This window comes from Trichoderma virens (assembly GCF_000170995.1).
Source record: "Trichoderma virens Gv29-8 chromosome Unknown TRIVIscaffold_5, whole genome shotgun sequence".
NCBI lineage: Eukaryota > Fungi > Ascomycota > Sordariomycetes > Hypocreales > Hypocreaceae > Trichoderma > Trichoderma virens.
Window position 1 is genome coordinate 1 of NW_014013744.1, and position 815,294 is coordinate 815,294.

The 815,294-nt window shown below is 50.4% G+C and overlaps 269 protein-coding genes across 269 annotated transcripts; 145 read left to right on the forward strand and 124 right to left on the reverse strand.

Annotated features, from left to right (window-relative positions):
• Positions 1-2,917: 2,917 nt before the first annotated feature.
• Positions 2,918-4,605, reverse strand: TRIVIDRAFT_74285 (glycosyltransferase family 31 protein; the record flags this gene model as incomplete). Its single annotated transcript, XM_014102896.1, has 3 exons — positions 2,918-3,301; positions 3,407-3,872; positions 3,929-4,605. 3 exons carry the CDS (start codon positions 4,588-4,590, stop codon positions 2,918-2,920), a joined length of 1,512 nt encoding a protein of 503 aa, XP_013958371.1.
• A 389-nt stretch (positions 4,606-4,994) lies between these two features.
• On the forward strand, positions 4,995-6,880 carry TRIVIDRAFT_215751 (uncharacterized protein; the record flags this gene model as incomplete). The annotated part of the gene is made up of 4 exons (XM_014101970.1): positions 4,995-5,256; positions 5,313-5,413; positions 5,467-6,472; positions 6,535-6,880. 4 exons carry the CDS (start codon positions 5,026-5,028, stop codon positions 6,745-6,747), a joined length of 1,551 nt encoding a protein of 516 aa, XP_013957445.1.
• Positions 6,881-7,210: 330 nt separating this feature from the next.
• TRIVIDRAFT_56187 (uncharacterized protein) lies at positions 7,211-9,291 on the forward strand (the record flags this gene model as incomplete). Its single annotated transcript, XM_014101971.1, has 6 exons — positions 7,211-7,226; positions 7,284-7,533; positions 7,601-7,839; positions 7,904-8,604; positions 8,662-8,751; positions 8,827-9,291. The coding sequence occupies 6 exons, from the start codon at positions 7,211-7,213 to the stop codon at positions 9,289-9,291; spliced, it is 1,761 nt and encodes a 586-aa protein (XP_013957446.1).
• Positions 9,292-9,453: 162 nt separating this feature from the next.
• Positions 9,454-10,957, reverse strand: TRIVIDRAFT_92203 (26S proteasome Rpn9 subunit-like protein; the record flags this gene model as incomplete). Its single annotated transcript, XM_014101972.1, has 3 exons — positions 9,454-10,193; positions 10,248-10,483; positions 10,546-10,957. The coding sequence occupies 3 exons, from the start codon at positions 10,811-10,813 to the stop codon at positions 9,549-9,551; spliced, it is 1,149 nt and encodes a 382-aa protein (XP_013957447.1).
• A 691-nt stretch (positions 10,958-11,648) lies between these two features.
• Positions 11,649-12,494, forward strand: TRIVIDRAFT_56185 (uncharacterized protein; the record flags this gene model as incomplete). Its single annotated transcript, XM_014101973.1, has 1 exon — positions 11,649-12,494. One exon carries the CDS (start codon positions 11,649-11,651, stop codon positions 12,492-12,494), a length of 846 nt encoding a protein of 281 aa, XP_013957448.1.
• Positions 12,495-12,795: 301 nt separating this feature from the next.
• TRIVIDRAFT_37785 (uncharacterized protein) lies at positions 12,796-13,698 on the forward strand (the record flags this gene model as incomplete). The annotated part of the gene is made up of 1 exon (XM_014101974.1): positions 12,796-13,698. One exon carries the CDS (start codon positions 12,796-12,798, stop codon positions 13,696-13,698), a length of 903 nt encoding a protein of 300 aa, XP_013957449.1.
• A 491-nt stretch (positions 13,699-14,189) lies between these two features.
• Positions 14,190-16,654, forward strand: TRIVIDRAFT_220490 (uncharacterized protein; the record flags this gene model as incomplete). Its single annotated transcript, XM_014101975.1, has 2 exons — positions 14,190-14,200; positions 14,257-16,654. The coding sequence occupies 2 exons, from the start codon at positions 14,190-14,192 to the stop codon at positions 16,652-16,654; spliced, it is 2,409 nt and encodes an 802-aa protein (XP_013957450.1).
• A 1,266-nt stretch (positions 16,655-17,920) lies between these two features.
• On the forward strand, positions 17,921-20,757 carry TRIVIDRAFT_212434 (uncharacterized protein; the record flags this gene model as incomplete). Its single annotated transcript, XM_014101976.1, has 4 exons — positions 17,921-18,063; positions 18,140-18,782; positions 18,868-20,300; positions 20,363-20,757. The coding sequence occupies 4 exons, from the start codon at positions 17,950-17,952 to the stop codon at positions 20,534-20,536; spliced, it is 2,364 nt and encodes a 787-aa protein (XP_013957451.1).
• A 428-nt stretch (positions 20,758-21,185) lies between these two features.
• Positions 21,186-24,639, forward strand: TRIVIDRAFT_230098 (uncharacterized protein; the record flags this gene model as incomplete). The annotated part of the gene is made up of 9 exons (XM_014101977.1): positions 21,186-21,253; positions 21,322-21,484; positions 21,669-21,836; positions 21,925-22,582; positions 22,649-23,547; positions 23,633-23,751; positions 23,805-23,884; positions 23,956-24,115; positions 24,208-24,639. 9 exons carry the CDS (start codon positions 21,186-21,188, stop codon positions 24,578-24,580), a joined length of 2,688 nt encoding a protein of 895 aa, XP_013957452.1.
• Positions 24,640-24,820: 181 nt separating this feature from the next.
• Positions 24,821-25,624, reverse strand: TRIVIDRAFT_36820 (uncharacterized protein; the record flags this gene model as incomplete). Its single annotated transcript, XM_014101978.1, has 1 exon — positions 24,821-25,624. One exon carries the CDS (start codon positions 25,622-25,624, stop codon positions 24,821-24,823), a length of 804 nt encoding a protein of 267 aa, XP_013957453.1.
• A 336-nt stretch (positions 25,625-25,960) lies between these two features.
• On the reverse strand, positions 25,961-26,692 carry TRIVIDRAFT_16124 (uncharacterized protein; the record flags this gene model as incomplete). The annotated part of the gene is made up of 1 exon (XM_014101959.1): positions 25,961-26,692. A coding segment is annotated over one exon (732 nt), but the record flags the coding sequence as incomplete, so codon positions are not given.
• A 1,560-nt stretch (positions 26,693-28,252) lies between these two features.
• TRIVIDRAFT_148805 (uncharacterized protein) lies at positions 28,253-29,941 on the forward strand (the record flags this gene model as incomplete). Its single annotated transcript, XM_014101979.1, has 5 exons — positions 28,253-28,295; positions 28,404-28,571; positions 28,662-29,372; positions 29,434-29,733; positions 29,799-29,941. 5 exons carry the CDS (start codon positions 28,253-28,255, stop codon positions 29,939-29,941), a joined length of 1,365 nt encoding a protein of 454 aa, XP_013957454.1.
• A 358-nt stretch (positions 29,942-30,299) lies between these two features.
• Positions 30,300-32,262, reverse strand: TRIVIDRAFT_37054 (uncharacterized protein; the record flags this gene model as incomplete). The annotated part of the gene is made up of 3 exons (XM_014101980.1): positions 30,300-31,968; positions 32,037-32,131; positions 32,215-32,262. 3 exons carry the CDS (start codon positions 32,260-32,262, stop codon positions 30,300-30,302), a joined length of 1,812 nt encoding a protein of 603 aa, XP_013957455.1.
• A 624-nt stretch (positions 32,263-32,886) lies between these two features.
• On the forward strand, positions 32,887-33,673 carry TRIVIDRAFT_36828 (uncharacterized protein; the record flags this gene model as incomplete). Its single annotated transcript, XM_014101981.1, has 3 exons — positions 32,887-32,963; positions 33,032-33,250; positions 33,364-33,673. The coding sequence occupies 3 exons, from the start codon at positions 32,887-32,889 to the stop codon at positions 33,671-33,673; spliced, it is 606 nt and encodes a 201-aa protein (XP_013957456.1).
• Positions 33,674-34,179: 506 nt separating this feature from the next.
• On the forward strand, positions 34,180-34,628 carry TRIVIDRAFT_64321 (uncharacterized protein; the record flags this gene model as incomplete). Its single annotated transcript, XM_014101982.1, has 2 exons — positions 34,180-34,314; positions 34,368-34,628. The coding sequence occupies 2 exons, from the start codon at positions 34,180-34,182 to the stop codon at positions 34,626-34,628; spliced, it is 396 nt and encodes a 131-aa protein (XP_013957457.1).
• A 363-nt stretch (positions 34,629-34,991) lies between these two features.
• TRIVIDRAFT_56176 (uncharacterized protein) lies at positions 34,992-37,445 on the reverse strand (the record flags this gene model as incomplete). Its single annotated transcript, XM_014101983.1, has 4 exons — positions 34,992-35,212; positions 35,287-36,206; positions 36,264-37,270; positions 37,356-37,445. The coding sequence occupies 4 exons, from the start codon at positions 37,443-37,445 to the stop codon at positions 34,992-34,994; spliced, it is 2,238 nt and encodes a 745-aa protein (XP_013957458.1).
• A 344-nt stretch (positions 37,446-37,789) lies between these two features.
• On the reverse strand, positions 37,790-39,095 carry TRIVIDRAFT_168887 (uncharacterized protein; the record flags this gene model as incomplete). The annotated part of the gene is made up of 5 exons (XM_014101984.1): positions 37,790-38,228; positions 38,288-38,475; positions 38,544-38,625; positions 38,680-38,817; positions 38,874-39,095. 5 exons carry the CDS (start codon positions 39,049-39,051, stop codon positions 38,032-38,034), a joined length of 783 nt encoding a protein of 260 aa, XP_013957459.1.
• A 563-nt stretch (positions 39,096-39,658) lies between these two features.
• Positions 39,659-40,194, forward strand: TRIVIDRAFT_37419 (uncharacterized protein; the record flags this gene model as incomplete). The annotated part of the gene is made up of 5 exons (XM_014101985.1): positions 39,659-39,681; positions 39,754-39,886; positions 39,941-40,019; positions 40,072-40,116; positions 40,166-40,194. The coding sequence occupies 5 exons, from the start codon at positions 39,659-39,661 to the stop codon at positions 40,192-40,194; spliced, it is 309 nt and encodes a 102-aa protein (XP_013957460.1).
• A 508-nt stretch (positions 40,195-40,702) lies between these two features.
• TRIVIDRAFT_190259 (uncharacterized protein) lies at positions 40,703-41,467 on the forward strand (the record flags this gene model as incomplete). The annotated part of the gene is made up of 5 exons (XM_014101986.1): positions 40,703-40,736; positions 40,830-40,912; positions 40,975-41,043; positions 41,127-41,219; positions 41,360-41,467. 5 exons carry the CDS (start codon positions 40,703-40,705, stop codon positions 41,465-41,467), a joined length of 387 nt encoding a protein of 128 aa, XP_013957461.1.
• On the reverse strand, positions 41,359-43,120 carry TRIVIDRAFT_212439 (uncharacterized protein; the record flags this gene model as incomplete). Its single annotated transcript, XM_014101987.1, has 3 exons — positions 41,359-42,120; positions 42,189-42,330; positions 42,395-43,120. The coding sequence occupies 3 exons, from the start codon at positions 43,118-43,120 to the stop codon at positions 41,627-41,629; spliced, it is 1,362 nt and encodes a 453-aa protein (XP_013957462.1).
• Positions 43,121-43,846: 726 nt separating this feature from the next.
• Positions 43,847-45,667, reverse strand: TRIVIDRAFT_86926 (uncharacterized protein; the record flags this gene model as incomplete). The annotated part of the gene is made up of 9 exons (XM_014101988.1): positions 43,847-44,107; positions 44,170-44,505; positions 44,556-44,714; positions 44,770-44,911; positions 44,967-45,058; positions 45,117-45,211; positions 45,272-45,334; positions 45,387-45,400; positions 45,455-45,667. 9 exons carry the CDS (start codon positions 45,583-45,585, stop codon positions 44,009-44,011), a joined length of 1,131 nt encoding a protein of 376 aa, XP_013957463.1.
• Positions 45,668-47,598: 1,931 nt separating this feature from the next.
• On the forward strand, positions 47,599-48,153 carry TRIVIDRAFT_56172 (uncharacterized protein; the record flags this gene model as incomplete). Its single annotated transcript, XM_014101989.1, has 2 exons — positions 47,599-47,651; positions 47,706-48,153. The coding sequence occupies 2 exons, from the start codon at positions 47,599-47,601 to the stop codon at positions 48,151-48,153; spliced, it is 501 nt and encodes a 166-aa protein (XP_013957464.1).
• Positions 48,154-48,315: 162 nt separating this feature from the next.
• Positions 48,316-49,042, reverse strand: TRIVIDRAFT_92198 (uncharacterized protein; the record flags this gene model as incomplete). The annotated part of the gene is made up of 3 exons (XM_014101990.1): positions 48,316-48,619; positions 48,677-48,748; positions 48,813-49,042. The coding sequence occupies 3 exons, from the start codon at positions 48,973-48,975 to the stop codon at positions 48,441-48,443; spliced, it is 414 nt and encodes a 137-aa protein (XP_013957465.1).
• Positions 49,043-50,809: 1,767 nt separating this feature from the next.
• On the forward strand, positions 50,810-51,737 carry TRIVIDRAFT_215760 (uncharacterized protein; the record flags this gene model as incomplete). The annotated part of the gene is made up of 3 exons (XM_014101991.1): positions 50,810-50,969; positions 51,056-51,348; positions 51,402-51,737. The coding sequence occupies 3 exons, from the start codon at positions 50,914-50,916 to the stop codon at positions 51,458-51,460; spliced, it is 408 nt and encodes a 135-aa protein (XP_013957466.1).
• Positions 51,738-52,072: 335 nt separating this feature from the next.
• TRIVIDRAFT_74251 (uncharacterized protein) lies at positions 52,073-54,255 on the forward strand (the record flags this gene model as incomplete). The annotated part of the gene is made up of 2 exons (XM_014101992.1): positions 52,073-52,498; positions 52,573-54,255. The coding sequence occupies 2 exons, from the start codon at positions 52,269-52,271 to the stop codon at positions 54,062-54,064; spliced, it is 1,722 nt and encodes a 573-aa protein (XP_013957467.1).
• Positions 54,256-54,583: 328 nt separating this feature from the next.
• On the forward strand, positions 54,584-55,990 carry TRIVIDRAFT_212444 (uncharacterized protein; the record flags this gene model as incomplete). The annotated part of the gene is made up of 6 exons (XM_014101993.1): positions 54,584-54,609; positions 54,713-54,869; positions 54,996-55,112; positions 55,202-55,316; positions 55,417-55,488; positions 55,554-55,990. 6 exons carry the CDS (start codon positions 54,584-54,586, stop codon positions 55,769-55,771), a joined length of 705 nt encoding a protein of 234 aa, XP_013957468.1.
• A 32-nt stretch (positions 55,991-56,022) lies between these two features.
• TRIVIDRAFT_208720 (uncharacterized protein) lies at positions 56,023-58,103 on the reverse strand (the record flags this gene model as incomplete). The annotated part of the gene is made up of 6 exons (XM_014101994.1): positions 56,023-56,124; positions 56,176-56,409; positions 56,466-57,247; positions 57,364-57,474; positions 57,548-57,784; positions 57,841-58,103. The coding sequence occupies 6 exons, from the start codon at positions 57,923-57,925 to the stop codon at positions 56,023-56,025; spliced, it is 1,551 nt and encodes a 516-aa protein (XP_013957469.1).
• Positions 58,104-58,877: 774 nt separating this feature from the next.
• Positions 58,878-59,075, forward strand: TRIVIDRAFT_122058 (uncharacterized protein; the record flags this gene model as incomplete). The annotated part of the gene is made up of 1 exon (XM_014101995.1): positions 58,878-59,075. A coding segment is annotated over one exon (198 nt), but the record flags the coding sequence as incomplete, so codon positions are not given.
• A 456-nt stretch (positions 59,076-59,531) lies between these two features.
• On the reverse strand, positions 59,532-61,728 carry TRIVIDRAFT_82486 (uncharacterized protein; the record flags this gene model as incomplete). The annotated part of the gene is made up of 5 exons (XM_014101996.1): positions 59,532-60,033; positions 60,090-60,467; positions 60,537-60,845; positions 60,908-61,539; positions 61,602-61,728. 5 exons carry the CDS (start codon positions 61,726-61,728, stop codon positions 59,860-59,862), a joined length of 1,620 nt encoding a protein of 539 aa, XP_013957471.1.
• A 3,436-nt stretch (positions 61,729-65,164) lies between these two features.
• TRIVIDRAFT_1038 (suppressor of glycerol defect protein) lies at positions 65,165-67,708 on the forward strand (the record flags this gene model as incomplete). The annotated part of the gene is made up of 1 exon (XM_014101932.1): positions 65,165-67,708. A coding segment is annotated over one exon (2,544 nt), but the record flags the coding sequence as incomplete, so codon positions are not given.
• A 728-nt stretch (positions 67,709-68,436) lies between these two features.
• On the forward strand, positions 68,437-70,570 carry TRIVIDRAFT_111161 (uncharacterized protein; the record flags this gene model as incomplete). Its single annotated transcript, XM_014101997.1, has 5 exons — positions 68,437-68,559; positions 68,647-68,684; positions 68,748-68,827; positions 68,890-69,594; positions 69,661-70,570. 5 exons carry the CDS (start codon positions 68,498-68,500, stop codon positions 70,276-70,278), a joined length of 1,503 nt encoding a protein of 500 aa, XP_013957472.1.
• A 401-nt stretch (positions 70,571-70,971) lies between these two features.
• TRIVIDRAFT_123233 (uncharacterized protein) lies at positions 70,972-73,814 on the reverse strand (the record flags this gene model as incomplete). The annotated part of the gene is made up of 3 exons (XM_014101998.1): positions 70,972-72,273; positions 72,333-73,053; positions 73,174-73,814. Coding segments are annotated over 3 exons (2,664 nt in total), but the record flags the coding sequence as incomplete, so codon positions are not given.
• Positions 73,815-74,692: 878 nt separating this feature from the next.
• TRIVIDRAFT_74239 (uncharacterized protein) lies at positions 74,693-76,694 on the reverse strand (the record flags this gene model as incomplete). The annotated part of the gene is made up of 8 exons (XM_014101999.1): positions 74,693-74,862; positions 74,946-75,417; positions 75,488-75,544; positions 75,610-75,702; positions 75,781-75,913; positions 75,975-76,010; positions 76,090-76,159; positions 76,314-76,694. The coding sequence occupies 8 exons, from the start codon at positions 76,364-76,366 to the stop codon at positions 74,829-74,831; spliced, it is 948 nt and encodes a 315-aa protein (XP_013957474.1).
• Positions 76,695-77,160: 466 nt separating this feature from the next.
• TRIVIDRAFT_36610 (uncharacterized protein) lies at positions 77,161-78,769 on the reverse strand (the record flags this gene model as incomplete). The annotated part of the gene is made up of 2 exons (XM_014102000.1): positions 77,161-77,730; positions 77,792-78,769. 2 exons carry the CDS (start codon positions 78,767-78,769, stop codon positions 77,161-77,163), a joined length of 1,548 nt encoding a protein of 515 aa, XP_013957475.1.
• An 875-nt stretch (positions 78,770-79,644) lies between these two features.
• TRIVIDRAFT_74235 (uncharacterized protein) lies at positions 79,645-80,520 on the forward strand (the record flags this gene model as incomplete). Its single annotated transcript, XM_014102001.1, has 3 exons — positions 79,645-79,702; positions 79,830-79,908; positions 79,992-80,520. 3 exons carry the CDS (start codon positions 79,673-79,675, stop codon positions 80,264-80,266), a joined length of 384 nt encoding a protein of 127 aa, XP_013957476.1.
• A 902-nt stretch (positions 80,521-81,422) lies between these two features.
• On the reverse strand, positions 81,423-83,287 carry TRIVIDRAFT_127044 (uncharacterized protein; the record flags this gene model as incomplete). Its single annotated transcript, XM_014102002.2, has 8 exons — positions 81,423-81,707; positions 81,768-82,228; positions 82,299-82,350; positions 82,409-82,605; positions 82,653-82,750; positions 82,832-82,839; positions 82,952-83,004; positions 83,080-83,287. 8 exons carry the CDS (start codon positions 83,285-83,287, stop codon positions 81,423-81,425), a joined length of 1,362 nt encoding a protein of 453 aa, XP_013957477.1.
• A 1,916-nt stretch (positions 83,288-85,203) lies between these two features.
• On the forward strand, positions 85,204-86,789 carry TRIVIDRAFT_64303 (uncharacterized protein; the record flags this gene model as incomplete). Its single annotated transcript, XM_014102902.1, has 5 exons — positions 85,204-85,269; positions 85,375-85,419; positions 85,492-85,707; positions 86,079-86,400; positions 86,695-86,789. The coding sequence occupies 5 exons, from the start codon at positions 85,204-85,206 to the stop codon at positions 86,787-86,789; spliced, it is 744 nt and encodes a 247-aa protein (XP_013958377.1).
• Positions 86,790-87,047: 258 nt separating this feature from the next.
• Positions 87,048-88,253, forward strand: TRIVIDRAFT_178676 (uncharacterized protein; the record flags this gene model as incomplete). The annotated part of the gene is made up of 2 exons (XM_014102004.1): positions 87,048-87,491; positions 87,559-88,253. 2 exons carry the CDS (start codon positions 87,048-87,050, stop codon positions 87,889-87,891), a joined length of 777 nt encoding a protein of 258 aa, XP_013957479.1.
• On the reverse strand, positions 87,167-91,871 carry TRIVIDRAFT_212451 (uncharacterized protein; the record flags this gene model as incomplete). Its single annotated transcript, XM_014102005.1, has 5 exons — positions 87,167-87,491; positions 87,559-88,189; positions 88,266-88,366; positions 88,444-91,578; positions 91,653-91,871. The coding sequence occupies 4 exons, from the start codon at positions 91,869-91,871 to the stop codon at positions 88,156-88,158; spliced, it is 3,489 nt and encodes a 1,162-aa protein (XP_013957480.1).
• A 689-nt stretch (positions 91,872-92,560) lies between these two features.
• On the forward strand, positions 92,561-94,490 carry TRIVIDRAFT_12354 (uncharacterized protein; the record flags this gene model as incomplete). Its single annotated transcript, XM_014101954.1, has 2 exons — positions 92,561-92,789; positions 92,866-94,490. Coding segments are annotated over 2 exons (1,854 nt in total), but the record flags the coding sequence as incomplete, so codon positions are not given.
• A 299-nt stretch (positions 94,491-94,789) lies between these two features.
• On the reverse strand, positions 94,790-96,162 carry TRIVIDRAFT_220521 (uncharacterized protein; the record flags this gene model as incomplete). The annotated part of the gene is made up of 5 exons (XM_014102006.1): positions 94,790-94,930; positions 94,990-95,130; positions 95,210-95,731; positions 95,830-95,994; positions 96,091-96,162. 5 exons carry the CDS (start codon positions 96,160-96,162, stop codon positions 94,790-94,792), a joined length of 1,041 nt encoding a protein of 346 aa, XP_013957481.1.
• A 495-nt stretch (positions 96,163-96,657) lies between these two features.
• On the reverse strand, positions 96,658-98,982 carry TRIVIDRAFT_74222 (uncharacterized protein; the record flags this gene model as incomplete). Its single annotated transcript, XM_014102007.1, has 4 exons — positions 96,658-97,142; positions 97,207-97,733; positions 97,802-98,508; positions 98,573-98,982. The coding sequence occupies 4 exons, from the start codon at positions 98,766-98,768 to the stop codon at positions 96,842-96,844; spliced, it is 1,731 nt and encodes a 576-aa protein (XP_013957482.1).
• A 633-nt stretch (positions 98,983-99,615) lies between these two features.
• On the reverse strand, positions 99,616-100,739 carry TRIVIDRAFT_111157 (uncharacterized protein; the record flags this gene model as incomplete). Its single annotated transcript, XM_014102008.1, has 2 exons — positions 99,616-100,419; positions 100,522-100,739. The coding sequence occupies 2 exons, from the start codon at positions 100,659-100,661 to the stop codon at positions 99,960-99,962; spliced, it is 600 nt and encodes a 199-aa protein (XP_013957483.1).
• Positions 100,740-101,193: 454 nt separating this feature from the next.
• Positions 101,194-102,362, forward strand: TRIVIDRAFT_74215 (uncharacterized protein; the record flags this gene model as incomplete). The annotated part of the gene is made up of 2 exons (XM_014102009.1): positions 101,194-101,503; positions 101,570-102,362. 2 exons carry the CDS (start codon positions 101,194-101,196, stop codon positions 102,211-102,213), a joined length of 954 nt encoding a protein of 317 aa, XP_013957484.1.
• A 6-nt stretch (positions 102,363-102,368) lies between these two features.
• On the reverse strand, positions 102,369-104,160 carry TRIVIDRAFT_178693 (uncharacterized protein; the record flags this gene model as incomplete). Its single annotated transcript, XM_014102010.1, has 2 exons — positions 102,369-103,228; positions 103,353-104,160. The coding sequence occupies 2 exons, from the start codon at positions 103,752-103,754 to the stop codon at positions 102,815-102,817; spliced, it is 816 nt and encodes a 271-aa protein (XP_013957485.1).
• Positions 104,161-104,495: 335 nt separating this feature from the next.
• On the reverse strand, positions 104,496-106,468 carry tmk1 (mitogen activated protein kinase tmk1; the record flags this gene model as incomplete). The annotated part of the gene is made up of 5 exons (XM_014102011.1): positions 104,496-105,124; positions 105,189-105,570; positions 105,649-105,844; positions 105,927-106,256; positions 106,314-106,468. 4 exons carry the CDS (start codon positions 106,040-106,042, stop codon positions 104,748-104,750), a joined length of 1,071 nt encoding a protein of 356 aa, XP_013957486.1.
• Positions 106,469-108,658: 2,190 nt separating this feature from the next.
• TRIVIDRAFT_168954 (COPII component protein) lies at positions 108,659-111,831 on the reverse strand (the record flags this gene model as incomplete). Its single annotated transcript, XM_014102012.1, has 3 exons — positions 108,659-108,872; positions 108,944-111,157; positions 111,232-111,831. The coding sequence occupies 3 exons, from the start codon at positions 111,382-111,384 to the stop codon at positions 108,861-108,863; spliced, it is 2,379 nt and encodes a 792-aa protein (XP_013957487.1).
• A 2,288-nt stretch (positions 111,832-114,119) lies between these two features.
• TRIVIDRAFT_199639 (uncharacterized protein) lies at positions 114,120-114,795 on the forward strand (the record flags this gene model as incomplete). The annotated part of the gene is made up of 3 exons (XM_014102013.1): positions 114,120-114,136; positions 114,227-114,478; positions 114,717-114,795. The coding sequence occupies 3 exons, from the start codon at positions 114,120-114,122 to the stop codon at positions 114,793-114,795; spliced, it is 348 nt and encodes a 115-aa protein (XP_013957488.1).
• Positions 114,776-117,153, reverse strand: TRIVIDRAFT_74205 (uncharacterized protein; the record flags this gene model as incomplete). Its single annotated transcript, XM_014102014.1, has 6 exons — positions 114,776-115,064; positions 115,122-115,304; positions 115,397-116,167; positions 116,247-116,705; positions 116,802-117,032; positions 117,094-117,153. 6 exons carry the CDS (start codon positions 117,151-117,153, stop codon positions 115,011-115,013), a joined length of 1,758 nt encoding a protein of 585 aa, XP_013957489.1.
• Positions 117,154-121,246: 4,093 nt separating this feature from the next.
• Positions 121,247-125,678, reverse strand: TRIVIDRAFT_147266 (uncharacterized protein; the record flags this gene model as incomplete). The annotated part of the gene is made up of 11 exons (XM_014102015.1): positions 121,247-122,028; positions 122,086-122,690; positions 122,752-122,894; positions 122,957-123,215; positions 123,277-123,380; positions 123,448-123,672; positions 123,741-123,812; positions 123,872-123,987; positions 124,046-124,511; positions 124,570-124,758; positions 124,821-125,678. 11 exons carry the CDS (start codon positions 125,676-125,678, stop codon positions 121,247-121,249), a joined length of 3,819 nt encoding a protein of 1,272 aa, XP_013957490.1.
• Positions 125,679-126,826: 1,148 nt separating this feature from the next.
• Positions 126,827-128,135, reverse strand: TRIVIDRAFT_36914 (uncharacterized protein; the record flags this gene model as incomplete). The annotated part of the gene is made up of 2 exons (XM_014102016.1): positions 126,827-127,823; positions 127,897-128,135. 2 exons carry the CDS (start codon positions 128,133-128,135, stop codon positions 126,827-126,829), a joined length of 1,236 nt encoding a protein of 411 aa, XP_013957491.1.
• A 638-nt stretch (positions 128,136-128,773) lies between these two features.
• Positions 128,774-129,886, forward strand: TRIVIDRAFT_190288 (uncharacterized protein; the record flags this gene model as incomplete). Its single annotated transcript, XM_014102017.1, has 4 exons — positions 128,774-128,801; positions 128,887-129,416; positions 129,483-129,735; positions 129,792-129,886. 4 exons carry the CDS (start codon positions 128,774-128,776, stop codon positions 129,884-129,886), a joined length of 906 nt encoding a protein of 301 aa, XP_013957492.1.
• Positions 129,887-130,211: 325 nt separating this feature from the next.
• TRIVIDRAFT_36628 (uncharacterized protein) lies at positions 130,212-130,824 on the reverse strand (the record flags this gene model as incomplete). The annotated part of the gene is made up of 2 exons (XM_014102018.1): positions 130,212-130,592; positions 130,645-130,824. 2 exons carry the CDS (start codon positions 130,822-130,824, stop codon positions 130,212-130,214), a joined length of 561 nt encoding a protein of 186 aa, XP_013957493.1.
• Positions 130,825-131,718: 894 nt separating this feature from the next.
• Positions 131,719-133,623, forward strand: TRIVIDRAFT_37216 (uncharacterized protein; the record flags this gene model as incomplete). The annotated part of the gene is made up of 1 exon (XM_014102019.1): positions 131,719-133,623. One exon carries the CDS (start codon positions 131,719-131,721, stop codon positions 133,621-133,623), a length of 1,905 nt encoding a protein of 634 aa, XP_013957494.1.
• An 873-nt stretch (positions 133,624-134,496) lies between these two features.
• TRIVIDRAFT_212460 (uncharacterized protein) lies at positions 134,497-137,018 on the forward strand (the record flags this gene model as incomplete). The annotated part of the gene is made up of 3 exons (XM_014102020.1): positions 134,497-134,789; positions 134,855-135,390; positions 135,481-137,018. The coding sequence occupies 3 exons, from the start codon at positions 134,714-134,716 to the stop codon at positions 136,396-136,398; spliced, it is 1,530 nt and encodes a 509-aa protein (XP_013957495.1).
• Positions 137,019-140,050: 3,032 nt separating this feature from the next.
• On the forward strand, positions 140,051-143,197 carry TRIVIDRAFT_212461 (uncharacterized protein; the record flags this gene model as incomplete). The annotated part of the gene is made up of 5 exons (XM_014102021.1): positions 140,051-140,143; positions 140,294-140,690; positions 140,798-141,596; positions 141,711-142,431; positions 142,552-143,197. 5 exons carry the CDS (start codon positions 140,051-140,053, stop codon positions 142,831-142,833), a joined length of 2,292 nt encoding a protein of 763 aa, XP_013957496.1.
• Positions 143,198-143,503: 306 nt separating this feature from the next.
• TRIVIDRAFT_82475 (uncharacterized protein) lies at positions 143,504-144,899 on the forward strand (the record flags this gene model as incomplete). Its single annotated transcript, XM_014102022.1, has 2 exons — positions 143,504-143,785; positions 144,108-144,899. The coding sequence occupies 2 exons, from the start codon at positions 143,674-143,676 to the stop codon at positions 144,623-144,625; spliced, it is 630 nt and encodes a 209-aa protein (XP_013957497.1).
• Positions 144,900-145,446: 547 nt separating this feature from the next.
• Positions 145,447-146,445, reverse strand: TRIVIDRAFT_36484 (uncharacterized protein; the record flags this gene model as incomplete). Its single annotated transcript, XM_014102023.1, has 4 exons — positions 145,447-145,815; positions 145,885-146,078; positions 146,158-146,253; positions 146,367-146,445. 4 exons carry the CDS (start codon positions 146,443-146,445, stop codon positions 145,447-145,449), a joined length of 738 nt encoding a protein of 245 aa, XP_013957498.1.
• Positions 146,446-147,679: 1,234 nt separating this feature from the next.
• On the reverse strand, positions 147,680-149,299 carry TRIVIDRAFT_36499 (uncharacterized protein; the record flags this gene model as incomplete). The annotated part of the gene is made up of 1 exon (XM_014102024.1): positions 147,680-149,299. The coding sequence occupies one exon, from the start codon at positions 149,297-149,299 to the stop codon at positions 147,680-147,682; it is 1,620 nt and encodes a 539-aa protein (XP_013957499.1).
• Positions 149,300-151,384: 2,085 nt separating this feature from the next.
• On the reverse strand, positions 151,385-153,969 carry TRIVIDRAFT_74200 (uncharacterized protein; the record flags this gene model as incomplete). Its single annotated transcript, XM_014102025.1, has 4 exons — positions 151,385-151,481; positions 151,547-151,673; positions 151,740-153,465; positions 153,592-153,969. 4 exons carry the CDS (start codon positions 153,967-153,969, stop codon positions 151,385-151,387), a joined length of 2,328 nt encoding a protein of 775 aa, XP_013957500.1.
• A 4,397-nt stretch (positions 153,970-158,366) lies between these two features.
• Positions 158,367-159,542, forward strand: TRIVIDRAFT_37380 (uncharacterized protein; the record flags this gene model as incomplete). The annotated part of the gene is made up of 2 exons (XM_014102026.1): positions 158,367-158,441; positions 158,580-159,542. The coding sequence occupies 2 exons, from the start codon at positions 158,367-158,369 to the stop codon at positions 159,540-159,542; spliced, it is 1,038 nt and encodes a 345-aa protein (XP_013957501.1).
• A 1,755-nt stretch (positions 159,543-161,297) lies between these two features.
• Positions 161,298-163,424, reverse strand: TRIVIDRAFT_64278 (Hypothetical protein; the record flags this gene model as incomplete). The annotated part of the gene is made up of 1 exon (XM_014102027.1): positions 161,298-163,424. One exon carries the CDS (start codon positions 163,422-163,424, stop codon positions 161,298-161,300), a length of 2,127 nt encoding a protein of 708 aa, XP_013957502.1.
• Positions 163,425-166,164: 2,740 nt separating this feature from the next.
• Positions 166,165-167,953, forward strand: TRIVIDRAFT_190296 (uncharacterized protein; the record flags this gene model as incomplete). The annotated part of the gene is made up of 2 exons (XM_014102028.1): positions 166,165-166,186; positions 166,416-167,953. 2 exons carry the CDS (start codon positions 166,165-166,167, stop codon positions 167,951-167,953), a joined length of 1,560 nt encoding a protein of 519 aa, XP_013957503.1.
• Positions 167,954-168,737: 784 nt separating this feature from the next.
• On the reverse strand, positions 168,738-170,117 carry TRIVIDRAFT_64276 (uncharacterized protein; the record flags this gene model as incomplete). Its single annotated transcript, XM_014102029.1, has 3 exons — positions 168,738-169,544; positions 169,625-169,818; positions 169,886-170,117. The coding sequence occupies 3 exons, from the start codon at positions 170,115-170,117 to the stop codon at positions 168,738-168,740; spliced, it is 1,233 nt and encodes a 410-aa protein (XP_013957504.1).
• Positions 170,118-170,788: 671 nt separating this feature from the next.
• On the forward strand, positions 170,789-171,750 carry TRIVIDRAFT_215770 (uncharacterized protein; the record flags this gene model as incomplete). Its single annotated transcript, XM_014102030.1, has 1 exon — positions 170,789-171,750. One exon carries the CDS (start codon positions 170,948-170,950, stop codon positions 171,569-171,571), a length of 624 nt encoding a protein of 207 aa, XP_013957505.1.
• A 1,732-nt stretch (positions 171,751-173,482) lies between these two features.
• On the forward strand, positions 173,483-174,646 carry TRIVIDRAFT_64274 (uncharacterized protein; the record flags this gene model as incomplete). Its single annotated transcript, XM_014102031.1, has 5 exons — positions 173,483-173,619; positions 173,743-173,755; positions 174,131-174,166; positions 174,251-174,439; positions 174,509-174,646. The coding sequence occupies 5 exons, from the start codon at positions 173,483-173,485 to the stop codon at positions 174,644-174,646; spliced, it is 513 nt and encodes a 170-aa protein (XP_013957506.1).
• A 70-nt stretch (positions 174,647-174,716) lies between these two features.
• Positions 174,717-177,610, forward strand: TRIVIDRAFT_178714 (uncharacterized protein; the record flags this gene model as incomplete). Its single annotated transcript, XM_014102032.1, has 7 exons — positions 174,717-175,510; positions 175,671-175,779; positions 175,873-175,963; positions 176,019-176,417; positions 176,500-176,938; positions 176,998-177,167; positions 177,227-177,610. 7 exons carry the CDS (start codon positions 175,428-175,430, stop codon positions 177,250-177,252), a joined length of 1,317 nt encoding a protein of 438 aa, XP_013957507.1.
• A 376-nt stretch (positions 177,611-177,986) lies between these two features.
• On the reverse strand, positions 177,987-182,048 carry TRIVIDRAFT_208741 (uncharacterized protein; the record flags this gene model as incomplete). Its single annotated transcript, XM_014102033.1, has 3 exons — positions 177,987-178,673; positions 178,753-180,334; positions 181,316-182,048. The coding sequence occupies 3 exons, from the start codon at positions 182,046-182,048 to the stop codon at positions 178,394-178,396; spliced, it is 2,595 nt and encodes an 864-aa protein (XP_013957508.1).
• A 1,465-nt stretch (positions 182,049-183,513) lies between these two features.
• On the forward strand, positions 183,514-185,575 carry TRIVIDRAFT_37182 (uncharacterized protein; the record flags this gene model as incomplete). The annotated part of the gene is made up of 4 exons (XM_014102034.1): positions 183,514-183,950; positions 184,005-184,186; positions 184,227-185,334; positions 185,401-185,575. 4 exons carry the CDS (start codon positions 183,514-183,516, stop codon positions 185,573-185,575), a joined length of 1,902 nt encoding a protein of 633 aa, XP_013957509.1.
• A 1,851-nt stretch (positions 185,576-187,426) lies between these two features.
• Positions 187,427-188,785, forward strand: TRIVIDRAFT_134060 (uncharacterized protein; the record flags this gene model as incomplete). The annotated part of the gene is made up of 2 exons (XM_014102035.1): positions 187,427-187,822; positions 187,991-188,785. Coding segments are annotated over 2 exons (1,191 nt in total), but the record flags the coding sequence as incomplete, so codon positions are not given.
• Positions 188,786-189,646: 861 nt separating this feature from the next.
• Positions 189,647-191,273, reverse strand: TRIVIDRAFT_116373 (uncharacterized protein; the record flags this gene model as incomplete). The annotated part of the gene is made up of 5 exons (XM_014102036.2): positions 189,647-190,194; positions 190,267-190,660; positions 190,741-190,840; positions 190,891-190,985; positions 191,115-191,273. Coding segments are annotated over 5 exons (1,296 nt in total), but the record flags the coding sequence as incomplete, so codon positions are not given.
• A 1,400-nt stretch (positions 191,274-192,673) lies between these two features.
• TRIVIDRAFT_208743 (uncharacterized protein) lies at positions 192,674-196,574 on the forward strand (the record flags this gene model as incomplete). Its single annotated transcript, XM_014102037.1, has 3 exons — positions 192,674-193,132; positions 193,201-195,409; positions 195,478-196,574. The coding sequence occupies 3 exons, from the start codon at positions 192,674-192,676 to the stop codon at positions 196,572-196,574; spliced, it is 3,765 nt and encodes a 1,254-aa protein (XP_013957512.1).
• Positions 196,575-196,784: 210 nt separating this feature from the next.
• On the reverse strand, positions 196,785-200,976 carry TRIVIDRAFT_208744 (uncharacterized protein; the record flags this gene model as incomplete). Its single annotated transcript, XM_014102038.1, has 5 exons — positions 196,785-200,020; positions 200,086-200,375; positions 200,543-200,607; positions 200,672-200,708; positions 200,967-200,976. 5 exons carry the CDS (start codon positions 200,974-200,976, stop codon positions 196,973-196,975), a joined length of 3,450 nt encoding a protein of 1,149 aa, XP_013957513.1.
• An 836-nt stretch (positions 200,977-201,812) lies between these two features.
• Positions 201,813-203,109, forward strand: TRIVIDRAFT_64267 (uncharacterized protein; the record flags this gene model as incomplete). Its single annotated transcript, XM_014102039.1, has 5 exons — positions 201,813-202,139; positions 202,212-202,329; positions 202,413-202,477; positions 202,541-202,949; positions 203,042-203,109. 5 exons carry the CDS (start codon positions 201,813-201,815, stop codon positions 203,107-203,109), a joined length of 987 nt encoding a protein of 328 aa, XP_013957514.1.
• Positions 203,110-203,744: 635 nt separating this feature from the next.
• Positions 203,745-204,431, forward strand: TRIVIDRAFT_111152 (uncharacterized protein; the record flags this gene model as incomplete). The annotated part of the gene is made up of 2 exons (XM_014102040.1): positions 203,745-204,028; positions 204,086-204,431. 2 exons carry the CDS (start codon positions 203,794-203,796, stop codon positions 204,244-204,246), a joined length of 396 nt encoding a protein of 131 aa, XP_013957515.1.
• Positions 204,432-205,987: 1,556 nt separating this feature from the next.
• TRIVIDRAFT_74193 (uncharacterized protein) lies at positions 205,988-207,900 on the forward strand (the record flags this gene model as incomplete). Its single annotated transcript, XM_014102041.1, has 3 exons — positions 205,988-206,047; positions 206,129-207,496; positions 207,561-207,900. 3 exons carry the CDS (start codon positions 205,988-205,990, stop codon positions 207,690-207,692), a joined length of 1,560 nt encoding a protein of 519 aa, XP_013957516.1.
• Positions 207,901-208,301: 401 nt separating this feature from the next.
• TRIVIDRAFT_190307 (uncharacterized protein) lies at positions 208,302-209,870 on the forward strand (the record flags this gene model as incomplete). Its single annotated transcript, XM_014102042.1, has 3 exons — positions 208,302-208,561; positions 208,697-209,660; positions 209,760-209,870. 3 exons carry the CDS (start codon positions 208,302-208,304, stop codon positions 209,868-209,870), a joined length of 1,335 nt encoding a protein of 444 aa, XP_013957517.1.
• Positions 209,871-211,096: 1,226 nt separating this feature from the next.
• TRIVIDRAFT_79920 (uncharacterized protein) lies at positions 211,097-212,158 on the forward strand (the record flags this gene model as incomplete). Its single annotated transcript, XM_014102043.1, has 3 exons — positions 211,097-211,217; positions 211,302-211,855; positions 211,930-212,158. 3 exons carry the CDS (start codon positions 211,151-211,153, stop codon positions 212,047-212,049), a joined length of 741 nt encoding a protein of 246 aa, XP_013957518.1.
• A 442-nt stretch (positions 212,159-212,600) lies between these two features.
• Positions 212,601-214,717, forward strand: TRIVIDRAFT_74188 (uncharacterized protein; the record flags this gene model as incomplete). The annotated part of the gene is made up of 3 exons (XM_014102044.1): positions 212,601-212,795; positions 212,895-212,978; positions 213,104-214,717. The coding sequence occupies 3 exons, from the start codon at positions 212,775-212,777 to the stop codon at positions 214,715-214,717; spliced, it is 1,719 nt and encodes a 572-aa protein (XP_013957519.1).
• A 465-nt stretch (positions 214,718-215,182) lies between these two features.
• TRIVIDRAFT_79918 (uncharacterized protein) lies at positions 215,183-217,390 on the reverse strand (the record flags this gene model as incomplete). The annotated part of the gene is made up of 4 exons (XM_014102045.1): positions 215,183-215,951; positions 216,022-216,473; positions 216,607-216,853; positions 216,911-217,390. The coding sequence occupies 4 exons, from the start codon at positions 217,169-217,171 to the stop codon at positions 215,862-215,864; spliced, it is 1,050 nt and encodes a 349-aa protein (XP_013957520.1).
• A 2,452-nt stretch (positions 217,391-219,842) lies between these two features.
• Positions 219,843-220,880, reverse strand: TRIVIDRAFT_64260 (uncharacterized protein; the record flags this gene model as incomplete). The annotated part of the gene is made up of 1 exon (XM_014102046.1): positions 219,843-220,880. The coding sequence occupies one exon, from the start codon at positions 220,878-220,880 to the stop codon at positions 219,843-219,845; it is 1,038 nt and encodes a 345-aa protein (XP_013957521.1).
• Positions 220,881-221,688: 808 nt separating this feature from the next.
• Positions 221,689-224,945, forward strand: TRIVIDRAFT_56126 (uncharacterized protein; the record flags this gene model as incomplete). The annotated part of the gene is made up of 5 exons (XM_014102047.1): positions 221,689-221,712; positions 221,780-222,318; positions 222,382-222,580; positions 222,656-224,726; positions 224,794-224,945. 5 exons carry the CDS (start codon positions 221,689-221,691, stop codon positions 224,943-224,945), a joined length of 2,985 nt encoding a protein of 994 aa, XP_013957522.1.
• Positions 224,946-225,142: 197 nt separating this feature from the next.
• Positions 225,143-225,655, reverse strand: TRIVIDRAFT_64258 (uncharacterized protein; the record flags this gene model as incomplete). The annotated part of the gene is made up of 1 exon (XM_014102048.1): positions 225,143-225,655. The coding sequence occupies one exon, from the start codon at positions 225,653-225,655 to the stop codon at positions 225,143-225,145; it is 513 nt and encodes a 170-aa protein (XP_013957523.1).
• Positions 225,656-226,258: 603 nt separating this feature from the next.
• TRIVIDRAFT_56125 (uncharacterized protein) lies at positions 226,259-227,524 on the reverse strand (the record flags this gene model as incomplete). The annotated part of the gene is made up of 1 exon (XM_014102049.1): positions 226,259-227,524. The coding sequence occupies one exon, from the start codon at positions 227,522-227,524 to the stop codon at positions 226,259-226,261; it is 1,266 nt and encodes a 421-aa protein (XP_013957524.1).
• Positions 227,525-228,458: 934 nt separating this feature from the next.
• Positions 228,459-230,840, forward strand: TRIVIDRAFT_86848 (uncharacterized protein; the record flags this gene model as incomplete). The annotated part of the gene is made up of 4 exons (XM_014102050.1): positions 228,459-229,001; positions 229,092-229,758; positions 229,822-230,285; positions 230,359-230,840. The coding sequence occupies 4 exons, from the start codon at positions 228,459-228,461 to the stop codon at positions 230,563-230,565; spliced, it is 1,881 nt and encodes a 626-aa protein (XP_013957525.1).
• A 761-nt stretch (positions 230,841-231,601) lies between these two features.
• TRIVIDRAFT_37619 (uncharacterized protein) lies at positions 231,602-233,707 on the reverse strand (the record flags this gene model as incomplete). The annotated part of the gene is made up of 2 exons (XM_014102051.1): positions 231,602-231,875; positions 231,951-233,707. 2 exons carry the CDS (start codon positions 233,705-233,707, stop codon positions 231,602-231,604), a joined length of 2,031 nt encoding a protein of 676 aa, XP_013957526.1.
• A 3,755-nt stretch (positions 233,708-237,462) lies between these two features.
• On the forward strand, positions 237,463-239,511 carry TRIVIDRAFT_230139 (uncharacterized protein; the record flags this gene model as incomplete). The annotated part of the gene is made up of 2 exons (XM_014102052.1): positions 237,463-238,707; positions 239,419-239,511. 2 exons carry the CDS (start codon positions 237,463-237,465, stop codon positions 239,509-239,511), a joined length of 1,338 nt encoding a protein of 445 aa, XP_013957527.1.
• A 428-nt stretch (positions 239,512-239,939) lies between these two features.
• Positions 239,940-243,001, forward strand: TRIVIDRAFT_86844 (uncharacterized protein; the record flags this gene model as incomplete). The annotated part of the gene is made up of 2 exons (XM_014102053.1): positions 239,940-240,925; positions 240,991-243,001. 2 exons carry the CDS (start codon positions 240,341-240,343, stop codon positions 242,482-242,484), a joined length of 2,079 nt encoding a protein of 692 aa, XP_013957528.1.
• A 1,199-nt stretch (positions 243,002-244,200) lies between these two features.
• Positions 244,201-245,087, forward strand: TRIVIDRAFT_6850 (uncharacterized protein; the record flags this gene model as incomplete). The annotated part of the gene is made up of 2 exons (XM_014101940.1): positions 244,201-244,400; positions 244,487-245,087. Coding segments are annotated over 2 exons (801 nt in total), but the record flags the coding sequence as incomplete, so codon positions are not given.
• A 1,268-nt stretch (positions 245,088-246,355) lies between these two features.
• TRIVIDRAFT_37436 (uncharacterized protein) lies at positions 246,356-247,315 on the forward strand (the record flags this gene model as incomplete). Its single annotated transcript, XM_014102054.1, has 1 exon — positions 246,356-247,315. One exon carries the CDS (start codon positions 246,356-246,358, stop codon positions 247,313-247,315), a length of 960 nt encoding a protein of 319 aa, XP_013957529.1.
• Positions 247,316-252,414: 5,099 nt separating this feature from the next.
• TRIVIDRAFT_148539 (uncharacterized protein) lies at positions 252,415-254,906 on the reverse strand (the record flags this gene model as incomplete). The annotated part of the gene is made up of 3 exons (XM_014102055.1): positions 252,415-254,427; positions 254,497-254,632; positions 254,749-254,906. Coding segments are annotated over 3 exons (2,307 nt in total), but the record flags the coding sequence as incomplete, so codon positions are not given.
• A 4,594-nt stretch (positions 254,907-259,500) lies between these two features.
• On the forward strand, positions 259,501-261,306 carry TRIVIDRAFT_56118 (uncharacterized protein; the record flags this gene model as incomplete). The annotated part of the gene is made up of 4 exons (XM_014102056.1): positions 259,501-259,741; positions 259,810-260,615; positions 260,662-260,893; positions 260,924-261,306. 4 exons carry the CDS (start codon positions 259,501-259,503, stop codon positions 261,304-261,306), a joined length of 1,662 nt encoding a protein of 553 aa, XP_013957531.1.
• Positions 261,307-262,832: 1,526 nt separating this feature from the next.
• On the forward strand, positions 262,833-265,160 carry TRIVIDRAFT_37783 (uncharacterized protein; the record flags this gene model as incomplete). Its single annotated transcript, XM_014102057.1, has 2 exons — positions 262,833-262,931; positions 263,121-265,160. 2 exons carry the CDS (start codon positions 262,833-262,835, stop codon positions 265,158-265,160), a joined length of 2,139 nt encoding a protein of 712 aa, XP_013957532.1.
• Positions 265,161-265,667: 507 nt separating this feature from the next.
• On the reverse strand, positions 265,668-267,501 carry TRIVIDRAFT_82465 (uncharacterized protein; the record flags this gene model as incomplete). The annotated part of the gene is made up of 3 exons (XM_014102058.1): positions 265,668-267,121; positions 267,193-267,240; positions 267,305-267,501. 3 exons carry the CDS (start codon positions 267,399-267,401, stop codon positions 265,668-265,670), a joined length of 1,599 nt encoding a protein of 532 aa, XP_013957533.1.
• A 561-nt stretch (positions 267,502-268,062) lies between these two features.
• Positions 268,063-268,335, forward strand: TRIVIDRAFT_139499 (uncharacterized protein; the record flags this gene model as incomplete). The annotated part of the gene is made up of 1 exon (XM_014102059.1): positions 268,063-268,335. A coding segment is annotated over one exon (273 nt), but the record flags the coding sequence as incomplete, so codon positions are not given.
• Positions 268,336-268,701: 366 nt separating this feature from the next.
• Positions 268,702-269,502, forward strand: TRIVIDRAFT_56114 (uncharacterized protein; the record flags this gene model as incomplete). Its single annotated transcript, XM_014102060.1, has 1 exon — positions 268,702-269,502. The coding sequence occupies one exon, from the start codon at positions 268,702-268,704 to the stop codon at positions 269,500-269,502; it is 801 nt and encodes a 266-aa protein (XP_013957535.1).
• Positions 269,503-270,800: 1,298 nt separating this feature from the next.
• On the reverse strand, positions 270,801-271,590 carry TRIVIDRAFT_199687 (uncharacterized protein; the record flags this gene model as incomplete). Its single annotated transcript, XM_014102061.1, has 4 exons — positions 270,801-271,024; positions 271,155-271,268; positions 271,402-271,543; positions 271,585-271,590. The coding sequence occupies 4 exons, from the start codon at positions 271,588-271,590 to the stop codon at positions 270,801-270,803; spliced, it is 486 nt and encodes a 161-aa protein (XP_013957536.1).
• A 1,350-nt stretch (positions 271,591-272,940) lies between these two features.
• Positions 272,941-275,693, forward strand: SKN7 (Two-component response regulator receiver; the record flags this gene model as incomplete). The annotated part of the gene is made up of 7 exons (XM_014102062.1): positions 272,941-273,000; positions 273,070-273,086; positions 273,143-273,215; positions 273,284-273,424; positions 273,505-274,380; positions 274,484-274,682; positions 274,745-275,693. The coding sequence occupies 7 exons, from the start codon at positions 272,941-272,943 to the stop codon at positions 275,149-275,151; spliced, it is 1,773 nt and encodes a 590-aa protein (XP_013957537.1).
• A 1,966-nt stretch (positions 275,694-277,659) lies between these two features.
• Positions 277,660-280,285, forward strand: TRIVIDRAFT_169007 (uncharacterized protein; the record flags this gene model as incomplete). Its single annotated transcript, XM_014102063.1, has 4 exons — positions 277,660-278,089; positions 278,162-278,347; positions 278,404-278,850; positions 278,919-280,285. 4 exons carry the CDS (start codon positions 277,785-277,787, stop codon positions 279,544-279,546), a joined length of 1,566 nt encoding a protein of 521 aa, XP_013957538.1.
• TRIVIDRAFT_178758 (uncharacterized protein) lies at positions 279,067-281,179 on the reverse strand (the record flags this gene model as incomplete). The annotated part of the gene is made up of 1 exon (XM_014102064.1): positions 279,067-281,179. One exon carries the CDS (start codon positions 280,874-280,876, stop codon positions 279,683-279,685), a length of 1,194 nt encoding a protein of 397 aa, XP_013957539.1.
• A 276-nt stretch (positions 281,180-281,455) lies between these two features.
• TRIVIDRAFT_86835 (uncharacterized protein) lies at positions 281,456-282,324 on the forward strand (the record flags this gene model as incomplete). The annotated part of the gene is made up of 4 exons (XM_014102065.1): positions 281,456-281,641; positions 281,755-281,874; positions 281,940-282,128; positions 282,190-282,324. The coding sequence occupies 4 exons, from the start codon at positions 281,473-281,475 to the stop codon at positions 282,291-282,293; spliced, it is 582 nt and encodes a 193-aa protein (XP_013957540.1).
• A 629-nt stretch (positions 282,325-282,953) lies between these two features.
• On the reverse strand, positions 282,954-285,852 carry TRIVIDRAFT_36626 (uncharacterized protein; the record flags this gene model as incomplete). The annotated part of the gene is made up of 3 exons (XM_014102066.1): positions 282,954-285,575; positions 285,636-285,767; positions 285,829-285,852. The coding sequence occupies 3 exons, from the start codon at positions 285,850-285,852 to the stop codon at positions 282,954-282,956; spliced, it is 2,778 nt and encodes a 925-aa protein (XP_013957541.1).
• A 445-nt stretch (positions 285,853-286,297) lies between these two features.
• On the forward strand, positions 286,298-287,376 carry TRIVIDRAFT_190328 (uncharacterized protein; the record flags this gene model as incomplete). Its single annotated transcript, XM_014102067.1, has 3 exons — positions 286,298-286,342; positions 286,492-286,668; positions 286,774-287,376. The coding sequence occupies 3 exons, from the start codon at positions 286,298-286,300 to the stop codon at positions 287,374-287,376; spliced, it is 825 nt and encodes a 274-aa protein (XP_013957542.1).
• Positions 287,377-287,477: 101 nt separating this feature from the next.
• TRIVIDRAFT_36446 (uncharacterized protein) lies at positions 287,478-289,402 on the reverse strand (the record flags this gene model as incomplete). The annotated part of the gene is made up of 3 exons (XM_014102068.1): positions 287,478-288,313; positions 288,381-288,949; positions 289,014-289,402. 3 exons carry the CDS (start codon positions 289,400-289,402, stop codon positions 287,478-287,480), a joined length of 1,794 nt encoding a protein of 597 aa, XP_013957543.1.
• A 769-nt stretch (positions 289,403-290,171) lies between these two features.
• Positions 290,172-292,120, forward strand: TRIVIDRAFT_37166 (putative photolyase class 1; the record flags this gene model as incomplete). The annotated part of the gene is made up of 2 exons (XM_014102069.1): positions 290,172-290,341; positions 290,407-292,120. The coding sequence occupies 2 exons, from the start codon at positions 290,172-290,174 to the stop codon at positions 292,118-292,120; spliced, it is 1,884 nt and encodes a 627-aa protein (XP_013957544.1).
• A 242-nt stretch (positions 292,121-292,362) lies between these two features.
• Positions 292,363-295,064, reverse strand: TRIVIDRAFT_37325 (uncharacterized protein; the record flags this gene model as incomplete). The annotated part of the gene is made up of 11 exons (XM_014102070.1): positions 292,363-292,495; positions 292,563-292,804; positions 292,868-292,955; positions 293,010-293,091; positions 293,153-293,262; positions 293,317-294,161; positions 294,216-294,278; positions 294,331-294,385; positions 294,443-294,551; positions 294,613-294,676; positions 294,732-295,064. 11 exons carry the CDS (start codon positions 295,062-295,064, stop codon positions 292,363-292,365), a joined length of 2,124 nt encoding a protein of 707 aa, XP_013957545.1.
• Positions 295,065-299,078: 4,014 nt separating this feature from the next.
• On the forward strand, positions 299,079-299,462 carry TRIVIDRAFT_37740 (uncharacterized protein; the record flags this gene model as incomplete). Its single annotated transcript, XM_014102071.1, has 1 exon — positions 299,079-299,462. One exon carries the CDS (start codon positions 299,079-299,081, stop codon positions 299,460-299,462), a length of 384 nt encoding a protein of 127 aa, XP_013957546.1.
• A 2,251-nt stretch (positions 299,463-301,713) lies between these two features.
• On the reverse strand, positions 301,714-304,011 carry TRIVIDRAFT_147307 (uncharacterized protein; the record flags this gene model as incomplete). The annotated part of the gene is made up of 3 exons (XM_014102072.1): positions 301,714-302,574; positions 302,698-303,722; positions 303,801-304,011. 3 exons carry the CDS (start codon positions 304,009-304,011, stop codon positions 301,714-301,716), a joined length of 2,097 nt encoding a protein of 698 aa, XP_013957547.1.
• Positions 304,012-304,469: 458 nt separating this feature from the next.
• On the forward strand, positions 304,470-305,723 carry TRIVIDRAFT_36963 (uncharacterized protein; the record flags this gene model as incomplete). The annotated part of the gene is made up of 3 exons (XM_014102073.1): positions 304,470-304,632; positions 304,694-304,812; positions 304,878-305,723. 3 exons carry the CDS (start codon positions 304,470-304,472, stop codon positions 305,721-305,723), a joined length of 1,128 nt encoding a protein of 375 aa, XP_013957548.1.
• Positions 305,724-306,396: 673 nt separating this feature from the next.
• TRIVIDRAFT_56101 (uncharacterized protein) lies at positions 306,397-307,125 on the reverse strand (the record flags this gene model as incomplete). The annotated part of the gene is made up of 1 exon (XM_014102074.1): positions 306,397-307,125. One exon carries the CDS (start codon positions 307,123-307,125, stop codon positions 306,397-306,399), a length of 729 nt encoding a protein of 242 aa, XP_013957549.1.
• A 2,968-nt stretch (positions 307,126-310,093) lies between these two features.
• On the forward strand, positions 310,094-310,849 carry TRIVIDRAFT_36973 (uncharacterized protein; the record flags this gene model as incomplete). Its single annotated transcript, XM_014102075.1, has 1 exon — positions 310,094-310,849. A coding segment is annotated over one exon (756 nt), but the record flags the coding sequence as incomplete, so codon positions are not given.
• A 3,583-nt stretch (positions 310,850-314,432) lies between these two features.
• TRIVIDRAFT_138208 (uncharacterized protein) lies at positions 314,433-315,638 on the forward strand (the record flags this gene model as incomplete). Its single annotated transcript, XM_014102076.1, has 2 exons — positions 314,433-314,775; positions 315,292-315,638. Coding segments are annotated over 2 exons (690 nt in total), but the record flags the coding sequence as incomplete, so codon positions are not given.
• A 675-nt stretch (positions 315,639-316,313) lies between these two features.
• TRIVIDRAFT_111149 (uncharacterized protein) lies at positions 316,314-317,836 on the reverse strand (the record flags this gene model as incomplete). Its single annotated transcript, XM_014102077.1, has 5 exons — positions 316,314-316,546; positions 316,609-317,299; positions 317,360-317,587; positions 317,654-317,727; positions 317,810-317,836. 2 exons carry the CDS (start codon positions 317,133-317,135, stop codon positions 316,315-316,317), a joined length of 759 nt encoding a protein of 252 aa, XP_013957552.1.
• Positions 317,837-318,353: 517 nt separating this feature from the next.
• On the forward strand, positions 318,354-319,673 carry TRIVIDRAFT_124796 (uncharacterized protein; the record flags this gene model as incomplete). Its single annotated transcript, XM_014102078.1, has 1 exon — positions 318,354-319,673. A coding segment is annotated over one exon (1,320 nt), but the record flags the coding sequence as incomplete, so codon positions are not given.
• A 3,104-nt stretch (positions 319,674-322,777) lies between these two features.
• Positions 322,778-323,839, forward strand: TRIVIDRAFT_79910 (carbohydrate-binding module family 50 protein; the record flags this gene model as incomplete). The annotated part of the gene is made up of 1 exon (XM_014102898.1): positions 322,778-323,839. The coding sequence occupies one exon, from the start codon at positions 322,835-322,837 to the stop codon at positions 323,621-323,623; it is 789 nt and encodes a 262-aa protein (XP_013958373.1).
• A 1,697-nt stretch (positions 323,840-325,536) lies between these two features.
• Positions 325,537-328,935, forward strand: TRIVIDRAFT_261 (ankyrin repeat protein; the record flags this gene model as incomplete). Its single annotated transcript, XM_014101928.1, has 2 exons — positions 325,537-326,840; positions 326,940-328,935. Coding segments are annotated over 2 exons (3,300 nt in total), but the record flags the coding sequence as incomplete, so codon positions are not given.
• Positions 328,936-331,701: 2,766 nt separating this feature from the next.
• TRIVIDRAFT_220595 (uncharacterized protein) lies at positions 331,702-332,259 on the forward strand (the record flags this gene model as incomplete). The annotated part of the gene is made up of 1 exon (XM_014102079.1): positions 331,702-332,259. The coding sequence occupies one exon, from the start codon at positions 331,702-331,704 to the stop codon at positions 332,257-332,259; it is 558 nt and encodes a 185-aa protein (XP_013957554.1).
• A 1,001-nt stretch (positions 332,260-333,260) lies between these two features.
• On the forward strand, positions 333,261-333,949 carry TRIVIDRAFT_37243 (uncharacterized protein; the record flags this gene model as incomplete). The annotated part of the gene is made up of 3 exons (XM_014102080.1): positions 333,261-333,358; positions 333,424-333,610; positions 333,671-333,949. Coding segments are annotated over 3 exons (564 nt in total), but the record flags the coding sequence as incomplete, so codon positions are not given.
• Positions 333,950-334,286: 337 nt separating this feature from the next.
• TRIVIDRAFT_86831 (uncharacterized protein) lies at positions 334,287-337,077 on the reverse strand (the record flags this gene model as incomplete). The annotated part of the gene is made up of 3 exons (XM_014102081.1): positions 334,287-335,113; positions 335,172-335,376; positions 335,433-337,077. The coding sequence occupies 3 exons, from the start codon at positions 336,972-336,974 to the stop codon at positions 334,425-334,427; spliced, it is 2,436 nt and encodes an 811-aa protein (XP_013957556.1).
• Positions 337,078-339,458: 2,381 nt separating this feature from the next.
• Positions 339,459-340,293, forward strand: TRIVIDRAFT_86828 (uncharacterized protein; the record flags this gene model as incomplete). Its single annotated transcript, XM_014102082.1, has 3 exons — positions 339,459-339,732; positions 339,830-339,970; positions 340,051-340,293. The coding sequence occupies 3 exons, from the start codon at positions 339,547-339,549 to the stop codon at positions 340,195-340,197; spliced, it is 474 nt and encodes a 157-aa protein (XP_013957557.1).
• A 446-nt stretch (positions 340,294-340,739) lies between these two features.
• Positions 340,740-342,931, forward strand: TRIVIDRAFT_79907 (uncharacterized protein; the record flags this gene model as incomplete). Its single annotated transcript, XM_014102083.1, has 4 exons — positions 340,740-340,814; positions 340,923-341,089; positions 341,219-341,540; positions 341,630-342,931. 4 exons carry the CDS (start codon positions 340,769-340,771, stop codon positions 342,763-342,765), a joined length of 1,671 nt encoding a protein of 556 aa, XP_013957558.1.
• A 430-nt stretch (positions 342,932-343,361) lies between these two features.
• On the reverse strand, positions 343,362-345,146 carry TRIVIDRAFT_124876 (uncharacterized protein; the record flags this gene model as incomplete). Its single annotated transcript, XM_014102084.1, has 2 exons — positions 343,362-343,896; positions 344,068-345,146. Coding segments are annotated over 2 exons (1,614 nt in total), but the record flags the coding sequence as incomplete, so codon positions are not given.
• Positions 345,147-346,381: 1,235 nt separating this feature from the next.
• On the reverse strand, positions 346,382-347,959 carry TRIVIDRAFT_212489 (uncharacterized protein; the record flags this gene model as incomplete). Its single annotated transcript, XM_014102085.1, has 3 exons — positions 346,382-346,823; positions 346,895-347,840; positions 347,905-347,959. 3 exons carry the CDS (start codon positions 347,933-347,935, stop codon positions 346,382-346,384), a joined length of 1,419 nt encoding a protein of 472 aa, XP_013957560.1.
• Positions 347,960-348,278: 319 nt separating this feature from the next.
• On the reverse strand, positions 348,279-350,860 carry TRIVIDRAFT_79905 (uncharacterized protein; the record flags this gene model as incomplete). The annotated part of the gene is made up of 3 exons (XM_014102086.1): positions 348,279-349,390; positions 349,522-350,395; positions 350,540-350,860. The coding sequence occupies 3 exons, from the start codon at positions 350,732-350,734 to the stop codon at positions 348,447-348,449; spliced, it is 2,013 nt and encodes a 670-aa protein (XP_013957561.1).
• Positions 350,861-353,292: 2,432 nt separating this feature from the next.
• Positions 353,293-355,243, forward strand: TRIVIDRAFT_82456 (uncharacterized protein; the record flags this gene model as incomplete). The annotated part of the gene is made up of 1 exon (XM_014102087.1): positions 353,293-355,243. One exon carries the CDS (start codon positions 353,308-353,310, stop codon positions 354,778-354,780), a length of 1,473 nt encoding a protein of 490 aa, XP_013957562.1.
• A 512-nt stretch (positions 355,244-355,755) lies between these two features.
• TRIVIDRAFT_37791 (uncharacterized protein) lies at positions 355,756-359,463 on the forward strand (the record flags this gene model as incomplete). Its single annotated transcript, XM_014102088.1, has 2 exons — positions 355,756-355,927; positions 356,099-359,463. The coding sequence occupies 2 exons, from the start codon at positions 355,756-355,758 to the stop codon at positions 359,461-359,463; spliced, it is 3,537 nt and encodes a 1,178-aa protein (XP_013957563.1).
• A 548-nt stretch (positions 359,464-360,011) lies between these two features.
• Positions 360,012-362,121, forward strand: TRIVIDRAFT_74153 (uncharacterized protein; the record flags this gene model as incomplete). The annotated part of the gene is made up of 6 exons (XM_014102089.1): positions 360,012-360,102; positions 360,159-360,253; positions 360,307-360,328; positions 360,399-360,635; positions 360,695-361,694; positions 361,757-362,121. The coding sequence occupies 6 exons, from the start codon at positions 360,061-360,063 to the stop codon at positions 361,999-362,001; spliced, it is 1,641 nt and encodes a 546-aa protein (XP_013957564.1).
• A 210-nt stretch (positions 362,122-362,331) lies between these two features.
• Positions 362,332-363,666, forward strand: TRIVIDRAFT_37581 (uncharacterized protein; the record flags this gene model as incomplete). The annotated part of the gene is made up of 2 exons (XM_014102090.1): positions 362,332-362,448; positions 362,539-363,666. The coding sequence occupies 2 exons, from the start codon at positions 362,332-362,334 to the stop codon at positions 363,664-363,666; spliced, it is 1,245 nt and encodes a 414-aa protein (XP_013957565.1).
• Positions 363,667-363,787: 121 nt separating this feature from the next.
• On the reverse strand, positions 363,788-365,092 carry TRIVIDRAFT_79902 (uncharacterized protein; the record flags this gene model as incomplete). The annotated part of the gene is made up of 2 exons (XM_014102091.1): positions 363,788-364,587; positions 364,885-365,092. 2 exons carry the CDS (start codon positions 365,046-365,048, stop codon positions 364,053-364,055), a joined length of 699 nt encoding a protein of 232 aa, XP_013957566.1.
• Positions 365,093-365,455: 363 nt separating this feature from the next.
• On the forward strand, positions 365,456-368,202 carry TRIVIDRAFT_64213 (uncharacterized protein; the record flags this gene model as incomplete). Its single annotated transcript, XM_014102092.1, has 3 exons — positions 365,456-366,103; positions 366,156-366,518; positions 366,577-368,202. The coding sequence occupies 3 exons, from the start codon at positions 365,456-365,458 to the stop codon at positions 368,200-368,202; spliced, it is 2,637 nt and encodes an 878-aa protein (XP_013957567.1).
• A 1,180-nt stretch (positions 368,203-369,382) lies between these two features.
• TRIVIDRAFT_86812 (uncharacterized protein) lies at positions 369,383-372,578 on the forward strand (the record flags this gene model as incomplete). Its single annotated transcript, XM_014102093.1, has 5 exons — positions 369,383-369,797; positions 369,868-370,505; positions 370,589-371,157; positions 371,214-371,390; positions 371,453-372,578. 5 exons carry the CDS (start codon positions 369,568-369,570, stop codon positions 372,035-372,037), a joined length of 2,199 nt encoding a protein of 732 aa, XP_013957568.1.
• TRIVIDRAFT_178794 (uncharacterized protein) lies at positions 371,574-372,884 on the reverse strand (the record flags this gene model as incomplete). Its single annotated transcript, XM_014102094.1, has 2 exons — positions 371,574-372,719; positions 372,800-372,884. The coding sequence occupies 2 exons, from the start codon at positions 372,882-372,884 to the stop codon at positions 372,490-372,492; spliced, it is 315 nt and encodes a 104-aa protein (XP_013957569.1).
• Positions 372,885-373,222: 338 nt separating this feature from the next.
• Positions 373,223-374,613, forward strand: TRIVIDRAFT_92174 (uncharacterized protein; the record flags this gene model as incomplete). Its single annotated transcript, XM_014102095.1, has 3 exons — positions 373,223-373,500; positions 373,594-373,763; positions 373,832-374,613. The coding sequence occupies 3 exons, from the start codon at positions 373,406-373,408 to the stop codon at positions 374,497-374,499; spliced, it is 933 nt and encodes a 310-aa protein (XP_013957570.1).
• TRIVIDRAFT_129721 (uncharacterized protein) lies at positions 374,608-375,557 on the reverse strand (the record flags this gene model as incomplete). Its single annotated transcript, XM_014102096.1, has 2 exons — positions 374,608-375,018; positions 375,093-375,557. Coding segments are annotated over 2 exons (876 nt in total), but the record flags the coding sequence as incomplete, so codon positions are not given.
• Positions 375,558-375,902: 345 nt separating this feature from the next.
• On the forward strand, positions 375,903-376,634 carry TRIVIDRAFT_36967 (uncharacterized protein; the record flags this gene model as incomplete). Its single annotated transcript, XM_014102097.1, has 1 exon — positions 375,903-376,634. One exon carries the CDS (start codon positions 375,903-375,905, stop codon positions 376,632-376,634), a length of 732 nt encoding a protein of 243 aa, XP_013957572.1.
• Positions 376,635-376,827: 193 nt separating this feature from the next.
• TRIVIDRAFT_56084 (uncharacterized protein) lies at positions 376,828-381,148 on the reverse strand (the record flags this gene model as incomplete). The annotated part of the gene is made up of 2 exons (XM_014102098.1): positions 376,828-380,977; positions 381,030-381,148. 2 exons carry the CDS (start codon positions 381,146-381,148, stop codon positions 376,828-376,830), a joined length of 4,269 nt encoding a protein of 1,422 aa, XP_013957573.1.
• Positions 381,149-382,703: 1,555 nt separating this feature from the next.
• Positions 382,704-385,168, forward strand: TRIVIDRAFT_133172 (uncharacterized protein; the record flags this gene model as incomplete). Its single annotated transcript, XM_014102099.1, has 11 exons — positions 382,704-382,749; positions 382,815-383,099; positions 383,160-383,450; positions 383,505-383,598; positions 383,657-383,888; positions 383,937-384,153; positions 384,204-384,227; positions 384,258-384,356; positions 384,423-384,599; positions 384,797-384,857; positions 384,913-385,168. Coding segments are annotated over 11 exons (1,782 nt in total), but the record flags the coding sequence as incomplete, so codon positions are not given.
• Positions 385,169-386,126: 958 nt separating this feature from the next.
• TRIVIDRAFT_169053 (glycoside hydrolase family 5 protein) lies at positions 386,127-388,730 on the forward strand (the record flags this gene model as incomplete). Its single annotated transcript, XM_014102100.1, has 1 exon — positions 386,127-388,730. One exon carries the CDS (start codon positions 386,127-386,129, stop codon positions 388,437-388,439), a length of 2,313 nt encoding a protein of 770 aa, XP_013957575.1.
• A 295-nt stretch (positions 388,731-389,025) lies between these two features.
• Positions 389,026-391,226, forward strand: TRIVIDRAFT_82450 (uncharacterized protein; the record flags this gene model as incomplete). The annotated part of the gene is made up of 7 exons (XM_014102101.1): positions 389,026-389,124; positions 389,192-389,277; positions 389,330-389,632; positions 389,699-389,909; positions 389,964-390,152; positions 390,221-390,461; positions 390,582-391,226. The coding sequence occupies 7 exons, from the start codon at positions 389,026-389,028 to the stop codon at positions 391,103-391,105; spliced, it is 1,653 nt and encodes a 550-aa protein (XP_013957576.1).
• Positions 391,227-393,182: 1,956 nt separating this feature from the next.
• Positions 393,183-395,144, forward strand: TRIVIDRAFT_12255 (uncharacterized protein; the record flags this gene model as incomplete). The annotated part of the gene is made up of 2 exons (XM_014101952.2): positions 393,183-394,550; positions 394,611-395,144. 2 exons carry the CDS (start codon positions 393,183-393,185, stop codon positions 395,142-395,144), a joined length of 1,902 nt encoding a protein of 633 aa, XP_013957427.1.
• Positions 395,145-395,617: 473 nt separating this feature from the next.
• TRIVIDRAFT_64202 (uncharacterized protein) lies at positions 395,618-396,755 on the forward strand (the record flags this gene model as incomplete). The annotated part of the gene is made up of 2 exons (XM_014102102.1): positions 395,618-396,390; positions 396,449-396,755. The coding sequence occupies 2 exons, from the start codon at positions 395,618-395,620 to the stop codon at positions 396,753-396,755; spliced, it is 1,080 nt and encodes a 359-aa protein (XP_013957577.1).
• Positions 396,756-397,160: 405 nt separating this feature from the next.
• TRIVIDRAFT_220620 (uncharacterized protein) lies at positions 397,161-397,676 on the reverse strand (the record flags this gene model as incomplete). Its single annotated transcript, XM_014102103.1, has 1 exon — positions 397,161-397,676. The coding sequence occupies one exon, from the start codon at positions 397,674-397,676 to the stop codon at positions 397,161-397,163; it is 516 nt and encodes a 171-aa protein (XP_013957578.1).
• A 427-nt stretch (positions 397,677-398,103) lies between these two features.
• Positions 398,104-401,854, reverse strand: TRIVIDRAFT_37084 (uncharacterized protein; the record flags this gene model as incomplete). Its single annotated transcript, XM_014102104.1, has 3 exons — positions 398,104-398,290; positions 398,379-400,291; positions 400,355-401,854. The coding sequence occupies 3 exons, from the start codon at positions 401,852-401,854 to the stop codon at positions 398,104-398,106; spliced, it is 3,600 nt and encodes a 1,199-aa protein (XP_013957579.1).
• A 2,266-nt stretch (positions 401,855-404,120) lies between these two features.
• TRIVIDRAFT_36591 (uncharacterized protein) lies at positions 404,121-405,714 on the forward strand (the record flags this gene model as incomplete). The annotated part of the gene is made up of 3 exons (XM_014102105.1): positions 404,121-405,186; positions 405,242-405,505; positions 405,560-405,714. The coding sequence occupies 3 exons, from the start codon at positions 404,121-404,123 to the stop codon at positions 405,712-405,714; spliced, it is 1,485 nt and encodes a 494-aa protein (XP_013957580.1).
• Positions 405,715-406,377: 663 nt separating this feature from the next.
• Positions 406,378-407,586, reverse strand: TRIVIDRAFT_199731 (uncharacterized protein; the record flags this gene model as incomplete). The annotated part of the gene is made up of 2 exons (XM_014102106.1): positions 406,378-407,438; positions 407,499-407,586. The coding sequence occupies 2 exons, from the start codon at positions 407,584-407,586 to the stop codon at positions 406,378-406,380; spliced, it is 1,149 nt and encodes a 382-aa protein (XP_013957581.1).
• Positions 407,587-410,062: 2,476 nt separating this feature from the next.
• TRIVIDRAFT_74134 (uncharacterized protein) lies at positions 410,063-410,954 on the forward strand (the record flags this gene model as incomplete). Its single annotated transcript, XM_014102107.1, has 3 exons — positions 410,063-410,156; positions 410,238-410,660; positions 410,722-410,954. The coding sequence occupies 3 exons, from the start codon at positions 410,124-410,126 to the stop codon at positions 410,872-410,874; spliced, it is 609 nt and encodes a 202-aa protein (XP_013957582.1).
• A 191-nt stretch (positions 410,955-411,145) lies between these two features.
• TRIVIDRAFT_37118 (uncharacterized protein) lies at positions 411,146-411,880 on the reverse strand (the record flags this gene model as incomplete). The annotated part of the gene is made up of 2 exons (XM_014102108.1): positions 411,146-411,662; positions 411,699-411,880. The coding sequence occupies 2 exons, from the start codon at positions 411,878-411,880 to the stop codon at positions 411,146-411,148; spliced, it is 699 nt and encodes a 232-aa protein (XP_013957583.1).
• Positions 411,881-413,104: 1,224 nt separating this feature from the next.
• TRIVIDRAFT_146966 (uncharacterized protein) lies at positions 413,105-414,600 on the forward strand (the record flags this gene model as incomplete). The annotated part of the gene is made up of 2 exons (XM_014102109.1): positions 413,105-414,404; positions 414,473-414,600. Coding segments are annotated over 2 exons (1,428 nt in total), but the record flags the coding sequence as incomplete, so codon positions are not given.
• Positions 414,601-414,742: 142 nt separating this feature from the next.
• Positions 414,743-415,408, reverse strand: TRIVIDRAFT_92171 (Dolichyl-phosphate-mannosyl transferase; the record flags this gene model as incomplete). Its single annotated transcript, XM_014102110.1, has 3 exons — positions 414,743-415,008; positions 415,093-415,161; positions 415,257-415,408. The coding sequence occupies 3 exons, from the start codon at positions 415,302-415,304 to the stop codon at positions 414,847-414,849; spliced, it is 279 nt and encodes a 92-aa protein (XP_013957585.1).
• Positions 415,409-416,703: 1,295 nt separating this feature from the next.
• On the forward strand, positions 416,704-418,274 carry TRIVIDRAFT_215790 (uncharacterized protein; the record flags this gene model as incomplete). Its single annotated transcript, XM_014102111.1, has 1 exon — positions 416,704-418,274. The coding sequence occupies one exon, from the start codon at positions 416,783-416,785 to the stop codon at positions 418,160-418,162; it is 1,380 nt and encodes a 459-aa protein (XP_013957586.1).
• Positions 418,275-418,304: 30 nt separating this feature from the next.
• TRIVIDRAFT_220629 (uncharacterized protein) lies at positions 418,305-419,984 on the reverse strand (the record flags this gene model as incomplete). The annotated part of the gene is made up of 1 exon (XM_014102112.1): positions 418,305-419,984. One exon carries the CDS (start codon positions 419,982-419,984, stop codon positions 418,305-418,307), a length of 1,680 nt encoding a protein of 559 aa, XP_013957587.1.
• An 807-nt stretch (positions 419,985-420,791) lies between these two features.
• TRIVIDRAFT_26095 (uncharacterized protein) lies at positions 420,792-421,439 on the reverse strand (the record flags this gene model as incomplete). The annotated part of the gene is made up of 1 exon (XM_014102113.1): positions 420,792-421,439. A coding segment is annotated over one exon (648 nt), but the record flags the coding sequence as incomplete, so codon positions are not given.
• A 1,862-nt stretch (positions 421,440-423,301) lies between these two features.
• On the forward strand, positions 423,302-424,147 carry TRIVIDRAFT_199738 (uncharacterized protein; the record flags this gene model as incomplete). The annotated part of the gene is made up of 4 exons (XM_014102114.1): positions 423,302-423,389; positions 423,482-423,605; positions 423,688-423,693; positions 423,958-424,147. 4 exons carry the CDS (start codon positions 423,302-423,304, stop codon positions 424,145-424,147), a joined length of 408 nt encoding a protein of 135 aa, XP_013957589.1.
• Positions 424,148-426,938: 2,791 nt separating this feature from the next.
• TRIVIDRAFT_199739 (uncharacterized protein) lies at positions 426,939-427,724 on the forward strand (the record flags this gene model as incomplete). Its single annotated transcript, XM_014102115.1, has 3 exons — positions 426,939-427,247; positions 427,308-427,436; positions 427,500-427,724. The coding sequence occupies 3 exons, from the start codon at positions 426,939-426,941 to the stop codon at positions 427,722-427,724; spliced, it is 663 nt and encodes a 220-aa protein (XP_013957590.1).
• Positions 427,725-432,254: 4,530 nt separating this feature from the next.
• On the forward strand, positions 432,255-434,932 carry TRIVIDRAFT_190368 (uncharacterized protein; the record flags this gene model as incomplete). The annotated part of the gene is made up of 4 exons (XM_014102116.1): positions 432,255-432,420; positions 432,633-432,664; positions 432,990-434,624; positions 434,756-434,932. The coding sequence occupies 4 exons, from the start codon at positions 432,255-432,257 to the stop codon at positions 434,930-434,932; spliced, it is 2,010 nt and encodes a 669-aa protein (XP_013957591.1).
• Positions 434,933-435,452: 520 nt separating this feature from the next.
• Positions 435,453-437,405, reverse strand: TRIVIDRAFT_74123 (glycoside hydrolase family 1 protein; the record flags this gene model as incomplete). The annotated part of the gene is made up of 4 exons (XM_014102117.1): positions 435,453-435,737; positions 435,823-436,319; positions 436,383-436,669; positions 436,747-437,405. 4 exons carry the CDS (start codon positions 437,278-437,280, stop codon positions 435,601-435,603), a joined length of 1,455 nt encoding a protein of 484 aa, XP_013957592.1.
• An 820-nt stretch (positions 437,406-438,225) lies between these two features.
• On the forward strand, positions 438,226-440,083 carry TRIVIDRAFT_212504 (uncharacterized protein; the record flags this gene model as incomplete). The annotated part of the gene is made up of 3 exons (XM_014102118.1): positions 438,226-438,464; positions 438,542-439,863; positions 439,984-440,083. The coding sequence occupies 3 exons, from the start codon at positions 438,312-438,314 to the stop codon at positions 440,081-440,083; spliced, it is 1,575 nt and encodes a 524-aa protein (XP_013957593.1).
• Positions 440,084-441,476: 1,393 nt separating this feature from the next.
• On the forward strand, positions 441,477-443,553 carry TRIVIDRAFT_86782 (uncharacterized protein; the record flags this gene model as incomplete). Its single annotated transcript, XM_014102119.1, has 5 exons — positions 441,477-442,025; positions 442,085-442,331; positions 442,412-442,618; positions 442,678-443,060; positions 443,116-443,553. The coding sequence occupies 5 exons, from the start codon at positions 441,575-441,577 to the stop codon at positions 443,499-443,501; spliced, it is 1,674 nt and encodes a 557-aa protein (XP_013957594.1).
• A 674-nt stretch (positions 443,554-444,227) lies between these two features.
• Positions 444,228-445,828, forward strand: TRIVIDRAFT_37689 (uncharacterized protein; the record flags this gene model as incomplete). Its single annotated transcript, XM_014102120.1, has 4 exons — positions 444,228-444,350; positions 444,398-444,445; positions 444,506-444,627; positions 444,679-445,828. 4 exons carry the CDS (start codon positions 444,228-444,230, stop codon positions 445,826-445,828), a joined length of 1,443 nt encoding a protein of 480 aa, XP_013957595.1.
• Positions 445,829-446,176: 348 nt separating this feature from the next.
• Positions 446,177-447,582, forward strand: TRIVIDRAFT_178831 (uncharacterized protein; the record flags this gene model as incomplete). Its single annotated transcript, XM_014102121.1, has 1 exon — positions 446,177-447,582. The coding sequence occupies one exon, from the start codon at positions 446,251-446,253 to the stop codon at positions 447,580-447,582; it is 1,332 nt and encodes a 443-aa protein (XP_013957596.1).
• A 509-nt stretch (positions 447,583-448,091) lies between these two features.
• TRIVIDRAFT_124963 (uncharacterized protein) lies at positions 448,092-450,268 on the forward strand (the record flags this gene model as incomplete). The annotated part of the gene is made up of 7 exons (XM_014102122.1): positions 448,092-448,216; positions 448,300-449,148; positions 449,265-449,289; positions 449,348-449,534; positions 449,638-449,824; positions 449,893-450,045; positions 450,103-450,268. Coding segments are annotated over 7 exons (1,692 nt in total), but the record flags the coding sequence as incomplete, so codon positions are not given.
• A 606-nt stretch (positions 450,269-450,874) lies between these two features.
• TRIVIDRAFT_64185 (uncharacterized protein) lies at positions 450,875-452,563 on the reverse strand (the record flags this gene model as incomplete). The annotated part of the gene is made up of 3 exons (XM_014102123.1): positions 450,875-452,133; positions 452,209-452,271; positions 452,380-452,563. The coding sequence occupies 3 exons, from the start codon at positions 452,561-452,563 to the stop codon at positions 450,875-450,877; spliced, it is 1,506 nt and encodes a 501-aa protein (XP_013957598.1).
• Positions 452,564-454,743: 2,180 nt separating this feature from the next.
• TRIVIDRAFT_74115 (uncharacterized protein) lies at positions 454,744-455,675 on the forward strand (the record flags this gene model as incomplete). Its single annotated transcript, XM_014102124.1, has 3 exons — positions 454,744-454,976; positions 455,055-455,212; positions 455,499-455,675. The coding sequence occupies 3 exons, from the start codon at positions 454,815-454,817 to the stop codon at positions 455,563-455,565; spliced, it is 387 nt and encodes a 128-aa protein (XP_013957599.1).
• Positions 455,676-455,915: 240 nt separating this feature from the next.
• TRIVIDRAFT_36970 (uncharacterized protein) lies at positions 455,916-456,917 on the reverse strand (the record flags this gene model as incomplete). The annotated part of the gene is made up of 1 exon (XM_014102125.1): positions 455,916-456,917. The coding sequence occupies one exon, from the start codon at positions 456,915-456,917 to the stop codon at positions 455,916-455,918; it is 1,002 nt and encodes a 333-aa protein (XP_013957600.1).
• Positions 456,918-458,408: 1,491 nt separating this feature from the next.
• On the reverse strand, positions 458,409-459,744 carry TRIVIDRAFT_127461 (uncharacterized protein; the record flags this gene model as incomplete). The annotated part of the gene is made up of 3 exons (XM_014102126.1): positions 458,409-459,284; positions 459,352-459,486; positions 459,550-459,744. Coding segments are annotated over 3 exons (1,206 nt in total), but the record flags the coding sequence as incomplete, so codon positions are not given.
• Positions 459,745-460,487: 743 nt separating this feature from the next.
• On the reverse strand, positions 460,488-462,448 carry TRIVIDRAFT_37076 (uncharacterized protein; the record flags this gene model as incomplete). The annotated part of the gene is made up of 6 exons (XM_014102127.1): positions 460,488-460,723; positions 460,780-460,818; positions 460,999-461,246; positions 461,367-461,984; positions 462,032-462,072; positions 462,122-462,448. Coding segments are annotated over 6 exons (1,509 nt in total), but the record flags the coding sequence as incomplete, so codon positions are not given.
• A 1,247-nt stretch (positions 462,449-463,695) lies between these two features.
• On the reverse strand, positions 463,696-465,876 carry TRIVIDRAFT_114164 (uncharacterized protein; the record flags this gene model as incomplete). The annotated part of the gene is made up of 3 exons (XM_014102128.1): positions 463,696-463,959; positions 464,031-464,748; positions 464,837-465,876. Coding segments are annotated over 3 exons (2,022 nt in total), but the record flags the coding sequence as incomplete, so codon positions are not given.
• A 607-nt stretch (positions 465,877-466,483) lies between these two features.
• TRIVIDRAFT_64179 (uncharacterized protein) lies at positions 466,484-467,673 on the reverse strand (the record flags this gene model as incomplete). The annotated part of the gene is made up of 3 exons (XM_014102129.1): positions 466,484-466,579; positions 466,637-466,984; positions 467,077-467,673. The coding sequence occupies 3 exons, from the start codon at positions 467,671-467,673 to the stop codon at positions 466,484-466,486; spliced, it is 1,041 nt and encodes a 346-aa protein (XP_013957604.1).
• Positions 467,674-467,830: 157 nt separating this feature from the next.
• Positions 467,831-471,026, forward strand: TRIVIDRAFT_82442 (uncharacterized protein; the record flags this gene model as incomplete). The annotated part of the gene is made up of 3 exons (XM_014102130.1): positions 467,831-467,900; positions 469,769-470,484; positions 470,597-471,026. 3 exons carry the CDS (start codon positions 467,831-467,833, stop codon positions 470,834-470,836), a joined length of 1,026 nt encoding a protein of 341 aa, XP_013957605.1.
• A 911-nt stretch (positions 471,027-471,937) lies between these two features.
• TRIVIDRAFT_220647 (uncharacterized protein) lies at positions 471,938-473,055 on the forward strand (the record flags this gene model as incomplete). The annotated part of the gene is made up of 2 exons (XM_014102131.1): positions 471,938-472,054; positions 472,642-473,055. The coding sequence occupies 2 exons, from the start codon at positions 471,938-471,940 to the stop codon at positions 473,053-473,055; spliced, it is 531 nt and encodes a 176-aa protein (XP_013957606.1).
• A 294-nt stretch (positions 473,056-473,349) lies between these two features.
• Positions 473,350-474,353, reverse strand: TRIVIDRAFT_215793 (uncharacterized protein; the record flags this gene model as incomplete). Its single annotated transcript, XM_014102132.1, has 1 exon — positions 473,350-474,353. A coding segment is annotated over one exon (328 nt), but the record flags the coding sequence as incomplete, so codon positions are not given.
• Positions 474,354-480,182: 5,829 nt separating this feature from the next.
• TRIVIDRAFT_212510 (uncharacterized protein) lies at positions 480,183-482,410 on the reverse strand (the record flags this gene model as incomplete). Its single annotated transcript, XM_014102133.1, has 2 exons — positions 480,183-480,867; positions 480,922-482,410. 2 exons carry the CDS (start codon positions 482,408-482,410, stop codon positions 480,599-480,601), a joined length of 1,758 nt encoding a protein of 585 aa, XP_013957608.1.
• A 1,061-nt stretch (positions 482,411-483,471) lies between these two features.
• On the reverse strand, positions 483,472-483,948 carry TRIVIDRAFT_37717 (uncharacterized protein; the record flags this gene model as incomplete). Its single annotated transcript, XM_014102134.1, has 3 exons — positions 483,472-483,551; positions 483,618-483,815; positions 483,888-483,948. 3 exons carry the CDS (start codon positions 483,946-483,948, stop codon positions 483,472-483,474), a joined length of 339 nt encoding a protein of 112 aa, XP_013957609.1.
• Positions 483,949-485,855: 1,907 nt separating this feature from the next.
• On the forward strand, positions 485,856-487,527 carry TRIVIDRAFT_36873 (uncharacterized protein; the record flags this gene model as incomplete). Its single annotated transcript, XM_014102135.1, has 3 exons — positions 485,856-485,941; positions 486,044-486,171; positions 486,236-487,527. The coding sequence occupies 3 exons, from the start codon at positions 485,856-485,858 to the stop codon at positions 487,525-487,527; spliced, it is 1,506 nt and encodes a 501-aa protein (XP_013957610.1).
• A 418-nt stretch (positions 487,528-487,945) lies between these two features.
• Positions 487,946-490,157, reverse strand: TRIVIDRAFT_124089 (uncharacterized protein; the record flags this gene model as incomplete). The annotated part of the gene is made up of 4 exons (XM_014102136.1): positions 487,946-488,658; positions 488,722-489,008; positions 489,092-489,674; positions 489,782-490,157. Coding segments are annotated over 4 exons (1,959 nt in total), but the record flags the coding sequence as incomplete, so codon positions are not given.
• Positions 490,158-492,805: 2,648 nt separating this feature from the next.
• Positions 492,806-493,600, reverse strand: TRIVIDRAFT_56057 (uncharacterized protein; the record flags this gene model as incomplete). The annotated part of the gene is made up of 1 exon (XM_014102137.1): positions 492,806-493,600. The coding sequence occupies one exon, from the start codon at positions 493,598-493,600 to the stop codon at positions 492,806-492,808; it is 795 nt and encodes a 264-aa protein (XP_013957612.1).
• Positions 493,601-494,283: 683 nt separating this feature from the next.
• Positions 494,284-501,879, forward strand: TRIVIDRAFT_56056 (uncharacterized protein; the record flags this gene model as incomplete). Its single annotated transcript, XM_014102138.1, has 5 exons — positions 494,284-494,348; positions 494,427-494,494; positions 494,557-496,778; positions 496,882-501,369; positions 501,436-501,879. 5 exons carry the CDS (start codon positions 494,284-494,286, stop codon positions 501,877-501,879), a joined length of 7,287 nt encoding a protein of 2,428 aa, XP_013957613.1.
• Positions 501,880-504,239: 2,360 nt separating this feature from the next.
• Positions 504,240-504,938, reverse strand: TRIVIDRAFT_37429 (uncharacterized protein; the record flags this gene model as incomplete). Its single annotated transcript, XM_014102139.1, has 1 exon — positions 504,240-504,938. The coding sequence occupies one exon, from the start codon at positions 504,936-504,938 to the stop codon at positions 504,240-504,242; it is 699 nt and encodes a 232-aa protein (XP_013957614.1).
• A 1,436-nt stretch (positions 504,939-506,374) lies between these two features.
• TRIVIDRAFT_86774 (uncharacterized protein) lies at positions 506,375-508,558 on the reverse strand (the record flags this gene model as incomplete). The annotated part of the gene is made up of 3 exons (XM_014102140.1): positions 506,375-507,215; positions 507,301-508,245; positions 508,437-508,558. 3 exons carry the CDS (start codon positions 508,528-508,530, stop codon positions 506,569-506,571), a joined length of 1,686 nt encoding a protein of 561 aa, XP_013957615.1.
• Positions 508,559-508,904: 346 nt separating this feature from the next.
• On the forward strand, positions 508,905-510,023 carry TRIVIDRAFT_24487 (uncharacterized protein; the record flags this gene model as incomplete). The annotated part of the gene is made up of 1 exon (XM_014102141.2): positions 508,905-510,023. A coding segment is annotated over one exon (1,119 nt), but the record flags the coding sequence as incomplete, so codon positions are not given.
• Positions 510,024-510,978: 955 nt separating this feature from the next.
• TRIVIDRAFT_113608 (uncharacterized protein) lies at positions 510,979-513,564 on the reverse strand (the record flags this gene model as incomplete). Its single annotated transcript, XM_014102142.2, has 2 exons — positions 510,979-513,129; positions 513,190-513,564. 2 exons carry the CDS (start codon positions 513,562-513,564, stop codon positions 510,979-510,981), a joined length of 2,526 nt encoding a protein of 841 aa, XP_013957617.1.
• A 2,165-nt stretch (positions 513,565-515,729) lies between these two features.
• On the reverse strand, positions 515,730-518,012 carry TRIVIDRAFT_147517 (uncharacterized protein; the record flags this gene model as incomplete). Its single annotated transcript, XM_014102143.1, has 1 exon — positions 515,730-518,012. The coding sequence occupies one exon, from the start codon at positions 518,010-518,012 to the stop codon at positions 515,730-515,732; it is 2,283 nt and encodes a 760-aa protein (XP_013957618.1).
• A 2,000-nt stretch (positions 518,013-520,012) lies between these two features.
• On the forward strand, positions 520,013-522,791 carry TRIVIDRAFT_178845 (uncharacterized protein; the record flags this gene model as incomplete). Its single annotated transcript, XM_014102144.1, has 7 exons — positions 520,013-520,560; positions 520,625-520,904; positions 520,959-521,471; positions 521,825-521,863; positions 521,941-522,033; positions 522,095-522,101; positions 522,173-522,791. The coding sequence occupies 7 exons, from the start codon at positions 520,232-520,234 to the stop codon at positions 522,208-522,210; spliced, it is 1,299 nt and encodes a 432-aa protein (XP_013957619.1).
• A 16-nt stretch (positions 522,792-522,807) lies between these two features.
• TRIVIDRAFT_178848 (uncharacterized protein) lies at positions 522,808-524,549 on the reverse strand (the record flags this gene model as incomplete). Its single annotated transcript, XM_014102145.1, has 2 exons — positions 522,808-524,041; positions 524,114-524,549. 2 exons carry the CDS (start codon positions 524,547-524,549, stop codon positions 523,134-523,136), a joined length of 1,344 nt encoding a protein of 447 aa, XP_013957620.1.
• A 571-nt stretch (positions 524,550-525,120) lies between these two features.
• TRIVIDRAFT_220662 (uncharacterized protein) lies at positions 525,121-528,557 on the reverse strand (the record flags this gene model as incomplete). The annotated part of the gene is made up of 2 exons (XM_014102146.1): positions 525,121-528,150; positions 528,282-528,557. 2 exons carry the CDS (start codon positions 528,555-528,557, stop codon positions 525,121-525,123), a joined length of 3,306 nt encoding a protein of 1,101 aa, XP_013957621.1.
• Positions 528,558-530,525: 1,968 nt separating this feature from the next.
• Positions 530,526-531,972, forward strand: TRIVIDRAFT_147207 (uncharacterized protein; the record flags this gene model as incomplete). The annotated part of the gene is made up of 3 exons (XM_014102147.1): positions 530,526-531,667; positions 531,722-531,824; positions 531,904-531,972. Coding segments are annotated over 3 exons (1,314 nt in total), but the record flags the coding sequence as incomplete, so codon positions are not given.
• Positions 531,973-533,081: 1,109 nt separating this feature from the next.
• On the forward strand, positions 533,082-534,972 carry TRIVIDRAFT_220664 (uncharacterized protein; the record flags this gene model as incomplete). Its single annotated transcript, XM_014102148.1, has 3 exons — positions 533,082-533,801; positions 533,854-534,105; positions 534,181-534,972. 3 exons carry the CDS (start codon positions 533,082-533,084, stop codon positions 534,970-534,972), a joined length of 1,764 nt encoding a protein of 587 aa, XP_013957623.1.
• A 198-nt stretch (positions 534,973-535,170) lies between these two features.
• TRIVIDRAFT_64161 (uncharacterized protein) lies at positions 535,171-536,627 on the reverse strand (the record flags this gene model as incomplete). The annotated part of the gene is made up of 5 exons (XM_014102149.1): positions 535,171-535,421; positions 535,485-535,778; positions 535,831-536,119; positions 536,183-536,476; positions 536,547-536,627. 5 exons carry the CDS (start codon positions 536,625-536,627, stop codon positions 535,171-535,173), a joined length of 1,209 nt encoding a protein of 402 aa, XP_013957624.1.
• Positions 536,628-537,978: 1,351 nt separating this feature from the next.
• TRIVIDRAFT_37636 (uncharacterized protein) lies at positions 537,979-539,145 on the reverse strand (the record flags this gene model as incomplete). Its single annotated transcript, XM_014102150.1, has 1 exon — positions 537,979-539,145. One exon carries the CDS (start codon positions 539,143-539,145, stop codon positions 537,979-537,981), a length of 1,167 nt encoding a protein of 388 aa, XP_013957625.1.
• Positions 539,146-540,563: 1,418 nt separating this feature from the next.
• TRIVIDRAFT_36910 (uncharacterized protein) lies at positions 540,564-542,394 on the reverse strand (the record flags this gene model as incomplete). Its single annotated transcript, XM_014102151.1, has 2 exons — positions 540,564-542,004; positions 542,117-542,394. The coding sequence occupies 2 exons, from the start codon at positions 542,392-542,394 to the stop codon at positions 540,564-540,566; spliced, it is 1,719 nt and encodes a 572-aa protein (XP_013957626.1).
• Positions 542,395-545,230: 2,836 nt separating this feature from the next.
• On the forward strand, positions 545,231-546,874 carry TRIVIDRAFT_36530 (uncharacterized protein; the record flags this gene model as incomplete). Its single annotated transcript, XM_014102152.1, has 8 exons — positions 545,231-545,378; positions 545,479-545,504; positions 545,614-545,650; positions 545,724-545,794; positions 545,855-545,877; positions 545,944-546,100; positions 546,200-546,300; positions 546,364-546,874. 8 exons carry the CDS (start codon positions 545,231-545,233, stop codon positions 546,872-546,874), a joined length of 1,074 nt encoding a protein of 357 aa, XP_013957627.1.
• An 893-nt stretch (positions 546,875-547,767) lies between these two features.
• Positions 547,768-549,986, reverse strand: hgt1 (putative high affinity glucose transporter; the record flags this gene model as incomplete). The annotated part of the gene is made up of 2 exons (XM_014102153.1): positions 547,768-549,321; positions 549,391-549,986. The coding sequence occupies 2 exons, from the start codon at positions 549,883-549,885 to the stop codon at positions 548,152-548,154; spliced, it is 1,665 nt and encodes a 554-aa protein (XP_013957628.1).
• A 1,474-nt stretch (positions 549,987-551,460) lies between these two features.
• On the forward strand, positions 551,461-553,396 carry TRIVIDRAFT_64156 (uncharacterized protein; the record flags this gene model as incomplete). The annotated part of the gene is made up of 3 exons (XM_014102154.1): positions 551,461-551,501; positions 552,153-552,618; positions 552,695-553,396. 3 exons carry the CDS (start codon positions 551,461-551,463, stop codon positions 553,394-553,396), a joined length of 1,209 nt encoding a protein of 402 aa, XP_013957629.1.
• A 5,555-nt stretch (positions 553,397-558,951) lies between these two features.
• On the forward strand, positions 558,952-560,707 carry TRIVIDRAFT_13472 (glycosyltransferase family 1 protein; the record flags this gene model as incomplete). The annotated part of the gene is made up of 3 exons (XM_014101955.2): positions 558,952-559,592; positions 559,659-560,279; positions 560,431-560,707. The coding sequence occupies 3 exons, from the start codon at positions 558,952-558,954 to the stop codon at positions 560,705-560,707; spliced, it is 1,539 nt and encodes a 512-aa protein (XP_013957430.1).
• A 2,874-nt stretch (positions 560,708-563,581) lies between these two features.
• On the forward strand, positions 563,582-566,536 carry TRIVIDRAFT_208791 (uncharacterized protein; the record flags this gene model as incomplete). Its single annotated transcript, XM_014102155.1, has 5 exons — positions 563,582-563,713; positions 563,775-564,191; positions 564,259-564,358; positions 564,415-564,977; positions 565,054-566,536. The coding sequence occupies 5 exons, from the start codon at positions 563,582-563,584 to the stop codon at positions 566,395-566,397; spliced, it is 2,556 nt and encodes an 851-aa protein (XP_013957630.1).
• Positions 566,537-573,421: 6,885 nt separating this feature from the next.
• On the reverse strand, positions 573,422-574,075 carry TRIVIDRAFT_18457 (uncharacterized protein; the record flags this gene model as incomplete). The annotated part of the gene is made up of 1 exon (XM_014101965.1): positions 573,422-574,075. A coding segment is annotated over one exon (654 nt), but the record flags the coding sequence as incomplete, so codon positions are not given.
• Positions 574,076-575,498: 1,423 nt separating this feature from the next.
• Positions 575,499-577,413, forward strand: TRIVIDRAFT_64152 (uncharacterized protein; the record flags this gene model as incomplete). Its single annotated transcript, XM_014102156.1, has 4 exons — positions 575,499-576,019; positions 576,087-576,319; positions 576,383-576,961; positions 577,031-577,413. The coding sequence occupies 4 exons, from the start codon at positions 575,499-575,501 to the stop codon at positions 577,411-577,413; spliced, it is 1,716 nt and encodes a 571-aa protein (XP_013957631.1).
• A 2,883-nt stretch (positions 577,414-580,296) lies between these two features.
• TRIVIDRAFT_147373 (uncharacterized protein) lies at positions 580,297-583,593 on the forward strand (the record flags this gene model as incomplete). The annotated part of the gene is made up of 2 exons (XM_014102157.1): positions 580,297-580,554; positions 580,654-583,593. 2 exons carry the CDS (start codon positions 580,297-580,299, stop codon positions 583,591-583,593), a joined length of 3,198 nt encoding a protein of 1,065 aa, XP_013957632.1.
• A 432-nt stretch (positions 583,594-584,025) lies between these two features.
• Positions 584,026-584,331, reverse strand: TRIVIDRAFT_220675 (uncharacterized protein; the record flags this gene model as incomplete). The annotated part of the gene is made up of 1 exon (XM_014102158.1): positions 584,026-584,331. One exon carries the CDS (start codon positions 584,329-584,331, stop codon positions 584,026-584,028), a length of 306 nt encoding a protein of 101 aa, XP_013957633.1.
• A 2,200-nt stretch (positions 584,332-586,531) lies between these two features.
• On the reverse strand, positions 586,532-588,308 carry TRIVIDRAFT_215795 (uncharacterized protein; the record flags this gene model as incomplete). The annotated part of the gene is made up of 4 exons (XM_014102159.1): positions 586,532-587,528; positions 587,591-587,659; positions 587,713-587,815; positions 587,872-588,308. 4 exons carry the CDS (start codon positions 587,904-587,906, stop codon positions 586,707-586,709), a joined length of 1,029 nt encoding a protein of 342 aa, XP_013957634.1.
• An 861-nt stretch (positions 588,309-589,169) lies between these two features.
• On the reverse strand, positions 589,170-590,863 carry TRIVIDRAFT_37227 (uncharacterized protein; the record flags this gene model as incomplete). The annotated part of the gene is made up of 2 exons (XM_014102160.1): positions 589,170-590,314; positions 590,383-590,863. 2 exons carry the CDS (start codon positions 590,861-590,863, stop codon positions 589,170-589,172), a joined length of 1,626 nt encoding a protein of 541 aa, XP_013957635.1.
• A 2,998-nt stretch (positions 590,864-593,861) lies between these two features.
• On the forward strand, positions 593,862-594,874 carry TRIVIDRAFT_25302 (putative PTH11-type G-protein coupled receptor protein; the record flags this gene model as incomplete). The annotated part of the gene is made up of 3 exons (XM_014102161.1): positions 593,862-594,038; positions 594,129-594,607; positions 594,685-594,874. Coding segments are annotated over 3 exons (846 nt in total), but the record flags the coding sequence as incomplete, so codon positions are not given.
• A 578-nt stretch (positions 594,875-595,452) lies between these two features.
• On the reverse strand, positions 595,453-596,721 carry TRIVIDRAFT_37756 (uncharacterized protein; the record flags this gene model as incomplete). Its single annotated transcript, XM_014102162.1, has 1 exon — positions 595,453-596,721. The coding sequence occupies one exon, from the start codon at positions 596,719-596,721 to the stop codon at positions 595,453-595,455; it is 1,269 nt and encodes a 422-aa protein (XP_013957637.1).
• Positions 596,722-600,672: 3,951 nt separating this feature from the next.
• TRIVIDRAFT_86763 (uncharacterized protein) lies at positions 600,673-602,161 on the forward strand (the record flags this gene model as incomplete). Its single annotated transcript, XM_014102163.1, has 3 exons — positions 600,673-601,379; positions 601,438-601,719; positions 601,784-602,161. 3 exons carry the CDS (start codon positions 600,704-600,706, stop codon positions 602,092-602,094), a joined length of 1,269 nt encoding a protein of 422 aa, XP_013957638.1.
• Positions 602,162-602,589: 428 nt separating this feature from the next.
• Positions 602,590-604,233, forward strand: TRIVIDRAFT_169108 (uncharacterized protein; the record flags this gene model as incomplete). The annotated part of the gene is made up of 2 exons (XM_014102164.1): positions 602,590-602,898; positions 602,972-604,233. 2 exons carry the CDS (start codon positions 602,617-602,619, stop codon positions 603,965-603,967), a joined length of 1,278 nt encoding a protein of 425 aa, XP_013957639.1.
• Positions 604,234-606,704: 2,471 nt separating this feature from the next.
• On the forward strand, positions 606,705-608,684 carry TRIVIDRAFT_147314 (uncharacterized protein; the record flags this gene model as incomplete). Its single annotated transcript, XM_014102165.1, has 4 exons — positions 606,705-607,018; positions 607,074-607,303; positions 607,391-607,604; positions 607,658-608,684. The coding sequence occupies 4 exons, from the start codon at positions 606,705-606,707 to the stop codon at positions 608,682-608,684; spliced, it is 1,785 nt and encodes a 594-aa protein (XP_013957640.1).
• Positions 608,685-609,033: 349 nt separating this feature from the next.
• Positions 609,034-611,630, reverse strand: TRIVIDRAFT_56038 (glycoside hydrolase family 92 protein; the record flags this gene model as incomplete). Its single annotated transcript, XM_014102166.1, has 3 exons — positions 609,034-609,601; positions 609,656-609,754; positions 609,838-611,630. The coding sequence occupies 3 exons, from the start codon at positions 611,628-611,630 to the stop codon at positions 609,034-609,036; spliced, it is 2,460 nt and encodes an 819-aa protein (XP_013957641.1).
• A 1,298-nt stretch (positions 611,631-612,928) lies between these two features.
• TRIVIDRAFT_149098 (uncharacterized protein) lies at positions 612,929-614,718 on the reverse strand (the record flags this gene model as incomplete). The annotated part of the gene is made up of 6 exons (XM_014102167.1): positions 612,929-613,304; positions 613,360-613,513; positions 613,583-613,661; positions 613,717-613,886; positions 613,940-614,499; positions 614,555-614,718. Coding segments are annotated over 6 exons (1,503 nt in total), but the record flags the coding sequence as incomplete, so codon positions are not given.
• A 2,185-nt stretch (positions 614,719-616,903) lies between these two features.
• Positions 616,904-618,694, reverse strand: TRIVIDRAFT_147011 (uncharacterized protein; the record flags this gene model as incomplete). Its single annotated transcript, XM_014102168.1, has 3 exons — positions 616,904-618,396; positions 618,460-618,548; positions 618,630-618,694. The coding sequence occupies 3 exons, from the start codon at positions 618,692-618,694 to the stop codon at positions 616,904-616,906; spliced, it is 1,647 nt and encodes a 548-aa protein (XP_013957643.1).
• A 508-nt stretch (positions 618,695-619,202) lies between these two features.
• TRIVIDRAFT_36679 (uncharacterized protein) lies at positions 619,203-620,363 on the reverse strand (the record flags this gene model as incomplete). The annotated part of the gene is made up of 4 exons (XM_014102169.1): positions 619,203-619,491; positions 619,553-619,869; positions 619,937-620,219; positions 620,281-620,363. The coding sequence occupies 4 exons, from the start codon at positions 620,361-620,363 to the stop codon at positions 619,203-619,205; spliced, it is 972 nt and encodes a 323-aa protein (XP_013957644.1).
• Positions 620,364-623,144: 2,781 nt separating this feature from the next.
• TRIVIDRAFT_230186 (uncharacterized protein) lies at positions 623,145-624,682 on the forward strand (the record flags this gene model as incomplete). The annotated part of the gene is made up of 1 exon (XM_014102170.1): positions 623,145-624,682. The coding sequence occupies one exon, from the start codon at positions 623,145-623,147 to the stop codon at positions 624,579-624,581; it is 1,437 nt and encodes a 478-aa protein (XP_013957645.1).
• A 1,553-nt stretch (positions 624,683-626,235) lies between these two features.
• On the forward strand, positions 626,236-626,571 carry TRIVIDRAFT_131204 (uncharacterized protein; the record flags this gene model as incomplete). The annotated part of the gene is made up of 1 exon (XM_014102171.1): positions 626,236-626,571. A coding segment is annotated over one exon (336 nt), but the record flags the coding sequence as incomplete, so codon positions are not given.
• A 1,528-nt stretch (positions 626,572-628,099) lies between these two features.
• TRIVIDRAFT_74094 (uncharacterized protein) lies at positions 628,100-629,982 on the reverse strand (the record flags this gene model as incomplete). Its single annotated transcript, XM_014102172.1, has 3 exons — positions 628,100-629,667; positions 629,744-629,785; positions 629,848-629,982. 3 exons carry the CDS (start codon positions 629,904-629,906, stop codon positions 628,221-628,223), a joined length of 1,548 nt encoding a protein of 515 aa, XP_013957647.1.
• A 540-nt stretch (positions 629,983-630,522) lies between these two features.
• On the reverse strand, positions 630,523-632,185 carry TRIVIDRAFT_56034 (uncharacterized protein; the record flags this gene model as incomplete). The annotated part of the gene is made up of 2 exons (XM_014102173.1): positions 630,523-631,902; positions 631,964-632,185. The coding sequence occupies 2 exons, from the start codon at positions 632,183-632,185 to the stop codon at positions 630,523-630,525; spliced, it is 1,602 nt and encodes a 533-aa protein (XP_013957648.1).
• Positions 632,186-633,880: 1,695 nt separating this feature from the next.
• TRIVIDRAFT_56033 (glycoside hydrolase family 43 protein) lies at positions 633,881-635,518 on the reverse strand (the record flags this gene model as incomplete). The annotated part of the gene is made up of 1 exon (XM_014102174.1): positions 633,881-635,518. One exon carries the CDS (start codon positions 635,516-635,518, stop codon positions 633,881-633,883), a length of 1,638 nt encoding a protein of 545 aa, XP_013957649.1.
• Positions 635,519-636,050: 532 nt separating this feature from the next.
• TRIVIDRAFT_190418 (uncharacterized protein) lies at positions 636,051-640,803 on the reverse strand (the record flags this gene model as incomplete). The annotated part of the gene is made up of 16 exons (XM_014102175.1): positions 636,051-636,065; positions 636,235-636,838; positions 636,893-636,973; positions 637,027-637,645; positions 637,711-637,775; positions 637,827-637,877; positions 637,925-637,996; positions 638,050-638,248; positions 638,299-638,529; positions 638,584-638,746; positions 638,806-639,500; positions 639,567-639,800; positions 639,869-640,148; positions 640,228-640,454; positions 640,519-640,728; positions 640,770-640,803. The coding sequence occupies 16 exons, from the start codon at positions 640,801-640,803 to the stop codon at positions 636,051-636,053; spliced, it is 3,780 nt and encodes a 1,259-aa protein (XP_013957650.1).
• A 937-nt stretch (positions 640,804-641,740) lies between these two features.
• On the reverse strand, positions 641,741-642,484 carry TRIVIDRAFT_212523 (uncharacterized protein; the record flags this gene model as incomplete). Its single annotated transcript, XM_014102176.1, has 1 exon — positions 641,741-642,484. One exon carries the CDS (start codon positions 642,482-642,484, stop codon positions 641,870-641,872), a length of 615 nt encoding a protein of 204 aa, XP_013957651.1.
• Positions 642,485-644,576: 2,092 nt separating this feature from the next.
• TRIVIDRAFT_64132 (uncharacterized protein) lies at positions 644,577-644,993 on the reverse strand (the record flags this gene model as incomplete). Its single annotated transcript, XM_014102177.1, has 1 exon — positions 644,577-644,993. The coding sequence occupies one exon, from the start codon at positions 644,991-644,993 to the stop codon at positions 644,577-644,579; it is 417 nt and encodes a 138-aa protein (XP_013957652.1).
• Positions 644,994-645,551: 558 nt separating this feature from the next.
• TRIVIDRAFT_169123 (uncharacterized protein) lies at positions 645,552-646,357 on the forward strand (the record flags this gene model as incomplete). Its single annotated transcript, XM_014102178.1, has 2 exons — positions 645,552-646,009; positions 646,120-646,357. Coding segments are annotated over 2 exons (489 nt in total), but the record flags the coding sequence as incomplete, so codon positions are not given.
• A 1,302-nt stretch (positions 646,358-647,659) lies between these two features.
• TRIVIDRAFT_15801 (uncharacterized protein) lies at positions 647,660-648,676 on the reverse strand (the record flags this gene model as incomplete). The annotated part of the gene is made up of 1 exon (XM_014101957.1): positions 647,660-648,676. A coding segment is annotated over one exon (1,017 nt), but the record flags the coding sequence as incomplete, so codon positions are not given.
• A 1,555-nt stretch (positions 648,677-650,231) lies between these two features.
• TRIVIDRAFT_215798 (uncharacterized protein) lies at positions 650,232-651,983 on the reverse strand (the record flags this gene model as incomplete). Its single annotated transcript, XM_014102179.1, has 5 exons — positions 650,232-650,882; positions 650,964-651,342; positions 651,427-651,449; positions 651,692-651,718; positions 651,817-651,983. 5 exons carry the CDS (start codon positions 651,883-651,885, stop codon positions 650,718-650,720), a joined length of 663 nt encoding a protein of 220 aa, XP_013957654.1.
• Positions 651,984-655,525: 3,542 nt separating this feature from the next.
• On the forward strand, positions 655,526-659,096 carry TRIVIDRAFT_74087 (COPII component protein; the record flags this gene model as incomplete). Its single annotated transcript, XM_014102180.1, has 3 exons — positions 655,526-656,905; positions 656,965-658,623; positions 658,689-659,096. 3 exons carry the CDS (start codon positions 655,526-655,528, stop codon positions 658,773-658,775), a joined length of 3,126 nt encoding a protein of 1,041 aa, XP_013957655.1.
• A 3,754-nt stretch (positions 659,097-662,850) lies between these two features.
• Positions 662,851-663,870, reverse strand: TRIVIDRAFT_64127 (uncharacterized protein; the record flags this gene model as incomplete). The annotated part of the gene is made up of 1 exon (XM_014102181.1): positions 662,851-663,870. One exon carries the CDS (start codon positions 663,868-663,870, stop codon positions 662,851-662,853), a length of 1,020 nt encoding a protein of 339 aa, XP_013957656.1.
• A 540-nt stretch (positions 663,871-664,410) lies between these two features.
• Positions 664,411-665,473, forward strand: TRIVIDRAFT_64126 (uncharacterized protein; the record flags this gene model as incomplete). Its single annotated transcript, XM_014102182.1, has 3 exons — positions 664,411-664,825; positions 664,919-664,948; positions 665,064-665,473. The coding sequence occupies 3 exons, from the start codon at positions 664,411-664,413 to the stop codon at positions 665,471-665,473; spliced, it is 855 nt and encodes a 284-aa protein (XP_013957657.1).
• Positions 665,474-666,613: 1,140 nt separating this feature from the next.
• Positions 666,614-668,422, forward strand: TRIVIDRAFT_36917 (uncharacterized protein; the record flags this gene model as incomplete). Its single annotated transcript, XM_014102183.1, has 4 exons — positions 666,614-666,900; positions 666,957-667,000; positions 667,064-667,200; positions 667,277-668,422. 4 exons carry the CDS (start codon positions 666,614-666,616, stop codon positions 668,420-668,422), a joined length of 1,614 nt encoding a protein of 537 aa, XP_013957658.1.
• A 2,016-nt stretch (positions 668,423-670,438) lies between these two features.
• TRIVIDRAFT_199806 (uncharacterized protein) lies at positions 670,439-671,914 on the reverse strand (the record flags this gene model as incomplete). Its single annotated transcript, XM_014102184.1, has 5 exons — positions 670,439-670,595; positions 670,781-671,056; positions 671,343-671,367; positions 671,637-671,685; positions 671,912-671,914. 5 exons carry the CDS (start codon positions 671,912-671,914, stop codon positions 670,439-670,441), a joined length of 510 nt encoding a protein of 169 aa, XP_013957659.1.
• A 7,241-nt stretch (positions 671,915-679,155) lies between these two features.
• On the forward strand, positions 679,156-680,046 carry TRIVIDRAFT_64123 (uncharacterized protein; the record flags this gene model as incomplete). Its single annotated transcript, XM_014102185.1, has 5 exons — positions 679,156-679,210; positions 679,277-679,475; positions 679,558-679,610; positions 679,703-679,809; positions 680,014-680,046. 5 exons carry the CDS (start codon positions 679,156-679,158, stop codon positions 680,044-680,046), a joined length of 447 nt encoding a protein of 148 aa, XP_013957660.1.
• Positions 680,047-682,487: 2,441 nt separating this feature from the next.
• On the forward strand, positions 682,488-683,900 carry TRIVIDRAFT_4744 (uncharacterized protein; the record flags this gene model as incomplete). Its single annotated transcript, XM_014101937.2, has 2 exons — positions 682,488-683,361; positions 683,479-683,900. 2 exons carry the CDS (start codon positions 682,488-682,490, stop codon positions 683,898-683,900), a joined length of 1,296 nt encoding a protein of 431 aa, XP_013957412.1.
• A 6,416-nt stretch (positions 683,901-690,316) lies between these two features.
• TRIVIDRAFT_36617 (uncharacterized protein) lies at positions 690,317-691,303 on the forward strand (the record flags this gene model as incomplete). The annotated part of the gene is made up of 1 exon (XM_014102186.1): positions 690,317-691,303. One exon carries the CDS (start codon positions 690,317-690,319, stop codon positions 691,301-691,303), a length of 987 nt encoding a protein of 328 aa, XP_013957661.1.
• Positions 691,304-692,060: 757 nt separating this feature from the next.
• On the reverse strand, positions 692,061-692,516 carry TRIVIDRAFT_147376 (uncharacterized protein; the record flags this gene model as incomplete). Its single annotated transcript, XM_014102187.1, has 2 exons — positions 692,061-692,335; positions 692,384-692,516. The coding sequence occupies 2 exons, from the start codon at positions 692,514-692,516 to the stop codon at positions 692,061-692,063; spliced, it is 408 nt and encodes a 135-aa protein (XP_013957662.1).
• A 684-nt stretch (positions 692,517-693,200) lies between these two features.
• Positions 693,201-693,694, forward strand: TRIVIDRAFT_56024 (uncharacterized protein; the record flags this gene model as incomplete). The annotated part of the gene is made up of 2 exons (XM_014102188.1): positions 693,201-693,267; positions 693,321-693,694. The coding sequence occupies 2 exons, from the start codon at positions 693,201-693,203 to the stop codon at positions 693,692-693,694; spliced, it is 441 nt and encodes a 146-aa protein (XP_013957663.1).
• A 1,080-nt stretch (positions 693,695-694,774) lies between these two features.
• On the forward strand, positions 694,775-695,284 carry TRIVIDRAFT_36644 (uncharacterized protein; the record flags this gene model as incomplete). Its single annotated transcript, XM_014102189.1, has 1 exon — positions 694,775-695,284. One exon carries the CDS (start codon positions 694,775-694,777, stop codon positions 695,282-695,284), a length of 510 nt encoding a protein of 169 aa, XP_013957664.1.
• A 2,394-nt stretch (positions 695,285-697,678) lies between these two features.
• TRIVIDRAFT_17799 (uncharacterized protein) lies at positions 697,679-698,419 on the forward strand (the record flags this gene model as incomplete). Its single annotated transcript, XM_014101964.1, has 1 exon — positions 697,679-698,419. A coding segment is annotated over one exon (741 nt), but the record flags the coding sequence as incomplete, so codon positions are not given.
• A 2,456-nt stretch (positions 698,420-700,875) lies between these two features.
• Positions 700,876-702,581, forward strand: TRIVIDRAFT_56023 (uncharacterized protein; the record flags this gene model as incomplete). The annotated part of the gene is made up of 4 exons (XM_014102190.1): positions 700,876-701,195; positions 701,263-701,512; positions 701,566-701,857; positions 701,890-702,581. 4 exons carry the CDS (start codon positions 700,876-700,878, stop codon positions 702,579-702,581), a joined length of 1,554 nt encoding a protein of 517 aa, XP_013957665.1.
• Positions 702,582-703,255: 674 nt separating this feature from the next.
• Positions 703,256-703,591, reverse strand: TRIVIDRAFT_220706 (uncharacterized protein; the record flags this gene model as incomplete). Its single annotated transcript, XM_014102191.1, has 2 exons — positions 703,256-703,444; positions 703,514-703,591. The coding sequence occupies 2 exons, from the start codon at positions 703,589-703,591 to the stop codon at positions 703,256-703,258; spliced, it is 267 nt and encodes an 88-aa protein (XP_013957666.1).
• A 946-nt stretch (positions 703,592-704,537) lies between these two features.
• On the forward strand, positions 704,538-707,509 carry TRIVIDRAFT_37526 (uncharacterized protein; the record flags this gene model as incomplete). Its single annotated transcript, XM_014102192.1, has 2 exons — positions 704,538-704,683; positions 704,782-707,509. 2 exons carry the CDS (start codon positions 704,538-704,540, stop codon positions 707,507-707,509), a joined length of 2,874 nt encoding a protein of 957 aa, XP_013957667.1.
• A 1,754-nt stretch (positions 707,510-709,263) lies between these two features.
• Positions 709,264-710,994, reverse strand: TRIVIDRAFT_147252 (uncharacterized protein; the record flags this gene model as incomplete). Its single annotated transcript, XM_014102193.1, has 4 exons — positions 709,264-709,421; positions 709,494-710,685; positions 710,771-710,849; positions 710,951-710,994. The coding sequence occupies 4 exons, from the start codon at positions 710,992-710,994 to the stop codon at positions 709,264-709,266; spliced, it is 1,473 nt and encodes a 490-aa protein (XP_013957668.1).
• A 1,171-nt stretch (positions 710,995-712,165) lies between these two features.
• Positions 712,166-714,204, reverse strand: TRIVIDRAFT_74083 (uncharacterized protein; the record flags this gene model as incomplete). Its single annotated transcript, XM_014102194.1, has 3 exons — positions 712,166-712,908; positions 712,979-713,989; positions 714,060-714,204. The coding sequence occupies 3 exons, from the start codon at positions 714,172-714,174 to the stop codon at positions 712,415-712,417; spliced, it is 1,620 nt and encodes a 539-aa protein (XP_013957669.1).
• A 1,343-nt stretch (positions 714,205-715,547) lies between these two features.
• Positions 715,548-716,866, reverse strand: TRIVIDRAFT_37094 (uncharacterized protein; the record flags this gene model as incomplete). Its single annotated transcript, XM_014102195.1, has 3 exons — positions 715,548-716,069; positions 716,128-716,694; positions 716,768-716,866. The coding sequence occupies 3 exons, from the start codon at positions 716,864-716,866 to the stop codon at positions 715,548-715,550; spliced, it is 1,188 nt and encodes a 395-aa protein (XP_013957670.1).
• Positions 716,867-718,062: 1,196 nt separating this feature from the next.
• Positions 718,063-720,309, reverse strand: TRIVIDRAFT_37008 (uncharacterized protein; the record flags this gene model as incomplete). The annotated part of the gene is made up of 2 exons (XM_014102196.1): positions 718,063-720,190; positions 720,254-720,309. 2 exons carry the CDS (start codon positions 720,307-720,309, stop codon positions 718,063-718,065), a joined length of 2,184 nt encoding a protein of 727 aa, XP_013957671.1.
• Positions 720,310-721,737: 1,428 nt separating this feature from the next.
• Positions 721,738-723,374, reverse strand: TRIVIDRAFT_74082 (uncharacterized protein; the record flags this gene model as incomplete). Its single annotated transcript, XM_014102197.1, has 2 exons — positions 721,738-721,989; positions 722,056-723,374. The coding sequence occupies 2 exons, from the start codon at positions 722,968-722,970 to the stop codon at positions 721,975-721,977; spliced, it is 930 nt and encodes a 309-aa protein (XP_013957672.1).
• TRIVIDRAFT_64111 (uncharacterized protein) lies at positions 723,348-723,940 on the forward strand (the record flags this gene model as incomplete). The annotated part of the gene is made up of 3 exons (XM_014102198.1): positions 723,348-723,576; positions 723,698-723,766; positions 723,906-723,940. 3 exons carry the CDS (start codon positions 723,348-723,350, stop codon positions 723,938-723,940), a joined length of 333 nt encoding a protein of 110 aa, XP_013957673.1.
• Positions 723,941-729,038: 5,098 nt separating this feature from the next.
• TRIVIDRAFT_215801 (uncharacterized protein) lies at positions 729,039-730,660 on the forward strand (the record flags this gene model as incomplete). The annotated part of the gene is made up of 3 exons (XM_014102199.1): positions 729,039-729,237; positions 729,313-729,466; positions 729,538-730,660. 3 exons carry the CDS (start codon positions 729,139-729,141, stop codon positions 730,470-730,472), a joined length of 1,188 nt encoding a protein of 395 aa, XP_013957674.1.
• Positions 730,661-731,842: 1,182 nt separating this feature from the next.
• Positions 731,843-734,655, forward strand: TRIVIDRAFT_1006 (uncharacterized protein; the record flags this gene model as incomplete). The annotated part of the gene is made up of 2 exons (XM_014101931.1): positions 731,843-732,093; positions 732,183-734,655. Coding segments are annotated over 2 exons (2,724 nt in total), but the record flags the coding sequence as incomplete, so codon positions are not given.
• Positions 734,656-735,915: 1,260 nt separating this feature from the next.
• TRIVIDRAFT_37554 (uncharacterized protein) lies at positions 735,916-737,187 on the reverse strand (the record flags this gene model as incomplete). Its single annotated transcript, XM_014102200.1, has 1 exon — positions 735,916-737,187. One exon carries the CDS (start codon positions 737,185-737,187, stop codon positions 735,916-735,918), a length of 1,272 nt encoding a protein of 423 aa, XP_013957675.1.
• Positions 737,188-737,787: 600 nt separating this feature from the next.
• Positions 737,788-738,893, forward strand: TRIVIDRAFT_17075 (uncharacterized protein; the record flags this gene model as incomplete). Its single annotated transcript, XM_014101962.1, has 4 exons — positions 737,788-737,964; positions 738,058-738,107; positions 738,165-738,288; positions 738,349-738,893. Coding segments are annotated over 4 exons (896 nt in total), but the record flags the coding sequence as incomplete, so codon positions are not given.
• A 596-nt stretch (positions 738,894-739,489) lies between these two features.
• TRIVIDRAFT_111129 (uncharacterized protein) lies at positions 739,490-740,839 on the reverse strand (the record flags this gene model as incomplete). The annotated part of the gene is made up of 2 exons (XM_014102201.1): positions 739,490-740,352; positions 740,475-740,839. The coding sequence occupies 2 exons, from the start codon at positions 740,658-740,660 to the stop codon at positions 739,870-739,872; spliced, it is 669 nt and encodes a 222-aa protein (XP_013957676.1).
• Positions 740,840-743,010: 2,171 nt separating this feature from the next.
• Positions 743,011-743,706, reverse strand: TRIVIDRAFT_131807 (uncharacterized protein; the record flags this gene model as incomplete). Its single annotated transcript, XM_014102202.2, has 4 exons — positions 743,011-743,126; positions 743,200-743,242; positions 743,301-743,368; positions 743,505-743,706. 4 exons carry the CDS (start codon positions 743,704-743,706, stop codon positions 743,011-743,013), a joined length of 429 nt encoding a protein of 142 aa, XP_013957677.1.
• A 1,425-nt stretch (positions 743,707-745,131) lies between these two features.
• Positions 745,132-747,092, forward strand: TRIVIDRAFT_74069 (uncharacterized protein; the record flags this gene model as incomplete). Its single annotated transcript, XM_014102203.1, has 4 exons — positions 745,132-745,449; positions 745,542-745,583; positions 745,675-745,773; positions 745,834-747,092. 4 exons carry the CDS (start codon positions 745,295-745,297, stop codon positions 746,801-746,803), a joined length of 1,266 nt encoding a protein of 421 aa, XP_013957678.1.
• Positions 747,093-748,040: 948 nt separating this feature from the next.
• Positions 748,041-749,441, reverse strand: TRIVIDRAFT_23243 (uncharacterized protein; the record flags this gene model as incomplete). Its single annotated transcript, XM_014102003.2, has 1 exon — positions 748,041-749,441. A coding segment is annotated over one exon (1,401 nt), but the record flags the coding sequence as incomplete, so codon positions are not given.
• An 8,582-nt stretch (positions 749,442-758,023) lies between these two features.
• Positions 758,024-761,110, forward strand: TRIVIDRAFT_349 (uncharacterized protein; the record flags this gene model as incomplete). Its single annotated transcript, XM_014101929.1, has 1 exon — positions 758,024-761,110. A coding segment is annotated over one exon (3,087 nt), but the record flags the coding sequence as incomplete, so codon positions are not given.
• A 567-nt stretch (positions 761,111-761,677) lies between these two features.
• Positions 761,678-763,160, reverse strand: TRIVIDRAFT_37545 (uncharacterized protein; the record flags this gene model as incomplete). Its single annotated transcript, XM_014102204.1, has 2 exons — positions 761,678-762,954; positions 763,019-763,160. The coding sequence occupies 2 exons, from the start codon at positions 763,158-763,160 to the stop codon at positions 761,678-761,680; spliced, it is 1,419 nt and encodes a 472-aa protein (XP_013957679.1).
• A 497-nt stretch (positions 763,161-763,657) lies between these two features.
• TRIVIDRAFT_147091 (uncharacterized protein) lies at positions 763,658-764,749 on the forward strand (the record flags this gene model as incomplete). The annotated part of the gene is made up of 2 exons (XM_014102205.1): positions 763,658-764,004; positions 764,074-764,749. 2 exons carry the CDS (start codon positions 763,658-763,660, stop codon positions 764,747-764,749), a joined length of 1,023 nt encoding a protein of 340 aa, XP_013957680.1.
• A 623-nt stretch (positions 764,750-765,372) lies between these two features.
• TRIVIDRAFT_26476 (uncharacterized protein) lies at positions 765,373-766,029 on the forward strand (the record flags this gene model as incomplete). The annotated part of the gene is made up of 1 exon (XM_014102206.1): positions 765,373-766,029. A coding segment is annotated over one exon (657 nt), but the record flags the coding sequence as incomplete, so codon positions are not given.
• Positions 766,030-766,264: 235 nt separating this feature from the next.
• On the reverse strand, positions 766,265-767,098 carry TRIVIDRAFT_37214 (uncharacterized protein; the record flags this gene model as incomplete). Its single annotated transcript, XM_014102207.1, has 2 exons — positions 766,265-766,970; positions 767,028-767,098. The coding sequence occupies 2 exons, from the start codon at positions 767,096-767,098 to the stop codon at positions 766,265-766,267; spliced, it is 777 nt and encodes a 258-aa protein (XP_013957682.1).
• A 913-nt stretch (positions 767,099-768,011) lies between these two features.
• TRIVIDRAFT_36464 (uncharacterized protein) lies at positions 768,012-769,109 on the reverse strand (the record flags this gene model as incomplete). The annotated part of the gene is made up of 1 exon (XM_014102208.1): positions 768,012-769,109. One exon carries the CDS (start codon positions 769,107-769,109, stop codon positions 768,012-768,014), a length of 1,098 nt encoding a protein of 365 aa, XP_013957683.1.
• A 3,479-nt stretch (positions 769,110-772,588) lies between these two features.
• On the forward strand, positions 772,589-775,101 carry TRIVIDRAFT_190449 (uncharacterized protein; the record flags this gene model as incomplete). The annotated part of the gene is made up of 5 exons (XM_014102209.1): positions 772,589-772,915; positions 773,243-773,843; positions 773,897-774,073; positions 774,123-774,784; positions 774,847-775,101. The coding sequence occupies 5 exons, from the start codon at positions 772,589-772,591 to the stop codon at positions 775,099-775,101; spliced, it is 2,022 nt and encodes a 673-aa protein (XP_013957684.1).
• Positions 775,102-775,880: 779 nt separating this feature from the next.
• On the forward strand, positions 775,881-778,581 carry TRIVIDRAFT_215805 (uncharacterized protein; the record flags this gene model as incomplete). The annotated part of the gene is made up of 4 exons (XM_014102210.1): positions 775,881-776,207; positions 776,275-776,430; positions 776,520-777,847; positions 777,917-778,581. 4 exons carry the CDS (start codon positions 776,180-776,182, stop codon positions 778,058-778,060), a joined length of 1,656 nt encoding a protein of 551 aa, XP_013957685.1.
• An 876-nt stretch (positions 778,582-779,457) lies between these two features.
• Positions 779,458-781,395, forward strand: TRIVIDRAFT_37516 (uncharacterized protein; the record flags this gene model as incomplete). The annotated part of the gene is made up of 1 exon (XM_014102211.1): positions 779,458-781,395. The coding sequence occupies one exon, from the start codon at positions 779,458-779,460 to the stop codon at positions 781,393-781,395; it is 1,938 nt and encodes a 645-aa protein (XP_013957686.1).
• Positions 781,396-782,167: 772 nt separating this feature from the next.
• On the forward strand, positions 782,168-784,263 carry TRIVIDRAFT_169154 (uncharacterized protein; the record flags this gene model as incomplete). The annotated part of the gene is made up of 3 exons (XM_014102212.1): positions 782,168-782,509; positions 782,591-783,268; positions 783,330-784,263. The coding sequence occupies 3 exons, from the start codon at positions 782,288-782,290 to the stop codon at positions 784,206-784,208; spliced, it is 1,779 nt and encodes a 592-aa protein (XP_013957687.1).
• A 1,343-nt stretch (positions 784,264-785,606) lies between these two features.
• On the reverse strand, positions 785,607-785,930 carry TRIVIDRAFT_220731 (uncharacterized protein; the record flags this gene model as incomplete). The annotated part of the gene is made up of 1 exon (XM_014102213.1): positions 785,607-785,930. The coding sequence occupies one exon, from the start codon at positions 785,928-785,930 to the stop codon at positions 785,607-785,609; it is 324 nt and encodes a 107-aa protein (XP_013957688.1).
• A 477-nt stretch (positions 785,931-786,407) lies between these two features.
• Positions 786,408-786,782, forward strand: TRIVIDRAFT_215807 (uncharacterized protein; the record flags this gene model as incomplete). The annotated part of the gene is made up of 1 exon (XM_014102214.1): positions 786,408-786,782. One exon carries the CDS (start codon positions 786,511-786,513, stop codon positions 786,700-786,702), a length of 192 nt encoding a protein of 63 aa, XP_013957689.1.
• Positions 786,783-787,493: 711 nt separating this feature from the next.
• TRIVIDRAFT_111126 (uncharacterized protein) lies at positions 787,494-788,488 on the forward strand (the record flags this gene model as incomplete). The annotated part of the gene is made up of 3 exons (XM_014102215.1): positions 787,494-787,655; positions 787,783-788,099; positions 788,164-788,488. The coding sequence occupies 3 exons, from the start codon at positions 787,547-787,549 to the stop codon at positions 788,167-788,169; spliced, it is 432 nt and encodes a 143-aa protein (XP_013957690.1).
• A 2,175-nt stretch (positions 788,489-790,663) lies between these two features.
• TRIVIDRAFT_123406 (uncharacterized protein) lies at positions 790,664-793,363 on the reverse strand (the record flags this gene model as incomplete). The annotated part of the gene is made up of 5 exons (XM_014102216.2): positions 790,664-792,041; positions 792,098-792,288; positions 792,341-792,674; positions 792,742-792,941; positions 793,001-793,363. The coding sequence occupies 5 exons, from the start codon at positions 793,361-793,363 to the stop codon at positions 790,664-790,666; spliced, it is 2,466 nt and encodes an 821-aa protein (XP_013957691.1).
• A 576-nt stretch (positions 793,364-793,939) lies between these two features.
• Positions 793,940-795,402, forward strand: TRIVIDRAFT_74061 (uncharacterized protein; the record flags this gene model as incomplete). Its single annotated transcript, XM_014102217.1, has 2 exons — positions 793,940-794,622; positions 794,677-795,402. 2 exons carry the CDS (start codon positions 794,057-794,059, stop codon positions 795,329-795,331), a joined length of 1,221 nt encoding a protein of 406 aa, XP_013957692.1.
• Positions 795,403-796,978: 1,576 nt separating this feature from the next.
• Positions 796,979-798,791, forward strand: TRIVIDRAFT_178919 (glycosyltransferase family 20 protein; the record flags this gene model as incomplete). Its single annotated transcript, XM_014102218.1, has 2 exons — positions 796,979-797,291; positions 797,364-798,791. The coding sequence occupies 2 exons, from the start codon at positions 796,979-796,981 to the stop codon at positions 798,641-798,643; spliced, it is 1,593 nt and encodes a 530-aa protein (XP_013957693.1).
• Positions 798,792-798,922: 131 nt separating this feature from the next.
• On the reverse strand, positions 798,923-801,808 carry TRIVIDRAFT_79870 (uncharacterized protein; the record flags this gene model as incomplete). Its single annotated transcript, XM_014102219.1, has 2 exons — positions 798,923-801,605; positions 801,790-801,808. The coding sequence occupies 2 exons, from the start codon at positions 801,806-801,808 to the stop codon at positions 799,192-799,194; spliced, it is 2,433 nt and encodes an 810-aa protein (XP_013957694.1).
• A 3,175-nt stretch (positions 801,809-804,983) lies between these two features.
• TRIVIDRAFT_55997 (uncharacterized protein) lies at positions 804,984-806,575 on the reverse strand (the record flags this gene model as incomplete). Its single annotated transcript, XM_014102220.1, has 2 exons — positions 804,984-806,049; positions 806,121-806,575. 2 exons carry the CDS (start codon positions 806,573-806,575, stop codon positions 804,984-804,986), a joined length of 1,521 nt encoding a protein of 506 aa, XP_013957695.1.
• Positions 806,576-808,284: 1,709 nt separating this feature from the next.
• Positions 808,285-812,285, forward strand: TRIVIDRAFT_220738 (putative Pfs NACHT and ankyrin-domain-containing protein; the record flags this gene model as incomplete). Its single annotated transcript, XM_014102221.1, has 2 exons — positions 808,285-809,209; positions 809,272-812,285. 2 exons carry the CDS (start codon positions 808,285-808,287, stop codon positions 812,283-812,285), a joined length of 3,939 nt encoding a protein of 1,312 aa, XP_013957696.1.
• Between the last annotated feature and the right edge of the window lie 3,009 nt (positions 812,286-815,294).

Sequence of the window (815,294 nt, forward strand, 5' to 3'; positions counted from 1 at the left end):
TAATTATTATAATAAAAATTTAAAATAAATATATAATTAAGGGGATAAAAAAATATATTAAAGCTTTAAAAATAAATAAAACAAATATTTATAATAAAAAATTAATAATATATTAAATTTAATAAAGTTTTTTTTATTATATTTAATAATATTTAAATAATTTATAAATATTAAATATAAATAAAAATTTTTTTTTTTTATAATTTAAAAAAATATATATTATATATTTTTTATTAATATTTAAAAATATATTTATAAAAAATTAAAATAAAAAAATAAATAACAATTTATTTATTTTAATAAAATAAAAATGTTTTAAATATATATTTATTTATTTAATTATATAATATAAATATTAATAAAAAATAATATTATTTATAAATTAATAAAAAAAAATTATTTATAAATTAATAAAAAAAAATTAAAATTAATATTATAATTTTTTAATTTTAATAATTTATATTTTTTATAAAAAAATAATCAAAATTATAAAAATATAAAATATAAAATAAAATATAAAAATATTTATAAATTATAAAAATATTTAATTTTATATATATATATATATATTATAAAAGTTATATTAAATATTTAATTATATTAAATTATAAAATTAATTAAAAATACTTAAAGTTTTTTAAAATTATATAAAACTATTTTAATTATAATTATAATAAAAAAACTTTAATTTATATAATTTAAAGTTATTTTATAAATTAATAAATAATTTAAATTAATACTTTTTATTATATTAATAATTATTAATTATTTATTAAATAAATATATATAAAATAAATAAAATTTAATCTTTTAATTTATTAAAAAGTTTTAATAACTATAATTAATTATATTAATTTTTTTTTTAATTTTATAAATAATTTTTATTTATTAAATTAATAAAAAAATTCTTAAAATATTAATTTATTTATAATATAAATAAATTAAATTAAAGTTAAAATTATATAAAAATTTAATTTTAATAAAAAAATAAATTAAAAAAATATTTTAAATTAAAAAAAATTAAATTTTAAATTAAAAAATTTTTTTTAAATAAAAAATATTATTTAATAATATTAAAATAATATTTAAAAAAAAATTAATATATTAAAACTTTAATAATAAATTATAATTATATATTATTTATAAAATTTAAATAAAAATTAAATTTAATATTTAAATAAAAAAGTTAATATTATTATAATTAATTTAATAAAAAACTATATTTTAGTTTTTAATTTAAAATTTAAAATTATATTTAAAAAAATTATATTATATTATAAATAAATTCTCCTAAGTATAAAAAATAAACTACCTAAAAAAACTAAGATTAAAATAATTATTATTAAATTTTTAATTATTAGCTATTAACTAGCCTAGTGGATCTATATCTTTTCTTTTATAAATAGTTTAGGTTACCCTTTTTTACCTTATTTATTCTTAAGGCTTTAGTATACTTTCTCTACTGTATTAATTACGTCCTTATTGTAAGTTTTTATTACAGCAGCTATTATCTTTACTATAATTATAGATAGTTTTTTATTACTTTTAGCTATTTTAGCTATTTATGCATTAGATTTTTAGTCAGCCGTTAAGTTATTTTTAATTACTGTAAGGATTTTTTACTTTTATATTATATTATTTTATTAAGTTTTTTAAAATACGTAATTTATTTTTAAAGATTATTACTACCTTTTATTATTTAATGAATAATCCTTTCTGCTTTAATTAAGTTATTAAACTATAATTTAAAGTTTTTGCGTTATATTTAAACTTTATTATTTAGACCTTTTTATGCATTTTAAGTTTAGTCTTAAACCTTAATACGCAGTTATACTTTCTGTATTTCTTTCAGTAATATAGCCTAAATCTCCGAGGTTTAGTTTAATCAGCTGTTACCAATTAAATTAAGCTATAGATTAATTCTAGATTTTAAACTAAAGGCTAGGGTATAGCCTTTTATTAAACTAACTGTTACAGTATTAAACCTCTTATTTTAATATTAAATTTAACTTTTATATTATAAATAAAAATATAAAAAATATATTTATTTATTAAAGTTTAAAACTAAACTTAATATATATATATATATATATACTTTAATAATAAAATTTAAATATTATATAAAACTTTAAATTATCATTTAATACTTTAATTAAAGTAAAAAAACTATAAAAAACTTAATAAAATATAATATAAAAATAAAAAATCTTTATAATAATTAAAAATAATTTAATAATTAACTAAATATTTAATATATAAATAACTAAAATAACTAAAAGTAATAAAAAACTATTTATAAATATAATAAAAATAATAATTATTATAATAAAAACTTATAATAAAAATATAATTAATATAGTAAAAAAAATATATATATTAAAAAAAAGTAATTTAAATTATTTATAAAAAAATATAAATTTATTAAGTTAATTAATAGTTAATAATTAAAAAATTAATAATAATAATTTTAAATTTAAATTTTTTAAATAATTTATTTTTTATATTTAAAAGAAATATATTATTTATATTATAAAAATATAAATTAAAAATTATAATATTTTTAATTTTATAATACTATTATAATAATTAAAAATTTTTATAAAATTATAAAAAAATTAAAATTAAATATAATTATTTATTAATATTTATTTATAAATATAATAAAATATATAATAAATATAATAAAATAATATAAAATATTTTAAATTATAAATAAAATAATTAAATTTTTTAATTTATAATTTATTATTATAATATTAAATTATTTTTAAATTTAAGTTAATTTTAAATTTTTATATATTTATTATATTAAAAATATATAATTTTATATAAATATATTAATAACTTTTTTTATTTAACTTTATTCTTATATATTTAATATTATTTTTATAATTTTACTCCTATAATATTTATAATTCTAAAATTTCCTTTCCACACTTGCCCCTACCCATTTTACAACATCACACTGTTGCTTTTTCCTCCAATCCTTTATATGCTCCTCTACCCAGCCTGATGTATAATCGACCCATGTTTCTTTATCATTACCTTCCTTTTCTGCCTTTCGTGCTCTTCCGTGTTGTAATGATCCTAGAAGAATACATTTTCCCCTGTCTCTTCCCTCCCATTTCCATTGTAGGCAACCTGGGTCCTCACCGCAAGCGTGGCTACACTGCTTGGATGATTCAATCACAGCCTCAGGCGGTGGTTCAAACGCATCAAAGCGGCCGCCATCCCAGTTCTCGCGCGCTGGCACTGTGCCAGGCTTGTGAAATTCCCATACATCCGAGTATAGTAATGGGCGCTATTGGCGTGTCAGCTCTGAACCAGATCAAGTTTACCCACTTGCTCAAATTCGCCAGGAGAAGGAGCATTTTGGTGTGTGAATTGTGCATGGGAAGTTACTGACCTGGGATTTTCGTTGGCTGAACTCCCAGCTGAACAAATCAACCATATCTTTTGGGGATGTTTTGTGTAAAGTGATGAGCGGTTGGCACCAATGCTGATCATTGAAAGGAATATCATGAAGGCCATAATCACTGAACATAGGCCAGTGTCCATGCATAGGAATACCAAGCTCCCATAACACCCATCCTAGAACGCTATCACCGCAGCATTCATCATCATGATTTAGATAGCTAAATTTTACGGAGAGCGGATCGTCGGTATACTGCCCATATGGACCAGTGGCACGCTGTAACAAGGTTTTCATAGCACCTCGACTGATCACATATCCAGGGCCCCCGTTGGCAAAGAGGGTGCCTTGGTCTCCCCGTTTTGGATCACGACGTCCAGGAGATGGTGACCCAATGTAAATGTTTGCATCTGGGTTATACGTTTGAAGAAATCGGAAGAGGTTGTCCCAGAATATATAACTAGGAGAGACAACGTCAATGCTACAGCAGGCCAATCAATGGGCGAGTCCACTTACGTGTCTGTTTCGTAAAAGACGTAGAAGTCTTTATTGGGTTTCATGGCCCAAGCTCTCTCCATCATCGGTAAAAATTTAAACTTGTCCAGTGCCCATCCATTTATGTGTTTTACTTGTGCTTCAGTGTCTAATATACCATTCGCTTGCATTTCTTTTTGGGCAAGATATTCCTCCCACATCTTGAAGGTCGTGGCATTATAATGAGAGCTGGGTAGATGGGCCAGAATGTCGATAGCATGATGATTCCGGATTTTTTCATCGAGGTCAGAAAAGATGATCAATTCATCTGGCGTAAAGCAGGCACTAGTGCTATCCATCTGCGCGTTCAGCTTTTCCTTGTTATCGCCATGGCCGGTCTTAAGAATTGGCTGTATTCGTGTCAAGACATGTTTAGGGAACGAATCGCAAAGTTCCCGAGTCGTATCTGTTCCAGGTTGTACAGAAATCGGAAGAAACTCCGTCACCGTATGGTGTATAGAGTCATTGGCCTGTGGATAAATTTGATACGGTAGCAATTGGGTAGGCTCTGGTTCTCTGAGATTGTACAGGAAGAACAATAACAAGATAAGGCAAGAAGCAATTAAAATGATATTCTGTAGCAGTCGGCTATGCAATGTAGGTGGAAGTAAGAGTGGCCGCGACAGCTTTCTAAAAAGGGCCATTCTACATTAGAGAAGTGAAATAAGGTTGTGAAGAAGAACACACACTAGAAGAGCTGCCTACCTTAGGGGTTCACTAGAGAAAGTTACTGAAGAGTGGCAGTGCTTCGAAATCTATATTTAGGTTGATTTAGGATGCAGGTATCTATATATAGGCATACAAAAATATATTGAATAATTTCATATTTAGTAGTAATTTAGCAGCAAGAGATACAATTAATGTATAATATACAAAGTATAATGTGTTAACATTACATAATACTAATATGCGCCAGCTATGGTCTATTGTATCTAAAATACTATAATTTGCATGACTAAGCAACACGTGTAAACTATTTATCCTTTGTTGTCTAAGCTCGGCTTTCACTCCATTTACATCTCTCCGGCAGTTCCCAAGAGTCAACAGATCGACTGTCCACGAACGGCGGGCTAATCACAATGGAGTTCGACACTCTCCAGGTTCGCTTTGGCGAAATTGCCCATGTGGTATCGTCTAATTTCCAGAAACTTCCCGGCTCGGCTATGCTGGCACGATACATCCAGTCCAGTTACCAAAATGACCCTGTTCGATCTGCCATTGAATTGATCCTGGTTTTGTTTTTCATACGGTATCTGATGTCTCCTTCATATTCTACTCACAAGCAGAATTTTGTGAAGCTGCGAGAAGGCGTAAGTCTCCGCTAACCTACCAACAATGCACTATTGCTGACTGTCCGTGACTTTAGGAAATCGAGGAATTGATTGATGAGTGGACTCCCGAACCGCTTGTAGCAGACCAAACTCTCATGGAAGAGATCGAGAATGAAAAGTTGCCAGTTATTGTAGGGTATGTTAATACCGTCTAATAATTGCGCTGCGTTATATTGATCCGCGATTCAGACCGACAGGCCCCAAAGTCAAATTATCCAATGGACGTACTGCTATTAATCTGGCATCCTACAACTTCTACAACTTTAACGCCAACGAACAAATCAAGGAAAAAGCAATCCAAACCCTGCGCACTTACGGCGTTGGCCCCTGTGGACCCCCTCAATTTTACGGCACTCAAGATGTTCACGAAAAAGCCGAGTCGGATATTTCTTCATTTCTCGGCACGGAAGCCTGTATTGTTTATGCGCAAACATTCTCAACGGTATCAAGCGTCATTCCGGCCTTTTGCAAGCGCGGAGATGTGATCATTGCCGATGCTGCTGCCAATTACTCCATCCGCAAAGGCCTACAGATTTCAAGGAGCAACATCAGATGGTTCAAACACGGAGATATGAATGATTTAGAGAAAGTGATGAAATCGGTTGTAAATGAGCAGGCAAAGTCAGGCAAACTGACTCGTCGATTCGTCGTTACAGAGGGTTTATTCGAGACAACCGGTGATGTCACAGACCTACCACGATTGGTTGAGCTGAAAGAAAAATACAAGTTCCGAATTATCCTGGATGAAACTTGGTCATTCGGAGTATTGGGGCGGACTGGTCGTGGTCTTACCGAAGCACAAAACGTTGATCCGCAACAGGTGGACATGATTATTGGATCACTCTCTGGCCCCTTGTGTGCTGGAGGTGGATTTTGCGCGGGATCTAAAGATGTCATTGTGCATCAGCGCATTACTTCCTCCGCTTATACCTACTCTGCTGCCTTACCAGCCATGTTGGCTATGACAGCGAGCGAATCGGTGAAACTACTGCAGTCAAATCCCGACGTGCTTACTCAATGCAGAGAGAATATCCGAGCTTTGAGAGCGCAGCTTGACCCGCGTAGCGATTGGGTTGTGTGCACCAGCTCGCTGGACAATCCAATCTTGCTCCTGGTGCTCAAATCCGAAGTTATCAAGGCAAGGAGACTGACTCTGGATGATCAAGAGAAAATCTTGATGGAGTGCGTCGAAGAGGTACTATGGATTCAACACAACTGTTCCCTTGTTGCATGGTAACGATGGCTAACAATCAACAGACTCTAGCCAATGGTGTTATGATTACACGACTGAAGACCAGGCCCTATGCGAATGCTATGGGGGCAAAGGATGGAGATTGGACACTCCAGCCAAGCCTTAAAGTGTGCGTCACCTCGGCGCTATCTAAGAAGGACATCGAAAAGGCAGGAATCACAATTCGACACGCTATTACGAAGATAATGACCCGAAAAGCAACGAACAAGGCGATCTAGCTTATGAATCTCCCCTATCCTCCTCTTCGACTCCCGTTTTTATTTTCCCAGGGATGGAAGTGATATTATAGAGACCCTTCCTGAACAATTATAATTTTAATTACATAATAATGCTAATAATTCTTTTCTCGAGATGTAGTATTAAATATTAGTTAGATCTGTAATTATAAATTGTTATAAAATGCTGTCTCTTTTGAATGATAATTTGGCTGCGAACTGATACATTTGCCTTTGGAGGGTTATATAATCAATCTAAAACGATGGTCCACCTCGGGAATGTCTTCAGCTAGGACCCTGGAGATACCTATGCTTTAGTACATGCTACTTGGCCAGGCTATAACTGACCTTGCCTATCCCTCATGACATCTGCTTTCTCTGGATTTTGCAGTTCGCAGTCGCCTATCTAGCTCAGATCGAGCAATTAGTGGTAAATTTATGTTTTTTGTCGCGATTAGCAGCTGAGATGCCGCGACTGCTCTGTATGTGCTTCTTACATTTGCAACGTAGCTGATGCGCTAACTTCCCTTCCTCTACAGCTACAGCGCTGTCATTGCGTCGCGACCCTCGACTGCTCAAAATCCCTCCATACGTATCTGCCTTTTGCATTGCCATTGGCGTTGTCTGGCTCCTTCTACTGCCCCTGGACGATTATTCGAGACGGACCTACGTATCAGAGAATGCTCTCCTACCTGGCCAAGTGCATACGTACTTCGGGGGCAGCGAACAATCCATTTTCAGAGGATTCCGGCATGAGGTAGATTTGCTTGCTAGCAAGAACAACTACGAGTCTGTGGCCCTCCCCAGCTGTTTGAACAAACCTCTGCGGCACACAGAAGGCTAACGCGGAAGCTAGAGTCAATGACAAGCTTGAATCCATCCTGACCGGGTTTGGAGTTAAAGTTGGTCGACAGAATTATACCTATCACTCGGCAGGGGAGATATACAGTGGGGAGAACGTGTATGGTATCTTGCAAGCTCCACGGGGGGACGCAACCGAGGCCATTGTACTGGTGGCTGCATGGAAGAGTATAGATGAGCAACTGAATCGTAATGGCGTTGCGCTCGTCCTCACGTTAGCTCGCTATTTCAAACGTCAGTCGCAAATGAAACCAGAGCTTGTGCATCTAATTTGCTTGATTTAGCTGACAATTCCTAGGTTGGTCTTTGTGGTCCAAGGATATCATTCTCCTTCTACCTCCAGATAGCACAACGGGTACGCAAGCTTGGGTTGATGCCTACCACGATGCTCATGATTCTAAGCATATCGCGCCATTGCCGCTCAAGTCTGGTGCGCTGCAGGGAGCCCTTGCGATTGACTACCCCTTTGAGCACCGGTATCATGAACTCCACATCATTTACGATGGCACAAATGGTCAATTGCCCAACCTTGACCTCATCAATTCGATTGTAAACATTGCAGGAGGCCAAATGGGTATCGAGACTACCGTTCAGCAAATGGCTGGCCATACCGACAGCTATCAGGATCGACTTCAAACGATGCTTCGAGGTATGCTTTATCAAGGCCTTGGATATCCAACAGGCCCTCACAGCAGTTTCATCCCCTATCATGTGGACGCCATAACTTTACAGCCTACCGGCGAAGGATGGCACGATGAGATGGCAATGGGCAGAGTTGTGGAGGGATCTTTCAGAAGTCTCAACAATCTCCTGGAGCATTTGCACCAGAGCTTCTTTTTCTACCTCCTCATGCAAAAGAATCGTTTTGTTAGTATTGGCACATATCTTCCTAGCGCCATGCTACTTGCTGCCAATTTCACAATCATGGCCATCTTCCTTTGGGTGAAAAGCGGGCAACCTATGGCAAAGAAAGGAACTGCCGACAAGCCAAAAGATGGCGTTTTGGAAGGCAAGGGAGCTACGACAACGGCGCCTTCATCTCCTACGACAGTAGAGCGGAACCTTCTCTCTCCACTTGCTCTCGTTGCGACATGCCATTCCATTTCTGCAATTCCTCTATTCATTTTCAACCACCTTGGCATTAAGGTAAGCCGAAGCAAAAACCCAAGCCTTTGGCGACCCCTGGATTCTGAGTGCTGACCTACTCCTGTTATAAACTAGACGCTGCCATTGGCCTTTTTGTTGTTTTCCGTCTCATCCACTGTTCTTCCAGCTGCCTTCTCTTTCCTTATTGCCTCGCTTCACAAACCTACTTCGCAGTTCTTTCAACTTACAAAGTCCTTCTCGCTGCTGATCCTCGGTGTATCCCTCGCCACGCTCAGTACGCTCAACTTCTCACTCGCTTTCCTGGTTGGGCTTCTGGCAAGCCCTCTTACTTTCATTCAACCAACCAAAAACCTGGTCACAAAGGCGTTCCTTGCAATCCTGCTGATATTAACTTCACCACCTGTTATTATTTCATCCGCAGCATGGACCAGCGGCGTTGCCATGTCCGAAGTGCTGAAAGCAGCGAGTTTAGGCTGGAATGTGTGGGGGATGTACACACCAATCATTGTATGGTGCGTGTGGTGGCCTGCGTGGCTCATCGGCATGACAAACACTCTTAGTCCTATTTCTAAGATATGAAGGATGCCGACCTTTTCTGTGATGATTCTGGCTATGACCTTCGGAAATATAGAATAGACCTCATGCCGTAACAAGGGGTGGATCTCTCTGGCTTGTTAGATTGCGTTTAATATACATCACTAATAATCCTGACATGCAGAAGGGCTGCATATTACTCAAGAGCTCAATGGAATTGCAGTGCGTATTTGTGGTATACTATACGGCCTCTCTAAAAGCATTTGCAAACTCCACTGACTGGCATCTCATCGAGGTGATGCTTATGCTGCCCAAACATCATGGCCGGCCGCTTCAATCCAGTTCCCTAGCTGATTGACGTTTGAATCCCACTCGAGGAGCCGATGACGCATACTCTCAATCTGTTTCATATCGAGCACCTTCGGCTGCACCCAAGTGATGTGCGCAATCTGGCCTACTTGGTCAATCGTTCCGCGTAGGAGACCCAGGCTCAAAGCCTTCATCACCAAATGCTCGATTTCTTGGGGCTGAACCTTGGTCTCCTGAGAAATAGTGGCAAAGGTCATGGTCCTGTCATGCGGTGGTCTGCGGAATACAGCTTCCGTCAAAGCTGCCAAGTATATCTTCTGTCGGAGGCTATCCGAGTTGTCGTTTAATAGCTTGTTAGACGCAATGTTATCTGAAAGAAGGTCGTAGGCAGCAAGATCTCCCCGGTTGTAGGCGAACAGGAGGTCACGCAACCAAGCATCATCCTCACTCCGACCCAAAGTGTCCAGAATAGGGTGGAGCAGTAGCTCGCCAAAATTATAAATGCTGGTAGATACGAGAGCAGCGACGCTTAGGTAGTAGGCTCTTCGATGTCGTTCATCGTCGGAGAGTGATGACAGGTCGATACAGGCAAGATAGAGGAGGGCGGTTCGGTAGTAGTTTGCGAAGTCCATCTTACGCTAACAAACAGCAGGATTAGTGGCAATGTTCGATACCGTAACAAGAAGGCTTACCTGATAGTAATTAGCACTGGCATCGTAAAACGCCGCGTGGACAACCGCCTCAACAGAGTCGAATGAATCTAGTATTTTCTCTGCCGCGTCCAGGTCTTGCTTTGCATTCTCCAGCTCGCCAAGGCTTAGTTTCACTCTGGCCACTGCAACAGAAGCAAACACAAGTGCATCTTGAGAATCCTCGGTGTCAACTTTCTTGACTACTGACTGCAGAAAAGCCAAACGGTCGTGGTCATCTTCCATATATTGTCAGTAGGGCTGGCGGGCAGCTTGGATTTGGTGGAAGCCGGGAACAAACCTTTGCACTGTGTGGCGGCTTTGAGGGCCAGCATCACCAACTTCAACTTGTTGATTTTATCGGCAAATTTGAGGATGAAGACATTGTAGAAGGCCAAGCGCTGGGCGGCGCTGTCGTCATCATTGAAGAATTCGACAAGGGCGTCTGTGAGTTGATGCCATAACTTGCGCTCCCAGTAATCCTCGAAGTTGAGTATGAGCGGCTGGAGCTTTTCCGGAGCTGCGTCTCGTTGCTCCGCAAGGAAATCGGGGATGCTGTCGGTGTTCATATTGCAGAGATAGCGACCAACGTTGGTCATCCACAGCCTAGAGCTTGGATTGTCGGCCTTGGTGGAGTGATTGACAAGCGGTAGAACGTGTATTGCGGTGACGTAATGTTACCGTTCAAGATGAATTGTCGAGGTGCAACTCCTTCAGATCTGGAGTTGTTCAAACGGTGGTCCAAGGTGGTTCAAGGTGGTGGTGATAGCGTACATGCAGCCTTACTTCATGGGTCCTTCTGGCGAATAACGTGGCAGCTAGCTGCCTAGTGCACAGATTGGCAGCCTTGCTAGGTAAGATCTTGTCTATGACGGAGCGAGCAAGGTAGGTGCTTATCGATACAGCTTTAGCAAGAACAGGAGGTAACACTGCGTGCTTAGTAACTACTAGGTAGGTCAGTAGGTGCTCCGTACTAAGGTGCTACTAAGTCTAAGATACTGTGTGCCCAAGTACAGCAATGCGGTAGGTACCAACCTAGTTTTCAAAGAACAGCATGATTGATTAGTACCTAGAACAGGATATCGCAATATATCCTCCATTTTGGCGAGAACAAGAGTGAGAAACAGAATGATTATTATTACTTGAAAATTGTGATGGCCTGATTGTTCATTGTATTATGTAGATGCACTTTAGACGGCACCTGAGTAAAGGTATCTCCCTGCCTTGGAGGTACTGTACCTGGTTAATCCACAACCTCGGCTCAAGTGATGTGACATACCCCAACCTCGGAGAGCATACAAGTGAACTAACGATCACAGCCCTCATCGTATTGCCATCATGTTATAATACATCGTTCTTACCCTTACCGCTTAAAAGTGACCGACAGAAAAGAAAACCAAAACCATGGCAGCCGCTCTCGTAAACCTTCCCATGGTTCAGCGCCTGAGCCCGCGCTGCATCCGCATCCTGGGTGGCAACCCGGGCAAATTTACGCTGCAAGGCACTAACACCTACTTGCTTGGTACTGGCCATTTTCGTATTTTAATTGATACAGGGGAAGGGCGTCCAGTTTGGATACAAGCACTCAAGGAGACGCTTGCTCAGGAAAATGCGACGGTGAAGTTGGCCGTAATATCACATTGGCATCATGACCACACCGGCGGCATTGCGGATCTTGTCAATGCTTTCCCCCAAGTAAAGGTTTTCAAAAACAGCCCAGATGATGGACAGCTGCCGATTCAGGATGGCGACAGTTTTCAAGTCGAAGATGCAACTTTAACAGCCTGCCACACTCCTGGCCATACAAAAGATCACATAGTGTTCGTGCTTGCCGAAGAAGATGCATTGTTTGCGGGCGATAATGTGCTTGGGCATGGCACAGCTGTGTTTGAGGACCTGGCGACGTATCTCCAGAGCCTGAACAGAATGAAGACGCTCTTCTCCGGACGGGCTTATCCGGGCCATGGACCTGTGGTTGAAGATGGACCGGGGAAAATCAGCGAGTATATCGAACACCGCCGTCAGCGAGAGGAAGAGGTCTTGCAAGCAATGAGAGCCAGCAACTCGGACAATAGCAGAAGCTGGACGGCAATGGACATAGTTAAAACGGTATATAAAGGTGTACGCGAGGATTTACATATGGCAGCTTGCGGTGGGGTTTTACAGATGCTTGCCAAATTAGAGCAGGAGAGAAGGGTTAGGCAAACCAAAGACGGGTGGCAGCTGCAAGATGTTAAGAGTGTAATATAAACTGCCATCTACTTAACGTTGGCATATCAATAGGTATATACACATAATGCTTTACACATATCGAGAATTGAGGCTGTTGAGGTAGCAGACGCAAACTTGTGTCGACATGAGTATTACCGCATGCATGATAGACCAACAGCTTCTCGGTGAATAATAGAGATCCATAAGAATAGACTTAGTGCAAAACCTAAGTTTGCATGTGATAGTTTCTACTACCAGGTAATATGCCGCCCATTTCATCAAACTTACCACTTAGCGTCTGCCAACAACCTTCAACTCCAAGGCTGGCTTGATTTTCACCATGTCGGCTGATTTCTGGGCCGGCTATCTCAGCGGAATAGTCGGCATTATAGTAGGCAACCCTCTCGATATAGAAAAAGTACACCAACAAACGAGAAGCAATGTTGCCCAGAAACTATATAACCAGAGCTCGGTAGCCTTTATGAAAGGCACCGCCGCTCCCATCTTCGGGTACGGGGCTCTAAATGCGCTTCTGTTCTATTCATACAATCGGTCGGAAGCAATTCTGAAACAGGTGGCATCAACCCCGGACGCCGGATGGGTTACCTGGACAGCCGGAGCAGTGAGCGGCCTGGGAGTTTGGATAGTCAGCGCTCCGACCGAGTTAATCAAATGCCGAGCACAAATGTCCACGCCAGCTACATCGAGCTGGGCGATTTTGAAGCAGATATGGAAGAGAGAGGGTGTAAAGGGCCTCTATTATGGCGGGGTTGTCACAGCGCTTCGGGATAGCATCGGCTATGGCTTTTACTTCTGGACATACGAATTGGCTCATCGCCACTGGCCCGCTGCCCGAGGGCAGGAAGACGCTGCTTCAGGGCGACGAGATACATCAAAGGTGTTGGTGTGTGGTGGAATTGCAGGAATTGCGACTTGGGCCAGTGTGTTTCCTCTCGACGTCATCAAATCGCGCCTCCAGACGCAGCAATATTCCCACAGGCCCACGACGAATGAGATGCCGTTTCTGATGTACGGCAGCACAAGTAACAGGCGGTATGGAGCATGGCAGGTGACAAAAGATGCTTACAGAGAGGGGGGGATTCGTCCCTTTTTCCGGGGCCTATCAATCTGCAGCGTCAGAGCCTTTGTGGTGAATGCCATTCAATGGGCTGTATACGAGTGGATCATGAACGAAGTAAAGATAGGCAATAAAGATCAAATGAAATTGCTTACAGAGGCTTAATTATAACGAGCATAAATCAGCATTCATCTTTCAGTTATTACATTAGCATTTGGCAGTCGCGAGTCCGCCTGCGATATCATTGAGAAAGCCTCGGCGCAGCATTCTCAATGCTTCTTTTTCTTGTTCTTTTCTTTTCTTTTCTTTTTTTCTTTCAGAGAAAATTCACGCCACAAATCAAAATACTACTAAGCAGCACTAATGGCAAATAAATTGAATGTATCAGGGAATGCCCCCTTGCATCACATTGTCGAGAAAGCTTACTCCCTGTAAATGCACAACATGCCTTATCTAAGCAGGTGCCTGGAATGTTTTTATTAGTCACGTGAGATCGCGTCAAGATCTCGTGTACTGCAGCCACGCGCGACTGAGTCTGAGCAAACGCGTTATCTTATTCATCTCCTTCATGAACCTCTGTATGAATTTGCTTGTCAAGCGCCAGCGTTTTGTTTTGTTGTTAATCCCAAGGCTTGTGAAGATTGTTCTCATTCACCATGACAGCTGCGTATGTGATTTTAAGCTTCAGCTATCTGGATGTACTATCTTTATTGACAAATCTAGTGCGCCCTCAATCTCAGCGCTGAAGGATAAACCCCCCGGCAGGTTGAATCACCAAGTTCCCAGGCCTCAGAATCTTGACGCGCTCCGCAAGCCCTTCAAATGTCCTTCAGCTGCTACTGCAGTATCCACGTCGGATCGCCCAGCCAGAAAGAAAAGAAAAGTTGATTATCGAGGGGCCGATGAAAGCGGACCGACGAGCATCGATACAGCATATGATGCTGCTGGCCGCCAATTAACGGCATCGCCCAAGTTCCCAGTCTTCCAAGTCAAGGATAAGAATGTCGTTTTTCGAAAAGCGTTCTCCATTCCCCTAAAGGATAAGTCTCAGGTCTCATTCGATGCATCAAGGCCCCCACCAACTCTTGGACTTCGACGTGGGGTTGTGTTTGTCCCCAAGCCTTTACATGACCCATCCGGTGAATTTGCCATTGTTCTTTATGATCCGACAGTCGATGCGAAGCCTGATGCAATTCAAGAAAACGTGGTGCAGAAAGAGGTGGAGCCCTCAAAAATTGACAGCCCGATTGTGCATAAAAGTCTTGCTGAGATCCTCGGGATCAAGAAGCAGGTGGAAGAAGATCACCCCAAAGTGCCGGTTGTCATTGATCCCAAGATTGCCAAATGTCTCCGCCCTCACCAGATTGAAGGTGTCAAATTCATGTATAAATGTGTCACAGGTCAAGTCGACGAGAAAGCTCACGGATGCATCATGGCTGACGAGATGGGACTGGGGAAAACGCTTCAGTGCATTACTCTCATGTGGACGCTATTGAAACAATCTCCCAATGCTGGAAAATCGACAATTCAAAAGGCCATCGTGGTGTGCCCTGCGAGTCTGGTAAAAAACTGGGCAAACGAGCTGACAAAATGGCTTGGTCCTAATGCTATCAACCCATTTGCCATCGATGGCAAGGCACCAAAAGAAGAGATGAAACGACAACTTCGTCAATGGGCAATTGCCTCTGGCCGATCCATCACTCGGCCAGTCATCATTGTCTCGTACGAGACTCTGCGCGTTAATGTTGAGGAGCTTAAACACACCAAGGTCGGCCTCCTGTTTTGTGATGAAGGCCATCGTTTGAAAAATGCAGACAGCACTACATTCAGCGCTCTTAACGATCTGAATGTTACCAGACGGGTCATTCTGACCGGTACACCTATTCAAAACGACCTTACGGAATATTTTGCTTTGACCAATTTTGCCAATCCAGATCTACTTGGATCTCGACTGGAGTTCCGAAAGCGTTTCGAAATACCTATTTTGCGTGGGCGGGATGCAAACGCCTCGGAGCACGAACGCCAGCGCGGAGACGAATGCACTGGAGAACTGCTTGGTATTGTTAACAGGTTTTTAATTCGACGAACAAACGACCTCCTCTCCAAATACCTTCCGGTTAAATATGAGCACGTGGTCTTTTGTAACTTGGCCCCATTCCAGATCGACCTCTACAATTATTTTATCACCAGCCCAAATATTCAAGCTCTTCTCCGAGGCAAGGGTAGCCAGCCTCTGAAAGCTATCAATATTCTCAAAAAGCTTTGCAACCACCCCGACCTCCTGAATCTTTCGGATGACCTACCTGGCTCAGAAAAGTGCTTCCCAGAGGACTATGTTCCCAAGGAAGCTCGTGGGAGAGATCGGGATATCAAGCCTTGGTATTCAGGGAAGATGCAGGTTCTCGATCGTATGCTTGCCAAGATTCGGGAAGATACAAATGACAAGATTGTCCTCATCAGCAACTACACATCAACGCTGGACCTCTTTGAACGTCTTTGCAGAGAACGCCAATATGGAAGCCTACGACTTGACGGAACTATGACTGTGAACAAGCGTCAAAAACTGGTTGATCGTTTTAACGATCCAAACGGAGATGAATTCATCTTTTTATTGAGCAGCAAGGCAGGAGGCTGTGGCATCAACCTCATTGGGGCAAACCGTCTTGTCCTTTTCGATCCGGATTGGAATCCTGCTGCTGACCAGCAAGCCCTAGCGCGAGTCTGGCGCGACGGCCAGACGAAGGATTGCTTCGTTTATCGCTTCATTGCCACTGGCACCATCGAGGAAAAAATCTTCCAAAGGCAGTCTCACAAGCAAAGTTTATCGTCATGTGTGGTAGACTCTGCTGAAGATGTAGAGCGTCATTTCTCCCTCGATAGCCTGAGAGAACTCTTTCAATATCGTCCTGATACCACTAGCGATACTCATGATACGTTTAGATGCAAAAGATGTAAACCTGATGGCCGACAACTCATCAAGGCTCCAGCAATGCTGTATGGCGATACAAGCACTTGGAATCACTTTGTCAACTCTGGGCTACAGCCTATTCAAGATTTGTTGCTCCGGCAAGAGTACGCCGGGAGTGAGGTTTCGGCTGTATTTCAATATATATCGCATTAGACTAGATTCAGCTAGATTTCGATTTCATCAAATACCACCCGTGCTACAAGCAGGCATATGAGAATTTGCGATGGCGCTAAAGTGATTTTGCTCTACGATTATTACTCCGTACACTACTTTGCCTTTGATTTAAATTATTGAAGGCACGGACCATTGCCTGTAACTCTTTGTCGTAGCTCCAGCTTCTCCGTTGCGGCACTAGGAACGGAGCTCCGTCTAACGCCACTTCGGGCTCCGAGTGGTATTACCGAGAACTTCGCAAAAGCGAGCTCCTGGAACGGCGACCGATGATTCGGCTGCTTCGTGCCGAGGCCCAGGACACGGCTACTTCTTTACGCCGTGGCATTCTACCAGCGAAGACGGAGCAACTTCGCTGCACGGCAGGTGGCGTTGTAGCCTTGCCTTGTTGTAATGAATCCTGAAGAGACGATTCAGGGGACCGCCGATTTCTGGCCACTCGATGGTTCTCGATGGCCGCCACTAAATGCGCCAGCACGAGTGTGTTCTACGACGTCACATGCTTAGCACATCGCGCATATTCAGCAGGCCGGGGGAGGTAGCATCTGATGCATGTTGTAATGATGTGCTTGCACACTTGCAAATTAGCGCTTCAGCATGGAGGGCACACTGAAAATGCGCGGCTTTACGATGGATGACGAGAATTGAATTGCACGAGGCTCTACGCAAAACATATTGATCATGGTACCTATCCAGCTGCTACCTTTTGCACTACGATGGACATACATACGTATCTACCTAGTACCAATGTATGTACTCGTGCTTGTAGCACTTCTCCGCACTCCGTATTTATTGCTTCATACCCAGAGATCAGCAAGGTTCGCCCTGCCACGCTGTAACGCCAAAGCGCCCAGGTAAATACGGGGCAGCCCGTACGGAGCAGGAGGCTAAATGAGAGGGAGAGAAAAAAAAATTACAACCACAGCTCTCGGCTGGAGGAGGGGAGGTTTAGCTCGGCACAAGCGACGACGCGGGCCAAGGGATTATGTTTACACGGCCTCTGAGTGGCCAGCTGGCCTAGGGCCATGCCAGCTCTAAGCCGCACATTCTGTCATGTCCTGCTATCCCGGCCGCGGGGCTCCATCTTTTTCCTCTCTGAGGATAACGACTGGTCCCAGAAGCAGCCGAAAAACACCTCTCCCCCACCTGGACAAAACCAACTCTCCACTCTGGTCTCTTTATAACAACCCCCCCCCTCCAAGGCCTTTTTCTGCTTCTGATGTTGACTGATTTCTCCAATTGACTGCAGTCTGTAGACCCTCGCTCAATTGGCCACCATGCTTGCTTCCAGACAGGTTCTGGGCAGTATTGCTCGGAGCCGCGCCGTCGGTGGCGCGGCCAGCAGCGTTCGCCGTCTGGCTACCGTCTCTGATTCTGCCCTCGACCGAAAGGTAGGCCCTTCTGCTATAGCTCGTCGATTTTTCTGTCTGCTTGGGGGTTTCGTGCTGACGCCGTTTCCACGTACAGGTCCGCCAGAACAACTGGGAGGAGAACAACTTCATCAACTACAAGAAGATGTCCGAGAACCTCTCCATTGTCCGTAGCCGGCTCAACCGACCCTTGACCTTTGCTGAGAAGATCCTGTACTCTCATTTGGACGATCCTCACAACCAGGAGCTCGAGCGAGGCAAGTCTTACCTCAAGCTGCGCCCTGATCGTGTGGCTTGCCAGGATGCCACTGCTCAGATGGCCATTCTGCAGTTCATGTCCGCTGGCATGGACTCTGTTGCGAACCCTACCACTGTCCACTGCGACCATCTGATTGAGGCCCAAGTCGGCGGCGCCAAGGATCTTGAGCGCGCTATTGGTATCAACAAGGAGGTTTACGATTTCTTGTCTTCTGCTTGTGCCAAGTACAACATTGGTTTCTGGCGCCCTGGCTCTGGTATCATCCACCAGATTCTCCTTGAGAACTACGCTTTCCCCGGTGGTCTCCTCATTGGTACTGACTCTCACACCCCCAACGGTGGTGGTCTTGGTATGGCCGCCATTGGTGTTGGTGGTGCTGACGCTGTCGATGTCATGGCCAACCTGCCCTGGGAGCTGAAGGCCCCTAAGATCCTCGGTGTTAAGCTGACTGGTCAGCTGTCCGGCTGGACTGCACCCAAGGGTAAGTCGATATATCCCGGAGCTTTTCTTTCTTTCTTTCTTTATATATATATATATATAAACCATACTGACGTTGCAACTTTTAGACATCATTCTCAAGGTCGCTGATATCCTGACTGTCAAGGGTGGTACCGGCTCCATTGTTGAGTATCACGGTCCTGGTGTCGAGGGCATCTCTGCCACTGGTATGGGTACCATTTGCAACATGGGTGCTGAGATTGGCGCCACTACTTCTCTTTTCCCATTCAACGACCGCATGTATGACTACCTTGCCGCAACCAAGCGCAAGGATATCGGAGATTTTGCTCGTGCTTACGCTGCTGAGCTTCGCGAGGACAAGGGTGCCGAGTATGACCAGCTTATCGAGATCAACCTGTCTGAGCTTGAGCCCCACATCAACGGCCCCTTCACTCCCGATTTGGCCACTCCCATCTCCAAGTTCAGCCAGGCCGTTAAGGACAACAACTGGCCTGAGGAGCTCAAGGTCGGTTTGATTGGCTCTTGCACCAACTCCTCATACGAGGACATGTCCCGCGCCGCCTCCATTGCTCGTGACGCCCTCGACCATGGCCTCAAGTCAAAGGCCGTCTTCACCGTTACTCCTGGCTCTGAGCAGATTCGCGCTACCATTGAGCGTGATGGCCAGCTCCAGACCTTTGAAGAGTTTGGCGGCATTGTCCTTGCCAATGCTTGTGGCCCTTGCATTGGTCAGTGGGATCGCCAGGATGTGAAGAAGGGTGACGCCAACTCCATCCTCTCCTCATACAACCGAAACTTCACTGGACGCAACGACGGCAACCCCGCTACCCACTCTTTCGTCACCTCTCCCGACCTGGTTGTCGCCCTCTCTATTGCCGGTTCTCTGCACTTCAACCCTCTTACCGACAAGCTTGTTGGCAAGGATGGCAAGGAGTTTATGCTCAAGCCTCCTACCGGCGACGGTCTCCCTGCCAACGGCTATGATGCCGGCCGCAACACCTACCAGGCCCCTCCCAAGGAGCGTGCCAGCGTTAACGTCCAGGTCAGCCCCACCTCTGATCGTCTCCAGATCCTGGAGCCCTTCACTCCCTGGGATGGCAAGGATGCCAAGGATGTCCCTATCCTGATCAAGGCCAAGGGCAAGACCACCACTGATCACATCTCTATGGCTGGTCCCTGGCTGAAGTACCGTGGCCACCTTGACAACATTTCCAACAACATGCTGATTGGTGCCATCAACGAGGCCAACGACGAGGCAAACAAGATCAAGAACTTCACCACTGGCGAGTGGGATGCTGTCCCCGCTGTTGCCCGTGACTACAAGAAGAAGGGTATCAAGTGGGTTGTCGTTGGTGACTGGAACTACGGCGAGGGTAGCTCTCGTGAGCACGCTGCTTTGGAGCCCCGTCACCTGGGAGGCCTGGCCATCATCACCCGAAGCTTTGCTCGTATCCACGAGACCAACCTGAAGAAGCAGGGAATGCTTCCTCTGACTTTCGCTGACCCCGCTGACTATGACAAGATCAAGCCCGATGACAAGGTAAGCTCCCCCAGCCCTTTTCAGCTCATCATAAAAATTGTAAATACTAATGAGTATTGTAGGTTGACATTCCCTGCACTGAGCTTGCCGTTGGAAAGCCCCTTACCATGACCGTCCACCCCAAGGAGGGCAGCCCCTTCGAGGTCCAGCTGCTGCAGACCTTCAACGAGGCCCAGATTGAGTGGTTCAAGAACGGAAGCGCACTGAACACCATGGCCAAGATGTCCAAGAACTAAGGAGAAGAAGAAGAAGAGCTATGAAGAAAATGAAAGGGGGTATTGTTGATGGCCCACAATCTCATGACCAGCTGGAAATGGGTAAAAACCCGTCGTGCTAGTCTGTCGGCTTAAGATGCGATGGGAGTCATTATGTGCTTTTACGTCTACTCTGTATGTAACTCGTGATTCCCATGTTTAGTATATATAATAAAGGGCAAAAAAATACAAAATTCATAACAAAAAAATGAGTGGCCATATATATGCTTGTAGATACGCTAAACCACCTGTATTTTGGAAGCGCCCTTTGGCAGTTTTCTATGTTAAATATATATATATATATATTAAGAAATTAAGAATTGGCGCGAAATGGTTTATTTACATGTATGCCCGATGTTAAGTTATCATTAAGAATCCATTCTCGTCGTTTCTTCTTAGCTAGATACCCTTATACTTGTACGCCTAATTCCATATTTGAATTTTGTACCACATGATGCTAGTGGCGCTCTAGCACCTCCTTTGCGTACGCGCCTTATGTAAACAAACAGTGCGCAATACATACCTCCATCCCCATAGACGCCCGCTCCCCAATATCGACCGTCGTCATCGCCCACAGCCTCGATCATTGCTCGTCTCCTCCGACCGAACCAAGCATGAGATATTTAGAAATATGGATACCAACATCCAGCGGGCGCTGAATGACAAACTCTACGATAAGCGCAAGGTCGGGGCACTTGAGTATGGCATAGGTCCTGCCCAACTGCCGATGCATGCATATATGTGCTTACGTTTGTTGTATGCCCTAGACTTGAAAAGATAATACGAGATCTTGTTGCCTCTGGTGCGTTTCAGCGCGTGGAAGAGATTCTGGAACAGTTATGTAATGACTATGCCTATGCTGTTCATCAACCACATGCTCGGAATGGAGGCTTGATTGGATTAGCCGCCGCGGCGATTGCGCTCGGCACGGTATGTTCAACTTTTTGCATAGCTCGATTGCCGACCTCACAGGCGATTCATGAACGCCATTTTCTGTCATCTCATCTTGCTGCTGTACTATATTTCCGCTGTGTTATGCTCCGTTGAATCCTGTCACTTTCGCATATGTAAAGGCTTCTATGCTTGATGGTGTCGTCACTGACACTTGCTACAGGAGTTACCTCGCTACCTTGTAAACATCGTGCCTCCTGTGCTTGCCTGCTTCACTGATCAGGATGCGAGAGTTCGATACTATGCCTGCGAGGCAATGTACAATATAGCCAAGGTAGCCAAGGGGGAGATCTTGGCCTATTTCAATAGTATATTCGATCAGCTTTGCAAGGTAAGCTTGTTGATTAATTTCCTATGCTGGCGCGGAGTTATAGAAGTCTCAAGTGTCTGGCTTATTGACGTAATATCATCTCTTTTAGCTTGGAGCGGACTCAGAACTGTCAGTCAAAAATGGTGCTGAACTCCTGGATCGACTCATAAAAGACATCGTCTCTGAGTCTGCCGCATCTTACATTTCGGTTTTGGAAACTTCTTCGAGCATCGACGATAATAATGCCACTGGCGAACAGCAACAAAATCTTCCTACAGCTTTCTCATTGCAGCGCTTCATCCCACTACTCAAGGAACGCATCCATGTCATCAACCCTTTCACTCGACAGTTTCTTGTTGGTTGGATCACACTTCTAGACTCAATCCCGGACCTGGAACTAGTCACATACCTACCAGAATTTCTTGGTGGGATCCTCAAGTTCCTCAGCGATCAAAATGTTGACGTCAGAGTGGCCACACAAACTTGCCTTGACAAATTCCTTAATGAGATCAAAAGAATTTCCCAAGTGAAAAGAGGACTAGTTGAGAACAGGAAGTTTAAAGAAGGCGGGAAGCGGAAGCGACAAGAATCCATCGACAGTGCTGGCGGCCGTCCTAATTTGGAAGAAGGAGACGAGCTGGATTCCGATGCTTTAAACGACGACGATGAGGACAGCATGGAAGAGGACTGGATTCCTGGCCAGGATGTAGAAATCAACTATAAAGAGATACTGGATATCCTTACTGCTACTCTTGATTCTCCACTAGGTTTGTTAGATATCCCATCTGGTCATTATACCTGCTGTCTAATGACTCATGCTGACAATGATGAAGAGGAGGACTGTCTCCTTGAATCACTCAGATGGATTGTCGAATTTCTCGATATCTGCCCCGAGGAGGTGCTGCCTTTCACGCCCAAGATCCTGGCGCATATGCTCCCTGCGATGGCCAGCACCAAAGAGACAATTCGCCTTGCTGCGACCAGAGTTAACAGTTGTCTCATGGACTACGTGGTGTCTCTGTCTGATGAATCTGACGTCAATGCAAGCCAAGGAACAGCATCGATGAACCACCGACTCTCGTTGTCACAAGACAAGCAAGACAATAGCAGTATCGGCCGGGCATCGATATCAAACTCAAGAGATAACGAGATACGCAGCGTAACGCCAGGCAGCGGTCGAGTGTCTTCCGCTGCAATCGCCACACCTGATGCCACCCAAATTCAAGCGAATCTCGATTATACTGCTGCTGTTAATTCACTCACCCTACTGTTCTTAAATGACCACGAAGCTACACGTGTAGCTGCCTTGACTTGGCTTATCATGTTGCATAGAAAAGCGCCGCGCAAGGTGTTGGCCTTCAACGACGGCACCTTTCCGGCCCTTCTCAAGACTCTTTCGGATCCTTCTGATGCTGTTGTTACCAGAGATTTGCAACTACTGTCACAAATTTCACGCAACAGCGAAGACGATTACTTCGCCAGCTTCATGGTAAACTTGCTACAGCTCTTTTCTACGGATCGCAAGTTGCTCGAAACAAGAGGTAACCTCATCATACGGCAGCTTTGTATCAGCCTCAGCCCAGAGCGCATATACAGAACGTTGGCCGACTGCATTGAAAAGGAGGAAGACGTAGAGTTTGCCAGCATAATGGTGCAAAATCTTAATAACAACTTGATTACGGCACCTCAGCTAGCGGAAGTGCGCAAGCGGTTGAGAAACCTGGAAACAAAGGTATATATAAGCTTGTTCCCCCTTTATTTTTTCTTCTTTTGGGTATATTTAGAATTGAGAACATTTCAATTAACACAAGATGCAGGATGGCCAGACTTTGTTCGTGGCTCTGTTCAGGTCGTGGTGCTACAACGCTGTTGCGACGTTCTCTCTGTGTTTACTTTCCCAAGCCTATGAACAGGCATATCATCTATTACAAATTTTGTGAGTTCTGCCTATAGGCAATATCTGTATACCGGGCGCTTACTATTGAATAGTGGTGAATTGGACATGACAGTCAACATGCTGATCCAAGTCGACAAGCTGGTCCAGCTAATCGAATCGCCCGTCTTCACATGTAAGTGTTCCGTCCATTTAAGGGAAGAGGTATGAGTGACCACCATGCACTAACTTAGAATAAAAAAAAAGATTTGCGCCTGCAACTGCTAGAACCTGAGAAATATCCATACTTGTACAAATGCATGTACGGAATTCTTATGCTTCTGCCGCAGTCCTCTGCTTTTGCTGCATTGAAAAACCGGCTCAATAGCGTAAGCTCAATTGGGTTCTTGCAAGTTGTTCCACGAAGGTAAGATTTGCCAACAGCCTGGATGCTCTAACTGCAAGTGAAAGCTTCGAAATCTTCGTCTCTTCAGTGCTGACTGGTGATGATGGACATAGCATGGCAGCAACGCCGGCCTCCTCAAATTATGACCGACCAAACAGATTGAAAGGCCGAGAGGATGGGGCAATACGATGGGTTGAGCTTTTGGAGAAATTTCGAAGCGTCCAGGAGAGAGCAAGAAGAAGCCAGCGACCCAACATTGAGATAGAGGACGCTCTTTCGGCTGGAGTGAGCGAATTCCGCATTGGAGAGCCATCACCGGAGAGCAAAAATCGAGACGGCATGCGAGGAGGCCCTGCTGGACCGCCTGTTCCATTGAAAGACCAGACACCAGCCGTAGTTTCACCACCAGTCAAAAGGTCAGGGCTTGGAAGGCAGTTTGGGAGATTAGGAGGTGCCGTTTCGGGGAAGAACCGCCGAAATCAGTAGATACCAGAACAATAGCGATTGGGAATGAAAGGGGGGAGCAACAGCGATCTATTTCTGTGCGAGGGCTGTAACTGACGTTTTTGGATGCAGTATGAATATTCATACTATAAGATGCCCATGGGTTTATGGCTTAAGATTCCAATATCAATGTTCCACGCACTATGCCGCAAAGTAGAATCATAGGTTGCTGGTAAGGCCATTAACATATGACCCAACAGCAGGGGGGCGTGGCCAGTAGGCCTACTCCCGTGAAAGAGCGGCAATCTGCTCGCTGAGTTCCCTCACATGAAATAGCAAAGTTTGATAGCGTTGTTCGAGCTCAACCACATCGCCAATCGCCATATACGGCGTAGCAATGGACGCACCAAGAGCAGCGACACGGTCGTGGAGATCAGGGAGTTGGGCAGAAACGGTCTTGATTCTGCGTTGCACATCCAAGTTCTGCTTTGCCAGGTCAGAGGGCGGTTTGAAGCACTCGCTCTGCAACACATGAAGCAGCTCCTCAGCAGCCTCGGTCTCTCTCTGAAGCTGGCGCTCAAAGGCATCGACGCGGGCTGCCGTCTGCTCGGCCCCGTAAACCGTGCCCTGAAGACGAAGCATCAGGCTGCCAAGGTGGTCGGGATCCGCGCTCGCAGTGGCGGCTTCAGAGGCCACAGCAGTGAGAACACTCAGAGCGTTCGCACCATCCTTGGGCAGGCTGTGCTCTATGGCGTTGAGCAAGTGGTCCTTGGTGAGGGCGGTACCATTGGCAGAAATGCCCGGCTCGACCTTGTCGTGGGCGCTGAGCGCCTGGAGAGCCGTGGCATCGACCCGGGCGAGGAGGCGGCGCTGGTCATCGGCTGCTTCGTTTAGCGACACAAGGGCGAGCAGCGCCTTGAGCGTGTCCTGGTTCCGCTCGAAAGACGGCAGTGAATTCTTCCATGCGGGCGATTTGGATGCAAGCCAGGCGTCGATGTAGGACCAGTCTCGGGCGGTGGATGCGGCGATGCGGGCGACGGATGGCGAGAAGATGGCTGCTGAGTTTTCAGCAAGCCGATGAGCCATCGTCCTGGATGATAATTTGAATAGTGTTTATGTGCTTTACTTTGGATGGCCGAATGAAGTTGAGATGAGGTTGGAAGCCCAAAGTACACAGCTTAAGCTACCTTGCCTTGCATGGCGTCTTATGCATGCATGCCACGTATCGCCGTTACTATTTATCATTAACAAAGGGGATAAAAAGACAGGTGAAATACGGCATTCTCATGGTATAGGCAGATATATCATAATAAAAAAAAAACAAATAAACGAGCTCCATTTGCTAAATTACATAATAAAACGGGTATTATTTATCAGAATATCAACGCATCTAACGAACAAGTCACTCTATACATGTCAAGTTTTCACCTTGGCCCACCTCTCTGCGATTATCCTCATGATTTCTTTCTGCGGGCTGTTTGGATGCTCGCTTTTAACCACTTTCATTTGCTCCTTGACAAATAATTGATATTCGCTCAATTGGCTCGTCGGCGTCTGGCGTGGTGTAGGTTTTGTCTGTTCAAGCAAAGCCTTACAAGCACCGCATCGGTGCCTCTTGGGATCAATGCTTTTGGAGTGGCGTTTGTACTCGCAGCCACACGCCGTGCAAGTCCACACGTATTTGAAGTCGATCTCATAGGTGTGTTTCGTGGTGACGTTGATGCCTTGTGAACCATACATTTGGGAGCACTTGGCCGCCCATACCTTGAATTCTTTCCCATGAGGATTATCTCTAATGCCGTTAATCATGAAGTTTGCCAAGTGGCAGAACTCATGTGCTATGACATTCAATAAGCGCAGCTCATCGTCAATGACCTTCTCGGAAAGCTCGATGGAAGAATGATGCCGATATTGCTTCACATCGACATTGGCGCTGTCGCCCGTATGCTTGGGGACGACAGTTTCCCGCTTCCAGTTTGCTCGGCCGGCTGTTGTCTTGAGAGTATTACTCCATACAATCTTGACTCCGCCAGTTGACTGGGTCAATTCTGCAATCTTGCCATGCGTGATTTGAGCGTCGAGCTGCTGCAGGAAATCTATCGCCAGTTGTGATTTTCTCGCATCGAACGACTTCTTAGTCTGTTTTTTTGACACCGGCTTTGGAACCGTTGACCGAGTAGACTTAGGTTTACAGTCAATATCTGGCTCATCCCATTCATCATCAGACACCTGGTGCTGACCAGCATCCATGCCTAGCTCCTTAGAAGCTTCTTTAGCATGAATGTCTCCATGAGAAGAGACCAGCTTTTCCTGCTTGCTCTTTTTGGGAGGCATGGTGGGACGACTTGGAGTATCAGCACCTGGCTCATCTTGCAGAATAAGCCTAAGCCGCGATAATGGCCGAAGTATATCTTTGCCCTCTTCATGCTCAGGAAACCGGGGCTGGTGACTCGATTTCGTGATTTGACTTCGACTTGGTGATACGTTACGAGGATGTTGTGTTAATAGTTCCTCCTGCCTGCTGTTACGAGATCGTTCAGTCGTGAGGGTCTGTGACTGGGGCAATCTCAATGCTGAGTCATTGGCATCTGAGGATGAGTTTCTAAAGGCATCATCGCCAGTTTTCGAAGGGCCTCGAGGTTGCTTTCTTGATGCCTGCGACTCGATTGTCGAGGGTATATTGGTCCTGTTCTTGGTGGCCTTGCGCGATCGATCGTCGGATTCTTGTGGCTTAGGTCTGCAGGTGTTGATAAGTCGGCTTCGAGGCCGAGGGATCTTTTTCTCTTCACCACCTGCATCATCACCAAAGCACTTTGGTGATGATTGCCATCTCTTCCGTCTTTCCTCCCCCTTTACCAGGGGTGGGATAACCTGCTCAGGTGCTGCATCGCTCAGGTCCAAGAATGAATCCGCCTTGTCGGTAGTGTGATCCTCTGCACTGCTATTTCCGTCATCCAGCTCAATCAAGGTGGTATTTTTCAGACTGGGATACGAAGTAGGCTTCGACGGAGAGAGTTGCTGTTGTATGCGGCCGGGAAGACGTGCTAGAAGGGTGTCTAAGGACGGAAGTTCGTCATCACTATCATAAAAATAGTCGTCCTCTCGGGTGTTCTTCATGGTCATAATGTCATACTATAATACAATAAAGTTGTCGAGTTAGAGAGCTGCTCGTGCTGTGACATCAATGCATTTGTTTACTTTCGACGGGGGTGGATGCCGAGCAACCGGATTGAGATGAGGTTGGTGGGGCAGTGACAATCTGGCCAAGAAATCAAATGTCACCGACTAGCGCTGCTGGGGAAAAAATCGAAGGGTAGATCGGAGGAGGATCGGCAAGGCCACGAGGAATAAAAAAATCTTTTTATTTTGTTCTAATATTATTACTCACTTGGGAAATGTCGAGAAAACAGCTGCCTTTCACGTGAAAAGGTCTGTTCTAAATTGCTCTACACCATCTTATTTTCCTCCATCCAACTATTACGAAATACTCATTATTCGTTGGTTCGCCTAAAGTACCGGCTTTTATCGGCGTCGCCTTTTCTGGCCTTGAGCAGATAGGGCTGATTCTATGACTGGCTGCTTCTCCACTTGGCCTTGCGACAATATCATACTATTACTTACAACCATGCTTGTGGTTTTCTACTTGAGAACGGTAGGGGTGGTGGCCTCTAGCAACTTAGAAGTAACATGTTCATAACATGATTGACAGATGCCATGAAATTCGCCCATGATTATAAGCAGTCGCTGGCTAGTCAAGGTAAAACCCGCTACTCGTCCCTACTAGTCTACCTGAGAGTAGTTGCAGCCATCACAGACAGCACGTCTCAAAAATGTTTCAGCTCCTGACAGTGTTATAACAATGCAGGCTTCCCGCCTCACTGGGTTGCCCATGCGATCCCTTACGGCCAGCTAAAGAAATGCCTCAAGAAAGTGCAACGAGAGCTTCAAGAGCTGGGACTTGATGCCGAAACCTTGCGTGCACTTCTCGATCCCAACACGGATTCTCCAGTCGCCTTGAATTATAGCCTCAACCGTACGTTTTCTCCTAGGGGAGACCGTCTTGCCTGTCTTCTCCAGCAAACATATCTTTGGTCGTTGTCACTGACACTATTTGGATACAAAGCATCCTCCAGCTCTAAACTTGTGCGACCCAAGTTAACGGTGAATATTCATCTGCACGAGGGCAACATTATCGATGCGTCGCTAGCACCAACCACACGCCACTTCTTCGAGAAAATCGCTTCTGGATTTGCTCCTGACTCTTCTGAGAGCGAGGGAGAAACCAAACCAGTTGATATTTCGCGCGCCGAAACGAGCGACGAGGGGACGCGTGCAACACCGCAAACTGTCATAAATGGAAACGGCGCAGGCCATGAAAAGCACGACATTATAGAGGTGCCCCTCGTATCTGACGGTGTCTTCTTCGACATCCTTCAAAGTGATCTCGGCGGTTTGGATGCCTTGCAAGCCACGGAGCGGGACCAGCTGAAAAAGGAGGTCAAAGAGATAGGAAAACAAGTTTCGCAAGTGTCCCGGCCGACGCGCTTTTCGAAGAGCGACCTCGACCACTGGAGGCACATATTCGAGCTATATCTGGATGCCGAAGTGTTTTTTGCAACGCACGAGCAAGAACACGGAGCTCGCTCTAGCCAAAAGGCTCTCCAGCAATTGCAGTGGTTTCAGAATCAGGTCCAGAAACAACAGCTTGTCGCCTCATTCAAGTTGGCAGAAAGCCGATCTGCCTTTTCGAAATTCCTTGAGCTCAATCTCACCCTCTTGAAGCATCTACAGTTTCAGGAACTAAACATGTTGGCAATCTCGAAAATATTGAAGAGTAAGCACATGCCGTTTCCCTCGACGTCCGTTGATTGAGTATTGGTTAACGAGAGTCGTAGAATTTGATAAACGCACTGCATTGGGCGTTTCTCGTGCTTTCCCGAACGCAATCAGCTCCCGAAAGATGATATCGGGCGATATTGCGAAAGAAGTGTGTGCCCGAATTTCCAACGAGTTGGTTTCTATTATACCCCAGATTAATGACTACCTTTGCCCGATATGCTATTCGATTGCATATCAACCAGTTCGTCTGGGCTGTCAACACGTTTTCTGCATTCGTTGCATAATCAAGATCCAGCGGCGCAAGGAGGAGTGCTGCCCCTTGTGTCGAGCCCGTGTAGTGATGGATGCTTCCGCCGGTAAGTAACTCACTCATGCTGCGAAATAATGTATACTACGAGAATGGTATATTAACATCATGTAGAAAACATTGATACCGAGTTAGAGAAGTTTATGAAGAAATACTTTCTCCCGGAAGTAAAGGAGAAGCAACGAGCTAATGACATAGAACGGGGGGTAGAGGTGTTTGGCGAAGGCTATACACGGTCTGAGTGTACTGTTATGTGAGATGCTGAGCGATGAACGTGGAATTTTTGGAATGCTGTTTGAGAAACGATAATGTTTATTACGATGCCTGAAAGTTAATAATACCTGTTGATACCCTTTTTCATGGTGTGTGTTTTCTATACTTTCTATTATTGAGATTCCTACTCGTGGCTTAGATACTCAGTACCTGTTAACTATGATAAAGTTATGTGCGATCTTGTGAATAATAACAGATGGGCATAATGGCCGACTGCTCAATACATTTGGCGTGCGTCCACAGCATCGTCTATGCGCTGCTGCTCGCTCTCGGCTAACGACATTTAATTTTGCGGTATCTTCATTGCCATTTTATCCAATATAATACCTGATTTCATTGCTCTCATGCAATGTTTACCTCTTTCGCCGCCTCAAGAGCTTTCCGGAAGAGAAGTTGCAGCTCCTCAGGCTCCTCCAATCCTACACTAACACGAACCAGGTTCGGGTCTACACCAAACTTGGCTGCCCAATCTAGTTCCCGATAATGTGCCAAGAGGACATAAGGAGAGCAGAGCGTAAAGTTGCTTCCCAGACTTGGTCCCTTTGCGGTGTCGAGGTTGTTGTAGAAAACTTGGGCGTGCTCTGGATGATTGAACACGACGGAGAGTAAGCCTCCATATCCACCATCGGGGAGACGACAAGCCTCGTAGTTTGGCTTTGAAGGATTATACTTGGGATAGTGTACCGTCTTGACAAGAGGGTCATCCCGCAAGATGTCACATATTGTTTCTGCGTTGACGTTGATGCGCTTCACTCTGTTGGAAAAGTCACGGCTGTTTCTCTCCATGAAAAGGATATCCTCGGTCCAATACGTGTTTTCGTAAATCTGCTCCTCAAAGACTTTTTTGAGCAAACTGTAATGTTTACCCTCTGGGTTCAAGACCGTACATCCGCCCATGACATTTGAATCGCCAGAGAATATCTTGGTCAGGCTGCTGACGACAATGTCGGCATAGTGGAGGACATTGACATTTGCAAACGTGCCGATAGTCTCATCGATGACGACGGCAAAGTTGAATTCGTCCGCCAGCTTGCGAATGCGTTTGAGGTCTGGACAGGCGAGAAGCGGATTTCCTGGAAATTCGCAAAAGAGGGCAAGGAAGCGTTGTCCATCCTTTAGGAGGCGCTCAAGCTCGTCAAGTTCGTCCGACGAGGCGTGACCATACAGTATGCAACCCGGTCCAAATTTCTCCAGAATCTTGAGCGTATCGACGTAGGGAAATCCAAAGTTGATGCTCTTGTGCGAACCCAGAGCAGCTAGGAGAACACGATGAGCGTTGAAGATGGCGTTCATGCCACAGGGGTAGAGCAAGACGTCAGTCTCATCAAGAGACTCAATACCACGGCTATTAGCTTCGCTCTTTGTCTCTTTCTCATCATTCATGTCCACATCACCAGCGAGAGAGCCTGCGATTCTTCTGCGAATAGCCGATTTTGCTCGGGCTACTTGGGTAAGGTTTAGATTTCTTCCGAAACGCTCTTCCAGGAAATGGAAGCTTTCACGATCTTCTTCCGGATTCTCGGAGGTGGAAAGGGCCTTGTTTTCGGAACCAGCTGCATTGGGACCTGGGGTAGAATTGGCCCGTGAATACCGCTTTGGACCACGAACAGGTTTCTCTGGGGGAGCGTGATGGGACTTTTGTTCATTAATTGCAATCAACTGGCCATGTTTAAAAAGTTCATGGGAGAATTCGGCCCGTCGGCTTGAGACTCCATCGCCCGTATGCTGCCAGTACTCCTTTGCAACTGGAAACGATTCCTCTGGGAAGATGATGCCGGAAATGGTGGGTGCCAACTGTTTCAATAATGGAGAAATATCCTTGGACGCATCCAGGGCGAGATCAACCACAAAGATCTGGTTAGAGGTTTGCGGAGTTACTCGCTGGCGCATAAACTCTAGACATCTTCGGCCAGCGGCAGCCGTAGCAAACAGCATAGCCTTTTGGCCGGGTTGTCCATAAGCAGCCAGGAAGTCTTGGGCAAAGGCCTGAATGCTCCGATGAATGAAAAATCTAATTGTCCGGAGAAGTAAGCAAAGGCTACACTCGACAGGCCATTCCAATTGATGCATCTCACTCACCGAGGGTAGCCAGTGACCATACGGCCCAAAACTCGGACATCGCCTTCCTCATAATCGACATTCGCTTGCCAGGTTGGCAATGAGACACTCACTGCCTGTGATGATGGTTGCGGATGGCATGAGTGAGTCAACGCTGTCAACAATATAACAAGTGCAGATTGATGAATTGGCAACTTACATGAGCAGTGTCGGGCGGTATAGAATCTCCAAGTGAAATTATAGGCATTATGGAAATGATGAATGCCTCTCTTCTTAGAAGTTTAGCTGCTATCTAAGTATGTTATGTTTGCACCTCCGAGTTTAAGTGGGTTGAAATTGAGCAAAAACTAAATTGACTCTATATACAGTATCACTGCTCCGTATACCGGCTTCGAGCAACAGCAGTAGAAAATGATATGAAATGAGTCATTAGATTCGCACTACCCTTGCTGCCTACTTTAAACTAAAATATTATTGTATTTTAATAGAAATCATGATAAAAATCTCATTCCATATATTATACAAGTTATATACTCAAAATTTATATCAAGGCTGTAATGCGAATGTATATCGCCGTGGGCATACATAGACTAAAGTACCTGGATTATAGTAGTCTATGGACCCGAGTTCGCTCTATAGGCCCAAGGCTTTCTCTGAGGCTGAACTGCTGCATTACGCGCATGGCGGGCGGAGCACCTTGTGATGTCATTTATTTACCCCACTGTGGTATTAAGCTTAGCACTCGTCTAGCAATCTCCAACTGCGCGACAGCCTCTGTCTGGATCGCATTACAGCATCCTCCAACGTAGACAAATACTTGCGACCAACGACGCTGAAACTCCCATCATTATAATCATATAATCATACCGCCATGTCAAGTTACCGAAGCACTCCCCTCTACGGCGGAGCCATCACCTGCGACTTGCCGAAACACTTTGCAGATGTCAGGTCAGCAACCGGCGCATTCTGAAATGCTTGTTTAAACGCTTACTTACTTACACTCTTGTCCTCTGCAGCAAACTCAGACAAGTCCCCGACAACCAGGAAGTATGGATCGACAAGGACGGCTTCACCAGCATCATCTTCGAGATTACAGAGCGTGTTGGAGGCCCCGGATCCGGCCCTGAGATTGACGGCCGGGCCATGACCACGCACTTGGAAGACATGGTCGGGTCGGACATTAACACGGTCAAGATCTGGAACACGGCCGAAACTGAATTCTCGCGCATGCAAGAGTAACGTCGTCCTTTTTCTCTCTTTCTCACTCTCTTTACGCGCCGTTCCCCCGGCCAGTCTTGTGTATGCGCATCCCAGTCCACTAACCAGCAATCACATGGGAAAACAACAGGTTGAAACACCCCGCATATACCCTCATCGCGACGCAGACCCCCAACGCCAGCCACTCCAGCGACCAAAGCTCAGCGCCAGACTTCACGGCCCTCACCATGACTCTGCTGCGCCTCGAGGAGCAGGACACGGATATCCTGATTACCATCAACGTGCCTCACATCAGGGGAGAATACGACGCCGACGAGGTTGATCTGGAGCTGGGCAAGCAGGGCAAGCTTATTGGAGACGCTGTTGAGATTGCGGCTCGCATCTGGGAAACTTTCGTCATCAAGGACTGGGGGCTTTTTGGCGAGTCCAAACACCATTAATGCAGCTCGACGGACAAGCCTTCTACGAGTTAACGCTTATTTTCATTTGAATTCAAGAGAACAGCGCCCTCTCTCTGCTTTACCATAGTTATGAATCTGCGACAAACCCATCAAGAGAACGTATATATACTACTAGACTTATACAATGACGATCTAGTAATATTTGACATATTCTAAACAACAGTATACCTATGAATGACTCTTTAAATGTGCTTCCTCTATTGCAGACAGACACAAGGCAACAAAATCCTGGCATTGTTCCTCCCACTCTAATCGATAAGATGTCGGGTCAACTTCGGCAGCCTCTCCTCTGTCCAATGGCGATGCGGCTAGCGGGTGCAGATAAGCCCCAAAAGGGTATGGAGTGTGAATGCTCCAGTTAGTCGCAAAGTTTTAGTATGATGATGGGTTGTCTGAGGTCCACAGAGAGAGCAATGACTTCGGAGCAATGATTGTTGGCATTGTTTAACCATTCATTGTTCGCCTAAACTAAGATACATATCACCATGTCTTCACAAGTTGCAAAAGCCGCCCGGCGCGTGACTCACGAGCTTCATGGCATTGTTGTGTCTGCTGGTCTGATGCAGAAAACCGTCAAGGTTCGAGTCGGTGGTCAAAAATGGAACAAAGTCATCAACAAGGTATGTAGGCACGACATCACCACAATTCATCCCTTCGACTGACCAGTCCAAAGTGGTTTGCAGAGCCAAAGCACTACCTCGTACACGATCCCAACTCCTCTCTTCGTACTGGCGATGTTGTCTCCATCGTTCCCGGCTGGCCGACCTCTAAGCACAAGCGTCACGTTATCAAGAACATCATTGCGCCGTACGGCACTCCTATCGAAGAACGGCCGCCGATTCCCTCATTAGAGGAACGCATCGCCGAACGAGAAGCCAAGCAGGCTGTCAAGGCTGAACGAAGGATACGTGCCAAGGAAGAGCAGAAGGAATGATACGAGGACGCACGACGAAAAACAGACGACATCGGATATCACAAATCCCAGCTGCATAGCGCAACAGGGCTGTATGAATAGATCGGGTAGCATCTCTCCAGAGCTGCGCCCATGTGGGATTATTGGCGAAGGGATGCTCATATTTTGCTTCCAACAAACGAGTAAGAGTCTAGCAATATAGCGCCTCTTAATGAATTCACGGACGTCGATCGTCATCGATTTGACAGAACTCGCAACGCACACCGCAGCCGCTACTTGATGTTTCGATCGTGTACTGTCGTAGTTTGCGCATCTGCCAGCCTTACTCTAAGCGGAAGGGATGCTGTATCTGGACGCGGGTAAACAATTCAGCTCAGTTCAGCGTTAACCACCACGCTCGCCAAATTTCTCGGCCCATTCTTCGTATTCCCGTAAGCCTTCTTGGTCGACGCTCGGCCGAATAGACTTTAAGCTTAGCTCAAAATCCGAAAGATCCATGGGCCGTATTTGCTCCTTGGTCATATACAAAAGGGCCTCGCCTAGAGATCTTAGTGGCCCCATGGCTGCATCTTTGGCAAGAGCCGTGATGTCGGATCCCGAGAATCCTACCAAGCAGTTAGTTGTTGTATGAACTTGATTGGGCGCTAGGGAGAAGCCAACGCTGTGAGACGATGCTTACCATTTGTTAACTGCACGAGTTTCTCTACATCTTCGTCTGATAGGCTGTGGTTTTGCTGTCGTAGTAACGTCCTCAGCTGTGTCTCCCGCGTCTTCGGTTCTGGTAATGGAATATACTGTCGGCGCACAAATCGTCGCCGTGCAGCTTCATCAATTGCCCATGGCAGATTTGTAGCAGCTAATACCAAGACCCTTTGAGCCTCATTCCTTGAATTCAGTTTGCTATCCGCCTCCCGGCCAGCTGCGGCTCGTTGGAGCTCGCTCCACTGGATAAGGAATTCTGTCTTGATCCTTCTGGTTGCCTCATGCTCCCCAGCATCCGATCGATGAGATAACAGCGAGTCAATTTCATCGACGAATATAATACTGGGAGCAAGTGCTTTGGCGAGACCGAAAAGCGCTCTGACTAGTTTCTCCGACTCTCCTAGATATTTGCTTGTTAAGCTGCTGGCAGAAATGGAGAAGAAGGTGGACTTGGATTCAGTGGCTACTGCGCGAGCCAGCATCGTTTTTCCAGTTCCTGGCGGTCCAAATAGCAGCATTCCGCGAGCCGGCTCGCGTAGGCCCATGAATAGGTCAGGGCGTAGGAATGGATATACTACTGTTTCCCGTAGAGAGTTCTTCGCAACCTCCAGGCCCGCAATGTCGCTCCAGTGAACTTCATCTCCCTGCACAACAATATCGTTGAAGATTTGCTTTGCGGCACTCTCGTCTATGCCTGGCGGCAGATTCTTAAGAATGGCTGTCTTCGTCATTTTCTTGGGTGTTTTATCGTTCTTAGTTTCTCTTGCTGGACTCTCGACAGCCTCTTCACTTGAACGGCTGTCAACTTGCCTCAGAGTGGCAAACTCGGAGGATGGCCGCCGTGTATCGTCCCGGTACCGATCTCCTCGTTCTGCGTCGTATTTATATAGAAGCGGACTGTCCACAGCTATCCTCTTACTCCTAGAGGTGCTGGATTCCCTTTGTGCTGCAGACACTTCGGGCGTGCCAGCTTTAGCACTCCCTCTTTTACTTTGAATTGATGCTTCTTCAAAGATAGGGGGCTTCCGAGGGGTGACATATTGCTCTGATTTACTCGGAGTTTGATATGCCGTGGAGGGCTCTTGGCTGGACGAAGATGTCAGAGCACTTGATGCTGCGCTAATAGACAGGACCGAGGGCTGTGGAAGACGAGATTCATCGGACAAAGGAACCATGTTCCATTTTTGAGGCGATGTACGTTGAGATCTCGTTTCATATGATATTGTCGACTTCTGCGAACTGGGCGAGTTGCGTTCCAGCGATGGGCGTGGAGTAGGGCTTGATTTTGATGAGCGCGCTTCAGTAGAAAAGGGACGCAAGAAGTTGTCTCGAGATCCAGAAGTGCTCCACGCGATGGTCGCGGCCTTGCTTGGCCCATCCGCCGCGGGCCTGTTCGATTTACGAGGAGTAGACGATCGATCGGCAGTCTTCTTGGACCGCAACGTAGTCCTCATGGTGTGCCTCTCGGGGCTCGGAGGACGGGCCGCCTTGTCGCTTCTTGTATCGGGCAAATCTGGACTTCTCGAGCTGGGAAGCGGGTAGGCAGTTCGTTGAGTTGAATCGGCAGGGGTGCTATGGATCCTCTTAATCGCTTCTTCAGATGACGTCATTGCCTCAAGGGAATTCCTTGACGAGAACGCAGGACGTGAAAGTTCGGAATATGTTACCGCAGGGATGGTGCCTTGCCCTATGGTTCCCGCTCCCTGGCTGGTGCTGCCAGTGGCCTGCGTGGTATTGTCACGGTACGGCGAAGCGACGCTGTCTTGCCGGGACAGCTTCAACGCTTCCAAAAGATCAATTCTTTCCTTGCATTGTAGTTCTAGCTCTTTCACCGCGTCTATCAAGGCAGCATCTGTATCGTTGTATGTTTCGGAGACTCTTGGAGCGCTTGCCGACGCGTAGTATTCATTTATGCGCCGAAGTGCGGCTTTCCAATGTCGAGTAGCCTCGCTCTCGTCACCCTAGGAGAAGATAAGTGTCAGCCGTGAGATGTAGTTGGAAATGGCATGTGAAGTTGAGATGGGGCGGTCCATCATCGCTTTTTACCTGGCCTTCATAATACACAGCCGTTGAACAACTGAGGTAACTTGAATCATATGTTTTCTGAAGGGCGGTGCTGTCTCTGTTGCTGAGCATTGCATGGAAGCAGAACCAAAGTCCCAGGCGGGCAGTGAATCGATTTCAGGGCGATTGTCCTCCTCGTATTGTGGTGATATCTATATCACAGAAAGAGAGCAATCACAACTGGGATCTTTGGTAGTAGGCCATGTGCATAAAATAAAGTGACATGCGACAGGTACGTCCCGGAAGTATTTTGATGGGTCTTCCCTTTCCAAGCGCATTATTTTTTTTTAGTTCTACAGTAATACAGTACGTACTTGGTACCGTTTTACACGTAACCAACAGAATTGCCCCACCCGAACTGACGCATACGATGTGGCTGATTGAATCCATTCACTATGATGCTGATGCTGCACAAGAGCAGTTGAATCATGTTTTCTATTTCGTAACAGACGGTGTATGTCCGCTATGGCATCAAGTTCTCCGTCATGGCGAAATATATGTATAATTAACGCCCGAGCTGTGAATTGCTTGCTGCTCCATGCTTTACCCGTAACAATACTCCTTTTTGCTAGCTGACGATCGATTTGCGAAGTAATTGAATGTCAACATTGTGTGATACGCATCCAAATGGTCCCCGTCATATGAAACCCCTCACATATTAAGCATTCACTCCCACCAGCTCCGTCGGTGCGCTCCCTACAGGGCGATTGGTAGTGGGCAAAACGCCAAATCTCCCATACGTCTTTTGATCAACACTGACATAGTGCGGCAATATGGCAAGGAGATTCAAGCGAGATTCGATCCATCGAAGTGCCCATTCCGGAGGTGCGAGCAACTTCACGTAGCCAAGGCCAGCTATAAAGGGGGTGTCAGTTATAAGATCCACGGCTCATACACGTAGTTTGAGACTATACCGATATATCCAACGCCAACACCGCAGAGATGGCCCAACAAACTGGTGCTTGGCAATAGCGCGGCAACAACCACTATCATGAGCAAGGGCGTGGTCCAGGTAGGGAGGTGATATGTCCCAATAACCAAATATGGGTTCGATTTATACGTTCGGATCGCTTCCATGCCTAACAGCAAGAACACCCAGATGCTACCCAGGCCAAGTTAGTATTAATAACCCATCTAGCTGATTAAGAGCATTGTAGCGGTGTTTTCTACCTGGCGCCCATAACAGCATGGTTGGCTCGGAGGATGGCAATCTCAATGAAGAGATACAAAACGGCAGGAATCGTAGTCAGAGCTGTTTCCTGTTAGATCAATGACATGAGGAATTGACGGGAGGTGGTATCCCTACGTCCAAAGAAGAGCGCCAAGGTCGTCAGGGTTCCATATTCGCTTTCGAATCGTTCCATCAACGGCGTCAACGCAACCGCATTGAGGATTGCATGGAGGAAGTTGAGATGGATAAGAGGGAATGTATTCAGCCGGTATCCTAAGGTCGAGTCAGATCAAGCCCAATCCAGCCAGATATCGGAGCACATTGGTTACCAGTTGCAAAGGAGATCTTGTCCGGGATGAGAGAACCCCAGAGTCTCACATCCCAGTAACCGGGCAAGCTAGCCAGCCAGAAACATGCTATTCCCAGTAGGATGGCACGGGTAAACAAAGGTAAGCGAAAGATGTATGATCTTGCCCTCAAGGTATTGAAGCCTTGAATACTCGGCATCGCTGCTCGTGCGCCTGTCGACTTAGTCCCCCAAGTATCCGGCACTTGGTAGACTGCACAACTACTGCACCTAGGGAGTTTAGTAGGTGGTAGGTACTAAGACAGAGGATCAGGTAAATCTCCATGCACTAAATCGGGGCATCCAGGGCGTTCCGATCTAAGCATCGTAATGCAATTAAGCAACGTGTTTAAAAAGAACACTGATAAAATAAAATTCGAGTTTACAGATTTAACTCAATATTATAATAAATTTAATATTAATATAAATTATTATTTATAATATTTATCTACTCTTATAATATGTAATGTTTTACATTTTCAAAAAGAAAATCATTTGATCAATTTATATATTCTAAGAAAGTATTAAAAAATCAACTGTTATATAATTATATAAGATTAAAAGAATTATCTCTAATGTGGTTAGTAATTACTACTTGAATGCGGCTTTCCCGTTGTGGCCAACTAGCAAACGATCGCGTTGTTGCCTTAGAATGCGAGCCCGGCGTAAGGCAGACAATTCTACTTCTGTGTACCAGCCGTTAACCTCCGAGAGATCTACTGCCAATTCAAACCACGGTCTTTTCGCCAGGACCACCATCTAGCCAACATGACGACGCGACAAGCTGCTCTGTCAGTACCTACATCAATCAAGCCTACGAATGCCGACGTACTCGATTCTAACCAATAGCCCCCAATTTTTAGGTCACTATACCGTCGCTCATTGAAGCTTGCGCTGGACTGGGCTGTCCATCGTCACCTATGGCGAGGCCAGGCGCTCTATATACGATCTTTATTTGAGGCCAACAGGAAGGTCACAGATCCCCGGCAGCAGAGAGTCAGTCACCGCTTCCCGTGCTTCAATGGAGGGCCGACATTAACTCTCTTCCAGGCCCTGTTAGCGGAGACCGAAAAGTTACTCGAAAGCTGGAAGCACCCAGACCCATACGTTCCGCCATGCGCACCTGGAGGTTAGACAACACATGCAATCGCGTATACGAAACAAAACAGAGGCTAATTGAGCAGGATCCAAATTTGAACGAAACCTCCCATCTCCGATTTTAGACCGTGAGCCAATGTACTCCTTGCGCCTGTTTCGACTGCTAATATTTGATAGCTCCCCCTCACCACGCAAATCGGCATTGAGGACTTTACTTGCGCCAAAATTAGATCCCGAGTATATAGTAAAAAAATAATGCATTTATTCTAGCAGTCACACCCCGTTTTCATCAAATCGCCATGCGTACGTAATCTGGGGTAGGAAATATGAGTGCACGTCCAATAAAAGCTGAGCTACCTGATATAAGAGAGAGATAATTAGCGGATAGAGGAGTAAAATCTACCGTCTAAACAAAAAATACATCCGATAATGCCAATGTGGTGAATTGCATTAGTATTAGCGGTCCACCCCATTCGATACTCAATTTATTTTATATTACCCGCTATGTAATCCCTTTTGTCGCAGTGATGTAATAAGCGTATTGGCGTACAAAAGCCCCTCTTCATATCGTGTCACTGCCCTCAATTCTGTTCTCTCCACTACCTACTAAAGTATTTACTGCCGCCTTAGGCTCATATTCAATACTCAGCCCATAGCTTGCATTCCTTTTCTTTCAATTTTTTCTGCCCGAATACCAACCTCATATAAGTCATCATGTCTGCCTGTATATTCTGCCGTATTATCAAGGGTGAGCTAAATAGGCGAGGCAGATTGCCGAAATCCAATCACTGAGACCAGCTACCCCTCCTGCTCTCACAGAACTAACAGCATATCGCACCAGGCGAGATCCCATCCCTGAAGCTCTTTGAGAGTGACAAGACGCTGGCATTCCTCGACATCGGACCTCTAAGCAAGGGTCATGCGGTATGCATCGTCCTGCTCACCGAGTTCAATGGTACACTACTAATACTGTAATACTCATTTAGCTTGTCATCCCGAAGTTTCATGGCGCAAAGCTGGCTGATATCCCCGATGATCAGCTATCCGAGATTCTGGTAACACGTCTATTAGTTGCTTGATTTATTTGTTTTTTGTTTTTTTTTTTTTTTTTTACTCACGACGTCTTTGTTTCATTCAGCCTACTCTCAAGAAGCTCGTGACAGCTACTGGAGCCACCGACTACAACATCCTCCAAAACAACGGAGCCATTGCCCACCAAGAGGTGCACCATGTAAGCTTCAATTACACCTTGAATTACTATATGAGTGAGAGGCTGACCCTGGCTGCCATAGGTCCACTTCCACATGGTATGACCATTACCCTTGCAATGAAGCACCTCAGCCTTTGATTCTAGCTAATGCCTCTGAACAGATTCCGAAGCCCAATGAGATAGAGGGCCTTGGCATTACCTGGAATTCGACTCCTACGGATATGCCAAAGCTTAAAGCGCTGTGTGAGCGAATCAAGGCCAATATGTAAGTGTCATTGTGTTGTGTCACAGGTCTGCTTGCCGGCGACATTAGGATGGTAGGGTTTTCGCGAGGTATGCAGATAATGAAAACATTATATATGTCTATCCTCCATAGAATACGCAGGACCCCGTTCTATCCAAAATTATTTTGGTGCATGGCCGTTTCTTTAATCTACATCGTTGATTGACGTGTCTAGATTCCCATTTCCGTCAGCAGTCGCTGTCTTTGCCGGTTCATACCAGTTCGCCCCAACATCACCCTGTAATATTCCCTGTCTGTCGTAGAGAGAGCGCGCGCGCAGATATGGGTCGAGTCTCCAGTAGTCTTCCCTGAGCTGTGTCGCCAGGCCGTCCCTCCTGGACATGATGTCTTTGTTTCCGCCTTCCGACTTGTGTATCCACTGTAGAGTCGCATCCTCATACTCTTTGACAAGCTTTTCCCTGCCCGCGAGAAGCCGTGCCTTGGTTTCGCCATCCTTCATCAGGTCATTTTCGCCAGCGACGGGCTCCACATACTGAAATTCCCAGTTTTCGTCACCTCCAAGTTCTTTAAGTATGTGTGAGGGTTCGATGAATTCTTGTAAATCATTCTTATTATTCGTGAAATGAACCTTTGCCGCCACAACCGGATCTAGCCAGCCGCGAATGATCTTCCAGATTCCTAATGCCAGCGTCAGTTGTCTTCTCTTTTATTCTCCCTTCCACAAATAAGAAATCTTATCTACTTACCTTGAAAGATCCATGGTGCGTTATGAACAAGGACGGCTCCAAGAGATTCGGGGTAGTTGGCTTCGAAGCACTTAATCATGAACTTGACGGGAGTATAGTCCATGTTTGCCATGGAAAATCCAGTCATGTCGAAGATGATGGTCTACTCGGTGCGGTTAGTAACGTCCACAAATATTGAGAGGACAATCTCAATATGGGGTACATACTGCTGTATCAACGGGGGGTCTCAACACCATTCTCGCCGTCTCAATTAGGAAGACGGTATATCGTTCTAAACTCTCTTCGCACTGCTCTCCTTGGCGATGGAGGCGGACTCTCACCACACAAATTGGTCGGCCCTGCTTATCGACACCATGCAAGAAACTCTTGCCCATACGGAGCTGCGCCAAGAAGTCTTCGCCAACCTTCTTGGCCTCATCCTTACCCTCGCGCGCATTCACAACAGCTCCCTCCTCGCCATTCGCCATGATGTCAATGTCCACCTTCATGTCGCTGTGTCGCCAGCTCATGGTAGACACCAACATGACCAAGGCTTTGTCCACATCCCACTTGCGGGCTCGCAGGAAGCGCAACGCGAGGGCATCGGGGTGATCGTGCTTTACCATGCTCCAGAACGTCTCGCGAATGGCCTCGGGGCTGTTGCTCGCAAGAACCTCTTGAAAGTGTTTGTTCTGGCCATATTTGTCGTCTTCCGCAGCCTCGCTCGCTGCAGCGGACTTTTCGTTTCCCTTCCTCTTAAAGACACCGAAGCGCCTCTTCTTCTCTGCTTCAGCCGGTTCCGCTTTTCCACGGGCAGTCGTCTCCGTGCTGGTAGAGCCATTGTCGTCAAGGACGCCGCAGAGCTGGAAGAAAGCCTGCCACAATTGGCGCAGCTTCTCTTCCTGCTCTGGGGTGAGGTTGCCCACGTGCCCCGGTGCGATTTGGTCGGGCATGCTGTCAGAAGGTGAGGAGGCGATCGCGATGTCTTCCGGAGTCGCAGTAGTTGCTGGATGTTCGCGCAAGTCCACTGTCGCAAGGCAGGAAATGGTGACGACGGCGAAAACGATTGCGGCGCCGGTGGTGTATGTGAGGCTGCTGCGAAGGGGGAGATCGCGGCTGGTCCGGAGCGGCTTGTGCAGAGACGAATATATGACGCTATGCCGGGCTCTGTGACGTCCGTCTATGGAAGATGCTGGAGCGGGTTGGTCGCGGATGTAAGTCTTTGTGGTCACTTGTTCAATGGCCTCACGTGCTTGCGATTTGAATGCGCGACAGCCGGTTGAAATGGACGAGACGGAAGTCGATCTGCTCGGCGTGGGGAATCTGCAAGACCCAGGCGATACTAGTGCGAAAAACCGCGATGCTCTGGAAATGTTGACTTCCAAGCTCAAGCACTGCCTTGTTGGAGGCCTCATGTGCAGTGCAATTCGGAGAGTCGGGCGCAGTTTTATTGCGGAAAGAATGAGCCGGCTCCCACGGCGGATTGAATCTTGTAATACAGTATGGAAGGATCAAAGCCAATGCGGAGAATAATAAAGTATTGCGGGCACTGCGCATTTGAAACAACTACCCTGCCGGCAGGCTGGGATTAGGTAAATCTAGCATATGTTTATACTAGTTTTTTAAGTCAGCTCCAACAGGCTGTCGACTCGTGTCAAGGATCAGCTTAACTCTTATATAGTAGTAACTGTTCAATTCGTTTTTTGTTTTTTGAATTATGTAAATACTATCTTTTTAAAACAAAGAAAGCCGAATAGGCACATTCAGAGCATCTGTTTTTCTTGGTTCTAATAGTATTATATACCCTACTATCCCTCCTAGATATACAAATGCGCTGTTGTTTATAGCTCATCCAAGACATGGATGTACTTCTTGTCCTCCTTCCTTTCCTTCTCCGTGGCAGGGGGGAGGTCGTAGTAATTAGAGCTTCGGAATCCTTGCTATAGAGGAAATTAGCCGTCTGCCTGGCCACGTAACAAGCCTCGTAGTACATGGCACTTACCAGATAGTGGTACGTGAAGTTGGCGATGTCGCCTGGCTCGATACCAAGATCGCTGAACGTGCTGGCTTCAGGGTCAATGACCTGGTCAATGAATTCTCGCTCCACTTCATCTGCAGAGATGGTGTGCCACCACAGAACGTCGTTTAGGACCTTGGCCACAGGTTTTAGGATTGCCTTGGGCACATTGATGTGTCGTCGCTTCTTGTAGATTTCCTTGTCCACCAGAGCCGCAACCTCTGCCAAGCTGTACTGCTTGGGCCCATAGAGCTCGAAAGTCTTGCCAGCCGTTGAGTCATCATACAGCATCTTCTCCAGAGCAGCACCCACGTCGATAGACTGTGAATTTGTCAGCGTGGTTGTTAATAACACTATTTCCAGATACCTACGTGGACTGGCCAGAATTTCTCCTGCATATTGTTGGCTGTGAATAGGTTCAGCACGGACGCGAGCTTCAGCAGAAGGTTGTCCTCGAATCCGAAAATGGGTGCCGGTCGCACAATGGTAGCCTCAGGGAAGATGTTTCTAGCGACAAGCTCTCCACGTCCCTAGTGCGGTGAGAGTTAGTTCCATCTTTTTCACAGTTTTAACGATTGCGCATACCTTTGTCGCAAAGAATTCAGAGGGTGAGTTAACATTGGCGTTGTGAGACGAAACATGAATATAACGATCAACGTCGTACTTTGCAACAGCCTCAGCGATACGCTCTGTTCCTTCCACGTGCACATCTTCGAGGGTAAAGTTCCTATCACAGCTTAGTATGTCGTCGAGATCGAAATAGTAATCATGGTCATCCGTACTTGGTAGGATAGTCCCGGCCAACAAGGTTGTACACAACGTCCGAGTGCCTCACACTTGCTTCGATGGAAGCAGTGTTGCGAAGATCGTACTCCTGCGAGCGCATCAGATCAACTCGTCCAATTTATCCAATTCATCCGTGGCAGGCATACAACAAAAATAACGCGACCGAGGTCACCAGTGACTTTCAAGTGTCGCTTTGTCATTTCTTCGCGGAAAGGGACGACAACGGTGCATCCTTGGCGGGCTATATATGGATAATTAGAGCCGTGGTAAACACTCATGCGCTTCAATTCGTTCAACATACCGAGGCGGTTCACAATATACCGACCCAATTGACCCGTCGCACCGAAAACTGTCGCGGTATGTCCTGCCCAGGCTGTTAGCCCCCTATCTCCAAGCCTTGAATATTGCGTTCGCACCTCCGAGAGAAGACCTGGAAGATGATGTTAATTGACTTGTCTTCAAATCGGTTGCGTGCGTTGCTTACCGGCCGCCCTCTGTTCGTAGAATAGTTTTGCCAGTGCGTGTGATTGCTACATCGGATAGGGATCGCTTGCTGCTGACGCCGGCGGCGACGGAGCTGCGGAGAGCTCCCCGCGAGAATAGAGCGAGCACCATTTTGGCCGAATTAGCAGCAAGGAGCAGCTGGTGAGGTCTTTGAGCTGGCCAATTCGGGATCTTTGTTGACGCTGTCTATTGACCCTCCCACCAAGATCATACAGGTCAGCGAGCAAGTCGAAATAAGTTGCGAGGAGCGCCACACTAGCACAGCAGTCTAGTCCAAATATGGCAATATACGCTCAGAAGGTTGATAGAGATATGTTGCTATATGGCGGGAAATATCCAGAATATCAGCGGAATATCATTTAGTTGAAGTTGCTTTTAAATAAAATCGATTGCTTCAATTGCACTACGAAAAAATCTATAGTATTTGCTCTTTTTGAGTCTCGTGTCATAAAAAAAAACCTGAGAAGCCATTGATAATTTAAGGCACAAAGTCAATTGCCTTGCCTGCTATTGGATATAAAAGATTATGTAATGCGCAGCCCACCTTGACAAGAGTCACACTAGCCTCAGAAGGCAGCGCGTTCCTCTTCCCAGCTGGCTGCACTTTATTAGTCTATCTACCAGGGTATGGTTTCAGACCTCCAAGATCTCTTTTGGCGACTGTGCCATGCAAATCGTTGGTGCCAGCCTTCACAACCCAGATTCCAGTCAATATGAGGGGGGGACGCGGTCGGGGTTTCCAGAAACAGAGGAACGGCTGGAACCAGTCACCTCGCCGAGGAGGCAACTTTGCCAACCATGATGCGGCAGTCACACCACAGAACGGTAGCCCTTCTGAAAGACGTCTGCCTAAATCATTTGGACATATAGCTGATTTGGATATTTGCAACAGTCGCCTTCACACTACTCGACGAAGCCCGGCAAACGTCGCATCATGACAACTCTTTCTGGAGCAGCAATACCCAGCTTCGGAAGAGACCCGTCACATTCGTCAGTTCCGGCACACATGATCCTTTACTCCCGCCGCAGACGAAGACAGAGAACGCAAGCGATCATGCCGAAACGTCTGCAACACCCGAGAAAGCAGCGCCTGTAGAAACAATATCTGAGACGATAGATAAAGAATCATTACCTGTACAAACAGTCCATGACGAAACAGCACCTGAAGAAGTTACACCTGAAGAGACTATACTTGAAGAACTACTACCTGGAGAAACAATGACTGGAGAAGCAATACTTGAAGAAACAACGCTTGAAGAAACAATACTTGAAGAGACAATACTTGAAGAGACAATGCCGGAAGAAACCATACTTGAAGAGACAGTACCTCAAGAACCGATACTTGAAGAGGTAGCACCTGAAGAATCGATGCTTGAGGAAGAGGCACCCGAAGAAGAGATCAACGAGAATCAAGTATTGCAAGACGACACCTCTAGCGATGAAATCATTGTCTTTAAGGGTCGAAACGCCATGAAACCGAAAGCGCAGGCTCCCAGCATCACGCTTACGTCGATGAGAACCGAGATTCGAGCGGTGGAGAAACAGATCTCGGTTGCAATTAGAGGGCCTCTCATGCGTCCTACGCTAGAAGGTGATGATTCAGATGATCTGCTATGGCCAAGAAAGAAACGAGACAAACATAAACGACGGAATCGGGAGAAAGATGAAGAAGAAGCGGCTATGATCGCCGATTACATAGCCAACATACACGAGAACGGCGAAATGTTTGAGGGTTGGGGGGCTGAGGACGATTCAGAGAGTGGATCAACCGATGATGACGCCGAAGTCAAACCATCAGCACCTTCAGGCCCAGATAACGCTAATGAAGTCGAAGTTCCTTCGGAAGCAGAGGATGACCTTGATGACCTTGAAGAGCAGGCCGATTTCGATTTTATGGACTGGGAACGACCTAGTCTGCGGCGTAGGAAGGGCAAGGGGAGGCGCCTGCAGCTACTCACAGATGACATGGACTCGGACCTTGAGGAGAGACTTCAATCTACATTCAACAATGATCGACTGAAAAAGGCCCAGCGCAAAAAGGAAAGGGAAGAGTTGCGAGCGATGGGATTACTTGGCAAGAAGGGCCAGGTTGACCTGCGAGCGAAATACTCCACAGGCATAACGATGAGCCAAGTTGCAGATGAAGTGAAAACGTTCCTCGCCGGATCTCAAGAAACGTGCGTATACCATAGGCCTATCAAAATACCCCCATTTTACTGACAATTTCTCAGCTTAAATCTACCACCAATGGATAAACGAACAAGAAAAATGGTCCACGAGTTGGCAAACAAATTCGACATCAAATCCAAGTCAATTGGGGCTGGTGAGCAGCGTAGGCCGGTCTTATATCGAACGAAGAGAACAACGTATAAGGAAGCCGCTTTCGAGCAGGCCGTCATGCGACTCAAACGACAATATTCACGGTCTTCTCAGCCGTCTAAACAAGGTCAAAATCGACAGAAAGCGTCAGGCCGAGGTGACGCCGGAACTAGCTACCGGGACGGTGAGGTCATCGGTGCGTCTGCGCCAGAACTGGGGAGCGAAAATCGAGGTCGAACTATGCTTGAGAAAATGGGTTGGAGTACCGGAACACCTTTGGGCGCTAGTGATAATCAAGGTATACTGCAGCCTGTGAGTCAAACGATGAAACGAACCCGAGCGGGTCTCGGACAGGAGTAGGAGACATGGACAATCTAGGAGATTCTGTAATTGTTGATGCAGAGGAAAATAAAATAGCATAATGTGCAGAAACCATTGCTTCGAGATATCCTCGATAGCTATTGTACAACCGCGAACCCCATTGACCGTGAAGACATTGCCCCCATAAAGCAAACCATCCGTAACGCATTAAGAGATCCCAAAGGCGAAACACAGTCACCCATCGTCTCGAGTAAAGACACTAAAGTCACGCAAACAAAAACCCAAGTTTTCAGATTTGAAATCAGAACCAGCCAACATGATCCTTTTCATTTCGTGGATGAAGAGTACTTGGTGACGGCCTTGGTGCCCTCAGAGACGGCGTGCTTGGCCAATTCACCTGGCAGGATCAACCGGACAGATGTCTGGATCTCTCGGGAAGAGATTGTGGACTTCTTGTTGTAGGCAGCCAGCTTGGAAGCCTCGGTGGCAACGCGCTCGAAGATATCTGTTCAAGTTAGGAATAATGGACCAGAAAAAAGGTGTGAATGCGATCAAATCTTACCGTTGACGAACGAGTTGAGGATGGACATGGCACGGTTGGAGATACCAGTGTCGGGGTGGACCTGCTTGAGGACTGGAAACCAAGTTAGAATAAAAATGCAAAAAAAGAAAAAGGAGAAAAAACAGTGTTGACAAACCCTTGTAGATGTAGGAGCTGTAGGTCTCCTTGCGAGTCTTTGACCGCTTCTTCTTCTCGCCAGAGGCGGCGGTCTTCTTGCCAGCGTCCTTCTTCTCGGGAGCCTTGCTGGCGGTTGAGGGGGCCTTGGCGGCGGGCTTCTTGTCGGCAGCTTTGGGAGGCATTTTGGATAAAGTTGATGCAATCGATTTAGATTTCAAGTGCGGATAATCAAAATGGCAAAAGGGCGGGCTGGCAGCGGGTGATGATGAAAGTGAATGGTGCGGGAAAGACGTTTGGGGATGAGCTGGGCTTTTGTAGCTGGACGCGTTGGTGCAAGTGGATTACTGATTTGCTTGGGAGCAAGTAGGGGTGGCGCGAGCGAAGGCGCGTGCACGCCCTCAGAGCTGCAAAAGTGCGGTAAAACTGCCCGCTGCGAAAAAGGGTGTCTAGGCTCAGAAAAAAAAAAAGGTTCACTACGGGGTACAAGTGCCATGTATTCACAAAGTCACTGCTTGTGCTCCAGTTATGCCGCGCTAGGCACTTAACGGCAAGGCGCACCTTGATTATCACGCACTCTGGACGGGGCCGAGTCCCTGCACCAGATGCGATTGCCTTGCTCGCTCCATAACGTCTAGTCGCGTCGACATTTTTTGTTGTTTTTTTTTTTTTTTGGCTGCCATTTCTCTGCTCAGTCGCATGTGATTGGCTGAGGCCAGTCCTCTTTATCGCTGCAGCTTTTCTCCCCACCAGCCCCCCTACCAGCTGAGGACGGATGTACCTTTTTTCTTCTGATCTCACCGGCGCATGTACCTCCCGCCTTTGCCTTGCGTGCTGCCTGGACGCGCCCTTGTAGTAGCCGCCTCTTAGCAGGAGCGCCTGGATAGCCTCACTTTGCCTCAGCCCAGCCTACCCTAGAATGTAGAGTGTAGCCAATTGTTGCACCCTTTGTAGATTCAATTCTTCTCTTTGTTCCCGTGTATATTTCTCTATGTTCGCATTTATTCGATATGTACGCATATCTATGGCGCAACGATGTGGTAGAATGAGGTGATGAGACACTCCCGCATGTGCATAATCAGGCCTGGTGCTGGATCAGAATTGCAACGGCGAAGCAATCTTGAGCAACACCACCATCACTGCAACCCAATAATCATCTAATGCTACATAGTAGACCACATACGTGTTTGGGAGCAAGCCGGGCACAGACCACTTGGTCTAGCCAATATCAAACGGCCACATCAAAAGTACAGAACCTGTAAGCAAAATCATGTCCCCAATGGATACCAAATGCTTGCATTTGCATATAGTAATGGACCTGAGGCAAAGCGACTGGGTACGCGAGATTCCACAGCGGCACGATTAACGAAGCCCTGGTGCAAAATACACAGGTACCGCCCAGGATTATCCATTTATTTTTTTTGGTCCAATAAGCAGGCTGTGATTTAATCTGGAGCGAGTAGTATTCATGGGTTGGTCATGAAATTGCTGCATTACTTAGAAAAGGCTGCGAATCAACACGCGCTTTCAAGGGTTTGCACATATTATTTTAAATGACACGAATATTTGTAACCAGCCGTACTCTCTGCATGTACACGAGCACCCCGTGAGTAGAATAAAGCGATAATATCTGCAAGATGGGAAGATCCATCCAAACCCCATCGACACCGCATTGAGGCTCACGCAACCTGAATAGCCCTGAGATGGGGCGGAGATCAGAAGGAGAGAATGCTGAGTGCCGGGATACCAAGCCATGTACCGCCTAGGTACCTGGAGCCAGCATTAGCTGCATCTCTGCCTGGACCCAGTTTGGCAGTACTCGATGTACTTTGTACACCCCCCCGCAGTTCCAGTTGATTGTCGCATTGTTTTCCTTGGGACACGTCTATTTTCCCAAACGGGACTAGCTCTGAAGCTGCCGCAGAGGGAGGGTGATTGGTGATCTCGCGCGCTGAGCACCAAAAACTACTTAACGTAGATTCCCCCCGCCGAACTCAAACCTCTTCATTTACACTGTCTCTCAACTATCCACGCTGCACGTTTACCATTCCGACATTTGCCGCATCTCGCACCTCGCATCTACTTTCGAGTAATTTTTCGTTAATCCAAAAACCACATTCAAAATGACTGGCGGCGGCAAATCTGGCGGCAAGGCCTCTGGCTCCAAGAACGCTCAATCGTAAGTAGCTCGACGCGGTACACGCGTTCTTATCCAAACAAGATCAAAACAATCCACTTGAACACGCAAACCTGACTCCATTCCAGCCGTTCCTCCAAGGCGGGTCTTGCGTTCCCCGTTGGTCGTGTCCACCGTCTTCTGCGAAAGGGCAACTACGCCCAGCGTGTCGGTGCCGGTGCTCCCGTCTACCTCGCCGCTGTTCTCGAGTACCTCGCTGCCGAAATCCTCGAGTTGGCTGGTAACGCCGCTCGTGACAACAAGAAGACCCGTATCATCCCTCGTCACCTTCAGCTCGCCATCCGAAACGATGAGGAGTTGAACAAGCTGCTGGGACACGTCACCATCGCACAGGGTGGTGTTCTGCCCAACATCCACCAGAGTAAGCTACTCGGAATCACATCAAGAATCGAAATAGTTACTGACATCACACAGACCTCCTCCCCAAGAAGACGACTGGCAAGTCTGGCAAGGGTTCCAGCCAAGAATTGTAATTTTTCCGTTGGTCGTTTGTGCTTTCTTTCGAGGTCGTTTTGGTTGTCATAAAGGGGTCAAGGGATAAGGTTTACGGTTGCTTTTGTACGTCTGGGTTGTACATTAATCCCCCACGGCTATGATCATGAATCAATTAGGGTTTTTTTCAAATGCACTTCGTTAAAACGTTTACCATTCGGATTGGTCTCTTCAGCCGCAAGTGATGTGTATTGATATGGAATCATGGTTAATCAACAAAAAAAAAAAAAAAAAAAAAAAAAGATATCCTTTTTGATTTGAAACATCGTCTAGTTCGAGCACTGTTCCAAATGTGACATTTCTCTCTTATATTTTCCCTTATATTTTGTCAAGCATTTAACTTGCAAATGCAATGATAATTCAATCGTAATTTGCGTCTGTTTGATGTATGCAATGTTTGATGTTTTTATATGCGTATTTCTCGACTTGTAGCTCTATTGCGCCTCTTTTGCTTTAGCTGTTAGCTCCCCCCACTAGCATCAATTCAGTATTCACCTTGATTGTATATTCCCTTAGCTAATACAGAAAGGGCTATAAATAACGGGGTAGTGCTACTCGCAGTTTAATGGGTACCTCGGTGGCGGCGCCTGTCGTAAATATGTGCTTGTACCTCCCATCGTTCTACCTCTACCAAAGTCATTCGATACTCGCGGCTGTCGTGGCTTTAAGCGGTGAATTCACGACGACGTCGTCCTCCAGCTCAACGGTCCTCTCTCCCGCACCACTTGATTGAACTTTTTCCTGCTCCGTTTCTTCCTTTCCCCGGTGCAATTGTAATGTGTTGGCACCATGTCAGCTACTGAGTCTTCTTCTCGCCAGCCGGCACAGGATGTTGGCGGAAAGAGGGATCTACCCCTCATGACCCGCGATGAAATTGAGGCTTTGATCGCCAGTGGACGACATATTATTATCTACGGCGGATATGTCTTGCGGCTTGATGGCTGGCTTCAATATCACCCAGGAGGAGCCAAGGCCATCATGCATATGGTGGGCAGAGATGCAACTGACTGGATCGAGGTGTACGTGAACTCCCCCCCTAGGAACGATGTATTGGTTGGACGAATTGCTAACGCCCTGTTGTTTCAACTTGCAGTATACATTCGAAGGGGGCAAAGGAAAAAATGGCGCGGTACCGCATTGGCAAAATCGAAGGTTCTTGGTTGAACTTCAGGCCGCCTATCCAGGGCGGTATCTTTCGAACCATGGAAGAGATCGAATCGGACCATAGCAAAGGTATCCATGGCATATCGACGGGAGAGGATACGAGCTCCTCAAGCTCCCGAGCACCCTCGCCTGTATTTGATGTTGACACAAAGTCGTTGCGTGATCGAAAAAGTGCGTCGGGACATGCAGCAGCCAGGTCAGGGTCCATCTCGTCCGAGTCAACTACGGACAAGACGCCGCTGGACGGCATGTCCTATCTAGACATTGTCACTCGCGAGCATATCTCGCTTGATCTTGAGAAATACCCCGCTGTTGACGAAGCCACGCAAGCTCACATTGTTGCCAATTACCGCGAACTGCACCAGAAGATTATCGATGCCGGCCTGTACAAAACAAATTATTCGGCATATGGCTGGGAATGTCTTCGCTACTTTTCTCTGTTCGCTACGATGCTGATTGCTCTTTCCTATGGTTACTACTTCATCAGCGCACTATCTCTTGGTTTCTTGTGGCACCAGCTCGTCTTCACAGCTCACGATGCTGGCCACATGGGCATTACGCACGACTATTTTATCGACACGACTATCGGCATCTTCATCGCTAATTTCGTTGGTGGCCTCTCCCTAGGCTGGTGGAAGCACAACCACAATGTTCACCACATCGTGACAAATGCCCCCGAGCACGATCCCGACATCGAACACATGCCTCTCTTCGCTGTTTCTCACCGCCTACTGGGATCCTTGCGGTCTACTTTTTACGAACGCGTCATGGAGTATGATGCATTTGCGAAAGTTCTCTTGCGCATTCAGCCGTGGACCTACTACCCATTCTTGGCTCTTGGTCGGTTCAACCTCTACGTCCTGTCGTGGGATTATATCCTCAATGGAAAGGGGCCTCGGAAGGGCCCAGCTGCGTACCAGCGTTGGCTCGAGCTAACAGGACAGGTGTTCTTCTGGATCTGGTTCGGCTATGGAATTCTGTACAAGTCGATACCTGATGGCTGGTCGCGCTTTGTCTTTTTGATGGTGAGCCACGTTGCAGCTTCTCCTCTGCATGTGCAGATTGTGCTGTCGCATTTTGCCATGAGCACCGCCGACCTGGGGCCGCAGGAGTCTTTCCCGCAGATGATGCTGAGAACGACAATGGACGTTGATTGCCCTCGCTGGCTTGACTTTGTTCACGGTGGCCTGCAGTTTCAAGCCATCCATCACTTATTCCCCCGCATGCCGCGCCATAACTTCCGCGACGCACAGAAGCTTGTCATTGAGTTTTGCAAAGAGGTTGATATCCCCTACGCATACTACGGGTTCACAACGGCCAATGGGCAGGTCATTGGCAGGCTCGCAGAAGTTGCCAGACAGGCCGCCATCTTTTCAAAGTGCCAGGAAACCATCACCAAGACGAAAGATTTTGCTATATAAATGCTATAGAATGTTGCTAGATAAAAGTCTCGCACTTGGATAGAGGAGTATATGTGTATGAATACCTGAGATTAGTAGAAACAAATACAGGTAGGTTAAAAAAAAGGTGCGGTAGAATTATGCAGCTTTCTAAAGAAGCTTCTTTATTAGTTATTTAAAACTTCAAATTTCTACCAGATTTTTTTTCTTCTACAAGATGAAATCATCTCCAGAGCTCACTTTGGCGGCTTCACGTAGCCATCATGTACTGGGTGCTAACACAAGGTCTGTACGTAATCATTGAAAAGTACTTAGTAGGCACCCTAGTTTGAGGTATTTCTAGTCACCAATAAGCGGCATCTATACTTTAAACTCCAGTCTCTCTGAAGTACTTTTCAATTTGCAAACTGTTAGATACAGTAGCACATCCAAATCATCGCAACGCTGCGAACTTTTTTTTTTTACCATTTGTTTGACACATACAAGCACTTCCAAGTCCATTCCAGAGCAGTGTTATCTATAAACACAAAATCTGCAAAAATGTCCGACAGCGACGATGAACCCATGTAATTAGTCCCTCCTTCAACCACTTTGTCAGACTCTGTATTGGTAAGGTGGAGGGGAAAATGATGATGAGAACTGACTTTGCTCGACTTCCCCCCCATATAGCACCCTCTCGGCACATGCCCTCGCGGCGCTGAAGTCGTTCGAAGCAGAGAGAGACGAGCACCAGGCAAAGTTCCAGCGGCTGAAGGACGAGGCAGAGAGCAACAGCCTGCTGTCCATCGATACGTTTGCCGAGGACTGGAATGAGTCTCAATTTTGGGTACGTCTTACAAACGTTTCTTTGCTCTTTCACAAAATTAAAAAAAAAGAAAGAAAAAAAAAAAAAAACACTGGACGAATGAGGCTAATTGCTGAGAAAATGGGAATTTTTGTTGTATGATTACAGTATTCAGAGGAAACTGCCAATATCCTGGCTACAGAGCTGCTTAGAGATGCGACAAGCAACATGACAATCGGTGTTGTCTCAGCGCCGAGTGTGTTTGTGGCACTCAGGAACCTCTTGGTGAGTTATTCCAGATATTTATATATACATGTCGAATGCACAGGAGGAAAAGAGCAGTGCTAATACTGTTTGATCTCTGCCTGCTGTAGCGAGACCGAAGCGATAATGAGAAGCCTAAGCTTGTCCTTTTGGAACACGACAACCGGTTTGGCGTGTTCCCCGAGTTTTACTTCTATGATTTCCAACAGCCAGTCAAACTGCCAGGTATGTATCAGACTCAAATCTTCATCCATGCATTATTATTTATAAGACAAGTTCTATCTCCAAGTCTCAAGGATCCCGTAATAACCTCATGTGCACACAGGTCACCTGAAAGGGTCCATGGACAGGATTATCTGTGATCCGCCATTTCTGAGTGAAGACTGCCAGACCAAAGGTACCAATTCCCACCTCGATATGCAATACCCCCTTTTGAGCTTTCTAAACTAATGATGGGTGTAGCCGCATTGACTGTGCGCTGGCTCCTCAAACCAAGCAGTGCCGGACCATCATCCAACCTTATTGTCTGCACTGGAGAGAGAATGGAGGCTCTGATTCTCAAGCTATACCGGGCACTGGGAGTGCAGACAACTGCCTTTGAGCCCAAGCATACAAGGGGCCTTAGCAACGAGTTCTACTGCTACGCCAATTTTGAGTGCCCAAATTGGAAATGGCGGTAAAAAAAACAATAGGACGAAGAAGAAGATGCCGCCGGGGCATCTCAAAAGTACGGCCATATTAACATAATGTAGTGAACGGGTAATTGGATGCATAGACAACCATGATAGGACAAGGACTGCTTGAAATGAGCCACATAGCCCGATTGATGAGCTGTAGTATGCTGGATTGCATGCTAGTTTATCCCATAGTCTAGGGATGGTGGGTATGGTGGGTATGGTGGCCCTGATTATAGCATAGACAATGATGTCTCCTAGGCGAGAGACCGAATGATATAGAACAATAGATACGCCTGGGCGCCAAGCACATCCGATACCCGGGCCAATTCTACCTTGTGGTCATTGAATTTGAACCACTGTGATTATTAGCACAAAGAAAAAGATAGAGAAATGAGTATTGGCCATACCTGATCCCCAACTCGGCAATATGACACGTAGTGACCGGTCTCAATCTCGCCGACGTGAACGACAACGCTCAGGAGGTCATAGGTACATGACCTCTCCAATTCCATATTCTCACGACTATCACGGCTGCGAGCACGGTTGGTGTAAGGAAGCATGTTGAGCTGCAGCGGGAATTGAACGGTGTTATCAATCTTGGACGCAGCTCGGTCATGTTTTCCCTGCTTGAACTCAAATCTCTGGGGGTACATGTTAATAGAAGACACAAGGAGGGCATCATGACAAAACGACTTACCTTGAGTTGGATGGATAATACGTTGGGTAGGCGTTTGATGTTGGTATATCTCCGTGCCTGCTGTATTGATGCGCAGCTGTGGCACCTATACTCGCATTTGTCTGACTTGACGTACTCCTCATCCAAACAATCGTTCAATGAAAGGGCAGGCAGCTTCTGTCCCGTCTTCTTAGCTCGTCTTTGTGCCAAAGTGTCGACACCCAGACTGAGATCCAGAAAAGATTGGACCGCATGGGTCATGCCACCGCAGTTCTGGCAGGTTGTGACTGTTTGCATTTTGCCGTAAAATGTTTGGTGGATAATGCAGTTGCACGTATGCTCACTGCCACCCTGCGGCTTCTTACCATCGCCATTTCGTTCGTGAAGTTCCTCAGCCAAAAACTGGAAGAACTCATGGGCGTCCTGCTCCTTAGTTGTCACAAGATTCTCGAAAGCCTTCTTTTCCGAAATCCAAAACCCAGACAAGATATTGGCGGCTGTATAGCCGTTGGTACTTTCTAGCGCGTAGAAATCCTGGAACATGTCGTCCATGGCACAGCTCATGCAGTGGGAAATGCTGCACTCGCTGCTCTGGTGTCCGTCGCTCAGATAAAAGTTACGCAGGAGAGGATTGTGGAGGAAGCTCTGAAGCACGACATTCTGGTAGCAAGTCGCACCTGCGTTGTAGATGCCGCGAAGGCCACTCGCCCGGCACGATGCCACGGTTGTGTTGGCTGAGATGAGCCGAGGGTCTTCCTTGGCCGAGTCGGCAAAAAGTTCGTCATGCTTTCGTTTTCGATTCGCTAAAAAGAGCAGGTGAGGTTACTAAACGCGCAGAGAAGACGACCAATTGGTAACTTCCAGACAAAACAAGGAGAAGAAGGACGACATTGCGAACTATTGCACGGGGTTTGCATACTTGAAAACGTCCCAGTTCCAATCTTTCGCACTCTGAGCTCCTCCAACGTGGGGTCCCAGACCAGGTCATCGCATATCTGACAATAGAGTGCACCGCTGCGAGAGTCGACATCTGTATTTGTAAGCAACTATGAAATATGAACGCATAGCAGTATTCAATCGGCCGCATCGGAGCTGCTACGTACAGAATCGATGCAGTTTCTCGGTTCCATGATCAAGCCGATCGTCTTCGGACACTGTAACTGGGCATTGTAGACATAGGTAATTCGAGGTAAGGGAAGTGACAGGGCGGCCTTCCTGATTTGTGGACGTCTGGGTAACGATGGGGCTCGTATCGAAGATGCCTCGGAGGATCATCTTGTAGTGCGCTATGGAGCTGTTCATAACCTCTTGGCTCTGGGACAGGAGCAGCTGAACATGCTCTGGAAGCAAGTCAGTCATGGCAGTTGTGGCGATTTGATTTGACTGGCACACTCACCGCAGCCAAAGACTGGGCATCCCGGCGAAGGGGATTTGATTTTCGCATTTTTGGGAGATGCGGGAGTCGTTGGTCGGGTGGACATGGCGGCTGTGGGAATGGATGGGTATGATGTATGATGCGACTGATGATGATGGTGGTCGACGGTCGACGCGCCTCTCAGCAAATGCCGAATTGCTGTTTGCAAGAATCGATAGTCGAGATCTGCGGCCTCTGTGCGCGGTGCCTTGGTGAAGAGGGTGAGATGGATTGGGGTAGCGATGTTATGAGGCTTTGCGGGTGATGGGTATCTAAAAGTTGCAATCGAATATTATCGGACGTTTGGGCACGCGCATTAACTCGGCTGGAGTGCTGCTACTAGGATGGCGCATCCGCCGATCAACCAGATGCGCTATAGAGTGCGTGCCTTGCCTTAGCAGCGGCTAAGGAAGCGGCTAACAGTGACTGGCCAGCACCCTCGATAAGGCTTCAAGGAAAGCACCATGTGGTGAAAATATTCGAATTGTATATGTACCTAGTATGCGTATATCGCTTCCAATCATTTATTTACCTACACCTACTAGGTAGTTTGTTATATGTTGCTCATCATCTGCTATACCTATATATGCATAAGGTATTCTCGCAATATCTCCTCCTTACACATTCAGCGATGTCACACTTATAGAATGCGTGGCATATTTGTTATTGTCTTTCTGCCAATTTTTTTTTTAAAAAATGGATAATTAAGCCAATCTACACAGTCCCTTTAATACATCAGCCTCTTATGCTTTGTAATTTCGGGAGACTTTTCATCTTCTTCTCTTCTCTCTCTCTCTTTTTTTTTTCCGTAGAGATCCAAGACCGTTTAGATAAGGATAACTGTGTTTATGTCAGCCGCTACCTCTCCAGTATTGGTCATCCACTCAGATCAAAGCTCCATCGTGTAGCCCAGTCTCAAATCAGTGCTTCATCAACCGTAACCAAAGCCAGCTTTTTTTTTTTTTTTTTTTTAATTTCCTTCCATTCAATATCAGCTGCTCTCCGCTTCCACAGCCAAAATGCCTCAAGATTCAACTCAAAACCAGCAAGCCGCCTTCTCAGCCCTCTACCTCCAGAAGCTCACGCAAGAGCTCTCCGAGGACCTGGACAAGATCCGCAACGCCGACGACTTCAAGGCTGAATCCGTGCCGTCTCTCGTCCATGCGTTACAGCAGGGCGCTAAGCAATTCTCCCCTGCTCAGCAGAATGCCGTTCTCAAGACCTCAGAAAGCCGACACGGCTGAACTGGCGCTGCGGGTGTGAATCTTAAAACTTCTTCTCTCTTCATGGTAAATTTCTTTTTCATCATCGTTTCTTATCGGCGATAAACTCACACGAGGCTAGTGACACCTACCTAGACCACAAGACGCCCCACGGAGCTACACACGCTCTTCAGTGTATTAATCATGGCATAAGATGGCAAACACTTGTGCTTTCATAGCATTGTGCAATAGTAAGGCCATTGGCCATTGCTCATCAACCATCGAGCTCTATCCTTGGCGCTGTCCTCAAGCTACCTTCAGCCATACTGGTTTGATGCATCTACTTACTTTGTATATATGAGGCTACGCTATGCGAGCGCCAGAAAGACTTTAGAATGTGCCGCCTATTGAGAGATAGCTTGGAATTGTCACCTTCATGGCAAATGTGTGTATAGTTTTAAAACGCCACCTCATAGCAGAATCATAGGTCAATTCATCCCTCATCAAATATATCATTACATCCTCTATAGGATGGCTACTACCTCCATTACCCTATCCTAATACTTCTCCTAATACTACTACCCCCACCGCAAAAAGAAAATGAACGTGGTATCATAAAGGCTAAGGGTATCCAATCCGCCTCCCAATGTATCATGAAGGGTATCTTGCAGAAAAAAAATGCGTAAAGGTCGTATAGAAAAGAAATTTTTTGAAACGCCGTGTTTAGGTCGAGTTAGCCAACCCAAAGTAAGCATCGTCCCAAATGCCGAAAACACCGTGGGAAACATGCCGAGCATGTTCAAGCAAAAGCTGCTGAAGGCTGAGAATTGCGCTCCTTGCGGACTGCCCATCCCTTGAGAGCCAAAACGATGAGCTCCCAAGACATGAACAAGCCTGCAAAGCCCAAGGTAATTGTGTAGAGGGACATTGGTTCCAAATCGTAGTGAATCATACCCTTGATGGTATCGGCGCTCTGCTGCCGTTAGTTTCGGAGTTCCTAGGAGATGGATTGTTTTGTATCACACTTACACTGTACATGAAAATAATGCCACCTGCAATGAGACCAAACGATGCCAGGAGCTCGGTCGGCGGTCGAGATGGGTGAGTAGACTTGGGCGGCTTCAGGTACATTGTGACGTACGTGAGCATTCTAGCCAAGGAAGCCCCGAGCAACAAGTTTCCCCATTGCTTGTGGACCATGGTTCCGGTCATGGTTTCCTGCGAGTGGCCACCCATCATCATACCAAGCAGGAAGATGATGAGTGCAGGGATGGGGTTGATGGAGAACTCGTACGACTCGGGGGGTTCGAGAGCCGCGCGCTCATCATCGGAAGGATGGGGGTTGCTGCTAGTCACCAAGGTATTGAGGAGACCTCTCAACCAAGTAGATTCAACGAGCATACCAATCTATTGGAACACCAGTCAGTAAAGAGTTTTGGAATGTAGCAAAAACCCGCGAATTTGCGAAAGACTTACGGAGCCGCCTCCAAGGAAAAGAACGGTGATGGAGAAGTGCTCCAGATCGCTCGGGGTCCAGACGCCATCGCTGCTCCCCAAATGCTCCAAGAAGATGTTGGTCGAGCCATAGAAAAAGATGAGGAAGCTTTCGACCCACTCCGCAGAGACGACCCATCGCTGGCCGGCCTTCCTCTGAGGGCGCAGGTTCCAAGCCCAACCCGACTCGTGGAAGCTTCCCGACCAGCGACCAAGAGTGAGGAGGCCCATCCAAAAGAAAATACCGCCCTTGATCCAGTGAGCAAGTCCGCTGAAGATGGCAGAACCCTCCTAAAGTGCTGTTAGCAAGAATCCCCGCTTTTCCATGCGGAGAGATTGGAGCAGATACTTACAAAGAGACGACCAAGAGTAGCAATGCCGGTAATGTAAGCAATGAAGCCGAAGGGCATGATGATGCGATCAACAGTCTTATATCCAAAATCAATGTACTTCCAGACCCGGGAAGACAACACCTTGACGGCCATCAGCGTCGTCTTGCTCTGCTGCATCGGCGCAGGCATGGGCATGGGCATGGTGGGGCCGTCAGGATCGTCGTCCTCCTCCAGCTCCTTGTCGAAATTGGCCTCGCGGTGATCATTTTCCGCAAGCGTGGAGAAGGAGTTGCTGCGAAGCGACTCTGTCGTCGGCTCCGAGCCCTGGCCGCTGTCGTTGGAGAGGCGGTAGTCGCCGAAGTAGTTGGTGTTGGCGCTTCTGGGAAGTGGGATGAAGGAGCGGCGCTCATCCACTAGCTGGTCGGCAGTTGAGTTGAAAGCCCCGCCAATGTGCCGGAGCAGGCTGACAACCACTTGCGCAGAAATGACCCAAGTCACGATCCAGCCAATCTTGTGGTGCGCATTGTTGGGATACAGATCGGGCGTCTGCGCATTGTACACGGTTCCCAGAATCAGGCCCAGCGCATTGGCGGCGAGGAAGATGAATTGCGACGGAAGAACATAGCGCGACTTGGCCAGCGACAAGACCACAGCTTTTGTAAGCGTCTTATTAGCATTAAAACAGCCTTGCTTACAACATGTCTAAAATACTCACCAACTGGAAGGAAAATGATCCAGGCCAGCGTCATGAGCGCAATGTGCGCATACAGCACCTGGGAATGCTCTGGGTGGGCAAAGTACGTGGGAGGGTATTCCGAGTCCTGCTGCTGGTCTGGCTCCATGTTTTCCATGCCCTCCATGCCCTCCATGCCCTCACCACCATGGCGTCGGGCATTATCTGCGAGGACTGGCAAGGCCAAGCTCAGGCCAAGCACAGCGATGCCAGCAAGGCTACGGCCGAAGGCGGCTGACTTCATCGGGGTTGATTGTATAGCTTAGAATCACGATTAAAGAAAAAAAAAGAAGAAGAACGAGGCGAGAGGCGTTCAACCGCGTTGCGTTGCGCAGGTTCAGCGACGAATCAAGGACGACAGATAGAATACATGCAGAGACGCCTTAGGATGGGAGAGAGAAGAAGGGGAGGGGAAAGAGGCGTGTCCGGCCAAAGGACTATGCAAACTACTGCCAACAAAAGAACACAGAAGCTTCATTCTACGAGAGTCATAGGTGGGTGGGTGGCTGTCTTAAAAGGAAGAAGCAGCTCAGCATGGCGGCAGCTTGTCGAAGCCGCTTCATCCCGCCGGGCGGGACCTGAGCGGCACAAAATCCAGGGCTGCGATTGTCATCACATCAGTCATGCGAGAAACCAAGGCCAAGGAACGCTGCTTGTGGGTTGTTGGAAGGGAAGATGAGGTCGAGCTCCGAGGCTTCCGAGCCTCGCGCCTGTTAGTACTTGAGATGCGGTCAGTAGGTGTACCCAAGCTTGCCAAGGTAGGTAGTAGCCAGGATCGAGAAGCCCAGGTGGGAAAAGGAAAAAAAAAAAAAAGACATATCTCCACTGCATGGATGAGCCGGGTGGGGGGCTTCGATTCCTGATCCAGCGATTTCGGGAACGGATGGTGAGGATGGCATGGTATCGGGTCGCGCCTAAGCATCCATTCTGCGGCCAAGAGATGAGCTGTAGTTTGAACAGGCAGCTGTAAGTCCGCAGCTTGTACAGTACTCCGGGCTACATGATGGAGGATTCACTTGATCGACTGGTAGTGTCGCTCCTCACCCTCCTCCTATCGGAATCGACAGCTCCCTTAGTCGTAGTAAGGCGAGGCGTTCAGTCACATGTGAAGCTGAAGGTGCCAAACAGAGCTTGAGGGCTGCGGAAATAGGCAATAGCACAGCTGTTCTGAGCACTGGCGCAAGTCAGGGTACAGCCGAACGCAGTGCTATGACGCACTGTCATGCCCGTCTGGAGAACCTTGACCCCCGGCCAGTGCCCGGCAAACGCCATGCGGCCTCTCGGCTGTCAGGCCGTCTGACAAACGCTGCCACGCCGATGACACAGCGGGCACGTTGCTGGTAGTAGTACCTACCTGCAGTGCTTGAGTCCTAGGGACGAGCATGTACCACTTACCTGCATACGCCTGGTAGGGCAGGGCACGGCTGGCTTGACTTGATTATGGATATTGACTTGGTTCGATTTGGTTCTATTCAACAAGCTACAGGTACCTGCCTGGAGGCATGTAAGACGAATCTCTACCGAGTCGTGATTGACAAACTGACCCCCGCCAGGCATAAATGCACACGGCATGCAGTGCATCCAATGTGACCTCACTTACAGCAGGCCTGCTCTGTATGGAATAGCATCGTCGTCGCCAGAAGGGCGCTCCGCGTATCACACACGGCGTATTGCGTATTGGGTACCAAGGCTGCTACAGTACCCAGCTACCGCGTACACCCATCTGTCGGAGTACTGTACTCACCTGGTACTTGTACATGCCGTTAATACGACTCCGCACTTATCGTCGTTCGTTTTTTTTTTTTTCTTGACCACCCGCCCCGGTGATTCCGGAGGAGGAATCGGACATCGGAGCGCGAACCATCGGCTGTGTCTCCACCGAAGCGCTGTGACGAAATGGCTGGCTTGGGTTGAGAGCTGGAGCTCCCCACTTGAAGGCTTCTTGGCACACTAGGAGGATGGATTTGCGACTTGGCGACATTCTGCTATGCTAAAATGGCCCATGCGCAATCGGGGTCATCTGATGACTTGGATCCTTTTTGTTGATGTTGTGTTGTTGTGTTCTCTGGTCGCCATTCAGAGCTTGACGGCGGGAGAAACAAAAAATCACAGCAGAGCTTCATTCACCTCGTCCGACACCCTGGTCATGACATCTCATCACCTTCAGAACCCCTCCTTCAAGCGCCAGCCAACCCCAACCAGCCAACCCCCAGTTATCTCGCCTTTTCATGCCTCTTCTCCGAACCTTACATTGTGCTTCTTTTACTCTTTTTCCGTGGCTGCAGCCGAATCACCCAATGCCGGGAGGGTGGCGTGACGCGAACAAACGTGGAAACTTGTGTCAGCATCGATTGGTCCGATGAGAGTTGCCAGCCTCCCCACAGCTCTGCAGCCACGATTGGCGTGCTCCTCAGCCAGGGTACCAGCCACTAGGCAATCCATTTCATTTGAACTGCATTCTGGCCCTTTGCTACTACTGGCAGGCTGCAAGGCCACAAGCCGGCACCAAGCAAAATCACTCGTCCGATATGCCGCCTTTCCGTGTAAGAGTTAAGTAATACTACAAGAAAAAGCGCGGAGTTGGACCCGCGGATATTAGGCCATCGCCCGCCAAATCCTTGGAGTCCCGCTCTTTCGCGATTAGGTGCCGGAGCTTTGTGCTCTCTGCTCTTGTATTAATAATGTCCCATAGTTCCGAGGGGCTTGAGTCATCGCCGATTGTCTAGTTTTGATGGGTGAGAGATCGTATCAGTCGCAGTCCTGCACGATACGGCAATACTTGCCTACTTATACAGGCGGATTCGGCTATCTATTCAATAACCGTGAAGCGGGCCTTTAAGCCAATGGTCTAAAACACCAAACTCTCGCGTAGAAACCGGGCACGTTCTCCGGCTATTGGGACCACATCACGGAAACAAACCAGGAAATCATTAGATCCACAGCCTTAGCCTAGCAGAGAGAACAAAGCAACTGCCAGGGGCCACTATGAGGCGGATAGCCTGTCTGTTCTCTCTTACTAAGGAAAGAAAAAACGATCGTCTTCACTGCAGGGTAAGCTGAACTGTCCCAAGCTTAGTCACCGATCCTAGTCAGCTTTTGGTTACGAGGTGAGCGGCAAGCCTTTATCATATCAATCCAAAAAAAAAAAAAAAAAAAAAAAAAAGAGACAGAGAAGAGAGAAAGAGAAAGAGAAAGAGAAAGAGAAAGAAGAAGATGCAAAAAGTCACAATAATGAATAAAGTTGCAGATAATGTATAAAAATAAGCCAATTCAAGTCTTGGATAAATAAAATACTATTCCACTAAATCGACATTAATATGTGTTGAGCTCTTACGCGAGGCTGTCCGAAGAGTGTAATTCTTTCGAGTTGTCGAGACCCCTGCGCCACTAGTACGTCATTCAGAAATTTTGCGACGCGGGTTTGCGATCCTGGTCGACACTTGAAAGTTTTCATCGCAAATCCAGCCTTTCCACGCAATGCTCATATAAAAAATCCCCGTTTTATCTCCAGTGAATTGGAACGCTCTCTCGCCGCCATGCCTTCCACAGATGCTCTGGAGCTCCAAAAAAAGCTCTTCAAGCGCATGGGCTTGGATGTGCCAGAGGAAAAACGACAGACACAAAGGCGCCCAACCAAACAGAACAAGGAATCATTCAGCCAAATATCGCGTCGGAAAGCTCTGAGAGCGCAGAAAAGGACAAAGAGTCACCCGAAGCAGCCTACCTCTACGAAGAAAGTTGCCAATGGGACCAGGTTCCATCGCCCAGAACGAAATTCTCAACGCCGGCCGGCTGCCCCAGTTAAATTGGCATCTAGCGATGACCACCAGAGCGATTCCGATGGTCACACGTCACCACTGGATGAAGAGGACGAGGATATCCTTGAAGAATCCGACAGCGACGGCAGAATCGAAGACGAGGATGATTTTGACTTAGACGACGACAGCCACTCTGACAGTGATGAGGCAGAGATACCAAAGACAGGATCATCCAAATACGATGGCCTTTCCAGTGCTGTCCGTGAAAAGCTTGCTCAAGATGACAAAGAAATTGAAGAATTTGAAAAGAAGCTGCGTATAAAGAAAGGAGCCTCCTCATTGCCGAAGGCCTTCAGAGATGATGGGCTTGACGAAATTCTGGGCGATGTTGGATCAGACTCCGAGACGAATCAAGCCGATGAGACGTTAAAACGGAAACGAAATTACGATGATTGGTTAGCCTCAAAGAGAAGGAAAGCAATGCCGGAGGCAGCCTCGACTTCTTTGGGCGATTCCGATGAATCAGAGGGCTCAGAAGAAGAGGACGCTTTTGACTTCTCAGACGACGAATCTGCGAATCAGGACCAAGAAGAAGACTCATCACATCAACCCAAGGCCAGAGTGAAGGAAAATCCTTATGTGGCGCCTGCCACGGGGCCAGTGGTCGCCAAATACGTGCCTCCGTCTTTGCGAAAAGCTGCCAACTCGAATTCAGAAGCAAAGATGCGACTGCAGAAACAGATTCAAGGTTTGGTGAATCGTCTGACGGAAGCGAATATTCTGGGCATTGTCAAATCTATCGAGGAGTTATATCAACAGAATGCCCGTGGCGATGTCACAGAAATTCTTACGAGTACAATTCTGGCGCAGATGTACAAATCTTCAAGCATTCCAGACCAGTTCTTGGTTCTTACAGGCGGCTTTTCCGCTGCAGTCTACAAAGTGATTGGATCCAGCTTTGGATCACACCTTATTCAACAAGTGGTGGTGAGCTTTGGGGATTCTTATAAACATGCTACGCAAGAAGGGATCGCTTTTGCGGAAATTCCAAAGGAGTCCTCAAACATACTTGGTTTTCTCACACAGCTGTACCTGTTCGAGGTTGTAAACTGCAAAATAATGTTTGATTACATGGAAAGATTTCTCGCGGACCTGAATGAGCTGAACGTTGAGCTTCTTCTACGCATCTGCCGTATGGCAGGTCGTCTTATGCGGAGGGATGACCCAAATGCGCTGAAGCATGTTACATCCATTTTAAACAAGGCAATCAATGAGGCTGGATCCGCCGACCAGTCTGTGCGCACAAAGTTCATGGTTGAGACGATCAACGATCTTGGCAAGAGCAAACCCAAGGCTCGAGGATTAGATTCTGCCGTTGTATCGGACCACGTTCTCCGAATTCGAAAGAAGCTCGGCGAGCTCAAATCACAGTCTCGAAGACTTGATGGTCTCGCACCGATGGGATTGAGCCTACTGGACATTGAAAAGGCAGACACAAGGGGCAAATGGTGGCTGGTAGGAGCAAGTGTTCCAGCGAAGGAGACTTATCAAGATGAGGAAAAGGAGTCGACATCCGCACCCAAAAAGAATGATATCGACTTGGCCGATGACAATGAGGACATGGATATTGTGTTACCCGACTTTCCCAAGAAAGCTCGTGGCCAGGGCTTTCACACCTCAGCACAAATAGCCATCTTCACTGCCATCATGTCCGCGGCCGACTACGAACATGGGTACCGCCAATATGCCAACCTTAAGCTGAGAAAGGATGATCAAGCTGAAATTGCACGCGTGCTCGTGCAGTGCGTCGGGAGTGAGGCGAATTACAATGAATACTACGCACTCGTGGGCAAGCAAGCCTGTACAAACAACAAAATCAGGTTTGCCTTCCAAGACAGACTTTGGAAAATCTTCCGAAGCCTTGGCGAGTTAATGTTTGGCGAAGAGGCAGAAGACGAAGAAACTGCCGATAGTGAGAAGATGAAGGACGAGCGACGCATTTGCCATGTGGCTCGCTTCTACGCGGCCTTGATATTTGACGGCGCCTTGAATATCAACATCCTAAAGCCTTTGAACCTACCAAGGCTGAATCGGTGGACTCTCATATTTGTCGAGCAGCTCATAGCTAGTCTACTGCAGGCCTGCCGGGGGAGCGAAGCCAAGGAGGGTGTCCGGGTAGCCAAGGTGTTTGGCGTGGTGGCAGAGGTACCGACGCTTGCAGCAGGCATGGACTGGTTTCTTCGGAAGAAGCTACGAAAAAGCAAGCTGCTGACGTCGAAGGAGATGAAGAAGTTGGAAAGGGCGCGGGCGACAGCTGAGGCCGTTGTCCAAGCGCAGACAGCGAGAGAAGGCTAGGTAGATAGGACAGCTGAAGAGACGTCTCTTCTTTTCCTCTGCCCTGCTTCCTCTCTTGTACATTTCTAATAAAGGGGCAAAAGTAGATAGACACACACACAACTCTGTAGGCAGTGGTGGCGTAGAGTCTCAGGGTAAGCGAAAGGGGCTCACCCGATCGATTACCGAGGATCATGATGCTCGACGAAAACTACTAGGAATGAGGCTGATAATGGATAGAGACTAAATTGGTCATCACTTCGCCCCGTTTGTGTCGCCTTCTTCCAGCTGTGGCAATTCGCCGTATAGAAAAGATATCAAATGCGATACCCGATAGCCTCGTGACAGCCTTTTTGCTGGGCGGATTTACTGTACAGAGATAGCTAGCATCTTGTTGCAAACTTGGAATTTTATAGGGAGAGCTGAGGCGTCCCGCATCTAAGCGAAAATGTCCCAGGCCAGGCCGATTTGCGCCGCTGGGCCGGAGGGTACTTGGAGGTACATCACGACGACGTGTAGAGGGGCAAACAAAGCGGGAGGCCGAAGTCGCGCAGCCCTCTGTAGGTGCCATTCTCGCCATTGTCTCATAGACAGGATGTACCCCGCTAGTACCCCTCGAGTACCCGCCCAGTGCACATTCGTGTTCACATAATCGCCCATGGAGCTTCCCTAAAACCAGCGGGCCTTGCTATAGGCCCAAAGCTGATACACTTCTTTTCGACCTCCAACCGTCGACTCTCTTCCTCAACCAATTCATCATACAGCACCTGTCAACGGCTGCCCAGCATGCTTGCCAGCCGCCTGATACCCCGAAGTGCCATCCGCACGCTGCCCAGCAGGCAATTGACGTGAGCACCCGCTTCCCCTCCACCGGCTGCTGTTTGTGGCAGTGGAAAATCTCTCGCATGGCTAACCCGCATCACTGCTCTGCTTAGTCTGTCACGATGGAGTCGAGGATTTGCCTCCGCCTCTGGTTCGTCGCCCTGAAAAAGAACAAAGACGGCAGACTCGGAATGCTGTGCTAACACGGGGACAGAGGAAAAGGACCTGATCATCATCGGAGGTGGTGTTGCCGGATATGTGGCAGCCATTAAGGCCGGACAAGAGGGCATGAAGGTGAGGCATAGCCGAATTTGCACGGCTGGTGATATTCAGGAGCTGACCGTTTCTGCGTCTAGGTGGCTTGCATTGAGAAGCGAGGCACCCTCGGCGGTACCTGTCTTAACGTCGGCTGCATTCCCTCAAAATCTCTGCTCAACAACTCCCACCTGTACCACCAGATTCTCCATGACTCAAAACACCGCGGTATCGAGGTCGGAGAGGTCAAGCTCAACCTCGAGAACTTCATGAAGGCCAAGGAAACCGCCGTCTCCGGCCTGACCAAGGGTGTCGAGTTCCTCTTGAAGAAGAACGGCGCCGAGTACATCAAGGGCACCGGCTCCTTCATCAACGAGAACGAGATCAAGGTCGCCCTCAACGATGGCGGCGAGTCCGTCATCCGCGGCAAGAACATTCTCATCGCCACTGGCTCTGAGGCTACTCCTTTCCCCGGCCTTCACATCGACGAGCAGCGCGTCGTCACCAGCACCGGTGCTATTGCGCTGCAAAAGGTCCCGGAGACCATGACCGTCATCGGTGGTGGTATCATTGGTCTTGAGATGGCTTCCGTTTGGTCGCGTCTGGGAGCCAAGGTCACCGTCGTCGAGTTCCTCGGCCAGATCGGTGGACCCGGCATGGACACCGAGATCTCCAAGGCCACCCAGCGAATTCTCAAGAAGCAGGGCATCGAGTTCAAGCTCAACACCAAGGTCGTCAGCGGCGACACCACCAGCGAGCTCGTCAAGCTCGATGTCGATGCCGCCAAGGGTGGCAAGCCCGAGAGCGTAAGTAGTGAAACAGATGATAACCAGACAGTTCCGGGATACTAGTTGCTAACATACTCGCCACAGATTGATTCCGAGGTCGTTTTGGTCGCCATTGGTCGACGACCCTACACTCAGGGCCTGGGCCTTGAGAACATTGGCCTCGAGCTGGACGAGCGCGGCCGTGTCATCATCGACTCTGAGTACCGAACCAAGATCCCCCACATCCGTTGCATTGGTGACGCTACCTTTGGACCCATGCTTGCCCACAAGGCCGAGGAGGAGGCTGTTGCCGTTGTCGAGTACATCTCCAAGGGCCATGGCCACGTCAACTACGGATGCATCCCGTCTGTCATGTACACCCACCCCGAAGTCGCCTGGGTTGGCCAGTCGGAGCAGGACCTCAAGGCCCAGAACATCCCCTACAAGATCGGCACTTTCCCCTTCAGCGCCAACTCCCGAGCCAAGACCAACCTCGACCACGACGGTCTCGTCAAGATCCTTGCCGATCCCGAGACTGATCGCCTGCTCGGCGCTCACATCGTTGGACCTGGCGCTGGTGAGATGATTGCCGAGGCTACCCTGGCCCTGGAGTATGGTGCTTCTAGCGAGGACATTGCCCGAACCTGCCACGCCCACCCCACGCTCGCCGAGGCTTTCAAGGAGGCTGCCATGGCCACTTATGACAAGGCCATCCACTTCTAAGTCAGGGATCGTTGTGGTGTGAAGCCGGCGTGGTCTTTTGAGTCGAGAGGGTCTATAGTCTGAAGGTCTGGCGTTGGAGGTCTCTCAAGTCAATAGGTCATGCGTAGTGAAATCAAAACAAAAACATATAGATACGGGATGCAATGAAGCATGTATGCATACCCAGGGCTGCCGAGGAGACAAATGTCTAAGTCAAACTGAAGCTATTTGTAGAATCAAGTTCTTCAAGGGTTGTATAATTATTACTATAAATAATAAAGTCAAAAGAAGCAATGCAAGCTGTTTAAGGGTGCCTCCTCAGTATCTCGTTCTGACACTTAAGCTGTGTATATTTTACAGACTAAAGTACTAAATAACTTCTTCCAAATGCCTACAAACTAGGAAATTAACTACCACTTTTACTTGCTGAAGCAGATAGACTTATTGTAGCCAGTTTCTTAAGTATCTGCTACTCATGCTATATTCCATCTTAGGATTCTAATTATAATTCTTATTAAGCTAAAAAAAAAAAAAAAAGAGCTAAATTCTCGCTGCCTTTAATAAGCCGAGTCTACATATGTATACTACAACATGTTATGACTCAAGCAGTGTACTTAAAGTCTAAAAATCCGCTGAGGTCCCCCATGTATTCCCAAATTGGCAGCCGCTAGAACTCCCTGATGTTCATTTCGTCCCAAAGTCTTGCTTCTAAAAGACTCCTCCTCCCCGGCGGTGAGGCTGTGTCTGCCGGAACTGGCTAATCAATCCAAGCACACCGACATCTGGCTCCTTCGTGGCCATACTATTTTCCTTACTGAGTCCCCCAGGAGACGTCTGCCACATGGATTCCCCAAGCATGGCGCCGGCTTCGGAGCTCTCTCCTCCCAGCCCTGCAACATCGGCTTCGGCTTCAAATGGCTCCTCGGGGATCTCAGAAGGATGGGCTCCTCGTGACGGACGGGGCGGTTTATACGGCCCTCTGCCTGCCACATTTGAGATTGACGGCTGGTGACGGGCATCTAGGAGCATAGATGCCATAGGCGATGGCTGTGTAATGCTGTGACCGCCTCTGGGGAATGTACCCAACCCTGCTGTTCGGCTCCTATTTCTCCCTGTTTCCGCGCCCCCCATGTGGGAAGATTGCATGTCTGCTGCTAGAGTGGGCGAATTCAGATTGGGAAACGCAGGGGGAGGATGGAATGGCTGCGTCCCCGGAGGCAGGTGTCCAGGGATGCCAGTCTTGGGATTGATAACGTAATTATCAAGAAATCCATAATAAGACGCAGCCATCTTTCCATGCTTTGTTGCATAGTAATCCTCGCGGACGTCCTTGGGGGCTCCCTGTCGATTGGCGGGTTGGCTTGGCCCCCTTTTGAAGTCGAATTCGGCAAACGAGCAGACATAGCCCATCCCATCCACATGTACCGTAAACTCCCGGAAGAAATCCACAATCTGATCACTGCACTTGGGTAGTGACAACAGCAACAACAGGGGGGTAGTTATGATGCCTAGGACCTCTTCTAGAAAGATGACAACTTTCATCTTGTAGAGCTCTGAAAATTCCTGTTTAACTTCGAAGCTGTGCAGCCTTCCCTGCCAGTGATCAGGCATATAGTGAGTATACTCAATAACGTTCCTCAGAGCATACTCAGGATCGAACACCATCGACTCTTCAGACACCATTCCACGGGTGATGGCCCAGATTCCTCCAAATATTCCCAGGTAGAACAGAGCGGTCCGGTCTTTTGTGATTTCAAACGATAAGAACAGTTCCGAGTCAAGTAAAGTGCAAACAGCAAGAATGGCCGTAAGTGCACCAGACATAAAGGAAATACTTTTCGCGATATCCTCTGTCATGCGCTTGGGAAATTGATCAATGTATCGGGTTGCGAACGGAAATGACATATGAAGCCTTTCATAAAAGAGGTGAGGAAGCTCGTTGAACTCGCGAAATTTCCACTCTGCAAGCGAGGTGTATTTACGTGCTGCAGCTAGCTTGGGGTCTTTTTGATATTCCTGTATGCGGTAATTAGCAGCAATTACATGAGATATGTCATAAAGGAGTGAGTACTCACATTGTAATACGTAAAGAAATAGACGATAATGACGTATGCGAGCACGATGGGAGCGAAGAGGAGATTCAGAAACCCAGCAAAGTAGAATCGCTGTTTCAATTTTTGACTCAAGACTCCTCTCCGTTCGGCACGCAGGAAATCTTGTTGTACTTGGCCCAGTTCGTTGAATGCCATGTCAAGGATGCAGTAATGAAGGTACCATTCCATAGTCTTTGAAAACAGCTGACGACCTCTGAGAAACGGAAACGGAAGTGATAAGTTTAGTATATCCTTGTTAATCATGGCGATGAGGTAATTCTCCTTGCGCATCAGTCGGTTGGCGATGTCGTGAGCATCGAGACGTTCTTTAGACTGACTACCGATGAAGCGCCGCAAGTTCTGCGGTATATCGGCGGCTGTTCTAGGATTCTGGTCCCGTAAAGCCATGATCCGAGCAACAACGTCTTGCCACGATATCGTCTGCATATCTTGCTCGGGAATATCAAGAAGGACGACGAAGAATTCGCGGATATGGAGGAGACGGCGGATCTCGAAAAAGTACTGCACAGATTTCCATATGAAGAAGAAGGAGTAAAGCCAGATGCCAAAACTCCACAAGCCTGACATCTTCTGAGTGCATTGGGGTACGACGACCTGCTTCAGTGACTGACTATGCGGCACCTTGCTGTAATCGACACATTGAGTTAGGAACGTCAACAAGATAGCAACGAACAAAGTTTCCCTGCATCTCCATGTCAGCTGCTGCCGCTTAATTCCAACCAGGTTAATCAAAGAAAAGGAGAAGAAGGAGAAGAAGAAGGCAAGATAGCTCCCTCCCTTCAACCCCCTTGGTTGAACCTACAATAACCACAGGGCATTTGAGCACATGATACACCACATGCCGTCGCCTTCATAGTAATTATAAACATCTCTCATGAAGCTGTCGAGATTTGTGATGTTTGCCCATCTCCACAAAGCAGCATTCTTGCGGTCGAATGACGGGCCCGCGTTCAGCAGAGATCCCAACGGTGGTGCTGCAGCTGGTCGTGCACTTGGCCTGGGGACCTCAGCCGGCGGCCGCCACTGGGGCCGGCCGTGGCCCGATGGAGGCTCTGGGCTGTGATAATGTTGCGCTTCTGTTTGGTCGAGGGCGGGATTCGCCATGGCCTTGTTGGACTCGACGAGCAGCGAAGCGGGCACGTCGTCGTCACCGTCGTCATCGTGTTGCGGCCACCTTATCGGGGGACCTCGGCGGGGGTCTTGATGAAGGCTGCTCGCTCCCGGCGATAGTACGCTGCCGGCGCTGTTGTTATTGTTGTTATTGCTGTTGTTGTTGCGTCGTGCGGCGGCCAGCGTTGGTGCAGGGATGCTGTCAAACAGCCGGCTGGCGCCTCCGTGGGCCGGCCCTGCCTCAACATCGTAGTCTGGCTCGTCGTCGTAGGACCGCAGCTGCTCGTAAAAGGACCGGCCGCCTTGCGTAGACGCCGTGAGTCGTGAGAAGATCTTGGGTGCGGGTGCCATGTCGGAGGCTCGTTCAGTTGCTAACCATAACCATAACCATGTTCATGTGGAATCGCCCGAGAGATGGGGAGAGAGAACAGGCCAGAGACGGTAAACTCTGCGCATATCAATGTCCGTTAGCACAAGGGAAGCTGTGATTGTTGATGTTTTGGCAGACAGTCAGCTGGTCGAGCATGGACATGGACATTACTGCCTAATGCTTGAGTCAGGTGGCTTGTTGATGGCTGGAGAGAAGCGTCACCGGGTGAGGACCTACTAGGCTAGGTAGGTAGCGGTAGATTGATATGATCTAAGCGTGCAGGTCCCAAGATCTCAGCTAAAGAGCGGCTAATTTTAGAAGGGTGGATCGCTAGAGCTGCCACCCAAATAAGTACTTGTACAGTGTTAGAAAGTCTCGATGGTAGTGATAGTAGCAGAAAGTACCTAGCAATAGTAGCAGATACTCCAGGAAGAGTACACCTATTTAAGTAATACTAGTGATAAAAGATCTTCATTATGCGTTATCATGACATTTGAAACTCTTCTTAGTCGCTGGGATGCTGGACAGCCCCTTCCCTTAAAAAGAGAGATGACCTCTTCTTTGTATAGGTTGCTTTGTTCAGGCCACAAAGCCCAGCTCGAATCTGGCTTCTGCTTCCTTTCAGCTGCCTAGCTTTCAGGCTTCTGACATACCGCTATAGCCCCAAAGTCTACAAACGAGATACCAATTCTGGTTAATGTTTTCATGTAGAGTCAAACCTACCCACATATTCCCAAATGCATCCATTCTAGTCGAAGTTTCCTACGGAATGAATCTAGCATAAATTGCTCTTTCATTGGTACATAAACCTGGTATTGCAGAATTGGACCGTAAGACTGATTGCTTTGAACAGAATATATTTAAACATAATCTATTTACTACCTTTTTTTTTTTAAGGAATAGAAAAATGTAATTATAGCTTATAGCCCATTGCTCTGTATAATCTCTATAATTACCATATATTGCAAACATATTCTTTACAAGCCATCGTTTCGTTTAATGAAGTACGCTCTGCAAAAGCAAACCAATGTCAGTATACTGGACATCATCCTCTGGTGAATATGAGGGAGAGAGAGAGTGTGAGCGCAACTTACTTGGAAAATTCATAGGCAGACCAACAAATAGCAGTGCTGGGCATTGTTGTGACAACTCTGGGCCTGACTCCCTTGAAGAAGCCTCTGAAGCCTTCCCTTCTATACAGCAGCTTGCAGCCATCCAAGAAGCCGCTGACGTTCCGAACCTGCGGATCAGAGGACGTGCCCCTTGTTTGTAGGATGGTCTTGATGACGTCCATGGGCGTGGTAAGACCAGCGGCAAAGCCACCGGCAACAGCACCGGCGAGACAGTGCGTAACAGGATCATATGCCTTCTGCGGGTTCATGGCGGTAGAGATGGATTCGTAGGCAAGGAACTGCAGGGCCGTGAAGGGAACGGTCATGGACAGCGTGGTTGGGTAAGAGATGTAAAAGGCGCCGATACCTTCGTTTCGGTAAACGTACTTGGCGCAATCGACCATGGAACGATACATCTTTCGAGACTCCTGCATCTGCATGCGCTGTTTGATAACTGGAGAGAGATCAAGATCAGCCTCCCGCTCACTCCTACAGACTTGAGGGCAAATAACGCAATGACGTACCATCGAATGGATTCATGAAAGCATCGCTGGCGATTGTAGCTGCGGCACCACTGGTGGCTATAGGACATTTGGGTCAGTTTTGGAGAGGGCATACTGGGGTATTGGGGAAAAGCGAAGCTCACCGGCAGCAAGAGGGTGGTGGACGCCCACCTGATTGCCGCCCATGGCATGTTTGACGGCTTCGTAGGTCGCAAAGTAAACAGCGTGGGCAGGACCTATAAAACATCGAGTTAGTAAGTTACAGGGGAAAAGAGAAAGGATTGCGGCAAGCCGCAAACAGAGAAGAAACATACCAGCCCCCACGATAACGCTAGACATGCCGCGCCATAAACTGAAAACACCTTCAGTTCGTGCGATCTGGAAGGCGTTCCGAAGAACGCTGTTGTGTGTTATCGTTCCATGCGGCTGCAAGACTTGCATTCGTGTCTATCGTCGGAAGTTCCGCGTCAGTATTAACGGTTGAAAGAGGCGAGCGGTTAGTCATTACCTTTATCGCATCAATTGGGTACATGACGGTGTGTTCCTGGACGTTTCGTCAGCACATGTTCAGCCGTAAGTCAACCAGAGCTGGGCTGGCTGGTGGCAGTCAATCAGTCACTTACAGCAATCCCAGCAAATGCTCCTGCAGCCATGTTCTGCAGCAGCGAGAAGTTTGGTGGAAGGGATTCATAGCTACACAAGCGCAGAAACAGTCAGTGTCAATTGCTCAAGCCAGAAGAAGCAGCAGCCTTGTCCCTCTCGACATGTCCCTCTTGAATTTGTTCTGGTCGCGCACAAAAAAGAAACACAAAGAATAAAGCCTCGCTATGGCAGGGGTGTTGCTTACTCGTATTCCTCTTCCTCTTCCACCACAGGCTTGCCACTTGGCGGCTGGGCCATCTCGGCCACAGCGTCAGAAGCTGCGCCAAAAGTCTTGGAATTGATGGCAGCCAGGTTGGCAGTTGAGGCGTGCTGAGGCAGCACGGCCAGCGTATACTATCTCGGGGTCGTCGAGGGCGAGGGCGAGGCGGAGAGCTGCGGGCGGTCGGCGACGGATCGCAACCCAAGTGCGTGAGTGGGTGATGCAGCCGCGGCTAGATGGAGGGATGCTGGAGCTGATGTGGCCCGTTGAGGTCGCGCGGAGTCGGTCGCAAGCAGAAACAGCGTCTGATCAATGGCAGCTCTAGGTCATTGGGCACTTCGGCAGGGCGTCGAGCGTGTGCGTGCTTGTGAGGGAATGGACGACAAGGACAAATGATCGCGACAGAGTCCAGAGCCGGCGAGTATATCAGAGCGGATCCCCAGTATCCGGTCTATAAAAATTTCCCACCTCTTCTCCGTTGACGGCCTCGGAGTCCGGGAGGCAATTGCGAGGTGTGCGAGGCCCCACCTTGGCTGTTCGCCCAGCAGCGGAGTAATCCCGGAAATGTGAAATTCGCCAGGACACGCCGAATCGGGGTTTTAAGTTCTGAACCGCTATATGTTACTGTATTTGGTTGTGAATACAGTACGAGCATGTAGTCTATTGCCTTGTCTTGTATGGATTTGTAATTGGTATGGACGTTGCGCTACGAATTGGTGACGATGATATATCTATCCATCTCTGTAAAACAAAAAGAAATGCAACCGTAAAGAAAAAGACAAACTCCGCTGCTGCTGCTGCTACACGCACTACTACTACTGCTGCCGCTGCTTTAAAATCCAAACGGCCCGTTGTTGAACTGAAACTTGAACTGCTGACCACCGCCGCCTGGCTGCTGGAACGCCCAGTGCTGGCCTCCAAACGGTGACCCTTGGAATGGGTTCCCTCTCTCATTGGAGTTGGGGTCGTCTCCTCTGTCAAACCGGGCGCGCAGTTCTGGGTCGCTCAATACCTCGTAAGCCTCGTTGATCGAGGCCATCTTCTTCTCGGCCTCCTCTTTGCTGATGCCTTGCTTCATTGCCTTGTCTGGGTGGAACTGCTTGGACGCCTTGCGGTATGCTGATTTGATCTGTCTCTCATCAGCATCGCTGGCAACGCCAAGAACCTTGTAGTAGTCCTTTGTCTTGCTTCTCTTGAGTTCGATCTGTGCCTTGTTAAGAATCGGGTTGACCTTGTCTCTCTTATCTGGGTGTGCGTTGGCTGCGCTTTCCAACGTCCGAATAGCTGCCTCAAAATCCTCATTTTTGAGTAGAGTTTTGGCACGGTGCAACTGGCCCCAGAATGACTCTTCATTCAGCTGAAGTGCCTCGTCGCAATACTGATCAGCATGCTTGCTAGCTGACTGTCACACAATGCTGTTAGCTTCAATCTTGGTAACGCCATAGCACATCCATGCAACTTACCTCAACATAAGCCTGGCAAACCATCTCGACGAGCTGTTCGTACAGAATGACCCTCCCTTGGGCGGGGATTCTTCCCTCTTGGCGCAGTTCATCGATCTGTTCCTTAACGGTCGGGAGGAGCCCAGTGTCTTCTGCTGTTCCAACCAGCCCTCTGCTTGCTGTTGTAAACTGTCCCTTGTTCAATTGCCCGTTTACCTTGGTAAACGTCTTGATAACGGCCTTTTGCTGCTTGTGTATTTTTTTGCAGACTTTCGAATCTGGATCGGAATGGAGACACTTTCGGATCTGGCCGACGCCAGCGTCGAGATCTCCGAGATTGTAGAATGAAACAGCCGAGATGACGACATGGGGAGAGATATCTCCGGGTCGCATCTGCAGCACGTGGCGAAGATCGCCAATGGCTTCCTCTAGCTCGCCTCGCTCAAAGCGACAGTGGGATCGCGTCTCACGCAACGGGATGTACCTCGAGGCGGTAACGATGGCATCCCCTGCATGGTTGACGCATTCCTCCCATCGGCCATCTTTTTCGGCAGCAAAGGCCAGCTTCGTCGACTCCTCTGCCGCGGTCAGACTCAGAATGTCGGGGGAGTCGGACCCTTCGCCGCCCGCAGTGTATTCAGCTCTTGCGCCATCCCAATCGGCGGCCTTGGCCTTGATTTTTGCGAGCTGGATGTGAGCACCTGGAAAGCCAGGCTTCAGAGAGAGTACCTTGTTGAAATCTTCAGTTGCCAGGTTTGCGCGGCCGAGTGACAGATACGTGGTAGCCCGCTTGAAGAATGACAGATAGTTGGTCGGATCTCGAGCGATGGCCGCATCGAAATAAGCCAAAGCCTCGTTAGTCTCGCCCTTTGTGAGATGCTCCTGGGCCGAAGTCAAGAGAACTGATACAGGTACATCTGAAGGAATGTCTTGCGCCAACACGGCGCCGGCTGATATAAGTGCAGCCGTCACGAGGAGGTTTGGCAGGCAGAGGCGCATCTTTGCGACGGTGATGATGGTGAACAAGGCTAGACACGAAGAGGGAGATTGGGCATCAAGCCTTTGTCGCCAAACAACGAGGACAACGAAGCTGGTGAGAACGACTTGAACAGATGGGCGCAGTCGTAAGAGTGAGACGTGTCAAGAAAGACGCATCTATATATTCGTGTCTCGACTAGGTGTGGCACATGTGGGGAGAGCGGAAAGGGAAGTTATAACGCTTCAACAAATAGAGACTGGGCAAGGAAAAAAGAGGGTATGCTGTCCTTTAGCATGGGCCAGGGAACTAAGGCACTACGGTAAACTTACAGGGGCAATGCTGCATTAGCACCCACAGGGCCACAGGCACGAAGCAGATGCGCCACAGCTTTGCCCAAGTGTTTAGCATCGGTAGCCGAATAAATAGCCATGGAGCGCTTCCCGATTTCGCAGCTCGTTTTGATTAGCCACTAAACACAAGCTGAACTGCCTGCATTTGCATCTGACAGAACACGTAAGTATTAAAGTAGAACTGAGGATTGGATTGGAGGACTGCTACCTACGGAATATAGGTACCTAGTACTAAGTCTCACTCATGATAGCAGTCGAGCTACATTGATGGTTGTAAGAACAGACGGAGATTGCTGTCCATACAGAAAAAAGATATTGAAGGATTAATCTTTTATGATGAATATTTTGTACTTGTTTCTTAATCACGTCCATTATTTTCTACCTAGCCGCAAGTTGTTATACTTTGCGCAGCATGCTAACTGTAAGTACCTAGTAGCCTTACCTGTACGGAGTACTACACATCCACTAAAACGCACCCGTCGTTATCGTTATCTACTCCAGATTGTCTTTCCCTCCAAGCTAGCGACATCCCACTTTCAACGGCCAGCCTTCCCGTCAGCAAAACTCCCAGAGATGAGTTCACAGCACCTCAGCCAGGAAGAGGTCAGTCCCCCCCAAACCCTCCCCTCCCTCGTCAGGCTCATGAAGCCTCCAATCTTTTACGAAATTCGTCGCGCAAATTACTTGTGTATATACATCTGCTAACTCACCGTGTTCCGCGCATGTCCAGTTCTTCGACAAACTCGGCCATCTGTTCAACCACAGAAAAGGCAGCGACCATGGAGCCATATACCTAACACAAAAGCGACGTAAGAGTGGACACACCACCCAAAACGCACACAATCTCTCTCTCTCTCTCTCTCTCTCTCTCTCTCTGACCCGCACAACACAGTCACATACGACCCCAGCGAGAAGTCAACAGTCGCAAAGCTCTTCCCCGACCTCGTCCCCAACAAGCCCCTCCCCATCATCGTCCGCGCCACAAACGGCAAATCCAAGCGCGACCGCTCCGATAAGGACAAGCTCTCCACCGTCGTCCAGCCCCACGAGCTCGAGGCCTTCTACGTCCGCTACGCCGACATCTGCAAGGCCGGCATGACGACGCTCAAGCCCAGGGACAAGAGCAAGAAGAAGGCAAAGGCGAAGAAGAAGAAGGCCACTGCGTAAGGAGGCGCAAAAAGGGAAAGGGGGAATTGGAATTGGGGAAGATGTGACCATGCCAAAAGAGGTAACTGAATGATCGAATTGGCCAAAGAGAAGAGTGAAGGTGGTGGCCGGCCGAGATTTGTTGTCCGAGGCGGTCATGCAGCAGTGTCTCGTGCCCTCCTCTGGCTGGTAACGACAATCTCAGCAGCAGAGGATTTTATTGTTGGTTTCAGCGAGTCTTGACTATTTCAAACCAATATATGGCGCTCTACTTCATCACCTAGCACCTTGTCCGACTTGATGTGCTAGTCCGACTACCTTGATTTTACGTGTATGTCGAAGCTGTCAAGGTATTCATTCTAGTGTCATTACAGATCCAAAGCAATATGATATCAGACATCATTGTAGGAACAAGAAATCGATGGGATAGCTTGATTCTTTGTTTGTTGGATTATAGGCTTTCTCGTAGAGTATACAAGGCCTTTCATCTGGCGACCTCTCCCAACGCTTGGGTTGATTTGTACCCGACCCCAAGATAACATTATGCGCGAGATATATCTGTTCGCGCCCCATCATAGCAGCGCGCCCTGTCATTATACCGCCCAGTCTCGTATTGTTCCTACGCTCAGGCCTCAAACTCCAGGCTAAACAAGGCCATGGCAGTTGGGTTCTATATGGGGACATCCTTCGCCGTCCATCCAGTCCGAAAATCACGTCACGCTTGAAACACTTATCTTCACCACGCTCTCATACGCACCGCTTCGAGATACATAGAGAGAGAGGGAGAGACAAAGAAAGAAAGGAAGAAATAAGAAACTCAATAACAACGTTCACCCCTCCTTCTGCTGCTCATTTCTTTCCCATACCCGAAGACATAAAACTCAAGTTCTTTTTGCCCCTCATCTTCCAGAGCGGCATCCCATCTAACCAGTCAGAGCTGGTATCGATAGAAGAATGCCCCTTGGATTTGAGCTGATTCCTCCCACGACTTTAAATATAGCATGTCCGCAAATCAAATTTTCAGTAACCCTAGACGAACTGTGCAAAAGAAAGTGATAAGAAGAGAAGAAAGGAAAAAAAAGAAGAAGATGAACAACCCAGTGAAAGATCATGCGTGAAAAGAAAATGAAATCAGGGCCAAGAAAACTTGGGCCCGAATGACCCGAACCTGGACCCTTTACATAATCTGGTCCTGTGTCAAGCCAGCATGAGCGTCGGTTTCCATGCTGTCATTTCCGGCCTGGTTCAGGTATTTGACGAAGCTCAAGTTGAGCGGTCGGCCACCATACTGATAGCCCTGGAATTTGGCGATTGCCGTCTCAGCAGTTTCGGCAGAGTCAAAACGAACCACGCCGGTACCTCGAGATCTGCCGCTGGGCTCATACTGAATCTCGGCCTGTTCCACCTTGCCAATAGTCGTAAACAGCTCCACCAGATCGTCATTGCTTGTCGACCAAGGCAGCTATAGCACGTGTCAGAATCGGCCCAACAGATGCTGCATTGAAGAGCGGCCAGGACTTACATTTCGAACGTATATGATCTCGCCTCTTTCCGTGCCAGCGGTTGCATTGTCGGTAAAGGGATTGGGGAGTACGGTTGGCGGAGCGGCAGCACCAAAGTCGCCACCACCTCCGGCACCTGCACCAGGTCCAACGCCGCCGCCGCCAAAGCCCCCACGTCCGCCGAAGCCGCCGCCGAAGCCTCCGCGACCACCGAAGCCGCCGCGACCTCCAAAACCGCCGCCAAAACCACCACGCATTCCGCCGCCGTATCCTCCACGGCCGCCGAAGCCCATGCCGCCGCCGCCGCCAGCAAAGCGGTCCTCGCGAACTTCAAGCAGGCGGCCTTGCCAGTCGTAGCCGTTGAACTGTTGGATAGCGCTTCGTGCGTCATCGGGGCTCTCAAAGACGACAATTCCTGAGCCTTTGGGTCTGCCATCGGGGCCAACGTGCACATCGGCACGCATCACTCCACCGATTCGGGCTACACGAAAGCGTTAATGGTATGGAACATTCGACGATGCGACTGTTTGATGAAGGAGCAGCCAACTTACCTGCCTGTCGGAAGAGGTCCTTCAAGTCCTGCCAACCGACATTGTAGGGGAGCTAAAGAGGGGGTCAGTTGGGTTACTCTCGTGATACATCATGGAGAGAATAAACAGACGTTAGCAACGTAGATTTGACGGCCGCCGCCGCCGCCTCCACCAGCGCCGCCACCGGGCGGACCGCCAGAATATCCAGCGTTGAATCCTCCTCCGGGCATGCCACCTCCATATCCGCCGCGGGAGCTGGTACCCGTGGCACCGATGAATCGAGGTTCAGCTTCACGATCCTGATGATGAAAAAAAATAGAAAGCCACACTGTCAGCGCCAGGCAACGTAAATTAGCATTAGCATTAGGGATTGACCAACCTCTCGAACGTAGACAAGGCGACCCATTAGGTTCTGGTTGCTGAGTTGAGCAACAGCCTGCTGAGCTTGCTCCCTTGTAGCATATTCCACAATTCTTCAAGAGCAACGGTTAGCAACGGTAAACCAGACACGTGCTGCGACAGAATTCGAGAGAGAGAGAGAGAGAGAGACTTACCCGCATCCCTACAATTATTCCCAGGACAACGTCCCAACCCGTCAACCCAACCATCCATCAAAACCAGAAAGGGAAGAAACTACAAAAGAAAGCCAACCAAAGCTACGCGATGAAGCCCACCTTCGACATTCCATTTGGAAGCAATAGTACATCGGCAAAGAGTACCTCTCCAGCTGTAACATTGGGAGTTTCCCTGGTCAGTTTTTGATCTTTTCACCGTGCCCATACTCGTAGAATCCTGTTCTCACCCTGTCTCATGAAGTCCTTGAGGTGATGCCACTTGACGTCATATGAGAGGTTGCCGACATAGACGCGGCGGTCCTGCTGGGACGTCTCTCGAATGTTGCTCATCATCTGCTCTCGGGCAGCGGCCCGTTCTTCGTATGATCGATGGGGTTGTTGTCCCCCGTAATTGCCAGCAGGACCACCGGCGGGTGCAGCTCCTGTTCCAGTCATTGGGGAGCGATCGCGGCCCCGTCGATAGTCGTCTCGACTATTTGATCTGCTGCGAGGCGAATAAGACCGCCGACGAGACTGTCGCCCTGGACTCCTGGAACGTCGTCGAGGTGATCGAGACCTCTCACGCTATGGGTCGATCAGTACAAGCGTTTCAAGACAGACAACAGTGACTTGTGACGTTGGTAGGGCTAGGCTAAGTGAATGGGTTATCCGGAATGCAGTCGAGCCACGAGCTGCCCAAGGTGACACTCAGCCTGTTTTCATAGGCAGATATATAACACTCCCCAACAGAGAGGACTCTGCATTCGGTGCGGGCTGAGCATTTTCCACGACCGAGCAATTGAGTAGACGAGCTTCATTGTCCAACAACGACAGCTTCGAACCGGAAACATGACACCTGCTGGCGACGCCTCCCCGTGGGATACGGCGTAGGAAACAGAGTGGCCGCTGCGGGGTGGCGCTGTAGGATTTTGTTCAAGAAGGCCAAGGCGCGAGACCACATAAGAGTTGGTGGGCTCGCACCAAGGCGAGGGCAGTGGAATGCGTGTAGGAGAAAGGGCAGGTCAAAGCAAATATGATGTGAACTTACTGGTCGGTAGTTATCGCCGGAGTCAGCTAAAAGACAAAGGTTAGAAAACTGGCGCTGCAAGAGCCCTCTTCAAAGCAAAGGAAATTGTGCCAAAAGAGATGGAGGAAAAGACGGCCTGATTGAAATAATAGTCATGTACCCGGGTAGTGGTGGGGTGTAAAGTGATGAGAAGTATGCGGAGTAGCAAGGCGGGAGGACATGCAGGTAAGGGGGGTCAATGATAATGCAGTGGACGGAGAGAGGCGAGTCGAGAAGAAGGACGTATCAGCCGGCAACGGGGGCGACAAGTTACATCCAAAGTGGTATCACGTTGAATGAAGCAGAGGCGTCTCTGGTTTGCTTCCTTGGGGGGGTTTCAGGCAGGGAAGAGGAAATAAAAGACAAAGGCAAGGCAAGGCAGAGCTTTTTGGAAAAAAGTCTACCAGGCGAGTGACGGCGCCGAGGCTGGCAGCACGCGTCTTGGCCAGAAACAAAGAGAAAGTGAGAGAGAAAGAGGCCGGTACAAGTCGAGGTCGGCAGACGGAGGCAGAGATATAGACTGAGAGAGCTGAGAGAGAAAAGACGTACCCATGGCGGTTTATGCGATACAAAGGAGGAGAGTGGCCTTGTGCCTTGTGCCTTGAGCCTTGTCGCGCGTGCAGTCAAAGGCAAGCCGGGTGTCTCAACAGATTGGAGGGCCAGGTCGCGACGACGGCAGAATTATGGGTGGCTTCTGGAGAGAGGGCAAGCCACAGCAGCAGTCAGCAAGAGAACGGATCTCGCAGGGACGCGAGCGGGCTGCAGCACGAGTACAGTACAGTACCAGTAAGTCGCAATGCAATTGGGAGGGGGGTAGGACAGAGGCGCATGGTTATTGTTCAAGCTGGTGGTTGAGAAGGGGAAAAGAACGCGCGGACCGGGAGGGGACCAGGCGACGAATGAGCGTGCAGAGGCTGAGGGAGGACGGAGGGGGCCAAGATGCAGAGCTGTGACTACTACTACCTAAACCGGTACAAGTACCTTGCAAGGCACGACGAGGCACCAGAGCTAGAGCAAGTAGATGGGAAGCAGGGGGAGAGCAGGCTGCAGATCCTGCTATGCTTTTTTTTTTTTTCTCACGGGAGCTCGTACGAGTGGTACCATTGATGAGCGCCGCAGGATCCAACCAAAACTTGGGTACCAACCACTACGGACCTTGTAAAACCTACTACTTGGTAGGTGATGTGATTGCTGTGCTGTGCTAAGGCAGGGAGAGAGAGAGAGATAAAAGACAGAGACAGAAACAGGGCAAAAAAAAAAGGGAAAAAAAAAGCACACAGCAACAACAACAAACAACCCGGTCAAAATGGTGATGATGATGGGGGGCAGGGGGGTCGGCTTGCATTGGCTCGTGGGCCGGCAGCTGGTGGGAGTGAGTGGGAGCAAGCCAGGAAAAAGTCAGGCCAGGAGCGAGCTTTCACGCAGCATGTGGTAGCAGAGGTGAGTTGGATGCATGCACGTCGCTCATTGCGTCCAGCTTTGCAGCGCCTGCGTGGAGGGTGGCCACCAGGACAGACAGTACGTACGTGGGTTTTCCGACTTAGCGTGGATTGAAGCCGGGGAAAAAACAGATGCAGTGCTGGTCGGATGCCAGGCCGTGGGAGAAAACAAAACAGGCTGGCTCGGTTCCGGGACCGCGCAGATGGATGAGGTGGGAGGTGGGAGGTGGGCAAAAGTGCCAGCTCAGGGAAGCTCCCACACCCGGCAGCAAGTAGAGTTTTCTCCTCTGGTCGTTTGCTCGGGTCGTGTGGCCGGGGCAGCCGGGGGCGATCCCTATTGGACGGAGGCGTCGCGAAAGTGGCCGGTACAGGTACGAGGATGGAGCAGGGGAATCGGATTGGATGATGCAAAGAGGAAGAGGTTGACGAGAGAAGAGAGAAGAAGGCCGGAAGGGGCCAGAAGGGTTAGAAGGGGCCAGTCCGAGGCCAGCAGCAGCACGTGTGGGCTCGGCCGCAAAGCAGAGCAGTCCACGGGTGGCATTAGGCGCCAGACCGGGCTGCTAGAGCTCGACGTGTTAGAGACTAGAGCACTGATCGCTGAGGCGGCTCAACCAGATGCAGGGCGGGAACAGCGGAGCAGAGCACTAACACAATGGCTAAGGTGCCCTACCCGAGAAGATCGGTGAGGGGAGCTCGCCTGAGTTCACTACGGGAGTACTACTAACCTGAAGCTGTATTAGAGCTGGACAAGGAGATTCTGAATGGAGAGCACCTGTGCCTGACTAGTCAAGGCAGTGGATTCAAGTCTCCGACAAGATGCTATGTCTGTACTTGTGCGACTGCTCGTCGGTTCGTTTTGCTGCAAACAGGGCCCGGCTCCAGATCCCACCCTGCCCGGGCCCTAGCTCGTATCGGCACTGCTTGTGATACCGACAGCACAGTACAGAACGACACGAGCCCAGCAACCCAGCACCCAGGGAGGAATCGAGTCTATCTGGCTGGGTGCTGGCAAATCGACGGGGGATCGGCCCCGGCATTCGGTGACAAGTCCATGGGACGTGCCTGTAAGTCCTCTATGCTGGCGTGCTTTGCGGCAGAAATGCCCCCTCAAGCCCTGGCCATGGCCTGTCTCCCGGCGTGATTGGCCAACTACCTCGTCTCTTTTTGCTCCGAAACCTGGCAGCTCTGGTTTGTTGAGTTGTCGCCACGATGCATGATGCAATCCAAGACGGGGTGCTCCGGCCACCCAATGAGGCCGCAGGATGACTAACCACCGGTGAGGATGCGATGCTCGCAAGCTGCTCATTGTGTAACATGCTAATGTCCGTACTCCGTACAGACAGCATACTCGTACATAGATAATGCGCAATCACATCCGCTTCCAGATGCCATTGGCTCGTTGGCAGTAGCACGCACTCATATCTATTACGTCGAGATATCGCAAAGCAAATAGACTGGCTGCGCTCATGCTCTACCTGCACCGCAATGCACTGCGCTGCACTTACATGCACTGCCAAAAAAAGAAAAGAAAAAAACCCACCAAAAAAACACACCATGCATCTAGCTCTCTCTCCCACGCAGGGGGATCCACCCGTGCTTCGTCGAGTTTGCAGAGCCCCTCGTACAACCAGTCAATAAGAATCCGCAGCATCGCTGTCGCATAGCATAGGCATAAGCCATCGCAGCCCGAACAGCTCATCACACAATCGCAATGGCCTCCCCTTGCATCTCGCGCGCCGCACGATGTCTGGGCTCGACCGCCCGCGGCCCAATCGCCCGCCAGACAGCGCCAGCCTCGTCCCTCTGCCAGCGGCACTACCACTCGTACGACCATCCATCAACGCCGCCATTTGGCACCGTCGACAGGTCTATCCTGGCCGCCGCCTACAAGCACGTCCCTGAGCATGGATTCTCTCTCCGCGCCATTGGCCTTGGCGCCCGCGATGCCGGCTACCCTGATATCAGCTCCAGCATCCTGCCCGACGGCCAGTTCAGCCTGATACGCTACCACCTGGTTGCGCAGCGCGAGAGACTGGCTGACAAGAGCCGCGAGCTGCTCAAGGATGATTCGCTCGCCACCGTCAATGACAAGGTGGCTGCCTTGACATGGGAGCGACTGGTGGGCAACAAGGACATCATACACAGGTGGCAGGAGGTGAGTGCCGTGTCTGGTCGTGAGACACCCATTGGCGCGTTCGCTGACCAGAGTGCGCCATATGCAGGCCCTGGCCATCATGGCGCAGCCCAGCCATCTGCCCAAGTCGCTGGCTGAGCTGGCTGCCCTGTCCGACGACATCTGGTTCCTGGCGGGCGACAAGGCCGTCGACCCGTCGTGGTACACCAAGCGGGCGGCTCTCTCCATGGTCTACAGCTCCAGTGAGCTCTTCATGACCAACGACAGATCGCCGTCCTTTTTCGAGACAAGACAGTTCTTGCATCGAAGGCTGGGAGAGGTCCAATCTGTGGGGGGCACCGTAGGAGCCGTAGGCCAATGGGTTGGCTTTACGCTTAATGCAGGCGTTAATGTCTTGAGAAGCAAGGGCGTCCCTATCTGACGTTCTAGACACAAAATCCGCCCCCAAGCCACATCCTCATCCCTGTCTAATTAAATCATAAGAGTCATGTACAATAGTATCAGCATCTCAAGGCTCCCAACTCCCAACGAGTTTGCTCGCCACCATTTTATGTATATACACCATCGCCTATTGTTTTTTACCGCCCACGAATGAATGGCGTCCCAGCATTATTGCGCAAACTATTCATTACACCTTGCCCACAAAGTATGTTCACAGGCCGGCCATGAGTGGCAGGCGCTGGCTCTAGATGAGGGTTCGTTGGCGGGGATCGGTCAAGCTGTAAGATAGAGATTTGAGAGTTAGCCATGAAAATCGCAAATCACTAGAAAGAGTAAAATGTCAATGAAACTGACCGAATAATCTTGACGTCTTTATCCAGCCGAGCACGGCCCTCAATAGCATTCGGCGTGATCAAGATGTATTGTCGCGATACTGATCGTCGAGCAGCATCCACCTGTGTTGTGACATCATCCCATTAGCACTCACTCTCAAATCACCTCTCATTTCCCGTAAATCTGCAGTATAACCTACCAGCATGTTGGTACTAATTGCTCGGTTAACATTATCCATGAAGACGTCGAACTCATCCAGACATCGTATTGGTGATCCAATTGCTTCCCACACGGAGAGAAGCATGCATATTGACGAGAATGACTTTTCGCCTCCAGATAACGTCTTAGTGTTGCGGCCTGATGAGCTCTTTCGAGTCTTGTCAGGCTCAATCTGGAGGTTTACCTTCCTGGCCTGGTGGTCAATGTCGATCTTGCCTCTGAACCCACGCTCACTCAAAAGATAACTGAACTGAATTCGTATTCGAGCGCTAATTTGCCTCTGGAACTGTCTCCATAGGTGAAGTCGGTGCTCAATGGCTTGTTTCAGACTCGCAATAGTGTCGTCCACGTCTCTTGTCTTCTTCATCACATCCTCGTACCGCGTTCTGGCCTCGACAGCTCGGTCGTAAATCTGTTGGTCTGTGGCCCCTTGTCGAGCCTCTCGCTGTGCCAGCTGCTCGCAAACCTTTTGGTATTTGATCTCAAGACTTGCATATGTTTCGTCTTCAGGGATATGAACACGATCCGGCGACACTTGCTCTGCTTGCTGGATAAAGTCGGCCACCTCGGCAATCTTCTGGTCACGCCTGGCCTCTGCTCGCCGCCTCTCGGACTTCTCGATATCCCACCTCTCAAAGGCGGCATTCTTTTGAGCGAGTGCAATCTTCCGAAACGCTTCGTGTTTCTTGACTTTGTCGTCTGCCTTGGCTACGCGGCTTTGGTGATCCTTACGCACATCCTTTTCGGCATCAAGGCGTGCCTTGGCCTCTTCCGCCTTCTTGCTTAGCTCTCGCTTTTCTAATTTCAAGTTACCATACTGCAGACCAAGCTGCTCCTCTTCGGTCTGCTTCGCTTCGCGCTCCTCCCGCAGCGCAACAAGACGTCCATCGACGCCCTCGAATGCATCTAGGTCTAGTGATATCCGCTGAATGTCCGCCTGAATTCGGCGATTATCACTTTCCAAACCCTTGAGTGCGGTCAGGTGAGATTTGAGATCAGCTTCACAGCCATCCAATTGCTGGCGTGCTTGCCGCTCCTCAGCTATCAAATCCTTCACCTCCAAGCCTAGCTGCCTGAGGTTCTCCTTCTGCACAACAAGCCGCTGAGCAGAATCTGACTGCATTCGAGGAGCTAGGTTGGTCGGTGTAATAGGACTTGTGCCTATTGTTCCGAAACGGTTTGTTATTCTCAGTCCGTGGCCGCGTTTCCCTTTGCCATCGTGGAAGCAGATGCACGCCACCACGTTTCGGGGAGGACCGTTGTTATCGATCATTACCCGCTCCGCTTCGATACGATCCTTTACTAGGATGACCTTTTCGATCTGGTTATTGATGACAAGCTGAGATCGAACGAGCTCATTGTCGAATGCCAGCACTCTGAGGATGGTATCAAATTCGCCATCTGGCTCCTGGGCACTGGTGTCAATTGTGCCTCCATACGCAATATAAATGGGTGGTTGTTTTCTTAGGCCAATTCGCTGAATTAAGTTTGACAATTTCGTATGGTCCCTCTTACTCTTCACAACAAACGCATTCAAATTCTCACCAAAGGTCTTTTCGAGGATGCCAGACCATTCAGGCTTTCGGAGAGTAACATGGGTGCCAAGGGGACCTAGAGGCTTGCTTTCAAACCCGCTTTCCTTCTCAATGGCCTTGGCCAGTTTGATGAGGTCTGGGTCATATCCGTCAAGGGCTGAGCCGCTGCTCTGCTCGAGATCTTTGACGCCCCTTTGCGCCACGACCACCTCCTTTTTCTTTTGTTGGAGAAATTGATCTGCTCGCTTTGCAGCTTCCTTGGCTGCTGTTATTTTTTCGTAATACGTTGACGTCTTGGCCTTGGCTTCGCTAATTTGTTCGTTCACTCTCTTCTCCTGCGCTTGCGCCTCGGAGAGCTCTTGGTCTTTCTGCGCGCGTGCAGAGCCTGATGCACCATCCAGTCGGTTTTCTTCCTCCTTGATCTTGCTCTCACATGACTGTATGTCTGTCCGGAGAGTTCTCAACCGCATGTGAGCATCTCGCTCTTCGCGCTGCAGTTCTGTTTGCTTCCTTTTGGCATCATTCCACGCAGCCTCTGCCTCCAACATTTTCTCCTCAAAAGTGTTTTCTTCATTGCCGAGAGCTTCTCGGGCCTCTTGAACCCGAGCCAGCTTCTCTTCCTCCTTTGTGAGGGCGTCTGTCGCCTTTTCGCAGTCAGCCTCCCAGGTGATGAGCTCCTCGTCGCGCCTGTTCAAATCAGCGTTGCGCTGCTCTAGCTCTCTTTCCCGCTCGACGACTTGCGACCAAACAAGCTGGTTTCTATAGTGTCTCGCTTTCTCGCGAAGGCCTTGGTTCTTCTGGGCTATCTCGGCAAGTCGTTGAGCATCGTCCATTTCCTTTTTAACATGGGCTATCTTCTCATCGAGATCTTCTCGGAGTATAAGCGTCTTGTCTAATGTGTCTTGCGACATTTTGTAGTCATTATCCAACTGCTCCAGTTGGACACCAGAAACAAAGTACTTGTACTTTTGCGCTGGGCTTGCGGCATTGAGGAACTGTCTCGCATTATCTTGGGAGAGGACTGTCAGGGGGTTCCCTATCTGCAAGGCATACCACTCCGAGATTTCGTCGACCTCCTGCTTTTTGGTAGAGACAACCTTGCCCTGGTCCGTCTTGATCTTGAAACCGCTGCTGCCAGATTTAGAAAAGTGGCGCTCGACAGTGATGGACGATCCGTAGATGTCGGGCTGGTATGCATCGGATCCAACGTTCTTGATCTTGACAACAAGACTTCCTTGCTCGCGTCCTTCCTTGACGAATGACTTTAAGCTGCCGCCTCTGTTGGTATCACTAGCCTTGCCGCCAAGACATAGTGTAAGAGCCGTCAAGACAGCGCTCTTGCCACTGCCGTTCTCTCCAACGATGAAGTTGATGAGGGGACCAAGTTCCACATGCAATCGTTCGTGGCACATGAAGTTGTAGCAGGTGATGCTTTCAATAATGCCACTCTCAGCGACCATGTTGTTGTCAAACGTCTGTGTCGTAGTGCGGCGCATCAGCTTCTGCGTGGCTTGCTGGTCGTCCCAATCGGTATTCTTGAGGTGTCGGAAACCATTGTCTCTCATAAGTTCGTATTGGGTCTGGGGGGGAGTCGCCGGAGCGTCGTCATCATCGTCATCTCCATCGCCGTTTTCGCTCTCAGAGCTGGATGAACCGTCGTCTCGTCTCGTCTCTGCTGCTCTACTGCTCGAAGGCTCTGCTGATAACCGGACTCGTTTTCTCTGCGACCTGCGGTTAGCCAGCTGATGATTGCCCGGCTTGTTGACGTAGTTACCGGCTGCATGCCGTTGGCCATGGACGCACGCGCTTCAGTGACGTCTGTAATTTCGTCTTGCTGGCCTGAGGCTTTGCGCAATCTCTTGAGAGGCGCCATGGCCGGTGGTTGATAGATTGGGCGTAGTCACAGAAGTCGAGAAGTATCAAGGAAGGCTGGAAGGATGCGCCGGTCGGTGATTGAAGCGTATTGGTTATATTAACATGTTAAAGAGTCCCATCCTAGTGTCGCATGCATCCTGCAAGCCCCTCTGGCCGATAAGCGATGCGATGGACTTGTCAAAGTCCATTAATTTGGTCTTGCAGCGCGTTGACCGCGTTGAGCGCGTCGTGGGGTAAAGCAGCTAGGCAGTTAGGCAGCTAACAGTGCATGACTAATGCGCCTGTCCTTTCAGGTATCTTAGTAGCACGCTGGCTGTATGTAAATCACTTTGAGGACCGAGATGGTATTTTATCCGCAAGTCGACGGCTTGTATTAGCAAAGATAAATATCATTTGACATTACAACTATAGAAAGGAAATTTGAGATTCAACCTTTTTGAGAGAATAATTAAAAGTCCGTAGCTATATGCTATCTATAATGCCCAGCAATATTGTGATAATAGCCAGCGCTGAAAGAATTTTGATAGGCGGGTGTGTAAGAGCTTGTCGGCGTGGGGCTTCAATCGAGACGGCACTCTCAAACTTACATCTACATGCATTCCAACTAAACTCAACATATCGTATGAATAACCTTTCGCCATGCGGATGACTGAAAACCATCACAGGTATCCCTTCTCGCGGTAAAGCATGTCCAACGACAGCAATGTCGGCGAGACGGAAACTGCCGTAGGGCAGCTCTCTGAAAATACCGTCGAGTACATGCTCTTTGTGGTCGAGAACCAACAATCCGAGGCTCGTAAAGCACGTACTCGCCTTGAAGCTATTCGAAAAGCAGCAGTTGAGCTCGTTCAGTCGCTCACAAAGGACTACATCTGGCAGCGTGAGGGGTTTGAGATTTCGCTGAAAAGCGAGCATGGTGAGTGCAGCCCCTTGGCCTCTGATGGTTCAATGACAATTTCTTCTTAATTCCTGCTCTAATAGCTTACCTCTAGGACTTCTGTTTCTACATGGCACCACTGATTATGGAGATGCCATCGAAGATGAATGGCTCATTGTCTACATGCTCTGTGAGCTGTCCAAAGCCCATCCCGACGTCTGGGTTCGAGTTGGAGATTCCGATGGAGAATTCCTCCTTGTCGAAGCGGCCAACGTCCTTCCCATGTGGCTGAGTCCGGAAATTGATCGTTACCGCGTATGGATCCATCTTGGGAAGATCTTCCTTATACCTCTCATGCTCAGGGGTAAAGACGATCCCGACCAATTGTCGCTTTCGCAAGCCGTCACGTTTCTGCGATCAAATACAGACGCCCTGGTTCACCTCCCCGCCATCGATTCCGAAGCATTTCATAGATTGAAGAAATACCCAGATCAAATCTCCAACTCTATCCACCATTCCCTTGTCACGATTCCTAGAGCAGTGGCCTACATTTTACATGCTCTTCCAAAGGCTGTTGCCCCTGCCGTTGAGCACTTTTATTTGCGAGATGCCAACTCGCTGAAGCCCATTATATCTTCATCGGGATCTTTGCAATTTCCACCGGAAGATCTTGTCACGGTCAGTGTAAGATTCAGCAAAACCCTCTTTGCTCAGCTCAAGTCCCAGAGATTCGACACACCGCCAAGGTGGGAGGCCCTGCTCCGCAAAACCACAAACGCGGAGCTGCTGCCAAAACAAGACCAGAAGAAATTCGAACACTTAGAGACTGGCATGAAGCTCACCTGCGGGTTCGAGATGCTTGCTGTCAATGCAGAGAATAGCAAGAGCAGAGTCGTTCGCGAAATGGCTATCATGTTAGAGGATCTGCAAGAGGACGGAAGCTCATGCCTGCCTTCCGATGAAGAGATGAAATTGTGGGAGAACGCTGGTCGGGATGACGATGATTCATGGCTTGACATCAATTACGAAGACTTTGAGCGCGAGCTAGAAGGGAAGCAAACTCATGCTTCGTCTTCAAAGAGCGCATCCGGCTTCGGCGAGGCTCAGACACAAGAGAATCTGAGAAAGATAGTCTCGCGCTTCGAGTCTTTCCTCAACGATGATGACGCTGGGTTAGAGGGCGCTGAGCTCGACAGAATGGACGTCGATGATGATGACGAGGAAGAAGAAGAAGATCAGGACGTAGAGGTGAGCTTTGATGAAGAAGCATTCTCCAACATGATGAAAGAAATGATGGGCATTGCCACAACGAATCCTGGGGAAGGAGCAAAGGTTCGAAAGGTTGAGACTGCCGAGGACCACACCGATAGCGATGCAGAAGAGGATCGAGACATACAAGATCTCGCATCTCGCATGGAAGCCGAGCTCAAAGAGTACGGGACTCTCCAGCTCGATCCACCAACAACCGAGCGTGCGATAAAGTCAAAGCAAAGCTCTGAGAAGGATAAGCAGAAGGATAAGCAGAAACAGAAGCAACCGCTGCAAGGAGAAAACGGCCATTCGGCAGATTCCACCGATGACGAGGACGGCGAAGTCGACATTGACTATAACCTAGCCAAGAATCTTCTCGAGAGCTTCAAGAGCCAGGGAGGCATGGCTGGCCCTGCGGGAAATCTCATGGGGCTCATGGGGTTCCAGCTACCCCGTGACGAAGATAGCGGCAGTGAAGGCCAAGGTGACGGACGATAGCTTAGCTGGCATTGGTGTAGGCTTTGCCTCTGGCATTCGTTGTTTTGTTTGCTTTTGCTCTTCGATGTCAAGACTACAAGTGCTTGGGAGCTTGATTGTGATAGCAACACACCGTATTTCTAATGTCATGTAGTACTGGGACAAATAAAAGATATGTTAAGCCGTTGTACTATATCAATCTTCGTCTCCAACTCCTGGCTTGTGCATAAATATTACAAATGCTCCCTTCACTTTCCGGTATCGTATTCAATGAGCTATACACGCCAACTTCCATGCAGTAGACAACAACCTCAATCCTCCGAGTCAGGCTTAACAGCCTTGCCGCCACCACCACTCTTTTGTTCGCCTGCCATGCCATAAAGTACATTGATGTTATACCGCTTCAGCTCCTCCCACTCCTTGGCATCGACCACAGAGATACCGCAAAACATCTAGTATCATCGTTGTTAGCTATTCACAAATCTTCCATTACAGTGGACATTGGACAAACCTGGAATATCTCGACGAGGATGACCTTGTTTGGGTTCTTGAGGTTGACTTTGTGCTCAGGCTTGATCATGCCGGCAACCATTTTGATGACGGCTTGTGATTCCAGGATGCTGTGATTTCTCATGGTGTGTCGTATGGCGTACTGCCCAGCCATCAACCTCCAGTTAGCCAAGTATCCTTTTGAGTAAACAAAACCTCTTCCCAGCCGGGCCTCAACTTACCGTAAAAGGGGCGCCTGTCTCGGCTTGCCGGGTTTCCGCCTCTGGCACCGCCGCCGCCTGAGCCGTTTCTTTCACTTCCTCTGCTCCATCCGAGCCTTCCTCTGGCTTCTCTTCTTCCCCTTCCTTCTCCTTCTCCTCCTCGTTCAAGCTAAAAAACGAGGCTAGAACCTTCCGTGCCACTCTTTGAACTCCCTTCTCAGACGCCTTCTCCGTATCCACCACGGGCGTCAACCGGTTAATATACTTGCACTTGCGATCCTTTGGGCTCTCACACTTCTGCGCATCCCTGCATATCTCAAGCACCAGCTGGCAGGGATCCACCGGCCTCATCGTCTTCATGAAGAAGACGCACTCTATCGTGACCGACACTGGGGAGAAGATGCCTCTTGCCTGGGGCTGTTTGGGTGCCTTCATGGCTTCAAGCTCCTTTTGGATAGATGCCTCAATGTCTTCATCCTCGTCTCCTGATTTCGGCTCCGTCTCATCAACTGGCGGCTTGATGCCGTACAGCTTTTCGCCGTACTGTGAAAGGTAGTGAGCATTTTACCAGCAACACCACAAAATCCCAACATTCTCCTCTAGATAATTTGTGGTGGATTGCAAAAGGGGGATGTCGTTACCTCGTCGCACAAGGCTTTGAACTCTCGGACTGCCTTGCCCTTCATGCCCCTTGCATAGGTAACCCAGATGCCCTCATCGCCCACCTCAAGCGTTTTGCCCATTTCCGCCCAAGAGGCCTGCTTTGCCTTTTGAGCCGGCGTTTTCCATCTCCCAGCTGTACCCTCCTATCGTGAGAATCACAATGTTAGCATTTCCAGCGTCATAGACACGAAGCAAGAGTTTTCGCTTCATGTGTAGTACAGGTGTATTCGCCAGCATACCTTTCTCTTCTTCAATGCCGAGCCGTCAGAGCTACCAGGGCCCTGTTTTCTTTTTGATGCGGAATCTGCCATCTCAATTGAGTGCTTTGTCTCGAATACAGGCCGACTAAATGATGCTCTGAAAGCAAGTTTATGAAACTGCAGTGAGCTTTGCAGTGCTGGATACAGCTTATTTGAGGCTCGCGATTAGATACGGTGAGCGGGTACCTGGTACTTCTACTCAGGCTCAAGTTTAGAGGAAAGTTGGGTACTCGCAACCTCTAATATTTTCACGAAAGCACGTGATTTCGAGATCTCATCCTCCAAGATCCCAACTTTCGCCAAGGCAAATCTTAATGGGCGTACCAAGTACATATAGGCACTAAATAAAATGTAAATCTTGGAATATTCAACAAATTTATTCAAGTGACAATCTCTGTGCCAAAATAACTCAGACTGGCACAGATTTCCCGGAAAAGGCGTAAGGTAATTATTTTGGGGCACTTTATAAAGGACTTTGATACCCTGTTGTTGGAATCCGGTATTACATACGCACAAGTCGGGTCACAAGATTGCAAATAGATAATTAACAAAAAAGGATTATCAACTTGAAATTCATATACATAACATCCTGCTAAACCATGCTTCGTTTTTTCTTCCTTTTATAACCCCCCCTTCCAAGCCTGCTTGACTAACGATCAGTGCCTGCCTTGATCCGCTGTCTCAGGTCTATTATTCTAATAAGGTGCCGATAAACTCCATGCCGTGCATGTTAGTCCTTTTTGGCGTTGTTCTTGGCGCTGGCTTCAGCAGTCATGATCAATGCTCGCGGGGCGTCTTCTTTAGGCATGTACAGCTCGACAAATTGAAGGCATTCTGCCGCGTTGAACGTGGGGTCTGTGAGAAGCTGTTCTAATGACTCCTTGGTCTTGACGGCAAACTTCTTGGCCGTCTTGGATCCGCCAAATACGTCAACCAGGGCCTTGAAATCCCAGTTAGAGATGTCGTTGTACTCGGCCTCCATACCGTGGATGAAGCGCTCAATGGTGAAGCCATCATTGCAGATGACAAAGCTGAGAAACAGACATGTTAGTGACTGTCTGGTTGAGCTGGGTGTGGGATATGGTTATGACTTACATGATGGGCTTCAGCTTAAGACGAATCATAGTGCTCAGCTCCTGGGCTGTGAGTTGGAACGAGCCGTCGCCTACAAAGAGGATAGTCCTGCGGCCGCTGTTGTCATCGGCAGCGGCAAGGGCAGCTCCTTGGCAGGCACCGACTGACCAACCAATACTTCCCCAGAGGACCTGGCTGAGTGCGGTAACGCCAGATGGGAACTTGGTATCCCAGATACCAAAGTTGGCCGTGCCAGTCTCTGTGATGACAATGTCCTTCTTCTGGAGGAATTGACCAACGCGCGGCCAGAGCCAGGCCTGAGTGATGATGGGTGAGTCATCTAGGTTCTTGGCAACCTCGTTCTCGACAACTGGTGATGGCTGGACGTTGAGCTCGGATGCGCTGATCTGGTTGATAACCTGCCGCAGCACTCCTCTCATCTGGACACCTGGATAAGTCGAATACTTGACAACACAGTGGTCGCTGTGGAGATCAATCGTGTTCAGCTGAGATGTACGATAAGAGAAACCAGCAGTGTTGAAATCGCTCTAAGAGAAAGGTTAGCGAATGAACGGATAAGAGCGATGCAGATATAGCTTGGGACAGATATACACACCTTGAGGGCACCAATTGTTAGGATAAGATCTGAGGACTCAACAATCTCCTGGGCTTGAGGGGGTGAAGAACCGGCACCGGCATAGACACCGCCATAAGTCGGGTGCTCTTCGTTAACAGCGCCCTTACCCATGGGAGTGACGAAGACAGGGAGATTGGTCTTTTCGATGAGGTCATGGACCTCATCGAGGACGCGGTGGCGAATGGCACAGGCATCAACGAGAATGACGGGGTTCTTTGCAGCTCGGAGGTACTTGAGAACGACATCGACGACGTAGGCTTCACTCTCGGGCTCATTATCGGGCTCCGACAGGTCAATTGGCGTGTTGAGCCTAGCACCCTCGACCTTGGCCTGAACCATGTCGGTAGGCAGCATGATGTAGATGGGTCGAGACCGGATGTAGCATACTCGGAGGGCGTGGTCGATTTGAGTGGCGATTTCAACCGGGTTGGTGAGCTTTGCGACCTCACAGGAGATTTGAGCGCTCATGTTGGCGAAGACGTTGAAATCGCCGTTTCCGAGCGTGTGGTGGAGGAGCATGCCATTTCGCTGCGAGATGGTGGAAGGGCAACCGACAATGTGGACGACGGGGATATGTTCGGAGAAGGCACCGGCAACGCCATTGATGGCGGAAAGCTCTCCCACTCCAAAGGTGGTGATGAGAGCACCCATCTCCTTGACGCGAGCATATCCATCAGCGGCATAGGCTATTAGGCAGGCATCAGTTAGTATGAGGTATAGTATGGTCATATTTTATGGTAAGAAACTCACCAGCATTGAGTTCGTTGACGCTGCCAACCCACTTGAGACCGCAAGAAGGCAGGTAGTCGAGGGCAATGAGGTTGTAGTCTCCGGGAAGGCCGTGGACGGAGCGGACGCCGATTTGGTGGAGTCGTCGGAAGAGATACTCGGCAACGTCCATGGGCTGCTCGAGATTCTGCACCCTGATGTTGATGTTTGCGCCCATGATTGCAGCGGGAGATGGATGTTTCCCCAGATAGTATATTATAGTTCGAAGTTGGTGTTTATTGTGATGAATATAGTAGCTGTTGCTGTTGTTGCTTGTGGTGACCAGCACTCTTAACTTTAGGAGCTCGGGATGTTGATAGTTCAATTGAATGAAGCTGTAGGAGGAATCGATTGATTGATTGATTGATTGTTAGACTGATTGATTGGTGTCTGGCAGGACATAGGACAAAAAAACAAAGGATGGAACGGCTAAGTGAGAGGATATATATTATACTCGTACTAGGAGTAGCTTCGCATCCATCCCACTTCATCCATCGCGACAAGCTCCCCTCCATCGTGGCTGCTCTGGTTTGCACCAAATGCGGCACCGGCGAAGGAACCCCGCCAATGCAGGCTGCTCGTGCCATCGGCAAGCATGAGCTCACTTTCGGACGCGCCTCTGTCATGATAGTGATGTAATGACGACTCTCAGGCCATTTAGACCTTGGCCCACTCCCTGCGCTAATGCACCTGTTGCGGCCTCTTGATTGCCCAGAGATACCCATAGCTTGCCATAGCCTGCAATCCTGGCACCCAGTCCAGCAAAATATGCTCCGTCTTCCGTCTGCAGGCAATCCAATATAGTGCTCAAGCGGACAATTAACACGACAACCAAGGCCGCTCATCTAGATTCCATCGGCGCCTGCTCGGCACCACGCCCGGTCAATTACCAGCCTGTCGCCCCGTTGTTTTGGCGTTGGGCCCAGCCGCATCACGGTATCGACCGGGCTCAGGTACCAGTCAAACCAATCCATACCACACATGGCGCCGAGTTCAAGGATACGAAGTCGCGGCTTGATGAGCTTGATTGCGAATTGATAGTGGAATTGATAAGTCGATAGGTTGAGAGCCCATCGAGCTGTGAGGGTGAGTAAAGATTTTTCTCTCTCTCGTGGCATGCTCGCACTCTCTCGCCACCATGCGCACACAAGTCATGATACCTCGTACCACGGCCCAGCACGGCGTCTTGTCTATTGCCCCTATTCCCAACTCCCAACGCCGTCCGTCTATGGCTGGCAATACATCAGCCGCTGACAATCGTACACTGTGCATGCATTTGCAGCACCTTTCGTTACCCCTTTTCCTTTTCCAAAATATTCCCTCCTCCTTCTAATCGTACACATACATTCGTCCATCTTCCAGGAGGCCATCAGTCGCATCGGCCGTCCTTCCACCCGGTCCTCCAGCGCTCATCCCATCGCGAACAGTCAAACTCGGGCTTCCCCAGCTTTCTGTTGACGTCGTTGTGAGCGCGGCAGAGCCACTGTGAAAACTCGTCACGGCTGGACACCTGCGGCTTTTGCCGTGCCATGTAGCCCTGGAAGTCCTCGGCACATACCCAGCACGGGTACAGCTTGGAGAAGAGCCCGACGAAGCTTAGCAGGTCCGACTGCTGCGTCCGCGATGGCGTTTCTGGGTACGATGCGGCGATGGAATGGAGGAGCGTCCAGGTGCTCCGTCCAAGGGTCTCGACGTCGGGCGGGCAGTCGGCTGGAGGGCCCGAGGCGACAGCTGTTGTAGATACTGCTCTGCTGCCGGCGACGGCATCTTTTTTGGGCGCTTCTTTGGCCAGTGCGGCCCATGAAGCAAATGATGTGCAGCTTCGGCATCTTTTATGACAGGGGCACTGTTACCAGACTTGATCCAATGACCAGTGCCCAAACAGGCACAAATGTAGACACGAGGGTATACGCAAGGCTGCAGATACTTACGGTTTGCCATCCTTGCCCAGAACCACTCCCTTGGGAAACTTCTTGGGCTGCTGGTCGGCGGCTACAGACTCGGAAGCAGCCGAGAGCCCCGGAACGGACGCAATCGCCGTAGCGTCACGAAAGGATGCTTCCTCGGCCATAGTTTTTTTTTTCTTGTATCGGTAGGAGAAGATCCCAGTAGTGCCAGCAAAACAACGCTCACACTCACTAACAAACTCCAATCAGGCCTCGAACGGTGGCCAAAAATCAAGAAAGAGGAAATGATGGAGAGAAAAAGATGTATAAAGATGGACAAGTCTCAAGACGGACTCATACAGTATCTCGCACGTAATTTGTCAGCCCATGGCTTGGGCCCGGCCTGTCACTTTCAGCCTGGACACTTTTTTCTTATCGATAAAGCTGCGGGTAGCCCCTCTAGCCCCTCCAAGCCGTCGTCATCCGCTCTTGTACTCCCGTAGAACTACTAGGCTATTATTAGCTCGTCAGCAATCGGTCGTTTTATGCAGCTATCGATGTCGACAACACCTCAATTCACCATCTTTGAAGCCATTGTTCAAAGGCATATCCAAATCCATTGCCGCCTCTTCAAGAGCATTTATATTAGCTTCACTCTCAATCTCACCCACCAAATGTCCTTCAGCAACCTCCATCCTGTGCTAGTCTAGTTTCATCATGTCATCGTCCAATTCCGCTCCTCAAGACCAGCCGATCCCGGTCCTGCTCCTCAAAACAAAATCCAGCCCATCCGACGCATACGAAGACCTCTTCTCGGCCCCTTCCCATAACCCCTCTTTTGAACCAACTTTCGTCCCCGTCCTACAGCACAAGTTTGAGGAAAAGGGAGTAGACAGGCTCCGAAACTTGCTCCGCCAGAAGCGCATCGGGAGCAGCCCGGACTGCGAGTTCGGCGGGCTGATATTCACTTCCCAGAGGGCGGTGGAAGCATTTGCGCATGTAGTGCTTGAAGATGAAGCTGCAAAAGGTTAGCTCAGCATCCTTTCCTCTTCAATAGGCCATATCTTCTTAGCTGACACACCCCGGTGAAAAGATGACCCCGAATGGCCTCACTTACAGAACATCCCTATCTACAGCGTAGGCCCAGCCACCACCCGCGCCCTGTCCGCCGTCTCCCAGCAGCCTCCCCTCCAAATCTTCGGCAGCCACACGGGCAACGGCGATGCCCTCGCGCAATTCATCCTCGACCACTACGCCGAGTGGCACCGCGGAAACCACCCCGCCCGACTACCCCCCCTGCTATTCCTCGTCGGCGAGCAACGCAGAGACATCATCCCCCGCACCCTGATGGATCCGTCCCTCCCCGAAACCCGCAGGATCCCCGTCGTCGAAGAGGTCGTCTACGGCACGGGCGAGATGCCCTCGTTCCCGGACGACTTCGCGGCCGTCCTGCGCAGCACGCATCGCTGCCCAGAGCGCTGGGCCGTCGTCTTTTCGCCCACGGGCTGCGACAGCATGCTCCGCGGCCTCGGCGTGCTGGATCCCGAGACGGGCAAGTTCTCTGGGCGGCGGGACGAGGGGACGTATGTCGCTACGATTGGGCCTACGACGAGGACACATCTTGTCAAGAACTTTGATTTCGAGCCTGATGTTTGTGCTGAGACGCCGACGCCAGAGGGAATATTGGAGGGGATAGTGGCTTTCCAGAAGAAGAGGTTAGAGAAGACGGCATTGTAGCAATGGAAATGGATAGAAGTCAAGCAAGAGGAGGAATAGAAATTGTAAAGCCAATGCTGGCCATTGGCATTTTAACAAGACACTGCAACACACTGTAAGAGTACGCATGGAATCGAAGGCAGCAATAAATACAAATGGGGGGAAAGGCGCTCATTCATTTGGTTTCGGGGTATCATAGTATAAAATATCTGTCTGTCTGGCTATCTGTCTAGGCGTCAAATTTTCTCGAGGGAGTGTCGTCTTCCTCTGCTTCATCTCTTTTCGTTTCCCCAATTCTTCCTTTTCTTTCTCATACCACCACACCTTCTTCATCCTCCTCCTTCTTTTCCTCATATTATCAACTTTCTCACGCCCCTCTCGCCCAAGATTCTGTCTGACATGTATTCTGGCATCTCTCATATAGTAGAATTATGCATCATATGACTTGAACCATGTTCGACAGACCCCCATTCAGTCGATTACATCGGTGTCCATTAGGCAATCAAATAAGACGGAGTGAAGAGCAGTATTCCGGTAAACACTGTATGCACCAGGGGAGGAGCCTCATCTCCCGGGAACAAGCAAAAGATAACATCGTTCAAAGGCAATGCATATAACCTCATCACGCACCAATCACCCACAGCTCAACGCCAATAACGCTAAACTTTGGTCCCGCATCGCTCAGCGGCTCGTTGCCAAACGTCTCGCAGGTGGCGCTGTGGCCCACGTCGAGCGAGTCGTCGAGCCACAGGCCGTAGTGGCCGCCTCCAGACCCCACGCTCAGGAAGCCCGTCTCGCAGTTGATGTAGAAGTCGTTGAGCCCGCTGTAAGGAAACGCCTTGAAGCGAATCCCGGGCGTCGAGGCGCCGGACCGCGAGGGAGGGGCAAGCGTCGTGCTGCGTGTCAAGTGGGTTGTGTCTGCGGATGGCGGCAGCGGGAGAGAGGTCAGCGTCGAGGCTCGCCACAGGAAGCACTCGCCGTTGCCAAAGTAGGACGGGGCAGGATGGGGATACTCGGAGAGGTAGGCGCCAAACGTCTGCGTCAAGTCAAGTCAATAGTCAGCGGATCGTCCATTCCAGCCTTGTTTTTCCATCATGAGATCCATCTCGAGTCCAAGCTTCCACAAGGCAAAAGACAAAAGACAAAAGACAAAAACTTACCCCGCCCTCCTGGTCCTTGACAACCAGCACAAAGCCCACCCGCATGCCCGCATACTCGCGGCACCGCTGATACAGCGTCGTCAGGCTGGTGCCGTTCTGCTCCAGGCTGTACACCAGGCGCCAGTTCTCGGTGATGCGCAGCCGCTCCGGCACCATGGTGCGAATCTCCTCCGCCACCACCGTCGTCAGCAGCCTCGACGCCGCCGGCGTGCTGTCCTTGTATCCGAGCAGCACAATCGGATCCAGCGGCGGCGGCCGGAAGGGGCTCAGCGTGCGCAGCGTCGGCGTGTAGACATCGTTGATGCCGTCCTTGAGGTGGCCGTGGCTGTCGGCGGCTTCGTCAAACTCGCTGCCAACGCGCGTTTCTTCGGTCGAGAAGCGCCGCATCAGGCCCGTCCACATTGCTACCAGCTTTTTGCCGTTGGCTTCTGGCGTGTAAGCAGCCCTGCAGCTCGTGGTATAAGCCGGAGGTCAAGTATCTTGCCCGTCCCTAGAAGTATTACCCAGTAGGTATGCAGCAGGTCGCAGGCACAGCAGGTTGGTAATCCTTCTGTACTACTAGGTAGGTAGTACTACGTATGAGCTGGCAGAATGTTCAATTGCGGTATGGCGGTAAGCAGCCGCGAGCAGTTACGATGTATCCAAAGACGAGACCCGCCAGCCGAGCGATGGAAGCTGGACGGCCATGGAATAGGGCAAAAAGAAGCCGGAGATGATGGGCGACGCCGAAAGAGTGAGAGAAAGAAAACAGCGGCGTAATGAAAATCCAAGGTGCAGAAGCTGCGTGTACCTGCGCAAGTCGAGACACCTAAAACGACGTGCTAAGGACAACGGCAACGGCCTGTCACGGGCAGCAATTTAGCTGTCGACAGGTATCTGTTGATCCATGCTTTACCTCTGAGGTGGGGTTTGCCAGGGCCAAGTCATGCTGCCATTGGTTTGGCCTATGAGCAACAGGCCACTGCAAAACAGAGCCGTCCATGTCGATCGCGACACTCGCCCCGCACCTCGGCCGGGACCAGCCTTTTGATGCTAAATATACTCGTAGTATAATCTACTCTGTAGGGATATATATCATCGACCATGTGTGCGTGTATTCAATGAGATGCGCAGGCTAAGTAGTTAAAGAAACCCCGCAAAAGTGACCAAAGTGAAAAGGAAAAAAAAGGAGCCATCCGAGGCCTGTGTATTTATTCGTTTCATATCTCGTCTCGTTCCTCCTTGCTTTGCTATCCGCTCATCTTGGCCCGGCCAAGACTAATATCCTTTCTTTGCCAATCTCATTGCTCTATATCCTCCACAGATTCTTCCATTTTTCTTCACCTTGTTTATAAATGGCTACAATCTCCTCCAACAATGTGCTTCATCGAGCTCTGAAAACACGAGCTCAATCTTTTACCGCATAATCTCTTGGTAAATCAGTTGCTTCAGCTGCTCCTTGCTCAGGGTATCTTTGTGCTTGTCGAAATCGAAGAACTCCTCCGGGATCGGAGGCGCGGTTGGCTCGTCATCAGGGTCGTGATATGGCTCGAGGTAGGGGTGCTTGAGAGCATCCTCCACCGTGATTCGCTTTACGGGGTTGAACGCAAGCAGTTTCTCCAAGAGGTCCAATGCCAAGTCAGAAGTCTTGGGGAAGAGGGTGCGGAATGGCACCTTCTTCTTGAAGGGCAGCGAGCGGATGTATTCTCTCGCTCGTCGAGACTTGATGCCATAGTAGTCCTCCATGGTCGGTGTGCCGAGCACATCAAGGATCAGAGTCAGCTGGTGGTGGTCTGGAAAGGTCCTTGCGTTAGCATTCATTTGCGTACATGGAGCTTGGCGTGAGTGCCAACTTACAGTCCTTTCCGGGGAACAGAGGCTTTCCGCTGAGCATCTCAGCCAGGATGCAGCCCACAGACCAGACGTCAATGGCCTTGGTGTACTCCTTAAAGGTCAGCATGATCTCGGGAGCACGGTACCATCTCGTGGCAACGTATTCCGTCATGAAGCCTGAGTTGTCCTCCTGGGAAGCAGCAGATCGGGCCAGACCGAAGTCGCAGACTTTCAGATCACAGTTGGCATTTAGCAAGAGGTTGGACGGCTTGAGATCTCGGTGCAGAACGTTTGCCGAGTGCATGGCCTTGAGCGCTCGCAGCGTCTGGTAGATGAAGTACTGGCAGTGGTCGTCGGAGAGGTCCTGGGTTCGAATGACTCTGTGCATGTCCGTCTCCATGAGTTCCTACACGCAAGTTCTACGGTGAGCACATGTACGGATGACGGGTAGAGAGGGCTTGTGGAGCTCCGTGGGATGACGTACCTGAATAAGATAGACCTCGTTGAAGCTATCGTAGCTTCGGGGCTTCTGGATATCAAGGATGGAGATGATGTTTTCGTGGTTGAAATAGCGCAGCAGCTTCATCTCTCGCAGAGTTCTCAGACAGAACATGGAGTGGTCGAAGGGGGTAATCTTCTTGATGGCAACCTTTTGTCCCGACGGCTTGTGAATGGCAGAGCTGTTGACGCCCAAGTGCTGTTAGAAAACGGCGTGTGCAGCTACAACTAAGACGTAGGTAGACCCAGGAACCAGAAACTTACCAAACAACTCCGTAGGCTCCCTCACCAACAACATCCTGAATGTCATACTGCTCGCTGACGTTGAAGGAGATTTTGCGCGACGCCGACGCATTATTGGGGGGGTTCGACCGAGACATGATGGTCGGGCTGGGCGCTCTGCGCGACTTGAGGCTGGGAGGTAGGTGGCTGTGGGCGGATGTCGATGGCGGGCTCGAGAGCGTAGAGAAACGCAACGCAGCACCTGGCGGGAAAGGGTGAACAAAGGCCTCTCCGTATGCGTTGGAGATTCTCGTCGATGCCCGCAGGCTAATATACGGTTAACCCAATCAACGGCAACTCCACTTCCACGAACTAGACGGAGTCAGCTTGAGGTTCTTCCCACAGCAGACGAGGGGAATCGCGGCATACGAACAGAGGTGGGTAAATGGGAGGCTGCGTAGATGCAGAAGAAGCTGCTGACGCTTGTTCTTGGGGCGAAGAAGAGAAGTTGGAGAGACGAGAAATACGCTCAACCTCGGAATAAGGAACAATGTATGACGAGAAAAAGACGACAGAGACAAAGACAGCTGGGATTCCGGCAAATGATATGGAAGTCTCGGTGAGTTCACTCACGAAGCACGAGTCGCTGGCTGCGGGGTCGAAGGTGCGTGCTGGCCAAGTGGGGGTGGCCTATGGTCTTTGTATCTGCTCAGCTGAGGTGCTTTAGCGAGTTGGTGCTTTGTACGAGCAATAATTCAGGAGGGCCAGCGGGGGCGGGCTAGGAGGGCCGGGCAAGGGGGGGCGCAGAGCCTATGCTTGGGGCTCGACAGGTGTCTGCAGGCCCTGGAAGAGATGGAGGCTGGCACGCTGCATTTGGGCTAATGTTGGACGCTGATGGCACGGAGCTTCGTCCAAGGTCTAGATGGAGCTTCAAGATGCATGCAAGCCCGCCTGGAGTTACAGGTTCGTGCCGGACGGGCTCAGGCGGCGCGCGGATCCGCTGGCGGCCCCTTGCAACTGTCCTGTGACAACCTGCCGATCCTGGGCAGCCCAGATCGAGCAGCGCTGGCCGTTGCCCGTATCGAGCCCGGTTTGAAGCTCGAAACAGCAATACCTTGCCTGAGAAGGTGGCTGGCCCAGCGGGAGACGGGGAAATGCCGTGGGAATGCATGCATGTGGTGTTGTATACGGTACGGCTTGTCAAACGCCGGCATACGGCTAATGCAACATGCCTACGAGTACAGATAGGTGCCCTTTCTTGGAGGAGAGGGGGGGAGGCTCCTTTGTGTTTTGTTGAACAAAGACCTGGGAGCAAAAAACAAAAGACCGCAAGGGTCTGTTTTTCTAGAACGGGAGCTGTTGGGTTGGATTGCTGAAGAATATCTTTTGACATGGAATCGTCAACGCCTGCTGTATGCTTTGTTCTTACTCAGACTCAGATGGGGAGTTATCTATACAGCTACAAATCAGGTAGAAAGAAGCCTCCTCTATCATCAATTGTGACAAGTGAGGGGAAAAGAGCCATTATGCAGTCAGCTCGGGTCGAATATGCACCCTCTTCATCCTCATCACAAGCAAGCCTCAACTGCCATTTACCATGGAAGTATTCCGAGAACAGTCGGCCGTCTTACTTCAACATTGGATCCAATCCAGCAGCAGCCGGCGCCCGCCTGAGCTAAAGGCCACTAAAGCCTTCCATAGCGCAGGTCGTTCGGCAGGGAGACGACATGGGGGCGTCTGGGGCATCTTACAGGCTCAGCGCGGCCCTGTAGCGTAGCTTCGGCGCCAGCGCTTTGTCTCCTCCATGAATCTGGACCAACACATTGACGGTCCATCTTCCACAAAACCTTCAACCTCAACATCAGCAACATCAAATCCAATCCAGTCCAATCCCATACGATGCATGCCCAATGAGTCATATGATTCCTCTACATCACCTCTTTATCTCGCAACTCCATCCATCAAATCACAAAGCACCTCCCTACTCCTCCTCCAAATCGTTTCACACTCTTTTTCTTCCCAAAGCGCCTAATCGCCATCCCCATTGGCCAGTCAAGCGTCCCCCCTCGCCTGTTTCATCACACTCCCACCTGCGGCGTAAATCACAAAATCGGCCCCAAAAAAAGGGGAGGGGTGCCCAACCTCAAACCTCGACGTTAGAGGTTTTTCTCCAGCGCCGTTTCAAAAACTCGGGGCCGTATTTCATATCCCAGCCTTTCTTTTTCCTTTGTTAAACCCTACAGGTATTACGAGTACGCTTTTTTTTCGGTTGTGGTTGTCCACCGTCAACGTACCGATAGGTAGTACTACACGATCCATGCACCCAAGCGCAAAACACACGGTAAAATCAGTGACAACCCCCCCCCAGTCAACACCAGAGCTGCCGAGCAAAACCACCAAAAATGTGACGCACAGGAAAAGGCCCGTCTCTCCGTATTGGTTACCAATGTTCGAAAATTATGGAGTAGCCCAACCCAATCAGATAAAACACGCCACCTCTACCCCCGTCCCGCTCTTCCTGTTGCCGACGAAACAATGTGCTCCAACAGCTTTTTAACAGCCGGCCGGCCGGCCTCTATCGCCGTCCTCCACTATAGAAGAACAGGCAAGATGCCGAGATACAGAGGAGAGAAAGCACCTTGGCACTTGTGATGTACCGTGATAAAGGCAGGATGATACCTGATGAGGCTAGATAGATGCCAAGGTAAGAAAGTAGACAAATACGCCGTGAAACAACATGCTCAGCCACGGGACTCAGCCAAGTCTTGAAAACACATCTTCAATACTTCAGTTTTTTTTTTTTCAAGCGACTATTTTTTGAAATATTGTTCGTTTACCATAAAAAGACATGATCCCATCTCCTCATACTCGCCCTCTTTTTTTGCCAAAGGCCGCCACCATGAGATTCCCCGTCACTACCTAGTCTATACAATTATTATTGCAACACCACCGCTCAATTGCACTCCCCAACGTTCATTACTGCACAACCTAGATGATGATCATGTTAGCTACTGGGTGTTCTCCATAGAGTTCTTTTATGAGGGTGCCAATTGACGTACCTTTTCTCGAAGTGCACCAAGCCATTGTGCCGCACTTACTCCCTGGTCTGCCCGGTCCTCGACGAGTAGCGTCTGCGCCCATAGCTTGAGAGATGGCTCGCCGTCCTCCCGTACAACGTACAGGTGCGGAACCGTGATACTTCCCACGCCAAGTGCTCGGTGATCACGGCTCTTCTGGATCACGGCCCTGATACGCTCGTTGAAGTCGTTTTCGAGCTCGGGAACCCGTCCCTTGCCAACGTGAACCTGCGTGCGGTCCTCTACTCCAAAGACATCGGCGATGAGCTGGGGAACGGCATCTCGACCAACCCACAGGAACTGGACCTGGCCGTCGTCAATCAGATAGAGGCCGTATGGTACCAGTCTCTCCGACGACAGGTTCTGTGCTGGGGGGAGAATGATCTGCCCTGTGGTCTCATCCGGCACGCCAGCATTGTCGGGCATGTCATGCAGAGAGTAGAGCCTGGGGTAAATGTAACGGATCAAGAGCGGGATCGGAAGCGTGGACAAGAGGCACAAGGCGGCTGATCTAATATCAGAAGGAATCTGTGTTGACTTTCGTAGGCCGACGTTCTTTGTGAGGCCAAGGAACAGCATAGGGAGCCCTCGGAGGTTCGCAGGGAACTGCAGGCCACCACCCATGCTGCCGCCGGCGAGCTCCTTCTTGAAAGTCTGGAGAAGCTCGGTAACCTTGGCCGATAGGGCGTCTCGGGCTGCATCCAGACCGCTGCTGAGTGCTCTCTCCACGGCCTTGTGGCTGAAGTAGGCCGTGATGGCGGACTGGTCAGCCGACGCGTACAGGTCAGACAGGTTCGTCGTTGTGGGCAGGGCCAGAGTCAACACCCTGATACGACGCTCGCCATTGCATGTCGTGTGTAGCACAGCTGCCTGCAGGCACACCACGTTCTTAGTAAGGCTCTCGTCAATGGCAACCTCGACAACGTAGCACTGATCGCGGGGGAAGGCCGGGAATGCGCAGAGGTCTGAGCTGCGGTTGAAGAAGTTTCCGTAAAAGGCATTCATGCGCAGACCCGTAGTCGCGCGAACTCGGAGTACGGCTTCCAACCCAATCTCGGACGACAGGTAGTCGCTGAACTCGGAGGCGAACTTGAGCGCGTCTTCCGGTCGCGAAGCGTGCCAGCCAGGATAGAACCAAGTCTGTCCACCAGTGTATCTGGGCAAGTTGCTCAATGAGGCCACGTCCTGGTACTGGGATGAGAACAGGAACATGTCAATCGAAACCTGGTTCTTGGAACACTCGACCGCAAAGCTCTTATAGAAGCTGTTCGAGGTCTGCAGGAGGCTACTCTCCTTGGCGGTTCCCAAGAGCTTCTTGTCTTCCCTCATGTCCAGCTTTCCGACGCCCGTGTTGGGCAGCGAGGCCGTGAGGACAACAATCTTGCCGCCAAGCGCCGAGATGAGTTTGTGTCCCGCACGCAGGGCGGAGCCCATGCACGAACCATTGCTCTGGTTGTTCTGGAACATATCGGGCAGCTTCTGGAGGAACTTCTCGATGCTCTGGCGGCTCTCGGTCAGGGGAACCAGGAGATCGTGGGGCACCGGCAAAAAGGGTTCGTCAAGGTCGCTGACCACAAGCATGCTGGTCTCGACATTCTCCTCCGAATCCTTGGGAATGGAGAAGTAGTGAAGGCTAGAGTCGACCGCGAGGAAACCAAGGCGAGTTCGGCGATCCGCGTTTGGTATCCTGTTCAAGCTGTCGAGGATGGTCCTGGCACTTGTGGCCAAGAGGCCGTTGGAAACAGCCGCATAGCTGACATCGAAGAGGAAGAGGTACACCAGGGGCTGGGGAGGTCGAACCATGTACTCTTGGGGGGCAACAAACTCGACGACGGCGTGGTTGAGCTCGTGGCGGCGCCATCTGTCAGCAGCTTGCTGGGCCGCGGCATCCCAATCAAATGCCTGGGGCACATCGTTGCTCAAATTACACATGTTGCACCTCCAGCGGTGGCCGTGATCCAAAAAGGTAACAAATGGGTTGATATACGTCCTACATCTTCGGCAACGTGAAATGACCTGATCTTGGACCACGGGGATGGGGTCTTCGTCGTCGTGAAGAGCTCCGTACGGCTGGATTATCAGAGCAAACGGCAGCTTAGACTTCTTGAGCAGCGAGTTGGTTGTGGGGATGGCGTTGATAGTGGAGCGAATGTATCGCGAAGAGCAGTTGGATTCTGGTGAGGCAGTCACGCTGGTCTATAAGAAACACAGCTCATATTAGCACACACGTCATCGCGGCACGGTATGTGTAGGTGGGATGTCATTCTTACATTGGGCGGGAGGATGATTGGAGGCGGGGGCAGATCCAGCTCCGTGACGTTGAAGGGCTGAGTCAAGAGATCCGTAGGATACAGCTGGTTGAGAGCAGCGGGCCTGTTTGCTTGGGCCATCTGCGGGGGCTGAGGCTGGCTTCCCATCTGCATGCCAGCGATGCCCTGAGTGATGCCAGCGACGCCAGCGGCAGGCCCTTGACCACCTGGAGCTTGGTATCCCTGATCCGGAGCTTGGTAGCCGCCATAAGCGGGCTGCGATGCAGGCACGGGTTGTTGTGCGCCATAGCCAGTCTGGGGATACTGGTATCCAGTCGCCGCGGGTCCACCAGCAAGAGGCTGAGGCTCGCCCTGGGGATAGGCGCCATAGGGAGCAGCACCGCCTTGAACTGGCGGCACGCCGTATTGCTGTCCGACCGGTAGCTGACCGCCAGCTAAAGCATTGGCTCCTGTGCCGACCTCGAAAGCTTGCGCCGCATATCCTCGCTTCTTCTTCTTGCCCGCAGCGGCCTCGTGGGCGTGGGGTGCGGCCTGGCCATCGAATGGCGGTTCCTGGGCTTGCTGGTCAAGCGGCTGGCCGTAGCCATCATTGGGCGGCGCCGACATGATGAGATTGCGTTGGCCGAGGGCGTCGCTCTGCGCGCAACCAGAGGTGAGGGATGCTGTGATAAGAGTTCGGTCGGCGGGGAGGGCTGGGCCTCTAGAGGAGCAGTTGCTCGGGGCGAGAAAGCTCTGCCTTTGACCACGGGGGAGGCGGTCGATGAGATGAAAGGGCCAAGGTTGGATCCGACAGTCGAAATATCGAGCAATTCGATGTCGAAGCCAGCCGTCTGGGTGGATTGGCAGGCGGAAGCAAGATCAAGATTCGCTGGTGGGCGTCACTGCTTGTCGTCCAGTCGATACTAGGTAGTGTGTCCTCTTTGGATAGGTAATTACCTAGACACCGCCTCTGAGCCACACAAAGAGGGGCGCTGTGGCTAGGGAGGCGTTGAGAACTCGAGACTCGGTGGAGCAAAGTACCAAGGTACTCAAGTACTCTACTAAGGTGCCAATGCTAATTGGAGGCAACGACGCCAGCAATGCAGGTCGATATTGTCTGTTGTATGGGCCGCCGCGGGTTTTATAGCACAATGCCACCGTATTCTACTTGATGGCTTTGAACAGGTGCTTTGTTTGAAGAAGGGTTTCGGAGTGGATTCTCTACTATTCAGCTTCGAGACATTGTGAGATGCCGTTAGAAACACGTAGCTACATGCCGTATTTGGTACTCGTCCAGGTACAGTAACTTGAAATGTGGCCAAAGCGGCGTATGCCAACCCACCCAGCTGGCATGTTTGGTCAGGCAACATTGTTGATCCTCAGCAATAAGCTCGAATCAAGCCACGTGGTAGATCTAAACACGGGGTAGATGGCAGATGACTGGTTACCTGTGACTTTTGATTCCTCGATGAGAACAGCCATGCCCTCCTTCACTCCAAAGCCGTGCAGAAAAGCCAACCTGCAGGGTAGCTGTTGGTACTCCGTAATACCTTGACAATTGAAACCATGGCCTTGAAGCAACGCTGAGCGGGATTCGGCACGCAGCCCAGACTCCAAACCCCCAGCAAGCAACAAGGGGCACCGCAACGGTTCGCCCATCGAATGCACGCAGTAATCTTTTGACATCTGATATAATAAATCCTTCTGACTGCTCACTCTCCCCCTTGTCCATCATCGCCGCTGCAGCGTCCTCCCGATTAGGACATTTTTCGCTGTGGGGAATCTCCCTACCGCGTCCAAACGGTAACCTTGAAGCATTTCGATGTGCCGACTCTTCTTTTTGAACTCCCTCTTTCGCTGAGGATGAAGTTGACTCAATAATTGCCCATATATCTGATACCGCCGCACGGAGCCCTTCTAATACAAATGCCACCCTCTTCAGCCCATCCCTGCATGTGCCATCAATGCAATTGGCGCAAAGCGTCTCTTTCGCAGTAGCATCATCAATGCTTCACAGCAATGTCCTCCCTCTCCAGGCCCACGGACGATGATAATAATAGACGACACGCAGTAATATGGACTTTCAGGTCCCCTCGCTAGCCCGCCACAGCCCACCAGCCCCCAGCGCATTAGCGCCGCCCAAAGCCCACTGAAACCGCTGTATCCCAGGCTGCGGTCCCTGGCTGCGGCACGAACTAACATTGGGGAACAAGCATCTTCAGGAACTCGGCAAGGGGAAACAGGAACCACAAGAACCACAAGACCAGCGAAAAAGGCGCGCCGGACGGGGAATATGCTTGACTCCAAGCCCCGAAGCAAAAACCCGCCCAGGATCTTCCCTTGATCGCCTTAATCAACAACCCGGCCTAGTGCTGGCTATGTACATGTATCCTGCAGCGCAATCGCACATGCAACCAGGTACATACATGTACTGTACCGCAGCAGCTATTTCGGGCAGTAATTATCGAATCCCATCGCCAGCTAAAAACAAACAGCTGAGGCCTCCTCCACTTGCACATGCAATGTCCTTCTTTTAATCTTTGCATTCCCTCCCTCCAGCCATCGATCGCTCCAAAGCTTCCCAACTTGCTCTTCAGCTCCCTCTTTTTCTCTTCCAAACCGTCACGGGTTCTCTCTTTTTTTCAGCTACGCCATTCAACTACTTGGCCAGCTGCCCTTTTTCTTCTTTTCAAACTCTGTTCGCTCCTTTGACATCATCTGTTCGCGCCACGCCCATTTCCAAGAGTCGCCTTTGGACGTTGCTGCTTTGCGCCTTTGCCGTTAAATCGCTTTAATAACCACAACAAGAACAAACCTCGATACCCAGGGCTATATTTCGCCCAGTTTTACTTGCAACAACCGTCTACATTGTTTCTTCCCCCACTTCGCACCTCTCCCTCCCGAACATCATGGCATCAACTCTGGGGTACGCTTCCTCTCTGAAAGAACAACCCCCCCCCCCCCTTCATAGCTCTAGCAGAAACAACTAACACGCAGATTGCGCGCGCTCTTCCAGCCAAATCATCCCCCTCATCATCGCCATCGCCCTCCTCAGCGGCGGCGGCTGGGTCCTCTACCAAATCTACCTCTCCTTCACCAAGATGCGCGAGACCGCGTCCGAGCGCATGGGCCGCAAGAACGTCGTCTTCACAAAGGACGGCGTCCGCGTCGGCGTCAAGCACATGCAGAACGAGAAATACGTCGACAAGACCCAGAGCTACGTCGTCAAGGCTTGGAATCTGGGGACCGCGCAGAGAGACGAGGAGATGTGAGCATCTAAACCTGCATTCCTGGGAGGGTTTCATATTCAGCTAATGCTCTATTGATTGTAGGAAACGGAAAGGCTCGAAATAGCGAGGTGGAAATAAGCTCGATGAGTCAACTTTGGATTAAATGTCAAAATGACATGTGACAGAAACATCAGAAATACTTGTGGCGAGGAGAGTAAGCCAGATGGGGCTTTTAATGTGAACCTTGATTTTCACCATTACTTCCCACGGATACAGCATCTTGGGAAAATGCGGTGTGGAGGAGCTTCTTGTCGCCAAACTCAACGGCTGTCGCTGGATTGAACAAGACATCTAAGAGGCCGTCATACGTATCCTATAATGTAACACTCTCTATGTTATATGCACCCACACCAATAATCCCCCCAAATAAAAGCAATATGATGACACTGCCAAGTCCAAGTATGGCATGTTCCGAGCCTGTGCGCCTAACCTCACCCCTTTCTTGATTGATTGTCCGATACATGCGCCTTCTGAAATTCCAAACGAGACTGGTCTGCGTTGTCCTGGACCTCAATCCCCTTCCGGACTTGTATCATCGTACGTCGAAATAGCGTGCTGCGTCAACTGTCATTTCATGTTAGCACTCTGGCCATTACAGATAATTCTTGTTGCTTCACGTACCAGTACAGTCGGCTGACCCTGGAACGTCTGCTGCCGGAACAACTGCGACGGCATAGGCATAGTGGATAGACCTTCGGACGGCTTTGCGACTTTCATGGAGAGAAGCTTCTCGACGTTGACAGACGGACTGTTGGACATTGTGCCATCCATTCTGATGAGCATGGAAGGAGTCCGATATTGGAGCTGCGAGTTGATTCCTGCTGTTAGCCAACTGTACATAGCATGTGCGTGCTGAAAAAGAGGCCACGAGAAATGGAATTGGAATGGTTTCATACTTGAGTCAGCATGATAGCGTACGAGACACCAAGATGCTTCCCGATGTAGGTGAGCCGTCCACGGGCCCATGTCCGCTGGTCCTCAGTCACGTAGTCTTGTCCTTGAATACAGGCCAGCGGCCACGTTAGGAAGTATCCAGACAGGCTTTTGTAGGTGTCGTCTTCACCGCAAGCAAACCCAGAAAGGCTGTCTTGCTGAAATAGGTGCTTGCGCGTGCTAAACCACCCGAGCTGATAGGGTACCGAAGCTATGATATCGGTAATATTCTCCACGCATATTCTTCTTGCTGTGGCATACTCTGGCGCCGTGCGGTAGTCAACAGGTGAACAGACCCAGGCAGCGCACCGGATCACGATTGACGCCAAGATGATTCGTGATACTCGCATCATGCCCCATAGACTGGCCACCCACAAATCTGGATAGGCATCGACGCGGCCTGGGAATACTTCCAGCTGACTGTAGTCGGCATCGGGAATTTCGTCTTGCCAGAGGATCGTCCGGTATCGAAAATCGTCCGGGACCGTCTCCGCCCACCGGACGCATTCAAAGTCCACCTCCCGAGCTTGTCTGATCATGTCTTTCATAGCTTCAACGCTCTCCATGTTTCGAGGGAGCTGGCTCATGAGCCGGTTTACCTCTGCCCTAATCTCTCCGGTGCGAATGCCGAGCCTCTGACACTGAGAAGCATACGTATCCCGGACAGCATCTGAATTGATCCACCACTCTGCCTGCATTAGGGGTGGCTTCGCAGTACTGAGCGTGTGGACAATCTACGAAAACTACGGTCAGATCAAGAAGATGGAAATGTACAAGGGGTCAAACATGTTGCAGGATAGAGGAAGAACCTACCATTTGGGTTCGCACTGCTATGAACAAGGAGACTCCGATTTTGGTCCGGAGTTGCTTGCGGCCCCGTTTCCTAACAAGCTGGATCGCCGCACGGATATGAGGTCCCCAAGCTAGCATGCCCAGGTTTCTAGTTGTGATGTTTTCAAAAAGCCCCAGCAAGAGGATTGCCGCCAGTGTGGAATCCTGCTTGATGGTGTCTGGGTTATTCAAGGCTATGTTTATAGCCCCCAATGCCTTTGAGTGGATGCGCAGGGCGCGTTCCACCAGAAGCTCATCTCCGCGGGTATTGGCAAAACTAGCCATGGCACAAGCATCAAAAGCGGCCTTGAAGTGAGGGGCCACCTCTTCTGCCCTCAGCAATGGCACTACGTACTCGAGGAACCCGCGTCCGTTGCCCTGCCGGGGAATGAGGACATAGTTGGAGAGGAAATGGCAAGTGACCTGGCCGTCCAAATCCATCTGCGGTTTCTGCAGAAGGGTGTAAAGGCCAGTCCAGGGGGTCTGCTGATTCTTGCGGCCATATGGAGCCAGCGATGACAGATGTTGAGATGTCACAAAGGTGGGATTTGCAGACGAATGTTCACCGTTGGGAGATGATGGCTCTGGCGTAGACCCGGGGGCGAATTTGGTCATCCTTTGCGCCAAAGCTTTTTTTGATGCCCGCTGCGCTCTCTTCTCCGTCGCCTGGGTCTCGTTACGAAACACCAGGTCGAACTCATCTCTGTATCCGGGGCATTGCCGGCGAGACTTGGCACACTGCTTGCATGTGGGCTTTGTCTCATCACACTAGTAGATGATGAGTTTCGACGAGGCGCGTCATAACAGGGTAAGGAGCAGAGAGACATACCTTGATGCGGCGAGTACGGCACATCTGACAGCCCCTCGAGGGCTTGCCTTGATAGACCATGGTGAGGAACAGAACTGGCTGGCTTATATCAAATATCGGTTCCTGAGCTTGAATGTCGTGTTCTTGAAACCATGATCTTGAACCATGGAGAAGTGGCCGGAAATGTCAACGAGCTGAATGTATGGACGACAAAGCTTTGAGACTGTGTATATGGGTATATGTATATAGGGCGAATTTGCTGGGCTTGACCCTCTTGCCAAATCGGGATGGGAGAGCTCAAATGAGGAGGAAATAGCGTATGAAGCCAAAAGCCACGCAGCCCTATCTCGGTACTAAGAGCCGGAGAAGGGGAAAAAGAGTATAAAAATGGGAGAGACAGTGAGGAGTCGGAGAGGCGGTTTTAAAAAAGCAATTGCAGTGAGATTCAGAATGCTGAGCTGGCTTATGGTTTCTTGAGGGGACGGTGAAGGAGAAAAGATTCGAGAGACGAGAATCTGAGGGCGCCAACCAACTCCCAAAGATGATGGGGGAGAGGGAGGGGGGCCTATAAACAAGAGGCCACGAAAGGAAATGTTTGCTCAACCTGTCACAAGGCAGGCAGGTGGATGACGGTGCAACAGTGAGTGACGAGGAATGCCGAGTGTTGGCAGGTAGGCGAGAAGCGACGTATCTTGCGATGAGAGAGGAGTTGAGCAGCGACTTGGTGAAATGGATGTCTGATTTGCCGAGGCTATGTAGCTAATGAATGGCTGGATGTCCCTCCCGGATAAAGTGGTGGCGAGTATACACGGCAGAGCACTGAGGAGCGATCTGGAATCGGACAAGATGTTGGACGCCAAGGAGCCAAGGAGCCAAGGAGCCAAGGAGCCAAAGCAGGGCGGCTGAAAATTGTACAGGGCGTCAAGAGCCAGATGAAGGATTGCGGAGAATGAAGCTATCGCAGGCACAGAGTTAGAGATATAGGCCATCCACCTCGTACTGCTATAAGCGAAATCCGGATCTGGATTGTAGGATTTCTGGCGAGCCGGGATCTTGGTCAGATTCATGCGTGTCAACCGGGGAGCCTGTGCCGGTCGCCTGTCTGGCTCTCGCTCACTCTCTTGTTACTTACAGTACTGGAACCGACTCGGACTCAGTCTCACTGGTGTCGATTTGGCGAGGGAATCAACAAGAAGAGACGTTGGAAGAGGAAACAGAAACAGAAACAGAAATAGAAATAGAAATAGAAGCAAGACACGTGAAGCGCGGGCTCTGGGATGACGACGAATGAGGGGGAAAGGGCTGGAAGCAGGAATGGGAATAGGAGGCTCCAGGGATCAAGGATGGACGGTCTCGATGCCAGATGCCAGCTGCAGCCCGGACCAGCCAAATGGGAGAGGGCTCACGAGAGCAAGCAAGCACCAAGTAAGACGGACAGTGGAAGAGAGAGGAGGAGGAAGAAGAAAGCAAGGAGACGGAACGGGTTTGGCGGAAGCGTGGAATTCGTCACAGCAAGACGACGACAAAGAAACCTGGAAGCGAGAGCTTGGCAGTACCAGCGTGGATACGAATCTCGCGGCTCGGTATTGGTACAGGTGTAGGCAGCATGGCGGAGGTGCTGGGCGTTGGGCGTGTACCTGTACCTGCACCCTGCCTGCGGTGGCCGCTGGGCCAGGTACCTTAGCAGATGTAACCTGACATGTCGCGGATCTCACTGAACTGACAGGTGCCAGGGGGGAGGCTACAGTTGATGCTCTGGTTCTGTGGACTGCTGCAGTGATGTGTTGGGGCGCTGGAGCTTGCGATGGTTCGAGTTTAGTGATACAAAGAGTTGACCGCTAACTGGGGGAGCTACAAGCGCCTACTAGGTGAATTAAGGGCAAGCCGCTGTCTACTGGAGGTGCTGCGAGTGCCGAAGTACGATATACATGCTCAGATCTCCGATCCGCAAATCTTTTGACAGGCGCCTGTAACCAATATCATGACAAATTGACATCCCAGGATCCCGAGAAATGCTGAAGAATCTTTTACGGCCAAGATGTGGGCAGGCTGTGCGACCAGGTAAAAAGCACCTTTGTCCATTCAAACTGGGTTCAACCAGCAGCTCCGAGATTTGACGCCCCCCAAGTCCGGACTTCGCTCCTCGTACTGGTACGGTAATATTAAAGAGATGCCACCAACGCGGGATCCAAAGTCAAAAGCTGCGACTAGCATGGGGCCTGCGGAGTTGCCACAATGACAGCCCCTGGTCTAAAAAAGCTGCAGCTCAATGCCAGCTCCGGCAGCTTTTTGGTCCCATGCCTTGCTTTGCTAAGCCATGCCATGCCATGCCATGCAGAGAGACGCAGAGCTGCTGTTTTAGTACATCAAACTAAAACCAAACCAAACCCTCAAGCCCAGCAAAGTTCGGCCTTTCGGGCTATAATTAGCTGCGACGAGCCAACAGGAAACGGCTCCGTTTGACGAGTGTCATGAGTGTCATGGGGGGTTTCCATCTGCCGCTCCCACAGACTAACTAGCACGGCACCGCTGTTACGGGGGGGGGGACGAGCAAAAACAAAACAAAAGATGCAGAGAGTAGGGAATACAGTAGAGGAACAGGAGAGAAGAAAATAGAAGAGATGGAGAGAAAATACGGATAGAGTCTGGGCCAATCGATGCTGCGGGTGCGCAGAAAGAGGCTACGTGCAGTTCCGAAATGGGATTGGGAGGCTGCAAGCAGGCAGAGGCCTGGCTTTTGGGCGGTTGGATCCCGAACTCCCCGCCCGAATTACGAGCTTGGATGCAACGACATGAAGGATTGCCGTACGCGTACTTGATCACCACCTGTATATAAAACAATAAAAGGAAACAGCAAAAACATCAGCTTCGTCTTCTTCACCCTCGCCAAAAAACGGGAACAAGCCAAAGCCAAAGCCAAAGCCAAAGCCCAGCGCCGCCAATCTAACCGCCAAACAACCTAGCCAAATAACCACCATCATCAACCACGCCCTTTACCGAACCGCCTCTCCCCCGGTAGGCCGAAAACACGCGAAGCGAGACGGATCACAGCGTGCGTCCTGGTGCGTGCGACCCCCTCGTTGCACGTCGCACCCATTGAGGCCCGGCTCAGCTTCAGCATGCACGCAATGTTTGCCTCTCTCCCTCTCTTTCTATTTTCCCTACTGTCTCTCTCTCCTCGCCTCTCTTCTTTAGTTCTCTTCATTCTCACCCGCTTACCTGTATCAATACCACCCACGCCATATTCCCTCGTTGGCTGAGTACTGTAATAACTCGTAAAAAATGAAAAGCTTCCCGCCGGCCCCTGCAATCCATTACCAATGGATGATGATGGCACCAAGTCCGCCTACATGCCTGTACAGTCACACAGGGTGGCTGTTTAATATATTTCCTCTACAGTAAACAGCTGAATCCCTCCACCGCCGTAACCCGGACTCCGGACCTCGCACTTCACGTCCAACTGACATGGCCGTGCTCAAATAAAACGCCCCTCTCCCCAGGCGACACAATACCAGCCCAATCAAAACAACCACAACCATTGCCTTGGCATCTCTCGGAATATTATTATGACATGTATGTACGAGTAGGAATCGGCCAAGGATGCTAGGCAGGGGGGCAAACCGCCCCAACGACGCCTTACGACAAGGCCCTTTGGCACTTGTAATAACACACCCTGTCGTTGTCATCCCGTCTAAAGATTTATTCACACACACTTCACGACAGCTGGACAGAGGAGGCTGTAAATGCTTGCCAGAAGTATCAGATAGCTCCATCTTGTGCTACTAGATATCATTAACATTACTAGTAGCTACGGGTTCCCCCCTTTCGTGGCTTTGTCTAGGTACCTTGATGATCAGAATCCCTGCGATGCCTTGAGGCAGAATGACGACTTCATCCCATCCCCTCTTCGCCAGTTGTAGGTGGCATAAGCCACAACTGCTCATTTTCCTCCAATAAAAACTCTGCCCTTTATCAGCTTTCTTCTTCACGTCTTCCTGCCTTCCATCCACGGCTCTTGCACCACGGGCTCTAATAAAGCGTTGATATGTTAATAAAAACAGTACAAGACAATAGGGAAAAGGCAAACTCCTGTTGCGCCCCATTGTCACCATTGTTATATCCTTTTTTTGTTGCTCCGGCGGCTTAAACCGCTATCCAAATATTTTTTTTTGTTTCAGCTCTCGAATAAATTAGAAATGCCCTCCAGGCCATCAGGTGTATCCCTGCCTCCAGCGGCGTCCGCCCTTTTGCGGCCCGCAGCATCAGACGTTGCCGGGGCGCTGGTCATGAATCCCTGTGCCATTTTGCTCCGGGTTGTGCGCTTAGAGCGGCTTGAATTATCGAAGCCTTTATTCAGCTTCCCCATCTCTGAGACGCTTACTCCTTTGAGATCCTTTAAGAATTCCAAGACGATTGCTCTCTGTTGCCGTGTGTGAGACCCCGGCTTGGCTACGTAGGCCTTTAAGCGCTCCAGTTCCGCGGGATTTACATTCGGCAGTGCCATGAGAACATCGGTCGGCGTCGATGTGATGGTGCTATAATAGACCACAATTGTGGCAATGAGCGATGCCAACTCCTTCTGCACATCCACAAAGTACGGCTCGTGGAAGGACGTGATGCATGCTCTCATTACGTCCGAAGAGATATATTCTCGGACAGCAGTAGCGATTTCTGAAGGGATTGGGGTTGCATCCACTGGGACTCCGTTTCCATCGGAAGTTGTTTGGCTTCTCTTGGATCCTTGACCAGCGAATTCCGGCACCAGAGAGATGAATAGTCGCAGTAGCATCCCGCAACATCGTATATCTCGCATTCGAATTCCATGCATGCAGAAAAGCAAGAGCGGTTCGATAATTTCCTGGTGCGACAGGCAAAACTTTCGAAGAGAGGGATAGGCTTCCCCAGAATTGTTGTGCTCGTCGGCATGCTGGGCCTGTGACTTCAAAGTGGGAGAATCTATGTAAAAGGTAAGCAAACGCAAGCACGTGGGAAATAATCGAGGGCTTATCATACTTGGCTTGGTTGGATCCAAAAAGTCTGCCACCAGTACCACGGCAGTATACGTTACTTGGCGGAGGATACTCTCAGACTTCATCTCCTCCTTGAGCTCGGCATCCCCATCTACCACCACACTCTGCTGCTGCTCCAGCTTTGCCCATTCCGAGTTGATTTTGGCATCCATCTGTTGGAAGCACGAAGATAAAAGTCTGGGCAAAAAGTTTTCGCGACAATCAACTGGGCAGTCATCGACCAGATGCCGAACCAGACTCAGCAGGTTGCTTTGCTGGTGGGTAGACAACCATATCGAATCTGTAAAGAAGGCCTCAGACAATGGAGCGGCGAGCTCGCTGAATCCGTAAAACTGCGAATGTAGCTTGCTCATGCAGTATATGACTCCATAGGCTGTTTCACGGACGAACCGAACTGACCCACGGATCGTGGATGCAAGCCCTTCTATCGTGCCCTTCTTATCGAGAACACGAGCGTAGAAGTCATCTTTGCTTCCTTCAGAGATACCGGCCTGCCAAAATCTATCGCTGAGGACTTTGTCTACCATGTGGCGCATGTTTTCTGGGAACCCTGTCCAATTATGTGGGTTATGCGAGGCGTGGGCATAGCTAGAAGGAAATTAATACAAAGGATTGAAATAACAGCATCTCGACCGTCAAGAGCACGTACCTCAAAAGACGCAGCAAATCTGCCAGGATGTTTGCGAATCCTCCTTCCCAAATTACAGAGGTAGCCTGGAAGGCGGTGGATGACCTATCGACTCGATCCACGGAGAGTGCGAGAAGGGTTTTCATCGGGCGGAGCGGCAATTGCTGTGATGTTGTATCGGCACATGCTCACAGCGGGGTGTAGGGCTTCTGGGATTTACACATACCTTGAGGCGCTCTTCCAACTCGTTCTGGAGGGCTAATCCCTCCGCGTCAAGCTCACACGAGCCCCAGTCTTGGATGCTGTGTGCCTGGCGGCTGACCAAATATGCCTGAGCCTTATCTAGCGCAAGAAGTTCGCAGAAGCCAGAGTACGATTTCACGGCAGATTTGATATTCTCCTCTTGCCATTGCGCCTTGACCGGTTCAACAAACTCTCGTAGTTTCTGAATCTTGGCCTGGGCGTCAAGATTCTTAGCTCGATGTCTGCCCCCTGGATTAGAAACCGCACTAGATCTGCAAGTGATTACTCGATATTGAAACTTACATGATCAAGAATAAAAAGCTTCGGTAAGCAAGAGTTCTTCTATCGTCCAACTTTCCAGTAGACATCATCTCATTTACACGGGCTTCGATTTGGTCATAAACCCCCTAATGATCAAAAACAGTTAGCACCCTTGTACGTGAAGATGCGAAGAGCTTGAAAGAGAAAGCATACCAGGAGGTGATCGGGCATGCCAATCGCAAGGCGGTGCAGCTCGACCATGCTCTCAACTTGAAAATCTTTAATGGCGTCATTGTATGCGCGATACTCCGGTTCTAAAACAGGCCACGTGAGAATGATGTGCTCAAGCACTTTCAGCATAAAGTTTGCGTTCTTGTTCAGGGCATTTGTTGAGAAATAGACGAGCAGCTGAAGAGTTCGCCTTCGTATCAAAGGGTCCTAGAGAGCGCCGAGTGTTAGTCAATGATGATATTGGGCTATGGCATTCTTATAAGCAGAGAGCATACTTCAAAGTTCATCGCCAAAAGTCTCGTGCACCAGCCTTCAAGGCTGGACTCAAGCTCCGCTATCTGTTGTTGCTGTCCAGTTAATTTGTTAGCATCATCGTATCAACCTTGAAGTGTTCTTGGACGCGTACATTGTCGTGCTGGTGTGATCTCTTCCACTTTGCGTATCCCTTCAAAGATGCTTCAATCAGAGTGAAGTGAGCGTCTACCTGCAAAACAGGCATCGAATGCTTGAAATAGTTTTGCTCTGATCATAGTCAGTTGATGCTCCCAATCTGAGCGGGGGACCTGCGGCAATGTCTCACTATTAAATGGAGGCTGTCCATCATAAAGATGCAGCAGAACCTGTTCTGTGCGCCCCAGGATATGCGATACAGCATCGACTAGTTTGAGTTGTACAATCATTTCAACGATTTGTGAGCTATAGCGGCGGTAGTTGCCCAGGAAGGCATGGCGCTCGGGGATGGTATCGGTGTCCTCCATCAGGAATAGGAAGGTTGGGTCAGAGGTGTCTTGAGGCAGATTTTCATATCGGACCAATCTGGAGCTGCAGACCTCGAGGAGAGGCCCTATCATGGATGTAACAAGATCACTTGGGCCAATCACCTTGTTCGCAAGGAGCCTCGTCCACGTTACTAAGACCGGGATTGACACCATGAGGCTTTGGTTTTGTACTACTTGGAGCAAAAGCTGCAGGAAGCCTTCAGGGCTTGCATCATGAGGGACTTGTGAATGTTTCCTCTCAAAATAATCACCTAAGCTTGACAGCATCTGTTGTTGAAACACTTGTTAGAGGGAACCGGGTACGTGCAGTTGTACGGGGGCATACCTCAGAGAGCTTCTTCAAGATCTGGTACTTGTCTTCGTCTACGTCGTCAGCGTCGACCGCTGATCGATCAATGAGTTCCTTGAAGAGCCGAATGGACGCGCTGCTGTACATGGGGGCCACGAGGTCTCTGAACTCTTCATCTGTAAAGTTGGACCGGCAATACAGGGCGTATAGGGCATCTAGGGCGACCTGTTTGGGAGCTTGTCAGCCTGAGTCACGAGAAAATAGTCCGCCAACACTCTTTGTCTTACCTTTTGGATTTCGGTCGAGGGCGACGCTAGGCCGGCAGACAGAATAGCCACGCAGCGAGCAGAGGATATAGCCTTTGGAATAGCCCACGGCATAAGGGACAGGAAAACGGAGAATCCTTTAACAATGCATGTCTTAACTTCGTCATTGGCATCGGCGCTGATACACAGGCCTAGGAACTCTGAAAGTCGACTGAGCCAGCCCTCGTGACCGCATCGAACATCTGGACCAGGTTGACGATTGGGAAACGCCTCGATTAGGACCGCGGTAGGAGTGAAGATCTCGACGCATGCTTTGCTAAGGACACCTTCCCTCATGGCAACAACCGAATCATCTCCGGCAAAAACCTCGTCCGATAGAGCCTCGAGGACAAACATGACAAGCTCCTTGTGAGCGGGCGAGTTGGGGATCTGCCATAGCTCAACGAGCATGGCATCCATGTCCGTCCAGTCGGAGCCCCAGCTTCTCTTGGCCACCTCCACCCAGAGCTGGGCAGTCTTGTTTCTCAGATATGAAGGGTCGCCCTTGGAAACGGCTTGGCTCAGCTCCAGCACCCAGTTTCGAAGGGTTCGGGATTGTTCATCGGAGTAAGTGGCCCATCGGTACCGTATGGCATGCTCGAGAAGCGACAGGGCATAATGGCGGACGACGGATGGCTGGGCCTTGTCGGAAGCTAGGTTGTAGCCTTGGAAGGGAGCTTCGGGGATGTCCTTGACTTCTTCGAGGAAAGATTGGGCTTCCCTACGCGCATCGTTGGTCGAGTGAGGGCTGTGAACGACTTCGAGCGCAAGGTGAATCTTGGCAAGCACGTCTGCGTCGCCGCCGTTTCTCGCGTCGCCGCCGTTGGTGTTGGAAGACATGATTGATAATCAGCCAAAGTGGCGCGAGCAGGAACGCTGCAGGGCACGCGGCGCAATCGAGGATGCTTTTATCCCACGAGACAGCCTCAAGAGAATTCTAGAAGTCGGTCGGCTTGGGCACGAGCATCGAGGGTGGCTGCTGTTCACTAAAAATTAAAAAGAGCAGGGGGGCCCGGATAATTTGTTTGGGTATTGAGGTGACAGCTCGTCGGTAACAAAGGCCAGCGGGGTTCAGGACTCGTAACGACAAGGTGACTCAACGGCTAAGCGCAAGAGCAAGTTGCAACATGAAAGATGAATAGTACGATTGGTTAGAGAAGGTCGATGATGGTGATGAAAGAAAACGAGCACGATTGTTCCGAGCACGAGGTGAAGGCGGTCAGCGGGCAGAAAAGCTCCAGCTTCTATTACTTCGAGCAACGGTTGCAAAACTCTTGAGGCTCTTCCTTTCAAGTTTCCAGGTTCCATACTACATACTTTTTAGGGGTCTTTATCACGACGGCCTAGGCAACGTTAGGCCCGAGATGGAGCCTTACAGGTCGACCAGCCACTAACAGCCACTATCGACAGAGCAAGGCACAGACAGGCACCGCACGAGACGGCTACCTAGAGGCAGCTTGGGCCTCGCCAGCCTTCTGATGTGTCAAGCTTCTTCACGCGACTGCAGTGTCACCGCGCTGCAAGGCTGAGAGGGCCCTACAGAGCATACATGCGACCACAAGCTTCAACGGATGACATTTGATCAGTTACTTTACTTGGCCCAGTGCACAGAGCAGGCGGCGGTGGAGCCTGGCCGCTCCCCTGGATCTTGTGTCGTCGTACTATATTCCACCCCAGTGGAACCGCTGCAGCTTGGTGGAGGGGCGTGTGGTGTGCGATGCATCGCTTCATGGCCTCTGGTCCGGACCTTGTCCTGGCTGATCAGCAACAGCATGCCTCTGCCGAATGCACCCCGCGCCGGACCTGCTTGATTACCCGAGATTCATGTCTAGCCTGCCTCGCTTCTCTCCGTCTTCTAGAAGGATTGGATCATAAGGATGGACGCCGTCCCAATAGGGCAAACCGCCCACTTGGCTGTGCCTGTTGGCCCATTCTCAGACGATATTTTGTCACAGTGGGATTGACATCACCGGCAATTCATTCTAGTATTACTGCCGCGGCTCATACTCCCACAGGCAGAGCAGCTTATCATAGAAGCTGGTTGAGACAACGCGTATCCTCCCATCCTTCGCGGGCGATGGCAAAATATCCGAAGCATAATTCATGCTTTTATGCTCTTCGAACCGGGCCAACACCTCACAAGCCCAGCCCTGTCCACTGCCGTCTGTCACAATCTCCACGAGCCTCGCTCCAGCATACATGCAAGATGCCAGGATTCGTATCCTCGTCGAGCCTCCCGCGGTCTGGATATCCACCAGCTTCAGCCTCCACACCCCGCCTCCCAGATTCGCGTCTGCTAGCAGCTGCACGCGTTTTAAACCATGCGAGTGATGAAGATCATGAATTGCAAAGACTCGCAAATGGTCATCGTAACTTCCAGTGACGACTATTCTACCGTGATCCTGAGTTGATAGCAGCAGGGGCAAAATTGCAGTTACTCCTGCATCGTGCTGTCCCTTGATTGTTATGGAGCTGAATGGCATGTCTAGGGTTGATGATGGGTCATCTTGATCGCTTTCCCCTTCCCAGTGACAGGTCGTATATCGAAGCATGGAGTCGTCCCCCCCACAGTAGACTGAGATGGGTTGGTTCGTTGCAGGTGATGAAGCGTCCATAGGAGAGAAAGCTATACACCAAGCCTCGAGAGAGTTCTCAATGTCCACATTGGCAGATTTTGCTATCTTCCACTCATCGTCCAGTAGCAACAGCCTTGCCAAACCGGTAGAGGCGGTGACCCCAATCACCTTGCGCGCAATCGGATGCCAATTGCACTGCAGAAACAGAACGTCGTCGTCGAGATCCTCGCACCTGCTCGTGGCTAAGTGCTGCAATGGCGCACTGGCATCTCTGAGCGGGTCGAACTTGAACATGGCAAGGGTTCCAGTGCTGGACACCACTGCCAAGACGTTTTGATATTCCGGCACATCCTGGTAGAAGCGGAGGTCCAGCAGCGCAGACGGCTGCATTACGGTCTGCACTATCGATCTGTTTCCCTCATCAACAGTCAGTAGTCCAGCAGCCTGACCAGCCTCCTAGGCATCCAGAGTTGCAGCCTTACACGTCGTCGCCTTCAACCTTGAGAACGACAAGGCTGCCATTCCTGTTCTGAGGTTTGGAAGCTGCTGAGTCGCCATTCTCAGCTTCCTCTTGCGCCGGCTTTGGCTCGGTGTCGTCCTTTTGCAAATTGTATGTTCCCACCACCAGATACTCAGGATGCGCGGGGCAGAACTCAGCACAGCTAGGCGGGAGGTCCAACACCAGTGATCGCAGCGAGGCGATGGGCGTCAATTCTTCCATATTCGGCAAACGGTGCTCGTGCTAAGAGAGGGTGCGAATTGCGGAAAAAGGAAACATCAATTTGAAGACATGGTTCACCCGATAGCTGCCTGTGGTGGCCTGGGAAAAAGAAAGAAAATCGCTGTGGCGGCGGTGGAGCTTATCGGATCGCTTCCCGGCAGCCCGCCAGCAGTCACTGGGGAGAGCTTGCAGGGGAGGCGGTTGTAAACCAAGACGAATGAATACCTGGATTACAATATCACCTACATAAAGAGACGATCCCCGCGGGCGAAACTTTGTCTCTCTGCACGTCTTTTTGCAGTTTCTCTTCTTTTAACCCCCCTTTTTTTCTAGCCAAGCCGACTAAAGAATCGATATTTTGCCAGCAGCAGCTTTGATGCCTTGACCTCATCGCCCACGCGCGGCTTGTACTTGAAGTCTTGGGCAAACGCACTCGCCGAAACACCAGCACAAGCTTGTACCACTTTTTGTGGCGGCTCTACCAAGGCCACTTCAGACTTTTGGCAGCCTGAGCTGAGCAATCCATAGGTACTTGGACGTTCACTAATAATAGCTGTGTGCACCAGCGTTAGCTCATACGGGAGCACCAGTAGCGGCGGTGTCGGGTACCTGATCGCGGCGCGAGTTGGGTCAACGCCATGGACTCTGACGACTCGGACTTTTATGGTACCTTGAGTTTCATCTACTATTTTATTCGTCTGATTGTGGGAAGGGAGACAAGGAAAGTATCATCTCTGACCGGACAATCCAGGTGACGAGGAGGTCGCATCACACCTCTTACAGCGTGTCGCCGACTTTGACGTGGACGATTGGGCTCAGCAGCAGCGAGTCCATCCGAGCCGTCCGCAGCGCAAGATCAACTTCAATGACGAGGCTTCTCACTTGCACAATCCATATGCCGGCATATCTTATGCCTGGCAATTGACGGAGACGATTGACAACTTCCTTTCACGACTGCCGCCCGCAACAACTGACCAGACGTCGGATACGCCATGGATATTCATCTGCAACCCCTACATCCCACGGGTTCACAAGCATGAGAGTCAGAGCCAGTTCTCCAAGGGAAATGAGGATGAGGCGCCCGAGGAAGAGGGCAGCAAGACGGCCATTGTCGCTCAAGGCGGTCTGGAAAGGCTTCACCTGGTTAGCAAGTTCATCGAAGGGATGCAGAGGTCGGGAAAGGCCAAGTCTATTGTCGAAAAGGAAATCAGAAAAGAGCAGAAGCAGGCTACTGACGACATTCTAAAGCTGGCCCATCTCGCTAAGGTGCGAACAGGCAAAGTACGAATCACCCATGTTGATTGATGATATGTGATTCTTTATTTATTGACCATGCCTCCCCCGTAGTGGCTGCTGTTTTGTCCTGCCTCGGACGTCAACGAAATGTGGGAGATTGTCGCTAAAGCGACAGCAAATAATGAGCTTGGCATCGCCGCCAAGGTTGCGCCACGATCGCCATTGGAGGATCCTCGCAAGGATCGCATTCTATGCATATACACGGCCGATTTTGCTGACAAGGCTGACGTTGGGCGCGTATTGCAAAAGATGCGCGAGCTCAAGCTGGTTGAGGCCAGAGGTCGACCAATTTACTATAAGCCAGGCAAGCTCTCCGGCGCTGTATGTCTGATCTGATCTCAAGACTGACACCATGAACAGATGCATTCACATATATTGGCATCTCGCATGGCAATGCGTGGGGACTGAGGGTGTCCATTTATAGCTCTACAGATGTATTTCCTCGCCGAGCCTGAGGGGCGCCAAATAGGGAACATCTTCTCGAATTGGTAGAACAACAAAAAACGTATACTAAAATGCTGAGATACTTTGAGACCAACACCGAAATAACCAATGGGAGATGACTACCCACGAAAGTCAAGCTGACTGAAAACACAATGCATGCTAGGACAAGTAGAGACCAATATGCTAAACGCCAAGTTGTGAATGACCCTCATATCGTGTCACGTCATACCATGCCACGCCATCCCATGCGCCGCCTCTCTATAACAGTCCGATATATCCCCGAGGAACCTCCTTCTCTCTATTTGTTTGCCCATCAAGACAGCGTTCTAGTGCAAGTTATGTGACTTGATGCTCATCGTACAGGGAAGTTTGATCCGGGTCGACGGCCTTGAGAAGGAGGATTAGTCGATAGGCGCTGTTGCCGTTGAGGTAGTATCGATGCAACTTCTTAGAGCGAATGAAGCCAAGGCCTTCGTATAGCTTCATGGCAGCTGTGTTGGTCTCCTCAGTCTCCAGCACGATCTCATCGGCATTGCGGTTTGCCATGGCATCGATGGCCTTCTTCACCAGCGCGGTGGCAACCCCCCGCCCGCGGAAATGTGACGCCACGGCCAGCATGGCAATATACCCTCGCCGGGTTGGAGGCGAGTGAGATGAGTGCACCTCAAGCTTGCAGACTATGACCCCGATGAGAGACGAGTCTTTAGGGTCCAGGGCCTGGATCGATCAGTTGCTGTGACGGGCGAGAAACTCGACAGAGATGGCTTACCATGAAGCAAAGATGGGACCATTGGCAAAGAAAGTAGCGGTAGACATAGATACTATAAGGCTCACTCAAGTCTTTTGAGATGAGGGCCCGGATGGCCGGGAGATACTGGGCCTCAAGCCGGTGCTCATACTGGATATACTCCAGGTTGGCTGGCAGCTGCTTGTTCGACGACACTGCCATGGTGTTTTGCTGGTTTGCGGTGAAGGACTGTCTAGGGAGCAGCGCAAGAAATAGCGAGGCGATGCCAGACACCTGTCCGTCTATCCCACGTTCTTATCCCCTCTCTGGATCAAACACCTCCTCCGAGCAGTGACTCAACCGTCGGCCAGTGAGTCGGCAATGAGAGCGAATAGCCAAAGTGGCAGCCAACCAGGCAAGCCGGTCAGCATCGGCGGAAAGCAGGGAATCCTTCGAGAGGCCTGGCAACGACTGGGTGCCTGGCAAGCTCTCTGGCTTTGGTGCAACCTTAGGTCTGACTAAAAGCAAATCTTGGGTGGAGGCTCCAGTCGCTATCGTATCGTCGCGTGACGGTCAATCACATGTTAACGGGGGGTCGCAGAAAACGTGCTAAAAAAGGCTGTCCACTACCTGTAGCTCAGCTCAGCGGCTCAGCGAGATTCCCAGATCCGGAGGGCAAAAGCCAATTTGATCTGATGCTTGAAACCGGGTTCCAGCAACTTGCCGCAGCCAATGGACGGGCTGCTGGGGCGCTCCGAGGCGTGAACCATGCGTCTGACTTTTCCTTCCCCCTTGTGTACAGCATTTAACTCGTATTTCCCTCCTCTTCTTCTTTCCCTCCCTCGCGATGAGAGCGAGTCCTCGGCACTTTGGCGCTGTCAGTTCACTTTAGTGGCCTTTCCACAGCGCTGGCAGCCACTAAGAAGGCTGGAACTCTTCCCGTGCCGGATGATTGCCCTGACGTCAGCCGCTACTTAGACAACTTGAACCAATTTGCTCGCAACACTCAACTTCCAAGAGAGCAGCTTTAGCCCTTGAAACACCTGGCACGGCTTTGTTCCATTTACTCTTCTCCTATCTTTATTTGTCCTGCGACTTGGCACGAGGGCTTCAACCATGGCGACAACTCTGCGGAGGCGGATGCCGCCAGAGACCAGCTCGGCCGAAACTACCATGGACTCCAAAGAAGACTCCCCGCCGATTCAGCCGACATCCCACGTCCATGTAATCGAACGAGGGCCCAAGGCGCGCAAGCGTCGCAACACCTTCATCTTCTTGCTGGGTGGCCTCTGTGGTCTCATTGCTGCGGGATTCTTTGCCAAGTCCAACGACTTGATCGACTTGCCGGAGCTTACCGATCTCAGCATGGACAGTCTGCTGGATGTTATCCCGGCAGGCCTAGTCAAGGACATGCGCGAGCTTGTTCAAGGAGAGCGTGAGGTTACTACTTCCTATGATTCTTTCTCTGTCGGCTTGAAGGCTCGGGCTGAGGGGCTGGATGCTTACCATCCCATGGTCATGATACCTGGCGTCATCTCAACAGGTCTGGAGTCCTGGGGCACGGCTAACATCTCGAGGGCCTATTTTCGAAAGAGACTGTGGGGAAGCTGGACAATGATGAGGGCTTTGGTTCTTGACAAGGAGATTTGGAAAAAGCACATCATGTTGGATAAGCGAACCGGGCTTGATCCGCCCATGGTGAAGCTTCGTGCAGCCCAGGGCTTTGACGCAGCCGACTTCTTCATCACAGGGTATTGGATCTGGAGCAAAGTCTTGGAAAACCTGGCAACCATTGGATACGATCCCACAAACTCATTCACGGCTGCATACGACTGGAGGCTTTCCTACCCCAATCTTGAAGTAAGAGACCAGTATTTTACAAAGCTCAAATCATACATCGAAACCGCCGTCGCATTTGAAGGCAGAAAGGTGGTCATCGCCTCGCACAGCATGGGCAGCCAAGTCATTTTTTATTTTTATCACTGGGTTGAGTCTGCTCAGGGCGGCCGTGGCGGAGGAGACTGGGTGGACCGTCATATCGATTCTTGGATCAATATCAGCGGCTGCATGCTGGGTGCAGTCAAGGATCTGACGGCCGTGTTATCCGGAGAAATGCGGGATACTGCACAGCTAAATGCCTTGGCAATCTACGGACTGGAAAAGTTCTTGAGCAAAGAGGAGCGGGCGGAAATCTTCAGAGCAATGCCGGGCATTTCATCAATGCTGCCGCTTGGAGGTAACGCTGTTTGGGGTGACTTAAACGGAGCGCCGGATGACCAGCCTGACCAAGGTTTCTCATATGGCTCCTTTTTAAACTTTCGAGTCGGCTCAAACTGGACAACTCCCGACCGAAACTTTACAGTTGATGCTTCCATGGAGTATCTCTTCAACACGACCGAAGATTGGTACAAGGATCAGGTCAAGCGAAGCTATTCTCACGGCGTTGCTCATACCACCGCAGAGGTTGAAGCCAACGAGAAAGATCCTAAAAAATGGATCAACCCCCTCGAGAGTAGACTTCCTCTGGCGCCAAATCTCAAGATATATTGCTTTTATGGGGTCGGTAAACCTACAGAGCGATCATATTATTACAGAGCACCAGACCAACCTACCATGACCAACCTCAACATTACCATCGATATTGGGCTCACCGAAGGTGCTATCGACCACGGTGTCATCCTAGGTGAGGGAGACGGTACAGTGAACCTTTTGAGCGCCGGATACATGTGCAACCATGGCTGGCACATGAAACGGTATAACCCTGCTGGCGCCAAGATCACAGTAGTAGAGATGCCCCACGAGCCTGATCGATTTAGCCCGCGAGGAGGCCCCAATACCGCCGACCACGTTGACATTTTAGGAAGAGAGACACTGAACGAGCTGATCTTGAGGGTTGCAGCCGGCAAAGGCGAGACCATCACCGACTATGTCGTGAGCAATATCCAAGAGTATGCCGACAAAGTGAAGGTCTACGAGGAAGAAGGTGAAACCGAGAAGATGGGGAAGAAGAACAAATCATAGAATGATATCGTTAACCTGGTGTCTTGGGTTGCCTGCGTGGTTGGCCTTGTTGGGATGGGATGGGCGATTTGGCGTTTAGCGTGGGGAGCTGTACATATGCAAAAGAGGCGGGCGGAGAGCTTGTTTCACGACGAAAGAATACCCTCAGACATTGCGGAAGCACTTAGAACAGTAGACAAGATAAAATATAGTTGAGAATTACGGTAGCCCTACAGGCAGGCATTGGATCCCTGTTGTTAATTTGGAGTTGACGGTCTGATTGAGTGAGTGATGCTTATGTAAGGTTCGAGAACATGTCTCTGTCTTATCTACCGATGCACGGAGCCAAGCGTGGATGGAGATTAACAGAGCCACTACGGAAATGACATGTTAAAAGGGAGGCACATACGAAGTGGCGACAAGGATGCTGCTGTCCCCTTGTATGAATTATTTAGATGATGGAACGAGGCTACAGAGTACAGATATGCCAATTCGTTATCTTGCATTTTGCATTGAAGAGGAATTGCCTGCCTATCTTAGTACTAGGTACTAATACCTCCATGACGCATTACAGTAGATACTGCAGACTGTTCTGTCAATGCCTGCATTTGATACCATCCATACGGAGTCCCCAGCCGCCACATATTAATTTGGCAAGCATGGCGCATGGATTAGTGGCTGCAGTTGAAATATAATTTTTTCTTAGTGCCACCGTTTATCGGCTGCGCCTGCTGGGTGACATCAGGCTACTGACTCGAAATCAATCCCGAAGCATCGCCTTCTTTTCTTCCCTTTACCCCACACATCAAACGGGGCCTGCATTCCGCTCGCATCCCAAGTAACACAAACCCAGTCAATCAGCAATCAGGAGCCTTTTCAGGGTCTGGGACAGGGTCTAGGACTGGGACCGGAACTGGGTGCTTGGCGACGTCTGGCTCACTTTTCTTGGTCGACGTGCCCTTTTATACTTTGGCGAGCCTGTCGCGGGTTGGCCTGCTGTACTTGCTCCTCTTCTTCCCTTCGCCAGTTCGCCAGTTCGCCAGCCATCGCCAAATCGTCTGCGCAAAGGCCCCGATGCAGTCGCTGCCACCTGCTGCGGGATCTGGCAGCCATGGCGGATTACGAAGAGATGGTGCCATCTCCGCTCTCTCCTCTCTCTCCCGAGGAGGAGGACGGGCTGTGGAATGGTGAGTTGACGGACCAGCTACATCCAACACTCGGGAGACGGACATTGACAATGGCTGCTGTCTAGAGCTCGACAAGTGCGTGTCGGAACATTGCGACAGCCACGAATCCATCGACGATGCCCTTCGTTCCTGGCTGAACTTGACGACCCAGCTGCGCTTGCAGCAACCCGCGTCGCAAGACGAGGTTGTCATGTGCTCGCAGATCTTAATGAACAGCGATATATTCAAGCACAACAAAGACTATGTCCGCAAGCAGCTCATCTACAGCCTGCTGCAGGAGGACGAGTCCGGGCCGCTCCACGCTATAGTATGTATGCTTCTTCTCGACGGCCACCAGGACGCGGTGACGTTTCCGCGCATGATCCAGGAAGCATGCTTTCCTCGCCTTTTGGAGTTGATCAGCAGCCGAGACTCTGACGACGACCCGCGCCTCCATCGGTTTCTGCTGCAGCTCATGTACGAGATGTCGCGCGTAGAGCGGCTTACGCCGGAGGACTTGGCGCTAGTCGACGATAACTTTATACACTTATTGTTTCGCCTTATCGAGGGCGTGTCTAGCGATGTAAACGATCCATATCATTACCCAACTATTAGAGTACTGGTGCGTGTTTCGCTCTCTACATCCAAGAGAGATCCCAGTCCTTGAAGATTGAGATATGCTGACAAATGGCAACAGCTTGTCTTGAACGAGCAATACATGCTTGCGTCTACAGATACCGTGACGAATCCCGGATCGACACCCGAACCGCCAACGAACCGCATTGTAAAATGCCTAAGTCTCCACGGACCAAAGTTTCGAACATTTGGGGAGAATATCATTCTGCTCTTGAATCGGGAGACGGAGACGTCTCTCCAGCTTCTAATCCTTAAGCTACTATATCTTCTTTTCACAACTAAAGCGACGTACGAATACTTTTATACAAACGACTTGCGAGTGTTATTGGACGTCATCATTCGAAATTTGATGGATCTCCCGGACGAGAGAATGTCTCTCCGGCATACCTACCTGCGAATTCTATATCCTCTGCTGGCGCATACACAGATGAACCAGCCGCCACACTATAAAAAGGATGAGATTCTCCGCTTGCTCAAGATCCTGAAGGGCTCCCACAACGCCCACTTTGCCCCAGCCGATCCGACAACCTTGCGATTGGTACACCGAATAGCCAAAGTTAAATGGCTTGAGGCAGACGATGATGCAGACTCTGAGACGTCGGGGCAGGCAGAAGTTGCCCGAAAGCTCCTAGGCATGAGCGTTTCGCCAAGAGATTCATCCAGCAGTGTTAGTGTCAGTGATCTGGCCGAAGTCACGGAAAAGCCAGGCGTGCATACACCAAGTCGAAACAATGACTCGAAAGCAGGCATGGAGCACTCTGAGCATTACGTGGAGCTGGAAGACAGTACTGGCAAAGCCAAGAAGCCTCTTCCGGTGGTCCCCAAACACAAGCACGGCGTTCCCTTCAAGCATGCAGCCACCACCATGGTACATATCAGTAAAGTTGCCGCGAAAAAGACCCCTCCAAAAGCGCCACCCCCCAGACGACACGGCAAGGTGAGGTTGGCAGAAACGACGTCATCGGATGAACACCTCGCAGGAACCATACACTAGGGAGTCGACAGGCTTGTAGCCAAAATTTGCCGTATGTACGTTAAGATGTTTTTGTTGTTGGGGTTTTCTTCGTCTTCTCTTCTTTCCTTGACTTCGTCACCTCTTAATTTCAAGAGAATTGTTTGAAAGCGAGCCCCAGCGGTATTGCTGGCGCTCAAAGACGTCGACCGGTACGTGTCTTCACCTCCTTGGAAGCACACGGCCGAAGCTTTTCTGGAGTTTTTGGAGTACAATGCAGAATGACGCGGATTTTCAGCTCTTGAACTTGATCAGCGACAGGCCGGCTATTGTTTGACACGAGAAACATGAGTAAAGGGAAATACCTCGCAGTATAGACAAGAGAGTGTTTATCGGGACGAGAAGCAGCCTACCCAGGACTTACTATACCTTTTTTACTTTGTTTTGTACATACAGACGTACATACGATGTCTTACTACTGGGCATGATGCTTGGAACAAGGGGCGAACAGGCAAAGGAGCATTTCTTACTTGGGCGAATTTGTTTCTCTTTTTTTTTTCTTTTCTTTTCTTGCTTGTTTAGTGTTCATAGGGTTTCGGATGTGCCGTGTGTGACGTTGGGCGTTTATTCTACAATACATTGACTAATTGAATCTTGTTTTGAAATGCTGCAGTCAGGTAGTAGTTATTTGATCGGAAGGACGAGAAGTCCACTTAAGTGTTTGACGAATATTTCATTATATAATTGCCTTTTCTTTTCTTTGTAATAATAATAACGGTAAGCCTTATCAAAGTACATCTCGATTTTCGTTTAAAGTATTTGAATCCTTGTTTAAAGCATTTGAATATGGAGCCAAAGTCGATTTTGCCTCTCCTGGCTTTGAGGAGAGTTGAGATGCTGTGAAAATATAACAACGCATCCATGCAAGCTCACTTGCATGGTATTTCACAGCAGTCTTAACCTCACCCAAGGCCGCACACCGTCGTGGAGGATTGCAGGAGACTCAATTGGGAAACTGCATACCCGTCATTGGGCAGCGATCACTCTCGGGATCTTTGGGCCATGCATACGACCATGGAAGAAAAATAGTATTAGCTCGCTGAATTGTGGCTGCATATTTCACAGCAATTTTAACCTCACTCAAGGCCACATTTATGGATGATCGCCGGAGATGAGAAATATTATTGGCCTGCATAGGTAGAAATTAGAACTAAATTGATCTAGCTCTTCGGGCCTTGGGGGGAGTTAAAAATGCTGTGAAGCAAAATGTCTGAGACACTCACCTGCATGATAAAAGAGAAATATTATAGGCCAGTCCTCTAGAGACTAGAGCCAAATCGATCCAGCCATTCAGGCCTTAGTTGGAGTCAAAAATGCTGTGAAATGAGTCTCGGTCATCACGCTTGTATGAAAAGAGAAATACTTACATGCATGAAAAGAGAAATATTATAGGCCAGTCCTCTAGAGACTAGAATCAAATCGATCTAGTTATTCAGGCCTTGGGGAGTAAAAAATGCTGTGAAAGACGTTCGGCTGATAACAATCGGCACACAGAATTACTCAGTACGCATACATAGACCACGCTAAATTCAGCGAAATATTGCTTTCATTGTCTCAATGTATGCACATATTCATTTTGCGGTCCCTCTTCTTTTGCAAACCACTTGGCAAGTAATGCACATTTTACAGCAGTTTTGACCCCTCTCAAGGACATTTATGGATGATCGCAGGAGATTCAATTAGGAACCTACCGTATTTTGAGTAGTACCTTGGATTTCAATTTACTTCTAATTTCTAGTAGTATAGGCCAGTAATATTTTTCCTTTCATACTGATCTTGCCGAGGGGCCGCATGGTCCGGTTGCTTTATATAATGACTATGAAGTTGGTGTATCTAGAATAAAACCCGCCCGATATCTAGTTAAACCTTGTTAGCTCGCTAGGCGCTCCCAGTGAGGAAATCCATCCAGAGTCTTAGTGCCATTGCTCGATGCTACGCCAATCGCATTGCAGTGGAGCAACACTCCAAGATTCCATAATTTCTACCGATTCCAAACAAAGCAATGCAAGGAAATAACCTTCCAGAGCGGAGAGACTCGATCGTGCACGATGGAATTTTGAAGTGGAGAGATAGGCTGGTGGGGGAGGAGGGGCGTGTGGCTTGTGCTGGGCTGGCGCTTGTTTTAGGGGACGAACTAATACGTCATTCTCTGGGGGGCTTTGAGGAGAGAGGCAGCCAGGCTTGTGTTGCTTGGACAGAAGCAGCTGAAGGGTGGATTTGACGTGTGTAGTGCTACATGCCTGGCAGTACGAGTTTAGAGCGGCGACGGCGGTAGCAGGACTTTGGGTTTGTAGGGGTCTAAAGGGACTTGCTGTAAGCGAAAAATGACGATTTGAGCGCGGGTTTGTGCATGAGGTGACAGCTGAAGCGCAGATTTTGGGGGGTGTTGGCATGTCAGTTGTCAGTTGTCAGTGTCAGTGTCAGTGTCAGTGCCTGTGCCAGTGTCAATGCCCATGTTAGGGGCCAGAACAGGACAGAACAGGAGGACAGGACAGGACAATGATAGGTACTTTCGTAGTAAGTCATGGTATGAGTGAGTACACGTACAGTAATATCGAGTGAGACTGTGCCCCTTGGCCCCGGGACGCTCCGTGGAGGAGGATTACAGGCACTGAATGGAATATTACCGCCACTGCTTACGGGTGTTTCGTCGGCCCTGCTATCTATCTTGAGATCTTTCCACCTTACGTATGTACCTATTTGCTATTCTAGTAGACAGCACTGCCCTGATGCTAGGGAGCATTCATCACCTTGATGGTCACTCGTGCATCGCAGGTTGGCCACCTTGGGTGCCTGGTCATGCTCTCTTTTCGCTCCCCCAGTACCTGCAAGTGACGCAGCGGCAGACGCAAGTGATGCAACGATACCAGGTATCGAAGAGGTTCCTGCGCTAGCGTGCCCCCTCTCGGTTTCTGTGTTGCGCTGTAAGGCCGATGAGGTCAACCCGGGTTCTGAGTACCTCTGCGACTGCACGGTCGGAGGGGGCGGAGCATGTACCTGTGACCCGCAGCTGTACTTATGCTCACCATTACGGGGCCATTACAGGGCCATTACATGCATGAAAGGCATTGCCCGTCTCCCCGTGCGACGCAAATCATTTAGCAGGACAGCAATGCGCAGCTTCGTTTCGTTGGCCTGTGGCTCGGCAGCACCAAATTCGCAATTTACAGCAGCGCTGCTTTGTTCTAACACGGTCCATCGCATCAGCCATCTCGTAATTCATCTAGGCTCTGTTTTCTGTTTCCGCTTCTGTATCCGTCACTGTCTCTGTTTCCATTGCGCTAAAACCTGCTTTGGCTTGCCGACCCCAAAAAGTCTCACCTCGACTGAACTGCCATTGCGTCAGTCACGCCTGTTGACGTTGACGGCCTCTCGACTTTCCCCTCCCCACCAACGCCTCTTTGTGCTTCGGTGATCGTCCCAGCTGTCGTCACTCGCTAATTCGTGCGAGGCGAAACCTTGGTCGGGCGCCGTCTTGGCTGGCATCCAGATTAGGAGCAAACTATAATATTTGGCTGTGCGGCTGCTCGGAGCTTCGTTTCCTCTTTTTGCTGCATTTTCTCTCCTTCTCCTCAGCTCAGCTCGGCCTTGCTCTGCTCTGCCCAGCTCTGCTGCTCTCCTCCCTCTCGTCGCAATGGATCCCCAGCCTCAATCTCAGGGATTGACCCGTCTCTCCCCTGATCTGAACTCGGGTCCCAAGCTCAATTCTTACCTGCAGCAGCCGCAGGTCGCATCACAGTCGCAATCGCAGCGACAGCCGTCCAGCTCGCCCTACCAGACGTCGCAGAAGGGGAGGCGACCTCTCTCCTACCAGCCGCAGCCCACATACCTCGAACCCGGACGACGCTCGCATACCGCATCGCCTCAGAGACGCCAGAGTCCCCTTCCTGGCCGCTTCAACGAGGAGTGGGACGCCAGCCAGCGTGGAGGTTCCGTCGTCGACGGCCGCCGTGGCCAAAGCCCTCCAGCAATGTCTGCCACTGCCGAGGCCGGACCATCGGCCGTGCAACGCTCCAACTCGGTCAACAGCTATGCGGCTGGCGATGATCGCGCCCTGCCTCAGAGGGGCAACACGCTGAAGAAGAAGGCCTCGCTGCGGCGAAGCGGCACGGGCAGCATTGTGCGATCCAGTAGCCGCCGCAGCGCACGAGCTGGCAGTGTCAAGAGCCTTGTCCTCCAGACTGCGACGGATCCCGACGAGTTGCACAGCGCCTTCTTCTGTCCCGTTCCCACAAACGGCAATCCTACCGATGTGCTCGCCGCTAGATTCCAGAGTATGCTTGCCTTCATGACACCCCCTCCCCCCGTCTCAGATTCGACTCGGCGCATTGTAGCCGTTGTATTGTATCATCTGACGCTAACGTTGTACGACACTCAACAGACTGGAGGAAAATCCTGAAAGACCTCATTGCGTATTATCGTGAGGTACAGTCTCACTATGAGCAAAGGTCCAAGTCGCTCGCCAAGCTATCAAGCGTCGCCAACAACATGTCGAACCCAACCTCGTTCCTCCAAACCGCCGGCATTGATGATGCTCTTCAAATTATACGCAACTATAATAAGCTAGCCCTTCAAGAGGCCAACAAAGCCAAGGAAATCGAGGAGGATGTCATCTTGGCGCTTACTGGCCTGAGGAGCGATCTGCAGCAAAAGATCAAGGAAATCAAACACCTGGCCGGTGACTTCAAGAACTCTGTTGATAAGGAAATGGACTCCACCGGCAAGGCTGTCAAGATCCTCTCAGAAGCGCTGGGAAAGAATGAGATGGACACCGCCGCCACGACGGGCAAGCAGGATCCATACCTCCTCAAGATTGCGGTCGATCGCCAGATTGAGCGCCAGCTTGACGAAGAAAACTACTTGCATCAAGCCTATCTCAACCTTGAGGGCTCAGGCCGCGAGCTCGAATCTATCATCGTAGGCGAGATTCAAAAGGCTTACAATGCCTACGCTGGTATCCTCAAGCGCGAGGCAGACAATGCTCACAGCGTGGTCGGAGAACTCCGTGATGGACCAATTGCTATGCCCAAGGATCAAGAGTGGGAGCATTTTGTGTCTAACGATAGCCGAGTGGTCAATCCCAGCATGCCGCTGCGCTCGGTCGAACAGATTCATTACCCAGGGCAAGACCATCTCTCGGCGCAAGAAATCCGCGCCGGACTACTGGAGCGCAAGAGCAAGTACTTGAAGAGCTATACGGCAGGATGGTGAGTTTTCTTCCTTGTGTACTAGCAGCTGATTTATTCCTATCCCATATCACTCAACGAGGTAAAACCTAATGCGATTGATGCTAGGTATGTACTTTCGACAACGCATCTTCACGAATTCAAGTCGGCAGACAAAGCTCAGGCGCCCATAATGTCTCTCTATCTTCCGGAACAAAAACTAGGATCCCGCTCTAGCGAAGGAGGTCCATCCAACAAGTTTCTTCTCAAGGGACGGCAGACTGGCGCCATGCACCGAGGCCACACCTGGGTGTTCCGGGCCGAGAGCCATGATACTATGATGGCTTGGTACGAGGACATCAGGGCCCTGACGGAAACGTCTCCGGAGGAGCGAACAGCATTTGTACGATCTCACTCACGGCGAAGCACGAGCCGATCATCGCACCGCTCAGCTAGCAGCGACGGACTTGATGAGGAAGAGGACGAGGAGCCATTTACAGCGACCGAGCAAGATGTCACGCCAGGACCTCTTGCCACGCGGCGACCCCAACCAGGTGGGCGGTTCCCATCCGATATCCAAGTCAACGCACAACGAGGCTTACAGGTGCCTCAGTCCCCGTCTAGTGTAGGATCCAGCCAGGAGCCACATGCCCCGGTGATTGCTGCAGCAACCGCGATTCCAGGATCAGCCACAGAGGCCTATTCTCCGGAGAAGTACACACGGCACGACGAAGGCCATCCGGAATACGGACAGAGAGGCGAGACCCCGATAACAGACGTCCATGCACAGGCAGTCATAGCCGACCATGAGGCACAGGTCGACGGCGTCAACCCTTACACAAGCGAGCCAGTAAACCAGAGCCCAAGCCACCAACGAAACGTCTTCGTGACGCCACTTATCATCCCAGGCACTCGTGCGCCAGTGCTGGCCAACGGCATAGGTGGTGACAAATCTCTCGGTCCACAACAGCAACAGAATGCAGCCGCTATCAATGGTACAGCTGCAGGAGCTGACACGAACGATATCAACGGCGGACACTACACAAATGTCGGGGGCACAGCACCTCTCTCTCCGGATGCGATTCCTAGATCTGAAGTTCAGCCTGATGCCTCAGGACTGCAGGTTCTTCCTGGTCAGGGAGATGCTGCAATGCTAGTGGGTGATAATAACGCGGTTCGGGCAATCAACGATGAGAGAGCGGCTAGTACGGTGACAGTGTCAGACTTACCGATGCCGGGCAGCTTTCCTTAGGGCCCGTCATTTGATTTATTGATGGATATGTTATTTCTTTTCATTTTTTTTCTTGCTATTTTGGTTTTCATTTGTCCAAGAAATGTGTGTACGTCACTATCTGGATACCATCTCTTGATTACCTACTGTCTTAGGTATCTGCGTCCTGTACAATGGATTTTTGCTATTGGATTGTGGAGGGGGAAAAGGGGCCGGAAAAGAGCAACAGTGTATTGAGTGAGTTGAAGGCGTTTTTTCCGTTGCTTTGTTGTCGATGCAAGTGTTTTCTGGACCGCATCACTCGTTAGGTATATCCATAGCTTGCCCTGCGTGGTACAGCTAGCAGTTTTTTGCTGTTTGATGAAATTCAATGTTTTGTTTTTGCAAAAGTAGATTGATACCATAGGTAGCAGCAGGCCGTTTCAATCTCACAGTATCTCGCAATGCCTATATGAAATTATAAACGCTGTTATGGAGCACCTCAAATGAAATTGCATGTATCGCTGTATCGCTGTATCGATATGTCGATGTATCAATGTACTTTAGATACGTCCCTCTTGCCCCACCACGCACAATCCGCTCCAACATTATTCCGCACCAGCCAATCAGATCCCCTCAATCGGACAAGCTTCCTCTAAAGCAAGCAGCCTTTCTCCGAAAATTTCAACACCAGTCTTTGGAGACGCTCTAGGAAAAAAAAAAAAAAAAGTTTCACGACCGACGAGGGAAACGACATCCGAAGAAACGGGCCTCCAACTCGCAAACCCCCGACGATTGGCCTCTTTCTCGCCCACGGAACTCTTTCTTCCTCACTCATTAAAACAAATAATAATAAATAAATAAAAGATCAAGCAGCACAACATGTCCTTCCGAGGCGGGTCTCGCGGTGGTCGTGGAGGGTCTGGCGGCGGCTTTCGAGGCGGACGGGGAGGATTCCAACAGAGGGACATGGGCCCGCCGGCGCAGGTTCTAGGTATGGCGATTTTTTTTTTGCTCTCTTCATTGATTTTCTGATTTTGTTTTGTTTGTCTTTGCGGCAGAGTTTTTTGGTTGGTGTCGAAGTTTTTGCTCTTGGCTTCTTTTGTTGAAAATTTCTCTTCGACGGGGAGAGTGGCCTTGCGACTGCGCGCTTCTTTCTCTACTTCTTGTTTTGGACTTGCTCTAGATTTTTTGTCGTCCAATTTGCGAATGGCAATGGACAATGGCTTCAAACTGAAGCACAACACAATGAGCGAGAGGCAGAGATTCAGACAAATCAGAAGACACACACCCAGCTAACAAACCACCTCCCACAGAAATGGGCAAGTTCGTCCACGCCTGCGAGGGCGAAATGGTCTGCGAGTCCATCAACCCAAAGGTCCCCCACTTCAACGCCCAAATCTTCCTCGAGAACAAGACGGCCGTCGGCAAGGTCGACGAGGTCCTCGGCCCCATCAACCAGGTCTTCTTCACCATCAAGCCCTCCGAGGGCATCCAGGCCGCCTCCTTCAAGGAGGGCGACAAGTTCTACATCGCCCCCGAGAAGCTGCTGCCCCTCGACAAGTTCCTGCCCAAGCCCAAGCCCCCGCCGGGTGCCCCCAAGCCTAAGCGCGCCGGCGGCAGCTCGCGCGGCGGGCCCCGTGGAGGCGGTCGCGGAGGTTTCTCCCGCGGCGGACGCGGCGGCCCCGGCGGTGGCCGTGGAGGTTTCTCGCGAGGCGGTGGTGGCGGCTTCGGCGGCCGTGGTGGCCGTGGTGGAAGCGGCGGCTTCTCCAGAGGCGGTGCCGGCGGTGGCAGGGGACGTGGTGGCTTCAGCAGGGGAGGACGTGGATTCTAAGAAGGAAGAGAGAGAGAGAAACAAACAAGGCAGACGTACCAAGATGAATTGTCCGTCTTTTCTTTTCCGTCTTTGCTGAACAAACCTTGGGGATTCCCCCCCTCTAGGAATTGGAAAGCAAGAAGGGAAGAAAAACCCGGCATTGGAAGCGGCCGACAGCAGCTTGCTTGGGGCGAAAAAGGAGAGGGGGAGAGATTTTTATATGTACAAAGGGCTTCACGGCGTTTAATGGCTCGGTTTATTCCTCATCGTACTTGAATTGGGTTTTCTCGTCATCTTCATTTCCCCCCTTCTCTTCCCACCCATCTTGGGTGCTGCTGTCTCGACCAGGCATGACGAAGAATTCATGTAACGAAAGAGCAAACAAAGAGTGGCAAAGTGTGATGCGAATGTAGACAAATAAATGTAATCACTTTGGGGCTTACCAAACACGGGTCTCTCTCACAGCATACAAGACGTAGGATGGTCATAGGGGTATCATAATCTCTGTTGTGGTAAGTTATGCAGATCATATCCTCTCCTCCTCGAGCCTCAAAGTGCCAAAAACCTCCAGTTGTATAGGAGAGTAGCTATCATTATATAAAAAGAACCCCATGCCTCCAACCATAATGTTTATCCATATTTCGAGGCGCTTGCCGGGCAACCACCAAGCCAAACACGATTGAACAATCTCGTATGCGCCAGCTCTCATTGATCATGAACCATACAGACCATTGACCCTCTAGCCCCATTTGTCACAGCCGAATATCCAGTAAGACCGAGAATTAGAAAAATAAATAAATAAAGCTACAACTTTGCTACGGTCGATGCTGTCGCCTAATTTAAGGCTTTGGGATGCGTATCGTCTTGCTGGTCATCATGCAGCCGTGAATCATGAACAAAAGCACGACCGGGTGGAACTCAAGCGACGTGCCTTCAAACACGGTGCCAAAGGGGATGTTGTCCAGGATCCAGCCTTGCTGCAGCCAGTAAGCCATGATGGCATCCAAGCCCAGAGACGTCGGGATGGGAGTGCCCTCGAAATATTTGCTCTTGCCACTGGCGTCCTTGGGCAAAACCGCGACGGTAACGTTGAAGCGGGCCAGTCTGGTCAGGCCGCACAGAACAAAAAAGGTGAGGGCGACGGTATCGGCGGTAGTTCGAAGACCAATTGAAAAGGCCACCATGGCGGGGGCAACACCAAACGAAATCTACAAAGCAGGGCGTGTCAGTATGCATGCTTGATTGTTAACAAGTAGCTTATAGACAGGACGACGTACCAAATCGGCAAGGGAATCCAGTTCCTGGCCCATGAGGCTGCTCTTCTTCCTCCATCGGGCAACCTTGCCGTCAAGGAAGTCGAAGAACAGGCCAAATGGCAAAAAGGCTAGCGCCCACCGCAGATGAGTGTCTCTGTTGGCATCGTCAAGGCACGAGTGTAAGGACGAGAATATCGACATGACACCGCAGAAGCCTATGACAGCATCACATGCAACGTCAGCAATCAAGGTCGCCAAGCAAAACTAAGGGAACAAGGGGAGAGAGGAACCCACCGTTCATCAGAGTGATGAGATCTGCGAGGTGCATGGCCCGTACCAGTGAGAAATGGCCCACGTCTGCAGAAAGAAGCATCTTTTGCTTATCAATGGCTGCTTAGAAGACACAGGGAGAGGTTAGCTTCTGATGTGTCTCTAGCTCGGCAAAATATATGACCCATCCCCAACACTATTCCCACCACGAGGCTGCAGTTGAGGGTTCGTACCTGGCAGGTTCTGCGGCGGCGTCTCTCTCGAAGTCAGGCCATTCGCATCTGCCGAAGCGGCACTGGGTCGTTTTGACATGGCGAGTTGGTTGTTTGGCTTGTAGACCGAGGCTCAGAGAGAGGCTTTTTGTCCGTCTATTCGGTTCCTCGAACGGGGCAGCAGTGGTGGATCAAAGGGCGCGCAAAGCTCGAAGCGTCCCGAAACAAAGTTCAAAAAGAGAAGTCAAGCTTAAGTATTGAAAATAAGAGAAGCACCCGGTGGGATATCGCGAAACGGCGACTACAGGTGACGGTGATGTCTGTGGAAAGAAGACGAAGAAGACGAAGAAGGGAAGAAGAAAAAAAATGGACGACGCGAGGGGCTGCTGCAGCAAATGCTCAATTACATTGGACACGGCACTTGCACTCTTTAGCTGTTAGCTGTCCGCTGCTAGGCGAAAGAGCCTAGGGTGGCGCTGTTGCCATTTGGCACAGCCTGTCTTGGTCCCGACTACCCGGCTAGCAGCATGTGGACAGTATCCAGTACCAGCTGATACAGCACGGCAGGGCCATTTGCGCCACAAGAACTGGTGGTAGGGCACAGAGCAATGTCAATTGTGCTAGCTGACAAGTACCGCTACTTGTTGGGCCAGCAGCTTGTTTGTACCTGCTAACGGGCTGCACCTGTTGCTCGTTGCTCATCGGTGATGTCAACCACCTACCAGGCATGATGATGCACACACTTATGCAGCTACTACCTACATGTACCTATCACGGTCACAGTTACACCATGATGCGCAGACAGCTTTTGCCAAGTTGCCAAGGTAAGCACACACAGGCAAACAACACCGCCTTAGTAAGAATGACGTCTGGTGCATGCATGTACACCCCAAGTAGCAAGTACGAGTACTCCAGCAGTGCCTCAATGAGCAAAGAGAGACGGCACTTTTTTAAGCTGCTGTCAGTATGACCCTCTTCATAGATGTCATATGAGCTATGAAACCCAAATGTATCAGCTCCCCCCAAGGGTGAGCAAAAGCCTTGTCCATCCCATCCACATGCTGCTAATCTGCCAGATATGCTGTAAGAGATTAGTAAAGCTACATCTCTTTGCCCGTCTTCTTGTGAGTGTCTCATGACCTGTGGAAACATGCCTCAGGTTTACATCCTAATCTACAGAGTAATACCTAGTAGGTACGCTTAGATTACGAGAGCAGCAACTCCAGCACAACAGCAACTCTAGGCATATTGTCAAACAGCCTAAAGACAGGGGCATCAAGGACACATGAGAGAGAAAATCAACTGCACAAAAAGTCTTGTAGGTAGTTGTAGCGCTAGAAATCGTCATCGAGCGGAATCCCAGTCATCGACACATACTGGACCCTACGGACACGCTTATAACCACATAGGCCGCTCACGAACCCAAACTCGTCATCGTTGCGACAAGCCGGCAGCGCCTCCATCTCATCTGCATAGAGATCCCAGATTATTCCGCCCACAGCCCACAGCGACTCGTCCATGGCTCTGGCGAAGAGGGCGGAACCCACTGCCTCGACGGTGCCACCGCGGCTGAGATAGGTCTTGGTAACGGGTGGCCACTCCCTCGAGGATCTGGTCATCTCGAGGATCTTGTGCACGTGGGGAGGCTCCGTGTGGTCTCGCAGAAGCCGGGCAAAGTGGCCCAAAATGCTGGCAAATCCTTGCCTCATGGACTTGTTTGTGCGCAGGTTGTCGCGTACCCCGGGTTGCAGATACTTCAGAGTGAGCCTATTCTTCTCTACAAAGTAGTCGCCATCACTATTATCCGCATCGTCAGAGAGCATGTCCCCGGCGTCTGCTGCGCAACAGCGGAGTGCCAAATGCATTCGCGGGCTCATGAAGCCCTCTTGACACTGTCCGCAGGTGCAGCCGTACCTGAGCCGTTGCAACTCTTCTGGTGAAGGGTCGCTCAGTCCTTTCAAAGTCGAGAGGATGTCCAAAAAAGGCTGCGAGCAGCCAGTGAATTTATCCGAAATCCCATGCTGAGTGCGGGTATCATCTATTTGTTCTTGGCACAACTCGAGTGGCGTCCCTCCCATGTAATTCCGAATTGTGATTAGGCGCGGACACTTCTCGAGGATCCATTTGACACATGACGGATTCTCAAAGGCTGCTGCGTGATGTAGTAAGGTGTTGCCGCGTCTGTCAGCCAAGACCCAGATGTCCTCCTCCGGCCCGTAGGATTCGAGAGCCTTCTGAATCACTGCTAACCGAGCAGTATCGCCCTTGGTTGCCTCAAATTCGTCCAGCAGCGTTTCAAAGAAGATATTGGTTGTGTGAGCTGGTGTTGGCCTGGGCGGGTCGAAATCTTTGTCGGCAGGCAGAGATTGACACGCATGTTGCGTATTCCCTGGGAGGAAAGCGAACCACTCCGTGTAGCCAATACGCCGAAACCCCAAAGACCTTAAGAAACATTCCGCCGTTCGCTCCTCCCTGTCGTATATGTGTCTTTGCTCTTCATCACTTTTATTCTCGCACTCGTCTCTGACTTCCGAGTTTAACGCGGCCGAACAAGCGATGGCGACGAATGTCTGGGGATCGCACTTGGCCATTGCTTTTTGCAGGATGTCGCGAACCATTTCCCGGCCAAGGCCTTGACGCCTGTGACACTCGTTGATACTCACTTGGTCGATTAAGAGAATGTCGCCATGATCCAACTCATCGCCCCAGATACCGGAACCAGATCGAACCGGGTCCTTCTTGAAGACAGGCTTGAGCCGACCATACCGATCAAAGAGGTCGAAGCCCATGGCCGAAGTTTCTTCAGTTGGATCTTTGATATCGTCGTGGAAGTTGGATCGTATCTGATTACGTCTAATCAGGACGCTGGTGCACGAACCTATACAGTCATGTTTGCCGTTGATGTTGGTCTTCTTTGAGAGAACGGATCCATTGATGACCTCGATCCACTCCATTCCTTCATACGGGTCAATATCGCTCTCGTTATCGCTCTCCTCATCCATGTCTTCATCCAAGTGTTCATCCATGTCTTCATCACTCTCTTCACCGCTGTTTTTATCTCTCGTCTCGTCGCCGCCCTCATCTTTGGCTCCAGTTACATTCATCCTAGGTGAACTAGAGGCCATAAGAACGTGCTTGGCTTGTTTTCAAGAATGGAGAAGCAGTATACTTACTCATTCTCTCTAGGCGTGGTGATTTGCTCTAGGTCCATCATCCATGGAGGGCGAGATTCACGAGGACCGTAAATTTCTGCTTTCTCTTGGTCCGTCAACGGCGACATTGGCCTGCCGTGGAAGCGGGCTCTCATTTTGAGCTGAGCTCGGGTCGGTGGCTTCCAATCATTCTCGAAAGTCTTGGTCAGGGAAGGAATTTTGACCTTGATCTCGAACAGATCTCGCCAGTCGTCGTTGGCGCTCGTCTTGGCCAACTTCGACGCTGGTGCATCTTCGCCGGAAATGTCGTTCAAGAGATGCTTTTCAGCGGGCATTTTGAATCCGTTGTTGGCAGAACTTTGGTGCACTTCCCAGAAGTATTCACGTGTGCTGAGTGAAGAGGAGGCAAGATGTGGTTATCATTTGCTGTTGGTGCTTGCGGGGTAAACACATCCCAGGATTTATGGAAGGCAGGCCGCATGTTGAGCGGCCAACAGGCAGGCAGCAGCGATGCTCGACATGGAATCGCGTTTTGAGGTATAGGAGTGGAAGGGCTATTCAGCACCCCAGCGGCTAAGAGGAGTTCCGAATGGGGTAACAACGTATTATTATGAAGATCTCTTATCACCGTTACTTAAATACATATTATACAATTCCTGGTGTATCTGCTACTATCGCTAGTTTTTGCTACTATCTATATATTCCTCTAATATCTGCTATTATTACTACCCGGGCTGCTTTAAATTTAAGAATGGGATGCTGAATAGCGAACGTGGGATGCTGAATAGTCACTCCCAGTAGGAGGACGACTTTCATATATAAAAGGCCTCTGCGCGATACCCAATTAAGAAGAAAGCTAACCCAGAAGGTGAAACATCCAAGTCTTGATTGTACGGAGTACACCATCCTTGTTTCCTCGTTTGCCTTAACTCGGCTGAAAGAAGCTGGAGCGAGAAAAAGCGTTGAAAATAACATGGAAATGTTCAGAGAAGCTCAGCCCGAGTACTTGCTGCGCCTGTGGCGTTTAACGTAAGGCTCAACATGCAGCTGACCAGGTATTGCAAAGTATATGCACCGTCACATGCAAATATCACCGCTAGTATCCAAGACACTGTTCACACGACTTCAAGAGGGACACGCGACTCCAAATAAATTTATCAGAACGCTTATTAACGGTAATAACAATATTATCAGCAATATCACATACATTACTAGGAGTGAGGACATGTCCTGACCCCCCTCAGCTCAGACACTCAAGTCTAGCAGTGGCATGTCGAGTGACCAAGCCCCAAAGAGATGACAACAACAATGCAGCAATATCCTGTAGTGATTATTAGGTATTCTAGCCTGACACTGACGATCCTATCAATGTCCACAATCAGACATAAAATGAGAATATAAACAAGTACCAATGTGTACAACTTCCCTACCCAGTCTCGTATTCCTTCCAGACTGAGCGTCTCTCCCAAAATAATATACCCACAGTTGCTACTCGACTGTGACCTTCACAAAAAGTGCAGACTAGTTTTCCAGCGGGTATCTTTGCCCAATCCTAGCAACATATGAAAGAAAGAGAAAAAGGAGAGACAAAATTCAGCTCAAAACGCCAGACACAGGTTGGTACTAGCAAAGCCCGTGTTTTCTCCTCCATGTCCGATTTTTAGTGGTGTAAAAAAAGAAAAGCGTCCATTCCGCCTGTAAATCCATCTCGCTCTCTGCCCCATTGATTAGTTTGCTTGTCTGTCTCTCATGCGTTGCGACTGAAAACCCAAAAAAACCGTCCAAGGCAAGCTAGGTCCAAATGCTCGAGTAATCCATAAATGAGAATTAAGATGCATAAACCATGTTTTTTTTTTCGTCTCGGTCTGCGTCAAAATTGGCACAGTCTTAATGTTTGATGAGAATGGAGAAGCCGTCCAGCCAGGCGCCACATGTGCCAGCAACACCGCAGATAGAGTAGCCTCGAGGAGGTATCAGAGTGTGTCTGAGTCGAAATGTCAGCGTTACTTCGCCCTGCCCAACCACATCCCTCGGGCTGGAGTGACTTACGCAGAACCACCATGGGCTTTTCCAAACATGGCTGATTTTCTACCAAGGCTGGTCAAGAGCTGAATGCCATCGATCCAAAAGCCGGCCCTCACGACAAAACCACTGAGGTACTCTCCGCGCCGAACGTCTGAGGTGTTGAACGTGTGGTTAGCTTGGAGTTTCTTTCGCTATTTTTGGGTGTTAGCAAACTCACCAAATTCAAATGTGTCGCCTCCCTCCTTGCCCCCCCTCTTGCCAAATAGCTGTGTCGAATTATCGTCATAGACGAATTCCAGTCCATCCAGTGCCGATCCGTGATATACAATAACACGAGACATGACCCGGTCCTGCTTCAGAGCGCTGGTGAAGACAACCTCATGGGGCTCGCTGCCTTGCATCTTTGACTCTCCGAGGCTTTTGCATCGGAAGGCCACTTTGCCACCTGGCAGCTTCACCGACGACTGCTTTGATGCAAATGCTTTGAAGTCATCGATATCCAAAGATCCTCCTCCATGGGACTTGACAGACACCTTTACACGACCCTTTCTCTTTGCTTCTGGCAGGCGTGCCCGCAAGTCTTGTTCGATCATTGTAACTTGCCGCTGGATAGGACTGTTGTTGTCTGGTATATACTCGATCCATGCGCGGCAGACATCGTCACCCTCTCCGTAAATTTCTATAAAAGAAATTCCAGTCTGTGCCACGGCCAAAACGTTACCGCCGTCGATAGCAAAGGCCTGGACGCTTTCGTCGGGATTCGTGGGGGTATCGTTTGGCAGCCTGAATGCAGGATGTGCTCGGAAGCGAAGGCAGTCCAGGCGATGCCAACCGCACTCATCAGCTTGCAAGGCCAGCCCCCCTTTGGACTTGGTTCTGGTGGAATACGCTTCACGAGCCACGAAACTTCGGTTAAGAACAACGTAGTCTCTGAGCATAATCCCTCCTTCCTGGTGGGGGCATCCAAACAAATGGCCAACCTCGTGCAGATGCGCGCCAATGCCAATGTTTGCCGCCTCCCAGGAGCTCCCCGCTTCGTTGCAGTCGTTTGCCACGTACGCAGTGTCAGTCGGCGTGCAATCGGTAAAGGCTGGCACTACCTCCTCGAAGCAGCCGGGATAGCTATGCAGGCTGTGTGACCCGAAGATGCCCAGTTGCAACTCTCCGCTGCCGCCGCCAAGGGCGGCATGGCCACGGATGGTTTTGACATCCTTATCCCAGTGAGCATCCAGCAGAAGAACTGCTACATATTGCTTCTGGCCGGGCAGGGGGTTCAGGTGCTTCTTGACTGCAGCCGAAGCAATGTCGAAGAGAGCATTCTTATCCGTAGCCTTGTCATACTGTTGCGCCTTGTTGAGGTCTTGCAGTTCCGCCACTGTCTTGTCGGACCGGATAATATGAACACGGGCTTCAGATCTCATGATACCACTCTCCCTATCACGGTAGTTGGCAGAGCCAGACGTCCATTCCTCTTCGAATCGAAACGTTCGTCGCCCTAGCTTGTGTCGCCACATCTGCTCCGCAGTAAATGCCTGCCAGAGATAGGCTGCCATTCGAAATTTCTTGACAGCCGTGTCCAGGCCATTGCCTTCCCTTTCAGCACGCGACGGCGTGGCATCAAATATCCCAGGTGAGTCTTTGCCTAGCAGAATGGCGAGCTGCAGCGGAGGTGCGTTTAACGAAGGTACCATGTGGAGAGTGAGATACGAGACATGGATGGGGTTTGAAGACGAGCTGTTGGCCAGTTTCGGGCTAGAGAATTCAATTCTGATCTTGTTGGGGCCAGGTTGTAGATATACAAGAGCTTTGAAGTGAGAATTGCATACAGGCCAGCTGGTTGGTGGAAAGGAGTCATCGAGTTTGCTGACGATGACAGTGCCTTCGAGATGGTTCTGCTCCGTCTCTCCAATTGTACCGTGCAGCAAGAGAACCTTTTGGTATACCTGTCACGAGGGATTAGCATTTTCAACATCATCATAACGCACAATTTGGAGCAATTCAACAACGTCAAGGGTAATCAATGCAAAATTAGGGGACGAGGACTCGAACAAGGGTGTCGCGCGACGTACCCATGCATTTTCCGCAATGTTTTGGACACGAGGAGCATACTGGGAGACAGGCAGGTTGGTCCTCCCGTTGGGCGCAGGAGATCCAAGGCCTGACATGCCCGAGACGCTGTATCGACTGGAATTTCCTCCAGGCACCATCATGGGTCGGTTTTGAGCTTGTGCTGGATACTGGCCAGACGCATTGCTGTCCTTGACCTGTAGATTCAGCGCCGGGTCTGACAGGTGAGAGGGCGGTGTTAACGAGCCGCTTGATGGCGTGGTGTCATTGGTTTCATGGCTCAAAGTACCATCACTGGAAGTGTCGTTGGAGTTTTCGGTCCGGAAGCTTGCTCTTGATCGGCGACGCAAGTCTTTGAGAGAGAGAAACGCTGGGGCCATGATTGCGAATGTGAGGCAAATGTCAAGGCCTAACTAGTTATACACGACAAGGTGATTTTGCTTTCTTGTCGGCAGAGAATGGCTGCTTGCTTGCCTGTTTGCTTGCTTCTCTGCCGCAATCAGAGCAGAGAGAGCTGGGTCCTGGTGAAACGAATGGCAGTCGATGAGCTGTCAAATCTGGGTGATCCGTCTCTCAGCCGCACCGAAAATGAAGGAGTGGCGCTAGGCGTGATTGTTCCAGCTGCATAGACCAAAAACCCACAGCGGCTACAGTTGGTGATTCGCAGAAGTCTCCCAGCGATGAGGGTAATCCGTGATATAGCGAGAGTAAAGCAGATACTACAGTGTAGAGGCGATAAATGCCGGTTCTCAGAGTCGGGGGCTGTGGCTGACGCGAGAGCTGGTGGATGCTGACGCCTGGGGGGCGAGTTCTAGGGTTGAACAGGTTCGAGGCAGCGTCAGGAAAGTCGAAAGCGTAAGGCGGGCTCTAATTATAGGACACCGAGGCAAGATCAGGCCCAGAGATTGCGAGAGAAAGAGAGAGAGCACGAGAGAGAGCACGAGGCAAGGAGGAGAAACCCGGCAACAACTGCAACCTCGACTGGAACAACGAGCGAGCGGACGGTAGGCGCCTTTCTTCTGCTGCCAACCTGCGTGGGTGATTGGCGCTTTGCGAGTGGACAATTGAATGGAGATGCAATGGAAAAGACGGCAAGATCAGCGTTCAGGCCGGACACGCGTCACCAGTCGAATATCTCGAGGGGTGAAGGAGATAGATAAGCGCATGGTCAGGAGAAGCTCCCCTAGACAGCCCGTATTAAAGCCTTCCCGCAGTCACTTATGCCTGCTACGTAGCATGCGGAGCTACCTGTATTCTCTGCAACTCCCGTATCCGCCTGGCTGCAGAACCGGACAGGCCAAAGCGAGCGTCTCGGCCAAATTGGCGGACGAGGTTACAGCCGTAACGATGACGTCGCATTTCATTTGAAGCTTTTGAACCTTTTGACGGGTCTGCGGCTGTGGGGGGACGCCAGAGGGATTGGCCAATTCGCGACGAAAAAGTGCCGTGGCGCTATTTGTGGCTATTTATGTCAAACGAGCGGCCTTGGAGGGTGTGGTGCTGGGCAGATCTTACAGGCGCCATTAGGCCGGTCGCTGCAGGCGGGTGGTCCAATTTGGTTCCTGAAGAAGAAGAAGAAGAAGAAGAAGAAGAGGGTACGAGCGCGAAAGGGGGAAAAGTTGATGGACGATGTAAATTCCATCTCTCGCCTCACCTCATTAGGAGAAAAGTACCAACTAAACGCCAAGACACACAAGTACAACTTCTCCTCCCATAGCAGTACTTACCTATCAGTACACGTACCAACAAAATGTCAAGTTAAATAAAATCCTCCGTACTCATACTACTACATCCTGAGAGAGATCCACGGATTGGCACAGTTCGCAACCCGTTGGCCGCACAAGTGCGTGGCTGTGTGGGCTCATCGGCTCGGCCTACGGCTTCTGGATCCCAACCCCCCGCCCGTGAATCTTCATTCGTTTGTGCCGGTTCTGGAATCTCGAGAAATCGGGGCTTGCGTGCATGTGCCAGGGCAAGGCGGCGGCTTGTAAATGTGCGGAGCAACAAGGCCGTGGCAGCATTGAGCAAGAGGGCTGCAAAATGAAGCCGTCACCAACGGTTCCCTTTGGGGCACTCACTTGGCATCCGAGTTACTACCTAATGTTTGATGACTTAGTTCTCCTTATCCGTGCATCAGCCCGTTGACTAGAGCAGACTGCAGCTCCGGCTCGGGCTTGGCCGAAACGTCGAAACGGAGGCAATCAATAGTACATGTACTATATTCCCAGTAGTGCTCCGTGCAATATGCAGTCAAGTGGATTTTGTTGCAATCGCTCGGAAATCCATGGCGTCATCCAGGCCACGCAGGCAATGCTTGATGCATCCAATACTCGTATATTATGGCTCTCTCATACAAATCATATATGTACTCGTACTCCGAGGTGACATTCAGTCGTAATTCATGCACATCGACGCCGCATTGGGGCAAACGTCTGTCCTCGATCCGGGGCAAACAGCCACCGACAATTAGGATAAATTCTAACGTGTCCAAGTGAAGCTTCACAACACACCTGTCAAGGCTCTTGCTCTGCACTATAGCCTGAAGACAGCACTCCACAACGGCCGTCAAGGTCCCACACCCAGGTCTCCTTGTTCAATCTCTCGTCCCCCTCCCTCTGCCTCCCTCTGCCCTATCACGAACGTGCAATACGAGGCTCGCTAGCACGCGGGTTTTCAGCCTCGGTCCCAGTTTCACTTCGATAGCGGCCAGTGAGCAGTCGCCAGAGGCTGATCGCCGATTGGAGGCGCTAGCTTAAAGTGCCTGCAGAGACAAGATCCACGAAGGCCAAGGTAGCGTGTCGCCTACAGCATAGCGTAGCAACATAGCTCCGTTGAGAGCTCCGTTGAGCGCTAAGCTTCAGGGCACGGCGGCTCTCTGCATTCCTGAGCTCAGGCACGGATCCCGATATCAGAACATCAAGGTTTGGCAGTTGAGGCCCATCATCTCGTCTCATCCCATCTCACATCATCCCATCCCAAATCGTTAAACTCTGTGCCGTGTTTAGAGTTCCCGTCGCAACTAAATCGCCTGAATCAGCCTTGGTCTCGAACTTAGACAGATCTCGATTTTGGCGAGAAACTGTCGCCCTAGCCTCATTGGAGTCTAACGTTTCAACTGGCCACCTCAATCTGGACATCGCACCAGCCCTGCGCTTTTATATTTCTAACGAGAGAGCGGATCAACCAGCCACATTTTATGCAGCCGCATGCAGACGAAGAAGCTGATCCTGGGATCAAGGTTTTTCTCGACAATGTTTTAGACTGATGGATCTGTCCTCTTATCAGCTCAACGGTTTTTTTTTTCTCCCGCCCAAGTTCATGCATATGAGACCAGGCGCCTTGATGACATCAAGATGTACTATTGCTCCATATTGACGGCCAACATCCCAGTAACTACTTACCGTCGAGTTCAAGTTTCGTATCCAGATACAGAGGAAATATCTTTAATTTACTGTACGGAGTAGGTTCCTTGAATATCTGTTACTGTTTCTTCTTTCTCTAGCATTTGCCATTATCACAGCTGTAAAATTTGAGACGCGGGCTGCTGGATAACCACTTCCCAAACTCAAGAGGGGCGTCGCCATGACTACAGTGGATGGTACACTAATACAAAGTACTCGTCACCGAACGCTATATCATTCTTCTCTCGCTTTCCCTGTGTACCTATGCACATCCCGCCACCCTCGTAAAAGTCTCCTTGCTGGCAGCAACAGTGTCAAACTCCGTCTCGTAGTGAAATGTCACAGGGTGTGTTAAAGCCCAGATAGCAAACAGCAAGCACCTCCCGCAAGGCGATCGGCGTTGCCTTTGTTCCTTTTTTCCCCGTGCGGAGAGCAAACAGCCCAGCTGTCGCATGATGCGGGCTGCAAGGGCCAACCAGGAACATGTCAGCGCTCAGCTCATGGCCCCGTCATTGCCCAACGCCCAAATAGAGGAATGCGAGTAATTTAGTCGATGAGCCCGGAGCCTCATGCCAAGAGAGCAGAAGGGATACTCCAAGTAGGTCCATGTATCAGTGAAGAGACAAGAAGAAGACGGAAGGGGGGGCAAAATCCACATGTCTCGAAACTGCAGCAACGGCTGCATCTCCATGCAAGACCCGCCCAGATGGATGTCTCAGTGCAAGATTTTGAGCCAGAAGGGGCATCGAATTGATCCATTGATGGCATTTCCAAATCCGCTGCAGCTGCTCTCAACTCCCTTCGTGAAATAGCTGTCCTCAACCCGGAACCCCCTTTTGACTCCCAAGTCGAGCTGCAGCCAGCCAGCCATCCATCAATCCCCATCACCTGCACATCATCCCATCCAACATTACAGACCGCCCGATGCGCTGGCCGTGCACAACCGCAAAAAAGTCAGCGCCTTGCCCAACGCTCCGTTAGTGCCAGCTTAGCACCTACTGACCGGTTGCCCGCAGCAGCCTAGCCGGCTTTCTAGGGGCCGCCTGTACCGCCGCACTGGTTGGCCAGCCCAAAAAGCCGCTGTTGCTGCCTCCCTCCTCCCCTACGGCCACAGAGCCGCTCGTTTCGCACTCCACAACCTTTCCGTCTTTCACGCACACACACTTTGCCCTCCTCACAGCCTTCATCGCCCTGCACTCCGCCAATTCCTGCCTTCGCCCGCCCCCGGAAATAGAGGAAAAGGAGCATCTGAGGAAGACAAGAAGCTTGTCGGCGTATTGATCATTCGCGAGGGATAATTACAGACGCTGTAGACCTTATCCAGGCCCCTTAAGGCCGCAGTTGCTAGGGGCGTTCTCGCAAATTTTTGGTTCACCATGATGGCCTCGCCTTTGAAGAAGCAGCCGCAGGATGTAGCCGACTGCGTCTTGAAGCGTGCAGAAGTCAGCAAGGTACGCATGCCTCTCTCCGTCCATCACTCCTATATATTTTCTTTGTTGCAGTATCAATGCTGCCGGCGTCAATGACTGGCTTTTTTTTTCTTCCTGCTTCCGAGTCATCCAGTTTCACTAACAGGAGCTTTGACACAGATTGCACGCCGACTCCAGAACCGCCTCGCACTTGCGCAATTCAAGACCAAACATGGCTGGGAAGACCTCACGCTCGACATCATCGAACCCAAGGTGGAGGAGGAGATCCGACGCAAGCGTCTCTACGAGGGCGATGTTCTCTCCGACTCTTCGTCCAGTGCATCCGACCTGCCGTACCCGACCAAGACTCTGATGAGCTCTCCCCTCAAGGCACCCTTGTTCTCCGATGCTGTCGGCTCAAGCAATGGCAGCTCCGGGCATCGCAAACGTACCTACTTTGCCTCGTTTGACAACAACGCCTCGAGTCCGACCAAGCGCTTCCGCGGCTCCCCTACAACACACAAGTCCTTTGGCGGCCATGCTCTATGGAAGGACGGGCACCAGCTCACACACTCGTCTCCCATGAAGCCCCGCCGGCAGCAACACTTCACCACCTCGGCCGGACCGGATGTTTCTTTCTTCCAGCAGCGGCGAATGACCAACGAGCTGAATGCTCACCCGAATTTCACCGCCCCAGATGAGGACGATGACGATCTTTTGCCTGCACACTCGTTTGCTGCCAACATTCGGTCTTCTCCGCCTCGCACGCCGCCAATGCAGTCCCGGACCTTGAGGAAGAGGGGAGACGGTGCCCAGGGGGGCCAAGAGGGAGCAGATCTTCTGCTGTACTTGGCAGCATCGCCCTCGCCAGCGGTCAAGCCTAACAGGGCTCGCATGGAGCGGCCGTCGACGCCACCCCCCAAGAACAGCAAGCTGGATCTGCCCTCGGCCATGATGACGACGCCCGGAGGAGGCAATCCTTTCCCCAACACCCCTGGACAAGGCTTCGACTTTGCCGACTTTGTCAACATCACCCCAAGCCCAGCTCAAAAAGTCTGGAAGACACCAAATCCCCTCACAGGCGCCCGCACTCCCCGCAGCGTGGCCAGGAAGCGCCTTACGTTTGATGAGCCTCGACCATGATGAAACCAACGAAGCATACCCTCCTAATCTGTGATTGGCATCCCGTAATGCCTCACTGTCCCTACCTATTTGCTTCCTGTACATGATACCATGACACTGTATGCCGTACTGTACGCGGCCTTATTGCTTTTATTACCACCCTATATCCTGTTTTATGTTTCTGTCCATTTTATCTATTCACGTTTTACCCCTAGTTTGTTGGCCGACCCAAGAGCTAATCTCTTGTTTGGATGTCTGGCCTTTGGCGTTTTGTTTGTTCTTTGAATTAGACGGTCCGCACCGTTGACACATGGGCAGAAAATCGACCGTTGGGGACAGCTGATCCTCTCAAAATTGAACGGTCATGAGGAGGGCATGGAGCCGAGCTGCTGTCTTTGGAAGAGAGATTTATTTGTTTATTTTGTTGTTTTCCCTCTCTGGCGGTGTACAGCAGGTGGACTTGGCGGACGCTGGTATGAATGGGATGGTTGGATGATTACCCCCCCTGGTAGAAACCAGGCTGGCCTTTGTTTTGGCCCAAATGAATGTGATAGTAGTTAGTCGCGTCAATGACAAAAATGATTCTCCCCGTATTTACTCTTTCTGCGCAATGTTGACTCTTTGTGGTTGGATGAATGTTCTTAGTGTGTTGGTGGCTGCTGCTTTTAATTAACGGCCCCCAATCTCGAGGTGCATTTCGTGCGCACACAGACGCGGTTTCGACCAGCCTTTAACGCGCCTCTAGGCCGAATTGGATTGCTTCCGGACGCGACTTTTGGTCTGGAAAAAAAAAAGAGAGAGAGCTCCCGCGTCTTGGTCGCGTTGCACGGAAAGGGTTAATTTACAGCTTTGGGTTTCTCGCGGATGTGATTGGATGATGGGCTTGTCGTGTGGCGCATTAGCTGCGGCGGGAAAGATCCAATCGCAGATGAGGATGTGACGCAAGATTTGGAGCTACTACATGAGGTACTAAATTACGGGAGTACAGAGTTTCTGTCTAGGCTTTTGGGGAGTTTGTGTTGGAATGGGAGGGGGATTGAGATTGCGCTGTGTTGGGCTGAGCGTGGCTTTTGCTTTGTTCTTTGCTTTTTTTTTTCTGGGAGGAGGAGATGTTGGTCGTAATTAAAGGAGGACAGCTTTTGCTCTGCGGTTGTAAAGCGGCTTACCCTACAGCACAGCATATTGGTAGTGGTAAATTTGGCGTGCCGAAAATACTGTACCTCTGCTCTCACCACTCACCAAACTCGCCCAAGAAACACCAGCCCGCGAAGCTTTCGTCAATCGATACATCTTGCATGCGTCAAGTCTCTTGACATATCCCTTTACAGAAGCGTACTCGGTCGGCATTGGACGCTCCTGCGGCGCGCGAGAGGTACTTTTAACGCAGAATGACGCAGAGGGGGCTGCAAGCACTTTAGCCCGCATCCCCCTCCCCACTGGCCGGAGGCTTCTGTAGGTGAGAATCATTCGATGAAAGAGACAGAGAGCTAGTGATGGCTGGGACTGTGGAGCCAGACTTTTGATTGACGTCTTGTCTATATATCATCCATTGTGGGTATATGTCATACATGGTACAAAGTATATACAGCTACTGCTCTACTACTACTACCACTTCGTACAGGGTCTCTACGACTCCCGAGTGTCTACCTTAGTGCACTGAGACCTGCTGGTGAGAAGACAAACACTACCGAGTAGAAGAGACCCGTTTTTCATTTTTTAAATTCCATTTATATCCCAAGCTTCCTCCTGCGTTTGTCATACACCGCAAAGATGGTTTCATGAAATAGTAGGGCTATCTCGCCTGCCCGATGGGCCACCAGAACCAACATCTCCGCCAGCGGTCCAATCGCCGAGACTGGAACCACTCATATACTTGGACGTATAGCTGTCACGGGGGTTCTGTTGGCCCTGGCTGCTATACACGGAACTACTCCTGCTGGGAGTTCCGTTTGGTGGTGGAGCAAGGCGGCTCTCTAGCTCCAAGTCAAATGGATCAGACCGGAATTTATCGCGGCGCTGAATGAAAGAATCGTTGCTTTGTAATGACTCTCTGTGCACAGAGTGCGGCCGAGGGGGAACTGTCGGGGCGTGGAAGCTTCGAATCCCACCCAATGACCGGCCCCTCGACCGGCGAGTCGAAGCAGAAACAGGCGGAGGCAAGACCATGTTATCATCGCTGAATGGATTTGATAGTACCGAGCTGGAAGGCGGCGGCACTGTGCCCGACATCAAAGCATTGGCATCCGAGAATGGGTTAAACCGCCTGCCGAAATCGAAGCTTAGGCCAGGTCCTAGTTTATGTCCCTTGGGTTTTCTCCCAGCTGCGGCTGGATTTTGGGCTCCCCCGGTTCGCATCGGCGCAACGTTTCTAGGTTGGGCGGCGTCCGCTTCAAGGAATTGAGAATTTCCTCTATTCATATTGACGTTGCGTGGTGCAAATTTCTCACCAATGTTCTTCTTGACAGCATTTATTGTGGTTGAAACCCCCAATCTTTGTGCCATTGGTTTGGAAGAATCCTTCTCGGTATAGGCCTTGCTGGACACCCTTCTTTCTCCCGCGATCTTTTTCCTCCAGAACCACAGCAAGATAACAATAACTGCGGCAGCGGCAATGCCTCCGACGGTGCCACCGACAATGGCGCCGGTTGATGGGCGTGAGCTCGAGCCAACCGGGTCGGCCACCGGCTGCCCAGTAGCCTGGCTACCTGGTAGACCACTTTCTTGAAAGTCGCCAGGTAATGTGTTGATACCCGTGGGAAACGCTGCAAAGCTCCCAGTAGAACTCGGGGCAATATCTGTAACTGTGTTGGAAGGTATTTCGCTTAGTATAGAGTCGCTAAGCGGCATAGTTGGTGTAGAAGCCGGCGGGAGGGAGCTTGTAGACGTAGGCACGGATAAAGCTCCAGCATCCGATGTAGAAGATGAAATGGAGGTCGGTGTTGAAATCGGTGTTGAAGCTGGTGTTGAAGCTGGTGTTGAGATGGGCGTATTTGAAACACCAGCACCTTGGGGGGCTGAGATGGCCGGATTTGCTGGCTGACTTGCGACGACTTGGGATTGCCCCTGAGTTGATGATATGTTGTTCGCCTGTATTGATACTGTAGATGAAGGTAAAACAGCCGAAGATGAAGCCGAAGATTCGGGAGGGGGGGCGACAGCGGCAGCACTGAAAACTTGTGGTCCTTGGACTGACTCATCCGTGGGCTGGGCTACTGACGATTGAACTTGAGAGGGAGTGGTTGATGACGATTTTGACGACGTAGGGGATGGGGATTCCTTTCCAATTTCGGTCCCAGATGCCGGAGAAACTCGAGCAGGAGAGGATTGAAACGCCGCTGCCTGAATCTGGGTTTGCGATGATATCGTGATAGTAGAAGTTGTTTGGCTAGATGGTGCGGCCGTGGGAACCGCGCCTGTCGAAACTGTGGTCACTGTGGAAATTTGGGGAAAGAATTTTGGTGTTGAAGAGGACAGTTGCGTGGATATTGATGGCGTGGGTATTGATGAGGTCGTTGGTAGGATGGAAGTCGGCGAAATCAATGATGTTTGACTGCTGTCGCTGGATGCCGTAGGAAACGCAATGATTGGAGTCTCGCCATCAGCTGTCAAACTTGCACCTTGAGCAGAAGTAATTGGGGAATTCCCAACAGTTTCTTCTGCCTTCAAATCCGAAGCTGTAGTGCTGGGCGTTTGCGTAGTTGCGCTCTGCGCGGTGCTAGGGGCCACATCGAGAGCAACATCGTCCGATGAGCCTTTTGTTGGCTCGCTGGAAATAATACTGGAAGAAGATAGCGGAGGGATGTCTGAGGGCTTGTTGATGGTAGAACTGGTGTTGAGAAAAGTAGTTGATGTAGGCAACTGGGTATCGATGGATGCCGAAGAGCCACTCAAAAGGCTTGACATTGCGGTAAGCAATTGGCTTGCGAGACCAGCCGCAGCGAAGCCGAAAGAATAGAGGTTAAGGGAATATCATGTACGGAAAGAAGAAGAAAAATCGTGTGAGTTGACTAACACCCCCTACAAAGCAAATAATAGGGAGAAAGCATAGCTGGCAATCACAAGTGCACAATGGACTAGCCAACCGCCACTAGACAAAGAAAGAGTAGGTATGAAAGAGTGATGGGAAGAAGATTACACTTGGGCCAGTGACAGAGGAATGTTTAAAGAAGGTTAGAGGTGTGATGTCCAGGAGGCACGAGAACAAGGTCAGAGGAGAGTTGGACGGCAACGTTGTGCGCCTTTACTGACGGCCCTTTGTAGCATCTTTTCGGCGGTACCACCTAAGATTGGCAGCGCATGGGGCCACAGAAACAGAGCCCTGCTTAGCTCCTGCAAGGCAACGAAACACATTGCATCGCGCTGTGAAATGCGAGAGTTGCGCCGACACGATCTTGCGTTGGGAGGCGGCGCTCCGTATCAGGGGCTGAGACCCCCAGTTCTGCGACACATCTGAAGCATCATGACATGCTAGATGGGGGCGCGGAGTGCCGCTTTTGAACTAGCCTTGGGAAGAGGGGGGAACGGTTTAGGAGATGGCTAGTATCATGAGTTGAGAAAAAGGAAGTCATGGAGGCAAAAAGGAAAAAGTCGCGAGGGGATAAAGGCTAAAGCCAGAGGGGATGGTGTTCGTTTCGATGCGATCAACAGTAGAGCTTTATGCCGTCGAGATAGAAATAGAATTGTGGCTGCGGAGGTCGGCGTACGAATATTCGGTCATCAACGCTCATGTACTGTGGCACAGAAACTGAGATGTCAGCCTGGTGCTTGTTATTTAGGCTGATGTGAGAGTACCCAAACTGAAGTACCAGCTATTGTCACGCGTACATGAGGTTATTCGTACCTCTCCTCGTAAGTGATATTTCCATCCTTCCCTCTGAGAACCTCGAGTATAGCCGTTGAGCTTCGCAAGAGAAATGGAGTGACTATGAAGCCATTCGTCAGTCCATCGAGCGAATACCTCCCCAATTAGGCGCCCGTTGCTGGTCTGGCCAGCGCTAAGGGCCTAGGAGAAAAGCAGGGCGGCAGGGATGGTTTGTTTGATTGGCACGAGCCGATGTTCTGAGTCGTTGATGCGTTCGAACAGGACTCGTCTGGCCCAGTCAATGCTCCATCGGCACGAAGTCCGAGAATGCAAAGCCTGGCGCAGCATCGGCCGTACGCGCGAGATGTTGTGTGCTTGCGTTTAAACCTGTTGGCAGTGTTTTATCAGTTTCGTAGTGCACGTCAGAGAGAGGGCCGTGCAGTTAGCTCCAGTCTCAGACTTACCCCATCAACCCATATATTGGGCTTCCGAGGATATAGGAATACATAGGTGGCGATGTATGATACCTTCAGGCTCGTTGGATAGGACTGGAGACAGAGAGAGACCGGAGGTTGTAGCATTGATTTCCCGAGGCATTCACTTGCCTTGGCATCATGGAATGAGGAGTAGGCTCCACGATGAAAGCAGTGACGTTCAAGACGACGGCGAGCGAAGCAAAACACTCTAATTGAGCTTCTGTAGTATGCATAAACCCTTTGTAACAGGACCGAAACTTGAGCATCTGCTAGTGAGGAATCATGGATGCTGTTGCGCTTTTTACCTTGTGCTCTTAGATAATCCCGCGCCGGAAGACATTCGGACTTGGGACGGCCGTTTTATCACGAGACTATTACTGCGCATTCAGAACAAGGTAAGAGCGATTGTGATCAGACCTTCCAACGTAAAGTAAAGTACCCCTAGAGATCAACTCGCCCACGGCAGGTACGCTATGGTAGCGGAAGACGGAAAGCCGACACTCCGAACAACCACAGCTCTCTTTTTGCACGCCCAGATGGAATGATGGACCAAAAAGAGAGATGAGACTACCATCTCTGATTATTGGCTATTCAAAGCTCCCTACTACTACTAGTAGCATTACTAGGTGTTTTGCCTGTTTTGCCGGTCGAGGTGGGGGAGCTGTTAGCAGGCTTATGTACTTGGGGACAGCTAGGACTCGCACTAACCGCCTCCTCTGCGCCATGCCCCTGGATCGATCACCACAGCTGTCTGGTCCCTTTTGGGGTTGGGATTCTCGACCCCATCTATGCAACGCAACAGTCCAGTCTGCAGTACGAGCACGGAGCACGGCAGCCGGCTGTTGGTTGACCCGCCGTCTGCTGCTCAGTTGAAGACGCTCGCCGCAAGTTGCGTCGTTTCTTCGACAGTCCTGTCCTCCGTGTCCGCCTCCGCCTCCGCCCCGGCTCGGCCTTTGCCAGCATCTGCTGTCTTCTTCTAACACGCGCGCAGAGAGGCCATCTCCGAGCCCATTCCCGAACTGCGTTTGCCCCCTTGTGGACGAGAGAGAATCGGCGCTTGATGGTCGCCCTGGCCCGCACTCGCATCCGCACCCGCGCCCGCGCCCGCGTCCGTACGCCTGGCATCTCCGAAGCTCCATCACTCCGGCCACTTCGTTCCTCGTGGTCGCCGCCGAAACGGACGGCACCGTCTTTGCTCCAGATCCGCCCGTCTAGCCCAGCCCAGGTGACGGCGTGTTAATCCCCTGCCCCTCTTCTGGGTACGAGCCTGGGCTTACGGTTGCGGCGCCGGCTCGATCTGACTTTACCCACTATCTATCTGCCTATCACTCACACTCTATCGTGTCCTCATCAAGGGCTGTCAATCATGTTTGGATCCTTTGGCCTGGGTATGTCTTCTTCAACCCCCCCCCTCCTCCTTATCCCACCTCGCGATTCCTTTCCGTTGGGAACATGGCACGCGACCAGCTCCTCTCCTTGTCTCCTTCCTTGCACCATCCACACCAGACTTGGCTTGTGATATCCCCTGCCTTCACGCCTTGTGTCTGATTCCTGCATGCCCCTTGTTCTTTTGACTGCAGTGTTCTGTACTCTACGCATTGTCTAAACGGCAACTAGCAAACCTGCCACCGAAGGTCAAGGTAGCCCCCGAAGACATCCCGCCTCCAACGCCTATCTGTCTTCCTCGCTACCAGCCTTTCGTCCAGGATGACGTTCCAGTCGATCCTCAGCACGCCCTATCTAACTTACTCAAGTGCACGGGCCGGATTTCTGCTGCTTCGGGAGCAATTGGCCTCTCTGCCATTGGATTTGATTTGAAACTGGACGTCCAAGTAGAGGAACTCATCCCCGATCTGTCCTTTCTCCCTGACTTTAAGAGGTGGGACCAGCTCACGCTTGAGGAGGCTCGAGAGCAGAACCAGGCGGAGCGTCGACCTATAAGAAATGGCAACTCTTCTCCTGGATGCCTCGTTTACGTAGAGCGTCGTAGGGAGCTCTCGAACGCAAATGAAGATGCATTTCGTACCGTCCGTCGCCTCGCACCTCCCAAGGGGAGACAGCAAGCTCGCCTTGGCAACGCCTATGAGTTCTTTCGCTGCCTTGAGTTCTTCACCATGTATTGGGAAGACCCAAGTCAGCCCCCTTCTCTCCCGCCCTCTCCCGAATTGGCACCGACAGAGAATGGAGAAGCCCCTGCTGCCGAGGAACCGCTACGACCCCAGGTAGCACGGACATCAGATGGTGGCTCAATGCCTCCAGAATATCGCCAGAATCTTATTTCAGCCTTTGTTAAGCTTGTCGCGTACGACTTTGGCTGTAACGTTTCCATGTCACGTCTCGAACCAAGACTACACATGAGCTCTCCAGAAGACCATCCAAGCCCGCGCAAGTCATACAGCCCCTCCAATTGCCACTTTCTATTTCAGAGCCCAACTACACGAGAAGCAGCCCGTGCCGGTCTTGTGTATGGCCCTCTTGGGGCGGTGAGTACGCGCCCGGGTATTAATTTTACAACGCCGGACATCGAAACTGCGCAATCTACCGACCTTGCCCGGGAAGTATTGGCGGCGCTTATCACGGCCCAGCATAGGGCTCGTGAGGGCAAGGTTGAAACGCGATTTGGCGAGAACCAGTGGTGGACTTCTAAACCAAGATGGGGTGGTGGTACTGGAGGCCCCATTGGGCGAGAAATCGACGCGGATTCGCCTCTCGGGGACAAGGATGCTGCGCCTACCGACTCAGAGAAAGCGGCTCGGCCTGCTGCCAAAAGGGCCCGAAAGACCATGTCCATATATGACGCTTATCGAATGGTGCGCCCACCCGCTTTTACTTGGGACAAGAAGGCTCGCTACGAAGCAGTTGGCAGGCAGAAGGGCGCCGATTATGACGATGTTTTCGTCATTAGCTCCATTTTTCACCATATATCCATTCTCCGAGTGCGAGTGCCCGACCGTCTGCTAGAGGTACTTGGCGGCTCTCCTGAGCCGGATGTAACACAGCGCAGCTGGGGCAGAGTACAAGGATGGAGAAGCCAGTGGTTCGACCTGTTTGATACAGAGCAGCGACTTGCTGCCATGCAAATGATTTGGGCCGTGATGGCTTATCAGATGAGAAAAGAGCCAGAAGAGGAAGATGCTACAATGGCTGACAATTGAACGTTGGTGGGTCTTTTGCGAAGAAAGAAAACCTCGACGATAGAGGGCGGAAGATATAAAGAAGCACATAAAGCCAGAGCTGTCGATACGCGAGCAGAGTTTTCTAGGATACATCCAAGATACAGCAGGCTTTTGCGTTGAGGAAAGCTAAGGTTAGATAATATACACTGGAACTTGTGCTGTTGTGGATTGTGAAGCCGAGAGCAAAGGCAGGTGTCAACATGAAGTGACAGGTACAAATGTGATGTGAAGCACGAGCCTGACATGTACGATCACCGTGGTGTGCCGTGAGGTGAAGAGGAGTCCTTCTTGATCACTGAGTAGGGAGGAAATGCTCGAGGATGGTAATCACGAAAAGAATTGACAGTTGTAACGTTCGGTATTTAACATCTGGGGGATGATAATGTATCATTGGGCCTTTCTGCGTCAACAAAAAGGCAAAACGGTAAAACGCGTAGTTCCGATATCGTATTCAATACTCGATATCGGCTAAAACGTCTTGTCCCCCCGTTTTCGCACGTGTATATCACATTACTGGAGCCCATGTTCTTGGACATTTACCGAGGATAAGATATGTATAAGCGTAAAGTATGTATGCGTATGTATATCCATTTGTATAATTGCTACGGATAGGCATGGCGACAATGTGAGAAGCGGAGCTTACCTTTGGGCTAAGGTAGGCATAGGTAGGTAGAGAAGATCTTACCTTAGTAGGTAGGCTTGGAGATGATAAGATAAGATTAACGCTATGAATGTGCAAGAATGTAAGCTAGATTGCATCTGGTCAGTTGAGATCGAAGTCATCGACTGGCTCAAGGAGCTTGCAGATGTTCCAGTGCAAGATGTCGCGCGCTGCAATTGAATCCTCCACGCTGTCATGTCCCTTGCCCTTAACTTGGATGTCTCGCCCAAGCCTCTCTTTCGCCAGTGCTTTCAGTGATAGCCCCCCTCTCTGTTTTGGCGCCGCAGGACCCTTTTCATCGGGCCCTTGTTGAGTGTCTGTCACCTCGTTTTGGAGCTGCTGGTCACCGGCCAGGGCCTCAGAAGTTTGTTCTGCTTGCTTGCCCTGTTTGTCCTCCTCTGGCGGCCTGTTTGCTTTTTCGACCAAGTACGTGTCGATAATGAGTGGGTGAATCCAACGCAAAGAGGTGAGATCAGAGTTGGCGCCGTGTCCAATGACTACGGTATTGGGGCCGATGAACTCCCAGAGGGCATTTCTAGCACTGGCACGGCCCAGTAGGCACGATCGCGTGCGCCGTGCGTTCTCCATATCTTGTCTGGTGACTCCCGAATACTTTGTGTTGAAATGAATCATCTTAACATCAGGATACACAAGTTTATCGAGCAGGACTTTGCCTGAGAAGTAGTCGACAGCGGATACGCGGATCAGTTCGGATTCTCCTGTTGAAGCTGTTCCCATTTCACAGTCGATGACAACAGCAATTGCCGGAGAGCCCCTAGATTGGAAACCGGGTGTGTGGAAATATCTCCATTCCCTTTCCAGCTCACCGGCGGCATAGACTTTTGGCGTATGATCCTCCTTGCCCTGACACGGCGGCGAACCAGGGATGCCATTACAGCAGGTCCATTTCTAACATGGTAAATGTGAGCTTTGCCATCTCACTTGTATGAAGGGAGCGGGGAGTTAGGGAGAAAGGAAGAGAGACAAACTCTTTGAATGACTTTTCCAGGATGGTACTTGCAGTTCAAGACTGGCTTCTTAGCTCTTTTGGATGAGTCACCCTGGCCAGAACTATTGATGCGCTGGCCAAGATCCTCATCGTCGTCATAGTTATCATTATTTCTGCTTCCTTGAACCGGAGTCTTTGGTAACCAACCGGTCTTTTTCAACTTGTAAGGAAGATCTAGAAGCGTAATGTCAGCTTATATATATACATGATATTCTGCTGTCAAAAGGAGTGGAGCACTTACGGCGACTACATAGAAAACATCTCCGCTTGCGATCCAGATAGTCCTGCGAGAGCTGTTGCATGACGTAGCCGGCTTTCCGTAGGTCAGAATTGAAATGAGTCAGGATTTGAAGCTGTTGGATGTATTCTTCAGAGCTTTGAATAGGCTCGGGCTGATTGTCGCGTGAGGGCATGGGAAATGGAATGGGAATAGCCACAGGGCGGGCCGGCGCCTGAGAAGACGCGAGCGACATGGCGAGCGAAAGCGGGAGAGAAGCAAGAGAAAAGCAGAGAGAAAAAAAGAGAGAGAGAGAGAGAGTAGAAATAAGTTGTAAAGGGCAAAATGAGGAGTAGGAGTTGTATATGTGATGCGATGCGATGCTGAGAGGAAGGCAGAAGGAAGGAGATGGAGAAGGCAGAGAGGTGCCTTGATTAGCGGCAATCGATTGCGCCTAGTCAGGCACCAGCTGGAGGTTTGGCTGTCAGCAGTCAGTCGCACAGGGCGGCCTACGAGACACAAAAATGCCCGAAAGGCGGCTGAGGCTGGTGATGGCTCATGCGCATCGTGTAGGGTAGTCTCTATCAAATTGAGGAGCTATATACTACTAAGGTAGGTAGGTATTTATAATATTCTATACGTTGTCTCTTCTTCTTCTTTGTCTCCTTTGCTTAATACCGTGCTTTGCGTGGGTGTTTATTTCCAGGTGTTGGGTCATGCATCTTCCAGGTCATCTCTAATCATATGTCGTACAAGGCTGAGCCCGATGATATCGGTGACACAATGTCTCAGTCCAACGCATCGTCTATTGGATGACTTCGTCGGGTTAAGATGGGCGTCAGCAACGCCTTTTCCGGCCACGTATATTAGCCCATGTCTGTTTAACCCCCGCCAAACATTGAGGCGCGCCCTAGTACCGGCAGCGCTAGCAATAGATTTGCGTTGCTGCTACATACATGTGTACATCGCCGGATCCTATATAAGTCAAGGTAGGATAGATACATATCTACCGTCATTGAAAGGATACAAGGGCACGAACCAAAGAATCAACATTGAAACACAACATCCAAAGGCAGCACCTTGACCATGAGTCCTTCAGCTCTCGCCAATGGCACAGAGGCCGCCTCAGGGACGCCTCGTCTCGTCATTGAGTTTCCTCCAGTTACGGCAGCCGACAACCTCTCTGAAATCTCTGCCATCACCGAGCTGGTGAATCGTGTATTCATCGACGCAGAAGCTGGCATCTGGAACGAAGGCTTCGTGCGCACCTCTGACGCCGAGGTTGCAGACTTTATCCGCAAAGGCCAACTAGCCCTCGCCTATCTCGCGTCTTCACCACCGGCATCCGAAGACCAGGGAATTCAAAAGGGCCAGTTGGTGGGATGCGTGTGTGTCAAGCGGGCCTCGGACTCAATGTGCACTTTGGGCATGCTCAGCCTGGACAAGACACACCAGGGACTCGGACTGGGCCGCGAGATCTTCAAGTTTGTCGAAGAGTACTGTCTATCACTGGGCGGCACCACCCTCGGGCTGGACATATTGATGCCAACGAGCTACGACCATCCGCTCAAGACGAGGATGCATGCGTGGTATCTGCGACTGGGATTCCAGCAGGTGAGGCTGGGCGACTTTGGGGACGATTACCCTGCCCTGGTGCCGCTGCTGAGTGGACCTGTGGTTTATAGAGTGTTTGAAAAGAAGCTCAAGTAGACGGATGCGGACAGAAATGGTCGTCTCCTGGTCGAGGAATTGGAATACAGATGTGCTCACTGATTTTTTGGAGATCACGCGTCGACTTGTGGCCTTGATGCTTGTGTACACCGCCATCTATCACATTCCCCCAATAGGCCTGGCGTTTGGCTGTTTTAGACGACCTGGACATAGAGCCAGGACATGGAAAGATTAGAATGAGACAATGAGATTATTATCACATCATCAACTACTAAGAATTCTAAGTAGGGTTGAGGTTGAGACACGCTATCGTATATAGTAAGAATATCACGGCTTCTGGCCCGTCTTTTCAGCTTGAGAAGACAACAGGTGTGGAGATAACGGTGGATCGGGTCGATCTAGATTTACATCTAGAGACAATGGCAGTTCACCTCGAGCTGAAAGAGGATACCTTAGGTGAATGGCTCTTTTCTTTCGGGCTGCCTCCCTCTTTCACTCCTGGAGCCGCTTGGACCAGATCTGCATTCTGAGGGAAGGCATCTGCCGAATATGCGTTGACGTCGTTGGCCGTTTCGACTAACCGGGGCTCCCCCAAAGAATCTGCACAGGCGATCTGCAAATGCGCCTCCCGTACATACAGATTTCCACCCCCAGGCAACCAGATTCTTGCTTGTTTACTCCGTTTCCCCCGGCCGAGCAAATAAACAAGACACGCCTTGCCCCGAAATGGGCTGCGGACCACCAACCTGAGTCGCAAGACTCATACTATCAGGCCATTTCCAGCTGGACAGGCACGTCAGAAGCAGTCCGCCCAGCGATCGGCGACGACAACGAGCCAGACTACTTTCCCTCGAGTTAGAGACGATTAGTACAATACACACCCCTCGTGCTTCGTGTGGCTTGAGCCTCCCCCGGACGGAAAGGCGTTCCGGGGACGTGATTGGGCGATGCGGCCAGACTTCAGCTCGTTTGAGAACCCTGTATTTTTGTTGTTAAATGGTGGAGCTGAAAGAGCAGCCAAAGAGAAAGCTCTCTCTCGCGCTCCCCTTGCTGCAGGAGACATCTCTCGCCAAGATGCTTTCGGGCTAGCTCAAAAGTCTCTGTTCCGATGAGCATGTTGCGCTGTGCTGAGCTGTGTTTTTGCTTTGCTGGCTAGCATCGGATGAGCCTCACTCGCTGCAGCTTTTGGCACTTGGCGATGGCATCACTTGCGGCAGCGGGTAAGTCCGAGAGGAGGACGGTTAATGGTTGGCTGGGGGCATGTTTTGGGGCAGTTGGCGCGCGCCATTGGAGATTTGATGGGCGTAAATATTTACATAGGCAGATTAATTGGTGCTAATTAGTCCAGATTGATGACTTGGCAATGCTTGAGAATGTTTATGTGTGTGTGAGTGTGAGCGTGTGTGTGGTGACGTGCAGCCTTGGGGCCACAAACACTTGGTTTGTTTGGTTAGGTGGTACTGCCCCGTCTGAAGCTTCTACTACCGTTCTGTCGTCATGGCCGACCGCAGAAGAAGCATGGAGAAGAAGAAGAAGAAGAAGAAGAAGAAGAGAACATGCATCGTCGGCCACACACTAGTGCAGTCCCAAAGCATCTGCAGTAATAGCCGCCTGCAGAATTGATGCCGAGATGCTGTGCTGTAAACATTCAGCATACATGTACGGAGTACATATGGGGAAAAAAAAGAAAAACAGCAGCACTGCCATGATGACCCGCATCGGGGTCTCCGTTCGGCGAGGCAATGCCGCCATGCAAGACGCCATGTGGCCGTAGCGCTCATCTTTTTCCGCGGGATCGATGCCAAGCTGACGGTTACGGTAACAAAAGGGGCCCAAGCGTTGTTTTTCCTTTTTTTCATTCGGTCCCTTTGCATTGGTAGAAGATGAAGATGAAGCAGGCAGCGGACGGGGGCCCGTTTTGGGTACCGTATTGGTGGCGCCATTGCGAACATGGGGCTGGTGGTTACTGGTGAGGCGCAGGAGATGCAGGTGCTGCAGGTGCTGCTGGCCTTGACGTTGCGGTGCACGTTGCGATGGATCTTCAATGTCATCATTGTCGACTTGACTTTTGATATCGCATCACGTCGGTGAGATCAGGCATGCAGTTTTGCTTTGCAGCTTTGCAGCTTTGCGTCATTTGCGCATTTGCAGTGCCCCAGCCTTGACCGAGGCTCTTTGATGTGTTACTCGTACTGTCTACCTACCTACAGGTACCTATGTCATGTAAGCGAGAGTGATCGTCACGCCTTCAACGGTCATTGTCTCAGACAAGACGGACGCACTTGACAGCGTTGGGAGCAATGGGATGATTTCGGAGATACTGCCAATCGTCGTCTTCAGCTCTATCCCAGACCACCGATGCCCCAGTCCACGCTTGTTGCTGGGCTGGGGGTTTTTAGCCAAGCTGTATTGTGCCTAACACGGGTAGGGATGAAGGATAACCTCACTAATATACGAGTAATATCGAGCGGCCCGTGTCGTCTTGCCCGCAACGGCGTCGATAGCAGCCGGAGCGTTAGTCTTCTTGATACCTTGCCGTCAAGTTGACGGAGCACAGTACAGTAGAGGTAAGGTAGTCTATGGCATCAATGTCTCTAGAGCCTCTCTGCTTGCGCCTTGCAGTCAGTCAGTCAGGTAAGCAGCTTACATTAGTACGTGTATGATGTATCCTATGTATCCCATGTATCCCATGTATCCCATCTCTGCTCCCCCCATCAGGCGCCCAATCGCACTCCTGGTCGGAGCCGTAGACCGAGATACAGCCCGAGCAACTGGCTGCAACCATCCTGGCATCCAACCCTGGCCGGCTGGAACCCCGGCAGCCCATCGGAGGAGGCATCGTTTCTGGTCATCTCAATCTCAAATCCCAATCCAGCATCGCTGCCACCGTTCGTTTATTACGGGCTCGTTAGTGGGCGTTGCTAGCGGTTGAGCTGCAGCAGTAGCGCCTGTAGGTACCTGTAACTGCACCTGTAGCTACCGCAGAACCCCGCCACCACCACCAGTCCACCATCCACTCCACTCGCTATGCGCAACCCACCACCGCCAGCGCATCGTCACCCGACCTCCGCCCAGCGGCTTATTGGAATTTCATCCTGTCCGCACCCAAAGTAAAAGAGACAAAAACCCTCGAGACGAGCGCTCTCGCCACCATTGTCAGCTTCATCCATCCCTCGGCGCCTAACCTGCCTGTTGCACGCCTCTTGTCGCGTCTCGCCCACGCCCTTTTTGGAGACCCTCAGCCGGTATTGACATTGGTCTCTCTCTCTCTCTCTCTCTCTCCCCTCTGTTTTTCTTCCAATTGTTATTTTTTTCCTCCCCATCTTTTTGCCGCCCGCTTCCTTCACATGCTCGAGTAGCAGCAGCTGGCCTGGACCTGGACGATTCCATTCGACACTACTCCGTACTCCGTGCTCCTACAGCTCAAGGGCCTCGACTTCTGTCCCCGCGCCTCGCCTCCTCCACACCACACCCGCCATCTGATCATATCCAGACGTCCGCTAGCTCTGATTCTGATTGATCGACCTCGGACCTGACCGCCCAGCTACACGTGCTCTCCTCGATAAGATTGCCAGCGCATTGGGAGCAGAGCCAGACCTGCTTCCCGTCAACTCGATTGCTGCGTGCATTTCTGGATCGACGGCCGGGTAATTCATTTGCACGCGACTGCTTGGACCCTTTTGCACCCGATTTTCTTGGTGCATCTCTTCAGCAAATCCCCGTCGTCATTGCCGTTCTAGCCAATCCTCAGCTCCAACCGCCAGCTTAGCTCCCAACGGCGCGCTTGCTTGCGCTGCCTTGCCTTGCCCAACCGCCTGAACAACACCAGGAAAAAAAAAAGCTTCAACCAAGCTCCGAGTCGAATCTCTATCCTCTTTTCCTCTTCATCTCCCAAATGTCCGGATATCCAGCCTACAATGGCGGCGGCTATGCCGCACCGCCGCAGCAGCAATACCAGCAGCAGGGTGGCTACTATCCGTATGAGATCCTCCTAATTCCCCTTACCGCATCACATCCAACGCCGTCACGGCGATTGTGCCCCCAATCCAAACCTGCTCTCCTGCTTCATCAGATATAGGCGTATCTTGCTTCTTCGCTGCATTATACGTTGATGCTTACACCACCTGTCTCTCTCCAGGCCTCAGCAGCCCGCTTACAACAGCGGCTATCCTCCCCAAGGGCATCAACCTTCTCCCCAGCCCGGCTACGGTTACCATGCTCCTCCGCAACAGCAGTACGCATATCAGGTATGGCCGATGCTCCTTCACCCAGACGCATGTCGAAAAGCACACCGAGATGCCCAGGATTCTGCAACTGCTTACACCCAATGATGAATGTAGCAACCTCATCCTCAACAGCATGCCCCTCCACAGCAGCAATACAACAACTACGCCCAGCCACCTCCTCAGCCCAACTACAACGGACGCCCTGGTACGGTGAACGAGAATCTTCCAACTCAAACCCATGTGCTGACATGATAAAACAGGCATGCCTCCCCCCGGTCCTGCTCCCTCGAATGGCTATAATCAAGGACGCCCCAGCGGCAATCCTCCGGCCCCTCCGAATGGGCCGCAGAGCTTTGGCCACGGCGCACCAACAGGCTATGCGTTCCGATACTCCAACTGCACTGGCCGTAGAAAAGCGCTGTTGATTGGCATCAACTACTTCGGCCAGCGCGGTCAGCTGCGAGGCTGCATCAACGATGTCAGGAACATGACGGCCTACCTGGTGGAGCAGTTTGGTTACAAGAGAGAAGACATGGTCATCCTGACCGATGATCAGCAAAACCCCATGAGCCAGCCCACAAAACAAAACATTCTCCGTGCAATGCACTGGTTGGTCAAGGATGCCAGGCCCAACGACTCGCTCTTCTTTCACTATTCCGGTACGTTTCCACCCCTGCTGCGCTGGTTTGGCATAGCTGCGACTACCGCATTGTTTGGAGCTTACAAACTGACCACCCCTAGGCCACGGTGGGCAAACAAAGGACCTTGACGGCGATGAGCCTGATGGATACGACGAGGTCATTTACCCAGTTGATTTCAGGCAACATGGGCATATCACAGATGATGAAATGCACCGAATCATGGTCAGCCCCCTGCAGGCAGGTGTACGACTGACGGCCATTTTCGATTCGTGCCATTCCGGCACAGCACTCGACTTGCCCTACATCTATTCTACGCAGGGTATCCTCAAGGAGCCCAACTTGGCCAAGGAGGCTGGCCAGGGCCTGCTCGGCGTCATCTCCTCGTACAGCCAGGGAGATCTCGGTGGTGTTGCAAACAACATCATCGGATTCTTCAAGAAGGCCACCACTGGCGAGGAGGCCCACAACAGAGCCCTCGCAACCAAGACTTCTCCTGCCGACGTCGTCATGTGGTCTGGAAGCAAAGACGACCAAACCTCGTAAGTCAATTGTCCAAGTCTTGATCGACCAAGTTGTAGCTAACAGCGGTTTCTCTCAGTGCCGATGCCACCATTGCTTCACAAGCCACTGGTGCCATGTCCTGGGCGTTTGTCACGGCTCTCAGGAAGAACCCCCAGCAGAGCTACGTTCAGCTGCTCAACAGCATCCGAGACGAGCTCGCTACAAAATACACACAAAAGCCGCAGCTCTCCTGCAGCCATCCTCTTAGTAAGTTTCCCTTGCAGATATGTCAGGTAGGGTAGTACTCTTCCTAACATATTTTGCAGATACCAATCTCTTATTTGTCATGTGAAGGAGTTTCTCTCTCTCTGTCTTCTCTTAACAAAAATTAAAATGGCTGAGCGGTTCTGTTCTCGCGGCTACCATCACATTTGTATATGATATATACGTAGTCAAAGATGCTACGACCCTCTGAATAAACCATGATGGGGTGGTTCATCGGATTCGGAATTTGGAAAATCCAGCTGGTCTCTTTTTTTCCCCAGGGGTGCTTTGTTTTCTTATTCTTCTTCGATTTGTTCATGTTTAGTGCTCCTTATTACGGCCGGTCTTTTTAATGGGAATTCTTTTGGAAAGCATTCTGTTTCGGGTTTATATATTCCAGCACACCAACCTAGCAATCTAGCATCCCGAATTTATACAAAGTCATTACACTACATACCCTGCAAGCATATTACTACTATGCGGCAATTTGGAAGCCCAAAACAAAAGAAACAAAAAGGAAGAAAAGAGAAGCAAAAAAAAAACAAAAACATACAACAGCCGGTGTTCGCTGATGGTCACCCACTCAACTACTAATCTGCCGGTTAGAGGCTTGTCTATGGGGGAGCAGACGGGACCCCGAATTCTCCTCTACCTATGGTCGTATGTACTAGGATTTGACACTATTCGAATTATATAACAGCAAGCGAGGAACTACCTGCGTTGACATGCCACTATTCCAAGGAGTGCCATTATTTACTATGAGCACTGTAATCGCCTTGATGAGAGAAAATAACTTTTACGTATGAGCATACGAGCGCGTTGTTTAAACAAGAAAATATTCAACTGTGTGAAATAAAAAAGACTACCGAAAAAAACAAATCCAGTGGCTTTCCATCCCCCCCAACGCCATTGCTACCGTCAGCCCGATCCAACCGGGCGATTCCCATCCTATGCCATGCCAAAAAAAGAGATGCTTCTATCCTGTACATAGTTTGACCTTTCATCACCAATCCATAAACCGTTATCCTTGCAAAGCAATTCGTAAGAAAGAAGTCGTTAGCGTTAGGAATCAGATGATTGATTCTAGGATCGCCCCCCAAAATAATGATTATAAACACAAAGAAACCGAGAAAGAGAATAGAAAGATATATGTGGGTATTTGGTCTTTCATAACAAAAAAGGGGGAGATAGGCATTCGGTATGCCAAATGTATTGCGAACAATGCATGCTTAGTAGAGGGCTTCGACGGGGACAGCGCTGAGCAGCTTCAAGCGCTTGTCTCGGCGCTTCTCTCTGATATCGAGGCGGAGCTGTTTGCGGGCACCTTCCTGGGGAGCCCAGTTGCGCGCAGCGATGCGCATGCGAGCGATGAAGCGGGCCATGACGAGGAAGGCCTTGAGAGTTGTCGGGGACTTGGTGGAGGAGGGAAGTTCGGGTATAACAACGGGATGGCGGCTTTGAAGGACGTAGGCGCGGGCTTTTTGTAATTCACGGACTTGAGCTTTGTTACTGTAAAAATGAAAGGGCTTGGTCAGCAGGTATTTCCTACAAGAATGATACAAGGGGGTGGAAAAGGGGGATGACATACCAGGCCATTGCGACATCGAGTTGCAGCTGGACGAACTTCTTTGCATACGAGACGTCCTTACGAAGAGCCGCTTCACGCTCCCAACGGGCATGCATGAACTCCATCTGGAGCATCATGTCGCTCGACTTCTGCCTATGCTGCGCCTCTGTGTTCTCAGCCGCCCTCACAATGGTGTTCAACACATCGTCCGCGCTGCCGCGATGGCGACGCTGCGCCTGCACCTCCTGCGCCTCCCTCTTCAGGAGTTGAAGATCTTTCTGCAGCTTCTCGGCGCTCACACGATACGCCGCCCGCTCGCTGCGGGTGCGCTCGAGCTTTTGCCGCAGGGCGGCCTCTGAAGCGACGAAGTTTTCAATCAGTTTCTCCTGCTGCAAAACCTCCTGCTCGAGGCTTTCAATCTCAGCTTGGCTCTTTCGCAACTGCTGGCTCTGCTTGTTGGTTTCCGTACGAGATGCGGTGGCAGCATCACGCTCACGTTTGGCCTTTTCCAGTTTTTGTACCAGGCGCTGCATTGCGAGCTCATGTTGGGTTGCCATTTCCTCAGCATCTTCTTCTGCCTTCTCGAGCAAGTCTTCCATAGCTGACTTTTCGTCCTCGAAGTCAATTAGCTTTTGCTGGAGCTCTTTGATGGTCTGCGACGCCTTATTCTCGGCGACGCCACGTATTTCGAGTTCCTCGACTCGGTTGACCTGTGCCTGATAGTCGATCTTCGCCTGGCGCAACTCATCGCGGACAGTAGACAGCTCACTGCGAACCTGAGTCAGAAGGCCTTGGCGTGTGTCCAGCGCCTCCTGAAGATCGTCGATTTGACGAGTTAGCACCTTCTCTTCGCTCCGGTGGCGATCAGCCTCGATCTGCATCACTTCTTGAAGCCTGGTCTCCTTATTAGAGAGAGAACCTTCAGCTTGACGTAGACGGTCTACTGTGCGTTGAAGACCGGCAGCCTTTTCCTCGGCTTGCTCTCGCTTTGATTCGAGCCTCCTCTTTTCAGTCTCCCACTCTGTGCTGTCGTTATCATAGAGATTGTCCTTTTCCCGTATCACTGCCCTCAGATCCAAAATCTCCGCCTCCAAGTTGCGAATTTCCGCCTTCAGATTTGACATCTGTGCCTGATAGGTCGAGATCTCGTCGTCTAGCCTCTGGATTTCGTCATCGTACTGGGCTCGTACCGCATCTTCGGCTTCGCTGCTCTTCTTCTGCTCCTCAGCAAGCATCCTCTCCAGGTTGTGAGCTTGAGCCTCTAATTTCTGGAGATCGCCGGCTTTCTTCTTTTCCTCTGCCAACATCTTCTCCAGAGTGTAGACCTCGCCCTCCAACTTTTGGCGTTCAAAATCTTGATTGGTACGCCCAAAGCCGCTGAACCCGAAGCCGCTGTGCCCGAAGCCACTTTGGCCAAAGCCGTTCCCAAAGCCATTCCCAAAGCCGCTGTGCTTCTGGCGTAAATCTTGCACAGTCGTTTCGAGGTTGTTGTTGGCCGTCTGGAGCTTCTCGTTTGCTGCCTGGAGACTGTCGTTCGCCGCTTGGAGATTGTCGACTTCGGCAAGGAGTGTTGCTGCCTGTTGCTCTATTGCCACATACTCCTCTATGGTCGCTTGAAGATTGCCATTATCCATGGCTAGCTTTGCGGCCTTCTTCTCCAAAGTCAGAAGCTCCCCCTGTAGCTGGGAGATCTTCTGCTCACGCTGTCGGGATAGCCCCTTGGGAACGAACGACACATTTGCCCTCTCTTCCTCGAACTCATCTAGAACCCTCTCGGCCTTTTCCTTTTGAGACAAAGCAGAATTTAACCTCCTCTTTGTCTCTTCGAGGTCGTACAGCCTCCTCTCCTGCTCCTGTATTGTGTGTTGCTTTTCACGGAGCTCGGCTTTGAGTTGCTTATTATCGAATTGCAAACTCTGAACCTGATTTACGTGGCCTTGGCCACGGGAAACTTGAAGCTGTAGATCGTCTCTCTCAGACTCAACATCCTGGAGATTCTGTCGCAGGGTTTCCAACTCTTCCTCCCGTTTTGTCATAAGGCCTTGCTTCTGGATGAGCTTACTTTCGAGTTCTTCAATCGTGCCCTCCAGTTCATTGATATTAGAATCACGATTTTGGAGCTCGGCTTCAAGGTCGTCAACCTTGACTTCCAGCTCATTGATGATGGCCTCCCGATTTTGGAGCTCGGCTTGGAGTTCTTCATTGATCTCCTGTAGCTCCTTTACTTTTTCTCCGCCGTCTTCGCCCTGAGAAACCTGGTGCTCTAGCTCCTCAACCTGGGCTTCGCGGTCTTGGAGATTCTGTTGAAGTGTATCCAGCCTTTCTTCCTGATCCGTGATTAAGACCTCTTTCTCACGGATCTCGGCTTTCAGATCTTCAATCTCGTCCCGCAAACTCTCCACTTGATCATCGTGATCTTGGCCTTGAGAAACCTGCTGCTGTAGTTCCTCAATATGGGACTCGCGATCTTGGAGATTCTGTCGTAGTGTGTCCATCTCGGCTTGCAGTTCATTGGAGTTGGCGTGCTTCCTTTTTGCGTTTTCCTCCAACTCTAGTCCTCGCTGGCGAGACTTCTCGAGATCACGCTCGACAGTGGTTATCTGCTTCTTGAACCGTTGAAGCTCCCTCTGCATTGTGACCTTTTCCACTTTGAGCTCCGTGTTTTCCTTTAGAGCTGCTTCATTATAGCCAGGGCCTGCTTTCATGAGGGCATCATTTAAAAACTGGATTTTAAGCTTGAGACCAAAGTTCTCCTTCTCGAGCTTGTCAATGACATTTTCTTGCTCGCGTAGAGACAATTGTTTTCCGTCCTGCAGAGGGCCCATGTCTCCATCCCTGCGTGGTGGGGGACCTAACGGCGTCGAGGAGATGCTGCTGGCTAAGACTTGTGGCGTATCGAGGTATGACGCATTGCGTGCTGAGTAGGCGGAAAAGTCCATTTGCGGCATCGGGGTCATCTCGTCCTCGTCGATTGTCCTCAGTGCGACCGGTGTGGTGGTAGCGGCGGCGTTATTCTCTTTCCCATTCCTCCGTGTGCTGTTCATTGTAGCGGACTTGAGTAGTGGTGTAAATTCTCCGCCTCCAATGTTCGATGGCAGGTTTGGACGATCAGCAAGCGGTCCCTTCCGGCGGGGCGTTCTGAAGCCTGTGCGTCTGCCATTGCGGAGTCGCTGTAGCAAGTCATCATCTTTGTCTGGGGCTATAAATGATGCTTCGGGAGAAATGTCTGAGATATCGGGCAGTCGGCTAAGATATGTCGCGTCACCGGCATTGCTTCGTGGCGTGTCGAGGATGCCGCCAAAGCCTTGGTGGGCCATTTCGGCGGCGTGGTTTGAAAGAGTCGTGGGATTGTGTGAGATATTCGTGGGTGCGATTCGAGGTCAAACTTCATAGGATGCCTATCGTGGGATGAAGTCGAGCTGAGCGCAAGATGTAGTAGATCTGCTCGATGAATGATGACTGGATTCGGAGAGTCAAGGAAGGCGTGGAGTAGCAATAACCAATATTGTGAGCTGCGCGCGACTTGCACAAGTAAATTGGAGAAATTAGACTGAGCTTTGAGACAAGAGTGTGGGATGTTGAAGGCAGGGTTTCGCGTGGGAGAGAGGAGGTTAAATATGAAGATGTGCTGGTTGTTTATCGCGTTAGCCTTGTTTACATTCATGCCACTTTAGGACTAGCGCCACCAATGTTCGAGCATCAACCTTTCGGATTTTGCCCTGGAGTTTCTGATAAAACTCAATTGCTTTTCTGAGCTTGGAGTAGCCCGAATGCATGATATTTCGCTTTGCGGAGAAAGTCTACAGAATCCATAAAGCATCCCTTGGCACTAAATAGTACTTGGTAGTTATAGAATGCGGCTTCTCCCTTCCATGTGCTAGTATTACAGAGACTTATAAGGCTAAATCCTGTTACGGCAGTGTGTTCGTTTTCTTGACACTAACAGCTGGAAAGAAAAAATCATTTAAAATACATCTCACAAGAGATTTATATGCTTGACTTAGATATTCTGAAATATTCTAGGCATCTCGAAAACATGTTCTCCGTAAGAGGCGCACATCTTCAGAGTCTGTAACATGGAGCCCATTTATGGAAGTTTGGGTGCCACCAAAATTTATGTGGGGGAGAGTTTTCTCAACTTCTGCCACTGCCGTGTACGTACCCTGTGCAGCGGGAAAATGAGCAAAAATGGCGGGGTACCCCAAATGAGGCTCGTACAAGATTTTGGGCTTTGCCTTGGGTGACTGCTGTAGGTATATTAATACATACTTTGTATCATAAAATCAGTATCCAGGGAAACTAAGGTCTACGTACCTAGGTAGGTAGTTTTCTTTCCTCCGTATCTTATTTACTTTGCAGGAAATTTAAAATGCCCCCAAGAGCGACGCAATTGCCGCCGTTTATCCGCCAGTGAAGATCGCTTTATTGCATTATCTTTTCGATAGATGCATGAATCCCGTTTGCGGGGAAAGGCGGAACGCATGGCAAATGGTCAGGGATCCGGCGCAAAAGACCGAAATATGCGAGTAATCTGGGCATAAATGCCAGGGTTTGGCCATCTCAATTTGCAACAAAATCTTTGTCATTCTACAGAGCAGAGGGCACCAACGCTCCTCGTTTCCGCATCGATGTTGGCGCCCGAGAGCCCGCTGCCACCAGTTTTCCCGCCACGATAGAAAGGGCGGCGAGAGGAGCACTTTGTCTTGAAGGCTCCTGATACACAACACCTGGGGTCTTAAAAACTCGCATCATCTCACATAATCTGTGGATCGGTCTGCAGCTATGGAGCAGAACTGCAACGATGGCGTCTTATCACTGAACCAGGTGCCTGACGAGATCATCGGCCATCTGCTGTACTATCTCTCGCCCCACGATAATCTTTGCAACATCCAGCTGGTGTCACGTCGTTTCTACCACCTTGCCAATGAACCCCTTCTCTGGAGGCACCACTGCCGCAGCTCTTTCAAGTACTGGAACCCGCGGCACAGGTTTTATGAGAAGACGGCGGCACTGGCTCAAGAGACGAACTGGAAAGAGCTTTTCATCTTCAGAAGCGCTCGCAACCGGCAAATATCCGCCTTGTTGGATGAGATCATCCGGACCAAGGTTAACCGCGTAAGAGGCTTCGAAATCATAGGCCAGATCGGTTATGATGCCAAAGATTTTCTTTTGGAACAATGCCAAACACCTCCTTCTGCTGAAGATGGCTTGGCCAGAAGGTACAGTTCCTGTATACCGCCATCTCCATCTTGAATGCTCACACAGCGGTGTAGATACTATAGCAATGGGCTCTTAGACACCATCCACAAGCACATCGCCATTCAAGAATGGCAGTCGCTCATGCTATCTTCCCAGCCGCCTAGCATACGGCTGGCAGGCGAGCAGCTCGAAAGAGCTCTTGGCGCCTTTGACCTCTTTGTGCTGCACGATCAGCGTGGTGACCTCGATGATGTACGTCCTCTAGTCCAATCTTTACTGATGTAAGAGTTGCTAAGTGGATAAGATTACACGGATGTTTGATGAGATGACGGCCTCTTTTCGATCTTGCCACCCAAAGTTTCAAAACTGGTCAACTCGGAGAAAGGCATTGAAGCTGGTCCGCTGGCTTCGTGCACATAATTTCACCGGAGTACAGGACCCAGAGCGAAACTATCGCAATTTGAGAAACTGCTTAATCGGACAAGCATTGCGTCACCCAGACCACGAGTCCATCCCAATCATTTCTACCGCCATATTCTGCTGCGTGGCATCTCGACTCGACATCGATGCGAGGTGTTGTGCATTTCCAACTCATGTACATGCCATTGTGTACCCACCAACTGGATATGCTTTAGACGGCGGGCTTGTGGAGGAATTGGAGACACAGCCCCAGCGCATGTACCTCGACCCGTATGGCAGCGATCACGAGATCCAACTGCCATATCTGCAACTGACGTTGACCCGCCTAGGGTTGCAGGAGCACGCCGGACTCTTTCTTGCCCCAGTCCCGGCGCTGATGATGGCTATGCGAACGGCACAGAATATAAGGGCTACCTTAGCGAGGATATCAGACATGCAAGACCATGCACATCCTGAACTCAGCCAACTCATGCACGGAGACAGTAGAATGAATGCTGATGCCTGTCTTTACGCTGCTTCGTGGGCTACGTTACTGTTAACGCCTCCGAATAACTCCACGTGGCTTGAACGGTTGGCCAAATTCCTACGTCGATTCCCTGGGGCCTGGCCAGAGGACGTTTGGATGGTTGAAAAATACCTGTGGCCGTTGTATAGCAGCGTTGTCAACCCGAGAGATGGATTTCCCCGCAATATTGATGCTGGTTTCGGCAACCCGTGGCAATTTTGGCAGTTTGTACGAGATGCTGATGGCATGGCCCCGCTCGTTCATCGAAGAGATCTCTGCGATGATCCAAGAGGCCCTCCGTTTCAGGTCGGCCAAGTGTTTCGGCATCGTCGATATGGCTGGCTTGGCGCCATTACCAGCTGGCATGAAAGAGGGTCGCAGCAATCAAGCTTACGGGAAGGTTCTCACGATGATTTACTCCGGTACACTCACAGCCCCAGGCCAACCAGTTCTCACTACTCACTCTGCTTTATGTGCATGTAAGTAGCTCGATTTTCACTTCTACCATTTATTTCTTTCCCAATTGTCCACTGACACTCTCATAGAACTGAAACGGAGCCCGAACAGCATGTGGTGGCCCTGCGTAATGTTGAGCTCATCTCTGATCCTTCCCTGATTCGGGAAGGCATGTTTCCCTTGGCAGGGAAATTCTTCAAAAGATTTGACGTCGAGACCTGCAGGTTCATTTCCAACATCCGAGAGGAATTCCCGCTCGATTAGACCTGAGGGTGACTCGTTGTCCTGGCAAATGTGGGATTTGTCATGCGCTGGCTTTTCTTCATTGCCCTCCCCTTTTTTGTTACAAGATTTATATACCCCTGAGCATGAGTTATATGGCGTGATGGTAGACTGGAGTCAGATTTATTATCGGAGGCGTATGGCTACGAGGTCGGCGAGCCTCGCCACTTCTCTTTATTCCCCCTGGATCTTGGGATAACTGCTTCAATATAAATAATACCTCTTGCCACTTCCTTTTAAAGGAATAGAATACTATTATATTCAATATTCTTCAGCAAGATAGGGCAAAGAAGAGGATACAATGACATCTGAATCATTAAAGGAGTTCATTTCCTTCTAATATGGCTCAAGATAAAGTTTGGGCATTTGTCTCTATTTCGGTTTCATCTATTTAGGTGGAGCATATGATCAGAGCTGCAGAGGCATCATTGCTATCACATGCTAATTACAAAGTAGTTGCGGTAGACGAAAGAGTTAGTGCAGTACTAGAATGCGAAAAGGTAACTATCTTAGGGTCCGTCGATCAGGTACTGGCATGGATGCTTATATGAACAGACAAGAAGCCTAAGGCCAGCTGAGAAGCTCCGTCGAGCATCCTCCTGATTTCAGCTTCGCTCGGCTTCACTGTTTATCTACTTAACCTAGTATACCCTGGAGGCCCTTGATTAAACTTCTACATTTTTATTTGAGCCTCTCGTTTGGCCAAGACTAGCTCTCTTGCTTACTTATTATAGATAGATGTTATGAATCTTTTAAACGAATTAGTGTTTTACTTGCCAATTGACCTGTACGCGTATTAAATGCCGTGGCTTCAGCTGATAGAAGGTGTGGCTATAAGGTATTGTAGTAATTACAAAGATCGGAATCTATCCAGCTGGGTTAACCTTTGAGCTAACGGCCGTGAATTCTGCAAGCCTCCATTCCTTGACTTTTCACATGCTTTATCGAGATGTACATCCAAACGCAAAAGATATCCCTAGTCAAAGTTATTATCAAAGAAAGCCCAAGGATTTGTTCCAATCAGATCCCTAGTCAAGACTGTCTTGAGATAATCCGCACACATAGCTAGATGGGCTTCCATTGTGGTTGGCGAAGAGAATGCGAAAGTTGAGCCTAACAGCGCTAGTGAATACATATCTGGTTTGCCCAGTGTCAACCCATGTCAAACGGTGAGCCTGGTGGCCACGGCATTTATGATTGAGAAAAGCATGAGGAGAAAACTAAATCTAGAGGGGGGCATACACTTACGTCGAAATGATCATAGGAACGCGGGCCGGAGGAAAGGAAAGCTGGTCGAACTGAAGGAAAAGAAGAGTGACTTGTGAGACTAAAAGGGAATCCAGCTCGACTGCCATTTGTCACTCATTCAATTTATTCGATTCGGTTGTGCCATCAACTTGCGCCGCGTGCTCGGATCTGCTTATAAGTCCAGAAACCCCTTCTCCTCACAGCCTCGAAAGAGTCACCCCAGATCCCTTTGAATCCGAGCTAAATCATTATCAATTATAATACTCCACAGCGTGCTATCAACCTACATTCATGGCTTCTATATGGGAGGCGATACCTGTCATCGGACCTGTAGCAGGCCAGTTGGCGAACGGTGTCGAAAATGGGATAACGTGGATGGGCAGAATGACTGGGGGAGCTGTGAATATCGCGGCCAACGGCCTAGTCGGAAGGGAGAGGAAGGAGAGGATTCTGACTGAAGTTCCAACATGGCTTGTGGACAATGTCGCTGACCACAATAAACTTGTCCAAAGCGTCATCAAGACTGTCAGACTTGCTGACATTTCTCTATTGGCTCAGTTGGTTGACGTCTTCTCGCGGCGCTTCCTGGATGCGGTGCTCACCAGAGTGGGACAACTCGGGATTATCAGAAACGGCATATTCAGTAACGATATCAATGCAGCGACACTTGGGCTGGTATGGAGCAATGCTGATGAGCTTGCAAGCTTTTTTGTCGACCTGGTTGAATGCGCAAAGTGCTATGCTCCAGCAAGCTCACTGAACGGGGCAACTGGACAAAACAATCCACATGGGCAAGACAATGAATTCGACCTCTCGCAGCCCATGAATCGGCATGCTCTGATATGCCAGGTCCAGAGACTGGCTAGATCCATAATCTACATACTCAAGAACGTGGCGACCTCAATCACATTCGAAGAAATCGACATGAGCAGTGAAACCACATTAAGGAGCGATGACTATGACACGGGGACACTCCTTGAAGTCAGGCCATCGGGGAGGCAACGAGTAATAAATGCAACACCGGCAGGGCCAGGGCAACCGCTGGCAGGAAACCAACTAAATGAAACGGATGAGGAGCAACAAGATGAAATGGAGGAGGAACAACAGGATGAAACAGAAGAGGAGGAACAACAAGATGAAACAGAAGAGGAGCAACCAAGAGTCGCGAATGAGAAATGGTTGTTTGTCAATGGTATCGCTACGGAGCTCTTCTGGCTACACCTCGCTTGCAAGAAACTGGCGAGGCAGTATTCAAGGGAGATAACAGGTGTTTACAACAGGGGAGATGGCATTTTGTGGGACCTCATCGAATGTGCCGGCGAAAGGAACATCACAGGCGAGGGTAATGCAAGAAGCCAGAAAAGGCTCATTCAAAGAACGAGCAGCAGCAGGGGCGCTCAAGAGAAGCTGAAGGAGCAGCTGGAAGCGGCACTGGAGCAAGCAGGAGACGGAGACGGAAGCGTATACAAGCATGTTGTGGTGATAGCCCACTCGCAGGGCTGCCTCCTCCTCCGTCTTGCGTTGGAGGAATTAGTCGTTGAGGACGCTGCTGGGACGGGCAACACTCGGCAGACAATGCTGGAGCGGCTTTGCGTCTTCACATTTGGGAATCCAAGCGTGGACTGGAAGCTGGATCTGCCCGACGATGTTGTCATTGCGCCCCTACAGAATAGCGGGCAGAGTCAGATGGACCTCGAATTTCTCAGCTCCCATGTTCTCCGCACAGAGCATTTTGCTAACAAGGTCGATTTTGTTGCGAAACTTGGAGTCATTAGTGAACATAGACGGGCGGACAGTGGCTATGCACCAGAACATGTCTTCGTAAACGAAGACCCGGACTGGATTGGCCATCTCTTCGGCACACAATACAGCCTCGATTCTCGATACTACAGAGCCGAGCAGACGAACGGAGCGATAGGCGACCCGTCATGGCTGCTAACTTGTAGGAAAAAAACTTCTATTCGACCTGCGAGGGGTGAGTTTTCTCATACGGTTGCTCTATAATTGTATAACTAATCTACTTATCCTTTCCACAGCATCATCGTCTTGACAGTGATTAAGGTGTCCCGCATCGACAAGCTCTTCAACATAATGGTATTATCTCCTTCAATCAGTAAAATTAACAGATGGATAGTCCCCTGTCAAGCAAACAAACGTGAAGGCTGCATGCACTGAACTAGCTTCAACGCCATCAACCGGGTCAAACGTTATATACGCCAGTTGATTCAGCTCCTTCAGCCACAGCTACAACGCAATTCAATCACCTGCTCGCAAGTCGGCGGCATGCCTTCACATGCTTCAATTTCTGTTTCATCCATTCATTCATTCTACGTACAATAGCCCAAGCTGGCTGCAAACACCCACAAAAAATCACTTTCGAAACTTCAAAAAGAGGCTCCTACCACCACCCCGGAGAGTGAGTGTCCACATTAGGATCAACGCTGGGTTCAATGTTAGGTTTAATGTATGAGCATTTAGGATAAATAACTAGGTACTGAAAAGACCTTTACTCTTATGCTGAAGTCTCTTGCCTTGACCCTAAGGAAACTTTTCACATGCTAGCCCAGACGAACCTCATCTAATTTTAGATTTGGACTTTCATCAATATCCAATCTGAGTCTGACTCATATTCTCCTATTCGCACCCCTGATGCCTGTAGACAGAATGTGACATCTTATATTACTCTCTCTAAGACTAGGTTCGCTGTTTGAGTTGGTGCAGTCTTCGAGGCCCCAGCGTTCTTGACTATCCGTTGCCCAATATCTGTCGACGCTTCCTTCTCCCTGCCTCTACTGTAACGCCATTTCAGGAATTCTCGATAATATCTTCCAGAATGCCCTTCTCTGCGAGTTTTTGTACCCATCTGTGCAACGCCTGGCCGTAATCCTTTTTACGATCCTTGACGCGTTGCTCGTCTACGCCGAGGGAAATCATCTCGGCTCTGTGTTCTCCAATGGCAACCTTTAAGTCGACGACAAGCTGCTGATAGAGATCATAAGCGTCGTCAACATTGGCCGTAGCGTGCGATATCTTGGTTTGTATCTCCTTGGGTATTGCAATGTTCTCGATATCGGATGAACGGAGATTGAACTCGGACAACTCAGCCGGTTTTTCCAAGACTGGTAACTGGCCGTTGATTAAGCCAGAAAATTCCGAATTGTGCTCCATTTGCTCTTGCAGGAGGCGGATTGCTGCGGCTGCTTGAGCGATGGAGTGGGAATGCAGCGCAACAGGGCGCTGGCAGAGGGCGAGGAGGTTAAAGGATATTTGGCTCTCCTCATATTGTAATATTCGACCCTCAATCTGGGGCCTTGCGATATTTGTCCAGCAGGTCTCGTCGGCTTCTATGGGACCTTATGTGAAATGACAGGGATTAATTAGTCTTCAAAGCGCTTTGGATCAAGCTGCTTGACCAGGCTACTCACCTATTCGATGTGGCTTGCTTCGGAGCCCATCCAACTCCCAAACATACCCATCTACTGGAACATAGGCGATAAAGTGAAATCCATATGAATCGTCGGCTCTTTTCTTCCTACTCGTTTTCTTTGCGGCCTTGGATCCTGTTTTTGCCTTTTTTGATTTCGTGTCCGACACGGCATTTTCTAAGCAGAGGTCGACATTAAGATGGTCCATGCGTCTAGTGAATGAGTTATGTATGCTTCTCATGAACTTGTTGTTGCTGACTTCGTGTCCTCGCAGAACGGTGTTAAGGTTCTTGGTCGCCTCCTTAAACTCTCGAAGCTTGTCGCCTAGTTCAACCTCTGGGGCGTTCATGACGATGTTGAGTAAAGCGAATGTTGCACATGCATTATTGGTAGTCTAAATTGTTTCGAAACCAGAGAAATTAGCCATGTGGCCGATAGAAAGGTGATAAAACACGGGAGTTGAGGGATATTTACCTGGTTTGCGAACCATAGCGAACCCGTCTCATCTTCCCCTTCATCTTCTTCAACACTAGGGGTGTACTGGAACAGAAATATCAGACCATATATTGGTTTCCTGGAGAAGATTTTAGTTTTTCATTCGACAACAGCATCTTCGGAACTCACAGCAGTGTGTCTAGCCAGCTCTGGTCAATGCTGAAGAGTTCCTGCACCTTGACGTCTTTGACCCCTAGATCGTGTAGAATGGTATTGAAGAATGCCTAAGATCTGCCTGTCAGTGCGTTGCTTAAATTATCTCATGGTTGGGTGCTTATCGCATTGTAGGCAAGCTGAGAGGCGTCCACCCCATTCGCTGCATTGCCTGGGCAAAGTAAGCAGCTGTAACTCACAGGTTCTGATTCAAGCTCAACCCAGCCTTCCCACTCTTCAATGTCTGTTGATGTAAGAGGCCGTAGTGCTTCGTCTAACAGGTTATCAGGCAAATTTAATGACTCTATTGCGGCCTCGGCAGCCTTGCGCTTTGGATTTCGTCGCCGCTCATTCAAACTACTCGTGGATGAGGTTTCAGCAGATGCTTCTGGGGCTTTGACAACGATGGTAGATGCAACCTGCCGAGAAGATCGGCGAAGAGGCCTATCAGATAGTGCATAATCTCCCTCTTTTGGCGAACTGGCCCTAGAGCTGTTAGACATTGTTATTATCCAAGCTGCGTTTGTATTGCGAACAGGTCGGCGGGCAAGGATCATTGAGGCAACTGAATTTTTGGGTAATGCTAAAAGCGACACCATGCAGTACACGTAAGGCATAGATAAGGGTGTAATTAAGACGAAAACAAGAAGGAAGAGGGGCAAGTGACTTGAAGAAGGAAACCAGCAGATTGCGTCAAGCTGCTCAGCTGGCCAAGGTAAAGATTGGGTGCATGATAAGATGAGCGGCCTGACTACATGTAATTCTTGCCACCAGATACAGCATATCTTGGAGGAGGCATCCGCTTCTTGCTCTGCTATTAATATAGACAGTAGGAAACATTTCTTTTCTTTTCTTTTTGTGTATGTGTAGATATTTGAAGTTGGAACGAGCAGAGATGAAGAGGCAATGAGGCGAGGAGGTGGATTGGATACTCCGGGACTTGATCTGCTTGCCGATGACGCACCTGGACAATGTACTGGTGGCCATGATAAGGACTCACCAAGGCAAGTCGCATATCTTAGCGGTATATGAGGCGAGATGTTGACTCAATCAAGTCTCTCCAGCTGCTGTATCGCTCAAATTATCCGCATCCTCACCGCCACCCTCAGTATAATGGACGGTGCTGGATGCCGATCTCCCAGTAGGTGAGAGTACGAATACGCGTCGTTATCTTTGGAAGTAGAAGTTATTGGGCGAACATCACGAGGTGCTGCTGAAGTGTCGCTTTGCTGTGTATTTGCATAATGGGAGCTACAGAGCAGAAGAAGTGCATTTATTTCAACTTTGTTGTAGAGACCCAGTACTTTCAAGCTGCCTTGTCATTCTCTCGACAAGAGCATTGGCCGGTCGCTGAATGAGTAGCGGTACTTTACAGTTACAGCTCTCCATCTACGGCCTAGTGGGATTCTAGCCAATCAAAGCGCAGTATTTGGCCTCGAAACCCGCTAACCCCGCTGACAGCATCACTGTTGATTAGCTCCTGGCGCTCCGTTTCAGCGAGCCAGCAGAAGTCGCGTCTGGACGTGTCGGCATTTCAACCGCCAAAAAAGGGCATCCACTGAAAAATTAGGTAAACTTGGTCAAACCACCAGGCACCCAAAATCGCCATCCAGTCAAGCTCGCCCAAGCCACGCGACAACGCAAACCATCAGCGGAACGCCATTCCGATTGCTTCTGATCTCCCGTGCAAAGGCCCCACGAGTGCGCTGTTGCGGCTACCGATGCCTCTGAGCAGATTTTCACAGCACCACGGAATGCGATGAGCGCGAATCCTCGCCTGCGGTCTGGGTTTCCAGCCCCAGCCGTCCCCAGACGACGATTTCAGAACGACAACGAACCGCCAGAAGATACCTTTGACTCAAAACTTGGGTTGAACAGAACGGCAAAGCTTCCTCAGGCCCAAGAAAAGGCAACTCCCCGCATCTCCAACACTCAGCCGGTCATTCCTTTGACGCTTCTCGATGGGCCACAACAACGGCTGTACGCCTTTGCTGTTTACATCTTGCTGTGGGCGTGGAAACTCTACGACTGGCTACAAGTAGTGGAGGATGGAGATGCCTCTTGGTGGCTCTTCTTGAAATGGATCCTCATTGACTTTACTTTTCTCTTTGGGCTCCCCGAGCTGAGGATACCCTGGCTGGAGCTCTCCCAGCTCGTGGTTACCGCTGTTTTTGCGTCTCACTTGGTGACCAATTACATGCTCATGTTCAATATTCCGGTATGTTTTCCGCATCAATTTCCCTAGCCAACATTGGGTTACTAATTGAGAGCTAGCTTCCATGGCAGGGTTGGCTCCTCGGCGTTGCAAAGGTCCTCTACGATCGTGAAATCTCCGTCTCAGAACACCATGTCAAGGTCTCCAATATCCTAAACAACCACTCGTTGATCATGGGCAAGCAAACCATCAACATTCTTCCCGAAGGTTCTGCCGTCCTCAACCCCGACCATACGCCCTTTTGCTTGTCTGGAAAGACTCAGACCTCGGCCTCTCTCCCAATCTTCTTCAACTCTACTGTTCCTGCCGAAATCGAAATCCTACGTCTCGATCTCGACACTGGCAAAGAGGAGACCATCAAGATCCCGAGCCGAGAAATAAACAAGGTGGCCAAGATAATTCGAGAACACAATGCGGATCCTGATGCTGTCCCGTTTCATTGGACATACCCTGTCAAGAAGCCAGGCATCTATCGACTAAACAAAGTTTTGGACGAGTACAAGCTCGAAGTTCAAAGACCAGTCAGAGATACATATGTGGTGCCTTGTCCACAAGCCAAGATTCAAACGGCCGAATCCTTGGACCGATGTATTCATGATCTATCCAACCTGTCGCTTGACGTAGTTGGCACGCCACCACTGAAGATCAAATATTCGCGATCAATTAATGGAAAAGCCCAGGCTTTCCACTTTCAGAGTCTGCAACCAGAAGGCTTCACCTCGCCACTCGCCGGCACCTCCGGCTTGAGTCTAGACGATGGCGATGACGTTTCCTGGGTCAAGTCTCAAAAAGTAACCGTGAAGCTCAACGAATCTCTGGCTACCCCTGGAGTGTGGGAGTATTCAGTTGAGGAGGTGCACGATGCACTTGGCAACGTTGTCAAATATGGCGATGCCTACGAAGAGCTAGATGCACCTAAGATGAAATGGCTTGCCCAGAAGTTTTCTGTCAAAGAGCGACCCAAGATTCGCATGAAGGGCTGTGATTTGAGAAATCCCATCAGAGTGGCAAGGGGTCGTCCAGCCAAACTGCCCATCAGCTTTGGCTTCGCCGGTCCTGTGGATGATACGTCTCACAAGGTTACCTGGGAATTCTCGCCCATCGATTCGATTACTAACAGCGGTGACCACGGCGACCAGGTTTCGATTGGAGAATACTCTCCCAAGAACTCGCTCGATAAGCCGTTGGTATCTGAACCTGGCCTCTACACATTGAAGTCTGTTTCAAGCGGATCTTGTGAGGGTGAAGTGGACGAGCCTTCCTCTTGTTTGTTGCTGAATCCCCTGGAACCCCACCTCTCTCTGCGAACGGAGGAGATACCCGATAAATGCGCCGGCAACTCTGTTGGTCTCCGCGTTGACTTGGACCTTGTCGGTACACCTCCATTCACTGTACGATACGACATTATCTCCGATGGACGAGTTGAAAAACAGGCCCACCGTGTGGATGCCTTGAGATCCCAGATTGAACTCGTTCCTCGAAAGGCCGGACGTTATAAGTACATCTTTAGATCTATCGACGATGGTGTCTACACTGGATTACCCCTGACGGGTGAAGACAAGGTCCTGGAGCAGGTAGTCAAGCCGGCTGCGTCGGCATATATCTCCAACCCCGAGAAGACGATTAACGCATGTCTCGAATCTGAGGTGGATGTGGACGTCGTGCTTGCTGGAGATCCACCATTCAGCTTGGAATGGGAGATCATCCACGACGGCAAGCGCAAGCCGGGACGTGCAGAGAAGATTAAAGATACCACCTTCAAGATCCAGACATCGACTTTGTCAAAGGGTGGAGAGTACATTCTTGCTCTTAGTAGTGTCCAGGATCAACGTGGATGTCGAACTTTCTTGCAAGATCAACTCAAAATATCTGTGCGTCGCCAGCGACCTAGGGGCGCTTTCGGATTGATCGAACAAAAGAACAGCATCATGGCCATTGAGGATACGGCTCTTCGCCTGCCACTTCGCCTTCAGGGAGAGGCTCCCTGGACTGTCTCCTATCGAAACCTGGATGGACCATCCGATATCATCACCAAGACCATTACCGGACCAAATGATTACCTTTTGGTCAGGTCTCGAGGTACTTACGAGCTTGTTGACATTGTAGATAAGCAATGCCCTGGAACTGTCGAACCCACTGCCTCCAAATTTGAAGTCGATTGGTTCCCCCGACCAGAAATTACCATCGTTCCGTCAAAGAGCATCACAGAAGCCGGTGGCGTGTTTGTCAAACAGGAGATTTGCGAAGGTGATATTGATGGATTTGAAGTCAAGATGAAAGGTAAGCTTCACTTTAGCATTACAGACGCTTCCCGAATGGTGCACGGCATACTGACTATGGCTATACAGGATCCGCTCCATACCACGTGGAATACGAGGTCAAACATAAACCAGTGCAGGGCGCAGCTTCGCTTAGTTCAAGACGGTTCGATGCCGCCTTGTCTAAGGCTGCTGTTGCCATGGACACGTCCAGGGCTGGCGATTACACTTACAAATTCTCTGGACTTGCAGATAATCTCTACAACAGTGATAAGTACTTCAACCCCCTGACTGTGCGGCAACGTGTGAACGCGAAGCCGTCTGCAACTTTCTCCAAGCCAGGCCAGACATTCAAATACTGTATGGAAGAGCAAGAGCAAGAAGATGTGATTCCTATTACTCTTACCGGCGTCCCCCCGTTCTACGTCGAAGTGGAAATCAAGCATCAAGTAGGATCCCCTCCGGAAACTTACAGAATTCCCTCCATTCAAACCAATAATTATGGCATGTCTATTCCTCGCCAGCATCTCCGTCTTGGTAACCAGCAGTTACTCATTCGCACCGTCCGTGATGCACGAGGCTGCCAGAGGAAATACGAGATTGGCGGACCATCTATCCCATCGATCCAAGTCCAACTATACGATGCCCCTTCAATATATCCACTGGAGTCTCGCAAGGATTACTGCATCGGCGAACGTATCTCTTATACCCTTTCTGGCACTCCGCCATTTGACATTGCTTACGATTTCAACGGCCAATGGAATGCCAAGTCACAGACTACCAGCTTCCGGCGTATTGCTGAGAAGCCTGGCGAGTTTACCATTACTAGCATCTCCGACAAGGCCAGCGAATGCCGTGCTGCTGTCAATATCCCCAAAACAATTCACCCTCTACCTAGCGTGCAGATCAGCCGTGGTAAACACTCTCGAGTGGATATCCACGAAGGAAATGAGGTGGATATTCTTTTTGAATTCTGGGGCACACCTCCGTTTGAATTCACCTACACGCGAAGCAGCAACGCCAAGAAGGGCCAGCGAAGTATCGTACTCGAGACTAGACACGACATCTCGTATGAACATAGCAAGGTCGTCAAGGCTAGCCAGGAGGGTACGTATGAAGTTGTTGCAATCAAGGACAAGTTCTGCTCCTTTTCCATGCAACAGGTGGAGCAAAAGAAGGCACGATAGAAGGCGAGCGTCATAGATTGGAAACGAAAAAAGATATACATGCTGCGACGAATTCAAAGATGAGATATGGGGGGAAGAGAGGAAAATAATCTTGTAAGACATGAAATGGATTAGGCGGGGGGCTGGACTGTAGGGGGGGGATGGGATACATTCTGTACATATGCACTTATACCATGGCACGGCGTTTTTGAGTATGGAAGACACCAGGTTGAAGAACTGGAAATTTATTTTTCGAAGTGTTTTTTTGTAGTATTCTAATGAAGAAAGGGGCTTCTGTTTGGTTGAGAAACCACTACAAGCTGGATACAATGCTATGTCCGTCCTGCGTCGGACTTTTTACGTACAAGGGTGCTATATACAATCATTTCCAAAAAATATGGTTTTGTCAGGCTAATTAATTACTCGTCCTCGTCTGCCACCTCAATTTTCTTAATCATTTCTCCTCCGGCTCGTGCAATTTCTAATAGCACCGCCTTGCGATTCACTTCGACTTGGTCGCCGTCACCCACGCTGGAACGGAAGTTATACGGCAGACCTGCCCTGAACTTTTGCTTCTGCAGTCGAGGATTCCAAAGGGCTGCCACAACACCATCATCTGCGCTGCCCTTGAAAAACAGCAATGTGTCTTCGTATACACGCTCCAGCTCCTCGATAAAGACGTCTGTCGGGTGAGCGCGAATGGGCAGCGGGACGGATGCTGTCAGAGCATCGAGGTTCTTGAACTGAGAGTGCTTCCTCGCGCCGGCCTCAACGGCCGTTTCGCGGATGATGGACTTGATAGCTTTGGGGGACAAGTGGAACAGGACGTCGTAGTCCTGGAGGGCGGCTTCGAAGAGAAGAGACGGGTCGAGGCGGATGCCCTTTTCTCGGACGAGCTTGCAGGCTGCCTTTGCGAGATGGGTCATGCGGGAGGCGACTAGCTTTGAGGGCCCGCCGCGGGTGTATGCGAGGCCGGATTGATCGTGGGAGGTGGCTACACACATGACCTTGTCGTTCATGTTGGGGTCGCGTTTCCTCCAGGTTTGAAGCTCGTGGTGGACCGAGGAACGGACGTCTTCGGAGAGGTCCTCGGCGGTATCGACGATCAAAGCTTCGTCTCGCCAGTCCCATTTTGAAAGGAAGAACAGCGTTCGTAGCAGGCCTGTAACCACGGATGACGGCTGCTTCCAGGGATAAGGCTGGAGGAAGGCATGAAGGACGAACAGCTCGATGAGCTCTTCGCGGATGTGGCCGGTCAGCTTGTGGCAGTTGAACCAATGCTTGACTAGCCGGATGGTTGGCGACAGGGGAGGGAAGCGAGTGCAGAATGTTGCAATGGTCTGGGTGTGCAGCGGGAGAATGTTGTACAGCCAGTTCAGTTTGACAAAGGCTTTCTCAGCCTCCTCTCGAACACGAGGTTCGAGCGTCTTATTCTTGACTTGGCGTTCAAGGAGCTTCTCTTCCAAATCGCAGTGTATCCTAAGTCGGTATGCTGCCCCATTCTCGTAAATGATATCGAGGAAGGCCAAGTTCTCAATGCCTAGTTCCTTGTTCTCACGGCCCAAGTAAGTGCTGATTTTGTCATTCGCCTTTCTCAATCTCCTGTCAATGTCGAGCAGGAATTCGACCTTTGCTTCTTGAATGGCTGTGAGATTCTCGGGCCACTTGCTGGATGCTTCGAAATACAGGTTTACATCCATGAGCTCGATAGATCCCTTATGATAACCCACCAACGGCGGCTCGATGGATGCATAGCGCGCAGACGAAGAGGTAGGAGAAAGCTGTCTGATGTGCAACGGCAACTCTTCGAGGTTGCGGATATCTCTTTCAAAGTCTTGGAATGCCTGTCGGGCGGAATCAAAGGCCGATTTGTCTAGATGAGACAGGCTAATGATGGAAGAAAAGGCACCGCCAATAGTTGTCACCTTGTCCTTCGCGATTTTCAAATGCCGTTGAAGAATGTAATGCGTGATTTCCTCGCAGATCTGCAACGGAAGCTTACTTGACCACTCGACACACTCTAGAATGCTGCCATCTTTGAATCGTCGCAACTCGGCCTTGTCACCCCAAAATTGTCGGAATTTCGCAGCCTCCTTTTGCTCTTCCGCAGGTGGACCAAGCTCCATCTGTCTTGGCATGTGAGCAGGATCGAAGACGACGCCAATGAGAACACGCAGGACTTCTCTGGCCGGAGGTTTGGATAGTGACCAGTGTCCTCTCTGGGGCAACTGGAATTGTACAAGCTGTGCTCGTTCACCATACGCCCGCTTGAGGTGCTTGTATGCTTCGAGACAGAAGTTCGCCACGGCACCTCTACGGTCAGCGGTTTCCGAGAATCTTGCCACATCGGAGCTCTGGATTTCGAAAATGACATCGAATGTTTGAAACGGAATATCGGCCTTGATGATAAATGTGGGGTCGAATTTGTCCGCCATAATGTCGGCGAGGAGATCTGTGGTTGATTTTGCGTACGTCTGCAGCAAGCTAGCCGACCAAGGTGTCATCTTGAACAAGAGGTTGAGTTGCCTGACGGGGTCAAACATGACAGGGCCGGCCTCTCGAATGGTATCCGCGGAAACGCTGGAGGAACCAAAAGCGTAAGGCTTCTTGCTGAGATCGGTTGTAGATAGAAATTGGAGGGCCGCCTTGAAAAGTTCGGTGCTGCTCAGCGAGGTCGATAGAGCTGCTTGCCCGTTTCTACCACCTGTTTGCAAAAGCAAAGCAATCATGGCTGCCCACTCGAAATGACCGAAGCCTCCCTGAGAGATGGCACTGCCAAAGCCACGCTGCTGAAGCCACGTCCTGCCGAGGATGCAAGCATCTGGGAAAGCAGGGCATTCCTTTTTGATGTGGGTAAGCAGACGCAAGTAAGGAATAAAGGTTCGCTCGGCGTTCAGGGTGGAGTTGTAAAACGGTGTCGCTGCTTGAGCGGCCTTCTTCTCATCCACCTCGCCCAATCGGTTGTTGTTCGACTTCGGCGTCACTTTGGACCAAGGGAACAGGTCATCAGGGGCACAAGGAATCAGTTTGATGTGGTAAGATGTCTTCTTGGCCTTTTTCTTGGCCTCTCGGTCATCGCTTCCATCGCTCGGAGCTTTTGGTCGGAGTACGACAATCGGTAGCAGGGGGTTCTCATTAAGGTTCTCAAAGCTCATGTCCATCTCCTCAGCAAACTCCTTGCGCACACAGGCGGCAATATACGCAATATAGTAGGCTCGGCGATAGAAGTATCGCATATTCGAGTAGTCCTTGTCCTGGAATAGCGCGGTGGGCATCTGGACGACCATGTCGATTCCAAACTCGGACTGCGTCTTGATCATTGTTCGAGAAACATAGCTTCCAACGACGTTGCATTGTGACGGAGGTGCATAAGAGACCTTGTAGGGGGCATCCTTTGCTGGCTTTGGATCGGGGAACGGAATGACGATGCGATGCTCTTTTTCGAATTTGATGGTGGCCTCGGAGATCTGATGCGTGTTAGGATTTCGATTTCGTAACAGCTCGCTGCTTCTCAAGCTCGTGTAAAACTCACTGGTCTGGGATCATGAGGCTCAATTGCGTCGATTATGCCTTTAAGTCGGTGCAATTGGCCATCCACACCATGGAGTGCCTTTTCGTAGTTCGGCTTGGCCTCCTTCAACAGCTCGTCCGTCTGCAGGACAAAGGTGCTGGCAGCGTTAACGCGAGCCGTATTTCGCGACTCAAAGTCAATAAGACCAGAGTGGCGGAGGCCGATGCTCTCATGGCCAATCTTGCGGCGCTTCGAGCTTGATTCCATGGTGTCGCTCGGCATCTCGTGCACCGTGGCTTGGTGTAGGCAAGCTTGGTGTTGAGCGCATGTATGTCGCATGGGAATTTTTTTTTTTTGCTGGACATTGAGAGTCGCGGGGCGATAAGCTCGCCGATAAGAACTCGATTCTATAACAGTTCTAGCGTGGCTGAAGCAAGTGCAGATGCTATGGAGTATTGATTAGGTAATCACTACTTACAAGTGGCTACAAAGTCGACATTAAGCCCAAGAAGCGCGCGTTTCTGCCATGAAGCAAAAGAGAATCTATCATAGTTAAATCACGGTAGTTGGAATAATTTTTTTTGGTCAATTCACATAATATCATTACCTTCTTTGAGAGACACTCATGAGCTCTGGGACAAGCACTGAAAATCTAGAGTAGTGAACTAGCAAGTCTACTAGATGCTCATTTCTACATATTTAGTACTGAAGAGGACGCGGTTTGGAACCATTCAGAGTTGTGCATTATCAGACATTAAAGGAAATTACCCGTCGCGTAAAAGGGAAAAGGAAAGAAGAAACGAAATGGTATTGAAGCGATAGTCTCTATAAACTAGCATGGAAACGGCGTTGGTGGCTTGTGAGTAGCCTTATGGCGATATCCACGCTACGTATGTACACACGCAGGGACATCTTCAAGAATTTAAGGGTGCAAACACTAATAGAGCGGCATTTCTTGCAGAGAAGCAACTAATGCCGGCTAGCATAATGGAGCTGCAGCAAGTAAACGCTGAGATCTTGGAACGATTGCGCGCCCCTGTGGCTGATCTATGCTTCGGCACAAATATTAACCGCCAATGACTCCTGGCCGCCGTCCTATTGCTTTCCACTTTGTACTGCCCGGATATAAGAGCATTCGGCATAGTTACCATTCATGTAAGTGGAGACGGAGGAAGTTGCATAGCGTGCTTTACAAACCGTCGAAGCTCGTCTTGGTTTCCTAATGCTTCTCGTCAGCTGGCATGGGCATACGCATTCTCTTAGCTTCACAATAGAAGCCATCTTGCCAACAGGTCTCCACTACGAAGATGCCTTAGCAAGTTAAATTCCGTAAAAGTACTGACTTGATGACACCTGTCGATATATTCCGATATATTAAATTTGTCTTTAAAGGCGGGAGTTTAGAGGAGGAAGCCCCGCTAGATATTTAGCGCTCTAGAAGATGGCGACGGATGAAGTTACCAAGTTTGCGCCTTCAGGATTTTTGTAGAAGACATTGATATCATAGAGAAGCCAATAGCTTGAATGTCATTGCGCTAGTTGCCATGACCTTGGCCGGTTACACGTGTTGATATCGGTAGAGTTGCTGAAAATCTGCAAAATGGAGAACCCAAGAAAGCACAGAGACACCAGAACAGAGTAGATAAATACCACAAGATCCCCCTTCGTTCTCTTCGACAAATTCTATCATCACAAACTCAAATTCATTCGACTTATCCATACCTTTACTTCGTAGCACAGATATCAAAATGTCTTTCGGACGCACCGTTCTCCTCAACACCGGCCACAAATTCCCAACCTTGGGTTACGGCACTTGGCAGTCCAGCCCTGGTGTCGTTGGCCAAGGGGTTTATGAGGCCCTTAAGATTGGTTATCGGCATCTTGATCTCGCCAAGATTTACGAAAACCAGGTCGAAGTTGGAAAGGGTATCAAGAAGGCTCTTGCAGAGATCCCAGGCTTGAAGCGTGAAGACATCTTCATTACAAGCAAGCTGTGGAACAACAGCCACCGACCGCAAGATGTCGAGCCTGCGCTGAACGATACACTTGAGGAGCTGGGGCTTGATTACCTTGATGTGAGTGCTTACTGTACAGCTAGTTGGTGTAATTGATATGACAGAGTCGCGACTAACTCTGTACGATGTTAGCTCTATCTTGTACACTGGCCAGTCGCTTTCGCTCCAGGCAAGGATCTCATTCCCAAAGTTGCAGGAACCGACACAATCATCCTTGACAATGGAGTATCTATTTGCCAGACATGGAAAGGTAAGTGTGGCGAATCCTATCCAGAGCGCAAGTAATCATCTGGTAGATAAGGATATTTGACTAACACTTTTTTTGCATAAAAGCCATGACACAGCTACCTAAGAGCAAGGTTCGCTCTGTTGGCGTCTCCAATTTTGCAATTGAGCATGTTAGTTGATCCACCGTCTCAAATTATTGCTTCATTCGCTTATGCAGTCATTTCTGTAATTAGTTGGAGGCAATCATTAACAACTCGGGCGTTGTTCCTGCTGTCAACCAAATTGAGCGACACCCCCGAATTCCCAATCCTCCTCTGATCGAGTACTGCAAGAAGAAGGGCATCGTCATCACAGCCTATTCTGCATTTGGGAACAACTTCTTCGGCCTGCCGTTACTCGTCAATGTCCCAGAGGTCAAAGCAATCGCAGACCGTCTCTCAAAAGCTCAGGGGAAGACTGTCACTCCCGCACAAGTGATTCTCGCCTGGTCTCAGCTTGACGGCCACACCGTCATCCCAAAGTCGGTCACTCCGGAGCGCATCTTGGAAAACTTCCAAGAAATCGGGCTTGATGACCAAGCCATCCGAGACCTCGATAAATTCGGTGAAACTCCACAGCGCCTCAACCTTCCTGGATGCGAATGTAAGTAGATCAGTAATCCATACGAGTCTCCACTGGATGTGAAGGATTCAACCCCATGTTTCTATTCCAAGTACTGACCTCTGATAAAACAGGGAACATCAACATCTTCGGAGATGATAAGGAAAAGAACACCACGAATCAGATCGTCGTTTACGCGTAAGATTTATTGTCATTTTAGGAAATAGCATTGCAGCAAGATAAATCCACCTTCCAAGTACATTTGAGTCGCATTATGTTCATCGAATCTTTCTTTGCACGCTTTGAGGAAATAACAGTGCAGCGAGAGACATCTCCTATTCAATTAATATCTTGAGTCACTACTTTGCTCAGTGAACCTTTGCACGCTTTGTCACCAAAACTACCATTTCAGCTGTCAATAACCTTAACAATAGAGCTAAGGAAAAGCACGGCGGAAGTCCGCTGACTTAGACCCATGTGAATGCAGGGCGATGCAACCTAAATTCAAGAGACGGTAGTAGCTCCGGCAGGCGGCTAACTCTGTGTGGATATTATTGTCCACTTCAACGAAGCGCACGCCCGTCACCCACATGTGCGGCTGATGGTAGCAACCGCTGCGGTGTCTCCAACTTGGCGAAGTCCGCATGCGCGGTCGATAACAACTACCGATGCACGTAATAATAGGATCAGCGGCGTTCTCTTTCTTCCGTGTGTACTTAGCAGAAGCTCGTGTTGAGTCTCGGCGTTCGCTGATGGCCGAAACCCGCATGGAGGTTGAGGTTATATAACAGAGAGACTGTGTCCATGGTAAACATGAGTATCAGTCAAGCTCAACCACACGACTCCCTTTTACGACCATCAACACAGCTATAATAAATCAGTCATCATGGCCATTGACCATACCTCCATCTCGGTCCCTGAGGACAAATTCAAGGAGTGCGTGGCACTTTACGTCAAAGCTCTCGAACCACTTGGATATGAGATCGCCTACCAGTTTGGCGAGTACACCGTTGGACTTGGTTCGAAGCTCGACGCCAGAGACAACTACAAAGCCGCTGACTTTTGGGCAATTGGGACCAAGGAGAGCGGCGGCAAGGCACACGTTGCCTTCCGTGTCTCAGGTAAGAGCCCATACTGGACCGTTAGCTACATACCACAACACTGACACGGCTTCATAGATCGAGCTGTGGTAGACGCATTTCACGCGGCAGCGATTTTGGGCGGAGGACAGGATAATGGAGCGCCCGGCGTGCGAGCGCATTATCATCCCAATTACTATGCCGCCTTTGTGCTTGATGCAGCGGGTAATAACATTGAGGTTGTGTGTCACAATCCATAGGACGGGCCAGACTGCTGAAATTTGCTGCGAGGGTTGATGCTTCGAGGTTGATTAGGAGTTTTAGCGTCATTGGAATTGAAGATTTTGAATGAGCTGCCCAAGTGACGATTCATAGTCATATTCGGCGGCCTTAAACATGTAATCTAGCTTCATGTTAGTAGCGATAATATGTATGTTCAACATGCAACACATGATCATGTACACGTATTCTTCAGATAATGATGTAGTAGTGGGGACGTAGAATAGTGGTCTGAATCAGAATTGATGGCGGTTACATGGTACCAAAGATGCCGTCATCGAATAGCTGGGATGACTTGGCCGCAGATCTTGTAATCATCACTCGAATTAGACATTTTCAGATAACCTGAGTTTGCGCATGTAGCACGGTAAGCAGCAGATGAAAGCGATACAATGCAGCCGGCAAGATATGGCAAATTCCCCCAAATTGGCCGAGGGTAGAGGGGAGTTAAGGCGAAATCTTTCGGAATCGGACCCCCAGTGCCGCAAAAACCCACACAGAGCCCACAGCCCTCAAAGCGCGATAAGATGCGCATGTGATGAGATGGTTATAGCAATGAGAATAATTATTGTAAGAGCAACAGGTATAAAATCTCAGAGACGATCAAACAAATTGGCCATTACTACGGCAGGGTGCATTAAAAAGAAAAACTTCAGGACTGACCTTTTCCAAGGCTGGTGCACGTGACTCAAGCATCACATTGTGTCGGAAGATATCTTCAATTGCATGATTCAATTTACAAGTACAGTCAGTATATTGTAAGAACCCCGTAATGATTTCAAATTACAAACTCCCCGTCCGCACTGCCGGATGAATCTTTTCTCGCGGATAGTCCCACGGAAAGACTTCCCGGGAAAAGACATTTCCCACTCCGCATGTGCCGACAGCCCTAGCAAAACGCCCAGGCCTGGCTTCGGCTTCGGAAGCCGGGTCGAGAAGCTTTGGTTGGAGAGAACGGAGCGGACAGCTCTTGGGGCTACGCAGCGCCTCCCTGTCTTCTGACGCCGTCAACGGAGCGCCTCCAACGAAAAATACTGTCTGAGAACAAACAGCCGCTTGCACCTCCTGCAGACTCGGAGCCGGGGCTTTTGATCAGCGATATTTTGGTTTGTCTTGCCAGTGCGTCCATGTACAGTAGGATATCAGAAAATGACCAATGTACATCTAAGCCATCAAGGGTTTGTCAGCATGTGATAACATGAAAACAGAAAATAGAAAGAGAGAAAAAACCCTCTCCGCTCAGATACTTGGTGTTGTTGTTCGCGGAATCACGCTCCGTACTTCTTCTGTATTGCTGCTATCAAATACTTCATCCTGTGGCTGCTCCCCCACATCCGCCCGCCGCCCCTATCCGATCCTTGCAACGGAACTGTCCCGCTATTCTGGCCTGGATCCAGCTTCTCCTCACTTGCAATACCCGAATTGTTCTGGTGGCCATGCGGAGACCGGGTCTGCGGTAGTGGGTTCGGTCATTGACGGCTATTACACCGGCAAAAACATCAAACACAACGGCCATACATAACGCGCGAGATGCCGTCACTGGCATCTGACAGTACCCCAAAACTCTTGCTTCTTTTTTCCTTTTCCTTAATTCCTTTTGCGCATTTGATATTTTCACATATCTTTGCCTCTCTTCCCGGCAGAGCAGTCGCCGATTATTGCAGCTCTTGATACCCCGCAAAGCGACCCAAGATCCAGTCTCTCGTCGTCTTCCCCTCCACAATGCCCTCCACAGCTCTGCGCCTGCGGACCCTCGGGGCCTTTGCGCGCCATGCGACAAACGTAAGTCTAGGAGTCCTCATCAATGATGGCAGCCTCATGGAAACCGAGAGTAACCATTGGACTAACATCCCCGTGTTTCAGCCCACTGCCGTCTTGTCTAGATCGTTTTCTGCCACCGCCCGCCGAGCTGAGATTAACAAGGTGCTGCCCTCCGCCGCCGAGGCGATCAAGGACCTCAAGGCCGACTCAACTCTGCTGTGTGGTGGATTCGGTCTCTGCGGTGTCCCCGATACTCTGATTGACGAGGTCCTCAAGAGACCTGATGTTACCGGTCTGACGGCTGTGTCCAACAATGCCGGCACCGATAGCTCTGGCCTGGGCAAGCTTCTCAAGACGAAGCAGGTGAAGAAGATGATTGCCAGCTACATTGGCGAAAACAAAACATTCGAAACAATGTACCTGACTGGAGAAGTTGAGCTGGAATTGACTCCCCAGGGAACGCTGGCCGAGAGATGCGCAGCCGGCGGCAAGGGCATTCCCGCCTTCTACACACCCGCAGCCTTTGGTACTGTTGTCCAGACCGGCGACCTGCCACTTAGAAACAAGCCCGACGGCTCACCGGACGTGTACTCTTACCCCAAGGACGTCAAGGTCTTCAACGGCAAGCCTTACCTCCTCGAAGAGAGCATTGCTGGAGACTATGCATTTGTCAAGGCTTACAAGGCTGATAAGCTCGGAAACTGCCAGTTCCGTCTCGCCGCCAACAACTTCAATGGCGCCATGGGCCGTAACGCCAAGATCACCATTGTCGAAGCCGAGCACATTGTTGAGCCAGGCGAGATTCCTCCAGAAGCCATTCACTTGCCCGGCATCTACGTCAAGCGCGTTATCCAGAGCACCAGCGCCAAGAACATTGAGAAATACACCTGGGCTAAGGACGATGCTGACGCCGACTCCAAGGCCGTCCTGGGAACTGGTGAAACTGCGGCCAAGCGAGAGCGAATTGTGAGGCGAGCTGCCAAGGAATTCAAGAACGGCATGTATGCCAACCTGGGTATCGGCATGCCCATGCTTGCGCCCGGCTTCGTCGGCCCTGAGGTCGAGGTCCAGCTGCAGTCCGAGAACGGTATCCTTGGCCTTGGCCCCTACCCCAAGAAGGGCCTTGAAGATGCCGATTTGATCAATGCCGGAAAAGAGACGGTTACCCTTAACCCTGGAGCCGCGGTCTTTGGCAGCGAAGAGAGCTTTGGCATGATCCGCAGCGGCAGAATCAACCTGACCATCCTGGGTGCCATGCAAGTCAGCGGAACTGGTGACCTTGCCAACTGGATGTTGCCGGGCAAGGTCAAGGGCTTCGGCGGCGCCATGGACCTTGTGAGCAACCCCAGTGCCACCAAGGTTGTGGTTACCATGGAGCATACCGACAAGAAGGGCAACCCCAAGATTGTCAAGCAGTGCGCATTCCCACTCACTGGCCGCGCGTGCGTTTCCAGAATCATCACTGAGCTGGTAAGTATTCAGGCACTTCCTCTTCTGAAATGTAAACCATCTGTTAACAGTTTTCTTTCAATAGGGTGTTTTCGACGTCGACTTCGCCCACGGCCTCACCCTCATCGAGATTGCAGACGGAGTGACAGTAGAGGAGATCAAGAGCAAGACGGAGGCTCCCTTCAGAGTTGCCGATGACCTGAAGCCGATGCTGTAGATGGTTTGCGGTACCATACTGGGATGAATAAACGGACTGACACGTAATATTGAGATATTTGATGTAACACCAAGGTATATACCAAAAATGGGCGGGTAGATGCTCTCTGGGATGCTGCGTAAAAACAAAACTACCTGTGCCTGGGCACCATCACAGGCGTTTGGGGGGCGAGATAGAATAGCGTTCTTTATCTGAACTTGTACGAATGAATTGAGATACAGCAAAAAATTCAAAATATTATATATTAAATACAAATTACAACAACTACCTCCATATGCGCCATCAGCGCTAAGGATCTTTTTCAGCTCTTTGATTTGCGACTCTGGAGGCTCTTGGACACCAAACACAGCCCGCCACCTACTTACGCCTTGCTGACATATCCCGCCTTGCTTGAGTCTGAACATTCACCACTCTTTTCGCGGCGCCGCCTCATGCTGAGCTGCAACACCACAGACGCCTCACAGGGCTTGGGCTGCTAGTTGCAAAGGCACCATTTGTTTTGCATTTATCTCATCCCTATCTCCCCCTCGTTTATTCCTTTCATCTGCTGTGAATGAATCTCTACTTCATGTCGCAGCGCCATAGCCGTCTCTTCACTATCGAGTGGCTATGAACAATTACGACCCGTCAACCGGCCAAGTCTTTCGAGAATGGACAATCCCAGGTCGACTCAACGCCAGCTCCAGCCATGACTGGTCACGGAAGCGGCCGTATCCCTTGTTTAAAACTCGAGGCGCTCGAGGTCCGCGGTCTCTGATGGACATGGCGATTAATGTCATCGCTGATAATATTGGCGATGTATCCGAGGAGTTGCTAGGGTCTATGCCTACTCAGCTGGTCTGGCGCATCTGGCGCTTTTTGGAGGCAAGGTTCGTCGGTTTCATGAAGGATCTGTTATTTGATCTCAAGAACTCAATTTTATTCTTTGGTTGAGATGCTGGGGGGAGGCTAGTTTGGGACTTCAGATGAATGTGTCAAAGGAGTTACTGACGAGCTGGCTCTAGAGGTGTAAGCCTTCATGCTTGGAAACTCTTCTCTGCGATATTGCTACGCGAAGACGATGAAAAGAGCCTTGGGCTTTATCGGTTTCGACAACACATTTGTCATCCAGACGTAGGCCTCGAAAACTACACCAAGCCCCTGGCATCTTTGACGACAGATTTCATCACTCACCTCGTAATCAGTGGCGGTTGTCACTTTCAGGCATCTGAGCTGGTCCGCTTAGCAGATATGAAAAATCTAGGAGTTCTGGAGCTCATCCAACCTGCGGATGAGACGGGCGGCGATTTTCCAGATGTGACCGACAACCTTATCCGCGGCTGGACTGAAGCGGAGAATCCTTTCCCCTTGCTGAGAATCCTGAGGATCTGGGGCGACCGGTCTACTTCGAAAAACTCCCTCCGCTGGGTGGTCAAGTTTCCCTCATTGGCGTTATACGATGTCATGGGCGCGAAAAAGGGCTGGGATCCTCCACATAAAGAGGCAGCGGAGGCCGGGTGGGAAGTAACGGATCTCTCGGGCGGTCAAGAGAATTCATTGCTACGGAACCTGATGCTCTTAGTCCCAGACGAGCATGTCAACAAGACACGAGACTCGATTCGAAGCGTCGATGCTGATTTGGTGACGCTCTGCAGCGATTCTCAGTGCGCCATCAAGTTCGTTTCCAATCGGGAGGCGCCGCCTCTGCTGGACTATCTTACAGACACAGGCAAAGTGTATCTGCCCTCCTGGGACCCAGACGCGGCGTCGAGGGAAGCAGGAGCTTGCCACGGCATTGCGTTTGAGGCATGGGCATTTTGGCTGTACTCGTTCCTTGGCCAGCTCAGCAACGACATAGACGTGGCTAGCCAGGGACTGTCAGTAGACCAACAGGCTGTAGCTGGTCCGTTTGTACTGCCTTCACGGCCCATGGCATGTGTATTTCTGGGCCACAGTGGGCGAGGAGGCATTACCTCCAAGCCATCCTATGTGAGCCGCGGCTTATTCTCAACAGGGCGGTATATCTTCACCCGGCCGATGAATGCGAGCCGCTACACAAGAGATAAGTCCGATACCCAAGAGGAACAGGACGAGGCAAAAGCCAAGCAGGCTTTCGCAAATGGGCTTCGACCGGGGGTATACCGGCCGGCGCAGAAGAGAAAGCAGCTGCATGATGTACTGCAGTCGCTAGCTGGGTGAAGCATGAGAACCAAGTGGGTGGATAATGGAAGATTTCTCATGTGTTTACGATATAATCTGGCATTTTCACAGGTGCCTCCCCATCTAATATATAGAGATTGCACGCATGCCACTACGTTGATCATCAAAAAATAGCCAGCGTCTTCTCCGTGATCAAAGGAAAAGACGCGACGAGGGCATGTACCGCCGAAAAAATTTATCTATCCCAAACGCAGCCTCCGAAGAGGGAGTATAGTAGGACAGAGGGTAAGTCAGCGGGTTCATCTATCCTCCAGTTTCCCCTCCAGGCGCATCCAAAGGTTGTCGAAAGCCAGAGTGAATTTGAAGGAAATTTTTCTAGTAGGTTTCACTGAGGAAAAAAGAAAAGAAAAGAAGAGGAAAAAAGAAAATTCTCGGCTGGCGTATTATAGTGATCGGGGCGTGGGTGGAGTTGGGTCGGAAAAACGTGGCTGCGGCAGGGGAACAGGGTACTTTGGTACTTGGCGCTTGGGGATTACGGCAGCCCACACTCGTTTGGAATTCGAAGTCATCTTGCTCAAGCTGCTGTGACTCACCAAGCAACGGTCTGCAAAGCCCTGCTGCTTGAAGATACAAATTAAGTAATTAAACTATCCAATATTACTCTGTACTACCAGGTAGCATCTATGAGCAAGAGCAATAGCAGGTCCATGTTCAGCTGCTCCCTTTCTGGCCTCATACAAGTAGTCAATGGCATAATGAAGAGCGCAGTTACAGTGCGATAGCTCTGTAAGCCAGTTAGCCAATCGCCTATCAGCCATTTTCAATGTCACAAGCAAAGTACTTTAGCGTTACAACGCCACACTGTGAATGGACCGCGCCAAACGCCTGTGCCCTGAAAGTAGAGCATCCAAGGATCAGCTCATTACGACGATGGCATGTATGACCAGAGATAAGGGGCTGTGAGTCATACAGCAGCATCTGTTATGACAGCCCAGACACGGGACCCTCCATTATAATAGCAGAACTTTTGAAGCTTCGCGGTACATCATGCTGAATTCAGAGGGCAAGGCTGAGCTGTACCTCCAAGTACCCCGCTACCCCGCCTCGCTGCCACTGAACTGGCGACTCAGAGTGCATGCAATTCTTTGGCCATAACTTTTCAACTGTGGATTGAATTTTCCTATTTAAGTCCTGTGCAGTCGCATACCTAGCAGCGCAACGCCGGAGGTAGAGCCGAAGCTATCTACAGCATATCATCACCTACTCTCTTTCTCTTTCTCTCTCACTCTCTCCCTTCCTATATCTATCTCATCTTCAAGATGCCTGGTGCTCCTGGATCGAGCTCGCGTGGCCGCGGTGGCAAGTTCAGAAAGTTCACCAGAGGAGGTAAATCCAGCCGGCCACAGGAATTGCTCATCGACAACGCGATGCATATCATTTTCACATGCTAACGTAGAATGTACGAAATAGGCGGCAAGCACTTCTCCCGCGATCTCCAACCTCTCGACTCCGAAGGCAATGCAGTGAGCATGTGGGGTGCGGACGCCAAGCGCAACGAGGACGAGGAAGATTCTGAGGAAGAATCCGAAGAGGAATCCGAAGAGGAGGAGGCCGGCCAGGCCTCTGCTCAGGGAGCCAGCGCCGAGGCCAACCGCGAGGATCGAAAAGCCCAGAAGAAGGCTCGAAAAGAGGCCGCCATAGCCAAGCAGAAGAGCCGCTCAGTTGAGGTCGGCGATCTGCCTTCCTCAAGCGGCGAGGAAAGCGACGCGGAGTTGCCTGCCAACCCGAACCACTCTTCCTCAGCCCGCAAGCAGGCGACCAAGGGCGCAGATGTTGACGAGATTACCGAGGGCGTCAAGAAATTGCCCGCCAGTCGACGTGAGAGGGAAGCTGCTGAGGCAGCTGCCGCAAAGGAGAGATATATGAAGCTGCATGCCGAAGGCAAGACGGACGAGGCCAAGGCGGATATTGCCCGTCTCAAGCTCATCCGTGCACAGCGCGAGGCTGATGCTGCTAGAAGACAGGTGACGACCCACCATTGATTTTCTTGTACTCCTTGTGTGTGGCATCTTAACGCTAACCATTCAACCTCATTTAGGCCGAGAAAGAAGAGCGAGAAGAGCGAGAGAAGGAACGAAGAGCTGAGATTGAAGCCAGAGAGGCCAAGCTGCGAGCACTTGCTGCTGGCCCAGCCAAGAAAAGCAGCAAGAAGAAATGAAGCCATTTTCAGTTTGGATTTCTGCAGGATACCTTGGCTTGGGAGCTGGAAACTAGATTCAATACATCTTTCAAAAAAATTAAAAATAAAATACTGCGTAATTGGACTCATCAATGGGTACCTAAAGCGACTAAACATGCAATTACTGAATTGAGTTTCAGTCGGCCAGTTTTCAACAGCAACCTTAGCCGTGACAGGTGATGCTCTCGTGACCCATGCTTGTGTGCTTCGTATTAATACGCAGGGCCCAAGTTATCACATTTGTAAACTAAGCAGCTAAAATAATATAAGCCTTTCTCTATTTTATTTCCGGTAATTCCTTTATTTTCTACAATTACTCAGCAGCTTTCAACTGCACGTTTGAATACCATCAATCCTGTTCTAATAATTCAATGCCTTGGGTGTCAATTTTTCTGGCGTAGGCGCGTTTGCATCGGTCCAGGCACTAAGTGGCTACCCCACAGCGAAGTTCGCGGTACGGCAGAAAGGTGGAAAAAAAATTGGACACCCCAAAAAAAATTCAGGAAAAGTCCCCAGCAAGGCAGTGGCAGAAAAAAAAAAGCATCACCTCACGCCAACCACCAGCTATCACCTTGCAATTTTCTACATCATTGGCCGCGGATCATCCAGCGCCGTCGCCAGGTATCGAATTATAGGCGCCGCCGCCGTCGCAGATTTCTTCTTTCTGTGTATATATACTACCTTTTCGCGATACTGAAGCTAGGATGGCGGATTCATCACTGCAGGTTCGTTTGGACGTCCTTTGTCCAGCCCCGCCAGGTGGAAATGCCTGGAAGGGGCTGAGAGACGAGCTGTAGGAATCATTAGCTGACATCGTCTGTTAGGATCGCCTGCGCGATCATGCCAAGGCGTTCGATGGCTTGCTGAGTCTGATTCCAGCCAAGATGTACTATGGCGAAGACACAAGCGTACGTTTACAGACTTGATCCTGCCGACCCAACCCTCTCAATCAGGCGGATATCTGGATTCCATCCACATCCAGAATGTATTTGAGGTTATCAAGGTCCTGGGGCTGACGCTTGTTGATATGTAGGATCAATGGAAAAAAGAGAAGCAGTCAAAACAGGAGGCCGCGGCCGCCCGGCGAGCCAAGCTAGATCCCGACAGCGCGCTGAACCGCAATGCCAAAGAAGTCATGGACGAGCGAGCCAAGAGCAAGCGGAAGTTGCGGCAAATGGAGCAAGATGAGAATGAGCCTGAAGAGGAAGACTATGAACCCGTGACTGGCGTCGAGGCTGAGAAGCCCCTCGAGGGCCTGAAGAAGAAGAACCCTGAGACTCCTCAAAAGAAGCCCAAGACCAATGATGATGTTGAAGCCGAGAGCAACGATGAGGGTGAAGATGAAGCACACGGTTCCGAGGACCAGCCAAAGCTATCAAAAAAGGAAGAGAAGCGAGCCGCAAAGCGAGAAAAGAAGGCCGAGAAGAAGGCCGAGAAAAAAGCAAAGCACGAGTCAGGCGAGGCAGCAACTCCGGCCAAGACTCCGGCAAAAACCCCAGTCAAGAACGCCCCCGAGGCTGCTAGCACGCCTGCGTCAAAGAAGCAGAAAAACAAGAAGGCGGAAAAGGATGCCGCAACTCCCTCAAAACCTCAGCCAACTCCCTCAAAATCACAAGAAGCTGATGTCAGCCACACTGACAAGGCTGATGAAAGCATGCAAGACCGGATGGACGGTCTTGACCCATCTCTAGACTTCTCTGGCCTGCAGAGAGAAGATGATGGCAGCGCTGTATCAGCACTCGACTCCGAACCACACTCTCCCACCTTCGACTCAACCGAGACTGCTAACGGCCAGCCTGCATCAAGAGAGGTCGCAAGCACAACCACATCCGTCTCCTCAGTTGCCTCATCAGAAAAGCCAAAGCACCTTAAGATCCCTGCAGATACCACCGCTCTGAGAGCCCGTCTTGCTGCCAAGATCGAGGCTCTCCGTGCAGCCAGAAAAGCCGACGGCACGAATGGCAAGCCTATTCGCACGAGACAAGAACTCATTGAGGCGAGAAGAGCAAAAGAAGCACAGCGCAAAGCACACAAGAAGGAGCTAAGACAGCTAGCCAAGGAGGAAGAGAAGAGGAAACGCGAAGAGGCACTAGCGTCCAACTCGCCTGGTGTTATGAGCCCTAATATTAGCCTCGACGATGCTTCAGGAGGCTTCACTTTTGGACGTGTGGCATTTGGGGATGGCTCACAAATGTCCCATGACCTCGGCTATTTCCTCAACAGAGGCAAGAAGAAGGGCCCCTCAGATCCCAAGACAGCGCTGCTCAAGGTACAGCACGAAAAGAAGCGCATAGAAGAACTCGATGAAGAGAAGCGCAAGGACATTGAGGAGAAGGAGACCTGGCTGAATGCCCGCCGCCGTGCCGAGGGCGAGAAGATCCACGACGACGAGGCTCTGCTCAAGAAGGCCGTCAAGCGCAAGGAGGTAGCCAAGAAGAAGAGCGAAAAGGCCTGGAAGGAGAGAGCCACTGGCGTCGCCCAGGCCCAGCGGGAGAGACAAAAGAAGCGCGAGGAGAACATCAAGCAGCGCCGCGAGGACAAGCTGCTCCGCCGGTCGGGCAAGAAGAAGAAGGGCGGCGCCGCGAAGAAGAAGGGTGGACGGCCCGGCTTCGAGGGGAGCTTTGGAGTCGGCGGGAAGCGCAAGTAAGGAGAGACGGCAAGGCGAAGTTCGCATGTAGCCTCTTTTTTTTTGGCCTGTCGTGTTGTTCGATAAAAAAGCTTTGTACCTATTTCATGGCCCTCCATCTCATGAGCCTGCATGGCAGTTCTCTGGTTGTTCTTGTTTCATCTGCTTTGCTTGTCATCTTTCTCTTTTCTTTTTGCTTGGACTTTTTTTTCATCCACATAGGGCGAACTAGCGTCGGAGGCGCAGGGCATGGCATCATTTCAAATGTTGACCGTATGGAGGGAGGGTTACGGGTCATTTGTGGTTATGTATGGCCGTTTTGAAGGCGGCAAGTGTTCTAGGTATTCACGATGGCTGACGAGGTTAATACTACATGCAAACAAATGAAGAAAAGACTCTGACCGGACATTTTTGCGTGAAAAGAAACAACCCCCTGGATATGATATGGGCAGAGAAAAAGCGTGTTGAATTGACGCCGGTACATTTGCGTTCTTCCCAAATCACCATTACAAAAAATCATACGCAAAGCATAGGTACATACAGACACATCTCATTCTCCAAGTCTCCTCCTCCAACATCTCCCCCTTCCACCGCTCCCCTGGGATCTGACAAAGCAGCAACATCTCAGAGCAAGTAAAAACAAGAAAAGAAGGCAAAATAAAATTAGTAAAAAAAAAAGACTTCCCATTTAGGCAAGGGCTCGCTTCTTGATCTCTCTCTCTTTTTTCCTCTCTTTCCCCGCCGTTAACTTCCCTTTTGTTCCCTTTCCCTTCTCATATACCCTTTCAACTCTTTCTTTCGTCCTTCTTTGTGCGGTCGTATTTCATTTCAGCCGTTAACCTCTCCCGACAGCAGTGAAAAATTAAAGAAAAGATAAAATAAAACCCCCCGCCTGTTTCCCCACTCCCCCTTTCCCAAGATAAAGTGACAAAGAAGGCGAAGATTTTCGATAATTTTTTTTATAGTTGGTACTGGTTTTAGATTTCTTTCAAGAGACGATGGAAGAGGGGGGGATGAAAAAGAGGTCTTGCTGTGAGACTATCTTAGAGAGAAGTTTTATGCATGGAAGAAAGGGTAATCGATTTTGGCCTTTTTGTATTCTGTCATCATTATAATCGAATTAGGAAGTGGTATAGTGGTCGGTTCGTTCAGAGCTAGTCGGGGTTTATAGGAGAGAGTCGAGTCTGGTGAAGACGCTGAGGCAGGCAGCCACGATTTCGAGCTGCAGTTCTTTATCCTTGGCCTTGTTCACCTCCTGCATCGCAAATTATATTAGCATGCTATCCTCTTGCGCATAATTGTGCCATTAAAAAAGCGCATCTCACCTCGGCTATGACCTGCGGTAGGTTGGCTCCGATGCCATTGCCCGTGGCCTTCTTGCCAAAGGGGTACTGGCTGTAATCCGCCAGCAGCTCGTCCGTCTGCGCAAACGCTCGCTCCCTAGCCTCGTGGCCCAGCGTAGACAGCGCATTCTCCAACACGTTGGCGGCGTACGCGGCACACACCATGGCCACGGTGCGCAGGTAGCGGAACTCGAGGTTCTCGGGCAGGAACTGGCTCCCGTTGAGGACGACGGTGCGCTGGGTCAGGACGTTGCGCACGCGGCGGCGGATTTCCTCCTTGGCTCCGCCGTCGGCAACGGGGTGGGTGGCCATGTCGAAGAGAAGGAAGTTACGCTTCTCCGTCCGTAGGATGCCCTTGTCGACCAGGCCCTTGGCCAATCGTTCGCGGACCTGCTTGAGCTGGTATCCTATCTTCATCAAGTTCCAAGTTTCGCCTGGTTGGTTCAGAGCATTAGCCGCCGCATTGGTCATGTAGCATATTCACAAACACGCAATGCCACGCCAGTGTCGGCGCAGAGGCAGCGGATGGCACATATAGGGTGGGGGGAAAGACAGGGGTGGCAGTACCGCTCATCAGGTCAATCCAGGAGCTGACGCTCATCTTTTCGCTCTGTTTCATCATCTTGAGAGCCTCGTCGAGGAGCACCTCGCCGGTGAGGGTATCATCTATCACTTCAATGTTTCGGTCTGCCAGGGGGAACCGTCGCCGCGCCGGGTCCTTCTCCATGCTGATGCGCCCGCGGAAGGCGAGTTCCAGCACGATGCATCCTCGGAGCGCGTACGAGATGTTGTCGTTCCAGAACGAGAGGTACCCCTAATCACAAGGCTTTCGGTCAGCAATTGGGCGCCGCCACGCAGCAGGCACACGCACCTGTTTGTCCTTGAGGCCAAGCAGCAGCACCTCCTCCATCATGGTCAGCTTGGGCTGCTTGCTTCGCTCGGCCGACTCGCTGATGTCTCGAGGGTCAAAGGCAATCTTGTGGCCGTTTTCGCCGCTCTCGTAGCTTGTCTCGGGGCCGCTGTCTCGAGCGTCGCGGGTCGAATTGGTCCTCGAGACGCCGTTGCTGCTCTCGCCCTCAGTACCAGCGGCACCGCCAGCTCCACGGCGTCGCGTCAGGCCTGATGAGGACATGGTGACGGCTTGTAGGGCGTGTAGGTGAGGTGTTGATTATGGAGGATGCGCCGATTCTGGCGAGCGTCGTCGATCGTCGAAGGAGCCCAGCCCCAGACCAGACACGAGTCGGTGAGAATCGGCGAGCGAGGCGGCAGGCGAGGGGCTTTTTAACAATGAAAAGAAACGGCCAATGCAGCAAAGGGACCCCAGGCCGATGTTGGACAGCGCTGTCACGCACAAGAGGTGTATGGTCTGGCAAATCTGCGAAAGGTCCACAGGCGTCTAGGAGAGATGAGGTCCCTGGTGGTGGGCCGCGTCGATGATTCGTCCAGGCCTGAGGCTCTGAGCCGTAGCAAGGATGGGGTCAATGGCGGGAAATTCCAGCGAAACAGAGGCACTACAGCGCTAACGGGGCCTGAGAACATCAACTGATGAGCTCTGCCGCACTTGCGACACTGGCGCTAGGGGGGGGCCATTGGGGGGAGCTGTCGGCCGGTTTGGGGGGATTGGAGTGGGATTCGTGCGTGCCCTGGCGCAAAATGGGGCAGCCGCGTGTACTCGCAGCACAGTATTACAGTACTAGGTACTTGGCATCTGGCAAGCCAAGGAGATAAGATACTACCTCAACTCTGCGATTGGTGATAAGACGGCAAAAATTGACTGAAACATGAAACAAATGAGGCGATGAGGCTTGATACGAAGCGCTTGATGTGCAGGACGAAGGCTGTGTTTTTCTACATATGTCTCAGACACTGGCCTACGGAGAATTATCTGGTTGCAGTTGAAGGCGCAGTTCTGAAGCTATGCCTATCCGAACAGATTTGCCGGGTTGAAAGCCAAAAAGGAGGGATAAAGAGAGCAGAAGAGACATTCTATTATTAGCGTTGATTCGTATTACCAATCGCTTGATACAATTCGCGCAATTGAGGGTTCCAGGGCTCTATACGATGTTGCTCTATTGATACTCCATTGAGATACTTTGTGTGGTGTTTTCCCAAGATCGTTACTGTGCCGAGCTTCACCCAGCCTGGAAGGAAGCCAACTGGTCGGAAACTGCCCAATTCGGTAGCCGACAGCGCGGCAAAGGCCACGTAAAAGAATGTTTCTCCACTCTCAACGTCTGCTCGACACAACACTGGCCATTGGCTTGGTATCTGACAATGCCTGGCCTGCAGTTCACATCTCGAGGCGATTTGCTAATATTTTTTCCATGAATGACAGGCCAGATTTCACAGTCTGCTTCGTCATGGACAAGAACGAAGGCCCCTGTGTCGGGTACGGATCCCATGCCTGTCTCCAATCGAGATGATACGCCCTGAAAACAAGACCAGCATGGCCATATATGGTCCCAAGACTGCATTGAGAGTTCCACGGGATGATGCCTCGGGCTTGATTGTCTATTGATTAATTCATACATGATTGCCTTTGCAACATGGCGCTCTCCTCGTGAGTATACAACTCCGAACGGACAACAGTGCTTACCAGCTTCGTCTACACGCATGTTTGCATAAACTGGTATCTTTGAGCTGGTAGGTATTAGTACCTCTCACACTCTGGATGTGTTCTTATGCTAACTTCAGACTCGATAGAAAATCACCTCGCATGTGGATGGATGCTCGTATCAGGCCTTCTCTTGCAAAGAGTCAGCAGCATCGTCCCGGTCACCATCACATGCTCCTCATCGTCATCTCAATGCTACACCTGCCTCTATACTTACAGCCTGGGAAGTGCTGGCAATCGCTCCACCAGAATCCTACAGCACTGGACTGCTGACCAGCTGGCAGCTGCCATATCCTTATATACCATGAAAGCTCAATGCCATTCAACAGCGAGCGGCCCACTTGGAGGTGGCGTGGTTGGCAAGATGTGAGATGTGAATTGAGAGGGCCTTTTCAGTTCACACGGCACTTGCGGCGAACGCCACTACCAGGTCAGGAACTCTCAGACACGGCCCCCAGCCCTGGACGACCGTCGCGTAGGCCCCACCCGGCGCGAGTTCGAGCTGTTGGTACCCGCAAAGCAAATACCCATGGGAAACCGGGGCGCGCAGTAGGATCTACGCTGGACCTCAAGAGAGATCGCTGGGCGTGTAATTTTTTTCGTTTTCCATTGTCTTTTTTTGATTTTTTGGTCTTTGTTGGTGATTTTTGTCTTTCATGTCTCCCTGCATCGATGTTCGATGGTGCATGGCGTTGACGCTCGGGATGCGCAACCATGGGTGCTGTGTCCAAAAGCACCTCGAAGTCAGGTACCAGGTGTCCAAAGTCTGCGAAGGTTTGGCTTCCCTCGTGGTCGGGGTTCGATTCCAGCTTGGCACCCTTTTTTTTATTCTTTTGTTCTGCCTTTTCTCCCATGTAAAATGGCGAATTCAAGCATACCTGACAGCTGCATGGCTTCAGCATTATTATTCATCGCAACTGTATGCTGCAAAGTGGTTGAAATGATGTTCTTTTTGTGTATGTTCTCGCGATCCACCTGCGTTCCGAATATCAAGATACAGAACTGCAGATACTACAATGAATCGCACTATAGATGCAGTACCTAGTAGCTAGTCAGGTGGGCGGTTTTATATGTGGACTACCGAGTAATTCCTCCTCGTAGCCAATCCCCCCAAATCCAACAAGTGCCTAGCCTAACGGCATTATCCCATCCATTTTATATTCCGGCTCCCAAGAGATCAATCAATCTTTCACGCCCTCCCACCAACCGTATCTTTCCATAGCTCATCAAAGTTGATATTTTCAGCTTCAAAGAGCTCGCGAATCTGTTTGGCAGTGGCTTCTTGCTTCTCCGGGCCAAATCCTCCAGGTTGGGTTGATTCAAACTGCACAATCTCGATCCAACGGTAAAATAGGTTCTCTTTGCCCATAGCTGTAAGGGCATCTCGGAAAGCAAAAACTTGCCTCCTCTTTTCATCCTCCTCGGCTGCGATGCCCAGCTTGAGGTCGTGGCACATCCAGCCGTAGTCCTGGTGGTACACCAAAATGACATTTTTAAACGCCTCGAGAGCAGCATCCTTCTTGTCAACCAGCCTGTGGGCCAAAATCATGCCGTTCCAGTCCAGATCCCACTTTTCATTCATAAGGAGATAGCCAGTCTTTTGCTCTTGAAGCATGGGTGACGTGGCCTGCTGAGTATAGGCAAGCAAAATCTTCTTTGAGTCGGCATCCTTGAAGATGTCGCGCAGCATCTTGTCCCAGTCACGGCTGCGACGGACATAAATCTCCTTGTCCCGAAAGCCCACGTTCCATCGCCACAGCGTCGGGTTGCCGTGTGTCGTGGCAAGCGTGAACTCGACGGGCCACGGCCAGACGAAGACAAACAGCACAAAGTCGATGAACATGACGATACCGCGCTTCCACACCTCCCAAGACAGCTCCGACCACGACGCCTCATGAAAAGGGAACGTCATCTCGTTGGGATGGCCAAAGCCGGACATGAGGATTTTCCAGTACCAGGGCAGGATGGAGTACATTCGCCAGACGAAAAGAGCGGCAACGCTCATATTCAGGGCGACGGGCACAAGGAACATCTTGCGCTTGAAGGCGGCTGGTTTGGCGTCGATATGCGTGATGTAGATGTGCTTCTGCGAGAGCTCGCGGATGAAGGGCTCCAGCACCTCCGGCGGCCGCTTGAACGGCGAGGGAGGGTCCAAATTGCCATTGTTGCCGGATGAATTAGATGCGGCAGATGGCTTGTGCTTCCCACTTCTCTTGGAGGGAGCCATTGCGAATGCTGGCCGTCTCGTGCCTGATTCTTGGGGGAATCAATTGGCGAGTCCACAATCCACGGCCGTGCAGGTGTTTTTAGTAAGTGAGCTTCAGGGGAATGTGGTATCTTTGGCCCCAGCAAAACTCAGGTCCCGACCGCCTTGTAAGCTGTATCCACAGCGAAATCGCCACAAGACTTGCAGAGAAGGGAGAAGAAAATCAGGTGTGAGGATGACGAGATGACTTGTTTACAGGATTCATTATGCTGGGTTCAATTACAGAGACATTCCTTGCATAGATACGAAAACTAAGAGGTCGTGTGCCATGCTCTTCCTCTAAAGTTGAGCTTCGTGGCCAGGTTTCTTATCAGTTAGTATCAGTTGATCCCCTTTGAGTTAGCGACACAGTAGATCTCAGGTACTAGCAAGTTGCTACCCGAGACCATAAGCAGGGGAGGCGGTTTGTTTGTAAATGAACAAATCCATCTGCATTTAATGTACAAGCTTATAGGGAAATTCAAAACACTCGAGAAGAACAATCAATTTAAAATATAGAGTTGACAAATTAGCTCTAATGAACAAGTTACTGCGCAGTAAATGTCTTGATGTTGCACATCGTACGGACAATCTTATCCCGAGATGCCCCTCCAAGCACTTCATCCTCGAGCTTAAGAAAAAAAAAAAGTGAATATCCCGCTAAGCCTAGAACAAAGAGCTCTGCCCCAATGACCTAGCAACCCTCCAGCGACATCTCCATTCATACATGCCTCTTCTATCCAATGTCGACGGGAGCTTTGCGTGAGCTTCATCGCCATTCTTTGTTGCAATGTTGAGAGCTCGTGCGTGGAAGGTTTGCGCTTTTGCCCCCCAATTGAGCTCTGTATTGCTGGTGCGATAACTGACATCATACACTCTAGGATCGCAACCATCCGTTTGTGTGCACGTTTTGTCGACAGAAACTGGCCGTCAATGCCGGACCGCAGCATGTACGACCGCTGTCCATCTCTTCTGCCTCGCCGGGGCCTTTAAGCGCGTTGCGAGAGCTGCCCACCGAGCGAAGCGCCGTCTTCTCTTGCCAGGCCCGATCGCTGTCGCGGACGGCATGTCTCAGCAACTCTGCGAATAATGAGGGGCCTCCCAAGACGGGAGGATTCCCTGGCGCATTCTCCAATACTCGAGCGGGGAATTGGGGCACATTTGCAAAAGCAGACACGGCTGCTGGGACGACGCCTGCATTTGATGGCTTGCTGCCGCACGAGCGGCTGGCCCGACGGCAATCAGCGGTTGCAGAGAGTGTGCAGACGGGCAAGAGTAACGAGCCTAAACGCAACGAGTCCAAAATGAGTACAGGAACCCAACGCAGGAATACTCCGCAAGCGACCAAGTCGAGGTCTGTCCTGGCTGACGTCTTCAAAACCAACCGAGAACCGCGCGCTCCGCCAACCCCAGAGTCTTGGTCTTCTCCGCAATCCGAGGGCAGCGAGGCTGTAAAGAAGCCGTCGAGGCTATCTATATCTAGTGATACCTTCGCTCGTCCGGGGAAGCCCACCGGGGAACAGCCAGCACGATCAACAAGCGGCGGTCTCAAAACAACTGGATGGGGTTCATTTAGCCATCGTAAGGCCGAAGCAACTCCCCATCCGCATGGAGTAGATCCTCGTGGGAATCAATCCGGCGTGTGGAACGAAATTACCAAGTCTCGAAAGCCCAAGATGAAGGTAAAGCTTGGAGCGAGGCCACATGCGCATGGCCACGAAAACAAGGCTTCAACTACTCAACCTTCTCCAGGCCAGGAATCGTCGACTCAAGATTTCTGGGGAGAACTGGAAACTAGAGCCACGGGATTTAGGGACAAGGCTAAAAGTAAGAATGAAAATCAACTTGTGGATCGGAGGAGAAAGACACAGGATGCTCAAGACAAACGAGATTCCTTCGAGGAGAAAGTCACACCTACACACAAAGCGGAAGAGGATGCTCCACCCCAGAAACAAAGACGGAAATCCAGGTTTGAAGTGGAGGAGCAGCAAGAGCCTGAGAAACCTCGATCTAAAAAGGGAAAAAAGTCGCATAGGGAAACACAAGCCTATGAAGACGAAGACTGGGATGATGAAGCCGTACACCGCTGGGAGCAGAAGCAACGTCGCAAGGCGGAAAAGGAGGCACAGAAGCAGAAAGCTGTAGAGGTAGAGCAGCAAGCCGTCCCGATATTTCTCCCTGAATACATCAGCGCATCGAACTTGTCTAAGGCTCTGAAGCAAAATGTTACCCCTTTTCTGCAGGACATGGAAGAAATGGGCTTCGAAAACATCACCAGCGACACAATCTTCACTGGCGAGACTGCGGCTCTCATTGCAATGGAATACGGCTTCGAGCCTACAGTTGATACAGGATCCCTTCGAGATCTCCGAACTCGTCCCCCGCCCGCAGATTCCTCGGTTTTGCCGTCTCGTCCTCCTGTAGTCACGATTATGGGCCATGTCGATCACGGTAAAACTACTCTGCTGGATTGGCTTCGGAAGTCCTCCGTCGCAGCACAAGAGCACGGTGGCATTACTCAGCACATTGGAGCGTTTGTTGTAAAGATGTCGTCTGGCAAGTCTATCACATTCCTCGACACTCCGGGCCATGCCGCCTTCTTGTCGATGCGTCAGCGCGGAGCAAATGTGACAGATATCGTGGTGCTTGTGGTCGCTGCTGATGACAGTGTCATGCCCCAGACACTGGAGGCATTGAAGCATGCTACGAGCGCCAAGGTGCCTATTATCGTCGCCATCACAAAGGTTGACAAAGAGGATGCCCGGATAGACCAAGTGAAGGCAGATCTTTCTCGACATGGTGTTGAAATCGAGGACTACGGTGGCGATGTGCAAGTTGTCTGCGTCAGCGGGAAAACAGGATTGGGCATGGAAGACTTGGAGGAGAATATCGTCACACTCTCCGAAATCTTGGATGTTCGAGCTGAGGATGATGGCATGGCTGAAGGATGGGTTCTCGAGTCTAGCATCAAGCCTCAGGGCAAAGCTGCGACCATCTTGGTCAAAAGAGGAACCCTCCGCCCAGGCGACCTGATTGTCGCCGGCAAGACCTGGGCAAGGATCCGTGTGCTGCGCAACGAAGCTGGCCTCGAGCTGGACTCTGCTCCTCCCGGAACACCAGTGGAGATTCTGGGTTGGCGAGAGCTACCAACTGCTGGAGAGCAGGTAATCCAATCGCCAGATGAAGGAAAGGCGAAGACGGCTGTCGAATACCGCTTGGAAATGGCTGAGCGTGAGCAAAGCTCTATCCAGCTCGCAGAGCAAGAACAGCGCCAGCGAGAAAAGGCCGCAGCAGATGCTGCAGCGGATGCTGAGGGCACTTCAACCACCGCTGGAGAGACAGCTGAGCCTGGAATCCTGACTCAAAACTTCACCGTCAAGGCGGACGTTGTCGGATCCGTGGAAGCAGTTTGCGGAAGCATCTTGGAGCTGGGCAGCCACGAGGTGCAGCCCAAGATCCTGCGATCATCTGCTGGCCAGATCACCGAGTACGACATTGACCACGCAGCGACGTCCAACAGCATCATTGTCAACTTCAACTGCACCATCCCGCCGCACATCAAGCAGCGAGCAGAAGAGGCCAAGGTCAAGATTCTCGACCACAAGGTCATCTACCACGTTGTTGACGATGTCAAGGCGGCGCTGTCCGACATCTTGCCCATGAATATCTCGTTCCGTGTCAACGGCGAGGCCGACGTCCTGCAGGTGTTCCCGATCAACGTGAAGAAGCGTGTGTTTAGAAACATTGCCGGATGTAGAGTTCGAAACGGCTCCATTAAGAAGTCGTCTCGCGTAAAGGTCCTTCGCAAGGGCGAGGTAATCTACGACGGTATGTTATCTGACTTTTCTAGTTATGAGACGTGGTTGTTGGACATTGAGTGCTAACTTACAAGCAGGCAAGATTGACACCCTGAAACATGTGAAGAAGGATGTCCAGGAAATGGGCAAGGGAACAGAATGCGGTATTGGCTTGGAAGACTTTGAGGATTTCCAGCCGGATGATCAGATTCAGACGTACGAAGAGATTAAGGAGAGGCGGAGCTTGTAACATTTACATGCATACATTTTACAAAAAGAGGCGGCTTTGGTATATAGACGTGTAAAATCTGTACGATATGGATGGATATGTACTAGTATAACTTCAACGCATGGAAAAGGCATTCATTCTACTCATGAATTGGCCGTTGGGCAGGGAAAGCAAAAACCAATATAGAATGACAAAATACTTGTTTCCAAGAGCAGCCCTCAATATTCTGATACCTTCACAAATTCCCACAGAGTGATTCCATGGTCTCTCCTGATAAGCTTCTTCCCGCCGTTAGCAACGGCGAGTTCCCTCAACGTGTGGTGATAAAACGGCGAGAGAAGCTGGTACCCTCCAGCGGGATGCCTTCGTGGAGTGAAATACTCCCAGTCCAGGAACCTTTCCGCCCATGCTCGCATACCCCATTCGCCGTCGTGGCCGATGTATTTGTTCGCCTTTTGATTGAAGAAGCCGAAGTAGCCGTTGGCCTCGACGCAGAGCCAGTGGCTATACTCGTCGCGCGGGTCGCTGGTTTCTTGCAGGCAAAGATGGCCATTCGCAAGCGTAATTGCTTTGTCAGAGGTTTTGTTTATGATCCTGTATACCCCGCCTGGCCAAGGGACTGCATAGCTATATTCCCAGGTTTGATCGGAGGTGGTCGAGCCGCTATGAGGCGTATATATCGTGAAGCTGCCGGCAGAGGTGGCATCATCCTGAGTTTTCTCCGGATCCATTCTCGAATAGTCGGGCCGTCGTTGTGAAGAAGTGAGCTGAGCCAGTTGGTTTCACAGCGTAGGATTGCGACATCGAGATAAAGTGCGGGCAAGTCGCATTGGATTGGCTGCATTGGGTTGAGTGATTAGCCGAATTCCCATTCAACGTGATTCGCGGGAGCAACTGAGGTTGCTAATTCACTACATTTACGCATATCTCATAGCGGAAATGCTTGAATAGCTGTTGATATTCATATACTCCTTGTCGTACCCATCTTTCAAGTAAGAAAAGCTATATGCCAACAGCACCTGGGTTGGAAAATCCGGCATCTGTGCTACTACAGATAGATCTCTCAGCCATACTTGCGCATGTACTTGTGCCCAAGTGCCCATATAGACTGTTCCACTGAGAAGACTCTACCTGAAGGGTTGAATGATTTGACTAGAGGTGATGAGAGCAGGATCTTCACCATCTACGTACGTAGAAAGGCAAAAATAGCTGCGTGAGTAGATGCACGCAATTCGGGTTGAGGCCGATGTCATTAACATTCCACACAATATTCGCACATGAAATGAAATCCCATCAATAGTGAGTGGCATTATATTGGTGTCATGTACCAACCACTACCATCTATTCGGCGCAGAAACAACATTGGACGAAAACGTCCTCGTTGTAATCGCTGCCCTGGCCCTCTCCTTCTTCAGCTTCTCCAGCCCTATCCTATCCGTGACCGGCGTCGCAGCAATAATGTTGTCAAACTCGTCGTCATCGCCGTCGCTGCCCTCGCCTCCCTCATCGGTACTATCACCGCCATTGTCGTTATCAGAATCCGGCTCAATGTCTAGGTCAGCCTTGAAGCGCTGCTGTGGACGGGGTATTGTCGATGGCTTTTGCTTCTCGTCGGCGTTGGGATTGGGGTTGGTGAAAGTTTTTGAGGCGAGCACCTTGCGGCGGATTTCTTCCATGGCGGCGTCATCGTCGCTGTCATCTGATAGGGCGTATGGGTCTTTGTCCTCGTCTTTTTCATCTTCGGCCTCCTTATCCTGGTCTTTTTGCTTGGGTGACCGTTTGCCCAAGTATATGCCGTCTATGCTTCCCTCTTCTTCGGAGTTTTCGTCATCATCTGTGTTGTCTTCATCCTCATCTTCCTCCTCCTCTTCATCGTCGTCCGAATTTATTGGTGCTCTTCTGTTGGTGTTTCCGCTGGTCCAGATATCATCATTACCCTCCTCTCTGCTCTCGGCATATTCCTGCTCTAACCTCTCCATCCAGTCTTCCTCCGCCTTCTTAACTTCAGCTTCGTCCGCGCAAGCCGCATACTTTTTGAGCAAAGTCGAGTTGATTTCTAGAAACGATGGTCCATATGAAAAGGGGGCCAGAATCTGCTCTGCCCAATCCAGGTGACCGCAGATGGCAAAAGCAGCGGCCAATGCCTCGACGCAATTCAACCTCCACGGCTTGCCGTAGTTGACCGTGTTGGCGGCAACGAGATACGGCAGCAGCCTCTCGCACTTGCCACCCACCTTATTCCATTGTACCTCCTTGGTCCGGGCCCACGAGCACTCGACGACGGCAGCACCAAACTGGTCCATGAGCTCTCTGTCGGCCGGCGAAATGACCTTCTTGCCGTTGGGAGTAATGATGACGCCGCCGTGGCGCTGGCCGAGGTGCAGCTCGCGCATCATGCCCAGCTTCATGAGCTTCTTCCCGGAGCATCGCTTGGGATCGCAGTGGCCTAAATCCCAACAGGCAGCCTTGAAGGCAGGGCGGCCTGCTGAGGATTCATCGTCTTGGTCGTCTCGATGGCGGGGTTGGCGAGGAGCACCGCCGCCACGGCCGCCGCCGAATTTCTTGCCTCTGGCGGCGAAGTCTTTCTTGTGTCGCACCATGTTTTGATGTATATCTGAATTTATATGTGGACTTGAATTATCGGAAAAGAAATGGCGAGTGTCGACCTGAGGATGGCGGTTGAAACACAAATTGTTGATGGTTGATGATGCAAAGAGGATTTTTTTTCTTATCGGGGGCGTCTCTCTATGAAAGTATGGTACAGCTCCAGGTACCCCTCCACTGCCGGAAGAGGCATGTCTAGGGCAGGTACCTGTTTGGAGCTTCTACATGGGCTGGCTGCAGAGAGGGAGGACGATGCGGGATAATCTGCTGTGAAAAAGTACATACTACTGTTTACCAAGATACCTACCTACCTCTATGGAAGCCATGCAAAGAGCAAACTTTTGTACAAATTAAATCCATCCGTCTTAAAGTTGAATCGACACCCGATAAGATGTACATCGCAGGTACCAGCATTCTCACCGGGCTGCCGGTCCTTAAGAGCCCCCGCTGGCGAATATCCAAGCCCCGGATAAATGCATAAACCATGGCCCAACTCCATCATGGCAGAGTAGAGGCAGCCAATCGCCAGCCAACTCAGACAGCTCGCTCTCAGTCCAGCACAGTGACCACATCGCCAGAGCGGAGGCGAATGGCTCATCAAGTCGACGGCCCAGCGTTACCACTGCGGAGTTGAAGGAGCTGCGATTAGGCAGCATTCGAGGTACGGCCATTGTGCAGCTCCGGCCACGTCGTCCTTTGGCCACTTCTGACCGAGATCCAGCTTGCGAGTCCCTTGAATCCAGACCGACGCAGCGTGAGGATTCACTCACAGCGTGTGTTTAGCTTTGCTTTCTAGGGAGAGACAGCTAGCTCTCTACTCGTACGGCCGCTAGCTCGAGCCTCGACCAGCGCAATACACAGGCGAGCTGACAGACAGACAGACAAACGAGCTAGCGAGCACCCGAAGAGAACGACAACCAACTATACCAGATGGAAGCTGCTTCTGCCCGCGCGGCGACCCGCGGCGGCTGGGGGGACGTCGGCCGCTTGCCCTCCCAGCTCCTGCGCTTCATCCAGGGAGCTTGCAGCCCCGAAAACTACGAGCCCAACCTGGCGCTCAATCTCGAGATCTCAGACCTCATCAACAGCAAAAAGGGCAGTGCCCCTCGCGAGGCTGCCACGGCCATTGTCGGGTTCGTCAACCACCGCAACCCCAATGTCGCCCTGTTGGCGCTCAGCCTCCTCGACATTTGTGTCAAAAACTGCGGCTACCCTTTCCATTTGCAAATCAGCACAAAGGAGTTCCTCAACGAGCTGGTGCGGAGATTCCCGGAACGCCCCCCAATCCGCCCGACCCGTGTCCAGGCGAGGATTCTTGAGCTGGTGGAGGAGTGGCGCACGACGATATGCGAGACGAGCCGCTACAAGGATGACCTGGGCTTCATCAGGGACATGCACCGCCTGCTCAGTTACAAGGGCTACATGTTCCCGGAGGTGCGCAGGGAAGATGCTGCCGTTTTGAACCCGAGCGATGTAAGTTTGGCCTCTTCGGCAGATGCGCCTTTAGTTCAATTGCGCTGGTATGATGTAGTATGGACATGATACTAACTCATCTGGCTGCAGAATCTGAAATCGGCCGAAGAAATGGAGGAGGAAGAGCGAGAAGCACAATCTGCCAAGCTGCAGGAGCTCATTCGCCGGGGCACACCCGAAGACCTTCAGGAAGCCAATCGCCTGATGAAGGTCATGGCCGGCTACGATACCAGATCCAAGACAGACTACCGGGCCAAGGCTGCTGAAGACGTCAGCAAGATCCAGGCCAAGGCGAGGCTTCTGGAAGAGCGCCTCGCGGCGTTCCGGCCCGGCGACAAGATGGAAGATGGCGATGTATTCAGCGAGCTTGCTGCCGCCCTGCAAAGCGCCCAGCCCAAGATCCAAAAGATGTGCGAAGAGGAGTCGGACGATCACGAGGCCGTGGCCAGGCTGCTGGAGATTAACGACAGCATACATCGTACGGTTGAGCGCTATAAGCTCATGAAGAAGGGCGACCTTGATGGAGCTGCTAAAGTCGCGGCTGGCGCTCCCCCGCCATCCCAACCGGGAGGATCGAGCTCAGCGGCAAACGAGCTGTCACTTATAGATTTCGATGGCGATGCTACTCAGAACAACGGCACTGATTCCTCACAGGCCGGCGGATTGGAAAATGATCTCCTCGGCTTGGACATTAGCGGCCAGTCGAGCACCTTTGGACAGGGCGGCGGCATTGCCTTGGGATTTGGAGCGAACCAAAGTAAGCCATACACACTCGACTCTCATGTGTCAAGGAGCCCACTGACAGCTGATTTAACATTAGATATTCCTGGGCCCGCGCTACTATCATCCCTAACTCAGGGGAGCACCGCCAGAGGGGCTGGGCAGAACGACACGCCGCCTCCATTCTCCCAGTTTGCCTCCTTCACATCTCCTCCTGCCTCACAGTCCGCCACGCCCCAGCCCAACTACCAGCAGCAGCAAGCACCGCCTCCAGCAGTTTCTAATGCCTTTGCCTCATTTTCCACTGGCTCGCCCGCGCCTAAGCCTGCTGCCGTGTCCAACGATGATGATGAATGGAGCTTTTCTTCCGCGTTGCCAGCGGAACAGCCAGTGCCGGCCAAGCCCAAGGAGCACAAGGGAATTGCCAGCAACTCCAGCTTAAGAACCGACTTTCTGGCCAAGAGGAGCACTGCCGTTAGCAACTCCATCAACATCCTGTTTGCCTTTTCAAACAACACCGCGCAACCTATTAATGAGCTTCACTTCCAACTAGCCGTCACAAAGGTACGCCTGATAAATCACCAACCCCCCTTTACCCCCTCTTCGTCGCTAACTCAAAGTCTCTTCTCCCCCACAGGGCTACGAACTCCAACTCAAACCCCAGACAGGCCGCTCCCTCTCCCCCAAGCAGAGCCGTGGCGTCACCCAAGAAGTCGACGTCTGGCACACCGGCAACAGGAACCAGCGCGTCGACTCCGTCAAGCTACGCTGGCGAGCGTCGTACAAGGTGGGCGAGGAGGTGAAGAATGAGATGGGCGAGATTGCAGAATTTAGCCTTGCGTAAATACTTTTACAACCGTATTTTTTTTATTATTTTCCCTCCAACTTTCTACATTTTTTCATCAAAAACTTTGACATATTAGGAGTGGAGGGGAAGGTTTAAAAAATGAAGAGAGTTTGTCTATTTTTTGTCTGTCTGTATACAGAAGAGTTTTTGCCTGGGACGCTACTAGAGAGATTCGTTGGGCGGGGGCATAGCGCTTGAAAGTTTTTGTTTTTCTGCCATACATGTCTCTTCGTCATCAATAGTAATTAAAAGAAACAAAAAAATATGAAATGAAACCACACAAGAAGAGACAATGAGAAGAGAAGAAATATGAGGGGAAAAAAACAAGAGAACAAAAAAAGAACAAAAAAATCAACAAAGCCGGTCAAAACAAAACGGCCATCTATTTTCACGCCCCATTATGCACATGACCCAAAGTGAACGGCATTCCATCCTGTCAGGTCTGAACCCAGTTGAATACTCTTTCTCTCCCTCGCTGTCTTCTCCCAACATGTTTCCATCATCCGTGTAAACGCCGCCGTCAGCCCAGATGTCCCTCCTTGATACAATTCCCAGACAGAAAAGGAAAAAAAAAACAAGCCAATTGAAAAAAAAGAGAAAACATAAAGTGAGAAAACAGTGTTAAAAGAAAAGTCAAACAATGTCTGTGCCAAAGCAGATAATTAACGTGCCGCAAGTCATGTTGAGAAATAATAGAAAAAAAAAAAAAAAGAGTTCTTTTAACACAGAGATGCTCGGTTCGTGACAAGTGAAACCAGGTTCCGTATGACCCCTTTGTCATGTAATTGGTTGCAGGGCTTCCAGGATGCCGTCCAGAGGGGGGAGCGAGAAAACAAAAAAGAGCATCAATCAGCCAGCCCATGGCCGCAAAACGCAATTGAGATGAAATCGTGCGTCGGTCGCTAATATTAATCGCACAGGCCTGCTGGGTATTAGAAAAGCTGCTGAATAGCCTCTGAAACGTTCACAACTTCCGTCACTTCTTCCTCTTGGAGGGGATGCCGCAATCATTCCCCGTCATTCGTCTCTTCTTCTAGGAACCAAGCTCGCGGACAGATAATGATGGCGTGGTAGGCTGGAGTGGGTATCCGTTGGCCGATGCCTTGGCCATGCTCTCTCTCTCTGCCTTTTCTCGCTCTCGTTGCGCTTTTTCGGATTTCGTGATACGAGGCTTCCGCGTGACAGCACCGCCTCGGGAGCCTGGGCCACCGCCGCGTCCAGTCGTCGCTCCTCCTCTTGTGGCACCTCCCCGGCCGCCACCTCGACTGCCTCGTCCGCCTCGGCCTCGCTTGGGACGCTCCTCGTGTCTACAATGTCTGCGTTAGCGAGTGATAACGATGAAGAAGATTGCCCAGCAATGCTGAGATAGGATCAATACATACCCCGCAGCTGGCTTTTCAACCTCGGGAACCAAGGGACCAGAGTAAACGAAGAAGCCATCTCGGCTGGCGGCAGCTTGAGCCTCCCAGAGCAGTTCAGAGTCGTCCACGAAGTCATCATCCACATCGTACTGGTCCTCTTTGAAGTTTCGTTTCTTCTTTGGCTTGGCTTGGGCATCGGCGCCACTTACTCCGCCATTTTCGGGATTGCTACCTTCGGCATCGGACAAGTCGACCGACATCTCATCGCCAGATTCGCGACCGGATTCAACCTTCTCCAAGGACGCCGCAGCCGCAGCAATTCGAGCCTTGCGGTCTCGGTCAGCGGCAAGCCGGGGATGCAAAGCATCCCAGCCATACTGATCCTCGGCCATGCGCATGAAATTTACATATTTGTTTGTTTCTCCCGCGGAAATAGGGATGGTGAGGACAATGGTGGGCGTCTCCTTTTCTTCGCCAGGGCGGGCTCTGCCGAAATCAAGAATCGATCTCTCGTCCATCTCCATAATCGTCTCTTCCAAATAGTCTGTTTTTGGTGTCGAGACGCCGGTGATGGGCTTTTGTTTCGGAGACACCTTCTTCACAGGCCCGTTTGCAATTGTGGTAAAGTTGGCATGATCAATGACTGGTCGTGGAGCCGGAGGCGTAGGTGTGGGGGCATCACGCTTTATTTCCGGGACCGCAGGCTTCAAAGCAGGAGTTTGAGCTGGTGTAGAAGCTGTTGTCTTGGGCACATAGGATGGGGAAGGCGGCAATGGGGTAGCGTCTTGAGTCTGCAAACGGGACTGAGACACAGCAGGCGGGTAAGGCTGGTGGGATTGACTGGGCGATGCCTTGGTGGACGGCTGCGGCTCAATCATGCTGGCAATGGATGGCGAGCGATGGGATGGCTGAACCGGTAGGGGTGCCCGCGGAGACCCGGCAGCTGAGGAGTAATGCGAAGTTATAGTTTCTCGGACGGGATCATAATTGCCCCGGATGGGATCGTAGCTCTGGCCGCTGGTGCGCACGGGTATGGATGTAGGGCTGGCGATGCTGTTTGACGGCGATCGGGTGACTGGTGGCGGGTCGGCATTTAAAATGCTTTGCATGGAGCTGGGATAGCCTTCTCTCTTCTGCATCTTGGGCGAATACCGTCTATCCGGGAGCTGCTGTAATTGGTGCTGCGGTGTGGAAGACAAAGGCTCTCCAAGCTGAGGGTGAAGGGAGGGAGAAGAGGACGACAGCCCTCCTGCCGCGGCAGGGGCCAGGGGTCTTGGACTGGGCGCATCGGTGTCGACATCAGAAGCAGGCGCCAACTTTCTCTTGCGCTGCACGGGTGGCGCTTCCGCATCTCGAGACTTTCGGGGCTTGCGAACCTTGGGCGCTTCGGATCCGTCTGCAGGGGCCTTGGGCTTCACCACGGAACCGGGCTTGCGTCCTGGCTTTTTGCGGGGTACGCCAGCTGCTGTTAGTTGCACCCATTCGCCGTCGATGTAGGAATACTTCTTTTGCGCCTGGCTTCGCGAGCCTGGGGTGGCTCCGGGAGAGCCTCCAGGAGGTGGCTGCGACGGATACTGCTGCGAGTACTGCTGCGAGTTCTGGTCGCCACTGACGACGATTTCCTCCATGTCGAGCTTTGATTGGTCTTTCGCGACGTTGGGACGGCGGCCAGCCCCTTGAGAGGGCGACCCGGGTTCTGAGAGGGAGCCTGAAGGGGGAGAGGAGAGTTCGCCGGCGGAGGAATCGAATCGCGTCGATGCGTCGCCGACAGCAGCCATAGTAGGGCTGACGCGAAGGTGGAAGCGATGGGAGGCTGCCGTCAAGATGTGACCTGGCGGCAGCGTAACTATCTCTCAGCCACGACGGAAAGGTAGATAGTTGAGAGAGGCAATCTGTCGTTTTTCTAGTGGCCGAGGTACTGAGAGGGAATTCTCGAGCGACAAGGCTACTAAGGTAGCTCGGCGGTTTCGCACAAGGTGGGAAATTATGTATTACAACATAAAAAAAAAGGCGAAGAGAAAATTAAATGGAAATGGACAAGGGAAAAAAAAAGAAAAGAAAGAAAAGAAGCCGATGGAAAATCAATCAATACAGATCAAAAACCCCAATCAAAGGCAACGAGTGTGTTTGAATCGCAGCCTTGCAAATGAAAGGAAATTTAATCGAATCGAATCAAATGACAAAGCGCGTCAACGAGGCTGCGGTGCAGAAAGTGTGACGTTACGTGAGTGGCCGGAAGCCGGAGTGGAAACGTGACGAGTGGAGCCGGGTTTGGACTTGCGAATAGCCTCACAAACGGGCAGTTGGGCGACAGACTGGCGGATGATGCGATGCGCGGCGGCCTGACGGATGCGCTGAGGATGCGGGGCTGCAGCGGTTGCAAGAGCTGGATGGCGTGCAGCAGGGCCAGGCCTGAGGGATGCACTGCGTTTGGCGATGGCGCGGGCGCTGCACAGGAGCGAGATTGATGGAAAAAGTGCGTGGTTGGGAGAGAGGAGGTGAGGCAAAAGAAAGGGGAGAGGCGGAGGGGGGAGAAAAATGATGGGAGGAACAAGAAAAAGAAAGGGAAAAAAAAAGAGGAGGGAGGGGGAAATGATGGGGGATTTGCCAGCTCGGCACGATTTGGGGATGGCGACAATATAGCAATTCTGATTTTCTAACAAAAAGGCGAGAAAAACGGGGCGGCCAGCGCGTGTTTTGGCCTGGGAAAAGCGCATCTGGGAGCAGCTTCGGTTGACTTCGGTCACTATTTGACGGTACCTCCAGGCAATGAAAATGCCAATGCCAAAGGCATGTCGGGTTGAATTAAGCAAGACGGGCTGGGCTGGGCGTGGGTCGCAGCGCCAAGGGGGGTACCGGTATGAACAAAAACAGCAATTTGTCTAATACAATGTACTCGTTACGGAGCATTGAGGTCTTGTTTCCTTTTTTTATGCGGCGTCGGCGGCACAGTACGGGGGGCACGGAGCAAATGGAGAGCGGCCAATTGGGATTGGATGTGGAACGGCACAGCACAGTACTATGTACAGCTGGCCTGTTAGGTAGTCCTAGTTACAGTTACTAGGTACTAAACAAAGAACCCAGCCCGGCAATAGTGCAGCCAGAGTCGACAGATGCGAGCCGAAGTTGGCGCTCCTCTGCTCTTATTTGACAGGCTAGCCCAGGGTCCAAAGGCTCTGATCCAGGGTTTAGCGTCGGATCACGGGACTGCTAGCCAAGTATCTGCCTACCAATCTGCTACCTAGCCACGTCCGCTAGCAGTTAGTGGCATTTAGACTCCAGCTCCAGTCTGCAGTCCCGATAGCGCAGATATGGAGCGTTATGATGATTGACGCCAAGCCGCTGGAGACGCACATGGCCATGGCAATCCCGCCAGCAGGCACTTGCGCACGCAACGAAGCAGCGAGTTGCACAGCTGCAATCACATGCGCATCGCATCGCAAGCACTGCACAGCACGGCACTCGCATCAGCGATCGGACTGTGATACACGCCTGGACGGTGCCGGAGAATTCAGGATGCAAGGTTGAGAAACAGGCACAGTAGCGTGGCCTGATCCATGTACTGGCCGTGCCTTGCGGCACCCCAGAGTCCCCTAACAAAGTTGCTGTGTGGGGGGGGAGAAGGCGACGCTAGGGCACTTTCGAGATGCGCAAATACAGCACAAGTAGGGGGGGATCGGCCGGTGGGCCAATCAGGGCGCAGATTAAACGCGGCACGCTCTTAGCGACCAGAGGCTTCTAGAGACCCGAGAAGCGCGCTGCAGCAGCCCAGAGCGGGGCTGTTGCTTTTTCCGTGCTCATGGCTGCATGCACCAGATTCCGGAAAAAGACCAGGCCTGAAGCCGAGCCCCACCCACTGCCGTCCTTTTGATTCTGGCTGGTGGCATCAGATAGGGCAGGCGCGGGCCGCCATGGACGGTGGCATCAGGTGCGCCGTGTCGGGCGTCGCAGATGGAAAAAGGAAAAAAGAGAGAAGAAGAAAAAGGAAAGAGAGAGGGAAAGAAAAAGGAGAAAGAAAATGTGAGACATGAGTAATAAGCTGTACCAGGAGATTTTAGTCTGGAAAAGAATAACTGAAAACAAGTGAAACATCGTCTGCTGTTCCTGTCAGGCATGTCTTGGAATTGCTCATGCTGTAATTTTTCTTGTCTCTGGCCGGGCCCCCTAAAAACTACTTGGCACAGAGACATTTGGGGTCTCGCCTCGCTAAAAAACCGCTGGAGCCATCCTCTACTGGGTCCCAGCAAGCTGCCCTCGCCAACGGTGCTGATTTTTTTTTCCTGCCCATGTAAGCAAGCGAAACCAACTTTCGATAACCCTCGCATCTTGCAACGTCAATATTATATTTGATAGCATCCATACTGTCAGCACCGCTACTTGTTCAGATAAGCATCGCAGGATGAACAAGACAGTACCCAGTGCAGGTATGTACGAGTAAGCCTTGCAGCCCCCTAACTGTCCCCTAGGCTCCCACCAAAAGTCACACTAGCTGTCGCTGTCGCCGATCACCTCATGTATTCCTCCGTCTCATGTCATGTGCTTGTCGGATTTCGCCAGCAACGCGACGGGCGCAGGGAGGAATCCATTCAACCGACACGACACGGCACGAGGTGATATGTGACCGGCGCTCTCCCAAGGCCACGATACTGTCTCACCCAGATGCACGCCTGAACCTTTTTCTTTGACTCTCGCCCGTCTTGCCAATTGGGGCCCCTGTCATGCGCTGCTTGCTGGGAACCCGCGTGGCACTAATGCAGGTGTGGCGGTGCTGGCTGGCTGGGCTCCGAAACTCTAGATTTGATCTAGAATTGCAAACGCTTCGGCCAATCGTGGGGGTCCTTGTTCCACGGCCAGCCGCAAAATATACGAGGTACCTCGGGTCTTATTTAGGAATACAGGCGCGAACTGCCGTACGAGTAAGCCTTGTAGGCATTCGATGCCTGTTCTGAATAATGCGACTCACCAGATGCCGCAAGACGAATAGAATAGAGTGGCAGACCACCTGTAGATTACTTGATACGGCTCTTAGTATAATTGCATTAGTAGAATTTTTTGCGCCTCGTTTCTTTATTGTACATACCTATGTATAGCATTGTGTGACTTGGAACAGCCACAGCTCGAGGGAAACCTGCTCCTTTGATGACAATGTACCCGTCATTGCCTACGCAGAAAGGTACCTTGTATGGCCTCATCTACCTACAGTGCAACTAAAATGACCCATTAACCCGCAACCAACCAAGCGCGGGTCCATGCATTCCATGTCACCCTGCAGACTGTAGAAGATTGCGTGCGCTGTGCAGAGCGCTCCGTGCGAAACCTGCTGCCAAGTCAATCTCTCCTTATTAATGGCCCTTCTACGGAGTACTGCAGTGAGCTTCATTCGTTTGCGGATATGGGCTTATCGATACGGATGGGGCAGGCTAAGCTGGCATCGTCGCCCCACCATCATTTTCTTGAATTCTAACTCTTATCAAGCAGATACCTCAGGCAAATCAACGTAGGATACGTCTGTACTACTGCGTCTATCGACAACATGGATCCCACGCTGCTCATTGGCGATATCGTCGAACGAAGCGAAAAGGGGGCGAAACCGGTCGAGTTCCCCTCAGGCCCCATCTCAGCGACCGGGTTTCCTCAGCACAAACGACGATGGAAGCCCTCCGCGTTCAAGCAGCAGCGAAATGGCGGTGCATCGCAGCCCAACCAGGCACAGGAGCAAGGCCAGTCACAGAGCTTCGAAGAGGCCGAAAGAAAGCGAATAGATAGAGAGAACCAGCAAAAGATCAACGACATGACGCCCCAAGAGATATCTCAGGCGCAGGAAGACATAATGAAAGGACTGAACCCGGCGCTCATACAACGCCTGCTCCAAAGAGCCAACATCGACGAGCCTGACCCAAACTCGCCGTTTAATATGCCTGAGGCCCCAGAGCCGCAAGAAGCTTCATCTTCATTGCCTGTGATTCCTAAAGCCCGCTTTGACGACGTGCCAAAAACAGCCACCGTTGAGGACGAGACTGCGGACGTCGTCGAGCCAGAATCAAAACCTGAATCAAAACGTCCAGCCGCTGCCGCTGCTGCCCAGGCGAAGTCGACCAAGAAAATCGCCGATAACTACGATGAAGACCGAGAACCATCTCAAATCCCACCCGACCTCTTCCCCATTACCGACCTTCCGAAATCAACACACTTCCCTGTTCCCCCGAGCCTCCCGGACCTGGACCCTTCGGATCCCAATTTCCTCGCCACGCTGCACGAAAAATACTTCCCCAATCTCCCCGCGGATCCGAGCAAGTTAGCTTGGATGGCGCCTGTTCCCACTCAAGACAGTCCTGCCGATAGAGATTCTCCATACTATCCCCATCCCGAGATCAGCGTTTCAGCATTGCGCTTCGACTTCCGAGGTCGTTTCCTATCGCCGCGAGTGAGTCGGTCCATTCCCTCATCCAAAGGACTGCATCACCACGGAGAAGCCCCCGAGGCTGCAGGCTACACAATCACCGAGCTCGCTAGACTGGCACGAAGCGCTGTGCCGGCGCAGCGTTGCATAGCGTTTCAAACTCTAGGCCGAATCCTGTACCGTCTGGGGCGCGGCGAATGGGGAACTACTCCAGACCACCCCATTGCCATGGGAGTCTGGGGCGCTGTCAAGGAGGGGCGGGTACTGGAGAGTCTGGCTGAAGCAAGCATGGGCGAGGGCGGGCACAGGGGCAGCAGGGCGTATGCCGTGGAAGCCCTCTGGCTGTTTGAAAAGGGCGGATGGCGCGAGAAGCTGCAGGTGAGGTAAGGCAGAAGTATTTTGGGCATTGGAGAAAAGAAGCCGGCTTGTTACGTTGATACCGCCAGCGTGCCGTTTCCAGGCATGATTCCATTTGTGGCATACCCATGCATCTTGAATATGAGCTGGCATCCGTTTACTTGCCAGATATTGCGAAACAAGACAAGACAAAAAGAGGTAGACTGTGGGTAATATGACAATTGCGCCGTACACAGCTTGTATGCAAGCCACTGAAGGCAGATATGCGCCGTGTTAAAGACACCGTATACCAGCAGATGGGCTGCGCTGACGTGGATTCTAGCACACGAATTTGGCACCCATACAGTTGACTAGTCTCATGACGTGTACACAGATTAATCTGCTAAGGCCAACACTAACGAACAGGCGTATACTGAGTTGTTCGCGGCTATACGGAATCCAGCCCGTATGCGACAAGCCCGATGGATTTCGCGCATTGGGAGTCGATGCCGCCAGCTCAGTTGATTGATTTACTGCATCGGGCTTGTGCGTCGGACGGCGGCCAATGGGGATGTACATGGGCCTTATCAGTTGGTCCCTGGTGCGATCAAGGTAGTGATCCATGAGAAATAGAGGGAATTGTGAAGATGAAATAGAAGGGACGGCAAATGATGCAATTGAAGAGCAGTTGCTTCCAATGATTAAATTGACTCAGACTATAACCATCCACGGTACTATCTAACATTTTCGTAGATCTACTCCATCGATCTGATAATCCACCACGACGTCGCTGGCCAGAACCATGGCCGTGCTGAGTTTCAGGGCTCCGGCAGTGCCAGGCGGTGATTGGCTAGGCGTGCCCGGGCACCAATGGCCATTCCGTCCCAAGCCCAGGGATTTGCCAGGCTTTTAGCGTGCCTTTCCGACTTGGCTTTCCACTGGCACATTGGCCTGAAGCCTTGCCGTGGCGGTGGGGGGGAGGGAGTGAAAAAAAAAAATACATCGCCCACACTTTGCCGCCTCTTCTTCTTCCTCTCCAGCCCACAAGCAACACGGCACCGCCGTCGCCAGCCAACTTTCCCCCCTCGCCTTGGGTGCTTGCAATTTTCTTCTCTTCTCTCTTCTCACTCCTGTGCTTCGGACTCTGATTTGCAGCGCGTCGTCGATTCTTTTCCTTTTCTTCGTCGAGAATCCTCTTCCGCTCGTGCCCGTGCCCGCCGAACCTCGTCGATCGACACGGCAGTGACGCATCACGACAGCGACCAAGGAAAAAGCCCCGGTTCGCCGACCAAGATACAAAAAAAAAAGAAACAAATAAAAGAAAAGAAAAGAAGGAGATTCCACGCTTGGAATTTCTGCTGCAATCTCGGCGAGACGATAAACATAATTGTTGAACCGACTGGCGCAGGTGAATTCCATCATCTTCCGCTTTTTTTTTTTTTTTTGACGCCAGCTGTCTGCACAGCCTGTCAGGATTTTCTGCAGTGCGGAGAGTTCCCATCGTCCATCAAAAAACCCCTTTTTTGGCTCCTCTGCGCAATCACCCGCAGAAAGAAGAAGAACGGTTCAATTGATCGGTTAAAAAAGAAGCCAAGACAAGAACCTTGATTTTTGCAAAGGCCGGCATCATCCAGACCAACTGCAAGGCCAATTATTTCTGTGACTTTGACTAGCCATGGCATCCCCTCTGCAGTTCGCCTACCGGACCCAGAAGACCATTGGCGTCTTTGACGCCGCTCCGGTCTACGAGCCCCTTTCTGGGTTCACCAAGCCCGAGGGAAACCTGCGGTGTTGTGCCTACTCGCCTTGTGGCCGCTTCTTTGGCTGGGCCACTCCCGAGGCTCTCAGCGTGGTGAACACCACCAGCGGCCAGCTCATCCTCAACCTTCCCATTGTCAACGTCTACGAGCTCGGCTTCTCACCCCTGGGCACCTTTGTCATCACATGGGAGCGGCCGGCCAAGGACGAGGCCGGAGACGCGACCAAGAACCTCAAGGTCTGGCGTACCGTGGAGGAGGGCGTCGACGCTGCCGCCAAGGTGCCTGTAGGCCAGTTCGTCCAGAAGCAGCAGGGCGGCTGGAATCTGCAGTACACCGCCGACGAAGCCTACTGCGCCCGCCTTGTCACCAACGAAGTGCAGTTCTTCCAGAGCCATGACCTCGTCACGGTGTGGAACAAGCTGCGCGTCGAAGGCGCTACCAACTTCGCCCTGGCCCCGGGCCAGGATCACGCAGTGGCTGTCTTTATCCCTGAGCGCAAGGTAAGCATCGCCGGTTATCGATTTTCTTTTTTTTTCGTTGCTGTCTGCTAACAACTGAGACTTAGGGAGCACCCGCCGCCGTCAAAGTTTACAAAGTGCCCGCATTCCAGAGCCCCATCTCGCAAAAGACCTTTTTCAAGGGAGACAAAGTGCAGCTGAAGTGGAACAAGCGAGGATCCAGCCTCTTGGTTCTGGCTCAGACCGACGTGGACCGATCCGGCAAGAGCTACTACGGAGAGACGACTCTATATCTACTGAGCACCAACGGCACTTTGGATGCTCGTGTGACTTTGGACAAGGAGGGTCCCATCCACGACGTCTCGTGGTCGCCTTCGTCGCGACAGTTTGGTGTGGTATATGGTTACATGCCAGCCAAGACGACTATTTTCAACGACCGCGGCATTGCGGTGCACTCATTCCCCCTTGGACCTCGCAACACCATCTCCTTCTCGCCTACCGGCCGCTTCGTCCTCGTTGCCGGCTTCGGCAATCTCGCTGGCCAGATTGACGTGTACGACCTGGAAAAGGACAACCGAAAGGTCTGCACCATCGAGAGTGGCAACCCCAGCGTGTGTGAATGGAGCCCCGACAGCCGTTATATCATGACGGCCACGACCTCTCCGCGACTGCGAGTCGACAATGGCGTCAAGCTGTGGCACGTCACCGGCGGACTTATGTACAACGAAGATATGGTTGAGCTGTACAGCGTTCTATGGCGACCCGCAGATGCCGCTAGCATCGAGGGTGGAGATCCCCTCAGCTCTATCCCGACCGCACACGCTTCTGCGGCGACCTTCCTCAGCACTGTCAAGGCTCCCAGCAAGCCTGCTGGAGCATACCGACCTCCCGGTGCTCGTGGATTGGCCACACCACTTCATTTCAAGCGTGAGGATGAGGGTGGCGCCGCTCACATTGTCAGCAATGGCACCCAGAACGTGAGTGCCAATGGATTCGGCAGGGCTCGACGTGCCGTCCCCGGCGCTGAGCTGGCCGAGGGCAATGTCCCGACTGTCCGAACCGTACCTGGAGCGGAGCCTGCCAATGATGATGGCTCTGCCAAGAAGAACAAGAAGAAGCGCAGCAAGAAGAACAACCAGCCCGACGGCAAGCTGGAGCCCGAGCCTAACGGAGGGGCCAGCCTGGCCCCGCCACCGCAGGAGTACGGCGCTGGCTCGGGCAATGAAGGTCGCAGCCCAGAGAGGCGCGGAGTGGCCGGCGGCAACCAGAACGGCCGCGGCTTCAGAAGCCGCTCTCGAAACAACATGCCAGCCCGCAGCCGAAGCAACACCCAGCAAGGTCCTCGAGGCCAGAACGGAGGTCAAAACGGACAGCAGCCGCAACATCACCAGTCCGGCCCTCCTCCCAGTGCCCCGACTGAGCCGGCATCGCAGAACCCCAACGCTAAGAAGATTCGCAGTCTTCAGAAGAAGGTTAGAGCCATTGAAGACTTGGAAATGCGACTTGCTGGTGGCGAGAAACTGGAGGATACCCAGCTAAAGAAGATTCACACTAAGACATCTGTTCTGAAGGAGCTGGAGTCTCTTGGTGGTGAATCGTAAACTGTTTTAACAGGACTGGGTGCATTTGAGACGAGCAAGAGTGTTGGACGAGAAGAAGGAATGTGTTTTATTTTCTTTGCTTTGTGGAATTGGGCGTCCCATAGGCCGGCATTCTAAGGCGATGGTTTTCAAGGTATGAATACTTCGGACAAGGGCTATTACTGAGCGGGCCAGGTTTTTAAAAAAAGGGATAGTGGCTGAGGGACCTATGGATTTGGTTGGTTTTGTACACCACTGCAACGCAACGTTTTCTTGGACAAGAAAAGCAAAAAAGGAGATGTGCTTGCATCCGACTCTCGGACCGCTGTTGCCCGAGGCAAGACGTTTTTTATGTCGGTAAATAGTTATGGGAATCGAGCACTACGCCTGGTAGTGGTATTCTCTGAAGGAAATGCTGCCCTGGAGTTTTTAGATCCGTGGGTACGTCGACAAGTTGCCTGCTGGAAGGGGGGACGGGGGCAAATGTTTGTTGGCAATGTCATGATGCATAATACAAAAACTACATGTTGAGATTGAGATTTGGTCGATGCCTCCTAAGTGATGCTTGGTTGTGATTGCCAAGGTGTATTTCTGATGAACACCAACAGTCGTATATATCCGCCATCTGTCTTTTACGAACTTACTGCTGCTAGAAGCGTGTCCATCTCCGCTCCAGAAACCAAATGGACCATGGTATAACAGATCAATCACAGTCCAGTCCCGGCCGTCTGGCGGACTATCGGACCCATTACGCCGATCTCCCATCCGGAAGGCCATGCGAGTGCCAGTCGTGACTCGATGACGATCCCTTCTATTTCCTCCCTCCAGTCTCATCAGCCATGACGGCGTCTTACTCTAGCAAGCCCTCCCGATCAATGTGCATTAATACCAATAAGATCTCTCCTATCTACTTATCGCTTCGTCTCACTGCATGCAGCCAATCAAGCTTAAACCCTTTGCCACAACCGCCACACTTGTCACTCCCGGAGGATCAACCAACTCACACGAAGGATTCTTGACCCCAGCTGACTGTTTCACGTCTACCCTAATTCTTTGTCACTGCCACGGACGGACAAATCCTTAAAATAAATAAATAAATAAAACAAGGGACTTTGAAGTCATGGTTAAAATTCGGTGCTTAAAGGGGGCGAAACATGTGAAAACGAATTGAGTTGTGCTTTTTCAGGCTTAATGCGCCTTTGGCGGGCTAGTGCCCAATGGCGATGAGGATGGGCAGCCCCCCCGACTCTTGACTGTGAGGACGGCTACAGGGAAGAGATCCTTCTGCCATTGATCGCTGCATCATCGAAATGCCGACGGGTTTTGTAGATGTATAAAGACCGGGCGGTGGTTGCTAGATAAGAGCAAGAGTGCTGTAGACTTTGAGCCTGATGGCTTCGGAATAGCTGCACCACCACGACGCCAAGCAATAAAGCAGCGCCTCAATCCTGCCATCTGTCGTCATTGAAATCCATCATCCATCAAGAGGGAAGAAGAAAAGCCATGTCCAATTCCCAAGAGGAATCAACGGCAGAATGTATCCTCGTCGGCGAAGGCAGAGCAGATCTAGCAGGCATCGGTGTAAGTCAACCGCTCTCTCATCGCCAAAACCCGCAACCGCAAAACCCACGAGCTAAGACCACCTGAATGACACAGATCATCGTCGGCTTCGTCGGTCAGGCGACGATATCCCTGTGTCTTGCCCTCTGGGCCTTCTTCTTCTCTAAAAGCAGCGCCTTGGATGGCAACCATGCTCCTGGTAGCATTGAGTTTGCGATTGAGCAGAAGCGGCTTGAGTGTGTGTCTGATATTCTCTTGGTTGGCAACGATATTCAGATGATTCTTGGGGCGTCGTACATGATTTCTGTGTTTTCAGTGGCTAGCAGTATCGACACGTACCATTTGCATCTCGTGTTTGACATTGTCAGCTTTGTTGGGTAATGCCCCCCCTTTGTTGTTCCAACTTTCATCTCCATCCTTATTATCATCACTCACATCACCCTCATACTAACATTCATCATAGAGTCTCCAGCGCCGCCGCCCTCGTCTGCTGGACATACTGCAATGTCAGACTCCATCGCCCGGCCATTCCCCAAGACGTATCATCTCACCTCCTCTCCCGGCACTTCGCCTTCTTCCGCTCCGCCCACTTCACGCCCCGTCATCGCGGCGCCTATCTCTTCGCCATGATGTACCTCGTCCTCACCATCCTCCTCTGCACCAACCTCGACAACTGGTCCCTCGACCACGAGCCCGGCCGCTGCTACTTCACCCACCTGGTCACAACCTCTTCTGCCGTCCACCCATCTGCCGATATAATCTACGTTTCCATCACCGCCTCCTGGATGATCATCGTCATGCTCGCCGCTGCATTTTCCGGCGCCCGCTGGCGCCACTCTATCCTAATCCTCGCTTTCTTGCAGTTCCCCGTCCACCTCTACATGGCTCTGGCCTTGCGATCCGCCAACCAGGGTAAGCTCGAAGGCGAGGTCCACGAGAACAACTGGGACTTTGGCCAGACTACCGCCGTCGTGCTGCTGGCAATGGCCGTGCGAGAGCTCATCGATAAGTGCTCTGAGTTCTTCTTTTTTGAACGCGATCTTCGCAAGAGAGGCGCCCTGCCCAAGACGAGCGGAAGAGAGCGAAGCGACGCAGAGCAAAGCCACGAGCTTATGGGGATCTCCAGCGTGGAGGAAGGGACGGGTTATTATGGGGCGAGTGGTACTATGGATGAGGAGCGTTCAGGGGAGAGAGTTCCGCTTGCGAGGCCGGCGGCAAAAGCGACAGGGTCGGGAAGATAAAGGGGGGAGAGAGTGTGTGAATTTTCAAAGCTGCAGTAATACCCCAATGGCGTGTATTGGTATCAATTTCATAGACCATATCTATATGCATAAATGATGAATGGAGCACTTTTTGGGTTTCTATAGAGATTATTGCTTCCCTTTCATAGCTGCTGGAGGGTCGAAAGATGTCGTAATATACAAGGACGTGTAACCACTATATGCAAGAAAAGTAAGAAAAGTAAGGGTTGACCTGAATGCAAAGGTAAAAGAGTCAAATTCAATGACAGTACTCCCTCCGGCCATCAAGATGTATACAAACGCTTCCGTTGCTCATCAACCGTCCAAAATCTAGACATTTGTGATCTCTTACCAAGATGGGGACAATACTGCGAATTTTCCTTGTAGCCACATCTTTTAAACCATTTTTAGAGCCAATTCTGAGGTGATGATAGCTACTACCTTGATCCATGCTGTCTACAGCTTTTACTACAGCTGTTGGTGAAGTAATATTGCATTCAAGAAAATATGTGAGGTTGTCGCGTTTCAAGGTCCATGACGTAATAATGGATTGTTCATTCACGAGAGAAATATCTACACGTTCAAACGCCTTAATTATAGATTCCGACCTGTCTTTTTTCGGTTTTCAAATGCAACCCATATTCGCCACTAGCCACTGTATTCTTGAAGGAAAAAAAAAAAAATTCGCCAAAATTATTGTACTCTATGATCAACTTGTCCGAGCTCCGAGCGTCTCTCTTCAACGGCCGTTCCAAACGGGCACCGCCGTACGAATTATTGATCCGTAGTCCGCACGAGATTACCCTAGACCCGACACCCGCGGACACCATCCCCACAGCTGCCGAGGCCTCATTCAGCTCACAGCGAATAGGTAGGTATTGGCAAATAGGGATATACAAATTTTCGCATCAAAGGTATATGTATAAATACTAAGCCGTGTTCCTTCCATCAGTTCGTTTCTCATCATCATCTTCCCTCAGTGCCATTAGCATCATTCCAATAGTACCTTATTAGTCCTACGCAACGACTTATACATCTCGCAACACTATTTGAACACTTGAACACAGTCGCTTTTCACTTTTAATATCCCAATGTCTCAATCACCGCCAACTTACGCCGACCAACAGGCTTGGAGAGACATCCAGGCCTACCTCCCTCCCCGGCTACACTTCACCCCTGAGCACTCTCCCATCGAAGAGTTCTGGTCTCACCGCGGGCATAAAATTCACCTCGATCGATGGCCCAACCCTTCCTCAAAGGTCCGCCTCATCCTCCACCATGGAGTCGGAACGAACGGCCGTCAAATGTCCCTCATTCTCGGAGTGCCATTGCATACCGCTGGCTTCGACCTAGTCGCCATAGATATGCCGGGCTATGGATGTACACAAGTCTCTCCGAATAACAAGAACTACTCATACGATGAATGGGTCCAAATAGCGAGCGACTTTATCGACCACGAGTTGCAGAATGATCCTAGGCCAATAGTATTATATGGTCTATCGGCAGGCGGCATGCTCACCTACCACGCTGCGGCGAAAAGCAAAAAGGTCAAGGGCATCATAGGAATGACATTCCTAGATATGCGCAACCAACAGGTCGTTGACGAGACAGCCCTCAATTTCATAATGGCCCGAGTGGGAATACCTCTTGCCAAAGTGGCAAATGCCATGGGCTTGGCATGGTTTAAAATGCCCATGTCGTGGGCGAGCAAAATGCACGCGCTGGTCAACAATCCTTCTGCGCTCCGAGTATTTCTCAAGGACAAGTCGTCGGCGGGATCCATGGCGTCTATGCGGTTTCTGGCGACGTATGCCAATTATCAACCTGCAGTGGAATATGAGGACTTTGATGTGTGTCCAGTGTTATTAACGCAGCCGGCAGATGACAAATGGACACCTTTGCATTTGAGTGAGCTCGTTTTAGGGAGGATGAACAAGGTCCAAACCCGGATCGTTGAGTTGGAGGGAGCTGGGCATTATCCAATGGAAGATAGGGGATTGCAGCAGATGGCAGATGCTATCATTGAGTTTCTGAAGAAGTTGGAAGAATAATTAGGTATCGAATGCTTATCTTGGTGTTTAAAATGGTACCTCGTATTTAACAATTAGGTGTGAAGGTAGTTATTAATACAATACTTAAGTACATTCGCACTCCTCTTGAGAGGAAAAGGGCCGAGCAGTTCCCAAGTCTCCTGAGCTGAGGGTGATGAACCCCCAAGGAGGGCCTGAGTCGACACACATGAAAGCGGCAATGCATTGGTAGGCGCCTTTATGAAATTAGCCGTTAGAATCAGGGAGGTATAGCATGGATGCCAATATTCAAAGCACCGGTCTGTGACAACCGCGAGTTGCTTCTACTTAGGTACCTATTACTAAGATACTGACAAAATCACTGTAGCTACTACGAGAGATGAGCATATGGGTCGTACCTTCTGCCTCTGATAATCACGTGTCCCTCCTACTCTCTTTCCATTTCCTTAACCCAACATCCGTCTTCATCTTTCTTCGAGTTTCCAACATCCATTCAACTACTCTGATGCATTCTGCGCCTCATACCGCCTTCTAACACACAAATTTAATGTATTTCGAACCACTGAGCCCCAGTGAAGGAGAACATGTTTGATTTATACATACGCTGAGTTTCTCTTCCGCAAGCAATTTACATAGCTAGCTTGCGTAACTGATTCAGATAATTGACAGATACGTTCCAAATGCTCAGAGGCAAAAGTCCTTCTTCTTGTCCGCACCTCCTGATCCATTAATGAACAACGCCAAGAAATATCCAATCCAGAAATCACCCGCTTTCTCACCCGCTTTCTCATGACTCTGTACACACGCAGGTCATCTTTGCAGCACTAACAAGAACGTCTCGACTAGATTATTTGTCACTGCTCCCTCTAATGAAGCTTTGCAACTATGCTCCCAAGTATATTCATGTCATGCCCAAACCCGAGCTTCGAGTCAACGACGATCACTTCAGGCCTCTTTCTTCGACCGAGCAGCCCACAGACTAGCGTGGCAATTGCATGCTTTTCCCTAAACCGTCAACCATACTTGTTTCTATTGGTTTGTGGGAGCAAGACAAGAGACTGCAGGCAGGCGTGTGCACCAGAAATCTCGCAAAACGGCCTAGGTACTGATTGGACCCTGGTGGTGGCAAACTAATGCCGAAATCGACAAGATCGGCATTGAACACGAGAGCAAAGTTTGCCTGAAAATTGGCTGAACGGATGTATGTGGCAGCCTTCAGATTTGGCGTGACATTGGGAGTTGGTAGTCTTTTCAACCCCAGCACATGTCTTAGAACCCTCAATCTTCAAGTGAAGATGGAATAAATCTAAGATCACGATCTCGGTGACTTGAGTTCAGCGAGCACCCCTGGCAACGGAGTCTTGTGCTGGCCAACCCAGCATTGTGTGCCATTTATCGTATCAGCAGATGCCCCTCAGCCACGTTTCCTGAGCTAAGCAACGCAAGCTGCCAATGCTTTTGTGCTTTCTTGATGGTATACCAGCCGGCCGGTCTTGCCGGTCTAGTCTCCCGTCGTGGATCTAAGAGAGATCGGCGTTCCGGGGCATCCACTCTCGGGAGGATTCATCAGATGGGATGGCACATCAGCCACAGATAGCCTTCACAAAGATCATGCGTCGCATTTTCTTCGTGACCAGCATTTACAAGAAGTCATACGCACCTCCAACTCGGAATTCAACGTGCTAGTAACCCGTGTGACCCGCCATCAAACGACCAGGAGATTAAGCAATGTTTCACGGCACTCAAATGTGATCGAATGGACTTATTAGGAAAGGATGTTCGCAAATCTATTCAGTCAAGGGTTCTCTGCGGCCTACGATCAATGTTCTGGGCTCTATGAATTATCCAGCGAGAAACCTTGAACTGACTGGTGCCGTGCTGGCTGAGGCTGAAGGCTTAATGATACAATTGCATTGACACACATTAATTGCGGGAGAATCCTTCCAGAGTATCAGCCAATTCTAGCAAGGTATCACGCAGCTTGATATGGGCCCTTGGCAAATCCTATTGCCCAGCCGAAAGGGGAAGCTAATGTTTACCTACCATTTGCAGTGTGCATCCGCAAAAGTAAGGAGTCAGGAGCACTGCCACCTGCGACAAGCTCTTTTCGGAGCTTTATGGCCAGGCACATCAGCTGCAAAGTACATGCAGGAAGATTTCTTTCACGGCTGTTACAAGGGACCCTTGATCTACATTCCTCAAAATATGCCCGTAATGAGCGAAGTGCGAACAGGCAGTAACGCGTACGCTCAATTCTTCAACCTTACTAGCTGGGTATAAGTATCATCTATCACAATCTTTGGCTTCACCCTTTAACAGCCCTTTGAGCAAGATATTACCCGAATATACAACTGGTCAAATGTGTCAACTTTGGCTACCTACAGAGCATTGCATGTCATGACAGTGAGGCAAGATATGCAAATAACTCTTGTTAGGGAACACACGGACCTGGCCTACGTAGGTCTTTATCGATGGCCGATTCTGGTCTAATTCCGTCACAGCAATATAGCAGAGCGGTTCATCGACCGACTACGGGAATATTGCTGGTGCTTACCGCCAAACCGATTGTCAGAGTCGACTAGCCCTCTCCTTTGGCATGCAGCAACACTAACCAGCCTCGAAATAAAATCCCATGCAGCCATATGGGGGGGGGGGGGGTTGGTCCCGTTTCTTTGCTTGTATTTGACACCCTTGCAAAAATATACTAAGAGCAAAATCCAGCGGTTCCAGCATTGATAGCATGAAGAAGGAGAAGGAGGTAGAACAAGACAGACGGGATGGAAGATGCGGCACCGTTGCGACTTGGAAGCTTGGCTAGAGTTTTGCCGTGTCGTCCTTTCAATGTGTGCGCATTCTGTCCCCTGTCGATATTGTCTTACTCCGGGCTCAATATCCGGTGAGCCACACCCACTGAAAGAAAGCATTAGTCTTCTCTTTGGCGTGCAGTGTTATAGACACGCCCTTGAGAGAGACAAGCTCCGCACACCAGCCACGCAGCAACAAGCATCCAACCCCAGCGAGCAATCCAGACGCGCAACTCACTCGCCACAGCCAAAAGAAATACAGTAGCTTCTTTGCTGATCAGCATTGGGCTGGAGCGTTGGGCAGAGGGAGCCTGTCGGGCATTGAGTGCGACAAAACAGAACATTGGATGTGATTCTTTTGGCCCCCGTGCCGTCTGTGCCCTCAAGTGCCCCCAACAGAGACCCGGCCATACGATCCCAGATGCCTTTTACCGATGGCTGCCAGCAGCAAGCAGCGAGTCGATCGCCCCCTCGCCGCGACTAATGCATGGCATCGAGCAGCGGACACGGTGTGCGCCCACATGAGCCGAGAAGGGGGCCGAGCCAGAGCTTGCGAAAACTGTCGGGAGTTCACATCCACTGACTGTCTGCTGGCGATTTGTCGTGCGCTATTTTCTTCTCTCGCGCTGGCTTGACTCAACGGTGAAGCAGATGGGTGCGCACAGCTGATTCGCCAGTTCGCTAATTCCTCGACTGGGTAATAAGACTCATGCGTGATGCCTCGCATGCAAGCAGCACACCCTTTGCTTGGAAGCAAAGCCACAAGGTGACGAGTGGCCTCTTGCTCGACGTTGATCTTGGTCTCGTCTACGAATATCATATAATATCGGTTGGTACTGTACCAACAGGACTATTAGCAAGTTAGTACATACCAAGCATTTGGTGGATGCTCCAGACTCCATGCATATGTCCAAATTTAGCATCGCGGCAATCCACATGGCTTCTCAATGCCGTAACTGATCCTCGGTGGGTACACGTGTAGAAACACCAGGTCCAAACCACAACCATCCTTTTGCAATTTAAAACGCTCTTGTTTCTTTTTTGCAGAGACCGTACGGAGTACTATGTACGAGTACAGGAGAAGGGGGGAAGCCTTGCCGGTATGCAACCCATTGCGTCGCATACTCCTGCTTCCATCCAATATTCAACGGCTCGAGGCCCTTGCAAAAAAGGACGATGTGACCCATGGCATACATAGTAGATTGCCACGGCTCACAAGCTAGTGCTGCGGCTTTGAGGAGTGACCCAGTCACCGCGACCTTTTCCACCAAGCAAACGCAAATGTTGGGTGATACAGGCTATGACACGCATATCTGCTGCTTCACGCATTGCTGCAAAAGCAGGTACTACTCTGTACCCCGTCCGTGCAAAGCTTTTCGACTCTTCTCCTTTTTACTCAACGGGGGAGGATCCTGGCAACCTGGCAACTTTCAACATCCATACTAGTGACTCTGAGCTAGTGCCTGTACGACGTAGGCTGTTCTCCATATATGCCCAACGTCCCAGGGCTTATTGGGCCTTTGTCGAGTGGACGAAGCGATATCTGTACAAGTACGTACGAGTACTGTACAGGTACGAAGTACGAGTATGCCAAACTACCTACTACATACAGGTACATAGTAGTAGGCATTACACGCAAGGGCGGAGTTTCCCAACATGGAAAGCAGATAAACAAAGAGCTTGGGGTTCATCAAAAAAAAAAAAACAATGGCATTATCTGCGTGATGCATATTTGGTCATATTCCCATTAGGCGATGCATGTCCTGGCCTAAAGCCTTCCCATAGCGTGTATATCATGTCAACATCCCAGTCCTCCTACCCATTGTAATACCAAGCCAGACCAAGAGATGCTACCCAAAAAAGGCGAAATTAGTCGTGTGCTATATCCTAGCTAGATGCGTGTACAGCCGGATCCAAACCACCATATGAAATCAAAGAAACAAGAATCAGAAGAAAAATGAAAAAGAGAAAAAAGAGAAAGAGAAAGAGAAAATGAGCTGTTGCCAAACAGTAATGATCCAGTTGGGGGTATTCGAATGCAACAAAAGCAACCACAGATCATAAACTCAAATCCCGTCCAGCAGAATGTGAGTAGCCGACAAGGCAACCGTCCCACAGTTCCAGGTAAAGATGGGTATGCAATTGCAACATGGTAAATCCAAGGCGCCTTGGTATCTTTGAAATTATCATCAACACCTTCCAACGCCAGCACAATATCCCACTTCCATGCCCGCCTCGCTCGAATTACTGGGTTCCTAAAGGAGAAGAAAACAAAATTAGAAGAACAAGGACACGCGCCATCCAGTCGTAATATCTCTAAAAAATGAGCCGAAGAGCCAGGCCTGTCGGTATCGACGTGGGGACCTCGGGCCCATCGTCAATCGACATCTCCCAGTCTCGTTTGATGCTTGGTTGTTCCACCACATCCTCAATCTCGAGCTGCATATCTTGTCCTTCTCTCAACTCCTGAACGACATCATCGTCCATTTCGACCTCGATGCCAGTCTTCGTCACATGAATAGTCCGGACTATAAGGGATGCGTCGAGTCCCCACTTGGCGGCGATCCGGCCGTTGAGTTCTTGGAGCGTGCGCGATGAAAGATATATGGCTCTGTGGTATTCCTTCTTCCCAGACTCTGCTTTTCCCGAATAAGCAACGTAGAAGCATGCGACCGGTTTGGCTGGCCGTTCAGGTGGAGGTCGGTAAGACGGGTCGACGCCTAGAGCCTCGATCCATCCACTCAGAGTCCCGTCTTCCTCCGTTTTGCTGATTGTAGTGGGGTTCTCAACCCTCTTGACGCCGGTAGAATCAAAACCTTGCCACTGTAACCCGGAGCCGATGGCAGATGCTTGAGATGCTAGAGAGAGTGAGCTTGGGGAGGGGGACACCAAGGAACCGGCAACGGAGCTGTGTGTGCTGCGAGCCTGCCAATTGCTCCCTTCGCGCAAAAAGTCTGCCTTGCCCGGTAATGCTTCGCCCTGTAATGACACAGGATGCAGGTCGGGGTCATCAAGCTCCTCGCCCCGTAGATACAAAACACTCACAGGCCTTGTGCTCGTGAACATATCTTGGAGCGTCTGCAGTTTGAAGTGTAAATCCTCCTCCAATGTCAGACGGGGAGCTGCACCACCAGCAGAGCTGGTCGAAGACATGGACCAAGTTCTTTTGTGTTTCTGCTTGGCAGGTATCCCTGCTTTACCCAGGCCGCCGGCTCTCTTTCGTTTGAAATCTTTCAGCCCATTTTCCGCTTGCGCGATCTGCTGCTTGAGCTTGTCAATCGACTTCTTCACATGAGCAACATCGTTGGAAAGCTTCCGTTCAGCACCGTGGTCCCTGAAGAGCTTGACTTTGCAATAGCATGTCTCAGGGGCTGCATCCGGAGGCGATGGTAACTGATCCGAAGAGAAGAGGCTAGTCTTTGCACAGAGCCGTACAGGAATACCCTTGACACCTTTCGAGTGACTAAAGTCGGTCGAGAGAAAGTTGAAGCGGACAGGAATGTTAACTTCGGCGGCACCATTCAAGCCCGGCGTCCATATGACGGAAAACCCGTCAAAGGACGAGGATTCCAGATCCACCCGCGTTCTCTTGTCATCACCTTCGGCGGGTTGGCCAGCTTCAACATACTCAACGGCTTGTAAACGACCCCCTCTTTGATGGGCCTCATTTGTCCCTCTTCCCTCTTTCCACAAGCTCCAGCAAACACCCGGTTTCTGTCGCTGCTGTTCATCTTCAAATGATATGCGCACGTACGTTCTATATCTAGTACCGGGGCCGACAGGGATCATGGTGCCCGTATCGACGATAGATAACGTATAGGCTTGCCCCTTGTTCAAGTAAGTTACCGGGATCTCGGTGGCATGCTTTACCATAGCTGTGGGAGCATTCAGTGTTGAGTGAAACCGAAACTTCTCGGCAGAGGCCGGGAGAGGAAGAGCAATTGGGACTCCTGTTAGCTGCTGTGGGTGCAATGCAGAGGCAATCGTCGGAATTCGTTCTTCTGATGGATCAGAGTCCATTGGGGATGCATCGTGATCCATCGTCTCGTAACCCGTATCGTGATGTACGAACTCGGTTGGTACAAAGGCTGGTTGCGGGGGAGGTGCCTGGACAAAAGGGTCAAAGGGGGGGATCGGAAGAGTTTCTATTGCAGGGAAGCCTGCCAAGTTGGGAACTTCGATGCTTGGCTGGATGATATCGAGAGTCGTTGGTACGGATAATGGAGTCTCTAAGCCAGTGGTTATAGCCATTGCGGGAGGGGGGCCCATCTCTACCGCCTGAGGGGGAAGCAAGGTGCCCGATCCTCCAGGAGTAGGAGGATAATATGCCTGAGTACCTGCAACGCCGGTAACGTTTGGAACGCCGGCAACGCCAGTAACACCAGTAACGCCAGCGACGCCAGCAATGCCTGGTGTGAGGGGGTTGAAGGTGAAGGCATTGGCATCAAGAAGTGAGGGTGTAAATCGCCAAGGGTCATTAACAGCTCGGGGCGTAGGGTCCATGTCTCGAAAGGCTACATTCTCAATATGTGCTCTATCATATTCCTTGTTAGTACTTGGCCGAACCGAGCCGTTACCAACACAAGGCTGAAGCAACCAAGCGAAGCTTGACCATGAGGCACCGGCTTATTAGACGGAAGCGCAACCTACCTCTCATTAACTGGTGCATTGATAATGGGTTGAAAGACGGCAGTGGTTGCCTGAGAGATGGCAGGGGCGGTAGGCTCTGTGACTCCGGTAGAGACTTCTGGGAACTGCTGTCTGAAGTCTGCCAACAGCTCATCATCAGGCTTCCGCGCGCTTGTTCTACATGCGACAAATGACGTTAGTAAATCAAAGCTGGTAAGTAAGTCGAGGTTGCGCAGTTCCTATTATCAAGGAATATCCAGCAACGGCGCATCTATCCAGCTGCTGGGGCCATATCAAGTCGATTTGGAATTTCGAGGATGACACAATCCTTGGAGGGACATGGGCGATATGCTCGCGATGGGCAGTACGAGACAGATAGGAAGCACCTCACCTTGAACGAAACATGTTTACGGCGATCCGAAGCGCCTACGTGCCCCGAGGCGCTTATCAAGATTCAAAAAGAACCTAGGAGAAGCTTGTGAAATTCAACCCGACTTGGTTCTGTAGTGTTTCACGTAAAGATATTACTCCCGTCTGCCTTTTACGTATCGTCGCAACGTATAGGCGGTCGAGCAACTGGTGAAGAGGATAGTGCGATAAGCCGCATAGGACGCTTGTTAGGGGCGAGAGGGGAGGACACGACTATCACAACTCAGCAAAACCGGGGAGCTGGAGTTGGCTGTGACCGCGATCCTCATTCACCACCTCGGAGACTTCGCCGCCGCTGTAAGCGCAATGCCGGTGACACGAAGGCGCCCTTGAAACCGTTGGCAGCTCTCAAAAGCCGGACCGCCAATCCAGTAATGGTTGTAAGTCGTCTCTTTGTCGGGTTTGCGGCACGCGGGACGGGACGAGAGGATGAAGCGACGGGGATGTCAAAATGGCAGAAACGATGGTAGGAAGTGAAGAGAAGAAAAAGTATGATCAAATGGGCGAGCAAGAGATGTTGCCTCGAGGCCCCGTCGGCTGGTGATGGAGGCGCTGGGTCGGGTGTATATTAATTAGAGACGCAACTGGCGGCGGGGCCAAGCTTTCGATCTGGACGCTTTTTCCCCTAGTAGGAGCAGGCCTGATGTTCTGGACCGTCTTGGGCGTGGAGCCCCTGTGCTGTGCTTGTCTCGCAACGCTGTGGCTCGCCCTTGTCCCTGCTGTGGCTCCGTGCTTTGGGGGTGCCGTGGTTGGCCTTTGGGGGGGGATCTTTGTTTTTTTTTTTTTTTTTTTTTTTTTCCCTTTTTCCTTCGCAGCGGTGCTTGAGGATTTCTGGTGTGCTGGGGAGGGGGGTGGTGCCGCCATTGAGGGCTGCATGGGGCAGATGCGACAGCGGATCGAAAAGTCAGTGGTGAATCGGCACACCCCGAGGAGCGTTCTTAGGTTCATGGGCAGTAGCTTTATGCAGTGCTAGTCCCAGGAAGTAGTGCTGTCGATGGAGAATTTTCGCTGGAGCCGTAGCAGCTTAGCTTTGGTAGCTCCTCGTACAGTAGTGGCTGACAGAGGACTCAGGCACTCTTTCGGCATGTGGGTGCGCGCGCGCGTTTGGATATTTTTGCCTCACCCAATCAAGTGGTGGTAGGAGGCAGCCAGTTTTGTGAGTGAGCGAGAGAGAGAAAGGGTGGGAGAAAGATAGAGATGGAGGAGGAAAGAAAAGAGAGAGTTGAAAGACGGAAGAAGAGTTGTAGTGGTAGAAACAGAAGTTTGGCGATGATGGAGTATACCTTACCTAATAGAAGATGGAAGGAACTCTTATTCGTCTTACTCGTACTACCACGGGGGGAAACGAGGTAGGTGGGATTGATTGAAAAATGGAAGGCAGCAGGTACGGACGGTGATACCAGGCGTCGCATTTCACAAGGAGAGGAGCTATCAGAGGGACCTATACTAAGGGAGAATTCACACTGTGCAGCGCATGTGGGAGTCCTGTAATATGATGGCCCGCCTTTCTTCGTATCTCTCTGTATAGTCTGTACAGTACAGTAGGTAGAACTCGCATCGTGTGCTGGAGAGGTTGAGGTACTAATCAGCACTACCAAGACGGCATCGTCTGCATGCACACCGAGCCCGTCAAGTGGCCACGAGAGCTTGCGCCGTAATACTGTGCTCGTGCATTTCCCGCATTGGGTTGGAGTACTGCCCAGTGCTTGTCACAGTGCGAAATACCACCCGCTAACTGCTAACTCTCCGGACGGTAGCACCACTCGACAGACAGCATCTGAAGCTGTATCCGGACAATCCTCCGTTCAGCAGACAATTCGATGTCGCCAAAACGCCAGCGCTCTGCTAACGCTGCCTTAGCACTTCCAGCACACGTTACTTGGCAACTTGGTTACTTAGCCAGTACACCGTCTCATTCCTCGGCGCCACCAGCCCCGAGGCTCCCTGTCTTGTCTTTACGTCGAAATCAATTTGCTAGCGCGAGACTGGCCAAGATGCACCGGCCCTCGCTAGCCTCGCTTTTCCACTATGCCAACACCCCTCTGGTTCGTTTCGCTTCGCGTCGTTTTGTTTTACGGCTGGTATGGGAGCTTGTTCAATAATCAACCGTTTTATTCCAGCAGTCTGAATGAGATGCAAGCATGTGCCCGCAGCCGCTTGATATCTCATCTCTGCTGGAGCTGGACGAGTACTCCATAATACGGTATTGTCTGGGTGGGTAAAGCAGCATCTCTTCCGGCCGGCGTCCAAAAAACTCTACAAGCGAGTTCCGTATCCCGGGGTTAGCAGAAATCCGGCATGTCAGAATCAATGCAACTATTGCTACTCGTACTCCGTCTTTACATAGTAGCACTTACATAACACCAAACGTCTTTAGATGGTGCCCTTACATCCAAATTTGCCCGCTTTTGCTAACACCAGTTGGTAGCAGGTACTTGCGAATGCTTCCTACTAGCCTTTCATGTAGTATGCGGAAGCCTTCGGAGGTTGCTATCCGCTGTCCCACGCTCGGCCTCCCGGTGCAGCGAAGCCCTGTCGAATCTCCGAAGCAGGGTGTGGTCCCAGGATGAAAAAATAAGAAGCACATGGAAGGCGTTTCTTCATTGCCTTAGCGGCCAGACCGTTGCAGGCCGTGTGGCTGTGCCCGTGCAGATACAGAGAGGCATATGTGCTTGTATGCAAGGAGCACAGAATGCTGCTGTCGCCGCCTATTTGTTGTACAAGGGCTATCTGTGCTCTGCTTGGTATGCCCTTGCTTGCATTAAACCGAAGCATTCCAAACGGAGCACAGAGGCACGGTGCGCCCAAAGCTTTCGCCAATCAGCTACGTGTCTTATACTCGTACATATATCGGCGCGCTCACTCGCTAATGATTTTTTTCCCAAGTGGAAAAAAAAAAAAAAGAAAAAGTCCAAGGGGGCTAGCCACGGCATGGCATCTAAGAGGGTGGCGATTTCGCAGGCCGCTTGCTTGGCCGCGCAATCTATGAGCAATTCCACCCTGTCATTCTTTAGACCACAATCCCTGCTTGTTTCTGGCATCCAGAAAGAAATTCATAATTTCATTTGGGCAAAGATGCATTGGGTCTCCATCTTCCGGCTGCTGGTTGACATCAGCAATCTTCAGGCTTCGAGGGACCATCTACTGTACACTGACTCACATTTAACCTAAAACACTTACCATCAGCCCTACACGCTGACTCGGCTCCATTCCAATTTTTTTCTATAGCACATTAGAATCTGGAGGCAGAGCTGCCGGGCCGCTCGAAGAAACACATGAGCCTCATCAACCCGCTCAGTGGGGGTCATTTAACTGTTTGAGCCTACAGATGAGCCTCCAGCCACCTTGAAGCTCTCAACTTTTCATAGCGGTCCGGGGTGGATTTGTCGAAGTCGTATGATCCGGAAGTGGCAGCCGGATAGGTAGGCACTCATAGGCTCCCAAGGTGGCAAACTGTGGCTTTTCGGGCATCGAAATTTCACTGCCGTGATGATGCTGATTGGTAGGCATAGCATTGAAGCTACCGAGAGGTTTATGCAACTTAGTAAACATCCTAGAGTTATGGTAGGATGCAAACTTTATATAGATGAGAGGTATCTTATCTATCACCTTTTTTGTACTACTGGATTGCATCGGCGGGAAGAGGAACTACGGGAATGATGATCTGGATGTGGTCGATTCAATAGTTGATGGATGGAGTCGCCTTGGTGCATCAGTATGCCTCTACATCATGTACAGATTACAGACTGTCTAACTACTAGGTAGTACCTAACTAAACACCTTTCACGTATATACAAAAAGTACAAATTACTGCAACTATAATGGCGGACGAGACATACATACATGTACGTGCATTAAGTAGGTAGGCTTTCACAACTCTCGGTGGGCATCTGTGAGACGGCGGACTTGGCACTTTGAGAGACACCCGGTGCAAAGCCGACACTAACCCATCCCTACAGGATGTCACAAATCATTCTTGGGCACTCAATCGCTTCATTTCAATGGAGCCGTTATTATGTATTCCTATTAGGGGTTATTTATTTATTTATCTATGTATCTCCAATGTCGGTAAATCGGCAGAAAACAACTAGAATAGATCTACAAGTAACTTTGGGGCTGGTGCTAAGCCAACCCCGGACTTTTTTTTTAAAGAGGGTCCAACAACTGGAATACCTGTATCGACAACCTCCTTTGCGCCAATCCCTCTCTTATCATCAATGTTCAAATCTACCAATCTACCATTATCTCATAATCTTTCTGGCATCCCGTCACATCCGCCCTCTTGATTCGCCGTAAATCTGTCATATGGCTCTAAAATCGCAGGTTTAGAATTCCATTGTCATAATGGAGGCCTCCCTTCCATACCACGAGCCAGGAATCATCACGATCCTTATCCAGGCATCCTTCCTCCTTGTCCTCAATGTCGCCAATTTTGTGCTCGATCATAGTGTTTACTGCGGTCTCCTTGGACAGATATTCGTAGGAGTTGCCTGGGGAACACCCGGAGCCAAATGGCTGAGCGCAGAAGTTGAGCATGTTGTTGTCCAATTAGGCTATCTTGGATTGCTGCTCTTGGTCTACGAAGGTAAATCCTACCGAGCTATTCCATCGTTTTATTGATCTATAGCAATCTAATCCAATCTACCCAAATAGGTGGCCTGTCGACCTCTCTAAAGGCCCTCTGGGCCAATCTTTGGCTATCTTCATGTGTTGCCATTACTGGTGTCAGCGTGCCCATGGGCCTCTCTTTCGTCCTCCAGAAGCTCAGTGGCGCGACCCCTCTCCAGGCGTTTGCTGCTGGTGCAGCATTGTGCTCTACAAGCCTTGGAACGACATTCACGGTGCTTCGATCAACTGGTCTGATCACGTCCAGGCTTGGCATCGTGCTCACAAGTGCCGCCATGATGGATGACGTCGTCGGTCTTATCATGGTCCAGATCATCTCCAATCTGGGATCATCCGCCTCCGAAATCAGTGCCGTCACTATCGTTAGGCCACTCCTAGTATCCATCGCCTTTGCCGGGTGCGCTCCTCTCGTTTGCGTCTTCATGGTTAAACCGCTCACGCTCTGGTTGAACTCTTGGCGGATAAAACATCCTCAAGGTCTTATCAATCAACTTCTTAACAAAAGGGGAACACCATGGATCATCCACGCTTCCGTTTTAATTGGCTGTATTGCTGGGTCAACATACGCAGGTACTTCTAACTTATTTGCTGCCTATATTGCGGGTGCGGCCATCAGCTGGTGGGACTCTGAAGTATCCCATCCTGCTAGTGAGAAGACAGCAACGGGAACACCACCTCCAGTGCAAGACCAGACTGCTGGACGATCAGAAGCAGACAATTCGAGGACTTCTGAGCCTGTACCAGAGCCCAAGCAACTGGATACATCTGGAATCGCCATTTTCGAAAGATACTATTTGCAGCCACTTGATAGGGTTTTGAAGCCATTCTTTTTTGTAAGTGATTCCCTCTAACAACGAAGAAATTCTCTAATTATTTAAGGCATCAATTGGTTTCTCAATCCCCATTACCGAGATGTTCAAGGGCTCCATCGTGTGGAAAGGGATTGTATACACCACTCTAATGATGGTCGGCAAGTTATTATGCGGTGTCTGGCTCCTCCGCATTTCCGTAACATCCCTTCTACCTACTAAATTATTAGCCTTTATCAAGCATCCTAAATTACAAATGGCACATTTCTGGGGACGAATTCACGAAAAGCCTAAGGCGTCCCGTAACTCGACTTCTTCACGCGCAGCTCAAGTCCAGGAACCCTCGCAATCATCGCAATCAGGCCGAGAGGCGACCACGCAAACGGCAGCCTCGCATTCTAACCCTGCGGGAACTAACCCGCGATCAATTTACCCTGCCTCAATTTTAGGCTGCGCAATGACTGCTCGTGGCGAGATTGGTTTCTTGATTTCATCCATCGCGGAGAGTAACAAGATATTCTCTTCGCCACAAGCCAAGGATGGAAAGAGCTCGGAAATATTTCTCATTGTTACGTGGGCTATAATGTTGTGCACGATCCTGGGCCCTTTGTCGCTGGGACTAACAGTCAGACGAGTGAAGAAGCTGCAGCAGGGCGTTGAGAAGCAGGGTCACCTTGTTCAGAAAGATGTGCTTGGTGTCTGGGGCATGTCTTGAGGCACAACCGCAGTGGGCTTAATGAAATAACGAACTATGATAACACCAGTAACTATAATCCTTCGAAGAACCCTCGCGAGCTCCCCAACCAGGCCGAGAGGCAACCACGTAACAACCACGCAACGACTACGCAGACGACAGCCTCGCATTCTAGTCCTGCGGCGATTAATTTGCGATGACCCATGGCATAGATTTCCACGGCTCACAAGTAAATTATTTACGCCAATATTTCATCGGTTTATCTTCTTACCCAACACTATGTATAACCTTGAAGATAGCACAACGCATAAGATCGAGAAGGAGTTGAGCATTACAATGAGCTGTTCAGAATAGCAGTTGAAATGAGTATATGGCATTCGCTGTCTTCGTCTTAGAAAATCTTAAGTTATAGCCTATCGTTCTCAGACTCTCAATCTTAAAGAGTCTGTTATAATATGTCCAGCCTTTCTTCCTAATCTATTATTAGGACCTCTTTCTTACAGATCTCAGCTTTCAGGTCTTTAACCTCGTCCCGTAAGCCCTCCACTTAGTTATTGTGATCTTAGCCCTGAGAAGCCTGGGGCTGTAGTTCCTTAATATGGGACTCACGATCTTAGAGATTCTGTTGTAGTATGTCTATCTTAGCTTGCAGTTCGTTGGAGTTGGCGTGCTGTAATAATACGAGCCTTAGCTTCGCTTATACGCGTATTCAGACGATGAAACTGTGTATTGTTGACGAACAGTTGATCATTGCCGGTAAAAAACGTGCTCAAGAACTGGCGACGAAGTGGAGGCTCTGACCATGTTTGCTTCCAAGAATCAGTGGAACACTCTTGGTATTGACACCATATACTGCAAAGCGCTGATTTAGGAATCTCATCTCCAATACCCTGCAGTTCTGTACGCGATAATACCTACTAGGTATAAAATAGAATACCTACAGCAACTCAGCACCTCAAATCGGCTGTCCAGCGGCTCGTACCTAAAATTTAAAGCTGCCTAGATAGTAAGAATAGTAGATGCTACTGTAATAAGGTGTTAATAGTACTGATTCCATTGCGTGCTCCTTCATTTTATGCATCCCGCTCTCTTTATCGTTCCTCATCGAATTCATTACACCGTTCTTCCGATCCCATCGGCTCCATCCGGAGTCAAGGGCCAACTGATGGTTTAGGCTTCCCTTCCGTTTTCTGTCTGGGGCTTGAGTCGAGAACTTTGCTCCCACGTACGTTTTCATTATCTTTTGCTTTATCTAGTAATCGTATAATTCTTTCCAATGTTAGTACTTAATTATACGAGACGGCACTTGTGACTCAAGATTAAGCTTCCATCCTATAAGGCACCACTAAAATACGGTAGAAACGCATATGCCGTGGCGCTACCCCACCATTGGACGCCACACCGAAAGCTTCACCGCGGTGAGAAATTTCCACCACAGCCCTTGCTGGTTGAGTCACCATGCTTGTCGCAAATCCATCTCTCCCACCATAAATCCCCAATTCCACGCGCTCGTCGCCGCTGCATCTCTTTGCGCCGGGCTTTTCACCATGTCGCACAAGGGAAAGAACAGCGCCAGCTCGGCAAAGGGCAAAAAACCCGCCAAGTCTGGCGCAGAGAGCAAGGGCGAAGATGTTCTGCAGGCTGTGGTGCGTTCAGTCATCGCGGGGTTCTGCTGCAGCGATAGCTAACCAGTGGTCGGTTTACAGGTTCTCGCAGACTCGTTCCAGGATCGATTCAAGCCCTTTACAGTAGAGAAGCCAAGAGTATGTGGACCTTGCCAATCCTGAGGAGCTTGGTTGAGAATACAACCGACAGCTGACTCCTTCCAACTACAGTGTCTTCTGCCGCTGGCAAACACCCCTCTTATCGAGTATACGCTCGAGTTCCTGGCCATGAACGGCGTTCAGGAAGTCTACATTTACTGTGGCGCACACACAGACCAGGTCGAAGACTACATCGGTCGCTCTAGATGGACGTCGTCGTCAAAATCTTGCCCGTTTTCGGTGCTCCAGTTCGTTCGAGTTGCCGATGCGAGGTCGGTTGGCGACGTTCTCCGCGACATGGACAAGCGATCGTTGGTGGACGGTGATTTCCTCCTGGTACATGGCGACCTGGTGTCGAACCTGATTCTGGACGGCGCCTTGGCAGCGCACCGAAAACGAAGAGAGACGAGTGCCGCGAACATCATGACCATGATCTTGCACAGCGGAGGGCCCGCAGATCACAGAACCAAGACAAACGGAATCACTCCCGTGTTTGTGGTGGACACCAAGACCCAGCGCTGTCTTCACTACGATGAGATGAACCCCCTGCAGAGCGACCACTACCTTTCCATGGATCCTGCCATTGCTGATGAGCTGTCGACTGAGTTCGAGGTACGAGCCGACCTGATAGATGCTCAGATCGACATTTGCACCCCCGAGGTCTTGGCTCTGTGGTCAGAGAGCTTCGACTATGAACTGCCGAGGAGAAACTTCCTACATGGGGTGTTGAAGGATTGGGAGCTTAACGGCAAGATGATCTACGCTGAAATCTTCGAGGACGGATATGCTGCTCGGGCAAGCAACCTGCAGATGTACGACTCCATCAGCAGAGACGTTCTAGGCCGATGGACATTTCCCTTTATCCCTGAAAACAACATCATGCCCAAGCAGGCGTACAAGAAGCACAGCAATAATGTTGTTATCGAGACTGGCGCATCTCACGCAGCAGACGCCAAGCTCCAAAACTCCGTCATTGGAACCGACTCGAGCATCGGATCCGGAAGCAAAATCGTCAACTCTATCATTGGCGCTGGTTGCAAGATTGGCGCCAATGTCACGCTGGAGAACTCGTTCATTTGGAACGGCACCACCGTGGGAGACGGCACCGTTATCTCACAATCTATCCTGGCTGGCAACGTAGTCGTCGGTAAAGGCTGCACAATACCTACTGGATCGCTCATCTCCTTCGGCGTCCACATTAGCGACTCCATCTCCTTTTCTACCGCCGCGGTGCTCTCAACCGTTACTTCCATAGGCAAACAGGTCACCAAGGACACCAACCTGCTCGGTCCTGACAGTAACGCAGCCCCCTTCTTCGATCCTGAAGACGACGAGCTCGACGACGAAGACCCCTCCAGACTCCAAAAGTCTCTCATCTACTCCCTCGCAGACTACAACCTATCCACCTCCTCCATCTCAACGTTTGCCTCCGACGTCGACTCGGACGATGACAACGACAGCAACTTCCTTTCCACCGACGTCGCCCACTCCAACAGATCACGTCTCTCGTCTTTTGCGTCAGACGACTCGGCTGGCAAGATGTCCTTCCACGCCGATGCCGTCCACGGTCTGCTCGACGCCCTGCGCGCCGAGTCTGGCGACTTTGACTCTGCCAAGTTGGAATTCATGGGTCTGCGTCTGGCCAACAACGCATCCGATGCCATGATGCGCAAGGCCGTCGCAACGGCGTTTACCCGCCGCGCCGTGGAGCTCGTTACCCCCGAACACGGCGGCCTCGACGCCAGTAAGGCGGCGGACAAGGCCTTCACCGCGTGCAAGGGCGCATCCAAGTTCGTCAACGAGGTTGGTGTTGGCGGCGGCGAGTCGGCGCAGATCGAGTTCATCCTCGCCCTGCAGCGGGCCTTGCAGCATTACTCCAAGGGCCAGGAGCAGAGCAAGACTGCTACGCTTCTCCCTGCCATGCTGCAGCAGCTCTACGCTCTGGATATCTTGGAGGAGGAAGGAATTCTGGGCTGGTGGGCGGATCCACGTGCGGTGGAGGGTGAGTCTATGGCTGGATTGAAGGAGAAGTGCAGAGTGCTGGTCGAGTGGCTTGAAAACGCAGAGGAGGAAGATGACGACGATGACGACGACGATGATGACAGTGATTAGACAAACCAAAAAGTAAAAAGTAAAAAAGGATAGGCACAATGAAACAAGGCAAATAAACCAAGACAACAAAAGAAAGACGGGGAAGAAAGAGCAGCAAAGAAAAGGGGGCATTTAGACAGCTAGCGAAGTTCGCCCAAGCTGGGTATCATCATATATTGCCTCATTGATAAGCTTAATCCGAATATGCCTTGAAAAAAAATCAATCCCGTCCCTCTCCCCTCCGACCCTTATCTCAATGTGCATGTTCCCTAAAGCGCCATTTCGCCCTGAAATTGCCTGAAATGCCCTCCTTGAACGCAATTTGGGGGGGGTGATGAAGCAAAAGACCCATATCCTCCGTCGTTATCAGTACCGTACATAAAACGAGAAAAGAAAAATGAAAGAAAAATGAAAGAAAAATGATGCCTTGGTTTGGACATTCTTCTCCTCCAGCTCGTCCAGACTTCAGAACGCTAGCTATGTTCATATCCATGCTAGATATCGATATAAGCAGCAGCCATCCTACTTCTAATAGTAACTCTGTAGATCTGAACCGTTGGATGGCTGTCCGCCCATTGGTCGACCCCGACCAAAGGAGCTCGAGGCTCCAGCATCATTCGCTGCTTGGTGACCCTTGGGGTCAACGTCGTCGAGAGATCGGTAGCCATGGCCACCGCGGCCGCGTCCACCTCGTCCACCCCTGGAGGCACGATGGCTTCGACTAGGGTTTCCACCCTTGTTGCGTCCCCTACCAGAGTGAAAGCCTCTGGTCTCGTTTCGGCCGGTATACTGCACGGACCGAGCCGCCCACTCTTCGTCTGCATTGTGCTTGCGCTTGTGAGACTTGTTGGCGAAGAGACTCTGGTATTCGTCTTCCTTGGGATCCTCTGCCTCAATACGAAGGATCACCTTTTCGCCGACAGTTGTCTCAAACGAAAAGCGCTCTTCTACCGGCACAGGCTGCCAAGCAGTAATCTTCCCAGCATCCATAGGGCGAGCGCCTTTTCTAAGGGCAAGCACGACAAGTGGTATGGGATTATCGGTGTGAAACTTGGCAGTATGCGGCACAGGACGCACACACGCAGCCCAGACGGAGTTGTCAAAGCAGGCAGTGCCGGTGACTTCCCACAGCATCTTGCTGCCCATGCCGCCAACTTTTTCGAGTATGCTGGTGGGGCATGGCCTGGGGCAGATGAGGATATTGTTGGCGTGGAACTTGAGGTCGTTATTCGACACGCCAGCTGGGATTTTCGCAAGCTTCAAAAGCTTCTTGATGTCATCGGCGCCTATCATGTAGCTCGTGAAGAAGACTGTCTTCTTGATCATGAGCTTGCTCTTGGAGGAGGGCTCCTTAGTCAGGGTAGCGTTGTGTTGGTTGATCATGTGCTGGACTTCGGCGACTTCAACGACAGGATCAAGAAGTGTGGACGAGTCAACCACCTGGACAACGTCGGCCGTTATGGGCCCTCGCGTGGGCGCTTCAGTCTGACGCCTGTTGTATTCGGCGAAGAAGTCTCGGAATCCCTTTGTATGCCGCGGGCGATCTTCGTACACTTTGATCTCAGAAGCTTGCTGGTACGTCTCCATGAGAGCCTCGAAAAACAGCTGCTTGAAGTGCATTGTGTTCTGGAAGGTCTGATTTGATGGGCTGACCCTCGGTTTCAAGCTGACCATGTCGAACTCAAGCCCTTTGCTGGTCACCATCTTCTTGATCAGCTCGCCAAAGCCATGCTCAGAGCGGCCCGTCAACAGCACGCAGAGGGCATCTGGTTGCTTTGTGCTCAGCTTGACAAGGTCAGCCACCTTTTCGTTCCACCAGCCCTCCCAAGCTCGCTCTTCTTCCTTCTCGGCGCCCTCGCCAGTGGCTGCGAGGATGCGGTTGTCATGCCACCACCCGCCATTAGAAAAAGCTTCTTGGGTCGCGAGCAATCCTATCGTCGGACCGGTCCACAGGGTCGGGTTTGGCATGGGAGTTCGGAACACTAAAGGTTTCTCAAGGTCAGCCTTGGGAATGGAGTTTAGCTGGTGGTGGGAGTGCAAGAGGTAAACGCACGTGTGTTGTCGAAATCGTAGACATGAAGAACTCGGATCTTGTCAACAGCTAGAAGGATTAATTAGCCCATAAGCCCGCAAAAGGAGCGCATGCAGCATGCAGCATGACGAACCTGGGAGCTGCTTCGTCAAGATGGACCATCGCCCAAGTGCCGTGACTGTGAACTGCGAGCTTTTGGCGCCATGGTATGCGCTGTACGCCGATGCCATGGCGCTCGATAGAGAGGAAGAGAAACGGCGAAGACGAGCGGCGGCGGTGATGCTGCGGGATTGGAGACTGCAATGCGTCTGGTCGCGGCCTGAAGTTGAGATGCAGGCGCTGGGCCGAGAATTTTGGACCAAGCAGATGTCGCGAGTCGAGTTGGAATTTCTTCGCTGTATATAGCTTGAGGCGCCTATAGGTCGTGTGCAACGCCTGGCCCTTCTGAAGGGGACCTGCTTTAGCGGGCTATGCACTGGAGGTCAGCAGCAATACGGCAGTGGCTGCTCATCTCCCGTCATATCCATTCGAGGGGCCTACCCTGCATTCATCTCATTTCTACCAATTCATGTTCGTGTGAAGAGCAATTGGAACGGCGTTTGGGAGACTTTTGAGTTTTGCTGCTGCGTCTTGTGTCTGATGTGAGATTATCTCATCAACTCTGTTGTTTTTAGCTGATGAAGCCGGCGGTAAGCTGATCGACTGAACTTACTAGTGATGAGGGTGGCGATTGGGTTGGCAGCTCCCACCCGCGTTATGTGCTTGATCCCAGGCCAGGTTAATCTATGAAAACGGCAGAGTCGGGGCTTAACCTGGCGAGTGCATGTGATCTCATCCCATCGACGCGATCCAGCCCTGATCCTTTATTTTATACTTTCCATGGCATCTCCGGCTAGCGCAGCCGTGCGTTTCCTGGCTGGTTCCAAGAAGGCGCCTCAGGGCATCTTGCAGCTGCGACTGCATGTCAAGCCGGGGGCGAGCAAGACCAGAGAGGGCATTCAGATGGTCACCGACGACGTGATTGAACTTTGCGTTGCGGCTCAAGCCAAAGACGGCGAGGCCAATCAGGCGGTGATTGAGGTCCTCAGCGAGGCTCTGGACATTCCCAAGTCGAAGTTGGTTCTGGCTCAAGGCGCGAGATCGAGAGATAAGACGGTGGTTGTGCAGGAGATCAAGGGCGACGGGACAGCGTATGCCAACACAATTCTCGAGCTGCTTCATAAGGCTAGCTCCGAGGCCTCATGATGGTTGATAGCGCGCTTTTCTATATGGCGAGAGGTTCGTCGCTGGATAAAATCCACATGGTTCTATTCCCTCACCTTCGCCGGTGACTCAACGCCGCTCACCCCGCCATTCATCAATATTCGAAGCTGGCTACTACTTTGTACATGTACCTACCTACTTCAACATGCATGACATCAATACCTATTTAATAAACCTTGGAGCCAAATGCTTCACCCCAGTGCCGTTCGATACAAGAATATGTGATAAAATACGTGTCAGTTGACAAATTTCGTCACATATTACACCATGTCTGGGCAGACCTTTACCATTCAAGCTCTCCAGCTGCAGGATGTGCCCGAGGCGGCTCAGCTCAGCAGCGATGCCTTCCTGACGGATCGCCAAACCCAGATGAAAGCTCTGGGTCGAAACCCGTTCAATATGAAGGAATACCAGACGCAGAGCCTCCCAGAAATGCTGAAATCGCCTCGATGCGTGATATTAAAGGCCGTCGACAACGAAACCGGGGAATTTGCCGGCTTCTGCAACTGGGGGCTCATCGGATTTTCGCCCGAAGAGATGCCAGTAGTGGAAGGCAGAATCCAACCTCCCGAAAAGCCAGCTGCAGCTCCGGCACAGCAGTCAGAAAATGAAAATGACAAGGAGAATGGCAAAGACAAGGAAAAAGAGAAATCCTCTGCGGTAGAGCCAAAGCCCAGTCCCGATGCGGATCCAGACGACCCCATTGAGCGACTCCAGGCACTTACAGGCGCTGATTTGGATGCGTGGCAGAAGGAGGTGATGCCCAAAGGCACCAAATGTCTCGTGGTTATCGGGCTTTCCGTCTCGCCCAAATTCCAGCGGCGAGGCATTGGGTCTGCGCTGCTGCGCTGGGGAACCAACATATGCGACGAGGCAGGCGTCTTTGCTTGGGTTCACTCGTCGGAGCCAGCGTGGAAGATTTACGAAAAGGCAGGATTCCAGGTGATCCGCACCCTCGACGTGGATCTGGACGAATACGCTCCATGTCCTCCTCCAGACGAGGGCCCGGAAGCTAAATGGGGCCACTATGTCTTTCGATATATGAAATACTTTGGGTCACAAGATTGAAGGCGCATGTCGGATGGGCCTGCATGTAGCATTCCTGAGCTTCTAAATATACCATCTCTTGTCTCAAGTCTCACCATGCTCCAATTATAGTACCTGGCTGGATGTGTGCTTTGCATATGGGCATCGACATCTGTCTATCTGAGACGGCAAATCCCAGCTTCTGCCAAGGTTGGTTCATTGCTGGATACAGTACTGATCGGCATTGTGCGGGGGATAGAGGGATTCGGTAAAGGAGAGCCCGAGCAAGTCAGATTCCGACCAGGTCTCAGCTAATAATGAATAAAGAAAGGGGAGGCTTTGTGAATGTTGTCTCTGGAAGCATTCCGTGGTGCGTCTTTTTGTTCCAGGGGGTTCTAATAATATCGTGATCCCGAACCTACTCCGGACTGTAAATCAAGTGCCAGACTCTGAAGATCAACGGAGTCTGCTCCGGCGGGTTATTAGATCCACAGCACAAATATTCCATTGATGTTATACGAGTACTGTTATACTGTTATACTTGCTGAAGCAGTTCTAGTAGAGATCTGGGTCGCGCTCCCTCCCTGCGTGTCTTGCTCTATTTGCGGCAGCGTAGCGTGCATGCCTGCCTGCCTGTGGACCGTCTCTGTCCTGGTGAAAGGCAGATGGCTGGTCTCAGAGTTGATTTATTTTTAGAGGCCCTCGAGAGCAAAAATATTCAAGACATTTCAAGGTTATCTAAACAGGCATTGCGAGCATCCAGGTGGTGCTACAAGTAGACGAAGTCCGTGATGTTCCAGTACGAGTAGCATCGAAATACAGTAGACACTACCCGCAAAGTACTCGTACAAACAGCGAATGATCCCTGGGTGGCAATCTTGCGGAAGGCCGGTCCGCTGAGCCTAACTGGAATACCACCTTGACGGGTGCTGACCCGAGCGAGGACCTGTGGATGTAGCGGCAGAGATAGTCTGTCACACTGATGTATCTGTACTTGAGACAGACACACAAATACGAGTATTTGCCTACATCCCATCTCTGGAGGCTACAGTAGGTACGGACAGCATCTTGCTTCTGGCCTCATGCCATGGCATCCCACCAGACATTCAATCTGCGTCGAGTTGATCATGCTAAGCACTTGGACTTGTCCCGAAGCGACGGAGTCCAATGACAAGCTGACGGGGAACGCCGACAGCGGAGCCGTGTCCAAGGCCTGCAGCACATCATGCATGTTACCAAGTCGGCGATTTGATGCTGGCGAGGCGTCCAGCGCGTGCTGCAAGGGAGATGTGACCTGATTAGCATTTGATGAATGTTGCAGTTATTACACTTGCAATGTGCTAAGAAGCGAGCGTCTCGGGCATTCTATTCGTCGCCGAGTAGGAGAAAAAGCGGCTGGTGTGTGAGTCGATCGCATTGTAGTCGCCGCCTTGGTCGTCTTTCCAGTTCAGCCCCGCAAAGCGACCATCGTGAGTATCCAATTGGCATGCATCACGGCTAGAAAAGGGTCGAGTGTGAATATTCTTGCTTGAAGCGGTAGGCTCCCAAAAAAAGGAAGTACCCCCTGGTACATGCATACAGGCGCTTTTGGCCCCCCCCAGATAATAAATGACCTCCCTTTCATCACCTGCTTCCCTGCATGATTTTGTTCAGGTGGCTGCTATGGGGGGCAGAGCTGATAAGTGCACACATACACACGGAGTACGAGTCCAGCATGTTGGGGTTGGCATCGTCGAGAGATTGGATGGCACACACGTGTATGCCGTCCCAACAGCGGCTTGTCTTGTGAATGGCTGCCTCGTAAGGTGCTAACTAATAGCGGCGCTCATTTTATATCACGAATTGAGACTGATAGATATTATCCTTTTGGGGACTCCATCGCGCTTGGACGGGTATAGGGGTCAAGTTAGAAATTGAGGCTAAAAAGCTTGACCAGCTTACCAAGGACTAGCTCTACCACTAGGATGGAACTGAGAGCCAACAGAGACTCCATGCTGGAGAAAACAACTCCGCCAGCTGATTCAGATGTCAATACGGAGGATCCCGGCTTGGTGGAGGCTGCACAAGATGCAATCCAACATGCCTGTGAGCAAGTACTATGTAGAATTTACGAGCCCGACTTACACACATGGCGGGGGCGCTCGTATCGGTCGGTACAGGTACATGTCTGGCATGTTGAATCTCGACAGGTACGGGTGCAGGTACATGTGGCTTACACTTGCGCTAGGCGTTAGACAAGAGTGCAGTGCTCCGTAGACGAGAAAAAAGAAAGCACATCAAATGGACCTAGCCTATCGTGTCATCATCTGCCGGGGCTTGGCACAGAACAAGAAAGACGGACAGACACGGGGCTGGCTGAAAAGTGGCCATTGAAATTGGCACGAAAACGCTATTGCTCCCTGTCATGGCCTCCAGTCTAGTTACAAGTACTGGGGATTCTGGCTCCGTGTGAGGGACTATGCGCCACACGGCTCTAGCGCCTGGGGATGCCCTAAGAAACGAGGCTTGCATGTACCGTGCATTAGGGACCGCCACACGGATCTGGCTAAATAGAACACGGAACACACGATGGCTCCCGGCCTTTGGATTTGAGACCCCCTTCTTTTTTTTTTTTTCTGTTCTAACACTTATTATTCCCCCCCTGTGGATACATTTGATTTTTTTTTTCTGGAATGATTCCTCTAGTAGTCAATAGACAGGGTCGTAGTGCTGTGTGTTTTGCTGCGTGTTGTTTCCTGTTGGTTCTTTTGCCTTCTTCGCCTGGATTGGATGCATGATTTCCGTGCTTTCAGCTTCCTCCTAGCCGCATGAGGGATTGACTGCATGTGCCTGCCGTGCTTGTCAAGTATCGATACCTGCCCGCGTCTTAGCAGCCATCAATCGCTGTATCTGGCACCGCTCCAGTACACTTGCAGCGCTGTGCCTTCTGAACCACCCACCTGATCTTCCTTGTTAGCCTAGGCCCGGCCCACTCCATCTCGGGCCATCCATTCGCCCATTCAACGGAGCTGGGCTAAATCGTCCAACCTCGATCCAGCCTCGACCAGCCAGGCTTCGAGGTCAATTGCTTCGCTCCCAGTCGAGTCGAATCTCGCTCGCCGACTTGCGACGTCACCTGCCAGCTCGACGTTTGACGGTGCAGAACATTGGCTCCGTCCTTCTGCCAGCCCGGCGCACCACCTCCGTGTCCGGGCGCTTTTACGTCCTTGTGCCGTCGCTCCGGTCCGCCAGCCAAAAGGCCAAGCCCAAAGGCCCAGGTCCAGCCGTCAACGCTCGTCCGACCCGACGCAAAGAGAGGGAGATTGAAGGTATAGCAGGACAGGCAAGGGGCCGTCGACGCAGAATCCGAGCGAGTTCTCTTGCTGCCTCTGCGACTGCAGCTTGCCGATCCTTGGCCGTCGCTGAGCCTCAATTGGAGGCGCGTCGCTTCCTCGCATATTGCCTCTTGGATCCCGCTCAGCATCACCGACCCGGCCCAGAATGTCCGGGACAGAGGCTGCCGCCGCCCAGGGCGGTGGGGGAAACAATGCCAGTGAATTTGTGAGTAGGATTCTTATGCTCTGCCCGCCGCACAACTACACGATTGCTAATATGATGGATGATGTCAAGGTCCGCAAGCTGTTTCGGTAATTGCTCGCCAACGAACCATAACCCTCTACGCACCCGACTGACGTTGCCTTAGCATGCTCGAAGACCCGTCACACCAAGATGTAGCACGATGGGGCAAGGATGGCGACTCATTTGTCGTCGTCGAGGTGGGATTCACCTTGATTACAACTGGATATCGGCGTACACCAGTATTGACTCTTTCTTCTCCAACCAGGGCGAAAAGTTCACGAGGTCCATCCTACCGAAGCATTTCAAGCACAGCAATATGTCTAGCTTTATCCGACAGCTTAACAAATACGACTTCCACAAGGTTAAGCCATCCACTGATGGCGACTCCACCTCGCCGAATGGCAATGTAAGTCCCTTGGCCGATGGAATAACCCAAGTTATACTACGTTGGGGGCGCATGGCTAAGAATTGTGACTCGACGCGCAGATTTTAGAGTTCAAACATCCCTACTTCCGTGTCGACAGCAAAGACGATTTGGATAATATCCGCCGAAAAGCGCCGGCCACCAGAAAACCTCAGGTCGCGGAGGACTTTACTACGAGCCAGCATGTCAGCGTCATATCCGAGCAGCTGACGGCTACGCAGCAGCAGGTGCAGCAGCTCCAGGAGCTGTTTGCCGATGTTTCGCAAACTAACAGGCTCCTCGTCAATGAGGTTCTTACGCTGCAAAAGATGCTCAATGCTCAGAAGCAGGCGCAGTATGAGATGCTCAACTACCTCTCCCCTTACAACCATAACCGGAATAATGGGATGATGGGCCACCAGATGAACTCGAATGGCAGCATGCCGACGGCCGAAGGAGACGAAGCTGTGCCGGAGCTTAGAAGGGCGAGAGAGCTGCTTTCTAGTGTCCCAGCCGACACCGTGGCTGATCGTGAGCTTGAGCGTCTGCATGACATTTACGAATCCCCGGCCGACTCGGCGACCATGGTAACCCCCGTATCGATGCCGATGATGCATGACCCTATGAATGATATTAGCCGGTACCCCGTTTACCCCGTAGGACAGACCGTTGGCATTGATCCTTTCCATTCGGATCACATCAACAAGATTCCATATGCTATTCCCAACGAAGGCAGTTCCGGCCCCATGGACCAACATCAACAACATCAGCAACACACGCCGCAGCCAGGGTCATCCGGTCAGATGAACAACGCACCTGGCACCTCAGGATCGATGGATAAGCCTGCGTCTCTGTGGGGGCCAAAGAAACCCGTTGTATTCCTGGTGGAAGACGACCCCACGTGTGCCAAGATTGGTATTAAGTTTCTCAAATCCATGGGCTGCGATGTTGAACATGCCGTAAGTAGACTGCATTCTCCCAAAACGGAAATAATCAAAGGACGTTGCGCAGCGCATGGTCCCGCGTTATTCGTCGGCGATGTTTAGCGGCTAACAACTGCAGAACAATGGCGCGGAAGCATTCAGCAGGGTCAGCACCGTTGGTCGCGACCATTTCGACCTCATCTTCATGGATATCATCATGCCCCGGTTGGATGGTGTATCGGCTACCATGTATATCCGCCAACATTGCCCAACGACGCCCATCATTGCGATGACGTCAAACATTCGTCCGGACGAAGTGAATGGATATTTCGAGCATGGTAAGTTTTGATGGAAGAGAGGAAGAGTCTAGTTGCTGGGTGTCAAGCTGACCGTCGCACAGGGATGAATGGAGTGCTGGCCAAGCCATTCACAAAGGAAGGGATGCTCAAGTCGGTCAAGACAAACATGCAACACCTGTTAAAGAACCCACCCAGCCAGTCGGATAATGGGCACGGGCCTGGGTTCCTCATGAACGTTCCGTATCTGAGCACGACGGGCAACAGCATCAAATTCGAGTCACCGACTCCACCCGCAGGTGCCAGCGGCTCGAATTGGTCGTCCGGCCACATGTCCCAGAACGGGGTCGACCAGAGTTTTGGGCTCATGGACGGGAGCAACCAGTATAACATATCGCAGAATAGGGGCGGGTACTCGACGATGGATGCATCCTCTGGCCGCATATCCGATCATGACAGCCCGCCGGAGAAGCGGCAGCGCCTGAATAACTCGCAACGAAATTATGCTTAACGCCAAGGCTGACGATTAATTCTGTGCATCGAAGTGCTCTGTTGGATGATCATTTTGACTTTTGTGTCTCCTCAACCCCCCTACCTTCCGCTTTTCACCTTTCCCCCTCCTTGTCGACTCATTGCATGGAGACACTTTGTTATCGGCGTTGTGACTTGTTTAAACCAAAGGAGGAACTTTTTCTTCTTGTCTTTTTTTTTCCATCCTTAAAGATGGATTCCACCTGTTCTCTTGGGATTTCTGGTTGGGATGATGATTTCGCGTACCGGTTGGATATTTTGTCGGGGCATTCTGTGACAATGTTTCCCCTTGGAGAAGGAAACGCTTTTTTTTTGTTCTCTTTTTTGAAATGAACGAAAACCGGAGTTGTAACGATATATGCTTATCTAGGCCATGGGTTTATGAGGAGAATGGGCTGGAGGAGGCCGCCTTTCTGTGATGAAGATGAAGCCGTGCTGGTGTTGAAGGCCCCAAAGCATTGGGAGCCTGGATTGGTGGCTGTTCATGACAGAGAGTGGTTAATCATATGATCTATTTGCACGACAAAACAAGCTCACCATTTGTAAATAAAGTGACGGTTGAACGTCCTTGTATGTGTAAAGAATGAAGTTGAAGTGTGAGTGTGAGTGAAGGCGAGGGAGATGTGCTTGTACTGACTAAATGCGCCCAAGAGCATAGACTTACGAGGTACGGGCCCGAGAAGTCGGCACGGCAGATGGGAGGCCGTCCAAGCATTAATACTAATTTTTCACTCCCCTGAGCAGAGGAGCGAAATGGGCCGGCGAGATCCGATTGCGCATCTCCAGCACGACGTCACATATAAACGAGGCCGGGATGGGCAGGTTAGCGGCGTCGGAGAAGCAACTCCGGCAGCACTATACACGGAAAAGGATCGCTGAAGGACGCACGACGTCACCAAGAGAAGACAAAGAAGAAAAAGGCTGCAGAAAAATCACACCTTGGGATGCCTGTAGCCGTTAGATCCGACGACGCAGGCGCGGCGCTGAGGGTTCCATAGTGGTCTGGACCGGGAATGATGGAGACGGGTGGTCCAGAGAGAGTCTTGGTAGCGGGAAGCGGGGGATGACGGCGAAGTTGGAGGTTGTGGACATGGATATGGGATATTTGGGGGATGGGAGAAGAAGGAGGTGTGTATTGTATAATGGAGATTTTATCATGCAAGGGCTTGTTATGTGTTTGCTTTTGTACGGGGGAGGGAGATGGCTGTCGATGCGAAGGCGGATCGAGCCACTTATACCGAGAGGGACGGAGAATGCATGCCCTTGTCAGCAAATTGTTTGCTACTGTACATACTCGTACATGCCTTGCCAGGCACTAATTAGTCTATCCGGGTGCCTATTACTACCTACTTACTACCTTGGGGGTGGCAACGTCAGAGTCCCGGCAGTCTAGAGCAAGTTCTACGGCCCGGGTGTGTTTATGCGGCAATCAATCTGAGGTTGTGCCAAGGGGGGGCTCTTGATGCCGGAAGCCTTTTGTTGATGCTACCTCGCCTGGGAGTAGATGCGCCGGCGGGCTAATGAGCAAGCAGCGGGCAACTGGTGTCTATGTGGTACAGCCGGGAGGCGGTTTGACGGTGTAGCACTTACACGAGCGATACGAGGTTTTTTTCTTTACTTTTCTTTGGTTTCTTTTTGTGGTTCTTGTTTTTTCTGTTTGACGACAGAGGAGCGGACTTGGTGTTTGTTTTGGATGTACTCCGTATCAGTGCTAACAACCCACAAGGAAAACATGGGGGCTGATGGTGCCTTGCGCCGTAATCCCCCAAACTCCGACCAAACTCGTGGGCTGACACGGGGAGAAAGGAAAAAAAAAAGTTCCTTACGGTGGAGAGAGAAAACAGACGATGACAGATGACAGTTCTGCCAAGCCGGATAGCTTGGTGGTTTTTTTGGAACTTTCTAGTCTAGGCCCTTGCTTTTTGGGACGCATGAAGCTGAGTCGAAGATCTTTACCAGATAGGGTAATTTAGGTGTTCTGATTCGGAGACGATCCGGAGGGTTGGCTCAAACTCTAATCCGTTCATGTGAGGGATTGAGGTGAAGCTCGTAATTGTTAAAGAGTGTTGAGCTGTTAAGCAATTTGAAGAATAGTATAGTAGATATTGAAGGTGGCAGGTCAGTTATAGAAGTGTGTGGTTGTAAATATGTAGTTGCAGGTGCTGCTTATAGGTCTGGAGCTGGAAGCTTGTGGTTGGTGCCCAAGCAATCAGTCACTGAAGCTGCCCATCAATTGGACGGATCCATCCATCCATGGATGCTATACGGAGTACACTGTTTGACTGTTTCCATGGGAGCTCCGAGGGCAGCTTCAGTGGGGTGACGCCTCTGAAGCGCCCTAAGCTGACAGCACTGAATCCATTGAACTCAATTACACGTACAGTATCCATCACAGTATATTCTCAGTATAGGCACTATGCACTTTAGCTGTCAAGTGGCAGTTTCAATTTACGCGTCAAGACGCGTTTTCCCCAATCAATCCAATTGACCATCCCCGCGCAAGGGTTTGGGCCTTGTTCGCCATATCAAAATATCCCGACCAGATTCTCCGTTGCAGGACCAAGCCAGCAGCCAATCAGCTCAGATCCAGCTGCCCAAAGAAAAAGAGAAGCAATGCCACATTCGCTCTCTCTCAACTCGGGCAACGCCGCTGCTATCAAGGACGAGCAAATAGACGGCGAACCAGGAATTCCCACCAACATTGCTCCAGCACAGACAACCGCAACCATGTCAGACGACGATCTCGATGTCGATATGAACGAGATGGAGGCACCGCCCGCAGGCCAAGCCGAGGAATCAAAAAAGGAGGTCAAGTTGGACGAGCTATTCGCAGATGTCGACTCCGACGACGAGTTTCCGAGCTTAGCGCCCGTTAAGCGCGAAGGCGTCAGCTCACCGGCACGAGCAGCTTCACCCTCGTAAGTGGTTATCTCGTCTTTGTTCCAGCAGTTCTTGAGGGGATAATAACCAACTGACCACTCGATGCATAGAGACATCCCCGCCTCAGATCCAGAGGTCATGCGCAGCTTTTACCAACGACTCTTCCCCTGGCGACAGCTCTTCCAGTGGTTGAACCACAGCCCAACGCCTACAAATGACTTTGGCAATCGCGAGTTTGCATTTACTCTGCAAAACGACGCATATCTGCGGTACCAGTCTTTTGCAACGGCAGATCTGTAAGCTGATATGTGCAAGCAAATGACCAGTGCAGCTGTGCTCACAGTGCATCTAGACTACGAAAAGATGTCCTCCGCCTCATGCCCTCCCGTTTCGAAATCGGCCCCGTCTATACAACGAACCCTCGAGATCGAAAATCCTTGCACAAGTCGTCCGCCTTCAAGCCCCTGTCGAAAGAGCTTTGCTTTGATATCGATTTGACCGATTATGACGACATCCGAACATGCTGTGACAAGGCCACCATCTGCAACAAGTGCTGGCAATTCATGACCATGGCCATCAAGGTTGTCGATATAGCTCTGAGAGACGACTTTGGCTTCAACCACATCATGTGGGTGTACTCTGGACGAAGAGGTGCCCACGCTTGGGTATGCGACAAGAAGGCTCGGTCAATGGATGATCAGAAGCGGAGGGCCATAGCAAACTACCTGGAAGTAATCAAGGGTGGTTCACACAGTGGCAAGAAGGTCAATGTCAAGAGACCACTACACCCACACCTCAGGTGAGTGACGATTTTCTGCTTTTGGTGGATAATATTGATAGCAGCAATGGCACTAACATGTCGTTTAGCCGGAGTCTCGACATTCTCAAGACGCACTTCCAAGAAGATGTACTGGCTGTCCAGGATCCTTGGGGAACAGATGAACAAGCTCAGAAACTATTACAACTTCTCCCGGATCGCACTCTAAACGATTCATTACGCCGTAAATGGGAAGCCGCTCCAGGGCGATCGTCAACATCAAAATGGGCTGATATTGACGCTGTGGCTAAGACCGGTGCAAGTAAGCATCTGGACGCAAAAGGATTGCTGGAAGCTAAGCAGGATATTGTACTGGAATATACATATCCTCGCCTCGATATCGAAGTCAGCAAGAAGCTGAACCATTTGCTCAAGAGCCCCTTTGTTGTGCATCCAGGCACGGGGCGAGTCTGCGTGCCCATTGATACCAAAAACCTCGAGGACTTTGATCCTCTTGGCGTACCTACGGTGCAAAGCTTACTCGCGGAAATCGATACTTGGAAGGGTGGAGAGGACGGTGATGAAGATGACAAGTCCAAAGCCAACGTTGCTGACTGGGAAAAGACCAGCCTCAAGCCGTATGTTGAGCAATTCAGATCATTTGTGTCGGCTCTCATCAAAGATGAAGGTGTTGCAAAAGTAAAGCGAGAGCGAGAGGACGATTCAATGGATTTTTAGAGTCATAATGATATGGAGCATCAATGGACTGTCACCAGGTTGCATATAGCAGGAGGGATATATAATTTTGTGCAGCAGGTTTTTGGGCATGAATCTTGCTTGGTATTATTCAAGGAGCCGTATACAACAATTACGCCTATGATGATGTCTCTTTTACTTGTTCAGCGTGTCCTTCGTCTGCAGCATCAGCTGATGCCTCAGCTGTTGCAGCGTCTTGTGCCTTGGTTTCTGATGTCTCCTCCTCATCGTCTTCTTCATCCTGCCCCTGCTCCTCCTCCTCACCTGCTTCCTCACCCTCTTCCTCACCTCCTTCACCATCGCCGGCATCCTCACCCCTTAATCTTCCGCCCTTTCTCTTTGGGATCACGCTCAAAAACGCCTGGCCCCAGTCGCCGCACTCTAGCCACTTGAGCATAATCTCAACAACATGGTTCGTCGCTAGGACTTGCCGGCTCTGCATTACCATGAATTGGCCAATTGGCAATCTTGCTGTACGGATGCCCTTTTCCCGCGCGCGTCTATAGCAAAGGCCCTTTTCGCGGTTCTTGTCAACCAGTCCACCTACGACATAGCATGTGTTTGGTTCCAGGCGTTCAAGTGTGTAAGGGGAATCAGATGACAAGTACACAACGTCCTTGTTCGCCTCATCCAGGGGCGGCTCCGGGCCAGGAATAGGAAAAGGGTCGGTTTCATCACGAGTCCACGCGGGAGCCTCGTCGAGGCTGCGCTGCAGCGACTCAATCATTTCGCCTCCGCTGCCGTCGGTGGCGTTCATGCGCTCACGGATCTTGGCCGCGCAGCTAGTGAAGTCGCCGTCGTGAAACCAGATGCCCTTCCAGTTCTTGTGCTGCGCACCGAGGACCTCGTGGAAGCGCTTTGCGATGCCCTTGTTGAAGCCTGCGACCCAGAGATGCGAGCGATACCTCGCCTGCTTGTTGTCAGAGTACGACCGGGTGACCTGGCTGGACAGCGAGACGCGCTCCTTGTCCATCATGTACTCCTCAAAGTCACAGTCGATGATGATACCGATAGGGGCTAGAGTTGAAGGCGTCTTCTTCTTCTGTAGCTCCAGAGGGTCGACGCCCTGAGCGATGAGAGCGGCGCGCTCGGAGCGGACGCGAGACTTGCGCTCGTGGCGCTTTTCCTTGCGGCGCTTGCGGCGGTCGTCTTTGCCGGCTTCCCATTCTTCTTGCCTGCGGAGACGCTTGAGGGCGTTTTTGGACATGGGAGGGTTTGAGGGGGCGGGTTGAGCTTGTTCTTGTTCTTGGTGAGTGTCCATTGGTTCTGAGAGAGGCTGTGTTGAGGCCTCGGTAGACTCCAGGGAACTCATTTCTGCGATGATTTATGTGTGGTATGACTTGAGTGATGGGTTCTTGATGAGGTTATGAGATAACGGAGATTCGATCCGGGATGAGAAGTTCAATTGGAGCCGGGTTGGCTTTGAGATTGAACTGTCTGCTGTGTTGTTGAGATCACCTCTGCCGGCGACTGTTTATGTGATGGTGAGTCACAGAAGTGTAGTACCAGCTATTTTTGAGGTTTTTGATATCCAAAGTAGCCTTTTAGCTGAATAAAGCTCTTGGAAATCACAATTGGTCACTGCGACACCGCTAGAACGCCCTTAATCGCCAATATCATGGAGTTTTCCAAAGTCTTATATGGACTTTTTCTATGGGGCAATCTTTTGCGCTCCAAATCTCTTGGTGGGCTGGTGGGGCCGAGCAAGTACCTTTGTACCGCCGCCCAAAATCCGGGACAGCCTTTGACAGCCCAAAATTCTTCTGTCCAATCACGGCAGCCCAATTGATGACAACTCCCATCACGTGATGCGCAATTCCCGGCATCAAGGCACTCAACCAGGTCAAAACAGCTCCTCCTCTCTTTTCAACTCCCATCACGGGCGAGATACCCCAATTCCACAACGCCATGGCGAAGCCGTATGTGCCGCATGACGTCCTTGACGAGACGGCCAAGACTTCATTAGTCGGCCTGGGCAGCGGCATCTTCATTGCCGCCATCCAGAATGCCCTGTCGAAGCGCAACGTGGGCGCTATGAGCGTCTTTACGCGGGGAGCTCCCATCATTGGCATTGCCGGTATGGACTGAGTCCTCCTGCAGGATGCGGCTCCAATTGGGCCGGATTCCTTTCTCGGAATACAATTATCAGAATGCGTTTCGGCTGACGGGTGCGCTGTTTGTGTCTTCTAGCTGCCGGTCCCGGTGCCTATGCCTTCTTCTCCCGGACGATGATGAACCTGCGTGAGAAGGAGGATGCTTGGGCCGCCGCCTTCGGAGGTTTCATGTGCGGCAGTGTTCTCGGACTTCCTTGTAAGGATCCCTTCGGAACTCTGCGTGGTTTTCGGTAATGGCGCTTGCTGACTCCCATACTACAGTCAAGCGCACTCCCATCGTGTTGGCCCTCGGTGCTTTCGTTGGCACTGCCCAGGGCCTGTTCCACGTCACTGGAGGACGACTGGACAGCTTCTACAAGGAGGAGGATGAATTTGAGCGCAAGGAGATTGTTCGACGGACAACCCGGGTGCCCGTTGAGCAGACAGTCGCCGAGCTTGGCGAGGGACGAGGTAAGTCTCGACTCCCAAGGATCTCCAAAGTAGATTTCTGTAAGCTGACACTCGAATGCAGGCATTCGTCCTCCTGGATATGAGGAGCGGAGACGAGAGCGGATCAAGGAGAAGTATGGCTTCGAAGTTAACCCTGTGAGCGCCACCGTTGAGGGCAGCCAATAAATACAATGATAAAAAAGAAAGAATTAAAGCCAGCTGCCAGAGATTGAGGTGAGTCCGCGGCAGCTTGTACATATATCCATCGCATTCCAGTGCGGAAGAGATGCGATGCTAGATAATCGGATTTTTTTTTTTGTTTTCCCGTTGCCACGTCGCCATCACCATTGCTATTGCCATTTGCTGGTCTGCATGTTTTTGGATCTGGGCTGCCGGTGTCACGACGACAAAACTTGAAAAAAGGTACGTTGTTTTGAATATTCTTCATTTTGCACTTTGTTTTCTTCTTTTCCATGATGAAATCTCTTCAGAGGCTGTTTATGATATCACTGATTACATTATCACCATATCTACATTGTATTGTCTGATGGAACTCTTTTCTTTATCTCTCACTATTTTATACTGGCTGCATGTCACGAATAGTACGCTGACATATGGAATACACAGGATATAAAAGCTTTTCATGTAAAATCGCGAGTCTCATGCCCCTTAAATATCGGCGCTCTTAGTGCTATTATATGCATATCCTTCCCAATGATAGGATCTGTTTCCCAAATAAATGCCGTCAATCCCAACTCCTGGCGCTATTAAATGCGAGGCCATTACACTAAATGTCTTCCTTTGCGTAAACTGACGTTGATTTTATCCTCCATCCATGTGATTTGTTTATAGCGCCTTGACAGATTGAAAGAAGGGGTTGGCGAGCAGCTGCTCGTCTGCTGCCACCAACTCCTTTAGTTTGGCCACCTGCTCTTCCTTGCTCAGCTCTCCGTTCTGCACGGCCTCCTTCCATTCAACCAGCACCTTCTTGAGCATTGCACTGCCCTGCTCGACGTCCTCAGTACTGTAGCTCACGCCAAGATCTTCGTGTTTGGTAGTAAAGTCTTCGAGCTCGTCTGCCTTGCGCTTGGCCATGCGAACGACCTTGTCTGGGAAGCGCACAAGCTCAGCGACGTGGATACCGAAACTCTGATCGCAGATGCCGGGCTCAACCTTGTACAGCAACGTGACCTCGCGTTTGGCGTTGACATCGCCATTGGTGCCGCTAATGTGCGCCGTGACGTGCATGTTCTTGACCTGGGGATACTGGTCGGCCAGCGCGGTGAGTTCGTGGAAGTGAGTTGCAAACATGGCAAAGCAACCAATCTCTTTGACAATGTGCTCGGAGATGGCCCACGCTAGACCGAAACCGTCGTATGTCGAGGTGCCGCGACCAAGCTCGTCAATGATGATGAGGGACTCGGCAGTAGCTGACTTGAGGATGTTGGCCGTCTCAAGCATCTCGGCCATGAAGGTCGAGACGCCCTTGAGTTGAGAATCGGAGGCACCCACACGGGCAAGGATAGAGTCGAAAATGGTGAGCTCGGCCTCTGAGCAGGGAACAAAAGAGCCAACTTGGGCCATGAGGGCAATGACGCCGGCTTGGCGGATGTAGGTAGATTTACCACCCATGTTGGGTCCGGTGATGATGAGGAACGATGACTTGTCACGGGTGAGATCCACATCGTTGGTGATGAATTGGACATCATCCTGGAGCTCCATGCAGGGGTGACGAGCGCCGGTGAGCTTTGTCTGACCTTCGCCACGAGTGTGCATCTTGGGTCGGACATAGGCTTCAGGAGCGTACACGGCGGCGTGAGAGAGCGAGACAATGACATCCAGATGAGCCAGCACGCCCGCAAGACGCTCGAGGACGGGGCAATACGAGGACGCTACCTGGACGACCTCGTTCACCAGGCTGCTCTGGGTGCGGTTGTAGTTTTGCGATAGCTGGTCGTGCTCACGACGATAGGCCTGCAGCTGCTTTGTTGTAAAGTAGACGCCGTTCTTCTGGGTGGAGCACTCCTGATACTTTGACTTGCCGCGGATGCAGCCAGCTTCTTGTCTCGTCAGGCGCATGCACACACCATGGACCTTGTGGTTGGCCTCGAGGAAAATCTTCTTGTCGGCCTCCTGGTCCAGGTCGCGTGCGGCGCTGTGGAATTCCTGTCTGATATCACGGTCGAGTTGATCAAGCTTTTTGCGGATAACACGCAGGCTCTGATCATACTCTGGTTTGATGATGTACTCGTGCCGGTCTAGGGCATCGAGGTCAACTGTTTGCTCAACCATCTCCTGAAGCTTGCCGAGACTATCGGACAGCTCTCGGAGTTTGTTGGTGTATGCATCGTCGAGAGGATCCTTGTAAGCCTCGTCCATGACTCCTTCCAAGGTGCCAATGAAGCCAGGCAGGCGGATGACAACTTGATAGGCGCGGACGACGTCCTCTAGATTGGCTTTGCCGCGCTGGAACTTCTTCGACAGACGGTAGAGATCGGGGACAGAGCGCAAGTGCTCTTCCTGCATGGTTTGACGGAGCTCAGTATCGGTATAGAACGCCTCTACGAGCTGCTGTCGCCTTTCAATCTCATCCTTGCTCATCAGCGGCTGCTTCAGCCACTGCGCCAAGAGGCGACTGCCGACAGGAGTCTTGCAGTGGTTGAGCACACCGTAGATGCTCATTGTCTTGGAGCCGTCTCGTGGACCGGGCATGAGATTAAGAGCCTTGAGGGCTGCGGCATCGAGCTTCATATACTGTGCCAAGTCATGTTGGTAAAGCTGATACTGGCCAAAGTTGGAAACATCTTGTAGGGCGCCAATGTATTTGATCAGGCATGCTGCGGAACCCATGGCCAACTTAAGGTCTGTTTGTGGCAGCATGGCAACTGATTTTTCGTCTTTCAAGAGGCGGGTCAGGTCTTGCTCAATGTCTTTGATGCCAAAGTCACCGGCTGGTCGTTCGGCCAGGGCCACACCGCAGTTATTGATGATTTGCCTTATTTTCGCCAGTTCGGGGTCCTTCTCCTTCTCTCTGTCGCCTTTCTCGTACTGAATGAGACACTCCCGGACACCAAGCTGAATAAGAAGAGCCTCGAAATTGGAGTAGAGATCATTGTCGAGGAACTCGCTGACACCGAGCTCTCGCACACTGGCGTCAGCAAAGCAGACACCGACGGCACGTGCCTCCGAAGCTTTTGCGGATATCTTGACTGCCATAATCATGGGAGCCGAATCAATCTGGCCACCCAGCTCGTCCTCGACATCTTGGAGGTTTCCCGGGGACGCCTGCTTGATGCACTTCCAGTTCATCCGCCCGCTGGAGCTCTGCCAGATCTCGACCCTCTTGCCCAGCTTGAAGAGCGCCTCGCGGAGGAACTGCCGGAAGACGGTCGTGGTTAATGTGACGGAGGGGAGACCCGTGTGGTCATTCTTGCCGAGTTGTCGGACAACGGATGTCGTCTTGTAGACCTGAAGGGGCTATGTTAGAGGTGAACTGATCAAAAAGAGTTGACTGGAGAGGTATCGTACTGTCTTAGCAATGAACATGGCATCGTTGCCATGGGAGGTGTACCAGTCGCCTCTGTCGAATATCCGCACGGCATCTTCGCCGAGATTTGGTAGAGATTTGAAGAAGCGGATGAAGCCGCCCTCGTCGTCGACCTAGTGATACAATGTCAGATTCGGTATCTCGCGGTCTGGCTGATGTAAGAGGCAGATGTACCTTCAATTCGGGTCTTGAAGCCATGATTGGAGACTATGAATTTGTGATGAAGATGCCCAAGCGATCCCTCAAAACTTCCAAATCTCTTTCCAGCCGGAGCGAAGGAAATGAAGCATGGAGATGCAGCTGGTCGAAAAGACGTGGCTTGCAGAATCCCCTGTAGAGCCACCGGCGCGTGTCTTGGAGGGGAGACGCGTCTGGACTGCAATCAATTAAAAAAGAGGTGACGCGAAAGGCGGGGCTTAGGTAATCGCCTCTTCCTCTTCCCGCCTTGAAGCATCCACTTACTCATCACGTCAACTATGCTTCTATACTGGAGGCTTGCTGTTGCTTTCGAACATGCACGCTTGAGCTCTTTTATCGTCACTATGAAATGGCAATGTCTGAATATTTAAACCTCGAACCTGGCCGCCTCAGCATACTTTCAAGGTGAAAAGACATAACCTCATCGGCCCTCTAAATTTCGATCATGGACAATCCCGTGGCTGCAAATGTGCTCGGCACAGCTGGAGCTGTAAGCCTCTTCCAATAACTACTAACCATGAAGATGGTACATCTCTCAAACCACCGGCTAATATTATTCCTCCTAGGTGTGTTGGTCTGTACAGGTACAATTGCCTCCGTTTCTATACTATCGGCATGTGAATAGCATCACTAAACAAGAGGCAGCTTATCCCCCAAATCATCATCAACTATCGTCGTCACAACACCACCGGCCTGCAGCCCTCAATGATGATGCTGTGGGCGTGTGCAGGCGTTCCACTTGGAGTGTACAACATCACCAAGGAGTTCAATATAGCCCTACGCATCCAGCCTCAGATTCTTACACTCTTAAGTCTGGTCACTTGGGCTCAATGTCGATATTACGACAAGGTGAGTACATAATTGCTTCGCTGTTGCTACCCAGCAGGAATTACCAATGACTAACCTTAGTCTTAATACTAGAAATGGCCTGTTTCTCGCTGTCTTCTCGTAGCCATTCCCATCGCTCTCTTGATGGCTGGTACACAAATTGCCCTCATCTTCGCCCTTCGAGCGGCTCACTCTAAGCATCTCACATGGCCAGATACTTTAATGGCAATCCTCTCGGCGGCGTTCCTCGCTGCTGGCGTGCTCAGACACTACTGGGATATATATGTCCATCGATCAGTGCGCGGAATCTCATTCATATTTGTGGGCATCGATGCTGCCGGCGATATCTTCTCACTCGTCTCAGTATTCTTCCAGCCGAAACTGGACATCCTCGGCATGGTGATATACGGGACTGAGCTAGTCCTTTGGATAGGCGTATTCGCTTGTGGTGGTTATTTCAACTTGCTGCCTTGGGTGAAACAGAATCTGAAGATGCCCTCGGAGCCTGATGGAGCCCACAGTGGCTCTGAGGTATCTACAGATCCTACCACTCAACCACCTCATGGCATCTCTCTTCGAAACATTCCGTCATCCACATCCGTCTTTAGAACGCCATCAAGCGAATTTACTGTCGCAAGAGCCAGAGCTGGATTTCACGATGCCGATGATGAGAGTGTCACAATATCACGAGGATGAATTGGAGCTCATGAACATATCTTTTATACTGTAATTACCTCGATCTATATCAGCACGGCAAATTGCCTCATATGAACGCTACCGTGAGTATCATGCCTGTATTAATTTTGTGCCACATCTTCAAGGATCATGGATGATGCCTTTTCCGCAATGGCATAAACAGTCGCCTGTATATGCGCACTTATTTGAAGCGGCATGATGCTTGCATCCACAACACGCAGCTTCTTGACTCCATAAACCTTGAGCCTCTCATCCACAACTCCCCCTCGAATACCTTCATGGCCGCCCATGGCGCATGTTCCAACAGGATGAAATGCTACAGCAGTGCTATCAGTGATCCACTTCTTCATATACTCGTCGTTCGCGTATGAACTGGCAGGGGGGTGAAATATTTGCTTCACAACACTGCTAAAAGCAGGCGCAAGCAGGATATCGCGAGCAAAGCGGGTCGATTCCATCATAACCTCGAGGTCAATCTCTCCACGAGGGCCATGGTAATGCCTAGGATCAATCACAGGATCATCTCCCTCAGCGGCCGGTGGCTGAATATGGATTGAGCCAACAGCGAAAGGATACTGCAGAATTTGGAACAGCGTGCCAAACTTTTTGCCAGTCACAGCCATGGGCGCGGCGCCAAGTCTAAAGATGTATTCTGCATAGCCGAACCGGTCGGCATGTCTCAGGCGCTGCTCCATGAGAGTCTTCTTGGCTGGCGAGAATCCGGTTAGAGCTTGGGCCTGAGAATGTAACCTCTCCAACGTATCTTGTGACATGAAGCTGGCAAGGGGAACAAAAGTGTAAGAAGAAGGAATGCTGGCAAGAGGGCCAGTTTGGTCTCGACGATACTGTTCTCGAGCTTCAGCTGCGTAGTTAGCATCAAAGAAGAGGTCATCTCTATTCTCAAGCTCTGGGTCTACTTCTGCGATGATATGGACCGCTATTTCTCCCCGTTAGCTCAAGACTTGCCTTTAATACTAATTGGTATTGCCGAAACAGGTACATACCGTTGTGGTCTTGCAGATTTTCTCCTACCATGGGACTGTCCACTTTGACAGCAATGCCGGCCCGAGACAATATCTCGGGATTGCCTATGCCCGAAAGCTCAAGTATCTGTGGGGACTTGATGCTTCCAGCGGACAATATGACTTCGCGAGATGCTAGGGCGACATGCTCCTCGCCTTTGTATGTAAACCGTACTCCAGAGGCTACACACTCATTGTCAATATTGTCAAGGATAACCTCCTGAACTGTAGCATCAGTCAAGATGTGGAGATTAGAGCCAGCTAAGGAACAATAGTTGGTTGCAAATGATCGGGTCATTGTGCGTGGGTCAATGTTGTTGACATTTGTCCACGCTCCGACATTCGACCCCGCAAAATGAGCAGAGTTTGTTGGTACTCCCAATGAATTGAGTGCCTTGAACCAGTGACGATTAGATGGAGAGTATTCTTTAGCATAAGAGATGTGAATCGGTCCTGAGTCTCCAAAGGCCTCGGGATCATATCGAAGGTCCTCTTCATCCCGTATAGAATCGCTAGGCGTATGAAACGTTTCCGATTTTTTGAAATAAGGTCTATGAGCCGATATCAGAGAATATTCACATTGATTCACCTTGCTATTGCCTGAAAAGCACTTACAACAGCTCATTCCATCCCCATCCGGAATTGCCTAGCGCCTCCCACCCATCATAGTCCTCTCTAGCACCTCTCATCCAAGTCATGAAGTTGATGGCGCTCGACCCACCAAGGGCTTTTCCTCGCGGCCAACTGACCGACCTTCCTCCTAGACCTGTCTGCGGTGCTGTCTGAAATTTCCAGTCGATTTCACTGCCCAGTGACATTGCGAGATAGCCGGGAATTTGGACATCTTCGCGGCCGTTTGCCGTCCCTCCAGCTTCAAGAACTCCAACGGTGTACTTTCCATCTTGAGCTAGACGAGATGCAACGACAAGGCCAGCAGTTCCGCCGCCGATGACGAGGAAGTCAAAGGACTGGCGGATGAAGTCGTTGATAGAGACTATCTGCATGTTGCTATGGAGCTTTTGGCTGGTACTTAAGGAATTTTTGAGGAGAAAATGATTACTGATTGTCTACTGCCCTTCTTGCTTCAATTTTTTATGTCTTATATAGATATTCTCAGCTATTAGTGCTGACCTGGCGAATGTAGGATTCATCGGGACTCGGGCATCGCAGCCTAACTCCAAACATGGAATACGGAATAAAAATGCACGCCAATATCTCCGCGCTACACAAACATACATACAACTGGCTAGTAATTTAAAGTTTGAGATTACATCTCCCAAGGTACTATTAAACTGATGTCCCAATAAGGGATGACAAGCTTGGAAGTGGTAATGAAACCGAGGGATTACAGTGAGACTTACAGGCTTCAACTTTAAACTCGGGCTAGTGGTTGTCTTCGCCTTGTAAGCAGCTATCCTTAACTCGGCCTTACGTTAGAAAGGCAAGTTGGCTATGAATGATTACAAAGAGATGCACTTCAATGTATGTTTGATGCCACTTCTTTTTTTTTTTTTTTTTTTTTTTTTTTTTTTTTTTTTTGGTGTACAAGGTCGAATGTTGAGTCCGTCGAGATGGCCTCATCCCTTCGATCGAGACATTCTAGCTCGCTCACGAGCATCGGCCTCAAACACAATCATGACATCATGGACTGACGCCTCAACCAACAACACTCCTCTGGAATGCTCCTCTGGAATATTCGTGTCATCCAAATCTCAAACGTGGATTAAAGATTCCACTGACTGAATTGTCTATATAATCACACAATTCAGCAAAATGGTCAAACCACGCGTGATATACTGGTTCAGAACAGACCTCCGTTTGCACGATTCGCCGGCCCTCCAAGCAGCCCTAGATCTCGAGCCAGAGGTCCTCTGGCCAATCTTCACATGGGATCCTCACTACGTGTACAAGGCCAGAGGAGGCGTGAATCGGTGGCAGTTTCTGTATGGCACCTTGGCTGAAAGCCTTCATTGAATGATGAGACGAGAGACTGATATTTTCGCATTAGATTGGACTGCCAGAATGACCTCTCGCAATCCATTACGAAGCTGAACAAGAACTCCAAGCTGTTCGTTCTCAGGGAAGGCCCGCAAACACTCCTCCCAAAACTTTTCAAAGCATGGAAGCCCACCCACTTGGTTTTTGAAAAGGACACAGACGCATATGCTCGTTCTCGAGACGAGGCCGTCGCCAAAGCAGCCAAAGCAGCAGGAGTCGAAGTCATCATTCGACCAGGCCGAACTCTCTGGGACAGCGACGACATCGTCAAACACCACGGCGGAAAACCCACCATGTCGATAACCCAGCTACAGGCGGCGGGCAAGAAGATTGGTCCCGTCGCAAAGCCCATTCCCGCACCTGAGAGCTTACCTGATCCGGGAGACATGCCCGTGGATTTCGAGCGGCATCTTCCTGAGACGAAACCAGATTTCAATGAAAGTTATAGATCTGAGGAAGACACTGAGTATAAACACATCGCGGGCCCGAATGGCGACTTTGCAATTGAAACGCTGGAGGAACTCGGCTTTCCTCCAGCCACGACTCCCCATCGAGGCGGCGAAACGCGTGCCCTCAAGGCTCTCGACGAGCTCCTCAAAGATAAAAAATACACGGCAACTTTCCAGAAGCCAAAGACAAGTCCAGCCCAGTTCAATCCCCAGTCCACAACCCTGCTCTCGCCATTCTTCCACTTTGGGGCCCTCTCCGTGCGCCTGTTCTACTGGCGCGTCCACGCCATCGTCGAGTCCTACGGCAAGGCAGCTTCATCGCCCCCAGAGAGCCTCATCGGCCAAGTACTCTTTCGCGACATGTACTTTGCCGCCCAGGCAGCCCTTGGCGCATCATTCGCGCAGACAGCAATGAACCCTTACTGCCGCTTCATCCCCTGGCATCTCCCCTCCAAGCGCGACCCAGACACAGGCCTCGCCACGGGAGATCACCACATCGACAACCAACAAGCCGAAACGTGGTTCCAGCGATGGAAGGCCGGCGTCACCGGTTTCCCCTGGATCGACGCCCTCATGCGCCAGCTCCGACACGACGGCTGGATCCACCACCTCGGCCGCCACAGCGTCGCCTGCTTCCTCACCCGCGGCGGCTGCTACGTCGACTGGGAGCGCGGCGCAGAGGTTTTCGAGGAGTGGCTCATCGACCACGAGCCCGCCTGCAACATCGGCAACTGGCAGTGGCTCTCTTGTACCGCCTTCTTCACCCAGTACTTCCGCTGCTACAGCCCCGTCTCCTTTGGCCAGAAGTGGGATAAGGACGGCGCCCTGATCCGGCAATGGGTTCCTGAACTCAGCCGCGTGAAAGCAAAGTACATCTACGAGCCGTGGAAGATGCCTCTCTTCGACCAGAAGGAGGCCGGCGTCCGGGTCACTGGAGATGGACTCTCGGGTCGGCAAGAGGCGACGTACCCAAAGCCCATGTTTGATTTCAACGAGCGGCGAGACATCTGCATGGCGGCCATGAAGAAAGCATATGCCGTGGGGCTATACGGAAACGACGACAGGGTTATAGATGGAAGCTGGAGAACATTGTTCCCATCCCCTGACGAGGCCGAGGTCATGGGAGAGTATGAAAGCGACTACGGGGAGAATGCAGATCATAACGAAGATGAACAAGACCGAGGTGAATTAAATGGAGAATCTACCCAGAACAAGCGTGGTGTGGAAAGTAATGCTGCGCAGTCCAAGCCGAAGAAGCAGAAGACAGAGGCGTAACCTAGCATACAAAGAGATTAAGGGGTCTAAGAAATCGATTACAGATATAAAACTCTAGATAGAATTCCAAGTCAGGGCATATTTCTCAACATGATTATCTCGTATACTAAGATGGCCCAGCTTCATCTACAGTCTATAACCTCCAAAATTAGGAATAATCTCTATAATGTTTCAAAGATGACCAAGACCAATTGTCTATAACATTGAATCCTTGACAGACAAAATCCCTATCCGCTACCTACTCATCTTCCGTGTGTGGTGGAGTTCGTTCGGTTGTATGGTAAGACTTGAATGTTTCGCACAGGCATGCGCATAACGTCCCAATGATCAGAGATGTTGGGATTGCCGTAGGGGCGCAAAGCAGCAAATCGCAGGCTACATCAAAAGGTTAGCAGATCCAGGAATCTCGAACAAGTTAGTTGTTTAGATTGCATTGTCTCACGTGTAATTGCCTGGAGCGATATAGCTTCCGTTTGCTAGCTTGCCAAACCACCAATGCTTAGCATAGCCACGTGGAACCCTCATCATAGGAAACGAGACTGTTTGCTCCTTATCCATACGGCTAGGGTCGTAGTACCAGAAGGTGTCGGCATCTCGCATTGTGGCCGCTGCACCAACATAGCCGGATTCCCCAACGACGGGAGGATACTCCCAATGGATTTCGGTCCAAAACGGGGTGTATATCTAAAGAGATGATCCTAATTAGCAGTTTAATGACCCGGCTTGGAGCAGGGGGCGGATACTGACATCCCAGCGGAGATGGAAACATGGGTAATCGAGACGGGCAGATAACTCGACAAAGTCAAATCTGCTTTTGTCGGTAATAAATGACCAACTGTCGTCGTCGACATTAGATATCTTCTCAAAATTGTTGATGGGGCGCACTTACGTCCAGTTGGCCCCCCGATCTGTGATGAAGGGTTCTCCCATGAACATGGTGTCAAAAGCCTTCTCAGTATCGTATGCTGCCCCTAAAAGGTGCAATGACAAATCAATATGTTGAAAAACTATCCATCTCGGGACTGAACACACCTCCATATGGAATAGAGAGATCTTCGCCGTTGCTCCCTCTCATCCAAACCTTACCACCATATAAAGGTAGGTAATCATCATTTATGTTTTCGGGACGATCAAAGATGAACCTGAGGTTTATTAGCCATATATGACGTACAATTTGAATGGTGGGAAGACATTACTCGACTTGTTTCGTCTCTCTAGGTGCTACTGAAACATCACTGGGCAATAAAACGGGGGGCACAATCCGCAATGGCTCCAGTTTGTAGGCAGTTTTTATACCATAATGAGGATCCAAGATTTCTACTCCAGCCTGGGGCTCAAGCTCAAAAGAGTAAACCACCGTTTGGTTCCCTGAGTTTGTAACGTTGGCTGTCCATCTTGATCGGAACTGTATGGAATCTGACAGCGAAAAAGGCTCAAACTCCAACTGCGTATCATAGTCAATCACCTTGAGCGCATTGACAAGACCGGTGCCCACTTGGAAAGGAGGGGCTCTAAAATCGAGATCAATGTCATCAGCAGCCCACCCAATGCTAACTCCGCTGGAAACAATCCGGTTGGCTAGTTGTTTTGCGAATCCAGGGCCATGTAGCTCACGACCACCGTGCTTGGATATGTACAGCGCTGCAATACCCGCAATGTATGGCGCAGCCATTGATGTCCCACTCATCGAAGTGTAGTCATTGTCTGGCACGGTGCTGAGGATTTCAAGGCCTGGGGCACCGATGTCAGGCTTGAGCAGTAACTCATTAGTCGGGCCCCACGACGTGAATAAGGCAGGAATCGGTGCTGCCCTGGGATCAGAGGTGCTGATGTTTGGATTCCCGGTCACGTTGATGGCGGCTACAGACAATACGTTGTGGCCGTTGGCGCCGCTGCTTGAGTAGAATGGCCCGGTATTGCCTTCATTCCCGGCTGAAATTGTAACTACAACACCTTTATCGGCAATTCTGCTGGCAACCAAAGCCCATGGGTCATCAGCAAACCCATCAGGTCTGCCGATGCTTGCTGTAATAACGTCAGCCTGTTGAGCGTGGTTAGCTGTAGTACGTGGAGGACAAAATCCAGGGAGGTTTACCCCAGCGCCATATGCATCACAAAATGCCTGAATGAGCACATCTTCATCCGTATCCCAGGGATCCTGGATAATCTGTCAGCAAGGAGTTTATTAAGGATATCATCGTTGCATTTACATCGGCAAAAACCTTGAACGAAAGAAGTTGGGCATCAGGAGCCACCCCGGTCAACCTTTGATGGGGAAATTAGTGTGTAAATATGATGATCGGCCGGGATTTGGTAGATTACCATTCATTTTCAGCGGCAATGATTCCGGCGACGTGAGTCCCGTGGCCATGGGAGTCCATAGGATCTTGATCCGGGTCTTTTGGGTATCGCTTCTCATTGTGAGAATTCCCTCCACCTTCGTGTCAGCCATCATGTCACCTGTTCAGCCAGCGGCTGATAACAAAACTTACAGTTTGTTCCGACGAGATCATAGCCTCCAGCAACTTTGCACCCAGGTCCAAAGCATCCGCCAAGCTGCAGAGTATTTAGCACGAGGGGGGCTAGTCTGCCATAGATCAAGGCGACTAACCGCTTCGTGGGTATAATCAACGCCGGTGTCGATGATGGCAATGGTAACACCTTTGCCTCGAATACCTCGAGCGTGGAGATGATCAACACCGGTCCACTGATGCACAGAGTAGTTATGATTCTTGGGGTCCGGAGCGGCCTTTAATCGCGTTATGGCAGATGCCATTGGAACAGTCTTCATTGGCCAGACATTGGACACACCAGGGACTGCGCCGAGTGTGTCGGCATTGTCAATTTCAGTTTCGACGACTATCCCATTGAAAAGGTCCCCACAGTCAAACTGCCTGAAGTAGGTACTATTTCTCGATGCTGGCGAGTCAAATTGGCGAGTCATAAAGGCAACGCTACCCTGCATCGCGAATCTGGTCAATGGCTGGCTACAAGCTGGCAAGTGAATTAATATGACAGCATACCTTTTCGACCTCAACTATGTACTTGTTTGTTGCGACATTGATGTTCTTTGTGGGTGTATCTGTCACTCTCTTCTGTCCACCCTTCATTGAATAGACGCCTGCCACGAGGATGGCGAGACTCCCGAGGTTGATAGCTCGCATGGTGATTTGCGGCACTTGGCCCGGCGAGGTACCTTGATAGGGAAGACGGATTCAAAAGGCTGTTTGTTGTAGAATTGCAGCTTCAAAAATCACAAGGCGGAAGCTGTATCGTGATGACTTGGTTCAGCGACGGTTAGAGGCGGTTGCCTGTCTCGAACAACCTGAGATTGTTTACCAAAGCGATTGGCATCAAGAGAGTTCAAAGACGCAAGAAATCACAAGAGAATGTTGCAAAAAAGCACACGAGCAGCATCACAGAGTCGGTGTTCTATTTATCCCAGATATTATCTCAAGGAGAAGCATGTACACACTTTTCAACTCGCGCCGAGACGGCATGGGAACTCTGGTCTGGTCCTTCCTCACGGGTATCGACATCTCTGCTTTACCGTCTTTTCTATTTTACTTAATTTTATCCTATTTTTGAGTTGAAATTCGTCATGGAAAAGATATCGAGCTCACAAGGCAGGTACTCCAAGGCACCACTGCTGGGTAGAGGCAGGTTCAGCAGCTGCACTTGCCCACTGCGAAGTGAGTTGATGTCATAGTTGCCGATACCCGGTTACCCATTCAGAAGGCACTCACCAAGCTTGATCCGCTCTTTCCCGTGTGTAGCTCTAATGCGGATAGCAGATAGCGGATACCGGCAAGGCGAGTTTGTACTTGAGACACTTGACTGATGCAACACAAGAAGCAGAGCACGAGGCCGAGTCGCTGCTACACATGATACGATCTCCGTGCAACACACCCGGGAACGGTGGAGGGACAAGAGAAGTGCCGTAGCTGTGAGAGCCGCTACGGTACGAACTACGGGCATCAGTCATTTTGATTGGCATATCTTGTAAGCACAATCAAAATGATACTTCCAAATTTTACGAGACGCCACCAGTAGTTCTCTTGATCTCTCAGCTCTGACAGCAGTGATCCATCATCTTATTAGTGTTGGTGCCACAAACGGCCAAGGACAGCTAGCGGTCCCATCTACAGCTACTACTAGGTCATGCCTTGGTGCTAATGTGAAATAACCTAGGGATTAGAAGCATGAAGCTACCCGGACAGCTTCTTTGGCGAAATTTAAGCCCGTGGACCATCGGTTTTGGGGACTCCACACCTGTGCGCCATCCACAGTGTGCATTACGACGGGAAAGCGGTGCTCAGGCGCACAAATGGACGGAGGTTGAGGATCGTTGGAGCATCTGTGTGCTCGGGAGCTTCCGACGACGGCTCGCTAGATGTCATTTCGTATCAACGCTGAGGCTTGGAGACGGCAGAGGGCAAACACGAATGGGCTGAAATTTTATTCAGACTTTTGCCTGCAAAAAAGTTTCTTGCATTTGGGCAGAACACCGGATGTAATGATGAAATACGACCCGACTACGGAGTACAATCACGAAGTAATACTGACGCATCACTTGCAGCATTATACTGTACCATATCACTCAACCCGCTGCAGGGACAGGGCGAGGTCCTATCCCTAGCTCTCCCCAAAATCGTCAAGATCGCGCGCCTCGCTTCTGGAATCCACGTGGAAACAGTGTGCTAGGCCGCACCCATGCATGTCACCAGCGAGCCGTGACTTGCCCGACACAAAAAGGGGAGATTGAGCTGAGGACGGCGAATCGAGGCCTGGCCAGGAAAAGAGCGAATCCGCGGCGCTGTGTCATGTCGATTGACTACTGTACTTTACAGCTGTGGGTAATCGACGGAGAGGAGAGGAAATGGCTAAAGTCGACATGACATGAACAGGACCAGACGCAGGGGGTTGATGGACTGCGCTATTCCAGCACTACGAGGCGCCATGCAGCTTCCAGGCACTACTGTACCACAAGTAGCACGACAGCTACCAGGTACAAGTACGGGAGGATGAATATGAACCACTGAGTGGTCGAGACAGGGTTGTCGCAAATACGAGTACGGCCGTGGCTGCTGCAGCTGGGCTGTCGTGCATGTACGAGTTGCTAAACGCTCTCTGCCTGCAAGAGACTGAGCTAATTTTAGGGTTTGTGCTCTGCTGTCTTGAGGCGGTAGAGGGCATCGATTGGTTCGAGTGTTGATGCTATGCAGGTGAAGAGTAAAAGGCACGGCAGAGAAATGACAGTGAATAAACAACAACTTACCTACGCAGAATGGTTTCAATCGATAACTGCGGAGAAAGATAACGCAGCAGCCAATTTCAGCAGCCAATGTCGCTTACCCATAGCCAACGCCTGCCCTGCTGGCTGGTCTCAGGACATTTGCCCGATCCTGGCTGGGCACTGCGAAATCCGGGATGATAGCTTCGGGCCCGACCATTATTGGCGCATCCACAGTAAGTAAACTTGAACGCTCAACGGACCAACCACCCACAACGGCGCGATGTGGCCGCGGGCACTTGGGCCAAGATGGAGCCCCTGCGCTAGAGAGCCCGCAAATACGGAGCAAGGTGTTTCACCCATTCAAGGCGAGGCCAACAGGGGGAGGAGGGCAAAAGAGAGAGAGAGAGGGCAAGACTGAGGGTTTCAGGGCATTCATCAGGATACCTGGTACTCGTACGGCATTACAGGCGTTGCATGATTCTGGAGGCACTGGCTGGACTGGGTTTATCGACTGACTAAAGCTCCATGTTATAGTTGCAGCCACACGTGGGCTGTGGCATCTCATGGATCGAGCCCAAATGCTGAAGCAATTTGCTGCTGACCAAGACAGACCTACAGTAGGCCTACTAAAACAAGACCTAGACCTTGGTAGACCTCAGGGTACTAACACAGCTATAGTAGTGCACTACAGCGGAGTATTCCCTCGTTTTTTTTGCCTCCTCCTTTTTTCCCATACAAGTATTCCCCTCAACCACCACTGCCACTCGACTGGCCCGTCCAAAATGCCCACATCGCACAATAGAATCCGCCTAGTCCTGCATAAGGGATGCATTCGCCCTTATCCCCCGAGGCAGCGCCTTACCTGGCCTGGCCACTACCGCTGGCACCTTCTCATAGCGACGTGGGGACCCCTGCGGCTCATTCAAGCCCTAGAGACTATGCGCCTTAGCGCTGCTGACAGTGAGTAGCGGTACTTGTCCCTCAGAGGCCCGAGCACTCGCCTGCCCGCCAAATGCCCGCCAAATGCCAGCGCCGCCAGGTCCAGATACCTGTCGCTAGTGATCCCCCGGCCTCTGGTGGCGTGCCGTTGCAGCGTTGCCATGCGCTTCTGGGTCTGCCAGGTACCAGTACGCTCCGGGAGTAGCGGTACACGAGCTGGTACGGGCTACCTCCACCACGCTGTCATCTCCGCTAATGAGCATCGTACCTCATACCTCGTACCTGCTGGGCCATATCTTTGCCCCCGGCCCGCCGATTCCAGGATCTTTGCACAAGACCTTCCACTCTTCCTCTCTTCTGCATCCAACTTGAACTTCTTTTCTTCCCATTCTTTTTTTCTCTCTATTCCTCATCTAGCAAAACGCCCCTGTAGCTGCAGGTCCCCAACCTCTTGTCACTCTTTACTTCTTCAACGCTACTAATACAACGGGAGCTCCCAATACGTCCCCTGCCAAACGTACCACTTCCTTTTCCTCCATCTTACCTCAAGACCGCTTCACCTCCCATCACCTGATTCTCTACTTGATACGTACTCGGTTCTTGTTACTGCAAACGTACAAACTCAGGAGAACTCCTCTTTGATTCGAACTCGAACGTCTTTTCCTCGCACCAACGTGAAACGAGCCAACGGAATAACAACGATCTACGCCTTCGGTTGCTACCCGCAAACCTCTATACCTACCACAAACCACAAACTTTTACCTTTTTCTTCATACCGCAAACATGGGCCAAAGCCTCTTCGAGCGTATCCAGGCCAAGCTGGAGCTCTTCCGCCTTGAGCAACGCTACACCCGTCGCCGTAACCGTCGCTCCACCTTTGTGTCCAACGCCGTCTATGTTGATGGCGAGTACGTCTACCAGACTCCCAACAGCACCGGCTCTTCTACAGAGTCGACCGCATCCCGCATGGACGCTCTCCACGGCGATCGCGCCTCGCCCACTCCCAGATCTCCCATGCACTCCATGACACCTGAGCCTACCTCTCCTACCATGGAGGCCCTTCCTGAGCGCAAGAAGCTCAACCGCTTTAGCTCAATGCCCGGCTTTGGAGGATCCCGGACAGAGCAGCAGAGGACAGTCCAGCGCCGAACCAGCATGATTCGGTAAAGTGCCCCCCAAAAGGGTACACACAAGACTTATACAAAACAAAAACAAAAACGACAAAGCCAATTTTCATTTTGGATGGTGTACGGTTTGGATTACAAGACAAGACGACAAAAAGCGGAAGATACCATAGTGGGTAGCTTTTGGTTACGACCTACCACGGCAACCCTACGTACAGAAGTAAACCGCCGGTCGTGTTCTCACGATTATCATTTGTATCTCATCAAAGGCCATACTTTTCACGCTCGTTCGATTCTAGATGCCTTTTCTCTCTGCTTCACCATGCCGTTTCTTGGGTCTGGACATGGGGTGGTGTTGGTCCTGGAAAGATTCGCTGGCGGTTCTTCATTGCTAGGTTAAAGCATCTTCTACATTTTCTTTTATACTTGATTTTTAGTTTACGGAGCTGGGCGCAGCATACGACATGTCTGCTATGACTTTTGGGTTGAACATATTTTCCTCAATACAGTCTCTTGTACATAGATGCCAGAATTATGAGATGAATTACTCAAACACGTTTGACTTACCTGATTCCTGCTGCTACGGACCCAGTTGTTGAGGCTTATACGGCTCTGTCGGGCCCGTATAAGTGCGCATGCTCACATGATGGCCTATTTCTGTGAGAGTTCCTATTTTAATCCGGGAGTTCCGCCCCAGCACGTCCGTATAAGTCAGATCTATAACCGGATGTTTTCCCCTCAATTAATCAGCGCAGGACAAGATAGAAAAAATCCGGTAGTAAGCATCACCAAATCGGCTCACACTCCAAACAATTGGACAGAATTTCTTTTGCCGCCGCGTCATGCGCATTACGTATGTGCCGCTGCCACCTCGTGCATGACACGCATCCCCCCATCCCCATACAAAAGCCCAAAACACACAGAGTCGCCTCCTTCCTGGAAAGAAGTGGGTTTTTGTGCTTCTCTTTGTTCTGGAGGGGGGGCCTATCCGACGTAGCCGCCGTGCGGTACATGAAACTTGGCGCGAAAGCCTGCCGCATGGGCTTTGTCGGAAGGGATTGGACCAATGGCCGTTTTGTGAGGGGCGAGGGGAAAAAAAAAAGAGGTGTTGGGAGTCATGGATCTATAAGAGGGAACATATGCCAGAACGTGCAGTAGGAGACGTTTTGAGTGGAGATTTGAGGGTTCATGAATCGAGGATCTTTGGTTGTGTAGGTGGTTTTTACCGGGGGTCCGGGTTTTGGATTTCTAAGACAAGGTAGGTGGGTGAGACATGGTTTGTGTCTTACGCTTTTTTTTTTTTTTTTTTGGTGAGGGGTTCTTTCTGCATGAAGTGAAATGACTGGCTTGAGGTGTTGTGTGTCTGTTTTCCTTGTTTTGTTTGGGATATCCGGGAGTTGCGATAAGGTGGCGATTGGTTTACTCGTGGAGGCGTCTTGCATTGGGAGGCGTAGGTTTGACAGCTCTCGATGTCCGGATGCCGGGGATGTTCCTGTTGCTGATACGAAGTAGAGGTACATTGGCTACATGATTGGATTGAATCGTGGAATTGCTGTTTGCGATTTAGTTGCTCGTGACGTCGGTGTTGTTGGGCGATATCTTGATTGTGCTGGATATCGTGAACTTTTATGCGCCTTTGTAAGGTAGTATCCACTTAACATGATGACCTCTATCTGAGCTTGTAGCACATCGTCTATACCACAAAATGATATATCACTAGGATTTATAAATTAACTAAGCTTCAAGATAATTTATTACATTTAACGCCTCAAATCAAGCATACAAACAAGTAGCTGGTGCAGAACCTACCTCACTACTCGATGTCTCAGCATCAGGTATATAGAGGTATACAGCAATGAAAACAAGCACCATTCTAATATCTAACAAAGTGTGAGTATCACATGGACGGTAATAACAGCCCAGTCAGTAAAAGCAAACCAACGCCAGCCAAATCACAAGTCACAAACACATAAAAGAAGGGCGTCACAAACTTGGATGATGAGACAGCCAAGCTGAAACACCAAAAAAGGTAAGACACGGTTCGAGTCGAGGCTGCATGGCATTTCATGCAAGGGGTGAAAATCAATTTCATCAATGCTCGCTGTAAATGCGTCTTCAAGCCAATCAACGACCAGCAGCAACATGTGCAATACGTTGATCCCCTTTAAGCTGCGACAACAACGCCCAACGCCATAGAATGCTCATGCGACCACTCGTTGCGGCCGCCTTTCTGGTATCCAAGTGCACGATAGTAACACATGCACACACTGTATAAAAAAACGCCGCCCATGACTTTATGCCCTTGCTACCAATCCCTCATATGCGCGGTCTACGGTTCGCCCACCCAAGCCGGGAATCGTCCGCAGCTGAGATAGATTCTCAATCTCGCCGCCGCCCTCGGTGTTCGCGATCTCCAGGTAGTCTACCAGGTCTTGAGCCTTCTTCGCGCCGAATCCTACAAGCCCCCGGATCTGGCTCGCATCTCGTGAGTTGACCACGTCGAGAAGTCGCTGTGTACGTGGCGTGATTTCCTCATCGTCTTCCGTAAGAATAGTCTTTGGCTCTCTTCTAGCCTTGAGCTTAGTTGCCTTGATCTTTGGTGTAGAAACTTGGCATTCCTCTTCCCCATCTGCCTCAGCATCGTCGCCATCTTCGTCGCTGACAGTCTTGCGTCTTGGCTTGCGTTCCCTCTTCCTCTCCTTCCTCTCAGGGGATGTGCTCCCTGAGCTCCCTGAAGCTTCTATCCGTGCCCGTAGGCGCTCAATCTTGCCCAAGAGCTTGGGCTGGTTCGGAAAGTATGGCAAAGCCGTTTCGTAAGCCTTGAGCGCAGCGGCATCATCGCCTCGCTCCTTGTGGTGCCTCGCTGCTAGCAGACACCGCAGGCCCTCGGACTTGGCGTCCTCTCTCCACTCTTCGTTCTCAATTCGTCGTTCCAAAGCTTCCAGCCGCCTCTGGACTGCATCACTCGCCTCGGGCGAAGTCTGAGTCCGCCGAATAGATTCCTCAGCTGCTTCCCTTGCTGCCAGAATCTCACTAACCTTCTTCTCCACCAAGGCCTCGATTTCGGCTGCTGTCACGGTAATAGCTTGTTGCGACGCCGGCGGAGGCTTCGACGGCGCTGGGGGCGCTGAAGGCTGTGAGGGTTTTGCGATTTGCTGCTGTGGGGTTTGGTGAATGATTGGCCGAGCAAGCTTGCTAGGTCGAGAGGTCGTGTCGTGATGGTCAGATGATCGCTTCAGAGATGAAGACCGGTTCTTTGAGGATGAGCGAGGAGGAACAGAACCAAGGGAGGGCCGCGCAATGGCTGAAGGCTTCGCTTTATCCGTATATACACTGAAAGCCTTGACCGGCTTGGCTGCCTCAGTAGTTTTCGCCGCTGCGCTTCCATTGGCAGCAATATGAGTATTTATGGCATTGGCTAGGGGTTTTAATGGCTGCCGAGTAGTTGTAACTGAGTTCGTCCTAGGAACCTGCTTGAATACGACCTCGTTCTCGATCTCGCGAACCTCAATCCGCTTGGCTCGAGAGCTAACATTCAAACTACTAAGAGTGTCCAAGTGGTAGTTTCGGAGTGGTGATAGGTTGAGGATCATGACGGTGATGCCATTGTTCTGGCCTAGTGAGAGAATTCGGGTCATCTTGGACTCTCGGTATGGTATCCTCTTGGCTCCTTGAGAAATGGCGTCAATGCACTGGCTGAGTACGAACAGGCTCTTGTTGATGGCTGCCGACTCCACCATCCGCTCTTTGCCGTTATCTGTCCGGCGGTTGTCCTCCGAACCAGCCAGATCGATGGCCGATGCTGTGCTTTCGCGAACCATGTTACCGGTTGTCTGCGTTAGCTTGACCCGTAGAATGGCGTGGCTTCGACTGCTGTGAGCGTTGAGTTTTGTAGCCGCTGTTACGCGGTTGTTGTTGGCCTCGATATACAATGTTTCAAAGTCCTTGAGGTCCTCACAAGCTCGCTCTGTCAAGCCCACCACGACCGTCTTGCCGTTGGCCTCTGCGCGGAGGGGCAGCCCAGTTGGCGTTCGTTTTTCGGGGGGTTCCATCAAGTCATAGACCTTGTCGTTGTAAATTTCATAGTATGAGAGTGCCACATCTACCGTGGTCTCTCCATCCGTGTCCTTCATAATCTTCTTCCCTCTGCGGAAGATACCGCTGAGCAACCGGGGAATCACGCCTCGCTCAGCCAGTTTCATCCCTCCTCGCATCGTGTGCGTCTTTCCCGTGCCAGTGACACCATACGCGAAGATGGTAACATCGAGACCCTGAAACAGTGACTTGATATGCGGCGCCACTGCTCAGGTTAACACGGCTAGTCCCGTAAGACGCGTTGGACGCGGAGAGTGGCGGAGAAGAAAAAGAAAAACGCTCCCACCTTCAGAAGTAAACAATGTTTCCTGCGTCGTCTCTGAGCCGTAGACGCCATTGAAGGTGAAGGAAAACTCCTCGCTCTCGTTGCGCGGGTTCGGAATCTTGACGATGGTCGGCGGTTTCTCGGGCTCGACGCTGTCGGTGTGAACAATGATGTCCTTTTCCAGCTCCTGGGCCAGGAGAGGCCGCAGCCTGGCGACGACGCGAACCGACATTGGCGATCAATTGGAGCTATGGGTGAGGAGGAGAGAGGCAACCGCTGCCGGAGGATGGCGATGGAATCGAGGCTCCTAAATCCTGCTTAGTGAGCATCCGTCGTCCTTGTCTTTGGAACGTGAGATTAATTAGATTGACCGATTTTTGGCGTGCTGGAAGGCTGGGAGCGCCAAGGGCTGGTAGGGGTGCGGTACGGGGTAGGTACATGCCGTTGGTACTCGTACTGCACGAACTGGGGTATTTGCGCTGTGTTACCACGGCAACAACACGTGCAGCTACTTTAAGGCTAGCTGAGCTGAGCTGAGGGAGGTACATGCACCAGGTACGTACCTGTCGGACCACAGCCGGGAAAGACCGCAGCGGTTGCGAGAATTGCCGGGATTTTAGCGTCCGAACGGACTTCAGAAGCTCATCACCAGCTTTTCGACAAGCTCGTGAGAGCTCGACAAACGGCGCAATGAGAGGCCCTTCGCCGCTGCTACGGACAGCGCGAGCATGGCGCAATCAGCCGGTGCAGTATGTCTGCTGGCAATGCCGCGGCATCCAGATCAGTGCAACTCCAAGCACGACAACCGGGGGAGATGCTTTTGGCGCAATTGAAAACCTGAGGGATACGGCTGGTATGGCTTCGCTGTTGATGTGATGTGATGGTGCTTGGGCTGACTGGCTGTGGACTCAAAGATGCCCGATTCGAAGTCATTGGCTCGCCCTACTCGCTGCTCTCGGTATCACTTTCGGCTTCACAGAGGCTTTATACACGACGTGGGACGTTGGTCGCAGTGGCGGGGAATCCAGACAATGTGAGAGCGCTGATGATGCGACCGCAGCGATAGAACCGAGATATTAACGTGTGGTGGTTTCGCAGGCACAATCGACCCTTTCACTACTAAATCCTCTTTCGCGGGCGCCGTTTGGAGTTCCATTCATCTATCAGCGCATATCTGCCACTTCGCCGATTACCGCTTTGATCTCGACCAAATCCCCCACGACGACGTTTACCATCCTACACCTGGACGGAACGACCGATTGGATGGTGATTCAGCGCAATGCCCTACTAGCTTGGACTGGCCACACTCTGTCCCTATCATCGCGGATCCAGAGACGACTCTCGATGGCGCATTGGGGCAGCACATTTGTGACTGGTCGTGGATTGGCGGCTCTGTCGGCGCCTGGGCAAATTTATCAATTGCATCTCTCCGAGGGCGAAGAATTTGTCGCCCACCCCGGCAGCGTCGTCGCGTATTCTGTAACGAAGCACCAGCCTTTACCTTTCAGGTTCAAGAGCGCTAGTCTACGTTTCCAGATCCCCTCCCTTACTTCGTGGATTCCCGAAACAGAGTTTATGAAGAAGGCACGGGATTCACAAGTCTACAAATTCCTCGCTCGTGTTTTCTACAGTCTTCGAACAATGACCCGCCGGACCATCTGGGGTGATCGATTGTTCTTGCATTTCAAGGGGCCGAGCACTATTCTGATGTCAAGCCGGGGCGTGCGCGTTGTCGATAGTCTCACCAACGAACAGGTCAACGAGATTGCTGATGCACAGGCTGGTACTCTGGCGTCTGCCTTGGAACTCTCTAGCAAGCCTCAAGGCTCAGAGCCTGCAAAGTGGGTCGAAGAGGACGTCTCCGGGATTCGCGTGGAGCCAACAAACAAGGATGGAAAAGTAACATTTGAGGATAAGAAAGACTTGAAGGAATTTGTTCGATGATGATCATTGGGATGCTAAAAATTGGGACGGTGGATAAAAGAATTTGCTTGTGAATCAAGCCTGTATGCTGTATACTACATGATGACCGAAATAAATGTCCGGCTTTATTAATGTTGAATCTCATTCCGTGCGGACCATGCCGCAGGGCATGTGGCTGATACAGTGTCAAGGACGATATAACGACAAGTACCATTTTGTTATAAGCCTAACAATTCTCACTTATAGCACTAATCTTGCTTTAGGTATTTAAAGCTATGGGTACATACCTGAGCATAACAATTTACTTATGTCCTCCATAAGTGAGTGGCATGCTTGTTTTTTTATTGCCAGCGGCATGGAGACAGTATACAGTGGCTCAATCACTTGTGTAACTCACTCTCTTATCGTAGACGTTGTATTGAATTGAACTTGAGCATTCCAGCAAATGTAATCAAACTTTGAGGGGATACAGCCGTACACAGTTAAGCCCATAATCGCAAGTCCAAGCACACGAATATAAAAAATAAAGGGAAGAGAGTAGTAATTCGCTATTCATTATGAGAGAGTTTAGAAAAGTTTGGATGAAGATATGGGGAGCCTTTGTTGCTTGTAGTAAACTATGAAGGTACTCCAGTTACCATGCGAAGCAATCTTTGAAACGGCATTTGACCGACTCCAAGAAACATATGCCCAGTTATGGAGATACAGGTGTAATAAATTTCTGCTCTCCGCTGTTGCGCGCCACGCCGCTATACTTTGCCGAAGACCGTTTCTTTCGTCTGTCCAAAAATTCCAAGACGGCGAGAACAGTCACTGCAAGTTGAATCACAAACATGGCAATCAAATTATACTGCCATCCCCGCATAAGTCGTAAGTTGAACGCAACGTTGCTCCTCTGGCTTGCATCAGCAAAATCTAGGTTCAACATGGCACTATACCAATTTTGCGGTGTCCATGTATCAACTGGATATTTTATGTTGCTGTTTGTTGAGGCGATTTGAAGATCGATTGTCTGTCCCTCGTGTGCATTCGTAACAGCGAAGACGTAGATAAGAGCCGCAAGGGTAAGCAGAAAGGCCAGGATGATAAAAATAAGCCAGGCGCCGTAAAGGAATGACGTAAACTTTTGCCCAAAGATGTTGGGTCGGCTTCTTAGAAAGAGAATGAGGGCACCTCCGAGACAAACAAGAACTATCGCAGTTCCTGCTGCTGCGTTGGCGGTATGCCCTTGATTGAGCAAGAGATTTGCTGGTTTGCCGTAGAGTCCGAATGTTGAGCCGTTGAAATTGATGATATACTTGTGGCCGCTCACTGTGTGGTGTAGCCATGTCACCATGCTGGTGATGAAAGCTAGCTCAATGACAGCATCCACCAATAGCACGCCCATGGCAATGGCAAGAGCCAGAAACAGAAGATCTGCCATCTCGCCTTCGATGAACACACAAGTTGTTTTGCTGTAGTAGGCTATTCAACGACAGATGGAAGTGAGGGGGAAAGGGCCTGGGAAGTTATCCAATGACGGACTAAAGATTATATATTAGAATATGCCTAGAGCTTACATACAGTGTGTATCCAGGGTCTCGCTTAATCAACGTTAGCAACATGATAGTAGTGATGGCTGGGCAGAATCTGTAGCTGAGATATTATACATACCCTTAGTTACAAGCGGCAGTGAGGCGCAAAAAATATCAAACTATTGAAAAATGGCTGAATATAGCATCCTAAAGATATGGGATTGGATCAGCACAAACACTCAGAATTCAGAATCTGCCTCGCCAAAAAAGGGCTGTCCCGGCAAGGCATACGAGCCGTATGGAATGTGAAAGAGTCCTTGAAACTGCAGTTCGCCGACTATCCGACTATAGCGGCGTCTGAACGTCTTTATCTTTCGCCTCAATCTCAGCTCCCTTCTCAGGCCACGGCGTCACTATAGCTTCATTTTTTTCTCAGTGGCTTATAATAGCGGTGTCTAACCATATTTATCCCTCGCTTCAATCTCAGCTATGCCTTAGTCTCAGCTCCCTTGTCAAGTAGCAGCGCCACTATAGCTTTATGCTCTTTTCAGCGACTTTTGATAGCTCCGTCTAACTATATTTATCATTCTGCATTAGCCCGCACATCAATACGCAAACCTTGTTCGGTTATAGCATTAACTAAGTCATGTTGAGATATATAGCACCAAACTGGAGCAAGGAATGCCATTGAATCACAAGCCTATTATGGCTTTGAGGCTGCAGAGAGGCGTGATCTAGATGCGCATCTACCGACACCTGCACCGGCATGAACTGGATCCGGAACTTAGTTCATGTTGATGTCTTAAAAATAAGGCAACGGTCTCAGTTTCTGGTAGAACTAAATCTATTTCTGGATAATGTTAAGCCCAATGTAAAAATATACGTATCACGTTAGCATCTGCACTGTACTAGCCACATTACGCCACAGAGAGCGTCCGTTTGGAGAGAAACTTGATTGCAAGAAGGAGACACTCATTTCAGTTTCTCCTGGACTATTACAGACTCGAGTCTATACGTAACATTGTTTGTTTGTTTGAGACAATAATAACGACATTACGTGCTATTGGTTAGCTGTCCCATTCCAGAACTCTAATTGTGAGTCACTTGTGATCCTCTCTTTGACCGTTGATGACAAAATGCGATTCATTCCTAGTAAAAGTAGGATGGAGGAGATCTGTAGCATAGCTGATTCTATTCGTCGGCTCTGTTCGTATCATACTTGGGGGGTAATAAATATAGTATACCACGCGTCTGGTGTCATTCCGATTTTTCAGTCCTATGGCGCACAAAATTTGCTATTTTGGACGGATATACTAATAGTGTAAGGATAGAAATCTTCAAAACTGTAGAAGGTGAACGGTGTACAAAATACTGGGTATTATCTATTATGCTCGTGTATAATCGAGATTGCCATCATTTACACTAATACTTCCTGCAAGATAAATATAGGATAATTCTATTAATATTTATCCAAGTAAAACTTCTACCAATTCTCACCCAATATATTTATTTAGGAGCCTCTTCGATTTATTAAAATTCTTGGTTCCTTTAATAGACCACATAGTAGATATCAAGAAACATTGATGAGGGTACTCTGGATCCATCTGGGCCGCTCGTCCCCTGTCAGGTTGCATACTACGAAAAATTGGTCCAGTTGAGCAGTCCGGCCGCAGCTATGACGGCGTTTTTGCTCACCGCAACGATACCAGTGCAGTGGGCAGGCTTTGCGTTGGGGACAATGCTCATTGTGATTCATTTGGCCATTATGATCGTGGTGCTCGTCCAATTTGTGAGTTCGACGAAAATCTCGTTCATTGGGAGTTATTGGCAGACGGTGGCGCAGGTAGTTTCTAACGAGACGCGGCCGATTCTGGACGAGGCGGATCGGATGGATGATGGGGCTATCAGGGGGCGGGCGAAGCGGGAGGTGGGGAGGCCATTGGAGGGTCATTGGGTTTTGCGGAGGAGTACTAACAGGCGGGTTACTTTGGGGCTTGTAGAAGTTGGCGAGTAGAATCTGCTCGTAGTTCAAATACGTTAAGTAGTATGGACATGTAAATAGTAGCCTGAATCTCCCATAAGAATGTGGTTCAGCCCGCGTGCTCGCAGGGCGTCAATGATTGTTTCTGGTGCTCCTCTGGGTGGGATATTGAATAAGTCATGCACCTGCGAATGTGAAATCCATGGTTGACGCTGAATTTGAAGCGGTGTATGTGCTCTAATGATCGACATTAGGTTGTCTCGAGAGAGATTTCGCTGGAAGAGTAGCGTGACCAAGGCATTGTAATAATGAGTAGGTATGTAAGCACATACAGTTATATACTAGTAGGGCCTGCTTGAGGTTGAAGCCCAAGTCGGTTCTGCCTCTTACGGCCTCGGAGGTGGCTAAAATTGCTGTGAAACTCGCTGGCATGATCAATAGGCTACATGTATACTCCACTCTATTTCTTTACTGCTCGGAAGAGGGTCGAATTGCTGTGAAACTATGCTAAATGGTCAAGTCCGCAGTAAAAGTGAGGCGTGTATTTTCTATTGGTCGTATCTTGCGGGAGTCACAGTCATCATCTCTTCCGGCCTTTGAGTAGATTAAAAATGCTGTGAAGCTTCCAAAACGCGAAACCTGACGGGAGTTTTAACAGTTTAGCCTTCTAAGCGAGCTCTGTACCTGTGACGTATGCTTCATGCTGCCGACCCCTTCTACAGTGCATGTGTGTATAGCAGGCGCTTTATAAAATCAGCCAATGGGGCTAATTTCATATCAGGCGGGTTGCATTAGGGCCTTAGGTTGACAATGCTTGCAGACTGGCACATCATCCAAAGGTAAAGTTGAATGAAACATCTTTATTACGGGACATTTAATGGTCATAGCATATCCCAGGTGTCGTTCTGCCGATCATTGTTAATAAATCGATCCCCAACATTGCCTTTCCATGGATGATGCGTACATTAGCCTCGATGTTCATCTTGCTGCTGGGTATTGCATGTTTGACGGTCAAGTCGAGACTGCCACCGCGTCGCCGTCGCTTCGTCCCCAATGAGTATGTGAGACACTTCGAGGATATCCGTTTGTTTAGTACTATTACTGGCGTCTTCCTTTTCCAGTTGGGAATGGTTGTACCATTCAGATACGTTACTCTTCCAGCTAAAGAGGCCGGTTTCTCTCCGGATTTGATCCCATACCTGTTGCCAATCTTCAGCGCCATCAGTGTCTTCGGACGAATTTTTCTCAGCGTTGCAGCCGACAATATTGGCGGATTCAATGTAGTAACCACCATAACTTTCGTTTCAGCTACTTTTTGTCTCACAGCTCCTACCCTTGTCGAAAGTATGGCCGACATCATCGTATATGTCGTCATATTCGGCTTCTTTTCTGGAGGCGTCATCTCCCTTGTGCCAACGCTTGTTGCTCAAATCTCCGATATCAGGCACATTGGCACTCGAGTCGGTTCAGCGTTTGCAATTCAAGCCACCGGAGCACTGATTGGAAGTCCCATTGTCAGTGCTATTTTGAGATCACGGCGCTTCAACCATCACGCCCTGCAGTTGTTGTGTGGCTTTTCTATATTGCTCGGGTGCGTTGGATTCGTTTGGGCGAGATATACGCAGGTTGGCTTCAAGTTGGTCAAGGTTTGATATGATAGAAAGAATGTATACGAGTGTAATATCTATCGCCGATGCTGATAAATTGCACACACGCGGCGTTCAGGGCTACTTGAATCATCATTACACAATAAACCACATGAGAAAGCATAGACATCCTCAAGATAGACAATGATTTGGCATGCAATATAGGACATACTCTTGGCCATCATATCATCTGTAATAGTGCTCCGGCATTTCAAATCATAGCCTATTCACTAATCCTGATTGGTTGCCTACGTTTTCAGATACATATACATGTATGTTGTTGGTTTAGTTAGGTTGCTGGTGTCTGCCTACAAGTTAGCCTCGCTGCAGAAGTATATGCTGCATGGGTGGGGGTTCAGATGCGGGCACTGGCTACAAATACTCGTATGGCTGCAGCAGGCTGCCAACGGAGATGTCAACTTCACCTTCTTTTTATCGCATAAAGCAATTAAGCTTCGTCAATACCTTCAATACTGAATCAGTTTCAATGAATCCTCTCCTCCTTGCTTCTGACGTTGCGGCATTAGACGGCGTCATCGCGACTACCATATCAATTACTCTCAAGTATGCGAACAGCGTTGCCCACGCCAAAAAAGAGCAGGAAGATTTCCTAAGTCAACTCTACGCTTTAAAAATACCGTTGGATAAACTTATTGATGTCATATGTAAAGCCAATGGCTCATCACCTAAGTATACTGGTGCGGCTAAGGAGCTTGGTCCCCAGGTGGGGTCCTGTAAAGACGCAGTAGAACGGTTGCTGGCCACGCTTCAGAAGAGTCTCCAGTCGAAAAAGATGCGCAAAACCGCGCTTATGTGGCCTTTTACTGCAAAAGAATTTCAAGATGAAATTCAGGGACTCAGGAACTATGCAACAGTGTTTCAGAGTGTGCTTCAAATTGATATTTTGTAAGGGCAGATTCCCAAAGTCGCGATATACGTTGTCTGAACTATCGAGCATTAATTAACTGCATTTTAGGAATCTAACAACCCTCACTCACGAGAAAGTGAACGCGGTATCCGAAAAAATGGAACAGACCCAACAAGGTATAAATATAACCTCTGGGCTGATATACCGTCTTCATCCTGACTTCTAGTTAGATCGTAAAAGAAACGAGGTCATTGGATGGCTCTGTAGCGGCAAGTATCATGCAAAACACAAGGAAATAGAAAGTACCAGAGCACTCAATACTGGCGACTGGTTCTTGCGGTTGCCAGAATTGAAGGGATTCATGCAGCATGGAAATGATGAGTATCGTTTGCTCTGGTGCCATGGACTCCCTGGCGCTGGCAAAACTCATCTCTCGTAAGTGTTCTCTTCTTCTACTGTCAACTGCCCATTTATGCCTTGAGATTGCATATTGATCCTCTAATTAGTTGGCTCGTAATTCATCATCTGGAAGATATGTTTAAAAATGATCCGGATAGCGCAATCCTCTATTGGTATTTCGACTACAGTCGTCCAGCAGAGCATGCTTTGCTACGTCCAGGTTTATTGAGGCAACTTATTGAACAGCTTCCAACACTCCCTCCTGTAATTGAGACGTTGCTTAAACAAAGTCACGAAACGCCAGACGATTCTGCTTTAATGGATGCGATTAACATCCTACGAGGGAATTTTAAGCAAGTATTCATTATACTAGACGCATTAGATGAATGCGTTGAAAGCTTCCAAATTAAAACTATGGATATAATTGATCATCTCCAAAACACGGGAGCCCGAATGCTAATCACCACCCGCAAAATTGATTTCGAAAGGATATCCTCTGGATGGGTACCTGTCGAGATTAAGGCCCATGCCGAAGACATAAGAGAACTCATTGACGATAAGTGGAGAAGCTCTAACTTCAAGTTCAGAAACAATAATGAACTTAAAGAAGAGGTGGCTAAAACCATCGTCTCCAAAACTGATGGCATGTGCGTGATACCCCTCGACTTGAAGCTCGCATCTGAGATACCTGCATGAATTGTGAAGCTAACTAGTCACAGGCTTCTATGGACATCATTGCAGCTTAATGAAATTATAAAATGTAAAACAACATCTAGAGTGCACAAAGTGCTGCAAAGAATGCCAGAAAAACTTTCCGATACCTTCAGCGGTATTATGTCTCGTATTGCAGACAATGACGACAATGACTTTGCATTGCGCACATTGCTGTGGCTTATCTATGCGAAATCACCACTAAGCTTCGGTGCTTTATCCCACGCGCTTTCTGTCGAGCTTGAGGACGGAATATTGAATGATATTGACCGGGACAACATACCAGATATTGAAGACTTAGTGGTCGTGTGCTGCGGCTTACTAGTGAAGGATGGTGAAAACGACCTTCGGTTGGCTCATTTATCGATTCTAGAGTATCTGAAAAGCAACCCTCAGGTATTCGGATCTTATAAAGATCCAGAAATGTACATCGCAAAAGTTTGTCTAAGGTACCTATCGCTGAGGGGTTTCGAAAATAAACATGAATATGGCGGCAAAAGATTTGGACAACGAATGCAAGATTATCCATTACTAGACTACGCCGCAAAAAAATGGCGCTGGCATATTCCTAGTGACAGTCGATGCGACGAGTTGGAGGATGAAATCTTCCGTTTATACTCCCATGAGGGACTATTCAGCAACTACATCGATGCTTATTATCCCTGGATATCGCCACAGTTGACTCTGCCCAGGCAGATGAAATCGTATTATGATGAGGTTCGTCGAATCCCACTTTACAATGCCATCGAACTACAACTTCCTGGCGTTATTGGTCGCCTCCTCGACGAGGAGGGATTGTGCTCTTTGGAGCCAAATGCAAGAGCCACACTGCTTATGCGTGCAGTAAGGGACAATAGAAAGGATTTCGTTGGTATGCTACTAAAGGCTGGAGTTGACCCGTCCATAAAAGGCTATGGCCCGGAACCCTCCAGCTGGAACACCTTCAGAGATGCTAATTATGGTGCCTCGGAACAACAACGAGCAATGGGATCTTGTCAAAAGGAAAAGTTTTTCTATGACGAGCTCTATCCATCTACGATGGCCATCATCATGGGGCATCGGGAAATTTTTGAAATGCTAAGAGACGAGATCAACATGGAGGATAATCTCGACGTTATTGGCGATATTATTACAAGGGCAGTCGAAGATGAGGACCATGGTCAGGAGATATTAGCAGAAATACTACGAGATTATCCCACCATCGGCCATCAGCATCCTGCTTATATTGAAGCAATTGAAAGGAGGAGATGGGAGCTACATCCCAACAAGCGGGGAATGCTTCAGGTCCTCCTCGATGCTCGGCCACAACTTGACAACCAAGGTGGCGTTCTGACCAACCTGCTGCCATCAGTCATTTCACACGCACCAGAATACCTACCGACGTTCTTGAATAAAGGAGCGAGTCTTAATATACCCAACCAAGAGTTCTGCAAGGCTCTGTTGGCGGCAATTGACAGGTATCGAGAAGATGATCAACTTGTCATTTCACTATTGGATAGGGGTGCTGAAGTATCCACCAGAGTGTTTCGTGAAGTTGCCTGGAATGGAATGAACAAGTTGATTGAATATATGCTGAACAAGGGATACGATATCAGCGCGAAGGGTGATGTGTCGGTTACCTCAGCCGTCGCTAGGGGGCATATTGACACGCTGCAACTACTGTTGAGTCATGGCGCGAATGTTGAGAGTATTGGCATGTTTGAGGACAGGACTGCTCTTCATATTGCTGCTGATAATGGAAATGAAGCCATCGCCAAGATTTTGCTAGATTATAACGCAGACCCAAATGCTCAAAGCGTGGAGTGGGGGACGCCCCTTGGTATTGCCTCATATTCCGACAATGAAGCAATCGTCAAGCTTTTGATTGAATACGGAGCCAAGGTCAACACTATCAGTGCTTCTGAACACGGTACCGCTCTCTGCGCTGCTGCGTCTAATGGTTCCCATAGCGCCTGTCGGCTTCTTCTAGACAAGGGCGCGGATCCAAACTGCGAAGAAGCTCTGCCACTTTTGGCGGCTATTAAATCCAAAGACAATATTTTGGTAATCGAGATGCTCTTAAAGAAAGGGGCTGATCCCATGAAGAAAAACTACAAGCACGAGTATCCCCTGGAAAAGGCTGTTTATCATGGGCGCGATGACATTGTGCGATTATTCTTGAAGCATAGGGCTAATCTTGACGCCTGGGGAAGTAGAGGAAGCATTCTGCATGCAGCCGCTGCGAGCCAGAGGAAAGGTATGGTACAGATTATGCTCAAATTGGGGGCCAAAGTAACAGAAAAGAACGACAAGTTTGGCAGCATCTTACAATGGGCCCGTCCAGAAGACTATCCGCTACTCATCGACAACGAAGTCAAAGTGAATCCGCCCATATTGGGACACAGGTACGGGACGGCTATACAAGCGGCAATTTCAAGGATAACAGATCCTTCGGGAGATGATGAGAAAACTCAAGCTAAAATTAACGAAGCCATCTGCTACTTGGTAGAGAAAGCTGGAGACGATATACATGCAGTGGGTGGCTTTTATGGCACCGCCTTACAGGCAGCATCATCTAGGGGGTACCTTTACACCGTCGCGCTGCTTCTTCACAATGGTGCATCACCGAATGAAGAAGGTGGTCGCTGCGGAACTGCCCTCCAAGCAGCTGCGTATCACGGGTACTTGGACGTGGTCAATTTGTTGCTCGGCAAAGGTGCTAAGGTGAATCAGAGGGGCGGTTTGTACGACACGGCATTGCAAGCGGCTGCCTTCCAGGGCCACACTGAAGTAGTTGAGCTTTTGCTTAAGCATGGAGCGAACGTACACCTACAAGGGGGGAAGTACGATAATGCATTCAACGCAACAAAGCAGAGGAAGAAACTGTTTCGTCAAAACGCTCTGCAAAAGATACTCTTAAGCCATGGGGCGGTGGATGACGGCCGGGAGTATACATATGACTCGGCCGAGGATAGTGACGATTATGATAAGAGTAGTGATACTTTTGACTACAATAAAGATGGAGAGCAGGAAGGGAGATATAAGGAGACAAAGGGTAAAATGACTGATTGAATTGGTCATTCCGTGGAATAATCTCATCTGGCGGATTTTTTTTTTACTCCTCCAAGAGTGCTGTATTAAAATAGATGCAGACTTACATGCACGCAACAGGAACACAATGATCGGCATATTTGACAGTGCCATAAGGGCAGCGTTATCTAGGGACTTATACTCGAACAATTAAAAGGGTGCTCCTGGACGTTCTTAGCAAAAGTTAGAATAGAGAATCTTACATAACCTAGGATGTTGCTTAGGTATAAAAAGTTCAAAGGCTAATCACTCTGCTTTCGATTCTTCCAACATGATGAGAGATTCCTTGCAAGCTGAGGTTTGTTATATTTGCTTGATGCTGCCAGTAGAGCATATACAGCGAACTACACTCGTCAAGGCAATATTGGAACTTGGGTTACTTTCACTCGAGCACGTTCATATATCAAGACTCTGAGACACTTTCCTAAGAAGCATTTGGGTGTTTTCTTTTCATATGCCTACGTAAATTATCGCGCCGAATGTTGTCAAATTCAATCCCACAAATTTTGCACGCTCTTTTCGAAACATCAATCCCCAATCTCTTGGCCACTGGCCGGTGATGTGCTACCATGTGGCGATCCAAATCTCTCTTCTCCGCATGGCCTTTTCCACATACTTTGCATATCTCTGGCTTACATGCCTTTCTTGCATCTTTCCTACACAACAAGCCGTTACATTAGTCTCAAACATTCGTATTGAATCGTTAATTTTCACTTACTTTAATGTCTTTGGTTTTTTTCCTTTTTGAATATCCGTGGGAATTATTGGTTGATTCATAAGACATATTGGTGCGGAGAACCCAATAACCTCTGTTTGACTGTCAATGTGGCTGGGCATGTCTGGGAACTGGTAGACAATATGCGGAGACACTGAGAGAAAATTGTCTGTTGGTGAAAAAGGCGTATTGCTAGAACTCCATGCGCTTGGAGTTGTCGCAGCATCCCATGCCCCTTGATTCTCGCTAACGGCCTCAATGCTGGAGTCAATACCCGCATATTGGAAGGCATTGATTGGTGGTGTAAATTGATCAGAATTGAGTTGTAATGAGAATCCGTCATTGTCGTCAACCACACACTCTTCGGTATTCAAAAAATTAGGCAGTAAACTGTCATGGTTGCCAGCGGCTGCCAACAGCCCATCAAAATAGTTGTCTCCGGGAAGAGCTGGATCCATGAATAGCCCCAAGTTGATATTGTCGTCCAATATGGACGTTAGTTCTGGATTTTGGCACCAAGCCCAATCCATGATTGGCTTTGAGATTTCGGTATGTTTTGTAACTGCCAGCGGCAGCGTTGAATAAGGAGTTTTAGTTCAAGAATATTTTTGCTTGGAAATTTTCGACTCTGACAGTTCAGAGTGATGATTGGACACCTTTTAACGACGTTATCCGGGTCCGGCAATTTGGCTTTCTGAAACTAGTCAATATTTTTTTTCTAAATATAGAATTAGATGTTCCGACAAGAGCATACCATATTCGAAAGCTTCAAAAAAGAGTCATCGTGAAGATAACATTCTGGCCATATGACAAGGTAAGGGTCCTCGAGTATGCAACTCAAAGAATGGGCTATTTGAAGTTGGTTTAATGGTATGGCCCACTGTTGCCGGGGATTGGCAACGGCCCTATCATTAAAGGAACTTCGGCAATCCCACTGTTTGAGTTGTATACAGGTCAGTCCACATGCCGAGAACCATTGGTCCTGGAATCAGAAATTCTATTGTTAGCAACATATATGTCAGAATCCAAGTCCCTTTAGCACACATACCAGCTGCCACTTCAGTGTTATCCAAATATTGAAAATGGCCCTATAATAGAAGGTCCAGAGGATAAAGTCAGGGGGTAGCACCACATGGTCCAGGTACCAATACATTAGCAGCTGGACCATGTGGTGCTACCCCCTGACTAGTATGAAAGTTGAGAGTGTTAAAAGTGCTGTAGGCACGGAAATAGAAGGATGATGAGGAGGGTCTCTGAGTGCTGCCTGGGGCACTGCTTGGGCAAGTTGAGCTATTTAAGCTTGTCGCTGCTCCCAGGCGGGGGTTGTTTTCCGCCTTGTGCAATTCCTTTGGGTTAGCGACGTGTCTTACAGCCGTCAAGAGCTGATTCGCAAAGCTGGGAGGCCTATGCATACTGTAGTGGAGGGTAGTATCGGATGAGACAATTTGCAGTACGTGATTGGTGGCCTCGGAGGCCTTTGCATTAGCGACTGGAGGATGCCAATAAACATTCGGATTGTGGCCCACTTCTTCAGTCATTTGTAGGTTTCTACGATGTAAATGAGATACAATTCGCCAGTACTCTTATGCAATGGCCTCCCAACGTAAGGTATATATAAAGGGCAAATCATTTGTTGAGTGCTTAAGCTGATTTCGTCTTCTCTCCTGAGTTGCACGTTTTATTTCTTCATCTATAACTCCGCTATCATCAGCTTCCATTTCGAGTTTTTCACAATGTCCTTCACTGATGCAGAATATCAGCATTTCATTCCGCAATTCATTTTGAGAAATTACTCCTACCCACTCAAATGTCCAAATGCTGAGAAGAAGGGAAAGAAAAAGTGCAAATGCAAGCATGAAAAAGGCAAATACCCTGGAGATCTCGTTACGAATTGTGTGGATCTGACTCTTTCTCCTTTCCGACTGGAGACTTATTCGGTGAAACGCATATTTGGGGCCCCCAATATGTACAATGACCCAGCCAAAGCCACGTCAGATGAGCAACGCCGCATTGAATGCATGTTTAGCAAAATGGAATCACATGCAAGCATCCTGTTTCGCCGCATTGTCAAAACCCACGAAGAAGGTAGCACAGTCGTGACACTTACAAGAATTGAACGAAATTTGATTCGCAAGTTTCTATTTCTGTTGAAGTATCGCGGCTCCGGGTTTCATCAACGATTTTATCATGACAAGCCTGAGGATTACTGCTCTAATGATCGAGAGTTGCTTCTCGAATATATGAGGGAGCACCACTTTTCCACACCGAGGGATGTTTGGTATCATAACCTGGAAACAATCATGAACTTGGAAATGGACTCTGAGGGCAAGTGGATGGCAAAACTCCTACAAAACATGTTTCCTGACGATGCCCTTTGGTTTATTATGCATACTGAACAGTATTATATGGCCATATGTACTACTTCTGAGGTGGCGGATGAGTTTATCCTAACGGAGAACTGCTACAATGTTTTTGAAGGGCCGAATACTTTCACCAGGAACAAAGACACAGGTCAGGTAACAGGCAGCAGCCACGCTGGATTTCACCTTTTTGCACCCATTTCACCCCGTTTAATCATCGTTCTACGGTGTCTTGCACTGCCAAGCCCTGAGGAAGACTACCAATTGGAAGTTAGCCAGGCGCGTCATGATGCTCTCTGGTCATCGTTTCAAAATATATATGGGCCAGATTGGAAATCTTTGTTGGAAGATTTGCCAATAAAAAAATGCAGGAATAATTATTCCGAAATTATCAATGGGGAGGCCCATCCTCTTGCGGGATATGATGGGAAACATCGGCCAACCGATAAATTTCATTTTACTTATCATCCCATCGGAAGTGAATATGTTAACATTATAAACAACATATTTCTGGAGAACGCATACAATACTAGCTTAATCGCCTACCGAAACCAGGAAAACATCAAGAGAATACTGGAGTCTTATAATAGCGCCCCTTGCGAATCATTCAAGATCGTGGGTGGTGATGACTCGGATAGTCGATATGCATATCTACGAGGGATAGAGACACTGGTCAAGCTCCAGGGCTCTAAAAAATCCCTTGTGTGGAGGACCATTATAGTGCCCAAAACATATTCTGCACAACCATTGGCGAACAAGGAACTAAAATTTCGCAGAATGGCGTATGGAATCCAGAAGGGCCGTACTCATGATAACCCAATAATATCCTTCCTTAAACTGTACAAAAAGCTTGGTAAGTAAAAGACCTCGCAAATTGAGAGATATAATTGTAACGCTACCGATGCTGATAACTTGCTTTCAGGTGGGAAATTCGAGTTTGAACGGGACATCGCCCAAGCTGGGAAAATGATTTTTTTTGAAACGGTGGTAGAAGGCTTTAGTTCCAATTGCAGCAAGATGATCCGAATGCGGAACAAAGCAATCATTTCCTCTATGTTCGAAGCCACGTATTGCTCACGATATTGGCTTTATCTGAAATTGCTTAGGAGAGAACAATGCGGGTATAGAGATGGAACGCAAGATGAGATTGATATTTTTGTCAGTGACAACATAAGAGTCGGCCCAGAAGATGTGTTTGCTCAGAGTAAGCATCCTCGCACTCACCTTGAATGATTCAACTCGTATACGTTGGCTTATACTGACTTGGACAGCCTCTCAACTCTACACTGAGAACGCTCTCAATGGTCTGATGAAGAGAACTGCATTTAACGACATTATAGCTCGAAAATTCAATATAGAGGATCTATGGGCGAAGGCCTTTGGCGTCAATACTATTGTCCAACATGCACTATATCATTCTAGTATCTTTTCCCACCCTGGTAAGAATATCATTCCAAAGTATATAGTCACATCGAAAATCGATATTAACCATTGCTATAGGTAGAATTCGAGACTGTGGTATGCTGCAACCCCAAACCTACCTCATACTCCTTGTTATATCATATTAATACACTAGCACCCTCTAGGTATTCCAGACGTTGAGCTACTGGCTAAGCAAGAGGAGAAAAGTCTCCGCAACAAGGGTTTCCGAAGTGGATTGTTTCATCTTCCTTGTGCTAGTGAGGATGACCATTTAGAGTTGATGGTGAGAGTCCACGTGAGATCAAATTTTCACGCGATGATGGTAGGGAAGGCTGAAGACAGTATTTTGAGAGAATTGGAGGACATATTTTTTAGATTGACCTTTCCCACCCCGCCTTTGGATTAGAATTAATGAGACATCATCAATTTGGCATATCTATTGCATTCATACGCAAACTTTGTAATGTGAGCATATGTCCATGAAACGGAGGCATTTGCAGCCCGCCTATCAGGCTAATGAACACATTCGATGTCATCGCCTGACTCTCCCAGGCATGAGCGTTGGGCACAGACTTAAGACTCGAAAGTTTTTGAGGCTATATCAAGAATGGTGCCTGTTCAAATGTGCAAAAGATGGCCGCTATGAGGCTTCGCCGAATTTTTGGTCATATTATAAGCAAGTTTGGTTATGACATGCAAACTAACCTCATGCGTATATACGCTACTGAAAACTCCTTTTGGCATCCCTCCATCTCTTCATTGGTGCCTCTGGGCTAAGTTGCAAAGCAGGGTGTCACCAGACGCAGTCAAAGCATGTATACCTTAGTGTCATCACATTGATTACTGCCTGTTTTTAACTGGGGCTTCTACGGCTTTTGCAATTCAAAACAGATGGGGTGGACTTTCATACGAAGTCAAACTTGGCTGTTATTGTGGAGTTCTACATGATCTCAATTTTACTTTATATACCAGGGTGTTTCATACTCATTCGGCCAGTTTCTTTTTACATATCTCGACTTACCGGGCGTCATATTAACCGGCTATTCCAGCTTCATCAAGCCGACATCAAGGCCAATTCCTGGGCCATTCCCCTTTTCACGTGGTTTACTAGTTTTACGGGCATAATTTTAACGGAAGGCCTGAGACGTTTCCGACTCAGTGTATTGAGTTTGATAAACAAGCAGCGGACAGACCATGTTTCCCCAGTAGCCTGCCGGCAAGGTGCAGTGGACTGAAGATGTCAAGTCACCTTGATTCACAGGGCAACATCCCCCCTTTCCCTCCCCCAATTCCCTTCTCCTCGATTCCCAGAAGATAGAAGAAGATTTCTCTTTATTTTTCTTTTTTCTTTTTTGCTCTCAGATGCTTTCTCGTTTATGATGATCTTTATATATAGTTGAAGTTATAGTGTATGCTTATTGGTTATTATACGGATATGCTTATGCCACGGGCCAGCTTCGGACTAGTCCAACTGTCATGTTTTTTCTCCACCATCAGATTCTGCTTGGTGAAACAAATATGCCCTGAGTGTTTCTCCAGTGGATCATGTCACGACCCGCCATTCACTGGTATACTCTCATACGCTAGACCAGACAGTGTACTTGTACGAGTACTTGAAACTCACTGAAGGGTTGGAGTTTAGCGTCTAGCTGTGACAAACCAACCGCGCCACCAGGACAAAGGAGTGGAGCACCTGTCTACGTATGGCGCAAATAGGAAAGAGGGGTTCATCAGTGGCTGCTGATAGCTCGGCCGTGGATGACATATGATTTGTATACTCTGTAATACGATGTATTATGTTAGTGCTGCTGCTGTTTCTTTGTGTGGCACCCTTTGGATTTGTGTACAATTAGGTGGAATTTTTGATTGTCAAATATATGCCTCATCTTCAGTCTCAAGTCCCAGATGTACAGAACCGCTCGTTCCACTAAGGGGTTTTGGCGGCTTTGTTCCTATACCAAGTAATCCACACATATCCATACGGAGTGCCCGCCTACTCGAAATACACCGCCACATTTGGAACAGCAGATGGAGGGGTCCGTCCTTGCATCTCAATCGATAAGATCCAGCAATTCAGCTGTTCGAATCTGGACATGAGAATCGTGATGGAACAAACGGCATTCCAGTACATCCCAATCCTGGAATATTATAGGCCGCCACCTCTTCTCGGGTATACGTGGCAGCGTGATATTGGGGCTGTGTCGAGTCTCCCTGCCGTGGGCCAAGGTCATAAGCCACTCTTGAACGCAGGGGAGTGGAGATGGGGATTGGATTGACCGGCTAGCTTGAGCATTACGAGGGACCGAGTGTAAATGTCGTGTCTTACAAAATGCGCCTTGTCCCGCTCCAATTGCTTGGTTGACTTTTGCTTTCGTCAGACTCCTTGAAGATAATTAGGCTCGAATCATCCTTCCTTCTACCACGAAACATCACAAATCGAAGCAATCATGAGCGGCTACGGTTACGGTAACAACGACTACCCTCAGCAGGGCCACCAATCCGGCGGTTCTGCCAACTCGTACTACCAGGGAGCTTCGAACGAGCAGCAAGGCTATCACACACAATACCAGCAGCCCCCTCCGCCATATGGCAATGAGGGCCAGCAAGGTTATGGCGGACCTCAGGGCTATGGCGGACCTCAGCAGGGCTATGGCGGACCCCAGCAGGGCTATGGCGAACCCCAGGAGGGCGAGCGAGGCTTGATGGGAGCTTTGGCTGGAGGTGCGGCCGGAGCTTTTGGCGGTGCCAAGTTTGGAGGCCAGGCCACCGGCCACGCCAAGACAAGCGGTGTTGTTGGAGCCATTGTCGGAGCCATTGCTGGGTCAAAGCTGCAGGACGGCGTCTCAGACTGGCGACATGAGCGAAAGGAGGAGAAGCACGAGGCACAGATGTACAAGGAGGAGAAGAGATACGAGGAGCACAGATATGAAGAGGAGCGCCGCCGTCGCGGCTCCCGAAGCCGCTCCCGAAGCCACTCTCGCCGTCGCTCCCGCTCCAGCAGCAGCAGTTCCAGCGGCTCGTCCAAGAAGCATCACCGCCGCCACTCACGCTCGCGCTCAGGCTCCAGATCGCGCGGCCACCACGGAAACACCATCGTTGTCCAGCAGGGAGACACTCTCCGTGCTATTGCTGCCCGCTATGGCACCTCGTATGAGGCGATTGCCAGACACAATGGCATTGACAACCCTGATCTGATCTACCCTGGCCAGGTCCTCCGGGTCCCCGAACGTTGGTAAAGTGGTTTTGGATGCATCGCCGTGATGTTGATGGTGTGTAGACAGAGAAAGAGAAGGTGCATCTTAAGATGAAATCATGCTGTGCAAAAGAGATGATCCCGAACACGTCAACGGGCAATAACGGATAGTTGAAAGAGAGTATAAGACTGAAATTAAAAGTCATCTCCAATAGGAAGAATCAAAAATACAATAGTATTCATCATATGAATACCCGATTCCGGTTTTAGTGGCACTCGTAGCAGTGAACGGCTGTTTTCTCCCCGCGCTGCTGGATGCTACATAGACTCAATATGGGTGTAAGTGGGCAAACATGCAATACAGACTACATGTACACAACCAGCGTCGGAGAGTGCCATAACACCAGGGCTAGTTTTAGGTTTAAAAAAGAAATTTTTAACACTCTACGAAATGCAAACAGGAACAATATGGGGCGCTGAGAGGGGGTGTACAGTATAAGCAGGCAGGCCCACTAGGTATTTGGATTATGTTCATCGTAGCAATAAGTGTACAGCACCAGCCCGGAGAACCAGTCCAATGCCTTTAGTAAATGTACGAACATCAGCTCATATCCTCTATCTGCATATATCTACCTATGTACATAAATGAGTCCCGGCCCTGCTATCTGATAAAACGTGTTTATGTTATCCGTATCTGTGCAAGCTTAAGTTTAGGCAATCTGATGCACATCGAGATCGCAGGCTAGCGCCCGTGCAAGCGTGGGAGGTTAGCCTCCTCTCAGACAACAATGGACAGGTTTTTTGTAGCGTAAGTAGGCACAGATACTGTAGCATTGAATCAAGGGGTGTCAGCCGAGATGAGATGATCTCGATATATGACCTGTCGGTAGCTAATCACAGAACCTACGTTATACACATGATCAAACGAGTGGATGACAAAAGTCCAAGGATCGGATAATTGTAGTAATGCCAAGGAGTCCGCATCCGACGCATATGAGAAATGTGTGCTACATACCTAGTAGCTTTCCATTATATTAAGACTTTACCAGAACATAGATAGTAATGCAAAGTAGCACATATATATATGCATCCGGGTATCCGATTTGAGTTGCTGGCCATCAAGATCATGCCCATCTTGTTTATATTTATACACTGGGTTCGTGTCTTCAGCTACTCGCGCTTTAATGATCATTGTATTTCAATTTTATTAATTTTCTGTCATTTACTACGAGTAAGCGTCTCAGTAAGCTTTGTCCCAACTGGTCGGCGAGCTTTATGAATTCCAGATATCATATGAAGAGATTCTCGACCTCCCTGTGTTTTATCAGTTGAGCGCAGCATCCAATCAGAGTTCATACTTAGATCAACAGCTGCCATGAGGTACTACGAAAGCATAACATGTTTCTCAGGCACTTCAATTCTCCAAAGCCTTTCTATTGCATAGAGAGGGCTGGGGAAATTAGATGTGCAGGGGCTGTTATGCCTTCCCGCCCAACATTGTATTACACGCAAGCCCATCATGTGTAATACATTACGAAGCTGAGACATTTCCCATTGCTTTTTCTCGTAGCTCACCAGCTGAAATGTAAGGGATGGAGATGATTGGAAGGAAGTGGACGAGGCTGCGTTCGGTGACCAGGGTCAACTGCATGGACAAGGATCGATGGACTCTCAGCTCTGCTTTGTGAGCGAAATGTGGCTGTTAAATGCTCGGAAGCTGGCCGCACAACAATCGCGTGCATTTTTATCAATTTATAATTCTCATAAATCATTTTTAGATTATCCAAACATTATATAACAGTCGGGAACATGCCCAAATGTGTGTTGCCCAGCTCTTCTTCAACCAAACATTCCACATATTCAACTTCAACTCACAAACGTACTTCTCTACTTAGAAGTTTGCTTTCGTTTTGCTCTAAAAGCCATAATCTAGTCATAATGGCATATGTATTCTTTCTTCTTATTTATGCTACCTTCATAGCCGTCGTCAAGGCCGATGGCCTTTCCGATATCTCCAACAACTTAGCATCGGACCTAGGTCCTCTCCTAGCGCTTTTTGGAGATGAAATAACGCGCCAATATCTCAGCGAAAGTATCGGTTTCCTGGATTATTTCATTTTCGCCATGGCCCCTATAGGCATCATTGCCACAATCACGGCTGCTATTCGTATATGCGGAAGCTCAGCACTTAGAGCCTTCATTGGGAGAGCTCAGGAAGGAGACGGTACTACTGAAGCTGAGCTATGTACATCAACAAGCGCCGACGTTTGCGAATTATTTAATAAAAGCGGTATCGCCAGAGTTCTCGGTCGGCCTGATATTGTTGAGCTCATATACACACCTGATGATCCGAAAGATGAAAGATTTCACATATTCACCAAATATTTAGATCGGCCTGTTCGTCATTATTGGGAAAAAAATCAATTCTCCGGAAGCGGTCACGCCCTTTTCAGCAAGATATTCTTCTCGTCTGATGAATCTACTGAATTTGCTCCAAAGCCAAACCTCTCTCTCAATGTGGGAGTCAGAAGACGACCAGATTGGATCTTTTATGTTGTCGCTATCGTTGGCTTTATTCTACAAGCTGGTATTCTTGTGTTTGCCGGTACTGCTGTGTTGCTCCTTGGATGGAACATTCACGAATCGGACGGCGAAGTTATTACCCAGAACTATGCTCCCGGAATATTTATTGTGGGTACCATTGTTTTATGTTCGGGTGTATGGGGTTGTGCGACATTGATCGGACAAACAACAACTGAGATGTATTATCAACGGAAGTCTAAATCATCTCCTGATGTGTTATACTGGATTCAACCAGGGCCCCAAGTTATTGGTGACCAGTTTTTCTACCCTTTCGCATATTCCGATGCAAATAAAGTCGAACAGCGCAATAGAATTTGGATGTCATCAACGCAAAGTTCCAATAGGAAGAAATCGGAGGTTCTCGCATTTATCGCCGTTTTGCTTGTGTTATTTGGCTATGTTGGTCAATTCATCGGCCTCCGAGGACTGAATGCATGGATCTCAATTGCCCAGCTAGCAATTACCCTATTTATGAGCATCCTACGCAGCATTTTGCGCATGGATCGCTTGGATAAGAATGATAACTGCTTAGATGGGCGGCGCGATTTGGTTGCCGGCCATGAGCTTGACTGGTTAGCCTTCAATATCGCAGGACTGGAATTCCAACAGAGGCAAGAACGCCTAAAATCAAATCAATTACCAAAGGAAGACAAATCACAAGAGTATCAGGAGAAGCTGTGCTGGTATGTGACAGGACAGTGTGGAGAGACGCCTGCATCGGAGAGCACTGAGTCTGCACGCCATACCATTAACGCTGTATGGCTCACAACCTTAAGCCAACAGCTACTCAAAAATCGCATTCGTCTTGCCAATCTTACTGGTCATCTTGATAATTCGGAAGAAGCGAAAAGAATCACGCACTGGAAAGATGAGAGTATCAGAGTCCGTACCAAAGCTCGAAGTCTTAAAGCAGCTCTTTGTGGCGCGGCAGCAGCTTTATTGAGAGACCAGACATCAAAAGATGAAGTTCATTTAAGATTGGTATCAGGACTCTCTTACGGTGACACCAATGACAAAAACAGCGTTGTTACTATCGAGATGGAACCGCCGAAGGGTCTCAATCAAATCAACTGGACTCTCGACTCTTCCAAACTTGAAGCGGTTTTAGGACTTTGGCTATGGTCAATAGTCAGCAAAGACTACGAATCTTACAAAAGGCTGAAAGACAGTAGCGATAGTACGAATCCTCGATCTGAAAAGCCTACTGCAAAGATATTCAGAGTTGTGTCTGCTTGCACTGAAGAGCAAGGCTGGGATGACTCTGTGGATGCAGATATGAGCATATGGTTGGGTTCAAGAGATCTGAATATTACCCAACAGACGTTGGACTTAAATGCAGGACTAAATCACGTATATAGCCTTGCTGATACCTGGACTGAGATGCCTGACACTCCAGAAATCTGGGAATACGACCTGACACCAGAGGTATCGAAAAAACCAGTACAAAGAATTTGTGGGTGGAATCTCATATACGACGCCTTCAGGGGAAATAATTCTGGGACAAGAAGCCATGATACTACTATTATTCAAGGGAGAGTGAAGGTCAAAGGTTTTCCGGTGAAGGACACTGGAAACTCCTTACTTGAAATATGTGCTCAAGAGCTCTTCGTTGCTTTTATGCTTTCTATGAAGAACCAGGGATTTCGAGAGTTCAGTGAACTGTCCGTTAATGAGTTGGCGGGCAATGTTCGCCTAGAAAATCCTCTCGTTTCAGCTCTTACCGAGTGTTTCACAGGCCATTCATTGGGGACATATTCAGACGCTATATCCTGCTTAATTCCGATACTGAGATCTGATGTTACTTCCAATCGAGAACAACTGTTGTCGGCATTAGCCCAGGCGGCAACAAAATACAGACGGGACGGAAGATGGGAAGGCGCAGAAATTATTTTGCGTTGGGGTTGTCACTACTATTGCTTATTGAGCCAGAGAAGCGCAGATAAAGCTAGCCTTTTTACGGAATTGCTTCGAGAACTTGGTGAACTATACCGTTGGTCACTTGCTCAGGGACAAAATAGCGACAGACAAGATTTTGGCAAAAATGGCATTCAATGGATGAGAGAGAACTTCGGTAATGCTCCGAATGAGTCAATTCAAGCTGCAATAGTGTTGGATTATGAGGAAGTAGTGAAAGAAATAACTGGAAAAGATCTACAAGATCTATCCATGCTCAAATATACCTCGGCTGTCGCGTCACGGAAGAGAGGCCAATCTCTAGTCTTACTATGCCTCATGACGTCCAGACGAGACATCAACTCTTCCGAATTTAGCCACGTCCTTCCGTTTGCTGCTCGAAATGGCTGGCATGAAGTGGTTTCCGCTCTTCTTGAAATGAAAGCGAACCCAAATAGCCAAGATAGCGACGGCAGAACTGCAGCGTCGCATTGTGCCGAACTGGGTCGACAAGAGCTCTTGCAACGATTAATCGCCAAGGGTGCTGACCTTGATCTTGCCGATAAACGTGATATGACGCCTTTAGACTACACTGCCAAGAATGGGCGCAAGGATGTCCTGAAACTCCTGATGAAAATTGATTCATTAGACTTGAATAGGAAAATGTATAATGGCAGGAGCGCTCTGTGGCTTGCAATTGACCAACATCATGTCAAGGTGATGAAAGAATTGCTGGACAACGGAGCCAATGTCAACGAAAAAGATGATCACGGGTTCTGGCCGCTGCAAATGGCCGTAAAGAGAGGCCACGAAGACGCGGTGGAGCTGCTCCTCAGTCAACGTTCAATAATAGCATGGCGGAACGCCGCACGCGATTCCTTATTATGGGCATCCTGGAGAGGTTATGCAGATATCATGCGGTTGCTTTTAAAGAAGGGTTCTGAATCCGGGTCATCGGATGCCTTTGGACCGGATCGTATAAGGGAGGAAGTAGAGGACTTACTGAAAATGCATGCTGATAACGCCAAGTATATACCACCTCTTCGAAACCACAGTGATGGATTTTTCTCAACGACGGATATTCGTCCTCCTTCATTACCTACTGTGAAAGACATGCAGCATATTCAGTTTGACCCCCCTCACTCATCAACACCTCAGCTGATGATTGGAATCAGTGCCCTAAATATGAAAAGCGATTCTCACATTGACACACACTGGGAGGCAAATTCTGTGCTCCAAACAGGGTTTTCCCTAGTCCGGAAACGGTATCAAGAGGCTGAAATGTTTGGCAAGCCAGTGCGTTCTGCTAGTGCTGTCTGGCTTGAATTTGGCGCAGAGGATAAGAATTTCCAAGGTAAGAGGAAAAGAAAGGATATCGCTATGCCACTTCAAATGACTAATTCACTGATATATTGACATGATAGTTGGCCAATTCCCCGTATCGCAGCATTCCAGCAGCATTATTCGCATTCCCTTCCAGGACAAGTTCGACAAGGCGCCACATATTGTCGTATGGCTTAACGGGTTATACCTTCCCAATATTGGGAAAATTGGTTGGCATATTAATGCTAAATATGTCTATGCTACTGGATCTGACTTCCACTTTACGATTGAGCCAGCAGATGAGGGTTCCGAGAATCAGCTCAGTGTATCATGGTTAGCTTATCCGTCCGAGAGTACGGATGTCAAAAGTGGCAGCGATTTCATCGATACTAGACCACTGCTTGGTTTGGCTCAGGAAAAACGAGTGGATTTTGTTACGAGACTTAGGAGAACGCCTCGAGTGTTTTTGGCGCTCAGTGGGTTTGCCATGCAATCCAGCCAAGAAGTGGATATCGAAGTAAAAGTTAACAGGTCAGATCCTTCGGGATTTTCTTGGACTGGTAATTCGCCTTCTGGCATTTCTATAGATAAGATTTATGTGAATTGGGTGGCATTTGGCTGATATAGTGAGTAGAGGCAGCGGCATCAAGTTGGAGGGTGGATAAGAAATTGGGAGAATCGGGCAGAAGTTTGAAATGCAATATGTGCATTCCAGATAATACAAGATGCACTCCAACAATAATATATTGATGTTAAATCAAATGCGCAACTATATCTCTTCGTCGTCACAAAGTAAACCTAACAATTGATGTTAGCATCGCCTGCCCCTTTAGAACATATAGTTAGATTAGAGTTTAAGCAAGAGAGGCATACATAAGTCTCATCCTACGAGCTTATGCCTAAGCAGTTGGAAGCTTTAACAAATAAATATTTTTCATTGTATCACAAGTGTAAAATTACAGCCTGACCACACCATTATTAGGTCTATTTAGGGAAGTCCGTCACCTTGGATGCATCATCTATACTTCTAGCTCGCTCCTCGAGCCTTCTAAGTATGCTTGCTCCAAAAATCATCCCGTTTCTTTGAACATCAGGTTAAGGATGGCGAAAGATATGAATGCGATCCCCGTTCCTTCCAAATAAAATGTCATCGGAGAAGAGCCATGACTTCAAGCTCTATGGCCTTTCTTACAATGCAATTGAAAACTATGCTTGCTTTAGAATGGACGGCGGTAGCGATTATACCCAAGTTCCTGCGACCAGCCAACTTCATCTATTATAGACTTACAGCCGCGAGGCGAGACCTTTCCCATTCACGGTTCTTCGAGCCCATTGACAGAGCCATGGGATTTGGAAACCAGTGGCCGTTATCTACTGCATCGCTGGCCGAAGATAATCGCGCGTTATACAAACGGGAGTGCTGTTCAGGATGATGGTCATATGGCAGAAGATAGAATTGCATCATCCAAACGTTCGGTCCAAAACGCAGGCCCGTAGGCAAGACAAAGAGATATTCCTGAGAGATTTTCTTCAAAGAGCGATTGCGAGATCCGTAATGCACCGCTACCCTCAGATGTCAACTCCAGAACAGTTCCATCAACGCACCGAGCTCCTTTTGAAGCCAGATAAACTATAATGTCATTTGCACTGAGGACGGGAAGTATGTTAGTTTTGACTATTTTTTGGAATTTGATTCATCGATGTCCCTCCTGGCCTCCGGTGTAGTTCATAGTAACCAGGCCCCAGAAACCATCGGAAAATACAAAATAGTTGTTCCCAAGAGCGTCTGCGAAGGGAGAACCCAAATCTTTGGGCAATTGAATTCTTTGACAAATCCACCGCATGAAGAATAATAGCGTATGTTTGATACAGCGAGTGACGGACAAGTGACATACCGAAAAAGTCTTCATTAAAACCAATGCTCCCTCCCCGCCTATGACTTTCAAGGTATCTACTGACTTATCCTCGACCAATACTATCCACGCATTTCGCATGATTGGTTGGGTCGCCTCAAACTCCGCACAAGAAGCATGAACAGAAAGCAGCTAATCATCTCGGAGAGGAACGGAAATGTTTATATAATGCCTCCGATCAAGTTCGTTGATCAGCAATCGGGGTTAGTCACACGAGATCATGTCAGTCTCGAATCAATAAACTCTTATTCATTCTTTTATATGGCATACCTCGGTTGCTCCGGGTATCCGGTCACGAATCCATTTAAATGCTGGGCCTGGTCATTGGCATTTCAAGTTGATCGGGACAGCTCCTATCATCAGCACAGCAACAGCTACAACACAGCACGCGCACAAATCAACCTTCATTATGTCGGACTTCCTTAACAACGGGCTATTCCCGTCTATTGATGCCTCTACTCTCAATGACGTGACCGCCGAGGAACGGTCCAGCGCCATCGACTTCGTCAATCGCAATAACTTCGTGTTTGAAGAGTTCAACGTGGACAAAGTAATGTCTACCTTTCTCCCAGAAGCTGCCGTGCACCACATTGGCGGCACATTCCGTGGTGAGGCTGAGAGAAGAAAGTTTCTCGAGACATTCTATGCAAAGATCTTCATTCCCGGTATTAGTCGGAACGCAATGAATCACGTGGTAGACCGTGATGGCGATGGCGTCATGGTCAGGTATCAGATGCACTTGGTCAGGTATGCCTGGCCTAGTGATATTAGGGGTATTGCCGCCGGCGAGGACCTTTTGAGCAATGACGGGCTGCCGTCTACTTGGTACTTTGGAGCTGTCATTGATCGTCTGAGAATGACATCCGAGGGCTGGAAACTATTTGAGCGATACCTTGGTCCTGCGTTTAGGGATAAAAGGCTCGAAATTTCCAACGATCCCAAGGCACTCAAGGAATTACCCGTCTAGATGGGGCTTCAATATGTATAGTATCAAATATGTATATATATGTATGTATGCTGCTGGGCCTTACAGTGGTGCCAAATCTAGGATTCTACAGAGAATAGAGCATGAATTTGTCACCCGGACCGTGTGTTGGCCACGGGATGGATATTATCTCTATCGTAATCGTGCCAAAGCAGACCGTACTAGGAGAGAGCGTCTACCACTCGGAATGTGACATAAGCGCGCCGGTGGGCTCTGTTCAAGGATTGTCCACCACCTTCTCACCGGGTAACATGAGATCTATTGATGGGAATAATCACGTTTGCGAAGTAGATGCGATACTCGAGACTCGTAAAGAAATGTTGACAGTATAACAGGCTGAAGGTTGCTGTATTCACTTACAATCCGGTGAGGATTGAGGGACCTCCGGGCTCTTGTGTAATCCATGTCGCTGGCTTCTGACCCGTCTTGAAATATATCGGATTGGAAGACGAGTTATGAAAATCAGTCTATCTGGTCAAAGATAGCAATACTCCAAGATCAAAAGTATAGACTTAAATGTTACTCATATACAAAGGCAGGTTCGTTTAATACGAAAAGAAAGAATTCCAGATACCGATCGAGGGCGTGCTCCGGGAACCGATAGACACATAGGAGTTAGATACGCCTACCAGAAGACACAAAAATCGATGGAGGGTAAATTCGGCGCAAATTGAGACTCCAGGGCGTGGGACGCTTTACATGGCTTGACAGAGGCGACAAGATGCACTTCAACATTAGCTCTGAACAGCGGAAATAAGCATAACGCTAGGGTGCAACCGCGCCCGTCTTAGAGGTGGAGGCGCAGCCACTTCCAGTTAAGATGACCACGAACTTTCGCGAACGAAGTTAACTCCTCTATCGTCTCGTCTATCAGCACGCTATGGCAGATTCAAGAGGCCAGAGGGTGATTCGCAGGTAAGCAAAATATAAACAAATGTCTTGACAACCATACCTCTCCTAGCTTTGGTATATCCATGAACTAATCTACCTCTGTCCCCAGGAAAATGGCCGTGCTTGGGGATGAAGGCTGCGGCAAGACCAGCTTCCTGGCATTTGCTGGAGTCGGCCGTGTGGCGGACCCGTCTGAGCGTTATGTTAGTCTCACACATTTGAGCACTCACATCTGGTACTAATGACTTGAAAGAGGCCCAAGCAATATTGCAATGTTATAGACTACGTAGTAAACGGCAAGAAGGTGTCGTTTACAGTATTCGATGGCGATTTTGACGAAGATTTCCCAAACTTACGACTGCTAGAGTGTTCCCTGGCCGATGTACTACTAATATGTTTCTCGATTGACTGTCCTAATTTCCTTACAAATATTAAAAGCAGGGTTCGATCCTCTCCAGCCATACACTTTAGATTCCATCACTAACATCTATAATGAACGCAGTGCGGTAGATACGCAGCCCGCTTAAAGGACGGTGTCCCTATTATCCTTGTTGGTCTCAAGGCCGATCTTCGAAAAGATGATACCTCTGAGGCGAAATTGAGCCAGCAAGCTCAAATGCTCGTCCAGTTTAATGATGGATTAGCGGCCGCACATGAAATTGGGGCCAAGAGCTACCTAGAATGCTCCAGCGTAACCGGCCAGGGCGTGAGAGAGGTGTTGGAGACTGCCGCAATTTTGTCACTGGAGAAGAGGAAAACGCATAGTTGTTTTATATTATAATAGCAATGATATGGGCGTGTCAGTTTATTTTATCCCGGTTGGCATTTCCTTTTTTTGCGTCGCTCAGTGGATTTTCATTTCGCTCGATTAAATCGACTGGATTGCTATAGTAGATCTATGACGGTTAGACAATGCAGTCTCCGTCTTGTTCCTTGGGTTTTTACTTATGTGTTTGATTCGACTGTACATGTGCGTACGATATACTGTAGTTATAAGTAAGATCCTGCGGTAGTCTTCGAAACTCTTCATGATGCGGGCTACGGCTTTATCGAAACTATACAAACCCGTTCTATCAATTTGTTGATTAAATGAGTACGAATAAGGATAGAATCAAGATACTTTCTAACAGAATCTTTTGTATTGTATTATTTGTGTATAAATTGCAGCCTGACCACACCATTATTGGTCTATTAGAGAAATCCGTCACTCTAACTGCATAGAATCTTCCACATTTCTAGCTCACCCCCGGAGCCTTCTAATGCTTGCTCCACAACCCATTTCGCTTCCATGTCCAATTGGTCAAATACTCTGGGTCCATACCTCTCTCAAACGCCTCATTTCGAGCTTCAATCTGGGCATTCAACATGTCCTGTCGAGCAGCTGCACCCCGGTTATGTAGGTGTGGCATACGGTCGATGGCATCGATGGCCAAGCTGAATCGATCTGTCTGGTTGCGAATGGCCAACTCTAGAGGGGTGTCGATATTGCCCTTCTCTTTGTATCCACGGACATGGATGTTCTGGCTTCCCGGTCGCTTATATGTCAAGCGGTGCACCATCCAAGGGTAGCTGTGGAAGTTGAAGATGATGGGTGTGTCAGCTGTGAACAGGCTGATCCAGTCGTTATCGCTGAGACCATGAGGATGCTCGCTTGGGTGAATCAGCTTGAACAAGTCCACACAGTTGACATAGCGGATCTTGAGCTCTGGGAAGTGCTGAAGGAGCAGGTCGATGGCGGCCAATGTCTCGTGAGTGCTGATGTCACCACACGAAGCCATGACCAGATCGGGGTCCTGTCCAATATCGGTGCTGAACTTTGGCCAGATACCAATACCCTTTGTGCAGTGTGCAATGGCATCGTCCATGTCGAGATATTGAAGATGATCTTGCTTATCGGATACGACGACGTTGACGTAATTTGAGGATCGAAGACAGTGGTCCATGACTGCAGCCAACACGTTAGCAATGCTCACTTGTACGAAGTAGTAATTGAGTTCTCTTACCGGAAAGCAGGCAGTTTCCATCAGGAGGGAGATAGATTCGAACAACTTCGGGGCTCTTGTTGGCAACAACATCAAGGAAGCCGGGGTCTTGGTGAGTAAAGCCGTTGTGGTCCTGTCTCCAAACAACAGATGTCAGGAGGATATTGAGGGAGGCGACTCTAACACGCCACTCCACCTCGAGACACTTTTCGAGCCACTTGCAGTGCTATTGATCGCTGTTAGCAATCACAAAGATAGATATCACGACTCTGTTTCACTCACCTGGTTGACCATGGAGTCAATGATGTGGATGAACGGCTCGTAGCTGTTCAGCAGACCGTGGCGGCCACTCAAGATGTAGCCCTCCAACCAACCCTCGCAGGTGTGCTCAGACAGCATTTCCATAACCCTGCCTGCTGGGGCGAGATTGCCACCATTCTCATCCTCCTCGAAATACTCGCCCATCCAAACCTTCTTGCCCACTTCGTAGACAGCAGACAGTTTATTTGACTCGGTCTCGTCGGGGCCGAACAGTCGGAAGTTGTGAGGGTTTGCCGCAACAACGTCTCGCAAAAAGACTCCCAGTCTCTTCATACTAGCGTCCATAATGGCGCCAGAGTTCTCAACCTTGACACCGTACTTCTTGAAGTCGGGCATATTAAGGGGCTTCCTAAGAACTCCGCCATTGGCGACAGGGTTGGCACTCATACGACGGTTGCCCTCCGGGGTAAGAGCAGTCAGTGAGGCGATGGGCTTTCCACTCTCGTCGAACAGCCTGTCGGGTTCATAGCTGCGCATCCAGTCCTCGAGGATCTTGAGATGCTCTGGATTTGTCGAAGGATCAGTAATGGGAACCTGGTGTGCTCTCCAGAAGCCTCCGAGGTAGTTGCCGTCCACCTTGCGGGGTGCAGTCCAGCCCTTTGGCGTTCGGAGGACAATCATGGGCCACAGTGGCCGAGTGGCCTTTCCGCTCTCGCGGGCCTCTTTCTGGTAGCGCCTGATCTCATTGACGCAGTGCTCAAGCGTTGCAGCCATGGCCTGGTGCATGGTATCGATATCATCTCCTTCCACAAAGTAAGGAGTCCATCCGTAACCAAGGAACAGGTTCTTCAGCTCCTCGTGCGAGACTCTGGCCAAGATTGTCGGGTTGTTAATCTTGTAGCCGTTGAGATGCAAAACAGGGAGAACAGCACCATCGGTGATGGGGTTGAGGAACTTGTTGCTATGCCAAGCAGTAGCCAAGGGACCAGTCTCTGCTTCACCATCACCCACCATGGTCACAGCAATGAGCTCAGGATAGTCGTACACAGATCCGAAGGCATGAGAAAGAGAGTATCCGAGTTCTCCTCCTTCATGGATAGAGCCTGGGGTTTCGGGGGTTGCGTGGGATCCAACACCACCGGGGAAAGAGAAATACTTGAAGAATTTCTGGAGACCCTCAATATCTTGTGACTTGTCTGGGTAGACTTCGGAGTAGACGCCTTCGAGATAGGATTGCGAAAGAACGGCCGGAGCACCGTGACCGGGGCCGGAGACGAAATAGGCATCCAGATCGTACTTCTTGATAAGACGGTTGAAGTGCATATATGTGAAGATTTGGCCGGGAGCTGAACCAAAGTGTCCAAGAAGGCGGGCTTTCAAATGCTCCTTCTTGAGGGGCTCGCGAAGGAGAGGGTTGTCTCTCAGGTAAATCATACCCAGAGAAAGGTAGCAGCTGGCTTTGAAAAAGTCATTGTATTGCTTGATTTCCTCGTCAGACAGGGGTGTGCCCTGGACGGTTGAGCGGGCTTGGCCAAATGCCCGAATGGACTGAACGTCGGCCATTGTTGTCAGGTTGATTTGATTGTATGTTCTGAAGAAGGGAGTTGTCCGCAGACATAAGGACGAAGAGCTATGGAATGCGAAGCGTAGCTCTTGGTTATATACGAGACAAGAGCGGCTGGGTGTCTATAGCTTCCCGCCGAGTCGGGAGCTTGTTAAAGCCGTTGCAAGGGTAAGCTGCAGACGATTTCGATCTCTTGCCACTTCCGTATAGTCGCGGATGGTCTAGAGTCGATGGAGGCCCGTGTACAGCACAGCTAAAGAAGCTTGACCCAACAGATAGAAAGTCCAGGACCAATCAGTGAAGCAGTCGGTAAGAGCAGCAATGCAAACAAAGCACTATCTGCAGCTGTGATTGACTAGGGGGGAACAGCAAGACTGGCTATCGTGCGATGTTGCAATCGAACGAGCGCAGCAGGATGCAGCTTGCCAGATGCATGTGTGAGCGCTGCATGCGGTCCGACCAATGGCCCTGGGGAAAGCTCCATGACGTCTGAGAGATTGGCGAAGCTGATTCGACCACGCCGGGCCGTGGTTCGCTGATAGAGTTCTGCGGGCATTGTAGAGGTTGTCTGATGGAAAAGTTGGGCGCACCCTCGCATCACCATCTGGCGTGATCTATACGTCACTACTCGGACCACCGCGCCCGGAATAGGCCCGCGAGCCCGCCAGAGCTGCAGATGCAGTGCCTAAGCGGCGGGGGCGGGGGTGACGAGGAGGGGCCAAGGGGGCCAAGGGGGCCTAGGGAGCCTACAGTACAGCGGCGAAACACCACTGAAGACGCGGAATTTGGGGGGCTCCGCTAGCATGTGGTAGGCCTGTCTATCTGCCATCGGCGATCGCCTTATTCCTTGGGCAACATTGATCACGAAATCAATATTGACCAGGGCCAAGATGCCTAAATTGTATACACAATCGCCTGCGTTGCTGATGGCTTGATTGGGTCGGTTGGCTGACATGTGAGACCGGCCCGTTGACGGTGACAGCTTGACGGCAGGAAATTCTACGAGCTCCGTGTATCGTCGGCGAACAGCAACAGGGTTGGCTCCGTTACACGTTACATCCAGATCACACTCATATTGGCTGATATCATACCCAATATTTTTTTTTTTCTTGCCGAGGCCGGAGGCATTAGCCAAGTAGCCTAGAAGTAGGTTTTACTGTGAAGGAATTCGCCTCGAGCCAAAAGGATGAAGGAATTAGCTTTGGGAGCTCCCCTTCGTGGCAATTGCTAGAGCAGCATCAACCTGCGTGGCGTCTCTTTCTCCTCAAAGCCATTTTACCTTAGCATTGTCCTCTCACAGAGACGCTCACTGATTGTCCATGGCTTGTCCAACCCGCCGCAGGCAGACGCACAGATGCTACACAAATGCTACTTCCTGACGTAACGATGCTCATCACGAGGACAGCAGCCTGTGCCATGGTAAAAAGGCAGTAAAAGGCCCTTGAAAGGGGCGTTATAAGTCCCGCCTTTTCTGTCTCAACCTTGGTGACAACATTATTTCGACAACCACCACGCTTGAACAATTGCAACAAGCCACCGAATCAATCAAAAAACATCAAACAAGACAATCGGCATCAATTCAACATCGAGCACTTGTCGAGCGCAATGATGCCGCAGCACAGGCCAGAGACGCCACAGCCCGAAGCTCCTCTTCCCACCGAGCCTGATACCAGCGAAGGCGATGGCACTGCGGATTACTGAGGGGCAACTCAAGCTCAAACTTTGATGACGACAGAGCCGCTCGGGAATGAGAAAATACGAACGAGCCCTGAGTGGACTCGAGAGCGGCGTCGAACATGACGGTTGCGGAAACGAACTGAGGGAACTAGATTGAATAGACATGCCCAGAGATGATTCATGAAGGAAACGTCTATGAAGCGCATGTCTTTTTGGCTTTCTTTTTTACGGCCGATTACACGATACGCCGATTACATATACACTTGCCCCCGCCACTGCCCAAAGAGCGCGACTCTGTGGGTGTGACGACGTTATCAGAATGAAGGAAGAATGGAATTGAGCAAGCGATGTACATTATTTTTATTTTTATTTGATTGAGAAATTTCATTGGATTCGAATTTGCTTTCCAGGGTCGTTTCATTTTCATAGTTGGGATTTGTGAGTGAGCTGTCAAAGAGTTCAATTCTTGATTCATTGGTCTAGGTTATTAACCTCTTTGGCATCTCTACAAGAAATAGATTGCGCTCATCAACATTGATGTAAAAATGCTTCCATGCATGATGAATGATGAATAAAGAATTTTTTACAGAATAAATTTCGACGCACTATCCTTTCTTTCCCCTGACATCGGATCTTCTTTGGACGCGCACAAAGTCAATTCCAGTATCGTCGCCAGTGTGGATGCTGTCCCTCACACGTCATCGGTGGCTACCACTTCGGAGCTCGGGATCTCAGCTGCATATAGAAAAGTTCGAATGCATCGTGAAGATTCTTCATTTCATCATCTTCTTCAACCTTGAATGTGACATTGATACTTTTTGAGATCGATATATAATTGATATATATTGAAGGTTCATCATAATTAAAACACCACAGCCTTCAGTCATCAACACCATGGACCCCTCACAACAACCATCAAGCAGTCAAGCTGCCGGAGGGCCTCCGACGCTCTCACCCGAAGCCATCGCGTTTGCTGGGAGAATGTACGATTCTGCTAGAAGAGGCGAAGTCGCTGTTTTTGAACAGGCACTTCCAGCTGGACTGCCTGCGAACATGACAAATGAAAAAGGGGACACACTGGTAAGGCAGACCCAAGCAGCGCTGCCTAGCTGGCCTGCAGTCATGAGGCCTTGAGACCAATTCATTTTTGCATATATGGCTCACATTTCTTTTCAAGCTCATGCTCGCCGCATATCACGGACACGCAGAGCTAGTGAAGCTGCTGATACAACACGGGGCTGACCCAAACCGCGTCAACGACAGAGGGCAGAGTCCCCTCGCCGGAGCCGTGTTTAAGAAGGAGGATGAGGTTATCGATGTACGTACCTCTTCATTTTTCTCTTTTCTAACGACAATTCACTCGCGTTTTGGAACTATGTATTAATACGAGGTAAATAGGCGCTGTTAGAAGGTGGTGCAGACCCTGATTATGGCAAACCGACTGCGATGGAGTGCGTGACCATGTTTAATCAGGAAGATATATGGAAGGCCAAGTTTGAGGCTGCTCCTGGAAGGGGCAAGGGAAAGCCGCCTGCCTTGGATTGATAATAGTCGTGATGTGGTAGTTTGTTTGGATGGATGTTCGATGTAATTTGATGTAGGTTAGTTGTTTAATACCAGAAGCGTGATGCTTTTTTGATTGAGATTGGTGATGTCGCCACCGTGGATGTGAAGCCAACTACATGGATCTTGGAAGTTGTGTTGCAAGCGAGTTGATACCGACATCAATACGGCCAAAATATACATAATGAGTTATTCAGAATACATCAAGATAAGATATTTAACAGATTAAAAAATAATGAATTTTTTATAATTATTCCAATGGTATTATATCCATCCCTTTATAATTCCGTCTCTCAAAACCCATGGCGGGGTTACTCTTCTCGTGGATTCTTCTAGTGCCTAAAGGGGTTGGAGGGGCTCCTCTGGTTGACCCCTGGTCCGTGCACCCAAATTCACTGTCAAGGCTGCAACAATTTTCCGGAGCTCGACAGCTTCGCACCGAGACGAAAAGACGCCGCATTGCCCCTTTAATCCGCCCAAGGCCACCGCCTCGCAACCTCTCCGTCGTCAAGCGTCTGTTTTTGGCCTCTGACTCTCTCAAACCACCGCCAAAATGTCGTTCGGAGGCCAGACCCCGACCATCATCGTCCTCAAAGAAGGTAGCCAATATCCCATGGAATCCAATGCAATTTACCCCTCCGCCCACCGCTGCCCGTCCAACGCATCGAGGCCGTAGACACGACACGAGAGCTGACCCAGTCGTCCAGGCACCGACACCTCGCAGGGCAAAGGCCAGATCGTCTCCAACATCAATGCGTGTCTGGCGGTCCAGGCCACCATCAAGTCGACTCTGGGTCCCTACGGTGGTGATCTGTTGATGGTGGACCAGAATGGCAAGCAGACGATTACAAATGATGGCGCGACGGTCATGAAGGTACGGTCGAAACCCACATCACACATCACACATCACACATCGCACGTATCCCAATATACTACATACACCCTTTATTACCCTTTATCTCTTCTGTGGGTGACAACATGCCAACTAAGCGCGGTCAAATAGTTGCTCGACATCGTCCACCCCGCTGCCCGCATCCTCGTCGACATCGCACGGTCACAAGACGCTGAGGTCGGAGATGGAACCACATCCGTCGTCGTCCTGGCGGGAGAGATCCTCAAGGAGGTCAAGGAGCATGTCGAACAGGGTGTCAGCTCACAGATCATCATCAAGGGTCTGAGGAGGGCGGTGCAGATGGCCGTCAACAAGATTAAGGAGATTGCTGTCAGCACCGACGACGGCAGCCAGCGCGATACCCTCAGCAAACTGGCCGCAACCGCCATGACGAGCAAGCTGATTAAGCGAAACACTGAGTTTTTCACAAAGAGTAAGACTGCGTACCACATACTATATATACTGCATTACACGAGGCTGCGTGATGATGGATAGTGGCAAGAAACTAACAACGTGGCATAGTGGTCGTTGACGCCGTCCTATCACTCGACCAGACCGACCTGAACGAAAAGTTGATCGGCATCAAGAAGATTCCTGGCGGCTCCCTAACAGAGTCACGCTTCGTCAACGGCGTTGCCTTCAAGAAGACCTTTGCCTACGCCGGTTTCGAGCAGCAGCCCAAGTCTTTCAAGAAGCCCAAGATTGTGTGCCTCAACGTCGAGCTGGAGCTCAAGGCCGAGAAGGACAACGCCGAAGTCCGCGTTGAGCAGGTGTCAGAATACCAGGCCATCGTCGATGCCGAGTGGCAGATCATCTACCAGAAGCTCGAGGCCGTTGCCAACACGGGCGCCAAGGTTGTGCTCAGCAAGCTGCCCATTGGTGACTTGGCCACCCAGTACTTTGCCGACCGAGACATCTTCTGTGCCGGCCGTGTTGCGTCCGAGGACATGGAGCGTGTCACCCAGGCCACCGGCGCTGTCACCCAGTCGACATGCTCAGACATCCTGCCCGAGCACCTGGGAACCTGCGAGACCTTTGAGGAGAGACAGATTGGAGGCGAGAGATACAACTTCTTCGAGGGCTGTCCAGAGGCAAAGACGTGCACTCTGGTCCTGCGTGGTGGTGCCGAGCAGTTCATTGCCGAGGTTGAGCGATCGCTGCACGACGCCATCATGATTGTCAAGCGAGCCGTCAAGAACCGAACCATTGTCGGTGGTGGCGGTGCCGTCGAGATGGAGATCTCGGCCTACCTGCACCAGTTCGCCGACAAGAACATCCCCCACAAGCAGCAGGCCATCATCAAGTCCTTCGCCAAAGCCCTCGAGATCATCCCCCGACAGCTGTGCGACAACGCCGGCTTCGACGCCACCGACATCCTCAACAAGCTCCGCGTAGAGCACCGCAAGGGTAACACCTGGGCCGGTGTCGACTTCCAGAACGAGGGAACCGCCGACATGCTGGAGCGCTTCGTCTGGGAGCCTTCCCTGGTCAAGATCAACGCCCTGCAGGCCGCCACCGAGGCCAGCTGCTTGATCCTGGGCGTCGACGAGACCATCAGAAACGAGGAGAGCGCTCAGCCACAGGCACCGGGTCAGCTTCCCCCGGGTGCGGCCCAGAGGGCACTGAGAGGCAGAGGACGGGGCATGCCTCGACGGTAGATTGAGGGGCAAAAGGGTAGATAGAGGCGCATAGGAAGGGGGGGATTTAAAGCATTTTAAAAAAGGAAGAAAGAACCAACCCGGAATGGAGGTTTTGAGGATCTGTAAGATACCTAGAAATGGCCTCTATTATCTACTAGACTTTGATATGACACTTTTTCCGACGATTTTTTTTTCTTGTAATTTTCTTAGTTTCCCTTTCTTTTCTCTATTTGTTGTCTAGTTTCTTCTATAATCATAAAAAAAGGTAAACGAGAGTGTATATTTTTTTATGTGAAATCTATAAGGTATCTCATCATACCTGCTGCCGTATATACATCAACACCTCAGCATCAGCCCATATTTCCATGCACCATCATACTACTAAACTTCCCAACTACAAACTCCCACGCTATAACAAGCCCCAACTCTCAACGATGCCATAAAAAGAAAAGGGACGACATGATAAAAAAAAGAAAAATAGAAAGAGAAAAATCGTTTCATCCCGCTGGACCACCAAAGCCGACGTCGTATATGCCCCTTCCGTCTCTATGCCCTATTCTCCGCATCACTTGCGCACCGCCGGTGAGTCCATCGACCATGACGTCGTCGTCCATGACGTGGTTTGTGTGGTCGTTGGGACCGACATCATCGACGTCGTCGTCTACTGCGTCGTGCTCGATGAGCATTTCCAGGTCCGTGTCGACAGAGGGCGGGACGGTGTCGTCAGGCTGTGTGGGCACGTCTTCTGTTGCGCTAAGGAGAGCCTGAAAGTCCGGGTGCGGGTGGTAGTGCTCAAAGGCCATGTCGTGATGGGGCTGCGGGTGGTGGTGGTGGTGGTTGATGATCTGGGGGTCGATCGGCTGGTAGACGTGCGGCTCGTGCTGGTTGGGCTGGTCTTGCAGCATTGGGTTGTGGTGGTGGTGGGTTTGGTGATGGGGGTGGTGGAGCGACGGCTGCTGGTGGGTGACCTGGTGGTGGTGCAGGGCCTGTAAGTGGTGGTGGTGATGGGCGTCTGGCGGCAGGCCGTGGTGGTGATGTTGTTGGTGCTGCTGCTGTTGGTGGTGATGGAGGGCCTGGGCGGGCTGGAACGTCTGCGAGGGTGGAATGACGGAGATGTCGCTGGGGTTTGCGTACGCGCTCGGGCTGGGGCTCGTGCTCGGTGACAGTGACAGCATCGTGTCATGGCTCTGTAAAGCAAGGATCCGCCCGGTAGTGCCAATGTTGGATGGGATGGAGTGGTTCCGCGGCGGTCCGTTGCTCGGCAGGATCGGCGTTGGCGTCGGCGCAGGCGTCGCGACAGTGGTGGCCACCGGAGCAGACGTGGTAGACGCGACCGTCTTCTTGGTGCCGCCCGGGTTCGGCGTCTTGCCCAGCTCCTTGCACTCGGCACAGGCGCGGATGACGTCGCTGACCGTCTCCTTGATGCGGCTCCAGTGGTACTTTTCGGCAATGGTGGCCGTCGTCTTGTTGATGCCTCCGTGGTGCATGACGTGCACGTTGCGGGCAATCTCATACTGCCGCGCCGGGTCCGAGATGACCTCCTTGTCCTTGAGCATGAGCTTGTCGCCGTCCAGCAGCTTGTAGTGCGTGGCGGCGCTGCGCAGGCGGCTCTTCTCGGCGCGGTCCGCGCCGTTGGGATACTTGCCGTACTTGAGGTAGTACTTGATCTTGTCGAAACGCTCCTCGCTCACCAGCTCCTCGGTCTCGCCAGGGGCCAGGTCCCGGCCGTAGATGATGGCGTCGATGAAGCGGTCGGGATAGCTCTTGAGGTTTCCGCAGCCCTTGACGCGGCCGATGCGCTTGAAGCCCAGCGCATCCCAGATCTTGCACGACGCCACGTTGGTCTCGTAGACCAGGTTGAAGACGCTGTACGTGTAGCCCAGCCGCGGCGCCCAGTCGATATATGCCTCGCCCATCAGGCGGCCGGCGCCGCGGTTTCTGGACGCGTCGGTGACGAGGAAGCCGCCGTTGCACACATGGCTGCTGCGGCCGGGATAGTTGGGCCGGATGTAGAAGCTGCCCAGGCACTCCTTGGCCCAGTCCTTGCCGTCCAGCAGCTGGTCGGCGCTCTCGATGTTGCCCAGCAGCATGACGGCGCCAAAGTTCTGGAACCAGAAGTCGGCAAAGCCATCGGCGCTGAAGGGGTCCATCAGAGGGTACGTGTCGCCGCCATCAATCTCCTTGTTGATCTGCGCACACAGATAGACGACCAGCGACACGGGGATCTGATGGCGCGATGCAAAGGGCACAATCGTCGCCACGGTCTGGCGGTCCCTCAGCGTCACCTGGCGAGGCACAATGTCCGGCGGCAGAATCGGGTTGTTCGGGTCCGGAAACGGCGGCTGGCCGGAGACCCGATGGATTGTGGGGCTGGCCGGGTCATCGACGGCGGCCGGCATCGTTTGGGCTGAGCCGGATGATGGCGAGGAGAGTAGCGTGTGCGTTCTAAGGGGGGGTGAGAGAAAGGAAACCGTTGGTTACCCAGAGATGCTCTGTGCATGCCGGATTTGATAATCAGCCACAGGCCCGCTTAAACAACTCCCGGTGAGGGAATCATGGCCCTTCACCCATGGGGTACGTCATCTGGCCAAGGGAAGAGGGAGAGGAAATGCAGAAAAGCAGAGGGATTGGAGCGGGTGACGCCAATTGGGCATAGTCCAGACGGCCAGAGAGAAGGGGGGATGGAAGGGTAAAAAGAGAGTAGTAGTACATACCATGGGTAAAAGAAGACCATTAAGGACAGTAACGGCACCTCCAAAATAGGAAACAGCCCGGAAAATTTTCCCTGCAGCAGCAGGAAAAAAAAAAGATAAAAAGAAATCCCCCCAAACAGATCCCCCAACCAAGAGCCGTGCAGAGCCCCTACAGGCTGCAGGCGGGAGATATAGAAAAGCAAAGAAGGATAAGCAGGAGGAAAAAAGGCGACTAGGACTTTTTTCTTTTCTGTCAGCTCAATTGAAGCGCGGCAAAAAAAAAAGACCAACAAAAAAAGCCCCCAAAATTCAAATAAAGAAAAAAAAAACCCTTCCAACTTTTTTTCTTTATTTGGCTCCCGCCCCCCCGAAAAAAAAAAAAAGGTTAGTTTCTAGGCCACTCGATTCATTAATGCAAGCCCGTTTGGTGCGTCTGATTGCGGCGGCTGGATTTTGTTTTGCGCGCTGCTGGCCTTTTTTCGCGCCCGGTTCTGTGCTGAAAAGTTCGTCGTGCGACGTTCTGCTCGGACCAAAGAGTGAGAAGCACAGGTAGGTGGTAGTGAGAGAGCGGCTTTTTTGCCTCTGCCCCCCCGGCTTTTGCGGTTAGGCGTGGCGTGACCTTGAGGACTTTTGGTTTGCGTTGTGTGTCGGCGACTTAAAAGGTAGCGGTACCTTATCGTACCGGCTGCGGAATGACGGTTTCTCCGCCACTGGACCCGTCGCCTCTAGGGTAAGCTGGAGATGCTCTCAACTCCATACTACCGTCAACCAGCCTCGCATTGTTGTGGATGTTGAAGAGAGATATGGCTAGTCAATTCAAGCGGAAATAATTCATCTCGTTTGCGTCATGCCCATATACATCTATTATACAATGTTTTTTTTATGTCCCTCCCTCTCTTCCCCCTTTTCCATCCATCTAATGGCTCTTGTACATAGGTATTTTATACACTTCCTCGCACAGCTTGCTCAATCTTGGCAGCATCCTCCTTCAGACTCTTGAGCTGCGCTTCGATGCTACCCAGGCGCACACCCAGTGTCTCCTTGGAGGGCGCTGCCTGCTCTGTTGACGCCTCAGCTGCAACTGTCTCTCCCATCATGTTGACCAAGTCATCCTCGGTCACCTCCTCCTGCTGCTCTCCCAGGTATTGGGACCGCAACAGCTTCATCTCCTCATCCGTAAATCCCTGAATGTTGGCCTGCATCCGGCCCATGACCTCCTTTCTCTTGAGGACGGCGGCTTGCACTTCCTTCCTCATGTGGCGGCTGAGTTCTGGCGAGGTACTCCATGAGATGTTGCCGCTAGAGGCGTCTTGTAGTCGTCGCTTTTGACCAGCTTCTCCGGCTCGACCAAGCACTCCAGCAACCAAAGCCATGGAACGGAGACTAAGAGAAGAAAAACGGTTAGCAAATAGAACCGACGTGATGGAATTGGGAATTGATAGAGCCCAGCTCACCTGTCATCGTTTGCCGGGATCGTATACGTGACCCATGAAGGATCAGTGTTTGTGTCAATGACTCCAATCGTGGGAATGTTCTTCAAGCCACACTCGTACAACAGCGTATAGTTCTCCAGCGGGTTGAGGCAAACTACCAGATCTGGCAGCAGTGGTCTCGCCGTGCCCTTGAACATGTCGAATCCATCAAGTTCCTTGTCCAGGTGGTCCACCACCTTCATACCCTGGGTCCTAAGGATGACGTCTCGGTTTGTTATAGAGCCGGGAATCCACTTTGTGAACAGATGGTAGGCACCTGCCAGCTCAGATGCCTTTGTGACAATCTCCATCTGGCCCTTGCGGGTACCAACAAAGAGAATGATGCCACCGCGGTAGGCCACCTCCTCAACCACTCGGGCCGCCCGTCGAAGATGCGCCGCAGTTGTCTCGAGGGAAATGATGTGAATTCCCTGTCGCACTCCGTATATGTATCGAGAGTTGGCCGGATTCCATAGTGAAGTGTTGTGGCCCATGTGTGTCTGCGACGCCATCAACAGCTCCAGCGTAACGTCCTCCGGCCGGGGTGGATTGCTAATGATCTCCGTGGGGACATAGCGCTTCTCGAGTTTTGAGCCAAGGCTCCTTGTGTTCTTCTGAATCCGCTGGAATTCGGCATACTGCTGAGCGGGGGTCAAAGTCTGCTTGCCCCTCTGGTGCGGCTTGGTCCATGCAGCTCCGTGGTGCTCCTGCGAAGAGTTGGCTCCGAGCGTCATGATGACTTCTTCGACAATCTTCTGCTTCTTCTTGGCCGATGACACAATCTTGGGAGGAGCGGCGGCTGCCTGAGGAGCCGGCCACGCCTGAGCCGGGCCATTGGAGGTCGAGGTTGAAGCTGTCGCCGTCTTGACTTCGGTCGAGAGTTGTCGCAGAACGGCTCGTGGCAGGGGAGACGCCAATGCGCGGCGGCCTAGATTTGATAAGCATCCTGCGTCTCCCATCTTCGTCTTCGTCTTCGTCTCCAATTGACTTACCATGCCGCACAGCGGCGCTCTGAACATTCATGGCGGCTTTCGTCTTGCTCCTGCTGCCGTCCGACTTGCTCGCATCAGTCCAAAATTTGGATCACGCCGGTATGGATGGGGTCTTGACGGCGGTGCATATTTTCCGGTTCCGCTGGGCAAACCGCCGCTAGAATTTTAGAGCGCCTACGCTGTAGGTAGTCAAGTAGTACTGCAGCTGTGTGAGCAAAATGACCCCGCCATCAATTTGCCAGCCCAGCACAAACTACCCCACGTCGGCTGAGGCTTGTGATTGACACGCCATCTTGCATACGCTCAGCTGTGCTAAGCACGTTAAATGGAGTCTGACATGGCATGCACGAGACTTGATGGCATGATGGTGAGTTGCGAGAAAACAAATTGAGATTTGATACAACAGAAGACAAAGTAAAAAGCCCTAAATCTATGACGACTTGTCTGTGCTTGAGAAATCTACAGTTACCAATGCCAACCAACTTTTTCTTCGTAAGGTCATTATGGAAAAAAATCCCACAAAGGGGACGCACTGCTCTCTTTTACCGGCTAGTCGCTCTGGCAATAGTAAACACACCGATTATAACCACCGCAAGGGTAACAATGGCTCCGGGCAGCAACAGGTCGTTGGGTACGCCAGCAATAATCTGCTCCTGGTGGACAATAGTCCTTGTCCTCCGTGACCGGCGCGTGGGCCGCTCCTCCTCCTCCTCGGATTCTTCTTCCTCGCTCTCTGACTCTTCCTCTTCGTAGGCCCTTCGTCGTTCACGAAGGCCGGTGGATGACGAAACTGGGGTTGGGATCGTGTCCAACGAGGGCGCTGAGGGCGGCTTCTCTGAGTCATGCACAAAGAGATCGACCTTCTCGAGATGCGCCTGGCGGGCGAGGAGGATGGCCTCCAGGAGATCGTTATCGGTGGTGATGGACACGGTGTCACCTTCGTTATCCATGTAGCTGAGAGCAAACCCAGCACCGTCGATTCTGCCCTCCAAGACATCCGGCATGCCTCCGATGCTCTCAATCTCATTTCCTAGCTTGGCTGCAACGGCATGCACAAACGCCTCTATGCCTTGCGATGCAACCACTTGCAGCCGGTGAACACGTCCCGAAGGTGCCTTGAATTTGAAGGCAAACGGAACATCGCCAGTCGTAACCTCCGGGGCGATGGAATGAGGAGGCGAGTCCAGTCCGATGTGCGACGCAGAGTCGTTGGGAGCGACGCTGTCTCCAAGGCGGTTCGCCTCGGGCGACATCATGCGAGACCCGTGGTGAGCGTGGTGGTGGCTATGGCTGCCGTCGCCAGATACCATCGACTCCGTCTCGTGGTCGATGGAGAGCCAAAACTTGTTCCACGCCGGGCCTTCACCATTGTCACTCGACATGGTGTTAATTTGCTCCAGCGTAGCATAAGTCAGCTTGAGCACATCCACCATTCCCACGATCTCGCCGCCATCGTTCATGACGGGAAGGTTGAGATAATGGCCATCTGGAATATGAGTGTTAGGCACATATTTGACCATGTTTTTATGCTTCTTGGGCACGCGAAAAACGGGATAGCCATAAAGCTAGGATGAGAGCAGTAAAGGTGAGGAGGAAAGGGAAATTGGAGGTGCTTACCATGCATCTTTCGTAAGGCAGCCTGAATGGTCATATCCATTGGGGCAAAATCGGGGTGAGGGGTCATGACACGCACGACGCTGCAATTGGCCGGGTCGAGCCCTGGAGCAATGACACGAAGAACGACGTCCTTGCTAGTAAAAATGCCCGTAATGGCACCCTGGTCCTGCACGAGCACCGCAGTGGTGTGGTTTTCCTTCATCATGGCCGCAGCCTCTTTGACCGAGGTCCGGACGCTCACCGTGGTCGGCGGGATGCCGTTCAACACAGATTCGAGTGTGGGCCCAGACATCTTGGATCGAAGAGCCTCCACATACTGGATAATCTGCTGCGGCTGGCTGGCGCCCAACTCGGACTGCACTCCCTCGAGGGCGTCATACAGTTTCCTCGAGGAAGAGTATGCGCGCTCCAGCTTCTCCATGGCGTCATAGAAGCACTTTGTGATATCCAGCACACCCGAGATATCCTGGTTCTCGTCCATGACGGGCAGGTGGCGGAAACCCTTGCGAACCATCAGGTCCAACGCATCCGTCGCGCTCGTGTCGGTCCTGGCACAGAGGGGGTTCTTGGTCATGATTTCAGCAATCGTGACGTTGGCAGCCTTGAGCCCAGCTCCGACCACACGAAACGCAAGATCCTTGGCCGTAAAGATACCAGCAATCCGGTCCTCATCGTCGGTGACCAGCACGCAGTCCTCCCTCTTCGCAGCCATCAGCTGAGCAGCCTCGGAGACGGTGGTGGCAGGCTTGATCTGGAGGGCCTGGCTGGGCTTGAGGGCAAGCACAGTTCCAGGAGGGGCTCTGCGAATCTGTCGTGACCGGCCCGTGAGAGTCTTCTTCTTGGAGAGGTCGCTCTCCAGCTTCCTGCGGATCGCCTACATTATGCGCGCGTTAGCCACTACAACTGAGGGGTGGTGAACACTGTGGTGAATAGCTTTCTTCAAACTCCCCCCTCCTTCCCCCCAAACTACTCCCCACCTGACTCGAGTGCAAAAGCTGCGATAGACGCCATCACGTACCTCATCGCGCTTAGATTGTTTCTGTCTGCTCGCGCTGAGACTGGCAGAGCTGGACTCGTTTGGCTGCTGCTGGTCTAGAACAGGGCGAGGGATGCCGGAAGTCGCAATAGCAGGGCCGGCATTGTTGAACGGCGTGGTGCTTCGGGGTTGATTTCGGCTGGGATTGTTCCCTCTGGAAGCGTTGACCATCGACATGGCTGCGGTCCGCGACAAGGCGTCAGGAAATGCGGGCGAAAAAGAAGCGTCGTCTTGAACAGAGAGAGGAAAAAAGTCAAACCGGATTTCAATTCCTTGAAATCAGTTTTCCGGAGTCAGCCAGAGGGCAGCCAATGACAGTGGAGGAGGGATTTTCAAGGGTGACGAAATGAAGTCGAAAGGTCGGTCACCAGATATTGAGCCCTGGCCAGGATCCCCCCGGCACTTTTTTTTTTCTTGCTCAGCCGACGAACCCTTAGGTTGGCGCAGTGAATGGCATTGGCCAGCGGGCGGGTTACAGGCGGCTTATAGGCCTATGGCGCCCCGAGGCAGGCGACACACAACCCGGAAACTCCCATCGTGGGCCACTGAAGAGGGAAAAAAGCGCAGCATGAATCGACCTAGTGCTGCAGGTGCTAAACATCTAGCGGCGCTCGTTCGTGAGTGCCCCATTGATGGGTGAAATTTAACTGGAGAGGTCGAATGGGGGTGCATTGCAGAGCCTAGATATGATATCAATGTAGGCACCTGCATTGATGGTATTGAATTTGATAGTAGGTAGTAGTAGCAGGCACTAATCATGATCCTTGAAGCACATCCATACGTACTTGGGAGCACTGGGAGTCCATCTGGCGGCTGAGGCGGGAGAAGATGGCTGACGGTCTTTATCAAGGGCTGGGCAGAAAGGGTGATGAATGTCTAGCACAGTTTCTGATTTATTTCTCGCCAAGCTGCATGTCTCGTTCTGCAAATACTGTATGGGCACATGTCAGACGCTGTCTCTGGTTTCCGAATGCGTACTCCCGTGATGTGTCAAGATGCCTAAAGCGTCAGCTCCCAAATGATACGACATCTTCCCTCTGCTGCCTAGTGCTTGTCTCTCTGTTCCTTCACATCTTAAACATCATTCAAGCTTTGTGGAGTCATTGTGTCTTTTCTTCTTCCCGTGACGATGCCGTGGGCAAGCTGAGATGGAAGCTAGGCCTACTGTAGCTCAAAGACCAGGATACTCCATTTTTATGTAGGTGAGGCCTGCAGCTAGAATGCAGCAACCTGGGCGCCGTCGATGCTATGCTCTAGCAGCTTTTCTCCGTCATCCAGGCTCTCTGCAATGTCCCAGCATGTTGGGAGCGGCGCCATGTACGGAGTAGTCGTATTACTACTGCTAGCTACTCCTTGGTCCGTCGCCCAGGCAAGGCTCCGGCGTGAACAAGCGGGGAAGCCCCCAGGATGGAATGCATCGTATCATCAGCATCTTGCATGTGCAGTAGCTGGTCCATCTTGTCAAGTCCAATCCATGAGCCGGCAGTGGCTCAACAGTGGCGTGTTCCAGCCAGCCACTCGCTCCGTCCCGCCCGAACGGCGTTGCCGTTTCCATCGTTCTTCAATGTTGATGGTCCCAAATGGATGGCCGCTACGCCGTCTTAGTGGCTTGCTCAATGATAATATTTACTCCTTCAGCCGCGGCCGATTCATGGACTTGGACCGCTCGAGGTGGCCCTCATTTAACATGGCCCATTGATTGGCCTCAGCTTGTTTGTTATTGCTGAGCACCAAACTCCGAGCGAGATTGCCCCCGGCGAGTAATTTCCGCTTTGGGCAGCCTTGGTGACGTCGATAAATATTACTATAAAAAGCTATAGCGCTTAGCAGCGATCTCATCCAATGTTATGGGTACAATCTGCGTTGCCATGGCGCGCGTCAGCTGCTATCAAGGCAAGGTAGTAGTCATAGGGCCCAGAAGCAATAAGCCGTTTTAATGAGAAAAGACAGGGTACGAGGTATCGGTACATGTCTGAAGCAATAGTGCGGGCGGATTGCATGTGCTCGGCGACAAAACAAGCACGGCCTCACTGGGAAAAAAACAATTGGTGCTTGCTTGGCAGAGCGTTGGTAGATGATGCCCATGTTGTGCGCTTGTACTTGTACATCCAAGGGATGCATGGGTGCGAAAACACAGACACTCTGGCCAAGATATCGATCTCGGCGTGAAACATGGCGTCCCTCGAAGCCTCCTGCTAAGGGGAATCAATCTGGCGCCGTCGTCATAGACGCTGATGTGGCATGCTGGAGTTATGCTCTAGCACTGCATACGAGTATGCCTTTTGGTTTTTCACAAGCAGTAATAATGCGTTCCTTCATATGCACCAATCTCACGTTCATACGGTAAGCGAGAGATGTGTACATGTACCTAGGTATGGAGTGCTCTGCAAGGTTTGGCGACATGGACACGAGCATGGGAAGCCAGTAGCAGGCGGACAACTCATCCCATCGTCGCCCAACTGCGGACCGCGCGAATCAACACGGCATCGCCACAAAAGCTCTTTGTTCCTGGACTTGTCTTAATATTGCCGGGCTGTTTTAAGCTGCCACATCTAGTCTGATAGACGCGGGCTATTGGTGGAGCCGTTTGCGCTGGCGCGTTGCCGTGGCGACGACATCCCATCCCATACTTGAGCTCCTGGGAACCATTACTGCAGCTCAGCTGGCCCTTGAACTTGGATCTGGAATCCATTCATTCTTCACCAACTTCACCGTTTGTCACTGGAGCATTTTGCTTTTGGTATCGTATCATGTTTGATGAAATGCGACAGCAAGCCGAGCCGAGCCTCTCAGCTGCTACAGGCACAACCTGCCCAAGCGCCTTTCCAAGCGACAAGCCATTGAACGCTATACCCATGCAGACTTCGCACTATATGAACATGAACAATATGAAGTATGAATCAGCTAAGTTACCAGGGCGCATTGAAAATGTTACTGCTGATGATTGGATGCCTCACCCTATGACAAAGCTAGAAGGATCACAGATGAGACCCGTAGCCGGCAGCGGTTATGCTGCTCAGCCGTCGCAACCTCGGCTCACGCACAATTACGGCGCGCAGAATTCTCCTGCTGATCGCCCTAATCGGCATCGTCGCACCGAGTCAGCTGCCAGCATCGCGAGCGCGGCTAGCATCGCCGATATCAACATCGATGAGACGCGAACCGAGACGGGAGTAACTGTCGAAGAGATTGCACAGTACATCCAGGGACCCGAGACGACAGACGGCAAATGGACTTGTCTGTTCGACGACTGCGGGAAGCAGTTTGGTCGCAAAGAGAACATCAAGTCCCACGTCCAGACACATCTCAACGACCGCCAGTATCAGTGCCCGGCTTGCATGAAGTGCTTTGTTCGACAACACGACCTCAAGAGACACGCCAAGATACACACTGGAATCAAGCCGTACCCTTGCGACTGCGGCAACAAATTTGCGCGACATGATGCTCTCACGAGGCACCGCCAGCGGGGTATGTGCGTCGGCGCCTTTGATGGCATTGTGAGGAAGAGCGTAAAGCGCGGACGACCCAAGAAGAACCGTCCGGAAATGGACGCGCGCCTTGAGAAATCCGCCAAAACCAGGAAGAAGAACATGTCCATCAGCTCCATCTCTTCGTTTTCGGGCTATTCGGATATCTCCAACGTCAACTCTCCCGATTATGAACTCGATGTATTGAACGAGGTGCTGGATATGGGTATTGAGGGCGAGGCTGAACCGTTGCGCTCGGTCTCATCGGCGCCGATGCCCAACCTGCCCAGTCCACCAGTCAACAACAGCAACAACAACAGCAGCAAGGCTGTCGCATCTCCTTCAGAAGCCAGTGTGAACTCATATGTATCCCCGGAAGCAATCATGGAGAGGGTCTCACATCCTTCTTCTCCCGGAAAGAGCACACCAGGCCACTACAACACGCCACCCGGTCTCTCTCAGTCATCGTCGTCGCCGCCGTCCTCTCATTTCTTCGAGCTGGATCCCGCCACATCAACAACACCGGATGAAGTCGTCAGCTTCCCTGCCGGCGGTATGATGATGAGCTTGACATCCATGGGTCCACCTTTGCCCCTGAGCATCAGCGAACAGGAAGACGATCTACTTCGCCAATTCACCAACGACGATAGCTTCATACCGCTAGATCGTGACCAGAGCCTGATGATGATGCCTAAATTCGACGAGTTCAACGGCGTACCCGTCAGCATGCTCAACGACAACGGCTACTACTTCTGATGAGCTGCTTGATGCGACCAATAACTTAATTGCGCCATGATATATTCCGAACTTGTCTTATATATGTCGAGTCGATTTACGATGACGCCTTAATCTGAACCGGGTCTAATGATCGGGATAATGTTTCTTCTTTTCCTTGCGTTATAAGGTTTCTTTCTGACATCCCCATGGCCCTTATCTGCTGTATAAACCACAGCTCGCCATGTTGGAAATCTGATGTCAGTTCAATTGTACAATACGGGGGAGGAATGGGATTGGGGATTAAAATGGGATTGTGGTTTTTTCCTTTGTTCAGTTCCTTTGTCTGGATATGCAGTCATGTTACAACGTGTTGATGTTTGGAAACGAGGCTTCTCCACGGGAATCCGCCACCGGGTCCCTCTTTGGCTATTTGTTCGGAGTTTTGAGGATATTGCCTGGGCACACTAGAGTACGAATGAGAGCCTGAATATGTGGAAGCGCCATGATTGTCTATTTCCCCTGTGATGTTGATTCGACACAACCGTCTCTCCCATTGCCCATCGGGCTTTCGTGCCCGCGTTTTATACGCAGCCTGCGGATTGCTGATCGTGTGAGAAGAGCCGAACCGTCCCCTTCGCCGTATTCGCCGTATCTAGAGCAAGATGATTTCGTGACTTCACCTGGTAGAATATGATTGGGGTATTGCGCTGTCGTACGTTCATGAAATAGATTAAATGCAGTGCGTGTTTGGTTTTTTTCTGCCGGCGGTGTGATGCCAATGACGTCTCGACAGTTGGACAGATTCTGGCAGATAAGCTTCGTTGCCTCTGCACTTGAGCCTCCCCGCCCTCAGTTTTCCATCCTTTTTTTTTTTTCGCCAGCTTCACTCTAGGCCATAGGCCGTGATCGCTGGAATTGTGGCGCCATTTAATCATTCGATATTGCATTCATCTCTCATATTTAGCGTTTAGTTTATTCTTTTATCCCCCCCGTTGATACATTCATTGTTCGAAAATGCTGACGCCCACCGTTGCCTACCGATACCGCTGGCTTTACGCCATCGGAAACACGCCTGCTACGAATTTGGCTCGAAGCGTTCCCCACGGTCAGGATGCAAGCTTACTGTCACTTGGCTGCGGTGACTTGAGGAATGTTTTGTACACTTCCTATGTTCAGCAAGGGCTTCGTGAGTTCAAGACTGCCCTTGGAATCAAGTTGCGCCTAGACTGACAGTCTCGTCGTCTTTAGCTGACAGAAAACTGGACTTCACATGCTGTGATATTGACGAAAATATCATTGGTTGGTCTAAAAATGCCAGCGTTACACGTGCCTGGTGCTAATCTTGATCACTTGGTAGCACGGAACCTGGTACTTCTGACCATGATATTGGCTGATGGAGAAGTTATCAGCAACGAGGCCCTCTGGGACATATACTACCACATGTACTTGGACGAACAGACCACAGAACTTGTTGCCAGCCATGCCCAAACGATTATTCCCATGCTGGAATCGCTTGATTCGTTTACCAGAGGCCCATATGGGTCGGTTATCAGGTTTTGCGATGAAGATACCCTGCATGATGTCCGCCACGCTCTTCAGCGAATTCTTGACGCGGCAAGAAAAGATGATAGAGACAAGCAAGCTACTAGGCTATCTGAGAGTCTCAAATTGTCTAAAAAAATGACGGAGGAAGGCTCTATGATCCTGACAGGGTTGCGATCAGCTGCCCCTCTCGCTCTAACGTCCAAGTTTGCCTTGCCTGAGAATTTCCGACACTACTGGAAAACGGGAATCACGATGATTGAAGGGAAAACTGCCGAGATACTGAATCCTATGGTGGCTGGCCTGTTATCCGACTGGGAACTTTTTCACTATGGCAACGATCCCCTGCTCAGCTTCCATCTTGCGACTGCATTCGCAGATTTGCCAGACAATTCTCCCTTGAAGCCTGGTATCGATGACGAGAAATACAAAGTTGCTGCAGCTGCTAGGATACAATTCTTTGCATGGGTTGATGCCTTCAGAAGCCTGAAGAACAACATGTGTGTTCGCCTTGTCATTTCAGATGCCTTCGCATTCAGCCATACCCTCCAACATTCTGATACGGCCGACCAAGTATCGGCGAACTGGTACAGGCGTCTGTGGGACTCGAAGGTCCTCTGCTTGGACGAGGCGTCGTATGGACATGGTGGCAGTGCGCCGACCAAATTCGATGCAATCGACACCTCCAACTTGTCGGATCACTTTGAAGTCTTGAACATTCTCGTATCCACATCGCCTCTACTAAAAAATGAACCGTGGGCAACACTGTTTACCGAGCAGCTCTTGGACAACCGCAAATCCGGGAAAGAGTCTCTTGACCATGTGTTGCACGGCCCATCGTCTACAGTGTCTCTTTTACTGGGCCTTACCCCTTTGCATTGCTGGACAAATGCAAAGGCTGAATCTCACGTAGATGAGATTTTTATATCAGCGATGGTCCAAACTGGAGGCACAACTCAGTCTCAGTTTCATGTTCGTCTGGCATGGAAGCGTGACGACCAGCTTGGTGGCTATGGCATAGAACGACCCAAGATACAGATGAAAGCCAAAGACATCACTGAGATTCTATTTGAGATGTATTTGGACATGTTTACAAACGAGATGGACTCAGAGTCCCGTTATTTCAGTGGGAGGGAGGCGACCAATTATCCCCGTTTCCATCGTGGGGGGTTCACTGCCTTGCTCAAAGCCATCCAGGCACGGGTGAAAACCGATTGGGACTCAGTGCTCGGCGATTTGCTAAGGAGAATCGAAGAACAGCGACGGGCTCTCCCCATGGTAGCAAAACAGGCACAAGGCTTTCGCCTACAGCTATCTCTCTCCAACCTTTGGAGTAATGACGACAAGGTTGATGGGGCTGTAGCAACGATACCTCGTCATGGGCCTCTTAGTGGATGGAATCATCTCCCGCCCATGGTTGCCATCACTCTACTTGTTCCTCGAAACACAATCGACTTACTCTATGGTGAACCTCACCCGTTAAGTCCAATTCCAACATTTGTAGGCGCATTGAAGGCTAGCCGCCATTATTCATCACTCGCTGAGACACTCTACGTGTTCGATGATGTTCATATTGTTTTTGGCCGAGTGACGAAAACCGGCGACATGGCCTCAGGAGATGCAATCGTGAGCATAGAAGAAGATGAGCTCTGTTGGTTAGGAGAATCGGCATTGGTAGCAACCTTTTTGGTGCCTACAGCTGTGCTGGTGCAAGAGCCAATGATAGACATGGTTGGCCTGGACTTGACCATGGCTACTCCTAGTACCGCCCTTATAAGAACAAGAACAGTACTGGGTGAGAGTACAGTCTATGAAACTACATTGTCAAACTCCACCAGAGTGTTTATAACCAAGCTTATGCCGGGGACGACAGCGCACAAGGTAACGAGCAGTGGCGTAAGGCCCTTGAAAGATGATGTTACCCAGGTGGATAACGGAGGGCCAATGACATTGATGGCCGAATTACCCTCGGATAAAAAAGCCATCGAATCTTTAACTGCGCATATGCAGATTTCCTCTGAGAGGGGCCAAAAACTGTTGCAGAATAAGGCCCCTATCGAACTGCAGCAGAACGACCCCTTCACCATCAATATCGTGTTTGGCAAAAAAGAGTTGATATGCCCGCTCAAATATCCTGTTCCTGTGACGAGCATTGGCAGCAAAACTCGCATTGCTCGCAAGTCTGGATATATCGAGGTGATTGCCCCTCTGGCAGACCCGAAGCAGAGCGAGGTCCTGGCAGATTTTGTTTCCCCGACTGTGCTTGCTCCTCGCGGTCTCCCTGTGGCTGTTAGTCTGCCACATATTAACCTTGATAGGCTTCCTGTTGTTGATCTGAAAGAAAAGGCGCGCTTGTCATGGCTGACAACGCTGACATCTCTGCAATTCTCTGTGAAAGAGAGGCAGCTAAGAGATGGGGTGGATATATCGGGAATTGCAAACGACGTGCGCGTCAATTTCAAAGAATCTCTATTTACCATATTCATGGTTTCTTCTGGCGTACAAGGAAGTCAGACAGGCCTAATATTTATCAAGCATCCGCAAAAGGGCGGCATCCAGGCAGTTATTCTAGTATCGGCTCTACGGTTGGATGGTGACCCGGGATCGGTGGTGCTGGACGCCGCCATCATCCCCTTTACACTGAAAATGCTGGAATCGGAGACCTTGAGGACGTTCTTGTACGAACTGGACCCTCTTGGGGGTTGCACAGTGATAGTCGATGATGAAGAGCTGGTTCTTTGGAAGAAGACCATACCATCTTTCGTCGAGCGATGCCGAACTTGGAACCATCTCCCAAGTTGCGAATACACAAAGAAGGGCGCAACTGTACCGCTGAGCCTTGAACATGGGCAGCAATGGCTTTGCTCATGCGGCAATGGACAACTACCGAACGATTTTATTGCTTTACCTTTGTGGGACAAGGCGGCAGACTACGCGGTGCGGATTGCAATCAGCCCAATATACCCTGTCCCTTTTGTTGAACCGGTTATCAATGAGAAGGAGTTTGTGGTGAAGGAATCGGCAGACGGAGTTGAGCAATGTAACACATGTGGCAAGTCTGAGAAGTCGGACGGGCTGAAGCTGAAGAAATGCAAGGGGTGTATGAAGATCAGTTACTGCTCGACAGAGTGTCAAAAGGCAGACTGGAAGCAGCACAAAAGGGAGTGCGTACGTGGATAGATGGGTAGTATAGTGCAAAGAGAACCAGTGTATGCGGCGTAGAACGACACCTTGCTGAGTTCTCATATACCTACCTATTTCTTCTGTTTTTGATGAAATAGGGTCAGAGGTGCACTGGTGATGCTGTTACACGGCGGGGAGCAAAAGGGGTTGCCATTGATAGGGAGTTGAGATGACAATGCCCTCTTTTTTGGTGGGGGAGTACCAGGATGAAGGGCCAAAGCTATGTACCGATGTATTTACCAATTGTGCAGCCATCTATCTATCCAGATGCAATATTCCACTAGTAAAATTACTCGCATTCTTTTTCTTATTCTTCAACTTTCATGTGAATTCATCAACTCCCTATTACAAGTACACACCGTGTCAAAAGAGTGGGCTACCGCAATTGGTGGAGGATTGATTGGCTTGCTAATACAACTGGACGTCAAACCCCCACCACACCGCCTTTGGCCGGAGAAGGCAGAAAAAAGTACCCAGCCCACCACTCAGATTGCGGGTCGCAGCCAGGCAGAGGGAAGCTTGTCGAAAGCACGATACTGCCACCACGGAGCCCACGAGATTTCTAATCGATCCGGCGAGCTCAGAGCCATCACCATGTCTGCGGCACAACTTCTCAACCCAAAGGCCGAGTCCCGAGTGCGTGTGTCCCCTGCCTGCTGTTCGTGAGCTGCTGTCGTCTAACCGGGTTGCAGAGGAGGGGTGAAGCTCTGAGGGTCAACATCAGCGCTGGCGAGGGCCTGCAGGATGTGCTCAAGTCCAACCTCGGACCGCGAGGCACGATCAAAATGTAAGGCAGACGGCTTCCTCCGCGGCGTTTCATGAGTGCTAACAGCGTTGCAGGCTTGTCGACGGCGCCGGCCAGGTACGCGATGCCCAATTTCTACCCCTCAGTGACGGACCCCCTATTCCTAACAGCCCTCGCTCGTCAACAGATCAAGCTTACCAAGGATGGAAACGTCCTGCTGCGAGAAATGCAAATCCAAAACCCGACCGCCGTCATGATTGCTCGAGCCGCGACTGCTCAGGACGACATCTGCGGCGATGGCACAACATCCGTCGTGCTGCTGGTGGGAGAGCTGTTGAAGCAGGCAGACCGATATATCTCGGAGGGACTCCACCCTCGCATCATCACCGACGGCTTCGAGATTGCCAAGGCTGAGGCTCTCAAGGTGAATACAAATACACAACGCTTGTCAATTTAAAACGAGTGTCGTCTAACTGTTGCTAGTTCCTCGACTCCTTCAAGCTAGCCAAGGAGGTCGACCGCGAACTGCTGCTAAACGTTGCCCGAACATCCCTTGCCACGAAGCTGAACGCGACACTAGCAGCCAAGCTCACCCCCGATATCGTCGATGCCGTGCTGGCCATCTACCAGGCCCCTGCCAAGCCCGACCTGCACATGGTGGAGATTATGAAGATGCAGCACCGCACTGCCTCAGACACGCAGCTCATCCGAGGATTGGCGTTGGACCACGGTGCCAGACACCCCGACATGCCCAAGAGACTGGAGAACTGCTACATCCTGACAATGAACGTCAGCTTGGAGTATGAGAAGACTGAGATCAACTCTGGTTTCTTCTACTCAAGCGCAGAGCAGCGAGACAAGCTTGTCGAGAGTGAGCGTCGCTTCATCGATGCCAAGCTCAAGAAGATTGTCGAGCTGAAGAAGCAGGTGTGCGGTGATGACGGAAAGAAGAGCTTTGTCATCATCAACCAGAAGGGCATTGACCCCCTTTCTCTAGACGTCCTGGCCAAGAACGGTATCCTGGCTCTGCGAAGAGCAAAGAGAAGGAACATGGAGCGTCTTCAGCTCATCTGCGGCGGCGTTGCTCAGAACAGCGTTGACGACCTAACGCCCGATATCCTCGGCTGGGCTGGTCTCGTCTACGAGCAGACTCTGGGTGAGGAAAAGTACACCTTTGTCGAGGAGGTCAAGGACCCCAAGTCTGTCACCGTCTTGATCAAGGGACCCAACGCGCACACCATTGCCCAGGTTACGGATGCTGTCAGAGATGGATTAAGAAGCGTCTACAACATGATTGTTGACAAGAGCGTTGTTCCAGGCGCCGGTGCCTTCCAGGTTGCCTGTGCTGCCCACCTCAAGAGCGATGCCTTTTCGAAGACGGTCAAGGGCAAGGCCAAGTGGGGTGTGGAGGCTTTTGCCGATGCTCTTCTCATTATCCCCAAGACCCTTGCTGCCAACGCTGGACACGATGTCCAGGATGCCCGTAAGTTGACACCAAGATCCGAATTTATAATGTCAAGTTGCAATACTAACGTCAAATCACAGTTGCTGCCCTACAAGACGAGTATGCCGAAGGCCAGACCGTTGGCTTGAACTTGGAGACTGGAGAGCCGATGGATCCCGAACTGGAGGGTGTATTCGACTCCTTTAGAGTCCTGAGAAATTGCATTGCGTCAAGCTCAGGCATTGCATCCAACCTGTTGCTCTGCGACGAGCTGCTCAAGGCTCGACAGATGGGCAGAGCTGCTGGCCCGGGCCCGGGAATGGACGGCCCTGAGGATCACATGTAATGAATGAATCTATTGTTTAGACTTGTGGTAGACAAAAATCATCCCGGAACAGGTTCAAAAATATCCAGGCACTGTCATTTATCTAATACTGCATTTTTAATACAGCCACGTGCTGTGACTTGTATCCATTTCTCATCATCGTCAATAAAATATCCATCCTTCTTCTAATGGACATGTGGCTGGCCGTTTTAACGATACCGCAGCCAGTACCGCTGATAAGCCCCGCAACGAGATTATCTTCCAACTAAAAAAAAATCTTGACCCCACCATCGTTGAAATACATACAGCACCACAATCAGAAGCCTCCAGTCTGCAGGCAGATTTGCGACAATGGCAGATTACGCTTCCGACTCCTCGGACGGCGAGTTCACAGAGACAAATGTCCTTCTTGGATATGCTTCTAAAGAAGCTGAAGAGGACACGATAAGCAAACTGGGAGGCACTCCGGTATGTCTCTTTTGCCTTTCCTTCTCCCCGTCTCTGATGAATTGCGCCAAAGCTTTGAGAGACGACATGCTAAATGAGATGGCTGTTTAGGATTGGCTCGATGCAAACAAACCGCCGTCAGCAGCCCTGGCAAGATGTAAAGTCTGCAAAGACATGATGGCCCTGCTTCTGCAGCTGAACGGCGAGCTCCCCGAGAAATTCCCATCCCACGAGCGGCGGCTATACGTTTTCGCCTGTCGCAGGGCCACATGCCGGCGAAAGGCTGGCAGTGTTCGCGCGGTGCGAGGTGTGAGGGTTTGGAAAGACGGTGCCGTGACGACGGCGCCGGTTGAGGAGAAGAAGAAGCCTGAGGCGAAGAGCGAGTCGGAGGAAAAGAAAAAGGACGGGCCTGGACTTGGGGAATCGTTGTTTGGAGCAAAGCCCCTTGGGGGTTCTGGCGGAAACCCGTTTGCCAGCGGCGGCGCAAATCCTTTTAGCTCGGGATCGAGCAATCCTTTCAGCTCTTCTACTTCTTCTTCCAACCCGTTCTCAAGTCAGCCAGCTAAACCTGCTGCTGCTGCTGCTGCTGCTCCAGCTGAGAAGCCTGCCGCCGCCGCGGCTTCAACCAGCCTCTCAAAGACCTTTGCCGAAACTCTGGCGATCAACACTACGCCCGCGGGACCTCCTCCTCCTGCCGAGCCTTGGCCCGAAAAGGCTGCGCAGCCAACACCCTACCCGACACTCTACCTCGCCGATGCCGACTACGAAACTCTCGATCCTGCGTCGACGAAGCTGCCGGCCAACGTGACCATCGCCGACGCTGACGCCCCGGAGCCATCTGCTCTTGATCGCGAGGCGTTCGAATCAGCCATGGACGCTACGTTCCAGAAATTTGCCGACAGAATGGCGCAGAACCCCGAGCAGTGCATTCGTTATGAGTTTAGCGGCGTGCCGTTGCTGTACTCTAAGACGGATGAGGTTGGCGAGTTGTTGACCAAGCGGACGATGCCCGGATGCCCTAACTGTGGTGGCCGGAGGACATTTGAGGTCCAGTTGACGCCGAATGCTATTACGGAGCTGGAAGAGGATGACTTGAGTCTGGATGGCATGGAGTGGGGGACGATCATTGTTGGAGTGTGCGAGAGGGATTGTTCCCTGAGACATACTGCCGTGGAAGAGGCGGGCTATCTGGAGGAGTGGGCGGGTGTCCAGTGGGAGGAGTTGTCCAAGGAGAAATAATGTTTGTCCGGGGGGGGGGGTTTTATCTTTGTGGTTAGACAAAAATATTTAAGAGGATTACAAAAAAAGCCTCGACGAGTTCATGATATCATATAGGAGAGCGCGAATAGAATGTAGAAGTGATGTTCAAAAAGATAGCCCGGTTCTATGCATGACTGATCTTGTATCACTTTTTTAATTAACAGTTGTTTGTTTCCTATTAAACGCCTGAGTTTTTGGGACCCCGCACCAATGCCAGTGATTTTTTGTATCATTTCCGCATCACGGGTTCCGCCGACATATCCATTTGTCACTCTGCTCCCTGTATAAGCAAATACTGGTTTAATCAACGCCTTCTATCTCCATGTCGTCGCCCTTCGCTTCTCTCCCCTCATGTGTGACAGCATTTATACAGTTTCCTCCCAAGACCGTCTAATCACTCTTGCGAACTGATCGACGTTGACGTCCTCGCGAATCTCCGACTTCTTGGCCTCGTTGTCGGGGTTGGAGGGGATCTTGACGGTGCCGTCGTCGTCAATGGTCCAGCCAGCGACCTCGGTGAGGAACTTGCGCGTCTTGTCCTCGTTGAAGCCGAGCCATGAGACCATGTGTGAGAGCTGGATTTCGCGGAAGGCGTGTGAGACGAGGGTGGCGATGCGCTCGCGGACGAGATCCTCGAAGCCGGAGATGTCGGCAATGAGGTCGGCGCACAGGTCATCGCCGTCGAGGTCGGCCCAGAAGTCGGCGTACTGGGCGCCCTGGAGCTGGGAGTTGAGGGATCGGAGCTTGGTGATGGCCTCGTGGAGTTCGCCGGAGGAGGCGGCCGAGGGGTTGATGAGGTGGAGGGCGAGGGTGAACTGAGACGAGGGGAATTGGGTCATGGCCTTGACGAGGATGTTGGTGACGACCTCGTCCTTCATGCGGTCCGGGTTGAGCTGGTAGCTAGTTTGGCGGGCTTAGTTAGCATCGCGGTGCTCCATGCGCTGACGAGTGAAAATGAAACAAAAGCAGCAGGTAATTTTGTTCTCTATCTCCATCTTTTCAGACACCACTAAAGTTGACTTCAAGTGACTGGGCTGTTTAGACCCAGTCTCAGGTAATAGGAAACGTTTACAAAAACGGTCATCATATAGATAGGTAGATAGATAGCAGAACATGTATAAAAAAGCAAGAAAAAAACAGGGAAATTCTCGCACCAACACGAGACAACAGCCCGCGCTTAGCAACAAGGCCACTCACAGCTTCAACAGCGTCCGGTTCGCATTGCAGTCGGCAAACTTCTGGTCGCACTGCTCCTGGAGGTAGCTCTCGAGGGTGCCCACGGCCTCGGGGTTATAGCGCTCGAGGCCATTGATCACGGTGGTGATGTAATCGGGCCGCTCCGCGGGATCTTCGCCGTTCATCTTGGGCTGGATTTGAGGGGGGTCTGTTTTGAGGCTGGTGGTTTTGGGTGAGGGGAGATGTCGACTGGAAGTTCGAGATGGTGGGGCTGGAAGGGAAAGATTTCGCATATTGCGGGTTGCTGGTTGTGCGGCTTCAAAGTGCCTGAAGCGGCTTAGCGGCGCAAGGGGGACGGGGCCGAAGCGGGATTCACGGTCACGTGCCGTCGTGTTGGACAGCGTCATGGACGGCGAGGAGCTCGCGTGAAGGAGCAGCTTCAACCATGAATCGAGGGTGATTGTCCGGAGATTACGCGTTTTGCCGTATTTCACGAGCTGGGATTATTCTCAGATGATTTCTCCATGTTGCTGAGCTAAAGACTGCAACGTCGAGGGGCTTCCGCAGCAGTTCCGAGCTGCACAGAGACGCTATGTCGAGTCCGGCCAAGAAGAGGAAGCTCAACAGTGGCAAGAAACAGCCCGCAGCCCAGTCAAAGGGACTGGAGTACTTCTTTTCCAGGCAGAAGCAGTCGGATGCATTGAACTCATCAGCTGGCGAGGATGGCGCTCAGAGTAGCTCCTCGGCTATACTTTCAGATGAGGAACTGGCACGGAAGCTACAAGCAGAATGGAACCAAGAGGCAGCGAATGAAGCTCATACTCCTTCGGATGGCCAAAATGCGACTCCCAAGGACAAAGATATCGGATCCATAGCAGAGACAGTAGAGGATGATTCAATGCCTACTTCAGCAAGCCAACCAGATCAATTACCTCTTGCAACGACTCCTAAAAAGCAGGATGCTAAGAAGACACTTTCTCTGCAATCTACTGGAATGGCCGATGATATCGTAACAACGTCTATCCCCCTTGACGAGTCGCCACTCACTTTTGAACCGTCAAAGTATGTAAAGGAGCTGCAGGAATACTGGGCCCCCGAGAACGGGGATGCGTCCTACGCCCTTCTTACTAGATGCTTCGTCCTTGTCAGTGCAACGACAAGTCGTATCAAAATCGTTGATACTCTGGTAAATTGCCTACGAATTCTGGTCGAGGGCGATCCTTCTAGTCTTTTACCAGCTGTAAGTATTCTCATCGACCTTGTAAGCGTAATCATTCTCATCGGTGTTTCAGGTCTGGCTGGCCACCAACTCTATATCTCCTCCATACATCTCTATGGAGCTTGGGCTCGGCGGCTCTGCCATTTCCAAGGCTCTTCGCCAAGTATGTGGTCTGGATAACCGGTCCCTCAAAGCCATCTATGATAAATACGGGGATCCTGGCGATGTTGCTTTCGAAGCGAAGAAGAAACAGAGTTTCACATTGAGAAAACCGAAGCCTCTTACAATAAAGGGAGTATATCAATCCCTAGTCAAGATTGCCACTACTCATGGGCAAGGCAGCGGTGAGGTGAAGCAACGGATTGTAGATCGGCTACTGCAAGATGCGCGAGGGGGAGAAGAGAGCCGGTTTATTGTTCGAACCGTCTCTCAATATGTGCGTACTCTACCCTGTATTTTTCCTTGTCACCAGGCTCACAACTGATGCTATATAGCTCCGCATTGGTGCCGTCAAAACTACCATGCTCATTGCGTTGTCCAGAGCTTTCTTGCTATCTAAAGCCCCAGGTTCTGAGTACGGCACAAAGGATATTACGGAGCTAAGTAAACTAAAGAAGGAAGAGTTGGCGGAAGTCTGGAGCAGAGCAGAAGAGATTGTCAAGGCAAGTTTTGCGAGGCATCCAAATTACAACGACTTAGTTCCTGCACTGCTTGACATCGGGGTGTGTGAAGAGTTGCTCCTGCGGTGCGGCTTGACCCTTCACGTGCCATTGCGTCCCATGCTGGGAAGCATAACCAGAGATCTTTCAGAGATGCTTACGAAGCTCCAAGGGAGGGATTTTGCGTGCGAGTATAAATATGATGGACAGCGCGCCCAAGTCCATTGCGATGAAAAAGGCAAGGTTTCGATATTTTCGAGACACTTGGAGCTCATGACCGAAAAATATCCTGATCTTGTGGAGCTTGTACCAAAGATTAGAGGAGAAGGTATCGGTAGTTTCATCATGGAAGGGGAAGTTGTTGCTGTTGACCGAGAGACGGGAGAGCTCAAGAATTTCCAGACACTGACAAATCGTGCGCGAAAGGATGTTGCAATTGGAGACATCAAAATCGATGTCTGTCTTTTCGCGTTTGATCTGATGTATCTCAACGGGCAATCTCTTTTGGACAGACCATTTCGAGAAAGACGAGAACTTCTTCGGTCGCTCTTTATCGAGGTGCCGCACCACTTTACCTGGGTTCAAAGCCTAGACGCTACTTCTGGTGACTCTGAAGCAGTTCTCGAGTTTTTCAAGTCGGCATTGGAAAATAAATGTGAAGGCATCATGGTCAAAATCCTGGACAATATTCCTGATCTGCCCTTAGTGGAAGATGAGCCTGAGCAGCCCCTGGAAGATACAGAAAAACTGTCGTTGCCCAAGACTAAAACAAAGGGCAAGGGGAAGACGAAGAGTACTGCAAAAGGCGATGGTGATGAAAAATCAACAAAATCTCGAAGAAAGCCGCTCTTGGCAACATATGAGCCAGATAAACGGCTAGACTCCTGGCTCAAGGTTAAGAAGGATTACAATTCGAGCTTCGACACGCTAGATATGATTCCCGTGGCTGGATGGCATGGGCAAGGCAGAAAAGCGAAATGGTGGTCACCCATCTTGTTGGCGGTGCGCAATGAGGAAAGCGGCACGCTGGAGGTGGTCTGCAAATGCATATCGGGCTTTACAGACGCATTTTACAAGGCGAATAAGGAGTTTTACGACAATGGAGAAGAAAGCGGCGAGCCAAAGAATACCAAGCTACAGAAGCCGAGCTTCATAGAATACTATGGCCCAAGCCCAGACGTTTGGTTTGAGCCACAGGAGGTATGGGAAATGGCGTTTGCAGACATTACACTCAGTCCGGTCTATACCGCGGCAATTGGACTCGTGAGCGACGAGAGAGGTCTCAGTTTACGATTTCCACGATTTTTGAAGAAGAGAGACGACAAGAGTATTGATGAAGCAAGTACAAATGAGTTTCTGGCCAACTTGTGGAGAAAACAAGAAGCAAAGGCGGCATCGTCAACGCCGAAGAATGGGGACGCCGAAATGGAAGATGTTCTGGATGGCGACCAAGACGAATGATTCTTTTTTGATAGATGCCAGAATTGATGACCCATTTGTGCAATGACTACGGCGAGACTGGTGTAACAGAATATTGACTTGAATTGATGGCTGACTGGCTGTAAAACAAGATGATTCATTTCCCGGCGTTGAGCCTCTGCGCAATCAGACTGAAGACGGCCACGGACCCCATAAACAGAACGGCATGATAAAACTAATGATGTTAGAAAGGGCTGCTTTCAAGTAAATACATGTGGCGGAATCACGTACGGCCGTTCTGGAGATGTTCCTCTCTTCATCTTCTGTTCGGGCCTCAATGAATAGCCTCCTGAGATTGGGAAAGCTTGCCTGCGACATGGAGATTTAGCAGACAAGTACGCGGATATTCATTATTCGATGATTCTGTTGGTGGCATTACCATGTTGGCGGAACAAAAGAGGGAAGAGAGGATCCCGGGCTTGGGAGGAAAGGCAGAGATGAGAAAGTGGGAGCTAGGGATTTAGGTTTATGGCGTCGAGGGTGAGTTTGGCTGGGAGGAAGAGGTCCGTGCACTTTATTAATATGGAGTGCCTGTTAGAGTGATTTCGTGGAGATGAATGAATTAGCGATTGATGTTTGGGTATTTGATGTGAACATGAAGATGAAGGATTAGATGATATGATATGAGCTCGACAGTAGATGACTAAGTAAGTGTAGTGAAACTTGTGATGCCGCATGTGGGTGTGGATCGGAGTTTTTTCCTTGTATTTATTCGGACTCTTGCATGAATAGCTCGAGACTGGCTGCTGGTTTCTGCTACTACGAGCATAATATGCCCCTTATGGGATATATCCGTGTAAAGTGATAGATGGACGATTAAGCATCCATGCATTCCTAGCAAGCGAATACTTTAGGCATCCAAAATGGTGCCTTCTGATATTTACGATTGATACCATGTCTAGGCATCGAGATAATTATTGTCTCTACCTAATCTCTCTATCCATGCCATGCCATTAATAGCATCTCAGGGCGATTCGGTCAAGTTGGATGACTCAGCGGGACCAGTAAATCTGGCCATTCGGCGCCGGCCTTCAGTGGAGTTTTGATTGGCCCAGTTAGGGAGGCTGTCGCTACAGTACAGCAAGCTGATGGCCTGGAATCCAGACATCAGCTGCAACTCTCAACCCCTCGACATTGGCTCGACAATCTCCAGAGGCCACGACACGGAGCCTTTGCTGGAGGCTCTGCCACTAGCCATTCCCCTGATAGCAGTCCAAGGTTCTCTTCAAAGGTTTCTCTTCACGGCCGCCGGCCAACTCGCAGACCCCTGCGGAACCCGTGAGCCGTCCGAAACGCCAGACTCAGCACCATCCTCGTGCCCCTCCACCTCCCAGAAGCTCCTCGGCGATGGCGGTGAATCGCATCCGGGGCGCCTTTGCCGCGCCTCGGAAGGGCGAGACGTTTGAGCTGCGAGCAGGCCTGGTCTCGCAATATGCCTACGAGCGGAAGGAGTCGATCCAGAAGACCATCATGGCCATGACGCTGGGCAAGGATGTGTCCGCCTTGTTCCCCGACGTCTTGAAGAACATTGCGACAGCCGACCTGGACCAGAAGAAACTTGTCTATCTCTATCTCATGTACGTCGCAATGATATTGCTGGAGCAGGTTTTGACATGGCAATGCTAACCGAGGCGTGTGACCCCTTAGGAACTACGCCAAAACACACCCAGACCTCTGCATTCTCGCCGTCAACACGTTTGTGCAAGACTCGGAAGATCCGAACCCGCTGGTACGAGCGCTGGCCATCCGCACAATGGGATGCATCAGGGTGGACAAGATGGTCGACTACATGGAGGAGCCGCTGAGGAAAACGCTGCGAGACGAGTCGCCGTACGTGCGCAAGACGGCCGCCATTTGCGTGGCCAAACTCTTCGACCTGAACCCTGCCATGTGCATCGAGAACGGCTTCATCGAGACACTCCAAGAGATGATTGGGGACCCGAATCCTATGGTAGTCGCAAACTCGGTCCAGGCATTGGCGGAAATCAGCGAGACGGCACCCGAGACGAGGGCGTTGCTGGTCACTCCTGCTGTGCTGAAGAAGCTGCTCATGGCCATGAACGAATGCACCGAATGGGGTAGAATCACCATCTTGACCGTGCTGGCAGATTATATTGCCGCCGATGTCAAGGAGTCGGAACACATTTGCGAGAGGGTCATTCCACAGTTTCAGCACGTCAACCCTAGCGTGGTCTTGGCTGCTGTCAAGGTGGTCTTTATCCATATGAAGTCAATCAGCCCGGAGCTCGTGCGGTCATACCTTAAGAAGATGGCGCCTCCTCTCGGTATGTTTGTTGCTGCTAAACCCATCTTTACGTTTCGATGGACATCATTTGGTTTGCTTTGCTGCTAACACGAATCACAACAGTCACATTGGTCGCGTCTGCGCCAGAGGTGCAATATGTTGCCCTCAGGAACATCGATCTGCTCCTCCAAGCCAAGCCCGACATCCTGAGCAAGGAACTGCGAGTCTTTTTCTGCAAGTACAACGATCCGCCATACGTCAAGATGCAGAAGCTGGAAATCATGGTCAGGATAGCAAACGAGAAGAACTACGAGCAGCTCCTTTCCGAGCTGAAGGAGTATGCATTGGAAGTGGACATGGACTTTGTGCGCCGAGCCATCAAGGCCATCGGCCAGGTCGCCATCAAGATCGAGGACGCCAGTGCCAAGTGTGTCCAGGCGCTGGAAGACCTTCTCGCCACCAAGGTCAACTACGTGGTTCAAGAGGTCGTTGTGGTCATCAAGGACATTCTGCGAAAGTACCCCGGTTACGAGGGAGTGATTCCTTCGCTATGCAACTACATTGATGAGCTCGACGAGGCCAATGCTCGTGGATCACTTATCTGGATTGTTGGAGAATACGCGGAGAAGATTAGCAATGCGGAGGAGATTCTCGAGGGCTTTGTCGACACCTTTTCGGAAGAGTTTACTCAGGTATATTTTGAAGAGCAGCTTGCCTGTCAGACTTCGAGGCTAACACCACATTATAGACCCAACTGCAGATTCTGACAGCCGTTGTTAAGCTGTTCTTGAAGAAGCCTAGTGGAGCGCAGAGTCTGGTTCAAAAAGTACTGCAAGAGGCTACCACTAACAACGACAACCCTGATATCCGTGACAGAGCATATGTCTACTGGCGATTGCTATCAGGAGACCTGGAGGTGGCCAAGGTAAGAATTCAGTTCCATCTAACTATTGAAGAAGCGCACATGTACTGATATTTAACCCCTAGAGCATCGTTCTGTCACAAAAGCCGACCATTTCAACAACAATGACAAGCTTGCCCGCTACCCTTCTGGAGCAACTCTTGTCGGAGCTGTCGACTCTTGCATCAGTATACCACAAGCCTCCCGAAGCCTTTGTTGGCAAGGGCCGATTCGGCGCCGACGAAATCCAGCGGGCCGCCATTCAAGAACAGCGCCAGAACGCCGCGGAGAACCCCATCGCTGCCTCTGTTGCTGCGGCCGCCGCCAATGGCTCTGCCTCATCGCAGAGCAACATTGAAAACCTGCTCGACATCGACTTTGACGGCGCAGCACCGGCGTCTCAGGAGCAGGCGAGTGCAGCGGGAACTCCTGACCGGGTGTCAAGCCCAGCCACGGGTGGTATGGCCGACATGATGAGCATGTTTGATGCCCCTGCGGCCAGTGGCTCTTCTAGCGCGGCGCCAGCTGGTGGCATGAATGATTTAATGAATGGGTTTGAGGGGCTCAACTTTGGAGCGGCGAATGCAAGCCAGCCATTACCGGCAGCGATGCAGCTACACGGCGGTTCTGAGCCTAAGAAGGATAGCGATGATCTTTTGGGTTTGCTGTAGATGCACATTGACTTTGATAGGCAAAGAGGTCAGCGAGCAAAAATGGGAGAAGAGGAGCTAGGGAAATGGCATATATGGGAGATGTCGAGACGGGGTGGAAGGGGGTGGCTTCGGATGTTGGGAAATATAGTTAATAAGTGATGCATATTTTGATATCTCTGATATATATACAAGTTATGAAGATATTTTGAGTTATTCGCCCTCTCTATATCATAATCTTTTGGGGCAAGTTTGCTCGATGCGGCAGGGCTATTCCATGGTGATGTTATCCAAGTAAGTTTTTGACCAGCCCTAGTGGATTGCCCATGGGTGTTTGCCTGGGCAGGCTATCTTTCTGGGCTTCATCTTGCTCCATCATGTATATCTTGCGCCCATCTCTCGTGCCACGGTCAGGCTGAGTATGCAACATCCTTGATCCCCTGGGTATATTGGACTTGTTCCCCCCTCATTCTTCACTGCGACGTCCCCTCAACGTGTCCCCCAACCGTGCCCTCCAGCGACGGCGCAGCAGTATCCTTCTCCTTGTCCCACTCCTGCGGCGTCTGGCACTTTGCCGTCCAGGCGTGGATGGCGGCGATTTCCTCCTTGAGCGCCGTGTTGACGAGGCGGTGCCGCTGAAGCGCCCTGAGGTTCTGGAACTGGGGGGATACGATCAGGGAAGTGAATGCTTGGCCACAGCCACCTGGTATACAATTTTTTGTGAGTCTTTGCTTATCCTGGAGGGGGGGGGATTTGTAATATGGGTTTTGGAGTGGGCGGTACCGGACATGTCGGTGACTTCGACGTGGATTGCGCCGAGACGCTGGGTGATGGCCTCGCGCAGGGAGGCTTCTGTTATTGAGGCCATGGCGAGAAATGTTTTAAGGGCGAGGATATTGGTTGGAGGGTTGCGACAATGCAGAGAAGAAAGAAGAAGCGATCTGATTGATTAGATAGATCGTGGGGATGGTGGCATGCCTACAGTGCGGATTCAACAGTGTTGCGCGCAGCTTCGGTACGGTATGAGCTCATTGGGCGTTTGGATTGGTGTGGGGAGTGAGAAGCTTAGTTGAGCTTGGGGTTCTCATTGGAGGGGCTTCATCGATAAGAGGCCTTCTATTGGGGATTTACATCCAAGATCTAGTCCAGACTTTCTTCTTCTTCTTCCAATTCACCCATCATCTGCAAGCTCTGGCATCACATTGATATCAAATGCTATTGGCAAGACGCCTTGATAGAGGTCTTTCGTCGGCACTCCGCTCAACATCTTGTCGTCCCGTTCCAGCTCTTCGTCGTCTCGGATTCTCTGCAGCTCGTGCTTGTCCCTCGCCGCGACACAGCATTTCCATTTCCACTTCGAGCTCAACCAAAAGACCAGACAGCGGCGCAATGGCTGAATATGCAGATGGTGTGGGCGCTTGGGGCGCATGGCAGGTCGAGCCGTCCAAGTTTACGCAGCTCGTTGTCAACTCGATGAGGACGCTGTACGTTGCTCTTGTCTTGTCGTCACCTTGTCTTCTTCACATGCTTTCCTATATATATATCCTAGCTGACACTTGTTGATTGATTCATGGCAGATATCCCGAAGAGCTCGCCGACCGGAAATGGGACAATGTCGGGCTGCTGGTTGGCAATTCCGAGAGCGATGCCAAGAAGCTCGAGCCCACCGTCATGGTGACAAACGATCTCACCTTTCAAGTCGCAGTGGATGCCATTGGCCAGGGCGTCAGCGTCATTGTCAGCTACCGTATGATATTACTGCCTTGTTCTACTCTGTCGTCTAGCTACTAATTGGCCTTGATGCCTGGCATTCAGATCCCTTCATCTTTTCCGGCTTCAAGTCAGTTACGAATAGCGACCCCCAACAAGCTACACTCCTACAGTTGGCCAAGGCTGGCATTGCGGTCTACTGCCCGCACACGGCCGTGGATGCTGCCCCCCAGGGCCTCAACACATGGCTCGCCGACATCGTAGCCGGACCCCATAGAAGCACCCGGTCGGTTGCTATTCCTTGCGCCACGGCCCCCGAATCACACTCTCCAGCTGGATATGGCAGCATAGGCAAGTTCGAGGACGGTGCCTCCGTGCCCCTGGCGGAGATCATCAAGCGACTGGCTCTCAAGCTCGGAGGCCTCAAACACATCATGATTGCGTCCCCTGTTGGCGCTGACATCAAGACTACCGCGGTGCGCAGCTTTGGTGTTTGCGCAGGAAGTGGATATGACGTTCTCCAGTCGGCCGATGTGGACCTACTCGTCATGGGTGAGACGAGCCATCACTCTGCTCTCAAGGCCATCCAGCAAGGCAGAACCCTCATCCAAGTGTTCCACAGCAACTCGGAAAGAGGCTACCTCCGAGAGGTATTGAAGCCCAGCTTGGAGAAGCTGCTCAAGGAGGCCGAGCCCAGGGCAGAAGTGATATTGAGCGAGTATGACGCAGACCCGTTCAAGATACTGGATGTGAGTACCTTGCAGGAGGACTAAGAGGCGTGATAAATACGGCATCAGGTAGATTGGATTCGTTGCACAGCAACAAAGGCAGGGCGGTCATTGCTTCATGGCAGGCGATGTGTTAGAATGCAAAGGCCCGTATCGCCCGTCCCTTGACGCCCTCTCTTCGGGTGCCGGTGACCTGTTTCGCGTCACAGCAATGACCGCATCGCCTTCATCGATGCATGTCTGCACGTCGTCTCCGCCCACCCCCTTCTGTTTCCAAGCTTCCAGCAGTTTTCTCGGCATATCCCACTGTCTTCTGGCTTCCTCGAATCTCCCTTCCTTTACAAGTGCTTGTAGCCGCTCAGGAGTCGCCAGCACCTCAATGGCCAGCTGCCTCGTGCGTTGACGGCGTTGCTGGGCTTCCCGTGCTTTGCCTTCGTCCGAATCCGGCGGAGGTACCGATTTTCGTATTGATTCTTGTATGGCGGACGCCTGGCTGTAGATGTGGGCAATGGCTGGATCGAGTGTTGTGGCCATGGGATTCAAGGGATCCATATTAGCTCGCATCTGAATTGGTTAGCAGCTGCAATTCCATACCCTGTCACGCAATTTCCACCCCGGGTCATGATGATGATGCATACCTTTCGAATCGTCTCCGTTGCTGTGATGAGTTTGCTGTAGTTGTCGTACACAAGAGCCTTCTTCTCTGCATCCAGAGCCCTCACTTCGCCCAGCACTCTCGTGTACAGCTTCAACAGCTCCTGCAAGGTGCTCTCCGCCACAGTCTTCTGGAGGAACTCATCGAGGTTAAAGTCGGGCGCGTCGATCTCGCTGGCGGGAACCTCCGAGTCGGGGACCTCGATGATGCGCGGCGTTGACGGCGACGAGGCCGAAGCCGCTGCGGCCCGGAGATTGTAGTACTCGCGCAGAGCGGCGCGGTTGTTGGACCGCTTGGAGCTGGTCGCGGGCTGGGATGCGGCGAGGACGGGGGACGTGACGGCGGAGCGGGAGACGTCGGAGGAGGGCCGGGCGGAAGAGGTGGGGGTGCCGGAGGGGGTGCGGCGGAGCGGAGCGGGAGGGTTGCGGGAGGATGCGATGGTGGACATGGCTGGAATGGAGAGGCTGGAGATGGCGATGGCGAGGTTGAGATTGGAGGTTGGAGGTTGAGTGAGACAACGATGAGGCTGGACTGGACACTGGAGAAGGTGACAGACAGCACAGGCACAGCCTTGTAAGCTAGAGCTGGCGCACTAAAATATAGCGCCCCTGGTCCCCTAAAACCTTATCGCCGCTATCAATTGGAGCCGCTGGATGGGAATTCCAGGTACGTCATTTGGCTGGAACTCAAAGGGAAAAAAAGCTCTACTGCTATCCAAACAAAGTCTCGATAGCTTCAACCTCAGCTTCACAAACAAGCATAAGCACCAACACCAGCACCAAATTCACACACAATGGACCTCGTCCCGCAGCTCCGAAGAGCAATCCTCGCCCAATCCCTCCCCCCGCCGTCCCAAACCCTCCTCGCAACACTCACCTCTCGCTCCCCTCCGCCACCAATGCCGTCTCTGCTCGCAACCGCAAAGGCCCGTCTCCTCGCCTCCGACCTGACAAACACCTCCGGCACCGTCGTCGACACTTCAATGCCCGCGTTCCCCCCAAATATCGATTCCGCCGCCGTCCAGAATTCTTCACTCCCCCAAAATACGCACGTCCAGGTCCTCGACATTGAGAACCTGAGTCTGAGCCGCTGGGAGCAGGTCGAGGAGCTCGAGGCCATTGAGCGAGGCGAGCGCACGCGCGGACGACAAGTCATTCGTGTGACGGACGAAGAGAACGGCGAGGCGGATGGGTCTTCTTCATCTGCGGGACAGACGCAGGCTTCTCGTGCGGGAGCGGCTTCGGGGGGGACCAACGCCATGCACAGGCTGGTGCTGCAGGACGGCCGCGGCAAAAAGGTCTTCGCGGTGGAGTTGAGGCGTGTAGGGGGGATTGGGATAGGCAAGACGCACATCGGCGAGAAGATGCTGCTCAAGGCGGGCGCCGTCGTGGCGAGGGGGACGGTGTTGCTGACGCCGGAGACGTGCACGCTGCTTGGAGGCAAGATTGACGCTTGGCATGAGGCCTGGATGGAGGGAAGACTGGCGAGGCTCAGGGAGAGCGTGGGAGCGGATCGGCCGCAGTGAGGACATGGATTGGATCTGGGACATTGGAATTGCTTTGTGATACCCCCTTATATAACGTTATTTTACTGTATATATTTCATTGTGAACGGTAAGTCATTTCGTATAGCCGTACACTTTCTCGTTTCTCTATTCCGTCATCGTGAACAGCCATCTCTTCATTTTCCCATACATGAAGCCATGATATATATTCCCATCATATACCCTCAACACTGGTCTCCAGAGCATTCCACCCAGCCCCCTCCCACGGCGCCAAAAACGCCGCCCTTTGCGCATCCGCGACTCTGCCCGTCCCAGCATACGCCTTGGCCAAGTCCTGCGCTTCCAGCGTCCCCCGCGGCGGAATACCCCTGGCAGCAACCTTGAGCGACATCTCGGCCGCGTAGTCGCCATCTTCGCCCGTCGTTTCAGCAAGCGATGACCAGCCATGCGGGAGGTTGGGATAGAGCATGATGTCGGTCTGGACCTGCGAGACCATGTCCTGCTCCGTCTTTCCGTCCCCGAGAGAGGCTACCGCTCTCAAAACTTGGCCGATGCGAGATTGTTCTGCTGCTGTTACCTTGTCATTTGTTCGGAGGCCTTGAAGCTCTTCTACTACGGCTTCTAGGCTTGCCTCATCTTGATCGAGCAGGGCGATGACTCCCAGGAGTAGCACGCTTTGCACATGCTCAGGATGTTTTTCAATGACTTCAAACAGAGCACCACGAGCCTTCTCTCTTGCGCTCTCAGTGCCCTGAGCCCACAGAACCTGAGCGAGCAAGCACGTCGCATCAGGGTTGTTGTCGGACTCTTCCAACGCCGACTCGAAGCACTTCTCTGCCTCGTCGTACGTCTTCAGATAATACTGCGCAAGTCCCACAGTCAAGTGTGCCGACAGCCGGGCCTTTTTGCGCTGCTCACTCGTCAACTCATTCTCGCCCTCCTCGCCGCTCAATCCCAATGCCATTTCTCCACACTCGACGGCCTGTTCGTAAGATCCCGCGGCGAGGTATGCCCGCGCGAGATCCGTCCTGGCCAGCGTGAATCGCGCAAGGTCATCGGCGGACTCGGTCCTTTCGTAATCGGCTTCGAGCTTCTCACATATCTTCTCGAGAGTCTCAACGGCGCGAGGGCTTTCGCCCGTACGCTCTTGCAAAAGGGTTTTGAGATGGACAAAGGCCAAATCATCGGGGCGTAAACTCTGGACCTGATTGACAGCAAACAGAGGCTGGATTAGCGATGCCACGTTCAGGTTGAGCGGAGCCGTCAAGATGTGATCGAAAAGCGAAGACGAATAGTGACGGCGTGCAGGTAGCGACGACGATTCCGAAATTTCCATCGCGTGCGTAAAAAGACCCCTTGCCTCCTTTGCCTCGCCAAACAAGAGTGCTACAAAGCCTTGGCCGAGCCATGCGTGCGCATAATCCGGGTCGTTGGACTGAGCCCTCGTGAAGTTCTCGTTGGCAAGCTTAAAGTCTCCTGCCAGCAGGGCCAAGGTCCCAAGATTGGTCCACGCCACCGGGCTACGCTCATTTAAGTGCAGGCTTCTGACAAATGCATGCTGAGCTATGGAGGGATTGATGTCGCTAGTCACTACTCCTAGGGCGTTCCAGAAATCTGCATTGCTGGCTTCCAGTTCGATTGATCGTTTGAATGCTCTGACAGCAGCTCTGATGTATCGATTTGGCTTTTTCCGCAGCTGTGATGGCAGGCAAGTATGAGCACGATATTCTGCCCATCCCAGGTTATAGTACGCAACGGCCTGTGCGTGGATATCATTGGCCGATACGTGGATGGCCTGCTTGTAACTCAGAATTGTTGCGTAGAGGCATGTCGCAATCTCAATGTTGAAATGCTCGTCCGTCGTAGCCGTCTGGTACACGACATCAGTACCAACCTTGTCAACATTGGCGAGGACATCGAAAGCCTCCTGTGGACGAGATTCTAACAGAGGTTTGATTGAATCGATAGGAAAGTCCGCTGTTCGACTCTGGACCAGCGTAAATATAGAACAAGCCTCAGCGATACTCTTCCAGAAATTGAAAGTGTCCAACACGCCGCCGCTCCGCTTAGTCGCAAAGTTGATAGCATCTATTGCAAGATGAACTGCCTTTCCAAACAGGCCCCTGTCCACGCTTGTAACGGCATTGTCTACCATGGTTTGCATCAAGGCGAGAATCACTCCCTCCTCTTCAGCATGCGTCTCCAGAACTGTCTGGTAGAGTATAATGGCCTCGTCGAACTCGCCCAGTTCTCGCTTGATGTTAGCAAGCATATAGTTGGTAAACCAAGTATCCCCGGACACATCCACCTTGGATTCTTCTTCCAGCTTCTTTGCGTTGAGGATGGCTTTGGTCGCCGCAATGTATCGTCCAGAGCTGTGGTAGCTTTCGCCGAGCCCAACCCAAGAGTGGTAGTCATTGGGCGAGATTCTGAGGGCGGCTTGGAACGACACGATAGACTTGTGAAAGTCTTGCTTGTTCAGTTCCGCAACACCCAGGGCTGCAAAAGGCCAGCTGATTCCCTTTCGTTTCGACCCTGGTGGAGGCTTCACCTTGCCAGAGTCAACAATGCGCTGAGCAACCAATTCCACTCGATCCCAATCGCCATCATCTGCAAAGGAGCGAGCCAGGCGTTCGGCCGCCGTCACCTCTGAAGATGACAGCTCCAGGGCTTTTGTAAAGCATCGACGTGATCGCTTCTTATCGCCTGCGTAGTCGCCGTAGAAGATCCCTAGGCTGGTATACGTCGGTGCATGGTTCAAAAAGTTGTTCAGCGCCTTGAGCCAGTAGGCATAAGCACATTCGCCCTTCTTCCGCTTTCGAGATTGCTTATCCGTATCCAGGTTCCAAATGCACATTCCGATGCGGTACTGAGTATCAGCCAGCAGCTCCTTGGCCGCATCACCTTTCTCCTCTAGAGGCTCCATACACTCTTGTAGTTCGCCCAAAGCTGTTTGCCAATCTCCCCTAAGAGCTTTGACCCAGGCAGCTTCGGACTTGACACGAAGGTTTGAGGCATCACGAGCCAGTGCGCGAGTAAGGAAATCAATCGCCTCTTCGTAGTCCTCCTCTTCCTCGAATATGAGGCCGGCGCCAATCATGGCAGGAGTTGAAGACTTGTCGTGCTCTAGAACCTTGTCAAATAGACGCTTGGCTTCTTGGTGATGTCTTGGAGATTGGTAGTAGATGAGCGCCGTCGCAAGCGAGATGGAATAGGCATCTTCCGTGTTTGCATATGACAAGCCAATCTTTTCTTTCTGTTTAGTAAGAAAAGGAACAGCCCTGCGCATCAATTCCACTGTACTCTCGTATTCTCCGGCCCGTAGCAGGTACTGCCCTACCAGCCTATAGCCAAAGACGGATTCGGAGCTTGCAATGCCATCTGTCATCATGATTAACCGATCTTCTTCGGTTAGTGGGACGACAAAGGTTGGGGCGCCGCCATCTTCTTCATCACTATCGTCAGAGGTTTCGGCCTCGGCTGAGGGGGCCTTTTTCGATTCTTCTGCCGTGGGCGCTGCGAAAGGAGAAGAGCTGCTTGTTAGGAACCCAGTGATGATCTTGTATAGATCACTTTCTGGGAAAAAATTACAGTAGTTTCTCAGAAGCTCCACGTCGTAGTCTTGGATTTCCTTCTTGTCCTGCCAGTTTATGGCAATATCCCAGGCCAGTCGGAATGGGTGTCTGATAATGACCATGTCATTTGCCAGTCCAAGAACCTTCTCCTGCTCCTCCGTCTTTGCTGGCCCTGAGGGTAGCACAACGAGGCGATCATGACAGTATTGAATCAGCTTTTCTTCGTAACTTCTCCTCAAATCATCATCAGTCGTCCAGTTGATGAGTTGCCGGTAAAGGTGCTCTAGTTTGCTTTGGCCGTAGATTTCCCGCTTTACCTCGAGAGTAACATCAGTCAATGTCGCACCCAGCCTCGTTCGTCGCTCTCCAATGAGCGTATTGATGGCCTTTTTCTCATATGTCTCGATAATATGAGTGATGCTTTCGTATGTCTTGGCGGGATGAGGGAAGTAGCCTTCCAGAATCGAGTACAGAGGACTCTCGGGAAGCCTAATCCACAAGGCGTCGGCATACTGTAGCTGATCTCCATGGGCTCGAGCAAAGTCGACGAACTTATCGACGGCTTCCTGGCACTTGTACAGGTCCTCCGCCTGGTGAAAGATTGGGGCCAGGCTGATCACTGCTGCTTGATACTCGCGCAGCTTCTTGGCGGCCTGTTTCTCATACAGCTTGATGAGTCCCTGCCAAGCCTGTGCATCTTGAGGGCGTAGCTGGGTTGCCGATTGATAGACAGCCTCGGCCTCATCCGGGCGGTTCTTCTTATCCAACGCAAAAGCCAAGAAAATATGACTGAGGGGTCAGTTTTGGTGCACATGGATGTAGAATAGAATAGCCAACATACCCCTGGTAGTTGCTGGGCTCCTTTTTCAAAAAGTCCCGGGCCATTTCAATAGCGTCGTCAAACTTTTGTTGGCGCACTGCATCGTTGATGCCTTTGAGCGCCGCCTTGCTGCTGGCCATGATGATGCCTGATATCCTCAGCGGAAGCCAGCACGCACAAAGGATGGAGTCAGATCAGAAAGAAAGAAAGACAAACAAAACAAAGAACGGCCTGTAATATCAAACGGCTTGAATCTCATGGCAGACGGTGTCTCTGCCTTTGAAGAATCTTCAAGCCAAGACTCCCATGTCTGAGAGCTCGAGCGAGTGTCTGGTGATGAATGAAGTGACTGGCTAAGCCATGAGCCTCAACAGCTATCGCGGGCGCTGTGCTGCCTTGGCCGAGGATTTGCCGATCGTGCCTACCAAGGTCCTCATCTGGCTTTGACAAAATTGAATTTATTCATCAGCAGGGCAACAATCATTGAATTGCAGAATTAAAGATACAATTGATGATAATTATCGTTGATTCGCAACTGTGTTGTGATAAGATCTCCATTTTATCGGTGAGCAGCTCCAAGGCCAAGAAAAGGCTATGCGTGATGTTAAATCTTCTACTCCGAGTCTTTATCGTCACTGTTCCAATAATATCCACATGTTGAGCAAAATACCATATTAAGGAGCAATTCTCGTTGCTCTCTTGGAAGATCAAATGTCAACATAATTCTACAGTTTATACGAATGCATCCATTGTCATACATCGGCTGCAGCTGGATCTATTTTTATTACGAGTGACATCCTATGAATAGGCTATAACAAACAAACAAAACACAAATACTTCTCTCGTGATCAAGACAGCATAAGAAAGGTTCAAGAGGATACCTTGCCCCCTCCTGGTTAATTATCTCTTATCAACCCACTAGGTACATAGCAAGCCAGGGATTGTGGGAAGCCACAAAGGTTGCCTGTTGAGACAGCCATCAGAAAGACTGGGGTCTGTACAACCTCAAGAGTCCTTGAAAACTTCAGCTTTTGTCAAAGCTCGACTCCTTTATGCAGCCAACAAATCTTGGCACCAGTCCCATCTCAAGTTGTAGGTGCCGCAGCCTCGCTTTTATGTCATTGCGGACAAGTTTGCTTTCAGAAAAGCCACATTAGACTAAAAGAATGAGATCGCCCCCTAGTCTAGCCAGCGCGAAGTCCATTGTTCTTTTTTTTTGTGGCATCCCTCTTTATACTCAGGTAGCACAAATTTCTTTCAGTTCTATGATTGGCATCAGGAATCGTTGATGCCTCAGCCACGCGAGGGTCCGGTCCGCCTTGCGTTGCGTTGCGGTTTGTGTAATTTAGCATTGATCAGCCAAGAATGTGAATACGATGCACAAAATTCGTCCCGTCACATTATCTGTGCATATCAACAAGTGAGCTGCTGTTGTAAGTAGGAATGCCCGTATATGAGGCGCCCGGTCTTCTGGGTGACTCGAGCGTCTTATTGTTGTTGCGACTCATATCCACTAAAATCGCGAGCGAATCTGTAATCTTTGCTTTTTCTTGATATAATCTCGCATGAATCATCTTCACCGTTGTTTGTTCCAGATTGTCGGTGTAATTGACGATTCTGGCATTCGTGATGGCTTCATCGGGTCGAAACACGGGCGCCTCGAACCGCAACGAAGGCCAATTTTCGTCTGCAACTCGAGGCAGACGCGCGAATGGCAATGCCATCATTGAAAACCCTCTGGGTAAGATTGTCAATAGAAAAAAAAAAAAGCTTGAATAGGAATCTGATGGAAGCTGACGGGAATAGTACATCTCACGGACGAGGAATTGCAGAGGGATGTTCGATCCTTTATCGAGAACCACCTGCCATCCGTCGCATACGAGGACCTCCTACGTGCCGCTCGAGTCGCAAAGGATATTCGTATATATGATGAAGTTGCTAGAGAAAAAGGATACCGTTTTGAGTCGACTCTTCCGGTACAATTGACGACGGAGGAGAAACGAGCTTTGCGACGCGAGAGAGACGTCCCATTTAGTGAAAAGGGCATGCGAATTGTCATCCTCACAGTTTCAATTGCTGCTCTATTGCAAGGTAAGAGCGCGTCATTCTCAGGCAATTTTGCTCCTGCCTAATTCTGTCTTCTTTCAACAGGATTTGTTCAGTCGTCCTTCAACGGCGCTTCGCTGTATAAAGAAGAATGGGGGATTCCGGAACACATCATGACCTCCAGCTCGGATAATTGGAAATTCGGGGCTACCAATGCAGCACCATTCTTCGTTGCTGCCTTCATTGGCTGCCCTCTCTCGCTGCCTATTAATTATTGGTACGGCAGACGTGGAGGCATCTGCGTTGCTGCGTTCTTGATATTCGCAAGTTCCATTGGTGCTGCTTTCGCAAAGTCTTGGTACCTACTACTCGGAATCCGGACTATTAATGGCATTGGTATTTTTGATCAAAAAATTCCTCTTGGTTTTTAAATACTAATTATTTGATTAGGAATGGGAATCAAGGCGGTCAGCACGCCGATTCTTGCTGGAGAGACTGCTGTCGGGTTCTGGCGTGGATCTGCCATTCTAGCCTGGCAATTATGGTAAGATAAACACCTCAACACCTTCTTGTTGGTGCCATTAGCTAACTCGCAAGAAAAGGGTCGCATTTGGTATCATGCTCGGCTTTGGTTTTAACCTCATCTTCACGACGGCTCAGTCGAACGCGACGACGCTGGCACTCATCAATGCAGCCCCCATGGCGCCAAGTCTTGTACTATTCATAATTGCCTTGTTCTTCTGCCCAGAATCCCCTCGATACCACCTTACCAAAGGCCCCAACTACAGCGTTCCAAAGGCATTCACATGCATGGCGAAGATCCGAAATACTGAGGTATGTCATACTTTGGCTCCTCTCTGGTATCTACTAACTCATTGATAGCTGCAAGCACTGCGAGACTTGTATGTTGTGTATAAGTCACTTGAGCAACAATCTATGGGTCTAGGCGATTTAGACGCCCATGCTTTTCGATCCCCGGGATTCGTATGGGTTATGCGAGACTTTATGAGACAATACAGGCAACTATTCCAACAGAGACGCCTATATAATGCCCTCATCTCTACATCTACGGTCAACTTAGCCCAGCAGCTCTGCGGAAGTAAGTTAAGAATATACATCATCCAAGAGGCACGCTCTAACGAGATACAGTCAACGTTCTGGCCTTTTACTCAGGTAAATCTCGGGTCATGTAGCCAGATTCAGACCAAAACTCATGGAAATTAGGATACCTTTTCAATGGCGTGCACGAAGGCATCCATATGCACACGAAAATCGTCCCAATGGCATACAGTCTTGGATTTGGTAAATACATACCTATTCGTCACATTCTTCTACTTGAGAACAGAAAGCTAACCGCTCATTAAATAGGAGCAATCAACTTTCTGTGTGGACTACCGGCTGTGAGAAGTATCGACACGTTGGGTAGGCGAAAGTGGCTGTTGGGAACTTTGCCTTTCATGGCCTTGTTCATGCTTGCTGCCGCTTTATCATTCAATATTGCGGCTGAGAATATCCGAGTTGGAGTTGCTGCTTTCTTCTTATTCGGTATGAGTGACAATCACCAATTAGTTCTGAAGTGTGACCTAACATCCAGCCAGTCTTTGCCGCTGCGTACTCTCCAGGTCTGGGCCCGATCCCGTTTACCCTTGCTTCAGAAAGCTTTCCTCTATCTCATAGAGAAGCGGTAGGTTATCATGACTAATCTTGAGGAGTTTCGTCAAAATTAATTGCGTATCAGGGAGCGTCTTGGGCTATTGCCATCAACTTGGGCTTTGCGGGTATTTTATCCATCGTCTTTCCAAGGTAAGCTGAACCTTCAGGCCAAATCAATGGCTATTTTGGGCTAATGATTGCAAAGGGTGAATTCTGGCCTCAAAGAAATCGGTTCCTTGGGTCTCTTCTCTGGACTCAATGTGGTCGCTTTAGTCATGGTCTTCTTGCTTGTAGAAGAGACAAAGCGCCGCACTCTCGAAGAGCTAGACCACATTTTTGCCGTTTCGAAGAGGAAATTTATGCGTTTCCAGCTATTCGAATATTTGCCGTGGTTGATCCAATGGTACATTTTTGGACGACGCTCAAACCCCCGACCAGAGCTATATGAAGATGTGATATGGGGCCCTACAGAAGGCGAAGACCTGGCGCCGTTTCGAGCTGCCGATTTCATAGGGCGCGATAGCTTGCCATCAGTTCCCGAGCCGGTGGAACTGGGCCAGAGCCGACCGATGAATCATGCTCCCGCAGGAGCACGATTTCAAGTCTACCAACCTATCGTGAGTAAATCTTCAGTGGACCAGGATGATGATTCGGGTATGCAGGCAACAAACAATCAAGGGCCGGTGGGTTTCTATTATTGAGGCAGATATAATGAAGCAGATGAGTGCGATGAAGGGACGATTTGGCTGTGATGGATGCTCCATGTTGACTTTATTTTTGATGATATTATGTATAATGAGGAAGGGATAAGTTTAGTTTTAGTTTTGTATATTCTATTACACGGATAATGAGAATGTTTATTACTCTACCTGTGTATGAATGATTCGGTTGTTGTCTACCCTACAGTCCTAACAATTGAAGTTGTCCTAACCCACATACATACCAATGCAATACTAATTCACAAGTAGAGTATAATGCCTCTGGATTCGGTGATTCATACATCTACCGGCATTTGAACTAAAGCACGTCTAAAACCTGCATGATTCAGCAATTACACGGCACTTTGTTCCTTTCGTATTCGCAATCAGCCATCGCCACCCGGGTCTGCCGAATTGGAGAAATCGGGGGAAAAGAGATCGAGTCTTATCCGCTGTGGGGAAGCAGCAGCGCTAGCCATGTTCGCTATTTTCCAGTTTAGGCTCTAGCTGTGGCGACTGAGAGACCGCTATCTGCTAGTGGGGTCTGGCACTGAATCTGTCTGGTGACATGCTCAGTTGGCGAGACGCTCGCGAACCGTCTTTCGTCATCACTCCAGTCCTCAGTTCTCTTCGTCCCTTTTTTTTTCGTCGGCCATTTAATCGTTGTCATCGAGGAGCAGATCCAATTCCTTTCGATTCAATTCGCTGCCTGGTGAGAACCATGGCTTCCTTTCGCCTGACAATCGAAGACGGCCAGTTCCGCGATGGCCAAGGCCGCCAGATTGTTCTTCGCGGCATCAACGTCGCTGGAGACACGAAGCTGCCGAGCGAGCCCAACCAGCCGTCTCATGTCGGCGACGATTTCTTCGACGGTGACAACGTGACGTTTCACCAGCGGCCGTTTACCAAGCAAGACGCCCCGATGCACTTTTCGAGGATCCGGCGGTTTGGCTTCAACACGATCCGATATCTGTTTACATGGGAGGCCCTTGAGGCTGCTGGGCCGGGCATCTACGACGAGGAATACATTCAGCACACCATTGAGGTCTTGAGGATCGCCAAATCCTATGGCTTCTACGTCTTCATGGACCCTCACCAGGACGTCTGGTCCAGGTTCACCGGTGGCTCTGGAGCCCCCATGTGGACGATTTACGCCTGTGGACTGAATCCCCAGAGCTTTGCTGCTACCGAGGCGGCCATTGTTCACAACACGTATCCCGAGCCTGATAGTTTCCCCAAGATGATTTGGTCTACCAACTACTACCGACTTGCTGCTGGCACCATCTTCACCTTTTTCTTCGCCGGCAAGGACTTTGCCCCCAAGTGCATCATTAACGGTGTCAACATCCAGGATTATCTGCAGGGCCACTTCATCAATGCATGCGCCCATCTCGCAAAGCGCATTCACGAGGCTGGAGACCTCGAAAACGAAGTTGTCATTGGCTGGGAGAGTATGAATGAACCGAATCGAGGCATGACCGGCTATGTTGATTTGAGCGTCATTCCCAAAGAACACCCTCTCAAGAAGGGAACATGCCCAACAATGTGGCAGACTTTCCTAACGGGCATGGGCAGGGCGTGTGAGGTCGATACATGGGACATGGGGGGACTGGGGCCGTACAAGACGGGCACCAAGCTTGTAGATCCACATGGCGAATTTGCCTGGCTGCCTGAAGGGTATGACGACTCGAGGTATGGATGGAAGCGCGATGCGGGATGGAAACTTGGCGAATGTGTCTGGGCTCAGCATGGCGTGTGGGATATCGCAACAGATACCCTCCTGAAGAAGGACTACTTTGCAAAGAACCCCAATACTGGAAAAACGATTGACTATCCGGAATTCACAAACACCTATTTCCTGGACTTTTGGAGGAAATACAGCAAAGCTTGTCGCGCCCACCACAAGGATTGCATCATGTTTATGCAGTTTCCCACTCTGGAGCTTCCTCCCCAGATCAAAGGCACGGAGGACGATGACCCAAAGATGGCCTTTACTCCTCATTTCTATGACGGCATTACCCTCATGACAAAGCATTGGAATAGTAGTTGGAATGTTGACGTCGTTGGTGTGCTTCGGGGCAAGTATTGGCACCCTGCTTTTGCAATTAGAATTGGCGAGACCGCCATTCGGAACTGCTTAAGAGATCAACTAGCGACCCTTAGACAAGAAGGCATTGAGCGGACGGGCAACCATCCTTGCCTGATGACAGAATTTGGTATTCCCTATGATATGGATGATAAAAAGGCATACAAGACGGGAGATTACTCGAGCCAGTCTGCGGCACTGGATGCTAATTATTTTGCGGCTGAAGGATCGGGGATGGAAGGGTATTGTTTGTGGGTGTACTCCACGACAAACGATCACGAGAGGGGAGATCAATGGAATGGAGAGGATTTGTCCATCGTTTCCGTCGACGACAAGCTCCCCGAGACATCATCCATACTGAGCGAGACTGCCTTTGATCAATCAACTACGAGTCTGGTCAAACCTGGCGCCACCGTCGTAACCTCGGAAACCTTGGAGGATGCTGAAATAAATCCGGGAAATCTTCAACGAACGCTTACGAACCCATCAATCAGCTCCGCTCCCTCGGATAAAGACCCTGAGCTTGCAAATGCTCCAGGTTATCGTGCTGCAGAAGCCTTCATTCGGCCAACACCATCAGCTGTGGCGGGGAGACTTGTCTCGTCTGGCTTTGATCTACGTAAATGCACCTTCAACATCAAGGTTTCGGCTCCTCAGGCTGCGACGGATGATGCCCCTACTATTATATTCCTTCCCGAGTACCACTTTCCCAAGCCAGAGTGTGAAATCACAGTCTCGGGTGGCAGATGGGAGATTAGCCTTGACAACAGCCAGGGCACACTGCTTCAGCTCCTGCGATGGTGGCACCCCGAAGGAGAGCATACCCTGACAGCCAAGGGACCAATACGGAAGTACAATCTCGCCGAAGGCAGTTCTGACGACCCTAGCTACTTGGAGCAGTGCCAAGCAGGGACTGGCATGAGCATGGGAAGCTGCTGCATTATGTGAAAGTTGGTGTAAACGCTCATTGTAGTGACGAAGTTGTAATGCATTGAGTTTTGCGGGGAATATCATCAGAGGCCATTGGGTAGGCCTACTTGAGCGGAGTTATGGAATTCTTCCTTTTTTGAGATGCTAGTTTGACTTAAACCGAGGGTTTGAGCGTCGTGTATTGATACGGACAGAAATCCGTGCGCACCAATAATCATCCATTCATTATACGTAGCGTAGCAGTTTTCTGCCACATCATTTGGCCTAAAGACAAGCTGGCCAATCACAATGGCATTGATTTATAATGAGAAAACAAGAAGCGAATATCTTTGGGGTTTTGGCACTATCAGATCCATTGACTGGGTCCGTAATGACGCGCCTAAGTGAAGCAAATATGCATCGTCAACACCTTGATGGCACTGACGTGACAACCTTGATGGCCAACGAAGATTCCATGAATTTTTGTAACCATGACTGCTATAAAATAGAGCACCAGAACGATATAAATTTAAATCATAATAATTTTCCTATTTCTTCTTTTCGACATATTTCCTGCATATACCGCTCTGTAAAACATTGACTCTGGCCAACTCCTCTCGCCACAATGGGACAGCGACGAACTATCAAGGTGAAGAAAAGCAAAAAGTCAGAAATCTTGGTGCCCCCCAAGCCTTTACCAGTGACGCTCTTGTCTGGCTTTCTGGTAAGTTGACAACGTCCACTCTACTCCACGCCAATCTGGTCCAGGTCTTGCTGACAATCTGTTTTAGGGTTCGGGCAAGACAACACTCCTACAGCACATTTTACGAAGCGACCATGGACTTCGTATAGCTGTTGTTGTGAATGATATTGGAGCGTATGTATTATGCTGCTCTCTAAATGGAATAGTTGTACTGAGATCGGGGCAGTATCAATGTCGATGCATCTCTTATAAAAAAGACACATCAACTTACAAAGACCAATGAAAAGGTCATTGCGTTGCAGAATGGATGCATCTGCTGTACTTTGAGAGGAGATTTGCTAGAGGAACTTGTGCGCATTTCTCAGCTTCAGCAGTTTGACTACATCATCATCGAAAGCAGTGGTATCAGCGAGCCGGAGCAGGTAGCTGAGACTTTTGATTCTCGTCTTGCAGAGCAGATGAGCCTCTTGACTGAAGGCGAAGGCGCTGCTGCTCTTGATGAAGACATGATTAAGGTTTTGAACAAACTGTAAGCTTGAAATTATTATGGGAAGATTGCCTCTTGCTGTTGGCGGTGCAACTGATCGTAGTGCAGGAAGAAAGCTGGAGGGCTGGAAAAATTTGCCCGATTGGATACGACCGTGACGGTCATTGATGCTTTTACGATGCTAAACGACTTTGATACGGCGGATATACTGTCTAGTCGAAGGGATGATGTTACTCCTGAAGACGAAAGAACTGTGTCGGACCTTATGGTTGATCAGATTGAGTTTGCTGATGTGATTATCTTGAATAAGATCGATATGGTAAGGTGGGCCACAAGTAAAGCCATATTGATTGATGACTGACCGATTGATCAGATCAACGACGAGACAAAAGCTCAAGTGCTTAACATTGTTAAGCAGCTGAACCACCGTGCCAAGATTCTCGAGTCTAAATATAGCAAAGTGGACGTCAAAGAGCTGGTCAACACAGGCCTCTTTAATCTTCAAATTGCGCAAACTGGCTATGGATGGCTGCAGGATTTGCATGCAATGACTGTGCGCGAGGTATGTTTCCCTGACAGTTGCTTCTACAGTATGAAGCCTTATGGGAAAGGCTGACACAGATATTCTAGGTGAATGGCCGCAATGTGGTGACTCCTAAGCCGGAGACGGAGGAGTATAATGTACAGAGTTTCATCTATTCACGTTATCGACCTTTTCATCCAAGACGGCTTTATGCGCTGTTGTATGATAAGTTCATCTTGCAGATGGAGCATCCTGAGGATGACGACGATGAAGATGAAGAGGAGGAAGAGGAAGAGGAAGATGAAGACGAAAGACAATCCGACACCGAGGATGCTGAAATGGTTGACTGTGAAGACAGCGCAAGCACCAACTCGTCCTCCGAAGACAAGTCAGATTCTTCATCTCTTTCTCGTCCCCCCTCAACTCCCGAAACCGCAGTGTCTGCTCAATCTCCTCACGATAGCAAAGATGTCAATGATATGGACGTCGATCCCTTGATGATGCCCTCAAACGAAATAATTCTCGCTAATAAACGAGCCCACCCAACCCTTGCACGGCTCTTCCGCTCTAAAGGAGAATTCTTCCTGGCCACACGGCCTCATCGCGCTGGCGAATGGTCCCAAGCCGGCGCCATGCTCACTCTCACGGGCGGACGGTCGTGGTTCTGCACTTTGCCAGAAGAGGATTATACAACAGGAAGCCCCGATGTAGATGCTCTAGTGAAGCATGACATTGCCAAGGGCGGGGAGTGGGGAGACAGGAGACAGGAGCTTGTCTTTATCGGAGAGGGACTAGACCATGACGGGTTGGAGGAGATGCTTGATGCATGTCTACTTACGGATGGGGAGTATGAGGCGTGGAAGGGAGTAATGAGGAAAGATGGAATAGAAGAGGAGGAGAGGAGAGAGATGCTGGAGGGGCTGTTTGAAGATGGATTTCCGGACTGGAGTGGAGATGGTGAAGAGGACGAGCACGAGGGACATGACCATTAGAATGATGGCGATTACTTGTGCATGTTATGATAGATTCCTCATATCTGGAATCATTAGTAAAAAGTTAAAAAAGAGGTACTGCATCAAAGTAGCTGAGTAGACAATGATGATGATTAATCTTAGATCTCAAGATTGATATGATTAGATGGGAGAAATGAGTCTGTAGAGCTAGAGCTGGAGACTTCTAGAACCCCCACTGTCCGGATGAGACTGGGCGTTGCCACCCGCCACAAATCGGCACAAACCACGCATCTTGAGGCTGAGGAGGCGGGGCCTAAAATCGGCACAAATAACGCAGAACTGGGTATATAAGACTCGCGAGATTCTGGAGAGGATTGATGTTTTCTTTTCTTTATCACAATACAAATAACTACATCTTCTGCAACTACTTCAACTATACCATACCGACATCTCTTCAGATTTTTATAAAACACCAAACCATCTCTACTTATTCATCATGTCTGGCGGAAACTGTGGCTGTTCTGGTGCTTCCACTTGTAACTGCGGCTCAAGCTGTAAGTATATGTCGGCATCCAGAAGTCACTGATAGGGCATCTTGCTAACTGGCGTATTTGCACACACAGGCTCTTGCTCCAACTGCAACTAAAAACTTGATACTCGAGCAAATGCAACGCATCACTTGATGTTTGAGAGACACACCAAAAACGCCATCTGCCTCTACGTCGTTGGCTTCTTATTGTCAAATTGCGATACGACGACATTTCGACGACTTGTATTCAATAGTACTAGCTAGTACGCTTCATAATCAATGTATTACTATTAAAAAGCATTTATCCGTCTTGTGCATGTTCCCATCAATTGTGTTCATTATTGCGTTGTGAGACACAAGCTGTACATAGTAGAGTCTGTACCTGTAAATGCACCAGGACCCTGCGTTCTGCAGCCTGGACTTCCCCGGATTTGGCCAGCTGTCAGCTGCCGCGGGAGGAGAGCTGGGGGCCCCTGTAGAGTGCAATTTCCAGTATGGAGGCCACATGTACCGCCGCTAGGTGCTCCCTAAGCTACGGGGCATCACAGGCACATTATGGAGCGCTGCAAGGCACTTGCCGTCGTCCATGCTGACAATCAGGTACATTGCAAGGAGTCCGAGGTATCCCCTACCCATGTGTAGACCCATTCTTTCACCGCAACTCAGGTACTCGATACAAGTATTTCGTGCTCTTCATCAACAACCTTAGTACCTCCCGAGTCCTTAGTAGCACAGTAGCGGAGTGCCCGCTGCCCCGATTTGCATGTGATTGAAATCATAATCGATCAAGGTGTCTCACGTGGCCAACCAGCACTCATCCGTTTGCTAGCAGGCGCCTGCCCTCGGCTCCTGCCAAAGCGATCAGGACGATTGCGGCCTGCTGACCATTTGCTGTGCTCGTACTGCATGTACCTAAAGTACGAATTTCTTCCATCTTTTCTATTCCATCTATATTTCTCATCGACTCTCCTTGATGTAAATTCTACTCCAAACCCGCCTGTTTGCAGCCTGACGCGGTTGCGCGACCAATGACGTTTTGGGCTGGCGGAGACGACGGACTGCCTTAGATGGCTGCCATTGTGAGTCTCTTCCCTGCACTTGGCAACTTGGTATTCGTACTCGTACACATGCTCTCCCCTGCGAGGCCTCGATTTCCTTCCCTGTTCCTGCGTTGCTCGCTCTACCCTTGCTTCCACCTTGCGCGACTGCTTTCTGCTGTTTGGAATTGCTTCTTTTCCCACTTATCCATGCGCACGCCTGTGCCAGACGGAGGATGCCCGCCCTTGGATCGACATCCCACAACTTTATAGGGCTCGTTAGGGTGATGTCATGAAGACACGCAGCCTAGGCACGTCTCTCGTCAGCCTTCGTTGACGCCACGATTCGAGCTACGGCCAGATGCCTCGTCGTTGTTACGTCGTCGAGTTGCTACCATTACAATTACAATTACACCTTGACACTCCCGCGTGCTAGTGCTTGCGCCTGTTGTCGCCGCGCATCTGCTCGAGCTGCCGCAACTCTTTGCTGACCATCTGCCGCATTTTCTACTCGCAGGATCTTCCGTGGATCTCACAGCTCGGCCGGCCAATGTCTTCCCGCGACGACTCGTCTCTGGGCGGCTCGCCGCCAGCCTTCGACTCGCATACATCTCTGGGAGCTGCTCCTCCCCCGACCTTCGCTTCCTTCTCCCCAGTCACGCTCTCGGCCACGACCCCATCGAGGAACAGCCGTCGATCGACCGTCTTAGTTCATCAGAAGAGCCCGCTGCTCCTGGCCACGCCTCCACAGATCACGCGCGCGCTCGCCTACAGCCACCCTTTCCTACTTCCACTCAACACATTTGTCGGGCTTCTAACATGGAGCACCGGAGACCCTTGGCAGAGCTTCCTATTGCTGTGCGCCTTCTGGGCCGTCGTCCTCTACGGCGATGTCGTGCTCATGCGAGCCGGCCCCATCGTGGCCTGCATGTCACTGATAGCGGGCATGTACGGCCGACGATATAGTCCCTTGAGCAGCAGTGGCTGGACCGAGCCGGCCCGAGTAACCAAAGAGGCTTCTGCTTCCAAGAAGGCTGCGGCCAATGGCGGTAGCAATCTGGAAGAGACTCCAAATGGGAAGCAGTCTGGCCACTCTCGGGCTAGGTCGGAAATTACAAACACTAAACACCAGAAGACTTTGGATGAGATTGTCGACACACTCAAGGAGTTTACTGGCAGATGCAATGTCTTTATGGACCCTCTCCTCGAAATGACCGACTTTTTAAGCACTCAACGAACCCCTACCAGCGCAACCACCAGGCCAGCGCTCACGGCCATGTTCATGCGGCTCCTTATAGTGACTCCATTTTGGGTCGCTCTGACCATGTCACCATTCAAGATCATCACTACTCGACGCGTTGTGCTACTGGCAGGGTCTATTGTCTTGACATGGCATGCCAGGGTGATGCGAGTTTCGAGAACCATTGTCTGGAGAAGCGCAACTGTTCGCAGGCTTGCAGGAGCTATTACTGGTCTACACTTTGAAAGCCCGCCAAAGCCACCACCTACTAAGAATGGCACAAATGGAAAGGAATCACAGATGAGCAAGGCATCATTTCTAGGCTCTTCCAGTTTACAAGTTAGCCGTCGACGAAAGGGTTCTGCAAATGGCACTAAGAGCGCCGGCGTCAAGTTCACGTTTATTATATATGAGAATCAGAGACGGTGGATCGGTTTGGGGTGGACAACTAATCTTTTCGCATACGAACGGCCTGCGTGGACAGATGAACACAACAACGCCGTGCCACAAAGGGATGAGTTTGAGCTTCCCGAAGTCGAGGATGGAAGTCGTATGAGGTGGCGATGGGTGGAGAGCAGTAGATGGCGGGTAGATGGTGTGAATGAATCCGAAGAGCAGGGCACAGTGGATTATGATGGTCCCGAGGGGAAGAATGGGTGGATATACTATGATAACAAGGTAAACAGACCCTGCCTCTCTTACCCTTTCCTCTCACTGAGCTAACAATGACCTTGCCAGTGGCAAAATGGCCGGCGGGGACTTGATGGATGGGGTCGGTGGACGCGCCGCAGAAAGTGGTATCGTGATGCCGAACTGGTAGAAGTGGACGAATCACAACTTCCTCATGAATTGGAGGCTACTGAATCCTCATCACCGCCTCACACCACATCCTACAGCACTACCAACGAAAAGATGCGGGCCGAACCTGTGGTTTCCAAACCAGATGAAGACCAAGTCGCTGACGATCTGAATACAAAGATTGCAGATGATACAATTTCACTACATTCAACTACATCATCGCGGTTCTGGCCAACCCTACGGAGACGCACTACTGACCGTTCCGGGGATAGCCTCCGCCTGGACAGTCAGAGACAGGAGAAGCGACGAAGTGGTAGCCAGAGGCCAAGGAGGACGAGCGACGTGGCTAGTGACATCGCCGGAGAGGATGATACAAGCTCATTAAACATTTCGGTTGCACTGGAGCTGCAAAAGCAGGGCAAGGAGGGCGGGCAATGGGGGATCGGGGACGAAGCGCGCATGAGTTTGGAATGAATGGCTTTTGGGATATCATTGGTTGCCTGTGGATCAGCATTCACTATACAAGGCAGGGCTTCATTTATTTTTGTGTCGAGACCTTTGTAACAACAATACTGTCGTAGTAGCATTGGCTAGCGGGTTTCTGGAATTTGGCGGGAGTCGCGGATGCGGCGTTGGGATCACCACATTTCTATGAGGGATAATGAATTATTGCTTGTATAAATTATATGCTGTTATGCTACGGTTTTTGTTCTGGGTTGAGCTCAGGGGAAAAGTGACTCTACTCGATGATGGAGTCGTACAAAGCAGGCAGTCGATTACAGCTGGCTCGCAGTTCATTCAAAGAAACCTGTTTTGGCCACTGCTCATTTTACCTATTCTTTCTTTCACTCCTCTCTCTTCTTTCCGTTTGCAACAGCTTTGTCCTCCCACAGTTCTATTTGCGCTTGAACAGAACGATTCACTCCCTTGATTCTACCAAGAAAATGATGGCCGAACTTTCGGATATTGAAGAGGGATGCTCGGGTGGTGCGTCCGAACAGAATGGAAAAGAGTATCAAGCAAAGAAGGATGGTGGTGATCACGCTTGGAATGGAAGGGGAAAAGGAAAAGGACTTCAACGCCAAAGTCATGAATTCCAGCCGCAGTACGAAAACTCGCCTGTCTCGATAACGATAATTCCACCTTCTCTCCCGCCTTCATCGTCAGCATCGTCAGCATCGTCATCTTCTTCTCGAACAATCACTCCTCCTGATAGTGCCCTTTCACCTCAGCGAGTCTCTTCCTCTGGGACAGTGCAGATTGCTTCTCCTGAGGCGTCCTCCGTCACAGCTCGGTCCCAGACTGAAAGTTCTGCTTGGTCGCCGGTTTCTGGGCCATCTCGCATTTACGGCATAACCTCTGAAACTGCCTCGTCGTCAACTATCGCCGGCCACCATTATTACGGCGATGGTCATCAATATCGGCGGAATCAGCCATATATACGGGAGGGCGTTCCGCAGGCAGGAAGGCAGCCTTTTTGGTGGATGGATTCTTCGGCTGTTGATTTGCCTCGACATGGCGATGATGAGCGAGATTGTTTACTGAACGATGCGACAAGAGGGGGGAAGGAAGTGAAGATGCAAGGGGTTCTTCATACAGTGATGCACGGAGTTGTCTTGGTGCTGCAGTGCGGCGTTTCCTTGGGAGTGTTGACACTTTTTGCGTGGATAGCTTTGTGGAAAGACGAAGATGGGGGTTTGGTTGGCATACCTGGTAGCATGTATGTGTGATGCGTTTCTCTCCGTGTACATGAACGAAATGTGCTGACCATCATCTAGGCTGCGCAGCTTGCCGTCTCTCACGACGACCTTTGTTCTCTTCATCTCGTTCGTCACGCTTCTCATCCACGAGATATACGTTCTCTCTCCAGTTGTGCTGCTCTACCTCCAGGCGGCAATTCTTGCACTGACTACCGTTTCTGCTACGACCATGTGGATGAATTGTGTCCAAGAAGACAATGTGATGTTGAAGTGCGCCCTGATAAGCTGCAGTATCATGTTCTGGGGAATGTCTGGGCTTGCGTTCCTAAGAGCAGTGGTGGTGTGGAAAGTTACGAGTTTGGATGAAGATGAAGCGTCGGAATAGAGGAAGGTTGATCAGGGGATACAGGACAGGGGGAGAGATGTGCAACATTTCAGGGAGCTGGATCGGGAGAATAAGTTTTCGTTCGGAAACGGGATGTAGTATGATAATTGAGTTTGAAATATGGCTTGCATAAGAGTATACGAAAATGGAGCTTGGAAACTGGAGATGGAAAGGAGGGGTGGCTAACAAGCATCCTCAAGATGGCTTCATAGACGTAGCAGCTTTATCAATTCGTCCACCTATAGACATCTGTACTGCTGATGTACAATTTCTGCTAGCATCATCTTCTGATTCTGCATGAACTTACCAATGTATAGCCACTCAGTAGAGAGACAACGGGGCCTTTGCTGTTACCCCTACTCACATCAGCTCCAGAAAAGTGATGCAAAACCAACTTCCCGTCTTCTAATCCATCAAGGAGTTCTGATGAAAGTTTTGCTCATCCCATCTTTCACAATCCGGGCAATTCATCAAAACCACAACCTTGCCGTTCAATCTATTCTCCTTAACAAACGCATCAAACTCCGCGAGAAATTCATCCTTTGTAATCACAAACTCATCTTCCTCCGCCATTTCCTTCAGCTTCGGCCACATGACGACAAACCGCGGATTCGCATACTGCAGCACATCTCTCCACACCTGATGAGGGTCCTCATGTGTTGAGACGCCGTAGTAGACTAGCTCTGCATGCAGATACGTGACGGCCCGCATCAGGTTGGCCACGTCAAAGGTGCGTTTGTCGCGGGTGATTTGGATCTCGATGTCGCGGCCCAGTTTGGTGGCTAGCATGGAGGGATCCCAGCAGAGGGCTTGGGATCGAAGCCATTTGCTGAGATGGGTTTTGTAGGAGCCTCTGATCCAGCCGAGTTCGCTTATGGGGCGAGGCTCGATGCTATGTTGGAAGAATCGTTGTTGGGGCATGTCTCCTATTTCTTTTATGGTGGGGACCGGATTAGGTATTGAGCTGGATTGTAGAGCTTGCCTGTTCTTTCTCAAGATGCTGGAGCTGAAATAGTGCTGAAATAGCATGAAGAATGAAGACTAAAAAGGTCAAGATTCAAGAGGAGGGATAGGGAAGGGGGTTTAATAGGCGCCCGTTTGCATTGAGAACTTCCACTCACACTCTTATTGTACGACCTACAAACGAACATAAATTCCAATTTCTTGGCTAATTACATACTAATCCAAATATCCTTGATACAGAGACAGTGAAATGTGAAGCGAGAAGCCATTGAAGAGGCACTTCGTGGCTACATGCATGTACATCAAGACATCCTTCATCCATCAAGAGTGCTTCCTACAAGCAAACAAGACAAGAACAAGTGTTTGCTAATCTTGTTACTCCCATCTAGAGCTCGAAAAATACGTCTCCTATCTTGCGGCCCCAGTTCTCCTCGTTAGCAAGCCTCCTCATCACATCCGCCAAGCCATCACAATACCCATCCACTTGTTCCGCATTCAGCTGCGCGGTGTCCCACGAGGCAATGAAGAAGAGATTATCTCCATTCACCATAAAGGCGTTCCAAAACAGTCCACTGTCAGTCAGATGTTAGTCAATTTGATCGACTCATGAACTACACAGGGGTACGATGCTCATCAACTCACCAATCTGGCCAGTCATACCGCGCCACGGGCTCCAGAGTCTCAAAATCACTGCGGAATCCTCGAGATGCCGCTACTCCCATGCTCACATCCCACACAAACGATTGCCGGAATGACGCGTCTATGGCTACACTACCTTCTTCTCGAAGTTCCTGTACGACCTTTTCCCACGGTGCATGCTCGTGGCGGCGAATCTGCTCTTGCTCAAGCACCATGCGCTGAATAAGATCTATGAGCGTCTCTTCGCGCTTGATTTCAAACATGTTTAGGATCCATTCCACTGTAGGTCCATCAATGCTCATGGCGGGAGGGAGGGAGTTTGCTATCCATTCCGGCACAAACGGCCATGAGCGAGCACTCTCCCACGAGGTGAAGAGGGCGACTGATGATTTTGTCTGGAGGACATTGAATAGCGTCAAGGCACATTTCGTGAATAGCACTGGTTCCAAGTTGTACAGGTTGCGCATTTTAGCCATGTTTGGGAGACGGACAATTCTGCTGCGGCGTGGAAACTGGAATTCGTCTGCCTTAGCTTGCCACTCTCCCTTCCATATCTGGTCTCTGACGGCTTCGCGCTCGGCAGCGTAGAATGAACTTCTGTCGTTCCCAATCATCATCCCTGGAGATAGTTGTTTGGGCCATAGTGCAGATTTGTAACGTGAAATGCCTCGCAGCCGCTGAACATGGAAGGAAACGGCTCTCTGCGCTGGCAAACTGTCTTGATACTCCGTAAGCAAGTCTGCGAAAAGTCGATATGGAGTCTGGGCGGGGATTATGATGCTGGAATTGTGTATGAGTCGATCCAAATCTCTATGCCAAGGCAAGAGAGTCAAGGCATCGGCTATGGAGTGGCTGTAGGTTATACGTAGCAAGTATTGCCCCGTTTCCTTAATCTTGATGATAATGGCGCTGAACATGAACATGAGAGAGTGGGTATCCTCAGAACTGTCTTCATATACCTCTTTTGCCTCCTTTTCAGTTCTTACCTCGACTTCACTCACTAGCTTTTGAAAGAGATGCTGGCTGTGGCGTACAACGGTATGGTAGAGCAATCCTTGAGTGCCCAGGAGGACTGTCCGTAAAAGAGGTCGGGATGCTATCCATCTAAACAGTCCATTGTAAATCTGCGAGATGGTAGCATCACGAATTCGGAAAGCAAGACGGATTCTGTATGACTGTGGCCGTTGACCGACAATCGTCCGGTACATGGAGCCCCTGATGGGAATAACATCTTCGACATCGGATCCATCTAGACCAAATCTCTTGATTTGCTCTTGAGCAGCGGCCAGAAGATCATATTTACCCCTATCCCCAAACAACGGATTCTGGTTGGGGCTGTAATCTTGGCCTCTTTTGGGTAGAGAAATGCAGCCATCCTCTGGCTGGTAGATTTCAGCGAAGCTTCTCTTTTCAATTTCAGTTTCAGTTGCAATCGGTGCATCCCTACTGACCAGAAGCTTAGCCTGTTTCTCAATAGTAGCGTTCTTGCTCAAATCTTGGAGATAGAGCTGCCTTCCAAGCACTCGGAGCACAGCGTCGCAGTATCGAAGCAGCGTGATGCTGTCGGCCAAAGAAAAGATGTCATCTGTCTTACTGGGACGGACTCCCACTAGTTGATCCCATATTTCCCTTAGCTGTGTTTCCAATAATGACACTTCGTCCTTCTTCTTCATCTTCAAGGTCTTGGTTTGATTAGCCAGCCGTTGCTTTGTGACAATGTCGGCAAGGATGGCCTTCTTGGGCTTTCCGATGGAGGTTACTGGAACACATTCTATCCCCAATTCTTCAAGTGTGTATACCGCATCAAGGGCATACTGAGGACCTAAAAGCTTTGCCTTATCCATCACTTTTCCTTTGGATACCTCTGAAGTGATCTTGACAATGGCGACTGGGACCTGGCCCGCAATGTCATCTGGGACTCCCACGACAAGAACCTATTTATCTCATTAGCCGAGACGTCTCGATAGATCAACAGTAAGGGGGGAGAAAAGTATTACTTGTAGAAGGCCCGGGATTTCGGCTAACACAGATTCAATCTTCAACGGATTGATATTCTCTCCTCCTCGAATTATCAAATCGTTGTACCGCCCAAGAATATAGACAACCCCTTTGTTATCAATCATGGCTTGGTCCCCTGTCTTTAGCCACCTCCCCGAATTGTCATTGTAGAACCGTTCTTCTCTTTGTTCACTCTCGTCATCGCACAAATAGTTGTGTATTACCGAGGTACCGGCAATATGGAGCTCTCCAACTTGCATTCGAGAGAGCACCTGTCGAGTTCCCGGACGGCAGACACGCACCGCTGCTCCAGGAAGAACTTTGCCAACTCCAGCGTGGTATCCATCTACCAACATCTCGTCTCGTCGAGACCAACTAATAATCGGTGCCCCTTCAGTCATCCCATATGCCTGAATAGCGTCACGCGCCCCGAGCCCCTCTCTACAGAGACGCATGTGTTCCGGCCCAATCATTGTGCCGGAAATCGATACAATGGACAGATTGAGGTCCCGTGAGCTCGGAAACGAGCTGTGGGACAACAGGGCCCGCACGAGTGTTGGCGTGGCTGACATGACGGTGCACTTCTCCTGAACCAAGGCCGTGAGCGTGGCGTCAATGTGGAAAGACTTGGCTGCGAATACGACGGTACCGCCATGACGCCACGCACGAAGCGCGTTATTGATGGCAAAGACATGGCACACAGGCGTGTGGACGAGCCAGCGGTCGACAAAGCTCGGGTCGGCATTGGCATCATAGTTGTTGGTCTGAGACACCAGGTTGCGGTTTGTGTGAGGGCATCCTTTGGACTTGCCCGTCGTTCCACTCGTAAAGACAATGAGAGCGGGAGTGTTTCCGTTGGCTCGGCGCGGTCCTTGATCGTCGTCTGTGTCACCAAGACCCTCTAGCCCCTGAAGGGTGGAATCCCGAGCTAGAAGCTGACCGAGGCTGATCCAGCCATCAACAGAGCCACTCCCGCAGTGGACACGGAGAAGAGAATATTGAGGTCTAGACATTTGTCCATCCAAAAGCACCGCAGATTCAGTATCTTGAACCACTAACACGCGCGGTGAGATGGACTCGAGCATCAGACAAACATCGTCCGTCACACGAGGATCAATAGGGATGAAGACGGCCCCAATCTTGACACAGGCCCAAAGCAAGAAGCCCCATTCTGCGCAATTCCAAAGCACAGCGGCGACATGCATGCCAACACCAACTCCCAGCTTCTCCAGAGTGTCAGCCAGATGCTCAACGCTGTCCCGGAGGTTTCCATACGAGCATCTGAGACATTCCGATCGCGCAGTCAAGTTTGCATCTTCCGATACGCGGCTGCCATCTGCAGGTTGCCACAGAGAGACTATTGCCTCTCTATCGGGATGGGCAGAAGCTGTGGCCGCAAAGATATCCCAGAGCTGTTGATCGAGATCCGAGAGGGGTTCGCCATGAATCTCTGCAATGGCGGTATCAGGAGTGGTGTTTTCCTCTCCCTGGTGGGCCATTTTGCGTTTTTGTCTCTTTATTTTCTCTCAAGTATCTTATTGGAATCGACTGTCAGGGAGTTTGAAAGATGTAGAGTTACTCTCCAGCTCTAAGCTAAGAAATTGATGATGGGTCAACAAGATATATAGGCCAGTTTGTTTAATCGGCACGATAAGAGTAAGGGCGCTTTGAGTTGTTCGGCATACACTTCTCTGCTACCACCTTTTTATCTTGTCTAGGCAAGCCGTCATTGTTCCCGTCCTGTAAAACAGATCCCTCCAGGCGTTGTGTGCCAAACACACGCGAAGCAGTTTCACCTTGTCCATTAGCCTGGGAGCCTAAAGCACATTCGATCAACCGTGCAGCTGTTGGTTGATACCCATCGTATGTTTTGTGATACAGAGCCCGCGTCTCCCCAATGACATGACTAGGAAAACGCCACTCGCCCTGGCAGCGAGCCAAATAGAAGGTCGACCTGATGTAGTACGCAATGCGAGTACCGGCAAGCAGCGCATTCCTCCAAGACACTGGATCCAACACGGCATATTGCTGAATCTCCACGGCAAGTCGGACAGAGGGGGTTCACGGTAGTTGTCTGTGCCGTGACTTTGCTTCGTACAAGGTCAAAAATAAGCTCTCTGGAGTATGAGTTGTTGGTTGTTGGTCCGGAGTTACACACATCTGGAATGTGTCTGAGACTCTAAATCCATGAGAACAGTGTCTGGATGCTGCTGACGTGCTCCGCCCCTTGCTGGCAAAGTCAACTTTCGCTTGGTATCCAATCTATTTCGCTAAATATAATTGAACCTGGGATCAACCATGTAAGTCTATCCGAGCTGAGCACCTTTTTTTCGTATCGAAGCGAAGACTGACGGATGAAATAAAGACACAAGTAAATTTGCGGCTTTGTATTGACATCAGAGAGTAACGTATCAACAGCTCGGAAACTGCCTGTCGGGTGTAGACAAATAGCGAGCCCGAAGGAGTGAACCCGAAGGAGTGAATCCCAAGCCTTGTTCACTTACACTCTCTGGGCGAAGGCGTTAGCTTCATCAAAAAGATGGAGGATGTAGAAGCCCCCACTAACTGTGACCGCTTCAGAAAAACACGCAGGATGATTTCTCTTGTCAAGCCATTTCATCCAAGTAGTGACAGAAATCCGGTGTGTAGCTGGTAACCGTAACCCCAAGCCAACCCCATGATCCTCTTTGATCTGCGAATACGACTTGCACCGTGTCATTGAGAAACGCACCTCTGATCCCACTCTTCCAAGTCGTGTCTCGAGTGGTTGCATATCGTAATATCCTTTTGTTGCTCATGCGAAAAGATGCACAGCCCATTGGCTCCAGACTCCTGCAGCTAACCACGTCGGCGCGGTATTTCCCGACACAAAGGAAGCCCTCATGTCGGATATCTGCTTCCTCCACACATGTCGGTGCGCAAGGGCAGTGTCCGATCGGCGTTGAGCTATCTGAGCAGTACGATCCTGTACGGTTGCGAGACATACAGCTGTCAGCATCTCTTCCATCCTATCTTGGCTGTTGAAAACAGCAGGGGATATCATTATTGGGTGTGACTGCATACTGCGGAGAGTAGTAGCGGTAAACATAACATCATCGTAGGTTGACGCAAGTCCTCACTGTTGAAGGCAGGATTATTATCAGGCCGACTGAATACTGACGTGTCAGAGGTTGCCTTTTTGTGGCCCTGACAATCTATTATTATACTATTCCGTCGTAATCAGAAGCCAACAGCTGGCTGTCTTCCAGTCAATGAGAGCTTCCATAAGGCCTAGCCGCTGCGCCCAAAAGTTCCACAACAGAGAACAGGAGCACGAGGAAGACGAAACTATCGATATTATTCGGTCCTATGTATACAAGGCATTTGGATAAATGAATTTGTGAAACACACCTTTACCAGAAGTGCTATGACGTTTATGAAAGGGCTTAGGGCAGCCCCTTTTCTTTGTGTGTTGTATTGTCTAGATACCGCAAGCCAAGTACCGCCAACTGCCTGAACGAATTCCAATCACTAGATTTCTGCAAAAATAGGCACATCCCTGGGCTGCCAGATAATTTATCAAGGGCTTGGACATGTTACTAGTGTACTTTGTGATGAAGTGATGCAGAGACTTCATTGGGCTGGCTCAGAAATAGGGGTCGCAATTTTTGTTTCGTCCCAACACACCAAAGCTTTCCATATCATAGAAATCTAAGACTTTATTTTGACTTGATGCTCCGTGGAATATCATTAGCTATGTATGGATTCTTTGAGGATCAATATTTAATGCTCTATTTTTTCACCTTACTTTTCTTCTCTTACATATCTCATGGTATATATAAGCAAATCCTCCAGTATCGAATTTCACGTATCAAAGGCTGCAAAGACGCGCAATCGAAAGCCCCAGTCAAGGATCCTTACATTGGATTTGATTTCATTTACGATTGTCTCTTTGCAAAACCCGTCGAAAGATATCTCGATTCTACATACAAGACCTTCCAACAGCTGGGAGCCACATATGCATACAGACGGTGGACATGGGAGGCCGTCTACACATGCGACAGCCGAAATATTAAGCATGTCCTTGCCTCTGGCTTTGACGATTTCAAGCTCCCTCGTCTGCGAGTCAACGCAATGACAGGGCTCCTTGGGAGCGGCATCTTCACATTGAACGGGCACTCGTGGTCACATGCTCGAGGAGTTTTGCGACCCTGCTTTGCGAAGCAGAACAAGGAAAGCATAGTCGATATGCTCGAGACTCATTTTCAGGCCCTACTACGGAGAATTCCAGACGACAACACCACTATCGATCTACAGCCCCTGTTTTTCTGGCTCACTATGGACTTTGCGACAGACTTTCTTATGGGCCATTCGACGCGCGTCCTCGACCGCATATCAAGTCATGCAAAAGAGAAGCAGTTTGTGGATGATTACCTGACGTGCTCTACGGAGATTGTTAGGAAGATGCAGCTCGGTCCACTCCAGATGTTCTCCATCAATTTTGCTGCTATGAGGGCGCGAAGTCGCGTGTTCCGATATATCGACGATTTCATCAGCGCATCCTTGGAGAGAAAAGATGAGAGCAATTCTGCAATAATGGGCTGTAATGTTCTTCAGTGTCTCGCGGCAGTGACGGCAGATCGAAAACAGCTTAGGGATCAGATACTCCATATCTTGGTTGCGAGTCGCGATACTACGGCCTGTTTGTTGAGCAACCTTTTCTTCGTTCTGGCTAAGAAGCCGCACATATATGACAAGCTGAGGAGGGAAGTCACTTCGATTGCGGGTGCTGAGCCTCCAACAAGCAGCCAACTGAACAATATGGAGTATCTCAAGTGGTGTGTTCAAGAGTGTGAGCCAGGATCCAAGTTTTTATCGTCAACGTCGTTTAGCTAACCGCAGCGAAGCTTTGCGACTCCATCCTGTCATCCCGACAAATGCTCGAGAAGCGTCCAAAGACACTGTCCTACCATATGGTGGTGGTGAAGATGGCAATTCACCTCTTCTCATCAAGAAAGGAAATCTCGTCATGTACAACATCTACGCTATGCATAGAGACGCTCAAGTGTTTGGACCGGATCCTGAAGAATTCGTGCCCGAAAGGTGGAATGGTCTCAGACCAGGTTGGAGTTATTTACCTTTCAATGGCGGACCACGAATCTGCATTGGCCGTAAGCTATCTGAAGCTATAAAATTGTTTGGCGAATTCTAACTTGTTTAAATAGAGAAATTTGCCCTCTTGGAAACATATTACTTTGTGTCAAGAATGGTGCAAACATTCGAGACAATGAACGCAGTTGATGATTCAGAATGGGTAGAGCTTTATGCTCTTGCCACTACATGCAAAGATGGAGTCAAAATTAGTCTAAAAAGATGTTGATTTGTATCAATCACTTTTTGTTTATTGTTTAAGCTTAGTTGGCGTTTATGCGTTCAATTCTTGGTATCATACAATATGGTGTCATAGGTATAAACAACCGAGGATTTGTCTTTTTTTTTACTACTCTACACAGTACACGGTTGTGAGGATCTTCAGGTTGATCAGAGTTTAATAGCCCAAATCCCTTACCTATACGTAAAAAATAGAATATTTTGAAAATTATCAGCTATGGAATCAGGTGTTTCAACCCGTTTGCCGAGGAGAAATTACATCTAATAAGGAGGCGATCGCGAATTCCAGGTCAAAGTCAACCACACGAATTTTATCCAAGACTATATATACAATAGCTAGACACGATGTAATTTGATGGGAAAATTCAACGAATTAACAGTGGAAAGCGAGAAAAAGAAATAGGTACTTTATTCGGTCGCCATGCGACAAACTCGATATATGATGTCAAAGCCCCCTATATCATGTGCAAATCATCCGGTAAATCAATGCGGTATATTCAATCCATCCAAAACGCCATTTATTCATGCAATGTATGGATCGCCATAGCTTCGTAGCTTCGTCAGTTCGTAATCACCTGGTCTCACAACCTCACAGAAGACTTGGTGGAGAACAAGATGGTCTTCAGAGATGTTCATCTCTCCGTTGATGTCCTCAATTATCATCATCCGGAGGGCCATTCCGATAGAATATCCGTTCAAACCAGGTTCTGTTGCTGCGATACCAGGTATCGGTATCGCATCGAGATCCTCGCTCACCCCATTCTTCCTCATCATAGAAGTCGTCAAAAGCATGAATTTCAACGTCAAAGTCGACGTCAGAGCGACCCGGTTCGATTGGGACCCATTCAACCTGTTCTCCATGGCGACGACCAAATTTTCCATTAACATGGACAGTCTTTGGCCTCCACATGCTTCCTTCTGCCGCCGTCCATTTCATTTGGACAGACCACTCATCACCGTCCAGCTTCCGAAAATGCTCTTCTTTAAGTCCATGGGTCCAGAGCCGTCCCTGAACTTTTCCTTCATGAAGAAAGACGTTCTCTGGGTCCCATACCATGGCATCGTGGGCCAAGCAGATGAGAACGTGTTGCTTTTGCATCAGTTCCTTATTCTTTTCCAAGGCGGCGATATTTGCGAGGCGCTCTAAGCCAATCCTGAAAAAGAAGCCATCATTGGTATCAGGATTTATTATTAGAGTGTCCTTGACGAACGGTTTCTTGGTCCAGGGAAATTGCAGCCACTGTCGCAAAAATAATGACCCGCATTTACCGACTTTGCGTCTAACAACTTCGCTTTTAACCTTCTGTCGGTTCACCTCTTTCTCTATCCGCTTGAACTCCTTCTTCAACTGGCGCATGTAAACATCACCATGTTTGATCGCATCTTCAACCACTTCTTCAACATGCTCCAGCATCTCCTCGTAGAGCTTAGTGTGGCTGTCGATGATTTCCTTAAGCTGGCTGGAGAATCTTTTGGTTCCCATCAGAGCAACTTGTATCATCTCGCCGCGGTGAATCTGGAGATTGAGGAGCAGGCAGTTCATCTTTTCTTGTTGAGTTTTGCACGAATCGATATACTTGGCGTGCGATTGGTCTCTGAATTGCTCAATCTGGTTGAGCCGCAAGAAAGCTCGGATCCTTGAATTGATGCTTGGCCATAGCGACTTGCTAATGGGCCCTCCAAATACCGCGCTGATATCATAAAGGAGGTTTTCTATTTATCTTCGTAAGCAAAGAGTATCACCAAATGTAAAAGCGCCGCAATAGTACGCACCATTATCTCTTATGTTATTTGTGGTAGGTGAGTTGGCTGAACCGACAATTTCTTGGTTCGTCTGCCCCCCTGATTCTTGGTCAGACATGCTGGGTGGTGTATGCAGAGAACTTGATCACTTGAATTGTATAGATAGGCTTCTACAAGCAATCACGTAATATAATCGGAAAGGCTATGATGGACGATATGTGTATACAGAGATGTGAGCTATGTTTGTTGAAATTGAGTAGATAAAGATCAAGAAGGGGGCTGCTTCCCATGAAATATTTATACGGCAAACGTAAGAGGAGGAGCAAGAACAAACTTTGAAAACGGCTTCCCAAACTTTGAATGATTGGTATATGGTTTATGCTCCAGCGAGATCTGAGCGCATTTTGGATGGCTTCACTCGTCTCGTTAAGGTTTATCAGCTACGTAGGTACAGGGGCATGACTCTGTTACCAAATGAAGAAATTTGACATCCAAGTGAACAACTATATCGGCAATATGACATAGCAGTCTAGATAATAATGTGCATCTTGGCATAGAGCTACAAGCTTATTGCGATTGCGTTCTTCGAATTCTTCCATCTACACAAAGAAATAGTATCAAACTTAGGGACAGATCTCTCGTACCTCAAACTCGAGTCGCGTTAAGTTTTGGCTAAAAACCAACGCCCCTGGGTATCCATCACCCCTGAGTATCCAGAAACCATCGTCGTGCAATTCCGAGTAATGCCATGACAGGCGGTCTGACACTAACCAAACAAGGTGAAGCTGTGTGAACTTGCATCTGCTCCTTCTGGGAATATTTCCCGCAACGTAGTACTGATTAATCGATATAGTTTATAAAACCATGCATAAACTTGAGACTAGCATGGTTGGGCGTCGGATAGAATTCAGTACTTGTGGAGATTTGAGGTTTATACGAAGAACCCACCAATAAAGGTTCAAGATTGGCGGTCCTTCTTTTCTCCTATACCTAGATACCCGTCCTCTAGGTCATATGAGTCTCAAAATTTTCGGTTAATCTTCCGCCAATAATGAAAATCTTTTATGTAGTTGCATTACGGGCCGAAACGAGTCACGTATAATAACGAGCTGCACGATGGCCCACGAAGCATTCGGCTTGTATCTTGCCTGTGTTGTCCTAAGATAATGTACACAGGTCACATAAAGAAGATTGTTGGATTATAGATCAAGAGGTTCGTATTTCAAAGAAACTGTTAGGTATGTGCAAGGTGTGACAGGCATATTAATGCGCAGTATGCGGTCTGATCCAGGATGGTACGCATCGATGTCTACGCCCCCTACGTAATATTGCCGCTGAATCTCCTATAGTCTTGAACAGTATGTTAGCCAAGGTATTCCCAATAATATTCTACGTGATGAAATTACTCCCCATCATATGTCGTATCGTTATATATTGCATATACATTCATGCATATAGCACCTTTTTGACCTACCAAGTACCGAAGCCCAAACATTATTCCCTTGTTCCTGGAGATAGCCTGTTTGGTACATCTCTACATTGCCACAGTATAAGAAAACATGAATAAATCTCATTTGAACCCACGACCTGGTGAAAATCGAGATTTTCTTCTCACCCTGGGAGTTGAAGCGGGAGTCTCCGAGGACAGATGATGGCGTCAACGTTATTAACCATGCTTATTTGGGGAGCAAGGGTGGCCATTGCGCGATTCCTATTTAGTCGTTGGTGATGGCGAATTCGAACATGGCTTGGACATTTTCGGCTGGACGCTCTATTCCCATTCAGTTCCCTCTCTGTTCCGGCAGTCTGTATTTGCCATCAGTTGTTTGAACAGCAGTGAGTGAAACTCATTTCCATCCATAGCCAACCCTTTATCTCTCGGTGATGATGCTCATGTACGGAACAGTGAAGATGGCCATCCTGGAATCGGCTAGTACGCATCTGCAAGTTCATGCTGGCAATTGAGTCATGCCAAAACTTGCTCGTCCTGCAGATGGATGCTGTTGCTGCCTACGGCTCGTGCTTTACTGTTCCCATCATGATCATCCATCACCTTCAGCTGGTTAAAGTACATACATCTACCCAGCCACCAATGGAGATTCGTAGACAGTTCAAGTAGATCCATGTACTCATATAAGACATCATACGACCAAACCCGTGTACGAGTATAAACCCTCATACCAAAACCACGGGAAAATTCTCGCTGCCTCCGGCAAATCGATCCAAAGATCGCCTAACCCGAAAAAGCATGTCTAATGCGCCCTTACGGAGCTTGCAGGGCAAGTGATCCAATGCTGGGATTTGCTTCAATCACCGACAGTGAAGTGACGCAGCATCTTGGTGGGGGAGGGGAAAATGGGACCCTTTTGCTGACCCAGAAAAAAAATTAAGAGCAAAAAAAAAAAAAATTAACCATCGGGAGCCGCCGAAAAGCATGTGTGAAGCGAATTTCTTACGCCGGTGATTGCCTCTATATTTTGCTCCTCTTCCTCTTCTCTTTTCCCCTTTCTTTTCTCTTCCTCTTGGGCATTCTGTGTATCCCGTCTCGCTCCCGTGGTCACCGGCCTCGTTAAGACTCCGTCCATCTTGACAATCTTGTTCCAAATTTCCTTTTTGATACCCCTCGTTGACTAAAAACAAATAAAAAACGTCAAAATGGTTGAGAAGATTTACGTTACCTACAACGACGTATGATAAGCCCTTGAACAAGACAACCTGCCGCATCGTACTTTGCGAAACCTAAAAACTAATTCGACTTCGCCGCAACAGGTCCACAAGCTGTGCCAGGAGGCCGCTACCAAGATCCTCGATGCCTTCAAGCCGCAGCTCATAATCGCCATCGGCGGTGGCGGCTACGTCCCTGCGCGAATCCTCCGCTCGTTCCTCAAGCGCCCCGGCTCTCCCAACATCCCCATCCAGGCCATCGGCCTCTCCCTGTACGAGTCCCTGGGCGACGACACCCAGGTCGAGGAGATTGGCACAAAGGTCACCCGCACCCAGTGGCTCGATCTCAGCGCCCTGGGCGAGATGGAGAACCTCGTTGGCAAGCGAGTCCTGATCGTGGACGAGGTCGACGACACCCGGACAACGCTCGAGTATGCCGTCAAGGAGCTTGAGAAGGATGTCGAGCTTGCCCGCCAGAGGCTGGGACCCGATGCCCCCAAGGCCGAGTTCAGCATCTTTGTCCTCCACGTATGTGTTTATCCGCGGAGACATTAATGCCAAAAAGTATGTTTTGCTAACTCCCTTCCAGAACAAGAACAAGGACAAGAAGGGCCAGCTGCCCGAGGACATGGTCAACAACCGATACCTGGCTGCCGTCACTTGCGGCGATGAGTGGATTAACTATCCCTGGGAGGCCATCGACATTGACGAGCACGACCGTCTTGCCGCCCTGAAGAAATAGAACACGCTTTGTCATCTAAACCTGCGAATACGTAAAATTGAGAAATAGAGCAAAAAAATAAATAAATAACTGATACCATTAATATTTGCTGCTGTCTTCTCTGTTCTAAGCTTGCTCTCTCTGATGTCTAATTTAATGATACAGGATATTGGATTCTATACATGATGCCCCATACCACAGCTCTCGAAATTGATTGACTGATACACTATACCGCCTGCTGAAACTCCGACTTGAAATTTATGCCTTTTCTTTACTTTCTTTTCTTCATCTCTCAGCCACCGAGTGTTCCTTCTCGCTGGTGTCGCTCCTTTAGCCGCTTCTCCTGCTTCATGAACTCGCGGATGCCAACCGGAACATTTTGAAAGGCCTCCTCATCCCATCTGTCTTTCGAGATGTCGGCCGCCAAAACTGCATCCGACCGACCGCCATCGGCATCCATGGTGCGACCTCCAGCCTTTAATCGCGCTTTCGCTTCAGCCTTGGTTGCCGACCATTCTTCCAAATCCTCTCGGTAACGATCCCACACGCAGTTGACGCACCCGCTCATGCAGCAGTTGTCGGGCTCTTCCGGGCGAGGAGGGATCAGGATGCCGGCGATGTAGGTAGATTTTGCTTTCTTGGTGGCAAGGCGGTCCGCTTCTTCCGCGGGGCCGAGGAGACGAGAGCCGAAGATGACTCGTGCTCTTGCTTCTGGGGTTGCTGGTGCCGATGTTTGTTGAGGTGATATGGTAGAGAAGATTTTGGGAGTAGCGTCTTGAGGTTTCAGAGTTGGGTCCGTGGGGATGGAGCTAGCTGCTCTCTTAAGCGTTTTAGGAGGCGAATACAAAGTAGGATTTTCGAAAATCGTTTGGTAGTATGCTCCCAGAGGCGTTCTTTGCGGCCACTGCTCCTCCAGGCCAGCTTCAGTGACACTGGCAAAACATCGTCGACAGCATTTCCCCTGCGATAAAGCCGCTCTGGGCCGCACAAGCCCCAGCCGCGATATGATGTTTCTTGACGGCGACATTGTGGTTGCTTCAGCAGAGTAGGTTTGGAGAATTGGGCTGCGGCAGATGCGATGCGATGCGACAGGGCAGATTTATAAGAGCCGGCAAGAAACCGGATGAGAGCAAGGCCTTGATCCGGAATTCGCACTTCGGCTTCGCAGAGCTTTTGTGGGGGGCAATTCGGACGTCATCGGGCAAACCGGCATTTGCTGAGAGAGAGAGCCGCACGTGATGGCTTCGGTACTAATTCGAGCTTCCCGTCGTTTTCAGACTCGCATCAGTAGGTGTCTTTCGGTAGAGAGAAGAGATAAAAGCAGGATAAATAGGAAGCACATTTTTGTTTTTTGTATTGCTGCTGCTATGATTTTGTTTTTATTTTTATCGTCACTAGACAACGCAAGCAGTAGCGACAAGAAATTCCATCCATGGGAACCTGCATAATAATCTGATTTACAGTATCCTCCAGTGTTTGGAGCTACATAGTCTAGTATACCGAGCCCAAGCGCTACCGCCTACCTCTTTGGTCCAAGCCCGCCTTGTTTAGCTGCAGCTTTGCTGTGACGCGCTCCATCCGGCCAAAAACACCATCCCACATCGCCAAGCTGTTCATACGGGCATCTTCGCATCTCTTGCATATTTTTTTTCTTTCTTTTTCTTTTCTCTCATTCATTTTCTTTTAATCCAACATAGACCTTTCCCCTGCCGCATGGTTTTACCGCCCACCACCCCCTGGCTTCTCAACAATGGATGGGCCTGCGTCAAAGAGACGTCGGGTCTCACCTCGTAATTCGTCTGTCAACATTGGCAGCAGCAGCGACGCGACTCCAACATCTCCAGAGCCCGCAAGAGCCCGAGCCAATCGCCTTGCAAACGCTGCACAGACGAAAGCCAGCGCAGTGCGTCGCCAGCCACAGACCTTAGACAAGGAACAATCTGCGCCACCAACAGAGCAACAACAAACGCTATCCACCAGCGACGAAGCACGAGAAGCTGTCGACGAATCCGCCAACGCGGTAGCAGCAGCGACTAGCAACCCAGCGCAAGAGGAGGATGAAGCTACGCGAAGCCCTGGGTCATTACCATCGTCAGAACAAGCCGACAGCAGCTTGGCTGGAATACCTACCAGATCGCCTTTCAAACCGAGGCCAAGGCCGTTACCGCCGCCTGCACCCGAAGGAGACGATGAGGCAGATTCATTCTTGGGAAGAAGGCAGCGACGATCACCAAATAGCGGTCGGCCCATTTCCCACCCAGAGCCCGAGTTACCGCCATCTGCCCCTGACGCTGCCTCTTTCAAACCGCCAAAGGGCATACACAGCAGTCCATCGCGATGGAGAGACAAGCCTAGGATGAAAAAGACCTCGCCTTTAAAGCCCTCTTCGAGCCACCCGCCCGTGAAGCCCGGCAGCAAGGCTGTATTGCCGATGCACAGCTTTCAACTTCCTCCAAGGGACAGCGATGGCAATCCACAGGAGAATCCTTTGCACGACAAAGCCCATCCAGCCCGTCAAGTTGGCGTGTTTGATCCGAATAGAGACAAAAAGAGGGAAATAGAGGCTCTTGAGGAAGAGATTGCAAAGTTGCAGCGGGATCTGCAGATAGTAAGCAAAGAGAACGATAGAATACGGCTGATGCAGTCTTCCGGTCGTATCCTAAGCTTTGCGGACGAGGAAGAGGTATTTGACGTGATGCGACGGCATCTCATAGACTCCGAGACAAAACCTCCGCCGCCCCCATCACAACAGTTATTAAGAGCGGCATTAAACCCTACAGCGTTGTTGCCATTTGGGAGGCCAACTCCGGTTGTCGCTACGACAGACGATCAGATCAACATCGCAGACATCAAATCTCACCATCCCGTAAGGATGACGGCAGAGGAAGAATTGCCATATCTGCAACTATTCAGCCCGTTCGAGGTCACGTCAACCATGGCCGTGTTGCATGCGGATGGGGACCAACCCCTGCGGCAGCGGCGTGTCATGACTTTCCGGTCAAAAGACGCACCTGGCCTCTTTGCTTCAAAGGTCGAGATGGTGGTGAATGCCACCAACTCGAGCATTTTGGAACTCAAGGTGCACTCTCTCGAACCCGCAGCGAGGGCTGAGCTGGGGCCATTTGTCACCAAGGTATGCGAAGGCGACTGCAACAGGAGCATGCAGCGCAACATTGGGATACTGTCATGGGCCATGGGGGAATGGTACCAGGCTGCCGTTCAAAGAGCGCAGTTATGGTCCAAACTAGACCAGGAGCTAGCTTCCAAGGGACAGTTCTTGCAAGCCGTTGCCGAGGCACGGAGGAAAAAGCCGTTGCGAAGAACAGCTGAGGAGATGGAAGACGACGGGGAAGAGCAATCAACACCTGCGCCATCATTTAAGAAGGCCGCGTTGGTTCATTTCATGGGCCAACAAGCGTTCGAATTTAACATCCCGTCGAAGAAGCGGACAGATCCTACATCATCGGTGCGGTTGGAGTGGAGGATTGATTTTGATTGGATTGGAGAGGCGCAAAGCAAGGTGACTGTCATGATTGGCGTCCCCGGCAAGTGTAAGAGCTCTACTATATTTTTCCCCACTTTGTCTTTAAAACTATATACTAACATATTCTTTATGCAGGGCGCAAAGCTGATCAGCGTGGTGTGTTGGGAAAGCTCCCAAAGCTGTTTGAGGATCTTGTAGAGGGGGGGCAGGACCCATCTCTCGCGGTTAAAACGATTGTGGCGTTGGTTGTAGGAGAACAGTGAAGTGTGTATGTTGTTGAGCGATGTGATATCAAAGGACAGCCTGAAAGGCGGCCGGAGTAAAAGAGATGTTTCAATCTAGCTCAAGATGAGCGCTTGACGTGATTCCACCGCATCAATAGCAAGAAGAGTGAGCCCGAAACGTGAACATTAAAAAACACTACTTGTTTTGATCCCAGAGTGATATTACACATGATTATTTTTACATTTTGTTTATCCCTCTTCCAATTGCGCCACGTATGCCACGATTTAGTCCACGTCAACACCCAGCTTCCTGAGATCGACCTTGGCCAACTCAATCTCCTCCATCAGCTCCTTGTGCGCCGCGGGAACATCGTTGAAAGTGAAGACGCCCCAGCCGAGACGGAAGAGGAGGAACGCGCCGAAGGAAATGAGGGCCCAGAAGGGGAGCTATGACGTTGCAAAGGAGCAGAGGTTAGTTGTGTTGTCAAGAGATTCGACACGGGGGAGATGATTTTTGGGGTCGCGACGCACCACTGGGACGATTTCTTGCTGGACGAGAGGAGGGAGAGGAATGAGCTCCAGGAAGAGAGCAAAGTAGAGCTATTTCGAGCAATCGTTAGCGAAAAAGACAAGTTCGTTCGTATCGCGATCCAGAAGCCAGGCTTTGGCGACTGAAGGGGGGGGAAACTTCGTACAGAGGAGACCAAGAGGCCAATGGAGATGGTCTGCTGCGCGCGGGTCATGATGACGACAGAGGTGATCGCGAAAATTGACAAGGGAAAGAAAATAATAAAATGAGCGTGAGGGTTTGAGGGTCTGCGAAGTGCCGAAAATGCGTGGGAATTGGAGCCCCCCTTTGCGAGATGAACAAGGTCGAAGGTTGAAATTCCGCGATCTAACCAGCGTGGCGCCTCGGCCGGGTTTGGGAACTGGCGCGCTGGAGCTTTAGGCCTTGCAGTGGGCTTAGTTGGCTGGTTGGGCTGTGGCTTAGGGGAGGCGCGTTGAAACGAATCGCCCTGCAGCTGTAAATTTCAGAGATGGTGACTAAGCAAAGCTGTGTTGATGGCCTTTTTAGAGTAGAGTGTTTCTCCACTTGGCATGTCTTGCACTTGTCATGGCACAGAAGCACAGAAAAGCAAGCATTATCTCTTTCATTTCCCTCTGCTTCACATATTTTCCTTCTTTTTTCCTTCTTTATGCTGAAATTTCGCATTGCTAATAGTACAGACAGACAGATGTACTAATCGAGATTGTACCATTAGATCTACCGCTTTGGCAAAAGGCGCAGGGATGATTGATGGCCTCTCTATTCAGATCGGCCATCCAACCAACTCTTCAGCTTACCAGGATCATCAAAGTCCAACCCACGGGTACACCCACCCGCACTTGTGCTAGACGTGGAAAAAGGAGGCAAGAGGCTACAGATGACCCTGGTATTCAGCTTTGCTCTCGCCGGCGTGGCGTCCACTGACGGGCAATGGCCAGCGTCGCAACAGGCCCATCCCAGATGGACGGGAGTGGATTTGGTGCGCGGTGGCCACTAGGAGACGGGCAATTAGCTCTGGATTTGCTCTCCCAGCCGTCCTAATCGCCGGTCCATCCATTCAGAGCCCGGGCGCTAATGCAGGCCGTGCGATGTGCCGGTGAAGCTGCCTGTGCGAGAGAGGAGAAAGCAGAAGCAATCGATGTGACAGGGAGCTTGTAAGACAGCTTGATTCCCGATACGGGACCAAATGACGACAGGCATCGGCGGGGAATGTCTCACTCTGCGGCCTGCAATTCGTGCATCACAGTGGTTATGACCACTTGGACGCGGGCCAAGATTGACCGTGAAGCACAGGCAAAGACATGCCCGGCCTTTGATGCTTGCTCTTGGTCGAAACCCGCAGAGCTAGCGGCACTGCATGGGTGAGTTGGCACCGCGAATCAAGCACGCAGGCAGTATTTGTGATTGCGGTGGTGAATGTCTCACTACAGATCCACGGTCTTGCGGCCACCCAATACGACTTCATCTAAATCGGGCCCATTACTGCATGTATTATGGCATTGGCCTGCTTGTATTAGTCTATAGATGTGACCTCCCCCAGCCTTTGCTCTTTTCTTCCTTCTCTTCCTCCTCTTCCCCCTCTTCCTCTTGTACACCTCGCTCCTCCCCTCTCCCATCCTCCTCCATAGGCCTCTACTAGTCCCGTTGTTTCTTAAGTCTTATAACAAGATCAACATGACGACTCCAATTCCTAAGCCACCCGGTGTGCCATTGCTCGGCAATATTTTTGACGTCAAACCCAGCAACACATGGGACTCATTAAGAAAGCTCTCGGAAAAGTATGGCGAGATCTTCCAGATCAAAGTACTGGGTCAGACCATCGTCTTCGTTGCCAGCGTGGCTCTAGCTGAGGAGCTTTGCGACGAGAAGCGATTCCGCAAGTACGTCGGCGGACCAATTGTCGAGATCCGAGCGGCGGTTCACGATGCGCTCTTCACGGCATATGATGATGAACCTAGCTGGGGCATCGCTCACCGAATCATCTTCCCCACGCTGAGGCCCGACGCCGTGGGAGCTCAATTTGGAGAGATGCGAGATCTAGCTACCGAGCTTCTGAATAATTGGAGAGGCCTTGGGGAGCAAAATAAAATCTCTCCTGTAGAACAGCTCAACCGACTGAATCTCGAGTCCACCACCTACGTCTTGTTTGGCAAGCGGCTCAACGGACTGAACGGTCCTCCGCACCCGATGCTTCAGGCAATGGAAGACTCTACGTCGGAGGCCATGAAGCGCCCTACTCGGCCAGGCTTTCTCAATTGGCTTGTGTATGGCCGCAAGTTCAAGTCGTCAATCAAGCTTATGCGAGATTATGCTGCAGACTTGGTCAAGTATCGCCACGAGAACCCGACAGACCGCCAAGATGCGCTGGCTGCTATGATGAACACGCCGGATCCGGAAACGGGCAAGACTTTGACTGACTCGGAAGTCATTGATGAGATTCTTTCGATGCCCATCGGGAGCAGCACGGCACCTTGCTTGCTCGGTTTCGCAATCTATCTCCTTCAGAAGAACCCAGAGACCATTGTCAAGGCTCGTGAAGAGTTGGACAGAGTCATTGGTGATGGGGAATTCGAGCTTCAGCATCTTGAGCAGCTAGAGTACGTGCAAGGAATTATGCGCGAGTCACTCCGTCTGTCCTCGGCTGCACCAGGCTTCAACATTGAGCCACGACCAACCACCGAGGGTGACAAGAGTCCCGTGCTGCTCGGTGGAGGCAAGTACCAAGTCGCACACAACCAAGCCATGATCATTGTTCTGCACGGGGTGAACCGAGATCCAGCGGTATTTGAGGATCCGCTGGAATTCAAGCCCGAGCGCATGGTCGGCGAGGCCTTTGAGAGGCTGCCTGCCGGAGCCAAGAAGTGGTTCGGCAATGGCAAGAGAGTGTGCATTGGCAGATACTACGCTTTGCAGTGGAGCTTTATTCTTTTGGCTAAGATGATTAAGGAGTTTGATTTCGAGCTGGCGGATCCGGAGTATAAGTTGGAAGTGGATGGATGGTTTAATATTCGGCCGATTGACTTTTATGTCAAGGTGAAACCCAGAGCTCTCTGATATGTCACAGATGGTGTGTTAATTATGGATACCAAGTATTTGATTGATGGCGGGATAATAGGGAAATAGTTTGAATCAATTCAAGAGAATAATTGACCTCGTCAAAGACTCGACAAGACCATTCGTACATCTATACTTTCTTCTACGTATACGAGGTGCTGGCTACCGGAAGCACATCAAACGGATCCTTACCCTGCGTCAGCGAATCGAGAAACCCATGAATATGCCCATCCGCGATCTTGCCCAATGATTTACACGCGTCTTCCGGCTCAATCTTCTTAACCTCAATTATCCTCTCCAGGTAACGAATAATCTTGAGCCGCACATTAATATAATTACTTATATACTTGTAATGGCGATCATTTTCGGGGGTGGTTCTCTTGCGCCATTCCGTGCCATATGTTGTTTCGAGGAGCTCGATGGGGGGGTTCTCGCGGTCACCGAACTTGTACTGGTTCCAGATGGAGAGGACAGTGGTTCCCTTCGACATACGGCGGAAGTGGAAGCGGCCGCCGTCTGGAAGAGTGTGGTAGCGGGGGATTGAACTGCGGCTGACGCTGTATCGGGGTTTGCCTGGCACTGATTTTATTGGTGTTGGTTTTTGGGCTCGTTTACCAGGGCGGCGACGAGGTTTAGGGGCAGGTCTAAGTTCAGGTTCAGGTTCGGGTTCAGGCTCAGGTTCATCTTCAGGCTCATCTGCATGTTCGTCTTCAGGCGAAAATTCCGACGCTGGGGGCGACGGGGAAGGGCAGTAATCCGTGTCTGAGTCGTTGTTGTTCTCGGAGGGGTCGTTGAGATCCGGGGGGTTGTCGTCTCTTGGGGGGTCGTTTATGGCTGTCCAAAGAGATTTCCGCACCACGGCTCGAAGCCGCCGCGCGCCAGCTAATATCTTAAGTCCATCCTCATCCTCATCCTCTTTCTCGTCATCAGCTCGGCCTCCATCATCTTCCCTCTCCTGATTGACTTCCTCCTCTTGCAGCGTCTCCGAGCCTAAACCCTCCTGTTGCTGAAGGTCCATTGCATCAGCGCTGTTTTTAGAACGTAATGTTTTGTCCTCCACTAACGCCCTCCTCGCCGTCGTCTGTCTCTTCTTTGCCTTCCTCACACCAGAATTCCCAATCGTAGGCTTCCTCTTCGTAACTTTCCGCCCAGTACTCCTGATAGGCTCTCTATCCGTATCCGGCGTCGGCGGCACCTCCATATCCACGCTTCTCATCCGCACATCATCATCATCATCATCATCCCTCTCCTCAAACAGCGTCGGCAGATCCCCTCCATCAACACCCCCAAACGAACCATTACGAATATTTTGCATAAACTCCTTCGTCTGCCACAAAATTCCATACTGCATGTCCAGTCTCCTCTCAAGCTCGTCATTCTGCTGTTTCAAAAGTCTCATTTCTTTCTTCAGGGTGTCCTTCAGGGTGTTCATCTCTGCTGCATAAAGCGTATGCATATTGATAACCGTTTCCGCCAACTCCATCGGGACTTCCAAAGTCTCCAGCCCCTCCATTCTCCTTGTCTTGTCCTCCTTGTTTCCCAAAATTAACCCAATGCTTGTTTCAGACGAAAGGTAGCTGTTTGCTCTGCCAAGAAGACCCACAGAGTCGGCGCCGGGTGGGTCTCCCGGAACCCCTTCCGGAGCCGGAGTTGAGGACTCCGAGAAGTAGACAGAAGGAGCGGTGTTTAGGGTTCTATGAGTTCGCAAGGCGAGTGATATTTTGGGGAGGCCAGAGCAACTGCTTGGGCTGCTTGAGAACTGATTAGATACCACGTCAGGAACGTGGCTCTTCTGCCGCCGCTCCAATTCGTTTGAGGACATAACCCTCACACCCGTGATATTAAATAAAATGAGCAATTACGTCCTTCAAGTTTTCAACGCGTTATTGCATGTAAGAAGGATGAGCGACTATTTATTGCCATTTACATGGCTGCCTTTCATTGTTTGATTGTAGAAGTGTGCTTTGATTGCTTCTATCTAAAGCCGCGATTGAGGATCAAAGAGCCTGGCTTTGCTTGTCCTCCCCACGGACCATAGACGGGCCCTCAACGCCGCCCCTTTACTTTCGTTGCATTCCAGTCTCAATGGCCATGCTCTTTGTTCTATCCATCAGCTCTAAATTTAAAAATCGGTCATTCATCTCATCCGCATCATTGGATGCTACACTGTTCAACCTGGTCCAGTGTAACCGGCTTCCTCCACTCAAAAATGAGCCAGCCAAAGACGTAATAAAAGGGGGCATCAAATCACAGCTCTAAACCTGCTGTCCCACTCCCATGTCTATGCAAAGTTGAAAAGAAAAAAAAATCTCAAAAGAGAATAAAGAAAACGCTCTCCTGGTATATGCGCGCGCTTGGTATCTCATCTCGTCCAGCTCCATACGAGAACCTGAAAGGATCTGAAAGAACACAAAAGAACCTGAAAAACGGTAGGGAAAAAAATCAATCGGGGTATACAACGCCGAATAAATGTGGTGCGCCGAAATGCAAAGGAATAAATGATAGAATGGGTATTTGGAGAAGAAAAAAGAACAATAGAAGAAAAGATTTAAACAGCCACGCTTTTGCGATGAATCCGGATAGAAAACCGGCTTTTGCGGGACGATGAGGCCGGGCAGCCAGATGCACACTTCTCCTCTTGGTCGTCTTCCAGGTCAAGCCTATACCGACGAACACTGCCAGTATCATCGTCAAAGGCAACATGTCTGCCTTTGCCTGCAAAGCAGTCGGGAAGCAAGTTCCTTCGGAACCAGCCCTTGACGCCCTTGCTTGCAGCGTCAATGGCTGCATACTCCAATCGACGAGTTCTATCGCTGGTCCAGTAATGAGTGGTCTGGGGCGGTAAGACGGTATTCTGGGCTTCCTGGCTGGTCTCTGCAACTTCAGCAAGGTCGGGAGCTTGGAACTGGTAGTAGGGCACTTGGTTGGCGACCTCGACAGTTCGAAGTTGGTATGTGCCAGATGTCTGGCTGGTTGCGGGTCGATGGATGGTCGGCCGGATGCGGGATCGTAACGACTGAGCTGATGCAGTTCCATACTTGGATAGTCCTGTAGTACGTCGTGAAGGCTTGGGTCGAATGTAAGTGGCTGACGTGCGTGGTGATGAAGTATGCGACTCGTATCCAGAATCCTTTCGTTGGACTTTGACGATGGTTGGAGACTGCTCCCTAGGGGACCTGGGAGACCTGGGAGACCGAGTCGGCTGGCGTCCCCGAGAGGTTGAAGGAGGCGATGATAGCGGGTCTACTTGCTCAGCATCACGGAAGCTGTAGTAGGAGATTTCGGATGCCCGCCGTGCTGAATGTGCCATGATGGTGGAATTGTTTGAGATGCTTGCGGCCGGCGCAGTATAAGTGACGGTCGAGTGTGGTGGGCGTCAACCATATAAGTTGCCAAAGGAGTTGTAGTTGGCTAAGATGAGGCCACGGCCAGCTTTCGGTTTTTCATATATATGTCAAAAGAGGGGTGTTGGGAGGACCAAGCTTGACGAGAGTGTGGATGGGAGAAGGAGTATATAGTTGGAGGTCCCCTAAATATATTTGTGGTGAGATGCCCCTGGAAATTGCAAGCGACTCGAGGCATATACAAGAAGAAATAGAAATAATTTGTGGTTTGGGTTACCGCCCGTAAAGAGCCACACAGGATGATTATAACGCAAAGTTATAAAACAATGGCCTTCTCCCGGGAGCGCCCAGTCTTTTCAAATCGAGGAGAGTGACAAGCGGGATTGCGACTGGCAACGGCAAACGCTTCGATTGGTCCGGTTTGTGGTGTCCGATTCAGGGCCTACGGCAGGCGGGGACAAAGAGAAAAAAAAATAAAAACCAAGGGGCCGCTCTGTAGGGGATCCGCTGCTGGTGAGCCGATCCCTGCCCCAGTATGCAGGGCCGGGGTGCTTATTCAAGTCGGCTGTGGAGCTATTAAAACAACAAAGTCGAATCACCAGTCGGCGGTGAACAAATGCAAAAAACCACGACAGCAAGGGTTGGTTGGCGATGACGAGATTCAGACAATTTTTGATAACCTGATTTGAAGGGCGACTATCTCTTCCCATTCACTACTGTACTTGTGGGCTGCAGGGCATGGATTTTATTCTCGTTTCTTGTTTCTTCTTGTTTGCTTGTGTCAAGCAGCAGCGATGGACAGCAGATGGTTCGGCTGAGGCTAGCAGTCGCTTAGAGAAGGAAGCAAAAGTTCTGTTGATGAGTCAAGGCAAAGGCGTCGTCGAGAGGGCGTCGAGATGTCAGTTGAAATGGCAACCAGTCTCGTAATAGCTACTTGTAGCCAAGTTGCACAGACGCCGTCGCGTGGCTAATCGATTGGACCCAGAATCCAGAGTCCAGGATGCTTTGGCGGTTGGGAAGGGCCCATCGCCAAGCGGCGGGAGCTGAGGTCCAGTCTGTTAAGTAGTCTTGGGTGCCAAGTGGAGAGCTCTTCACCAGGCCCCTCTCGCTTCTTTTCAATCTTGAACGCTTAAAGGACCAAGAAGTGGGTTGACGGCGAGAGTCCGCGCGAGGGGCTACAAGGGCGCTATTGCAAACCTGAGTTGAACAAGGGCCCTTTGTGAAGAGGCTTGCTTTCGCCAAAGGGAGAAGCACAGGCGAGAACCGGGGCCACAGATGAATGATATACTTGGAATGGTGCTCGCAGCCGTGGATGTGAATGGGCGGCGAATTGTCGAATCAGAGAATCACAGCCGAGGGATTATCTGTCAAAGATGCATGTGTCTCTGCCGTACAGGTACCTGTCATGTGCGCAGATCAGCATTGCGAGGTCGTCATGATAGTCGCTTGCATCAAGTTTAGTACATCCAAGTACATGCCATTTGATCTATTAAAAACCAGCGTGCAGGGGGCCACATGCTGCCACACACCAGCAAATCAAACCACACCAAGAGGTATATCCTGTGGGAGGTTTCGCCAGGTTTGGGCGTACTGTAGTACTCGTACTAGTAAGTAATGTACCTTGCTTGCTGCAGGCCAAGTGGAGGCGGCGCTACAACCACCATGCCGGCGAGTAGACTCATTGATAGGCCACAGCAAAGAGCTGCAACTTTTTCCGTTGCAGCGTTTGCAGTGTTTGCAGCAGAGGGGTCAGGTCATGCGCATCGATCCAGAAGCAGGGCGAGTTCGACACAAAATGTGGTCTGCTAACCCGTCGTGGTTGGACGACGGCTTCCGATGTCGCTACGATGGATGCCTCTCCAGCAGCGCCATTGGCCACGCGGGTAAAAGAAAGTTGCGGGACGGGACTTGGCTTTTTGGAAAAAGGACGCCATGATCATCAGTTGCTTCTAGTCGAATGTGGCGGCTTCTGTAGCCGATGCTGGCCACGAGGGAATCAAGGGCGTAAACCCGCCACCATATCTCCGGCCACAAGAGGGGGAGAGTGAGTCTGATCGGGGCAAAGTCGTTCCCTTGGAAGCGGCTGTCGCTGCTCAGCAGTGCGTAAAGACGTAAAGGCGTAAAGGCAGGCGTATAGGTACTCCGCAGTGCGATGGAGATTAATAACTTGGTACCTATTAGTTGCTGGTATGTGCTTCTCAGCCGTGCAAGCATCATGTGGTAGAAGCGCCCTCAGCTGCAAAGGCTAGACGCAAGAGCATCACGGTCACGGTAAGCAGCCAGAGACAAGACAAAGAGCTAAATCGGGAACATCAGCAGAAAATAGAGTTTCCAAGGTTGGCATTCACATGTCATGAACGAGATGCCGAAGCCACATCAAGTCACAGTGGCAGTCGCAGTTGCAGCAGCTCTTGCCTTGGATGTTCCATCCGTGCTACTGTAGCTGTACAGTCCTGTCGTGCACTGTCCACAGCAGGTGCTGCAGCTGCACTTGCGCAAGCCAGAGCCACAAGCCACAAGCAAGTGCAAGAGCCAAGGCCAAGCGAGGGCAGGCTCTCGTGACTTGGCTTCAAGACGCACCTGCCAATCGCCATGTCCTACGTGCAAGTACCTACTGGTACAAGTTCAGCAGAAGCGGTGAAACTGAGACAAGCAGCAGCCAGATGGTCTGAGCCACGATGGCGCTTTCCTCGCTCACTCGCACGCACACGCTTTGTTTGTCTGTCTCTCCTCTCCCCCTCTTTGTCTAGGCAGCTGCAAAGTGCTCAATTGCGTGCCCGTGGAATTGCATGTGCTTGTACTCTACTGCACTGCATTCTCGGGGTCCTCCGCATGGGGTACAGTAGGGTAATACGGGGTCGAGTAATACTATTCGCCTCTCTCCTTCATGCCTGACCAGTCTGGTATCTTCCATGAGTAAGTTCCACTCCGGATGAACCAAGGCAGGGAGGCAGATGAGATGCCCGTCTACCTGTTGGCTGCCGAGTCATTCTCCAGGCAGCCCAGATGCGGAAGCACTTCCGGCTCTAGGCCATCTGCCAAGCTGCCAGCCGCGTGCTCTCCCTTCTCCTGTAAAGGCTCAATGAAACGCTGGAAGGGCACCAGTGGTAAATCAATCAGCCACCCAGGTACTGTAAGTAGCTTTTCTCTCTAAAATGGCAGCTGGGTACTTGTTGTCGCTTGCTAACTTGAATGACTTGCCTAAGGCCCTCTACCCTGTCCTTGCTCTCGCATGGGCCGTGACATGGTTTAAGGGAAGAAAAAAATGCAATCAGAGCATATTAGGGCACGGGCGCAAAAGCAGGGTCCTCTCTGCGTCCCATTCATGCAAGGTACCGTACCGAGCAGCGCCAAATTCCGTGGCCTCTTTCATTTGGCATCTGTTGGCAATTTCGACTATCAGATTCGCAGCCCTGGGCGCCTCATTTCCTCCTATCCAGAACCTTCGGTCGACCTTCTAGACGAATCTCCATCGCGCGGAAAGGAGCCAGAAGCCCGGGAACAATGGCCATTGCAATCTTGTCTTCTCCTTGCCCAGCAGATGAGATGGCGTGCTGCTGGCCATGTCCACTGCCAGGCTCCGTTCCTACAGACGCACGTCGCGTATCCTGCCTAGATGGGAACTAGCACCATGTACAATCAATCGCAGACTCGGCCCCGTCGAGATTGTTCCGCAAGAGGCCTCTGAGAACCTTGTGGCCCGGCGACTTTCTGCTCGGCGGCAAGTACTGATGTTATTGACGTCGTATTCATGCAATCGCCACGAAATACCGGCCGCTGTCCGTCGAAAGCGTTGGCAGAGCTTCGCCGTCGCGGATCCGCGCGGCCCGCCGACTGTTAGCCAATTTACCAATTGCTTTCCCCAGATTGCCAATGGCTCCAGAGGGCGGCGGGTGCTAAGCCTATTGATTGGCGCCTCTAAGCGCCTTGTGTATTTTTGGGAAGTCTTCTAGACGCTTTTGTCCAGTCTACGAGTATATTTGACGCCAAGTCGAATACTCGACTGCTGGACACGGAGCAGCAGTCATTTTGGCTTCTTCCCTGTCCAACTACCACGGCAATCGACCGAGAGGGGCGTCATTTCGGCAGTAATATTTTTTTGTTGAGCCCCTCTTCAACTGTGCAGGATCTGGGCATCTGCCTCTATCTGCGGGTCTCGCCACTCCTTCGTATTTCGCGGGGGCATGAGGGAAAGGGGCCTTTATCGTCTCAGGATACTCCGGATGACATACCGCTTTTGCCTTTCTCGACCATATGGAAGACGTACATAAAGATGCTGCTGCATAGCCTGCTCGGATCTGTCAGCAATGTGGGAAGAAACAAATGGGCAAGCTGCAACGCCATCCCGGTGATACACCGACAGCTCCAGAATCTGCAGAATATATCGTAAGAACGTTGGAAAGATTTCCCAGGTAGGCCTGATACTTTAGATGATACAGTGTCTTGGCCGATGCTGAGATCTGGTCATGGCGTTTGAATTGAAGCTAAGCCTTAGACATGCCGTAGGAGATGATTTTGGTCCATAATGATGGCCTTGCTCACGCACAAAGCACAAGTCTTCAATACTAACGGCATTGGTCTACTCTGGATCAATGCTTAATTGACTTGCAGCAACGTTTTACATGAAGGAATCTACCAAGGTCTGATATGTCAGGTAGAACGCCTTTCATGTGTTCTTATTGTGCTGAATACCACAGCTTGGAATTCGTCATCAGGGTTGGCAGATCAATGGCTCATCCATCACATAACAATCTCAACAGTGGCAAATATCACACTCTAGAGCAATTGCTGCCGTCTAGTCCCTCAGTTTCCCATTACATAGGAAACTGTTTGGTCTCATGCGCGGGCCGCAGCGAGACCTCGTCAACATTCCGGACAGCCCAAGACATGATGGAATGGAATAAAGCACAACTACGATTCGTGAAATGCTATTGGTTGGTTAGCCAGGACACGGAGATTTCGTGATTCAAGGAGAAGACGCCTTTGTGCCAACAAATTAGCAAAAGCCTCTCTCGTTGATGTCACTGGCAAAACCCAGCCGCAAGCTTGACAGAAATTCTACTGGAGTCAGCCTCGCATTCCCCAGGTCTAACCTGCTGTTTATCCGCCACTAACCGTTGAAACAATCTGTCGTTGCTCTCCTGGAAATCTCCCTTGTGTGTCTTGGAGAAGGCAAGTTCTAGGAATGGATGTTCATATTGAGTGTCTCCACACAGAGCCCGTGAGGCCGTTACGGGACATCATCTCTTTCCAATATATATCCCTTGATTCCTAAACGACCTAGTTTCGAGAGATATAAAAGACGAGACAAGATCCGAGCCAAGTTAGTCCAATTCATCACCACTACCAGCTCATCCCACAACTCCAGTCCTCTACATCCCCATCTCACCAAGAAGAAAAATCTATCCAAGTTTCGGCCTTCTACCCCCAAAATGCAGTTCAAGCTTCTGTCTGTCCTCGCCACCGCTCTGACGGTCCAGTCCGCCTATGCCATGTCTTCCACTCAGCAAGGCCAGGCCCAGCAGCAGAGCGAGCAGAGCCAACAGGTTCACCAGCTCGAGCAGCTTGCCCATGAGATCCACGTCCACCAGATGACCGAGCTTCACCAGCTTGACATCGGTCTCCCGGCCCTTAACGCCAGCGCCATTACTGCTACCTTGAACAGCGTCAGCAACGTCTTTGCCACCACCGGAACTGCCATCAGCAACATCACTGCTGTCACTCTTGCTCAGCAGCTCCCTGTAAGTTTCCCCTCGTGATGGAGTGAATAAGTAGTGCATACTGATAGAATGGGCTTGCAGAACATCATTTCCAGCATCAGCGCTCTGGCTGGAAACCTTGTTACCAACGTTGCCAGCATCATCACCACCCCGGTGACTTCCACCTTCAGCGATGGTGACCAGCTCTCCATATACAACGCTTTCGCCACTGTAAGTATCTCTTTAATCCCATTCACACCATCAAGGTACAATATAGTCTAACAGCCATGACAGCTCACTACCGCCAACACTCAGCTCATCAACGCTTTCGTCGGCCCCAACGGCCTCGTTTCTAACTCTCTCCTCCGTGGCCCCATTGGTGTTGTTCTCAACCTGATCGAGCGGACCGTTGTCAACCTGGCTGGTGCCATCATTGCCCGCATCCCTGCCTACGCCCAGCAGGCCCAGACCCAGCTGAGCCAGATCCACTCCTCTTTGGCTCTGACCATCAGCGTCTAAGCCGACTTCGTTTTCTTCTAAAAAAGCTGGACAAGTCTTTCCATCTGACGACATGATGGAGGCATTGGGCGGTCAAGAGTAGGGATGCTCCTGGCCAGGGTGGGGAGGATAGACGACTGGAATGACTGGGACGTCTCTTTTTTGTCATTGTTTCAAGATAGGGTCATGTTACTTAGAAATGAGCCGGCACTGCAAAAAGTCAATGGCAACCCAAAAAAAAATACAGTGCCCACTATCAGAGTCGAACTGATCACCTTGTCATGTCAAGTATTTACTAGTGACACGCTATACCGCTTAGCCAAGCGGGCTGTATGATTGAAGTTGTCTAAAATGAGACTATTCAGTTTCCACGATGCCCCACACGAGAAATTCGCATCATTCTGTCTTTTCGTAGACTTGTGTCATGTTGTTGAGGTAAAGAAGTATTGCAGGAAGGATGGTGGCGCCAATTGGTGGAATTGGCCAAACCATGAGTATAGATGCTGATACGAGGACGAAAGATACAAAACTAGCGTTGAGAGAGCATGTAGCTCACGCTTTAGTGTGTACCTAAGCATTTCTAGTAATTGAGCTCTCTAATGGTAGCAATCCGGCCGTTAGCGGGACTCTTCACAGCAATTTTAGCCTCGCCCGAGGCCACGAGAGGTAGTCTAACTACAATAGATTTTTTGGTTGAAAGTGCTGTGAAAGGCACCAGTAGATGCAGGTGGTTATAGAAACCTCGCATCATTGGCCTTGCTCCAAACAATAAATTGGAGCCATGTCGCTTTAATCCCCAGGCCTTGGGAGGAGTTAAAAATGCTGTGAAGTTAACCAACGTACAACAAGCTCAAAAAGACCACGGTTGTTTCATGCAGCTAAGATCGGACTGTGGACTAGATGAGTGTTCATTGGCGTCTCTGCTATAGTTCGACGCAGCTTTCCTGCATCTATCGGAGTCATGTCGCTTCAACCTCCAGGCCTTGGGAGGGGTTAAGAATGCTGTGAAGGAACCCCATTTGTGGGACCAGCCTCTTTGCTATGGTTTAACGCAGCTTTCCTACATCCATTGATGGTTGGAAACGTGGATGATTCGGCAAGGCTGGATCTCTTCCTCGTGACTCCAGTTTCAATGGAATCGGCAGCACTCCCTCGATATGTGTAGACTACTATACTTTACTCCAAGACATGTTCTGCCAGCTTGAATTGAGTTAATGTATGAAATATGCAAGTTTTAGCTAAAATTCTCGGCTACTCGTAACCTCATTTTAGCATTCAAAATTGGACGACTCTTCTCTAGACGGGAATGATGGGTGGAATTAAGACTGTCAAGTTTACTACGTGTTTACATTTGCAATGCGTGGCACGATCGATCGATCGATCTTGTCAATCGTTCAATTAACATGCCTTTTTTTCTTCTTCCACTTCTTAATAATGCTACTGAAATACCAATGGGACACTGGAATGCGGTTGTGTCCAGTTCTTTTAGAATTATCGGGGCTGCCATGAGGACATGTTGGTGCTACCCTGTAGAGGACAAATTTTCGTCCATGAAGCCAACATTTTTCTTTTATTTGTGGATAAGCACTTGACCACGTATCACCCACTCGTTCTCAGTGACAAAAAAAGGGAGCTGGAGAGCAAATTTGAGCAAATATACGGTGCCATTGACTGTTGATTTCTATGGGGATAGGCAAATTGCTGTGCATTTCGCAACGCGAGCCGTGACAGAGGCGCATGTTAGGCAACTCCAGCAAGCAAAAATGGGGGTAGAGATTCCATGTCTTATGATGGCCAAACTATTCCCTGCGAAATAAACAAATGGGCAAAAACCGCATCAAACACCGGGTGCAGTATTTCTACGAACAGCATTGCTCTCTTCTAGAAGGAGCAGCAGTATTACGCTGCATGGCGCCACATGGAGTGAAATCGTTAATTACCTACCTAATGGGGCTTGAGACACGTCTGTAGCACCAATGATCTGCTTGTAGCCATCACCCATATTCCTCTGCTAGTTCGTGAGTTTTATTGCATCATAGAGACTCGACTAGAAAGTGAGTATTCGCGCCTTCGTATGCCAGTTGCAGTCTTGTCTAATGGGATAAACCCGCCAGTTTCGCACAAAGGCCTCGAGTCGAAGATAATCTCAACTCAGATTGTGCAAACTTAACTGCCGCAGCTCTGTGCAATTCTTGTAGGTATATGGCGCCACCAGGCAAGCCCAGTGTCCTTCGCCGAGAGCATCGTCAAAATGCTTCAATGTGTGATTCGCAAAAGAAAGGGATGCGTAGTATCAGTCGACTTGTCGAGCAGGGGGGCGAGTGGCGACCGGGCTGCGTACTCTTCTTTGTCAATATTGTGACACAACGACCTGTATACCAGTAAATAGCCAATGGATGAGAAAAAGGATCATGCATCCCTGGAATCATCTCTGGGACTTTCTAATAACAAAGGAAACCATCCAGGCTTCCTATTTCAGCACCGGGCGTGACACGACAGTTCAGGAGCCTGTGTAAGTTGCGCAACGAGGACAAAGACTCTGCACGTACCCAATGAGCAACTTCCAGTGTCCAGTTCAAAAACTCAGGTATTTCGTAGCGCCGGCCCCTCCTCTCGTTAGTAATTGGTATTTGGTATAAGCTTAATCACATGGTGACATTGAACCAGTCAGTTGACATGGATCCCACTTCGCTCTCCGCATCTAGGCAGATATTTTTCCAGGTTGTCAATTGCCGGTCATCTTTCATGATGACGGCTCTTCGTTTTCCTGGGGGAGACGGCAAGAAGGAGTTGAGGATATCGCGGCTTGCTCGCTTCAGCATAGACTGAGTTTTAAGGACACATGGGCGCCATGAGGGAACTGCGTGTTGACTATCGGATCATGGCACTCAATTGATATAAATCCGACGTTGGTAAGCCGCTTTTGCTCCCGGCCAAATCCTCCGATGCCGAGTTAAGCTTGATTGAAACGGAAGGCTTGCTTCCGCAATATTGATCTCGCTATAATAGGGGCGGGCTCGAGCGGGGGCCGGAGGGCTGCGGTGAGCCCGAAATTGCGTGTGTGCAGCCAACCGTTGGCGATGCACTCGAGACGAAGCCCGATGATTGCTATGGTCTTCTACGTAGGTACTCTATGTACTGGTATGCCTCCAGATGTGACGAGATGGGGATTGCAGGGCTCAATGGCAGAGCACACACGAGAAGCAACTTACTGCACTTGTTTGCTTGGCTTCCAATACGCTCTCCACGTGCAGTCGATGTTTGTTGCCACGGCGTACTCGTACTCGACACTGTATAGTACGGAAGACTTGCCTAGACATGCAATTAAATGCATGGATCGGGAAACCACCTGGGGGCCTGGGCTGCTGAAGACATCGTCTTGCTGGACGATGGAGTGGCAAATCAGCATCGGCAGGGAGGTGCCAGGACTTGGTTTTATTCGCGGCTGTTGATTGTCATGGCGAGGGGCCGAGACAACCGTAGCTGGCGGCTGCAGTCGCAGGGCAACGATGTCGTTTACCCTTGAATCTCAATTGGCTTCCCAATGCTCAGGCTATGCTCAGGCTATATTGAGTGCTGGACTCGCGTTGAGTTACCCAGTTGGCGTCGTTTTATGGGCCGATGTGACACGACACATGCAGCTTCACCATTATCCAGAGCTGGCTCGAGAGTTTTCAAGTCGACGCTGAAAATTTATATTAAACTTGCTGGGGACCTGCCCATCCAGCGTCGCATTCTCGTCTGCGTTCATCCGATGTTGATAGCCGGCAGGTACCGGCAGGTAGCGCACGCGGCCAAACGACGTTGCGGCCCTACCGCAGGGTACAAGGCTACGCGACAAGGTTGCAAGGTTGCTATGCAAACCCCGCATTTGCGTCGACTCGAGATTGCCCATTAGGAAGCTATTCTGACCGGCCATCAAAACATGGCGGGTGGATGGACGGATGGAAGGCAAAATCAAAAGGGGGCGCCTTCTGATGACGGTTGAATCTCGAACCCGACTCGCCTGAGCGCTGAGTCGAGTCTGCGATCAAGCGGCGCCGCATCTGTCGTAGCATTGCATTGCATTTGCATCCCCTTTGCATCCTCCAGAACCCCCCCATGTCTTCCCCAGGCTTTTCGCAGCGGCTAGCGGCTCGCACGGGCGCCCAAACTGGGATGGCGTCGGAAGGGGTCGAGTCTGTTGATAATAATGCCCTGAAGGACGATAAAATTGGAACGTGAGAAGCCCTCCTGAAGAGAGTCTTGTTCTGGTTCGGTGCTAGCTGCCTTAGATAATCGGCCGACCCCATGCGGAGAAATGGCTTAAAAGTGGAGGGGCCAAAAAAGACGAGAAAAATCCAAGCCTCTGCCCACTTTTCCTCCCTGTATTTGACCGTTGATAAATCCCCGTCTCGCCTCGAGTCTCCAGCCAGGCGTTTCCGACCGGAAGACGCGACATTGTCTGCGCGCCCTGCGTTTCTCCGATCCCCGACCAACCGTGAGCAGAGCGTGGGAAGCGGAGGCTGAGGGAGAGGCCTCGAGACGCAACTGATAGCGATCGGCAGAGCCATGGCCAGCGCACCGCTAGGGGGAGCATCAGTGGCGACAGCGGCAGCGGCAGCGGCAGCAGCAGCAGGAGGTCCAGGTCAGTACGGGCACAGCGCGGCACAGCGCAGCACAGCACAGCACAGCATGGGCAATAACCCCCCTGTGGTGGCAGCCCCCCTCCCCTATGGTATGGCACTACTAACGCTGCGGTGGCCTCTGCCACAGGCTCTACAGGCACAGGCTCTGCAGGCTCAGCAGTCGCCCTCACCACCTCGCCCGAATCGGCCTCGACGTCCCAGCCCGGCTCGCCAACGGCCTCAACACCGCCGCCTCAGCAGTCACTTGGAGCGGCTGCAACCTCGTTCCACCACCATCCACGAGGCCGTCTGGTGAGCAGAGCGTGCGATCGATGCCGCCGGCGCAAGGCCAAGGTCAGTCTAGTCTGCTTTGTTCCCATATTCCCTTTTCTTCTTCATGTCTCGGTCCCTGGTCCCTGCCTCCGTGCTCCTCTCGTTCCCTCCTCTCCCTCTCCTTTATACCATTATACCACCTCCTACACGCAATACATCTGGATATGCTGTGTTGTGTTGTGCATACATTGATGCCATATACACCATCATATGAGTGTATATGTAGCTTTGTATTCATAACCTGCTAAGCTGTTTCACCTCGTCTCTGATGCTGCGCTACTCCTCCATCTCCCCCGTCTTACACCTTGATCCCGTCTCCTCCTTCTCTCCACTGACACCCCCAAAGTGCGAATACCTCAGCGCCGTCGATAGCTGCACGCACTGCCGCGATGCCCACGTGCAGTGCACTTTCGACCTGCCACTGGCCCGACGCGGTCCCAAAGCCAGGAAGAAGAGCGATCAGCCCGGCCAGCCACCTCCAGACCCGAGCTCTCTCTCCACCGGGGCTCGTGGATCCGGCCAGATGCCGCCGCCGTTGAGCTTCTCCGGCCCCGCAGCAGGTGGACTGCAGCCCTTCAACTCGTCGTCGCTGTCGCCCGAGACGGCCTGGGAGCCCGTCGAGCCTCTCAGCATCGAGAATGGCCTGCCACGGCAGCCACTGGGCGATCTGCCTGGGCTCTCCACAATTCAGAACATCTCGACTCGCCAGCGATGGCTACACCTCGCCCACGCCATGACGTTGCGCAACACGACGCTAGAACGGGTCTCGAAGCGATGTATCGACCTCTTCTTCGACTACCTCTATCCTCTCACCCCCCTGGTGTACGAACCTGCCCTCCGGGAAGTCCTTGCATACATCTTCTCGCAGCCCTTGCCCGGCATCAACCAACCGTCTCCTCTGTCGCAGCTCACACCAGACCCGACCGCTGGCACCACCCCATTGAGTTCTGCCGAGTCGTGGGCGGGCTTTGGCCAGCCCGGCTCGAGGACCGTTGGCAGCAGGTTGGCTCCCTGGGTCGACTCGACCTTCACCCTTGTCACGGCCGTCTGCGCAGAGGCAGCATTCATGCTACCCAAAGACATTTTCCCCGAAGGAGAATCCGTCTCCGAAATCTTTCTCGAGGCCTCTCGTGATTGTCTTCACCAGCACCTCGAGGCCGACCTGGAGAATCCGACGGCCAACTCGATTGCCATCCGCTACTTCCACTCCAACTGCCTCCACGCCGCGGGGAAGCCGAAATACTCGTGGCACATCTTTGGTGAGGCCATCCGCCTGGCCCAGGTCATGCACCTTCACGAGGAGGCTTCTCTCGAGGGGCTCGTCCCCATCGAGGCAGAGTTCCGGCGCCGTTGTTTCTGGATCTTGTATCTGGGCGACAAGTCCGCCGCTATACTCAATAACCGCCCCATCACCATCCACAAGTACTGTTTCGACACGGGCATCACCACCCTTTACCCGTCTGGTATTGAGGATGAGTTTCTGAATACGGCCTCCGATCCGCCCAGAAAAAGCTTTATTTCCGGGTTCAACGCAAACGTGCGGCTGTGGCAGTCGGCCGCCGATCTGCTCCTGGAAATCCGAGTGCTTCAGGACCAGATGATGCAGCATTTTAGGGGGAGCATGCCCCCCAACCACGTTCTGCCATCTGCTGACCGGCAGCACCTCGACTCCCTCTATGTCAGGTTCATCACCTGCCTAGATGACCTCCCGCCGTATCTCCAGTCGTGCACTCTGGCCATGGCGGCAATGGCCGAGGGCAATGGGTCTGCCGAGTCCAAGCAGTACGTGATACAGTGTATCAACTTGCAGGTGACTTTTCACTGTCTGCGCATGGTAATCACACAGAAATTTGAAGATCTCTCTTATTTTGCTCCTGGTGTAGAGCAAGCCGATTTGAGGAAGTCGGAGATTGTACGAGACATGTTAAGAGTGATGAACGAGGCGCCCTTTTGGGGCCTCCAGGCCAACGGCGAGCCAAACGTAAGTCTTTTTTTTTTTTTTTTTTTTTTTTTTCCCTTACCGTTTCTTAAATCCCTCTTATCACCCTGCGGATATTTATATTTAAACTTCGGCACTTGTTTTGCTGACCTTGTGCTATCTTGATACCGCAGGTGGAAAAGATTCGCCTTATCGGAGCTAGTTTGCTAGCCATTATCCATCGGAACCAGGATTCACCCCTGGCAACGCGAGCTAGGAGTGACTTTTCGGTGCTCTTGGATATTCTCACACGGCTGGACTCCAAGGCGTCGGATCAGCTTAGGAGCACGTCTAATACCGTTGTTGGCTAAATGTGCGGAATGGAACCGAGCAACGAAAAAAAATTTAACTGTGTAAATATGGCAGGGATTCCCTTTCTTCCCCCTTTCAGCGAGTTGGGTATGTTGTTTCTAAGGGGGGCAAAAGGCGTTTTTGCATGGGTGTAATTTTACGTATGGAGCACTTTTTTTTGTGTGTATATTTTCCATTGCATTAATGAGATTAACCAAGATCTCCCGTCGTTTCAAGTACATTCAACCCTGATGTTCACTCCGTGGTGAGTCCAGGGACGGGTTACATGCAGCTTCCCTTGTGAGACAAATAAGCGAAGGAGGATTCGAAAGAAAAAAAAAAGGTGAGCATAAGAGGAATGTGATCGGGGAAATGCCGAGACATTCGGAGAAACATGGACGCAACGTTGTTGACCGTTGCGATTTCTCCGTCTCCGTTCATAATCTGGCCCTGGCCCGTATCACATATATATAGTTCCTTATCAAGGGGGAAGTTGGGAGCATAAAGTACGGACCCCATGTCTCTCTCTTCCTTTATGTTAAATGGCTGAGTAGCATTGCATTTGGGACATATGGCTAAACTGTGCGCTACCGCTATATACTGCTGCTGCTTGTTAAGGAAAGGAAGTTGAAAACACACAACAACACAAAAGAGGCAGAATTCAAAGGAAAAAAGCATAAAGGCTATTTCAAGCGGCCACTTTAACCCTTTGCCTTTCTGCAAACATGTCCTTGAGCACAAGGGCCGACTTCTTTGGCGTGCGCTTCAGGGTGGTGTAGTCTGTGTACGTGACGCCGAAGCGGGGCCCGTATCCGTCTGACCATTCTGTGTCAAAGCATGAGTGGTTAGTCTGGGGTCAATGAATCAAAGGTGATAGAGCTGAGAAGAGGGGGGAGAAGTTGGTACGTACCCAAGTTATCGAGCAGAGCCCAGGCAAAGTAGCCCTTGACGACGACGCCGTCCTGGGTGATGGCCTTGGAGATGGAATCCAGGTGCGAATCGAAGTATCGGATGCGGAAGGGGTCATCTACCGCCTCCTCGCACGTCATCTTGTCCTCTCCGGGGCACGGGCAGCCATTCTCAGTGATGTAAATGGGCTTGCCGTACAGGCTGTGCACTCTGCCGAGGTGCTTTCGGAACATGTCCGGGCAAGAGCGCAGCCAGAAGATGCCGCTCTCTTCGCCGACGGGGCTTCCGTCCTTGTTCTCCTGGTGCTCGTGGATGGCGCCGAGAAAGTCTGTCTTGGGGACTGGACCTTCGAAGTGACGAGCGAACTGAGAGGTGTAGTAGTTCATACCATAGAAATCAGTCTCTCCGGCGTTGAGAATGGCAAAGTCGGCTGGAGTGAGAGCCGGAAGCCTGTCGCCCAACTGCTTTCTCATGCAAGCAGGATAGTCCTTCTTCAAGCTATCATCCATGATAATTAGTATACCGAAAATCTCCAACGGAGAGGCTCTGAAAATAACTCACAAGATTGGATTTGCATACCACCCGATGTGGAATTCCATGCGCCGCTCTGCAGCCTCCTTATCTCTCGGATCACTGCTGTCCCAGGGCTCATAGTAGTCGCCGTTGAGCGAGATGCCGATCTGCCCCTTTTGAGAAGAGCGAAATTCTTTGCTGTAGACAGCCGCAGCGCGGGCATGGCTCATGATTTGGGCTTTTCCTGCGAGCCATGGCTCAGTGGTAGTGTCGCCCTCGGTGGAGTGCTTGTTAATGCTGCTCCTACCGGGAGCGTTGCTACCGGTGGCATAGCCCTGATGTTTGATTAGTATTGATGGTTGTATTACTGTATATGAGAGGGAGATATGGGATGAACCCCGTTGAGACTTACATAGATGGACTGGATCCACGGCTCGTTGATGGTGATCCAGTTCTTGACTCGGTCTCCGAAGCGCTCAAAGCACAACCTCGCATACCTCTCAAAGTCCAGCTGGACTTCCTCCACGTTGAGCCAGCCTCCATACCTATCATGAAGCGCCTGGGGAAGGTCCCAGTGATATAGAGTCACCCAGGGTGTAACTCCGCGCTTCAGCAAGGCATCGATCAGGTTGCTGTAGAACTGTATCCCTTCCTCGTTGATGGGATCAAGTCTTCCGCCGAGAGGGATAATGCGCGACCACGACAGCGAAAAGCGATAGGCCTTGGCGCCGTACTTGGTCAAGAGATCGAAGTCCTCATCGTAGCGGTGATAGTGATCGCAGGCAACATCGCCGTTGGCGCCGTTGGTGCGTGAGGGCTCCAGGTGGCAGTACGTGTCCCAGATGGACGGCCCACGGCCCCCTTCTTTCACAGCCCCTTCGATCTGGTAGGCGGCCGTAGCGAAGCCCCATTCGAAATCGTTGGGCAGAGCTAGCGACTCGGACATTTTGACGTATCTGTTGCTGCTCGTGTGTCCTGGCTGATCCTTTGTGATGTGTTTGTTGCAGGTGCGTCTGTGTCTGCTCACCAAACGACGGTAGGAATAATAGCTCAACTCAGGCTAATCATGTACATGTACGAGTACAGGTGAGAAAGCCCGTTACTGAAACGGACCGACCCGATGAGGCTCATGGTTCGCGTCAGGGGGGACAGCTTTATACCCACACGTGAGCTCAGTGGTTTGATTCTCATCCTCCCAACTCCATCCTCTCCAGGCCGTGTGGGGACCATTGCCAGTCATTGCTCCGTCGAGAACGGTTCGAGTCAGCTGTCCGTGATCAGCATCCGGTTCGTTGCCTTGTGCCCGTCTCGAGATTCGTACCGCTTCCCCGGACACACGTGGGAGCAGAGCTGGGGAAGTCCACGAGGCAATCAGCAGCTTGCAATTTGCCCCAGGCCCCGATACCCCGTGTCAGTCGATACGGAGATGCCCCGATGGGGAAATAAGGACGAGCATCTTACTCCCAGCACGGCGTCTTGATTGGCTGTGCGGCTTTGGCCGGCCTTTGTCGAATTATCCGGCCTCTTGGAAAGCCTCTTCAGCTAGCGTTTTGGTCGTTCCGCGGATCCTGATTTCTCCGAATCGCCGATTTAGATTCGATCTGTCCCCCCCGTGGGGAAGGAACTTGCCCGGGACGCGCGCTTACTTAATTTGCCCTGCATTGTTTAGCCTTTATCAATCTCGTGTTGCCCATTGACCAACTTCATCCATCATCTCACGAGATGTTGGAGAGATGGAGAGAATCGATGCTTCACCTACGGCTGCCATGCGACACTGCCTCGTGGCGGCCTGCCCTCACCGAGAATGGCTGGCCTGTTGACTAAGCAGAGCGACCGGCGCTTTTTTTTTGCGCTCGGTGAACCTTCTTTGCACAATGGCGTGACAAGCAGCAGTTGAGCTGAAGAGCCCGAGCCCAGCTCTGTCTGCCTCAACTTTGGTCTCTACACTTCATCGCTGAGAGACAAGAAGGCTGGATTATGGCTCCTGCTGCGGCACATACGGCTGACGGTATTTCATCGCCAATTGATTTGGCATCGTTTCCTCCGTTCTGGCGGCGCAAGAATGGCATCCTGCTGTATTTTCTACTCACCTCCTCGCTGCTCGCCAGCGCCGCGCTCGGTATTGATGGAGTGAGTTTTGCCCCCTTTCTTCTCTGCTTTTTGGACTCCCCCAATGAGCCAGGACTGACCAAGGGAAACCATGATAGTCAATGACCAACGGAATGCAAGTTCTCCCGACATGGCAAGATCAATTCGGACATCCCGAAGGCTCAACCCTGGGCCTTTTCGGCGCATCGAGTGCCATAGGCGGCGTTATTCCATTCATATTCCTCGGCTGGATCAGTGATAGATGCGGACGCCGTGTCCCAACTGCCCTTGGCTCAATTGTCATTATCGCTGGTGTCTTGGTCGAATTCTTCGCTACCTCGCTTGACATGTATATCGGTGGCAAGATTGTGCTTGGAGCTGGGTCCTCGCTGATCCAGATGGGCGCCCCGGTTCTAGTGACGGAATTGAGCCATCCAAAAGAACGAGTCCAGATCACTACCTTCTACAATACGTCCATTGTGCTGGGATACGTCATTGGTGCATGGGCGACTTATGGTTCCTTCCGCATTGCCGGATCATGGTCATGGAAGCTACCGACCCTGATACAAATTATTCCCTCGACGTACCAACTGTGCCTCATCTTCTTTTGTCCGGAGTCTCCTCGATGGCTGATTGCCAAGGGTCGGATGAGAGAAGCGCGCGAAATTCTGGTCAAATACCACGGCGAATGCGATCCAAACGCCAAGGTCGTCAATGTTGAATGTGCAGAGATTGAACAGGTCCTTGCCAAGGAAGCACAACAAAACATGACATGGGTTGACTTTTTTTCATCAATTCCCAATTTGAAGAGGATTGCGCTTTGCTTTGCAACCGCCGTCTTTAGCCAGAGCTCGGGCAACCTGCTCGTGTCAAATTATCTGACACAGATCCTAAAGGATACCGGAGTTACATCTCAAAGTGACATCACGCTTGTCAACGGCATGGTGACGCTCTGGCAGTACATTGTGGCGCTCGCTGTCACAGTTTGCATCAACAAGTTCAGACGACGCACCTTTTTCCTTATCGGTTCTGGAGGTGTTTCGCTTACTTTTATTGCCTGGACGATTGGGGCCGAGCAATATCTCGAGCATGGTTCTCTTGCTGCTGGCCGGCTAGTCCTTGCATGCATATTCATCTTCCAGGCGTTTTACACAATGGCCTGGACTAACCTGGTGGTGACATATCCTCTGGAGGTTGTGACTTATCAGATGCGAGCTAAGACGTGGGCCTTTGTCTTGCTAACAATACAAGTGGCCACCATTTTTGGGAACTACGTGAACCCAATCGCATTACAAAACATTGGCTGGAAATTTTACATTTATTATTGCATCTGGGTGGCGTTCATTTTTGTTATTGTATACTTCTTTTTTGTCGAGACCTCGGGGCCGACTCTGGAAGAACTGGCGTATCTTTTCGACGGGGAAGAGAAGAAGAAGCAGCTGTCAATCGAAACACGACGGCAGAAAGATGCGGAGATTCGCACGCAGACGGAATCAATAGGAGAGACGTCGGTTTCCGGTGCCTCTGTATAAAAATGATTGGGAAACTGAATTGCATTGAGTATTATTGGCGGACCTGGACACTGGAACAAAACAAAAATCATGATAGACTGGGCATTGGCGTTGGAATTGAGCAACATGGGGAATTCATTTTTACGATAGATACCTTGGTCATTGAGCCTGAAATTTACATTTCTCTACCACGTGGAAACGCCAGCCATTAAAGCAACATGAAGCCATCACTCGCATGAACTCATTAGGTAAGGCCTTTGGAGCTGTTGTCTTGCTAACAGGGATTAAGCAGGCAGCAACATATCACTGTTTTCAATCTCCACCGAAGCGAGCGAATCAGTGGCTGGCGGTCTCTGAAAAATGTCTCAAAATTGGCACATATCGGTCCATTTCCTGCGTGACATGAGATGCGAGTCTCCCAAGACGGGCGGATCCGCTTGATATTGGTTGGCTGGCTGGCAACTAGAAGCGCGAGCTGCTGCAACGGAGTCCCGAATGTGACTCTATTTAGGTGACGCAAGATTACCAGAAGCGGCAGTCTGCGGCGGTTGGAGCCTTGAATTTTCCTGTCCACGGGTGCTATTTCGCGACCACGGCAATCGAATGTCAATTGCCGCGCACAAAGTATCGATAGCCGGTTGAGTTCTCCATCTGCCGTTGGCTAGCAGAGCTATCGAAGCACCGTTTGCGTAAAAGAATGGGGCGAGAAAAAGCCCGGGAGCTGTTTGGTGTGGTGCAGTGGAGACGCAGCTTGCAAGGCCCGGATGAGGATATACCCAGTGGCAGAGGACATGATTCATGGTTCATGATTCAAGCAATGGCGCCGACGGGAGGAAGCGAGGAGATAGGAGCTTGTACGGCTTCACTCTTGTGACAAGGCTGATGTGTGTGCCAACCAGGCCAGAGAAATGACATCTCGGACAATAGAGCGAGATCGGCTGCATTGATGCGATGGGCACTAACTGAGCAGGACCGAGATCTGCTCCTAGTCGTTGTTTTCGTTGTTTTCTAGAACACGGTGGCGCCCCTGCTAGAGCACTGGTGATGGTGCATTGCATACAGGAACTTGCTTGATGGTGTGGTCCGGCTTCTGTTGGGCTTTTAATCCGCCGAACCATGACTGTCAATCATCTCCTATCATGACTAAAGCGATTGCATCAACAACCGGGATATCGGCAGCGAAGACGATGCAGCCAAATGTCGCCAACGGCATTACATCGTTTTCTTATCTCTCCCACAAAATCGAGGCATGTGGGCGTACTGTGCCGCGGACTTGTCCGACCCCTCCAACATGATCGGCATGGGGAAGTTTTTCGCCCCTGCACGTCTCCATTCCGATGGGGATGAGGGAGGAGAAGCTTCAATGGTGACCCATGGGGACTCCCGTCACGGTGGTATTTCTCCTGCGGAGGGATGTGGGACATGGGGATGGCGTTTTGTGATGGGTTTGGTGACAGGGAGTTTGTAAAATGTATATATATAACAGGTAGGTCGTATGAGGGCATGATGAGCTGGTCGATCTGTACGCCCTTGGCCTGCATGTCTTGGACCTGCTTCTCATAGTTTCATTTTATTTCACCTTGTCTCTTCCAACTCGTACACACTTGAAGCTGTTCATTGTTCAACAACAGCAACATCATCATGTCAGACGACGGCCACGAGAAGGCGAAACTAGAGTCTCACATTGACTTTGTTTCTACCGCGCCAGATACCCAAGATGTCAACGCCCTCATTGATGACATGGAGAGCCAGCTCGAGGCCTCTGGGGGTCTCGAGACAGGCCTCTTCCATGTGCGCTTCAGTGACCCGCGGCACTTTACCTGGCTGCTTGTCGCCTTTGCCAGCATGGGCGGCTTGCTTTCTGGCCTGGACCAGAGCTTGATCTCTGGCGCCAATCTGTTCTTGCCCAAGGACTTGGACCTGACGGCAAGGCAGAACAGTTTGGTGAATTCGGGCATGCCTTTGGGTGCTGTGGGAGGCGCTTTGCTGCTGTCGCCTGCGAATGAGTACTGCGGTCGCAAGTGGGCCATTATCATCTCCATCATGCTCTACACTATTGGTGCCGCGCTGGAAGCTGGCTCCATCAACTTTGGTAAGTCTAGAATATCTCCCCATGGCCCTAATCTATACCGTATATTAACATGTTTCCAGGTATGATTGTTTCTGGTCGTGTCATTCTGGGCCTTGGTGTCGGCCTTGAGGGCGGCACGGTCCCCGTCTATGTCGCCGAGACTGTCGAGAGCCGTATTCGAGGCAACCTCGTATCTCTTTACCAGTTTAATATTGCGCTGGGTGAGGTCCTCGGTTATGCCGTGGCAGCCATATTCCTCAAGGTTCCTGGCAACTGGCGATTTATCCTGGGCTCATCGCTCCTCTTCTCTACCATCATGTTTGTTGGGTGAGTGTGTCTCTACCTCTGCCTTTAGAGCACTGCGTTATCTTTGTACAAGGCGTACGCTGACGATGTATTTCAACTAGTATGCTATTTCTGCCAGAGAGCCCTCGCTATCTCATGCACAAGGACAGAATTCTAGATTCCTACAAGGTCTGGAAGCGCATCCGCGGCACAGAGTCTCCCGAGTCCCGGCAGGAGTTTTACATCATGGCCAATTCCGTCCAGCAGGAAAACACAGAAATCAACGAAGGCGCAAAGAATCAGCGCTTCCCTTGGATGGACTTTTTCACGTGAGTAATAGTATTCAAGCCCGTCTTTCATTTGTGGCTTTTGCTGATTAGAGACGCAGTGTTCCTCGCGCTCGTCGTGCTCTCGTTTACGCCAACATTATGATTCTCCTTGGACAGCTGACCGGTGTGAATGCCATTATGTACTACATGTCTGTCCTCATGAACCAGATCGGCTTCGATGACGAAAAGGCTACATACATGTCCCTGGTGGGAGGTGGAGCCTTGCTCATCGGAACAATTCCCGCCATTTTCCTCATGGAAACCTGTGGCAGACGCTTTTGGGCCATCACAATGCTTCCGGGTTTCTTTATTGGCCTGGTCTTGATTGGAGTGGCTTATCAAATTCCCATTGATACCAATCTCCAGGCAGCGGAGGGGCTCTATCTCAGCGGTCTCATCATCTACATGATGTTCTTTGGCTCTTATGCATGCTTAACATGGGGTAAGTTGAGTCGCTTGTCTTTTTTTAATTCTTATTTACTGACAATTTTGATCAGTTGTTCCGTCTGAGGTGTACCCAACCTACCTCCGAAGTTATGGCATGACTACCTCAGATGCTCTCCTTTTCCTCGCCTCTTTTATTGTGACATACAACTTTACAGCTATGGAAGACGCCATGACCCGCACTGGCCTAACACTTGGCTTCTACGGTGGCATTGCTTTTATCGGCGAGATTTACCAAATCTTCTTCATGCCTGAGACGAAAGACAAGACGCTCGAGGAGATTGATGCCGTCTTCTCGCGTCCTACTGGGGATATTGTGCGTGAGAATTGGGCCGGCGTCAAGGAGACTGTGGCGGACGTGTGCAGCGGCCGTTTCCGTAAGGTGATTGCAGGACAGATGCAGCGGAGGAAGAGTCAGCACGAGCCTGCGACTGCTTAATTGAGATAGGATTTAGCAATAACAGCTCAATTTTGATATGGATGAATACTGTAAGACTCTGTATGTGAATATGAGGAGCTGATGACTTCAAAGATGATTCTGAAAATGAAAATTGGTGCAAACGCTACACGTATAAGTGCCTCCTCTGACAGGGGATGGATGAGGTAACCGCCGCAAACCTCTCCTCGAATACCCACTCATCACATAGAAATGAAATAGGACGAATTCATATCTTGCTGGGTATTCTGGATGACAACAGAGCAGTCTATCCTCTATTCATTACATACTCATTCTCATTACATACCTGTCCAGGGAGCTCATAACCCGGTAATCTCCCCAAAATGGCCTGGCGCAGTGACTCTTAAGCCTCCTCCCCCAGATGCAGCACATTGTACAGTACAACCAATTCTTAACATGTCTCACCTGCTGATGCATTTTCACAGGCATTGCCCACATCACACGTTGACAATTGGATGCAACAGTGTATTCAGAATGTAGTCTTAACCAGTCACTGGCGTTTATTTAAAAAAGCTGGCATCTACCTGATGGCGTTAGAGGCATGGGCGTATGGCGTGCTGCCCGCGTATTTGTGCTAACACAGCCGTGGCTAGAATTCTTATATGCAATGACTCGGCCCATCGACCGACGGTCCGCATTCTCGCATTTGAACATCCATGCAATCCATGACGGAACAAGAGATAGACAAAAATCACCGTCCACACAACAATGTCTATCAGCTACTGGGAACACAAGGTCCAAAAAGCCATCATTCAAGCATGGCCGACGATCCGGAACAACTGGCACCTCGGCATGACCGCATTTGGCGGACCACCAGTTCATTTCAAAATTGTATGCAAAAACCATGCCCGAAGTGAATTCGACTGACCTTGGAACAGTTCCATGACAAGTTTGTTTTGAAACTGAACTGGATTGACGAGCAGATGGTGCGTACTACGAAAGACGATTCTGCTCGTTCAGGAGATTAACACCAAATTATCTCATAGTACCAAGAGCTCTTTAGTGTCTCGCAAGCCTTGTCGGGTCCAGCAAGCACAAAGATGCTTTATTGTGTTAACTTGATTCACAACGGCTTATATGGAGCCCTGATTGCATTCTTCATTTGGAGGTAAGCCTAGACTTCTGTCCTATGAAGCATCCAAGTAACCGTGTTGTGCAGTTTGCCCGGAGCTCTCGGGATGTTTGGCCTTTCCATCGGCGTCTCCAGTATAAAGAATACATTACCTGGCGCAGTCTACGCCCTGCTGTCCGGGCTGAATGCCGCAACTGTTGGAATTATTGCCTTGGCGGCCGTTGAACTATCAAACAAAGCGATTACAGACAAGCTGACTAGGATTCTTGTCTTTCTCACTGGTACTGCCGGAATGCTATATAATGCGCTCTGGTACTTTCCAGTCCTTATGTTCGCCTCTGGATTTGCTGCTGTTACAAATGACTACCGTTGGCTTCAACGCCTCGGCCGGATTGCCAAAAATACCTTTACACCTTCGAGCCCATCAACGGGAGCGGGAAGTGATGCAACTGAAAGAGATGACCGCAGGGGCTCCAGTCACTCTATCGCAACGCCTGAGGAACATCCTACAACCTCTAGCGATGACCCTGAGTCGCGCACTATACCACAGGAGCATCGGCTGAACTTCTCGTGGAAATCTGGAACGGCTATTATCACAGCCTTTTTCATCACCTTCATCATCGTAATGGTTCTCCGTGGAGTCTTGCGTAACCCACCTATCTTGTACAAACTCTTTGCTAACCTCTATCTTGCCGGAACTATCATTTTGGGCGGTGGGCCAGTGGTGATTCCGCTGCTGAGGGAATACGTCGTGGCAGAGGGATGGGTCAGTCCGCGGGACTTTCTTATTGGCCTTGCCATAGCACAAGCATTTCCAGGACCAAACTTCAATTTTGCGGTATTTCTGGGCAGTCTCACCGCTGTTAATAGCGGGCAACCCGCTATTCTAGGGGCAATCATTGCATACGTGGGCATCTTCCTCCCGGGGATGGCTTTAGTTCATGGGACAATGGGCGTTTGGAAGGTCTTGCGAAGCAAACCATGGGTGAAATCTGGGGTCAGAGGTGTCAATGCAGGCGCTGTTGGTTTAATTTACACAGCTGTGTACCGAATTTGGCAGGTTGGGTATATAGATGAGGGTTTCCATTCTGGGAGAAGCCTGGGTGATGATCCGTGGTGGGTGGTTATCACAGCGACAGCCTATGTTGGGGGCAGATACTTCAATCTCTCCGCGCCACTCGCTGTACTTGTCGGTGCTGCGATGGGATTGGTAAGATATGGAGTTGTTATGAGCTAGACATTTCGAGGACAAATGACATAGGCTGCGAGTATGGGGAGCCTTTTGCTAACAATGATGATATTCCCTTCTAAAAGCAGCTTGAATTTGCTCAAGTCAAGTCCTCCAACTCATAAGCATTTGCTGTATGCATGTGATGCATCGATTTTGTTCTTAAAGTCGTAATTGGCTAATACTGCTGTTTCCATTATTAAAGCTCCATCAAGTCAAGTCGGCTATATGAGCACAGGACTCCACACCAGCTTGTCCAATTAGCCGAGGCTCTCAACACCAGCAATCCGCCTTTGATGTATTGGCATTTACATGTATCTTTGGGAACCGTTTTCTTTTCTTTACACCCTGTTTGAGATTATATTGAGTACCTAGATTGAAGCATGTGAATCAAGTTGGTGCAGGCATTAACTTGACAGATTCAGCCCGCCATGTCCAGCATCCTCAACTCCCGGATTTGGCAATCAAGTTGCTGGCGGGCCAGCTCTTATAAAAGATTGCAAAGCCAGATCACCACCGAAGCCAAGCACAGAAATTTATCATGTACTGCCCATCGCCGCATCATGGATACGACGGGATTCACCGAGACGCAGCTCGCCGTGCGTCAAGCAGTCGGCCAAGTCTGCTCTCGCTTCTCCAACACTTACTGGCAAGAGCTCGATCAAAAGGAGCAAGACCCCAAGGAGTTTCACGCGGCCCTCGCCCGCGACGGCTGGTTGGGCATCGCCCTCCCGGAAACACTCGGTGGATCTGGCCTGGGGATCTCCGAAGCCGCGATGATGATGCAGACGATTGCCGAGTCTGGGGCCGGCATGGCGGGTGCGCAGGCCGTTCACGCCAACGTCTATGCCACGCAGCCGCTGGCCAGATTTGGGTCAGATGAGCAGTTGAGCGAGACGATTCCGGGCATCATATCGGGGCGGTGGCGGACATGCTTTGGCGTGACGGAGCCAAACGCCGGGCTGGACACGCTGCGGCTATCGACGACGGCGAAGCGCGAGGGCGACGAGTATGTCATTTCGGGGCAGAAGATCTGGACGACGTGCGGGCAAGTGGCATCCAAGATGATTCTCCTGGCCCGAACTACGGCGTACGAGGACGCTCCCAGGCCGAGTCAGGGGCTGTCGCTGTTCTGCATCGACCTGGACCGAACGCAACCCGGCCTTTCGATGCGCAAGATCAAGAAGATGGGCGGCAGGGCAGTCGATGCCAACGAAGTCTTCTTCGACGGCTACCGGATTCCTGCCAACACGCTCATTGGAGAAGAGGGCCAGGGCTTCAGGATTGTGCTTCACGGCATGAACGCCGAACGATGTCTTCTGGCCGGCGAGGCTCTTGGCCTGGGCTATGCAGCGCTGACTCGAGCCGCGACGTATGCCCGCGAGAGAATTGTCTTCCAACGACCCATTGGCATGAACCAGGGCGTTGCGCATCCCTTGGCAGACTCATACATGCATCTCGAGGCGGCCAAGCTGGCGACATACCACGCGGCGAGGCTGTATGACGCGAGCAAGACGGACTCTTCCATTACGCAGGAGGTCGTGGGAGTAGCAGCGAACAGTGCCAAGTATCTCGCTGCAGAGGCTGCTTTTACGGCTTGCGAGAGAGCTGTGCTGGCTCATGGGGGCATGGGATATGCGGCCGAGTATGATGTGGAGAGATGGTTTAGGGAGTGTCTGGTGCCGCGCATTGCGCCGGTGAGTAGGGAGATGATTTTGAACTACGTTGGAGAGAAGGCATTGGGACTACCGAAGAGCTATTAGAGAATTTTGTTCTGGGATGTGATTTTGATGTAAGTGAAATCAATGGCTTGGAAGTACATATCAGACCTGTAATACATACCCGTACCGCGTTGGCCGTGTGTAAGTGAGATACTGAGACGGCTATCATGAGGTCGCATGATGCGCACACGGCTCGCAAACTCTTACAAAGAGACCTCGCATGATAAGCTTAAATTAAAATAGACGAACAGGCCCATTGAAAAATGACTCACTCGTCAGTATAAAAGGGGCCATTAAGGCACCGCATTCATTCCCAGCAGCAAAAGCCGGGCACAGGAGAAGCCCCACCGTATCCGAGGCCGCGCCTCCAGTCCGAGCCGGAGCGGCAACTTGGCAAAACCTACACCTACACAGTTTTAAACAGTCATCCGCTTCAACACCAAAGAATCCGGCCTGAATCATCACATGCCGCACAGTCTCTCCTCGGCGCAATGGTATCCCCCAAAGCCGCATCGTCGTCTCCATTCGAGATGGACGGCAAGAAGTCGCGGGCCAAACACGCTTGTCGCGAGTGCAACACCCGGCGAGTGCGCTGCGATGTCATGGAGAAGCAGCCGTGCTCGAATTGCGTGGCGGCCGGGGCGAGCTGCCAGGTGCTGCCGTCGCGGAGAGGAAGGTATAATTGAATTGCTTTGTTCGATGGAGTGTGTCTAATGTGATGGATTGGCGGCTAATTTGGCAAAATAACCATCGTTCAAGATATCCGCGGCGATCTCGTCGGCTACTGCAGAGCATCCAGAGTGAGAGCAACACTCAGGCCCCCAGCGAGGCCAGTGTCCCTCACACCGGCCAAGTCACTCCTCTCGGCACTCCATCTCATGGGAACTCAACGCCAGACGCCCCGGCATCACAGACCTACTCAGCCCCGGAGCCTCAAGCCCAGGATGGCTCATCGCCGTCTTCTCCAACCACAACGCCCGGAACCCGCTTCTTTGGCGAATCCAACTTCCTCACGCTGATGCCGAGAGACGATGAGGGCGCTTCAGCCCAATCCAACCTCGAGGGTAATGACCGCAACAACCAGAAGCCGCGCTTCACGTTTCCCATGCCGGCCACGCCGCAATCCACCGCTCTGGCGGCCGAGGGCAATTCCGGCCGCAGCCCCGGCTTGATGCGCTACCTCCGTGACGAAGGTGCCCTGACTCTCCCGGATTTCGAGAGCTGCCGGCCGGCCTTTGAGGCGTACTTTTCCTGGTTCCATCCGGCCTATCCCATTCTCGACAGGGCGCTAGTGGCGCGGCGATTGGCCTCGGCGTCGTCCTTTTCTCAGGTGGACTTGTCGAGGATGCTGCTGCAGACAATGCTCCTGATCGGGGCGACATATTGCGATGCGAGCACGATCCGCGCCATGGGCTTTGAGGACAGATCGCAGGCCAAGACGGCGTTTTACACGAGGGCGAGGGTGCTGTTCCATGCCGACTGGGAGAAGGACGAGACGGTGTTGATGCAGTCATTGTTTCTGATGAGTTTCTGGAGAGGGGCGCCGGCGCATGTGCGAGATGTGCGGTATTGGCTTGGGGTTGTCATTACGCTTGCCGAGTCGTACGGGTTGCATCGCTCGTGGGTTTCTTCCTATTGCGAGTGGTTTTTGAATGTTGGTGCTGATCAGTCATTGTCAAAAGGTCTCGATCCACATCAAAGGACTCATATACCGCCTGCATGAGGCGAAGAATGTGGTGGTCTATCTATGTAAGACTATTCCTATCCCCACAGCGCGATAACTCAACTCATCCCTTTGAAAATGTAGGTGAGAGAACGACAGGCTGCTGCAGCTCTAGGCCTTCCCAGCAGAATACGGGATGACGACTGCGACATTGAGCCTCTCAGCGCACTGGACTTGGAGTTCGATGTCAACCCTGTCGACCCGTCCTTTGGCTCATGCCAGCCGGAGCACGTCACATATGCAATCAAGATGGTAGAAATTGCCAAATTACGTGAGGATACCACAGTCTCGCCCCTCTGATTTTCTTCCTTTTTTTCCTGCTCTTTTCTAGTCCATTTCAGGACGCTCTTACTAAGATCAGAGGAAAACACCAGTCGGCAGAATCATTGACCTCCATTTCGGTCCTGGCCATGCCTCCATGTCCTCAGCATCCCCAAACACTCTTCAAGATCTCAATGCGTCTCTCGAAGCCTGGATGGCAAGTCTCCCAGAAAACATGAAATACTCTCCGGATCATGGTACAGATTCAGTCTGGGCGTGTCTGCTTCACCTCGCATACAAGTACGGTATCCCTGTTCCGCCATCAGCTTTGGCTTGGTCTCCCATTCCTGCTAACCACCAAAAAATAGCCATCTCAAGATTCTTATCCACAGGAATAGCTTCCTCCGCCTCGAATCCACTACCCCTGGCTCTCAGGTCGTCCTCAAAGCTGCTTGCCGCATCAGCCGCATCGCAGAGGACATGTCCACCCAGGGGATACTCCGCTACGGCCAAATGCATCTGTAAGTTCATTCTCAAGCCTCCCCTCAAGGCAACACCTTTCTTACGTTTCTGGGTAGCATTACGAGCATCTTTTCCGCCCTTTGCATCCACACCATCACCATCCGGCGCGGCACTGGCCTGACCCGACGTCTTGCTGAACACCGCGCCGAGGCGTGTCTCCTCTGCCTAAAAGAAGTCCAAAAGTACTGGCGTATCAACATCAACGTCCTCGACTTTTTCCTGCATTATCTTGACCGCTCAATCGCGGCTCGATTACATGGGATGCAGTCGGATGCCGCTGCGCCGCCTCCTTCCAGCGCCATCCAGGGCCCTGCCAGAGAGGCAAACGAATTGAAATCCGTCGCAGCTGTGGATGCAATCCCTTCGGAGTCAAATTCAAATCCGAGCGTATATCCTCCTCTCGAATTTGACTCGGTATCAATGCCTAATGTTTCCATACCTACTCTCGGGCCGGGACATTATCTAGCGCAGGAAGAATTCCGAGAACAGTATCTCGGCCTCGTCAGCCAAAGTGACGACTTGTTGGGTGATTTGGAACTATTTCTGCAGGGTGAAGATTTTTCACAGACAGGGAATGGATTTGACGTCTTGCAAAGGTCATTATAGTAATTGATTGAAGACGACGACTTTGTATATATACTCATATCATTTAATCATCTTATTAGAGTCCGATCACTGCCATCGGGCACATGGACAACTCGCTACTACCAATATACAGATCATAGATTTAAAAACAATTTCATACTCATCCAAAGCTCATAACAATGCCAACCTATGACATTTGATTCCAACAGATACAACATACAGCATACTAAAAGAAAAAGCTCATTACAAGAACCACCTGAACTCAGGAGCGCTGGGTCCGTCCCTGAGTCGCGAAGTAGGAATATCCCGAGGGTCAATCTTGACGCCGGAGCGGCGATCACGCCTCCTGTTGTCCCACATCATAAACATGCCCATGCACAGAGTGATGAGAGCGCCAGCAGCGCCGAAGCAGGCCGTAGTGATGAGCGCAGGCTCGTATCGGGGAGCGTCCTGAGTACGGAAGATGTTGCTGGACACGAGACCCATGACATTAGCCAGGGGCACACCGACAGATGTAAGGGTGATACGGCGGCCTTCGTGTGCGATGTTGTTGTTGTACCAAGTAGAAAGCAAGACGGAGGGAGCAGAAGTGCCCCAGCACATCATGAAGGTGGCAAAGTAGGCAACGTGTAGCTGCTTGGTGACATCGTCGATGGCAGCGTAGATGATGAAGCCGGTGAAGGTGAAGACGTAGCCCAGGATGATGAAGGGGAAACGCAGACGAGTGAAATCTGAGCAGAAGGCGAGGACAAGCAGCATCACAGCGCCAGTGACGTTGGGGGCAACGGTGTAGAGGTTCGTCTTGACGGTGGAATATTGCAGACGGGCGATGATCTGGGGCAGGAAGAGCGACACGGACTGGATGGGCACACCGAGGCAGATTTCTATGAGCAGGAAGCCGTACGCCCAGGGGTAGGTGAAGATCTTGAGAGCATCGCGGAAGTTGAACTCTTCGGCAACATCGGACGAGGAATCGACCTGGATACGGTGGAAGGCAAGCGAGCGCTCCTCTTCAGTCAGGAACTTGGCCTCGGAGGCGGAGCGAGGAAGATAGAACCAGGCAAAGATGGCGAAGAGGAAGGTGACGCCACCCTCGATGATGAAGAGGTAGCGCCAGACGAGAATCTTGCTGTCCTTGATGTGGAAGACACCGAACGCCAGGAGGCCAGAGAAGGCATTGGCGATGTTGGAGGCAGCGTAGAAGATGGCCAGACGTCGGGCAAGCTCACCACGACGGTAGAAAGTGGTCAGATAGTAGATGACGGTCGGGAAAAAGGCGGACTCGGCCATTCCCAGGAACCAGCGCACGGCGAAGATGCCGCTGAAATTTTGCGTGGCGGCGGTGCAGAGCGTCATGGAGCCAAAGGTGAACATCATGATGGGCAGGGCGCGCGAGGCTCCGAATTTCTTGGCCAGCATGGCAAAGGGCGGTGCGAAGATGACGTAGGGCACGAAGAAGATGGAGACGACGAGGTTGTACTGGTTGGCCTTGAAGTGAAGATCTAAAGGGGGAGGCATGGAGTTTAGTTGATGCCGTCACGAGACAAACTGATGTTGGGGGATGAGGAGATGCGTACCGCTACTGAGGCCCTTCGTCTGGGCGTTACCCAAGTTACCCTTATCGAGGGCATTGAAAAGGTCTAATAGGGGGAGAAGTAGTCAGTCGCTGAGTTGATTCTATAGATGATGGCGGCTGTCTTCATCAAAGACACACCTGTCCAAGCATCAAGTTAGGAGGCTCAACTTACACATAATAGCCAGCACAGGCAGGATGCGAATGTCAAATTTGAAGCACAGGGCTCGCTCTGCAGGATGATCGACGACGCGTGCCGTCTCTTCCATCATGCCCTCCTTCTGGCTCTCGATGTGATCGAGCTGATCGTTGGTGCCCATGTCCTTGGACACGCCATTGTCGACCTCTTGAACAGCCATGATGACTGCAGCTTTTCACAACTGACACGCTGTGAAATGGAGAATAATAAATTATTCAAGACGGCAACCCCTCTGAATTGTTGTGGGAGGGGAAAAGAAGAGAGACAAAATAAAAGGGCAAGACCGCGAGCGTGGTTTGCGAGGTTGGGATGCGGCCGGAGCTTTTATAACAAAAGTCTAGCTCAATGCACACCGACCTACTGGAAGCGCTCAAGAGCTGGTTTTTTTCCCCAGGCTAAAGAGGGTCGTATTTGATGCACAGCTGATGGCTGACAAGCAAACTCAACCGAGCATAGACCACGCAGATGGGAAACGGAAGCGCGGCAGCAGGGGGGATGCCGGCGCTTTTTATGACTTTTTATGATAATGTAACTCTAGATAGCAGACAAAGAATTGGTCAGTTGAGATAGACAGCCATCAGCATCAGGGGTGGTAGCTAAAGAGAGCGAGAAAAAAAGGATCCCGGGCTGGTCCATTCCAGCTGATGATGCTGTTGCTTCTGTCTTTTTGCTCCAACAAGACAAGGCTTTGACCCCCTCCACACCCCCAGCAGTTTGGACGTGATCAACTTACTAGCAAACTCCGTAATCACGGCCGGACCACCATCAGACAGGTCCCGGAGATGTGGAAAGATTGGGCGGCATACGTCCAGTTCCAGTCTTGTGCAAGATTGTCACAAGAGTCCCGTATCCTTGTATCCACCAACCCCCCAAATCTCTTATCTCTCTACCCTCTTTCTCTAGATCCACGCCAGACAGGCAACAGGATGATGGGCAAAAAGGGCCAGCAAAAGATGGACTATCTATCAGCAGATAGGGTTTTTTTTCTTGCTCAATAGCACTTTGCCGCTGGTTTACGTTCTGGGCCGCCCGGCATTTAGGTGATGACTCGCCTTCTCGAAACGAGGCACAGGAAGAAAAGAGACGGCGCGTTTTCCATCCATCCCCGGATCAAGCCACACAGCCTTTCCCTTTTCTCCAGAATCCTCTCCGTGGGGAAGACGAGAGAAAACCTGGAGAAGCAGACCCTGCCTACCCCACACTATTTCCCTTCTGGCCCTCCCCTTCAGAAGAAGAAGTTTCTATGTGAAAGCGTGACTAACACAATGGCCCAGCGACGAGTCGGCAGGGAGGGCCCAAGCGCAAGAGAGAAGAGGGCGAGACAAACAGTCTCCAATCCTGACCCCCTTCTCGAATCGCCAAAAGGCCGCTAGCATAGTAGATCCATTTTGCTTTAGGCCCGGTGGGGGAGCCCAGGGGAAGCGATTAGAACGCTGATGGGTGGGTGAGAACAAGGCCGTTGATGGGCGTTGGACAGCCTCGGATCCATGGAACTTCGAGTTGATACTTGCAATATCTGCTTTGTTCACGTATATGAACAAAGTCACTATCACTCATGATGGGCTATTTTTTATGCAATCAGTGGAGCAACATGGGGTCTTTGACATGTCTCTTGTCTTGTCAATCTATCTCGACGCCACAAATGCTCATTCTCGGCCAAATACAGAAGCTGACCGCCATTCAGTGGGGGAACGAGCATGGGGGGTTGGTCTGCAGCCGATATCGAGAGAGATACGAACGGGGGTTATTGCTTACACGGGGGTCACTCTGCTTGGCGCTTAGCCAGCCGTGGTCCAAAGGCCGTTCCAGCCATCGGATCCCTGCTTCCGAGCTGTGATAGTCACAGCCCAATCAAATCGCGTGGTGCGGCGAAGTGTTTGGGGGTCTGGGAGGGGGTCAGGCAATGGCCACATGGGTGAGGGGAAGCGATTTGGGGAAAAGGCTAGGAAGAGTCAGTCAGCCTGGCCCCCTCTGTCTCTTCTGCTGCTATCACCAAGCTCACGAGTAGTATGTATGTTAGCATGAGCTTGAATCGTCAACAGCAAGTACCTGGACGCTATTACAAGCATGCAAGTGTACATCCAAGCTGCAGCTGGGGCCACTATTCCCACTCTCCAGCGGGGAGCTGTTGTTCAAACTCATACTCTCTCTCTATCCCATTGCTTTCCAGCTTTACCCGATCTCGCCTAAGCAAGGCACCCTACGTCACAAGAATGCACAGTATGTAAGAGGTCCAGTCAATGCAGTAGTAATAGAATTTCTCAAAGTGGGAATGACTGTTGGAATATGAATTTCTGTCTCCTCCGCACGTAAACCTAGTCTTCTTCTCCTCTCTTCTGACGTTCATCTTCTCTCTCTCTCTCCTCTTCTCACTTCTCCCAATCACCAAAGACCCTCAAACCACAGCCAAAATGTCTGGAAAGGAGCCCGTTCTCACCACCAACGCCCCCAAGCCTCTGCCCGGCATCTACAGCCAGGCCATCAAGGCCAATGGCATGGTCTTTGTCTCTGGCGCCGTGCCCATGGACCCCGTCACCATGGAGCTCATCCCCGGCGACATCCAGGCTCACACCGTACGTTATTTCCTCAGCAGGTGACGAGTATCACAGCAAATCAAAGGCACCCAGTACTAACGAGATTCTGCCCAACAGCACCAATGCATCAAGAACCTGTCCGCCATCCTCGAGGCCGCCGGCACCAGCCTGGAGAAGGTCGTCAAGGTCAACGTCTTCCTGGCCGATATGGGCGACTTTGCCAAGATGAACGAGGTCTACAGCACCTACTGGGGCGATGTCAAGCCCTGCCGAACGTACGTATTGTTTTGTCCTTTCACCACCACATCTCTCCATCTTTCTCTGTCTCTTGATTTCTGCTTCCTTCTCTCGCCTTGAATCCGTCCCTCTTTTTGGTCTTGTTACCCCTCCATGTCTTCACAAGGGCGCCCCGCCATCGGATGCAACATTGTGGTGGGGGTCCGTGAGAGGAGCTTAAAAAAGGGCCATGTCACGTATTGTACTGCTGTGTGCATTTTTCAGCTGTGTCAATAGCTGGTCAAAACGTATTTGGATGTTGGCTGACAATTTATGATGCAACAGATGCGTGGCTGTCAAGACCCTGCCGCTGAACACGGATGTTGAGATTGAGTGCACTGCTGTCCTGTAAATGGGAATTTAGAAAATAAAAGAAAATACCAAAGGATGAATAAATGGGAATAAGGATATAGACCAAAAAATAAAAATTGAGCTTGGGAGTTCCCTAATCTGTTTGCTTCGAACTTCATCATCAGTTTTGCTGTGTAAATGACATCTCCCAATCCAACAACTCGCGCCGTGTAAGTCAAACATGCCACGTCAAGTCAACCCAAGTCAACCCAAATCAAATTAAATTTAGTCAGTTTAATGTCAAAACGCAATCAATTTGTTGAGTTATCCCAAAAATACATGTTATATATATACGCCTCATGATGTATTTCCAAATGCAAGTGTCATCAAACCCCTCCATGTCTCCTCCATCTACGCAACGTCTGGCAGCGCACTCTCCACGTCCATCATCGCCTTCATACCATCCGCAATGCTCTTCACCTTGATCTCATCTGGCCTGGGCAACGGCCTCCGCGCCCATCCTCCGTATCCAAAGTACGACTGCATCGCCGCCTTGACGCCCACGACGCCCGTCTGGATCGCAACCCAGTCACCCGCCGCCAGAACAGCCTGAAGCGCCGCAGCCTCGGCCGCCTTCTCCGGACCAGCCTCAGCAAGTCGGAACAGCTCAACGTTGGCTCGCGGCGACACGTTGGCCAGCCCACCGATGACACCGGCTGCGCCGCTGGTCACGGCCGACAGCGTGAAGTCGGCGCTGCCGGCAAAGCACAGGAAGTTTTCGCCAGACGCCCGCACCGCAGCAGCCACGCGGCCCAGCTTGCCTGTGTTGCCGCAGGTGAACTTGCAGCCGACGATGTTGGCGTGGTGGCTCAGGCGGATCAGCACGTCCGAGTTGACGTCGATGCCAGGCGTGGCGCCGGGATAGTTGTAGATGATGATGGGGATGGGCGACTTATCGGCAACGGCAACGAAGAAGCTCTCGACCGTCGCGGCGTCAAACAGACCGGCGTAGTAGCTCGGCGGCAGCACCAGCGCATAGTCGCCGCCGTTGGCCGCCGCGTCTCGACACAGGCTCACGGCCTCGATGACGGACTGCGCGCCGCATCCGACAATCAGCGGCATGGACGAGAAGCCGGCGGCATCCAGGGCCGATCGCGTGGTCCGGGTGATGGTGTTGCGCTCCTCGTGAGCCAGATGAACCGCCTCGCCGTTCGAGCCTTGGACCGCAAGGCCTGCAACTCCCGCCTTTGCCAGCCGGACGGCGTGCCGTGAGACCGTCTTGACGTCCAGCTCATCTGTCTCGGGGTCGAAGAAGGCCACCGTGGGCACGTAGATGCCGCGGACCAGAGCCCGTGCTGGGTGCTCGCCATTTGCGGCGGCCGCGGTAGGAGAATAGGCAGCAGAAGGAGACATTGTCTGTTTCTTTCTTTCTTATTGAAGACGGCTTTCACTCTTACTTTGGGAAGAGGATGAAGCAATAACAAGAGATTTTGTCGTGTGTTATAGGATACAGGAGAAACCGTATAACGGTAAGGTCTCTAGGGAATAAACAGTATGCTTCACACAAGAACAAGCCAAAGAGAGAGAATACAGTCCACACAACCTTCGACTAGAGGAAATAAGAAGAAGAAAGGAAGAGGACGAGGGGAAAAGGGAACGGGAGGCAAAGCATAATAGCCCGGTACCTACATTAGCAGCCAAGCAACTCGCGTCTCGTCTCTTTCACCCATGCTACGTATTATTGCCGACACATCCAAGCAAAAAAAATGCTACTATTGATTGCCAATGTCGTGCTCCATGGGCCAGAGACACCGAAAAACGCAAAAAATGGCGGTACCCCCACGCTCCCCATACTTTTCCACTCGCCCGTACGAGTACATGTAAGGGGAGAGAGCAGCAGAGAGCTGCTGATCATGGGGAACAGGAAGGGCATGGGGACTGAGTAAGATAATCTCCATAGTTTTTGCCGCTCGGCGTCTCTCACATCTCACAACCCTGCCCAGAGCCAAGTCTTCCTATCCCGCTTTGCAGCTAGTTTCAACCTTGTTATCCCCCAGAGAAACTCACTCGGATGTTGGTGGTTTTTTTGCTCAAATCAGAAAATCGGGCGCCACAACGTTGGAGTTTCCCCGTCTTTTTGGGGGGGTTGAATGTGGGGGATTTTTGCCATCTGTCCAGACTCCACTGATATCCCCCGTCATGACATGGTGAAGAATCGTACATGTATTCATTCGGGCATGTGCTTTCGGTACCTTGCAGCAGTTCGCACACGAAGTCGACGCAGATCCAGCAGCAATCTATTACTTTTTCTCCAGTTATACTCCGTAATTATCCTATTGGAGGCCGAAAGCCGCCTGTTTATTCCTTTGCTCATGGCTTCCCGGAGCCGGCCGGCATCGACGCCCCTTGCTCACGTCGGTGGGGGTCTCTTGATCCTCTGACTTTGTGCCGTTCTATTCTATGGAACAGGTGTCAAGGACGAGCAGTCATGTGGCCTCTGTACAGAGTCAAACGAGTCTCATATTATACATAATCAGACAAAGTATTATACAGAATCAGACAAATCCTATTGCTCTATACGGAATCAAATAACACCACGTTGCTCTACTGAACATAACAAATGTCATAATATCTCACTCAAGTCTACTAGTAATACATCCATCACCACCCCCTGGCCTTGATCCAAACGTCCACAATCTCATCCTCATGACCCGCCTTGTCCTCGTCCACCACAAAATACCACCCAAAGTGACTGCTCGTGATGCACGCATGGTTCGGCCACAGCCTCAGCTTTTGTCCTGCCTCCACCGCATCTCCCTGGGGCCCCAATCCCTTCTCCGTCTTCCGCTTGCCAGCCGCCCATGTCAAGATGCCGTGCTCCTGCGCAAATCTGCCCACTGTCCAGCCTTCGTAGTCCTCGACGTCGCAAGAGGGCATCGCCACATCTCGCCCCCACGGCGTCACCATGGCCATGCCGTCGTATGCCTTGCAGAACTCGCGGCCTAGTGCTAGACCACCCGCCCCGATCAGCGCCTCATCCGTGCCGTTGGTGCCCCGGCCGGGATACACGCCGTGAACCTCAGCCACGACAGTGAGGGCAATGTCTCGCCATGACAGCTTTGAGGAGGCCATGCTGTGTGCCGCCAATTGCTGCAGATCCAGGGTCGGGTACACGCCTGCGTGGATCTCCACCGCATGGCCCTTGCTCTTGACCGTTTGGAACAGCCCTGCCAGCTCCGTCACCGCGGCCTGCAGCTCTGGTGTGCCAGTCTCGCGATCTTGAGCCTCGTCCGGCTGTCCGCTCAGCAGGTTCTGCACCGCCAGTGCCGTAGGAGACGCTCCGGCCGAGACAACCAGCGTGGGCAGCGTAACACCCGCCTCCTTTGCCTTGACAACCAGCCTCTCCGCGCCGCTCAGCATGGCATCGACCTCAGCCCGCAGCATCTTTACCGCGGCAACACGGCTGTCTCCTCCATATGAGTGTCCCGCATGTGAATACAGTCCGGACAGCACCACGGCTCCGGCCTTGTGAGCCGCCAACGCCGCATCGGCAACCTGGACGAAGCGCTCGCTGCTCTCCACGACTCCGGCTCGCTTTCCACCCATGTCAATCTTAATGTGCGCCAGCGGCTTCACACCAGACTGCTTCTCCAGCTCTGCCGCTGCGGCCAACTGCGCAGGGTCATCGAGAAGAACTGAGATGCTACCTTCGCCGAGCACCTTTGCAATCGCCGCCAGCCGCGGCACGGCTCCCTTGGAGATGGGCAATCCGTAGACAAACTGTCCAAGTATCATGAAATGTCAACTTCTGCTCGTAGAATCTTTGTGAAAGAAAAGTAAAACCTACATTTACCTGCCTCCCCTTGCTCTTATACTCCTCCAACAAAGGCAGAATAAACTCTGCTTCTGAGAGCGTCGAGACAATCAGATTCGCCGGCCTCATTACATCCTCTCCAACTTGCAATCTTGTCAACTCGACAGTCTACCATCCAGTTCTCAATATTAGCCACCACACCCCCCCAGATGTGAAAAGACGGCGTCTCACCTTGTGTGTCTTCACATGCGCCCTCCACCCCAGCTCCAGCTTCTGCACCGCCTCTAGCATCCTCTCGCAGTTCCGCCTCGCCGCCGCAACATTCATCACCGCCGCCGGCGTCGGCACGTCCCGGATCGACTTGCCCACAAACTCCTTGACCAGCGCCTCCTTGGGCGAGGTGGGATAGTAGACGAGTGACGACATCTTCTTCAAAGCTGGCTGCTGAATAGGACGCTGAAAAGACACGATTGTAATGAGTTGGTCTATTTTCACAACTGGCCAATGCTCAAATCGGTTCGCTCGTCAAATTGCCAGATGCTTGAGGACAATGCAATGGAGTGAATAAAGAAATCGTTCCTTGAGCTTATTGCGACATCGGATAACTGTGGTACAGTCAATCCAAGCTCTCTCCATCCCGTAGTTGCTTCAGCCCCTCAATCCACATCAAATTGCCCCTCATTCTCAAGGAATACATGATGGCCCATTATGTTCCCCCACGGCAAAATGGTGGCACTTTCACCACTAGCACAAAGAGGAGAAGCATCCCGTAATCAGTGGGGGTCATAGATATACGGTGGCAAGCAGTGGACTCGACCTCGGAACTACCAGGGAGGAGAGAATTCTTTTATTTCTCTGCCTATCTACGGAGTGCTGTACTGCATTTCTCCATTTATATCTAGCATATTTATCTATATCTGCTAGTCCTATCTATATCTAGTATATTTACTGATATCTACTTCGTAATATCGAGTTTATCTACATCAGAGTGTATCTAACAGCGAATACTAAAAGTAATAACGATGGCAGAAGAAACGGCGATAGTAGAAGAAAATAGTGATAGTAGCAATAGTAGAAAAAAGTAGCGATACTAGAAGAAAGTAGCAATGTTAGGGGCTTACTTCGCCAAGCCATGTTATACGAATATCATTAATATTGAGAACTCATAATTATGCATCAGTAGTTGCCAATCTGTCCTGCAACTCATACCCCGGCTGCAGCCAAGTAGGACCATTAGTCGCCTCCATTCCTTCGAACTGTGATATCAAGGCTTGAAGCTTGACCCCCCTCGGCTGCCGCTGCCATGCATAGGAGGATGAACTGAAGATATCGTCCATTTCTTCTGGAGGTCCCCCTTGTGTCTCGCGAAAGGCAGCCGCCACGTGGAAAAAGGCGACCATATTCACTAAACAACTTGATAAGTCACATGTTTGTGCATGTCAGAATCCAGAGACCACCTACTGACGACGAGTATGAAGTATGTCTGGGAACTATTGGAGCCTCTATGTCAGTAGTCTTTATCTCATTGCCAAAAAGAGACGGGATAGAAGACAAGAATAGCGAGACGAAGTAGAAAAGAGGCAGCAAACAGGAAGAGAGAAGGACGCCTACTCGTAAGACAGCACTGCCGATCCGAACCTGTTAGCCTTCGCTCTAGAAAGATGCATGTTCTTCACTTACGCAAACTAAGCTCCGTAAAGGTCAAGGCCACATTGTAAATCCAATAGCATATCGAACACAGTGCAATCCCTCTGGTGCGAAGGTGATTCGGGAATATCTCTGCTGTGTAAGTCCACGATACTGGGCCCCACGAAGCCGCATATGCGATGATGTAAAAGCAAGCGAAAACCACCACGGCCGTTGAAGCGCCTCGGTTTTCGATGACCCAGGGAAACCATCCGTAGATGCTGCTTCCAATAAATTCCAAGCTGAGTTCGGCATATTCGCTATGGATTATTCCTGTGAAAAGAAAAGAAAAAACAAGATTAGCTGCCATGTCTGTGATTGATCTGAGCAAGACTCAAGCTTCACCTATTATCGAGAGACACGATGCCATTGTCAAGGAGCCAATGAGCAATGTCACCCGTCGACCCCATTTATCCATCAGTCTCGAACCCAGAACGCATGTGGCAACGACATTGAGCAGATATAGAACGAAGATAACCAAATTGGGGTGTCTAACTCCTGCGGCAGTCACAACAAAGACAGTGTGGTGAAGCATAATGTGCATACCACACGCTTGATTCCACATCTGCATAAACAGACCCGTCACAAGCCTCCTGAACTCCGAGACACGAAGCAACATTCGCAGCCGAGGCTGTCCCTTCTGGCGCTGATCCCGGATATCCTCCCTCATTAGCTCATACTGCGCCCGAAGTCTAGGGTCGTTCATTCTTTTCTTTTGTAGCTCGGCCATGAACGCATGGGATTGAGCCCAATGGCCCTGCGAGGCAAGATAATATGGACTCTGGGGCAGCAAGAACGTAAAACCCGTGAAGATAGAGCCGGGAATAAGTTGAAAGATAAATGATACTCGAAGAGCAGACATGAGATCTTCGCGAGGAATCGGTTCAGTCATGTCAAGCATGCTCCACGAGAGCTTAGCAGCGACGTATTGGTTGACATTTTGCAGGAAGATACCGGCAGCGATAAACAAATATAGAAGGCTGCCATCATGTTAGCCTCGGACGCCATGTCATGAGTTTCTACGCACCTCATGTAGGCTCCCCGATTCTCCCGTGGCGCTATTTCGACCTATTTGACTCGTCAGCCAAACTTATCACTACAACAAAGCACTCCTTACCATATATGCGGGCGCAGCGACACTGAGAATTCCAGCCGCCAGCCCGGCCAAGACTCGTCCGATAGACAAAACCGCAAGCCCTGGTGCAACAGCCATGAGACAGCTTCCAATCAGCCAGAACACAGATGCGCAAAGCATAGTCCTAGGTGGCTTCAAGTCATCCATGAGGCGCCAAGACACGAGTGCTCCCAGTATCGAGGCAATAGGCATCGCAGCCGTGACAATTTCCCTCTCCCACCTCAACAGGATGGCAAAGGTTGGTGAGTACGCCATGACATCGAGAAACCCTGACATGGACGATAAGTTGAGGCCGATGAGGAGGCCGCCTTAGCAGGAGGCTCTGTTAGAAAAGATGGGCGTTTCTTAATCCGCGGTAGGCACCTAGGATTGGATGGGAGCTGGGGATAGGTATGTAGATACTCACTCATGGAGGCGATAACGCATATATGTATAGCACTTTTCAATATCATGGCGACAACTGCTGATAAAGTAGCGAGAACAAAAATAATTCGCGGTAAAATGCGCGTTGGCCAAAAATCATGCTGCTGAGACGATTAAGAACAAAAAGGCACGGAGAAAGCGGAGCAGAAGATGCTTTTGTTGTTGGCATTGAAGTGGGAAAGAAGCATGTTGTAATGTAAAGCATACCTAGCGAGCAATTGGAGAGGGAGTAGCTATCCAAAACTTATAGGGGGGCAGCGAGTAGCCCCTTACTTGGTCGTATCAGACGGTAGAAGAAGCTACGGTAGAGATAGAGATGGTAGACAGAGTAGCGATATAGCGACAGAGAACTGTATCACACGTTGGCAGTCACAATTCACAAGCCTAAGAACAGGCCTCCAAATTCTGAGCAGCTACCAAGCATTTCTTTACAGGTTTGAAGACAAAAGCATATACCATGAAACGTCCAAGTTTCAGGAATACAATCCATAGCCAACAATAAATCTTCCCTCTCCACAGCTCTGCGTAAAGCAGCCTCTGCAGTGAGGAAAAAGTGGTGACCAACATCACCGAGAGTCCATCAAGCCCAGCCACAGAGGCTACCATCGACAAAGGCTGTCCGGAAAAAAACGTGTAATTCCAGACACCCTCGCCGACGAGGCTGAACAACATCTCTCTTCATCTGCATCATAGTCAGCGTCCAACAGATCCCAACACCCCCTCCCTGCATGTCACTTCGCAATATGCTTCGTAGTTAGTTAAAAGTTCAGGTAAGAAATCGATCGATTCGGCTCAATGCGTAGGTAGACGGTAGGTTCAAATAGTCGCGATCCCTGAGGTATTCCATTAGCTGGCGGTCACAAACAACCGCCCTGGCCATAAGAACAGTAAAAACCACTGCTCTGGATCCTCCATCGCGCCTGATCGTCAAAATGTTACTAGTACACGTTCAAATAAACAGAAATATGAGCCCTCCGCCCTCCCTCCAAATCCACAGGGCATTATTCTCTAACATGCCTCCATTATGCCAATGTACTCATTCGTAACAATGGGTATCCATAAACGCCAAATGCCTCATTAGTCTTCATAAATGCTGCGTATACCTTTAGGTAGAGCATGGTGGTTTAGGCACGCTTCTCATGAACGTGCTGGAGAAAGTTTCGCTGCATCCTAAAGGATGAGTAGTCTCCTCGGAAAATCACATCAAGGATGCCACCACATTTGGCATCTTTTGCAACCTCTTTCATACGCGCTTGGAGAGCGAGATAGGCATCGTAGAAACGAATCCGAACGCCAGGCATATTTGATGAGGAGCCAGCAATGTCGTTGGCCGGATTGTTAGGATCAATGATGGAGAGACGGGTCGTGTTTTTGTAAGCAAAACTGGTGACCTTGGACTAGAGATGGGGGGTATTGCGTTAGCAAAAGGAAAGAAAGGGGGGAAAGAAAAGAAATTATCGCCATGTACCTTGGGAATATATCCAATAGGAGTAGTAAGAGAAATGGCATTCCTCTCATAGTTGAACTGGCGCCCGTATAGTTCGAAGAATTCGAGAAGCATCTCTCCAAGATGGTGCTCCGGGATGAGGTTGCGGCTCTGGACTTGGGGCATGAGCTGCAGCATGCTGACAACTAAGCAAATGATGGTGAAGCCTCCCAAGCCTCCGTTAACAGGCTCATTCAAGCCCCGCATGAGAAGAAAGTGCTTGATCACTGTAACGAGGATAGGCATTGCCGGATACTCCTTCTTCCAGCGCGCAAAGGTTTCAATCGCCGTAACTCCGCCCAGGTTTTCAAAGGATACGTCGACTCTCAGTCCGGTGGCCTTGTCAACAAATTTGACGAGCGGGATTCGAGCGTGGGCAATAACCTCGATCGAGTCGAACTCGGCAACTCGCTGGGCCACAAGAAACTTGCGAAACTTGTACAGCCAGCTTCTAGCACTGAGGTACGTAGCGGGGCCGCCTCTCATGAAGCTAGCAGAGCATACAACCATGTCCATGTCAGCAGTTGGAAGGTATAGGCCAGACTTGAAAGAGCCGAACGGGAAAAGCTGAGCGCTGGCAAAGCTTCGGTCGTCCCTCTTCATGGCCTTTCGCAAGTTGTCTACCAGACTGTCGCGAATTGCCTGCTCAAAGTCACGAGGCTTGACAAAGTGGTAGAAATCCATGATTTCTTTGTGCAGTCTGATGCGGCATGGTTAATATGACGGGATAGATCCACCATTGCCCACGCAAGGTGAGCAAACAAGATAAACAAGACGGAGAGGCTTACCGAAAAGGCATATCTGTAGTGGCAGAATGGTCGACAGTCGCCCATGGACAAGGCTCTTCATGTGATTTCGGTGCCCAGTTTGGCACTAAGTCTCCCTTAGAAGGCTTCATGTTTGCTTTCTTGAGCTGGCCGTAATCTGGTGGTTGGATGATCTCGTCGTCTGCAGTACGCTTACGAGAGCCAAGAGGACCTGGGGTGTTGTGGGTAACAACTGGTTTGCTTGGGAGAGAATTTATACCCATAGGAGGCGGTGGAAGCTTGCTGGGTAGAATACCGGAAAGTTCCTTGCGCGGCGGTGGTGGCTGGGAGTTAACAACCTTATCGTCGCCTGACTCTTCACTCTCCTCGTCGCTAGGTTCAAACGAAAGGAAATCTTCAGCCTCAGCAGCGGCAGCGGTCTTGATTGTAATCTCCTCCACCCTTGCCTTGCGGATTAGCTTTACAACGTCCCGCTTCTTTCGAGTGGTCTCGTCTGGGCAAGGAAGCGCTGTGTACGGATCTGGATTGGACCACTTGGGGGTTGCTTCAGCAGACTCATCGGCCAAAGCCGTGCGCGCTCTTTTTCTTGAGGGTTCTTCTGTATCAGACTGCGACGATCGTGAAGAGATGTCCATATCAAGCTCGTCATCGTCCGAAAGCTCGTCTAGATCGCGATACTTTGCGCCTTCGCTGTTGTGTACACTCTCCTCAGGGAGGTCAGTGTTGATGCCAGAGATCAAGGCGCGCTCAGAATGATGAGGCGGCGGCTGCCAGCGAGGTCTGCCTAATCTCTGTGCCGGGCCGCCTCTTCTTCCGTCTCTCCGCGGCTGGCGTCGATGTGACGGCTGGCCAGCTGGCGCGTAGTCAGAGATGCCAGCTGGTTTCTCGACGCGAAACGTAAAATCTCCCTGAGGGACGGCCGGCCGGTATGAATCGCCGCCTCCACGGTCATCGCCATATGGGCGAGAGCGAGGCTCTTGCCTCCGGTCACCGGGGCGCCAGTTATCAGAGTCATGATAGGGTCTGTCGCGCGGCTGAGAGAATCGTGGTGGTGAGCGTCGGAAGGAATGGCGATTTCGGTCGTCTCCATAGCCATTTCTCGGACGGTCGTCGTTACGCCGCTGCGGTTTATTGCGCACCATGTTGGGCCCCAGTTTCAAGCAAGTTTACGATGGAAGCAGCCGGCGCAAAGCAGAATCACGCGATGCGAATACACGGCGTTTATGATACCCAAGAGGGTTGGGAGAAAAAGTATGCGTGATACGACAAATTGTGGTTGCTCGTTATCAGCTTATCAGCATGGCTGACTCAGCAAAAAGTGCTGTAATCTAGGTACTTATTCGCGATGATGAGAGGCAAAGGCACCTATCTGGGCGTTTTACGGGCATATTGCGGAGGGTTGAATAAAAAATTGTCAAATTCTGTTTCTATGTTGCAAGAATCCATCTACATGAAAATTTCTGACAAATTGTGGTTCTGAAAGGTCAAAATTTTAACCTCTCTAATGGTCCCGCAGTAAGTAGGTACCTACAGTTCTGAGTCTATACCCCAGCATGAAACCTTCAAGGCCAAATCTATGACTATTACCAGTTCGCAATACATTAGATTTATGCTTTCGGGCAGTTAAATAACATGATACAGTAAACAGAAAAGAGAGTGTGTTTGTAATTATTGAGCAGTGCCATGCAAACGAGCGAGAATCGCCACCCAGTCTTGCCTCTTTGCCCACTCCTCCCAGGTTGTCATGGGACAGTCAATGCCGGCCTATAACACATCGTCAATGATAACAGCTTAATTTCACTAAATGGAACATACACATACCTTTCTAATGTCCTCTGCTTGCAAAACATCCATGCCACCATCATAGCCTGGTTGTGAGCTGTACAAGAACATGTCGGTAATCTCGCCTCCAAGCTGCGGCTCTCCAGTTGCCACAATCATCTCCTCGGGAGAAATCTGTCTGTAGGTAGCTGGAACGCCAGAAACTTCGCTCCAGGTTTTGATAAACTCGGGCCAAGTGCAGTTTGTTCCTGCGGCCATGTAATCCTTTCCAGGAGGCATCTGCCAGACAGCATAGGTGAAAGGCCCCATGTCGTCAACGGGAGCGAAATGAGGAATTATCTTTGTAGAATCCGTGGCAAAAGCCATCTCGAGTTGCCCATTAGGAAGCTTGAAGCCAGGTTAGAACACAGGATTTACCACAATGCTTGGTCACACGTGTCGAGTAATGAAAGAAACCAGACGTAGTTTGTGCAACTCACTTTACCAAAATAAGATTGCGGCAGGATGTTGAAGCTTGTGTAGAAAAAGCCCGTCTGGATGCACGACATCTTGGCTGCAAGCTCGGGATAGTGCTCTTTGACATAGGCCGGGAAGATGTCGGCCTTGGAGTCAAAATGATACAACTCCTTGAACTTGCCGCCGCTGCACTTGCCCGCGTGGCTCAATGTGGAAACGAGAAAGCCATTCGCATCCAGCGAACCGGCAACCTTTGCAGCGGCGTCGACAATGTTCTTGCCATGGCGATACTCTGTGTCGTAGGCAAATCGACGATACGAAATGCCCTGGGCCTCGGCAGCCTTGCGGCATTGCGGGTGGAAGAAGGGCTCCCAGTAGTCGGTGACGCTGAAGATGACATTTGCTCCGGCAAAGGCCTTGTCGAGGCTGCTTGGGTCGTCGAGATTTGCCTCGACCAGCTCCGCACCTTGTGATGCGAGTTCTTGTGCTGCGGGAGAGGCAGGATTGCGAGTGAGACCACGGACCCGAAACCCAGCGGCGAGAAACCGGCGAGCCACGGAGCCGCCTTGGTTGCCAGTGGCACCAACGACGCAAATGAGTTTTCTCCCTTCAGAGCCCATTGTGGCTTTTGACTGATGATGAGCGTGAATCGACGGGGAAGCGATGTCGTATTGGACAAACAATTAGTAGCTGCGAAAAATGGCTCCGGCTGGAGACTTGAGAAGCGCTCAATCTGGAAACTCGGTGTCTCCACTACGGGCGAGACGAGAGAAATGAATGAGACAAGACGAGATGGAAATCAACTCGCATTACAGAAAGACTCAGAAGGCTGATTTGATTAATCTAAGTCGACAGCCCCTCACCAGCTCCCCCAGCTCCTAAGCCCCCTTAACGGCCCAGCATCATACAAGAGTCAAGGTATTCAAACACTAAAATTGTATAAGGTAAGGCATTACTTGTACGGGCACCATCTGCGGTGTCGAAAAAGGAACTACGACACTAGCTGATGGTGCTGCCGGAAACTTACTCCTACTCCAACTAATAGTCTCCGTCAACGGGACAAAAGAGGAACCAGAGCATTCCTTGGAGATTGGAAACCTCGGTGGCAGAACATCTACTCACGCTTTATCCAACCGACTACAAACATGAGCCTAATTGAAGCCTCGAGGACCACAGTTACCAGCTAGTCGGATCCAAGTGCGCTGGTCTTTTAATCCGTGCTATTTGCGTACAGAAAAGTCCCCAATTTCGCATGGTCCCGTCCCAGTACCATGGACCAGCTCTCGCAAGCGACGGCTAAAACCACGTGTAAATGGCCCAGCAGGGTCAGGGGTTGAGCCATCGTGTGGAGACTTGCGAGATGAAATGCGCAGCTTCGTCAGCCTATCACGGTCCTCAATCAGGCTTCTGGCAACCCACTTACATATTCGTCGGCGAACCGCAGCACCGACCTAGCCGGCTTGGTTTCAGCAAAAGGCGTGGCGTGAGCGCGGGATGCGACGGCGAGGCCAAGGAAAAAAAAGACGAGCGGGTTCGCAAAAGGCCTCGGTTCAACGGAGTCGAGAGGACACAGTCACTCATACTTTGTATGTACCTGCTCGGTTTGGTGTTGATGAATGCTGCGTTTACGAGTACATGCATCATGTTCGCAGACCAGAACCGGCGCCATCATTACTTGCAGATAGATGCAAGTGCTTACGCGTGTAATGGCGGGAAAGATTGCCGTGCTTCCAAGCAGATGCGCCGGGCTTAGATACATGTAAGGTAGTAACGGCTGAATCACTCAAGAAAGAGAAAAAGTGACGGCCGACGACGCCACACCAAAATGACCAGGCATAGAGAGACACCATGCGAGCTTATATCAAAGACAAGCCCGTAATATTACACAGGATGTCATGCATAGACCTCCATTGGCACACAAAACCTCATACAATGCAGCAACCAAACACCTCATGACCAACATCAAAGCAGTAGACGGCCAGTTCAGTACGAGTACTCGTAGGAACATGCTAGCTCGTATACGTATTAGTCCTCCCGAGGCCGAAATGGCCCGGAGCTGTAAGCTTCGCATCCCGCAAGCCGCTCCCCGCCCCAAACTCGACTCTGTTCTTACAGGATCAAGATTGCCGCTTCCTTGGCCGCTAGGGGAAGAAGAAGAAAGGACTGAAAAGGGGAGCAACTCGTTCGCCCGCTAATTTAGCAGTTGATCTCGAACCCGCGAGCGCCGGGAGCCCCTGGTGTATCGATCCCTGCGTACGTGGCACGACCAGGCGAGAGAGAGAAAAAAAAAAGACACCAGTCACATCTCTGCGACACAACCTTGAACCATGGCGTCTCCCATTGACAAAACAAAGTCCCCTTCCACTTCTCCCAAGAGCAAGGGAAAATCACCATCCCTCTCGCCGCGGCATTCTCCGTCTCAGTCTGCCGGGGTTGTGACCCCCTTGGCCGGCCTCGTGGCTGGCGACGCCGACAATCCTGTTCCAGTCCAAGTCGATGTGAGTGCAGCCATCATTGATCTCCGTCACGTGTGTCGACCTACATGCGTAATGCAATGCAACGCGTTGAGCCTCTTTGTCGTGGACAAGGGGGAGATAAGAAGAAACGAGGGGATACATGAGAAGAAGATCCAGGGGAGACGAGAAACGACAATCGTCACACAACCGCTTACATGAATCTTGGACCAGACCGATGCATATCCCGATGACCCGGCAGACGTCGACTCGACCTATGGCTCCGATCAAGACTCGGCCTACACCGGCTCCATCACATCGTCCATCTACAACTACCAGTATGAAAACGGCCGTCGCTATCACGCTTACAGAGAGGGCCAGTACGTCCTGCCCAACGACCAGCAAGAACAGGAGCGGCTCGATCTCCAGCATCACATATGGCGCCTCCTAATCGGCGGCCGCCTCTTCACAGCGCCTCTGCCGTCGCCCGACAGCGAAGACGAGCTGCGCATCCTCGACTTGGGCACGGGTACCGGCATCTGGGCGATTGACATAGCCGACGAGTTCCCCAACTCGTCCGTCTTTGGCGTCGACCTGTCGCCGATCCAGCCTGAATGGGTGCCCAACAACTGCCGCTTCCACGTCGACGACTACGAGGATCAGTGGACGTACCACGAGGACGAAAGGTTCGACTACATACATGGTCGGGCCCTCAGCGGCACGTCAGCTGACTGGCCGCGGTTTTATCAGCAAGTGATGCAGAACCTCAAGCCCGGCGGCTGGCTGGAGATGCAGGAGTACGATGCGTGGATCTTCAGTGATGACGATAGCTGTGACCGCGCGCCATGGACGATGGAATGGGTCGACAAGCTGGACGCTGCGAGCAAGATGTACGGCAAGCAGATTAACGTGGCCCAGTATCAGAAGCAGTGGATCCTCGACGCGGGTTTCGAGGATGTTGAGGAGAAGATATACAGGGTACGTTGAAGCATTGATGGCATTGGCGTTCTACATGTCGAACCGAGATGGGTCGATGTAACAACAAGCAACATGAGCAAGCAACGCTAACCATTAGTTTATAAAACAACAGATACCGATCGGACCATGGGCCAAGGATCCTACACTAAAGGAGCTGGGCAAGTTTGAGCTCACGCACATGCAAATGTCTGTCGACTCGCACACGCCAGCCCTTTTCACGCGCGTATTGAACTACTCGAAAGACCAGGCAGATGTGCTGATGGAGGGTGTCAAGCGAGAGTTTCGAAGCCGAGACCTCCGGTTGATTACTAGCTATCGGTTTATCGTGGGGAGGAAACCTCTCGACTCATAGGGGAGGGGGGGTGTAGATGAGGCGAAGGAGGATGGGCTGATAGAGCTGGCTTTCGGGCTGTATCGAGAATGCATGTGTGATGGGACATTGAGACGGTGAGAGGGGATTTGAGATTTTTTGCATTGATTTGTTTTGTTTGCTTCTTAAAGCGTATATTAATTTGGAATTTGAATACAGCTATTTTTGCCATATGATGAAGCTGATCAGCGTGTCACCACGCCTGTGTCCTACTAGGTATCAGAGTGAAGGGAATTGAATCACCATTCATATGGACATGTACACAGCCTCACCTTGAATGTACTTGTATCTCCTACCACCAAGCTCAAGTACCAGATACATACCCCAGAGCCGGGGCTCATCCAAGCATATTCTCGTAGATGTCAATACGGATGTATCCGTAGATTCTTTGTCATTATTGGTGAGACAGAGGCCGTCAAGGGGCGGGTCACCTGCAGCTTTTGCATTAGCTGTCAGCGCGCAAGGCAGCCTTGAAGACAAATGCTTGTTTGCTTACACTGTGGTGGTTGGGCTCAGTCGGGTTTGTCTCGGATTACATCAATGCGAGCTGCCTGTAGTTTAAGGCCGGGATGCTGGGCTTTTGGAGCAATTTTCCGCGGACATACAGCCCAGTACTCCGTATATGGCCAGTCATTCACATTGATAGCTGTACTATGAGAGTGACAAACTCATACTCCAAAATAGATGAATAAATCGACAACTCCAAAAAGCAAGGCGAGCACAGCCCCATGTGGCGTCCGCAAGGCTGTGCCAGCTGAGAACGAGCTTGATCAAGTGAAGCGTCCATAGGTGCATAAGAACTACTGCTGCCAGGCCATTTTGCAACTAGTTGCCAAGTCATCACATCTCCATAGCTCACCGACCATTGCGCCTCGTAGGGCTCATGCGGCTGATGGGATTTTCACACCCGTCAGGTTTAGTGCTCTTTTTCTTTTTCCTTCTGGTCGAGCTTCCATCTTGACTCGCTCACACACAACGCACACGCCCGCCGAACCAAACTAAACGCAGGGGAGCTATAAATAAAAATCCAAAAAATCTCTTTGTCGCCTCTCGAATCAGCATCGAGGAATCAGGCACGACACAATGAGGTCGACCGGGGGCGAGCAGCGCGCGAGCGAGGTCAACAGCGCCATGCTGAGCGTCCCGGGATACGCAGACGACACGATGCTCTTCATGCTGCGCTGGGGGAGCACGGCCCAGGTATGATGACCTCATTTCATTGCTTCACTGGAATTCTCTTTTCTTTGCTTTGCTGTTTATGTTTATCCTTTATCCTTTATCCTTTATCCTTTCACCATAAACATAAACCACAAAAAAACGCCCATCTCCATAATCTTACACGGCTGCTGCTCCACCAAAAAGTAAGACACCTGACGCATTTGGGCTCGTTGGCCGCTTTCGGGCTGGATTGGATGGTGATGACTGATGTGATGATCATCCCACACCCGCCGCGCCGCAGGAAGACAAACGCGCTTGGTTACATGATCAACCCTTTTTTTGTCATTTTCACGTCTATTTTCGCTTTTCAACATGTGATGGAGGGCACGACCTGTCGTCGAATTACGAGGTTTTGTTGCACGTTGATTGGCCTGCTCTATATGAGTCAACCGATCATTGCCTCCCGGGTATCAAGCGATGCCCTGTTCCCTCATGCACCTTTGCATTTTATTTTATTTTATTTTTTGTCTGCAGAGTACATACCTACTCGTACATGTACATACATACCTACAGTAGAGCAAACAGGCTGATGTGGTGTTGAATCGCTTCGGCATTCGCCCGGCATTCAGGCGACGCTACGCAAAGTCGACTATGACGAGTTCCAGGTCCGCGTGTCGGCCATGAACACGCATTGGTTTGAGAGCCAGAGAAAGAGCCAGTGCACAGAGACAAGCTCCGTCAGCGTCGGCACCCGCGGCACCGACCAAGGCGACGGAGAACCAGAAGCAGCGGCGGCGGCAGCAGCAGCAGCTGGAGAGGCAGAAGCGGCTAGCTGTGATGATGACAGAGAGGGCGGCGGCCATACAGACGACGATGCCGTGGATCCGCACCAGGCCGGCGACGAGGCCACTGACAAGGCCGCTGAGCTCAGGGCCCGGACGCTGGAGCTGATTCAGGATTTCCCTCACCTGGTGCGCGAATTTGACAAGTTTGTCGACTGTACAAGGATCATGGCGGCCAAGTATGGAAAGGCACCAGTATAAGATATCATATTGGATACGAGTAAGCGATAAAAAGAAGCACACGACGAGAGGAACGGTACCTACTCGTATGTACTAACGGGGAATACGTGGTAACGTTGGAATCAGCTTATCAAGTGGTGCCAAATTGCTTCATTAAAAAACAAGCGTTCTAGACGCCTAATAAGGACAAGGATCATATCATCTCACACCCCCCCAGTCGGTAGTCATAGTGATCACGTCTTCTTTTTTTTTTCTGCCAGCCAGCACTTATCGCACACTAGATGGAATACGGTCACAAAATTCACTTGGGAAACAGGTTTTTTTTCTAGGAATTGCCTTTTGCATTAATTACTATTATCTGTTTTCGGCGGATCCAAAGAAAATTTCCAACTCTCGCACAAACCGACGAGTTTCCTTCCCATCTCTCCCCCTCCCCTCCTAAAATCGACCAAAACAGTCCAGTCAGAAGAATGAATTTCGTATCACATCTGCCGGCGCATCACACAATAACAAACAAAAAGCACACAATTATTTCCAATTCCAGAAATTGTAGAAACGCCATCTTTCCCGGGGCAGACACCTCTAGATGGTGTCGCACTTTATGCAAAAGTCGAGAAGTAGCAAAAAGATGAAAATGAAAAAAGTTCTTTTGCGGAAAGAGAAATTAAAAGAGAAGAGAAGCACAAAAAAAGGTCGCCGCGCCAAAGATCCCCTTTCCCCCGAGCCAGCCGTGGAATTTGTGTGTTCGTTGACGGAGGACCCGGTTAGTGTTGCGGCCCCGGACACGCCGGCTCCGGGAAAAGAGGATCAAGGCTGGGAATTTCTGACTTTCACATCCCGAGTGATACCATGTCGATGTACAGTAGCGCTTCCAAGATGTGACCTTCTATGTCGACGAACTAAATTGTTCTTCCTCTTTTTTGGTTCCCCATCCCTCCGATTCCTTGTTCCTCCCGGTTCCTGAAAAGCTCACAACACACGCCTTAGATCCTCAAGGCAGTGGAAAGCCAAGCAAGGGGCCCGAGTCGCTTAGAGGTTGGCAGCGAGGACGGCAGCGGCACCGACACCGAGGAGGATGTTCTGAGACAGAGAGTTGGCTCCGGAGGTAGGAGTGGTGGTGGGCTTGCCAGTGTGGGTGACGCTGGTGCCGTTGGTGGGAGAGGCATGGCCGCCGGTCTGAGCCATGGCGGTGGCAGCGAAGATGGCGATGACAGCAGCAGCACGCATTTTGAAGGTGTGTGTGGTGGTTTGGGGTTTTTGGTTTGGTGTTTGTGTAAAAGAGGTTGGAGGTTGAGTTTAACGAATGGAATTGTTCGGCTGTAGGTTGATGGAAGAGAAGGAGAAAAGCAAGAAGCTGACAACGAAAGTCTGGCTCGCTTTATATCTCGGTCTGGATGGGATGATAAAGCATGGCCATGGCAAGGCCCCAAAGAAAAAAAAAGGAGCCCACCCACCACACCTCATGCAAACGCGCACGCCCCTGTCTATCCCACCCCTGAGAGGCGCCCAGGGTCAGGGATTACAGTAGTGCAATAGTGGTCTAGTAGATTCCACCTTGCGACATGCCAATGACTTGTTCCCAGCAGATCACCGCGTTAGTCGTGCTGCGCTGCTGCGTTGCGGTGCTGGAGGCTGGTTATCGCGTCATGTTCGCCACTTTGCCTGTTGCGGCCTCGACGACTGATTCCGTGGTGTGCACTATCAGCAGCTGCTGTGCCCTCCCAGCGGTCTTTTTGAAGCACCTGTCCGTCGTAGCGGCCACTCGAGTGCGCCTTTGCCTTGTTCCGGGGGGGCTGTGGATGTATCTCTTGAGCCGCTAGAGCTGCGAATGCGTGAACATAGCCCCCCTGTCAGGATGCCGGATATAATGATATATATAGAACAAGGGCAGATTACAGTACTACTGTGCGGTGCCTGTACACTAAGACGGCGCTGGACTGTGCTGCTGTACAGTACTACCTGGTATACTAAACATTGAATACCAGTGTCCCAGCCCTTTGTCCCATTGACAAGCTCCCTCGTCGGAGCCGGAGTGCCGCGCCCAAGTACCCGTTACCCGTGCGGTGGACGGAACGGTACTTTGCCTAGCTGTAGACTTACGCAAGCTGCCCAATTGCCTCCAGGGGGGGAGCGGCGGCCGGAAGCTCCGACTACTGTCCTCTGCCGCAGGGCCTGGTTTATGCTTTGTGATGAATTCTTTGCTGAGCCGCCCGGTTGAATATCCTTTGCGACGCCATTCCAATGCTACTAAACAGAAGAGGGTGTTTAGCCGCCTCTTTTGATCTATGTACTAGCTGGAAGGTCACTGACTGAATTGGGGGGAGGGGGGGCGCTTTTTTTTCTTGGTTTCTTGGAATTTTTTTTATTTTTTTTTCTGTTGATTTTGTGCAGGCTGCATACGAGATTTCCCTACTGCACTCCACGCGGCGGGCGGAGATTTCGATGCGATACGATGCGATGTGATGCCCAGGCACGACAAAAGAGGCATATTTTAGAGTTGTGCTGAATCATAACAGACACGAGGACTTGGACGAATGAATGAATCATGCTGCATGTACTGTCATCACAGTCAAAAAATACGACGAAAAGTACCGGTACCACAAGTGTGACCAAATCCGTCTGGATGCTGGTGCTGGTGCTGTGCTGTGCTGCGTGCGGCTGAGGCGCTCGATGGGGGTGTGTCGTGAGGCGTTTGCTTTGTGCGATAGCAGCTCGGTAATAGTACATGTACCGCGCCGGAATTGTTCAAGTTACATCGCCTGCCACACCACACCAAAAGATAGCCTTATCTTTTGAACCTCGTCGTGGTTGGTGTGCTATCTCTGGTCACTGTACAATTACTTCATTTCCTATCTGTTCCCTCTTGGCTTATCCGTTGTTAGCGCCACAGCTTCGCCGGGTTGGGCAAAGCCGCATATCGCCCATCACCAACCTGCAGCCCCATCCCCAGAAGCGAACAGGCAAACAGGAAAAAACACACGACGAGAACAGCGACAGAGAGGGCTTTTCTCCCTTGTTCCGCACCGGAGGCGGGCAAGCCACTGCCTCAAGCCACTGGCTCGTCGGATCAGCAAACAGCAAACCAGAGCCCCCCTCCGTCCCACGCTGCTGCTCCACCGCTGCGACATGTCGAGTATATCCGCCCTTTTTGGCCCTTTTATCCCGGGGCCGGGCTGCCTTCGTTTGGGGGTGGGAGGGCATACGCGTCATCAAGGGAGGGCCACTCTGCTTCCGGCCAAAGGCGTCTAGCTATGGAAATTTCCAAGGTATTTTTTTGCTTTCATCCTTTGGCACGTTGTACTTGTGGGAAAGAAAAAAAAAAACTGGGAAAAAGCGGGCGGCCGAGTGGGCTCTGGGGGGAGGACCCAGCCTATGCCTTGGATGAGGATGAAGCTGCTCCAACTTGGTCACCGTGCCATCCGATATGCTCGTGGCTGGTGCATTGATAACGATTGGGCCCTGGCAATGGCGTGACTGGGGGGAGAGAGATTTGCCCAATGCTCGATGCTTGTTTCTCTTGCCTGTATGGACCTGTATGGATACTGTGCATGGACATGGACTGGTGCTCGTAGGTATCACAGCGCATGTGCTCTCGCTAAGCCTCAATTGCAACTCTGTGGTGCAGCATTGTAACATGTCGTTCGTATTAAGACAGTGTCTAATTAATGTGATATTTTTATCTGTGTATTCCTTTGTTCCCTCTCCCCTCCATTGTCTGGTGTCTCGCCCCCATTTCGCAGTCTCTCCTTGTTCCCTGCTTGTCCCCGGTATACCGTTTTTTTTTTTTGCTATTTGCTGCTAGTGCCCGTTTTTTTTTTTACCCGCTGCCCAGTGCTTTGAAACAACGCAGGTTTCCCCTTTCAAGGCTTTTGTTCTCTGGCAGGGATACGGGTAAAGGAGAAGACGCAAGATTAGCAGTGGAGAAGTGCTCCGTTCGGTGGATCTTCTCAAACCGCCGTGCGTCTGCCGATCTGGGATATAGTAATGGCTCGCAAAGCTTGGCCTCTGTCGCCTTTGAGAGAACCCCTGGCTTTCCTCACATGCCCCATGTCTTTGCTCAGAGAACCACTGTGCTTGTGTTGTCTTGGCAAGGCTTCGCGTGCTGCTCCTGGACTGGGTCTTGATATGGGTGGGGAGAGCTTGATGCAGCTACCGAACTGGTACAGGCACTATACAGTACATGGAAGTATGACAGAGGTAGTAGCATCCATCCGTATTACCTGCACTGATGAGAGGAGTCGGAATACAGTAAGCAGAGGTACCGTGGTGTAATGTTGCTCTCCCGTGTATCTTTTCTTTTTTTTTTGGTCTGCTAATGTCCGGCACATATCTTCCAACTGCCGTTTTCGTGAATAGCACTACACCGTACACAGACCGTTCTCGTAGCTGTGCCAAACACGCCTAGTAGAGATTGGGATAGGTAGAGAACCATGGAATAATACGCCGAATGCCATGTATGTACTTGCCAGCCCGCGCTCGGCAATAAGTGAAACGCTTCCGGCCGGCCTCAACGGAAAGGGGAGGGGTGTGTGAATGGGAAGATCGCGATGTATCGGAAACATCTTTCTTTCTTTTTTTATTCGCATTACGCATTGATGAGCTAGCAAGTGTCAAAAGAAGACGGCCAGAGTGAAATTTGAATGTTTCAATGGTCTTTGGGCAATTCTCCGAGCGATCACCGCGCCACAATATGCAAGGTACGGACGAGCTATGAGGGAGATTGAAGTCATTTGATGCCCTTCTAGTCCAATGTATACCGTACGAGTATGTAAGAGTACAGTATTTCGCCACCGCGAACGTCTGCCCCAAACATGATCTACAAAAAGGAGAGGACGGAGGCGAGAAACACCGGGTCCGCCGTGTCAGAGGAATAAATAGAAACAGGAAAATAACGCGATATGTTACTTGCTTTTTTAAACGGGTGCCTGAAATGAAGGTTACTCGGAGCAGAGCCAATGATCTCGTGCAGACGGATAGCAAATGTATGTACTCGTAAGTGCAGGTGAGAATTGATTATTCCGTTTCGTTTGCTGGCCCAAGTGCTACCACTGCGGCAAGCCGGGAATATTCCCACAAAAGTTTCAATAACATGTCAACGGGTACCTTCTGTAACAAGGAGGTCCGTGTCCAGTAATATTTTCCTTGCTTGTGGCTACGAGGTACTTCTGGTGGCTCATTCTACTATACGACTATTTCATTCGTTTTATTTGATTTAATCTTCCTTCTGTATATCCCGCACTGCGCCAAGTGCTTCGTATATACATAGTATTGACGTTAGAGCGGTCCCAAGTATCAGGTCCAGTCCATAAAGGCCCACGTCCATCCAGTTCCCAAGTTTCAGCGCCCTTGGCGACAAGTCAGTGGACACAAGCCGCTAAGCCGTTTGCCGTGACCGCGGGCTCCAGTCGCCGCCACCAAACTGCGGAACCAGAACTGACTGCAGTGCTTAGGTCAGTCAATCCAAGGTTTGGCCTACTGCACTGTCGCGACGCACGGCCAGCGCCAAGCAATAGCGCTGCAGGGCCGCCATTTGCCGTTCTGGCCGCCCTGAAAGTTCAAAGTCAATCCACGGCGCGGGCCAATCGCTGCGCTGTCAAAAAAGTATCAGCCCCTGGACCGCTGCAGGTACCACAAGCCCAGCCCAGCCCAGCCCAAATCCTTCCCATGCTCAATCTCCATCTCTTTGCCATGGATCAATCAAAATGCTTCTTTTTTCTTCCGTGGCAGCCGGAGCCACCGCATTGCTCGCAGAACCCAGGCCCCAATCTCGGCTGCTTCTTCTGGGCTCCTCTTGGCCGTTTGCTAAAAGTACATAGTACTTGGCCAGGCACGCGCAATTTGCTGCTGGCGTCAGGTACCACGGGTTCTAGGCTCTAGCCCGCATCTCGCTCTCCTCCCCCCTTGCTCGCGAGTCGGGGACTTCGGCCGTAATCCAGCGTCTTTTTTGTTCCAATGTTGTTATTTTTCTCTCTCGCTCTCTCCATCGCCCGCAAAATGCCCCGTCCCCCATGTCGGCTGGAGCTTCTGGAATCTGGAACACGCTCGTCTCGCTTCAATAGACTCCACCGCTTGCTTCTTCCTTTGTCCAAGCTTTGGGCAGCGGTGTGAGTGCTGGGGCCAATTTCCTTTTCTCGGTCCCTCTTCCAGACGTCCATCCAGAAAACGAACTCCGTTGTGTGTACTCCGTAGGTAGGCGAAGGAATCCAATACTTTCAACTCCGCCGAAATGTCCTTGAGGAGACCGTTTACCGCCATCTTTGCGTCTTTACTTCCACAGCAAAAGCCCCCCACGACACTTGAGCTCCCTCCTCCCCTGAGCAGATGTCGCCATCGAGCGAATTCCTGCACAGTAGCATCAAAATCCAACGCTGTCACTGCCAAGCGGTCAAAGTTGCACGAACCCACGCCCCCAAGCGGTCAAGGCCCTTTCCCATCCAAACACCCCTTCCATCTGGCCAGCACTTCTCGCATGCCCACGCCCATCCACGCGAGCCGGCCCCCTTTCCCTTCCCTCCTTCGCCCAAAGCTTATCGACCAAGGAAAACCACTATCGTGGGCGAGATCCAGATCTCAGCAAGGGAACAATGTCCAGCCCCGTTTTCAATACCGTGGCCCTACATACTTGTGCTCCGTACGGAGTACGGCAAGCTCCCTTCTCGGCCCCCTTGGAGCCCTTTATTTCATCTGTAATCTCGCTACTTCGGTAGCCTTTCGCGCTACTTGTACACACACGTTTTTGCCTGGCCTGCCGGAACCCCCTGGCATGCAACGTGGAATCGCAATCCCGCTTCGGCCGGCGGTTTTTTTCGGTCTGGATGGCCGGACTTGGGAGCTAGCAATGCCAGGGTTGGGCGACTGTCCACGAAGTAGATACTCGTACTTGTATAGGTGGTTTGCTAAGCGTCGTGACGGTTCTGTATCACGCTGGTTAACGCTACGTAAAGCTGCTTCTGTTGAAAATAGGTACTGCTAGGTAACATGAACAAGTGACATGCGAGCTAGGTAGGTTACAAAGCGTAGAACAGTGTAGACCATCAGCACCAAGGCATAAATGTTTACCGTGGCTCAGAGCATCACCCTGTCTTCGGACAAAACGATATACGAGCCATTACTCGCACCTAACCTGCACCGGCATCACAAAACCTCTTAGAATGAATGAGCACTTTATTATTATCAAGAGAGAAGCTGTGTGAGAAACAGTTACCACAACGCCCAAAGAAAGCAATGTCATAAGTACGGCTATACAATGCAAAAGATCTATATATAGAGAAGTTCACCACTCGCCAGAAACAAGTCCATCACGTCATTAGCTTACAGAGAGCCCCCGCCCGTCATTTTCCCCAACCTCTCTGTCGTGAGGCAATGGAAAACAAATGCAAATGCATGCAGGAAAAAAAAGGAAACCTCCCTTCGAGTGGAGGAGCGTTATGAAAGCTCCATCATAGGAGCCCGCCTATCCTGATAGCAGGCTTATATAGCTTGAAGCATGATATCATAATATCACCTCAAAATGTCTGTCGTCGCCCCCCTTTTTCGTGTACTTTGATCGTCCAGAGTTGATGATTTAGTGAGCACCGTTCACCTCGCCATTGGTGGCGGGCACGTCTTCGGCCAAGCCAATGAGGACAGAGTACTGTCCACCAGCGCCGGCAGCGATAATCTTCTTGTCTCGCGTGGCAGTGTTGTCGATAAAGGTAGGGACATGGATGTCGTCAATGGTGCCCTGGCCAGTCTGGTAGTTGCTTGAGAAGCCCCAAGAGTAGGCCTTGCCGTCTTTGCTAACGGCAAAGCTGTTGTCAGTGCCAGCAGCAACCGACACGATATCAGAGACACCTAGGAAATGGTTAGCATAAGTTGTTGATAAAGGATGATGGGACCTCTACTTGCCTTCGTGCTTGGTGGGCTTGACGAGGATTCTAGCAGTGCCTCTCTCGTCCCGGATGACGTACTCCTTGTCAACCTTCTCAATAGCCTCGAGCTCAAAGCCAACCTGGTAACCGTCCACACGGCCCCAAGCAAACAGCTCTCCCTTTTCGGTGCATGCCAGGGAGTGGTGGATACCGCCCTCAATGCCCGTAACTGTGTGGTCGGCAAGGAAGCTGATCTTGACGGGCTTGAGAATGACGGCATCGTCTTCGCCGGCGTTGTTCTCCACACCAATCTCACCAAAGTTGTTCAAGCCCCAACCCCAAACGGCTCCGTTGTTATCAATGGCGAAGCTGTGGTACGAGCCGCACGCAATCTTGGCAATCTTGCCTCGAGGCAGGCCAACTCCCTGGGGAATCAGGGAAGACATCTTGTTGCGCTCAATGATGCGTCGGCCAAGCTGGTTCTGCTGGCCACATCCCCAAGCCACGACATTGCCCTTGTTGTCAAGCGCGAGAATGTGGTTGGCTCCGGCAGCGAGAGCCTTGATATTCTTCAGGCCAGCAACGAGCGCAGGTCGCGTTTGAACCCTGACACTTTCCGTAAAGCCCAGAATACCATCACTAGAGCGGAAAGTACCCCATCCATAGACACGTCCGTCTTCCGTAAGCACAAAGGAGGCGCTGTCACTAGCAACGACCTGAACGAACTTGGTGCCGGGGGCAAATTCCTCCTCGGACAAGGCAGTTGGTGTGCTCTCCTTGGGGTTGATGCCAGTATCGTCTTCATCTTCCGAGTCGGAGTCGTCAGCCTTGTCGGCGTCCCGCAATCCACCATCCCAGTTTGTGTCGCGACCCAGAGCGCCCTGGTCATTGACGCCCCAAGTGAGGATCTTGTTGTCGCGAGTAAGGGCAACGACGTGCATGCCGCCGCATGCAATCTGTACAACTCCGACTGTCTTGGCCGAGAGGTTGTCGTTAAGTCGAGGACGCTTCACATCGATGGGCTTCTTGCCGTTGACGCGCTTGCTTCCCAGTCCGAGCTCACCCGAAGTACCCTCGCCAAAGACGTAAATGTCCAAAACTTGCGTTGGAGCGTCGTTGATCTTCTTTCCAATCTCAGGATGGGCGGGCTTCTTGGCCTTGGCCGGCGCAGCGCGTGGCTCTTTGGCTGTCTTGCTCTTCTTGGGCTGGGGCTCTTCCATGACGACGTCTTGTTCATGCTCGTCCTCTGTCTCCGAGGCCTTTCGCTTGGTGGAGGTGGCACCATTTGTCACGGGCTTCTCATCGTCGGTCTTTTCGTCAGTTGTGTCCTTGACCACGGCCTTTGCGCTGGCCTTGGCTGGCTTCTCATCCTTCTTGACGGCCTTGGCGGCGGCGGCTTTGGTTGTTGTCGCCTTGGTGGCGGCGGCAGTCTTGGATGTCGCCTTTGCGCTGGCCTTGGTCGCCGCGGGCTTCTTGGCATCTGAAGCCGCCTTGGAGGCAGCGGGCTTAGCTACCTTGGGAGGCATCGCGACGCGCTGGTTTATATAGCTTTGGGGTCTGCTTGATAAGCGAAGGGGGGAAGGGACGGTATCGGGAGATGCGGTCGCAGAAGGGCGAAGGAAGCTTCAATTGCAGCGATAAATGCGGTGCAGCGCTTCCGAAAGGCCCAAAGCCAGATTCTTTGTTTTCTGATGCAGATGAAGAGATGGAGCGCGAGCTGCAAGGTGGTCTGTGGGATAGTTATAGGAGTGGCTCGATGATGGCAGGACGCGACCAGGTGAGATTTTTTGCCCAGCCCTGGTGGGTGGCACAGAGAAGTGGCTCCACACAAGGTAGGAACTTTACCAGAGCTACAGCTCAAAAGGGCTGACCGCTCTTGATTTGTCCGGCAGATGAATTGTCAGCAGCCAATGAGCGGCGTGTTTGGCACCTCGCGCGAGCGGTGAATCGCAGCCCGAAATTACATAATGCCAGCGAAGACAAGAATGCGCAGCGTGTGTGACCTGGTGTGCTGACTTTTGAATGAGATTGATTCAGCGCCCTCACTTTTTGCTCAGCAGGGAGTCGCCGCCGATTCCCAATCGAGGATAGCACGTTCAGATCCAGCTCATCATTTCCATATTTTTTTTTTTTTTTGATTGCATTTATTGTATTGTATTGTATCGATCCATTTATTAGATGCTACTGTAATATGCCGTGCCTCCAGAGGGAGGACATGGTGCCACCAAACGCCAGTCCCAATGTGTTGTGCATGTCAACAATAAACAACGGCACAGCCCAAGCCCGAAATAGCAAAAGCGCCCGCACCTTAGGCGATGGCCGACCTGCCAAAATCTACAAGTATGTGTGTACAACTCATCCGTATAAGTGCATGCAACATGCAACATGCAACATGCAACATGCAGCCCCATCGCTGCAGCCAAGTATAAACCAGCAGTAGTCCTGCATTCCGTTGCCCGCCCTGAACGCCACCATTGACCGGAGTCCCAAATGAGGAGCCGAAAAAAGAAAGGAAAAGTAATATCAAGGGAGAATAGCTATGTAAGCGCCTATCTAGCGACACACGCCTCAGCAGATAGCTCCCTCTTTATTTAGCGTAGTTGGTGAAGTCGATCTCGTTGGCTGGGTTGTATCCGCCATCGGTCGCCTTTTCGCAAGTACAAGCAGCTAAACAGCCAGAGTCAGCACACAGCCCAACGCTTCCACTTCCGATTCTTTCAAAGGGGCACTTACTAGCTGGTCGAGCACCGCACTGGCAGGTTGAGCCTGAAACGGGCGCGTTCTCTGTAGAGGCCCGGTCGCAGGTGCACTGGCCGGCGGGACGAGCGCGGCACGAGCAGCGCGGGCCCTCGACAGCATTCTCAGCGGTGGCTTTGGCGCAGGTGCAGTGAAGAGCGGATTCCTTGCCGCATGAGCAGGTGGCCTTTTGAGCTATTGGGCATTTTCGTTAGATTTAATCCGCATTGTAGTTGAGAGTCTGATGGGAGCATTATGTCGACTTACCACAAGCACACTCGGCGTCGGTACCCTGGCGGCAGCAAGTGGAGGCCTTGGTAACGGTCATTTTGACAGTAGTGTTTGGTTGAAGATGAGGGTTTTGGTTTGAAGAATTGTACAAGTCTTGGAAACGGATTGTAAGTAGAGAGATGCAGATGGTTGATGCTTGTTTGATCGGTGTCGAACCTAATACCTGGACGCCGGGCAGTGACGTCTTTTGTACCTGATGCTGTGCCCACTCAGCCTTGACGCTGCTGGGCTGATGACACTCGATTTGGGTCAGATTGCGGCGATGCCCATTGGCCCAGAGGATGTGGCGTGGCGGCTGGCCAATCAGGGCGCGGATATTTGCAAGCATGTTGCCGCAGCCTTGGATAAGGCTTCTAAGCAGACTATTCGCGTGGATCGATATTGCAAATCGTCCGTTTTCCCCTTTGATTGCTTGATAACATGCACATGATCGCCATACTGATCGATTTGTGGCGCAAGGATCAATCAGATAAGTCGTGGTTGGAAATACGAGTACGGGAGATGTCAATAGGGGATGCGAAGCTACCCTGAAGAAGAGCCATGGGACGCATTCGCATTAGATGATGGGATGCAAGACTTGGTTGATTAAGGGTCTTTGATTGTATTCTTGTTACTATCTGTGCCATAGTACAAAACTGTGTCTGCCATGGAAGTTATATGCGGCAGTGCTGTTAGTTCTGGGTAGTGCCTGTACCTTATAGTTGTTTTAGAGCTGTCAACACATAGTAGCCCCCCAGTAGTACCCCATTGTCCTCATAGTCTATCTGCACTTACACCATTGCCGAAACCCAGTACCGAGCATCTTCAACCTAAACTCCAATAGCCAGCCACACATATATAAGCGTGCTTCTAGAATTGCGGCCTCTTGACTACATTTCTACTGGCGCAAGTAAATAAATCGGAGTATGCGCCACGTTGTCTCTTTAGGGACTTGGCAACCCCATGAACAGCATCTTGTTCCTCCGCAGCATCTTGCTCCCACGGCATCAAGATCGCACCTCGGCATCTCGGGGTTCATTTCGACTTATCGCAATGCGACGCTGCAAGGGTCCTGCCGGAATGCTACTTGCTATGCATACAATGATACTACAAACACTACCAACATACATATGCGTGCGTCCGAAATATCACTACATATCCTTCTCGCAAGACGTGACCAAAGCCCTGCAAAAACTCTCCGTCTGACGCGTCCATCCATACAAAACACAACCTTGTCATAGAGTCAAGGCTCAGACAAGGAGGCAACGCTGTCTCCCGAGTCATGTCTGACTAATGCCAATACCAAGATCGAAGCAAATTTCCCCGCGATTTCAACATCTTTTTAAGGTTAGAAACTCCCGGGGAAGCATAATATAGCTGTCCCGTGGCGCATTAGCCAATTTACCCGGTCCAAAACGACGGCTCCTGATGACGGCAAAGTCCCCAGATGGGATGCCAACATAGCACACGCTCGTCTCCAATTTGATGCTTTTGAGGAGACGCTCAACAGCCGTTTTCGACTACCGTCTATCGCAGGCTCGTGAGTGGCTGTAAATAGATTGATTGATTGATGGATGGATGGAGGGATGGATGGATTCGAGAGCGAGTTGCTGGTCTTGGCCGCTCTCTGCGATGCTCACTACCTTGTAGTAAGCAGCTCCTGTGGCTTGCATTTTTAATGCAATGGCCACATGCACTCAGCTTGGGGGCATCGTGGTGAAACCTATAAAGAAGATGAATCCTGGCAAGCTCGCATTATGCCTTGCCATCCCTGTGCGAAGAAAATTTCGTCTGCGACCAATTACTTTCCTGCAGTTACAGCTTAGCTAGCGGGCTTTCCATTTGACGTTCGGATCCCTCGCCCGTAAATTTTTCTCTCTTTCCTTCCCCCCCTTCCGAGAATTTCTATACGACTTCAACTTAGCCAAAGGCTCTGCAGCTGCGATATTTATTTAAGATATCACCATGTCACCCGAGACGGAGGGAGGCAAGACTGAAATAGCGACGGATGTGCACTTGGCAGCTGAAAAAGGCCAAGCCGCTACTGACAGGTGAGCACTACTGAATCCTGCATCTCCAAATCACAGTCTGGGCTACATGTGTTTGTTGCGTCTTGTATTGTACCTGTACTGATGAAGATAACCGTGCTCTAGATATGGCGTGGCCCTCGTCGAATATGATGCCGAAGCTGAGCGTAAGCTGCGGCTAAAGATTGACCTGTTCATCGTCCCAACTGTGGCTCTTCTCTATCTCTTTTGCTTCATTGATCGCGCCAACATTGGTAAGCTTATGCCGAGACACCCGTCCGTCTACAATGTCTGACAAGCAAATGATGTGATGCACAGGCAATGCGAGGATTGCTGGCCTCACGAGTGATCTCGACCTCGAGGGAAATGACTACAACGCAATCATCTCCGTCTTCTTCATCTCCTACATCATCTTCGAGATCCCGGCGAGTCTCGCTTGCAAATATATCGGGCCTGGCTGGTTCCTTCCCCTGACGACGGTTCTCTTTGGCGTCTGCTCTCTGGCAACCGGCTATGTCCAGACTATGAGCCAGGCAGCCGGCGTTCGCTTCCTCCTTGGAATCTTCGAAGCCGGCATGATGCCCGGAATTGCCTACTACTTGTCCCGGTGGTACCGCCGTTCGGAGCTGACGTTCAGATTGTCTTTGTACATCGTCATGTCGCCTCTAGCTGGTGCATTTGGTGGTTTGCTGGCGTCTGCCATCTTAAAGCTCGATCACGTTGGCGGCGTTCGCTCGTGGCGCATGATTTTCGTTGTTGAGGGCATCATTACCATTGGCCTTGGTCTTCTCGGCTTCCTGACCTTGACTGACCGCCCAGAAACTGCACGCTGGCTCTCCCAGGAAGAAAAGGATTTGGCCATTGCGCGTGTCAAGTCTGAGCGGGTTGGTACCACCGCTGTCTTGGATAGCATGGACAAGGTAAAGATTAAGAGGGGCATTCTTAACCCTGTGACGCTCAGCACAGCCTTCATATTCCTCCTGGACAATATCACTGTCCAAGGACTTGCATTTTTTCTCCCTACCATCGTTGCTACTTTGTTTAAGGGCAAGACAACTATACACCAACAACTCCTTACCGTGCCGCCTTATGTAATGGGAGCTTTCTTTACCGTCTTGTTCCCCCTTCTTAGCTGGCGTCTCGACAGACGCCAGATATTCATCATCCTTTCTGCCCCCATGGTCATGGTTGGATACGCAATGTTCCTCGGCTCAACCGACCAAAAAGTCCGCTACGGCGCAACCTTCCTCGTCGCCTCCTCCGCCTTCGCCCTAGGCCCCCTGACAAACGCACAGGTCGCCGCCAACGTTGTCGGCGATACGGCCCGTAGCGCGGCCATTGGCACCAATGTTATGGGAGGAAACATCGGGGGCCTCATCAGCAGCTGGGCGTTTCTTCCATTTGACGCTCCAAACTACCATATCGGAAACGGGCTCAACTTGGCAACGTCGGGGATGATCTTGGTTCTGGCTACGCTGACGCTGCTGTGGATGAAGCGTGATAATAAGAAGCGAGGGAGTCAAGATATTGATGCGGCGTTGAGTGGCTTGACGGATGAGGAAATCGAGAACTTGGACTGGAAGCACCCTGCTTTCCAGTGGAGATATTGAACGAACAACACGGAATTGCACATGCCTACATAGGTAATTTTAATCATACATTTATTTACACCGCAATTGTTAGTTTCTTTTTCTTTAATCGCACGTGCTATACCGTCAGCGTAGATATGACACAATGAAGCAGTCTAGGGGCATGATATTTCTAAGTCTTGCGCTGCATACCTACTTACCTCTGACAAGTTAAGTTTCTGGTCTCATATGTTACAACTACGCTTACTAACTCCGTTATCAAGACTGTAGAAAAGTAAATAGATTATCTGGCATAGCGACTATTAGTTAGCTGGTAGGTTGACAAAAAAAAAAAAAAAAACGGGCAAATGACTGTTAGTACATCTATAATACATGATGGACATATATCCCATAAACGCATGAAATCGGCACTTCATTAGGGCATCTTTTAGTTCAGCCCCCCTCCAAAGCCGTGAAATCGATCTCCTAGCCCCTGAAACGTAGATTGATAATATCCTTCGTCCCAGCCTCCCAAGTCCCCATGGGGTGTGAGCTCTCCCGGAGCATAGAAATGGTCAGGCATTGGAAAGCTGTTGCCAATGTCTCCGTCATTAGGATCCGAGACGTTGTTGTTCCAAGATTGAACAGCAACAGAATCCATCGGGCCGCTGACACCCATGGTTGGCATAAATGACATGTCGCCTGAGAAGTTGTGGCCTAATATGCTCACTGCTGCAGGCGTAGGCACGACCGAGGGATCGGGAGCCAAGTTGCTTCCCCTCCTGTGCAAATCATCCTTAATGGTTCGCACGCTGTCTCGGGGTCCGAGAGCAGAGTTCCTGATGCTGCCGCTTTCGTCGGAACACTCATCCATCATTACAACCCCAGAGTCGGGCCGGGGAAGGATCTCTCTTCCCTTTCGTGGTATAAGACTTTGGAAGCTTTGTGCCCGAGATGGCTCGTTTCTCTTGTTGCTGCGATTAGTGTAGGGCATACTCTGTGCAGCACCGATACATCGCTCTACGGCCTCCATAAAGCATTGCTGGAACTTGGTCGTCAACGTCTCCAGCGTTGCCGGATTCGAAATCTTGTCGCGGAGAGAAGAGTGTAAGATTTCAAACGACGACATGTAGCAATTGGAGAGCTCAAAGTGCTCGATGACGGGAGTGAAGTCTACTCGATTAACATTAGTGGGTTTTCATATCCTCAAGTTTATCATAATCTAGGTGCGCATACGGTATTGATGGATCTGGTGGTCTTCATCATCTGGAAACAAAATGTTCCAGATTTCTTTCCACTGGGCTTCGGGGGAGGCGCCGCTGGCTCTTTTACGGGATAGGAGCTTGACCGATGTTGTTCCATCTACTCCCGACTCTGGATCGTGATCCATGATGTCGCACATCATCTCCTTTGGCAGACGCTGGTGATCGCGAAGCTCTTTCCGGGTGTGGAAGTCGCGGTTGCATCTGTCACAGACGAATGCGGACGGGTCGTCTCTCTTGTGTTGTTTGACAATGTGTTGTCTGTGGGAGAGTGTCAGCAGTGTAATGTACGCACATGAGCTGTGCATTCGATGGCAGAAAGGATAGGATAAGTCTCTGCATACCTCAGCTCAGCAAACTTGGGAAAGTATGTCATGGCACAGCTGTGATGATCCCTGACATTAAATCGCGACGGGTTCCTCTTTCTATAAGGACAGCTCAGACGCAGATTCTCTTCGTCCTTTGGATTTGGCCGTAGCTTCTTGGAAGGATTGTATCCCAGGCCCTCGCCCTCACTAAAGTCGCCATCATCCTCGTCTCCTCGGCCCTGCTTCTTTCTCTTGCCTCCGGATTGCGAGTCGCCGGCCCCACTGCCACCTTGAGAAGGGGTTGAGGAGCTGCTTGATGTCGACATGACTTGCGTCATATCAGCGTCGGATGGTGTGGCCCAGAAGCAATTCCCAACATCGCCGATAAACTTGCCCACGAGATTTCGCACTGCTGGTGTCACCTTGGACGACTCCTCTTGAAGATCTACCCCAAAAACTAATTGAAGGGTATAATCAAGAATGGCTTCTGTGTCCTGAGATGAAACGTCGTCTGATATAGACGATGCTGTATCCCACTTAGAGGAGAAGGAAGTTTCAATGGTTGAGGTTTCAAGCTGCGGCCATTCATGTGAGTCGCTGGGAGTCACACTTTCTTCCTCTTCCTTGATGGGCGAGACGCTGACGGCAAAAGTCAATATACGTGAGACCAAGAGCTGTCTCTAAAGATCTTCTGTGCTTGCCTTGTAGATTGATCCAGGCAGTCACCCTCGCTCACGGGAACGGGAGTAACAGGAGTGGCGACGTGAATCTCCCCTAGCTTAGCGCTGAGGTCTGGATATCCTGCAAAGGAATAGCCGTCATCGTCGTCATTGACATGGGTTGAACAAAAGGATCCTGTAGAAGACTGGTGTCGATGATACACTCGGCTGGCTGGGCGTGAAGCATCGATGGGATGGCCGCAGTAGATGTCGCTGAGATCGCTGGCGTAGCTGGTGCTGATGGGGCTGGCCAGGGTTGAGTGGGAATACGTGGTCGCAGAGTCTGGTACGTTTGCCGACGAGATGCTGCTTCTTGTCGAGGCCGTCCTCGAGCGCAGGCGAAATGAGCTGGGAGCAAAATGGAGGCTTTCAGGAAAGTGCTTCCGCTGGCCAAAGGCAGTAGAAAGGTTGTGGCTCTCGATGCTGGATTGCGGCGCCGTCAAGGGCTTATCGCTGAGCGAGTCTCTGGATCGCGAATCTCGTCGCAAGTGTATGGGAATATGATTGATGGCGAGGCCTGGTCTGCGATCTGCCTGCTCAATTGAGTTATCGGCCATGGAGTGAGCCGCGGAGAAGCTGGCCCGTCTTAATGTCATTGAGTGCTGAGAAATTGTTTCTATTATACAAGATCGACTTGGCTCGGACTCTGCCCACTTGTCAGTGTTTTGTCCACGGCGCCATTTTGAAAATAATAATGATTGAGAAGAGGAGAATGGATAATTAAGATAGGAAGAAAAATAAGAAAAGAAAGAGAGGGATGCCAACCTACATTAAAATTAATTATAGTATACTAATTGCGTGGGAAAAGAAAGGATGAAGAGAAAAAATGAGAGAAAGAAGAGAGGCTGCCTCTCCAGAATGCCTTATCATTGATAGGTGCGGGATGCCTACTATTATCCGTCCTGTATCCCGGCTTCAAGGCGCTGGGAATGCCTCGCGAACCGCTAAAAACCCCAACTTGGATGCCTTCTCAGGCCCCCCCTTCGCCAGTCCTGGACTTTTGCCTGCAGATTTAGTGTCTCGCGATGGGGCATGGCGCTGCCCAGCTGGGCCATACGACGGCATCCTTCGTGGGGACCGGCCATGGAGCTGCGCCTCTGATTCGCTCATGGTGACGGCTGTTGCATGGGGAGCACTGCTTACGCAGGCAGAGACGATCTGTTGAGGCAGCCCTATGGTTCGCATCTTGACAGACGCCAAGTGGCCGAGTCTGGTCCTCGATTGAGGTCTATTAGGGACCCTCCTGATACGGTTTTGTGGCCCGCGATCCTCCTGTCGAGCAGCCAAACGCGGCAAGTCACAATGGACACGAATAGGCTAGAAAGTCGAAGATAAAATGGCACCTGGATGGTCCAGTCGGGGCCGGGCTTGGGGTCTTGGGGTCTTGGTAAGCGCCAGCTGAAGGTCCGTCATCGTCTCATTGTGCTGTGCCGATATCCCCTGGAGGGATGGGCCTTAGTCTCTGATCCGGCGGGACGGCGCGCATTAGTCAAGCGCCTATGTAGGCAGGATAGATTGATTATGGTTTATCATAATTTCGATCAAATTGCTGTTGCTGTCAGTGGAGGAAACTTGGAGGTGAAGTGGTGAAGTGGTCAGATGGCAGGTTGGCAGGTCGTTGAGGTAGTATACGAGTAGTATTGATAGGTAGGATAAAAATAACGTGGGGGGAAAGCAGGGTGCTCTTGCCCACAGCAAACAACTGATGGTGGCTGCCATGGACTTTGTCTCCATCTTGACACCTTGTTTATCTGGCTTGTCAAGCTCATTTCGCTCTTCTCGTTGGTTCATGAAGACAAACCGGCGCATCACGGATACTTTGATACTTTGAGACTTTGAAACGAGCCTTGGTTTTCAGGCCTGTTGCACGTCGAGTTGCATGGAGGGTGTTTTTAGCCTTGGGCTGAATTCTGCGTACAAGCAGCCTGAGAAGGTCCTCGTGAGGCTGCTAGTCTTGCAAAGCTATGGATAGGACTTTGACTGGCTGTTGGTTTATAAGGACAAGAGACTGGAACTCGAGTTGAGGGAAGTACTCAGTAGATCCAAAGTATTCTATTTGAACCTGCTTGCATTGTGTGATCTCTGCCAAAACAGTCTATCGAGACACCGTTCTGAAGATTTTGATACCATCCATCAGAACTTCTCTTCAGTCCATCAACTAATCAATCCATCATGGGCACTCGGCAACCAAACAACAGCTCGAACCAGCAAAACGGCAACTCAGCCTCAAGCCCCTCCCCTTCTAGGTGAGTCTGCGCCGCTTCTACCGCTAGCTTCCCGGCTCCCTCCCCCAAAGCGACCACTAACAGCCGCCAAAAACTCGGCTATGTCCGCTAACGCACGCCATCGACGCCTGTAGCACAGCCCAGAGCCCAGCCATGCTCTCCCGGTTCCTCTATGACAGGACAAGCGTGCCAGATCGCCTGGTGGCGCGATCTTTCAATGCCGCGACCCAAGGCCCAGGACACGATGCCGATGCATCTGAGCTGGAGCATTACATGTCGCAAAGCTCCAACAATGTGCAAACAACGGGGGCGAATGGTAGACGTGCTTGACTTGGCGTGTATGTGTATGGAGCAGCCGACTTACGAATCATGTACTTGTACTTGTATAATAGATATTGGGAGATACCTGAGTGGGAGATAGGGACCTGGACATACCTTGGTAGGACGTTGGAAGGATGCGGGCAAGGAGGAATCGGGCCCGAGATGCTTGGCCCTGGCCGTCTGCAGGTGCCGTGGCGTCAAACGGGCGCATTCCTGAGTTTACTGGGGCTGTTATTCTTAGGCGTTCTCCATTCTACCCTTCCAGAACCACTCGAGATCCTCACAGAGCCTCACAGTTGCAGCATCAGCTATGCCTGTTGTGACAGTCCCACACTAACGGCGAACCCGATTCAAGAAGAGCATAGGCCACACATAGGCGACATATAGGCTTGAAATAGAAAGAAAGGGGTATCATTGAGTATACATCAATCTCTACAGGTGACATGCTAGATAAAGCCATATCCAATCAAATGCGGTAGTGTGCTTCATGAAGCCGCCTGGGCTAGCTTCCTGCGCTTGTTCCTTTCGTCTTGTTCTGCCAACACGCGAGCTGTCAATGTCGCCGCCATCGAGTTATTGATACCCTTAATTCTCGAGTCTGTCTCTTTCTTTGCTCGGCTGGCATCGTTCTTCTTAGTCTTCTCTTCCTTCTTTTCCGCATCTCCGTCCTCTTCGGCGTCTCCGGCCTTGCGCTTCTTCTTCTTGTCCGACTTGCCCTTCTTGAGCGTATGAGTGAGGCCGCTTGCCTGTAGATCTTCGATCCGCTTCTGTAACCTGTCTAAGTCTTTCTCAGCAGTTGGGAGGATAGCTATCACATTCTCTTGGGTAAAGGCCTCTCCACACTCCGGGCAGGCCTCTTCTTTGATCTCTGTAATGGCAACCTCTGCAAATGCGTGGCCACATGGCACCAAGTAGACGGCCTTTGTCGCCGGTCCCATCTCTTTCATGGATATTGGGCAAGCCCATTTATCGCCCGTCTTGGAGAATTTCAGCTTTGCCACGTCCCGTAGCGAGCGGATGCCCAGAGCTGCTGGTGTCACTTCGTTGGGGTCGTCAGACGGCATCAACCCCTTCAAAATGGCTTCATAGCTGTATAGCCTCCCCCGCCAGTCTGAAACTACTGCCTCCAAGTCGAGGGGCGCATCACTGAGGGCGCAGTGAGCCCATGCATGTGCTAGAGACTCGAGGGCCGTCGCCTTGAGTTCAGAAATCGTCGGTGCGCGCGCCGCGTTCTTGACCAGCTCGCGACGCTTGGGGATGGATCCGCCGTCATTGCCCATGGCTGCTGATCGTGATGATACGTATTGCGGTGTAGGGTTTGTGGAATGGATGCCTATGATTAGGTTTCGTTTCGACGCGGTGATTCAGAAGAATACGAGGAATCTTTGGGTTTGCAAGTGGCGAGAGTTTCTGCGGCGTGACCAAGAATAAGTGGTCATGGTGCTAACCTTCTCCTAGCTGGGTAGCCGCCGAAAGTGAGATCTCGCTCACTGGCAAATCACCGCTGCCGTTATCGATAGCACTTTCCGAGCCTCATGTGCCGCTCAGTGCCGACATTAAGCTTTGCGCACCGTGTCCCGCCTGTCCCGACCAAAACACTTACAGTGCGTATACAGTGTGTACAAACGCGCAGCGATCGATCCTACAAGCTACTATGAGGCTAATGGACCTTTCCTTGTCCTACCCAACCTTCATTAATCCGGCAACGCAGCTTGTCGGAGGCATCATGACAACGTGACCTTGGGCTGCCAGCGAGGCATTCCTTTGACTGTGTCACATCTTCATCTTTATCACCTTCCGACGGCCATCTGCGAATTTTCCTTAATCAAGAGCCTCAACCTCTGTCGCGCGTCATCCTATTTTCCTCGGAGCGATTTCGACCTCGCAGTCGAGCTGCCGCGACTCATAGCCTCGGTGCGGTACATGTGGCGCTTCCATTGAAGCTCCAGTCGAATTGGGGACGATGGCGCAGGCACAGCAGGTCGCCCTAGAGCGACTCGAATATATTACGAGGGGATTGCGGTCAAGGTGAGCTTCCGTGGTGGGGGGTTTCTGTTGATGTTTGGTCAAAGGGAATGACGCCGCTGATGAGTCGCCCCTCTCCAGAACTAGCGACGATGTGCGCAAGCGATCGGCCATCCAGCTGCGAGAGCTGGTGACCGTATGCCATCGAGGTGAGGCGATGCCGAGTCCGTCGTGTGCGTTTTGAAGGACTGCTCAATTAACATCCCTGTAGATCTTAGCCCCGAGCAGTTCCTCACATTCTACAACAACGTTAACAACAAAATCACCCAACTCATCACACATGGCAGCGACTCTGCAGAGAGACTGGGCGGTATCTATGCCTTGGATTCTCTCGTCGATTTTGAAGGCGTGGACGTGGCCGCCAAATATACCCGCTTTACGCAGAACCTCAAGACTATTCTCCGTGGCAAGGATACCATGCCTATGCGGCATGCGGCGATTGCCCTCGGAAAGCTTTGTCGGCCCGGAGGAGCCATGATTTCTGAACTGGTCGACTCCGAGGTGAATACTGCACTCGAATGGTTACAGAATGACCGAGTCGAGGAGCGGCGGTACAGTGCAGTTCTCGTCCTGCGAGAGCTTGCGCGAAATGCACCTACCCTAATGTACCAGTATATCCCAACCATTTTTGACTGGATCTGGGTCGGTCTTCGTGATCCGAGACAACTCATTCGCGAAACCTCGGCTGAGACCGTCAGCGCCTGTTTCCGCATCATTCGCGAGCGAGACCAGGAGATGAAGCAGATATGGATGAGCAAGATCTACAACGAGGCGAGACAGGGCCTGAAAGTAAACACGGTTGAGTCAATCCACGCATCGTTGCTGGTGTTGAAGGAGCTTTTAGAACAAGGTGGCATGTATATGCAAGAGCACTACCAGGAAGCTTGTGATATCGTCTTCAAGCACAAAGATCACCGTGACCCGACCACGCGAAAGACTGTGGTGCTGCTGATACCAGACCTGGCAAGCTACTCGCCAGCCGATTTCGCCCATTCCTGGCTTCACAAGTTCATGGTCTATCTTTCTGGCATGTTGAAAAAGGACAAGGAGCGTAACGACGCTTTCCTCGCCATCGGAAACATTGCAAACTCTGTCAAGAGTGCCATCGCCCCTTACCTGGATGGCGTTCTGATCTATGTGAGAGAAGGCCTCAGCGTACAGTCTCGTAAGAGGGGCTCTGTGGATCCAGTCTTTGACTGTATCAGCCGTCTTGCCGTGGCCGTTGGCCAGACTCTTAGCAAATACATGGAGGCTCTCCTTGACCCCATCTTTGCTTGCGACCTAACGCCTAAACTGACGCAGGCTCTGGTCGACATGGCATTCTATATCCCGCCTGTCAAGCCCATCATCCAAGAAAGGCTGCTAGACATGCTGAGCGTTGTCCTATGTGGCGAATCCTTCAAACCTCTCGGCGCGCCGCAGCCAAACACTCTGACCTCGGTGCCGACTATTACAAAGGATGCCAAAGATCCACAGGCATATGAAAATCGCAAGACGGAGATAAAGCTTGCATTGAACACTCTTGGGAGCTTTGATTTCTCCGGCCATGTTCTGAACGAGTTTGTTCGTGACGTGGCCATCAAGTATGTTGAAGATGAGGATCCGGAAATCAGAGAAGCAGCGGCTCTCACTTGCTGCCAGCTCTATGTTAGAGACCCCATTGTCAACCAGACCAGTTATCATGCCCTCCAGGTCGTTGGGGATGTTATAGAAAAGCTACTCACTGTCGGAATATCCGACCCAGAGCCAAATATTCGGCGGACTGTGCTGGCTGCTCTCGACGAACGGTTTGATCGTCACCTGGCCAAGGCAGAAAACATCCGCATCCTCTTCTTTGCATTAAATGACGAAGTCTTCTCTATTAGAGAAGTTGCCATCTCCATCATTGGTCGCCTTGCTAGGTTTAATCCGGCATATGTTATCCCCTCCTTGCGGAAGACTCTCATCCAGATGCTTACTGAACTCGAATTCTCAGATGTGGCACGAAACAAGGAGGAGAGTGCTAAACTACTGAGTCTCTTGGTTCAAAACGCACAATCGCTCATCAAGCCCTATGTTGAGCCAATGATCTCTGTTCTTCTTCCTAAGGCTAACGACCCCAGCCCTACGGTCGCTGCTACCATTTTGAAAGCCATCGGAGAGCTGGCCACTGTCGGCGGCGAAGATATGTTGCCATATAAAGACCGTCTAATGCCACTCATCATTGATGCCCTGCAAGATCAGAGCTCAAACATCAAACGAGAGGCGGCTCTCCATTCTCTCGGCCAACTGGCCAGTAATTCTGGATATGTGATACAGCCTTACTTAGAGTATCCCCAACTATTAGAAATTCTCCAGGCCATTATTAGGACGGAGGATCAGAGAGGTCCTTTGCGACAAGAAACCATCAAGCTCATGGGTATTCTGGGCGCCTTGGACCCCTATAAACATCAGGTGAGCACTGCGACCCCCCCTCCCCCTTCTAACCTTTTGATTCTTCCTTGGACAGTAGAGTCAGGAGAGGAGCTTCGCGTTCACTAATTGCTTAATTCAGCAGGTCGAGGAGAAAACACCCGAAATGCAGCGACGCTCCGAGTCAAATCAGATGACGGATATATCACTAATGATGACTGGATTAACACCGTCGAATAAGGAGTACTTTCCTACCGTCGTTATCAACGCCCTCCTCCAGATTCTCAAGGACCACTCCCTGGCTCAGCATCATGCCGCCGTTATCGAAGCCATTATGAATATCTTCAGAACGTTGGGACTGGAATGCGTGTCGTTCTTGGATAGAATCGTTCCTGCGTTTCTGCTTGTTATTCGATCGTGCCCCCCCACCCGCCTGGAGTCGTACTTCAATCAGCTGGCGACATTGGTGAGCATTGTACGACAGCACATCAGAAACTATCTTCCAGAGATTGTAGAAATACTCCAGGAGTATTGGCACAAGTCAGCGTCGTTACAAACTACGATTCTCTCCTTGGTTGAGGCTATATCTCGGTCTCTCGAGGGCGAGTTCAAAATCTACCTGGCGTCGCTTCTCCCTCTCATGCTTGGCGTGCTTGACAAGGACGTGTCTACAAAGCGAACGCCGTCTGAGAAAGTACTGCATGCCTTTTTGGTTTTTGGAGCGAGCGCTGAAGAGTACATGCACCTCATTATCCCTGTTATTGTTAGGACGTTTGAGAAGCAGGGGCAGCCAACTTTCATCAGGAAGCAAGCGATTGATACCATTGGCAAAATTTCCCGCCAAGTGAATTTGAACGATTTTGCAGCCAAGATTATTCATCCTCTGACGAGAGTACTCGACATGGGAGAGCCGATGCTGAGGCTCGCTGCGCTCGATACGCTCTGTGCTTTGGTACAACAGCTTGGAAGAGACTATATACACTTTATGGGAACTGTGAACAAGGTCATCAACCAACATCAGATCCAACATCAAAACTATGATCTTCTGGTTAGTAAGCTACAGAAAGGGGAGGTTCTGCCGCAAGACTTGACATCGGACGCTCGCCTTTTGGACATTGGAGATGAAACTCCTTTTGCAGATCTGGGTACTAAGAAGCTGGAGATGAATGCCATTCACCTGAAGGCTGCGTGGGATACCAAAGGAAAGTCAACAAAAGAGGATTGGCAGGAGTGGCTACGAAGATTCAGCACCACGCTTCTCACAGAGTCGCCAAACCACGCCCTGAGGGCCTGTGCCAGCCTCGCGAGCGTCTACCTGCCTCTGGCCCGAGAGCTCTTCAACTCGGCATTCGTTTCATGTTGGAGCGAGCTATATGAACAGTTCCAAGATGAATTGATTCAGAATATCGAGAGCGCCATCAAGTCGGAGAATGTCCCGCCGGATTTGCTTGGTCTGCTGCTCAACTTGGCCGAGTTCATGGAACACGATGACAAAGCGCTACCCATTGACATCCGTGTTCTCGGTAGAGAGGCCGCCCGCTGCCACGCCTACGCAAAAGCGTTGCATTACAAAGAACTAGAATTCTTACAGGACCAAAGCAGCGGAGCTGTGGAAGCCCTCATTGTAATCAACAATCAGCTGCAGCAGTCAGATGCCGCCATTGGTATTCTGCGGAAAGCTCAGTTGTACAAAGAAGGCATTCAGCTGCGCGAGACGTGGTTTGAGAAGCTGGAGCGATGGGAGGAAGCTTTGGCATCCTACAATAAGCGCGAGAGAGAGGTGCCTGCTGACCAACCTATCCCCATCGATATTGTCATGGGTAAGATGCGCTGTCTCCATGCTCTTGGTGAGTGGGACGCGCTCGCCAGCTTAACCGGCAGCACATGGGCCAACTCTGCCCCCGAAGTCCAAAGAATGATTGCACCGCTCGCTACGGCCGCCGCGTGGGGTCTCGGCAAGTGGGATTCCATGGATAACTACCTGTCTTCCCTTAAGAGGTACTCTCCAGATAGGTCATTCTTCGGCGCCATCCTAGCTCTTCATCGGAATCAATTCAGAGAGGCTATTGCCTGTATTGAACAAGCCCGTGAAGGCCTGGATACTGAACTTAGTGCTCTTGTCAGCGAATCATATAACCGCGCGTACCAGGTCGTTGTCAGAGTTCAGATGCTTGCTGAACTGGAAGAGTTGATTGTATACAAACAATGTGATGAGAGGAAACAGGTCACTATGCGTAAGACCTGGGAAACGAGACTGGAGGGTTGCCAGCGTAACGTGGAGGTTTGGCAGCGAATGCTGCGGCTGCGTGCCCTGGTTATTGCTCCCGCAGAAAACATTCGCATGTGGATCAAGTTCGCCAACCTTTGTCGCAAGTCGGGCCGTATGGGACTGGCCGAGAAGTCACTGAAGCAGCTCATTGGCTCCGATGCGCCGCTTGAGGCCCTGATTCCATACTGGAACGACACCAAGCAAGCGACTGCAGGACCGCGCAACGCACCGCCTGCTCAAGTCATTTACGGCATGCTCAAGTATCAATGGGAACTTGGCCAGCAGCCCAACATGAAGGCTACTGGAATCGCCGAGAGAACTTTGTACTGCTTACAGCGATTTACCAATGATTCGGCTCACCGTCTAGACGTAGCAAAGGCTCACCTCACCGCCCAAGCAGGAAGCGAAGTAAACCTGCCTCTTGAGTATGGTTTCCAAAACCAGGTTGACCCATCTGTGATGAGCCCACAGACGCAGCGAGCGTTGGTAGACCAGACGGTGCTACTGGCGAAATGCTACTTGCGACAGGGCGAGTGGCAGATTGCTCTCAACAAGGATGACTGGCAATACACCAAGATCCAGGACATTCTGGCCTCCTACTCTCAAGCAACCAAGTACAACCCGCGCTGGTACAAGGCCTGGCATGCCTGGGCGCTTGCCAATTTTGAGATTGTTCAGACCTTGTCTGCTAGAGGCGAAGGACAGCTATCGAGAGCTGACCAGACGATGATTATCGAACATGTTGTGCCAGCCATCCAGGGTTTCTTCAAGTCCATCGCGTTATCCGCTGGCAGCTCGCTTCAAGATACACTGCGTCTGTTGACTCTGTGGTTCACTCACGGAGGCAATTCGGATGTAAACACGTCTGTTACCGAGGGCTTTGCAAATGTTAGCATTGACACATGGCTGGAGGTGATACCTCAACTTATTGCTAGAATCAATCAGCCAAACAAGCGTGTGCAGCAGTCGGTGCATAATCTTCTGGCTGACGTGGGCCGGGCGCATCCGCAGGCATTGGTCTACCCGCTCACCGTAGCCATGAAATCATGGCAGAACAGTCGACGGTCGAGGTCCGCAGCACAAATCATGGACAGCATGCGTCAGCACAGCGCCAACCTCGTTGCCCAAGCAGACACGGTCAGTCATGAGCTGATTCGAGTGGCGGTGCTATGGCACGAACTCTGGCACGAAGGTCTGGAAGAGGCATCGCGACTGTACTTTGGCGATCATAACATTGAGGGCATGTTTGCGGCACTGGAACCTCTTCATGAGCAGTTGGAGAGGGGCCCGGAGACCCTTAGAGAAATATCATTTGCGCAGGCCTTTGGGCGCGATCTTAAGGAAGCCCAAGACTGGTGCCATCAATATGAGACGAGTAGGGATGTGAACGATTTAAATCAAGCCTGGGATCTCTATTATCAAGTCTTCCGTCGCATCACAAGACAGCTGCCGCAGGTCACAAGCCTGGAACTTACATACTGCTCCCCTAAGCTGCTGAATGCGAAGAACCTCGACCTGGCTGTTCCGGGAACATACAAGAGTGGGCAGCCTATCGTTAGGATAATGTCCTTTGAGTCGACCTTTACTGTTATTAATTCTAAGCAGAGGCCGAGAAAGCTCAATGCCAACGGCAGTGATGGCGTTTCGTACGCTTTCCTGCTCAAAGGGCATGAGGACATTCGACAGGACGAGCGTGTGATGCAGCTGTTTGGCCTTTGTAACACTCTACTGGCAAACGATTCCGAATGTTACAAGAGACATCTCAACATTCAGCGCTATCCTGCCATTCCGCTCTCGCAGAACTCTGGATTACTGGGATGGGTTCCGAACAGCGACACACTGCACGTCCTCATCCGTGAGTATCGCGAGAGCCGCAAGATTCTCCTCAACATTGAGCACCGAATCATGCTCCAGATGGCACCGGACTACGACAACCTAACGCTCATGCAAAAGGTAGAAGTGTTTGGGTATGCCTTGGACAACACGACAGGTCAGGATCTTTACCGTGTTCTCTGGCTGAAGTCCAAGTCGTCAGAAGCCTGGTTAGAGAGGCGGACAAACTACACTCGCTCCTTGGGCGTCATGTCCATGGTGGGCTATATCTTGGGTTTGGGAGATCGACACCCTTCGAATCTTATGCTCGACCGCGTCACTGGCAAGATTATTCATATTGACTTTGGCGACTGTTTCGAGGTAGCCACCAAGCGTGAAAAGTATCCCGAGAGAGTACCTTTCCGACTGACCCGCATGTTGACGTATGCTATGGAAGTTAGCAATATTGAAGGAAGCTTTAGAATCACATGCGAACACGTAATGAGGGTCTTGCGAGATAACAAGGAGAGCGTTATGGCTGTATTGGAAGCTGTAAGTTTGATTACCTCTACAAGGCCTTTTGCTAAGGAGTTGCAAAACTAATTCGCTATTTCATAGTTTATTCATGATCCTCTCCTCACTTGGAGACTTACCAATGCTGCCTCTCCGGCTGGGCCCAATTTCCGCTCCGAACGCGAAGTGGCGCTTGCAGGCCCTCACGCAATGCGAGCGCGACGACAGTCCATCTTGGATGCCGATGTCGCACCATCTGAGCTCATGGCAAATGTCGAGTCTTCAGCACCCCCTATGGCTAGAAACAGAGCCCGCACAAACAGCTCAACGATACCAGAAAATGCCCAGGCTAACGGCGCGGAAGAGAGGGAGAGCCAAAACGCCAGAGCAATTGAAGTGCTCGACCGTGTTTCACAGAAGCTTACGGGGCGCGACTTCAAGCCTAATGAGGAACTGGACATCATTAACCAAGTGAACAAGCTCATCATTGAAGCTACGAAACTGGAAAATCTGTGTCAGCACTATATCGGATGGTGCAGTTTCTGGTAGGCCAGGGGAATAGAGCACATTAGGCGGGTCTTGGGGAATTGGCGGAAACAGACAGCGAACAAAGGTGGGAGCGGTATGTCTTGCAGGTGATGAGCAGCGCTTCAGCATCAGAACCAGGGAGAATTTGGAATTCGGATATATAGGCAGCGGGATCAGCAAAGGGGCACACACATTGTGCCCCTCCTCTTCTTTCTTGCTTGACCCCTGATGGGAGTTTGTAAAGGAGGACAATGCTTTTGGCTATGGCAATTGTTTGCGCGCCGGCCTGGGGTTATAGTTGTAATCGTCATGACGAGCGAGCAAGTTATTATTTTTGTTTTAATGATGCATGAAATTTTGAATCTTTCTTTTCTTCTTTTACTTTTCGTTGTAGACGCTTTAACTGCTTGACTCTCGTATACCTCGTATAATTTATAGGGGATGTGACCTGTCACTTTTCGTTTATATTTCATGTTTTTATATTTGACTAGACATTATATGACGCCTTACTATCTAGAGATTGGATTAGAAGTAGTTTTGTGTGATTAATAGTTCGACTGCGGTGAAATATCCTCAGGCTGCTACGTAAGCACGCTTATATATCCAAGTCAGCAGCAATACTGAATCCGTATTCTACGTTTCTTAGGCATTGCATCGGATAAGCACGGAATTAAATCCGCCTGTTTTAAACTGGCATTTGTCAATCTCTTGTCATTGTATGATGCCTTCTCCAGCATGTAATATGAGCATGGGGGTTTGCGTCTTCCTTCTTGGACTCCTGGAGATTTCCTATTACGAGCATTGGCACAGGCCCTGGCGAGATTTTTTTCTTCTTCTCCACTTGCGGGACTGCCTTTTTTTGTGTATTGCTTACGTCTTTTTTAGTGTTGTTGTGTTTGCAAAAAGTGTGAGAATTGCAAAATGGGCGGGCAAACAAAAGAGTGGAGAGAGAGGGTAATAACTTACTTTTGGTCTTCTTTTGAAGTTTTTCTGCCTGCGGCATATATTTAGTGAGAATGAGACCGATATGGGGACGAAAGGAAGAAAAAAAAAAAGAAAAGACGGGATAACTAGTGTAGGCGCGAGCGGGATCTCATTTTGTTGGGATGTTAGAGAAGTGTAAAAAAAAGCCCACCTCCTTGGGATTCGATGGAGTCGAAGCTTGTGGGTTGCGGGATGAAGGGACAAAAAGAGTGGCTCTTTTTTTGGGTTCCGAAGGATGAAAGGGAGGGGATTTTTTAATAAAAGAGAAGGTTTCATTGTTTCGTGACAAGGGGGGAAGAGCGTGGATGGGGGTTGATATGATGTGAATCGAGGTAGGATTGCGATCGTGACTCGACAACCCTAGACTTTTGACGAGTTGTTACTATTTGTTGATGCTCATTGTAGATAAGGACTTATAAAGCGTATTTACTGACGGGTAGATATGTGGCAAGGCAGTGTGACTCAAATTTTGGATATGGTTCATGTCTTGAGAAAAGGGTGTCTTACATCAGACGGCTGTGGTAACACTCTACTCCGGCGAAATTATCATGCCATATTGACTTTGCAAAACATGAAGAGGGTTAAAACGAGACAAAAGAAAGCAATCTTACTAGAGATTCCTTCTAGAAAGAGACACATTCTGCGCAAAAGTTTTAAGATTGTTGATCCCCGTGACAGGCCCTGCTGCAAGGGGGTGCTTAGTCGCACTTCAGCAACAACACATCACGCAGCGCCAGATGAAAAAGGACCAATAGACGAGCAACAGCGACTCATTACATCTCATAGGTGGTCAAAGCTTTGTTTGTGTGAGTAATGAACGTTGTCGTTGTTGGGCCGCTTCTCACAAATACTGTGCGGGACGGGGGGATGTGATGTGGTGAGAATGATCGTCGAGCCGTGCCAACAGACAAAAGTATGGCTACACTCTTTGAAACCGATAGCGTCCCCTCGGATGGGATACACAAGATGTGTCTGGGGGAGCTGAGAGTCGGGTTGCATGGGGAACCCCGCCCCTGTGCATTTCAGCTTTTGTAGCAACCAAAGAGATTCCATCGCCAGGGGGCCATGGGGCATACACGCACATTGGGCATAAATATATATACATACACAAGGTAAGGGGGAGCGTTTGGTTAGTACTGGTACTGGTGCCTATATTGTAGTTGTGTGCGGCATAAGCCCGCAAGACTAAGACTTAAGGAGATAATACAACGATGGTTAAAAAAAGGTATCAGGGAACAAGTTAGAAGGCCTCCGTGAATCCGAGGCCCCAATATTACGTCTTCGTGTTTCGTGCCTCCCAAAAGCAGACGCCACATCCCAGCTCGAGTAGGCATCTCTTCCCTCCTACGTCTGCATCTGTCCAATCACCACATCCCTGAGCATCATCTGACGGCGCACTATGTTGCCATTTTGGGATTCCTTGCGGTAAACACCATGGTCCTACCGATGATTTGGATATCCACCTCGCCAAAGTTCCGCCGTAGACCGTCCTCGAAAACGCTCTTGCTGTCCTTCCAGTTGTCGAATATGCCTTTCTCGTTGTAGATGGTCATTAGTCGTCTCGCAAACCAGTTCATCGGCCTCTCCTCTCCCAAGATGGTTGTTCCCACTAAGACGCCGCCCTCGGCAACGTGGTCCTTCAACAGGTCGAACACTCTGTTCTTCCTTTCAGGCGGTCCGGCAATGCAGTGTAGCAAGTAGAAGATGCTCACAGAGTCGAATTTCTGGCCTGAAGGCAGTGGTAGCGGTTCGGTCGCATCGGCTACGACGGAGTGTACTTTGATGTTTTTTTGTGCTGCGCTGATTCGAGAAACCGCTAGATTCAGAGTGTTTGGATTCAGGTCGACGAGTGTAATCTCTTTGCAAGGAGTCTGCGTTCTGACAGCATTGGCAGGGTAGTATCCCGTGCCGACGCCAATGTCGAGATGTTTGGTTCCTAGAGCAGATTTGAAAAGGGGGAGTTGCACTTTTGCCGTCGAGCACTTCCACGCATAGTTGTTTGATATGCTGAGAACTACCAAGTCGTATAGTCGTAGCAGGAAGGGGGTGTAAGTCGATGAGCCAGCATTCTGTGCTGGGAGGTCTACTTCACCCATGCTTTCGAGACTATATTGGAGAAGAAGAAGAAGGTGAAAGAAGAAGAAGAAGAGAAGATGAAAATTTCACAACAGAGTTGCAAGCCAATGAACCCAGAGGCTTACCACTCTGGAGGAAATGAATAAGTATATAAATTAAGCAAGAATGAATGTAACGAAACGAAGAGGGACGAAACGAAAACTCTTATTGGATCACGTTGGCCTGGGCTGGGGGTAACGGCTACAAGCTTCCAACATAAGAGTCTGTGCTTCCAAGTTGATCGAAAAACTCCCCGAAACCCATCAAAAAGCGACAAGGGGCCCGTGGGTTTTCGGTTGTTTAAGAAGGAAAAAGGAAAAAGCGAAAAGCCAAAACCATACGGGGACTGAAGCTATCAACCAGGTAGCCTATGATTATCGGCTCCGACGAACCAGAGAAGACCGGATGTGGGCTGCTCGTACAGTATGGGACTGGTCTGCCTCTTTCTCTGCCTATTTTGGCGGCACCTTTGTCAATGGATCAACGACGGGCATCTCGGATGCCGGCCGCTAACATCGTTGATAAAATCCACCTGTCATATCTGAAGCCTGTGCTTGTGAGAAAGCAAAGATGGCGTCCTGACCGACCCATCACCGGGCACGCTTTGATCCTCGCAAGCTTTAACAACTAATCACCGACGTCGCACCTCAAACGGAGCCGAGGATACTAATTACCCGCGACCAGGCTCGAGGACCGCAAGGTGACCCAATCAGGTAGGATTCTGCGCGACACGCGGAATCTTGCATCAACCTCAATGCGGTGAAGTCTCAGCCCTGGGGCTTCCAGGCGCCTCCGGGCACTAAGACTCAAATAGCCTGGCACTAGACACGAGGTCGAAGAAAGGATCCATAGACTGGCCCCGCCAAGCTTTTGGGACAGCTTCAGCTTTGCGCCGCGCGCGCACCCATTGACCAGTCCGCTTGTTCCTGGGCGTCACTGGTGCTTCGAGATTGTCGTCCCCCTTTCGTCCGTCTGTCTGGTCCTCTTTGTCCGTCGTCCGTCCCGAAAGTCCTTCTGCCTCGGTCTCTGAACTCTGATACATATCCAAACTCTGATATCTGAACTCTGACCATGACTCTGCCGTGGGTGTATAGTAGTCTGATCGGAAAGATTCCAGCAATGTGGCGATTGATATTCCGTGTCACCTATTAGAGTTGGAGCCCACCATCTGACATACTGCGCCGGTCTGGGAGAAAGTCCAATCCTTGGGCGGCGAACTAGACGGCGCGCAGTGGGTCGTAAAACTCGTACTTTGGCTCGCATGATTTTGGTCCAATAGGGCATCAGGTGAATAAATGACTTGGCAGCCAAAGTGAGGTCGTCGTCTGCAAAGGACATCCCGCTTTGGGTCTTCCATCAGCAATCGTCACTGTTAGTAAATAGCTCGGCGCGGCAATGCAGGTGCTACTAGTATCATCAAGGACAAGAGTCATCTTCGTCGTCATCATCATTCCGATTATCATTTGATCTTTGGTGTAAACGTTTTCTTCTAATTCCGTACTCCGTAATGGCTGTTGCCCGCTCGCAAACGACGTGTCATGGCAACTGCTCCATGCCTTACAGTGTTTGGGCCGTGTGTCGTGGCTCTACAACGGCCAAGCGCGTGCCGCTTTACAGTTCATCCTTTTCATCGGGCTTCTTGACATCTTCGTCCTCGCAGGCTACCGGCGTTCCCACCTCCAATTTGTAGACGCACTTCTCGGCCTCGCTAACCCGCCAGATCTCTTCCTTTTCCGCGCATCCGAGCCAGACGTCGGTTCGTCTCTGAGGGCCGTTCCAGCATGTCTGCCCGTTCTCATATCGCATCACCATTCTGGGACCGCTGCCCAGTGACCTACCGTCCACCCTCTCTTCCTCGTCTGCAATCGCAATCTCGGTTCGCTCATAGTTGCCCATGTTGGAGTGGGCATGTCCCTTCTTGGATTTTTGGAGCGTCTTATCGAGCCAGCAGAGCTCGTACGTATACTCGCCCGCATCAATCTCAGCACACTTGCCCTGGAGAGCGCGGAAAATGTCAGATGGCCCATAATCCTTCTGGATGTCGGACCTCTCTTGGTCAAGCTCCCTGGTCTTGTGACCGAGCTCCTGCTCGGCTGTTTCGGCCGCCTCCCGAGCAGCCTTGACAACACTCGACTCCGAACCATCAGTGGCAGGATCGGCCATCATGCCGTTGGAAATCAGCCATTGACGAACAATCCTGATTTTGTCGTGAAGCACATCGCGGATGAAGGGAGGGATGTAAGCGTCAAAGTCGTAGACTAAAAAAAGATTTCAAAGTCAGCAATCCCAACAAAAATAAGAATAAAAATAAAGCGACAATGACAATAAGCTGATAGTGCTTACGGATGTCCGTGTCATCTTGCTGTTCTTCGAATGCTTTCCAGTTCACTCCGTTGGTCTCGTCGTCCTCTTTGAGGATCTCGTTGACATCGGACTCGAGGAACTCAGACTGGTCGGCGGAGGCTTCGCGGGCTGCCCAATCTTCAAAAGACTTGATGGCAGCCTTGACTCCCTCATCGTTGGAGTTGGGGTCATGGTCTTGCTTAAACTGCATGAGAATAGCCTCGAGCTCGTTCTTCTTGCTACGCATGATTTCGCGGTCCTCCGTGACCAGTCTGAGAGCCTCTCGCAACTCTTCAACTCTGTCCTTGGCGAGACCAAGGAGGATGCCGAGTTTACCACCGCGACCGCCTTTACTCTTCACAATCTTACCTGCTTCTTCGTTTTGGACTTGAGCGTACTTGCGCTGCAAGTCTTCCTTCTTGGCCTCGAGATCCTTGACGTCCTTCTCCAGAGCTGCAATGCGAGCTTCCGCACGTTGACGAAGTTCCGCTGCCTCTTTGATCATTTCTCGCTTTTTGATGTTGGCCTTTGCAACGCTCTTCTTCCTCTCTTCTGCCAGTCTGCGGTACTCTTTGCCCATGGCCGCACAGCGGTTTTCGCACTTGACACCGTTGACACTTCCATTTTCATCTGACCCATCGCAGCAGACATCGTAGTCACAGATGCCATCATTGACGAAGGTGAAAGGAATGTAGCCCCCGATGTGACCCTTGTTGTTACACCAGAATCCAGGCAGGGAGCGAGTGGCATTTGTAGTCCCAGAAGGGCTGCCGATCAGGGGCTGCTCGGGAGAGCGAGGGTCGATGAAGGCACACGCAGCAGTGCCAGGCTCATCGGAGCCGTCTGGGCAATCGCAGGTGTTGTCATTGACGCGGTCCGGGCTAATGGTGATGGAGGGGTTGGCGATGCAGGCAAACACCTCCTTGTTCTGGTAATGGGAGATGACTAAACAGCATTTGAATCAGCAATTGGACATCAATTGGGGTCCAATTGGCCTTGGTTCCACTTGCAGAGGCCATGAAGCAGTAGCCCAAAGCTGCTGAAGCTGGACGCTTCACACCGGTCCTCTCTTCTCCTCTCCTCTGCTTGTAAGGCCGCCACTTTCAACTGCAATGAATAGCAACAATTTGACTTACACTCGGGTCCAACTCCGCGCGGCACGCTGCCAGCAGCAGCCACTGTCAGTGAGCACACGGCGCCCAGCAGCGCCAACGTCTTTGGGTGCTGCATCGCGAACAAGTTGCAAGTTGCAAGTTGCAAAGGGGGTGATGTTGACACAAAGTGGCTTGTAGAGCCCAAGCTGTCTCCAAGTAGACAAAGTGGCAGTTCCCCCCCCACTGCCTTGGTGGAGTCCCTCCTACTATGTAAGCCTCCTAAGCCTCCTAAGCCCATTATCCGGCAAAGCTCCGGCATGCCAGATGCCGATAAGATCCATGTCCCACACCGCGGGGTTCCAGGGGAAATGCGACTTTGATAGGTACCCCTCCAACGAAAAAAAAGTTACGGTGGTTTGACAGCTCAGCCGCAAAACTTACTGTCATTCTTAATCCCACATTCTTTTCTTTTATTCTCGTCTGATGGCTCCAGCTCCTGATGCTGCGGCTCTTGAGAGCCTCGAGACGCTCGTCCAAACCGCAGGAGCTCTCTTGAAGCAGCTCCAAGACGTGCTCGGTGAAATCCGAAAGAACCCAGAGGCCGTCTCGACACCAGCGACTTCGGCAACATCAACAACGCCTCTCGATGCCATCGCCCTGGCTCGCGACTCTGCTACTCTGATCAAAGCTCATGCCACCAAAGTCTCGCTGCTTATCATAAACAAGCCCTTCACCCCGAGCGCAATCTCCTCTGTAGTCCGCGAGCTTGTCACCGGCCCTATACCCGGTCTTGCAGCTTCCGTCCAGGCTTGCGATTCAAATGGATTCACCTTGGTATTTCGGCGCGAGTTGGCGTGGCGATGCCAGCGCGTATTGGTAGAGCTGGCCGATCTCCTGCAGAAGATACCCAAGGACGGGAAAGTCTTGACAAAGGAAAACGAAGGGTTTGGTGCCTCAGGAAAAGGCAGCATTGCGTCAACTGGTGTCCTCTGGGCTGCTTGCGACAAGGTTATCAGCTTTGCTAATGGCGGCGTCAGCGGATTCTTCGTGGAAAAGATGAACGAGTGGAAGGATACCCTCAACGACATCATGGAAGAGATGAAGGAATGGGGCGATGAGGAACCTGATGAAGAGGGCGATGAGGACGAAGACGACGAAGACGAGGTCGATGATCTTGCTGATCAGGTCGGGTCAACCCATATATCGACCCAAAACCTTCTCGACGACCTCATGAATTCTCACCGAACCATCCCTGCCTCAGACCCTGACGGCATCCGGCCCCGCCTCGAATCGTCCCTCCGCCGCCTGCGCCTCGTCATCCTCCTATACCAAGCCATCACCAAGCGTCGCATGAAGAAGCTGCCCCCCTTGCCACAGAGCGACGCCAGCGGAAAAGTACCGCGCCGACTAGACGAGCTCGCTACCTTGCTGCAGAAGCTCCCCGATAGTTTCGGGGATTTGGCGTGTGCCTTTTACGAGCTGCGGCCGAGGGAGATTGACGATGCCATGGACCAGTGCTTCCTCGATGCGTTTGCCGTGAGTGAGCTGCTGAGCGAGAGCTGGGACGGCTCGAGAGATGAGTTTACGGAGTGGACAGAAAAGTTTCAAAAGGAGATTAAAAAAGCATAGCATAAACAAATGAGAATTCCCATCAACTGCCACCACCCTATATTACTGCCAATACTGTTGATCCATTCCACCAAGGCCACGTTCCTTTGCCCACGCATTTTGCATTTCCCCTCGATATTTCCTTATTTCCTCCTAATAGTCCCTTCCCACAGCCTGCGCGGCAGATCCATCACACCAAACAACCAATCAATACACCCCCTTGTCTGCCGCCTCCCCAAGAGCGGAATTCTTCCCGCAATATCTATAACTTGATACTTTGAAGCCATATCCAGTAAATCCTGACACTGATAAAAAGAAAGAAAGAAAGAGAGACTGTTGAATAACAAATTCTGCAATGCACACTCCATGGTCAATACCCCTAATATATATACATATCCATATACTCTCCAGTAGATATGTCAAAGACCCAAAATAGGAACAACGAATGCGCCACCTCCCGCTCGCCTCAAAGCGCCAATGTCTCATATTTCGCAGCCTTTCCAAAAGAGGCAATAACTTCGCGCGGCAAGACAAAGAAAACCCCAATCAATCTGTATGTTGAAATGATAACTGGAACACGACTTGTCCTTGATGACGTTGACACTTACGACTCAGCAAGAGGACATGCGGAACCTCTATTGTGATTCACAAAGAAACGTGAAAGAAAAAGGGGGTGAAAGAAGAAAAAGAGCACAGCCATCTTGTGATGTTATTCTATTCATAGCCTAATGTTCAACAGTCGCTGAGTACATACATCCGCTTTACATACTTTGCACATATACTACACGTCAAATGGTTCAAACTGCGGGCTCCCTTTATCGTTGCCGTCCTGGTCCACGGAAAAAAACCCTTTACTCCATGAAAGAAAGAAAAAGAATGAACACTACCCCTTGTTGCACCAAGCCTAATCCCTCCCGGCGGCATCATCATCATCATCATCACGCTAATCGGCGCTGCGGCCAACTCTCCCCATTCTTCAATGCATAGCCTGAGTAGTTTCATGATGCTCGGACACAAGGGACGCTCCCAATCGCTTATCCTCTGGTCCACCATCTTCAACAGTTGGAGTCTCTGGAGTAATGGTCAACTCTGGCGTGTCAAGAAAAGGCGGCGCGCCCAGTGAGCTATGCTCTCCCTCACTAGCACTGAAAACCGTCTCATTGCTTACGCCCGATGTTTCGATTTTGAGGCTTCGCTCTATATGCTCAGCGTTACCCTCTTCCTCCTTTTCCTCCTCTGGGACTTGAGAGAGAGGACGAGCCGAGCCGTCACCCAGCTCCACTTGCTGCGTTGCGGATCCATCCTCAAGGTTGACACCAACAATCTCAGCCAGACTGCTGAAATTAAACATGGGCTCGTTCTCTGTCTCACCATCGCCGCTGTCACTGCGATTGCCCATGCTCCGTCTCTTGGCTGCATCCGAGTCGCCAAGCCCCTGCCCAGTGAGGCTACCCGATGGGCTATCCCCCAACGACGAGCCCAGTGACGATGCGTTGCTCATATGTCGCAAATGGGAACCTCCTCGGCTGCTCGGGGTAGGAATAGGCAGGGAAGTTGAGGAAGTCGCTTCTGTTGCACCTGGTTGGGGTTCACGTTCGACTCCTTTGCCCTTATCGCCGGGGCTCTCCGCTTTCACATCTTGATTTGGAGGATCCGCTGCTTTGGTCGACTGTGAGGCCGATGGCGAAGCCGATTGCAGAGTGAGCTCTAGTCGCAAATTGCTGGCCGCGCTATTTCCTCGCTTGCGACCAAGATGCAAGGAAAGACTACTTCCACTGGCTCCGCTGATGCCGCCCGCATAAGGATCTTTGGCTTGTTTTTTAAGAGCTTTACGCTCCGCCTTTTCGCGTTCCTTTTCTCGCTTCTTGGCTTCCTTCTGAAGAGCCTTCTCCACCTTGCGTTTCCGTTCCTCCTCAGCCGCGAGCGACAGTCGAATCGCTTCCATGAACATCATTTCCTCAAGCTCCTCCATTCGAGTACGACGGGTGCCGTCCGGATTCCGGCTCGAACTTCTTTCGGTGGGCTCTTGGCCTTCTGCGGTATCGGTTGCACCCCCGCTGTGGCCTCCAGGAGTGGTGGTGCCGCCGCTGTTCGTGCTCGTGTTTCTCCGGCTAAACCTGCCTGTACGTATCCTTGACCTAGACTCATTGCCTCCTATCAAAAAGGCTGCGGTATGGAGAGCGGTGGCTGCAGCGGCACGGCGTGCTTGGTGAGCACGAGCAGTGGCCAGTTTCGTAGCCCAGTCCGGTCGAATGCGGTCGGTAGTAATGACATTGGGCGCGTTGGCCGATAAGCTATGCGCCCTTCTACGTCCTGTTGCAACGGGAGCGGGGGCCAGTGTAGAGTTGAGTGAGCTCTGAGAAGACATGGCAGTGTTTGAAGCTATGTTGGATGAAGAAAAGGTCAACCCGCGTCGAAAGGGGGGCGGTTCATATGTGACGCCAAACTCGGGTTGTTGGCAATAGGGGCATGCCGAAGGCTCTGATATCAGCATTTCAGGGGGGTCTTCCGCCGACAGCCCCTCGTTTGGATCGCGTGCTTGACCATCGGGATGGTGCTCGGGAAGGTGAGGATCGGCTCGCTTTATCTGTACAAAGCATTCGCTACAAATCGGCTGGTCACAGCATCTTGTATGGTTGAGGTAAGGAGGGTATGTCAAGAAACAGATGGGGCATTCGGAGGCATCCTTGTAAAGATGAACCTCAAGTGGCTGGCCGTTGACAAACGGGTCATGGGGTAGATTGATCTCCTTCGGTGTCAAGTCAGTCGAGGACGTATTCCGAGAGCCCACACTCAAGGCTGCCGCTAATGCTCTCGCCCTTGGTTTTATGACGCCTCTTGAGGGGCCGGCCGTCGATGGGGAGGGCAAGGCAGAGCCACTACCTGAGCCACTACGATCTGAGGCAGTTGAGAGAGTCCTAGGTCCCATCTCTACCGTCAGACTGCTTAGGTTATGGGTAGGAAGAGAGTCAGGTGGCGGCGGCAATCGAGGTATCAAGTCAGGGTCAGGAGGAGCATCGGCTGCCGGAATGGGCAGGCCACGGGCCGCCGCAATAAGCTGGTGTTCAGCCCAGTTATCAGACCAGTCATTGAGGCCACGCCAAAAGGGTGCCATTTTTCGCTCAATCTAGCGGCTCTAAGTTAGAAATGCGAATAATGGAGCTCGTTTTGGATAGCAATAACATACCTGCAATTGTCTGACAACAGCCTTGTTGAAATCCTCAGTCCCGACATAGGTTCCCATGGTGACGAGATAGCCTCCATCAACGTGTTCCTCTCGTATACTCCGCTCGCGGTCTTGGGCTCTTTGGAGTCGCTCACGTTCAAGCTTCCGTGCTTCTCGTTCTTGCTTTGTCTCGCGATGTTCGAACGGGGCGTCTGGGCGGTCTCTACTTCGGGACCCAGAGTTTGCTCCTAGGCTAAGAAAGCCTCGCTCCGACCTCATTAGCTGGAGACGTGGATCACCCAAGGCACCACGAGAGGTATCTCCCAAGTCGAATCGCCGCCCCCGGCCATCCTCGGGATAATCGGAACGGGATTCCTTTGTGTTGGTATTGCCCATTGTGAGAATGCAGAAAATTCGCAACGCAGTGTAGAACAAATTTGGAAGAAGAGAGTAAACAAAGAGGCAGAGAGAGAGAGATTTCAAATAATAATAAATGAGGGGACTACCAGGCTTAGAAGGTAGTCCAGCAAGAGCCAGTAGGGTGGCCGAGGTGTGAGCTGATCCTACTCTAATCTCAACAAAAGACTCGCAAGTCGTCTCTCCAGATCTGCTGCACCTGTTCGTGAGAGCCGGCGCGGAGATGCTCGGGGGTCATGCGTCTAAAAGAGGGCGCACAAGAGAGTAGCTGAGAGACAAGCGCCTCAGCTTCCTTTGCGATCCGCCACAGGAACTGGCGACTTCAACAGGAACGGCTTCAGACTGCTGCACAAAGCAGGTGTTGCATAGTGGTGTCCGCGATTGACGCCTTTGACAGGCAGCCAGTGCTTCGGGGGGCAGAAATACCGAGCGCGTGGTTGTCGGGCGACTCGAAGATGGCGGGTGGCAAAGGAGGAGCTTCGCACGTTGATAGTCTTGCACCAAGCAGCAGCAGCTCGATCTGGACCGCCTTAGTCGCCGGATATTGGCTTGGCGACGGCAGCTGAAAGACAGGCAGAGGCGCAGAGGCAAAGCGCAAGGAACAAGGCCGCAGATGAGACGATCAGAATGCGATGCGATGCAATGCGAATGCGGGTGGTGATAGTTGCGTGCCCGGGAAAGGCGAGGTTGGTCTGGATGTTGAAAGCGGGACAACGATAACGGTCAGCGTGGGCAGAATCACCTCCCCCACCTGGTTACAATGCAGATATGGGGAGCTGTCCACAAGTACCCCAGCCAGGGGAGGTACAAATCCGGGCTGGCGAGCCTGTGGACGGCAGCCACAGCGTTCTAGAGCGTATGCTGTGGCCACTTGCTGGGCTGCGCTACAGCGGCTGCGGTGCCCTGAGGCGGCCTGGAGTCGCCTGAAACGGGCCTCTGGCAGCATCGAGTGGACTTGGTCCCAGCACTATTTCGAACATGCGCGTTCTTTCAGCCTGACGTCTACATAGAGTACATAGACCTGGAGGCAAAAGATGACCTTGAACTGGCTTAGTAGCTTATCTTGGATTGAATATTGCAAGGTTTTATACAGATTTGTTTCCGTCTGATAGGATGCGCCTGATTGCGCCTCTCCCATGCTCACCGCAGCTGGTTTGCTTCCCTCTGGATTCTTCCATGGAAGCTGGAGGCAATTACCCGGTCAGCATCCAAAAGTATCTCTCGACCACCAGGTACTTTCGGGACAGCCGGACTCAGTCCGCTTGTACTCGTACGCGTAGGTGCTAAGCCCAGGCCCAGGACCATGTGCCCTGCTAACAGCAAGACCAAGCTTCGTTGCTTGCTTCATTTCCCGGCTCTGCGTGGATGATGGGCTTGTAATTATAATCATTGGGCTGCTTATTGCTTACCTCGAGGTTTATTATAATACAGCCGTGCGTCTTTTATTCTATGAAGCCATCCAAACTACCAGACTGCGCTCGAATGGCAGCGCAAACGAGGTTGTCCGTACATGTACTCACGTTGTCATTCGTTTCTTGTATCTTCCGAGACTCTCTCTACAGCAGTACTCGTACAAAGTACTCATACAAAGTACCTCCACAGCATCCCGGAACCGGACTTGGTTTGCCAAATGCGCCCAAAGCCGTTAGCCAGCAATCCTTCGAGCTTGTGCGCGCGCCATTATAGTACTCGTATTCTGCCAGAAAGTGTCCTTTTTCTTCCTATCTTCAATCCATCTGCTTCTCGAAAGCCTGTGGGTGCTATCCGTGGTCCTTGCAAAATATATGCAGCCCTGTACTGTGTCACAGCATATTTTCTCATTATGAGATCACTGATCGGCACGCCTACGAATCAACGTCATCAAAGCACATGTGAATTGCGGTCCTTGGCTCCGATCCCGCTGTTGAAAGGCATTTAGCCGGCAGCGACAAAATTGAAACTAATAGCTCAATAGCTCTAGATTCGTGCTGGCCTGCAAGGGGAAAACAATGGACTGTAAATTTCAAGGCGAGTCTATTATTATATGGATGCTAAGCTAACTTGGTAGATTCTTTGTCCGGGGTATCTTTGACCAACACAATGACATGCAATATTATGCAGCAGCTCTCAACGCTCTATATCTATGCTATGATTCCATCACCAATCTATCTTCTAGGAGCCCATGCCTGCAGCCAATCTCTCATCTTATCCAAATTGGCCTTTTCGTTTTCAGCGGCGGCAACGCACCACTCTAGATCCCAGACCTTTTCGGCCGCCACCAATTCTGCCAGTTTGCGGCCTGTCTGGCTTGATTCGTCTACGCAAAAGTGGCATGGTTGCGAGGCGTCAAGAGCTCCTGGAAGAAACGGCTTGACGAGGGGAAGTGCGGCCGCGGCGGACGATCCCTTGGCTTCGAGGCCAGTGTTGGACCGTCCCGTCTTGCACCATTCATTTGCGCAATGTGGCTTCCCGCACCCCGCCATCAGCTGGCTAAGATATCGTCTCTCAATTCTTCGTCGTAGAGCTTTGCCGTCGGGGTCGTGCATGCTGACGTACAAGGGCCCGAAGCATAATGAGCAGAGGCCGATGTCGTTGCCCGGGGATTTAACTTGAGAGCCCGCCGTGCCAATCTGGCCCTTCGACCCAACACCGTATAGTGTTCTTCCGCAATTAACATTTCGGCAGACTGAGGGCTTAGATCGAGTCACTTTGTCGAGTTCATGGTGTTTTAGATGAGTTTCCATGTCTCGTAGACGAATGATTTTGTCACACAGATGACACTCCGTAGTACGGGCTCCATCCGCTAATTCATGAGCTGTCATTCCCGAGAGAACAACCTCGGGTGACGGGTTGAAGGGGTCGCCTTCTTGAGGAACTTCAAGATGGCAAAATCGGCAGAGTATAATTTTACCGGGACAAACGCTTGTGCGGTGGCGTGCTAGATCCGAGAGTGAATTGGTTGAAAATTCACAAGCTGGACAGTTCCGGTCTGTGTGAAACACCTGGTCGTGTTTGGTTTTGCTAAGCGTTGAATCTCCATGAGCCTCGTCGTGACTGCAATGCCAGTGGGCATCATATTCGGGCGAGCCTTTTTTGAAGACCGACTTGCAAATAGGGCAGAGAATATTGTTCCTCAGACAGAAGTTTTGGTGTAGAACCATGGTCCGCTTTGGAACCCATTGTAAGCAGTTTGAACACTGTTCCTCATCTGAAGAATGCTCCGTTTGGTCGAGCTCCATGGGTTCATCGGTAGATTTTTCTTTCAGAGAAGCTGTCTTTGCTCGAATGGTGTACGTGTAAGGAGCTGCACTGGTCGACGCCGCACCAGAGTCAGTATCCCGGTAGGCGTGAACCGATATAAGGAGGCTCTCCGCATCTTCAAGCTCGACATTGGTTGGTGATATCACGATGGACTTGGTGTCATGCTGAGCCGGTGAAAAATCCCCAAAGACATGAACTGAATCTCGAGGTAACGCTCTCTGTTGGCGCGATTTCGGTGTAATAAACAAGTCCAGACCATCTGCATCAGAAATCCCACTTAGGGAGATGACTAGGTCCTGTGATCGATCCCATGACGGAAGCGTATAATCGACATATTGACCAGGCACTACTTGCCCTTCCGTGTCTTTCCAAATGCTCAACTCACCGCCCTTGGAACTGCCAGAGGAAGCGCCCGACTGCCCTTGGGCAATGATCTGGCGCATTGTCTCTCGGGCTTGCTCCTCATTGAGAGCTTCAATATCAACCTCTAGATCCGTATCGATTACGCAGATGCCGTCACCATCCGGCGCAAACTTATCCACTAAGAGCTTGAAATGTTCTCCTTGAGAGCCTTGAACAGGAATGACTGTATTCTTCGTCAATGTTGTAAAATTCTGCCGCAGTTGACGTTCCAGCAAGGGCTTCCAATCGTCTGGATTATACCCAGCTTCGAGGGGCCGCAGCCGTACGTATGTTCCTTTTTGAAGCTCTACAGCATGTACAGTTATCCTGCTGCTCCCCGAGGCAGCATTTTTGCTCTCCAAGCTCTCAGGATCTTCGATATCTATGACATCGGGGGTCGTTTGCACGTAATCATCGGAGTCGATGGCTAGAGCCTCGAGGAGCAGTGAACTCAACCCAATGGTTCCCTCTGGCGCAGAAAATTCTCTGATACCGGCGTACACCACATTGTGGTTCTTCGGATTAACAAGACGGAATATGAGAGGATTTGGAAGTTGTTGCGTCTCTTGTCCGTATGACTGGCTACTCAGATAGCTAGAGCCGAAGTAACCGTTGCTACCATTGGCAGATCCTGTTGCTGCTCGGGAAGACGAAGCTGAGAGCAGCTGCTGGAGGGCAGAGGGAGGGAGAATGATCTTGTCTCCCGGAAGCTTGCTGCAGATCGGATCGGAGGGAGGGAGTATGGCGAACGTGTCTGACCACCGAAGAGAGATGGGCTCGTCCATGTTGGCTTGATACTATTATGCTACGCCCAGACGCAGCTCTTTGCTATGAGAGGAGAAGATGGGCAGAGTGTCCAAAGAAAGGGACGAAGCCAGGGAGCCACAGTTGCACGGAGGTTGATCAATACAAATAGCTTCCATTTCTTAGTTGCCGCAATATCAACGATTAAAAATAGATCTCTGGATTACCTACGCCATTGCGAAGGCGACAACTGGAAGACGCGGCCAGAAGCGCCTAGAGGGGCAATTGGGATAAGTCAGCATTCCGTGCAATTCTACGAAGCACGGATTTGGTGTTCTGCAGTATCAGGTAAGCGCACGTGCCAGATCACGTGCAATCTGCGTGATGCTTTCGTTGCAGGTAATGACTGGTCTTTCCTGAGTACAGCACCTACAATTCATCAAACATCATGACCCATTAGAAATGCCATTTGCAATACAGACACACAGCCAAATGGAGAACTCGCCAAATTGAAGCTCAAAATGTCACTGGGGCTTGTTGCTGCTGACTAACAACGATTAGGAGAGGCATCTGCGGAGTACAGATGCCAAGTTGCCCCGCAAAACGAATGAGCCGCTGTGAGACCAACGCTCTCCCCCACGTCGAGAGATCTTGCTCATCACTTCGGATGCTGGACGGCAGAGCTCCGCCCTTCCGGTGCATGCAGACCCTTGAGTTGAAATGAAAGTGACATCAAAGAGGGGGCCGGGCGCGCTCGTGGGCGAAACTGGTCTGGCTGGCACGGCACACGTCCTGCAGTCTAGCCAGCGCTGCCACCAAAGCGCGCTACACTGAAAGAACAGAAGATGGAAATCTTCCAGTTGCCCAACCACACGATACATGTCAACGGTGCTCTTCCTTTGTTCCTCTCAAGGGACCCCGCACTCCACGCTGCAAGATTCTGGACACGGCGTACTGTACAAGTACTCATGCAGCTCTGGATGCTCTTCCAAAGGCAGGGGAGGGATATGAGATTTTGTGGGGTAACCGCGTTTGGGTGGCGAGAGCTGTTCTCAAAGCTTGTTATGTAAGGAGGATTCGTCTCCCAAGATCCAGCCAGATTATGCCACCTCGTGCATGGTGGGAGCTCCCAGAATGACGAATCTCTCGGGACGTTACATACCTACCGAGAGTACTACATAAACGCATTACGTCTTGGCCGCCCATTCGCCACAAACAGTCCCTCCATCTCAGCCGATGATCCATATCCGCAGGAATTTACTAATTTGTTTAATATTTAATCGAATGGAGGTTGCTTCGGTCTTTCGGCGCTTCTCCTTTTAGGCTCACCTCGCCTCGCCTGGGCCAGTCCGGTCGACGCAGCCGCCGCTGGCGCTGCTGAAAAACCACAAAGGAGCTCACCTACAAGCTGTTGTTGGGGCAGGACGACAAGACCCCCCATCTCGCTATACGGCGCCCCCAATCTCCCGTGCGTTGGGATTGGCCACCATAGTCTGATAAGGTGAAGGTGTCGTCTTAGTCCAAGATTGCCCTGTCTTAGCCAAGCTAGCCATAACCCAGGCGCCGAGAAGGTCTATACTCGATGTGGCAGTAGTTATTTCACCTCCCATACAGATGGTTCCAAGCGTCGGCCACGTCTCGCTCCATGCGCGCCAACAGCTCACGCAGCGTGCGAGTAAGTATCAGACCGCCCAGTCTGACTGGCGGCAGCTGTGTCTCAGCACAGCATTTCTGCCGTGTAATCTGAGATTGTCTTACTGCTTATAAACAAGGTTGTACCAATGTATAACACGTGTGCCCACCGGGTACAAACGCTCTAATCAAGTTGAGGAGATGCTTTCTATGTACGTCTGTTAGGTAGGGCATCCATTCTGAGTAACCACCATATTACCAACTGCGGCATCTAGTGCATATATCACTGGCCTCCCATCTGCCAAAACTCTACTCCCAACACTCATATCACTCCCACTGTTCTGTTCATATTTTGTCTGCTTTATGAGAAGAGCGTTGAGCGCTGGTCTCTCATTACTTTCAGAAGCCTATAAGCTTTTCAGCCACTATCTCTCTCTCTCTAGACCATAACCTTAGCTACAAGGAAGCTTCCCCAAATCCTTCCCCACCTGGCATCTGCATAGCATTTCTTCCTCCATCTTTCCTCGTGCTGGCCTCACTTGGCCGCGACCTCACAGTCTTGCCTCGCCTGCGACGATTTCCCATCGCCCGCGAAGTCTCTTGTTCTACGAGGTCTAGGTAGCCTGACATGAGCTTAGCTACCGTCGACGACCCAACGCGTGAAGAGCTCCAACTATTGGCGACGACGGAGACGGAGGAACAAGCCACTACCCTCTATGACACCATCCACAATTCTCTCATCTTGAGCCACATTATCCCCTATTTGCCCGTGTCGAGTGTTGTGAACTTGGCAGCTGCAAGCCGAGCTTTCCGAGCCCTCATCCGAGAGACCCCAGGAGCCTTCCGCCATCTTGATCTCTCTCACGTCAAGGCGGTCCAGTTTGAGATTGACAAGATCGATCATGGAGGCGAGGTCTGGCGCAATGTTCAACTAGATGAAAATGTCACCGAAGATGAGTGAGTGCATGGCGGTTTCCTGCATCATGTCATGTCATACGATGCTAAGCTCACTTTTCCACAGCTTCTACTCCGGCCCGCTGAGGGGCATCTTCTCAACCCTTGGGCGACAGAATATTCTGCACAATGTTCAGACTCTGGTTCTTGACGGGCTCTCTGTGACTTCGGAGCTCTGTCATGAAATCATCAATGATGCCAGATTCAACGTTCGCGTCTTGTCCATTCGTGAAGTCAAGAACTTGAACCACCGCAAGCTTTGCCAAACACTTCAGTATGCATGCCGCCCAACCCGGCGAGCTGGCTCTCCCAGTCTCAAGGCGCTCTATGTCTTCGGCCCCAGGGACGTGTTGGCTGCTGCACAGCAATCCGATCCATCCAGAGCATCCATCAGCGCAGAGTGGAATCAAAGGAGCCAGATGGCTTTGGCATCCTCGCTACAGCACCAAGGCGACGCTTGGTGGCATAAGAAGGGCCGCATCCTGCCTCGATCCGTCAGCCAGGAGTGGGCCGATTGCATGTTTACCTGCCAGGGCATTATCGCCTTTGATGCTGTCCTCTGCCAAGGGCCGCGACACCGCAACTCGCCGGCCTACAAGGGCGGATCGGATCTTGATAGCGCTAGGGCCGTGGCTACTCATGCTCTCCTTGGCTGTGAGAGCTGCCACGAAGCTCCCGAAGGACTTACTCGCCTGAATAGCAGCGCAGTTGCCAACTTGCCACTGCTAGCACCGCTGCCTCTCTTTTCTTCGTCCCTTAAAGCGGCGGTCAACCCTAGGGAGCCATATAGCTCTTTTGTGCCTCGATGTATGGACTGTATCCGCGAGCGATATTGCACTGGCTGCGACAAATGGTGGTGCGAATCATGCTATGTGCTCCCCGGCCAGAGCTTAGGGGGCCATTTTGAGACGCAGGTTACCATTGTTGACGACGATAACGTGGTCAATGACATTGACGAATTGTATTTCGCAACTCCGACCATGAAAAAGGTACGAAACGGTCTCTGTCATTCGTGTGCACTCGCTCGAGCCCAGGAAGAGAAAGGAAATCGTAGTCAAACCCTAAATTCTGCGACATAACGAGCCGGGGATGGATTGGACCAGCCGATCAGGCCAGTCTCGAAGACAGACCTCTCGAATTTGTACGCAGCGTTTGTCCCAAACCCCGACCCTTGGGTGCTACAGCCGCAGAAGAGGCGGAGGCATCATCGTCATCACAATGCATTGTTATCTTGGGAGAAGTATTCCGCTAATAGTTGACTGTGTAGCCGCGAGTGTCGAAGAGCTGCTGGGAATGCGGCAACAATGTGAGCATTACCCCTGCTTCCCTCCGTGATTATTCCTTCTATACAGGAGAGAACTAACGTTGAGGCCAAACCCGTAGTGCGATGATTGCATTGGCCGTACCCAGCGTGTCTGCAAAAAGTGCTGCGCTGGATACTGCACTACTCACAATGAAGGATGCTCAATGAACCATGTAAGCTCCCCCTGGCAAATTAAAGAGCGAATTCACGGATTGCTAACGCAGCAGACAACAGTGCGACTGTAAAGCTCACCCCCTCTTGGACTTGATATAACCAGGCTATGGAGTGTGAAAGTGCTAACCAGTGATGCAGGGTGTGTGTCCCGGGGTCGAGGCCTGGGCCGTCTTTGATCGACATGAGCCGTTCTTCCTCTCCCCTCACTTTCCTAATGCCTTGAATCAACGGAAACTCTCCCCCTAACTTTGGGTACACAACTCCCAAATTATGACGGCGTATGGAGTACAATGAGCGATTCTCTTTTCACCTTTGCAAGCCATATTCGCCCGCACACATATCCGGTACGGTACCATGACCTCCCGATGATAGCGCTATGCATACGAGTACAATCAACTAGAGGAATGCCGAAATACCGAAACGCGCCGAAGAGCCCGGAATCACGAACGCGTCATATCATACTCTTTATGATTAAAGTTCAATAGACGCATCTGATAGGTCCGCATATAGTGATTTGATGGGAATTGCCGGCCGGGTGTGATTTCGGGTATGATGGGCTTGTTCTTTGGATGCACCTAGCCTAGCCTTTTGAAATCGAACCAAATGACTGCTCCTCTTGGTTGCATATCCCCTCTTCTTCTTGTGGTCGCAGCTTCGTTCTCGTTCTGCTGCAGTGTCGCATGGTAGATTGTATGATAATGGGTCTCGGCCTAACCGTAGGTCTTGCTTGGCAGTTTCATGATTTGACTTGTTCGCCGAGACAGTATTGGGGTAAGTTCTTGGCAACAATTCCCACATAGTTATTTGATCGGAAACTCGCCGCTGTGAGAATAAGAATCTGTCGGAAAGCGGCTTCTGGCACATTGCAACGTCTTATCTCGTCACATGTAACACATCAACCATTCCAACTCGCACTCAGGATAGACATTGTTCTCTTGGCGCTTGCAAACACAGCCGCTGCACTTATCCAATCATAGCGAGTAGTCATGTATGTCCATCCCGCGCCAAGGGCGCCGCAATTCACACATAGCCTGCTGTTCTGCAGTGTAAACACCAGGCATCAGAGACACTGCGGCACCCAAGGGTCTCTCTCCCTTGTTCAGGATGTCAGGAGGCCTGTCGAGAATCTACGGGCTATCCATGCACTGCCATGCTCCTCGTATTCCTGCTTCGTGACGACCACTTTGTCGATATTCGGGTGGTTTGCCATGTTGGCTGCTCCGTACCAGGTGTTAGTGATGGGGTCAGCAGGGCGAGCGACGCGAACTATGCAGTCGTCAGGAACAAGCTGCACCAGCTCCTTTTGCAGCCGCTGGATGAAGCCGTCAAACAGAGAGCTGCCGCCCACCACGACAATGTTTGCGAGAAGCCCCGGCCAGAGACCAATGGGCAGCTCGTGGAGAGACTGCTGAATGGCATCTGCAAGACCAGGCTGCCGCATGCCCACGTCGGACGGGCGGAAGATGAGCTCGGGGACGGTGAACCGTTCGTTTCGTAGCGTCAAGACGTCTTCTTCTGATTCCCCCATGGCAGCAAGCTTTTTGGATTTTGTATGCTGTGCCGGATCATATTCGCGGAGGATGCCTTTATGCCTGGTATGGAAGTCTGGCAGGACGTAGTCCTTGACAATGCCAGCTCCGGATAGGTAATCCTGGCGCTTTTCTCCCCTGGTTCCTTTCCACGTGCGCTCCAGATCGGCCTTGAAGTCGGCGGAGACGTAACACGACGCCTCTTTCATCTCGTTGACGATGTATAAATCGTTGCGCATGTCGAAATGCCGCAGGGAAATGAGGCGAGCCATGTAGTTTGTCAGAAATTTGCCCCCAATGTCGATTCTTCTAATGGCTGAGTGGAGGGGTCGTCCGCCAAGCAGAGGGGTGATTGTTGTGTGCGAGAAGCCGGAGTCGACAACCAGCATGATTTCAGCTGGCGTGTTTGCGGCCGTGAGGGTATCTTTCGGCGTGCGGAAGAGGCTCTGCAGGTCATGATAGGCATTGAATGTCGACCCTGGAAGAGTGAGCATGTTAGTATAAGCCAGTTGACTTCACCCTCCTTCCGTCAGCCACAGGCAAAACATACCAATCCCTCTGTAGTAGCTTGAGAAGCCGTATTCCTCAAAGACAATCTGGTCACAGTTGGTCTGCAGCACGGGAAGCGCATTCGGCTGCTCCGTGAGCATAAGCCGGGTCTCACTAGGATCGCATTTCAGCTCTGCCTTGTCGCCAAACAGCTCCTGGTCCCAAATCTCCTTCTGCGCCTCCCAGTTGACCAGATAGCCCTTTTCCACCGGCCGCCGGAACTGGATCTCGCTGAAATCGCGGCACTTGTCGAGCTCGGCGCCCACGTAAATCTTCTTGGAGCGGTCGCGCGCAAGGCAGTTGGGGATCACGCGAGGCTCAGGAATCGAGCCGCCGCAGACGAGGCCAGCTTTCAGCGTCCAGGCGCCATTGTCGACGACGAGGGTGTTTTGGGGACGAGCCGGTGCTGCGGCCTTGGACTTGCGACCGCCCGCCATACGGAGGACAAAGAGAGGAGAAGAGCCAAGTTCGCGAAAAGTCGGAACAGAAGCTCGGGTGTTTTGGTTGTAGAGTTGAAAGACCTCGGATACAAATCGTGGTTCCGAAAAATTACATAATAAGCCTACCCTGAAGCTCTAGGGAAATGCATGCTGAATGTTTTTGGATGAACTACGGAGTAACAGAGACGGGTACTATTATTGAGGCTTGGATTTGAAATTCAATATTTTCTATACTTTATTTAATTATATAACCATGATTTAATGGCTCTTTATTGCACGTTGAATTATTCAACAGACGTTATACTCACCATCTCATCCCGGCACTTAGATTGCAGAATCAATGACTAAGCCACGTCAAACTGCTATATGAACAAACAACCTTCCTAGATTGAAGTTCTCTCCAATAAACACCTCTAGCTGTCATCTTATCAATCCTACAAAATTAAGAAAACCTCATGAGATAGACCAGGTTGCTCGCTACCAGGGCTACTGCCGTTATACTGTCCTAATGACCAGCATCCAAACTATACGGCTGCTCACGAGAATCTAGGTCTTCTCCTACAGGCAGCTATCTTATAATCCAGGATGAAGCAACAACATCAAAAGGTCTAGCTCCATCGCCATGCCATAACTCTTCAAATACTCTTTCAAAAGTTCCCAAGAAAGCCTCAACCTCCCCGTGAGGAATGATGGCGCTGTCGTATCTTATGTCGACATCCAACTGGCCCTGAAGAACAGTGCAGCGAAATATCATTGGCAAGCCCTCAGTTTCTTCTAGCTTCAGCTCCTCTTTTCCACTACCAAATAGGTCATTTCCGTCCCCGTTGATCAGAAACGCCTCGTTCTCTATCATGAGAACATTACGCAGCTCCAGGGCTGGCGCAAGGGGCAGGAGACGGGGCAAGGGGAAGCTCTCAAACTTCATTCGGTCAATGAGTGATGTCTGTGCCTCAAGTATAACATCTCTGCATGACCGGGCACCTGGTAATTCCAACCTCGTAGGGATGGTAAGGAGGGTCGGTCCGGCGACGCGATCAATGCCCACCAGGCTTGAGTTCCGACCACCGAGAGACTCTAGGAAAAGGACAGAGCGGGGACGATCTGCCGCATAATGTGAGAGTGCTGCAGCATATGCAACGCGGATCACATTTGCCATGGTGGCGGACTGTGCGCTCTCGGAGTTACCATATTGCCCTTGTCTCGAGACGACTTTCAAGGTCCTCAAGAGTCTGCCCATCTGCGGAGGGGACGTTTCCTCGGGAGGTGGTAAGACGGGAAACTTGGTCCAAGACGCCTGTAATAGATAGTTTTTCCAAAATGCCTCTCCTTCCACCAAGTCCTTCTCCTCAGGACCTTTGAGATAACGGTTGAATGGAGTAAACGGAACTGGTTTGAGGCCGTGGTAGAAATCTTGAATGGTCTGAAGAAGCATTGGCAGAGAGTAACCGTCATAGATGGCATGATGAATCGTCCAGACAAACACCTTGCTAGAGTTTGCGTGGTGAAGGAGAGCGAAACGAGCCAATGGCATACCGAGGCCCATGGGAGTTTCAAGATCCCGGCTCAGATACTCTTCCAAGGTATCACTGGCATCGATGACTTGAACTGGATGAAACTTGATGATAGCCTGAAAAAGCTTCTTATCTCTGGTGGCAAGAACCCTTGCTCGTAAGAGATCGGTAGCTTCCACGACGGAATTGAGAGCCGAACGGAGTTTCACAATATCTACGTCGTTGGGGAGCTGAAAGTGGTACTGGTCGATCCATGCGCCTGGCTTCACTAAGGTCTTTCCATACCACCTCATCTGACTGATTGACATGGGCAGGACATCTTCTACTTCCTCAACTGGCAGTCTGCAAATGGCAGCAGCCGTTGCGCGGAGTTCTTGAGAGCGACTCCCTAGCAACCCAAATGGAGGGATATCCTCTTCGAGGTTTCCAGCAACGGAGCTGAATGCGAGTCGAGCTTGGTCGCACAGGATTGGATTTGAAAGGACAGTGGCTGATGTCAGCGTAACTCCGCGACTGCGAGCAGCCGCAATCAGTTTGATGCAGGTAACTGAATCGCCTCCAAGTTGAATAAAGTGATCATCTGGCCTAATGCTTTCTGGATTCAAGTTCAGAGCGAACGCCCATAGATCTCGCAGAGTTGACTCCTCAGCTGATAGAGCTCTGGATTCGCCTTCAGGCCTGTTTGGCCTTCGGAGTCTCTGTACAGCAATAGAGCTCAGAGATGTAATCAACTCTCGTAAGGCGGTGCGGTTTGTCTTGTGAGACGTGGTTAGAGGGATGAACGAGACTGGTAAATATAGGGATGGAATCATTGGCTTCGGGATTACTGTTTCCAGATTCGTCATGATTTCCAGGGACCTTTCCAAGGTCGTCCCGACTTGACTCCAGCTAATCTCTGGCTTCTCACTTCCAGACACTTTTACCGAGTCGCTGAGGAAGGCCACAATAACACCTCCATTGTGGAAGTGGGGATAATCGGTCTTCTCAACGCAAAACTTGGATCCCACAGGTAGAGTTTGGGCCAATCTTGCTTCAATCTCAGCTAGCTCGAAGCGTTGGCCTTGCATCTTGATCTGGGTGTCCTTGCGGCCAACAAAGACGATATCACCACCCTCAGTCTGGCGAACCAAATCACCCGTCTTGAAAACACGCCTGGTATCTAGGCCAATGGACATGCTCACAAAAGAGGCCGCGGTTTTGGCTTGATCACCCAAGTAACCCCGTGCGAGGGAGTTTCCTTCGATGACCAGTTCCCCGGTCTCGCCCTGGGGAACAAACTCATTGTGATTATCCTCCTTGACAACCCACAGATTGCAGCCAGTAGGGCGTCCTATAAGTCCTGACGGGACTGCAGTGGTCCCGATGTCGAGCTTTGCACCAGCGGATTGTATAGAGGCTTCTGTCGGCCCATAAGCAATGTAGACTTTGACATGCGGATTCCACAGCTCAATTAGATCACTCGGGACAGCCTCGCCTCCGGTAATCAGCATGTTGACAGCAGGCATCGTGGTGGGATCCAGCAACTTGGCGTAAGAGGGCGTCAGCATCAGGGTGTTGACGCCTGACTTGTTGACAAAATCTTGTATTCTGCCATAACGGTCTTCCTCTGCTGGCACGCAGATGCAGCCTCCGAAGATGAGAGTGGTGAATATCTCCATTAGGGACATATCAAAGGCATATGACGCAAATTGTAAAACTCTCGAGCTAGGATTGAGCTCTTGGTCGGCGCCATAAGCGAGAGCGCTCGTTAGCCAAGCTCCATGCTCTATCATGACACCCTTTGGACGGCATGTACTGCCTGATGTGAAGATGGTGTACATCAGATTATGTGGCAGGACATCAGCCGGAGGTGTGGGTGGCTTGGCAGCGGTACTCAAACCAGATAGAATATCGTTAGACAATTCGAGGATTGGAACTCCAACAATGCCATTGAATCGGAGAGCCTGCTTTGCAGACAATAGTATAATGGGGGCATTGGTGTCCTCGATAATCTCCAGCAGCCTCTGCATTGGATGAGATACGTCTAGCGCAGTGAAAGCACATCCAGCTTTTAAAATTGCAAGCATGGCAACTATAGTGATGGCAGACTATGCGAAACATGTTAGCAACATTGTCTTTCTCCTCTCCCTTCCTACTCTTTCTTCCTGGGGAGTCACAATCTGAATATTATCCCCAAGTGAAAACGAGAGAGACGGTCCGAAGTTGACGATTGTCTTACTTTCTCATGGATGATTGGCACAATTGAGCCCGGAATTGTTCCAGAAGATGCAATCTGCGCAGCCAATCGTGCGGAGCTCTCATCTAGTTCTTGGTAATTGAGATTGATAGTTGCTGAGACAATAGCCTGAGCATCAGGCTGGGCAATAACCCAATCACTGATCACATCTTGAACCAACCTATTTACACCCGGTGGAGGTAATGGCAGGTGTTCAAGTGAAGTTGAGAAAGTGGGAGTGACGGAAATGTCAATATGAAGTTTAGATGATGATGCCATTGTATGGCTGGGCAATATCGAATCAACCATCTTGCAGGATAGTGGTTTTGTCTCAGTGCGTAAATTTAGTGTCGTAGACAGTGTACTTTTGAACCACTGAGAGCTTCGAACCGGATCGCAGAGACAGTTTATGAAGACTTTCCCGGTAGGTTATTGAGACACGATGCTATCTCACTTACAAAAACATGCTAACAAAGGCAGGATGTGCAACAAGGGAAGTTGTACGTCACCAGCATCTATCCCTGGAGCTATAAATATCATAGTCACGGGCTTTTCAATACGATTCGACTAGTCTGCCTCGATCCCAGGCCTTCGCCTCATCCTTTTGTCCAGCTCACTCACGGACAGAGATGCACTGGCGTCCATTTCGGTCGCTGAAGGATCGGCATTCTCTTAAATACACGTAATTACCTGAAAGCTAAAAATCCTTCTCGTACTCCCCAATGTAACCCTTGTGAGTAATGCTGCGGCTGATCGTGGCTTATTGTAGAAGTCCAAAAATTGAGTGACTAATGAATAGGTCCGATAGTATATGCATGTGCATTAAGAGCGATGACTTTTTTTCCATAGAACTGGAAATTCTTCTAATTTATCATGACTTGTCTACATATGCACACAATCTAGTTGGTAAATTTCGTGCCTTCGATCATACGAGAATGTTTGTAATCATCGTTGACGTCTAATCCGGCTAATTAGCTTCATACATGCATGGAAGAAAGAGAGAGAGATGGAATATTGCATTCCTCGACCCGATAGTAAAGATACGGGCCGCAGCGTTGTATTCGTGATCCTACAGCTGTCAGCAAATGAAGAAGTTGTGGTGCCTTCGCAGTGACATATCAACGACCAATGACTGGCCCGATTCTTCGGAGTCAATGCCGAGATTGCTGGTGCTTAATCAGGAAGGATTCTTCTCCTAGCTTCATGACCCCGTTCCGATTCTGATGCCCTGGCCGTGATAGGCTGGAAACACCCTTGTCGGATCGACCCATTACGATCCTTCAGCTCCCTTGCCTGTCACGTCTACATCCTACTGCCTTCGTTATCGTTTAGCAAAACTAGAGATCCTCTGAGAGCCATGGAAGATCCCGGTAAGTATTGCTGGGGCACTGCTAAATGCCTGATTGGTTTGAGTTTGTCTCAGAGTCATTGACAAGTGTGATCCTCCATTGAATCCATCTCACCCGCCTTAACTAAAACTTGAGCCTAGCGTTGTGTGCCATGACAGTAGGATCTTTTGCCAGTTTGGTAGTGTTTCATCTTTTTTCGAATAGCTTAGGAAATCGAAACCGAAGGCCAATACCGTTAATTCCTTTCCATAGCCCTGCAAGCCCCATAAGTCCCATAAGCTCTATAAGCGCCTATACATAGAGCCGTAAAGGGGCGGGAGTCCAAGGAGGATGGCAATCCTTCAGGTTAGTAACTTCGGTCATAGTACATCGAAATTTGCACGGCAATTCCGCTGGCAATGTGGCGTCAATGGAACGTGATCTATTTGTGCTGGAAATGTTGGATCCAACACCTTTTCCCAGAAGGACATTCGTTGAGCTGAATGCCATGTGTGTGTATGAAAAGCCCAAAGTTCCCCAGCTATGATAGAAGTTTGAGTCCAAGCATCCCAGACTCTATAGCTAGAGTATTTCAGGAATCATGTCTACTATTTTGGCTCTTCTCCCCTGGTTGGCCGCTGCTGGCCTTCTGGGTGGCATCTACTACGTGTGGTATCGTGTCTTTTCGTACCAGGGCATTCCAACAAGTCTGGCATTTGCCAATTCAGATGGGTCCTTTTTCTCTCGTGGCCGAGCCTCTCTTGGCTCTGTCTTTGAGGTTAACACTCTCCTCTGGGCTGGACACCGAGACGTAAGAATCAACCCTCCATACCCTTCTAGTATACCAATTAACGCTGCCAAATAGTACTCCAAGAAGGGACGGCCTTACATCCTCCCTGACATTTTCACTGGGCATCAAGTCATCTTACCACCAGAGAATCTACCTTGGTTAATGAAGCAGCCAGCAAGCGTGCTCAGCCAGCGTGAGAGTAACAATGAGTTTCTCGCGGCCAAACACACGTTCTTAAACTGCGTTGCTGCCGATGACAATGAGTGGACATTCGTGGTCAACCTCATTAAAGATATTACCAAAGAACTCAATAACAAGACCAACGACGTCATCGAGGAGATCCAAGCAGCCTTGAACGACCTCTGGGGCGATGACACGAGAAGCTGGAGAGAGGTTGAGCTTTTGGACGTCTGCCTGGAGCTCATGAGCCGTATTGTCAGCCGCATGTACGTTGGGCTGCCGTTATGCCGGGACCCGACTTATCTTGCCAGCTCAACTCATTTTGCAAAGTTTATCCTGCTTGAGGCTCTTCTTGCCCAGCTGACACCGAAACCTCTTCGACCGCTCCTGGGCCCTCTTCTGGCGCAGTACGACTGGATGCAATTCAAGCGTATGGACCGTTGTGTCAATCCCATAATCCAAGAGCGCGCACGACGGTTTGGCCACATGGCAGATGATGAAAAGAGAAATCCTGACCAACCAAGTGATCTCCTGTCTCGTCTCATGCAAGAGGCCTATCGTCGCAATGATGACCCGTGTCGATCCCAGAGCCACAGCAGCAAGCTCTTGGCCATCCTCAACTGGGCTGCCATTCAGGTCCAGGGCATCACTCTGGAGAACGTCCTGATTGACATCGCTCACTCTCCTCAGAGCGTCAGTATTCAGGACCAGCTGCGCCAAGAAGCCGCCGCTGCAGACAATGCTGATCCTTCCGTGCGCTGGACTCGAGCAGAAGTGTCCAAGTTGCCGAAGATGGACAGTGTCATGACTGAAAGTCTCCGCCTCTGGGGGTTCGCCCACGGCATCATCAAGGTGGTCGTTGCCAAGGAGGGCGTTGACCTCCCGACAGGAGAACACATCCCGTATGGAGCAAAGATTGGAATTGGGAGCTACGGCTTGCATCACGACGCGGAGGTATATCCAGGAGAGTCGCCTTTTTCGTTTGATCCTTTCCGATTCTTGGACGAGAAAGCAGAAGCGCAGACAACGGGGCTCAAATTTGCAGCAACTAGTGACACTTATCTCGCCTTTAGCCATGGCAGATATGCTTGGTAAACAAACAGCAATGGCTTTTCGACAAATGATAATTGCTGACATATGAACAGTGCTGGCCGCTTCTTTGCCAACCATCTACTCAAGCTGCTCTTGTCGCAGATCGTGATGCGGTACGACATCAAGCCTGACGCAAATCCTCGGCCTCAGAACCCTGTAAGTTCTGCCTAATTATTGACCAAGGCAATCCTTGCGTTAGGATGCAGTACTTTTACTAACGTGAGCCCGGCTACAGTGGTTTAGCTACGTCTCGCCACCACCTATCGGATACAAGCTCTCCGTGAGGAGGAGGAGGAGGCAGTAGTCATCAAAATTGTAGTTTAATCCAGTATTGTTGTTGTGTTTATTCAATTGGTGAAGGCTTTTTGGATTCTTTCAGATGACTATTAAAAACAGACATAAAATCCAATAGATGAGAGACTAGTATCACACAAAGCTTTAGTATTGTAACGCTGATGTGATAGAGATTCTCAGAACTATATACAAGGTCTTTCAGACAGGAATCAAAGGAGTACTAACTGGAGACAACTTGGCACTATTTACTTGATGGTATAAATATTCGGTGTTTCGAAAATGGATGAAGCATCGCCCGTCATCCATCAACCGTGCTATTCTTGAAAACCTTGCCAAAGAATTTCACCAACATGCAAGCAAGGAGGAAAAGATATCATCTGATATGGTTTTTATAACTGCCAAAAACAATGTACATGCAACCTCCTACAATCTATGGCACCCCGTGCTGCATGCAACGCTGTGCCACGGACCAAGTAGCACCGTCGTCCAATACAGTACCCTGTCTATCTGACAGAGACTAATCAACTGCATATTGCCCCGCTTGGGATTTGTCATGTAACTGTCATCCACGAACAGGAGAATTATTAAAAAATAGACAAACCGGTGTATAATAATTGGACCTTACTCTACCTCGTCCAGGCCGTAATATAGCAGTTTTACGTTGCTAATCAATACTTATTATATAGTATCTATTCTATTTTACATGGCCTTATGGAGAAATCTACAAATCGACAGTTGTCTCTTCCTCAATCCAGCGCCAACCGGCTCACGCGGAAGCGGAATCGGCACGTGTTTCAAGCCTGTGAACGATGTAAAAGGCAAAAAATTCGATGCAATGGCAAAAAGCCATGCGATAAATGCGAGAAAAAACGACCGGAAGAATGTTTCTATACATTACGGCACTCTTTTATTGCAGGATTGCATAATATTGGTGCTGTTTATACAAACAATGGCGACGTAAATATTCCGGCCGAGGTGCCCAGTAACAAGGAGCACCCTTCCGCCTGGTGTGTATTGATACCATGGTTCAATTTGACTATTGCCCATTTACGAGGTTAATATACTAAAAGTCTTCTTAAATAATATAGGAGTGCTGCATTGGCCTCAGATTTGACGAGGATGGTCCAATCTCAGTCAGAAAAACTTGATTTGCTCCTCGAGAGGACCGGAGGCAACAGGGGTTTATCAAATAAGAGGCTCCTCAGAGAAGTTGAGGAGCATATACCTTTCAGCATAACACAACACTCTGTGGCCATATCATACAAGCAATTGCTTCCATTTTTCCGTGGTCCTACCGGAATGACCTTCTATGGGCCTGCAGTAGGCATGATTGGCAGTGGGATCGGGAGCACAGAACAAGAGACATACTCAACTCTGGATGGCGAGATTATCATTGAACGTGACTGCGAAAATAATCAAGACATTTTAAATAACCAGCCTTCGACGGCAACGACGGCAAACCCCCAGAACGACTCGCTCTTGAACTCCTTGGAGGAGATGGATGGAGAAATGGCGGTCCATCTAGTGCACCTTTATGATAGCTTAGTGGGCGTGACACATCCTATTTTATCTATTGGTACTTTGATGCGACATGTCAGAAGACTCTATCCTACTCTAGCAGCAGAGTCGCATTCGCTCGATCAGGATGCCTTGGTGGATCAAATGAGCCGCAGTGACCTCAATGTCATCAAGATGGTGTTTGCTATTGCTATGGCTATGGAGGGCAGTGATCATGAAGATATAGCCGAAAAACTATATGCGAGTATACAACACGATGTAGGCAATACGATCTGGGCTGCCACTGCAGAAATCGGCGACCTGCATGTCCTGATATTAGTCGTACGTTTTGTACTATGAATCCTCCTGTTTATCCGGCGCTGACATTGAATAGAGTATATATCATTCAGTCAAGAGCAATCCGAGGCTCGCCTGGCGTATTGCTGGCAACCTTACTCGTCTGATCCTTGAATTTGGACTTCATAAAAGCAAAGTGATGATGAGCATGTTTAAGGAACCGGGTCAATATAACACGGCAATAAACATGTTTTGGACGGCTTTTGTTCTTGATTGCCAGCTCAGCTATTCTTTTGGTCTACCAAGGCATATACAAGATAAAGATGTTGACAATAGTATCCCCTTACCGGTACGTGCGGAGCGATATTCCATCTGTCATACTCACTTTTAAAGAAGTATAATATTAATAACGGCACAACTTTAGGGTAATTCTCCTTATTTAACAGCCATGGCCGATTATTGTCGCCTGGGTTCCAGAATATGCGAATCCATTTCCAATGTCTTTGGTGACTTGTCGCATTATGCTCAAGAATGGCGAGAATCATTCGAATTCTTTCAGTGCCATCTCAACCAATGGCAAGAGAGACATGTTTCTGAAGTACTGGAGTCTAATATTGAAGAAGCCGATGCTAAAAGGACCCGCCATGTCCATACACTGCTCTACTTGAGAGCTAATCAGCTACGCCTCATACTAATTCGACCGGCACTTTACTCTCTCCGATTGCAAGAAGCTGCTAACTTGGACTTGTGGGCGATGGCTATCAACATCGCATGCGACAGTATTCAGATCCTGCTAGACTTGTTTACTGGGACCGACATATACAAATTGCAGCAAATGCAATACAACTATTTCCTAACCACGGCGCTTGGGACATTGTTAGGTGTACTGTCTCAAGAGCAATCATCGTCTCTCACGACGGGAAAAGTGGACAGTGATATCGTTACCAAGGCGCGTGAATTTGTTGCAGTCGCATTGAATCTCCTTAAGTCAACCACTATATCCTCAAAGCCATTGAAACTCCAATATGCAAAGGTCTTTTCTCTCTGCAATCGACTTGGTCTCCTACCCATGGCGCCTTCCGATACTCCTAACCCGGTTTTAGACAACTTTGACATCAGCTTATTTCAGGATGTAGATGGCGATGTCGACTTGTCTCATTTTCTGTTACCAGAATATGAATTAGGGCCCATGTGGGCAGATCCAGACACTGCCTAGATCCTAAATTGGGATGCACAAGTGGATAGAAACAGATTCAAGATAGAGATGTGGTTCACAAGCACTCCTTGAGACCTCAGTGTGAACGATAACAATAAATGTGAAATACTGGATATGTTGAATCTCCAATTCTAACTAAAATGTTGCGTTTAGCAACGCATCAAAACTCAGCAGCTTTCCCATCTCCTGTAGCTGCTCTCAGTTCGACATTTCCTTCGGAATATTTCCGCCGAATTTGATGATGGGGCTTTCCAAAAATTTCTCCCAGTCAAGAATTGATTGAGCCAATTCCTGAGACAGCGCAACCTCTTCTTGGCCCCGAGCGATGACTTCTTTGTCATAGGCAGTTATGGCGTCCGCCATCGTCACTTCTCCAGCAGTAGCTTTCTCTATGGCAGAGACAAGGTGTGCGGCGTCGGTTGTCGCGTTGTTAAGACCTTGTCCACGATCTTTTATAACAAGTCAGCATGTACCTTTCAGTCAGACTGGTCAAAGGGAACTGTTTCGCTTACAGAATGCTATCGCATGCGCTGCATCTCCAGCCAAAGTAACTCGACCATCATGATTGTCCCACGGAACTGGGCTCCACATCTTGACAGAATCGTCGGGGACTTCCAAGTCATCTGGCAGCCACCTCAAGGCCGATTGTCTAGGTTCTGCAAAGTCATCGGCAAGAGACCTCAGAATGGAAACACGCTCAGCGTTGCTTTTCCCTTTAAGTGGCGTGCCAGTGAGCTTTTTGGGGTAGGTAATAACATAATGGAATGTCCATGTTGAATAGTCATCTTTATCTCCAACATTCCGGACTGGTTAAAGTAATTAATCTTGGTTCTTCGGGGGAAGGGTGAGTAATCTTACGGATAATGATGAAGAATATTCCCTTGGGGTGAACTCCATAGTCGATGTGCGGAGCTGTATTTTCTGCAATATACTTGCCTTGTTCATGAGTGTAGTTCACATTAATATTTACCATCTCGACCTCTGGATATGCCACTGGCATGGCAAGTTCGCCAAGAAGCTTGCGTCTTATTAAAGACTGTCCGCCCTCAGCACCAATAATTATGGTGCCCTTGTCAGATGTCCCATCTTTGAAGTGGGCGATAACGCCATCAGTCGTATATTCGATGTCAATGAGTTCCCTATCATACTGGGCAGCTGGTTAATGTTGAAGGTTCTAGTGCAATACCAAATTTCAAATCACGAAATATACCTGAACGTTGATTCCATTAAGCAAGAGCTTTCTCATGCCCACTCGATTCACTCTCATGGCATAAGGAGAGTTCACTTTCTTCAAGATCTCGCCGGTCTCGGAGTTCCTGACAACCAATTCTTCGACCGCTGTTGGGCGATAGTACGGCTTTGACTGTGCCTCGTGGATACGGCTATTGAGCTCTTCAGGGAGCAGGACAGGGTAGTGTCGAAAAGACCAGAAGATAGTCATGCTCCAATCTCGAGGACGAGTGGCCGGATCCACCTTGTCATAAATGGCATAGGATATTCCTCTCTGTTATTAGAGTTATTAGTAACCATGGGATCATGACGGCACAGAAGAAGGGGCTAAATATTGATAATACCTTCTTAAGGCCTTGTGCTATCAGGAGGCCAGTGATTCCTGAGCCAATAATAATAACATGTGGAACTGTGGCGGTCGTCATTGTGTCTATATACAAGCACACTAGAAAGGCGAGTAGAGTCACTCAAAGAGTAGAATAGTAGATGGCAAATTCTGATACAGGCTGCGTTGTTGATTTAGATATCATAGGCCGTATCAATGATTTTATAGTCAAGAGGGGGCTATCATTTGCGTAGCCACCGGCTTTGATCCGACTTTTCGGCTGAATCCGAGGTTACAGTACGATCCGACGTATTCGGGGCAATCCGATTATTTTACCTACATGACATTTCAGGGACAAAGCCGTCCAACATGCATCGGTGTCCCGTCTTTTGGATGCAGGACAATTCACCCACATCCATAGAGCCTTTGCCCGCCAACAATCTCTTTCTGGGCGCCAAGGATCTTTGCTTCGTATCTCACTTGTCCCAAGCTTCGTGGACGTCAAATTCTGTACAAACAGGTGCTACGACCAGTCTTGTTTCCACCATAGCTAGGTAGCTCCCGGTCAAAACAATTCTTGGGCTCCATGGAGAACAGCTTCCAGGCGTCCTCGTTAAGGCTCATAGGATTGCCTCGGGCTGCGATCCAGCGTTCTCGGAGAAGCTCGTCTGCGCGCGGCCAGACGTCCCCGTCAAACCGGAGGACGGACAGCGCATTGTGAATGGCAGTGCCCTCTGTAGAGTACCACAGGTAAATGCTGGAGACAGCAAGGAGTAGATTCTATTCGCCCCGGCACGCTCTTGATGCGAACGGATTGACAACGCCGTCAGGATACGCCAGAGGCTTATTGATATGGACCTCTATTAATATAGAATTTTCTTATCTGGAAGCATAGCTTGCATTAGACGGCTATCAACCATCAAGCATGTTTGGAGCTACTGCTATGTATAGCCAGAGGATTGGAAGATGGTCATCCACGCATTGCACTTAGGCAGGCTAAACAGACGCAAATCCTAATATTACTTGCCCATGCATGACTGCCGCTGCATCAGCCGTAATACGAGTGCATCAGTAATGAGATAAACTCCTTTACAAGCATTGCCATTTGTCTCGGCTGAAATAAGATCTGGAGCTTCTCCTTCCGTATAGCCTAGATAGGCAGCTGGTTGGTATCCCGCCAATCTCAATCGAGTTTATCTGTGCTAGCCATGATATATCGGCGTCACGGAACTTGTTGCCATGTTCGCAACACGACCAATCATGGGTATGTATCGTGAAGACAAATGGCACATTGACATCACCTGCTTATTAACTCTGTTCTCTTCTCAAATATTGAATTTGATTTATAGCGACGGCATTTATGTACTACGGTGGAATTTATCCGAGAATCAAACAAGAAGAAGACGAAAAAGAAATGAGGCATGCTGGTCTATGATATTAGGCGTTGCGCGTTACAACTTGGAAACAACTGCTGCTGAAGGAACCAGTCCCCATCGTTCAGCCACCTCGTCGTTGGGAATCTGTCCAGGTGTCATTCTGGCATTGACAAATGTTTCGCCACCGCTCTCCCAGGCGTGGTCCTTCCATGAGCCCAGGCTGGGCCACATCTTGTCCTCGACAAGCCTTGTAATCTTGTTGCTCTTCTGTATTGCGGCTTCGTCCTTGATGCCGATGACAGGGCCAATGACGCTTCTCCACAAATCCCAAGTCTCATCGAGCTCTGTAATAGCCGTTACGCCCATGACGCTTGCACCGATGCGAGGTCCAGCCCCGACATAGGCCGATGTGCCAAAGTCCTTTCCTGCGCGGGCCCAATTTTCCAGAGCCCACCGGATGGCCACGCCCTCGAGATGCTCGCCGTTGTCCTGTGCGATTTGTGACAGTTTGGCACATGCCTTTCGTAACTCTGGCGGCGAGGGGTGCCAGGAGACCATAGGTCCATTGTCAACTCCGCGAGTCGTCAGCAGGCCCATGTTGAGCATGCTGGCGTTGAGCAGGCAGTCGACTCTGGCAGCCTGGAATCGTTGCAGAAAGTCGGGTCGTCCAAGCTGGCAGTTTTGCAGACAGAAGTTGCCGTAGGAGAGGATGGCGTCCAGGGGCTCGCCTGTCTCTCTCAAGATCATCTCCGCCAGCGATGCGAGAGTGTCGACAGGGTATCCGCTAATGCCAACATAGCGAATCAGGCCCTGGTCGCGCATGCGGCGCAGTTCCTTGACAGCCTGCAAGACCTCGGCAGCAGACACAAACTCGACATCGTGCATGTAGACCAGGTCCAGGTACCGCGTTCCCAGACGCTCCAGGCTGCGGCAGACGCTGTATCGCACCCAGGCCGGCGAGTAGTCGAATTCGTCCGACTTGATGCGGCCAGCCTTGGTGACGAGGAAATATCCCTCTCGCGGCGGGGGCGGGGTCAAGAGTCGCAGCGCCTGGCCCAGCAGGATCTCGGAGGGCCCGTAGTAGGGCGACGTGTCAAAGGCGTTGATTCCGTGCTCGAGGGCTCTCCGCACAATGTCGACGTAGGGCATGCGTGAGGGATCGGGGTGATACTGGTGGTTGAAGGTGGCCGTCCCCAGGAGCAGGGGAGGCAGAACCTGCGACAGCGGCGTTGAAGCACCCATTGCAGACGCAGAGACGAGACGGGCGGCCAGGAGAGCCGGAGGGGGTTGTTCAGGGACAGCGGTTGAGAGACATGGTGGTTTTGCAGGAGGGTGAAGATAAGTATTTATTATCTAGTGGCGTCGATATCACGTCTTTGGAACTATGCTCGGAACAGAGACGGAGAAACCGGAACCTTTTTTTTTAGGTGGCCGCGTTGAGAATAACCCGATTGAGCCAAGACCCTGAACAGAGCGTTATAAATCCCGACTACTGTACAGCGGCAAGAGTGTGCTAAAGGCTTCGGAAGACGGCGCAAACTCTGGGCTCTTGGAGGGCCCTTGGAGGGCTCTTGGAGAAATCAATGACGGCTACAGCGAGGGGCGAGATCCGTGGTTTGACGGCATGGGTTCTTCGGAGTAATTGCTGCGTCAAACTTCCGTCGTGTATATGCGAGCTTAAAAAAGAAGCAGAAATGGCCCGTCGTCTTTTAAGCCGCCAAGCCTGCTTTCAGCTTCGGGTATTACGGGATCAAACACCAACAAACAAACCGCCGGAGTAGTAATACGAAAATGACCAATGTCAATCTCAATTGCTTTGCACGTCAAAAGGGTCTGCTGACGCGAGGTTTGCCGGTGCTACGTTGGATGCCTTTGCAAGGCTGTTTGTTGCAGCAGCATCCGTCGTCTAATATGGAGCAATGTCACATACATACGGGGTACATGGACTGTACATATTACTCCGCGCTGCTGCCCATCCAGCGTACAATAGGCACAGGATGCATGTGCGGATATCCTGTATTCCCGCTGCAGTTGACCCCAAAGTGAAAGAATACTCCGGCGTGTTTCCGTGTGTTTGTCGATCCAGATGATGCATTACAGCCCACTAATCACACAAGCGCGGTAGCCGAAGTCGCCGCTGATAGGCCGGATCTTGGGGTCCGATCCTGAGCTGTAAGTGATGGCATGGATATCCGTGCTTATGTGCGTCTCAACTACAGGAATGTGCATGTGTACAGTATCCTGGTATCTGGTGGCAGTCCAAGATCAATATCGGCGATGAGGCTGCAAATAGTCTGGCCTTTTTGCCTTAGGTAAGGAGTAAAAGTCGGGTATTTACCCCTTACGGTATTTACTAGTAGGTACGAGTATATAGCATAAAAGGGTCAATACGGTCAATGGCAGTAGCTTAGTAATCCAGTATTGCGATGCCCTTGATCTCAGCTGGACTTGTTCCGTGTACCTGCCATATCTGCTAATCTACAATCTACACGTGCCGCATCTTTCATATCATTCGTCCTTTTAGAACAGGAAGCACTTCATCTCTTGAGTCAACGTAGTAATCATCATGAGCCATTCAATTACATACTGTTGCTGCTGCTTCTGCCGCTACCACTACAGCTATTGAAAGCTCTCAGCTCTCGCCTAAATGCCGTCACCAATCATGACTGAGTTCTACACATCCGGCCATTCTCCGCAACAGTCCAAGCCTCACTGCCCACGGCCGCCCTCGCATACAGCAGGCCCTTGGGGTCATACTTCTTCTTAATCTTGAGCAGTTGGGGGTAGTTGGCGCCGAAAAACGTCTCCTGGAAGTCGGGCTGCTGGAAGTCTGCCTCGTTCATGTAGGCGCCAGCCCCGGGCGTGGCGGCTTCGATGACGGGCTGGACCACGTTGGTGATGGTATCTTGTGTTGCAATCATGTCCTGGAAGGGAACCTGGAAGCTGTACGGCAGCGTCAGCGAGACTTCGACAATGGATGACCGCCACTGCGGCAGCACGGCGTTGGCGTTGTCGCCGCCAAAGTGCGAGACGTTCAGCCCGACTCCGATAAAAGTCACACCGAGCTCGACTAGCTTCTGCGCCGTCGGAGAGAAACTCGGCAACACGGAGCGGGGAATCAGTCGGCCTCCAAACAGGTCCGTGCCGACCTGAATGTTGCCAGCGGGAAGCGGGCCCCAATAGTTCTGGAAATGATCAAAGTAGCTGGAGAACTGCGTGTACGTGGGTGCCAGGTCGACGTTGAGCGCCGCCAGGGCGTCGATAAATGGCTTCAAGATGGCCTCAACCTCGTCCTGCGTCTTGCCGTATGCCGTCATGGCCGGCACCTGGAAGAAGCCTGGGCCGAAAAAGTAGATGATCATGACACCCGAGTCCACAATGGCCGGCAGAGCAGCGTGGAAGGCGTCAATGATTGCGTACAGCGTCTCGGAGCCCAGCGCGGTGGTGTCGATGGCGAACTTGGAGCCGCTGACAACGTCGTCTGGATGAGCACGGAAAACCATGGACACCACAACACCATAGTTGCCGCCGCCACCACCGCTCAATGCCCAGTAAAGGTCGTTGTTTTGCGTCCTGGTGGCAGTAACGAGCGTTCCGTTGGGAGTCACAACATCATATGAAAGGGCATTGTCGGCTGCCAAGCCGTAAATGGTGCTAAGAGCTGAATGACCACCGCCCTGGACATATCCTCCAGCAATACCAACACTGGGGCACTCTCCTGTCACCACAATTAAGCCAGCTGCGTGTGCTGCCTCGAGAGCTTCAAAGCCCTGGATACCAGCCCCAATCTTGAGAGCCTTGCCGGTATAATACTTGTCATTCCAGTCTAAAATCTCCGTATCCTTGAGATAATGGGTCCAAACAGAGAGGGCGCCCGCACCAGTTGACCGGCCGTTATAGTCATGTCCCGTATTGCGGATGACGAAGCGGATGTTGCGCTGTGCTGCGAATTTGAGCGTTGCTGAGACATGAGCAGCCGTTGACACATTGACCGCATATCGCACGTAATTTCCGAGAGTGCAAGGCGTGTCAGCCGGCTGGAATGGGTCGCAGCTTGCATTCGCGAACAGGGGCGCCATGACCGACGACGAAGAGCCATAACTGACGCATAGATTTTTTGTCAGACGATATCTGTGGCAACGATACGTGCGTCTGGGGAAACCAGACGAGAGAAGAATAGGGCAATTTCGCATCTGATGTATGCACCACTTACTGGATTGGGGAGAATAGCCAATTGTCCTGCAGAAATTGACACTCGGTCTCATTGTAGGATGCGCCGTGACACGGTGATCCTAGAGGGACCGTCGCAATCAGGCGCCCGTCAACAGTCTTGTTGAACGCGGCCCAATCGCTGTTGCTGGGCCAGCATGCATCGCCAGGGAAGCATTTACACGACGAGTTTGACGTAGACGAGGTTGCAGGCGCACAGTTGGCGAGGCCTGCAAGGCTCACAAAAGTCAGAAGCGCAGAACCTAGATGGCTGCAATACATCTTGGATACCCGGGTATGCTCCTTGTGGCGAGAGGAGAAAGAGAAGCTGAGGAGGTTGAGCTACATATCCGGCGAGATGCGCGGATCTGCGGACTTTTTATCGACACTTTGCCACGATTTACAGGTCCATCGATCTTGCGCTTGCATATGCCCATCTCGGCATTCCACGTGCCGGCTGAATCAATCTATTGCTCTTTACGGCGGCCTCATCAGTCGATAGTTGAGATGCTAATACTGGGACTTAATCAAAGGACCTCGATGCGCGGGCCTCAGATCCCACGGTGCCAAGCCCGCGGCCGCAGCTCTGCTCAGTTGCTCGCTTGGGCTCAAGGCCCCCTCTTTCAAGGTAGTCTGGGGGAGCAAGACCGCCTTTTTCGGCGTACCGATGAGAGCGTGACCCGAGTAACCCGGCCGGAGAAGGCATCATTGGCCAGACCAAGACAAGGGAGCTCGCATTTGGAGCAGACGAGAGAGAGTTGGAGAAAGAGAGCTGGAGAAGGAGCTGGAGGCCATGCCTTCCTTTAGTACCTAGTCTATACGGGAATTTACTCCGTGCCATTGTCTCTTTTTCATGTGTCAAACGTTTTTGCCAAAGCAAGCTGCGAGGTGGTATTCGAAAATTTCGCTTTACACCCCATGACCGGCAGTTGATGCGGCCGATGCTACCAAAAATCAAGAAAATTTCCGGTGCTCTGTTGAGTCTGGAACTTTGATCTCAAATCTGCTCGCAGCGGTGTTCCCTCTTCCCCTCTCTCTCTCCCTCACCGTCGCTCTGGAAGCCGTCGTGTTAGGATGCTGGCGCGGGCCGTGGTCCAGCACTACTGCAAAAACTTCCTAGTGCTTTGTTCTTGCTCCTCCTCAAAGATCCCTGGTGCAAATGAGAGAATTTTGCTTGATCGGATTAGGCAAAGATTGACTAGCTGGAGGTCTCTCTCCTGCATGCTGACAAGGATATGGTTCAAGGACAAAGACCCCCAGGTCTTGCTACGTCGTATTCCAGCTGCAGCAGCATTTCGTAACATATACACAAGTGCACAGAAATACAGGGCTGTTAAATGACGATTGTTTCGATTATCGAATAGCGTGCCGTGTCAAGCGAGCTATTCATAGCATGTATCATTTTGTAAGACAACTCTGTCTTGAGTCCTCCTTTGCTCTCGCCATTTATCCCCCACTTCTGGCGATCTACCGTTGGCGGAATGCTATCCTCCCGCCGCCAACAATGGCTCCTCTTAACTATGTCTCTTCTTGGATAAGACCGCATTGTGACTGCCGGCTCTTCAAAGCGGAGTTCTGCGGGCCAGGGGTACAGAAAAGACGGGGAAGGCTTCTTGAACGGCTTTAGTGGCATTCATCCAAAGTCAAGCGACCGAATGACGCACAAAGAAGCATCAAGCTGAAAATCCTCATCTGCGGAGCGGATGAATTCGGCTTGATAAGCGGCATGAATGTGATGATCATGCTCCGACTCCAGAGTTTTAGGGTAAACAATAGCCCTTTTCCTGGACAAGGTTCTGCGTCAGGTTGAATGGTATCATGGCCAGCAGATCAAATATCACAAAACTCGTCAGGCGACACATCATATCGACATTTTTACTCAGCTCTCATTACCATAGTTATTCCTTGTCGCATGAATGCAGCCATTGACGGCGAATCAGCAGCTCCCAATGAAGTACGCCTGGAGTCAAACCAGTCATCTCCGAATAGGCCAGCTGCCGGCCAGGGCGACCCCTACTGTTGTCATGGCCTGTGTTTTCCCTTTCCTATTACGTGCAGGAATGTCACCCTCTCAAGGGCTCGTATTGGTCCAATATGGCTGCTACGCCCGTTAAAAATCTGCAAGGAGGAGACAAAAGGAAGCCCTCCATACTTGTAGGAAAGAAGGGGAAAAGTATGCAAAGATGCATTGCCCGTAGATGTGTCTATATACAAAGGAGAGCGTTGTTCAACAAGGGGCACCTCTCATCTCGACTATTCGCTTATGTCCTGGGGAGCAGGCAACGAGAGAGGACTTGTCAGGCCCATACTTGCCGTGAACCCGCAAGATGCACAGCTCTCTCTTTGTCTTGAAGCTAAAGTTGCATTGCTAGTACAAGACGAAGAGGCTAGAGAATAAAGAGGCTTGTCAATGCAACACGGGGCGACAGCTAGCAGAGGCAATGAGACGGGCGGTTGTCTTTCCCTACACGGCACCTTGACGGGGAATGCAAAAAGGGAAAAGGCAGCAAGGGTCGGCCAGCGCCTTGGAAAATGACATGCCGCATTGACAGGCTCCTCTCTCTCTTTGGGTCGGCAGTCGGCATCCCTTGTCTTCCACCCATCTTCTTTTTTCCTTTTTGCTCACTCCAACTTGTTTTAGGATTTGACTCAGGCCTAGGTGACATTGAGACTGCTGTTGGGTAGCTTTGACTCTGTCTACATCCTCCATCAATTTCCCTTCTCTCCCGTTCCTTGTTGCTTTAAACCTGTTTAGCTGCAAGCCACTTGTGCTAGGAACAGCCTCCGTCAGGAGTCCATGATGTGTCTTCTGCTAACGGTTCTTGACAAGTTGCGTTTCATTAACAGTGGTATCTGGGATTCTCTTCGGTGAGACAGAGTATAATATTTTGGGAGTCTCCCTGTGCGGCACATACGGCCCCCTTCTCGTACACCCTCTCCTCCCTGTTCCAGCAGTTCGACATTCTAGATTTGGATCACCAGCTCCCTATTTCTGCTGATTATTCGTTTTCTTTCTTCATACGTTATGTAAAAACCAGGAGTGTCCTAGCACTGCCGTTTTTTTCTCAGCATCTAGAGGGTTTCCAGTTCTTTTTCGGGGTTTGGCAAGGAGAAAGACATGGCGTGGGCGTACAATACACCTGAAGGCACGCCGAACAATGGACCAACCATCGCTGCCGTTGCCTTGGCCGTGACGTCGTTGGCTCTTGTCGCGCTGTGTCTGAGGATTTATGTTAGGACGAGGATTACAAAGGCTCTCGGTCTGGGTACGTATCTGAAAGGGGCCCTTGGCGATCGTCATGGCAGCTTCGTTTTTGGTGCATTTGAAGGATGCGGATAGGGCAGAGGCTAATTAAAGAAACACAGATGACTGGTTGATCATTGCTAGCTGGGTATGCGGTCTTTTAAACATTTCCCTCTTGATTACCTCGCCCGGGTAGTTTCGAAGGGAAACTCTTGTCTTCTAGCTGATCCGCTGACTTGAATTGGAATTTGGAACAGATTGGAGCTTGCGGCTACGCTTCAGCAATCGTCGTCCGTATGTCAATTCTACTACCCGGCCCAGTTGGAGACTCTTGTTTACAAGAATCAATTGCTAAACTACTCTGCAGAAACGAAATGGGGCCTCGGGCTGATTCAACTCGACACCATGCCGGACGAAAATGTCCTCAACTTTGGCAAAGTACTTTGTCCCCTGCCCCTCCCTCATCACTTCCATGAATGAATAATTAAATCCTTCTAGACGCAATATATCGGCGCGCCGTTGTAAGTTGGTTCTTCTTTTGGCCCCTTGTGAAGGATCCCGTTGACTCACAAGCTTTGTCTCACCAGCTACGTTCTTGGCATCTGGGGCTTCAAGACCAGCCTACTCGTGTCCTACATCCGCTTGGTACCTGGGTCGTACCGACTGCTACCTATCTCAATTGCCACGATTGTTACAATGGCACATATAGCCTTTATGCTGGTTTTCTTGTTCTTGTGTATTCCGGTACGACTACATCCTGAAATGCATCCCCCTTGTGAGATATCGCACCCGCATATGGGCGATATCTGGAAAGAATATATCCTGATGATCGTGTATAACTAGGTTGAAAAGCAATGGGAGCCTCTTATACCCGGCCATTGTGCTGATGCCGTTCCCTTTTACCTCACATTCTCGTCTTTGACGATTGTCTTTGACGTAATCACGTAAGTTGTCGCTTCTCATTTCTATACTCTTGAGATGCATGCCTCCTGACTTGTCCCGAACAGGCTCGTCCTCCCCTTCCCCGTTCTCATCAAGCTCCAAATGAAGATCCGCCGCAAAATCGCGCTCCTGTGTCTCTTTGCTTTGGGCCTCTTCGTAACCATTGTCCAAATTATCCGCATCCAAACCATCAGCAACTTGTCCAACTACCTCGACTCCGCCGAAGCCATCAAGTGGTCCATCGTCGAGACGACCGTCGGCATCATCATCGCATGCGTGCCAACGCTCGCACCCCTCGTCACATACTTTTCCGAAAAGACACGCAGCGGCGGCAGCAGCGGCAACACGCCCGCCAGGCCCGGCGCAGACGGCCCTTACGCGCTGCAGTCGTGGCGGGCGGCGAAGAGCGGCATGCGACCCCTAGGCAGTGCTGCAGACGGGGAGAACGGGGGCGAGAAGAGCACGGAGAATATCTTGCAGGGGCCGATTGCTTCGGTGAGCGAGACCAGCGAGGCGAGTGAAGAGGCTGGTGACCGAGAGCAGGGTTCTCCGGCTGCGAGCAAGAGCAGCGACTAATGGTGGAGGCGCAAATTGTTGCTACGCTGCCGCGGATGATCGAGTACTGGAATCATTGGTTCTGATTTTGTTTGTATTCACGAAAGTCGTCACGATATGATATACCCAAGATACCCCCCATTACAGTTGACTGTGGATGGTTGCGCAAGGGGAAACAGTCAAATCTAGCTTCAGAACCTTTAATACAAGACTACATATGCCCGACCCTTTTACTCTTCCTGTTAACCTTACACAATATTAAGTAACTAATATCCAGCGTAAGCGCACCATATTGGGCAGATTATCATCAGCTATATTGCCAGCTTTATTATTCATCGAAATTATCAACTACCCAAATAGGAAATACACCAATCCCTCATTCAGCAATGCCAAAAGCAACAAGTCACATATCAACCAAGAAAACCCATGCACAAAGTAATTACCTACCTTCACATGCCATTACCACAATCCCACTAATAGCATCCCCGTCCCATCAACGAACTCACATCCCAGCCCCAACACCAAAACACAACGTAACATCAACTCAAAATCAAACCAAGCCAACCCAAAATCATACCCTCCCACCCCCTCCCTTCAACAACGCCAGCTACCAAACTCGGTCGTGAGACGAGCCCTCTCTCCCTCCTGTCGTGGTACGTACCACGTCCATGAGGAAAACCATGATTGGCCGAGTTTCACGCATGGGGGTACCGAGAACCGAGGGGAAATCTCACATCAGCTGGGTTTACAAGGAATGCCAGCAGGCAGACGAAAGAGGCAAAAAGAGAAAACAAGGGTGACCAAAGCGAAAAATAGTGTACAAAATTCAAACTCAGGTTCATGCACCATAGAAAGGGGGAAGAGTCTCAAAGCTCGCACTCACTCACACACAAAAGAGAAAACAGAACCAACATGTAGATCAAGTGAGTGATCTTATTAAGATAAAGTAGTAGTAAAACAGGGTAGCTAAAAAGGGACTGTGAAAAGGACTATAGGTCGTTTCGCATCCTTAAAGCGCGAAGGGAAGAGAGTTTTTTGGATCTTGGGTTAACATTTTTTAACTAGTAATAATAGTTATGTCCGCGCATCTACCGCATTACAAAAGCGTCCTCATCATCAAACACATCTCGTGGGACACATCCGCCGTTCCCTGGGTATGATTTCATCACAAAGCTGCAGAGGTAGACCATTACCTGCAGCTATCCACCCCACCACGTTATAAAGGAAAATAGTAATAAAAGGGAAAAAGGGCAAAAAAGGAAAAACACCTCCTGTATCCAATGCGAAGCAGGAAACGCTTAGACCTCAACGGTGGCCTTCTCCATGTACTCACCAGCACCCATCTGGGCAGCGAAGGTGGTAGTAGGCTTCCACTTGGCAGAGGTACGGGGGGTGGTCTCCTCCATCATCTTGTCGACCTGCTCGAGGGACAGACCCTTGGTCTCGGGGATGAGGAAGTAGGAGTAGACGAAAGCGCAAGTGCAGAGACCTCCCCAGATGAAAAAGACGGATGACTTCAGGTTGCCCTTGTCGGTACCGACCATGTAGGGGGTGATGACGGCGATGATGGTGTTCCACAGCCAGTTGGAAGCGGTGGACAGAGCAACACCACGAGATCGGATAGGCAGAGGGAAGATTTCACCAATGACAATCCAGGCACCGGGACCCCAGGTGGAGGCGAAGAAGAAGATGAAGATGGCGATGAAGGCAATCTGGGCGTTGACAGCGGGGATGTTGTCGGCGATGTTGGAGGTGGGATCGGCGGGGTTGACGTGGGTCTTGTTGAAACCGACGGTAACACCGATGATGGCGACGAGGAACTGGCAGATAAGCATACCACCGGCACCAACGATGAGGATGGAACGACGACCGAAACGCTCAACAGTCCAGAAAGACAGGGGAGTGGAGCAGACATTGACCAGGGAGAAGATCAGGGAGATGAGGAAAGAGTTGCTGATGGCACCAGTGGACTGGAGGAAGGGGGTAGAGTAGTAGAAGATGAAGTTGACACCGGTCCACTGCTGCATCATCTGGAGAGAGGTACCGAGGATGGTGCGTCGCAGGTTAGACTTGCCGGTCCAGAGAGAACCCTTGAAGCAGTTGGCCCAAGAACCGAACCAGGTGGTGGAGGGGATCAGAGCACGCTCGTACTCCTCGTTGGCGATAATCTCAGCAAGCTCGTTCTGGACATACTCGGAGTCCTCAGGCTGGCCACGAACACGGGACAGGGAGTTGATAGCCTTCTGGATCTCACCCTTCTTGACGAAGTAACGGGGGGAGTCGGGGAGGAAGAGCAGACCACCACCGAGGATCAGAGCCCAGGGGAACTGGATGGCGATGGGGATACGGTAGGCACGAGTGTCGGAGTAGCCCTTGGTACCGTAGACAACGCAAGAAGCGAGGAGGATACCGATGGTAATGCAGAACTGGTAACCAGCGACGAGAGCACCACGGACCTTGCGGGGGCACTGGAGAGGCGAGCAGGTTAGCAGCTGAGATGGCAGGAATGGAATGGGCAGAAACATGTATCAACTTACAATCTCAGACATGTACAGAATGACAATGGCAGACTCGAAACCGACACCGAGACCAGCAATGAGACGACCAGCGACAATGGGACCAAGAGCGTGACCGGGAGCAGTAACCATCTGGATAACGACACCGATCATGTAGATGACGCAGCCGATGATGACAGTCCACTTTCGGCCGATCCAGTCGGAGACGTCACCAGCAATCAGGGCACCGAAGAAGGTACCGCAAGACAGAATGGAGGTGATGAGAGAGGTGTGGGGGTCGCTGAGCTTGGTGGCAGTAGCGCCCTCAACGGCCTGGTAGAAGATGGCAGAGCCGTTGACACCGTTGATGTAACCGGAGTCGTATCCGAAGAAGATACCACCAAAGGAGGCAAAGGCGCACATGAGGTAGGCCTTCCAGGTGATGGGAGCCTCGATGTGCTCGACATCCTGGGTAGTGTGGATGCCGATGGAGTGCTTTCGCGCCTCCGGGGCGTTTGCTTCGGGGGCGTCGGACATGGCGTCGAAGATTGGCTTGTTGGGGATTGGAATCTTCTCAGTCTTGTTGTTGTGAAGAGGAATGGAAGAAGAAGAGGTGACCCGGGCCGAGTGAACGGAACGAGCTCTTATTGAGTGAGACAGAGATCGACGAGGCAAGACAGGAGAAGGAGGGAAGGGGCGGGAGGCAGGCCGGCCTTTTTATTGTCGTGACGGGTCGTGAGTCGTCAGTCACAGGCAGGCAGAACCCAGAACCCAGAGAGGCGGCGGCATCGTCCAAGAGACTCCATGGTGGAGAGGCGCGCCGTCGATTTGGGGAAGCTGGGCGTTGAGGAGCGCTTCTCGCACGCCCCTCCAGGTTCTGGATTTGCGGCGAGAGAGAGAAAGGCCGACAGGGGGGAGGGGTGAGTGGGTGAGTGAGAGAGAGCCCGGATATGCTGTGCTGAGAATCCCAAGTCCAGTAACGAGTATAGCGCAGTGTTTGTGCGAGTGCAATTAGCAGCAACGGCTCATGTTCCTGGACGCCTCGACTAGGTACGAGGTTGCAGTGGAGAGGTGGATCGCGGATTGGTGGAGGCGACGAGAGACGGCCTGGAGTGGCGCTCGGCCTCACCCACATGCTATTCTCCTAGTCTGGCGCCGCATCCAGCCTAGCGTTTTGCCAGCGTTCGGGTCTGGCCTAGCGCTCGGCGTGCTAGAATTTAAGCCTTGAAGGCCTTGAAGGGCCTTGCTGGGCACCGGCATACCGCCAGACGGAGCGCCATGTGCTAGGCTTACAGGCACCGCAGCGACTCGGCCTCACTAAAAACGCAAATTTTACAGTTGAGTGGCAACTGAAATGCGCGTATTGATCTCGTGTCCTGTCCGCCACCACCGATCGATTTTTTTTTGCATCAGGCCAGAACCGAACTGGGAGAAGCACTGCCGACGGCCGTCTCCGAGTCTCTCTGTCTCTCTGTCTGGCTGTCTGGCTGTCTGGCTGTACGAGTACACGGACGGACGGGACAGCAACAGGTGATTGGTGCACATGCTCATCACGAGCCAGGCCGAAACCTGGAATCCATTGGACCAACAGAGTACATACGAGACATTCATTGCATCTTGCCCTTGCACGCTTTCCGATCCATGCATGCCGCTGTAATATCAATGTATGGATGTCTGTCACTGTAAACAACAACCACTACATTGTGCTCGTACAAAGAAAGAAAAAAAAAATCGAAGCCACACAACTCTATCCCAAAAAGAGTAAAAAGGGGCCGGGGTGGGTGTGGCGCGCACGCGAGAAACAGGCATTGTGGCAAGGCACCACATCTCAGGCAAGGGGCCGCGAAAGGAGATTGAGGGGCCCCCTGGCCTCTATTTGCGCAGCTGGCCAGACGCGTCTGGGGAAGCCCGCATGGGGATTTGCGGGGCCCGGAGGCTTCTGAGCTACGAAGTAACGCCGACGCAGCCCAAAGCCGGCGGTGGCTGCTGATTGGCCGCGTGCTGGGCCATTGGCTGGACCCCTAGCAAGACGAGCAGAGAAGCGCCGAGAAGGGCCGGTTGGGGCTCGCTGCGGCCTTTTGCTTGGCTGCGCCGTGAATTGGCTCTGCTGCCATGACTCCTGCTGGCGCTACCTGGTGCCTGGTGCTGAGCGCAGGTAAATAGTTGGCGGTGATTTGAAATTGGTTCGTATTGGAGTCAGAGCGAGGGCTCGCGATGCCTTACATCAGCTCAATTCAATATTTCTTGTGGCTGTCCACTACTGTACAAGTACAGTTAACTATAGTATCCTCTGGAGGGGCCCCGGGGCTCGGGCACTAGCGTCGATGGCTCTTGCACTTTCATTTCTTGTGCATGCATGCATATCCCGCCAAGTGCTAGTACAGCTAGGCTCCGTTATGGAAGTCGCGATGGAACTTCTGCGTGTGCAGTAGCTGCAAAGCTACATACTAGAGGTACTCTCGTACAAGCGACGATGCTAAGAGCAAGTCCCGGATTATCTAATCTGGCCCCAAGGAAAAAATATCGAGGTCCGTCCGTCGATCATCGCTGTCCCATGTCATATGTCAGGTTAGCATGACGAGACAGACGAGACGCTTGGACCCCGATTGCCGGCGAAGCTTGAAAAAAAAAAAAAGGAAAGAAAAAAAGAAAAAGAAAAAGGCGATATGGGAAAAACAATTTTTTACAAAATGAAGAAGAAAAAAGGTACATCCATTCGAGCAGCAGATACTAACAGCTTCACAGGTACTACTACAAGTATACGGTCTATACCCAACCCATGATCCAACAACCTACCCAGTAATAGAAAACGGTGTGCCCCAACCTGCTGTGCGTGATGTGATGAGAGGAGTGGCAAGCGACGGCGACTATACCAATTGTATGCTGACCGGTCGCTGGAATACGGCGTCCCAACGTCACTCCATGGCTGCATGGCATGACCTCTGGCCCAAATCTTTCTCGGCCTTTTCCATCACGCCTCCCCCGTACTCACTCTATTTTCCCCATGGGCCTCGTGCTGACAGTCGAATCGGCCCAGCGTGGGGGAAGACGGGGACAAAAGCTGGAGATGCCACCGCCGGCGCTGCCTCCCAAAGGGCAATTTTCGGTCGTACTCAGCGGCGCTATTCCACCTTTTGGGCCCTCTCCATCCTCCCCATCGAGGGTGGTTGGAGTGGGAGGAGGGGCAGCTCTCAGCCCGGAGCAGCGCCCTTCCAGCGCCCTCCTCCCACTGCCAGGACTCACTCCAGGCACTCCAGGCACTCCAGGCCCGTGCGGTGCTTGTAATTGACCGAGCTAGGGGCGGCTTGGCGGCCAATTGCGCATCGCCCAAATCTGCAATCTGGAGTCATCTCCGAACTCTGGTGCTGCTAGCTCTCGAGCACTGAGCATTGCGAGAGGAACGCACGGCAATACGCGGAGTCATGCGCCATTGCATGGTCGCTATTCTGTCCTCGTGCTTCTGTTTGCTCTTGTTGCCCGCATCACATTGCATCACGGGCGCCTCCTCGGCGGTTTTGCCGGGTCGCTAGTGCTGGTGCTGGTGCTGGTGCTGGTACCAACCGAGTACGATATTGGTCAGGCCAGTTCAGGATCTCAACCCTCGCCAAAGCCCTCGTCACAGCACGCCCATGACCTCGATCGGATCATGCGAATTACCAACAACGGCGAGCTCCATCCACAGTCCTGTACTCGTACTAGTGACCCAATCAATCAATCAATACATCACCCATTCAGTCACTCAATCAATCGTCACACACCGGGCGGGAGTGTGTTTCCTCGTGCTTGCACCGTAGTTTGTGACAGAATGCCGGCCCACGCCAAGATCTACCCATCAACGAGGCTGAGAACGGGATGCTACTGCACCTCGCGACGAGAGAGGTTTGAGCTAGATGCTGGAGTCGACACAGCTGCCTCGGATCTCTCTGGCCGAAACGTAGATGGCCCTAACACTTGCCCAGCCAGTCTGTCACGCCGTTTCATAATTTTCACGATTTCCACCATTTCCACGACGTCGACGCTGCAAACTGCAAACCTTCAACTCGTTTGAGAAACGACGGCGAGCTAGCAGCCCGAGCCGTTTCGCCCTTTCGGCCTTACTATTTGCCTCGTCAGCGGCCAACAGTCGGTTCTGCGTCGTTCGACTCGCTATAGCTCGCCATAGCTACGGCCCAACACCAAATACACCGAGCAGACGAGCAACAAGCAACAGGTAGCTCCTCCAAACCATGCCAAATCATGGCTCAGCTGCTTGTCATCGACGAGCAAAAACTCACCACAAGGCGAACCCAATGCTCGGGCACCCCCCAGGACGCACTCCGTACACTAGCATGCCTCACCACCATGCACGTCTCCGGACCGAAACACTCTCCACACGTCCGCCCACAATGCGGAGCTCGTCAGGAAATTTCAGGTCACGTTAGTACCCAAAGAAAAAAAAAAAATCCTTCCCACGCCAACGGGACTCGCTCTGCTGCTGGCTCTAGGGGAGATTTCCGGGGCACAGACGCCATGCCCGGTCGAGACGAGAAAATCCTTCAGCCGCGCCGCCTTGCCAAAGGCGACGCTGTGATTGGCCCGAATGCCCTCGCGAGGTACGTATCGGTTCGTACCGAGGCAGACATTGGCTGGCCATGCGGAAGTACTACTGCTGGCCGACACATGCCGTGAGTGTCTAGACCCCGTATTTGCTCATCTGATGAAGGGATTAAAAGTACGGGGGACAGGGGATTACGGGGAAGAAGGGGTGAAGAAAATTTTTGGCCGTTCCATCACGGGACCAATATTCTGACGCGGTGACCAAGGAAACAGAGTCAGAAATTTCAGCTGTGCTTTGTCCAGTCATCAGATCCGGCCCAGCAGCCGAGCTCGCTTGCCTTGTTCCCTGCTGGCTGGGACGTGCTACTCCTGTATACCTGGTATAGTAGTGTGATGATGATGATGAGAGTTCGTCCGCAGTTCACCGCATGGCATTGATGTGGCTTGCCGTTAGCTGCATCCGGAGGGCGACTCCCTTCGGTACTAACATGCAGTCGGCGCGCGGACCCCATCAGGAGGCCATCGCGACGGCAGCCAAACCAAGCCTGCGATCGGCTTCTTTGCCTCTGACGTACAATCTCGTTCGTTACCAGCAGCTCAGACTCTTGGCTCTCCCGCTAAGCATCGTGGCAGCCCACATTCCGCCCAAGATGAATAAACAACCACCGCGCTTCTCCCCGAAAGCAAACAGCCCCCCCAGCGCCATCTGATTATTAACTTTACCGTCTGCTGCTGCTGCTGGTCATATCCAACTGTAATTCTCGTATGTTTGCCCCCCCGTCTCGTCATCATTAGTACTATGTACTATGTACTGTGGTATCCGCCGGAACTGCTACCTGTACGAGTACACCATTGACGAGGCGCCGAGCACCGGCAGCTCTCGCGGAGTGCCCTCGGTCGTATATACGTACTATTTACGAAATGCTCCGTCTACCAACGCATAACAAAGGGGAGTCCCACTCAGACGTCCCAGGTTCTCCATCCCCATGGGTACAAGGAAGAAGGGAAAAAAGCAAGTGGCCGAGTGAAGGTAAGCGTCAACAGAGAATGGCAGAAAAGGGATTCTGAATGGCCGAGAGGCCCCGAGGGTGGTGGGTGATCCCGGTCCTGTCATGATATTCGCCTACTGTACTCCATACTCCGTCCAGATGCTTTGAAAGGAGCAGCGCGAGAAGGATCGCGATGGCTATCGATAGACGGGGAGCCGGGGGTGGATCTTTGTTCCTTGATCGGGGTGGCGACCCGATGCTGCATCGCCAGATGGTGGTGTCCCTGAAATTACCACCCATCTTACCACCAACTGCTGTTGCGCCACGGTCTCGCCCTCCATGCTGCAAGCAATCCCAGCCGTTGCAGTTGCAGGGCATGGCGAGAGCCAGTGCTTTGCTGGTACTCCTACTCGGTGTTGACCCGGTCCCGAGCCAAGATGACTCCCCAATCTCCCAGTCCTGCATTGTGCATGCGCTACGAGCACCAGTAACGTATGAGGGCGCGTCCCGTCACCGCAAATATATTGCCTGGGAGATACAGGCATGGGGTCCTTTGGTTGAGCTGCCACACCTGCGCGTTTGGACCCCAATTAATTCGAGCGTTCCTTCATGAATCCTCTCTCTCTGTTCTTTGACAGGTCTGATCTGGTCTCTCTTGAATACGAGTATTTTGGCTCGCTCCCCAAGGCTTGAAAAAGGTGGCCCTCTTACCTCTACGGAGTGCTCCAGCACAGTCCGCGCAATACCTCCCATGCATTCCACTTGTTACATTTCAACCACCAAGCCGCCAAAGAGACAAGTGTTTTTCCGTCGCATAAACTTTTCCATGCGTGTTTACCTCGCGTACAAGGAATACCACCTAACCATCAGCCTAACACTCAAGTAATCCCCGTACCTGGCAATACTGGTCTCACCATAGGTAGGGATGGGCAGCATATTTGGTAGCAGCAGCTTTCTGCGATTAGATGGATGGATTCGTGCATATGCTTGGAGTAGCATCGACAAATTGGCATCTTGACCGCAAGCGACACACACGTTACGGAGAAAAAAAGAACCAAACATCAACCGCATGGTAGCAGTTGCAGGCACACGGGCATGGGTGAGGGTTACACTCTTTCATCTGCCCAACGTGCTTCGGCGAAATTCCTCCCTTCGTTGCCCATATTTTCTTACATGTACATGATGCAGGGAGAGAGGGATCAGAGAAAAGTACACTCCCCCCCTACCCCTTCTCCAAGTCATCCCCTCCCAATGCTACGTGTAGTTGACAAGTAACTAAACTGAGCACTTGGGTCCGAAGCCGGTCTTTGGGGTTCTGCAGATTGGGGTTTCATTGCTTCTGGAGACGCGCTGATACTCTTGTTTTTGGTGTGGCTCTCTTTGGAGGTCGGCTTGTTTAGTGTGCCAATGAGATGTGAGAACAGTGTTTCTACTCGTGCTAGTGGTCGGCTGGGTTTATATTGCATTCAAGGACTCTGTGACGGTAAAAGTTGGATTGCTCCAATGAAGAATGAGTTGACTCGAAGGGATGGACCCTTGTGCCGATCCTTCATCTAGAGCTTCTGACCAGTCGGATTGAAGGACTGGGAGGGCACTTTGATGGAGGTGTGTGAGTTGTGCGTTTGAATGTTGGTAAGGTGGTATTGGAGTTGTTGGACGAGGCCAGGAAACTCGAAAGATGAAAAATCAAAAAAAGATGTGGATGGTTGTATTCTGAAGTCCAGGTTGTCAACTCTCGCTCACTCTTGGAGGAGGGCAATTACTATATCTGTCTTTGGGGAGGAGGCAACCTTTGGGGGCGGAAAAGCAAGATTATCGAATATAGTCGAGCAGTGATTGGTGAACATGTGAGATGGGGTTCCGTGAGGCATCGCTCCATAGGTGGGGGAGGGGGAGGAGCAAATCCGATTAAATCTGCACATGTGCTGTTTCTATTTCCATGCATGCGGGTTTCGCGGGCAAACCAAGCGAGGCAAGTTTGGCCTATCTTTTTGCATGGGGAGGATTTGTGCCGCGTGTGACACACACACATACACCCTGTAGCCGTTGCGGAACGCGCGGAAGGCTATCTATGTAGTAATGTCTTTGGGAAAGGGCATATACGGAATACCGGAAGGGATCTAGATTGAGTATGCTTAATTGGGAGTTTTCGGCGACTGGAATGGGATTTGGATGCAACTGAGGGGTCGGGAGGGATTTATACGTCTGGTTGTCTTTTGCGAAGGCATGTGAAAGCGGATGAGAGTGCTACCTATCTTTGTCTTTGATCCGTGGACTTGACATGAAGTGCTTTAATTCGCGTTGCTTATAAAAGAGCGTTTATCAGAGAGCGGAGCTTGATCCATTAGGCTGAGCTGTTGGAGGAAGAGGAATTTGTCGGCAAAATGCTACGGGTTGATATGGATATAGCCAAATGCATATACCTATACGTGTAAAATAAAGCATATCTAGGGTAGCATATTCTGCCTCAACTCGTCATAACATGTATGTACATATGCAGCGAGGCTTGGATAAAGCTCGACGTTTAGGCTGTTCAGCTTGACGGTTCAAAACAAGGCTGATGCCATAGCCTTGGATAACCGACATGAGGCAGCATGAGACACGGGGATTGGCTGAGCCTGGTTACTCGTATTCTAGTGTTGTTAAAAATAAAGCATCGGCCACCTTGTTTTCTTCTTCTCACGCCTCCTAGTCGGTAGTTGTAAATAGTGTGCGGCTGGTCGCTCGACGGTTCTTGTACTATTCGACCTACCCTGGATAGCATCCAAATGCGTGAATGTGTCCGTGCTTTGTTAAGTGTCATGCTTGTAGACACTAATTTAAAGCTTTCGTTTCGTCATTTGAAAAATTTGCATTGATCCCTTCAGGCCCCGTTTCAGTGTTCTTGGAAGCAGAGTCGTCCTGAACAGCATTACTAGCACAACGCAATGCAATGGTTTAAACAGTAGCAACAAGCTTTTGCTCCGGCTTGGAAAATCAGATATCCGAGTCCCGTAGCGAGGAATTGCCGAGGGTAAATATGGGCGTGTTCTCGTAATTTAAAAGCGAGATGCCGGTGCTCCACCAGATAGAGACGGTGAACCCCATTATTGTTACCTTACTCGTGCGAGTAGTACGTGCACCCAGGAGGCGTTTCCACAGAGGCTTTTCACAGCCTCAATACATGTATACGGGATCCAGGCTCGCATTGCCGGGAGATGAGATGTGGGCACGGCAAACCCGCGGGGCGTCAGGCACCAGCCCTTGAGAACTCGAACCTTGGCAACAGGAAGTCGGCCGATAACCGACAGCGTCTATGAGCATTCAACCACAAATCTCAAATCAACCAGCTTCGGACGCGTACGAGTTACGGTATGTGCTCGCAGCACTCTAGCTAGCTAACGGGTTTTTTGGGGCCAGTTAATCTGGCAGTGTTCATGAGATGACCTATCAAACATGCCGCAAATACGCGTGCTGACTGGACAAGAACAGCGGCATTTACCGTACTGTACGAGCCACGCATGGAGTACGCGTATTACTATATACGCGGTTCTGTAGTCTAGTTAGATCCTACCTCTCTACAGTACAGTAGCCGAGTTGATAGCTGCGTGTTCGTACAGTAGAATCGCAGGCAAGGTGCGTGTTCGGATAGTGAAACACGGCGAGAAAGCAGAACGACCAGAGTGGACCGGCTCGAAGATTATTACCTTCTTCTCACCAAGTAGTTGCGATTTTGATCGGTCTTCAGTCGAAACACAAGTTGGCACTCCGTACTCGTGTTTGTTGCTATTTCATATCATGTGGCATTGCGGGATATGGCACGGAGTAGAGATATGAGACCTTGATGATACCCCGCTTCCCTCACGGACAGTAGTCTAACTCGAGCTGAGTGGCGTCAAAACCAGGGGATCACATACGTGTATCAAAGACTGGAGATTCTGCCTCGAGCTGTGTCCAGTTGCGTGTTGCCCTGAATGTATATGCATCAATAGGAGAGCGTTTCTGCAGCTGCATCTATACATTGCTCTCCCGCAATCTCTGCAACTGAGCGCGTTGACATACGGCCGCTATTGTTTGCTATCTGTTTTGCCGGTGCACAATGTTTCGGCGGGCTCTGGTCGTCTTCGCCATCCTCGTCGCGCTCGTTGGCATCTTTCTTGCCAGACAATCTGCTCAAGAAGACGAGGTGTTGGTCAGCGGCCGCAACAACACGGTTCTCATCTTCACAGACAGCCATCACGGGCTGTGCAACGTGCATCTGGCTACAGTCTCGACGCTGATCGAAAACCATCCGTCGATTGAGGTGCACTATGCTTCATTCTCCGATATAGCATCGGACATTGAGCGTATCACGGAGACTGCAAAGGCAATCAACCCAGCGGCCAAGATACACTGGCACCAGTTCGATGGCGCGGGCATCGTCGAGGAGATCAAGGCCCTTGGCGGCCTGCTGGAGATTGTAACTCCGCCGGGACTGCCTGGGCTGAAGCCGTTTTCGCAGATGGTCACGTTCTTTCTGACGGCGTGGTCAAACGAAGCTCACTTGAGCCTGTATCGACAGAGTGTGGACATTATCCGGGAGGTTGATCCCGCAGTCGTGATCCTCGATCAAATGCTCCGCCCATGCATTGATGCCGCTGTGAATCTCAACCGAACGCGCGCCTACATCACCCCAAATTCGTTGTCAGACCTTTTGGGCCCCATACAACCCCGAGGAACGTACTTTTGGAAATATCCTGGGTGAGTGTATCGGCACCGGTAACTTAGTAGATATTGTATAAGGAAAACACTGACTTGGGGGATCAGTATTGCTTCGGGTCTTCCTTTCCCAGTCCCATGGAAAGACATCCCGAACAACATGTACCAGCAGGTGTACTTCATCATCAACTTCCTCATGTCGCCGGTCATCAAGGCCAAGCGCGCCTGGCTTCAAGAGCAGGGCATCCCGCGAGCCATCAACGTCTTCGACATGATGCGGCAGGACGTGCCGTGGATTGCCATGAGCTACCCCGAGGCAAACTTTCCGCTCGAGTTCATCCCGGACAACTTTCGCGTGGTTGGCCCGCTGGTGCTCGACGTGGCACCGGCCGAGACGCAGAGCGCCGAGCTGGCGGGCTGGATCAAGAAGGCGCCGACGATTCTCGTCAACCTGGGCAGCGCGTTCCGATATGAGGAGCCGAGGGCTCGGGTCATGGCGGAGGGGATTGCTGCCGTGCTGGATGCCACGGATGCTCAGGTCCTGTGGAAGATGCGCAAGTCGAAGGAGTACAGCGACGACTTCTTGGGGCCGGCGAAGAAGTACATTGACGAGGGTCGGCTGCGGCTGGAGTCGTGGCTGGATGTCGATCCGACGTCTTTGTATAACACTGGGGATATTGCGGTGTCGGTGCATCACGGAGGCGCCAACTGCTTTTACGAGTCGGTCCTGTAAGTTGGTTCAATGTTTAATGGTGTCATCCCTTCTCTCTCTATCAGCCTTAGGTCCCCCCCCTTTCCACCTGCCATCATCTTCATCATCAAGCTTCCCAAGTCTTGCCCAACAAACCTTCTCGAATTCCGCTAACATGACCCCGAACAGTGCCGGCATCCCAAGTGTTGTGCTCCCGCTATGGGCCGATCATTACAGCTACGCACAGACGGCAGAGCATCTCGGCGTTGGCATCTGGCCCAACAAGAAAACGGCGCCAGACTGGGAGGCAGCAGGCCTGGCCGAGGCATTCCTGGAGGCGCTGAGTGGCAATAAGAGCGTGACGATGCGCCAGAATGCCCAGGCTATTGCGCTCAAGGGACACAAATATGGGGGCCGCAAGTTGGCTGCTCAACTGGTTGCTGAGATGGCCGCAGGGGGGAAGTGAGGGCTGACGAGACGATACCTGTATTCACACATGTGCATGAATGATGTGGTTGCTATGGATTTGCCCCAACTTTGACACATGTGCCAAGGCTACATGGAGTTGCTCACATATTACACACGTTAGTAGGGCGCTTGGGAGGACCACCTGATGGCCCCGGGACTTGGGGATTTGTTCTTGATTGATTGCTTTCCAGAGATCTGGTGCCCCAACTTACTCCACAGTTGGTGCGGAGGTTAGTTTAGTTTCTGCGGGTTGGTCAGTTGAGATCATGAGATTGAGTGTGCGGGCTTTAGCCTTTTGTGGCGGCCGCGATGTTTGGGAGAGGCAGGGCCAGCTGATGACTGGCGGATTGTTTCTGCTGGAATAGAACAAGGTTAAGGGAATGCCAACTTTTCGAGTCCTTCAGCTGCATGGGAATCAGCCGTATGTTGCGTAACAGTGGGCATGAAACAACGTTGGAAGACGCCACTCAGTTACGGCTGAGCAGCGGTGGCGTGCTTGGCATGGAGAAGATGCCGGTACTTGCTCGTCATTTTAGACACGGTGCACTCGGTAGCGCTTTGTTATTTAGGTACGATTGTTTGGTTATGGTTTGCACACAAAGTTGGAGGATGGCTATCAAGGTTCTGGGGTTTCTGTTGGTTTGGATTTAAATAGGTCTCGTATATGATCCTGGTCTAACCATATTGCCTCAAGAAACAGGTAGGTACCTGTTATGATTCAATTATAACTTTATATCTAGCTTGATATCGCTGTAAAAATTAAACAGCTATGCGCAAATCTCCATCTTCTGCCACTGAGCTTTTGGCACGTGCAACTACCGTACTCCTGCAGGGTCCAAGTTGGAACACATGGACCGAGCTGCATCAACTTGAGGATGCGGGGTTGTATGGGGAAAGGGAGCACAGTGGAGAAGACATGAGACGCTGACCGACCGAGTTGAGGATCGTGCTTGGGCTAATTGCGTGTGGTTTTGCTGTCCAATTGTCCGAGGCAAACGCGCCATGCGGCCAACTTTGGGGCTTTTGGTAACACAGGACTCAAGATAACGACACTGTGCGAGGCGAGCCATGGACTCGATGCTGACGATACGAGTACGAGGCTTTCCATTGACCATTGAAGCCAATCACCTTGGCACTTGGCGTGAGTGCTCCCCAGTAGTTGTCGGTGACGTGTAGGTGAAGAGCAGCTCAACTCATATTCTGGCGCTCAACAGCTAATGGATAGGAATTGAAGCCTCAACTGTTTTGGCGCTGCTGCAGGTCTTACATGTTCCTGAATTAGTAGCGTTACATTCAACTGCGACTTCTCCAGCAATTAAAGTTTGCGAGACAACGGACCGCCATGTGTCTGTTTGTCTCACTAGAGCCCACAAACGACTTCTGATTCGATTCAACTGGTTGATGCTAGCGTGGGCAACAACAGAACCAGAAGCAATCAATAGGCATGGGGGTACAATGGCAATGGCGAGAAAATTGAATACTGTGCGGGGTTAGAAATTGAAAGCACAGACCAGACCGCAACTGCATGCGTCCATCTCAAGACCAGGCATTGCCCTGTCCGAGTAGCTTCGGGATTATGGCTGCAAAGCGAGGACGATGAGGCTATGCCTGCTAGATCGTCCTCGTACTTGATATGCCTCAACTGTTGAAAAGGCGGCGGGATGGATGAGAGATGACGCAACAAACACTGATAGCGCACGGATAGATGCGGTTGAGCAAGATACATGTACACTCACCTGTCCCTGCTCTGATTTCCACGTCTCTTCTCGCGTATTTGCATACTCGTTCGTACACCTTTCTCCATAGTGCGCGATTCTATTTGATGTAATATTCCGTAGCACCCAAGAGTTGCATCAATGCATGCATGAATCCTCTTTGGGGGCCTGTCTCACGCAAATGGTGCAGTTGAAGCTCAGAGCATGACCACCCCTTTCAACCTGCAGCCGCATCACGAGCAGCTGGCAGTTCAATCATGGCTGGGGGACCGTCGCGATGATGCCATGGCCCTGGTCTCGAGAGAATCCGCTTTACTATGGATAGTTGGTAGCTTACCTCTAGTTGAATGGACAGGTCGATGCATGTATTTGGTCGTCCATGTCAGATTCAAGTTTGTGTGCTGTAGCCCGCTTGAGCTGCCAGCAGATAAGAGGACCCTGGATATGTATATGTACCCATGCTGACGAAGAATTCATCAAATCATTGGATGTGATGGTTTAATTTAAAAATCAATAGTCAATACAATACCAGCCTGTAAGCACCAACAACAATCCCAACTGATCGGCGCTTTCTAGTCAAGTCGCATCATCCTCAACTCTCAAGGTACATACATGCTCTGCACAGTGCGCATATCGTCATCACATGGTGAGCACCACCTCCGCGTGCGTGGCGCCAAGCATCAACTCCTGCTAGCGCTCGCCTCCACTGAACTGGCTTCATGCTGTCAACTGATCAGTGGCCCTTTCAGCCTTTCAGCGGTCTAGACAGCGGAGTCGACCCTTGTAAGCCCACTAAACCGCCTCAGCGCCCAGTGTCACCATTTAGTCGCCGACACCAACTTGGTGATCCTCCGCCTTTTGCTGCTCCTCTTCCTTTCTTTTTATCTTCATTCTCTCTCTCTCTCTCTCTCTCTCTCTCTCTCTCTCTCGTGAGAAGGGAATCTCTTTCTCCTCCTGGGTTCTCTCCCTCTCATTTCTTCCCCAAACCGCCAGCTTCAAGGCGTTGAGGGCTCTGAACTTGTCTGCGCGCCAGCCCCGCATAGGTTTCAGTTGTGGGAGCTTCATTGCGGTGTCTCGTCCCGCATTCCAGCTTTGCTTTGCGCCTTCGAGGCCGCACCGTTGCCGCCGGCCTCGTGTGTAAATAAACTCCTCTCACCATGGCGACCCCGACGACAACTTCGGCTGCGCCGACTTCGACCAACCGGGTCGCGCCGCAAGGCGGTATCCTGGAGGGCGCAAACCCGTCCGTGTACGACCCAAAGAACCCTCTCACCATCTTCATTATCCAGGTCAGTACAGCACTTCCGCTTGCCGGTTGATGTCGTGCAATGTTGACACAGGCGCATACAGGTCGGGCTCATCGTTATTATCTGCCACATCCTGCATTGGCCTCTGTCCAAGATCCGTCAACCCCGAGTCATTGCCGAAGTCATTGGAGGCATCATCCTTGGTCCCTCAGTAATGGGACATATCCCCGGATTCAAGGATGCCATCTTTCCCGCTGAATCGATTCCCAACCTTACCCTGGTCGCAAACCTGGGTCTTGTTCTCTACTTGTTCATGATTGGTCTCGAGACCGATGTTCGATTTCTGCTGAGCAACTGGCGTGTTGCCACCTCTGTCGCTTTTGCTGGACTGGCCCTGCCCTTTGGTGTTGGCTGCGGTCTCGCCTGGGGCGTATACAATGCTTTTCGAAATGATCCCGGCATCAAGCCGATTGATTTCAGCGTCTATATGCTTTTCGTTGGCATCGCAGTTGCCATTACTGTACGTCTTTTTCTTCGACCTGTCCGATCCGCCGTTTCGTGAACTTAGCTTACATTGCAATCTCCAGGCCTTCCCGGTGCTTTGCCGTATCTTGACCGAACTGAAGCTGCTCGATACCCCAGTCGGTGTTATTACGCTCTCGGCGGGTGTTGCAAACGATGTCGTCGGTGAGCATTACTTGGCGTCTTGTTGATATGTGACTCCTACTTACATGGCCTTCTAGGATGGATCCTGCTGGCTCTCTGCGTTGCTCTAGTCAACGCTGGCAAGGGCCTTACGGCGCTGTGGATTCTTCTCGTTGCCATCGGCTACGTCATTGTCCTCGTCGTGGCCGTCAAACCCACCTTGAAGTTTGTCTTGCGGAAAACGAACAACCTTGAGAATGGCCCTTCCCAAAGCTCTATTGCTCTTATTCTCCTCATCGCTCTTTCCTCCGCCTTCTTCACGGGAATTATTGGAATCCATCCCATTTTTGGAGGATTTGTTGTTGGTTTGGTCATTCCACGTGATCATGGCTTCAACATTCGTGTCATTGAGAAGATGGAAGATCTCGTCGGTTCTATTTTCCTGCCTCTCTACTTTACCCTCTCCGGTCTTAGCACCAATCTGGGCCTTCTCGACAATGGAACCACCTGGGGCTATGTCTTTGCTACCACCTTTGTCGCCCTCATCACCAAGATCGTTGGTGCCTCTCTTGCAGCCCGACTTAATGGTCTTGTTTGGAGAGAATCATTTGCAATTGGTGTCTTGATGAGTTGCAAAGGTCTTGTGGAACTTATTGTGTTGGTAAGTTGACATAAAAAAAAAAAAAACACAGCACCCCAGTTTCGCCGAGTAATATACTGACTGCTATACTTCCTAGAACATTGGTCTTCAAGCCAAGATTCTCAGCGTCAGAACCTTTACCATCTTTGTCGTCATGGCCCTTCTCACCACTTTCCTCACAACTCCCGTCGTCTCCTTCCTTTACCCTCCCTGGTATCAGAAGAAGATTGCCGCCTGGAAGCGTGGCGAGATTGATTGGGATACCGGTGCTCCAATCACCCAAGTGAACGTCACTCCTGGATCGGATGAGACTCCCCAGAGAGTCAGGCGGCTGCTTGTTTACCTTAGACTGGATAACATGCCCGCACTACTCAACCTTCTTTCGCTATTTGGAAGCTCTCACGCCGTAGAAGCACCAAGTGGATCATCTGAAGAAAGCTCAAAGAGAGCTTCTGATGACGTAGTCAAAGGCCCTGTCCGAGCTCATGGGCTTCGACTCCTCGAACTAACAGATCGTGATTCATCCGTCATGACGGTGGCGCAGGTCGACGAATACACCAGGCACGATCCCGTCGTCAACATCTTCCGCAGCGTCAGCCAGCTTCATAATATCTCAGCCTCTGGTGAGGTTGCCATTATGCCGGAAGATCGCTTCGCAGATGCTCTGGTTTCGCGCTCGTCCAACATGGCTTCAGATCTCCTTCTCATGCCGTGGACCGAGACCGGTAGCATGGGAGATGCGCAGATTATTTCCTCCGCAAAGGTCGAAGACAGGCTTGCATCTAACTATCTGTCGTTTGTCAAGTCGGTCCTTCGCTCCCTTGACCACAATGTTGGCATCTTCTTTACGCGAAGCCAAGACGACGTCAAGAACCAAGGCCAAGGCCAAGACCAAGCCAATACTCGCCGACAATACTCATATGACGTTTCGAAACGCGAGTTCGCGACTGCACCGCTTGTTGCCCGTACTCAGAACATCTTCTTCGTCTACTTTGGAGGACGCGATGACAACTTCGCTCTTCACTTGGTTATCCAGCTTCTCGAGCGCGAGCGCGTAACTGCAACCATCATCAACGTTTCCGAGCTCTCCGAGAAGTCTTCATCAGCAAGCGAGAGCATTCTTGATGTAGTCATGGGCAAACTTTCCCGCGATACAGCTTCCCGGATCAAGGTCGAGAAGTTCTCAGTTGCCCCTACAGTTGAAGAGCTGCTCAACCATGCCGACGCAGCTCCTAGCGCCAATGAGACAGATGTCGCGAACCCAACCTTGGTCGTTTTGAGCCGCAGCGGAGGAATCAAGTTGGATGAAGGAAAGCTTGTAAACAGACCCAGGGAGGATGTGCAGAGCTGCTTGGGTACCCTTGCTTCTCACTTTGTTGCTAGCGGTGTGACGACAGACCTGCTAGTCGTGCAAGCCAAGCTGGGTGCTACTTCGTCATGATGATATGATACCTTTTTTGGATATGGTGCTTTGGAGTATTTAGTAATCCACACATCTGCATATATGGGCCTGCAGATTTGATGTTTATGTACTGGCTACATGTCGAGTTATTTATTGGCAATACTACTATATCACAGCCACGCTGTTCTCTACACTGTGTGCATGTATCATTCACCCTTGTGACCCGTTAAGGCGCTATTTATGGCCATGTTCATGGTGGAATCCCCTGCTGTCTATCGTGATTTTCTGATATAGGTTGTTGATCAAGACTTGCCACCCTGAGTATCGGGGGCCAGCGGTCTCAGGATTGTAGCTACAGTTCCCTGGCCATGGAGGCAATGTCTGAGGATTATTTCCGTTTTGGTCTTGGAGGTTACCTGCATAGTTTCCATTATACTGACCGGGAGTACTGCTGCTGCTGCTGCTGTTGTTGTTGTTGTTGTTGTTGTTGTTGTTGTAGACTGGTGACTGATATGGGGGGGGGGGGGGGGGAATAACATGAGTGTGTAAGCTGAGCTGGCACTGGAGATGCACAAAATTCTAGAGTAAGATAAGCCCATCGTCATGTACAATGGCAAAAGGCAATAGTAGACCGGATAATGAGTATGAGAAAGACAGTCCGGCACTGGCACTCAATACCTCATGGACTTCACTGAACTAATGCTAGATCTTAGCAACAGATGGTTGGCACCAACCAAGCTTGGATAGGATGGGACAGAACTTTTGTAGGCTGGTAGCGGTTGAAATGCAAGCCGACTAATTATACCTCAAACCCTGGCACTGCCTCGAGAGCAACTACTGGCTATCAGGCTTACGGCTTTGAACTGACAGATAGCTGCCGCGTAAAACACGGTTATGATTTTCACCTTGCTTATCTCTTACTGTTAGATAATGCCCTGGTATAGAGAGAAAAGTGATGAAGCTAACTAAGGAGGTTGCTGACCAGACAGCAAGCAATGGCCTTGCAGCTAGGTGTGTAATAATGAGTGTATTTATCTCTGACCTCTTCTCTAAAACAACGGAAATGCCTCCTTCTCTTATTATTACTTGTAAGGCCACAAAGAAATGGCTGAAGCCTATATACTGCTTTTCAGCTATCTTGCTTAGCCTCCTGGCACTTACCATACCATCACTTTTCAAATTCTTCTCATATGCCCCAACTCCCCCCTTGTTGGAACGTATCATTAAGAAGTAAATACACTTAAGAATTGGGAGGAGAGAAAGTTCAAATTGGCGTTATCTCAATCAGCTTGTGTTTCCCACGAATGAACCCAAAGGGGAGCACTAAAGGGTGTCTAATTAGATCCCTTGATTTCGATGTATCCTCGAGATGAATTTTACTGATGCTTATAGTGTGTGTGAAGCAATGATGAGATACTGGGCGTTTGATGAATAACAATGCGAGATTTCTTGTAAAGTGGTGGGCTAAGATGCAATGCAGCACTTGTACATATGTTCACTATGGAATAAATAATACACTCCATCATCTCAGGACCCCATGTAGCTTGTGTGAAATGTGGATATTGAAACTTGAGGTAATAGACGTTGCAGATCTTTATTTCTCTGATCTAAGATGACATGAATCTAGTTAAGTTACCCCAGTGTAGCTATGTCGGGTACTTGTTGCATATTCTGATTATTTTTGTCTTTGTAGAAGCTTACTATCCACGTTTGTAGATTGTCGGATACGAGAATGGCTGTAAACCGAGATGAAGATTGAAGATGTGTGAAAGCATCTTTACAAGCAATTAACAGCTAGGCATACACCAAAGACTGGCAGTTTAGCAGGTATTAAACCGATAGCTAAACTCGTGAGTCCGGATAGGGATTGTTTTTCTTCTTCTTTTTTCTTCTCTTTCTTCTCTTTCTTTTAATTTCTTTTCTTTTTAAATCCCCATGTTCTCCCGGACAGTCACTTGGGTAGAGATAATTAATCAGCTCCTAGAGGAATGCTATTAAATAAACTCTTCCAAGCCCTTCCCGATGAGGCATTTTGGGCTTGTATAGTGTATAAATATTCGCAGGAAGGTCTGTATGGCTTCGAATAGCACATCGTTTGGGACGTCAACAAATGGTTGGTGATAGTGTAGATAGCCTCCGAGAACGCCTATCGACTAGAAGGAAGTTTGCAGTTGCATATTTGCCCAAACTGAATCCTACTATTAGCAAGTTAGCAAGAGGAGAAGAGGACAATATTGTCCTGGATCTCCGACCACGCAGTGCTTTCTCCTGTGTACTTTAGCGTTCGACAGAACACTTACCCCTATTCCTATCGAGGTCAAATGGCATAATGCTTAGGAGGCAATAGACACTTTCATCGACGTATTCTTTAATATGATGAGCCGCCATTGCCAGCGGGCGCAGAGCAGTGTTAATGGAGGCAAGTGACGGGGAATTGAGAAAGTCGAGAGTTCTAATGATCCAGGGCTTGTTGTACGTAATAGGATGCTGAGGTTGGTCTTGACTTAGGGCAAGCCCTTGTTGAGCTTGCAGTTTACATGGGAAATGCTGGAAGCCTTAGGTAGAGCTTGTACCGATGATGATGGCATTCATTGCAAGTTGCAGGTAGTGATAGGATGAAAGGACATGGAAATCAGGGGGCGCTCCACCCCCTAGAATGATAGGGCTTGCATTAACTCAGGCTGTTTGCACGCAGCTGGAAGAATGCAAATAGCTGGAAAAGGGAAACAATGGCTAACGCGCTTGGAAAGAAAAATATTCAAGTAGGGCATATGTTGGGATGACAAAATAAAGCCTCTGCCTATGATCACTGACACAGTGAAAAAGGGGGGAGGGGAGGAGAAAGGAGTCGGCGACTACACGGCCGACGCAGGATGGAGAAGCATTTGATTTTGCTCAGCTCTTTTTGGTGCGGCAGCGGATATACCCTTCTAGGAAGTAAAACAACATCACATGCGGTGCAACAATTGAATCAAAAAGGGTTCTCAATGCTAGAGCCGTGTCATACCGCGGCGTTGGATCCATCCCGAGGCTAGGGCTTGTGAATGGGCATGTTGAGAGAGTGCAGGAGGCAATTGATTGATGCAGCGGCAACAATGCGAGGAAGCGTGAGAAGAAGTCCTGCCATGATTATTTTTCATCCCGGGCTGCGTCGCGGGCATGGGCACCCCAGTGGGCACGATATTAGCCCTGGTGTTGTCTCTCCATAACAAAGATGAAGTATCGCGGATGAACCTCGTGAGAGCAGTGGCTATGAGCGATATACGTTGGAGGCACCTGGGGCGTGCTGCGGTGGGAATTTTTCCCTTTTTTTCCTTTTAGGACGGCACTAAGTACGGAGCAAGGAGCCGGGACTATGGGGATCGGCAGAGGGAGTGAACAACTTGCCAGATGCATATATACGGGGGCTGTGATTGGCGAGGGACATGGGGCCGGGCATGGCCTTAGCACTGAAACAAGCAAAGGAAGGGCTTGAGGCTCTCGGCCCATGCGAAGGGCCAAGCTGGATTCGACCAGGCCGCATCGTCATCCTACGTCACAGCTGCTGGTTTGTTTGCATCTGGAGCTGGCGAGAGGCCTCCCTCTGCGGTGGCAGTATGAGGCATTTGGGTTTGGAGCCAGGGATGGCTGTGCTGGTGGTCTTTTTGCGTTTCGTTTGCGTTGTTGCGGTGAAGGCTGGATTGATTCACCGTGTCTAGACCAGTCCATGTTGGCAAGTTAAAAAGTATTTTGGGTTTTTGTTACTGGATTCTTTCTTGTTCGTATTTCGTAATTGAAAGCTTCTCTCAAACGGCTAGAGGAGTGTAGTTGTTACCTGGGCAGAGCCCACTCCGTTGATACTATCTAATAGCCTGGCCACTTATACGTGTAATTGAAGCAACAACTTCAACAATAGAGTATGTAGTTCGTCAACTCAGACACACACACACACACACAAACACACCGCTGAGTTGTTTATGCTATGCCCGTCTGTGGGATTGATGCCAATGCATGCAACCAACTTCTGCATGGCTGACCGCTTCATGTGCAGATTCATTGGCAATATCGCGTCCATATCAAGGGACATACATCAATAGTACATGTACTGTAGCAATGGACTTGCGCACGCGCGTATACTCGTACAGCAGCTGCAAAAGCGATAGAGCGCTGGAACCATCAGGTCGGGGGACCGGCTGGTCGATGCTTGCCCGCTCTTCTGGCAGCCCTAAGCCATGTCCGTCACTGCATCCTGGTGTGTACCCGCGACTTTGGCCAACTTGGACGCACAGTGTCGACTCCGCAGCGTCCGCACTGGCTGGAGCGTTACGCGCGGGCGGGCGCCATATAGTGCATAGCTGCATATTACGCCCGTATTATTGCATACACGCAGCATCATGGCATCCTCCAGCCGTGCTCGTGCCACTTGTGCCACTCCATGTTCTGGATCCTCCCAATTCGAACCGGATCGCTGCCGCGCCACGCCTCATCAGGCATGGCAGCCAAGTTGCTCCCCATATTTTGCCATGAGCTTATCATAAAGCGAGGCCTTGGCATCTAGGAACACGCACGACCCCCTTCAATTTGTTCTTGTCGCCTCGTCCAGGCTGCGAGCTGCCTCTGGCCTCCTCCCCTCTTCTGCTCCTCTTCTGCTGGGACGCACACGGACGACAAACTGTACGGAGTACTTGTGCTCGGCTGCAGCGGCGTGAGAAATGATGAATCACCAGTGCAATTTACCCGTAGGGACAGTCAGAGAGAGCAACGAATCGCTGGGTCAACTTCGACAAATACTCCACATGGCATCCAAGGGCACAGACTACACTACAGGACAGCCCTCCAGCCCTAAACCTACAAAAGCGGAACAGCATTGCCCGGCAGCGACTGTTTAGCGGCCGCTAATTTGCGTCGTCGACTTGGGTAGTGCTGCCAGCTCCGCCTATCACAGGCACCATACATCAGGATAGACGACAAATGCAGCAACAAGAGAGACGGAGGGCCCCGAGCAAATGCTTGGCATGTATGGTAGCAGTCAGGTTGGGACCAAGTTCCAATCAGTTCTGCACGACTTAAAGAGCTGCCTTCCCTACTTCCAACCCTTCATGGCCAAGCTCTGTCCGTATGTCTGTTGCAGAACTGACTCGTTTATCGAGAGCATTGCACACTATGACCAAGTGCGGCTGGCACTTTTTGCTCTCTCCTTCTCCTCCTCCTTTCTGACTCTGGCTTGGCTCAGCAGCTCTAACCACCAAATGCTTGTGGAATGACATATAGCTTAGAATTCTGTCATCTGGAAACTCAGCAGCCACACGGCTAGACCAGTTGCGCCGACACACAAGTGGCCAGCCACTGTTCAAGCGCAACTCACACCAAACGTAACCAAAACGCCAGATCACGAGCTACTCTCAGGGCATATGCCAGCAGCGCGGGCGCCAGTGTTCTAGCGGGAGCACATGCCGTTGTGATATTGCGCCACTTCTGTCAAAAATTTTCCGCTGCTGTTCTACGGTATTTCAATGCAATTGCCGCATCACCAAAGCCAATATCCACTCATCAATAACGGCAAGCCACGGCATTACTGACACTAGGTAAAATTTCTTTTTCAAGTCGAGGCAAACAGACCTTGGGACACTAAACAATATGAACAAGTTACGAGAGATGGGGCATGGCGAGCCGAGATTTTCGCCGTGGTTGGTGGCCGAGTACCTGCCCCGACAGCCGTCCTGAGAACAAGTGGCCAGAAGTTGGAGAGGAGAGCGGGAGCGCCTCCTTATATGTATTACTACTCGTACGTGAGACGAGGAACCCACTTCGGATCTTTAACCAAGATATCTCTAGTGGAACTCTCATCATCTGCGCGCACTTTACCGAGTGCTACGTGGTACAGAGCTCGCTTGGAGGTATACGAGTGCTCGTACATGGTGAAACCAGTGTGAATCTTTATCTACAGACCTTCCTTCTTCGAATCCGGGGCCGCGCCATTCCGCTGCTTCCTGATGCTGTTGGCTGTGTGAAAGTGCTGGTGAAACCGGGCTCTCTAACATACGAGACGAGTTGATTCAACGGCGGTTTGTATCACAATCGATTTCTGGCGCATGAACAGCAGATGAGCGCATTAGCACCGAAGCTTCTGTCCAATATCCGAGAGGTCAGCACCATCACATTCCCAATGCCCGAAAGTTCGCCTTTGCACGATGTGGGATTCGGAGCGATTTTTTGCTCCTCCCAAAACGAGAAGAAAAAAAAGGACAAAAATACTCATCAGCTCATGCGTTCGTTGGTCACCGTCGATAGTTGCGCGTCCTGAGTGAGGGTTGGTGTGGAGTAGCACCAAATCCAGTTTGTGAGACACAATCCAGTCGCCCACGTGCGTGAGCTACCGTTGTCAGATGGAGACAGACCAAAAGACCCTCTCAGCGCCCGCCATTTTCGCCGGACAAATTTCAGTCAGCGATTTGATATTGCCCACCGTCCCTCTCCCACGTGCTGAACCCTTGGCCTCTCTTGGTTGGAAATACTTACTCTTGCCACTGTCTGTCATTTTAGCATCACAGTTCAAGACACCGAAAGACCCTTTGACGACGCCAAAATATTGTCTAGAACACGAACGACTGGAGATTTCGACACGAGATACGGAAAGATTTTTCTTCCCCCTTTCAGTTCAAGAACGGTGGATAGGGTCATCTTATAGTCCTGGTAGCAGACCATCGTTTTTTCTCCACTGCCAAGCACGATGCTCCCATCGCCAAGTGTCTTGGCCGACATAGCTCAGTCGCACCCAACAAAGTGTCGCATGCTCGATTGCCAGTTGCTGAGACTGTAGGTGGTTGTACATGCTATACGGATTTAAACGTCCATTTTGAGTGCATTGCTCAAGTAATTCCCGGACTGGAAAGTATCAGAATCACCAAGAGGCTGCGCACGAAGTGTGGACGATTCACAGCATTCCGCAATTGAAGCCTTCGTCCAAGACGTAGATGTCATGTCGGTTGTCATTACTATTATTATTGTACTGTACTACTATTTTACATGATGCTGGTGTGCGTATCCGTTACCGCGGCTTTCCTTGATGGTTCAGCGCCTGTCTCAGCGCCTTCTCTGCCCGTTGTTGGCGCTTCTTGAATGTCCTCAGAAACATGTCGGGAATGTGGTGTTTGCTGTTTGGGTGGTTGGGGTCAAACTCGACGCTGGCGGTTGGCCCAAACGCACGGTTTGTCGTCTGAACCGCGTAGTGCAGCAGATCCGAGCCGACTCCCTTCCCTCGGTATCGCATCCTGGTGGTCCAGGCACGGATGATGCCTCGACCAACTGTGCCGCTGGGCTGCACGGCGCCCTTCTTCTTCTTATTTATTTCATCGCCCTCCAGTCTCAGCACGACAGTGCCGATTATGTCCTCGCCGTAGACGGCTGCGATGACGGTGTCTTCCTTGCCGTCAGGACCAGTGATGAAATCTTTCCATCGAAAGTCCTCGGCCAGCTGAATATAATTCGAGGTATAAAATCGAACGAACGACAGATACAAGATGATGGTGCCGGAAAGCATCGTCAATAGGGTGCCGACACCTGCATGCTGGTACTGGTGATAGGCGCCAGCACACATAGCAAACAGCCCCGCGATGCAGAGCGGGTTGAGGATGATTGCGGCTGAAGCGGTTTGGCGCTGCTGGGCGATGCTGTCAGCGACTAGGTGCAGTGCGTCCTGCTTCTCTTGGTCTCGCGTGACCACTCTGTAGGAGAGTGGCGGCGCCCCGGTGAGCGCATCATTGGTGTTGTCGTTGTCGTTCTGGGGCTTGTCTGCTGCCATGGTTCGAGTGTGCGTTGTGAGTGACATGTTGAGCCTTGATAGCAGAAGCTGACAAAAAAAACTTAGATCCTGGCCCTGGTTGGTGCTTAGCGCTGGGAGCGGTTGAGGTGCGAATGCTGGGATTAAGCGATTCTTCTTCTCCGGCTCACGCGATTCAAAAATAGGCAAAAGAAGAACAAGAACAGGCTCAAAGTAAAAATCAACCTTGAAAATAAGCTGCTCAGCGAAGCCGGGGGCAAGCCATGGCTTACAGGTTGCTGCCGAAGATGCAGGTGGCGTACATGAGTGAATTTGGAACTGATCAGCAGTTGTACGAGGAGATGTGGCTCTCAGGCAACGTGGATTCAGCACTATCTTGAACTGAATCGCTGGTAGAGATTTTTAACAGCTGCTGGGGAAGCACGTGGGACAATGCAGGCCTGCTCATGCGTGGAGAGGCTCTGAAGAAGCGTGGATAAGGCGAATGGTAATGGGTCCGATCCGACACATCGGTGTCCCAAACAGGAAACCGACCGGGTCCACCCGCCTCACTCAGTTTCGGTCTCGAAACTAGAACGATAGAACAGGGCGATGGCCTCTAGGCTGTCCAACGATGCTCAGCTGCACGACTTCAAGGCATTCTGGCCACAACCATCGCCTCAGCAGAGGCATGCCAAGCCGCGATTCAAGTGCCGTCATAGCCAGGACCCTGGGCTGCCTTCGACTTCCCGAAAACGGGCTGCGCAGGACGAATCTAAATTTCAAGCATATGCAGATGCTGGAGTGGAGAGATGCGTTCCCCGTATCTGATGGGTTGATCGAGACAACGTGGTGGCATCGCGGCCCCTCATTGGTCGATCCTCCACAACAACACACTCGGGTCAGCATGCTCTGGGCTTTCCCATCAACAGCCCCGACAGGCATCTGTGGCCAATAGCCTCGTCTAGATAGCGTCGGAGTGCCTGATCCTATGCCCTTCCATCTCCGTCTGTGGCTGCATTCGCGTCTTCTATTATCGGTTTGGCCCGCTCCGAGAGGCAGACTACTACGACCCTCGGTCGTCTTGGCTGGGAAAAGCCTCCGAGGACTCGATCCACGATGGGCCAAGCTGCCTGAAGATGATTAAAATTAATTCTCCTTGGGATTGACGTGAATCGTTGTAGTCCTGGTCTGTATATAATTCCCACGGGCCTGTCGCTAGCAATTCCTTGGCTCTTCCCTCCCCTCCCTCTCTCTTGTTTCTCAACCACAGGTGTTCAAGAACCCCCTTGTCTTTTCCTCTTCTCTTGGAGGAGAGTTGATATAGAACTTGTGTTGTTGTCTCTCATTACATTTTTTTTCTTCTACTGTTACAAAAAAACAACAGCCCCCCCCTTTCACAATGGCGCTCGGCAAGACGTCAGGAGGCAACAGTGCCTACCACAACTACAACAATGATTTCCTTCACGTCCAGGATCTCAACGAGCGCCGCCGTCTGGCCCTTGCTGAGATCGACAAGGCTCCCTTTGGCTGGTACCATGTCCGTGCCATTGTCGTTGCTGGTGTTGGTTTCTTCACAGACTCTTACGACATCTTCACTGCCTCCATGTTGACCGTTATGCTTGGTATCGTCTACTTCCCCGGAAAGGGCTCCATGCCCACCTCCTCCGACAGCGCCATTAAGCTCGCTACCTCTGCCGGAACTGTTATTGGCCAGGTTGGATTTGGTATCGCTGCCGATTTGGTCGGTCGTAAGCGCATGTACGGTCTCGAACTTATTGTCATCATCTTCGCTACCATCGGTCAGGCCCTGACCAGCGGTTCTCCTGCTTGCGACGTCATTGGCCTCATCATCTTCTGGCGTGTTATCATGGGCATCGGTATCGGTGGTGATTACCCTCTGTCTTCCATTATCACATCCGAGTAAGTATCTCCACTGCCTTGCCCCTTGCTTTTGCTGGGGTTTTACTGACGCGGTTTGCTACCACAGGTTCGCCTCTACCAAGTGGCGTGGTGCTATGATGGGCGCCGTCTTTGCCATGCAGGGTCTTGGCCAGTTCACTGCTGCCCTCATCATGCTTTTCGTCACCCTCGGTTTCAAGGGCTCACTTTCATCTGCTGCCACCACTGCTACCTGCACTGGTGTCTGCCAGTTGGCTGTTGACAAGATGTGGCGTACCCTGATCGGCTTCGGTGCCGTCCCCGCCTGCATCGCCCTCTACTGTAAGTGCCATTGGCAGAATTGTGTGTGGTTGTTATGGTTTCTGACTCGATGTTGAACTATAGACCGTCTCACCATCCCCGAAACCCCCCGTTACACCTTCGATATTGCTCGTGATGTCGAGCAGGCCGGCGATGATGTCAAGGCTTACATGACTGGCAAGCGTGAGGGCCACCCCGACGAGATTGCCCGTGTCACCGCCGCCAAGGCTGCCCAGGAGAACCTTGCTGTTCCCAAGGCCAGCTTCCGCGACTTCTGCAGCCACTACGGCAAGCTCAAGAACTTCCTCCTCCTCTTCGGAACTGCTGGTTCATGGTTCTGCCTCGACGTCGCTTTCTACGGTCTCTCCCTTAACAACGCCACCATCCTCAACGTCATTGGCTACTCCACCAAGGGCAACCCCGACGTCTACCACTTCCTGTACAACACTGCCGTCGGCAACATCGTCATTGTCCTTGCTGGTGCCGTGCCTGGATACTGGGTTTCCGTCGCTACCATTGACACCCTCGGCCGCAAGACCATTCAGATGGGTGGTTTCGCCATTCTGACCATCCTCTTCATCGTCATGGGTTTCGCCTACAACCACATCAGCTCCAATGGCCTCCTTGCCATCTACGTCCTGGCCCAGTTCTTCTTCAACTTTGGTGAGTAGCTCCCCCCTAATATAAACTGTAAGAGAAAGAAATAATGGGCTAACAAGAGTGCGCCACTAGGCCCCAACACCACCACCTTCATCGTTCCTGGTGAGGTTTTCCCCACCCGTTACCGTTCCACCTCCCACGGTATTTCCGCCGCCTCTGGCAAGATCGGCTCCATCATTGGCCAGGGTGCCATTGCTACCCTCCGCACCAAGGGCGCCACCGCAAAGGTCGCTGCTCCCTGGATGGACCACGTCCTGGAGATCTATGCCCTGTTCATGCTTCTCGGCTGCTTCACTACCTGGTTCATTCCCGAGACCGCCCGCAAGACTCTTGAAGAGCTCAGCGGTGAGGACGACTACGCTGTCACCCACCGGGATTCCAACGGCCCTGGCTTCGAGTCTGAGGTCGTCACCAAGATCTCTGCCGATGCTGAGGCTCCCAAGTCTCCTGTTTAGATGAAACCTGGCAAAGCGTCACGGCGTTGAAGGTGGAGGAGGTTCGCTTTGGTTTCCTTGTTTTATTTAGGCTCATGAACTTTGCACGTGCATATGAAGGTGTTTGCATACGGTCTTGTTGATGATGATACCACTCGCTATATGCCTGGCACGCTTAGCAAATCGTTGGACGCTACAAACTCACAGATATAAAAAAATACCCTTTTTTCCTATAGGCAATATATATATTTAATACTACCTAGTCATTCATTCCTTTCTCACATAAATGTCCCATTCTGTGCTGTCCATGTCTTTGTAGTTCTTTTTTACAAGTAAGCGTCTATCCATGGATGGCCTACCTTGTTCCCTGGCCCAATGGAGAGGCCCGGAAGATGCCGACAAGGGTGGCATCAACCCACCCCCACATGACCTGCAGGGCCACGATGCCAAGGGTTCTTGAGCATGCAACTGAGGATTTTGGGTGTGTGGATCGGATGGAGATTTCTTTTGCTCTTTCTTGCTGTTGTTTATGGAGTGCATGCGGTAGGGCTGTGCTGTCCTTGTATAAGAGGGGATTTTTGGTCAAGTGGATCGGTGTGTGTTTGGGTATGTATGTGGGCGGTGAAGACTTTACTCGATATGATTTTGCAGGCTGAAGGGGATGGTTGTGGTTTGATGATGGTTGTTATATTGGGGAGGTGAAGATTGTTATTGCGTTTCGTGATGTTTGTGGAGGAGATTGTAGTGTAGTGAGAAAAAGGGTTGATGTTCTGGCGTTTGATATTGTTCATTGTCTACTCGACGTGAATATTACATGTGTAGGAAGCAAGTGTTTGACTGGCTTTGAGGCATTCACCATTGTTTCTGGAATGATACCTAGGCGTATGGGGAAAGGACATGGTGCCACTGGGCTGCAGTGCTACCGAAGTCTCGTGAAAACAGTGCGCTTTGTGCGTATAGGTGTATGTGGTCTAAGAGGGTTTGGAGTAAGATAGAGATCAACGTCGAGACCTCTTTGTCGATATGAGAGAAAAGTCATCCATATTCGATGATTATGATGGATAGTATTGCCTGCTATAGAGCAAAAGAAAGAAATCAAGAGAGGATGGTGATTAAACTAAGGGCAGATGGTGACAGGCTGTATCATGTGCGTATTAGGGTGTAAGTGGGAATAAAGCAAGAAGCAGAGGAGGATATTGTGGGACATGCGGTATTTTATATTCGAGCTTTTCACGGAAGCCATCTCACATAAGTCTTAATTAATCAATCGTGAAACGGCGGGAATATAAGAAACCGCATAGATTACAGCACGCGTAATATGGAAAGGGCAAAAAGAGAGAGAGATCAGATGGTGGTGGGATGGCCTTCTGACCTCGTCCGCGCAGAATGGCAAAATGGCAAAATATGGCCAAGTGCCGAGGAGGGGGACGTGCATCTGCGCATTGCATAGAGCGGGGTTTGCACCCTTGTAGTGAGGTGCAGTGGACGAGATACGCGCTTCTCGGCCAACTAAAACGCCGGCAACTGGACTAGGAGAAGGGAAGGGGAAAAAAGCGCACAAAAAAGCGGGAAAACAGAGAAGAAAAAAATTGAGCTGAAAAAAAAAAAGAAAAGAAAAAAACTGGAAACACAAGAGACTTGCTTTTTTTTCTCTCCTATTCAGCTAGAATCTGGCGTCGTTCTAGAGTGTCGCTTGGATTTTGAACTTTTTACTTGAACAAAAAGGGTTCTCACGCACCCCCCCAGAGCGATGCTGGATGCAGTAAGTCCATGTCCCGCCGTGATGCAATAGCGGAGGAAAAAGGCTGCCGTCTGGCAAGGGGGAAATTCCCTCATACAATTGCATATCCACCGCCGGCTGTGGCCAATCGCAGCGTGGCGGGGCCGCGAGCGTGGGAGCAGCGCACTGTGTGTTGCTGAGCGCTGGCGATGTATCTTGTACCCTGGACTTGTACATACTACTAGGTAAGTATGCGGTTCGGCTTCAATATTGGGGTCCCTTTTTCCCTTCCTCCTTGATACGTGTATTACCTATTAGCAGTACTGATGTTGGTTATACGGCAAGACTAGCGACGGGTCCCCTCCCTTTCTCTCGGGCCATCCCAGATCAGGCTGATAGTTTTCAGTTTTTTTCGGCACGCCCTCAGCTCCTTTTATCACTTATACGCTTGCTAGCTGGTTCAGGTAAGCTGGGCGGCAACATGACAGAAGCACAGCATGGCAGAAGTGGGAATGGATATGTCGTCTTTCATATTTTTGCCCTTCTTGTATATGCGGGAAATTTTTTTTTGGCTTCTACACGCCCCCCCAATTCCCCCGTGTCCACCATGGGGTCTGGCCATGGGCACATCCACATCCAGATGCCGTCTTGTTGTTACTGTATTACGCAGCCAATGGGTTTGCGTTTGTATGAACATGGCCCGTACGGGGGCCGTATGCATAGCAGTCATGTACAACTTTTGCCATACTGTAAGCTGGCAGAAGATATCACAGCCCGGCCCCAGCCCTGGTGGCGACGAGGGTCAAAGGGTGTAGGCACGGAATCCCCTCGTGCTGTCGACTGCAAGCGTCTTTGGATTTTTGTTGATCGTAGCTGGGTCATTGTCCCAGACCGCTCACGGGCCTGTTGCATAAAGCCTGCCTCTTGTCCCCGAGTTCTTGCTGCTTTTCTTCACCTTCATCTGGGTTGACTCTTCACCTCCTTTTCTTTGACCAGCTTCCCTCGTGTTGTGTCGAGAGGTGTTGTGGAAAGGCGTCTACTTGGCTTATACGCAGTCATCTGTTCATCTTTGTCCTTCCCATTTCAATTTCAATTTCAATTTTGATTTCATCCAAAGAAAAAGGAGTTGAAAATCAAGTTATTTTGACATCTTTCTTGTCTTCCCCCCTTTTTTCTTCTTCACAATGCCTGAGAATATCGCGCCCGAGCCGGACGAAAAGGAGCCCAACGACCTCCGCATCACATTTCACGATGCTTCGCATCCTTCAGGCCGAGCTGGTCGCAGCAACGCCTTCGATCGCGACCAGACGCGCTCATTGTCTCGAAAGAGGTCCCTGAGCCGTAACTCGGCCACCAGCCGTCGCGACCTGCCCTCCTCGCCCTACTCTGGAGTCCAGATTGAATACCGCACCTTGTCCATTCACGTTTCCGAGTCTCGCAATGTCGATTCTGATAACTTGGGTGATCTCAAGGCCCCTAAAAAGGATGGAAAGGAGGAATACTTCTCCAACTTGACTTTTCATGAGCTCGAAGTTGATCAGCTCATGCAGCAGCTCAACGTCTCTCAAGAGACTGGTCTGTCGGAGAGTTCTGCACAACTGAGACTTCAGCGAGATGGCAAGAACACGCTTCCTCATCCCAAGACAAACTACCTCAAAAAGATCCTCTCGTATGTCTTTGGCGGCTTCTGCTCCGTTCTGTGGGTGGGCGTCGTCATCTTCTTCATCTGCTGGCGCCCCCTGAGCAACCCCCCCTCACCGACAAATTTGGCCCTCGCCATTCTCGTCATCATCGTTATTGTCCTCCAGGCGAGTTTCTCTGCCTTCCAGGACTGGTCCACCTCGCGTACTATGAAATCCATCACCGATCTTCTCCCTTCGGATGCACTGGTGCTGCGTGATGGCCAGCTGATGAAGTTGAAGGCTACTGAACTTGTGAGCGGAGATCTCGTCCAGCTACAAATTGGTAACAAGGTGCCAGCGGATATGCGCATCATTGGCCATTCTGGCGACCTTCGCTTCGACCGTGCCGTCTTGACTGGTGAATCGGATGAAATCGAGGGCTCGGTCGACCAGACTGATGAAAACTTCCTGGAGAGCCGCAACATTGCTCTGATGGGCACCCTTGTCGTCAACGGCAGTGGTGTTGGAGTCGTCGTCCTGACTGGTCCTCGCTCTGTCATGGGTCGTATCGCAAATGCCACTGCCACGGCAGAGGAGAGGCCGACCTTGATTCAAAGAGAGATTACGCGCTTCGTTTACATCATTGTCGCGTTGACTGTTGTTCTCGCTCTCATTATCCTGCTTACCTGGGTTGGATGGCTGCGAAAGGATCACTTTGCCTACATGAACGTCGTGGCCATGCTCAACAATGTCATGGGTTGCGTCGTCGCCTTTATTCCTGAAGGTATGCCTGTTGGTGTTGCATTGACTCTCATGATGGTGGCAAGACGTATGAAGGCTGCAAGCGTCTTGCCCAAGGGCCTTTCTACCGTCGAAACGCTGGGTTGTGTCAATGTCATTTGCTCTGATAAGACGGGTACCCTGACGCAGAATCAAATGCATGTCAACTCTGTTGCCTTTGTCGACGAGCCAATTGCTATTCAAGAAGCGTATGCCAATCTCTCCAGCGACAATGTTGATGCCGGAGTGAAGATGCTTCTCCAAGCCGCTACTCTTTGCAACGATGCTACGTTTGAACCATCCACTCTGCATCTCCCTGTTGCATCTCGAACCATCCAAGGCAATGCTACAGATGGTGCCGTTCTTAGATTCTCCGCCGATGCTCCCGTAAGGAACGAGAAAGCAGAGCAACCTACCAAGGTCTTCCAGATCCCCTTCAACTCCAAGAACAAGTGGATGCTCACCATGTACAAAATGCCCTCGGAAAATCAAGCTCTTAACGAATTCAAAGTCTTCGTCAAAGGTGCTCCTGACGTCCTCCTGCCCACCTGCACAGCCTACTGGTCTCGCAAATCAAAGTGTGTCATGCCTCTTGACGCAACTGCAAAGACTGCTTTTAAGGAATACCAGGATAAGCTGTCCAAGAACGCCGAACGTGTCATTGTCCTCTGTATGAAAAACATGACTATTCAGGATGCCATGGGTACCAATGCCTTCAGCGACGAAGTCACTAGCCGTGCCACAGATGACCTTACAGTTGTCGGCATCCTGGGTATCACGGATCCTCCTCGCCCTGAGACCCTGGACACCGTCAGAGAGTGTCGTCGCGCTGGAACAAGATTCTTCATGGTTACTGGTGACTACGGACTGACTGCAGCTGCCATTGCGCGCAACGTTGGAATCTTCACCGGTGAACGAGACCCTGATACCGTTGCCACCATCAAGGCCAACAACGATGCCGAGACCGTGAAGAAACTGAACGATGCTCGTGTGGCTGGAGAATGCCGTAGCCTCCTTCTCGAGGGACACAGTCTTGGAGGCCTTGATGATGAGGATTGGAGCGTCATCTGCGAATACCAGGAGATTGTCTTTGCTCGTACGACGCCGGAGCAGAAGCTTCGTATTGTGGAAGAATTCCGCAAGAGAGACAATGTTGTGGCTGTTACTGGTGATGGAGTCAATGATGCACCGGCTCTTCGTGCTGCAGATGTTGGTGTTGCTATTGTTTCGGGTAGTGATGTTGCCATTGAGGCAGCTGATCTCGTCTTGCTGGATCGCTTCGACTCCATCATTGAGGCTATCCGTCTCGGTCGCCTTGTCTTCCAGAATCTGCAAAAGGTCATTGCGTATCTTCTCCCCGCTGGTAGTTGGTCTGAGATCTGGCCCGTCCTTCTCAACGTCTTCTTTGGCGTTCCTTTGCCGCTCAGCTCCTTCCTCATGATCATAATTTGCGTCTTTACTGATCTGTTCTTGTCGCTGTCTCTCATCATGGAGAAGGAAGAGTTTGATCTCCTTTCGCTTCCTCCTCGCAATCACAAGAAGGACCATCTCATCAACTTCAAGATTTATGGTCAGGCATACCTCTTCATTGGTGTGGCTGAGACTATCTGCGCCCACTCCATGTTCTTTTTGTACATGTGGAAGAAGGCTGGCATTCCCATCAACCAGCTCTTCTTCCTTTTCGAGGGATACACCGAGGGCTTCCACGGCTACACTCAGGATCAACTCAATGAATTCAACTACACTGGCCAGTGTGTTTACTTCGTCACCCTTGTCATTCTACAATGGGGCAATATCCTGTCTGTACGCAATCGCCGCCTCAGTATCGTCCAGGCTGATCCCTTCACCAAGAAGCGCCGCAACCCTTGGCTGCTGCTTAGTATGCTCATCAGTCTTGCCATTGCCATTTTCGTCACCGAGGTTCCAGGCATTCAGACATTGTTCCTCACGGCATCGGTTCCTATTGAGTTTTGGTTTCTCCCTATTCCTCTGGCCTTGGGTATTTTGGCCTTGGATGAGTTTCGCAAGTTGCTTGTTCGATTGTTCCCTAATGGCCCTGTTGCAAAGGTGGCGTGGTAGTCATAGTTTTAAAAGTATACCCCTTCATTTTTTCTATTCTTCATTCGTTTGTTTGGATACCGTATTTACTCACGTACATCATGAGCATGGGTATGAGATCGCGAAGAGGTTATGCATGGAAGGATTTTCTTAAAAGTAGAGTCTAGTATATAATGGATTATGAAAGAATATACGATGAGGTCAATATACTATAGTTTGAATAACACATCTTTATGATATACTTTTACAGATACAGTTAAAGGTTAATATGAGTGAAAGTACCTATGTACCTGTATTGACTTAGCTTTCATCCATATTATCTTACATTGCTTCTTCAGCCGGTGGATGTCCAGCAAGTAGCTTAGTAGTATCATTCATCTCAAACAGCCCATACTTTTATTTCGAGCACAATGTGTGGTCCCATCTATAGTGGGCAATCTGAAGGTGCTGCCTTTAGGTTGTGGGGAATAAGTACACATTGTTATCGCCAGTTTCCGCATACTCGGGCACAGCAGGTTGCAGGCAGGGCCATTTCCCATTGTGTGCTGATGCTGGAACACATGACTCTGCCGTTGTTTGGTTAAGAGGCGGCTGCTCCCATGAGGCCGCAGTGGTCTCTGCACCAGGTAAATCACCGCGTGTCAACACTGGGTCACCACGCAAGAGTAGACGTAACTTCTTGAGAGCTTGGTCAATAATCCACTGAGGTAGCTTGAGTGTAGTTGATGGCAAGATGCTTGTGGCCATGTGGACCGGCATAAATGGATCAATGATAGTGTGCGCCTAGGATAACGGTGGAAGGATAATTGCAGATGGCCCTCTGATATTCTTCGGGATCGTCTGAGTAATTAACTGGGTTTATATGTAGATGCTAGACGAATACCTTGCTAGGGCTTGATGAGGAGAAAGAATCCGGTTTTTTATGTTCGTCGTCGATAAAGTTGCGTCTAGGATAGCTAAACTCAGTGTAGATGTAACTCGCATCTGGCTACTTACCCGCCATGACTGCTTCTGAGTTCTTTTTACTGGTCAAGAGTAATCTTGTCAGATTTATTTGTCCTTATTCGAGAAATTTTTTTGTTGTTAGTATATATTGCCCCCCCTCGTTGGCCTGGCATGAGATGGAGCGGCCTATGTACGGATAGAAGTTCTGCGACTCCGTAGGACGATGTAGAGGAGAGATGATTTAACCAAACTTGTCTATGATGTTGAACTTTGTGAATTGCATGCGCGGCAGGCTTGAAGGCCCTCTCCGCCTTGTCTATGGAGATCCTTTACGTCGTAGCCATCTTTGGACTCGAGTAAGGTAGTGAGAAGAGTATTGTCCAATTCTGAGAGTGAGATTTTGTCCTTCAGTTCGTGGATAGACATGTACAATCCCTGATGCAAGATCAAAAGATGGTCGGTGAATCCGACCAAGCCTCCGGATAAAAGACCGAGACCATTCAGGGCGTCTCAGAGCTGATTTGGGGCACAAGCTCTGCCACCATACTTTTTCAGGTTCGCCTTTCCATCGATGGAAGCAGTGTCTACTAATCGAATAAATGCTTGACCAACATCGTCATTGCTCACTCAGCGTTTGGACATAAGATGCTTCGACCCCTCGTGGCGCTTGTGGTAATACATCATATGAAAGATGAGATGTTCACCTCGGATGCAATCTTAAGTCGGCTATAGCATCAATAGATCTCTCCAGCGACCAGAAGCACTTGGGTAGATTGTAATACTCTCGCTCCCACTCGACGGACAGGCCTCGGAGAGGCCAGGTATCATCCCAGCGGGTGTCTGTCTTGTTATAATATGAGGGATGAAAGATCCTCAGGATTATCAATACTCAATACGTATGCCGATTTCTGCATGGGAACATCGACAGCGACACAGATCTAACTAGGGGCGTTGAAAATTTAGAGCACTAAGATCGTTAAGCGACTAGAATACATCCGGAAACCGCACCAGACCTTCGTTGCTCCGATTTTTCTCGAGGACCTCCATCAGTACTGGATTTGGGAAGAATAATTTCACCCCGCGGGTCATGTAGATCTGGTTACCTGGAGCAGCTTTGCCCTCCTCCTCAGTGATACTCTTGAGCCACTTCTATACCCTTGGCGCACCATTGGTGCCCCCCTAAGTGCAACGGCTGGAGGGTTCTGGGTTTATATTTATCATCTGTTAGATATTATCCTGGCCAAGCCGTTCTTGGTCCACCCAGTGTGATGGAGGGGGCTGTTTTGCTGAGAACTTGGGCTTCACGGTGACATGAATATTATTCGCATTCTTGTCGATCCTATTTTGCACTTATACTTGATTTGGTTTCTTGAATACTTCAAGCGCTGTCATATTATCTAGGATTCTATTCTCAGATTCGTTGAGACATCTGGGCTTTTGCTTTCCTCAAAGACGTATACGACGTCAACCACCCCATGGCGTTCCAATACCAAATACTCCTTGCTTCCATGCACGAGAGCCTTGGCCACCGGAAGTCTATTATCGACGTCAGACTCACCGTATTAAGGAATGCGCTGTGAGGACGAGACGATGGTGACTTTCACGAGGCACATACTGGTGAGCAACTTGACGATAGCGTTGCTTGCCTACTTTGAGCAGCTACACTCTTTGAGATGCAGGTATGACTCTACTACATAAGGCGACTACACATGGCACTTGGACTGGACTATGGAATACTTGGAGATTCTAGCGAGAGCGCGGCATTTGATTTCAAGATGTAAGACGAGCTACAAGACTGTATATCTGTTGGAGCTTAATGGGTGGAAGGCTTTGGACCAATTCGAGACTGATAAGGTGTTTTTGATGTTTGGTGCGCTCCTAAGGACTGGAGGGTGGAGATGGGGATGGAGGAGGGTGGATGGGATAGCAGTGCATGCTTTGTTACTGACGTTTAAGCAACACGTGTAATATATTCTGCAATTCGCCACATACACGGACAATAGGTGAACAATTTGTGTCTGGCATACAGTTTTTATTATTTTTCTGGCAGAAAGCTACATAGCTAAATGAGTGGCTAGGCACAATGAGCGTAGTGATGCCAGATTTGCAGACTGCAAAGGCAATGAGTGACGAAGCAGTTTTGCATAAATAGTCAGTTAGATGACTCTTTAGCGTTTGATTTGACTCAATCAAGCCTTGATGACAGCTGGGAGTCGGCGGAAGCCTCCACGGCAGGCAACATCGCACTGCAACTCAACCATGCGCTTCTGGTCGCCGGTAGGATCTTGGGACTCGGCCTCAAGCTCCCAGCCAAGGAAGTCGTTGGTGTAGTTGGACTTGAACTCAGCATCCAAGACGCCGAGTCTTTGTCCATACTTGGTCACCTTGTTCCAATCGCGCTGAACGTTCTTCAAGTCCTTTGAGAAATACGCAAAGCTACGCTCAAACATCTTCCGGTTGAGCTCAGTACCCATGACGGGCTTGAAGTCAACGTACTCGGCCCAAGCCTTGTTAGGGTCGGCAAGGACAAAATCAGTGGCCTTTTTGACAGCGCGGAGGAAAGCGCGAACTTTCTCCGGGTTCTTCTCAATGAAGGATTCGTTGCCAATATAGAGAATAGTGCAGAAGCAGCAGCAGCCCAACTCGGCGAGCTCGTCAATGCGAAGCATTTGGACATCTGTCTTGGGGCGGCCCTGCTTGTCGAGCCACTCCTCAAGCTCAACCATCTGAACATTTTCCAGGCCAATTCCAGCGTCAATCTCGCCGCTGATAATGGCCTTGGAAACATTCATGCCGCAGCGGACGGCAGTGTAGTCCTCAGGAGTGAGGCCATAGTGGGAAGTCAGCTCATCGATCTGAATCTTGCCAAATTCTCCCACGTAGCCGATGCGCTTGCCCTTGAGGGAGCGGAAATCAGTGGTGATGCCCGACTCTTTGAGGTAAATGACACCGGTGAATGGCTCATCAAGCAGACTGCCGATGGACAGGACCGGGAAGCCACGGGCCTTTGCCTAAAGTGCCTTGTGCATTAGCAATCTTATAACGAAGCACAGAGTCAGGAGCATAGTCTTACAGCAAGAGTGTGAATCATAGCCTTGAATCCAAGATCCACTTTGCCAGATCCGATGATCTCAGTGACATCCTATCAATTTGAGTGAGATCCGGTTCAATGAAAGCTTAGGAAGGGTTACTTACGCTAGGGTCGTTGGGCTCCAAGAGAGCGACCTTGATGCCTTCTTCCTTGAAGTATCCCTTCGCCTGAGCGAGGTAGACCGGTGCGTGGTACGGGGTGGCGTGCCTGTGTCTTGGTTAACTCTACGGATCACTAGCCCAATTGGCGAGGATAAATCTGACCAGTTCGTCAGGAACGTGATCTTATCCGTCGACATTTTGGATAATCGAGCAAAGAGCTACGTGGGTTAGTCTGCACACTAAATTATTAGGAGATCAGGGGAAGCCCAAGAAGCAGATCCTTTCGCTGGTATTATCCAGATCAAGTTCGCCGGTATTTCTCAGATCAATCCATTCTACAATGCTGTCTCCTACTGATACTAAACATCAAGCCGATGAATCGAACGAATCGATCACCAGCGAGAGCTAGTAGGGAGTAAGACAGCACAATAGAACGGACCGAACACCCGGATGCTTGCTCAGTCTACTTTACCTCGATGACTGGATAGTTCCATTGCGACAGGTAACATGGCTCCTTAGAGGCGAGCCTCGTACCAAAAGATATTTGTAGATATTCGGATGCTTTTTATGTGACAGGAAGCTTGACAATCTGAAGATTGAAGAGACTAAAGTTGTAAGAGAGAAGAAAGAGAAGAGAAGAGAATTTTAGAGCTGAAATAAAGGATTCAAAAGACTTACCCCTCAGTCTCACGGTGGGTATCAATTATGTCATGACCGAAGTCGGATATCGCGCATGTAATTGTGGTTATTTTATACGCCCGTTTATACCCGAGCATACGAACATACGATGTGACAACTTAAAGTATGAGTGGGGATGTAGATTGTACTCAAAAAGGTGTTGCTAGGTTGGGGACTTGTTGGGGGGAGTAGTTTTGGTTGACTAGACTCATTAATAGACAAGACGAGCCGGACAGAATCTCAAAGTCTGTCTCAGATGGCGAATATACAATTAGTCAATCTGCTTCCCTTCTATTTCCCAGAGTAACTCCTCTGAAGCATCCTTTAATACTGCGTGGATAATTAATGCCTTGGTTAGAAGAGACTTTGACGATATGTACATAGTATATGCGCCTTTTACATCTTGATTAGGGTTTAGCACATTTGCCTAGCACATGTCATACTGCCTGTGTCAATATCATTGGGTGCCCGAGTTACGTGCAGCAGAATCTAAAAAAGTTATATCCGGGAACCCGGCACACATACATACTAAGCCGAATGTATATTCCTAACGAACTATAGGAATAGTGGGTTATTGCGCGAATAAAGACAGAAGCATGTTAGTGTGCGAAGTGTGCTTCATTTATCTCATGGAAACGGCGAGCGGGACCAGGCACTTGTTATTAGGCATGGGGTGTGAATAACTTCAATTATAAGTACAAATTTTAGATATTATTAATTATATATCGTAGCTTCGTATAATTCATTATTAGGCTGCCGAGCCATGTATCAATCTAACAATCTCACAGCGGGAGCGATAATGAATCGGCCACAGTTGATACAACCGTTCCCAAACCTGCCAAGGTAATATTAGGGCAGGTAAGGTCAAAAACTGAGGGAGACACAAACTGTGCCTTGGGGCGGTTGTTTTGGCCAAGGACAATCAACGAGGCAGTCCTCTTGTTGAATTGGGGCCATCCAAGGCTGCTCAGGCCTGAGGATGGGTTGTTGCTAAAGGTGAACCAAGCGTGTTGCATCAACTTTGTCAGGCTTCGCTGGTCTGCGGTCGTGGGCAATCCACTGACATCTGCCGAAGCTCCAAAGATCATGTGAAGGTCAACACCGTGATAGGCGCCGCTGGTGGGATAGAGACGAGTGTTGTCCCAGTCAGCCATGTATCGGTACGCCCAGGCTGGCACTCCGTGACTGCGACGAGCGCTGGCCTGGTGGGACACAGGGCAGGTGAAGGACTCGAGGAGGAAAGATGTGACCTGGTCAACAGTCGGTACGATGCCGGAGGCGAAAGCCGGGATGCGATAGTATCCGTCCTCGTTGTTGTTGTTTCCCAGCAAGAGGGGCACCTTTGCAAAGCTACCAGAGTTGGTCAACGAGAGATAGTCAGAGAATACAATCTTTTCATCTGGCATCGGGTAGAAGGCGGGAATAGATCGCAGAACACTGCTGCTCGGCGTGGGCTTGATGCCGGCTGCAGCGGCCTTGATAGCTTGCCAGTCAGCCTGGCGCATGCAAGACATGACATCGCTAGCAGAAGTGCAATTCACAGCAGCCACAACAGTGTTCCAGTTCTTCTCGGGGACGCCCTGGGCATTGACAGGGAAGCTGAAGACATTGCCCGAGTGCGCAATCACGCCGTTGACGATGGGGTCTTTCTTGTATGCGTAGGTCCAGTAGTCAACAGCAACACCTCCGGCAGACTGGCCAGAGATGGTAATCTTGCTGGGGTCGCCGCCGAACTTCTTGATATTGTCTCGAACCCACTCGACGGCCGCTCGCTGGTCGCGGAGACCGAGGTTTTGAGTCTCGCCAGGGGCGCCTGGGAAGCCGAAAATGTTGAGTCGGTAGTTGACTGTGACAACGACAATATCTTCAGCGTCGGCGAAGTATTTTCCTGAGTAAAACGGGCTGTCGGTGTTTCCAATGGTATATCCTACTCTCGTTGTTAGAGACCACAATCATTGCCGTTGTTCTCTCAGCTCGCAAATTGGGTATGCTTACTGCCTCCATAGAAGAACACCAAGACAGGTTTCTTCGCTTTCAATGCATTCTGCGTCGCCTTGGACCAGATATTGAGGGTAAGGCAATCTTCACTCTGAGGAGTGCCCGCCGCAGAAGCGAAATAGTTGACGATCTGCTGCGCCTGGGGCGTAAATCCGGGGTAGTTGACGGGCTTTGACGGGGTCAATGGGCAATCAGATCCAAAATTAGCAGCCACATAAGGCTTCTTGGACTTGATCTTCGCAGGCGCCGCAAATCGCAGGTTCCCAACAGGTGGTTGCGCAAAGGGAATGCCCAGGTATTCAATCACGCAGGCGGAGTTGGACGCTTGGTGACCAGTGATAGGGCCATTGGTCGTAGACACGGTGAGGAATTGGCGTGTGTTACAGAACGATGCCGTCGACGTCGTGACATCCACAGGAGTAGCTGAGGCAATGGCAGCACCCAGGATCAGGGCCGCGCTCTTAGCTGTGAGAAGCATGGTGAAGGTGAGGCTGTTGGAGATGTGGTGAACTGCCGATGCTCAGCACCATTTGTCTGATCGATGCGACAGTGGCATCTGCATCACTACATATATAGTCCTCCGGCTAGATTCTAATATTTGTCTGTCGTCACTTAAACCGGGCCAATTGCGCGGCGTGGATCCAGTTCATGCGCAATTTCATCAAACCTACCGCTTGCTTAACCCCATAATGATGACCATCGCCCACGTTGAGGCGCTCGCATCTGCAGCCCGATTCAGTAACCACGCCGCCAACAGAGCCTCTAAAAGGTAGCAACACAATAGCCAAGGTGCTGGGTCTTTCCATTGCCTCAGGCAACCAGGGAGGACCAGCTCCGGGGTGCGGCCAACAGAGCTCACTTTCCGGCTGGTCGCCAATATTCATTTCAGGTTGTCTGATGCGGGAAGACGCGAAAGCCTCGTGGGCCGGGGTACTTTCTAGGTCGCTGGCAGGGATATTATCGGCCAACATCCCCCAAACAATTGGGGGCAATCCCTGTCGAAAGGTCACCAATTTGCGGCCAAGAAAATTACGGATCAATTGCTGCATGGCGGAGGAGCAGTTTGGTCAATAAATTCGAGACTAAGGGAGAGTACGAGAGCAAGAGAAAGGCCTTCTGCGGGCGCGAGGAGAGAGTAAACAGGTGGAGATGCGGAGGCCTTTGGATCACTCTGCTGTGAAAGATCCCCCCCGCGGAGTCTTGCAGAGTGCGACATTGTGCGTGGTATTCTAGCAAATTTCTTGCATCTCTTTGTCTATTTGTAGTACTCGTACTCCCTATTACGGCCATCCATGGGTAGCTTTGTTTATGTTTCTGCAATCTGCATGAGTTCGTATCTAAACTTCAGCCTACATGGACATATCAAGTCCGTGGAGTATCACCCCTCGACCTGCCAGCGCATCACCGAATGAACTTGGAAGCATTCATTTTGGCCCCTGTTCCGGCCAACTCCAAAAACAGCTACGCAGTAGGTTTCTTTCCCATTTTCTATAACATCTCAACCATTGCGGATGAGAAAATTCAATAGTTCGTAGCCACTTCTCATCTTCAACTGGGTCGGTATGCTCGGCATCGGACCATCTCCGTGGCCAGCAAACAATTAGTATTTGGACTCGGCTGATAGTTGTGCTTCGTACTCGTAGGAGAACCTAAATGCCTGTACGGAGGTACGAGCATTTGTCATCTAGGCAAGGTTGTGGAACAAGCCCAGCTCTCCGGAATTCCATGCGGCTGGCCACGGGAAGCTATGCGTGCCCTTAAAGGCATACAAACTCCCTCCATTCTGCGCAATATGATTCCCCTTGCGCCTTAACACAAAGCTAACAAGAATTAGCAACGGCGTACAAGAACTAAAACCACGTACTAAAACCGCGTATAATGCGCTGGTTCCGTTATGGCGTGGGCTCCGCCTCTTCTAGTCTCGCCATCGCCATGGCAAGGATACAAACTAGCGCATAATTCCTTGGTTCAGTGCCTGTCACGCTGGTCTCTAGTCTTCGGGGCCGCTGTCAAAAGAATTTAAAGTTGGCGATAAACTTAGCTCATCCGCCAGAGACACGATTCGCGCGATGCAGAAAAAGCAAGCGGACGAGATTCCATCGCACGACATCAGGTAGCGATGTCTGTGCTAGCTTCGACAGGTTAATTCACACTCTTCGTAAAGACCTTGGTCGATTCTCAATCCTTCATTGGGAAGTCCCGAACCAACACGTCCTTCCTAGCCATGGGCGGCTGAAGGACAGGGGTAGAGAGTGGAGATGTTGCTGGACCTGTGTGTCTACTATACATGGATGTAGACAGAGTCCCGCTCTGCTGAGAACAAAAGCTGAGCAGTGAGCGACTTGTACATACTCGCATGTAGGTTCCTTGCAGACGGAAGAGTTCCTTGAAATGTGTTTGGCCGTTTGGAGATCCACCACTGCATACGAATGAAACTAATATAGCAGTAGTAGCACTCTAGTATGGCCCTACTGTGTGGCTTGAGACGCGTGAAGAGAGTCAGTGTCAAGAGGAATGTCAAAGGAAGATGATTATATGATCATAGGAAAACAGTGGCATATTGTAGGTAATGGCGACCAAGTTGTTAGAATTTGGTATATCGCTTGGAACGTACTGTACCCAGGTTATGCAACACGGATACTCCACCCTCATCCTCGTGTCTGATGAGCATAACTTGTGCAATGGATCTCAGCTTCCAGATCAAAAGAGCTCCATTGAATCACTCCTTTCGATACGAACAACAGAATACTACTCAGTACCACGCTACGTAGTGGGTGCCGTGTGAGTGAACCAAGCTAGCTCCGTGTACCATGGCATTGGTACTAGCAGTAGCAGGTTTATACTATCTTCATTCATCCGCCGCCGTCAAGAATGTCATCAACGGGAGCCTGTCTCATTTCATGGACCTCTTTTGCATGCTCCACTAAGCATTACGGTACCCCAGCTCTCCCAGCGTTGCATTGCTGCATCGCTTGTCCTGCATCCGCAGGGTTCGCTCTATGGCACATTATCACTAGCTACATGAGAGAATTGTGCATTGCAGAAAGGGGAAAGAATTAATGTCAAAAGTCCTCGTGCAGGCGTAATCTGCCCAAAGGGTAATAGAAGGTGGTGTTACTCGAAACTCTTGGCAGCTCCTCGACGGTCCAGATCTTTACCCTTTGTCTGCAAACAGGGGGGACCGAGTTTCTATTCATATTCTGTGGACGGCACTTCATGTCTGACCAACACGAGCCAAGTTGTCGATATTCTACGTTACTTTTGCCTTGGCCGGTGTGCCGGTTGAGGGCCTCTCCAGATCAAAGCACCCGACTGCCACGGCCTCCCGTGCCGAAGAGCGGGATTCGTCTCCAAGTCAATATCCGGCTACTTCGGGAAGGCGATTATTCAACAGAAAATACTAGAGTACCAACACGCCCACTCAAGTCATGTGTCCCGTGCTCGAGTTGTGATCAAACCTACAATCGCGATCCACCATGGGGCCGAAGGGTATGGGCTTCCCAGCCGACGGGATAGACAATCATGGGTGGAAGTTATATATCACGTCTCTGGTAATGATCATCGCCGCCGGTTTGATTGTTATCGTTAGGTGTGCAAGTCGAGCCTATCTCTTCAATCTTGGTGCTGACGACATTGTCATCGTCTTCTCACTTGTGAGTCCCATTGCACTTCGTCTTGCCTCAAAATCCCCGTTGAGATGGATCTTTGCTAATATTGGAATTGGTTTGTTTTCTTCCTTTTAGCTTTTCTCCATCGTTCTTTCTGTTGCCATCCAGCTTGCCATAGAAAATGGCTACGGAATGCACAAAGCCGATCTCACTGTGGTTGAGCTTGACACGGCCCTTAGGTGGTTCTTCATTGCTCAAACCCCCTACAAAGTAACCGTTTGCCTCAACAAAGTTGCCACCATCCTACTTTATCAGCGTATTTTTGTCACCAAGAGATTCCAGATCGCGGCTTATATTGTAATGGGAGTCGTCGTCGCTTGGAGCATCGGAGGTGTGGGATCGACCATTTTCCAGTGTGTCCCCATTGCTGGTGCTTGGGATAAAACTGTAAAGGCAAAGTGTATCAACTCGGATATATTCTGGGTCGCCTATGCTGTCATGAACATCTTGACAGATGTGATGGTCTTGGCTCTTCCTATTTGGCCGATCATGCAACTCCAGCTCAGCCCACGCAACAAGATAATGCTATGCGCCATCTTCCTGATGGGCGGTTTGTACGTTGAACTTCTCTTCATCAATTCCCAAATCTCCCTGGTCTAACGATACGCTAACTCTTACTTACTTTCAACAGTGTTACTGTCACGTCTATTCTCAGAGCAACGTCTGTGAAAAACTCACTAGCCAATAAAGCAGACACCACATGGAACTTCATCGACCGCGGCATCTGGACATTGATCGAGGCCAATGCGGGTATAATCGGCGCCTGTCTTCCCACTCTAAGGCAGCCCTTGGCCCGACTATTCCCTCGCTTCTTCGACTCAACTATGAAGAATTCAAATAATAACGACAATAGAACTCCTGGAAAGGGCGCCTTTACCCTCTCCAACTTGTCTGGACAGGCATCACACCCGGGCATGTGGCGTGGAGGAGGACACAGTCGTCAGGTTGTGTCCGTCTCAGGACCCGAAGCGGGAATGGGGAGGAAAAGTGACGAGCTATACATCATTGATGACACCCTCAAGGATAACGACAGTGGCTCCGACACCCCTGGCGCTCAAGGCATCTCAAAAACTGTTGATGTTGTGAGAACGTCATTCCACATGGACCCGGCATAACAGCAGTGATACCCAGGATGTCACATTAACTTCTAAAAACTACATTCTCTTCTTTCAACTGTAATAAAATTCCTTTTGTACTCTTAAACTTACAAGCTGTGCCATCCAGAGTATGCTTTGTGCATTTCCACCACAATGAAAGCCAGCTTTCAAATTCTTGACGTCTTTTTCGTCAGATGAGTATATGTATATATCCTTTCGTTCAAGCTCAGAAATTCGGTATGGAAAAAAATCTCAATACTTGCAAAGTGGTATATATGTACGACATGTGTATGTATAAATCTTTATGCTGAATAAAACCTCTCAAAACTAAAATTCCATGTTGACTTAAGGGCGCCGCCTTTAGCCGATGATCCTCGCGCTCCAATATGCTGAAGAACGCTGGGCACAAGTGCCCATTTGTCCAGCTCGAGATCGTTAGCTGTCTTTTCAATGGTAGAGTCGGCAGGTAGGTCAAACGGAGACGCCTGTAACTTCTCTTGCAGCAAGTTCAGGTGTCGGTTTGGTATAACCAAGCCCTGGCTGCAACAGCCGTATTGTGGCATCTCTTGCACCCCATATGGAAGGGGATTGACAGTTAATCGACCAGCCATGAATCCAAGCCCAATGAAAAGAGGCACCCATATAAACAGTACATTTGCCATCAAGAGCTTGGAGTTTTTATATGTTCGATCCTTGAGAGACGGCGGAGCCAGTTGGTGGAGATAGCGAATCGCGAACATGGCACTCAACACGGCCAAGTATATGAGCCCAATATTCCGTATATATAGCGGCCATTCCTCCGAGTTCCATCCCATATAAGTCTCGGTGTAAAAGAGTCGGATGTAAAGCCAATCTCGGCCTTTGGCAACTGCGCGCTCGTTTACTTGAGGGGTTGCCACTCGGAGCCGCTTGAACCATTCTCTCGCGGCAATAACATCGTCTTCAACAAGAATGAAGTAGTCTGCCTCGTTTCGACGACAAGTCTCGGAAAGGACAGAATAGTCGCGTCTTACACGCTCGTCTCTAGCGGCAAATTCGGAATGTCGCGGTATCGTCTGATAGCCATTTTCAGCGACCAGCTTCTCTGGCGTATCTTCGTGAACTATGACTGTATCGGCAATCGCATGAAGCCAGTCTTGCCCAAATGCCGAATTTACTGTCGCATCGACATCAGACAACAGAACAACAATATGAATGAGCTCTCGCTCTTCGGGTGTCAATGAGTCGACGAGGGATGCTGCCGTCCTTGGAAAGAACTGCGCCCGCTCTCTCTGGAGGGTTGGAATGCCGACGCAGTATGGAGCGGGCTGTCGGGCGCTTCCTTCTGCTCCTTTTATTAATCTGCTATGCTGTGCGCTCTGAGAAGCTAGGAAATTGTCGGCTTCCTGCTCTCTCACAGCCGAGTAGAACGGTCGGTAGGCGGCATCGGAGCGAAAGAAATATGAGGACGGGTCGTAGTAGGTGGTCTTTTGACAATATCGAACTGCGGCAAACCAAATTAAGAAAAACACGAAATTGATCACTCGTAGATCGGTAGTAAATCGAGACAATGAAGGTGTTGATTTAGTCATTAGGGCATTCTTTTGCTACAAGTAACGAGCAAGGAAGATATGTTGTCGTTTGTTTGTCATGAAAGAAAGGAATGGTGTTGGAAGAAACCCTCAAGCGACCACGGTCCTACTAGTAATATGAAAGAGAGGTTGCAGGGATCTTCTGACATTAATACAACTGATCCAACTCCATGTTACAGCCTAAAGAGTCTCCACGGAGTGGCTGCCATTAGGATTCTAGACGACCTCAATCCTTTAAAACCATCGTCGAATGAGAGGGCAGGTAAGCGCTAGCTTGTGAAAGCATCCACGTTTGACTCCCCGGGGCGCAGAGCCCCGTGTTTTTCATGCACCGCTAAAGTTTCGAGCATCTGACGTAGGCAAACTGTCGATCCAGAGCATCTCTAGGGGCCCCAAGAGCTTCCGCTCTAAGATTGCATGCATGAATGGAGCAGTATTGTGGCTCTGGCACTTGGCATCCTTTTTGTAGCCAACTGCTCTGTGAGTTGCCCACACTAAGGGCGTAGTTTTGTACTGTAAGATTCTGCACAACCTGCTTATATGGGGTGGTCACCATAGCCACCATGATACGAGAAGGCGCCGCGTTTGCACAGCCCTCCCACGCAAGAGGTGTGTTTCAAGAACGCGATGAAGGATCCGGCATTCGGAAACAAATTAAAGTTATGACGGCTCCTCGCGGATGTTCCTCTCAGGGCATAACTGTTAGTCGGAAGCTATCTATACTCAGGTAGGTAGGCGTTGTGATGTCACAACGGCCACAAGGTTGGATCATTGACAAAGACATCGTCTTGGCATCTCTAGCCATCAAAGCAGAACAGGGCAGACGTCCTGTTATGGGTCACAATTATCTCCATAGCGCCGGGTTCAGGCTAGTTTCCTCGCCGAATGCGGGCCTAATTCAGGGGAACAAACACCACTAGCAGAACAGAATTCGAGTCGAAATGCGTGAATTTGTGTGTTAAATAAGGCCATTAAAAGCTGTATCTGTCTCGGAATTTTTACTGGTGGATACTTTTTGGTCTATGATCTGCCTTGGCTTCCCTTCTCGGCTTCTTGGCTCCTTGGCTTCTTGGCCATCTCGCGGCGATGAATTATCTCCACGCCAAAGGAAAAGAAGAGGCAGTCGTTCATTAAAGGCAGAAAGGCTGCAGAGCTCTAAATGAAGAGCTGAACGCCAGTTGATCAATAGCCCCTCCATTTAATTACCAACTCATTAATAGCTCGGGCCTCTAACGGGACCAGTCCCCAAACTCATCTAGTACTGATGCCACCGGCTATAACGGCTCCTGCTTACCAGGACTAGAGAGTGCCTCGACTCAAGCCCAGCCAACACCTTCGCACACGGACTTTTCAGAGGAAATTGAGTCGGAAAATTCTGTCTGATGGAAGAACAATCTGGACAGGTTGCTATTACGGAACGTCACTCTCCCCGCAAAGCAGAATAATAGAAGTAAAAACTACTTCTTCATTGTGTGTTGCTTGGAGCAGAGTGGGGATTTTGACCAACAATGAGTACGTAAGTCAGGATCCACTGTGATGGAATCGAACTTGTGGGATTGCCGATTCCTCGAGGTTCATTAGCGAGATGATGGCATACGAGTAGTAAGGGAATGTGCTACACGAATGCTCGTATTGACTGCGAAGGGAGCAGGAAAGATAGCTGCAGAGAGCAAAATTTGCAGTCAAAGGAAGAGAGAACATCTCAGACCTGCCAGACGCGTCAGAAGGGGATGACAGATGAAAGCATAAATAACAGGCTTTCTGAATTATCCAATAAGAAATTCCAGGCTACCTCCAGGCACTTTTCTGCAAACAACCAGCTCTGTTATAAGCTTTTAAGCTCTACTAGTGTCAGCCGTTAGCGGCAGCTTATTATAATGAGATTCAATAGTTTGAAGCATCGCGCTTCAGGGTGCCCACCTTGTTATTTTTCCTATGCGGGAAATACAGGAGAGCAATTAAGACCAGGTACACAAAGTGTGAAGCTTGTGAAGTTGACCCTACCCCTCGATTTCCAGGGTAGCAATTCGAGAATTGGTGCGCAACTTAGACTAATAGGAGGAGTAAAAACTTCAACTAGCCATTGTACCTTCATCTTCAGTACTTCACCAGCATAAAATTTCTTGTATTTATTTCGTCTCCATTGAAGATGAAAAAAAAAAAAAAAAAAAAAAATTCTCTATCATTTCACGGTAAGGTGTATGATCTCTCAATGATATTACTTTAGTCTCAGCACATCTAGAAGAGAGAGATGAATTACACCACCCCGGTCGCTCCCAACCCTCCACACAAAAGGGGAGGCTATAACTATTTGAATTCATACCTCAGGGAGTCTAACATGTTATAGAAATCGAGAAAACCTGCAAGAGTTCCTTCGTAATGTGGACATACAGCAGAAGATAGCCAAAACTATAGAAAATGAAGCGAAGGGTAATATAATGAACATGGCTAGCACCCGCGAGTCTGCGTATATCTAGCTCAGCTTCGATTGCGCCTCCGAAAATACGAATAACAGCTAATTCATTCACTAACACGCCTATATGGAGTTTTGAGATACACATTTACATATTCGTTAACACTACTCTGCCCAAGGTTCTATTCAAGTTCTCACTTGATTGGAAGTAAGGATAATATATTCGACTCCGTAATTTAGCATTTCTACCTTCTGCAGCAGTATTTACTATTATTGGAGAAAAGTTAATGAACGCAATGCAAATTGTTCTTCCCATCTCTCTAATCATCTATTCAAGGGCACCAAGAAAAGGTAACAAGCCCAGATTTCTATGCATGTGCCAAAGGAACCCATCAAATTGGCATCAATGGTATAGTAATAGCACCCCGAGGATAGGCTGGACAGCGCTTCCTTTCAGTTCCCGAGAGCCGATGAGCCTATGCAGCTTCCTGTTATGATCGCTGCAGAAAGATCTCGGTAGAAGATTGGCTGAGACATGCTTAAACGGAACTTTGGTAGGCCTTAATATATTTATCAACGTCTGGTTGGTGGTTTTTGGCCGGTGTCACCATACCGTTACATCGGCACCACATTTAGCGGAGGCGAAGTGCTCATGACCTCCGAAGCCGTCCCTTGAGGAATGCGGATTGTACGCCATGGATGTTCAACCAGAATATGCAAAGATAGATTATGATATGTTAAATGAATCACGCTTATATGGTGAGTTACACTGCTCCTGGAGTGGATAAAAAAATAATAAGGCGGTTTACTATTTGGGGCACTCGGAATCTACCGCTCGACCTTCGGATGTCGTGGGTATCGTCGGCAACAGTGGTGTCGTATCTATGATAACTCATCACCGTGTTAATTATCGCTGGTCAAAAGTCCCATTGCATCGAAAGAGCCAGCGACCCTCCTTCTGGCAGGTCAATCAGGCGTGCATTGCTATTACCTTAAAACCAGCCCCTCCCTCTTATCGCTATTCACGGAAAACAAGCTCTCTTCGGCAGTTCCTATCGATTACATTCAGAAGGCCCAAGCGTTGGAGCATCTCAATGGTCATGAACTGGTGAAGATCTTGGCTGGATCTGCGTGATGCGGATCCCCCTTGACGTGATCCGATTAGCGGGTTCGGGGCATCTGATCGTTTACGGCCTCGAACCCCTTTGACAGTTCTAAAGATTATGGCATTTTTTTCATCTTGGCTTGTTTGCTGCTCATCGGGTTTGCAGTGTTGCACTATTCTCGTTTATTTTGTTGGGCTATTGGCGGGGATAGGCCATCTTCAATCTGATAACCACCCAACTGCCTTCTTCTCGGCTACTACCTTCTAATCGTGGTAATGGTGCAAGTCATACCGGCATTGAATATCAATAATTGGGCAACACAGTCGATCTGGATGAGGAGGAATGACTGACTATATAATATGCGACATAAACATTCCAGACAGGACGGAATCCTGTCTCCTGTCAGCATCTTGGTATCACCAGAGCACAGAGTCAAAAACCCACAATATCGTTAGCCTTCACCATGAAGTCTCTTGCTCTTCTATCCGCCCTCCTTGCATCGGCATCAGCCGCCGTCTTTCATACTCCTAAGGTCTCCTATGATGGATACAAGGTCTTCCGGCTGTCTGTTGAAGCCAATAACATTGGTCGCATCAACGACATTGTGGACAGGCTGAATCTCCAGACCTGGAAGCCTGCAAAGAAAGCAGGATCTTTTGCAGATATAGTAGTCCACCCTAGCCAACTGGAGGCTTTCAAGAAGGAGACGTTGGATTTGAAGCCCGTGGTCATGCACGAGGATCTTGGTCTCTCCATCGGCAAAGAATCCGCTTTCCACCCCTATTCTGTTGAAGCCGTCAAAGCCGTCAACAGCACATGGTTCAACTCGTACCATGCCTATGCAGACCATCTACAATTCCTCAGAGACCTCTCGGCACAGTTTCCCACCACTTCAGAGATTGTCACATCTGGTAACTCTTTGAATGGCAACGCCATTACCGGCATTCACTTTTGGGGCAGCGGAGGCAAAGGCGTCAAGCCCGCTGTCATTCTGCATGGAACTGTTCATGCCAGAGAATGGATCACTACTATGGTTGTCGAATATTTTGCCTACACCTTGCTCACGAGCACCGACGCTACGACTAAGGGCTTTTTGGACAAATATGACTTTATTTTCTTCCCAGTTGTAAACCCTGATGGTGAGATTGCACACTTACTCCGAGATATGAAGTCCTAGCTTAACATTTACCACTCTAGGATTTCTGTATACCCAAAGCACTGATCGCTTGTGGCGCAAGAACCGACAAACAAATTCCGGCAGCTCATGCGTCGGTCGTGACATCAACCGAAACTGGAATTACATGTGGAATGTCCCGGGAGGCGCATCTACCAATCCTTGTGCTGAAGACTTCAAAGGTGCTGCTGCAGGTGATTCTGTCGAGTTCAAGGCCCTATCTGCCTACATCCAAAAGATCAAGACGGCCCAGGGTCTTAAGCTTTACATCGACTATCACTCCTACTCTCAACTCTTCATGACTCGTGAGTACCTACAAGACCCAAGAAAGATTAGCTATAGCTTTTACTGACCATCTCATGCTTCTAGCCTATGGATACTCTTGCACTGCCGTCGCGCCGAACAACAGTGAGCTGCAGTCTCTCGCTAAGGGCGCCGTAGCTGCTATCCGTGCTGTTCACGGCACCTCGTTCGACTACGGCCCTATCTGCTCGACCATCTATCAGGCCACTGGCTCCAGCGTCGATTATGTGAATGAGGTTGTCAAAGCAGATTACACTTTCACATCTGAGCTTAGAGACACCGGGAGATATGGCTTCGTCCTTCCCGCCAACCAGATTGTGCCCAGCGGAGAGGAGGCTTTCGCCGGCTTCAAGTATCTGTTACAGAACATGAAGTAAGCATCAGTTAGCAGGCTTCCTGTGAAAAAGAAGTAATAAATAAATAAATCCATTTTGAATTTTCTTCAATCCAGGGCACGTGCATCTCATTGGGTCTACCAGTTGCTGCGTTGTCGCTGCTGCGTTTCGATTTGTCAAGGCTCTGTTGATACCCGACGTATAATAAAAATCTAGCCAACCCCTCTCTTGTTTCTTATTCCTCCTCTGTCTCTTTTCAATCTTGGTATCACTCAAATTGGAGCTCTCTGTCGTCTTACTCCATATGTGTACCCATTGCCCGCATATGTACGCGTATACGGAGTGTTGAAACAAGCCTCTCCATTGCCGAACCTCGGTCCCCCGCATTCCTGATCCATCAACGCGGAATGACGAAATGCAACAAGTGAACCATATGTGATAAATTCTTAGTGTCGCGCCAATTCTCTAATCTGCCTTTGTTAATCATTCTTCATCAGAGATTGCCTTCTCTCTTTACGAGTCATCATGGCAGGCCGTCTCTCCATTGTCGTAGTACTGCTTGCTATGCTACTGGGCTACGTATACAACTTCTACGGACAGCGAATTATCCTCGTCTCTGGCGTCTTTCGAAATCCAGAAAGAACTGAACTGGCCCCAGAAGACTATGTGGTGATTGAAAACACGATAAACTGTGAGGATTTGCACCATCATGAACCAAGCGGCCTTATCTTCACTGCTTGTGAAGATTATGTAGGGAGCCGCCTGGCATGGTTCCCTCCATTGGAGCATTTTCACGACCCATCCACGAAAAAGATGAAGGGAAAGCTTCAAGTTATTGATCCTAAGGTGAGAATGTTGGCTGAACACCAGAGATGGCATGCTATGCATCAAAACTTTTTTTTTTGACACGCTGAGGTAGACATTCAAAACCCAAGTTTTAGCACTCGAAGGTTTTAGCGGGCCATTCGTGACTCATGGCATTGATGTTATTGATGATCCGAATAAGCCTAAAGGCGAAGCGGTTTACATATTTGCCGTTAACCACAAGCCTAACCCCGAGCATTTTCGTGAGAACGGCAACGTCAATGCTCCAAAGTCGCACTCGGTGGTGGAGCTTTTTCACCATGTCATTGGCTCTCAGACAGCGCGACACATCAGGACAATATGGCACCCCCTCTTTGTAACGCCAAATGACCTGTTTGCTGAATCTCCGACGTCGTTTTTTGTGACGAATGACCACTACTACACGGATGGGTTCATGAGGAGAGTCGAGGACCTGTTTCCCATGGCCACATGGACAAACGTCCTCCACGTTAAGCTCCAAGAGTCGGGATCGGCTGATGGGGGTGACAGTGCAGGAGTCCATGCGTCAATTGCACTGGAGAAGTTGCACAACCTGAACGGGTTAAGTCATGGAAGAGCCAAAGATGAAATTCTTGTAAATGGGTGTACCAGTGGCGTCCTGCATTTGGGACAAATCCAGGGAGACGCTAATAAGCTCATCAACGTGACTGAAGATATCGAACTTGGATCGCCTATCGACAATCCAAGCTACTTTAGGGACCCATATGCCAACAGCACCTTTGATGCGAGTGGGATTCTTTCCTGTGGACCGACGAGGGGCATAGATTTCTTCAGCAACAAGGGAAAGGAGCATGTTCTAGATCCCATCTTGGTGTGGAAGGCCTCACCCAAAGCCGGCAAAAAACAAGAAGAAGGGGGTGCTGCAATTAAAGATGGGGGAAACTGGGATGTCAATGTGATCTTCCAAGATGATGGACACAGAATCCGGACTGCTAGCGCCTCTGTGTTGGTGGCCATTGATCCGAAAGAAGAGGGAGGCAGACGCAGAGCATGGTTATTTGTCTCGAGCTACCATGCCTCTAGTGCCATTGCCGTCAAGGTTGATCTGTAAACATTGAAGCGAGAGGTGTTTGCTTCTGGGTTATGCTTCTTCCCCTTTTCAACAGCCCGATGATGAGCATAACAATATGAGTTAGACGTCGATCTCTCCCGCATCGCATACCATGCTAATAGTCTAATGCTATGTGGTGTTACCTAGCCATGGAAACCAAGAGCTGCATGCTTATCGTACCACATACACAATCGTGGCCATTCAATTGTACTGCCAAATACAGCATGAGAATCCAGAATAGGCAATTGAAATTACTGATGAGACGGAGTCAGCGGTCAGCCAAAGACGTGATTGTGCAAGGAAACTGCACTCGGCAGCGTTGCATTTTCTCAATGCTGAGACCTATATATAGATGGCCTGCAGGGATAGAAGTTTTCGGCTGGATCCATCATTCCGTTTCCGACTTGAGTTAATATCTGCCTTGATGCACTCCGCAAAACAATATATGCAGCCAGAGCGTCCTCAAAAGCGTTATCAGGGCACCATAGGCAAAGCAACTATCACAATTGCTCGTATCGCCGATTCTCCGAGGGACGATGCTTGGCAAGCGCTCATCGATCTGCGGCATTTGGCGCCCCATCCCATCCACCAGTCTCCCTACCTCAGGGCAGACATAAGTGGGTGGATAAAAGTCCGCCATATCATATCCCGGCTGTTCATCAGGAAAGACTTTGCGCCAGGTATTTTGCCGGGCCAAACCTTGTTCACGACAAGGAGTGTTGCATCTGGGCAAGGATATTAATCTATTCCCTGGCCGCCGACATTGAACCGGCACTTGATACGACAAAGCCATATTAATATTCACCTTAATTAAGCTATCTAGGCTAATGATACTTTAATGACAGAGTCTCAGTCATCAACTTGCCGTCCGGGGCGGGAAGCCAAGCCAAACCTTGAGAAACGAAACTGGGCCTTGCCTCCGTTGTTCCATCTGACCAGTCTTGCCAGTTCTCGAACTTCCCTCCATGATGCCCGCAGCACGTCGGCGGTTTCGGCTCAATTGAGAAACTCATCTTCATGCAGAGTTTAAATGGAGAAGAAGCATGTTTGTTGGGACCAATGATTATAAATGGCGTGCTCTGAGGTCTCGAGTCGAGGCATTTTCGGCTCCTGTGGGTTCATGTCTAACCCCCATTCACGTAAAATACCCGATTGAGACCCGGCAAACCAATCAGGGGGGCGAATTCGATGGAGTCGCACGAGCAACACTGGAGCTACAAGCTATAAGAATGAGCTTGAGATGACGGTGGGCTTGTGAAAAAATTTTATCTGATCATCTTATCAATCCATCTAATCTCTAGCGGGCATCGTCACTCCACCATCCCTGGCTTTGTTTCCAGTTCTACCCACTTAGTTTGCCTTAAGCCGTGGTAGCGAACATGCGACCTCGGCGTCTCCAATTGTCGTGCAATAGCCACCAAAATGGTGTTTGTGTGTTGAAAATCGAAGCTCTCTGAGAGGGCAGCCTCCCACGACCGACTTGGCATTGCTATATTTGTCTTGGCCACGGCTCACTGTTACATACATAGCACACGGTAGCGGGACCAGCATCTCTTTAATTTGTCTCTATCGGTCCTTGATCAACGTCAAGGGCACAACGGGTCGGGAAGGTGTCCATATGTTTACATGTAGGTATCAGCATCGTCCCCACACACTTGGAGCGACCGGCTCCGCAAGCCCGTTCTGAGGGTGTTGGAATGCCAAGGACAGTATCTCACAATCACACACAAAATGTTTCCCTTTCGGCTGTTGAGATCTGAGCTAGGCACCCCTACCATCTCCAAGCCAGCCCTAGACAACGTTGTCCCGAAAGCCGACTCCGATGTACATCCCGGCAAACTTCGTCACGTCTGAGTCGAGGTAACATGGCTAGTTCCTCCGAGATGTGGATTGTTTGGTGGAAAGCACCCTTCCGTAGCAGGCCGACTGGCTCTGTCTGATATCAGATTCTTGTGGATAGAATAGAAAACCACTTGCCACACTATTGATGCCTCGGGTTTTGGCCGATTAAGCCTTCAATGAGCCCTGAGCCCACCGTACATAGCAGTTAAACTCCGCCGTGTGTGGATACGAGTACTTGCTGAACTTGGTAGATATCCCGGGTCACAATTGTCACAATTGACATATATATCATGACTCTGGTGCCGCCCTATCTCTCACAGCCGGCTTTGTTCTCCGGTTGTCAGCTCTCAAGTACTGTAGGCCACGCGACGGGACCAAGATAACAAAATGTTGTCACGGACATCCTACCTCCTGTGCCTCCTCTTCGCGGTTTGCGCCCATGCGGCCAAGCCCCTCGGGCTCGAGGTTTGCGGAGCTTCTTGCTACTACTCCTTGGCCAAGACCAAATTCGCTTCGGATAACGTAACGGAACAGACGCTTTGCACTCACCCCCTACGTATTACGTCAACATACCTGTGTATATGGGAACATTGTGAGGAGAAAGCTATAGCCCCGGGTATCAACTGGTGGGCGGGAACATGCAAGAAGTCCTCCAAGCTGGTCAATCTACAAACATATGAAACCACTGTCTCCAATGTGACACAGGAGTACATTGACAGCCTCCCCACTGTCGAGCAGACACAAAAGACTGTCGTGGACGTTGTTTCAATGCCGTCTCAGGCAAACTGGGCTATATCTTACCGAACCGTCAACACTTACTATACAAACATTGTATACCACCAGAAACTACGGTATGTCCTCCTACGGAATTATTCTTCATGTCCTTTACTAACGGATGTATGATGATAGATGGATCCCATACGCTTATTGGGGATTGGTGCTGCTTCTGGGCACAATCAGCCACGCTATCGCATTGCTCCCGGTGAAGCGCCCCAGCCAACCAGTACGAAAGAACAATGCGGCAGCAAAGATCAAGGGCTGGTTCCACCGTAACCTCATGATGGCCCCTACATTCTCATACCACCACCATCAACCCTTGGGATGGTTCACCGTTCCTCTCCGTTTGCAATCCTTGGTCATTGTTGGTTACATCATTACACAAATCTTCATGCTAGCTTTTCACTACCCTGTCTTTAGTGGCAATCTTTAGTAGGCATTCCCGATCTAATCTTTTACTACGATACTATTCTAACATAGCTGTCAGCTACAAAACAATTCCAGGACAGGTCTGCCGAATTTTTGCTGATCGGCTTGGTATCTTCATGGTGGCCGAACTGCCATTCGTCTTTCTTTTCAGTGGAAGAGCCAACATCCTCATCTATGCCACTGGATGGAGCTACAGGACTTTTAGCATCTTCCATCGCTGGCTGGCCCTGACCCTGACTGTAGAGGGCATCTGCCATGGCATTATCTTTTCGGCCTACTATGTCAATGGTAAGCATATTTCCTGCTTACTATGCCTAAAAGAAAACCATGCTAATTTGAAGAACAGAACAAGGATGGGATGGTTATCACGACGAGTTGCGCACCGATCCCACTTTCCGCTATGGACTTCTTGTAAGCTATTACTTTACACCTTATCCATTTCGTGCGGTTACTTACAAAAACAACAGATGGTTATAGCATTGGGTCTTGCCGCAGGTTTTGGTTTTGCCCCTCTGCGTAGCCGTATATATGAGTTTTTCAAGGCTGCCCATGCTTCCCTTGCCGCTGTCTTCCTTGCTGCACTGTTCTAGTAAGTCATCCACTTGAATTATTTTAGTATTTACTTTTTTAACAAGATGTCAGCCATATCAAGGACCAGTTCAGAGGCATGTACGTGGTTTGGGTGTGGGCTTGTGTTGGCCTATGGGCTGGCGACCATTTCCTCCGTATGTTGCGTGTCGTCGTTGTGAACTACAAGACGTTCCTCGGACAAGGCTCTCTTGCATTGGCCAGCTACAGCGAAGAGACCGGTATGATCCGTCTCCAGGTCAAGCCTTCTATCAACAGCACGCGCCAAACACCAGGAACTTACTACTTCGTATACTTTCCCAGCTTGCACTTCTGGGAGTCTCATCCCTTCACTCTGGCTGGAAGATCTAAGCAAATTGACGATATCCCGTCGTACGGTAGCAGTAGCGACCAGCCCAGCGACAAGGAGACAGGCACACAGTCTCCTCGCGTTACGGAACTGAGCACTGAATCGGGTGACTCGCACATGACCTTCATGATTCGTCCCCGAGATGGAATGACTCGGAGACTGCGAGACAGGTTGGTTAGCAAGAGCGAATCCGGTCCGCTTCGCGTAAGAGTCTTCCTCGAAGGCCCTTACGGCACACCTGCTCGTCTCGATCACTTTGACGAGGTTCTCTTCATTGCTGGAGGCAGCGGCATCACCACAGTGCTTCCTTACCTCCGCATGTTCTTTGAAGACCAGAAAGAGTCACAAATACCTCCTAAAGTTCGCTTGGTCTGGGTTGTGCGAGACGAGGGCTTCGTTCGAGATGTACTTGCGAACGATCTTCGCGTCACTGAAGGATCCGCGCTGGCTGCGTCAAGGCTTAACATGGAGTTTTACATTACATCAGACTCTCCCAGTGCCACACCCAAGACGGAGGAGGCTGGTAACAGCATCGCCGATCCTAGATTCAAGAAATCACGACCTGACATCCACTCTTTGGTTGACAACTTTGTCAATGAATCTCAGGGCAAGACAGCCGTATTTGTCTGCGGTCCGGCAGAAATTGCCGACACGACACGACAGGCCGTGATTAGGCAGACGAGGAAGGTTCACATTGACGTTGAGCTCTTCGAGGAGATGTTTGTTTGGTAAACGGAGACCAAAGCGGGACTGGGGTCGATTGGCGTATTAGGGTTTTTATGAGGCGTATAAATTTGGGTGGATATACTCTATAGGTTATGCATATTCAGGGCTTAAAAAGAAATGAAACAGGAATAGTTTTGAAAATGTTAGTGAGTGTATACTGATACATGTTTTGGCCCTATTCCAAACGTTAATGATATACATTTTTGTTATGTAGCTTCCTAGCCTATTTAAGAAATATTGTGTAGCAACCAGGCATGAGTTACGTTCAGAGTGCTAGACTTGGTGATGTAATATATTGAAAAGATTGAGGCCGTGGTAACAAAATGGCTACAAGTACAGAGTATAAACATCTAACTCAATGAAACATCATCCCCACATTTCCACTTTCAAAACGCGGCTGATACGATCTTCTTGCAGGAGCAGACGTGTGAGCAATGCTGCTACTATTGTAAGGGCTCAAACTCGGCGGAAGATCCTCAACCCTGGTTCCCCACGAACTTTCTCTGGTACCAAGAGTAAGCACAAGCTCCTTTCCTTCAAGGAAGAAACTATGATCAATCCAATTCTTCGTATAAGGCTTGCCATTTAAGGTAGCCCTTTGAATATACACATTCTTGTAGGTGGGGTCGAAGTTAATGTTGCGTATAGTCGCAGTTTTGCCTGTAATTGGGCTCTTGATGCTGACGCTCTCGAAGTAAGGTGGAATAATGAGATAGACATCCTGGCCAGGATTTGGGAATAGGCCCATCATGGAGAAGGCAACAAAACTACCCATGGCGCCGCTGTCATCATTACCTGGCAACCCATCTGGTGCAGGAGCAAAAAACCTGGGGATATAGAAATGGCTGCGTTCGGCGGACAAAGCTGGCCGACCAGCATAATGATATTGGAAGACAGTGAGAAAACTAGGTTCATTGCCAATACTAAAACAGCATTAGCTAGAAACTTTGAGGTAACTACCGTCAACAATCACTTACTATGTGATCTCTTGATCGTGCATATAAGAGAGGCGATCAACAAAGGCGTCAGAGCCACCATAAAGGTTGAGTAAGCTAGCCTGATCGTGTGGAACAAAGCTACAGAGATTGTCAGTTTGTCTAAAAAGAGGCTGAATAAAACAAATAGCAAGACTTTGGATGAAAAAAATCTTCAAACTCACAAGCCGTATTCCCAAGTGCTGCTTTCGAATGTTTCAGCCCCGGAGTTCTGAAGTGAGCATATGCTCTTGGAATCTAAGTTGCTGCACATCAATGGGTCTTGTGTGAACCAGGTCTCGTTTAAAAACTTGGCCTGGAAGAAGCCTTCGAATCCGGTGTTGGTTCCGTTTGAGTAGAATGATGTCTGGTCAGCTTTGAACAGATTTTGCCAATTGCCGCTGGATTCGATATATTTCTCTTGATCCTGCTTTTTACCCAGTCCTCCAGCAATTTGGGAGATGCAAAAGTCATTATAGCTGTACTCAAGTGTACGACTAATGGTGCGTGTCATGGTTCCAAAGCCCTTGTAGTCAAAGTCTTGTACGGGAATATAATTGAGCCTCTTCCACGAGTCCAAGCCTCCCCTACCGCTTGTGGACCATGCATAAGGCTCAACTTCTGCGTCTTTAACAACAGCCTCATAACCCTTTTCCCAATCGATGCCATCTTTGAGGCCCTTAAGATAGGCATCTGCCAAGACATTGTCTGCATTTGAGCCACCCTGGGTATATCCCGGACAGAGACTCATTCGGCAATCAGGCAGCCAGCCCAAATGTTCATAGGTAGATATCAGCGAACGAATCTGCTCTGTGAGAGCCGCAGGATCCAAAATAGTCATAAATGGCATTTGAGATCGGAACAAATCCCAAATGCAATAAAAGGAGTCATAGTACGGCTCGCCATCATTCCAGAGAGGATTCTCTCCAGTGTAATTTTGAGGATTGACCAGTGTGCGATAAATTCCCGAGTAAAATGACGTGATGTAGTCGTCGCTCACCCCTTTACCAGCTTTGATGGTAATAGGAGAAAGCTTCTTCCGCCAGATATCGGCGGCTTCGCTGGCGTACTTGTCGAGATCCCATTTAGTAATTTCTTTCTCGGCATTGGAGCAAGCTTGAGCACTGTTGATAAAACTGACGCCCGTACGAGCATATATGGGATTTTGAGCGCTATTAAAGCGGATAAAGGCACCACCTGGCAACGGGTAGCCATTGATAGAGCGCGAGATGGTAAGATCTTTGACGTCGGCACTGGCACGTGAGTTCACAAAGATGCCATTGTCATAAATGTCCGCTCCTGAGAAATCTGTACAAAAGTACAGCTTATAGGTACCAGTGCCAAAGCTGGGAACGAAAATAGCATTGCCAGTAAAGCGGCCAGTCTTTCCATCAACACTCACGGTGCCGTTATCTTGCCTCGAATTCGAAAGATCTGTCAGGTCTTGAAGGATAAGGGGCTTATCGTCAGGGCCTGCATTTGGAAACGTGAATTTGAACAACGCAGCGTGTTGAGTTGTTGTCATCTCAACCTTAGGCCCGCTGTTAAGTGTTATGCCAAAGTATCCCGGCTTCGCAACAACGCTCTCGTTGGAGAAGCTGCCAAACTTGACACGATCATTCTTGGGAAAAGAACAGCCGTCTACTTCGCCGCCTCGGCAAGAAGTATACGGAAATAGTGGGAAGTTACCAAGTGACGGCGAGCCTCCGGTGCCAGAGTCGTGCATGACGCTGAAACCGGTGACAGATGAGCCGTCCAGCGTAAATCCGCCCTGATTGCTACCGCTATTCGTATCGGCCACAGCCTTGGCCATGCCAAATGGAAGAGTGGCCCCTGGGAAAACATTACCGCCATTGCTGCTGCCGATGAGCAAGTCGACATATGTCAAGGGGTCAAAGGAGGCAGCTTGAGCCTGGGTGGTGGCTGCAAGTCCATAGAATAGACCTACAGCCTTGATAGCTCTGTTTATTGTCGCCATAATCCTACAGTCTCTTATTGTACTGACAACAAATCGGGACGCATGAACAGTATTCTACACCAATGGTGCTGCCACCACGACTCCATATGTATTCCATTGTCTTTCCCAAAGGCAACAACCCCTCAAATCTCTATAGTTTCTATTTCATTTCCCTGCGTTACATCGTCCGCGTCTTATCACAAAACTCACCAGCCGTCGGGCCAACCATTCGAAATATTCATTCCGGAATTCATGTTCCGCAGCAGCATTCCATACCGTGAGACATTTTGCCGTTGATTGTGATGAGCATGTCTCGGACTAAGAGGGGAGGTGCATTGCCAATTTGCAGATGCCGGCTTATACCCCTTGGATAAATTGCTGCAACCCCAGTCGGCCGCCATGCCGTCACGACGCGCTTCTTGCCCCTCTTTCTCAGAGGCATCGAATCTTAGAGGTGGGTTTCATACATGCAATTGGTGGGGTACAATAAAGATCTCTTAGATCTGAATCTGTCATTCCATATGGCATTTGGCACAATTGCAATGTATCAACACTTGGCTGAGAGCTTATATTATCATTGTTCCCAAGTATGCCCTGTTTTGTTCTCCATATCTGTGAATTTAGCTAATAGCGCTCGAGCGCAGGGTTGGCTGTGACTATGGCAACGGATCGCATGCGGTGCGAGGTAGACCTGGTGGAGCTTCTTGTCCTCCCAAACTGTCCGTTGCTTCCACTGGAGATAACCAACTGCCCAATTCATATCAAGCGCCCGTGGGACGATCGGGACACAGAACATCGTCTGATGAAGCGGGGGAAGTTATGTGCTTAAGAATCTTATGGGCCAGAGTCACATGCTGTAGAAGGGTAGTATTCCTTATCATGTTTCGTAAGATTTCGACGGCCGAACAGTGCCCTGGAAATGCCGAGCCGGGTGTGAACATGGAGGTAACATCCGACTTCGCCCCAATTTACTCAGTAGCACAATCTAAGAGGGTAATGGCATGAAGATCTCATCACTGGTTGGCAGTTTCGTATTTCAACCCCGCAGTCTTTGGAGCCATAAATCATGCTCACATTTTGTGATATCCCTGTTGAAGAAAATTGGATAATTTTGGTGAGGAGCTCCCCCGATCAGTAATAATTTCAAGGGAGAAAGAGGGTGGCTCTTGACCAATACAACATTTATCCTGTGTCTTGAGTTTAGAATAAATAGAAAGCATCATACTGTACTTTATAGTCGTATCGCATTCTCAATTAGCTTAACATTACATTATCTCATTATTCACAACCGTTCCTGCAGTGTCATGCTGGCCTTGAACTCATGATGACCCAAGATCATACCGAGTACCACGCAGAGCCTTGGCTGGCCCATTGCCAAGATTAATCTCAGTGAGATTAGTCAAGCCGTATACCTTCCCAGTCCGCCATAAGTAGAGTCGAAACCCAAAGAATGCCAAGGCAATCACTGGCAGTGTTATGTAGGAAGCAAAAAAGCCGGATACAGAGAACTTATGAATGAAAGCCTGGAATCCGTTAAAGAATAGGATAACAGAAAAGAAAAAGATGCAAATCCAAGCCATGTATGGCTGGAACCACCCTCGAAGATCGAGGTTCCTTCTATCAATACCCTGAACTTCCAGGGCGCGATAAAATCTGACGAAGCAGGCACAGATAGATATCCATGCAACCAAACTGCTGAGAGCTAAAGTTGAACTGTCAGTCACTGAACACACGGGAAGAAGTCACAAACTGCTCACCTGACAAATTTGAGAGCCATATGAAAGCCTGAGCAGAGCCATTGGAGACAGAGAGGAAAGCCAACAGCCCAAAACAGAAAGACACAACAACTCCCCAAAAGGGTGTGCCGAAACGGCTTGTCTTCAGAAAGCACTGGGGCATAGATTCTAGGTGGGAAATTATTAGCATACAGCGATCAATGGTCATCAGGATCATCGAAACAAAGGCCTTCTTACTTTGACGAGATAGCGCTAGCAACGTTCTTGCTACGGCGAAGACGTTTTCGTTGCATGACGAAAACGCAGAGGTCATAACCTGAATTCAGCTGTAAGCATAGGTTGTCCATAGCGTCGTATAGTTAGATACTTACCACAGCATTTATTACACTGGGGAGGACTTTGACGCCAGTTTGCTGACATATGACGACGAAAGGTGATGACGCTGCAGTAGAACCGCCTTGAGCGACTGCGCTGAGCAGCGCTGACGAATGTTGGCTGACATTGAGGGAGATCATCAATACGGTCAGGAGGTACAGCCCAACTATGAGCAAATGTCAATAGATGCTTCTTAATAGTATAGGTATGTCCACTTACCAATTCTGTAAAAGACTGTTCTGACAGCCATTCTCATTGTCTTCCTGGGGTTGTGGGCCTCTCCGGCTAGTACACTAATACCCTCGATACCACCAAACGCAAAAGCAGCTTGGGTAAGGACTTTCCAAAATCCGAGGAAGCGTGAGAGGGAGACTGGTGACAAGTTTGCAAACGAATCATTGAATGGCTCATCTCTCCAGTAGCGGCCACCCGTGTATACGCCATTAATACCACCGACATCGGCAATTAGGCCGAACAAGATGAGAGCAACGAGCATTAATACCTTCATGCAAGCAAACACAAACTCAATCTCGCCAAAGTATTTGACGCCGAGGAGGTTGATGCCGATACTAAGGATAAGAAAGGTCGCGATATACGCCGATACGTGATTCTGGACATGGTCCCAGTAGCTTATCATGACGGCGGTGGCCGTAATCTCCGCGGGAATGGCCAGGCCGGTCTGTAAAATGTAGTTGATACCCATCATGAACCCTGCTTCGGGAGCGATGTATTTGTTGCCCATCTCGATGAAACCGCCAATGTTTGGAGCAAAAACGGTCCTATAGATACATTGTAAGCAACAATCAAGAGCAAAATGTTCGTAGTCAAACTTACATTTCGCCAAGGCAGTACATCATCATGCCCACCAAGCAGCCAACAATAGTATAACCAAGGAAGAAACCCACGGGGCCGCCGTTCACCAATGCAGCACCAGACCCGAGGAAAAGACCGGTGCCTATGGTTCCGGCGACAGCAATCATGGACACCTGGCGAGGTTTCTATCGACAAGTTGAATCAGTCAATACTCTTTTTTCATCAAGGACGAACATTTGGCGACTTACAAGATCACGTTTGGTGCCAAACTCTCCTTTGTGAGTCGACTCGGCTTCATTCTGGACATCGGGGTCTGCATAGTCTTCCAAGACACCACTCGCCGCCCCAGGACGGATCGAAGTGACGGATTGCAGTCCCCTCTCATCCTTCTCATTCAAATCTGGCTGACCCATGATGACTTTGTGAAGTTTAGGCCGTTCAGTTCCGAGATCTGTCTCAGGTTCTCTGCAGGCTCGCGGGTTGTGCCGAGCTCGATTGGATGCCGGTATAGCCTCGCGCCGTATTGTTCTTCCCTCAGACAGATGTAAGAAGGCAGGGGAGATAAGAACAACACACCACCACGGCGTTTTGGGTGTTCAACAAAGAGATGTAATTGGTGCCAGAGAAGCCTGCTATCCCAAGGTTGCATTCGGAAGCAGGCAACACTGCATGGTTCCTTGTTCCTTTTTAATATGCCTGCCTACACGCACTCAAAGACGGCTGCTCGAGATCATGCCTTCATGTACGGTGGGGGGTCGGGGTGATGATTGAAGGAAGATCTCCCCCACATCCATTCTCATGATGAAAACAAGGAAGATAAAGAGAGATACCGACAACCAGCACGGTAATTGACCGACGGCCGGCGCAGATAACATGGCAATAATTAGCGAGTAAATGCCGAGTTCACTATGGCTTATCGACTAGTGTGGAGAAGTTTGGAGATGGCGAGAAACTCGGTGACCGTCCGTGGGGGGTTTAAATCATCGGGAAGGTATATAAGATGCCCGATTTCGATAATGGGGGTTTAAACGGGGGTTTCGATTTCAATCACGGCTCTCTTCCCCCGCATTCTTGAGCTTCTTCTGTGGGGTTGAGGAACCACGGATGATATTCTTGTAGAGCCGACTACGTGTATATCTCTCAGATACGACTGACGGTGTACCCATAGACTTTTATCAAAGCAGAGGTACTCTCAAAGCAGCCTTCATCCCCCACGTATAGACCACGGTAAAGTTTTGAGGACATTCTAGCAAGAGACATTCTGATTCTGAAGATGGCAACTTGCCTCCGCCTCTTTGCACAGTATCGCCACGGCTAAACGCTTCAGATTTGGGGGAAGCGCCAGCGTCGAAACCGTCGCTCAATGGTTTGATAAATCGCGGAGACGTTGGCTCTCGCTCATAGGCTGCGTGTCGCGCCGTCGGATATAAATCCTTGCAACTCGTGACTGTAATTGCAAGGGTGCAGTTCGTAAATGATAAGGGATCTGTGGCTAACGAGGCTATGTGGAACTCAGTAAGCAATTTTTACATGTACATACTACCACTTGCACTCGTACGCACAGGGTATTGTTTACTTGATGGCCAAGCAAAGGCATCGGGTTACATTTGAGAATTCATTTGCAAGCATACAATATGATGGGTTGGCTTGAAGTGTGCTTGCTACACCAGGTTGTAGAACCTTGGAAATGGCCATGCGGCGCTCTCATACTGAAGGAACTGCTTCACGCGTCACCACAAAGTCATTCGCCTCCAGCAGCAACTACTAGGAGGATAAGCCAATGAAAGGCGTGGAATGCTCATAGGTGCAAACCGCCGCCATTAGTAGTCTCTACACCACGTGTGAATACCGTGCTGCTGTTTCTAGAAGCCCGCACACACGCATGCCATCTCACCCATTGACCTATTATATTCAAAGTTCGAGGTCATAAATGTGGCATCCTTTCACTAGACCACGCCACCATGCATTGACAATGCGAGAGCCCGGTTCATTCCAAGACCCCCACCGAAGTACTTACTGACAAGCTGAAGATATCGGGCTGAGGATGGGTTAAGTACACGAGTACTTCTACGGAATAGATGCCGAAGGAATACGTAATAGATGAATGCCCACTTGTGGATTCTGCCGATACTACAGTCATCAATAGGAGAGAGTATATGTACATATTTATCTTGCATACTTGACAGATGAATGTACGTGGGCGAAGAAAGCCGGTATCCGCTTGTTGAACCGGGTCAAATTCACTCATCATGCTATTATTACATATTGGCTCATATCGTATCAGTGCACATGCAAGATTGAAGACTGGTAATTTTATATGTATCAATCTTCTTCAATTGTATTTTATACGTAAAACCAGCGTACACGATATCACACGCAGGAGGGTGTATTGTCGAAGCATTCCCACGAGTATGGATTGAGTTTCTGGAAAGCCGAATTAAACTGGACAATTTTTGACTCCCACTTCCCATCCCCATTGTATCGCCTACCAAACAATGTGGCCTTGCCGTTCTCAAAGTCGGGTAGCGCTACATTGATATTATTGAATCGTTGTAATGCTGGGATGGTTGGCAATACTTCCGCTACTGACGGATCTGGCAAGTTGTAGCTCGGCACAATCTCCATTCCTTCATACATGCCATTTTCTTCAAGTCCAATCAGCATGTCGCCCATATTGATGACTGTGAATCCGTCCCAGGCGCCTTCACGATGCGGAACTTCTTTCAGCAGCTCGAGAACCTTCCTGCGAAGATTTGGCTGACGGCATTTAGCAAGCGCATAGTAGAGTGGTGGTATGAAGCCCATATCGATGGTGAAATTGATGTCAGGTTTATTTGTTCCTCTCAAACCAAAGGATTTCCTTAGCTCAGATCGCATAAAATTCCAGAGATCAGACGACTGCTTGATCAGAAGAGAGAAATCCGGCAGATAGCGGTCGTATATCATTTCGTCTGTCCCACGCAGCGCAGTGGCCGCCATGATCCTTGTCATAGTGTGATATAGAAGCAGCATAGGTATGGCGAACCTGGTGCGAAAGTCTGCTCGTCCCGTAAACTCATCGTGACTGGAGTCCAAAGCGCGAAGCCATTTCATCAACGCGGCCTCCAGGCGTCCTTGGCTCTGATATAGTTTTTCTGGGATGGGTTGTCGACTTAGAAGAAGCCGACTTGCTTGCTCCCCAAGAACGTGTGACCCGTTGATCAGAGCATCAAGATACTTCCGCGCTTCTCGAAGGGATGAAAACATCAGAGGAATGTCGTACGTCCCGGACGTCTCGGCGCTATCTCCCACAAAAAGCAGGTATGAAGAGACTTGGCCGAAGAGCGCAATTTGCACGTTAAGTCGTGAGAAGACTTCGACAAGGGTATCCTCGACTGATACTGCATGTGATCTCAGGATGATGTCTCCGTCAGAGGTAGTGACTCCTTCGCGCCGCTGGATCTCGCGAAGAATGCGAAGGCCATTGCTCAGATGCGCATGTCCGGCTTTGAAGCCCCCTCTCAGCAACTCAATACATACAAAGAGCATGCAAGTGATGAGACACACCCGGAGAGCCTCTTTGTCGGAGCGATTGAGGCTCCGTCGTAGGTGTCGGATGGCTTTGTTATATTCGGTCAATGAGATGCGCTCCTCATTCTTGTGTGCCGCACCTAGTGCCGTGACAGCATGCAGGACAGCCGGTTCCTGCTCGCTTGCCTGTAGCACTAAAGAATCCCAGAACCCGGATTCGAACAGGCCGGGAAGCTTAGTGGTAGTATATCTCCGAAAGTACTCAAACCCGAGGCTTGCGGGCTGACCCGCGATCGTGCGTCTCTGCGACATGACGACAACCTTCTGTAGGGACTGCATCTGTTTACTGCGGACTAGGGAGGAAGAGGAAACAAACGGGACCTTGTCGGAGCTTCCGTAGGCATTTCCTCCGCCACCCCATATGCCGTACCCGTCACAGACCCGGCCAGTCGAGACACATCTCTGGCACGCCGGTCTCCCTTCATCGCACTTCACACGGCGCTTCCTACTCTCAATTTGTTAGCATCCAACGGTCAAATGATCACCATAATCCACTGTAGCTTGTCAAAGAACGCAGTATGCATACTTGCAAGTCTGACACCCTGTCTTCACCCTCCGATGCGTCTTCTTGAATGGAGGATCTTGGGTCATCTTATCAAGCCTTTCCGTTTTTATCTTTATGCCTCACATATATTGCTTGGATGATGTCCGCCTAGTGGCCTACTCTTTATAAAATACCGATTAGATAGAGGGTTTTAGCAATAACGAAGGTGAGTGACTGAGAGTCGAGCCAGGAGATGCTCAAGAGATCCGGACTCTCATAAGCTGTGGGGCCGTCCCGGCTCGGGTGCTTTGCTCATCAAGGCCAGTTCAGGTTTCTCCAAATTAGTCGATGGAGTCGTTGAAGGTTTCGTTGATTGGCTCGCTCGCAAAGGCTGACACTTGATTGGCTAGAGTCGGATAGATTGGCTACCGTGTCGTCTCATTTCGCTTTGAGCTCAGCAGAGCAAAAGCTCGCGGCCGACATGCTGTAACTTGTTGGCGCATGGCGGGAATATGAAACAAGTTATGCGTTTTCATAAATGTATTAACTATTAGTGAATTCGAAATCGCTACTGATTATGCATGCGTATTCAATATTTTCCATATCCTCTACCTTTCACAGTTCCTCAAGCAAGCCCTTGCCACGAAGCTCCGACTCAGTCCACTGCCACAGCTTCTCAGCCAAGCTGGGGTCTCGCGCATACTCGCTCGGCGTCCCAATCTTTGCATATGGCACGACGTAAGCCCCCGAATCTGACTTCTTGAAGTCGTTGCTGGCAATAGCGAAGAGTGAGGACCAGGCGCCCTTCTCTTGCTTATCGAGGATCCCGAGACAGCGCATGATGGGAGTGGCAGTCCGCAAGACGACGCTAGGTGCTGTCCCTGTGGCTTGTTTATTCAGATCACTGGCCTCTCATTAGCTTCCAATTATATCTTCAGTTAGTAGTAAGTGTCGCTGGTACTCACGTGTCAATATGGCCAGGATGCACTGCTGCAAACCAAATCGCTGCATTGCGAGAGTCCCCAGAGGCAGGGCCGCATCTATTATTCAACTGCACTGTATGCAAGATGTTTGCCAGTTTGCTCTGGCCGTATCTCATCATAGAGGCTTCTTTCTCCAGCCCAGTGTCTTCGAACCGGATTCCACCCGACGGAGTAAACATCGCGTGTCCATCCGACGTCAAGTTGGCCAAACGGACAACCCCTTCGGGATTCGATTGAGCGGTAGATTGAAGAAGAGGGAGCAGATGATGCGTGAGCAACCAATGTGACAAATAATTGGTCTGAATAATGCGTTTAGTTTCATGAGCTTCTCTGTTGGCAGCTAATTTCTCAGCTTAGATAACTCACCTGGAATTGAGCCTCGTAGCCATCAACTGTCAAAGAGTAAGGCACACCCATAATACCGGCATTATTAATGAGTCCATGTAGTGCAGTTTCTTCATCGCGTATCTTCTTCGCAGCGGCGATGACACTCTGGAAATTGGACAGGTCGAGGTCGAGAAAATGAATATTTGCAGACGGCAGCTGCTCTTGTATTTCGCGAATAGCAGCCGTCGCCTTGTCTTTGCTGCGCGCCCCCATATAGACTTTGGCACCACGGGCTGCTAAGCCAATAACAGTTTCCTTGCCACTGATATTTTGTTACTTTTTCCACTTCTGAATGAAATATCCATGCCTAGGGGTTGACTTACATTCCAGCATTACCTCCAGTGACAATATATACTCGTCCTGTAAGATCGGGAATTGATTTGTGAGAAAACTTGGATGAAGGCATTGTGGGTGTTATTAACAACGCTCAGCGATAGGGGAATAGTGTAAATAGAAGCCTGTACTCCGTAATTGAATGGATCTTGCTGTTTATGCAATTTTTCTTCGGAAAGAGTCGTTGCTGGGAATCTATTATTTATATTTCTGCCATCGTAAAGCCATTAAGGAGCATGGCTGTGAAAACACACAGCAAGCAACACTCTGTTTGTTGTCCGCTCCACCTGATTCCATCGGTATAACCCACGCTCCGCCTGAACACGGATCCTAACGTTTGAAGTTCGAGGCACAAGATAGTAAGCCAAGAATACCTATTACGGAACACCAGAGTCGAATATGGTGTAGTGTGCTGACTGTTGCAGGTGACAAAGACGGCCATCTATCCGTCGCATTGCAGTTTCTCCGCAAGCCCGCCAGCCAAATGGACATAGGCGGCCGGCGGCCGCATTGCCCAATAACTCCGTAGCGCAGCTGAATATCCGCGTAGTTCCCGTCACTACTAAGGCCACACTTGAAGGCCTATACAATTCCACCTCATGTCCGCTCTTCCAGGCATTGATATTTGCCTTATACAGGTAGAGGATATACCCTCATGATGCTTTTCGCGCCTGTCTTGACTGTGGAAATGGTGATGGCGCCGGTCGCATCCCATTACGAGTCTCGGAATGAAGTATGCTGACCAAGGGCTAAACTCTCATCGAGCCACCTCTCTGCCTTCTGCTGAACTGGTCTTTCTTTGTATTTCAAGTACGGACGGCATACACAGAATGATGTGGGAAAAAAGAAGGAGGAGGAGAAGAAAAAGTGAATGTCGATGCTGGAAGAGTCAATTACCGTGGATTTTCTGTGTACCTAAGAATGAGGGGGGGAGAAGGGAAGAAGAGGAGAGAAGGAGAGAAAACGCGATAAGGCGACTTGTGGAATAGAGCAGCCACACGATTTCTCAAGAAGAATGCAATTAATATTTCACAGCTCGGAGAACAATAAGTGGCAGAGCTTTCATATGTAGCTAAGTACAGGGCTAAGTACTCCCTACCTAGCCATTAACGAAGTACCCTCGAATTAGTCTAAGTTAAAGAAACTTCCCTAAACATGATCTCAAATTCATTTACACCCTACTGGGGCAAAGAGTAACATTCCGCCATCGCAATTATTAGTTGCGAGCCAAATGTTACGTAAGCGGCAGATGCAGAGTTACTGAGCAACACCGCTTAATTCATTTAGTAAAAATTCGCTGATAAGATGCTGCAGATTACGGAGTACTTGCCGGAAATCTCAAGAGAGGTGCTAGAGGCGGGAAACTCGTATGCGCGTCAGCATCAATCCGAGTACGATAAGTGAGTGATAAATGCATTATCTTGACGGATGAATGAGTATTTGAATCACGCTGATTCGCATACACAGCAGCTCTCGCTAATCAGGCACAATTAATCAGTTATTTAGATTGTCAATTGGTAGATCATTTTTCAGTCGGAGCTGTATGGCTTATCTGCGAGGCTGGCCCTAAATTGTTGCACCAGGGTCATTAATTCTATCTTAACAGCCATTTGTAGCAGTATACGGCATGCCCTGAGCTGAACTGAGGTTAAAGGAGCCTATCGGTAAAAAAAAAAAACCCCCCCAGATCATTATTTATTGAAAACAAGCAAGAGAGTCTTTTTGTAAAAGTTACTGCAAATAATGATCAATTGGCACAGCAACCCAGCCCTTCTGAAGTTCTGGTACAACTTGATCGTCGATCTTTCCTAAAGCGTAGAATAATACGGGTTAATAAAATGCTCTTGAATTTGACACGCTTCAATTTTAGCATATCTTTCTACATAAAACTTTCTGTTTCTTAGCTGACGGAAATCATTTCGTCCGCATGTCGTCCATAGCACGCTCAGAATTTCAGTATTACTCATCGCTCATCCGGTATTCGCCCTCATCTTAATTATCCTCGCCTTCTTTCCAGAATTCGTCCGCATCTCATCCGTATCTCGTCCATGTCTTGACGAACAGAGCAAGACGCGGACGAAGGGCCGGGCGAAATATGACTGCAACAGTATGTGTTACGACGGATGCTTCTGCCTTGTATTACTAAGTTAACCCATCAGATACGAAAACGACGGAACAAATTGACGACTTGAGATCTGACAATGTAACCATTTCATCAGCTATGCATAGAAGTAAAGTACATCATCGAATGGGTCAAGGCACATGTGAGGTATGCCGTGTCTGCCCCACAGATGATGCAACACGGCTCCGCGTCATCAACAAATATCAAGGCAACGGGCGATAAGAAGTAGCTCATAGACTTCGTGTGACTTCCATTTTAATATTTTATTCAAATAGGAGCCCAAATGCCTTTACTGAGACATTTATCCGACTCACCCATGCCGTCTTTCGAACCTTCTCTACAAGTGGGTGGAAAGTTCCAGCATCAACGTCAGGTTGCTCAATCGGCCTGGGCGTATTGCATATATCCCAATATATAATCATACTATATCATTGCTAAGTAGTATTATGAGATAATAATGTGGTATTGTAATCCGTGAGTACTGGGGGCCACTGGATTCGTGATCCATAGTATGGCAACCTTCATATGCATGTCTTAACCCGAACACGAGAGAAAGTGTATATTTAGAAGAGATGTATAACCAACTTTAATCTCTTTTCTGTGATATACTATGGTTCACCAGACACTAGCTGCAGCTGTCCCTATTCTTATGTCTTCCGTCTTCTCTTGATCAGTACACTCTTCTGCCGTTCTTCTGCAAGTCTTCTTCAGGAAAGAATAGATACTCGCAAAATGGCTGCCCCAGAAACAAGGCTCTTTATCAACGGTGAATTCGTTCCCAGCATATCGGGAAAGACTTTTCCAGTCTACAATCCAACAACAGAGGAAAAGGTCGCCGACATTTTCGAAGGCGATGCCGAGGACGTTAATGTTGCCGTTACCGCTGCAGAAAACGCATTTCCGGCCTGGAAATCCCTGTCCGCACATGAACGTATTGACAAGTGTTTAAAATTTGCCGAACTTATCGCGAGGGATCAGCTCGAGATTGCTGCTCTCGACGCCCAGAATGTTGGGATTCCCGTTTCGGTGAACCATTTTTACATTCAACGAGCAATTCAAGACATTAGGCATACGGCCGGATTAGCTCACGATGTCCATGGAGAAACAAGCCTAAACACCCCCGGGCAGATTAACATTACCTTAAGACAGCCTTACGGGGTGTGCGCTGCCATTCTCGCTTGGAACGCACCGGTAGTCATATTCACCGCCAAGGTTATTCCATGTGTGGTGGCCGGCAATACAATCATTGTGAAATCATCAGAGAAAGCTCCCCTAAGCGCTCTTAAACTGGGAGCCTTGGCGGCCGAGGCCGGGTTCCCTCCAGGAGTTATTAATATTCTCTCTGGTTTCGGCCATACCGTTGGCGCAGCCTTGTCCAGCCATATGAAGATTCGCAAACTCACCTTTACCGGCTCTACTCGTGCAGGCAAGCTTATTCAAGAGGCGGCTGCAAAGTCCAATCTCAAGTCCATTGCACTTGAATTGGGAGGTAAAAACCCCTTGATCGTTTTCCCCGACTGCGACATCGAGGAGGCTGCAGGGTCTGCTGCTGCCGGCTTGAAGTTTAACTCAGGCCAAATCTGTGTCTCGAACTCGCGAATTTACGCCCATAAGGACATATTCCAGAAATTTCTCAAAGCCTTCAGCGAAAAGTTCGCAGAGTCCAAATTCGGGAGCCCACTGGAACCCACCACTTTCTTTGGCCCGCAAGCCGACAAACTGCAATTTGACCAAATATTAAAATACATTGAGCAAGCCAAATCCGCCGGTGCAAATCTAGTCACTGGAGGTAGTCGTGCCACCGAAAAGGGATACTACATCCAGCCAACAGTCTTTGCAAAAGTTCCCGCCACTGCCCACCTCTTGCATGAGGAAGTCTTTGGTCCAGTGGCTGTGATCCAAGAGTTTGAAACGGAAGAGGAGGTGATCGCGGAATGCAACAAGACAGAATATGGTCTGCACGCCAGCGTTTACTCGAAAGATATCTCACGCGCGTGTCGAGTAGCTACGGCATTAGAGACGGGAATGGTCTCGGTTAACTCTAGTGGTGGCTCTGGTGCCTACGACATGCCCTTTGGCGGCTGGAAACAGTCCGGCAATGGCAGAGAGTTGGGCAAGTTGGGCCTTGAAGCATTTTATGAGATCAAAATGGTTTCGATTACTTTGTAGGTAGCATTACGAACGAGCGCTACGCCTCCGGATCAAGACCAGGTTGTGGGTACGTATACGATGTCTTATTCAATAGAAGACCAGAGGCATCATAACATGTGCATGAATATGTATGTACGTATACGTCTCAATTTCTGGCAATTCAGTAGCAAATTTTGAAGTCGTAGATGGTGAACAACAACGCAACCATGGCTGTGAGCCATTTTTTTCTCAGCCAGTGGCGGCTTTCGGGATGGCACCAATATCAATGGGATTTAAAAGTAGGGAGTGACTATGTAGACATTTCAAATTTGCTGGTGTTATGAGGGCCCTATTTTCTTCTGCCACCACATTGAGGGAACGAAGGCCCTGCAGTCAACCATATCCAACGTTTGCGCAGGCTGCCTAAATTGTTCTGGCTGATAGGTGTGTATGCGATGCGTTGGTTCTGTAGAATCCTACAATCCCAATAAGCTGAGCGCATAGTCGCCCAATAGACGGGCCTGTTTGTCGCTTACAGCTAGCAGTTACCTGTATGTTTCGGCCGCAAACTACGAATATTTGCTCCACAGCAATCGTCCCAGATACCATTCGGAGATCTCCACGATGCTCCATGACGGGGACACAATATTGCATTCGAAAATTTGTATTCTGATATGTATACCCCCAGTCCGTAATGAGCCCATCATACTCATTGTCGCTATAAGTACATGTATTGGCAGGTGTGAGCAGAAGCAGCGCCTTCGAGCGTTGGGCAGATATCGGTGAAATATGCCTTGGTGTGGAACTATGGATTTTAGCGTCACAAAGTTGTGTCCAACAACAGAGAACTGGCAAAGCATTGGCTCTATATCCAACTAGGGGCTAATAGCATACACGGATGGCGGAGGCCGTTCAAACATGTGGTTAGATGAGCTGTTGTGGATGAAGAAGAATGATTCCTACGGACCCTGTCTGTGCTAAGAAGCGTTGAGCTGTCGATCAAGGCCTTGATTTCGATTACCTGCCAAATAGAAGGTCAAAACCCTCCATCAGCGGAAGACTACACCTCATGCCTTCGAGCGACCGACTTTGTCGCTTGTGTTGCGACTTATTTGATCAGAATATAACAAAGCCCGACGACTATGAGCACTTGGGTGATTTGTGGGATCTAGAAGAAGCGGCAAAGAACTGTGCAGTTTGCAATCTTATGTTACTTGCTGTTTTGCAATCAGCAGACGCAACTACGGACGGGGGAGAACATGTTGAGGGAATAGATGATGCACTCAACATTTTAAAGCCTTGGGCTCAGGACTGCGGCTATATCGTCGAAAGACCATGCAGATTGGTTATTAGCCGTCGCGATTTTTCATTTACTAAGACGACCCTCCGAATCGAGGGTCGATTCGAAACATCTCCAAACTTCAATTGGTCAACAGCAGGTGAAGAACCAGAGCACGGTCTCCCTCTTGGCCATATCTTGACCCATAACGGCCCGAGCGAGGGCACGGACTTTTACTTAATACCTCTAGTCCCCAGAGTCCGTGATGAAGAATTAGTGCAGCATCTAAGAGACTGCCTTCCCTCCATAACCGCAGATAAATATTTTACCTGGGCAACAACGCTGCCAAAACGAGTCTTAGGCCTTGGAGAACCCAGTTTCAACAATAATCTATCCTCCCCGCAAGCGGATCTGAAACTGCGAGAAACAGCTGGCGAGCAGGGCATCTATACGACACTTAGTTACTGTTGGGGACAATACGATAAGTGTCGCAGCCTGAAGGCCAACTTGTATGCTCATAAACATAACATAGTGTTTAATGAGCTCCCTTCAGTTTTTCAACAAGCTATCACATTTACCCGAGCTCTACAGATACGTTACTTATGGATCGATGCTCTCTGCATTGTCCAGGATGACAGCGACGATTTTACCCGCGAAATCGCCATTATGGATGACATTTACAAAGGGGGATTTTGTCGCATTGCGATTACTAGCTGTAAAGCTCCTACGGAATCATTCTGGCCGCCAAAGCCCATTGTTACTTCGGTAGAGTTGCCGCGAGAATTGAGCCTCAGGAGCAGTCCAAGATTTACCTCTCGTTATGTTACACTCCCAAAGTCCTATCAACAAGATGTGGGCTCTGGATATTTGAACCAGAGAGGATGGGTACTTCAAGAAAGATTGCTTTCTCCCCGAACGATACATTTCACTCAAGACCACATTTACTACGAAGATGAGGATGAAATCATTGCGGAAGACGGCGTTTCGGGGCATTTTCAATGGCAGAGCAGCGTCGAAAAAACAAGAAACATCTCCAGACGAGACCTTTTTCCCCGCAGAGGAATGGAAAAGTGGGAGTCAGTCGACATGACTCCTATCTCGAGAGATCCTTGGCTTAAGGTTGCAGAAGCCTTTTCCAAGACGCATCTCACTCGTCAAACTGACAAGTGCATCGCACTTTATGGGCTCGTCAAGGAGTTTCAGCGTATTGAAGAATACGAGACTGAATCTCTGCACGAGTACCTTCATTTAGAAGACAACGCTACCTTGGGGAAATCTTACTCAACCAGCTGCACTCACGACAACTATGTTGGCCTGGATATTCATTGCCAACTCTTCCACAACGACCAAAATTGCAATACTCAAGTAGCGAGTTCCTCCGGAAACAACAACTTCAGAGGTGGTTCGTGTGGGCTTGGACACGTTTACTTCCATCAAGAACATGAAATACCAACCACCGACGAGGAGTTTCAAGAAGATGAGGATTCTGACAATATATCTCAACACAGCTGTCAGGGATCTTATAACAGTATTGGAGTTCGCCCGAATGAATTACACACGGATCTAATCTGGGCCGCCAGGAACGATCGGAATCTTCAGTTCCAAGATACCCTAAGGCTCCCATCATGGACTTGGCTTTCTTATGACGGCCCGGTCAAGTTTACAAGAGATCAACGGCCGTCGAGTAATATACGCGCTCTGCTAAGCTCACCGGTATCCGAGGTGGCAATAGTCAAGTTACACACTCCTCCCGAGCCCATTAACTTACCGGCAATTGAGGCCTCGTACCTTCGGTTAACGGCGACTCTAATGGATTCTTTTAGCTTCTCATATGAGTTTGTCGCACCGATAGACACCAACCGAGCGACATGGGATGATTTGACACAATGGTCTCCTTTCTCACATCACCCTCAGTCATCAACTATTCCTATATTTCTCTTTACCATCAGTAAATGCAAAAAACTTTATGACTGTAGTACTGATGGTAGTCGTGGTGGTGAGGACGGGAAACACGTTGGATATATCTCATTCGATGACAACAGACGAATCCCGGATGCACAAGATCTCTGCCTTGCTCATATATCAACAGTGGTCGATGAAATATGGCTACCGCCTTCGAAGTCCGAAAATTGCAAAGAAGATCATCCGCTGTCTTATATTAGAGAAGGCCTCAACACCCCAAACGCCCATGTGGCGCTGAACCCACCAATCTTGGCATACGCTCTGGTCTTAATGAGATCCAAGACACTTGAAGATGAATACACCAGAGTAGGGGTTGCGGAGGTGAATACTGAATGGATTTCTAAAGGTAGAAAGGAAACCATACAGATAAACTAGATTATAAAGCATAATAGTTTTCACTCCCTTCTGATATATATCTTTCATCCAATATCTCCAGCTCATCCATAACGCACTTGGACACCGTCTTCTCTAAACCAATCATCCGCTACGGCTTCATCGCTAGAAGCATAGTTGACAATGATACTCTTCGTCGTCGTATATGCGTAATACGCCTCGACACCATTTTCACTCCCAACCCCGCTCGCGCTAGAAGCTCCTCCCCACGGACTGCTCGGGTCATTTCGATGATGTGTGTTGACCCAGACTATACCAGACTCGATTTGTTCAGAAACTCTGAAGGCTTGGCTCAAATCATCAGTCCACAACGCTGCTCCCAGGGCAAATTCGCTATCGTTGGCGAGCTCCAGAGCTTCCTGCTCGCTTTCAAATCCAACCAGCAAAATAACGGGCCCAAAGGCTTCTTCGCGCCAGATGTTGGTCTTAGTGATATCGCATGCTGGACCGGAGGCCAAGATTGTTGGAGGGAAGAAATAGCCTTCGGCGAAATTGGTACCATCGAGTTCTGATTTGCCAGACATCCTCTTGCCACCACAAACGATTTTTGCACCATTCTTAACGGCATCATCCACGAGGTTGATAACATTGTTAAGCTGCCTAGACGAGATGAGAGGACCCATAGAAGATTTGGAGTTGGTAGGAGAGCCCATCCGTCGTGCGATAGATTCAGCTTTGCGGGCGAGGGTCTCTTCCACAGTCGCCAGGATATTCTTTTGAACGATAATTCGGGTTGCCGCAACACAAGTCTGGCCACTTGCGATGAACGATCCAAAGGCAACACCATTGACGGCAAGGTCAATGTTGGCTTTCTCGAACACAATTAAGGGCGCCTTTCCTCCCAGCTCTGCGGTGAACCGTGCCAAATTATTACCAACAATAGAACCAATTGCTCTTCCGGCAACCGTTCCTCCAGTGATGTCTACTTTTCGCACAAGAGGGTGGCTCACAAGAGCACGCCCGGTTGTAGCTCCGAGGCCTGGCAACACGTTGAAGACGCCGTCTGGCAAACCTGCCTCTTTCAAGATTGGCCCCAGCAGCAAGCTAGTCAGCGGTGTAAGCTCGCTCGGCTTCAACACTACGCTATTACCGGCGGCCAGAGCGGGCGCAAGTTTCTTGACTGCAATGAGAAGAGGGTGGTTGAATGGTGTGATTTGGACAACGACGCCGAGTGGCACTCGATCTAGCCAGTTATGCAGCTTTCCCGTTGTTGGCAAAACCGGACGTTCTTCAGTACGGAGAACAGCAGCGTAGTAGCGGAACCAACGAACCAAGGATGGAACTTGAGCTTGCATCTCTCGGATTGCGCGTCCCGTCTGCTCAACCTCTAAGGGGATCAGTGTGGCCAGGTTCGAAGTGAGAAGCTCAGCAGCCTTGTCTAGCACGTCTGCTCGCGTATGACGAGGCGCTTTGGACCAAACCCCGGATTTGAAGACGCTATGAGCCAGTCGGACGGTGTCGTCAACATCTTTTGGTGATGCGGAATGACATCTAACAAGCAACTTGGAGTAAGTACATATAAAGCCATCCGCATAAAATAATTCTTCAAAAGAATTAGGGCACTTACTCTGCGAAGACGTTCATCCCGGCTGGATTCTCAATGGGTATCCTATGCAAGCATGTACTGTTAGCTTCATCTTGAGAGCGGCTTTGAGAGCGCCAGTAACATACAGATCACCAGTACCGGCCACTTCGCTACCCCCAACCCACAGCATATAGGATTTTGACATTTCGGATGACTATTTTGGGAATGAAGAAAATTCGATAATTACACGCAACTATCGATTCATAGGTATGATAAATGCTTGACCTTTATGTGGTTGAGCTTATCAGACATGTGCAATCAATGTGCGGGGAGAGGCACGGTATCAATCATCACGTGTCGTCATCGCACAAAGATTACAGATTCTTACTTGAGACTCACTCATAATGCATGTGCCCCATCAGATCTTCGTAATATTCGAGGAATCGTCTAGAAATAGAAGAATACGGTCAATTTTACCATCACAAACAGGCATCCTCAATCCCGAAATTAAACTCGTCAACGCGCATATTTTGACTCAGAAATCGGTTTCATACCCCACCCGAATACGAATAACAAGAGTCAATCAGTGCGATCCAAAACTAAAACCAACATGTTGATATGCGTATAGGATTTGTTTGCGAAGCAGATAATTATTCATGATTCTGTTTATTTTACAGTTATATATACTAAATATTCATTTCTCAGACTAAACATGTCAAGAGGGCCAACCGCTACAATACATAGATACAAACCCTCCCCCCAAACAGCAGCGCATTCCTCCCGAGACAAAATCCTTCCACCAAGTGTCTCCATCAATACTCTCACATTGTCAACGCAACGCCATTCGTGGACCAAAAATCACACCGCTGCTTCAAGCCTGAGTCGACGGGGATCATCTCCGCCTTGCCTCCAGTCTGGAACGTGAGGCGGCTTTGGGCCTTGTCTGTCCACGCTTTCCATTGGGGGTACTTGCTAGCAGAATAGATGCTTTTGCCATTGGGATTGTAGTATTTGATAAAGTTGAGCCAGTAATTCTGTATCGTGGGCGAAGCAGCAGCGTTGATCTGGCCGTCCTGATAACTCGCCGGCGCGCCGTCTACGTAGTCGGCACCCCATAGAGCGTTCAGCTCAACTGTGTGAGGAACACCCAACCCAGAGGCCATTTGATCAGGATCCTCGACATTCCATCGATAGACCCAAGCGTTTTGTCCATGTTTGTTCACGACAGAGCTGATGTACATGCCAGGGCACATATAACGGGCTTCCTGATATACGTTGCTAGCATGTCTCCAGTAGCAGCCAACCGCAGGGCAGCTCGTATTCGGGTTGGGATACATCTCGTTAATCTGTCCGAGCATCTCCAGAGTGAGCACAGGATATTGATCCAATACGTAACTGTTGCTCTGCTGGAGGGTGGCGGTATTTTTGGGGGCAAACTTGGTCCCTCCGTTGGTGTCGTCGCCATAGATAGTCGGTACTTTGATGAATTTTCCTTTTTGAAACACTCTATATGTGAAGTCCTGTACGAATTCTTGATCCAGAACAGGGAGCCACATATAGTTGGGGGGGTTAGCCGCTCCTGGAAGAGGAATATTGAAGTTTTGTGTCTGAAGCTCTACTGCCGTCTTGTTGCGCATGCAAGCAAGGTTGTCTTTGCCAACACAGCCCACACGAGTTGCAAACTGAGTGTACATGTACTGAGATTGAGCCACCGTCAGAGTCGTTGCAAAAGATGGAGACTCGGCGATTGCAGCATGGAAAAGCCCTCGGTTGGTCCCATTGTTGGCAGTCAGGTGGTATGTAACACTGGCTGCGCCTGCACTGCTTCCTCCAAGAGTGACATGATTTGGGTCACCGCCGAATCGGGAGATATATTTCTGCACCCATTCCAAGGCCTTGCGCTGGTCACGAAGTCCATTGTTGGGCAGGATCTTGTCACTGTCTGTCATAAAGCCGTATGGGCCAACACGGTAGTTGAGGCTCACAACCACGATATCGTGGCCACTGTTGATGATCAGGCCGGAGGCATTCGTATTGGGGTTTGAGTTGAGATTAAAACCACCTCCTTGAATGTAAAGGAAAACAGGAAGCTTAGAGTGAGCTGTGGCTCGAGTAGGAGCCTGCACATCTAAGAAGAGGCAGTCTTCTGACGTAGTCTTGGCTGTAGGCGTACCACCAGTCGCAAGACAGTATTTCCCATGCTATTTTGGCTGTTATTCACTAAATTCATCAACGCCGAACAATGCTGGCACAGAGACTGACCATGGTCGCATCTTGAACTCCTTCCGTTCGGAGGGGATCTTGTGGAGGCGCAAACCGCAACTCGCCCAATGGTGGTGCAGCGTATCGAATTCCTAGCCATTGGCTCACACCATTTGGAAGCGCTTGTCCCTTATACACAGAGTAACCAACATCCACAGTCTCTTGGACAGCTCCCGCTATTGATAGCAGGAGAGTGGACACGAGAAGACTTTGTGCCAACATTTTTATCGACTGGGTAATGAAGTGCAGCTTCTGTGTGGAACTTGACTTATAGATGCGATGCTACCTTGCTATATATACTTATACACAGCCAGGCAGACATTTTATGCAGAACCCCAGATCATTGTTTATCCAGAATGCGGCCACCAATAGGTCGCCTGTGTTCCCCGTTTGCTCCCCCAGTTTTACTCCCCTTGCAGCTTCTCTCCGACCATACACTCCGATCCCAGTATACAATGAGAAAAAAAAAGTCGAACGTGCCTATGGAGTAAGAAAGCCGATATAGCGTTTGTGGGGAAAGCCAAGATCGTGTTTGCGGGGGGAGGGTGATCAAAGCGCGGGGAAGTTACATGACATGGTTTGCGGATGATGTCGGGCAGTCTAGAGGGCGAAGGATAGAAGCCTTGCGTAGAAATGGAATAGTAGTGACACACCCGTATGTCCAAGGAGTAACAGACTAGAAGCTGACTCGGAAGGGAGAGATGTCCAATTGTTCAGCCTGATATTACGAAAGAGACGGCTGCTGGCTTCCGGCATCTCCAAGACATAGACCCGCTACTATCGTCACCCATCTCACCTGCTGTGGAGACGACATTGGAGTTGTACAATTTGTAGTCTCACTGGAATCAGCGGGCATTGCCCCATTAGGCAGCTCGCCGTGATGCCAATCCGTCAAATGCCGTAGGTCGGTTGGGGTCACGAAGCAAGTCCGGGATGCTTATGCTTTATAGCTAGTTCGTTGATCTAACCAGTATGCTTAAAGCATAGAGTTGGATGTTATTTGTCTTCTCTTATTCAGGGATATAAGAAGAATAGATGAGGCAATTAATAATGGCGGTATACAGGCGGAACTGCTCATGCCCCGATTACCGGTTTGCGCTGAGACAGTTTGTTATGAACCAACCAAACTGAGACATACGTGATAGTAGTACGGAACACTGGTCTTAATTTAGAAAGCCAATGCGCCCCTTGGGTGGCCAAAGCTTGTGACACTTATGAATGATGCCATACTAATGTTGATCCTTCCAGCCCTGATATTTCTTGCACACACACCGCTATCAACATGAAGTGGCACACGAGGTTCAGCGTTTCAGAAACCTAATTGTATCACATACATAGTCCATTTTATTAGATGATAATGATGGATTAATACCTACGCCAAGACCATCTGCTCACACACCTTAAAGTAGCCAAGCGTAAAGTCCAAATGGAATGGATATATCTCTAGAGGGATGAAGAGGGAAAGGCACTTTGAAGTCTAGATTCTTACCAAGACAGGTTATTACACTATTTCCAGATTTCTCGAACAAAATGGCCGAATCAACCGGATCAGCCGAATCAGCCGAATCAACCGAGATTGCCAGCCAATGGAGAGACACCATACCCGGCACATGAGATGCGGAGAAATAAAGCCAGTGCCACCTCGTGGGTTACAATGCCAACGTCACTTAGCGTGATCCGTACCTAGCTGTAGCCCTTTGATCAATTCAGCTCCGTCTTTTCATACTACCCCTGCTTTTAGACTAGACACAATGTGAAATTCTGGTTGTGCTATAGCGTTGGCATGGGGATCAGCACAAGAAAGACGGAGGGGCGGGCTACCGAAGAATGGCTTAAATGTATATGTAATGTATTACATGTCGGAACTCCAGACAACACTTAATATCTGGTTATCCGGGTTGTTTCGAATCCCACTATCTAGACTATGTATCGATCAGTCGCATCATGTGCGGGACGATACACAAGATAATCAAACGTGGCCTTCTTCTCCGTTCCATTCAAATCCGAGCAAGCCAGGCCGATAAAAGACCCGGTGAAGCTCCCACTAGCCTGGTGTCCACCACATTCGTCTGAGACAATCGAGGCGTCCAACACAGGTCCGATCTTTTCTAGCTCTCCCTGTTGTTTGCCGTCTCCCGAAACAAGGGCGTAATAGAACTGCAGCTCGCTCCCGCGAATTGTAGCCACAAGCTTGACCTTTCCCTCTGCGGGAAGACTTACAAAATAGGCGTTTTCTCCCTTGTCAGTCAGCTTACCATTAGGCCAAGAATCCTCAGACCTCATAATATGGATTTCACGCTGGCCATCCGAGTGGGCTGAGACGGCAAGGTAAAAGAAATTGTACCGGCTGTAGTACAGCGTCAGACCAGCAAACTGGCGCTCGTCCTCGGGCGAGAAGTCAACAACCGTTTCAGCGTCAAAAGAGAAGTGCGTCTGCCTCCGAGCCACCAAAGACTGTTCGTACCAGGATCCAATGGACTCCCTTCCTGTGAGGACAAGCTTGCCCTCCTCGAACGCGAATAGCCTCTCCGGCTCTGGCGTACGCAGCCATTGGAAGTCTTTATGAAGCCCATCTTGGAATTTATAACGTATCTCTCTCCAGTATGCTTCCTCGTCTCGCGTTCCGGGCACTTCAACATCCAACGACGGAACCGGGCCATTCTTGACGTACAGCCAGTCATCTTCGCCCCAGTATGCTTCCTGCAGAGCCGTCTCCCGCCCCAACACGCACCTTCGCTTCTGTCCAATTGGTCGACCTGCAAGATGCACCAGATATGTCTTTCCCTCCGGTGTTTCTACGAAATCAGCGTGTCCAGCTCTCTGAAGTGCCGCGAATGGATGGTCCCTGGAGGATACGATATACTTCTGAGGATGAAGCTCATAAGGCCCCCAGATGCTTCTTGACCGTGCAAGCGTCGCAGCATGAGAGTATGCGGTGCCACCTTCAGCCGTCAAGAGGTAATACCATCCGTTCCTCTTATACAAGTGAGGGCCTTCTACAAGACCAAGCTCCGTACCGTAGAAGATAATCTTCCGAGGGCCGACTAGCTTGCGCTGAACTGGATCGAACTCCTGTAGCGCGATGCCTGAAAAAGTGTTCGGCCTTCCTCGATGATCCTGGGTCATATTGACAAACCATTTACGGCCGTCATCGTCGTGATATAAAGAGGGATCGAACCCAGATGAGTTGGCGTAGATGGGATCAGACCAGGGGCCTTCGATTGCAGGCGCCGTCACGATATAGTTATGTGTGTCCTTGAATGAGCCATCCTTGCGCTTCACATCTGTATACACAAGCCAAAACTTTTCGTCATCATGCGTCAAGCACGGCGCCCACACTCCACAGCTATCTGGCTCGCCGCGCAGGTCGATCTGATTCCGGCGGCTCAGTGGACGGACGACAAGCTCCCAGTTCGCCAGATCCTTGGAATGGTGTATCTGAACCCCTGGATACCACTCAAACGTCGATGTGGCGATGTAATAATCTGTGCCGACTCTCACAATGGAAGGGTCAGCATTGAACCCTGGCAAGATTGGGTTGCGAACTGAGGGCATGGCGAAGATGTATGCAGTAAGCTGTCGATTGTTCTACCTTTCTATTGTCTGGATTGCTTCTTCTCAAATTCCTTTTACAGTTTTCAATCCTACCGAATCTGTTTTGTGTCTTCTTTCCACGCCTCCACGTGCAGGCGAAATCGGTGCCATGAGGAGAAGTTCCCCAACTTAGCCGTGTGGAGAAGTCTACACCTGTAATCAGCCTGATTGCTGAATATCCGCATGAAAGCGGCGCTTTCGCAGCTTAATTTTCACACTTCGAAGAAGAAAGCTCCATGCCGACACTCCGCTTTAAAACGCCTAGCCGACAATCCCCTTTAATACGAACTGATGCTAATACGAAAATGATTAACCAAGGCTCTTGGCCAAACAAGATACCCCACCCTTGAGGGCTTCGAATTTATCCGTGAGTTTTGGTACAGAGCGCATGATATAGCTGAGAGAAAAATAACTGAACCACGGTGCGAACTAAAGTATTTACAGTAATATCGGCCACGATATAAGCTTATTTCGAAGTGGCCACTCCACTTTACTACTGTTTGAAGTACTGTTTTAAGGTATATATGGCTATTATGCATGGTCTATTGTCCACTTAAAGCTCCAGCAACATCATGAGGCCTCATATTATATCATCTATAACATACTCCACAAAGACAATCAGAAAATACGCTCTACTCTGAGTCCGCAAATCGGATGATTTCTTCATACCGACCAACCTTTACGACTCTCCCATCCTTGACCCAAGCCACCTTGTCCTTATCCGGTCTCATTCTTCCCGCAACACCGCTCAGCCGATGAGCTACAATGACCGCCGTATATCCTAACTGGATGAATTCGCTCTCCAAAACATTGTAAATGGCTGCCTCTGTAGCCGAGTCAAGCGACGACGTGGCCTCGTCCAAGAGGAGGATCGGTTTTGGCGCATCAGCTCCAGGATAATCCGGCTCAGCCAAAGCATGCTTACGAACTATGGCACGAGCCATAGCAAGAAGCTGTTGTTGCCCCACGGACAGGACGGGCAATGCGGAAAATTCGCAGTTTAATACTTCTGCTGAAGTGTCACTCCTGCTCGAAAGCGAAGACCAGATGCCGACCTTTTGCAGGGCCATTTCAAGTACTTCATCAGAAACGATGGAATGAGGATCCAGGTTAAAACGCAAGGTAGCTTGGGGTATCAAGAATGGCTCTTGAGAGATGGTTATGAAGCACTTCTGTCGAACGATTGACCTAGGGGTGCGAAGCAGATCTTGTCCGTCCACATTGACTACTCCAGTACTATCAATCAACCGCAGCAAAGCAGCGAGGATTGTACTCTTTCCACTAATGTTTCCTGTCAGCTGTTAAGTGGCCATACGGGTATTGAGAGCTGCCTACCTTCCAGTTCGACCACAAATGACAAGTTTTTGACCGGCCCGGATATCAATGCTAACATTGTGCAAGATTTGATGATCAGAGCTGCCCTCCCACGTTAGTTCCTGTATACAGTTGAACCAAACAAGCTCACTGACCTATATGCCGCATCGAGATCTGCTATGTGCGCTTCTCCCTTGGTCGGCCACCCAGCATGTGTCAGAAGATCTTCTCCGGGAAGATCCTCCCGAGGAGTAAACAGCTCCACGTTTCTAAGTCGCGCAATTGCGCCAAGAGACACTTCCAAAGATGCCCAAGACTCCACCAGTCGCACCAAGGTCGTGTTTGCAACAAAAATCAAGTTGAGTGCCGCGCCTATATCTCCCCCAGTGGTGGTGCCTCTCCATTTCACAGCAAGGGCAATCAATCCAATTGCAATTCCATTGACAATCAAGTTAAGAACCAGGCTTAACCACCGCTGCACGCACATGAGAGCATAACGCGGTCGGAGGGACCAGTTAAGCGCATCAAGACTCTTCTCTTCAGCTGCAAAAGACCAGCCGAAAGACCGTATCGTGACGACGCCTTCCGCTGTTTCCAGAAACCATTGGTAGAGCGATGATTGATACTCAAGTTCGAGGACTCGCAGTTGGCGGGAGGTCCTGAGGTAGATTCTTTGTATGAGATAGACGGCAACGACGCAAACTGGAAGGCAAAGAGCTAGCCATTTCTGAATACTCATGATTAGCACTAGCTGAGCCAGCATCTTGAAGATTTCTATAACGAAGACAAAGGCGTGTTAGTAACGATGAGATTATTTCCCAGCAGGGTAGCTCTCTTACGAGTACAGATGGTTATCAGAGCATAAGGCAGTTGTCGATCTACATAAGAGATGTCTTGACTAAACCTATAGCCTAGTTAGCACATCTCAGGAGAGCACCACATGTCAAGATAATACCTGTTAAGAATAACGCCAATATCTGTAGTAGAGAAGAACAAGAGCGGTGCACTAGGGAAATTAGCATCTTCCACCAAAGCGCGCCTTATTCACCTTACCCAAATATCGTTCGAAGAAGAGATTGGTGCAGCACGGCACCAGATCTCGGGGCTATCAAAATGGATGTACTCCTATCATGGCCGTCAGACTGATAGTAAAGCCAGAGGTACATCTCTCGACTCACCATGTGCTGCCATTTGTTGCGGTCCAAGCAAGGAGGGCGAGCGAGAGATAGCCAATCATGTAATAAGTCGACTGATCTGGGGAACCTTCTGTCCACCACTTTAGCAAATACTGCGGGAAGAACATGCCGAAGGAATATGCTGCTGAGCACCCAAGCAGCATGACCACATTGATAGCACCGGCAGATTTGAGATAGTATGCTAATGACGATTAGCATAATTCTCAGGTAGTATATCTGTTTAAAACTCACAATAAAGCGAGAAGTCGCCTGTTTTTCGATACAGATCCTCTTCAGCATCCGTGCTAGCCTGCGATGTTCTCTTAACAGTCTTGGGAACAGCTTCGAGCCTCTTCGTTGCTTCTGCAAATGTAAATTTGGATAAGTCTGATAGTGTAGACTTTAGCTCATCCCATGATCCTTGTGATGCAATACGGCCCTGTTCGAGGACCAATATCTCATCTGCGACGTGGAAATGCTGGGCTGCTAAATGGTTAGTCCCGTATGAACATCAGAGAGTGCATAGCAATGACTGACCAGAATTCGTAACCAAAAACACCGCAGTGTTGTTCTTCCTGAACCAGCCATTCGGCCCAAGCAAGTTGTCCACCACTGCGTTCTCGGTGTTGCCATCCAAGGCGCTAAACGGATCGTCTAGTACTACAATATCATGAAGAGAATATACTATACGTGCGAGCGCCTATACTCGTCATGAGTCGTCAGTTTCATTTGTCAGAGATTACTGGATTCTCATCTTACAAGTCTCTGCCTTTGTCCACCTGAAAGATTGATCCCTCGGCTGCCAACAATGGTATCGTCGCCTTCAGGAAAAGTGCCTAAATCATGATCGAGGCAGCAAGCACGGATAGCAGCGTCATATCTTTCTTTATCAATGGTCACAGAAAAGCCGCATACAATCTGCTTGACTCTGCCAGTTGGTAGCCATGCCTGTTGATCGCAGAAGCCGATCGATGCGGACGAGACTGTAATGTTACCCTCGGATGGCGCAATTTCACCTAATATCACTCGAGCAAGTATTGATTTACCGCTTCCAACAGGCCCAGAGCAAGCAGTTGTAGAGCCTCGGTGAAGTACCAAATTGACATCCTGCAAGAGTGTCTCTTTTGTCGATGGAGATTCTACAGTTACCCCATTAAGAGTTACAGCAGCTTCCGTGATATCTGCTCTCAATGCATCTACAGGCTGAGACATAACATGGCGCTTGTCTGTACGCGGTGACTCGAGTAGATATGCTTGGATCCTCTCGAAATTGGCTGAAGTTGCAACAGCGTTGGGCACGATCGTCATGATCATATTCGCAGGTTCAGTTACGAGGGCCAAGATGGCAACAGTCGTAAACGCCGTGCTGACACTCAGTTGGGAGCCTTGAAAGCGAGCAACAACAGCAAATACCACAATCGTAGCTGCAGGTGCAAAAATTCCAAGAGCATTTGCTATTCTAGTAGTTTAGTATCTGCAAACCCACAAACAGGGCAAATTAGATAGTAAATGAAGCTTACCACTTGCGTTATAAATAGCATTCATCCAGCGAACATTCTTTGAACTGTTAATCTCGTCTTGCCGCAGCTGATCGATATATTCTATCATTGCTCCTGATACACCCAGAGACTTGACGCTTTTCATCGACCCAAGGATTGAGCTCAGGGCCGATATCCGGCGCTGAGTGGCCATGTTCCAGCCCTTTTGTCTGGACCGAATGTTTTTTGCGACATAACGGCTTATCTGAGAGCAAACTCCACGTCAAATACAGCTGTTAGACTAGCATTACACCAAGACTCTCCTCTCATGCAGGTCGACTTACAGATGATTATGATGAAAGGAAGCGGAGCAAGCCATTTGACTTCTCGAACCAGAAGGATCACACCCAGCACGAGCTCAAAGAGCTTTGCCCAAGCTTCATGAAGCATCTTTCCTGCTTCTGCTGCACCATCTACGTCCGTGCTCATGATGGTCAATACTTTCCCCGTATCGGAAACGTGCGAGCCGATGGTCAATGCTTTGTTGTAGATTAACGTTGTGAGACTTCCGCGAATCATAAGCTCAAGCTTGTTGAGGCGATGATAATATCTCGATGATGAGAACTAAGTTGTAATAATTAATGTTAGTTTTATTCAACCGTAGGGACATTCTCCGTTCATAATCGGGCGGCTTGATGCTTACAGTTTGGCCCAAGTAGACGACAAAAGCCGCTACGACCAACCAATAGCCCTCGTTGGCATCCTCTCCCTTTGTATATCCTTGAACATAGCGCACAGCTTGTTCAATGAGAATAGGTTGACAGCATCTGAAAGTAACGAGGCCTAAGCGAGGGAAAGTGGCGGAAAGAAAAGGCCCTGAGAGACACCGTAGCAAGACTTTGGGCAGTGTCAGGAGCGTTTCAGGCTTTGCTGTTGCAACAGGTCAAAAACGAACAGAAATCGGCATAGCATAGCCATAGAAGCTGAAACTTACATCTACTGTCCCATGATGGCAAGATATCCCTGCGCAAACCCTCGGCCTCCAGCTCACTTGCCAGAGGCGGTAGCTGACTACCACGCAAGATGCTCCTGTTGCCTCGACTCAGCAGCCCATTCATCCACCAGAAAAGCAGAGAGCTGATCAATCCAGAGGTTTCTTCTGGAGAGCGATTGCTGTATTTCGATGTCAATATTGATGTTTTCTCTTGGCACTCGAGCGTCAGTATTGCAAGCCGAGACGCGAACCCCGCCACCAAGGCTGCTTTGGCTTTGCCGGCATCTCGAATCGCAGAGAAGCCGGGATACGTTAATGCAAACGCATCCCAGGTACATGTAAGTAGTAGATAAAGCACCGCGAGGTTAGAAGGGCAAATAGAACCCTTGTGCTCTGCGACCGACAACCAAACCAAAGCGGCAGACGCAATCAATGATGCACTACGTGATGCGATTTCCAACCACTCTGTACGCCCCTCGGATAGATTCAGTACCAGATCAAGAAGCAGTATCGCGGGTAGGGTCAAAGCTACGAGCTGTTGTTTCACAATATCCAGTCAGCGGCGGCTTGTCAGCAAGAAATCCATAACGAGGGGTGAATGCCCACTGGTTTAATGACAGCGAGCCAATTCGGCCTGACTTTGACCGATTCATGACGCAAAGCCCACAGGCGATAGGAGCCAAGAATAATGAATGCAAGCGAGGTTGCCAATGTGAGTGAAAGGAAGAAGGATGCTTCAATATGAGATGCCATTGTTTCGCCAAAGGCTCATGTCATCTCTCAGCACACACACTAATTGGGCATCTCACTGAAATATAGGCGCAATTATTCAAGGTCGGTAAGTTGAATACAGGCAATCCCATTGATGTCTCAAAGATGCTGGAGAGGCTGTCTATATGTATAAACTAGCTCTTTAATCAGAAGCCGGAACAAACAACAACACAGGTCATATCCGGTATTGCGTGCTGTTGGCGGGTCGCGTCAAAGGATCGCCTCCACGTCAATACGAGGCAGCATTCCCTGCTGAATGCTCGTTTATGCACAGGCTAAACCCGGTCGGTTCCTATCACTTTGCTGTTGGCCCTATAAGCACGCGGCATTCATCCTCCGTTTGGCAGCTTTCGGCAATCTGCTCCGTGCCAGCCTCCCCATCTATCAATGCTACATATCTTATCACTCCGTATAGACGAAAATGTCAACAACTAGGTAGGAACATGGGTATAAAACTCAATTTTGATGTTTTTCATTGACGAGGGTATCGCTAAATATAGGTATTCTTCGAACCAACACACAACAACAAGAGCAGCAGTGACCAACACTAACGGTAATGCAATGCCATGTCCTCCACAACTCATTTCAGGCCAAATGCAGCCTTCGCCCTGGTAAAGTATGCCAGGCGATCATCCGTGACAGACACGCCCACACACGCCATGTACTTCTGGAATCCGGTATCGACATTGTCCCACAAGGCCTGCTTGAGGGACGGGTCGCACTGGGTAGTGTAGAACCAGACGCCACTGGCAAAGTTGAACTCGTCGGGCTGAACGAGGGACAGAATGTAGTTCAGATCGGCATCGCTCAGGCCGTCGGTGGTGGTAAACTTCGAGACCTTATCCTTAATGCTGTCGATGCTCTGGGCGTACATCAAGTTGAACTTGGCCATCTGCATGTTGGCAGTGCCCTGGCCAGGACGGCCAGGGGAGACGTTGTGCTTGTACTTGAAGTCGACAGACTCAAAGGCCATGAGGGAGATGATGGCAGCCATCTCAGGCGTGGTGAAGACCTTGTAGTTGTACATGGCCTGGGCAATGAAGGGAGCCGCCTGCTCAGCGGTGCGGCATTCGGTGGTGTCGGCGCAGTTCTCGGCGTTGGGAGCAATCTGCTTGACGATGGCGGCAGCGGGCAGCTGGGCCGCGGCGAGGGTGGCAAGGCCCAAGACGAGCGAGGAGACGGCGGAGAAGTGCATTGTGAATTTCGGTTTTCAATGTTTGTATCACAGATTCGAGTTGCGAGAGTGAGTATCGAGGGCGCGTGAGCGTTGATATATATATGCGTAGATGTATGTGTTTGTATGTAGTGTAGCCAACAAAGGACGCCAGGTCTTCGTGTTGAGGCAAACTGAAACAGTTCAAAAGTCTGGAGAAGAACAGTCAAGAGCAAGTGAATGGGACGCGTAACAAAGAGTTGAACGCTGCAGAAAGGAGTGAAGCAGTGCCAGCCAGCGACGCAAGAAATGAATGAGGAGGAGGACAGAATCCGTGGTCGTAGAGCGAGAATAAACGCCCTGAAGCCCGAATCATGACCCTTTTGTACGACGCCCTCATTGAGGGATCGTGAATCACGGGCTCCAGGGGTTGCGCACGGGCTAACAATCGCGCCCCGAGGCGTCAGGCTTGATTGGACGAGGCTCAAATGCGACCAACTCTGCTGACCCCTGGCCAACCAAGGCACCACTCACGATCGGCCGCCAAACAGCTGTTGCTCGCCCACCCAAGGCGCGGCTAGAGATTGGCTCCCTTTCGATGGACAAAAGGGACACAGGGATGCGCCGGCGACGCTCCAATCGCAGCGTCTGGAGGCCAAAGCACTAGAGGGGGGATGTTTCATGAAACAGGCAGAGCTGAGCCGTGAAACGCAAGGAGGGCGCTAATGGCGAAGCATGCAGAGAGAATACGGCCTGGTGACAGGGGGGAGTGAGATTGTGATGGGCTTTTCATAATACTGCAACTCTTGGCCGTTGGTGGGGAGCATGTACGGAGTATCGTATGCATGTAATTTGGCTTCATGTTTGGCATTCACTTTGAATATTAGATGCATATACTCGTACTCGTATGGATTAGCCTTGGCAGTCGTCCTTGAGTGAATTTGGCATCCTCAAGCGAGGCCCAGAAGCGATGCTGCTGGATCCGTGCGGGAATAAGCGTGAGGTGCATGTTAGCTTGGTCGTTTTGCCACCTGATGATGCTAAAAACACCATGACATTTAGGTCTGTGCATCGTGTTGCAGCATTTGATGTTATAGCCCCTCCTCGTATTAACAAACAGCCTCAATGACGCGGAGGTCCAAATATGGATACACCTTCCAGACTGTAAGATTTAGATTTACCTTTTTCTATCACAATATTCTCAATATTCTCAAAATTGTCAACGCAGCCCCGCCATGCAGTATGAGGATGCGCAGCCGTGAAAAAAACATGAATAGTTCCAGGGTAGCATGCAAGGCCACGATGGCGGCCAAACTCCCGCATTAGCACCAAGCAGGCCACGGAGGCTACCGAGGCCAAGGATTCGGCCCTGGCTAAATCTACAATCGCTTGCCTAGCCAATACACCATAGACGAGAGATCCGAGGCCAAGTGCATGCTGTCGGTGCATTCAACATGACATATTCATACAACTATCCAGATGCCTACACTCTGGCTATTGAATCCCCTGGACAACCTCTGCAAACCATCTCGAGTCGCCTGTCTCACCAGATTTTGCTACCGTCTTAGGTAATCTCAGGGCCTCAATTCTGGCATCACGAGTCAAATGGGCGGATGGTTTAGTGGTATAATTTTCCCTTAGCATAGCGCAACCTCCGAGTTGCCGACCGCCTGGGAAAGGTCCGGGGTTCGATTCCCCGTTCGTCCATATGTGTGATGCGAGTCATAGACTCGCAACCTCTTTTTGTCTTTTTTGTCTATTTCATTCACTTGTATATCCTGGCCATCCGTCATTCATTCAATTTATTTATCTATCATTCGTCGTCTTTTCTTACATCTTTTCTTTCACTTTCCTGCTACAGGGCTTCTCTGGCTCTCATTTCGCTGTTTCATGCAAACCCAGAACGAAGAAAATTCCAAGAAACCACCATTGTATTTATTTTGAGCTGAATTCGTGCCATCTATACATCTCCAAAAGAGAAGAGTGAGTCCATCATTGTATGCTGCCCTACCTAGTTTCCAATATCCATCATAAATATACAACTGTTGTACACGCCGGCATCTATATCAAACATGGATTTATGCCACCTGCATCCCGCATCACTAAAACGTGACCGTACAAGTGTCATTCCCATTCACCTCCCTCTCTTCCGATCCAACATCTCCTGGATATCGCCCTTGCCCTTGCCCTTGCCCTTCTCCCCAGCACCCCCCTCTGGCGCAAAGCTAGTAGCAACCTCCATCTCGACAGCGCCCTGCTTGCGCAGCTCCTCCAGCCTCTTCTTCTTCTGCAGATCCGCTACGCGCCACTGCTTAAAGTACTTGACCCACGCGGCGGCGCAGTCACGCTCGAAATCGGCAGACTGCTTGGGGCACGCCTTGGCGGCGGCGGAAGCGTCCTTGTTCGCATCAATGATGTTGTTGGCGTCCAGACAGGCAAAGTAGGCGTCTCGTGAGGCCCAGCAGATGGCGCGCTCCTCGCGGTTGGGAATGGCGTTGCCACTGCGGATGGCGTCGGCGCGGGTGTCTGCGGAAAACGGCCACCAGCCCATGTTTGCTCGGGAGAATGTGTATATGTGAAATTGACAGGTATATCCGCTGGGGAGAGAGTCTAGCAGCGAGGGGCTTGTGTCGAGACCAGGCTTTGCGCGCTGCTGCTCCGGTGGGAGGGGTACCAGTATTGTGCTACTGCTGAGGTTGATATCTCATGTACTCATCCAGCAATTAGAAACACCAGTCATTCGCCAGTGGTTTGTAATTGAATTGAAATGAGATGCTCTCAGTCCTGGTAATCCAAGTTGGCTGTAACCGAAACAACGTGTGAGCTGCTATGAGGTTAGCTGGTCCATGTGCTAATATTCGGCACCCATCCAAGTATGACGATCAAAAGACCGGCAGAATCCCGCGGGCGGTCAGGCGCAACAGCTCTGATGCAGCCTAGCGCAGGACGGCCTGCAGGCAAGCTGTCACCTGTCGGGCGTGTCATGCACAAGCATCATTGCTGCAACTCCCTTCTCATCTGTCTTGTGCCATCACCAGCGTCTGCACCCGCATCTGTTTCGCGCCAAAACAGCAGATGCTTGCGGCGGCCTCACTCGCCTATATCAGCATCCAGAATTCCATTCGCTATTGACACCGCCTCAACATGGACTAAAGCAGCGAGTCCCGAACCGATGCACGACGAAACACCAGGTCGCCCCATCCATCCGACTTGCATCTCCGAGCGCCCATAGATAGACCTCACTCATACCCTCAATTATTCGAAGCGACCGACTCCCTATACTCTATCCTCCAATCTACATCTCCCCAAAATCGCAATGGCTCGCCGTCGCAGACCCCCTCGCGCCGGCGCCCTCACCGAACTGCCGCCTCTCAAGATCGCCTCCCAGATAGCCATCCTGCAGGCACTCTACTACCTCGCCGCCCTCGTCCTCATGCTCTTCACCACGCTGGTCGCCGGCATGTCCTTTAACTTCGACCTGATTCTCGGCTGGGACCGCGTGCGTGGCGACACAACCCAAGGATGGCTCATGGCCTTTGTCTGGCTCCTCAACGGAGGATTCTGCATGTGCGCTCGCCCTTTCCCTCCAAACGCTCATCAGCACACCCCCTTTTCTATTTCCTTCTCGCCGCTTCATTTGCAGAGAAATAAATACTAACATTGGTTCCCGTCATTAGGTCCGTCGCCATGGTCATCCTCGTCGCGCGCAGCAAACTCGTCCCCGACTTCGCCCTCACCATCCACTTCCTCCACCTCCTCTTCACATGCCTCTACACGCGCTCTCTTCCCCGCAATTCCATGTGGTGGCTCACCATGGCCATCTCCTCCGCGACCGCCGTCGGCCTGGGCATGTGGGGATGCCGCTACCGCGAGCTCCAGCCCGTCTTCTTCCTCGGCGGCAGGATCCTCGGATCTGGCACGTCCGGCCCTTCCAACAGGGGCTCCGGCGCAAGAGAGGATGCATTGCCTCCCGACGTTGAAGAGGGCTTGGGCGGATCAAGTGCGGCGGGAGAATACGAAATGGAACGGATAAAGACTTCGTCATAGAGCAGAAAACTCCAGCAAGAGGAATGTATATATAGACGGGAATTAGCAGTCAAGACGGGAGGTTACTTGGGATGTATAATGCTTGTTTGAAGGAGTAGCAGCGTGCATTGTTCGGCGTTTATTGGGACGTAAAGGGGCGCCATCTAGACAGCCGCATTCTTAGGGTAAAGGGAATAATAGTACGGCATCTACATCAATGAAGACATCAATCACCCCACGGCAAATCAAAATCTAACTAAATAGAGATTTTCACAATGTACCTATTCACACTACAATAGAAAAAAAAAACAGCCACGTCAATGCTACAACTTGGGCGTACCACAGTCCCGACGCTATTCTGTATACACAAAAAGAAACACGAGGTTTAGAAAAAAAAACACAAAACTTCATATCGGCATACCCAAGCTTTGAAATAAACGAAGAATAATCAACGCCTCCCATATATACTATACAGCGGACTCCATAGAATGTCATTTCCCTTCCGTCTCACTCCTCTAATGTGAATCCCCTCTGGTATCATCTTTACATCCCCACCCTCCTTCTCCAAAACCCATTGTGTATATCCACAGATAAGGCATGAAAAAAAGGTTGCTTTTTTTTTTTCCCACGTCAACTCATCCTCCCCCGCAAGGCATCCACTTCCCTCTGTAGTGATTCAAGGTCGGCGAGAATGTCCACACTTTGGCCACCGTATTGTGCGTCGAGATTACCAAACTCGTCTGCAGATGACCTCGGTTTCCTTGCCGAGTCCAGGCTTGCCCGTCCGGATGGTCCGTCCGCACTGCTCTGGCTGCTGCCTCGTATCCTTGAGGGCGGTGGAGGGGGGGCCACCACGTCTCGCGGCTTGATCTCAGCCAAGGCTCGTCGATGGGTGGATTCTAGGCCGTACAAGCTCTGAGGGCGGCGGGTGGATGGATTGCGAGTGGGAGGTGGAGGAGGAGCCATGGGTCTCGTTGCCGAGTCCATTGACGTTCTTGGAGTGTCGAAGTCGGGAGGATGAATGAAGGTGGAAGATTGAGGAGTGCTTGGTTGCCTGGAGCCTGAGGTAGTCCTCCGAGGCGGTGGAGGGGCCGGCGCATTTACACTGTGGCGAACGCTGTTTGCTCTGGATGGAATCGATTCCATTGATGTCCGTGGCGGCGGTTCATTTTCTTTCGAATCCAGCGCATTTGTCTTCACCTCGACTCGAGGTTGCCTTCTCGGTGGCGGGGCTGGTACAGGCTTCTTGGCATTGTTGGGTGGTGATATAGAAGTATCTATTTGATCCGGGCTAGCTGTAAGTGCGGGAGGATGAGTATCCATCTCAACAGGCACATCCTCTACTGAGGAGCTACTGCTAGCCGAGCTTTCTCGAGACAACACAGGCCGGGGTAGTGGTTCATTTTGAGATACCGCTGGCTCGGCTGGTTTTTCTCTCGGGCTAGTGACAGTGCTCTCGGTGCTAGTGACACTCTGCCCGGGTTTGATCACCTTGCCGTGCCGGGAGCTCGGAGGAGGTGGAGGAGCTTTTTTCTCCTTGTTGATAGGGGTGGCAGCTGAAGCCTCTTGCGCAGGCTTGGGGGGATCCGCCTGGTTATTGTCGAAAGAGTCTGTTGGAAGCGGAGAGCTGGGTGGGCTCGTTGCTCCCGTCATCAGCAGTCGTTTGAATGAATCCACATTCAGGGACCGCCTCGCAGACTGCGCCGCCTTCAACACCTCGCCCTCCTTTCGTACATCCTCCTTTAGCTCCGTATGATTCTCAGCGTCCTGCGTCTTCTTCTTGCTGAATGGATTGGCGACCGTCTGCACCGGCCTCTGCATGTCCGCCGTCGTCAACGGCTGCCGCCCCTGCGGAAGAGCCGGCTGAGGAGGTGGGGTAGCGGTAGCATCGTCCCAGTCGTTGTCGACGTTGTTGAAGGGATCCTGCTCCTGTGCATAAGTCTGGGCAGCAGAGCCAAAGTAGCTAGCCGTCCACTCTGGAGAGTCGGGCGACCGGGGAGGCGGTGACAGAACGCGGACCTTCTTGACGACCTTTGCCTTGCTCGCATCAATGGCCGCAGACTGCGCAGCGGGAGGCACGTTTTCGTCGCGGAAGCTCGTTTTCGGAGGCGGGAACAGCTGGGCGGCATCTATAGAGTCGATTGGAGGGAAGCGGTTCTCTGGGTGCTGCGTCGCACTCTTGCGGAAGGGGTTCGATGACGACGCCATCGTGACAGGCAACGGTCTAGTGGGCAGGTCCGTATAATATGGTTTGTATGGCTTGTGTATTGTGTATTGTATCCTCTATTCCCTTCGGTCACGACAGGAGGAGAGACAGCCGGTCCGCCATCTTCCAGCGCCAGAGAAACAATCGTCGATGTTGACGTTGACAGAAATATGAAACCTTGTCTGGCTTAACAATCGCGTGGCCAGGGAGCAAAAGATGGAAGTGAGTCGTTTCGGAAGAATCGGTTAGACTGTCCCTTGCGAAGGGGCGAGCTACAGGAAGGTACGTGCAAGTGGTGGTACAGCTACATGTGCCTCAATGAGGGGTGCCCCATGCCGAGTTAGGGAGATACCTGGCGACACAGCCACGCAGGAGTACGTCGGCAGGTATCACTTCATCACAGCCCTGCACATGGCGCAGGTGCTAACAGTGCTCGCACGGGCCAGCCAGCTGTTCTCGGCAGGTACCGCGTGTTCCTGATACGGCCGGCCATGGCGGGATGCGCTGACGAGATTCGCTGACGGTTGAGGCGACGTCTGGTGACCCCGAGCCAAGTCCTCGACCTGTCACTGCGGTACCTACGGGGAGTGCGGAGGAGAGGCGTCATGCCCAAGTTGGCATTGAAGGGCATTGAATGAAAAATATGGTTAGGACTAAGGCACCAAGGTAGCCCGAGGTAGGGAAGGGCAACACTGCAAGGGGCAAATCGTCGACAGACCGAGTTGAGCACCAACACTGCGGCAAGCTTCTTCACATGGGGGCTTGTGCTGCGTCTACGTGGCAGCGAGCCGCAGGAACACGACATGCTCAGTGCTACGAGACTTTGCTTATTACAGCACATATATTAATTACCTACCTAGGAAGCCTGGAGGTATACACGTATACCGGCAGGCGCTTCGTAAGTGCACGAGCGTTCTGTAAATACGGTACATGTATTAATAGATGGAGGAGAGCCCCGGAGCTGCGCAGTCCCAGTCGGTGACGACTCTTGTACAGACACACGGCCCACGCTGCGTATCCTGCGGCAGATACAGGTACAAGTACCCGGCATCCTCTCTGCCCCAGAACCCTTACGCCAAACCAAACCCAGCGTCAACGTCATGGTGACCAACCAGACGAGGCTGAGCGCTGCCACTACGAGATTAACTGGTTTAGCGCCTCCTTGTTAGCAGCAAGCAGCACGTTGGGCGTCCATATTAGTGAACATGGCCTTTTTGCGTAAAGCTGACGACAATTTTCAAAACAGTGAGACGAGCTCATGGCGTTTCATCAATCCGTTTCTCACAACTGCGGTGTCTATATTTGGTTCGGCGGCCGGTAAAAAAAAAAAAAAAAAAAAAAAAAAAAAAAAGCAAAAAAAAGCCGCGGAGCAGCACTGCGATGCGCCCCTCTATCAAGTTCCCCCGTACTATCTCGCTACGCGTTAGTGGCGCAAGCTCCAAGTTTCGTCCCATCATAACAACAGCGCAGTCGTGAGGGTTCCGCTCATTTCGCGCCTCGCTCGAGGCATTTGCAAACTGAAATCGCATCGCAATTCGCATATTTGTTGAAAGCTTTCAGGTGAATTAATATAGATTGTACAAGTCTATCATATTTCTCAAAGTACTATTACACCAAGCACATGCCCAAGTCCTCAGACACCGTGACGCTTCTGTTGTTCTTGTCGTTTTTGCCCACAGTATCCGCCCACCAGAGAAGGCGAAAACGCGCAAACTTTTTACAACACAGGACACGGACGGACAAGATCAGTCTTGTGGGAAGAAAAAATATAGTGATCCGCCCCCCCACTGGGGAGCTCATTCCAGGAAAGTCACATATATAGTGCGATAATGCCGTGCCCAGCGCGTCCGAGAGTGCGCGTATCAAAACAAACATCATTCCTGCGCACCGCCAAAACAGCAATCAATCAATCCCGAGCCAACCCAGGCTCTCCCTTGCCCGACCCGTAGTAATAATTTGCAACCCCAAAAACGCCGTGCCACATTCATCAAGGATACAAAAAAGTAAAAGAAAAGCTGCTTTTGCTCACGCCAAAGGGAACAATTACGCCTTGGTGGCGGCGGCGGCTGCGGGAGCGGCAGCAGCAGCCTTCTCCTTCTTGGGAGCAGCAGCCTTCTTTGGTGCGGCCTTCTTGGTGGCAGCGGGCTTCTGGGTCTTGGCAACACGGCCGGACTTGGTCTTGGTCAGAACGGTCTCAGGCTTCTCGGGCTGAAAGGGGGAGGAGTTAGAACTGAAAAGAAAAGGATGAGAGAGCGAGGGTGAGAGTGAGAATGAGACTCAAAGACATACCTTGGCGGGAGCCTCCTTGGTCTTCTTGGTAGTGGCGGTGGCCTTCTTGGGAGCAGCAGCCTTCTTGGTGGTGGTAGCGCCCTCCTTCTTCTCCTTCTTTTCCTTCTTCTCGCCCTCCTTGGCCTTCTTGGGGGGGGCGGCCTTCTTGGTGGTAGTGGCCTTCTTAGCAGTGGCGTCCTTCTCCTTCTTGGGAGCAGCGACCTTCTTGGCCTCGGGCTTCTTCTTGGCCAGCTTGGTGCCTCCAGAGGGGCCCTTGGGCTGGGCAAAGATGCCCTTCTCAACACCGGCCTTGAGGGCCTTGTTGAAGAGAGAATCGAACATGTTGTCCGAGACGTTCAGGGTGTTGTTGGCCTTGACATACTTCTTCAGAGACTGGCGGCTATTGGGACCATGTTAGCTACTTGTAGCGGTGCTGCCCAATGAGTTTGGGAGACTGATGGTGAGATGGGCTTAATGGGCTTACCTAGAACCATTGCGATCCTTGAGCTGTTGGATGCGAAAAGAGAGCAAGTCAGTTTACAATCCTGTGTTGGTTCGTACAAAGGAGACAAGCGGGATGGGACATTACGCGACGTGAAGTGGTGTGATGAAGAGGTGACAACAGACAGTAACAACTACGAGAGGGAGGGGGGAAAGGACAGCAGTGATAAGGGGATGTGAAGAGGGGGGGAGACGGGGAAATAAAGCGCAAACAGATGCGCTGGTGCCACAGAGGGCTGCCAACATACATTAACAATGGCATCCGTAATCATGTCCTGCATTCGGGCTCGCATTAGCTTCCAATCAAGACACGCAGAGGGGGAAAAAGACGTCGCCAGATGCCGGCATGCGGCCGACGGACAATGAAACTAACCTGGTAGCTGGCGTGAGCAGCGCCAGACTTGGCCTTGGGGGCAGCACCTTCGGTCTTCTTGGGAGGCATGGCGGTGGAGGGATGCGGAACGTGTTCACACTTGATTGAGAGCTGAGGCTGGAATATGCGGGCGGTCTGACTGACGCGAGCGGAAATGGAGAAATGGAGAATTGCAGAGCGATGAAGATCGAGAGAGAGGCACAGGCGAGACGTCGGGCGCGTGGGAGGGCGATGGGGCTTGTTTATATACGGGGCGGGGGCAGCGCCGCAATCAGTAGGTCCTGGAGCTAGGTGCTGAGCTCCAGCAGAGGTCCCCTGGACTGGTGGTCTGTGTTGCTGGATCATGTACATCCATCTTCCCATGTGTGCCGCACCCGCTAGGCGACCCCACTAGTGGTAGTGCTGCAGTGGCCAGACCACCACACCTTTTGCTTCCATCAACGACTTCTAGCGCTTGTACCGGTACAAGTTGGGCCCCTCTCTCCCCGGCCGGGAAGCGATCCTGCACCGAGGCGACGCCACAGTTTTTTTTTTCCCTTTGGGCTCGGGCTCAACTGGCGCGGCATCTCTCTCACCTCCCTCTGCCCTGCATCCCTCTCCTCCTCCTCCTCGTTCTCCCTCCCTCTCTCTCTCTCTCCCTCTCTCTCTCTCTTTTCTCTTGTCTCATGGCACCACCCTATACTACTGGTTTCTATCTTTTGCTACTATCAATATTTCTTTTTTTCTTTCTTATTGTTTTTTATCTTTTTTTTTTTTCTCATTTAATATTGTTCTTATTTTCTTTTTGTTTATTTTTCTTTTTTCAACTCACTCCCGTTGTTGTGTCGGCGTACTGTAGCTTCACCAAGAGCGGGCGTATATATTCGCTGCTGTACTAAACATGCCGCCGTCAACTGCTGTAATCACATCCATACCCTTGTAATCGGCTTCAACTTCAGAATATGATTGCGCCACCACCAACACCGAGGCCGCTCAATGCCCCCCGATCCATCCTCTCTCTCACCTCACCTACCCTCCCCAGCCACACATATTAATATCAGCCCGGACATGAGCTCGACATCACACACAGAGACGACCCGCTGTGCCCGGTACCTTGCGGTTGCAAGTACCGGTACATGCCCTCTCCGGCCCTCCTGCCAGAGCCACGGGCCCCACAGCCCTTGTTATGCTTCCAAAGTAAAAATCGACGCCAGTTCGGCTGCGAAAATAATCCCTTGCCTCGTGACCAATTTTCTGATTGGCCAGCGCCAACATCACCTCGTCTGCCGTGTACCTCGACCTCTGATCTGAGGCTCGACCGCTCCCCCCGACCTCGATGCCAAATTCCTGTCCGGCTCGCTTTGTTCTTCTCGAGCTGGCCCTCCTTTTGCCTGGTCTGTGAGTCATTTTTCGAGCTGCCCATCTGGCCCTTCGTCCGCTGCGCTTCTTGACGTCAGAAATCCCCAGGCCCCCAATGCGGCTGTAGCGTTGTTTGTTGTAAGAGGCCATCTGGCGGCGGGTCGTCGCTGGAGACGTGGTGAGCTTTAGATGGTCGACGTCGTCGCTCCCCTATGGTCGTTGTCGCATTGTGAATTGCGCGACAGCACCCCCCGTTTGTGACCCTGTGAATGGCTGCATCTGAATGCCTGTTTCTCGGGCTTTTCGCCGAGCCTATTTTTATTTGGGCTCCCTTGCGTTTTGGTGTCGCTTTTGCTGCTCGTAGCCAAAGTCACTTTTTTGGCCCAGTTTCGCCGGTTCGCTCGCGACCCAACCGTGAAGCTATCCAGACATGGCCGTCGCAACGCTTTCCCGCCGCTTTGCCTCACAACCACCTATTAAATCACATAATTTCTGCTTCTAGCATCAAGTTTGATGATTTGCGAATTGATTTCATCCAATTTTGTAATTATATCTCTTCTCTGCGGTGAGCTGTCGCGATTCCAAGACCGCCCGCTGTCGGAGTGGCGGATGGTCATGCGACCGACCGTCCTGTCATCGTCTCACCTTTGCCACGTTCGGAGCCAAATCTCCCGCTGTTTCTCGTCATGTTGCCTTTAACGGATAGCAGTAGCCTATTTCCCATGCGAAATCTACTTTTTTTGCGTTCTGCCGAGTTTCAGAGCTTCCTTTTGCTACGATTTTGCGCTGCTCATTGTGGCTCGTCGTTGCACCATGTCATGTCATCCCGCTCAAGGGTCCAATGACCACCCAGCCGTCCAGATGAGATTCCAACGGCCCATAGCGATACTAACAAGCTTAAACTTTGCTATCTAGGCAATTTCATCTTATATTCTGCGCTTTCCTCTTTTTTTTTCTCGTCCAAATAGCTGTTTTTTTGCCTTGTTTTGCGACAATCTCTATGGCTGCGCGACGCCGTCATCATCTCTCCTGTCCCCGCACTTGGACTCTCCCGCAACAATAACGACACGCAGCCCAACCAGCTTGCCAACTGTGCCCAACCCAGACAGGTCTGTTTCGAATCTCGTTGACTTGGAACAATCCCCTCTTCATATACCGGAACTCTAGGCATTGATGCAGCCTCCTGCATGGGATCAGTTCCAGTCTTACACGCTGCTCGTTGCAATGCGTGGGTGCGCTCACCAATAACATACCCTACTGCGCTTTGGGAACACTTTACAGTTCATCGTGCAGGAGTAAGCAGGTCATTATTAGTTGATTGCCAGCATCTAATGTGATAGAGACACCTGTCGTTTACGTTTTATGCGAGCCATCGAGAATGGCCTGGTGCTGTGCCTATTGTCGAATGACAACTCACAAATCCCCGAGTCGTGTCATGCTTGATGACCGCAGCGCATCCACGACCAAAGCAAGGCACGCCAATCCAATCACCAGAGTACCTGAGAAAGCACAGCTATGTTTCAACTGTTCTCCATCAAAGGATCTTAATTATGGGAGAAAAAGAAAAAGGAAAAAAAGAATATTACGAATCCAAGTTGCGAGAGAATTAGTTCCATAGGACCAAACGCCGAACCTAAAATGTGCTTATCATGCATTATGACCCAGCCCCCAGCGGATTGGCCCGTCATGGTGCTCAACACATGTACGCACACATGTATCGTTGCTCTATGTATCTCGGCCATTGGACACCTCGCCAGCCGTCTTGAGAGGCGCATACCACTTCCATGAAACTTGGCCGCTCTCTGCGACATCCCCGCGGCTAGAGACTGCAGACCAGTGCGTTTTTCAGCCTCTCTTTTTACATAGCAGCTATGTCTCCATCTTTCGACTTACACGGAATGGCTGGACGCTCGCCTCCATGTGACCGTGCACGTGCAACAGACCGGAGGCCGCGTTGCTGCAAGTGGGGCTTCCTTGTCGACATGTCTCGATAAAACGCCCGATAAGCCTCTGAGAGCTCGGAACCGGGCTAAGCCAATCAGAGCCAAGCGGCGACCAGGTTCTGAAGCCACGAATGTAGAAAGTCGAAGCACTGCGAAAAGGCCACCGAGGCAAGGCAGCTTCTCTGGCCATTGCAGCTTCGCCGCGACAAGGTGCACGACTATTGCGAGCCGGGCTTGTGAGCGAGGATCATGGAAGCGGTCCTGAGCATGTCCACCAGTCGCTGACGTTTTCATTTCTCCTTGCTGGCCTTGTCTTGCTCCGCTGTCTCGCAAAACGACCCCTCAATCGTCGACGTGTACCTCGTCTGATATTGATATTGATATTGGCATCGTCGAATTCATCCCGAAGCCTCCACGCAACACACACAATGGATTACACCCAGTACCACGCCCTGGGCCACGGCGAGCCCCTCGACCCCAACGATCCCAACAAGACTTCCGCCCCGGCTGCGCCTCAGTTCCAGACCCCCGTGCCTCCTTCGCCGTATGCCCCCCAAGGCGCTTATGGCGCTCCTCAGTACGGCCACCAAGCTCCCATGGCCATGCCGCCTCCGTCCACTCCCGGCTACGGCCCGCCGCAGGGCCAAAGCTATCCCGGGTCTCCGATGCCGTCGCAAGATGCTGGCCTGGCGGCGCAGTTTGGGGGGATGAACCTGGCGGCGGATGCGGGAGGTGCTGCCGCAAGGAAGAAGAAGAAGGACAGGCATGCGTACCATAGCGTGGAGCCGACTGGCTCGTCACAAGCCTTCAATGGCATGCCGCCGGGGACGCCTGCCGAGCAGTTCCTCAATGTCAACAACCCGCAGGGCATTCCGGCTCTGGGGCAGTTTGGAAGTCCTCTGGCTAGCCCCCTGGGCACGCCTCAGATGGCCAATCCCAGCCAGTTCCCAGCGCCCGCCTCTCCATTCACCCCCTCGGCCCCCGTATCGCAAGCCGAATTCGCATCGAGGTTTGGCTCTGGCCCCACCGCTGCTGCTACACCTATAGGCGCAGTTGGTGCCAGCCAAGTCTCAGCAGACGACATGCCAAGCATACCAGCTGCCAGGGACTCGATCCAGGAGCACTTCAATAAGAACGTATACCCGACATTTGAGCGCCATGTTCCTCCTCCTGCAACAGTTTCGTTTGTTGCTTTCGACCAGGGCAATGCCTCTCCCAAATATACCCGACTCACACTAAACAACATCCCAACAACATCCGAGGGCCTACACGCAACTGGCTTGCCCCTGGGCATGCTCATTCAGCCTTTGGCTCCCCTTCAGGCTGGAGAGGCAGAAATTCCTGTTCTTGACTTTGGAGAGGCCGGCCCGCCACGCTGTCGAAGATGCCGGGCTTACATCAACCCTTTTATGATGTTCCGATCGGGCGGCAACAAGTTTGTGTGCAACCTTTGCTCATACCCCAACGATACGCCGCCAGAGTATTTCTGCGCCATCAGCCCTCAAGGAGTGCGCCTGGATAGGGATCAACGTGCGGAACTTCACCGCGGCACAGTTGAGTTCGTTGTTCCCAAGGAGTACTGGACCAGGGAGCCTGTCGGCCTTCGATGGCTTTTTGTTATCGATGTCACCCAGGAGTCGTATAACAAGGGCTTCATGGAGACGTTCTGTGAAGGCATTCTTGCGGCCCTGTATGGAGGCGATGACGAAGGAAAAGATGAAAACAGTGAGCCAAAGCGAAGGATACCCGAGGGAGCCAAGGTTGGCTTCATCACATACGACAAGGACATTCACTTTTATAACATCAACGTGAGTGGATACTAGAAATGAGATGAAGAATTGCGTTGGCCTGCTGACAGTGAAAACAGCCGAATCTGGATCAGGCGCATATGATGATCATGCCCGACTTGGAGGACCCATTCCTTCCCCTCGGCGAGGGACTCTTCGTCGACCCGTATGAGTCAAAGGCTGTCATCACCTCTCTCTTAACCCGCCTTCCCGAGATGTTTTCCGATATCAAAAATCCCGAGCCCGCCCTGCTTGCTACCCTCAACGCCGCTGTAGCTGCGCTAGAGGCAACGGGAGGTAAAGTGATATGCTCTGGCTCGAGCTTATCAACCTGGGGTCCTGGTCGATTGTTCATGCGTGATGACGGCAACCATCCTGGCGGCGAGATGGATAAGAAGCTGTACACGACAGAGCACCCTGCTTGGAAGAAGGTATCTGAGAAGATGGCCTCGTCCGGAATTGGTGTCGACTTCTTCCTTGCTGCGCCGTCTGGCGGCTACCTGGACATTGCCACCGTAGGACATGTTGCTGCCACAACCGGTGGCGAGACCTTTTACTTCCCTAACTTTATTGCCCCGCGGGATGGTGCCAAGTTGTCAATGGAGATTACGCATGCCATTACACGAGAAACGGGCTTCCAAGCATTGATGAAGGTCCGCTGCTCAAATGGGCTGCAAGTGTCAGCGTACCACGGCAACTTTGTTCAGCACACCTTTGGTGCCGACTTGGAAATCGGCGTCATCGATGCAGACAAGGCGTTGGGCGTGTCATTTAGCTACGACGGCAAACTGGATCCGAAGCTGGACGCCCACTTCCAGACCGCTCTCCTCTACACAGCAGCTTCCGGGCAGCGACGTGTGCGGTGCTCCAACGTTATTGCTAGCGTCAGCGATACCTCTAAAGAGTCCAGCACCAAGGAGCAGGCCATTCGACAGTGCTTGAAGTTTGTCGACCAAGATGCCGTTGTTGGGATTCTGGCAAAGGAAGCCGGCACCAAACTGGCAACTACATCGAGCAATCTCCTCGACGTCCGGAACTGGCTGACAGAGCGAACAATCGACATCATGGCCAATTACAAGAAGCATTCAGCCAACCAGTTTCCGCCGAGCCAGCTTGTTATGCCCGAAAGGCTCAAGGAATTTTGCATGTATATGCTGGGCCTCTTGAAGTGCCGGGCTTTCAAGGGCGGTATCGAGAATTCGGATCGGAGAGTTCATGATATGCGCATGGTTCGAAGCATGGGCCCATTGGAGCTTGATCTGTATCTCTATCCCAGGATGATTGCCATTCACAATCTCCAACCCGAAGAAGGTTTTGCCGACCCCGAAACTGGCCACCTCAAGATGCCTCCCACGGTCCGAACGTCATTCTCACGCGTTGAGGAGGGCGGTGTCTATCTGGTGGATAACGGACAGCAGTGCTTGCTCTGGTTCCACGCCCACACATCGCCAAACTTGATCACCGACCTCTTTGGTGAGGGCCACGACACGCTCAAGGGCTTAGACCCCTACACGTCGTCACTGCCTGTGCTGGAAACCCATCTCAGCGCCCAGGTCCGCAACATTATTGAGTTCCTAAAGAGCATGAGGGGATCAAAGGGTATGACAATACAGTTGGCACGCCAAGGAATTGACGGCGCTGAGTATGAGTTTGCACGCATGTTGGTGGAGGATCGAAACAATGAGGCGAAGAGCTATGTCGACTGGCTTGTTCACATTCACCGGGGAGTCCAGCTCGAGGTATGTCTACTAATCTTCTTTCCTGCATTTGTTTTATACCAGATACTAATCCAGCTTGCCAATAGTTGAGCGGACAGCGTAAGAAAGAAGGTGATGGAGAGGCGACCGCCGTCATGGCCAACTTTGCGGGACTGAGGCCGGCCTATTGGTAGAAGCAGTAGGCACTGAGGCCATGATCTTTTTATCGAGCTGTCATACCAAGCAAGATATGCGCTCGTTCCCTCTTCCTCGCTCCAACAGGGTGGGAGAGTCGGTTGGTACAGTAGCTAGCACGGAGATGCCACTATATGCAAGGCGCACGCTTTTGGGTAACATTGCTACGCAAGAAAGGAAAAAAAAAACAGCGCCGGCACAACGGGTCATTTGCTAATTGTCCGAATCGAGCATTACAAAATGATATGGAAATAGAAAACATATGTTGAAAACTGCAACACAGTTGTGTATGTATGAATAAGTCATTATTTTTTGCGGATAGTTTGTGTGTTTTTTTTTTATGAACATGCATGGCGTGTCTTAGAATCATTTCATTCAAATGCAAGCATGTTTAATTACTCTCACCACTTGGGCTCCCACCAAGGGAGAAGGCGAAACACAAGATAAAATCCCGGGTTCACAGTCTTACAACCCGCCTGTTCTTGAAGTACAGTATACTCATCATTACAAGGCCCCCGCTCACTCGCAATTGGCATCGCATCGAGATACGAAAACCGTTGGCGATGCTACCATGACAGATGCTACATATCAATATTACAATGCATTCCCCCCTCCGCACTAGAGAATCGGCAAGGATCCCCCATCGTGGTATCTAATCAACTTGAAATCAACCACGATAGGCCCGTACACGTGCTGCCCGGGGGGGCTGAATTTGAAATTCGTGGTTTCTTTTTTATTTCCTGGTGATGGTGGTGAGGGGAAATAGACTGACAGACAAGACACACAGACAGACCTGGGCGGCTGGGCCCGTTTCAGGTTGATGAACAGTGAGATGGCAAGCCGAACTCTAAAAAGGGAAGCAGGGAGAGGGGAGGAAATAATTCCGGCTTTTTTCGTTCGGTTTCTGTTCTTTTCTTTTCTTTTCTGTCTTTCTCTCTTGTCTTTCTTTCCTTTTTCCTGTTAATGGCTGCGGCATTTTTAATATGTATCTTTTTTTCCCTTCCAGTTGTTGGTTGGTTTGAGACACTGAATCCTCTTGTCTTGGGGAGATGAGCAAAAGGTCAAAAGACATTGACTGATTAGTTGTCCTTGTCTCAAACCCTAACCATCAAATCACACGGGCATATTCCAAGACGCACGGCCAAGTCCATACATAGGCTAATGCCCCCGAAAGCCGGTTTCCATCGAGTTTCCGAAACCTCCTAGTATACGCAGCATCGCGTTATACCCCAGTCCCCTTCAATTTGTCATCTTTGCCGCCCAAAAAAAAAAAAAAAAAAAAAAAACGAAGAGCCCTGCCATCTCTTGCCACACTTAGCCATGTATTATAGAGGCCTCGTGCCCAGGGGTGCCGATTAGGCAACCTAGCCCGTTTTGGGGAGGGGGGAAAGACGAAGACGAAGATCAGGATCCTGTTTTGCCCATCCCACTTTTCCCGCTTTTCGTACTTCTCGTACTCCGTATGGCAAGCGATCGTGCCTTTTGAAGGGAAGGGGACGACCGACATGTACCACGTTATATTACTCCTGCATGAAGCATCAGCAAGAGTTGATAGTGTCAGTGATGCAAGATGCCTTCTCGGCCACCCCACCCCCGGCAAACTCGCCTGTCAAAGACCCGGGAACGGGCGAGCTATTGAGCCTATCGAGGGCGTTATTGATGGGTGTGATCCAGACGACATGTCATCTTTGCTTTGTCATTGATCGAGAATCAAGCTTGTACATAGCATACATCCCTTTTACCCTGTTTCTCGCAAGTACCACCAAAAAAAAGGGGGTGTATATATGGGCCTTCACCAATATGTATATGCATGCGCGCCATATGTGCTAATGTGCGATGGGGCGGGGAGCTTCCTGGCTGAGTTTGGTTACGAGTCTTCTTCAAGCGTGTCGAGATCGTATGTCTGTAAAGCTAATCTGTAAGCCACGCAAGTGTGTTATGTGATTACAGTATTGCCAAGTCTTTTTTTCTTTCTCCCCTCACAAGAACAGAGAGGGGAGGAAGGCATAGGACCAATGCGAATATGAGTGTTCCCACCAACCTACCCGTAGCGAAATCCAATTGGCAATGGCATTGTCAAGATGGATGGCACAGAAAGAGAGATGGCAAGCCCTTGCCATCTCGAGATAATACAGGGGAGGTTCCGTATATAACCGCAGCAGGCATACGCTGTCCAGGCAGGCATCCCTCGTACAAAATACTGTACTGGTAAGCCTTCGCAAACGACACAGACAAGTATAGGACAGGCTTTGATGCGGCCGCAAGGTTGAGACCAGAGGAACAAGCATTGGGCCGCTTGTACGGGCAGAGCATAGCACCATTTCCCATGTCCAACGGCCGCAGCCTTTGACATTTCAAGCATGGATGCCACAGAGCAAGCGCCAAAGATCGGGCAAGGGGCGAGTTCCGCGATCCCTGCTCTGGCAACATGGGTTTCCGAGAGAGAGCGAGCTCCCCAAGAGCCTCTGGCGGGGTAGGCGAGATGCAGATGCCGTTTGGTTTGCTTTGTTTTGGGTGGCAAAAATTGCGGCTGAGAGGCAATAATTTGCAACGGGGGACCGCTTCCCATGACTAGCGACCCATGGCTATTGATTCGGAGAGGACCAATCGACTTGTGAGATTGGTGAGAGTTGAGAAACGAGGTCGGCGATGATGCGTGTGGCTCCTCCGTATGGGAATGGGGAAGGGTCGGGCGCCCCCATACATCCTTCGTTGAGTGAATCACGCCCTTCCACACACCCCCAGCGACTTTTCGTCAGGCTATGCTTTGATAGAGGGTAACGATCCTTGTGTCTCAATACTCCTGCAGCGCCCAGCGGCATTCTGAGTCAACAAACTGTCATCAAGGCCTGGACATAGCGTCTCGGCAATGGATTATCTGTAGATCGTGTTAGCCGCGAATCACACAGACCACGACATTTTAGCGCCTCAACATCCAGCCTTCACCGGTTTCAACTTCTCAGCCGTCTGACGCATGCAAGGAACTCCCGGGGAGGGGGTGGCCTCTAATAAAGAATTTTGAGCAAAGCCACCTTAGTCTGCCGCGGGTCTCCGGAACGCAGGTGGACGGACATGTCCCGTCTGCTTTTGCTCCATTGCGACAATCTCACTCGATTTTGCAGTTCAATAATCGTTGTCTGGGGAGGATGCCCACATACACGTACTTTTGTAAGCCGCTGCGCCGGGGGTCTGAGTTCGTATTTATACCAGTGTTCTGAGACTTCACCCGCGGTCATCAAAGACAATGTATGGGGGGAGGAGGAGGGAGAAAAAAAAAGTCATCTAATATGTGTGGTAGTAATCGTAGACGCCAGCCCCCCAAAATATGGTTGACACCTCCGTCGCCCTTTTTGCCGTAGTGCCATTCTATGTCTCAGCCAGCTCATCCCCAGCGAGGGGGTCTGATGTCAGCTGTCTGTCTTCTGTCACCAAATTTTGATGGCTAGTGGGTGATTTGATCCAATCGCATCTTCGATTCTGGGGGTGAATAAATATGAGAGCCACCTGTCCGGTTTCACACCGCACCTCAACAACAGCTGGAAAAAAGCAAAGAAAACCTCCCAGGGTGCTTTAACCACAGCCCGCCACCACTAAATTGCACTAGCAGCAACCAATCGTACACGCGAGATGACTGTATGCAGCAAGGGAAGGGGGGGAGAAAAAAAAGAGACAGGAAACAACCCGGAAAAAAAAAGACCTCGTCCCAATATGTGATATCCCTAATAGTTTAGCCCGTCCATCCAAGCCATAACGAACCAACCTCCATAGTGTCCCAACCCCAGACAATTGACGCCCTTCTCCACTTGAAGAAGAGAGAACAAACCAAAAGCCCGAACAGCTAGGAAATACACAGAATACCGCCCATAGCAAACTAAAGCAGCCTTTCCCCCCTCTCCTGATGACCCGCCCATGATGAATATTAAGCTAAGAGAGGAAAATAGAAAGGGGGTGGCGGCAGAAGGGCTTTACTTAGCGTTCAAAGTCCAGTGAAGCCCATGTCCGTTCTACCTGAGACTGTTCCGGTACTCGTAGCTGGCCCATAGATGTCATCCTTGCGAAGATGGCGAACAGAGTTCACGAAGTGATCATGCCAAGTGCGTACCGGGGGTCTGGTCGACAAAGAACATGCTCAATCTCTGCAGGGTCAAAAATGCCCTCAAAGATGTCCATGTCGGTAGGACCGTTGCCAGTAGGGTTGAGAGGCATCTTCGGCTTTGACATGCCGCTGCTCTTTTGATCCTTTTTCCGCATCTCTTCGTGGATCAGGCGAGTCGTGCTCTGTGCGGGATCTTCAAAGACGAAAATGGCATAGGAAAACTGTCCACGGAGATCGGGATCGAAGAGGAAGATATCTCGCCAAATCTCGGCGAGTTCCTTCGGCGGATTTCGGTAGCCATTGCCAAGGCCAAAGTCTCCAATCACGACTCGATCATAGTTGTTGTATAGACAAATCCGAAGAGCGCCGCGAATTTTTTCTCGAATCATGTCCCTCTCAGCCGAGAAGGAATACTTGGTCCCATTCTCTGTGAGTTTGGGCCATCGTGTTGGGGCAACGGAGACGACTGGTAAATCATACCAGTCATCGAGTTGTTCGTACCGCTCATGAGGTCCACGGCAAACAACCACTGAATCAGAGAGAATGCCCCCAGGAGTGGGAATTGGATAGTGGGACGCCTCTCCCATCGTCGGCCACGGAGTGCTCAATGTAGCTGAGAGATTGCTTCGTCGGCAAAGCCTCTCCTCGTAACCGGAGCAGCCAGTTTCCCAGTCTCCTCCCGGACGACGCTCATTGGCGGCGCAGATAAAGGGAATCCGAATTCTCGGCCCCCCTGCAGCCACACTAGACTCAGTATCCATGGCTGCGTAGTAGATGGCTCTCATGACGGGATCGCCATATTCTACTCGAAACACCGGGGGACGAGTGCTCGTCTTCCGGCGGGGGATATCGAGCTGCAGCGTAGGTTGTCGGTAGAGGATAGAATATGGGGGATACCTCTCGGAGAACTTGGCCTTGACAAGAGGTATGAAGTTCCTCTTTGTGTCGGCCGCCACGTCCGACGGCCTTACTTTGCTAGATCTAGGTGTCGGAGCCATGTTGAAAACTCTTGGTTGAATAGAGAAGAAAAGCAAGACGGACGGAGGATGGAGAGGAAGATGACGGCAGAATATAAAGAAAGAATGCGTGGGTTTAATAAGAGTTAGCGGGGACTCTTGTTGTTTTGAATCCCGAGAAACGAAACCAGTCAGCAGGGCGGGTGAAGCGGATTTATATCATTGTCTCGGCCTGATATAAATGTGTGTGTGTGTATGTATGTGTGTGCTTTTTTTTTTATAAAAAAAAAAAAAAAAAAAACTCTCCCCTTGTCTCTTCCTCTTCAAGCCAGGTTACCAATCAGGCGGGCAGTCATTCAGAAGCGAACGATCATCGAGAGGGTGAAGCGAGATGTAGGGATTGCAGTGAATTGTACGACCCAATATGTCCAGAATCTGAACCACATGTTTAGAACAAAAGCCAACGACAGGCGAGCAAGCAGGGTCAGCAGGAATAATCAAGAGGCTAGTGATCTTTAAGTTGCAAAGAGAGTGTCAAGCATCGCTTGACAGACTACTAGGACCGCAAAGGGGGGCTAGATGATGTCTCGCCGGCAAGACAGGAATACATACCGGGACCCACGAGGGCGCCGGCAGCCAAGTTGGCGGGACATGTTGGTACATGGAGGGGTGGTAGCGCCCAGGACTGGCCAGGAAGCTTTGGTTCGCGTGCCGCGAGATCTCAGAGGCAGGTCGAGAGCCAAGCCGAGAGCCAAGTCGAGAGCCAGAGAGGCATGGTACGAGGTCCCCTCCGCGGGTCTCTCAGACAAAGATGTACAGCGTTCATGGTTCATTACGGAGCTTCTGGCTTCACACTGGGTAGGGGAGACCCTGGTGAGCGGAGCTGAAGCCGGCCTGCCCATTGGATTTGGCGGCAAGAGCACATGCAAGCAGAGCACAGCGGGCGGAAGCAATGACGAGACGCACTTCGTAACTGTTGCTTTTGGCATAGGCCGGAGTATTGTTGCGGACGCATGCGCATAAGATCTGTGATACCTCATCTCGCCCTGTTGAACCTTGCAAGGGTCTAAACTAGTCTGTGTCGGCGCAGGACATGGGCCGGGGTTCAAGGGCCTTTGGGGTGAGTACTCGTACCGTACATACGAGTACAGCTAAGTTACAGATCTCGTTGGGGGCGGCGCGAGAGCCACTATCACCAGAGGTATAAGCATGTATGGAGTACGGAGCACGGGCAGGTCTTTTGTTCTCTGGTGCTGGTGCTGGTGCTGGGATTGTCCCGGCGGGCTCGTGGGTGGAGGCGGAAAGCGGTTGTGACCTGGCAGGCCATCCATCGAGCCATGGTGGTCGCGGCGATTGCCCAATCCCATGGCGCTCGCCAGGGATGGGCATCACGGTTGACGACGGTGTCAGGCCGGGCGAGCAAGAAGGGCTCGAGCTGAGACATCACAGCCAAGCTGGTTGGACAGCCATTAGCCGGGACGCCGCCCGCAGCGTACAGTCCCAAGAGGCAATCTCGCAACAAGCCTTCTTCCAAGGAGAGAACAAGGCCAGCCAGCCAAAAGGACCGCAGTCGCCAGACAAGTGGAGGGTGCGAGTGGAACATGGCGCTTCTGGCACCCATTCAGAGGAGGCGCTCATCACTTGATGACGGGATAAGACAGACAAAAAAGAAAAGGGAGATCAGGTGGGTGCGGCCCGCCAAGCTTGTGGGCGGCCCGAAGGTCTTTGCGAGGCATGCGAGGCAAAAAGTGGAAGCGGTGCATGACGATGCTGGACGGATGGATGCGAAGAGGGGAGAAGATGTGAGAGCAGAAGTTGAAGAGAGGCCAATGCTGGATGGCTCACAATGATGTACCAGTACGGAGTACACGCCGGGCACTAAAGACACAGGTCCCGTCCCATGGCTGGCTAAGGTAGCCAAGGTACTCCATACTCCTGTTCCGGTAGGAAATATACCTCTGTGTACTTGCAGCCTCCACTGCCATTGGGGGTTCTAATATGTAATGGGTGCTAGCCACCAGATAAGGCAGTACCATGCAAGATACCTGCAGCTCTGAGTGGCTGCAAGGAGGGCAGAGCCCCCCAAAGCGCTCTCAAACAGAGGGCTCGCCGGCCCCTTTCTCTAGCGCTGCCGGGCCACTATACAGTAGGCAGCATTAGTACCTACAGGTACCTAGTGTTGAGGCCTTAGTAGCTGCTAGCAGTGGCAGCTGCTGGGATCCTACTACTAGAACAGGCAATACGAGTACACCTCCAGCTAACTGAATGCTCTGCGGGAGGAGGCACAACGGCGATACTGGGCGAGTACTCGCATGTTATACAGAGCTCAACTTAGGTATCAGGTAGTCGTCATAAAGTGCCGAATCGCCGGAATTAGTACCTAGAGCACCAGATCATGTACCTGTACCTGATCATGCGCTTGTGCTGCCTCACAGCCTGGAAACCCTCCACGAGTTCGCGAGCTCCAGGTGCCACCAGCCCACCTGCATTTTGTAATTTTGCCCTTCACCGCTTTGGCCCGCACACCCAACGGCACAACTGTTTTTCCTTTTTTCGCCCAACCCCTGCTCACAGCTTCAGCCAGCAAAAAGCAAACAACGCCAAAATCCTGCTCAGCAAGACAAGCAATGACATCCAGCGGCATCTAGACCCAAGACAGTCTGTACGGCCATTGCAGTGCAGTGCTTCTCCCTACCTAGCCTGGGGCTACACGTCATGAGACGCACTCACGTTCTGCCGCCTTGCTGAAGCCTGCTGAGCTATCATATCAGAAGAATATCATATCATGTCTCATTCGCTCGGCCAGATTGCTAGACGATATCGGCGCTACCGTCTTCCCTACCGGCGAAGCTATTCGGTGCGCATCCCTGGCGACGACGGGCAGGGTCTTCGGGACGTCAAGACGGTGGCAGACCTGAAAGAATGGCAGCCTGGACGCCTTGTCTCGGATGTCCAGCTTTGCGGCTGGGTTAGATCAGTTCGCAAAAGCTCTAGCGTGCGCTTCGTTGACATCACAGACGGCTCGTCTATGAGACCTGTCCAGGCCGTCGTGGACAAGAGCTTGGCCGCAGAGTACGTCAGCCCTCGTCCTGGCATCATGACGAGCAGTAGCTGACAGCCCTTCGTAGCATTCGCCCGGGTGCAGCCGTCCGCCTAAAGGGCATCTGGCATAGTAGCTCCTCCATACCACCGCCCAGCGTAGAGTCTCAAGGAGGCAATGTTGCCCGTAGCTCAGTTGCAGGCCAGCCAAGTTTAGGTCATGGCCAAGAGCAAGAGGCTGCTCATTCTGCGGGAGCTGACCATGGCCAGGCGCCGACAACAGCTGAGCTACGGGTCAGCGAGGTGGAAATTCTTGGCTCGTCCAACCCCCAAGTAAGGCTATGCTGTTCTGCAAAGAGCCTGTTTTTTGCTCCCCTTGGCTCGTAGATTCGGTCTGACGTTTCTCTAGACATATCCCATTCAGAACAAATATCAAACTCCAGAGAGCTTACGGGCAATATCACATCTCCGTCCGCGAACTCCCATCAACTCCACACTCCTTCGGCTAAGATCAGACGCCATGGCCCTCCTAAGCCAATTTTTTTTCCATGAAAAGTTTCAGCAAACCCACCCCCCAATCATCACTTCATCAGACTGCGAGGGCGCTGGTGAAGCGTTTACCGTCAAGAGCGGCGGACCGTCCGAGTTCTTCAGAGATCCCAAGTACCTCACTGTCTCATCACAGCTCCATTTAGAGGCTCTAGCTCAAGCACTGGGAAATGTTTGGGCTCTCTCACCAACATTCCGAGCCGAGCAAAGTGACACTTCTCGGCATCTGAGCGAGTTTTACATGCTTGAAGCTGAAATGAGCTTCGTTCAAGACATGGATGAAGTCATGGATCTCGCCCAAAGAATGCTAGGGTCGCTTGCCACAGGACTCAGGCAGCTCAGCGCCGCCCAGGAACTCGAAAATCATCGGCTTGACTCCAGAGACCCGGCAGAACGCTTGGCATTTGAGGACCTTGTCGATCCCAAAGAGCTACAACAACGATGGAAGGGTCTGATGGCGCCGACAAGATGGCCACGAGTGACTTACACGGAGGCCATCGAAATCCTCCAGCCTGTAGCCCACATGTTTGAACACCAGCCTGTCTGGGGCTCCGGCCTTCAGTCGGAACATGAAAGGTACCTTGCTGAAAAAATCGGATATGACGAAGCGAGTGACGCATTTATGCCCATCTTTGTCACCCAATACCCGCGGGATATCAAAGCTTTCTACATGCTTCAGTCAGAATCCCCGCCACCCCAGGGGCAGACTGTTGACTGCTTCGACCTCCTAGTCCCCAATCTCGGAGAGCTTGCAGGAGGCTCCATGAGGGAGCATCGGCTTGCCCAACTCGAGGACAATATGCGCCTACATGGCATGGAGGTCCCAACACAACGGAAAGCCAGATCCAATGATATGGGGTGGTACCTAGATCTGAGACGCTGGGGTTGTCCTCCCCATGGAGGGTTCGGCCTTGGCTTTGATCGTCTGCTGAGTTATCTCACCGGTGTACCCAACGTCCGTGATGTGGTGCCATTTCCGCGCCATTTCGAGCGCTGCGATTGCTAAATCCGGCTATCATTTCGACCTTGCGGTACATCAACCTTCGTCACTCAGACAGGAGATTGCCCCGACGTCTCGGGAGGTGGCAAGCAACCAGCCCGTTGTGCTCGTCAACGCCTGCCTACCTCGGACTGTTTCATTTCAGGCAAGCTTGCTCGCACGACAGCAGCAAACGGCGATCTGCGTCAGGGGACCGATTGCATGACGCAACGCCACGCCGTGATTAGGTTACACTGCGTATCCCGATCTTGAGGTTAAAGACGAGAAGGCTTGCGGGAAGCCGCATGTGCCATGATTCTTGTCTCTTTTCAACCATTCTATATATACATACCTTTCTTTCCATATATATACATGCAACGCATACACACACACATATATGTACCTTACACGCGAGACGGGGAGGCCGACACCGCCTATTTGAGAGCCGATGCTCCAACAGCGATTGGGTCCATTCCAGCGAGTCGTTCTCAGTCACAAATGGGGAAATTAGATCTTGTGCAACTAGTCCATCTGCGACAGTGGATGCGATTCTGCAGGAAAGCGAGGAGGCTTTTATTGTGGTGTTGACTGTTGGCTGACAAACTTTTTCTTTTCTGTTCTTTTTTTTATGCGTTCAGCCCATGTATTACTTGTATGCTGCATAGACTGTCTGTTTCCAAGTACTTGTTCCGATGCCACCAAAGGAGCGAACATATTTTGGAGACAATGACGCCACAGGGGCGCATCTAACCGCTCTGTTTTGAATTCGGAGATCTGGCTTGGCTGTATTCTCTTCCAACCATTCTTATAGTTGGACGGGAGCAGTGACATTTGTTTGAGAAAACTCCACAAGTTGTACTATATTTACGGCCATGTTGGGTAGTCGTTGCGTAAAATGTTATAGAAGAAAAGGCTGTTTTGGGAGGCGGAATAGAAATACCCCCATCTTGTATACATAGCAAAAAGGATGTCTCCTGAGGCGGGTGCTAGATTGAACCTGGCTAACGAAGAGCCATTATCTTACCTTACCATTTACGCTGTCGAATCTTGTTGGTGGTCATGATGATGGGCTTTGGCAGTTGCCCTTGAATCAATCTCACTTGACAAGTTTCCACTTACAACCTTGTGAGATTACAGACAGCAGAATACCCTCACGACGACCAACTGAGAGACACTTTGATACCAGTGCCATTGCCACAATCCTCGACCTTGCAGATTTACAACAACTCAAAGCCGAAACCCCCCTTTGACCCCTGGAGGCTTCCAGCTGGACAACATCCTTCAGCTCACTTCAGCTCACTTCAGCTCCAGCCCTTGCCCGCATCAACTATAGTATGCCAAATAACGGGTAGGCGATTCTTTGGGAAGCCTTGCCGTCTTCGCAAAGCGCCTCTTTATTGGCAGTCTTGCCGGGTAACCGAACAGGGCACACAACAACGCCTCGTACAAGCACGTTGCCGCGGTTGTCGGCGTCCGCAGTAGCCGCTGTGGAGAAGCAGCACGGCTCAGCAGCTAATCATTACCAGCTGGAATTGAACAATGGATATTGCGGCACGGCGACGCGCATGCTGATTACCCCCAAAGATAGAAACCGAGACGCCTCCCTGTGCTGCGAAAAAATGACGAGGCCCGGCGGCGCTCAGCTAATAACAAGCAACAAGCAACAAGCAACCGGGAAATGCGCCATTCATGCAACAGCGACAAAGTCACGACTAGGGGTTCCCGTTGGTGGTTTGTCATCTTCATCCCCCAAGTGCTGATAAGACCCCAGCCTAGGAGCCAACAGGCAAAAATCGCGGTGCTAAACAAAAGCAGGCCATCGGATATTAACATCCAAGGCTGAACAGAGGTCGGTCCAAGTCCGTTGAACCCCCCCTCTTGGCCTTGTTCTTTATTTTCCCGCCTGGTTGGGTCCACGGAGAAGCGTCCAAGAGGCAATAGACCAGTTTTTGGCGCACAGTACTAGCAAAGGCGTGGCGCACGCTACGACGCCTCAGAAGCATTCCAAAAGGGCAAAAGGAGGCGGCCAAAGGGCTTGTTGGCTCAGCTCAACGGCTGGACTGACATGGGGGGCTTGTTCGCATACTTGTAAGCATAATCAACCATATCTTGACGAGGCCACATGGCAGCAAATGGCGTGGGGCTAGCGGGCGAGAAGAATGTCGTTGGTACTTTTTGGCCTCTTCCTTTTCTTTTCAGCCTGAAATGAAGAAGAGGCATTTCTAGTCTGGGGGAACTCTCGAGTGTTACCACTTTTGAATGAGTATGAAAGCGACGCGGGACATTTCCAGATTCTCTGGCAATGCGGCTCTTCGTCTCTACTTCGCCTTGTGGGCATTCAAGGTCTAGTGGTTAGTAATCGGAATGAGCGTCCGAGGTACATACGGATACGCACTACCAGTATTAGTCCGCTGGAAAGAAGGAATCTTGGGAATGGAGGGGAAGCTGGAGGGTCGTGCCGTCAGAACCGAGATGGCGTGGGAGGGTGACATGGGAATTAAAGAACGAAATAAAGGAGGGTGTGCGAGTAAGAGAAGAGCAGTAAAGGGACTGAGACGGCCAGGGTTGTGCTTTGAGTCCAGCACAGTACAGTAAGGAGGGAGGAAGCAGAAGAGGAAGAGGAAGAAAAGCAGCATTCGATGCAGCGGCCGCAGCATACAGCTACAGTATGTCCAAGTATCCATCAACAAGGGTGAGTCTATTTGGATGCCCGCAAGTGTGTCCGTGCTATTGACGGATCTGTACGTGTATACCTGCACACTAGGGACCCCAACCAGCCCTGTCTTTTGCAGTAGGAGAAAGCGTGTCTTGTCGTGAGTGTGTAAGATGTATGAATGGGCGGATGCCACCGTCGCAGCCGCAACCTCAGAATGCCGTCTCCGCTGCCAATGAAACATCATATCCAAAGTACATGGGCCAGCTTTTCTCACCAGTAGAGGCTACATACAGTAGTGCGACATCCCAGCACAGGCCTGTTGTATATAGTGATATTTTTTTTCCCTGTTGCGGGATAAGCTGGGACGTCCTCTGGCAATTACTTGAGTCGGGATTGGCCAGGCGACGTTGAAGTAGCAGCTTGCCGTTTGATCCGTTTTTTGACGCATGTCAGCGACGATTACAAGGACCCGTGCGAGGATGTCGTCCAGGGACTCCTAGGACGGCATACTCGGTCTTAAAATAACGAAATAGGCTTTTGACTCGGCCAATAGGTAATCGCTCTTGTTCTTATTCCCATGCTTACCTCCAACTTGCGCCGATATCCCATCAACCATGGACAGCCCCTGATAGGACTAAATACCGTTATTACCAGTACAATTAATGTCACTTTACATGGGGACTCGCACCCCTCCGATTACAAATTCACCGACCTAGTCTAGAATACAAAACGGCTCATAACGTTACCTTTGCGTAGATGTAATCAACGACGTGTAAGTGAGTACTCGTAGGTGACCGCAACAAACAGGGAACGGATGAAACTTTGCACAAGATGAGCTACGTAGCATTGGAGGTGCTTACCATGGATCAAGGTGTCGTTTATTTTTCGAGACTATCCCAGTCCCATTCAGAAGATTTATTCCCAGTTAGCCGGTTTTCGAATCCTCGTGAAATTAAGAGGGTCCAAAGAGCGGCAACTATCCAAATAAGTTGCTGCCTGGAGAACCAAAACACTGAATATACCACAAGGTATCTATTCCAAATAATATGGATATATCGCCGAATGCATTTCACCGTGTTATCTCCCCGGAGATAGGGGTACGGAAGGGTACTTCCAGTTTTCGGATCTCGCGTGCCGTTACCACTCCGACTATTGGTGCTATTGTCGACTAACACTGCTACTGCAGCTTCCGGGGAGTTAGCATACAGATTATTCCGGGGAAGGGAATTAGCATAGTGGTTCTCGAAGTTAGCATATGCAACGTTCACTGTATATGTGACTTGGGATATTAATTGCTTGCCCCTAGAGATGGAGTAGATGAAGTTCTGTCTGGGCTATCGACGCGGAATAGCCAAGCAACGCTTGAACAACTATAGTTGCCTCTAATGGCAATCTATCTTGTTGAATTGCTGTTATTAATACCGACATGTACCCCGGATCCGGAGAGCTGTCAACGCCGATAACGGGTAGCAAACCCAGTGGGGAATATCCGTCCAAACCCATCCAACCATAAACACAACAGCATCAACTCTTCGATAGTCGTAGACAAGAATCCCAAAGACCTAGCGTCTCTCTTCTTAGTAGAATAATTAATTACACTGCCAGTAAGCCACTTCATCGAAGGTGTCAACTGCTGCAATTGACGGGTACAAACTGGTCAACTAGTACTATTCCCGATATCCCGAAGCTAAGCAATCCTCGGGGGTATCTGCCCCGACCAAGTTGGCTGCCTAACAATAAAAAAAGGCAAAAGAGGCAAAAGGCCGATTTCAATAAAACGCACCACGCACTTCATGTGCCGCATGTATCTTCCGAGTCGGCGTAAAAATTACTCTACAGGTGAGATTGGCCGACGAACAAACCCGGACGACAAAAATCATTGGTCGTCTTTCACCGGTATTTTGGATGCACTGCAAGGCAATATAACATGGTACCAGCCTGAGGCACAGATTAATGCCAGCGACATTGTGTAGTTCGACAAGCGAATGGTCGGTCCGCACGCTTAACGCTAGCTCAGTTTCATCATACAAGGCGATGAAAATAGCTTCACTCGCTACCAAGGCTGCAGCTCAGCTATCTCAGCCACACATTCCATGGCTCGTTCCAGGCCTACTAGTAAGTGCAGGGCGAGACGCTCGCTTTGTGCAAATATGCCGGTCCAGCAAGCCACCGATGATGGTGTTTTCCAATCAAGTTGCACAAGCTACAACCTCAGAATAGTGACGATATTTGTCTTTTGGTTTCTGTGACAAATGGCAACGATGGCTCATAAAAGGTTGGGGTGTGTGCATATGTGCCTCTTCTCGTATATATCCATGCCATCTGCAGAGCAAAGGGAAAGTTAAAGAAGGAAAAGGAGAAGGGAAGTGAGAAGAAAAGATGAAAAAGCATGGTTCTGTTCCGGACCATCCGCTGTGGTAAAGTCCTGGTAGGCATCCAGAAACGAACAGAAATATGCAGATCCCTCCAAGGGCAACAAAGATAGTAAGAAATAAAAGGAAAGAAAAGAAAAGAAAAGAAAAGAAAAGAAAAGAAAAGAATAATATTAATAATGATAGTAATAGTAATCATACTTGCTTTGCATATGGACCGCTGTCACAATCACATATCAGCATGTGAGAGTGACATCTGCATGTGCGGAGGGCATCACAAAACGCAGAGGCAATAAATCGTCATCCCAGATTCGCATTTCTTGGCAGCGATAGGATTAAGAGTAAGGTTACGCCATGGCCGCTAATGCATGGGAGCCATTCTTAGGGGCCAAAGGCAAAAAAAAAAAAAAAAAAAAAGGGCTCAGGCGCGTGTGACCAATCACCTCGATTGCTAAAAGGGCCAAGCTTTTGCCTCGTGTCTGGGTTTATTTGTTTATTTCTGCACGCCGAAACAATGCAAGGCTTTGGGGGGGGGGGGGGGTTGCGACCCTCTTTATTTTGTGTGTGTGTGTGTGTGTGTGTGTGTTGAGCGAAATGCCATTTTGCGACTTCGGCGCCAAGGGATTGAGAAACTCTGCATCTCTTTTATTTATTTACTTCTTGTTTGCTTGCTCTACTGTAGGTAATGGATGTGTTTCACGAAAGTTAGGGGTGCTTGCTTCATTACACTGCCGAAATGCTAATAATCCATGCTCATGTTGCGTAGATGGCGTTTACTCTGCACTAGATAAGTAGGTATGTGTACGGAGTAGGCAGTCCGGCATCGCTTTAGAAGCGAGATGTGGAATGGTGAAACACTCACGGGTAAATCTCCTTTCTCTTTTTACTTCACGATGTTTATTATTTATTATTTATTTTGTTTTGATTTTATGCCCCCCCCCCCCCCCCCCTGTAGCCCAAGAACTGGCGCCATGGCTTGTGCCCTCCCGTATTGCATCGGATTTCACACTCGTAATTCCTGCCAAGCTCGTTTGTAAACGAGCTGGGGCCCCCTTGGGAACATGACGCTCAAAAGGCTCATCACATTGCCATTTCATCCAACGATTCCAAAAATACATGCACCAGAGCCCGCACCAATGGGTCCCAGTCGTATGTATAAGCGAACGGCCACGAGAGTGCGGGCTGCCTCTTGCTTACCCTGCAGCGTCATGATCAGCTGGATCTAATATTAACCACAGATAGCAGCATTCATTAATAGAACTTGGTCAGCACCTTGTTGGTGCCCGTCGGTCTGGATAAGCATATCCTCGAGCCAAGACACGTAGTATTAGGGCTCGGGCTGGACGAGACAAACTAACCCATCGACTTTCCAAATCCAGCTGAACACGACGTCGAGCAGCTGGCCAAAGTGCAGAGGAATGTACTTGTATGCCTGTGATGATCCTTGCACTCCACCTTGGGAACTAGTCGAAACATGGGCACGGAAAAAGGGACAGCTGAAGACTAAAAAAACTACAGGTAGCATTTCGCTCTTTCGCTCTCTAGGCATCCACATAACCAAGCCTGCTAGTAAGTAGCATCCATTACAAATGGATGGGGTTTTTACACTCGTCTTTTAGCCTGGGCACTTGTGCTGTACAGCATTTACGCTCCTGGGTACTCGTACACTAATGGATAGGTAGGTAGACAAGTAGATACTACTGTAGGTAATACGCACGTATTGATTGAGGGAGCTTGGCTAGGGATGCGGCCATCAGTCACGAGCCATGCGCTGAAGCAGACCAATGAATTAACCTTATGCCAAAGAGGAGCCCCGGCGCTGAGGCTAGTTTCTCGTCGACGGATAATCGGGATCTTACTGCGTGTCTCGAAAAGCCCGGGTGCGGAGTATTACTACTCGTACTCGAGCACGCTCGGTATTACCATTCGGTATTCCTACTGGGACGCTGAATATTATGTCGAAAAGCGTCTGGTCGGTCGTTTGGCGATGCGGAAATGAAGCGCTGCACGCATTCCGGAATCCGCTCTGATGATGATAATGCTTGGCCCATGATTAGAATCCGCCAAGCTCAGGATCAGCAACGGTCAATGCCACGAGACGCCCTTGCCCGTCGAGAACTCGCGACTCCACTTGTCCACCCCTCCCTGGGAGCCAAGTCGGCAAGCACGGCATCTTAGATTTACGCCAAGTGCTCCAGCGGCTCCACACCCAGCAAGCCACCGTTTCCACCAGGCAAGAGCGAATCTGAAGCTGCTGGCCATTGAGAATTGCGGGTGCCCGGGCTGGAGTTCTGGGTGCAAAAGGGCGCTGCTGCTTGATGGAGCGGCGGCAGAACGGCGGGTTGTGCTACACGGCTCGCGTCAACGACTCGTGCGCACAACCAACACAAGCATCGCCAACTCAGACCCAAACTGTACAGACACGCCCCTCCCCAAGGCGACATTGGACGATAGCTGCCGCGCCAAGCATAGTGGCTGACAACGCTTAAATTCATGCTTAAACGCGCGAGCTTGGCTCTCGGTGGGCCGCCGCACACGAGAGAAGAAGAAAAGAGACTTTTTTTCCCCGGCCGACTTTGCCGTAGCGCCTCCACCAATCCCTGGCCCCTGTCCAATGGCTGTCCAAGGTCGGTGCATCCTGTGGGAAAAGGGCATGGTTTGATGACCTTCCGCCCCTCTTTGCTTTTGGTGGTGGTGGTGGTTTTTTCTGGTTGTCGTTTTGGATTGCGGTTTGGCCGGTTTGCTGCTGGCGGTGCTGTACTGTATATAGGTGCTCTTTTTTTTTTTTTTTTTTTTGTGTGTGTTGTTGTTGGGGTGATGGCTGCAGAGAATGAATGGGGACATGAAGATTGCCATGGATGATTTGGTCATGAGATGCAGGCTGGGGAAGTACACAGGTACAATCAAAGCACAGTATTGGCTATTATAAAATTGTTCTCTCTTCAAGCATGGCCATTTTCAGAAACATGCCACGTAATATGTGTCGGGCCCCCTAGCTGCTATTACTACCTAGGTAGGTAATTACCACCAACTGTGCTGGGTTCCTGGTAGTATTTCATCCCTGCCGGGCCGCTCGCTGGATCGAACATCTTCGCTTGGCGTTGATGCCTCACCAGCCCATCTCGCATCGCCCGTTTTCGACCTGGACCCCAAAGCAGCTTCAATGCAAAAGGGAAAGACATCGTGCAATCTCTCGGCGACCGCAGAGATTGGGAAGGTCATCTATCTCGCCCTTGCCCAGTTGAAGCAGGCCCAGTTCCATTTCTGAAACCAGACTGTGGGATGGAAGCGATGTTGGAAGCCGATTACCCGGACGCCAGAGTCTAGACTAGCAGCTTATCAGCGCTGGTCGAGCCAGAGCCGCACTGTGCGGTGCTGATCCCAGCAGATCAATACTAATTGACTGCACTAATACGCTATCAAGTCTGTTCACCCGCTCATGCCGTTCGCTACCGTGTCGTCCGTAGGTAGGTACTTACATTCTTCTTCTTCGTCGTCTTCTTTCTTCTTGTCTCATGCTAAGCCCTGCAGAGTCAAGTCAAGACCCGGAAGCATGTCTCAGCAGCCCCCCCCAAGTCCCCCAAGCCTTTTTGACGCCGCCGGAGCCGGCTCGGCATGCTGATGGCGACGTCATAACGGGGCTGCAGAGGCACTGTGGTGCTTCTCTTGCTCGTGTGTACAAACCCTCGGTATCCTTCTAGGCCCGTTCTGGCCAGGGGGGGCGTGTGCGCATCCGCCCCAGAGCAAGGCTGGCCGACCCAACCGAATCTCGCGCCTCGCTGACGACTCTTGCAGCGTATCTATCGTCACGTCATTTGCTGCTTGTTTTTGCTCTGCTTGGTAGCTGTTGGACTGTCTTCCCCCTTTGGAAACTGTTCTACTTGGGGTACATACTACGAGTATGTACTCGTACGAGCAAGAACCAATGGCATGGATAAGCATGTTTGAAGGCCTCCTCCAAAGGGACGAAAAAACAGCCTCTGCTGAAGATCTTAGATGCGAATCCCGCCAACGGGCAGAGACGTCGAGTCTGCATGACTTGTGCAACGCGGATTCCCTCTTACGGGTCTAGTGCAAACATGCTTACCTGTTAACCTCGCGGGATCGGCGCGACGCATCACCCACAGTGTTGCGCGTACCACCCAATTCCTGTACTTCGTATGTACGAGGACCGCTCCGTGCTGCTATTACCCCGTACAGACATTGCTGGATACCTGCTCTTACTGGCAAAAGCTTCAGGGCAAAGCAAGTGAGTGGCCCGTGCCTTTCTGGATATCGGCACCACACGGCATGTCGAAACTGCCCGCACGGCAAATGAGTCCCGAATGCCAGCAGCTGCTTCATACGAATACTGTAAGAGGCCACAAACCACCTGAACGGCGACCGTTACATGCGACAAGGCACCGCTGGAAGTCCGGCCGCAACTACTACAACGGGCTGGCTGCGCAGCTCTAGGTAAGGGAGCCCCAGGCTGGCTTCATGTCCGTTTCGAGGCAATACGCATAGCCAATCTTGCTCTGCGGGATAATTGATATCGTGGGGAGCCGCACTACAAGGACAGGTGCTGTAGTTCCTGGAGCCGAGATGCCGCTTGGTGGTCCTCCTTCCTTGTACGGCCGACGTCTTCATCAATTAATTAGCTTCACGTTGTTAGCACGCGGCCACCTTAATCTGTGCCTAGTAAGGCCTAATCTGCATGGCCTAATTTGTGCTGCCGATTGCTCTGATAAGGCGTCTTTTGGCTTTTGCTGCACAACCACAGCTGACGCCTCGGAGGAATTCAACTCGGCAGCAACAGAGACTCATGATGCCGTCTTAGGTGTGGCGGTGAACCATGAGGACGGTTGGCTTCTACCAGCGATTCTAAAATTAAACCTGACGGAGCCATCTCCTTTTGCGCCATCTTATCACCAAATCCGATCTCTTGTTTTCCTTTTTTTCTTCCTCTCTCTCCTGTATACGAGCGCCAGTTTCGTCATGCACCCCGTATTTGGATAAAACGGCATGACCAAGCTTTGACTTGAGCACAAAGGGGGTGCGAATACGTCTGCATTTGTCGGAAGTTCGGCGTCTCGAGCTCCGCTCAACCTGAGAAAAGAAATGCTCGGGATCTGGAATGGAAAAAATGGAAAAAAAGCTCCATCAGCGGGGGGGACCCATTTTGACCGGTGGACGAATCTATAAAATAGCACCAAAATAGGATGGGAAATAGGACGAAAACCGCAAGTAAAGCAATGGCAAATCATGGACCTTTGCAAGCCCCCTCACGGCAGCCACGGCACCTTTGGCTGGGTGAAGATTGGAGACGCGGCTTTTAGCGCTTGGTGAAGAATGAGGCCAGATAGCCGCTACATCCGCGGAAGTACCTGCCAATAGCAGCCGCTGATATAGTTTGCAGTAGCATCGCCGAGAGGAACACCGATGCTTGTTAAGTATGCTTGTTGGCGATTTACCACCTACTAGGTAGTAGTTGTTGCTTGGTACCTTGGCGATGTACTCGTCTATACGTGTACTATCTCTTGAATCCTTCTGGCGAGGATCTAGGAGTTACATTGACCTGAAACGGACAGCATCATCCTATCCTCCATGGCCGCGTGTATATACGTGTAATATGCCATCAAGGACGAATACGGGGCTCTATAGCATCAACATATTACCATTCCGTACAGACGACTGTACCAACTCCGTATTCCATAAATGTCACCAACGTCAAAGCCTCGCAACGCGTAACCATGGGCCATGACAGCCCCCGTGCCGACTTACCCAGAATATGGGCTCCCCTCGGCGGTTTGTTGGTTTTAGGGGGGTGCTTAGAAAGAAGGGGGTGCCAGATACCTGAATCTCGTTCTTTAGGGGATCAACTGGGAAAGAAGAAAAAGAGATTGATTACAGCACATAGCGACAAAAGGCGCGCGGATCAGCGGGCAAAACGGCACAGCACAGGATGCAGAAAGGGCCAAAAAAAGGGGGGGCGTGGGTGCAGCGACGACGCTTTTTGGTTTAAAGGTGTAGAACCGACAGGGTCTCCCATGTCGAGAATTGGCGCTACGCAGTCAGTGGTGGCATGCTAAGCCTTTTCGTCAGCGAGTATTGAAAATAAGCTTAGGAGGAATTCTATGACCTTATTATACCAGCCAGTCCCGGAGCGGCGCGGCGCTTTTCGTGGGACTCGAGGTCATGAGCGAATGTGAGTGACTTTGCACCATTTGCTGTTAGTGCTCGACTCGACGGGCCACCATATCAGGTAATGTACTACTAATACAGAGACGGAATCTATAGCCGTCTCTGCCTCGTCGTACTGGCACTTTGACTGCGTTATCTTTTGGTGGGCTGGTAAGAACCAAGAAAAAGAAGAAAAAAACTACAATTCTGACGTCTTACTATTCGTAAGTTTAATAGCTGAAGTTTCTCCCCGGCGGCAGAAATTGACACCGAAGCCCTGTCGAGATAGCCATCGTTGCCTCTGGGCATCTCTCAACGAAATCGGGGGGGCAAACCGGGACGCGCGAGTCATCAGCTCAGGCAAACCCGGCACCAGGACGACCGGACTTTTTGAGAGCAGGCAAAATAAATTGTGGTGCCTTTTTTAGGGTTGGGATTTGCTTGGTGTTTTCTTGGCTTAGCCGATTGAACCCCGTGCTTTATTCCCGGCCGCCCACGCCGATTCCGTCCACCCCACACGGACTTTTTTTTATTTTGCGTTGCTGGTTCCTCTGCTATTCTTGCATTGGAAGTAGTCGCTTGGGTCTTTGTTCCTTTGGCATGCCGTCTTTTCCATGGCAGGGCTAGCAAATGACCGGGCTTGTGCATGACGGGTTGCTGAATGACACGATATGAGATGAGATGCCATCTCTTGAATCCTTGCCCCCCCTCCCTTTTCCTTGTACAGTAGGTTATTAGACCGATGCTTTGTTTCCATCTCGCTTGATCCGACTTTTCCACCGGGCATGTAGAAAGAAAGACGCCCCTTATCCTCGTTAACAAAAATCGCACGCGTGGCCTTTTTTTTTTTTTTTTTTTTTGGTACAACTCGCTCTCTCAAACTTTGTGAAACGGGGACGAAGCTTGAGATGAGCCGGCGGATTCATTACGGCGAGAAGGAGAAATAGAGGGAAAAAAAGAGTAGCGATTTGGCAGCGGGAGTCGGACCCTCGCCGCCACAGATTTGGGCGAAACAGGCAGAACGGCGCTTCGGCACGCGGGTTGGAGGCTAACACGGCACCTGAGGTTCCGTATGGGATCCAAATCATTGGCGGTTGGTTTGAGTTGATTTTGGCATCTTGAGGGGTCCAGTACGAGTACAGTAGGTAGGCAGGCGGTTGCATCTTCAGAGGACCGTAGCGGCTTTGCTTTTCTTTTTTTTTCAGCTTGCTTTTGTTTCATCTTTACTCTATTTTTGCCTTTATTTTTTTTTTTTTTACTTCTTTGTTTCGTTCCTCCTCCGTTCAGTGCATCTTGATTTGAACACTCTCGTCACAGCAGCACAGTTCAACTTCAGCCCGGATGCTGGGGTGGCCAAAAAAGCCATTCATCGCTATAACTTTACGGAGGCATCGCTAAAAGCCACCACTAAAAACGGCCGAATCTCACCAAAATTCAGCGCATTTCACCTGAGACTTGCCCGCTAACTGCACCCCTCCCCCCCTGTTGCCAAACCCCACACGTCCCTGCGTCAAACGAGCCGATTTATCCATCCATGACCACACCCTGTTCACTTGGCTTGCCCAACCTTAATTCTCCCTCTCTCCTCCATCTTTTCTTGTCTTCTTCCTTTTACCTTTGTGGCTTATATGTGTTAGTTTTAACCTTGTTCCGTGTGCAGATTCCGGTCTTGCTTTGCGATTGCGCCCAGACGCTCTTCGGATTGCTGCATCTCATAAAACCGGCTGCCCGGCCTCTTTTTCTTCCCCTGCCTCTTCCGCCTTCTTGGCTACGACTACGAGTACATTGTTATCCTTCTGGTACATACATATCCACCACCATAGGTAAGCTGGTTTCCTTGTCCCTCCATCTCCTGCCTTTTCCTGCCTTCCTTTGCGACGATATCCGCGTGCCTCCATGACACTGGTGATTTTGTTTCCCGAGGCTGCCTGCATGGATCTAGTGTTCCCATGCTGAGGCGTTGCTGTGCTCCCTCTGTGCTGTGGTGTTTTCCGCCTCATCCATTCTCTTGCCTGCCTGCCTGGAGGCAACGGCTCTGTGAGAAGGGGAAAAAAGAGAGACTGGGAATGAAATAAAAGCATTGCAAAAAAATTACAAAAGGAAAAAAAGCCGAAAAAAAAAAGAGATTGGAAAGAAGAAAACAAGGAAAAGAAATAAAAATAAGAGGGGACACCAGAGCTCGGTCAGCATCCCGGGAAGCGGCCTTGTGGGAATGCGCTTCAGGCGCACAGAATCTCCAGCACATGCCGGAAACAGTCGAGCAGTTTCGGCCTTGATGGAACCGCAAACGCATGCATCCTTGGGTCGTTGCAAGTGCTCCGTCCTGCAAATCGCCGAGCGGCATCGCCACCAAATCAGACGAGAGACGTCGATTTGCGACTGTGTATTCCAACGGATGGCTCGATGGATTAAAAAGAGGTTGAGCGTCTTCAAGCGATCCGCTGCTTCACACACAATGTGTTACTTTGTCTGGCGGATCTGCCAGCTCGTGCTGAGTCAAAAGGGTACATATGATGCAGATGAACCCTCTCAAATTGAAGCATGGCGTCTTGGCGTCAACCATCTCATCCCCCCCTTCTATATGCAAAGCACGACCTTGTCTTCGCTTATATTCCCAACTGCGGCATTCTTGGCGTAATCAACTAACCCATATCCCGTAGTGATATTTGAAGCACACAGAGTCAGCCTCGACAACTACTGGAGACGACCTGCTGTTGTATTCCACAGCAGATAACAAGTCCAGATATCAACTCTCTTGATTCCCCGGGCTAACAAAAGATCGCTTCAGGCCACCGTGTCTGAGTGATCCGGCCCTCTCTACAACTCTCATCTGGGAGAATACTAGTCCGTCTTATCGGACGCTTTACACATGTACAAATCCGAACCAATGGCTTCGGAGAAGATGGAGACGTATCACGGCTACGTACGAACTCCGGCGGATGCCATCAAGCTGTTTGAAGCTTGTCGGCTAGGCCTATTGCCCCGAGTCCAACGCCGACTGTCCGAGAAAGAAAGACAGTCTATCCGATCTGGTTCAGTTTTCGTCTGGGATGAGCGGGAAGCAGGCATGAGGCGATGGACTGATGGAAAGTCATGGAGTGCCAGCAGAGTATCAGGCAGCTTCTTGACATACCGCGAAATGGAGGGCAAGCGAGGCGGCGGCTTTGGTGGAAGCAGACGAGGGAACGGCAAGACTCCTGAATCCGGCCGTGGCAGTGACGAGGATCACGACGATGGTGAACCAGAGGGGTACCGATACAAGGCGGATGGCCTGATGAAGCAGTCATTTAGCATCACGACTTCGACCGGCCAGCATCTCCATCTTATCTCATACTACTCGCGACCCCAGCCTGGACAGCCCGAGCTCCCCCAACCAACCACCGATCCCAACTTGCGAGCAATCGTCCCCGTCAAGGGCATGTATCCCGAGTCAAGCATGGGCGAGACGAACCAGACACCGGCACTGACCAGGGCGCCGATGCAGCAGCCGCCCTACATGATTGCACCTCAGCATCACCCTCCTCACCCGGCCCATCAGCCATATGCGTCTCATTATGCCCAGCCAGGATATGCTTGGCCTCCATCCCCGGTTGCGACACCGCCGTATGCCCATTACGCTCCGGCCCCTTATTCTCATCCTCCCCCCGGCCACCACCTCCCGGCTCCTTATCCTCCTCAAGGACCACCACACCATGCCTATGCGCCGCCTCCACCTCCGCCCCCAGCGCAGGCACCGCCGCCACATCACTACTCGCATGCCCCGGTTCCTTACGAGCGTGCCCCATCTTACGAGCGTGCTCCGTCTTACGAGCGTACTTCATTGCCGCCTCTGCAAAACACACAAAGGCCTGCAGCTCCTCTGCCTCCGTACCCTAGCCAGCAATATTCTCAAGGACCGACGCCGCCTCGTATTCACGACTCTCCTCACCAACAGACCTTGCAGGCTGCTGCGCAAGCTGCCATTGGAGACTCGCGAAGCATGCCCGACAAGAAGCCTCAAGGGCCTCTCCCAGCTCTGGGTGCCATGGCCAGCGGTCCTCTTGCTCCCGCGCACAGTGGACTGCATACCCCTCCTACACGGCCTTTGAGCTCGAGCCCGCCGCAAAGTTCTCACCTTGAGGTGCACAGTACTAGTGGCAACAAGGCGAGCCTGTCCGTGCTGTTGCATCCTACGCCGGCTCCAAACTCGGAGCCTGGCGCAAGTGGCAGCGCTCACAGCAGCCCAAGGACATCAAACATTGCTCTTGCGGAAAAGGGTGGCGCGAGTGAGGATACACGTGCCCTGAGGATGCTTGATCGCAAGTTCTGTATCTAGAGCAGCGTAGAGCTGATCTATCCCTTTCTTTCTTTAATATTTTCTTTCTTCTTTCTTTAGAACCACCTAGGGCTTTGGGAGGCTATACACGTCATGTTTTTCTTTTTGCGTTTCTTTTTATCGGATGCATCGCTCTGGCGTCTGGAGGAGCTGGCTGAACGACTTGGGCTTTTGAGTTTGTATTACCCGCTCTACCTCAAATAGGAGTTTATTTCCTTTGTACACCTCTGGGTTGGCTTGGGTTGGTCGGAACTGGGCAACAAGCCAATGGGACCTTTGGCTTTGGCGAAAAGGGAAGACTTGAACGACCAAAGAATGATTTGGTCCCTTTTTCTTTTTATACTTATTTTTATAAGTAGTATAGTTGAATTGTGGAATTTTATTCTATTCCATGTTTTTATTTACGATTATCGAGCGTATTTGTGATGTGCAGCTTCAGGTTGTCAACTCTAAACTATATGGTTATTTGATATGTAGACACGAGAATAGCAAATACGCCGATGAGGTTGTTGACATGCAGAGTACCTAGGTAGTTGACTGCTATTCGACCTGGAAAACAAGTATTCGCCTATTGTATTGCTAAGAATAGCTGTCTCTAGCGAAAGATGTGGAATGAAGCCTTGCGGTATGATATCAGAGGTGTGACAGATGTCGTAATCCATCATTCGGTCACAAGCATGCTTTCCCCACGCCTTTCTGGCTCCCGAAAAGCAATAGACTAAACTTGAGATACCCGCTATTTCCGCAATTAACCTTGTTGCATGGTTTTCTTCTTACCTTTATGGCTGAAATATTAAGCGTTGCTTTGTACATGGCTGTCGCCAAAAACTGCATATCAGAAGCTTGTAGATGAAATGAATCATAGTATTCTAAAGTAAGAATAACGCCTTTTGTGTATTAACTCGATGGCTTTTCATCATCTCGGCGGTTTCGGAATACTTCTTGACGCTCTCTTTTACACTAAGATTCGTAGAAGCTGTGGAATCAGTTTGTTTGGTCTATAATTTCGTAAGCGGTCGCAGAACAATCCACACACTGTGCCAGACAAAAGAGTTAACTATCTAGGGAAATTTCCTTACTGCCGTACCGGTGCTGCGTTTTGCTCGGAAGTGTAATATGTGGACTTGTCCATTTACTATCAAGAAGGCCGCGTCACCCCCCCATTTTGCGATTATTTGATACCATCCGCATTAGGCCAAAGCTGGTGTGAGCCCACGGCAAGGAAATGCCGAGTAGAGCAAAAGAAGGAGGGGCGTTTAATTTGCACAAGGGGAGTCGCATATGATTAACAAAACAAATAAGGATGGCGGAGGGAATGAAGAGCCGCGGGCGCTAGTTGCTGCTTAGGAGAAAGATGATGGGGTTTTGGCCCAGATTATGCAAGTGGCTCTCCTTGAAGCAAAGAATGATAAGCTCATGGGATGGGAAATGGTGGGCGTGGAGAGGACGGTTGCATTTTTCGGCAAGATTAAAACCTAGATATACTTGGGTAGTACTGACTGAGAGATTTGTGTCCCTTTTACCGATATTGACGCCATTTACCTGCTACGTACCTATTGAGAGGGACGTGATGTGACAGGGAAGCGGGTTGGAGTGTGTGTTTGTGATGCCTGGGATTGAGCGTGATCATGGGTTGTTTCTTGTATGAGCGCGATATGCGCAGAGAAGCAGAAGAGCCGCGAGCTTGTTCTGAGAACTTCATCTAAAGCTCAGTCTCGTCACGGCTGGGTTTGAGAGTGATGCTTGAGAGATGACTACATATACTCCGTACTTGGCTGAGAGTTGATTATGGTGTTTGCTTAGACATGAAGATATTCCCACTCAGTTACCACAGCACCAAGAATAGTTCTCACAGCACCAAGAATAGTTCTCAAGAAACAGAGCCATCTTCTGGCTCATAAACAGAAAGAAAAAGGTAATTTGAGCAAGTGATAAAAAATAAAGCAGTGCATGCAAATGCAAAAAAAGAAATGCGCTTTCGATGTCTCGGGTATAGAATATAGGAAGAGCCCGATGCGGGGGTCGAACCCGCAACCTTGAGATTGCATCAGAACGTGTGCCTCATAAGAGTCTCACGCTCTACCGATTGAGCTAACCGGGCAATGCTTATGTAATCATAAGATCCCGAGCCAGCTGGTGCGCTTGTTGAGAACGAGTGGCATTAATGTCTATTATAAGGGAAAAGTTAGTGTTTCGAACGCCACATATGATCTTCAGCTCCGTCTTGATGCTTTGTACCCATCAGAGCTTCATGGTAAAACCTTTAGCAAATGGCAGTATCAGGAGAAATGAACAAAAAACCATCTTCAATTACTCAAATGAGGGCGACGAAAGAATTTTCCCAAACATATAAATATCCTGTCTCATTGCACTTTCGCAGATTCGATCTGCGCTGAGAGAATGGAGTAATCGCTTTCCAGACAAAGTTTGTTTATCGAACGAATTCTTTCTGGTCTGAAGATGAAATATTGCTGGTTGTAAAGCTCCATTAAAAGGCATCCCATGAAAGAAGGAATAATTATTCAGTACAGCCCAAGTTGGCTATTCAGCAACTTGTGGCTTAAATTTAAAGGGATGATAGCACATACCAGAAGAATATGTCGATGATAGCAGAGAGAAGCTATAGTAGCTACAGTAATTACAGTAATGGATAATTAAGCAATTCTGTAGTCTATTTACTTAGGTAAGTAATGGTAGTAAAAGATCTTTCCTCTGCTTCTTGTTATGTCACTTGGACTTCTCATAATTGTTGGGATGCTGGATAGCGAGCTCGGGGTGCTGAATGGCCTTCCCAAAAGCACCCCCTATCCCAGATGATCGCCTTTATTGCCTGTAGTATGAACGGTAGCATAAAAACTATACAGATCTTGAAACGGATGGTGGTGATAAGCCGGCTGCCACAAATCCCAGAGAATTTGATGAGTGTCTTCGCATTAAAGAGTTGATCATATCATTCCTGAAACGCTCCGAATAACGTCATATACCGCTGAAAGCAACCTACGCACAGCTTAAAGTTAAGTCTACATGCATGCCCATACTTAAGGTACCTAGGAAACCGGCTGGGAATTCCCAAACGCAGCACCACTTGATTCAGAAAGAGGGATTGCACCGCTGCCCTGCAATTCTACATTTTGTCCCGTGTCTGAATTACCCTGTCCGGCATGAACTAGTGGCCTTGGTTTTTCCTCTCGTGATGACCTCCTTATACAGATGATACAGAGGCATGCTGCAATGAGAAGCCCACCAGCGCCACCTAAGCATATAATTACAACGTACGCAGTTGCCCCCGGAAGAGTTGAATTGGGAGAATCCGTAGGATATGCTGTAGGTGATGTTGTAGACGACCCGGCGGTTGGGGTATTTGATTTGACCAAAAGTATTCGTGCCGCCCAAGCAACCGCGGCGGTTCCTGTTGTCAGATATGGTGTTATGACATCAGAACAAATCGCGCTGTCGGTCACAGTAATGCCGCCGGAATCAAGCGGATATGAGATGCATATATGCGGGTCATACGGGTTACAGGTGTAATTACTGTTAAAAACATAAGAGTTAATAGCGAGATTCATCGCTTCAGTGTCTCCGCAAGGAGGAGGCGCCAGTCCTGCTTTCAAACAGGCAATCACTTCCATCATCCCCATATCAATGCATATTAGGGGCACAGAGAGATAGCGCGAGCATTACTTACAATGGACAGCACCCTATGACAGTTTCACCATCGTGTAGCACGTCCCATATTGCATTGTTTCCACTTGCCGCTGTATTCGAGGCTGCGGGATCTGGAGTCCCCGTACTGCGGACTACTGTACAACCAGACGTGTAACCGGAAGGGCAAATAAGCCCAGGCGAAAAAAAGCCCGGTGGAAAAATCTCGACGTCGTTGTAGTGGTCAGCCACCGTGCTCCAGTATGGCCCTAGTCCTGGTGGATAGCACGATTCAATGAGAGAAATAGGCCGAAACTCAGCCATGATATTCCCTGAACAGCTTCTCGTGGTACATGTAATAAATCTCGTTCTCTTCCAATCATCAGGGCAGTAAAAATCTGAGTAGGCATTCAACATGACTAGATTGTCATCAATGAAGTGTAAAGATTTGCAGCCTCTTGGTGGACTAAAAGTTGTCGTCAAGGGACCAAGATTGGCGCGGGTGCTTGTTGACACAGTTTTCCGTGTGGTCGACATTGCACGATGATTAACATTCTGCTGCGACGTGTCTACTTGTTTTGACGATCAATTAGGAAGCTTGGAGGAGTTGAGCGTCGAAGAGAAAGCTCCAAATCTCATCTCAAATGTAGAGAGTAATTGCTGGCTTATAACGCATTCCAAGTAGACATACTGAATGAAACTGCTTTACTATCTTGTGCCTCCCAGTACCCCTGCCATTCATATTCACATAAAAAGTACTTGAGGATGAGGCTAGGCCAGTGGCTGAACTGCGGCCGATAGTTCTGAGGGTAAATTCGTTTTTGCCGACAATCACCTTCGTATAAACTTCGTATTAAGCTCTCTAATTGGGGCACTCCGCCGACTATCCGTTGTTTATTGGAAGTCCCCATTAGTGTTGTTGGTTGAGAGCACCACCAATAGAGTGTAGCGTAGCACACATGCAGTCTCCATTGGGAAATCACTCCGAAGTGGTGTGGTCACTCTATTCCGTCAAGGCATAGCTACTGGTGATTTTGATACCTGATCATGAATTATATGCATTAATATGAGAAAAACACAGGAAAGATGGAAGGGGAGGGGAGAAAATGACTGTATGAAGACCAATGTGAGCGACTTCTTTTTAAAACCATACTTTAAAATGGATGCAGTGGTTGCTTGTTATTATGCCAACAATATGCAAAAGATGGCAAATTTCATACTTGGGGTTAAACAAGATCTTTCCTGAACGGGACAAACTGTATATCGGGAAATGGGGCGTCATGAAATGGGCTGAAGAGGTTTAAACGCCAAATGATTTGAACCGCCTGTCTTCCATTCACGGCCCGCAATTGATTGAAGCTTGATTTATGGTTAAATTGCTTCCAACACCCCTGGTAGGTGCTCTGTTATCTGAGCCGTTAAGCGGGGAACGAGCTAACCACATGCAAGCTTCTGCATAATATACAGTCTCCCACTCTTAAAAAAGACCAGGATCGAGACTTCTTGATTGCTCTTGGTTCCCGAGTATTTCCCGCCATATTACTCGTTTATTCAGCCTCAAATGGCGAACAATTTTTTGTCCTCTTCATTTGATCGCAATAGCTTCTGTGATGGCTAATAATGCTAGAGCGGATGCTGACCGCAAGGTCTGAAAGACATCTTTCATCCAAGTTCACAGCTGAGCGGTCAGGAGGAGGATATACAGTATGAGTCCTGTGCAAAGTTGGCCTTCGTCCAGACTCTGTCCCAGAGGTTCTTGAATCACAAATTCTCCTAGCCATATTTATTAATGGGAAGGGTTATTCAGCACCTCAACTTGGCTATCCGTCATCCCGAGGACAATATGGAGTTTAAGTATCGTAACAAGACGTAGAGGAAAGTTCCTTTACTTACTATTACTTAAGTAGATACACAGTCTCTTAATTATTTGCTACTATCACTACTATCGCTACTTTCTGCTGCTATTGTTCCATTTCTCTAGTGTCTACCATTACCAATACCTAAATACATAGGTAGCTTTAATTTTGAGACGCAAGATGCTGGGTGACCAACTTGGGGTGCTGAATAACTACTCCCTTATTATTCTAGGTTTACCAATGTCGAAACCGACTGCAAATGCTTACTCACCTAGCCCATGTTGCCAAGAATTACGGGAGACCTGCATAATTAGTGAAGACAGTATTGGTGTAGCTACGTAGATAAAATATCAAGCTAAGATTAAGATAAAAGCCAACATTAAACTTAAAAACTTACTATATAGAGTGATTATCCAGCACTCAACTTGGATCTCACATCGGAAGTACCAAGATAGAGAGATGTGTGGCGGTAAGGGGTTTCTCGATGTTGCTAATACAGCCACTCAAGGTTTTGAAGAATTCTGCCGTGGCCCAATCATCTTAGGCAAGGATGGGATATGTTCGTATCTTCTACAGGTAATTTAGGGAAGATGATACTCCACCAGTAGGAGGCATTTTGGGTGTTTTACTGGTTTCCAAATTGGTGGGTAGTAAGTATCGGTTATAACCACATATAGGTAAACCCGTCAATTTTCTCGGCCTTCGGTAGCCAACTAACTGCGTAGCGCAACTAGTTGGCCACCGAAGGCCGAGTCAAGGGGTAGGTTGTTAATTACTTCGTATATACTCATATGCCTCAGGCTCTAAGGCATACTGAGCATCTTTTACAGGACTAACATAATTTACCCGTCTTTTTTTCATTTATTTCTGGTTAAAGATAACATAACAGTCACCAAAAGCTGTTAGTTGTACTCTGAAATGGCCAACCTTCCAACGCTAGTCTTTGTTCCTGGTGCATGGCATTCACCTGCCTGCTACAATAAGATCATCAAACCCCTACAAGAGAAGTACAAGCTGAAATGTATCGCTGTCACACTCCCTTCAACCACTGGAGACCGGAACGCGACCTTCAAAGATGACCTCGACGCTGCACGCAAAGCAATTTCCGATGAAACAAGTTGTGGACGAGACGTGGTGGTCGTTGCCCACTCCTACGGTGGTATGGTTGGAAACAGTGCTATCAAAGATTTTGCTCGACCACGAGGAACGGCTGCAAAAAAGTCTTCATCAGTATCAAGATCAACTGATGCTCAACATACAACTGCCGGTTACGTCGTTGGCCTCATTCTCATAGCCTCCGGCTATACCTTCACGGGGCTCGCCTTTATGGACCCCTTCCTCGGACATCCTCCCCCTATGTGGCGTGTAAATAACGAGACTGGATTTGCCGATATCATCACTCCTCCACGCCAGTTTTTCTACCATGACTTGCCAGCAGATGAGGCGGAGTACTGGGCCTCCTTGCTCACTCCACAGAGTCTCAAGGCATTGTTCGAGGGGGCCGAATACGCTTATGCTGGTTGGATGGATGTGCCTTCTTGGTATATCGGCACCGTTGAGGACCAGGGGCTACCGGTGGTAGTACAGCGCATGAATGTAGGAATGGCAAGAGGAATGGGTGCATCTGTTGTTCACAGGGAGCTGCAGACAAGTCATTCGCCCTTTTTGAGCCAACCGCAGGAGACTGTCAAGATTATGATTGAGGCTATCGAATCATTTACTGGGAAGCCAGTGGAAGACGCTGCAGCGAGAAGAGAGAAAGATAGCAAGATAATACTGCCAGATCCTAGACTATGGCGGCCTATTACGTGGTATCGGTTTGGGTTGCCCCTTTTCTTTGGACACGTAATCGGAAACTGCATTACCTTCTTTGGCTGGAGCAGGAGGTTACTGGGATTTAAGTAGTGTGGCAAGATGTTATGCCAGTCTTTTATGTTGCATTTCTCCGCTCTTGCCTTGCTTATTCATAGAGGAATATAGATTTGTTAGTACGCCTAGATATACATATTGAGAGACCCTAGACAGTAACTAATGTTGATCAAATACTCTTACGCCCTTGCTGTCATGTTTATAGCTGGCGAGCCTCTACTCTGAACAGTTATACACTGTAAATTGCATTGGCGTATACAAGTCATATGTGAACCCTCCAAGTCTGCGATATTTCCTGGTAAATGCTCAACGTAAGTTACTTTATGATGCTCTGATTCTTTGCGAAATGAAGAGTACAGAGACAATATTAGGCTACCATCACTAGGTAGTAGTAGAAGTAGTAGAAGTAGTAGAAGTAGTAGAAGTAGTAGAAGTAGTAGAAGTAGTAGAAGTAGTAGAAGTAGTAGAAGTAGTAGAAGTAGTAGAAGTAGTAGAAGAAGATAAGATCTATTATTGCTGTAGAAAAATGAAAACCGTTGCAAAAACTACCTAATGACAATCTGAAGACAACCCAACATGGACCTAGCAAGACTCTCCTAAAATATATCTATAGCAAATTTTCTATCCCACTCTCCCTTCAGACTTTCCAGCGTCTGAACAGATACCCAGACCTGTTTCTCATCGCCTCGCAATGCTCAATAAATCCTCCAGAAACACTGAGGAAAGCCTTCATGTGCCTGGAACAAAGATAAGTCTCAAGGCAACGATACTCCTCTGTGTCAATGCCGCCCGCCTAGCAGCCGCATCCGCATTGTGGCCCACACAAATGACCACAGCCATAGTCGGTCTTATCTGTTCCGCAGTCGGCATAAGTTGTACAGTATCTCCAATGGCCGTATCCGCTGTTCTCCGCAGCCCAACACCATTTGCCTGTTTCCTCATCGCAGACCTTCCAACAACCGCCTCTGCTACAGCCATAAGGCGCAGCGAAATAGCAACTCCGCTCGCCCAGATGATGGACAAGCGGCATTGATGCATTGCTAGCAGGGCCATGTTTGCTGGCGTAGGCTGGCGGAAGCGACGCGCCTTTGAAGGGGTCGAGAGTGCGGTTACGACCGTGAGGGTGCTTGGCGCACAAACGGATATTGTCAGGAGAGACATGGTCGGGAAGCTCGCTGGCGTTGAAGCTCATGACGCCAAGTTCTCCGCAGATGCTCTCAGCGCTGAGTTCACGTGAGGTGCGGTTCATGGTGCGAAGAGCGGCTGATGCAGCAACAAGAATAGACAAATAAATTGCGGCCTTCATCTTGAGAATCTGTTTGTGGGTTGAAATTTCTTTCGAAGGTGTGTTGTAAAGAGGCTTTTCAAGTCAAAGAGTAAGAGAATAATGTTGTTAGGGAAATTGAACGGCTGGAAGATTAACTTGAGAGATCATATATATAAAGAAACATCATCGTAAATTTACATCCTACACGACATCAGTGCTTTTGCCATCACATGTTGTTTGCTGCTTGTCAGGTACTGCCCTCGAATTCCCTGAAACACATGACTAGCGTTGTTTGCTTGCCGTATATGCAGTTGCCTTCTCCGCACAGACGAAAACTTCCTTGTATGCAGCAATATTTGTTGCCTAGCGCTTTCGGCGAAGGCGAGCGGCAGAATACTGCCGTACTGAAGACTCTGCACGGATGAAAACTGTGGCCCTTGGGCCAACACACGGACGGGAAACTGATGATGAGGCAATTCCGAGTCCTAGTAAAGACGAAATTTTAGAATATTGGGAACTTTCAACAAACATTTAATCTACTGCTTCTCTCCCACATAGCGACGGGCTCTCCTATCTCCTCTGCCTCTCAATGGTATCACTTGACTTGAACCAACTGGATATCATTTTGAGATCAAGACTGTCCACTTCTGTGATTCACTTTTGGAAATGGTTTCCCTTCACTTCTTCCAAGTCGCCACTATACTTCTGTCGGTATCGGCTGAAACTGTAACAGGTAACTGACTACTTTACCAATTCTTAGCATGAGTAGTTTCTCACATTCTTTAGTCACGTCTGAGAAGCTCTATGATGACCCATTACGCCCTTTAAGCGAAGTCGCATGTTGGAGGAAGAACACTGGATTCATGCCCAACTTGAATTGGAAGCTTCAAAAAGACGCTGGTGCATTCATCGGCATCCCTGCAATCAAGGGGCCCGGTTCTGCTGCCTGCTTTTCTTGCTGGGAGGTCAATTTCGATGGCGTCATGAAATATTTCTTGGCTCTTGACGGCACCAAATCCGACTTTGTTTTGTCTGTGAAGGGTATACAGTCTCTGACGAGCGAAGCGCAAGAGTTTGTAACCCTTGATGCAAATGCCACTGAGGTGGATGTATTGAACTGCGGGTTATCGGTGTACGAGATCCACGCATACGATTTCTAATCCTTGTACATCTTAGACATTGTTTTGGCACTTGTTTGATACATTGAGAGTTTCGATATCAGCATCCCAAACTTAGCTGCAATCATTCACGTCCATACATGAGGATGGAGATATAGTTCAGTACTTTAATAGCTTGATTGAGAAATTTTGGATAGGATTAGGGCCCAAAAGGGCGTAACAGCGATTGTATAAAGCATAAGATGTAGAAGGCTGGAGATTTCTGGAGTAAACCACTGTTGAATGTTACATTGTGTTTTGTTCTATGGAGAAGTAAGAAGAACCCTTAAAAATCTGATGAAAATTATTTATGGGATCTCGCCCAGAGGACAAGCTACTGGAGCTTATTCGAAGTAAACGTGTTATTTTCCGAAACTCATTATGCGGAAGTTTCGTTGGCACGGTTTAATTGTTAATTCATTCAAACAAATTCCTATATAATAAACATGGACTGACCCCCCCCCTTCAGTTTCTTTATCATACAGCTTCAAAATCACCAGCGCCAGCAGAATCACAATCATGCCTTTCGCCCAGTTACTGAGCCGTCTCAAATTTCGCGGCACCAGAGCTAAGCAGAATTTATCCTGCCACATCCTTAATCTCCCAATCGAGATTCTTCTTTTGATCTTTGAGCATCTCCCACGATATTAATAGATAATTCTCTATTAAACCTGTTATCCATTTCACCGCTTCATCTTAGAATATAGTAAGGCTTATAAGGATCGCAATGGCCGTCATTTATCTACCAACCTCGACCAGCATCAGCGCATAGAGTATCTATTTGCGTTGACCCACAGCCGACCCAACGTCTAGGCTTGTCATACATGTTTCAAGCTCCATACTATACAAAGATATAGTATTCCGAGGGAACATTATTATACCCTTCCATGTCAAAGAGGGAGCGATTGCTATTTCCAACTGTCATACACGGCCTACTATGGGCATATCCAATTTGCCTTAAAGTATCATCATCTGCAGATAGAGGATAAAAAGGCTATATCTGGATTGAGGATGATGGATAAATGGTATCTCAATGACCTATTGCGACCATTTTCAACACAAATCATCCCATCTGTCTTAGGCATGATCGACAAGATCAAAGGAACACTACGTGTATCTTTAAAAGTCGCTGACGGACGACTTATCATCCACTCAGTCCAGACATTTGTTAAAGGCGTCGAAAACGTGTCGCGCAAATCCATAAACCAGCTTCGGATATGTCCACACCTGGAATGGGCTCCTGATCATTTGTGCGATGAGTGCCTCACCTCGTGGTCGCTAGTAGGTCAGTTCTTACGCGATCGCAGCCGGGCCCAGATATACACAGATCCAAACAGGGCGCTTGAACTCGCTTCCGTACTTGCTTTCCGCAACGGGCGTGAGACTTGCGGCTCTTGCGTCTTTTGCGAAACAGACTTTACTGTTCAAGCTTTTTCTGAAGGCACCATAGTGCGTGTATGGCAGAACCTTGGGTCGGAAACGACTTACTTGAATAACAGTTCGTGGCAGTGGCAGACAGATTTTCGCTATAATGATGTCGTTTATTCTCGGCCCGGTCGAATTAGACAATTATACGACCATGAAGCGATCTGAGAACATTCTTTACAACAATGATTTGCGGAGGGAGTAATAGACAGAAGATAAGAGGGTGATCTTCGCGAGCTTCAAGCCAGAATATATAAGTCACCCCAATTATAATCTCAGGTGCAATTATCGTCAAGACCACCCCGTTCGCGCCCCTAAGTAAGCTTCCAGATAAAACAAAAGACATGCTATCAATCGCGATGTCTGGTCGACGCTGTCGCTTTTTGTCTATAACCATGACACTGCTTGAGGACATTGGGATGCTACTGGATGTATGTGGCATACTCGAAGATCACTTTCTATCAGTCATGTTCAAGTATAAACTTGGCATGACATTGTCCAGCGGCATTCAATCGACAGAATCAATGTATGAAAGAAGTCATAGATCATTGTTCATGACGTCTTCTGCTTAGATTGAACCTAAGTTAGTGCTAGTCTCTTAAGGATCTATTCAATTTGCACACCAGGCACGCGCTGCTTATTTTCATAGGAATAGTTATCCGGCACCTAGCAGTACAAAGCAGTGATAGCAGCAAATACCCAAGGAACCGGGTATCTACGTACCTAAGTAATAATAAATAAAGAATATTTCCTCTGCTTTGTTACGACGCTTGAACTCCACGTAGTCACTGGAGTGTTGAAAAGCCGCTCCTATTTATTGCCTGGAGTTCGATGTGCTTCGCCACACTAAAGTACCATACTCAAGGTGAATAAGAAAATAAGAAACATGACGTATCAAATGAAGCATCTTTAGGCAACTTCGTATACCATAAATCCAATCGCAGAGAGTGAAGGCGGGTAGAATTCGGGCTGTGGTTTGTCTATTGCCGCTTATGACTACATAAACATACCTGTAGCTTGACAGTACCGTTTCCATCGACAACATACAAACTGCTTAGCGAATTTTGAAGGCGAAACTTCCCAAGGCCTTTCAGGATTTCAACGAACGCCAATAGGTAGCTACATCTTATTGGTACTTGATGACTGTACGATATTGGCAGCATTCCTTCGTGATATGTGGGGGGATTGTATACGTGAGATATCACACTACACATATTACTGTAATATATTTCCATATTCTATTAGTTATTTAATATTGCCGTGTATTGGTTAAAGGAAGAAAAGTATTATAGTACTCACACCTATTAGAAAGATTGGGGGAATGTTGGTATGTGCCGATTTTTTCCCTTGCGCTAAATTTTACCAACATATGTTTTATAGAGCTGGTGCAATTTTGATATCAATCAGGATCGTGGAAAGACGTATTTATGGTTTGCTTGGAAGCTTGCTTAAAGCTTGGTGCCGCTATAATACACGTAGCTTGCAATCTAGACAACTCTCTGGAGATGGCTCAGTTACCCACCCCAGCATGCTGCTGTAAGGAATAATGAATGTATCCTTTGGTGGGCTGGAAGTTATAGGATTCTATCACATAATTCTTACTATTGGTGGTTTATTCAAGGCCTATAGAAATCAGGCAACTGCGAGAAGGGTTATAGTGAGGCTGGAGAGCAGCTCATGTAGATTTTGCACAGGCATTTAACTTTCGCACTATACTACTACATAGCCTCAAACCCCAGGTATACCCATAGGAGTTTATGCGGAGAATCCTCCGAAACGGAATTACCGATACTTCATACATCCTTTACTGTACTACCAACAAAGAAATGCTGAGTTAAGCAGGCCATGCGTAAATTGTCCAACGACACTGAGCATATTACAGATCCTTCCTCACCATCGACCATAAGAATGTCACAGACAAAAGCCATGTGTACGCCACTGTTCACCATAATTCTCCGTTTAATCGTATAGCTGGCCAGTGGAATATTAGGCTTCATTAGTCTTAACCTTAAGACGGGGCTGGGCTTTTTGGCTTGCGCCATACACAGAATCTACCAACCAGCTTGATCATATCTGAATGCCGTAATTAGCTAAGCCCGTGAAACTCCAAGATCAGAGGCCTTCTCCGACATTCATATCCACCGATCGGCCAAAATCAAGATTTCCAATAGCTGAATCTTTAAACTCCACACCAACATACGACGGAGAGAGCCATGCAATCAACCCTATCGCTTACCTAAACTTCAACGATATTAACTCTAGGACGCATTTATTGAAACCCCGCAGTAGGCTAGACTGTAGAGCTGAATCAAAGAAGAATTGTGTCTCAGCCGGGTTTGCCACATATCAGTGCATACACCATGGTATTCTAGACCATTAGTCGGATAGCACTGCCGTAATTATGTAGATTTTGCTCGTAGGCCTTCTGTTATCACTCCTACCAGCTGTCCATCACCTCTTATGCATTTGGAGGCCCCATCTCGGACCATCATGACCCTCGTTGTCTAACCCTATGAGCGATGAGCACACGTCGCAGCGCCCGACATCGACGATATGGCCGGGTTTAGCTCTGGCGTGGATCATTCCTCACTTGTGTTCCAAATTGTCATCCCCGTCTTCTTCTCCCTCGCCCTATACAATGTCATCGAACTTACATTTCTTATTTGGCATACATTCAAGCGGCACTCGGGTCTTTATTTCTGGTCATGCGTGTTTGCCACTGGAGGAATTCTCTTTCAATCTGCTGGCTTCTTCCTACTCTATTATGCATCTCCATCGGTCGCTTATCTGGCGGTGACGATATCGCTTATAGGATGGATACCAATGGTAACGGGCCAGTCGTTTGTGCTATGGTCTCGATTGCACCTTATCCTACATAACCGACGGCGCCTTAAGATGATTTTATGGATGATTATTATCAACGCCGTATTATGTACTGGAGGCATCGCTCCAATGGTTTACGGCTCAATTGCTAACCCAGAGCTATTCCATACACCCTTTTCCGTCATGGAGAGGATCGAAGTCACTGTTTTCTTTATCCAGGAACTGATCATATCTGGGGTTTATATCTACGAAACACTCAAGCTCATGAGGGTGCAAGAATCCCTAGGAATCAGCAGATACGGCCGTTCTCTCATGAAGCATCTGATTGTTGTCAATATTGTAATCATTTTCGTCGACGGTACGATTATCGCCCTGGAATATGCAAATCAGTGGGAATACCAAACCGCGTATAAAACTTTTGCATACAGCGCGAAATTAAAGCTAGAATTCACAATCCTGAATCGCATGGTCGACTTGACAAGAAGAACGAAGGAAATTGGCGGTTTGCCCCGGGGATCAGGGACAGCACCGCAATCGACAACCCAAACTGGGTCATCCATTGCACAAGAAAGCTTGATCCAAACCCCAGGCGATACACACACTGGAGATGTCTCTTTTCAGGCATCTGCTACGGCAGATAAGAACGGATCTTCATGCGGAAGTCGGCCACCCCAGCCGAATCAGGGCGTCATGTGTACTAGGGAGGTTTTTGTTGAGCGAGAATACCGTTGCGCTAGGTCAGACACATACACACACGCGCAATTTCCTACGCCAGGGTACCCTCAGCCATTAGGATGACTCCAGCTAATGCATTACATGTTCATTTTCCAAGTTTCGTCTTGATCTCCCAAGAGCCATGTGCTATTGGCATCTGTTTCTCATGTTTTGTCTCTGCATGCTTTCCTCCTATGCCCTCTCATGGGGTTTGTAATAGGGAGTGGCTGTTCAGCGACCTGAGCAAGCGATCCAATAACCTAACGAACAAAGGATCAAGCGTTATAGAGAACTCCTATAGAAATAAGCAGTGTGTTTCCAGTGCACAAATTGAATGGATACTTAAGAGACTGGCACTAGCTGAGATTCAGTCTGAGCAGGAGACGTTGTGTAGAGTAAACCATGACTTTATTCATGCATTAATTCTGATGATTGAACGCCACTAGACAGTGTCATGCTAAGCTTATGCTTAAGTATGACTGTTGTTAGACATATGCCACATACATCTACTAAAGGGACTATGCATCTCCCATCCTTTCTCCATTACCTGCTCGTGATTGAGAGGTGTGTCGCCAAGGTGAGGATCAATGTCTTTGAGCATGTGACCACGGCCAGGTGCGAGACAACTGCTACCACAAACTTCCAGGCTGCAGCTATCGCAAGGTCTGAGCTTGTTGCTGGTACTACCGCTCTGTTGCTACGTAAAACGCTGGACGCTGCGAAAACCCCTGATATGCTTCATGACAGGTTTTGGGACTGGTGAATAGTACTTTTGGATGGTATAAAGTAGCAAGCTAGAGCAGCGTTGGCTATCATAGAATGCTATACCTGCGCCCTCTGCTGCGTTAATTGTTGTAGTTATATGCCGTTCAACCATACCATCTCAGTATTTTCTGTAAGGATTGACTAAGTCTTGGGCCTGACATATGTTCAAAGGGTCGTGCGTAAATCTGAGGCTGGATCGTTCAGTATAGCCCTAAAAAATGGGAAGGGCTATTCAGCAGCCCAAGCTGGCTATCCAGCACCCCAGTGGCTAAGAGGAGTTCCGAATGGAGTAACAACGTATAATGAAGATCTCTTATCACTGTTACTTAAATAGATATTACACAGTTCCTGGAGTATCTGCTACTATCGCTAGTTTCTGCTACCATCGCTACTATGTACTACTATCTATATATTCCTCTAATAACTGCTATTATTACAACCCAGGCTGCATTAAACTTAAGAATTGGATGTTAAATAGCAAATTTGGGGTGCTTAATAGTCACTCTCTAAAAAATGGATATCCAGTTGTTGCTATATAAGGGCAGATATCTCTAGATAGTCTTCCAGCACAATTCCGTGCGAGAACCAAAAAGAGCCTTAAAATCACTCAGAAATATATTCTCAATGGTTTTATTCAGTGCTTTATTACAAATTTCCTGTCTCTTCTTTGTTTCAGTGACCAGAGCATATACCGTGTTCGAAACCGAATATTACACTCCTCCCGCTGGTATGCAGCTTGTGTCTTCACCTAGTTCTCGCGGCACGCCGTATATGCTCCGGAGTTGTCTCTTTACCATTTTCGCATGCGCGTGGACCCTTCAACATCCCAATGTTCCCAGGCAGTGCCATGGTTATGGACAGAAACGCGGTAGCGTCGATCAGGCATCGCGATTGATGGCATGTCTTTTGTGGTATCTAGAAAGCTATTTTAGGGGCGCAAATGGGATGGTCTTGACAAAGCATTTTTATCTATTGCACTTGTCAGTATTCCAACCTCACATTGTCCCGCCAGTCTCAAAAGACTACAAACCTGCCTGGCAGCAGTGTTGGGGAATTTACACCAATGACCGGCATTCTGGATTATACGGCTCAATAAAATGCTTTGATGGGCAATTTTCCCAAGTACATGACTGTCTTAGCATCCTAAGAAGCAGTAAAATGCAATGCGAGTTCAATCACAATTAAGGAAGCGACAGATGCTACATTCTTCAATGATGATCTTGACGTGCCAGAGATTACTCCCAAAGCCTAATCACGGTGGCTTCAAATGTTCCTTCGTTGAATAAGTTCACCGAGCGGTGAGCGCTAACGTCGTGTTCGTGTTGCATCAGGTTGACTCTCAAGCTCTACCTTGTCCAATTAAACTGCGCTAAGCAAAAATGAGCAACCATAATTCTTTCAACTCAACTCACGGGGTTGAGTACAATTGCATTTGATTCAACGCATATTCTTCCAAGATGGATGACGAAGCGCGTATGAGCTGGCTCAGTGGCCGGCCGCAACGAGTTCTCAACTTGCGCCCGCCTCCAGGATTCTCAGGAAATATGGAGTATTACGCGCAATGGAGTGTCATGGACGACCAGATTATGTTGGCTTTACCAGCAAAGGAGCACGCCACATGTCCATCTCTTATATATCTGGCCGACATCAACGCCAGTTTGAGTAGAGACGACAATGTTGTCGAGCTTAAGCAAGTCACGGAGTTGCCATTCCTTGCTTCGAGAGTGAGACTGTTGAGCAACCGAGCGGGGTTTATCACAGCAGAGTTCAGAGAAAGGTGAGTCCATTTTATCATTACAGTCATAAGCCATCCGTGAATGCAACCATACTGAGCTTATATTCAGCGAAAATAAATTAATCCTGCGCACTCATGATTGGGTTGGCAGCATCAACAAAGAAGAAATAATATCTGCAGATGGCATCGATGGAGAGATTGCCGTTCATGGTTCATCTGTTGCTCTCTGTGTACGCGATGGTCCAGAAAGCCCTTTTGGGAACTGCCTTGGCAAATCAAATGAGATTGCAATCTGGGATATCGAATCCGGAAATGCTACAAAGATAAAGATACCTCAAGATGAGCGTGGGCCTCAGTGTGTAAGCAAATCTAAGACAATGCTTTCCACCACGATTACTAATTGTCTTTAAAGCATCGTGGTAATCTTCAATTTGCGACACCTTCGCATATTGCTCTTGGTGGTCACATTTGTCCATCCCATGACAAGCCATATGCTGTCCTAAGGTCAATCCCAATTACACCTTCAGAGCGGAATAAGGGTCGATATTTTCATCAGCATGAGAACTTCGAATATGGACATAATCATGACGCAATAGCAATTCCAGGAAGTTCTGCCCACAATGATGTTGTTGTTCATCACCACCAGCGCGGTAATCGTTTCACAGCTGCAGACGTGGGCTTACTCACTGGCGAAATCCCAGTAAGTTAAATTCCTTTGCTCAAAGGGTATGTAAAGCTTACAATAATGTGCAGTCCGAGGCGCAACCCACGCCCTGGTATTTCACCGACCGAGATCTTTTCAAGGATTTCTTTCATGTGTTTTCTGACAAGGTCAACGCACGAACGCTGACAGGCTCGATATTTGATCGACTCCCAAGCCTAGTCGGGAACAGATTGCTTGTGAGGGAAGATATCGAGGAATATGAACACGATGAAGACAATTACCATGGATATAAAGCTTCTCACTCTTCATTTGGAACGTTCCAAGTGCTCTATCTCTATGATTTTGACCAAGGTCGGTGTAAAGCCTTGCGTCAACTTTCACCTCAATCCGAACGCCAGGATCTCGAGACACGTCTAAAAGAGCGAAACCCAGACGCTAACGTCACTGTCACGTCTCGTATGTTTTACACCTCCATTGAAGAAGAAGATGACAGGGAAAAGGATACATCCCCAGAGTGGGAAGCGCACATAAGAGAACGATGGGAGATCCGATGGGCACGTGAAAAGGGAGAGGCAAAGTTTCCAACACTCGAGTTTGATGATCCACCAGAAGGCCGTGATGATCCTCGCATGTTATTCACACGCAGCATGATTTGTCTTCCGAAAATAAGGGATGGCGAAGCGCTTGCTATGACGACGTCGGCGATAATAGAACTCCCTGCGCCCAATGCGGACGGATATGTGCATTATTTTGGCACGGAGTAATTTTTACATTCCATTAATATGATGCGATGCTTATTTATACCTATTGTGTACTCTGGAATAGTGGTAAGGGGGCGGGGGGAAGAGCAAGAGGGTTTTGAACAGAAGAGAGCTTACTCACCTTCTGTTGGAGGGCCTTAACTTGCTCTTCAAGCGCGGTATTCGCTATTCTAACGTTATTGAGCTCCAGATCCGCGGCATTAGCCCTTTGTATCTTACGATTTATCTCGTGGGCACTTTTACGGGCGCGTGGCCAGTGGCTTGCGCTGGAGCCTGACAACCGTTGGCACTACCAGCGGACTGATTCTGGGAGGCGAATGCTGTTGAAGTATGGAGAGACTATTCAGCGCCCCAGGCTAGCTATTTTGCATCTCGTGTCTTGAATTTAAGGCTACGTGCCTAGGCAGTGATAATAGCAGATACTAGACGAATATATCGATAGTAGCTGAGAGTAGCAGTAGCAGCGGAAAGTAGCACTAGCAGCGGATACCAAGGAGCTGTGCGTATCATTAAGTAATGGTAGTAAAAGACGCAGGTCGTCGAGCCCACTGCATACGGCCAGATTCGTGCAAGAGATCAAACGTAGCTTCAACTACTCGTCGATCCTTCAAACCCAACGGGTATGGTTTTGCATGAAGCTTAGCTGACTGCCAATTATCGACGAGTGGAACGGTCATCTACTCGTCAATTGGCACCGGCAGTGTCCCAAAATCGCGCCATATGTCATAAGCGGCCACAATTGTCCGGAATCGGCGAACTGCCTCAACATTTGTAGCGGCAATATGAACACCTTCATGTGTAACTACCTCCTTTGTCACAACGGGACGTATACCCAAAGATGGGTTAGGGGCGCCAAAGAGCCCTTCCTTTAAAATAAGTCAAACAAACCGTAAGGAAAGTGCATACACCGGGAATGATTGTAGTCGCAGCCATACTGACAGCGTGTATAGAGCTTTTGCGAAAATACGGAAGAAGTAGATGGTGATGATGAGGACGAAGAAGAAGCACATCATGATGATGACTCTATTTTGTTTGTTTATTTCATAAATCTTCCGATTAAAGTTCAATACTTTAGCTTTATTGCTCTTGCTTTTTTGTCCCAGCGTTGCAACGCTGGGTGGCAGCATCCCGTTTCTTTACCCCCAAGGAGTTAATAATGACGATGACCACGGAGTTCTTACTCAACTACATTGATAATACTCACGGCTGCAATAACCTTTGCTAGAGCGTCTTTATAGTATGTTCTAAGCACAAGCAGTGGATCTAATAATGATCTGGATATTGAGAAGATAGAATGGAGAGGGGTTAAGGGGGCGGCAAGAGGGCTGGATATGGTTTGGTGTTGGGTTTTCCTTTAGAGTTCTCACCCCTCCCTATCTAGTGTAAATGCAGAACCATTTTATTGCTACGGAAGGGGCCATAAGTCCAGGACTCAATTTGACTTTGTGTTTGTATTCGGTGGGAAGGATATTGTTAGACTGATATTCATTCCACTTGGCTCTAAATCATCGCTGTTCTATATACAGCCCCTTAGTACAACCGTGTATGCTTGCCTACCTAGGTATACAACATCTTTGCCACATCTCTTCTTTGGTGATCTTTAAACATATTTCTTTTGCATCTCGCTGAGACATGCTGAATACCGGGATCAATGATGCTGGCCAGTCACCCAACATCAATGACTGCCAAATTGCCTAAAAAGGAAGCTTACCATGCCCGATCGAGGATCAAAGTATTCCCGAACCCGCGTTCCGAACTGATCCCTGTCCATCATGTCAATTCCACGCCAGAGAATTGCATCAAATATGGCGACGCGATTCGCCCAGCAAACCTGCCTAGCATCTCCAGACGATACGGGCATTCGCATCTGACTTTGGGCGACTCTCAACACGGCATCCGACAAATCATGCTGCAGGAAAGACTCGACTGAATCATTGCGATCGCGGCGGGAGATCTACCATGTTTACTTTCTGCCCGCTCCAGGGCGCTCTCTCGGAGTCGCTCGCGTCGCAATCTCTCTTGGAGCTCGATGGAGGGGTCAAGGTGCTGGTTGATCTGGGATGGGACGAGTCCTTCAGCAGCGATAAGCTCGAGGAGCTAGAAAAGTAGGCGCGGACACTCACTCCCGGGATTGCTCTCGCGAGAGGCGGCAGAAGCCGAGACGGAGGCAGTCGAGCTACCAGAGCTAACATGAAGCTTCTAGACAGGTTCCCACCCTCTCACTGATTCTCCTCACACATGCCACGGTGTCGCATCTTGCCGCATATGCCCACTGCTGCAAGAACATAGCTCTCTTCACACGCATCCCCGTCTATGCGACTCGGCCCGTTATCGATCTCGGCCGAACCTTGACTCAAGACCTCTACTCTTCCACTCCCGCGGCCGCCACGACGATTCGCCAGAGCTCGCTCTCCGAGACGGCATACGCATACTCACAAACCGTTACCACGGCACAGAATCTCCTCCTGCAATCTCCTACGCCCGAAGAGATTGCGCGATACTTCTCTCTCATCCAACCGCTCAAATACTCACAGCCCCATCAACCTCTCTCCTCGCCGTTTTCTCCTCCGTTAAATGGACTGACCATTACCGCCTACAACTCCGGCCACACCCTTGGTGGTACGATATGGCACATTCAGCATGGATTGGAATCGATTGTTTATGCAGTCGACTGGAATCAAGCTCGTGAGAATGTGTTTGCTGGAGCTGCTTGGCTTGGTGGCGCCGGAGGCGGCGGTGCAGAAGTCATTGAGCAGCTGCGCAAGCCTACAGCTCTAATCTGCAGCTCTCGCGGTGCAGACAAAAACGCACAGGCCGGTGGTCGTGCGAAGCGAGACGAACATTTAATCGAAATGATTAAAACGTGTGTCAGTCGGGGCGGCACGGTCCTCATTCCCGTAGACTCAAGCGCCAGAGTCTTGGAGATCTCCTATCTCCTCGAGTATGCCTGGCGGACTGATGCTGCAAATAAAGACGGCGTTCTCAAATATTCAAAGCTGTACCTAGCAGGCCGAAATGTGTCGAGCACCATGAGATATGCACGGAGCATGCTGGAGTGGATGGACAACAATATTGTCCAGGAATTTGAAGCCTTCGCAGAGGGGCAGAGGAAGGTCAACGGAGGTAATGAGAAGAAAGAGGGAGCGCCGTTCGATTTCAAATACTTGCGACTGCTGGAACGAAAAGCCCAAATTACAAAGCTTCTAAGTCAGAATATTGAAAACGGAGAAACACAGGGACGCGTAATCCTGGCCAGCGATGTTAGCATGGACTGGGGATTCTCCAAGGATTTGGTAAAGGGTCTAGCCAAGGACTCTCGAAATCTGGTCATTTTAACAGAGCGACCCAACTTGGCCAAGGATGATGCTCCCTCCATTTCCAGGACATTGTGGGAATGGTGGAGAGAGAGAAGAGATGGTGTTTCTACAGAGCAGGCCAGCAGCGGAGACAGCCTGGAGATGGTCTACAGCGGCGGTCGTGAATTAGAGGTTCGCGAAGCTCGTCGTGAACCTCTGGACGGAGACGATCTCGCCATCTATCAGCAGTGGTTAGCAACTCAGAGACAGCTACAGGCAACTCAGCAGGCCGGCGGAGCAGGTGCGCTGGAAGCATCTGCCGATGTTGTTGATGATGCATCTTCCGAATCATCCTCCGACTCCGAAGACGAAGGTGAACAACAGGGCAAAGCTCTTAATGTGTCTGCTACAATGGGCCAAGCCGGCCGTAAGAACGTGGTTCTCAAAGATGAGGACCTTGGTATCAATATTCTGATCAAGAAAAAGACAGTTTATGACTTCGATACACGTGGTAAAAGGGGCAGAGAACGCTCGTTCCCCATGGCCATCCGGCGGAAGAGGAATGATGATTTTGGCGAGTTGATTCGCCCAGAAGATTATCTGCGGGCAGAGGAAAAGGAAGACGAAGCCGTTGACAGCGCCCAAGTCGCCGCAGAAGACGACAAGCTTGGCAAGAAGCGCAAGTGGGATGATGTCGCCAAACAGGCAGCCGGTGCCAACAAGCGGCCCAACATGAACCGAGCGCTCGCAGCAGATGATGCCGATGCCATGGACCTAGGTGATGGAGCTGCCGTGGACGAACTGGACTCAGTTGAGGATACTGAGCCAGAGGAACCCACAGGCCCATGCAAGTTGATGTATACGACGGAAACAGTGGCAGTTAACCTACGGATTGCCATGATAGACTTTAGTGGACTGCATGACAAGCGAAGTCTCAATATGCTGATTCCCCTCATCCAACCACGAAAGTTGATTCTCGTGGGAGGCACCCGGGAAGAGACCACAGCTCTCGCAGCAGACTGTCGGGCAGCTCTAGCATCCGACGGAGATCGCTCTGTGGATGTATTTACACCAGAAGTTGGCACATGGGTGGATGCCAGCATGGACACAAATGCCTGGGTGGTGAAGCTAGCCGATCCTTTGGTGAAGAAACTCAAGTGGCAGAATGTTCGGGGTCTAGGCATCGTCACCATCACTGGCCAACTACTTGCCTCAGCCCTTGCTCAAGAAGCAGACGGGCAGGCGCACGACGACGTCGCCAACAAGAGACAAAAGACGGAGCCGTCGACATCTACAGCCGTTGCCCTTACCAACGCAGCGGACACGGCCACGATGCCGACTCTGGACGTCCTGCCCGTGAATCTCATCTCCGCAGCCCGTTCAGCCGCCCAATCCCTCCACGTCGGCGACCTGCGACTTGCGGATCTACGCCGCGCGATGCAGGGAGCAGGTCACTCGGCCGAATTCCGTGGCGAGGGTACTCTTGTCGTGGATGGCTCAGTAGCAGTCCGCAAGACAGCTGAAGGACGCATCGACGTAGAGAGCGTGGGCCTGCCGCTTGGTGGCAAGAGGAGTACACTGTATGAGGTGAAGAGGGCGATATACGATAATTTGGCCGTCGTGGCTGGTGCATAAAGGGACGGAAATTGACTTTTTTTTTTTCTTTTCTTTTCTTTTCTTAAGCAAAAGGTAGACTTGGGAGGCATTATATGTACAGACTAACTTTCGGGGCTACATGAATGGGAACGGGCCATGTGTATGATTATTTTATAGCCTGCCATCAATACTAGATGACTACCAGATTTGGCCTTCTGTTCTATCTGGCCTACCGTATGTGAAGTTATTATTACATGGCTACAGATACAAGTGTATGTTGGACATATAGTTAGCAGCAGTCAGCTCATACTACCCCTTAGTCTTACGTCTACCTTGTAAATAACTTAGTTAGTCTGAGCACCTCCTTATTTGAGAGTATCTTTCCCTTACATCTTGGACAAGAAACCTAAAGAAGTATTGACCACATGGAACATCAAAGAAGCATGTTAAGCTTCATATAATCCGACCTCTTCACATCACCTTCTGCCGTTGTAACCAGTACATCAAGCGCAAGTCACATAACATAAAATGAGAGAGAAGTTGTTGGAATTGTCCCGCTGCCTAGCCAGAAACTATCTACTCACTATCTGCCAATACCTGTTGCCCAGCATCTAGAGATGGATTTATCCCAGATACATGGGTGGGTTTTTCAGTTAGTCAGAAAGCCCAAGTCCCATCAGCCAAGCCCTCACAATTCCCCTCCCAAAAAAAAAAAAAAAAAAATACTTTTTTTCGTTTTTTTCAGTGGTTTTATCCATTTGTCTCCCCTCCACCCGCCGGGTACTCTGACATCTATCAATAATCGTCCAAAATATGTGCGTTAAAGCTATCGTTGTCAAGGAACGGACGAATAGACTCGTCAAAGCGTGAGCTGACAAGATACAGAGTACTCGACCCACCAACCAGCCTTCCAAAGCTACCCTTGTTTCTTCCTAGGACGACACTTCAAATGTGCATGGAAGGTTGACTTCCTCCAAACCTTCGTCATCAAGGTTCTGTTCGTCCAACGTGATGAATCGTCAAAAAAAAGGTATCATAAGCCGCCTCAGGAAGCACCTGACCGATCCTTTCAACAGAAAATCGCAACTGCTCTCCTCCCAAAATGCAAGGAGCCAGCACAAAAATGCTGAGAAAATAACCAGGTACGCCGTGATGCATGCCTCTCCCGATCCCAGCGTCTAATTACGCCAACTCCATAGCAACAAGTTCTTCCCCGCTGCCCCTTGGGAAATGGTATTCGCCTCGCTCCATCTTACTAAGTTTCCGGATTCCCAGCTTGTCCGATCCCTTCTTTCATTCGTCAACGCTATCAGTCATGCAAAGAACAAGAAGAGAAAATGACTTCCAGAGCCGATGGCAGAATGTATAATGTTGACAAAAAGGCGCCGCTCAAAGACAGAAAAGAAAGAAAGCTGAAGACGATATAAACGACGAGCTCCGTCTTTTGGTAAAAAGCATAGCGTCTCTCTTTTTTTTTCCTTCTCGTATTTGTTCGCGCGCTTTGTAGAGAGAAAAAAGGGAAAAGTCGAATCAGGAACCCTCCTCCCAATGAACGTGGCGTGCTCAGAGTTTCATCAGCAATCAAGTCCGGTTCGCCGTTCCGCTCGTGCGCCAATACTCGTGCGGATAATGTACAATCCAACAATGAAAAACTTTGCCCCAAAGCCTTACAGAAAATCATGTTGAAATCAAAAAAAAAAAAAGAAGGTAATAAATAAGAAAATAAAAAGAAAATTCAACCCCTGGGACCACCATCCACCTACAACCTCTTCAAAATTAAGGGGTGAAATAGGTTAAGATTGGGGTTCTCGCGGTGGCTGACCACGACCTCGACCGTTGCCGCCGCTGCCACCACCACGGCCACGGTATCCACGGCCACGGCCACCTCGGCCTCGCCCTCCATTGAATTGCGAGTTGACATTCTGCTGGCCGTTTTGAGTCTGCCAGTTTCCTTGAGCCGGCTGGTGGTGGGTTGGTTGGATCAGAGCCTGAGCAGGGAATGACTGCTGCTGAGGCAGAGCACCCTTTGGAAGGTTCGAGATGGGACGAGGAATGGATTCGGGGTTTTCGTAGACGTAAAGGCTCTTGTCGATACTCGCGGGGATGGGCTGGATTTCTGTACCAAGATCCCGTTCAATGTTATACAAGTTGAAGCGGTCGTCCCAGTTGATCAGATTAATGGCCAGGCCGAGGTGACCAAATCGACCAGATCGACCGATTCGATGAAGGTAGGTTTCGGCATTCTTGGGAAAGTCAAAGTTGATGACGACATTGACGGCCTGAATGTCAATGCCTCGGGTGAGAAGATCGGAGCAAACCAAGTTTCGGCAGACGCCGTTTCGGAAATCGTGGAAAACGCGGTTACGGGCTTGCTGCTGCATTCTAGCATGGCTGTAGAAGCACGAGTAGCCAAGTTCGGTGATTTTCTTAGCCAGCAGCTCAACACGGTTGGTCGAGTTGCAGAAGATGATGGATTGGTTGATTTGCAGCTTGGAGAAGAGGGTGTTCAAGCAGTGGACTTTCTGCTTCTCTTCGACAAAGGCGTAGTACTGAGTGATGCCTCGCAGGGTGAGTTCGTCCATGAGGTTGATTTCGTAGGGGCTAGTCATGTTTTTGTCGGAAAAGTCCTTAACCGAGAGGGGGAAGGTGGCGGAGAAGAGCATGACCTGTCGGTCCTTGGGGTGGAATTGGAGCAGCTGCTCGATGACGGGGGTGAACTCAATGGAGAGAAGCTTGTCGGCTTCGTCCATGATGAACATGGGACACTCGCTGAGGTCCGCGACGTTCTTTCCTGCAAGATCGAGGATTCTGCCTGGAGTACCGACCACAATATGGACGGGCTCCTGTAGACGGAGGATATCATCTCGCAGACCAGTACCACCAGTTGTTACCATGACGTTGATGCCGAGATGCTTGCCCAGCGTCTTGCAGACTTGTGATGTTTGCATAGCCAGCTCGCGTGTGGGGACGAGGATAAGACATTGGATCTTTGAGACTTTGGGGTTGATGCGTTCCAGAGCAGGGATGACGAAGGCTGCAGTTTTTCCAGTGCCGTTCTTGGCTCGGGCCAGAATGTCCCGGCCAGTTAATGCAACGGGGATGGCTTCTTCTTGGATTGGAGAGGGCTTTTCAAAGCCGGCTTCAAAGATTCCCATGAGCAAGTCTCGCTTTAGCGCAAAGTTCTCGAACTCGAGGCCCTTTGTTTTTGTGACATCCTGTCATCCAACAAGGAAAAAGTACCACAGCATCAGCCATCAATCGAAACATTTATTAGCTATCAGGCACAAGAGAAGAACAAACCTCTGTCTGTTGTCTGGTGTCTTTGGCGGGAATATTCAGGTTCTGCTTCCAGTCTTCATTCCGAGGAGGAATGCCGTCGCTAATTACCAACGTAGAGTTAGCAAATGGGTCAACCCCTCTACGCTCAGCGAGACCACGTCTCCCGTCTCCCCTGAGCAAGGCAAAAAGCAAAATCCTAACCTTAACTGAGTGTTTTGCAACTGATCTGCTAATTGGCTGGCCATTGTTGGCTGATTCTAGACCTCGCGTCCGCGAGGTGAAGTCTTTTTTTTATTTTATTTTCCTGATCGTGCGTGGAGTGGTTCGACAGACCGCTGCAAAGGACAAAAAACCTGCAAGCGGAGAGTGATTTGCTTCTTTCGGTCTCGAGCCCGGGGGTGTAAGGTCGAGGAAGTCGGAACCTGTTCTTGGAAGAATGGGACGACTTTGGGTAGCAGCGGAGAGAGAGGGCAGTTCAGTGATGAAGGAGCCCGGGCTGTTGATGTTGAGCGTCGACAGTGTGATCGTCGTCTATGAATTATTTGTGGCGCGAGGGCCTAGGATCGCATGGAAATGGTATGGAAATCTGTGAGAAATGGGAAGAGAGAATTGGCGAGAGAGGCTCGGGAGTCGAGGCAAAAGGCAGATGAAGCAAGCAGTTATCAGAGGATGCCGGTTTGGTGTGAGTCACGTGCCGGCGGGGCTGCCTGAATGGCTTCACCCGTTAGACTTTCAGCTCTGGACAGGACAGTGAAAATGGGCGCCTGCGACTTTCACCGCTCTGGGAGAAGCAAACAAAGAGCCCTGGAGTGCTATAAAAAGCGCCAGAATCCAGAATCCAGAATCTAGAATGCACGGCTAGAACCGGGATCAACAATATGACATGGCAGTTGAGAGGTGGGATTAAAGTACGAGCACTGCACAAAGATAACGGCAGCTGCATAGTTCCCCTGTTTTATCCGACTGTCCATCCCTGAGCGGCTGCATCTTACCCCAGACGATACAAGGGGAGTGCCTTAGTGCCTCGCTGCTGGAACATACGAGAAGTAGAAGATGCCATTAGAGAAGGAAGGGCCATTGTGGATTCAATGTTTGTATCAATGATAATAATAGAACAATTTAATCCATACATCATGGCCTATTTGCCAATGTAGCCGCCCGCTGTACAATCAGTCAATAGCAAACAAGAACAAACCGCCACCATTCAGGGGCTAACACTAAAACATCCACTGTTCTGGTGCGTGGCTTGCCCTGACAGGTGTCTCAGTAAAATCTCGATTCTTGGGTTACCTTAGGTACTTGCTTACTTGCCTACCTAGGTACCTAGGTATGTAGGTAAGCGAGGAAATGATCAACTCTATGATCAGGAACACCTCAGAAGCAGTCATCAGATTAAAAGTTTATAAAATGAAAAATAACAAAGATCCATAGTTGCTTCAATTTCAGTCATTCAATCTATGATATGATAACTACCTAGACACAACGAGCCAGTCCTGTTATAAAGGGGCCCTAGAAAGAGGCAAGCAAAAATTATCCCCAACACTTGGGAATATCTGTTCGTACAAGTCATATACAGTTTGACTCCAGCACTTCCATCCTAATCTCCCTCTCCATCTGGAAATCTTATTAAAAATTCTTCACATTCTTCTCCGATTTTCCCCCTTTTTACAACTTCATGCCCATAGCCTTGGCAACTCTCAGAGATTGCCTCATGCTGAGATCCAGCATAATCTCCTCAGAGCCACCAGGGATAGCATACGCACGAACATCACGGTACAGACGCTCGACCTTTCCGCCCTGGCCGCCACGGGAATAAGACAGACCGCCAAAGATCTGACTGGCCTCACGGGCGCAGAACTCAAAGGTAATGGTGGACTGAGCCTTGAGACTGGCAATGGGACCGCCGAGACGCAGCATGGCCTCGGTCTCGCCCATCTTCTCGCATTGGTAGACAAGGCTCTCCAGCCAGCTGTACGAGGCCTCGATCTGGCGCGCCATGTGTGCCAGCTTCATACGGATGACGGGATGCTCCATGAGCTTCTTGCCAAAGGTGCGGCGCTTGTTGGCGTACTTGACGGACTCTTCGTAGCAGACGCGGGCGAAACGCAGAGACTGGATGATGATGCCCATACGCTCGTGGTTGAAGTTGGTCATGATGACTAGATGTTTGTGTCAGCGGGACCAGTCACGTCTAATAATCAGGAAATTATGCATTAAAGAGCCTCTTACCTCGGAATCCCTGGTTCTGCTTGCCGAGCAAGTTCTCAACAGGAACCTTGACGTCCTCAAAGGTGATGTAAGTGGTACCAGAAGACCAAACACCCTGGCAATCCATGCGGCGCGTAGTCACACCAGGGCCGCGCTCAATCAGCAGCAGCGAGACGCCATTCATACCCGGGCCGCCAGTTCGCACAGCGGTGGTGAAGTAATCAGCCCAGATACCATTGGTAATCCACTTCTTCTCGCCGTTGACGATGAAGTGCTTGCCGTCCTCGCTCAGCTTGGCCTCGCAGGTAAGGTTAGCCACGTCGGAACCGGCATCGGGCTCGGTGATGGCCAAGCAGATGCGCTTCTCGCCCTTCAGGATACCCGGTGCGATGCGGTCCTTGAGAGCCTGGGAACCGAACTTGAAGACGGGCGGGCCACCGATGCCGAAGCCACCGATGAGGTTCCAAACGAAACCGCCAGAGCCTGTCCGTGACAGCTCGTCCGTCACGATCATCTCGTGGAAGAGATCCCACTGCTCGGGGGCGACCGACTTGACGCCCGAAGGCACATACTCGGTCGGGTACTTGACGCCCAGGAGACCGGCCAGGTAGCCTCGGCGGCCCATCTCCTTGTAAATCTCCTCAGGCACTCGCTTCGCCTCGTCCCACTCGGTCACATAGGGCTCGATGTCGCTCTCAATCCATTGGCGAAGCTCAGCACGCAGAGCAGCATGCGACTCGTTGAAGTAGGGAGAGTGGTAGTTCTGATACCAACTGGGGTCCGCAAAGGGAATCTGGTCGCCAAACGCCTCCAGAGGCTCAGACTGGTCGTGGCTGCTACTTGAGGCCTTGACAACAGCCTTGGCCGCAGGGGCGGGAGTTGGCTCGGGCTTGGGCTCCTCCTTGGGCTTGGTGTCCAGAGAGCCGACCTGGAGCTTGGCCTTGTACTTCTTCAGGATGCCCTCGTTGTGGTACTTCCAGAACTGCTTCGAGGCGTCCTTACCGGCGACTCGCTGCAGGATCTTCTTGCCGCCTGTAGTTCAATCCAGTGGTTAGATGCCGCCATCAAGCAGGGCGGGGGACAAAGGGCGGGAAATGCGCACCAGGATGGTCATCTTGGAACGTGGTCAAATCATAGACGTCACCGTCAATGGTGATGTACAAGCTATCAGGCTTGTTGTGCGACGCCACGTCGCCCGCTGTGAAGATCTTGGCCATGATGGTGATATAATGAATTAATACTATCGACAAGACAATAAAGGCGAATGAAGAGGAGAAAAGGAAAAGGAAATCTCGTATCACGACACACCCTCCGCCGTCCCCGTCCGGTATTTAACACAAAGCCCCAAAATGTCCATCGGCATTCCCTCAATCACATGCTTGGCCAACTGGTCAGCGCGTGGTCTCCCAATCGCACCAACCAGCGGTCCCCAATCGCGCTACGCATCTCCAGTCGCTTTCAGCTTGGCCCTCCGAAGCCACTAGGCTAGAGACATCTGCCTTTCCCCCCAAAGCAGCAGTCAAACGCTGACCTCCGGATTCCTCCCCCACAAAAGAACCACATGCCACTCCGCAGATCCTGGGCGTCCCCGGTCCCTTGAATTCCTCCAGCAAAAAAAGCACGTCTTAAGTCCGTTTTCCTCGTCCAGCGTAAGCTTCAATAGCACATCCATCCCGAGCATGTGCCAGCGACGCCCCCCAATAAGCCACCCCCGGCATGTGAAAAAGACACTTGATGTCATCCCCCCGACGCTGCCGCGGACCAAACCCAAACCACACCTGACAACCTCGAAAAAAAGATGCCGAGGCACATGTCAAACCCCCCGTCCGTCCATCCTAATGCGCCCCATCAGAGTCCGTTTCGTGCCTGTATTTTTTATTCAGGCCATTCAGGAGCGTGGCATTTCCATCCGAGAGCAATCTCGTGCTTTTTTACTTGCCCCGAACCCCAAGGATCTCCCCCATATCGGCTCTTTCCCCCCACGCATCAAATGTGGTTGGAGAGCCTTTCAACCGTTCTAGAATGGAGCATGCGCATGCATCCGGGGATGAGACACTGGGCGGAGATGATTTTCCGAGCGGTGGACTTGCCTAGGTGAATGCAAATGATTCAAGTGGTTTCCCCTATTGTTCGAGCCCACTCTTTCACGGAAATACTCCTTCGTGGATCAAAGTGGCCGAATGCAGCCGCCACATTTGCTGCTCAGAGCAGCTTTCAACACAAGCCCTTTAGCATCCAGCAGCAACACATGCAAAGAGAAGCAGGTATAGCAACATGGCAACACATGACATTTTATTTTTTTTTTTTCTCTTTTGCTTTTTTTGCTAATTCAACCAAAGCTCATCTGCTCTGTAAAACAGCCCTTGGCCTTAATACCAGATGTAATAGCGTAAATATCCTCCCCCACACGCCGAGAACTCCATGCTTCTGCACTCCTTAAAGCAAGCCAAGCCATGAAAATGTCCCTACCCTTGGGTTCCGGTACCAATGCCGCGCGTCCAATGCTTCCATCTACACGTAAAGATGGTTCCAATGCAAATTTTATTCCATTCCACCTTAACTTTTTCCGACCTCCTTGCCCCACGCCGAATCATGCGCCGCCACGAGGCTTTGCCTTGGCTGCAGCCTTGTCCTTCTTTTCCTGCTTAAGTTTCTTCTTCTTCTCTTCGTTCTTCTCATCTAGCTTGCGCTTATGCGCAGCTTTTTCCGCGTCTGTCTTGGGGACCGGCTTGAAGAATCCTTCTAGACGTGCCTGTTGTGAACTCTTTAGGTTCTTCTCCAGTCGAGCGCCTCCACTACGAACGCGGTCCTCGGAGAATCCCTTCTCGGTGACAAGGAATTGAACCAGTCCCTCCATGTCAGGCTTGTCCCACTTGAAATCACAAAGGGGATCGTCTGCTTGGCGCACATCTGGGTTGAAGAAGAGTTCCCGCGCGTCCTTGTAAGGCCAGTCCTCAGGCAAGGTGTACTTCTTCTTGGGGTCTTTTTCGATGGCCTCGACAACCTTCTCCAACGATCCATGCTCTCGGATAAGCTTCAAAGCCGTAGTAGGCCCGACCTTGGGAACTGGGTCGAGATAATCACAACCCAGCAGAATGCAGAGATCAACAAACTAGGAGAAAGCTATGTTAGCAACCACCTGGCTGTAAAATACCCATCAGGTTGCATACCTGGTCTCGCTCCATATTCAATCCCTCCAAAACCTTGTCCAGTCGAATCTCCTGGATAGGCTCCTTTCTCTGCTCGCTGAAAGTGAGATGACGCAACAAAATTGGTGTGTTAAAGCACAGTGTGTCCATGTCCTCACTCGCAGCAGCATACACCTTTCCAGCTCTAGCAAGCACTGCACACTGCGCCTCGGCTTCAGTCGGCGCAATAATGTATGGGATGCCCATGAGCTTAAGCAATCGCTGGCACTCGGCATTGTGTTCTCTCGTTACTCGAACCGTCCGCCTGGAAAACTTCTCCACATCCTCCGCGGTACCCGTCTCTTTGGCCTCTTCAAGGCCTTCTGTGGCCTCCTGCTTGCGCTGGAATCGCTTGGCCAGCTCACCAGACTTGAGCTTGGGCGGCGCGCCGTCGAAGACGTAGAGGGGCTTGATTCCGTTGTCGACCATGCGCAGCGTACGGTAGAACATGCCCATCAGATGCGACGTCGTCTCACCGCTGTCGTTCATGAGCTGCTGGCCATCGGATCGAACTGCAATCAAAAAGCTGTAGATGCTCATGGAGGCGTCCTAGATGCATATGCACAGTCCGTTAGCAATAACACCCATTGACAATGGGAGCTGCGGCAGGTCGCTGACGCACAATGGCAACTTTGCGCCCAAACTGATTCTTGATTTCGCCTTCTTTTATGGCGTCCGGAGCCTCCTCCTTGACAATCTGGAATAGCTGCTTGATACCCATGATTGCGGCCGAATGGTAACGGTGCCAAAGCCAATTCCCGACCGAGTATTGAAAGAAAGAGAAAAGGAAACAAAGAGAAGGAGTTTGAACGCTGATACGAGGTCCCTCTAGCTCTCAACCAGCCGCCGAGATTCTTCAAGCCCTTCTTTTGCAGTCGTGTGGTTGCCTGAATAAATGGAGAAAACGAGGTCAGTTAACAGCAGGTGAGGGACGCGCTGAAGAAAGTGAATGACGCGCCCTTTCGCGAAATCGATAGCTGGGATATTTAAGTGGTTTCCACTTTTTCCAGGCCAGCGCGTCACTTTGCCGTCGTTCTCCAAGATACAAAGCAACACCCAATTACGCCATGTACCTAATAGCTAATAGTAGACAACAAAATAAAAAGAAAGGGAGTTACAACAAGGGTAAAATAACTCATTCATTAGGTAGTAATCTTAACTTGGTACTCAGTAGATTCCTGTACAACTGAGAGCTATGTACTCCGTGACTGCAGGTAGAGTCACATCCATACGACACCCAAACCTGGGGTGAATCAATAAAATAGGCACTCTCATGCATTTCACGGTATACAAATTAAAAGCAGTAGCTAAAGCAGATGCATATCAGAATATACAAGGGCTGTCAAAATGTCTCGACGGTCACCACCCCCTAGCCAAGGCAGCTCGCCCCCCGCCATCTTCAACAGCCAGCAACCCTCAAGACAAGCAAAAGCCCGCCCCAAGAAGCAGTCAACCGTGAGCGGATCGCAGATAGCAGGACATCACTCAGGCCAGGAAAGCAAATGGTCATTTGATAAATCCCTTCCTCTCCCTCCCGTGTAGATGCCATCGAGTTGGAATGTTTGATCTACCGCTCGGAATACAGAGCAGTCAAGGATGAGTCTCGCCTTGCGCTCCACCTTGCCGTGCGGAAAGTAGGTTTTCCTTTGCTAAGGAGCCCCCTATTCAGTCACATGTAGGGAAATTATGCGAGGACACGAGGACACATGCACCGCGTCATACTTGACGGACCTCAAATCAGATCGAGAGTAAAACTCGCGGCCAGGCACAATCTGTATGCCTCTCGGGCCCCTAAATATCCTATTAGTTCGGGGGGTATCGTACACTGCGTCATCCTGGCGCATTTTCATGAATGTCATTTGACAATGCCGCTGGTATTCCTGTTCTCATCAGTCACCTGAAAATGTCTAAATAAAATCAGTCCTCCTCGAAAAACACCTTCTTCCTTCCGCTGCCTCTATAATCTTCCAAGTTGTTCAAGGCTTGGTCAATCTCCATGATGTCGAGCATTTCCGCTTCCACATCTCGAGTAGTGAAATCAGCGCTGACATCTGCCGCTGCGCTCAAGGTGTCGGCGAATCCAAAGCCGGCACGCGCCCGAGTTGTCGGGGTTGGCGCATCATCCGACCTATCACTTGCTCCGTTCCCATTCCCGTTTCCATTCCCATCAAGCTCGTCTCTGGTAGACGGCTTCAGCCTCAGCGTTCCGGGCTTCACAGTACTCAGGTTGAAGGACAGGCTTGCCGATCTATCCGGCTTCCCGTGAACAATGATTGCCTCCTTATCATTCCTCGAGAACAGACGTTTCCTGTGGCTAGCAACAACGGCTCCAATCTTTCTTCCAGGACCATCTTCTCCCTCTCGCACAATGACTATCCTCGACTCTCCTCGAATCAAAACATCAACCGGAAGACCACCATCATCGGGAATATCATCATCATTCTTTGACGAGTCTGGGATTAGGCCAACTCCACAGCATCTTTCTCCCAAAAGCCCTGTGGTAAGGTCAACCAGCTTCACCATTCTGGTAGGTTGGGCACCACTGAACAGGTTAACTCCACCGCCAGATCCTCTTCGAAGTTGTGAATCCCAGAATCTTAGCACTCCCGGAATGACGCAGACATGCTCTAAACTTCCTATCCATAGAGCCAAGCTTTCGTCTTGGAGTGCCTTGCCGGGGGTGTAAGGAAGTCCGATAACCTTGACACCGCCGCGGACAGCGAATAGCCGATCAACACTTGCCGCGGTGGTAGTAGCCAGGGTTGCAGCGGCTTGTTTACGGGTATGAGGCGTCATCGGCGCAAATTCACCGGCATGCTTCTCCTTCTGCTGCGTCGCGATGGTGCGAAGGGAGCCAGTTCCTTCAACGTACCCCGAAACACTGAAGGCAGTCAATGCAGCCCCCTGAACACCCGATTTCAATTTGCTTGACAATGCAGCTCCCGATTGCAGCGGTTTTGCTCCTTCAATGTCCCAGATACCCCACATGCCATCCGCCAATAGAGCAAAGACTGCTCGGCCATGTGCTATCCATGCAGCATCCAATATCGGCTTTCGTGACGAAGATGTTTTAGTAAATGGTTGATATAATGAGAGAAGCCATGAGCCTTGGGTGGGGAAGGGGCCGCGGGCCTCTGGGTCGGGGGGCAACGAAGATTGCGCAAAGTCATATATCCTTACAGCATGCGGCGATGACACCGCAAGGAGCTGGGTTGTATTTGTAGGGTTAAATGAGATGCTCGTCAGGGGAGCAGGTAGGAATTCGCTTTGGAAGGGCTCGACGGGCCGCTGGGAGGGTGACCTGTTGTCCAGTGCAATATCCCACAAATGTAAGACACCCGATGCCTGTCTTGAGAAGGCGGCCACCACAGCTCTGGAAGACTTGCTTGATGAATCGACACTCTTTGGGGCAACCATAGTGATGGCCAATCCCTCGCTGTGTTTTGTTTGGCCACCGAGAAGAGTCAGTGACTCGCCCCAGGAGCCAGAGCCAGCTTTTCCAGCCAAGAGGTCCGCTCTTAATTCTGGCCTTGCCTTGCTTTCGGGCGATGGCGGCGTCAGAGGTAGCGTGACAAGATAGACATCATTTGTGGCGCATGAAACCGCAAATACCATCTTTTCGGCCAAGATTGGCTCGCCATTAGAGCCCGCCTCAGCTGATGAGCAAGGTACTAGAGGCATTACAGCAACCTTCAATACAGCCGTTCCGAAGGCTAGGTCCAGTGTCTGGACAATCTCGGGGTAGGGCGTCTTTTCAACGGCATCTTCGAATTCGGGCTTGTCGACATAGCCTTGGGCAGCTTGTGACTTTGCCGGCGGCTCATCGTCATCCGAATCAATAATCATGACAACATCATCAGTAGATCCGTTTCTCTGCTCCTTCTGGTTTGTCTGTTGTGGCGCCTCCTTGGGGGCTTTGAATCGTCGGCCGCCTCGCCAGACCAAAGTAACGCCGTTATCGTGTCCGTAGATCAGTACGGTAGCTCCCTGAGGAGACTGGATGGGGTATGTTTGGACATCGTTCACGCGGCGCGACAGATTATACCTGTAGTCTCGATATTAGCTCCTTACTAGAAGAGAGGCAAACATTCCAAACTTGCAAACTCACGTAAACTGCGTATTCTGTGCCGTGCGACGGATTCTAGGTGTGGTTGTTGGGGCCATGGCGAAAGGATCTGGTAGCTGCTACACACCCTAAGGTGAGAGCAATAATTTCCAAAGCTCTGATCGTTGGCGCTCAACGATTCTAGTGCATTATTTGTGGCTAACGGATGAATTGGAGGAATCTCAATGGTTTCGGGCGTATTGTATTGGGAACTTTTCTTGACGCGACTTGCCAACAGCAAGGTGAAGCTCAGGAAAATTCGTATCACGTGATGTCCTGGACCTTGGCGACTAACCGTTTCGCGGAGAGACACCTTTTTGTCTAACAAATTCAGTGTATCTCTTTATGATTCTTTCTACTTGTTTTTGAGTATGATTGCCTGTATTATTATGATGTATGATGAGCCAAGATGAAGGACTGTCTGGGTGGTGCTGCATATGATCGTGGACCTGGTTAGCAAGTGTACAATTAGGTAGGCCGACACATTGATTCCACTAAGGCATGAAGACAAGTCCATATGGAAGAAAGTAAAATTGGCGATATTGCAATAACAAAAGTGTAAACACAGAGATAGCCTCTTTAGTCAGAAGTTTACTCAATAACTTCTTCCTCATCAGGCAGTAGGAGTACTTATAATGTGAAGCTGACAGATGATCACCACCATCATTGAGGAGACCAGCAAAAACATGCGTATCACAACCACCAAGAGATTGAATCGTAAGTATAGAAGAAGCTATTTAAGATGCATCATAATAAAAGTTATAGTACAGCTAGGAATAAGGAATGAAAACCATAACGCCAGCAGAGTAAAAACTCAAAGTCCTGGAGATGCTCAAAACCGCAGTGAACCCACAGCAAGATACAGTAGATAGAGAGTCAAGGAAGACAGCGGCTTCACTGGAAAGTGATCTTCTCTTGCTCTCTTTGTTTGGACAAAGGAAATCAATAGCACTCGCAATCTCAATGTATTTTTTTTTTTGGTTTTTGACATGACGTGTTTGGTTACTATGCGCAATCCCTACATACACAATTCCGCCCAAGATCCATCGCCCACGTCCGAAAAGATATAGGAAGTAAACAACACAGGTAGCAACCATATTTTATCTTCTTCTAGCTCCGTCTCTCACACTTGCACACGCCTCCTGGCCTTTATCCCTTTCATACATACACCCGAAGCGTGGATCATGCCAACAGCTCGGTTAATGCCTTTTCCCCACGCCAACAGGTTTATACACAGGAGGTTCCTGGAAATGGGAATTGCAAAATAAAAAAAAATGAAAATGAAAAAATGAAAAAACACGCCAGGCTGAATACACAAGGCGTGTCAGTCAGATAGCCCTGCGTCTCCCTTTTGCTTTCATAAAAGGGCTGTGAAGGTGAGGAGCCAATGTCGCTGCATTCCTCGCTCTCTAGTCGCCAAAATTAAATTGTAAAGTTCAATCGGACACGTAAGGAGTGGACGGCGTAGGGAAGCCGGGGTATGATGTTGAAGATGGCCAAACTCATTCATTTCCCTCCGTATCAAAAAGTCTATCCCTACGCCAGAAATAAGAGGAAAAAAGAAAAGAAGTCAAAACGCCGCTCGGCCATCGGGCCCGGGAGTCAACCAAATGGACATGAGCTACCATCCCGATAACGCCGTAAATGCCCATGATTGAAGGAGATATTTGTAAGTTGAGTATAGGCAAATTCGCTTGTCGTTAAGTGGATATATGGCCATTTGCTCATGCGTTGGTGACCTAGAGAAGAGTTAGCCAATCAGATGAAATTCTTATAAACGAGCCGCTAGCGATGCAACGACATACCCTCAAGATGCGGCGAGAATAATCCTCATTATCCGCAATGCTGCCGTCACTAAGCCTGCGGTGGGCCATGATGGGGTCGAGACGGGAGTCAGTCATGGAGATGCTGCCGCTAGTGGAAGGCGGCTTGGAGCCGTTAATGAAGGCATTGACGGCGGCATTCCGGCGATGCTCTTCTTCGATTTCGGCATTCCGTCTCCGTCTCATGGTAAATAAGGCAGCTCCAATGAGACCACCCAGGACAACAACACCGACAACAGTGCCGGCAGCGATGCCGGCAACGTTGGTCTTCTTCCCGGAACTGGGCGGTGCGTCAGTAGGGGTTGCCTCTGCGGACTGACTGGCAGGGCCCGAGGGAGAGGATGCCGACGAGGACTTCTCAGAGCCCGACGATGTCGTGGAAGTAGAAGAGGAAGAAGATGATGACGAAGACGACGAGGGAGGCTCGTAGTTTGGAGGGTTGATATTGACACCGGTGTTGTATATGGAAAAGAATCCTGGATGTCCAAGGGCACCACAGGCCTCCTGGGGATACGCCGGGCAAGGGAAAGTGCATTTGTCAGTATCGACCTGAGTGTCTTCGGGCGGATAAGCGAATCCGCAAAAGCACTCATCGCCCTGCAGGCCAGAAACGGGGAAGTGGTTGTTTGAACAATAAAGATTGCACGCTCCCGATGAAACGGTCGTGCTCTTGACATCCGTGGCTTGCGTCATGTTTCCTTTAGAGCTCCAGCAGCCCTGCGATCGATAGGCATTCGGCACCGGTGGCTGTACTGGCGGCTGTGTTGGTGCCGGTGTGCTGGCTCGAATGACATGGCTAATGTCGTGGTGATATCCTCTGAGGGGGGTTGCGGCAATGGCCGTGTAGACTTGGGTTGCGGCCACCAAGGCGCCGGAAAGAATTGTTGACGACTTCATATTGATATAGCGAGTGTGTGAAGGAGAAAAAGGCGTTGAAATAAATCGTCGAATCGAGAAAAAACAAAAGAGGCCTACAAAGTCGAGGCCCGTTGGCTTGAACGTTGACTTGAAACAAGCAAAGAAAAGGAACGATTAATATCAAGCTGGCTCCGCCGGGGAGTTGTTGTCAAAGAATAAAGAAAAGAGACGAGACGCGCTTATTCGGCAGGAGAAACGAGTTGTTTGATTAAGCGTCGATTCTGCGTACTCTAAGAAGGGGGATTTTTTCTAAATTCGATGACCAGCTTCGGTTGGGAATGGCGGCGAACGAGGCCTGGGTTGCTAAACGAGAGACTCGACGGACGCCGGTCTGATGGAAGTGAGCTTTTCTCAAGATGCCTGAGCAAAGGCCGACAGCATCTGATTCCTTTGACCCGATGGGCTTTGAGAAACGCTGTCGAGAGTCGGTGTCGTCGGGAAGAAGGAGGGACTGGAACGAGCGTCCTGAAGGCGTGACTTGTTTTGTTGAAAGGGAGAGGAGACGAGAAGGAGAAACGACAGATTTGGGGGGGCGGTCGACAGGCAGGACGGGGGGTGGATGGGCAGAGGCAGCAAGAGACCCAGGTACGTACTGTACTGCCGGATCAGGGAGCTGGGATTAGGCCAGTTGGTGTGGTTAAGGGGAAATTAGTGTGCTGGCTGGTGCGGGTGTGGCCAATGATGGAAGCTGCTGGTGCTAATGCAGGTCGCTGCACGCCGTCAGGTACCGGGTTGGGATACGAAGAGGTGCAGCACCGGCGAGGTACCGGTGCGAGTACGTGTACATGTACCTGCATGGCGCGCATGAGTTCTGGAACCGGTATATTGACGATATATCCATAAGGTTTCTTTGTCTTACCACAACAATAAGTGCCAAGCTACACGCGCACGTCAAGGCTAATATTGTCATACAGCTAACAACGGGCTTATCCAGCGATGTATTCAATAGTTTTGCCTTCAATCCGGTCATCGATATGGAGGCAGAGGTAGTACAGACAGCTGCAAAAATGTAGGGGGGAAGGATTGAAAGCATGGCACCAGCCAGCTCCGGGCAAGGTACCTGTACCTATTGCTTGCAGGTACTGTACTGCCACCGCCCGCGCCGCCAGTGCTGCTGTGCACGGTACATGCCGTCCATGCGAGTACAGTACTCTACCGTACACGCATCAAAAAAAAACAAGCTGGCTGTGATGCTCGTTCCTGGACCGCCTGCCCCTGGCCAAAAGTCTTGTGCTTCGCCTCGGATCCTTGTCTGTTTGCATCGCCCAGCCAATCCCAGCTTCCATGCTGGAATGCAGCAGGCCTATTGGGCTGGCCAGCGCGTCGGCACCCGCCCGCTAGGCCTCTCCCAGGCTAGGCTTGCAAGGCCCGAACCTGTCGCGGTGGCGCCCAGAGACGCAGCAGGCACTGTCAGAGGGAGAAAAAACTTCAGGAACCGCTGCGCTACAGGCTGGGGAACAAGGGACGCGTGGAGCTCCGGCGCGCTCGAGGTAGCGGATACGGGGGCTGTGTCTGCGCGCTGTTACTGCCCAGCGCCAAAATGCGCGCACAAGCCCTAACGGCGTCCCTGAATTGGGCCAGCTATCGGTGTCGCGGATACATTCCCAAGCTCCTGCAGACAGCGTCCGAGTGGCGTTCCGTCCCATTTCCCAACTCCACCTCAATCAAAAGCTCGTCCACACAATGCGACCCTCCATCAGACATTCCAATAATAACGATGACGGACCCGAGCATTGCATCGCATCGTATCGTCCATGTACCAAGCTTGCAGCTTGCAGCGCCCAAACCGCCAGTTCCCGTCCTGCCCGTAGCCGCGCTCGAGTGTGATCCGGAAGACACGGCCATGACGCTGTGTCAAGTCGAGACGCGAGGCAGGCGAATGAGGGAATGGCGGCCCGTTATCGCGCACAGGCTGCGGTGTCCAACGGCCGCTGGCTCTCGACAGGGATCCCGCTGGATGCAGGTTGATATTAAAGGCACAAAGTCGGCTGCTGATGCGTCGTCGTGCGACCAAGGCCAGAAATTCGCGTGCCGCCTAGCGAAAAGAGAGCTGGCAGAGTCCCGTTGGCTCCATAATAACAGGAGAGCAGTGCGTTTCATGTCGTGGCATTATTTTATCCACGGCACACAGCTCGATAATCCACGTTAATCCCGGCGTGTGCAAATGCACAACTCGGGGAGTACGTGTATTATACTGTACTCGGTATGAGGCACCACTTGATTCATCCTGCCGCAGCCACCTCGGAACTGGCGTCGTGATGGTCGCAAAGCTGAGACAGAGCGACCCTCCTTTGTGCCAACTTGCGACGACGATGAGTTCCTTGGCCGCTTCATGTCATCATCTATCCGTGCCCGATTCGCAGAATCCCGCTGCACATCACCGTGGCGAGGCGACGATCAAGATGTTTGTTCCCGAATGATTGGAGGCTGATGCTTCATCCTCTGCTCCAGCATCCAACACGTGTCGGTCTAAGCTAGCATCCAAGTGTCAGTGCCCTGTTCCCTGGCCTTTGCGCAGCCCGCGGCCTTTTTTTTTCCCTTCTCATTCCTTGGCTCTCCTTATTCTTACTCATCGTCTTCTCGAACGATCTGGACTTTCACATCTGCGCCAGGAAATCCTCCTTTGCTAGCAGAATGCAGAGCTGCGGGTCCTCTATCCCCAGGTTGGCACGGCCACAAGGATCCAGTCAACGGCATTTTGCTCGATGAAGCCACAATCTTACCTTCACCGCATTCTGGCTTGTGCCATGCATAGACAATTAGAACTGATACGGTGCTTGCACCGTACACGTACTCATACATGGAGAGTGCTAAGATAGGTGATGACACCTGTAGCTTGAATCAAGGCAGCAGAAAAACCTGTTTTCTGCGCCTCGATGTGTCAACGAACTTGAGCGATTAATCCATGGTTATGAACAAGCCGCCGGGACTTTGATTTCCGGCATAGTGCCTCGGGGACTTTACGCGTGGCATCACAACTCGCAACTCGCGTGTTCCGAGCGCCACCCATTCACCTCATCATCAAATGCGTCAATGCCTGCACATGGTCCATGTGTAAAGGTAGGGCTTGCCCTTCAGCTCGGTGTCCGGCTAGCATCCTAAAGCGATGACAGCTACGGCGTCACCTAGTTAGAAGCAGGTCCTCGTTGACAAGATGCTCTCCGAGGCTCGTACTAGTTCGAGTAGTAATACTTCGTACGGAGTACTTGGTAGTGCTAATGCTTTCCAACCCATACGAGTACTCCATTCTCTGTCATAAGCCCCGAGCCTTCCGTGAATTGTTAACATCCATTACCCGGGCGAACTCGGCAGCTTTTTGCCCTAAGCCATGCTCATTCCGCATTGGTCACCTGGAGTACCAACGTTTCTTTCACGTAAACATACAAAAGGCATTCGGTGTTCTATGCGCCCCGTACGTGGATGATAAGATGCGGTGGACAGCTTCTAAAAATACCACAACTCCTTTTCTGCGGACAGGATATATAGTTTGCAGGATATCTCCAGGACGGGCTAAACAGACGGATGGTTTAATCTTCGTGGATTGTACTTTGCTAGCAACTGGATTGCGATAACCAGAAAACCAAAAGGCAGATTATAATGTACTCTACGCTGCCTGATATATACAAGAAAATCCGCCCATTTCAAGTCAATCATGATGCTCGCAGAATCCATACACATTGGGTTTTGGACCCAGATGGTCAAGATGTCTGATTCGGATCCCTTATTGGGAGAAGAAGCTAAATTGTCAAAGAGGGCAAATACACAGCATGGTCTATGGGGCATGGCCCGAGCCATAACTCTCGTCTCGTAATTGAAACAGCTCCTTTATCGTAAAATACTGTGCTGTGCTTGCCTTTCTATCCCACAATATATACACCAATTCTCTTATCTTGGTAGGGATAATATCATTTACATTTCGGGACTGTGACGGCTCTTATTCTTGAAGTTCCGATCTACGCTCTGCTCACGTAGACGCTTCCAGGCGGCATTCAAAGACATCATCACTAAGATAAAATGTTCAGAAAGTTAGAATATGGCATATGCAAGTGGTGAGAATGCAATGTTATAGCCGGCTCATGCTGTTACGATATCAGTTTTAGATACCATGCCAGAGACGCTTGTTCATAGGCACTTATTGGTTGAGATCTTCCGACATATATGTCCACAAGATAACTCATTATTTGTACTCGTTAGGCATACCATTTTTGGATCAATGAACAACGCAAGCAGCGAAAGTACGTTGGGCTATCTAACTTGATGATCTATTGAACAACATCGTGGATGGTGATCCGGTGAGGTTTGGCTGATATAGTAAATATTGTACATATCTCAACACGATGGACACACGTGAGTATGAACTCGCGCTCTCTTGGGCATGACTTACATCGCTCTGGTGAATCATAGACACACAAATCTAATTTACACGACACACGCCATATTTGAGACAACTGGGAAGGTCAAATATAGTCGTCGCCATTCTAAAACCCAGCAGTGGCCATGGCCGTGCACACTACGACACTGGCGAGCAACTCCTCTGATGCATCAATAATATGAGATTTGATGATTCATTTTCCCGGGTAGATACTTAAAGGTAGGCAGATTACAGTTGCAATGAAAGAAAACACCCAAAATGCCAATACCTACCTAGTGAGTATATGAGAAAGATTCCCTTAGATGTAGCTATCATACAAAGTATAAGTGTACTTAGGTCATCGTCACGACGACCGCCATGCCGCGACCAAAGTCATACAGACACGGGATAGAGCTATGAACTTGTTAATGATCACCATGTGCGTGGCGACCAAGCTTTTGATGATGCAGAGATGCAAATGGCTGACGACATTTGCAGAGACAAAAGGGGTCCCCTGATTCTGCCGTTACAGAATGATGCGGTGAGCGCAGTTTTGCCATATTCGTAATCCCTGCCAATTGCTTGCAAGACTACAGTCATACGTCTGAAACACCAAAAACAAGCAGCAAATAATAGACTACTTTCACAGTGGTATTCTCTTTCTCCCTTAATGCCGCATTTCGAATTTGATCTAGTCCGATTGGCAGAGATTCTCAGAAAGCAGATCTACACGCATTTGAGCTGCCATGTACATGTAGTAATACAAGATGCTTCATTCAAAGACAGTCCCTTGAATCGACTGCCTATCTACCTATTGTTTGGCGCCTCGGTGAGTCATTACGCAGGTACTCGATGCAAGGGAAGAGTACCCGAGTACGACGCGGTTTGGCCGCCACAGATACACAAGATTAGAATTATTTACCTATCTACGGAATACCTAGTAATATGCAGTTGCACGGGGTTCACTTCGTGCTCCGTTCGGACACTTAGATGTTGTAGTACTGCCCTATAATACCGTGCTTGTAGTCGAAATTCAGTAGGTACCTACCTAGACGCAACTTTTTGATACAGTTCCGAAGCAATGGAAGACAGTGCAGGAATAAGGGACTTCATAGCGCCATCGTCATGCCATGTCACAGACGCCTTGTCGCATCATGAGCGGCGGAACTTTGGCCCCGTTCCGATAAAGGCAAAGTAGCACAACATGGAAAGTAATACTGCACAAGCCTGAGACATTGGTAAATGGTACCTCGCACGGCAACTTTGGCAGTACCTTACTCGTAATATTTGGGTTGAAGCTAGCGCGGCCTGAGGCAGCGACACCACCGTTTTGTTGATCTCGGTTGCCCCATCAGCCAGTTAGGCTCGGCCCTGGCCAAAGTTGGGGTAAAGCCTATGTACCTCCAGCAGCCTTTTTAGGTGCAAGGGAACTTCCGCGGCCGTCTGGTAGCGCCCCTTGCAGGGAGTTGTGCGTCATCGGCTCGTCAGCACAGGCACCAATAGGCGCGTCCAGCACGCAAACGGCGGGCACGAGGCCAGAAGCCCGCCCTGTTTTGATTAGCCAAGTCCAGTGACCTCTCGATATCGCAGCCACCAATGCTACATTGGTACCTGGAGCACGCCGCTCTGGTACTAAGCTGCCTGCCACCCTCTTATCTAATGCCCGCTACGGCCACTACAAAGGCAGCTTCGTCATCCTCCCTCTCCTCTGGCAGCAACCAATCCATCCATCCTTCATCCATTCCATCCCATCCCATCTCCCAAACCACATCGTTAATCTCTAAGCGTCGCCCAACATGAAGAGCGCCTTGATTGCCGCTGCGGCGCTTGTTGGCTCCGCCCAAGCTGGCGTCCACAAGATGAAGCTGCAAAAGGTTTCCCTCGAGCAGCAGCTGGTATGACAAGCCCAACCCGCAGTGAACGGGCCAGAGCACGAGCGCTGACTGACATTTCGCTTTTCGTTTCATCAGGAGGGTTCGACCATCGAGTCCCAGGTCCAGCACCTCGGCCAGAAGTACATGGGCGTCCGCCCTACCAGCCGTGCCGACGTCATGTTCAACGACAAGCTGCCCAAGATCCAGGGCGGTCACCCAGTGCCCGTCACCAACTTCATGAACGCCCAATGTAAGTCATCAACCTGCACACCGCGGCAATCTCCCAGCATTGCGTGCAGGCTTACTAACTCGGTCGGATAGACTTCTCTGAGATCACCATTGGCACTCCCCCCCAGACTTTCAAGGTTGTCCTTGACACGGGAAGCTCCAACCTTTGGGTCCCCTCGCAGTCTTGCAACAGCATTGCCTGCTTCCTGCACGCCACGTACGATTCGTCTTCCTCGTCGACGTACAAGCAGAACGGATCCGACTTTGAGATCCACTATGGATCAGGCAGCTTGACTGGCTTCATCTCCAATGATGTCGTCACCATTGGTGACCTCAAGATCCAGAAGCAGGACTTTGCCGAGGCTACCAGCGAGCCCGGCCTTGCCTTTGCTTTCGGCCGCTTCGACGGCATCCTTGGCCTTGGCTACGATACCATTTCGGTGAACGGCATTATCCCTCCCTTCTACCAGATGGTCAACCAGAAGCTTCTGGATGAGCCCGTCTTTGCTTTCTACCTGGGAAGTGGCGACGAGGGTTCCGAGGCCGTCTTCGGTGGTGTCGACGAGTCTCACTACTCTGGAAAGATTGAGTACATTCCCCTCCGCCGCAAGGCTTACTGGGAGGTGGACCTCGATTCCATTGCCTTTGGCGACGAGGTTGCCGAGCTCGAGAACACCGGCGCCATCCTCGACACCGGCACTTCTCTCAACGTTCTTCCCTCCGGCCTCGCCGAGCTTCTCAATGCTGAGATTGGCGCCAAGAAGGGCTTTGGCGGCCAGTACACTGTTGACTGCTCCAAGCGGGACTCCCTTCCCGACATCACCTTCAGCCTGGCCGGTTCCAAGTACAGCCTTCCTGCCACTGACTACATCATCGAGATGTCTGGCAACTGCATTTCTTCCTTCCAGGGCATGGACTTCCCCGAGCCCGTGGGTCCTCTTGTTATTCTTGGCGATGCTTTCTTGCGCCGATACTACTCTGTCTATGACCTCGGCAAGAATGCCGTTGGTCTTGCCAAGGCCAAATAAATAGTTCAGTAGCACGTGCTGGAACTGGGTGTATCTAAGAGGAGCACTGCTTGTGTGTTGGCAGAAGCCAGTTTTGGTTAATTGAGCAGCTTTGAGTGCAGGACTACAGTATTGCGGGGAGTATGGATCAAGACTGCAACGTCGTTTATGTAATATAATGGATACTGGTTCCCATTTGCTGTGCCACGATTTAATTTGATGTCATTGAATTGTTGCATGATGCCATTCTCGGATTAATGATAAATGTCGACTTGGTACTTGACTATAGGGACTGTGTGCGAGTGCATTTGTGCCTTCTACTTGTATCGTTGGGCCTCTCTTGTAGGATATTGGTGCATGTCAACCACCAGACAGATCTACCAAGTACATGTAAGAGCTAAGGTGTGAGATTCTGTGCATTGCTAGCACCATACTAAATAGAGGTAGCTTGATAGGCAAGATAGAGTCTGCATGGGATCCATTACCCTGCATTACTGCCAAACATTTACAATCTTGACGGGTTGGTGTTTAGGGCCCAGGGAACATTGGTCATTTGACAATATGGAACAATCTCGGGCTAAAGAAACTTTGGAGGATGGATATTTTAATTTAGATACTTGAAGTTAGAGGGTTGATGCCTAGGTATAGTAGGTACTATACCTACCTCTAATTGGAAACTATCTTAGTACCCGTGGATGTTTTTGGTGCTTCTCCCCTACAGATGCATAATGCAACTTTACTTACTACTAAGGTAGGTTCTTATTAGTAAGTGCCTAGATATTTGATGTCATGTCACCGTTCATTCATCCATTTAATAAAAGGTGCATGCAAGAGACTAAATCTATTCCATGCATTAGCAACACCTTATTTGACGAGGTGGCTTTGTACTGTAAATTGGTGCCACAATGAACCTAATCGATCACAATGGCTCTCCAGTAGGGTAGCCTCGATTCTTCCAGCGCAGCCGCAGCGGGTCAGCGGCCGTCACAGAGCATCACAGGAGGGGCGCGGCGCCTGTTTTGGGGGGATTCAAGGAAATCACGTGCAGGCAATTTTAGACTTTTCCCTCGAGAGAGTTAGCGTGATCCTGGCCCAGGGAAGTACTTGGCGATCCAGGACACATTCTTCCTCAGCAGGCTCAACAACGGCAATCCATCGTGCAGCCGCCTAGAAAACCGCGGAAATTTGCTCACCATCGCCTCCGGCTGCCTGTCGTGGCGATTTGCAGGCGCGGCGTTTGATTGCACTGCGTCTGGTGGATGTAGACGCTTTGCCCGGGCCTTGATGAAAAGGTTTTGGAGTCGCACCAGCACCAGTCAGCCCTCTACAACCGCGTATCGCGACGGGGCGCGGCCAGCACCACGACGACGGACACGAGGCATCCAGCCAAAATGGCGCAGCCCACGCCCGACGATGCGAATGTCGTCACCATGCCCGACAGCCCAGCCAGCGGGCATCTTGTTGCGTCGGGCAAGCGGAAGCGCGACAATGGCGACGGCGACGGCGACGGCATGGACGTCGACGTAGACAAGGTCCATGACGAGGGCCGGGACGGCAACCAGGGCGACCGCACAAAAGAGCCGGCCGAGGACACGGCTAAAACTAGGGAGCTTGTCAAGGCCTTCTTTGAGGTTCTGCGAAGGTACGGATTGCACTCATTACTCACTACTGCCTTCAAACAGCCCCCCCATTTTCCAAGGCAAGTCATCCAAGGCTGACCATCGGCATCAGTTTCGCCATCGGCCCCTCCATCCTCGACCGCCCACTACCGCTGCCAGAGCCGGCTTCTGAAGATGAACCCCAGGCAAAGCGCCAGAAATCGGCCGAGCCGCCTATCAAACAATCCATTGCCGACAAGGTGGCAGCCGACGCTTATTCCTCCCTCGACGCCATAGCTGCGGACATCTCTTCCGCCGTCAAATCATCACTGTCTGAAATGGACCCGGCCTCTTCGGATTCCGGTGCGAGAGCTGTGACCCTTAAAAGGGCTGCGCAAATCAACGAATTCTGGGATAGAGCCTCGGACCTCGCCCGCCGCGAAAAAGCATACCCGAAAACGCGGCAGGAGCCTGCAAACGGAGAGGCCGAGTCGCATACTGCGTCGGAGAAGAGCGAAATGGTTTTATCGCTCGTCGGCTATGCGCCTCAAGAAAGGCGCTTGTTTTCCAGTTTACCGCTGTCCAAGGATGTTGACTTGTCCGACGTTAACCTCCCGCCGGGCGTGTCCATCACCCGAGTTATTCCCTCCAACCCCCAGGACCGGACGCAAACTCTCGGCGAGCTGTTTGCTCCGCCGCGTCCTCTCCCGCCTCTCCAGCCGCCAAAGCAACCGAAAACCCAGGCCAAGGGAAACCGTTTGGATTTCTATCATCCCCACCTGACGGACAGCTCCCGGTACCGGGGCAACTCGTACTTCAACACGAAACTGTCTACTGGCTACTATCTGGACTACAGTCAGGCCGCGCCTTCATGGCAGACGAAGACGAAGCAACATGAACGTGCGCAAAGTCTCGCTGGTCGAAAACCCTCACTTTCCGAGTTGGAAATGTCGGAGATGGAGACCCTGTTCCGAGGGGCCTTTTCCACATTTGCACCGTGCAAAGACGATGCTGCTGCAGTAGTGCCATCCAGCGTTGCCGGCCGGATTTGGTGGCAGCGCAGTGGCAAGCAGAGCTTCCAGAGAATGATTGAGGTAGAATATTATGGTGACCTCCAAGATGCAGAACCCGTCGATGCAACCCAATCAATGGAGGTGGACGAATCAGCAGTGCAAGACGCAATTGATAATTGGGACGAGACTGTCATTGATCCTTCCCTGGAAGACATCATGGGATCCAAGCACGACGAGCAGGACAAGGAGGCTGACGAAATCCTCGAGGAGGTTAGCGATCTAATCGAGACTCTGGCTTCTTACCAGCGCATCCGCAACCTAACGCTGCCCAACTCACAAAACCGCCAGTCCAGCGACCCGGTGAATGGGGACATGCTGGCCAATGCCGGGCCACAGCCTTCGGAAGAAGAACATGCTACTTACTACATGCTCAAGGCTCAATTGGCTCTCATCATCAAGACGCTACCGCCGTACGCAGTGGCTAAGCTGAACGGCGACCAGCTAGACGATCTACTCATCAGCACCAAGATCATGGTCCACACTGACCAATACATGGGGACGATGGATGAAGACGAGGCGAGCGCGCAAGCCCGATTGAAAGCACAACAGCAAGCTGCCCAAGCTGCCCAAGCAGCACAGGCCAATGCTAGACCTCCACCGCAGCGTACGCCCAGCGTCTCTGCCGTACCGTATCCTAACCAGTACGCGGCGGCAGCGCCACCGAACCAGTATGGCACGCCGAACCGAGCTGCACCCCCTCCGCCTCCGCAATATTACCGCCCTACACCGGCTCCCAACTACCAGCAGCCTCGCAACCTGGGACCGCCAGCTCCCCATCAGCCAAGGCCACAGCCGAACCAGTATACCCGTACCAATGGCTATCCCAACCAGTACGCTACCCAGCTTGCTAAAGCACAAACCCCATACGGTCATCAAAGCTTGCCGCAACAGTACGCGACCCAGCAGAGGCCAAACTATGGGCAGATGCCACAGCAAGGCACCCCAAATGCTCGATACACCTTTCAGCCAAACTACCAGCATCAGCCAGCCTCGCCAGCGCCCCCAAACTACGGCCCTTACGCCAATAGCCCAGCCGCGATCCCAGCCAGAACCATGTCCCCTCAGGTGGGAAACCGGCAAACATTCAGCCCATCACCTGCCGTGCCACAGAACCAGGGATACCAGGCCCCAACCCCAACCATGGCCAGCCAGATGAACAGGTTTCCGAGCGGCTCGAGCCAGACCGGGACCCACAGCCAGAGCCCCGGCTTGACTGGATACCATACCGTCATCCCTGAGGCTCAGCAACAGCGGATACTGGACCAGGCCAAGGCTCGTGTGGCGGCCCAGGAGAGATCGGCCATGTTTACCGACAGACTGTCGCAAGCTGGCGTCTCGTCAGGCTTCTCAGGCATGGGGGTTGATGCCAGTCGGCTCGCGGCCATCCGGGCGACCGTGGCTAACCAGAACAAACCGCAGACGCCCACCCCTCCGAAACCTGGCGTGAACGGCACAGCAGGAACGGCACACGTACCTTACAAGGTGACTCCCGTGCCCGTGCCTGTGATTCCTACTTTGCAGCGCAAACCGACTTCATAATTTAGGTAAAGGTCATGAAATGAACGTCTCGGATATGGAAGGGGCAATTACGCTTTGTGACTGGCAACACCTTGGCGTTGTTGAACGGCGTTAAGAGGGCTAAGGGTTCGTATAAAGGAGTTTTCGGCAAAAGAACTTGAAGAGAATGATTGCACGCTTTCGAAGACGATAATGCAAAGGGCTGTCTCCCATACCTTGGGGACGTGGGGATGTTGATATGGGAGAAATGGCTTGACTATTTTTAATACCTTTTTTTATTTCTTCTCTTTATCCTTTTACTACGGGAGTGATGAGATGGCGGCGGTGGGAGGGAGACAAAAGAGGCAGCCCGTGAGGAAGATGCCGTTGATGAGTCGGGAGGAACCTGGAAAAATCGCCATGTAGACTTGGGCACTTATGATATGAGACTTGAGTGCAAGGTCGAAACATGGTTGCGCATAGCTCTATGAAGCCCAACTAACTAATACTAGTCGGATGGGACGGAGGGCTTCTTAGACGTGTTCTATTTATTTATTTATTTTTCTTTCCCTTTTGGACTGCACTCATGAAAGAAGGGGCGAAGGTTGGAAGAGAGAGGTTTTGCTTCGGCTGGGTCAGCTCTGGAGACGGGAACTCTGGGAGGCAAACACACACTACACACCAAAAAGCGGCCAGGGAAGGATATGGACTTGTTAACTTTTTTCTTTTTTTCTTTTTCTTTTTTTTTTTCCCACTGTAGTGTATGAAATACCGTTGGACAAATATTGGGGTTCAATAGACGCCAGAAAGGAGGGCCTTTTTTTTTTTATTGCCTCACAAGCAAAATATCATGTTTAGTGGCTTTGGGATGAATTTTCTCGTTATCTCTTTTCTCTTTTCTTTCTTTTTTTTTTCTTGCGAGGCTGTATAGTAACGATGGAAGGGGAACCTAAAAAAAAAAATGAGCACCGTTTCGCATTAAAAACGCCTGCGGACATGCAAAGTGAGGTGTGAGCTGAAATTTGTCTATACAGAGTTGAGGGGGGGTATCGTTTCGTCATCCATGTCTTTTTCTATCCCAGATGATCTTCTCTCTCGGATCATCGTCATTTCAAGTGTCGTAAGATGATGATGTGCGAGATTCGCATACAAAATACGTAGTAGTAATACAAGCTAAAGGGGAAGAAAAAAAAGGGGGGGCAGTGAGGCAGTGAGAAAAGGGGTGAGGGAGGAGGACCGAGAGGTAGTCATCTACGGGGCGTATCAAGTACTCCAAATTTGTAGAGAGAGGTACAGCTATATCTCGGTGCCCAGCTCCTTGGCCAGCGCCTTCTCCTTATACTCAATAACAATCCTCCTCAGCTCAAAGACGACCTCGACGAAAATGAGGACAATGATGATCCACTCTAGCCGGGTGCCGTGCTGCTCGCTAGACATCTCGCGTAAGACCGTGGCAATCTCCTGGGCGTAGTCCATCTTCTGGTTGAGAGCACGGATGCGCACATTGACGTCGAGAGCGCGGCCAACCTGGTCGTAGTAGCCCTCGAGCCCCAGCTCCGACTTGCTGTCCCAGAAGATGTCGGGCAGGTTATCCGTGAGCTCCGAGTAGTGGTTGAGCTTGGCACGGAGGCTGAGCAGCTCGCCAGTCTTTTGCAGGATGAACTTGCGGCTGAGCGGGACGCCGGTCCCCTGGGAGAGGAGGGCCGGGATGTTCCTGGTGCTCTCAAAGTACGACGTCAGGGCGGATTCGAGGACGGCAAGCTTTGTGCTGCGGGCGAGGCCTGAAGAAAACGCAATCTTGGCGAGCGTCGTGTCGAGAAAGTCGCCGTCTTTGTGCTCTTTGCGGGTGCCCAACACGACGACGTCGCCCTTGAGCGTGCTCGTCTCCCGGCCATTGTCCGTGGTGAACTCTAGGTCCTCGACTTCGCGCAGTGCCTCAGCGTGGGGCTCCTCGGCGGCCCGTAGGATCTGCTTCGTCACGACGTCGGGGGGCAGCGACCACGTCACGATGGTGCCCGAGGGGAAGACGAAGATGTCGCCGCCGTTGACGCCCCGCGCGTGGACAACCTCTGCGGCATCGAAGCGGGTGCCGTCGGGGTCGATTGCGAAGCCGTGCGACGACAGAATCTCTAGCACTACGGGCATGTTGAAGGCCTCGGCGATGCACGTCGCGCTGACCATGTTGGACGGATCGGCTTCTGCGGCGTCGATGCCGGGGCTGCCCTGACTGCCCCGCTTCGGCTGCTGGGCGATGATGGCGACTCGGCGCAGCGAGTTCTTGGTCGGCGTGGCCCTGGTGGGCTTCCGCTTGGCTACCGGAGAGGCATTAGCAGCTCCGGGCTGGTCTTGGTCACGGCCTTGGCCTTGGTTTTGATACAGGTACGGCTTCGCATCGTCCCCGCCGGGCTGTGAGGAGAGGTATGGATTCGACGTGAAGAAGTTGCGCTTCCGGGGCAAGCTGGCGGGAGTGGTGAGGTGAAAGGACCGGCGAGGGCGCGGCGCAGGGACGAGGCTGTGAATCTGGCGAGCAGCGACATTGACGCTGATTCGCAGCGGCGGACTCCTCATGGCGGAGGTGGTCTGCTCGCCATGGAAGAAGGAAAGGCTTTTGGATGTTGGTTGAGCTCAATGACGGCGGGAGCGTGCAGGGATCTTTAATCTTGAAGATTGAAGATGCCGGCCCTGCAGGTTCTAGAATGATTCAATCAAACCCCCCCAGTTTGTTTTGTCGAGATCTGTTATCGCCATGTGACAAGTCACATGCCTCTACAGTACCTAGTACTCGTAGTAGTGCAATAGTAGGTAGTTTTTGGCTGGGGTTTGGCTGGGCTGGGCTGGCTGCCGGCCTACCTGCGCTAGGCCGCTTCGGGACACCGCCTTGACGCCGGCAAAGTCTCCACGCGCCAGCTCACCCGTCGCTAGCATTTATACCGCCACGCCGTAAAGGCAGTGGTAATTACAAGTTACGTTGCCAACCCCATTCAGCCAGGGATTCTCCTTCAACCTCCTCCCCTTTTTATATAATTTCCATCTTGCTCGCCAGGCGTCTGGAATTTTCCTCTCCTCTTCCCTTTTCCTCCACAACCCATATTCTATATCCTACAATCCACCCTCCATTCTCCATTCTCCAGCTTCGCCCGTAACCCCTCACACCAACCATCCCCCACCATGGCGCCCATAGAACTCAGCGAGAAATACGACAACTATGACTATCCCATTGAGGCGGCCGAGCCTCTGGAGGGCCACTCCGGAAACCTGACTCCCGAGCAGCAGGCCAAGGTCCACCAGCTGCGCCTGATGCTCGAGGCTGAGGGCATCACTGAGCGCCTGGACACGCTCACTCTGGTATGAGATCCCCCCTAATAAAGGGTGCGGCATTGGGTCGGGCTCGGCTATGACAGGGAGGGGAACAAGAGGCTGACTCGTCGTGATTTGCAGCTGCGATTCCTCCGAGCGCGCAAGTTTGATGTTGAACTTGCCAAGCAGATGTAAGTCTCCTTATCCATCGCCCGACTTTACTGCTGTCCAATTCTGACCGCCGTCAGGTTCCTCGAGACCGAGAAGTGGCGCGCCGAGACCAAGCTCGACGAGATCCTCCCTACCTGGGACTACCCCGAGAAGCCTGAGATTTCCAAGTACTACAAGCAGTTCTACCACAAGATTGACAATGTGAGATGACGAAAAGACGATGGGGCTCGCCCTTGCGCAAAAGCTAATCCGTGCCACTAGGATGGCCGCCCCGTTTACATCGAGACCCTCGGTGGCATTGACCTGACTGCCATGTACAAGATCTCAACCGCCGACCGCATGCTTACCAACCTTGCCGTCGAGTACGAGCGCGTGGCTGATCCCCGTCTGCCCGCCTGCTCCCGCAAGGCCGGCCACCTCCTCGAGACGTGCTGCACCATCATGGACCTCAAGGGCGTTACCCTGACCAAGGTTCCCCAGGTGTACTCGTACGTCCGCCAGGCCTCCGTCATCTCCCAGAACTACTACCCCGAGCGTCTGGGTAAGCTGTTCCTCATCAACGCTCCCTGGGGCTTCTCCACCGTCTGGAGCGTTGTCAAGGCCTGGCTGGACCCCGTCACCGTCAAGAAGATCAACATCCTCGGCAGCGGCTACCAGAGCGAACTGTTGAAGCACATCCCCGCCGAGAACATCCCCAAGGAGTTTGGCGGCACTTGCTCGTGCCAGGGTGGCTGCGAGAACAGCGATGCTGGCCCATGGCACGACCCTCAGTGGGCCAAGCCTGCCAAGTGGGAGAAGAAGGCTGAGGCGGCTCCTGCTGCTCCTGCTGAGGCTTAGATGGGATAATGTTTGTTTTGGTTTTGGTTTTTAAATACGCTAGTGTTGGGTGTCCTTGAGAGAAGAGGTATATTACTTTGAGAAGCTCAGAAGGCTCGTGTCTGTCTTTTCTCACAAGACTGGGTTGTTGGGAGCAGAAGACATCTGACGGAAGAAAAAATTATTACAATGGGCTAAAGAGGGAGATGGATCTTAGACGGGAGAATGGAGAGGGATAAATAAAGGAGGGAAGCAGGGAAAGCTACTAGGTAGCACTTTGAATTATTCACAGACTTTTTTCGCATACTAATTGGTAGTGTTTGATGTTTACATCGTCCAAGGAGAAGAAGAAGCCGCCGAGCTTGATTTTTGGGCTCTAGATTTCTGGCTCTTTTCTCATCTATTACATGATATCACATGCCATTTCGTTTGATGATGCCGAACACGACAGCTCGTTCCCCCCTTATTAAACACGAACGGGCATTTGATAATTCTAGATCCCGCCCCATTTTCTTCAATATTGTCTGCTTACGCGGTGTAATTTCCTTGATTCTAATAAAGGAGAGGGGAATAAAAAAAGAGAGATATAGCCGAACAAAATCAATTAAAAAAACCAAAAGAGCAAACAGGATAAACATGAAAGAAGCGAAATGCAATGAGGAAATGAAAAAGAGCTCGTCGCGTTAGCCACAATTGCTTTCGCAAAAGTCATTTGAACATCATCGTTGCCCTTGACGCCTGAACGCAACCACCCCCCGGCAGAAATCCCACTTGGTTTTAGTTGGGTGCTAATACCTGTAGCCAAAAAATGATAGAGTCGTAAAAAAAAAATGCCCGAATCAAACATCAGGATGGAAGCACATGGGCCGTAGCAGTGGCAGCAAAGCACCCTGTCGATCCCTACAGCCTGGCAGACCGACAGACCGTCTGTCTATTCTCGTCCTGCTGCATCCCCTCCCCCCCCAATCACCGCCCCTTGGCGACGACGTACTCGCCCGCGACCCTCGCCCGCTCCATCTTGGCCACGACGGCCGGCATGTCCCTCTTGAGCCGGCCCAGCCCCTGAACGGCGCTCTTGAAGCCGGCCTCGACGCCCTCCTGGCGCTGCAGCTGGGCCACCCCCAGCGCGCCGGCCTCGCGCTGCGCCGCGGCTGCGTCTCTGGCCACCCGGTCGTGGAGGTCGTCGTCATCCTGCCGCATGGCCGCGCGGATGCGCTCCGCGTGGTCGGCGGCCACTTTTGCGGGCACGGAGCGCTTGAGCGCCGCGACGTCCTCGAGCAGCTTCTCCTCCTGCGTGATGAGGTCGGCGACTTGGCGGCGCTTGCGCGTGTCAAAGGGCTCGTAGACGGTGTCTGGCGTCGACGCGGAGCCTCTGAGCATGTCGGGCGATACGGGGAGGCCGTTGATGATGAGGTTGGGCGCGGCCAGCGAGAAGGTTTTGTTGATGTACTGGCATTGCCGCAAGGTCAGCATTCTTCCTCGTTTCCCTCTTCTTTCTCTCCATCATTGAATCTCTTCTTCTTCTTCTGTGCCATCCCCGCCTCTCCTGTCTTGTAGAAATGACGCTTTACCTCGTTCACGAGCAGCTCAATCTGGATGCGCAGCTCATCCTCCTCGGCGCCCTCGACCGGCGGAAACGCTTCGTTGAGGTGCTCGACGGCCGCATTGCGCACGTTGGTGATGAGGTAGGCGAGGTCCTCGGGGCTCTGGAGCTCGATCTTGCGCTGGACCTGCGAGACGACCGACTCGGAATCCATGTGCTGGGTCGATGATGTGCGACTCGATTCTTTTTTATCTTGTTTCTCTTCTTGTGTAGCTTGTGTTGTGTTATACGTCCATTGGGAGGAGCATCTGCTGAGTCTGTTTTGATTGCACTTGGGCAAAGATTTTGCTAATGCGTGAAAAAAGAAGAAAAAATTATAATTAAAGAGTAAATGGGATTGTAGACCAAAGAGGTGCGATAGGACGGCGAATATGGTGGCGCAAGCGAGTTTGCTTGTTTGTCGCGTTGGTGGGATGAATTGATTGAATCAAAAGCGATAATCTTATCTCGAGAGCTGCCACCAAAAACGAACCCGCCCAAGGTGAAATGGGAAGCTAGCCGGTACGTACCCAGGATGGTTCGGTGAGAAGTGGGGGAACTGTGTGACTTCACCTTGAGTAAGTGCCGAGGCTTATTGAAGATGTTAGTATGCAGTCCGTTGTGCGCATTTGAGCAGCTCATCGGATGACTGTAAGTGTTTAAAAAAAGATCCAACAGATTGTACCAAGGACCTCTTTTTATCAAAATAATAGGAACGAAAATGTCAGAATGGGTTGCATGCGTTGGGCAGTCAGGGACATATATGGATACTACCAACGGCAAATCAACGCTCTCTCTCAAGGTGCTTTTGGATGCCACCAAGGTGACGGCCTAGAGATGAAAGATGCCGGGATCAGTACTTGATGTACCGAGATAAGTAGGTAGGACTAGATGGGTGCAAACAAAACCACCAGTAGTACACGCATCAGCCCTGGGACTAAGGCAGCCATCAAGGTTATCGGCTCAAGACCCTTGCATTTGCACCACCACTCCTGCGAGCATGGGCACTACTACCTCATGCCTACGGGCAATCATACGAGGTATATCTTGTTTACGACCTACCTAGGTAAGTATACCACAGTATGGAATACTAGCAGCAAGTCTCGCAGGTATTATAGCGCCGACATGCCTCTCCCACGTCTCCCTTCTTACAATCTAGCTAGCATGCAAATGAGCAACATAGCATGAAGTGCATCCCACTCTCTCCCCCTAACTGAGTCAAGTCCAGCTTCTTCTCCATGCGGCTTTTACTTCCCGTCGTTGCACATGACATTTTCAATGCCAACCGCAAAAGTGTCTCAGTCATGTGGGCTGATGCCCTCCAACTCGATGTGGGCTTTTGCAACACCAACCCTGCACTATTGAAAAAAGAGTTCCATCCGTCTACTGCATCTACCTGCCTTGCCCGTACTGCAGTAACTTCCATCTTTGAATCATCCGCTATTGATACGACGCACAAAATGGCCTCCGGGGCTCTTTATTTCATTGCCCGAATCCGGAGATGCTCCCTATGCCTTTGAGTCAAGTACTGGATACTTGGCCTGTCACAGGACGCAGTCTGTGGGGTAAAGGGCCTCCACCGGTTTCACCTGCTGGCAAGTACCTTCAGTAGCACGCAATACTTGGCGGTACCAAGTGGAGGGGCTTTGGTGGTTCCCCAGCGGCATGCGGGGCAGCCCGACGCTTAAATCGCTGGGCTTCGGTGACAGTGTCGGTACTAGAGACTAGAGACTCGCTGAAGCAGAGCATATTGTAGGACAAAGAAAACGACATGGAACATGGAACTGCAGGCTTGATTCTGCATCTACACAAAGACACAGCTAGAATAGAAATATGATACCTGAGATGAAGAATTATTAACGTCTCCCTCCAATTCCGCAATCAATTCGGGCCTGAGCTTCTACTAATGGCACCAAACCTCTAGACTAGCACCTCATTGTATGGAAATAGTACGAGTAATCGAGACACCAAAACCTGCATGCACGTGCTGCCCAACACAAGCTGTCAATGCAAATACATGAGTAGAAATTACCTATCTAACTACCTAACCTATTTCCATGGCCAAACAAAGTGCAAAAAGTGCAAAAACCCCAGGTGCCTCCCCAACCACCAATCCAGCCGAGGGGCCCAGAACCAATAATCCGTAAATACCATATTGACATACCGAAACCAGTATCAATGCCGCAGCATACTCCTCCAAATGCGAACGTAAAACGCCAAGCGGCCCTGGGAGTGAACCGAGGCAGTGCCCTCCAAAGAATAGTAATACCAGGCTCCTCACCTCCACGACTCGCCACTTCCGGCCTGGAGTGTGCACCGAATATGAGAAAAAAACAAAACAGGCCAACCGATAACAAGTCCCAAAACCTTCAGACGCCGTCGGGTACAGACCGACACTGGTGAATACAAAGTCAAGCAAACATCTCGTGAGAATAAAAAGGGGGGATATCTAGATGATTTAGTGTCCCGGATGAGGGGAGAAGATTGGGTATGGTGCGTGACGACAAAATGGCAAGACGGTATGCTCAGTGCGGAAGCATATTTTCAATCTCCTCGTCGGTGAGGTGGATCTCGTGTACCGGGTCTCGTCTATTCTCCAGAGGAACGTAGTCGCAGTCGATGTACGAGGGAAGAAAGATTTCTAGACATGATCAGGTTAGTCTCTCGTTTACCTGTCCTGTCCTCTCCAGGCCGTTTGGTGTTGGGGAGCATACCAGGGTTCCACATGAAGCCTTGAGCCGACGACAGGTAGGTGATCTAGCAAGGACTCAGCGTCAGCACATCTACACCAGAAAACACCGACAAGAAGACCTACGAGTCGGGGAGGGCCATCAGGCGCCCCAATATTAATGACGGTGGACTCTTGCTTGGAGAGAGCCGGGCCTGTGCAACGTGGTCAGCAAACGGGTGCAACACAAGACGGACGACACGGCGTATTGGGCTGTGCCGGCTGGCAAGCTCCTGAACCGGTCATGGCATGCGCTGCTGGAGGACAGCATAGGGTAGAGAGGCGGCGTACTCAGAAGGCTTGGACGGCGGCTGTCGAGCGCCACGGCCCTTCCCTTGCCCTTTGCCTTGCTGCTGGGGGAGGCGGACGGCGACGAGGGCGACGGCGAGCTGGAGTAGGAGCTGTCAGACGAGCTGCCGACCGTTTCGGCGGAGAGGCTGTATCGCGGAGCCATGGACGATGGAGCTGCCGGGATCTTGATTGACGAGGACATGCTTGGCCGAGGGCGAGGGTGGCGAGGGCGGCTGGGCCAAGTCTGTGTGAATGTTGAAAGCCGCAGAAGAGGGGAGTCGGAAGACTGAACAAGTGAAATACACTGGGATGAACCGAACTGCAGGCCAAGAGCGGCAAATACTGTAGACGACAGGGCAGGCAGGCAGGCAATAGACGGGACAGATCAGTCAAGTATCCAGGCGGAAGCGGACAGGATGCGATGCCGACAGCGGCGTGGAAAAAGCGTTGCGAGTTGTTGCGAGAAGTGGTGTGAGGCCAAAAGACGAAAGTGTGACGAAGAAGGTCCAAGTAGGCGAGATGAGCATCCCGGGATTGGACAACAGAGGCCTTAATCACTGTGAAGCGCCTCCAAGCCGGCGTACACACTACCTGCGAGGTACCTGGTAGCGGAAACCTTGTGTTGGAGACGGCGCACGACTCCGGAATCTTCCTGCGCTGTGACAGAAAATGGCATCCAATGTAAGGCAACACTCATGTAGGCCCCATGTACGGAGTACATCCCAGACAGTACCTACCTGGCGATCGGAAGGGAAAGAGAACGAGAGGACGAGAGGTACTGGCTACTTGGCCCGATGCCGGAATGCGGGCGCGATGCACAGTGTCGCAGGTAGCCAGTACCTCGAACCATGCCCATACAGTGCAGTGCAGTGCAGCGCCGTGCGGTGCAGTGGCTGTCTGTCACAGGCCTGATTCTGATTCACGCCTAGACATGGACGGATCATCATCCCGTGATGCCTTATCGCCCGCTGGGCACCGGTACCTTCGCGGCATTAGAGCCAGCTGTCACGGCTGGTGCGGATCCTTACCAATGGCAAGTACCAGGTAGCTCGACAGGGATCGAAATCCCCACGCCGATGCAAAGACGGCGCCATGGCTGGGGCCCAATCGGAGGGCCTGAAGTCGCCTGAGGCTGGGCTGGGGCTGGGCTGCTGGGCTTGGCTGGGCTTGGGGGGGCCTTTGCCTTTTCCACAGCTCTTACTGTAAAGCTACTGAGGTGAAGCAAGCTATACCTGTAGGGAGTACTAAAGTACAATCTTGGTGGTCATCTCATAGCAAGTGTACTTGGATCGGGCTGGGCTGGCTTTAGGCACTGATTGCTGCAAGCACTAACATTCAGCCAATGACGCCCCGCCCTGCTCACCAAGGTGCCGGATGGGGCCTTAGCGTCGAATGACTCTATCGTAGGTACTCTTTGTCTGCTGCAAGCACGGAGTACAAGGTACAAGGTACGAGTACTCCGTAAGCACAAGCTCCATCTCCAACTCCAGGAGCAGCAAGTTGTTATCGCGATAACGCGCATGCCACGTGACGTGACTAAGCAGCCCCAGGAAAGGCTGCGTCTCGTGTTGACGCCTGGCAGTCTAAGCTGATAGCTTTGGTTGCGTAACGAAGTAGCTGGCTAACACTTGTCGAAATCTTTGTAACCCAGCATCTCAACAACACAACCACCAGCCACCAGATTCACCACCAGATTCACGCCTCGATTCATAGCGTCCTCTTCTCTTCCGTCCATCCCCCCAATCCCCTCGAATCGCAGCCAAACACACACCAGCCCCACGACCTGCATCATGGGCGACGTCCTCGTGGAAAGCCAGGCCACCACGGTGCCGCCTCACAAGAGGGCCGTCCCCTCAGCCATTCCCAACATCGACGACTTCGAGGGCTTGCCTACCGACGGCGAGGATGACTATGCCACTTTGAAGAAGCTTCAGAGGCAGTTGGAGTAATGCTTCCCCCCTTGCCGCGGCATTCCGTCCTCAGTGCCCCTCTAGACATCATCGTACTTGGAACTACGGCCACTAACCACCAGTCCAGGTATATCCAGCTCCAAGAGGAATACATCAAAGACGAGCAAAGGTTCGATTCCGCCCTTATACCACATGACGAACTTAACCCATCATTCCCGCAATCCAAGACAAACGCTGACTCGTCCGATTCCACCCCGCAGGAGTTTGAAGCGAGAACTAGTACGAGCTCAGGAGGAGATCAAGCGAATCCAGAGCGTGCCTCTCGTCATCGGCCAGTTCATGGAGGCCATCGATCAGAAGTAAACCAATTCCCCAACCAGCCACTGCTTGCAAATTCCTCATCTAACCTCTCCCTGCAGCACCGGCATTGTTCAGTCAAGCACAGGCTCCAACTATGTCGTCCGCATCCTATCTACCCTCGACCGCGAACTTCTCAAGCCCTCCTCCTCAGTTGCGCTGCACAGACACTCCAACGCCCTCGTCGATATCCTCCCCCCGGAAGCCGACTCCTCCATTGCCATGCTTGGCGCCGACGAGAAGCCTGATGTGACATATGCCGACGTCGGTGGTTTAGATATGCAGAAGCAGGAAATCCGAGAGGCCGTCGAGTTGCCTCTGACACACTTTGATCTGTACAAGCAGATCGGTATCGATCCCCCTCGCGGTGTCCTGCTATATGGCCCGCCCGGAACTGGCAAGACCATGCTTGTCAAGGCCGTCGCCAACTCTACGACTGCCAGCTTCATCCGTGTCGTGGGCTCAGAATTTGTCCAGAAGTACTTGGGAGAGGGTCCCCGAATGGTCCGCGACGTCTTCCGTATGGCACGCGAGAACTCGCCCGCCATCATCTTCATTGACGAGATCGACGCCATTGCCACGAAGCGATTCGATGCCCAGACCGGTGCCGATCGTGAGGTCCAGCGTATCCTGCTCGAGCTGCTCAATCAGATGGACGGCTTCGATCAGACCTCCAACGTCAAGGTCATCATGGCCACGAACCGTGCCGACACGCTGGATCCCGCCCTCCTGCGTCCCGGTCGTCTCGATCGAAAGATTGAGTTCCCCTCCCTGAGAGATCGTCGCGAGCGTCGTCTCATCTTCACCACCATTGCCAGCAAGATGAGCCTGGCCCCCGAGGTCGATCTCGACAGCTTGATTGTGCGCAACGACCCTCTCTCTGGTGCTGTCATCGCTGCCATCATGCAGGAGGCCGGTCTCCGAGCAGTCCGCAAGAACAGATACAACATTATTCAGACCGATCTTGAGGATGCTTATTCAAGCCAGGTAAAGGGAACCAGCGACGACAACAAATTCGACTTTTACAAATAAACCATTCGAACCTCTTGTTTATCCGACGAAGGCTGTTATTGATGACATGAGATGGATAATGTTGAGGAGGATCACGGAGGGGCGGGCAGGGGGAAGTTTGTCCACTATTAGAATCAGGCGGCTTCTTTTTCTAAACCTAAGGAAGAATAGGGGGGAACCTGGGTAAGGAACAGAGAGAGGAGGGAATTGACCAAACCTCGGGAGATGAACCGAAAAAAATGGTAGCTGTTGATACCGCCTTTAATGGATCTACGGCGTTTGGAATCTAGTCGTCCTGGGCCGCTGTGTAACACTCGTCATGAATTCTTCTTTGCTTGTATTCGTAGCAACGCCATCCACATACAACAAGGGTGCTTGACACGACGAATAAGCCGCCGTGAATAGGTTGGTCGACTTTGTGCTGAGCGGCGAGCTAGATGGCATGCTTAGGTACTCCGTATAGTAATATCAAATATCAAAACAGGCAGACAAATATGAATACATTATTCTCCAACATCTACAGACATCACAAGAAACTTACAAATACACAAACCAACACAAGTATTATAAAACATGGAAAATCAGTCAATCAATTAATCAAAAACCCGTTTCTCGCTAAGTTAAACCGTGTAAAAGCCTTCCAGCAGAGAGCGCCTACCGCTCTCCGTTCCTTTTTTCTGTTATTTGAACAATTTGTTTTTTTGTTAACCTAAGAAGTCCCTTTTTTCCTAATCCGATAACTTGCATCTATGAAATTAGTTTGGCGTTTTGTTTCACCCAGCCTTGATCCTTTCCCTAGCTAAGAAAAATTGACACACGACCCATTGACCTGAGAGAGAATAAGACAGTATCATAGTCACCGCGTTGCAAACAGTAGGATAAATCAATACAGGTTGAGAAAGGAAATGATAAAAAAAGGAAAATGACACCCTCCCCCCAGACGTCAAAATGTTATGGTCGAGCTTGCTCGCGTTACCATTACTCAATACGCCTCGTTTCAATTCGTGTAAACAAGAACAAGAAAAGGACAAACACCGGTGCTATGCTGACAATGAACACGATATCAAAAAGCACGAGATTGTGCCTCGTGAGACGGTTGGGGAGTAAATCAACTCATGTAAACCCCCAGATCCCCCCTGAATGATGCTTCGCAGTGCCGTTCGGCGGGTATCAGTAGAAACTATTGGAAAGAAAACATTGTACAAGTAGGGGGACATCGGCGATCGCGCAGCGCAGAGGCGTAGAGCCCTCGCTCCCTTTATGAATTCAAGGACACGCCCACTTCGAACAAGAGCTGCACAAACTTCTTGTGCAGGGTGATGAAGAAGTCTGGCTGCCCAACAAGTTCCGCAAGGCCACGAGCTTTGAGCGAGGAGACGCCGCCAGGGCCTCCCATGCGCCTGGTGAAGCCACTGCCTCCTGTCAGAAAGCTACTGCCGCTGCGATCCACAGTCGGCGCATCGATGGCGGATGATGATGCCATATGGCTACCAGGCCCACCGCTTTGCAGGACGCTTCCAATGGGAGATGATTCCGCGGTACGCTCAGCCTCAGATTCGGCCAGTGTTTGGATCCAAGTAGCGAGCTCCCGGAAGGCAGAAGAAACGCCTGCGAACGTTTTCATGGCCAACCTCTCTTTATGGGTGCTGAGGGCTAGGAAGGCATAGACTCGTTTGTGGCCTCGGGCGTGCACATCAGGGATTCGAAAGATGTAGGCAGTGGTGTACCCAGCTAGTGAATCACCAAAGAAAATGGCACCGCCCGACGCGGCCGAACCAGCGCTCTGTGTGGTGACAAAAGACGGCGAGTTGTGATGCTGAGGGGAGGACGCTGGTGTGGCGGTCGAAGGAGCTCGCGGCAGGGTCTCAAAAGACAAAGCTCGTAGACATGAGGCACGAATCAGAGAAAAGGAGTCGGGAAGGATTGGTTCATGGGTCGATGTGTAATCCACGTAGTGCACATGACTGGGATGACGCTCCGAAGTTGTAGACGTGCTAGAGCACGACGTAGTCCGAGAACTCACAGATGACACATTTCTCCTGCTGCGTGGCTGCCTTGGAAGCTCGTGATCCGCATCAGTGTCACTAGATGACTGCGAATTTGGGGGCGAGGCTGGGTCGACGGGGAGAAAGACACGCTCAGCCGGCGCACGGGTACGCAAGGTTGGTGATCGCGGGTCAATGGCATCCTCCCCAGCTGCCGCTGCGTTCTGCTGCCTGCGGGGCAACGTCATGGCGCAATTGTCGCAGGGGCCTTGTTTTCGGGTTACAGTTTCGTCATAGGTCCTACGGTAACTCGAGTCTCGCCGTGGCTGCTGGGACAGGGGCCGCGGGCTCTCGGGAGGCGTGTCGAGGCCACTCACTGCAGTGCCGTCATGACTGGCGCCAGGACCAGTGCCAGGGGATCGACGCAAAGCTGGGCGAGGAGACTGGCCATCTTGTGATAAGCTCAAATCTCGAATACCGTCGGTAACTGCGGCTGAAGACGCCCGAGGCTGCGTTTCCGATGTAGCTGGAGCGGAGCGTGGAGGCTTGTCGCTTGCTGCGGCTGAGCCATCGTAGCAGATGCTACAGGGTGCCGCCAGGCCCTCGGTGACCATCAGGGGAGTTGGCCCATGGATGTCACAGTAATGGGCCAGACATAGCTGCAGATGAAGGGTTAGCAAGAGCGTGGGGTCCATGATGAGCCAACAGGTGCTGCATGTATGAGTAAATGAGCTGGTGGTTAGGATAGGTAAGGAAATTGGTGAAGCAGTAACCGCCAGCACGAAGGGATAATTGGGCCTTTTTGAAGGGGCATGTCAAGTCAATATGAGGATGAAATCCAACGAATGGCAGCTGCTACGAAATAAAGGGCTGCAGCGAGATACAAGAAAATTGCTAGGAAGGGCACCCCCTCGACCCCTTATCAAGTATGGCTCAAGCGTGCGGAACAACAGCACTCACAGGAATGCTTGTGCCATTTGAGCCTCCGTCGAGCGTGTCGCAGGTGGTTTTCCCTCCCCTTCCTATCTCTCTTTTTTTTAGGGGAACTGTGCTACAGACCAGGACACTCGCCCAACAGGACAATTGTCCATGCATTGTAAGGATTTAGGGGTAAATGTTTGTGCTCTCGACTGACTCCGGTGAGGCTGCCAGCAGGATGGGCAATGACCGTGGGAGAGATCATGTGGGCAGATGGGAGAGCAGACTCATCGGAAGCGGTGTGTGCGTGGGTGCACGCTCCTGGAGAGATATGCAACAAACATGACGTGGTAACTCCCGCTGCCATGACAGTGGGAAGCCGTTATGGTGGCAAATGATGAAGGCCCTCAATGGCACACGCACGATCTATCGCCAACACGAAGTCATGGTGCGGAGCTTCAAGTAAAGGGAAGAGAAGGCAGCCAAACTAGCAGCCAATGCAAGGAGAGATAGAAGGGAAGCAGGGGATAAAAAAAAAGGCAACGAAAACAAGGAAAGGGAAGCAGAGCCCATGCCAGCAGCCAACCTGTTGGGTGCTGAATGTGGTGCAGTTCTATTGGAGAAGCCTGCAGAATGAAATGCAGCTTTGTAGGATGCGTTGGGTCGCGCATATGTACATGCTGCATGGGTGAGGAGTGCATGCAACATGCATGAGAGAGAGGGGAGTGAGTAAGTGGTATTGCAGGGAAGCGAGCAGGATGGATGCATGTGATGTGCAGTAAGAGACATTGGGATGCAGATATCAAACGACTTACAATATATGTCATGGCGCACGTGGTTGGGCAGTACTGGAATATCGAGCGGCAAAAGCGAAGACGGAAAAAGAGGCGGTCCACGCGGAAAATGTCCAAGGCCTCGTCGTGCAAGTATCCCGCAATTATATGCAGCAGCGCTGGTGACAGATGACTGTTGCGTATGCGTTTGCAAGGAATTCCCAACGACCTGCGCGTGAGCCTAATGCGTTGTACGGATAAGGAGTTGCGTTGGCTGCTTGTCGTCGACGGCCTTTTTGTGCACTTGTCGTGTAATTTGTGTTTCGCCGCACCCGAGAATTCGATAGCGAGGCCCCGGTCAGGATGAATAATTCCACTGCTGGTCGCCTGTGCTTTGTAAGGCTGTACTATTGGAAACTGGTCATGAAAAAAAGTGCCCAGGCCGCCGTCGATGTAAGTCGCCGTCGCACCCAGCGCGTCCGGCTGCAGGGCCGTTCAGGTTTCGCCGCTTCGTTGGGTCTCACTCTTGTACTGAGACACGGTCTCTTGGGATACTTGATACAGAAACAGACTTCTCAAACACGTCCAGGGCCCCGTCTCGCGTAGTGTGTGGGGTTGTGTGAGAAGCGTCGAAAACGGTAGTCTCGTGACCCAGCAAGTTGACAGGAAAAATTAAAAGTAAAAATAAAAGAGAGAGGAGCCTTTCACAGTCGAGTGGCTCGGTGGCTTGGATGCTGCAAGAATTAACCAAGACGAAGAAGAAAAGCAGCAAAGGTCAATTCCGTCGAAGCCGGCGAGGCCCAATGCGTGGATGGGGCAATGAAGAAGAAAGAGAGAGACGGGAATGGATGGGACGAAGTAGAAAAAGGAAAAAGAGGAGTGACGGGATCCCGGTAAGCTTGGGGAGCTCTCCAGGAGCAACTGGCAGAAAAAGAAAATGAGGTGCCGGTGCCTTTCGATTGAAGGAGGCTCGCTATTTTGGTGCGAGCAGGGCCGGCAGTCTTGATTGATTAGGGACGGGGTCTGGGCGCTTGCAGTGGAGACCACAAGCACAAGCAGCAAGCCATAAAACAAGCCGCAGCAGCAACAGTTGAATGTGGTACGACGTGGGTACTTGGCAGGTACTTGGGCGACGACTCGATTTCTTCCAGGGCCCAGCGATGACGGCCCTGGCCTGTCTTGCCTTGCCTTGCCTTGCCTCGCCTTTCCTTGCCCTGTCTTCGCCCTGCCTTTGCCTTGCGAGTGATGCTGCTGCAGAGTGATGATGATGCCCGGCGGCAGGGCCAGTCACAGTACAGTACAGTACGAATTCATCGGATCGAAATCAACCGACCGGGCTCAGAAAGAAGGCGCAGCCCGGCTCACTTGCGAAGCGGCGACAGCCGGTCCTTGTTCCTGCAATGGAACCTCAAGACGGGACATAGGATGGTGGCTCTGGCCTGGTGTGCGTGTGCGAGAGCTCCCACGAATGACACAGCATGTGCGTGCTCCATTATACGCCATTCTTGGACCTGGTACAGTTCTCCATACTCGATGGTGTCGACATCTCATTCGACGTCAAGCCACCTCCTCCCCTTTGCCCATTCCGCAAAGCCTTTGGCGAGTAATTGTTCTCTCTCACATGCCCCAACACGGCATCGACCGTTGTGCTGCTCCAGCCTAGGTGGCACGTCCGAGTAGGGAGCTGTTCTGGCCTCAAAAAGGCGCTAGAGTGTGGTTTCGCTCAAACTCTCCTTGGTCGTCTTTGCCTAACCAAGGCAAATCTGGCCTCTGCATTGAACCCTATTTAATGAGAGGGCAACCGGTTCCCCATCCTTTGGCCGTGACTGAAAGAAGAGTCGAGTTTCATGAGCCGCCGTGCATGATTGAGCAATCATTCAACATGTTTGACAGGCAAGCGAGGGCACGGCACTGAGTAAAGTTGCTGCGGCCAAGAGGCAGAAGCCGGGGGGACCGCCCAGCCAAGGCACGGAAAAACGCACAAAACGCACGGGCAAGCAAAAAACAGCAAGTGGCAGAAGCATGGGATGCCTGTAAGAGAGCTCGACTCCATCGGGCTGCATTAACTCCGTGCGAGGCGAAACTGTGCCGGCAACATGCTTTTAGCCAGGCGGCCAAACTCGTACAGCAAGTGTTAGTGGCAATACGGTGCTCCTGTCTCTTACTCCCGAGGTCCCGGTCGGCGTGCCAAATGTTCCTGGCCAGATTCCAGAAAGAAAAAGAAGTGGAGGGCCAGAGGTTAGTTGCCGTTGGTCCAGCGAGACCATGCAACTAACTGCCCCATGCACTGCGGAGTCGGGCTCGGAAGGCCACAACGAGTATTTCCATATCAAAGGCTGTGTTTGCATGCACCGCTTCTGTCATTTTTGATTGCCGCATTGATTCACTTTCGCCTTGTCCGTCGTGCAGTCGAGGAGTGGTCGCAATGTCCGAAGCTCATCGGAAGATGTCAACGGCCTGCTACTGGTCCAGGGGTACATAGTAAGCCGTTCGACTGCAGTTGGTTCCCACGTCTGATTCCATAGCAACGGCTGGCTTCGTACTCGTACAGTAATATCAAGCTTCCCATAGGCGGGCAGGATACTTGAAAGCGACATGGCATGCTCTTTTCTTCCGTAGCTTCTCCATAGCAAGTAAAATGAATACCTACTCGGTACTTCATTCGGCATGGTACCCGCACATGGTGCTAGCAGTAGTGCTCGCACTACAAACAAGTGCTCGTTGGTGCTCTGGGCGTTAGAAGAACGATCCGACGCATTGAGGTGTCGGCCATGCCCGAATCGCTGCCGGTTTCAAGAGCGTGGCTCCATCGCCCCCATCTTTTCGTCTTTTTTTGGAGACTGTCTCGTGCGGCCAAAATGGCACCGCTCGAACTGTAGTTGCTATTGTGGCGATGTTTTGGAGAAGCGTTGATATTGCCTGTATTCAGCCAAGCCCTGTTCAAAAACAAGGATGGAGGAAATGGAGATGGAGGAGAAGAAGAGCCGCGGCGCTCTCTCTACGTTGTTCCTTGATATGTCCGCCTCAGGCAACAAGAGGATCTTGGTCGATACTTGTCTGCAGCACCTGATGTGCATGTGTTCTAAAGTAGTGTCTTGTACTCCGTACTGGTCAACATGCAATAGCCTGAAGCTCACATGCACGCCTGGCCAGGCGCTCCTTCGGTAACAGAAACCCCGTACCTGCAGATCTAGCCGGCTAATACAGCTCAAAACAGGTACTATACTATAGGTACTGGGTAGGTACCTGTAGGTAAGAATTCTACCACGTTCCAGGTTCTTTTCTAAGCAGCTGCAGCTGTCAAGTCAACAGATGATGCAAGTTACAGCCAAAGTCAATGCTAAAACGATACAGTAAGACGACTAAATAGAGGGGACCAGGGAGCAGATGCGGTAAAAGAGAGCACATGTACCTCCAAGTGCCCTAGCAGTACCTTGCTGTAGCACCATACTTCCCAATGGAGAATATCAAATACACGAAATGCCGTCTTGGTGCCCCTTGTCGCGGCTACTCGCTTCGTAAATGCACCTCCAGGCCTTTTGAAGCCTGACATGCAGGCAACAAAATTGCATCTCCAGGCGCCGATATACTCGTATTAGCTCTGCCAGCTTCCCTGTGACGAGTTAGAAGTTAGTACTAGGTATAGGTAGTTTCCGCTCCCTGTCGGTACTTTCGGAAACTTGGCGACGTCGATTTGCGCGCTCGCTTGCCATCCACGACTCGGGTTCCTGACATGGGGGCCACGCCAGGGTGGCATGATGAAGCCATCTTCGTTTTCGTCTGACTTCTGTACGATTGCTAGCTAGTCGCACCTGTACCTGTGATCCTCCTACCTACAGTAATACCCAGGTACTAGGCAGTAAAGTAATCCTCGTACGAAGCACGGGCTTCCTTTTTTCCCTCTTCGCACCGGCGGATAACCTACTCGTACATACAGGCCTTGGTTCGCCTCGTTTTTGAGCCGATGCCGGTCCGTGGCGACCACGTGGCGGCGGAATTTCAAAAATCTCGGCCACCGGGTCCTCACGGGTCCCGGCGCCCACTTACAGTACGAGTATACTACTTGGTACCGAGTATTTCGATTGCTGTTTTCTATTACGATTTTATACGGCTTACTATGCCTGTGTAATTTGGAATCTTCATATCTGTATCCCGAGCCCGGAGTACAAGTAACAAGTAGACGCAAGGTCGTATTGCCCCGGGCACACCATCATGCCCAGAGCATATTACTACCACTTCTGGGTAGCATCTCCCTCTTACAACCGTTCGTGCGACGCGGCATATAGAGTCGTGAGGGGTAAGGGAAAATCACAGCCTCTTTCAAGCTACAGTCCAGGCCGTGTGCCGCTCTCGGTGAAACTCGCCCAAAGCTGGCTGAAGGGGGCTTTCCGCAATTCGCCGGCGCAAACAGGGGAACAAGACGGGATCTATCGTTGCGGGACTGGCCGGCTAAGTAAATACCTTGGGTACGGAAAGATATTATCAGAAAAGAACGATAGAGGGGGACAACATGTGAAGCTGTATACTGTAGGAATATCGCGCGGAGCCTCAAATGTGTCAAAGGCATATTGCACGCAGCACCGAGGATGGCGCCGATTCGTGCCCAGAGCGGCGTCAATTACCCCATGGAGTTGACATTTCTAGTTTTTGCATGCGTGACCACCCCCGTCATTGTTTTCCTGCTAGAGGTCGCAGATTGAGCTCTGAAGCGACAGGGACATGGGACATGGGACATGGGACAGGGACAGGGGCAAAGGCCTCAGCTTAGCTTACCCATCAGTTCGGAGTCGCACATGCATGCGGACATGCGTGTTGCAAATCGCCATGTGTGTGTGCATGGAGTACGAGGGCTGCAGTAGTGCCCAAGTGCAGTAAGCACCGTAGCTTTTGCTCCTAAATACAAGTAAGTGTTTGCTCTGCTGTCTCTCCGTCTGTCCAGTTGTTTGCTCCTTCTGACTCTGCGTTGTTGACTACAGTACAGGTATTTCCGCTGACTGCCAAGACGTGTAGTGCACCGAGCAAATTCAAGTACTTGCTTGCCGTCTAATATGGAGACACGGCTTCGGTAATATCGCCTGTTGACTAGGTGTCCTGTCGATACGTCAGAGCTAGCACCAGATCCCAGCCACAAGCATCCCTGATGGGGAAATTGACAAAGCACCGCCGAGGTTAGCTCAGGCTGCAAATGAGATGAAGAGCCCATGATTGAGATGGCCAGCATCGTCCGAAACAAGTCGGTCGTCGATCGTCTATCAAGAACTTGCTTCGGTTTCGGTCCTTTTTTGGAACCATGTGAAAGCCGAGAGCCGGATTCTCGGGTTCGATGCTCGGAGTCGTTACTGGCCGTGTCTTAAAATAAAACAGCCCATGGCCTGCTTACCAGGGACGAGCCGTGCTTGCAACTGTCTGTGACGTCGTCGGTAATGATCAGGATCGTTGGGCGGGATGTTGACGATACTGTACTTGTAGTCTTACATGGCCGGTGTATGCTTTATACGTGTACGAGTAAGAAATTGACAAGACTCACGTACTCATCCGCGTACAGGTACAAGTCAGCATGGCTCTGATGGAGAAATACGGCAAGGCTACCCAGGCGGTACTTTAATTACAAGACTCCTCCCTCGTCTCTAAGCGCTTAGTACCTCGCCCAAGGCTAAATGAAAAAGCCGTAAATGAGCACTTCCCGATACACATCGTGCTAGAAGTATTTCCGTAGATCTCATCCAGTTTGCGAATTTGACAGGTCGCATTTTGTGGGACAAGGGTTCTATTCAGGCCATACTCTTAAGGGTAAACGATGCGGAGGTCCATACAATAACAGTTCAGTCAATGTCTCGCGGTGCACGTGTGTCTGTCTGCATGTACCTTGTCTCAAAAAGTCAAAGCTCATTGAGTCGGTAGTGATAGTAGCAGACACTAGAGATATGTGAAGATACTAGATGAATATATGTACCTAGGTCCATAACAGTAGGATTAATATTTCGCGGTGCACATGTGTCTATCTGCATCTAGTCTGCATACCTACCTATCTATACATAGATACCCTGCAATAACCCAATGGTTTGATGGCTACAGCACAAGTAGGCTAGAATGTCCTTTCGTTCTTTGTTCTACCGATGTGAATCTCTACTTAATAATTACTTACTCTGCTACCTTGGTATCATTTCTTAAGTAGATACACGATTCCTTGAGTATCTGCAACTATCGCTACTATCTTAATATATCTCTAGTATCTGCTACTATCTCAATATATCTCTAGTATCTGCTACTATCACTACCAACCCAGTGAGCTTTGACGTTGAGACATGGGATACTGTGGTGTTAGATAACCATGCCCTATTCGTGTTCTTTGTGCTATTTTCAATTTCTTTACTTACCCCTTGGCGATATTCTGTCTTTTATTTTCTTTGAACAAAGCCCAATCCAAAATTGCCATAACCCAAGATGACGCTCTGTAACAATGACTCTTTCTTCTTCTTCTTTTCACCCAAACAAAGCACCGCGTCCTTTTCTTTCCCACTCTTTTCTAGCAAGTTCTTTTACTTTTTTTCTCTTATCCTTTTTTTCGATACGAAATACTCTCCACAGCCTTGATGATCTTTTTTAATCTTCTTCGCCGCTTTTCATGCTCCCGTTGCCTTTTAAGCTGTGATACCACCTTTTTCTTACTGCCCAGATTTACACGAGTGTTGCATTCTGCTAGAGAGCCTCTTAGTTTCATTTCCTTTTTTCTTTTTTTTCTCTCTCTTCTTTTGGTTATCGTGTTTTTCTTTATTTTATCGTTTGCCGAAACTTGATATTTGGGCCAATCTAATAATCTGTCGACTAAACTCCTGTCACCTGCCGCTGAACTCGACAGGCGTTGCTGTGCAGCCCGCTGCTGTCAACAGCTGGCAAAGCTCTACTTTGCCAACAACTCAACTTGTTGTACTTTTTGTGCACTTTCTCTCCGTTGTCATCTATGGATACCCAGTCGTAACTTTGTTTGTTTACTTTTTTGCCTTCGTTCGGAGTTGATGGGATATTGATACACCTCAAGGAGTTCTCCCCCTTTGCTTTCTGGGATACCCGCTGGAGTATACGACGATATTTGGAGTTTTGTTTTGATCTCATTGGGCCTTCATAGCGTCTCGATCTGAGTCAATTGATTTGCCGATAATCAACAATCTTTTGCTGTCTTGGGGCTTGCTTTGCTGGAAAACAAAATGGGGGACGGCGCTATCTCTGAGGATACCAGTGGATTATCTGCTTTGCTTGACGGTAACAGCATTGGGAGAGAGACAAGAGTTTATTCGAGCATCAGTACAACAACAACTATTCATTCATGGCGTGCCACCGTTGTGAATCTCAACAATAGCGAACCATCTTCTGCCTTCAAGCCATTGCGATATACGCAACCCATTCGAGAAGCTCCAAACCAACACACATCCAGATTCGCATCTCCAGCATCATTCTGTTCTACCATCAGGGATTCTGAGGCCACCACTTCATTATCGAACAGCCCCTATAGAGCGACCCTTCGATCGAGCTCAATCGACTCTTTCTCTTCAACTACTCCCTTCAGTGTTGACGTACCAGAATGCGTCCTACTTGTGCCAAAATCATGCTATGAAGACTTTCAGCCTCCTGAAGACATGCCCATGCTATCAGAGTGGAGGGCCATTCAAGCTCTATCTCCAGCCATGGCGGAAAGCGCTCAAAATTTCTCTGAGATTCAGTTGGACGAATTTGCAATATATCTCGACAAGGACAAATTTCCAGACGAGATGCGATCTTTACACCATCTGAGTACCAAAATCGGACACAGTTGTTTCTACTTTGATGGCATTCTCAGTATTGGCGACACCAGAGTTTATGTGCGCCGCGTCCCGGTAGTTGCTGTTCCTATTGGTAACTACGGTTCAATTTCGAGACACACTGTCCGAGACAACATTTGGCTGCAATCTCCAATAAGTTATAAAAAGGAGTTATTCTACAAACTCGGGAAGCCGGCAAAGGAATATGAACGATTTTTTTACCCCTTTCTGTGGGTGGCAGATTTGGCGAAACATTTTGTGGACTTTCTTTGCATAATGGGGGAAAACAAACGCAGTGTCTCCATTCATCATTTTCGATCAACTTTCGTCGCATGGCTGAAGAAGAGCCACAAGCAATCACCAGAGTTTCTCGAGTGGCTAAATCAACACCCGAGCGATGACTACCGGACTTCGATAGCCGCAAACATAGGATTTCTTCACAAGGAGGCTTTGGGAGTATTAGACCATCATAAGGCTTACTCTCATGCCATTTGGGACGAAATTTGGGAGTTTCAGTCTTTCAAGAGTCAGCCCAAGATCGTGGACCCCCCCACGATTGTCACCCAATATATTTACGACTGTTTCAAACACCTTCCATTTGGCGATCGCCTTCAGGTTGTCCCTTTGAGCCCGAAGACCAAGTCTCTTCGCAATAGCTTAATCCGACAAAGGCGTCTAGAGCTCCCCTCAGAAATACACAAGTCAACTAAGACACTCTCCAAGGCTATGCGGGAGCGTATTGCGAGAATTCGACCAGGAGACACCATTTCAACTCCTCGCGATGATGTGGAATCCGGCACATTGTGGGAACGAGAGTCATCCAAAGGATTCTCCGACGTGGATCGATGGTTTGCACTAGTCCAATCTGTTCATGTCAACAAAAGGGGGGCGCGTACGTTTGATGTGATTTGGTATTACCGACCTGTGGACACCCTCTGTGGCTTGATGAAGTATCCATGGAATAATGAGCTCTTCCTCTCAGACCACTGTTCTTGCTCGGAGGCGTCCAAGATTGACGAAAGCGAAGTCCTTGGTGTTCATGATGTTGATTTCTGGGGTACGTCCGCGACAAGCGCAGAGCTCTTCTGTCGGCAAACCTATCTCCAAGGAGAGAGGAGATGGGTTACGCTGGACGAAAGCCACTTGCAATGCTGCCATACTTCGCTACTGCCGAATCGAAATAAGTCGTTCAAATGCCAACCGGGAAATACATATTTACTTCATTTGGACTTGAAAAGCTCCTTTTCGGAACCTTGTGAACTTGTGAGTTCAGTTAGAGAAGGTGGCCAAAGACGTTATCGATTCAGGAGACTTTTGCGCCGCCAGCAAGTTGACCCAAACGCTCGGGATGCTCGACCAAACGAGCTCGTATACAGCGAACAATTTTGCAAGGTCAGCAGGGATCAAATCATGGGTCCATGCTCTGTGAGATTCTTTAGAGATGGCGATAGAATTCCTACGCCGTATGACCGTGACGGCACAGGAAACCTCTTTTACATCACTCATCAACAAATAGTCGCCGGTGGATTCTCGGTGTATGAGCCAATAAAAGTAGCACCAACTTCCTTGAATCAAGGGTACGATCCCCTTCAGCAGCTGCAAAAGCTCCGTGGAATTGATCTGTTCTGTGGCGGAGGCAATTTTGGCAGGGGACTAGAGGACGGTGGAGGTATCAAAATGAAATGGGCAAACGACTATGACAGCAAAGCAATTCACACCTATATGGCAAATGTGAGCAAGCCCGGAGATGTTCACCCATTCCTCGGCTCGATCGACGATTTACAACACTTTGCCATTCGTGGTCAATTTGCGGACAACGTGCCACGTATTGGAGACGTTGACTTTGTGTCTGGTGGAAGCCCCTGTCCTGGCTTCTCTATTCTAACCAACGACAAGACGACGGCAGCACAACGCAAGAACCAGTCTCTTGTTGCAGCTTTCGCCTCTTTTGTGGATCTTTATCGGCCAAAATATGGCGTTCTGGAGAATGTGCCAGGGATGATTCATAAGAAAGAGAGCCGAGATCAGGATGTCTTCAGCCAGCTCATTTGCTCCCTAGTTGGCCTAGGCTACCAGACACAGTTTTTCTTCTTGGATGCATCGTCCTGCGGGTCACCGCAGCGCAGATCTCGCATATTTGTTATCTTTGCTGCTCCAGGGCTTGAACTGCCAAAGAAGCCGGTGCAAACGCACTCACATCCTCCTAAAACACGAGAGCTTGGAATTGGATGGCTGCCCAATGGCCAGCACATGGCAACCCGAGAGATGCCTGCAGCAACACCGTTCAAGTACATATCAGCAGAAGAAGCGGCAGCCGATCTACCGCCTATTCACGATGCCAAGCCTGATATATGTGTTCCTTATCCTGATCACCGCTCAACCTCGGGATTGACAAAGATGATGCGAGCTCGAATCTCGGTCATCCCTGTTCGGCCGTGGGGAATGAGCTTTGCGCAAGCTTGGTACGGAGACAACAAGGCAGAAGGCGGTTCAGGTACAATGACGGCAGCTGAGCGTGAGCTGTTCACTGGGACGAATGGAGTGAGAGACACATCAAAACTGCCATTGTCGGTGCAGCCCCAGTCGCGCGCATATGGAAGAATGTTCCCGAATAAGCTGTTTGACACAATCACGACGAGGCCGACGACCAACGATGCAAAGAATGGGCGATTACTACATTGGCGAGAAAACAGGCTTATAAGCATCATGGAAGCACGCAGAGCCCAGGGTTTCCGCGACGAAGAGGTTCTACTTGGGGATCCGGTAAACCAGTATCGAATTGTGGGCAACAGCGTTGCGAGACAGATTGCTGTTGCCCTTGGCGTCACGTTCCGCGAAGCTTGGGTGGCGAGTCTGAAGAGGAACAGGGAACTGGAGCGTGCAAGCAGCCGTGGTGTTGAAGAAGTTAATGGCTTGGAAGAGAATCCGGTTGGCTGTGAATCCATCAGGATCGGTGATGGAAGAGGCACATCGGCAAGACAGTCTAGGTTCCCAACACCTATAACGCAAAGCATCAGGGACTCAAGACAGTTGGCGCGTGCAAATGGCACAAGAGTCTCTACACAAACCCCAGAGGTCCCGGCGAGCAACAAGCGTCCACGTTCGACAAGCGTGGTGGTGGAGATACCCCAGTTCATGAAAAGACGGAAACTGGATACGATGTGAATACCAGTTGTATTCGATTTTTACAGTTTACTTTGATCAATTAGTACCTACTAGAAATCTAATAGTACATATTAATATAGGCAAAGCAGATCGTTAAACACAAACATATCACTCTCGATTTTGTCATCTCCCAAGTGTATTTACTATTCCATCCCGAAGAACGCCTTGTATGCATTTCCCGTTGCAACCCATGGCATGAAGTATCTTACTCTTTGATTGATCCCAAATATTGTTCGCCCAGTTCCCCCCCGCTTCACTTCACCTCTTTCTTCGAAATCGGCTATTATAGCCCGGACCGCCCTTGGCCCCATGGTTGCGCAGCTTCAGCCTGTGGAAATTTGCATGTGCCAGCTGGTTCACCTTTCGTGCCGTCTTCTTTACCACTCCTTCCTCCTTGGCAGGCTTTTTGACCTTTGTGTCGGGGGTATCATCTTCATCTCCGTCTTCGAATTCGCCGTCAGATTCGCCTGCGACATCTGACCTGCCCGTCTGAGCCTGTGTATCTGCAATGGTATAGTCTTCATCTTCCTCCCCGTCACTTTCGTTGGCCTCCGCCAGATTTGTCAGCCGCTTGGCCCGAACTGGTCGCATGTTGACTCTCCGTGTTGTTCGTTTCTGTCCCTTCTTCTTAAATATCTTCATAGGTCGTCCATCCCGATCTACAGCATCCTCTGTAGGGCTGTCGTACATTCCTTCATCGTCAAATCCACCTAATGGTAGCTGTTTAGTTTGACTATCTGGCTCCAGTATGTCCTGCTTTGCCTGTGGTTCCTGAGGTTTCATAGGAGGCAGAATTGGACCTCTGGATTCAGCTTCAGCGTCAGCTTCGGCTTCGCGCAGTGCCTCAAGATCATCATCCAGCTGCTCTTCCTCGACTTTCCGAAGACTGGCTACTATTTCGCTCAAACCGCGAACCAAGGGCTTCCGCGGTAACCTTAACGGCGGGGCATCAAATGTTGTGTTCTCGTCCAGTGTCGGGAGAGAATGCCTCTTCAGAAACGCGGGAGTATCAAACTGAAGCTTAGATACAGATGTGGGCGTTCCGGCCGTATTCTGCCCTTCTCTCTTCTTCATCGGTGTTGAGAATAGCTTTCGTTTGCTCGTGGATGTTGGCGTACGGCCGAGATTGGCTGTAGCCTCTTCGAACAAGCTGCTTCTGGGCTTACTGGGGGTTGCCAGGGAAATGGTAGGGTGGCTGGTCCCCTTTAATGGACTTTTAAATTCTCTTTCCACCAACAAGTCAAATAGGCCGAGGACCTTGCCATCTCGTTGAGGTGTTGGCCCAATAGATGTTACTGGCGCTGGGCTGAAGAGCTTCCTAGAGATGGCCGGACTATTCATATATTCGTCGCCGTTTGGAGCCAGTCGCTTGGAAGGGGTCTCGGCATGTTTGGCTCGCTTCATGGGAGTTCCAACTGGTACAACGTCTGATTTACGCTTTTCGTGCTTCTGTTTGGACGTCGAGGTATCTGGAGGAGGGGCTAGCTTGCCAGCTATTATATCGCGAAGCTTATTATAATCTTTATATTTCTGGGCTTTCGCAAAGTTAGCAAAGACAATTGATAGGCGGAAATTGTCGAGCCGCAAGCGCAAGCGCACCTATAACGGGAGTATTCTTGATGTCCTCTCTTCCTGGCTTCTTGCCGCCATGTGTCTTTGCCCAGTCTGCCTCCCATTGCTTCAGGTCTGCTCGCACTTTCTGAGCTCTTGCTTCATATTCTTTCTTGAGGTTCTCGTCCATGGTAGCCTCGGCAGCAGAGACTATAGAGAAAAGATACACCAGCTAGAGTGGGAGATGATGGTTTATATCACAAGTGACATGTCTGTTGCCCAAAAAAATAAAAGAGAGAAAAAAACAAGTTCAATGGCAGACAGAAGAGGGAGACAGACAGGGCAGCAGTTGGAGAGACTGGAAAGCTCCTTTGTTGAAAAGCGTCATGTGGGGAACTGCAGGTCGCGAATGGAAGCGCGCTGCTTGTCATCAATTTAGTACAAAAGCGCGTCTTGCAGAAGCACTTAAACGCTACAGGCTGACTCCACTAACAAGGCCCCTGTGGAATTGCCGAATCGCCGCACTTGTGGCGTATAAACGCCCTGTATGGCCACTGTGCCCCGCCAATCGAACCCCAGGATTCCGCAACCTCCATCGGTCATGGCTCGCATCTTCTGATTCTTGCATCTTCGCCACGCCGCTTGGCAGCATCCTCCAGACAGCCTCAATATCGTCGCGCTGCCTCCATGGACAGCGGTCTGGCTGATGAGAATGACGAACTACAGCGCAAAGTCCTCCAGAATACACTGCAAGAGGTGGCTGCAAGAGAGCAGCTGGCAGATGGCAACTGCTGCGTCATCTGCTTAGACGCTGTTAGCGATGCTTGCGAACTGGTTCCCTGCGGACACGACAGCTTTGACTATGTCTGTGTATTGAACTGGCTCTATGACAAACCACTGTGTCCTCTGTGCAAGAGAGATGTAACCAAAGTGCACCGAGGACCTCCCGAACATCGAGAAACAACTGTCATTGAACCAAAACCACAACGACCTGAACAACTTACTTCAACAAGGACATACTCTCACCAGTCGTCGTTTCTTCGCCCTCGAAGGAGGACAGCGAGGATCCCCAGGATTACAACCAACGAACTTGATGCTGAAAGAATCCAAGCACATCGGCGCGAGGTTTATTTGCACAAGAGATTCTCAAAGCATGTCGGCTCAAACAGACTTTCCCTTTACCGGGAGCTGACACCAAGGCTATTCTGCAGCGACGAGGCTCTCGTTTCCCGCGCACGGATGTGGATTCGCCGCGAACTGCGAGTGTTTTCATTTCTCAATGCTGATGAATCTGGCCCTACCCCATCTACCTCTCGTTCAGGTTCCGGAGATGCAGCTCAAGCCCAGGCGCGGCGAAGAGCAAACAACGCCGAGTTCTTGCTGGAGTACTTGATTGCAATCTTGAAGACTGTGGATATTATGGGAAGTGCCGGTCAGGCGGAAGACATGCTGTCCGAGTTTCTTGGCCGAGATAACGCCCGGCTGTTTCTGCACGAGCTTCGGTCATGGCTTAGGAGCCCCTTCACAAAGCTCGAAGACTGGGATCGAGCGGTGCAATACGACCCGGTTGTACCAAGGGGTTCATCACCTTCTGCTTCTTCTGCTCCAGAATTGGGACACACTCGGAATGAGCGTGCATCGTTGACGCAGCGCAGCCAGGACCGGTTCAGAGGGGATTACTACCGCCCCGGGCTGGCTCAGCCTTACCGAGAAGATAGACGAAAACAGCGGCACGAGCCTTACAGGCGTGAAAGGCGAAGAAGGGAGAGGAGCGCTTGATGCTGACGATAGGTGGGGAAGGCTAAGCGCTGAGTTGATGGTGAGGGCTCGTATGGCATATTTGAGATATGATACTTTGGACATGATGGATAGAAGGAAATGATACCCAGAACTGCTAGACGGCGATGATTCTACAAGGAGTTATTTAGGCATCCTCATTAATGAAACCATCCTGGTTTTAAAATTGCATCCGTTTTGATGTGTTTCTAATGCCCACCGTGGCGCTCCGCAGCTAATCAACTGGTTGTGTCGACGATGCTCCTATTTCTCGCTCATGATGGTTACCATTGGTCGCTGCCTGGGGCGGACTATAAAGACGTTTCTGGTACTCCGCAGCGTCTGTGTGTAAGTCCGCCAGCGCGATGGAGCCAAACACGCAATCGAGATTGGAAACGAATCTCGGCTTCGTCTAGGCTGCCTCTTTTATCTGTTTGTAGTGTAGGATTCGCGGAATATTATATAAGGGAGGATCTTCCATCAACGAAGTCGGCTTTGGAGCAGTAAGCAAGCATCAGCTGTGTACCAAGTCCAGGACAGGAGCCCATTCTCAACACCACATCTCCCCTAATTAGACCACAATATAAACAATAAAAGACACCCATACCATCTAAAGCAAAGACACAATGGCAACCTACGACATCAAAATCATTTCCGACACCGTCTGCCCCTTCTGCTATCTCGCCCGTGCCCGCATCGCCCGCGCCATCACCCTCTTCAAGAAAACCGTGCCCGGCGCATCATCATCCACCTTCGCCATCCGCTGGCACGCCTTCCAGCTCGACAAGTCCATCCCACAGGGCCAATCGACTTCCGTGCGGGACATCGCTGTGCAGCGCTTCGGCGCCGACCGTCTGGCCGCCAAGCGCGCGCGGATGGCGCAGCTCGGCGACACAGAGGGCTTCGGCTTCACGTTCTCCGGACGCATTGGCAATACCCGCGACTCGCACCGGCTGTCGCATCTGGGCCGCAAGTTGGGCGGGTGGGAGCTGGAGGATAAAGTGCAGACGGAGATGATGAAGATGTTTTTCGAGCTGGGAGGCGATATTACGAGCTTTGATGACTTGAGTGCTGCGGCGGAGAGGGCGGGCATTGAGCGGGATGTGGCGCGGAAGTGGCTCGAGGATGGGAGTGGTGGTGAGGAGGTTGATAGTGAGGTGGAGGAGATGGAGAGGCAGGGGATGAAGGGCGTGCCAAAGATCTTTATTGATGACGAGTTTGTGGTGGAGGGCGCTGATGATGTGACGGCCATCTTTGAGCAGCTGTACAAGGCGAAGGAGGCGAAGGAGGCCAAGAACAAGGTCGAGGCTTAGGAATAACTGCGTTATTTCTGTTCTGTTGGTGAGCATATATGTATATATAGGTAGAGTGTGGCTATTTACCTTAGTAGGTAGGTAGAGTCATTAGAAGATATTTCCATCATCAATGCATACTACAAGTGGCAGTTGACACGTCGCTCTCATACAAGGGGTATCATGGTTTCATTGCCGTCTAATGCTGCTGCTCTCATCGAGTCTCCTACGAGTACATATTTCTCAGCGCCCCGAGGTCGTTATCCATAGACCTCAACCTGGCTTGCAGCTCCCTCTTCTTCGCCTCCATCTGCCTCGCCTCCTCCTCTTCCCTCTTCAAATCCTCCTCCGTCCACGCATCTCCACCCACGTCTTGCGGCTCATCTTGGTCCTGCTTCGCGTCATCGCCCTGGTCCATCCAGTTCTTATTCATGCTCGACAGCTGCTCGGCCTGCTCCGCCACCTTGGCCTCGTAGTAAGCCATTGTGTTTTTCCCATGCCGATATCTCGACCGCAATGCCGTGATCCTCTCGCGCGCTCCAGGCAACTCGTACACGCCGCAGAGTTTCTCGGCGCCGCGGAGCAGGATTTCGACGTCTAGATCGCCTTTGCGATCTGTTTCCCCGCGTCGCAGCTGATCGTGCATCTCGCCGCCCAAAACGGCGGCCACTGCGGTACGGCGATGAGGCGCACCCCGGGTTGTCGGGCCAGTCGTTACTTCTCCCGAAGCAACATTGAAGACAGTTTGTCGGCGGTTCTTGGGCTTGATTTCGCTCTCGACGGCTTTTGAGGGCTTGGTCGCGGCGGCAGTGGCAGGAGGTGGTGGCGGTACGGAAAACAGAGCGCGTTCGTGGGCCTCGGTATCTCGAATCAAGGCTGTGATGTCGTGATTTGATAGCAGAGCGTTGGTGAAGATCTTGGGAGGCGGGAAACTGCGGGGCTGTCAACTTGAAGCTCTTGTTTTCTTTGGGCTTGGCGTTGTGTCTTACGGAAGGGCATCGATTCCCTGACAGGAGCTTTGTATTTGCTCGAGGTGAGCTGATAACAACGACGAGTCCATGGCTTGATGTGAGGGTCTAGTGGTACGCGTCCAGAGGAATTGGAGCGGCCGAATGACGTGTTCGTCTTTGTTCCAGAGAGCGGTGAGAGAAGACGAGTGTTATGGTAAATTGAGAATCCGTAGAGCCAAGAGCGCAGTAATGAAGACCAGCAAGTCGGAGAATGTTTTGATGACACGAGGTTGATGGTAGCATGGATTTGATATTTAGTAGATGCCGGCGCCACCCCACCAAGATCTGAGGCGGCTTTTGAGCTTCAACGGCGGTCCACAGCGGGGCTTATCTGCTGTGTTCCACTCAAGATAGCATGGATGTAATAACATGTAATGAAGTGATTCAAGGCAACGACAGCTTACAGCAGGAATGTCCTTCTATTGTCTATCAACTGTGTGGTTTCTCCTACACATGTCTTCAAATATCAACCGCGAATATCAAAGCACATCTACCTCCACATGTCCGCTCGTCTAAAATAAAAATAAAACAACTGATGCAGGCTCAAATGATCTAAAAGGTATCGAAGGAAGAACCCCGTTTCGGTCCATGCTGAAATTATGCTGAAATGTAAACCAAAGACGAAGTAGCAGGGGCCATATTGCATTGGTTTCTCTTGGCCAAACACATGCCCTCTTGTCGCATCTCCAGTCCAGGTTAAAGATATCCAACAGTTCAGATTGCAGGCAGGTCGCCGTGTAAGTATATATCAATCCCAGCGTCCGGTAGGCACTTCGCTTGAGGCTTCGATGTGCCTCTCTAATTTTATCGTAACATCATTCGTCATTGCGTAAATGGTTTGTAACATGTCCCGCTTAACAGCCGAAGCTGCTTATATCCTTCTTTCTTTTTTTCTTTCTTTTCGTTTCTTTTATTTTCTTCTTTCTTCTCTTTCTCGGTGTTGCTTCTTCATTCTCCATCTCTTTAGCTCGAGTCCGTGTCCATCACCTCCACTGAAGGGTATGGTAGGTTCCGTGCGATACGAATCTCTTTGACATATTCATCCTCACTCGAGTTGGGCTCCTCCAGCTCCTCAATTCGCGGCGCGGGAGGGTCCTGGAAGAGCAAGCTACCGCGGTGGACTCTTTTGCGGAAGCGGCGAGCACTGGAACCAGCTTCGTTGACGTCGAGAGCACAGTCGTTGTCATCTGAGTCGCTTAGCTCGCTGTGAGTCCTCTTGCCGAAGCTGCTCGACATGCTGACTCTTCGAATGCGCTTTAGCTCCTGCTGCCTCCTCATGAACTCCGACTCTGCATCATCCTCTTCTTCAGGCTCTGCCTCATTATCGGATGCTTCGTTGCTGCAGTTGAGGTTCTCGAGGTCTTGCATCATATCCTTATCCAGGTCCTTATGCCGTGACGTGGATCTACTCCTGGTAGACTCGGTGTCGGACTCGATTTCGATGGGATAGAGGACATCCAGGCCATCGCACTCGCTGTCCATCGGATCGATGTCCTCAATCGTAAAGCCACAGTTGTCATGGGTGCTTGTTGCGGGACCGTGCGCGGATCCCGTTCGCTTAGGCTTGTCCGGCTCCGCTTCAGATTCAGATTCAGAGCCAGAGCTGGCTGAGTCCAGATCTGGCTCGTCATCTGCATCTGCATCTGCACAAGCGTCTAATTCGTGCGATTCAAAATCACTCTTTCCCGTCGAGATTCGTGGTGATCGTCGCGAAGAGTTTGGCAGGCTGACAACGCTAGCGCTTTCGGAGGATTCATTATCGCTCACGTCCTCGTCATCAGCTTCTGACGACGACGACGATCGGGGACTCAATTGCTCTAGTGGGCGATAGCTGAACTGATGGCCACTGCCATATGGCCTGATGTTTGGATCTTGAGCTAGGGGATTCGTGAATAGATAAAATGCCTCCTGGGCACTCTTGCGGGCGAAATGTGGTGAGGTGATGGGCGTGTCGGGCGGTGAAGCTGGGTCGGCGGTCTGTAGCGCCGACACATGAGCCGGCGAGAGCTTTAAATTTGGCGTTGATGACCGCCGCAGCGAACTTCTGCTGTGTCGGCCCATGGCTGCTTGTGATGATGGCGAGGGAATTAAAGCAAAAAAAGGTGTAGGTGAGCAATTTCAATCCGTGTGAAACGTATGACTGAATGAGTCGCTGGGGGGTCTGTCTTTCTTTTTATCTGGCCACGGGGTGGTCCGTTGCGTCGGTTGTCGATGACCCTCGTGTCTCGGATCAGAGTCGCGAGAAATTGCTATCAATTGGCCGTGGGTCTTGAAATTGCGTGGGGTGTTTTCGCTTGGAATGAGAAAAAAGGGTAAAGAAAAAAAAAAACAAGACGTTGCTGCGCGGGGGTTGCAGCCATCAGCATCAAGGCAGGGGAGAGAGGCAGCAGGAATCATGGCACGTACATTGTCCTTGTAATTGCGCAGTCTAGGACCCGTGGCGATTTGTGAGGGGGGTCTGGTTTAGAGAGGCAAATAAACAGACACAGGCAAGCAACACCAGATAGACAGACAAGGCAGAATCTGGTGCGAAGAGGGCGAAAGGCGTCAAGGAGTCGGGATCCAGAGCAGGAACCTCCAGCACGGAGAAGTAGAGACTCGGGCTGTGTTCGGGAGCATGATAATGTTGAAGGAGGGCCTGGGGCTGGTCGGCGTGTTGGTAACACCTGATGGCACCCACACGGCTTATACTCGCAGCTTGTTGGAGGCTAAAACGAGAGAGAGGGATAAGGAGGCGGAGGTGGGAGGTAGGAGACGGGAGAGATCCAAGGGGGGAGGGGGGAGGCGAGGAAACGAGGAGAGTTAGAGAGGCACCAGGCGCAGAGTAGAGAGGGTGGTATATACAAAGTAAGAAGGTGTCAAGGGAAAAGAAAAAAAAAACAACTGGGACGGCCAGAACCTGGGGCCAAATTCAGCCCTGGGCGGATCTGCGATCTGCTGCCTGGATGCTGCAGACGAGCTTTGCTTTTTGCGAGAGCTGCAGGCGACAGACGAATGACGGGCCGTGAATGGCTGGCCGAGGCGCTGCGGACGGAAATCAATGGATGGCGAGGGCCTTTTAAAACGCAGGACATGGAACTCCATGTGCCTCAGCCGAAGCGTCGGGTCAACGGGGTGCTGAACCTTGTTTCAGCATCTGGAGAGGTGCGGGATCCTGCAAAGGTGGTCCATGCATGGCATCCATACAGCTAAAGCATGACGCCCGATTTTCCCATCATCTATCATCTACAGGAAATACGGAGTACGGAGTAGTACTGTAGGTAGTATTAGGTACGTTGTATCTGGCGTATGCATGTGCTGTATCTGGAGTACATGCAGTATAAGAGATGATCTGGTGTATGACAGCGACAAACATGCCTCGCCTTGCTTGCACGTGCCCGCCTGTCTAGCCCCTACAGCTTCATTGCAGGAGACATGTCCCTTCTTCTCTGGCACTTCCAGAATACTCATGTATATTAAATTAAGTTGCATTCTGCATAACGCACCGCGAAACGAAACCTGTGTGGGATTTGGCCAGACTGGTGCGGTGGCTGCTCTAGCTTCCGAGGCGGATGGTGTGGCACGACGCCAGCGCTGAGAACTGCGGCCGCCTGCGAATCTTATGATTTGCTCTGGTGCTCAGGGCCCTCTGTTTACGACGCATCGACAAAATGCAATCAATCGCTCCCTCTTCCTGTCGGCTGCAAGGGCGCGGCATCCTGGCGGCTCTGACAGCTCCGTCCTGGATGTGTGAGTACTCGTGCTGTGCTGTGCTGTACCTTGCTGTACCTTGCTATACCTTGCTATACTATGTATGTACCTTGCTATACCTTGCCCATGATCCACCGCGACAGGGGATCGCCGCTCGCTTTGGGCAGCAATGCTTCGACGAATTGCCTGTGGTGGCCTTATTGCCCACTTGGACTGCTCCCAAACCTGCTTCTATGGAAAAAGAACATTCTATGTCTCGGTGGAAGCCGCTAGAAAAAGACGCGGGTTTTTTCTCCTTCTCTTCTTTTGGCCCCGTGTCTCTCTCAGTCTCTCCCATTTGGGTCAACATGAGATTACGAGTACATACCGGATGACTGGTTACTGGTGTTTGAGCGCTTCGATTGCTCCCCCCTTCCGACAATGCAGCCACCTTTATGCTTCTGGAATAGATGGGGGCTGCTTACTTGGGTGGCCATGGTGAGCAATTGCATACATCATCCGTTGTTCGGGACAGTGGTCTGTGTTAGTGGACAGCACATGTACAGCGAGAGAACAAGACGACTCCAATCAGATACAGCTCAAGCTCACTCAGGGGAGTTTTGTAGTCCATACACTGGATCTCTTTTTTTCAGGAGTTAGGAGAAGTCTGCATAAGAAGAGGCTTGAATGCAGATGCAGACGCACTGGCCACAATGGGCCTCCAATTTGAGGCATGCGCTGTTACAGAAATACTCAATAGGCGCTGTTCTCTGCTTTGCTTTACCAACAAGTACCCCTCGTATAGTAAGCTGCCACAACTACTAGCACCTAGTAAGCATCCAATGCTGCTGTGTGTTTGTGGAGTTATACGGGGATTCGTCCAGCTCACGCCAACCGTGGCTTGAATCAGGCACAGCAGACAAATCAGCAGGCTTAAGAGGGTCCACGGAAGCAGGAGGAGCTGCCGCGGAAAGCATCTCCAGTACTATATATGCAGCTTTCAGGAGACTTCTCCACGGCGTGATATGCACTATGTCATTATGCCATTCCTCTCCTTCTCCATAGAGGTGGCACCAGAAAGCTCATAGAATTGTGGATAGATGCCATTCTTGCCTAGTAGCAAGCCAAAGATCATCTGTTGTTCGTTCGAGGAAATGAACAGCTACTTTAGTACTGCTACTGACCCAATATTCACGTCTCGTAGCCCCTACCTCAATTAGATACCATCTAGCACTTACTATGAATAGTAAGGCAGGTATTGTACATGTATTTCAACTCGTTGCTTGCTTTCCCTTGAAATTCACTTACACGGCGAAATGGGCTTGGAGAGTCATTTCATGGATTTGATCTTGAACAAATATGGCAAAATGAATGCAAAAACTAGAAATGAACCAAGCCGCAAGCCAAGAGACACCGGGAACGGATACGCCGGACATTGCAAATAGCTGTTCAAGCTGAGACTTGCATTACTTGCATTCAGCAAATGAAAACCTCCATTTTTGGATACGCAAGCGTCCTACACTGTGGCGTTCTGAGAGCGATACTCGCTTATATAATGATTTCGTCTCGCGCGTCGGTTAAGCCCCGGCTCCGGCTTGGTACCAACAGTAACCCGTTCCTAGGGCGCATTTGATTGGCGGAACAGCGGATCGCGAGGCAACAGTGATAGGCTTCCAAACCAACTTTCAACTTCACAACGCGTCTTCCGTTTGGTGCTTCTTTATCCGACTCGATTCCAGTACCATTACGTACAAGTTCATTCCATCGGTACCGCTCGTCGTGTCGTGTTTTACAACTGCCAGCTTCATTCCATCACCGAATATTGGCGCGCACCCGATCGGCGAACGATAATGAATACCGCCCCGGGCCAAATGGCCCAGCAAGGCCAGCCCCAGCCTCAGGGCGTGCAGGCTCCTGCTGCTCAAAATCGGCCTCCAATGTACCAGCCCGGCCAGATCAAGAACCTTCCATATCTAAGCGATGACGAGAAGACCAAATACGAGCAAGGATTGCGGGGCCTCTGGACCAAGATGAATGGATCTCCAAACAACAGCTCGGACCAAATTGCTGCTCGACAGAAGATCATAGAGTTCTCCAGAATGCTGATTACCAAGATTCAACAACGAAGGACTCATGCTGCCCAACAACAACAACAACAACAGCAGCAGCAGCAACAACAACCTCAAGCCAGACCACAAGTAGCACAATCCCAGGCGCAACCGCAACCCCCGAATGCCGCTCTGCAAGCCCAAGCCCAAGCCCAAGCCCAAGCCCAAGCCCAAGCCCAGACACAGGCTCAGGCTCAGGTACAAGCTGCACAAGCTCAACAACAGGCCCAACAACAGGCCCAGGCACAGGCACAGGCTCAAGCTCAGGCTCAAGCTCAAGCTCAGGCACAAGCCCAGGCCCAGGCACAGGCACAGCAGCAGGCTCAACAGCAAGCTCAGCAGGCTCAGCAGCAAGCACAGCAACAAAAGTCACAAGGTGCAGGAAATGAAGCTACAGCCGCTGGTGCTGCTGGGCAGGTACAGAATGCCCAAGCACCAACAGCGGCAACGGCTGCCGCAGCAGCAGCAGCAGCAGCAGCAGCACAACGTCCCAAGATACCCGAAGCCTTCATGCAACACGTTAACAAGATGACATTTCGGCCTCCAGTGCAGCTTGCTGATAAATCCGTCGATGCTGCCAAGTGGATTGAGGAAATGAAGGAAAGATATGCTCGGGCTCTCATGACTATGGAAACAACTAAGAATAAGGTTGCTAGTTGGGAAAAGCTAATAACTGACCGGGCAGCTCAAGGAAACCCTCTCAAAGAAGAGGAACAGAGACAGATTCAGCTGAGGAAGGATCAACAGCTGAAGCTGTATGCCGAAGCTCACAAGTGGGTGGAGGGCGTTCGCAAGCAGCAGGGGAGCCTTCAAGGAGTTGCCCAAGCACAGGCTCATGCCAATCAAGCGACTGCTGGCGCCGCCGGTGCTGCTCATGCTGCTACCCAGCCCGGTAACGCTACTCCAGTCATGCCAGCTGCCTCTCCAGCTGCAGCAGCTGTGAGCAAGCCTCAGAACAGCGCACAAATGGCCAACAATGCCGCTGCAGAGGCAGCCAAAAACCAGCAGCAGATGGCTGGTGCCAATCGAGTCCCAGGACCAAACGGCATTGCGTCCACGCCTACACCGCAGGCGCAAGCACGGCCCGTCCCGAACGCTGCCGTCACGGGGCAACAGCAGCTGCAAGGTCAATCGCAGATGCAACCGCAGATGCAACAACAGATGCAGGCACCACAGCAGCCGCAGCAACCCCAGCAACAGATGCAGATGCAGATGCAGCCGCAACAACAGGCACAGCTGCAACAACAGGTGCAACCGCAAGGGCAGCCCCAAGGACAACCTCAGCCACAGGTGCAAGTCAAGACGGAACCACCGCGGCCCGCACCAGTCAACACCGCTCTCGCTTCGGCTGCTGCACAGGCCCAGGTTGCTCAACAGACTGCATCTCCTGCTCAGGCAGCGGCACGAGTAGCAACCCCACAAACTGCAACACCCGTTGCTGGCCCAGGACAGCCAACACGAGCTCTCAGCCATTCAGCGGCAATGTCTCTCGCTAACCAGAGGGCGGCTGGAAGCACACCTGGAAGCGCACCACTGCCCAACCAGCCTGCAAACGTCAACACAGCTGCCGTTACGGCTACTACCACGAACCCAAATATGGGAGTATCGGGAGCGCAACTGCAGCAGGGCCATCCTCATGCCCACCCCACGCAACAGCAGCCTACCGTCCAGCCTAGAATGCCGATCCCCAAGCAGCTACCAGAAAAGGCTACTGCAGTGCCCCAGGGAGTGGCCGTTGGCGGCGGCGTTGTCCCTGGACGGCCAACCATGTCCCAGGGCGGCGGAACGGTGGGAGGTGTCATGAATCAACCAGCAGTGCCTAGAGTACCTGCATACAACCACGACGCCGAGGGTGACCACGTTCTTAGCAAAAAGAAACTGGATGAACTTGTGCGTCAAGTCTGTGGAGGATCTGCAGAGGGCCAAGACGGCAACCTGTTGACACCAGAAGTAGAGGAGGTGAGGACACATTGTTTGCATGAATTAACCGCACTATTGAGCCTGACTAACTGTTGTGACAGAGCGTTCTGAACCTGGCCGATTCGTTTGTTGATAATGTTCTACACGCGGCATGCAGGAACTCCAAGGAACGCGGCTCCAAGGTGCTCGAGATACGCGATATCCAACTCATACTAGAGCGAACTTACAACATCCGTGTTCCGGGCTACTCTTCTGATGAGCTGCGTACGGTACGCAAAGTTCAGCCCTCTACTGGATGGATTGCGAAGATGAGTGCTGTGCAAGCTGCCAAGGTGATGCCCGGAAAGGGCGAGTGATGTATCTCGAGCAACTATCATTTTCACGACGAAATTCAGGGGTGGGCGGTAATGAGAATCGGTATAAAAAGGCGTTTAAGGAAAGGGCAATACCTGGCCAGGAGGCCATCTACTATTTACTTTGCTTTTCAGCATGGAGGAAGGGTTAGCATTCCCCTCCCAGATGTCAAGGCTGGCTTGTCCTGAGGGACGTGGGCAACCATTGTGATATTTTCCTCTTAGGACTACCGGGAGAGATGCGGCTTGATGATACAGGGGCTAGTAGTCAACAAATAGTCACAAATTGCAGTATTACATCTGGCACTTGGAGAATGTTGAAGCTTCTGTAGAGCTCGTGGGTTGGAGCCCTTTAAGTAATGGGGCAGCAACGGCGCAGTAGTAGTCTTTGTTTTTTAATTTGGTGGTTTATGGCAGATGAACAACACTACAAGAAAGGGTATGTGCATTCTGTAGGCTTTACTTGGTGTCGTGTTGTGCTGAGGATGAAGGCTGAAGGTGTTGTAATTGTAATCAAATGCGCACTGTCGAGTTATTGCTGGCCTCTCCCTTGCTTGTAGGCACCAGGATGGCAAACGTCACTAAGGTGGTGGCAGCCCCACAGCTCGCACGGCTTATCAGAGATGCACGGCATTAGGTAAGTCCACGCTACCTCTGTGCCCGCCCACCGCACTGCGAAGCTCCTGGTACCGCGACATCGCTAGCCTTGTCCCTCATATTCCAGCACTTCTCCCACGCCTCCAAGCTTCGAACCTTCCACCTGCTCCAGACGCCGAGATTCACAACAAACAACCTTGGCCTCAGCGTTCGCAGCCCGACCCTCCCGGCTTCCCCAGAAGCTCCCCACGATCTCGAGTCCCCTGGCCCTGTTGCTGGCCTTGGTCTCTCTCTTTGTTCCGCCCTCGTGCCGTGGACAGACACATACGCACCGTTGACGTCTGACGGACCCAACAGCAGAGGTGGTCCATCCACACCGTCGTTTTCGAATCAATCGGACACGCCATTCCTTGTGTCTCTCTAGAACCTCGAGGGGCGGCATCCAAGTCTTTTCGCGTCATCCCCAGCTTAGATTCTGCCAGCCATGCCTAGCAAAACACCCCACAACAACGGTAAAGAACCCCCCTCGAAATTGATGTATCAGCAAGACCAAGGAAGCTAAGATGAAAGGTGGAAAAGCTGCCAAGGACGGGGACGATAGCATGACTGTAGTCGTGCCTCCTTCTAAGTCTTCCAAGCAGCCTGCTCCCTCAACCGATGCGGAAGGCGACGTGGCAATGGACGTGGACAAGACCGAGGAGGAAAAGGTTGACCCGGCTGTGCAAGCTGTAGCAGGTGAGCAAACCCGATGCGAAAGACGATTTACATATATCTGGTGAGCCCATGGTTTGCTGACGAATGCCTCGTTGCAATAATGCTTGCAGACATCAAAGCCAACTTTGCCCTCCTTGACCGTGCGGTTGCGCTCTTCGACGCTCGCTTTTCCCTGCGCGCCCTCCGATCCATCTCCCTCATCCGCAAACACCTTTCGCCAGATGTCATTGCACAGGCGATTGCCGACACATTCCCCGCCACCTCGGCGTCGGGCAGCATTGCAAAGAGCCTTTTAGCTGCGGTTGGCCGAGAGGATGTTGCGCTTGGCCGGGCTGCCGGCGCTGAGATGGAGGTGGACAGCGACGCAAAGGCTGCCAAGAACGGCACCTCCAAGAAGGAGGTAAAAGAGATCATCCCCGAGATTGACGTGTTCCTGGGCATTCTGGTCCAGGTCTATCTCTTCGATGCCAAGAAATACCAGCAGGGAGCCGACTTCTCCAAGTACCTGTCGGATCGTATCCAGACGCTCAACCGCCGAACGCTGGACTGCCTCTCGGCCAAGGTCTACTTTTACTTTTCGCTCTTCTGCGAGTACATCGTCCCGCTGCCACCGTCTCCCGAATCGCCCATTGTCGCCATCCGACCTACTCTTCTCGCCGTCCTCCGAACCGCCGTCCTGCGCAAGGACACCGATACTCAGGCTTCGGTCATCGTTCTACTGCTAAGAAACTATCTGCTGACGTCGCACATCAAACAAGCCGACCTGCTTGTCTCACATACGCAGTTTCCCGAGAATGCCGCCAACAACCAAGTGGCACGATTCTTGTACTATCTTGGGCGGATCCGGGCCATCCAGCTGCGATACACGGAGGCACACGAGCACCTCACAGCCGCCACCCGCAAGGCGCCGTCGAGCGGCTGTGCCGTGGGTTTCTCACAAACCGCCACCAAGCTATTGCTGGTCGTTGAGCTGTTGATGGGAGACATCCCCGACAGAGCCACCTTCCGACAGCCATCTCTGGAGGACGCCCTCCACCCATATTTCCTGCTGGTTCGGGCTGTGAGAGTGGGCAACTTGGAGGACTTTGAGACCACCATTGCTGATAATGCGGACATCTTCAAGCGGGACGGCACTTACACACTCATCCTCCGCCTGCGTCAAAACGTCATCAAGACGGGCATTCGAATGATGTCGCTATCATACTCTCGCATCTCCCTGCGTGACATTTGCATCCGCCTGCATCTTGGCAGTGAAGAGTCTGCCGAATACATTGTTGCCAAGGCCATCCGAGATGGCGTGATTGAGGCTACTTTGGACAGAGAGAAGGGATTCATGAAGAGCAAGGAAGTGGGTGATGTATATGCTACAAGAGAGCCAGGAGAGGCGTTCCATGACCGTATTCGGGCGTGCCTTGCCCTCCACGACGAAAGTGTCAAGGTAAGCTTTTTTTTTTTTTCATCCCATTTTATGTGCTTCCAAAGTTACACGAACTAACATGAGCAACAGGCCATGCGATTCCCCATGAACCAGCACCGTCTCGAGCTCAAGAACGCCCAAGAGGCACGCGAACGAGAGAGGGAAATGGCCAAGGAGATTCAAGAGGGCGATTTGGATGATGATGACCTTGGCGGAGACTTGGATGGCATGTAATAATTTTTTCCTTCACTCTGCTGATGTTTTTACTATGGCTACCTCTTTTTTCCCCCCCATGACATCCAAAACAATAGCCTCAAATTTCTATACGGGATCTTTGGGACCAGGTCTTTCTTATTGCAACCAGTGTGTGAGCTTCACCTTGAGATGTTTTTGGCGGGCGGCAATGGAGAGGTTTCTGTGACGTGAGTTGGTTTAATCTCATACTTGGGAGCCGGCCTTTTAAAATTAAAAGTATAGAGCGGTGCATCTGTATGGGACATGGAAGGTAAATGGGGGGGAGGAGGGCATCAATGACGATTTTATCGACGTTATACAAGGGTATGCTGTAGAGAGGAAGAATCGTAGCGATGGTGATGCTTGTGATGATGCAAGGTTAAGGGCAAAGACGATGGAGCTGGGAGTAGTAGCCAGCTCTTCTTTCTGGGCCAAGTAAGTAAATCGGGTAGCAGTGGCAGCCATTGGCCACAGCATCATTACTTAACTGTTAACGATTAATTCATTTTCATTCACTTTATTATTTTATTTTATGTTATTTGTTATTGTGATTCAAATTAGTCTAGCTCCTGAATCAAGCAAAGCCTCGTTTATGCGGGAGGCCGAAATGCAGTAACCCAAATGGCAAAGGACGATCGTCGGATCGCTTCCACGACATTCTTTCTGCCTAGACCAAGACATGAGATGCAGCCTTACGCCCTTTCCCCTCTGCGTCGACACTCATTTTTCAAGCTACATTTGACGCCCTGTCATTTCATTCATGCATAATGCACGCCTAACATCGATCTGATTCGATCGAGCAGGGGGCGGCGGCGGTGGCTTTGACTCACCTTCTCAGCCAGGGCTCTTCGGCGAGCCAGATTTGGGGTTGGAGAGCATTGACCGGGGGGGCGGGCGAGTTGGAGTAAGTATGCATGCGCCTTTTGACATGTCGTTTGTTTTGTTTGCCCTGCGATTAGTGCGGCGGTGACGATGGATTTGTATCATTTTTTGGAGTAAATTGGGAGATTGGATCGTGTGAGGCTGAAAAGGGCAAGGACGAGTGAGGGGAGGCGTTGGGCTGATTGGGCGAGTTGTCGACGTGTGAGTCTGACTGTCGCTAATTGAACGAGAGTCTTCGCTTTCTGGAGTTTATACATCTCTGTCTTTCTCTGTGTGCATACGTGCATCTGTATATGTAAGAGGATTGGATGCCGCCTCATTTCGGAGGAGTAGGTAGATATCAGTCGTGTACTCTGGCAGCATCTTGGCTCCGAATCAATCGCTTGCTGCATCGTCAGTCACAGTCCTTCATCATGGCTTCCGCTACTCAAGTCAAGCTTCTCGACAACTCGAATCCGTCTCTCGTGATCCGAATCAAACCTGAGAATGGCTCCAATGCAGAATCCAACGTTTCCATGAACGAGGCAATCTACCTTGCCGGGCTCTGCCGTTCTGCCCTCAACAACCTAACCACTTACATGGCCGATGTGCTCAAGCCTTCGCAAGGCTATACTGCGGACGATATCCTTGCACTGCCTCTTGATAAACACAGGATCGAAGACATCCTATACGATCTGCCCAGTCGCAAATCTACTCGCCACAACTTAGCCGTGGCCATTGCCTCGTTGTTGCATCCAGTCCACGATGGCTCACTCACAGCCATTATCCGCTACGACGCCGATCGAGTCCGTCTCCGCGCATGGGCATCTCTCCAACGTCGCTACGACCTGCTACAGGCCACCAAACGCAACGGCAGAATGGCCCCGGGCATGACTGGCGGCGTCGAAGCCGGTGTCCAGGCGCCTGCATGGGCTAGCCGTATCACCAGACAAGGGCCGTGGGATCGGTTTAAGAAACCCATCTCGCTGGACGGCACCAAGGCGATCCCCATGCCGGTGAAAGTCGCCCAGGAGGCGGAACTGGCGCCCTTCTTCGAGCATTTGTCCAACAACGGCAGCCACGAGATTGACGGCATCGAGGGCGCTGCCGAGCTCCATGACGGCCACGGAGAGCCATACTATAGCGTTCGCGGCGCAGAGTTCCGCAAAGGCGTCGTGTATGAAGATGGCCGGATGGATCTCTGCAAAATGGTTGTCGGACCTGACCATATCGGACGCCTGATGGATAGCTTGCGTACCAACACACACGTCCGACACTTCTTGCTGGGCAATAACATCATTGGTCCGGCTGGAGTCGAGGCCATTTCTCGATTCATCACCGAGTTTCCGGAGCGCATGGATACTTGGTATCTTGCCGGCAATTGCATCCAAGGAGGAGAGAGCTTCAAGATGCTGGTGGATGCGTTGATCAAGTCGCCAGCCGTGTCGAACGTCTGGCTGAAGCGGAATCCCCTTGGCCCGGATGCTGCCGAGGACGTGTATCGCCTCATTACCGAGACTAAGAATCTTCAGACGCTGGATCTTGACCAGACCGAGCTTGGGAACCGTGGCGTTGCTGACTTGTTCACCCGTCTGGCTGCCTATTCTCCCCCTGATGGCGGCAAGCTGCCTCTTCGACACATCTACATGAATGGCCTCGGCATCTCAACTGAGGGCGCTGCAGCTATCGGCAAGTTCCTCGCATCGCCACATTCCGGCGTGACGTCCATCTACATGTCCTGCAATCCCCTTGGTGACGAGGGAGCTCAGGCCCTGGCTGATGCACTGCCCAAGGCACCGTATCTGGCTCGACTGTTCTTACAATCGGTTGGAGTCAGCACCCAAGGTGCCATGGCGCTGTGCGAAGCCTTGACCGGGCACCCCAGCATCAGGTCTCTGGATATCGGCCAGGCATATGCTACCGAAGACCTTGGCCAGGCGTATAACTATGTGGAAGACGAGGCAATCCCAGCCATGACTCAACTCCTCAGGGGCACGCCTCAGCTGCAGTTCTTCAACTTGGGACACTGTGCCACCACGCCGCCGGGCCTCCTCAAGCTGACCCCAGCGATTCTTGAGAATCCCAGCATTTTGTATTTCTTTGCAACATCGATCTTAGCTGATACGTCCAGGAAGCCGGTGGCTTTTATACCGTCAATCGACACAGCATTCCCTCATCCGGATGCTCCATCCGCGGAACAAATCAAGTCGGACAAGGCCATACGAGAGCATCTCGAAGCCAATGTGAAGACAACCTTTGGCCAGGACATGTCCTATCCAGACTTCATGGCTGAAGAGAAACGCTGGCTCGTCAACGACAAAGTAGTGCGCAAAATCGACAGTGTGTATCGCAACCGGGATGCAGGACTGGCGCGCCGTCGCTTGCTGACTCTGGTCAAAAATTGGGAAGAGGGAGATGACACTTTGCAGAGAGTCATGAATGCTCGTGGAGCACCGAGCTGCTCGTTGCGATAAGTGGTGTTGCTTTCATATATGTTAGGCCTCTGTTCCTGTTCTGGGGGGGATGCGTGATGCTGCGATGGTGGATTGGAGATGGCTCTTTTGGTGATTTATATGCCCTTGAAATATTGAAAAGCTGGAGGAGGAAAAAAAAAAGAAGGGAGTGCCAATGTTTGATATTTTATTTAGTGCTTTCATCAGAGTTTGCTGCGAATGGAAATGCCTGTCATATGCCTGCTGGTGTGACGTAGATGATGGGTGCTATCAGCACATGAAGGCTGCATGATAAACCACCCACCACAAGGGACTGCATCAAGCCCAGATGATGGTAATTCATTATAAAGGGGAGATTCTCAGTCATCGAGATGCTTGTGAAGTTGTCAAGACACAAAGCAGTCGCCATCCAAGATACTCACCTCATGTACGCCCTTTACGCGACCCCACGTGACAGGTCCAGACGCGGGCTTCTTCCTGCCGCAAACCACCACAGCTCCCGTCTAGCTATATTCACCAAGTCTCTAGTCTATACTCCAAACCTCTCTGTACTGCTCGATACTGCTCTAAACGCTGATTTAACCGTTTCCTCTGCTGCTCCTAGATGGCTTCGTCGCATCCGTGTCCGCATCCAGCCGTCCCGTGACATCCCAGCCCATGCGCAACGCTCTCGAGAGGCTCCTTTTCCCATTCGCATCCCAGCAAGAGGCCGCTCTGGCCCCAGCATCAAGCGATGCCGCAAAAGCGCAAGCGACCAGACGAGCCTGATCCTGCGGCTGCGGCTGACCAGCAGTCCGATCCGCAATCCTCCACACGCCGTGCGACGCGTCAGACTCCTGTCCTGCCTCCTCCGGTTCCCGCCTCTGCGCTCGTGCCGCCGAATCCTGCGCCTCCAGTCGCCGCGACGCACAAAATGACCGCTCCTGTGCCCGCCGTCACCGCCGTTCCTCTGCCTCCGATCCTCGTGGCCGATCCGCTGAAGCGAGGCGCGCGCAATGGGCCTCGCCCGCCTGGCGCGAACGCCTCCCCTCTCCCTCCTGCTGCTGCCACTGTTCAGCCTCTCCCGCCGCTCCCAAACCTCCCGACAGCTGCTCCCCGCAGCGCAATACCTCCGCCGCTCTCGCCTGGCTCCAGAGTTGCGGCGGCTCCTGTTGTGCCAACCCCCCCTAAGCGGACAGCTGCCATGGCCGAGTTGAACAACAGCGTCTCTTCCAAGGAACGTAGGCCACCCTCGGATCTGGTTGCGCCCGAGATCACGTACCACGTTCCTCAGGCGAATCAACATGGCCGACAGTCTTCATTGGTGCGGCCTCACGGGCCCTCAGCACCGCCTCCAAGACTGGATAAGATAGGGCCAGCACCAATGGTAATTACGCCGGTACTACCTCCTAAGCCGCCAACGCTGCCGGTATCTGATCGACCACCTCCGAGGACAGATCGTAACATCGACAAGGTTGTTTTGGGAAACTTATGCTTCCGCACGTGGTATCCCAGCTACTACGGTAAAGAGGTTCTAGGGGCTACATCGGGCAATGCAAAGGGAGGCAGCAAGGAGGGGCTTCTTGACGTGGCCGGCAAGGGGCCATCAAAGAAGGAAAAAGATGGCTTGCCCATGTTGGAGAGGCTCTACGTCTGTCCCAGCTGCTTCAAATATGCCAAAGAACTTGTGGCCTGGTGGGGTCATGTCAAGCTCTGCCAGCAGCGAGCTCATGTCCCGGGCAATAAGATCTATGTACACCCCAAAGGCAGGCGGACCGTGTATGTTCCGCAGGATGGCAGTCGAGGTTCAGGGCAGAAGAAGCGACGGGGAGAGGGAAACATACGATACGTTGAGGAAGTTGTTCAAGATGAGGGAGAATGGAGCCTCTGGGAGGTGGACGGAGAGCAGGATGTGGTCAGTCCTATCACGCGCAATTGACCCCTTGAGAGCTGTTAACTAACCTTGCTTGTCTCAGCTCTTTTGCCAGAACCTGTCCCTCTTTGCGAAGCTCTTCCTGGACAACAAGTCCGTCTTTTTTGACGTGACGGGCTTCAACTATTTCTTATTGGTATATACGCCGCCAACAGTGGCAACACCGTCTGGTATGCCTGCTCCCCCTGTGACACCCCAAATCACAGGCTTCTTCTCAAAGGAGAAGATGTCGTGGGATAACAACAATTTGGCGTGCATCCTCATATTTCCTCCGTGGCAGCGCAAGGGACTCGGCGCCCTCCTAATGGGCGCTTCCTACGAAATCTCGCGACGAGAAGGCATCATGGGCGGCCCGGAGAAGCCTATATCTGATTTGGGCAAGAAGGGGTATCAGCGCTTCTGGGCTGGGGAGATTGCCCGCTGGCTGCTAGGCCTGGACGTTGCGCAGACGGATCCGGAAAACGGGCAAGAGACGCTTGTAGATGTAGAGGATTGCAGTCAAGCGACGTGGATTACACCGGAAGACTGCTTGGGTGTGCTGAGAGACATGGGTGTCGTGGAGGATGCTGGTATTGGGCCTGGAAAGCCAGAGCCTTTGGATGACCAGCAGGTGCCGCTATCGGAAGAAGACAAGAAGAAGAAGCAGGCAGCAACTAGCGAGGAGGATGCGGCGAAACAAAACATCAAAAGAGCATCGGCCGAGGCAGAGGATGAGAAGCCGAAGCCCAAGCCGGCCGTCAAACAAGTCCCGAGAGTCCGAGTCGATAAGGAGGCAGTGCGGCGATACGTGGCGGCTCATCGACTCGTTTTGGACAAGACGTGTGATTCGGATGGTTTCATAGAGGGATATGCCATGAAGACGGCGGAGAAGGCAGCCAGCGAAAGTGCTGAATCTAGAGACGAGGCTTCGGCGAGAGGATAGAAGATGTGGGTGGGCCTTGGCGCAATGGGAATTACAATGATACCCCTTTGGATTTATCTTTTTTTTTCTAAGTCATCTGCTGGCTTGATATTGCCATTTTACTGTCTTGATTCTGTGCTGTATTAATTACTGGCCCTGCGTGGTTAGTATGCTTCTTCCCAAGAAACTTAGAAGCTACTCCGTACGATTTTCATCTTAATCATCCATCGTTAGTAGGCATAGGATGGCGGTCCGGTTCACGCTCCATCCCGATAGTCACAGGAATAAGCCGAATTAGGCCTTGACATGCATACAGATACAAACCAAATCTCTAAGACTCGCCCAAATAGGAAGTCTAGCGTATCTACGGAGCATTATAGTAGCTTCCGACTCGAAGCTCTTCAAGTCTCTCACTGGCTTGGTAGAGTTAGACACCATGTGAGAAAACCACTCGGAATCCACATGATGCCAGGCCAAGGAACAAAAAGGCCTCTCTTTTTGTAGCCTCGGTCATACACATGGAACAGCAATGCGCGATATAGACATATCACCAGGCATCGTCTACATCATTCTCCATAGTTTCTGATCCGGATAATTCTCGTCGTTCGGAGCCAGGCATAGCGACACGCCCCCATGTCGTCTATCGCATATCCTTGTCGTTTTTCAAAGGGCCACTTCGGAGCAAAGAGAACCGCTACGTTGCAACAAGGTCAGTGTGAGTGGGAAGCCAAACCCTTGCGACAGGCGCTGCGTGGGATGAATGCATGCCTGAGGACAAGGGGGTGTGGGAAAGGCCAGCTGAGGCGGCAGATTGACAGATCCATCTGCTTGGTTTGAGCCTAAGGCAACCTCACACCCATGACAGCTCGACAATCTATGGTAGGAGTGCGGAATGCTCCCTTTTGAGCAGCCTAGCGTATCAATCTTTATCAAATCGAATCGCAGCCGCAATAACTCGAATTGGGATTTGTTTCTGGCTTTGTCAAGCTTGACCCTCTCGGAGTCGTAAAAGTCACTTGAGGCATTTGGTAGCAGCGCGACTCGTCAAGTGGCCAAAACTCGAGAAGCACGAAAGAACATATTCCGTGCACGTCACTGGGAAAATCCTGCTGCAGGATTCGACTTTGTGCGATGCGCAGCTGCATTGCTCGTGCACGGCCAGATCCGTATCTGTTCAAATGCGTCATTTTGCGACATTTCTTCGTCTTCGAGCAAATGCGATAATGCCGCCGCTCCAAGGGTCCAAGGCCATGGCGAGCCGGACTAGTGGGACCCTGGATTTGCCAGCTGAGCAGCGAGGCTCGGGCTCATGGAAAAATTTTCGCATCCGCCATCGGATTGTGCGCCGTAAATTTTAGGCCGAGCAGCCGGGCGATTGGCCTGTCACCGCCAGACATCCCACCCCTGCGTATTGCGTCGTTAATGTAACGCGGCGGCACGAATAGCGGCGGCAATAGCGCTGAAGAGGGTGTTGGGCATCTTGCTCCTATTGGACACACCGTGACGCTGGAAAGGCACAGCAAGATTGATTGAAATCTCAGCTATCCAGGGCACGTCATGCTGCGTCGTAGTAGCGGCGAAGCTGCGGCAAGGTTCGGCAGTCAGCGTTCCAGAGCATGCTGCGGAATACCGCTGGTCTCCTTTGGTCGGTATCGTTGCGTTGATCCGTTGCTTTTCGGCTGATGTTTCATTTGAGCTGTTATCGTCATCCATCATCGAGTGTATCGTCTCATCATCGTGCATCGATGCTTGCTTGTGCCGAACACTTGGCCGAGGATCAGTAGTAGATACGACGGGCGGAAGGGCGGCCGGAGCTCGGTATTAGTCGTCGCATGTAGTAGCAGCCGGTAGGAGGTATTGTTGTGAGGGCCAAGCAAGGTCACCCTGCCAGCTGCATTTGCTGGGAGGGGGTTTGACACACATCCATATTGTGCCTGCAGTTTGGCATTTCACCAAAACTTTCAAAGAAAAGGTCGGGGAGATGCGGCAGGAATACGGCTTCCCTTTTATACCGCTACGCAAACTTTGCTTCTTGCTTGCAATGGAAGAGTCATCAGGGGCCCCAGCCCAGGTCTGACGACAGCTCGAGCCTCGAGCACTTGAGCATGAGCTGTGACTCCTGTCCCCATCCTTATCTCAAATGGCATCAACTGGTTCCGAAATCACACGTCTTGTACCCGGCCTCAAGGTATAGTTGTGATCCAGCAACACTGCTCGCCGCTCTGTAAGCTCCCTTGGAGATACATTGAGTCGATGTACTTGACACTTCCATTTCCTCCTTCACACCCCTCCAGCGTCCGTGACCGCAAGAAGCCAGGCAAAGATGCAATCAAAGTCGGAAAACCCTTGCAGGTCCACCCACGTGTCAGGCACCCAATTATCTGGTTGTTCTGAGCTGTACGGCACAAGGCGGCATTCGTATCATTTTTGCACGGCTCCTAACCATGACGCCAAGTGGGGCGTGGGGGCTTGCGCCAAGGAGCCTCATCCAGTCGTAGAACCTCATGCTATCTGAACGCGGCAAAAATTCTCTATCCGATAAGTCGATCCTGATATAGGAGTATCAGAATTTGCCTAGCCGGCCTTTCTTTATGCCTCAGACAACAACAAAGCAGAAAATTTTTCTGGGCTCGCTGGGCCAGCCCATAATACATGGGACTGGTCAACCACCAACCTCGGATGCAATCACTCGCAGCATCATCTGGAAGAGGGGGATTTTATTGCGTCGTAGAAAGTTGGTGGTGGTGGTGGTGGTAGACATGCGTTTGGTTCGATTAAGGTTCGCACCAAAGACTTTTGCCGTGCTGCCAATAGATACCTTGAATGAAGCCAATGGCTTTTTTGGCAAAAACGTCAATAGCCACTGGCAATCACCCTTTGCTCTTCATTGGAATGCCGGCAACTCAAGGTTTCGGCTCCCACAAAAGCTAACCGTCTGTCGAGAAGATGGACGCCTCAGGCTGTAAAACTTTCGAGGGAGCAAACGAAGAGCTTGCCTCAGGCTGTTTGCAGAGGTTGTGAATCCGTACCCGGCTTCCCCCGATTGGACGAGAGAGCATTGGTGGCATGCCTTGACCGGTCCTAAGATTTGCACCACAACTTTTCCAATGCAAATGGCCTTCGGCCTCAGTCATCCACTTGCTCCGGCGGTGGGAATTTCACTCGTTTGTCCAACTTGGCCCCGGCTGACCTCCCTCATGCCCCTAGGCCAATCCTCGAGGTGGGTCCTCTTTTCTTGCCATTCCTCCATCCAGCTCCAGTTCTCTTTTTCTCTCTCCTTCTTCCTCCAGACTTGACCTTTACCTCACTCCATCCAACCCTTTCAGTCCAACCTTCCAATCCCTCCTCAAACCATCACAATGGCCTCCCGTGTCTTCGCCTCCCGCCTGGCCTCCCAGATGGCCACCAAGGCTGCTCGCCCTGCCATGCGTGCTCCTCTCGCCGCTGCCAAGCGCACCATCACCACTGGTGAGTCAAGAGAAAACTTTTTTTCCCTCAGCAAATGGTCTTCAAGTTGGAGCTTTTCGATCCTCCAGCGAGGTCCTTAGCATAGCTCAATTGGTTGAAACAATGGCTGACATCAATTCGTGTAAAGGCAGCCCCATGCAGGCCATGAAGCGCCAGACCATCCAGGCTGCTGGCCGCAACGCCTTCCAGGCTCAGCGCCGCGCCTACTCTTCCGAGATCGCCCAGGCCATGGTTGAGGTCTCCAAGAACTTGGGTATGGGTTCTTCCGCCATCGGTCTGACCGGTGCCGGTGTTGGTATCGGTGTCGTTTTCGCTGCCCTCATCAACGGTGTTGCCCGCAACCCCGCTCTCCGTGGCCAGCTCTTCTCCTACGCCATTCTGGGTTTCGCTTTCGTCGAGGCTATCGCTCTTTTCGACCTCATGATTGCCCTGATGGCCAAGTTCGTAAGTTTTGCCGAGGTTTACCGAGACATTGAGTTGAGTCAATTTCTAACCATTCGCCCTTTAGACCTAAATTGTCTCTCGAGAGATTGGAAAAGCTCCGGCCAGTGGATGGAGCAACTAATATAAGGGGACGACGTTGGACCGTCCGCCACTTGGAGTTTGATGGTTTGTCAAATGCAATTGGGGTGCCAACGTGCACATAAAACGAGGAAGACGCTGCATCATAGACGGTGTTAGAGGTTGGGGAAGGTGGCCATCGATGAAAATGGTGTCCTCTGTCTCATAGATCTTGGGTAAAGCCCATCATGCTCCTTCATGGAGTCGATTGTAAAATAAAAAAAGCCTCAATTTATTCCGGCTCTTCGTTAATGGAGAGTGTTGATATGTTCAATCCTTGACGTGGACCAAGAGATGCCAATGTCGATATTATGGTAACACTTGTTACGGCTGCTTGAGTATCGGAATTTTTCCCCCGTCCTCACACATTCAGAAATTAGCTTCATGAAGACACCGGATGAACAAGCTGAAGCTCCGTAGACAGAGCTCCTACCATGCACAACAACTATAATTATACAGGCAATCAGCTCACGCCAGCGCTGTATTTTCAGCTTTCACCGACTTGGTGAGGCCTGAGGGTTATGATGTGCGTGATATATCAACCAAGGTGTCCACAAACTGAAGGGACGAATTGCTCCACACGGTGTTAAAGTGCAGAAGCCTCTGGTAGTGGGGGAGGGGTTTTGTCGTGGTCTTGTGCTTCACTGAAAGCTGACGTGATTGTTTCATGAGTGGACTGGGGAATAATGGCCTTTGGTGATTTGGTGGATCTAAACGAGATAAGAAGAACGAGTCTTGTGCCCCATAGTGGATCAAGATCAGGCGTAGAGCAGGAGACGATATATACCAGCTGAATGCCTGTTTACCAGTGGCTATCGCAGACTTCTTGACATGAGATGCGTATTTGATTCTTTGGAGGTACGATGCGTTGACTGCTCCAGGTTTTGAACAGGCGTGCGTTTGTCGACCAACCATGGAAGTCATTTCGAGCAACTCATCATTTGCGATAGCGGAACCAGCTTCTTTTCACTACCGAAATGTGCGGCGCCCCGATGACACGCTTTCTCTGAACACATGGATGGACCATTTCGACGAATTCCAATGGACTGATGTGAAGTTTGCTTTGATAAACTGGCATGCATAATGAAGATCCCAGGAGGATAACCAGGCTAACATTAATCATTCGCCTTGGCCCCATATTGGTCGAGTTGACGAAAAGGGGACATCAAGGATCCAGAGGCTCTCTTTTCATCGAAACATTTTCTTTTTGCACGTGCCATTTTCATCATCTCAGATGTGATGGTGCCGTTTTGGGCCAAGTGGACTGAGGCGTTCATGTACTCGTGTTGACATTCTTGAGGGCAACCGACTTGGCGATCAAGTGATTGCACGATGCTTCCATTCGAGTTCGCATTCACTTCAGGACATGGGAGATTCCTACTGAGTGTTAGCTGGCTGCGACTTTTACCGACGATTCAAGGAAAAACTCACAAGCAAGCACGCGTCACGGCATCGTGCATCACCTACCGTGCCATCCCGGTCAGAAGAAGCAATGCCTTCACCCTCGTGGCATGGCGCTGCTCAAACAATCGAAATTGCAGCATTTGACAGGTCCGCTCGTAGCAGATGAACGGAAGATGCGTGGTAAATGAACAAATCAGCAGAAAGGGGAACAAAAGACATGCAGTCGAGATGCCTTCCCCTCACGATTCCCCTCACGTGTCACATGACCTCTCCTGATGCAATGCAAGAAGGTTACATCAGCCATTCACTTGGAAAATTTTCTCTGTTGATTGAGCCTTGTCGAACGATTTGAAACAGGGATTCAGGATTTCCTTTGATGATCGGAAATATGCTGGGCAGTAGTGCTGCAGCAAGTGTTGCAGTTGCAGTGCGATGAAAGGGTTGCGTTGGCAAGATTGAGTTTAAGCCATGGCTTGAGGTTGCCGAAGCCACCAACCAGGACTGCATACGTGCTGAGGCTAATGGTTTTACAGCATACATGTAAGGTAAGGAGTCGCGTGCAGCAAATAATAAGGGAGGGAGAGGCCTGATTGCTGTCAGACGATCAATCAGGCCACAAGCCTTGATCGGGCAAAGCTGTGATGCAGATGTGCTGTGTAATGTGCGACTCCTTGCCGCATTTACCAGATTACTGATAGATTGATACTACCCTGATGCCGAGAATTTCTCTTATTGAACTGATAATTGTTCACCATCATGTAGGCAGCAGATATAGAGAATTTGCACGGAAGTAGTCATTGTCTAACATATTTAACAAGCATATCTGTGTACATGTAGGCTACTATTTACATGCATTCATTCATCACGGTATCTTAGACTCTATGATTTCTCAAGTAATCAGATTCAACTCGAAAAGGGAAGCTCTGAGATAGTTCCCCCCTTGTCAGCTACCTATGTGCAACGCCGTTCTCTGCCTGTATTCCCAATTGATGGCCAATGCTATTAATCTATGCATGTAGCCAATTCCGACTTGAATGTTTTTTTCACTTCTTAAATGTAGCACTCTTCTCGCCCCTAATTGGTGGCATCCGTCTTGCCGGTTTAATCTCATCATCACCTGTCTTCGCGTATGGGTCAAACACCTTCTTCTTGTCTTCTTGAGTCGACTCCTTGGCCTCATCCCTCTTGGCATGAAGGACTGATGCTGCTTTGCTGTAATCGAAAGGAACAGCTTGGTACGTGGCGCGATCTGCCGTGCCCACATGCTGTTGTTGAGTCTTCCGCTGCTCTTTACGGGCGAGCTTCTCCTCTTGTCGCTTGGTACGGAGCTCCAAGCGTTGTTGCTCCTCAGCCATCTTGGCTTCTTCTCTCTTCCTCTTCTTCTCCAGCTTCTTCGCCCTCTTCGCAGCCCCAGGGACTACGTCTTCAGCCTCTATCTCAATGACAGCGCCATCGCCCATAGCATCGTCTTGCATCTCGCGGTCACCATCGGAAGCTGAATCGACTTCACTAGATATCGGCTCATCGTTTTCAATGGCTTCGGATTTTCTCTTTCTTCCTCTCCGCAAGGTAAATTCCTCGTCCTTTTCATTTTCGGCGGCGGGGACGATGGCTGCTTTTGCCGATTCTTGTGTTGCAGCGGGTACCTCTTGGACAGGCTCAGTTCCAGCAACGAAGTCGGTAGCGTCCTCGACAAACCGTTGCCAAGGGAAAGGGAAGTAGTCTTCTCGTACGGCAACGGCTCCCTTTGTCTCATCCCATCTTGAGCTAACAGCAACATCTCCAAACAACTGCGAGCGTTGTAGTTTGGTGGCCGTAGCAGCTCCTTCTAATTTGGCGGTTTGGCTCTGGGCCTTTGTTACCCTAGGAATTCCACCCCTTTGCTGTGATGATGGATCTCGGGAAGTAAAAAATTGCAGCAGGGTTGGTCCCCCCTTTGCCTTTTCCTCTTGTATCTGACTCCAAATCTCGTTCACTTTGGATCGGGCCAGGGGAGCAGTAAGCGGTAGTAGACTGTGGAAGGCCTTGGCATCCGGAGGGTTGGCACGTGCAATTTCGGTCAGGTTGGAGGTGCCCAGTACGAAATTGGGATTCTCGTCTTCTGTGCGCGCAGTCACGTCTCGCCACTTCCAAAGAGCCCTGAAGATTGCAAACTGATCACTCTTGTAGCCAAAGTGCGAATTCTTCAGGACGAAATTGTACCAGCCCCTGGACCCTTCGCCAGTTTCTTCGTTGAACTCAAGATTCTCATGGCGTGAAAGTGAAAGCCCTCGCGATTTTTCTAGAACAATACTAATGAGATCTTTGTCAGGGTTGCTACGGTCCGATAACTGGACCAGGTCGTTTCGAATTTTGTCGTAGATGTAGAGAAGGTAGTGGGTATCTGAGCGGGCGTAATACATCATCTCTTCAGGGAGCGGTCTAACAGGTATTAGTGAATATGATGATAATACGGAGGGTTGGTTGTTGCCTCTTACCGTATCCTCCAATCAGCCAACTGATATCTCTTGTCGGCTTCGAAATTGACAAACTTGGAAAGAAGAAATGCTAAGCTTCTACTCGAATAATGTAAAGCTTCGCTTGCGAAAAATGTGTCGAAAAGTCCATTGACGTAGAGTCCAAGATCTCGCTGAAGCCAAACCATGTCCATGTACGCGCCGTGAAAGACCTATAAAAGGGTATGAGCAACAACTAGAATATTTGGTAGACGAAATCCTTACCTTGACAATAGTTGGGTCAGCGAAGACCTCGTTGAGGACTTGGAGCTTATGTCGCCAAGGCTTCAAAGTATCAACAATCCAGTCCTTTTCTCTAGTGCTGATTTGCATCAGGGATACGAGGCCAATATATGTCCTGAAATCGTGATGCTCTAAATCAACAGCAATTTCTTTTGCCTTTTTCAACTCCTGGAGCATGTCGACAACGCCCTCGTACGTGTCAACCCATGTGGCTGCGGTCGACTCGACTGGTTGAGGTGGCATCGGGTCCTGGATTTGGAATACTCGATCGGGGTACTGCATACTTGATATCTCTGCTTCATATGGATGCTTGTATCTAATGTGAAAAGGGAATTGTTAGTAAGGAGACTAGCATGCGCCGAATGTCTCTGACATAAACTTACTGAGGCGCCCCATTGTCCGCGACAAATGTGACAAGGCTGTCATCCAGAGATACATCTGCGTGTGGTTTTTCCGTCAACAGAGGCTTCCATGGACCATCAGGAAAGTTATTCGGTTTGAGTTCAAAGTCCAACTGTGGCTTCTTCACGTTGGCGTTGCGGATGACTTTGCCGGTGGGCTTGGTTTGCTTTGCCTTGGAGTTCTTGGTTGGTAATGATGAGTTAGAATTGCGTGTCGCATGTTCAGTTGGAGCAGACTTACGGAATCGGAGTCTCCATTCTCTCGTTGTTTGACCAGTCCCGTATACTCGTCGATGGCCCTATCTGCCTTTTCCAGAACAGAGTCCACCACGTCCACCACTTTGCGCCAGTTCATGTCCACATCTTCAGGGTCTTCTAGCTTTGGAGGTTTTAGACCACAGGCTCGAGCGGCCGAGTTCAGAAGCCGCGTCGAGAGGTCGAGAATGCGCGACGTTTTATCGTCGAGCTGCTCAGCAACGTCTGGGTTGACGGTGCGCTGGAAGCTCAGGTCATGCGATGCGATGCGATTGGCCGACTTGATGGTTGAGATGAGGGACTTTTGGACCTCCTCTTGGAGGGAATTGAAATCTTGCGACGATTCCATGGCGATGCGCAGCTCCCCCAAGGCGACGGGGTGATGAAGTCGTCGCCGCCGCGATTGGCATCAAAAGGAAAAAAAGGCCCTTGCCACGGAAGATGCTTATCGATAACAGAAGTTGATGGGTCGCGTCCCCATGCATCTGCAGCTTTGCAAGCGCACGGAAGAGTGGGACACCTCTAGAGAGGTACTACTTCTAGGCAGATAATAACGATTATAGTAAGGACCCATTTTGTGTTAACTTATGCCAGCTTGATACTACTGCCAGCTTGTACTGGTGAAATATTGTTACATGTTATGAACATGATTTAAGGTACCTTAGTACCTACTGGGTAGCACTGCTGAGGTACTAAACAGAGATTGGAAGACAAAAGCCAGTTCTGGCCTCGTCCTGGATTTTTACTCCTACCATCTGAGAAGCTTCTCCCAGTTTGTAACCTAAGCAAATCACAAGTTTAACAGCTGAAAAGGAAACCTAGAGTTCTCAATTCGGTCCAGCGGCCTTGACACCTGAGTCATCCGTTCCACTGCCGCTACACTGCTGCCTGCTATGAACACGAACATGAGCTATACCAGAGAGACCACCATTCCCCAACTTGCAGAGAATGAGCCGCCGCTCTACAGATTTATTTGTCCCTCTTTCTTCCCGTCCGTCCGCTGTGCATACTGAGCTGAGACACTTCAACACCGATCATCAGTATGGCATCGCGCCGCTCGGCACGGGCAGTTGATTCCCTGGTGGAGCCCATCCCCAGATATCGCATCGACCTTGACCTTCCTCCAGCTGAGCGTTATGTCAAGATGGCCTCGGATTTTGCGCCGCAAATGAAAGAAATCACTCCGTTATTTGACATGGTTCTCGAGTCAGCAGTGCCGTGGTTATTCCTACGCTCCATCATTAAATTTACAGCGTCCCTCATTCTTCGGCGGGTATATTCATCTGAAGAAACGCAAGAATTAGTAGGCATTGCGAAGGCTAGCGGAGTAGATATGTATTTCCTGGTGGCCTTTAATCTGCTGCTTGATACTTTGTTAGGGTGTACAAGCGGCGGAGTCCTAACCCGGCTCAAGAAGGGAGAGAGGCAAACCCATACGGAGCCGAGCGCGAGGATGATGCATTTTCGAACTTTAGACTGGGGAATGCCTGAACTTAGGAGTGTACTTGTTGTCTTGGAGTTCGTGAGGTCAAAGTCTGAGGAGCCTCAGACGGTGATTGCGAGGACCATCACCTATGCTGGGTTTGTTGGCGTGTTGACCGGAGTGAGGTAGGCCGTATTGCATTGAGACTCTGGAGCTGTTACAAGCTTACGATCCCGCAGGCAGCACCTTTCTTTATCACTCAACTTCCGGCCTGGCCACAGCTGCTCTACATTGTCCCTTCGCATTCACCAGAGCCTCGTGCTCCTCGGTGTCCGGCCATCTATATCATCAGTCCTCCGCCAACACTTTCTCCGCCCAGAGCGCCATCATCCAACCATCACCGACGTGGTTAAATCCATCACGGGAACACGGACGGCGCCCTGCTACGTAATACTCTGCTCTGGCGCGGAAACTACCGTGGTTCAGAAAGACCTCGTCAACGCGCAAACAAGGTCAGCCGTCGACTTCATTGTGCACACAAATCACGACTTAGCGCCAACGGACCAGTCACCTCAGGCATATAAACAAAAGGAGAGCAGTTCAGTCTTGGGTATGGAAGCACTGGTTGAGGAAAGTGAAGAGCGAATGGATTGCATTCTGAGCAAATGGACTGCACTGGCCAAGAGGCATGAACGTGAATTAAAGAGAGGAGGAGAAAGAAAAAGCCCTGCTATTTTCGAACATACATTGCAAAGATGGGTGAAATCGTATCCCATTATGAATGAATGTACTCATTTTGGGTGTATTCTGGATCCGGGGACCGGGACCATTCGTTGGCTGGAGAGAGGCGTTCTGGACCTCGAGGATACCGAGATTGTAGGGGAACTAGTATAAAGCGACTATACCTGCCAGTGATGGCAGCATTATCCATGGCAATGAAGCGATGCAATGAGCGTTTTATTTATAAGTTGTAGCGAATATTTACCAAGGTCAGCAACATATACGTCCATTCGAGGTAACCAATGGTACAAACAGTGGGGCGGAAATATCCTGTTTTGGTTTTGGTCTCGCCTTACAAGCTCACCTGCTACCTTGAATTCATTCAACAATTCCTTTGCTTACCACTGATACTGTATGCGACAGCACTCTGTCTGTCCAACCTCGGGCAAGAAAGAGGCAGCATTAAATGTCTCACGCCCTTATCTGACAGAGATATTCCTGAGCATCATGTGGCTGGTTTGTGCTACCTATCAGAGTAGTTGGAGGCATCTAAGCCATATGAGTGGAAAAGGAGCCAGAGCAATCCCATGAAAGGATGGATTTGAAATTCGAATGAAGCCTTTATCTCGCTCGTCCTCTCTCACACCGGCACTACGAGTACATGGATGCCACATAAGACCAAATTTCTTCGGCCCGGTTGAATAACCCCGTCAAAGTATTTGCGCAGTCCAATGTCATGCATGGCCATGCTGCTCTCACTCATTGGCCAGCGCCCTCAGGAACTGAATTTGACGCACCCCCCATCTTACATGTTACCTGGGCTACGGTAGAATTTTCCGGGCTGTAATGCCAGCGCCGTAGATTGACGTCAATAGAAGCTGGCAAGCGTCAATTACTTCAATATTGTATAGCATCAGCATCAGCATCAGAGCTTAGTCGTTGTTGCATATTTTTCTAGCAGCTACCTAGTTTACTAGCATCCATGGATGTCTAAGATTCTCTTCCCGCTTTGATTGCTGATCGCTGATCCCCAACATGGCAAAAACGGACTGTTTGCTCCGACCTCTCACATGCACAAAACAGCCATGCTCCAGCTGACGAGCACAAGCATTTCTCCGGTCCTTGCAGGGCGTGTCACAGTACCGGCATTGATCCCTAGAGGTAGGCAATAGAGGTAGGCAGGCAGAGGAAGAGAATATCCCTCATCACCGTTGCAAACAACAATCCTCGCTGTGCCTTGTATGCGTGACTGCGTCAGGGAGCTGTAATGCAACCTGCTTTAGGCCTTGCTTTAGGCCCTCGAGCTGTGCTAATACGGGCAATGGCCGCTAAAAAGGGCCCCAAAAGCTGCCCCTCCCCCTCCCTGCTAAAGGCTGTGCCGCCCTGCCCCTCCTCGCGAAGCTTTATATAATAAGATCCATTGGATGCGACATAAGCTTTAACACAACCATACACGCAACTGCCTGCTTCTCCTCCGTCTCTGCTTCTAGCATAGAATCGTGGCAAATTCACTCGTCCCCCTGCCAAGCGCCTGATGGTTGTGAGTCCCTCTGCGCGATAGCAACTACCATCCCAAAGGGCCGCCTGGCCGTGCGCCTCCCGAAGCTTTTTTTTGCCTGAGCTCAAGTCTTGAGCTACGACGCAAATTGTCGTCATCCCGAGCCCATCAATCAAGTCGCCACGCCTAGCCGAGCTGTTAGTCGCAGCCACTGTCGTCGTACCGAATAGCTTCATTTCGAACCCTTCGCCCAGCTGAACCAAAGTAGCTGGATCTCGACCGACAAGCTACAACCAAGAGCTTCGGCGGGTAGAATCAACACAATGCCTGCTGCTGTTGGATCAAACGGAGAGGGCACCAACTCGGGCCGTCTCCTTCTCCTCTCGAACCGTCTTCCCATCACCATCAAGCGCTCCGACGATGGAAGCTACAGCTTCTCCATGTCGTCCGGTGGGCTGGTCACCGGTCTCAGTGGCCTCAGCAAAACGACCAGTTTCCAGTGGTATGGATGGCCGGGTCTCGAGGTCCCCGAGAACGAAGTCGAAGGAATGAAGAAGCGTCTCAAGGATGAATACGGCGCCCATCCCGTCTTCATCGACGACGAACTAGCAGACAGACATTACAACGGCTTTGCCAGTGGGTTCCTCTCGCCCCCATGTCCCAAGTGCACATAACGATGCTGACATGTATACTCTCTTCCCCGTTTAGACTCGATCCTGTGGCCCCTCTTCCACTACCACCCCGGTGAAATCACCTTTGACGAGTCTGCGTGGGCTGCGTACCAGGAAGTCAACCGCCTCTTCGCGAGGACCGTTATCAAGGATGTTCAGGACGGCGATCTTATCTGGGTCCACGACTACCACTTGATGCTGCTGCCCCAGATGCTGCGGGAGGAGATCGGCGACACCAAGAAGGACGTCAAAATTGGCTTCTTCCTGCACACACCCTTCCCCAGCAGTGAAATCTATCGTATTCTACCTGTGCGAGAGGCTCTTCTCACCGGTCTCCTTGACTGCGATCTCATCGGCTTCCACACGTACGACTATGCTCGTCATTTCCTCAGCAGCTGCTCCCGAATTCTTGATACCCCAACCACCCCCAACGGTGTTGATTGGAACGGCCGCTTTGTTACCGTCGGCGCCTTCCCTATCGGCATCGACCCAGAGAAGTTTGTCGAAGGCCTCCAGAGACCCAAGGTCCAGGAGCGTATTGCCACCCTCAGCCGCAAGTTCGAGGGCGTAAAACTGATTGTTGGCGTCGATCGTCTTGATTATATCAAAGGTGTGCCCCAGAAACTACATGCTCTCGAGGTCTTCTTGACAGAGCACCCCGAGTGGATCGGCAAAATTGTTCTCGTCCAGGTCGCCGTTCCATCCCGGCAAGATGTGGAGGAATACCAGAACCTCCGGGCCGTTGTCAATGAACTTGTCGGTCGTATCAATGGCAAATTTGGAACCATTGAATTCATGCCCATCCACTTCCTTCATCAGTCCGTCTCCTTTGAGGAGCTTACTGCGCTATATGCCGTCTCGGACGTGTGCCTCGTCTCATCTACGCGCGACGGCATGAACCTCGTATCATACGAGTACATCGCCACGCAGCGCGAAAACCACGGCGTGATGATTCTCAGTGAGTTTACGGGTGCCGCTCAATCTCTTAACGGAAGCCTCATCGTCAACCCCTGGAACACTGAGGAGCTCGCCAACGCCATTCACGACGCCGTCACGATGAGCCCCGAGCAGCGGGAGGCCAATTACCGTAAGCTCGAGCGCTACGTGTTCAAGTATACGAGTGCTTGGTGGGGAGCCAGCTTCGTCGCGGAGATGACTCGCCTCAGCTCGGAAAATGCGCAGACCAAGACGCTGCGCAATGTCGCCGGTGCCGTCGTCGGTCTTGGTCAAAAGGTGAAGCAGGTGGCCGAAGATGCCAAGGACCTGATAACAGGCACCGGGCAGCCTTCTTCCGAGGTGCCGGAATCGTCTGAATAGGTTAATAGTTGGTGTTGCTGGATTTGTTTTTATGGTATCCTTCTTCTTCTAATTACTGTGTTATGGTAGCCCAAAGGATGTTTGCTTCTTTTGTCTTTGTTTACGCTGGGTTAGCGAATAAAAAACGTGTATGTATGAGTTATTCTTGAACATGATTAATTTCCTCTTCTTCTTTTGTCAAGGAGTCTTGTCAAAGAACATATTGTATTGAAGCTACCTAGTTATCCCATCCCATCCTCACATGTGCATCTGCAACCAGCATCAACAAAATTCGAGAATAAACGTCATTGGCTTTATTCACCAGTTCGAAATGTACTACGCAGACACAAGGTATCTAAGCGGGAAAAAAATCATAAACTTAAAAAAGAATCGTGAAGCCAGCAAACTCCATCTCCCACCCTGTCCGCGTTATGTAAAGCAACCTATGGTATCCCATCATCGTCGTCGTCGTCGTCTCATCCTGCAGTCCCTTTTCTACTTTCCGTTCCTTCAAATATCCCATCTCATATACTTTGAAAATGTTCAAAGATTCGATACGTGCCAACGCTCTAATAAGGCGACTCCACAATGTCATCTCTTCCGAGCTTGTACTGGCCGCTTCTGGCGTTGCCAATCCGTCCCGAAGACTTCCGCCCACTACCAAGTAGTCGGACGTCACCGATGATGCTTTCTCGGGTAGGCATCTTGAGACTTTGCTTGGCAACCATGTTGACTTCGTTGGGCAGAGCAACAATGACGTTCTTGTCCGAGCCGAACTTGAAGTCATCTGCCATAACCTTTTCCTCGTATCGCTTAATCTTGTATGGTGTCTTCTGGCCGCGAATAACCCGCTTGAGGTTCCACTCGATGATGTAAGGTCCGGAGGCAGTAATGATACTCGTCTCCTCTGCACCCTCACCAGTGTTGAATTTGGCAGGCGTGAAAGACACAGGTTGACCAGTCTCATGGTAAAACTGAGCAACGTGCTCTGGGGAAAGAGCCAGACGACGAGGACGAGGCTTCGAGTCGGCGGCGAATGGCTTTTCAAAACCAAGCTTTCCCTCATTCTTTCCGCCGTGCTGCTGGGCGTCGACGAGGAGGATGTAGTTCTTGGTAGTTCCCAAGATCCATCTGCCATCAGCCGAAACGTCCATGCCAGTAATTGGATCACCAAGGGCAGGGAGCTGTGTCTTGGCTCGGATTCCAAGACGATCAAAGAGGCGAATATCACCCTTGTTGCTTGCCACAGCGATGTAGCCCTTCTCAGTGGTAGCAACGGAAGAGAAGTCGTTCTTTGATACGTACTGCTTCAATTCTGAATCGACAATCTTGTTACCCGCTTGACGAGGGTCGATTCGGAAAACGGCGTTGTGAGAGATACCAAGGAACGTCTGCTCTCCGGTCATCTGCGCAAACTTGTTCTCTGGGGTAAATGTCGTGACAGGTATGTCATCATGGACATTCCACTCATCGACAACCTTGCCGTACTCAATGTCCATGCGGTAGAGCTTGTTCGGGTCCACCTCGTTTTGCATGATGAGATCTCTGTCCTCCATGTGGAGCATGACCTTCTTGGGGTTCATCAGTTTGCCCGCAGGGGTGGTCACCTTGGAAATGTTGGTGGAGAACTTGAGGTGATTATCCGGAGTGTGGGTAAAAACTCCAATCTTGGAGCCGCGGACAACAAAGGAGCGGTCATGTTTGTAGCCCACGGCAAGCTGGGAGTTGACGTCTCCGTCACCTCTCTCTTGTTGCTCTTCATCCTCGTCCTCTTCATATCGTCCAAGGTCTTCTTCTTCATCGATTTCTTCCTCTTCCTCCTCCTCCTCCTCTGGAGCATCTTCCATGGCGAGGTCATTGAACGAATCCAAGACATACTCACGCTCCTTCTCCTGGATCTTCTTCCACTTGGTTTCATTTAGTTTCTCCCAAATGGCCTGCATCACCGCCTCCTGGAACTTCTCCAGTGTTGGCTGATCCTTGAATCGGATTAGCCAAGACCTTCCAGTCCCATCTTCAGACCAGTGGTTGAAAATGAAGGACAGGTGCTCAAAGTCGAATACAGGGTTGAATTCGGCGGTGACAGGGGTGCCTAGAACAGACTTCCCGGCAGCATCAATTTGCAGCCAATACTCCCATTTTCCAACTTCAGAAACGGTAGCAATGACGGAGTCTTCGACCTGGGAGAAATGGCCTGCTTGTGGATCGTAGAGATGCAATTCGCCAGATACGGCAGCATAGATCTCCAAAGGCTTAGGGGGGGCATTTGGGTCCCGCGCCCGCTGAGGAGCCTCGACCTCATCTTCTTGATGTCCCTCAAGGGGTTCCTCCAAGGATTCTTCTACCGCGGGCCCGCGCTTGGCCGAAATATTGGCAGTCCTCTTGGCGAACATGTCGTCGATGGAATCGATGGACCTAGTGAGAGTCGGGCTATGAATGGGGCTGGCGGGTGGAATGGGTTGCTCCTCGGGGAACTCAAATTGTTCAAGGTCCTCGTCTGAGGCTGTCGTGTGCGGCTTGCGGTACTTTCGCTCGTACTGACACTCCTGCGCTGTCCGGAGGAAACGCTTCACCTCTGTAGATGTGACGTTGTCGCACACAAATTCGTAGAGGTCGCCGTTGTCGCCACTCAAGTCTTTCCAGGCGAGAACAGTCTCGTCACCGTCCTCTCTGATCTCAATGCGGAAGTGCAGAGACTCGTCGAGTAGAAAAGTCTTTTCGTCGCGTTCGCCCGCAAGAGCGTCGATTTCAGCGTCTTCTCCCTCTTCGTCGGCGAGAAGTTCAGCCTCGCCTTCTTCAAACACGCGCTGCACGACGAGCTGGTATTGGAAGTCTTGATTGGTTCGGCGGATGCGAATAGCAGAGTCCTTGAAGATGAGCTCTGAGTAGCCCTTGGGCGAGAGGGGCCGGACGAGGTAGAGCTGGCCTTGAGGGAGCTCGATAAGGGATTCCTGTGTAGCTGAGCCGAAGAGCAGCTTGCCAACTGGAAGATGGATGTTAGCGAGAGCGATGTTGCGGGTGCAGAGAACACAAGCGATGAAGGCAAGTCGAGAGGGAAAGGCGTGAACAAAGAAAGACGGAAATCGTGGGGCTTATATAGGGCAACAGAGCTGCAGCGCATATGCGGAGTCGCGCGGGCTGCAGGCTGCATTCCCGTCTTTACATACCGTTTCTAAGGACGAACATCCTGGCAGGTGTGTTTGCCTTTGCTCCCCTGCAGTCGTCGTTGCTGTTTTCTGCGTTTGCGATGTAGCAATGACGAAGGAAGAGAAAGAGAGAAAAAGAAGTCGTGACGGTAGTTGGAGAGACTAGGTGGGGTTACGGAGTAGAGAGAGCAGAAAAAAAACAAAGCCTCGTAGCAACGGTCGTCAGGCCAGAAAAGGGCCTAGTAGGCGAGCACGGCAGTAAATCCTGCAGTATCAATAGCGGCACACGCCGACAGGGTTCGAGGCTTGAAGGATGAAGAGAAGAGAGGAGAGGAATTGAGAGGATTTTAGCGGTTCGAGAACTTAAACAGCCAGCACAGGGCAAAATTACTTTAAATTAGGGGTCCAGGTCTTGAATTCGAGACTGAGTGCGTCATCGCAAACAAGCTTCAGCTAGGCAGAGACGAGCAATGATATCAAACGAACGACCTCTGGAACTTCCGCTGTTGCAGGCCCGCTGGAGGGCAGAGGGGATGGAAGGGCGGGCGGGCAATTGGATTCGCTGGCTGCGTCTTAGGCCCGTCCAAGGTCGCCCCATTTCGCCACGTCCTGCCTGCTGCAGCCTTGATTTGCTGTTGGATCGTGAACTGGTCAGTGAGGCTGGCGGTACCTGGACAAGGAGAGCGGGCGTGAATATCTTCACGGTTGCGTACTTGTACAATCCCGGCCCGTCGCTTAACTCCTCAACAACCTTGTTGAACATACCACCATTAGTATCATTCGCTTGACCTTGGCACAACGTCTTCATTGGACATCTTCCCTATTATCCCAACAATCTACAGCCACCTGCGACAAAGCCAGGGCAAGGCAGTTTACCTACTCTCGTCACACAAACCGCTTTCTTACCTGAGAAATGACAACAGGCATGTAAAAAAAGTAATTACAACAAGTTAATACCACGACTCTTTATTCAGAGAAACAGCCCTCATCTTGGAACATTTGTTGCCTTCTACTCTGTATGTAGGGTAGGTATCAATAACGGATGAGATCGCCGCGTCTTGAGCTCAGACGTAATCGTAGCACCTTGATAGTACACAATACGAATCCCGAATTTCAACGAATGTGATTGGCGAGATGGCCGAGTTGGTTATGGCGTCAGGTTAAGGCTACCTTAACAGCAATTCCTGGTGGAGCAATCCGCGTGGGTTCGAGTCCCACTCTCGTCATATTTTTTTTCCTTTTTGACTCTTTTGCATCTTTTTGTTTTGGTGTTTAGCCTGTTTCGTACTGTTTCGGACCCGTCAACTTATAGGTAGTCTTCAACTCCAAAGTTTGTCCCCAAAACCCCGAGACAGCCCAAAAAATCGGCACATAGGTACCCAACTCCGTAGGTAGTTCCAATCCCCTTGCAATTTGTATGTAAATAAAAACAACGACGCGTAATATACTGTTGAAATTGATGTTAAATGCAATGGACGAGTTTCCTCCCGCCTTTAAGGCTGCGGCCGCAATTCTAGAAGATCGCAATCGACCCCTAAGGCTTTGAAAGGCTTATTCTGTGCGCACCGCCGCCGCACAATTTAAGATCAGCCCGTTAGCTGTGCAAAGAGCCATTTCATCGCTCATGAGGCCTGATCCCATTCCTTGCGCCCCCGGACGGCCACGAGCCCTTACGAATGACTAAGATGAAGCCTTAGTGGCGTATGTGATGTGGCTGCAACGAGGAGGGTTTCCGGTGACTAAACCACAGTTTATTGCCGCTGTTAATGACCTCCGACGACGACGAGATCCTGATGCCGGGGAGTTGGGTAAGAGTTAGTATAGTCAGTGGCTCTTAGACTACCTAAAAGTTTAGAAATTTTATATAAAGGCTATGGAGAAAGACTGGAAGTTATTTAAAGCCTTGAGTGTAGAGAATCTCATGACATTCTTCGATAACTTAGAGAAGATTATTAAGGTCTATCGTATCGGTGCCTTAGAGTGTTGGAACGAAGACGAGTGCGGTATCCGACTCGGCTGCCTTTGCGAATGCGTTCAGGCCCTTGTTGTGCGTATAACTCGTTCCGAGCGGCCACAGGTCCTCGGCCCAAGCAATAAAGAATCCGCAACCCTCATTAGCAGCGTTAACGCTGCCGGCGAGTCTACGCCTCCTTGGATAGTCTTCAAGACCTTCCGCTAATGAAACTATTTATTTCGCCCGCTCCGAGACTGGCTTCTTTAATAATAAGATCACGTTGGAATGGCTTCATCACTTTAATCTGTGGTCTTAGGAGAAGTCAGCATAAGCTCAGCGGCTAGGATAAAGATTTGACGAATACTTTGGCTGTAATATATAGTTGCGAGACCCTGAGAAGCCGTGGTCGCTACTATACGAAGTCCCACCAATCTAGCGGCCAGAAGAAGAAAAGATATATTGTCTTCTCGTTATTGCCGGCTTTACAGGCCATAAAACTCTCGATTTTATTGAATATTGCATTAAATTTGATATCCTCGTCGCCGTATTCCCTTCCCATTCAACCTATATTCTTCAGCCTTTTGACGTTGGTGTTTTTTAACCTCTTAAGCATGCCCATCAGAAGATATTACGGAAAACTCTCTTTAATGGTGATCTGGCTTTCGCTCGGCAAAATTTCCTTGAAGCCTTCCAACATATTTATAACGAGGGCTTCACAAGCCAAAATATCATCTCAGGCTTCAAAGAGACCGGCATCTACCCCCCCAACGCACAGTCGGCCGTTATGAGAGTCTTTGCCCAACAGCAAAGGCGTTAGGAGGCGATGAACCCGGCGTTCTCGTCTCTTCTGCCCAATCCACAACGCCTGTAAGAAGTACGGTGAACTTCTGAGCTCCTCAACTCGCGAGGGACTTCGTCAGGCCAAATTAGAGGCGAAGACTCTAAGTTGATCACGAGAGGTGGAACCAACGGGTATATTCATCCATACAAGTACTCATGCATATCTAGTATTATAGCCCACATTTGCTATCAGAACGCTAATTTCATGAACCAGGAAGGAGGGATCCCCTACCCACGTAAATCCCATCAGGTATCTATCTCATTCTATATGAAAAGAAAAGACAGGAAAAGAAAAAAAAATAGAGAAGACATTCTTTGCCAAGCAATGCTTCAAATCATGCATCAAATCATGCTCATGACATCGGCCCATCTTACTGTGAGAGACTCTCGACACGACTCATATGTCTGCCCGTGAACTGTCTCATAGCGTCGAGTTCCTAGCGATCCCGATCAACTCGGCTGGCAACATTTGTGACTTCTCAGGAGGACTCATTCCGTTCCTGTACATCCACAACCTGCTGAGTTCTTTGACTTTGACGTCCTTTTTGTGTCTCTTACGCGCAGAGAACTGGTCGTAAACCTCGATAGGGGTCGTTATCTCACCCGTACCGAATCCCCCTGTACCTCCATAACTAATCTCAAAGGCCTCTCGTGCGTTCTCCATAGCGGTACCCTCAATACCAAACTTGATAACCTCCTCCATGAACTCATTCTTCTCGTCAGCTCCAATAAACTCTCCAGTTTCCGGGTCGCGTTTCAGAGGGAACATGCCGTCCAGGTAATGCTGCACGAGAAGATGTCCGCCGTGACCATTAGAACGGTTGAAAAGGCGGCCAAGGAACCGAGGCAACTGCAAGCAAGCCATTCTGTTTGTTGCAAAATGGAGAATGCCCCATATGGCAACAAAGTCGGTGTTGTGCGTATAGTGCTCGATATGGCCAATAGCTCTGTCCTTGGCAGCAGAGGCGGTGTGGTACGAAGCCAAGGAAGAAGATCTTCGCAGCATAGAAGCAGTGATCATAGGATCCTTCTTTACCTCCAGCGGGGTGGTGACTGGAGTCTCGTAGCAGGCCTCAGAGACGAGCGTCTGCATCGCTTCAAGAGGCCTTGACCTGGTTAAATCTTGCGATATGACGTGGCGGTGCGGGTTATTGAAATGGTTGGCGGCGCTGCCAAATGTATACACTTCAAGCTTTGCAAGTAGATCCTGGGGCATCTCCTGGAGGAGCCAATCTAGAACCATACCGCCTTCTATGGCGCCCTGAGAGTGCATGATGAAGACGACCTTTGACTTTTTTGGGTCGTAAAGAATGTCCTTGAGGTGCTTATAGCAGACACGAATATCGGTAGTTGCGTATGAGAAGTTGCGCTGCACGAGGCACTCGATGACATCGAAAAGAACACCAGAGGTCCGGTTGTGGATGCCGAGAATTGGGCGACCAAATGTAAGGGCTAGACGATTTAGATTCATCTTCATCCAGTGTTGGCTGCATTGTTGGTTCGTGTTAGTAAATGAAGTAATGACACAAAATCTGTGGCATTATGAGGTGACACTTACCCGACGGAGACGCCATTCAAAAATACCCACTGCTCGTTCTCATGCTCGGGTTGCGACTTTGCATACTTTTCATCAGAGTGAAAGATGAGTTCCGTGCCATTCAGCAGCATACAGATTAATCTGTTTAGAAAATGGAAGGCCACAATACCGGCGATTCCCATCCATGCAGGGAAAATAATGACAAATGGCAGGGTAACAAGAAAGATGAACTGAAAGACGAACAAGAAGACATGGACGGCGACACAGAATATGTTCATCCAGGATGGATATAGCTCGTCAAGCTCATCTGAGCCATACGTGCGAATAGGAAACAAAACCCAAGGTAGAGCCCAGCAGTAGACAAAGAAGTAGTAGACGTCCTTGGCGAGGAGCCTCCAGGGGAAGTCGGTGTAGGCGTAGTTGATGACGGATTCGCCGCCGATTTGCGAGCGATAGAACTCGGTGACAGAGCTCATGATGAAGGACTTTGGCGAAGCACCATTTCGGCGCCCTGGAGGCTTCACGGCCAAGGTGCGAGAAGGGGAAACTGGCGGCATAATATAGCACCGCAGAATGAGCCAATCAGTGCGGCTGCTTTAGTGCTGAACGAGCATCCAGGCTTCAAAGGAACAAAGAGCGAAAGCCTCTCAGCAGGATAGATAGGGCTGAAACAAGCTGAGAAGCCGCAGGAGCTGCAGCTCTAGACGATGGTGGTGAGCTAAACGACATGCTCGTCAACATATACTTTTTTTGCTCAACTCATCCCTGACACCTTGCGAATGCTAACCAGTAGCTGCAGCTGCAGGCACCCGGGGAAATAATCCCACGAGAATATACGCCCGCCATCATCATGTGCGGCTATGTTACTACGACAGAACAGTGGACACGTCTCAGCACGCGAGAGAGCAAGTCAGACCGCATCTCTGACACATTCTCTGGCTAAATTCTTGGTGACGCCGGCAGGAGAAAAAAAAAGCACAGCCAACTTGGCGTTAGCAAGGCTGAGCGGGATCAGCTGCATTGCCTGTGGTGTGGAGGAGCGTCAGCAGACCTGCAGATGCGAAACTTAGCATCTCGGCATTGATGCCAACGCTTGGCTTTTGGCAAGGGGGGGAGTCATAGGCAGACAGGGGAAGTCGACGCCACCAAACTAAAGTTGTAGGAGAGAGTTGAACTTGAGGAATCAAAGGATTGATGGATTCGAAGTGTTTTGTTATCAAAATAAAGAACAAAGAACGTTGGCACGGGTAGCGAGATGAGAAATACGGTATTGACCTGTATTAATACACGGGCGTAAAGTTGAGACTATACATGCACTAAAGGGCACATGAACCAGATGCGACGGATCTCGCAGCGTCTCAGTCAAAGTCAAATCATGCATCAGCAAATGACTGTCGGAAGCGTGATTTGACCACAAAAGGAACCAAGTCTCGTGCTTTGTTTCAAGCTCGGCACGTCATGGGCGGCAATAGCTGCCTGACTCTGAGAAAAGACGACGGTAATCCAAGACATGACCGGCATTTGGTCGTTTAGGTGATCAGACTGACCACTATGTGCGGTATCGTGGGGGCTGCTCCCCTGAAAGTTTAGTGGGGATGATGGCCGTGCTGTGTGAACACCAGACCTCAACAAGACCTAAACTCTTCCTGCTAGTTGAGGTACTCCAGCCGCCGCCACCGATCCTCCATTAGCAGCCTCAGCTATCTCTTCTGTCGTATATGATTCAGGAGTTGTCAATCCTCTTGGGAGTGGCTGCTAAGTATCCAGTATTAATCCCAAATTACATGACACATAACGTGATATATATAGGGAGCTCTCTATACCTCATGTACCTATATACCTATCTACCTAAGGTACTATGTACCTATTTAATGGTTGATCCTTCGGTGGGTCTCACTGGCGTATTGGATCATGTACAGTAATTGACCAGATCCTTTTGGGGCGGTGCTCCCAAGGCAGCCGATATTTATGATGGGTTGGCCTTGCCTACATGTATATTTACATGCACTCTCTTCAGCGCGGGGTTTTGAAGAGGCATTTTAAGATGATGTAATGCAAGATTCAGTGCTTAAGTAGAAATGCTGATAAGAACAGTAAGTGATAGAACGGACGACGCATTCTATTATACCTACTAAGTACATGTACCTAGGTACTATAGGTATCCTCTGAAATGGAAAGTACAATTATGTATCGCAGGCCAACGTTTAGGCACGACACAGGTAGCTTTGGTCGGCCAAGGCGTAGCTCAACTATCAACTCGGCATACTCAAGCCACGGCCAGGATGTTGACCCTTTCTATGGGGATATCGAGTCGATACCACAGAAAAGCAATGAAACGGAACAAGACCAAACGCAGAATCAGGCCCAGAAGAAGACCCTCATTATATTGGCCTCATGGCAATCCAAGATGGACAAATTAACGCCGAAGCAGCAGGAACTGTTTCTACAGAATTCTCAACCTGAGGGCTTCCAAACCTTTGCTTCCAAGCTGCAGCATATCATTCAGAAAAGAGTGGACAATAGTAAACTCTTTGAATTTACTCGCAAGATTAAACCCTTCTACGACCTTGTTAATTTGGTTACTCCCGTAGTATCGGCAGCTTCCCAGTCTTGTCCCGTGCCCCCGTCTGCTATTCTGGGTGGCATTACTTGTATCCTTTCATTGGGGGCGCGACTGGATGGCTATCAAGCTAGGATCATCGAGACACTTGCCTCTATGGCCGGTGAATTGAGTATCCTAGACAAGTACCACACGGAAAATCTCTTTGCCAACGACCCGGATATTCAAGCTTCACAGATCGACATTGTTACCGATGTTCTGGATTTTTGCACTACAGCAGCCAAAATATTCTTTGATGATGACGGCAAGGAAAGGAAGGGCTTGAGTCTACTGTTGAAGGCGCAATTGAAGAATTTCGACGTCACCTTTCGTGATATTAAGGCAGAATTCCAGCGACATGTCATCGAATTGGAAAAATTAATAACCTTGGCCAATAGCCGACGACTTCGCCTTATCCAACGGGGTATCGCCGCTGTTGATGCATCTAATCAAATCAAGAGGAGACAGATGGTGGCAGAGGTGAAAAGTATCGATAATCGACGGGCTCTAGGTATGTTATATTACTTTCTTCTCTATGACTACTAGGTGGAAAAGTTAATCTGGCCGTTATAGATGAAAAGAATAGCCATTTTTTAAAGTGGCTCCCCTCTCTACCCGTTGGTAAAATCCAGGAAGACACCTATGATAGGAGGGTCAAAGGAACTGGAGAATGGCTAATGGAGCATGACATGTTCAAACATTGGCTCGAAGAATCTGCATCTACCCTCCTTTGGATTTACGGCAAGCCCGGTTGCGGCAAATCACATCTCGCCTCCCGAGTAATTCACGACCTGGGCACCCAAAATGGCGAATCCGACTCGGCTCTTGCATACTTATACTGTAGCTCAACTCGGTATACCGTCAGAATGGACCTAAATAGCCTCCTGGGGTCTCTTCTTGCACAGATCTGTCTAAAATTGACATCTGCTGATGATATCGAATCTATTCTTCAGATTACCATCTCAGAAACCAGAGAGAGCCCTTCTAGAGCCCAGATGAAAGAATGGATTCGTATTGTCTTGAATAAGTTTCAGTCATGTTACATCATCATAGACGGTCTCGATGAATGCAGCAGCTTCGAGGACAAACAGTTTGAGGATTTTTGTGCCTTCATCACGTCTCTCGTAGAAAACATACCATCTCCGCCTCATATCAAAGTCCTTGTTTTTAGCCGACTGCACTACCAAGTCATAGATCGCGCCTTCAACCACTTTCCACAGATTCAAGTTGATGATGGCGCTAATGAAAATGATATAAAGTCATACATATCCGAAAAAGTGGACGAGGTAAATCTTGATCCTTCTCCTGAAGAGTACCAAGGGTTCGCAGAGATCAAAGATTTAATGCTCAGCAAGGCTGGAGGAACTTTTCTGTGGGTTCGCATAAAGGTGAAAGACTTCAAGGACATTGGAAGCGTGGAAGACATCAAGGAAGCTCTGCAGGACCCGGTGGAAGGGCTGGATGAGATATATGGCCAGGCAATCCGCAGAATTCTAGCACGCCAAAAATACAGCCGTGATCGTGCTTTGAGAGCGCTGCTGTGGGTGGCTAATGCACATCGATCGCCATCGAAGCTGGAACTGCTCGAGGCCCTCGCCATAAAGCCTGGTCGGACCGGATTGAGCGCAACGCAGCGATTGCCCCGTGATTTCCCACTCAGTACAGAGTGCTTTGATCTCATAGTCGAGGTTGACGGTTACTATCAGCTCATTCACGCGTCACTTAAAGATTTTCTTCTCTCACAGGACCCAAGCCTGTCAGACTACGGAAAAGATCAACTCAACGCTCATGATATCTTGGCTGAAACCTGCTTAACATATTTGACCTTCGACGTGTTTCGCTCAGTGTCGAAACCGGATGTGAACGACCTTGAAAAGCTGCTGACGCAGTACCCTTTTCTCGATTACGCTGCCCTATACTGGGGAAAACATTTTGCCCTGACAAAAGGAAGTCGGACAAAATCGCTCGACAAGTTGCTGGCAATTCTGCTTCGAACAGAGACACTGGTGGCTCTCTGTATCGATATAATCGAACTTGACGAGCTCACGCGCGGCAGGCTCTCAATGTCCAGTACTGCAACTCCTCTACACCTTCTAGCCATCTTTAATCTCCGAAGCCTAGCTGAAACGATGCCGGAGCTGCAACAGCATATAAACACGCATGATCAGTTCCATCATCTTCCTTTAGATTACGCCATAATATACAAAGCAAGGGACATGGTTATGTGGCTTTTGGATATCTACCTCAGACAAGACGGAGAGTTATTTGCCACCTGCCTGGACTGCTGCCAGATCCGTCTCCTCGAGCAGCCGATAAAATGGGACTGGGGTGACGTAGTCGAGTCTCTTTTGTCTTTAGGAATTGACCCGATTTTGGTCAACAGCGAAATAGTACCCTTGGAAATGGCGATATCTCAAGAATCGTATTCTGTCTTGGATGCGCTAATCAAAGCCGGCCTGGATCTAGAAACAGAGACCGCCGGAGTTACGCCACTTTTCTGGGCGGCAAGTAAGGGTTTCCTTAAGGCAGTTGAGCTACTCATCACAGCCGGGGCAGATGTGGAACATACAGGACCAGATGGATGGACGGCCCTTCATCACACGGCGGCCTACGGAAACCCATATGTCATCTCCGAGCTCCTTAAAGGAGGCGCAAAAATTATGTCCTCCATTCCGGACCACGGTGCAAATGCGCTCCACCTCGCGGCTGACCGTGGTAACCTTGAAGCCGTTGAGCAGCTTTTGGACTACTGTGAGAATCTGGAATTCGTCGACGCTTTGGATTCCTACGGTCACACACCGCTAATGAAAGCGCTTCAATGTAATGATACCGAATTAGCCTTACTACTTCTCCAACACGGTGCGCGGCATGACTTAGATGAGTGGGCTCAAGTAGTGCCGAAACGTTTCTTCTCAGAACTTTGCAAGCAGTACTCCGAAACGTGCTGCGTAGCAAACAGCAGTTCGAGAACAATTATAGCAACGCTTACTTCAGTGTGTGAAGTTGAGATGCAAAAAGATGCCGAGGAGGCACATAATTATCCGGAGACGACGATGGACGTCCCTCCGATGCCAGCCGCTATATCGGATGGTGAGGACCCCCTAGAAGGCGATATTCTGTACGTCATTCTGCTAGAAGCTCTGGTCTCGTTTCTGGAAAGTACGATTACTCAATCACGCGATAAGACCCTGAGGGTAGAGGGTGAGGAGCAGGGAGATGAAGAAGTTGTTGAATTATCACCAGCGTACGAGATGTCGTGGCAACTTTCCAGGGCTATCTTGGGGCAGGCAAGTGACCAAGATATCATTCTATCCGCTCTCAAAACAATCCAAAAGCGCCTGGAGACGAAACCCAAAGAGGGAATAGCAGGGGAAACAAACTTAATGGAAGATAGTGAAACTGAAATCGGCCCTGATGAAGAAGAATCAACCCTCAAGATCCCAGAGAACAAGGATATTATCTCAGACTCAAAAGCCACAAATGGGGCTACAGTAGAAACTCGCACGCAAGTAAGGATCATAGATTTTCTACTTATTCGAAATCACCACCTCGAGCCATCGACCGAAGCTAATGTATTCGGATTCTAACATAGAACGAACTTGCCGAGGCATTCACATCTTCAGATGATAAGCAGCGGAGCCGAAGGGAAACAGTAAATATTTCTCGCCGACCGCTAGAAGTGCGGGCATATAAAAATGACCGAAGACTCCGCCCTCATCAAAACGCATATCCATCAGGCATGTTGACTAGACTCGCAGATCACTTAGTCACAGCAGAAGCCATTGATAAGCTGGGCTATACGTTTGATCAAACGGGTTACTTTTATTACATACACGGGAGTATAAGTAATGTGAGTATCTGACATTGCTATTGTCTTGACATAATAGCGCTCAATAGTCCTTTATATTAAACGGCAGGTTTAGTTTCTAACTAGAGGACAGCATGCAATCGATGAAATAGTCGAATTATCTAATACGATGCGACTCTTTGAGGCCTGCGTCGATTAAAAATATATTGAAAGGGACCGAAAAAGAAAGGCCGCCGAATGCATGAAGATCTGGAAGCTGGGGGTTTGTTGAATTGTGAGGAACCACCATACAATCATCTCTGGGGTATCCAAACCGCAATTCATTCACATCCATCTGAAGGTCTTGATGTGAGGATTTACAAACTTGGGGAATGCTGCGACCAACCCAGACAGCAGCTGCTGGTAATGTCTAATGACGGCGTTGATAAGAGACTTGCTGGTATAACGTGAAAATACCGCTCTGTACATCCAAGGAAAAGTGCTGTCAGTGTTTGTATTTGCTCTGAAGTCGAGAATAATGCTGCACCACTCCCTTTGTTCGTGTATCTGTTCTTCTTCCTTAGGATTGCTGTTTACAATCGACTTACAGAGGACTTCCGATGCCAGCCCCCCCGAGCCGGAGCGAATCATAATTAACCATGGCTCAAGGATGACGATGCTATTTATTATTTGATTCACGCTTCCATCCAAAAAAGAAGGCCGCACTAGAAGCTCTAGTCTCGGCCTCGCTTCGTTTTGAGGAGCAAAATGCAAAAAGAGAAATCTGACGAGAGTGGGACTCGAACCCACGCGGATTGCTCCACCAGGAATTGCTGTTAAGGTAGCCTTAACCTGACGCCATAACCAACTCGGCCATCTCGCCGTATGTTTTCTCATGGTAACAATTTCGTACTATGAGGTAAGCAAGCTTTTTTTTCGAAACAGCAGGACTTCAGTCGAAGCCGACAATCACCAAGAGTTACGATTCACAGGAAAAAGACTGTCGTGATATTTGAATAGGCAAGTTTGCATCATCGTAACGATTCGAAATGGATATATATCAGACAAAAGCTGAAGCAGAATACAGTGAAGGTTACATGACTTTGGAGCTGGCGCTTTGATAGCTCCCAGTCTGGGCTTCACTCCTCCTATTTAATTGGAAAAAAAGGAACAAAGCCAAAACTTCAAGTCAGGAATCAAGGAATGGCTTCCATATTGACATGCAAAATGCCCATAAGTGCCTAATGCATGTCAGAGAAAGACGCTCTTTCTTTTCACGGAACAAAAGCACGGACTCTGACAAAAGCAAGGACAACACGGGCCAGGCAGTGTTGCTAGTATATATACATCTACCCACAGCGGCTGGTCTGGCTAATATGATGCTGGAACATGCAGTTTCAAGAGTCCATTTCAAATTCGAGCAAGCCGGCGGCCGTCTTCAGACCGAAGCGTCACAGAAAAGTACCAGTCTATATTTTCGGACTATTGTTAAATAGTAATCTGAACAACTATACCACCCAGCTAAGTCTGTAGAATATACAATATCAAGGGTATATATCATCTATATTTTTATACTCCACTAGTTTGCCCATCAGAACCACCCTTTGACTATATGAACCAGCATTGAACTAATCTCTTGTCTTCAAATCTACCCGTACAACCGTCTAATGCTGCCAGGATCTGTTGTTGACGATACTAGTCTCTGACCCAAGATGCTGCCATACGCGCACTATGGCGATCTCGGAAGAGGCTTGAACAGAAAAGTCCGTCTCACAAAAGGTACATGAGCCACATGCTTCGGTTCCTCCCGAGAGAGCATTAAAAATGGTAAGTCCGATAACACGTTTCGGACTTGTAAATAGAATGTCCCACCATACACTGCAATAGTGCTGGTTGGCTGAGGGACATTGGCCATTATGTAAGTCATGGAAGTGAGATTCGGGGGACAAAAACTGGTGTGGGCATATACTGAGCCATCCGATAGATTTAAGGGAGACATTTTCGATACCTTTCGTAAATGTATATTTTGAATGGAGAAGGAATCGTCCATCTGTAGTGACCTTTGGGAATACAGATAATGTCCCCTTAATCTCACAGGTCATACCATATTTATGTGGGCGGATTGGCATTGAGACTGGCTGCAGTAAGTGCTTGAGGTGGTTTTTCTGTGCTCTCTTCAATATCGTTCCCGCTATCTCCAGGCGAGTATATCTCAAGGCGAATTGGATATGTCGATACCAGACCATATAGCTGTTCTGATAGTAGAAAGCACTCCTGTGATGGCAGGGCTTCGTAGACTGTGGGGATATCGGAGTGTCATGACAGTCAATGCGATGGAGCTTAAAGCATATATGGCAAGCCCAGATATTGGGTCGACTGCGAGCCAGAGCAACAAGATACTCCAATCGTTGATTCGGATCGAAGCGAGCGGACAAATTATAAACCTGGCTTCTCTCGAGGATAATGAGGCGTAGTTGAGCGCAGGTTTGGGAGAGGATTATTTTTTGATATTGCGGGAGGTGGTCAAGGATTAGAAGAATGATCTCGACAGGGAGGTTAAGCAGGGGGGAGGATAGACTCTGCTGGGCCCTGGTGCTTGTTTTGCCAAATATGAGGCGGCAGAAGGCTTGATGGATATGCATGATGGTAGTTATGCTGGTGCTGATAATAAGAAGGATGTGATGATAAGTTGTTTTCGGATGAAAAGCAGCAGTTGAAGAAGGGGGGGAAACATAGGCTTATATAGAAGTCCATTTGTGTGAAAATCATGGTTGAACGTTATATTACCTTGGGTTTAACTCAAGAGGAG